General features: G+C 36.0%; 1 protein-coding gene across 4 annotated transcripts; it reads left to right on the top strand.

Moving 5' to 3' along the window:
- The first annotated feature begins 544,282 nt into the window (after positions 1 to 544,282).
- Positions 544,283 to 1,040,808, top strand: PCDH15 (protocadherin related 15). 4 transcript variants are annotated; one of them, XM_040975792.1, is made up of 35 exons: positions 544,283 to 544,403; positions 607,113 to 607,178; positions 697,287 to 697,447; positions 704,479 to 704,634; positions 716,909 to 717,028; positions 724,201 to 724,311; positions 738,623 to 738,793; positions 770,166 to 770,274; positions 778,202 to 778,314; positions 789,807 to 790,013; positions 793,582 to 793,602; positions 795,514 to 795,648; positions 797,341 to 797,490; positions 802,131 to 802,324; positions 813,616 to 813,748; positions 838,639 to 838,718; positions 845,608 to 845,701; positions 854,273 to 854,401; positions 900,348 to 900,653; positions 903,559 to 903,783; positions 912,772 to 912,888; positions 933,860 to 934,000; positions 936,349 to 936,461; positions 949,809 to 949,918; positions 951,032 to 951,172; positions 976,117 to 976,244; positions 993,784 to 993,999; positions 999,345 to 999,433; positions 1,015,531 to 1,015,707; positions 1,021,695 to 1,021,913; positions 1,023,788 to 1,023,796; positions 1,024,633 to 1,024,788; positions 1,026,583 to 1,026,588; positions 1,038,823 to 1,038,931; positions 1,039,942 to 1,040,808. In XM_040975792.1, exons 1-35 carry the CDS (start codon positions 544,313 to 544,315, stop codon positions 1,040,806 to 1,040,808), a joined length of 5,370 nt encoding a protein of 1,789 aa, XP_040831726.1. In that variant the 5' UTR covers positions 544,283 to 544,312. The 4 variants fall into 4 exon arrangements, with proteins under 4 accessions (XP_040831726.1, XP_040831722.1, XP_040831725.1 ...); XM_040975788.1 differs by lacking the exons at positions 607,113 to 607,178; positions 793,582 to 793,602; positions 1,038,823 to 1,038,931; positions 1,039,942 to 1,040,808 and adding an exon at positions 1,028,013 to 1,029,330; XM_040975791.1 differs by lacking the exons at positions 607,113 to 607,178; positions 793,582 to 793,602; positions 1,023,788 to 1,023,796; positions 1,038,823 to 1,038,931; positions 1,039,942 to 1,040,808 and adding an exon at positions 1,028,013 to 1,029,330.
- The last annotated feature ends 112,625 nt before the right edge of the window (positions 1,040,809 to 1,153,433 follow it).

Below are 1,153,433 nucleotides of genomic sequence, written 5' to 3'. Positions count from 1 at the left end.
AGGCTGATCACTCTTATTCCCATTATACCTTTTATTGCATTTTCTTGATGTTTCCTTAGTTTTCCAGTGAAAACATTTTTCCACCCTCATCAGAATATTTTTCCAGGTCAGTGAGAGTTCTAACAGTAAGCATTAATAAGCATGCTAATGATGGGTTTCTACATCCCGAGCCTTCTGCAAATCTCCTTCGGAATGTTCCACAGTTCAGGGGATCTGGTTTCTAATGAAAAGGTGTTGGTGGCATTTGTGTAGTCTGTATTCTTTCCTGGAGTAACTGAATTAATGTTTTATAGTCTGTCTTTTCTACATGCTAATAATATCATTTCTAAGGTCCCATATCATTCTCCTGAACATGCAAACACCAAATGGATTACTTTGAATTATGGAGAGTTTTGAATTTGAGCATAATAAAAGAGTGGCATTATGAGAACAGCTTTTCCTTAAAATGAACAGGAATATACTCAATATTTTCATTTGCCATATAAAGGATATAAAAATGGGTTTGCATGTCCTCACCAAATCCTTTTCCAATGTACTAATTTTTAAATGTGTGAGTAAAGCCCTAGAAGTGTAATATGCCAATAATATACTATTTTAACAATATGATATGGTGGCTCCACAGGCTAGTTCTTCTCCTGCAAGTGCTGCCATCCCATATGTACACTGAGTTCGTGTCCTGGCTAATCCACTCCTGATCCAGCTATCTGTTACTATGCCTAGTAAAGCAGGGAAGGATGGTCCAAAGTCTTGGGACCCTGCACTTAGGTGAGGAACACAGAAGACGCTCCTGCCTGTATATTGACTCAGCTTTGGCCAATGCAGCCATTTGGGAAGCAAACCAGTGGTTGGAAAATATTTTTCTCTGTCTCTCCTGTTAATCTTCCTTTTCAATAAGAATAAATAAATCTTTACAACAAAACAAAATGGCATTATTTTATGATTAGAGGTAAATATAGATGGGACATTTTGAAGGGTAAATATGTTAGTAGAAAATGAAATGAAAATATATTTGAAGAAAATATTTTTGAAATCTTGGCATAGTTTTTCCATAGCACACATTTCTCATTATGAAAGTTTAGCATATTGTGTAGAAGGAAAGCAAACTTTTCTCTATTCTGCATTAACTTTGTGTTTGAACTTTAAACAATTTTAATGTTAGGATAAAAAATAATTATTATTATTTATTTGGAAGGGAGAGAAAGGGGGAGAGGGGGAGAAAGAGAGAGAGACACAGAGAGATCTTCCACCCACAGGTTTATTCCCCTAGTACACACGGCTGCTGGGGCTAGACAGGCTAAAGCCAGGTCTCCCCAGTCTTTTCTGCCTCCTGGGGTGCATGTAAGTAGATGCTGGAATTGAGGGCACGCTCTGATTCTGAGGATGTAAGTGTCTTATGCAGTGTTTTAAACTCCAAGTCAAATGCACACCTCAGGATAGTTTATAAAAGCTAAATAGCCCAAATAAAAAGCCAAACACCTCAAATTCAGATTTGTTAAACGTTAACCTATCAGATCTTACGATAGGAAGCAAGACTTTTCAGATTAGAAATAATTATATTGGAAAGTTTAGTTTAGAATTTCAAATAAGAATAAAAGGAGTAAAGCACACTAAACTGTTGACTTTTGAAGGTTGGTTTGTTTTTTGAAAGGATGAGTGCTAGAGTGGGAAGAGGGGAGCTGGGGGTGGGGAGTCAACAGGAGAAGGTGAGGGAATGAGGGAGCCTAGAGGGGTGGGGGGGGGAGAGAGAGAGAGAGAGAGAGAATATGAGTGAGTCGATCTACTGGTTCACTCTTCACATGTCTGCAATAGCTATGTCTTGGGCAGACAGAAGACAGGAGTTAAGTCTCCAACTGTCTTTCACATGGGTCACAGGGGCCTGAGTATTTCAGCATCTTCTGTTGCCTTCCTAAGTTCATTATGGGGAGCCCCATCAGAGGAGTAGCTGGAACATGAACAGACACTCCAATAGCAGTTTTGGATGCAAGGCACCATAATTACTTTTGGCTTTAGGAGTATGTTGTCCAATCTGTATGTTATTCTACCATTTGAAGAAATTTTTTGGCTTTTTCCTCCTAAGACTTTTGAAAACATGCTATTGTTACCTCAAAATTGAATTTCTCAAAGTTAAGGTATTCAGTATACAAATAATCATTTAGTATATATCTATCAAAGTAAAGGTAAATCATGTCTCTTGTGTTGCATCACATTTTATGAGGAACAGTAAGTCATAGCAGAAGACAGTGGTGGTTTTCATTTCAAAATCAGATGACTCGAATCCTAATCCTTCTTATTAAACTGTAGGGACATGTCTCAGTTTCTTGGTCTCTGTAGGTAGCTATTTTGTCATCCGTAGGTGATGGGATTATCTTCAAGGCTTCTTCTAGCTAAGAATATCAATAATTCTGTAATTTGTGACTCATAATCATAGATAATGTATTGTTGCTGATTGATATCTTACAAGCCTAGAACTCAATTTTCTGCAGGATAAAAATGAAATCATGCTAATTCTTCACAAAGTCCTTATCAAATTGAAGGGAAAGAAAAGTAATTTGGGGAAAAAGAAAAGATAATATACACCATAATATGGTAAATTTTCTTATGGTTCTATGAAGCAAATATTTAATAAATCCAGTTGAGATATTTATTTTGGGGACCATCATGTAAGTTACAGGTATATGTCTAATAGCTGGTTTGCACTAACTGAAGGGCAAAATATATGGCAACAATTAAATTATTTGTTGATCATTTTCTTTCTTTTCTGAGTTACACTCCAAATATTTCTACAAAGCAGGAAACAGTATAACCCTAAGAGCCTTTTATGGCTTCCTACTTGTTAACTTTTTTTTTAAATTTTTTTTTTTTGTTTTGTTTTCAGGTTTGGTTTTGACTTTTGGTCACCAATTGGTGTTACTTAGTGTATAAAAATATTCTCTGCGTTTAATCACAGTCTTGGCTTGAACCACAATGCTGTACACTGCAGTTTCATAGGTGGACTGCTACTGGATTTCAAAAGCACTTGAGTTGGTTTCAAGCCATTGTTTTTTAGCTTTGCTTTTAGTTCTGACTTAAGCATAACTCTGAGATGCATGCATTCTTCATAGATCCTTTAAACCTTTTTTTTTTTTTACTCTACCCTAATTTATTTTTCCATGAATTGAAAAAAAAATTGTAAACTTTACTTTTGATAATTTTAACGTAGTTGATTAGGGTGCAATAGGTCAACACCTGGAGGAAAATAGGTGAGACCATTTTTTTTACATTCTTTTTTTTGCTTCCTGAATCTGGGGGAAGGAAGAAGATAAGGGGAGAAGCCACACCCAGTCTCCCAACCATCCCAGGGTTCCTGATGTGAGCATGCTCCGAGGGTGCTGCTCTAGTGGTTTTGATAGTTCAACGGTTCTGTGTTGCTATCTCGCCACTCCAATCATGATGAACTCTTCCCATGATCCACTGACTGACATAGTTCGCCTTAGTGTCTGTCCAGTTATTCACTGCTAACGCTTGGCTGGGATAGTTGACCAATTTGTTCTGTCCTCTGTCCTCTGTTGTGGTATCAGGTGTCCTCTTCAGGCTCCAGTGCACTGCCACATCCTCCATGTGCACCTGGATATGCTGTCCACTGTTCTGTCTAGATCACTGAGGAGGCCCGGCTCTGACACATGTTCTCCACAGTCATGCTGTGACACCTACAATTCTCTCTATGGTTGGAGCTTTGAGTCCAGTGGTTCAATTGCCTGCCCTAATTTCTTACACGATTTTTTTTTTATTCTCCAATGTAATGCATCATGATACTCACTTAATACTATTTTTAATATATTTTTGTATTTTTAATATGTTAGGCTTTTTCTCATGAAATATAAATTATGTTTTTGTTTGATTCACTTTGCTTTGCCTTGGTTATTTAGAACTGACATTTAAATTTGCAGAATTGCCTTTGTGCTTACTATATTTTACAATTTCATATCCCATTTTCCCAACTTTTTCCTGCTATTATTGTTTTGTGATTACACTGTGTACCATACAAACATATGTCCAATAACCTCTAGGAATGGGGCAGATAATTAAATAAAAATGACTTTGGAATGAGAACAAATAATATAATTTTCCTTTTCATTTTAGAAAGTTTATTGAGTTGGAACTGGCAATGTTAACTTTGATTATGATTTTATAGGCAGAGAAATAACATAGTGTAGTAGTTTTCACCTATGTGTATGATTTCTCTCACATGTGGGTGTATGTATTCAAATTCAGATAATACATCAAAATAAAGGTGTTAACATGGAACAGATGTTTGGCACAGCAGTTCCATTGCATACATCCCAATCACAGTGGCAAGGTGTAAGTTCCAGCTTCACTTTATATTTCAGCTTCCTGTCAGTATACCCCATGGGAGGGAGCAGTTCAAGGCTCCCAGGCTGTGGGAGAGCTGCACCTTCAACTGGATCTCTCATGTAGGTGTCAGAAACCCAAGTTCTCAGTCCATCTTCCACAACATTCCAGAAAGATGCATTGGCAGCAAACTGGATTGGGAGTAGAGTAGCCAGGACTCAGGTGGATGTTGCTATCACATGCTATCATGGCAAGGGGCAGCTTAACATGGGTGCCACAGTACCAACCCCAGATTTCATTCTTTTAAGAAAAGATTTATTTATTTTTATTGGAAAGTCAGATATACAGAGAGGAGGAGAGACAGGAAGATCTTCCATCAGATGATTCACTCCACAAGTGGTCGCAACAGCTGGATCTCAGCTGATCCAAAGCCAGGAGCCAGGAGCCTCTTCTGGGTCTCCTACACGAGTACAGGGTCCCAGGGCTTTGGGTTGTCCTTGACTGCTTTCCTAGGCCACAAGCAGGGAGCTGGAAGGGAAGCAGGGTTGTTGGGGCATGAACTGGTGCCCATATGGGATCCCAGTGTGTAGCAGGCAAAGACTAGCTGCTAGGCTACCATGCCAGGGCCCACACTGTTTTTTGAATAGTCAGAAAAATTTAATTGGCATACTGAAACTTAGTCAAAACTAAGAAAAACACTTCAGCTATTGATCATGTCTCAATATGCAGGCTTCTGAATGATTATAAGTAAGTTTTGTATTTAAGAACTTGTATAACTTAAATTATTACATGTCTGATTATTGTATAAATCATTTCAATTTGAAATGAAAGTACAGTGAGGCATGTTTTTGTCATCAAATGGTGACATCTAGGCTAAAATGAATGCACAAATACAGTAATATTCTCTCATCTGTTGGAATGCTAGAAGTTCAAAATGAAAGTTTCAGTGAAGGGTTTAGCTTGCTCTGAAGTCTCCCGGGGTGGCTCTCTCCTTGCCATTTCCTGTTCCTCTGAGTCTGGGGTGTTGCTGGCTTGCAGATGGGTCACTTTCATCTCTGTTTCTGGTGTCCTGTGTCAGGCTTCTCTGTTAGTATCTGTATATTGTAAGGACACAAGTCATTTTTACTAAGGCGCACTCTAATGACTTCATCTTATCTTTATTACATCTGGAAAGAATGTCACTTTTTATATTTTTTATGTTTTGAGGATTAAGACTAAACCATAGTTATTTAGAGATTTCATCTTATAACAGTGATCAACTATCATTAATTTTGGCAACAAGTACAGCTTTTTTGAAATTAATTGAGAATTTCTCATATAAGATAAAATAATTTTAAAGATTTTTAATTATTGTTAAGATTTATACCCATTTATAAACATTTTAGGTGAAGTTGTAGTAGCAAAAATAAGAGACTATGCTAAAACAACTCAAAAATACTAGGTTTTATTTTTTTTTTTACATAAATTCTTCAGGTTGCCCAAAGATGTTAAAGTGGAGATAGTGCAGACATGGCATATCTAGCCACAGTTGCTAACAAATTATTAGAGTTTTCCATTCAAATTGAGGCCAGTGGACCACGAGAATTGGTGCCACATAAGATACTATTAGTGTATCTTTTTAATATCTCGGAGAGACAAAGAAACATGGCTTCAGTGAGTGGTTTTAATTCTATCAATCATTAATTTAAACTTGTAAAAGTGTTACATGTTAATTTTAGTTCACTGACTTAACACAAAATTATAAAATAACACAAGATGATACATTACTCTGATTGCTTCCATAGTCTTAATTTTAATGCATATTTTAATCTCCAGCTGAGCTAACTTTGATAGAATTTATCCTAAAACAAGTGGTACAATCCTAGGAAATTTTAAAACATTATACATCCAGATAGATACATTCTTTCAAGTATCTTTTGCCCCAAATTTTCCAAAATGCTATTAGGCTTATTTGATTTTTTAATTATATTCAATTTTAAGATACTGCTTCTATACTTATTTTATCTTACTATTGTGTTCAAGTCTGACTTCCAACATCAACATCCATGTTTTATTTTGAAGAGTTCATCCAGATGAGCCTGCTTGCACCCAAGACATTACATGAGGCATGTGCTCCATGGGTGGGAAGGGAAGTTTTGAATTTTTTGTTTTGTTTTGTTTTGTTTTGTTTTACCACAAATAACATTGTTAGTTTCCACCTTAAAGTTCTGCAAGGTTCAGGTACAAATATAATAATCATTTATTATAACAGTTTATTTATGAAAATAAGCATATCGCACATTTAGTACAGCAAAATTCAATTTTCGTTGCCCTACAGCACAGTGTGGTATTTAAAGTGACATTATGTACAACTGAAATTCTTGTGTGACTATTGGTATCAGACACTACGTGATGTAACATGTGCTTCAATTTTCATCTTAAATGTACTTGAACTTTTGTGGCTTTTGTTTGTTTGAGACAAATGGTAATCCTCACAAAATAATGCCTTGATTTGCTATTTTGTTGGACACACCTAAAACATATTATGTGATGTCACTCAAAAACAAATTGAAAAACTGAGCAATCTCTTCCAAAATGCCCTGAGCATCCTGTGCTGCATAAGGAAGAAGCTGACAGCTTTGAATTTAATCCGTTTGTTCCACAATGTAATTAGCAGGGATCCTCTCACTGAGTTATTACCTGCTGTCTCCAGAGTTTGAATTAGTAGTAAGTTAATATGGAGAATAGAGCCAAGAATGCAATCTAGGACTTTGATATGGAATGTGCATGTCTTTACATCTTAACCCTAATGCTCAGCACATGACTTCTTCATGCCATTTTTATAAATGTTTATTTTAACTTGAAAAGCAGATTTAACAGAGAGAATGGGAATCAGAAAATTATTCTATTCATTGGTTCACTTCCTAAATGGCCTTAATTGTGGGAACTGAACTGATTTTGTCTCCCACTAGGTGCAGAGTTCCAAAGACTTGGAGCATTATCCACTGTTTTCCCAAGCCATAAACAGGGAGCTGGATGGGAAGTGGAGCAGCTGGGAAATGAACTGGTGCCCATATGGGATGCTGGCACAAGATGGTGGAGGATTTGCATGTTGAGCTACAGCACCAGCCTCTACATATTATTTGTATTTTTTGCTCATATGCAGTAATTTCAGCTGTACCACTATGTGCATTTTAAAAACCACACTAATTCCAGGTGCCCATCCTTGGCATAATCTTTGTGTGCAAATATCCCATATGTGTATTGGTTTGTGTCCTGGATGTTCCACTTCCAAAGCAACTCTCAGCTAATGGCCTGGGAAGACAACAGAGGATGGCCCAAGGCCTTGGTCCCCTGCACCCACATTGGAGACCCAGAAAAACCTTCTGGCTCCCAGGTTTGGATTAGCTCAGCTCTGGCTGTTGGCAGCCCTTTTGGGGGAGTGAACTCGAGGATGGAATTTCTCTCTGTCTCTCCTCTCTGTAACTTTCAAGTAAGAAGAAATACATCATTATATAAACCACACCAATTCCAAATTCGGAAGAAAGTTTCTTTTTAAAGCGCTGGCTAGGCTTAGGCATCAGTATGTTGAATTAAACATACTATGACCTTTTTGGAAATATCTGTCAGTAGAAATCTCCTAAAAATTCAGCAATATTCAAAAGGAACCTAAAATGTGATCTTGGTTTTGAAAAACAATTTCATGCACCTAACTCTGTTTAGAAGCTTCTCAGTGGAGATAGTTACTTTCTGCACTTGTTCAGTCATTTTATATTTTTAAAAGAAGCAAGGAGTAATTCAAACACTCTTCAAAGCATAAACAGTAATGAAGCTACATTTAAGAGCAGATATAGGCTAAACCCAACAGATTTATGGTTACTCATAGATTAAAGAGAATTTAAATCAAAAGACTCCATAAATTGCTAGCTAATCTTCAATATTTTGAACTTGTTAGACTTTCAAGAGAGTTCACTCTGTTCATTCCATATCTTGCCACTTAAATTTAATGACATGTAGATAGAATCATCCTACCAGATATTTGATGTAAGCTTACCTTGACAAAAGGATTTTAAGTAGTGTGGGATATGAAGCAACATTTAGTAGCAAGGATCTTGTAAAATAGATTTAAGAAAAATTTTTTTTCACAAAGTAATTTTGGCTTTATATTCTGTTACCAACTGTCAAGCCATAAAACTTGGGTTATTATTTCCTACAAAATAGCAGGATAATCCAAGTCAATACCATAGCTTTTTAAAAACAGCATATTTTCTATATGAATAGAAGCATGTTAATGTGTTATTACCACTTTTAGTTTGTAATTTAACACCTTATTGACATTAATTTACTGCAGCATATATCTTTCCACAGAATATTTTTGCTTTGCAAAATTGACAAAACAATATACTATGCTAAAAAAATCAGGTAAATTGCATGTGAGGCCATTCCTGAAGGTCATGGAATATGCAACTGAAATATGTTTATTTTCATACAAAATTCAAATATTCAGCAAAAATTGTTACATAAATATGAGTCCTTTGAAGGTATTATCCTGTGATTTATGCAGATTCTGGTGAGGAGTTCATGACTTGTATTTTTGAAAACCTTAGTGAGATAAAATTTACATGGAATACAATTCATCCATTTAAAATGTATGATTCTAAGTTTTTACTAAAGTCATGGTCATGTAATCATATACACAAGCTAATTTAAAATGCTGTTCTACCTGTCCCAAAAAACACAGTCCATTATCAGTCACTTCCTATCCACTCATAAAACTTACCAGATTTATTTTTTTTTAAAGATTTATTTATTTATTGGAAAGCCAGATATACAGAGAGGAGGAGAGACAGAGAGGAAGATTTTCCGTCTGATGATTCACTCCCCAGGTGAGCGCAACGGCCAATGCTATGCCGATCCAGAGCCAGGACCCAGGAACTTTCTCCGGGTCTCCCACACAGATGCAGGGCCCCAAAGCTTTGGCCTCGACTGCTTTCCCAGGCTACAAGCAGGGAGCTGGATGGGAAGTGGAGCTGCCGGGATTAGAATCAGCACTGATATGGGATCCTGGTGCATTCAAGGCGAGGACTTTAGCTGCTAGGCCACGCCGCTGGGCCCACCAGATTCATTTTTTTAAGTTGGGCTATTCATCATTATATTTTTGCCATGTCTAAAACTCAACAACATGCAATAACATTAAATATTAATTATTAAGCCTACCAATGAAAAGTCAGAGATTGATTAAATCATACTTAATCAGATTTGACTCAAATATATATGTCCGTATGTAATTGTAAGTAAAATGAGGAAAACATGTATGTATGTATGTATGAATATAATCAAAAAAGGAAGATAAACTACCTATATTAATATCAAAATATACCATAAAATTCATGGACCATCACTCAACAATAATAGTTGAAATTAGTACTCCACTATTTTTATAGATTTCTATATATTTATTTGATTTTTCATCAGCTGGTTCATGCCCCAATGCCTGCAACAACCAGAACCAAGTCAGGCCGATATGAGGAGCCAGAATATCCATCGGGGCTTCCCACATGAGTGTCAGGGAACTCAGTGCTTGGATCATCTTGCAGTGCTTTCCCAAGTCTGTTATCTGTAAGCTGGATCATAAGCAGAGTGGGACTTAAACCAGCATTCCTGTATGGGATTCTGAGTTTGCAAGTGGTGGCATAACTTTCTGTGCCACAACACCAGAAGCCTCTCAATATAAATAATAAATAGGAATGGAATGAAAAGGAAATGGAAGACTTAAAACAACTTTATAAACAGACTGTAATAAACCCACATCTTTGGGACACTGCATCTGTCAACAGCAGAATGCAATTTCATCTTACCATATAATTATATAGAATGTTCCCTAAAACAGATAGAATGGTAGGCCATAATAAAGCTTAGTAAGTTCAAATGGGTTCTACTCATACAAATATTCATGACTAAGGAAGGAATCACAAGTGTAGAGAAAATGTAGGCTTATTCAATAAGTTCATTGTTTATGAGTGAAGGGGCAAATATACCTGTAACTACACTATTTTATAATTATCTACATTGTTGCCCTCACTATTCTTTCCTTCTTGTTTAAGTTTGATCTATTGCCTGGATTCCCTTGCTGATAGTTTAAGATCTTGAAGTGCTCCTTGCCAGGCAGGGCTGTCATTCACCTGTTATTGCAGTTTTATTTATATGATGAATACCTTTATTTTCCTTTGTTTTCTGGAAGAGTTGGAAGACAAATCAGATTTTTTTGTCAGGTATTTTGAATATTTACCTCTGTTTACCAATTAGGCATACCTGTTTCAGACAAGTTATCAATTTATCCGTTGAACTTCCAAGATAGTTGGTAAAGTATTTTCCTCTGGAAAAAAAATGCATTTTCTCTGCCTTTCCAACTTCCTCTCTCTGTTTTATTTTTCAGTCAAACAAAAATGAACCTATGTGTCATTTTCTTTGCATTTATATGGCATGGGGTTTACTGTGCTTTTTGGATCAGTAAATTAAATTTTTTCTTCAAATATAACCACTTTTTAGTCAGTGTGCTTCTGAATATGTTGTGTCACTTTCTGTACTCATTTCTGTGTGAGTTAATGGAGGGTTTTTGTTTTAATTTTCCTCTGTGTTCTTCAGAATGTATAATCTCTATAGATTATTTTGTAATCCACTGATCATTTCTTCAGCCAACTCAATCTAATGGTAAAGCTAGCTAGTGAGTTTTCATTTAGTTATTGCTCTCTTTCACCCCAGATATCCCATTTTTTTTTGCAATTTCCATTTATTTAGATGCTCAATATTTCATGAAAAGTTATCAGATATGTTCCTTATCTAAGTCTGTTAATTTTAATCCTTTGGTCATAGTTATGATATGTACTCTGAAATCCTTTTTGCTGTGTCTAGCACCTGAAACTCTTCAAAGCCCATACTGTTGCCTGCATTCGTTACCATCTACCCTTCATGTGTTAATTACACTTTCTTGAATCTTGTTGCTGTTGAAAACGAAGCATTTTAGATTGCTCAATTGTAGCAGTTTTTTCATTCTCATTTCCTTTGAAAGAAACTGAGGAAGAAAGAAAGGGAGGGAAGGACACACATGAGGTGGGGGTTGGGAGAGAAGAGGAGGAGGAGAGGGAGCCTCTGGTGACCTTGCTTATATGGTTTTCTTTTGTACTGGTTGACGAGAAGCAATCCTCAGATCAATGTAGCCCATTAACTGGTAAAAAAGAGTGTGCGTAAGCCCTTTCAACTGGTCAGATTTGTACTGTTTGCCACTGTATGCATGATTTGTGGAAAAGGATCACATTAACAATTCCGGAAGGCTTTGATGGTTCCATTTTGAATCCAGGATATAAAGTTCACAGGTTCTGTCTCTGTTTATTTCTAAGAGTTTGCAGTTTTGGTTATCCACACATTCTTCCAGATTGCCAGAAATGATTGCTTTTATTTTATGCCAAAAGTAAACGTATCATTTTGGAAGTCACTTTCAGTTCAAAGTAGCTCATTAGTCAGTCGGCATGTGAGCAAGTTAGGCTTTTGTTCTGTAGTGATGTTTTTTGTGTTTCGCTTGGAGAATGCAGTCAAAGGTACTACACATCTGGCACTAACTGTGCCTCAAGGAGCGCCACTTAACACATGTGCACAGCCATCTTAGCTACCGAAATTGAATCTGAGCCCAGGATATCTTTTTGTAGCTATTCCCCTTTGTTTTCACACAAGATTTTAACATGGAACTCTAGATATTCTGTTCCAAATTAAGAAGACATGCACACCAAACTGCAGTTTCCTCCAGCTTTCTTTCCTTAACCTAACGGCAACACCACTGTATGAGAAATGGAAGTCACATGCTCTTGTTCCACAGCAACATGTCTAGGAAACCAGCTGATGACAGCAACCCTGGTGTTCCCTATTTTTACATGCATCCTAAGAATGTGCATGTGGAACCTCCATCCTAAGAGCATCTGGGGTGCCAGAAGAAAGCTCCCAGAATTGTCAGCATATTTTTCCTGATGCGTATCCTCTACCTCATTTGCACTGTTTGTGGGACAAGTGGGATCCAGTCAGCTCTACTGCAGGTGTCTAAAACTCAGCTTTTCTTACTGTGACTTGAATCGGAAGAAAAAGATGATGCCAGTTTGCCTCTCTGGGGATAAATTAAATATAGATTGAAATATGGGAGAAGAATGAGTCTTTATTTTCCTGGCTGTACTTGCTTCAAGTATAATACAGAACAGAGCTTCCAAAACATCTGAAGCAGAAGTGTGTGAACCACAGTGTGGTTCACATACCAAGAAGTCTCACTGTTGTTGCATTCCAGCAAGTGTTTGAGGCATTACTTTTCTCATCATGTATGACTTTTAAGACATTAAAGAAATCTCAAAAGTGATGTAAAAATAATTTGGTCAGTTAAATTGTTTCACTAGAGATTGGGTCAAACTCTACTTGGCAGTTTCAGATACACTGTCCTATGATTGTGCCTTTTGTTCCCCTGAATTTAGTGTGTATTGTGGAGGCATTTACATCTTTTCATCCTGATTGATAGCAGTTTCACTAAGACATGTTTTGATGTGCTGTTCTTTGTGTTTATCCTCCTTGAACATTCTTGAGCTGCTTAGATCCCTTGGTTTTACTTTCTATCAAATGTGTTGATTTCACAGATGACATTTCTTCAATTTTTTTCCTTTCCTATTTCCCACACATTCCCCTCCAGGCAATGCAGTTATAAAAATGTTAGACTGATAATCTATAGATCCATCCACCTGGTTCTACATAGCCTGAAGAGCTAAGCAGCTCCACTAAGATCCTTCCTGATTCAACAGAAGCTTCATTGCATCAGCACTCTGGCCTTGCCCAGGCTCAAGGAGCTTGCTGGCTTGTAGGGGTTTGATGCTCCTGCTGCTGCTGTGTCCACACAGTTCCTTCATCACCACTGCTCTGTCTTACATATTCTGGGTAGCTCAGGCCCCATTTCTCATCTTGTGTCTTCATTGTTTTTTTTTTTTTAAGATTTATTTTTATTATTTTTTTTATTGGAAAGGCGGATATACAGAGAGGAGAGACAGAGAGGAAGATCTTCCGTCCAATGATTCACTCCCCAAGTGAGCACAACGGGCCGATACTATGCCGATCCAAAGCCAGGAGCCTCTTCCGGGTCTCCCACGTGGGTGCAGGTTCCCAAAGCTTTGGGCTGTCCTCGACTGCTTTCCCAGGCCACAGGCAGGGAGCTGGAAGGGAAGCGGGGCTGCCGGGATTAGAACCGGCACCCATATGGGATCCCGGGCGTGCAAGGCGAGGACCTTTAACCACTTGCGCCACCGCGCCGGGCCCCGTCTTCATTGTTTTATAAGAACACGTTTTATTGTAACGATGTTCTCTGGAAAAAAAAGTTAATGTAAAAATGACATTATGAGACTTCATATTTATTCCTTCTCAATGGCTTTTAAATAAAAATTAATGGGGTATCAAAGATGAAGATGATTTTCTAGTTGCTCATATGGTAGAACTAACTCGTTTCTGCCACATCATTGGCAGAAACAAAATTCTGTCATCACTATTTAGATGATGATTTTTCAAAGAAAGATATGTAATGCGCTGACATTTTATCTTATGAAAGGCTCATAAAATTTTCTTCTTGAAAATATGAATGAAAGGTACTTGTGTTTCATTCTTTATTTTTATTTATTTATCTATTTATGTATTTTATTGGATAGGCACATCTACAGAGGAAAGCAAATTCAGAGAGAAATATCTTCCATTCACTGGTTCACTTTCCAAATGGCCACAATGGCTGGAACTGAGCTGACCCGAAGCCATGGGATACATTGGGATCCCATATGAGCTCTGGTTCATTCATTTCCTAGCTGCTTCACTTCCCATCCAGCTCCCTGCTTGTGGCCTGGGAAAGCAGCAGAGAATTGCCCAAAGCCTTGGGATCTTGCACTCCACCCATGTGGGAGACCTGGAAGATGCTCCTGCCTCCTGGCTTTGGATCGGCTCAACTATGGACATTTTGGCCACTTGGTGTGTGAACCAACGAATGGAAGATCTTTTTCTTGGTATTTTCTTCTTTCCATATATCTGCCTTTCCAATAAAAATAAAATAAATCTTAAAAAAAATGTTTATAGTGATTGTAGTTGAAGGATTTTAAGAACTATATGCCTTTTTTCATTACTTTTTGAATTTTGGATGTTTCGATTATATATTTGCTTCCCAGTTTGAATAATAAAGTTAGTGGATAATAGAGCAAATCATTTTTCCATAATTATTGAAGATAGGATCTGATTCTTGTACATTAGTATTGAGACATTACACAGTCTGTTTCTGTGATTCTAAACAATTTGATATATATCTTTTAAAGATAATTATACTCCCCTTTTCTTAAAATTTATTTATTTTTATTTCTTATATATATATGTATATTATTTTTATTTTATATATATCCCTGACTGCTTTCCTAGGTGACAATAAGGGAACTGGATGGGAAGTGGGGCCGCCAGGATTAGAACCAGTGCCCAAATGTGATCCTGGCATGTGCAAGGCAAGGACTTTAGCAACTAGGCTATCATGCTCAGCCCTATATCCCATTTTTGATAGTACCTTTTTGATATTATTTTAATGTGATTCTTACCTAATTCTTGGACAATGCTTCAACTTAAAAAATAACCTTTTTTGCTACATTCATTATATCACATGCTTTTTTTTATCAATAAACAAGAACACTTGTAATTAATTTATTTTATATTATCCCCCCCAAATTTTTGATAATGATACAATTGATGTTGTCCCATATTACTTAAAAATATGATAATACTGAATTGAAAAGTCTTTTTCAATCATAATTAGGTCTGAAAGCTCTAGGAAATTATATGAATGGTGTACATATAATGTTCAGTATTTAACTCATCAAAGTTTTCTGAAAATAGTTAATTCGAGAGAAATGCACAGTGTATTTATTAGAAATAGCTACAGTGAAAATCAATCAGCTTTCTTCTGTGTCCAGCTCAGTTTTTCTGCATCCTTGATTCTGATATAACTGCCTAACTTGTTATGCATTGATTCATACTAGTTCTGCTAATATGTTTTAACAGCTATTCTATTTGCATAATTCCTTGAAACAGTACAAAGTAGACTTTCTCATATGGATGAATTGGTTATTATTTATTGGGTGAAACACCTTAGTTTCATGAATATTATATTATCTTATGTAAAATGATCACGTTTTACAAAGTATAAATCCTCTGCTATGACTTCTATTTCATCCATGCATTGATTCTGGTATTACGTAGGGATAGACCCTGTAGCAAAGATGATTTAGGCACATGATTACAACAGTCTTGAAAACCTTTTTTTAAAGTGGATATATTTTCTTTTGTGCTTTACATATATGTTTTTTTCCCCTGTGTGTCTTTATTTTCCTTTCTGGAACTGGATTTTCAAGTATGTACTAATGGAAAGCCAGTACATTGCTTCTCTGAGACTTACATTATATTTTGTATGTAAGGAGAAGCATTGGAGCATCCTCCAATTTGAATTTTGTTCCATTTAATTTTGAGTTTCTAAGTATGAATGATAATCTTGAAACACTTGTCATTGTTGTCAGTTATACCATGCTTTCACATGATTCTGAAGCTTTGAGGTTGGTGGTTGGTTGTGTGATGGTGCAGCAAGATAGTGAAGGCTGAAAAGTATTCCTTTGTGAAGTCTTCTAAGAAGCAGTCACACTCCACTGTGTTCCACAACAATCAGGTTAATTCTACCACACCATGTATTAGTTGTGCTCCCGCTGCTGTTACACTCACTGCAATAAGCAATGGACCAAGTAAAGTGCTTGTCCTTAGGAAAGCTGTGTTGTGCTGGCCCAAATTCTGGTAGATCATGGGGGTGGAAACTGAATGAAGGCTATGTTAGGATGTTGCAAAGTTGTGAGATTTTTTTTTAATAAAATAAATTTTCTTAAAATAAAAGCATGTATGAGATCAGAAAGTGGTATGAGTGGGTATTGTGGGCAGGGAGTACTAATTTTGATGATTTACCAAGAAAATACCTTTGTATATTTGAGCAGATGCTTAAAAATCTGAGGAAACAAATCCTGTGCATATCTGGGAAGAGGTTTTGAATGTAAAATATCCAGAATTGTTAATGGAGTTAAGGTCCTGTTTGAAAGGAAAAAAGAAAGCATTAATAAAATGATCAGATTTGGGGGATTTAAGTTATTTTTATTTTTTATTATTTGTTAGAGTACTTAGGGATTTAAAATGCTATTTATTTCTCATTTTTTGTTAGGAGGATTGTTTATTTTTACTTTAACTTTTCTTTAAAGGCAGAGAGACAGGAGAGAAAGAGAAAGAGAGGGAGAGAGAGAGAGAGAGACAGAGAAACTGATTCATTTCCCAATGCTTACATGAACCAGGGCTGACCAGAACAAAGCCAGAATATCTGTCCATATTTCCTATGTGATGATAGGAACCACACGACTCAGTCATCATTACTGCTCCCAAAGTGCTAAGTGGCTGGAAGGCAGATGGGGAGGCAAAGAGCTGCGCCCTGACTCTGACACTCAGACATATCAAGCAGGTAGGCCAAGTGGCCTCTCAATATCAGTCCCAAATGCGTACAGTAGAAAATGGTTTAAAATATCTAATTGCAAACCAGAAGTGTGAATGTCACTATTAAGCCTGGGGATTGAATCATTTGAAATAGTAAACATTTTGTGTTTCTAGGATTTTTCTTTGTTCTTAAAGCTTCTCGTAATGACTTGAACGCAACAACTTAGACTGGGAGACAGAAATTTGCCACCATCAACATTTTCCAGTCTAACTGAAACATTATCATTGTTTGTATTATTCATAGCAGCCTATTAAATTGGATGAATAAGATAAATTTAAATTAACTCAATTATAAGAATGTATTTGAGCATTATAAGGTATCTGAACTCATGCTGGAATATGTCAAGTCAGGGATAGGGATCAATTTCTTTTCCTAATTTATTAGCTGACTGAGGAAAGCTCATCCAAAATTTAAAATGGTAACATTCTGCCAAGTGTACACCCTTGAGAAAATTGATTAAAAACATTTTGTTTCCTTAAGCTAATTTTAAAAGATTGTATTCAAACATATTGATTTGGCTTTATAAAGATATTTTCTTTTTTGTTTCATTAAAATGATAACATTTTCTGGTTTGTAGTTCAATAGTTTCTATTTAATACCCGTGTAACTATAGACTGCGTAGTAATACTTGATAGGTTCTGAAGCTTTAGCCATTCCTCTTTTCTCAAAATATTCCTAATATTTCATGCCAATCTCTAACAATTATTTATGAGCAGTGTCATATTTACCCATGTAATCATCTGAGCTACTGCTTTGTTAGATTGGAAAATTGTAGTTAATTGCCTTTTTTAATACACAAAACCACATGAAGACATTATATATTTTTATTTATTTTTACTTTTATTTGATTTATTTATTATTACTTGAAAGGTAGATTTTACACAGAGGAAGAGACATAGAGACAAGGTGTTCCATCTGCTGGTTCAGCTTTAAGAGCCCAAACTGGGCTGATCCAAAGCTGAGAGCCAAGAACCGTTTCTGAATCTCCCATGCAGGTGCAGGGTCCCAAGGCTTTGGTCTGTCCTTGACTGCTTTCCCAGGCCACAAGCAGGGAGCTGGATGGGAAGTGGAGGAGCCAGGAAATGATCTGGTGCTGATATGGGATGCTGGTAGAACATAGGATTAGCTTGCTGCACCATCATGCCAGCTCCAAAGCAGTATTTTTTTTGGTGACAAGTAACACAATCTTTCATGCTAGCCAGACTGAGATCCATAGTTTAGTTTTTTTTTTTTTTTTTTTAAAGATTTATTTTTATTATTTTTTCATTGGAAAGGCGGATATACAGAGAGGAGAGACAGAGAGGAAGATCTTCCATCCGATGATTCACTCCCCAAGTGAGCGCAACGGGTCGATACTATGCCGATCCAAAGCCAGGAGCCTCTTCCGGGTCTCCCACGCGGGTGCAGGTTCCCAAAGCTTTGGGCTGTCCTCGACTGCTTTCCCAGGCCACAGGCAGGGAGCTGGAAGGGAAGCGGGGCTGCCGGGATTAGAACCGGCGCCCATATGGGATCCCGGGCGTGCAAGGCGAGGACCTTTAACCACTTGCGCCACCGCGCCGGGCCCCCATAGTTTAGTTTTATATTTACTAGCCATTAAAATGTTTGATCATTTATTGGAGTGAAAGCACATGGATTTTCATTCATGTTAATGAGGAAGATAGAATAGTGACTTGAAATTATTAGCCATAAATTCTGATGCTTAATAATAGATCTATTTCCATATTCACTTACATTCAGGGTTTTTTTTTAACAATCAAATTATACCTTGGTTGGGCATGAAAATGTCTGTTGCATATGAATACTAGTTCAACTAGTTCTAGTTGTGAGAATTTATGGATTATATTCAAATTCTTTCAGGCTGTTCTGATTGCTGCAATACTCCTCTCATTTGACTGCTTTCAGGATTATGTTAGATGACTTATAGTAGCACCAGTATTCTACGACTCTGACCTTTAATTCAAGGTAACATATTAACATATTATTTGCCTAGTTTTTGCTGGCTTGGTTTTATTATTGGAAAAAGAACAAATACTTTAGATGATGTTTTGTATTCCAACCTATTTTGTACTGGTGTTTGTTGAGCTTTTGTATATATATATATATATATATACACATTCCTCCAAGGGAGTATGTGAAATGAAAAAGTGATATTTAAGTTACATTTTCATTCTCTTAAATGATTAGGAAAGATGAATGAATCAGTTCTGCCAAATTGGATTAAGGTAGTGCCACTTCATTAAAATCCAATGTTCTTCACTTCAAATTGTCCTTCATAGTATATATTTTAAAATTTGTTTTACTGTTGTTATTTTGTCCACCTAAATTAAAATATGCCACTGGGCAATGAAAATATTAGATTTTATAACATACTTAGCAGGATACCGATATGAAAAAGAAACTAACATTTGAGATTGAACATTTTGAAAATAAGTTTATTCTAAGATAGAGAAAATTTCATCATTTGTCAATAAACATTTGATTTTTTATTTTAATTTTTTTTACAAAGAGAGAGCAAGGCATTGCAAGAGATCTCCCAGGCACAATTCATTGCAACACATAGGGTTTGGCAGGCTAAAATAGTTAGTTTGAGGAGGAAGAAGAGAGAATCCAGTGCATGTTCTCATGTACTTGAGCCATAATGTGCTGTTTTGTAGGGCTGCATCAGCAAGGGCCAGAACTCGAATACAGACACTCTTTTATGGGCCACAGAGGTGTCAAAAGGCATCTTCCCCTCTAGTCTAATCCCTACCCCTGCCTCCAACCTGGCATTGTCTTTGTAAAACCTCAGATTGACCCAACTTTGTGATGGTTTATTTTCTTTTATGTCTATATGTCAGGTTATGCTCATAATTATAATCAGGTTCTGGCTCCCACTTTATAAGAAGTTCAATCAAAATTTTGATTTTGCAGAACTATCTTTGAGAGTAGCATTAAAACACGTAGAATGTGAGCTGAAGCTAAAAAAGAACTTTAGAAGAATTAGAGGATGCATAATCATACAGAAAAACTTATTTTGCAATTCTCAACCTGTTCCTAACTAGCAATCATTATTAGAACTATAAAGACATCCAAGAAAAATAAGTAATTTAAATGGAATATGAACAAATGCGACCTATGTATGTCGTAGATAGGCTTTTCTCAGAAGAAGGAAGTCTAAAATGACTTGAGGTATAGTTAGTTTCAAAGAGGAACTTAGAAAGCACAAAGAGAGGGGAAAGGAAAGCTTGAGAATGGAAAATGGCAGTAAAGTCACGGTGCAATCAAATCAGAGATCGCTGTGGTATCTGGATTCAGGTACACCTGTGACATTCCGAGAACCTCTGTGCTCACCTGTTTCAGAACAACTGCTAATGGCCTGGTAAAAGCAGTGGAGTGGGTCCCGAGTGCTTGGGCCCCTGCCAGCCATCTAGGAGAACTGGATGAAACTAACTCCTGACACTGGGCTTAACTTAAGCCTGACGTAGCTATGGCTGTTATGGCCATTGGAGGAATGAGCTGGTGGATGGAAATCTTTCTCTGTCTCTCCCACTCTTTGTAATCTGCCTTTCAAATCAATAAGTCAATCACTTAAGCAGTTGATACATGACATATTCCCTTACCAAAAAAAATAATTTTTTCCATACAGCTTACTGTATGTGTTCTCATGATAATTTACTAACACACTTGTGCAATCAGAATTATTCATGTCAATGTAGCTGTTAGAAAAACAGGACTCAGGGAGTGAAAGACTTGGATGATTGTTTGAATATTGTTTTATATTCAAACTGTTAATGCATTAAATACACTGACTAGAAAAAGGAAGAAAAATGTTGTAAGAGCATTTCCTAGGTAATACATTGTTAGTAGGCCCGAAGAAGAATATTAATGAAAATTTAGAATGAATGACTTCACAAAATGCAAGTGGATATTAGGTACAATGGCTAAAATGCTACTTGGGGTCCTTGCATGCACCTGGCTTTGAGTACTGGCTCAAATTCTGATCTAGCTTCCTGCCAGGGCACAGTCTGGGAGGCAGCAGGTGGAATCTCAGATACTTGAATCTTTGTCATCCAGATGGTAGAGCTAAATGATTGGATTCCTGGTCCTTGGTTGCCTAGCCCAGTTTTTTTTTTTTTTTTTTTACTGAAATGGGGGAAAAAGAGGCATCAGAAGCCGAATTTGAGGCTTACTCACTAGAAATGGCTCACAATATATACTCTCTGTGAGCTTTCTGAAGACCTCTTATAATGTAGATTTTTAAAAGAGGTTTATAATTCATGAGGAAGTTATACATATCATTGTATGTCATAGAGACATGCTTAAGTTTCCTCAGTATAGGTCATTTTAATATTAATTTTAAATGGCTTCACATAGTGCTTCAGATTATATTTTATTAAGAATTTTCATTTATATATACATGCTATTGCTACTGAACTTGAACCACTTTTTAAAAAAATTTAATTATCTTTTAATCTATTCAGTTATAGTATATTCATATAAAATTTGACTTCTTCAGTTAGAAGAAATACTCTATCACTATTTTATTTGTTTTAACAAGAATTGCAACATGAAATCAGTTACAGAAGACATCTCTCAGGTCCCTTGACTATCCTCTATGAAATTTGTTCAGCTGTATGGGAAGCAGATATCTGAGTGTGCACAGAAGATAAGATTTATTTTCTTATTCATTCAGTAAATATTTATTGAGCACTTTCCAAATTAGCAATTACTACTTTTGGTTTTTGGCCTAGAATATCAGTGCATTCATTCAATATTGCCACGGCTTGATGAAATTACATTATGATTAAACTCATGCTTGCACCTCATTAGCTCACCATGGCTAAAATGTCAGTTAACCACCCTTACACTAAATTCATGAACAATAATCAAAGAAAAGTTCTTAAAAAAAGAGATTTATTTATTTTCATTGGAAACTCAGATATACAGAGAGAAGGAAAGTCAGAGAGGAAGCTCTTCCATCCAATGATTCACTCCCCAAGTGGTTGCCATGGCTAGAGCGGAGCCAATCTGAAGCCAGGAGCCAGGAGCTTCCTCCAGGTCTCCCACACGGATGCAGGGTGTCAAGGCTTTGGGCTGTCCTCGACTGCTTTCTCAGGCCACAGGCAGGGAGCTAGATAAGAAGCAGGACTGCCAGGATATCGACCAGGGTCCATATGGGCTCTTGATGCATGCAAGGTGAGGATCTAAGCCTCTAGGCTACTGCTCTGGGCCCTGGAAAGCTCTTTTTAATGCTTGATAACCACACTTTTTCTGAATTTTTCTTTTCTACTCTTCCCTTATGTACATTCAATCATCTCAAGCATCGGCTTATTTTAAAAGTAGTTTACCAGGCCCAGTGTGGTCAACTCTCATGTTATCTGTGTACCTTCATGGAGAAGTTGATGCACAACTGTAAATTCATTAATTGAAACAGAAGTCTACGCTAATAAGTTGTGCTGATAAGAGGCAAGCTGTAAATGAATGAGAACAGGTGATATATGCAAAACCACTGTGGATTTCACTTGGATTTCCTGTGACCTCAAAGTTAACATAAAAAATATATTTAAGGAGAAAAAAAATCTGTGTGCAGGCACTTCACATAATAGTTAAACTGCCATGAGGAATGCCTGCAATCTTTATCAAAGTGCCACATTCAAATGTCACCTCTTCTGCTGTGGATCCGGCGTCCGGCTACTGTGCGTCCTGCAAAGCAGCAGACAGTGGCTGATGTGCTCAGCTGCACAGCATCCGTTTAGGAGATTAGACGGCATTACAGACTCTCAGCTTGGTTCTGGCCTAGACTTGTCTCTTGTGGTCTCAGGCTTGGGAGATCTGTCTCTTTCCTTCTCTCTCTCTGCCATTCACATAAATAGAAAATAAATAAAACACACTTAATGAAGGCTATTTTTAAAAACTAATAGTGATCAAAATGTCTTGATGACAAGCTACTTAAATAAAGTGAATAAAAGAAAGAATTTATGAATATATGCATTGGGCCTGGCGACGTGGCCTAGTGGCTAAAGTCCTTGCCTTGTACGTGCCGGATGCCATATGGGCGCCGGTTCTAATCCCAACAGCTCCACTTCCTTTCCAGCTCCGTGCTTGTGGCCTGGGAAAGCAGTCGAGGATGGCCCAAAGCTTTGGGACCCTATACCCCGGCCCAAAGCCTTGGGACCCTGCACCCATGTGGGATATCTGGAAGAAGTTCCTGGATCCTGGCTTGGGATTGGCATAGCATCGGCCATTGCACTCACTTGGAGAGTGAATCATCGGACGGAAGATCTTCCTCTCTGTCTCTCCTTTTCTCTGTATATCTGACTTTCCAATAAAAAAATAAATAAATCTTTAAAAAAAAAGAATATATGCATTTTTCATTTATTAAACTAGTGTTAAACTAACACAATTAGAATGCTTTTTAGATAAGTAATTGGAATATTTTTGGAAATTTTTGAAAAATGAATCATAAAACATCAGTGAAAAGTGGATAACTGTTGCTTTGATGTCATAGTTAATATCTTTAATTTGTATTCAATATTTGGACTCTTAAGAATGGCACAAATAAAGTAGAGCATATCATTTTAAAAAATCTGAGCAAATGGAAATTTACATCTTAAGGATAGCCGTTGTTAAAAGGAGAAAGGGGGCTTATGTTCGTGATCTAGAGAGAATCTTACAAATTAAATTTATAAAGGACGATGCTGAATTTAAAAGCAGAAATCTTGAGAACTTTAACTTATACAAGGCTGATAAAATTCACAGCAATAATTATCACAGGAGATAAAAACTCAATTAAATTTCACCAAAGAGAAGTAATTATATGATATTATGCAATGTTCAATAATAGTCCATAGCAGTAAAACATGAGCATATTGATTACATGAGTGATAGTGAAGTTTTTAATGGACTGGCCAAAGTAAAAGTGATTTTCAGAATAAATTAAATATAATTCATTAAAACATGAGATTTTCTTATATCAGTACATATGTATATATAGGTACATAATGTGGATGCCTGTTTCTAAGTTATTTGCTCAGAAAATCTTAAAAAAAAATCATGAAAGTAACTATTGCTTACATGGGTTGCCAGCATATGAGGCCGTCTCTCTTTTTAAAAAATTATAATTATTATTGTTTTGTTCTATGACACAGTTTAATAGGCACTGGGGTTTCCCCCCCCTCCCTCCCCGCCCTCCCCTCCCTCTCTCCCCACTGACTTCCCCTCCAGTTTTACCATGGGTGTGTTCTGTGAACTTTCATACGTCCATCGTGCTGCCACTGGAGTGAAGCAGTCTCTTAACCTGCTGGAGCACAGTACAGATCCTAGCAATTTTCCCTTTAAGCCATTTGAGGAGTCTGTGTTGTATTTCTCTTCCTCTACACATTCATTCACAAATCACCGCGCCAATGCCTTTGTGTTTGGTACGTTATGAGAGTCGATGTTTTAATAGCTTTTAATTGATGGACATAATTCCAGTAGATGCAGTTCTTAGTAGGCTAAGAGGATCAAAGCACAGTTTGCTACGCTTCTGAAGAATTAATTAAGTGATGGTATGAGAAAATAAGAGATAATTATTATGATTTCTCCCTGGCTTTAAAGCTAGAGGTAGCTGAGGATAGAATTTGTTGCTTTTAGTCAGCAGGTAAAATGACCCTTTAAATTTAATACACTCATTGGCTTTATTCTCAACTGTGAATCTGGAATATCTGTGTACTTCTAAAAGTAGAAATTTTCTTGTGTTGTCATTAAAAATTTCACCTTAGTGAAATTTGTAGTACTAAAAACAACAATTAGCAAGCTATGCAAAAGTTTAATTTAAATCTTTTAGATCAATGTTTGCTTTAATTGCGTTCTCATAAATAAATTATATTTCTATTTTAAACAAAGAACAATCTAACTTTGACATTGGGGAGAAACTTCAACATAATTGTCACTTTCTAATTTCTTGTACATAATCTAAAATTAAAAGATACAATGAGTCTTTCCCTGCAAAGAGATGGGTGATTAAATACTGGCAGGATGCTGGGCCTGGTGCGGTGGCCTAGTGGTCAAAGTCCTTGCCTTAAATGTGCCAGGATCCCATATGGGTGCTGGTTCTAATCCTGGCAGCTCCACTTCCCATCCAGCTCCCTGCTTGTGGCCTGGGAAAGCAGTTGAGGACAACCCAAAGCCTTGGGGCTCTGCATCTGTGTGGGAGACCTGGAGAAAGTTCCTGGCTCCTGGCTTCGGATCGGCCCAGCACCGGCCGTTGTGCTCACTTGGGGAGTGAATCATTGGACGGAAGATCTTCCTCCCTGTCTCTCCTCCTCTCTGTATCTGACTTTATAGTAAAAAGAAATGAATAAATATTGGCAGGATGCTAGAATATGAAGCAAAGCCTGCACTCCAATCCAGGCAGTCCTAAGAGGGATGCAAATGTGCCAGCGATATCTCAGCCACTGGTTTAAATGCCTGCACGCACATTTATAATATCAGAAAAATGATATTAGATAATCATATACGCCACTTGAGAATATACCACATATCAAGAACAAAAGTCAGGGGTTTGGCATTGTGGTGATGCAAGTTAAGCAGACACTAAGCATCAACCCTATACTGTTTCAGCTGCTCCCACTTTCCATCTAGCTCCCTGCTAGTGATCCAGGAAAGGCAGGAAAAGGTCCAAGTTCTTGGGCTCCTGCCGCCCCATGTGGAAAACCCACATTACATCTATAACTGCCTTTTAAATAACTAAGTAAAAATCTGTAAAAGACATTAAACTACAATAAAATTAGCTAACAGAAAAAAAAACTTAGAGTTTATCAGGTATCATTTATGGGCTAATTTATGTTAAAATGCATGAATTACATAATCTACATACTCAAACTCTAAAATGGAGTAACAAAGTTCAGAAAGAAAATGTCCAAGATTAATTTATTGATTTGACAGACAACAAATGAAGATAGAGAGATGTTTCATGTGCTATTTCACATCCCAAATGCCTGTATGATCTGGTGTTGAGATTACATATTGGTCTCCCTTATGGGTGGAAGGATCCCAGGTACTTAGGCCATCTTTTGCTGCCTTCGCAGGCCCCATAGCAGGAGCTGGGTTAGAAGAGAGTAGTTAGAACTTATGCCTGAACTCTGATGTGGGGTGCCGTGTTAGAAGCAATAATTTAAACAGCTATACTACAATGCCGGCCTCAAGAGAAAAAATTAACATTTTTCTATCAATATATAACAAAGCTTCTAGTAGCCTCAGGCCAACACTCAAGGCAAAATAATGTTGAATAGTAAGTGGGAGTTTGAGCAGCCTGACATTATGAGAGATGATCTACTTTTCCTAATTAATTTTAGACTCCTCTTTGTGTCCCTACAAAAAAGTGTTTTTAAATTTGGTTCAAAATGGTTCTGGCAGCCTTCAAATTAATGAAGAATGCGTGAAGGAGTGGGTATTAGGTTTCCTAAGTGTTGCAGGTGATCCTAGTTGCTGCTGGGGCTGGAACAACTGCAATTACTCACCTAAACCTTCGTGCCTGCCTCTCAACACAATGCACCTGTGCAGAGGTTACCAACTGTGAGTCATTGAAACTCACGAGGTGGTTAAATAGGGCCCAGAGTGAAACACGAAGAGTCAGAGGAAGAAGAGATACTGGTTCCACGCTGGTTTGAACTTAGGACCACAATGTCGCCTCTTCCACGGCTCTCCGGTTTGTTGGCGGCCTTCCCTGCAGGTTTCAGACACGCTTGTGTTCCAACTCCGGTGAGTCAATTCCTGAAGAGAAATCTGCTTGTGTGTGAGTGAGTGCATTAGTTCCATGTCTCTAGAGAAAGCTGACTCGTACATTGGCTTTATTGTTCAATCTCAGAGACCATTTGCAAATGAATAATATAAAACCAGAAAGATCAAATGGCTTTTCTAAGAACTCACAGCTAATTAAATACCCTGTGGAGGAGATGGAGATTTATTCATAACTCTTTATGGCCAATAAAAACCTTTGGGAAACATTCTGTGTGCTGATAGTACAGGTGAAAAGTAGATAGTGGTTTGCGAGTGGGCTTAAAGCCAATGTGATTGCTAGTGCTCGAGCCACTAGAGAGTCTAGTCACCTGGGGAGTGGTTTAGATGAACAGGCATTGCACTGTATCTGTCTTTATCAGGAAACACTATGCCTCTTTTAAAAAGACGACAACATCATCACTTTAATTTGCTTCCATTAACGTGTAATTATTTCCACGGGTGAGCAAAGTAAAGGGTAAAGAGAATTAAAAAAAAAATCCTTAAGAACAAAATGATTGCTAGAATTTCAAGGACTTCTCTAGTCACAGTTTCTCCCTGTGTATGACAGATTCTGTATCGTTTCAGACACAGTGTTCAGGCCACTTTGCATCTCTTATGGATTAATGGTGGTAATTAAATCCTCTTTGACACACCTGTATGTGCACTCTGAGCTCTAAAATCCACTGGGCCAAGGAACCCAAGCCATCTTCTTTACCATCTGTTGTCCAGGTGCTCTGGGGTGCCTACCCTCACTCTTTGTATTCTGTTGTGATTTTTTTTTCCCCTGCACTATATTCCCCATTGTTCTAATTCACACTGGCATTTACATTTTCATTAAACTGCAAAATAACAATTAAAGCTTTAACAGCTCCTTAGAGGCAGCGTACTTAATCAAAACAGTGTGGTACAATTCTGACTCATCCTCTTCAGTTTCCTCGGCATTCTCGTTAAGATGTGTATAGATAAATGAGTATTTACCTTGTAACATACTATAAAGCCATAAGGAGTCTCGGAGTCTCCTACTTTTGGATGTGGACTGTAGCCTCACGCCTAGTTCCTTTTGTGTTCCCTCTGCTAAAACGAATTGAAAGGTGTTAAATTGGAGATCACAATGTTAATAGCACAGTCTTTAATTACATGAATTTTGTAGGAGATGAGAATGTGTTTGTGTATACACACAGTGGCTCTTACTTTTCTGTCTCTTATGGGAATGTTGAATAATCCCTCTAATAGAGTCGGTGATTCATGTACTACTACCAGTAAACAATGGCACTTCAACCAAACAACTTTGATTGACTTGAACGCCAATCAGGAGCTTATTTGTGCCTCTGAACTCCAACTCTTCATCATTCCTGTTTGGGCAGAGCAGGGTGCTGGCCAGAGGGAGTGCAAGAGAGTCTGTGATGTACCCCCTGGCCTTAACTTCTTAGGAATGTCTGGAATGTCCTATCGAAACCAATCAGGTCTTGACTCAGGCCACCAAGATGAGTACCCTGCCTATAGGTCGCATGCTGCAGTTCACTTGGATGTGCAAATTGAGGAGCTGCTGCCTTCTGTCCCCAGGGCCCAAGATGTATAAAAGCCCAGTGCTGCATACCCTAGGTGGTCAATTCCTTCATGCTGTCCCCCTGCCATGTGGAAGTAGTCCCACAGAGCAGTCCATTGGACTCTCCACTGTTAACTAATAAAACTCTGCTTGAACTCTTTCTCTTGCAATCACCCCTGAACCTAACAATTCCAAGCGGATCACAGAAAAAACCTCCATTGTTAGATTAAGAGGCAATTGAGAGGAAAGAGTCTTTAAGTTCAGATAAAGGGTTTCATTAATCAGGGGAGAGTCTGATGGACTGCTCCCAGGTAGAAGACAGCCTAGGAGCACTTCCACATGGCAAGATGAGCATGTGAGGGAAATGGCTGCCCAAGGTATACAGCACTGGGCCTTTATACATCTTAGGTGTGTGGGGGATGGGAAAAGGTACAGTTTTTCAGTATGTACATGCTTACGAAGTGTAGCTTGGGTACTCATCATGCAGGTGTTGACCTTCTTGCACAGGGACCAGGTTAGTGTGATTTGACATTCCAAACATTCCTGGATGGGAGTGTCAGCTTGACTCTGGCAGGATACTGGAGTCATTACTGTTTTGTCCAACATAATATCCAGAATATATGCACCATGATAGGCTACATCTCAGAACTTTGTTTTTGGGTGAAGAGTTAATAGCATGTGTAACCTGTTCATTGTGATGCACAGAATTGCTATGATCTCATTTGGCCTAAATGTATTGCAAATTTTTTACTTAATGTTTTGAATTTTATTTCCATTTGCATTTACTTACTTGTTTGTCAGTGTTTATCCATTTACAGATAGTGAAAGGTGGCAAATGTATCAGCAGGATTTGCTTAAGATGAAAATATTCTGTACAAAATGCCCATTCACAGTCTTAACTGATTCATTCCAAATTTCTATCCACTTAAATACAAGTTAACTCTGCATTACTTTTTAAAAATGCTATGAGAGTCTGGAAACTTTGTGGATTGATACACTCTATATTCTTTGCATTTATTACATTTACTACACTTGGCAAACTTACCAACCTGTATGTTTGGAAATGATTTGTGCTGGTTCTAAAAAGGTCAAACATGCAAATGAGCCTGGCCTAATGAAGAAAAAGATACTGAGTTGAAGATCACATCGATAGGATACATTTAGCAGCTTAGTTTTCTCAATCAGGTCTAGCATTGTTATAAGCACTTGGATTCATGCTGTTCAACATTGTGTCATGAAAGCATTAGTAGTTCTCATGAAGCATGAGCACTTCAAAGCAACAATGGAAATATTGAGACTGCATTTTTTTCATGTTTTGAAGATATAAAGTTTCTCGCAGAAAGGTTCTCCCATCCTAAATATTGTATTGTTATTGTATTGCCAGTATCTTGCCTGCATGGTACATTCTAGTAAGTACAAGGATCTGGGAAATATAAGGGAAGGTTCATAACAAGAAAATGTGAGTGGCAATCCCACTTCAGGTATGCAAAATAGCAAAAGCACCTAAAATATGCCACAAATTATTTCATAAGTTGTTTAAAATATAAAACTCTACAATCCAGTGTGTTTTGTATCCTAAGCATGAGTTATGTTTTTTAATGTGTTACTCTGGCTATGGGAGTGAATATATATCCATCTGCCCTTTTCTGATGAAAGAAAATTTTCCTTCCAGCCTTAATGATAACTTCCTTGGTCATTAGTGGGACTGAATTTTCTAATGTTCAACAGTGTCACAGGGATGATGTTTCTACAGTGAAGCAGTGAATGCCTCATTAGAGACAGGCAGGAATTACATTTGAAATGATATTGCAATCACAATATAATTTTGATAATGTTTTTGGCACTGTCTGAAAGTCTTGTTTGTAAGGGAGAACTAAAATAAGTTAAATACCAGAAGTCACTGCAAATTAGTACTTGGGGATTGTGCTTTATTGAAAAGCAGAACCTTGGTTATCGTTACCTACAATAGCATTCTATGAAGTAAATAAGACTAGAAATGTAATCTTAAATTGGACTATTTTGTAAATAAGACATTGGTGTGAGTTTTATTTACATATGGTTTGAATAGGAATCATAGAGTGCAGTTCTACATTAAATCAGCAAGGTATCTAAGGTCATGTATGTTAGGTCATTATAGAATACTACTAATGAAAATATTCCTCCAAACCATTGAATTCGAGTAAAATCAAGTCCCCCACAACTCTCAATACTAAAAGAATTTTATACTGGGATGTTTCTAAAACATATTAAGAAAACTTTTGAGTGTTTTAAAGGTTTGATGGTTAAGTTTTGACTATACAACCAAGACCGAGCAAGAAAACAAAGTAATAAACAGAGCAGCAAAACAAAGTAAAACAATGAAATGCAATTCACGATTTGGTTTCCACAGAGAAAGGAAGTTCACTAGACTCCAGGCAATAACCCAGTCCAAAAGCATTATAGGATACAGATGTGAGGAAATGGTTTGTGTAGTTGCTTACAGCCTCTCCTTTAATTAACTGAAGCACTCAGCTTTGCACATAAACTTTGTGTTAGTTCAGTATTAGTCTTTAGAATAGGAATCTGGCCTCCCACAAATGTTACTTCTCAAACCTTCCTGGCTAAGTCAGGTAGTAGTAGGGTTAGTTGGCCTTCCTGCCTGAAGTAGGCAAGCTATTACCTTCATGTGAATCTTTAGGGTGTTAGTGTGGGGGAGTGTCCCTAGCAGTGGAAAGCTGCCTCTTGGAGAGCCTGAGATGAAGAGCACATCACACCAGGCAGAGTACTTAGAAAGCTGCCCTCACCAGAACTCTGGAAAACTTTGAGAGCCAACTCGGTGAGTGATCCCTATGTATAGCTAATAAGATTTGCTGGAACAAAACACCTTAAAGGATTAGTGATGATAGCTTTTGGAAATCGCACAGGACTGAAGAATACCTGTGGCTAGCAGCCACCCTGGAGCATCTGAGAAGGCTCTCGCCTAAGTGGTGGACAGTTACTGCCAGCTAGCAAGTCTGAATAGCTGGGTTTGAAAGTATCCAGTTTCCGAGTAAATGAACTATACCCTGGGGTGGGGGTGGGGAGGAAGATCCAGGACATTTGTTAGATTGCAAAAAAAAAAAAAAAAAAAAGAATATATATATATATATTCATTACTGACAAGATGAAAGATATTTAAAAGGGAAGGAAATACATCCCAAAGTAGTACCTCACACAGTTGATACAGGTCAAGAATAACAAATGAGACTTGGATAGATATATGAAAATAGTTGTTAAAAATCATACTTTATGTACATTGTTAGAGGTTCAAATTAATATTGTCTAAGACTTTAAGAAAGGAAACAATTTATCAGATGACAATACTCAGTCTGCAATTAATGGCAGATTGGATGTTGAAGATTATTTTACTAATGACCTATCTTGGGATCTTGGTCTTTTCATTTCTTTTTAAGTGTTAATCCATTGGAGTTGATTACTACAGTACCGGAGCTCTCATACTATCTCCAGTATCTTGCACATTTTTAACTATTACTGTATACTGCATTTTCAATCTCTTTGTAACATGTTGTCCTTTTATTCGTATCCTTTTTTTTCAGGTGGCACCTTTCTCCTATTTGTATTCCTGCCTCTGGCATATCCAACCCTTCCCCCACCATTTTATCTTCTTCATTTCTTTCACAATTGTTAGCTTCTCTGGTCTTTTGTCTCTAGACTGCTTTGTCAATTTGTATGATAGTAATTATCTTCCATGTAGCCTTAACCCCCCCAAATCTTCTCTTCAGTGGAAGTCTTTCATCCTCTCTAGCATTAATTTACAATTAAAATTTTGACTGTCACTTACATAACCATTGCAAGTACATCAAAATGTTTACATTCTCACAACCTTCTGCCACCTGAATATTTCAGCTTTCCTAAACTTAGCAACATCAGCTGTTTGTTCTTTTTTCTAGTTTCTGACCCCTTCCAGATAAGTGACTCAGTGTCTTCAGTTCTGTAGTTTCTGTAGCTACCAATGGGTTTTCTTGAATTTCTCATGCTTCCCCACTTAGGTTTTTTGCGTGCCTATCTTATCTTTCCACTTAAGGCTTGCTCACAGAAATCTCAGATATGCCCATGGTGACTTTTTTTTTTTTAAGATACATTTTATTTTTATTGGAAAGTCAGATATACAGAGAGGAGAAGAGACACAGAGGAAGATCTTCAGTCTACATTTCCATTCCCCAAGTGGCCACAATGGTTGGAGTTGAGCCCAGATGAAGCCAGGAGGCATGAGTTTCTTCTGGGTTTTTCACAGGGGTATAGGGTCCCAAAGCTTTGGACCATCCACAGGCAGGGAGCTGGATGGGATGCAGGGCTGCCAGGATTAGAATTGACACCCATATGTGATCCTGAGGTGCGCTAGCCTAGGACTTTAGCTGCTAGGCTACTGCGCCAGGCCCCATGGTGCCTCTCTTTATAGATGCCTCTTGCCTTTGTTTGTTTGTTCTGTCTGTCTCTCTCTCTCCCTCCTCCTCTCCCTCCCTCCTTACTGCTCTCCGTCTCTCTGCTCTTCTCATCCTCTGCTCTATTCTTTGTCTTTCTCTGCTCTCTGCTCTGTCTCCCTACCCCTTGCTACCACCCTCACTGAAATAAAGGCCTCTCATGTCTTGCATGATCTCGCTTGCGCACTGCAACAATTAAAATCTGCACAGAGATGTACTTGGCTTTAATGAGTTAATACATACTTTAACAAGTGGAGAGATTCAAATTAATTACATATTAATAATAAGGGAGGAATAAGGGAGGAAATTGACTATTAGGTAATAAAGATCTTAAAAGATTTATCATTAGTAAATGCATGTTACTTCATTTGAAAATAGAACATGTAAATTTGAGCGTGAGAAATTTAGTCAGGCTGTATTTAGTAACTGTATTAGGTGCTTTCTTAAAAATACTAATGTACAAAACTATTCAGGCATCTAATTATGGACAGTACATTGATTTTAAATATAATTTTAATTACTGGCAATTTATAGAAATGTTTTATTCCAATAACTAATAGGTCAACTTCAGTTGTATGGTGTTTGATATCAAAAGAAGGGCAAGACTCCAAAACTGGATCTTCAGTGCCAATTGCAAATATTAAATATATTCTAAATATGTCTTCATATGATCAGGGTTTTTTGCATCTTTTTTTAAAATATTTTTTTATTGGGAAGGCAGATATATAGAGAAAAAGATCTTCCATCCTCTGTTGCAGCCACTTGGGGAGTGAACCAATTGGAGCTGAGCTGAAGCGAGAGGCTTATTCCAGGTCTCCTACAAGGATGAAGGGTCTCAAGGCTATGGACCATCCTCTACTGCTTCCCCGGGCTGCAAGCTGGGAATCAGATGGGATGTGAAGTAGCCAGGACATGCACCAGCACTCATAGGGAGTCCTTGTGAATACAAGGTGAGGATTTAGCCACTGGGCCATCGTGCCAGGCCCTTGCATCACTTTTTAGTTTGTAATATATACTCTTCATGCCAAATACTTTTAGAATCAGTTTTCAGTATGGGGGATTCTCTAAGCATCTCAAATATACATTTGCTGTGATTGTGTTCATAAGTTATATAGGAAATATTGTTCAGCTTAGATAAGTCCCTATTCCCCTTATTCAGTTCTTCCTTACTGAAACAAACCTGGTTTAAATTTGGTGCGAAATAACTTTTCTCAAGTCTGTATTTGTTCACCTTTTTTGGTTCTACCATGAAAAAAGGAGCATTGTCTCCAACTCCAGGTTTAAGTTTTTTTTTTTTCTCCTGTGAATGCCAGGCAGTCAATATAAATACCACAAGCACGTTTGTGTCTCATGTTATTTGTACTTGGCAGTGGGAGGTAGAAAAGGACACCATGACATAAACTAAGAATGAATTATTCGCACAAAGCAAACACTGTGCGAATTCAGAATATTGATAAATCACTGCGTTTGCGCTATGTTTCCAGGCTTCTTATACTGTGGACACATAAATGCCTGATAAGCGAGTGCAGTAGGTTTTCTTTTAACACAGTCCAATGAAATGCCTGTCTAGATTAAAGGTGATTTATTCTGTTGAGCTTTGGTAAATAGGTTGGGCAGTATCCTACTTAGAAGAATATCAAATTGGCATCTTTGAGAAAGTCAACTCAATTTGGAAGTGAGAAATAGGAGATACACTTAAGTTAAATAATGGCATCAGTTTCCATAAATGTGTTGAGGTAGTGACTGAAGTGTAACAAAGTTCCACAAAAAGCATCATGAGAAACTGAACTTGGGTTAACAAATTCAATGGAAAGAAAAATAAAAAGAACATTAAAAATTTAAAAAGGCCAAAGCACATGCAACATTGTAAGTCATTAAAGTTTGAGACTCTTGTAAGTAAAAGGCACTCCATTTACAAAATATGTGGGAATGCAGTTGGTTGGTAACTCCATAACCACTAGGAAGAGAATCCTGAACATACTTGTTTTCTAAAGCTAACGTAATGAAAGGAAAAAAGCAGAGTAATCCTCTAACACAATAGTTTACGTGGGTCATCCCCAATTTAGCATCATCAGTATCACATAGGGAAGATAAGCAAAGTTTTTTTTTTTTCCTCCACACAGAATCTGTAGAACCCTATTTAGCTTTAATTAGCAAACTCTCCAGGGAATTTTGGTATGTACCCAAGGTTATAAATTACTTTTCAATCTCTGTTAGTAAAGGACTAAAGTAAGATATAGTACTGGTGTATGGAATGCTTAGGAAATAAAGAATTATTGAAGAAAACTTTAATATATATTAATCATATACATATAAATAATTTTACCCCAGAAATGAGCCCTTGCATGTATAGCCAACTAGTCTTTTACAAGAGAACTGATAATAACCAAGGGAAGAGATTTGGTCTCTTTAGTAAATGCTTTTGAGGCAATGAAAATCAACCTGCAGAGGTAAGAAACAAAACCCACACTTGTTACCATAAATTAAATCAGCTCAAAATGGACCAAGGACCTAAATCTTCACCCCAAAACCACCACACTATCAGAGGAAAATAGGAAGCACTCAGTAAGATACAGGTATTCGTAAAGACTTTTTGGAGAAGTCATTAAAAGCACAGGCAGTTAAAGACAATGAGACTGCATTAAACGAAGAAGCTCTGTACAACAAAGGAAATGATCAGTTTTTTAAAAAAATGAATCCAAATGGCGTGTAGACACATGAAAAATGCCTATCTACCTAGTTATTAGGGAAATAGAAATAAACACCACACTGAGCTTCCATTTTACTCCAGTGAGATTGACCTGTATTTGGAAATCCACTAACAGTACCTGTTGTTGTGAATGTAGGGGGGTAATGTACACTAATCCACCGTTGGTGGGAGTTTAAGCTAGTATAACCACTTTGGAAGTCAGTTTGGAGAGAGCTAAGATAACTGAAATTTTACCTGTATTACAACCCAGCTATCCCACTCCTGGGAATATGTCCAAAGGCAGTAAATCTGCCTCTGAGAATCTGCAAGCCCGTATTCATAGTAGCACAATCCACAATAGCAAAGACATGGAGACAAACCAGATGCCCATCGAAAGAGGAGTGGATAAAGAAACTGCTATACATCTACTTAATGAAGTACCACTCAGTCATTAAAGAGAGTGGAATGCTACCCTTTACAACAAAATGCTCCCAAATAGTCTAGAGACAATTATGCTCAATGAAATAAACCTATGCCAAAAGGACAGATGTTATGTTTCTTTCTGATGTAAGAATGTTCATGCAAAATACAAGATAAAAACTTATACAGGTAAACATGTATATATGTATATTCTCATAGATGAACTGCATAATGGAGAAAGCATGTCAAAGTGAAGATATTTTGCAGTATGTATCTCTACTCCTGAGTAAAAGGATTCCCAATGAAATTGTTAATTATCTTGACAAAAGGATACTAAATTTTCTACCATTGCTGACACTTAAAATGCCATGATACAGTTAAATAGCATGACTGTTGCTAAAGGACTGTACTATTGTAATAATATGGGAGAAAATTGAGGGGGTGTTGAGGAAGGTAAGATGCAAGGGCAAATCTCTACCTACAAAACTGTGTTATGGAAAATGGCAGCAGCAATAAAAAATAGAAAAAAAAATTTCAGGGAAAAGATTTCTACTGAAGGTTTGTATTTGTATCAGTAGGTATGTGGTTAATGACATGCAAAAATCTTTAATCTGTCATGAAGCCATCACTAAAGCGTAGCTCCCTATTCTCTGTTTTCTTAAATCACTGTTAAACTCTTTCCCATTCTTTGTTGCTGTGATTTACTCACACAATAGTTCTCTGGTGTCTAGATTACTTGTATTTTATATTCATGGTGCAATCTAGTCTTATTCACTGTACAATTATTTTGGTATCAATTTATAGTATTTATATTAGTAATTGTCACATTGTATGTGAGAGTGTATTTTTAAAAAAAATGTATTTTTTTTTTTACTTGAAAGATAGATTTACACAGAAGCCTTTTAACCATGGCTCATTTCCAAAATGGCCACAATGACCAGAGCTGAGCTGAATCAGAAATCAGGAGCCAGGAGACTCCTGGCTCTCCTACGTGGGGGTAGCATCTCAAGGATTTGTGATACAGGGTTACTCATTCTGTGTGTTTGGTTTGACATCTCCTGGGACTTAGGATAGGTAACTGTGGTTTAGAAACTGTGTTACATGTATACCACAAACAGGTTAAGGTGCTAATTGAGAGTACATGGTTCGATACAAACTATACAACATGTATTCTTAGTATTTATGTTTAGATTTAAACTGTTTCAACAAAGACAGTTTTAGTTGATTATTTTGGCTGGTATCAAGTCTGTAGAAGTTTTTCCAGATTTGTCTTAAAAAAAATTGTTACTATAGGCAATTCAATATTTTATTAGTTTAGTAATGTTTACTTTTCTTAAAATATTCAAGAGTGGTACCTGGCACAATGACTCAATGACTAAATCCTCAGCTTGTACCCACCAGAATCTCATGTGGATGTTGGTTCCTGTCCCAGCTGTATCACTTGCCATTCATCTCCCTGCATGTGGCCTAGGAAAAGAGTTGGGGATGGCCCAAGCCTTGGGACCCTGCATCCACATAGGAGACTGGGAAGAAGCTCCTGGCTTCTGGTTTTGGATTGTCTCAGCTCTGGTAATTGTGGCCATTTGGGGAATGAACTAATGGATGGAAGATCTTTCTATCTTTCCTCCTCTTTGTGAATCTGATCTGGCTTTCCAGTAAATAACAGTCTATAACATAAACAAACAAAAAGATATTCATGGATATACCCTAGTATTTTGGAATACTTTGGAAGGAAATCTATAGATTACTTTGGAATTAGTAGGTTAAAAATAAGGACCTATATTTTATATAGGAACATAATCCTTAAGAGGAGTTATGCTGATTTTATGCTGCATGAATTAAAGTGTGTGTTTGATTTTGCAGGAACATTTTAGAGCACTTGTTTATGTGTATGTAGTGTATCTACTCCATGAAATATATTAATCATAAGAGATTCTTTGCAAAATTTGCAAATACTGTACAGTTATCTATACTTGCTAATACAGTATATTGCGCCAGTTGAATGCCTAAGACAAAAGTCAATATTGGCAATAACTGAAAACATAATTGCATTAGATATTTTAATTTCTTTTTTTAAAAGTTTCTTCTTTTTAAAAAATTAAAAAAAATTTTTTTTAATTTCTTTTTTTTGAATGTTTAAGGAACCATGTTCTCAAATGTAATATTAATAATATATTTCCATATTATTTAAAAGGTGTTTTACTTACTTGAGGGGCAGAGGAGGAGAGATGGAGACAGAAATCTTCCAGTACTCAGAAAAGCCAGGGCTGAGCCTGGCCAAAGGCAGCAGCCAGGAACTCCAAATGGGTTTCTGAAGTGGCTGACAGGGACTGAAGTGCTTGAATTGTCATCTGCTTTGCCCAGTGCATTAACAGGGAGTTGAATCAGCTCTCTGACATGTAAGCAGCTATCCCAAATGTGGCTTAACCTATGCCACAACATCCATATCATTTATCAATGCCCTTGTTTTATTTCTTAAGGCAGAAGTTCCCCATATCTGACTCTGTGTGTGTGTGTGGTAATTGAAGAGCATGTGAAAAGAGTAAGCCAAACCAAATAAGGGTTTATATAACTTGATAAAAACTTGTGTTTCTCTTAGTGTTGTGATGGATATTTTCCTTCTTTGTTGTAGAGGGGAAAAAAAATTGCAATCCTCTGTATTGCAGGGATCTCTGGGACATCCATGGATAGTCTCAAGATAGGAGGATAGCTGTTGGCAGGAGTAAGCCTTATCATTGAGCTTATCAGGATACAGAAAAGCAGGAAAGCTGGCTTGAAATTGGATTTTGCCCATATACTCAGGATCAGTATATAGCATTATTATTGAAAAGTTGTGATTCAGATAAACAGTGGTGATTTTATTGGAGTATCTGCCACTCATGTGGGGTATCTGGCTTGAGTTCAGTGTCCTGGCTTCCTGGCTCTGGTTTTTTAAGGCATTTGAGCAGTGAACCAGCAGATGGATGGATGGACAGGTGGATGATCCGTCTCTGATTCCCAAATAAATTGTATTTTTTAAAAGTTTAACACCTGAACTAGAAGTGAATTAAAAGACAGTAAATATAAAAAATAAGACATAAAATCCAGAAAAAAGAAATGCTTCGAGAAAATATGGAAACTTCTGGACATGTATGTGGTGATTTGTAGAAGCTGTGCTTTAACAAAGGGGATGGTTTTGGGGTATAGTATTTCATGAACAAAAGTATAAACATACTCATTTCTCTGGGAAGGCCATGGTCTTTATGCTTATTTAGGTCTTCTGTTAAGTGCTTGGCATCAATAAAGCAATATTTTATTGTCTGATTCAAATCTGAAAAGGAAGGATAGTACAATGAGAAGGCATCTATTCTACCTATTCCTGGATGATGATCTTATGTTTTCCTGATGTTCAACTTATAAAGGTATAAGATACAGAGACCAGAAAAACAGATTGAAGTAATTTTAACTATTTCATAAAGAATAGCGAATTAGCTCAATTCATACGACTGGAAGAAATAGGTATGGAAATACATATAAGTTGTACTGTTTCATGTGTATCTATGGTTGATTGCATCCAATTATTAATCATGGTGTCTAGGAGCCTGGTGTGGTGGCCTAGTGGCTAACTAAAGTCCTTGCTTTGAATGTGCCAGGATCCCATCTGGGTGCTGATTCTAATCCCAGCAGCCCTGCTTCCCTTCTACCTCCCTGCTTGTGGCAATGGAAAACCATCAAGGTCAGCCCAAAGCCTTGGGACACTACACCCATGTAGGAGACCCAGAAGCAACTCTGGGCTCTTGGCTTCAGATCAGCTCAGCTCTGGCCATTGAGGTCACTTGGGGAGTGAATCATTGGGTAGAAGATCTTCCTCGCAGTCTTTCCTGCTCTCTGCAATCTGACTTTCTAATAAAAGTAAATCTTTTTAAAAACAATGGTGTCTTGTATTTTACTTGTAAATGTATGGTTTATTCAGTACTGATCTATCTTCTAACATTTCCACCCATGCCTCTGCTGCTCTGCCCAGCTGGTAGATCCTACCATGGAGGCAATAACAAAAAATAATGGTAGTAATACTCTGGACATACACTTGTGAATGCCAAGGCTGAGCTGAAAAATCCTTTTTATTCTGTCATTCTGCCATTAGTAGTTTTATAATGGCTTACTTGGTTACAGTACATGTCCAAATTTGTGGCTGTGGATGTGATTATTTTCCAGGTTGTCAATGAGAATTCTTTGGACTTTTATTTGCTGATTTATCTGTTCAGTTATTTGAATCTCGGGCTCCAACTGGTTAAGAAAAGTTCAAATGCATTATTTCAGATTATAGATGAGAGTACAAATTAATAAAGTATATGAATGAGTGTGAATTTTGGTTGTTTTCCAAGCACTAGGGTAAATTATATCAGCTACTGGATAAATGTCAGAATATGAAAAGAAGCTAAAAGTTGGAACATATTTGAGTATAAAAGCCACCTTCTTAGGTATACTCGGGTTCAGACAAATGTTCACTAACCTTGGCTTGCGTCTGTTCTTTGTGGCCATTTTATCTCGGAGGTAGCATGGATTAATTTCTGTCTGTGGGTGAAGGTTAGAAGATAGCCAAAAACATGGATATTAGGTGACCTTCAGAGACAAGTGACTCATACTAGTCTTTGGCTTTTAAGAGGCCTCTCATAAAATACAGTTTCCAAGGTATTTGAAATAGGCAATTAATCCTTTCTCAAAATGAAATCTCTTTCAAGGACATCTCTGAATATATATCAAAACCACAGTGTTATTCTGATACAAGACAGTTAAATAATGGAGATGCCAAAAATGCCCCTTTTGTTCTTAATCTATAACGTTTAAGATACTGAGAAACTATGCAGTAAAATTAATATTTTGGGCCCGGCGTGGTGGCACAAGTGGTTAAGGTCCTCGCCTTGCATGCCCGGGATCCCATATGGGTGCCGGTTCTATCCCGGCAGCCCCGCTTCCCTTCCAGCTCCCTGCCTGTGGTCTGGGAAAGCAGTCGAGGACAGCCCAAAGCTTTGGGACCCTGCACCTGCGTGGGAGACCCGGAAGAGGCTCCTGGCTTCAGATCAGCATAGCATAGGCCATTGCGCTCATTTGGGGAGTGAATCATCAGAGGGAAGATCTTCCTCTCAGTCTCTCCTCTCTGTATATCCACCTTTTCAATAAAAAAAATAATAAAATCTTACGTAGATGAATACACTATGGTTTCTACCTGTATTGGAGAGAAAATAAAGACATATTTAGGTAGAGAAGCTGCATGAGTGCACTTCGGAAGATTCATGGACAATAGAATTGAGAGGTATGCTTCCTTGCTGGAAAATTTTTGAAATCCATACTTCATTATTCACAACAGGCATTTTGTCCGTTAGCTTAAAACAGTCTGAACATCTCTTGTACAAAATGCAAATAACATTGGAAGTAAGAAAATTTAGAAATAGAAACTATATTATGTGGATATTGATGTTAATATGTCTGCCCAGTTTCCTATGACTTCTACCTCTCTAATTCCCTGTGTGGTTCCATATTAACAAAAGAGCTGTTTGAGAACATACGAGGTTTCTAGTTTACATCCCTTCTCCCGTCCCACCCAAGTCTTTGAAAGATTTCAATTCCCTTTCAATTTCCATTGATGTTGAAGCTTGAAGAACTGTATGCTGAAGAAAATGGGTGGGAATATATGAAATAGACTGCTTAGTGGGAACTGGTCTACAGTCTAAGTGTTGATGATATTGATAGAAAGTTATGTAAGGAAAAATGATTTGTTGATTAAATAAACACCTTTGCCAATAACTGGAAAAACTCTTGCATTGGAATACAAAACCTCAGAATAACTGCTTCAAAATTCATGTCTATGGAATAACTCTTGAAGTTATAATACATTTGAACAGTTTTCTGGTGTTAATGTCTTTGGCTTTTTGCATTTATTTCCAAGGCAGTTCCGGTCATTTTCTTCTGTAGGTGAATGCCCCAGAGGGCTGGACTGCAGCATTCATTGCTCAACTCTAAGTTTCCTTAGGTGTCAGCTGAATACTTGGTGTCTGTCACACTCAGCAGGTACCTGGAGGCAGTTTCAAACTTGGCTCTGCTTGTTGTCTTAAACCGTCCCTTGAGATGGAGTGTTATCTGTTGGCCAAAGTGACAGAGCTCATCACTGAAAATTTGTTTTCTCTTCAGACTGAGAACATGATAACCTTCGCCCATGTATAAATAAGCCTGGAAAGTATATACATTTTATCATTGCATTAAACTGAGCTCTCCATTGATTCCTGGCTTGTCTCATTTAATTCCTGTACAGAGCTGACCTTCTTTAGCATTTATCGGCCTAACTGGGTTTTCCATATTACCTTAGATGTCACTGTCTGCTTCATGCACCTAAACTTATATTAAAATTGTGGAAAAATTTTGTATAATACCTTGTTTAGAAGGAATTCATGTAATTCCTACATGATAAACACATGGTTAGAATAGGAAGAAAACGTCTCTGAATTATGTCAATGTCAATAGGTAAGCAGTTTATTACATAAAAGCTAATATAAGGAAAATATCCACATTTTATAACTTTGCTGAGATGAATTTTGTGAAAAAGCCAGCCCTCTGAACCGCGAGTGGTAGCAGCTCATTATCCAGATCCTTAGGTTGACTGTGGGATGATGTTATCTGCCTCCTCTTTGGCTCTCTGTTGTAGTAAGGTGATTATATTATGAAATGGCACTATTTCCAGGTTAAAAATTTAAGATATTACCACAGAATTAATAGTAGTAATGGTGATGATGCAGATTTGTTCCCTGCCCACTCATCCCTCAAATTTATTCACACTACCTAGTGTCAACTGGTTTTATTTTGTAACCTGAAAGCATGGATGACTGATTTTTTTTTAAGTGCTAGAAATTATTTACAGAGGTCGTACTATGAAAAAAGGATTTACACCCTAATCAAAGAACTTTTCATGTACTTTCCCAACACACTATCTTCACCTTAATCGTCTACTCCTTATATGGCACAACTTTTACATTATAATATTTTTTAAAAGATTTATTTATTTTATTGGAAAGTCGGATATGCAGAGAGGAGGAGAGAGAAAGAAAGATCTTCCCGCTGCTGATTCATTCCCCAAGTGGCCACAATGGCCAGAGCTGAGCCTATCTGAAGCCAGGAGCTCAGAGCTGCTTCTGGGATTAGAACCAGTACCCATTTAGGATCTCGGTATGTGCAAGGTGAGGACTCTAGCTGCTAAGCTACCACACCAGGCCCCTTACCTTATAGTATTTTAGCTATATGAATATAATCTTCATCCCAACCCTTTGACTTTTATTATTACCTTTAAAAATTGTAGCACTTCTTTAAGTGCATATTTTGCTCTAAGAATTAAAGAAAGTGTTTTGCCCCTTTGGCTCAGTTTGCAATAACTATTCATTCCCAAACTAACTGAAGTTGCTTATATATTGTTTTTCTAACATCACTTTCCTTTTTTCCTCTTACTGGATTTTATTGCTCACTTAGCAAGAATTCTGTGGTTCATTTTTGTTCCAAGTCCTCTCTTAAGTTAGAATACGTTATTGTAAAATTACTTGTCATGAATCAAAGAATCATTTAATTCTGAGATGAGAAGTTGTACTGGAGTATCCCATTGTCATGTCTAACCTTGAATCAGTCTTTCAGAGTACATGATTCCCCCATTTTTGGAATCTTCTGCAATTTCCACATTTAAATATTTTGGTAAACTTTTCAGGAAGATATTTTTGTGTCTTAGGACATTTAACTGAATTTCCAATCTTTACTGCTATATAAGCAAATTACAAAAGTGTACAATGGATCTATTATATAACATTTCCCTGTATGTAGTTATTTTATGTATTGTGAGAGTTAGGATATAACTATGGATATGTTTAAAGATGATGAAACTGAAGCTCAGAAAGTGGCGAAAGCTTACCTTGTGTCTCACACAAGTGGACTCTCAAGATTAAAATGAATTGACTTTGTGTTTAATTTTTGTTTCGGAAGAGTAGAATGTTATTTATTTCTCACTGGGAATTTTTTTTTCCTTATTGCTAAATAGTAAAAAATCTAGGTGCTCAGAAACCAATCCAGGTAATTAAACAGACATGCTTGCTTCAATAAACAGCAGTTAAGAAAGGAAAGTAGAGATAAAACAATGTATTAACACAGTCATTTCTAATATTCCCCATTTCTTTTTGTTTTCAAAAATAGTAGCCATAGTGAACTTGATAGTGTTTTTAATGTTCATCTTAGCAATGTCATTTATAACCATTTTTTCTTCTGTTTTATTTTATGATACAATTCTGTTGGCTCTGGGATTTCCCTTAGTCCCTACTCAAATTCCTTCCTCCCAACTGATTTCTCCTATATTATCACAATAATATAGTCCTTCGTAAACAGTCATCAATCCACTATTCTGCACCAGGGAGCTGCATCAGAAGTAGAACAGCAAGGGCTCTAACTGCTGCCTATACCGGCTGCCAGCATTGCAAGTGACACCTTCGCTTGGTACTCTAAATCTCTATTCCCAATTGTTTTTACAATTTTACATTTTAGCACCTGTAGTTGGTAGATAATGTATAGTTTCCTAGGTGAATTAATGGGACCTTGAGTAATGGTACCATCATATATTTTCTTTCATAATTTATATATAGTAGTTGCCCAATAAATGTCCTACTCATTAAAATATTGATTGGTAAGAAACAATGAGATAGAGTTTAATAAATAATTAATTGATATTTTAACTTTAAAGTATGTTTTGTTGATTAGAAAAACACTAATTTGTTTTGGATATGCAAAATCAACAAAAACTGCAGAGCAAAGACTATCATCATGTTAGAACACTTATCTTTAGAAATTTCCATTAAAATATTCATTCATTTCCGGAAAGAGGGATAAGAGTATTTACTTTTTAAATATGTCAAGCACTTCTAACAGAGTATAACATGAACTTCTGAAAATCACTTCAACAGCAATTTTTCAGATGACTTTCAAAAACCAGCTTTTTAATAACTCTGAAATTTAGAGGCTTATAACTACCAGGACTTAACTCAAAAAACATCAAAGCTGAAACAGTATTAATAATTCAACCCAATCTGGTAAGAATAGATTTTGTGATATTTTACTTGTTCAATCCCCAGTCAGTTGGTTTAATTTTGTGATATACCTGGAAAAAAAATAAAAGGGGAAAAATTTTATCTCCTATTTATAGTGGCCAAAAAATCAGCATGATATTGGTGTAGGGTTATACGTGTAAGTCAATGGATCTTAGTTAAAAGGCTGCAAAGAAACTTTTAGATTTATAACCAATTGATGTTTGACTAGAATGATGAGACAATTAAGAGAAAGAATGGTTTTCCAGCACCTGGAAAAGCTGGTAATCCACATGCAAACAAGCAACCCATGAATCTTACCTCACACATTATAATAAAAATAATTGGAAAAATTGCCCCAGGATGAGAATTACAAATTTATAAATAAATATAAACATAAATATAAAAGTACTAGATAAAAAGGAAGCAGTAAGTGAAAGAAGTCTGTTACTTACAAGCTCATATCCTATGATTCATTTACATCAAATGTTCAGAAAACAAAAGTATGGAAGTGACTAATGAATTAGTAATTAGAAGAGGCATTCAGAGTGACTGCTAGTGGGTATTGAACTATTTTATATTGTCCGAAATTTGATGATATGAAAGTTGTGCTAAATCTACTCATAACAACCTGTATTATGAACTTTGGAAAGATAATCTTGCGGCATGATAGTGAAATTTCAATAAAATTCTTGTAATTTTTATTCAATGATTTGACTTCCTGGACTTTTGAGATTCCTTATGATACCCAATGCTTACTACAAAATAAGTCTTCAAGTTACTGAAGATTTGAGAAAGCATTTTGAAGTTTTTAGGCTCAGCATATTTACCTGGATGTATAATTCACTACAGAAAAAAAACCTGATCAAGTTGTCTACCAAATGATATCTAGATGAAAAGTTTCTTTCAAAATACTTTAGCAAGATGAGATTAACTTGGGGTGCTTGACCAAAATAGCCTTCACTAGGCAACACAACCTGTTTGTCCAAGAGTAGGTCTCAAGAATTCATCTCAGACTTCTGAGATTTTACGTCTTCACATTGCCTGTGTGAGTGTTGGATATTACTAATAGAAATTAGATTAAAAGCTAGTATTTCCAATGAGAATTTTTTTGGTATTAACTACATAGCTACAAGATGAATTATTCATATTAGGAAATGAAATTGGTAAGATTTATGTAGACTTGTTAGCTATGTTTACTAAGTCATTTTTTATTCTTTAAAACAAAATGCAGATACTTAAGATCTTCCCCTCTTGTTTTTGTCAGTTTTGATTGGACATCCACTTTTGTTGTTGTGGTAGTGCTTCTACTGTGTCAGATCAATCCTATCTAGACTTACCTGAGCTCTGTATATTGACGGGTGTAATAAGTCACATTTTTGCCTTATCCCCATTTTTCTACATGCTTTTTTGAATTCTCTCTAGAAGAATCTTATATTTGAATCCCTTATGGTATAATTCTCCTACCACAAAATTGACTTCCTCTTTTAAGCTATTTTAGGCTGCTCTTTGAACATTCCTTCCTCTGTAATTCATTTTTAACTCAAGAACTCTTTATTGTCTAATTCCTTTAAATAGTTTATATCCCTTTAAATTTTTACTCAAAGCAGCCTTTTGTTCTTTTTGCTAAATTTGGATAATTTTTAGGCAGTGAATAGTTAGATTTGTCTCTTCAAAGTCTTTTCCTCTGGACTTTTATTCTACCATTTGATAACCTTTTTGGTCGTTTGTTTTAGGAGATAGCACATGTTTTGTACACTGTGTTTCTACATTTTATCAAGAGGAGTTTTGATGTGATGCTTTTCAGATGGGTTTCTTGTATTGAAGTTATCAAATCTGATACATTTAATGCATCAGAAGATACAAAATAGCATCAAAGCTAAAAAAAAGTGAAGTAGCAAGAATTTCATTTCAAAGTAATGGATGGAGGATTGAGTTGTAATTTCCACTCCCCATGTTCTATTTAAGGATAAATAAAAAGATAACTAAGAGAACTCAGAAACCAGGCCATCTCCTTGACCTCGATCTCGATGCCATTCTTCTGTGTGCATAGATGAAGCAATTGTACTTGGGCTTGAGTCTGAACATGAGGAAGAGCTCTCATTGTGTTCTCAGCTTATTCTTAAAGTAACCCCAGTTAGTACCTTCATTATTGCTTATCTGCTGTGGCTGGGATTAGCAAACTCTTTAAGGACAGACTTGCTGTGCCTTTTGAGCCTCATAAGACATGTGACCATGTGTATAACATTGACAATATAGGCATCTTTAGATAACACAGAACACAGAAATGTGTCTGCTTTCTAATAAAACCAGGTAAACACTAAAATTTTCGTCTCATGTAATTGTCACAAGTGAATTAATATTCTTCTGAAGGAAACAAAGATGGCTAGGCTAACTTGATTAACTTGTAGGGAGTGTTAGTGGTGTATGGCATAGATATTAAGTCCAGACCGGTTGAGTCAGCTGTTTTCCGGGAAGCATACTCCTTAGTCAAGTAAGTGATTACTAATTCTACTGATTGCATACTAATCTTATTCAATGAAAACTAGTTCCATTTCATAGGTCTTAGAAAGCCTGGTGATTAGTCCTATTTCCTCTGATTCTTATTTTGAAAATCAGTCATGACTGATCTGCTGGCTATCTTTTTCACTATACTTAACTTTTTTTTTTTTATGGTTTTCTTCCCATCTCTCTTCCTGCTGTAAAAGTCACTATTAATCTATCAGTGAAATTATTAAAAGAATTTTTAAAGGAATAAAATTATTTTCATAGGAGGTTATTGTAGATTATTAGTTTTAAGTTGTGGAAAAATATATTTTTGTCTTAGTTCTGCCACATCATATTGCATAGATTGGTTAGCAATCTTAGTGGTTTTGCATTTTCCTAGTATGTATTCTTTTTGTAGTAGTTAATTCTTACAGCACTAATGATTCAGCATTCACTCATGAATGGCATGTCCCAGGACCTCTATGACAGAAATGATTAAGTCTTCACTTCCCCCTCATGCTTACTCAGCAGTATTGATAACCACTAATACTTAGTGTTGGATTCTTTGTTGCTACATTTAGACTCTGTTGACATTCACTTAAGAATTAAATACAGAGTATCACCCTGATCAATTGAAAGCTCTACCTTCAGACCAGAGAAGGTTTCCCCAATAAGCCGTTAAACACGTATCTGGACAATAAGAGGCTGGACTCTATGCTTTGTAGATGCTCACAATGAAAGAATCTCAACTGAACTTGAACTGTGGTTATGCAACAAGGTGGAGGAATCCACCATGGGGGGAGGGTTTGTGGATGGGTGGGGGAAATCCCAGTGCCTATAAAACTGTCATATAATACAATGCTATTAATAAAAAAATATGCAAATAAGAAAAGAATTAAATACAGAACAGTACTCTGGACATTTTTGTTTCAATATTATTATACATTATGTTGTCCAGTGTTCTTTAAGGTATAGTTCCACATAATACCTTATTGTATAAGGTTTTATAATGCTGGAAAATCTGTGGACATGATAACCCAGTGTCGAAGGTTCTGCAGACAACAACTTAACATGGTATTTTCCCAGACAAAAAGCATAATTGATGTCCCAGGTATATGATATCATTGAACCTTTAGTGTTTTCTGTCTCTGCTCCATTACATGGGTTTTCTGCCTACCTTCCTACAAGCTCTGTCAGTCTCAGGTGTGATCACATCCCGTAATTCATATGTGCACTTTACCCATAACACAGAGAATTTATTATGTTTAGCATTAGTGTGGGAACTCAGAGATACATATAGTTTCTGTGTAAATAGAAAATATAATTAATTCTATGTGTAAAAAAATTACTTCTTTGTTCTTTAAGGAAATACAATATATAAAACAAATGTGTATTGTACAGATAAGTAGAGAGGCATTATGAAACGCTCAACAGTCTGCCAAAGTCAGATCTGGCTTTAGAAAATTATGCAAGATTGTAGTAGAGTAACACTGTGGTCACACGCAAGTTAAGTGAAGAAAAGCTAATTTGGAAAAAAGTTAGGGATGACTTTAATTGGAAACAATGTTGTTAACCAGAATACATGACTATTGCTGTTTGTTAGTAGTCAGGATATATGAATTTGTGAGGAATAGCATTCTTGCTCAGCTCATTCTTTCCTAGTCACTGGTTTGGTTCCAACATTCCTCAAAAACTTACTTAAAATTAGTGAACAATAAAAAAGAATTTGTTGAGTCTGTTACAAAAATAATAACTTATGACTCCAAATCCTCTCTGCTTAATATTCAGTTCTTATGTTGTCCTTATCTTACCTCTTCTGTTAGTTTATAACATTAAAATTGAGGTTACAACGCTGCCATCTGAGAGTGTTAGATTGATCTTGGCTTAGTATTCTGTATGGTTCACATGATGTTATAAAATGCAATATAAATATCAGGTGGGTGCCAAGTTTCAATATTAACTGTCAAGCACAAATTTTCTTACATCTGTTGCTTTCATTTATATGCCTTTGTCATTGGAGTTCACAGTCATTGGAGTTCCCATTTTAGGTGGTACTTTTAGTTCCCTGTTTTATTTTCTTCAGTATCTCGATATTGTTCTTCATAAGAATCAGTGTCTCAAGTCCATTCCTTACAGAATGAGAATGTAAGCACCCTGCTGGTGCTTCTCACCTTCAATCTCCTCCAATCAATAACACTTTTACTTCCATATTTTCAATGCTGTTAAGTTAAAACTCTGCATTGACTATAAAAACCACACATTCATTGTTATCTGGAAGACTGACTATAAAAGTTGAACAGTAGTAAAATTCATTTATGTTTTATGACTATTATGGTTATATGCCTTTTATGATTATTGCTAGATGGCTAGATGGCCTTTATTTCTTGACCATGGAGTGTTCTATGTGTACTTTTGTTATTGTTACTGGTTTAAGTATTTGAATCCTGACTATGTCAAGGGTGATTTTTCTAAGCACAACTTCCAAAGTATTCTATTTTCCTGTCTGTATTTCTTTGCACTTCACTTCTGATTTTAGTTTTCTTGATGTTTGTATTATGAGTTTGGCAAACTCTAATTTTTCTGATTTTTAAGTATCTTTACAATAAAAGCAGATTTCAAGTATTCCAAGGTACAATTAGAAGAAAGTAAGGGTGCTTCTCTCTCTTCATTCTCCTTTGACATTTTAATGTGACACTAGCCTACTTTAAATATACTTTATAATCCCAGAGTTAATGTGTCAATAAATGTAATGTTCAGCATTAAATTTTTACATATTTGGGGGAGGTGAAAGAGGTTTTGCTTCCATTGGTTCATTCCCCAAATGTCTATGAGAGGCAACAATGGATCAGGTAGAACCCAGAGCCAGAAACTCAGAACAGATCTCCCACATGGGTGGAAGGTAACTAGCTATTGACACATTGTCTTGCAGTGTGTGCACTAGAAGGCAGTTGGATTAGAAGTGGTCCTGGGACTTGAACCCAGGCAATTGCATGAAGATTTTCCATGAAGCATTTTAACTGCTGCATCAAATTCCTTCCTCAAGGTGTTTTTAAAAGCGATTCACAATCTAATATGGATTATCATCTCTACTGTCCTGGATCATACATAAAATTTCCATAATATAGTATCTACTCACTTTTTTGTTTTTTGCTTTGGTTTGGTGAAATATTTAAGTTGCATATAAGGATTAGATTACAGAAAATTAAGAGTCATTTTATATTTGAAGGTATATTTACTTTGCCTTCTATTTTAAGTAATATTTCTTACCAGAAATATAGTAAAACAATGTTTATTCCTTGAAACTTCAAGAAAATTCCCTATTGTCATCTCACATCTAACATAAGTTGCTGGAAAATATCGTTGCTGGAAAACATCTGATTTTTTTTTTTTTATTAATTGCATTGCATTATGTGACACTATCTCATAGGCTCTGGGATTCCCCGACCCCTCCACAAACCCTCCCCCCATGGTGGATTCCTCCACCTTGTTGCATAACCACAGTTCAAATTCAGTCACGATTCTTTCATTGTAAGCATATACAAAGCATAGAGTCCAGCCTCTTATTGTCCAGATAAATTCAACAGTTTCTTGGAAACCATCTCTGGTCTGAAGGCAGAACTGGCAGGATATCTGATTTTTGTCTCTATTCACTATTTTACTTAGGACAGGCATTAGCAAGTATTTTCTTTAAAGGTAAGGTAATAAACATTTTAGGCATAAAATGTTTGACGTGTTAATCCTGAAAGGTGTTGATCTCTGCTGTAGTTGCAGTGCTTAAACTGCTGTGGGTAATAAGGAGAACATTGGACATCACTGACTTCCAAGAGCACTATTCATTAAGAATGAGTTTGAATACCTTAATTGTCATAAAGTTATTCTTTAACATTTTCCCCTCTACAGGTAAACAAGTGTCCATAGCTGTTAGGCCATTTTGACTTGTTGAGGTAGTTTACTGATCAGTGATTTGAAAACATTTGTGGATAATTTATGGTCCTTTTTAGGGTGTTACAAAGTTCTCTATCCAATAGTTCCTCAGGAACCTCTTTTTTAGTTTTTTTTAAATTATTCAAATATATTTGATATCCAAAGAAATCAGAGGCTTTTTACTTACTGTTTTACTCTCAAGTTACCCACAACTGCAGGACCCAAGCTGCAGCTAGGCAAGGCAAACCTTGGAGGCCTGATACCATTCTGGTCTTCCAAGTGAGTGCCAAGAAACCCTGCTGAGTGACCCATCACTCCTAACTCCCACAGTTGGTATTAGTAAGAATTGGAGCCAGGATCTATTACAGGCACTCCAAAAAGGGTTGCAAATGCCTTAAGACCAGGTGAAATGCCTTCTTCTCAGTAGCTTTACATTTATCCTATTTTTAAAAAAAAATATCCATAGATGAAGAATATAAAAGTACAGAAACATCTTTATAATGAGGAACCCTAGTATAGATGCTTTACATATTTTGAATTTATTTTTGGTTTTTCCTAATGAGAAAATACAGTTACCTCCATCACTATTGCTGAGAATTTTTTATGAATTTATCTTAAAGCAAATAATTAAAAGAATGAAAAATTAAAAACTGCATGACTACTTAGATCAAATGTCTGAAAAGGATTTGACAAAGTCCTATGTCATTTCATGTTAAAGTTTTTCATTGACTAAAGTATGTAACAGAACTTCCTCAATACAATGAATGCCAGTTATAAAAATCCCAAAACTAACCTGGTCAACAGGAGAATATTCAGTTTTTCCTCTATGATTAACTACAATATAAGACCATCAATTCTTTCTACTGTGGATCATAGCACAGAAAAATAGCTAAGAGAATTAAATTGGAAAGTAAAATGTTCAACAATCTGTATTGGTTGATAGCACACTGTCTCTATGTAGAAAATTTTTTTAAAAAGTCCCCAATATGTGCACAAATTAATGATTTCAGTAACACACAGCATGCAAAATCATTGTGCAAACGTTACTTGTGGGACAAGTATTGTGTACAGTGGCTTAAGTTATTTGAAGTGCCTGAATCCAACAACAAAGTACCTCAGTTCAAGTCCAGTCTCTGACTCTACTGACTTTTCTGCTAATGAGCACAGCCTAGGAGACAATGAAAGATGGCTCATGGAATTGGGTCCCTGTTACCTGTATGGGAAACTTAGGTGGAATTTAAGGGTCTTGGTGTCAAACTGTCCCAACCCTGGGCATTATAGGCATTTGGTGACTGAATTACAAGGTGGAAAATGTTTTTGTCTCTCGTATGAGTAAATTAAAATTAAAAAAACATTTAATTCTTTATAGTAACAGTTGACAATCTCAATAGATGCAGAGAAGGCATTTGATAAAATCCAGCACCACTTCATAGTAAAAAACCTTGACAAAGATAGGCATAGAAGGAACATTTTTTTTTAAAGCTTCATTATTATTTTTTTTTAGTTGGGAAGGCAGATATACAGAAAGCAGGAGAGACAGAGGAAGATCTTCTCATCAATTGATTCACTTTCCAAGTGGCCACAATGACATAGCTGCGCTGATCTGAAGCCAAAAGTGCAGAGTCTTTTCCAGGTCCCAAATAGGTGCAAGGTGCCAAGGTTTTCAGCCATCCCAGGCCACAATCAGGGAGCTGGAAAGGAAGCCGATCCTCTGGGATTAGAACTGGCACCCATGTGGGATCCTGGCACATGCAAGGCAAGGACTTTAGCTGCTAGGCTACTGCATGAAGCCCATGGAAAAACATTCTTTAACACAATCAAAGCCATATACAAAAACCCAATGCCAGCATCATACCAAATGAGGAAATACTGGAAGGTTTTCCAGAGATCTGAAATTAGACAAGAGTGTCGGTTTTATCACTGCTATTCAACATAGTATTGGAAGTTCTTGTCAGAGCTATTAGGCAAGAAAAATAAATTAAAGGTATTCATACTGGAAATGAGGCATTACAATTATCCCTGTTTGCAGATGACATGATTCTGCACATAGGAGAACCAAATGACTCAAGAGATTATTGGAACTGGTAAGAGAATTTGGCAAGGTAGCAGGATATGAAGTTAATGAAAAATCAATGGCAATAGTATACACAAATAATTCCATGGCTGAGAAAGAATTTATAAGTATAGTCCACTTTAAAATCGTGGAGCAGGATCTTAAATATCTTGGAATTAACCTAGCCAAAGATATGAAAGACCTCTATGATGAAAACTGTAAAACATTTAAAAAAAGAAATAGAAAAAAAAAAACAGTAAAAGATGCAGGAGCTTTCATGTTCCTGAACTGGCAGAGTCAACAAAATCAAAATGTGCATATTATCTTTACGTGGCATAGCCTGCCCCCCATCTTGGCCTTTGGATGAACAGGTGGATGTTGCAGGCCAGCCTGCCCCACACCTTGTTTTAGGAGGCACATATAGGTGCTGCAGCTTGGACCTGCCCAGTACCCATTTGTGTTGGCAGGTTCCATGTTCACACGTAGTTCAGCCCATCACTACCCTGACTCTTGAGCTAACCAGCGGCATTTGTGTTTCCATAGGGTTGGGCCCACTTACACCCCATAGAATGTACTCTCAGACCTGGTTCTCTCACATGCTGGTTAGTGTCATGACCCTGTCTAATGTGACCTGTCTGCTGTTGCAACACTCAGTCAGGTACTGGGATCTAGCTCTGCTAGACAGAAGCCCAGTCATATTTTTCATGTGGTCTGATGTGTGGCAGTCAGTGATGTTCTGCGCTAATAAACCCAACTCAGGACTTCATGTGGGCTGTGTATCTGTGTGCCCCATACAGATCTTCCAATCTCTCCCTTCCAAACCATCAGATCTCAGTCCCATCATTTACTGGCAAGTACAGTGGCCTAGTTGTTGGGTGTCCCTCAGGATTCATCCCTCACTTACACATATGATAGCCTCATCCATGGATATCCTTAGGCAATAATTCGTCACCCTGGAGTTCCCAGAGCTCATTGGTGGGCCAGTGCGCCCATTGAATGCTGGGCTTTGCTGGCTGGTCGCCAGAGTTAAGATGGTGACGGCTGCTTTTTAAGCAGTTGGACTGGCTGTGTCCCTGCTCATCAGCTAAAAATGGCTGATGAAACAGCTTCGCATGCCTGTCCCTCCCTTTTCTCTTACTCTTCACTGACTCGTAGGTCACACATTAGCTTTATTTTCTTCAAGAAAGCATTTTATTTTCTTTTTTTACCTCTTCAGCAACACATTGGTCACTCAGCAGCATCTTATTTAACTTTATGTTGTTGGTAACTTTCTGTTTTCTTCCTGTTGATTTTGTTTTATGGGAATTTATAGTAACTGTATAATAGACTATCACATACAGATGTAAAGATACAATGCAGTTTTCATTACTCCTTCCCAATCAAAGATGGACTTTCAATAAAACTTAAATATATCTTGACAATAGGATGCTGGACTCTCTGCCATTGTCCATAGCTACAATGTCAGGAGACACTTAAGTAGCCAAATAACGGAGTTATGACTTTATGAACCACTAGCCTAATGTAGCAATACTAGCAAAATCACTGGTAGAATACACCTGAAATGGAAAACCACTAGAGTAATAAATATGGGGGAAACAATGCAACATTGCTCTACATAGTAGATGTTTATGTAGGACTCCAAAAACATAGTCAAGAATAGCAAAACTCAGCAAGTGAAATTAAACCAAACTGAAAATCCTCTGTACAGTAAAGAAAATAATTACCTAATTGAAAGGTAACCTAGGTATATGGCGAAAATACTTAAATATCACATATTTGATATCAGTTGTTATATAAAAAATGTAAGGATCCACACTGATAATGCATCTAACAATTGTTAACATCTATTACAAACACAGCGCTGTGTGTTATGGAAGATGTGGAGAAGTGGGAATCTTTGTGTCTTACTGGTGGAGACCACATTGGTACTGCTAGAATGAAACGTAGTATGGGGTTTCCTTATGAGAAAATTAGTTCCATGCTGTAGGTCATCATTTATTGCAAAAATCACCCACTTAAATGTGATATTTTACTTTGATGTTAATTGCAATTTTCTTTTTTACTTTTTTGTTCAAATAAACAGGGTTTGAAAAAACCTTTTCACTTATTAAAATTTAAAAGCAATTTTAAAGCTCAAAAGTAAAGAATTTACAAAATGAACTACAATATACCCAGTATATCACTTTTTTTGCATATAGGGCTAAAGGAAGTGACATCATCATCCCAAAGATACCTATACCCGTGTTCATTTTACTATTGTTGAAAATAGTCAAAATATGGAAGCAATTTAAGTGTCAAAGGATGAGTAGATAAATTGTGGCAAATATGAATCTATGCCAGGAATAGTTTTCAGCTTTAAAAAAGGTCAATTTTGCCCATTGTGGTAGCACGGAAGAATTTTGGGGTTATTACGCTAACTTAAATATACAAGACAGGCAAGTAAAAATTGAAAAAGATTTCTTTGAAATGTGGAGCCGCGAAAAGTCATAAACCGAACAGTGACTAGCAGAGGTAGAATCTTTGTCATATAATGTAAATATATCTAGAGATTTAATGTAGAGTCAGAGGATTATAGTTCAGATATTGTATTTTATGTTACAATTAGCTAAGTATATTTTATACACTCAACCAAATATAGATGTGTGTAGGTGAAACACTAACATTGCTCTACAATGTAGATGTTTAAGGAAGACTTTAAAAAAGAAAAGCAAAAGTCAGCAAGTGAAGTAAATCTAACTAAAAATCCTCTTCCTAATAAAGAAATAATTAGCTAATTAAAAGGTAGTCTAGGTATTTGGAAAAGATATTTACATACTACATATCTATCAATGGTTATATAAAAAATAAACACCTAAAATATGTGTGTACGTATATCTGTATGCATATGTGCATATATATTATACATATATATACACACACATGCATAAGAGTTAAAACATGAAGTGAAATTACCATCATTATAATGATCATTTTATTAGATAATTGTGTGTGTGTAATATTGCCCATTGTAAACACATAGATACATTGATACATAGATACATTCTTGGGGCCTGTATGGTGGCATACCAGGTAAAGCTACCACCCACTTTCTTTATTATTATTTTTCATGATACAGTTATGTAGATGGAGGAATGCCTCCCTCCTCTTCTCCTTCCTCCTTCCCTATTTTTCCTTCCACCATTGCAGCCATTGGGGGAGTGAACCAGTGGGTAAAAGATGTCAGTATCCTTGTCTCTACACTCCTCACTCTGATTCTGAGTTTTATTGTAAGTAAATTTTAAACAGAAGTTGCAACTTAAATGTAGAGAATTAAGACTACATTTAGGAAACAAATGAACATAAGCTGTAATAAAGAACAAATTGAGGCCAGGATGGTGGCCCAACAGGCGAATCCTATTCCTGGTGTGTCCAGCATCCCATAAAGGCCCCAGTTTGTGTCTGGACTGCTGTACTTCTAATCCGGCTCTTTGCTTATGGCCTGGGAAGGCAGAAGAGGATGGCTCAAATGCTTGAGAGGCTGCCCCTATGTGGGAGACCCAGAGGCATTTCCTGGCTTCTGACTTCCAGTTAGCTCAGCTCTGGTCATTGTGACCATCTGGGGAGTGAACCAATAGATGGAAGAACTTCTCTATCTAAATTTCTCTGTGTAAACTTGATTTTGACATAAAAAGTAACCATTTTTTTAAATGAAGAAGTTAATTTTTTTTTTCTGTGAACATGGATAGTTCCCAGAAAGATAAATAAATCATTTGTATCTTTGGATTTTATTTGCTAATGCTTATAATTAGTCTTATACCAGTGAGAGACATTTCATTCATTTCTGCTAACAATCAGCAATGATATGGTTCAATAGTTCATAGACTCACTTTTAAAATGGATTTATTGCCAAAAACAAGTGCTAATTAAAGATACAGCAGGAGATGGTTTTTCTGGCTTTAACACAGGCATTTTAGGATTCTTAACCTACTCTGTAAAAAATGAAATATGATGCCTGAGTATACATTTTGTTGACAAGAAACTGATGCAGTGAGGCTCTTGGAGGTGGCTCAGCACAGTACGCATATGTATCTGGTGATTATTTTTAATCTTTCTTGATGTTTTGACTCCTTGATAAAATACAAGGAGGCTGCTTCTTTGAATTATACTTGGTAAAATGACAGAGTATTTAGGTAGCTTGCCCTAAAGTGTCTTTTAAATGCAGAAACAGGAATTGCTTTCAAACAGAAAAGAATCAATTTTGGAAGTGTAAGTGGTTATTGAGAGAAAAAAAAAACACCGCATTTCATAAGTAAGTAAATATTCCAATGAGGAAATTGCTGCATTCTTGTGAGGACGGAAAAGAGAGGTAGAGTAAGTCAGCACTTGTTGTACTGTGAGCTTAGATTCTATGTCAGAACAATTTTGTTAACCAACAGCTTTGAGTCTTAACTCTGAAACCACTATAATATCTGCAAATTTATTTATTTAATACCTAAAATTGTTAGAACCATAACCATGGATTAATGCAATTTAATGTTACTATACATTTCTACCCAGTGCTTATAGAATAATATATTTTCCAAAAAGTTATGCACTACCTAGTTGGGTAATACCAGTGCCCTTCAGTGTTGATTTTATTTACTGTCCTGGGACGTGTGCCCCACAGCATGGTAGAATTCATACTCTATGCAATTAGGTTGTTCAAATCCTTTCAAGCTGTTTCTGTAGAGAAAGACACATCTAAGAATTAACTCTGACAGTGGGAAACTTTCAGAAGATAATGTAGTCTCTATATCCCCTACTGCAATTGTTCTCCTGTCTGTGGATCACCAGGCAGAGGCTTTCCATCTCTCTTCCTTCCTTCAGTTCATCCTTGTTGAAACAGATTAAAACCCACTATTATAAAGTGTAATTCTTTGTGCTGGAAAAAAAAGGAGTAATCCCTGAATAGCCATAAATGTTGTGTTATCTATTCAAGATGCTTCTTCCTGTAAATAGTTACTGAATGATTACTTTGTTGTCCAAAACAGGTATTCACATTTCCTTGATCTTGAATTACAGGTTCAGCAAACATTAAAAATGTTTCCCCTTGCCTAGTTCTCAAGAATAAAACACTGCATAGTTTATCAGAGCAAAGGACAGCTCCTGTTGAATAGCCAGAAATAATATTTAAAGGGAAATTTTATCAAATTATAAAATTGCAATTTTACTTTAAGGAATTCATTGTTTCAGGAGTAAATTACACATTACAGCTGATTTGCAATATTAGATCCACAACAAATGAGAAATACTAAAGACATCCAGAATAGGTATCTGCAATTTGGTAAGTGTAAGTAGTTGATAAATTCCATAGGGAATTAAAAGGGTTACATTTGCTGATTAATGATTGTGACTATACAAATATTTAATGGAATTTTTAAAATTTTAAAAATTCGGCACGTGAGACTTATTTCCAAATGGATGCATGGATTCCAATTTGGACCCCTGCATGTTTCTTGATTTCTTTGAACAGTGACACATCCAAAAGTATTGAATTTTGGTTCCATTATTTTTTATCTGTGTGATTTTATGTTACAGTGTTCCAGATTTCTGATTTAAAAATGTGTCAAGCCTGTAAACTCCAAGTAAAAAAACAAATAGCTGAAAATGATTCCTCATGTTATATTTCTCATCTGTGCAACTGCTAAGGGCTTAATTTCTTTAATATGTGTTTGCTATGTGATGACTGAACCAGAGCCTACACTAGCTGGCAAACACAGGAGTCAAGTCTGGAATCACTTCTGGCGAAGTTTCTTTGGGGACCCCCACAGCTAGACTGCTGGAATGAAAAAACTCCAACCAGCAGGGAGAGTTACAGGATACACAGTCTGACCATGGACTTCATCTGTCAGAACTCGGCCTCCTTGGTTGCTGAAGTCTGTGTAGTAGAAGGCATGCCCAGACGCACACAGGGGGCATAACAGTTCATTGAAGCTTGCAGAAGACGTCTAGTACCATGGATATCAGAACAAATTGGACAACTCTCCAGGCTAAGCTTTGACAGCAAGTATCTGGATGAGTGGACCATGGAGGGATGTCCTCAAACTTGGAACAACGAAATCAACATTTCAGAACTATAGAAACCACTTAAGCAGTACAGTCAGAACATACACCACATCAGGGACCTGGGATAATATTGAATGGTCATCCCCCATCTTTAGGTAATGGTGTGGTTAGGCTACTGGAAGCAGCCCTCTCTACCCCCAGATGCAGTAAAGAAAAAAAAATTGGGAATAATTGTCTGATCCACTTTCCTCCATTCCTCCATTCTCTTCGCCCTAATCAGTGATCCATATGAGTATACATCATTTCAACTCTTGTATGCACCATCAAACATTTTTTAAAAAATTAAAAATGCTGTCAATTACTAGTGTTTCATGAGTCACCTCGTATATGCACAAATATATACTTTTTTTCTTCAGATTTATTCTGGAAATTACTTAGGTCATGCATGTATAGAAATGGAAATTACTAATTGAGTTTACTCCTAGGAATCTCCAAAACCATAATGATTTCCTGTCATTCTGCAGTTTTCTAAGCCCTGTTGCCTGTAGAAGTGAAGGAATGAATGTGGATAAGGATCAGGAGCTTAGCTGAGCTGAGTCTAGAAAGCAGCCTTACATTGGAACTGAACCTTAAAAATATCTAACAGATCACAATTGAAAAGTGGCTTATCCAGATTCACAGAGCCATAACATTGAAGAGCTGAACCACAGCTCGTGTTTTGAATTCTAATTGAATTTATGCTAATCTTTTTTCTTGTAGCAGTTACATATGTTTCTCTAAGCCTACTGCCAAACACATTTACCACTACACAAAGATTGCTAGGATGTAAAAAGGTACAGTTCGGTATAGAAACACAAAAAAAGGTGAACACAAACACTTCTCTTTTAATGCCAGCTTAATCACAGAACCCTTTTGTGAATATTGACATACATTCTAACATGTTCCCTGCTACTTTCTGTGGGAAAGAACAAGAATCTAGCTTTTTTTTTCTACAATAAATCATTTAAAAACATGTAAACTCATTACAGATAAAGGTTAGCATAGCATATACTTACCTGCACCTTGTTTCCTGATTTAATAGTATATGCACATTTTGTATTTTCTTGTATTTTCACACTTTTCATATTTTCTTGGTTTTATAGTTCTGTGTAATATTCTATCATGCAAGTATACAGAAATTAATAAATCTACTTTGGATGGATATTCACGTTCTTCACTTGTTTCTGTAGGATGAGGCAGTTTATACAATTGCATTCTATACATGCGCTTACATATATTGTGCATATGTTTATATGGATGTGAGTACAGTCTTACACACATGGAAGTAACAATGCACACATCCAATCAAGGGTGCTTCAAAATGATCCCACAATTGTAGAAACAAATTAAATCCCGGAAAATCGAATTAAAATTTTATTGTTGATTATTTTTTAAAGCACAGGATATGTATTTACTTAAGATTTTAAATTTTTATTTGAAAGGCAGATTGACAGAAAAATTATGAATGTGTTTCAAAAAATTGTACACATTTTATTCCTTCAACTCAGCTTTTCTGCATACTCAAATACATGCACACAGAAATGCAATCGCATGTACTGCAACATTTTATTAAAAAAAACTGAGAATCTTGGAAGTTATCAAAATGAAGCTTATTGCTGAATACTTGCATGATAGAATGCTATGCAGAATGCTAAAATCAAGTAAGACAAAACATGAACTGAAGGTGCATGGACTTATTACATGGAAAAACAGTGTGCAGAGAAGCATCACAGTACTGGTCTAAAGTATTTTCAGTACTGCCCCTCATAGGATTATGGTATAGCCTAATACTAATGGATAAGCATATCAATATGCCTCTCATATGCTAGAATTGTATCAAACATTTGGATAATTTTCACTGTATAGCTGTTGCTCCTTAAATATTTTTGTCAAACATAGTGCTTAGTGTAAGTGTATACTAGGAACAAAAATATGTAGAATATTTATTTTTTCTTTTACATAAGCATTTTGAGTTCAAAAAATTTATTAATTATATATATTTCAGGGCTATAGCATGACATTTCATGTGCACAATGTGTTATTAAAAGATGGCAGTGAGCATTTCCCAGTGTTTTTCATTACTCTGTGGTTGGAAGCTTAGAGCTTTCTTTCTTTCCTTTCTCATACCATACATGTTCAGTTATTCCCAAGTGTAATATCTTTGCTGTGCACTGTTAGCACTCAAATTTATTTCTGAACTCTATCTTCCATTTGGTTCCCAGTATCAAAAACTCCATCTGCAACTTTTTCTCTAGCAATCCTCATTCTTTTTAAATTCATATTTATGTCTTGTAGACTTTGGTTGTGTTTTTTTTTTTAAGCTTATACAAATAAGCTTAATTAGTATGATGCCATCTAGTTCCATCCATTTTGTTACAGGTGATAGCGTTTCATTAAAAAGCGAACATATTTAAAAAAAATCAATTGTACTCACCACTTGTCACTTTAAATATTCTGCCAAGTTTTTTTTTTTTTTTTTTTTTTTGCAATCATCCATCTGTTTGGGACTGATGTGTGCCATTTACACATAATATCTGCCCATCCCAAAGAGCTGTTGAATTTCCTTATTTTGATATTTATTAAAAAATTTCAGTCACTTGTTTGGTCATATAGGTATAAAATACATGGCTTTTGTTGTCTGTTATTTTATAGTGAGTTCCATTTAACATGAATAAAAAAATTTGCTTTTTGTTGAAGGGTTTTGTTTCTCTTCAACTTACTTGATGCTAAGAGAGCAATACATTAGTAAAGTCTAAAAGAAATTTAAGAGACTGCTGAAGCTAACACATAAAAGATGACTCAAAGAAATGCTTTAAACTCCTAAGTTAACAAATTTGGCAGCACCACTGATTATTAGAAGTAAAATGAAATAACACAAAAATGTGTTAACTATTTGAGATAATCTTTTAGATTTATTATTTGAAGGGTAGAATTAGAATGGGAGAGATTTTCAGTCAGTTACTTGACTCCTCATGAGCCTGTAAGTGCTGCGGTTGAGCCAGGCCAAAGCCAGATACTTCATCTGTGATGGCTTAGAACTCAACGACTTGGGCTATTTTCCATTCCATTGCTTTCCCAGGTGTGTTGACAGGACACTAGCTGTATCTGAAATAAAACAGCTAGGATTTGAACCAGCACCCATGTGGAATCCCGGCGTCATAGGCAAAATCTTAACACACTGTATCACAATATTGGACAAAAAAAATATATATATGTATATGTGTGTATACACTATTTGCATAGTGACCCTATTTAAATCTGAAAATATGTACATGTGTTCACATATGAACAAAGAGAAAGGTGAAGTCTTATAATATTAATCCAATTTAATCTATTTCCCAAAATACAAAGATGAACATAATTCAAGTACATTTTAAGACATCAAAATAGAAATATGGATACATTTTTTCAAAAAATGATCTGACTTCATATCCCTTTCAAAATGTTAGGTAAATGAGGTCCATGAAGACTGGGACATTTGTATCTTTTATTTCTGTATGGCTGTGACTTGAATGATGAGAGAGAAACAGTTAAGTGATTTCCAAATATAAATAAATTTGAATTCTTATAAAACAAATTTACACTTTGGTAGAAAGTACTGATGTAATTAATATATTTATTTTATATTGGGTTAAAATTATTAGTGATTTAAAATCCAGACTTTTTCATGAACTAAGTTATGAAAATAAATTATAGTCTCCTAAATTTCACTTTATTCATTGGAGATGCATACATAATATGATGTTCAACATTTTTGTTATATGGGTGTTTTCTCTGCAACTTCAGTTTGACCATCTTGTTTTGCACATTAATATTGCAAGTTACTTGCCCAGTTTATGTGGATACACACATGTGCATATGCTATTTTCTTTTTCAAAAAAGATTTATTTATTTATTACAGAAATGGCAGGAAAGTGGGGTTTGAAAGAGAGAGCTTCATTTGCTTATTCATGCCGTAGGTGGCTGTGAAGGCCAGCCCAGGTTCATGCTGAAACCAAAAGACTGAAACTCCATGTGGGTCTCATGTGGGAGCCGTGCTCCACTGCTTTCCCAAGCACACTGGCAGAGAGATGTATAATAAGAGGAGCATCCAGGACTGCAAATGGCTTTCACATAGGATTCCAACATCATAGTGGTCAGCTTTACACACTACCCAACATCAGTGCCCATTTTATTCCTGACCCAATATGTCAGAAGGGATCAAGTTTAGATGCGTATATGTAGCTACATGCATTTTTCTTCATTATTTTTTTAACTACCTGCATTTTCAAGGTTAAACACTATTGCCATTTCATCAAATAAGGAAACATTGACTAGAGTGTCTCACATTGTAAATATTTTTTATTTTCATAGAAATTAAAATAATTCAGGACCTTAAAATTGTCTTATTAGCATATCAAGTTATTTGCTCAAATTTTTATCATTCTTCCATTTTCTAACTTCTTCTACATAGACTAAAACAATTTGTTACAAATTGCTTCACCCTCAATAACCAAATTGTCTTTGCCTTTTCTTAATATTGCATAGTGACATTAACAATGTGAACTCAGTCGTCTTTGTGGATACCTCTTTCCATATTGCTAATATCTACTCATCCACCTGGATATTTATTATTGTAACTGTACTGCCAGAGTTTTGTTTATCAAGCATTTAGATATAGCATACCTGAAATATGACTTGTCCAGACGTAGAAAAATGTGAGACAGCAAAACTACTAACTGCAGAGATAAGAAAAAAAATGAAAATCAGTATTTCTATAAATTTCCATAAAATGTAATGCCAGGTTACCGGCTGTAAAGTGAATATTTTACAGAAATGTCTAAATTTGATTCACTGAAAGAATTGGGTGCAACTTAATGATTATTTGAAGTGAAATAGAATTCAAATATGAAAGCTCTAGCCAAAAATTCATAAAGACCCTATAGCCTTTAATTTTTTTCATACTGCTCCAATGATTTCAATTTTTCTCCTCTGACCATAATTCTCTTCATCTTTTCTCTTTGTACAAAAAAATTTCATCTTGCTCTAATCTCAGATTTCAGAGGCTGTGAAAAGCTCTTTATGTTTTCTAAGTAGTCTGTCATTACCATGATGATTCATAGTTGTTTGTCTGTCTTTTTATATTTTTTGGTCATGTTATCCTTTAGTTACTAGTGTTCTGGTCTAATTCATGTGTCTGTGATGTTGCCTGGGCAGAAAATGCAGAATAGGCCTTAGCAATGTAGATGCCTTACTTATTTGTCCAGTGAATATGTCAATGTTACTTGTTACTTTCTCTGTGACTGAGTCACTATTTGGGTCTAACTCACATAGTGGAGGACAAGAGAAAATTCATTGCTTCTTGATCATGATAGTATTTCTTATGTCAATTCCTGTGTCTTTAACCATTAGGAATTGCTTAGCCAAGGATGCTAAATCCTTTTTTTTTCTTGATTTATTTAAATATTGTCTGCTTTTATTCAGCTCCATATTCTACAGTCTCAAATTGTATAAAAATGAATAGTACTTGTGTTTGGTCCTTAGTATTTTCTTCAGTAAGGTAGTTATTTACACTATATTTAATTACCGAGTATTAGCAAGGTGCCTACAGAAAGGGCTCTTGGGAGTAGGTGCAATAATGGGACCATATTTAGTAGTACCTCTGGAAAGATTCAATGAGATTTAAAGATGGGGCATGGGAGAAGGGAGTAGCACAAGAGGTCACTGTTGCTGTTTCCTGGGCTAACATTTGGGAGGAGTTAATTACCGAACAGCAATTGTTTTCTCAGGCCTCAGTGGACAACCTCCAAAAAGCAAAACTGGCAGGGCTGCTTTTCAGTGAGAGCTACTGAACCAGCCATTGTTTGGCACAGTGAACCGGGCTTTCTGCTCCAGGAAATTTTGCATTGTATTATCTGGGATTTATTCCAGCATGGAGCCCATCAGAGAGAATTGCCTTATCACATTATTTTTGACTGACTGGTATAAGACTGCAGGTTTGACTTTTCTGAAAAGCAACCTGCACTAAATCAGCTTTGATTATGGATTAAACTTTCAGGACAGTATTTTTTTTTTTTCTTCATTTCCTTCCCTGTTCTCAGGAACTCAGGTGAAGTACAGTATGATAGCACATTTTACCGTGTCACCTCGCATACAGATTCCTAACCTGTCTGAAGGCTGTTACACACATAGACTCACCAGCTCCTCTCTAGTGAACATTCTTGTTTCATTTAAAAATATACCTACTCCAGCTGAATTCCCTCTCAGTCTTCATGCCATTTAAAAAATATATTTTTATTGTTAAGGTAAGCTTACAGAGATAAAGAGATATATAAAGATCTTCCATCTGTTGGTTCACTCCCTAGTGGCCACTACAGCCAGAGCTGAGCTGATCCAAAGCCAGGAGCTAGGAGTCTCTTCCAGGGCTGCTGCACGGATGCAGGATCCTAAGTCTTTGGGCCATTGTCTGCTGCCTTCCCAGGGTACAAGCAGGGAGCTAGATTGGAAATGGAGCAGCTGGGACATGACCCAGTATCCATATGGGACTCCCATTTTTGCTGCTGGATTAGCCAACTGAGCCATTTCACCAAGCCCAGAAATAAATTTTTTAAATTGGGGTTGTGATTATGATGCTTTCTTCCTTTATTCTCAGCCTTCATAAATATTTTCTTCATCCCTCAAAAGCAAATTATCACTTTATGTGTGTTCCTAGGTTGGTACTTATTTGCGTAGTCTTGACAAATACACATAAACTGTATGTTTTTCATTTCTGTGACTATGACTGTGAAATTTTGCAAAATTTTCTTGTTCTACATTATGTTTTAGAGATCTTTCCTGGTGCTAAATATACATGTGTTTTGGTATTTCTAAATACTGCATGGCATTACCTATAACAAAAACACCCACATGTGTAAAAGACAACAGGCCATCAGGAAACCACTGATGGCTTACTAAAATAATTAATGTGACAGATAAAAAATTCCTTGTCTTATTGATTGAGGTAAAAACTGCAAAAAAGGTCAGAATTTGGGTATACTTTGAGAGATTTTACAGTGCATTAATTACATCTGAGAAAAGAAAACAGAAAGTAAAGTTGATGCCAAAATCTTAGAAGTAAACATCTAGGAGGATGAAGTTGTCATCAAAGTGAAATAGGAAAAAGCAGTATCCAACACCAAAAATAAGAGTTTTGAAGTTCAAGTAAAAATAAAAGTGTGCTGTGTAATGTTCTGTGGATGTGGAGATAGGAAAGTGGTAGAGTCTCTTCATTTTTATAGAAAAATAATCTCCACTGAGTGAGGAGTATTTGGAAAGTCTCTTCCAACTTCTTTGGTCGGTCATCCAGCTTTCTTTAATACTTTGGTCCCTGTAAAGCTCCATGAATGAAGATTAATGTGATACTTGAGGGACTATTAGGCTCTTCTGCAATAGAAAATACAAGATGGACAGATAGAGGTCAGCAGAATTTACCATCAGATTTCTGGACAGTGAGTCTGTTCCCATCATGCAGGCACCAATGATGATTTGGTGTGCATGCTTACTGATGATTTGTAAAACATATTTCTTAGAAAAAAGCTAAAAATAGATGATAGGAAAGCATAGAATTAAAATTGATGCATGAAGAAAGAGAGAAACTGAATCCATTTCTGTCATATGATAAGACTTACACATGCTTCATGACCAAATATTCTTATCTACAAATCTTATGTACAAGTTGTTGACAGCAGTTCACATGGGAGTTAAAAACTCTACTAGATGTGTAGAAGCTGATCAAAACAGTTGAAGGAATATATTCTGTGTCACTAGCCACTGAAGATGCTTAGGTAGTAATCAAGAGCTTTGTAAAAGGCCCTCCCTAATGATTCATTGGTTAATTTCCACAAAATATTCACTGTACCAGAGAAAAAATGTTAGACTGTCACTAATTGAACTTACAGATATAATTCTCTTGCTGCTAAAATTGGTGAAGAACAGAAGCAAAGGAAAACACAGACCTAGTTCACTCATGCACATTGAGAATCAAAAATAATACTGTTTATTCAAGAAAGTATTGAACTGTTCAAATGGTATCTGTGCAAGAAAGTTTGAAATGAACACAATCAGTACACATTCCCTGTTGATAGCCATGTTCATTAGTTCCCATTAGCCCAATTGCAATATGACTAATGTGTTCAGAGTCCCTACTTTTAGGTGTTTTCCTCCACTCTGATCCTCTCAATACGTCTCCACTCAGGCATTCATCACCACCATTTCATGAAAGCTCATTTTGTCAAGGTCATGAAATGACACACATTTTGAGAAAATCCAGTTACCACAGTTCATATCTCAACTTTTATCACTGTCTTATTTTTTTCTTTTTGGAAAACAATTTTTTTTTTGACATCACAGTTTTATTCTAATTTTCTTGCAGTCTCTCTTGCCAGGGTCTCATCTTGTACAGTTTTTCAAAACTGAAGTATCCCAAGATTGTTTTCTAGGCAAAACTTGGTATTTAGCTTGCCTTACTACCCTGATATTATCAATATTTTTATGCTTGTAATAACCTTTATAGAACAATGCTTCCAAAAATGCTTGTCTTCAGCTCAGATCATTTCTCTTAAATTCTGTATATAAGTATCCAAGTGCTTGTTTATAATTAGTAGTTGCTACATATTTAACATTGTACTACCTCTATTTTCAGTAAGCCTACCTCATGCAACTGTGTCATTTTTACTGATATTCTTACTACACACACACTCACTAAATACAATAGCATGTTTTCTTAAACTTCTCTCACAGATTACTATTGTATTGTAAAATCTAGTTTTTTTTCATTTCTCTGTAAACTAGTAAAGTGTAATTGATGTTCTGTCACATCAATAATATCAACAGGTCCTTAACTGATTGTCCTACTGCTTTGTACTCAAATAATTACCCAGCATTATCTTTTTCTTTAAAAAAAGATTTATTTATTTTTATTGGAAAGTCAGATATACAGAGAGGAAGAGAGACAAAGAGGAAGATCTGTCCGTTGATTCACTCCCCAAGTGGCTGAAATGGCTGGAGCTGAGCTAACCCGAAGCTAGGAGCCAGAATCCTCCTCCAGGTTTCCCATGTGGGTGCAGGGTCCCAAGGCTTTTGGCAGTCCTTGACTGCTTTTCCCGGCCACAAGTGGGGAGCTGGATGGGAAGCGGGGCCACCGGGATTAGAACCAGTGCCTATATGGGATCCTGGTTCTAATACTAATCCATACATTTGCATAATACTAATTATGATGTTCCTGTATTCTGGCAACTGTACTTTTTAATGGGATTCTAAGAAAAAAGAGAGAAAAACATCACCTTCTATAACCATCAGATTTTGGCAAGTAAAATTCCATGGTTGTGCTTAGATTTCAAAAAACTCCAAAAGTCCTGTTGCACAACCCTGTTTGATATCCTAGGAAGTTGATATTTTCCATCACAAAGCTAACAGAGCATTTCTAACTCATCAGTCCCAATGGCTGTGGACATTTTGCTGATATGCAACATCATTCTTTATCAACAGGAGCTGCTACACTGGTTTGGTTAATATTGTTATTTTCTGTTGTAAGCCTTCTTTGTTTACTAGGCTCTGTCCCTCTCAGTGAGGCAGAATTCCTGTGTCTTTCCAAGGATATTGTAATATCTCCACAAGGAAATTTGGAGAATACCTTTGTAATTTAGCTGTCAATCATAAATTATTTTGACTACAGATGCATCTTGATCACTGAGCTGTATTTTTTTTTAAGACATGTAGCTTCTCGTGTGATATGACCATCCTTCAACAGTTTTAGAGTGAGAATTTATCCACTGAAGTTTCCTGTTTTTAAGATTTATTTATTTTTTATTGGAAATTCAGACATAAAGAGAGGAAGAGAGACAGAGAGGAAGTTTTCCCATCCATTGGTTTACTCCCCAAATGGCCTCAGTGGTCCAAGCTGAGCTGATCCGAAGCCAGGTGCCAGGAGCTTTTTCCAGGTCTCTCACATGGGTTCAGGGTCCTAAGGCTCTGGGCCATTCTCTGCTGCTGAATCTCCACTGCCACAGACAGAGAGCTGGATGGCAAGTGGTGCAGGTGTGATGTGAACCAGTCCCCATAAGGGATCCTGGGGCATGCAAGGCAAGTGAATTTCTGATATTATTGTACTGCACTTGGCCTCACTGAAATTTATTTTTGCAGATATGTCACGCAGGAAATGACTATTGTCAGCATGAAAGTGAACACCTCTTCTAAGTGCTTTTTATTCTTGGAAGATACTTGAATTATATTTACTGACTATTAAACTGTCTAAGTAAGGTTATCCATAACCTACAAATTAAAAAATAAATCCCCTGGAGGTATACTGGAACTTTCTTTCCTAACAGCTTTTGCTCAAATGCTCTATGACATGTAAAAAAAGGAAGTCGTGGGTTTGTTTTACATATTGAGAATATTTTCTTAAGAAAGAGAATTTGTGTGGAACACTGTGAACCATTCAAGTGTGAAGTGATAAATAGGTGTATATACCCAGTCATGAACCTTTGCAATTAGAGAAAACATTCTTTACTTGGTTTCTGCCAAGGTTGGTTTCAATTAGCATGTTCAGTGAACAGTGGAGTTTTGGCTTTTCTTTACAGCCGGTAATGGGCTCAACTGATTTTCAGGGTTTCTTGCATTATGTAAATATGCCAGCTCTGCCAAGTTTAAAACAAAACTTGTTTTAATGACCACTGTGGCTCTTAATTCTTATTTCTAGATGTCTTTTAACACTGATGAAATTTCATGCTGAGTAATATTGGTCATTGTACCTCCCACCATTTTGTATGAATGCCTATTGTATGTTAAAGATGAACTTGAACTAATAGTAATTCTAGCCTCTGTTTCGGCCTTTGTCTAATTACACCTGTATCACAATCAAGAGTAATTATAGAACATAATGGATATTCACTTCAACATAAGCTTTATCATTTGTGTATTGGGGATGCAAGTGAGTCCAATGTGGTAGTAGTTATGTATTACTGAATCAATCCATTCTCTGCTACAGTAATAATCCATTGTAGAAAACTGTCAAAGTATAGACCATTGCAATACTAATGAATTGAAGAACTCTGGATAGGATCCTGATGCCACATATCTTGTCATATTTCTTACATTTTTAGCCCTAAATTGCTCCCATATGATTGTGAATTATGTTGAAGAAATTGACAACAAGCAGATTAATCTGTTTGTATTGGGTAAATATTTGCTTCCCAGGCTGCATAGGATTATAGTTTTGTCATTCCTAAGCTCCTATCCTTGCACACAGATGATAGGAAACCCGAGTGTTATCTCTTTGTTTCTATGCTTTACTCATTTTGCCATCCAGGAGACCACATTTTAAAGGCTGGTAGTGTTCCAGAAGCTAATTTGTGAATCAATTGTTTGGAACTTGGAAAGTATCTGCACATAGAAATTATATTAAAAATGATGGTTGGGTTCCCAGGACAGCCCATAAAATGTCTACTTAATCTGTAATAAGCATTAATTCTCAAACATAACTGAGCCATCTAAAATGGGCTTGATTTGTTGGAGCTTTAATAAGCACACATTTTTTACCAAATGGAAGAAAGTTTCATTGTATCTCCCGCCTCATTCCCCATATACACTTGTAAATAGATCTGCATATCTATTTTAGAGTGTTTTAATGGGTGAACTAGTCTTAAGCATCATTTCAAAGGCTACAGAGAGAAGGAAAAATTAAGATGCAAAAATCAGAATTATGAATGCCTAAATGAAAGAGAGGCTTGTATGAAGTTTCTAATCAAAAAGTCAAGTTTGTGCAGAACTAGAATACTGAGTGGACACTGAAAGGATACTTGTTGTATGATGTGGTTGTGTGGTCTGAGTTGGCATTCAGCATAGGCAGTGTCTAAAATATGTGCTACAAATGACCATGAAATCACTGAGAATATTGCTTCTTGATGCAAATAAATTTTAGCAAGTGAATTTAAAAATACAGAGTCTATGAATAATGAAAATCAACTCTATTTTAGTTTTATTTTCACAGTAGTGCATATACCAGAGTTATGTTGCATAACAACCACATACATTTTATTTTTTTAAAGATTTATTTATTTGAGGTATGTCTGAGCAGCGCCATGGGTGACTGGCTCCTCCAGCCATGTGGCTGTGGCTAGGGGTACCCTTGGCAGCCCAGGCTTCCTGCTGGGGATCCTAGCTCCCCACCCACCACTGCTAGGCATGGGAAGGGACCTGGGATTGTGGGCGGCCAGAGCTCCGACCTGTGCTGGGCTCCATCTGCTGGTCGCCTAGTGGTGAGCTCTGGGGTCTTGGGGTATGGAATTACTGTATGGGACATCCGTGGATCAGCAGTATATAACTGTTGAACTGTCAAAACCACTTGAGCAGGCCCCTCAGAGCATGCCCCACATCGCAGACCCTGGGATGGTTTTGAGGCTCAGTGTGGCTTCTGCCCTTATATCTTTCCTCCCTCAAGATACAGGAAGGAAAAAAGAAAATGGCAAAATAATGGTCTCACCCACTTTCCTGTAGCACTTGACCCTTTGCAACCTAATCAAATATGTAAAAATTATCAAAAATAAAATTTATACAATAAAGTATTTATTTATTTGAAAGGCAAAGTTACAAAGAAAGAGGTTGATTGAGAGAGACACATATACACACAGGGGCAGGGGCAGGGGCAGGGTGGTGAGTTGACACAGAGGAAGACAGAGGTCTTCTATCTACTGTTTTACTTCATAAGTGGTGCAACTACCGGGACAGATTCCAGATTCCAGATTCTAGATTGGAATCAGTAGTTTCATCCGGGCCCTCCCACATGGGTGTAGGATCCCAATTATTTGGGCCCTCCTCTGCAGCTTTTTGAAGTGCACTTAGTAGGGAACTGTATCAAAAGTGGAACAGCTAGGACTTAAAATGGCATTCATATTTGTTGCTGGTAACAGAGAAACTAACCTCCTGTACCACAACACTAGTCACAACCACATACATTTGAATGGTTTAAGAGGACAGTGGTGTATTTTTCACTTACATGATTGTCTAACATATTTGGTGGCAGGATTTTGAATATAAAGTTCCTGTTCCATATGAACCATTCAGCCAACATTTCAAGTAGAACATTTCATCATGTCAGGAAACCTCAAGGAAACCCCACTCAAACTGTTAAAAGCTATGCCCTGTGTTTCAGTTTATAATCCAGTACTAATTCATAATCTTTTCTAACTATAAGAGGACTAGGGATCATGGTATGTGCCTGGAAGGCAAGTGATTTCATGTAGGAAGCAAACCAGAAGTATCTGGTAAAATTTTTAAGATTATCATATGTATGTGAAGAAACTGAAGGGATGGGTTTTGTGATTCAGTTTGCTAAGCTGCAAATTGGAAAATCTGTATCATATATTGGAGTGCCTGTATGCCTCGTTGGATCTTGCTACAAGTAGACACTCTCGTGATTGGGTCCCTGCAACCCATATGGGAGTCCTGGACAAAGTTCTTGGGTCCAGCCCAAGCCTAGAGGTTGAAAGCATGTAAGGGTATAACTCTGTCTCTTTAAAATATTCTTATAAAAATTCGGGCCCGGCGCGGTGGCGCAAGTGATTAAAGGTCCTCGCCTTGCACGCCCGGGATCCCATATGGGCGCCGGTTCTAATCCCAGCAGCCCCGCTTCCCTTCCAGCTCCCTGCCTGTGGCCTGGGAAATCAGTCGAGGACAGCCCAAAGCTTTGGGACCCTGCACCCGCGTGGGAGACCCGGAAGAGGCTCCTGGCTTCGGATCGGCATAGTATCGGCCCGTTGCGCTCACTTGGGGAGTGAATCATCGGATGGAAGATCTTCCTCTCTGTCTCTCCTCTCTGTATATCCGCCTTTCCAATGAAAAAATAATAAAAATAAATCTTTAAAAAAAATATTCTTATAAAAATTCAAAAATATATATGGCAAAGCAATATTGGATAGTTGCTTAAGATTTCTCATAACTAATTTTGAAAAATCTAATGTTGAAAAATGTTGGAAGAAGCTCAAATGCCCAAAAATAATTGGAGTTTTATTTTAATTGTATATGTTCAGAACATTTTTACCATGATAGGATTATATAATACATTTGAATGAAATATTTTTTGTGATCAGAAAAATGTTCTTGAAATCAATGAATAACTTTACTTGAGACCTTCTACTTATACAAGTATGATGGGGAATAAATCTTAGGCTTTTTCTTTTGTCTTTGAATACCACAAACAGCCCCCTCTTATATGTCAGGTCTTTTTCAGGCAGCTTCAAAATATTCTTGATTCCAATAAATCAAGCATATATCTGGAAGTTTGTAACCTACAGCTTATTACAGTCAGAAGTTTCAAAAGATTCTACTCCTGCGATTATTATATCTCCTAGTACTTGAAGTAAAGTTCATCATTTAGAAAGTGTTCAGTGGTTTCATGCTTTATTTTTTGGCCTTAAAAAAAAAAAAGATATATTCCTGGCACTGATGAACTATAGCGTTTAAATTTACTCATGAAAAATGCTCACAATTTTTTTCAGGGGTGGTATTAAAAGGATCCCTTTTTAAGAAATGTATTTTCCATGGCATAAAGTGTAATGTTTCAATGGAGGGGTATTTTATTATCTCTGAAATAATGTCTAAAATCTTGTATGAGATCATTGGCAATGAGTTTTTTTTTTTTTTTTGCGTTTTTATACTTCTCAGAATCCCAAGAATTTACAATTACAACATGGGTTTTATACATTTTATATTACATATGTAATACACACATAGGCTTTCTGAAAAAATGGAATTTATATTTTCTTCAGTGTTTTAATGATGACATTGTTTTTTTCTTAAGATGAATAGTTATAACGATAATGTGATCATTCAGACACTGTTACATACAATTATTTTATATGATTTTTAAAAAACTTTTTGATTGTCATTTTAGAGAACATAAGTTTTCTTCTCTAACTGCCATGAGTGCCTATTTTCAATTGGATTAATGTGTTAAGTTTACAGAATACCTATTGTGTCTCTACCACTACAACTATTTAGGATCCTGAGGCATAATCATGGGACACATAACAGATCGTAGCTTAAGCAATGGTATATTTTGGTATGCTGAGATAGACAGTAAACAATTTATTGAACAAAGCATGCCAAATGGTTGAGAGTGCAATGAAGTAGAATGATAATAATAATAATAAAAATGGATCCTATTGTAACTGAGTCCATGTCTTTGAATTGGTAAGTTATGTTTTACTACATAAAAAGTGGTCAGCCATAAAGGGGCCGGGGAGAACAAGGGTAGAATTCTGAGGCTAAAGACCTTCCACCTAGGGACATGATGTGATTAATGCCTTATCCACATAGAACTTGATGCTTTTTCACGGGCATTTATCAGGGTAACCGATCAGAAAACCGCCAAACACTTCATTGTTGACCTGATGCAGCATCTGCAGGGCTTTCCTCCAGTGAAGTGATGAAATTTAACACAAAATCTTTCTCACTTCTATTTATTTTCTTCACTCTCTTGGGGTCATCTGTCAGGCTAAAGGTTTCCATGGTGAGCCCTAGTCCAGCATTTTTCAAGTTTTACAACATAACAGTGAAACCTTAAGGGATTTTTCTTTCGGGTGGCATCACAATAGGTTTAAAATAGATGAAATTTTTGACACCCAAAATAACAAAACAGAGATCATTAGGGTTAGAGTGTAAAGGAGAGCAATATTTCATAGTGTATTTACCCTATTATGGAGGTTTACTGCATTACATGTCAACAAGTAAAAATAGTATTCACTTCATCATCAGAAACCTTGTAAAGGAAATAAATGTAGTTCATACAAGCCCTTTGAAATGCTGGTTTCTTTATGTCAGTTTCTACCCTCCTTTTAGTTAATAGTCCAACTTAAATTTGAGAGGCAGTATAAAGTCAGAAAATGAAGACAATCAAAATTAAATCATAAAGGAGCTTTAATTTTTTTTTCTCATTTAAAAGCATACTATAAAAAGGAAGTAGAATGCAAAGGTAGCACACAAGCACAAATACTGTAAAGGAATTCTTTGCACTCATACTTTGTTTCATAGAAAAGTGACACGCAGTGACTACATATTTACATCTAAAGAGAATCAGACCATGTTAACAACTGAAACTGAATTTTTGACATGCGCAGTTAAACACATATACTTGGAAGTTTTTAACTACAAGACTACAACTTTCAGTTTAGAACAACTTTAAAAAATGAGGATTCACTGTTTATTGACCACATTTTATTCTGATTTCTCAATTGTTCTCAGGCTTAAGAATTAGTATAACGAATGGTAACCATAAATGTTACCAATAATTACCTGATACTTTGAACAAAACTGCTCACACACATACAAATATGTGTGTATAAATGGATGTTACATATACACGTGTATATATGTATGTGTGTAATTATATATAAAGTAATTATGCACTTGTAATATTCCCTGTATTAAAGACAGTTTCCCATTATTAAACTTCTTTCCTGCAGTACTCTAAAGTGTCTGTTATAATAGTCCTTTCTTTTTCAAGATTTATTTATTTTTATTGGAAATGCAGATTTACAGAGAGGAGGAGAGACAGAGAAAATTCCTCTGTCCACTGATTCACTTCTTAAATGTCCACAATGCCCAGAGCTGAGTCAGTATAAAGCTGGATCACAAATGAAGCAGTTAGAACACAAACTGGTGTCCATATGAGACACTAGGCACTTGCAGGTCGAGGACTAGCCAGTAGAGCCATTCCACTTGCTCTGTAATTCTCCTTTCTACATGTTTAGAACTGGATGCAGGTAATTTGTTTTATGTCATATAGTTGTGAATCAGTGATGTTACAGCTTTTTAATACTGGAATTTCTAGAATGGTATCATTTTGTTAGGCAGAGGATTCAGTGTACCGAAGTGATAGGTTAATAACGTCCTAGAAATTTTGAATTAGACAGACACTTAAGGATCATCTCTCTTAACATTTTTCCCATAAAAGGAAAATGAATTTTAGGGAAGTTAGGGATGTTATCATTTAGCAGTTACATTGTCTGAGACCTCAGTTGTCGTCCTGCCTCTGTCCTTACCTTTTAGGGAATGCCTGAAGACTCTTTGTTAGCTTCAGTTTCTGCACATAGGTCATAGTTGCCTCTGTTAGAGCAAGACAAACTCCCACAATTCTAGGATACTTAAAACAGTACAGATTAATTATATATCAGAAATCTGTAGTTGCCTAAGAGCTTTGCTAATGTCACCCACATCTGCTCTGATGACTGTTTGCTGATCCACAGCTCTAACTGTTGAATTATCTGGAATTTTTCTGCAAGGGTTTTCATCTCACTGTGGCAATCTCAGGATACCATTCTACACAGTTGGAAGGCAGGGGCTGTAGTCTCTTTGAAGTCTAATCCTAGACCTCATATGGTGACACTGCTACCTTCTATTCATGAAAATAAGTCAGATTCAATATGTCAAGAATAGATTATTTTACTTCATGGCAGGAGCCACAAGTAATACATAATCATATATAGTCTACCTCAATATCTAAAATGGTGATTTTATGTGTTACGGTGATCATAAAATATTTTTAAAAATACTTTGTTTACAGACAAAGCATATTTCATATTTAAGTTACAAATTATAGTAGTTTGTATACAGCACAGTTTTAGCAAATAACTTAGTATCATATATGTGCTTTTGAGGACTTATCAAACTTATACAAAAGTAATTTGCAAATTCAAAAATTTTAATCAAGGTTGGTTATGTTGTTTATAGTCCTCTGTTCTTCTCCAGGCAGTGATTCTTTTTCTTCTCTACTCCAAACCTTGTCTCCTAGCTAAAACTAGCTCAAGTTTAGATTACTACCTTTCTGGTCCCACCATTTGCTTTCCTTATCTCCATTAATCATCTTTTTTTTTTCTCTATGGCATATTGCACCCCCTCACACAAATGTGTATTTCTTTTCTTCTCTCAATGTATGGAATATGATCTTCCCCAAATAAGTAACTCTATATTTTTTTCTTTATGAAATACAAGGTACCAGAAAATAAGTGATATATATTTGATACATGTCCATGAATTGCAATATGAAGAAATTATTTCAAATTTTGCAATATCTGTAACACAAGAATGAAGAGTATCTTAAGATGGACTTTGTGGTATAATAACTTAGTGCATTGGTATTGCCCACAATCCATATTAGAGTGTCCTCTCTCTCTCTATTCATTTCAGCTTCCTTCTAAAGCTTTCTGAAAGTAAGCAGATGAGAGCTCAAGTGCTTGGGCTGTGTCATACACATGGCAGACATGGACAGAATTTTAGGCTCTTGTCTTTAGCCTGGTCTAGCCCTGGGTTTTGTAGGCAATTGGGTGATGATATAGCTGATAAAAGATACACTTCTCTTTCTTCCTCTATTGCTCTTTCAAGTAGATGAAGATAAGTCAACAAACATTGAATGAGAATATAAAAACTGATTGATTGTAAACTACATATTGATTTTCTATCAACTAAATTTGTAAAACTTGCTTACTTTCAGTTTTTTTGAATAATTTTATAGTGAAACACAATGAATCCCATACCTAAAAAAATCTGCTGAATGATAGTTCATTCCTTTTCTGAGTGTTTGAAATGTACATGAAATAAGCAAAAAAGCAGCTTTACTTCCTAGAACATTAGTTTTAGGTAGAATTTTTAGCTTTTGGCTCAGTGACTAATAACTTGTATGCATAATAATCCTACTAATCCCAGAACACATTCTAAGATTATGTTATAAATCTGTGGGATAGTAACTATATTTAACTTTATATAATTATGTAATGAGTCTGATTCAGGACAATTCATTTGCCAGAAAGGATCTGTAATTTATAATTCTACATGATAAAGGTCCAAACCCTCCTATTTCAGTAAATGTGGGAAGTCTATTCAGTTAATTGGCAAGTGTGTTGCTGGCTGAAAATCCAGAGCATGAAGCTGCAAGGCTTTCCAATGACACCACGAAGTTACTGGACAATAAGCCATTATTTTGAAAAAGGTATCCTATTCCAAGTGGGAAATCCTGTTGTTAAATGGCATTTAACAGAGTTTCAAGATAGATGTTGTATGAGCACCCTTACAATCTCTCATGACGTTATTGGTATTATAAGGATACTAGGCATTAGTATTCCTAGCATTTTAACTAAAATTACCAGAGTTGGTAAAGATTCAAATGTGTGAGTTATACATGTGCTATGTATGTATCACTGCCCTAATCCTATATTGTAAGATAGTTTTCTATCTTGAAAATTCTCTAACTACCAAGACAACTCAGCAAACTGGGAATATAAGTGTTCTGTGGTGTCATTTCTTTTTTTCAAAGTTAAAGGTGCTCACATTTTTGTTCTGAGTGACAGTCTTTTTTCTTCTTTTTCAAATTCAAATCCCACAAGGTAAAACACCAGTAGGGATGAAGAATTTCATGTGACTTGTGATTATTCTACAAAAAGAACAGAGAGGGTTAGGAATTATTTCCTATAATGATGATGCTGATTTTTATTTTTAAGAAGATGCTGATTTTATTTTTACCATGATAGAAGGTTTATTCATGTTTTTTCAAGCCAAGTATAGGTGCCAGGATGATTTTGCTTTTAATTTTCATCTTTCTAAGAATTGGTTTGGATAAGAATTTAAAATGAATTCTTTTGTGAAAAAGTGGCTATTCCAGTTGAAGTTAATGAGTTCAAACTCTGTTCAAGACAGAATGAGGGAAAATACCCACAGTTCTATTGTTATCATTACCTAAATACCCATAGATCATATTAGCATAGAGATTGGAATAACAGTTTCCCCAAGGTATAGAGCATAACTCTTTCATTAAAAAAAGATATAATGATACACTTTTCCATCTACTTTCTGAGTTCTATTCAGTGGTTAAGTATGCCATTTTGATGAAATTAGAATTGATCATTTAAATCCAAGATCCGTTTAGTAATTCCTTGAAATTAAGTTAGAAATATGATAAATTTATAATGAGCTTACATAAAAGGATTTATCTGAAGAACTTTTGAAACCTAAAGATTTAGACATACAGGAGGATGAATAGGACACATCACAATTAAACAATTTTAACTTAGACCATTATAGAATTTGCAAATGTTTTTTTCAACATTTGGTTAGAACATATTTATCTTTAAGAAATATGAACATTTAAATTTTAATAAAATTGCACAGGGGCCAACTTCTGTCTAGGCTAGACAGATGGTGGCACCCACTGGCATCAGTGTGGACTGGATAGTGGGGCTGGTTAGGACGAACTGGGCTTCAATGGACATTAACATGAACGAGAACTGAATGGGATGTAGGACAGATGGGACTAGTCTGCTGTACATACTGGCAGACACAGGAATCAGGGCAGGGGTGGGCCTGGTGAGGGTTTTTGTGGGTCATTCCAACTAGATTGCAGCTCCCACTGGTTCACATGAAGGCCAAGTATGTGGTCAGCAGAATCAGGCCAGGCTCTAATACCCATCAGGTTTCGTAAGACACGGGGGCTGTATAGGTGCCAAGATGATTTTGCTTTTAATTTTCATCTTTCTAAGAATTGGTTTGGATAAGAATTTAAAATGAATTCTTTTGTGAAAAAGTGGCTATTCCAGTTAGAGTTAATGAGTTCAAACTCTGTTCAAGACAGAATGAGAGAAAATACCCACAGTTCTATTGTGTATCATTATATCTTTTTTTAATGAAAGAGTTATGCTCTATACCTTCGGGGAAACTGTTATTCCAATCTCTATGCTAATATGATCTATGGGTATTTAGGTAATGATAACAATATTAGTTCCACTTGTAACCCACCTCTTTGATACTGGCCTAACTACAGCAGTGAAAAATGGGCCAAGTGGCTGTCCCGCTACCCTGTGAGAGACGTAGAGGGAGCTCCTGCTTTTGACTTGGCTCAACCCTGGGAAGTGAACCAACACATCTTCCAAAGCCTCTCTGTTGTTATCTCTGTAATTCTGATTCTCAAAGTAAATAAATCAAACTTTTTTTAAAGTGGAGTAGTCAGTACTTGAACTAAGAGCCCAAATGGCATGCTAGTGTCACAGGTTTAGTGCCCTGCTGCAGCACAGCGCTGGGTCTGATTTCCTCATGTCAATTTCTCTATCACAATGTGAACATTTAAGATGTCATTGCTTTTTATCAACCATAATGTTAGTATTTTCATTTGAGATAGTGACAGTTTTTTTTTTTTAAAGATTTATTTTTATTATTTTTTTCATTGGAAAGGCGGATATACAGAGAGGAGAGACAGAGAGGAAGATCTTCCGTCCGATGATTCACTCCCCAAGTGAGCGCAACGGGTCGATACTATGCCGATCCGAAGCCAGGAGCCTCTTCCGGGTCTCCCAAGCGGGTGCAGGATCCCAAAGCTTTGGGCCGTCCTCGACTGCTCTCCCAGGCCACAGGCAGGGAGCTGGAAGGGAAGCAGGGCTTGCGGGATTAGAACCGGCGCCCATATGGTATCCCGGGCGTGCAAGGCGAGGACCTTTAACCACTTGCGCCACCGCGCCGGGCCCGAGATAGTGACAGTTTGAATATCCCATTATTTCCTTTGAAGTCAGATTTTTAAAATAGAAAGTAAGTTCAAAAATAATTAATTAGAAACATTAGTTTACCATATTGTACATGTATTTTCATTGTCCAAATATTCATATGTGTTGCCTTTATTTTTTCCTTTAGAATTTGAAAGGAGTTGCAGATCTCTTCAAAATTACAATGCAGCTTCTAAAGAGAACATGTGGAGAGGATTCTAATATATTTGGTTTCTAGAGTAGTCCATTCAAAATGACCTGAAATTTCTTTTCAAGAAGAAATTATTCATAGGGAATATAAGCATGATTTAATTTTTAATTTCCTGCTAAAAGAACATCTTAAATATAGAATTTTCTGAGGATTTCCTATTTTTATAGAATTCTACATCCCTTTTATATAACAACAGATAGAGGTGTTTTAAGTGTACCATTTACTCCTATAAGGGGATTTAAAATTTTCATGGAGAAATGGATAGAAAAGAGCATTTTGACACAAAATTGTTTGAGATCAACATGTGGTTTTTAATACGTATTTTTCATGAGATTTAAAAAAACATAAATGGCTTAACAGATATCAACAAATAGTATTGCATGTGCTGTTTGATTCGGTTATGTTTACTGGCTAGTAACTCTATCTACATACACTATCTTTTTTCTAAATGAGGAGGATAATTACTGGCTGAATAGGCAGATTGTTTTTCAGTGAGTGGTATGGACTTAGGCTCTTGCAGGCCCACCTGTTTGCGTACAGCAGAAGAAACGCTGCAGATAAGTAGTGATGGTGATGGAAACTATTACACGTATCTGTGCGTCATGGAGACACTACAATTCAGTCAACTACTTGACAGACCAATGACAAAGTATGAAAAGCTGCCAAGGGTTTTTTTTTTTTTTTTTGAACAAACTGTAAAATAACGTGTCATGGAAACTGTCACCCCTGGATAAGTAATCATCAGTGTTGAAATAATTCTCCTTTAGAAATCTCTGGCTGCAGGGATGGATTTTAATGCGTGTATCAGTTTTCTGCCTAGTCCCAGGAAGTCAGCACCTTAAACAATATACATGGACATATAGATTTATTGAATGGAGTCAAATGCATTTCACACTGAGAAGTTGGTTTAATTGTATGTCTTCTGTGTCTCCTGCAAAAAAAAAAATCACTTTTCTCTGCTTGTCTAGCATTGAGAGGTCTTCATTCCCTTATTCCATTTTCAAATCTTGTAATGAGATGGTAGATTGAGTCTGCTTTACTTATCAAATCAGACTGTCCTCTCCTGAGTCTTTCTCTTTTACTTTCCAGAAACACTGTGATGATAGGGGATCCATAACAAAAATCATTCTTTAGGATTAACAACTTTAATGTGTGTGGGTGTGTGTGTGTACGTGTTTGTGTGTGCCCTTAAGTTTCAGGGATCAATATGTATATATCTATAAATATGTTTTTTTCTGCCTAGATTAAGTAGACAAATTTGGAATAGGAAAATGAAACAAGGCAGATTTGGACATGAGATAGCAAACTTGTTTGGGGACATATGTGTTTCAAAATGTGATTCAAAGAGGCTCGAACAAACTGAATATATTAGCATTTATTTCTGTGACTGCAGAAGGAGTAGAGTATGTGGTTGCACAGATTCAAACCAAATTCTGTAAAATCTGCTTTTTCCTGTGCCTTCTCTCACTTGAGTGGCACTGTTCGGCAATAGGTTTTGCAGAGAGCGAGTTAAAGTGTCATTGGCTGCAGACATAGAGTTGTGGGGAGACTGCTTCACTTTTAAAACTTAATTTTTAGTCTTCAAACAGGGACAGTACAGCTAAAGGAAAGCAGGATTCCCCGGCTCCTTTCGGTGTGTGTACTTTGATGAAATCTAACAGATGATTCCATGCCTTCAACCACTTTTTACAACACAAATCCCTTCCTTCCCCTCTCCCTGCCTGAGTTAGGATATAGAAACCTGTATATTACAGTTGGGAAAATGTGAGTCCCTGTTCTCTTTGATGTCCCCAACACCCTCTTTTGATTGACAACACTTTAATTTTCCTTTGGTGACAAATCTAGTTTCTACTATTATTTTTCGCTTTTATTTTTTATTTATTTTTTTTTTTTATTGTTCCTTACATTGTATTATGTAGTACAGTTTTATAGGCGCTGGGGATCCCCCCCACCCCTCCCATACCCCTCCCCCCATGGTGGATTCCTCCACCTTGTTGCATAACCATAGTTCAAGTTCAGTTGAGATTCATTGCTTGCAAACACATGCCTAGCATAAAATTCAGCGTCTTATTGTCCAGATAAGTTCAGTGGCCTCTTGGGGAGACCTTCTATGGTCTGAAGATAGGTCTAACAGAGTAAAGATCCGGTCAGTTAAAAGCCCCAACAAGGCCTCAGTATCAATATACAACATTATGGAATTAATTGACATAGTAATGGGTAGACAATATGTTAAAAATAATGCAAGTTCCATTCTTCGAAACATCTGGGTTGAGACAGTATCAATGACAGGTTCAAAAAATAACCAACAATCAAACAAAAAATTACAGGTTAAATCAAGGCAAACATGTGGTATCTAATCTTTTGGGATTCACTCATTTCCCTTAGCATTATAGTTTCCAGTTGTGCCCATTTAGCCACAAAGAACTGCATTTTGTTTTTTTTAATAGCTGAGTAGTATTCCATGGAGTAGATGAACCAAAGCTTTCTTATCCAATCTTCTGCTGATGGGCATTTCGGTTGCTTCCATGTTTTTGCAATTACTGATTGTGCTGCAATGAACATAGGGATGCATGTTGGTTTGTCGTAAAACAGGTGTTTTGGATATATTCCTAGGAGTGCTATTGCTGGGTCATATGGTATGCAGATTTTGAGTTGTTTGAGTGTTCTCCAGACTGATTTCCATAAAGGCTGTACCAATTTGCAGCTCCACCAGCAGTGGAGTAGGGTTCCCTTTTCCCCGCATCCTCGCCAGCAAGCGTCGTTGGTGTTCTTGTTTATGTGGGCCAATCTTACTGGTGTTAGGTGGTACCTCATCGATGTTTTAATTTGGATTTCCCTTATTGCTAGGGAGCTGGAACATTTTTTCATATGTTTGTTTGCCATTTGGACTTGTTCCTTTGTGAAATGTTTGCCCATTTCCCGTGCCCATTTCTTGAGTGGTTTGTTTGTTTTGGTTTTTTGGTTGTTTTGAAGTTCTTTGTATATCCTGGAAATTAGCCCCCTATCGCCTATATCGTGTGCAAAGATCTTCTCCCACTCTGTGGGTTGCTTTTTTACTTTGTTGATTGTTTCCCTTGCTGTACAGAAGCTTCTTAGTTTGATGAGGTCCCATTTGTTTATTCTGTTCTCAACTGCTATTGCTTTTGGTGTCCTTCTTAGAAAGTCGGAACCTACTCCTAGGTCTTGCAGGGTATTTCCTACATTTTCCTGCAAGAGTTTGAAGGTTTCTGGATGTAGGTTTAGGTCTTTTATCCATGTAGATTGGATCTTAGTGTATGGTGATAGATGTGGGTCTATCTTTTTGTTTCTACAGGCTATCAGCCAGTTGTCCCAACAACATTTACTAAAGAGGCCTTCCCACTTGCTTGAGTTGTCATTGGTCTTTTTGTCAAAGATTAATTGGCTGTATTTGTGTGGGTTCCCTTTTGGTGCTTCTATTCTATTCCATTGATCTTCCTTTCTGTCTTTGTGCCAGTACCAGGCTGTTTTGATAACCACTGCTCTATAGTATGTCCAGAGGTCCGGGATTGTGATTCCCCCTGCTAACTTCTTATTTTTCAGGATGGTTCTAGCTATTCGTGGTTTTTTGTGTTTCCAGATGAACTCTTGAATCATTGTATCCAGTTCCGTGAAGAATGTTTTGGGCAATTTGATTGGAATTGCGTTGAAAATGTATATTGCTTGTGGTAGTATAGACATTTTAATGATATTGATTTTGCCTATCCAGGAGCACGGGATGTTATTCCATCTTTTGAGGTTTTGTTCAATTTCCTTTTTAAATAGTTTGTAGTTTTCTTCGAATAGGTCTCCTACGCTTTTGGTTAAATTTATTCCCAAATACTTCATACTTCTCTCTGCTATTTTGAATGGTATCCTGTTGGTTAGATCTTCTTCCATCTTGGTGTTATTTGCGTACACTATGGCTGTTGATTTTCGTTCATTAATTTTGTACCCCGCCACTCTGCCAAACTCTCGTATAAGTTCTAGCAGTTTCTGTATTGAGTCTCCTGGTTTTTCTATGTACAGGATTATGTCATCTGCATATAGTGAAAGCTTGACTTCTTCGTTTCCTATACGTATGCCTTTGATTTCTTTTTCTTGTCTTATGGCCTCTGCAAGTACCTCTAGGACTATGTTGAATAGCAGTGGTGATAGCGGGCACCCTTGTCTTGTTCCAGATCGCAGTGGGAAGGGTTCTAGCTTTTCTCCATTCAGTATGATACTGGCATTGGGTTTTTCATAAATTGCTTTGATTATGTTGTGGATTTTCCCATCTATGCCTACTTTGGCTAGAGTTTTTAGCATGAAGAGGTGTTGGATTTTGTCGAAAGCTTTTTCTGCATCTATTGAAACTATTATGTGGTTCTTGTTTTGCAGTTTTTGGATGTGGTTTATAACATTTATGGATTTCCGAATGTTGAACCATCCCTGCATTCCAGGGATGAATCCTACTTGATCCGGATGAATGATCTGTCTGATGATTTTTTGAATTCTATTGGCTAGGATTTTGTTGAGAATTTTAGCATCAATGTTCATCAGAGAAATAGGTCTGTAGTTTTCCTTCTCTGATGGTTCTCTGTCCGGTTTTGGGATTAAGGTGATGTTAGCTTCATAGAATGAGTTTGGGAGGGTTGCTTCCTCCTCTATTGTTTTGAAGAGCTTGTAGAGGATTGGGGTTAGTTCTGTTCGGAATGTTTTGTAGAATTCTGTAGTGAAGCCGTCTGGGCCTGGGCTTTTTTTCGTTGGGAGATCTTTGATGACTGTTTCAATCTCTACCTCGGTTATGGGTTTATTTAATTCTGCAGTTGCCTCCGGACTGAGTTTTGGTAAGTGGTGGGAGTCCAAGAACTTTTCTATTTCTTGGTGGTCCTCAAATTTGTGGGAGTACAGTTCTTTGTAGTAATTTCTAATTATTTTCTTAATGATTGCAGTGTCTGTTGTTATGTTGCCTTTTTCATCTTTAATGCTATTGATTCTCACTTTCTCTTGTTTTTTTTTGGTCAATCGGGCCAGTGGAGTGTCTATTTTGTTTATTTTCTCAAAAAACCAACTTTTTGATTTGTTGATTTTATGTATAGTTTTTTTGATTTCTATTTGGTTTATCTCCTCCCTTGTTTTGATGATTTCTTGTTTCCTATTGTGTGTGGGACTCTTCTGCTGCTGTTTTTCCAGATCCTGGAGGTGTGAGGTTAGTTCCTGTATTTGGCGTCTTTCTTGGGCCTTGACATGGGCTCCGATTGCGATGAATCTACCTCGTAGCACTGCTTTGGCGGTGTCCCACAAGTTTTGGAATGTTGTATCAGAGTTTTCATTGGTTTCCATAAATTTTTTGATCTCATCTTTAATTTCTTCTCTGACCCATTGTTCGTTTAATAGCATATTGTTCAATTTCCAAGAGTGCCTATACTTCCTGGGGAGTTTTGAGTTGTTGATTTCCAGTTTCATCCCATGGTGGTCTGAGAGGGTACATGGTATGATACTAATGTTTTGGAAGTTGTTTAGATTCGCTTTATGTCCTATCATGTGGTCGATTCTGGAGAAGGTGCCATGCACCGCTGAGAAGAAGGTATAGTCTGTGGCCTTAGGATAAAAAGTTCTATATATGTCTACTAAGTCCAGTTGTTCTATTGTTTGTGTGAGCTCTGTTGTTTCTTTGTTGAGTTTTTGTTTCGTAGACCGGTCCATTGTTGTTAGAGGTGTGTTGAGATCGCCTACAAGAATTGTGCGGGTGTCTATGTCTTCCCTTAAGTCTGTAAGTAATTGCTTTACGTAAGTAGGTGCATTAAGATTCGGTGCATAAACATTAATGATGGTGATTGCTTCTTGATGGATCATTCCTTTCACCAGTATAAAATGGCCTTCCCTGTCTCTTTTGATGTTAGTTAGAATGAAATCTATCTCGTCTGAAATTAGGATAGCTACCCCAGCTTTTTTTTCTCGTCTATTGGCGTGAAATATCTTTTTCCATCCCTTCACTTTCAGTTTCTTTGCATCCTTTCTGGTTAGATGCGTTTCTTGTAGGCAACAGATGGTTGGGTCTTGTTTGATGATCCATTCTATTAATCTCTGTCTTTTGATTGGTGAATTTAGACCATTTGTGTTGAGAGTTAAAATTGAGAGGTTGCAATTTTGCCCTGCCATGTGATTGTGTTGTGTGTGTGTTGTTGCCTATGTAATTGTCTTGTTGGTGCGGCCTTTAGTTTGGAGACCTTCTTATTTGCCAACTTTGTTTGTGATTTGCCTCCTTTTTGTCCGGGACTAGCGCATTTCTAAGGAGACTTTGCAGAGCTGGTTTTGTGTAGACATATTCTTCTAGTTTTTCTTTGCTATTGAAGTATCTGATTTCGTTCTCATATACAAATGAGATCTTTGCTGGGTAGATTATTTTTGGTTGACAGTTGTTTTGTTTCAGGACTTGGAAGATCTTTGTCCATTCTCTCCTTGCTTGTAGGGTCTCTTCGGAGAAGTCAGCAGTGATTCTGATGGGTTTTCCCCTGTATGTGATCTTTTCTCTACTTCGTACTTGTCTCAGGATTCCTTCTTTGTCTTCATTGGAGTAGAACTTGAGCACCGTGTGTCTGGGTGAAGATCTCTTTGGATCATGTCTGTTGGGAGTTCTCTGTCCATCCTGTATGCGGGGTGGGTTCGTGTTCCAAGTGTTTTGGAAGTTTTCCTGTATAATTTCATCGAGCACTGCTTGCATCCCAGATTCTCTTTCTACTCCCTCGGGGAGGCCGATGATCCGAATATTCAATTTTCTAAGGTAATCCTTCATCTCTTGCATCATTTTATTAGTTTTGCTGAGGTTTGTCTCCAGCTGTTTAATTCGCTGGGCACTTTCATTTTGTGTGTCTTCTGTTTCAGAGATCCTTTCCTCTGCCGCATTTATTCTGTTGATGAGGCTTTCAATCTTATTATCTTGGGCATCCAGTTTGGTTTTGATTTGTTGTATTTCGGTGATTATGCGGTTCTGGAGGTCTTCCAGCTTTATGTCCACGTCTCTGAGAGATTTTAGCATTATTTTCATCAATTCCTTTGTTGGTAACACTTCCATGTCTTCATCTCGTATCGTCGATATTGATAATGGCTTTTGGCCCTTGTTTGGTGGGGTGCTGGCTCTTTCATCTGGAGCACAACTCTTTCTGGTGGTTTTTCCCATTGCGTTGGTGTATTCTGGTGAGGCAAATGGGCCCGTGTGTTGAGGGGCTGTCAGGTGCTTTCCTGTAGAGATTGGAGCCTGTAGGCGTGGTGTTGCCGGGCGTGGTAATTTTCAAGGCACCGTTGGTGCGTTCTCAGGGCCCGGGGCTGTAGAGCACCACCTTGGGGGCCCAGTGGATTCCAGGCACACTCTGGGCACCTCTTCTACAGGTGTGACACCCCAGGGCGTGGCGGGATGGAGGCGCTCTCTGGGTGTGCTCCCTTCACGGGAATCCGCAGGGCGTAGAAGGTTTTATGTGCTTTCTCCCTGCGTTCTCCGTGTCAGGGACTGCAGGGTTTTTCAGAGCCCACCTGGTGCGTCTCCCACACACGGGACTGTGGGTGAGGCACTTTCCAGGCGTGGCTCTTATGCAGTGAATCCACCCCTCGTGGTGTGTGGGTGTTCAGAGCCCCTGCTCCCGTGTGGCTCCCCCACACAGGCCCTTAGCGGAGGAGTGGCCCAGGCGCCCTGTTATAATGACTTCACGGCGGCAGGTTCGCACCGTGTCAGTTTGGTGCAGGAGTTCCTGTCACCTGACACCTGCGCTACGGAGGTGCTGCTGCTGTAGGCGGGGCGCCCAGCCCGCTCGGTGCGGCGTTCAGAGTCCTGGTGGTTTCAAGCACTCACCAGGCAGGATGTGGGGGACTCCAGACCCTCGCCAGCTACCTCTGCGCACCGAGCCGCACTGGTCCCCTCAGCGCAAGAACATCCGATGCGCCTTCCCGGGGCCCCCTCAGCCACCAACACAACACCACTGTACGTAGTTCCACACAGACCCAACAGTTTCGGCTGTCTGCTCCGCGTTCTGAGGCTGTAGCCTCAGCAGGGGGCAAGAAATGCGGAGGCTGCCACGTCAACCCCCAGCTCACCAAACGTCCGGCCGCTGCAGTCTGCCTCCACCGCTGCCGAAGGCCTCCCGCCGGTGACGATCCCCCTGATCTCCCCGCCTCCGAGCTGGCCGCGTCTCCCGTCAGGCCGTTTTCAAGAGTGACTCAGCAGGTCTGGAGTGGGATGTCGGTTTCTCTGCCTTTGCCCTGCTCCGTTCTCGTTGTTCTTCCGAGTTGTGTGGATCTTTTTGGCTCCACACTGTCCCAGGGAGCTTCACGGACCTCTCCCTGCGGTTCCCTGCTGTTCCTCTTTGCTGCTTCTGTAGCGTTCTATCCCTCTCTCACTAGCTGCTCCCTCACAGCCTTCCTCCTACGTCGGCCATCTTCCTCTCCTGCTTAGATTTCAATCAACAGACACGACGCATCGCATTACCAAACTAAGACAAGGACACTTGGGTCACCAAGACACTAGTAGAATATCAGAGTCACAGAACTGTGCGTGGCCTTGGTTCTCCCAACAACACAGAAATCAGCCTTTATTCCAATATCCCATCCTGGACCTATTTTTCGCTTTTAAAACAGCTAGTCAGTGGAGAACAAAAGGGAGGGCATCACAGGTCCTGGAGGGAGATAATGGTTAGGCATCAATCCAGATTAAGAGGGATTCAAACCTAAACCATATTTACTTTTGATTTCAATTAGTCTGTTACTTCTTGGCTCAGCTAATCTGACTTCATATTTTGATCTCAACTCCAGAGCTGTAAACCTTATCTTCAGACTGCAGGTGTTGAACCCCAATCCCCTGTTATTATGAGAGCTCATTTTCATACTCCTGCATGGATGGTAGCAAGCAACAGCCAGTGACCAGAGTAACTTTCTCTCTCTTCCCACTCAGCCTCCGAATGTTCTTTGCTAGGTTGGACAGTGGGGCATCCTTATTCTCATTATCACTCAAGAAAGAATATTCACTATGAAATCCTAAGGAGCCTTCTCATAAATCCCAAAGCAATTTTCAAAGAGCCGAGGACCTTTCTTATTCCAGGAATCTATGTTTCTGGCAGGATCTCGTTCTCATCATCAAAATGACAAAAGACTGCGAGGAGTAGAAGTTATTCAGTCACAATTTCAGAGATACTGCAAGAAATCATGCGATTTTTGGGTAACAGCCAAAGCACTTTGTTCTTCATAGCACCGGAGGGAGCATGGGCTTGCATGAATGTTCTTTTGCTTTCCTTCGCAAGTCTCCAGGGACTGATAGAGGAGTAGATCTAGATGGTTAATGCAGATGCAGTGGAATTTCACAGCAGGGTTGAAGATGCTAATATTTTGAAAAGGCTGAGAGCAAACCAACATACTCTTTGCTCCCAGTGCAGGAACTTGCCTTATTATACTGATCAGCTAGTGGAACGGGTCTGGATGATATCCCAAAGCTGTTTTTAGTACTAATAACCTTGATAACACCTGAAACAACAGCTGCCATCCTTTGCTCACAATATGTACAGGAACTGGAAATACTTCTGGAGAATTGCCTCTTACAGGTATTTCTCTTACCATTAATCACCTGTCTTGTCTCAACAGATGCTTCTTAGATTCTTCACATTATAGCTTAAAACCAATTTCTTTAAGAAGTCCTTAATTTTTCTCATATGTTATTTCTTCTCATATATATATATGATATTTTATGTACTGTTGGCCACTGAACATTCTGTGGACTATAATTATTCCTCCTTTCATACAATGCTTGTCATTTTAAGAGAACTTTATAAATTGGAGGTAATAGAACTGTATTTATTTTTCTCATGTGAGTGCTGCTCTGATGATAGTCATTTCTTATCTAATGGCCTTTTACCAGCCTGTCTCTTTCACAAATGTTTTTTTTTTCTTTTCTTTTGACAGTATGTTATTGACTTTTTGTTGGTTCCTTGGCCTACATTGTCAGTGCTTTATCCTTTGTTGACTGTGGCTTTATTTTCCTTTGTCACCTAATACATTTAGCACTTTTAAAATGATGCCTTCTCTGCTGGAAATCATATGGGAAAGCTAATGCTCACTAGGCAAAGGATACAGAATTGGAACCATGTTTTCTCATGTTATTTCCTCTTTTTTTTTTTTTAACTAAGGTAAACTCAGGTTACTGTTGGTGCACATTAATGTCTTTTGTGCCTTGAACTAGCATCTCAGGAAGCTACGGTAGCAAGCTCAGAGTTTAGATAGAAATAACCTATACAGATGTAGATAACTGTAATATTTAGAGTATATGTTCTGTAGCCAGATTTGCTGGGTTTGAGTAATAGTTTAATAATTAAATAACTAAAACTAAGCAAATTACTGCACTTTGTCCTGTCTCACTTATTATATATGGAGTATATACTTTAATCAGATGAATAATATTCGGAATGTACAACCTGCTAAATACTAAATATTATTTAATGAGCATTTGTAAAATACAAGATAAATATTATTCACCATATTTGGTTAATACATCCCTAAATTATTTTCTTTGTCCATGGAAGACCCTCAGAAGTCATTCCTCACTTGGGCATGAACCCTCATGTTATTGCTCATTCCCAGTTGTGCCATATCCCAGACCAAATATAAGCTTATAACCCCAAGACCCCAGACTCCAGACCCGGCCAGGTTTTAAACCATCTGGCAGGCCACAGGCATACCTGCACTGGAGAACACACTGCCAAGCTTCCCTGCCACCAGGTTCTAAGCTGCATAGCTGGCCAGAGACATGCCTGCGCCTGGAGGACCCAGATTGCATCATCTGATTCCTGGCAAGCTACCCTGCCTCCAGGAAAGATGGACTTTATAAGCACGAAGAAATAGTCATTTTCTTACTATACAACTATTATTATTCCTTGGGTTATGAAAATACTTTAATATAACATTTATAGCTTAAATCATACTTTTGCAAACAATTATATTCCTCATCATGTTAAAATTGCTGGAGTCATAAGCTAGTTCAGACCATCTGAAAAACAACCAAGTTCAGCAAAATCATGCTTCAGCACTATAAACAGCTAAATACTAAAATGAAAATAGATACAAGACAGCTGAATAGTAATCTATAGCCATTTTGAGGTGTATAGAACTTGGTTGAATATAAACCAAAGCTGAAATGTCTATGAAAAAGTCACAGAATGCAGTTGAGAACCTATATTTTCCTATTAACATATTGGTTAATCAATACCATGTCAATTAATGCCATAATGTTGTAAATTGTTGTTGACATTATGTTGGGGCTTTTAATTGATTCAGACGATACTTTGCTGGCTTTACCTTTAGACCAGAGATGGTCGCACCAAGAAATCGTTGAACTCACTAGGATAATAAGATGCTGCACTTTATGCTTGGTAAATACTTCCAATGAAAGAACATCAACTAAATTTGAACTGTGGAAATGCAACAAGGTGGAGAAATCCACCATGGGGAGAGGGTTCGGGGAGGGGTGGGAGGAATCCCAGTCCTATAGCACTGTGTCACATCATGCAATACAAGTAATAAAAAAGTTATTAGCTTCCCTCAACATACTCAAAATTCAGAAAATCTGAAGAATAAGCGTTTCAAATCAGCACTCTGACATTGTTTGTAGCCACATGTCCCATGTTCTTTTGGCAAAAGAAAATCAAAATCATTCATTCTTGGTCACTAAGCAACATACTTGAAGGTCATTTTTCTACTTCAAATGACATTTACATGACTGACAAAACCTATATGTGATGATGAGTTGGCAACACTGGTACAACCAGCAGTGGAGGAAAAGATCATTGCCTGGCAATGAAATCCTAGTTTCAGATAAAGGTTAACGTGCCTCTTCTGAGTACCTGGTTCCGTAGAAAACCAGCTCACCAACTTTCTCTTCAGTACATTTTAACTTTGTTGGCCAGATCAGTGATTACTTCATTTCCACTGGTTTTTGTTAATTAAAACTCATACTTATTGAAGGTCAGCTAGATGCCCTCTACTGGCTACTTGGATATCATTTCACTTCCTTCATCAAACTAGCACTTCACACATCACAAACATTATTTGGTATTAAAATGATGATGCTACTTCAGCATTTTTATTGTGTGTTATTAGAAATTGAATAAATTCCTTTCATGTTTATATCCATAAATGTTTATGTAATTACAAATTTAACCTCAAGTGTGTGCTGATTTGCAGCTCTTATTCTTCAGATTTTTTTTTTTTTTGAATTTTGATTATGTTGAGGGAAGCTAATGTACTTAAGATCTTCCCAAAAAGTGACATCTGTTGCTGAAAACCTGGTGAATCTAAATGCATGTGTGCACTGCATCTGGGTGTTGAGGTCACCAAGTAATCATGAGGCTGAGGGGTGTCAGTGTCAGCAGCAAGTGGTAGTCCCTTGGGCAAAAAGGATCCATTTGGGTTACTATTGCATAGCTAATGTCCTGTACACATTTATCTTGAATTGAAGCTCAAAGTAGACCCACGGTCTCCCTCACTGCGGTCAGTTATAGTAGTGAAAGAGATCAAATGCCAATTTGATTTATATACTTCTGTAGAACTGAGGGAGTTGACACTGAGTGTAAAGCCAGCAAAGTTGTGGCACAAGATGATAAATATAGGCTATTTGTGAGGATCCTAGTTTTAAAAGACATATTTTCTTACTTACATGAAAAACAGAGTGAAAGAAAAGGAGATTGTTTAATAAGGAAGTATGCAAGCCCAAGACCTATACTCTTCTGTACCAGAGTGAATCAAAAGCTGTGTAATGAAGACTGCCTTTGTCCAGTGTCACCTGTCAACAGTGCATATTATTACTCTGGAATTCCTTGTTGTCTCTCACCAACATGGCCACCTCATGTATTTCTCCATTCTCACTTTTCCAGGGAGCATTTGGTATTTTCAGGATATTACCTCTGCTGTCCTGAGGGTGTGAAGCTCACTAAGCTTTCTAATACTTTTCTACACTAATAGTACATGCCCAAAGTTATATCTTTTTCAAAGTTCTTAAAACCATTATTTGAATCTTGACATGTTTGTCTAGCAGGGCTGCCGCCGCCTCCGTATTTCCAGCTCTTGTTGCAGTGTTGGTAAACTGCTTCTATAATTTCAGACTCACATCTTGTAGAGATATTTTTTCAGTATATCCAACTCTACACAAATACACCTATGTTAATGCCATTAATAAATACTATGTATAACAGCTGTATCATTTTCTAAAATATGTGCCCCTATTCATGTGTGTCATTTCAAACAGCATATCTTAATTGAAGGGCATTATTTTTTAGTGCTTATTGACTGCCAGCAATGTATTAAATTGCATTAATTCGGTATTCTATCCTGGAAAAGATTTGTCTAAAGTGTTCAAATTTTTGAAGAAAAACAAAGTACTGCTATAAAACAAGATATAGTGTAAAATTACAGTGTACTCAATTGTTTTATTTATTTGAAAGGTGGGGAGAAAGGAAGACATGTAGATGCACAGAGATTTTCCAACTGCTTGTCATGCATCATCTCCATGAAACACAGGATGCTGAGCCAGACTCTCTAGGAACCCGGACTTGACGCTTGGTTTCCTTTTGCTAGAGGGTATTCAAAGACTTCACCTGTTCAATACAGACATCTTAAGTAATATCTTAATTTCTACATCTAATGCTTTCCACAGGTTATGGTATTTTTAAAGACCTTATGATTCTTACTGAAAAAAAAAAGTTTCTCACATATATCATGCCTAAACTTCCTAAAACATTTAGTATAGTTATTTTATTGTGGGAACAAGTAAGAGGGTACATATGACTCATTACCTTTAGGGGATATTTGAAATGGTGAGGGGAATCTCTTTGCTCCTGTTGTTTTTACTTATTAACCTAAGGAGTAATATTCAACTTTGGTGGTCTGGCTTAGGGGGCACAGTAAGACTAATGCTAGCTGTTGTTCTAATAATAAACACACAAGAACCTGATTTTTTTTTTCTGTTTACATATTCTCTTCATTTAGCTGATATATTTTCTTTCAATTTCAGTGTGGGCACATTATTCAGCCTCATAAAACAAAGAAGTCTGGTCAAAGGATCTTGGTAAAGGCCCTGCAGCTTTGAATGGCCTGATCACATTTTATTTTTCTACAGATTGATAAAATCTAAGAAGATTAGACTATGTCAGATTCATTCTTGTACTTCTAGTGTGTAGTTTGGTGAAATCTCATATTTGCTTAAAATGTTTGAAAGGGGTGGAACAATTAATGAACAAGTGAAATGTTAAATATCTTTCTGACATGTAGTAAGTAAGTTTTTTATTGAAATAATACAACATTCTGTGTGTATAATCAGATCATTACAAATTGCTGTGAGAGAAAAGTGAGTCAAGAAACATTTTTGGAAAAAGGAATTTAAATCACAGTTTTCCATACAAAATAAAAACTGAGTGAATATTCCATTTACTTAGGGATGCAGTGAGGTTTTAAAAATACTCTTTTTTATATTGCAATTAGTAATTATAGAAAGTTCAGTTTGTGCTGTGATATCTTGACATTACAATTGCATTTGGTCTTTTCAACCCAGCTGTAACTATTTTTATCTGTGTATTTCCAGCAATACCTGACATTGTTTGAATGTAGAATGTACTCAAAAAATGCCTGTTTGCTAAGTGAAGTTTGCTTTAAGTCTCAAAAAGTCAATTTTTAAAAGATATCATGCATAAGAGAAACTTAGCTCGGTCAAATGATGAAAGTCAGTGTGAAACCTGACTTTGAGCTGATTCTATCCTGGGAATATGCCCATTGTCGACAATAGAAACCAATAATGAAGATTCAGTTTGAGAAATACTCAGTTTATGAAAGCTTTTCACTTGATATTTAAGAGATAGATATTTCGGTTTATATACTGAAAATAGAAAGATAATAACTACACTTAGTTATTAATGTCCTAATAAAGTTATTTTTCCAAGTTGAAAAACACCTCATTATTTACAATTTAAAAAGATTCTTAAGACAGTTATGAATAAAATAACAAATTCAATAGGAATTATAGATTCTGGTTTATATCCCTTTCTCTAAGGAAAGTTCTAGAATTTTTGTAATTTGTTAAAATTTAAGAAATAAATCTCTGATTATACACACTCCTTTTGTGAATAATAATATAGTTACTGTACATATTTTACAAATGCTTCTAAAACCTTCATGTAGGTTTTTAGTGGTAAAATACTTACCTAGATTAAGGTCAGTCATCCTTTTCTTTTTTATCTTTTATTTATTTATTATCATTTTATGATACAGATCCATAGGCTCCTGAGATTTCCCTTATCCCCTTTCCATCCCCCCTCCATTGAGTTCCCCTGTATCATTACTATAGTGTAGTTCTTCATACACAGTCATATGTCCATCATTGTGGGCATGGACGATGACAGAGAGTCCAACTTCCTATTGTCAAGGTATAGTAAACAGTAGTAAACAGTTTCATTGGGAGTCCATCTTTGGAAGTAGAGATATATACTACATTGTATCCTTACATCTGGATATGTTAGTCTCCATTTCAAAGTTACTGTACATCCACTTAAATGAAAAGCCATAATACAAAATCAATAGCAAGAAAGAGAAATTTACAATGCCATGAAGTTAAATCACATGTTACTATATAGGACAGTCTCCATTATACAGCTATTGTACATCCCCTTAAACGAAAAGTCATGAAACAAAATCAACAGGAAGAAAACAGAAATTTACACCATGAAGTTAAATAACATGTTACTGAATGACCAATGTGTCACTGAAGAAATGAAAAAGAAAATCAAGAACCTTCTTGAAGAAAATGATGCTACCGTATAATCTGAGTCATTGAATAATTTAATCAGAAGAAACTGTTTTGAAGAAATGAAACTAACAAAAACAAAAACATCACAATCCATGAGATATAGTTTCTGCTGATTTTTGTTGGTGAAATGTGTCTCTTCTAGACAACAAATAGATGGGTTTTGTTTTTTGATCCAGTCTACTAATCTATGACATTTGGTTGAGCTTAAACCATTTACATTCAGGGTTAAAATGTATGGGTGGTAATTTGTTCCTGTCATTTTAGGAATGTGTTGCTCATTGATTTAGTCTTCTGTTGTCATTTTACTGGGATGTTCTTCACATTTGCCTTTGGTTTTGCTGGGTGCTATTCTTATTCTCTGTCAAGGGAACATCTTGAAGTATCATTTGTAAAGCAAGTTTGGAAGAGGCAAATTCTTTTTTCTTTGCTGTGGAAGTATTTTATTTCATTTTCAAAAACAAAACAAAGCTTTGCTGGATGTGTTATCCTGGGCTGAAAATTTTTTCTTTTAGAATCTGGAATATGTAGTTCCATTCTCTTCTTGACTGTGAGAGGTCTCCTATGAGTTTAATTGGCATTCCTTTGTATGTCAATTGATTTTTTTTTCCCCATGTGCACATTTAAGGATCTTTTCCTTATGTTCAATTGAAGATAGCTTGATGATCATGTGTCATGGTGAAGATCACTTTTGATCAAGCCTGTTGGGAGTTCTGTGCCCTTCCTGGATGCTGTTTCCCAATTCTTTCTCTAGATTAGGGAAATTTTACCTTATTATTTCTCTGAATACACTTCTAATCCCAGCTTCTCTTTCTGCACCTTCTGGAACTCCCATGACTCTTATATTAAGCCTGTTAATAGTGTCTTTCAATTCTTGAATACTCTTTTTGGCCTGATTCAGCTCTGCTTCCAGCTTTTTGTTTGCTTCCCCCTAGTGACAAGAAATATCATCCAATCTTGAGATTCTTTCTTCTGCTTGCTTCATTCTATTTTCGAGACTCTCCACTGTACTTTTAATTTGCTCTACTATGTTCTTATGATATATCAGCCTTGATTGCTTTCTTGCTGCTATTTCCTGTTTAACATATACCTTAAATTCTTTGAACTCTTGTATGTGCTGCTTCTTGTTGATCAGAAGCTTTAAAATGAGTTTTCTGAATTCTGTGTTTTCCATTTTCTCAATGTTTTACTCTGAGGTTGGCATAGGGTTTTGCTCCTTTGCAGGGGAGTCTTCAGTAATATTCATTGTGCCTCTGTCTCTTCTTTTGCTCTTGGTCATTGTACATTGTACCTCCCAAACTCCTAGTGAAAGTCCCTTCCCACCTGATTGCTGGTGCAGTTCCAGCTGCTAGTGGAGTTCAGGTGGCCATTAGCTGAATGCTGCTGAAGTATCAGTCACTGCCACACCACACCATTGTTTTCACTGCTTTCCTGTGTCTGTCAGTCTCCAGGTATCCCTCTGCTGTTGTTCTGTCCTCTCCTATTTCCTGGAATGTGTCCTCTCTGCTTCATCCTGATTAAATGTTTCTCCATCCATTTAAAGGTGTCCTTACCCTATCCTGTCATTTTGATTCTCAGTCATTCTTTTCTAATTTTGAATCTGAATTTCAAGCTAATGAAAAAAAAATATGTTGTTTTGTGTTAGTGTGGTTTTATTAGACACATTTTCTCTTTTCTGTTATTAGAACAATCTTTTTCTGTATATTTGTAAGCTAGAGACAGAAAAATGTTCAATCAGCTGATTTACTCCCCAAGTATAGATAACAGCCAGCACTGGGCTGTATTGTAACAGAAGCCTGGAATTCATTCCTGAGCACCATAAACCATGTGATGAATCAAGTGCTCAAACACCTGCCCCCTTCCAAAGTGTGCATTAGTAAGTAACTGCAATTGGAGTATTTGCCTGGACTGTAGCTTGGCACTGACAAGGGAAGCTGGAGTCCATGCATTTGTAAAATGTCACCCCCATGGAGAAACCATAAAAAAATATGTTGGGGTGTTTGTTCTTTTCAGAGCTAATGTAGCAAAATGCTTATATATGCACACAATATTCCGAAGTCACTATGAGAAGTGCAACCCTCACCACCTCCATGAATCTTTTTATGCAGTCTGTCCCAATTTTGTTTAAATACATTTCCTACATAGAATTCAGATTATGAGCAGTAGTTGAAAATACCAGAAGGAGAGCTGAATAAACAGAAACATTCTCATTTTTGGCTAAAATTTGGATTCATGGCTCTGTGAGGGATTGTACATTTGAATTAAGCCTCTGATGTCCTTCCTTTGTTCTGAATCTAAATAGCATAGTTCTCTAAATTATATAGCTTTAACTCTTATTCTTCCCATTGTGCATAACAATTATGTGTCTAAGTTGTAATTATCTTAATGATATTTTCTGGTTGTTGGACCCTAACTGATAATTAAGCAGTTTTATACATTCAAGGGTATCTCAACAAGTTTGTAGACATTGAGGGTTAAAAGTCAGTTTTCACTATGATGTCAACATTTTGGAAATGTGTATTTTTGATAATACACATTTTTACTTGAAGATTTGGAGCCACCCTCTAAAGCTGGTTTGACAACACACTGCGCAAAATAGTGAAAAGCAATCTTCACATTTTACCCATGCTGGTACTAGTTTCTTGGCATAGTTTTAGCTTATCTGCTGTTTTGTAGGCTTGTGGATGTAGATGATGATAAGAACAACTGGATTAAAATGAGAGATGAGTAATTTCAGAACCAGGTTATTGAGAACTGTGTAGGTGTGTAGTCTAAGGTAAAATAAAAATTCCTGTGTTAAAATAGAAATGAATATTTCATTTTTGAATGAAGATAAAATGAGAGTATGAGTAGATGAGTGCTTTGGCTAAGTGACTCAATTATTACAATTTTACCTGGTTTTAGTGACTATCCAAGGATTGTTATCTTTCTCCAAAAACTAAATTGATCTCCATCTTGTTCATTTGCTTGATTGTGTTTACAGCTGAACAATGTGAATTTCTATTTCAGGAAATCACTTTATATTTTAAAGTTTTAATGAATTTTTTAAACTGGTGTTGCCTTACATATCTCCTTTAAGAATTAAACCATATTACCCATTTTGTGATTTTCAAGGAATATTATCCGCATGTTTTGATTAGAGATGAAGTATCTAGAGCAGCGGTTTTAAATTGTTAGCATTCCTCAGATCATCTGTAGAGATTGTCAAAGTGAAATTGTTTCTGATTTAAAAGACCTGGAGAGTGCCTCAAGAATTTATTTCTAACAAAGAGAAAGAAGCATGTTTCTGACACTAATGATAAGGGACCACATTTTTAAACAATTTAACGTCTATGTGTTAAACCCAGAGTTTTATTAATATAGCTGTACATAATAGGCTATAGTATGATAGTTCAAGACATTTATGCAGTATATCGATTAAATGATTAACATGTCCATATCTTTATCATTTCTTTATGTTTGGGGTCTTTGAATTCCTCTCATCCAGTTATTAATAAGTTGTATAAGTTATTGTCACCCTCCGTGTTTGGGAATACTAGGAGGTATCCCTTCCAACTGCATTTGGTTTTTCTTATCCAACTTCCCTGAATCCTTCTCCACTCAGCCTTCTCAGCCTCTGGGAGCCATTATGCTGCATTCAGATCCCTTCTTTCCCTCCTCTTCTTCTTTCCTCTTTAAATTGATTTTAGCTTCCACATTTGAGTGAGAATGTGATACTTTGTTCTATGCTTGGTTTATTTCACTTAGTGTGGTAGTGGGCCACATTTGAGAGGCATTGACCTATGGTATCCTTCCTGTAATTGACTTATTTGATTTAAATTCTCATCCTTAAGATTTTTGCCATGCCTCTATACATTATCTAAAAGTTATTCTTGTGCTAAATTAGCATCAGCAATTAAGTTATGCCCTATTAGAATGTAAAATCTAAAACATTCCTATAGCCATGTATAGTAGAGAGTTAGATACATGTGAGAAGTCACTATTGTGCTCAGTTTTACATTTTGTTTTGGCATATATCCAAAATATAAATGCAACTTCAAATTATAGTGACAAGTTTATTGTTGGTTTTCAAGAAGTAATTGGGCTCCCAGATCCGTTTTTCACATTTGGCCTGATCAGAAGTATAAGATAAGCTAATTCAGAGCAAGTTGTTGGATGAATTATGTAATACTGAGAATGTGAATTAAAACAAGAATGGGTAGAATGATGATGAGGAATAAGAGAGTTGACCTAACCATGATGTCTAACTTAAGATTGCTCTTCTTTCTTTAAAGTTACCATTCCCACTTTCAGAATGTAACAAGGGTGCTCATGTAAAATAAGAAGGATCACCAAATACAGCACTGATTATGATTCTGAACTGCAAGAGTGACTCTGAATAGAAATTAATTGTATAATTAAGAAAGAGGACTTTATCCAAAGGTAAATCTAATAATGACATACTGCAGATGAAGTGGCTCTTGTCCTTACAAATCCTGAAAAAATACATTTCAATTTGCTGTCAAAAATGGAGGCACACACAATAAAATGGCATGATGAATAGTTTGCATAGAGTATCTACAGTGTAGTAACCCAAGTGAGGTAATCAGTTCTGTTTTCATTGTTATATTAGCAATCATACATGTACGAGTCATTTAAAAGCCAATCTGGTTGGTTCTATGCATGCTGTTTTATTAGGCTTTCTCTGCCAGTTTGCACATGTACCGGTAAATGTTTCACATCTGTTCTTTGGAATTTAGTGATTATGTGAAGGTCTCTGTGTCCTCCTTATTTGTTTCTAAAATATAATAAGCTTAATTTGTATGTCACTTCAGGAAGTTTGGATTTCTCATCTTTGTTGGTCATTTAGTAACTTTTGTTTACCTCTGGGCACAACTTTAAAATGTTAAATGTTTATAAATATGTAGATTATTTTCTATGATCACTTAAAATTGAGAGCTGATTCCTTTATTTGATTTTTTTTTAAAGCTAGTGCCAGACTGGGCTACTAATCTTGCAAATATAGCCCTGGTTTATTTGCATAGCCTTGTACCCCAGTCCTTGCTTACCCTTACATAGTCATGATGTAATTATTGATATTCTTCTTTTAACTCTCAATATTGTACATAATTCACTGCCCAATTATATTGTTGCTATGAATATTAGCCAAATGTGTTGAATGAGTAAGATATGAGATTACATAATATTAATTTCACACTGTTATAATGGAAGACTTAGTATAAATACCTGTTTAATTCTAAATTGGCAGGAACTAAAGTCAAAGATTTAGAAACTAATTTATGGAATAAAATGCAGCAATTAGAGGATATTCTGGTGGCTATTATGTTGTATTATAGTTTATTTATTGTATACGGTATTATATTTCAGTTCTTTGGAACTGTGCCAAGTAGGACACTATTTAATTTGTCTTGTTATCATTCTTAGATAAAGGCTCTTTAACCAACTTGATCAAGTACAATTTTTCTTTTTCTTAATAAGAATATAATCTTGCTTTCTACATATCCAACATATGTTTTATTGATTTTAATAAACCTTACACATTAAAAAATAATATATTCTAATTTTATTTTGGTGAAACAAGGGAGATCATTGAAGCGAGTAGAAAACTATTTACCTGGCATTATTACAAAAATTTTCATGTTAGGTAAAACACTGGTTTTCCTACTGGGGAATACTAATAGGATTGAGAAATCTCTGTCAATATCATGAACTTGCTATAGTTGATAAGGTCATAAAAAGATGTGAGCTGTGAGATATATGAATAGAAAGTAACAGTGAAAATAAGAAAAGCGATTGACCTTTTGATCCTCAGTATGATTTGATTCTGATGTTCCTGCTGTGTTTTTTTTCCCTTTCCAGAAAAAAAGATTGGTTCTATCCAAGTGGCATAATAAATGATAAATGATTTTATATAGACTTTAGTTATTACATCTACCAAAAAATAAAAAATAGTTTCTGCTTTTTCAGTTAATGACACTAACACATATTTGCCCTAGGCATCCTGAAGTTGTCTGCCTGCATATAAATAATACCTTCCTATGGTTTCAGAAAAGCATTTGGTGAGAATTGTAAAGGATTCAATGTGAAACAGTAACATTTTCTTGGAAGTTATTCATAGCCATGGAAAGGGCAAATCATATTTAGTTTGGGGGTTTTCAGTCAAGACTCATTAAATCTTACTGTGTAAACTATCATATTATCTTTAGAGCTTCTGATATATTATTACTTATCCATTGCATAAATTACAGATAATGGTGAATGTCTTTCAGAATTCCGACAGTATATTCTGATAGATATGGAGGTTTTGAGTGACTCTAAAAGGTGGTTGGTTGTTCAGTAGGTAAAGCAATGAAACCTAAATGCAGACATGTTTTAGGACCACCAAGAGTGTTTGGGTTTCTTAGGACTCCACCCTGCCTTAGATTGATTTCTGACCAAGTCCATTGCAGAACTCTAAATGTATCATTTTTATTTCAAGTAAATGTAGCTGAGAATGTGTGTGTTTGCCATATTTGTGTTTATGCACACATTCCTATGTTAGCACAAAACTGCAGAAATTGATTAAATAAAACACAACATAGGAACCGGCATTATGGTGCAGTGGGTGAAGCTACTGCTTGTAATGCCAGCCAGCATCCCAGATTGGAGCATAGCTATTCTGCTGTCTGTGCAACACTCCGTGATGTACCTGGTAAAGCGGTAGACAATGGCTCAGATACTCAGAGGAGTTCCAGGATCTTGGCTTCAGCCTGGTACAAACCTGGCTGTGACAGTCACTTGGCGAGTGGATCAGCAGATGAAAGGTCTGTGTCTCTCCCCATCTCTGTTTCATTCTGCTTATAAATTAATCAGTGTTAAAGAATTGTAAAAATTATTTAAAGCTGAGCAATTGATTCCTTGTCATTGATGATTACACGGGGCCATCCACAAAAGGTTATCTATCCATGAAAAACAAGTGAGAAAGAAAGAAAATCAATGTTTCACATTCATGCTTGCTTTTTGCTTCATGACACGTTTATGCCATATCAGATAATGTCTAAAATACATCATAAACTGTTAGCAAAATATAGAAAACAATAATGCCAAAACATATGAAGAGTTAATATTTATCTGTTAGTAGAAAAAATAATATATGTAATAGGATGATGGCAGTTTTACATTTGGTTACTTTTGGTAAGATCCTATTTATGTGGAAAGTAGTGTTAGAAGCATTGAATTGAGAAACCATTAGGCTGAGATGGCTCCAATGTCTGTGTTTCTACTCAAGTAAACTAAAGCCTGATTAAACAATAAAATGATACTTAAACCAGATCGACCAGAAGCTGTCAATCTCTAAATAGAAGCTTTCCAACGGAATAAACCTAAATAAGCAAACTCCTCAGTAGTGGCTTTTGCCAATAATTCTCTGTTCGTTCTGCTAAAGCAAAACTACCTAAACCTGTTCTGGCTTTGATTGCTGCTTGATTAATGTGTATTATGAATTTTTCAATGTACAAAATAGCTCTAGCTAACACATTTTGTCTGAAGTAGTGCAAACTATTCAAACATGTTTTTAGAATTTCTGGGTGAAAGGGCAAGAAATGGCGTGGATGGTGGGTCAAAGGAGAAAATATCACATGAGTTATCATAAAACCATTCATGGAGTATATGTATAATGAAAAAAGATTTCAAGTTTTTGTACCAAAATAATTTTATATTTTAATCACATTTCCATGGGATTTTTAAGGTAAATTTTTACATTCCAAATTAAAATATCATTTTATGATTCTCATCTAAGGAAAGTTTGCTTCGACAGATAGACAAGAAGAAATCCATAGTAAATTCAATGTATAAATTATTAAGAATGTTCTCACTTCAAAGTGAATTGTATTATCTGATCTTGAGTATTCATTTTAAGAATAATAAATGTAAGCAGGTACTCACTGTATCGCTGTGTTTGTGGTAAAATATCACAGTGGCCTCCTCCCATTGATCTAAGGATTTAAAGTTTAAAGGTAAAAATAAATATCATTAAAGAAACTCCTTCACCTTAAATAATTCAGATAATATCATATTGATGAGGTGTCCATATTTCCTGTGTTCTTTTATCTTATGTCATACGATTTCAAGAGACATTGTTCATTTATCTAAAGTTATCCCTTATGATTAACACCTATCAAATGTCCCTTCATCTTATGTTACTTTGAACTGTTTTAATCAAACTACAACAGAGTAAACATTGTAAGATTATATGTGAATGAAAAAATGTCAGAAGCTCATCAAATTTTGAAAAATCCTTAGCTATAATACCACTCTCCAGTATGTTCCATCTATGACTTTGTTGTCCATGATGTTTGTCTATATGTCTTAATTTTTCAAAAAAGAATAATCACACACCAGTAAAATTTCCTAATGAAGATGCATTTCTATAGTCATAAAGTGAGGAGAAGGAGGAGTATTTAAACCATTGGGCAGCTCCACTAGGTGTAATGTGTTTTCCTACAGCAAATGCTGAAAGTTAAATCATGGAGTGCTGTAAATTATAGAAGTCATGTTTCTAGCAAGTAATGGTTTGTTGCAAATTTTCCTTTGGTAGGCTTCTGTCTATAATATAATCACAAGCTAGAGATCCGCTTTCCACCATCCACTCTCACTATTGAAGGAATATTTAAGGAACTTTGAATATAGCAAAAACATTTCTCCAAACCGTCTTAAGAGTAGGAATTTTGGCGTAGACTGTGTTAATTTTCATATACTTGGTTTCATATTCCAGCTTTATGGGAAATCACTAAGAATCAAGCTAGAATTTACTGGCCAATGAGTAACTGAAACATTCTTAATTGGTTTGTCCCAAAGAAAGCATTCCTTTTAATGACCTATAAAAAAATTTCGAACACATATTTAAATTGGGATAATAGATATATTTTTTTCACTTCATTGATATACTGAATTGTGACTCAAATTTATTATTACAAATTTAGAAACCATATTTTATATGATATTGAATTTTACTGTTTTAAAATAGAACTTAACTTTCTATAAATCTTCCTAAATTGCACAGATAATGCTATGAGATGTGAAAGGATATGTGTATTAGCTCTAAGCGCAAGCCTCGTTTCTATAATTCAGCAACAGTGCAACTTAACCTCTGATGTTCTTATTTCTCTTTAAGCAATGGAGATTGTAATTGTACTTCAAAGTGTTCTCTATGGGTCAAATGGGAACAAGTACATGAAGCACAGTTGAGGGTATGAAATGGAGAACAAAATTTATACTTGTAAAAGTTAATTCTATCACTGACTAGTGTTTCCTACTTTTGCACAGTACTTTCAATTTCTTCCTGTTGCTGTCAAAATCACACTCTTAAGTGAGAAACTTGGATCTAGAGCAGTTTAACAGATTTGCACACCATAGCACATTTTACTGATGAGGAACATTGAATCAGAACCATATTCCTCTGATTTCCAGCAATGGATATTTCACAGAAAAGAAAAAAAAAATTCTCCTGATTTAGCCTGGCCCCGCCCTGGCTGTTGTGTTGCCATTTGGAAAGTGAACCAGTGAATAAAGCATTTATTTTTTTCTGTTCTGCCTTTCAAATTTGAATGTCAGTATAACTTTGAAACATCAAGTTTGTATGAAAGATGCGACTTTTTATTGGCATATCTATTTTAATTTTTTTAGGAAAAAAATTGCCTTTTTTGTTTTGTTTTTTGAAATACCATCTTTTCGGCCCAGCATGGTAGCCTAGTGGCTAAAATCCTCACCCTACATGCACCAGAATCCCATATGGGTGCTGGTTTGTGTCCTGGCAGTACGACTTCCCATCCAGCTCCCTGATTGTGGCCTGGGAAGGCAGTTAAGGACAGCCCAAAGCCTTGGGACCCTGCTCAGACATGTGAGACCTGAAGAAGCTCCTAGCTCCTGGCTTTGGGGCTTTGGGAACTGGGTTGAGAAATAGAGCAGCCTAAATATGGGCTGGCACCAATTACACATGTGAACAATTAGCCAATCATTACATGTCTTTGGGACACAATAACACAATTTTCTCTGCTGAAAATGAGAATATTTATAACTTTAGGAGAATTAGCTTAAAAATTTTTAAAAATTGTGGTATATAGGCTGCTTTCAATATATATAGTAGCTGCTACTATTACAAGTATTTGTGCAACTGCCTTGCTTGGGGGGATGCAACATGTGCTCAACATTCAACGTAGTGGAGCATGATACAAATAACTCTCTGTGGAATATTGTATAATGTGGTAGCGAGGGGGAATGAAAAGCAGCATCCATGTGAATGAGCAAAAGAGTGGGCTTGCACATTATTTGGAAGAAAGAAGAACACCTGGAAGGTCGTTTATATTCTTGGCTGAATTAACTTATATTTTTACTTTGTCTAATTAGCCTTGCATAATTAACATTTCCTGCTAATGGAAAATCATGTAAATCATCAAATTATGCCTGACATGCAAAATTCTTCCTCTTCATTTTCCTGTTTCAAATTATTCTCCAAGTGTCCTGTAAGTAGTGAAAGAAGCACACGGACTGCAAATACGTTTCTTGCTTGGCTAGCTTGAACTACTCAGTTAACAAAGATAAAGCTACAACTGAAGTGCTTGCTCTTCACTCCTACTATAAATTTAAATATCTTTTATACTTGGCTTTGATATGATATGTAGTAATGTTCTGCTCAGTGTCTACAAATGGAAATCCACTCAGCCAGGATGCCTGTCTCAACAAGGAAGTGAAGTTTATGTCTAAGTATTTAGCATAGTGGGTGAGATACGATGTCCTTTAGAGGAGGGCCTGGGATTGACTCCTAGTTATAGCTCCTCACTCCAGCTTCCAGTTGACACAGATGCTGGAAGGGAACACTGATGGCTCAAGCAGTTGGGATCCCACCATCCATATGGGATATTTGCACTGTGTTCCTAACTCGCACTTGTGGCCTAGAGCTATTGTGAATATTTGTATAGTGAACTGGATGGCAGGAAAGCACTCACTGGCTCTCCCCTCCCCCGAACCCCACCATGAATCTTCACTCACAGGCTCACCCCCCAAGGAGGGTACAAAGGCTAGATTTGACCAGTTCAAAATCAGAAGCCTAGAACTCCATATAGGTCTCCATGTGTCAGTGTCCCAACTACTCAGAATACCATCTGCTTTTCCATTTGCGTTAGCAGGATGCTACATGAGAAGCAAAGCTGCCACAACTTGAAGCACCACTCCAAAATGGGATGCTGGCGTTGCAGGCAGTTGCCTATTACACTGGAACCCTACCCTGGCTGCTTAAAATAATTTATAAAATGCTTATTGTTGTGTAAAAATTTTTGAAATACATGAAGAATTTTCATCAAATATATGTTTTATATGATCTTATATGAAGATTTCTCTCAAATTGCTATTTTTTTAGCTATTTGTTAGTGCTAAGACACTATAAAAATAATTTTTATATGCTATTTAATCCTCTGATCAAATCTATAAGGCACAGGGAATATTAATCCTTGGAACTTTCTTAATAATTTTTACTTTTACTAAATAAAGGAGATAACAAAGTAACCGGTTTATATAGATAATAGGTAATATATAGTATGAATTGATCCTAAATAATCTTAACAATATTCTGAGGAGTTCTAAAAAATGATGATCATATTTAATAGTGTCTTTGATCCTAAAAATGTCACTGCATCATTTGAAAAAAGTTTCTGTGTTAATGATTAAATTCTAAAGTGTTCTTTTTTGCATACCAAAAGTGAAGGGAAAAAAAGAAATATAAAGTAATATAATTTGATAACTGTTTGACAGGTCCAGATTATATATAGAAAGTGAGAATGTCTTAATCTCGAGTCTTTAAGATGTATTTTATTTTTTATTGGAAAATCAAATATACAGAGGAGGAAAGATAGAGGGGAAGAACTTCTGTCAGTTGATTCACTTCCTAAGGGACCGCAATGGCCGAAGCTGTTTTGATCCTAGGCCAGGAGCCCTGAACCTCTTCCTGGTCTCCCATGTGGTTGCAGGGTCCTGAGATCTTGGGCCGTCCTTTGCTGCTTTTCAAGCCACAAGCAGGGAAGCGGTACCACTAGGATTAGAACTGGTGCCCATATGGGATCCTGGTGCATATAAGGCGAGGACTTCAGCTGCTAGGCGCTCAAGCCGGGCCCTAATCTCTAAACATTAAAAACATCGCAAATAATTCTATGATAGCAATGTTAAAGAAACAGATTTACATACATGATTTTCAAATTTTCTGAGATCAGTATTCAAAGTAAATTGCTTTTTGTTTTCTCCCTTTTTTGGTTTAGTAGTTTCATGCACATTCATATATTTACACATTTTTCTGCTTTATCTTAAATTTTGGTGGTGAACTATAAGTTAACACATGGATTAAAATGTATTGAATTATACATTGCACAGAATATCTAATGTTATGTTACAAATTATATGTAAACGACATTATCAGCCTAAAAGCCCCTTTGTAGTTCTGAAAGGCAGCCAAGATTTGAAGCATCACTTAGGACTGTCCCCATTTCCTTAATGATTCTGAATTAGTCAGGGCTATTGACTAGAAATTTAAGCTTTAATGAATTTTCCCCAAAAACTCTTCTATGTCTTTTGTGTGTAGAATGAGATCTACTTCATTGAAACACAACTGGTGGACTATTTGGAGACCAAACAAACAAACAAAAAAACACTGATTTGAGAACTAATAAGGTTATCAGTGACCCGTGCTTTCATCCTCATTATATTGTAATGTTGCTTATTAAGTTTTCCATATTTTTTTTTCCTTCACCATCACTACTTTATGTCACAGACTGTGTCTTTTGCTTTTGGAAATCCTTAGCATTGAGCTCAATATGTGAGACAAACTGAATACTTTATCCTTAAGCTCATCCAATATTTATACATTTATTATTTTTAGGTGTCAGGATTTTAGAGTAATAAAGTCAGAAACCTGACTATGGGCATCTAAACTGGCAGGACAATTAAAAAAAATGAAATGAGACCAATGTGGATATGACCTCTGCCTGAGAGTGACATAGAACTTCCGTTACTTGCCTCAGTGTTACTTTCTTGTAAACAGTCACTTCAAGACTCCACCTAGGGCCCAGGGCCTTGGCGTAGTGGCTCAAGTCCTTGGCTTGAGCATACTGGGATCCCATATGGGCCCCAGTTTTAATCCTAGCAGCCGCCCTTCCCATCCAGCTCCCTGCCTGTAGCCTGGAAAAGCAGTTAAGGACAGCCCAAAGCCTTTGGACCCTGCACCAGTGTGGGAGACCCGGAAGAAGTTCTGGCTTTCTGGCTTCCGATTGGTGCAGCACCAGCTTTTGTGGCCTCTTGGAAAGTGAATTATCAGATGGAAGATCTTCCTCTCTGTCTTTCCTCCTCTCTGTATATCTGACTTTGCAATAAAAATAAATAAATCTTTTTTTTATAGACTCCACCCATATTTTTGGTTCTTCAGTAAAAACAGTTGAAGCTAAAACCATAGGGATTTCAAGCAATGAAAATGAAGAAGGGATATTTTGCAAAGGACATATGAAGGCACATGCTTATGAATGAAGAATATTACACTATAAACTATGTTGGTGTAAAATCTTTTGGAAAATTGCTTTTTTGTCATGATGCACATTTTCCACAAACTTTCTGAAGACTCCTCACATGGAGGTATCATTTAGATGTCAATTGACATATACAAACAATTCCTCAGTTGATTAAGGAAAACCTTCAAGAAGTTAGAACAAGTAGCTGTGTTAAAACAACTTATTAGAGAGGAGAGGCTGAATTCACCTAGTGGCTTTACTATTCCTATCACTCACTTTATCTAGTTACTGCATTTTAACACATTTGGGCATGGAGGGAGAGTCTTTTGTGCTTAGGGCTTCGTAATAGAAAAAAAAAATGCTTGTAACCGGAAGTGAAAGGTATGTGAAGAATGATGAACTTATGAAACAAGACTGAGTCAAGTTGTACCTACTTGAACTTGATTAAAGCACAAGCAATATTGGATAGCATAAAGCTGAATTAAGATACATATGAAACTATGAGGATCTGAAGTTTCCAAGGAAAGCCTGTCAAAATGGCTTACTCTTTTATATGTTGTTTGCATGTTAACAATATCAGTGTGAGCTTTTTTCTGCATATCTGTTATTAAATTATCAACATGTTCTCTTTCTGGCAACTTTCACTTGCTGACTTCAAGGCCTAATTCTGCTAGTCTGTAGCTTTGTAAACTCAAGCAATTACAATTTTTAACTCAAACACATCTAGGAACAATAATAAGAGGATAAGTTATGCAAAGGTTCGGGGCTGAAGTAAACAGAATTAATTAGTGTAAAATAGTACCCACTATTGGTATACAAGAACTCCTCAAGTGTTGTATGTTTTATATTATCTATAATATTTGTAAAATGATCGTGAAACTGGATAATTGAGATTCTGCATTCAAGAAAGTACAGGGATGCCTGAATGCAAGACTTCTCAGGAGAAAGCAGCTTCAATATTTGAAAAAATTGTTCCTTAGCAGGCAAACATAAGAAACACAAGTCTGAGAGCAGTAAATGACAGATGGTCAGAAGGAAAGGAGCTTCAAACAGCAAAAACGTACATAAGCTTCTCAGACAAAAGGATAAGTAGTTTGCATTCTGTGAACAAGATGAGTGGTACTAAGTGGGCACCTGAAGTGGTTCAATTTGAATTTGAGAGTAAATTCTAATAGAATGAAAATAGAGGATTACTGCTGACTTTCTAGAGAAGGCTTATCTATTGTTGTTTTATGCTGTGGATCACTTGAGCAACAACATTACAGCAGATACTGTGTAAAACCAGTTTATATTCTGCTTATAAGATTAGTAGGGATAGAATTCACAGGTAAAGAGCCATTGCTTTAGTATTAAATATTTTCATATAGAAAAATGTTTCTGAAAACAGTATATTGAGTAGTCACACATATAGAAGGATGGAATTCCGAGTAAAAATCTGTGTATTTCAAATATGGAGATAATTTGAAAAATACAGAAACGCAATGAAGAGAAAACTGAAAAGACTCCAGATATGCCTGTTTGCTTGGCACATGATGAAAAATTATGGAGAAAAAGCAAATAGACCAGACTTGAAAAAAATATAATGAAATAAGCCGTATTGTGATTTTAATCAATTGATATGTAAATACCTAAATGAGAAACCATACATAGTTGAATAGCTTTACTTTCCTATATTGTGAAGTACTTTGCAAACGAAAACAAACAAAAAATTGAACACTTGAAAAAACTTGTTTTTTGAAAAAATGCTGTTATTGGAAAGGCAGACTTAATAGCGGAGAGACAGAGAGGAAGATCTTCCACCCGCTTGTTCATTCCCCAAATGCCTGCAACGGTAGGACAGGTACTCATCCAAAGCCAGAACCTGGGAGCGTCTGCTAGATTTCTCACATGCTGATAGGGTCCAAAGGACTTAAAAAATCCTCCACGGTTTTTGCAAGCCACAATCAAGGAGCTGGATGAGTAGTGGTGCAGCTGGGATACGAGCATGTACCCATAAGGGATTCTGGCATTGCAGGTGGAGGATTAACCAACTGAGCCATTGTGCCTGCCCTTTGAAGAGATATTTATAACCAATAATCCTCTCCCAAATTCTTTGGAAGAAATTTTATAATTTAGCTTTAATTCTGTGAAAGAGCAGCTGTCAGTGACATACCTCTGCAAGGCCTCCCCACTGTCTTGAGAAAGTTTCTGTTCTCTATTCTCTGTGCACAAAATGGTTTTAACTGGTCATTTAATTTTTAGAAATAGAAATTTTAGCAAGTCAATCTTATGTTTCCTCGTCTCTAGAGTTGCTTTAACAGTGTTATAGCATCATTACAATTTTCGTTTCCTAGTTTCTGAAATGTCTTTCATCTCTTACAAAAGAGGATGCTAAGGCAGGTGGACTTTGAAAATGAGTCAGTTTCAAACTAATCCATAATATTTTCTACCTCCTTGTTGCCCCAGGATTCTTACTCATACTCAGAATATAGATTGAGGCCTACCATTCAGTTGTAACTTGTTTATGCTATTGAAATTCATTATATTTAATTTCATAAGTTCAATTACTTTTTGCCTGATTGACTCTATAGAATCAAAGAATCTAAGATAAGTGAAATATATATGAAAATAAATGAAAATATAGAATCAAATGAAAATACATTTTCAAAATGCAAGGCATTTGTAGTTATTTCTAGTGTTGGCAAAGTTTTACGTGGATTTGTATTTTATAGGACTTGCTTGTTCAATTTCACACAAAGGAATTTGCCAATGAAATAATCCGGTAGAGGTTAAATGTATTTTTTAAGATGAATTTCCATTCAGCTGTTTAACTGCACAGTAGGGGAACATTTCTAATATTTAAGACTATGTATGAAGAGGAATGAACTACATCCCACTGTTAAGGTATATATGTGGTTCTAGTCCACTGTAGCATGTAAAAGATAAGACAAAGTTAGTGTATAATGTATATGTAAATTATGATGGCTTAACCCATCAATAGTTGATCATTTTCCTTATTATATTTTAAGAAATTAGAATGTTAATAACTATTTAGAGTTAATTACCTATATGAAATGAAAGTGAATAATAAATTCTTGGCCTTCTAAAGATTATAAAAGCATAATAAGAACTGTTGAATTTTTCTAAGTTCTTTCTTCAATACATTTAAAAAAATTATCCTTCCAAGTCCCACTTCAACAAAGGATTTGTTTCTCAGTTTTTTGTTTTTCTACCTCTGGAGAATTTCTATCCATGCACCTTCAGCTCAGGAGAGACAAACACAGCCAGAGAGGGCCTGCATCACTCAAGATAGATTTGTTTGCAAGAAAGACAATCTACTAATCAAAATATAAAATAAATGTGTGTGTGTGTGTGTGTGTGTGTGTGTAATTAAGTTTTATTTATTCAGAAGTCAGAAATACAGAGAAAGTGAGAAGGAGAGAGTAAGAGAGAGAAAGGCATTTTCCACCGTCTGGGTCACTCCCCAGATGGCTACAACATCTGGGACTGAGGCGAAAGCTAGGAGCCAGGAGCTTCTTTTCTCCTTCCCATATGGCTGGCAGAGGCACAAAGAATTGGACCGTATTTCACTGCTTTTTGCAGGTCCTTAGGAAAGCTGGATCAGAAATGCAGCAGCTGGGACAGTAACTGGTGATCATATGGCATGTTGGCATCACAGATTGTTGCTTTATGCATTACATCACAATGCCAACCCCTAATGTATGTTCATATACATCCTTCAGTTAAATCAAAATATAAGGATAACTTGAATTTTTATTTTAAAATACCATAAGATTCATGAATATTTCTTGTTTGTTTATTATGCATTTACTACAAAGGTCTTGCATTATAGCTCTTGCAGTTTGAAAAGGTATTCAACACTGAATATTGAATAATGATGAGCACAGCAGAATTTCATATTGTAGGAGATTTGTACAATGAATGTTAATGTTTTGTTGTGGTGAATGGCAACCCAGATTTTCTATATTTTAATGACTGCTCATTTGTCTTTGAAACCTTTTTTTCCCCTCTGTTATTACTTAAGTTTTTCTAAGGGGCCTTTTTTTTTTTCTTAGCCTTCATATATTTATATGGGTTGTGAATGACAAATGAGTATGTGGTATTGTTAAGTGCCACAGAAAAAAATGGTATTTGATGTTTTAGCCAAGCTTTGTTAACCTGGTATCACAGTTGCATCCTGCATGTTGACAGTATTTCTTTTAAAATAATGTTGTGTCCTTTAGTATTGCCAACCTTTCATAGGTTAGTTTTGTGTGTATCCTTCAACACCTATTAATATTATCTGTAATAAACAGGAAAAAAAATCACTGAGTTAAATCACGTTAAAATAACTAAATTAACATCCAGATTTATGTGTAACTAGAAAATAATAGCAAAAGCATCTCCTAAATTTTGAATGTCTGCTAATCTGCATAAGAGAATTATGAACAAAAAATACACAGCAAAACAAGACCTTACAGAAAACACTATTACCTTAAACATAAGAGAAAGATTCCTGCAACTTTAGAAAATAGATGTGTGACTTTCCTTTGTAAACAAAATAAGCCTTGAGAAATTTGATTTTCCCACCCATGGATTTTGAGGCCACGGTATATTTTATTTTGATGTTTTATGGAATAATAGAGGTCTAATTTATAGAGTGCAGAACTGACAAGAGTGTGTATAGGTATTGCCATAGTTCAACTGCGGATTAGGGCTTTGAAGTGGCGTTATAGACTTACTCTCACAGTAAAAGGGCTCACCTTTCGTTTTATAGAGCATGATGATGGATGGGACTTGGAGAGCCTGGAAGTGATATGCAGCAGTCCCAAACATGGAGAAAAGCTTGTGGCGTTTAAAAGCAATCCACCATTCATCACTTCAGATGAATGTGCTGTCTTTGATATGTTTTATTTATGCTAAGGATAGTAAATGAAATATTTTACAAATATTGATTCTTTCATTAAGCCACTTATCAAAATAACTCTTTGCTATATTTGTAATATTTTGACATAGGATATGAGGAAACATTCTAATACAAATTAACAAGAAGAAATGATATTCTGATATTGTACAATAAAAGATAATCTGAGTTCTGAGTTATTTTACTGTAAATCCTGGATGAAATTACCTGTTTCAATTGTTGTCATGTTTTCTGTTGAACAAAAATAAGATAATATGTGTAAAACCATTTTTACATTGATTTTACTTTAGTATTCTGTTGATCATCTTTTCATCTACAATATGAAAAAAAAAAAACAACAAGAGAAGAAGGTCAAAAACACAGACCTAGAAAAACATATCATTTTAAGATTGGATGAGTTTAAAAGGAACCAGGAGATGATCAACAGAATACTAAAATTGGGCTGAGAGAAGTTGCTCATGACACCTCTAATGAAATAAACTCAATTTGTAGTTAAGACAAAATATATTATCAGACCTTAAAATTTATAAAAACTTATACAAGTAAACTCTAAATTAAATATATTTGCCATCATCTTTTATTAAGTTGTTGGGGTGGTTGTACTTGTCCCAAAGATGACAATGGATAACAGTTTTACAAAAAGGAGTTCTGTAATTACATAGGCTTGGACATGGGCTAAGTCATGTTAAACAGATTTCTTTGAGCAGAGACCTTTAGGGTCCTTTTATTGTTATTATGTAATGGATCATTTGATTTTCTAAAAGATATATGTATTTCCTAAGCCTATTTGACCATATCTAATAATATTTGCAGTAATATTTTAGAAAGTTACCATATCAAAAACGCAACCTAGAATTCCTCTTTGAAATTTCCATCTGTAATTCAATTTTTCCTGAACAAATGCAAAACAATCCCTTTATTTGGAAAAAAATTATAATTTAGGCTTGTTTAGTAAAGTTGTATTTTAGTTTTGTTTAACAAATGCATGGCATTGCTACGAATGTTAGTTTTAGTATTTTAGGAGTCCAATATTTCTGATCAAATTACTAAGCAAATATATGGAACAAAGCCATAAAACGAAAATGAAAATTAACATTCCATGAGAAAAATATTTAGGCCATTCATATTTTTGCTTGGTGAATAGAATAAAAGAGCATGGTGTTCCCTGGCACGTTGGAGGTAAAAAGTTTCTTTACTTGTGCGAACTAGTGACTGTCAAATACAGGCATTAAGATGACAAATATTTGTAATAATAATATTTGCTACTAAAATGGAGAAGACAACATACCTGAAATGAAAACAGTTCTCACATGAAATCATGACTTCATTTCTTGAATGGAAAAGGACAAAACAATTGAGAAGTGTTAAGAAGGAGTGAGATCAAGTGATTTTAAAGGGATCTCTAATCTAGAGGAGAAGGCCAAGTCAACAGATAGTTTTAAAACCATTGGATTTGATTATAAAGGGTGTTATAATGATGATAAGATTATTGGGAATGTGAGGCTTGGGAGGAGAGGTGATTTTTAGGAGCCTAGTAAGGAAAACCAAACACTGCAAGAGTAAATTCCAATAGATGCTCATATAGTCTGTGAGTTCAATGTTTGTTGGAGATGTCATATGAGTAAAAATATAATCAAAGAAAACACTGGAGAAATACATTGGTAGCTATTGATCTGTTTCTTATTTTGTTTGTGTGAGGCAAATGAAGATACATAATGAATTTATTTTTAAAAATCCTTGAAACTACAGAGTGTTGATAGGATGTAAACACCATTTGTTTTTGTCTTGTGATGTCTTTTATTGTGATGTCTTTTGTCTTTTATTATCCTGCCCTAGTTCCCCTCTAAATTAAACCTCATAGTCTTGTCTTTTCTGTCTAGACAGACCAAGAATGTGAGAATTATGCATTTTATCTTCGATTTGCAGCCATTGCTTTGATGATATCTTTCAGTCATATAGCCCTAAACTCAAACTATATATAAATATATAGTGTATATACAGTATGCATATATACTTGCATCTATTTGTCTAGTGTATGCATACCATATCTATATAATTATTATGTTATAGTCATTTTAAACCACAATAACTTGTTCTATGAATGAGCACATGTGAAGATGATGTTAGGATAGTTTATCGGAGACACAGAAATTCTTACACCCAATAGAGCAGGAGAGCATCTCAGTGAAAGGATGAGAGTCCAGAATGATGGACTTAGCACTGTTTATGATGAAGGCCTAGACTATTGTATATGGGGAAATCAGTGTGTGTGTGTATGTGTGTGTGTTTTGGGGTGGATTTGAGAATGGAGGAGGGGAAGTCCCAGAGCCTATGGAACTGTACTATAAAATAATAATGATGAAATAAAATGAGAACATTTTGTCTTTAGAGGCTTGCATTTGGTTGCCCATTTGTTCCTCTATTTCTGAATGTGGAATTCTCCTAAACAAACCTTTCCAGATAACATTGACCATCAAAGTTCTTATCTATTGGGATCAAATGACTTCTTTATTTCAGTGATTATAACCTAGTAGGACCAGCTGTATCACTTGCTCACTTCTATGAATTCCTTTTGATACAGGGTAGTTAATGTTACCTTAGGCAAGGCGAGATAGACAACAGACTAGAACCCCTTTCAATACTTGTTTTTTTATTCCATTATACTTAAACTTTTTTTTTTCTATTAAACTTATTTTCTTAAAAACATTGGAACTTTCTTTGGTCCCTCTTATACACATAGGCTAGTATCTAATTAGCTGCCTTAACAGTTACTTGCAAACTTCTCTAGCTTGTACCTATTCCTGGAAGTTTATCTTCACCTATCTGTTAGATGCCTCTGGTTTGTATATCTTAAACATTATCTTACATAACTGAGTTTCTGATGATTTTATCTCTAATGCCATTTTGCTCTCAAGTGTTCTCCACTTTAGCTTATAGTGACTGTCCTACCAGTTGTATGGACCAAAAGCATTCTTGTGGGGAAATATTTGCCTATCTTTTTTCTTCCATGCATGACATTTAACCCAATAGTGAAATGCAATGGTCCTCCCTTTGAAGTATGTCCTTATTGCTGTAGTCCTTGTCTCCCTGTCTCTCTCCTAATCATTGCAACCAACTCACAATACTTATCTCCAATTTTCTGTTAAAGCCTGCTATTTTTGTTTTTATAATACAGTACTTTCAAAAACCAGTCTAACTTGCCAACACCCAGCCTCTGCATTTCTTTGCTCCCAGGGAACAAGACCTACCAAGGTTGAAATAGCAGTGAAAAGCTTGTCCACTGATCACTCACTCTCTGTTTTCTTGGAATTTCTCCACCCCTAGAGATACCCTGAGACACGAAATCCTAAAAAGCTCATCCTACTGAAAGATAGGAACCCTGCCACATGTTCAACTACATCCACCCTCTGTGGATTTATTTTCATCTAGATAATAAATCTAATATGGCTGTGAATTCCTACATCATCTCTTTCTGTTAACAATGAGGGCATGCATTTTTCCCATTTTTAAAATTTTATTGGTGGTGTATAGAACATAATTAGAATATATGTGTTCAATGGTTATTTGCTCAATTATATGAAAGAATAAAAGTTTTAACTGTTTAAAACCCTTACTCCCAGCTTCTACAAGGATTGATGATTTGCCATAACACCAGTCAATTGATGTATTGCTTATTACCCAAGCTTTGGGAATGTAATTTTTCTCAAAAAAAAAAAGATTCAAGCCAACTATATTTTAACTATATGAACTGATAACTAGAAAAATCTTGCTTGTTACCTCTTGAAAGAAAGCAGGAGGAGAGGTGGAAATTCGGCATATCAGATAAACAGGATTGTGACACTTGTATCCCATGTTAGAATGTCTGGGCTTTTGTCTGGGTCAAATTTCAATTGCAGAGCCCTGCCAATGCAGACTTTGAGAATTAGTAGGCAATTGCTTGAGTTACTGGATCCCTGCCATACACTTGGGAAACTAGAATTGAATTCCTGCCTTCTGGCTTCTTTCTAGCTTAGTTCCCACTTATGTAGACATTTGAGGAATGAACCAGTGAAGGAGAATACTGTCACTCTCTTACACATTATTTGTAATAGAAAAAAAACTTACAGAATGAAGAGGAGAGAGCAAGATTAGAGTTAGTATAGGAATAGATGAAATTCAACCTTCAGTAAAGATAAAAAAAATATACTTGGTAAAGGGTACATACTGGGAAAAACACAAGAAATTAAGCTGAATTCTAAAGGCAAAAACAATTCAATTTCAGGTTTAATCATTAAGTAATTTTAGAGTGAAAATATTTGTCTCAGGTAATATAAATTAATTGTATTTTGCAACTGTTGAGGTGATATATTTCAGTATAACTCCGTTGAAAAAGGTTTAAGTCTTTGTTTTATTAAATTATGTTGATTTTGCCTTTAAGAATTTTACTTCCAGACATCACAGTCTCCATTACAGTCACTATACATACCCCCAAGTGAAAAGCCAGAAAACAAAATCAACAATAGTAAGAAAAAACAGAAATTTACAATGTCATGAAGTTAAACCAAATATAATATTCTCTATTACACAGTTACTGTACATCCCCTTAAAAGAAAAGCCACAATATAAAATCAACAACAGGAAGGAAAATAATTTACAATGCCATGAAGTTAAATAACATGCTACTGAATGACTAATATGTCACTGAAGAAATGAAAAAGAAAATCAAGATGTGAGGAGACGGTGCAGTGTGCCTCTCTACTTCTAGTCGAGGATATACTTCCAGTGAAACTGGATGATTTTTGGTAATAAGATGCTAGACTCTCTGCCATTTTCCATGCCCTCAATGATGAACTTATGACCATTTATGAGGAACTGTACAGTTATAATGATATGGGGAAACTCCGTGTGGGGAGGTGCAGGGGCAGGGTTTGGAGAGAAGGTAGGGGAAATCCCAGGGCCTATGGAATTGTATCAGAAAATAATAATGAAACAAAAAAAATTCCCCTTCCAAGATGTCTGTAATGGTAAAGTTGCTTGCATGCTCAGATTATGGCACAGTCCTGGAATATATTCTGGTAAAACCCTTTTATTCAGACACATGTTGACTAATAGTGAGAAACACTTTGTATCGTGCTACAGGATCCCTTCTGCCCCTGTGAATTCTATCCCCACTTTGTAAGTTTCAAGCATAGGATCCTGAGTATGAGCTCCAGCTTGCACCAAAGCCCAGCTGTTCCAGACTAGCCCACAGCCCTGTACTCACACTATTTTAGCCCACAGAATAATAATACCCAAGTCCTCCTTGCTGAAGAGACAGAAAACTGCCATTTCTTATTTCTTTCTCCAGAAATTTGTCTTCTTGTCCACCCCTTTCCCCTTTCTGGAATGGCAAGTAATTGTACCTTCCCTTGGGGAAGAGTCTGGGGACACTTAGATTGTGTCTTCACTGGGTACATCATTTTGTTAGACCAGGGGAGAAGCTACTACTGCTTTTACATATACCAAAATTTATGACACGAAGTTCTTCATCTTGGTTATCTGGTTAGAACAAATACAAATTAATGTAACAATAAAAATCTGACTGTGGAGTTGATGGAATTTTTCAGAGTGAGATTATTCAGTTGAATTTTACAGGCTGACAATTCTTCCAATATCTTCATTATTGGGGAAAAAAAAATGCCTAATTGAAAATAAGTGCTCTATAGCATTTTATGTGCTTGCATTTGCTATAGAGGTAGATTATACGATTTAAATATGTCCCGATTATTAATGTAAATATTTTAAACAAATTTGGAAAAATGTATATAGACTTATAGACTATTCACAAAACAAGAGGACTATGAACAATGTGATTAAGGAGCAACATAAAGTTTATTTGGAGTCAACATGCTGGTTTGATAAAAACAAAATACATTTTCAAATCAAGCAGCGAGATTGATTTTCTTGACAATATTTATTTTCTGACCTGATAGGAATATCAATTTCCCAAGTCATTTAAACTTAAATATAATTGATAATCCATGCTTTATTTTGTCAATACAAAGCAAGTTGTTCAACTAGATAATGTGATTCTTGGCTGTATTTATATAGTAATTATTCATCTTCTGGATATTTTTGTCTCATTTTTTGCCATGTAGTAATTGTACTTATTGTGGAACACACCTGTCCGGAATGTGTAACGATCCTTGTAAAGGAATTGGCCCATCATCTTAGATATTGTACTTTGTTTCTGTTGAGACATTTATAAAATGATGTGATACAGCTTGGCAATCATATAAGTTTCCTTTTTGATAAAAGATTGTTTTATTTGTTAGAGAGCAAAGTCTTCCATCTGCCAGTTCACTCCCTAAATTGCTAGCAAATTTGGGAGTGTGCCTGTTTGTATCTGTGAGCCAGGTACAACTTGAAGGTTTCCCACGTTAGTGGCGGAGTCTCAAGTTCCTGATCCTTAAACTGCTGATTCGCAGGCATGTGGTAGGAAGCTAGATGAGAAGCAGGGTAACCAGACTCAGAGCAGAACTCCACTGTGGCATCAGGGCATCCAAAATGGCAGCTTAACTTGACACACCACAACGCCTGACCCACATTTGCACATTGACTGATCCAACTAAAGAATGTGTTTACTCTTTGGAGCTCTGTTTATACTGCCAGAATACATTGTTGCAGTCCAATGAAATCTTCATTGTCTTTGCAAGTTTCTGTGAAAGGAACTAGAATTCTCATTCTCATTCATTGTTCTTTGGATTGCATACCTGGAGCATTTTATTTGAACACTTTGGTAAATGTTGAAAGGTCAAGTCCTGTAATATAACCCTTTTAGTACATTAATAGAGACATTGTCCTAGGCTAATATAAACTCTAATTAATAGCAAGTGTTTGTCACAGTGGCTAATCACCTCTTTGGAGGCCGATATTAAAGTGTTTGAGTTTGAGCTAGAGCTGTGTTTGAGTTCTGAGCTCTTCATTGCAGCTCTAGCATCCAGCTGATGCCCCAGGGGAAGAAGCTCAGTGTGTTCTGTCACCTGTGAAGGAGTGATAAAATGAGTTGCTGGCTCCTGGTTGCTTTCTGGCACAGCCTTGTCTGTTGTTGTCATTTCAGAAAATATACCCCTAAGTGGAACTGTTTTACATGCGCTTGCTGTCACTATCTCTTAATGCTTTTTAAATAAAAACATTTTAAAGTAGTGATAAAAAGGAGGGGAAAATAAGAAATGGTGGAACAGAGAAAAAAAAAAAACAATACCTGACTGAGGTGTCATGGGTGAGATTGACAACTGTCATCTACTCAGCTAGTCTGTTGCATGGGCTTTGGAGCAGAGCGAGGGAAGGCACAGCAGACATGCATGCTGGTGATATTTGGAGTTGATGACATAGTTTTATATCCTTGACCCTGGATTTAATTTTTCTTTAATTACTGCTGTCCTGGAGGATTGCAAATAATTTTCACATCTAAATAGTTGTTCCTGGGAAACAGATTTCTATTTGACCTCTTGTTCCAGTAGAACCATAAGCCACTTGCATACCTCAGCTCACTCTCTCACTTACATCTCATTTTGCATTGAGATTTCAGATATATTTTTTCACTCTTGAGACTATTCTACATTTTAACTCTGTGTAATAACACATTCTGTTTTAAAACTGCTGATATTTTAAAAGATTCTCTAATGGAATCAGTGGTGCTCTGGGGAATATTTTACAACATGCGGGGAGATTTTTAGCTTTTGCAATTGGTGGGAGAGTTAAGGTTATTAGCATCCGGTGAGTCAGAGCCCAGGGTGCTACTAAACATCTGTAGATTGGAAACTATTTATCTCTTTCCTCTTCACTAAGTTCATGGTAGAGATTTTTGCCATGAAAGATGCACAGGAGAAAAGCATGAACATGTACCTACTGTGATAATGTATATGACAGGCAAAGACTAAAAGAAACATGGCAGAATTGGCAATGTTATGAGTAGACATGCAAATATGTGATTGAAGGATAAAAATGATGTAAAACAATGACCTGGGGAAAACTTTGCAAGTCCTGTTTGTTCTGATTCTTTCTGTCTGTGTCTTCACAGAGAATAGCATTCCTTTACTCAGTGCTTTGTGGACCCTTCCGGAATGAAAGGTTTATGAACTACAGTGTTTTAGAGGAAGGTCAGAGAATTTTTTATTGCTTGTTTCAAGGGAAAAGTGTGTAAAAACTGCAGAGAGATTTCCCTTCTTGTGATTCCTCAAATGCCAAGCTGCCATGCTTTGGAGTAGTATGTTCTGAACTCTCTCTCATCTTGCAATGTAAAAAGCCAGATCTCTATAACAAAGAATGATGTGGGCAAAATGTCAGTGGTGCTGAAGCTAAGAAAGCATGATCTAGAGAACATTTGCCTTTTGAAATATGTGGCATACAGTTTAGCAAAAATGGAATTCACCCCTTAGTCATTGAGACATGAAATTAATATGAATGTAAAGTCTGGAGAATCTGCTTTTTAAGCAGTTGTCTTGGATGATTCTTGATTATACTAAAATGTTAAAATTTTGCTATCCAATGGTGTGAGCTATCTTTTTCACTAAGTAGGACAAAGTTCAAATGGTATTTTTATTTAGAACAAAGTAAGCGTCCTAGTTTTGTTGTATAATTAGCCCATCAAATGTAGTATTGTAGTATTAGACTGTATTTCCAGTGTAATTCTGATCTCTGCATTCTGTCTGAGATAGTATTGCTGTTTTTCTCTTGACATGTGGAAATAGCTCCATGAAGTTGCTTACTTTGGATGTGCAATTTTTACAACAGCTGTAAGACTGCTTGGAGTTGCTCATATCTCATATTTGAATGCCTTAGGTGGAAGTTCAAGCTCTTCTTGCCATTCCAGAATCTTGCTAATGCATGTATTTGGAAAGCAGAAGTGGGTGGCTTACGTGCTTGAATCCCTGTGATCCAGACAGGTAATTCAGACAGTCTGCTACACTCAGAGCTGGCTGTTGCAGGCATTTACTGAGGGAATGAGTGGACAGAATCTGTGTCTCTTTGTTTTCTACAGTAGACACAAGAAATCTTGTATTTGGAGTATAATCTATGTTCTCAACTTTAAAAAGTAGAGTAAAGAAATATAAAGAAATCCATTCTTCAAGGCTTAGAGTACATTCAGCCTTTTATTAAAGTGTTGAAAGTAAATGCTGATAAGATTATGCTACAGTGACTGTGATGTTATCTAATAACCTATTTAATTTTAAGACATTTCATCTAGTATATATAAATAACCCTCTATATCTTGAGTACTACTCATGTTCTCCATAGAGCCATGTTTCTTTAAAAAATCTTTATTTATTTTTAATATATTATTTGTATGATCTAGAAGGAGAGAAGAGAGATCTTTTTAAAAAAGATTTATTTATTTTTATTACAAAGTCAGATATACGAGAGGAGGAGAGAGAGAGAGAAAGATCTTCCGTTCGATGATTCACTCCCTAAGTGACTGCAATGGCCGGTACTGCGCTGATCCGAAGTTGGGATCCAGGAGACTCTCCCGGGTTTCCCATATGGGTGCAGGATCCCAAAGCTTTGGGCTGTCCTCGACTGCTTTCCCAGGCCACAAGCAGGGAGCTGGATGGGAAGTGGAGCTGCCGGGATTAGAACTGGAGCCCATATGAGATCCTGGGGGCGTTCAAGGTGAGGACTTTAGCCACCCTAGCCATGCCGCCGGGCCTGAGACAAACAAATCTTGTATTCACTGTTCACTCCCCAAATAGCAGCAATGGACAGAACTGAGTTGATCCAAAGTTGGAAGCCAGGAGCATCTTCTGAATCTGATGTGGGTGGAAAATCCCAAGTTCATCTACCAATGATTCCCAGGGCATAAGCAGAGAGCTAGACAGAAAATGGAATAGTCAACACAAGAACTCCAGGGTGTGAGCTGGTGCTCATATGGGATGCCAACGCAGCAGGATGGAGGATTAACTTGCTTTGCCACCATGGTGGCCCTAGCTGTCCATGTCTCTTACATAGGTGTCAAGGGCCTGGATACTAGGACCATCTTGCACTGCTTTAACCAGGAACCTGGATTAAAAACAAAGCAACCAGATTATGAACTGATAGGACACAGATATTAACAATGACTGCATTACCAACCACTAAGCCACAAAGCTGGCTCCCACACCAAGTGTTTAAAAGTTAATTTTCCTTATTGTTTTGTGTGGCAGCCAGTTTTGATGCAGCCTCCTGCATCATGAGTACTTATGATTGCTTGCTTGCATGTTATCCTCACTTTTTCACTTTGACTTTTCCCCCTCACTTTCAGAATGCTGTAATAATCTGTGTATAGATTTCACTGTGCCAAGTGTTATTGCTTGCATTGATTGTTTTACAACCTCTTAAGTCCCACTGATTGTTAGTGTTGCTTTCCAAGTTTTATCAAATCAAGAATTCAAAAATGTTTCTTTTTAACCTTGCTCTTGAAAACAGTCTCTCAGACTTGATATGATTAACAAAAAAGGCAGCAAATACACAACCCCAGTTGCTTTCTAGAGGCCCACTTCGCTTGTTTCTTCCAGCGGAGTATCAAAGGGCATCTATGTGGAGAGCTGTAAAGACTTTGTGAAATGTCCTTTTCAAAATCTGTGTGAAATGCTCAGATTCTTAAAAATGCTTAAAGTTCTTATGAGACTCACAAAGGAAAGTGTTCAAGATATTTTTCTTTGTTTCCTTTTTATGTTTATAGAGACCTTATTTAGCAAAGATTCCCGCCCCCCCCCCAGGCTTAAATGCATTTAGAAATGTTCTTCCTCTCTGGTGTTTGTATTAAATGTATTTATTTATTTGAAAGGCTGAGTAAGAAAGAGACAGAGAGATGTTATACCTGCTGGTTCACTGCCCAAATTGGTGCTGTGGCCAAGGCTGAAACAGGCCAAAGCCAGGAGCTTCATCTGGGTCTCTGATGTGTGTCTTCAGGGGCTCAAACACTTGGGCAACCTTTTGTTTCTTTCCTGGGCACACTAATAGGGTCCTGGTTTAGAAGTAGAGCAGCTGGGACTCAGCCTAGCACTAAAGTGTGATACCATCATCTTAGGTGATAATTTAAAAAGCTATGCCACAATGCCAGTCATATCATCTAACCTGCTCACAATGAAAGTTTTACACAAAATTTAATCACAGTTTGCGGAAAGTCACACTTTTTCACCTTTAAAAATTTCTACTTAAAGTTTGCAAATTTGGATATCATGTTTAAATTTGTGTCTGAAATACCAAATTTCCTAATGATTCTGATAGAAATAAAAGTTGACCTTAAGTGAATGTATGAATATAAAAGAGAATATGTCATGTGGCACATGCTAGTCTTAGCACTACTAATTATTATGTAAAATGCCAACAGACAATACCCTGCAATAACAGTTTTAAATTGTGAAGCATATACACCACAGAATGTAGACAACTAATGCCAACAGTGATGCATTGTTTCTGCCAAGAATTTCAGTAGTACCTCTTGGAAGGTTAAGAGATGAAGTAGAGACAATTTATTTGTATTGTGAGGATCATGTTCCTTCTTTGAGATTGATTTGTTAAGAATTCCTAACTCTCTTAAATATGATGAACAGCAGGTCACTAACTGGCATTTGATGGAACAGTGGATATGACTTACTTAGCAAGGTTTCCTGAGTCCATAGCATTTTTAACAGTCCAATGTTTACTCTTAAACTAGATTAATCAAAGGATATACATTCAAATCACCAACATGGAAAATTACCCACTGGCACCTATTGCTATTTGTATCATAAAATCATTGGCATCAGCTACAAAATGCTAAACATTTCCAGTGTCTTTTTGATGTGAGCAGTGTAATAATGTAAAGAGGAGTCACACATGGATGGTTTTAATAATATGCTTGGGTGATTACTCTTAGTGAACAATTGTAAACTTGTCATGTAAAACACATAGAATTGCTTAATTTGTGTGTAAAATAAAGGCTATTATTTCTAAATAGTGTATTAGGATTTCACAACCCTGAATATGTATACTCTTCTAATGGAAATTTATGTAAAAAGTGAAGAAGGCAGTTAAAGATAACATTTTGATTTTTTAGAAAATGACATAAAATCAATCCCCATGGTCTCTAGATATAATATGTTTACTAAAACAAAGTAGCTTATATTGGTTGTTTTACCTCACAAGATTTATTTGTTGCAAAGGCATTACACTTCCACAGGATTCATCAATGCTGCCTTTTATAATAATACCAAGTGTAGATCAGATCCCTGTATTTCCTTAGGCCAATCAAAGCTTGCTTTTACCTTCTGGGACTTTCATGATGCTTGAGTTGTTAGTGTGTATGGAGCCTGCAAATAACAAAACATTTTCAATTCAAGTACTCAAGTTTAATGACTAATATAGCATATCAATACATGTACATATTAGGCATTATAACACTTATATAGAATAGTAAATTTGTGTTGTTTTGATATATCAGTTATAATTAAGTAAAGTACTATGATTCACTGAAACAACAGGGTATAAACTGTGATTGTGTTAATGGGGATCCATAACAGAGTCCCTCGTGCCATAATAAATGCTATTTCCCATGGTACAGAAGCTATCCCCAGTTAGAATGACTATCATCCAAAAAAAGGCAAATGCTGGTGAGGGTATGAGGGGAAAAGTTACCATAATACACTGTTGGTAAGAGATAAGAGTGTGAACTGGCACAGCCATCATGGAAGACAATATGGCTATTCCTTAGAAAACCAAAAAGCAGTCCACCATATCACTCCACCATCCCATTCCTGGGAATTTATTCAAAAGAAATTAAATCAGCACATTAAAATGTGTCACCTATTCCCCATATTTCTATCTGTTCAGTTCACAGTAGGAATCAACCTAGATATCTGACAACTGAGAATTAGATTTTAAAAAAGTATGATAGACACACACACACTGGAATACACATAGTCATTCGAAAGGGCCATTCTGAAACCAGGGTTTTCTTCTGGGTCTCTCATATGTTTGCAAGAGTCCAAGCACTTGAGTCATCCTCCACTACTTTTCCAGATGTGTTAGTAGGGAGCTGGATTGCTAGTGCTGCATCCAGGGCTCAGACCATTTCACATGTAAGATGTAGACGTAGGGACCTGCAACCAGTAATTTAACTCATTGTGCCACAGTAGTCACCACATATTTTTGGTTTTTAAGCATAATTTTTGGTTTAAATTTAAGGTCTATTTTCAATATGAACTGTCTTTCCATTAATTTGTGTCAGCATATTGAATCTATTGTATTTTTCTGATATTTATACTAGTTTTCCTCCTGCAGTTTTAACTCATTCATACACCTAACTCACTGACTTTCCCTCTCAAACTCCAGTATACGTTACATTTGTGATCTTGCCTCTCTTCAATGAATATTCATTTTCCCACAATAGTCCAGTGACTATATTATAAAAATGTTCCAACAGTAGTGGATACTGTTTTACTCTATCAGTGGCAATAGAATTTAACTTTTTTTTTTTCCAATTATTTTATTCTCTCAATATGGACCTCCACAACTACTTCCAAATCTATACGGTACAGGTCAGTGTTACTGGTCCTTCATGAAAGACTTCATATAGATGCCAATTTTCCTGCTCTTGCCTGTAGCTAACAAGTCATAGTCTTAGTCTTTGATTCTCACTGACAGAACAGCTTTTAGCAGTCTCAAACCTAATTCTGGTGACTTAGCTTTTTTTCTATGATCCATAAGGTACATCTTCAGATCCTCATGGATGCTAGTGAAATCCCTTGGGTATTTAGCTAAAAGTAAGGTTTTCCTGCTTTACCCCCTTTGACATTGATTCCCTTTCCTACTTGTGTCATCTGAGGGTTTTCTATTTTCTCTTTCAATTCGAACTGTGCATAAAAAGTATTAGTTCTCTATTTTAACAATTGTTCCTGAAGAATTATAACAGGACACACATTTACTAAAACAACTTGTTCAGCCTTTCTTATTGGAGATCTTAATAAATATTGGATGATGAAATTATGGAAAATGTTACAAGAAATGTGCCTAATTGATTATAGATTGACTGATTAGAAATAATCTTACACACAACAAGACAACAAGTATTGCTTCTCTTCCATATACTAGCTCTGTTGAAATCACTTAAGGTATGTTCTTAAATACCTAAGAAAGGAAAGTGTGCTTACAAAGGAAAAAATACGTAAGAACACTAAGAAGACCTTTTTAATTTCTTTTATACAAGAAATATACTTATGGTGAAGGATAAAAACAAGATGAATACAAATATAAGTGGCCAGTTTTATTCCAAATACTTGTTTAAAAATAAGTCTATCATATACTCAGAGAAAGCTACTCATTTACTTTTGTTGAATGTAGGACCGAGCTGTGGTTTATAATGGCTGTGGAGGGAAACTACAAGGGGTGTAGAGAATGATTAACATGTAAAGAGAAAAATGATACTTGAAAATGCAATAACTCTTTTGGAAGTTATTGAATCATTCATTAGTGATTAGTACTTTATATGCATTCACATTTAATCCCTATACATTGAAATAGATTTTAAAATGCTCGTAATTTACAAGCGTTAAAATAACTGTTTACTTTCTTCTGATGTTTGCCCCATTCTTCCAGCCAGTGTGCAGTGAAATTTTATTTGATTAACCTTGATCAATACGATTGTAAGTAAGAGTTTGGGTCATGAGTGAGAAAATAGATTGGTTTAGATTAAAAGTTGAGTTGTAAACATAAACATCGTGAATCCCAACTATAAACATTAAAATTTAGAGAGTATAAAGCCTTACAAGTTTAGAGGTGGTTCATGTGAGAACTGTATTTATCTCTAGCTCAGTGTGAGAACTCTATATCAAAACGATAATCCAAAATACGCCATCCACTGTTTATTTAATTATAGCTGTATTGTAGTAGCTGCATTGAGAACAACACATATATTTTCCAATTTAAATTTTTTCAATTATGAGAATCATTGTCCCTGTATTGAAGAAACAGAAACAGAGACTTAGGAACAGGTCGTCGTTCAAAAGAGCTGCCAAAATTAGAGAAGGAAATTAATATTCTCTATTTCCAGAACATGATAAATTTCTTCACATAATTCAACTATATTTATTTATTCCAAAAAATGAATTTATCCTATAAATGAGCTCATGATAAATTGTAGAAAATTTGTAAATGATTGATTTCTAAAGGGTTATTCTAAAGTGGTAGGAATTTTAATGACTATTCTCTATATTTTGCACTTGAAAATGAAATGTTAGGAGCTGATATAAAATCTGGGAGCTCTAGACATTCTATTTATAAATGTTAAAATTTCTGTAATTTGCTATGTGACAAAACTAATTTGTGTTTCTAAATTCAAAATAATCTATCAAGATTATCAATCTCTTTGATAGTCATGTCATCCCAAGGTATAATGTTACCTGACAGGTATTCTCAATTAATTTGAAAATAAATGTCCTAGTTGGTATTATCTGACAAGTGATCTCAAAGAAGTTGAGAATAAATGCTCTAGTTGGTATTTAGTTTGGAAGTTTTATTAATCACCATGCCAATGCTATTTATTTATGATTGCATATTTATTTTTTTCTCTACTTCTAAAATGATTTAAAAATGGAAAATGGAAAATATTTGAAATCTATCTTCATTTACTGTGAGCATTTTTAGATTAAAAAATCTACAAGACACCTATTTTAAAAAATATTTTATACATCTATAGAAATGTTTGTGGATTGACGATTTTGTGGGGAAATACTGAATATAAATGTAAGGACATTTTTATACTCCCTATAGATGAATACCAGAAAGGCAGGGTGATGAGTTACCTCTGTATGGTGTCAGAAATGAGAGGCAAATGAAATATAAGAGAAAGATACAGAAACAGTCTAATGTGATACAATTTTGAGAGACAGGCCAGAGAGATAAACTAGATAGCTAAGTTAGTAGAAATTGTTGTTACTTTGTATAAGCTTATCCCATCATGTTCACCTTTTGAAAAAATGTTTCCCTTATTTTTGAATTCAAATCTACCGTGCTCTATTTTTTTTCTGTTTGTTTAATTATATAGATATTTGTGCATGAAATTTGTTTTAAAGTAAATAAATACATAAATCACTAAAACATATACATTTAAAATATTTATTTAGAAGGCTTAGAGATAGGAGGAATAGAGGGTGGGAGGAGAAACTAGAATGAAGAGCAGAGCTGAGATTCCACCTGAACATTCCAGTACATGATGTGAGCATCCCAAAGAGTACGTTAACTACTAGTATAAATGCCCATACAAATTTATAGAATCCCACAGATTCTGAAAATAATGCAAGATTTCTAAAAACATGATTGATAAGGAGAGCATTTTTATGGGTTATCTTCTTTAGAAATCCTTGCATAACTTTATATATACATCTGATATGTTTATCTGTTACTACAGATATAAATGGCAAAATGTATATGAGAAATATTTATACATAGTGGGACTTTAGGAAGTTTATAGTAAGGAAAATTAAAACATAAAAACAAAATGTATGAAGTCTATTTAAACGGGTAAATTCAGTTGCTTTCAGGGTACAATGGAAGCAATGAGAGAGACGCCGTGGGTGTTTTCTACACAACAGATACTTTTTGGAGCTTTGAATGTTATTGCAGCATTATTTTTCTGTTAGGAACTAAAGGAAAGGGGTGCCAAAGATTTTTTTTTTTAGTATTAGGAAACAAAAAAGAATGCATAAGAAACAAATTAGGCCTGTAAATGGACATTTAATGAGTTTTTATAAATGTTTCATTAAATTAGCTTATTTTATAAAAGAAGTGAACAGGACCATTGCAGTGGTGGAGAACAATTCTCTGGTGAATGTTTATTTTCTCTCCTGATTTTGTTAAAAAGAATTATATATGCATTTATTTTAACTTTGGGAGGGTAGAAGGGAAAGAGATAGGGTAGAGAGAGATAGAGAAAGAAGTTTCCAACCGTTAGTTCACTCCCCAAATGGCAACAGTGGCTAATGTAGGGCTGGGCAGAAGCTAGTAGCCATGAACTGCATCTAGGTCACCAACACAGGTGGCAGGGTCCCAAGCAGTAGGGCCATATTACATTGCTTAATAAGTTGTTTAGAGGGAGCTGGATGGGAAGGGAAGTAGCCAGGAGTCAGTCCATTGGGATTCACATATTACAGATAGCATTTTAACATGGTGTACCAGAGTGCTGGTCCCTCTAATGAGTCTTTTCTAGTTATATTTTCTGCAAAAGCTTTGGCTTTCTCAAAACACTTTGTACTCAGAAATTACTCCTCTTTGATCTTCTAGAAAGTCCAGAAACTCTCTGAGCATCTTAAGACTCTTGTGCTACTACTTCTATTTTTTAGGAAATGAGGGAATGTGTTATCACGTTCGAACCTCAAATCAGCAGCAAATAAGTAATAATTACAATAACACAATTCTCATCAATATTCTGTTATTTGATATTAATGCAAAAAGAACACATGCACTGTAGTGCCTAGATATGATTTTAAGAATATGATACTAACTCCTTCCTCTCTTCCCCCTTTCCTTTCATGCCTCTCTTTTTCCTTCTTTCTTTTTCTTTGTTTTTTTTTTGCTTACTTCCTTTTAAATTTTGATATATTCTTAGCATTATATCATAAGGTTTAATACTATACTAAATGTGTTCATCAAGGAGAAAATAAAATGGCCATGATAAGGCAGAAATGGAGGCAAAAGCTATAAATGGTAATCAAGTGAAAAGATTCTCATTTCTCATATATAATGCATTTGAAAAATTACTGCAGATGATTAAAACTATATCAGTATATTTTATGTATGTATAGATAAAAATAAACTACTAAAAGCTATAGAGCTTTTCATATTTTTGTTGCAGTTTTTACTTTTGAAGTGTTTACTTAAAAAATGGGAAGGTCGTGTTTTGTCATCTTTAAAAATTTTTAAACAGAAGACACTTGGGACAGCAGTATCCCACATGGCAGTGCCTGATTTGGTTTTGGTCTTCCTGCTGAGCAGCTCCAAAATAACAAACTTTGCAGTCAGCTATGGGAGCTTCCTATCTCTCTGACACGCATTTGGGCAGGCAGCAGAAGATGATTCAAGTGTTTGAGTAGAGTTTCCTGTGCCTGGAAAACAGTAGTTGATGACCCAAGGACATATGTCTCTATGATCCATATGGAAAATCTGGGTTGAGTTCTTGGCTCCTAGCTTCAGTCTGTTCTGTGAGCGTTTGGAGAGGAAACCAGAGTATGAAGGACCTCTGTTTCTCTCCCTTTCAAACAACGTTTTATAATGTGAAAATTAGACATGTATCCAACTTCACCTGTCAAAAAGTACATGCTATCATGCAGGTTTCCATCTCCCTAGTGAAAACATATCCCATTATTTTCCTACTGAGAGATGATCCCTAGCTGCTCATATTTCTTCATGCTTAAGAGCTTCTTAGACAATACAAAATATTTTGTTGGTATTATAAATAAATTGTTTTCCTTGTTTTTGTAACTGGAACTCTTTAACATTGTATTCATATGACATTTCTTACCTTTAAATACAACATCAACCAAAAAATACTGGGATACATGAGTTAAAGCGTTTGCTGGCAAAGCAAAGTTAATAGCTTTCTTTGAATTTTGATATGGTACAAATGGGTTTTTATACTAATGGCTTATTTACAATAATCTCTCAGCAGCTGGCCCTGGAGCAATATGAAAACACAATTAACAGAAGTTTACTATAATAGTGACTCACAGCAGATGAAATTCACAACCACCAAATTGCAACCTCTTCTAATAGAGTATTACTCCCTTGGTTGATGCTTTGTAGAAGTCCTTTGCAACATGCAGAGATTTGCTTTTATGGAAAAGGACTCTTGATTTACTGCCACATACCACTTAACATATTGCAGAGATCTAAATCAAAAAGTTACATTCACACAATGGAGTGATGATTTCAGAAACATAGCTGCTTTTTTTTCAACTATTGGAACATGCATAGATATTTGTAAGTCTTTTTTTTTCATCTAATGATAACAAAAACTAGCACATATATCATTGGAATATTCAGATCCACACCTGTTTTTCCATACACTTACCGTGTGTGAGCTTTAATTGAGGCTAGAACCTAAACTTAGGTTTTTACCTTTTAGTAGGATTCAGCTACATGATAACACCCTAACATACTTTTACTGAACCTTCATTTTGAGTGTAGACTTTATGAGGGCATCTAATAAATGACCTTCAAATATATACACAATCCCCTCTACTTTGGCAGCAATGCCAGTTTAACAAACATTCTAGCAACATATGAAGGTTATATACAATAATGTTGTGCAGTCTATGGCTATTTAACTATTTTCAGGAAACATTACAGAGTATTAATAGAAGCACAGTTATATGATAAGAAAAACAGAAAAAGATGCAAAGCACGCAGAAGTCATTGCTATAGGAGTCATTGCTATACAGGAATGTCATCCTGAATATAGAGCTGGGTAGCTCCTGCTTTAAGCGTGTCTGTTGTGACTGAAGTGGAAGATTGAGACTGCATTGCTCAGTTTGAAGTAAAAAGAGTGGTTTAAGCAGCAGCCCTGTTAAGAGAATGTTTAAACAATGATGACTGGATTTTACCTAGAAAATTAAAATTGTGTGAGTTGAAGTATTTCTATAGCATGAAAATATATTAGCACTTTCAGGTTCTTCCTTAAAGCTAAGCAGTTTTTGTCCTTAAACTGTTGTTTATGGTCCCATCTCAATGCTCTGAGATTCACATTCAAGTTGCTGAGGTACAAAAGAGTTGTTATATTGCTTTCCATGTAAACTGAGTTCCAAATAGAGCATGGCCATAAGTACAAAATGACTGGAACAGATATTTTTGTTTTTTGCTTACTTTTATAACTGTACTGTAGTTCACTGTAAATATCCCAAACAGATTTTAGAGCTGCAGTCTAACTTTGCGAAAGGTTTTAGAAGTGCAAGACTATTCTGTTCAGTTCAAGCTACTGTTACTATTTTAGGAAATTGGGAGACATTTTTAAAGCAGCCATTTTTTGTTGAAACCTACAAGTGGGCATGTTTCTTAGTGATAGATATTTTATTATTGGTCAAGATTGTTCTTTTCTGTCTGTATTCAATGCCTTGCTGTATAGGAACTTAATTTAAAAAATAGATATGAAGAGGTTTAAAAACATTTATAAAAAAAAGTACAGTTTTCCTCATTTTTTTTTTTTTGCAGTTCCTACATATCACTAAAGGATGAAGAAATATTTGATTTTAAGTTTGCACTGAGTTGGGGTAAGGGCAAGAAAGGGCACTTTAGAAACAAGTAGATTTATTTTATTATTACTTTCCTTGAGATTCTGAATGCGTTCTTGTCCCTGCTTTCAGAGTTTCATGCTCTGTTCTTCATACTGAGAATTGACACCAGTAGGGTATGATTGTGACTAAGGTCCTTTGCTCTTCAGAAGAGATTCACAACCAACACCGTGTTCCCTATCATTTAGATCCATTATTCGCTTTGCACACCTTCGATCCTGAGGACCTAGGAGTGTAGCTTGTTTTAGACTGTCAGTTGACGTGCCTACAGTTAGTGCTTATTGCTGTATAAGCATCTTTAACACTCTTAAATCTGAGTGTTCTACTTAGCATTTCTATCTGCAAGAGAAGAGCCTAGAGCTAAGCTTTTTTTATGGGAATGTTCAAAGCTAAGGGTCCATAGAAAGAAGTGAATCACTTTTTTTTTCAATTTAATCCCATTAATCAATTCTCATACTGTGCTGAACATCTTATTTTCTGAATCTCCTTTGATCAAGCAATTTCCTATACTATTTCATAAACACAGAATCAGTCCTTTGCAATTAGTTCCTAAAATATAAATATAAATATATATATATATGTACATGTATATATATTTATATGATTGGGATGAATTTCATGTGTCTTATATACAGATTTCAGAGCCTAAGGATATTACCCACCTATAATCTGCCTTCTGCCCAATCTCCCACTCTCCTTTCTCTCTCTTTCTGCTTTATCATTTAATTTTTACAGTGATATGTAGCAAGTATATTTTATAATCATAAGTTTGACTCTCCACTAAACCAAAAAAAAAAATTGCTAAGTAGAAAAATCACTGTCTCTTAAAAGCATAGATAAGGGCAGTAAACGATAAAAAATATCAATTTCTCTCAATATATCACATTGTTTTGTAATTTGTAAATTACAGCAAATCTGGGAAAGCACACTGTTTGAATTTTTTTGGACTCACTTATTTCACTAAACCTCGTTAATTTTATTTGGATCCTTTCTTTTGCAAAAGATATAATTTCATTAATTTTACAGCTAAGTAGCATTCCATGGAGTATATAGTCCAGATTTCCTTTACCTAGTCATCTGTCGATGGACATCTGAGTTGATTCTTTATCTTAGCTAATGTGAACTAAGCAGCAGTTAACATGGGAGTACAGAGACTTTCATGTACAGATTTAATTTTATTTGGGTAAATTTGCAGGAACAGGATGGCTGGGTCATATGGTAGATCTGTTTTCAGGCTTCTAAGCTGTCTTCCATCATGGTGTCACTGTGCAGAAGGTACTAGTACCACCACTCTTTGTTTTTGAATTTTGTATGGTAGTCATTCTAACTGGGGATGAGGTAAAACCTCTGTTGTTTATATTCTCATTTCCCTGGTGATTAGTAGCCCTAGGCATTTTGTTTTTTCATGGGCCTGCTAGTCATTTCAATTTCATATTGTGAAAAATGCAATATTACTTATTTGAGCTACTGAGTGAGGGAGAGAGAGAGAGACAAAGAGATACATTCCATGTGTTGGTGGGTTTACTACCCAACTGTCTGCAAGGACCAGGACTGGGCCAAGTCAAAGCCAGGAACCCAGAAGTTCATCAGGTTCTCCCAGCTTGGTGGTAGGGGAGCAAATACTTAACCACTAGGCACTGAATTCTCAGAGTTATTAGCAGAAAGCTGGCCTGGAACCAACATAGCCAGGATAGGAGTTGTATCTCATATCAGATTCATTCATTCCAAGAAGTTGAGGGCAAACACTGTGAGCCACTTACTCAGCCCTCAAATCAATATTATTCTTTTAAAGATTTGTTTATTTTTATTGGGAACTCAGATTTACAGAGACAAGAAGAGCAAAGATCTTCTGTCCATTGGTTCACTGCCCAAGTGACTGCAATGGCCAGAGCTTGAGCTGATTCAAGCCAGGAGCCAGGAGCTTCTTCCAGGTCTCCAATATGGGTGCAGAGTTTCAAGGCTTTGGGCCATCCTCAGTGCTTTCCCAAGGCACTAGCAGGGAGCTAGAAGAGAAGTGGAGCAGCTGGGATACAAACTGGCACCCGAATGGGATCCCAGCACATGCAAGACAAGGACTTCAGCCATTAGACTGTTGCACAAAGTCCCCTAAAATTATTTTTAATGACATTGCCTCAGGAAACATAATATGCAGATGCTCTTGTGACTTTTATTCATGCCTAATACAAAATGCTGAAATTGTTGAAAACAAACTTCTGATTTTTATGCAAGATGATTTTTTATCCAACATGAGCAATTTACTTGTATAATTTTCATCCTTACTAATTAAATGATTAGTTATTGAATTTATAAGATTTACATTTTCCGTAATTTTGCTCTTATCCCTTCGATGTCATAAAAATGAACCAAGATGATTAGATTAATAGGATGATGTATTAGGAAGTATGGTTTATAGTAAGAAGAATAGATAGATGATTTTAACTTGTTTTAATGGGTAACATGTCAAAAGGAATGTGAAATAATATGATACTGGAAATCTTAATCACATAGAATGTGGGGAAAGAAAAAATATGAGGGAAGGACAATCAAAAGATGTAAGGAAGTTGGAAATTTTTACAAGAGTCTGTTTTTTAAAGGTTTATTTTATTTTTAAAAATTTTTATTGCACAGTCAGATATACGGAAATGAGAACAGAGAGGAAGATCTTCCGTCGAATGATTCACTCCCCAAGTTACCACAACAGTTGGTGCTGTGCTGATCTAAAGCCAGCAGCCAGGAACTTCCTCTAGGTCTCCAAGCAGGTGCAGAAACCCAAGGCTTTGGACCGTCCTTGACTGCTTTCCCAGGCCACAAGCAGAGAGTTGGATGGGAAGCGGGGCTGCTGGGATTAGAACCAGCGCCCATATGGGATCCTGGCGTGGTTAAGGTGAGGACTTTAGCCACAAGACCACCTTGCCAGGCCCACAAGATTAATTTTTTAAAAAAATCTAAATTTTTGAAAGGAAGGAAAGAGTATGAAGAGTCATGAAATATCCCTTAAAATATGCTCTCTGCAGCAATGCAAAATCTGGGGCTTAGCTGTGTCAACACAGTGGGTTAAACCTTTGCCTTCTGTGTCTCCATCTAATATGAGAAACGAATTTTCCACACAGAATGGTAATGTCTGCAAGGAAAAGTCACCCCAGATTTTCTTCTGAAAACTGCAGTGATCAGAATTGTAGGATTGCTAATAAATCTGCCACTTGAAATGCCAGCATCTCATATGGGTGCCAGTCCAGGTCCCAGCTGTTCCACTTGTGCTCCAGCTCTCTGCTAGTGGCCTGGGAAAACCATCACAGGATGGTACAAATGCTTGGATCCCTGCTAACCCTGTGAAAGATCCAGATGGAGTTGCACTCTTAGGGCTGATTCAGTCCTGGCCTACAGCAGCTATGTAGGCAATGAGCCAGCAAATAGGCCTCTCTGTCTCTGCTTTTCTCTCTCTGTCTCTCTCTCTCTCTCTCTCTTTCTCTCTTACATCCCCTCTCATCATTTTCAAATAGGATAAGTAAGTCCTTAAAAACACTCATTTTAATTTTCATCCTTACTTTAAAAACAGGAAAAGTCATGTTCTGAGTGTGTTGTTTCGTGATTCAGTGTTGGACGAGCAGAAAGAATAGGGAAGTAGTGTGGTTCATTCTTATTAACTTTTGCCATGCCTGCATATCCCAGACATTCTGGTAGAACTTTAAGAAACAGAATCTTATCCTTTGCCTTTTCCTTCTCTGTGTTTCTTTCATAACGGCAAAGGCATCCTTATATCTTGAGTCCTTGCTGTCTGGAAGCCCCAGCTGACTGCAGGTCTTCACATTGATTTCAGGGCATTGCTGCTCTGCCCCTTTCACATGTCCTGGCCTGGCAGGAATATATTTGTTGGTAGTGATCCTAAAATATTTCATCTTTGCTGCTGGGTGATATCCTCCTAAATTCTCTTGTGTTTCATGCAAAAAAAGAAATTCATGCAGACTTTTCTTACAATAAATTAGGAACTTACAGAGATTCTTTGCCAAACATGCTGAATATGCCAGTTTAAAAAGTTAGAAAACAGGTTTATGCTAGGAGGGATGCTGATGTGACAACAAAAATACAATGTGAGACATCTTTGGGTTTGGAAATATTTTATACTTGACTGCATCAATACAAATATCCTGCTTGTTCTCTATCGTTTTATACTTTTCCACCATCGTTAGAAACTGAGTGAATGGCATATGAGGTTTCTGCATATTGTGAGTGTACAATAATCTCAAAAGTTCAATTCAAAAATAGTCTAATGGTCAAGAAGTAAGACTGGGCCTCATCATGGCTTCCGCAGTCTATAATGTGATACCAAAAAAAAAAAAATTCTCTTTCTCTCTCTCTCTCGATATGTATGTAATTTTTCTATTCTGAATCAAAATTAAATGTGAATATGACAGAGTTAAACTTTTAAAGACTTCCTGGGAAATCCCAACCCCTATTTAAGTAAGCTTATTTAAATCCTGACTTTAAATTTTTAGGAAATTATGTTTAGATTCAATTGCTTTTTATGGGACTTTATGCTTCTCTAAGTAGCACTAGTACAGGACATCTAGCAAACACGAGCATGATTTTTAAATTCCCTTTTTTCCTTTTAGATATTCGCTATTTCTACATGCTGAATCTCGTTGGTGGGTGCATGTTATATAATTCATCTTAATTTGGCGTGCTTGTTGGCATGTCCTTCTGTGGTGAAGGCTAAAATATTTTAGTAGGCAGTTTAGATGGTGTTTGCATGTGTTGAAAATGAGTAACTTACTTAGAGCACTAGTTATAAGAAAAAAATTAGTATGTAAAATAGATTAAAATTGGGTTATAATTTCAGTGGACAAAAATATTTCAGAGGCTAATGGAAACTAAGCTCTGATTAGCAATTTGACATGATACAATCTCAGGCTTCTGTAAAATAAGAGGCTGGAAGGAATATTAACATATGTAAGAGTTGTCTAATCACATCTGTTTTTATCATATAAAATTGACAGTACGGATTGTTTAGATGTTTCTTAAAATTATTGGTGAGTGGATTATGTAGACAAATGTATTGTGGGTAAAAAATGTGCTTTTAGAGTTTTCCAGCAGCATGCTACATGCATCCTCTTCAACCATTATCAATGAATTCAGTTTAACTTAAATTCGATCCAGTATAACTGATAGTATAGAGTTGATTTTGCTTGTAAAATTTTTAAGGCTTTCTCACTCATTTCTACCAGACTCAACCAGGATTGAGGAATTAATCATTCAATGTCAGGTAGTCTGGGCAATTAATTGACATCTCCTAATGCAGTTCAGGATGAGATGTTTTATCATTTGGAGGACAGTCCACTCTAAAGGCAGGATGTTTCTTTTCTTTTTCTTAAATATTTATTTACTTATTTGAAAAATTATATAGAGAGGGAAAGACACAACGGAGAAAGAGAGAGGGAGGTAGACAGAGACCAAGTCAGAGATTTTTCATCAATTTGTTCATTTCCTGGAAGGGGACTGTGTCCCAAGTTGGCTAGGCTATAGTCAGAATCCCGGAGTTTATACAGGTCTCCTGCTTGGGTAGCAGGGACCAAAACACTTGTTTAGGCCTCTGACAGGGATCTGGATCAGAAGTGCAGCAGCCAGGACTTGAACCTTTATCCATAGAAGATGTTTCTGTTGGAGGCAGCTGCTACACCACAATACCCAATGCTTTTTCTTTTCAGAGAAAAACGAGTGCATAAAAGATGAAAACTTGAAGCCCTTTTAATTTTAATTTTTCTTCTTCTTTTCTTTTACTTCTGAAGTGGTTTTAATAAATTGACTTTAAGCCTAAGGAATAACTTTATCTAATTATTTGTTACTATATAAGTTGCTGGTATCACAGGTGGAAGTTTTACCTGCTGTGCCAAAATTCTGGCTCACAGGAGCTTTCTTCTCTTGGAATAATAAGGGGTATCAAAAATTTCAAAATAAGAGCAACATGAATTTTTCAAAAAGAGGCCAGTTATTACCAGATAAGTATTTTCCAATGTCTGACAATTTAGAGAATTCTAATTTCAGATTCTTCACTGATTATATGCTTATTCATATTCCTGCTAGCCAGACACTTGACTATGCTTTACACTGACCAATGTTTATTATTATTAATTATTATTATTGTTTTATGATACAGTTCTATAGGCTCTAGGATCTCCTGTCCCCCTTCCTAAGTCCCCTCTTATTACCTGTTGATTTTCTCTCTAGAATTACTTTGGGAGGTTTTTATGAACAGTCATAAGTTCATCATTCCACTATTGAAATATTTCTGACATTGTAGGCATGGGCAATGTCAGAGAGTCCAGGATTCTACTGTCAGGATATGTTCAGCAGTTTCATTGGGAGTCCTGCTTTGGTTTGGATGCAGAGAAAGCACTTGACAGAATTCAACACTCTTTCATGATGAAACCTCTAAGCAAGAAAAGCATGAAGGAACATTCCACAATATAATCAAAGCAACTCATGAACAACCCAATTCTGTTTTGGAAAGTGTCCATTGTACTTTTAATTTGCTTTACTGTGTTCTTAATTTCTGACATATCAGCTTTGATTTGCTTTATTGCTTCCTTAAATTCTTTGAACTCTTGTATGTACATTTGAGAGGCATGATTTGCCGTGATCGTTTTCTACATAGGCAGTCTGACCTTTTTTTTTAATGTTGTTTTAAATTTTTATTGGAAAGGCAGATTTACAGAGAGAAAGAGAATCAGAAAGCTCTTCCGTCTGCTGGTTCACTCCCCAGGTAGCTGCAATAATCAGAAGTGAGCTGATCCAAAACCAGGAACCAAAAAGCATCTTCTGGTTCTCCCCTGTGGATGCAGGGTCCCAAGGCTTTAAGCTCTCCTCTAGTGCTTTGCTATGCCACAAGCAGGGAGCTACAAGGGAAATGGAACAGCTAAGACATGAACCTGTGCCCATATGGGATCCTGGCACACGCAAAGTGAGGATTTGGCCACTAGGTCATTGTGCTGGGCCCAGCTTTTGACTCAAAATGTCTTCAACATAAAATGGTGTGAATGATTGGATATAAATTCAGCATGTCAGTTACTGGGTGTGTCAGAGCACCTAATCTTTCAATAATGTTTGAGAATATAGAAAAAGCAAAGATAGCTTATCTCTTGCACACAACAGGAGTGTTTGAATGGATTTTATGATGTATCTGTGAATGACCCAAGAATCACTGCAAGTAATGTCTGAATTGGCTGTTACTTCAATTAAATGTTTGCTTTGAATATTAAAAAAAAAATTAGGGACTGACATTGCAATGTCATGGGCAAAGCTGCCTCTTTACAACACCAGTATCCCGTATGAGCACTGGTTCTTTTCCTGGCTGCTCTACTTCCAGTCTAGCTCAATGCTAACAGCCTGTGAAAAGCATAATACCCCAGAAAAGCAGTTTTAAAATCATTGGTCTAAAGTCACCCATGATAACTATGCACTGAGGCCCAGTGGGTTAAGCCACCAGTTTGGACACCCACACCACATATCTCAATGCCTGGGTTCAAGGACCCCTCTCCCTGTGAATCAGCTGACTGCTAATGCTCTCCAAGAAAGGCAGCAGTTGATGACTCAAAGTTCAGTCCCAAGCATGCTTGTGAGAAATGGAGGGAATGGACGTTCTGGCTCTTAGTTTTGCCTTGTCCAACCATGACTATTGTAAAAATTTGGGAAGTAAGCCAGCAGATAAAAGATTCTCATTCTCTCTCTTTCCCTCTCCGCCCCCCCATCTCTCACTCTCTAGATTTCAAAATATATAAACAAATAAGTAATCTGTTATTTAAAATGTAAAAATAATGAAGTTATCACATAAGTTTTCAATATGCATCAACTTATTTATGTACTTCCTAGTATGTCTGGTAATCATTGCTGAACATTTACTACATAGAGGTGAGTCGTGTGGAGGTAATTATGACACTGTCCTGTTGTGAATTTGCATATATATTTTAAATGGACATTTAAGAAAAATAATCTGTTTCCTTGAACTTAAAACTTAAATCACACTTTTGAGTAGAATCTCCCTGTTAGAGCAAGACTATTTTCTATCCCATGCTGAGAAAACTCCAAATTACTGTTCTTTTTTTCCCCTCACTGTGAATTTTAACATATTCTAATCAATAGTTTTTATGTATTATCACAGTGCATCTGCATTAATGAAAAAGAACACATTTGGATTCTAAATATAAAGTAAATGAATTCACTATTTTAGGCAAAAGATTAAGGGAGAGGTGATGTGCTAGTTTTGAATCATGGAACTGAATTAAGACTTTACAAAAAAACTGAAGGTTTAAGAAATGGCTCCAAAAATGCAGTACTTGATTCATACAAATACAGAAGAAATCTGTGTAATAAAGCTTAAGAAAATGTGAAGATGCAACGAGACATAATCTTTACCATGAGTAGTAGGAACGGTGTAAATCTGACTCTTCAATCATTAAAAATATCCATGAAAAATAAGGTTAAAAATTGATCATATCAGTGTAGCAAAGGGAAAATGGAAATTCAGTTAGATTTCAGCCTAAGGAAACTTTTAAAATACAACTCTTGGGCAATGAGATTGCTATTTTGTCTTCTATTCTTCACTAGTGTTTTCTAGTGCCGCACTACAGAGTGTCATATATTTTGTAGAACCTAGCAATAGGCTTTCAGTTATTGTTAAGGTAGTGTCTATAACACCAAATTAGTAAACATTTATAGTAGTAGATAAACATTAAACTTGCTGAATGGGAAAATGTTTTACATAAAGATACTTGTAAATATTTTAACAGACAGAAGCACAGTTGATGAAGTTTTCCATCATAACATTGCATTCTATGTTAGAAAGAAATCTGATTACATGTAAGATAGGTATACAATTGGAAAATGCTCATATTGTAATACCATGTTAGGAGGATGAGCAATAAGTGGTTGCTTTGCCTTAGCTGGAAAACAAGCTCCAGGGAACATGGTATTTTAGAATTTGAAAATATGGCATTATGTCCTAATATAGTCAGTTTCTAGAAAGAATGTGATTTCAACAAAGCAGTGTATAAGCAAAGTTTGGAAGGTCAGATTCCCTCTTTTAGTCTGGAATTTTCAATGGGATCAAGAAAATATCAGTATGATATTTATGGATTTTATGTAGTTATTTTCATGTGAATCTTAAAATTAAATTTTTACAATATTTTAGAACTCCTCAGCTGTTATTGTTTAGATTTTTGAATAACATATGAGCCCATCTTGATACTTTCTCCCAAGTGTGTTTGTGTTCAACTTTAAATGCTGGTGTATATTTCACTACTGAAGTTCTAATGAAATACACTGCTTGGTACAGGTAGGTCTATTTTTGTATTGCCTGAAAATATTGAGTGACAGCTTGCTGTGCTTGTTAGCTTTCCCCTTTGCAACATTACAACACCATGGCCACTGCTTACTTCCATTTCATTGTTTTGGAGAGTGTAAAATACCCAGGAAAGTACCAGGTGTTACAACCATTTGTTGGTTTATTCAAAGTCATTTCTAAAATTTCATCTCTAAACATTTTTCACTACTCATTTTATTTTACCTAAGAGTTATAGTTATGAAGATTTTTAAAAGGCAATGTCAGGAATGGATTTCATGTTTTAATAGATTGCTTGCCGTCAGAGACTACATACCTCTTTAAGTTCATAGTGTAAGAGAGTAGTAAAAAATACACACTGAGAAATCTATCTTTGGAAAGATTAAGGAAACTATTTAACAGCTCCATTTACTAATTTTTTCTGTATTACAGTTGCAGGGGTCATATCTTATTTCTTTCTGCACGCCTATATTGTTCTTAATTATTTATACCATTTCTTCTCTTTTTTCCAAAAGTTTAATTACCAGTGGATACTTAGTAGAACCCCAAAATGAAAATTACATAAACCAACCCATATAATGTCTCTGAAGTGATATATATGCTGATGTTCAGGCATTCATTTCTGTTGCTTTTGTTACTGTTATGTGTCATTGTCCTTTTCTAATCAAAAGGTACATGATTTACATGCAAAAGACAAAGTAAAATGGGAAGCATTGAAATTCAGGAATAAAGGAGAATTTGGGAATTAAAAGGGGCTAGCGCAGAAGAGATATCTTTAATATATCACTGTAATAAAATAGATGGAGTGATTGGAGTCAATGATTAGTATATAGTAATGAGAAATTGAAAATTAAGATGTGAGAAATAAAGAGGCTTAACTTTCAGCATCATTTTTATATCATTTTCATCATCCACTTTTTGTGACTATAACATCCTTCTGGAAAAAAATCTCATATTCTGACTGTTGAATGCTCGACTGTTTCAAACCACTTAAAAAAAAAAACTGTGAATTGCTTGTACACATGGTGAAATTTGTCTTTATTTCCTGCTGAGAATTTGCTCTGTTTAGTTTCTCTCAAAGGGAAATTGAGTGCACTATCAATGTGTCCTCTATTCTGATATAGTGGGATTGCTACTTTTAACCACCCCCTGGGAGGACATAGATACACTGTTTTAAAGATGTTTACCATGAACAACATAGATCTGAGTAGTTCGTTAAAGTGCACATAGTTCATTAAAAAACCATAAATTCTGATTAGGAAACCACTGAGGAGAGTTTGTATTGTGGGCTATTTGTGAAGTTCTATGAAAGCCCAGGAATAAACTGTGGTATGTCTGGCTTTTACTTTGGAAATCCATGGAAGTGGCATAAAAGTCAAAGCTTAATTTACAATTAAATCATTATAAACAAAATCATGTACAATTTTGAATTGTACATTTTACAGAAGAGATATAACAATAATAGATACTTAAAATGATAGCTGTGTTTTATTTGAAGGTTAAACTTCAGATTGTATATCTGATTTGTATTTTAAATTCTAATTATTGGAAGCAGCTTTTTAATCAGTGTCTTATATCTTGTTTTTGATACAGTAGTAGCTGAGAACCAATAGAAGAGGAATAATTCTGTCAAACTTACAATAGTAAAAGGTGTTAAAATCCCAAAAATGCTCTAACATATTCATTCATTTAGCAAAATTTATTAAGATGCATATCACTCTGTGCTAACTACTCCATTCTAACTGGTGCTGGGTGCCAGGGGTGGCATGAGCATGGGTGCAGGATATTGGAAAAAAATCATGCAGGTAACCATGAGGAAAGGAAAGACAATTTAAAAAAAACCAGAAACTTGGATCTATCGTTGAAATTCACCAAAGCCTTTGCACTATGTCACTGAGATGATTTTAAATTAACTAGTTTTGTATATTTATTAATTGATTTTTCTTGATTAAAAAAGCCCTGATTTGGTTAGTAATATTATCAAGAAATATGTTACTTTTGAATTTACTCAGGAAATGGGGCATGAATTTTATATTTGGGTATTTCACGAAACCATTGAAAATCAGTGTTAAATTTCATCTGTGACCAACATAACCTTTAAGACATAATCTATTAACAGATTAAGTCTGACAGGCTTGATTTGTACTGAGATAGAGCAATTGATGAGGTCATTGGCAAGCAAGTATTATTTGAGTTGAGACCTGGAAACTGAGTGCAAACCAAGCAAAAAGCAGAGATGAGAAGGCTTGGGATATGATTCAAATAGAAGAACCATCAAAGGCAATAGCTCAGAGTATAGAAAAGGACTCAATTTAAGTGGCACTAAATTCAGGCAGTGTGGGTAGATGAGAAAGTGAGGCACTGAACCTCACAAGTGTTCTTTCAAGGATTTTCATCATTATTATAGGTATAATTATTAACTATTGATAGTTTACATAACAGATTTAAATGATTTAATTTGCATTATTCAGATTTTCTGAGTACTCTAGAACAGAGATGAAAAAGTCAAATATACCTTGGGAATGTTGCAAATTAGGTTCCAGGCCTTTGCAGTAAAGCCAATATTATGGAAAATTGGGTTACAGGAATAATTTGTTCTCTCAATGCAAATGAAAGCTATGCTATGTTATACTGTAGCTTTTTAAATATACAATGTCATTATACATAAGCAAGAATACACACACACACACACACACACACATTTTATTGCCAAAACCAGCTAATGATTATTTGAGCCCTCACAGAGTCTTAGTCTTTTTACAGGTGGGAGATCTTTGCTTGTTACTGATGCTGATCAGGGTGGTGGTTTCCAAAGGTTTGAGTGACTGACAAGATCTCAAAATAACATAATATGAAATTTGTCACAGCAACTCATTCCTGCACTGTAGACTATTCTATAGCATGCAATCCTGTTTGGTACCATGTTCTCCACAGTCCTTTAAAAATGCAGTGAATCTTATATATATATATTTTATGAACAAACTTTGTGTAATTTAAAAAAAAAAACAATCTTTTCTAATTTTAACAGGGTTCATGGAATCCTCACCAGTAGGTTTTGTCTCTAGAGTTCAATGTTCTTTACCAATCTATAAAATGCAATGCCCATCCATTAAAGTTGTGTTATGAGATTACAACAACTCAGTCATATCTTCAGGATTCATTTCTAAATACAGTTCCCTTCCTATCATTATGACATTTGCAATTACTCCACCAATGAGGGCTTGAACTCCTCCAAGTCATCTGTGAAAATTAAAATCAATGTTTGGTTATTAATCTTGATATTTTGGGCTCCTTCCATGAATCCTGGATGTTCTGTATTTTTTTTCTTTTTCACTTTTTGTCATGTTAAGGTGATGTTATTAACAAGAGTAGATTGAATTCAATTCATATATTCAATTCTAAAGATGTATTTTCTTTCTTTATCTCCTACCCTCATTCCCTATTCCCCATTTTCTTTCTTTCTTTCTCTCTCTCTCTCTCTCACTCTCTCTGTCTCTCTTTCCCTCTTTGTCTCTCTCTTTTTCTCAGTTTTATAGATAACAGTTTTAATTTACATTATGGTCAAAGATGGCATCTATATTTCATTATACATTATTTTCTAGTAATTCCTTTCTGGAAAGTTTTCAAGCTACTTTGACCAGAAAATTCACTAATTATTTTAGCTAGAACATTATAAAATGTATTTTGTAAGCATTTAGAGGTAAGAGTTGAGAATCAAGATCATTTTTTTGATCCATGACTACAGAATGTTGTGTAAACATTCCAAAAAATGACATACATCTCATTTTATACCTCTATCTGTTATGTTGGGTAGCTAGATACAAAGTCAATCATGGGCCATAATTTGAAAGGAATCTTTTTTTCTCCCTTGAACAGTAGATTTCAGCAGTGAACTTAAAATACCAAAGGAACTACTTTTTAAAGATTTTATGTATTTAATTATTGGAAAGTCAGTTTATAGAGAGAAGGAGAGACAGAAAAAAATCTGCCATCCACTGATTTATTCCCCAAGTGGGCACAGTGGCCAGAGCTGAGCTGATCTGAAGCCAGGATCCAGGAACTTCTTCCAGGTCTCCCACATTGGTTCAGGGTCCCAAGGCTTTGGGCCATTCTCTACACTTTTGCAGGCCACAAGCAGGGAGCTGGGTTGAAGTGGAGCTACCAGGACACAATCTGGCACCCTAACCCTAACCCTAACCCACTCATTCAAGGCAAAGAGTTTGCCCACTAGGCGATCGTGAACTAGTCTGTGGTGAACTACTTTGTAAGCAGAAATACTGACTTACGGGCTTTGATGTTCCAATTATAATGCATAGATGGAATACATTTGTAATTCTTAAAGATACTAAGAGTTTTGAAATGGTAAATGAGTATTGTCTTCAAGTTAAAATAACTAATGTCATTATCCAATGTAAGGGAGTCCAACTGCCCTTTGAAATTCTAAGATTCAGCATTGAATTTTACTATATTACTATTAAAGTGCCACAGGGGATCTTCTTTCCTTATCAGATGGTGTATTTTATAAAGAAGAAATGTGCTTCAGTGTTATTGCCGTCAGCAGTTTTCCTGGTGAGATCTTCTGCATATCTATATGCAGCTGCTGGTGCTTTGTCGTCATCTTTATTTCTTTCTTAAAAGTAAAAATTAGAGGAAAAGACAGAAAGAGAGAGATCTTCCGTTTGATGTTTCACACCCCAAATGACTGCCACAGCCAGAGTTGGGCTGTTGCAAAGGTGGGAGTCAGGAACTTCTGGGTTTCCTACATGGGTACAGGGGTCCATTACTCTGTTGCTTTCTTAGTCCATTAGCAGGGAACTGGATCAGAAGTGGGGCATAAGGAACATGAATTAGATCCCACAAGGGATCTGGTGCCATGCATCGAACGTTAGCATGCTACACATCTGTGTTGACCCCTTTCCTCATCTTACATTCCAACACTTGCTGTTTGACCTCATAGTCTTAAATTTAAAGATCATTTCTTTATTTAAGTTTATGAAGCAAAGTGAGAGCTTCAAGGGTTTCCTCTGCAGCTTCCTCATCTCTCCAAGCATTCATGAAGTTTATAAGTGTTAGGAGCTTTCTTGGGAGTAAGTTTTAGTTTAAGAAAAATGCTGTAAGTGGTTTGGTCTTCTGTCCAGATCAATGAAACTTTCCTCAGCTCAACAACAAAAAATGCTGTATACTTCATTATGATTTGTATTTTTATTGATGTAGCACTTTTGATTTCACTTAAGAAGTTTAGCTTTGCATTAACCACTTACCTATCTGATGTACAAAGTTTAGTTTTAGCCTATCTTATCTATGTACTTATTAATGTACTTTCTTGTTAGACTAAATTATTTTATTTTTGATTTAACAACACTTAGTATCTGATGGTTATGGGACTTAAAATTGACCACCTTTCAGTATTGTGTTGTCTTGGAAAAGGAAGATCTTAGAACAGGATGTGATTTATGGCAACCAAAATAATTACTATCTCACTATAACAGACACACTAACAATGAAAATATTTAAAATATTATTAAAAATCACCAAAATGTAGAGACATGGTTCTGATAAGAATTTCCAGATACCTAAAATTTGTGAATAGTGCAAAATATACAATAAATAAACCAAATTAGAAGAAATTGAAGTATTCTGCTTTGAATATAGTACACTGGGATCTTTCCATGGGTCTGGTAAGAAATATTAATTGCACTAGGATGTTGCTGTTGCACAAGACTCTAGAGTTTAGTGAAGTCAGATGTGAAAAGTACACAAGAAGAAAGGGTGAGAAATTTCTTCTAGATCTCAGGCTCACATGCTTGGATGTACAATTATGGCATCGATTAAAAGATAATTTTCTGGAAAAAGATTTCCTTTTTTTGTTAGAAAAAACGAATATGATTTCATATAATACTGTGTGTAAAAAACATCTATGTTTCAGTGAGCAGTTTATCAAAAGGATTTAATGAATGGTGTAGAGATTTAACTGTAAGCCACTGTCATATCAGTGATTATTGAACCATAGTTAAAAGTTCAAGGATTAACCTTCAATCATTAAAAAGAATGTACTGAACCTGCCATGGAAAATAAATAGGAATGACTAGACACAGGATGAAAAAGAAACATTCAAGTATCCAAATAGGTCATGAAAAATGAAAGTATTTTCAGAAGTATAGTGCTAATGAGGAATATGACTGAGGAAAAAATAACTGAGTTTAGTAATACAGAAGCCATAAAAGGGTTTGGCTGCACACACTGTCTTAACAGAGTAATACAGGAGGTCATCTAAGGAAGCAATGTGAAGACAAGATAAGAGAGACAAGTGTTAGGTTAAACTCTACTCTTTTATAAGACTTTTGATTGACATGTAGTAACTGTACAATGCAATGGTGCAGTGTGATATTTCAGCACATGAATCCAGCGTGGTATTTAGTATTTATGTTTTCCTGTTCTTGTTGTTGTCCTGTGTAGAGTCTAATGCTTTCACTGCTATTGTTCTTTACACAGTAGAGAATATATTATTGTGAACTAAAATTACTCCCCCGTTGCAGTGGAAACTCTAGCACCTTTGACTTCTATCGGTGGTTTGGTGTGTGATATCCGATCTCTGTCTGTCATCCTCTGACTGCTTTTCATACCCTGCAATAATCATTGTTCTATTTTAAAATTCACTTTAAAAAGATTTATTTATTTTTATTGGAAAGGCACATTTACAGAATTCTTATAGCTTCTTTCTTAAAAAAAAAAAAAAAACAAAACAAAACATACATCACATTACCACTGTTTGCCACTTTTCTAGGCAGTAGAGCACCAAAACTCGCTACTTGTATCTATAGCTTAGTACTCATGAAGTATCCTTTCCAAATCTTTTCCCTTACCTTCCTGCCCCTTATATCTGATAGCAAAATTAGTCTTAAATTCTATGTGATCAACATTACTATATTCTACATAAAATCATGTCGTATGTGTCTCCCATGCATGGCTTGTTCATGCAAGATTTAATGGTATCCTGTTTTACCTATGTTATTGTGTTTGGATTGGTTTCGTCTTTTTCATGGTTGTGTAGTACTTAATTATATATGTACCATATTTTATTTATGCATTCACCAGTTGATACACACTTAAGTTTGCATTTCTTGGTTAGTGTTTTCAAGGCCTTATTAACCATGTTTATGCAAATGTCCAACAGATTAATTTTCCTTGGATTGTTAATGGATTAAGATTTGATTAAATCCTAAAATTTCTCATACATACAGATTACTTTTTTGTACTCCATGTACTAGTTGTCATATATTAGGGAAACTTATATAATATTTGTCTTTTAGGGGACTGACTTATTTTATTAAGGATAATGGTTTCCAGTTGCTTTCATTCAGTTGCAAAAGACAAGATTTAACTCTTTCTTATGGCTGAGTAGTGTTCCACAGTGTATAACATTTACCACATTTACCACAATACCACATTTACTTTATCCAGGCAGCCCTTGATGGGCATCTGGGTTGTTTCCACATCTTAGTTAATGAACTACAATAAACGCAGAGGTACAGAGACATATGCTTATTTCATTTTATTTTGATAAATTTCCAGGAGTGGATTGGCTGGGTCCTATGGTAGATTCATTTTCAGATGTCTGAGGAATTTCCATACTTTCTTCCATATGGTTATGCTAGTTTAAATTCCTGGAATAGAGTACCTTTTTCTCACAGCCATGTTGGCAATTATTGTTTTTGTTGATTAGTTTGTTTTATTCAGAGCATTTTCTTATGTCTGTTGGCCATTTGAATTTCATCATTTGAGAAATTCCTATTCATGTCATTTCTCCATTTAACTGGATTGTTTGTGGCTGGTGAGTCTTTTGAGCTCCTTGGAGATCCTGGGTATTAACCCTCTATTGGTTATATGGTTGGTAAATTTTTTCTCCCATTCTGTTAGCTCTCTGTTCACTTTGTTTTTATGGTTTCCTCTGTGGCTCAGAAGCTTCTAAACTTGATGTAATCCCATTTGTTTATTTTTGTTTTGATTGAGTGCTTCTGGAGTCCTTTAACTTTCTGTCTGGATTATTTTTTCTCTGAAAGTAGGCTATTAACATACTTAAAATTATTTTATTAGGCTCTTCATTTTGGTCTGTTAATAGCTGCTATATGTTTTTAGAACTCTTGGTATTAGATACAAGAGTATGTTTGTCTGTTCCATTTTTTGTCTTCCAAATATGATAAAGGGATATAAGTGTTTGTCATTCTGTAATCTGACTAGTAAAATAATCAGATTTCATCTACAAATGTCAAGATTTTATTTTTAAATATGAGCAATATTCCATTGATGGTTTGAACCACAGTTTCTGTAAACATACATTAAAAAACATTATCTTTTATTTTCATAGTACTATTTTACTTTCCATTCACCTCAGTAAACATGAACTCTGATGTTATAATTGACTTCTTAGCTGCATAAGGTAAAAGGATCTCTGTTGGAAATACTGACAATAATAAAATGTTAGGAAAATCAACACTAACTACGTAGTTTTTATTCTTGTAGTCTAATACTCCCAGGTATTCCTGTCTAGATTGTTAACATGCAGTTATGCGAAGATGCTGCTCACCTTCAGTTTCTTATAGAACATCTGGCTGCAACCTATGAGCTAATTTTTAAAAATCCATTATGGACTTCAAAATTAGTTCCATAATTTTATTATCGCTATGGAAGAATTGGCTACATTTCAGCATAAAATATAAATGGATCTGACTTTTCTCATTAATCTTTGATGGTACATGGTTTAATACTGAACTGAAGTGGAACCCTGAGGTGGTCATGAAAAGGACAACTTATAAATGTAAATTTAACCAGGGGATAATATAATGAGTGTTAGTTTCAGTTCTAGCTGAACGTGCCTTTTTAGACTTCAGCAACTTAAAAAGCATATTCAATTAAAAGTATAACATCATTAATAAGATGGAGATATAATCAGCATCTCCTTGTTTAATATTATTCAATAAATAGGTCTTTTGGATAGCTACCAACAGCAATCCATTGTGAATACATCTCAGGATTTCTCTGCCAATACTAAATATGTTGCTATGTACTTTATATATTTCACACACAGAAATGATATGTAACAATATATGTGTATAATGTATTGAATGGTATTATCCACTACACTAAATGTCATTGTCAAAATGCAGTGTCTCTATTAGTACTATTTCTCTTGCTTGTCTTTTATGGTGGAGTGATTCTGTTTGAATTCCTACCAAGGAAAGCTAAATAGCTAGCAATACATCATCTTATTTTTTGCACATGAAATTATGATATTCTGAAAATATTTAGTTCATTAGTTTTTAGAAAATAAAACATCAAAAGGATATAATATAAAAATTGAATCACATGACAGATAGACATATAGAAACTTGAATCCTTAAACTTTGTTTTTGGTTGAAACAGTAATATTTGCATGTATTATTGTAGCTTGATATATTTAAAGGATCGTGAGATCTCAGCATAAATAGACATTGGCTTTAGTCTTACTTCTTACTCCTATCTATTAATTCACAATTTGATGGTAATGAGGCCTTTTCCAACTGATGCTTTGAGGATAGTTGTTTGTTTTTAAACACATTTTTTTTTTCTTATATAGAAAGAGCAACATTGGATAAATAATTTCTGGAACCCTGTCCCATATGACAAAGTGTTAGCAGCAGAGCATTAAACAACCTGAATTCCTACATGTGAGCCTTACACTGCTACACAAAATGCTAATGAAGTAAGGATGAGAATAAGACATCTGAATATTTCTAAGAAAATACTGCCAAGATGCAAAAGCTCTTTCCAAAGTAAACGTAGATTACTGTTTTCATGTGTATCTCATACACCTCATATTCTTTTCCACAAAGGCTTGAACATGGGAAGCCTTGCATTATGTTCATGAATTTATATATCTAATGGATATAATTACCATGCACATATACTACACACACATTTTTTCTCAACAGCTCTTACTTTAATATCAGTTGGATGATCAAATCATCATCTGATGAGGAAGTTTTCACTCTTTTCAAGGTGTATGTCATGGCTTCTTTTGAAGTAAAGTTTTGTTTTATGCAGCTTTGTGGTCTTTGTTTTAAAAAAATCAGCTGAATTTTTCACACTTCATGCAGAACCCTTCTCCTCTTAAACATTCAAGTCTACATATTCTCAAACTACCTTTCATGAGCATTTAATCCAAGCCTATTGCTCAAATAAAGTAAATGCTTGGATCTTAACATGACAAATGAAAATGTAGTTTGAGCGTAAAAATTAAGCATTAAATGGAATATAAAATTGAAGCAGCCTGCTTTAGAATGTGGGCTTGCCTCAGGCTCCCTACACTGTTAGGGGAGTTCAGACGGTGCATAATTTGCAGGTTGACTGAAATTAGGGTGATGGGAAAATTTAGAGAGAAAAATAGTAGGTGAGTACTTGGTGTTCTGAAGACGTTCTAGTTTTCTGAGTCACCGTGACTTTGTCATCAGTCTGTTGATAAATAATGTGTGCATGTGCATACACGCACACACACACACACTCCTAGTTGCCCACAACTTGTTTTTCTAGGTTTATAATTTTTTGATGTCATTAATTTCCTCTTTTATGAAGTGATATATATCTTCCCCTGACATATATGTGTGTGTGTGTGTATATATTTCTCCTGGAAAAAATATATATTTCATCTAATTCCAGTAAGGGAGCAAAATGATCTATCAATATATACAATTAAATATTACACATATATAGATAACCGTGTTTGTTCAGTGCAAGCTTATTAACTTATCCACTCATGCCACATGGCAGTTTATGTTGCATCTTTCCCTACGCATTTGAAAAACTACCAAAACATTTTTAAAAACTGGGATAATGCCTTAAAATCATATTCAGAAACATAGTTATGTTCAAGCATAGCTAATCTTCATAGCAGTGATAATAAATTGCTGTAGTAAACAAACATGAGAGGTTGGCAGTGAAGATCAGAACAGACATATTTTGAGGAGATGTTTTCTGTTTAAAATATGGTAATTTGTCCTTTAATGAGCGTTTTATGAGGTGGAGTCTCATCACATACAAATCTGAGACCATGATAGCCTCCCTAATTACCCTAGTAATGGTACCAGCATAATGGAGATGCTGCTTATAGGCACGGCTTAAGTCAGGACATAATTCTTCTATTTCTTGAGAAAAGTGGAGTAAAGCATCATTTATGAGCTATCCTGTAAGAAACTCTACAACACATCTTGAAAAACGTGTAACATTCAGGATCATTAGGCTTTTTGAGCAATCTCCCGTTAGACTAACATTTTATATGTCTAATGAAGTGGGTCAAATGTTCAACAGCATGTAGATTATTCATCCACTTGGTAGTCCTCCTCTGGGAGACACTTCAAAATCCATGGGCATCCAGGAAAAAAAGTGGTATGTGCAAGTATGGCAGGAGCATAAGTGTGCCCATCATTTAACATCACTTAGTAGTCAAATTTAAACATGTGGGGATACACATGTGATATGTTAAAAAATAGTCCTTTTATGATCCAGAAAAAAAAAATCAAGGGTACCAAACTCTTACATTTATTTTGCACCATTTTGAGGGACCTTAAGAGAGCTTTGGTTTCAGTCTGTGCTCCAATTGGAGCTTCCTGGCACGCTGCATCCTACTAGTAGCAAGTGATGTACAAGTGTATTTGTCCGTACTATGAATGTGAGAGACCTTGACTGAGTGCTGGACTTGGGGCTTCTGACTGCTCCACTCTCGAATTTTGTGGGCATTCCTGGTGTAGATCAGGCACTGAGAGACATATCTTCCCTCTCCTTTCTCTCTCCTCCTTTCCCCCACCCTCCTGTTTGTTTGACTGTCAAATAAATTAAATTAAAAACATTTTGGAAGTAAAGATCATTCTTGGCACACTGCATGGAACCAGCAGGAATTTCTAACTTTAGATAAATCCTGCACATTTGAAGAGGTGAGAGGCCAGCAGACACCTGTTTGCACAATCATTAGGGAAGCTCGGAAGTGGTTGAGAAGTAGAGTTGTGACATCATCCCTCAACCTGTCTGATCCTGACAAGCAATTTTCTTATTTATTGTTTGTATATTTGCTGAAAGCTGGGCAATACATAACAAGAGGCCCGTTAGTCTTACTTATGTGTGAAAGCACTATGTAATTCTTCGATTTAAAAGAGAAATTCATCTGCGTTTTTTGAACTCTGAGTATGTAAATTTTGGAAATAAAAAGAAAGTACCTGTGTGAAAGTACCTGAAATACTATTGAGGATATTGTTTTAAAAATATTTTCATGGATATGATTTTCAATGTGTTTTTCAAACTAGAAAAACAAAAAAGAAAAAAGACATTCTATTATCTAGCATCTATGGAATCTTTCCACTTTCATCATCAGTGGATCCATTTCCAGACAGTGCTACATTTCAATCTGTAAACCTCATGTGAACTGTATATTAACATCCCTATCAGTGAATTATTAACTGAAAATCATAAGGTCACTGCCAGAACATGACCATGCTCTTCAGAATTCATATCCTAGAATTATCTTACACAAATAATGCACAAATAATATGCTGTCTGGAGAGCAAAACAGAGCAAAGGTTTACACGATAATCTCCAGCCCCTGCTGTTGATCAGCTTTCTTGGATTTTAGCATTGTTAAAAGCTTCATCCACTGTACATTTTTCTTTTCCATTTTTAACTAAAATGAAATAATTTTCTTAGCAATATCAGTGAACATACAATGTTTGTATTAAAAGTTATGATATTTTTCCCAACACAAACTAGAAGCTAAGGAATTTTTTTTTAAAGTCAATGGATTTTCTGTTGCTGGTTCTCTGTAGTTAATCACTTACTGAATAATAATTTTTCTTATACTTTCTTAATTGAAAGTATTGCAATAACATTCTTCCAACTAAAATTTGCCCCTTAAACATGGGAGTATTTGTTGCGTTTTTTTTTTTTTACATTTAGATAGTAACAAATTCTTTTAAGAAAACAAATTGAGTCAAAATTATATCTTTGTTCCAAGAGTTATGAGGAGTCTTTAACAATTGCTGCCATTTCTATATGAAAGAAATTACTGATGGTATGTTTTAAATACACATTACAAATGACTGATGAGCTGATATTAGTTTTAACATCACAGTTTCCAAGGAAAACAAAAAAACAATACTCTAGAGAAAAGCAAAACTCTAGAGAATATAGATGGGTTCAGATTCTTGTCTTTTAAAAATCATCTTGATGTGGACGTTCCCCGTGTTTATGAGTCTGCTTGTGTGTCTGTGTGAGGAGTGTAGTGTTGAGAATATTGCAGTCCGATGTTGATCCCAAGTTCAGGCTTCACCACTTAACAGACTGTTAACATTTGAATGATTTATTCTCTCCAAATTTGTAAGAAAAATTCTGCTAGAACAAAATCCAATAAATATTTTCAGTAACACAAGTTATTTCCACAGTACTAATGGGGTAATTAATACGAGCAGTACAGTTTGTTTCCGTGTCATTCTGCATTAGAAGTAGTATTTACATTGTTATCTACTTAACACTTGACTGATACTTTAAATTGAGAATATAAACATAAAATGTTTTTAACACTTAATATACAAGCTACTTATAGATTTAAACAATATTTATGTGTATTTTTAAAACAAAGTGATAGAAGGCAATTGATGGAAAGAGAACCATCTGCTGGTTCACTCGCCAAAAAGGCTACAACAACCAGGGAGCCGCATTGTGATTTCCCACATGGATGGCAGTTTCCTAAGCCATTGGATCCAGTTCTGCCTTCCCAGGCAATCAGCAGGAAGCTGTATTGGAAGTGGAGCAGCCAAGGCTTGAATAGATGCGATGATAAGAGGTAATTGGCATCTATGCAAAAAGTCAAGCTCTCTGAGAAATTTTAAGAAAGTGGAGAGTAACATATGACAAATTGTTTTAAATATTTATTTATTTTTATTGAAAAGGCGAATATACAGAGAGGAGAGACAGAGAGCAAGATCTTCCCTCCAATGATTCACTCCCCAAGTGAGCGCAACGGCTGATGCTATGCCGATCCGAAGCCAGGAGCCTCTTCCGGGTCTCCCACGCGGGTGCAGGGTCCCAAGGCTTTGGTCCATCCTTGACTGCTTTCCCAGGCCACAATCAGGGAGCTGGATGGGAAGTGGAGCTGCTGGGATTAGAACCGGTGACCATATGGGATCCTGGTGCGTTCAAGGCGAGTACTTTAGCCACTACACTATTGTGCCGGGCCCACATATGAAATTAGAGGACTATATTTCAAAAGTATTTTATAGTCTAACATATTTTTAATTATCGTTCTATGTAGCAACATGTTTCAGACGGTCTAGCCCTGTTTTGAAAAAAGTGAACAAACAAGCCATATATTCAAGAGACAAATTATTTCAAATAGTCCAGTCAAACTCCTTCATTTTAGGAGCTGTTTAATTTTTAGTTTCCTAAATATGAAGATAGAAAGTCATATATATTTTTAGCTTAGTTTGTTTATTTGAAAAAAATGTTTATTTGAATAAAACTGAAAATGGACAGTATTAGACGATTGCATTATGAAAAAGAAAATGACAATACCCTTACCACTTTAATTAGAAAACTTTTCTGCAAAATTCTCTAGCATAAATTATATAGAGTACTGATAAAACAGGACAAAGTTACATTTCATATGTATTAGTAGAAAATAGAAGAGTGACTATTCTTAGTTTGACAAAACACACATGTAAATGGAAGATGTAAATGACCCTGTAATCCCTTTAACAGGCTGATTAACACAATAAAATTAACTGAAATGGCAGCATCAGTCATGAAGATAGATACTTAACAACACATGTAAAATAATAAAGTCATGACGTGCAGACTGAGGCGTGCCTTTGGCATCAACAATGTTAGAGAAAAGTACTGTCATGGACCATGTTTTATGATCTATATATAATATTGCTAAATAAATTTATGATTAAAAGAAACTTGTGAAAAACTACAATCATGGATATGAAAGGCAGAGTTACAGAAAAAGGGAGATGTCCAAGAGGGTTAAGGAGCAGAAAATGGGATGCAAAAGGGAGAGAGGTGTATCTGGCTTCTCTCCACTGGTTCACTCACTAAATGGTCACAATAAGTAGGACTGGGCCAGGATAAAGCTGTAAGCCAGAAGCTCTCGGCAGGTCTCCCATGTCCATAGCAAGAGCTGAAGTACTTATACCATCTTCCGTTTTTTCCTGGGCCCAGAAGCATAGTGGAAGGTTTAAGTGTGTTTACTGGGACTTGCATTGGAAAGTATATGGAATGCTCATGTTACAAGCAGCAACTTAACCCACTGTACCACAATGCATGCCTTAAACCCCTGCCAAAGTGTTTCATCTTACAATATACTGTCCTCCCTTAATGCATGCAGTAATTCATCACTTAATTGTATCACAGTTACAGGTTTGGGAATATAACTTGCTTTACCTCACTTTAATTTGCACTGTGAGAATTAGTTGCCTAGCAGCCACATAGGCATTCTGTCTGTATTAACGTGACTAGGAAGCAAAGATTTCCTTTTAACCCAAATCTCTGATTCCACATTCTGTGCTCCTACTTACAGTCTCTACTTGTTTTTCATAAAACTGTTTTCATCAGACACAATTCTGTAAAATACCTGCTGAAATTCAATGGAGACTTTAGCAATGATAGAATAATCCATCAGTTATTCTTTCAGGGTTCATGAGAACTAAAAACCAAGATGGTTGTGTTAGGCACTAAAATCCTGAGATAGCATTTTAGATTAATAACGACATATCATTTGGATTGTTTCATTGCCAATTAACCATCACCACTGGCCAAATTAAGAGACACTTCTGTAAAATTTATCTGTGAATATATACAGGATGTTCCAATTCTAATTCCCCATGATCTAATTAATATTTAATATGTGTATAATTAATGAATTAGTAAGTATATGATCCAGAAATGTGAATATATAATGTAGTGTTTAACAGCACAGGTGCTCTTGTCATTTAATATAGGATGTAAAATTGCCAAGACCTCATAGAAACTTCTTTTCCTTGTTGTATTTTTTTTATCACGTTATTTATTTTCTCTCATTTGCTCAAACTGTTAGAAAAAATAGAGATTGAATCGCACAAACATACAGGTTTTAAACATGCTTACATGAACTAACACCTTGAGGTCTTTAGAGGGTCTCCAGTAGAGAAGCTTCTTTTATGTAAAAATTTATGTTGCAGCAGGCATAATAGTTTTATTGGCTAATCTTCCACCTGCAAGCACCACCATCCCATATGGGCACTGGTTCATGTCCTTGCTGCTCCACTTCCTATCCAACTCCCTGCCTACGGCCTGGGAAAGCAGTAGAGGATGACCCAAAGCCTTGGGACCCTGAATCTGCATGGGAGAGCCTCAGGAGACAGCTTGTTCACAACTCCAGATTGGCTCAACTCTGGCCCAGTTAGGCCCTTTGGGGAATGTACAAGTGGATGGGGAACATTTCTTAATGTTTTTCCTTTTTTATGTGAATCTGCCTTTAAAATAAAAACAAATAAATTTTAAAAAATGCAGTTTGGGGCCTGGCAAGGTGGCCTAGCAGCTAAAGTCCTTGCCTTGAACGCACCAGGATCCCATATGGGTGCCAGTTCTAGTCCCAGCAGCTCCACTTCCCATCCAGCTTCCTGCTTGTGGCCTGGGAAAGCAGTCGAGGACGGATCATAGCCTTAGGTTCCTGCACCCGCGTGGGATACCTGGAGGAAGTTCCTGGCTCCTGGCTTCAGATTGGTGCAGCATGGGCTTTCGCAATCACTTGGGGAGTGAATCATTGGACAGAAGATCTTCCTCTCTGTTTCTCCTCCTCTCTGTATAACTGACTGTGCAATTTAAAAAAATTGCAGTTTTACAGGAAGTGAAATCTGTTCACATCAAATCAATAACAAATCTAAAATGCCATACTGTATCGTATAAATTGACTCAATTATTTTAAGAAAACTCCCAATGTTTATTTCATAAAATATTGGGTAAATGCTATTTAATATATTACAAAAAGCGAAAATTAATGTCACCTGTGTTCTTCAATAGTCTGTATAACACCAAAATTTTCACCACTTTAAAGCTTCTGTATCTAAAGGATAGAGATAGGTCATAAATTTTTGTATATTTGTTGAAAACTACATTTTAGACTGCTGTTCAGAAAGTTTTTCATAGATCCTTATTTGCCAAGTTCTGTTTTATACTTAAAGTAACTCTTTTCAGGTAAATTTTTATTGTTACAAAAAAACTCAGGTCTTCAGAAAGTCAAAAGCAAAAATAAATCACCTGTAGTATCTATGTAGTATTTTCTATCGTTTCATTTCCAATATGTAACCAAGCAATAAATATATAATCAATATTTAATATATGAAGAATATTACTTGTATCGTTGAAAATATTTCGAGTTGTCTGAAAAAAATAGCACAAAAACTATAGCCCAACATTCAAATTCTGAAGTAAATAATACATTAGTATTAATACTATGGAAAGGAAAAATCTGCACTATTTGGCCATGTATCAGAATATGAATTATATTCCCCGCCTGATAAACATCTAATATTATTTGCCATATGCTTTTCCTGGGATATAGCTGCCATTTGAAAACACTCTAATCCATTTGGTTTTGATAAATCAAAATTAAAGTAGATAAGAAAGAAAACACTCAAAAAAACTGAATTAAATATTCACTGGATATTCTGTAAGCATATGATAAAATCTTCGGTTTCCTTATGTTCTCTGCTTGTAAGAAAGCAACTATTTTCTATTCAATGCATCTTTTATTTATTTAATTATTTTATGATACAAATCCCTTTCCCTCACTGATTTCCTCTATATGATTACAATAGTATAGTCCTTCAGAAAGTCAAATCCACCATTCTTAAACATGCAAATAAGTGATTATCTTTTTTATACCTCATTCCAATAAGAAAAACTTTGTCAGAACAGGAGTGACTATTAAAACTGAATCGTTTATATACCTAGGTTCATAAAAGTTGAAATGTTTATCCAGAATTGCACAATCAATAATTGACACCATATTCTGATTTCAAATCCATTGTTCTTTGCAGCACTCCTAGCTACACCTCAGTCCCTAAGCATATAAATTTGGGAGCAGCGTTGCTAGGTTGCACTTTTGTCAAGAGGTTTGGGGCTTTGGTGGGACATTGGGCACCCCCATTCCTGACTGGGCTGCTGGTTGCAGCCACCCATAGCTGTACTGTCTGCAACAGAACTAATAAAAAGGCCTATTTCTTGTTGGGAAAAAAAGTAAATTTTTTTAAAAAAAGATGTATTTATTTATACTGGAATGGCAGATTCACAGAAAAAAAGGGAAAACAGAAAGAAATGTCTCCCATCACTGGTTCACTCCCCAAAGGGCCTAACTGGGCCAGAGTTGAGCCAATCTGGAGTCATGAACCAGAGGTGTCCTAAGGGTCCCCCATGCAGATTCAGGGCTCCAAGGCTTTGGTTGTCCTCAACTGCTTTCCCAGGCCGTAGGCAGGGAGTTGAATGGAAAATGGTGCAGCCAGAATGAGAACCAGTGCCCATATGGGATGGTGGTGCATGCAAGGTGAGGACTTAAGCCACTAGGCTGCTGCTCCAGGCCCATAACTGCCGTTCTAGATAAACAGACATCCGTTTTCTCTCTCTCCCTGTTTCACTCACCTCCTTACTTGCTGTCCTTTTATTTATATTTCTGCAATAAAAATTTCAGTTTACAACCACTTTCTCTCACAATACTGGCAAGGGCTACAGGCAATAATCAAATCATAAGATGTCAATGTCATTCTTCTACACTGTGGATTTTTTTCCTATTGTGTTTAGCTACCACATATCAGAGAAAAAATGTTTATTTTGGGGGAGCTGACTTATTTCACTAAGCATAATGGTCTAAAATGTGTCCATTGTGCTGCATTCAGGAATGACACAGTTTCATTCCTTTTATGGTTGAGTGAAATTTCTTTGTGCCTTTTTAAGGTATTGTCTTTACCCAGTAATCAGCTAAAGGTGGTATGACATTATTCCACATCTTAGTTATTCTGATTCGAGCTACTATAAACATGGGGGGGGGCTACAAATAACTCATATGCTGATTTAATTTCAGTTGGATAAATTCCCAGGAGTAGAATGGCTGGGTTACATGGTAGATGTATATTCAGATTTCTGAGGACACATTATACAATCTTCTGTAATGGTTGCAGTAGTTTACATTCCCATCAACTATTTTTACCTTTCGCTGAACACCCTTTCTTGCTTTTTGATTGGTGGATGATAAATCATTCTGACTAGAATGAGAAGAAACATGCTTTTGGTTTTTCTTTCCTTTTTTTTTTTTTAAAGATTTATTTATTTATTGGAAAGTCAGATATACAGAGAGGAGAGACAGAGAGGAAGATCTTCCCTCCGATGATTCACTCCCCAAGTGAGCACAACGGCTGATGCTATGCCGATCCGAAGTCAGGACCCAGGAACTTCTTCCGGGTCTCCCACGCGGGTGCAGGGTCCCAAGGCTTTGGTCCATCCTTGACTGCTTTCCCAGGCCACAATCAGGGAGCTGGATGGGAAGCGGAGCTGCTGGGATTAGAACCGGTGACCATTTGGGATCCTGGTGCATTCAAGGCGAGGACTTTAGCCGCTGGGCCCTTTTCTTTGCTTTTTCTTGGTAGCTAGTGATCCTGAACTTTTTTCAGGTGCATGATGACCTTTTGTATTTCATCATTTGAGAAAGTACCTATTTGGCCCTAGCGGTTCGACTGGCCCATCCTCCTCTTCTAGCGCAGGGTTCTCTGCAGGCACCAGTTTGTGTCCTTGCTGCTCTATTTCCTGTCTTGTGGCCTGGGAAAGAGGTAGAGTATGGCCCATAGCCTTGGGACTCTGTAACCTGTGAGGAAGACCCAGAGAAAACTCCATGCTCTTGGCTTAGAATGGGTTCAGCTCTGGCCTTTATGGGCACCTGGGGAGTGAAACAGCAGATGGAAAATGTTCCTTTCCATGTATCGTTCTCTCTGTAGATCTGCCTTGCCATTGAAAAAAAATTTTTTTAAAGGGGGCCTGGCACAGAAGCCTAGTGGCATGCACCAAAATCCCATATGGGCTTCTGTTCTAATCCCAGCAGCCCCTTTCCATCCAGCTCCCTGCTTGTGGCTTGGGAAAGCAGTCAAAATTTGGCTCAGAGCCTAGGGACCCTGCACCCATGTGGAAGACCCAGAAGTGGCTCGGGCTCCTGGCTTCAGATCAGCGTAGATCTAGCTGATGCGGCCACTTAGGGAATAAATCCACAGACAGAAGATCTTCCTCTCTCTCTCCTCCTCTCTGTATATTTTTGACTTTGCAATAAAAATAAAATAAATCCTTATTATATATAATCTTAAATATATATATAATCTTAAATATATATATATTTAAAAAAAAAACTTTTAAAAATAACATACCTGTTCATGTCCTTTGCCAATTTCTTAACTAGAATCTTTTGTTGTTGAGTTTATTGCACTTTTTATATATGCTGGATAACATTTCTTTATCAAATCCATAGTTGGTAATTATTTTCTCTCATTCTATTGCTTCTTTACTTTGTTTAGTATTTGCTTTGCATAAGCTTCTTATCCTGATAAAATCCCATTTGTCCATATTTGCTTTTATTGGCTATAATTTTGTGGTGTTTTCCTATTGTCAGTGCCTTGCATGAATTCTCCAGTGCATTCCTTGAGCAATTTGATGGGTTCAGATTGCCAGTTGCATTGATTTTTGTGTAACATGTAAAACAGAGGTTTCATGTCATACTTCTACACACAGTGGTCCAATTTCCTCTACACCATTTGTTATGCCTATCAGGGATTCCTTCAAGATCATTCATCAAAGATTATTTGTTTATAAATGCATGGCATAATGTTTGGGGTTTCTATCCTGTACCGTTAGTCTGCATGTCTCTGTGTGTCTTTTCCTATTCTGTTTAGTTACCACATATCAGAGAAAACATGTTTATTTTTGGAGAGAGAGAGAGAGAGAGTGTGTGTGTGTGTGTGTGTGTGTGTGTGGTGTGTGACAGTAACAGGCTGTATTAATTAGAGCTTCCCTGTGAAATATTTTGAATGTGGCATTGCTTGGTCTCTGGATTAATTTTTGTTTATGATTAAAGATTGTTAATTATTTGAGGTCTCGTGTATTCCATATTTTTTTATTCATGTATTTTATTATCTAATGCTACAGTTCCATACTCTGGAATTTCCCTTTCCCCCTCCTCAAATCCACTCTCTCCACTGCCCCACTCCCGCACACACTGATTTCCCCTATGTCATTACAAGAGTCCTTTATAAACAGTCTTTTATAAACAGCCATAAGTCCATCATTAAGATATTTAAATGTGTCCTGAGATTGTGGGTATGAACAATGGCAAAGTTCAGCAACCTATTGTCAAGATATCTTTAATAGTTTCATTGACAGTCTGTCTTTGATTTGGAAATAGAGATTTATACTGCATTATATCTTCACTTCTTAACATGCTAATCTCAATCATGCAAATAAGTGATTATCTTACTTATACTTCCCATGTGGGTACAGGGTGCCAAGGCTTTGGGCCGTCCTCCACTGCTTCCCAAGCCACAGGCAGGGAGCTGGCTGGGAAGTGGAGCAGCTGGGACATCTCTTATTCAACATATTTTCATTCCACTTTTGCTTATGTGTGTTTTGTTTAAATTTTGTTTATTTCTAATGTAATTTTGATTATTTCTTTCCTCCTACTGATTTTAGTTTCAGTTTATTTTTGTTTTCCCTTAGCTGTATTGTTAGATTATTTATTTGATATGTTTGCAATTTCTTGATGTAGGCACCAACTGCTATAAACATTCTTCTTAACACTGCTTATGGTACATCCCATAATTTTTGTAGATTGTGTGGTTGTCTTCGTTTCAGGCCATTACTCATTCAGGAGCATGGTTTTCATTGTCCACGTGTTTTTGTGTGGGGAAACTCTGGGCTCTGACAAATAAGAGCACTAAGCTTTATTCTACATTGGAGTTACTTTATTTGTTCTTGGAATACATATACTAAGTAATTATAAGCCATAATCGCCTCAGTTTGCTGTGTCACCTCAGGAACTTGTTTCTTCAGTCTAAATGTGAACTTCCCTATTCTATCCCTTTCGGCTTATACTATTGACAATTTTGTGTTCAGATTTAATGTGGTTTTTTGTATTTGTTTTTCTTTTTAGTTAGCATGTAGGAGAGAAAGCACATGGTATTTGTCTTTGTGATTTTGCTGCCTTTCATTAAATGTGGTACCCTCCAATTCCATCAATGTTCCTGTAAGTGGCAGGATGCCCTTATGGGTGCTTTTCAACGTTATTACTTCATTGTGTTCACTTTAACTATGAAAGGACAGGGAAAGTCAAAATAATCCTAAGCAAAGAATCTTTGATCCTGGAAAATGTTACACATGATAAAGGCATTTCTTTTTTTTTTTTTTAAAGATTTCTTTTTGTTAATTTTTATTGGAAAGGCGGATATACAGAGAGGAGAGACAGAGAGGAAGATCTTCCCTCCGATGATTCACTCCCCAAGTGAGCGCAACAGCCGATACTATGCCGATCTGAAGCCAGGAGCCTCTTCTGGGTCTCCCACGCGGGTACAGGGTCCCAAGGCTTTGGGCTGTCCTGGACTGCTTTCCCGGGCCATAGGCAGAGAGCTGGAAGGGAAGTGGGGCTGCCAGGATAGAACCGGCGCCCATATGGGATCCTGGGCGTGCAAGGCGAGGACCTTAACGACTGCACCATCGCACCGGGCCCGATAAAGGCATTTCTACAAGGATAGTTGTACCCACATCCTACAACGGGTGCCAGCTTTGAGTTCTTACTCCTCTGCTTTCAACCCAACTCCGTAATGTGTACCCTGAGGTATGACAGATGATGGCTCAAGTACATGGGTCTCGGATACAATATGAATATCTAAGCTCTAGATTCCTGACTTCATCCTGGTCCAGTTTAGGTATTGTGAGGTTTGTGTTCTGGACTAATAGATGGAAGGTACGTTAACTATACGAAAAATGCCCCATACCACTTGCTCTCAAGCAAATGCCTATCAAAGGAACAATGAGGTGAAAGTTTTCTCCTGTTGCAATGACTTTCATCAGAAAGAGTAGGTGTAGCAAATGCCACTGAGGATGTAAACCAAAGATAACATCTATTCACTGTTGGTGGTGATGTGAATTATTGCAGTCAGTAACACGATGATGTGGAGATTCCTTTAAAAATAGAAATTAATTAAAATTTTATCCTGTTTTCTCACCCACACATATATGCTCAAACAAGATGAAATAACTACATCAAACAATACTTGACTATCCACAATTGGCATGATATGGTATCAACTAAAGTGCGTTCATTAGATGAATGGGTCAAGAATGATCATTTCATTTTCATTTTAAAAAAATATTGATTTTTATTGCAAAGTCAGATTTACAGAGAGAAGGAGATGCAGAAAGGAAGATCTTCCACTTGCTTGTCCACTCCTTAAGTGGACTCAATGTCCTGAGATAAGCCACTCCAAAGCCAAGAACCAGGACCTTCCTCTGGGTCTCCCATGTAGGTGCAGAGTGCGAAGGCTTTGGGCTGTCCTCCACTGCTTTCCAGGACACAGGCACAGAGCTGGAAGACAAGTGGGCCAGCTAGGATGTGAACCTGTGCCCACATGGGATATCTGCACATGCAAGACGAGGACTTAGCTCTTGCATGGGGCCCAAGAATGATTGTTCCTTAAAATCAAAGTGAACCCTTTTAATTTTCTTAAAGCTTCACTGATTATCTACAGGTGTGTCTATACAATAATGTTACTGAAAAACATACCAATGTTTTTCATGGTAGCTTTGTGGATATGCAATGAATACAAAATGAATATGTGACATCATAACTATAGGATTATCACTGGCCTAATTTTATCTAGGACATCAGCAGATTTTGTGAATAGACTTTTAATAACTTCCACCAGTTCCCCATGTGACAAAACAAGTGTGGCTACATTTGATGACAAACTTTAGATTTTATATCCTTTGATCCTTAGGTGGACTAATTTATTTCCATGTGATATCATTATTGAGAAAGGTTAGCTTTAAACTGGACAATTAGGAAATATTCAAAGGTCAGCTGTCCTAATGCATGCCTATTTAATTTCATGTGCCATTACTGTGTTTGACCAAAGCTTATTGGGATATATGTTGAATGAATCTGGCTGGCTTCATTTGCTGAAACAAAATCTGAGGAATTCTGATTAGTCGCATAAAAAAATAGCATCACCAGAAATAGCCTTTTACTGCTTATTCTTGTTATACTTTCTTAGCTCTCTCCTGATTTTATCTTTTCTTATATTTAGTATGGACCATCAGGGTTTACCTGGGACATCCCTAGTCAGCAGGAAGGAAGCTAACAAGCCCAAAGGCTTCCACCAAGATCTTTTCATTAAACAAGGTACAATTCACCAAACAGCTACAAATGTGGAGTTCAGCCCTCAATTCCTGCAGAGATCAAAGCAGAGCTATTTGTCTTCCCAAATCTCATTTTACATTTGGAGAACCAAAATCCAAAACTTGAAAACATCTGTCCTGTCACACTTCTAAAGCCCTTCAGGTAGGATGGACCTGGGCTAAATTGTTAAATGCAAATATGGTGTATGTCATTTGTATTTAAATTTTAACATTCTGCAGTGATACCTAGAGGTTTGCCTTCCAAATGGTGTTTGAAGAAAATTTTAATGAAGCCAGCTACAAGTTAAAGTAATCTTTATTTTTAAAAGCATGTTGAGTTGACTTCATGCATTTAACCCCAAAAGAAACATTAACAGCAAGAAAAAGGAAAAGTATATTTCTCATTTCTCATTTCCTGCTGTAACTGAAACTTACCTTGCCAAATTATCCCTGCCTCACTTGTACGTAAAGATGATTCACATGATTGCTTATACCTAAATTCAAAGCGTTATGAACCATGTTTATTTTTAAAATTTCTGTATCCTGTTTTCTTACCTGTCCTAAATTGACTCTAGTTTTTGAAACACATCCTGACTGTGATCACTTTTCATATTGTCTAAATCATAAAAGAATAGTCAGGCTCAGTGTGTCCTATTTTGGTGCAGGTGGCATGTAGTAATATTGATTTCAACTTAACAACATTTTTCATATAGAATAATAACCTTATCACTGGATTCCCCATAAAACAATTCTCTGTCCAACAGCAAACCAATTTTTTGCAAACCTAATGTGATTACATAACATGTAGCATGTTTTTCAAAACATATGACACCTTTTTACAAACATAACATGTACCAAATAAAAATAGATTGTAACATGTGCATGAATAAAACCATAAAATCGCTTCCTAGATTTTTTTAGTTCAGAGTTCTTACAAAGTTTCACATAATTGTAAATATGATTTACCTACTCACTTTGACTTCATTTTTATAAACCTTTAGCCCTCACTTGCTGATAAATTTGTTCATCCTGATTGGGGATTTTTGTTTGCTCTTTGTTGTCCTGAAACCATAAATACTCAACATGGGAGTTTTTGTTGAAGTATCACTTTACCCAAGAGAATTTGTCCTGACTTTTTAAGTTAATTCTCAGTATGTTTTCTTCATGTTCTTCTTTCTTTACAAATATATTCTATTCGTTTGATCAATTATTCATTGTTTATGTGTAAGAGAATGTAAACTCAAGGTCAGTTACTTTATCTTCCTTGCTCACCACTATATCTCCTTAACTAGTTACTCATGGGACACAACAGGAATTCAATATAAACATGTCGTGTAATTTTATTATTCTTTAGTTTCAACATTCTCAGATAAGGGGATGAAATTTTGTGTTTGGCCCTATAGCATTAATTTCAGTTGCATTATTCTCATGGCTAATATTGCTTATTTTCTTGAAATACTTCCAATCTCCTTTTCTTTGCTTTTCTCCTGCCAGTGGTCTCTATGAAGATGAAAAAAGCTTTTGGAAAAAGAAAAAAAAGATTTATTTTTCTGAAAATATTGACATTGTTATGTTCCTAATTATTATGTCCCTAATTATTCCTAATTATCATACACCGAATTCTCCCTAACAATGAATCACAAGTTCTATTCTGTACTAATATTATGCTCAACAGTGGGCACGTTTCACCAATATAATCTGAAGTGCTGCACTTCTGTAAATACCATAGGCAAGCATGATAAAATGGGTGGTGATTCAAGATCTACAGCTGAATTACTCTAGCAAGTTCTCTTAGTGTGAAAGTGTGTGGACTAAACCATGTTTGAACTAAGTTGAATTTGAAACCTGTTTTTCTTTATTTTCTGCTATAGCAAGTCATACGTATTTTTGCATAGCTTTATTCATATTTCTAGTTTCATTAATCTCACAGAGCATTTACCATTTACAAAAAGAATCACACCTACTCTCTTTATGTATTATGATAATAAATTTATTTTCTCAGCATGTTTTTGCATGTAAGATTACATTTCCCTGAAAGCAAATAGGTCCCTTGAGAAAAAAGAAACTCAGTTTATGCTTTTAGTCTATACTCAATGTTGCACAACTAGTAGAGGATTATCAAATCACTGTTCAATTGAACAGAATCAATTTCCCTTAAATATGATACTCATCATTTCACTGATGAACAGCTAGCTCATAACTAGAAGAGAATTCTTGCCTTTAGTACTAGTGTTTCCAGAAGAAGCTCTGGATAAAACCTCCAGATATTGCAATAATTGAAACTCTAATCTCTGATACAAAGTTCCTAGAAAATAACATATTCTACAATGTTTCCTTAAAGGAGAAGCTTTATATAACTTAGGAAATGAAGTTAAAAAGTTGAATCTTTTTTGAAAAGTCATCATATCATCATATCATCATGAATTGCTAGTTTAAATTACTACTGATTTAGATACTCATATAAATAATCTGATTTAAAAATATGATTTTATAAAAGCCTGTTTATATATGTATAGACCATGCATTTCTGACATATACTCATGCATTATAGATTTTAAATATCAATTTATGTGTTTTAATTCCCATTATTGGAAACAGGCATATTGATTTCAAAAGCTAGCTATTTACAAAACATATGATATAAAACATGTTTAATAGGTGAAGACAGAGAAAAGAGCATTCGTCACTATCATTTTGTGTAATTCACTATCTAAATTACTAGTATTAATTCAGATTCAATATTCTGAAATACCATGTTTTCATGGTTGATTACATAACATCATACATTGTACTTGACTTCAGCAGTATAATATATGGTTTGAATCATTATGTACTTAACTCACTGAACCAGATAGTGAAATGGTTTAATTTTTGCATATTTTATAACTGGAGCCACAGACTTCATTGATCAATCAGCACACTTCAGAGGTTTACTGTTATGTGCTTTGCTGAATGAACCATATTACAAGAACAGCTTTGTGTGTTTCTAGAATTTAGCTGCATACTTTCCTGGATGAAAGAAATATCTTATTGTGGCTCACTAAAAATGCATGATGTTTTGCTGTTATCTCCTGCTCTAGTGGTAGCTTTACATTCTTGATAAATCTCAATAATTCATTTCTTTGGTAAAAGCATGTTCATCTATGGTAAAAAGTATAAAGCAAATTACATTATAGGCATGAATATGTTCCAAGACTTAAATAATGTAATTTTAGAAGACAGAGGTGCTGTTCCATAGAGCTAAGAGAAACAATATGGTGAGTTAGGCATGGTCCAGTACAGAGATGTTTTGGGAAAAAAAAAAAGTTGTTTTTGGGCCTGGCGCAGTGGCGCAAGTGGTTAAAGGTCCTCGCCATGCACGCCCGGGATCCCATTTGGGCGCCGGTTCTAATCCCGGCAGCCCCGCTTCCCTTCCAGCTCCCTGCCTGTGGCCTGGGAAAGCAGTCGAGGACGGCCCAGAGCTTTGGGAACCTGCACCCCCGTGGGAGACCCGGAAGAGGCTCCTGGCTTTGGATCAGCATAGTATTGGTCCATTGCGCTCACTTGGGGAGTGAATCATCAGACGGAAGATCTTCCTCTCTGTCTCTCCTCTCTGTATATCCGCCTTTCCAATGAAAAAATAATAAAAATAAAATGTTTTTAAAAAAAAGTTGTTTTACTAGATGGTTAAATTTCATTTAAAATTCCTTCCTTTTCTCCCTCTCTTCACTTCTCTGTACCCTGACCATATGTCTTGGCTTTCTCTGTGTCATCTCCTTATCTCCACTTAGTTGGATTGTTTATAAATCATTCTAATGTGGGCTGTAATTATACAAGTAACTAAATTTTGTAATCATTATCCCCAGTAGGTTATCTGGCAAAAATAAATAACTCCCGTATCTTCGTGGTTTACCAAAAAGTTAAGTTCTCATGCAAAATACATTTCTGAACCAATAAATAAAATTGATTGAGATCACTCAAGAACTCAAGACAACAGAGAGGTCTATTAAAAAAAAATTTTTTTGAAAGACAGATTTTTACAGATAGAGAAGGAGAGGTAGAGAGAGAACATGTTCCATTCATTGGTTCACTCTACTGATTGCTGCAGTGTCGAAAGCTGAGCTGAGCTAAAGCCAGGAGCCAAGAGCTTCTTCTGGGTTTCCCATATTAGGGTATTTCCTAAGGACTTGGACCGTGCTTTACTGCTCTCCCAGGCCATAAGCAGGGAGCTGAATAGAAAGTAGAGCATCCAGCACACAAATTGATACTCATATAGAATGCACAGCGTGGAGGATTATTGTGCTGCACCTCCATACTGGTACCAATAAACTTCATTCAACACCTTCCCCCTGCACACACATTTTTTCAGAGTGTTGGATTTGTCATAATAATAGTAGAAAATTTATACTACTACACTTAAACTAAAATATTAATAGATGACATATTCAGTAGGTAAATTTGTCTAATTCCAAATCAAATGAAAATAAAACAGTTATAATTAAAATGAAAAGATAATGTTTTAATTTTATAAATGTACAGCATTCTTGACTTACATAATATTTTCCTATTGCACTATTTGTTTATATGTTTCAAATTTCATTGTTATTTTTAAAGTGTTTGAAACAAGATTGTATACAATATTTACTAATTTTATGTAGTTCAGTAATAGATTTTCATGCATCGCTTTGCTCTTCAAGTGGTAATAGGCAGCAGTGGACCAGCAGAAAGTTCATCAGAAGTCAATCCACATCTTCCACGTGGAATACAGGGACCCAGCTACTTGATCTGTCACTTGCTGGTTCCCAGCATGTGCATTGGCAGAAAGCTGGAGTTAATAGCATAGCTGAAACTGGAACTCAGGCATACCGATGTGGGAAATGGGTATCACAGTAAGCATTTTAGCTACTCTACCAATGGCCTACCCTACATTTTAACATGTAATGTTAATTCTGTGCATAAATTAAGTAGCATTGTATCAAATTAATCTGTTTCGTCAGGTGTTTAACAGTTCTTTATAGGAGCATTAAAAAATTATAGCTTCTCATTTTCATTTTTTTTAACATTTATTTATTTTTATTTGAAAGGCAGCTTTACAGAGAAAATGAGACAGAGAGAGGAATCTTTCATTCATTGGTTTATACCCCAAATGACCAATTGGCCAGAGCTGAGCTGGTTCATTGCCAAGTGCCAGAAGATTCTTTCAGATCTCCCATGTGAGTGTTGGGGGCCGAAGGGTTTTTGCCGTCCTCTTCTGCTTTCCCAGGCCATAAACAGGGAGCTGGATTAGAGGTGGAGCAACTGGGTACAAACTGGAGTCCATATGGGATGCTGACACTGCAAGAGGAGGATTAACCTGTTGACCCACTAGTTGTCCCAGTTGTCATCTTTCTTTCCTTCTTTGTTTGTTTTGAATTTTTTATTTAATAGAAAAGTGTTTGCTGTCTGGTAGCCATGAGCCTGTAATCACAAATGTGGACGAGGGACAGATGGTTAATAGCCGGAAGTTTATTAACAGCATCAGACTTTAGGACTGAGGGTCATGTAATCATAGGGAGGAGGATTTGAGGAATTTTTACATATCAACAATAAGAGGGAGTTTACTAATAAGCAATTTGTTCCCCTAGCAGATGCCTTACCTTAGTCTGTTATTTCCTGTTCCCCTGCTTGTTTCTCTTTTTGATCTGTTATCTAAACCTCAGGATTAGGGAATTTCTAGTCTGTTCATTTCCATATCAGTTTCCTCCTGAGGCTTCCAATGGAATTGCTGCTAGCCCTGTCTCTACATTGGCAAGGCTTCCCATTATTCTCTCTGCAATCAACTCTTTTTCTACAACTCTAAGCAGCTGTCCTCCTACAAGGAAATAGTATATTGGCAACATATTCACTGTTCCATTTAACAGAATCTCAGAGTTAATTACTTCTGTGGGACACAAGAGATTTATCTAAGAAAACAAAAATGACTTCGAACTTACCCTTAAATACACATGTCCAGAATAGGTGACATATTTATTTATGATATTTTATTTCATTCCCAGAATGGCATTAAACATATTCCCATAATGTAAGCATTTATCATTGGGAATTCTGTGGGAACAATATGGAACTCACATACAAAAATCACATGTGCACAAAGCTTTCGTTATTTTTGTCTTTATCTGCTGGCTGATAACTTCTCCTCTTCTAAAAAGTGCCCCTACCCTGACTTTCCTCTCTAAATGGAACATAGACACTAGGAATAAATTATGTCTTAAAGAGTACAATACTGGTAAAATATGTATTTTGAAGTCATTGGTACAACCTGAATCCCCTTCTGTGTGGGATTCTATATTATCTTGGTGCTGGAATCAGTGATTTTGCAGACACTGATGGTCAGTGGCACATCTCCTATAGGATTTGTCGGCATGATTATTGAGAGGGACAACTCTGGTTAATTTTTGAGAATTCAAAAGAAAGTTGCTGTATATTCTCATTTTTAAAAAATGATAAGTAGAAACTATTCTTCACAAATTTATTCTCTCTCACACAGTGCCAAGCAAAGGTATTATAATCGTGCCAGACATTGAATCTCAAAATACTGAACATATACAGAACTGTCATACCATACATCCTGAAATATAAGCTGATATAATAAATAACTTTTTGAATAGCCACATGGCAGAAGTAATTAGCAGAGTCACGCTGTCAATTTGAGCATAATATTAAGAAATATTCTCACATACAGGCTTTTTTAAAAAAATGAATTCTTACAAGCAGATATAAGAAAATATGGTGTCTGAATTGTTGGGGAGTTTTGATTTTAGTCTCACTGAATGTAACACTCAGCTTGAGGATATTTGCAAGAGTAATCTTGAAAGTTTGCATATGATGAAGGACACAGTAAAACAACAGAATATGTTTAGGAGTGTTTTTTAAGACTTTTTGAGTTACGCTAAATAGATTTCATTTTGAGTTTTCCATTAGAAATATTGAAAAAAATTGTATTGCTTGTTCCAAATTAAATATTCTATGTATCTTATGTTCTAAAACATTACAGTGTATGTTTCCAACTGATGAGAAGACAGTTTATCTTTAAACTCCCTATTTTCTACTCCTAAAGAACATAACTGAGTCAATACCTTCTACTTTTATGTTTTACACATCATGATGCACTGTAAAGTGATTGATGTCTTGACAGCATTGTGCTTTAAATTCATGCAAATCACATCGATTTTCAGCTTTTGCTTCAGTGACTTGGAAAACTGATCAGATTTCAAAGAATGAAACTCTTACATGAAAGGGAATCCAGCAGACTTGAAGACACAAAGAACTTCGCTATCATTGACTTAAACAATAATGATGGCAAAACAAATAAGGTTGGTGTTAGGAAGGACTTTGATGCAAAGAGAGGTTCAATTTATATAGCTTCCACTGTGACTTCATTTCTTTTAGGCTTTTTCATCAAAATGACTGCCTAGTTCATACTAATGATTGTGCTTTAGCACAAGCTGGATTATTATTATTTAAGAGGTATTTACTGTTATTAGAAAGACAGATCAGAGTTACAGAGAAAAGGAGGCAGAAATATTTTCTATCTGCTGGTTCACTCCCCAAGAGTGAGCCGATCTGAAACCAGGAACCAGAAGCTTATTCGAGGTCTCCCACATGAGTGTAGAGTCCCAAGGTTTTGGACAGTCCTCTACTGCTTTCCCAGGCCACAAGCAGGGAGCTGGAACAGCAATAGAGCAGTCAGAACATGGACTGTGCTCATATGGGATTCTGGTGCCTGCAAGGTGGAGATTGAGATGTTGAGCCATTGCACCAGTCCCAAAAGCTGGATTCTGTAGAACCATTTTCCTGAGAAATTAGTGGATTCCTTGTTTCTGACATCAGTCTTTCTCAAGGTGGTGAATTCAGTTAGAAAACCAAAATTATATTTCAGCACATTGAGCTCTGTTATTTCCTCAGAATCTTAGTAGCTCAGGAAATAGAAAATTCTGAAGGATGATGCTAAAATCTGTGTGTGTGTGTGTGTGTGTGTGTGTGTGTGTGTGTGTGTTTAAAAATGTCATTGGAAATCAAGAAAATTTGGAAGATTGAATGTTTTCTTCCCAACTTTGCAGGGTCATAGTTTTTATATCTCAGGTAGGATTTGATTCTATGTGTTGAATCAAACTAAGAGATGGGATACTTTGCAGTAACCAAATGTCAGTATCTTCCTTTATTTTCATTTTTAAAGATTCATTTATTTATTGGAAATTTAGAGATAGAGATTGAGAGAATGTGAGGTCACATAATAGATAACCATTCAGCCACTGGTTCACAATCCTTTTATTTATCGTATTGTTTAAAAGAGTTTAAATCATTTACTCTACCAAGAAGATATTGAACAATGACCCTAAGTAAGGGGCAAATAAAAAAGCAAAAAATTCCTGTGTTGTAGAGGTCAATCACATTGCCTGGTTCATTCCCCAAAATAATTCTCGTCCCCTGCTCATACAAGTAACAGGGACTCAACTACTTGAACCATCCTTGCTACCTCCCACAGGCTGCATTCGCCAACAAGGCAGGGACCAGATACCTGGCTATCAATCTTAGAGCTCATATGAGACACAGGTGTCTTAACTGGTTGACTAAATGCTCCTTCTCATTTAAATAATGTTGCAAATATATATATATATATATATAATATATATATTTAAGGCTTGCACACATATCATGTATCCAAGACTAATGCAATCGGTACAAAAATAAACGATAATCTGCATTTACATCATCTTATCCATCAAAATGACAGGTTAATTGTGACTAATGCGTCTTCTTGCATTTGGAGAAGCGGTAAGGTTCAAATGCTTTCTTCTGAACAAAAGAATCAGTTCAGGAAGACAACTCATACACAGTATTTGGTAATTTGAGTGAAAGCAGTTTTGAATCTAAAACAAATCAGATACTGGGGACTCTCCTCAGACAGAGCCAGACTGCTAGTTATCATAGTCACCTAGTTATCTGTTTTACTATTGAGGTTTGACATTGTGCTAATTATGGGACTAAAAATATGGTTTGACAATGTGCTAATCATGTGCTAAAAATGTGGTCTTAAAATCACCACTTCCTACTGAGTGGATTGTAGTTTTCGTTTTGGGGTAGAATAAGTACCCACATTAGCAGCAATGTCAGCATGAACCATCCTGAGAGAAGTAGCGTGATTGAACAACAGGACCTCTATAATAACCCGGCATGCTAGACAGACATTAAGCAGAGGCTTCCAAAGATGCTAGCATGGTTACATACATTTTCTACCTAAGGAGCAAGTCAGGACCAGAATTCCCTGATGATATTTTCATCACAATTTAGATTCAGCAGAGCCCTGTCTGTGTTTAATATTCATGCAATATTGAATTAAATAAAATCCTGAAGTTCTGCTCTTGTTCAGTTGTTTTGTGTTTGGGGGAAGCAGTGCAGAGTTCAATGCAATAAGAAACTATGCTACATTATACTCATTATGAGAACAGCTGCAAATGGACAGACTATCCTGGGAAATAAACTCCCTTTTCAAGGAACGTTGCTTTGTCTTCTCTTAACAACTCCTGCTTGTTTAGTTTTTTTGTTTGTTTGTTTTACCGAGAATTCAAGTTGTTTTGAAAAAGATCCAAAACAAACTGTAAGTCCTCTGGTTTACTCCATGCAATTATCTGATAGAATTACTCTAAATGAATTTCTTCCTGATTTTCTGATGAATGCTTCTCACTTCTTCAGCTTATCTCAAGTCACACATTCCTCAATACCCAGCATGAAGCATACAATTCGATCTCCTTAATGATATTCTACTAAGTCTGGAAAACTCTTAAATTGGATACTTTCCTTATTTATATAGGACAGTAGATTGTTGTTTCATCCTAAATGCTTGGCCATGCGACTGAATACACAGGGAAATGAAAAGAATCCTTAAAGACAGAGGGCTATTCTAGCACACAAGGCTCCTTGTTGTTTAAGTATTTCACAGAAAAAGAATTTTTGGATGAGTTTCTTCATGCAATCTGATCCTTCTTTAGTTTTGTTTTTGTTGTTTGTTAGTTTTAAGATCCTTTTTGATAGGCAACAACATTTCTGAATGTGGAGATTTATACACTATGACTTTGAGAATCATTTATGTGAATTGAGGAGGAAATTATTGTATTCTATATTAAAAAAATAGCACTTGAAGTTTTACTAACAAGATGAGGAACTTGGAACAAATAACATCTGTGCAACAGCTTTCACATTTATTAAGACTTATTTTATTTATTTTATTTTTATTGGAAAGTCATGTATACAAGAGAGAAGAAGAGACATAGAGGAAGATGTTCCATCTGATGATTCATTCCCCAAGTGGCCGCAAATGCCAGAGCTGCGCCAATTCAAAGCCAGGATCCCAGACCCTCTTTAGGACTCCCATGTGGGTGCTGGGCCTAAGGCTTTGAGTCATCCTCGAACTGCTTTCCCAGGCCACAAGCAGGATAGAAGTGGATAGGAAACGTGCTGCTGGGATAAGAACTGGTGCCCTTATGGAATCCTGGCTTGTGCAAGGAGAGAACTTTAGCTATTAGGCTACTGCACCGGGCAGACTCACGCTTTGAATTCAGAATGTTCTGTGTTCTTTCTTAATAGTTTCTATTAAAAATAATAATGTAAGGGCCCAGCGTGATAATAGCTGTTAAAAGTCCTTGCCTTGACTGCACCAGGACTCCATATGGGCACCAGTTCTTATCGCAGCAGCTCCACTTCCCATTCAGCTCCCTGCTTATGGCCTGGGAAAGCAGTGGAAGACAGCGCAAAGCCTTGGGACCCTGCACCTGCGTGGGAGAGCTGGAGGAAGTTACTGGCTTGGGATTGGTTCAGCCAGCCAGTGGAGCTGCTTGGGGAGTGAACCATCAGATGAAAGAATTTCCTCTCTATCTCTGCTCCTCTCTGTAGCCTTTCCAATAAAAATGAATAAATCTTTAAAAAATCAGTAATGTAAGATATTCATAAAGCATCAATAAAGCATTAGTAAAAAATGTCAAGTACGTTGAAGCCAAAATAAAAATGCTTGCTGGTAATTTTTCTTCTGTTAAAGGGTTAGGACTAGGTTTAGTTTTTGTTTGTTTTTTTTTCTTCAATAGAGGAATTCCAGAGGTTTAATAGAAAAATCAAGAATTATTATTGAATATAAAATATTCTATTTTCATTTGTTTTAACAGTGAAAAGTATATCGTGTGTAACTTTTGACTAATTTTAGTTTTTAATTTTCTTGTTATGCAATATTCAATTTTCAGAGGAAACATTCTTTTTTAGATGCTATATTCTGAAAATGTGTGGGAATTAAATATTAGAAATTTATACTTCTTGAATGCAATTTTTTTTTCAAATACTAGCTCATGTGATATATCCTTTTAGGCTAAAGCTTTTTATTATACTAATGTGAAATGCGAGCCAGTGTATACATGTCATTTTCAGGATGACTGTGTTCTACTTATTTTACTATCAACTATATCCTGGGGTACTATTTTTGATGGGCAGTTCTAATTTTTTTTACCCTGGGGTATTATTTTTTTAAAAAATTTATTTTTATTGCAAAGTCAGATGCACAGGGAGCAGGAGAGAGAGAGAGAGGAAGATCTTCCATCCGATGATTCACTTCCCAAGTGACCACAGCTGTCAGTGCTGTGCCGATCCAAAGTCAGGAGCCAGGAACTTCTTCCAGGTCTCCCAAGCAGGTGCAGGTTCCCAAGGCTTTGGGCCATCTTCAACTGCTTTCCCAGGCCACAAGGAGGGAGCTGGATGGGAAGTGGAGCTGCTGGGATTAGAACTGTCACCCATATGGGATCCTAGCACGGTCAAGGCAAGGACTTTTAACAGCCACTAGGCCACGGTGTTGGGCCCGTGGGGTACTATTTTTGATGTGCAATTGTTCCAATGTTCTTGTCTAGTTTGAATTGAATAGTTTTAAAAGAAATTCTCCAGAAAACCAGAGCAAAGATATAATTATTTGATGAGACTAGTCTAATGATAATGATAACTGGTGAGCGAACACCAAATTTATATGTACACATCTGCTAGAAACTTCATTTATGCTCAGATATTCAGAGTCCATGGTGAAACATGTTATTGAAAATCCTAAAAACATTATACATTAAAGAAAAAGGGAAAATAAAAGAGATGAAAGAGAGAAGAGAAAAGAGTTGCACTGAGATTGTCTTGGCTTTCAAGTATTATCTTCTTTCCATTCAGCAGTTTAGAGAAAGAGGTCATCCATACTTAACTTTTTAAATGTATCGTGAAAATAGGCAATAGAATGTGATTGTTTTTTGTTTCCTCTGGTTTCTGGATTAATGTGAACACTGGCATATTAATGCAAGTTTGAGAAGTTGTCTCACAGCATAATGCTACATAGCAAATTTAGCCTCTTCTGTTAAGCATGGTTTTATATGAAAAGAATATACAAGCTGTAAGGAAATCTGATGAAAGATCAAGAGACAAATTGTTTTGTAGTGTGGAAAGACGATTTGGTAGACAATTTTACTTTTCTTAGAGTTGACATCAAAGGATTTAGGTATGGTAACTTGTATCAGGAAAAAGAAGCAAAGAGAAAAAAAGAAAATTTTGCTACTTGATTGAGTCTAACTGATTATATGAATCTAATAGTGCAAAAATAATTGAACAGTTCCATCTTTTTATTATTGTCATGATATAATTTATTGAAAAATGAGATAATGATGGTGTCAATATCATTCATTTAATGTAGTTTTGTATGTATTAGGATTACAAAATGGTATTGTTATGTTTTTGTCTTTGATAAGCAGAGATTAAGCAATACAGCATCTAGTTTCTGCGATGGAGAAGTATCTTTTAAATTACATAGACACATAGCAAGGTTTCCAATACTTCAGCCATACTGAAAAGGAAGGTTTTGATAATAACTGTAAATGGTTTTATATATAAAGAAAATTTATTGAAATTGCATGGGTGTCATAATATTGTCATAATACTCAATTAACTAAATCTCTTGTGTAAACACGATTACATAATTAATGTAGTATATTTTCACATATATTCTTTATGTAAAAGTCAATATCTGGCTTGATCTATACTCATAAAAAATATTTTCTTTAAATAGCTATGCATGAATTCTCTATATAGGATATCTTCTGACTTAAATTAGCTAATAAAACTTTTGAAATATATTAAAGTATTATAGTGGAAGTAAATGATAGCTACTACTATTTTTAGAAGAATAGAAGTTGTTTCAGATACTCTTGTAACCAAAATAGGGCCATTGATTTACAGTAGCTGATGTTGCTAATGCGTTCAGTGGTAAACCAATTTAGATGTGATATATAGGGAGAGAAGCTGTATTTTTGTTTTTAACCACATAATTCATTGCTTTGAAAATCAAATAGTACTCACAGACTTGTACTTAAATGTTATATTCATTCACAGCCTTTTCTTGTATTGACTGACATGCAGCTTGAAACATCATCTAAATTTATACTATCATAGAATTGCTCCCCCAAGGGGATATATGATATGTGAGCATAGAAACTGATGACATGAAATCATAAACCATACATGATTCATGTTTTGATGAATGCTATACTGCACATGAAATGTTCAGTGGATTTGTCCCTGTTCAGTAATCTTGAAGTGCATGTTCCTCAATAAGAATAAATTATTTAATGGTCAATGCAGACTTAGGATGGATACCATGTAGTAAGCAACATTTTCGTCCTTTTCTTACATGTGCATTTGTAATTATTTGCCTCATATCAACTGTTTGAAAAGTTTGGTTGACTTTCACAGAATGGAAATCCATTTTCAGGAGAAGGAGTTGAACATTGTAGCTTAGAAGTTAAAGGTTGTACCACTTGAAATAGTGTAAAACAAAAACCATTTGTTTAATATCTGTTAAGTGAAGGCCAGGATTTCTTTCACTATCATTTCTACTTCCATATACGTTTAGTGTCATCTTCATCCTCTGATTGTAAAATCTCATGCGTTTTGTAAATGGCCAGTGTTGGTATTTTACAATTATTTTTTAATGTTATGCTGATAGCTAACATATTTGGCTAATTTCTTGTATTGTCTAGATCCTTGTATTATACTATTAAGCAAATGTCCTCCTTTTGTGTTTTTCTTACTTTCAATAAACTTCCTGTACCCCACATCTAACATCTTTATTAAAACTCTGTAGATTTTCTCAAAATAGTGCCGCATAGTAAGATGCCTTGTTCATGGCCCCCCCTATCCATCTGCTGTATTCTGGTTGGCTTTGCTCTAACCCTGCTTTTCATCAGTTATCTTTAGAATTTAATTATTAGTTTATAACCTTTATGCCTTTCTCTTGTGTTGTATTATTTATCTGGTAGGTTCCAATTCTTGCTGTTAATTGATTTCTTATTTTGATGGAGCAGATCCTCGAATGATGTTTTGAGAAAATGTATTGGCAATGTGTTCAGTGATCTAATAGAATACATATGGCTTTTTAAATAGCTTGGCTTGAGATGAAAACCTGCTGTACTTTCTATGCTTTTGTTGAAATGTCTGAGAGTGCTGTGAGTTCTGATTTGGCTTTCTTGTGTGGAATTTTTAACATCTACTCTGTAATGTTTTGAAATTTGGCTGAGATTTGTTTTTGTTCTTTATCATGTTGTGAAATGTATGAAATGACCAATTCAAAATAATTATTATTTTTTTCAAAATAATTATTTTTAAATAATAAACATGTCTTTATATTATTAGTATACTTCTGAAGAAATTAAGCAAAGAATTAAAGGACACTGGGTATCTGCACTTAGCTAAATATTGGGCCTCACTATTTGATAAGTTCTATCTTTCACCAGATGCAGGGGACTTGCCATTTTCCATATTGTTACTGTTTTGTGGATTAGTTAATTTCTCCAAAGATAGCTCTAGTCTGGACTAATTCATGACTTGAAAGATTGAATTTTTACTCTGTGTTCTGAGAATGAAAGGGTTAAATTGTTGTCTCATAATTCAGCATACAATTTTGATCAATCAATGGTAAATCTCTTACTCCCTGTTATGTCTGTGGTTCCAAAATGCAGAGAAGCTTTGCTAACTATGCAGAGGAGTATACTTTCTTATATTTAAGTAATGACTCTTTGCAGGTCCACGTTCCAAGATGTAAAATAGGAGAGGAAATGTGTAGACCCAACATCTTATACTTTGCTCTCATAGTTATTCTGCCCATCTACTTTTATATTGCTTTCCATCCATGTCACTTTAACATACACAAATGCATTTCACACCCCTTCAACTGGATCAAACACCTCCACTTATGCAATTGTAAAGGAGTTTGTTGTGCAAATTAGTTTTCTTTTTTCTTGGCTTCCTAGGAGATATCCACATTTCACCTATTTTGTTCCACTAAGCTTTTACTACTTGGCCATCTACTTCTGATCATGCAAAATGAAGTTGACATCCCTCATCTGTTCTCACTCTACCTTACTCTAAAGAGAATTTTTGTTTGACTTCATTAATACAATATTAATGGAGGATTGGGAGAGACAAAACTTAAAAACTTAGGCTACAGATACGTTCTTTGATGTTACAAGAAATAGGAGTAATTTGACCAGGAAGTTCTTAATTAAGGACTTTGTTTTTTGTATGCATATCCTTAGGAACGTTTGGTGTGCTTTGTTCTTTTATCTTTTGTGTACTTGTGTTACTATGTGTCATTCTCTGAGTTATGTGCAGTTTGTAAAATACTGAAAATGAAAATAAGGCAATGTCTTTTTCTTGAAGTTACAGTCTTATAGGAAATGCAATACCAAATAGTAGAAAATAAAATAAGCAGAATTATTTAAGTTAAGGAAAACTGTTAAGAAGGTATCTAAAGAAGTAAGTGAGAAAATTACCAAGGGTAAGCTGTAGTAGGTCTATCATTTGTATATATTTATGATATTCAGGATGAGCATAGAAGCATTAGGTTCCAATCATATATATGCAAAGTAAGCAATACAGGGAGTTAGAAATGAGAATAGGCTTGCCATCTGAGAAAAAATTAAAAAGTAACTGAAAATATCAGAATTGGATTGAGTGGAAGGAGAGGGCTACATCATGCTTTTCAGGCCACAACAGAGCTTGAATTTTATGTTATATGCATATTTAGGATTAAACACAAGGGAATAACACTTTCAACAAAAATGAACTGAGTAGTTACTTGTATGCAAAGAAGTATTCTGTATCCTCTCAGGAGAATCTGTACCTCAAGGGCTTTGCATGTTTCTCCAAGTTTGATGCAGAATAGCCACAGCCCACACAGCTTGATTCTGCTTGCATTACTCAGCTTTCATGAGTATAACAAAATAAATGTGACAGGGGAAGTTCATAAAAGGGGGGCTTATTGTTGCTCATCATTATGGGGGTCCAAAATCCAAGGCATACATCTTCTGAAAGCTTTCTTTTTGCTGGCTAGTTTTTAAGACAGCATAAAGCATCACATGAGAAGGGACAAAGAACACATTTCTGATCTCATTCATACGATCTTGAATAATGTCACTCGGACATAATCATGGAGCAGTAGGTCCTAGGACCTGATCCAAAGCAATATACAAGGGGCTCCACCTCTAAACACAAACTAGATCAAGTTCTCACACTTGTATTTTCAAAAGCACCAAGTTTGGGATCTAAATGCATAAGTTCAGACAGATAAACATTCAAAACTGAGCAGTGTTTCATTTAAGAAACCAGGGTCAGCTGGGTTTGGTACATATTCACTGAGTACGATTCTAAAAGTAGGGGATGCAGATAAGTTAATTTATAAGAAAAAAAATCTTAACGGCAGAGAAATGGGGGTAATTCCCATCCTTTGGTTCATTCCTGAAATACTTAACAGCTGGGCCAGCTGATAGCCAGGAACTTGGAATCAATGCCAGATGCTGGGTCCCCACAGGAGTTGAGGGGACCCAAGTGCTTGAGTTGCCATTTGCTGCCACCAAGAGAAGATAAGCCAAATTTGAGAGTGGAGTCAGAACTTTAAACTGGAAACTCCTTTTTAGGATGCCTGCTTCCCAGGTGGTGTCCCCAGTAGTACTCACAATGCCTTCCCCTAATCACTGCTCAGAGTACATACTCGGGGAGCAGAGACTGAATTGTAGGGAGTTAAATTGCCACCTATAGTGATGGCATCCCACATGGGCATTCACTTCAGGCTCTGCTGCTCCATTTCCAATCCAGTTGCTTGTTAATGAGACTGGGATTACAACAGAAGATGGCCCAAATTTGTGGCTCCCTGCTCCCATATGCAAAACCTGGAATAGAGTGCTAGCTTTGGCCTGTCCCAGGACAATTGTTAAAGCTATTTGGAGAGTGAAACTGTGGATGGAAGTCCCCACCCCCATAACTCTGCCTTTCCAATGGTTAGCAATCAATCTACAAAGGATATACATTCAGAGATTAAAAAAAAAATCTGTGTTTTGCCACAATTTTCTAGTCAAAATTGGTCCATTTTAAGTTTAGTGTGGGAGGGTATAGATGTTGGCTATTGGAAAAATTTTTGAAGTCATATTGCAAAAGAGGTGGAGGAAGATATTCTGGCAGCAATCATAATAAGTTAATTTTGATTGTATGTTTACTTATGGTACACAAGATGAGTTCCAATATTACAATGAGTAAACTAAGGAACAAACAGTTTTGTTTTGTGGAAAATCCTGTGCAGAAGTATGAAGTTATGATCACAAGGAATTAGTCTTCCTAAATTAGCCAGAATTTTTTTTGTAGTTTTAAAAGTAGACCTTAAAAGGTCATTGCCAAGATACAGTAACAATAAATTGTAATACTCTGATTTATATATATACAAAAGATCCTCTTAGTGATCTTTTGTGAAATATGCTGTTATTTACACTTGGCTTGTGTAAAGTAAATGAGGGAAGAAAAGAAACTTTAGTGTTGCTGGTACAAAAAATATTTCTACATGATTGGCTATATCTAAGATAAGTTTCTACCACATATCATGTTGCAGAAAATTGATGTCATCATTCTAGACAAATATCCAGGAAAGTGCCTGGTGTAGTAGCCTAGCAGCTGAGGTCCTCACTTTGCATGTGCTGGGATCCCTTGTGGGTGCCATTCTTGTCCTGGCAGCCTTGCTTCCCATCCAGCTCCCTGTGGCCTGGGAAAACAGTCAAGGACAGCCCAAAGCTTTGGGACCCTGTACCCATGTGGGAGACCCGTGTGGGAGACCCTGCACCCGTGTGGGAAACATTAGGCATGTTTTCTATGTCCCACAGTGAAGTTGGAATTGTTGGCTGACCCAATTGATTTCATGCACATAGTATATTTCAGTCATTGCAAATAGTTCTGCAGATAGTGCTGATTAAAATCAAGATTTAGTGTCTCAAGTGAAAATCAAGAAATAAATAATCTAAAAGAAAATTGCTGATGTCTCTAAGTGTGCATAAAAGTTGAGTATTTAGGGGCTTGTATTGTGGTACAGGCAGTTAAGGTGTGACCTCTGATGACTTTGTCATATATTAATGCACATTGCACTCATAGCTGCTCAACTACACAACCAGATCCGTGCTAATGTATTTGGGAAAGCAGCCAAAGATGACTTTCTTGAGCCCTGACCCTCATGTCAGAACCCTGGCTAGAATTTCTGCCTACTGTCTTTGTCCTGGTCCAGCCCTGGCCATTGCTAACATTTAGGGATTAAAACAGCAAATGGAAGACCTCTCTCTCTTTTTCTCTCTCCCTCCTTCCTACCTCCTTACCCCTCCCTTTTTCCCTTCTCCAACTCCACCTCATTTCTCCTTCTCTTTTTTTCTGACCTCCCTGTAACTCTGCCTTTCAAATAGAAATAAATTAAAACTAGATATGACAACATTATTTTTCTCCAAATATTTCATATATAGGTTTCAGTTCAACATCCTCAAAGATCAGTATTTGAGAACATGCGTTCTTAATTTAAACTATGGCGAGGAACAATATAAATACAAGAAAAAATGATAACATTTTGCTAAACAAGTAAATTTTATTTCACAAAGAATGATATAATGTATTGATTCCTAATTCTTTTTCGTTTTTCCTGTTGTCTGTAATGTTGAGATTTGCATTGATTTTAGCTATATGGAATAAACATGTATATGAGCATTCTATATGGTTTATGTAAAGGCTGCATAAAATTACAATTGAAAAAAATTAAACCACAATATAAATACATTGTTGTTTTATTTGAGAGAGAAATAGAGGCAAGGAAGGATAACGTCCTTCTCTGAATAACTCTCCAGATGCTCTCAACCACAGGGCTGGGCTGAAGCCAGCAGTGACCAGTTACAAAATCCAGATCTTCCACTCATCGGCAAGAGCATTTCTTGAATCATCATCAGTGCTTTCCAGGGTCTGCCTTAGCAGAGAAAGCTGAAGGCAGGAGCTAAGGCTGGATATTTAATATAGGAACTGGAGTATGGGCAGTGGACATCTTAACAACTAGGTTAGACAAACTCCATCACTCTAATGTTTAAGTTCCATTTCCGACAGAGTTTTTAGGATCCCCTCGTAGTGTGTCAGTGTGCACTTCATCTCAGCTGCACATTTAGTGACATCACAATGGTAGCTTGGAATTAATGCTGGGACTGCTTCACTCAAGAATGATACTAGCAGTAGACGAGGTGTCAGATTGGATGACAGTATATTCAGTTGGGGGGGTGGGGAAAGTGACAGAAGCACCACTCTCTTTGTCCAGTCCTGTTTAGATTCCCATCACAGGCTATAAAGTTTCCAGAATTCCAGAAGCATTATAAATGATGTTGTTCAATAACTTTGAATGTTTCATGAAATGTAAATGTTCTGTAAGATTATATATAATGTATATTTGAATGTGTACATGTTTGAAAGCAGAACATTCACCATCACACCCATACTCCCTCTTTCTCTGTCACTACCCTCAACCCAGAGGCAGTGACATCCCAGATTGTATCACTGCGGTTCATTTTCATTTCACCCTCTGTGTTTTATATGGATTGTGGTTGTGTGTATATTTGTGTATGGTTTCTTTCACTCACTAAGTTTAAGACTCCCTCATATTGTATGAATTTGTTTCCTTTTATTGCTGAAAAGTACCACAGGCCCCATCATGTGAATATATCTCTGGTTAGTGGTTACTTTGGTATTTTCCTATTGGGATGAAGCAGCTGTTAAGAATCTTTTTATACAGCAAATGGAACTTCTCTTAGAATTGATGAATTTGTTTTAAATTTTACTCAGAAGAGTAAAATCTAAAGAATATATAGGATATATGGAAAAATGTTCCCATACTGAAAAAATTAATTATGTTCTTACATGATTTTCATGTTCATTAAAACACTTAGCAGGAGATGTTAAGATAATGTGCTGATTTTCAGTATAAGGATTAATATATGCCCCTGTCTCATGCCATAAAAAAAATTAGTAAGCCAATGATTGTTTTCCATTTTAACACTGAGACAAAAGCTTTGAAATTAATAAGTAAATGTACCATGTACATTTCAGAACATAGGGAATATGTTGGACTAATTTCTTGGTGTATCAGAGTGCCACATTTGGTACTATAATGATAAGCCTAAGGGGATCAGTATGCTTGGGGCTGAGACTAATCAGAAAAAAAAGTCTCTCAGGGTTTAAAAAAATGTAAAATAGCTAGCTTAAAAAATAAGACGCAAATAGCAATATGTGGGTATTTTCCTGAATGAAAAAATAGTTTGCTTCTGATTTAATAAGGCAGGGGATTGAACAGTCAGTACACATGTGGTTTGCCATACCCTGTAGTCCTGTAAAAAGTTTTAATTTAGAACACTTATGAGTTGCAAAGATTTCTTTTGTAATCACAGCTAGACAGCTCTAACAGAATAGTGTGTGCATGTGTGTACATGTATGGGTGTTATATGAGCGACAACACGATTGCTGAGCCCACTATTCTATAAAACATTCATCTCCTTTTTTATCACAATGTGTTAATTGCACACTGTTATGCTAGTACAGATTGAGATATGATTATTAGTGTCTGTAAGATAAAAATAACAATATTGGTTTCTCAAATTATTTTTGTAGATTTCCTTCACTATTGATGTTTACCAGATGTAAATACTAAAATGAGCCTATTTAGATTGTGGATTTCATCTTATTATAAAAATATCCATTATTTTGATGGAATATATATCTAGAGCTCTTGTCATAGGAAATAGTTTTAACAAAGTACATTATATTTGCAAAGCAAAATTAGAGAGGGATGCAGGGGAGATAAGGAGAGAGAGAGAGAGAGAGAGAGAGAGAGAGAGAGAGAGAGAGAGAGAGAGAAACATTCACTAGTTTACCCTGCAAATGGACTAATAACTGGGGTTGTGCCAGACCAAACCAGGAGCCAGGTGATTCTACTGGGTTACCTGTGTGGGTGCAGGGGCCCAAGCACTTTGGTAATCTGATGCTTTCCCAGGAGCATTAGCAAAGAGCTGGATTGGAAGTGGAGCAGCTGGGACTTAAACTGGCACCAGTGTGGGATGCCAGCTCTGGTTAAGTCACTGCTAATGCTATACCATAGCATTAGCATCACAGGAATTATTTTAAAATGATGAGTTTGCAATATGTATGTACCCAAACTTGTATGTATGAACTTTAAAAACGTTTTTGACAGTAAATAAAAAGGTGACTATTATAATTGTAGTGATTTAATACTACAGTGGAACTATGTGCAATAGTGTGATTATACTGTTAAATAGCCAGATCTGTATAGATAAAAATATTTTAAAGCATTGTGAATACATCCTAATTATATGTATGAGGCAAAACATACCAGCGTTTTACATTAAAAAGACAATTTGATCTTTTTTTATTTAGAATAAAAAAATTTTATATGTGAATACATTTTCTTTCTCTGTTACTGTGACACCAGTAGGTAAGATGATATCACACCAATTTTTCTCTAGCAGCAGTTTGTTTTGTCGTGTGGATATTTTGCTTCTGAGTTACTGAAGTGCATCCTCCAAAATACCTTCAGGTTCTGTGTTAATGTGCCCCCAGGATGATACCACTTGGTCCCTCTTCCAAACCCTAACTTAGATGACTCAAAACTTCCCATAATTCAGCATGAAGATTAATTCCTCCCAAGAAATATCATCCCAAACCGGATCTCACAGTGATATCTGGGCATGGTCCAGACATTCTGTCTTGATTCCTGTTGTGCAGTTGCCTCTGTCAACTAGCTCAGAATGTCATTCATCACCACCAGCAATTTCTACAAATGAGTTATGTCTGTTTCCAAATGTTACAGCCTATTAGTTCTTCTTATAGATTAGGTATCAATAGCCTTATCTGATAGTTTGAAGTCAATTTGATTAGGATATATTTAGTGATTTTTGACTTGTTTTGAGTTTTTGATCGATAATTATCAGTTTAAAATGTTAGAATTTAGCCATCAGTAGGACTACATATGCTCTTGGGAATATTTAGAAATATCAACTATCCTTTGTGCATATATTCAAGGCCAGAGATTTAGAAGAAATAATTTTATAGAAAGAAACAAAGAAAAGTATTAACTATTGGGCTTTTGGTTAAGAACTTAGTGCTACTTTGGTAAAAATATATGAATACTCTGTACCTTAAAAGTTCAATTTTCAGGTGAATTGAAAATGTTAAAAATTAGCCTGTAAATCATGTTGTGATTTCTTAGGCTGACAGCCACTCGGTATGGCAAACATGTTGAAATCTTCTGAGGGGAAGGACAGGCTTACAGTATAACAAAAAAAATTATGTATGTGGATGCGTAAGAAAGTAAGCACTTGTATTGGACATAGGCTATTTGTTTGTGTTAGTGCCAGCATTTTGTGTCCACTCCCATTCTGCACCCTGCTCTTGTGCCTGAGAAAGCCATGGAAGATGACCCAAGTGGTAGGGCCCCTGTACCCACGTGATAATTCTCAGCTCTTCTTCTAAGGATCAGTGACTTTTTTCCTCTGCAAAGTACTTTTCACAAGACCCTAGACTTGGTTTCCTCTTACCTAATTTTCTACTTTTCAGTCTGCAGAATGGAGCTGTATTCCTGATGGATATCGGAGAGGTCATTCACTCTGATTTTCTTTTCCATCTGCATTCAAAGTTCATTTGTCTCAGAACATGGGGCACCATTTCCATGGCGATGAACCCCAAAGTTATATCTTCAGTTTGATCTGCTTTCTAATCCTGGGAGAAAATTTACTCCTGTTGTCTTTCAGTCATATCCATTTCCACCTTGAAGAGAGCTAAAAATGAAAATGACAAAAAAGCAAGCTATGCAACTTGTTTTTTGGATATTTAGATATTGCTTCTGTTCAAATCAAAGCAGTCTTCAATTGTACAACTTTCCTCTTTTCACCCATGAAAAAATCATCATTGGCTCAGTGTGGTCGCCTAGCAGCTAAAGTCTTCATCATGTGTGCCGGGATCCCATATAGGCGATGATTCTAATCCCAGCAGCTCCACTTCCCATCCAGCTCCCTGCTTGTGGCCTGGGCAGACAGTGGAGGATGACCCAAAGCCTTGAGAGCCTGCACCTGGAAGAAGCTCCTGGCTCCTGGCTTTGGATTGGGTCAGCTTCAGCCATTGTGGCCACTTGGGGAATGAATCCATGGACAGAAGATCTTTCTGTTTCTCCCCTTCTCTCTATAACTGACTTTGGAATAAAAATAAATGTATCTTTTAAAATATCACCTCTAAGTCATAAAGAAATCATGATTAAAAATTGTCTGCATCTCTAAAGGTATCTTGAATCTTTCCATTTTTAGTGCCTCCAGGGTTGGTTTGTATTAATTAGATTTCACTATCAACGTGTTCCTTTGATTTTATTCCTCTTTCAGTGCACTATCAAAATACTAATTAAAATATCTTTAAATATGAGATAAAATCACCTTTTCTACCCAGTGCAGATTCCATGTAGGCTTTTCCACTTATCTTTCCATTACAATGGTCTCATTTTGGATAGTTTACTCATTATTATACGTTTCCAGGTAATTCTTTCAAAGGAAAAAACATACTAGTGATTCTGCCATGGTACTGGAATATAATTAACTTTTGCCTATGACCCAGTGTCATGTGCCAAATTTTCTTTATCACCTTGTGTCTTGTACTTTTTGGAATCCTACATCCTGATTAATATCATTGGGCTTTTCAATATGATACTTTCTTCTTTTTAAAAAAATTTGTTATTTTTATTTTCCATGATATAGTTTTATAGGTCTAGAGATTCTTTTCTCTACCTCCCCTTCCTCCCTACCAATTCTCCCCCACCCCACCACCATGATCCCCGCCCCCCCCAGATTATTACAATAATGTAGTCCTTCAGCAACAGTCTCAAGTCCAGCATTCTTTTACATTTGTGTCTTATTGTATTGTAGGTAGAATATCTAGTATCATATTGATACTAGATCAATCAACAGGGCTTCATTGGTAGTCCTCCTTTTATATGACAGTAAGGATGCCTACTGCAATATATCTTTGCTTCCCAGTGTGCTAGTCTCCATTATACAGTTTGTTTATGAGAAAAATATAATTATATGAAAGTCTTTATCTATTTATCTGTTTTGGATTTTGCATAAATATTGCCTTGAGGGAACAGATGGTACTTATATTTGGGGATTGGCTTATTTCACTGAACATAATGGTCTTTAGTTGGGACCATTTTGTTGCAAATGGTAGAATTTGTTTCTTTTTAATGGTTGAGTGGTATTCCATAAAGAAGACATAGCACTTTTTTTTAATCCATTCTTCTTTTGGTGGGAATATGTGTTGTTTCCATGTCTTTGCCATTGTAGATTGTGCTGCTTATTTCTTTTTCATCCTTTTAAAGAGAAATTGATTTTTAAATTCTCATGTATTTACTTGAAAGTGCAAAAAAGATAGTGAGAAAGACAGAACTGTAAAGTAATTTTCCTTCTACAGTTTTCCTTTGGTTGAAGCCAGAAAATCCATTTTGGTCTCACACATGGATAGCAGGGACCAAAATATTTGGGTCACCTTTCTAAGCACATTAGCAAAAAGCAAACACAGAAGCTTAATTGGCAGGATTTGAAGTAGCACTCAGATTTGGGATGCAGACATTGCAAGCAATAGCTTAATCTACCATTAACACGGACGGGCCAGTTAAAGTTTTGAATGCAAGGATGTTGAGAATTCTACTGACCTCTTTCATTTTATTCCCTATTAGATTTCTTGAGACTCATATCAAACTTTTCACAGTAATAGCCAATAATTTCATATTTTAAAATGTATGGATGGTAGGCATCCTGCTTGCTCTTGGGATGCAAATCAATGGGTGACTGAAACAAAATGCAGCGTACTGGTACTCCAGCACAGCTCTCTGATATGGCAAGCAGGCATCCCCAAAGTTAGGTCTTTAGAGCTGTGCCACAGTCTGTTTTACATTATGTGGATATTTTATGCGATAGAATTTGTGCTTGCTTTCTTTCCTCCTTTCTCCCCTCCCTCCCTTCTGTCAGTCATCTCTGTAGTTCTATTTATTTTTTCTTGAACTATTTATCGTTAAGGCTCAGGAGTTTATTACTGGAAATAAAAAAGTCTGAGAATACCTGAAAAGCCTGTTCTTTAAACTAATTTATCTCTGCAGAAAGCAGAATAGCAGGTTTACAGGAAAGAAAATAACGTCTATGGGACATCTGTTGGTACTGGAATTTAAAATTTCAGAAAGATTGAAGCCAATAACATTTATTTCCAAAAAAAAAAAAGAATAGAACAATGCAAATTTCAAGCAATTTAAATTTGAGTGCACTGATTGGCTCATTCTCCTGCTCTGTGACCTTTAAAAATTGGTCTATTTTTCTAAACTTCATTTTTCTTACAGTATAACATTTAAACAGGCAAGAACCTTCCATGGAATGCTTTTGTAAGAATTAGAGAAAATACTCCAAGTCAAGGAATTTGCCATGGTTTAAGATCTCCTGAAAGGTTTGCTGATTCCTTACTATGAAAGGCACATCATGGTCATTAACAGTCTCTAAAAAAGATATAAGTATCCAACCTGGCTCATTCCCTGAAAATAGGATTCCCACCCCTTCTCAAATATAGATTTTTGTAGAGTCATTAACTGAGACTTGCAGGAAGTTTAACAGATCCCTCTCCAAGGTGATATTTGCTTAGTGAGATTTTATACTAGCAAAGTGTACAGAGTAAATATCATTGGTTACCTGGGTCAAGGATTATTGAAATGAAAGTTTCTGTACTGCATATATAAGTATCAGCAGAATGGATCATATCTAAACCTCCAGTATTTTGCTGAGACTCAAGGAAGGGGTCATATTTAAATTTTTTGAGTTTTTAAAAGAAAGTAAACTATTGAAAACTTTAAAGCAGATTTATTTGGCTTAGGATTCAGGAGGCAATAATTGTGGAACACACTTGCCTTTTCTGTATGATATACATTGCTTTATTTCAGACCATCATTTTCAGTGGATACAGGATTCTTTTAAATATTTTTTGAAAGATATTTTTATTTTTGCTGGAAAGGCAGATCAGATTCACAAAGAGAAGGAGAGATAGAAAGAAAGATCTTCAGTCTGCTGTTTCACTCCCCTTGTGGCCACAGTGGCTGGAGCTGAACTGATTTGAAGCCAGGATCCAGGAGTTGCTTTCCCAGACCACAACCAGGGAGCAGGATGGGAAGTGGAGTAGCCAAACATGAACCAGTGCCCATATGGGATCCCAGTACTTACAAGGCAAAGATCTAGCCTGTGAGTCATCCCTCTGGGCCCTGGACGCAGGATTCCCTCCATAGTTTTTAAAATGTCTCATCTACTTCATCTTTATGCAAAAATGCTTTTCTCCATTAAGGACTTTTTAGGCAATCACTACTCTGAAATCAATGTGGCCCTTAATATCTGACCAACAGCAATGTTTTCTAGAAGATTGAGTCTGTCGTGATATGAGATACCAGTGGTTTCTTGAACAAGGAAGCCTTCCTCTTTTTCCTCACTTCCCAGTTTTGTTCTTTATGTTGGTTCCTGATAACATCAGTCTTACTATGAGCAAGGCAAATATTTTCTCTTGGCTTCATTTTTTTTTCATCCATAGTACAGAGACAGAGAATATTTGCTTCTGTGGGTGAGATACCCTTTAGGATAAGCGTATCTTGTTTTGGAGTGTGGCATCCCATATTGGAATACCCTGTTCCAATTCAGCCTCTGCTGTTGATCCAGCTTCCTGCTAATGTTAATCCTTGTAGGCTGCAGGTGACAGCGCAGATGTTTGGGATGGGAATGAGGGCTGAATTCCAGCTGTTGGCACTGGTTAGGATAGCTCTGTCATAGGCATTTAGAAAATGAACCAGCAGATAGAAAGTCCCTCTGTATTTCTGTCTTTGTCTCTTTTAGTTTATGATAGATAGAAATAAATAAAGATTTGAAGAATTAAAAATGAGATATGGAAGTAAACTGATTTAGAAACATAATGCATATATGAGAATACTACAGAGTGTTGACAAAATAAAAATAAAGAATTTTTTTATACCTTAAGGGATTCACTGGATTAATCCAAGGTCGGCGAGTGAATCTGGGAGGGGGTTTGTGAGGACTCTCCTGCTGAGACCTGGGACTGGGGACACATCTGGACAGATGGGGCTACGACACCCATTGACCTGCTTGTGAACAGGAGAGCCAGGCTGAACTAAGTGACCATATCCTCTGGTGCATTCATGAACTAGACTAAATGCAGGCTGGCTGAGCTTTGCTGCAACATTGCCTAGCAGGTACTGGGACTTGGGGCAAGTTTTGTCTGAATAGGCTGTAGATCCAGGGCTGGGAGTTGGCCTGGTTGGGAAACTGGACATCTCTGTGATGGGCTCCAATTCCCACTGGTGAACATAGGAACTATGGCTGTGGGCAGGCTTGGCTACACAGGTGGTGGCACCCACTGGCATGAGTGTGAGCTGGATAGTGCTGTTGGTTGGGATGAGTTACATTTCAATGTCTGTTGACATGTGTTAGAGGTGAATGGGATTTGGGACAGGCTGGACCAGTCTGCTGCACATACTGACAAGTACTGGAACCAGGGATGGGGGCAGGGATAGAGGGGGTTAATGGGAGTTGCTCTGACTAGGCTGCAATTCCTGCTTGTGTATGTGAGGGCCGAGCATGTGATGGGCAGGGTTGGTCCTGGCCACTGCTTCCATTGGTTTGTGGATGAGATTGTGCTGTAGACAGAACTGATGGTAGTACGACCATCATTGTTTGTGTAGACTGATTTGGATGACAGAGCAGGAACCCTCACTGGCTGGCACACACAGAAGTTAGTTCTGGGTTCATCTTTGGTAAGGTTTCTTTGGGAACCTTCCCCACAACTGAAACACTGGATTCATAATTCCAAGCATGGGGGAAAGTCCTAAGACCTGTGGACTGACCATGGAGTGCATTTGCAGAATTGTGTCTTCTAAGTTGTTGAGGCCTGTGCAGTGGACAGCATGCCCATATGCACATGGGGGACATGACAACCAGTTCGTTGAGGCCTGCAGGGGATGTCCAGTGCTATGGAGAACAGAACAAATTGGACAGTTCTCCTGGCAAACTCTGACAGCAAGAATCTGGGCGAGTATAGACTCAAGAGGGAATGTGTCAGACAATGGACCTTTAATGGATTGCCTCAACCCTGGAGCAATGAAATCAACAGCATCTTATAAGTATCCAGACCACGTAATCAGTTCCCTTGGAACATACTCTGCACCAGGACACTGGTATGACACTGGGTGGACTTTCTTCACCCCCAGGTATTGATGCAATTGGGTTGCAGGCAGTGGCCCTCTCCCCTTCTCTCCCCATTTTCCCGATACAGGAAATATAAAGGAGATTGGAGATTATTGTTTCATCCAGTTTTTCCTATTCCTTCACCCTTTCCACCCTAGTCTATGGTCCACTTTGATGTGCATCTTTCTTAACAATGTAAACATCATCAAAAACCAAATAACTTTATTATAATAAAAGAATGGTTAGGGAATTTAAAAGTTTAGAAGAGAAGCCCTACAGGCTTGCCCTTCATTTCTTTGGAAGGGAAGGTTGCTTTTTATTATTTCAAAATTTCAATTTTTTCCATCGTGAAAATTTGTGTTTTTTGGATTTATAAGCTCAAAAATTTCTCTATTCCTCCAGAGTTGTATAATTTAGCTACTTAAGACAAAGGAGTAAATGATTAAGTATCAGTCAGTTGAGAGGCAGCATGCATTTTTATGTTTTTGAAACCTTTTAGAATTGGATGCAGATGTATTAAATGGTAGAGCAAAAGATCTGAGAATATAAAGGGAACAAAAAGAGTTTTTACTCTTCTAATATGTAATATCTGCTATTTTGTCAACATGTTTGGCATGGGAAACTAGTTTTGTCTTTTTATTTTTTAACATAGATACATGCCTTTTTTCCAATCACAATAATCATCTAGTTCAGTATAAAACTTCCAAATATACTTCTGTTTTGAGAAGAGTCATGGTAGTGATTGAGAATGTATATCTACAGAAAGACTAACTGGATTTATATATTGCAACTCTGTGACTTCCAAGTTTTATGAATGAAGGGAAATCTTATTTGGTTGATAATCCTGTTTTTTAAAATTGATAATAGATCCATAACCTTGTTGTTATGAGAAAATATGATACAAGCTAATTTGAAGTTTGGTGAAGCATAAAGTCACATAAATATTAGTTTTTTTTATACCACATTTTTGTTTTGAGAAGAACAATGATTAATAGGTGATCAATGATTAAAATAAATTAGAATGACTTTTAAAAATTATTTTAATTTTAACACATAGTTAAAATTATCATTTCTAAGGGAGACAGGAGGATGCAATGTTCATGAGGATACTTATAGAAGTTTGTGGAGACATATAAATAAAAAAATCCTTGTGGTTATAAAATATTGAATGTATAACATCTTCATAAAATGCATTTTCAAGATCATCTCAAGATTTGTCAGACAAGCCTTTGATCAAGGTAATGAGTCTTTTTTTAAATTAAAACCAAGTGTTTAAAACTATATTTATGTTAGTCATTTATTTGAAAGATAACTCCCATTAGCTGGTTTACTCCCCAAATTGCCAGTGAGGACTAAAGCTGGGGATTGGAGAACTCAGGCAGGTCTCCAAAGGGGGTGGCAGGAACCCAGTGTCTTTGAGTCCTCGGTGCTCCTGAAGTCAACATTAGTCAAAACCTGGAATCAGGAAGCATAGCTAGTACTCAAGGTCAGGTACATTAACATGAGACATATTGAAATTTGATGATATCAAAACCCACTTTAATGCAGTCATGCCTGATTTTTTTCAAAGTGTATTTTTCTGATTGATGAAACAGTAATCATACCCAGTTTACAAACTTATTCTGCTGTATAAATATGAATATGTTTGAGTATATAGTTTAGCACTACACCTTGCCCATTGCAATTGTAAATATTTGCTAATGTTAGCCATTTAGCTAATTTAGTTGCAGCACATATTAGCTAATATTAATAAGAGTAAATTATTTTTTCAATGTCAGGCTTATAGTATAATAACTATTATTATTTAGACAGTGTAGTTGTTTATAAAAAAGTAAATAAAACTGCTTTACTCTCCTCAGTATGTTTATGAAAGTCTCAAGGAGATACATCATGGATTGAAAGAAAAATGCAAAAATTATGTATTTCAAATTTTGTTTTCACAAATAGGTATTTAATGTGTAATTCATGAGTATAAAAATAAGGATCTCAAATAGTGAATGATGAGGAAATTATGAAACACATATAAGGTGAAATATATCCTGCATAGATGAAACATATAATTTAGCTCATAGAAATATACTTAGTTAAATTATCAATTTGAATTTGCATTAAAAATGTCATCTTCTTCATTAGTTTCTGTGAAAACAAGTGATAAAGAATGTTGAAATTACTAACTAAAGAAAAGCTGCCATAGATGTAATTACACACATGTATTAGATGTTACATCAATGCAAAAATTATTGTAAAGGTATATTTTATTTGAAAGAGTTACAAAGATGGAGAGAGAAACAGAGAGGGATCTTCCATCCACGGATTTACTTTTAGATGATCACAGTTGCCAAAGGGGGACCGGACTGAAGCCAAGAGCCAGGAGCTTCATTCAGGTCTCCCATGTGGGGAAAGTGATCCAGCACTTCAACCACCCTAAATCCTTTTACCAAGCCATTAGCAAGGAGCCAGATTGGAAATGGACAGTCAGAATAAGAACATGTGCCTCTATGGGATGCTTTTCGATTTATTGATCTTCTGCCTATTTGTTTTATTTTCCTCCCTTTTTTTTTGATAATTTCCTTTTGCCGTTAAAGCTCAGAAGTACATTGCTGTTGTTTTTCAGATGCATGGTTAGCGCATTTACTTGGTACCTTTCTAGTTTCTTGACATAAGCACTGATTTGCAATGAACATCTCTCTTAACACTGCTTTGGATATGTTCCACAAGTTTTGATACATTCTCTTGAGGTCTTCATTTGTTTCAAGCATTTTTTTATATCCTCTTTGATTTTTCTTATGGTTGATTTGTAGCATGTTGCCCAGTTTCCAAGTATTTGCATATATCTGGAGTATTTGAACATGTGAGTCTCCAGTTTCATTCCATGATACTCTGAGAAGATACGTAGTATGATTTCAATTCTTTAGATTTGCTGAGACTTGTTTTGTGGCCTCAATGTGATCATTCCTTGAGAAGATTGCATGTATACACAAAAAAGTAAGATCCTGTGTCTGTAGCATTAAAGATTTTGTAGAAATACTTAAGTTCTATATTTTGTATTGTTTGGGTCAGTTCTTTTATTCCCTTGTTGAGTTTCTGTCTCGTTGATCTGACCACTATTATATAAAAGGTCCCCCACTGTTATATTTTATATTTTCCTATGTCTGTTAGCCATTTGAATGTGTTCTTATGAAAAATATGTTTATTCAGCTTGCCTAAATTTACACCCAGAAACCTTAATACTATTAAAGGAAAACATAGGAAGCACGCTCCAAGAAATAGGAATGGAGAAAGTCTTCTTAGAAAAGATGCCAAAAGCACAGGCATTCAAAGACAAAATAAACAAACAGGACTACATCAAACTAGAAAGCTTCTGTACAGCAAACAATTAACAAAATAAGAAACAACCAACAGAATGGGAGAAAATTTTTGCACACTACACAAGTGATAAGGGACTAATATCCAGGATATACAAAGAGCTTCCAAAACCCAGTGACAGTATCTTTTGTTTATGTTTAACTGCAGAGACCATGATAATGATGTGCCATGATAAGGATCATTTCTGATCAAGTTTGTGATTCTCTGTCCTTCCTGCGCTTGAATTATGCTTTCTTTCCATATATTGGGGGAATTATCACTTAGTATTTCTCTGAAGTCAATTTTCAACACAACTTCTCTTTATACCTTTCAGAAAGGTCCCATGATTTTTATATTCAGGCATTTGATGGCATCCCTTAAGTCTTACATGGTTCTCACTTTTTCTTGATTCTTCTTCCATAATTTTTAAAAATTATTTTCATTGGAAAGGCAAACTTACATAGAGACAAGGAAAGACAGAACTTCCATCCACTGGTTCACTCTCCAAGTGGCTTTGATGTCTGGAGCTGAGCCAACCTGCAGCCAGGAACCAGGAGCCTCTACCTGGTCTCTCATATGGGCACAGGGCCCGAAGGCCTTAGGCCCTCCCCTAATGCTCTTGCAAGCCACAGATAGGGAACTGGGTGGTAAATGGAGAAACCTGGACTTGAACTAACGCCCATGTGGGATTCCAGGAATACAAGTGAGGACTTTATCCTCTAAGCTATAGTGCTGGGCCTGCTGTTCCTTTCTGCCTTGATTCTGTTAATCCCTTTGCTTCTATTTTGTGTATTCTCACCTGATTCTGCCATCTTGCTCTCAAATCTTTTATCTCTTCTAGCTAAAATTCACCTTTTTAAGTGTTTAAAAACAATTTAATTATTTTTGAGAAGATAGGGAATTAAACATATCTATTCAGGCAACTTTTATATCTTTTTCATATTTACATATTGCAATAAAAATGTACATGCATATACATACATTCATTAAGATGTGCATTTGTCGCACGTAGTTCCATGTGTGTATTTATATTCTATACATGTATAGAAAGAAATCTACTTTCATCTATGCTTCATCTATGCTTCCTTTGCTTTTAACCAAGAAAATGAGTAGTGAAATAAAGGAAGCAGTACCTTAATATGCAGGTCATAAAATCCTCAATACTAAGATTAATTATGTACTAGGACATGATTCTTTTGGATTCATCTTTGAAATTCTCAGATTTCAATATCAGAAACATTGAAATGAAAACTTCATCAAAGTTAGGAAGAGTATGAAAGAAACAAGTGACCCAGAAAATAACACATGCTGCTGTGAAACTTTGAGTTTCCCAGACATTTCATATCTGTTGCACATGAGTATAGGTTGCATTTTTGCCTTCTAGACCATTTTCCCTCTCAAACTGATGTTTTACTGTTATAAAAGAGCATCTTAGCAGTAGCAAACTGGCAAATGGTAATGTGTATAATTCTCCAGCCTTTTTATTATGGAAGATAAACAGAACAAAATAACAATTCTGAAAGTCATTCCCGTCTGTTAGGGAATTGTTTAAACTTAGTACATTGCATGTGATAAGCTGGCTATTGAAGTGAGATATGTGTTCCATGTTACCTTGTCATCGCTTTCTCAGATATTGTTGGTGCTATTGTTCTTTTCTTAACTACTGTACACTAACCATTTTGGATTTTCAATGGGAAATAAGCCTTGTTCCAACACATTATTTTGCTCTGAGAGGGTGAAGGACAGAAAATGCGTTAGTGTCACAAGAATATCATCTGGGAGAGTTGTTTTTAAGGGTAAACGTTTTTATTTTTGGATTTAATACTCCTCTTAGGCTTTCTGAGAATTCGAGGAGTATACTATATAAATCTAATGTAAATGAGGTTAATATTTACAAAATTATCATGCAGTAAGAATTAGCCACTTAATTTCACTTATACTGAAAGAAAATTCCTATGGTGGTGTTAGTATTCTAATGTTCAAAGGGTAAACGACGTCTGAAGATCAAATGATGTGGAAACTGTGCTAATTATAAATGTGAGAGCTGGGATGTGAATCTAGATTTCATGCCAAACTTGGTGTCCCTTTAGTCACATCATACATTTTTCTAATCCCACGTTCCTCAGAAAAATGTAACAAGTTATCAATGATGAGTAAATGCTAGAAAGACAAAAATCAAAATATGTGTGAATGTATGGCTGAGACTTCACATTTGTGATCAATACAGAAATAACTTGTGAGTTCAGGGAGATTTTATCTGAGTCAGTACTGCAGATGTCCAGGCCTACATCTGGAAAAGCAGTGATGGCAGAAAGGGGTCCAGGGTGTTAAGACTGTGTACAGACTTCTACGAAAAACTTCCCCCATTGTAAGCTGTGGAGCTCCTTCTTGCCTTGAAACCAGAATCTTGAGAACTGGGCATTGCAATTGAGATAGTCCTAGAGAACAGGCGAGAAAATGTCTTATTAATTGCTTCATTTATGTTCACAAGCACCTGAAGATATTTAAATATTAGTAAGGAATGAAAGAAAGGATTTTTCCCCTACTGGACAGATTATTGAATCTTTGTGTACAAAATTGTAAAAGTTAAGCTGTGGGAAACCAAAAATAGTTTAAAAATTGCTGTTGTTATGTTTAAGGTGATAAAAGTTATTGACTACACAATTTCAGTAAATAAGTAACAGAGCAATAGTTAGCAAAGACAAAGAATGTGAGCAAAAAATCCCATTCACTAGCTCTCTCTGCGGAAGTCTGCAATGGCAAATACTGGGTGAGAACCAGGAGGTTAGAATTTAACCCAAGTCTCCCACATGAGCCCCAGCTGCCCAACTCCCTGAGCCATCACCACTTCTTCCCCAGATCTTCATTTGCAGGAAGTTGGAGTTAAGAGCCTACATTTGAAATTGAACCAAGGCACTGCAATGTGGGACATGACCATTTTAACCATCAATCCAAATGCCAGCCCCTAAATTACTTATTTTAATTCAGTCACAATATAAAATATAAAATACTTATCAAAGTGTATACATTGTCTTTCTGCAAAAGAGATTTTCCAAGGAATGAAACTATTTCTGTGGGTAATTCTCTGAAGAGAATTTTACTGTTAGCAGGCCACAGAGTATTGCAAACTGTGAAAGACATGCTGAAACTTTTCCAAGTAACAGGAAAAGCACCAGATGAATAATGGGATTAGTACATGCTTATCCATTTTCCAATCAGGATATGGCCATGAATGTTGGAATCCATTGTCCCTGCAACATTAAACAAACATCTACACCATATATTTTTGAAATGAGAGCTAGACAATGGTCAGAAATAATCTGAAAGATTTCTCTGATGGGAATAATATTTTATTCTTTTCAATTGTTGATTTTTGGTAAAACAAAATAAAAGAAAGCCATCATATGAGGATAGTTTATTTTAGTGCATAAAACTTTTAAATGTAGGTGTGTTTTTTTTAAATATACATTTTGCATGACATTTTAAAGTCCTTTCATTTATCTCAGTAACTTTTTCAAAGAAGTTGGGAATTTGGCCAACATCAGTGTATTCAGCAAGCAAATGTTCGAATATAATTTGATGTATCTCAATGGGAAATAGATACTTGTTATGCTGAATTAGGTTTTTTCCATGTAAGTGCTCACTTCGGCAGCACATATACTAAAAAATAGACTTTTTTCCATGTAAGAAAAAGAGAAAGTAGCAAATATTACTGAGCCATTTAAGAAGGTGTGTATATAAGAACAAAAGCACATTAACATTATTAAAAATAGATACTATAGAACCTTGAAAATTGCTTCATGGTGACTAATATATTGGGGAAATGATTATTTCTGAATTAATTGAGTGATCTGGGAAAATGGTTATAGGCAGCTATTTAAGCACATTAAGCAAAATAGTCCCTTAACTCCAGTAGAGTTTTGGTAAGGGTCTGTTAAATGATAAAATATATTTAAAGTGGAAGAGTTGCTTTCCTTTCTACATTCTCAGTGAAATACATATGTCTCTATTAGGTCATTCTTTTTAAATTTGGTATCAGAAGAAGTAACCGGTGAACAAAAAGGAAATGTACAGATTAGTACTGAAATAAAACCATGAATTTTGTCAGTTACTGATTTTTCTATTACTTTGCTATACACATTTGTTTTTTAAAAAAATTAGAGAATGATGGGATTTGTGAAAGAAACTTTCTTCTAAAGGAAGAAAAATATCACCTATAAGTTGAATAATATCAAAAAATGTACTTTTTTCCCCCTTTCCAATAGTTTGGGTTACAATTCTAGCACTGATTATTTATTATTTTTAGGCCCTCCTACATGGAAGTAGGATGTCCTATTCATTTCTCTTAAAACTAATTCCCAAACCCCATCAATTTCAGCTTCTCTAGGCTGTCATTCTGGACCAAGCCACCTTGCTAATACATCATCCTATTTTCACTCTCTTTGCCATGCAAAATATTTCAGCTTATTTATCAGAATAACCATTATTAGTAATACCTATATGATATGAATTTTCAGGTCTCTAGTCTCAAGAGCCCTTGATCCAATGTTGCCATTCATTTCCACTGGGAAGTGCCAGAAATTGAACATTATGCATTCTTAAGTCCATAAACAGGCCCTGTGTTATCTTCCAATAACTTGGAACATTTTAGTAGGTTTAAAATTTCTGAGTGCATGATTGTTGATATTCACATTTATTATTCAAAAACAGAAAGTAGAATAATAAATTCCCAAGAAATATGTGTCAACTTGAAAAAAATAAAGGCATCTATTCAATAATTTAATACTGAGGGTGATTATGGGGTAGGGAATGCACAATATTGAGAATAATTTTAATGACATTATCAAAATATAATCTGTTACATTTAAGTATGAGAGACTGCATGCTCAAGCTGAATAGGTGATGAACCTAATTTAGTGGTGAAAGACTAGGATTTCAAAAGCTTACTTCTAAATCATTTGGATTAAAATAGATATGTATACATATCTGCAGAGAGGAATCTTGAAGAAATTCACTGAATGCCCATGTTAGGGAAAAACACCATAGGTTTTAAAAGTTAACAGCAATATTTGTTCTTAATTCCATTTCTCATAATGTTTGAAGTACTCTTTTCATGTGTGTGTGTTGGAGAGGGTGAGGACATGGAAACTGATTGTGTGGTAAAATATTATATAGTAGTAATTCCTGGAGAAAATCTGTGGGAAAATTGTTTTCTGTATTGTTCTATCAGTTTTCTATTCTGCCAATTGATGGAATAAATTAAAATTAAATGTATGAGATGCGTTAACTATCACACTAGGGCAATTCTGAGCATAAAAAACAGTAGAGAAAAATACTGATAATATTATATGAATTTATCAATTATGTTATATTCCTATAGTGATTATTCTTTACATATAGTTTTAGACATTTTAGAACAGACTGTCTGTACAAAATCAAAAGCATATGTCCAAATGGAAAGTTTAATATATATTATTCAATTAAACATTGAAACATACTTTTATAAAAATATTTATTCATTTAAAGGACAGGTGACAGACTGAGGAATAGACAGATCTTCCATATAAAGATTCACACTTCAAGTGGATGGAAGTTTTGGGGCTTAAGCTCTGAGTCAAGAGCTCCAGGAGGGGTTTCATGGTGGGTAACAAGGACCTAAGTACATAGGACATCATCTGCTGCTTTCCCAGGCACATTAGTAGGTGTGGACTGGATACAAAACCAGTAAAACACCCATCAATATCTCATGGACCATACGGGGCTAACATTCAGTAAAAAGAATTAGTAAATACATGTTCAAAGTTACTACTGTAGTTTTGGGATAGTAGGAAACTGAGGGATTTATAGTTTGGAAGACAATATAGAGATGCCTCATAATTCTAAGAACAGGTCTACAGTATGGTATAGCTATCTGGCTTCTGGAACTATGTCCACCAGAATTGAAATCTTCCTATGAAACAGTTATTTATACCCACATTTTAAAAGGATTTATTCTATTTCTATTGTAAAGGCAGATTTATATAGAGAAGGAGATACATAAAGATCTTTCATCTTCTGTTTTACTGCTCAAGTGACTACAATGGGCCAGAGCTAAGCCAATCCAAAGTTAGGATCCAGGAGCTTCTTCCAGGTATCCTATACAGGAGGGGGACCCAAGGCTTTGGGCCATCCTTTAGTGCTTTCCCATGCCACAGAGAAGAAGCTAGATGGGAAGTAGTGATGTAACTTTTTGGGTAGTGAACCAATAGATGTAAGATATCTTCCTGTTTCTACCTCTCTCTTTGTAAATCTGATTTTCAAGTAAAATAAATAAATAAATGTTACCAAAATATTAAAAATGCCATTTGATAAAGGAGACGACTGTGTAATAAAGGAGGTATTTAACAATTGAATCTTACTGTTTTGTGGAGTGAGTAATATACTCTAATGATAAGGGCTGGGAGGGAATAACTATAAAATGACTATTCTACTTGTGACTTTATATGCTGTTGCTTAGAGATATTTTTATATGTTAATATAAACAAATGACATGAGAAAATTACTCTGCATTCATTTGTGTTTTTAGAGCTGAAAGTACAATGTGAAGAGCCACCAAAATAATCCTGACTTTTATTTATACAATTTGTACTTATGTAACTATCTGCTGTAATAATCTGTCACAAACTGCAAAATTTAGTGCAGTGGTTAACAACTGCAAAAATAAAGAAAATCACAATTAACTAGAGCTGTTCAGAATGTGTAATTGTACAGTCGTGCCAGGTATAATGACAGCTTACCTCGTAAAGCATGGATAGTGTTGCACATTCTGTCATTTATATGAGAATATAAAAAATACTTTCTACCAGTTACAGTTTCATAAGGAAAATGCAAAGTTAGGATTGTGATTTTAGCTTTTTTTTTTCTGAAAAAGAACAATGTAAAACATTTTTGTGTAATTCTTTTTCGGTTGACATAATCAGTGTTTGGGAGAGACTGAATCAGAAAGAAAGAGGAGCAAGCAGATCCTGTGGTTCACTGCCCACACGCACACTACAGCCTGGGCTGGGTCAGGGTTGAAGCTGGTTGAGCAGCAACAGGATCCAGGCCTCTTTCCTGGGTACCAGGTATCCAATTACCTGGGTTGTCATTGTTTCTTTCCAGGGTCTGTGCTGACAGGAAACTGGAATTAGTTGTAAGAGCCAGATATAGAGCCCATATTTTACGGATAAAGTACATGGGGGCTTCGCTCTTAAGCTGAGCAACTTGCTCCATGGCCCTTCAAATTTTTATTCATTTAAAGTTTTTTTGGTTATGTATGTTTATCTGAAAAACAAAAGGATATTTCCATGAGTCATTTGGCTCCCCTCTTGTCCACCACAGTGGTCTAGGCTGAACCTGAAGGCAGGAGCCCAGAATTGCATCTGAGTGCACCATGCTGGTGGCTTGGACCCAGATACCTGAGTCGTCATGTGCAACCTCACAGGGTGCCAATTAAAAGCAACTGGAGTTGCACGCAGATCTAGATCTCAAACACAGTATTCTGATATGAGAGGCTGTGCCAAGCTGCTTCTTAACTAGCGTAACACCCCATAATCATCACTGGTTTTCATTCAAAAGTCACATTGTGTACATGTTTGAGAAATACTTTTGGACTTGTGCCAGATTTATGCTTTTGTTAGTGGAAATCTAGAATGCTTCTCAATATTTGAAAGTACTGTAACATTATATTAGCACATTATCTTAGTTTTGTCACTATTCCTTAAAGTAGGTCACGGTATTTCTAAAGCAGGCCATCTGTAATGATAAATGGCCTATTACAAACTCTACCATATTAAGAATTAGGCTTAAAACTAATTTTACAACCTCAAACATTTTGAAAAATGGATATTTAACCTCAAAATAAAATTCTTCCTCTGTTCAATAATATTAATATTTACCATTTCTCTATCATGATCTGATTGAACATCAGATGAGAATATAGATAGGAAAAAAAAAAGAAATATGAATGTGAAATCCCTAGGCAGGAACTGTGTATAGAGCAGCCAAGAGAAGCAACGTGCCTTTCTATCTGGGCCACGCCATTTCTGTTGAGCTGAGCTTCCTCACCGCATCGTTAAAGTCAGAAGAAGTATTTGCTTTCTCACTATTTTGCCTATTTTGATTGAAGTTTTGTTGAAGGATATTTTAACTTTCCTGAAAAGTTATTTCCTACCATCTAAAATACAATAGTTTCCTTTCTCTAAGTAGCTGTTCCCCAACCCCCGCACAGATACCCTCCTGTCTTCTCCGTAGACGTTCTCGGACTAGGAGTCAATATGATTGATGTTAACAGGAATTTTAGCATTTTGCAGTCACACAATGGTTACTGTTTCCGAAGCACCGCTCCGTGTGATTTATAGAAACCAATTCATTTAATTTTGAGAACATGAGTTTGAATGTGCTTTATGGATGAGGAAAGTAAGGAAAAAGGCATTAAAAATCCTGACTCCATGGCCATCTGTGGGAGCCAAGATTTGCTTTCAGGCAGATTCCAGAGTGGATGATATTATACCATATAATGTTCTGTATGTATAAACGAGCTTATATGCTTTTGAGAGTGTGTATGTGCGTGTATGTGTATGCATATATATACATGTGTTAGTGGTATACATAGACAGTATCATGCGCTGAAAAGTAGATTTCAACATTTTTGTAGGGTTTTTTTTGGGGGGGTGGGGAGGACTCTTTTTGTCTTTGGTTTCTAAATGTGTGAAACATACTATTTCAGATGCATGGTTATTAGTATAGTTTGTTTGTCCAATCAAAGCCAAAGCCAGGAGTTTTTTCCAGTTCTCCGTTATAGGTGCAGGGACAAAAGCACTTAAGCCATTTTCTGTTGCTTTCCCGAGTCTGTTAACTGGGAAACGGATCAGAAAGGATCACAAAAGGATCAGAAAGGACTTGTAGGTGGCCATATGGGATTCCAGTTTAGGTAGTGGCTTAACTTTCTGTGCCACAGCACCAGCCCCAAAATATGCTTTTTTACTGTCTACATGTGAAATACGTATCCTTCTGTTAGGAAAGCATTTGACCCTCATAATGTCAAAAATTGCGTGTTTGCCCTGAAATTCTGTTATATACTTTTAAGTCTTTTTGTGTTAAATATCTTAAGTAACTTAACATGTAATATAAAATAGTTGTATCAATCATGATTTTCTAAGCAAAATAATATTTAGATCAATAGATTTCTCAAATTGTAGCCTTCTTCCTTAAAGAGCTCAAAATTTCTTTTAAATGTTAGCATTGTCACATAATTATGATAAAAAATTAAGATAGTCCTTCAAAACTAATAAAAAAAGGTTTGTGATATATTTACTCTAGACAAATCCAGACAGATAAACTGTTTGGCTTAATTATGACTTAACGTGTCAGCTATGCCCTGATCAGAAATCATAAGCTCACACTGTGGAATCATCATGAAGAATTGTAAGCACTCAGGATTAAACAACTGAAATTGTATTAAATGCATAGTTTCTGCAGGGCTCACTAAGTTACTTTGGAAAAATCATTTGTTTACTAAACATAGCTGAAGAGCCTGGTTAACCCAGCATTACTAGGTGCTAATATCTAAAATACAACAAAAAGGTAAAACAGAACTTTGAAATTGAGTTATAAAAAAAAATCAAACAAGTTTTTGTAGTAACATCTATCACTATTTTGCATATGTTTATGTTATCATGAATATATTCTAGAAAGTTTTTCTCATCAGATTTCCTGTGTTTCCATGGAGCCAGCATTAAGCTGTTTGCAGTGTCTGCATCCCTTTCAAAGACCGGCTTCCATCTTGGCTGCTCTGCTTCTGATCGAGCTGTCTACTAATGCACCTGAGGAAGCAGAGAGAGATGGCCCAATGGCATTCCCTCCACTCTGGGGACATGTACAGAATTCTGGCTTCTGGCTTGGCTTGATTTAGTCTTTCTTTTTAACGTTTTTATTTTCTTTTTATTACAAAGTCAGATATACAGAGAGGAAGATCTTCCATGCGATGATTCACTCCCCAGGTGACTGCAACAGCCCAGAGCTGTGCCAATCTGGACCCAGGAGCCAGGAACTTCCTCCAGGTCTCCCACACTGGTGCAGAGTCCCAAGGCTTTGGCCCGTCCTTGACTGCTTTCCCAGGCCACAAGCAGGGAGCTGGATGGGAAGTGGAGCTGCTGGGATTAGAACCAGCACCCATATAGGATCCTGGCTTGTTCAACTCAAGGACTTTAGCTGCTAGGCCACCTTGCTGGGCCCTTGATTTAGTCTTAACCTTGACCAATATTGGAAACAAGAAGTAGTGGATGGGAGGTTTCTCTTTCTCTCTGAGCCCCAGATGCATCTTTGTAATTCTAACATTCAAATAAATTAATAAATGTTTAAATACATATACCCATTAGAAAAAATATAATTAGATGAGAATTAAATAAACTTCTGAAAAATAGAATTAAAGTTATTTTGGTGCAACACATGTTTTTATATTTGCTTTTTTTTTTTTTTACCATTTCTATGAGTCTTTTGGGGGCCTACTAGAGGACTTGCCTGTGAAAATGTGACTTTGAAATCAAAGTAAATAAGCAGCTCTTGTCACATTATGATTCAGTTGACTTTTGCTTACATTTGCATAAAACAAATCATTTCTTGTAGACTTTTGCATGCAAAAGGCATTTAGAAAACATGCAGTTATTTCTAATTCCTAAACAACGATATCTTTTTCTAATAAAAGCTTTCTCAAACAGACAATCAAGGAGAAATATACTCTATGATAGAGATATTTAAATCCTTTTCTTCTTTTAACACACCTCAGTTCCATCTCCCTTTTTGTACCTTTAATTTTTTTTTTCGTTTCATGGTACTAAAATCATAAATATTCAATAAAACATAATTTAAAGAATGGTGTGTTCTGTATGAGCTCTCACCAGGAAAAAGGAATGACGCAATGCATACTTTTGAACCATGCAGAAAATAATTTCATGGAGTTATTGTAGCATGCTGGGTGTTAGAAGGTCTTTTAGATTTCACACTGGTGTTATAATGATTTATAATATCCAAATGTTCTGAAGTGGCCATTCATCGAGCATCTTGTTATGCAAAGTAGTCACTAAGCTTTCTCCAAAGTCACATATTAATCGCTTTGGTCAGGTTCTCTGAGCAGCTGTTTCTAGGACTTTATGACCTATCTTTTCCTCAGTTTAAAGTACTTAAAATATCAAAACAAGTCATGCCTTCATTTGCACGTTTTCTGTGCTTTTATCCTGAAAGAAAAACCTACAGTATGTTGATTGGATCTGTGCATATGTTAGCATATAGCACTGAATAATCATAAAAAATGATTAGCTTTCTTTTCATATAAAGGTATTTTTTTCCAGAGACCAAAAATATCTACTCTGAAATACACAGTTTGCTTTCTAATTTACAAAGTATTTTATATTTTATATATCATGAAGAAAGAGTGTATTTTCCTAGTACTTAAGAAAAGCTCACACTATTTAAGACATTAAAAAACATTGAGATATATGTGCAAGTGTCATGACATCCATTGCACTGCCACCAGATTTTATGTTATCACTTCTGAAAGGTTTGAAGTTTAATATACAAAACATTTTTCATATTAACTCCTAGATTTAACAGTATCCATTGAAAGGTTCCTACCATTTCCCTTATATCCACTGTTCTGTTAAAATCACAGGAGTGGAAATTGTATGACTCCAGATTCTTTATCTGCAAGAGGGAAGTATATGTAATCTGTATATCAACATGCAGATATACATACATAATCAACATCTGTATATCAACTTTACCTTAAGCCATTTCAATTAGTTTTATTAGGTCACTTTGTGCTTGTAGGGCTTGCTCAGTTTGCTGGTGACATAATTCTGCTAGTAGTGGCTCTTTGAAAAGGCAGGGAATAGACTGTTGGCTCAATGGTGAAGTCATAATTTTTGAAGTGCCTGGTTGATATCTAGGGTCTTCCAGTTCAGATTCAAATTGTTGCAAATACACGTTTCTGAGTCTGTAATAAGTCAGTTATCTGGGTCCTTACACACACGTGAAAGACTCAAAAATCTAGGATGCTGACTTTGGCATGCCTCAACCTTTCTCTCTGTCTGTCTGTCTCAATATCTTCTCTTATGGGACAGAAAAAAAAAATGTTTAAGAAGGGCTGACTGGCCAGCTTAGTGTTTCAGTGACTAAATCTTCATCTTGCATTCATCAGCATCCCATATAGGTGCTGGCTCTCTTCCCAGCTGTTCCAATTCCCATCCAGCTCCCTGCTTTTGTGGTCTGGGAAAGCAGTAGGGAATGGCTGAAAACCTTGGTACCCTGTAAGCAAGTGGAAGAAGCTCCTAGATCTTGACTTCCTTAGCTCAGGCTATTGTGGTCACTTGAGGAGTGAACCAGTGGATTGATGGAAGAACTTTCACACTCTTTCTCTTTGACTCTGTAAATCAGCATTTGCAATAAAAATAAATAAATCATTTTTTAAAGGGGGCTGATGATAAGTACAACAATATATCTTATTGGCTAAATACTATATTGCTGTATCAAAGGGCTTTATTATAGATAAGATTTATAAAGCAAGTAGTGTTTTTCATTTTAGCGAGTAAGTTTAGTATTAATTTGAGTTCACTACATAACATATTTCCAAAGTGTTCTGTGGAAGATTCTGTGCTTTTAAGTTAACAATATGAGTTGTTAACATTCACTGAAGAAGATTCCAGAGGATTTTGTACTAATTCTAAAATATATGCTTTATCTTATATCCTAATTTGGAAATTAATTTGAATATGGTAAATGCATATTTCTCTTACATTTGTCTTCTATCCTTTCACCTGGAGCCATTAAATTCTCTAATAATTATTTATAAATTGTATGCTATTTATTTATTATTTAAAATGTGAAATTATTACTAAAAAGTCACCTCAAGCGACTTCTGTACTGTCATAAATATGTGAAACACAAAGCAAAATGTATTGTTTTGAGTGGGAATAATTAGGAAACTGCCATTTGGCCTAGTAGAGTACAATTAGATGCTAGGGTCCCATAGCCAGAGTGTTTGGATTCAAGTCATGACTCTTCAAATTCTAGACTCTTTCTACTGCATACATTAAAAGGAAGCATATGATATGGTAACTCAAGTGGTGGCATTACTGTCTCCAATATGGGAACACTTATCATAACCTGGCCTTAGCCCTGGAAGATATACACATTAGGGAGGTTACCAGAAACTAGGAGAAGTCTCAGCATTTTTTTCTTGTATATGTACAAGGTATATAAATTAGTTCTGACCAGCACAGGTTAAACTACTGCCATGATAACAGAATCCCATATAAGCACAGCTTTGATCCCTGACTATTCTGCAGTCAATACTGTTTCCTGCTTATGGACCTGGGAGAGAAGCAGTTGATCTAAGTGCTTGGGCCCTGTTACTCATCTCAGAGATCCAATGGAGTTCCAGTCTGTGTGTTGGTCCAACCATGGCTACTGTGGACATTTAGTGAATGAATCACAAGATGGATGGTCTCTCTCTCATTGTATACCTGCATGCCTGTTTTGCTCTCCCTCACTGTAACTCTGTCTAAGTGCCTTTCAAATATATGTGCGTATACACCATGCACATATAAAGATGTTCTGTAACTTTGGTGCAGATTGTAACTCAATGGAGTAGCAGTGATATTTAAATGTCTTAATGCTTTGTGTTGCATTACTGTGTGTGTTTTTTTAATTTCCTTTGATAAAAAAAAGATGCAAACATACGCACACACAAAGAATAGATGCAAACTTTTTTTGCCATAAATGAGTAATAATTTAGTGCAAATAATCTGAAATCTAAAAATTCTATGGATTCAAAAGCAGTTTTCAGTCTATATAGTCATTTGCCATACTGTGAAAAGACATCGTATCATTAAAGGAGAATTTCTTCTGTCATTTCTCCTTAGAACTCTTCTTCATCAACAGACTCTGATCACAGAGAGAAATTTGCTGAGAATGGGAATTTTTCATTTTATAAGTAAAGAGTATTACAGGATGATATGCATTTTTACAGGCAAAGTTTAAACTCTTAAGTATGTCACACTCAAAATTTGCATTTAATATTATAGGGTTGCCTTTCAGGAATTGTGATTTCACATCAGGAGCTCCCCCTCTGCCTTGCATGTGAATAAAGAGTGTGTATCTAACATTGTAGTAACCAGAAACTCTACCCTACAGGAAAATGGAAATATAATTCAGAACCAAGAGCTGAAGTTTTCAGACCCGGTGATTGAGAGAAGGACAGCACTAGGGTGAGTAATGTTTATGTTTTTCTTTAAGTTATATCTTTCAATTTTCCCTTTTCCTTAAAAAAAATCACTGTCTATGCAGTTTAATTTTCAGGCATTGCTTAACTTCCTAAACAAACATGCTTATGTTTCATTGACTCAGACAGAAAAAGAGTTAATCAGACAGTTCATAGCAATGTTACTTCACAGAAGTAAAATTCACCTATAATGCATTTAAAATAGGCAACTCTTCTTCCCAGTTTGGATTTGTTATTCATTGATTGTCTCATTTTCATGGAAGACATTCTGGCGGTAAAGTAGTAGATACATCTCATCCATCATCATGTGTCAAAGAGCCATCAGGTTGAATTCTCTTTCTGAACTTTGTTGCTCCAGAAAAGCATAGCTGAGGATTATAGGGAGAGGTTTGACATTTTCAAGATGGAAATCAATTTTCTTTTATGTATTTCTGAAGTGAAGCTTATGCTTTGATTGCAGAAGAAATAGCTTTTAGAACTTCCGAGTAACAAAAGTGGAATTAAGAAAAAATTCGACTAACAATTGCTTCAGTAAAAATAAGGGGAGACATATTTTAGTGGTCTAATACTTTAAATCCTTAAAAATAGAATCAAATGTAGAAATTTATGGAAATGGATACAGACACAGTGGTTTCTGCCAAATTGATGCGATAATGAGTGTCATGTATAATGAAAGAGCTCAGGCCAAACTGGAACTAATATTTCAGAAAATCCAACACTGCTAAGGAAAAGGTATATAATTAGCACTGTGGGCTTTACACATGTTTTATTTACATTTGCACGACTGCTTCACTTTGATTACTGGCAGAATATGGGTCCTGGAAAGATAGGGACACTGTCCCTTTTGTCTCTAAGTTAATAACTATTCCACTACTCTATGAGCTTTGACAAAATTCTACCCTGCTGTTTTTGTTAATTGAGCATTTAAGCATATTAAAGTCCTGTCTTTAAAACTTTATATTTTGTCATGTAATTTAAAATGTGACATAAACATTTTCTTTTTTGTGCTTAAGCCCTTTTTGAAGGAAAAAGTTTGATCTTTTTCTAAAAAGAACTATTGGACATTACAGAGCATGTGACTAATGATGAAGTTTTGTGTTTGTCAGAATCATTGAGAGTAAAATTCAAATGTTCTTAAAATTTTAAATATTTGAAATAATAGCTATATTGGTTAGCTTAATTTCATTAATTTTGTATTATTTTTAAAATGTGGGAGTATGACTTTGTATCCCATGTGCACAACTGTAAGTTAGCAATATATATTATAAAAATTTCTAAAGCAAAAAATTAATGTAAATAGCATTAGAAAATATCTATATTTGTATTGCCCATACAATGAAGGAACACAATTCACCAATTCAAAACACAGTGGGAGGTTTATAAATCTGAAATTTTAAAATTGCTGTAGGTCAGATTCTGTATATAAACAAGATACACCTGTGTAAGTATGTTTTTATACATGTGCTAGTCCCTTTTTAGAGCGTTTGTCATCTATTTTTCTTAGGATTTATTTATTTGAAAAGTGGAGCGACACAGAGCGAGACATAGAGATATAACCCACGTGGTGGCTTCCTCCCAAATGACTGATATTGCCTGAACTGTGGCAGATCCAGATCAGGAGCACAAAACTGCATCCAAATTTCACATATTAGTGGCAGAGGCCACAGACGTAGACCATAGTAACCCTCTCCTGCAGCATGAGCTGGGAGCTGGATTGGAAGTGAAGTAGCCAGTGCTTTACTACAGAGTGCTGGTGTCACCCTCTGTTGACAGGATTCTGACACCTTGTAACGATAGATTCCAGAAAATTTGCATACACAGAATCATGTAATTTTGTAAAAATTGAGATTCCATTTTGTTGATGAGTACACAGAACCAAAATCATTGCTTTCTAGTTCTAAAATCATTCTTACTTGTATTTTAAAATTGTTTATATTAAATTTAATTCAGTCCACTCAAATGTAATATAGTTTGAAAAGTTTATCTTTGAAGAATTATTAATAAAACCTAGGATCAAATATGTGCAGAGATGAGGGTGGGTGGATGGAGATAGTCAGCTGGCTAGCTAGCCAATCATACACTAGTATAAAAATGTTCAGCCCCCAAATGTTCACTTGCAACAGTTCTGAGTTCTCTACCCTTCATGATAATGGGTTCATTTAAAATAAGTATCAATCAAGTGTACCTCCCAACTCTGCTTCCATGATAGGAATGTGGATAAATAATAACCAGTAAAGATGAAGCCATTACATCTCTATTTCATTAATGATTAAAAGCAATTTGCATAAAAATACACCCAACATCCTTTAGCTCTTCTTTTTTGAAATTTTTGGAGAATTTGTGTCCTGATATTATAAAGAAAACCTATTTCTCTCCTCAATCAATTGCTATACTGTTAGTAGTGTTGTGTGTTAAATGTGTAGGAACACATAAAGCAGCTTAGTATTTTGGATTAATAGCCTCAGTATTATTATCTTTGTAAAATATTATCTACCCTTTACTCAAATCACATTACTTCTTATTAAAGTGTTTTATATATCTCACCAAATACTTCTGTATCCTGTTGGTTATGAAACATTTTAATACATAAATATATTTATAAAGTTAAGTTTTCAAAGCCACAGTTCTAAACAGATAAAATTATGTGTAATGTTCTCAACTGAACTAATATTCAAGGAAACAAAACATAGTCCAAAGAGAATATTTTGAAAACTATCACTAGGCACATGAAATGTTTTGCAGTGATTAAGAGCTACTTAGGATGCCTGCACTGTGTATTGAAGTTCCTGAGTTCTACTCCCAATTCCAGCTTTCTGATAATCTGTACCTTTGAGCATAATAGGTAATTGCTTAATCATTTAGGTACTTGCCAAATATCTGAGGAACCCTGGTTACTACCAGGGGAACTGACTCCATCCTGGAGCAGCCCCAATTGTTGAAGGTGCTTTCAGGTGATTAGAGAATGGGATATCGCTTATCTCTTGATTTCTGTCTCCCACTGTTTCTCTATGCCTTTAAGATGAGTAGAATATTAAACAAATATGTTTTAAAGCAGTAAGGAAAGTCTATGTAGAATAGATAGAGCCCAGCCATACCACTCAAAAATGCTCATAGAATATCCAATGCTTACTTGAAGATGTTAACACCTAGGGCTTACTTTGGTTGAGTCTTTTACTTTGTTACCCCCTTATTTGAAAGCTTAAGTTGTGTAATAACCACTAGAATGGCTGAGACCCAAACTTGGGGATCCAAAGCTAGCTATGTATTCTGTATTATGCTGCCTGTTTGTATTAGATTTAGAGTAAATAAGTTACATGTTTTGTGTATCAAAGACTATAGATTCTTATATTGGGTATCTGAGATAATCTTTGTAAATAATATTTGTGATGTAATCTTAAGTAGACTATTCAGGGTATACATAAAGCAACATAATTATTATTTTTACATATCGAAGGTCAAATGAACATAATAACTAAATGTCTGCATAATTCTAAGAATTCTAGAAAAGTATGCTTTGATTTCAAGTTGGAGATTTTTATTTCCTTTATGGAATGTATATTAGCAATATTTTCAAAGGGAGTATGCTGGGGTTGTTGAAGAAGCAAATTGGATATCAATAAGAACATATAAAAAAACCAGTTCCACATTTAACAACGTTTGTAATTGTGTAATCTATTAGGTTGGTATTTCTAAAGCTGAGTGTTCTGGGCTACACTTAAATGAAACTAAGTAGGTAAGTCCAAAATTATAGGTTCCCCCCTCAAGTGCACTGCTATAGTCTTAATGTTGATTAGCCATATAGCTCAAGTAATTGCTACCTAACTTGTTTATAGTGGTAGATGTATAATAACTTCTACTTTAAGGAGACTAGAGTGGCTCTTTAATCATAGGTCAGGGCTATTTTCTAATCAGTTTTATTGTATCACAGAAAAATCACTATAGGTTAGATCACATAGAGCTAAGTAATATTGGATAAGAGCAATCATTTGAAAGGAAGACTGCAATTCATTTAAACATTTTTTTTTTTTTTTGTACTCTTAAAAATGAGCCTCTGCCGAACTGGCTAGGCCTGAGATGATAGAATCCATGAAGTCAATTTGTTTGTGTGTGTTTAATGTAATTTTGAAAGTTCAATAAAAAGGGAACGTTTTTCAAAGAGAATAAAATAAAGAAGTTCTTCCACAAAGCAAATTTAAATTCTGGTTCTATAACTTATTTGATCATTGATTTTTAAAATTAATTGAGAGGCAACGATACTGAGAGGGACAGGAAAACAGAGAAAGAGAATTCTTTCCTGTCAATTCACACCCCAAATGCCCACAGTGGCTATGTTTGGGCAAGGCTGAATCAAGAAACTGAGAGAAGAACCCAGTTATCCCATGGCAGGTGCAGGCTCAGTTACCTGAGCCTCCATCACTGGCTCCTGGGGTCTGCATATAGAAAAAGCTGGATTCGGGTGTTAAAGCCAGGTTTGAAACTGTGTACTAAGGTAATGCAGGCCTCTTTCACTAACATTTTAGTTGTGAAGTTAAATGCATATTCTGAAATATTCACCTTCCCTATTAAGAAACGTTTATAAATAGTACTCTATAAAGGAATAGATAATAAGCGTTTCAGATAATGGGGGGTTTGGTCTATGATTACTAGCTAACTCCTTTCGTAATGTGAGAATGCAGGCATAGAATTTAAACAAGTGTGTTACTGTGGTCCAATAAATCTTACCTGAAGAGTCTTTGTTCTAGACTTGGATTATGTGTTGCAATTTTTTGACTCCTGATAATAATATGCCACAGTGATTTTTGAAAATCTGTATTCTGGAATAAAAAAAAAAACCCTGTGTTTATTCCTGAAGATTAAATGCTAAAAATTAAACCCTGGAAAGAAAGCACCATGTCTTTTCTGTCATTGTTAAGGAACACTGTGAGAAAGCAAAATTATTTTTATAAAGAATTCAACTCTATCACCCCTTGGACTCTAACTGTCATACCTCTATCTTATCTGTACTAGGAGTTGCATAACTAAAGAAAATGAGTCTCATACTCTTTTCCAGTGGCAGTGATGGTGATAATTCTGCAGAGGTTAGAGAATATGAGTACGTGGAAAATATAACAAAAGATGCGATAGTAATTCCCATTGAGGAATAACAGTATTTACCAGATATAGTAAAAGAAAGCATTATTATTGTTGCAGGTTATTAAAGAAGCTATTAAAAAGTTATTATTGTAAATATCTTTAAGACATCTAGATTCCAACGTGCAGTGCTATAGAAGAGTGGATGATGAGAAAGTGGAGCATAAACATGGGAAAGGAGGTAGCAATAGGGACAAAAGTTCCCCATGAAAGAGAGAAATTGGCTCTTGACAGGAGCACGCAGTGTTAGTCTGAAAGGCAAGTACATATCAAGAAGGCACTTTAAAACCCACTACATGCTTAAGCCAGCGGAAATGTCAAGGACCCAAAGGATATGGGCATAGTAGGAACACCACTGTCTCTGATTGAAGTGTGCTCATTTGCCTTCAGGGAAGAATCGTGCCTGTCTGGTGATGTGACCCATAGTGTCAATTCCGAGTTGTAATGTAAAACATGCTGTACATAGTTGCAAGAATTTCAGCAACCAAAAACAGCTGTATTTTTCATTTGTAGATGTTAGATGATAAATTTTGAAAGTACAGAACATTATTTTGGCAGACTATGTTACTACCTCACAGATTACTAAATCTAATTTGGAAAAAATTTGTTCTGAGAAAAACGAAAACTTAACTATTTTGACAAAAAGTGATGCCAAGGTATTTTATCACACCTTTATAATAGGGTCTTTCAGACTAGAATGAAAAAAAAAAGTCAACTAATTTCTTACTTGAAACTATATTAGTTCCTTTTTAGATTTCATATGTACTTACCAAGCATGCATTGTACCACTGAAGCTCTTCTGAAGCTCTTTCTCTTTACAAGATCTGAAATACAGTACCAAAACCAGCATTTTCTAGCTGCTTGGCTGTCGTGAGTCACTTAGCTGCCCAGGACATCAGCCTCTCCTCCATCATTTCTAAAATGAGGATAATAATAATTGCACTTCACACCGTGTAGATTTGTTGTATGGCCCCAATTCTAAAACTGCTTCATCAACAATGAGCACTCCCGGGCTTTTCTCCTTGCCTCTCCTTCGCTCCCTATTTCGCTTTTTTCTACTCTGCTTCCCTCATTTATCTCTCCATCTCTTTCTCCTCTTCCACCCATAGATGTTTTAATTCACAGATAAAGTTGCCCCCTCATGCACTTGAGTTTTATTTTTTTTTAATCACTGAGATATGTCCAGTGCTTCTGACCGATTGTGTTATACAGTTTGTTTTTCACTTCAAAATTGTATCCATGCTGTTAGGTGCTGCTGCTTTAATGATTGCACCTATTTTTTCACTTCGCAATTTTTATCTAGCTTTTGTCTGTGTCCTGGGACCTGGTAAAGCTTGTGAAATATAATCACCTGAAACTGAGGGTTCATGTGTCAAAATCAGGGGATTTGGTAGTAAAGACAGTTCTGTCTTGGAATATTATGAATGAATATGATGGCTCTTGGGTCATTAGGAATAAGAGTTTCTCTTATAAAATAACTGAGGCGATGTAAATCTGGATTGAATGGTGTCAATAATATTCTTCCAGATGCCTCATTTTACAAATCACTTATTTTGTTTCACATCTGTTAATACTCATTATATCACGATAGTCCCCAATGTCTGTGATTTCAATGAAAAATGCAAATCTTGTAGTCATGCAAACTAGTTATCTATTTCTTTCAGAGATTTGTTGAATTTGAAATCTGGAAAAGCTACACATATATAATTTGTGTATGATTTTAAATATGAATTATTTCAAAACTAAAATATAAGAAATTTAGCAGTAAATTGAATAGCATATATATGTTATACATTTAAATAATTGTATATACACACCTCTTGTGTCTATTATGATACTTTGAAGAGAATACAGTACAAATCATTACTCAATTTGGTGCAAGCAGAAGAATCACATCGACTGATGTACCCAAGTGTCTAGAACTGCTTTTTAGGCTCCAGGTAAAGATTGAAGCAAAGACTTCACCTGTTTCAGCTGGACAACTTTGACTTCTTATGCCATTGTTTCTTTTTAAGACCAGTTTCACCTAACATCTCTTTTTAAGATATACATGCTCAGTGTTTCATATACTTCAAAATCTGTATGAATAGGATCTCCAACAAATTTCCCTATCCCTATCTGTTTATTCAATCTTTGTCACCTGTCCATCTGTGAACAAACTGATCACTGTGGCCAATTTTATTGACTTAGAGTGCAACTTGCTCCCGTGAAATAGCAGCATTGCCAGCATGGAAAGAATGCCAGTGACTGCAATTGCTGAAACCAGAAGGAAGGATGATGAGTGGCAATACATCAGCTAAGTCTAGTTCCATAATGAAATAATCAGTTTAATGTCTGCCTGTAGAAATGTTTAGTGCCTGGACACTAACTCCTGATTCAGAGAACAAAGACAGATCACCTCCTATGAAGAGTACGAAATGTTATTAGATATCACATGAAATTACAGAAATTTTCTACCTGTCGGGAAAACAGCAAAATATTAGTAACTTTATAGAGTTCAACATAAAAGAAAGCAGCCTTAAGGGAAAGCTGAGTCTGATTGCTTCAACTAGTCCCAAGGTCAAAATCATCAATACATGTGACATAATTAGCTTATTTAATAAATCAATTTAGCAACACATATGATTAGTTTTCCTAAAGGTGTATATTTTCTTATTAGGAAGAGTCCTTATAGTAAAAAAATCTTCTTGAATTTAAATATTCTTTAAATGTTTCATTAGAATAGTTCAACCTTTAAGACACACCTGAACTATGGGAGTATTTCCAAGATGTAAATGATTTACATGGACTGTATTGAGAGCCTTTAGACATCCATTATTATGTTCATGGGATAGAAGGCTTTATTCATAGGGAAATATTTGCTCTTTGTGATTCCTTGATGTCATTTGCTTTTGCTATTCATGTACACATCTTTTCTATAATCCAAATTTTGCAATGAGTGTATTTCTCATAAACTTGTACTTTTAATTTTTAAATGACATTTCCTATCCTAAAAAAAATTATAGTTTATTTTTATGTGCTTAACTCGTATACACATTTCCTTCAGTTTTGACTTTCAGCTTAAATGTTAATATTTACACCTAGTTGAACATATATAAACATAATGTACTTTCAGTTTCATTTGGAAAATAGATTGTTTAAAGATAGGAAAATTATATATGGAAATGATTTGGATCATTAGCTTTTACATTGTAATCCCTCACTCTGTATGGAAAATCCAATTTATAAATATTTAAATGCATTTCCTTCCAAGTAAAGGTTTTCCAACCTTTGGCTCAATTCCATAATTACATCAGTTCCCTGGCTCACTTGTTTGAGTAGATCATGTTCCCTTATCTTTAACATAGGTGCATCTTCCAATGAGGTGGCATAGTTAGACAGTGATCTTGATGTTCAGGTTCTGGGGCAACAAGGAGCAGTGTGTACCATATCCATGTTGTTTATACTACATGAAACTGGTTTTGTGGAAGATAAATGACAAGGAGTGGAGGTTACTGTTAATACTGTTCATTTTGAAACATCTCTGCCTTTCATGACCTACATGACTTCTGTCTTCTGTTATACTCTTCAACCATTATCCTTTATTTTCACCTTTATAAACTGAATATCAGTTAAAAGCAACTAATTGAAGAATTACAGCTATTCCTCAATTATAATCACATTTTTCCTTAACTTATTTCTGAAATTTAGCAGGTACTCTGCCTTTATGAGTCTAATGAAATATTTATGTTTTGTCCTTAAAATATCATCTATTTTATTATAAAAAATACAGCTTGAAACCATAGCACAATGCTTATCTTATTATGTATATGGAGTGTATTTGTTTTCTAAAGATTATGGATTTTGACAACCATCTGTTGTAAATATTTTTATAAAGATGTTCTTTGGGGCTTGGCATAGTAGCCTAGTGGTTCAAGTCCTTGAGTTGCATGCACCAGGATCCTATATGGGCATTATTTGGTATCCTGGCCGTACCACTTCCCATCCAGCTCCCTGCTTGTGGCCTAGGAAAGCAACAGAGGACAGTCCAATGCCTTGGGACCATGCACCCCTGTGATTTTATCAGAAATTATCTGTAAGATGATTTCAAATTATGGTTTCAGTTTCTGAAGCTCCAACCCATTTTCATATCAGTATTGTAAGTGTGTAGCAGCCAATATGCTAGATCATATATATTATTAAGATTTTAAGGCTTTCACTGAATATACTTTACTTTTTTACATAAAAATACTAAGTAAGTATAGGACATTTTCAGCATTTTAAAATTTAGTTGAATTACTTTTATTCATGTAATATTCATTGAATGGTCCATTCCTAATATTTTTAATGGATCATGCTTATATTTAATAAATTTGAACATAGGTAACCAAATAATCAATGAGTATATTTACCCAGTTAAGTTGCAATGAACTAGCTATAGATTCTGTGTTTATGTATAACATTATTACCTATTTTTAGCTTCCATATTCTATTTGTGTATCTATTGTAAGTAATCAAAGAGAATCAAGATCAAAAACTAAAATAAGCCTCCTATTCCCGGTAGGAGATTATAAAGCTCATATTGGTGTGATTTTTAAGAGTTGAGCTTCTTTTAATCCTATGGGGTTTTAATCCTATGTAGTCTCTAACTTGGAATCAGTATTTGTCTTAAATTCTTTCATTGATTATACTTGAGTTTAAAATTCAAGATTTCTTACTGAGAATCCATGAAGCTTTGTAAAATTTTGTAGAAATGGTCTACTTTTAAATGATTATTTCATGTTCTGTATATACAATGTGGCTTAACTATTTGCTTAAGGAGAGGAATGTCAAACATAAAAATCTCAGAAGTGGTTGAAACTTTTGCATACTTCAGATAATTTATGGCCATGGATTTTATAGTAAAATGTCATAATATATTTCTCACAGTAAAATTGTAAATGAACCACACTTAAGTGCTGTAATTTAGTTTTAATTGTGGCTAACAAAGGTTATATTTTAATATTAATCTTAACCAGCAATTGGAATCATGGCGTGATCATGCTAAGACGGTCAGCCACTACCTGGATTGTACATTGTAATGGTCCCCATTAATTTAAATGAGTGCATATGATAATGTATTTCTCTTGAGTGTAGGATGAATCCTATATGTCATAGTCCACCATATCAGAAAAGTGTTAATAACCTTGTCAAAGTGGTTTAACCTTTATTTGGTTGATGTGCCTAATTTGGAGGCCCAGTTTTAGATTACTATCTTTTTAATCAGTTCATATATGTTCTTATCACTTTTAGATATAATCTCAACTTCTCGTAGGTAATAAAAAATACCTGATCACAAGTGAAGTATCTAATTTTCATAAAATATAGTAAGGAAATTTGTTTTTGGGAAGATTTTAAATAGGATTTTCTATAATATTTAAGAGTAGAATAGAAATAATTATTAATTTGGGATAAAATATTTTTCACTTAAGATATTGAGCTTTAAAAATGATTGATAAACATAAATTTAAGATATGTATTTTAAAACTTTATATATATTCATAAAACAAAATTAAAAGGAGCAAAAACAAGTGAAAAAGATAGACCCAGCTCCCCATTGTTTGAAACTAAGTATATAAAACAATAATTACTATTTCTGAATTTCCAAGGGAGAATTGAATAGAACACAAAAATTAATTCCCAGATTTGCAGAGTGTTAAATATACTATCATCTGTTGATCTACATAAATGTGTATGACTTAATTTTTTTTTTTGACAATACTATGGTTGTTGAGATATGGCAATAAATGTAAGTTAAAATTTTGAGACGAGAAGATAGTTTTAGGGTCCATTTTCTTAACTAGCCATTAACTTCAGAGCTTATTATTGTTTCTATTATTTTTATTTTCTATATCTTATAATTGGATCCAAATCTATTGTCACACAGAGCTTTTTCGTTGTTGTTAAGATTTGTTCATTTGTATTGAAAAGGCAGATTTTATAGTGAAGGAGATACAGAAAGAAGAGTCTTCCATCCATTGGTCACTCCCCGAACGACTGTGATAAGTGGAGCCAGTGCAGATCTAGGAGCTTCTTTCTGGGTCTCCTACTCGGGTGCAGAGGCCCAAGGACTTGGGCCATCCTCCACTGGCTTTTCAGGTTATATGCACGGTGCCAATCAGAAGTGGAGTGGCAGGGACACAAATTGGTGCTCACTTGAGATATCGATAATTCATGTGGAGAATAAGCTTATTTTGCCACCCTTAGAACACAGAATTTTTGTGCCATCAGCTGGTTGTAGTTTTAGAGCTAAAACTCTAAACTATCTGATTTATTTCCCAGTGGCCTAATGTATTTCTGTATTAAGTTACATAATGAACTCAGTCAGCAATTTGAGGCCTTTACACCATTTTCTAATTAATAAGCATACTATTCTCTATCTTAAATAATGCTAAATATAATTATCTGCGAATTTTATGCACTGACTTTGAAATGTAATACTAGCTAAACTCGTATTCTATTAGTATTGAGAGTAACACACATATCCTTCTACAGTAAAAGGAATGTTTGTGATTTTTTTGCTTTTACTTATAGTAAGTAAATGCTTAAGAGAACATGTATGTGCCTCTTGAAGAGCTGTGAAAATTAGATAGAACTCACTGGTCTTTAACTGTGTGTATTGTGAGTATATACCCACTATGTATGCAAGAATCTATTGACTAATGTTCTATAGTGTGTAATATTGATTAATTTTCTAAACATACATTGCTAAAAATAACAGCCACACATTTCCAGTAGGCCATGGTTTTCAACCTTGAGACTCTTCTTATTCTGGGACAGACAATTCTATTTCATAAGAAGCAATCTTTTGTGTTATAAGTTTTTGCTGTATTGGGCCAAATGCAGTAAGTAGCCTAGTCCTCCTCACCTTGCATGTGTCAGGATTCCATATGGGCTCTGGTTCATGTCTCAGCCTTCCCAATTCCACCCAGCTGCCTGCTAGAGGCCTGGAAAAGCAGTAAAGGATGGCCCAAACTGTGGCACCCTACACCTGGAAGAAGCTTCTTGGATTGGGTCAATTCTGGCCATCTTCCTGTCTGTCTCTCTTCCTTGTATATCACTTTTCAATTAAAAAAAATTAAAAAAATGTAAGCATTATTTGTTTTACTATGCCTATAACATAGTAATGTCTCATCATATAGAAAAAACAGAAATCCTGCCAGATGTTTCAGGATGTGTCCCAGAAAAAGTAATATCCAGTTGAAAATGAGTAGAGAGGTAGAAGGCACAACATTTATAAGTAACCAATTTTCCAAGATTAATTCATTAGATAATTTTATTATATTAGAACAGAAATCCACATTTCTTTGAAAATGAAAAATGACCATAAAGTTACTTAGGACTTTAGACTGTAAGGAAGAACTTTGAAGTGCAGTCAATTATGTGCATACCAGATGTTATGATATTATTGGCTTTACTTCTTATAAGGTGTAACTATAATACTTAGAGTGCACTGCCCTAACTACAGTTACTTTCTATCTGTGGACTAATTTGTGGGTATTATTTAAATGTGTGTTTGAAAAAATATCCATTTTTGTCATCTCAATGGGTAAAAAAATTTGTTTCATGTAACATTGATCTAATGTTTGTAATGAACAGTCTTACAGAGATACTTGTATCCATAGATGTTATGGCAGCTAGCAAAGAAGTCAGAGAAGTCTGATTGAGGAAAAATACTTATAGGTTATATTTCATGTCACTTGTGTCTCGGTAATTTCAATCAATGTGTTTCGGAAGTGAACTTGTTGCAACAGATACCATTCATCCATTTCTTTATATACTTTCCCATGTGTCAATATACCTCAATCTGGTTATGTATTCATTTTAAAATTTATTTATTTGAAAGAATTAGAGAGGTGGGTGGAGGGAAGGAAGGAGAGAAGCAGGGAGGGAGGGAGAAAGAAGGGAGTAGTCAGGGGATAGGGTAAACTATATCTACTGATTCGCTCTCTAGATGACTGCAGACAGCCCAAAGCACGAGCCAGGAGTTTCATCTTCTCTGTCATGTAAGTGGAAGTGGTTGAAACACTTGGTGCATCTTCTGTTGCTTTTCCTGGGCCATGAGCAGACACCTGAATCAGAAGTGGAACAGCCAGGACATGAACCAAGCTGCTGCTATGAACATTCATATATATATATTTATATATAATGTAGATTTTAAAATAAGATTTACTTTTTTGAAAAGGAAAATTGACTGAAAAAGGAAGAGGTAGAGAGAGAGAAAAATCATCCATCCTTTAAGTCTCTCTGAGTCAGGTCAATCAATACCAGAAGTCATCTAGGTTCCCAAGTGGGGACAGTGACCTAAGCATTTGGAGCCGTATTCCAAGGTTTTCCAGTCACATCAACAGGGAGTGAGATCAAGAGCAGAAAAGCCAGGCTCAACCTGACCGGTGGATGCCAGGCGGTGTCCTAATCCATTGTGCTACAATGCCACACCTTCATGCCTTATGTTTTCACATTTTTCTCATTTATTTGGAATTTGCCAAAAAATATATGTATGCTTAAATGTACTATTAATTGACTGAATTTCAAAGTGCTCATGCAATTTCTCATTCCTCTTGGACACTTTGAGAAGTAAGGCTATTGAAATGTACGGTGATGCAAATTAACCTTTTCCACTAGACTCTAACAGTTCAGTGGAATCATATTGTGTTTTAAATTTGCATTCCCATAATGACTAAACGTATTGAATATCTAATGATAAATGAGCATTATCCTATATTGCTTGGTGGTGTGGCGGCTCATAATGACCTTCTATGGGCTTATTTTAACTGACATTTAAATAATGATTGATGTAAGTGTGTTGTAAGTTTGGTCTAGAAATAACCATTTTCTAAAGTATACACATGTTAACAATATTTTCTGCTAGGACTGTTTAATAATGTGTCATTTAAAACCTGTACCCTGCATGCCCCAAAGTTCAGCTTGCTCCATACTTTTCCTGGTGCTCAATTTCTGGTCTGAAGTGCAACACTACCTCCCCTCTTGTGTATTCAGGCAGAGGACACTTTGCCTGTGGTCTAGCCTGGAAAATACCTTTAAGTAGAAAGTTCAGATTTGCTGGTTCATCCCGTGTGTTTCTCTTTGCTCATGGTCTGAGTTGTTGCTGGCACTTATTTAAATAAACATTGGAAAGCTAGACATAGCTTTCTTATTTATGTTTTTTAATAGATCATTTCGATGTCTCTCCAACATCTGAAAAAGAATACCTTATCATTTTAGTATGAATTTTAGTAGGTTAATTTCACAAAAAGTAAACTAATAGATCAGTATTTTTAAAAGATGAGTTAATTTCAAAATATGCGAATGTTCAAATTCGGATGTAAGTAAAAATTAGCACCTCAAAAAGTTTTGTGTACTTTTATTTGGGAATTGATTGCAATCACCAGAACAACTGTTTTAGATATCTGGAACTCATAAGAAAATAATAACTGCTACAAAATCTAGAGCTAATAATTACATCAATTTTTAAAAAATTCAAATTGTGGGCCCGGCGCGGTGGCGCAAGTGGTTAAAGGTCCTCGCCTTGCACGCCCGGGATCCCATATGGGCGCCGGTTCTAATCCCGGCAGCCCCGCTTCCCTTCCAGCTCCCTGCCTGTGGCCTGGGAAAGCAGTCGAGGACGGCCCAACGCTTTGGGAACCTGCACCCGTGTGGGAGACCTGGAAGAGGCTCCTGGCTTCGGATCGGCATAGTATTGGCCCGTTGCGCTCACTTGGGGAGTGAATCATCGGACGGAAGATCTTCCTCTCTGTCTCTCCTCTCTGTATATCCGCCTTTCCAATGAAAAAATAATAAAAATAAATCTTTAAAAAAAAAAAATTCAAATTGTCTCTTCCCTTCCATGACAGCAATAAGCCAATAAATACATAAGAGGAATTCACTCTTCCTAGATTCTCTGAAAGAGTAGTTTTCAAGTGTCTTTATTCCCTATTTCATTGGTATAAACTTATATCAAAATTTTACATTTGCTTTAAAATGTATAAAGCTTAATTGATTCACACTTATAAATAGAGCTACATGTTGAAGTCTATGTATTGGCAGACTGAAACTGTCATTTTAATTTTATTTACAGAAATATATACCCAAACAAAATTGATGTAGTTATTGCTTGATGTTAATATATTTATTCTTTGCACATTTTTATTTCCATTTGACAGTGATTACAAACATCTGGGGTGTATATAATAGAGTGACTAAATTTATCCATCATTCCACATGTGTATTCTTTATGATAAGAGCATAAAAATTCTAATGATTTAACCATTTAGAAATTAAGGCAATTAGAAATCATTTATAAATTATTATGTATGACTCTGTTGCAGTATAATAAATCACCACACCATATTCCTCCACTGCAACTGAAACCTTATGCCCTTTGGTCAACATTTCTTTTTAAGATTCGAAACTCAGCTAATTTGATAGTTTTCAACATTTTGTTAACAATTGTAAGTGGGTGATGGCATCTCGATTTAATTTGCATTGACTGGCTACTGTAATATTCTATACTTTGTCATGTTGTCTACCCTCTTTTGGAAAAACAATTTGTGAACTTTTTAATTTCTTTCATTTATTTGAAAGGCTAAATGACCTAGAAATCTTCTATTCACCATCTCACTTGTCACATGGCCACAAAGTGCAGGGCTAAGGAAGGACAAAGCCCCGATCCTGAATTTCCACCTTTGCCTCTCCAATTGGTGATAGTAGGGTAAAGGCACATATTGTCAGAGAGCTGGATTGGAAGTGGATCAGACAGATCACAATGCCTATGTGTAATTGTTCCTTTGGAACAACTGCATTTTGCAGTTTGTTGTGTACTTAATAAATTGCTCAGAATATTTATACATCTAATGTTATAATCACAATATAAAACAATCAAAATTTATGTTCTACAAGTGGTGTAATATTTTCATTTAGTATAAAATGCACCAAAGTTGTAGTAAACATTTAACTGTTATGCAATCTTCTGATTGTCATAAAACCTTCAAGCTGTTTTATCTAAAGCTCAATGTAAGCAGGTTCTGTGACAAGACTGGTTACACGGTAACATTGTGTTTTTGGCCACAAACAGAAGAATCTGAACATAGCTGCTGAGTGAAAATATGTGTCCTCTGTTCTTAGTTAAATAGGTCAGTTAGCACAGGCTGTGTCTAAGAACTAGACTCTTCCCATGTGGATGTGCCATTGTTAGTGGGAAGTTTCCCTGCTCATAGAACATAGCTTCGTAACTTTGTGTATCATAGGCAGATTCTAAACAAGAAATGAAAAAGCAGAAAGGCAATACACCGTTGCCAGCTGATGCCATCACTTTTTGTCAAAAAAGCAGAGCACTCAAGGAAATTTTTTTTCTTAAAGCACATTTACCAGTTGTGAGTCTTTCGAGCTGCCAAGTCGAGGTTATCAGTGCTGCCACGACTAAGTCCAGATTGACATTAATAAATATGGCAGATGGAACGGACAATGGCAAGTAACATCTGTCAGAGAGAAGCAAAAGAGAGCTGAATTTTTCTATTCTACCCTTTCTGTACGAGCTGATTACACACACACACACACACACACACACACACACACACACACACACACACATCAAAGTTAGATACTTAGCTTGCTAAGGGAAATAGAAACAATATCCGTCTTTATGGCTGCATTGTTTGTTGCCATTGTGTATTTCCATTTCACCTTGATCAGTATGTCTTTGTTTTATGTTCTCCACTTTCCGTTCTTGAGACAGGGTGATTTATGATCAATAGTTTGCAAGACTGATTTTGTCACTGGGTTATTCTTTTAAGAGAGCAGTGTTTTCTTATAAATCTCATGGATGTACCTTAGTAACTAACGTTACCAGGTGAAAACTACATTTTCTGTTCCAATTTTTAAAGAAAATGTTGATTACTCATGTGAGATAACATTGTTCACAGAACCATTCATGTTACACTAATAATTTACACTTAAGAAGAGTAAAGATGTAGTTATCTACTGATAGAACTACTCCCAAGAAACAAAGCATGTTGTTCTTTCTAAAACACTTAACAATTCTAATTCCCTTCAATAAGCAGTTATAATTCTGTATAAAGTTTGGTCGAGGAATTATGACCACAGCAGTGTGGGTCTATTTATAGTTCTGGAATAAAGAAGCAAAATTTAAGAACATGATGATCTTGCTCCTCACTATTAATGCTTCAACTTTGTAAAAGGGAGTCACCTGAAAAGCATTTTTATTTCCCTGCCCCTTAATTTTTTTTGTTACCTTTTCTCCTAAACCTCAACACTTTTACTCAAAATACATAATGTTCTTCCTAAGCAGTTGATTCCTAAACTTAGGGAAACCTATCTCCCTTGCTTTCAGGCCCTGCATTTTCACGTGTAAATTTCTTTTACAAAATCTACTATTTTTCCAAGGAACTGATAGCTGATAGTTTGTAGGGGACCAAGTTATATGAAAGAAATGCGTTGTGCAAATCTAATAGGCTTCAGATGGACATGAGTAGAAGCATCTGGGAAGAAGCATGCCTTGTTTGCTATGCGAGGATGGATGCCATTGGCTTTGGGTGATGGTGGCTGAAAAATACCATCAGTATGGTACCATTCTTCAACAAGGACACACTGCTCGTAACATGGCAGAGAAGCATCAAGGAGAAGGCCATGATCAGTCATACACATGGCCATGATCAGCCATACACATGGTATATCCTCTTTTTATATAACCTGCTCTTGTGAGAACTAATTAAGTCCTGTGAAAACCACAGTATACCCATTGACATAGGATGCTCCTCTCAACCCCCTCTGACCAATTACACCATCTGAAGTGATGGCAGAAAGATCACAGGGACTGTTGAATTCAGGGTAACTTTTTAACTTCCTACAAGAAATAAATATCAATCCACCTCGTTGTAGCAAAGTAAGATTGAAAAGCAGATAATACAATATAAACAAAAAATAGACCAAATTACATTTACATGGAAACACTCAGATGCCTGTTGAAAGTGGAATGGATAAAGAAACTGAGATATATCTACCCCCATGGAATACTACTCAGCCATTAAAAAGAATGAAATTCTACCATTTACAACAAACTGGTCCCAAGTGTTAGGCTCAGTGAAATAAGCCAATCCTAAAAAGACAAATCGCTTATGTTCTGTCTGATATAAAGCAACATTCACACAAAAAACAAAACAGATAGATATGTAGGTATGCGTGTGTATACATATATATATTCTGTAGACAAATTGTATAATGGAGACTAGCATACTGGGAGGTAAAGATATGTTGCAATAGGCATTCTTATTCCTGAATAAAATGAGGACTCCCAATAAAACTCTTAAATAAACCCTGACAATATGATGCTAGATTTTCTACTATTGCCTATATCTGCAAAGCCATAAGAGACTTACATAACAGAATGTTGGACTTGTGACCGTTGTTACAGGATTACATTATTGTCATAACATGGGGGAAGATGGTGGTGGAGGGGGTGAATAGGTAAGGAGGAAAGGGAGGTGGCAGGGGGAGAATCTCTACCTATAAAACTGTATTTTGGAAAATAAAAATAACCAAAAAATGTTTACAAAGAAAATATCACATTAAAAATCCCCACTAAAAAGTCAATTAGGATGGAAAATTCCAGAAGACACAGCATACATGATGATAAAGCAAATTAGACATGTGTTACTGGGTCGTAGGCAAAAGCTAATTACATTCTGATAGCACTATAGAAATTATTAGTGTTTTTTTTTCCCTTTGAAGGAAACCTGGAAACTCATAATAATGTGTAAACTATTCAAAATGTAGCAAGTGCAATGAAAAGAAATGAGTAGTGAAGGCTATATGGAATCCGTAGTGGGTGGAAAAACAAATTTTATCTCATATTTAAAGATATTTTAATTAGTGCTTTGATAGTACACTGAAAGAGGCCAAAATGAAATCAGAGAAACCTGTTATAGTGAAATCTAAAAAAAATGCAGATTGAAAAAAAATTAAAAAAAAATACAGATTGACCCTGGAGACACTAAAAATGGTACGATTCAAGATACGATGATTGGAGATAGAGCCAATTTCTATCATGATTTTTTATGAGTTAGAGGTGATAGTTTTACATGGGTGAAGAGAGGAAGATTTTAGATTTTGACTTGATCAGAAGCAATATCTAAATATACAAAAAAGAAACCAGAAAGAGTAGCAGGTGTTCCATGTTTGGGGAAACAAGTTGCATAGCTTGCTTCCTTTTTTGGTCATTTTTAGCTCTGTCTTTGAGGTGAAAATGGGTATGTCAGAAAGCAGTGGGGATGATTGTCTCCCAAGATTAGATAACATATCTGGATGAAATGAAACTTTGAGGTTCATCAGCACAGAAACGGTTCCCAAAATTCTGAGATGAGTGAATTTTGCAAAAGGAAAAGAGAATCAAAGCGAACCCTCAGAAATCTATCAAGAATAATAGCCCATATTGTAGACTGAAAGAAAGTAGAAAGTTAGATAAGAGGAAATCAAATCTGGAGCCTTGGGAGAAAAGCAAAATTCACAGAGGGAGAGAGAGGCAAAGGTCAGTGATATCCTTAGAATAAAATAAGGACTGAGAATTCTCATTCAGCTTTAATGACGTAAATAATCAACTACCCTCATAGCAATGGTGACCTTGATCTGAGACAGCTTTTCTGTGCATTACTTCATTTAATCTTTTAAACAACATTAAATGATAAATTAAACTCTGGTGGCTTAAATTATTCAGGGTCACAGAACAGTGAATAACTGAATGTCAGTCAAATCCAGATCTGCCTGTACAAAGCTCCTGCATTCTGTGAATACTAACTTCTTTCCTAAGATCAACAGAGACCTTTACTATTTATTCCTCATCCCCATTTTTTTTTCCATTTTATTTGTTACACTTTGGCCAAAAACTATTCAACCTATAAAATGTGAAAATCAGTAATAATTTCTGAAGAAATATGAAGTGTTTTAGTCTTTCCTCATAAGGTGTTTATTCCATGACCTTCCTCTATGAAGTAAATAGTTACAATCTTAACCTAATTAAATAAATAAGATAGTAGAAATACTATACTCTCAACAGGAATTAACTATTCCTCCTTTTCCAGTGTAATTAAGAACTTATTTGCATATGTGTGTTATATATATTGATTCATTATCAGTCTTTACAGGAAATACTGATTGATTAGGCAAATAAACTACACACACACACCCAAATGTAAATCATTGAAGATTAACAATAAATGAGTTATGGAGTCCTAAAAATAAATGTGTGCTAAAGCCATGATAATGAAAGGATTTTACCAGGTGAAAGAATTCAATCTGTAAAGGCCAAGCATAGTGTAATTCAAAAATATGTGATATTGTGTGAAAAACAAAACTATCAAGAAAATACAAAGATCAGCTATAATCAAGGTTAAGGGAAGAGGAGTGATGAAGGATAAGGAGGAAATGAAGAATTTTAGAGAAGTAAAAGGATCTGTGTCATGTTTAATGGTGTATATTTGCCATGGTAGGTAGGTAGGTAGGTAGATAGATGTAAAACCCATTTCTAAAAGTGAACATAAAATAAAATATAGGTACTGGGTCATTTTTTTTTTAAGAAAAAGGAATGTTCTGTACTGTAAATTATCTTTTTCTGTAAGTGACCATTAGTACACTTATATAAAATTAAATATTTCAAATCATTCAGCAGAAACATAAAATGTTAGTCAGTTAAGGTTCCTGTGTAATCTCCTTCTCCTCCCTTACCTTTTCAGACCTCACAACCCTCTCAGTGTGCTGCAGGTTCAGATTAGGCACCAATGACTAGGGTAACAGCATCATGATTTTTTTTTATAGCTAAATTAAATTATATTTCCAGTGAATGGCTACAAAAAGATCTTTGAAGGTTCTAAAGAAAGCAAAATTTAAATTAGAGCAAAATGAAACAAGGAGAATTCCTAAGTGTGACAGTTATGAGCTTTTCCTTCTTTTGAAAGGGGAAAAAGTAATTTTGCAATGTTTTGTAATGACAGATAGAGATATGCATTACTGCAGAAAGTATTACATGGGAGGACATTTTGGAAGCATAAGAATGGTAGATTTTTGAATCTGAAGTAAGGCCTGTGCCACATGAGGGGACCATGAAATTATTTACAGAGATATAATAAATCTCGGTTTCAGTTAATTCTGTTGTTCTTAACAGCTCTCTCCACAACTGACAAATACACTTTTGTCATAAGGTCAACTAAAAGGCTTGGTTCTGTATGTCTGTTGCATGCTTGTGTTGAAACTCTGATCTTACACCCATACTTAATATACAAATACAAAAGTGACTGGTAGAAAGATTTACCGATACTTGGGATCATATCAGGGTGGAAAGAGGAAAGCCCTGAGCTTTAAAAGATAATCAACCAACTGTTAGAATAAGATATGACAACTTTATTCAGGTTATAGAAAGTAGATCTCTGGAGAGTTTAAGCACTCAAAGTCTAGAATTTCTTGTGAGACAAATACTAAATTGTCTTCTAGTAATTCGCAAGGGAAAGAATATCCTACAATCTTAGAGGGTAAAGAGTCTTTGCTTTTTATGTAGCTTCATGGCCTGAAAAAATGTTTACCCTTAACAATTACTTAAATGTTAACACCATCAACAAATAAGATCAAGTCTGTAAGATTGCCATTTTGAGCAAAACAACAGAATGTCATCAATTGGCATCAGAAGAAGTGTAATGTCTCATGTTATAAAGAAATGATTACAAGAAGCAAGAGCATTTCTGTCAATTTTTAACATTATTTCCCCCAGGCAATACAAACACACATTATGATCTGTATGCAATGGAATACAGTCCATGTACTTCTACCTCTGTGAATATGTGGCAGATAAGATATTGGCTTGAAAGTGCACAGAGAAATGAGAAACAGTCTTTTTGATCTTTGTTTAATATTGTTCAATATAGTAGCAAAGGTAACCAACCAGTCTCTTTGGTTGGTAGAATCAATATATTACTTAGTCAATAACAGGTAATGATCCAATTCTGGAGATTGTGGATATGATCGCCCACAGCCCTTTAAGAGCCTTTTTCTTTCTTGTGTTTTGAAACAAATACAGTAAAGCAATATTGGTCATTTGGTTTGGCCCCTACACAAAAAACATTTTCCCAAAAGTGTGTAACAAATTTTAAATTCAAAAATATTGACAGGGAAACATGAGATGGTGACTAATTAATCTAAGCTATCATCACATTATTAGTCGGGGAGTCATTTTTTTGTTGTTTCAGGAAGATGATATTCTGGCACATTTGATGGTGACATTCCATTGATAGTGATAGTCTTACATCATTACATCACTTGATTTGCCCCGATGGAGTATAACCAAGCAGAAAATCATGTGAATGCTGAAATGATTGACTAGTGACATAGAGAAAATACCTGGGATAAAGTTATAGATAGAATAATATTTAAATAGCTGTTATTGTACTTTTGAAAGCTTGAAAGAATGTGGAACAATTTCATGGGTTATGGTAGGGAAATATGTTGTTCATAACTGTCTGAAAGTATCTTCTTTTAGTTTTAAGGCAATTATAGAAAAACTGACATGAATGGATTTACTTTCTCTTTTGTGTTTTCAATTATGATCTTTTTATTAAGGAAGGACAATTATGTACAAAATGCTGAATATCTAGTATAAATGGATATGTTTTCTTCACAATATTGCCTTTTGTCTGCATTTGACCTATCTGTGTAATATAAAACACTATTAATTTTTTAGATATTTCTGAAATACTGTATCTTCTATTTTCTCAGAGCAGGTTTGTAGTTGAGGGTCACCAGTCTTCAATTTTATCTTTCATTTTCTAACTACATCTCAGTTCACCTTTAAGACCATCAGTAACAAAGGACAATTGCACATTGTTATATTTGGTCTAAATATATGACACTATAGTGTCATTTGAAGCTGCTAGTTAAACAACCTGTGAAATCAAAATTTAAATAATTTTTTTCACTACTGCTTGGACTCTTCACTGATAGATATTGAAGGAAAGTTCTTCAGGAGAACTGTGCAAAATGTGATCTTGGGCAAGGTTGATAGCTTTTATGACTATCAGTTGTTCGTTATCTCAGTATTAGTAACATTTTAGAAGGGAATACACTTCTGTGGAAATTAATTTGTTTAGAAAAGTATAAGGAGTGAATGGGAATAAAATCTTGCAAATTATTAGGAAAGGAGTAGAGAATGCAAATGAGGTAGAGAACAATCAGGTTGAGGACAATCCACAACTGCAAATGGAAAGGGAACATGAGAGCACATTTGCCATAAGTGGACAATGATGACTAGGTTTAACTTCCTAGAGCAACATATTCCCTGTCAAAATTATTTTGTGAGTACAGTTCAACTGCACTTCAAACTGCAGTTCCACAATGACAGAGCATCTGACACAGATTGTGTAGTTTGATATTTTGATCAATTTACCAGTTTCTAAAGTGTTTCTCCAAGGATGAGGCAAACATAACATCAGTTGTGGAAAATAGAAACTGTGCCTACCAATCTGTTTTCTTGCCAGCGTTAGAAGCATGAACTGTATACTTGTGCTTTGCTAATTGTGGTGACTTCTAATGTGCTTTTTGCCTTTTGTTACTCTGTATGAAAGGAAAAAAAAACTCGGATGTTTTAGTTTTCAGATGTAAGAATTGAGAATTGCCATAAAATCATGGTAACATCATGTTTTGCTTGATTTCCCTGATAAAGTACATAGACTCCATTCAAAAGACAAAAATCCTAGTTAATGAGCATCATTTGTGTACGTCTTCAGGTACATGATATAATCTTCTTTGTCCTCTTTAGGAGTCTGAACTTTTGGATTATATCAGTAATTTCCCTTGCCCTTTTACTCCACTTGTGTTAGAAGTATTTAGAGAATGCTAGTAGATACAGCTATGTGTGTGTTTTATTTATCTTTACGTGAAAGACAAAGTGAGGGAGGAGACACATGCATGCACAAAGAATGAGGAAAGTGAGGTGTAGGATAGATATTATGTCCAGAAGCTCATTCCGCAAACACATGCAAAATCCACAGCAGGGCCAGACTGAGACTAGGACCATGAACCTCCATTCCTACAGGTGCCCCAAGTGGTGGCTAATTGCTATTGCATCCAAGGGTCCACCCCTGTTTAGATATTGTAAAAATTGGTACCTTTCTTACGAAGGAGGGTGCTTTCATGCGCATCCCAGTATCTATTAGGTGAATATCTCAACTCTCTGGTATTTCTAATGCTTAATTACTTTTGACATGTTAATGGTGGTAGGGTCTTCAAAGGCAGCATGGGTATGTCAGTTATTTGTGATTATATGAAAGGTGGATTCAAATGAACCATAATACAGAGACTCATTTGAGTTGAATTTTAGTTTGAAATGTGCAAAATATCTGTATTAAACTTTTAAAAATTGATAAGTAGTGTTAAACACATGACACTTATGTTGGGTTTTCTAATCAAGATTTTGACATATTTTCCATTTCAGCTTTGATCCTCTTGGTGTTTGTTATTTTTTTTTTTTTGCATAGCATCATAAGAGACATTGGTGATTGGTATAATTTACTTCTTTTTTGTTGCCTACTCATAATCAGAGTATAAATGTTTTAAGTATGAGTAAATAGCTGGGCATCAGTTGCTACTAGATGTTATTAATAAAAAGAATTGAGAGAAAATTTCTGTAGATTGTGTCTCCTCTGAATTGCCTCACAGGGAAAATTGGATAGAAGGCATTTCCTTTTCATTAATTCACAAGTGAAGAAACTGATAGGTTAAAGCATGCATGATGTAGACAGATCCAAAAATAATTCAGCTGTTTTCATTATAACTCATTTCTATCAGAATTTTAGGATTGTATGTGATACAAATGTTCATTACAAAATGCTCTAAATAAGGAAGAGTTTATTGGATCAAATAACATAGAGACGCTAGGATGAGACCAATGAAACTCAACTTAGACATAGCTAGAGTCTGATATAAAATATCAATGAGCAACATCTCAGTATAAAACGGATTTAACTATAAAATCAGGACCATTTTCAATTTTTAAAATAGGATGCTTTGGCCAGGCTAACTAGAATTTGCACTCCTATATGGGATACCACTTTTGTATTTGTCTGAAATGACGAGTGGAGGCGTTATCATTTTCCCTAACTCTTCACAACTTCTTTCTTCCATTTATCTGGTGATTACTAAAGTGTATACTCCATTGATAGAAATGGAGACTCCTTCTGCCCTAGTCTTTTAACACCACTATTACAGAATACTGTGACCTGGACCATTTATAACCAGTAATTTTTTTTTTCTGATAGTTCTAGAGGTTGAGGTGTCCAATATTAAGGCATAGTATCGGGTGGAGGCTTATTGTCTCCAAAATGATGCCTTAATAGCTGCATCCTCCAGAATGGAAGTTCTGTCCACCTAGGACAGAAGGGTTAGACAGGGAAAAGAGAAAATGAGAAAATGAGCCTTACTACTTCCTAACAGTCCTTTATTAGACACATATCCCATATAGGAGACATTCACTTTCTTGACTTAATAATCTCTAAAACTCCCATTTTTAAATACTGCCATTTTTGGAGATTCACCTATATTCCAACCACAAGGTGAATACACTAGCCATTAACCTTCTAAGCTTCATGTTGTTTAATATACAGAATGTATATGACTTTGTCTCAATTACCTCCCCAAATCTTAATTCACCAATCTGAAGTTTGATGTTCAAATCTAAAGCCTCATCTATGTCACTCTGACCCTATAACTCTGATTCAATTCATGATAAATTTTATTTCAGCTGTGAACTTGTAGATTCAAGCAACCTATATGCTTTGCTAAACCAGTATTGAAGCAACTGTAAAATAGCATATCCCATTTCAAATAAGTGAAAGTTTAAACAAGAAAGCGTAATAGACTAAGTTGTTCTCCATTTCCCTTCTTCAGAAAATTGGCATATCATACATCCAAAAATATAGACTATTTTGGCCACCTGGAGACTTGATCAGTGGATGGAAAAATCTTTTTCTGTCTCTCTGTCACTGTCTCTCTTCCTCCCTCCCTTCCTCGATTTACCTCTCCTCTCCTTCCTCTTCCCTCCCTCTCCACAGCTCTGACTTTAATCTTAAAAAAATCCATGATAATATTACAGGTTTATACAACTTAGATACGATTCTCCTGAATACAATAGAGTAATGAAGATTCAGCATATGAACCACTGTAGTAAACATTGTTTTGCTTTACTGTAAAGGATAGGTTGCATTTCCCAGTGTGAATATTTACTTTTCTCAATCATCAGTAAGCTCAGAGCTATAATAAAAATGGATTACAAAGAGAAGAGAACAGTATGTTTATAGAAAATCTTACATGACACAAGAACCTCCAGGAATGAAGTTCCAAAGAAATGGGAAATTCTTCATTTTATACAAATTCAATAAAGTAGATAGTTTTGGAGTATGACTGGAAGACAAAGGAGTATATATAATGATAGTAAATGGGAGAAATGTAATCATCCCAGTTCAAATTCTTTTTTGGGTCTGAAGTGTCCTTCAGATATTGACATTCCTTTCCTGTGCATATAGGGAAGATTCCTCTTGAGTGAATTGTGTCCTCCTTCAAAATAAGGTCATAGGATTTCTTCATGGTCTACCTCAGAGGTGAAGGAAGTCAGAAAGTCAGAGACTGAGCTTCCATGTCTACTATTTCTTCCAATGTCAAATTGTTACATTTTGGATTAGCATTCTTGAACCCAAATATTCTTTCCCATTTCCATTGTGAAAAGAAATCAGATTGTTTTCTCTACATGGTATCCTAAGTAGCATAATTTCTATAGCATAAATTTTGCCTGCAGCATGCTTATTGGTCAATAGGCAATTGTCTTGTGCAATTGCCTTTAATTTTACTTTCTCCTGATGTATATACCTTCACCTTTCCCCAGGGTTTGGAGTGCTCAGTCTTTGCAGAATACTAACAGATTAGTAGGGTCTTAAAAATAAATATAAATATGAGGAAAATTTTATTTCATTAGCAGAGTAAATCATATATAATCCAAAGTATTTGAGTATTTTGATAATAAAAATTGAAGTCATGTAGAGTTTATTGAATAAATAAATAAGTAAATAGCATTTCTGGCTATGAAAAAGAATATTAACGAATTTCTGTTGCTGAATACAAAATAATGTTACATTATTTTCTTTTTAAAATATTTGTTTTCATTGAAAATCAGAGTTAAAGACAGAATGAGAGAGAGAAATGGAGAGGAGAGGAGAGAAAGAGAGAGAAACAAACATCTTCCATCCACTGGAATGTCCAGAGTTGGTCTGATCCAAAGCCAGGAGCTGTAAGCTTCTTCCAGATCACCTATATGCAGGCTCCAAGACTTTAGGCCATCATCCTCTGCTTTTCCAGGCCATTAACGGGAAGCTGGATTGCAAGTGAAGCAGCCAGGACCAGAGTCTGTGGCCATATGTGATACTGGTATTGCAGGTGAAGGATTTACATAACATGTTTCCATATCATGCCTAGGGTCTCTTCTTCAAAGAATTATTCTTCAATATCTCTTTTACAATTGACTTTCACATTGCATTGAGTCATGATTTATAGAAAGTTCTTTTAAATCCATTTTTGAAAACAAAATGTTGTAGAATCCAATTATAACTAACAAAGAGAAAAATAATTCAAGTTAAAACTTATCATTTATACAAGTTTAAATATGTTATCATATAAGTTATGTTTTTAAAATGTTTTCCATTGGACATTCCAAAGAATGCTAATAACTTAACATTAACTCTTTTATTTTCTGATTAGTATTCTCATTGATAATTTTATATTTGATTTTTAATTGATGCATTTAAAATTTGAATATCTGTTCATCTTTTTATGGACTGTATCAATTACGATGAATTACAGTGAAGGAAACCCACATTTCAAAGAGTGCAAGCAGTACAGAAGATTGTTTTTGTTTGTTTGTTTTTGTTTTTTTTTAAATACATGACCCAGAGGTCAGTAATACAGGACAAAAGCAAAACTGGATAAGCTGTGCTCAAAAAGATCATTTGAAATCCGCCTGCTTCCCTTTCTGTGACTTTTCTGTCTCATAGATTCGTATCCTTATTAGCATTGAATATAGTGGACTTTTACAGATGGGGACATAACATCCAAGCATGGATTTCAAGCAGATTACCTGAGTATTATTTTAATTACTATTTTTTTTTAAATTGGAAAGTCATATGTACAGAGACAGAGAAGAGACAGAGAGAAAGAGCTTTTATCTGCTGATTGACTCCTCAAGTGGCTGCCAACAGCTGGAGCTGGGCTGATCCAAAGCCAGGATCCAGGAGCTTCTTCTGGGTCTCCCACGAGGGTGCAGGGTCCCAAGGCTTTGGGTTATCCTTGACTGCCTTTCCAGGCCACAAGTGGAGAGTTGCATGGAAAGCAAGGCTGCTGTGACATGACCCAGAAACCAAATGGGATCCTGGTGCATGCAAGACAAGGACTTTAGTTACTAGGCTACTATGTTGGGCCCTGATTTACATTACTTTCTTTCACACCTCAGTGGCCTGACTTATTTAGATTATTATACTTGGCTACAAGGTGGCTCAGAAATCCGAACTCTATTTTAATAGTTATGTGAATAATGAAAACTAAGTCTTTTCTCTTACTAATCCAAGGAAAGAATACAAATGAAGACAACTAATGATTTTTCTGTCTCAGTAATTCTGTATTTTCTAAAAGTTCTGATTTTTACATAACAGTTTAGGGATTGGGTGACTTCTTCCACATCCTTCAATAAATTGCATAAAAATGTCAAATATAGTGCTTTGCCTTCTTTTTAACATTTATGCATTTGCTTTAAAGGCAGAGTGATAGACAAAGATGAGAAAAAGAGCTTCAGTTTTCCAATTTACTTTCAAAGCCACTACAGTTGCCAATACTGAACCAGATCAAAGCTCAGAGCCTAGAATTCCATCCTGGTCTCTCATCTAGGTGTCAGGGAACTCTAATACATGGGTTATCTTCCACTGCTTTTCCAGGCACATTAGTAGAGAAATGGATTAAAAGCAGAGCAGCTGGGATTCCAACTAATGCTTAATATCAAAATCTGCTATTGCAGGTGGAGGTTTAACCCACTGGGTCACAGCAGTTCCAACTCTTATTATTATTATTTTTAGCATGAACTTGCCTATAAAACTGAAGATTTTAAAAGTGAATGTATAGCAAAAACAAGAGGAACTTAGAGTGGCAATTAAATGTGATCTACTATTCTGAATCCGATCCAAGAACAAGTTAAACACAGTAAGAATAAATTGGGGGAAAAAAAAGAAAAAGAAAGCCTGAATTTCAGTTAACAGTAATGTTTCAGCAATATTCCATTAATTATAACAAATTTTGCATAATATCAGTTATTTTGTGTGGCTGTTGACAATACATTGTGTGATGGTAGCTTATAAGTATAAGCAGCAGAAATTTATTTCTCATAGTTCGGGAAGCTAAAACGCCAAGGTCAGGCTGCTCACCTGGCTGAGTTCTGCGAAGGCACATTGTGTATATTGGAATGCTTTGTCTTCTTGTTATAACCTCTCATGGTGAGATTAGGATGACAGAACAATCTATGGTCCTTTTTATCAGAGCATTTGTGCAGCTGTTGCTTTGTGAACTAACTGCCTCCCAAAAGTTCTATTTTCTAAATATCACATTGTGGTCAAGATAGCCACATGCAAATATGGAAGAACACAAAACATACATCCATCACATATATTAACCTAAATTAAAATAACAGGCAAAACAGAGGTATTGTGACAGTAAATATTTCTGTCATTTTATTGCTCTATAGGTCTAAAAGTATCCCAATATAAAATTTATGAATAAAAATAAGTATAGATTAATATTTTTCAATATTACTGTAAATACACTATTTTATAAACAATCACATCTTATAAAAAAAGATTTTTATTCTTACTACAAAGTCAGATGGAAGATCTTCCTCTCTCTCTCTCCTCTCTGTATATCTGACTTTGTAGTAAAAAATAAATAAATCTTACTTAAGCGAAGTTTATTGTTACATCAAATATTGTGTACCTCTCAGATGAGCAGTTAATCTGAATGCCAAATGCTTGGAGCAATAAATAAATATGATTGTAGTGAAGCTAGAAACGTTTCAAGCAAGCCTTGAAAACCTCAAATTAGAGTTCTGTAATATTTTATTCTAATAATTGAACTATTTATCTTAGCACATTCTCACTTGGGTGATAGGCATTTTCTAACTATATGGTCTTAGTGATAATAGGTATGAGTTATTAAATGAACACAATGCATATGTGTAGAGAACATTGCAGTATAACTTCAAAAATCACAATGAGGGCAGCTTTTATGATATTGTGATTTTTGCACTATCAGAAACTGCAATTTGGGGGCCTGTGTTGTAACATAGCAGGGTAAGAGGTTACTTACAGGACTGGTGTCCTGTATGAACACTAATATCCAGTCCAGGCTGTCTTCTCCCAGTATAGATCCCTGGTAACAGCCTGAAAGAGCAACAGAAGATGGCCCACGTGTTTATAACCGACCACCCATCTGGGAGACCTGGATGAAGTTCTTGGCTCCTGGCTTCTGCCTGGCCCAGCTTTGGCTATTGCAGGCAACTGGAGAGAGAATGAATGGATGGAAGATATTTCTCTGTCTTTCTTTCTCTCCATAACTGTGCCTGTCAAGTAAAGAAATTATACTTGTTTAAAAAAGAAAGTATAATTGACTTGCATGATAAGAGCTGGAAAAGCATAGAACTAGGACACAATATAGCATAGGTTTTAATCACATATGCTATACTGGTTCCTTGAAAAATGAACCAATTTTTGAAAATAGAACACAATAGTGACAATGCCATTTAAAATGTAAACAGTGAGACATGTTATATAGTTGTTCATTGAAGTCACCAAACATTTTAACTATATAGAATGAACTATGTATCATCTATTGCTATAGACTACATACATGAAAAATGGCATTTTAATATTTATTGTGCTTATTGTTAAATCATCAAAGTGCCTATTTTTCTGCTTTGTTTAGTTTTGATGAAATTTCCACATTCTTTGCATTGAGTATGTAGTCATGTCAATTTGGGAAAGTATAATAAGTATGAAATAATGAAACGAAATATCTTTCTGTATTTTTTGCTTCCATGGTGTGTAGTTGGAGATAATTATTTCCTTTGAATGTCTTTATTACTGAGTGAATCAACAATAGTGATAAATTTAACACATTTGAAATATACAATTAACCTAAGAAACATGAGGAAAAGGAAAGCATGCTCATGCATTTATTAGACAGTGGAAAGCATTTTAAGATTTTCCCTAAACTTATAACCTTCCACTATTTTGTGTAGAATTGTATCTATTAATAGCATGGTGGAGGAACATGAGCAGTATTCTGTTCAAGGCACTGAAGTGTTTGTCTTTTCTCTCTTTTTTTTCAGTAGTGCCTTTCTTTTTTGGTTGTTTTGTTTGATTTGATTTGATCTGGCTGTTTTAATGATTGAATACGCTACACTTTAAGCAACAGAGTGAAACAATAATATAAATTGTTTTATCATAACTAATCATAGTAGCATACTACTGCCACCAGCATAAAATGTTCTTCTAGGCCATGTCCTTATCAATACACATATTATATATATATGTTAACTATGATGTATTTATCAACTGTGTTGTGCTTTATTCTAGTCCATTGTTACTGCTTTTTAAAGAGTGAGTGTTCCCATCTACTGATGCACTCTAAAATGCATGCAGCAGGTGAAAAGGCCAAGTGGCAGCCAGCAATTCAATCCGAGTCTCCAGTATGGGTGCGGAGAGCTTGACTACTGGGTCGTTACATTGCTTTCATGAGGTGTGCCTTAGCAGGAAGCCACAGTAAGGAACAGAGCTGCGTGTCAGAACGCAGGCACTTCAGAATAGTAAGTGGGCATCCTAGACTTTGGCTTCACTGACACACCCAATTCTGGCCTCTCCTATCTTATCAAGTTGTTTATTTTTAAATTATATTTTATAATGGCCACTGTTTTCATAATTGCTTGTTTTACTTCAAATTTATTAAAATACTTTGAAATTTTGTATTTATAACTGTTAAATTTGCTTTAAAATCATCAGATGAATGTGAAACATTCTATAATGAGCCTATATGCATGTCTATGACATTTTTACATACTGGGGATTTTTTTTAAGAAGATATCATAGACTTTGGGGGCAGTTATAACCAGATATCATAGACTGGGTGACTTAAGCAACAAATATTGTTGCTCATTTTCTAAGGGTTTAGAAGTTCAAGGCCAACCTGTCTGGTGTGAATCCTATTTTGTAGACAGTTTTCTTACTGTTGTGTCACAATGTGGTTACGGTAAACTCTGAATTTGTCATCCCTGTGTAAAAACACCAGATCACATCATGAGGTCTCCATCCCCAGGATCTCATACAAGCTAAGTTACCTTCCAAAGCTCACATCTGCTAGCATTACGCAGCTGGGGAAAAATCCATGCGCTGGGGGAGAAGAGTCGCATTTAATCCCTAATGGATTTATATACAGTTTATTAAATTGTTTGAAAAACAAGAGAGAAATCAGAAAACATTATTTCATGTCTACATTTTCTCCACCGCAAATGGTATTTCTACTGAAATCCCATTTGTCCAGTTGTTAAAGTACTGTACAAGTGTCTTAATTGATCTAATAAAATATCCTGATAATCCTGTTATTATTTCAATATAACATCCAAATCACAAAAAGCGTGGCCTTCTAATCAGCCAGAAGCTAAACTTGAATTTTACAGCATTAGAGAAGCCTGTACTAGTAATTATACATGTGTATAAATAACACTGAAGTTAATCTCCAGGCTTTTACATTTACAGCAACAGGCATTATGCTGCTAACGGGCCACAGTTTTGACATAGAATTTCTCTGGATGGTCCTACGAAAACAATTCTGAAATTATCATGGGATATCTTTATAAGGAGCAGGAATTTTTTTAGTTAGATTGATTAAAAATTCATTGCAAAGGCAAAGGAGTCTTTTATGGTGGAAAAGAATTGATGTAATTTTATGGCTGAGAGATTTTTCCCTGTGCTTTGTCCTACTGCCTTTTATCAGATGTATTTGCACATTCTCTTCCTCATCTATCATATTGTACTGGATTTATTATGTGGACTTAAGTAAATCAGTTAACCAGAAGGAACTATATTCACTCTTACTTAGATTGAATTCACAAAGGAATGGTAGTCTTTGGGGGTAGACATAATAACAGCATGCGACCCTAGAATGTTGTATTTTACTGTTGAAATTAATGCATGTGTCAAATGTTTGTTACGATGACTGATAGATGAGGGAGGCTAACTTTATGAAGGAAAGTGGCTTCTGTAGCTTGCAGTTTCAGAGGTTTAAGAGCATGATTTTGATAATGACTAAGCTCAGATGTCTTACTGCTGGCCACTTCATGGTGTGACTAGTGACAGGTGTAAACCCACAATCGGTCTCCTCCCTCCAGATCATATCTAATCCTAATCATATCCCAGAGTCCTCCCCACCCCCATATCCCACAGTGACATCAAACCTTATGCCTTTAGCTATGTCACAAAAATTATTAAGTTTCAGTGCAGGAAGCATTGGAGATAAGCAGTATTCAAACCATAACCATTAGTATGTTTTTGCTGTATTCTACACAGCCCTATTACAATGGAGAAGGCGTTTTAAAACAAATTGTATGGAATGTATATTAAAGCTTGTCCCACTCTCTCTTTTTAAAATTTTTAAATATTATTTATATGGTTGAGAGGGATACACACCCATGTTGGTCTTCAATTAGAGTGGAGAGGGTAACGTATAGAGGAAGGTGGGTGGGACAAATGTGTCTTTTTTTCCCCCCCTTATATCTTGGGTGGGGAAAGGGCCGAGAACCGCTCCTTGCTGTTGAACGACATCAACACCCAGGCATGGAGAGACAGTTCTATGATGACACCTTAGGGACGCTGATGTGAGGAAGAGTTCCCAGAGTGTACTTCAGCGGTTTTGATAGTTCTGAGACATCTTCAGCTTCACTGCAGACAATCTTTCCAATAATGATGATGATCGAACAAGTGTATCTTAGTGCATCCACAGACCCAGGAACATGTTAGAGATATTTGCCAAGAGAGTGGTCCAATCTATTCTGCTTTTCATCTTTGATGAGGCATCAACCTTTTATGCTGACCTAGATGAGCTGGCTATAATGTCTATATCCCATATGCATCTGGACATGATATCCACTGCACAGACCTGAGCAACTGAAGAGTCCAAGTCCCATTACATGTACTCGGGAATGAAACCACATATATTGTGATTTTCCCTATGACCAGAGTTTTTGAGTGCAGTAATCTTAGTCCTCCAATAAACCTTACCTGGTGTGACATCAGACATAACTGTTGTGTGCAACATCCAGTGCAAGGTCAGTTTCAGTTCTTTACCTGCACCAGTCAACAGTCAGCCTGGCTCAGCCTGTCTTGGCCCCTAGTGCAAGCCTTCATGTGAACAGCTAGATAATGCATACTACCAACCTGGCATGCACCCCATCTGTGCTCTCACTCATGCCAGTGTGTGCTGTGGACTGAGCTGGCCCATTCCCTCCCTCCTCATACCCAGCTCAAAAATGCCAAAGATTGCTATAGTCCAACCTGACCTGGCCTGCCCCCAACCCCAGCTCTTGAACCCACCATTAGGAGGTGCAGCCTGGCAGGGACCCTCCTCACATTCCCCAAGCAGGCCCACTCCCAGCACCAGATCTCTTGCAGGTGCTGGTAGGTGCTACGGCCCATCCTCCATAGGCTGCCTCCCATTCCTGGCACTCATCCGCAGCAACTAAACCCTAGAATGATTGGTTCATACCCATTTTGGTTCTTCCTGGTAGGTGCTACAGCCTAGGCCAGCCTGGACCACCCCTGACTAGGCTCTCATATGAATCAAGTCATAAATAGATAAGTTTAACTATTGATGAATGGCCTTGTACAACTTTGTTTTAAACTTGGGAGGGAAAGATGAAATATCTGTTAGAAATAAAGATACTGAGATAATAATTCTTGAGGATGAATCTTCGTTCTTCCATTCAATAGCATATAGATTTTGGTCAATCACTTAATCATCTCTGTATCTCAATTTCCTTACCTGGAAAAGAAGACTTGGTGTCAGTGTAACTTATATAGGAAAACTAGGAAATTATTTACCTTTCCATTTCTTTCTCTTGTGTAATACTTTTACTTTTTTCTTGGAACTTCTTTTTCTTCTGCAATGATTTTGTATGTTAGAGTAAATGTTGATATCATTTAGAATGTTTCAAGTACATTTACTACAAACAATTGGAATTTTCTGAAAATAATTGAAGGTTACCCTTTAAAATACATTGCTTCTACCTCAACTACAAAAAGTTCAACAGCAGCTTTCTGTCCAGCACAATGTCTACCATAATAGTGACAAGTGTGACTTTTTAGGCACATTTCTGCCTTTCACTCCTTCCTTCCCCTACCCACAGCATGATTTCTTACCATTCCTGAAAAGTCAATTGCTATTTATACTCCTGGCTGTGCATTACAGAAAAATAAATTTATAAGAGAATGCTGCAAGAACTATTTCTCTTACAGTCTAATGATTCAATGTTGTATATCATAACTCAAGACTGAAGACCCACTTAGATGTCCCAGCTCCTCCACATTGCAGCTATCTATTTTGGGGGCAGGTTACCTCATTTCATAAACGTAAGACTCTTGTAATGAGTAAAGTGAGCACCTGCCTCATATTGTTTGAATTGAATTATTTGTAACATTTAGTATAGTGATGGTGTATAGCAAAATAGTAACAAAAATAAATCACTTCGGAATGAAAATATGTATGGTTTCAAGTGGATAGTATGTGAATATTTCCTTCCAACCATTACATTTTTGTTTATGCAAATTTAATGATTTGTTTTGTTATTTAGGATAGTACTGAGTACATAATATACCTTGCAAAACACTAATTAACTTAATTTTTGTTTTTAAAGGATTTGTTTATTTATTTGAAAGTAAGATTTACGGAGAGAATTACAAGTTAGAAGTACAAGCACAGAGACAGATGTATCTGCTGGGTTTCCACCACGATGCCTGCCAAGACTGGCACTGGGCAGGGCTGAAGCCCTGTCTCATTTAGATTAATATCATCAGTTTTTCTTTTTTTGTATTGTATGTAATATGGAAATATAAACTGGATGTTGAAACATTCACAGTACTTTTCCACATATAAATTAACCTGATAATACATGTTTGCTAATATTCCAGAATATCTAACTGTTTAAAAAATGTATTAGAGCTACAGAGCTCAAAAACAAATATCCATATTTATACATTTGTAATTACAATAGTTAGAAGACATAATAATAAATGAAATTAGCCAGATACAGAAGCACAAATACTGGATGATATCACATGCATGTCGGGTTTACAAAGGTCAAATTTGAAAAAAACAGAGATTTAAGGATAATTCCCAGGAGCTGTGTCGATGGGACGCAGAAGGACATAGTTCAAAGATTGTCATCATGCAAAGTTCACTTTAGAATAATTTCTAGGGATCTAACATATATATATATGTAATACATATATCTATAGTTAATAATAATTGAAATATAAAATTTGCTAACATTAAATCTTTAGTATTCATACAACCAAACAACTGTATAAAATGTAGGATTTTAACTTGAATGTGGTAATTATTTTGTAGTGTCTATGTTTATCAAGGCATTATATCATAACCTCGTGGAAAAAACATTTGAAATTTATACTGATTGGTAAAATTATACTGCTTGGGCATGACAAGTTTGAAGCCACATAGTTTAGCAGAAACACCAGAATTAAAATCATTTGGTTGATTATTTTAAAAAATAGCAAAACTAGCATAAATAATGAAAAATGTCACTTGTTTTAATTAAAAGAGATGTTGGCATATAGCATAGCCACTTTCTCTTATACAATTTTTTCCTGTAGCTAGAAATATTCAGACAAGATGGGCATTTCTGCCGGGTCATCATATTTTGATATATTTTGAACATAAATGATTTTAAAAAACAAACCTGAGGATTTTGTTGTTATTATTGTTGTTTTTTGTATTAAGTCATATGGATTTAGTACTACACACATTTTCTTTCCCTTTCTCTTCTCCCTGTGTACTCTGTAATTCTTCCAAATAAATAAATAATTGAGAGAGAAAAGTGTGTGAAAAAGAGAATCCTCTATCCACTGGTTCACTACCCAGACAGCCACAACAGACTGTGCTAGCGTAGTCAAAACCAGGAGCTGGAGCTTCCTTCAGGCCTCCCATGAGTGGCAGGGACACAAGCAAGTGGAGCAAGTGCTACTGCTTTGCTAGGATTGTTAGCGGGGGACTAGATCAGAAGTAGAGCATCCAGATAGAGAACCAGTGCCCCACATGAAACACCGATGTTGTAGGTTGCTGTTGTATCAGCTATGCTACAATGCTGGTCCCAGTCCTATGTGAATTCTTAAATGGTCCCAAGCATTCGTTTAAGATGGGAGAATTATGATTCAGTTATCTGAAGAAATTTGAACAAGGTGTTTTCACACTTACTAAAGGACAAATTAGATCAAAACACACGTTTTCTGTTTCATACTCAGTCATTTAAAAATCCATGACAATTTTTGTAGCATAAAAATAGAAATACAATGAGACCTTTTATGTATTGAAAACTTAAAGAATTTGTAATCTTGACTAACTTCCTGGTATTTTATTCTTCATGACTTAGGAAATAAAGCATTAACATTTCCCCTTCAATATATGCAAACTAAATTGCAAGTAAGATTTGGAAGCATTTAGTCATAGACTGACATTCTTTTACAATGATTGGATAATATTATAGTTGATAAAAATTGAGTTATTTTTTAAGATTTATTGATTTTATTGGAAAGTCGGATATACGGAGAGGGGGGGAGACAGAAAGATCTTCCGTCTGATTAATTCCCCAAGTGGCCACAATGGCTGGAGCTGAGCCGACCAGAAGCCAGGAGCCTGGATCCTTTTATGAGTCTCCTATGTGGATGCAGGGTCCCAAAGCTTTGGACATTCCTTTACTGCTTTTCCAGGCTGCAAGCAGGCAGCTGAATGTGAAGCAGGGCCACTGGGATTAGAACCAGCGCCCTCATGGAATCCTGGCGTGTTCAAGAAGAGGACTTTAGCAGCTAGGCCACCACGCCGGGCCCATGGGCTTATTTTTAGTGAGTATTTCGAAAGCAGAGGATGGAAAGGTTAAGTTGTACCTGAGAATATGAAAGAAAATCCAAATAGTGATGGTCAAACAAACTGGTAAGAATTAGGTACTACTGGGTACCTGCATGATGGTTCAGTGGCTAAATCCTTACCTTGCACATACCAGGGTTTCATATGGGCGCCGGTCCTGTCCCGGCTGCTCCACTTCCCATTCAGCTCCCTGCTTGTGGCCTGGGAAAGCACTAGAGGATGGCCCGAAGCTTTGGAATGTTGCACCCACAAAAGAAATCTGGAAGAAGCTCTTAGCCTCAGATCAACTCAGTTTTGGTCTTGTTGCCATTTGGGCAATGAATCAGTGGTCAGATCTTTCTTTTTGTATCTCTGTATATCTGTCTTACTAATAAAAGTAAATGTCTTTAAAAACTAGATATTAACTATAGTTTTATGGCCTGTGATTGTTTTAACATTTTCTTTGTATGAGTAAAGTTCAGCATCTTTTCCTTTAGTTATTGCCTATAACCTTTGCCTGTGGTACTTCTAAATTATGTTTGTTTTGCTCTGTATTTGTGAGAGACTCTGTTTGCTGGAGCACTGAACTTTTGACAATATTTTAAGTTAAAAATGTGCTATCAGTAAAATAAGAGGAAAAGTAAGAAAATCAAAACAGTGATTTGATATGAAATTTGAAAATCTACCTCAAAATTATATGTGAAATAGCACCAAATTGAGAGGAAGTGATTTTTAAAAAATATTTTATTTTTATTGGAAAGTCAGATATACAGAGAGGAGAAGAGACAGAGAGAAAGATCTTCTGTCCACTGATTCACTCTCCAAGTGGCTGTAACACCTGGAGCTAAGCTGATTCACAGCCAGGAGCCAGGAGCTTCTTCAGGATTTCCCACGAGGGTTCAGGGTCCCAAGGCTTTGTGCTGTCCTTGACTGCTTTCCCAGGCCACAAACAGGGAGCTGGATAGGAAGGGGGGCCACCAGAACTTGAACCAGTGCCCATATGGGATCCCAGTGTGTGTAAGGTGGGTATTTTAGCCACTAGGCCACGCTATCGTACCAGGGCCATGAGAGGAGATGAATTAAATTTCAAGTATTTTTGTAGTTGTTGTTTACTGATACATTTAGCTAACATTTTTGTTATTAATGTAAATACATTTTACTGAATTATTAAGAAACCATGCAGTGAATATTAAAAAATTTCATTAATGTTATTTTTGCTGACTTCGCATCAGAATTTTGGTTTTCTCATCTATAAACTACAAAAAAAATTTTCCATTACTGAGTTGCACAGAGGAAGAAGATAAAAAGATAAATAGTGTATGTAAACAGTCATCATAAGATTGGGTAGGAGATGGTAAGAAGGGGAAAAAAACATGCATTAGTTTCATTGAATCAATAGGTTTAAAGTGTGAAAGAAAATAATAAAAGCACTTAAATAGTTTTCCAGTGCATTTCATTCTTCATTGTATAACAAATTATAACATATTTTCATGTTGATAGTTTCACTTAATATTTTTTGTTTACTTAGTGTATTTTATTATTCCATGATACTGTTCCATAGGCTCCACGATTTCCCATACCTCCTCCCTAAATCCTTTTTCCCCCACTGATTACTCTCATCTCATTACAATAGTATAGTCCTTCACAGTCAATCAGAAGACATCATTTTGTTATTCTAGTGTATCCTGACGTTGTAGGCATGGATAATGGAAGAGACTCCAGCATCCTATTGTCAAGATACAGTCAACAGTTTCATTGGGGAGTCTATCTCTGATTTGGAAATAGAGAAGCACACTGCATTTTATCTTCCCATCTGGATATGATAGTCTCTGTTACATTCTCTTAAATGAGAATCCATATATGTCCTTTTGGAATGGCCTTGCTTCCTTGAGCATAATGATCTGGTTAGTAATCATTTGATTGCAAAAGTTTGAATTTCATTCTTTTTAATGAGAAGTGGGATAGCAGACCATACGGCAGGTTGATTTTCTGTTGTCTTAGCACTCTGCGTACTGACATCCATAGTAGATGTGTTAGCCTACACTCCTACCAGCCGTGACGGGGAGTACCTTTCACCCCACGTCCATGCCAGTGGGTGTTGTTAGTAGAGTTCTGAATGTATGTCAGTGTCACTGGAGTTAGGTGGAACCTCAATGTAGTTTCATTTAGGGAGACTTAATATTTTACAGATTTTCAGGGAGCTCCAGGAAAATATATCACTTAAAATTAGGCAAAATGGACACAATCTGTAATCATACTTTGTCATGTATTACTCTATCGCCGTATTTGCCAAATAACATATATAATGCCATATTAGAGTTAAATTACAGAAATATTTTATACTTACATTCCAATATATGTTAACATTTTAAAATTTGGAGGTCAAAGCCATTACATATGCCACATAATATTTTCATTTTTATTCCAAATTTATGCTTTTTTTTTGTATTTACCATGGTATAAGTGTATTTTTTCTTCAGCAATATTTTCTCTAATACTACTGTAAATATCAGTGTTATCTAATTGTAAGAATTATATTTATCAGTAATATCACATATTCAAAGAATGTTTTATTGTTTTTAGTCTTATACTCAGCTGTATTAAGGTACCTATGTCATCAGTGAATAACTGGGAAGTGTTAATGAATGCCTTGTAAGTGAGAATGCCTTCTCCGGTTTTCTGCTTATGAATATCTGTGCATATGCATTATTTTATTTATGTGAGGTGACCCGACTTTGTGCATTTCACAATACAGGTTTAGTAGCATGTTGATACTTCTCACCTTACCCTCCCTCCTGCCTATGTTTGAATGTACATATTATACAATACTGTTACAGTATATGATATAGACATACATTCCAGTATTGGTACTAATAATTAGAGCTCGGTAATATTTTCTGGAATAGACCTTTGTTTTTGATTTTATTGAGAATTTTAGTTTAGATTTTGCCTTTGAGTTATCTTATTCCCACTTAAGCCCATGTTCAATCATATTGTTCTACGATGAAGCAATTTTGTCAAAATTGCATCTTTCTTCACTAGCAATGTTACTTGTCAAAGTACAGCATGCATTTTACAAATGCGCTGTTCATCAATAATTCAGTTCCTTACCTAATTACGTCTGGTATCATTACCATTCTTTAAAGTACAGGATGTTTTCTTCCAGAATCTCACGTTTTCTTGCATCTGTAGGAAATGTAAATGGAATATCACAAACTCTTTATAAAAATATCTCGCATATAAAATTGTAATGGAATTCTGGAGAATCACAAGGTTATATAATTATCGAGTTTATTTTTTTTTTGGTGTTTGGCTGTTGTTCATATGAGTAACCAGTAAGTTCATGGGAAGAGAAACTTAGTTCATTTTTTCTCTCAATTTTTTTTGGAGTTAATATCAATGCAAAATAAGTTAATATAAGGTTGTTCAATACAGGTGAAGTATTAAAATTTTAATAGTATGCTTTTCTGGAGATAATCTCTGATGGAGATTTTCTTTATCTATATTCTGATGTATTATATCTAAATAGAATACTATGAAAAGTGGGATGAGATAGAATAACATATTCAAAGATAACATTACAGTTACAAAATTGCTGGTTCTTGCCCAGTCTCTGACATGCACTGACACCGCCCCCTGGTGGTCACAGAGATTTTCCCTTGACAGAGTTCTCAGCATTTTGTTAAGAATTGAATCATAAGTAAGAACTTATCCAATTTATGTAATTAAACACAGGCTAAAGTTTCAAATATTAAGTTTTGTTTGTGTTTTTTTTTTTTTGCTTAGTATTCCTAGGAAATCTGTAGCAAAAACACTTGAAAAAAGTTTCTCAAATGAAAATATTAGCCAATCCTGAATATACTGGTTGGCAAAACCACTTCTCATATTTTAATAGTTGTCTTGCGTGGAAGTAGAAAAGCAACTGTCTCAGCACTTAAAGCTTTCATTTGAAATGAAATTGCTTTTGCTTTAGTGATTATATTCTTAAACTCTCAAAAGTTATGCATTATTGAGTACCTAATCTACTCAAATTGCTACCCATAAGGATTAATTCACTTTAGACATCTACTCCAGCATTGACTTTTTTTTTAAAGTACACTGTCAGATCATTGGTACGTGGGCCTATATGAAATAGTAGCAGATGTTACTAACAAAAAATGTAAATAGAAAACTTGTTTTGCTCTTTTCTCCCGTCATTTTCTTTTAATGAAATCTAAGGAACACATAGGATAGTTAGTAGGTTCATTAGCCTGATGTATGACTGGGGATTATAATGCATTGAATATTTTATTACAAGTGTTTATCTGCTATGGTTTTATATAGGATTCTGCTACTGGTAGTAGAAGATTAAAACCTTTCTCCTGCACTTGAAAGTTTTGACACAATAGTGACAGAACTAGACACAAGTTTCCTGATGCCTTCTGACATGGTTCTGTGGGACACAGCTGTGCAAGGTGCTATCAGATATTCTACAAAAAGGCATGCAGTCAAAGAATAAATAAGCAAACCGTATATTAGATATAAGTTGTTAAAAAAGGAATCTTCAGTCTAGAATAACCTGTACATGCAATATTCTAATACTTGAATCATTTTTTTTTTGCCTGCAGCCTATAATGGAATCATGAAAAATATGACTTTTTTTTTTGCAAATTAATGAGTGTTTTAGTCTTTCATCACTACTTGGTTATTCATTTGATTATGTGTAGAAGCATGGAGTGTCAGCAAGCTCAAGGCAGTCAGGCAGATTCTCAAGGCCGTGAAACGGGAAGTCCTCTTGTCAAAAGTCAGCAGGTTTCATCCCTACCACTTCCGTGTGCACCTGTCAGGGGTAAAGTCACAACAGTTTAACTCCGAGTATCTCCAGGGAAAGGAAGCACAATCCAAGGTCTTTTCTCTACTTGAGAATAAGACAGCATCCATCATGGCTAAATGGCGGCCACGCTGTGTAACTGCGCTACTAAAGAACTCTTCCTAAACCTCAGGCCTCTTACGCAGTGAATATTGCATTTTTTCTTGGTGTGTCATAAGTTGGATACCCCAGTAACTGGTAATTTTTTTTTCACCCCAGTAGTTCACTCATATTATTAACAGAAAATTACAAAGCAAGTACAGAGACTGCTGTTTCCCCACTACCTCCAATGGATTGAAAATCTGAATGCATTTCTGCAGCGATCTATGAAGTTAATCTTTCTTATAACATTTTTAGTACTAGAAATGTTTTTCAGATTAATTAGACTTGATCATTATTCACAATATTATACGCTATATCATAAAATACACACTTTGCTTGTATTAATTATTTTTCCTTAAGTATTTGATGGAAGTTCATGCCTCTACTAGGAATTAAATATTACTTCACGATTATATCCTCAGAGTTAAATGAGGATATTTTCACTATTAAATGTTTTTTTACATCCTGATTCCCCCTAAAACTGATTTACTAAAGTGTTATAGTTAGAATAATTACCTCTACAGTTGTAAAAAACAAAAAAAAAAGAGAGAGAGAGAGAGAGAAATAAATGCTTATTATTTTCAGAGAGTCAACAAGAAGCAACATTCTGAATAAATATGCTTCTAGGAGAGTGGTCCCTTCAGAAGACATGAGCTTTCATATTTTTAAAAATTTTTTTTAAAATTCTTTGACCCTAAAAACTGCTCCAAAGTTTCATTTCTTATTTGGCCTTCTGATTCTGCACTTGTGCCCTCAGTCCTCTTCACAGTGCTTTTCTGATCTTCCTCAAGAATATCTCACTTGATCCGCTATAATCACGCTTGATCCTGTAACAGACACATTTAGCTCACACAGACCCACCATATGCCCTGCTGCCATGGATTGCTATATATATATTTTTTTGCATTTGGAAACCTCATAAGTTTTAGATCTCAAAACACGGATCCCTTGTCATCTTCCTGGGTGTGTGTTACATCTAGATGTTGGTGCCTCCGCAGGCCTCCTTAGTTTAAAGGTAAACAGTTCTGTTAGCCGTAGCGCAGGGCATTCTGGTTTTGTTGGAGGCTGTATGGCCAGGAAGCCCTTAACCTCCCTGCAGGCTGAACCTTTCTGAGGACCATCATGGAAGGGTGACCTCATTCTTCACATGATAAAGGCTTTGTCAAAGAGATAGGAGGATAGCTCTCAAGATCAGGAAAAGTGAGATTAAAAGATAAATTTGTTTGTGTTGTAAAGACAGTTGACATCCTTGTTTTAGATAAGGTCTCTAAAAGGTCATGGAAACTGTGTATTATGGAGAACTATGCTTGAATTTCCAAATGCACCAAAATAAACTTCTCTTCTAACTAAATTCTTCCATAAACTTTTGGAGTTCTTTAAATATTGAGGCTTTAGCCTGTAGCTCTGTTTTACAAAATCTGCAGTAAAAAGGTAGTGTTGTGGAAAGATTTTACTCAGATTTCTTTGATATTTTCATAGAAATCCAATATGGGAACCTTCCTTTTTTTTTAAGATTAATTTACTTTTATTGGAAAGTCAGATATACAGAGAGGAGGAGAGACAGAGAGGAAGATCTCCTGTGCGTTGATTTACACGCTAAGTGAGCACAACAGCTGGGGCTGAGCCAATCCAAAGCCAGGAACCAGGAACTTTTCCTGGTCTCCCATGTGGTGCAGGGTCCCAAGACTTTGGGTCATCCTCTACTGCTTTCCCAGGCCACAAGCAGGAAGCTGGAGGGGAAGCGGGGCCGCCAGAATTAGCACTGGTGCTCGAAACAGATCCTGGTATATTCAAGGAGAGGACTTTAGCTGCTAGGCCACAGTGCTGAGCCCTCCTTTTTTTTTAAGGGTTATTATTTTGATTTGAACAACAGAGTTGCAGTAAGAGTGAGGGAGAGCCTGAAAATAGGGAGGTCTTCTTTCCTCTGGTTCACTCTAGGTGGCCGCAACAGCCAAGGCTGGGCAAGGCCCGACAGGAGCCAGGTTGTTCCTGGTCTTCCTTTTGGGTACAGGGACCCAAGCATTTGGACCATCTTCCACTGCTTTCCCAGATACTTTAGCAAGGAGTTGGCTCAGAAGTAAAATAGGCAGGATTCAAATCGGTACACGTATAGGACACTGACATCAAACACAGGGGCATTGCCTACTATGCTGGAATGCTGGCCCCAGAATCCTTTTACTTTCTATTGAAATGAAACGATTATTTTGATCATACGTAAATAATCAATGGCCTTTATTTTTAATGAACTACCACTCAATCCTGGGAAAATACAAGGTAAGATACAAGCACAACAAGTTTAGTTTCTGACTTCATGTTATAGGGACTTATTTATTGATGTCTTTTATTTTTGCTGGATGCTTGAAACATAGTAGGGTAATGTGCTGAAAGAAGATTGTGGGGCCCGATGTGATAGCCTCGTGGCTAAATCCTTGCCTTGCATCTCATTTATGCACCATTCCATATCTTACCTGTTCTATTTCTCATCAAGCTCCCTGCTTGTACCTGGGAAAATAGTAGAGGATGGTTCAAATCCTTGGTACCATGCAACCACATTGGAAGAAGCTCCTGGCTACAGATTGGCTCAGCTCTGGCCAGGGCAGCCACTTGGGGAGTGAATAAGCAGAAGGAAGATCTTTCTATTTCTCCTTCTCTCTGTTTATCTGCCTTTCCAATGAAAATAAAGTAAATCTTTAAAATTATGGGCTTGGCACAGTGACCTACCCTAGAGGCTAAAGTCCTTGCCTTGAACATGCCAGGATCCCATATAGGCACCAGTTCTAATTCTAGCAGCCCTGCTTCTTATCCAGCTCCCTGCTTGTGGTCTGGAAAAGCAGTAGAGGATGGGCCAAAGCCTACCCGTGTGGGAGACCCAGAAGAGCTCCTTGCTCCTGGCTTTGGATCGGAGCAGCTTCAGTCATTGTGGTCATTTGGGGAGTGAATCATCAGACGGAAGATCTGTCTCTGTCTCTCCTCTTTTCTATATATATATATCTGACTTTGAGATATAAATAAATAAATCTTTTTGAAAAAAGAAAATTGTGTTCAAATCTTTTATGAGTCTATTTGTCTCTTTTTATTGTTTTTGGCTTAATTCAAGTTATCTGATGAATATAGTTACAAAACCTATTTTAATTCAAAATTCAAATCTTGTAAAATAAAGATTATTTGGCTTTATGAAATACTATGGTAGTGGGCAATATGGAAAATCTTGTATAAAATAAATATAAGTCATAAAATTTTGTTCAAGGTTTTTTAAACCTATTCCCTCATATTTCTCCAAGGCAAATATCTAATTAAAGTAAAATAATATCATTTAAAATCGAAAGAGTTCTTAATTTACCTAACATATATACTAATACATCTGCAAACAAAGCTGGTGAAATATGTTTAGCCCTACATAAAATTTTCCAAGATATTTGTTTTATTCTTTTAAATTTTTAAATGCAAACTATTGTGGATATCAATGAGCTGACTTCTAAAGGGAAAAGTTTCTACTTTGGAAAACTGGACATGCAAATCTTGGAAGTTGGTGTTATCACTTTATTATACATTTATGAGTGTATATCTTTTAAGTGCTTGATTTGCACATTATATTTGTAGAAACTGTATAGACCCATTAACCTTATGTGTATAATATAGTAAATATGTAAATAAATTCATACATATATGACAATTGGAATATTTAAAAGATTTTTTTTGTTTATAAAACAAAGAAATAAAGAAAGATTTAAGACAGAGAGATAAAGATCCCCCGCCCTCTGGTTCATTCTGCAAATGGTAACAGTAGTTAGAGTTGGGTCAGGTCATGTCCAGTTAAGCTGAATTCAATGTGGATGTCCCTCAAGGGAGGCAGGCAGCCAGGCACTTGAACTATTTTCAAGCTGCACATTACCAAAACCAGGAGTGTAGCCAGAACTGGAACCTAAGGACTCCAGTATGAGTTGCATACAAAACAAAACACCAAAAACAATAATTTTTATTTATTTGAAAGAGTGTCAGAAAAAGAATGAGATCTTCCAACTGTTGGCTCACTCCCAAAATGACATCGAATGGACCAAGTCAAATTGGAGCTAATATGCAAGGGCTTATGGGAATTCTACATGGTGGCAGGGACCCAAGCACTTGGCCAAACTTTTGCTGATTTCTTAAATGCACCAGCAGGGAATTGTGTCAGAAGATGAGAAGACAGAACTTAAACTGTAGCTCTGGTATCACATGCCAAAGGCATGGCCCCAAGAGGCTTAGCCCACTATGCCGCAGTGCTAGACCCCAGGCGAGATCTTAACTGCTTCACCAAATCCAGCCTCAGGACAAAGACACCTTGAGAGGTTTTGGAAAAATAAAGTAAAAAGTTTCCAGGGCTGTGATAAATAAATATTTGTTTTTGGGCCACTTGCTCTACTATAATCTGTTGCAGTCTAACCACACAAAGTCCTAGGAAACAAAGAATCTACCCTGGCTATGGATGGACAATAATGAAATAACAAAAGAAAAGAGAAATTCACAGTGTGACTCAGATCTGATTTACCAGCCCTGATAACTATGAAGATAGGGAAAGGGGGCCATGTGCCAAGGAACTAGCTGGCTTTTAGAATTTCGGGGCAACAAGGAAATGGTTCCTTGGAATGTCTAGAAAGGAACCAAGTCTTCTAGTATATTGTTGTAGCCCAGGGGAGCTGTGCCGAAGTTCTGATGGACAGAACTCTAAATTAACATTTGTATTTTTAACACAGTTTGAACTGCTATGTTATAGGTTGGTTGTTATGGCAACAAGAGAAAGTAACACTCCCCAAACCTACGAAGGGTTTTATTGGCATAATCACTGCTGATTGGTACCCTGTATTTGAAATCCCCCCCCATATATATATATATAGTGCAGAGTGTCAATGTTAAGAACCATCTTAAAGAATACCATGATTTATATATTAATTTCCTTAAAATGTAACAAAGTGCATATAAATAAAAATATAAAATTGCAATGCTGTTTCCAAATATATATATGAGTATATATATGAAAAAATATATATATTAAAAGTAATTTATTTGGAAAATGTTACATTTTGGAGTATGAATGCTCATGTATGAAATAACCTTTTCTTTCTTGGAAATCAATCAATATTAATAACATAAATTGAATAGCAGTCATCAGATCATTTAAACCTTGTCTTGATCAGTCTGAGATAATGTACTTCAAAAGATTTTCAAAGATTAAGAATGATATCTTTAAACATTAAATAGAGAATTAAATCATTAGCATTGATAGAAATTGATCTAACTGTTCAATTAAGCTGTAGTTCCAGATTAAAAGTCCACGATTTTTATAATTTCACTTACCTCTCTTGGAGAGCCTGGGTCTGAAGCATGCGTAAGAAAACAAAGCTGCTGTCTCATGAATTTCAAAGTAAAGCATGGGTAGTCAAGATCATTCACATGGATGAAAAGGATTTTGAAGAACATAAAGCTGGAGGTAGACCGAGAGAGTGACTGGACAGCTCGGAGATCAGGTCAGTGTTGCTCAGCCGACACTACCCTATGACGTTTGAGCGGAAACAGAAAGTATAAGGAGTCAGCCTGAACAGGATCGGGCAGGTGATGGGCATGCAGACAGCTGGGCCTTGAGAGCACCCTGGAAGAGCACAGGCCTCTGGGGCTGGAGGTTAATGACGGGGGGTTGGGTGTACTAGAGGGAGACAGGTCAGAGCCAAGGGCAGGGGGTTTTACACTTTACTAAGGGATTTGGGTTTGTTTTAAATGCAACGATAACTCAAGGGAATGAAATGATCTAAATTATTTTTTAAATTATGATTCTTTTCTGTCTATAAATATATGTCGGTGCTAAGCTTTCCAAGGAAGGCCTTTACAAATGAGGTAGCTGACTAGTTTTAATTTTCATCCAGATGTTTTGTCATTTATAGGCAGGGCACAGGCTCATGATAAAATAGCATACGTCTCCTTGAGATATTTTAAGGGCTTCTGTTTATTGTGAGAATGATTTGGGAGCCTGCTAAAAAAGCCATCCCAAAATAAGCCTTGTGTTTGTGATGAGTCAAATGAGAATAACTTAGCACTTTTGTTATTTTCAGGCACAGTTATAATGTCTTTGTTTTCATTTACCTCAGAAGTATAAATTGGTACTATTAAAATTACCATCAAGCTTGGCTGATGAAGAGAATAAAGAAAGGAACACTCATTACAACATCAAGCTTGATTTGCTTTTGACATCCTGGTTATAGTGGATTGAAGCAGATTTTACAGAAAGATATGCTGTTTTAGTCTCAATTTCAATATTAATAGGTATCTACTCAGTAAAAGAGAATCTATTCTAGGAATCAGGAACTGGAAACTAAGCATTTATTAAGAAAATGGTATTGTGTACTTTTTTCTCAGCTGTGTGATAGAGCTATGTGCTCTGCCCCCTGTGTGTGTGGTTCTGAGTATGGAGTGATTTTTAAGTGAATGTGTGTTGCCATTGTTTTGTAATATCAGTACCACATGTATAAAGAAATATAGCGCAGAGTATGTATTTATTTTTTGTTTTTGTTACCTATATGATTATTTGTATTGTATTAGAGTCAAACTGAATCTCTGATGAAATTCTTGCTATAATGTATCTTTATTATTCCTATATTAATATCCTGAATAATATATTTAAATAATAATATATTTGATATCCTGAAGAAGTCCACAGAGTATGAAATATTCAAACCACCAATCCTTTGTGAAATTAGCATAGTTTGTACCAGTCCTTTTCCTTATATTCTCTTTGAAGTCTTAGACACATGATTTTTATGAGTGTCAGATTATGAAGTGTGTGCAAATGTAAAAATAATTTTGACAGCTTTATGAGGAGCTTGACTTTTAATGTTATAAAATGAAATAAACAGGTTGATTTTCAAACTCTCTTAATGTGATTTATTATGTGTAGGCACATCTGCCAGTTCTGCTTTTCATAAACCTGCCAATTCATTTTCCTATTATGAGAAATATGCCCTCTTCAAAAGAAATACACTCACACATATAGACATACACATATGTTCAAACACATATATTTTAGAGAACAAAGCTAATTGTCCCATCTCCATGATTTGATATCTTACTTCTTGTAGGAGGGATACAATGTAAAAATAAAACTGTGTTGTGCAGGAAACCTCAAAGTTACTATGAAATCACATTTACAGTTACATGCATAACATATAATAGATATGTAGTTTCACAATTGAAATGTGAGATTAAAAAGAAGTAGGATGTGCAGATGTGCTAGTCCGCTCCTCAGAATGGCGATTGTACTGGCTGTAAGCAACACTTTGTTTGTACACGTAGTGATTTTCAAGTTAAAGGGAATATTAGGCATTAAGTTAATTTGGAAAGTCTAATGAGACACATCTTCCAGTAGCAGAAAATATGTATACAGACATGGACTACTAGAAAAATTGCAAGGAGGAATTATGGAGTCACATCGCTTTGGCTTGAGTTGGCAGTTTGTGAAATGTACTTTTACTCTACTGGAATACACACGGTATAGCATATAATGCTAGTATAGGATTCATATTGATGATGTTGAGGATAAAGTACATTTAGTGGGACTGTTTTGGGAAATGAGGTGATACACATAGATCTATGACAATGCTAAAAAACTCTGGGCATTATTATTTTTGAAAGCTTTTTAGAACAACTTTAGATTCCTAGTGATACTGAAGGGAAGATAGAGTTGCCCCCAATGCTACTTACATGTCCCTCGTGCAAGATCCTGTTATAATTAGCAACATCCACTGGAACAATGCCTGGTTCTAATTGATAACTCCATGTGGATATTTTATAGTCACTTAAAGGTAATGGTTTACTTTAAGGTTCATTGTAGGGATTATGTATTCTGTATGTTCGTACTAACCCGTACGGTATATACACTGTAGTTTCATATAGGCTAATTTTGTATTCTACATGTTTTCTTTATTTCACGCATGCATACTTTTCACGCTTCATTCCCCAGCAATCACTGAACTTTTGACCTAATCCATAGTTTTGTCATTTCCAAAATGCCATATTTTAAAATAATTAATTTACTACATAACATTTTGAGATTGACTTCATTTATTTAGTAATAAGTATGATTTCCTTCATATCTTCCCATTATTACTGTAAAACAGCATAGATTGGTTGGTTTACAAAGAAAACAACCAAAAATGGAGTTTTTTTTTTCTTCAGTGTTCAAACCTGGCAAGTCTGAGTGCAAAGTATTAACAGATTTGAATCTAGAGAGGGATGGAATTTTGATTGATAATCAGTGTCTTCTGATGTATCTCATATGCTGGGATGAGCAGGTGAGCTGCTGTGTACTCTATAGACTTGCTGTGCCATTCATGACCTCTTGAGTTCCCAGCCACTCCATCACCTCATGCTGGGTCTTTGAGTCTGGAGTTTCAGCACATGAGTTTTGCCATGTCAGGAACAGATCTGTGGTAGCTGGTTTACTTATTTTCATTTTAGTGTTGAATAGCATTCCTTTGCCCCAAGGTATGACAGTATATTTATCCTCTCACTTACTTAAGAACATCTTTGTTGCTTCCAAATTGTGACAATTCTTAATAAGTTGATATAAACATCCACGTGCAGATTTTGTGTACGTACATTTTCAACTTCTTGGAAAAGCACCTAAGAGTAAAATTGCTCTATCATGTGGTAAGACATGTGCTGTGTCGAAAAAACTGTGAAACTGCCACAATCACCTGCTGTGTCATTTTGGATTGCTATAAAGGAATAGAGAGGGCTTTTTGTCATCCTCAGCATTTGGTGTAGTCTACATTATGATTCTAGCCATTCCTTTTTGTATATATGCATGCATTTATTTATCCATTTAACATAGAGTGATAGGAAGGAGAGAGAGAGAGAGAGGAAGAAATAGTGACAAAATCTTCCATCCACTGGTTCACTTCCAAACAGGCAGCAAAGCCAGTACTGGAGTAGACCAAAGCCAGAAACTGAGAACTCCATCTGGGTCTTCAAAAGGGTGATAGGTACCTGAGTATTTGGGCCATACACCACCATTTTCCCACATGCAATAGCCGGAGGCTGAACTGGGAGTAAGCAGCCAAGATTTGAAGTTGCATACTGAAATAGCAGACCTTCCCAGCAAGTGGAAGTTTAACCTCATGTACCACAAAACTAGCCCCATGATTTTGGTCATTTTAATAGATGTATATAATAGCATTTCTGTCTTCTGTGTTATTTTAATTTTGTTCTTGGTTGTATATGGTATAGGTATGCATGCACAAGCTTTTACACATCCATGTTTCTTTGGTAGGTGTTAAGATCTTTTACCTATTTTTAATCACTGTATGAAGTCAAAATGAGAGGCACAGAGGGTTGAACACACACACACACATAAATAGAGAGAGAGAAAGAGGACACACACACACACACACACACACACACACACACACACACACACACACACAGAACAGGCCTACCGCCAACTGCTAAATTACTCTCCATAATGCCCACCACAGCTGGGGCTGGGCTAGATTGAAGCCAGGATATGGAAATTCCACTTTTGTCTGCTAGATGGGTGACAGAGATCTGGTACTCAGCTCATCATCTGCTAGCATCACCGAAATGCCAGCAAGGAAACTGCAACAAAAGCAGAGGAAGCAGAACTCAAACCAGAGCTTTGACATAATACTGTGCACCATGATGTCCACCTATCCATCACTGGGCTTTTAAAAAATTCAGTTTTTAAAAGTAATTTGTGTTATGAGTGACATTTTTTAATAAGTTGTCTCTTTTAAAATAGCTTCTGTAGTTTTTGTTTTCATTAATTTAGCATCTCTATTTGCAGAGCAAAACTTAATATTAATGATATACAGTATATCAATTCTTTCACAGAGAATGCCTTTGGTGTCAACTTTTCAAAGTCATCATCAACATCATAGACATTTTCTCTTATTGTTATTGTAATTTTAAAGTTTCCATTTTTCATCTTTAGGCATTTATTTATTTTTGTGCAGTATGTAAGGCCTGTGCCCATATGATTTTTTTTTTTACATGTGAATATCCAGTGTTCCTGGGTCAGGTGGGAGGATAACTTTTCTCTTTACTGCCTTTTCTCCTTTGTCATATATTTTTACTGCCTTTATCTTTTATCGCATAGATATAGATATAGATGATATAGATCTCACGTTATTAAATATTTTCAGTAATTAAGAACCTGTGGTCTAAATGCTGGCATTATGTTGCAATGGGTCAAGTTATTGGTTCTGATCTGGTATCCCAAATTTGAGTGCAGATTTGAGTCCAAGCTGTTCTGTTTCCAACCCAGCTTCCTGCTGATACACCTAGGCAATCAGCTGATGCTTCAGCCTTTGATGGAGAACAGGATTTCTCAGCCTGTTTAAAACTGGAAATTGCAGCCATTTAGGGAGTAAATGGGTAGCTGAAATATTGATCTATCTTTCTTCCTTCCAACCTGCTTCTCTGGCTTTCCTACCTCTTTGTCTCTCTCACTCACCTTCTCTCTATCTCATTGTATTTTTCAAGTAAATGTTTTTTTAAGATTTATTTATTCATTTTTATTACAAAGTCAAATATACAGAGAGGAGGAGAAACAGGAAGATCTTCCATCCAATGATTCACTCCCCAAGTGAGTGCAACGGCCGATGCTATGCCGATCTGAAGCCAGGATCCAGGAACTTCCTCCAGGTCTCCCAAATGGGTGCAGGGTCTCAAGGCTTTGGGCCGTCCTTGACTGCCTTCCCAGGCGGCAAGCAGGGAGCTGGATGGGGAGTGGAGCTGCTGGGATAGAACCGGTGCCCATATGGGATCCCAGCGTGTTCAAGGCGAGGACTTTAGCCACTAGGCCACTGCACTGGGCCCTCAAATATATATTTTTAAATACTTCTTGATCTTAAATCTGGCTAGGAAAGCCATCCAATCATAATTTTCTTCAATTAGTTTGCTTCTTGTGGTCTGGAATGTTCTTATCAAGTGTGTCCTCCAAACCCATTTAAGGTTGTATTCATGTAGACATGAACATAGATTCCAGAGAAGTATGAGTCACTTATATTTTTTTTAACATTCTTTGACCCTTATTTTGTATGTACACATATTTGGCTAGCATTTGATCCTTGGGACTTAAACCCGAACCATGCATTTTTGCTTTGTATTTTAAGTAGGTGATAGTAGTTTATGCCTTCAAATCTTCAGGCGAAACTTGCTAATTGTTACCAAAGAAATCAGTACAGGACAAGTATGACTTGAATAATTGTGCTATTAAATACATATGGTTTAAATGGAATAATGATTTATTTATGAAGGTGCTTGTTACCCTTTTGACACAAAAACATTTCCTACGACTGTTTAATGCAATGACAGTTGATTAAAAATTGAAAAAATTCAGAAAGGTTGATGACTAATCAGATAAGAATATCGATACTTCACTTTAACTGCATTCTATTTTAATTATTGCAGTAAAAGCTATAGTGATAGAAAGTACAGTAGGGCTAAGTAATATAATATAATAATAATAATAATATCTTTTTAATCACAACATTTTGTATACATATATTGACGTACCACGATGTAGCTGAAGTTTTTTTAATAAAAAATGTAATGGAAAACAAAAGTTCAGCATATACAACTTAGGTGAAAAGATCTCAATATGAATTTATAATAATGAATTCTAAAGGTCGGGAATGGTGAGTATGCATATGACAATGGGAGGTTAGATGATTCTGTGTAAAACATTAGATGGAAATATTAAAATCTGGTGTTTCGCAGTAAAGATGGTTGACTCCATACTAGTATGCCATACACTTTAGTAGAAGCTATATTAGAAAAGTTCACATGCTTCCAACAGAAAGAAAAGGAAATGCTAATTCGCTGATTTGATCAGATTTTACTGTTTTTACAAATGAAATATTACACTATATCCCAAAAATGTATAAAACTATTTGTTCATCAAATAATTCAAAGTCACTACATGTTTGCCAATCTGATGTTAATTTTATTTTATTCCAGTTATTATTTTGCAGCAGTAATCACAGGAGGCAGTGCTTAGCTCTATTTCTAGAACATGGTTTTACAGGCTGAGATTTAATTACCTCTGTAAACAGCTCTGCTCTGGGTTCTGTATGAATCAGTGTGTGATTCAGTGGATGATTCATGCCTCTAACTCAAATGCTCGCATAGACAGTCCACTCTGACAGTCAATGTTTGTCATAACTTTTTGTTACTGTCACATCTTTGATCAGACTAGTGTAAGCTAGTGTAAGACTGAGGTTTTTATCTAAGAGGTAATTTGAACCTTGATTTCTTACACAGTTCCCTGACTACATAACACAAAATAAAGTATGGGAGATCTAACAGCCACCAAATACTGAGCAGTCCCCGCAGCCTGCTGCTACATTCTCTTTTTCTCCTTTCCCCACTTCTCTAGGGTTTCAGCCATTATTTCATTAAAGCCTTTTCCAGCTTCTTCAGAATGATCTACATTAACCATTCCTTCCTTCCTTTGGAGAGACTCAAGGGAATTACATTCATTGGAATTTTATTGACTTTCACTTTCTTCATTATTATCCCTATTTTATTCGATCTGTATACGAGCTTTCATTTGCTCACATTTACACATTCTCTTCCTTCCTTCCTTCCTCCCTTCTTCCTTATTTCCTTCCCTCTTTCCTTCCCTCTCTCCCTCTCCCCATCCCTTTCTTTTCTCATGATACCAACATGCATCCCTATGTTCATTGCAGCACAATCAGTAATTGCAAAAACATGGAAGCAACCGAAATGCCCATCAATAGAAGATTGGATAAGAAAGCTTTGGTTCATCTACTCCATGGAATACTACTCAGCTATTAAAAAAAACAAAATGCAGTTCTTTGTGGCTAAATGGGCACAACTGGAAACTATAATGCTAAGGGAAATGAGCGAATCCCAAAAGATTAGATACCACATGTTTGCCTTGATTTAACCTGTAATTTATTGTTTGGTTGTTTGTTATTTTTTGAACATGTCATTGATGCTGTCTCAACCCAGATGTTTCGAAGAATGGAACTTGCATTATTTTTAACATATTGTTTACCCAATACTATGTCAATTAATTCCATAATGTTGTATATTGATACTGAGGCCTTGTTGGGGCTTTTAACCGACCGGATCTTTACTCTGTTAGACCTATCTTCAGACCATAGAAGGTCTCCCCAGGAGGCCACTGAACTTATCTGGACAATAAGACGCTGAACTTTATGCTAGGCATGTGTTTGCAAGCAATGAATCTCAACTGAACTTGAACTATGGTTATGCAGCAAGGTGGAGGAATCCACCATGGGGGGAGGGATATGGGGAGGGGTGGGGGGGATCCCCAGCGCCTATAAAACTGTACTACATAATACAGTGTAAGCAACAATTAAAAAAAAAACAAAACAAAACAAAAAAAAAAACCCCTTCCTGGCCAACATGAGAATAACTGCTTAACTACATTAGAAGAAATCAGATCTGCCTCTACCAGTACTATTACAACTATAACAGTACTAGGATTTCTGGTTGTTGCTGTTATTGCAGCTTGTTTTTGTTCATATTTCATAGTTTCAAGAATATCAGAGTATAGAAATAAAGGAAGATAAGTAGACAATAAACTATCTAAAAACCGAGAAGGCAATGTCATTTACACTAACATTAAATGCAATAAAATGCATAAGAGTGGATTTTGTAATAAAAGTAAGAATAACCACTAGAAAAAGGGACAATTCAAAGAATGAAAGCCAAATAATGAATTAGAAAGGGAATGATGAAAAATGATCATGGATTTGGGTTGTAGGATAGGTTTCTAAAATGTAGATCTTATCTGATTGCACAGAGCTACCACCAATATAAAATATTTGACTAGTTTCTCCTTGTTCATTTCCTTCAAGTCTGTTTGCTTATTCAATTACTCAGTGATATAGCAGTTTCTAATTGTTTTCAAACCCCTGTGAATATCAATTGTTTCCTGTCTGTCTGAGTTAATCTCAAAATAATTTATCTAGTCTTTTAAATTCAGTTCTGATCATAATAACTCAGTGAAATAAATATTTCCCTTCCTCACAGTAGTGTTTGAAATGTTTTTGTCCTTTTCCCAGGAAAAGTTACTCCCAGAAATATTTCTGGGATTGATTGCTGAGCAACTGTGATCAAGTGTGGGGAATATTGTGGTGAACCATAGCAATGAGTAGATGACAAACAAGTTCTTATATACATATGATAATCTGATATAGTATCAATAAATAAGACACATATGAATGGAGTGGAAGGAGGAGGGGAAATTAGATTGGAAATTAGTCATGAATCCTAGAAGTTACAGCCATTTAAACTGCTGGTGGTGACTTGAGTCCATCATGGAAAGTGTTGATAGATTTCCATGGGAAGAAGATGAAAAATCTAGTGCAAAACCTACCATGAGGAATGTATAGACCTAGTTGACTGAATTATAGTGATCATAGTAAATCTTAACCAATTAGAGGGAGAATGGTGTTTGAGATCAAATTATACACTTAGGATAGTTTGACATCAAAGGGTTTAGAAATTAGTTTGTATACTGTTGGCATTTCATTACATAGCTTGCTGTTGTTTTTAACTTGCTTACAATTTCAAGTCAGTAAGTCATTTAAAATATTATGATTGTGTTTCACTGTCAAAGAATATTTTGGGAAATATGTAAAATTTGCATGTAATTAAGCTGGAGAAGTGGGTTAGGAGAATCTTGCCAGGCAGTGCCTTGGTCTGGGGTTAGGACAATGGGAAGAGGAGACACAGAAAGAGAGATGACAAATTATTATTCTGTTTTCATAACCTTGGAGATGGAAATGCTTTTATCTGCTGTGGCACTGTCAACCCCATGTATTTACATGTGTCTATTTTTTTTTTTTGAGCCATCTTCTTTAATTCAAGCAAAAAAAACCCCTACATTTTGTCAAAAGCATATGTTATTGTTAAGCTCGTAAGCACATAGAAAGGCTGGTGTGCATACTTCTTTACACAGTCAGGGCCGCTCTTCTGCTAACTTGTTTGACCTTTCTTCAAGTACTCTGGTGTTGCCATTGCCCACTCCTTACATAAAGGTGATTAAGCTGGTGTTCAGCAGGAACTTCATTACCTCTTCGCATTGTTTAGAGTGTTTCATTTTATCCATTTTCTGTCTAAGCACTTGAACGGGAATAAAATAAATCTAAAATAGACCAAGAAACAGAACTTTCGAAGAAGAGCAATGATTTTCCCTTTCAGTTGAAATTACTGAATAATCTTATTGTGGGAGTTAACATAAACTGAGCCACGCATTTTGAAATGGTGTGTGTGTGTGTGTGTGTGTGTGTGTGTGTGTGTGTGTGTGTGTGTGTGTGTGTGTGTGTTTTACGTACCTGTCATCAGTTCTGAGGTTCCTGTACCATTATCATCTGCACATGTACATATGCACTGGGCTCAGGGTAATTAAAACCTGATCATATGATCAAACAGCCTATATAATTCTGAGTCAGAATTCAAATTCACACAATACAGAAGCAGTGGGAACAAGGCTCAGTATATTAGACCTCAGCATTTTCAGTTTATGCAATGTAATTTCTGTGAATAGACTTTTATGCGGCAGTAGCATTTCTCACCTCACAAAGATGTTTTTGTCTCTTACCTTGTGTTAGTGTTGAAGTCAAATACCTTCCTCAGATTCTTTGAACCAGACAGTGATTTCTTCTGACAGAAGGTTTATTTGAATCCTACTCATGTCCTGTCTTGATGTAGCTCTGCTTTTGTCAGTTCTGGGTTAGCGTGCTTTTGTACAAGGGGAATTGGAAATGAATACTATGAAATTGAGACTTGCACCCCTTCTAGACCTTCAGAGCACTGCTTTGTACTGGATATCTGTCAGGTGAACCTGTACAGTAATATCGAATTAGGCTGAAAATCACATGTGAGCTCTTGAATAACAAAATCATTTGATAGTATGCTTTTTAAAAAAAATCTTGTAAGCTGCTTGGTTCTGAAAGGTTTGTAACTTATCAGCCACTTACAATAGGATTATAATGCCCTTTGGTGAATATCATCTGAATGCTGGCTTCTCTTCAGGTACTCAGGAAGAAAGGATTCTTGGGTTTTTCACCAACCTGGTACCTTACTTTAAATAGTGTCAAAATCCATACACCACCTTTTCCTAAAATAGGCAACTTTAAATCTTTGTTACTGGCTGTCACATGTTATATGTCCATTGAAACAAATTTGAGAACTTTCTGCTCCTTCTTTTACAGGGGATGCTACCATAGTCACTTGTAATTTTTGAAGATATTGCTATTTTTTGAAATTCATAAAAACGTAATTAAATAGTCTCTCTGAAATGAACCACTAATGATTTTGAATTTGTTAACATCTTTTCTTGTATATTTTGTAATTCCAATTGGTTATTTTGTCACTATATTTTTGATGGCTGCTTTTCCTTTTCCAGTTTTTTTTTCCTTTATGCACTGTTTGTTTTTCATTTGATGCTAGCTATCTGTAGGTATGAATTGCTGAAACAGGCTGGTGAGAAAGATGAGCCAATAATTTTAGTTGTATGATATATATATATATGTCATATATATGTTATATATGTTATTGCTAACAAAATCATAATACTTAAATGCAAAAGCCAATCAAACCAAAACTAAAACAAAAGTACTTCGATATGTTTCTAGGAAAACACTGAGCTCTGCCACTAGCAGACTTTGGGGCAGTGTTTAGTATTTCAGTGGTACATAATCATATGTCAGAAAAGAAGGGTCAGGGTCAATTATTGCCATAATTCCTGTCTGTTTCAGTAGTCTAAGATCTTATTTCCTGTTAAAGTAAAAGTTAGTCAGTGTCCTGAACTTTTGAAAATGACCTAATTAGAAGTTGACAAGAATGACTGGGTCTGTGGAGGGCAATATATTAATTGCTATTCAGAAGATGAGCCTTTTTCGGTCATTCAGTAGCATGTTACTTAATGTTGTAAATTTTCTATTTTTATCTCTGTTGTTGATTTTGTTTCATGGCTTTTCATTTAAGGAGATGTATAGTTACTGCATAGTAGAGACTATCATATACAGAGGTGAAGCTACAATGCAGTGTGCATCTCTACTTCCAAATCAGAGATAGACTCCCAATGAAATTGTTGAATGTATCTTGTCAGTAGGATACAGGACTCTGCCACTGTCCATGCCAACAATGTAGGATATTCTTAACTAGCAGAGTGATGGACTTATGACCGATTGTAAAGGATTATACTGATGCAACAATATGGGGGAAATCAGTGGGGGGACAAGGATTTGGAGAATGGGTAAGGGAATTTGTTGAGCCTATAGAACTGTATCATGGAATAATAAAATTAATTAATATACTGTTTTTATGTTTTTCCTTATACAAATAAGTATATAAGCATATTTAAGTAATAATGCAAAGCAAAATAATAGAAATAAAGAATGATATTATGGTTGTCTACTATATAAAACATTTTAATGCAAAAAACAACAAAAATTCGACATTTGAAATCTCTGACTTGTCTAAACGCTTCTACATTATGGTTGTATTGGCATATGTGTTTCTTTGCTTTTTTTTTTTGCCAGTATTCCTACTATCACTTGCCTGTCTAAAAATACTGAACTGTAAGATGGTAATTCCTAAATTGTTCTTTTTGGAAATAGTTAATATTACATAACAATGCACTATTTAATACATATTTCTATAGTTTTGTTTTCAGCAATACAACATTTGCAAATCTAAATGATTTAAACCAGACTGGGAGGTATGGTCTCCATGAATGTATATTTTTTCTCCACAATTTAGTAATAAACATGTTACTTGTTATGCTCTTTCTTTTTTATGATTTATTTATTTATATTGGAAAGGCAGATAAGATTTATGGAGAGAAATAAAGGCAAATAGAAAGATCTTCCATCTGCTGGTTCTTTCCCTAAATGTCCACAATGATCAATCTGAAGCCAGAAGCCAGAAGCCGGGAGCTTCTTCCGGGTCTCCCACCTTAGTGCAAGGTCCCAAGGGTTTGAGCAATCCTCTACTGCTTTTGCAGGCCACAAGTAGGGAGCTGGATGGGAAGTGAAGCAGTTGGGACATGAGCTGGTACCCAAATGGGATCCTGGCTTTTGCAAGGTGAGAATTTAGCCATTTAGATACTGTGCAGAGACCTAGTATAATGCTTCTAGTGTTGTATACTTTCTTGTTACTAAAATAATGGGCAATCACTAGTTTTTGAGTGAAACGTATACTACTATTGCTATAAAATTATGATAGCTAATATATGTATGTTGGGAATAACACCAACGTTAATGACTCTCAATATCTGTATTTTGCATCACTTGAATTCATTTAAACATAAATTTGCAACATAGTGTTAGTAGTAATTAGTACCATGATTTAAACATTTAGTTTGTAAGGTATTTTGGTCTTGTGACTAAATTTTGAATTTTGTCTAGAATGAATTGATCTTAGAGTTAATGAATAAGTTCATAACACATAGTTCCTAGATGTCTTGTAGTATGTTCCCCATATTGAATAGGTATGTCCATTTCTTTTGAATTACCATAAAGTCTACCTCTTGGTTTGTGCAAGAATTAATATTCCTTCTTAAAATTATTTTTACTGTTTCTCATGATTATAAAATGTACCCATTTTTTGTTTCCCGAAACTTTAATGATTATCTACATTCAAAATTATGTTGTGAGATGTATCAACTATTGTAAAATGAAATTTTGAAAACATGACTGAGAATCCAATTTAAAACTCAGAAAGAGAAGTGGAGATTTTTCATAGATTATGAGGAGAAATAATCTTTTATTTTGCAAAAAATGCAAGGATGTGAACTTCTCAACAGATTTTTCTGATGTTGGAAATGAGTTCTTTGAGTTCTGATGTTAAGATAAACTGAAATTAGCATGCTCTTTAGTAAATATTAAACATTATTTCACATAGTTCTATATTATTGCAAGTAATTTTTTTGAATGGTGAGAACACTGTTTCCAAAATTGACTAAGCTATCAGATATCACACCTATTTCTCTGTTTTGGTCAAGCTGTTAACTCATTATCCAGAGTGGTAATTGTCATACAAGTTTCAGTGAATATTTATATGTTCAGTTAGTGTGGAAATCACTGCATGAGAGAGCTGTTTCTCTTCTTTTCCAATCATTTGTTTTTCTTTAGGAAGCTGTTTGATTATAATAACAATAGTAATATTGTTAAATACATTTTTTCATGAACACAATCCCTATAACCATGAAATAATTTTTGTTTCTGAAAAGGAAGTGGTTCAACTGTCATTTTCTACTGTATTTCTGAGGAGGAAATATCTAAGCTTTCATGTGGTGTACTGATAAAGTCTGTACTTTGCATGCTGTGTTTAGGAAAATGACACACAAAAAGCCCAGTGTCCTCAGAAAAGAGATCTCAGTGTCCCTCTTGCATATGAAAGACACCATTCTTAGTGCTTTGTTAAAATTCATGTCCCAATTCACTAACAGAGCAGCAGCCTGGGTCCTTTGAAGGTAAAAACAGCATCAAAAATGCACCATGTTATGACCACAGGCCTGAGACATTCATTTGAAAATACATTTGTATCGTTTGTACATGTCCTGGAAAAGTAACTCTCACTGAGAATTAGTAAACGATTGGCTATATTACAATGGAATATCTTTATCTGTACACAGCCAAACAGCATTACAATGAACGAAGATGGTACAGAATCACAATGAATAAAGGGGATATAGAAGAATAAACATTCCATTTATATCCTCCAAGATATTGTTTTTCTCCTAGCACAAGTAAAATGCTTCATTGAAAGTGCCTGCAAGATATTAACTTACTCAAAAGTGGCCTGCTCTGTTCCTCAAACTAAGTCATATGATCTTCCCTGATATAATTGATGGGATTGTCTAATCCTCTGATGGAGAGAAGACACCTCAAGCCACATAGCTAAGTAGATCTGACACAATTGGTCAGAGAATACATGTCCTGTATAGTGAAGAATAACAGATAGCCATGCTTTTACTGGATCTCATTTTGAATAGTCATTTAGCTTTCTAATTTGAATAGTTCTTTTACTTCCTAATTCCTAATTTCAGGATTTATTTATATTTCATGTCATGCCAGATTTCATGTGGGCACTGGTTCAAGTCACAGCTGTTCCACTTCTGAATCAGTTCTCGTCTAATGAGCCTGAGAAAGCAGTGGAAGATGGTTTGGGTGATTGGGACTCTGCATCTACCTTGGGGACCTGACTATAGCTCCTAGCTTTGCTGTGAATCCATGTCAGCCCTCGTGACCATTTGGTAGTAAAATAGCTGATGGAAGATCTCTGTCTGTCTGTCTCTGTCTCTCTTCTCTCATCTCATTCTTTCACTTGCCCTTCCCTCCTTCCTCTCCCTCTTCCTTTTCCTCATTCTATTTTCTGACCAACTCTGTCTTTCAACACAATATTTAGGAAAAGAATAAAAAATATGAAATTGACATAAAATAGTGTGCTCTTTATTTTCCTAAATGTATTTGGAAGAAGAGAATGCTAAGCTTAAAGTCAAAGACTTCTGTTTTGTTTTTGCTCTAATGCTTAATGTCACTATGACCCTGAGGGAGCTAATTAACTTCCTTTTGTCTCAGTTTTCTTTCTGGTTTAATATGATAAAACCCTTTTCAGAGTTTGGGGAAACCAACACAGTAATAGAGGTAATAATATGAATAAAAGCACATCATGGAAGATAATGAGAATACAAATTCTGAGTCTGATTAAAATTGTAGCTTTGCAATATCTGATGGTTTTCAAAAAAATCACTAGTGACTGAAATTACAACTTAGATTTTTTAACAGTTAATGAGTTGTGAATGATATAAAAAGTAAAGTTAAAAAACAGAGCATCCAGTGATTTAAAATGAAAATACTTTGAATTAGTTCATTAAGATTCCCAGCTGGGTATTTAGCTTTGAATTCTGAGAAATTAGGTAATGGACAGATTTGAGTTAAAAAAAAAAAAAAACAAAACTTCATACCACCACTATTTAAATGAGAGTATATGATAAACAGTAAAACATGTATTTGCTATGTTATGCTATACAACTATTTCATGTAAAATCAATGCTGTGAAAGCGATGAATTTCACAGAAAACTGTTTTCCCTGTCATGTATTGTATCTGTCATCTTCTGTATCTCTGTTTTGCTGTATTCTCTTCCATTTTTTTTTCTTAAAAATATTTACTGTTTTTTTTAATCCTTATGTATTTTGAACACAACTCTGGTTGAATGCTTAATACCAAGAAAAGGTATTAACTTCTTTGTTTTTTGTAGTCTTCAAATATTTTATTTTCTAAGACTTATGTGTAAATCCTTGCCTGTGAGATGTTGTTACAGGTGGTAGCCAATTTTCAATTCTATAACATCATATCGACATAGATGTATGCAGTAAAATTTTATCCAAACTTACGCTTTCAATATCCAGGGAAAATGACTTTTATGCTCAGAAAAACTAATTTCTAGAACATAATTTTTAGACTTTTAAATGAACAAAATGGATATTTAGAAGAAACTTCCTCATTAGATGCAAAATGGAAAAAACAAACCCTTGCTTTTAGAAAATGTGATGAATTGTATGCTAAAATATATGTTCTGTTATTATTTCTGAGTTTCATACTCTACAAAAACTTCACTGAGCGACCTCATAAAGCATACTCACAGCTCTCTGAACCTCATGCTTGTCACCATTTATTTCTTACTTCAGAAAGGCAATCAACGTGTTGTATGTCCCCTCTTAAACTTGATTGCTAGTTATTCAAAACTAGTAAGAAACAGAAAATATCGGGGCCCGGCGGTGTGGCCTAGCGGCTGAAGTCCTCACCTTGAAACCGCCAGGATCCCATATGGGTGCTGGTTCTAACTCTGGCAGCTCCACTTCCCATCCAGCACCCGTGTGGGATGTCCATTGAGGTCACTTAGGGAGTGAATCATCAGATGGAAGATCTTCCTCTGTGTCTCCTCAGTATATCTGACTTTGTAATAAAATAAATAAATCTTTAAGAAAAAGAAACAGTAAATATCTAAAATGAAGGGAGTAATAAATGAATACTTCAAAACCTTAATGGAAAAATGGAATTCGAGAATAATCGTATTTAAAATCCAAGCATTCTTTTTCTTAAATAACATAAGATTACTGTCAGCTTTTTAGACACATCGCATAGCGGTGGATTTCAACAAGTTTTTCTACCAAAAGAAACTTGTCTTTCATTTCTAAAGAACCATCTGGAAGATCTTTATATGCAAGCCTAAGTATAATCTGATATGGTTAATTTACACTTAAACATTTGCATTTAAATAACAAGTACAATATACTTTTAAAATGTTGTTATTAGTAAATACAATGAATATTTCACTATTTTATGATATTTTAGTATCACTTTAATTATGGTTAGTAAAAATTCATTTAAATGTATCTATTTCCATTTATAATACATGAGTGGATATTGGATAGATACAGTAGTCTGAGTATACTTAAAGCACAGTAGTTTTTCTGTGCTCAAATACAATGAATCTTGTGATGAATAATTATTATACAATATTTACTTCTTTTAGGTAATTTACAAAAAATTTCTGATTAGTTCTAAATATTGAGCTGAGGCATGAAACCATCCAGAAGGTAAAAGGGAGAGAAAACAATGCTGTAAGCTGTCTTCCCCTCAACCCCCCCACTAACAAGAGCTACACTGAATATGGATGAATTTGCAGTTTTAAAAGAGACATTTCTCTTTGCTTTCAACTTCATTAGGTTAAATTAACAATGCGTTGAGATGTGATTGTTATTGTTGCAGACATAGAAGAAGTTGGGAACTCGCAGTGCTGGGATGTTTTAGGAAGGTGATGAGACCATCAGAAAGCAATGGCTTTCTGCATGGCTTCCTCACATTATCTTCACTTCCATAACTATTTCAATTAAATTTCAACAAAAATGTCAAATCTGAAGTAGTTTCAAATTCCTCATCTGCTTTTTGTAAAGTGATTCTGCTTGTGTTTGTAGGAACTACTTATTATAAAAAGTTGCTGATCTTGCGGTTCTTAAGCAGTTAGCAGACTGGATATTTTTTCAGATCTAGATAAACTTAACGTAAATTACATTTACTTTCTAATAACCCCAGTTTTAATTATAAGCTTTCCAAAATTTGAATTGTCTTCCTTCTTCATATTGGAGCAAAAACCAAGTTTTATAAAATGTATAATAAAGTTGACATTTCTATTACCCAGAGTCTTAGAAGGCAGTTATGAAAGATATTTATTGTCACTGTAAACAAGGATACTACACACCATTCAGATATCACAGTGTGAGATCTGAATTATCTGGAATTTCATTTATTTTTGATATGCTTGAATATCTGAAGTCTTTATTTGAAATTTTTAGACATACTTTTTCTAACACGCATATATCTCCTTTTTCATAGAAGGGCCAACTGTATTTTTTAAAACTCTTAAAGCAATACTTAAAATGATGATCTGTAATGAACCCAATAAAAACAAAACAAACAAACAAACAAACAAAAACCTCCTCTAACTTGAAGCAATTACAATGAGCAGTGCCCTCTCTGTGCTTAGTGTTAGTAGACATAGACTGACAGTATTTGTGGCATGATATTATGCAAAAATACCTTGTAAACATTAAGCACATACTTCTGGATTTATGAAGGAGTTACATCTTGACAGAATTTTAGAGACTGGAAATAATTCAGGTTAGAAATGTATTGGATATGCCTGAGGTGCTAAAGATTAGCCCAGTAAAGATTACTTGCATATGCTTAGAACATGTATACTGGCTTATTGTGGTCAAAAGCACTTACTACTACAAAGCCTGCTTTGTAATTAAGTGTTGAGTATTTCATGTAATTTATGGAATACTGAGCTTAAAATGAAAAAAAAAAATGATTATATGAGTATTCATTATGAGTCTAAACAATAGGAGGCATGAATGGGCAATGTGTAGACATGGTTAGATGTTAAAAAAATTACAATATCCAAAATCTGCTTGCAAGAATATTTATATGGTAATATAAACTGAGGAAAGGTCAAATTCAAAACTCCTTTCAATTGACCCAGTTAAAAGTGGTATCATTAGTAAAAATTACATGATTGCATATTTTGATGAGTCTGTACAAAAGGTACAACAGATATGATGTTAATTTGCATCTTTTTTCTAGATATTATCAATTTATCTGAAGGATCCAAAATAGAGGGACAGAGAGAGATAGAGACATGGAGACAAAGACTGTGCATCCATCCTCTGGTGCACTTCCCAGATGGTCACGATGCCCAATGGTGAGCCAGGCTAAGGCCAGCAAAATATTCTGTAGACATTAGTTCATTCCACTTGGTTCATGGTATAAATTAGTTCATTTCTGTGTTTGTTGATTTTCTGTCGAGTTGATCTGTCTGTTAATGAAAGTACAGTGTTGAAATCCTTATAACCATCGTGTTCTGCCTGACCTAGCCGTGGCTGTTGTGAACATTTGAGAAACCAACCAGTAGGTGGAAGAATTTTGCCTTTCTCTTAGTATTTCAAATACATTACTGAATAAGGCAAATAAAATTAGGTATTTTTGTGATGTTATTTGCTTTATCTCGGTTATGCTAAAATTTTGTATTTAAGTCATTTGTTCCGTAAGAGTATAAGTAAATGTTTCCTTATTCCTTTCCGTTTCCATGCGGTGCTTGGAGTTGGATGATGGGAGATTTCTGCTGTGCATAATTTTTAATTATTTTAAATTTAAACAGTTTTTTAAAATTAATTTAGAGAACAAAGTCCATGCGTTGTAAATATACAATCCATAGAAGATAACCCTGCTTCCTTCCCTCCTTCTTCAAGCTCCCATCCATCGTTCTTTCCTTTCTTCTTCCTTTAATTTTTGCAATATTGTAATTTCAGTTTACGTTATAATTATAGGCTTAATGCTCCACTAGCCCTCTTCCATATACCTGATAAAGAAAAGATTGTGAGTCATCACAGAATCTGTTTTTTTTCGTTTAGGAATCCAATTCAAAGTCACTTTAAGTAAGGTTTTCTTTGATTTACTGAATCATTAACAGATACTGTAACATCACTTATCAAAATCTCTTCTCAAGTTTCTCTATGATTTTTCCTAGTTTTTAATATGACCGATGCTTTTACTCTGCTCCACCGTCCTCATAGTCAGAAAGGGAGAGCGTGTGGTTGTCATTTGCTGAATCTTCTTTTCAAATTTGAAGCAATTAGTACATTTCTCACTGTGAGATGTAGGTGAAAAGGAAGTATGTTGAAGCATCACTATCTTCTGGTTCTTTTTGTTTGCTTAAATGTAGGAATAGAAAATCTAGATTATATGTTATTATATCATACTATGTGTTATAAATTATATAGAAAAACAGAACAAATAGGTTTCTGTCCAGGTTTCTATTTTTTCCAGCCAGAAAGCCTTATGATTCATTTAGAGACTCAAATCTTCTACCGCTGCCTAGCTTTTGCTTGTATCTATTCTGATCTCGTTTGTTTTAGGCTCTGATTCAGGAACACAAGTTATCAAATGATTTATTTTCTGTCTTCAATAGTTCTTGTCTTCATATGCTCTACTATTCGTCATCTTTGATTCTCTTACTGTATTCTAGGCAAGCATCAAACATTTATCCCACTTTAATACCTAACTTGCATGTTGCACTGATGCAACATTTTATTTTACTGTTTTCTCATTTTATACTTTTCTTTATTTAAAGTCATCAAACTAGATTAGTTTTCAGATAGGTGGGTGAAGCATGATACTTATATATAAGGATTGAGGGACGAGAACTGTGGTTTAGTGGGAAAAGCAGCAACCCATGCAACCCATCCTATGTGGGTTCTTGTTTTGTCTCAGCCACTCCATTCATCTGCCTGCTAATGCACAACAGAAAGCAGCAGAGAGTGGTCAGAGTCCTTGGGCCTCTGCACCCACATTCAAGAAGAGGATGGAACTCCTGGTTCCTTGTTTCTGGCCCAGCCCAGCTCTGGCTGCTACAGCCATTTGGAGAGTGAAACAGCAGATAGAACACATCTTCGTCTCTAGCTCTTTTTCAATCCATAACCCTGCCTTTCAAACAAATAATTAGATACTTAGTTTAAATAAGGGTTAAGATATGTTCCTTTACTACATATAAACAATGGTTATTTTAAAAAGTAAAATAATTAAAATATGTATTGATATTTGATGTATAAATTCTATGAAGAAAAAAATGAGTTACATGCTTTTTTAAAAAAAAGTGTTGAATATTTCTATCTCAACAAATTACTGCCATCAGTCCCATTTCATGTGGCTACTGATGTTCCCAAACAGGATTGACCCCAGGCTTGTAACTGGTAACTCAATTTATGCTATATGGTTAATGACTCCATCATACTCATGGCAAACCATGCTCTCTTGTAGGATTATAGTTACCACAAAATTCCAGGCTTCTTTTACCATTTTTGTAATTACCATATAATTCCAGGCTTCATCTGGCATTTTGTTTTAGTGATGATAATTTAAAGCAAAGGAGGGCGTGTGAAATGAGGTACTCCAGATATATGTCATGACTTGTTCTTTGTAAAAGCATCTATTTGACATCAGTGATGGAATATCAGTTGGATGCGTTTCTGGGAAAGGTATATTTGCCACAAGACACTTCTGTTCTCTTGGGGCTACAGAATGTGACTGTATATATGAAAAGCTGCCTATTCTAGCCCCATTCCATATGTAATATTTTACATGACATTCTTATAACACCAAGAATATAGATGGCAATTTTTTTAGTCTTGTTCATGATGCCCATAATTCTTTATATTACTGTGATCATGTCAGTTGACTTCTGAGAAAGTGCCTCTTCTTAGTTTGTTGTTGTTTAAAAATTGCCAGACTTCCTTTTGTTGAACTATTTTTAAATAAATCAAATAAAGCTAGAATTTCATTTGGTCAAAGAAATCAAACTATTTTATAATAAAACATTTTAGTCCTTGAGCAAGACACTTCTCTCTGTAGTTCAATCTAATCAACTGCTTTTCTGAAAATGAAAGGAGAAATATTGGTATAAATTAGTAGGTTTCTCATGTCAAACTCTAGTTTCTGTACTTTCTGCCAAGTAATTATTAACATTTAATCTATTAGAAACATGAAAAGTACACTGAATGATTTTTAATATGTTGGTGAATGATTTCTGCCACACTTACTACTGAAATTTGAACAAGCGTTTTTAAAAAAAACACAATGAAAAGAGATTCAACAGTATTAATGAAACATATATTGTTTAATTTGAGAGGGACACGAAAGGGCCAGTGTGGTGGTGTAACACACTAATCCTCTGACCACTGTTCCAGTAACCATTACAGGCACTAGTTCACATGTTTTGGCTGCTCCATTTCCCATCCAGCTCCCTGCTAATGGTCTAGAAAAGGAGCAGAGTATAGCTTAAGGTCTCGAGCACCTGTCCCTGTGTGGGAAACCCAGAAGAAGCTCCTGGCTTCTGGCTTTGGCCTGGTCCAGGTCTGGCTGATGTAGCCATTCTGGGAGTGACTTGGCATATTTAAAATCTCATTCTCTGTCTTTCCGTCTCTGTAACTAAAACTTTCCCAAGATAATAAATGAATTTTAAAAACAACTACAAAAACACTGAGAAAGAGAGAGAGAGAGCAAATTATCTTTTTCCTGCTTCATTTCTGTCCTTAAGATCAGACTTCCACATTTGTAGGAATTTTTCCCTTTTAAAAGATGTATTTATCTAATTTGTTTTGTAATAGAGATACACAGTGATAGACACATGATCAGATTTCCATTTGCTGGTATATTCCCCAAATATCCACAAGAATGAAGGCTTTTTTAAAATAGTTAACAGTATCAGGATGTGATATATGATATAGTGATATTATCAACATGTTGGAAGCAGCTATACATTTTATTTGGGTTCCAAGGGAAGTCTTTACAAAGAGGGAGAAAAGAATTAAACTTTTTAAATAACAAGTTAATGAGATAGATAGGGCAGAAAGGCCTTCCAGGAAATGATCAGTATGAAGAAAGACAAGTCTGCATATGCATGGCAAGCTGTTACCTGCATTCATGGGGAAAGTGGCAAGACTAGCCTGTAGTGTACTCTAATTAGAAGTCAGAATGTTATGCACACAGCACATCTTATTTATTTTTCCATAGAAAGCTAGATATGGTCATTTTACATTAGACTTTGAAATGTTTAAGACCTTTTGAGTTTTATAGGATATTCTCTTGTCTTATATATCATGATTAACATATTAAGATTACCTAGGTTGAAATTAATGTATATTTATAGTTGAATAGTATCTATCCATATAAGCATTTGTTTTACTTCCCTTTCCTGTACATTTTTTGAAGATTTATTTATTTTTATGGGAAAGGCAGATTTACAGAGAGAAGGAGAGACAGAAAAATTACCTGCCCTCTGGTTCATTCCCCAAGTGGCCACAACAGCCAGAGCTGAACTAATCCAAAGCCAGGAGCCAGGAACTTCTTCAAGGTCTCCTATGTGGGTGCAGAGCCCCAAGGCTTTGTGCTGTCCTCTACTGCTTTCCCAGGCCACAAGCAGGGATCTGGATGGGAAGTGGAGCAGCAGAGACGTGAACTGGCATTCATATGGGATCCCAGCACTTGCAAGGTAAGGATTTAGCCATTGAGGAATCTTGATGGGTCCATAATATTCATTTAAGTATTGTGAACCTAATTCAACCTCTAAATTTTTGATACTTACATATAGTACCAAATATATTCTACAGAAACATACAATACACTAATAATAAACATATATAAGATTATAACATAGTATTTCACTAAAATTGTTACATATCAAAGTTCTCATGAAATATAATTTTGAAATTTCTGTAGGACATTTGTTTTCTTGTGTTTCATTCTAGAGAAAAAACACAGATGTGCCACACTATTTACTCTTATTTGTTTTTCCTCTCAACTTCTAGATGATGACAAAAATGTTGACCTACTCACGTTCTGTAACTCCAATTCCTACTTGTAGCTTGTGCCTAAAGACAAATAATAGTCTTGCCTAGTAACTGACAGGATGAAGAATCAAAATAAATTTTTTTTTCATTCATGATAGGTTATGTAGAAAAGAGCAAATGTGTCAAAATAATGTAATATAGGAACCTGATTATTTATATGCATAATAACTTCACTACTGAGTCATTAAATCTCTTCAAAAAAATGCTTCAAGAAGATACTCTCTTTCTTTGAACATTACTAATGAATTTGACTACAGTTCTGCAATTGCATTCTTATAGATGTTCTCACACTCAGAAATTTGAAATTTTAATTTTTGATAAAGTCTGTAATAATCAGTTTCTGGCCTAACTATTCCTAAATATCACTGATCTTTTAGTCTTTGAAATACTGAATATATGAACATTTTAAAAAGTTTATTAAATTTTTGTTTTATTTTTAATGTTGTTTATATAGTTGATAGGGTCTCATATCCATGTGGGTCTCCAGCTGGGTGGAGTTTCAATGTATGGAGGAAGGTTGATGTAACAAGTGTTTATTTTTCCTGTATCCACAGCAGGTGAAGGAGATGGTAGCAGTTTTCTGACAAACTTTCTGAGCACCCAGGAATAGGGAACTTTGCTTTCATGATGCCTTGGATACTGTGATGTAGGGAAGAATATTCCCAGGGTGTTACTTGAGTCATTTTGGTAGTTCTGAAATATCATCATCTTCATTGCGCCAGGGTTTAGAAAATCTGTTCAAGGTCCTTTGGCTATCCAGGTCCTCCTTAGAGCATCCAAGGACCTGGGAAACTGTGGCAAACCTTGACCGGAAAAGTGGACCAACCTATTCTGCTTTTCATCTTCTGATTAGGCACTCCGCTGGCCTGCTGAACTCTCTTATCAAGTGCCCTATGTGCATCTGGGCATGTTGTCTACTGCATGGGCCCCTACAACTCAGGAGGCCCAGTCCTGATGCATGCACTCTAAGGTTGTATTGCATATATTGTGATTTTTCCTCGTGGTCAGGTTGAGTCCAGCCTTTTAGCTGGGGAGTCTTCTAAGAAATCTTGCCTGGAGTAAGCTAAGACTTGACTCTTGTGTGTGCTAGCCAGTGCAGGGTCAGATTCGGTCTGTTACCTGCATCAGCCAAGGACTATACAGGTGGATGTTGCTGGCTGTTCATCTTCTTCCCCTACTCATTTCTCAAGTGAGCTGATGGGTGCTTGGCCTAACCCACCCAACCAGCCGACCACAGGGCATCTCTTCGCAAAGAAGTGGTGCCTGCAAGTCTCCAACATAATCTGCCTTCATATCCAGAACTCTTGGATTCTGTTGGGTGCTGTGGCACAGTCTGACATAGCTTCCCCTAGTCTAGGGGCCAGGGTGTTTTCTGTCCAAGCCTACCCTCCCTACATGTTACAAATATGTGTGTATACATATATCTATATATATAGATATGTTTGTGTGTGTGTGTATAGTATATATGTGTGTGTGGCACACTGGTACACATTGGTATAATGAGCAAAAATTTGTGTTTCTACAGAATGCCTGCCTATTGGCTGCTTTTCTCCCAGGAGTGTAACACTTGCCTAAGTACAAGGTAGCTAGGCAGTTGCCTACAGTTGGAGGTTGAAAGTGGGGTAGTTATCTGCATTTTTAAAGTTAATTTTGTCAATGACTCTCTTAATTTTAGGTAGGAGTATTTTAAGGGCCTTTTACCGTGCAATTCACTAAGATCTTGAATTTGCACCCAGTTGCAAAATGTATGCCAGTATTTTCTGCTCAAATGACTAAACATTGATTCTTAGCAACAAAGATTGTAACAAATGTGCATTCAGAATTCATTGTATAACTAACACCCTGGGTAAACACAAGGTATAGTTGGGCTTCAAACCTGGGTCTCTGAGTTTAATCGCTGAACTACAGAGAAAAAGCACAGACAGCATTTATATTTCCATCAGTTTGTTCTAGACACAACCTCATACAAGACAGAGCCTAATGTGATTGAACTGAAAAGTTTATGTGGTTGAAAAAAAAACTTCATTTCATTCATATCTTTGTTATATGACAGAGTCTTCTCTAATCTCATCAAATTATTTTAAATTTTATTGAATTGACATACTTTTTCTATTATGCAAGCTTAATGTATAATTATCTCACTTTTGGCTACTTTCCATATACTTGCATATAATAATTCTATTCCCTTTCAATTTCTGAAACTTTACTATTTTTATACATCTGTTTATTAGCTCCATTTAATTTTTTAAAGAATCATTTTATGATTGTAAAATTAATTACTACATCTGTTTATTTTGAATACACTTATTTGTGATGGGGCTTATTCAGTAAGTTATGAGTGTATATTATGACTAAAACTTGTTTATTATTAGAATGTATCTATTTGAAAGGGAGGTTGAGACAGAAATACACACACACACACACACACACACACACACACACACACACACACACACACAGACATCCCACATGCTATCTTTATTAAAGATATGTTTGGTAAGATTTTAGTAAGACTAGAGTGTGGCTTTTCTATCTCCCAGAACATTAAACATTTTCTTAATTAATGGGGCCAATGTTTGACATAAGTGGGTAAGATACTGATTAAGATGCCTGGACACAGTATTGGAGTGCCTGGGTTAGACTTTTGGCTCTAGGGGGAGGTTTTAGGCTTAGTTCTCAGGCTTCTGCTTGCCATGCTATTATGCCATATATGAGTGCTTGCTATCTGCTGTCCCCACCACCTGCTCCTGCTACCATTCATTCTAATAGACTTACTATAAACCTATGAAAATCCAGTAGAGTACTATTGCTGTAAATTTGCATTTCATTTCAAGTGGGTAATATTTATATATCTGTTTCTAAATTATAATATAAACATGTAATATTTAAGTATACATTTGAGTTCATATATCACATACAGAATGTGTGTGTGTGTAGTGCATAATAGGTTTTTAATGATAGAAACAGCTTTCAAAGTTTCTGATATAGTTAAAAAATTTAAAAATATAAACTGAATTATTGTGGTATATCTTTCTTATTAATTAATGTAGCTTTTAGTTTTTAAAAGATTTATTTATTTTTGTTAGAAAGGCAAATCAACAGAGAGAGAAGGAGATGCAGAGATAAAGATCCTATGCCTGTTGGCCCACTCCTCAAGAGCCAAGGACTCTGCTGGTGTCCCACACAGGTGCAGGGTCCTCAGGCTTTGAACCATCTTTCGCTGCCCTCCCAGGCCATAAGAAAGAAGCTGGATGTCAAGTGGAGCAGCTGGCACATGAACCAGCTCCCGCATGGTATCCTGGACAGGCAAGACAAGTATCTCCCACTGAACCACCATATTGGGCCCTAATATAGCTTTTTGTGATGGATTTTGTTATTTTCCTTTTATCTTGGTAGATTATTTCCAAGCTCAGAGGCTAACTTTCTTTTAGTTAAAACTTAATGTTCTAGGTATTGTGCTATTAAGTTATCTATCGTGGCTCATCTTTTTTTTTTCATATTTACGTATTTTTATTTGAAAGGTAGCTTTGCAGAGAGATGGAGAAACAGAAAAATCTTTCATTTGCTGGTTGACTCCCCGAATGGCTGTAGCAGCAGAGCTGAGCCAATCTGAAGCTGGGAGCAAGGACCGTATTCCGTGTCTCCTACATATGTGTAGGGGCCTAAGGACTTGAGTTATCCCCTGATGCTTTCCCAGACCATTAGTAGGGGACTGGATCAGAAGTGGAGCAGCCTGGCCTAGAACCAGTGCCCTTCTAGGATCTGCTGGTGCTTCAGGCTGAGGATCAGCCTGTTGAGCCACTGCCACAGCTCCAAGCTCATTATCACCCTGGATTCTGTTTTGCTGGTGTAATTTAAAAAATATATTTCACAAGGTTTCTCTCAACTTTACCTCATGGAGAAAATTGTCAACAAAAAATGAAACAGATCATTTGAAGAGCCATAATGTCTGCTCTCTGTATCAGCCCTACAAATGGTGAAAAGGGCTGTTATGTGTTTCTCCTTCACTTTAAACACAGTGTTACAAAATGTGGAGAAGAACGTGTTGGCACCTGTCTTCCAATTTTCACCAGCTGCATTTATACACATACTTAGATTTTGGAAGGAGACTTAATTCCTATGTGTCAAAACATTATGAAATCTTAACCAGCTTATCAACACAGCTTCTGTAAGACAAAATATACGGTCACAGTCCAAAAGAACAATTTACAAAAAAGAATAAAATTAGAATTAAGGTGTCACACTTCAATCACCTGTTTCAATCTTCTGTGTGATCAGATCATTATTCTTGTGCTTTTGGGCTTAAAAAGCAGTTTTTTCATAGTTTTCATCAGTATGGCACTCTCCTTCCCTGGAGTCAAGTTCTTTTGGACCCATAGGGTTCTGTTCAGTTGTTGTTTGGCTCCTTCCCCTCTTTTTCTTCTACAACATTCCCTAACCCTCATTATCTCCAATGAAGTGGCAAGAAGAAAGAAGAAAGAATGCTGTGTGGCACTTACTGAAATACAAATCCACAAAGAAATAGACAATGGGCAGAGACAGAGCACAGGCATAAGAATGGAAAGCAGTCACTATGGAGCTTTCTAGATCAGTAGGGATTTTATTCATAGTGTACCTGTCAAAGCTTTCCCCATGTTTTTTTTTCTATGTATCCTTTTTTATATGTCTAAATTTATTTTTGAGGTAATATGCTTTTAAGCTACATCACAAGCAAAGGCTTAATATTTCTTTATATAAAGAGATGAACATGTAAAAAATTAAAACAGAAGAGAGTTTATAGGAAAATGGGCAAGGACTGTAAACCAGTCATATGAAAAAAATGTCAGTTTCATTCATTTACAGTAAATTAAAAAATACAGGTCATTAAAATTAATAGCACAACATTCTTAACAGCTTTAGCATAACAAATAAAATAATAGTTTGAAGGGATATTCAACAGAATATTATTTGCAAGTTGTTTTGTATGTGTTTAATCCACTTCAGCTTGTTGCAGAACAACTGTTATCTGGGTTTCTACTAAACATGCAGAAGAATTATTCAAATATGTTTGCTTTTGGAGGACCATACACCTAGTTATTAAACCTGATCTGCAGCACTTGTTGAGATATGTTAAAGTACAGTTTGCAGTGATTGTGGGAATTTAGTAAATAGATTCCGCCCCCCCCGCCACAACACACACATACATTGCAAAGGGAGAATCTAATGTGCTTCTTCAGTAGATTTTGTTGTAGGGATGTGGATAAAGACAAAAAAATGTAGTTGGAAATTCTATTTGAAAAACACTGTTGGACAAAATGAATGATGAACCAAAAATCTGTATTCATAATAGAAATTCTCAAATTACAATAAAATGCTAAACTACTTTCAATAAATTACATAATGTGTAAGTTATCTCTACAATGCAATATTAGTGAAGTTTTTATGAAAATATTGTGATATAAACTGCATAAAATTGAACTGTATAATCCTAGAATTTCATGCTACCTGTGTTGCACAATGTGAGTTACTTCAACATTTCAGGTGCTGAAAGACCAAAAATAGTTCTGATTCTTCTCTACTGTATGTTATGACTTAATCATTTCTGAGAGAAATGCTTTAGTTACAGTTATATCTTCCATGTAGAGATTCTACCAGTCTACCAAGCCGGTTAAAGTGAAATTTAAGTATATTGATCAAGTGAAAGCCACATGTAATCTTAAAATATTGATTTCAAGCTCATGTTGCATTTAGTCTGCACTCTACTTGGAAACTTTCTACTTTTTCTGTATCCAAGAACTTTAATATGAGATAAACTAAAACCATGTAGTGGGAATTTAGCCTCACAGTTCAGATGCCTTTGTCTCAGTTTAGAGTACCCAAGTTTGGCTTCCTGACTGCAAATCCTCGTGCCAGCTTCCTGCCAATGTAGACTCTCAAAGGCAGCTGAAGTAATTAGGTTCCTGAACTCATATGAGACCTGTATTACCATTCCTGGATCCTGACTTTAGCCTTATGCTAGGCACAGACTTTGTTAATGTTTTAGGATGAATCAGTGGTTCTCTTTAATTCTCTCTCCTCTCTCTTTTTCTCATGCTCCATCTCTCCCTTCCCCCTTCCCTCCCTCCCTTTATATTTACTTCTCAAGTAAATATTAAAGATGAAAAACACATAAAAATGTGTCTGATTTTAAATTGCAACCACATCACATCACATTACCCTGAATAAGCTATATTATTTCATGCAATTCTTCAGTATTATTCGTAAAACAATTACATGTGATTATAAAGTAGCATCCAGATATTCTACACATAGCTGACTGTACTGATTTCCAGATTGACATATGCTAATTTGTCTCGTATTTTTTACAGTAACTATTTGGGTGAGTTGACTTTAAAATATTTACTGGCACTGTGTGATGAACTTTTTTTCCTACATAGAAAACAAGCATGAGTACATAGAATTTTAAGGAAGGAACACAAAGAACATAAAGATCCCTGAAATCCTAAGGACCAGATGAAAGTCTAGTGACATTTCAGTTTCACTGGATCTCTCATTCTATTACCTCGCAATGCTTGTCTCTTTTTCTGTAGCTGTTATTTTTTTCTCAATATGTGCATGTACACATATATACACAGATCTGCTGGAAATGGAATATGCCTAAAACAACATGATGCAAGGACTTGTCAAAAGAACTTGGAAATTGCAGGCAGGGAGTTTGCATCTTTGCTGAAGAATTTAGATTTGATCCTGTGGACATTTCCATGTCAAGGAAATGTTAGAAAGATCTATTTTGATGTTTTAAAGAGGAGTTGTCTCAGCCTAGAGAATGAATTGAAGAGGAACAGCAGTTACTGCTGGCAGGCAGCTGAGCTGAGAGATTGTCACTGCAATCTAGAAGAGAAATAATGAAGGCCTGGAGTAAAGCGGAGGCAGTAGCGGCAGAGAAGGGGGCAGAAGGGCAGCTGATGTCCAGGCCGGAGTTCAGCAGGGTCACACTGATGAGATGGTGTGCCAATTAAATGTGATCCTTCAAGAATGAAACAAAGTTAGGGTAATTCTCAGGTTTCTGAATCAGTTGATCAAAAATGTGTTGATGTTCCTTTCTATTGATGGCTTTTCTCTAATATAAAAGGAACAGATTTCTTATAAGGTGTGATTCTAACACGAAAATCATACTTCCCTCCTTCACTCCTCCTCCTCCTTCCCTGTCTTATTTGTTTGTTTTTCTAATAAAGCATATTTTTACAGTATTCTGTAATCACAGGATTTATGAATGGAGAATGATGAATTATTTCCATGCCTATTGAATTTTATGTGCCTATGAAATATGTGACGGTATTAATAGATGTGTCACATGCAGGTTTGCTGTTTATTTCTGAATCATAGAAAGAAAACATGCACATGCAAATATGTCAAAAAGGTTGTATTAATACATACTATGAAAAAGCTATAGATGTATTTTGCAGTGAGATAAACTTATCCTTTAATCCCATTTTTCTTAAAAAAAATCCCTTGAGTGCCCTTGTGTGTGAATGTGTGTATGTAAATTTATAGATGTAGACATATACATGATATTTGCAACCATGTACGTACATGCCAAATGAAAATCAGAAAAGACTACCTTCCTTGTAGCAACAATTGGATAATTAACATTCAAGAGATAGGAAATAAATAGTTTTGTCATTTCAAATGATGACTTATAAGTAGAAATATTTCATTTTAGGAAACATTTGATTATATGTGTGTGGAGCAAAGAGAGGAGTATGTTTATCTAAGCTTTTTATTATTACTGTTTATATTGTAGCATCTTTCTAGAATACTTGTTTTTGAACTTGTGAATATACCTGGACTTTAGATGCAAAAGCCATCTTTAAAAAGTACTCAGTGTCAAAATGTGTTTTGTATTGGCAATAATCTAAAATCACGTTACAACTTTATCCACAATTAGGTAGGTCATTAGCCTCGTTTTTATGACATCCACATCCCACAGCAGAGTAAGTAAGTTAGATACCAAGGTACATGTCTGGTGCAACTTCCTGCTAATGCATGTCTGGGGGTCAGACATATGGACTCAGTTATCTGGGTTCTTGCCACCAAATGGGAAACTTTTACACAATCAAGTGTCGCTCTAAGTCACACAATCTGTGTTCAAGTTATAATCTTTTTCTATGAACTTTTAAAAATGTTATAATCAAATTTTCAGTTTCCCAAATAAAAATGAATACTCTAGGAAGTCCCTTTTCTTTGATATGATGTGTTAAAATATTTATTTATTTATTTTCAAAGATTTACTTATTTATTGGAAAGTCAGATATACAGAGAGGAGGAGAGACAGAGAGGAAGATCTTCCGTCCAATGATTCACTCCCCAAGTGAGCACAATGGCTGATGCTATGCCGATCTGAAGCCAGGATCCAGAAACTTCTTCTGGGTATCCCACATGCAGATGCAGGGTCCCAAGGCTTTGGGCCATCCTTGACTGCTTTCCCAGGCCACAAGCAGGGAGCTGGATGGGAAATGGAGCTGCCTGGATTAGAACCGGTGCCCATATGGGAATCCTGGCGGGTTCAAGGTGAGGACTTTAGCTACTAGGCCACACTGCTGGGCCCAAAATATTTATTTTTGAAAATATTTATTTGTTGTGTTATTTGAAATGCAGAATGGTGAGGAGAGGGGAGGGAAGGGGAGAAGAGAGGGCGAGAGGAGAAATTTTCCATCTGGTGTTTCACTCCTGTAATTCCTAGAAACAGCAGTCATGTCTGGGCTGGAATGAACACACAAGCCCGTGACTTATATAAGTCTTGCATACTGAAATACTTGGGTTATTATCCCCAGCCTTCTCAGAGATATTAACAAGAAACCTGATTGGGAACCTTATATCTGGTACTTGATCTGGCACTTGTGTATGGGGCGCATTGGACCTGCTGCAACCATGTCCACTTCCAGAATATGTCGTAAATAGATTTGCTTTCAACAAGTTTGCCCTGTTTCAAGGAAGAAGGAATGTAGACTCATTCTATTTTTTTCTTAGATTTTTTAAAGTGTTGCTTATTTGAAAAGGAGATGAGAGGAAAGAGTAAGTGAGAGAGAAGGAGGGGCAGGGACACTGATTTTTTAATATACTGGCTGCCCAAATGTGTCAGTAGTCAATAACTGGCATCCCAGAACTCAATGCAACTCTCACATGTGGGTGCCAGAAACACAAGTACCCAGCCATGATCTGATCTGCTGCTGTCCAGAGCGTGTGTAAACAGGAAAGCTGGAAGCAAGTGGGTCTCAAACCAGGCATTCAGATTGAATTTGTTTCATTTAATGAATTTGTGGAGGAGAATAACCTAAAGTTATATGAGAAAGCTAAGCAGGGGTGTCATATGATTTCAATTGTTGGTAAGAGCCAATCAATGGCATACTACAAGACAGATTGAGCAAAGCAACAGAAGCTTCAGTGTGCATCTCAACTCCCTAATAAAAGGAAGACTCCCAATGAAACTGCTGAATATACTTTGACAAGAGAAATAGGTTTTCTGATGTTGCCTGTACCTACAATGCCCTGATACACTCAAATTACAGAATGTTGAACTTGTGACTGTTGCTTAAGGACTATATTATGATCTATTGGGGAAAATGGTGTCTGGGGGAAAATGGGGATGTGGAGAGGAGCATTCCTATACTCACAAAATCATATAATGAAAAATAATAATAAATTGTTAAAGTTTTTAAACCAATATCTTTGTAAAGAATAAACTTTGAATTAAAAACAAGTGGCCCATTTGAAAGCTAGATAAATGAAAAATGGAGCAGTAGAGGACCAGAGAAACCCCTCATCCGCATGCTTCCTATTCCACCACTCACACCTGAAATTTAAGCTGCATTTCAAGGCCTCTAAAATGACCTTGTTTCTGTTTAAATCAAGTCATCTTCCATTTTGCAGTCTCTGTAACTGAATCTATGTCTCAGTTCAGCAAAACCACACTGCTTACAGCAGTTTCTCCCACATAATTTGTATAGTCAGGAACACATTAATAGATAGCCTCAGGTGAGCTGTACTTAGGCTGCCTGGCCCCAGGTACACTAGGCTGACTATCCTCCAAGGTTAGGACTTAGAGCTCAAGGGCTTCTGAAAATATCCAGGCCAGATCGACCTCAGGCAAGGTATGGAAACAATGCAAATGGTTTTATTATATGCCCAAAGCCCATCATCAAGCTTTTGAAGGCAGGAATTGATATTTTTACATTTCTTAAGCCATTTTTCACAAAGTATTTGGGTAGTATGTTTTGAAAGTAAAGTCCTTCCATGCAAGTTTTTTCAAATTAGTTTATTGATTTAGATATTATAATGGAAATAATTGTGTGTTAGAATAGATTTATATAATAGAAATGTGATATATTTTAACTATGAATCACCTACAAAATTATATGTATGTATATGTATACACACACACACACACATATAGTAAGTATTGTAAGTACTGTCCCAACAGTAGATTAAAGCTCCACACTTGGGATGTCCACATCTCTTCTCAAAGTGCCTACATCCCAGAGACTGATTATTCTGCAGCTTTCTGCTAATGTGTCTGGAAAGCAGCAGAGGATTTCTGACATACTTGAGTTACTAGCACCCATTTCCAGAAGAGAAGGGGAACGGGGGAGAGGCAAAGAGAGAGGGCCATTTCTATCTGCCAAACTACATCAGCACCCGCAGATGAGGGTTATCCACTTGATTTTGTCTTAGAAACCCCAGTGTGGAGAAGCATGTTTCAAGAGTATTGCTTGAGTGGTTTTGGTAGTTCTTACAGGGTGTTTTGTTGCTCCAAAGTTGAGAAAGTCCTTCTAAGGTCCATTGGTTGACAAACTCCACCTTGGTGCATCTACTCACTGAGATATTTGCTGCCAAACCTTTGCCAGAGGAGCTGTCTGATCTTTTCTGCTTTCCATCCTCCAATAAGGCACTAGACGGCCTCTGCAGGCCTAAATGAATTTGCCATAATTTCCCTCCTATGCACCTGAGCAGGTCATCCACTTCACAGGCATCAGTAATTGAGAAGCCATGGTCCTGATATACATGAATCCCAAGATCAGACTGCAAAATCTGTGATTTTTTTTCCTGTGGCTGGAGTTTTGAGTCTAGTGGTCCTGTTGAGGGAATCCCCTAGGAACCTTACCTGAAGTGACCACAGACCTGACTTCTGTGTATGCCAGCCAGTATGGGTTGGATTCAGTTCATCATTGGCATCAGACTATGTACGAACTTGTGATTGCAGTGTCCTCTGCAGTGCTGTCCCATGTCCTATACAAATTGATTACTGCTGTGGTCCAGCTCAATCCTGCCCGTTACAAACCCATCCAGCCCTTACACCAGTGAGAACTGCTGCCTAGTTGGGTCTACCCCTACAGGGTCTGCATGTGGTCTGCCTCTATCCCTGGTTCTTGTGTTTGCCAGCAGGTGCAGCAAACTAGTCTAATCTGTCTCACATTCCATCCAGCTCTTGCATGTACCTGCGGGTGTTGCGGATTAGCTCAGTCCACCCCACCTCATGACCTAACCTGCACATGTGCTAATGGGTGCTGCCACCTTATCCAATATAGTGCATCCTCAGCCCTGGCTCTCATGCTCACCAGTGTAACCTGTAGCCCAGCTGAGGAGTGCCCATAGTTTCACTACTAGACCCACCCTCATCCTTGGATCTTGCACTTTATATGGGGTGCTTCAGTCCAGTCTGACGTGACTTGCACACACTTCTGGTGTTTGCCAGGGGATGATGTTGCAAAGCCCAGCCATCCTACACTTATCCTGGCTACAAATAATCTATATTTATGACTGGATTACTCACGGAATGAAGACATGACAAGAGATACTCTCTTCCTTTGAAATTACATAGTGAGTCAGCTACAATTTATGATGTTGGTGACAGACACAAGGTTTTAAGGTCAGAAGAAAATGGAAATCCATTATTTATAATATTAGTATTCAGAGTTGCAGGATATTTCTGCTGATTCCCCAACAAAATTTCCAAGAAAGTTAGATAAATAGGTCCAATGATATTTGCACATAAATTTTTATGGATGAGAGAGCTGAAGTCTCTTATAATGGATAAGGGGCTTGCCTATCTGTTTTTCCATGGAAGACTGCATTATTACTCTATTGGAGAATAAGCTATACTTGCTACATAAGTCTGCTTGAAAAAGCAGGGAGATGAATATGTTCCCATTTGAATGTGAGGGAAAATGTGAGAGCTATGAAGAATGGCATTCTGAAAGGTGAAAGTTGGTTACAAAATTACAAAATTAGGGGATAAAATTTGTTTTCCATTTGAAGAATTCAATATCTACCTGTGAATTCTGGATAAACACTTTGATTTAGGGAATGATGGGCTATTCCATTAACTTCTTTATGAATGTAAGTTGGGTACAAATTGTGTATTTATTTTAGTATGAAGAAGCTGGCCATTAGGTAATAATTAACTTAAATTTTCATGATTTTTTTGCAAATGACTGGTAATAACATTTCTTAAAGAATGTCAGTTTTAGAATATTTTAGGGTCTTTAAGATAAATGTTTGAAAATTAAGAAAATAAAGGTACTCCTGTAATTCTGTGAATTGTAACATTGTGAATTTGTTATGAGACTTGATAACCCAATGTTTCCTTATATAAGCTAACTGCATTAAAATCTGTCTTCTCATAAAATAGCCACATAAATCCTCAGAGTATTACTCTATACAAACATTGTATTTTATCACTGCCATAAAATAATTTGGAAATTCCACTAACATCTGCCATCACTTGCAACAACATGTTTTTATGGAAATCATGTTTATTATTTTATTTAAAAAAGGTGTTTAACCCCCAGTGATAAACTCTTTAGAGGTAACAGCTCTGTCATGTCCCTAAAAGTTCCTTAACCTACCATTTTCTTTATCTTCTCCCAGCCCCATCCTTTATTCAGCCTATTTATGTTCTTATCTTTGGACTGTTTCAATAGCTTCTTGTGCATCAGTGATTGACTTTTTCACCCCGTGTTTCTGTGCTGCCCCAGCAATCTTACAGTACGACTAGCCTAAAATTCAAATGGGTTAATGGGCAAAAGAAAGTCCCTAGTTTTCTGTTTTTTTCTGTGAAGTTATAAAAAGCTTTTTGATTTAAAGTTTACTTTAGAATAAATTGCTGTTTTGCTAATTTCCACTTCTGTAACATTTTAGGGGGAATATAAATAATGCAGTAAATTATTTTTGCTTAGATACATTTTATATTATCTGTTAGAAGTCATATTAGAGATGACACCACACATTTAGAGTGAATAGCATTAGCTGATCCATGCAGTATAACCAAACTTTGATTATTACAGTAAGATTTTGGTTTTCAGTCTGTCACTATAGTTATTGAACTATTAACCTACCGATAAACTGTATTCACCTTTAACAGTCCTTTTTTTTTTTATCCATTTTGATCTAACTTTGGCAAGGTGTTTGGAAAAAGTCAGTAAGAGATATGTTACTTAGCTTGCTAATACTTCGGGCAACTAGATTTTAAGCCTGTTGGGCACTCCATAAGAGATTGTAAGGAATGTGCCTCCTTTTTTTTTCTCTGAAGTATGGAAAGCTGAACTACTTATATAATCTCACCTACTTGTTCCCCTATGAGAATTAACTCACCCCATTTTTCAATGCAATTTCTTAGCAAGTCACTTTTGTGACTTCAAGAAATTTCCCTACATGCATGTGTGCCATGCACATATAGACACAAAGTAGAGTGGCTATTAGTGCACACACAACTACACATGAAATCAAAGAGATACCAAGTTAAGCACCAAATATACCTGTTGTAGAGTAGTAAAAACTGGTCCGCTGTTCCTGGAGGGAACATAACATGCCTGTAGTTTTGTTATCCTTTGTCCGTATAAAATTATTCCTTTAGTAAATTCTTCTCAAATTACTCAATTTAGTGTGTTATCTATTTTCTACCAGGATCCTGACACATATTATAATTTTCATAAATAGTATGATATTATATTACCAAATTTTTAGCATTTTGTTTTATCTTTCCTTACTTTTGCCTGGACTTACTACAAATAGTGAATAACATCTAATCCTCAAACCTACTTCCTGAATATCCAGCTGGGAGTAGTGAGTTGATTATACTTTATTGAAGAAGGTTGGCATTTGCCAGGCTTTGTGACTCTATAATGAGTAAATAATGTAAATGTGCTTAGTGGAGCATTGAGGTAGAAAGAGTCCCTGTGGTAGGAGAAAGAGAACAAATGTATTCTCTGGAACCACTGGCCATGAAAGAAGATTGACAATATTAATCTGAGAAAATTCAGCTTTGATGCTGTAGCACCAAGGGCATGGATGCATAATGTTTTTAAGTATGTTTAATCATTTTGTAAATCATATAGTTCCTAGAGATACAACTTCAAACATAGACAGATTTCTAAAGTTGTGAGTCTAGCAAATACTATAAAGTTACCATATGTCCCAGTCTGCTAAAGTTTTAGAATATTTTGAAGAAATGTGTTTTGTCACTGTAGATCAACAATGGGGCTTTTTGCTACTCAAAGAGTAATAAAGAACAGAGCTACAAAGTTTGCATCATGGTTTGATCAAAGAGAACTTTATTTACTTCAAACAAATCAGTATTTCCCTGATGTTTCCTGATTTTTCACTGTGCTAAATTGCAGCTAACGGGATAATTTATTAAAGAGCAGGTGGGTATCTGGTGGTGCTGTGCTATGAGTTAATCTGCCTCTTTTATCCCTGGCATCCACTGTGAGTGCTAGTTTCTGTCCTGCCTGCTCTACTTTCTAACTTCTTGCTAATGGCCTGAGAAATCAACAGAAGATGGCAAGTAATTCTTAGGCCCCTACTCCTCAGTATAAGAAACACAGAAAAAGCTCTGTTCCTGGTTTTACCCAGGCCCAGGACTGGCTACTCTCATGATTAAATTCAATTAATTCAATTACGAATTGAAGCTGTAGATGGAATGTGTATCTCTGTCACTCTGTCTCTCCCTCCCTGTAACTGTGACTTTCAAAAAATTAAGTATTCAAAAAAAAGTACAGGATGATCATTAGTTTGGTTTATAAGCATGATTTCTTTATAAATATTGAGAACAATTTTAGATCTTATAATTTACAATAAAAATCAGCTTCCTCTCTGCCCCACTCCCACACATACCTGCACAATTTTAATGAGAGAGCTGAAGATGACAACTACAGAAGTGCGGGACCAAAGTTAGCAAAGCTATGGAAGTGAGGTTGTTTTCAATTTTTCCTCTACTACTGATGAATTTGTAAGCAAGTTACAGCACAAGTTGTTGATGTTTCTTATACATCATATAGCAATAAATATGCCTTAAACTGCATTGCCTCTTTGAAGAGGGCTAACAGTATGCAATCAATTTGAGCATATGTAATTATTTTTTAATTTCTGCAAAATGTTGAATATGTTTTCCTTTTAAAAAATTTATTTTATTTATTTGAAAGACAGAGTGATGATTGGGAGAGAAAGGGATGGTGGGAAATACAGAGCCAGAGAGGTCTTTTATCCCCTGGCTAGCTCCCCAAATGGCTACAGTGGCAGGGCTTAGCATGTCTGGAACCAGCAGCTAAGATTCAGGAGCTTCTTCTGGGTTCATGTGAATGTAGGTGTACAAGCAGTTGGGTCATCGTCCATGGCTTTCTCAGACACATTTGCAGAGAGCTAGATTGAAGGTTGAGTAACCAGATCATGAGCTGGTACCCTTAAGATATGCATACATTGCAGGAAGCAGCTTAGTCTGTTATGCCACAGTTCCAGTCATGCTGAACAGATTTCCACATTGATATCTTTCTTTTGACTCTTGTGTTTTGCTTAAGCAGTTTTACATTATAAGTCATCTAGTTTATTTCCATGCTATTAACCAAATGAGTACTAGAATCTTTAGGATTGAGGTTGAATTTAAAGAACATATATATATGTATAAGGCAGCCACATAGGATGGTGGCACTGCACATGGCAGCTTCACTCACTGAGTCAAAAAGCTAACACCAGATTATTGAAGATTTGATGAAATTAAAATAGTCTATATTTAGGAATTTAATTAATGAGTCTACTATTATTTTAAGGCTAATATTTTGTAGTAACTCACTTGAAGTGTTATTGTTTTACAATGTTTCAGCACCCGCTTTGAAACCAGTACTATGTTGACTGCTATAATTTTTTTTCATAAGAAGTTGGAAAGAATTATGAATCTCATATAATTATAGTTGGGTGACTAAGACTGTTATTACTAGAAATAATCATACCATACTTTGCTTACACATTAGTAATTTCTTTAAAAATAGTGTACACAAGAACTAGTTTACAAGGAGAGCAATACATATGGGGTCTCTGAGTCAAGCTTTGGTGGGATGGTACACTATAGCTGAATAAATGAGATTGAATTTGCTGCCTACTCTGAGATAAATGAAAGGTAAATGCCCTTGTGTAAAATAAATAATTTTCTGGACTAGAGAAAATCACAAAATGAAGAGAAAGAAGAGGTTCAAAATGACTGTCATGGTAAACAAGTGTCAAATCTTGCAGTAACAACAGTTTCCGATGAGGCTTTTCTTCTCAAGAAAAATGTGCATAAGTAATCCTCATTTTCATTGTCAAAAATTTCTGTGGGTGCAATAAACAGAACTGTTTGAAGTGAGCAATAAAAAAATCAAAGGAATATTAATAAGGCCAAAGTTTCACGTGCAAGAGGTGCTATAAAGGAGTAATATTTAAAAAGAGATTGCATTTTAGATTAGTGAGAAAATTTTTAAGCAAAGACAAATAGATTTAGTGGCATATTGAATAAAGAATTTGTTCAATATTATTAACACTTTTTCTTTTTTTTTTTACATTTCATGTTTTTAATTTTTGAAATAGCGCTTTTTTATTCTACATTATATTCCAAGGTTTCATGTTCCATTAAAACATATGATCCTTGTGGTTTTGATTTGTGTGAACACACGCGCAGTGTTCCAAATCATAATGTTAGAGAACACTAGTAACACCAACTTCATGTAATGGAGTGTATTAAATAATGTATGCGCAACATGAGATGTCACTGAAATTGAGGTAATTTAGATGGATGTGAAAAGATGTTTGATTGGCAGTTCATTATACTGATTGTTAGTAAAAGAAAAAAAAATCTTGATTAGAGGTATATATCCAACTAAATACTGCAACTTTATGTAAAGCTTGTCATAATAAATTCTGGAGACTAAGACAAGGTACTGTGTCTTGAAATGGGTGCATATTTAATAGCTGATATAGATGTAAGAATTTTTAAAGGAGCTAGAAGTTTGAAAAGAAAAATAAGAAAATATTTACTTAGATGAATTAGTGAAAGCACAAAAATAAATTATTATTATTAATTTTGGTATTGGGTACAGTCAGCCACTAACCACATTGATAGAAATTGAATTCCTAAATATGGTATATTTAAAATACTTGAATCAACAGGTAGAAGAAAGTTGACAGTATTTAGATATCAAAATTTTTGAAAGCATCTGACAAAACAAATATTTATGCTTAAAAATAGAATTTTAAGAGTTCATATTTACTCAATTCTTCTACTTTTGAATATTTTAGGAGGAATTTGTAGTGTGATATTATACTCTCAAAATACAACAAAAATGAATTCTTTCATGACCGTACATTGCTTTTTGACTTCATAACTATGGATACTAATTAAACAGAGTCAACAGATATCAACCTAATTATTTTTAAAAGGAAAAGTGATAAGGCACAAACAAAGTTTCATAGAAGATAACAGCAAGAGAAAAATAAGAGCTACAGGAAGATAAAAGTGTTTGAAAAACAATTTCAGAAGTATACTTCATGCAAAAGGAGAGATGGGTTTTCAAGAAGCAAGTTGTAATTGGCTTTACCATTTGTCCGAATTGGATCAAAAGATGTAACACTGTATGGGACTTGTGGACATACCCAACAATGGTTTTTCTTCTTGAAACTGAGTTCCATACACACTGGTCTCTAAGCATCAGACCACTTCTTGAAGTAAACTGTAAAATGATTTTTTTTTATTGCACCCTGATTATAAACATGATCATATTCTTGATCTATATCACTTGTTTAAAAATCTTTCAAGTTACATTTTTACTCTACATTGTAACTCCTGATGATTTATACACAAAGACCTAACTTTTCCATTATTTTCTAAATATTGCATTTGTTTTTATTTTAATTCAAAAATTTAAAGGAAACACTGAGAAACAACTTCTATGTAAGACATTTTCAGATGTAAAGCATCTATTGTTTGCTTATAATCTTGACAGCAGCAAGGTGTCAATCTGTGCATCAGGACTTAATTTAGAATGCAGCAACCATTCTATTTAGAAGCAACCAGTGTTCTACATGTCAAGAAAAGCAATGTGTCTCTATACTGATGAATTAATTCCCATGTTTATACATATTTGTCACTAGAAAATTCTTTTTATGAAACTCCAGAATTAAACAATTTTACATGAAACCACACATTTAGAGATAAAAGCATTAACGACGTGTATGTGTCTATCTGAAGTCTTAATTTTGTACCATTTTTTTTGACACTCTTCGTTGTCCTAACAGATTAACTTTTGTCACTATTTCTGTTCTTAAATATCTTCCTGTCCGTTGAATTATACCCTTTGTCTCTAACGTACTGTGTATGGAGGTGTATGTGTGTTTGTATTATGGGTGAGTGTAGCAAGAAAAATATTTTTGCAATATTGTGTTCTATGTATCCCCTCAGTCATCTTCAACAACTGTGTGTGTTTGTTTGAACTTTTCGTTGTCTAAAGGGAAGCAGAGCCTTCAATATTGGGAGCAGGAACCTTGCATTCTTCTTTGTTACTAGAAGGCTTAGTCTGAGTGCAATGGTTTTCCTTTGGATGAAGAAATTAACAAGGCCACTGCCACTGACAATAGCCTGAAAAGAGGAAACATCTCTTAGACTAACGGGGCAGTGCAGATATGATAATTGTCAGATGAATTGTAACAAAGGTATCAGGTTTGATTTTGTGGTTCCTGGAAGCAAAGTCCATAAAAATGCCTGAAAACGATCTACCTTGTATTATGACTTTGCAAACATTGAGAGCATCTAACTTTACAAATGATGAGAGTTTCTTCGCTATACAAAATACTCATGCATTTAGTTAATTTGTTTAGTCGATTTGCCAGATGAACATATTCAAGGAGCCATTCCATAGGGACACCGAGAACTGAGCAGCAAAAACCTTGCTGAATATCTTAGCCACTTTAATAACCATAGGGTGAGTTTTGCAACAGACAAGAAAAATGAAGGGCAAAGAGTCATAGTTAATTTCCTTTAATAAAATATTCTGAAGCAATATTATCTACACTTATAGTACTTTCTCAGAGAAGTGATGGATAGAAAATATAGAATATATCACTAAGGGGCTCAGCACGGTAGCCTAGCAGTTAAACTCCTTGCCTTGTACAGGCTGGGATCCTGTGTGGGTGCCGGTTCCTGTCTTGGAGGCTCTGCTTCACATCCAGCTCCCTGCTTGTAGCCTGGGAAAGCAGTTGAGGATGGCCTAAAGCCTTGGGACCCTGCATCCGCATGGGAGACCTAACGGAAATTCCTAGCTCCTGGCTTCAGATCAGCTTACCTCTAGTCATTGAGGTCACTCAGGGTGTGAATCAACCAAAGGAAGAACTTCCTCTTTGTCTGTCCTCCTCTCTGTATATCTGACTTTCCAATAAAAAAATTTTAAAAATCTTTAAAAAAAGAATATATCAGTAAGATCATTCTGAAGTCTAATAATTAGAAAGTTGTGTTATTTTTTTAAATAATATGATTTATATAATCTTACTAGGACATTTACAGTCCATATTCATATTGCTGATAATAAAAGATAAGAAAAAAGAAAATAAAGTATTTCAACTATTTAAGATAAATATAAACTTTTTTTTTACAATTTTCCAATGTAACCTGCTATTTGAGTTAATGATCTAGAGACATATACTGCTGAGAAATAGATGCAATGAAGCAAAATATAAAAACAATTATTTTGTGGTAACCATAATTAGAAACTTTGATTGTTAATCAAGAATTTTGTTTTATCATCTGGTTTTGGATTGCAAAATTAAACTTTCACCTTTGTTAGTATTCTATTTCTTTCATTGATGTGGAAATTAATGCAGAAATAGCAAAGAACATGGGCAATTATGCAATGTAGTGTGTTAAGAAACAAATTGAAAAGATACCTCACAGTAAATCATCTTTTGTAATAATTATTATTACTTTTATTTAATTCCCAGGAGGAAATATATTTTTTAAAATCTGCTTTGTTTCTAATTTTATAAATATTGAGAATTAAACATCTTATGGAGCTTTATTAGTGTTACTATATGACTTTTCACTATATCCCTAATTCTTCTTGGGGCATGAAAAATCATAATCTATTGTTGATAACCTTCTGTCATTTTGAATATCATAACCTTGAAGCCATTTTTACTGTATCACTGAAATGAAATGATATATTTCTTTTCTATTCATCATACACAGGCACATGTACATGCTGTCTCTCTGTCTCTTGTATGTAAAATTAACCCAAAATCTCAGAAAATAACATTTGTCTTCAAAACATGAAACGCTTTGTTAAGTTTTCTTTTATATTAAAAATGCTAGGAAAGTCACAAAGTCTGGAAAAAAAAATGGTTTTAGATTGAAAGACGGCTGTGTTTTATGTGTGCTTCTGTGTGGGTTAATCCCCATGCTTTTTTATATAGTCCTGGCTTGTACATAATTTCATTGGCATTAGGTGTTTGTTCTCTTCCTGACATGTGAAGGAGCTAGAGTTTGACATTCTTCAGAGGTGCCCTTTCTGCCTTAAAAAATTGTGTGAGAATTTTTATTAACATCAAAGAAAAGGCATCAGTGTAGTTACAACTTGATATTTGGTAACTTCAGCATTAATTCCAACTACAATGCATTTTCAGAAATATTTAGCTGATCAGTAAGGGCAGGATGAAAATTGCTTCCTTAGTTTTCATAGTTGGGTAGAGGTAATTGGAGGCCTTCTTTGCTCACTTGTCATTAGCGCCATGCTCCTGTGAGTTAAATAACAAGTGATACTTTATAATGATCTGGAATTTGAAATAGTTTCTCTGTCCCACACTGTGGCTCCTACAGATTTATACAATTTGAATTAAAATAATTGACTCAGGGCCCAGTGCAGTAGTAATCTAAGCAGCTAAAGTTATTGCCTTGAATGTGCTGAGATCCCATATGGACACCAGTTAGTGTCCTGGCTGCACTGCTTCCCATCCAGCTCCCTGCTTGTGGCCTGGGAAAGTAGTTGAGGACAGGACAAAGTCTTGGGACTCTTTTCCTGCTGTGTGGGAGACCTGGAAGAAGTTCCTGACTTCTGATCAGCCCAGCTTCAGCTATTGGGGTCACTTGGGGAGTGAAGCAGCAGATGGAAAATATTTTTTCTCACTGTAAATCTCACTTTTCAATAAACCAACCAAATAAATAAATAGATAAATCTTGCAATAATTAACTCATTTTATAAGTCAGTGCAAGTGTTTCTTTAGGTTATATCAGGAGAAGATAAGGGTGAAGAAGAATGAGATACAATGAAATTATCCAAAACTGTATCAAGTCATAATGATAATAAACTGAAGCGGGGAGAGACACTGCATATCCCTGTGACTCCTCAGAAGATATTGATCAAATTGATTTGAAGATTTTGTACACAAATGGTACCTCTGTGGTCATACAGGTATTGGTTCTACTACTGACTTGTACCTATGTACCTACAGAGTAAAACATCATAGGAAAATTGTGTGGAATTTTTTTCAGCTTTTATGATTTTATTATTTTTACAATTTTTTTTTTACAAAGGTCAGTGGGAGGGGTTTGTAAAGAGAAGTGTCCTTCATGGACTTGTTCACTCCTTAAGATACTTGGAAGAGCCAGGGCTGAACCCAGGAAGCAGCAGCTCCATGCAGGTGGCCCAGGTAGGGTGTGGGGCTGATGGACTTGCATCATCATGTGCTGCTCCCAGCATCATGACCAGCAGCCGGATTGCAGGTTAGATGCAGGACTGAAACCCAAGACACCAATGGGATATGAAGTGCTTCTATGTTTTTTTTTTCTAAGAGATTAATTTACACATTTTTTCATAATATATCAGTTTTTTTTATGCCTAAATGATCCAGTTTTGAAGAGTATTTGCTTGAATAGTACATTAGCAACTTCAGTCTTTTTGAAGTTTGCTGTTGAAAAATGGCAGACATTTAAACTTTCAGATCAGTGGTAATCATTTCGCCACATGATATAATGTGTTGTTAGTATTAAGGAATGTTGAAAACTAATCATCATTTTAAATACCAACCTTTTTGGAAACAAGGCAGGTTTGCTTTAGAATTAATAAAATGCTCTAAAATGTCATAGAGGTTATTAAAATTTTGAATCAGAATCCAATATTGTGAATACAATTCAGGCTCAATTATTATATTATATTTGAGTTCTGCAGTCTGATTTTTATTTGTAACAGAACCCACCCTTTTATTTACATGTTTATGCTGTTTATTTTGTATTTATACAAGAGCATTCTTGCAGGGTTTTTGATAAACTATGACCTTTGGGTCAAAACAGCCTTTGACTTGTTTGTAAAAAAACAAAATTATACATTTCAAAGGTTGGTGACCCCTGAAAGAGATAGGAAAAAGAGCATCATGCATTGCAGGCCTAATAGTGTTTTGAAAACCTGGGATATTTGTAATTTATCCTTTAGCTAAAATAGTCTCCCAGTCCTGGTTTATAATATTAAGCTCATTCTGAGCACTTTCAAAATAGTAGCCGGTCAGTTTTAGGAGCACTAGAAACTATTATCTTGGAAGCAAACTTTTCTCTCCAAAAAATATGCTATTTTGGAAAAGTTGATTAAAATCATAACTGTCAGGCTAGTACTTTTGTTTCCTTTGGACAATTAGAAAATGGCGTTTTACATAACAAGCAATGTGAAGCTAGCCCATTTCCTCCCACTCACATTTTTTTCCCTTATTATTAACTAGGGAATTCTGCTTGGATCAAGTGTTTCATTAGGAGGTTCACCTGTAATTTTTTTTAAAAATTCTGTCATTTCTGCCTTTATTTGATTGCATTGTTTCAGAGTAGGAATTTCAATTTCTCTTGAAGAGAAATGGTGCTATAATGTTTAAATTAGGTCTTATTTATAAATTTTTAAATAAATTTTTAAATAATGTCCACCAATGGTGGGCAATGTATCTTTTTTAATGATGCATATGTTTATTTGAGAGGCAGAATTACAGAGGGAGAGACAGAGAAAGAGAAACATAGAGATAGAAAGACATTTTTCATCAACAACCTTTCAAAAGGTCCAAGCACCTGGGTCTAGGGTTCAGGCCAAAAGTAGGAAGCTGGAATTCTATCTGAGTCACCCACACAGATGGTATGGGTCCAAGTAAAAGGGGTGTATCTTCAGCTGCGTTTCAGATGCATCAGCAGGAGATAGCTTGGAAGTGAGGGCTTGAAATCAGTGCTTTGCAGGTGTAATAGCTGATCCTGAGGCACCAACACCCTGGCTATGGATGCTGTCAGTTTCCTTCAAGACTATCTTTTTACATTTATTTTACTATTTATTATTAGGTAAATTATTTATTATTGGAAAATCAGATATACAGAGAGAAGGAAAGACAAAGAAGAAGAACTTCCATTTGCTGATTCACTCCCCAAGAGACTGCAATGGCTGGAGATGCAGTGATCCAAAGCCAGGAGCCTGGAGCCTGGAGCCTGGAGCCTGGAGCCTCCTCTGGGTCTCCTATGAGGGTACAGGGTCCCAAGGCTTTGGGCCATCCTTGACTGCTTTCCCCGGCCACACGCAGGGTGCTGGATGGGAAGTGGGGCTGCCAGGATCAGAACCGGTGCCCATATGTGATCCCCACTAGTGAAAAATGAGGACTTTAGACACTAGGCTACCACACAGTGCTTAAGACTATTTTGTTTTTCCTGAATATAACCAAGTTATAATATGTGTAAATTTATAGAAATTATCAAACAATTGAGATTTAATATTTAACAAGTAATTGTTGGTTGATTTGGATGACTTAAGAGTAATTTAGGAATTTTTTAACTTCACAACCTTCCTTCTTCAAAAATATTTCATTAGTATAATTAAATTATTTCAGCAAAAATGAAGAAGAAGGGAAAGGAGATAGGGAAGACAAATGGTTGGAGGAAAGCAGAGAAATTTGTTTTCTTTGGAAAGCTCCATATATGAAAAAAAAATTCTCTAAATTCTGATTGTTTAAAAATTTTTAACAGTTTTTTTTTTATCCAAAGAGGTGTTATAATTTCTATTAAATGCTAAATAGTTTTGTGACATGAAATCTGTCAGTTTATATGTCAATAGGCAAAGGCATTGCAATAATGAGGGTATTGATATATAACTTTAGATGAGGAAGATAATGAACAATGAAAAGAGAATCAAGCTCACATATTTCAGTGTAAGAAATGAGCATCTTAACCATGCAGCTAATGCCTGCTCTGATATGCATACATTTCATGTAGAGTCTTAGTTTATCCTCACTTTTTTGTCTGTAAAGAAAATATTCTTTCAAATGCCAGGTATAAAAATACTTGGAAAAACTGTAAAAGCAAAAATTGCTTTTTTATGATTAAAAAAAAGATGTCAAAACATGTAAGAATTCACTATGTTTATGAAGTATACTGTTTTCATAGACTATAAAACTTTGTCAAACAGTTTCATAGAACGTAGATGGCCCAGAGTGTGCAGAGCTGGGCCGAGCTGAAATTGGGATACAGGATCTCAAGTCGGTCCTCATATCCGAATGGCAGGAACAGGATGATGTAACCTTCTGTTAGGAGAAATCATCTCCTAGGATATTTGACATTGGAAGTATGTCTCCCAAGCATTCTACCTTAAATAGTTGCACTTATTTTATGAATTTGCCTTTATCAGAATGCATTTTCTGTTCATATTTTATATTCATCAGCAGTTGTTGCACAGTGGGTTAAGCTTTTGACTGTCACTCTGGCATCTCCTGTGATGACTCATTTGAGTCCCAGTTGCTTCTCTTCCAGTTCAGCTCCATGATAATGCAGCAGGAAAAGCAGTAGAAGATGGTCCAAGTTCTTGGGCCTCTGCTACTTAAATGTGAGAACCCATGGCATTTCTGGTTTCTAGCTTTGGGTTGGCCCTGCACAGGAAGCTGCTGCAGATTGTGAAGCAGAGAATGGAAAATTTCTCTCCTCTCTGTGCCTTTTCCTTTGTCTTTTTAACTTGTGTTTTCATAAATCGATAAATCTTTTTAGAAAAGAAATAACAAAGAATCAGGTTAAGCCATGTTGAAATTATTCTTGGGCAAACAGAGAAAATGTATTTTTCAAGCTAAATATTTTTCTGTTTTGAAGAGACTCAACATCTATGGATTCCTTGAGGATTTGATGTTTCTGACCTATGTGTATAGATTTTTTTTTCTTTCTTGGTGGTGAATTGGAATTTTAATAGCAACAGAATGTTATAAACTGTCCAAGTTATACACTGTCAAATATGGAAACATTTGAAAATGTTGTTGTTTTCAGAATAACCAAGAAATTTCATTGTCTTTGGCATAAATTCAAAATTCTTAAATTTTGTTGGAGAGTTGAGATTTTAAAAATATCCAAGTAGATTTTTCTTACTCCATTGCTAGAATTTGATATATGTTTTCATGTAGATACAGTGGCATATTATTTTCTCTCTCTTTTTCAGGAGACTTGTAGCAGATTTCAGCATTTTCATATATCTAATTTCCATTTCTGTATCTGAGACTGTTTATTAAAAGGCTTGCTTTGTAGTAAAAAGGCTTGCTTATATCATGTGCTAATAATTTTTATTTTTTGCTTTTCAATCACTTACAACCCTAAGGCTTAGAAAATATATTTCTTTGCATAATTATATCTATATTCAGTGAGAAGAATAATATGTTTACATGAATCCAGTTATCACTGTTAAATTACACTATGTTGTTGAAGACAAATTCAATCCATTTTGTTTGTAATAATGTTTTGTGGGGAGATTAGAATTTTTTAAGAATAGCATGGGCAATACTATTGATTAAACAGTGCATTCACAAATATGTAGTGCAAAGTGTCTTTTTACATTAGATTCAATAACATTTAAAATCCATATAAATGAAACAAATTGGGATTAAAAGGAATAAAAAGAAATAACTGATAAAGAATTGCAGGAGCTTTTGTTACTTTACAAGTAATTCTTCTCAGGGAATCTGTGTTTTTTTGTTTGTGATTGGTATTGTTTCTTCAGTTTTATTCAGGAACTTTTGAATTGTTATAACAGTTTGTTGCAAGCATGTGGAACTATCTAATATATATATATTTTAATTACAACAGGTGATCTAAAATATATGTTCCCTAGGGAATTTGTTTTTCTTTCTATTTAACATTCAGTTGTAACCATGTGCCCTACACCCGACTGCACACCATCCCCCTGTAACGTTAAAAGGATGAAAGGAATCTTGAATTTTGCCTGCAATCATGAACAGCCAACTAAAATAACAACAGAGTGAAACATCAATATAGTGTTGATCATCTCACACTGTCAAATTATCTGTGATGGTTTCTGCAATTATGTGTATTTTATAATTTTTTAAAAAGTATCTTTGGACAGATGAGACTAGATGAAAATTGAATAGTAGTCTAAAAAAAGTCATTAACACCTTTTGATTGAGTTATTCTGTTTTTAAGATTTCAAGGATAGCTATTGTATGTTAGCATTTGTGTGTTCTCTCCACATGCTGCCATAGTCAGTGCTGGGCCAGGTTGGGGCCAGGTTAGTAGAATTCAATTGAAGTTTTCTATTATGGTGCAGGGGTCCAAATTATTTGAACTTTCTGTACTACCTACCAGGATGTTCATTATCAGGAAACTGAAACTGGAAACAGAGACAAGACACAATTGAAGACACTCTGATATGAGATTTACATAGCCTAATGGTGCTCTGAACTCCTGTCCAAATCTTGCTAGTATCTTATAAACCTAAACATAAATGAATGAATGTATTAGTGAAAAAAATTGATTACTAACTCTATGTTGTTATGTATGTAGTTCAGAGACACTTTATAATTTAAGTTTGCTCTTTTATGTATTGATGTTAAAGTGTCATAAAATCTCTATAGTACATGTACACATACACATACCAACACATACAACACACACAAATGTATACACATGTATACATCTTGTTTGATATTCAGATTCTGCATTTCTGTGAATGTTGAAAATAAAACTATCTTAGTATTCAAATTCCTTAGTTGCATATCACTTTCATATGCCTACATATTAGCATATGTTGAATTGAATATACAGATGTATACATGTTGAATATTTATGTGTGTTTGTATATGCATTGTATAAATGTATAAATACATATTATCTATAACCTTTTATAACATGTGTGCAGATATGCATACATACATATATTTCCCTTGACATGTAAATTCCTCAAGATATTACAGATTGATGTTCAATGACGTAAGTGGTAATTACAGTAAAATGTTGTAAAATAATGGTTACAGGCACAACTGGGGAGGACACTTTGACTCTTCATATCTGTGCAGTTTTATAGAAAACCATAGAACTAAATTTATCACTTTGGTCTCCCTATAATGATATTGAAAAGTGACTCTTACTCCTTCATAATAGTCAAAATGCTGATTTATTTTACATGATCAAACTTTTACTAGGAAAGTTTAGCAAAGAAAGAGTACAAAACTTGGTATGAATAACATATTAGCTTATACATTCCTCTGTGGGATGGAATTCTTCAGAGGAATACATCTTTCTCTTCTCAGTAAGCAGTGCCTGATGATTTCGGAGGTATATTTTGTTGCTTTTTGGTACCTGTACATCTCACATTTTGGGGTTTTTTGTTTTGTTTTGTTTTGTTTTTTGTTTTTGGATAAGGCAGAGACCAATGTTTGTCTCCAGCCCCCTAGGGATGAGCCTCTCACTCCACACATTCCCTTGCTGTCTTCCTTCAGCAAGGACAAAATTAAAGCTCATTTTCATGGTTGTACTCACACCTGTAGAAACAACATATAGAGCATTTCATGTGATTGCAAGACAAAAAGGCATTCTTTTAAATATCTTCTTTCCACCTGTCAAACCGCAAAGAAAAACAAATCCTCCCAAGGAGGATTTTAAAAATAGGCCCTTACCTCATACCACAGAATGATTTTTTTTTTTAATAATCAGATACTCCTGAGGCTTATTGTCACACTGCAGTCAACATTAGTCAACAAATAAGGCATTTACTATTAAAATGTGAGATGTGTCCTGTTTATTGTTGTTATGACTGCATATACAATTTTAGTGTGTTTAGATTTACTAAACATTGAAATGTATGCAAACACACACACACACATATATATATATATATATATATATATATATCAGAAATACAGATGTGGCTATTGTGTATATTAATCATGCTCTAATCCTATTTGTTGGTAACAGCAAATGAGATAAGTCCACAAACTCTGAGTCCATAACAATGATCGGTGATACCAGTCTTTTGAGAAAGGAAAGGCTTTGTTACTGGCCAGTAAAGAGCCAGGGGGATATAACTCAAATCTGACTCTTCAATCGATTGGAAGTCTAGATAAATTTTATGGATTAGGGTAGTAGAAATGGAGTGGGTGGAAACATTGGCAAAGGGCTTTCTGATTGGAGAAGCTTGGAATTAAGCCAGCCTGATAAAATGAGCTTTAAATTCCAGGTTTCCTTGTTCAAGGACTTCTTGCATCTCAACTTGCTGCAGTGCATTTAAATTCAGGTTTGGACTGCAATCTCTGCTTCTGTAGATGAGGGTTTCCTTCTTTGGACTGCCTCTAGGTTGAGTGATGCAGTTCTTTGCAGTGGATTTTCTGTGGCATTCAGGTCTAAGAGGTCTAAGAAAGTAGGGATTTACAGCATCTCCCCTGCTTTTACCAGGCCATTACCAGAAAACTGGATTGGAAGTGGCACATCAGACACAAACTGGTGCTTCCGTGAGATGCCAGCATAACAAATGGTGGTTATACCCAATAAACGACAGTGCTACCCAGTATTGCTTCTGATATTTGAGTTTCTTTCTTTAAAAAGCAGTGTTTTCTGTTTCCAGTTTTTTTCAAAATTTTTACACCAGTTGCTCAGATACAAATAATAGTGATATGATTAATTCATGTAAGTTCATCTGTCCATTTTCTAAAGTGAATAAATTGGCTGGGCATGTTTTTGCTTGGATCTAGAGTTCTGTGATGTGTGTAGGATGGAAGAAACAGCCTGGGCTTACAAAGATTTCTGGGATGTATTATTTCAATGTGAGCACAGTGAGCTATGGGCAACTTGGATTCCAAATCCATAACAGACAACATGACCAAATTTTAATCTTGTAAGAGATTCCTCAGTCATCTAATTTCTCAGTTTCCAAATTCCTATGTAAGCCATGATTTAACTTTGTTTTTCCAAATAATTTCACTTTTATTCCATGTATTTTGTATTTAATTATTCAGCAAATATGGTATATTTTCATATACCATATCATATAACACATTTTATCATACTTCCTTTTTTTTTTTGCTTTTTAAAGATCCCCTGAATATCTGTTCCTTTCCCTTTCTAACTTTAGATTATATTTAATGTTTATCTCATAAATTTCTACTTCTAGGGTGTCTCCTCTCTCACTACTATTTCCTATCCCCCATTTATGTTTTTCTTATTTAGTGTCAGGGCCAGGAGGTTACTTCTTTAACAGAACCAATTGAATTAATATCTTTAAAAAATCTGAAATGTAAAGCATTTCTTAAATGATCAATACATTTTATAGCAATGCCTGTTTTGTATCTTTTACCTCCATGAGAGCAAGCAGACCAAATGCTGTGACAATGGAAACATGCCTATTCCCACAAGCATACACACAACACATCATGGATGTGTGCTCAGAGATGAAGCTCAGGAAGCAGAAGGTGGTCAGAGCCTCTGCTGATGGAGTTAGTCGTTTAGAGTGAGTGTTCCAGGGAATGTGAGCATGGGAGATGCTCCGCTGGCCTTGTGAAGCTGACCTGAGATGTCACATAGACATGTTTATGATACTGCCTACCTCTACGTGAGCTTAGGTAGTTTATAAATTCTGCACACACGAAAGTTGTTATTCACTTTAAAACTAAATAAATATGTATGAATAGGACTGTACAGTTCACAGTTCACAGTTACTCTTTAGGAGGAATAGAATATTAATTTTAGTATTTCTAGGAATCAGCATTCCATGGTAGGGAAAAAAAGTGGATCAAACTATATGTCCCTAGTGACTGCTAAAGAATTCTGACCTTGTTCAACCTTATTTGGTAATTTTGAAGGATTTGATTTGCACCTATTTGTGGTAATAAGTTCAGAAGAGTAATATCACTAGAAATATATGACCTAAAAGTTTCAGTATTTTAGAAGGAAAAAGGTAAATGAGAAAATTGTTATGTAATTCAAATATAAAACTTAGTCAAGTTTTATAAACATACACGTGTACATGCAGTAATCTATTATGATAAGAAACTGAATTTAATTTATTTACATATGGATGATAGCAAGATAAGCACCATTTTCTCAGTGGAGTAAGCTACTATGTTATCTTCCTAAGTTAAACTGTGTTACCTAAGTTTTGTAAAGGAATACTCAATAAGGCTATTTAATCTTAACTGGGAAAAAAAAATGACCTTAGTATCCTATGCTAAGCAATTCTTATTGTGTATGTATTTATGTGTGTGTCTCTACACGTATACTGGTTTGGGCTTTGCCTTGCATGAAAGGAAGAGCTTCCCCACTCTAGTTCTAGCTTGGTAATTTAAGGCTTTTCACTCACATAGACAATAGTGATTGTCCTGATTCTCATATTCCCTTCACATGAGACAAAGCACACATTTCATCTAATATAATTCTTTGTGGGCTAGTTCTGCAGCACAGCAAATTAATCAGTGACTTCTGAATCCCCACTGGAGTGCAGATTTAAGTAATGTTTGCTCTATTTATTCTGATCCAGTTTCCTGCTAATTCACCTAAAAAGGCAATGGATGATGACCCAAGTGTTTGTCCTGCCACCTGTGTGGAATACCTGGCTGTATTTCCTGGATCCTGGCTTCAGCCTGGCTCAGCCCTGGTTATTACTCCTATTTGGAGTGTGATCAAGTGGATGAGAAATTTCTCTTTTGGGGTGTGTGTGTGTGTGTGTGTGTGTGTTTCAGTCTGTTGTGATTTTTTGCCTTTTGAGGAAATAAATAAATATGTAAAAATAGAGTGATAGTGTATGTCATCACTTCAGCAGAAAAATCACTTCTGTAAACAGCGGTTGTTCAGCCTTTGAACCAACTCTGATCCAGTTCCCAGCAGAGCTGACTAGAACATGTTGAAACAGCAGCATAGAGTAAATATTTTATGGACAGAACTTGTGGCAATGTGGGTTAAATTGTACCTTCAGGCACCTGTTTCTTGTACCTTGGGTGCAATGTTGAGTTCAGGCTCCTCTACTTCAATCCAACTGTCCATTAGTCGTCATGTGTGACAGCAGGCAATAGTTTAAATACTTGGATCTCTGCTACCCGTGTGTGGGACACCTAGATAGAGTTACAGGAACTTGTCTTTGGCCTGGTCCAGCAGAGGATACATCATGTATTTGAGGACTGAACACAATGGAATAGAAACATTCTCTCTGTCACTGTCTTAGACTATACACTTGAGGGTCCTGCGTGGTGGCACAGTGGGTGAATTCTCTGCTTGTGATGCTGACATCCAGCATTGGCTACTGTATTTCTTTTTAAAAGATTTATTTTTTATTGAAAAGTCAGATATACATAGAGGAAAAGAGATAGAAGGGAAGCTCTTCCGTCTGCTAATTCATTCCCCAAGTGGCTGCAATGACTGCAGCTATGCCAGTCCAAAGCCAGGAGCAGGAGTTTCTTCTGGGTCTCCCATGCGAGTACAGGGTCCTAAGGCTTTGGGCCGTCCTCAACTGCTTTCCCAGGCACAAGTTGGGAGCTGGATGGACAGAGGTGCTGCCAAGATTAGAACCAGCATGCATACGGAATCTCGGCACGTTCAAGTCAAGGATGTTAGCCACTAGGCCACCTTGCCTAGCCTACCTACAGTATTCTAATTTGCTTTCTTGATGATGTCCTGGGAAGGCAGCAGGCTTGAGCCCCTGTCATCAACGAAGGAAACAGGATGAAGTTGCTGGCTCCTAGTTTCTGTCAGTCCTAGATCTGTCTGTTATGGCCATTTTGTAGTGAATCACTAGATGAAAGAACTGTATTTCTCTCTCTCTCTCTCTCTCTCTCTCTCTCCTCTCTCTCTCTTTGCATTTTAAATAAATGTGTGTTTGAAAAAGTGTACACTTGATATGCAGCATTTTTATACTAATAATTCTACATGTATATTTGTTTATGAAGAATTAATAACATTTGCAAAGCAGTTATTTTTGATAAATTTCTTTATTGTCTTGTTTTTGTTTGTCAAAATTTGCCTCTGCATTGTACATTAAAAATAAAACTGTTTTTATTTATTGTGTGTGTCTTTTATCCATTGTTCACTACCTGATTGTTGCAATAGCCAGGGTGGGCTGGGCTAAAGCTGAGAGGGCCAGGAGCTTCGCTGGGTCTCCTATGACTTCAACGGTCCAAATAGTTCGGCTATTCTTTGCTTTTCCAATCCATTAACAGGGAGCTGCATTGGAAGTATAACAGCCAAGTCACTAATCAACACCCACTCATGTGGCACCACTGTCTCAGAAGGCAGCTTAACTCAATGCACTACAACATTAACTCCTATAGTATAAATTCTGTTTTATTAATCATAACCTTTTCCTGTGTAGTCACAAAACACTGATAATTTAACAACAAAAAAGATCAGAAAACACATTGATGACATTTCCTTTAATGTTTTTGTTAAATGTTGTATTATAGCACCTCAACATTTCCTCTTAAAGTAATTGCAATGACTGCATTTACCAAGTGGAAATGCAAGTATACTATTAGAAATTTATAGGCAACAATGTTCTCATTTTGGCTTTTGCAAAGTGATTAGAATTAGAAATATACTGCACCTTCAAGTTCTATCTGTGTATAGCTGAAAATAAATTCAGTAGATATTTCAGGGCCCAAAACTGTGTTTAGGAAATGGTGACTGTAGCAGTCTCAGACTAACGCAGTGGCTCAGGAGGCCTAGTGAATTCCCTCTCCTGATTATGTTTTTCACCTGTAGTTAGTGACATCTGGGAAGCAGCGGTGTCCTGGGGGCAAGCAGGGGCTAAGATTAATGATACCACAATACCAAAAGTAGGCATGAAGTGCTTTAACATTCTCTTAATTACTCCAAATCAGAGAACTTAATGATGTTATATTTAGAAATATATACTAAACAGCAAATTTGAATTTGTATCTGCTTGGGCACGCTTAATTTACATCCATAGCTGTCTTCAGATTGAGATAATTTCTAATTGCTTAGTATTAGACATGGTTGTTGATTCTGGGGTTAGGCAGATTAATTAGAAGTTTATATCCATTTTCTGGTATTGGAAACAAAACTTAGACCTGTGTCTTGCATAATACTTTTATTTTTCCATCAACAATTTATTATTAAAAGCTGAATAGACTGAAGACTGCATGGAAAAATATAACAATATTGCAGCAAAAATCTGGTGAGGTCCATTTGTACTGTAATAACAAAAGAGCTGAGACCGAGCATTTACTTAAAAATAGAAACTTATATCTTACTGCTCTAAAACTGAAGATATAAGAACAAGGGATTAGTTGGTTGTGGTGCTGATTCAGGGCCAATCTTGAATTCAAAAATGGTACTTTATGTATATGCTTTCTGCATACAGAGCAGAAAGACCAGAATTATGAAGGACTGAGTTAATTTTCCTCAATCATTTTAAAAGGCACTAATCAATTCATGACAATGTGTGATCTGATCACCTGTTAAAGATTATTGATACTGTTTCCACATTAATTTAGAGTGAAAAGTAAAAATATAAATCATACTCTTCATTACCTTTCATATCCTCATGTGCAAAAAGAAAAAATGCTTTCCAATACCCAAAGCCACCTCTTAACTCAAGTGTTTAGACTATAGTGTTGGGCCCAGCATGATAGCGTAGTGGTTTAAGTCCTCTAATCCCAGTGGCCCCACTTCTCAACCTGCTCCCTGCTTGTGGCCTGGGAAAGCAGTCAAGAATGGCCCAAAGCCTTGGTACCCTGCACCTGTATAAGAAATCTGGAAGAAGCTCCTGGCTCCTGGCTCCTGGCTTTGGATTGGCTCAGCTCCAGCCGTTGTGGCCATTTGGGGAATGAACCATTGGATGGAAGATCTTCCTCTCTGTTTCTCCTCCTCTGTGTATATCTGTCTTTCTAATAAAATAAAGAAATCTTTTTTTAAAAGACTATAGTGTCAAATAAGATACAATTGATGCTTAGGCTATAGCTCATCCTGGGACAAATTGTTCTTTAGTTAAGAATCTGTTAAATCGGGCCTAGTGGTGTGGCATAGTGGCTTAAGTCCTCGCCTTGAACCCGCCAGGATCCCATATGGGCGTCAATTCTAATCCCGGCGGCTCCACTTCCCACCCAGCTCCCTGCTTGTGGCCTGGGAAAGCAGTCAAGGACGGCCCAAAGCCTTGGGACCCTGCATCCACATGTGGGATGCCTGGAAGAAGTTCCTGGCTCCTGGCTTCGGCTCAGCATAGCATCGGCCGTTGCGCTCACTTGGTGAGTGAATCATTGGACGGAAGATCTTTCTCACTGTCTCTCCTCCTCTCTGTATATGTGTCTTTCCAATAAAAATAAATAAATCTTCAAAAAAGAATCTGTGAAATCACCTCAGGTATGTATTTCTGAAATACAATGGGACGAACATATGCTAGACATTCTTATTCCAAAAGCAGTGTTGGGGTCATAAGAAAGGAGTAAGACATTGTGAATAAGCTCAGTCTCCTACAGAGCAATTGATGTTTGGTCTTCAGGCTTGACTGTGATCTTTGAGTTCATTAACAATTTTGTGGAGCTAGTCATCTGACTGGAACCCTCAAGGCTCCAGATACTCATCAACCAAGGCTTTCTGGGCACATCCCACACAGCAGTTCCTGTGGAGTGAGGTTCTGTACTAGTGGCTTTCATAGGCTACAATTGCATTGTGGTGGTTCTAAAGGTCTGAAATCTCGAGGGTGGCCTTACCCCACAGATCTGTGAAGTTCATGGTATTGGTAGCTCTTTGTAACAGTGCTGACTCTACAGATTTTTGCTGGGCTCTTTTCTTTTCTTTTCCTTTCTTTTCCTTTCTTTTCTTTTCTTTTTTCTTCCTTCCTTCCTTCCTTCCTTCCTTCCTTTCTCTCTCTCCCGTCCTCCCCCTCTCTCTCCCTCCCTCCCATTCTCCTTCCCACTCTGTCTTTCTTCCTTCCATCCCTCCATCCATCTGACCGTCCTTCCTTTCTTCCTTTCTTTCATCCTTTGATGTATTTATTTTTATTAGAAAAGCATAAATATACAAAGAGGAGAGAGAGTGAGGGAGAGAGAAAGAGAGGAGAGAGAGAGAGAGAGAGAGAGAGAGAGGGAGATAAAATGATTTCTTCCAATCCACTGGTTCACTCTCCAAGTGGCCACAATGGCTGGAGCTGAGCCTATCTGAAGCCAGGAGCCAGGAGCTTTTTCCACATCTCCCATGTTGTTGAAGAGTCCCAAGACCTTGGGTCATCCTCTACTGCTTTCCCAGGCCACAAGCAGGGAGCTGGGTGGGGGAGGGGGAGTGCAGCATCTGGGACATGAACCAGTGCCCATATGGGATACTGCCATGCTCTGGGTGAGAAAGTTTTAGCCACCAAACTATCGCACCTGGACGGTGCAGAGCCATTTCCATAGTCTGTTGTCTGTAGCACTCTCATTCCTGCAGTGCATCCTTGTTTGGGTCTTGGGACTCTGCGCCACCCATCAAAATCTAAAGGCAATTGTCATACTTCCTGAGCTCTTTTTATCAGTACATTTGAAGTGTTACCATCCTGGAGGCACTGCCGAGGGGTATTCCTTGTTTTGCTGAGACAAGTGAGCAAAGGCGGTCTGGACCTGCTCTGTCATAATTGAGTCAGCTGGGCTGCACAGGACAGTAATGCTATGAGAAAAATTCTTGCACTGACAGTGGGAATGGAGCCTCATTTCCCACAGGCAATCAGAGTCACTCCTTTAAAACCATTCTGCTTTCAAGAACTAGGAATGCATGGCCTATGATAGGTGAAGCAGCCAGGAAGTCTCAGGAATGCTTTAGGACCCTTCTGTCATTATCTTGATGAATAGCACTTAACTTCATTCTGGCCCTACTAATATGTTATCAAATAGCAACTTGACCACCCCCTCCCCCAGGAGGGTCTTTACAAAGCATGCTTTCCAATCTTGACAGTCTGAAAATTTTCCAAATAGTGAAGTTTCCCTTCCTTTTCCGTCATTAATTCTATACTTAATTTAAAATTATTTTCTTTTTGTGTTTCGCTATTAGTGACCTAGAAAAATCAGGCTGTGCCTTCCACTCTTTTTTTTGCTTAGAAGGTTTAAAAAGGGAGTGATCTCTATGCTGTCCATTGGCAAGTGTGAGACCAGTCTAATAAAAGAAGAGTAAACAATAGAAATGTATAATGTACTTATTTAATCATAACTCCAGATTCAGAACGAGAATCCAAAGACACAGAATCAAGAGCTACAGTAGAGTAAGGATGCCTAAACAGTAAGATCTGAAGATGTCTTAGATAATAATCTAGCAAAGTAGATTATTACAGTTATGGAAATACGCAGTCCAAAGAACATGTTAGCACAAAAAAGGTAAATAATATGAGAGCAGATTTAATTAAAGGCGAATTAATAAGCACAGTGAAGTCTCTCATTAAAAAGAAGTAGTATAACAGTGAATTACTATGCAAGATGAAACAAATGCTGCCTGAGGAAATTGATTTAGAGATCAAGATAATAGCTTGTAATAGAGAAGATATAAAAATATATAATATATGAATATTAGCCTATATACTTCAGATGGCCAATTTAATAATGAACATGGCAGATAGAAAGATAGAAAGTAATATCACCATAGTTTTAGAAGTAATGCCATATGACATAGTTCAAAAAGAAGTCACAGTAATCCTAATCATTTAACTTTCTGTAATAAAGGACTCTAGTGATAATGGAACAAAATCTGACAGAACTGAAAGGACAAAATAACAACCACATTACCATTTAGGATTTCTAAATCCTTCTCTCTCTTTTTTAAAATATCTGTTATAATTTTATCACTTTATCATTCTACCATCTGAAATCTATTGGAAAGAATGGGGTAGGGGACAAAGGGAGGCCATCCATCCCTCCTCCTGCTCACTGTACAAATATCCACAAGAACTGATGTTCAAGTAAACCAAAGTCAGGCACGTAGAACTCCATCAGCTTCATCTGGGTCACCCATGTGAGTTGCAGGGACCCAAGTCTTTGGACCAACAAACACAGCCTTCACAAGAACAATACCAGGAAGCTAGTTTGGAAGAAGGTTCCAGATAAGTACCACACTCCCAGATGAGGGCATTCCAAGTGATAGGTTAATATTCTACACCACAAAGCATAACGCTATTAATCTTAAGTGATACGAAAAGTGGATAGTAGGTTTGCATGCAGAAGTGATAAACCACTGTAGGATATGGTTTGACTGTTTAATAAGTTATGCATGCGTTTGTCATGGAAACCAGCATTCCATTCCCAGATATAGGCATAACTTGTTTAAAAGTAAAGCATATGTCCATACAGAGGTTTTTGTTTTCTGCCAATACAGGCAGAATTGTGACTTTAATTTTTAAAAAATTTATTATTGTTTTTAACTTTGAATTTTATGGTACAATTCCATAGGGTGACCTTAAAAAATGTCTCTGTCCTAACCCATAATACCACAGAATAAGACAGTATTTGGGAATACAGCTTGTTAAGGGGATAGTTAAATTACAATAGAATATGAGTAATTTTGTAGCTGTCCTGAGGAGAAAAGGAGATAGGCAGAAGAAAATTGGTATAAAACCCAAACAAGAAAGCGTGAGTCAACAAGCTGTGGGGAAAGGCCACAGGAAACCTTACTGAATGACACTTGCATTTGTGCTTCGTAGAATTATAAGATAATGCTTGTGTAAGTAAGTTACACAGCTTGTTGTAGTTCATTACAACCTTGGAAGACAAACGAACATCGTTTGTTGAAAAAGCACTTTACAGTTTAATTTGTGATAGATCTGAAATGAAAACAATGCAAATGTTTATCGGTAGGAAATTTCATAACATGTTAAGGGTTACCCACACGGTGGAATTCTACTAGGAATAAAATATATTCGTGAGGCATTGGTTCCCAGAAGCTTGAGTTAATTTTAAAATGATTGTTATAAATGAAAACAATCAAAGAACAAATACAATTTTTGTGGGATTTCACTTGTATATTATTCTAGAACTAATGTGGCCTTCTATAGCAACATAATAGTGGTTGTCTCAGGATGTGGATTGGGTTGGGTGATGTGTAATTCATTTGTTAAAAAAAAAAGAGGGGGACTATAATGAAGCACAAAAAACATAAAGATAATGAATATACTCATTATCGTGATTATGGTGATGTTTTCATAGGGGTACCATATGTCATTGGCATTCATGTGGAACTGTTAGATTATGTGCAGTAAACATCTGTCAATTATTTCTCAATAATCCTGCAAAAAAAAAAAAACCACTGCAGCTAAATGAATATACCGTTTCAAGATTGATTTTGATTTTGCTATCTCACTGCTATATTTTTTTATTCCGCATTGTTTAGTTTATTTTCTATAATTCTAATATAGCTTGCTTTTCTGAATTTTCTTTATAATTCAGCTTGGTTTTTTAGTCTATTTCTAACTCATGAAAGCACAAACTTGAGTTGTTGCTTGAATGCTACTGATAATATATGCATGAAATGCCATGTAAGAATATTATTTTCCTTATTCTCATTTCTAATAAGTCTTTTCAACTCATGATGAGGTGATGTCCTTATAGGATCACTGTACTAACCTACTGACTATTACGGATTCCTCTAGCCTACATTATATGTCCTCAGAAACATGGCACTAGCTTACAGTTGATGAAATCATTTAACACAAAGCACATTTCTCCTAAATCCTTGATTATCTCATGTACCTTCTTGAATACTGTACTAGAAGTGAAAATCTAAATAGCTACATGATATATTTACATTTTCCTCATCATAATGTGGAAAAAACATTGAGTCAAACAATTGGAATCTGTTGAATATTTTTATATATAGGACATACACACATATGTATATGTAAAATCTGTCTAATTACTATTACGTACTGGTTCACTCACTTTTACAACATATGTTATATAACAAATACTTTTAAATGTTATATGTGGCATATGTCATGTGTAATACATATAATGGCTATAGCATATATTTTATATATAATATATCTCACATATGCATACACCGTAAAATATGTGTGTGCATGTAGAGACATACAGAAATACTCTGTTGTCATGTTGGTATTGTTTTTTTCTAAGTGAGCTACCTGCAGCATTAAACTGTATCAATTCATGTTAACTAGTTTATTTTACTGTTGAGTCACATGAAAAGTTGTTTTAATTCAGAACTACCGCAGTGAAGATTCTGTTTGAATGTAAATAAGATTGTTTCTGGAAAAAATGCTCATGTGGCTTCTAATCACATTGTGAGTATATACAGTGTAATATTATAGTATAATATTTAGTCCAAAGATGTGCTAATTTGACTCTTTGCCCACTAGTGAGTTATGCACTGTGGTTAACAAGGTTAAATTGTGTGTTTAATATTTACACTCACACACACATATACTAACAACTGTGCTTTGTTATGTCAAGACAATAGTAACTTTACTTTTATCAATTATTCAAATGTCCCTAAATTATCAATACTTTTCCTATGTATTTGTAGAAGTTAAAACCATTCACACATTGTCTTGGTGTTGGCTGCTGTTCTGACTGCAGAGAGTAAATAGTTATTGATACATTCCTGGGGTAACTTCTCACCTAGTTATTCTGAGGAAATTGGAATTAAAATCTTTATTTCATTTTAGAGCTGGACTTTTCTGGAAAAAATCATGTTTTTTTATGACTTGTTTATTTTTATTGCAAAGTCAGATATACGGAGAGGAGGAGAGACAGAGAGTAAGATCTTCCGTCTGATGATTCACTTACTCCCCAAGTGGCCACAGCGGCCAGTGCTGTGCCGATCCAAAGCCAGGAACCAGGAACCTCTTCCAGGTATCCAACACGAGTGCAGGGTCCCAAAGCTTTGGGCTGTCCTTGACTGCTTTCCCAGGCCACAAGCAGGGAGCTGGATGGGAAGTGGAGCTGCCGGGATTAGAACCGGTGTCCATATGGCAATCCTGGCGGGTTCAAGGTGAGGAATTTAACCGCTGGGCCACACCGCCGGTCCCAAAATCATGTAATTTTAAACCCCAGAGAAAATGAATGTTTATGTGCAAGAGCTGTTGGAATCCATGACAGTGATTTTATTATAGTGATTGTCTTCTGTTTTGACGCATCATGTAGGTTCTAATTATATTCTCAGGTGACAGATTGGAAATAGAATATATTCTTTCTTTTTGGAATTTATTAGGGGCCCAAAGAGGCAAAATGCTTTCTTAAGGTTTTGCAGAATATAATTTAGTAATGAACATGTAAGAGCAAAGCCACCACTGATAAATTGATATTTTTCCAGGCAAACATGACTTTCTCTGAAAATTTGGCATGAGATGTTCATATAATATCAAAACAGTAAAGTGCTAAAAAATGTTATTAAACTTTTTTGACAGCTTGGTTGAAAGCTGCCCTGAAGATCCAAAATTTTTGTCAGTTTCTATACTAGTGAATATTCAGACCTAGTACTGCTGTGGCTTCATTATAAATATGAATTGATGGTTACAAAGAGAAGAGAGCACACATAAACTAACCCATATATAACCACAGGATTAAGTTGAAGAGGACAATTTAGCCACCCAATGAGATTAGGGTTCTACAGGGAGTTAGTAATGGTAGCTGAATGATTTTTGGATTTTGTGACTTGATACTGATAATTACTCCTACATTATATGTGATGTTGCCTGGTAAAATAAATTCTTCATTTTAAAATCTTTAGTCAAAAGCCCTGCATGGAATTTTTTGCTTTTTCTTTTTTTGAAGATTTATTTATTTTTATGTCAAAGTCAAGTATAAAGAAGACAAAAGACAGAGAGAAGATCTTCCATGCAATGATTCACTCCCCAAATGACTGCAACTGTTAGAGCTGTGCACATCTGAAACCAGGAACTTCCTCTAGGTCTCCCACATGGGTGCAGGGTCCCAGTGCTTTGGGCTGTCCTCGACTGCTTTCCCAGGCCACAAGCAGGGAGCTGGATGGGAAACGGGGATGCCAGGATTAGAACCGGCACCCATATGGGATTCTAGCACGTTTAAGGCGAGGAGTTGAGCTGCTAGGCCACCACGCCAGGCCCAAATTTATTTATTTATTTGACTAAAACAGTAAATTTTGGTTAATTTCCAAAATGCATTCAACCTCAGAAAATGGAAGAGAGTAACAAGGGAGAAAAAAAAAAGAACAAACAAAAAAAAGTAAGACCTAAAATTACAGAGCCTAAATAGAATTTGGAGTATAACCTAGAGGTGGACATTGACGTAGAGTTAAGGTGGTAAATGAGCCAATGTGTTCTGTATTGGTGCACTTGACCTGAAGTTCCAGCTGTGCTCCCAAGTCTTTTTCTCAGGCTAACCTCAGGAGGTACCAAGAATGACCTAAGTGGTTGGATCCTTACCCCCTACACAAGGAACCAGGATCGAGTTCCCATTTCCTGGCAGTGGCTTCAGCCAGCTTCAGTTTCATTGGGCCTTTGGGAGAAAAACACTGTATCATAGATTTATGTCTTTCAAATAATTGAAATAAGTAGCTTTTAAGACAAATTCAAAATATAAACAATGTGCACATGTGTTAATGAGAATGAGTGATAAGAAGCTCAGCCCCTTGTACTTATGGCAGAACATTCTGGAATCTAAATCATTTTGAATCTGGATAATTATGAATACATTTAATAAAATAGTTATAATTTTTTAATATGTGGCATGGACAAAATAAGAAACCATCAAATGAGAAAATCAACAATAACAAAATCCCCAAATCACATGTGTCTACATCTACATACTAACAAGTGGTCAACTCATCCTTTTTGCTTCTTGTTTCAGCTAGGCCTCCCTGTTGATATCAACTCTTGGATTCTTCTAATGACCAGATTCCCCCAAGCCAACTTAGAAAATCATTCTAGTGTTGAACATTTGACCAATGGCAGTATGAGCTTGTGAGTAAACATTTCCTCTTCTTATTGGAGTATGACTTGGAGGAGCAGCTGGTAGCTTTATGAACGTGTGGTCCTGAGAATATTGCAGTCAACACTGTTGGTGCTGGTCAGTTCAGTAACTGACATTTCCCAGTCATTCCTCCTTCTCGTTCTTCACTTGTGCCTTCAGGTCTTATCCTCCCAAATGATAGAGCTGCATATAAATCCTCTGGCACTGATTTCTGGAGAATTAGACTAAGCTAAAAGTACTTGTTTTGGTGATAGCAAAAGAAAAGGAAATGCTAGAATGATCAAGCCATGAAAAGAAAATCCATGAAATGACTCTTAAGGTCCTGGAGACAGACTGTTACTTTTTATCCAAAGAAGATGTTTTGATTTCAGACTATGCTGAGAACTAATAGTTGGATTTTCTGGGCACTAGGAGCCATCATTGAGCTTAAACACCTTAGAACCTATTTTATCAAGCATATGCTAATCACTACTGTGAAGAGACATAAGTATTTGGTGACATCTCACATAGATATTTAGGACATAAATTCATATGTGTCATCTTAAAATAAAAAACATAATTCAGCAATACTTGAACTGGAATTTAATAGCCAAAATCCAGATGCTATCAAATGTTAGACTGCATTGTTCATAGACATAGTTCAGTTTAATATTTTTTTATGGTTGTAACATTGGAAAGTTTGTTTGAATATTTTATTCTACTTTTTGGTTGATTTGTGTGAACAAATATTGTCTCGAAATCTGGGCTACTTTAAGTTCCCATGAGTGCCCTTATTTTAAAGTATATACTATTTGCTGTAACACATTTCCAGGAAGCATTCCAGGAAAATTGACTCCATATTCCTTGCTCATTTTATAATGTCTGAATTTCCTATAAAACAGCAAACATATAAAAATATTGAATCATATATTCTTACTATGTTTAGAGGCTTCAAAGTTCTATTTTCCTGAAGTTGTTTTGCCATTTTCAAAAATGTCTCCTAAATAGTTGGATACTAAAAGACAGTTTTTATTATCTAATTTACTTATGGAAAAAAAGAGTAAGATATTTTCAAACCTTTTTCAATTATAAATCATTTTAAAAGCTCAAACCAGAACCACAGATTATGTGGACACAAGATAATTACATGGGTAATAAGTGGCCCAGTACTAATTTTACCTATCTCACACTGAAAGTGGTTTTTCTTATTGATATCTTTGTGAAATAGTTTCCATCTCAATAAAGAAAATTTAGTCTATAAGTAAGGGATCGCTGAGTAAATGGCCTAAAATATTTTATTATAAACATATTCGAACTTTTATCCCACTTCTTTATTAGTATAAACTCATGAGGTAGGTTAGCCTCCTGTTGTCTACATTATAGGTATAGACAATAAGGTATGCGTTAAATTTGGCAAAAATTAGCCTAACTAATCATTGATAGAGATAATATTCTAATTTAATACATAAGTTCAGAGAGATTCACTTTAAAAGTACAGACTGGAACGCTTCAGCGCTTGTTTACATTATTTGCTCATTTCCCTCATGTTATTTTTTCCTACCCCTAGAGGGATACACCTGAGAGTGAACTGTTCTTAATTGCTTTTACCAATAGTATAGCTGACAATTTCCATATGCATTTTCAGAGCATTTTTTATTCATAAAAAACTACCCAGAATTTTATTTTAAATGTTCTTACTTTGGGGGGCAGCATTTTGCTGCAGCAGGTAAAGCCAGTGCCTGTAATACCGGCATTCCACTTGCATGCAGATTTATGTCTTAGCTACTCTGTTTTGGAATCAACTCTATACCAATCTCCTGGGTAAGCAGCACATTATGTCCCCACGTCCTGGACACCTTTCACTCAAGTGAGAGACCCTGATGTAGTTATCAACTGGCTTCACGTGGGCTATCTGTGGCGTGGACCTCTTTCTGCCCTTCTCTCTCAGAAACTTTGGTTTTCAAGTAAATAATTTTTAAATTTCTTGTTCTTTTTTAGAAGGCAGGAGAATATTCCTTGCTTTTACTTTATTCTGGTCTTTTGTGTGTGTACATGTATATATATATGTGTGTGTGTGTGTATGTATTTATGTTTGCCACATGTCTATGTTCTTGGTTCCATCATACTTTCTCTGTTATTGCTATTCTGATCATTTTATACACAGTTGTGCTATTCTTGGCAACTTTGTTATTTAATCATAAATGCTGTACTGATGCAAACTTTTTCTTCACAGTTTTTTTTTTTTGTAGTTTTCATTAGTGTATTTTAAAAGTCTGTTTTATTGATCTGAAATGACCAACTCTTATCAGTAGATTCATTCCTCACATGGAACCTTTCCTGTGTAAACTTTGTTATTTCTAGCTTCAGTATTAAAAAGGGAGAGGTAGAGTAAAGGTGTATATGTGCTATTTCACTCCCCGAATGGTCTCAATGGCCAGAACTGAGCCATTCAAAGTTGAGAGCCAAGAGCTTCTTCTGTGTTTTCCACTTGGGTGCAGGGTCTCAAGACTTGGGCCATCCTCTACTGGTTGTACAGGCCATAAGCAGGGAGCTGGGTTAGTACTGGAACATCCAAGATTTGAATCAGTGCCCATATGACATGCCAGCACCATGGGGTGTAAGATTAACCTGTTGTGCCAGTATGCTTCCTGCTGGCTTTAGTAGTTAAATGCTAGATGAGAAGTAGCATACACATTTTCAATTGTAACAGTGTGTGTTGGAGAGTTGTATGACAGTTTCTTTTTTTTGAAGACTGAGGGATAATTTTGATAATTTCAACAATCTTTATTTGTAAAATTTATGTTGACTGTTTTAAAAATCTTGCTCACACATAATTTGTCTTGCAATTCCATGAGGTATGGTGTTGTAGTTGGGTGAAAACATAAATCCTTCATAGTTTTTACTTGAATGGCCCATTCTTACAAATGATAAATTAAAACACACACAAACAGAGCTTGATGTTATGTATGTTTCAGACAATTTCATACATGGGAAATATTCTGTGAATAATTAGTTCTCCATGACATAGCTTTGATATCCAACTTTTCAACAGTCTTCAACAAAGACTTTTGTGTGACTTAGTCACAATCTCAAGCAAAGAAAGATTGTCTTTTTGAAAGTGGCAAATTGTGGGACAGAGAATAAATGAGAATTAATGAGAATTTGTTGATGTTATCTCCCTTGGTATCCTGATGAGTAAAGTCTGCAGGTGTTTCTGGTGATTCCCTTGGCTTTTTAAGTTATCTTTGTTTTTGGTAAATGGAGGGAGAGTGAGAAAAAAAAAATAAAAACCCTCTCTCAATCTGCTTCAGTTGACTCAAACTCTGAAAGATTCTGGCCAGATATATTAAAGTGGTGTATTCTTTCTTGCTTTAGAAATTTAGAAACTATTCATTTTTCCTTTAGTTATAAAGCTTAAAGTAGTTTGGTTCAGTCTGTAGAGATATAATTCTATTTCTAAGGTATTTTAAGTCCAAAGCATTCCCATAGTTTGATCTTTATAATTTCTGGCCTCTTGCTTGTTGCTGCAGAAAGGACTTCTGGTCCATTATCTCTTGCACCTGACCCCTAGATGACAGTGGAAGCAATAATGGCTTTCTCAGTCTGACGTACTTATTCTACTTTCCCTATTTATTCTCCACTGAAATGCCACTCAGCCACTTGCAATCTCTAAAGTTTTTATGTAGAAGTCAAAAAGAAAATCTTTTATACCTGGAAACATACTTGTTTTGAAATAGTCTTTCATGTTGAGCTTAAGGAAGAGTTCAAACTCTCAAACTCTTTAATAAAATGATTGCTGTACAAATACAAATCTTTGGTTTCTACCTGTGTTTGCCTCTGTGGGATTTCCCTAACCGCCAAATGTCCTCTTCCTCCCTTTTGGACTGTGCTTTTTCTATGAAAAAGTTTCTTCTCTCTTTTAGTTTATCTGCTGTGTAGTTAAGACATACACTTGACTTTGGTGACTTCCCTGTATTTATACATCTATATAAGAGAGACAACAGCTGTAATTATCCCCATATGATAGCAGAGGGGATTAAAATGATAAATGGTAAATGCTTTGTTAGGTATCACCTGCCCAGCAACAGATCTGTTATCAAAAATTTTTATGACTTGCACAATTGATTGATTGTTCTATTTGATATTGAGCATATTTCATACTCAATGATACCAGCATTTCCTAATTTATAACATTATTATAAAGGTAGTCTCTAATGAAGTTATATTAAAATTATTATTAGTTTGACTCATGAAATTCTGAAAGTCAGCTGTTTTTGTCCTACCAAATGGTTTGTTTATGTGATGTATACTGGTTCAGCATTATTATTAAATAATCCTGGGTATTTGGGGAGTAAGTATAAGATAAGGTTCACAATGTTTTTGAAATAATTCCTCTTCTAAGAATAACAGGACATATTGTTATAGGAGAGTATCCATTTTACTATATTGGTTAAATATATTCTGTTCTTTTTTGTCTAAAACAATATTTTTGTTGGAAAATTTGATAGTATAAATGAGTCTACCCCTTAGGGAGAAAAATCATTATTTTATATAAATCATTGCCCATAATATGTGTTGTGTTTTCATCAGACTTTACATAGACAAGCTCTAGTCTGGGAAACAATTTATAATGAATTGTAAAAGTGTACAAGTGTACATATAGTTTAAAATGACTATGTGACTTGGGCGTTAGTGACAGCATTTGTTTTCTGGCATTGCCTGAGCATCTCTGCTGTCACTGAGCTTGCTGCATTCACAACAGGGCTTACAAATACCAGTTCCCACATCTCTGGTTTGCAAAAATGAGAGAAACATGAAATCAATGTCCTTGAAATGGATGTAGTTTACACTTTTGATGGTGAAAGTTTTGGATTTCATTATGGCTTCATTAATCATATTATGTAGCAACACATTGTAAGCTCCTGATTTTCAATGTAAACATGGAACAGAAAGAATTTAAAATGAAAATGCTCTGATGATTTTTTTGTTTTTCAGATTGCACATGCATATATAATTAGAATAAATATCTCCATGGTGTTTAGATCTCAGTAAATATCTATCCCCTTACTCTTGCCTCTAAGAATATAGTTGACTTGGAAATACATTTCAACTCTGTGATTAGCATGCATTTACGTAACATCAAGTAATTATTCACCTGAATGATATACATGAATTATCTTAAAAAGAATTGGACTGCAAAATGCTACATGGTCATTCTATTGGGTTCACATGCCTATAGTTTCTATCATGGCTTTTGTAAAGCAAAGAGGCAATGGTTATATCTTCAGGAATTAATATGGCTTCTTATTGGCAAAAATAAGCAAGCAGCCAGCTGGATTTGGTATGTAAGTCATGGTTTGTAGATCCAGGAGTGAGGATAATTCTTGCATCTCTGTGGAAGAAAACTGATGAAGGTGTCAACAATAGATGGTATGAATTATGAGGCAAGGGATGGTTAAGTATATGTACATAGACAGGTACATGGTGATGCTCCAAGTAGGTGAACATTAGATGATAAGTATTTGAAGGAGTATGATTTCAATGGAAAGAGATACATGATGATGCTGAGGTGGTGGAAGCAAATGCATTTGAAAGGCTAGAATTCTATAGTAATCAGGATACATTTCTGTATTTAAGAAACTCGCTTCAGTGTTCACTCAGAATATATTGCTTATGAAAGCAAGGTCATATTTATTGAGATACTCAAAGTCTACAATATATGCAAGCCTATCAAAGTTACAGATTTATATTGAAGGGAATGAATATACAGAATGACAACATTATTTACTTGTATCATTACATGCTACATAAAAAGAAAGTTAGTACCCATGTAACATGCTGCTTAGGATATCCATGTTCTAAATCTGGGTACCTTGGTTCAAGTCATTACTCTACTCCCCTATGTCCAGTTTCTACTAAAGCATTTCATGAGATGCACTGAGTGATGGCTCAAGTTATTGCATTCCTGCCGATCATATGTGGGAGTAGCCCGAGTTTCTGGCTCCCGCCCGTGTCTGGTCCAATCCAAGCTCTTACAGCCTTTGGGAGGGGAACAGATAGAAACTGTCTCTCTAATCTTCTCCTGTCTTTCTGTCCTTCTCTGCCTCTGAATAAGGTAGATGTTAAAAATATGTTAATAAGCAACAAAAATGGTAACCAGATTTTATGGGTTAAAATTGCCTATTGTACAAATGGTTTAAATTTTTTTTCTTTTCCTCTTAGCATAGTTATATTTGAAAGTAAAATCATGTATGTGAAAATCTGTTTGATGAACATTTTCTATTATTATTGTTTTATTTGGTTTTCTTCACTAGAAAAATATGAACATCAAATAAAAGTTTGAATAGTATGTAGACAAATGAATTATCAGTTAGTGATATGGTTACCAAAACCAATATATTTTAGGGTGTTTCAAGTACAATACAATTATTTGGAAATATTGTACAGTTTGTGATGAATGAAAAGCAAAACAAAAAAGAAAAATATTTTTATATCTATAAATGGTGGAGCAACAAAATTCTTTGGCATGCTAATTATATCTCTAAGTTTCCAAATTCAAGCTTCCCAGTGATTTGTTAAGTATTATTTTAATCAATTCAAATAGCTACAGTGCCAGAATTTGATTTAGTTCCTGTTGCCAAGAAAGCTTCAGTAATAAGAAAGGAATGAATAATTCCAACGGTATGAAAAGTAAAAGTCTTCTCAAATTAACAATTGACATGCCTTTTATGAAGCATATTCCATCCATGTCATTAAAATGAAGAGTGAGAAATACATTCAACCTAGTGTCGGATATTGGAGTACCTTGTTTATACTTCCTGTTCTACTTCCTTATTCAGGTTGCCTGCTAATGCAGACCCTAAAAGGTAGTAAGTGGACAGCCCCAGTGATTGCATTATTGCCATTTATATGTAATTGGGAATATGTTCTCAGTTCCTGACTTTAGCCAAACTTAGTCCTAATCAGGGCAGGAACTTGAGGAATAAACCAATGGACAGAATCTCTCTCTATGCTTTGCCCATTTCTTTCTGTGCCTCTTTGATGTATGAATTAATTATATTTTAGAAATAGAGACAAAAGGTTGCAGCTTGATTTATGTAGGAAACATATTTACAATGCGCATATGCACTTTGTTGAAGAATGATATCCTCTAAATTAATGAGCCTTAAATTTCTTCTGCGGACTCTCCAGGAATTTTAGTGGTTAAGTAAAATGTGATGCTACTATTTAAACAAGCAACATATATCTTTAGTAAAATTTAAAATTATAATACCCTCTTAGGGATAATAGATATAGATGTTTGTGTAAGAAAATGAAAGCTGTGGAGCGGGAGGTTACCTGGGGCAATCCGCAGCTCACTGTTGATTTTTAAAGCAGAATTTTGGAAACTCTGTTATACGTAGTGACTGCTAAATATTGGACATAATGGTAGGTTTTGAAGATACAGAAGGAAAAGCAGGTGTTGTGTGAAGCAGGTTTTAAGATATCCTAGATATCTAGCAAGATAGCTAGGGGATATCCTTTTAGCAAGACAGCTAAAAAAAAAAAAAAAACAGTGTTTCAGGAATAACATAAAAAGGAGAATGAGAGTCACTTGCAAGGAAATGGTGAGAGGCATTTACTAGACTCCAGAAGATGGAATGTAATACTCCATAAGAATGTATTTGGATATTGTTTAACTTTTTGTTCTAGAGATAATGTTACAATGGGTACAGGAGGAAAGAAGTGAGGAGGTTTTTTTTTTCCCCCCCTCATGATAATTGTAACTATACAAAATCTAATGCAAACATGGTGATTCTTGCTGAATCACTAGAAATTAGTGTAAAGTTTTAGCACTTTACTATTGAAGATACACTGATGGCAATAAAAAAAATGGCTTAACATCACATTGCAAGGAAATTGCCAATTAGATAATATGAAAAAGTATGGCATGCTTATCATAATGGCTGATATTTCAAGCAATAACTAGTACAACCACTGTGGAGAAAAAAGATTCCTCAGAAAACTAAGGGTATTACTGCCATATGATTATTCTATTATTGAGTAGCTATAAGAGATGAAACTAATATATCAAACAGATTAGCAATTCTCTCAGGTTCATTGCAGCACTATTGACAACAGCAAAGATAATACGATCAACCTAGATATGTATCAGTGAATGAATATAAAAGGAAAAGTTTATACTTACCCATTCCACTGGAATATAATTCAGCCAAAAAAAAAAAAGTCCTTACATTTGCAAGCAAAACTGTGGAATTGGAGATTATTATATTAAATGAAATTAACAATGCATGAAAAACACAGATACCATATTTTCTTTTTCTAATGTGGAAATTTTAAAAATTCAATGTGAACTTGGGAGTATTCCTAGTGATAGAGAAGGGTGGGAAGATAGAGTACAAGATGAAGTTGGATAATGAGTTGCAAAACAGAGTCAAATAATGAACACAATCTCCTGTTCCATAGCACAAGGAGGCGATGACAACACACAATGAAGTATCATACCCTGAAAAAAACAAATGGGAAAGATGAGCTAGTAGCCTACAAACACAAAGCAAATATAAAGAAATGAAAGTTGTGTCTACTTAACGATGAGATTTGCTGTGTATTTTGGCTCAAACAATCATTGTGCATTATATCACACAAAATGCACATGGTAACAATTTTAAGTTAAAAAAAAAGAAGTAAAATTTGTTGTTTTAAGTGAAAGAACAGTGAAAACACCAAATACAGCAGCATCTTCTATTCATTCTCAATGAGAACACAGACCGATACAACCACTTTTAAAGGCAGTGAGGTGATTCTTACAAAACAAAACATATGCTTACTATATGACAGAAATAATGTTCTTGGTATTCAACCAGTTGAGTGGAGAACTAATAATAACTACATCAAAAACTGCACATAACAATTATATCTTTATCCTTAACATCAAAATGTGGTAGTAACAAGATGTTCTTCTATAAGATATGGGTACACCAACTATAGAATATCTGAACAATGAAACAATACTGATAATAAAAGTATTTTTCCACCTAGAGACATGGAGGAACCTCAAATACATATTGCTAAGTGAATTAAGCCACTCTGGAAATAGTACATACTCTGGTATTCCAATTTCACGATATACTTGATAAGGCAAACCTACCAAGGCTGTAAAAGCTTCTGTGCTCTCCAAACGTGTTATTCACTAGTGGTGCCCATGTGTAGATTCTATATTTCTGTAACTATACATGTATGGAGAACATTACAGGAGAGAACATGGCTGACATCTGTTGTGAAATTGAACTTTTGGCTACTTTGGGAGTAAACAGATTTTTAGCTGAAAATTATCCTAAATATATTATTGAGGATAACTGAAATACTTTAATAGCTAGCTAAGGATATCAATTATGACTTGTCAGACAACTGTGCCCAATAAAATAGAGAGCGAGATACAGGCAGAAAGATATTTATTAGGAGGAATTGACTTGATCATGATGACTCATTTCAGCTTCCAGAACCTGTTGGCTGGGGACCTCAGAAACCTGGTCATCTAGTTCTAGTGCAAAACGAATTGAACTGAACAGTGTGGGTGGAGCACACTGCTTTAGGGAAGAAGGATGTCTGAAAACAAGAGATGACAGGTGTCCTCGCTGAAGCAGGGAGCAAATCCTTCCTCCCATTGCAATTTTCTGTCACTGAGTCACTTAATGGATCAGATGATTGCTACAGGCACTGGTGAGGGAAATCTTGAAGCACTCTATTAACCAAGTGCCATTTCTTCCAGAATTAAATTTATCTATGATTTGGGCACTACCTATCCCACTGAAGCTAAAACTAATCATCACTCTGACTAAACAGTTGGTCCTTCCTAATGTGGATGGGCCTTATCCAATCAATTGATGACTTTCATTGAATAAAAAGACTAATAACCCCTTTTTGTTGAGTGCTTTTAAGTGAGGCATAGGCCTTTACAAACTTTTGGACCTATATTGAATCATTAAAAATTCTTGGACTTTCAGCCTGCCAGCTTCTATACTGGAACTTATCCCATTAGCACTCTTGGGTGTTCACGCTGACTCAATCAGGAGTTACACATTAGCTCTCTGGAATTTTGAAATTACAACCTGCAGACTGTGAGACTTTTCAGCTTCTGGAATAGAATAAACGAGTTCCTTATAATAAGATTGTGACTGTGTGTGTGTGTGTGTGTGTGTGTGTGTGTGTGTGTGTGTGTGTGATATAAAATATATGTAAGTTGTACCAGTGGTACTAACAATAATAATAGGATTTTCTAGGAAGTGAAATAGATTGGGGCTCATAAGTGAATAGGGAATTGTCTCATTTACTATATCTAGTATCTGGCTAATGGAAAATGTTTTTGTGCTTTAGAATTAAAAGGATGTTTACGAAAACATTTAAAAAAGAAAAGTAATAAAGTTTGGTGACATTGTTTAAGAGCAATAACGAGCCCAATTTATTCTAGGATTCATATTCCTAGTATAAGTAATCCACACTATTCTAATATACAGGGACTACAGAGAAGAGGAGCAAATTTTGGAAGGAAGCTGATGAGTTTCATTTTAACAAATTGAGTTTGATAGATGTTCCACTAAAATGAATGCATACATTTTCCAACACAGGGTATTAAAATAGAAAAACACAGCACTTGGCTAGGGGAAATGCCATGGCTTTAAGCTTTGGCTTCAGAAAAACTAGATTCAAGGAGCATTTCTGACACTGAATAGCTGTTTGACCTTGTGAAATAATTTTAAATTGACAAACATGTATCTTATTCTTCAAGGTGTATTTTTAAATTTAAAAGAGTTTTTCTTAATAATTATAGGTTTATGATAATCATAATCTTATCAATAATTCTTAATTATTAAATAAGCACACATAAAGTTGATGCAAAAATCTGCAATACCATGATACAAGTTCACATCACATTTGAAATTTTGACTATGGTTGTTTTATGTCTACGTTGAAGGAACGTAATACTAAGAAAAAAATCTAGGTTTCTGAAAGAACCAAATAACTTAATCCACATAGTGTTTAGCACAGTGTTAAATTGTATTTGGTACATGAGAAATGTCCATGGGTATTGTGTCAGCATTTGCTTTTTCTATTTCTCAATAATATCATGTCTTGTTCATAATAACTGATGAATAAGCATACAATGAATAGTAATACATTTTATATTATTCTCAAAGGAAGAGGAAATATAATCATTAAATTTACATTTTGCTTATCTGTGTTTTAGAAAATAATTTAGTTTTAATTGTGTATACAGCATGGATAATATAGATGTATAATATATAGCAAATGAGATTATACAGAATTGTATTCATGTCCATTTTTCTTAATTGAATAATGTATTTTTCTTATTGAATTGTATCAGAGGAGGACCAAGGGCCTGAAATTGTATTGGATTATCAGTTAACAAATTTCTGACACTAGTTTTAATGAATAGTGTAATGGTATTGTGCTATCAAGTAGTAAATTAAAATAAAATGTTTAAATTTACTAGAGAAAAGGTATACTTAAGTGTACCATCCATTGAATAATTTTTCACATCCAAGAATCAATTTTTATATTTGGCTAATTACCTTGAAAACCAGCCATTCTTTTTTTTTTTTTTTTTGAGCTGCAGTGTATGAATTAGTTTCCCTGATGACTGCTCAAAGCTGTTTCTCTATAATAACCCAATTAAGGAACTATACTTTCCATATTAGAGTTTCTGGGTTTGAATTCCAGCTCCACTTTTGATTCCAGCTTCCTGTTAATCCATACCCCAGAGGCAACAAGTGATACTGCCAGTTATACTTGAGTTCTTACTAACTACATAGAAAAGCTGTAGTAAATTTCTGGCTCACAGCTTTGGCCTAGCTCAGTCCAGTCCCCAGTCACTGTAGGCATAAGAGAAATGGATTGTTGAATAAAAGAATAAGTAAATAATGATGTAAGAAAACAAATGAAAATGTAAAGAAACCAGGGAGCCATTTACGTTTATTAAATTACTTATTTATTTTGTTATTCCATGATTCAATTCCATAGGCTCTGAGATTTCCCTTTCCACCTCCCAAGTCCTGTCCTTCCCCCACACTGATTTCCCTATATCGTTACAGTAGTATACTCCTTCACAATCAGTCATAAGTTCATCATTCTGCTCTTTAAGTGTATCCTGACAATGTAGGCATGGACAAGGGCAGAGAGTCCAGCATCCGGTTGTCAAGACATATTCAACTGCTTCATTGGACATCCATATTTTATTTGGAAGCAGAGATGTACACTGCATTGTAGCTTCACATCTGTATGTGATAGTCCCCACTACACAGTTACTATGCATCCCCTTAAATGAATAACCATAGAACTAAATCAACAGAGAGAAAAATAGAGAAGTTGCAACAACATAAAGTTAAAACACATGCCATTGAATGACCAATGTGTTGCTGAAGAAATGAAAAAAAAAAAAATCGGGCCTGGCGTGATGGGGTAATGGTTAAGGTCCTCGCCTTGCACATGCAGGGATCCCATACGGACGCAGGTTCTAATCCCAGCAGCTCTGCTTGCCTTGGGACCCTGCACCTGTGTGGGAGATCCAGAAGAGCTCCTGGCTTCGGATTGGCACAGCTCCTGCCATTGAGGCCACTTGGGATGGGAATCATCTGATGGAAGATCATCCTCTCTATCTCTCCTCCTCTCTGTATATCCACCTTTCCAATAAAAATAAATAAATCTTTAGAAAAAAAAATCAAAGATGTTTCTAAAGCAAACAATGCTATTGTGTGACCTATGAGTCAGAGAAGAAATTAATATGAAAAACAGAATTTTTTTGATGACTAATACAATAACATAATGTTAGAGTGTTGTTCTCCCAGGGTTAATTATGCTAAAAATTCTACCAATAAGAAAGTATGCTTCTAATTTGGGATTTTTGTTCCAGGAATTTAATGAGCAAATTACTAAAATATTAATATAAAAACAGGAAAAGTAAAATTTAGACTCCAGTATTGTCAAGAGGAAGAGAATCTAAAACATAGGCTTTAGCTGAGAAATTAATCTCTCAGCTTAGAGTATATTCTACTGCTACTACAATTTTTGAAGATGAAATCATATTTTATTATCCATGTGACCTTTAGTTATTTAATTTATATAATAATTCACCTTAATATAGTCTACACACATCAAGAACATTTCCAACAATTGTATTTTTATATAATTTCTCCTAAGAGAATTGGGCATTAGCAATTGACATTCTGCTATTAATTTTGTATGTCTAACCCATTCATGACTAAGGAAATTGAAAGTTATTTTACAATTACTTAAAATGTAGAAGTCAAGAAATAGTGGTAATGGGGTCACTTTCAAGAGTACAAACTGAACTCAGCCATCTTTTAAAATGAATCTCCAGATGCCAGCACTGGCTGACAGCCTTGGTCTTCTCCATCCGAACCCATGCAGCCAGAGGATGAAGTAGTGTTTGAAACTGAAAAAGTTCAGGAGTCATGGCGCTGCTGGACAGTCAGACTCCAGTGGTTGCTTGGAAGGTCATTTGTAAGAAGGGCTGGTGCTCAGACTAAGGGGGAAAAAAAGCCTTACCATCAGCAACCACATAACATAGTCTTTGTAATGGGATGGTCTCCAATTTATAGACTTACTAGCAAGATTATACACTTAACATCCACATCAAATAGTGATCAATAGAAATTGTGTATGCCAATTTCCCAAGCAGATGATAAACTGAAACTCAATATTTAGAAATCACAGAGTAAACTGTTCCAAGGTTTTCTTTTCTTTCCTTCCTTCCTCACTCCCTCCTGCCTCTTTCCATCTTTCTCTCCCTTTCTGCTTCCTCCTTCCATCCCTCCCTCCATCTCTCCGTCTGCCCCCTCTCTCTTTTCACCTATCATACTAATCTCTTTTGAAATGTTTTTGTTTGGTTTTTTTTAGCCACTCTCATTCACTCTTTGGAACTGGGCCTGGTATGGTGTTAAATAGATTCATCTTAGAAACATAGGTAGTGTCAAGACCCTGGTCTTAGGCTCTCTGAACATTTACTCTCCGCCAAATACCCATTCATTGTTCAGAAAGGTTTAACTTCTTCTAGTGGCAGAGGAACTCCCTTTATCCCATGTCTTCAAACCATTCTCTACCAGATCTTTACCACAAACTGCCGTGGCATCTCCTTTTGTAGCCAAACTAAATCATTGGATTTTAGAGAAATTCTATTATGTGCTAAGAAGTCTAACAATTGTGCTCTTGCTTATTGTGTAGGAAGTCCAACATGAATTTTAACCTGAGCTATGTATAGTTTGCTAATGAATGGATGGATGACATTAATACAAAGCATGCTGAGACACAGAAAAACATGAAAAATATGTTGGCTTTCTATATCAAATGCATTATACCCATTACGTTGCTTTTTCCCATACTCCATTGCTACATGCTGGCAATTTTCCCCAGAGCGCTTGATGTCTGACAAAGAGCTTAGGTTTTGGGGTTGTACTGTACCAGAGCAAATCATTAAGTATCTCAGGATCACAAATATTTTACATGATAAATAGATATAAAGACAGGACCCATGTCATCATCTTATAGGATTACATATCATTGATTAAAATGTCATACTATATTTTATAGCACATGGTATAGAAGTGAGTTGTTATGAGGCAAATGAGGATATAGCATAAATCTTGAGTTCTTATACATTGATGATATGATGCCATTTAATTATGAAGCAAAGCAAATACTGCCAGATGAATCATATTATATAAAGCATTTCAATGAAAGGGAAGGGAAAATCTGAATAATCCAATTTGTGTGGAATCCTGAAAAAATAGGAAAAGATACCATCATAACTATGGTTCAGATATGGGGAAATTTTTTTAACTTAGATTCCATCTGACAGTATTCACCTACTGAAATATTTTATTTATTTTTATTCTATGTTATTTGATTAGAAAGTTGAAGAGACACTTGTAGATTGCTACAGAGAATTCACCATCTATTTGTTACTCTCCAGGAGCTTACAATAACTGGGGCTGCACCAGGTTAAAGCCAGAGATTGAAATTCAATTTTTATCCCCATGAAAAGGATTCAAGTGTTTGAACGATCATCTATTGCCTCCCAAAGTATAATTTAGCCGAAAAGTAGAATTCAAAATGCAGCCAGGATTTGAACCTGTATATTCAGACATGGGCTGTAAATATCTCAAGTGGCATTTTGAGTATTAATTTGAACACTCACTACTACTAAAACAGATTTTAAAAACAGAAGTTATAGGAGCAGCTCCATGGCTAGCAGGTCAATCCTCTGCCTGGAACATCAGCATTCTATATGGAGACCAGCCGGTGTCCTGGCTGTCCCACCTCTGATCTAGCTCCCTGCTTCAAACCTGAAAAAGCAGTGTGAGATGGCTCAAGTCCTTAGTCCCCCACACTCGTGCAGGATACCCAGAGGAAGCTCCTGTCTCCTGTCTTTACATTGACTCAGTTCTGGCCATTGTGGTCATTAGTGGAGTGAACCAATGTATGGAAGATTCTCTCTCACCGTATTTCCTCTCTGTGAATCTTCCTTCAAAATTAAAAATAAATAAATACATAACTATATCTTAAAAAGTCAGGAATTAAAACACAACCTGCACAATTGAAAAAAAAATAGTGAGAGACCCTTGTGGAATTTTCCCTGATATACTTATAAACCTACCAAAAGGTTGTTAATTAGGTGTTTAGCAAGAACCCAATTGTAATGCTATCAGTTTTATAAATAAAATCTAGTGTTTGGGGAAAATTATAACATGCTCATTTTTGTAATTGAAGAAGTAAGAAAACAAATTCAACACAGAAGCTCAACCTCAGCCTGTAACTTGTTCTATGGCTGGCACAGTAATGGTTGCCAAAAAATGCACATGTCCCAGTCCTTGGTGTCTGCCAGGGAAAACAATGGAAATTAATTGTATAAAATATAGGGATTATCATGGACACTGCAGAACTTCAAGATTTCATTCCACGAAAAATTTATATATTTAGTCCTAATCCACAAAGTACTGACATTGAGAGGTTGAAATTTTTGATATGCGTACATCATGGGAGACCTCAAATGTCAGTTTGCTGCTCTCAATAAAAAAAAAAAAAATAAACAAAAGAAAAAAAACAGTATGAGGGAGGCTTTTTTTTTCCTTTCTGCCATTTGAGGATACATTGTAAACAATGAGAAGATGTGCAGAATAGAAACCAGACCATTTTCACTTGTTGCATGTGCTTGCACCTTGGTTCCGCAGTTCCATGTTATAGAACTATGAGCATAACACCCTGGTTCATACAAGAACATATATAATATTGACTCAAATACAGGAAAGGAATGTAAGCTTAATGGTACACAAATAAATTCAGATTATTAAGTGAATTCTATGAAGAACCAAAAGCCTAAACATTGGTATTTTTTGAATTTAAATTGATTTGTGAGGAAGACAGCGATAGTGGGTAGGGTGGTGTAGAGAACATTTTTCCATCTGCTAGCTTAGTGCAAAAAATCCATCTCTGATGAGAGTTCGGTCAGGTTAAACACCAGGAGCTCCTTGTGCACCCTGGGTCTTCACTTGTATAGACACAAACTACCTGAGCAATCAAATGCTACCTCCAAGAGCCTGTGAAAACAGAAGCATGACCAACACTCAAATCGAGGCACACCAAAATTAAACTTTTCAATGAAATGGAGAATCAGCAAGAAGTATGCTAATTGCTGAAACTAGTTCAAGAAGCAGAAATTTGATCAGATCATAATCATTAATTTTGTATTAAAATATAAACAATTTAGTGGCTTAAAACAACACGAATGTATTTTCTTGCATTTCTGTGCTTCATAAGTCCAACATGCTTGTCAGTAAATAAAATTAGGACGCTAGCAAGGCCAGTTTCTGTCAGACCTTGCGGGGGGTGGGGGGGAATCCATGTTATCATCTGCTAGTTTCTAGAGATGGGCCATAATCCTGCAGTATTCGTTTAAAGCCACTAAATCTAATCAGGACTTCAAGGTAACAGAGTACAAGATCAGTATCCACAGATAAATTATATTTCTATTCATGAAAAATAATATCCAAATTAAAATCAAATAATCAGTTATAAAAAATAAAAGATTAAAGTCATAAATAATGTGGCAAAATTGAGAGACACATACTGGCAACTATCATACATCCCTAAAAATCAGAACACCTAATTAAACAGATACATTTTATTTCCAGAAATCAAAATACTTAATATTGTTAAAATTATAACATATACCTTAACTGATCTATGTGGGGGGAAGAATTTTTTATCCACAAGGTCACTTCCCAAATTGCCAAAACAACCAGGATTGGGCCAGACTGACGCTAATTCTCCTGTATGGGTGGACTCCAAATCAGTATTGTAGAGACAAGTCACAAAGTAGGAGAAAATAGTTCCAAATACAACATGCAACCTCAATGTGTAATAAAGGGCTATTTATTTCAAAGGGAGATTTTACCCATTTTTTTAAAGATATTTTTGTTTTCATTTATATAAAAGGCCAAGAAACAAGGTGGGCGAGAGAGTTCTTGTAGTAAGTGAGTATTCCACTCTCCGGATGCCTCCAGCAACAGGCAATCTGCCAGGCAACAGCATGAAAATCCTTCCAGTTCTTGTACGTGGGTGGCAATGACCCCATCATTTGAGCTGTGGCCTACTGCCTCCTTGGATTCATCTGGCCAGGTTTGGGAACTGGAGCTGATACACAAACCTTGGAATGAGGTCTTAGAAATCTTCAAGAAAATCACTGCGACAGATGTCCACCCCTAAAACAAAACTCTTGGAATTAAAACATAAAATACATGTCAAAAGTATGCAAAGAAGAATTAGGAAGCCCTGGAAGATATAAAAGAAAGGCCTGTTGAATGCATGGAAATACACTCATTGCTAGCCTTTAGAGAAAGGCAACTGAAAACCACAAGATAACTCTTAAATTTACTAGGATGCTTATGATAAAGCATTATATATATATTATATATATATATATAGTGCACAAGTGTCAAGAAATTAGAATCTGTATGCATCACTGATTGATGTTTAAAATAATGCTGATACCATAGAAAAGAATTGACAGTTTTGATATTAAACAAAGTCACCAGTGCAACTAGGCAAATTTATTCCTAGGTATAAAAACAAGGAAAGGAAAACATTTTCCTACACAGAAAGTTAAACATACATGCTCTTACCTTACTGTCTACACTGTTAGTGTAAATATTCATTTTTGTTGGATGATCAAATAGAATGTCTTATAGTCACACAATAGAATGCGTTTTTGAAATAAAAAAAAAATAAGTATGCACAGTTCCACTTGAATGGATTTGAAAAGTTTATGCTAAGTAAAAAAATGCAATTTTAAAATGACCTCACATAATATGAGTCCATTTATACAACATAAATTGCCTGGTTTGTATAGGAAGTAAATTTTTTTTTTTTTTTTGCCTAGGATCACGGGAGTTTAAGGGCAATGAATAGTAACAACGTATGAGAACAGTGTTTACTTGTGGAGCAAGGAAAATATTATAGAAATGATTGCAGTGATAGTTACAAGCCTTTTGCAATGTACTGGAAGCAACCAATTATGGGTTTTAAATTTGTGAGTTGTGTGGAATGTGAGACATATATTAATGTTGAAATGCCTGTGGAAACCAAAAGGAATGTTATCCGTTTGGGATATTTTTCACACTCATGTAATTTTAGATTAATGCTACTGAATAACTTTACCTACATTTAAATAAAAATAGAGAATCTTGAATTAATTTGTAAAAATGTTAATATATTGGTAAAGGAATTCAGGGGATTGAATGGAAAATATAATTTTTGCAAATTAATGTGTAAGAATCATTTGGAGAGTAAAACTATTAAGATGAGAGGTTTTAAGTTTCAGTTATACATGATTTGGACTAAATGAAGGTTTCTGAGGGGAAAAAAAAATGTCAGTATCAAGAGTGTTCTTTCTAGTGACTTCCAGATTCCAAACAAACCTGTGTAATTGACAATGCACGCCTATGATGCGCTGCCTAAGACCATTTAGGCCTATGATTTTACAGAACAAATAAGACGTGTAGCATTTCCCTTAAGAACTAAACAAAGAAGTGTCATAGAATAAATTTTTCTCCATTTTGATTATTGTAAGGCTCCTGAAAATTATATGGAATCATTATCACAACCTAGTTTTCTGTACTGCTGTCCCATGTTGCATAGTTTTAGATGATTTTTTAAAAAAGCTTTTTTTTAGGTGTTCAAAATCTTATGAAGATAAAAATCTGTGTCCTTCCTAACAGATGCATGAGGAGAAGTTAGAAAATATGTAATAACAACCAAAAAATGCTTCACAATACTAAGCTCTATTATTATCGATTCACAAGGTTTTTTGGTGGTAATGGAAAAATCACTTATGTGAAAGTGATTTTCAATTTACACAGAAATATTTTAAGGATTTATGATTATACTTTTGTGCTACTATTATGTTTTGTTAGTGCTTTTAAATTTATACTCGTAATTAGTAATAAAAGCCTAACCTTGGAAACTGCTGAATATAAAATCATGCATTTAACCAATCATCTGTGTGTGAGGATTTAATTTTACTTTACACAGTTTCGAGAGTTGTTGAAGGGTCAATTTAAACCAAAATTGCTAAAACAGGATAACAGTTGTGTATTGATGAAGTTTTGTATAGAGACTCTGTAATTAAAACATCCAATTAATATTATTCACCTGTGGTACACAGATTTCTAAGAGACCTGCTTTGTAGGTGATTTTATGAAAATTTCTTTGGTGAGGGGGGTGTATTAATTAAGATAAGCATTTGAGTCATTAATTCTTAAACTTAGCTTGCACTTAGCTTGACAGTGATAAGCTGTCTTTATTAGCCTTTTTCTTTTTTTTCTTTGAGGTTAGAACAGTGTTAGGACATTCGAGCAGTTGCAGCTTTCTGTATCTGTGCTCTTGTGTCAGGTTGCAAGAGATCAACTTGAGTCTGTGTAATCCATCTCTTCAGAATAACCAGATTCATGTATTCCATGCGTCTTGTATGAGATTAAAAAGGAGAGAAGCCAGACCCAGAGAATGACATCTAACATTTTCTCAGTTCTTTCAAATCTATTAGAAACTTCAATTCTTGACTACTTGCAATTACTCAATCACTGAGAGTAATTAATTGCATGCAGTCTAGGTTGAATGCGAGGGCAGAGCAGACTGTAAAATTCTGCCACACTCTATTTCAAGTGCTGAATTGCAGATTCTGATACCACCTTTACTGAAGGATTCTATTTTAGACACTATTTTAAGCCTTTCTGAACTGGAGGAAACAAATGAGTTATGACACACTAAGTACTCTGTGAAACAACAATGCTTCATAAATATTTATAAGGTTTTTTGATACTTTGGAAAAAAGGCAAGATAATCATAAAAATTGGGGATTATCCTAGTACTTACATCTTTATCTTTTTTTCTCTTACAATGCCAATTTTCAAAATAACAGAGGTTTTTACTTACATGCAGATTTTTATATCACATATTAGTAATGTTATTTGTAAGACAACTTGAATCAAATGGACAAAGCTGTTTATAAACCAAGTTGCCTACCCAGCCTGAGAAGTGATGTCATCAATAATTCAGCTCAAGGAAAATCTATTGGTGGCACACTAGTGTAAGGCATATATGCATAAGGACATTTTCAGAACCCTGGTTTGATATATTTGGAGAGGGAACAGGAGTCATCATTTGCACAAGTCTCTTTATGGGATTTATTATACTTTATTATACACTTGAAAGGCTGCATGTGCCAACTCACTCTATCCAACTGAAGGGTAAAGAGTAGGGATGTTTAAAGAATTATACCTGAATGTAATCCCAGAATAATCATGGTGGGGAACAGTAATTGACCAAAGTAATTAGAGTGGTAAGGAAAACTAGTGGTATTTTTTTCTTTTACACTGTTTCTCTGATAATGCCTTAGTTCAAAATAAGCTATTCAAAAATATCTTACCTTTATGGAATTAAAAATATATCAGAATTTATACAAAAAATTCCTGCTCTCTGACAGGTTTCTTTACTGCTGCTCTGCTGGTATCTTTTTTAGCAGCTGGATTCTTTGCAATAGACTTTAAAATCAGAATTCCTAGTTTATTACTCTGCTGTGTGAATAACTCCAGGAAAATCACTGAACCTATATTTATCCCATTTTGGTTGCAATAATGGAGAAATGTTTTAAAAATTAGCTATTTTTACTTTGTTGTGGGGAGAGAGATCAATTTTCCTTTTGGTAGCTAACTCCTCAAATGCACTCAATAGCTAAGATGGGCCAGGAAGCATCCTCGAACCTAGAACTCGTCGTGAATTCCCCATATGCTTGGCAGAAAAATTGATCAATTGGCTATGATCTTCTACCTTTCAAGGTGCCCATTAACAGGGACATGGAAGTAGCAGAATAAGGATTCAAACCAGGCAATCTAATACAGGATTCTAGAATCCCAACTGATGTATTCATCAATGTGCCAAACATTGACTCCTCAACACGTGGAATCCTTTCCAAGGTCCTGATGAACATCAACAAAGAGAATATTTGGTGCTAACATACTTACCATGCATCATCATAGGAGATGCTGTCTTTTTATTAATCCTAAAGTGGAATTTGCTTTGGAATGGTGAAATTAATTCCATAGTTGAGCTCAGGTAATTAATTTAAAATAACTGTAAAAATCACACAGTGACTTGTTTAAAATAAATGATTTGATTTTGCTCAGCAGCTTATCAGCAAGACTAAAGTTAGTGGATAATGTGTCTCATCACTGTCACTTTTTGTGCACTTATCAAATGACATAGATATGCATTTGAAATAAAATTGTTTCTAAAATAACATTAAATTGTGCTTTGATAAAGTGATTCTAAAATGTAGTTTGAAATTAAAGTACTCCAGAAACATGGAATACATTTCCAAAGGATATTAAGTAGATAGATAATCTATCAATCTTGCTCATATATTGATCATTCATAATTCTGACAGCAACATTTTACAAGTTATTCATGAGAGGTACACATTGCCAAAACGTCTTATTACTCAATTAATGAATCCATATTAAATTGATTATAAATGTCTTAATAAATGATTTATTTTATTGGAAGATTCATGCATTTAATTGAACAATATCATTCATTGAGATTCTACTTTATCAATTATTTGGAATATGAAAAGAGCTTAGGCTACAGCTTCAGAGAGCTTGCAATATTGGTTGATTTCAGAATTAGTGAAATAATGTTAATATATAATCACATGGTAATATAATATTAATATGAAAATTGTCCAACTTCTAATTTTCTATGAAAGTAAGTGCACAGTTATTAGATAGCATTCATAGTAAACAGCACCTTCAAGGGAGGCCTGTCAAGAAGACATCACATGCACCAAACAGAATAATTTGTAAGAACAAGTAAAAATTAGGCAGAGCAAACCAGATATTAAAAAACAGAAGTGTTTGGAACTTTGGTGAAATTAGCAATGAATTCTTCACCTAGTGCTAAATGGGTTTATTATAGACATTGTACCTCCCAATATTTTCCAGAATAATATACAGACTTTAAAGTACATTTCAAATGTTGCCAAATATCTTAATTATATTATTAACCAACTTGTAAAGTCCAAAAACATGTCACTATTTTTCCATCACAGTTATATTCAGAAGGTATAAGATAGCTTATAATTTAACTTCCATAACTATCTTTAAATTGAGTATTTGACTAAGGTTCATACATATAATAAAATCTGTACAATATCAGGGAATGAAATATGCAAGCAAGAATATACTCATGAAATTATTTCAGGGATGAAATAAAGAAGGAATGATTATGTAAAGGATTTGAATTTGGATAAGATTCTAAATGAAGAATCAACTCTGAATATCAGAAACATTTGGGAAAGAAAAGATAAAATTTTTTTTAAATGAGTAAAAAATTGCACACTTATAAAAAGGTAACTAAGTTGCTGTATTTACAGTTCTTATTTGTTGGATTTTTCTGAAAATAGAGGGTCATAGCTGTAAACTCAGTCTTTTTAGTATTAGACTGTTAATTATGAAACTGTTTGTCCATGAACCACACAGTTGACATATGCTGTTTTCTTCACACTGAAAAAAAAAAAATCAGGGCCAGCACGGTGGCATAGTAAATTAATCATCTGTATGAAGTGCCACCACGCCATATACGGTCTTTCTCATTATACCACAAGACCATTCCCCTTTACACATTTTTACATTGTGTGTCTTGTTGACTTTTTAAAATATATTGATCCTTATCTTATGCATAGCCTGCAAATGATTTCTCCTGTTCAACTGGTTTTTTCTTCACTTTGTTGAGTGTACCTTCAGTGAAGTTCTTAACTCAATACAACACCCTGTGTTGTTGTATTGCCTGTTTTTAAAGTTTTATATAAAAAAGTCTTTGCTATGTCAGTGTATTACAGTGCCCCCATACCATTTCTTCTAATACTTTGTAGCTTTTTGGTTGTTGATTTAGATCCTTGATTCATTTTGAGTTGATGTTTGTGTAGTGTCTTAAGTAAGAGCTGTGTTTCATACCTCTCTGTGTGACGATCCAAGGTCCCTAGCATCATTTCTTGAAGACACCTGTCTTTTCTCCAGGAGTGATTTTAGCTAATTTGTTGAATCTCTCCTATTCTTCAAGCTTACCCCTGAAACTTCTTCCAACTTCTTCCTGGGAACAAATTCACTATTCAGTCTGAATATTTTTCTGTTGTCACACTCAGTGTTGAGTCTTTACTGGAAACAGCCATCTTGGATTTCCTTATAGTTATTTTAAAACACGAGATGCTTATTAGCAATAACAATTATAACAAGTAAATCAAGGATATGAGAGATTGAGAAGGACCTTACCCCATCCCCAGGTGCCGATGTGGTTTGAAAATGAAGAACTGTCTCTTCCTCTACACCCTTGTGGACGCAGGAAGAAAAGAAACAAACAAAAAACAAAAACAAAACTGATTTATCCTACCCACCTTGGTCCATAACTGACTCTCCCCACCCTAATCAGAAGCCCACCTGGCCATGCTTCCTTCTCAGTTATGTAAACAATGCTAAAAGGAACATTAAAGAATTTTAAAAGGAATTGCATAGTCCAACTCAGATCTGTTCCTCAACCTGAGTAAAGATAGCATATGGAGAAAGCAGCAGTTACTATCAATTAACAACATGAACAGAGAGTACATCTTTATTTTATAAGCTACTGATTGTTTACAGATTTTTGTCATGCCAACAAAACCTGGGGAAAGCTGAATGTTGTATGTATAGCTTAGCAGATGTTTCATGTATATTATCTAATGTTGTATTCACGTCATACCTATACAAAAGTTTGACGTATTGTCATTTATATAAGAAAGGTTGAGAATCAGAAAGTTTAAAACATTTCCCAGTGCACAGAGTGCAAAACTGTGGGAGATGGTCTAAATTTCCAAAACAAAACTATCATTTCATGTGTCTTTTGACTATCAAGATGTCCCACGGAAAAGAAGGAACTTTGATCTTGATTTTATGTGTTAACTATGAAATCCATTTGGGATTGTTGCTTTGTTGCTCATCACTAGTTTAAGTAGTAGTATAATAAAAAGCATCTGTTATTTTAAATGCAAGTATTTTGATGCAACAGTATCTTAAAATTAAATTTCATTTATTTAACAACAGCAAATTTTGTTCAAAAATATTTTCACTATTGCTTGCACTTCTACTCCAAGTTACTTCTCCCTCTAATCTGACAGTCAAAAGATTGTTGCAATTTTATTAGAAAGTTAACACTATATTAATTTCTGTATCAGTCAAAAGAAGGTGCATTTGGGCTTAGTTTATCTCCTCACAGGGGTATAATTTTTACTTAATTGCTCTAATTGTAGAATGTTCTATTGCAATGTGCTACTGCAATGGTCCATCACTATAAAGGCAATTCATATCAGAACAAGTTTTTTCTCAGTATTTATGAAAATTTCTTATATACGTTGAATATACAAAAGTTCTTCAATTTATTTTCCCCTGGGATTAATAAAAGAAAGATGTTGTAAGTACTTCAGAGAATTGACATTGACCATGTGCCTCTTAATAATTTTTTTTTAACTGCCTAATTACGACTGCTGTGAACAGCATGGAGCTTCCACCCTCTCAATTTTATCCATTAATTCCTGGTACTTGAACATAAAACCATTGTAAACACGAGGATACGTGTCCTTTGTATCCAATCCATTGCAATTCTCTGCCCAGATTCTTCCCCAGAGCAATGTAATTATGGAGCTGTCTTATTGAGACAGTTAATTTAAAGATGATGAAATGCAGAGAATAATTATAAGAAACATTTATTAGATAAAATAATGGCAGGGCCCATGGTGAACCTCATCATTTGTACAGTGATTTTCTAGACTATTTATATCAATGTTTGGCAAATCTTTCCCAATAAATGTTAGAATATTTAATAAAAGTTTAAGTGATGGTTACAATTAAGATCCAAAGCAAACTATAGTTTTGAAATATTGTCAAAGGTAGGATGTGTCTCAGTTGGTCTTCACTATCCTCTAAGTGCCTACAGGTGTGCTCCTTGTCTCTCTTTGTGTTGATCTCTCTCCATACATATAACATGTGCACATATAATTAGACCAGTACACAGGCAGCCTCCAGTACCAGCGGGTTAAATCTAAATAAGACTAAACTCAACACAGTGTGGAATTTAGTTTGAGACACTTCATAGTGCCAGCAATCTAAAAACTCAATTTATTCAAGTCACGATAATTAAATAGTATGCAAGAAGATAGCCAACATAGCTGGAGTTAAGTGGGTTAACTTTTCAAGTCTGAAGTGTCAAGGTGACACCGTGGAAAGAATGAATAGGGATTTTTAGCAACTATCACAAATCATTTCTACCCAGAGTAATTCTTATGTGACTCAAAACAGTGCGAAGTTTCAAGCTGTACGAAGCTGATCAATTTAAAAAAAGAAAAACTGTTTTCTATTCCACATTTTCCTCTGCATACAAAATGGTAATATTAATTGTACCTGCCTGATTGTGAGTGGAGAATAATCATTTTTTAAAACACAATACTTGATAATTCCAAAAATTTATCTTCTCAATCACTCTCCACTGTTAGTATTTTTGTCTCAATTGAGTGCCTGAGTCCTGAAATGATCATTTGAACACACACACACATACACACACGTATAAGGCCACAAGTCTTAATTACCATTTTATATGAATGTATTTTCTCCTGAAATTACTGAAGTGTTAGGGTTCCTTTAGTTTTACCAAAAACGAGTCCTAACCAGTATGAAAGAAACTGAACTTTAGTGTCATTGAAGAACATGTCTCTTTTTCTAAAAGTAGTCATGATGGAAATTTATTCCCTGCTGCGAAATCCAGAGTATCCAGTGAAAATGTTGGAATTCAAAGAACAGAAGTGCTGCAGGAGGGCGAGGGAGGAAAAGTACAAAGGAAAGCTTAGATAATTAGGTAAAGTGAATGAATTACTTTATCCTTCGAAAATGCTTACTGGTTCCATAGCTTTACACAATTATGTTCTGTAGCAGGAGCACTGAGCTCGAATCCCCTCTTTCCATGACTCTGATTCTTCCTGTATCTTTGGCACCTGCTGACCTTTTCTATTTGCCCCTGTACTGAGAAGTCTGGTGAATCCTCCTCACGTAACAATCTCATTTATTACTGGGAACTTACCTCCAAGTGCCTAGGCTCTACTTGTTTATTTATTGCTTATTCATTCACTCATTTACTCATTCAAGAATAACCAATATTTATCCAGTTATTCAATAAATATGTAAAACAAACTTTGTTATTTTACTGATATCACTTGGATTTATCAATTATTATTCATTTTAAATATTTTTATGTTTTAATTTTTCTAAAAAGAATGAATTTCTTGTGTTTTATATATGTAAAAAGCACAATACTATTTTTCACTCTGCCATCCCTCCTCACTTCACTCTCCTTCCTTCTTGGGGTCAGCATTGCAGCATAGTATGCCCTAATGACTCCAAAATCTCATGGGAACACGTTTCTGTGCTGGCTGCTTTGCTTGCAACCCAGCTCCCTGCTAATGGCTTGGGAAGAGCAGTGGAAGATGTCTGGGCCCTTGCCATACAAGTGGGAGATCTGGACGGACTGCCTGACTTCTGGCTCCTGGCTCTGTCTTCAGCCTGGGTCAACCCTGGCCATTGTGCCTAGCTGAGGAGTTAACCAAGGAATTGAAGATTCTCTCCCTATCTACCTCTCTTTCTCTCTACTCTGTCTTCTCTCCCCACTCCCTCAAACATTTTCCCCCTTTCTCTCCTTTTTGGTCTCTCTCCATATGCACCTCTGATTTTTGAATAAGTCAGACCATTTTTAAAATAAGAGCCTATTCTTTTATACATCCTTTTATACATGAACAGGAAAAAAATGGCATAGTTTTTGTTATTTGGAGAATTTTGATTAAAAAGGATGGATAGCCAGGACAATACTCACTGTGTAAAGGGGATCTGATCATGATAATATATTTTACCATAGGATGCAGAAATGCAATATATAAATATCAAACCTGAAGATCAGGGTTGGATTTTCAAAGGTGGCATCTGCTTTAGATTGAAGAAAAAAATAACATTACTCACAACAGTGACACTAAGGACATTTTCTTTAGTCATAACCTACTAAGCCATTACACATAGAACCTAGAACTGCATAAAGAAAACAAGAAAGCCAGAAATAAAATAAAAAACCCATTTTCTAACTTTCTGAAACAACTTACGTGGAAAGTGAATCAAGTCTCTTGCCGAGGGAAATCTCTCTCTCTCCCTACTTGGAGCTGCAAATAATAATAATAATAATAATAATAATAATAATAATAATAATAAATAAATAAATAAATGGTGGCCTCGAATGACCAGAGACATGTAACAGAGATGGATGGAATATCTGTGGGGTTGCACTCAGGTGACATAGGTTTTGGTGGTGCCTTTGGATCGTTCGAGAAGCTTGTATAAGCTTTCTCATTATATCCAAAGTGAAGTGTAGTCAGAGAGGTTCTGTAGGGTGACAGGATACGTTTGCAGAAAGGGTGTCCTGGACACCCTGGAATGACTTAAGACAATTCTGTCTCTCAGTAATGATATTTGGCTTTCTTATTTCTTCAGAAGTCTGTTACCAATGCGTTAAAGTTATGTCATTATGTGTCAAATAAGTTTTACAGTTTGAAAATTAATTGTACCTAAATCATACTTTTCTGAGATGACAAATATACATCTTTGTTTTATTGCTGCACTTATAGATAAGCACATTGAAAGGATTCCTTGGTGGATGAGGAGTATAACTTCTGAACATTTTTGATTTCATGCTTCAGAGAAATGAGTGTTTCATTGTAATAACAAACTAACAGCCTAAACAATATAGGGGTCTCTTGCAGATCAAGAGAGCAGACACTGGAGACATAGATGAAATTTATGAAGTACTACTTTCAGTATCAATGGCAACGGACTTGGAAGTAATTAGCACCAAAAGTTTAAAACAAAAACAAAAACAAAAAAGTAGGAAAAAAAAAAAAAGCTTGTATTTGAAGGGCAGGTTTATCTCGGTGTTAGGAAATTCGTTTCTGCCTTTTCCTACCTCCCAGGAGGTGGGGCAGAGCTGCCATGATATTCCAGTACATACCTTTACAAATAAGTGATGTTTACTTAGTATTTTTAAAGATATTTTTGTACCCCCTCTGTTATCCGGGTCATTATTTTATACAGACAAGAGCATAATACAGGGATATCCTTTTTGATACTTAGTTAAAGGTCCAGAATTTTATATATGTTAGGTTATATAACTGTTGCCACGTCCTGGAGTCAGAATCTAGATAGGAACACAAAAGATAAAATCATAAGATATTCATTTCTATTATCTATGAAAACACATAAATTTTCATACGTTTATTTTCATATATTTGCTTTCTTATTGTACATGATAAAATGGATAGGGTGATTCAGAATGGAAGTATACTTTAATCATTGCCATTCAAATTAGATTGAAAAAGAAGCAGAAGTAATTGAAATCTTCTCCTTTCAGCAGAGTTGTTTTTTAAAGAGCACATTAAAAGAGAATAGGCAAATCTACCAGTAATGATTAGTCTGATATAGACTTTCAGCAATGTGGATAGCATACTTGGCACTGTTTAATTGTGTATTAGTCTTTAGCTTCTCTGCTACTGCGGAAATTCTTGAAATCACTAGCTTTTGATTTCTTCTCATGTTGCCAATGCAGTATCAGTTGTATGTGATAGTTCAGTCCTGAGAATATTCTTTCCCTGAGTTTGACATTAAGAAAAATAATTTCTTTTGGCTTTTTTCCCCCATTGTCTTTGCTACGGACTTGACTTCACATGAACCGTTACAGTATATGTTGTTAACAGATGTGACAGCAAATGGGATTAACCAATTTAGGTTAATCTGAATATATTTAGAAAGAAAATCTGAGTATATTTGCAAAGTGGATTTGTTAATCTTCTTCCTTAAGACTTACCTCTGTATTCACAATGAAATGTTAAGAGGAAGAAAAAGCTGCATTCATGACAAACACATAGCATAGCTTTGACAGGGTGGCTTTGCATGAGCTGAAGCACATATTCATGTTGGAAAAGATTAAGCTTTCTAAGGATTGTAACAATACTTTCTTTCATAACCCAGTTTCCTTAAACAGTTTTAGCCTTTTCAGATATCTTGTAACTGCCAAGATACTCATATTTCCTCTATTTGTAAGCCAACATTATGAAAACTTCTGTTATGCTTCAAATACTATCAAGGTGTCTAATAATAACCTGTTGCATTAGAAACAAAAGAAAATATAAGAGCATTTATACCTGCATAATTTTAATTTTTAGTATTTTTTTTTACTCCATTAAGTTCAACTCATAATTTCTCAACTGAATTCATTGGACTTGCTAGGATTTTATGCATTCCTATAAAAGGATTACAATACTGTTTATGATTATAAAGTAATGACAGAATGCATTGTTTTATAGCCAATGCCTAGCTTTTAATATTAATTTGATGGGAGTATCATGAGATAAGAAATATTTTTGCTCTATTACATCTTTGTGATCCTGTACAAATGAGAGAATAACTGGGACTTTCAGGCCAAATCTTTGGCCATGTTCAAATGTAGGTCCTCAGATGACATCTCAAATAAATGATGATAGAAATGTCTGCTATACTATATACTAATGTGACTAGAAAAAAGAGCATTAGAAATTGACCAACATGGAATATGTGCTAAATGTTTATAAACACAGAAGCCAATTTAAAATGTACCTTTTATTTGCCTAAGGTTTCACTCTTGTCTTTTCTGTAGTATTTATTTATATCCCCCACTTGTTTTTTCTTCATATCTTATCTCTTACTATTTCTGGTGAGCAGTGATTCTAAAATGACAGATCAAGTCCAAGAAAGTGCAAGGTGCTGAAGCAGAGCAATAAGCGAAACTAAGCAATCATTTTTGTTTGTCACTTTGGCCTATTGGTAACTTTGGGTGGTGGTGGTTGTTTGGATTTCTTTTATTTCAAGGCATTAAGGTGTCATGATCTGTTCTTTACAAAATGGACATATAACTAATCTATACATTTATGTTTTCATGTAATATGCTAATATATAAAGATATCATTGTATTTTTTCTTAAAAACTGCCACAGTTAGAACTGCTATGAATCTATTTTACTGTTTTTATATTTTTCAGCCTAAGAATTTTTTTTCTATAAAACATCCTATTATTAAACATAACCCAACTTAGGAAAGAAAATATTTAATATAGGTATAAGCAAATTCCTGAATGCCACAATCTAATATACAAGTTTTGCTCAAGTATCCCATTCTTGGTTTATAATTTAGATGGAAAACAAATAAACAAAAATGGATGGTTGTGTAAAGCATGATTTTATGTAATTGGGCAGAAATACATTAATTCATTTATTCATACATTTACAATTGCAAATTGAAATAATGTATTAAATAACAACACCAAATATTATTCCATAGTAGAATATTTTGAAAGCTTAAGTTAGAAAAACAGAAAAAAAAACATGATTGGCATTTTTATCTTCGCTTTGATTTTAGGTTTGTTTTATTTCAGATCATGGAACTGCTGCCTTGACATATGTCAAATTCAATAAAAGCAGTAAACAGAGGGTATCAATATTTTATTTGAAACAATGAAACAACATCATATTTGAAATGAGATGAAACACATGATCAAAAAAGACAGTTATTATCAGTATAATGGCATATTTCATTGGTTAAAACTCAGAACTGGTTTTCTTAAGTATTCACCTAGATTTGGCAGCCTGTTTCATTGGTGTTGTGTAATATGCTAAGATCTTCATATTCTTTTGACAAAAGAACTCTATCAAATCCAGTAACTGCTGTAATATTGCCATAGAATATTGAGGTACATAACATGTTTATACAAAATTGACTTTGCTGAAAGTGTATGTTCTTTCTATTTTTAATGAATTTTTAGATTTCAGTTTTGTTCTTTCAATAACTACTTTATTCAACTTATATCAAATAGTGATGATGAGATTCGTGGCTTCTACACTTTGGAAGTCATGCATTGGAATATTTTTTCTCATTTAGTGAATAAAGTTGTAACTTTTGCTAGACATAGTGAGTAATGCTTTGTAGTCACTATTTTAAATACTTGGAGACCTTGAAAATGTGACATTTTACTTTTACAAAAGCCACATTTCAGCTGCTTCATGTTGTTACCCCTTTGTCCATATGATATACCATTGTGTTATTTTGGTTATAATGGTTCCCCTAACTTTCTGTCTCATCCGCTCTTTCTCCTTTGCATCCTTCTCTCTATGAGACACTTAATTTCACATTTGAGTAAGAAATGTGCGATAAAAGATCTTACTAAACAGCTGATCAGATAGGAAACAAAATAAAATGTGAAGAATGACAGATAAAAGTCACTGTTTACTGAGTAAGTAAGGCTTTTTGTCACATCAGCCTATGCTACAATGCAGAATGCAGTGCTGTGCTTTTTAAGTGATATTCAGTATGCCTAAGTTCCTTATTATGGTTCCTTGTTTGATTCTTGTCTCTTTGGTTTTGGTCCAAGTTCCTACCAACACATCTAACATATATTCTGGAATGTAGCAAATTATGATTGTTAAGGTGTGGAAAAAACTCTGAAATTATTGCATCAATCATTTAATTCAAGGCATTACTTTCATCATCTCTGAAAGAATGCAATAGGCATTGTATTACTCTTGCATTTTGATTGATACATTGGTATATTGTACATGTACTACTTTGTTACCTAAATATAGCCAATATATATTCACATCTATATTATATATTTACAAGTATTTTCAAATATTATATAGTATATTTTAACTCATATATCTTGTTTACCACGCTTATCCACAATAAGCCTTATGAATTGTTTTCATTCTCATTGTGAAATTTGAAGAATTGACTTCCAGAGTGATCTCATATCTGTGCCCAAACAGTTGAAGATAAATATTTTAATACAAACTTTGATAAATTTTTAGTGGTATCCCCAGATTATATTTGTTAATAGCTGTCACATATAGAACACTTCTAAAAAATATATCAGCAACAGAATTCACAATGAAATAATAATTAGCAAGTAGTTTCCCTTAATCGCATAGGTAGTTTAATTCAAATTTGACAATGTCTCTGACTTAATCAGTTTCTTTTTATTTACAGAAATTTACTTTGCCATGTTTTGGAGGACTGTTCTTAAGACCTAAAAATAAGGTATAGTATGGTCTACTTTATATTTAAGAATATGTTTAAAACGTATGCCAACCATGTAATTAACCAGGAGTGGCTTCTCATAATGTGGATAACTAGGAGCTGGTTGGTTTAGGAATCTGAGGTCAGTACATTATCTATTACTTTGTGGTTACTAGTTTCTTTTATTGATAACTGCTTGCATGACAATCCCTATATTTTTCTTGTTTGCTTGAGTTACACTTGTTTACTCCAGAATACAAATATGTTATTAACTTTGTCATGAAACAGATAATTTCCTACCAAATTCATTTGGTATCAGCAGTACAGCAATTGCTACACAGAACAGATCTCACATTGAGATATTTGTCTAAAGCAATTTGATGTCCACAGAATTTGGAGTGTTACTCAGCAATAAAATAAATGAAATCCCGACATTTGCAGCAAAATGGATGAAGCTAGAAATAATTATGCTGGGCGAAATAAGCTGGTTTCAAAGAGACAGATGTCAAAGTTTTGTTTTTTATTTGTGGAAATTAATATATGCAGAGTACAAAAAATGTATTATTTGATGTTTGCTCACTAAATCACACCACCTATGTGGCAATATAACGTTTTTTCCCACATTAAAAAAAGAAACAGAAAGGGGACATTAATGAGGACTCTTGAAGTACTAGCAGTATTTTGTTCTTAATTTGTAAGTGGGTTGTGAGTGTCTTTACGGGATAGAATCTTGTGGTTTTTTTCTGTACACATATATGCATATTTTTGCTATGTATTCTGTATTTCAATAAAATGCCTTTATTAGGAACAATTGTCTAAATATACCTTAGGAATGAGACAATGCAAAAATAAGAATTTATCAATACTTAGGATAGCTTAAAATCTAAAATTTGGATGTGATGAGTGCATGTCTGCTAATGTCTGGATTGAAAAGTCTCTGAAGATGGTCCTTTTCAAAACATTCTTTTGTCTGGGTGGTGGTTGTAAGAAAAGAAGCGCAGGAATAACAGAACATAAGGAAGGGAGGGAGGGAAAGAGGGAAGACTGAAATGTTGAAGTCTGTGAAGAAGTGCCAGGAACAGATGTTTGATTCTGCAGTTCACCAACCAACTTAGACACCTGTGTTACCTTTGGGAGTGTCTGGGCTAGAGTTCCAAGCTCAACTGGTGTTTTCTGCCTTTTGCTAATGCAGCCGTAGAAAGGCAGCACTGATAGCTCCAGGAACTGGGTCTGAAATACCCAATCAGGAGGTCTAGAATGTGCTCCACCTCTATCCCAGCCTTGCGCTTCTGCATGTGTTTGAGATGGGAATAAGCAGATGGGAACTAAATTAAGGCCAGCCTCACCATCCCTTTCTTTTCTTTCATTCCTTGTTGTCTCTCCCTTTTTTTCCTTCCGTCTCCTTTGTTGTTGCTACCTATAAAATTAAAATATTTTAAAATAAATACCAATCTCCAAGTGCTTGGGTTTTAGAGTCATTGAATGGTAGGATATACCTTGTTGCAATGTCTTATTACAGTGGCATGGGTAAAATTATAAATAAATATCCAGTTCAAACAACTGGGTTTCCTCTGTTGCTGGGGTAAGTAATTGCTATTTAGTCTATGAAACAAATGAGGAACAACCATTGTAGTTCTTTGTATCAGTAATATTCATTATTAGATGTTTGTCAAAACTTTAGGAATATCAACAGCTGGGTGCAAGAGTTTGTAATTTTTCATGGTTTTAATTTCTTGTGATTCATTTATGATAACGCTTCTACATGTGTATTTCTGAATATACTAAAATGAGCATGAAAGTTAAATGAAAAATGACTTATTTATATTTGTGTTCAATTCTTTTATTTCTTTAAAAATACTCTGAGCTGTTCATAAATGTTTTCAGTTAGTAAAATAAATCGATTATATGCATTTCAGAAGAACAGTAAAGAAACATGTATATTTTGAAAGCAGTCCCTTGATTCAACTGTTTTTTCCTCAAGTGCTCTAGATTCCAGAATCATATAGACAAATGGTACTTTGTACCTTAAGTAATTTATAAAACAAATAGATATGTCTTGTAGTAAAAACTAATTTACAGAGAAAAATCTCTTGCCCATTTTAAGAATATTGTTAGTTGTCCTAAAAGAATGTTAATTATTAATATGTTAACAGCCCCTGCCAGGTATTAATAATATAACTAAGAATTTTCTAACAAAGACAAATATATGCCCAATTCTCTAACATGCCATTTAGAGATTAGTAGTTGTAAAACTCTAGTATAGTGGTAAGGAAGTATTTTACTCAAACTACTATTTCTCTGTTTTCTCTGGGATCTTTGAATATACAAAGTAAGTGTATCTCAGTAAGCTCAAGAATCATTGAGGCTTCAAAATTGTTCTCTGTTTCTGAAGCAATATCCCCAAATCCTGTTTATCTGCATGGTATGAAAAAATATGGAGAAGTGTAATCAGGGAGGCAGGGGATCTTGAATTGTTTATAGATGGGCTCACTGTAACTGACTTTAGGGAAAAGAAAGAGTGATTATGAATGAATATCCACGACCCAATGACACCACTGTGAGTAATTGTTGAGTCTTATCAGGTGAAAATGAAGATGTACTGTTTAATTTGTACAGTTTATTCTAAGAAACTATCGCGATGTACCTAGTTTTGTGTATCCTATGCAGTTAAATGACAAATAATGCCCATCATGTTTCTTATCTCAGTTTATATTTTTTAATTTGCTGTCAGAATGATGAATATGTATAGACAGGCACATTGCAAGAGAAATTTTATAAGAGAAGAAGATGAGAAAATACTTAGTATTCCCACTAGCAAATAGATGAAAAGAAAATCTGTTGGTTACATTTGGTATTCAGTTCCTTTAATCAGTGCTTATAAGGCAGGCTTACAGAAACTTTTAGAATATTTAACATGTGCTACTTTTTACATTCAAGCCCAAAGGACATTTAGCAAGCATAAAATGCGTGCTTTGGCTAAGTCCGTTTCGCCCATTTAACAATACTTCCCTAGAAACAGCCCTTCTTTAGTTGGGTGTTATTTTTCATTTCTTTATGGACCTTGATTTCTGTTTGGCTCTTGCGATAACTGAATTTTTTAAACTAAAAAAATATATATAAACATTTGTTATTGTGCTAGCAGCAGATTACAACACACTGATGTGGTAGATGATTGAACTCCACAATATCTGAATTTTATGTCTGTCTGAATCATCACTTGACTATGTCTCCTTTTCTCACTGTTACATCCTCTTCTCACAAGTTTGACTTTGTACATTGCCTTTATGAGGGCTTCATGTGTTCACAATGTAGCTCCTGGATGCCTTTTGCCCAATTACCAATAATAAAGCCTAGTTAAAACCTAAATCCCCCTATTATAAGCTTGCTGATCTGAAATTATTTTGTTATGGATATTATATATGCTCAGTGAGTAACCCCCTTTGGCTTCTGAATTTTTTGCGGTAGCCTAGTGGCTAAAGTCCTGGCCTTGAATTCACTGGGAATCCCATATGGGTGCTGATTCATGTCCCAATGGCCCCACGTCCCTTTCAGCTCCCTGCCTGTGGCCTGGAAAAGCAGTCAAGGATGGCCCAAAGCCTTGGGACCCTGTACCCAGTGGGAGATCTGGATGAAGCTTCAGGCTCCTGGCTTCAGATTGGCACAACTCTTGCCATTGCAGACGCTTGGAGAGTAAATCAGCAGATGGAAGATCCTCCTTTCTATCTCTCCTCCTCTCTCTGTATATCAGACTTTGCAATAAAAATAAATAAATCTTTAAAATTTATTTTATTTTATTTTATTAAAAAGGTACATCTAAAGAGGAGAGATAATAAAAGAAGTCCATCCTTCCACTGGTTCCCCCAAATGTCCACAATGTCCCGAGATTAGTTGATGAAGTTAAGAACCAGGAGCTTCTTCTGGGTATCCCACAGGGGTGCAGGGTCCCAAGGTCCTTTCTTCCCCATGCCTTTAGTAGGGAGTTGGATGGAACGAGGAGAAGCAGAAGCAGTGTTGGAATTTGTGCCCACATTGCATTCTGTTGCTGCAAGGCAGAGGATTAGGCAGTTGAGCCATTACACCCGCTCCTATTGCTCTGAACAATGCGTCGTTTGTGAATACCCTTAATCAGCCAATGACTTTGTATCCTGTTGATGTTGTTACTCCAACCAAATGACAAGTTTCTAATGGGACAGGCCATGTTTACATGGGAGGAGAAATGAAACAAATATACTTATGTTTAACCATGCCATATAAATATATATGAACTATGCCATATAAAGAACCATGCCATATATATTGAAAGAAAAAAAATCATATATATAAAAATAAAATGTAAAAAGTATATATTTTTGTTTAGTCTTTACTAGTATTTTGTATACTTTTCCCCAGAAATGCACACACAGACATACACACACAACACACTCTATGCTAGCAAGAGTTAAGTCATTTTGGTCAAAGGAAAATTATTTAATTTACATTTTTTAATCTCAGAATATTGGGATAGAAGTTGGTACTGGATGTACTTACTTGGCACAATGGCATAAAATTTAAATACGACACTTAGTACTCATAAGATAGTTTTAATTAACAGCAATTGTATTAACGTTAACTGTTAACATTAACTGTTAACTTTGTATTTAATGTATTATGTTACATATGTTAAGGAGTAAATTTAATGCTTCCATTCTTGATTAACTTTCTCCTTTAAACTTTTGTATTTTTAAGTAGTATTTGAAAATTCAAAGATTTCATATAGTATTTCTTATTCAGTGTGTCTGGATGCTCAACTTTTTAAAATGCAGTCTTTGATAAATATATAGGGATAGCAGCAACCAGGGGGCTGCCCTCAAATCAAGTGCTGGTCTCCAGGGCCTGAGGCCGGAGCATGAGCCCAACAGGGAGCACTGAGGACAGGGTCGCTTCTTGCCTTTCCCTAACTGAGTAACCTGCATCTTATCATGAGGACACATCAGACACTCTGAGGGCCGTTCTGACGAACAATCTCCAGTGTGCCTCAGAAGCATCAAGGTCATAAAGACAAGTTAGAGAGCAGTTCCAGACCAGCAGCAGCAAAATGAAGTCCCCTAGGTCTTTCAGGGACCCTGAGAACTCCACGTTAGTCATGTGTGTGACATTAATAGTTATACATAGTACTAGAACATGTATGGCTGTGGGAGGTAGGACAATGGGACTGAACTGTTCCAGTTTGTGACCCTTGGAAAGTCACAAACTCTTGGAAATAATTTTGAAGTGGAAAAAAAAATATATTTCATGGGAAAAATTACTTTAAGTGAGAACATTTTTATATATCGTTATTAACCTTTCTGTTCTCAACCTATCCTATTTGCTTTTCCTCTTTCTTTACTTTCTGCACTTTCCACATCATTTCTCTGTATATCCCCATATTTTCATCAGTGTTTTGTTTTATTTTTTACCCTTAAGGTGTCTTTGAGTTACATATGTTGATTATCCATTCATTCAACTACTCTTTAATGTTTACATTATTATTTTTTACATGTTTTTCCCCCAGATACACTATCCTTTTAGAGTTCATATTGTTGACAAAAATTAAAACAGGGATCTGTACAGTTAAATATTTTTCATTCAATCCAACGTAGGTTGTTAACCTACATATTCTGTTAACAATGGAAGACTAATAAATAATCTCATCCATTCAGTCCATGAATGCTGTATTTTCTTTTTTCAACATTATGTGTTCATCTGGGAGGTTTTTGTTTTTCTTTTCTAAAGTGTTTGCATCTTCAGGTGGTTTGTGAAGTTGGTTAGGCCAAAATATGGTGAACTAAGCTTTGCTCTGTGGTAAAACCTGACGCAGAGTTCCACTCGCTGTGAAGAATGAAGCACAGGTGATAGCCTTCTTCAGGGCTGTATGCTCCTGCTACAAATATCTGTCTGGTCCATTCATTAGCTACAAGTTCACTTAAGATGATGCTTGTGAGCCCAGCACGATAGCAAAGTGGTTAAGGTACTCGCTTTGCATGCCTTGCATCCCCAGGATCCCATATGGGTGCCAGTACTAATCCCAGCTGCCCTGCTTTCCATCTCCCTGCTTGTGGTCTGGGAAAGCAGTTGAGGACGGCCCAAAGCTTTGGGACCCTGCACCCACATGGGAGACCTGGAAGAGCTCCCGGCTCCTGGCTTTGGATCAGCTCAGCTCCAGCCATTGCGGCCACTTGGGGAGTGAATCATTGGATGGAAGATCTTCCTCTCCTCCTCTCTGTATATCCAACTTTCCAATAAAAAAAAAAAAGATGATACTTATGACACATCAGGAATTATGGCTGCCAAACTAAAATAAAATAATAAAATTGAGAATATCCCTCTCACTGACAACAGTAAATTTGCCAAGTTTACTTTGGCAATGTTTCTACGTTTCTTAGGCACACAGGCAAGAGCGATCACAGTCTGCCCTTGATGTTACCCTCACTTATATAAAAGAAATCTCCTCCCTGTAAATGTGTGTCCATACATCTTTTTCTCTGTCTTCATGATTATTCTGTTCACAGAAATTATAGGCTATAAAGGGAAAAGACCAACCTTTTATTTCCCATCACTCACATTGGATAGATGTGAGAGCTACACTAATCTTAAAGATTGCTATATTTGAATCATACAGTCCCAGGTGCTTTTATGCTAAGTGTGGAGACCAGGAAATTCTCTTCCATTACTGTGTCCTGTTCCATCCAATATGTTATAGATGTGTGTTCCAAGCTAAATTCAACTGTTTGTATCTCAGCATTTCTTCTAAACTGCATCCTAATCTTTTCCATGCACACTAATTCTATTAAAGTATTTATGTAGTATTTGAAAATTCAAAGATTTCATATAGTATTTCTTATTCAGTGTGTCTGGATGCTCAACTTTTTAAAATGCAGTCTTTGAGTGTCCTTACAATATTTGATAAATATATAGGGATAGCAGCAACCAGGGGGCTGCCCTCAAATCAAGTGCTGGTCTCCAGGGCCTGAGGCCGGAGCATGAGCCCAACAGGGAGCACTGAGGACAGGGTCGCTTCTTGCCTTTCCCTAACTGAGTAACCTGCATCTTATCATGAGGACACATCAGACACTCTGAGGGCCGTTCTGACGAACACAATGGCCAGTATTGATAAATTCACACTTTCCAGCTGACTTTGTAAATTTCAGAGGATTATTAATATTTTCAATCACTTGCTTTATTTCCTGTAGTGAATATATGTCAGAAGAGTACACAGTTTTAACAGGGTTTCTCATCTTATTTTTCCTAATATGACCTCCTTCTATTCTTAACTTGTTCATCCTTTTTAGTGTGAAATGTTAACTTTTTAATGTTAAAATGTGTTTCATCTAAATTTTATTTTACTTCATGTTTTCAGAAAGAACACCCTGGGTTGCAAATAAATTGCAGTGTGTCTATTTGCATGGTTTCATGCACCTAGTGAAAAAAAAATGTACAATCAGTTTGGTTGATCACCTATGTCAAACCAGCTACTATGTTTTCTGTGGAATGCTCGGAGCTTAAGGATATTTTAATGAATAATGCAGATTATATTTCAAATGCTATTCTGTCTTTTACCTTTCTCTTGGTCTGTTAAAGACCTGTTCTCTTCTTTTTCCCTTATATTCTCATGAATGTATAAAGAACAGTCATCTAGCCTAAAAGAAAGCTTCTATTATAAAGCTATATGCATGTAGGGCCCAGAGGATTTCACCAATGTTTGTTCCACTCCACTAATAACCAAAAAAACAAATTTGTAGTATCTAATAAGTAAATTCCATCATTCATAGATATAAGTACAATTAGATAATTTTATTGTCATTGAAATTTATATTTTATTCACATAATCTGTTCCTATTTGCCAAACTGTCTTACTAACATATTTCATAACCTGCAGTCTTAAGCACATTTATTCAACAAATAAATTTTATGTCTAGAGAATATCAATGCTGTTTAGTTAAAGATGTTTTATCTTTTTTCAGAATCACCTGATGATTGAAAATATTACTTTTACTTGCCATTCTTTACATGGGTTTTATGATCACAGTAGGTGTGTAGCATTTAAGGGAGCTGATGAGAGTGATTTTCACACAACCAGGACCAGAGGATAACTAGAACTGAATTAATGCAATGTCTGAGTACATACTACGCATGTCTTTGCATTCTCTAAGTCTAAGCAGTCTCACAGAGGGCAATTTTTGTTAGGATTTTTGTACTTTTACCAATAATTCAATAAATTAAGGAGTAAAACTTTATGCAACTTTTTGCTGAAAAAAATCCTCCTCCTCTTCTTCTTCTTCTTCTTTTAAGGATTTATTTTAATTTAAAAGCAAATTTTACAGAGAGAGAAGCAGAGACTGAGAGAATGTCCCCTATCTACTGGCCAACTCCCTAAATTTGCAGCAGCAGTCTTAAACTTACCAGAAGTGAGGAGACAGAATCTTCCTCTATGTCTCCCACAAGGATTCAGGTTCCCAGGATGTCAGCTGCTTTCCCCGGCCATAAATAGAGAGCTGGAGCAGAAATCAACCAGTGCACAAATGGGAATGCCACTATACCAGAGAGCAAGATTAAACTGATAGGCCACTGTGTCTGTCCATGAATTGTTATTCTATCTCTAACATTACTTTAAAATAGTGTGGGTATTTTGGGATCAGCGTAATAGCCTCGTAGCTGAAGTCCTCACCTTGAATGTACCAACATCCCATATGGATGTCGGTTCTAATCCCAGCAGCCCTGCTCCCCATCCAGCTCCCTGCTTGTGTCTTGGGAAAGCAGTTGAGGATGGCCCAAAGCCTTGGGAGCCTGCACCTCCGTGGGAGACCCAGAAGAAACTCTTGGCTTCTGGCTTTGGATCGGCTCAGCTCCAGCTGTTGGGGCCACTTGAGGAGTGAAACAGTCTCTCCTCCTCTCTGTATATCTGACTTTGCAATAACAATAAATAAATCTTAAAGAAAATAATGTGGGTTTTTCAAAGTTGAGTTATGAAGTGTTTTGCTGTACTATAAATAAATGATGACTAAAAACTTGACCTTGACTGAAACTACCCAAAACTTCCATGCTAATGTTATCTATAAAAGATGAAAACAGATCTTGGATCAGTCAGCTCTGGAAGAATGTGCACAAAGTCTACAGCTCTGCTATCCTAACATGGATGGTCCGTCTAGAGTACAGGTTCAGGACTCAGGACTTATTTTGCTTGGTCCTTCTGAGAACCAGTTGAAGAATACTATCACTGCTAGTAATTGGACACCTCCTTTGAATTAGAGTGTGTACAAGACTATCATAAACATGATTGCAGAGAAGTAGAATAGCAAGTGAAATCTACAAGGAGGAAAATACACAATTTATGAAGATCAAATCTAATCTTATATGGAAATTATTAATTTATAATGTTAATATGCATTAGTTTTAAGATATCAATATTTGTAAATATTAATATACCAGTGTGCATTAAAGCAATATTTCATACTAATAAAATAAATTTATAAAATAATAAATAATAAACAAATAATAAATACAAAATAATAAAATAAATTTTCTTCAAAGAAAACAATTTATTTATATACACACATATATATGTATGTATCAATATCTATCTATATATAGTTAGACATTAGCTTTCTCATCACAATCAATCATTTTATATGCTCTTTGAGATTATTAATAAATATTCATGGAATATTTGAAAGCATTATTCATGAGGTGTCTTCTATCTACCTGTCAAATTAGATAATCCTTTTCTATGACCTACATTATGGAAATGTACAATTTTAGAATTTTGGGGGGTCCTTAAGACCGTCATTCAGAGCATTGGCTTATCACCTCTGGCAATACCCGCGTTGCTTACAGGTGCCAGTCCCTGTCTGATAGCCTCACTCCTGAACTTGCTCCGTGATAATGCAACTGGGAAAGCAGTACAAGATGGCCTAAGTGTATGTGGCATTGTAACACATGTGGGAGACTTAGAAGTGCTTCCTACCTCTTGGATTTGGCTTGCTGAACCAAGCTGTTGCAGCCCTAGAGAGTGAACCAGTGAATGCAAGATTCTCTCTCTCTCTCTCTGTAATTCTGTTTCAGATAAATAAATCTTTCAAAAACAGATTTGGGAGTTATGAAGAGGTCCACATATTCACATTTAGACCAGGGAGAGCCTTCTACTGTAAGTTTGACAAGCCTTGCTCCTCGCACCTGGAAAAAGACAATTTGAATACATCTGTGCTATGTTTGTTTATCATGATGGATCCTGATTTTTGTTTCAGTATGGACTTATATATTTATTTTTGTTTGAAAGGCAAATTTACAGAGAGAAAGCAAGAGAGCGAGAGAGAGAAAGAGAGAGGAGAGAGAGAGAAAGAGAATGAGAACTTGAATCTGCTGGTTAAATCCTCAAGTGGCTTCAATAGCCGAGAGGCAGGCGCTTCCTCAGGGTTTCTCACATGGTTTCAGGGGCATAAGAACTTGGGTATTCTTCTACTCCTTTTCCAGGTCATAAACAGGGATTTGAATCAGAAGTGGAGCAGCTGAAATTTGAACTGGTGCTGATGGGGAATGTTGACATTGCACATGGAGATTTGACCTGATAGACCACTGTGCCATCGTCCCCCCATCATGATTATAACATCTCATATCTTAAATTTTATATTTGTTTATTTGAAAAAAATAACAGTGCCACCATCCCATATGCGTGTTGATTCGAGTCCCAGCTGCTCCACTTTGGTTCCAGCTCTCTATTAATGGTCTGAAAAAGCAGTGGAGATGGTCCATGGGCTTGGGCCTAAGCAGCCATGATGGAGACCCATTAGAAGCTCCTACTTCCTCAGATGAGCTGATCTGTTACTTATGGGTAATGATCCAGTGGGTGGAGGCTGGCACTTCTCTGTATCTCCCTCTTGATTAGTCTCTCTATTACGCTCACTTTCTAGGTAAATATATATACATATATATGTATACATGTATGTATATGTGTATATGTGTGTATATACATATATGTGTATACATATACATACATGTATATATATGTATATATGTATATGAAGAGATTCAAGTTGAAACGGAGAGTATGAGAAATTAGTTCCAAATCACATATGATAAGGCACATGTACTCAGATTATATGTAGAACCTACAGAGCTATGTCCCTACTCCTCTGCCAGAAATTATATTGATAAAAATAAGAGCACATAAAAGTACTCAGTATCTTTAGGAATTTGCAAGTAAAACAACAGTGATATGCCAGTGTATTTAATAAAATGCAAAAAAAAGAGAAAAACAGTATATTACTTTTTTTGTAACTTATTGGTTACCATATTGGTACTTATCAAAGTGAAGAACTTTGTATGGCAGCATTTGACACAGTGGTTAATACACTACTTCACAGACCTGCAACATGTCCCGAGTGCCTGGATTCAAGTCCAAGAGCCACTCTACATTCCAGCTTCCTGTTGACACTCAACCTGGAAGGAATCAGGTTTTAACTCAAGTAATTTTGTTCCTGCCCTACCCATTTTGGAGATCTGATTGAGTTCCAGTCTTTTACTAGTTCATTATTAATTGTCTCAAAACAATAAAATAGCACTTAAGAAAAAATGAAGTCTGAGCATGGCAATAAGCATACTTTAGAAATTTTCAACTAAAACAGTAAAAATAATAATACATGAATCAATAAGAATCTGTAGTGAGTGACAAGAAGACCAATAATTGTTTGGACGTGCAAATAATAGCAAGGCACAGGTGGAAGAAGTTGTACAAGAGCACATGGCATTTCTGGATATGATAGATAAAATCTTTATCTTGATTGTAACATGTCTTTGTGGAGCTTATATGTGATGATTTAGCCAAACTGTGTACTCTGCATTTGAGTATTATATTTAATATCAATTAAAACTCAGAAAATCTCTTTAGAAATCCTCATTGTGAGAGGTCCTGAAAAAATCAGTTACATGGGCAAAAATATCCCCTAAGTCAATTCTTGAATTTCAAATCTTGATGGGTAGATAACCATCCATGTGTAAGACCCAGATTGCGTTCCTGGCTCCTGCCTTTGCGTGGCACTGTTTTGGCTAGCACAACCAACTGGGAAAAAATCAACCTCAGTTTCTTTTTCTCTTTCATTTCAAATATATATTTGTTTTAAATCTTATAATTTGTTCCATTAAGTTAAAAACATAGTGTATTACTCTTTTAGCTGGCTTTCATTTTGGCAATTAGGTTGATTATATTGTTTTTATGTTATTTTAAATTTGTATTGACAAAAATAACCATATTTTAAATAACATTGCAATCAATTGGGAATGGAAGGAAAATGTGTTAGAATTTCAGTTTGTAAGTTTTACTTAAACATCTTATTGATTTCAACTATGAAGAACTCCAGATTTTGTCAATATTCTCCAAATGATTCATATATCTATTTGGGAATACCAGGCCATTGAAACACAAATGCAGATATTTGATTATACTGTGTGCATAGTTGTGGAATTTGGGAAAAGGAACAATAATTTATTCACAAAAAGGGAGACAGCCACACAAGCTGCCAGGATTCACTGTTCTTGGAGATATGAGGCAGCAGTTGGAGATAGCTCATTGCTGCATGTGCTATTGCTAAGCAAATCTACCAACAGCATCTTAACCAAATTTCATGGTCATAAAAGAACATGAATGTTAAACTCTATTACAGAAGTATGTGTATAAATGAAAGCCATCCAAAGCATGAAGTGTCTCTAGGTAGAGAAGCATGTCTTTATTGAATTTTTAAGAGTCCTAACAGCATAGGTGATACAGAGAAATGAATTCTTTTCACCATTTCCAAGCTCTGATTTTGCCCTGATCAGATAAGAATCATTTCGTCTTGATATCAGCAGCTCTTACAGAATATATAGTTTGAGGAGGCATCTATTCATCATGGACATTTTCACATGATTTCATTAGTAATTGCAAGAACTCTTTGATGTGATGTGCTTCTAAAAGATTCCAGGAAAGTAAGAAAAAATGCAAAGATTTTGACGTCATTTTAGATGTCTGAGCAGAATTGGATTCAGCACTGAGGTACAGGTAATGTGGTGCCCTTGTTCACTTTGTGTATAGATCTAGCTGTCAGATTGTTCTCAGTCAGATAAAAAGAAGGGTAGTGCTTTCTACTGTGCTCTGTCCCCACATATTTTTTGGTAGGAGCTCTTAGGAATTTTGTTAGCGGTTTGACATTCCATAATTTAAAATAATGCCAACCTTTTTTGAAGAGCTTTTAAACAACATAAATAGAAAATGCCACTTTACTGCATGTAAAGATTTACTTTCTAAAGTAAATGGAGTACAAAAAAAAGGAAACGTGGCACACCATAGATATTCTTCAAGTAAATGTATTACAGGAAGAAGAGACAAGAAACGCTAACAATTCTTGAGTAAGTTTGCCGCTGTCACACTCTGAAAATAGGAGATTGATGTTTTTAAGAGACAGTAATTAAATGATAAAAATTTAAAAATATTGTAGTTCATTAAACTTATAAATCAGTTTAAGTACTTCCTAAATGATGGAAATATTCTTATTTTTAAAAATAATAAATAATTATCAGTTTTCAGCTATGAAGAGATAAATATGTTCCCATTTACTGTAAATGTGTTATCAGTTCTCTTATAAATATCAAATTATTTGGCTTTTTGAATTTGCTTGCATTCATGTAAGTTTCAATTAACTTTCATAGTGTGATGAAATGTCTTTATATTGGCCAAATATAAAAAAAAAAACTATTCTAGAAAATGCAAGTTATCAAATAATTTATTTTGAAAATAAGTTCTGTTACCAGCAGATCTATTTCATGTCTATTTCCCTCCAATTATCCTGGGCAAGCAGTATAAGAACTTACAGTCTCTTTTCTTTCGTATCTGTAGGAATTTAGCCTTCATGGCAGTTGCATTATTTGAGTTGTTCTTGTTGGATTATTGTCAAGCTTAAGGATACACAGAACAGAGACAGACAAAATCTAGTGCTAGAAAGGACCTGTTTTTATGTGAATTTATTAATACAAATGTTTCTCAAGATTGCAGAAAATACGTTATAATTATTTCAGTGCAATTTTATCTCATGTTAATGTTGCATTAATTGAAAGTGAACAGATTAATATAGCTAATATCTAAATGTGAAAATGTTTCATGTCCAGACAGATGTAAAAAAATTCAAACATTTTATACCTCATGTTTAAAGTTAATGTTCTCTTTTCATCCTTCCAATATGCTTGTCACCACTTAGCAAAACGCAATAGACTCTTAACTTTCTCCTTCCCAGTGAATATTTACAGAATAAGAAAGTCATTTTCTTCCTTAATATTAATTGTTTTAGAATGATTGTGATGTGGCAGCACTACACCAAAGTAAACTGTAAGATTTTCTCTATCTGGATTTCAGTTATTTCAGGGGCATATGACAGCCAAGCAGTTAAATTCACGTTTGTTCTGCTTACTTCTTGAAGAACATGTGAATATGAGATTTGTTGAAGAATATGTTTGCAAATGTTCTACTGCATCGCTTTGCTGTTAGCCCAAGAATCACTGGCTTTTCTTGTACATATCTGCTTATCTAATCTTATAGTTCATTCATTTATTCTATCAGTTGGTGCACTAAAGCTGTTTTCAGTGGGCTGAATTCATTGGGGGGGAAGAATAAAATAAATGAATATCCCATATCTGCACATATACCTATGTAATGATTGGCATGGGAAATGGTAAAATACTTCGTTGATATGCTAATAACAGGTTCCACTTTAATTCTCACAGCACCAGAATCCCATTGAGTGTAAATTCACATTTCAGAAAGGAACCTGTTACTTTCAGGAGTTTCAGATAATTACACTAAGCACTTTAGTGCATGGCCTTGTAGTTTCACAAACTCTCATTAAAGCTTGTTTCTCTATAAATTGTGTGAAATGTGAAGCTTTTAAACCTTGACCCTTGCATAACTCCAGAGCAATGGAGAAGGTTTATATCCTTGAGACTGTGGTTTTGAGGCTTTAAAAATGTGTGAAAACTATTTGATGACAATCCTAAACATACATACAACTGTGATTTAGTGTTTAGCCCAAGATGAGTCACCATGTTTTTGTCTTCACTCTGGTTTTTTTTTTTTTTTTCATTTTAAGCAGTCTTTAGAATCATCATTAAATGTATTGATATTTTACTTTCTTCCTCCGTGTCTTAAGGTGGAATGGGTATTAGTATTTTCGTGTGATTTAACCTGTGATATTTTGCAGTTAGTGTTCATCTCCTTTCTCTTTCACACCAGGTGCTGGATTTCTACTCATGTAAAATGGTTGTTCTAAAAAGGTTGATTTATATATTTAAACAGAGGTGAAATTCATATTATATAGGTATGCATATGTATATGGATATGTATATATATATATATATATGCATGTGTCTATGTATAAATGTTTATATATATACACACAGATACTACCCACTAAAAAAAGAACAAGAAATGTCTTTTTGAAGCTCTTTTCCCAGAGTTTTCTTGTCATCCAGGTTTAGAAGTTAAGTTCAAAATGTGATCATGACAAGAAAATTAACATGTCTTGTTGCAGTTTCACTGTAGCAAAATACACAAGATATATTTCATAATGACTCCTTATTTTATCTGAACCATTGGTAAAGCATATTATTCTAATTTATTTTGTTATAAATGAAATAAGCAATAAATTAAGATAGTCATCAAATCATTTCCCCAATAAACCTATTTATCACATTTTCCACTTACATGCAAATATTATATGACAAAACCAGATTTTTATATGTTATTTAGAAGAACAAAGGGAGCACAGTCTAAATATTACTGATTAGAACTGAAAATAATTGAGGCTAGCAAAAGTAACTTGAAAGCTATTTGTATCATCTAGTACATTATATTTAAAAATCACTCATTTTCCAGATTTTCCATGGTAATAAATTTATGTTGCTATGACACTCTTGGTAACACATAATATGCTAAAATCCACAGTTTCTAAGTTATTCTTTGTTTTTGCCTATAAGTTCCACCTTCCTTGGCACATACCAGGAGGATATATAAATATGCAGGTGAATACTTCCGCTATGGGCATATTTACTTCAAGATAGATGCGATTATCCATGTAGAAAGTTTGGATTAGGGTATCAATAGCCCTTGTACAGTGCCTGAAGAAAATTCTCAGGATTTATGTAAGTTCTATTTCAGGGTACTTAGGCTATTGCCTCAGGGTTGAATCTATAGAACTTAAGATTTTAATTTTAATAATAATATAAATAAATAATATATGCTTTAAAAAAATTGGTCTAGTAGAAATGTTTCTAAAATTCATTCTTAGCATATAAATGAAATGTATGTTACAGAAACTCAATGTTTGCCTTTGTTTAGAGTTAATATTTTAAAGATACTTATTTTGTTCCATAGTTTTTCATCAAAGTAAGATTAAATGTTTTTTATAACTGTAGTATTCAAATATAAGCAAATAATAAATGCAAGGTTGTTGTCACTAGTCACGGATTTCCTATATGACTAAATGATGAGACATTCAACTTGGACTGAGAAAAAATACTTTATTCAAGGCTTCAACTGTAATTTGGAAAGATAAAATAAATCACAAAATGTATTCCCTGACAGCATCATTTGCATCTACATTCACATGGGCTGGTTGCTTTGTATCTCATTGAACTCAGCTACAGATAAGGTCAATTTAGTCTAGGGCACATTTGCTCTGTAGACAGAAGTGCTGTCAGATTCTTACTTTGTTAAATGTGAAAATTCACTGTTTTGGGCTACAGTGAAAATGTGTTATAGTGTGACTTTCCAACTCCTTCTCCATTGTACCAGCTTCAAAGAATACAACAGGACAGGTTTGGCTTGTTATATCTCTAAATAACTAGATTACCATGTGACTATTATGGACAATATTTTGACTTGAGTGATATTGAATTTGACTAGAAAACAATAAAAGGAAAAAATCTAGTACAGTCACTGAGTAGCAATTTTTTAAACTCATTTATATATTTTCCCCCTTTTTAAAGATTTATTTCATTTTTATTGGAAAGTCAGATATACAGAGAGGAGGAGGAGAGACAGAGAGGAAGATCTTCCATCCAATGTTTCACTCCCCGTGCGGCCACAATGGCTGGAACTGAGCCAATCTGAAGCAAGGAGCCAGAAATCTCTTTATTGTCTCCCATGTGGGTGCAGGGTCCCAAAGCTTTTGGGCTGTCCTCGATTGCTTTTCCAGGCTACAAGAGGGTAACATGGCTGCCGGGACTGGAACCAGTACCCAAATGGGATCCTGGGGCATGCAAGGTGAGGACTTTAGCCACTAGGCTATGGTGCTGGGCCTCCATCTATTTTTCATTATAAGCAACATTCAAATTATTGTAATTGATTATCATCACTAGAAAGAATATGATTCCCAATTTATTAGCTTGTTTACTTAGAAATCTAATCATTTACGTTGCTGGGTAGAGGGATGAAATTTTCTTTTGTTCACTGCCTTCTTGAAGCCTTCAGGAGAATTTTATGAAGATATTCAGGTTTTTCTTTTCCTTTTTTATTTAATAAGGTTTTTAAAATTACCTTTTCATTTATTATTATTATTATTATTATCATTTTATGATACAGTTCTGTAGGTCCTGGAATTTCCCTTACCTCCTCGCTCAATCCCCCTCCCCCAAACTCCCCTTTGATTGTTTATAAAGAGCTATATAGCTATTTATAAACAATCTTACATATATTAAGTCACATATATATTCATATATGTGTGTCTTATATATTTAACAGTCATATGCATAACAGTCACATATATATTTATATATACTAATATATATGTGAATAGCTATATATGAAGTGCTACATAGCTCTTCATAAACAGTCATAAGTCCATCATTGTGGGCCTGGACAATAGCAGAATCCAGTATCCTATTATCAGGATGTAGTTAACAGTTCCATTGGGAGTCCCTCTTTGATCTGGAAGTAGATATGCATACTGCATTGTATTCTCTCATCTCGATTTTATAGTCTCCATTATATAGTTACTATACATCCCCTGAAAAGCCACAAAGCAAAATCAACAACAGGATGAAAATAGAAATTAACAATGCCATGATTTTCAATAACATGCTGCTGAATGACCAATATACCTCTGAAGAAATGGAAAAGAAAATCAAGAATCTTCTTGAAGAAAATGATGCTACTATATGATCTATGAATCAGTGATTAATTCAATGAGAAATAAAGTGTTTTGAAGAAATGAAACTAAAAGCAAAAATATCAAAATCTTCTGATCTTTGTTGATGAGATGTGTCTCCTATAGGCATCAAATAGGTGGTTTTTTAAAATTCAGTCAACTAATCTATGACCTTTGATAGATGAGTTTAAACCATTTACATTGAGGGTCAATATAAATAGATGGGAATTTGGTCCTTTCATTTTAGCAATGAGTTGTTCATTGATTTACTCTTCTGTTATTTTACTGGGATGGTCTTCACATTTGTCTTTGGTTTTGGTGGGTACTATTCCTCTTTGTCAAGAGAACATCTTCAAGGATCATATGTAGGGCAGGTTTAGAAGAGGCAAATTCTTTTTACTTTTCTTTACTGTGGAGGAATTTTATTTCATTTTCAAATACAAGTTTTACTGCGTACATTCTTCTAGGCTGACAATTTTTTGCTGTTAGAATCTGGAATATATCACCATTCTCTTTTGGCCTGTAGAGTTTCCTGTAAGAGATCAGCTGTGACTTTAATTGCCATTCCTCTACATGTGAATTGATTTTTTTTCCCACAAGCACATTTAAGAATATTTTCCTTATGTTCAATTGAAGAGAGCTCGGCTATCACATGTTGTGGTGGAGATCACTTTTGGTCAACCCTGTTGGTAGTTCTGTGCCCTTCCTGGATGTTGTTCCTTGATTCTTTCTCCAGATTAGAGAAATTTTCCTTTATTATTTCACTGAATACATTCTCAAAGCACCGTACAATATGCTGCCTGATGTGCTGCTTGTGGAGTTCTTGATCTGCTGGTCATTAGATCTGGGGGCTTCTCAGATCTATTTTTGGTGGAACCTGTAGGATGCCATGTTGTTGCAGTTCACTGAGCACAAAATGAGTTCACTCCCAGCTCAGTGCATGTGCAGTCCTGTCCACTTCGCCTTTGCCTGCCAACACAAAATGATACCTGACTTGGCTGTAATGGGGGTCTGGGCTGTGAAATCTATGCTGGCTGTTCTCGCATCACCTATTTGGGGTCTGTTGCTCTGTCTCTGCTGCTGATCAAATCAAACCAACCAGCAGAACAGGCAATTCTTTGTCTGGATTCACCTTCTGACTTTGGGTTAATTCCCCTTCCCACCTTGTCATTGGTGGAGCTCTGGCTGCCAGTGGCGTTCAGAATACTGCTCGCTGGAGTATCTGGTCATTGTAACACCACACAGTTGTCTCTGAAGCTTCCCTGTCTCCAGGTGCCCCTCTGCCTTTGGACTGTTCTCCCTTATTTCCTGGAATGTGCCCTCTTTACTTCACACTGGCTCATTTTTCTCCCTCTGTTTAAACGTGTCCTTATCCTATTTCTGACATCTTGGTTTTATCTGATTACTCAATAAGGTTTTTCTTTGCCACCTTTTTACATTTATATGAACTAAACTACTTTTCAAATTTATGAACATGTATGTGAAAATATGTGAGGATGTCATAACTTAGTGTGTGAGCTGTGACTTCTCTAATATTAAAGGTAAAACTGAGAAGCTATTACATGCTATCTGAATTTAGTTTTATTTAACTCTAAGATAAAAAAAACAATTCCTACTATTTAAATACTGAAACATAAATTATTAAAAGAAGCTTTTTGTATCTTTTTAAATAAAAATGGAACACTTCCTATTTTCTTTGTTATGTTTATTATGTTCATGCTGAAATACATCTTTGTTATATGGATTGATTATTAAGTAAACAGATCCACTTAGTCAACAAATGAGCATTGAGAGAGGCCAATCATTCTTCTAGACTTTGCCAGTATAGATGTGAACAAAACAAAGAAAAAAATCTGCAATATTGCCATTGACATTTTATGATCTCCATACTTTCTGAAACAGATTGCAACAGCATTAAATGTGATACTGAATTGAATCACATATAGTACGAATATTCCCACACAAAACTGAAAAGCAGTTCAGAGGAAACACTTGAATACATAATGATATTTTACTTTTAAGAGTGTACGAGTAAAATATAGATGAAAAATCGCCATACATTCATTGACTGTGATTTCAAATTATTCTGTTACTTTGTTCAAAATAGAGCCTTAATCTAATCCACTCATGGTCTTCCCATGTGATGGAAAAATGTGATCTGTAACTACATATATTTTGCAGTGATAAATATTTCATTAAATTATTATTTAAAAATTTTTCCATAATGGATCAACGTCTAAGAAGTAAGAAATAAAAGAGTTAAGAAAACGTGTTTTTTTGTTAAATAGTGATTAAGGAACTATTGCTATTTCAGTATTTTACATGTGCAAAAATCCCAGATTATTTTCCAATAAAGGCACAAGCATGAAATTAAACTAAGTACCTGAATCTCTGAACTCAAACAGAAAATGAGTTAAATATTGCTTCCAAAAAGCTCTGCAGATATCCCATGCCTTCAGGCATGGAAGAGAGGAAACCACTTCCTTACATGTGTCTTCCCAGAGGGGAGTACAGGTCTATTTGTCATTCCTCTTTAATTCCTGCTGACCCTGCTGAGTTAGTCCTCAAAAGGCCCCTGCTAGGAAGCTGCTGTGAACACATGGCAACAAAACTCTGCTCTGGTTTTACCCTGGAGAAAAACCAAAGACATCAAAGCCTTGAAAAACCATCACAAATGACAGAGAACTTCTCTCCTCATTTTTCAATTGTCCTCAAAAGTCAGCAAAGATGCTGAAATTCAGTGTTGTATTTAAATGCAACCCTGCCTATAGATATCAAGCTGAAATCTCAGTGGAAGTTTTACCTCAGATATAAAATATCTATACAGTGGAGCAAAAACGCATCATTACTATTTAAAAGTTCCTTCAAAGTTGTTATTAGGCAAATTTATAAGTCATCTTGCTGCCAATAGAAGGACTATAGGTGATAATACTGGTTCCTAGTGTCTTAGGAGTTTTGTTCAACAAATTATAATCTTGATCTCAGAGACTGCATAAAGTAGCCATGGAAAGAGATGTTGTAGGATGTGTTATATCTTGCATTCTGTTTGTAACTTGTGTGGTTTTTTTTTTTTTTTTTGCTGTTGTTGTTTTGGACAATAAGGTAGTATGTGAAATATTATATTGTTATCACTCTAAAAAACTGAATAGGGATTTTTGATTTGTCCTAAAAGTTCAATGGATTATAAATTAAAATTTAGGAAAGTGGTGGAAACTGGAGATGGTAGAAAAGGTGAAGCTTGACTGGGATCATTAACATTCCCTGATTCCCATGTCCTCTCTAATGCTCCTGTCCCAAACACTGAGTGATTGAATTCAAAAGTGTAGAAATTTTACCCAAACTGATTTTATATCCATATATGGCCCTATCTTTACTCCTACAGATACTTAACATTTAATATTGGAGCATCTCAATGATAGATCCAATTCAGGATTATAATTTGTAAGGTTGAAATTTCTTAGCAGCAGGTAAATTGCTTACAAATACTATGCATTGTATTAATGGGCCTATATCAAGGAACTTATGCTTTTAATTTCTATTATGAATAATGGATAATTTTCTCTTAAAATTTAAGTACCTATTTTTATTAGGTGCTTGATTCGCAAATGTTTACACTATAAAATAAGCATTTTCATCGGCTATTTGAAAAGCTGACTATGATATAAAACAATTTACATAACCTGAAATTTTGATTTCTCACCATTCAAGTACAGCTATATGAATAAGACATAAATAATGGGCTAGTCCAGTGGCATAGCAAGCTAAGCTTCTGTCTGGAAGCCAGCATCCTGCATGGGATCCTGTTCCAGTTTGGGCTGCTTCACCTATGATCTTGCTGTCTGCTAATGCTGTTGGGAAAGCAGCAATGGCTGTTTCCAGTCCCTACTCTCCTGTACCACTTGGGAGACCTGTAAAAAGTTCCTGGCTCAAGACTGTCTCAGCTCCAGCTGTTGCAGCCATTAAAGGAGTGAATCAGTGGGTGGAATTTCTGACTCTCCTTTCTCTGGGAATCTGTCTTTCAAGTAAATAAAATATTAAATGTAAGTCATGTGAATAATGTCAAAATATAAGTCATGTAGATAATGTTCAACTCTAAATCATCAACTGACAAATGATTATAATTGTGAGGGATTTATTAAGTAATAAAAATACACTGGAAATTTAGGATCCTCACTACTTCTGTCAAAGCATAATATAATTTGATTTGCCTTCTTAATCTTAAAAAAAAAATCTCAGGTAACATTTTTTTCTTAGTTTTTTATTGCTTTTATTCTGGCTATTTAATCTGAAGAACACTGAATGCAGTGATATTTTATCTATATCTATCTATCTATCTATCTCTCTATCTATCTATCTATCCTTGATATATATCTCCTGGAATACATGTTATATTAACTGCCACTCAACAAATAAATATTAGTTAAGAGAATAAGCAAGAGTAGTTTTCTTACTAATGTCCCTGGAGCTAATTTATGTAAGAAAAAGATCAGAGAAATCTCTTTACCTTTCCATCATAAAAACATCACCTCAACATAATTTTCAGCGACCATGTGGAAAGAATAACGTATTTGATGCATTCTGTTCAGTCCAATTACATTTAATTCTTATGATTTACTGAATCATGCTTCACAAATTAGTGTTTATGTAGGTAGGTTTAATCCATTGGTTATTGGCATTATACATTTGTGAAAGCTCATGATTGTGTTAGGGGATCAATATATGTATACTATTTTTTATATTCATAAAGTGTCTTAGAATTATTCTAAAATATGCAGATTTATAAAATAAGGGTACCTCCCAAATGTTTCAACTCATTTTATAGTTTTGCAACACTTGTAACATATAAAAGGTCAAATTTACCATTTGTTTGAGACAAAACCGCCTAGAAAAATTGATGTAACTTATGGAATTTCTCACCTTTAGAAAATTGGTTTCTTTTTTACTTTGATGACTTTTAGAATTTTTACAGTTGTCCTAGAACATTTTGAGAATGACAGTTTTGTCCTTTGAGACCTTTATTTGGTACCTCAACATTTTGAGTTCTGCTTGGCAAGAAATGAATGCTAAATTGTTTCTGCAATGTAGAGTATTATGAGATGTCAAAGTTTATATTTTATTGACTGTACTTTCTTTGGGATTACTTGCCTATCAGAGGGTGCTGACATGCTTATTTAGTTGGAGTAGTTTTATCTTTCTTTTTAAAATTCTTGGTAGTTGCAGATAATTTGGGACTCCTAGATCAGATTCACCAGTAAAAAAAATCTCATAATCTTTATATACCTAGCATGCTATAAAGATATTTGCTTGTGAAGGAATCTCAGTTTGTGTTATTGTTTTCATAAAGCTAAGTCATTCAGGGTTGCTATACAATGGGATGTGCCATGTGAAAGCACCTCTACAGGGCTGAGGGGGACATCCAGTGTGCAGAAAATACAACGCAATCAAAACCATTTCTTGTCCTGCCGAGGCAACCACATGCATAAATGAAACATCAGTCAGTCTAAGAATCCCAAATTTTAAGTTGTGAGTTTTGTATGGCCTATAAACTATGCTATAAATATTTGAATGCCACTTGGAAGAATAAAAGCTCCCACCATTGACCAGGTTTTAACTCCCTAAGAATGAAATGTGCGGAAATGTCATGGCTCATATATAAGACAAGAAAGGTATTAGAATGAGTTTAGGGTAGTGGGAGCAGAAAAAAAGGTCAAGATTGAAGTAGGCCATTCTTTCAAATATACTGTTAATTTAATCAGCGAAGGGAAGTTCCATCCACAGTCCTGAGCCATTAAGAACAGGAAGTTCACTAATCTACATCTGTAATTTGCAAAGCATGAGCCTTGATGATCATTAAGACCATATTGGCAGTGAAGAAAATATTTTTATGTCAATTTTGCTTCACTAATATGTGCTGTATCCATCAGTTGATATAATTTGTAAATAAAATAATGATAATGCATAGTTATGATTTCCAGTTTAATATTTTTATACATGTGTAATTTATGAAATAATGAAATCAAAATAATGACTGTAGCTTATACCTCACAGGTCTGCCACTTAAAGATGTGTAAAAACACTTAAATTCTAGTTTTTTGCTAATTTTCATGGATGTAACTTATTATTCACTATAATTACAATGCTGTTCAATAGGTCTCCATAACTCATTCAGTCTCTACAATGGAAGCTTAATGTCCATTTCCACATTCGTGAGCTGCTAGAAATGGATACTGGACTAGATATTTAGTTTTCATACATTGGAGTGAACTCTCTAATTTGTATTTGTTTAAGCCTTGTTTCTCAGTCTGGTCAGGAAATAATAGAAGAGATAACTGATTGAAATAGTGAAGTAGTGCAAGCATTTTGGTGTAGGGATATTAAGTAGCATTACATTTTGCCTCTATTGACTAAAATGTATGTGCTGGAAAAAAATGTAACCTTGAACAAATTAATGAAAAATCTGACTACATCATATTAATATGTAGGTATTGTGATTGTCAGTGGATATGCATGTTAGATAATGTAGACTGAAATGAAAAGCATAATGCAGAAATGAAACATGTGAAATGTCTAGAGTTGGAATGTATTTGTTGCACCAATTTGCCTGAGGTAGATATCCATAAGCATTTTTTTGAGCAGTTATAGCAATACAAAGTTAACACAATCAGGAGCAGAACAGTAAGCATGTGGCTGACTGATCACAATAGTGAGGGAGTGATCATGGGTTCAACAGTCCAGAGGCTAGACCTTGCTATAAAACTCTGAGGTGTCTACAAAATGCACAGTTTATTTTTAGTCCCCAAATGCATTGCAGCAGAATATGCTTTTCAATATTACCTTAGTGCACTGTTTTTATTCTTACAATACTGCCATAGATTCAGTAACAGTGACCAAGTTATTTGAGGCTGTATCTTCTCTCACAGTGTTTTTTTTTTTTCCCATCAGCAGAATGTCTGAACTCTGAAGCTACACCAATTACTCAAATAAGTTCTTATTTTTGTCTTTGCACAAACAGAACACAAAATGACATTGTGTTCATTTCTTGTCAAACAAGAAATAATCCTATGAGATTTTTTTCCTTGCTCAGTGAAAGCTGTAATGAAAGTTGACAGCAAAGAACGTTTTTCTTTGAGTAAATATTTGGCAGTAAGTAGATATGTGCTACAGATGCCAAGCTCTTAATTTCATATCATCAACCTACTGTTTTTTCAGGTTTTTTTTTCCCCTGTTTTTACAGGTTAAAGGGAAAGGACATAAAACATTTTTTGGTCTTAACTAGAGAGAAAATATTTATGCATCAAAGTTTTCATTTAACATTTTTTTATTCTATAATTAGTGGTAAAAAGGGATAGGCACATTTTAAGTAAAAATTCCTGATTTGGATAGAATTGCTAATTTCTGAGATGTTTTAACATTATAATTATTCAATAATGTCTCCTTGGAAACAATAAAGGCATATTTGTCATCTCTGGTTTTAACTCATGCTTGAGGCAATAACAAGATACCCACAAGTCTTCCACAACATTAAAAATAAAAATGGCAAAGTGCAGAGGGTTAAGAGACACATTATGTTTTCCACTGAACACTTGTTGTGAAAAAAAAAAGTCCATCATAATGCAGATTTCTCACAAATCTCTTTTCCATAAAATTGGGCTAGTCTATTATATCAGCAAATATATTATAGTCATACTGACATAATAGTATAATTAAAGTATAACTGGAGTTTAGGCATCACACAAAAGATTTATATGTACAAAAAACGTTTCTGCATGAATCTCTAATTCAAGAACATTCAAAGCTATATATTAACACTCATCAGGGTTCAGTGCCTGGTTAGCATTCTTTGAATTATTCTCAGATCCTACAAACTCATACTCAGTGCCAAATTCTTAAATTTTTATTAATATAAGCAGAACAAATTTCATATAGTTCATGGGTAGAATTCTAAGAGATGACTATATTTCCCTCCTCCCCTTCACTCTCCCTCAGTACCATTCCTTCTTTCATTTTCCCACTTTCTTTTTCTTTGTTTCAGTTTTTACAAGTTAATTTCAATCTAGTCTGTAAACAAAGGTAACATGCCATTGATCATAATAACCAATAAACATTAGGTAGAAGAACCGTAAAATTAACAAGAGCTAAAAACAACAGTTAAATCCTAAGATATCTGTTTCATTCTTATATATTTTTGGTATTCTATATTAACTACCACATATTATGGAAAACATATGTTTAGCTTTTGGGGTGATCTTATTTCAATGAGCGTAATAGTTTCCAGTTACATCTATTCGGTTGCAAAAGTCAGAATCCTTGCCACTGCCCCTCCTTTATTTGGATAAATCATATCTCTTAGTACATATGTCCCATAATTTGCTTGTTCAGTCATCAGTTGATGGACATCTAAGTTGATTCTGTATCTTAACTATTGTGAATTGAGATATAGTAAATGTGGCGGCACAAATAACTATTTCATATGGTGATTTCACTTCATTTGCATAAATTCCCAGGAGTGGGATGGCTGGATTATAGGATAGATCTACTTTTCAGAATTCTGAAGACTCTCCATACAGTCTGACCTTATGGTTGTACCAGTTTACATTTCCACCAACTGGGTAGTAAATAGCATTTCCCACACATCTTTACCAGCCTTTGATATTACTATTTTTATTTATTTTTTTAATTTCTGGCTGATAGCCATTCTAGGTGGCATCTGAAAAGATTGAAAGGTAGCTTCTATTTGCATTTCCTTGAAGGCCAGTGATCCTGAATATTATTTTTCCTCTGTCAGTTGGAAATCTGTATTTCATTCTTTGGTCCATTTCTTAAATGGGCTTTTGTTGTTGTTGTTGTTGTTCTTGTAGTAATACATGAGTTGCTTGAGTACTTTATGGATTCTGGATACTAATCTTTTATTAGAATAATAGTTTTTGCATTCATTGTTTGTGCTTCTGGGATCTTTTCCAAGGATGAATTTTCTCCTATGTTTTCCTCTGAAAATTTGATGTCTTGTCACATTTGTGTCCTTGATTCATTCTGAGTTTATACATATATATGAAGTATAGTTAGGGATTTTGTTTCATTTTTCTAGACATGTAGATCCAATTTTATGAGTTGCTCACAAAGAAGAGGCTCTAGCTGAAGTTAGATGCCCTCCTGGGACTTGTTCACTGAAGAATCAGGGTCTTTCTGGACACTCTGTCTTGCCCTTTCTTAAATTTCTTAGCTTGGGGGAAAATGAACTGAAATGCGAAGCAGTCCAGCAAAAAACCATACATGAGAATTGAATGAGATTAACCATCTGTGTGGATGCCTCCTTCCAACCAGGACTGCAAGAACAGTCTTTCTTGTTGCATGCAGTCATGGGCCACAGCCTGGCTACAACTTCCTGAGAGTCCTTACTGCTTATTCTCACCAACTAAGGACTCCCAAACCACTGAAATGGTGAAATAATAGATGATGTAGGCTTTCCCTGTGCATAGCCCTAAGAGTAAATATTTTAACCTATTTTTTTACGTTTGTACTTATGTGCTTCTGAAATTTGGAGAACATATTATAGTACTTTGTGGCAATTTTATACCTAACATTTTATGAAACTTTTTGTTGTGTGAAAAACTGGGATATTATTGTTGAATATCCCTGGTCTGACTTTACCTAATTTTCACTTCAGATGCTTTGCTGATACCTGTAGCAACTTTATCTTATTCAATGTATTATTAGCTTTGACTTTTTAATATATTTATTCCATACATATCAAAGATATCATGTGAATAAAAATTTCCTATGAGACACTGCAAGGTTTGTCCAGATTTCCTCAGATATCTGAAACACTGGTGTTTTAGTCTTTCAGGAGACTGCCAGTTGCTGTGAAAATACATTTTACACTTGCATTGATCTATATGGGTGAATGGATTGTTAAAGGGAATTAATACGGAGGTCTTTAAATATTTTATCTTACTGAACTGTTTAAGTCCAATTAGGGAAGTGTTCAAACATAACTCCTGTGTTTTTCACATCATTAAAAGGACTGCAGTTAAGAGATTATCATCACTCAGAACTTGGTGGCTTCCCACAGCACAGCTTTCTAAACATTCTCCTTGCTCTTCTGATTGGAGATTTTGTACCAACTTTAACCCTCACTGTGACATAGTTCATCATAAATGATTAAGCCTGACAAATACAGACTCAAATTTCCTGTTCGTCCTCCCACAATGTTTGCACTCTCAGTATGTCATCCTCTCCTATACATAAACATGATCCATTCTGGCACTTTCTGATTAAAGAAAGTGAACAGCTCTCTTGGATGAAACAGTGTCTAAGCAAGTGCGATATTTTTGTCCAAATAATTCTTAAAATTAGGGATCTATCAGAACCAACTGTTGATCACTTATAGCAGAATTTTAGAATTATCATTGTTATTTCAGCTGCATATAAAAAGATGAAATACAATAAAAATCATTTAAATATAGTTACATAAATTTTAATGAACAATGCCAATACCTGAAATTAAGTGAAATATTTAGGTGCTTTTAAAATATGCATATTTAATTATTACTCATGATAAAACTCATCACTACTTTTCTCAAAATAGCTATTTTTAAATTGGCATAAAAAGTGCACTTCCTTATCTGAAGCAAATAATATTCTCTGTTACATCCTTTCCTCCTTTTGGTTGCTGAGTAATTTTACAGATCATGAAAACAGCCATACTGAGCTGTTTACCAGTATATAGTATACAATTCCAAATTATATTACATTTTCAATTCCACCTACCTGCACAGGGACAAATTGATCAAGTGTATCCTAAAAAAGTATCAATGTTGCGCCAATACCTGTAGTATCACTGAATGTGTTTATAATTATCTGTTCTCGTTGTATAAATATTTTCATAGGAGAAGAAACTCATTATGTGAAAATACTTTACTAGTACAGAATCATACGTATTTTATCTCTGAGAATTCCTTTGAGCTTGATGCATATTTACTTCTTCAGAAATTGAATTATAAGCAACATGTAATTCTTACCGCTTAATGACAGGCTAACCGGTCTACGATGGTTAAAATGAGTATCCACTTGGCTGCGCTGAGGAACTATTAGACAACTAGTAAAGTGTGTTTCTTTGGTGTGTGTAAGGATGTTTCCAGATCAGACTGACATGTGGATCAACAGATGGAGTGTGGGAGAGTTATTCTCAATATGTGCAGGTCCTGTCTAGATGGGGATGTGTAGGTAGAGCAGGATAGTGGAAGAGGGGAATTCTCACTGCCTTCTGGAGTCCCGTTTTCTCCCACTTCTGGCCTTGGATAGACTGAACTCTGACATTCCTCTGCAGCTTTCCTGTGTATCCTGGACTATTGGCATGAAACCTAAGGGCCATGCTTTTGGACTCCCTGGTTCTGAGACTTCTGACTTCTTGACATGAACCACACTGCCAGATCCTCTGGTTCTCCAGCTTATAGATGTCAAGTGGCAGACTTCAGAGCATTGTAATTGTGTAAAACAAGGCACTCACTAATTCCCTCCTGACTATCTGAATTTGGTTGTTCTGATTACTTAGAGGAGCCAGGGCTGTATATTCTAGCACAAAATGTTGTCAGGGATTTTGCTAAAGTAGACTTTAAGTATATTAAGCCAGAAGCTCTATATATTACACAAGATATTTATATAAAATATTCCTTCTTAAGATGATAAAAAACGCAAACTTTATGGTTCTACCTTTGGCTCAGTTCCACGTCTGTTAATCAGGGATCAGAGAGGAACATTGCGAGGGTAAATGAATATCAGATCCTTCAGGAAGCATAGCACTATAATTATACATAGCACTTTTAGTGATTTTTTTTTTTTTAGTTTAAAAGGTTAGGACACACAGAATTATTTACCTTTCCTTTTTTAAAGATTTATTTTCATTTGAAAGGAAATATATATATATATGTATTTTCATCCTTTCAAATGAAAAAATATATATATATATATATATATTACAGACAGAAGGAAGAGAAAAATATGTTTTCCATCTGCTAGTTTACTCCCCATATGGCTGCAGTGGTCAGAGCTGTGCTCATTCAAAGACTTTTTAAATAAGCACTATAAAGCAAATAAAACATATTCACCCAAAATAAATCTAACTGTTAAGATATTGTACTGATAATAAAATATAAGATATTGTACTGATAATGAAATATAAGATTCTTTAGTTGGATTTAGTTGGTCAATACTACATGGAAAATGCTATAGAGGATTTGCTTAGTGAGCATTCATGATGGACTTTTAGCCTGTTAAGATGCATATGTCCCATATTTGAGTTCCTGTGTCGAGTTCGTGTCTCCGAATCCTGAATCCATCATCCAGTTAACACAGCCTCTGAGAGGCAATGGTGATGACCCAAAAACTTAGGTTCCTGCCATTCCCATAACAAACCAAGACTGAGTTTCTAATTCCTGTCTTTGCCCATAGCCCAACCCTGGCCCAGTCTTCCTCTTTTCTCTCTCTCTCTCTCTCTCTCTCTCTCTCTCTCCCTCCCTCCCTCTCTCCCCTTTCCCCCATCTCTCTGTCACATGTCTATATATGTATGTATACACACACACATACTCACATATATATCCATGTGATATATATACACACATATATTGAAATGAATATCCTAAATGTTCTACATGTTCTGAGTCAGCCCACAAATAGTCAATACATTAAGCAAAGTTGATGAAGCACAATCTCTTTAGTTAAGCCAGGAAAAAGGAAATAATGCCAAACATATAAATAAAGAATATGATACAAAACTAATCAAGAAACAAAGTATTTTGCTCTGCGTTAATCAGATTATACACAGTGATTTATATTTATTCTGAGTATTGCTGAATATAATATTCCATGACTAGTATAAATCTATGCCAAAGAATAAGAAACATTCAGAAAATGCCTGGAAAATTATGTGAGTTGCTATAGAAGAAAAACAAACAAGAACATATCTTTATATGAAAAAGTGAAAATGTAAATGATGTATCTTTGTATTAGTATCTTTAGCATTGAACTGACTACTTAGGAATATTTAATCAAGTATTTGATCTTTCTGAAATTTTAAGGTACTTTTGTTTTTCAATAGTTAGATAATTGTAGCAAAATATATGAGGGAAATAGTTTTTGCTCAGTAAATGTTTATTTTTCTGTATCTAAACATAAAATGGGTTACTGAGAACTAAAAAAAAGGGGTTTTTGGGGGGTGGCAAAAGTAACTACAAAGACTACAGTTCAGTATTTATTTTAGTGTGCAGGGGAAATTGGTTCTAGGAACCCACGAAGGTAACAAAATCTACTGATGTGGTAATTCCTGCGATAAATGTGTAAATCCTGTGGGCATTCACCATAAGCTTTGCATCATCTCTAGATTGCTTTTAACATTTATTAGCAATCATTTCTATTTACCCATAAGGACAAACAACTATTTTCTTATTTGTTATCACAGAGCCAACAATGCAGCCAGCAGTTGTTAAAAAGTAGCGCCAAGGTATTTATGCAATGACCACAGAACAAGAAAACCAGGAACCTATGTCCTCAAATCACTCCTCAATCTGCTGGTGCTTGAGGAATCATACATATAGTGTGGCATTAATTAAGAGGTTATTTCTTGTTTTCTGAGAGAAAATTGTTGGAATTCCATACTTGGGGAGCTGTTCTTTTTTTGGCTATGTCATGGTGTCATGGTGTCTTTTAGCAGTAGTCATCATGACCGTCAAGACAGGGCACTGGCATCACTATTATGAAGTGGAAAATTAGATTCAACTCTGACAACTCCCTGTGGATACATTGGCAGCCATATTGAATCTGGATCGTTCTGGCCAATTCAGTTGAAAAAGAACTTTTATCTGAAAGTTATCTTTTGTCATAAAAGGACAAAATTTAGAGTGGGAGTAGACACCTCACCACAACTGTGCAGGCATTATAAATAAAATATCTGAGCAAATGCTCAAGTTATGTGAAAAAATTATTATCCTGCATTGTTTAAGGGCTAATGACCAGAAAATCAGAATGTATTCCAAGCATGTGCAGTTTTTCCCTCTTGCCTAAGTGACTGGATGTTTCCACAATCTTAGAACCTGTGGAAAGGGAGGGTCAACTGTGTAATGGAAATTGGATAAAATATGCTTCAGTTAAGTTATGCACAGAATAAGATGAATATTAACTAAGATTTATGGGAAAATATTTCTGAAAATTTTAGAAATAAAACAGGACGTATGATAACTCAAATGTTAATTCTGGGGACAAGTATGCAGAGAGTGGAAAGGAGAAAGAAGACGTAAAAATGTGAAGAAGAACAAACATAAAAGTCTTATGTTCATTGTAATGCAAATGAACTATTACTAGTTAGATATGGAGTTTATGAATATTAATTTTGAGAAAAGTTGGATATATAAATGAAGTTATTAAAGGGTCTTAACAAAAAGAGGCAGTTTCATATTTCTTTTTCTTGCAAAAAAATGAGAAGGCAAAGGGGAGTCATAGAAAGAAAATATGGAGATATGAATTCAGCTGAGACATAGCAAAAAGATCAAAAAGAAATTTTACCCTCAGGAATGATGATACTCAGCTAACCTGTGGCCAGGAAGCCTTAACTATAGTATTAGTATCATGTAATACTTAAAACTATATTTTACATTTCATTTAAAACTAACAGTAAAGTCCTAAAGAAAAAATATCTGGTTATTGCTCTGTCATTTATCATCTTGTTAAGGGTATGTGAAATTCTCACATAATTTCTGTTTTCAAGTAAGCTGACATATCCAAAAGCTAAAATATATAGAATAATATCATACCACTTGGCACAAAGTTATTTTTATTCATTGTATTTTATGTGAGTAATCACCATCTGTACATACACAAAACGCTACATTTACTTATAATTGTTTTATGATAAATTATTGAATAGCTAACCTAGGTAGGATAAAATAATTATTATTTAGCCAACAATATTAATAACTTATGAAATTGGAATAAGGTATTACATATTGATCTAGTGATTCTAGTATTTTTTGTCATTCAGTCCAATGTTGACTTTTTGTGCAATATTTAGGAACTGAAATTCTACAGAACACTAAACTTCTAAAATACACTGGAGATTATATACATGCTTACAATTTATTGGCCAAAGTTAATATAAATGGAGGTAATGAAGGAATATATAATCTGTTTGAATTAATTTATAGTATTTGTATACTTATATAGCACCCATGTTCACTTCAACATTATTTATATTAACCAAAAGATGGGATAAACTTGAATGTTGATTAATTCATGCACTGATAAATAGAATGTGAGAATTGATTATATATATATATATAATATATATATAAAATGATACACAGACATAATAGAATACTATCTGGCACTTAAAAATAAGAGAATTCTATTTATGATGGCATGTGTGAAACAATATGACATTGCACTGAATCAACAATTCATACGCAGAAGGACAAATATCACGTGGTATCGTCTATACTCAAACATCGAATCAAAGAATCAAATTTATTGGACTATGGAGTAGAGCAGTACTTTCTTAGAACTAGACATGAAGATGAAAACAAGAAATTGATAAAAGAACAAAATTTTGATTGTGCAGGAGAATATGTCTTTATGATTTACTTCATAGATAGTATTGTCAATATCGCTAATCATAAGGCATTATGTTTTTCAAGATAGATGAGAAAGAATATAAAAAGTTCCACACAAAATAAATGAACTGATCATGTTAAATTGATTAGCTTCAGTAATTATTCTATACTTTATACATATATAATATTATCCCATTTTAACTATAAAAATTACATTTTCAGCTAAAAAAAAGTTTGAAAATATATTGGAGTTGTAAGCATGTGCAAAAATAAAATTATAAAATCTGTTTTAAATAGATTTATAAAAACAAGTTGAAAATTTTAGGTTTTAGGGCCCAGCACTGTGGCCTAGCGGCTAAAGTCCTTGCCTTGAACACACAGGGTCCCATATGGGCGCCAGTTCTTATCCTGGCAGCTCTGCTTCCCATCCAGCTCCCTGCTTGTGGCCTGGGAAAGCAGTGGAGGATGGCCCAAAACCTTGGGACCCTGCACCCGTGTGGGAGACCTGGAGGAAGCTCCTGGTTCCTGGCTCTGGATCGGCACAGCACCAGAGGTTACACTCACTTGGGGAGTGATTAATCGTATGGAAGATCTTCCTCTCTGTTTCTCCTCCTCTCTGTATATCTGACTTTGTAGTGAAAATAAATAAATCTTAAAAAGAAAATTAGGTTTTAAATCTTAGCATTTAAATAAAATAGTAACTCATTTTGCTTTCTGGTTTTTAGTGCTATTACTATCATTGTTAAATGAGAAACCTTATTCAAATTTATGATGTCTTTGCATGTTTTGTTCTCTGTGACTCATGCTTTGATTCATTTATAGCTATAAATTGATTTTATTTTAATGATACATGATTCTAAAATTATCACTATTTTTTAAACAACTTTCTGAGTATGTATTTGGCAGATGCCTGGACAGGTAATTTGAAGTTAGATTTGAATTCAATGTCTGGTAAGAGACACTGAATATGTGACAAGCCCTGAACAAAAATGCACACTTTACATTTTCAGATTAGTTCTGACATTTCTCTGCTGGTAACGTCCTCTGAGGGTTATGTCAGCACTTTCTTCCACTGTAATAATGACAAAGTGATATTTAGCATAAGGAAAAGCTGCATTAAGGGAATGTGCCACTCAAAGCTATTAAGATAAAATACAGGAACTGCCATAGTAGTTCATTTATTTAAAAAAAGATTATTATTATTATGTTTCATTAGAAATTCAAATTTACAGAGAGATGTAGACATGGTGAGGAAGATCTCCCATCCACTGGTTCTTTCCCAAGCAGCTTCAATGGCTGGAGCTGAGCCAATTCCAAGCTGGGAGCCTTTTCCTGCTTTCCCAGGTTTGTGCAGGGTGCCAAGGCCTTGGGCCATCCTCTCCCTCTTTCCCAGGCCACAAGCATGGAGCTAGATGGAAAGTGGAGCTATATATGATATGCATATATCAAATGTAGCCAGTGCATGGTCATCTGGAAGGATTGTCCCATAGAAAACTTAGGTGTTAACAAAATTGAAAACAGTGTGAGGATCGTTACATCTCCATTCTATGTCCATATCATATTATGTTTTAAATATGCAGAATCTATGTAAAGTCCACTTGGATCTGAATTCTTGGAAAAAGTTATTAGTTGAATAGTGAAATTTCTGAGTAGGAGTTTGTAACTATGCTATTTTAAAGCTGTCCTGTCTTACAGTGGGTCCTACTTCCTGCAAGTACGATGGGTACCACTTCCACTGAAAGTGTTGGAAGATGTCAGAGGGCTGTCCTATTTACTCCAAAATCTCAAGACAAAGATTTTTAGAAATCTTTGAGGTGGATCTCAGTTGTGCACATGGAAAAGCAGATCCAGGATATCCAAATGATAATGTGTCAAACCTTGAAGCAGTTTGTTTGCCTAACCAAAGATATAGTATGGGGGAACAATAATTCTCCCCAGAAAGTAGTCATTAGTTAATTTTAGTATGTGTACATTACATGTATACAGGGTTCCTATTTATAGCTTCAAAAACAACATTTTATTTTCTAATTCTTAGAACTATGTGTGGGATTGTATCTCATCAGACTGTTCAGTAAGTACAGAAAATAGAAACCTCACATCAATTGTCTGTTAATATTTTGGATCATATTAGTGTGAACATATTTTTTGGACTGGTAAATTTACTTTGAGAATAACATATTAAATTCTTTTTCATATCACTTTCTGCAGCAGTCACAATTCAGGATTGGTAATTTACAGTAAAAGAAATTGTCTGATGATAATATCTGTAGTATTTCATTTAAACTAGTCTTAGAGTGCTCTCACAATTCTTGGAATTGCAGTTACTGGAGTCTATACCACACTTAAGCATATTGAAAAAAAAGATGTCTTGATAGAATAAAGATAACAAAGTATGTTTTTTAAATTGTAGATTTATTCATTTTTTTTGGAAAGACAGATTCACAGAGAGAAGAGAGTCAGAGAGCGAGAGAAAAAGTGAAAGGGAAAGATTTACCCTCCACTGGTTCGTTCACATCAGCCATAGCTGAACCTATCCAAAGGAAGCAACAAAAAGCCTCTTCTGGGTCTCCCACAGCGGTGCATGGTCCTAAGGCTTTTGACCATCCTGCACTGCGTTGCCAGACTATACACAGAGAGCTGGATGGGAAGTAGACCAGCCAGGACATGGACCAGTACCATATGGCATGCTGGCACTTGCAGGTAGAGGATTAGCTAAACGAACCATCGTACAAGCCCCCAAAGTATGTCTTGAAGTAGGATGTATACAGCCATTCCACAAGTTACAATCACTTATCCTATACATTTTCTGTCAGTTGTGTTTCAAGATCTGTATTTAAACATTTACAAAGTTTATATGAAGCATAAAAAGTAAATCATAAAAATAACGTTTTCATGACAAACACTTGTCATTTTCCATTTAGATTTGATACTGCTGGCATCTACTTTTAAATTGATCTTAGTGGGCCCAGTGTGATAGTGTAGTGAATAAAGTCCTGGCCTTGCCTGCCCAGGATCCCATGTGGATGCCGGTTCTAATCCTTGAAGCCCCTCTTCCCACCCAGCTTCGTGCTTGTGGCCTGGGAAATCAGTCGAGGACAGCCTAAAACCTTGGGACCCTACACCCGTGTGGACGGCCTGGAGGAGGCTCTTGACTTCTGGCTTCAGATTGGCTCAGCTCCAGCCATTGCGCTCACTTGGGGAGTGAACCATCCGATAGAAGATCTTCCTCTCCATCTCTCCTCCTATCTGTATATCTGCCTTAACAATAAAAAGAAATAAATCTTTAAAAAAAACTGATCTTAGTGTACCAAAAATGTTGTATGTTTTAGATATTTTAGACTTCTAGATGATAAATGAGATATTTTGTATTTTTATTAGGAAAAATACGTTCATTGCACTGACTAGTGGGTTATCTGAAGTTTTATTCACAAGTGCTGCATGTCATTTCTGCTCATCGATGACAGCAATTGTATCTAACATGACTTCTCAAGAGTTTATCAGCCCCTGAACCAAGCAATCTAAACTGAGTAGAAATTTAAAACCAATGTTTTAAAAATGTATCTAGATTTTATTTTCATATTTTTTGTGTAGAACTTAATTTTAAATAGGCACCTGAGATGTTTTTCTCTTTCTCTCTCTTTTTTCTCTCTCTCTTTCTTTTTACCTTTTTTCCTTCCTTTTTTTTTTTTTTTAAATTTTCCTGTTAAGGACCCTTTTTGGTAGGTTCTAATTTCAGCTCATCCATGATATTAAACCCTCTATGTGACATTCCTTCCACTTTCTGTTGGGACATTGTTTAATATCTTTATCTCTCCTATCTGCATGTCACTGAAGAGCCATCACCTTGTTAGTTAATAGAAATTTCTTTGCTTTATATATTTCAGACAGAAACAATTTATAACTCAGTCAAACCAAAACCATTATGCCTTGTCATTCTTAACTTATGACCTCCCTAGAAATCCAAAACAATTATAAATTAGCTCTCTATGTCACGTATGACTGCTGAACTATGTACTTTTAAAAAATATACTAATATAACACAGCTTCAGGACAACGTAAACTTGGCATTACCACTTTGATTAACGGCAGTGTGTATAAAGCATTAAAGCTCTTGCTATATGCTGCATCCAAAGCGGGATTAACTCAGTATGAAAAGGTAAACTCAAAAGATGACCAATTTGTTGGTTTTCCACAAAATGTGTTTGGGTGAATAAGAATCTCTGGGGAGAGGGCTAGGTCTTTGCAGGCTTCCTACAGCTATCTATTGTACAGGGCAGGTTATCGTTTGTTGATTTTTACTCTCAGTCGTCTGTACTATCTTCTGTGTTAAAGTGGGCTAAGTGTTTTCCAACAGAAAAAAAAAAAATCTTCCTGGGACACTCGCATGGCATGTCAGAAATCCTGGGTTAATCCTGTCACCTAGGAGACAGCCAGTGACAGCTCAAGTACTTTGGGCTCAGCCACTCATTCGGAACGTTTGCTCTGAACTGGAAGCGCATGATGTTGATTGATTGTTGCTAGCATTTGAGGAGTTAATCAGCAGATGGCAGATATCTCTCTGTTTTCCTTTAAAGTGATAAATAGAAATGTCAACAAAAATGTATTTTTAATGAGTCATAAAATATTGACATGTTATAAGAAACTATGTTAGTTCCTGATAATTACTATTATGCAATCTTAAAAAAAGGCAGGGGGGAGGGTTGCCAGATTTACTGCAAACATACTTTTTCTTTAAAGATTGTTTTAGGAATTGATTGAAAGGCAGAGTTACAGAGACAGAGAATTTTCTAGATCCCTCCTCAAATGGCAGCAATGTTCAGGGCTGGGTCAGGTCGAAGCACGGAGCCGGAAATGCCATTGAGGTAGGGTGAAAAGGACTTGGCCATATCATACTGCTTTCCCAGGAACATAAACAGGGAACTGATGAGAAGCGGAGCCCCTGGAATCCAGTCAATGTCCATACAGGTTAGAGGTGTTACAGGCAGTTACTTGCTGTATCGCATTGCTGGCTCCAAACGCAGATATCGTATGCATATACACATACATTCTTACATGCTTGTGATCTTGTCTTTGTGCTTTTGTTGTTTATCCCAAGGATTTTTTCACCAAGCAGCATGTCAGCTTTAACATTATTAGTGGTTAATATATCCTATTTTACTATGATATTCCTCTTGTTATTTTTCAAAATCACTCATACGTATTTTTTGGTCTTTTATCCTAGTCTATTTTTTGTCCTTAGGTTATGAGATCATGTTTAAGATTGTTAAGTACCTTAGGATATAACCATCATCTCTGTTTAACATTTTGACTTTATAATTCCCTTTCTTTTCCTTATTGATCATCATATCATTTCACACTAAGCTTCTGGATCAGTTATGAAGACATTATATTGTAATTGTTCTTTGTTAGAAATCAATATATTAATATTTCATTTCATGTGAGGTTACATCTGCCACTTTTTGGGATGCTTTTTATGATCAGTTTTTCATATCAAATGGGTATGCCTAATATTTTCATAGGGCTAAATAATCATAAGATGTTTTTCATTCTGAAGATACAATATTCATGTAAATGTTGCTGAGAATATAAATAAAATTGTTTTAATAAAGAATGGTGGCTGTTGTTAAAAGTTGTACAAACTTTTATGCCATATAACTTCTTTATATACATATAACTTATTTACATTTTTAAGTAATGAAAATATATTTTATGAACAGTTAATTTTGAAGATTAGAGACTTATCAATCATAGCATTTTGGTTGGTTTCTTAGGATCTATAGAAATATTTTCTATTTTGCTGTGATAGTACATATTTCTTCTACTCCTCATTTTACTGTAAAACAGACAATGCTTTTATTACATACAATCATAGAATCATTAAATAATTATGGATATCAAATGATATCAATGAATACATAGTTCAATTCTACCATATATATTGAGTTGATAAATATTAAAATTCCAGCAGCAGGCATGTAGCAGTGGCTAATTTGCCACACGAGATGTTCACATCCTGTATTTAGGATCTGGTTCAATTCCTAGCTGCCTATTTTTCTTCCAGATTTCTGCTAATGTGTGCCTTAGGAGGTAGTGGGTGATGGTCAAAGTACTTGGGTTTCTGCCACTAGTATGGGATGCCCAGAGTAGGTTCTGAAATCCTGGTTTTGATCTGGTTCAGACTAGCTTTTGTGGGCATTTTGGAAATGAACCAATAATTGAAGATTCTCTCTCTCTATTTCCCTTTTTACTTCCTTCTCTCTTCCTCTTTCCCTCTCTCTCCCTTCCTCTCCCTCTGTGTGTGTGTGTGTGTGTGTGTGTGTGTGTGTGTGTGTGTGTGTGTGTGTGTTTAATGGAATGCAAACAAATATATTTTTAAACAAAAAAGTTAAAAATTTTGACATTATTTCCAACTTTTGAGAAATTTGTACTAACTAGTTCACAGCCCACTCTAATAAAGCTTAGTAGTGTATGACCTTAAATGAAAACCAGTGTAATCACGATCAAAGCATTGATTAGCAAGTCATTTTTATTTTAAATGTTACTTGAATGGCTACTGAATCAAAGAACCTGCTGAAACAGCTCAGACTGTGGAAAACAGCCAAGTGGATAAAGGGCAGAGCAATCAGGGAGTATAAATGACGACTTAGCAGTAGGTGCATTTGGATATTAATAATGGTCTGCATTAAAGCTTCCTATTTAGTCACAAAAGGAACAGAGGGTAACAGCCAAGAGAGCTGGAGAGAGACTGAGAGGACAGAAAAAGAAATGAATTAGATAATTAAGCCATCATTTCTTACAAAGACTTGACTCAGGCAGCTCAGATCCCCGGACTCCAAATATGAGAAAGGGAACTTACGAGGACTGAGCAGGTGATTAAAGACCTAGGTGGGCAACAATTCAGCAAGCACATATTTTTTTTTTCTTTAACAAAAGAGGAATTTAGTAAGTTTCACTTCAAATTTCACTAATTAACTTATTACAACAAGGCAATATTTTGCATATATAAGAAAGATGTGATTTTACTAAACAGATTATTCAACATAAATAATCTGACTTTAAAAATTTTTTGAAGAAAAACGAATGAAGATCTGAAGAGAAATAGAAGTCTATGACTTGGGACATAGTAATACCATATGATCATTACTTAATTCTAGACAATCTTTTCTCATAGAATGCATTGGTCACTTTTCTTTACTCATCACTTGACTAAATACTAATGCTTTAGGACTTGCCTCTTAGCAAAACCACTGTAGCATCGTGGTAGAAATAAGTTCTGATTTTCATACTTGATTTCTGAGGACTAAATGCAGTGAATATCTTTTAAGTTTGTGGGATTTTTAGACAGATAACAATATTAATAACATTCTTGAGGAAAGAGCGCTAGTACCCACTCTATTATATATGCTAAGTACATGAATCTGATGCCCAAGCAGCAGTGTGGCCAAGTCCTGGACTTGCCACTCATTATATGTCTAGCACTGAATAAAATCTTGGGGATGTTATCTGTAAGAAAATAAAAGAGAGAATAGTACTAAACTCTGCAAGTCTTGGAGTGATATTTACTTATGATGAGTTCAAAAAATTTGTGTAAAAATAATACTGTGGAAAAGAAAAGATATGCCGAAATGAACTACTCTTTGATTTTGTCCACTTGAATTACTCCTTTATTCGGATCAGATCCTTCTCCCAGAGATCTCTACAATTTGCTTAATAAGGTTTACTGTACTGGAGAAAAGTAAAAAAAAAAAAAAATCTGATGTAGGATAATAGTTCCTTGGGAGCACAATGAGGAATCCTAAAATAGTGGTTGAGTGAGCGACACTGAAAATTATAGACACCTTGGGTTTTTAATTTGATTCTACTATAGCTGTTTCTATATATGTGATTCCATGTTAATAAGATATATGACTTGACTTGTAAATGACAATAGGATCAGAAGATAGTATCCCTATTTATAGAGAATAAAAGAATCCTTTAAAAGGAAGTTTAGAAATCAATATACCATATTTTCATATCAGATCAAATCCAGGCAGCTATGCCTTCAGTTCAGATTCTTGTTAATACACGTGGGGAGGCAGTAAGCTATGATTCATGTACTTATATCCTTGGCACACAGTAGAAAGACCCAGATGGACTTTTTCGTTTCTGGCTTCAGGTTTGTCCAGACATGGTAGCTGTAGAGACGTGGGAATGAACCAGTAGGGTAGATTCTCTCTTTCTCCCTGTCCCTCACCGTGTGTGTGTGTGTGTGTGTGTGTGTGTGTGTGTGTGTGTGTGTGTCTCCTTGGACTGTGCAACACAATTATTGAACAATAAATACATATTGGAGCATTTCAAGTATCTTTGTAAAACTATAAAGTTTGAATTTTATACTGAAAAGTGTAAAGTTTCATAGTCGATCATTTTGCAGAGCCTTACTTAGATTACAAGGTAATCTTCTTAGCAGAAGGTGGAAAAATTTAATTTTCATGCCTGTGAATCAGGACGATCAAACAAAGTTCATGAATTTTTACATATGAGCAAGAATCAGAAAGTCAGCAGGAATCATTAATAAAATCCTGCAACAGTAGCTCTATGGCAAAACCCTTTAGAGACATCCACTATTTTGAAAATGAAACTGTAATTCTAAGCAAAATATTTCGCTAAAATGATCTTCCCTGCAGGAAACTTTGATATGAAAAAAGGCCAAATGATATGACTGGTAATGCAAATAAAATCCAACATAATATGTGTGTAGTATTTTGAGTATATCTTACCTAAATTCTGTGTAACATCCGCATCTAAGCTATCATCCTTAATTTGGCATCACCTTTGTCATTTAGTATGTGAGGAGGCAATCAGGTTAGAGAAGGATCACTTCACAGAACTGTCACCTACAGCAATTAGCGTATTGGCAGGAAAAGATTTTGACTTAATAATTGGGTACAGGTGGAAGGAAATCCATGCCAAGTCCAATTCATTAGCAGTGGCAATATATCTTTGCACATGTCTTCTCTCATTGCTCCCTTCCCTCACCCTTTTATTAAAAGAGTTATACTGTTGGAAACAAAAGATAAGCAAAGGCAAATTTTCTTATTGTAAATGGAAGTTGAATGTGATGCTGAGATGTTGTGTTATATTTTTGAACAGCAGTGCTCCCCTTGCCCACTTTAATAACTACCCCCAAACACATAAAAAAGCTTGTACAATTTATAGTGATCGGATCATAAGAAAAATGAGATGCACAGATTTTTTTTAAGTTGTAACAGAAGGATTTCCCTTTCATTCCCCATGTAGCAGTGATTCAGCAAAATCTCAGGACACTGATTAGGCAAGAGATGCACACAATATATATTTTATGATTTATTTACTTCAGAGCCAAATGGGTGTGAAGAGGGATGGACAGAGGGAGAGAAGGTAAGAGAGAGGGAGAGAGAATAAAGGAAGCAGTGAGAGAGAGCAAATTCATATGCTCATGGCCCAAATGCACGTACAGATAGAACCAGCCCTCACTCCTGGTTTGTGTTAGTAGAAAGCTGGAATCAGAAGCAGAATGCTTCTAGAACTTCAATCTGAGATGTGGGCTTCCTAAGGAGACTCATACCCACACCCTTTGCCTCATACTTAAAACATTTGCTCTTGTCAACATTTTACAGTGAAGTACTGATTACACATCTCGACACAAAACTAGCAGTAAAAGTGTGTTGATAACTTAAAAAGTTTTGAGTGTATGTTAAAGCTTTATTTTGCCATTTTCAAGAGGAGGTATAGTTGATGTTAGTGACACAGTTAGAGCAGCAACATCAACATTCAAGTTAAAAGAAAGAGCAATTTCAGCCAGTGATGAGATTTTCCTTGAGATAATATTTAATATCAACTAAAAGTATGTGTTTATTCTAACAAAGTAAACTGCATATGGTGATTTGTAGATGATAAATTATATACTTAAATTTTGAGTCTGAGTACTCTAGAGTCCTTGACTTCTAAATGGATTACAAGGAGTATCATCAAAGTCAGGAGAAACTCCTTTATTTGAAATTGTTTACCTGTTACTTGCGTATTAAAAATGGTTGTAATAGGATAGGGGTAGAGCAGTAAGTGATTGCAATGTTGGCATGCATATAGGCACAGGTTAGGGGCCTGGCTGATCCACATCAAATCCAAATTCCTGCTATTGTGCCTGGGAAAGCAGTGGGAAATAGCTAGATAGCTACGTGTGGCCCCTGCATCCACGTGGGAGAGTTGGAAGAGGCTCCTGGCTTAGATTTGACCCTGGTACCACTGTGGCAGCCATTTGCAGAGTGAGCCACCAGAAGGAAGACCTCTAAATATCTCCTGCTCTCTTGGTACCTCTTTCAAATAAATATATTTTTAAAATAAAGTGATTCTAAAAAACACCATTCAGAAAATTAATTCTTTCAAAAAATTTAAATATTATTTACATAGTTGAGAGGGATACACACCTACATGGGTTTCTCATTAGAGTGGGGAAAGTCAAGTATAAAGAAAAGTGGGTGAGGCAAAAGCTTCAGTTTTGTTTTCTTTTAATCCTGTGTCTGCAGGGGAGGCAAGTGGAGTGTTGCCACTTTTTGTCAAACTGTATCAGCACCCAGGGTGGCAGGTGGTCATTTGATGACACCTTACAGAATTCAGTATGAGGAAGACTATCCCAAACCTGTTACTTGAATGGTATTGAGAGTTCTGAGAAACTGTTGATTTTGTAGTACCAGGGATGAGAAAAATCTTTTCAAGATCAGTTGCTTGAAAAAAGCACACCTCAGACCATCCACAGAGCCAGGAACATGCTACAAAGCTTGGCCAGAGGAGTTTGTATTGTTTTACATCCTCTGATCAGGCAGTTGATGTCCCATGCTGGCCTAGATGAGTTGGCCATTATATCCCCCAAGTACATCCCTCATGCTGTCCACTGCACAGGTATCAGCAACTGAGGAGGTCCCGTCCCAATATGTGCATTCCAGGATGGATTGTACATCCTTTTTTCCCCCGGTGGCCAACACCTGAGTCCAGTGGGATAATTTGGGATTCCTCCAAGAAAACTTGCTTGGGGTGACCTCCAACTTCACTCTCATGTGCAGGATCAGATGCAGACTAACATCTGCACCAGTTAACATATATAATGGTGGATGCAGCTGCCTGGTAAATCCCAGTCCAGCTAGTCCACAGAAATCCAGTCTTCACACATACCAGCGAGTGTCATGGGCATAGTCCCCAATAGACCCCAGCAAGCCTGCTCCATCCCTATTTTTTGTGCATACTAGCTTTGGCTGCAGCTTAGACAGACCCAGCCCACTTCTCATTCAACTCTCATTCACACCCTTGGAAGTTGTGGCCTAGTTCAGCCTACCCTGCCCCCAGACCAGGTCCTCATGTATGTTGATAGGTGCTGCTACATTGTCCAGTGTAGCCCACACTAACCCTCATTTTTGTGCTCACCAGTAATAGGTAGAACTCAGGAATGGTGTTCTTACAATTCCTCTGCCAAGCATGTTTCAAATTCTAGATTCTGTGCCTGCAAATAACTACTGCAATTTAGCCTGACATGACTCATACCCAGTCCCAGCACTTGCCAGCTGGTGTTTTGGGCTGGCCTGCTTGACCTGCACCTGTTCTGGCTCTGGTGCACACTAGCAGGTTCAGTAACCTAGTTTAGCCTGGCCTGGCCCCAGAGTGCCCAGCCTTAGTCCCATCTCTCACATTTACCAGTAGAGGCAGTAGCCCAGCAGGGGAGTCCCTGAAGCTTCCCTACCAGGCCCACTCCCAACCCTGGGTCTTCCTGTGTCAAAGGTGATGCAGCCCTGTCTGAGATGGCCTACCCCAAGTCTTGATATTGCCCAGCAGGTGCTAAAGCTTGGCTCAGCCTAGCCTATCCCCAGTCCCAGCTCTTGCTATCATGAACAGCAAGCTGCTAAGCCCAACTTGGCCCAACCTAGCCCTCATGTGAACTGGCAGTTTTACAGTGTAACATGGCCAGGCCTGCACCCTGTCTTTCCTCTCCCTCATACCAGAGTGTGCTGTGGACTGATTTATTCCCTAAGTGACCACGACAGCCGGACCTGAGCCCCTGAGATTAGAACCAGCACCCATATGGGATCCTGGCACGTGCAAGATGAGGACTTTAGCTGCTAGGCTACCATTCTGGGCTCTATTCCCAGTCATTTTAGCTTCTAGGAGATTGTTTATTAAAAACAGAAGCATATCTGTTTCACATCAATGTACTAGTTGTCTCATTTTTTTTTCCCATAAGTGACACTTCACCTTCTCATTTTAATTGCACTTTGTCACCTCTACCTAAGTGTCAACTAGGCAGAACAAGAACCATTCTCTGCATTCACAGTTGGTTCCATGGCAGCCCCTGTATACCTAGATTCTTTTTAGACTTCTTCAATAATATCAACACACTATATAAAGCCCTGACTTGGCACTAAGCCATCTGTGTGCAGAAATTTGATCACAGCTTTCTGCACTGCAGGTATCACCAGGAGCACTTTTGGTTAAGCTACTGAAAGGCAAAAATGAGTGGGTACAAATACAGAGTTCCCATTCCTAATGTTATGTAATGGACATTTTGTAAGGAATTCTCACTGAGAGGTCAGGGTCACTTGGCTGTTCAGTACATGCCCTGCTAGGCAATGCAGAATTCTTGGTTTCCTCACAGGCATTATAAAGGATAAAAAAATGGCAGCTTGTTCCTGTTCTCTCTCTCCCTCTCTCTTTTGTCCAAGGTGAGTCAAACATCATGGAAGATTATAAACTTTATAAACACTCAAGGAAGTGATTAGGTACCTCAGTACCTCACCAAAGTTATTTCCCTTTTATGAAATATTTCATTGTGAGAAGCATTCTTTTAAAAAAGACAAAATAAAATATATAAGCAAACGACTTTTTCAAGTATTAGACATTAGAACAGAATTGTAAAAATCAAGGATAGGAAGAGAAAGTTCTTCCTAATTTACACAGTAGGTTCATTATTACTAATAGTAGCATAGTGTACATTTTAATGTAGGACCAAAGATTTGAGTTTATTGACTGCAAAGAAATGATAAATGTCCAAGAACCTGGATATGAATAGTACTCTGCTTTGATCAATACTCATGTGCATGTATGACATAATTTCTGCAAAAAGATAATAATTATATGCCAAGTAAAGCAAAACTATAAAAATACTGTTTCACAAGATCTTAAATTGAGGGCTTTTGATAAGATTTTGAGGGAGAAAAACACATAATTGATAAAAGAGAAAGAGAAGATAATTTTAACATTGCTTGCAATTTTGATTTTTTAATCCAGAATAGAAATAGTATGTTTAAAATGGGGGTAAAGTTAAAACAATAATCACTTAAAATTTATGAAATAGTTCAAACACTTAAAATCATCAGGTTTAATATGGACATGTACTGAAAACTTACCACAATTTGGAGAAAGTATTGGAGATTTTCATATTATCATCAATGTAATAATGCTAAATTTTATATCTGAGTATCTTGATGTTAACATTATTATTGATTGATGGTGGTTGATATGAATGTGTAAGTAAGAATAAACAATTTTTAAGAAGTACAAAACAGCACTTCTCTAGCCATAGATGCACACACCAAGGCAAGATTGAGAAAAGCCAAAGTTATATAGGTGTTATGAAAACACATACTTGAAATTCTGTTACAAGAAAATTACTGAAGTTACTATATGGATGGCTGGGGTACACTTCATTAGGCATGCTGTTTCTGAGTTGCCCTGTATCTAGACTTCAACTAATGCAGTTTATTTGTCAATTCTCATCTCTCCTTCTCCTCTCTTTCTCCATCCTTCCCTCCATCCCTCTTTCTTCATCTCTCCATCTTCCTCTCTATCCAACACACATTTCATAAACCTTAGGATTGTTGTCAGCACCTTTTAAAGTGTACACATCATATGAGTAATCCCCGCCCCTTCTCTGTACTATATTTGTAATGTCCTTATGCCTCAAGGAATAGCTATATGCCTAACCTCTGGCTTCATCATGTATCAGGTTTTTCCCAGTGATAAGTGGCAAGTATTTAAATTATGCCCTTCTTATCTCAGTGGATTTAAACCAGAATATGCATATATGTATATGTTAGCTTATATTAGTGAGATATATATTAAATTTTCCCAAAGTTTGTTTTGTTCATGATAGTTGCTGTTTGACAGTATGAGCTGGGAACCTCTTAAGATGCCACTTTTCTTACACTACTCTTTCCTTTATGTTCCTAACTATAATTTAAAAATGACAAACTGACTGCTTGAAATGAAGAGTGGAAAAATAGGCCTTCACTTTCTTCTATCTTTCAATTTTAGAAGTTAAAATCTTACCTTAACAATAGTGTCCATTCGAGAGCATCTTTGCTCTGCAAGATTTTTCCACTAATTCTTTGCATTGACTCTGTGAAATTTTACTGTGAACAATTTAATTTTTCCACTAATAATACAGCAAGTTACACGCACACACACACACACTGAAACAAGTCTCAGTGCTAAAATATTTCTTAATTATAAAAAATATTTAAAGTCATATTATCTACTGATTTTGTTATATTCATTCTGCATATATTTTATACTGTAGAATTCAATTGCTATTCTAATGAAATGCCTCGGAAATTCTTTAGAAGCTCTAATTTCTTATCTAGAACATTTTTGCTACATTTATCGATGCAAACTCACTTGACAACATTTGTTACTTTTAAAACGCTCAATCATTATTAATGTAATAGATGTTGTGTTCTATTAATGTTGAAACATAAGACTGAACAAAAGATGCGCATGTCAAAAAACTAAGTAACCGTCAGAGTACAAAGTCAATAAGAAAAACCTTCAATTTGAGTTATATCCATCAAGACATAAAAAGAACGTTATGCCAGTAATAGAGTAAGGAAAGATCAAGTGTCTGCCTGTCAGACACATATTAATCACAATTAAGTTGTGTTCTAATTATAAATACAGTCATTGGCATTCAACTTCAACTGCTGCATGTCAGGGAGAAATGTTAATATTCTGACCCAGAGGTCTGAGCGCAATAAACATGCCTGATTGTTAAGCTTACTTATTAATAAAGGGTGTACCTTTGTCTCAAATCTGTCTTCTCTGAAGAATGATGCTGGTTATTTTCCTTACCTCTTTTTTTCAACTGGCAGGACACAGCCCTACTTACTCAGTTTTCCCTGAAGTTGATGAAGCCAAATGATACACAAATAACGAAACTGATGCTTTACTTAAGCTGTTTTGTTTTAGGACTTTCTGGATATTACCAAGAAGATGAGATTTTGGAATTACATTTCAAGTGCTAAATGAAATCTATGTTCCTCTAGCTCTTTAGAGATTATATGAACTGATAAAATATTTCATCTCTGCCAACTGTGTTGTTTTTCCACTCATAAAGTATTGTTACAGTAACATGTCATGGCATTTACTTTTGCCTCTTTGTTAATTTTGTTTGTTTTTTGTTCCTATAGTGTCTGCTTTTTGCAATATCAGACTAGCTTATGCTGGAAATTTGGATAAAACTTTTCTTTATTTTAAATATTGAAATAATATGTATCCCCTCTTCTCATTCTGTACTGCGAAGAGTAGATGATGTTTATGTATTCAAATAATGCTTGTGTACTGCAGAGTAAAATAATAATCATTTTTCTTCCATCTATATCAAATGATGCTTCCATCTACATCCTAATATTCAAATGGCACTTCTATAAAATCCTAATGTTACCTCAGAATGAATGCTTTTATCATTCACATCATTTTATTTATAAATTAGACTGCATCCACATCTTCCATATGAGTGTCAGAAAAACAAATATTTTGGACATTCTGCAGCTTTTGCAGGTGCATTAGCAGAAGCTGGACTGGGAGTGGAGTACAAAGAACTCCAATTGACATTGGACCAGTGACATTGATCTGCACGCCCTATAGGAGGCAATCATTCGATTGCTTCTCAAATTAGTTTGCAAATTCTAGAAGCATGTTTGCTTCTTTAAGTCATCAATTGAATATGGATCATAAAAATTTAAGGAAATATTTCACTACCATAGGAAACTCACAAGATCCAGTCACTGATGCCAAAGAAATGGAGATCTGTAAGGCAATTGAAAAACAATTTAAGGGCCCGGCGCGGTGGCGCAAGTGGTTAAAGGTCCTCGCCTTTCACGCCCGGGATCCCATGTGGGCGCCGGTTCTAATCCCGGCAGCCCTGCTTCCCTTCCAGCTCCCTGCCTGTGGCCTGGGAAAGCAGTCGAGGACGGCCCAAAGCTTTGGGAACCTGCACCCACGTGGGAGACCCGGAAGAGGCTCCTGGCTTCGGATCGGCATAGTATCGGCCCGTTGCGCTCACTTGGGGAGTGAAACATCGGACGGAAGATCTTCCTCTCTGTCTCTCGTCTCTCCTCTCTGTATATCCGCCTTTCCAATGAAAAAATAATAAAAATAAATCTTTAAAAAAAAAAAGAAAAACAATTTAAAAATAACAATGAATGGCAGAGGACCAGTGCCACTGACCCTGGATCACAGTCCTGTGATGTTGGAGCTAATTCACATAAACCACACTTGGTTTGCTGTGGGTTACATGGGTGGGTGGAGTTTGATGGTAATGGACTTTGTCTAAAGCTGGAGAGGTCTCTTCGGATTACAGGTTAAATTCCTTTCTGCAAAGCTGAGCATCTTCAAGGCTGCTTCAGGATCCGTGGTCAGTCCCAAATCAGCAGGGTATAAGGAGTGAGGCTCCAGGCTGATGGGCAGGACCATGTCTGAACTGCAGCTTGGAGGATTTGGAGCTAGGTTAGAGGGTCATTTCAGGATCGCTGTAACACCAAGTCTGATTGGGGCTGCGACCAGGAATGCAATGAAGTGCGTTTCTGCTCAATCCCTGATTTAACATGACTAATCCTGACACAGAACAGATTCTAAAGGCTAAAGGTGACCCTAAGAATCTTCTACATTTGCAACATGTTTGATGGACATGCCTCCTCTGGTATGGAAAGCTGTAAATGTGTTCTAACAGCTCCCTGCTGTTCAGCCTGCTGGGTTTGAATGAGAGAAACTGAGATAGTTATAAACCTCTTCAGAACACAGAGCCAAAATGAGCTCAGCAGGTCTGCATGAATATTTCCTTGGAAATTCATTCTTGTAGCATTGCAAAGCCAAATAGTATAATTGTGTCTGTGAAAAGATGGGGCTGTGTGTGGGACTGCATTGAGTACCCATTCAACAAGCTTTTCACCTGGGCATAGGCAATTACTCAAATGTTGGATCCCATCAGGGTGGGTTTTGGAACTTCTGACCTAGATCCCAGAGCTTTCCCAAGGTTACTTTTGTTCATGATAGTTGCTGTTTGACAAAATGAGCTGGGAACCTCTTAAGATGCCACTTTTCTTACATTATTCTCTCCTTTATGTTCCTAACTGTAATTTTAAAATGATAAACTGACTGCTTGAAATGAAGATTGGAAAAGTAGGCCTTCACATTTTTCTATCTTTCAATTTTAGAAGTTAAAATCTTACCTTAACAATAGTGTCCATTCTACAGCATCTTTGCTCCACAAGATTTTTCCACTAATTCTTTGCATTGACTCTGTGAAATTTTCCTGTGAACAATTTAATTTTTCCTCTAATAATACATCAAGTTAATTATTTATTCTGTGCTAATAAAATTTAAACCATTTATTAACTATATTATCTCATCTTTTTAATCTATTATCTTTTTGAACTGGTTTATTGAATTTATGATAGTATTACAAATACAGATCATTGTGCAAAATTGAGATTTCCTTTTTTCCATCACTGTTGTTGTTATTCTTCAATCCATGATTTCTTATATATATTTTTTAAAGATTTATTTATTTTTATTACAAAGTTGGATTTACAGAGATGTAGAGAGACAGAGAGGAAGATCTTCCATGCAATGGTTCGCTCCCCAAGTGACCGCAATGACTGGTGCTGCTCCAATCTGAAGCCAGGAACCAGGAACCTCTTCCAGGTCTCCCACATGGGTGCAGGGTCCCAAAGCTTTGGGCCGTCCTTGACTGCTTTCACAGGCCACAAGCAGGGAGCTGGCTGGGAAGTGGAGCTGCCGGGATTAGCACCAGCACCCATATGGGATCCCGGACGTTCAAGGCGAGGACCTTAGCTGCTAGGCCACGCCGCCGGGCCCGATTTCTTACATATTTCATAAAAATATAACATATGCCTTCACAGGTATGCAATGTTTTAAGGGTTTGTTTTTCATCTAGATAGTATAACTATGTAAGTTCTGAGATACTAGATAAATTCCACTGTTCAATAAGTATGAATTCTATCTTTCTGAAAACTGTGCTTTGTGGAGGCCAAGTGGTTATGTGTGTGTATGTGATGTGTGTGTGTGTGTGGGTGTGTGTGTGACCATGTTTCTGTTCATTTAGTTCCATTTTTCAATGTACTATAATAAGTTCCACTCAACCTTGACATTTGTTCTATTCCAGTTAATTATACCTTGTATTTCTGATCATTCAGTCTACTGAGTTTGAATCCATGGAAATGTAATTCCCTCAGATTAGGTCGGCTTGTGTTCTCAAATTCTCATTGGTAATCATGCTTATTCATTAACTTTTTATTTTCTTTTGTCCTAACTTGTGGACCCTGGTAATGATTCTGGATTTTTCTTTTCACAGAAGGCAGTTATGTCTGCAAAGTAAAAATTAAATTAAGAAATTTTTTGTGCTAAAATATACCATCAGATATTACAGTCAGCAAGTTTGTCTTGTTTGAATAATGTGACATTAGTTTTTAATCTTGTCATTGTAGGGTACTGGTGGTTTTTAAGACATTAAGAATATTTGGTCTGTTGATTTGTTTGTTTTCTATTATAAATAATTTTAATAAGGGACATTTATTAATTGGGTATTTGAGGAGGAAATATAATGAGCTGTTGTTTCTTTGACTTTACTTAGTTTCTTATGACTGCTTATATACTGCTACCTTTATAAATCTTCCTGGTGCATGTTTAGAGGGTAGTTGTGAATATGAGGTTCTATGTGAATAAGGATGTGTGTTTTGAGGGAAGTGTTCGCTATTGGAAGTACTACTTGTTATTTTATAAATGTACATTGATGGGAATGTTTGTGATGTTGGTTTATATATTACAGGTACTCAAAAAATTCATTGAAAATGCAATTAATGGGACATAGGTACCCAAATAACAGCAGAAATGACATTAACAACAACAAATTTAGTTCAAATATACAATGATCTATAGTATCCTAGTGTTAATGGAGATACAAGTGGGAGTTGTCTTTTTGTGTGGGTCAAGATATGCATACAAATACATGTGTATATGTGTAGGAATGTTTTATGTAATAGATTTTATTTTTAGTTTTTGTTTATGTGTGTGTGTGGGGGGGGAGAATTATATGAATCAGTTTTTTTGGTTCTGGATATAAACACACTTTAAGCAATGATAGTATTAATTCTAGAATTAATTGTGATCATAAGGTTATGCTGATATTATTTCAGCTGAAACTGAATTGACATGCTCTTTATAAGTATTCATATTCTGTAATCCATTATCAACATCATATTATTGGTCAGTAATCTACTATCATTCTTTTACTATTTAAAATAATAGTACTTACCTTCACTAAGGTAGTTACTCATGCCAAGTTGTAACTTAGCCTTCTTCAATTAAAAAAAAATGGAGCATGAACAATGCAGTTAGCTGACCTTTAACTCAATCTTTGTACTACATTAAATGAAAACTGATTAATAAGCAGTCAGTTGTCAGAATGTTCTGGCTTTCTAGTTTACCCACAATCAAACACTGAAGGGAAATCCTTTTATGAACTAAAGTCATATGTGGTCCATTTTGATTTGCTGGTGTTCTCAGTGTATTTGTGTGTTAACAGTTTTACTTCATCCGTGCTTCTCTGGAGATAGGAGAGTGGTACTTTAGAGATTGCCTCACGAAGCTGACTTACAGGACTGTGAGGGCCATATGTACAAAATCATCCTAAGAGTCAGGTTGTTGAAAATCACCTAACAGTTGTTACTGCAGACTTCTGTCTGAAATCCATAGTGCAGGCCATACTTTGAAAACATGCAAAATTTCTTTAATGTGGTCTTGAGGCAGAATTCCTTTTTCAGTGGTAGGATGAGTCTGGGAGGGGTCCAGGTCTTGAGGTTGGGGGTGGCTTGCAGCTCCCCAAAGTATGGTGGCTGTGGGGGGTGCCCCTGCTGCGCTGAACCCAAGACTGGGAACTCAGGCCAAAGCCACTACCGAAAGGCTTTGGGTGGCCATTGCACCTAATTGTGCCAGGCTCTGCCTGCTGGCTGCCCAGTGGCTAGCTCTGGGGTTTTTAGGATATGAAATTGCTTCTGAGGGTCACTCATGAATAAGGCCAGCTTTAATGTAGCTAGAAGATGAATTCTGGATGATTCCCAGTAATAGAATCATGAAACTTTCGGGCAAGTGTAGGGACTGAGACCAGATGGTTTGGAGGAGAGTGTCTGTAAGATCTATTTGGGCCAGACTGATTTACCAGCCAAACTAGGAATCCTGAGATGGGCTGTTAGCATAGAGCATCACTGACTGCCACATACAAGTCCACATCAAAGCTTTGGATGGGGGCCTGTCTGGCAGGGCTAGGTACCATTACTTGACTGGGTGATGGAATAGTGGACTGGGCACATTTGGCTGGGTCAAGACACTAACCAGCACACAAGAGAACTTGGCCTGCTGGTAAACTCTGTGGTGAAGTTTGGGCCCAATCCTGTGGAAATTCAAGTCTTGCAGTGACCATGGCACCTGCCTTCACTTATGGGTAAAGGAACCAATGGCAATCTGGGCAGGTCAAGGTAGCACCACCCAAAGGTGCATCCTAAAATAGGATGTGGGGTGGGCCAAGCTGCTACTGGAAGGGGGCGGACCGGGCAGGGTCAAGCAAACTTCAACTCACAAAAAACAATAGAAATCAGGATGAAGCACATGTCATTCTGACCCAGGCTCTTATACCAACTGGTCTGCATGAGGCAGGGATACTGTGCCACAGCATCAAAGGCAAAGGCTGAGACAGATGAGGGGCTAAGCCAACTGAGTCAGAGCACCCCCTGGCACACATGCAACCTAGGGCTGGTAATAGAGCTGGTTGGGGAGCTGTGAAAGTACTTCCTTGCTGGGTTGCGATTCCCATGGGGGGGTGCGGGGGCTGGAGTGGGGGCTGCATTCTGGTCTGGATATGGATGCAATCTCCCTAGGCATGAATGTGGACTGGGTGCACCAAGCTGGACTAGATGTCTTCACTATCTGGCACTCTGGAAAACTTGGGTAGATGTAGGATGGACTAGGCTGGGTCTCTGCTCCTACTGCATCATGTGTGAGCAGTGTCTGGGTATGGACAAGCCTTGGTTGGGGTGAAAGGGCCAACACCAAGAACTGGAATGGATTGAAGGCCAGCAAGGAGGGTTGGCCCATGGAACCACCAATAAGCACAAGACCTGGCATAGGGAGAGGTTTTGAAGGAGGAGCTTGGAAAATTCCTCTGTCAGAACACAGCCCCTACTGGTGAGCACAAGAATCACGATATGAAGCAATCCAGACCAGGCCAGAGGAAGATGCCCACCATCATACATACTGCATAGGTCAGGAGGCAGACCAGGCTGAACCCGTACACATCAACTGCTGGTGAATCCAAGCGCCAGCATAGAGTGTGTGTCAGGCCAGGTTCGGTCACAACACATACCAGCGCACATTAAGAAATTCCAAGGTGAGCCTCACCATTTGTGGTTGCAGTGCCCAAACAGCACGCGTGAGAACCGGGGGGTGGGGGGGGTGAGTGTCAAAGCTGGTAGGGGAATGTGGGATGTGGGCTCCCTTGCTGGACAACCACTCTCACTGGAGAGCATGAGTTGGATTGGGTGCAGACCAGACCAGGCATGGCTACAACACCTGTGGGCATCATGTGAGCTAGATTGGGGAGGGGCTGGGCTGACTGTTCCAACTGGTGCAAGCAAAAATCAGAGTGGGTAAGGGTTGGTTGGGCTTTGCCACATCATCAGCTGGCAGAGGCTGGCTCTGGGGGCCAATTCTTTTAAGTTAAATGCCAGAACCACCTGGAGAGTGCACAATCCAGAAGTTGGAGTGGTCTTGTAGGGAGATAGTGGGCACCTTCTTCATGGGTAACCGCTCCCACTGGAGAGTACAAAAACCAGGACAGGGGTAGGGGTGGCTAGACAGAAGGCAGCTGCCAGTATGTGTGTGGGCTGGATAGTGGGGCTGGTTGTGTTGAACTAGGCTTCAGTGCTCACTGACAAGTACCAGAGCTAAATGGGATGTGGGACAGATTGAACAAGCCTGCAGTACATACTGGTATGCATGGGAACCGTGGTAGGGAGCAGGCCTGATGGGGATTATGGGGAGTGGCCCCAACTAGGCTGCAGCTCCCACTGCTTTGCGTGAGGACCAAGTATGAAATGGGTAGGACTGAGCTGGACTCTAACATCCATTGGTTCAAGTGGATGACAGGGCTGGAAACAGAACTGACGCAGCAATTGCAATGACCAGCATGTGCATAAGCTGATTGGGGCGATGGATTGTGCCAGATCCTGCATTGGCAAATTCACACAAGAATCAGGCTTGGGATCATCTCAGATGAAGTTTCTTTGGAGATCCCTCCAACTGAACTGCTGATCTCCAAACCCCAACCATGAAGAGACTATGTCAGCCAGTGGATTCTGAATAGGTTTCATCATGATTGGAACAGCAAGGTTGGCAGCAATTCAGACCTGATGAACTATCAAAATTGCTTGAGCGAGACCCTTAGAGCGTGCCTCTCATCAGGGATCTGGGATGGGTGGGAAGCTGGGTGGGGCCTTTCCTTTTGTTGCTCTCCTCACCCCAGATACAGGGAAAAAAATGATATTAGTGTGGAAAGAATGGTATTACCCATTTTCCTGTAGCCCTTGACCCTTTGTACTCTAATCAAGTAAGATCATTTTTTAAAAAATTAATTTTAAAAAATAATTCATTTTTCTTTGGGAAACCCCACTATGATCCTAAGGCCCTCAGTTAATTGGACAAGGTCATTCACTTTATACAATAAACTTTACACAAAATTTACTATTTATAAATATCAATTGCATCTAAAAATACTTTCATTGTATATCTAGAGTAGTGTCTAAACAAATTAACAGAACTGCCTAATTTAACAGATAAAAATTAATAATTGTGCTTCACAATATCCATACTTTAGTGAAAATCTTGAAATAGTGGACTTTTCTCAATGTCTAATTCTTTCAATAGCATATAGCTACTGATAAATGCATCAGAGGAGTGTTGGGAAAAACAAATCAGATAACATATGTGATATTCCTGGAGCAAACATCAAACACATAATTTCATCTGTGTAAACAGATTTTTTATGCTTATTTTTTCTTTTCTAGACTCTTTTTCTTAAAAGTATGCAGAACTGCCACTCATTAGCTGTAGAATCCTTGTACGTTTTCTCTTATGTGTCTTCAGTTTCATCAGCTGCAAAATGTATGATAAGGACTAGAGGTCATTGAGTTATCTCCCAGCAGCAATACTTCAGCACCTGTGGTATCACCACATTGGCTAATCTTACTGAAAACATGTAACTGATCACTGCTTTTGTCTTTTAATGGAAGAAGCCTTGCAGTTGTTCAATCACAATAATTATGAAGCAGAGGAAGCTATTTCTTTTTCTATTAGTGGAAATGGTTGCAAGCTGAAGTATTCTCATTTTCTTGACTGACTGTCCTGGTGAAAAAAAGCTTATGTTTTCATCAAGAATGAGCTCAGTATCCAAGATGCACAGTTGTTAGTTTTGTGCAAACCGTGTGGCTGATTAGCTCTTTAGGATGGAGTGCACATGGGCATGGAAATGCATGAGAAGCAGAAAAGTAACCCACCGCTTTCATGGTAGAGATCCAGGCCCAAGCCATTTGTTTACCACGTGTAAGGTATTCATCTGCCTGCTTAAACATAGCCACATCATTTCTCTATATTTATGCATCTAAAGAACATTGGCACTTGAAATAGGCAAGTTATAAACATTTATATATCCTTAATTTATGTATTCCATTAATTTTTTGTGCTCAAAATTAATTTGAGTCTGACCAATCTGATGTGACTGATTCAGAAGGACAGAAATGGAATATCATTGCCAAACTTTCCCTGGGGTTTCTCAGCCTGTTCCAAGTTAGTCTCTTTATGTTAACAGCCAACAGGGACATCAGCTGTGCAACTAGGTTTTTTTAAAAGCCCACATTGGCAACATGTTAGAGAACTGGAACATAAATAAACCATTGAAAATGGAAATACTTCAATAACAATAAAAATTCTGTAAGCAAATTTTTGTCCTGAATTAACATATTTACATCTTAAGGGAAATATCCCTAAACGAACATTTAAGTGTCAACTTCTATAGTACACTAATTTTTTTTTTATTTTTCCCCATGAGAAGTTTGGATGATTTTTTTTTCCCAAACCATATGAGTCAGTGTGAAATCTACATTAAATTTGAAATTTTCTGCAAAAGCCTGTTATTACTATGTCATTTCCTTGAATGTGGCCTAGTGAAATATTAAATAAGCCCAAGTAAACACATAATGAATACTTTTGGTACTCTAACACATATACTATTAAAAATGAAGTTAAATTTAATTAATCTCCTTTAAAATGAAACTCATGATGAGAAATGAACACATGTCCACTGACATAGAGGTTTATGATGATTTTTCTCTTGTGAGAGTTTGCCTTTGGCTATGGATGCTATGTTCTTAAAATGAGTGGTTGTGTGGAGAAAAGCCAATGAGCTTTCTCAAATCCACAGTATGTGCTTCACAACAACATTAACTCTTTTTTTAGAGATTTATTTATTTGTATTGGAAAGGCATTCTGTCCATTGATTCATTCCATAAGTGGCTGCAACAGTTGGAGTTGAGGCGAGCCTAAACCAGGAACCTGGAGCTTCTTGTGACTTTTTCACCGGGGTGCAGGGTCCAAAGGTCTTAGGCCATCCTCACATGCTTTCCCAGGCCACAAACAGGGAGCTGAATGAGAAGTAGTTCTGCTGGGGCACAAACTGATGCCCATCTGTGATCCTGTAGCATTCAAGGTGAGGATTTCAGCCACTAGAATACTGCGTCAGGCCCCAAAACATTAACATTTCAAAATTTTTATTACACCTGGGACAAACCTGTAGTCAGAGCATGATCTAAACTTATTCCTTCAATTTAGCAGAGCTTACATTGTGTAAAAGCTCATAAGAGGGATATAAAAATTGACTGTTTAGAAATCGTCCAGTTCTGTAACCTTATTAGCTTTTTTGTGCTTTTTTGTGTTTTCCCTCAGAAGGATTTGATTTCTGAACTTCCTGGAAAATTCAAATATTAAAGATATGATTTTGTTGTCAGTCTATACATCACTATTGTATGATATGTTTTCATAAATCTTTAAAAAATAAAATCTTAAGATAAAACATGAAAAAGTTCACAAAGTAAGATTTTTCAGCTTAGTTATTTCTAATAATTGAGCTAAGACATGAAAAAAATCCAATACCTATATTTTAATCTCAAATCTCTATTTTTCAGTAGTTGAAATTTTCCCCCAAATTGTCCTGTTTATTAAAGCTTAATAAATTAAATGCCAGATACATATTCACAATGATTACTTGCTTCTAATAATAAATTAACTTCTCACAAATATAATCGTCATCTGCTGGAGGAATGCTATTTGTGAAAATGATCCTTCTCTCTTTTTTGCCTACGCAATTACATTGATTATGTGGTAACTGCCCCATTTTGAAGTCCTTGTATCTTTATTTCAACTAGAAATTAAATAAAAGCAGCCAAGTAAATTGTTTTCAATATTAAAAAAATGTCCATTTCTATATGTATGACAGAGATTGCTGTTTGTACATTTTTCCTAAGTTACAAAAAAGAAACAACTTTAGTATAAGCTAGAAACAGAATGGATTTCAGTGTGAAGTGACCAAACTGAATGACCTGAAAAGAACATGGATAAGACTATTTGGTTGCCAACATCCACCATGAGACTCTACTGAAACAAATGGATTAAGATTTACTTTCAAACAGAGAGATTTCTCCTCAGAGTCCTGTTGATAGGTGTCTTCCTAATGCGGATGAGAAAAGTATGCAACTAATTAACACACACACGCAGAACTATAACAACGTCATGTCAGATATTGGCCTGGTGGTCAAGTAGCTTAGATCATCTCAATATTTTGACAATAAAAGGTAGAGCATCTTATTTAAAATAACACTAGAACAGCATGAGAAAATAGATCTGCCCAAATAGCTCATATAACCACTGTAATATTAGACAATTAGAGTCAAATGAAAGTACTAGTGAATAAATGTCAGACACCATTTTATAGCATAATATAACCACTCAGTATCTTTTTTAATGTAGACCAACTGAATTCTATTCCTGATTTTACTGCTTACTAAATGTTTAATGTTTAATTTGTCTTTTAAGTTTTTTTATAACTAAAACTCTTTGAATAATATCAATCAGAATAATGTCACTTCATATGGTAGGGGCAATTGAGTAGGATTTTAAACAAAATAAATACAACAGTAGAGGGCATCAATAATGAAAAAAAAACTGTCATCTAGTATGATGATATTACTAATTTCATTAAATATAGTTCAGTATTTGTTGCACAATATGTACCTGCAATCCTAAATGATTATCTCTCTGTTTCTGCTTTTATTAGTAGTGACGTTGCACTACTCTTCGCCATGAATGTAAGGACCTGTTTCTCATACTTGAAGTAAATTCCAGGTCTTTGATCTTCACCCACGAAGACTGTATACAAAGCCCAACCCTAAAAAAAATCAAATGCCCTGTCCATCTTCTTATTGATCAGTACTGAATAGAATTCCATGCCTTTGTTTCTTTCTCACAATCTGTGCTCCCCGTCTTCCTGGGTCAGGTCATGGTAATTGTCAGCATTTTAAAGTCCCGTAATGGATCTGCTCTAATTGTTTGTTAGTGACCCTAAAAGGATACCTACCTCGTTATTCTTCAACTGTGCAAAAATATCATTACAATTTCAATTTCACTCTATACACTTTGAGTGGATCATATGGTCCAAGCCAGAATTTTTAATGCATGTAAGTTAACATAACATTTGCTGAGTTTCCTGTGAGCCAACCAATTTTCTTAAAGATTTATTACCTTTTATTAAAAAGTCATGGTTAAAGAGCTAGAGAGGAAGAGAAAGACTGAAAGAAAGATGTCTTAAGTTGTCTAGTGTGCTCTTCAGAGCTGGTCACAATGGCCAGACTTGTGCCCGCTGAAGCCAGGAGCTTAGAGCTTCATCCAAGTCTTCCACGTGTGTAGCCGGGTTCCTTCGGCCATCTTCCTCTGCTTTACCAGATCTTTAGCAGTAGCTGGATCAAAAGTGGAAAATCTAGGATATAAACAAGAGACCATATGTAATGCCAGCCTTGCAGGCAGTTACTTTTCCCACTGTGTCACAATACCAGGCCCCGATTAATTGATATTTACTATTAATGATAGTTCATTAATAATTAATAGAATTTATGAAACATATGAGGCAAAAAGAAATTTACCCAATCTGTACACACAAACACATACCCCCACACACAAGCACAAACATGAACATACAGTAATGTGTCCTGTATATACAGTTGGCTTTCCTTATGTATGGGTTTTGTATCTGTAGATTTAGCCAACTTAGAGTGAATATATATTATTTAAAAATTTAGGGGCCCGGTGCGATGGCGCAGTGGTTAAGTTCCTCGCCTTGCATGCCCAGGATCCCATATGGGCGCCGATTTTAATCCCGGCAGCTCCGGTTCCCTTCCAGCTCCTTGGGACCCTGCACCCGCATGGGAGACCTGGAAGAGGCTCCTGCCTTCGGATTGGCTCAGCTCCAGCCATTGCGGCCACCTCGGGAGTGAGTCATCCGACAGAAGATCTTCCTCTCTGTCTGTCCTCTCTGTATATCTGTCTTTCCAATAAAAAGAAAATAAATCTTAAAAAAAAATGTAATATATGTTGAATATGTACAGGCATTTTCTTATCTTTAGACCTCCTGTAGTGAAATATAGTAAATGTTTACATAGCCCCACACTGAATTAGACTTTACAAGTAATGAAGAGGCAGTTTTAAGAGTATACTGGAATGTATATAGGTCATGTACAAATACTACACCATTTTGTATAATAAACATGAACATCACAAGGCTTGGTATCCACAGAGGTCCAGGAACCAATCACCATGGATACCCAATGATGCTGTGTATGTCTGTAATCTTTAAAAAGTATTTCATTAAGGGAAAGAATAATTAAAATATGTGTTTTTTTTCATATTCTGCAGCAAAAGTTGTTTGGACCCCTATTTCAAATCACTAACATTGAACATCTACGTTTACATACATCTGTGGGTGTCCTGCTCAGAGTAGATACAGCAAATATCTGGTGTCTTTGCCAGCTAAGCAAAAATGATAATTAGCTTTACAATAGTTTTAAAAGTTTCAGTAAGCTCAGCAGCCAGTTTAATAAGTAGTTGTGTTTTTTTTTTTGCCTGGTCTTCTGTGTTGAAAACCAGGACTTTGCTCCCAGTGGAAAGAAAAGGAATGAAATATAGTTGATTTAAAGCACTATGTACTGAAAATTGCTTTTACTTACCCCGTCTATCTTGCAGAGTTAAGAAAAATGATTAAAGTAAAAAGTACAGCAGTGCAAAATTAGTGGGACAAAGACATTTCATAATCATGATTCAGGAGGCTCATAAAAAGGTTTTCAGTAGAGTGTCTTCTAGACACTTGCTCACTGCATGGTGTGTGGTTATTACATGTTGCCATCCATTGTTTGTTTGACAGTTTATGAAAATGGAAGTGCATACTTCAGTGTTTCTTGAGCAAACATTTCAAAACCAGCACAAATATTTTCATTCAGTTTAGTAGACTCAAAAGTGTGATTTTAACACTTATTGAGTGGTGTTTGCTGCTGAGTGTCCTTTGGGGATATCAATGACATTGCAAGTATCAATATCACTCTCCTGCTGGAGAAACCATTGGCATCCAAAGGCGTACTGCTTATCTGACATTTCCTGGCTTAAATTCCCTTGAACACAAATATGCCCATATGTGCACTTGGAATCTGGCTCCTGGCATGACTGAAAGGCTACACATTACCCTTTTGGTATCTTTGGTAGGAAAATAAACATCTTTCATTTCAAGAGAGAACTCTTTATCATTGCTTTTGGATGTATAAAGTATTGTGTTCAAAATACTAAGCACCCTTTCTCCCAGATTTAATGTAAAATTCCTGGAATCAGTTAATGATAGGGAGGGATGTGGCGTAAGTCATATGCGTGATTTATATTTGTTTTCCAGGTTCACAGATTATTCTTACATTTTTAAGAAAAAAGGAAATCTTCTATATTCTCTTTTATTTCAGTCTGCCATTTTAAAAATCACATTTTAGTGTGTTCTCAATATGTCTTTTCATGATTAAAATCTTACAGATAATGTGCATATTAACAGTGAAAATTATGGCTCACTCTTCCTTGAAGTTAGTATTCCTGTAAACCCATGTTTCATTGAATCATTCTTAAGCAAGTTAGAAACTTTCCTAGATCCACGTGATAACTGCTATCATGCAAATGATAAAACATTGTAAGCAGTCACTTTTACTATGTAGATTGAATTGCTAACTCTGCTGGTGCACTTGGACTTTGCATCTAAAGGATACGAATATTCACTGAAACTTTTGAAACTAATCTCATAATGAGCTTATAGATTCAAGAAACTGCTGAAAGAATGGGTATAATTCATGGCAACTAAGATGTCAATAGTGATATTCTTGTTTTCAACATTGCAGTGCTCAGAAACGCTGAGCTGCATTTCCAAATCCAACTGCCTGACAGTGGGCACCATGGGAGTCAGTAATGACGCCCCAGGATTTTAGTTTCTGTCTACATTGTGTGAGATCTGGATTGAGTTCCAAATTAATCGTGACCTGTCCTAACAGTGGCTTCCATGAGCATTTGGGGCTGAGTCAGCAGATGGAAGATATTTTTTTCTGTTGGTCTCTGTATTTCTTTCTTCCAGTTCTCTATCCTAAGAGCGGAGTCAGTGTTAAAGTCTCTAGTCTTTGTTTATATATTATGGAAAAGATGATGTTTCTCAGTGATTTGTATTTTTAATGCATTGTGGCTCATACCTATATCATGAATTTAATTAGGTTAAAATAATCTGTATTTCAAAAGCTGAATTGTCTTTCAATGTCATTCTTTGTAAAAAATATTTGTGTAATGATTGTGTTAATCAACTTTATTAAATCTTTTTACCACGACTACCTACATGAAAATATTACATTGTGCTTCACAAATATCCAGTACCATTATTTGATTCATAAAATAGCATTTCTTAAGGATAAGGATTGTAATGCCTGAATTTTTTAATTTTGCAAATTGTAATATTTGTTTGATAAATGAAACTTGTGTTTTTGTAGAAAGAAGTGTTCATATTACAGCACCAAAAATAACATGTTAAGTCCAAATGAATCAAGGTAACTAGTATTAGGATCAAAGTAAAAAAAATGAAGGGCATTATCACTGCATAAATTATTTTCTTTATTATTGATTTTAAAATAAAAAATATGTAGGCAACATAAAATAGTTAAGTATCATTTCTATTCACTTATCTCATCCCTATAGATTTTTTTCTAGCCATTGTGTTAAATGCCATCTGTCATTTGTTGGCTTCTCATAAAAATGATTAAGAGTAAATTCAGGATGCTGCAGCATGCTGTGCCATCCAGTAGGTCAGGTAAACATGTCATAGCCATGACTATTATCTGCTCATCTCCCGTATCTTGTCTTTCCCATGTCTTCCTCTTTTAAGAATGATTAGCTAAGAACCATGGCAGTAAATAATAGCAGGCTTTAGGGGCTTGCTCTTTAGGACAGAAATAACAATAGAGTACCTTCTGATGGAACCATGAATCCAGGTTTTTTTCACTTTTTCCCAGGGTAACAGGTGGGAAACAAAATACAATCTAACCCAATTAGGTGAGCAGTTATATGCCTGCCATTTTCCCACCATTTTGCTATTGTTATCTTTTTTCTTTTCTTTTCTTCTCTGATGGAACTTGAAAAATGATAGTGAACTGCATCAAAAAGATGATTACTTCTGTACTTCTGGCTTCTTGATCAAAATATAAGTTAAATTCAACAATTCTTGCAGTAGGAATGGTCATTTGGTCTAATGATTAAGAACTAAATTGGATTTTTGCATGCTACCTTGGAGTACCAGTTTGACTTGTTCAATTCCAGATCACTATTCCAGCATCTTGTTAATGAAATCCCTAAAAGTGGAGGAAGTGGTAGTGGTTATGAGGTCTTTTGACAGTTTGGTTTCTACCACTAAAGTGGAAGACCTTGCTTGAAATTTTAGCTCCTAACTTCACACACCACCACCAAAAGGTTTTGTGAACATTTGGAGAGTGACAGTTACATGGAAGCTCTCCGTCTTTTTTTTCCTTATCTCCCTGATTTTCCTATAAATAAATAAATACATTTATTTAGTAAAGCTTGCTATAGTGGACGTATGTCTGCATACACATAAACTGTGCAACAGTAGTTGAGTCAATAAGCAAAGGATCAGATTATATAAGGACATTTTTAGTTTAAAAAAAAAAAGAAAACCTCTCAAGTTTTCTTGAACAAAAAATGTAATACTTGTTTTATAACCCTGGGAATAGTAAAGAGTTAGTGATAATCTGCTTTGATCATTGGAATATGGCATAGTTTGATAGTATGCTAAAAAGGTTGTTCTTAATCATTGAAAGTACATTATTTTGTCTCTTCTGTTCTAGCCTTGGGAATGTTAATTTTTCTGGAGCAGAATTTCTTCTTTATTTTCCCCCTAATTTAAAATTTATATGATAGTTTAAGCTTCTACTGTGTAAGATGGTGTAGAAAAGCACATCTTCGTATATGTTTATCATCACTTGGCTCATTTTTCACTGACAAAACAAATTATCACTAGAAAACAGTAGAGATAAGACCTGATAGCTCTCAATTTGTGATCAGAGGAAACTAGATTAAAGCCTGATATTTCCTATTTATGAGGTCTCAGCCTATCCCATAATCCAGTACCAATTCTTAAATTTATTTATTTATTTGTTTGTTTGTTTGTTTTGAAGAAATGTGAGGCATAGGTATTTCCAGGTTGTGTGTGTGTGTGTGGGGTGAATAAAAGCTATTCATTGTTTAGCACAGTGCCGGAATGTCGTGAGTCCTAATAGCTTTCATCTTTAGCTTTCATGCAACTGCAACCTCAGGTATAGAAAAAAAATTATAAAATGTCTTTTGGAGTGGGTAGTTTAACATGAAGATATGTAAGGTGAGGTTTAAGAACAATTTACTCTCCAGTAGTCCATGAAAAATCATATCGGAATCTTAAAAGATGAAAGTCTACATGTGAATGAGTATGTGTGCATCTGTTTTTGCATTTTTAATGTTACATGAAATATTATTTGTGATTTCTCATGGAGCTCTTCGAATTTTGTGATTAAGATGAGCATCTTCCTTGCTTTATTGCTAATCTAGACTTGGTCTCAAGGTCCCTTCTAAATGTAAAGCAATGCCAGTGAAGTAGTTGAGTTAAAAACAAAGAACATATGGATGAATTTCATTTAACAGTGTTAATAGTAGCAAGAAAGCTTCAGACTGAACAACATTATGGACCAAAGATAGTTAGTAGTGTTCCATCACAGACCACGTACAGTTTATATGTCTCTGTAGCCAAAGAAGTGGATGTGGCATACAGAAAGAACTGGCTATGTTGAAGTCTGTGTCTGCCCTATGTGGATATCATCTGATGGACTGTGATAGGTTGAAGCCAGATTGCTGTGAGTTGCTGAGAGTCAGTTGCTTGGTAATAAGAGTACTTTCTTTGAAATATTATAATTAGTTTACATATTGAAACAAGATAAAGTTCTTTATGTTCAGAGACCATCTTGCATCAAATATTGGATAAGTAAGGCTGTTGTTATGGTCCAATTTATTTTGTTTTGACAATTTGATTAGAAAGGTTTTAAGATTACTCTTCAAAAATTATTGTGTAGGATGGCAATGTGGTGCAGGAGATGGAACCACAGCTTTGGACACTCACATTCCGTTTTGGAGTGGCTGATTCAAGTCCCTGCTGTTCTGCTTCCAACAGAACTTTCTCCAAATGTAGTCTCTGAGGCCATGGTTAGTGGTTTGAATGTTTGAGCCTTTGTCATTCATGTCACAGAATAGGATATGTTCCTGGCTCCTGTTTTCTGTTTCTACAATCCTGCCTTTCAGCCTTGCCTATGTGCCTCTCTCTCAATTTTTATCTCTATCTCTGTCCTTTCTTTTTCTCTCTCTCTCTTCCCTTCTCTCCCTCCCTTCCTTCCTCTGTCTCCCTTCTTCTACCTACCTTCCTTTTGTACTCTCTCTGCTTTTCCCTCTCTCACTCTCTGCCTTTCAAGTAGGTGGAAAATAACAAATATTTAAAAATATGAAATAAAATAAATACACAAGAGCACAATTCAGCTGTATATTCTCTATAATCTTACAATTGTTTAAAGGGGAAGCAGTGCAGAAAATGTAGCAAATTTGTCAGCACTGAATTTATAGTTGTAATATTAAGGAAAGTTCTTGACTACCAGTAAAATTATGAACCATAGTTGCCAGAAGGCTAAATTATCATTCTATTTGAAAATTAATTTATTTTAAAGGCAGAATTTCAGAGATATGAAGACAAAGACAGATCTTCCTTTGCTGGCTCTCTCCCCAACTGGCAACAATACCCAGGTCTGGGTGAGGCCAAAGCCTGTAGCCAGAAGCTTCTTCAAAGTCTCCCATACAAGGGCAGAGGTCCAGTTACTCGGGGCCAACCTCATCTACCTTCATAGGCACAGACACAGGGTGCTGCATCAGAAGTGGATGGCAGGGACATGAAATGGTTCCTATGTGTGTTGTGTTTCAGGCAACAACATACAGTGTGATGCCACAATGCTGGCCTCTAAATTGTCTTTAAATTGTCACTAGAGAAATATTATAATTATGCTATGAGATATGTTCAAAGATACTACATATGATTAATAGCATTTATCTGTTTCATTAGTGATTTGTTATTTTCAAAAAAGTTTAGTTGTTATTATTCTTATTGATGTGAATTCTTTTAACAGTAATAGCTGACAAAGAAATATTCAAAAAAACTTAAAAGAATTTCATGTTCATGTGTAAGGAAGACTTCATAAAATTTTAAAAATGAGGCAAGTATTATAAAAAAAGAATGTGAGTTATTCCATTCTCAATTTATATCTCTGTCCTTTTTTTTCCTCTCTCTCTCTTATATTGAGAAAGAAACTAGAGGGAGGCCCATTGATGAGTTATAGAATGTGAATGCATTTTTGTTACATATCTATGCTGGATTTGTCATACCTCATTTTGCCAGAAAAGTCAACTGAATAAATTGCTGTAACCCTACGATGATTTTTTAGTTTATTGTTGTTGAAATGATTTATTTGGGGAAGACAATAAAAATTGTCACATGTTTAGCAGAATCATAGCTCCATGATGATCCCCTACCACATGAAATCTTGTTCAGAAAATTAATTTTGACAGCAGCTGATATGATTTCAGTCAAAATATGCTTCCTGATGCTATGTGTTAGCATTATAAAGACATAAAATGAGAAGAACATAAAAAGAACTCTAGTAAAAAAAAAGTGTATATTTTGGTATACTTTTCTTGTAGTACTTAATCTCCTTTAGTCTTTTTAAAAGGTTTTATTTATTTATTTGAAAGAATAACACAGAGAGAAGGAGCAAAATATCAATCTTCCATCTGCTGACTCACTCCCCAGATGTCCACATGGCCAGGGTTCAGTCAAACCAAAACCAGGAGCTAGGGATATCTTTTGGGTCTCCCACGTATGTGCCAGGAACCCAAGTATTTGTGAAGTCTTTCAGGCAGTTGGCAAGGACTCAGATAAGTAGGGCAGCCAGGACTCACACTGGCTCCCAAATATGAGGCAGGTGTCACAGACAATAACTTTGCCCATTATGCCACAAAGTTGATCTCCTGTGGTCTTCCTTTATTCCATATTGTTGGATGCTACATTAAACATGAAATGTATGGGGAAATATTAGCAAACATAAAAAATAGTTTAACATGTTTCCTCAAAACTTATCAAATATAAGTATTATTAAATATAAATATATCATTATAGTAATTATTATTATATTTAAAGATTAGTAATGAAGTAGCTATAGGAAAATCGGCCCCCAAATCAGACATTAATAGTACCTTATTTTAAAAAGTGAGGAAGTAGAAAAAATGACAGTCAAATATAAGTTTTAATACAGAAAATCATTTCCATTTTTAAACTTAAATTAATTGGACAGATTGAATATTAACAAGCATGAGTGTAAAAGACTCAAAATATGGACAAATGAGATAAGATTTACTAATTGAACAGCCTTACATATAGTGTTTGGAGACTTGCTATTTCTTTATTATATTATTTATTATCTCTAGTGTTCAAAATGTACTTCAAGTACAAAATGAGATGTATCTGACCTAGAAATCCGTAAGTAATTTGCTATTAGCTGCAGGTATTTAATTGTATCCCTAGATACACTTAAAAAAGAGTTCATATTCCAAGAAAATTCAGTCTTTGAGTAACTCTGCCATAGAGATAATCACTTAAAGATTGTTTTTAAAAACTCTGAATGGGATCTGCAATGCAGCTGTAGTAAAATAATAAAAGGAGCAGTTGCACTGGAAAATTGTACTAGCTGAGAGATTGCAACATATGTTTCTCTTTGTGTTATGTCAGAAACTTCATAAGCTGATTTCCTGATGTAATTTTGACTTTCTGACATTATGCTGGTTGTCTTATAACATGGGATTTCACTATTCTACATGAGCATCTTGAGAGAGCTAGGTGGAAGGGGTTTAACCCTTTGTCACCTACTCCCCAGATATACAATGTGGCTTTAACTGGAATCAGAAGGTAACAAATGAGCAGACTTGGATAAAGTGTGATGAGTAATATTGAGGTGGCCATTTTTGGAAAGCACAGTTCTCTTCAAATAGCAATCTCCTTGCTGAACAGTACAACTAACTAATCGTGGTATTTTGATTCTTATTCTAATTCAATAAATTTCTCCTTGGAGATACTGTGTTCCAAATATATAGTTACCATTATCGGCATTTTAGCATCCTATTCTGGATAACCTATATATTTTGATGAACAGGCTGATTAACTAAAATAATCAATATTACATGAATGCTTGTTATAATAATAATAATAGATACTAAGATGCCTGGATTGTGAATTTCATTACTATATTTATATACCAAGCACTAGAGTATCTATTATATACTAATCTTAGGAGACAAATAAGAAAGAAAAATGACTCCACTATTTAAATAAGCTACAGTTTTATGAGATTTTTACATGTAAAAGATTCAAATTGAAATAAAATGTACACTTTTATCATATGTATGAAAATATGAAATATTTTAATATCAGTAGGACATCAAAGTGCCATAATGAAAAGAACTTGCAGAGGTTAGCATCATTAGTTGAGTCTTGTATTCTTGAAAACTTTAGCACTGGCATGATACTAGATCTGTTTTATGATATTGCTTTATGTTAATAACCTGTATGATCCTCTTAATAACTGCAAAGCTGCAGGACCATCTATTGTGCATTGTATGATAGACTTAATGCAAATGGCCTGTTTGAACCTATAATATATTTCTGATCATAAAGCCATTGTCACTTATAATTTTACAAATGGAATTATCTCAGTGGTTAAGATACAGGAAAGAAATATTGAAGTGATATGCTACATCACAGGATATATTTTTCTCATCTCAAGGAATAAAAATTGATTATTTTTTTAACTTGAGTTAATTGTTATGAATGAATAAGAGTGTGGATTTTATAGTTAGGTTGGTTATCTTGCTCTACTAATAAGTAGAGAGGTAAATAGCATCACATAAAATCAGGAAATACTATGTGTTTTAAAAGATTCAGGATAATTGTTAGTACTGGTAACAATCCTAGTATTACTATGCCTTTTGAGAACAAAGTTTTTATTGTGTTAGAGTTTCAAACTAATCATTTTAAAACTTTTTAAAATATATTTTATATATTTTGTGTTTACATGTGGTATGATTTTTCAGTATTTTAAAATATAATCTTAATGAACAAACCACAACAAAGTTTGATCCTGATGTATACCTGGCAAGAATGATATAAGTAGGAATTTATTTTCCATCAGCTTCAGTAAGTACAAGTCCTGAAAAAGCTCTTCAGAATATGTTTACCTTTATTGAGATAAATTACTACCTTCCTTTGAAGGCGGCACATGTAATGTCTGTGTAGCCCAGGATGGTTGAATTGTGAATTTGGAACCTTGATGCTATTAAACTGGGCATTGGTAGTTAAGCATTAATCATATAAGTTTGTAAGGAATACTTCTAAACCACATTTACGTATTTATACTTCACTTTATTTTTCAGAATTAGTAATGCCTTAGCACTGTGAAATATGCTTAGTACCAATTTAATTTTGTAAGCAATAAAAGCAAGTTTTACAATTTTTTGTCAGTGAGAAATAACAAAGAGATTTTGTGATGGAAGGGTTGTTTTATTTTCAGCCAGCACATATCAAAGAGTATAAAAATACCTTAGTATCTTATTACTCTTTGGGAAAAAGCATTATGCCCATGAGTAAGGTGGTGCTTTGCCACTGTCATTTATGTTAGCCTTCTGGTACTATAAAATTGTTGTTTTCTACATGGCTAATAACATATCATGAAATGCTTCTAACTTAATAATTGTTCCTTTAGTACTTACTCAGCATCATGCATATACTCAAGTTATCCACTGGATTTCACTTATATTCATGAACATCTTTCTGCATGTCCCAAAATGCTACAAGTTTTGAAAAATAGATTGGAACTTACTTTCTATCTTTAAATCTAATTATTAAATACAATATGAATAAGTATTAAACCTCTGCTATATTTGGAATAGCAGAGGTACAATAATGACAACAAGGACTGGTGCCTCTGACTTCTTGTCATTTCTGGAAGAACCAAGCAAATATTGTGTAGTGATACACATTTTGATTGAAGTAAGCACCCATGCCTCTTATGCATAGGCAAAAGGGATTTGATTTAAAACTACAGGATGAACTTCATAAATTTGTATTTTTAATAGAAATATAAGCAATTAAAATCAGTAAATAAAAGTTCCAATTTCTGGGACTGACATAAAGATCAAGAGATAAAAAGTTCCCATTTCAGGTAAAGAAGCAAGGATAAATATTCCAAAGCACAAACAGATCAGTACTTGCACTCAAGTACTAGATCTGATTTTACACTATGAATGGAATAAAAGGAAAACCTTTATTGTCCAAAAGAAACTGATGGCCAGCTCAGAAAAGACCTTCTATGATAAGGGTTGTGTCATTTCTGAGCTGCAAATCACAAAAATTTTCAAGATATTTTTTCTTCTATTTTATTTTTAATCTTATGGTGCTATGCCATAGACTCTGGGATTTCAGCTATTTGTAAAATAGAGTATTAATTGGCTTTGCATTAGCACTCCCAGGAAAGATAAACATCAGTATCTCTGTTCTTCAAAAAAGATAAGTCTTATTGTTTTAAGGCATCTGAGCAAGAAGATTGATGACAAGACACAAATTAAACTCGCTCCCCAAAAAAGGATTTGATGACTTTGTATTTGGGGTAATTATGGATGCAAGTTTTGAACTGAGTGACGTAGCTTCATAGGCATGGGCCACATTGAAAGTGGAGTATTGCTTAGGCATGTGCATTAGCAAGGAAGCGCACTATATACATAATCTGTTCCAAAGTGTTCACCAAACTGTCACTGGGGCGCTGTTGTTTAACTTCATAGCAAACCAGGAGACAACTCAGGTCAGTCTAAACTGATCTTCACAAGCTCCAATCACCACCTAGATTTTGGCTGGTGCCCAGTAATTAGTCAAGAACCCTCTGGAAGACAGCTGAGCAAAAATGTAGCAGTGTTAACTATTATAAGAGCAGTTTAGTACCCAATAAGAAAGCAAATACCTATTAAAATATGTTCAGGGGACACTTGCTGTTATGCAAGGGAATTGGGTGTTTATCTGTCAGAATTTAAATAATAATTGCATTGAAGACAGGCTGTGAGAATTAAATGAAAATCCTATGCAAACAGGATATGCATAAGGCCTTCTCAGTCAGATACATGGGTGTGATCTCTACTTGCATGGACCTTTCTGAACCTTGTCACTAAACAAAACTATCATTGGAAATGAAATCAGATATGGACTAGTTTTCTCTGCCAGTAGTTATTGCAGTATAGTTGAAGGGAGACAACTTTCTCTGGTGTCAGCAAGCATAGAGTTAGGTGAAGAAGATCAACATTGAACAACAAATGTGAGACTGTAGGACAAAACACAGACTGCCACCGATGCACATAAAGTAGGTGATGGTAACTTGCTGTAACTTTTTTAGTAGTTTGTGGGACAAAAGTAAGACTCTGGGACACTTAATAATTAGATGGACTTGGGATGTTTGCAAAGAATGGGCTTGTGAGAAAAACGTAGTTTTTCTTAAACCTGTATGTGGGTGTTTGAGTAGGACACATATTTGAAATAGTTATTGTTTGCTATATTAGTGTTAAGAATATCTAGGTTTCCTAAGAGATCAGAATAAATTTGGAAAAAAAAGAATAATGTTAAGATAAAACAGGGTAAGCAGGGTGGTGAGAATAATGCAGAGAATTGAGGTCAGTTTTTTGAGATATGTTGAAAATAATACTCTGAATTATATGTGACTTTGAAATATTTTTAAGAGATTACACTAATGGTGATATACAAAATGGACTGAAAGGAGGAAAATGGAAATGGAAAGTTAGGAAAATCTGTCTATTTGATAATGGCAGTGATTTTAGAAAATAAAGGGAGAATATGAAGAATTTAAGATCATGTTAGGAGGTAACACTAAAAATTTTAAAATGCATTGAATTGGCAAAAAGCTAAACAGGTATAGGAATCAAGAAAGGCTTCCACATATCATAAACATGAACAGAAACAAAAAAGTGACTCCTAAAATTTTGACTTAAGCAACTGCTTGGAGGATGGCATTTTTTGTGGAGGAACATACATTGAATTAAAATACAATATGGAGGAGAGTGGAGGGTATTAAAGGAATTGCATATTTCTTTCTAATCTCTTATACTTTTAAATGAAGATAACCAATTAGAAGACGGTATCTTAGCATGAGACTTTGGAGAGATGAAAACCTGAGTTTGATCTACCTCACTGGAAAATGCTGTTATCAGAATAAGTGAGAGCAAACGAAAGAGATGAGGTTTAACAGGCAATATTCACAATAGTATCTAGAATTTAAGTGTATTAATATTATTTTTAAAAAGGTAAAAATGAGAGTACCTAAAAGAAAACTAAGTATCAACTGTCACAATAAAGGGTGAAAAAAACAACAACAACAACAAGGGAGACTGATTTCTGTAAATCTGTTAGAACAATATGCAATAGGGATGATTGTCAGGGCTGGCAGAAAGTGTTGCAAAGATGAGAGAAAGGAGTACAGCAGATTGAGGCATGCATGACAACCAGTGAAATGGCCTGGAGGATGGCATCAAGTGTCAGAACCGTAAGTAGGAGGAAATGGCAGGTTTCTTGGAAAGAGTTGGATCCTTAAAGGATTTCTATTTGAAGAGAGGAACAAGATGGTAGTAGTTGAAAAGAATTAACAATTTTTTTTTGTAAGAGGTGCTTTTTGTTGTCTCAAACTATTATGAGGATAGATTTTCAAGATCTGGATGACAGATTTGTTATTTTTTATGTTTTAATCATTGTATGGGAAGGATTGTAATAACATTCTTCTAACTTTTTCTTTTAGTATTTATTGCCTATTAAGGTTAAAGATCTAAGAATTATGGAATTTAATGTCATTTAATGCTAAGATTTATTTTCCTTGACATTAATGCTAAGCTTTCTTAGCTGTTGGGAACTGTTTATGTATGTTTATAAATACTAGACAGGATTTGATGTGCTGTTTGTGATAATAATAATAATAATAATAATAATAATAAACCCCTCCTATCTCTGGGTTTGTATGATTCTCACATTTAGTTGCTTTTTACTGATATAAATCTGAAAATAACATGAGATTTAAAAATATCAATTATTTAGCTATCACACAGTTGCTTCTCAGTCTAATATTTCAATGACCATAAAGTACATTTTCTGAACAAATAATAATGTAACTCTAAGTTGTCAATTTAAAGAAATATCAAACATTGGAGACTGATGACTCTTCTAGCTTGGTTGGTCATGATGATCACATGCATTAGAATGTCTCATCATGTGCCATAAATATATATAATTATTGGGAATTCTTGGACAATTTAGTCACTCTTAAAATATGAGAGCATGGCTGAAGGATCTCAGAAATGGAATCTTCTATGAAACAGAGAGACTGTATACTACTTCTTGGCAACCCTGTTTCCCATCAAGCTCCCTGCCTGGGAAAGCAGTTAAGGACAGCCCTTAGGTCCCTTCACCCACATGGGAAACCCAGAGGCGCTCCTGGCTTCTGGCTCTTGGCTTTGGATTGGCACAGCTGTGGCTGTTGTGGTCACTTGGGGAGTGAATTGTAGGACAGAAGATCTTCCTCTTTGTCTCTCCTTCTCTCTCTATATATCTGACTTTGCAATAAAAATAAATCTTTAAAAATATATAGAGTGCTTTTATCTGATAGATAAATAATCTAACCAACAAGAAATAAAATTAGGACACCGTATTTCAGACTTGTCACCATTCAGATAAGAGCAATTCTTCAGAAACCAAACCATGTTTTTGGTATATGAATAAAAAAACTTCAGAACAAATGTTATCAGTAAAACTTCTGAGATGAAGATGTAAAATCTGAGGCTTATTTATCTGAACATTGCAACAGACCTCATTGTCACAAGAAACCCTGGGGGTTGTGATGAAGTTAATCAAGTCCTGTGTTTTTTTTTTTATCAATTTTTAAAAATTGAATAGAGGTGTCTGAATACTCACTTTTTTAGGGAAAGCAACTTGGGGAGATTTTAAAACACAAAGATCACTTGGGAAAACATTTAAAACACATTGGGATTTGAGTAGAAAGTACTTTAAATGTTCTATCAGAATAAAGCTAAGAGACTTTTGTACGTATGAGAGATGTTATCTAAATCTCTGTTTCCTAATCTTTCAACCCCTATGATTATGTTAATATGTTTTAGTAAATGTGACTGAACAGTTATCTAAATTAGTCTCTACAATTCAAAGGTATTTAGAAGAGGATAGATTCTGTCTCCAGCAAAATAACAGTACCATCACTTTTTGTGCTCATCAAGTTTTTTTCTTCAAAGTGATCTCTTCTCATTCTCCTTTGGGAGAATGATTTGTCTTTTACAGGATTTGTTAATGCCAGTCTTAGTTAGCAACTCTGTTCCCATCTTCTGTGATTCACCTTTTATCGTGTCGACCTGCAATGAGGTCAACATGGAATGAGTAAAGGCATGGCACAGTTTCTTTCCATAGTATATTGGTTGAAAAGAAATGGGATTTTTTTTCAAAAAAAGATTCATTTTATTGTTTTATGGGTGACATTACCACACACACACACACACTGAGAGAGAGAAAGAGAGTGAGTTCCTTCATCCGACTCTTTCCTCAAGCAGCTGCCGTAGCCAGATCTGGACAGGCTGAAACCAGGACTTCGCAGCCAGTAGCTACATCTAGACCTCCCAGAGTGATGGCCATGGCGGGTGAGGGGCCCAGTGCTTGAGCCCTCTTCTGCTGCTTTTCCCAGGCACATTAGGAAGAATCTGTATGAGAACTGAAGTAGCTTGGACTGTGAATTATACCCATATTGGGTGGCTTCCTCCTAGAGTGTAGCTTTATCCTCTTCACCACCACCACAGCCCATAGAAATTGTTAAAAATGAAATGATTAGCCAGTGCAAATATAGTGTTGAATAATCCTTATGCTTCTATAGGAGAATGAATTTTCACATTGATATTGATAAATGCTAACTTTTATTCTTTCTCACTAACTACCTTTCCTAACACCTTACCTTGATATATAATACATTGAAGCATTTATATAGATTAGTCACTTTCCAGAATGTCATTTTAGACTTCCTGGAAAATGACACTGTTCATTGATTCTGAGAATTATAGGAGAAATCAGTAATGTTTATGGATCTGGTTTTGTATTTCTATTCTTATTTTTACCTGTATCAGCAATGCCAAATGCTAGGAAGAATTTGTTAACAGGGAATATTGATAGAACCTAAGAGCAGGATTAAGCTTTTAGGTCTCTGTGTTAATCTGCTAATCTAAAGCAGATTGCCTAGCAAGGCAGAGGAGGAGACTCTGTGGCTAAGTAACTTGCAAATAATGTTCATACTTTCACAATATATAATGACTATCCCCAGAGTAAGTAACATGTAATGTCTCGCTGTGTCCATACTGATGTCAGTGCTTGTCATCAGAATCAGGAAGTGAATCGATTTTTAGATCATCAGTGTTGCTCCTTAATATACATGGTGTGTGTGTGTGTGTGTGTGTGTGTGTGTGTGTGTGTGCGCGCATGTGTGTGTTTGGGTATGAGGTAGTTCCATCATTGAGTTAAATTTTCTTTTAACCTCAATCAATATAAAGAAGTAAACATGAATACATCTAAAGGCATAGTTATCACAGGAGGTTTTCCTGCCTTTGTGTAGCCACATGTTTGAATTAACCACAATATCATCCCATCACATAACTTTCAGCCTGCTGTGGAGCTTTTTCCTGTGACACATGGAATTATGAAGCTCTTAGAGGCATTGCATATTCCTTCACGGCAGCAGGATATTTACCTGAAAAAAGAACATCTTGATAAGCTTGGAGATTCCAGAATAACTATAAAAACACAAATCAGTTATCCTTTTCTTACAAGTTTGGGTGGCTGTCACTCTGAAATTTCACAGTTGGCATTGAAAGTTGTGATTTCATGGGTTCTTGACTTGCTGGCTGCAGTTCCATCTAGCACTCTTGTATGAATCAGCAACTCACCAGGCTCAGAAGTCACTCAGACTAGGTTTTGTCTTTGGATGTGGGTTTGACTTGGGAACATTTGGCACCTGTGCTCTCTGCTTCCTGTGAATGACAGTTTTCCTTCACTAGGGTTGTCAGTGATGGCTCTTGCAGGCAGAAGCTGGAGGCGCAGAGACAGTGGAAGAATATACACATTTACAGAGTTGTTCAGAGCATGTCCTTAAAATTCCGTTCCTTGGTAGGACTAAAATTGTGATTATGGAGTTTTTGAGAAACTAATATATATCATTAAGTGAAATAATTTGTCTTGGTTAAAGTAAGAGTTATTTTTATGTAAAATAATATTGAAGGATGGACATTTGAAATAATTATTAATTATTAAATAATTATAGGACATTTGCAACCTGTGTTACAGTATCTAAATTCAAATTCCAACTATGCTATTTTTTCCAACTATACTCTTATTTGTTTTTTGTGGGAAAAAAAAAGCAGATTTGTAAAGAGAAAAAGGGGCAGAAAAATCTTCTATCTCCTGGTTTACTTTCTAAATGACTATAGCGTCCAGAACTGAGACCATCCAAAGTTAGGAGCCAGGGACTTCTTCCTGCTCTCAGTGCTGGCATAGGATCCCAAGGCTTTGGCGCATGCTCCACTGTCTTCCCAGTCCATAAGCAAGAAGCTTAATAGAAATTCCAACAGCCTGGACATAAGCCACTGCCCCAACAGGATCCCCGCACTTGCAAGGGAAGGGTTAACCAATTGAGCCTTTGCACTGTGCCCACAACTGCACTCTTAATTTCAGCTTCCTGCTAATGCAGATCCCAGGAGGCAGTAGATGGTAATGACTCAATAATTTAAGTTCTCATGTGTATTTGTGACATCCGGATTGAATTTCCACCTCTGTTTTGCCTGACACAACCTTTTCCACTGGGGGCATTGAAGGAAAGAGAAGATGAAGTCTCTTCTATTGCTCTTTTTATCTCTCTTATTTTGCAATTAAATAAATATTTAAATAATACAAAAGTGACATTTATATGGCTACATGAAATGTTGTGCCTGGCATAGATTGTGTTCAGTTAATATTTGCTTTGATTTGGGCCATTGGAAAACAAATAATTTTATTTAAATTTTAAAATCATAATTTTGGGATTAAAGATCATTGATGCCATTTAATATATGATCAAAACTGTGTTGATAATTTCATTCTAACTTCCAAGTTAGGGAAACTGAAATTTAGTCACTTAGTTTTAATTATTAAACTTTAGATAGCCTCAGATACTGATTACATATTGAATAACTGTGTGAGTATGTTTATGTGTGCATTCTTTTACTAGAAGTTCTGCATGCAAGGATATAAACAATTTAGTGTTAGTAATGAGCTTTAGGCTAAGGAAATCTAAGAGGATATCTTGGTAATCTTCTCTTGGATTTTCTATTAAAGGCAGACAGACAAAACCAAGCCAGCTTGAAGTTCCATTTTAGCCACTAATGAAAACAAACAAAAATTCCAGTCTTTAACATCTCTAGATAACCTACCAGGCACTATCTACTAATATCTAATCTATTTCTGTTGCTCACAGTATAGGATCATATTGAAATTCTTTGAGCTTTTTATTCTGGTATCTTTTTAAAATATTTTATTCAACTAATATTATTTTAAATATTTTCATTATTTAATCAAAGTACTTTTACTTTAGTGAGGGTTTTATCATTCCTTCTTCCTCTGCAAAGACAATATAAATATTTATATATATATATATATATATATATACTAAGTCCTATAAAGCTTTCAACTCAATGGAGATCAAGATTCTGTTATTTGGGGTCATCAGCTACTTTACTGAATTAATTTGTTGCATCAATGAATAAAATTTGGTGTCTTTGTGAATCTGTTAACTGCACGAAGAATTAAAGCAGTTTCAGAGGCATAATCTCAGATCGCCACATGATCAGAGCTATTAGCATTAGATCTTGTATACTCCAAATAGCCCGTTGAGTCAGATAGGAACCCCTAACTTTTTTTATAATTCATAGAATAGGGCAAATGTGTTTCTATAGCAATCCTGGTTTATGTCACAAGACAGAGGTAAGATGTTGCATTATTAATATACTAGTTTCTCCTGATAGGCTTGAAGAAGCAAACAACCCTTTCACAACCTGCCTGGGAAGAGGGTTGCACAACTCCAGGAGCTGTGAGCAGCTTCAGTGTGTGGAAGCAGCATCTGCTCTTGAATCAGAAGTTAAGCCAGAGCCCTTAATCACACAGTCACAACCAGACAATTTCTAGCAAACACCTTAAAGTATAATTTTCCCTCATCTATCCTGTGATAGGGAGAACTTGTCCTAAGAAACACTTTGATAACAGCTTTATAGAATTTTTGTCCTGGATCTCTGACCCCCGCAAGCTTTGAAATAATTGATGCAAATTGTCATAATTTCCTAAAGTTTTGGAGATTTGTTAGACATAATATGTTCAGAACATTCAAACTAAAACAGATTAGTAACATTAGCACTATAACTGTTCAGTTATAGTATATTTCATTTTTAAATTCATATTTAACATAACTGAACTGTTTGGAGAATTCTAAACTTCTGGCTGTTTGGGAAAAAAAACATACCAAAAGCAAGTAAAAAAATAGGCAAAAAAAATTGGAATGGAGTTTTAAGAAATACTTTTCTTTAATCATTATATGTACTTCACTTTTCTTTGTGTAAAGGATTTAGATGGAATATCTCTCATACATAATACATTTATATATATGTGTGTATATATATACACACACATTTTTAATATATAAACATTTTATATATATATCTATTATGTATATATGTATATATACATAAAATGTTTGTAGTTTTATCAATGTAGTTTTTCTGTATTACTCTTAAACTATTATTACCCAAAATTGTTCTTATCAAATATCAGTCTGCCTGTAGGAAGGCTCAGCATCAACAGAGCTAATCATTAACTGAAGATTGTACAGTTTCATCTCCTGTGAGTTGTCACAGTAGCACAGACAAGTCCTCAGTTTTAAAAAATTATATATACATACACATATGTATAATGTATATACATATAAATGTAAATATATATATATATATAATGTATATGGCTTGACAGGAATCAAATTAACACTATCTCTAGTGTTACCTTGCATTCTGACAATGAAAGGATGTCAGAATAAAAAAGTGATGTAGTTCAACATGAAATTTTAGCAAGCACTTGTGCCATAGTGATGATTCCCCATTCTCCAGGTTCCTGGTTCAGTGCTTAATGTGCGGCTATCACAAGCAGTGTGAATCTTTTTTTTTTTTTAATTTAGATATTCTTTTTTATCTATTTTTTTTAGATTTATTTATTTTTTATATTAATTACATTGCATTATGTGATGCAGTTTCATAAGCTCTGAGATACCCCCCACTCCACACCAAACCCTCCCCTATGGTAGATTCCTCCAATTTGGTGCAATATTACAGTTCAAATTCAGTCAAGATTCTTTCATTGCAAACATATACCAAGCATAGAGTCCAGCATCTTATTGTCCAGATAAATTCAATGGTTTCTTGGGGAGACCATCTCTGGGCTGAAGGCAGCGCTGGCAAAATATCATCCACTCCAGTGAAAAGCCACAACATAACATCAACAGCAATTTACAACATTATGAATTATTTGACATGGTATTGAGCAACCAATATGTTAAAAAATGCAAGTTCTTAACCACATCCTGTTACTACTTCATTGACATGTCAATTTTTGTTTATATACAACTGGCTGCTATACACCTTAAAATGGCTATAGGGTACTATTCAGCTGTCTCGTGTCTATTTTCGTTTAAGTGTTTAGCAGTTTATAGTGTTGAAGCATAATTTTACTGAACCTGGCAGAGTTTAGGATAGTCTAAACTGTCTTATAACTCTAACAAGGTATATGTCAACAGATGAAGTGCAGAACAGTTTTAGGTGTGCAGAGAAATCTTCAATACCTTAGTGAGGAGTAACTAATCTTTGTGTCCTACCTAGTAAGGTATGTGTGAATCCAAGCTGACAGTTTCCTGTCTGTTCTAAGCTTTCCTTATTGGTCTTTGTCCATCTGTTGTCTATCTGTTCGTGTGTGTGTGTGTGTGTGTGTGTGTGTGTGTGTTTTGGGGGGTGGGGCTCCGGAGAGTGATTGCTGGCATTGTCAAGTCTGCAAAGATTTAATCTTAGGCACCATGGTGAGATACTGCTTGTAATGGGTAAGACCACCTTGGTAATAAGGCAGAAGCTTCTGTTCAGTAATGCTTTAATCTGAGTTTTTTACTATTATTTTTAATGCCTTTCCATACTCCTCTTTGCATTTCCTATTGATTCAGGAACTCACTCTTCCTTCTTGAAGAATAGATGCAATCTTCTGCCCTGCATTCTCAATGACATATGTTTGAAAATAATGTATGAGTTTGTTTTACTTTGTTTTACCTTAATCAGCTGCACTGAAATGTTTTCCACCAGAATACTGGAGTTAAAGTCCATAAGGAATATTCTGTTACTATGTAAGTTTTCAGAGCTGGTCTATAGAGTAAACGGCAACAAAAAAGCAGCCTTGCTGTTCAGCAAACTCTGTGGTAAACTATTATTAAGACAAGAGTCACAATATATGCAGAAAAGGAAGTTTTCTTTGACTAGCTGCTTACTTTTTAGTATTCATTAAACACTATTACACAGATGAACTGGAATGAATACAAATCTTTATGCTAATCTTCACAGCTGTATACAGGATGTAGCTAATTTTTGGCATTATAGCTAGAGCATTATATGCTTCTTTTTATGGTTCTGTGCAATACTGAGACTTATTTGTAAAAGCATTTCATACATACACGCTGAACATATTTAAATGGTTATTTTTAGAAGGGTAGGTGGATGGCATAAATTTATGATAAAGAAGTTTAAAATGCATAATTTATTGAAACAGAGGTGGGAATCCAAATCTGCCATTGTAACTGCAATCCTGATCTGCATGCCCATAATTAATCGTGCTATGGACAGTTCTTCCGTGTATGTACCTGCTGGAGTGCTTGTTTTTTTTCAGCTTAAACATATGGCAGTTTGTTTAACATGCTTTTCATAGGTTTCAAAGTCAGTACTATGAAGGTTCCTTAGCTATATTTAAAGTTATATAATTTACATATTCATTTCCTATTATTGGCTGATTTTGCCTTTAATGATTCACATTTACAAATCTGTATTGCATTTTTAAATGTTTTAAATGAAAGAAATACTTAACCCCAGTGTTAAAATTCCCCATATGTTAAGCTGTTTGAAATGCTTCTGAAAATTAATAGAACTCATTTTCTTCTTGACTAAAGAAAAGCCAATGCACGTTCATATGTTTGTGAAAGGCTGCTGTATTGTATAGGAAATAGCTTGCATGTTGGGCTTTTTATTTGGCAATCTCACATTTTATTGCATGTATCAAACCACAGATAGTTACCAGAGGGTCGTCTAGTCCACTTTAAACTCTGAGATTTAGGAAAGAAAATCTTCACATACACAGACTGTGGATGAACTGCTGTTAACTGTGGAAAGCATGGTTTCTCTTTCTCTGGGTAAATACTTTACCGAGAACAATCATTAGAATTCACAGGCAGCTCCAACCCTCCCCAGACACTTCAAGACCTTAATCAAAAACACTAAAATGGAATATGGGGAAATTAAGTGTCTTAGACCATGAGTGAGCGTAGGTATTAAAGTTAGACACTATGTAAAATGTCAAGAAAGTACAAACAATGCACATACCCACATCTAATGAGACATTCACACACATTTAAATATAAATTTACGGACAAAGTTTTTATTTTGTAAAGAAAGTAGATGATGTGTAGAAATAGATAATCATTTAACTTTGGTGCCAGCATGGGGAAACAATAGGTTCATCCTTCACTTGCCAGGGCCAGTGTCCTATAATTGTGCTGATTCGAGTCCCAGCTGCTCCACTTTGGTCCAGATCCCTCTTTGTGGTCTTATGAAGCAATGGAGGATGGATCAAATCTTTGGGTGACTGCACCCATATCGCAGATCCAGAATAAGTTCCTGATTCCTGGCTTCAGATCAGCTCAACCGCAGCCATTGCAGCTTTTTGGGGAATAAGCCTAACCGATGGAAGACCATCTCTCCCTGTCTTTCCTTCTCTCTGTAAAATATGCCCTTCAAAACTGTAAAAAAAAAAAAAAAAACCTTAAAAGGAAAAATTCAACTTGATTTTAGCCATGCCTCTTCCATATCACATTAAATATATTTCCTGAAATGTAGATATGATGACTTATTGCATAAAAACTAAACTGAGCTATTATCAGCAGTATTGAGTTCAATTGCTAGTAATATATTTTTTAAGCAGCAAGGAAGCAATAAAGTTTTATGTGACAAATTATTATTTCTGATGTTTTATTCAGGTTACTAATGATACTAATGATACTCTCCAAATGATACTAATTTTGTTATTGATAACAAAGTACTTAACACTTCTTGACGTTACTAAAACAACACTGCAATACAAAATATTATATTCCATCATTCTTCTTGTGCTATATTAAAGTGAAATGAAAATATTCTTCATTTGATCTCGATGTTTATTGACCACAACATGTCTATTATGATATCAATTGTTAAATCTTTAAGAACATCATTTTTTTATAATGTGTCTGTCACTTCAAGTCTTTGTCAAACACCTCCCAAATCTCCTATGTTTTGGAAAAAACAGTAACTCAGTTTTGCCCATTATAGCAAAAAGCTCTTTCCATGGGCCCTATCATTTTATCTATGAGATTTATCTCTACTTATTTTGCCGCTGAATGTTTCACATGTTTGGCTGACCTCAGATTATTTTCATCTTAATGATTTTCCCCGCATATGAGAATAAAGATAAGTGAATTCCATATTAAATTTTATACTATTCTCATTGCAATCAGTTCCTTGAAAGTAGGGAAACCTTTGGAATTGTGTTTACATATTTTCTTCAATAGGATAATGGTATCGTCATGGCTCATAATCTATCCAGTTCCAAAAGAAGGCAGGTGCTCTGGGGTTTTTGTCTGTTGTAGTTATCACCATGATGTTTTCTTTCAACCTTTGGATATTTGCTCTGTCACTATCACTACTGTATTATATTCTGAAATTGTTTTCATTTCTGGACCTTTCCTTCTTAGATGCTCAGGTAGACACATGGGCAAAATGTGACATGGACTTTAATTATTGCTAGCCAGGACAGATTTCTGACAAAATCTGCCTGTAACTTGGAAAATGAATAACTGTTTTCCCAATCTTACATGAGCATTGGTGTAATTTTATTCTGACTATGTCATATATGGCAGAGTTTAGGAAATATGCTGTAACATTTATCATTGTATGTTTCCTCATATCAGCCCTATATAATCCAAATGTTTTCATATAAACCTATAAAGTATATTTTGCTTTCAGTATAATGTCTAAAGTGCCTTTATACACTAGTCCTGTGGAAGATTTGACATTAGAGAGTGGATTATAAGAAAGAGTGTAAAGAAACAAAAAATGTGGAAGGGGTTTAAGAGATTATTCTGACTTGTCAGTAATAGTGTTCATGAGTATAAACTGCTAAACTCCCTAGTACTAGTGATGTAAAATAGTGAAAGCAACACACGAAAGAGAACAGAGAATCACCACTAAGAGGATAAAGCACAATGAAGCTGCCCGAACGGATGACCAGTGGGGCATCAATTTGTCTTTGGGGCTGTAGCACCTGCTACTAATTGGTGTGAAGTACTCACCAGTCACTGTGTGCTTTAGCGCACTCAGCTCTCTGTATGCTGTGAGAAGCAGAAGAGCTAATTGCTCCTGCCTCTGTGCCAGTGAATTAACGTGCTGTGCTAACAGTGACAGATAGAGGGCAGACAGATTCCTGCTAGCAGCTTAGAGTCAGTTGCTTGTGGTAACTAAAGCTGTTGGCATACATCTCAGAACGTGGAGAAAGATGGTATGCCTCCTGGTTTAATATGTTGACGTATTTCGTTTTGCGGTGGTTTCAAAATCTCTAGTAATACTTTGTGATGTTACCAGAGTGGATATCAGTGCTTCACAGAAACAAGAAGTAACGTGTAAGTGAATCATCTTGGAACTAAAATGAGCATTGAGTGTTTTGAAAGGGATGTGCAAGTGCCAATCTTGCAATGAAAACTTGCTGCATAATCTTAGATCGACTAAAGATGAAACTTTAAACTGCAAGTAAGTTCTTGTTTCCACTTTCTGTTTTCTGATTCCTTCAAATTAGATTAACAGTGAACTACAAAGAAAGTTAAGACCTTGTTTCAGTACAATGTGTCTCTGTCATGATCTCATGCTCTGTCATGCTTGTTCACAGAATAGAGAAGTAATTATGTGCAAGTAATTATTTGCTAGAAAAATGAACACAAGTTTTTTTTTCTTATGGTCCCTGTTTATTGTGTGGTGTGGCAATTTTCTTAAGATGTTAATACAATAGTTACAAAGGCATTTGCTTTTGTATTAGAGCTCAGTCTGGTTTGTCATTTAAAACAAATTTTATCCTCAGCCACTTCTACTTAGACCTCCCTGAAAAATGTAGTAAAAAATGGTCTCAGAATTAATGAGTTATATTTTGTTTATATGTGCACAAATATTGATGTTTTGTTTTTCATATGGTAGTTGCTAGAGATTATAGTTGTTAGACTTGTTACATAAAGTAATCATGCATTATAGCAAATGGTATTATGTCTTGTTGCATTCTAATACAGAATATCTATGCTTTTATTGTATATAATTTGGTACATTATGGTATATGTGCCTTTCAAAATTGTTTGTAGGCATTAGCTTCTTACAATTTGAAAGTAGATTAACTTGATCCTTGTAAGTCAAAATAAATATTAGAGAGTAGTAACAGGTTTACCACTTCATGGTAAGGGCTTCACTTTAAAAGCACACTTTAATAGCTCTAAGGTAGTTGAGGCTTGAGTAAGAACTTAAAGGATCTGTCTGTTTATAACATTGTCTTTATATGTACAAATAGGTATCAATAAGACAAGGTTCTGTAATGTTTGAAAAAAAGAGATTGAAAACTGGAATATAATATGTTGGCCTTCTGTAACGTTAACTCTCAGTTACCCTTACTTGCTTTCACAAAAGCTAATTGTCAAGACTAGAAACCAAATACTTCAGTCATTGTGTTGTTCAACATTACAGCAGCAAATAATTTATGCAAGAAGCATATGTTACGCATAGTAGCATGCGTCTCATGGCTTACACAGCACTATGCAGCTTTTTTAATGTGCATGTTCATGTGAACCTAATTTTCACAATAAATTGCATCTACTATCGGTGTCTTTAGTTTGCTAAAGTTGTGGTTAAGTGTGAGTCAGTGCATTTTCCTGTACATGGGAGTCCTCAGGTTTCAGCAACTTGATCCCCTTGACTGGAGACTCATTCTGTTATGAAATGAAAGTGTGGTTTAGTGGGCTCCGAGTTCCTCTGAGTGGTGGCCCCCTCACCTCTAAAACGTAGTAATGATGCTCCATATGGTGAATTTAATCCACGTAACTGACAAATAGGAAAACTTACCTCTGACATTCACCGTCAAGGACCCGAATGGATCAGAGTTTGTGCTACCTTTTATCTGCCTCTCCAGAAAATCATGCAGTGGAAGTTTAAATATTATTTATGAACAGATTTGAATAAATCCCTTATTTCTAGACTATTGATAATGTGGAAGACTCACTAATATTAACTGATAAGCAAAATGTTACCTGAACTTTGAAACAACATAGTTCTTTGTAAACATGATTCTGAGCTACATGCCCGGTCAAATAAATTTGTTTCTCATGTCTTCACTGAATTTTGCCTTGAATACATTGTTTCTGTTTATCATCCAACTTTATCAGAGGTTAGGCAGCTACAAACTGTTTTTCCATTTGTGAAAATTCCCCAATAGTTGGTATATATAGCCAGAATTTAAAAATGATTGTGAGAAGCAGTTACTACTTTATCTGATAAGAAAATGTATGTCCAGCAAATCTTTCGAGAAATCACTTATTCTTTTCTGTCATTACTTGATCATGTAAAATTTTACTGCCAGGATAAATAATAAGCCAGCCTAACAATAGTAAAAAGTAAAAATAAAAATAATTCCTTAACTGTGAGTGTTGTATAAATATAGATGAGTACCCTAAGACTCTTTATGTAGTCACAATTACAAAAATAAGACCTTTCGTTTTTACTTACATACTCTAAAATAGTGTAACACTTCTTTCCTAAACAGCCAGTGATCTCAGCTTTTCCCCAACACTGAAACCCCTTACTCATATTTACCTCTTCTTTTACCCTCGGACACTAGGAAGAAATACATCACTTTAAGTTTCACTTAGGATCTCAATATATGAATAAATTCAACTTGGCAGAAGCACTCCAAACAGACACTTAAACGCTTCGAAGTGATGTCTGTATGTTTTTCTTCTTAAAGTTTAATTTGACTTGTCTGCATAAAGTACACTTCAGTGTTAGCTTTTACCTTCCTTTTTGGTTATGAGTCATTGTTATTCATGCCGCTGATATACCGTTTTATCTCAGGCAAAAGAAGGGTAGAGAAATAGTATATTGGACATACGTTTTTTTTTTTTTTAAAGATTTATTTTTATTATTTTTTTTATTGGAAAGGCGGATGTACAGAGAGGAGAGACAGAGAGGAAGATCTTCCGTCCGATGATTCACTCCCCAAGTGTGCCCAACGGGTCGATACTATGCCAATCCGAAGCCAGGAGCCTCTTCCGGGTCTCCCATGCGGGTGCAGGTTCCCAAAGCTTTGGGCCGTCCTCGACTGCTTTCCCAGGCCACTGGCAGGGAGCTGGAAGGGAAGCGGGGCTGCTGGGATTAGAACCGGCGCCCATATGGGATCCCGGGGGTGCAAGGCGAGGACCTTAACCACTTGCGCCACCACGCCGGGCCCGAACATACGTTTTTTTTAAAGATTTATTTATTTTTATTACAAAGCCAGATATACAGAGAGGAGGAGAGACAGAGAGGAAGATCTTCTGTCCATTGATTCACTCCCCAAGTGGCCACAATGGCCAGAGCTGCAGAGATCTGAAGCCAGGAGCTTGGAGCCTCCTGACTGGGTTTCCCATGCGAGTGCAGGGTGCCAGGGCTTTGGGCCATCCTCAATTGCTTTCCCAGGCCACAAGCAGGGAGCTGGATGGGGAGCAGGGCAGCCAGGATTAGAACCAGCACCGATATGGGATCCCCAAGCGTGCAAGACAAGGACTTTAGCCACTAAGCTACTGTATTGGGCCCTCAACATACGGTTTTATTTGACAGAAGTGACTTTCCAAAATTGAATTTGTTATTCTCAACTGGAATATGGTTTGGATATATTATTTATCCCTTTGTAATAGAACTTTACTTTGTTACCACAATATAAAGTGAAAAACTGAACTCAAAGCTCACAATGACCCAAGGGGCTTAATCTGTTTGTTTCATGCTCATATACTGCTGGGAGGAGTAGGGATCCATTAGTGCTTACAGTGAGTAACATGGCAAGATTATTTTCTCTTGGTAGAGTCTTGGAAATTGAATTCATTTGTAGCTTTAATTAACGTTGAATACAAGACTCATTTAGATTGAAAAGGTGACAAGACTAGAGAATACACCAAAAAAAAAAAAAAAGAAGAAGAAAGAAAAACAAAAACAAAAAACAGCCAAACAAAAAAACTATAAAAACAACTAGTACTTAGTTGATTATTTGGATGGGAGTGGGTGGAGGAGGTAATTTTAAATTTGAATTAGAGCAATGTGGCCTTAAAAGTAAACTCATCTTGTGTAGTGGATAAATAAAATGGTTAGATGTGGAGGCAAATGTAATATGGGGACCTGCACAGACATACACATGCATCATTTATTAAAATAGGGGAATGATCATCTCAGATTCTAGCCCAAGAACAACAATGATTCTCTTTGGAAATCTTAGCATGGTGTCTAAATATTCTATCCTCAGGGTCCATGTTTATAAGATTCAGTCTATCAAAGCTTTTAACAAGGATAAACCACATAAGTTAGCAAGAAATTTGTAAATTGCTAAATTATATAAAGTACAATTAATTATTTCATACTTCTGGCAATTATTTCTCAAGAAGACAGAGACAGAATTAAAGATAACAGAAAGAAAATAATGTGTAAAAATGTGTACCTATGCATTGTAATGGACAAATTTGCTTTTATCTCAAAGGTGTTTAAAGGTTGCGCTCAACCTGAAACATCAGACTGTAGCTATTGTACTACACATATAAAAAGCAAAAAATAGTTATCATTTTAAGAAACTAAAGAAAATAAACAACCCTCTTTAGTCTGGTAAATGGAAAAGTACAAAACTTGTTTGTTGCGTTCCTTCAGGGGTAAGAAATTGACAGGAGGTGTGCCTTTCTGTATGACTTTTAGAGTGTATGCGTTCTCAGGCCATGGCAGATGTGTAGTTCCTATTACTTTAAAAAGTCATTCATTCTAATACCTAGTGAAAGGGCGGGTTTCAGACTGAATTAAACGCTGTTTCCTGAACGGGGGAGGATAGTGCTGTGTGCAATGAAGTGCATCATTCAAACGGGAGGCCGGCTAATGAATGCTCTGTTTGTCGTTTGCATGGAGGTGTCAGAATGAGCCTTTTCTGCTTCTGCATCACTGAATCCTTATGGAAATGCAAATTGTTTATCCAAGGACAGTGACTTTCCTTTTTGCTTTATCACTTACGGAATGGATTTGTTCAACTTTGCAGCATGCCACTAGCATCCTGAGAAGGCCCTTTAAAAATGGCTGAGAGGTGGCCATTCCTTTGGAATCTTACATCTCCATTCAAGAGACAGAGATGCTGAGAAGTCACAGAGGGACACCAACAGAGGCACACATCTAGGAAAGTTATGGAGACAGTCACACGAGAAAACAGAGAAATGAAGGCTAACATAGAGACAATACCTGAAAGATAAAACCCAAAATAAAACAAGCAGAGAGAAAAAGTTAAAATACACTTCAAGAATATAATAGCAAATTTGAAAAGGAAGGAGAGAGGAGGTTGCGGTAGACAGACATAGGGAAAGCACACTACAGAAATGATTGCTGAAAGGGAAGCCTGGGTCAGTGAACAGGTACAGACAGACAGTGGGCAGGTGGAAGCATAACAACAGAAAAAGAAACACTGACAAAACATCTGAGAGATTGAAGGAGACTGAGGTAGGAAAGAAGGGAGAGGGAGGAAGTGTCAGGGAGGAAAACATGTATCTTTCTGGCACAAATGTTGGAGTAATTTGATTCATACCACACAAAGCACCCTTACACAGAACCCAAACCAAGGAATGTCTCAGTAAATGGTATTTAACACTCACCATCTTTCTCATCATCATAGTTACCACTTAGAAATCTGGAAAGCAGAGAATTTGAATTTAGAGTTCAAATCCATGGCTCATTCCTCATTCTACATAGGATATTCTGTCGTTTAACAATTATAAGCTACAGTTGCTTTACCTGTAAAACCTAGGCATTATATTCTCTTGCATAGCATTATTCTGTGAATTAAATGAAAAAAAATTCATGTGGGGCTTTGTACAATGTATCCAGAATTTAGTTAGTGCTCAATAAATATTTAATGAATGCATCTATATTTTATGTGAATATTAGTTTCCACAGACTGAGAGAAAACAACAGTGAAATGTTGGTGTTTTATTTTAAGGCAATGCAATACATTAGACAGTTTTCTCTGGTCTGTTTTTCACAGATTTGTAGCATTAATTTGTACAGTTGCTGAGCAGATGCCCCACACCTGTCACTCCTGTTTTCTTACAATCTACTGAAATGACAGTGCTCATCATGAACTTTGGTCTTCATTTGCTTGTGACAATTCATCATTTTTAATTTGTTAGTTAATAAAAGCACTTTGCAGAGAAAAGAGAAGGTGGGATTTTTTTTTAAGTAGAAGCAGGCTAATATTAAGAAGTATGAAGATGAGATAGAAACAAGGAGAAAAATTTTAATGGGTGAAAGTGTAACATTGAGAAACAAGAACATTTGAGAATTTGTGTTTATTTATTGTAGTTTTATTTGAAAGAAAGACAGACACAGACACAAACATCCAAACTTTGGTCCAAAGAAGACCTTTAGGGCACTAATTTATTCTGCAAATACATACAACAATTAGACCTGGGCTAGACTGTAGCCCTAACCTGGAAATCTGTCAGGATGCATGCACTTAAGCCATTATTTTCTTCCTGCCAATATGCACATTAGCTGGGAGCTGGATCAGAGGAGACCTATCTGGGACTTGGGCCAGGCATTATGACATGAGATTTAGCTGTCACAAGTGGTAACGTAGGTTTGCCAAGTGATCACCTTCAAAATAGTTTTGTTATTTTTTTTAAATAAAGGTGCTAAGCATTTGCTTTGTTCTCTGATTTCAATGAAGAGATAAAAGATCATTCAAAAATGCCAATTCTTATCAATGAAAATGTTTATCTTAAAAGGACCTTGTTTTTTTTCCTAATAATAAGGTGAAATATGAGAATTAAATGGATATGCCAGAAAATAATTGAAGTATTGAACAGTTAAACTTCAATTTTGTATTTTCTTTCATTCGATCTGTAAAACTAATTCTGGCATTTTAAAATGTTCAGCACTCTTCATTAAAAAGGCTATTTCTGAAGCTATGACTACATTTGGATACAAGCAACGTAAAAAATGTATGTAGAAGTTTGGCTTGAAGGCTTCTCAATATGTTTTTTGATATGTTTAATTTGTTCATCAAGTGGATAAGGAATATGGAGTGTCTTTGTGACAGGCCTATGAATGATGCTTTTATATATGTTACCTATTTGCCTTCTGTAAAATGATACAGAACAGATTTCTTCTCCATGCTTATTTTTTTGCCAAGAATCTTTGCATGCGTCATTTCATTTAAGATGTGTTAACGATCAGTGTGTTGTACAATCTTACTTTGTATCTGGTGCTGTGAGCATGGATTAGTATGCTCTGTTATGGAACATTAGATATTGCTATATTATAATGCTAATGTTTTATACAAAAGACTAGTAAAAATACAGGCATCTTAACAAATGTTATTGAGAAATTTGTACCTACAATATAGAAGGATTTGAATAGCTATGTAATGTGAGTTTGTTTAGTATGCACAAATCAGAGTTAAGAATAGAGTTAAGTTAAGCTGTAGAGCTTCAGATACTAAGCTTCCACTATATTATTTTCTCAAATACCTTTTCAAATGACAGCAACTTCACTGGGACATGGTTTGTTTGAAAAGTCAATAAACCAAAGAACATTTTTAAGTTATTATGAAATATTCACGTTAAAAATCAGAAGACATTAAAATAAATAAGTGTGTGTGTTATACTTCAACAAAGGAATTCATTAGAGTTCTTTACTGTTTATTTTAATCAAAGCAATAGGTATGCATGGTGATAAAATATCAACTTGATTCCAATTAAATTACACTGTTTCATGAGAAGCCCTAGAAGCTTTATTTCACCATGTGGTATACAGAAAAGGTAGTGTGAAGCTCAAATCTGAGTTCAACTTTGAAGGCAGGAGAGAAGTCATGGTCCACCTAGAAAACAGGCAAAGATAATAAGTCCTTCCATTCTGCATCTTTTTGTTCTGTTCAACTTAATGAATTATTGGGTAATCAGCTTTGCCTAATCTATCAATTCAAATACAAATTGAGAAAAAATCCTGTGAGATAAACAGTTTTTAGCAAAATATCTGGACATCTTGAGTCATAGTCATCTCAACACATAAAAATAACAGTAACAAATGCCGAGGGAAGGGAACTGAATGATGACTGCCTCCTGCCTTGGGGAGAAAGCAAGGCTGTTCCTCGTAGGAAATGAAATTCCTACCTGAACATCACCGAAAGCACTGCAAGGAAGGAGAGGATGCAATTTCTCCCTTGGTGTGTGGTGTAGGATGAGTTATTGTCAAAAGTTTTTCTTTTGTAAAAACATCCTTTCCTCATCCTTTGATCAAGAGGAAAATGCTTTTTTATAGCTCTTACGAATAGCCTGCTGGGTGTTCAATTTTGGAATGCTGTTTGAGATATATGAAACAGTAAGGAATTCCACCTGGGCCTCTGTTGCTGCTTAAGTCTTCAGTTTCCTAGTGAACCCACCACCTTCCTCTACTTTTCAGAGCCTTGCTATGTTTGTCCACTGAGTTGTGACAAGCTATGAAACAAATGGAGCTACTTCACCTTAGTGAAATCAGAAGTATCCCTGATCTATGTCATGAAAGTGTCCTTACTTCATCTGATCTGTGGAAATAGTAGCAGAAAGTTGTAACAAGGAATTAAAGACCAAAAGTAATAATCCATACAGGGAAAACAATAGACAATAGGATAAGATGTTTGTAGAGACAGTAATTAGAATTACTGTGTGTGTCCTTTTTATGAGATATATTTGTTATTTTTATGAAAGATGGAATGAGGAAGGGAAGGAGAAAAGGAGCAAGAGAAAGATTGAGAAAAGAAGAGAGAGAAGAGGAGGGAGAGAATGAATGAGGATCTTACCTTTGATAGTTTGCTCCTGAAAGTGCAGCAGTCATAGGTGGGTCATGTAAAAGCCGGAAGCCCCAAGTTATGAGTCTCTAAGGTGGGTGCCAGGAACCCAAGTACACGGAGCATCAGCTGCTGCCTTCCCTGCTGCATTAGGTTCAAGCTGGTGCAAAAGAAGAGTAGCCAGGTCAGAAACTGGATTCTGATTGTCAAGGTTTGGTTAACCTGGCATTCCACAACTTTGACCCCATGCTTTTATTCATGCTGTACTTTAAGATTAAGAAAAGCATAGGTCTTGATGACATGAATATGAGATATAAAGGAAAGAATTGAGAGGTTAAGTTACATCAATGAAGAAGGCAGAAGTGTTGAGAAAGGCAAATCAAGAATTTGTTTTGAACATGTTATTCTTGAGATCAATATAATACACATAATAAAATAATTGGTTACTTATGCCTCTCTGCTCATATTATTAATTAATTGGTTAGAGACTATGGGCAATAGAAACAAATAAGTGCCCACATGGATTTGCTTAGTTTTTGCTTTGTACTTGAAACTGCAGCTGGGACTTTTGTCAGTGGATTGTTGGGCTCCGAGGAGTGGTGGTTTCCAAATTTTCTGTATGTTATACCTAACAGCCTTCTGAGAAAAATAGAAGGAAATGTGTGTAAGGGCATGAGAATAGCACAGAAAAGAGGCAAGATACAAATTCACAACCAGAGAAGTTTACTCAAAAGGGAATAAACCTGAGAGGGGAACATGTGTTAAAAAGCCCAGCCTCTAACAGATTGAATTTATGTAGTGTGGGGCAGGCCAAGGCTGCAAGGGAATGCATTCGAACAATCTGTAGGCAGAGCCTGGATTCACTATCACGTTCATCGTTGCTGTAGTGCGATTTAATACTGGGTATAGATGCTGAGGGCATCGCCGGAGAAAAGAATGAGCTGTTACAGAACTCATTGGGAAATTTTTATCTCTTGCAGTTTTCTGGCAACTCACAGGGTGGAAATTTAAGACAGGATAAAACAGAAACATGTTTTTGCATGTAGTAGGAATTCACTAGAAGCATGTATTCTAGAATTGTGTTGTTGATATTTTATTAAACACGAGATATTCTGTTAAGTTTTTAAAATATATTTGCTGCTGAATCAGTTTACATTATCAATATTTTAAGCCACCCCCATTTTAGAGTTACTGATAATATCTTGTAGGAAATGGAGCAATTCTTGAGACATCCAATGTTACCTCCTGTACTGTGTAGTTAGTATTACTTTGATGGAGAAATGAATGTGTTGGGTTTTTTTTTTTTTGATATGTCATATAAGAAATGACTAGAATTCTAAAAGATATTATGTAAAATTTCAGATTCATATAGTTGAAATCAGCTTTTAATTCAGTGACCCTTGAACAAATTATTAAATCAAGTTAACTTTTCTTTTGTCAAATCTCTTTCAGCTTTACTTCTTCTTTGAAATCTCTCATACCAGAATCAGCAATGATGTCTTACTTACTAAATTCCATGGAGTATTTCTGTTACTACTAATTATTCCCTTGTCTTTCAATGTCATCTCCCTTGTTTCCCATAGCACAAACTGTCACCTTTTGTTTTATTTCCCTTGTAACTTTTATTTGTTTAGTTTTTAACTCTCAAAACACACTAGGCTAATTTTTAGGCTATTTTTACCCTGTCACTTTTTACAGATTATTGTTCTCAAAATTCCTTGCTTTTATTCTTTTCCTTTCTTCCCTGTTACATGTGATACACTTTGTCTACTGTCAAAATTTTAATTTCTTTCCTTTGACACAAGTGATAATTATATTTCTCTGAGTTTTAGTCCACATTTCTGATCCTCAAAAACAATTGCTTTTCAAAACATCGACTTTTATATCTCATGTGTATTACAATGTGTGCAAATATACCCATGATCTATTCGAACCTGTTGTCTAACATCTCATTCATTCTTATGTTCTGATTTTCATTAGCTGACACCAAAGTGATGTTGAATCATGCCAGTTTCAATTTCTTCTCTCTCTCTCTCTTTTTTTTTTGCTCCTATTTCAAATGTAATACTTTCCTAGTGAACCTGTTTTATGATTTCTCAAGATGTGTGTCTTTATTGACTTTCTTTTTTATGTAAATAGTTCCTTAAAATCTAGGTTAGCTGTCAGCAGCTATGATGTCACATGATTGATACACTCCATATAAGATAGAACAAGAAGGCCAGAGCATAAGCAAACAACCAAAATCTCTGTGTTATGTCTGTTCATCATTTGTCTTAGGCCGTGCCCTACATTTATGGAGAAGAGTCAGTTAATGAAGACTTAGCGTGACTTGGCTTGCAAAATAAAGATAGTTGAAACTACAAACGCAATAAATATTAAATAACTCCTCTCTTTAATATTTACTTACAATTTTCACACTAATGTTAACTACCACATAGTTACATATGCATCTTTGGACTTATTTTCTAACATATCATGTCCAATGATATGAATAATATGTTAAGTAAAGGAATGCCTCATGAACTGCATATATATATGTATACATATATATGTATGAAAATTAGTACATATTAAAAACAGCACATAGCATAAATATAGCTATGTTTGATATCTGATTGTATTTTTCTTATTTTCCTTTTTGTTTGCTTGTTTTCATCTCTTTGACAGACATTTGGAATATTTAAAGCTTTGGGTTTTAAAGTCACTTTTAACATATATTTATCATTTATTCTCTAATACTTCCTTCTAAATGTTTCTATAAACACAATTTAGTGGAAAAAAAGCATGATTATAAGTTATGATGCTTATGTGTAAAAAGTTGACATTTTTTCTGAAGGTGAAATGTTTAAGGTAAATTATTTAAGTCTGCTGAACTTGAAAACTAATTAAGAAAATCCAGTGATAAGAAGCTCCAGTGATGGTACATACCAATATAAATATCTTTTATATAGTTAACTTTGAAAAGATTTACCAAAATGAATTCCAGTGCATATAAAATGTAAAAACATAATTGTCATGGTAAATAATATTAGAGTCTGCTACATCATATTTTATTTTATTTTCATTGTTTCAAAATAGTACAAATTATTATCTTAGTAATAGACCTATGATAAGGGGAATATGTAAAATCATAGTATCAAGAATGAAGTATAAGACTCTATGATTTTTTGTTTTGTTGTATTGCATAGACACAAGATACATGAAGTTGTATTCCAGAAAATATCCTTCTCATTAAACATGCTACTTTAAATTATTTTCTCATATTTAAATCCTAAGTAGCAGTAGCTTATGTGGTACCAACTGGTGTTTATTTATTAAATAAATAAAAACTTTTTAAAAATAGCTGTTGCTTATGAGTAATCTATTTTCATCTTTGCATTATATAAAAAAACAGTATTATAGATATTTGAAAGTTGACTTACTTAAATGCCTTGAAAATATTATTTAAGGAGTCATTGCTGTGTTTTAATCTGGTCTTTTGGAAGAATCTTTTACAGGGGAGATAATTCTCTAAAATCCCTTACTATATAATCAGCGGCAGGTGTTGATATAAAATAATTCAGTTCATATTCTTGCTGAGTATACAATTGTGATTCATTCAACATCTCCATCAAAGTGTTAAAATGACGTGTTCTTAAAATTCTAGCACTGACATGCTGACAACAGCATGGGCACCATACTGAAATTTATTTGACAGTTTTTTCCCCATATTTTCTCATATCTCACAATGATGAAGGATGGTGATGATTAACATTTCCAGTAATTCCAGAAATCAGTCACAATTTTATATTATGATATGTGGGGAAGTCAGTAGGCATATTACAGCAAAAGTGTGGCTGCTTAAAGTATCTACTGAAGGAAGGGGTGTGTGTGTGTGTGTGTGTGTAATGCAAAATTAAGCACTTTAGTCCATAGTTACAGAAATTCAAAAATCAAAAATCTAGAAGGAAAAGAAGAAAGAAAAGAGGACAAACAGAACTATCTCTCTTTTTCTTAGTATTTATTTATTTATTTATTTATTGCAAAGTCAGATATACAGAGAGGAGGAAAGACAGAAAGGAAGATCTTCAGTCAGTTGATTCACTCCCCAAGGGACTGCAATAGTCAGCACTGTGTCGATCCAAAGCCAGGAGCTAGGAACTTCCTCCAGGGTTCCCACACAAGTGCAGGATCCCAAGGTGTTAGGCTGTCCTCAACTGCTTTCGCAGGACACAAGCAGGGAGCTGGATGGGAAGTGGAGCTGCCCGGTATTAGAACCAGCACACATATAGGATCCCAGCACGTTCAAGGCTAGGACTTTAGCTGCCAGCCCGAGAACTGTATCTCTTTAAAGTGCAATATAAATTATATTTTTGTTGCAAATCAAATATCAGACACTACAGTTTTGATATGCATGGCTAATGTTTTCTAGTATCACATTTCTTATATGGTTTTAATCAAATATACAGGCATAGATGTAAACATGCTAATATTTAGATGTTTAAGCATCTGTGTATAATGAAAATCATTAGGAATGGTCGGAAGGCTACTGCTCTGGTATTTTTAGGAACACTAAATATATATGAACAAAATGTGTACTTATTTGGCAAACACATCTAAAATGAATTATAAACTGTATATGCATTGTTTCTGAGCCACTGAAGGATTCTAATTAAGGAAGTTTAATATCCTTTAACTTACAAAGCATAAACAATATATTTGAATGAGAAAATTATTATCTTTTTTTTCAGAGCATACTAATTAACTCACATAAAATTCACCCAAACGCTAATCAGACTTGACTGGTGAAAATTCTCAAAGGAAAGAATAGATTTTCTATTTCTGCATTCATAATGATTTTGTGGCTATGAAAAACAATCTAAATATGAGTTATACATATCCCTATCAAAATAGATAATTTCATTTATTATAGTTTGCTATTTTATAGTATATTGTTATCTTAATTATATTATCAGTATAATATGAATATAATAACAGAATGTGAACAACTCATTCTATAAATAAACTACTTAATTTGTTCATCATAATCACAAGATCTTTTACTGAAGGGAGAATTTCAAACTCTGTAGGGTCAACACACATTAGAGTATGAATTAGGAACAAGTGTGGCCACCAAGTATTGGAGAACATGGACACTTGAGGATTAACAGAGGTCCAAGCAAGGAAAATTGATGGAAAATGAATTAACTCGTTAGTTAGTAACTATCACACCTGGTTTTGGATTTGGATGTCAAGTAGTTTATACACACACACACACACACACACACACACACACACACACACACACACACTGTGGGGGCAGCAGAATTGAAATTGGTTACTTTTTTGTTGGTGATATTTTAACTGTAAAACAGTTCATGACTTCAGAAGCAGTCATGGTGATACAGGGTCATAGTAGATGATATAATTCATTCAGGGTCTTTTCTTCATAGGGTATCAGTCAGCTATTACCAAGTCCAATGTATTGAGCTAAAAATGTCTGATGCCTCGATTCTAACTGGAAATAAAGAAATAAAAATGAGGCTGAATTTAGAACATAGTCTTTTGTAAGAATGTCTGACTATGTAGACACAGTATAAGTTGACCCTCAGTTCTGATGCCAAGATTTCTACAAACACAGGCTGTTTTTTTCCCTAGTTTCAGCCAGAGTTTACAAAATATAGGAATAAGTAGGCTTGAAATATGGGCAGTCACGTGCATTTATATTGATACTGCAGCTGATTGCACAAGGAAATTGTGGGATTCTGACTTTAACATTATAGAATATTGGGGAAATTCCTTAGGAATTATACTTAGACCGAAAGACCTATTCATCATAGGTGTGCATCATAGGTGTGCATCATAAGTCTGCCAGTTATTTTCTAACTAGCCTCTCAGGAAGGCGATAGAGTGGTTATTGGACTTAATAAGGGGCTTACTATGGGACTTTTTGGAGGCCTGAGAAATGAAGATTACAAAAGGGAGAGGGGCTTATGGGAGAAAAAAAACATCTATATATGACTTACAGAGCACAGATCCAGATACAACAGGAGTGAGAAACTGAAGATGGTTGTCACAAATCAGGGAAAAAAATATTATTCTAAACACCAAAAGTTCTGGAACAATTGTTTCCTAAGAAAAATACATAGGACAGAAAGCCATTTTTCATTGTTTGTTTTGAATAATGAAACTCGGGTTAGGGTCAAGCTGTCTTGTCTTCATTTTGTTTTCTTTGGGTCTTTTTCTTCTTCTTCCTCTTTTTTTTTTTTTGTGATGGTATCAGATAATTGACCTCTGTTCTTTTCTGAAATGACAGTATACTTTTTTGGCACGATCACGGTTGTCTCGGTGCTTAGAGAAGGATTGATAATAGTGCTGTACCAGGTGAAGTCATTCCTGAATGGCCGCTGAAATTGTGGTATACAGCGGAGTGAATTAAGAATGTCCAAATTATATCTCACATAGCGTTAACTTACTATATTTTCTAATTTCTCAGCACCCAAATCGATATGGTAACAAAGATAAAAGGAGTAATAAAACCTGTTAGATGATTTTACAGAACTATATGAGTGAATATCCATTGCTTTTTGTATTGTATTCACTTTCCCTTATATCCTTTACAAACACCATTTTGATAATCTTTACATAATTGATTGTGGCACAAAGGATCAAGGGGTATAGGAAAGTGGGTGAGACCATTGTTTCCACATAATATTTTTTTTTCTGTATCTGGGGTAAGGGGAGAGATAAAGGAAAAAGCCCCACCCAGTCTCCCTCCCATCCCAGGTCCCCGAGATAGGGTATGCTCCAAGGGTTCTGCTCATGCAGTCTTGATAGTTCAGTAGTTCTGAATTGCTGCCAGTCTCACTGTTCCAAGCATGATGAAATCTTCAGAATCCTTTAATAGTGGTACTCAGTCCAAATCTCACAGGTATGGACCTAGACGCAAGCATGAGCCACCAGAGGCACAGGGAATTAGCACAGGATGCACGGCCAAAATGATCCAAGCCAAATAGTCAACGTGTGTCCTCCCTGGGTTATGGCTTGAACTCTCAGGAGAAGATCACTCTAATTCTATTGGAATATGAACACACATGCACAAAGACACATACACACACAGTGTTTATTTTATGAGCATTTTCATTGTATAATTTATTTCATTTTACTTAAGAGGAAGATTTTACAAAGAGGAGAGAGAGAGAGAGAGAGAGAGAATGAGTGTATCTGCTGGTTCACTCCCCAGATGGCCCCAAAGGTCAGAGCTGGTCTTGGCCAAAGTTCAAAGCCAGAAGCTGCTATATCAGTGCAGATTCCCAAGAACTTGGAACCATTCTCTACTGCTTTCCCAGGCCATAAGTAGAGAATTGGAGCAGTAGGGACACAAACCATTGGCTATGTGGGATGCTGGACCATATGGCAGAGGATTAGCCTGATGTACTACCGTTGCAGCCCCATAATTATTTTTGCAATAAGGCACACAGTGTTAAATATGTTGGATAGGTATAATATGGCCATATCATTGCCATAAATTCAACATTTGTTGAACTATAATTGTATATTATTTCTATGCTTTCTGTATGAATCCCTAAAAATAACATTGATCTTGAATACATTAGCTTGCCTGTATCCTTACAGATGAAGGGGAATTGGTTTTACTCAGCGACACAAAGATTGTTGTAACCTTGAGTTCATCCAGGAAGGGGACTTCAGGATGGGGACTCCAGAATGAGGACTCCAGGAAGGGACTGATTTCAAGGGAATGGGTTCTTGGTCCCTCAGACATAACTGAAGATCTATCCAAAGAGGCACTGAAAGCATTATTAGACATGAACTAGCATCATCTCATTAGATCATGGTGTGTTCTGCTTTGGTACAGGAGTTCTTCTGATTTTTTTTTTGATTGCTTGCATATAAAAGAAAGTTGGAAAAAATGAAGAGAACAATTCAGAGAATACAGACTCCTTTTTGCTAGTTAGAAGATTCTTCTGGAACTAGTAGGAAATCGATAAAATTTTTATAGTCTATTATATTTTGGATTTTCGTTTGCTTTGTCTTTCATTTTTATTTATTTTTTACTGTGTATTAATTAGGCTGTGTTGTTTACTAGATGATAGGAAAGCAAAAATGTCTATTTTGAAATTACATTTCTGAGGATTTCATGATCCAGATATAACATTTTCATGATGTTAAGTACAGCAAAACTTGGACTCACAGAGTTCTAGAAAGTGAAATACATGGATGGAATTATTATTGTTAGAACCTGGTATGTCTTGCTGCACATTCAATGCTTTCTGATAGTAATATACTGCCTGATCATGCATTCCTAGTTCAAGTTATCCTTTTGGTGATAGTATAGAGTATTCTTATGTGAATGAACATTCATACCTCTTTTTACAGAGAATAATTAAATTCTGCAAATTAGAATGCTACTACTAAGGAAAGGTTTATTGATTCTGTTTCACAGATGAACCCTATGACTTCACTTACTAAGATTGTATTTTATTAAAAGTCCATTGTTTTAATTCTTGGAGGGCTACTTGAAACCTTTCCAAAGGTGTTTTTCTTGCAGTATTGCAAATATAAATTACCTAAAGCAGCATAGAATAATTTTGCAAAGTATCTTGTGTCTACAAGTAAACACACAGCACCAGCTGGTGAGGTAATTAAAAAGAATGAACTTAGTGTTTGAAACATTGTTTCACATGGATATTCTACTTTCAAAACATCATCTTCTTTTAAGAAGAAAGGATGTGTTTACAGGAACCAGATGGTAAAGTTGTTTAGTGAGCTGTGGTACTTAGAAATATCAGTGATTTAAAACTGATATGAAGTAGTTCAAAGATAATATAATGTTCACTGGAAACAACTAATAATTCTGTTAAAATATATTTCTAATGTACTAAAAATTAATGATATATCAACTGGAAAATAAACTATTGTACTTGCTTTGTAAAGTTATGTCAGGACTGGAATTGTGGCTCTGTGGATTAAAGTTTTACTTCGTCACACTAATATGCTATATTAGAGGGTATGTGCATGTCCTGGGTATTGCAATTTCTATCAAACTCCCTTGTAATGTACTTTGGAGAACAACAGAAAACGAACTGGATACTTGGACCCCTGTTAGCCACATTGGAGATACAGATTAATTTCTAGGCTTCTTGCTTTGGCCTAACCCATCTTTAGCCTTTATGTAGACATAGAAGGAAACTGATTGAATCAGCAGATTGAAGCCTACGTTTTCTCTTCCTCTCTCTCTCTCTCTCTCTCTCTCTCTCTCTCTCTCTCTCTCTCTCATTTCCCATCTCACTTACTGCTTTTGAGTAAGTAAGTAAATAGCATGGCTACATTATCCTTTACCACTTTACCAGAGACAAAACTTGACAGTGTCTCTCCTACTACTAAATGCAGTATACTGTGGCAATCCTTTTCTGAAAAGCTTCCCATTGTACTATTGTACTGGAGCTTTTTTGTTTTCTGTTCCATCTTTGAGTTTTGCTGGCAAAAGACAACCATGTATTTCAGTTCTACTATGATTAATTAGCTACTAAATCTCTCCCAAGAGTCTCTTGTTCAGAATCAGTGATAGGTAATTTGCAATCTATAATATCTTTTGTTTTTCCTTGCAGTTGACTAATGAGTATACAAAAGGACATGTTTTTATTTACACCTCAGATCTTGGAGCATGGAGCCCCTGCTGGCTAGAAACCTGATTGTGTTTTTCCATCTTTTTCTTCCTTAAAATGTTTCCAAGAATGTCTTGCTATTACGAGAACAATTCACTTTTGTCCGATTATGTTGATCATGCGATGAGATTTCGCACATTTATTAGCAAAGTATAAAGAGTAATGCATTAAATTTCCTATCCTCAAGGGAAATATTTCTGGCTTCACATTTCATTTTGAGAACAAACAGTTCTTCTGATTCCCAGATTTTATACTAGACAGTTGACCTGCAGCCAGCTAATGTTGCAATCTCACCAAGTCTCAAAGATTTCTATATTTATATTAAAGTTTCCTGTGGCATGCAGACTATAAAAGCTGGCTCAATCATATTTCTTTTTGGTAAGTATGCCCTTTATGTAGTAAGGGCTCTCTAACTGGCCTTGCTCAAGACTGATTCCATGTTGTCTAAAACTCATTTTCAGAATCTTGTAGTCACACTCATTCACTATCTTACATGGAATAATATAAGCATTTGAAAATTCATTGTTATTTTATTATTGAAAAAAATGCAGAAATTCAATACTGGGCTGAAAAAGTTGTTATTCCTTACTGCTGAATATGAAAGTAAATGCAACTATTTCTCATACATTATGGCCTACTAATTTATGATATTTGGCAGTACTGATTTTGGACAATCTATGTGTAAATGAAGTTTATCTGGAATATGTTATCCCACAGAGAGCTTGAGACTGAAACTAGTTTATGAGAATTCTGCAAGAAAATCTCAGATATCTAAGTAGCAATACAAATGGACAAAATTGACAGATTGAATGAGTGAAGTTCATTAATTTTCTCATTCTATGTACATGCACTGAATGGTAATGACAAGAAATGGGATCAAGTTCTACCTACAGTCTGTGAATATTTCTCTATTGTATTCTCCTTTTGACTATTTGAAGATAGACCTATCTTTTTCTTTTTTTAAATTCCAGGAAGCAAAATCAAAAAATGCCAAAATGCCAAAAAAGGAATATTGCTATCAACAGAGAAGGGGAGTGAAATATATATATATAATCCATTTTATATATACACATATATACTCATATATACAATAGTATATGCATATGTACATATGTACATACAGTGCGTATTTGTGTGTATATATAATCAGGTAGTGTTGAAACAGTAGGAAATCTACAAAAAAATTCATCTTTTTACCACAAAAGTATATGCTAGAAAAAACAAGAGAATTTCCAAAATAAATCACATTGTGGTTGGATTGCAATATTGAAATCTAGTGTAAGTCAAGCTAACTAAGTGAAGTTGATGTCACTGACATTGTTACTTATTTTAATGTCAGAAGATCCCTGCAAAACATGATAAAGGAAGCATGTTTCTTGTACATGAAAAGTTTGAAGCTACTTCCTGCAACTTCCTAATTTCTCTGTGCCTGGCCACTATTTTTTGATTCTGTTTACATTTAATATGGACATAAATATATACTCTTTTCAGGGTTTTCATTCTTCTGCTAATACTATCAACGGACTTATTTTAAAATAAGTTATTTATTACCAGTAGAATTGTTTGTAATAAAGAAAGACAGAAACCTGTGCTATTAACTGACATTAAAATTGTTTAAAAGGCCTTTGTTACAGATTTATTTTTCTTTTTTGATGGTTTTAGGGAACCCAGGTGTCTGGGATGAGTAGAAGTATCTTGGGTGAGGGATTCAAGCAGGTATCTAATTTGGAAACAGGTAGCATGACCTCTTCCCAGCACCATGCCCACACTATGTCTGGATAGAGAAGCAGAAGGGCAGGACCCTTCTCTTTGGCTACCTTAGCAACTCCAAGATCTTGCATTGTACAAACAGCATGTTTAGTAGGTTCAACAGAAAACAGTGAGAGGGTTCCAGGAAGTGGGTACCTCTCCTTCCTTCTCCAAAGCCCTAGACTTAGACTCATACATCACAATCCCCACCTTATACAAGTGTATGGGTGTACATATATATATACAGGCTTCATATATATATGTATGAAAATGAAAAAATAATAGAGCAAAAGGAAAATGTTGAGATTATGAGAACAAAGGTATTTAAACTGAATGTACACTTAAACTGAAGCAATTCAATGCTTGAATGAATCCACATTACTTTCCATTTCTTGCTTTGCTATCCTTTGAGAAATATCTGCTTTATTCTGAGAGGATATTTTCTTGGAGCTAAGCTGAAGTAATCTTGCATGGTCTTAGCTGTTACTTCAATCGCATCTGGGACATTTGCCTTTCATTGGCTCCACCAAGGTTACTCTGTCGTTACCAGAAAAGGTCAACTTTATTGACTGTTGAGAGCTCAAGTAATTCCCAGTGTGGTTTTACCTTCAGCTGAATAGTGCCTCCATGAGAAAGATCGTATCCATCCACTTCCAAGTAAACAAGATTCAGGAATTAACATTTTTTTTAATGATGGTAAGATAGGCGATATTGTATAAAGGTCTATAACAATGGCCCTAATGTAGATGAGCTTATAGATGCTAATTTTTCCCAAGGCAACCTGCATAAATCAAGTTTTCTTGTGTTTCCTAAAACAAACATAGTCCATTAACCAGAAAAAATTTGCATTACTATGAAAATATTGAGAATTTATAGTGTACCACATATTATATATTTTAAGTAAAAAATTTAATGCAAATCTCTTCTTTATGCTCTCTCAGTGTTGTTGCTTTATATGTCCTTTAAATTCATGGTTCTTCAATTATTCTTCTATTGTCAATACTGGAATTGTCTTCTGAGTCTTACCATGTACCCTTGGTGGCTTTCCTTACTCCTTATCTACAAGAGATATAAGAAACAAAACAAAATAACCTTATACAACAGGACTAAACACAAAAAAGCAAGCCCTCTTTTAGAGAAATGTTCTGTAGGAATACTTTGAATTTTATTAGTTTTTAGACTTATCTTCCACCTGAGGTGTCCCATCATGATTATAATCCCCTAAAGCTGTCCGTTAGCCAAATTCACTCAATCATTATATATGCTTCCTTACAGATGCTTTACATTGTACTGATGGAAAACTGTTGCACTGACACAAATTGTAACTAGTTTATTTAAAAGTGATAGAAACAGGAAGAGACACTCCTTGGTTCATTTAGCCAGCTACTCAAAACAGTCAGGACTAGTTCAGAATGATGCAACCCAGAACTTGGTTTAGGTTGTCAAATGAGAGTTGGGGATCAAAGCCCTTGATTGTGTGTTAGTTGGAAACTGGGCTCTGAAGCAGAGCCAGGGCTTGAACCCAAGCACTGGGGTGTTGATGTACATACACAAATGTGGATCTTAACTGCTATGTCAAAATGTATATCCATGACATAATGTTGGGTTTGTTTTTTCAAGATTTATTTGTTGTACTTAAAAGTCAGAGATGGAGAGATTTGGGTGAAAAAAGGAAAGACAGAGAAAGAGAGAAAGGGAGAGAGATTTTCCATTCTCAGTTCACTTCTCAAGTGACCACAGTGGCTACAGCTGGACCCCTCCAAAACTGTGAGCTAGGATTGTCTTCCGGTACTCCCATGTTAATGCAGGGACCCGAGACTTAGGTCAGCCTCTGGTTGCTCTCCATGACATTAGCTGAAAGTTGGATTGGATGTGGAGCAGCCAGGACTTTAATCAGTACCCATATGGCATATTGGTACTGCAGTTGGAGAATTAGCTTGCTATGCTATTGCACCAGTAGGAAATACATAATATTTCATTAACTTACAGTAAGCTGAAATCTGAAAATTGCAAGTACTAGGTGTTATCGAATGCCATTGGTGTTTGATTGAACTCATGTTTGACACATTAACAAATGTGTTATTCACAAATACATGATTAGCAAATATGTTGTGCTTCCATTCCCCAGCTAACTTTAGGCTAGGAATAGTTAGTAACATCAGTTCTATGAATCAAAATTATGAATTAAAATAAAAATTACTTGAATAGTCTCATACTATTAAGATTCTATAGACTTTAATTTCAATAAAAATCCCAGTCCTTGATCTGATTTGTATAATTTCTTATTTCATCTTTTTTTGTTTGTTTGTTTTGGGAAATGTCTTTCCTTTGGATTCCCTACAATACATTATGCATTTTAATTAGAGAGTAACAACATATGGATATTTCTTCCATAATTAGATAGTACATTTTCCCCTATTCGATTATAATCAGAGTTTAATAGCATGTTGACATAATACAACCCAATTGCTTTGGAGCGCATATTACAAAGGTGATGCTCTCTCAAGTAAACACCAAGGAAAAAAAGTACTTTTTTGTTTATTAAATGGCTTATGTTCAAAACAAGAAGATATTTAACAAAAAAAATTAATATGAAAAAGGATGTAAATGTCAGGTAGTGAAGGTAGTAAGCCCTTAATAATGACTTACCTGAGATTTCAAGAGCTGTGCTAATATTTATCCACGCATTAAACACCATGCTAACTTTTGACATTTAGATTTTGTTTACTAGTTAAATTAAAATGACAGTAATGGTCTTTGAGGTTTATTAGCTAATACTGTCTGGAATAGCTAACCATTGCTGAATTTACATATATGTAGTTTATAAAAATGCTTTCATTTGATATTAATTTATAGATACATATTAAATATAATTCCATGCTGTGTGTTTATTCTTGTTATACTGATTATTGTAAATTTGTGACATTTGTTTCTCTACTATCTTTAGTTTCAGGGTATAATGAATGTCTATGATCTTATTCATTATTATAACTTTGAATCTACTATTAAATAGTAAGCCCTGATTGTTTTTACAACACTGAATGATTTAAAACATTCAGTCCATGTAGACATTATTTACGAAATGTTATGAATCAGGTGCTAAGTAGCATTTTTCCAGAGTTAAGCCTTGGGTATCACACAGTTATAAAATTTACTTCATAAGAATGTGCTTATTCTCATGGTTATTTAGGATACATTGGCAGTTTTCCAGGTATTTTCTTAATATATTTGAAAGTGAGAAAAAAATTAGGGAAAACATCAATAAAGAATTCTGGGGGATCCAAAAAAATGTCTTCTCAAAAGTAAGAGAAGCAAGAATTTGGCTTGTTGGTAACAGTTTGACATTTATAGAAAAATCAAGAATTTCTGGAAGCATCTTGCTTCCCTAAGACAATTAATTCCTGTTATCTCAAAAGCACTTGCAGATAAAAGATGTAACTAGATATTTCCTTCCAAATATGACACCAACAGAGATGGGAGATTGAAAATGCTTCTACAGATGTGATTATGATAAATTCTAGTAAGATATTATCAATTAATACTAACTGTACTTGATATGTGAAGATGGAAAATTCAGAATTTTCATTTTCTATTTTTGGGTAGTCCACACAAACTGATGAGTGCAGTTGTAATTCATTAAGAGGGATGCTACAGATCAAGGTAACTAAGCACACAGCTACATTTGCATTTCATTTGTGGTTTTTATTTCTGCATGTGAGATGGTATTTTAAGAAGACATTTCCAAGCTATAATTGTTTTATTTATTTTTGATGGAGTTATCTGGAAAGGAAAAAATTCACTATGTTAAGGAACAATTCATTCGTTTTTGGGAAAATCTGTTTGAGCATGGATATTATAAAGACTGCTTGAAAATGTGCACTTGCTAAATTTAGAAATGCAGCTAAGCAGTTTAAAATTAAAGGAAACTACTTAAGTGTATACAATGACATGTGGCTATATGTTTTTATGTTCTGTTTATATCAGGTTCTTAAATTTGTTTCTCATCTTTCTCAAAAATGTGATAAAACAATAAAAAGAAAAAGCACATTATCTTAGTGGGTTGTATTTTTGTTTTAATTTGCATTATGACAATTCCAGCAAACATCCAGGAAAATCTAAATACTCACTCTTTTGCAATGTGGTATAGTCAGGAAGTTTTTCGGACATAAATTTGCCTTAATTTATTTACATAGGTAATTTTTCATTTTTACATTTATAATAAATGGTAATATTAATCATTCTAAATTCATAAGCAGATTGAAAGCATAATTGGAAAACTTTTTAGTATAAACATGTAAATGTGTATCAAATGCATGTGTGTGAATATATATCAAATATCAGTTGTGTCCACTGAATTTGGAACTGAGCATATTCAATAGGAACTTCCAGGAACAAGCCAGGAACTTCTTCCAGGTTTCCCATGCAGGTGCAGGGTCCCAAGGCTTTGGGCTGTCCTGGACTACTTTCCCAGGCCACAAACAGTGAGCTAGATAGAAAGGGAGCTGCCAGGATTAGAACCGTAACCCATATGGGATCCTGGCATGTTCAAGGTGAGGAATTTAGCCACTATGCTGCCACACCAGGCTCTTGTTTTATTTGTTTATTTTTAAAATTACTTTGCATTATGTGACACAGTTTTATAGGTACTGGGATTCCCCCTCCCCCTCCCCCCATGATGGATTCCTCCACCTTGTTCCATTACCACAGTTCAAGTTCACATGAGATTCTTTCATTGCAAGCATATTCCAAGCATAGAGTCCAGCATCTTATTGTCCAGATAAATTCAGCGGCTTGTTGGGGAGACCATCTCTGGTCTGAAGGTAGAGCCGGAAGAATATCATCCCAATCAATTAACATAACATCATAACATAACATCAGCAACAATTTATAATGTTATGGAATTAATTGGCATAGCATTGAGTAAACAATATGCTAAAAGAAATGCAAGTTCTTTACCACATCCTGTCATTTCTTCATTGACATTTCAATTTTAGTTTATATACAACTGGGTTCTATGCACCTTAAAATGGCTATAGATTACTATTCAGCTGTCTCGTGTCTATTATAGTATTTAGCATTTTATAATGTTGAAGCATAATTTTGCTGAACCTGGCTGTTTTTCGGGTAGTCTAACTCTGTAACTCTAACAAGACGTATGTCAACAGTTTAGGTGAACAGTTTTAGGAGGGGTGTGCAGAGAAATCTTCAATACCCTAGTGAGGAGTAACTAATCTTTGTGTTCACCTAGTGAGGTATAAATGAACCCATGCTGACTGTTTCCTGTCTGATTCTAAGCTTTCCTTGTATATCTCTATCTATTCTAGAGTTTTTATTTGTTTTATTTTTTACATGGTGATTTTGTTAGCCTTTAATCCCTTTTGAGTTTGTAGAATTACTGTATTATACCAATTTTTAAAAAACTGTTAAAAGTCAGATCTATGGGTAAAATTTCACATCCCAATAAAACTTGTAATATCATCCCTTAACTCTTTGGAGTTTTTTGTGACTCCTCTTATAGTAACAATCTATTAAAAAATGATTTGTTAGTTTTATTTCACTGGCAGAGTGATAGGAAGAGTAAGCTGAGATTCCATCTGATGGTTCAGTGCACACTTGGCTGCAGAGGCCAGGAGTGTTGTAGTCTAAAGCCAAGAGTCTTGAACTCCATTCTGGCCTACTCTAACAGTGACGGGGGTAAAATGAGGTGGGCCATCATTCGTTGCTTTCCCAGGAACATTAACAAGGAACTGAATCAGAAGCAGACCTAGTGCACATGTGTGAAGTCTGTGTCACAGGCATGGCTTTGCAGGAGCCATCAACCCGTTTTCTGGAAGGATTGAGTGTGTTAACATCAGTCTCTAGATTTTCCTAAAGGAGTTTCACACATTTCACTATGAGGTAGCTTGAAGGAAAAGGTCAACGATTGGTGACTGGTGCTTAATAAGATTTGATTTTTTTGTTACTCTAAAATGAAGTGATTTTTGTGCCTAATTTGATCACTTATAAGCTTGCTAGCTAGCAAGATCATATAGACTAATGCAGTGTCTGAGCAATAAAATATCACACATCACAGAAATAACTTAGAGCCATTAGCAGAATCAATCAGCCCATTAAGAAAGGATACTTTAATGTAAATGTAACTGATAAAATGTTCTAGTCAAGTTGCCATGTCTTGGGTCAGCTCTTTCCAATATAACTTTCCTTACTGAAATTTCATGTAACTGTATCGTTTAATACAGCAATTGCTAGTCCCATGGGTCTAGTAAGTTCTTAAAATGTCTAGTGTGACTGAAGGGCCAGACTTTTATTTTATTGAAAGTTCCTTAGTTTAAGTAGTTAAATAGTTATAGTGACTAGAATGTTTTACCACAGATGCCTCTGTATTCTCTTTCATCTGAGGAGAAAAATAAAAATAGATATATCTATAAAAATAAAAATGCATTTGCTAAAGAATACAATAAATTGGGCCCAGCACTCAAAGGCTAAATTCTCATCCTGCAAATGGTACATTCCACATTTTTGCTGATTCATGTTCCAGCTGCTCCACCCCCGTATCCAGCTCCTGGAATATGGTCTGGGAAAGCAGTTGAGGGTGGCCCAAATGTATGGGACCTTTCATTCTCATGGAAAACCTGGAAGAAGCTCCTGGCTCCAGATCCGTTCAGCTCCAGTCACTGCTGGAGAACTGGACCTGAAGTGGACTAACCAAGTTACGAACCAGCTCTCATGTGAGATGTTGGCACTTGCAGGTAGAGGATTAGCTTGCTAAGCCACAGTGTCAGCCCTTGTATCGTGTGTGCTTTTGGCTCATATGCCAGGCAGGCTGTTCTGTAAATGAATACCCTACAGAAAATAGTGACACAAAACCACTGGTATGTATTTATTTATTTATTTATTTACCTATGATTGTTTCTTTTTAGCTTCTAATGTGAAGTATCTTGTAGCAGTGTTTATTAGTGTTTTAATACATGTTTTAAAATTCTACTTCAGTCCTCTTTAGAACATAAATTGTTACTCTAATCTTATTAGCTGTATACAGAGTTTTGATTTGTCTTTAAGTCATTTGATGGATTGAAGGAAACAATAAGGCTGTCATTTCTGTAGGTTCAGATGATCCAGATAATTTGAGGACTTGAAATGAATTAACACTGTCATGTAAGTCTCAGTATTTATTTTCTAATCAAAACTCTTCCTTTGACATAGCAGAATATCTAGGTGTCAATATTGTCCCTCATTGGAGTTTGACATTTTAAGAGTGAATCCAAGGCATGATCCTTAACACTCTCTTCCTGCTAGCTGCAGAACTGAACCCCTTGTTTCATGTTCCCTGGAGACTATCATAAGAGTCCTTAATAGAGAGTTAGTTAATCGTCTTTAGCCTGGGCAGATGCTGGGCTTCTCAGTTGCATTGCAGCAATCCACCATTTCATTGTTGTTACAACTGTTGTTCTCACATTATGCTCATATACTTGTTATATCCCACATCCTAGACATTTCCTTCCACTGGCACCCTATGCTTGTTTATCACACCAGGGAAATTTTTACAATCATAAGATCTGTTCTTTTCAGTTCTCTGTAATCCATTACATAGGAATTACAGAGTCCTAATTCTCTCTCTCTCCCTCTCTCCCTCGCTCCCTCCCTTCCTTCTTCCCTCCCTCCCTCTCTCCCTGTCTCACTCATTCCCTCTCTCATGATTTATTTATGTTTGTTGGAAAGGTGGATCTACAGAAAGGAGAGAGAGAGAGAGAGATTGATTATGTCTGTTCGTTCACTCCCCAAGTGGCCACAATGGCCAGAGCTGAACTGATACAAAGCCAGAAGCCCGGAACATCTTTCAGGTCTCCTACGTGGACCGTCCTCCAGTGCCCCTCCCTAGGCCATAAACAGGGTGATGGATGAGAACTGGCACATCTAGGATCTGAACTGGCATCCATATCGGATTCCAGGGCATTCAAAGCAAGGACTTGACCATTAGGCTATCATGTCGGGCCCTCTTTCAGGCTATACTTTATATGAAAACTTCTTATTGGGGCTCCTTGTGAAGCTGAGTCCGAAATGAAGTTGATCTGAGAAAGCATGCATTAGGAAATGCTTCCATAATCACTCCTTGTGATCTGTAGCTATTCATTATTTCTGCTTCCTTGTATTATACAGGCACTTACAATGTCTAATTTTTTTCTATTTTAAGGAGGGATTGATAATTGTGAAAGTATTGTAGAGATAATCTGAAGCTTAGCAAGACAATAGCTGTCTCCAAAAAGAGTTCATTTCTGCTGGAAAAGAAGAAGACAATAATAGTTTAGGATTAAATACTCAGTTTCTGGAACTGACAGAAGTAAAATTTGAGTCATGCTTGTGTGGGGCTTTATAGCTCCATTCCATTATTCTTTGAAGATAAGAACTTTAAAATTCCTGGCTGAATGTAAGGAATTTACCAGTTTCCATTTTTCATGCAGGAATAAAGTTTTTCCCATGACACACAAATGTGAAAAATGTTACATTCCCATTTATCTTCTGTGCAGTTCCCTTAAAATCTGGAAGCATTCTCAGGACTGAGACAAACCGAAATTCTCAGTTCATTGCCCTGGATTTCCATTCTAGCTCTTGGTTGCCAGATCCTGGCTTGAAAACCCCCTCCATATTGTTAAATCTGATATCTTCCAGCAGACTTCTGAAAAGTTTTGTGTAAATTTTCTAATAACCCAGGAAAATAGATTTTTAAAGACTTATTTTATTTTTGTTGGAAAGTTGGATATACAGAAATGAGGAGAGACAGAGAGGAAGATCCTTAATCCATTGATTCACTCCCCAGGCAACCTGAAGGGCCAGAGCTGAGTCCATCTGAATTCAGAAGCCAGGAGCTTCTTCTGGGTCAACCATGCAGGTGCAGGGTCCCATAGATTTGGTCCATCCTTGCCAGCTTTCACAGACTGCAAGCAAGGAGCTGAATGAGAAGCAGAGCCACTGGGATTAGAAGCAGCATCCATACCGGATCCTGGTGTGTGCTAAGTGAGGACTTTAGTTGCCAGGCTACTGTGAAGGGCCCGATCATAGGTTTTTTAAAACTCTAACTCACAATTATCAGAAGTAAAATTCTAGTTTTATATCTTTCAAATATAGTTGCTTTGGGATTGGACTTATAGGCACCAATTTAAGTTTATTTTTTTCTGTATAAGGTTTGTAATAGTAACTGTAAACACTGCAATGCCAAGGGCTGATGTGGTGACAAAGTAGCATAAGCCAATGTTTGCAGGACCAGCATCTTGTATTTAAATGTCAGTTTGAGTCCTTGTTGCTCTGCTTTAGATTCAGCTCTAAGCTAATATGCCAGGAAAAATAGCAGCTGATGACCCCTGTGCTTAGTCTGCTACTAAGTATGCAGGAGGCTCAGGTTAAGTTCCTGGTTATTAGTTTTAGTCTGTCTCAGCCCTGGTCATTGTGGCTATTTGGGAAGTGACTCAGCATATGGATGATCTCACAGTAAGGTGTAACACATTATTTACACAAAGGCAAACTCACTGTAGTATATGGATACACTTGTTTTAGAAAACTAAAATGTGTTTGGATAATTGACATATAACATGACATTTTCCACCACATAGGAAAATATAGTAGCTAGAGTTTAAAAATCGAGGGCAGCAGTAAACATATTTCTTAAAAGCTTTTGGAAATTAAATAAAGGTATTTAGTCTTTTTCCTGGACATAGATCTGAAGATTTTCAAATAAATTACATCTTAGCTGGATCTGTGCAAAAATATATATATATATATATATAGTGTAAACCAACAAAAGAACACGCATAAATGAAATTATAGAAGAATGAAAGAGTTTTTAAAATGACAATGATATTTAGCACTGTAATTTTAAAAAGATTTATTTATTTTTTAGTACAAAATCAGATATACAGAGAGGAGAATAGACAGAGAGGAAGATCTTCCATGAAATGGTTCACTCGCCAAGGGGCTACAATGGCTGAATGTGAGCTGATCTGAAGCCAGAGGCTTCTTTCAGGTCTCTCATACTGGTGCAGGGACCCAAGGCTTTCAGCCATCCTGAATTGCTTTCCCAGGCCACAAGCAGGGAGCTGAATGGAAAGTGGAGCTGCTGGGATTAGAACAGGAGTCCATATGGGATCCTGGCACGTTCAAGGCAAGGACTTTAACCACTATGCTGTTGCACTTGACCCTAACACTGCATTTTAACTATATGAGTTAGCACATCTCAGGGTGGCTCTAGTGTAAGTCCTTTTCTCGTGTAATACAACCACAGGCTTAAACTGTATTCCTAGCAAACTTTGATTCGATTCAGTGCTTCCAAGTGCACGTTGTCATGTGGATTGTAAGTTGTATGAGGGTGCTTTATCTGTTAAGATAAAGAAACAGAACAAATGAGCTAAGAGGTGACTTAGAAACTTTGTAGTTTGTTTCATTTATGAGGCAGAAAATGGGACAAGGGTTGAAAGATTTCACTAAATCTACACAACCACTCCTGGAGAAGCAAGAAGAGACCATCTGGTGCAAGGGAGTGAGACTGTGAGCTTTGTGTGTTTCTATTACCCATGTTTTACACACAAGCACACTCATTTTGTAGTCTACAATTAATTTCGTTTTCATTACTGGAACAGATTTTACAAAGAATCCCTTATGATTTCCAGTACAAAGGCTCAACTGTTAACATTCTGCTTTCGTACAGAATACTTGTTACACTTTAAAAACAGTGACATATTCTGATTATTGACAGCCACAGCTATTCATTTTTATGTTTTGTGTATTGTTATTCATGTAATCCAAGATGTCCATCCAGGATATCACATGACATTTAGTTGCCTGTCTCTGTACGCTCTTTATAGCTGAGACAGTAAATACGGCTTTCTTTGATTTTGATGATGTTTTGCAGGCATGTTGTTCAGATGTTGTAGAATACACCTGTGCTGGAACTTGTCTCGTTATTTTTTTCCCATAATAAGACACTTGGGATTTATAAGACAAGTATTACAAAAGCACAATGTTTCTCCCATCTTACCAATAGAACCTGCTACTAATATATTTTATGACTGTTTGGATGTAGATTGCTTTGATGAAGCAGGGTTTATCAGATTTCTCCCCTGTGAAGTCATGGTTTTCCCCACTCCTATTACTGCAATATTTTGGGAAAAGTCTTTACTCATAACATACTTGAAGGACGGAATTACTGTGCTGTCACGCCCCTAGTATGAACTTCCTACGCATTTTAAAACAATTCTTAATGGTGTACATTTCCTTGGCTTGTTCATCAATTTGCTAATTCATTTAATAATTAATGTTATATAACTATGGGCTCATGGTTGATCATTTACCTACAGTTCTCACTTATTACAAAGTTGTTAAATAACTGTTACTGATTTTTTTTTCTTTACTGACTTATTTGATTTTGTTATTTGGTTGTCTTGGCATTTTAAGGAAATGTTTCTGAGATCTTGGAATCAAATCGTTCTCCATTAATCCTCCTAACTTTCATAATTAGGGGGATATAATCTCAGTAGTCTTTATTAAAATAATATAAAGGATATAATGCTGTATTGTAATTTCATTTTAATTACAACCATATATATTGACAATAAGATTTAGTAAATCAAGAGAACAGGAGGATGGTAAAAATGTATGATTTTATGAATCAGCAACCATACACAAAGTGATAGGGCTCATATTTCCTAAGAATATTCCTGATAAGAAGGCCAGAGAATTTATTACATGTGCATCTTTAAAAATTCAAAAATATTTTATATTTTAACCAAAATTGCTAAAGATATAAAATTTCTAGATTTTAAGTATTTTTTTACAATGGTACTTTCATGAAATCTTAGACCATGCAGAATAGATTTCAGTTTTCCAAACTGAAGCAGATTTCCCTCATTTTAAAGCTAAAATTCAGCATCTTTTTAAAAATTTATTTATACATTCTGAAGCACAACCTTAGATCACACATAGACTTATGTACTTTGTGAAATCTGCTCTAAAAATAGCAAGGTGATGTCATCCTAATTTCTTTGAGACATGGCATTATGGGTTCTTTCTCTGTGCGATTCTGGTATTAATTTCAGTTTTAGGTTTAAGTAAAAAATGTTGAAATGCCAATTGTATTTGTGAATACCTGATATCAGTTGACATTTTTTTAACCTATATTCTAATTCAGATGGCCAGTTTACCTATTAAATGAAAAAGTTTCCATGATTAATGCAAATATTGATCCAATTTCCCTTTCTCATATGACTAACCCACAAGAGGTACTGGAATGCATATATATAAAACTAAAGGAATAAGCATTTAGGATGGAATTATTAGATTATTAGATACACCACATTTATAGTTGAAGTTCCAATAATGAAGATAAAATACTTTAAATAATAATAATCACTGCCATAATCCATTTAAAATTTGTATTTAATACTGTATGCATTAACAATGCTTAGGTACCACATACATATTTTGTTGATATATTAAACCAATACTATGAGTGCACCATACTTACTTTTTCTGCTCGAAATAACTGTGATAAACAGAGTGTATCACCCTCCAACACGGAGTTGAGTATTTTGACTCACTCTTCTTAACTGCCTATGAATTGACTCTGAATTCTACAAGGGAAGGGTTTTAAAATAGTTACATTTAATGATTATTAGCTTAGCTATCATTAGCATCTAATATTGTTACTGAAATTGTGATTAATGCTTGACCAATTAGAAACTCATGGTTAAAAGAGAATAAACAATTGTTTAAGATGACATGGCTAGTAAACTTCAAAGTGTCATCTGCCAGGATCCAAGGTCAAATCCAAAAAACTGAAATACAAACATCAAGTTTTGAATAAGAACACTATAAACAGAAGCTGGAGTCCAGTGTCAGCATTTACTCAGGAACTGAAGAGCATTATACAACATGAAAAATGAAAGAAGGAATGTGTCCTCCGTTTAGTGCATCCTGTTTTGTGATTCTTTGGTTTTTATGAATGGAAAGTAAGGAAAAGTAATTGATAGCATCCTGCTTTTTTTTTTTTTAATTTCTGTATTGCTCAACAGCTAAAAGCAAACAAACACAACAACATAAACTGCTTCTCTCTTAAAAAGCCTTTTAATTTATACTTATTTACTTATCTGCCATTTTGACGGAAAGGCAGAGATACAGATATCATAACCACTGTCACATTTCCCAAATCAATGCACCTGTCACGGCTAGGCCAAACCGAATCCCGGAGTTTGGACTTCAGCCCTGGTTTCCTGTATAAATGGCAAGAATCCAAATACTTGACTAATGACCTGCATCCTCCTAGAGTACAGTGTAGCTGGAATCAGTGCCCGTTTGGAACCCAGGGACCATGTTCAGGAATGCCAGTCTTAACCAGATTTCAATAGAAACCCACCCTGCTTCAGCATATTGAAGTTATATGAAAAACGTGTGCGGATTTTTCCTGTGAATGAGAGAAAGCTACTTGGGACACAGGAATGGTCACCACACAAAGTATTCTTTTCAAAACTGTGATGAAGAGTGCACACACCTTTAAATCCAATCCCCAGTCCTGCACTGCCAGCTCTACACACTTACTGACCTTATTTTGTTAAACACTAGCAATTCTGAATAGTGCTAACAGAGAATGTTCTCTTTTCCATAATTGAAAAAGTGTTTTGATAAATTGAACCCATTTTTATTTGCTTTTTAAAAAAGGCACATGCCACAATATTAAAGCATCATTTACTATTAATGTATAGGTATCATTATCATAATAGGAACTAGGTTGTCAGAGAAAATAGTACCTGAGATGTAAGTTACATTTGATAGTTTCAAGACCTATTAGACTTATTTGAATTCAAAATTGCATTTATTGCCTGTATTCAGTATAGCTTGTGTAGGCAGGCATTTTCCATTTTCTTTCAAATTGTATAATTTTTTATTAGATCTGAAATTACACTTTTTGAAGTATAATGAATAAAATCTAGTATGCTGTATGTTAATATTCCATTCATAAAATAAAACTGGCGGGCCTGGTGTGTTGACTCAATTGGCTGATCCTCCCGCTGTAGTCTCTAGGATCACATGTGGGCTCTGATTCATGTCCCACCTGTTCTACTTCCCATCCAACTCACTGCTTGTAGCCTGGGAAGACAGTGGAGGATGGCTGAACGCTTTGAGACACCGTATCCACATGAGAGACCCTGGGGAGCCTTCCGCAGCTCAGCTGTGGCCATTGCGGCCATTTGGGGAATAGACAAGCAGATGGAGGAAATTCCTATCCGTCTCTCTCTATGGATCTGTTTTTCCAATAAAATTAAATTCATGTTTTTAAAAAAAGCAAGTAACAAAAGACAGATTAGAACATAATCAGGTTCTGGCTAAAAACATTTTTTAAGTTCTCCAAGGAGAAAACCTCTTTAAAGTTTTGGGCTTCCAAAACACATGTATCAATCTAAACAGAATATATCATTTTAAATAGAATTGTTAAGCGTTACCTCTGTATTCAACTGTAGCAAAAATCAAAAACTATTTAAAAGTTATTTTCACCATATAATTTGAAGTAATTAGTTGTTATTTTAGTGAGCGAGGAATATGTATATATTTATATGTGTGTGTATGTAAAAATATATCTATTTATTTGAAAGGCAAAGCAACAGAGAAGATAAAAGGAGAGGAGAGATAAAAGTGAGAGGATAAAAGTGAGAGAGAGAGAAGAGAGACAGAGATATATAGAGAGTTCTTTAATCCACTTGTTCACTTCCAAATGGCCTGAACTGCTAGGGCTTGTCACCTGTGTAGGTGGCAGTGACTCAAGTTGTTGGCAATAATTTAGTGTCTTCTCAGGTGCATTACTAGCAATCTGGATTGGAAAGGCAGCCCTTAGGATTCAGGTGTCTTTGCAATGTGGAATACAAATGTTACCAACAGCAGCTTAACACACTGAGTCACAGCATTGGACTCTGTGTTTTTGACCAAACAAATCACAAAGTCACTCATAAAATATTCCCCCACCAATAATTGTCAATTACAAGCCAAATGTAGCCTATTTATTACTAATAGGTGTTACTATATCTGGATATCTCCAAGTACATTGGAAACCTGAACCAAATCACACAACTGAGATTCTTTTTAAATTATGTTTGGTGCTTATATAAAGAAAAAAAATTATTGCTCATTGGGCAAACAATTTTAAGAAGAATAGAACAGAGTCTAAGTTCATGTTATGGAGAAGACAGTAATATTTGCATTTATGACACCAGGTCCTAAGGAGACGAATTGAATTAAATTCTTCGGGTTTGTTATTTTTTTTAAAAGATTTATTTATTTATTGGAAAGTCAGATATACAGAGAGGAGGAGAGACAGAGAGGAAGATCGTCCTTCCGATGATTCACTCCACAAGTGACTGCAATGGCCGATGCTATGCCAATCCGAAGCCAGGATCCTGGAACTTCTTCCAGATCTCCCAGAGGGGTTCAGGGTCCCAAAGCTTTGGGCCGTCCTCAACTGCTTTCCCAGGTCCCAAGCAGGGAGCTGGATAGGAAGTGGAGCTGCTGGGATTAGAACCTGTGCCCATGTGTGATCCCAATGCGTTCAAGGTGAGGACTTTAGCCACTAGGCCACGCCGCCGAGCCCGGGTTTGTTATTTTAAGGTGTCTTCTTATCTGCAAGGACGACTTGTTAATAAGGATATATGAGGGCAATGGATAACGTAACAAGAGCTTCAAGACTGATCATGGCATTTTAAAATATGACTAGCCTTTATAGATATTATGATGTTTTGCATGGAAGTTGGATTGGTTTTTCTCTAGACTGTTCAAAGAAAGTACGTTGTCTCCAATGGGCCTGATGCACTCTGGCCTCATTCGCAATAGTTCCTCAATCATTATCAGTGAGTAAAAACCACAGAAATCCCAAACATGTGTTTAATGAAAGCTGAAAAGTAAAGCCATTATAACAATTGCATACTCATCTGTCACTCAACTAATTTCTTTTTTTTTTAAGTGAAGTTTGTTAAATCTTGTAAGGAGTAATTGAAATAATATTAAACTTATATAAATCTCAAAACATTGGCTACATTTCACGATTCTAAGAAAGTACAATTTTATGAATTGGTTTCTATGATCACTCAGGAAGCAATAAGAATTACACTTAATTCATGAGAAATTACTATAATCTAATAGTGAAAATCATCTTTTTTTTTTAGCATTCTGGTTTGTATTCTATGTAGTCAACATTACAAAAATGAATGTGTGGAAAAAAATCAATCTTTTGTGCTCCAGCTGACTTCTGCTTTAATGGAATTATCAGCAGAAATATCTGTTATTTCTAAAGTCAATAGCCAGAAATTGGCTGGAGAGTTATTTGCAGCATACTTTTGATTGATTAGCACATAAAGAACACAAAGAAGACAAATAATTCAGTGATAGAATAGATCAGTGACTGTGCATTCTCACTTTTTATAACAATATTTGACATTGTTATTAAGCCTATCACTATGAGAAATAGTCCAGGTTTCTAAAGAATGGACACGGCAGTGTTATAGGCTTAATACTGCCCCAGTATCCAAGTCCATAAGCCCCCTGTGGTCTGTGAAGGTGCTATCTTACAAAGCAAAGGGATTTCACAACTGTTATTGCTGTTATAGGTTTCAGACTGAAGATATCATTCTATATTATCTGGATTTATCAAACACTACACACTTTAAATAAAAAGAATCTCTGACAGATAGCAAATGAGGTATGACAATAGGGAACAGACAGTGCCGGTTTCAAGAGGAATCACCATGCTGGCTCTTAAATGTGGGTGGGCAAAAATAAACATGTGGAGGAACCAAAGAGGAACATCTTGAAAGATCAGCTACTGGAGACATTTAGCAAGGAAGCCAACCTCAGTTCTGCAACAGGAATCTGAATTCCATGAACAACCTGAGTGTGTTTGAACTCATTGTACTCAGAGAAAACATAGAGGGACAAAGATAACCAACACTTTGGTTAAGGACTTTGAAATCAGAGGAGGAAAATTAAGAAATACAATCCTAATACTTGATCCACAGAATTGTAATATGATACATAGGATATTATCCTTTGCCACTAGAATTTTGGTGATATATTTTTCCAGGAGCTGGGAGCTTCTTCTGGGTCTCCCATGCGGGTACAGGTTTCCAAAGCTTTGGGCCGTCCTCAACTGACTTCCCAGGACACAAGCAGGGAGCTGGATGGGAAACAGGGTTGTTATGATGAGAACAGGTGTCCATATGGGATCCCGGCGAGTTCAAAGCAAGGACTTTAGCTGCTACGCTATCACACCAGGCCCCATCTTCAATTTATATATGAGGATTGTAAATTGTTGGGTTCCCTGATGCCCATTTGAATTGAGTTCCTGATTGCCAGTGTTAACTTTCGACTAGCTCTGGATCCCTCAGCATTTTGATAGTGAGGCAATAGATGACCACACTCTACTCTTGTCTGTTTATGTTTCTTTATCAGTGCCCCTCTCCAAATCTATATCATCAGTATCTGTAATGAGTTAATCAGTGAAATTTACCATACATTTATCATACACTAAATATTTTAAGTGATTTGTAATTCCAATTATATCAAATTAAACACACACACACACACAAATAATGGCAGAGCTGAAAAAAGCAAATGCCATGTATTTTCTCTTATTTGTGCATATTAATACATAAAGTCTGTACATGTCGTATCAGTTGATGTATAATTATAAATATTATTTAATTTAACCACTCAGTGTGCAAGTTGTAATCTTTTTATCCTATAACTCGTTTTCTAATGACAGCAATAAGTTTTGGCCAGAATTTGGCATAGTAATTAGGAAGCCTTAAACCTGTATCTGAATATCTACTTTCAAGTCCTTTGACCTCTTTGATGTTAACTATTTCTGTTGCTCACTCTGGAAGGCAACAGGTTGCAGTTCAAGTATTTGAGAACTTGTCACCTACTTGGGAGACAAGGATTGATCATGACCGCCTAGTGTTGGCCTGGAATGATGCTATCCATTTTGGACATTGGAGAAATTAGTCAACAGATGAAGAGTCTCTCTATCTGTATATCTGTTTCCCACCGTCTCCATTTGCTCTCCAATAAATCCTGCGTGCTTACTCTACTCTGAGCATATTTTTGCCTTGATTTAACAAATGCACTTCTCTGAGATTCTAAAAGTTTGATTTGGTCATATGACTTGCTCAATCTAATAGTTTTATAGTAACCATTGAGATTATGTATAAACTTTAATGGTCAAAAACGTGTAGGAAAGTCATTGGCACATTGAGATATGATTGTCAGTTTGAGCCCATGTTTGTAGAAATATGATCTTGTGTTCTTTTTACCTTGTGCTTGTTCAATATTATAGTTACTGGTAAATTAACCCTGTGAATATAGAATTGGTTAAAATTATGTCTGTGTAAATATAAGTGAAGATAGGGAAGGGAGGGTGTGGTGCCAGGGAGAAGCAAGGGGAAAAAAGGGACAATAATAATGGAACACATAAAATCTGCTCACTTTAAAAAATGCAAGAAAACACTACTGTTACAATCATCATTTTGGCACCAATCAAAAATTGGAAATATATGATTTACTTATTACTGAATGTGTCAAAACACATGGCCCAAGCAAGACAAAATTAGAATAATTTACTTGTATCATTTACATTTCTCTGACCAATCTTGCTTCCTTTAAAATATTCATTAATTTATTTTACATGATCAAATAGAGATAGAAATATCCCATCCACTGTTCATCCAGTGTCTAGATGCCTGGTATATATGAACTCAATCCAGTTTCTCCCATAAGTGACAAGGACAAAACTTGGGTCCCAGGGTGTGTATTAGTATAAATATGGAATCAGGATTCAAACCCAGACATTATGACCAATGGCATTCCCACGGGGAATGTAGATATTTTAAACATTATGCCATATGCTGCTGCGGAATCCTCATTCTCTATTTCCCTACTCCAGATGGAACTCTTGGCCCTCAGACAATGAGCAGCTGCAACCATTCTTAATGCATAGCAGTGGTTCATGGGAATCTTATATCTAGGGTTAATAACAATTGCTAAAAGCACATATTTGGAGAAAAACTTGCCACTGAATTTATACTCTTAGTCCTGTCTCTTATGTCATTACTTTGTTATATTTTAAATTAGCAAATCTCAAAGTTTTGTATCTAGCATGGTAAGCCTATGCAATGAGCCACTCTTTAATGGTTGTGCTCACAACAAAACTAAACATAGTAGTTAATAAAAGCTTATGAGATACTGAGACAACATAGAAAGATCATGTATTTATTTTGTTGTTCCTTATTTCTATTTCATTTTGGCTTAATCAGTATTTGTTGAGTCCATAATTACTATAACTTAGTCAAGTTTCTCCTTTTTTATTTGATATGCAAAACAATAAATACTCTCCTCACTTAAAAAAATTGCCTAATACGTTACAGCTTCATGGTAATAGATCACTATGAAATTTTATTAGGAAATTTGCAAGTTTCTTTCAAATATTAGGAAAAGGTTATCTGACATACTGAGATTTTAACTTAGATGCCACCCAAGTTCGTTCTACAGAGTTCTTCCCTTCAGTTAGCACAGGTACTTTGGGAAAGGTGGCACGTTCCAGTGTTATTACAGTCTACCCTTAATAACTAGCATCTGTGTTCCTTTTGTCTTTTGGAATCTGAGCTACAGAATGTGAATCTTATTCTGACTTTACGCCCACATTGGATATGGAGATCACAGTGTTTGCCACCTGTTGCAGTATTCAACACTATTACAAAGGTTGCTGCCTAAGCCCTTGCGTTCTTTTTCTGCCATATTATTCTTTGTGCTTATCTGTACTGACCACCTGGCACTCGTCTGCCTTCACACAAAGTCAGGGTGGGCCCATCCTCGAAATGAGTCACCCTATTCCCTTGAGTGATGGAGGGAATAATGCCCCCTCACAGATGGTCTGCAGTGTATACCTATATTGAATTTCCAATCATGACAAGCTTTTAAGAATTAGCTGTCAATAGATAGATTGAATTTAACTTGTAACACAACCTATACTGTAAAAGCATAGAGCAAAAAGATCATGACAAGATTACAGCAATTTTGGCAATATTCCCTTATCCACTAAAGGTGTGTCTGGCGATTGTATGTCATTTCATTGCAACATGTCTAAGCAGCTCAAATGTGTACATCCAATGGAAAAATATCCATTTCCCATTATAAAGCCATATGCTTTCATGCAATGATTCACTCCCCAAGTGACTGCAATGGCCGATGCTATGCCGATCTGAAGCCAGGATCCAGGAACTTCTTCCGGGTATCCCATATGGGTGCAGGGTCCCAAAGCTTTGAGCTGTCCTCCACTGCTTTCCCAGGCCACAAGCAGGGAGCTGGATGGGAAGTGAAGCTGCCGAGATTAGAACCGGTGCCCATATGTGATCCTGACGTGTTCAAGGTGAGGACTTTAGCTGCTAGGCCACCTTGCCAGGCCCAGTTACCATTCTTAAACCTTTCATAAGCATTTAATAAAAAAAAAAAATTTTTGTGAATGTGATCCATTTTCTTTGATTTTTTTTTTTTTACCTTTTGGGTCAACCTGATAAAATTTTTTGTTATTATTTCTTAAGAGAAGATATTGTGATTTTCAAATAATTTTTAAATATAATGAATGTAAACTTATAGCTAAGATTTCGGCCATAGGATATTTGATTTGAGAGATTCAAGTTTTCATGTGTTTACTTTGGTTCTATTCAGTAATTTGTCAGGTATGCCATAATCATAATAGTTACAAATATCAACTTATTTTCAAAAGGATATATAATTGTCTTTGCGATGGATATATATTACTTAAAATATTCTAAGCAAGACCAGGCTTCCAGAGCTGACCTGCCTCACAATCATAGTCAAACTAATATAGTCTGAGTTCTTAAGATTCTTTTGCTGGGGGAAGGGAAGGAGGGAATAGTCTGCCTGCTAATAATTTACAACCATTCATTCCTTAAAGTTTCTTACATTTAAATAATTTACAACAGGAGCTTCTACTCTAATATTTATACAAACTAAGAAAAAGAGGTAAAATAATCTTATTCTATTTTTGTGATCATATATGCTTGGGTCATTATATGCTTGCTGTAATTTAGCTGCAGGTAAACTTGATTGAAGGTTGTTAATTCAAAGTTTTATCTGAGTATTTGTTTATTATTGTTTATTTAAATGATAGTGTTCAAAGATAGAGACCTACATACAAACAGGGGGATACATACACAGGGCTGGGCATAGGGAGAGAGAGAAAAAAAATGAAAACAAATCTTTCATGTGATTTTCATATTCCAGTAACGGGCCAAGAGCCTGTATGGAGCATTGCATGGAACTCTCATATGAGAAGCAAAAACTTGAACCATCATCTCCTGCTTCCTAGAGTACACATGAGAAAGAAACTGTCAGAAGTTGAGGCTGTTCTTAAGTTAAACACTCCTTGCCTACAAAGTATTCCAGTTCTGTAGTAAAGGCTTCTCCTCACACCTTGGAGTTTGATAATAGACCCCTGTTGATTTTGACTGAAGAGTCCATCATCCATTGTTTTATAACAGAACACACATTTTATCTTTTTTTCTTGTTCTTTTTAACTGGTTTTAAAACACATTCAATTCCTTACCTCTGGAATTGCACATCTTGCCCACATCCTACTGTTTCCCTCTAACTGTGACTAGTTGATATGTCATAACAATGACCCAAGCTAAACAAAACTAGAATCCTTTTAACTTTTTTTTTCTAGAACTACCTGGAATAGATTGTTTGGGGAGGGAGAGGAGAAGTGATGGAGAGCAACTGCAGGATGTCAGAGATGGCTATTATAATCTTCACTAGCATTGTGTGGAGAGATAACCTAGATGTTAGTGCATTGCAGAGGGAGTCAGAGAGACTGCCAAGTTGCAACTTAGGTTGATAGACGCTGGATCTAGCTTGCTTTGAGTTACCAGTAACTGAAATTACCAGTTATTTGAATCAAAAGGCACCATACATTTTGTGAACTGACTTAGCAATGTCTGCATCCAATGAACCAACTTTGTTACTGTGCAGTGATGCTCCTAAATATGGACTCATATAGTTTCCCACTTTTCCTATCACTTCTGCTTTGTCTGCATAGCATTATTGACAAAGAGATGACAGATAAATGAGAATCATCAGTTTAACCTAGTTTTGCACTTCTATGCTATTTAGAATTGACACTTAATAACTGGACATCTTAAATTATTTATGATGTTTACATTCCTGGTAAATCAACACAAAGAATGGATCATTGAACTCAGTAACTTCAAAGACAGAAAATAATCAGAAATGCCAGTTTCATCAAAACTGCTATTTTATTTAACGTAGGTTCAGGCAGCCGTTCGTGAGCTGCATGGATATTTCCACATTTATATTTGGATCTGTATTAATTTAAATAAGATATTTAGTAACCGTTCCTGCTGCTCATAATCCAAAGTGTTAGCACATTAGATGATGTGCCTGGTGGTGTCTTTGGGAGATGTTCTTCACATCATTGAGGTTAGTGATAGACAAAAAAATAAATAAATACATGTTGTATTATCCAGATGTTCATTCCATCTGTTTTAAAACAGTGTTCCAAAAAAACAACAGTGATTAGGACTTCAAAGAAGTAGCAAGGTGAAATAATCAAGAAGTGTAGTTAGTTGTCTGCTTTGATTATTCGTAAAGGATATTCTGGGAGAGCAGATGAAAGTTTCAGTCCTTTGATAAGTTGTATAAGATCAGGGCTCACCACTTCACAAGTTTTGATCAAGATTTTCAGCACTTTATAGGAACTTAGTAATTAAAATTTATGAAAGTGTAGACAGGAAAACTTTACTGAACTTATTTTAGTCTTTTTTAGTAAACATGAATTATACCTTGAGTATTAAGTATCTGTGTGAATTACTAACCACTGAGTTCAGTGCACACTGCCCATCCTTCCTGCCCCCATACTTATGATTAGATCATGGAATGAAGACTTCCTTCTAAGGCAGGCTCAATGCAGAGTGCATTCATCCACACTGGTGTTAGCAAGGCTATCTTTGATTGGACCTGATAGTGAAATGATCTCTCTAGGAAGCAGCTTCACAGGGACTTTCCAAAACTCAACCAGTTCAACTCAAAATGACATAAATACAGAGCAAATGAAAAAAATGCACATGTAAATTCATTCCCTGGAAAAGAAGATTTCTAAAAAGAGGGAAGATTTTATGTCTTGTTCTTTTTTGCATTAGTGTTGGAAGATGAGTATCCATTTCAGATAGGCTATTGTCAATTTCTTTGTTCCTTGGCAATAAAAATTACCCTGACAAGAAACAAATGATGGAGATCATTGTGGTCCAGTGGTTCATTCAACAGCTTGGGAGATCTATATTCCATATGGGAGCACCTGGTTTCAATTCGGGATGCTCATACAGTTTCCAGCCAAAGTGGCTGGGAAACAATAGGAGACAGTTCAAGTAATTACATCTTGGTTACTGCGACTCATGTGAGATAGTCATATGCAGTATCTAGCTCCTGGTTTCTCCATGATGTATACCCAGTCCTTGGCAAATGGGAGATCTCTCATTTCTTCTCTCTTTCCCTCTTCTTCCCTCCATCTTTCTCTTCCTCTCCACTTCCTTTCCCCTTCCTCGCCCTACTTTCCCACTCCCTCTGTTCCTCCCGCTTCCCTCCCTTCCCCCATTCTGTCCCCTCTCTTTCTCTTCTTTTCCTTCTTACTATTTCTTTATATTATCCCCCCCCCTTTCCATCACTTTGCCTTTCAAAAAAATGAATGCATCTTTAAAAAATAAGACAGGGGGCTGTCACTGTAGTAAAGCTGGTTAAACCACCAATTGGGATTCCTGCCTTCCATTTTGAAGAGGATTATCTAATTCCTAGCAACTCTGTGCTTCTGATCGAGCTTTCTGAAAATGCTGTCTATAAAAGCAGTGAATGATGGCCAAATGCTCCATGAAGGAGACCTGGGTAGAGATTTTATGTCCTATCTATGACCTGCCTCAGATCTTACTGTTGTGACCATTTGGAGAATGAGCTAGAGGATGGAAGCTATTTCTCTGAGACAAATAAATATCCCAGGTTTTTTTTTTCTGGCATTAATTTCGTATTTTCTAAGTTAGGGCAGTGTAGTCACTTATGGTTAACGAATTTAACTGAAAGCCTGCTAATTGTCTCTATACTGAGAATGACAAATTGGAATCATCAAACAAAACAATGAAATGGAAAGTTATTTAGGATTTATGTAACAAGGTACTCAAAAAGTTCTTGGAAACATGAAGTTAAAAATGTGGGTTTAATTTGGTAGAAAAAACAGGATGAAAATTTTGTCTATGATACATGGAAAATACATATTCTGAAGTAAAGTATGCATAATGTGTAAGTTGTTTTAACCTCAAACTAAACTTGCTTTTTAGTTTCATTTTTCACAAATATTTTGAAATGTACTCATGTTTTATGGAAGATGTGAACACTTTTCACTAATATGCAATATTTATGAAATGAATTCATAATCATTTCTCTAGCATTATTGCCTGCCTTGAAAACTGTACTCTGTTCTATTGCTATGTCCTCAGCAAAATTAAGAAAACTCTCATATTTTGTCCTAGGAGCAAGGAAAAATTCAGGCATTTTCTTCATGTTTATGTGGAACTGAACACTTGTAAAAATGATTTTATATTATATGTATTCTTCGTTATGAAAGAAATAATGGCGGTATATTTTAAAGTCTTTCCTTCGAATTTAATTTACTCTATCTAGTTCTATTCTGCTTGTTTTTAAGGGTGCTGATAAGAAGTTATAGGAGAAGGAAGAAGCAAGATCAGAAGTTAGAGGAGAATGATAGGCACTGAAAGTGATGCCTAGGGGCATATGCCATGGAGATAAGAGAAGAGGAGAGTCAGTGGGGGACCAGAAAATGAGAGGACAGAGGCAGTCAGACCTAGAGGAGGCAAGGATAAAAGAAAACAGTCACAATTTGGGAAACTTGGAAGTATGAATCATACAGAGAAATCATATAACCAAAACAGACTTTGCAGAAAGGAAATTGTAAATATAGCATCTAAATCTATATCTATATCTATATATCTATAGTTTATGATGAAATATTATTAGATATATGTATTATGTAGCCATTTTCATTGCATGTAATTGCTTATTTAATAGACATAATTCAAAGCACAAGCCAAGAATTCAGTTGGTCAGGTTTTTATTTTTCTTTGTGGTAATATTTTTCCAAGCTTCTTTCTCATCAGAATCACTTGGTTATTCTATTATTCTGGATCTGTTTCATTTACATAAATGACAAAACACCCAGAACTAAAACAAAAAATGAAAGTTCACATTAGTATGAGTATACACTAAAATTGATTTTTATATTTACAAAGAAATTTTAATTAGAGCAAATATTAATCAAATTAGTGGGCTATATTACATTATACTTAAAGTTTCAATATCATATATCTTCACTTATACAATATTATATTATCTTTTTTTCATGTGTATCTTCTAATATTCCTCTCCTTTAGGTTTTGTGAGGCTACTGTCATTATAAGAGGGGGTAGAGGGCAGCATAAATGTACTTATACAACGAGGAAGACATGGCTAGTTTCTGAGACTGAAATAGATCACTGAGGAGCCTGCTCTGTTTTAATGCTTTTTGGTTTTGCCATGATGCTGGTATTTTATTTTTATCAGATTATGTATGCATACTCACACACACACACACGCACACACACACACACACACACACAAGTCTGTCGTCAACCCAATAATGAAATTCCCATGACTGCAATCACTAAGGAGAGACCCTTGTTTTGCATGCAATATACAAATAAAAATTCAATAAATCACCCAATTCATATCATTTAAGTTAATTAGTTGTCATTGGTAGGGTGAAAGACACAGTATGTGACTGTACCAAAGAAGATAACAAAAATGTTTCCCAATTTTAAGATTTAAAATTTTTCTTTTTATTATTATTATTAAACAAGTGAGCAAGCAAACGGTGCTGCAGTGTCCAGCACTTCGGTGCAGCTGGTTGTCTCATTACCAGAGTGCCACCTTCCTCCCTGGCTTCTGAGTGTCTGATCACACTTTCTGGTAATGCATGCAGTAAACGCCAGAACACTGCCCAAGAGTGCATGCCCTTGCCACCAACCGCTGCAGAGTCTTGGATGGAGGCCCTGGCTACTGGCTTCAGCCTGGCCTAGGTTTGATTGTTGGCGAAATTTGGGGAGTGGATTAGCAGATGAAGCACTCAACCAATTCTTTCTCCTTTTATTGCTCTCTTGCTCTCTCCTTCTCCCTCCCTCTTTATCTTGCTATGCCCTCCAAATAAAAAAAATCTTAAAAAGACATTTTCTGGTCAAGAAAAGCATACGTGTGACACATTTCAAAAATGGCAGTGTCAAATTGCCCTACCTAATGGAACACAACTATCCTAACTTCAATCAGAAGTAACCTTGTCCAAGAAAAAGAATATTTGGAGATCTGCTTTATATTTTCTTTCATCTCTCAAGGTGTGTCAAAGGCTTTTCCGCTTGTTTATTGAGACCGACTGCAATCCTAATGAATGAGAGCTTGCTTAATAATGTCAATAACTATCAAAACATCTTCTGTGTGTAAACAAAATAAATGGAAGTCCAAACACTAAGCACATTAAAATTACCTCCTCTAATTTATGAAGTCTAGTTTTTATTGACATAAATTGCACAATAGATATATTAAAGAATAAGTCACACACAATGAAAGTGCTGCTTGCTTACCTGCATCGATACAGAAAATTGACCGGATTATCTTGGTCCTATTTGGAGCTAAGCAATGACTTATAAAAGAAGTACCTGTAAAATTTCATCCAAAAAGAAACTGGTTTGTTTAAAAAAGTAGGTTAACAGGTGTGTTTAAATGGAGCTGCTTTTCTGTTCCTCTGAGTCTACTAAATTATTTTTCTTTTCCTGAGATACATGTGAACCCAAATTTCATAGAAGCCATGTCCATGTGTGGCTGATTTCTTGGTGTGACAGAAAAATCAACCTGTAGCACAAGACCAAACAGAATGAATTCAGCACTACAGCCACGACTTCTCTTTTCACAAAATGACTACCCATCTTCCATTGTGTCCTTGACTTGATGGGAAGGATAGGGCAAGTCCTGGTAGGTAACTTTCGTTGTTGAGTTCCTAAGACTTTCAGTACAGACAGAAAGTAAGAATTAGTTGGCATCTCCTCATCTATTCAAAAAGTTATATGCATTCCTCACTAGTTGAGTATGATCCACGATAACTCAGAGAGATGAAAGTGCAACATTATCCTGATGAGATGAAAAGTTTTGAGAAGAGGGTTCTCTTTTATTAATCCAATGCAGAGGATTGCCTAAGTGATTTTTCAAACTTAAAATGAAAAAAAAATAATCATAGCTATGTTTCCATGTATGATGTGTGTTTTGCTGTCCTGCAACAATGGACTTTGATGCACAAAGCCGATAATCATACATGTGGACTACTCACTGAAGGTCAACAGCCAAAGTTTGCTAGCAGCATCAGGCTTTTAAAGACTGAAGGTCACATAGGACCAAGGAAGGAGGATTTGAGACAGGATGTGGTCTGTGCAAATATGTAAAGGGGCTCTATCAGTAAGCAATGTGCTCTTTTTTCAGGCTATCATTAATTAAACAGCATACTAAAGAAGCACCTCTGTTGGTTCTGTCATCTAAACTTCAAGATTAGGGAGATCTTGATCTGTGCATTTCCCTATTAACTGTTCCTAGAGCATTCTCAATAGGATTGCAGCTGGCTATGGCTCTACACTAGCAAGGCTTCCCAATTGTCCTCTCAATCCATTGTCTTCTTACAAATGTTTATGTTTTTGAAGATGTGTTTGCTGATTTGGAAGTCAAAGTGATAGAATGGCAAATAGAAAAAGAGACGGTCTGTCTAATAACTCAATGCCCAAATGATTGTGATTTCTGCTGGGCCAGTGGAAGCCAAGAGCCTGGAGTTCCATTTGACCACCCAAGTGGGAGGTAGAGGCCCAAGTATTTGGATATTCTCCTGCTGCTTTCCCAGGAACATTAGCAGGATGCAGGATCAGAGGTTGAACAGGTGAAACTTGCACCAGTTCTTCTATGAAGGATGCTAGCTTTACAGATTGGTCCTTTAATTCACAGAACCACAACACAACCCTATGCGTGGACCTGCTTACATTGATCATAGTACATTATGTATATATATATATATATAATATTATATATTTATATATATATAAATAGTAATATATATACACACAGTATTTTAAACCTTGTGATGTCTTACCTACATTTATCTTAAGATCATATATCTTCCTTATCACTCATTTTCATCCACTCTTTTTTCTAAAAGTAGTTATTGTCTTGTTTGTTCTGATGGACTACCACATATGATACCAGCAGTGGAGACTTAAATATTTATTAAATAAATGTTTTAGCTCAATAAATATTTACTGTGTTTTATATATATATATATATGTTTATTTATTTATTTTAAGTAACATATTTTGAAAAGCGTTCAAATGTCCTTATGGAATAATGTCTGAATTGGAACTTAACAAATTAGAAGTATGTAATGTAAGTTATTAAAATTTGATGAGATGATAATAGTTTTACAACAAACTCTTTGTCAGTGTCAAGAATGATTGTTTACAGTTTCTCAATATTGAAAAAAATCTATTTTATATCCCAAAAATACATTAATATTAAATTACCCCATCAGAATAATTACACATATGTTGGCATATTAATGTAATATATAGTTTTTGTCTGCTATAGGTTAACAAATATTTAATTTTGATGTAATATTTCAAAATATATTTAAATTGAGGTGATACTGTTTTCAATTTTAATTTTTAGCTAAAAAAAAAAATATATATATATATACTACCAATCAGAATCTATCAGAAAAGCAATAATTCATCATAGACCCAATGGTTGCAGATTGCACATTATTGATCTAGTACAAATTTGCTCTTCTACTATAATTTTATAAATTGTTGGCAATTTTATGATGGTTTTAATCTAAATAAATGAATCTAAATACTCTACCTCAAAAGGAAGCCAGATGGGCAAATTGTCCAAAACCACTCAGAAATCATGCAATATATTGCTTTTCTGAGCAGTGAAATTGTTATGCTAAATGTGAAGTACACTGCAGATTCAGGAAAGTGAGCCAACCCACTGTGTTTTCTGCCATGTCATCATCTTCCTTTTGAGCTCCAATGGGACAATTAGAGTATCTTGTTAATCTAAAGTGTGTTACTATAGTGTTGTCTGAATTTCAGTTTTTTTTTTACATACGTTGTGAAATTCTATTATTTTAAAAACACACTTACTTATTTCTTTGAAAGCCTTACAGAGAGATGAAGGGAGAGAGGGAGGAAGGGAGAGAGAGAGGTTCTGCTATCTGTTGGTTCACCCCTGAGATAACTGTTATGGTCAGGGCAGTGCCATGATTAAGCCAGGACTTAGGAACCTCATCTGGGTCACTTACATGGGTGGCAGGGGCCTGATACATGGGCTGTCTTCTACTGCCTTTTCCAGGCCCTAGCAGAGATCAGAATTAGTGCTGGAACAGCAGAGGCACCAACTGATACGCATGTGGGATAGTACACTCAGTGTCACACCCAGCAGCTTTATTCATTACATTGCAGTACTGGCCCCCAAATTTTATTCTTAAAATAGTATATAATAGCATGAAAATATAAAAAAAATATTTTACGTTGTGGTTAGAAAGCATAAAAATGCAGAGATTAAGCAGCTCAAACAAGTAGTTGGGATGACAATTGAATTCAAGGAATTTAAAAACTGCATCTATTTACTATTACATAAAAGTCAATATCCTCAGTGCTAGATGCGTGTATATGTAGCACACTGAGGATGTTGAGATGTGTATATGTGTGTGAATATATTTATGTAAATGTGTATATGTTTATATATATAAAACACCCATTCAAAATTATACTGATGGAGTAATTATATGTTGATAGTCCTTTTTATATCTTGACACTGTGTATTACACAGTGTGTATATTTTTCAAAACTAATCACTGACATATAATTTTATTGTGAATATATTTAGATCACAGGCTTTCAACAATTTATTTTTCCTTATTCTAGTATCTGTTGATAACAGATCTTATCTGAAATGATAGGTTTATTTCTCTGTGTATCAACAGATTTATTCTGCTTTAGCTGTTCCCACTGTGCTTCACCCTTCAGGTACTTTGACTTGGTTCTTGACTACCAAGAGACGAGTATGATTAATGCAAAGTCTGTGTGACTGCTGAAAACCAACTAAACTCCAGTACTTGCATTGCTTAGGAACCCCAAGGACCACATGAGCATCCCCTCTTTAAAATTGTCATTGTTATTTTTGCATAGAGGACCTCAAAGCATTTAATAGGGTCAGGCTGTTGAGTGAATTTACTTTGCAGTTTAAATAGACCACAAAACTAGAGTTCAAAAGTGGATTTGAATCATGCATAGAAAATATAGTTTTATTCTTCAGGCTATTCAAAGCTATAACAGAATTAAACAACTTCTGCAGAAACTTTTAGTGCTCATACACATGCCTGTTAATGCATATGTAGATTAAAATTTAAATGATAATTAATAAGAAATGGTTTTAAAATAAATTCTCTCAGTAAAATTTAGGAATGATAGTTTAAACATAAAGTAAATCTTTTCTTTATATTTTATTAATTTTAACAGATCCTAAAAGATGGCTTTGAATTCTTTTTGTAATGGTCACTCTTTTCTAAATAATATTAAGCAGAAACACCATGATATTATTCTTAGATTTTTTAAGATTATTATTATTATTTTTAAAGATTTATTTTTATTATTTTTTTATTGGAAAGGCGGATATACAGAGAGGAGAGACAGAGAGGAAGATCTTCCGTCCAATGATTCACTCCCCAAGTGAGCGCAACGGCCAATGCTATGCCGATCCGAAGCCAGGAGCCTCTTCCGGGTCTCCCAAGCGGGTGCAGGGTCCCAAAGCTTTGGGCCGTCCTCGACTGCTTTCCCGGGCCACAGGCAGGGAGCTGGAAGGGAAGCGGGGCTGCTGGGATAGAACTGGCGCCCATATGGGATCCGGGCGTGCAAGGTGAGAACCTTTTCCATTGCGCCACCACGCCAGGCCCAGATTATTATTATTTTTTATTGGAACGGCAAATCTATAAGGAGAAGGAGAGACAGAAAGATCTTCTATCCACTAGTTAACTCCCCAAGTGGCCACAACAGTCAAAGCTGAGCCAATCTGAAGCAAGGAGACTTTTTAGGGTCTCCCACATGGGTATAGGGTCCCAAGACGTCAGGTCATCCTTCTCTGTTTCCAAGATCATAAACAGTGTGCTGGATGTGAAGTAAATCAGCCACAACACAAATCAGCTCCATATGGGATCCTGGTACTTGAATGGGAGGAATTATTGGCTGATCAAAGCATTGCTCCATGCCCTAGATATTCTCATAGTAGTCATTTGAATGTCAGAATGATAGAAAGAAATAAAGAGACAGAGGAAGGTCTTTGATCATCTTGTTCACTGCTTAAATGGCCACAATGGCCATTACTGGGTTAGACCAAATCCAGGAGTCTGGAAACCCCATGTGGGTGAGAGAGGATGAATTCTTGGGCCATTATTCTGCTGCCTTCACTTACGTTTTCAGGGAGCAGGATTGGAAGCAGAACACCCAGAACTGGAGCCAGTGCTTCCATATGAGATGCCACTGCTGCAGGCATTGACTTAACCGGCTTCAAAACAGTAACGTGTACTTGCCTCGGCCTTGTGTTTTATAAAGGTTTCTGCTGTTAATGATCCACTTGATAGCATGATTGCTTTGTTTTCAAGGTTTTCTTCTTGTTTATGATTGCAAATTGACATCTTTCAGTTTTTAGACTGAACAGATAACATTGTGTTATGATAAGTGCTATATTATTAATAAATTATTGGAAACTCCAGATTACAATTAGGGAGAAATGGCTTTATATGTTGATTTTGAAAATTTACATGTAATAGATTGACTTAGTCATTTAAACTTCTTTGTCACATTTTCCCTAAAAGACAGTATTTGATAGGATTGTCACAAAAGACTGATTTATAGGACCCAGCATGGTAGCCTAGTGACCAAAGTCCTTGCCTTGCACACACCAGGATCCCACATGGGTGCCACTTCTAATCTGGGTGGCTCCACTTCCCATCCAGCTCCCTGCCTGTGACCTGAGAAGGACGGCCCAAAGCCTTGGGACCCTGCACCAGTGTGGGAGACTCCTAGGTTCCTGGCTCCTGGCTTCGGATTGGCTCAGCTTCAGTCGTGATCACTTGGGGAATGAATCAATGGATGGAACATCTTCCTTTCTTTCTCTCCTTCCTGTATATCTGACTTTGCAATAAAAATTTTTTTAAATCTTCGCAAAAAAGATTTATTTTAGTTGCAGCATATTAAATTGTGTTGCAAACTTCAAAACTGTTTATTTGTATTGAATACTCTTACATATTTGAAAATATCACTTTATTTTTGTTAGGTACATATTTATCAAAATCCATCTGTTTATGCATATTTTATGTAGAATTTTAAAAACACGCTTACTTGATTGATAGCAAGAAAAGCTGAAACAATCATAGATTTAGAATCATATAAATCTAATTATGAATCCAGTCCCTCCTTCCAAATAATTAAATGTATCATACAGGCATTTTGTTTCCTTGTTAAGTGGCCAGCGGGGACAGCTCTATCCCATATACAAGTACTTGTGTTTGACGCACACCGCCAGATCCAACTCCAGGTTCATGCTTGTGTGTAGACCCATAGAGCTATCATCAAATGACTTCAATGCATTAGAAAAGAGAAGTCAGAAAACAAAAAAGAATATCCACATTTCCAATAGTAAGTAATGGCAAATTAATTAACTAATTAATTAATTAAAACTCTAGACTTCATGCTGCTTATTGAAAAAAGATAGTGAAAAATAAGCAATCATTTCAAGTTACTAAAACAAATAGTCATATTCTTCAATTTCAGATCTGCTACCATAAATTGCACTTTGCCAATTGCATTTGCCCTTAGGACACTAATGAAAATATAATGAAACTGAGTAACATGCAAAAGTCCTTCAAAGATCATGATGGAACTATTTTTTTTTTCAAAACCCTATTGATGAGCATAATACATTGCTCTGGCTAGTTTTGGTTTCTATCAAAGACTGTATGGGACCAGTCTGAAGAGCTTCTAAATATGTATAGCCATTGAAACAACTAAGTGGAGCTTCAGGTTTTATGAAAGATGTGAAAATACTATCGAATACCATTTTTAAGTATCTTCTTATATGTTCCAGAAAAAGATCGAAGAGCAGCTAGCAGTCTCAATGCCCTTAAAAGGCTAGTATTAGTGGGATATTATTTTCAAGCTCAGGAATGCTTTATTTTTATGTTTAGAATGTTTACATTTTTATTCATAAAAGAGGAGCACATTTCATATATTTCATATGTTTGTATTTAACAGCACAATGATACTTCTCAGCCTACATTCCCTCCCATACACATGCCAGCACTCTTTCAGCCTTTTTTTCTTGATTAAAGAAAATTTTGCAGTGAAATACTTTCAATTTATCCTACAATCATAGGCTTAACTCTCCACTAAATAATTTAACAAAGAAAAGGTATTGTTCCTCAACATTATAAACAAGGACTGTCAACAATAATCAAATCTCAAAATAACAGTATGCCCAACTGCACTAAAAAAAATTTTAGTCCTGAAAACAACAATTTTTACAAGTTGTTATTAGTATTAAATATGTGTTTGTATCACAGTGAAGTTATTATATTTTGTGTAAATGCCTTCATTAAAAGGTTTTTATTGGAATAATCATAGGAGCATCTCTGAATATTGTGAAAAGGTTTAATTCTGGAGCTGTAAACCCAATTTTATTGATAGTTTTGACTAGCCCTTACTTCCTAGACCAGTATCAGATTTATTATAATAACTTTATAATCTGAATCAGATATCCTTTCAGAATCAGCATTTTCTGAGTCTTTTCACCTTTAGAGAAACAGAAATAAAGACAAATTCCATTAAGTAACAATTGTTCGTAGAAAAACAAAAAGATCTATCTCAATAGAGAAACAGAAAAAAAAACAAACAAACAAATGAACACGCTGCCAGGAGCAGAAAGACAACGCATTTTATCCGTGTTAGAAAGAATAATGGCATGTTCAAAGGAATAAGGATAGCAATTAAAAGCCAAGCGCTTCACTTGATGAGTGCTTTTCCTCTCTGTTTTCAAATTTTATAAACACCGAGGGAGGTGATACCTGCAGAGAACACAGTGTAAGCAATCGAACCTTTTATATCAGAAACTTCTGCTACATTGTTTTGACAAATGAATGCCCTACAGATTTTGTTTTTGATTTATTGGTTCATGTGAAGATGTGCCTGAAATTCATTCTTACTACATCTCAGAATCAGGAAACATATCTTATAAGATACATTGTTATTTATTACAATTTGATTTTAAAATACTGTGGCTGCATTCTTGATTTGCTGTATAGGCAAATTACTATTTGTAAAAATTCGACTAGTATTTGTGTACTGAATTTGTATTCTGCAACTTTGGTAAACCCTTTACTCTTATTATTTCTGATATCTTTATATTGGAGTCTTTAGGTTTTACTCTATGTCAGATCATGCTTTTAGAAAACCTGGTAATTCCTCCTTCCTTGTTTGATAATCTTCATATCTTTTGCTTCCCTAATTGATGTGGCTTGGAAATGTGGTGAAAGCAGGCATCCCCACATTCTGAGATGCTGTGTTATATTTTAAGGTCTTTGTTATGTTGAGGAATGTTCCTTCTATGCTTGCTTGTTCATTTTTTTTTTTATAAAGAAGGGAGGCTGCTCTCATTAACTCTTAGATCCAAAATTAGAAAGGGGGATGACATGGTAATCATACAGCAGTGCCATCTGAACTTTCCATTGAGAAAGCTGTTATGAAAATGGATCATTTTATGTTTAGAAGATGGTTTGCCCTTCATTCTCATAAAATGAGTAATCATTATATTTTCTAAAAAAAAAAAAAGTTATTGTCTTAATCAGGAACCATTTGTGTGGATGACTATAGGCAACCCTGTATGTCAAATAATAGTGCAATCACTGAGTGATTTTTATATTAAAAAAAGTTATGTGAAGAGTTGCTCTGTTTCATTACAAAAATATGGTATGCATAAAACATATTCCTCTACTGCCAGACCAAAAATAAACAAATAAACAAAACTGAACAAGCAACAAGAGCAACAACAAAACACACACACAACCAACAAGCAAAAAGATGCAAAATGAAAGACATAGAACCGAAAGCCAAAATGCTATGTAAGTAAGGCTTTGTATAATGAATCTTGTAGAGTGAAGCACAATTGGTTCTCTATATCCTTGGGGTACACAATTATGGCTTTAAGCAAGAATAAAAAATATGCAGAAAAAAATGCATTGTTTCCTCCCTGTATATGGAAGAATTTTTTTTTTGCTTTAATTGTTCCCTAAAAAACTCCACAGCAGCATTTTTCTTTTTTTATTATTATTATATTTTTGACAATCTTTACATAGTTAATTAGCCTAAAAAGGTACGAGGGATATAGGAAAGTGGGTAAGACTATTATTTCCATATTGTTTCCTTCATGTTTAAAGGGGAATATTAAGGGAGAAGGCCCACCCAATTTCCCACCCTCCCAAGGTCCCGGATACAGGGCATTCTCCAAGGTTCTTGCTCAAGTGGTTTTGATAGTTCACCATTATAGATTGCTGCTAATCTCGCCACTACAAGCAAGATGAGGTCGTTGAAGAATCCACTGATTGACATAGTCCATCATTGAGTCTCCATTTGTCCAGTATTTCGCTGCCAACACATAGCTGAGGTGGTTGATTGACCTGTTCTGTTTTCCCTCTTTTCTTAGTTAGGGTTCTGAGTCTGCCATTTTGATTGGGGAGATCCCCAAAGAAACTTTGAGGTGTTCCCAGACCAGATTCTTGTATGTACTAGCAAGTACAGGGCCCGGCACAGTCCATCGCCCTCATCAGCTGGTGGTTGCAATTGTTGGGTTGGTTCTGTTTTAAGTTCTGACTTCCACTGGAACCAACAGGTGTTGTAGTCCAGCCTGGTTCTGCCCAGCACATACTCGGCCCTCACATAAACCAATGGGAGCTGCAGCCCAGTCAGAGCAACTCACAAAAACCCCCACCAGGCCCACCTCCTATCCTGGTTTGCCAATATGTGTATGTAGCCAACCAGTCCAGTCTGCCCCATATCCCATTTGGCTCTCATACATGTCGATGGGTATTGAAGCTTAGTTCCATCTAACTAGCTCAACTATCCAGCCCTCAAAGATGTTGTTGAGTGCCTCTCTGTCTAGCCACCCCAGCCCCTGTCCTAGACTTTGTGCCCTCTCATGGGAGTGGTAACCCAAGAGGGAGGAACCCACTATTTCCCTCCCAGGTCTCTCTCACCCCTGGATTATGCACTCTCCAGGTGGTTCTGTGGTTAGACTTGACAGAATTAGCCCCCAGTGCCAGCTTCTGTTACCTGATGTTGTGGCTAAGCCCCAACAATCCTCACCCACTCTAATTTTGTTTGCACCAGTAGGAATAATCAGCCCACCCTGGCATTTCCCTGATCTAGTAGTCCACATGAGGTGTACAGGTGTTGTAGCCCTGCTTAGTCTGATTGGCCCCCATCCCAGCTCATGCTCTCCAGAGGGTATAGCTGTCCAGCAAGGGAAGCAGCCCTTATTCCCCTACAGGCTCTGCCCCCTCCCTTCCTGGTTCTCACACAAGCTGGATGGGCCCTGCAGTCACAGCCGGTACAGGCAGCCTCACTGTGGATTCCATATTGTGGACTGGTTTTTGTCGAACGACAGCAGCTTTTTTCAAAAACATGACATTTAATATTATACATAACCAGGATTTGTTTAAATATAGAAAAGGATATTTACATCCTAAATATAAAGAATATGCCATAGAAGTAAGAAACTTGAGCATCCTGGATTTTTTCATCTTGTAGCAGGTCCAAAGCTACCCTCCCATAGATACTAAGAGATGATTGTACATATAAGATGTTAGCATATTGGACCTGAGAGTGTTACTCTTAGAAAGCTGTGCTTGTGGGCCCAGCATGATGACCTAGAGGCTAAAATTCTTGCCTTGAATGCACCAGGATCCCATATGGGCATTAGTTCGTATCCCGGCTGTTCCACTTCCCATCCAGCTCCCTGATTTGGCCTGGGAAAGCAGCCAAGGACTGCCCAAAGCCTTGGGACCCTGCACCAGTGTGGGAGACCTGGAGGCGCATCCTGGCTCCTGGCTTTGGATGGATCTAGTGCCGGCCATTTTGGTCACTTGGGGAATGAATCATCAGATGGAAGATCTTCCTCTCTGTCTCTCCTCCTCTCTGTATATCTGACTTTGCAATGAAAATAAATAAACCTTAAATTAAAAATAGAAAAGAGAAGAGAAAAGAAAGCTGTGTTAGTGAAGTTTGACCCTTGTCATCTGGGATCTTGTATTTCTGGAATCAGACCTATCATTCTCTAATTGATAAACATGATCATAGTCTTAGAGTACGTAGTTTTGGTTTGTTTTCTAATGAAAAGTTCTGATGAATGTTTCACAGTTATTGCAGCCTGTCACTGAACGAATTACCTGCCTCTGTTACTCAAATGGCAGGAAGCTGTTAGAATCTTACACCTGATCTCTGAACATTGTCCAGTTGACTGTGTAGCCTTTTACTCTACTTGACCATAACAGAGGGATAGGATCGTGGCACAGCAGTTATGATGCTATCATTCCATGGTGGACTTCATACATTCAAGTCACAGCTCTGCTTCTAATTTCAGCTTGTTGCTCTTGTGTGCGCTGATCGGCAGCAGAGATGCCTAAAGTACCAGGGTCCCTGATACCCATGTTGCAGAGTAAAATTGAGTTCTAGGCTCTGGCTTTGCCTGGTAACAATTAGGAAATGAAGCAATGGTAGAAAATTTGCCAGGATCACATATGGGTGGCTGTTCCTATTTGGGTGGCCCTGCTTCCCATCCAGCTCATTGCCTGTGGCCTGGGAAAGCAGTCAAAGACAGCCCAAAGCCTTGGGACCCTGCAACCACATGGGGGACCAGGTTCCTGGCTTCGGATTGGTGCAGCTCCAGCCGTTATGGCCACTTGGGGAGTGAATCAGTGGACGAAAGCTCTTGCTCTCTGTCTGTCCTCTCTGTATATCTGCCATTCCAATAAAAATAAATAAATCTTTTTAAAAAAACATTTACTAAAATATAGAATGTTTACCATTGTAAAGAAAATTACAAACTTGTTTATTATTTTTTGCTTATTCTGTAAAATACATTTGATTAGATCATTTTCTACTCTTTCATGTTTTTTCAGCTGTACATAAAGTGATTTAACTTTATTTCACCTTTTCTTTAAATGGTGTTTCCTATGATTGAAGTCAATCAGTAATCACATCCAATTTATAACATTTTAACAAAACACAGAGGATACTAGGCAGTAATTAACTTAGCTTTCAAAGGACAACTTTTTTTTTTTAATCATCTGTGACCATCACAACCCTAGTAAATTGAGTTACAAGTTTCAATATAATAACTTTTGTAAAGTTTCAGATTGTTTCTCTTCTGCAAGTATACTTATTAGCAAAATAAAACTATATCTTCAAATCTAATATAGCTTCATGCCAGAAAGGAATTTCTATTTTTTCATATATTCAAATAAAAGGAACAGATTTCATGTACTTCATGTATATAGTTTAAGCATTTAAGTCAGAGATACAGAGAGGAAGAGAGATAGAGAGGAAAATCTTCCATCTGTTTCACTCCCTAAGTGGCTGAAACGGCCATTGCTGAGCCAATCTGAAGCCAGGGGCGTATTCGGGGTTTCCCACTTGAGTACGGGGTCCCAGGGATTTGGGCCGTCCTGGGCTGCTTTCCCAGGTCACAACCAAGAGCTGGATGGGAAGCGGGGCTGCCGGCATTAGAACTGTCACCAATAGGAGATCCCAGAGTGTGCAAGGTGAGGACTTTAGCCACTAGGCTACTGTGCCAGGCCCAGTTTTAAAATTGTAATGATACTTTCCACCCTTTGTCCTTCTGTCCCTACACCCTCTAACTTCATTCCTTTTAATTTTTGTGATGACATAATCTGTTTGCATTTTCATCATATGTTTAAACCTCCACTAAAGAATTAAAAAAGAAGTAACAAGGCCACTGTTCCTCATGAGTATAGACAAGGAATATAACAGAAATGCTTTCATCAATATGTATTATAATTCTTATACTCTGAATATTAGTTACCACAGATGAGAGAAAGCATATAGTTACCTTTAAGGAACTATGTTATTTTCCTAACTAATATCTCTAATTGTATCAATTTAGTGTGGGAAACAATAGTTTTTCATTTTTAATGTCCAAGATGTATTCTATCATTTATTGATAAAATAAAGCAAATGATAAAACAGAAAAAAAAACGTTGCTAATGAAGTGATTCTTTGTAATTTATTTTAAAAATTTACAAAAATACTTCTAAACAAAGAAACATATATTCACCACAGTATAGGATTGTCAGTTCTTAGTCATAAAAACAGATTTCTGTTAATTTCAATTATTGCTTAAATCTGCCACAGATTTTTAATTGAAACTTATTTGTTGTAGCATTAGAGTAACAATTACTGATAGAGAAGGAGACGAATTTTCTCCCTTTATATTTTCTTTAAAATATTAATTCTGATATTGACTTTTTAAAGCAAAATTTTAGCTTTCTTTTAGGTGTTTAACTTATGTAAGGGAAATTATATTATGATTTTCATATGCTTTTACTTAATGATAGATGCATCTACTTTTTTCAACAGTTGTTTTCTTTCTATGTTTGTGTTTATCCATGTATAAGTTACATAGATCTGTTTTATGTATTATCCCATGTTAGTCACTAAAGCTACAGATATTCATTATATCAAAAGTATTTCTCAGCATTGTATTTCTGCCAGAGTTGGGGTCCTCTGGGACTAAATATCTGACAAAGTCATCTTCAAGGTTTCCGCTAAGCTGTCATTATTTCAAGGCTCAGCCAGGGAGGGCTCCAGTGCTGTAGTCACTCACATGGTGACTGGCAGGCCTTCGTTCCCCTGTGACTGCTGTTCATCATTGCTTTCCAGAGGTCTCCTTCACTGTGTTATCACATGGGTCTTTTTCACAAAGGAACTCGCAACAAAGATGAGCTGCCACAGAAATAGAGTTACAAAGGCAGGGGGAAAAAAAGCCGAGAAATTTATAATATCTCATTAGAAATGTTGAAGCTCAAGATTAGCTAATTTTAATCCTGTCATCCTGGAGGAAAGATATCAGAGGAAGCTCACTGCCAGCCCTCTCAGCAACTGCTGACCTCAGTGAAAACGTAATTCCTTTTTGGGGGAGCCACTTGATTGAGTGTAACCTTTTCATTATTTTTCTTATGTGTGACATTTTAAAATGCAGCACATGAAGATCGAGTCACATGTTCGCAGGTAGCAGGTACCTTTACTTTGTAACAGCATGAGATAACGTTTGTCATGTTAAAGATGCTACTTCAGTGATAGTTTCATCTCCCGCGCTGTTTCTCCCCCTGAATGAGGGGAATCTATGACTAGATTAAAGTGTACTTAGACACCTAATTAAAAAATGCACTTTGGGGTATTAGGATAAGTTTAAATTATGACTAAGTGGTGCTCTGCTCATCTTCATAATCTCTGATTGTTTTTTTTTTCCAACTGTGTTATCTTTTCATATTAGCATGAATCCAATGTATTTTGAAATAGGAACCTTTAGCTACAATGCAAATCAACACTGTTATAATACTTTACAGGAGTCATATTCTTCAATGGCGAGAGAAAGATTGTCTAAAAAATAAGACATAAATGAACTTTTAAGGTTTTTTTAAAGTACTATACTTTCTTCTCATTGTAGCTAGCTCTAATGTCTCTGGTTACAGAAACCTTGAAATTTAAGGATTTTTTTTCTTAATTCCTTAGATAAAGCTTGACTCCTAAATCCACTTGTGTGTGAGTCTGTGTACAGATATAATGATTCAGTTGTTTACCAGGTGCTACGCTCTTTTCAAACACATCTATCTGTTCCAAAAGCTTTCTTCATTTTTACATGCTACTTTCATTTTACCATTTGTTTCTATGTCCTAACTTCCTACACCTTCACCACCAACAAACCACTTCTGGCATTCTTTGTTATCGTGTGACACTCCTCAAAATAGTCAATTCTGAGAAAAAACTATCAGTTATTTTTGTCAGTACTTAACTGTGAGAGAAGTGTCATTTCATAAGTTATAATGAAACTATGAAAAATGTAAGATGATGACAAACATTATAGCACAAAAACACACAAAAATCAAGCTGGATTCTGGCAGTTCCTAATGTATTTTTTTAAAGATTTATTTTATTTTTATTGGGAAGGCAGATACACAGAGAAGAGGAGAGACAGAGAAAGATCTTCCATCCAATGGTTCACTCCCTAAGTGACCTCAACGGCTGGAGCTGAGCCAATCTGAAGCCAGGAGCTCTTTGGGTCTCCCACGCTGTTGCAGGGTGCCAAGGCTTTGGGCCTTCCTAGACTGCTTTCCCAGGCCACAGGCAGGGAGCTGGATGGGAAGTGGGGCCACCGGGGTTAGAACCGGCACCCATATGGGATCCCAGGTGTGCAAGGCAAGGACTTTAACCACTATGTTATCGCACGGGGCCCAGTTCCTAATGTATTTAAGAGCCCAACTATCACTGGTATTTCATCAACTGTGAAAGAGATATATTGCTTTTGTAATTCCAACTGCAGTCTGCTACCCCAACATAAGAGCTAGGGTCCCACCTCCCTGTGTGGCAACCGTTGGATATTTCTCTAACAGCTAGAGTGTATCATATCAGCAGGTTCCTAATTACAAAATCTTCATATAGACAACTCTTATGATGACTAATGGAAATTCAGTAATAATAGCAAAGTTGTAAAAAGCTAGTTGTCTATAAAGGTAATGTGGGAATAATGGTCAAGTGAGCTTCTCTTTATGTGAGAATATATTCAGAAGGATATGTAAGGATCTATAAGAAGCTGTATAACTTCTGATAGAAGCTATGGTGCTCAAGAAATATTTATCTAGCATTCCATCATAAACTTATGCTGCCATTTGTAGTAGGTCGAATTATGCGACATGCAACACCCGCCACCCAAAGACATTGATATACAATTTCCTAGAATCTGGACTGTATTGTTATACATGACAACTGGGGATCACTGCTGCAGGTAGAGTAACTTACGGGTCAATAGAACTTAAAACAAGGAAACTATGCTGGATTTAGAGGTGGGCTGAAAACACGTTAAAATAATTTGAAATACGGGGCCCGGCGCAGTGGCGCAAGTGGTTAAAGGTCCTCGCCTTGCATGCTCAGGATCCCATATGGGCGCCGGTTCTAATCCCGGCAGCCCCACTTCCCTTCCAGCTCCCTGCCTGTGGCCTGGGAAAGCAGTCGAGGACGGCCCAAAGCTTTGGGACCCTGCACCCACGTGGGAGACCCAGAAGAGGCTCCTGGCTTCAGATCGGCATAGTATCGGCCCGTTGCGCTCACTTGGGGAGTGAATCATCGGACGGGGGATCTTCCTCTCTGTCTCTCCTCTCTGTATATCTGCCTTTCCAATAAAAAAATAATAAAAATAAATCTTTAAAAAAAATAATTTGAAATAAAGAAGAGAAAGCAGAAGAGGAAGACAGTATGAGGCAAGCTGAATGATTCTGTTGACCACTGTGGGTTTATTGTACAGAAAGGGGCCACAAGCCAGAGAAAGTTTCCTGCTTTTAGAAACAACAACAACAACAAAAAAGCAAGGAAAAAGATTGCCCTATGAGTCTACAAAAGGAATGTAATTCTACTATTCATTTATTTAAGTCTAACAAGGCATACTTTTTAGTTATGGTTTATATAATGGTATGGTTAAGGTATATTTTCTTAATGAAAACTTTTATAGTTATTTGTTACAACCCTTTTTTTTTCAGTCATGCATTTCTGCAGTAATGATAATATAACCATCAGTTTATATCATGCTTTTCATTGGCTGTATATCTTTAGCCATGTGATTTCATCTGTTAATGGGCTCATTAATGATCTCATGACCTTCTGAGAAATACTTACATCCAATGTAATACTCAGAAAGAATATGGTTTAATATGCAAGTATATTTATTCTTAGATAAAGCATTCATTAATTAGTGTACAGTATACTTTTCTTTTTATATATACATACATATAAGTATATATATATATATATAAGTATCTATATATATGTATATTATATACTTAATATACTTTATATAGTGTGATGGCTCAGCTGGCTAAACTTCCACCTCCAAGCACCAGCATTCCGTAAGGGCACCGGTTTGTGCCTCAGCTGGTCCACTTTACATCCAGCTTCTTGTGACCAGGAAAAGTGTTAGAGGGATGCCCAAAGCCTTGTGGGTGGTGGGCCTTCTAAACCTTGTATACTTTCCTACTATACCTGAGTAGGAAACCTGGGGCTTATGTACCTGCTTTGGATGAGCTCAGCTCTGTTTGTTGCAAACATGTGGGAAGTAAACCAACAAATGGAAGATGTTTTTCTCTATGTCTGTCCTCTCTTGTAGAGCTACCTTTGCAATAAAAATAATTAAATACTTAAAAAAAACATTTATTTTAGTGAATCTGAATTCTAGTAAATGAATCATGCTATTTGGAGGTGTGACTTTGGCAAGACTAGGAAATTCCTTAAGAGAGGCTAAGTTGCTCTCTTGATTCTTTATGTTCTGCCTGGGTTTTGTGAATCTTCAATGTGAATAGGTTGCATTCCATTTTTTTTTAATAAATGAGCTAACATTCTAGATTTATAAAGTTTGAATCTAATTTGCAAGGATGAATAATGTGTAGGAAAAATTTTAGAATATTTGATTCATGTCATTTGAACTGAACCATCTGGATTTTTTTTTAAAGGAGGAGAAACATAGAAGAACTTCTTCTTTCTGCTGATGACTCCCCAAGTGACCACTGCAACCAGAGCTGAGCCAATCCGAGTCCAGGAGCCAGGAGATTCTTCTGGGTCTCCCACAGGGGTGAAGGGTTCCAAGGGTTGGGGCTGTCCTCTCCTGCTTTCCCAGGTCAAAACCAGGGAGCTGGATGGAGAGCAGAGCCTGCCAGGATTAGAACCAGTGCCCATGTGGGATTGCAGTGTGTGCAAGCCGAGGGTTTTTAGCCAATAGCTGCTGTGCAGGGCCGCCTCTGCATTTTTTAAATGAAAAGACACCAAGTGGGCCCAGCGCAGTAGCATGGTGGCTAAAATCCTCACCTTGAACATGCTGGGATCCCATATGGATGCCGGTTCTAATCCCAGCATATCTACTTCCCATCCAGCTCCCTGCTTGCGGCCTGGGAAGAAAGCATTCGAGGAAGGCCCAAGGTTTTGGGACCCTGCACCCATGTGGGAGACCTGGAAGGGGCTTCTGGCTCCTGGCTTCGGATTGGCTCAGCTGCAGCCATTGGGGCCGCTTGGGGAATGAACCATCAGAGGGAAGATCTCCCTCTCTGCCCCTCCTCCTCTCTGTATATCTGCCTTTCCAATATAAATAAAGTTTTTTCTTTTCAAAAAGAGAAGACACCAAGTACCATATGTGTTGACATACAAGGTTTTATTGTGCTACATGTAGGTGTGTGCAACTTTTTTTCTATATTTAATGTTATCTTAATAACATTATTTCTTTAATGTTAATCCATACATTCTCCCAAAATCAGATCAGAAAATATTAGCTATATTCTATATGGCATCCCCATTATTTCCCCTGATATGGTATCTTTTCTTCAGTTGCAGTGGGTTTTATCAGTGGTGACAGAGAAACTAATAATTTCATAACTTGCTTGTAATATTGTTATGAGCAAGTTACATATTATAGTTTTGGAAACAAGATGAGAATGGGAATACATCTTTAATTTATTTTACTAATCCCCCAATTCTGGGATTTAAATCAACCAAATTCCTTGAATATTTTTTTCAGTGTAATGATTAGTCTGCATATAGTGCTTATAAATGACATGTTAAAATGCAAAATGATTCTTATATTTCTGTTAAATAAATTTAGAAAAATTTTGGTTAGGCCTCATATGAACACACATGTGAATATATTTTTTTCTTCTACATTTTTTTCTGATTAAAAAATGTGTTGTTAAAAAAACTCATTTATTTTTTGAGGAGAGAAATAGAATGAGGGAAAGAGAATAGAGAGAGAAGGAGTACGGAGGACAAACATATTAACAGATTGAGAGAGAATTCTCTGCTGCTAGTTCATTCCACAAATGCGAATTGTGACCGGGTTCCTGGGCTAGGCAAAAGCTGGGCATTGGGAACTGAATCCCAGTCTCCCATGTGGTGACTGGGTCCGCATTACTGAAACCATCATTACTCCCTCCTGGGCTCCTACCTTGGGAGAAAGGTGGAATTGGCAGCCTTAGTCCACATCTGAACCAGCCGGTATTCTAAACAAAAACCCATACAGATGAATTGTGTAATAAAGAAAAAAGAACATATTAAAATTTTAAGGTTAGTTCTATTGAAGTATATTTTGTATGCAATAAAATTATTCTTTTTAAATGTACATGATTCGTGTGTATGATTTAACTGCATTTTACAGTTTCATACAGAAAAGCTAATGTATTTTGGTGGGAATATTGATGTGATGACAAGCAGCATCTTGAACATATCACTATGACAAAATATGAAAATATTTCCATTACTCCCATTAAATCTGTGTTTAGCTTGTTATAGTGAAATTCTCTCATAATTCTGTTATTTTCCAAATGTCATATAATTGAAATCATACAAGAAGTAGAGTATTTTTATTTTACTTTTCCCTAGGTTTTTTTTTAATTTAAAATTGTTACTGAGAATGGGAGACACCGCCTCACACACACACACACACACACACACTAAGCCTCCATCCTCTCCTTCACTGCTAAGGTGGTCACAGTGGCCCAGACTGGACCAGATTGAAGCCAGGACCAAGAAGCTGCTTTTTATGTTTCCCACTTGAGTGCCAGGGGCCTGGGTACTTATGTCATTTACTGATGTTTTATCCAGGATATTATTACAGAATTGGAACAGAAATGGATCAATGGAGACACAAACCAGCACGCATGTTGGAAACCATAATTGCAGCCAATGTCCCACCTCTGAAGCCACAGACCAGCCAAGAAGTAGTTTATGTGGTCTGACTTTTATTCACTTAAGACAGTTCATTTGATCATCCTGTGTGATAGTGTAGAGGCTAACTTATCACCTTGCATTTGTCAGGATCCCAAATGGGTGCCGGCTTGTGCTCAAAATCCCATCCAGCTCCCAGCCTGTGGCCTGGGAAAGCAGTAGAGGATGGCCCAAAGCCTTGGGACTCCACACAGGTGTGGGAGGCCCAGAAGATGCTTCTGGCTCCTGGTTTCAGATCAGCTCAGCTTCGGCTGTTGCAGCCACTTGAGGAGTAAAGCAGAGGATGGAGGTCTTTGTTTTTTAATCTCTCTGTAAATCTGCCTTTCCAATAAAAATTACAAAAAAAAAAAAAAACCTTTAAAAAATAGCTCATTTGATGTTTGTGCATCACGTGATTTGCATTCATGAACAGTTATTTATAGCCCTTTATTGGTAATTGGTACTTCAGTATATGAAATATCACGAAACATTCTTTGTTTGCTAGTTGAAGGGCATTTTACTTGTTTCCATTTTTTCAGTTTTGAGTAAGGGCATTATAGCCATTTGCATAGAATTCTGTAAAAATTGGAGTTGTAATTCATATTGAGTAAATTCATATTCTCTTACACAGAAAGAGAATTCAGAGTACGTGGTTTTACAGTGATGATGTTCACCACTAGCCTATTTTCCAAAGCAGAATCTGATTCCTCACATCAATGCAGTGCTGTTGGCTTCTTCACTTCCTCACTAGCATTTAGCCTTTTCAGCTTTGGTTTTCCTCTTTTTTTTTTTTTTGCCTTTTAGACTTTTTTAGTAGGTGTGTAGTGCTGTCCCATTGTGATTTTAATTTGAATTTTGCAAATGTGTATTGTCATTGAGCATCTTTGTCTTTTACTTAGCTGCTGTTTCTCATTGTTCTTTGAGGAAGTACTTTATCAAAGCTTTACCCAGATTTTTGACTTATGACTCTTGAATTGTGGTACTTCTTTACCCATTTGGGTGTGCGTAGTTTGGTAGATGACTGAATAACAAGTATTCCCGGACTGTGGCTATTTGTTAAAGGTTTATTTAATTATCTTTTAATTGGAAAGTCTGATATAAAGAGAAAATAGTGGACAGTAAGGAACATCTTCAGTCCACTCTTTGACACCCCAAGTGGTTGCAGTGGCCAGAGCTGAGCCAATCTGAAGCCAGGAACCCGGAGCCTCTCCTGGGTCTCCCACACCATACAGGGTCCCAAGGTTTTGGTCCATCCTTAACTGCTTTTCCAGGCCGCAAGCAGGGAGCTGGATGGGAAGCATGGCCAACAGGATTAGAACCAGCGCCCCTATGGGATCCCAAGGGTGCAAGGAGGGGACTTTAGACACTAAGCCACTGTGTCAGGCTGTATATTTTTTAAAATAATTTATTTTGCAGAGCATTTTAACATTTAAAGCTCATTTAACTTTTTCTATTGTCACTATGACACTGTTGTGTACTGCAGGATCACATGTTGTGATGTCTTATGAAATTTTGTAGTTTTTTTATTTTATATTCAGATCAAGGCGCCACTTAGATTTTATTATATTAGAAAAAGGGGAAGATCAAGTTTTCTTTTCTAAAAAGCTTTTTTAAAATTTTTATTGCAAAGCCATATATACATAGATGGGTGGAAAGAGAGAAAGATATATCTTCCATCTGCTGACTCACTTGCTGGAGCTGCACTGATCCATAGCCAGGATCTTTTCTGTGTTTTCCACGCAGGTGCAGGGTGCCAAGGCCTTGGGTTGCCCTCCACTGCTTTTCCAGGCCACAAGCAGGGAGCTGGATGGGAAGTGGGGCTGGTAGGATTAGAACCAGTGACCATATAGAATCCTGGTGCGTTCAAAGCAAGGACTTTTTAGCCACTAGGCCACGGCGTTGGGCCCGAAGTTTCCATTTTTTTAAAACACAGTTGTCTAACTTTCTAGTTCTAGTTACAGAAGATCAGTTTTTTCTCTTATTAGTAACCTTGAAAGTAACTTCATCAAAATGAATCTTATGCTATTATTTCTGTTTACCCTCTCATCTGTGTGTCTATCCTCTTTTGACCTAAATACTTTGTAATTACTTTATAAGTCTTAAAGTTAGGTAGAGTGTGGCCTTGAGATATATTATTTCTTCAAGTGTTTAGTTACTCTAATTACTAATTTATAGTCTTATTTTTGTATTTACAAAATACCCTGCAACACGTTCACTGGAAACACATATATCTGTAACTTCATGAGTTTTTATTGTCTTAGAAACAAATCTTTTAGCCCGTGGATATACTTTACAGATACATGCACCTTGCTTTAGTTATTTTTATGTTGCCTGATACTTGGTATTTTCCACAGAATATAAGCTATATAATTTTTTTTAGATCTAAACTGAGTGTTTAATTTTTTTAATGTTATACATAATAAAAATGTTTCTAATTTTTATTGATGTTAATTTTTACTCTATGAGTGAAGTTGAGTTTTGCTTTATTTAACTTAAGAAGTATACTTGTAAGTTTTAGTGTTTTTTTCTTTCTCTGTTTCATCCTGGGTTTATTTATTTTTTTAAGATTTATTTTTTATTTTTATTGCAAAATCACTTACATAGAAAGGAGAAGAGACAGAGAGGAAGATCTTCTGTCACACCCCAAGTGACCACAACGGCAGGTGCTATGCCGATCCAGAGCCAGGAGCCAGGAACTTCCTCCAGGTCTCCCATGTGGGTGCAGTGTCCCAAGGCTTTGGGTTGTCCTCCACTGCTTTCCTAGGCCACAAGCAGGGAGCTGCATGGGAAGTGGAGCTGCTGGGATTAGAACCAGCGCCCTTCCTGGTGCATTCAGACAAGGAATTTAGCCACTAGCCCCGCCGCTGGGCCCACCATGGCTTTATTTTAGAGAACTGGATAATTTTCTGCGTAAGTAGAAATCCTGTTCTCTTCTAGTAGAGTGAAACATTTATTTCATTTTAATCTGAAATATTTATTCAGTTTTCATTTTTTTCATCATGGACTTTGGTATAATTTACATTTATTTCTTTTACTTGAAAGCTAGATTTGGGCTGGGAATGGTATGTGGTGAGAGAGAGAAAGGGCTTGTGTTTCAATCCACTGGTTCACTCCCCCAAGTGGTAGCAGTGGCCTGAATTGGACCTGCCAAATACTCGGAGCAAGGAGCCACTTCTCCAAGTGTATGCAAAGGCCCTAAATCTTGAGACATCCTTTACTGCCTCCCTAGGCAGGCCAATAGCAAGGAATTAGATGTGGTGGACAGCGAGGATTACAACTTGTGCTCTTATAGGATGCTGGTGCGTTACTGCAATGATTAGCCACCTCCATCCCAATACAATGTTTAATTCTAGACATGATGAAAGACAATTAGCCCATCACTGTTATAACATTAGCTGTCATTACAGGTGATAGCTATCACATTAAGAAAATGTTCTTAGATGCTTAAAGTTTTACTATATTTGAGTGCTGAATTTAATCAGTTGTTTTTCTTAATTTGATGCTTTTTCTTTTTATTCTGGTAATATCAGTAGTTTTTCTCTTTTTCTAGTGTTCTCTTTTATCAACTGTTGTATGATTTTGTAATTGTATACTACACACACACACACACACACACACGGTGGATGTGCTTTTAATCATCCTAGGGCTGAGTGTGAGACATGAGCTGTGTAATCAAGTTGATACTTTTATAGATACATACAAAGCTACTTCATAAAGCGTATAGACAGTGGAATTAAACGATGTTTATGTTTGCTTGGAACTGCTTTGAAATATCTACAAGGTTTTTGTAGTATGATTTTTTTTTTCTGAATAGATGATGTCTTTGAGTTACTATCTTTTTTCCAGAATTCTGTAATACAAACATGTTTTATAATAAATGTTCTATAATAGAATTGATTTTATTGAGAAATTAATTAAGTTTCTTTGTGGCTTGTTTTCTTATTACCATCTTATATTGTATGTGTTAAAACACAGCCGTTTCTCCAGAAAGGTGTGCAATAGTTTTTACAGCTGCTGCCCACCCCCGGGCAAACCAAATTAAGGGGAAGTTAAGATATACATGAACTAAGTAATCCTTACTCTACAGACTGATATTGTACGGTACCTTGTAGGAAAGATGGAAAAGGAAGATTATGTACAGAAGCTTGCATGCTTTTAGTTAACCACTGCTGCGCTGAATTCAAATAGACACTTGTTTAAATGTTCCATAGTTTGCATGTTTGCCACAACAACTAAGTCAGTGCATAGCCGTTGTATTTGTCACCATAAATGCAATCTGATAAGCAACTCCTGCAGTAAAAAAAAAAAAAAAAAAAATTCTCTGAGATTCTAGGTCGAACCTTGTGCTGTCTTCTCTGCCGACTCAGATTAAGCTCAACCACTCATCTGGATGCTATTCTTACTTTCTCAGCTTTAGCTTGAAGCTACTCTCTGGGGGCTTTGAGAAAAGAAAGGTTATAAAAATAAAATGTTCGAGTTCCCTTATAAGTTCTTGTCTACTCAGGGTGAAATACAACCTGCAAACTCTTTGTGAACACTGAAGTTGCATCCGCTTTTTAAATTGCAGTCCTCCATGTAGTGGATTAATGAGCTGCTACATTATAATTTCAAATCACTCAGACTAAAACTCCTTGCTTATTGAAATCACATCCAACTAATCATTTCATTGTTTAAGCCTTTGGTTCTTGTTTCAGAACATAGACATTCTCTTTGAAGATTTATGCTTTTCCAGTGTATCCTAGAAATATATAATTTAAATGCATTTAAAAATGTACTTATTTTTATACAAAAAACCAGATTTTCATATACAAGGAGTGACATAGAGACAGGTCTTCTATCTGCTGGTTCACTCCCTAAATAACTACAACACCTGGAACTCAGCCAATCCAAAGACAAGATCCAGGAGTTTCTTCCGGATCTCCTACATGGGTGCAGGGTCCCAACGCCTTGAATCACCCTCTGATGCTTTCCCAGGCAATATGCAGGGAGCTGCATCAGAGGTGGAACAGCTGGGACATAAACTGACACCCACATGGAATGCTTGAGCTTGAAGGCGTTGTAGCAGCTCATGGAGCCACCACGTTGGCCCCTTAATTACATTTTTATAAATGAATTGATAGGGAGTTTTATCAGAAATATTCATAGTAGTAGTAATACCTTGTAGTCGTGTCACAGGATTGAAAGGTTATCACAAGTCCATGTAATATACATTAATTGGGTATTTAAAGCTTAGAAATTTAATTTATATGATTATAATTAATGAGAATCAATGCACACAGTTATATATTTCATGGAATCTATATTTTATATATGTATAATTTATATGTGTTTTCATAGGTGATTGTCTCAGAACTCCCCAAAACCCCAAACCCAAACATAATCAAGTTCCTTAAATAAAAGGTATATAAAGCATTTATGTTGATTTTGTTTGGGTGGCAGAGAGACAAATGCAAATAGGAAGAAAGGCATGCCGGGTCTTAGACCCACTGGTTCATTCTCCCAGTGTCTGCAGCAGCTTGTGCTGTCACATCCAGAGCAGGAGCCTGCAGCTCCACCCTGATGCCCCTGTGTGTGGCATAGGGCCAAGCACGAGCTCCATCATCTGCTGCTTCCCAGGGTCTGTGTCAGCAGGCTGTGGGATCAGAAGCTGAGGCGCTGATATCAAATCCTATGAATGCATTCACTGAAGGTCTAAGTGCACCAAGTAACACATACTATGCCAGATGTTCCCCCCGCTGATGTCCACTCCTTTGACACACTTTAAATCATCCTGAAATGGTTCGTAATGCTGAATGCAATGTAATTATTGTGAAAGTAGTTGGATACGGCTTTGTGTAGGGTAAGGGAAACAAAATTATACGTCCCATGTTCAGGGGGGTCAGAATTCTTTTGTCCTGAAATGATTTCTTTTTTACCACCATTCTATATGGGTGCTAGTTCTTTTATTTATTTATTTATATTTGTAACAAAGTCAGATATACAGAGAGGAGGAAAGAGAGAGAGAGAAGATCTTCCATCCATTGATTCCTTCCCGAAATGACCTCAATGGCTGGAGCTGCATTAATCCGAAGCCATGAGCAAGGAGCCTCTTCTGAGTCTCCCACATGGGTGCAGGATCCCAATGCTTTGGGCTGTCCTCAACTGTTTTCCCAGGCCACAGGCAGCGAGCTGAATGGGAAGTGGATCTGCCAGGATTAGAACTGGCACCTATATGGGATCCTGGCGTGTTCAAGGCAAGGACTTTAGCCTTTAGGCTACTGCATTGGACCCCCCACAGTACTTTTAAACTGTGCATGAAGAACCTTAATATACAGGGAACACACTGTTTGTATATTAAGTGTAAATGTGTGCTGATACTTTTTCTTTGTTTGAATGAGTCCCATTCCTACATTTCATTTCCTATTACGCTATTTATTTCAGAAATTGAAAAAGAGAAGATATACTTCATAACTTTTGCATAATAGTTTTATATTTTGTTAAATCATATAAATTTTACTTGCAGTCTTTTGGTGAGGTTACACAACTCTCCACAGCTAGTAATAATTTCTCAATAGATAGAAAAATAAAATTAAGTTTAAATAACAAAAATATGTATGTTGCATAGAGAAACAATTCTAATACAAATCCATATAAAGGATTGTGATGGAGATACACTGGTAAAATAAAAATGAATACATTTCCTACATTTGCAGAACACACTAAAGTCTCCAATAGCTCCTTAGAGTATAAACCTAGTAAAAAATGCAAATTATGAATTGCAGTATTTCCCTCAGCAAATACAATAAAGTAACTTTCATATCGTGATTTCCAATCTTGAGAATCATTGGGTTTGGGTGCCAGTGTTGACGCACAGTGCGTAAAGCCACCTCCTGAGAGACCAGCATTCCCTAAGGATGTGGGTTTGATTCCTGGGTGTGCTAGTTCCAGTGCAGCTCCCTGTGAACAGTCTGTGAAAAGCAGAAGATGGCCCTTGTGTTTGGACTTCTGTCACTCACATGGGAGACCATCCTGAAGTTCCTGACTCATGGGAACTGATCCAGCACATGGAATTTTGCTCTCTCTCTCTCCCCCTCTCTGTCAGTGTCAGCTTGTTTCTGCCTCTGTCTCTCCCCCTCTCTGTACTTTCAAAATAATATTTTAAAAACATCTTATAAGCTCTTTAAAAAAAAGCCTTATTTTCAAAAATTGGATAAAAAAGTTCACAATGTAGAATGACATGTGGATGTGTTTGCTTGCATCACAAAATTAGGTGTCATTATTTGCTTAATGTATAACATTAAATGAACAGAAAAAAACTAAGACATAAAACATCATAAATGCTGCCTAGAGAGTCTGTGGTTTTGGAGTAGCAAAGAGTACGCCAAGAAATGTAAGAGGTATCAAATAATGGCCTTGCATGTTAGCTCTTGTTAAACTAGGCATGGTGGTTTTAAGCTCCCAAAGTCTACAGGCAGTTGTTCAAGCCAATCCACCAAGATCTAAAGGATTTGCTAAGATATTTAAGAAGCCTAGTGAGGACTTTATAGTGAATGTTTGGATTCCTAGTGCAATATATTTACTTAAAATTTCAATGTCCACATTAGATTTATATCCTAATGCTATTAAATCTACTTGAGGCTGTGTGAAAACAACTGCAGTCTCATTATAAAGAGTTGTTATTTTGTAGGGTTTATGTTTTCTTGTGTGCACATCTGAACACAGACTCAAACACAGTGCACGGATGCAAATCCGATCTGAACATAAACTGCAAGTTCTGTTACTTCATGTGTTTTCAGGCCCTCTTCCCTTATCTTCAATACTACAAAAAAAGGCTTTCAACGAGCAGTGACTGGCGCTGCTATTTACAGCAGCCAGTGATGTTTGCGATAGACGGTTCACCTCACAGGCTATCTGACACTTAACTCAGAAAGAGATCTGTGTCTCCTATTACACTGCTGTGTCCCACTTTAGTCTGCCTGGGTTGTTCTTTCCAAGTTGTAGAGAGCTGTGAAGTTGTGAAAGAAAATATAAATGAGAGACAGACGGGCTGCTAAGTGGTCTGGATTTCTGATGTGAAAATTGAGTCTCAGAGAAACTAAGTAACTTCAACTGGAAATATTTTTGACTTCAAAGCCTCAATTCTGCTCACTGAGGTTTCGTGGATAAACATGAAACCTGGAAATAAGATGAATTTTCCTGGGTTTTTTTGTTTGTTTTTGTTTGTTTTGTTGTTTTTTTCTGTGAAGCTTAATGTAGAACAAGATTGCAGTGTTCATTATGTCAAAGTAAAAAATGGAATTTGGAAGGGAAAGCATCTAACCTTTTGAATAAGCTTTGTATGATTTATTTCCTCTGATAGAAAAATATTTGATGATTTAAAAAGTAATATAAGTAAAATTCTTGCATAATATAATACAATGCAATGAGTATTTTACTGGTCACTTTAAAATATTCTTAGTGCATTATGATACATGTTAAGATATTTATTATAAAAGATACACTAATATGCTTTTATTTGTCAGTAACACTGGTTAAATGAATGAGCTAGAATACGTGCTGGATTCTGAAATCTTTCCTGATGTGTAGAATAATTACTAGTTCAACAATCCAGATTTTCTTTGTCACTTCTGGGTCAAAGCAACAGCGTCATCGATGCAAAGAAATAGCAGATAATAATTTCAGCAACATTTATTACATTGGAATGAAAAATAGAATTTTATACTCCACCTCTCTCCCAATTTTTTATGTGTATAGACCGTCTCCCCTGCTAATGGACTGCGCCGAACCAGGTTGCAGAGTGACAAACTCATCCAGTTTTCAAATTTAATCATGTTGAAGAAATTTTTCTTTAGTGTTTTCTATTAAATGGAAAACTTGAAATCATTCACTTCATTGTTTCCTTTGGACTTTTTGAGAAACATCATTCTGTAACAAGCAATTATGCCAAACTGAATGAATGCTTATAACAAAGTATTACCACAGATTCTCTCTAGTGGTTTGAGTGGCGGTTCAAACACACCTACAAATATTGGCACCTGAGATGTGTGATGCCAATGCTGGAGGACGAAGAGCCTCTTTCAAGTTTGAGGTGCAAGCTGAAAAGTGTTTTAATGCCAACTATCTCCTATCATGTACTTTTTGATGCCTATTCGAACATGGAATACTGTAGTATGTTTTATCACACTGAGGTTTACTGTTTGTTCAAACTAGTTATCTATTTCTACGTACCATAAATTAAGAATGTAAATTTTGACACAAAACATGTTTGTAAGAACATTTTTGTCTATTTTTGTTGTTGTGTTTAAATCTGCATTATTTTGTTCTTTTCTCGGTTAATTATTTCTCCTGTCAGTATCTTATTCAGTTGTAAATGTAACCTGCAATTCTAATTCATTCCTTTCAACATATGTGTGATTTAAATAATTTGTCTTCGGTTTTCTACCAGCACTGCTTGGATAGGCACATCCTGCTACCATTCCAGGTCAAATTAAAGTATTTATAACAATATTGGCCCAGTGTGGTAGCTTAGTGCTTGAAGTCCCAACCTTGTACTCGCTGGATCACATATGGCCACTGGTTTCAGTTCTGGCAGCTCCACGTCCCATCCCACTCCCTGCTTGTGGCCTGGGAAAGCAGTTTAGGATGGCCCAACACTTTGGGACCCTGTACCCGCATGGGAGACCAGGAATGGGATTCCTGGTTCCTGACTTCATTCTAATTTTAGTATATATGCTGCTGAAGCAAGCTCCTGGGAGTGAATCAGAGGACAGAATATCTTCTTCTCTGTCTGTCCTCCTGTTTGTGTATCTGAATTTCTAATACAAAAATGAAACTTAAAAATGCATTCTCAAATTTTAATAGTGAATTTAGAATTATACTTCCGGTGCCTAGCCTAAGAGGTGACAATTTTAAAATATTTTGTAAAAGCAGTAAAAACAATTGTTTGTTTCAGATATCTTGCTATTTGAAGTATTTGCAGGACATTGCCTGAAAAAACTTCATGGAAACCCATTAGAGCATGCCAAGAAACACAAATTAACATACCCAAACCCACATAGAAGGCTACACTGCCACCTGCCCCTTCTGTGTGCCACACACCCCAGTCACACAATTATATTCCAGCTTGTACAGGGTTGATATTGTGTAAAGCATGTGATGTTACAAATGGGATTTTTAAAAAATGTATTTATTTTTTATTGGAAAGGCAGATATACAGAGAGGAGGAGAGACAGAGAGAGATCCTTGGTCCCTTGATTCACTCCACAAGTGGCTGCAATGGCTGCAGCTGTGCCGATCTGAAGCCAACAACCTGGGGCCTCTTCCGGGTCTCCCATGTGGAAATTTGAAATATACCATACAGACTTATACTATATATATATTTGGAATTTACTATAAATTAGTGACTAAGAACTGAATTCCAATTTAGGCATTTGGGTAAACTGGAGATCAGGAAGAAAGAGAAGAGAATAATAAAACCACATAAAAGCTACAATATGAAGCAGAGGAACATAATGATCAGCACATAAGTCAGCATCTACAAGCCTTGTTGCAGATCTGAAATCTTTCGAAATATTTTAGATACTGGGGTCGTCATGTGCTGCTTCCCACATTGAACACAAACAGGAAGTTAACATTGCCCTAAGAGCTGTGGGTCCCCATCAATGACATAAACCGCTACACAAAGCACCCACTCCTCTCTTAAAATAATTTATATTTGGATATATTAGTTAGATATTAAACATTAAAAAGGTATTGCCACTGTTATTTTAATATAACAATAAAAATCAGTAGGAAGTTATTTCTCAAAAATAATTGCTAAAATACATTAAAGTCGCCGATATTTCTAAATTCCTCTCTTAGTTTCAACCCCCTGATGTATCTTGTTTTAATTTGTTGGCAGAAAAAGTTAATTTCTGTAGTTTTCGTCAGTATTCCCTGAAGTATTTTAGTGTCAGCACATAATAAATAACCATTTCTGAGGCTTATTACACTTTGTGCCCAGGGTGCTGTTGTGCCCATGGGAACTGTGCTCCAAGTTTGAAAATGACATGAAATACACGCCGGCGTGTGCATACACGTACACACCTCACACTTGCATCCTTGCTTCTGGTAAATTCTGTGGCTAGAAACAAAGTTGGGAACTGGCTGAAACTGAACAATGAGGTGATCATCCAGTTACTCTCTACTGAATTGACCCATGCTTTTGCCAGCATCAGATTTGTCACTTTGCTCTACATCATTCATATTTATAGAAATGGTGTTTCTGCAATTTGACAAACTACATGGGTGGGCAGCTTTGTGGTGCAATGAGTTAAACCATCTCCTGCAATTTTGAATCCCAGCTGTTCCATGTTAACCCAGTTCCTAAGAATGCGCCTCAGAAATGCAGTGGAAGATGACCCAGGGGCTGGGCCCCTGACACTCAAGTTAGATTCCCGGGTGAAGTCCTGGGTTCTTGGCCTCAGCCTGTCGCAACTCTCGCTTTTCAGTTGTTTTCATGATCTACTGTGTATGCGACACATTGAAATTCAGTAGTTCAATGTTTTTAAATACCTTTGGATATTTAATGGCACTGACATGTAAAGGAATATTGTTACCCTTCTCTAAATATATTCCTATAACAATTATTATTCTATCCTTTAGTCTTTATCATAGTCTGTGTATGTTTTATATACCATGTTTGCAACATGAAACATGGTGAATTTGTCCATATAATTTATATTACTTATGATTTTTCTACCTTTTGGTATTTTCTTACTTGTTACTATCTCCTTGTTTCTGTTTTAAGAAATTCTTGCATGTTTTTTATAAGACAGACATAGTGCAGATAAATTTCTTGCTTATATTTTGAAAAGTATCTTTCTCTTATTTTTGAAGGATGGCTTTGCTGAAACATTATTTTTAGCTGGCTGTGTTTTTCCTTCTTAATATAAAAGTTTTATCTGACAGCCTCCTGGCCTGTAACATTTCTGCTGAGAATACTGTATGAGGTGAATTGGGATGCTCTTATGTGTTATTTCTCCTTTCTCTGGTGTAGCTTTGGGAGACCCCCATTTTCTGAATGAATCACTTGATTCTAATGTGTCTTTGCCTCATTTGGTTAAGTGGAAATTGACTATTGACCATTCATCAATTTCACATATATGCCATCGTAAGAGTATAAGGTGAAAGATTTATTCGATTTGAAGAGAAACTAGAATATATGCCATCATCTTTCCCTAGTTTGGGGAAGTTTTCTGTCATTATCTCTTTGGATATGTTTTTATTTCATTTTTTATTTCTATGCTTTTTGTCCTAAAATAATAATTTTAATTCAAAGGAACATACATGTGTATGCATGTGTATACACACACAGACACACACAGATACACACAAACCCAGAGCAAGAGTGAGATGTCCCATCCACTGGTTCATTTCCTGAATATCACAAATATCACTCATGAGCTAGGGCAAATACAGGAGCAATCTGGTTCTCCCATCTGGGTGGTAAGGACATAAATGCTTCATCCATGTCCTTCTGCCTGCAAAGGAGAGCATTAGCAGGTGCCTGGAAGTGAGAGTGATACTGGGACTTGAACCTAGGCACTCTGACATTCAGCATCAAAAGTGGTTTAACCTCTGCACCCAGTACCTGTTCCTGAAGTGTCTATTGAGATCCAGAAAATTGGGCATTTCATCTATACAGTGCTGCCCTGTAATCTACATAATATTTTTTTGTTTGTTATTCATTTTTCTCCTCTTAATTTGAATTTCTCGCTTAATAATATTTACTTAGTTCCATTAGAGAAAGAGGGAGAGAGGGAAGAGAAGAGAGAGAGAGAGAGACAGAGAGAGAGAGAGGAAGAGAGAGAAAGATTATATGTGTACAGTGAGATTTTTAATCTGCTCTTTGCTTTCTAAATGCCCAAAACAGCAAAAGGCCAATATAAAGCTAGGAACATTGGTCCAGTCTACGTCTTCCATGTCAATGGCAAGTACTCCAGCACTCGAGCCAAGAACAGCTGTCTCCAAGAGTGTGCTGCAGCAGGAAGGGGTTTTAGTAGAAAAATCAGGGCACAAACCATGACTATTGATACAGTACACAGATATCTCAAGTGGTGGCGTCACCTCTGTGCCAAATTGCTGCACCAGTGTTTTCAAATAACATGGTTTTCAAGCTCACTGATGCTTGTATTTATTCTGCTCCTGAGGCCTTCTGTTACGTTCTTAATTCTATTAATTGTATATTTAAATTGAATTTTTTTGCTGTTTAAAATTACTTTTTTCTGTAGCCTTCCTATTAGAGTACTAAGTAATTTATCTACTTTCTACTGCTTTTTTTTCCCATGCTGTCTTAACATTCAAATTTTCCTAGTAAAACTGTTTTGAGATCCACATATGAGCATTTGAAAATATCAGTTCAAAATTCATTCGTGCTTTGCTGTGTTAATGTCTTTTTTTTCTGAAAGTCCTTGACCATTGTTGCTATTGATATCCTTTGTGCATTAAATCAGCTTGACTTCATTTGCAGTTGTTCTTCCAGAATTCTAAGTATCCTACCTCTGATCCTTCCAGAATTTTAAACATTTGGTCATATGTATGCTTCTACTTCTAAGCACTAGATGGCACCCTAAGGTGCCATTTTTCAGTCTATTCTTAACGTTTTAGCATTGCAGTCATACAAGCACTTAGTGTTTTGGCATTGCAGTCTATCAAGATGTGTTAAGATTAGATTCAGAAAGCCAGAGCTAATATGTTCATCCTTAGAATTCAGTGGGGACATTATATAAATGATGTATTCCAATCCTACAGGCTTCTTTCCCAATGCAGAGACCAATGACTCCCAACACCATAATCCTAGAGCTCATCACCCAATAAAACTGGGATGCGTGGAGGATGGAATCAAGTCCCAAATTTCTGTGTCTGTTTTCTGCTGAAGTGGACTCAAAGGTTGTCAATGCTGCAAGTTGAGGCTTAACTCACAGTTAAGCGCAATGTCTTACATGTGAAACATCTGGAGCCATGTGACTGTGCTTAGTGTACCAGAACAAGTCCCTAAGTTCCATCTGTAGGCACTGACAGGAAGTGACCTGGATATCTGCATCATAGGATATTTCTAATTTTTGGTGTTACCTACCTAGCTGTAAGTCTCAAGACACACTTATACAATCCCCTCTTATCTGTCCAAGATTAGAGCAAGGATGAGCAATATAATCGCTTAGCCATCCATAGATACCAACTCTAGCACATCTATGTCTTAGCAGACTCTGCATGCTCAATAATGGTGCAGGACTGACAGTGAAATCAGCTAAGTTAGACCTCTTCATTGGTCACAGTTCTTCTGATGTGAAAGTCTACAGACCCCATCCAAAGTCACTGCCCTAGGGATGAGGACCAGTAAGCTTTGTCCAATTTGACTAACCCAGCACTGAATCCCAAGACACAGTCCTGTGATTCTATTTCCCAAAGATGAATAAAAGAGTCATAGAAGTATTCAAAATAAACTTGTTTTGATGCTATTTTGCTCAAAATTTTTGTAGCACCCTTATCCTCAGCCATATCGTTTGCCACAGATAAATTGAGTTCTTGTTTTTGTATGTTTTTTATTTACTTCTCTGGCCTAAGTATGAATAAAACTACAGTACAGTATTTAATAAGAGTAGTTAGCTTGGTCATCCTTGTCTAGTCCCAGGTTGTAGAGAAACTGTTTAATTTTCCCTTATTTAGTATATTAGCTGTGGTTCTGTCATCTGTAACCTTTGTAATATTGAAGGTTTCTCTCTAGACCTCATTTTTACAGTTTATAAAGTCACAAATGAGTGCTGAAATGTATCTAATCCTTTGTCTGAACCCATTGAGCTGATCATATATTCCATATCCTCCACTCTGTGGTGTGTGACATCTATGAGAGGTTTTATATATTCTCCCATCATTCACATTTGTAAAAATTCAGTTTGTTTTTAAAAACTGTAAATAATTCAGTTTGCTTTTACACGCGTGTAGTTCAGAGACATGATTTAATTTAGAAACCAGATTATTATTAGGAAACAAAACCAGATAGGATGTAAACTGAAAGTCTTGGTCTTAAATAATATTTTTACTTGCAGATCTGAAAATGGCTAGAGAAAAGAAAAGCCATTTAACCAGGTTGTATTACAATGATAAGGTGGCTGATTTGAAAGAAAACCAAGAAATGTTTCTGAGAAATCTTTCTGATTTTGAGTCCAATAGAAAGATAACTTTAATCTAAGAGTTTGAGTTAGATCGTACTGCTCCTGGACACAAATGTTTCTTAGTTGAAGTTATAAAACTGAATGAATATATCACATAAAATATGCAAAATTATAAGCATAGTGACTATATATGTAAACTATGAATATAATCATTTCCATGTGAATATGTATAGGTATGAATTGGAAGTACTTCATATCGCTTTATAAATGCGTTTAAATGAAGACAGAAGTGTGCTTCTATGAATATTTTATCTGAAGACATGAGGAGATATAATTTCAGCTTTCATATTGTTATTTCTTTTACAGCAGTAAGTAATGTAGCAAGCAAAAAGTATTTCATATGTATTTTAATGGTTAACGCTGAAATATAATTTAACATTCTTATATCTTACATAAATTTAAAAATACATTGTCTTCTTCTGCCAAGTGGCTGAAGAATTACCTTTGTACCACTAGTGTGGGGGAAAGTGCGTTTTCTCTTTTTTAAACGTGTTGGTTTTTCTGTTTCATTACACACTAGACTGTGGAGCAGGTGAAGCTACCTTCCTAAGTTAAACTCCCCAGGAAGAAAGTCTCCTGGAGATACAGGAAATTCTCACTACAGCTGTCAAACTGTTTTTCTAAGTATCATTAAGTATTACAGGCAGGGTGCAAAGACATTCCCTATTCAGAAATCCAATTTCCTTGAAGATGATGTTCACACCCACAGTGTCTTGACAACACAAAAATGTAGATGACAGTGTAGTTGAAAAATCTATCATTGCTATCCAGTGTTAAAATTCAGGCACTGTTTTCCAAGCTCCTGTGGCAGATAACTTTCCCAATTTATAAACCAGTGCATAAGATCATGCTTAACTGAATATTTATCAGTCATGAGATTAAAATCAGTTTAATTTGTTACCATACTAATGAAAAGCGCAAAAGGCATGGCAGTTAAGTAGTTACATCTAAATGTGTTGGTTAGAAACTTCCTGGATTATACAAGCTCCATCAGGAAAATAGGGCAGGAGATATGTAGAAAACGACCACTTACTAAGAAACCCTCTTAATAAAGATGATTTGTAGGTTGCTTCTAAATAGAAATGAAAAGAACAAAATAAAATTCGTGAGTCAAGTTGGACATATCTATAAATCTAGACAATGAAGTAACTGGGATGTTGCAACCGAATTGCAAATTTTTGTGAGTCCTAATATCTGAAACATCTCTAATCAACCTGGTTACTTTTCACTTTCACTCGTTTGCCCTCATAGCCTTCAGATTATTTGCAGATCAATGAAAGGTAACGTTTTAAGTACCCAGCAAACATCTGCTTTCCTTGGAAAACAGAAAGTTGTAAGCCTAAGTTTTGATGTAATAGGTGACTTTTAGAGTTGATAAATATATTAACAGATCAGAAAAGTTTGTGTTATTATTGTTTGCTTTGAGTCTTTGCATTGATTAAAGTAATAATTAAAATATTTTGATTCAGTATACCTGAAGGCTAAAAATCAGAAATCCTGTCCAAAAAATCCAAGTGCAAAATCCAAAGTCTGTAAAATTTTGAGCACCAACATGATACCACAATTGGATTACTCTGCCATTGGCATCTGATGGGAGTCAGTCAAAACCCCAAAGCATTAAATATATTGTGCAAAATTGCCCTCAGACTGTGTGGAGGGTATTTCTAAGATATTAATGTGTTTTATTTATATTTGGCTCAGGACATTTCATTACGTAAATATATAGATTCAGAAACTTGAAAATGTCTGAAGTTCAAAGCATATTTGGTCTTAAGTATTTCAAAATTAACTCATACCTAAGAAAGTTGATATTTGATGGCCTCACCATGCTATCGCAGTATCTCCAGCTGCAATCACACATGCATGTACATTGCTTGCAGTACCATGAAGGAATTAAGCTTTTTTGCAACTGCTTTTGACCATGCTTTTCATGAAACTGCATTAGTGATTCTTTCACATTTCCTCAGATCTGGCAGCCTGAACAACAAATATTTTACCAAAGAACCCATGATTAAAAATTTTAGAGGCCACCTACTTGTCTGATTCTGTCTGTTACTCTATTGATACTGTACTTAAACTGGTGATTTTGTTTTTGTTTTGTTTTTTTTTTTTCACTAGAAAGTGACTTGGCTCACCCATTTGGCTATAGAAGGCCTCACAAAATCTGCTTGCAACTCACCTTAATGGTAGATAAACAGGCTTGAGTCATTTGTCATGTAGAGGTTTCCACAGGGCTGCTCATTACATGTTGGCAGACTTGGGAAATAGTTTAATTAAATAATTTTAGTAGGCTCTATTTTGGTATAGCGTGTTAAGCCACTGTTTGTAGTACTCATATGCCACATTGCACTGTTGGGTTAAGTCCCAGCTGCTCCTGTTCCAGTTTATCTCCCTGCTAATGCCCTTGAGCAAATGATGCATGATCCCACCCAAACAGATTGCCCTGATGGAGTTCCAGACTCCTGGATAGATTATTTTCCAGTCCTCAGAGTTGTAGTCTTTTTCAACCAGGAAATGAAAAATCAATCTTTCTCCTCTCTCTCTCTCTCTCCCTCCCTTCGTTCCTCCTCTCTCTCCCTTCCAAACATCTAAATCCTTAAAAACAAATTTACCATGTCAGAAATCACTTTGACAGCTTTGTCACAAGCTTCATTTCTTATTATCTGGCCAGGACTTGCTCTTGTGACGTGTCCTAACACATCTGTCCAAGTACTAATGTCCGGTAAGGCCTGTATTATTTCTCTACATTTTATATTTTTTCTTTACCCATACATTATGCCAAGAATATTTGTTTTATGACTTCTCAGTCACCCTTTAAGAGTATGACTCAGAGATACTTGTTGAAAGAATTGCTTTTATTTTCCACACTGCCTATGGAATTTGCTACTGACCTCCTCCCTGTTTTGCTCCATGTCTGTGTACCTATGAGTGAAGAATAATGCAGAAGCAGATCCTGCCTTTGTTGACGCTGCTCTGTAACTTACACAACCAGAAAACTTGTATTTAATTTTAAGGTTTTAAGCGTTGTTTTTAATATTTAATATCATGTATAAAGTCAATATTTGATAAAAACTAAAATATGACATATGAGTAAACCTCAATAGTTCTTGGAAAAAGGAATTAAAAGATGTATTTATTTTCATGAAAGGGTGCTTAAAATTTGTTTTGAACTTTCCATAATATGCATTTTACATGGATTTTTGGCTAACTTACATTCTTAGATTTCAAATTCATTACCAAAATAAGCTTATTTATTACTGTATTTTTTTCCACAGGCTTCTTAAAGTACACTAAAAAAAAAAAAAGGAGGAAGGGTTGGAGGGAGTAGATGGCAAAAGTGATATAGGCTACAAGCCACCCGTGAGATCAGAGCCCTAAAAGGACCACATTGATAAGGGAGCTCAGAAGTGTAACTGGAGTTTGACATTCAGGTGGCAAGTGGTGAAATTCATAGCTCTTTTCTTAAAATGTGCATTGCTCTGATCTGCTGAAAAATATATGACTTGATAAAATAATTCTTTTACACAAAAAATAATTCTCTTATAAACTGATGATATGTGCTGTTTAACATGATTGAATCAGTGTGCAACAATACGTAGGTCAGAATATCACATTGTTTTCCATGAATATATGCAGTTATTGTCAATGGCAAAGTGTGTAAAGTACTACAAACAAAGTTGTCTTTAAATGTGATTTTTCTTGAGGTTCTTATAAAATAGTCTCCCATCTTCCTCAAAACTATTCCCAAGTTAGAAACCTTATAAAATATTTTCCATGTCCATGTCTGTGATGAAATATGGCAGGTGTAAAATGCAATTTTGTTCCAGAATTGTTCTGCCATTGTACATAGCATTTCAGAATTGATGGTAACATATTTGGAAACCAGCAATTTAAATAAATACTTTCCGTTGATAATTTAATTCTTGATTCTAGAAATTTTATTGGTGTCAATTATGAAATAAAGTGCTTTGTATTTGCATATTTGCAATAGCTGCTATATTACCTATCTGTACTTGCAGTAGTACTTCTACTTTCATCTTAGTAGACAGTTAAAGAGTGCCTTGGTATACTTATCAGGTATAATGCTGCCATTAGTAAAGTAACAAAAGATTTTCAGTTTACGGCAGCTTTGACTAGAGCGTCATATTTAAAAGCAATGCCAGAGATGAGAAGATGAATATTTACTAATTTTTAGTGAGCAAACAGGATCTCATCCTAACAGACCAAAAAGTGCTGAATTCCCTTCTCTTTGAACATTGGAGATTTTCAGGCAGTTGAAGAACTCTTTATCATATCATCTAATCTGTACAAGATTCATTAACTATATTGTGACTCTATACATTCTTTTAGTGTTCAGTATTAACTGAAGTGTTCCAGATGATCTTAACAATGGTCAAAGAAAAAGCAACTTTTTTTTTTTTTACTTCTCTTATTGAAAATGTAATTGCTTTTCAGAATTGATTTTGAGGTACTACTTTTGGAGTTTAGCTTCTAAGTGGTTCTTGAGTTGCAATAGAAATTTTAATATGGATAAGCTATCACTACATTTATCACCAACTGGAAATTCTAATTTTATACGCTTAGAATTCCAAATCTGAAGCAAAAAGAGAGAAACAAGGTATGGATTGCTTATCTAAGCACAATTTGACATTCTCAGTAAGGACCCGATATACTCTGAAAGGGTATATTTTCAGATCATATAGCATCTATGGATATGAATCTATTAAACTCTGGTTTCTAACTTTCAGTGTATATGTTACCTTTCTTCTGTTGCATGAACGAGTCTCAATTAGTGATACATTTATTCTCTGAAATGAGCTACAACTGTCACTTCACCTACTCCACTTCCCACCCATTCATCTGGGCTATTTACAGTTTCTCACAATGAGTTGGTGGAAGGGGGAATTTCACTCAGACTTTGGACCTTTTTTTTTTTAAAGGAAGTAAAGAAAATGCAAAGTTAATGTATATACATATTTGCAGATTTAACTGCATATTGTATATCTCATACTACCCTCGTTCACCCTTCTTACAGCGACATTACTTTCATTTTTACAGTGACATTAAGTTTACTTAATAATAACAAGCTTAACCCTGCATTAAATAAACAGTTCAACAATCAGTAACTAAAATCCTTGTTTCTCAGTAATAATGTTCCCTTGATTATCCCTTGGTGTACCCAAGTTTTTCTCAAATTCTATTTTGTTATGCAGATCTCCTTGATACCTAGCAACCTTCTTCCAATTCTATTCTCTTTAGTCCTTAGATGTTTACTGCTTCACTAACACGACCCACACTGTATGATTTTATTTTCTACTTTTGAGTAAATTAGATCAATTTTCTCTAAAAAATGAATGTGTCTTTTTTTTGTGAGTTTAGCGCTTAATATAAAGCAAAATGCAAGTTCACTTTAGCTAGATTTTCAGAGATAATTTTCAGGTAGAGAGGAAGAAAACTAGTGTAAAATACTCCTCACAAACTCTGCTGAGTTATTGATCTTCTCCTTTTGGTTAAGAACTTCTCTTTATTTTACTTCGCTTCTTACATCACGTTGCCCACACCACATTACTCCCTGGAGACATAGGTAGCTCAACTCTGTGCTCATGCGGGAAACACCTACCTTCCTATCAAAAGGGAGCAAATGGGCAGAGGAGCGAATGTACTAAAGCACCTGCAAGCACGCTTTTCATCGAGTACGTTTTATATTGGAAATTTAACATATCTCAATTAGAATAGCATGTACTCAAATAAAGACATCCACAGATGTCCTGGAAATATGTTTTGATCACCGAAGAGGTGCTATGTTCTGGGAATAAGACAATAACCCACATTCAGAAATTTAGAAGGTTATTGGAAAGTGGTTGTTCATTTTTAAAAATAAACTAAATTAACTGTAGTATTATTAAAATAACAAGGCTGAATTTGGAACTGCAGTGGTATTGCACTTTTATGCAAAATTTAGACAAATCTATATAAATGAATAATTTTATTCTCTTATTAATCTTTTAAAAAACATTTTCTTATAACAAACCACTGTTTCCAGACTCCTACTTTCTGTGTAATTACTGTTGTTTAAGAACCATTCAAAATGAGATTACTGAAAAATTATAGACATAAGCCACACTTAACATTGTTAATGACAGATGGAATAGATTTTGTTCTGCATCCATTACTAGCCTTGTGCAAAATACTGAATCGTATGATTTTAGCTCAGACTCAAGAGTATTACAATTAGTCTGTTTCTCAGGTGTTATCAAGAAGATAATCTCTGAGAACAGTATTCTCCACATTCGTTAACAATGTTTCCTGTAGCAGGATGCGTTACTCATGCTTTGTTTGTTGTTATTTTACAGCTTCCTTTGATAAACAGTGTTAGGTGCAAATTATGTCCAGTTTTGATAAAGTTATCTCCAGGAAAAAATTCCCTACATTATTATTTTTTAAGTTATTTATTTTTCTTTGGGATGGCAGATCAGATTTACAGATAGAAAGAGAAAAAGAGTTGCATCTATTGGTTCGCTCCCCAAATGGCCACAATTGTTGGAGATGTGCTGATTCAAAGCTAGGAGCCAGTAGCTTCTGCTGGGCCTCCCATGCCAGTGCAGTGTCCCAAGGCTTTGGGCTAGCCTCTAGTGCTTTCCCAGGACATAAGCAGGGAGCTGGTTGGAAAATGGAGCAGCTGTAATAGGAACCAGTGCCCATATGGAATTCTGGCACAGAAAAGGCAAGTATTTAACCATTATGCCATCACAATAGACCTTCCTATGTTATTCTAACCATATATTGAATATTTTATAATAGTATGCATTTAGAACTATTGTATGTTTAAAAATTCATATTGTGATATAAGCAACATGTTAATGTTTCTGAAATTCCAACTATATCAACTTTATTGCACATCATTTCCTTCATATGTATGTGTTATTTTACTTTGAAAAGGTTATATTTTCTCCAAAAAGAAAGTAATATATGCTTTCTACTTAATACTTTGCATTACATTGAAAAAATCCCATTCAAAATGGTAATGATGACTTACATTTCATTTGAGATGTTTTGCTTTTAATCCAATTTATTGAAAATTAGAAAATGTCTTCTGAGAGCAAGTCTGTGATGCAATCAATTCCTTCTGTTCTTCTGAATAGTGGAGCAATATGCATAACCTTACATCCCGTAAGGCCCTCATCAGAATCTGAAATACCACTTCTAGTGTTCCTCACTAAAACATGAACAGCAAGCCTGAAAGCAAATTTAAACACTTGTCTAGATCCAGCCTTCAACCTCAGAGGAATGGGGAAAACATTGGTAAATGCCGTCAATCTCTGTTTAAAACAGGAATTTGATATCATTTAAAAAATTGCTCCCATGATCATGTAATTTAGGGCACAAATGGATGCTTTAGGAAAGAATAATTTTGCAACGGTGGTGATTGTGCCTGAAGTATTTCTCACTTTATAGAGATAGCTGGGCATGCATGTAGCCTTTGGAAATATGTGTGAATTATGTTGGTTTATTAATTTAAAAACTTGTTTTGAGAAAGCCCTGATCAAAAGCACTGCTACCATTTACACTTAGGATACACTGAGTGCCTTGCAAACACGTTCAAAGCTGTTCCACGTATTCTGAAATAGGTCATTTGTGGCAGACACTTTGCATGTTCAAATCTCTTACACAACATGACCTCAAGTGTATTATTGGGATGTGGTAACACCAAATGTAAATACATGGCCGTGATTGTGTAACTGGCTGTCTGCTGGCAGACCTTTAAGACTGAAACTCAGACTGTTGAGACAGGATCCGGATGCCTAAGCAGCTGTTTTCCTTGACCAGAACTGTTTATTTTAAGACGAGTTAACCAAAAACACTTCAGAGTTGTCTGCTTTCCTTTTAAATTCTGGCCATTCTGTCTTTTCTTAAAAAAAAAAAAAGTTGGAAGACAATATTACAAAGAAAAGTCACACTTTCCTAAAGAAGGTAACCTCCGTCCAAATTCATCAAAGTCTCTAGAACTCTTCATTTACCTCAAGTTCATTTCCTGACGCCACCCTCCGGAACCCTATCCCTGGGGACTCTGGCCTTTGTGGAACAGTTATCCTGCTTGCAGTTAGTAAGGAGTTCAACCTAACAAACATACATGGGAACATATACACATCACATAAAACTACATCGGAGTTTTTTTTAGAATTGCCCTACACCTTGTTACAAGTTTACCAGAATATGCTTCTATTGTTTTAATTAATATAAAGAGAACAAAGAGAACATGAGGTACATTATGCAATAAGTTGGTGGCCTTAAGCAGCGGTTGAAATTTCATCTTTAATCCTTTCTTTCACTGTATCTTTATCATGGCTAAAATCAAACTTCATTGGAAATATATGATTTCATTGGTGCCGGTGGGCATCCCACTGGAAAGGTTCTAATTTTAAGAATTCTTTCATCCATAAAATATCGCTGATTCTGATTTATTCACCTGACTCTGAAACTGGAAAGTAAAAAGCATAAGTTTCTAACCATAAATTTGCATGAAATTCAGTACCGTCTAATGATTTTTTTTTCTAAGAGATATATCTTGCTGAATCAGTAGAATAGTAGAATTTTCAGTTTTGAGAGTTATGCTATATGGTTTATAAGAAATAATTAAAACTTGAACATTAGACCTTAAGCAGTAGTTCTAAAGGGAAGTGATTCTTTTTAAAGTGACTATTGGAGGGACAAGAGTGCTAGTTAGGAAGAAAAACTATGCAATCTAAGTCTCTGTGTATGCTTTGTCCATCCTTTTTGTTTTCTGAAAGTTTTTTTTTCTTTTTTTAAGATTTATTTAATGAATGTTTTGGGACTGTGTTATGGTGTAGCATTTAAAGCTTCCACACGGGGGCCAATACCTGCTCTGGCTGGTTCAGTTCTGAGCCGCATCTCTGCAAATGGCCTGGGAAAAAACTGAGGAAGATGGCCCATTGTTTGGGCCTCTGTCACCCACACGGGATACTCAGAAGAAGCTCCTGGCTTTGGCTAGGCCAGCCCTTGCTGTTGCAGCTGTATGAAGAGTGAACCAATGAGGGAAGAGCTCTCTGTCTCTTTTCATTTTCTCTAAATATACCTTTCAAATAAACACATGAATCTTTAAAAAATAAGCATGAATATTTGCATACAACAGATGCTAGCTACTCTTATTAAAATCTTGAAACAAGCTTAACTAACTTTACTCATTAAATGATAGATTCTTCTGTTCCAATTGCATTTGTACTTGTCCTTTTAATAATTACATGCAGAGCACAAACTCTTGGGTATTTACAGAAATATCACCTCAAAAACAGTTACTAAAATAGTAGTCTAACAGGAAAATACAACCAGAAAGGAAGCATTTTACAGATACTTTGAAGCTTCATTGTAATGTAGTTATTTAGGCTTTTATTCTTTATTTCACAAATCAGAGTAAGAAAATGACCAATCTTGTCAAGTGGCAAAAAGTCTGATTTATTTATTGAAAAGTGAGGTAGACAGGAGGAGCGATAGAGGAAGATCTTCAGTCCGTTGAATTATTCCCCAAGTGGCCACGATAGCTGGAGCTGAGCCAACCCAAAACCAGGAGCCTAGAGCCAGGAGCCCAGAGCCAGGAACCTGGAGCCTCTTCCAGGTGAACCATGCAGATACAGAGTCCCAAGGCTTTGAACTGTCTTCAACTGCTTTCCCAGGCCACAGGTAGAAAGCTGGATGGGAAGCAGGGCTGCCAATATTAGAACCAGTGCATATGTGGGATCCTGGCGCATTCAAAGCCAGGACATTAGTCACTAGGCTACTGCGCTGGACCCTGAAATTTTTTCTTGAGGGAGGTACTATTGTATCACTTTCCATTGTTTCTGCATCTTGGCAAAAGCATTGAAATATTTTGTGTTTTATGTTCACTTCTTTATTAATATGCATAATCTTATTAAAAGCATAAATTATTTTATGTTCTAGAAGACTACTGATATTAGGGCATACTTACGCAGAAATTAAAATTGAGGTTTGTTTAAAAGGAGCAAAATGGCCTAATAGCTTTAACTCTATTTTAATTCATAGAGTTCATATGAAATTGGAATTTGCTACATGATTACAAACTATATTTCATTTTTCAACAGCATACCACAAGTATCTGGAAAGAAATACAGATTCCTTAAGGCTTATGTTATTTGTTCTTGTCTACTGAATTAACATGAAGAAGAATTGATTTTACCTCTCCTTTTCTCTCTATCTACACATATATAGTAACCTACATTTCCGTGCTTTATATGTTTGTGTATATGTGTATAACATGGAGATGTAGGTTACTATATAAAAATGTTGATCTTGTTTTGAAGAATAATCCATTCATCATCGTTTGATCAGAAGCTGCTGTGTGGCTCAGCAGGCTGCAGTGCTGTGGGATCCAAGGCTGCACTGGGAGCCTGGGTAGTGATTTCACGTCCGCAGAGGTTTAGGTGCAACATAAGCAGTGCCAATTTAGCTATTCACAAAAATGTTATTGCAAACTGAGCTGTGTTCCTAGAATAAGAGAAAATGGCTGAGAAAAATTATAGCGAATGAATCTGACTTGTACTTGACGTTGGAGGAGGCTGTCAAAGGAGTAGTACGTGATGAAGTAATTATTAAATGGAAAATAAATGCTTAGGTAGAAATACGTGTCTAAAAATAAAATGAAATTACTGTAAGCACAAGTATTTGCTGTGGGGGGCGGGGGGCTAAGCTGCCGCTTTCTATCTCAGGCTGGCTGACTTGATAGAGAACAGATTTAGTGTATTTCATAGCTGCAAATCTAATGTAATCATACCTCTCTTCCTCTCTCAAACCCTTCCTTTCTTTTCAGTTGTTCTTTTTTTTGCCAAAACATACATTTATTTATAGTCATATATTTAATATACAACAAGTAAAAATAGAAAAACCACTCCACTGTGCTATAAGAGTGTAGGTAAGAGTTGAAACAATAATTAAATCACAAGATGAGAAGGTTCAAAGTCACAAATACTTTGTTGTGATGTAGAGAGTGCTCACTTAATTTAGATTCTGATCTCAGAATATTCATTTTACTGATTAATGTTCCAAACAATACTGGAATATAATTACTATTAGAAATGTGAAATAGTTGCTATGATTTCTTAAATGTTTTAAAGCTAGTGTATTTATGAAATAAAAGCTATACTCTTAACCACTGATTTCTATAGCCACCAATATTAGTCAATTGTCAGTTGACTAATTAGTCAATATTAGTCAATTTATTGTATTTTTTCCTTACTGGAAAATGTGATTTGTTAGTCCTTCTTGGCATCTAATAATAGTCTCTTATTTGAGACATCTGTGTACAAGATATGAGAGCAGGAACTTGAACACTTCATGTGTTGTGAAAAAAAAAAGAATGTGAAGAGCCAGATAAGCACAAAGCCCCCTTTTCCTTTTTTGGTAAGATTTATTTTTATTTTTATTAGAAATTGAAATGTTCAGATAGGAGTAGAGACAGAGAGGAAGATTTTCTATCCATTGATTCACTCCCCAAGTGGCCACAATGGCTGGAGCTGAGCTGATCCGAAACCAGGAGCCCAGAGCTTATTCCAGGTCTCCAGTGCAGGTGCAGTGTTCCAAGGCTAAGGGCCATCCTCTTCTGCTTTCCCAGGCCACAAGCAGGGAGCTGGATGGGAAGAGAGGCTGCTGGGATTAGAACCGGTGTCCATATGGGATCCCAGCGCGTTCAAGGCGAGAACTTAAGCCATTAGGCAACCTTGCCGGGCCCCCTTTCCTTTCCTTTTACATAAAGAAACCAGCTTCAAAAAGGAATACAATTTATATTAAAATATGAATGATCTACTGCAGATAAATTCGAAATTCAAGAGCTTTGCATTTCTTCAGCGAAGAAAAATTGAGCTTGTACTTTTAGTAAAAGAAAACATTTTTAAATACATAAAGCATAAAATTGGAGGAAATAAAATGTAGATAAAAGGAGAATTAAAACAATTCCTTTGTATGCTTTAATGAACCTATACAAATTGTCCCACAGGGAGAATTCTGGGCAAAAGTAGGAAACAGGAAAACCTCAAATAATGAAATGGCCTGGCAAAAACATTTGGTCTTATCAAGAGGATTCACAACCATCTAAGCATTGGGTAATCACATAAAAATTTGGATTTCTGCCTCTCCCTGGAACGTGGGGAGACCTGGTGCTACTGGTTTGCATTCTCACATGATGATCATCCACAGCAGTTGAGCACCAGCTGGTCTCATTAGGCAAACCCTGCGGTCTGCTCCATCACAGCCTCTGCCATCCCCATTGTCCCTGCGGCCACTTTTCTTTGTTTCCTTTGTCTGCTTGTCCTCTGTAGACATTTGAGTTTGGAACCTCTGAATTTGAGCAACAGAGTTCCCATCCCTGTCCTGCCCAATTTGTAATCAGGAATGTTTTGAGCAATTTTGTGTGAATAATTTTCTTAATTTACAAATGAACTGAGAGCATAATACATTTAAGAAGTATTTCTGGTGGACTTGCTGGCTGCTGATCTCTCAGCTTTTTGGCTTTTGTTTGGTTATTAGTTTTATTCTTCACTCCCTAAATTATTGCAAAGTAAGACAAAGTAATCCAAATGAAATTCTCCCCAAATACAAACAGATGTGGTACGACTGATAGAATATTTTCTTTTTAGTGTTCCTTAGCATAGTTAATACTCAAACACTCTGTGATGATATGATTAGCATCTTTTGAATGTAAGTTATTGATTTGAAATGGGGGTACCTCCTTTTAATGGTTTCTCCATAAATGGCCACAATGATAGAAGCTGGACCAGGCTAAAAGCAGGACACAGGAACTTCTGCATCTTCTTTGTAAATACTGAGGCCTAAGTATTAGGCCATCTTCCGCTGCTTTGCCAAGCAAATTACCATGGAGCTGAATTGGAAGTGGAGTGAGTAGGGCATGACCAGGTGTCTGAATGTGGCAGCATTGCAGGTGGCAGATTTATCCACAATGCCACAATGCTGGCCCCAAAATGAGCTGGTTTTTTTTTTTCTAAAATGTGCTTTTTTGCTCATTTTTATAGTTATATAAGACAAGTTTTCATTGAATTTCTAGTGTACAATATTATCTGGTTTATCATGTGAAATTATTGTGAAACAAAAATACTGTGCAATTGAATGATGCTACACGGTATGTTCGACTGTGAAATAAATTAGTGACTATTTGACTTATATACAAGATCTTAATTTTGCAGACTAAATACTTTTGGTATCAGAATTATGGGCACTTCATGCTTGCAAATTCAGTAACAGCAAAGAAGCCTTTCCTTAGAGATTGCTTGTCTTCAAATCCATGCCAATGAAAAGTTCCAGTGCATTAAACAAGTGTGGTGCTTTGTTAATAGATGGAGAGGCACAGATAATTAACTATGAAGTCATTAAGGCCTTTTTTGTGATGTGACAGTTGTGTTTACCTATAACAGATTAATGAACATGCCAATTTTTTTTTCTTCCTCCTGTTATTTCAGATCATCCTTGAGTGAATTTTGACAGAAGATGTTACAACAGTTGTGTCTCTGGAAATGTTTAGCTTCGGGGATCATTCTTGGCTGTCTCATCGTAGCCTGCGTGGGCCAGCATGATGATGGTAATGTTGCTTTTAGTTTGATCTTTTTGACCAGCTGGGGTTTCTGTTGTTGCATTGAAAATGAAACACACTGCAGACATGAATAATGCTAATTTGTATTTGATGCTTAAAGGCTAGTAGTTCTGCACAGTGATTTACTGTAACTGTGACAGCCTTGCAAAAATGATTCTCTGTGCCCTTTGTTTCTTAATAAGGATCACAGTTTAGTTTAAAATCCAAGGCATGGGTTCTATTTGAAGTCTCTCTCACATACACAAAAAAATTAACTGCTTTGAGAAAATGTTAAATTTTGTTTAATAAATCTGGAATGAACACAGTCTAAAATAAAGCTAGCAGAATTTGATATTCTGGCACAATGGGTTAAGGTGCAGCTTTACATTCCTGCACTCCAGATTAGAGTGATGGTTCAAGTTTTTCGTTTCCTAAACAACTTTTGAATAAAGCATCCTGAGAAGTCAAGTCGTTCGTGATATTTCAGGTAGGTGGTCCCTAACAACAGTGTGGGAGACAAGGATGCAGTTCCTAGCTCCTAATTTCCATCTGGCCCCGCTTCGAACAACAAAGTCATTTGGAGAATGAGCAGTGGATGGACAATTCCCATTCTCCTCTCTCCGCTTCAAAGATGAAAATTTTAAAGTAAACAATAAAGCTAGGAGTGCAAAGAACAAATATTTCTTGTGACAATTGACTTTATTTATCCTGTAGTATTTCATTTAGAAAGTGCGAAAACTGTAAAGGAATTGATATCTGTCATGTTAAGTGATTCCCCAATAGTAGATGAGCTGCTTTTGAAAGATGCATTTGTCTTCAGGCTCAGTATGTTCTTTTCAATACATTATGTGTCTGTGGTAGCCTAAATATGTCTGTATTATATATGTCTGTATTGAAATGTTTTATGTGGCTTCGTAGGATTTAAAGTTATATCTTAATCTCTTTCATCTGTCTATCATCTACTTTAAGCCTAACAGAAGAAAAAAGATGAAAATCCCAACCTGGGAGTTTAATATTCAAGAAATCAGAGTATTTTGTTTTTTCAACATTTCAGTGTTTTTTACTTGGCATTTTTTTTTCAGCTTTTTTTGGTACATAGGCAAGCAACTACCCCAATCCCTTCTGCCCTGTTCTTTTGTTACTGTGAATGACATCAAAGGAGGTGTATTTCTTTTGTGAACTGCTAAACTGATTATTCCAACGATAGGTGAATTTATATAAATCTACCAAAACAGTGTTCAACTTGTACACATATTGAAGCTTTCTCAACCCTCTACAGTTTGAAAGGGATAGAGCTCGGTTTGACATTTGTAGAATAAATCAAACCAATAACTTTTCGAAAACTCACCAGCTCAGCTCTTTGAGCAGCCCTTCTCTGTGGCACTGTTCAAGTTCTTCAGAACTGGATGTTTATATTTTTATTACTTGAGGAGATTGTGTAAAACAGTTTAAACATTCAAAACGGTAAAAGGTAGCGTTGTAGTAATTATCATGCATCTATTGTGACTCTGAGAATACAGTGCATGAAGCAATCCCCTTACACATAAAAATACAAACCCAGCTACTTAGAAGCAGTGTGTTTGTTTAAAGTGTCAGTTTATGTTAAAGAACTGCCCTTTAAAGAGGGGGTGCTGGCATCGCAGGGTATGGTGTGACTTGTGATATTCACATCACAATTCAGAATTCCAGTTCAAAGAAATCCCATTGGATCAATCTGCTGACTAAAGAATTGTGCAAGGCAGTAGCTGATTACTGGAATGCTGTGTCTCTTCCATATAGAAGACCAGGATGCAGTCCTCAACTCCCAGTTTCTCTCTCTCTCTCTCTCTCTCTCTCTCTCTCTCTCTCTCTCTCCTGTTGATGTAAAACTTACATTAAAAGACACATTCTATTTTTAATTGTGCACCGGGAGTATATGAGCACTGGGAGTATATGAGAAATATTTTACTGGAGTTTCTCTTTGTTGTAAGGCATTTTACTTTTGACATTTAAGATTCACATAGAACAGCGTTCTCTGTCATTTCATGCCTTACACAACCACAAACCAAGGACATTTTACCAATGAAATTAATGTTGTCAGACAAAGTCACTTCTGGTTCAGTCCATAATGCTATGATTGATTTCCTTCTGAAGTTGATTAATGCTCTCCGTCTTTTATAAATGTACTTTCTCAGCTCCAATGTTAACATTATTAGGCCATTTTTGATCATCACCTGAACAACTTGGAGCAGCAGTGTGGGCTTTCACTTCTCTCAAGTGAAAGAATAGAGCAGGTCTGACCTCAAAGAACTCAGTCCCTTCCCTCCCGTCACCCCAAACAAAACTTATTAATTATTTTCTTCGAGGTAAATTGCCCCTGTTCTTAGGACAATTGATGGTATGGGGGCTGTGGCAAATAAAATTAATTGTTATGACATTTTATGGGGGATTTTTTACTCTGTATGCATTTTAGTATTTTATAGTTGTCTCCTTCAGTGCTCCCCCATAAGTAATAACATCTCTGTTCCCTAGCGTGTCCCTGCCTCTAGTCCCAAATCTGTGCTTCTAGCAGAAATCACTCAATTAAGGATTCTTTGATCCGAGTTTTATTCAGTTGTTCTCTTTTCATAGTTCCTTTCATTTAAAATCCATATAAAGTTGTTAGTCCATACTATAGAAGGTTGAAATCAGAGCTAGGCTAATCACAACTAACACAAAATAGAACCAAACTGGAGTGTGTGATATGACGATATGGCAGAACTATTTTCACCCTAGTGTTCATGTCTAAAGAAGTATGACTAAATCAAAGAAAGGCAATGATGATGGCCATGAGCAGCAGGAAACTGTAGAAATACGAAATAAAGTATAAGATAAAAATGTTTGCTATAACTAATCCACTAATTTACTAGACCATTAGGAATAGCTTTAATCAATTTTATCTTAAAATTTTTCTGAGAAAACATGAAGTACAAAATTGTTAAATAAACTTATTAATAAATGGGTTGTTTATTTAATCTTAAAAGCTCTTCTGGACTTAAAATTAAGAGCAGTTTCTTATGGTTTTCCAAATATTTTATTGCTTAAGCTTAAGGATATTGGAAAGGAATGAAAGAAATAGATATTGTTTGGTATAAATTCCTTTATTAGTATCTCCTTAAGTGAGGGATTTCTGTTGGAAGCAAAGGCTTGGGGCTAGAGGGAAGGACATGGAAGGGAACAGAATATGTTATTAATTCTTAAGGAACATTCAAGGAGAGAAGTATGAAATACTGTATTATCAGGTGAGTGAAATTACTTCTTTAAACAAATTATGTGTTTTCTTGAAAGGCAGTTTTACAAGAGGAGAGGAATAAGCGGAGACAAATAAATATTCTGCCCACTGGTTCACTACTCAAATGGCCATAAAAATCTGGGCCAGGCTGAACCAGGATCCTAGAGCTCCATCTGGGTCACAAATGGGGTGGCAGAAGCCTTAGTACAAAGAACAACTTCTGCTTTGCATCCTGTGAAATTGCTTTTAGGAAAAGAAATGTCACATGTTTTTGAGTTTGAGTCCTCAATAGTGAATATGGAAGAGAGAAATATGGGAAGAACCAATTTGGTTTTATTGTTCTTACTGTGATTTCCTCTACATTTTCAAATTTTCCGCATTTAATATATATTATTGCCAAACGTATCTACTAAACAAGCCTACAGCAGCATGAGGCAGTTTCATCCCACCTGTGAAAGCATTTTCAAATGGTATGTGTGCCAGTGTGTGTGTGTGAATATGTGCGTATGATGTATTTCTGTGTGTTTCAGAGAGACAGTGCCCATTCCACTGTTTGATTTCTCAAATGCTCACAGGATGAGGTCAGGCCAAACCATGAACTAGGAACTGTATACATGGATCTTGTGTGGTGATGGGAGATAACCCTTGGCTCCCAAGGTCTTTATTGGTGAAAAGCTTCAGTCAGGAGGCAAAGTTGGATATTGAACCAAGATGCTCTGATCTGGAGAGCCAACCTCTTGACAAGCATCTTACCCACTACAGTGCATGCCTGCTTGCTTGTAAAGCACTGAACTATGTGTGAGGAACACTTCTATGGTAATTTCCTTACATGTCTTAAGGTGAGCCTTAGATTATTATGATTAAATACACATACAAATGGGCTAAGAATGTAGCCATTTTTCTATGGTCTGACACCAAGTTGCAAAAACCTGGGCACTTCATTTTTTATCAGTTCATCCAACATAGGTCATGAAGTAGAGTGCTCTATTAACCTATTCTAATTAAATTTTAGAAAGAAGGCCAAAAAATTACAATCTAAACAATAGACTTATATGGAAAATATGATAATCCCATTACACCACAATAGTATTTGAATATTAGGCATGGCTCCCCTTTGTATTACTTAGGAAGACATGGTTAAATAAACATGCTAGCATTGCAAGAGAAGTGAGTCTCTAAATAGTTGCATCCAAGTGATTACAGACTGTCCCATAAGATGCTGTTGCAGTGTGATTCCTGAACTGTAGTACTCCTATTTTTGGTTAACTCACTCTGTCTCTTAAAGTATATGTGATTGTATTTGAAACTTTTTTTATCATCCTTTAAATGATTTATTAGAGCAACATAACTATAGCTGAAATATACACATATGTATATATTTGGTTACATACAATATATACTGCATAGATAAAATGCTTTAAACAAGATGAAAGCATGCATGTGACAAATTGTTGTGCCTATTCTTTACTATGACATACTTTAAATGTTTGTTTTGTCTTGTCTGCCCTTTTCACTCACTCTGTCATATATAAAGCATTGTTTTTTATATAGGTTACATTCTGTTTTTCAGAGTAACCTTGTTGTCTTTGCTGCATGACATCAATCCTGAATGTTTGCATTTCTTTGGATGCTTTGTAATCTCATACAGTGTCAGTATCACCAACTGTGTCATTTAGAATTTGATGACAAGAAAGAACATTGTTACTGTCAATACTGACTCAAGTTAAATTTCATGCACAGTCTATTTCATCCAGATTAAATTTGGTTGTATCAATTTTATAGCTGTACCCAAACTTATTTGCTGATTTCTTTGCTGAAGATGACTAATTTATATTATCTTGTACTTCCCAAACAGATATAGCTTTAGAGAAAAAAGCTTGAAAGCATATAACTTTTCTTGTTGTTAGAGCCAATTCTCCAGTAATGATATTGAAAAATAATATGGTGAGCAGTCATTCTGATAGTCAAGGTCCGACATTTGCCACTGGAATCAGCTGCCAGCTGGGGCTCCTATGGCAGCTTCCTGGTTGTGCATACTCCTGAAGGCAGCCGTGATTGCTAGAGTAATCTAGGTTTCTGCCACTCAGGTAGGGGAGCTGGAGTGAGTCTCCACTCTCATCTTTGGTTTCTCCCCAGTCACTGTGGGCATTTAGGAAGTGAAGCAGAGGGTGGAAACTGCTTACTATTCCTGACCCTTGCAATCCAAAATCATCTAAAAATAATAATCTGATGCCTCTAATTTCTGACCATATACCTACAAAGAGTATTTCAATAACTTTTGTATATTCAAGGGATTAAAAAATTATTTGAAAATTTCAGAGAGAAAAAGAGCGAGAGAGAGAAAGAAAGAGAGAGAATCTTTTATGTGCTGGTTCAGGCCCCAAATAGTCTCAAAGGCTTGATTTTATTCTCTGCAAAGCCAGGAACATCTTCCAGGTTTCCCACATGAATTTAAGGACCCAAGGACTTGAGTCATCTTCCATTGCTTTCCCAGGCCATAAGCAGGGAGCTGTATTGTAAGTGGAGCAGTGGGGACATAAACTTGCACCCCTGTATGATTCCTGTACCACAGACAGATGATTTGTCCACAGTGCTGGTCCCAGGCATAGAAACTCTTAAAGCCTGTATGTATGCCCTGGAATGCAAGAACAGTTATCATAAAATTTTCTCTTAATTTTTTTTTCTTTCTCCCTCTTTGAGTTATTTCTCCCATTTATCCTGTTGAAGAATGAAAATAAAATTTGAGACCTAGTCCATGTCTTAGCAATACTGATCAAATTAAAACTAACTGGTAAAGTGGATGTTTCCTTTGTAGTTGTAATAATGTGAAGAGTGTTAGGTCATTGAAAAGTAAAACACTCATTTCCATCCTGTTTATGTGAAAAGGCAGAATTTGCTTCAGATGTCCTAAATAGAAATTGAAATTGAGCAAAAATGTAAATATAATCTGGCTTGGCTCTGAGTCATCAATGACTCATGCTTTTAATAGAGTTGCTTTTCTTACTTGGCTCTTTGCCTGTCAAATCTCTATGCCTGGTAGCACTACTTCTTCAATTTCCTTTTAAGCTCTGCAATTTGGATTTTCTCACAACTCTACTAAAACTGCACTTTCTAAGATCTCCAGTGACTACTTCCTTGAGCAAATCCTATAATTTTCTAACATTTCAGCAAATGGCATTATTGATCGAGCTTTCCTACATCTTTCCTTTTCTCAGACTACTCTGTGCTGACCTTTCCTGGATGGCTGTGTATTGGACTTTTCCACTCCACCTGCTAGTGAATATTCTGCCTTATCCTGTCGCGTGATTTTGCAAAACCACCCATCACTTATATATCTATATGGTGACATACTCTATAGTTAGCAAGTTTGTATGATCTCTGACAAATCAACAAAATCCTTAGCTGTGCTTAATCTCTGAATATCTAACTCTAGAAAAAAAAAAATACTACAGGGAAACCAATAAGGCAGTCCTTGCATTCTACTGCATTGATAAGAGAGGAGTGATCAATAAGAGTGATTTTCAAAATAATGCCATTATAAGCAACATATGTGTTTTGCTAGAATTAGAGTGGAAATCTGATAAAGAATTTGTAGTGAAAGTGGAAAATATCTCCAGGAAGAAAACAGAGGGGTCCAGGGAAGGTTCAGAGTACATGTTAAGAACACAGAATTACTCTGATTTAAAATAACTACAGATGGTGTTGTGAAGCATTATTTAGTAACTTTTATTCTGTATTCTCTGATGTGAATTGTATAGGTTCCAAAATTTTACCTAATAACTATTGTGAACATCATTCATTTTTGTAAAAGCATACAATAGCAGAAATCATTGCCTAAGTCATTTTAAAATCAGTTACATTCATATAAAATGACATAGACATATTACCTGCTTTGTGAAGATGATGCTTTGATTCCTTACATATTTTGTGATATCCAATCGCTGTTAAATAAATCTGTTATCTCAAGTATTTAATATTTTTATGGTGGAAACATTCAGACTCCTAGCTCCTGCTCTTTTTAGTAGTGCTAGGAGGGAAATGCAAAATACAGTGACTACAGTTTCTATTCATTGCCCAAGTTTTATAACTATCAGTAGCAGCTATTCCCATAGCCTTCTATATATGTCCACCCCAACCTTTGAGAAGCAATGTGATATAGGGTGATTAAAAGTATACACTCAGAGCCAGACAGCCTAAATATGAAATCTGTCTCCATGCTTCTATCAATATACAGTTGATTTAAATAAATAATATTACTAATACTTACTGCATTAACTGTTTTCATTGTCATTATCACCTGAGGTCATGTCTTAGATATAAGTTCCTCTAAACATACATGAAACCAAATTTAAGTCCTCTTCTAAAAGCTGAGCAGATTCAAACTATCTACTGTGATACTTGATACACTTAAAGGTGAAAATATGCTCCTTATGCAGTAATCTATGCATGTATGCTTATAAGTGTGATCATGTATGACATGATGGGGTTTATGAAAAGTTCAGCATTAGAAAAATTAGAATAAAAGAAATATATAAAACTGTTTTATTTTTATTGTAAAGAAAACATGGATTTGATATAGGGGATAACATAGATTAGACAGAGTCATTTCCCTAAGTGAGATTGAAATGTTATGCAGGATCAGTGAAAAAATTACTGCCAAGTTAATTTCCCTTATGGAACTCCAGATAATAATCCTCTCAATTTACTCTCTCTCTCTCTGTCACTTTATTTCTCTCTCATGCTGCCTCTAGCTAGTTCATTGTATGCACTGTTTAGTTTTATTGATTGATTGTATTTAGTGCCTTCTTCTATGCTGTTAACATTCTTATATTTTCCATACATACCACTCTTAACTTTGCAAGAAGTCTTAAAATCGCATCACTGTTCTTTTAGTAAAATATGAATCCTTGATCAGAAAATAGAATTTTCTTATTGTTGATTATCAAAGCTTTCCATATAGACTACTATATTTAATCTTCACAAGTACCCCTTGAGGTCATTGTATTTATAGATAGAATCATATAAATGCTAATTTATGAACAGGGAATTAAAGAGATAAAGAAGAGTTGATATTCTTTCTGATGGTGGACCTACTATATCAAGTGGCAAACTGAAATCAAAGCTTGCAATCTCAGTTTTGCATGCAGGAGGCACATATTATATTGTGACCCTATCGCTTCATATTTTTGCTTTGTTCCTGTTTATTACTCAATGCTAGTTCACTCATTCTGCTTCAGTGTTACTACTAGTGACATCAAATTAAAAAAATGTCATCCTGCACTTTGTGTTACCCCATGCCATGTTACGATTGCTTCTTGTTTTAATTTTAAAATCTTAAAGACAGAGAATACCTCATTTCGTTTTCCTCAGCATCTGACAGAATGATGTAATTGTTAGTTATTGAAATAAAATAGTACCAAATAAAAACCACTTTGATAAATAGCTTCTTTTGACAATTGATGAGTTTTGAGGGAAAAAGCTGGAACTCAGGAAATGATTAAAAATATGTTTTGCACAAATTTGATTTGTGTGACATGGTCAACAATGACATAGAAGCAAAATCAACTGATACAAATGTGTAAAATGGAGATAATAGCATATTTTCTTCCTCCTGTTGAGAAGCGAAGTAGGCCATGAGTTCTACACATGCGTTTCCTGACTATTTTTTCTTTCCCTGATTATTAGTTACTGTTCTGAAAATTTATGCATGGTATTGGGTTACACTGCAGCTCTTGCCTCTGACATCAGTGGCCCAGCTAATATCACTAATCTTACCTACTCTTGTGTAATCTTATGCTGCACCCAGGGCTGATAATTAGACTGCTAAGTGAGGACTCTTTGCCGGTCTGAATTTATTATGTAACTTTACTGAACTATCAAAATAATGCTAGCAGCCATTCAGACTCCAGATTTAGGAAAAACTATGACTTTCAATAAATAATAATGTGTTATGCTTATTAATTTATTAGTTTATGAACCAATTGCAACAGGAAATTGTGTAGCATCTGTTCTGTGTACCTCAAGTTTCTAGTCAGATGTGTGCAGATTTCTTAGTACCAAGAACCTTAAAAATACTACATATTCTACTTTGTATGGCATATTTATATCCAGTGTTTAAATTATCACCACATTTCAGTTAAACTGTGTTGTACGCACACATACACGCACACACATAGGCAACTAGGTGCCATTTACTGTGCTACAGATACAGAGACCACAAAAAAATAAAAATCCTCATCTTTGGCTTATACAATTTATGTGTGTAATAGACATGAAATAGCCCCCCAAAATTTAATCATTAGTGCTAGTTAATGGAAGGAGTGATATAAAAAAATAAACAGACAAGTACAAGGGCAAAGAAGAACTTGGATAATTTTTTTTGTAAACTAAAATAGTGTAAGATGAACTCACTGGGAAAGTGCATTTTGAGCAAAATTTGAAAGTGGATGAGGGGAAAATCAAGTGGATTCCCAGGAGCAGGATATCAAGAAGAGGCAACACTGTGTGAAGTGCCTGGCTGTGGGGACATGCCACACCTGCCAGAAGAACACATTGGTAGTAAAGTGTATGTGTCTGGTTGGGGATCTGAGCTGAAGTAGTAAGAGGAAGCTAGGCACCAAGAGCAGAGAGGTTAGGGAGACTAGCAAGTGTGTAAATGATCATAGCCAATTACTGGGGCAATCTTGTTTTTGTTTTGTGTTTTTGTTTTTCAAAGAGGAACATCTACAGAAGTTTTTGAAGCAAGGGGTTTAAATGATGGCACTCATATTTTCTAGGAAAAACCACACACACACACACACACACACACACACACACACACACACACAATTAAAGGTCACTTACACCAGGAGTCCATTAAAATGGTAGTAAGAGAAGCCTGAATATAGATATATTTTGGAGATATAAATTGTAAGATTGGATTTTGTTTTGTATGTAGAGAATATAAAAAATAGCATTTAAAGTGTGACATAGCAATATATGGTTAAGTCTTCAAAAGTTAATGAAAAACAGAAATACAATTAGGTTTTCTTGCAACAAAATTTGTAAATTAATGTGTAGTTTTTCATAATAATCTGTTTTCAGTAACTTTTAAAGATCTTTCTGTTCAAATATCCAATTTTATACACCATTATAAACATATCCTAGTTGTTTGATAAATGTTCAAATAAAGGAAATACAGAGATAGAGATCTTGCTTCTGCTGATTTATCTTCCAAATGCCTGCAAACTGGAACCCAGATGCTGTGAGATTCTGGCATCTCAATCACATTGTTTAAAAGTTTATTTTCATTATTTTAAAGATGTTTTTACTTGAAAGGTAACAGAGTCTTTCACACCTCAAATGGCAAGTAAAGCCACGGCTAATTCAGGCCATGGTCAAGTACCAGAAACTTCATTCTGGTTTCTTACATGGATTGAATGGGCCACATTACTTGGATTATAACTGCCACTTCCTCAGGTGGATTAGCAGGAAGCATTGTGGGAGGATGATTTGTTAAGAAAGAAACCAACATCCTGATAAAGGGTGTTGGCACCCCCGAGAGGCTGACATCACCTCTGTGGTCCAACACTGCTCCGTTTCAAGCAGCAGCTTGACTGTTACACCAAACACCTGCTCTTTATCTTTTAATTGTATATTCCAGACTTTTAATATACCTCATATTAAATGCAAGGGTTGGGAGAGGCTAAATAAAGAAAATTATCAAAAAGCGGCTATAGCTACAAATGAGTCATAAAAAATAGAAAGAAGCCACTTTGCTTCTAGGAAGAAGTTGTTAGGACACTGATACAGAAGCAGATATTGAGAAAAAAAAAAGAAAGAAAAAGCAGTGAGTTACTAATTAGAAGCCAAATGAAGGAGCAACTTGTAAAAAAGGCATGCATTGACTAGAGTGTGAATAAGCAAGGTGAAGTATGACAGCAGAGTGCAAATAGTAAACTGGCACTCATTTATCTGTTTTTCAAAGATTTTATTATTTTTATTTAGAAAATTTACAGATTTACAGAGAGAAACCGAGACAAAGGGGGGAGGGGCAGGATATCTACCAACCGCTGCTCACTATCCAAATGGCCACAGCACTTAGAATCTGTTGAGCCAATCTGAAGCCAGGAGCCAGGAGCTTCTTCCAGTATGAATGCAGGATCCCAAGGACTTAAGCCATCCTATGCTGTTTTCACAGAGCATAAGCAAAGAGTTGGCTGGGAAATGGAGTAGCTGGGACATGAACAGGTACCCATATGGAATGCTGCTGCTAGAAGTTGGAGGATTATCTTGTTGAGGCACAGAGCTGATCTCCCATTGGTGATCTTGATAGGAATAGTTGTCGTGGGTTGTTGAGGGAGTTTGGATTAGATCAAAATGAGAATATAAGTAGAGAAGGTAGAAAAGTGTCATACAATTTCAATGTAGGTTTTATTTTTATATGTCCAGTTATGATGGAAGCAGGAGCAAGGAGGATGACCCCTAACCCATCTCAGATTCAGTCACATCATACTATGAGAGATAGGACTCATCACTGAGAATACTAGGTCCTCCAGGAAGGGTCACCTTTCTGAGAACCACAAGAAAGGGTTCTTTGGTGAACTCAGTACTTCTTTCTAGGAGGAGCTAATTGGTGTTCATTAAAATGTCACAAGTTATATTAACATTCCTATTTTTGCAAATTAGGAAATGGAAGGTTTAAAGGTTCCAGTTGTCATGCTGAGTTCACTCAGATTCTATATGTAAGAGCAGCGATGCACTTCCAGATATTCTTATTCAAGCTGCTACACTTTTTCAAACCTATTTTTTAAGCAAGAATAGACAAGAGATAGATTTTAACAATAATTTTAACTTTGTAGATACACTATATCTCTAGAAATTATTCTTGATTCATACCTAAGAGTTTATAGGTGTGGACCACTGTATCCTCATCTCCTGGGCCTCCTTGCTGTCTCTGATGTGTGAGTTTCACCATTGAAGATATTGCATGTAAGCTGAATTATACAATATTGATCCTCCTGTGACTGGCTTGCTTCGCTTTGAATAGTATGTTGAAAGTTCAGCCATGATGTGAAATAAGGGACAAGTTCCCTTGCTGCTTTTGATGGACAAACAGCATCCCATCGTGTGTCTCTGCCACGTTTTCTTTAGCATTTCCCCACTGAGGAGCATAGAGGTTGTTTTTTGATCTTGCCTAGTGCATGCAGTAGTTTAGTGAGTAGACAGTGCTAACATGGTTTTTCATTCATTTCAATTAGTTTTGATAAAAATAGCAGACTTCTGATTCATAGCTTTCTTATTTTTAATTCTTTGCATCAGCTCAATAGCATTGACTGAATTAAATGCACCATTTTGCTTTAATATCAATAATATAAAGGCATTCTGATTTTACCACATTGTAATCAAGATTAAGCTTCTTTCAATTTTTAATAATAAACGTCTAATAGAAGAGAGATGTTTTGATTGTGGTTTTGATTTGTAGTTCTCACTGATTAAGATACCAAAAATTAGAAGCCATTTATGAATTAAAAAAAAACATGCGAGTAAATGGGAAGATGACTTAAATTCACAGATAAATATTCACTACTGTTAATATGTCCCCACAATGCAAAGTGCGCTCTGCGGGTGATGTGATCTCAAGTGGTGCCTCATTTTAAATCAGTACATTATACAACCTGGATTTTTATGAAAGTGGAAAATAATATCAATTTCTGCGATATATTCATTTATTCAATGTTTATTTGTTCATATACAATATTATATTATCTAATTAGATATAATATCTAACATATTTACTATAATGTATGATGTAACATTTTATTAAGTTTTGGGACTGCAAATATATTTCTTGAGCTCATGAATGTTACTGACTACCTAACAGGGGACATCAGAAAAATAAAGGAGCAAAGTAGAAAATACTTGGTATTCATGAGCGTGGGCTTCAATGTGTGCACATACAACAAAATCTATAGCTGTCAACGCAATTATACACAGCAATGAAGTATTTGTGTATAGCATTAATATCTGTTTCTAGATTGTCAGTGATACCTGAGTTTGTGATATTTAAATACTAATTTATTGTGTTATTTGGACAATAGTCAGTTAACATTTGGTACATGTTTGATTCCAATGGAATTTTACCCAAATATATATGATCTATTAGTGAATTCAAGCTTGTGGGACACAGGTATGGACAGGGCCAAGTGCTACAGATTGTGAAGGCTGAAATTAATGAATACATGTGTTCCTTTTGGAAGTATGTTCCTATTAACTGCAGCATGATCTTTAGGATGAAATAATTTTGAGGCTTTTGAATAATGTTTAAATAATTATAGTTCTAATCATATGCTACTAAATGTGATGGACAATGAAAAAGGAAATATGGGTATATTAATTTATTATAAATTACTGATAGTATTAAGTATGAACTAATTGCTACATTTCCATCTGCTATAATTCTTTGCATAAATTTTTTACATTTTTTTCTGAAAAAAAATTCTGTGTTTACTAAGGTTTCAGGAAAAGGAAAACAAGCTCAAAAATCATTTGTTATCTGTGTTTCTTTCATTTTTCTTTAGCTTTTTCTCTGTACCCTTAGTTCTAATGAAGCTTTTAAACGTCTTTATTCTTTTTTTTTTAAAGATTTATTTGTTTTTATTGGAAAGTTGAATATACAGAGAGGAGGAGAGACAGAGAGGAAGATCTTCCGTTTGATGGTTCACTCCCTAAGGGGCTGCAACAGCTGGAGCTGAGCCAATCTGAAGGCAGGAGCCAGGAGCTCTTCCAGGTCTCCCACGTGGGTGCAGGGTTTCAAGGTTTTGGGCTTTCCTCGAGTGCTTTCCCAGGCGACAAGCAGGGAGCTGGATGGGAAGCGGAGCTGCTGGGATAGAACCGGTGACCATATGGGATCCTGGCACATGCAAGATGAAGACTTTAACCACTACGCTATCGCGCCGGGCCCTAACCTCTTTGTTCTTAAGTGGACATCTATATTATCTCTTTATTCAAGTTATGTTCACATATTTTCTCCCAACACTAATCTTCCATTGTCATTTTTTCCTGTATGCTCACTCTATTTATCTATTTATGTATCTATTTAGGTATGTATGTAAGTGTGTAAGTCTGTATGTATGTATCAATCCATCCATCCATCCACCCTGTCATTTAGCTCTGTGTGTTTATACTTCACACACATTCTCTGTTCTTGCTGTCTGAATTCTCAGAGCTCATTTAAATTACAGAAAACACAGGCCATATTTTCAATTTCCAGTCACTTCTTATTTCTAATTTCAGTCTATTAAAAAAAAAAATCTTCGCTGTACTTGTTAACCCCCTTGCTACAGAAAGGAATTAACATTGGATTTTGGAAACAAGAAGAAAGAAATCTACCAGAGTTCACACAAACCAATTTTCATACCTTTAAAATTCACTGCAAATCAAAACATGTTGAATGAAGTTGGTTACTCTTCTTCTAAATATTAGAAAAGTTTGAAAAAATTTCCAAGTTATCATTCAAATTTTGAATATTTAAATTCAAAATCATAACTGTGGAGCTGCATTCATTAAATAATGATTCTATCGGGGTATATTTGAAAATATGACATAAAATTTGGTCTCAAGCCTGCACTGACACTGGACCCAAGCCAGTGTATGCAGTGTGTATTCATCACCAGGAGCTCTCTGAATCCATTAAACCTGGCAGCACTGCACTCTAGCCATTTTAAATAGGAAGTTCTAGAGCAAGCTGAAACAAAGGTGACACCTGGATATAATCATGATATGTTTTGCTTGTTGAATATTAGCTACATTTTCCAGCATAAAGAAAAATTCAAATATATATAGAATAGTCTTTGCTTTTCTGAAAAAGCATGGTGTTTTCTGAGTCTTCTGCTAATACTAGCGTTAATGGTACTTTGGGAAAATACTGCAGAGAAACTCTTTTGTTGTGGATCTTATGCTATCACAAGAGGAGATTAATGGGAACAACAGCTACTCAGATATAAAAACTGTTAATTTTAAGAGCTAGCCCTTTAAAAGCAATGTTCTACCACCTCACTGAATAGGCAATTATTCCTAAAGCTCCTGTTGACCTTGGATACATGAATTGCAGTATGAAATGCTGCACTTTAGATTTTTCTGGCATGTTTTTGGAACAAGTAAATAATGTGGGACTTTGAAAAGTAAATGATTCAGAAAGTGAGAGACATGTTTAAAAAATTCTGAAAATAACTGACTGCCATATAAGATTATGTGCTTATCTGCTACTCATATGTACATTTCAAATGAATATTTATTGATCTCTATCAATTTATAAACACATATTGCTTTAACTGACAACATGTTTATAAATTTAGATAGTATGTTTTTTTTCTAAAGATTTTTTTTAACAGTTTTTGTTCTAATGGTAGATTAATAGGGAGAAGAAGTGAGTGAACCGTCTGTTGGTTCACTCCCCTAGTGGCCACAACAGCTGAAGATGTGCCAATCCAAAGCCAGGAGTCAGGAGCCTCTTCTGGGTCTCCCAGGGGGGTGCAGGTTTCCCTGGCTTTGAGCCATCCTCTAGTGGTTTCTCAGGCCACAAGTGGAGATCTGGATGGGAACCGTAGCAGCCAAGATACAAACCAGTGCCGACATGGGATCCTAGCACTTGCAATGTGAGCATTTAGCTACTGAGCCATCATGTTAGGCACAATGTATGACACTTCAATTAATAATCTACTGTGGAAAGTGAATTTTAAAGGTTAAATCATAATTTCAGTTAACCTTGAAACATTGTTTTCTGATATAATTGCATTTATACATAGTTTGCCAACACTATGTTTGAATATATCAGATATTATATTCTTTATATTATATATTATATTATACTCTATGTTATATGCAACTAGGAAAAATTCATTTTTGCTGACTTTTTTCTTTTAGTTTTATTTTTTAAGTTTTATTTTTATTGGATAGTCAGATACACAGAGAGAAGGAAAGACAGAGAGGAAAGATCTTCCATGCAATGATTCACTCCCCAAGTAGTCACAATGGCCGGAGCTGAGCCAATCTGAAGCCAGGGGCCCAGAGCCTCTTCAGGGTCTCCCATATGGGTGCAGGATCCCAAGGCTTTGGGCCGTCCTCCACTTCTTTGCCAGGCTACAAGCAGGGAGCTGAATGAAAAGTGGAAATGCTGAGATTAGACCCAGTGCCCATAGGGGATCCCAGTGCATTCAAGGCAAAGACTTTAGCTGGTAAACCAGTGTGCTGGGTCCTTTAGTTCAGTTTTTTTTTTTTTTTATATAGAGTACCATAGGTCCAGGGATTTCCCCCCCACCATCTCCTTTTGCACCCCCCACACATAATTTTCCCATGATTACAATAGTGTAGTCCTTCAGCAACAGTCACAGGTTCACCATTCTGCTATTTAAGTGTTTCCTGACAGTGTAGTTATAGACAATGGTAGAGTCCAACATCCTATTGTTAAGTTAGATTTGACAGTTTCATTTGGAGTCCATCTTTTCCTAACAAGTAGAGACGCATGTTTCACTGTCACCTCACTTCTTGGTATGCTAGTCTCGCTTACACCATTCTTCTAGATGCATGTATGTATAAGCATGTTTACCTATATATCTATTGATGATGTATGAAGATCATTTTATATTTGAGAGAACATATGATATTTGTCCTTTGAGACGGCCTATTTCACGGAGCATAATGTTCTCTAGTTGGCATTTCTGATGGGCAATTCACTACTTGGAGGACATCCTTTCAATCAAGTTTGGAAAATCATTTTGAACTGTTATAAAAAGTTAGCTTGAAGGGATGCTTTAAAATAAAGGAAATACCATATAGGAATAAATTTGTCAGCTTTTATCGTGAGGTTTTCTGCTTATTCACAGGGAATGTTTACAGCAGGTAAAACTACCGCTAGCAGAGCGGGCATTTCATATGAGCATGATTTAAATTTTGATTTTCACACTTCTAATACATCTCACTGCTAACGTGCATTGTAAAACAGGGTTAGTCCATGTCCTTGGTCTCCTGAACTGTGTGGGAGACCTGGAAGAAGCTGCTGCTACTGGCTTTGGTCCACTGCTTCCTGGAAGTTCTTTCTGCTTATCTCGTTTTTCTGTAAATCTGCCTTTCGCATCAATAAATCTTTTTTCTTTTATAAGAGAGTTTGCAACAGGGATTTGCATGGAGTAAATTTGGTCAAAATTTCTTCAGCAATGACAAATATTTTATATAAAACATATTTGGGGCAGTTATTGATGTTAGTATTTGAGATTTTTCAGTCATTTTAGCTTATAAAATGTGAACTAATGATATTATGAAATAAACTAGTATTTTGAAATTCATCTAACATGATTGTTTTAATTATGGTATAATTTATCAATCTATAAATCAATGCATTGATGTTAATATATGTTTCTTTCTCTCATTCATTCATCTCTACTCATATTTATGTAATGTGCTTGATTTTCAAATCAACTTTTACCAGTATTTTCTCATATAATTTTTATGCATTCATGACCATTTCTTGGCGGTCTGTATTTATTTTATGCCTGTTATGATGAAAGGTGTTGGCAAAATTAGTTTATTCCAGATGAAAGGAATGGTACATGAGACTCCAGTAGCAGAAGGACAGTGTGATAGAAAATCTATATTTAGTTTATTTGATATAATGTAAAAATAGCATTAATTAATGAATTATCAGCATTTCTGATATCTGATAACTCTAAGACAAGGTGCTAAGAGTTTGCTTGCTGATGAGGACCTTCTAAGTACAGTAATCATCTGCTTTATAAAATCATAAGATATTAGTGGCACAGGAGCGGAGTCCTTTTCCTTTTCATTTTTAAAAAGCATTTAAAGACAGAGATGGAGAGGTGCACAGTGAGAGATTCCACTCTCAAAATGCCCAAGACAGCTGGAGGTGGGAAAAGCCAAAATCAGGAAACTGGAATTCAGACTGGTCTCGTGTGTGGGTGGCAGGGATCTAAACACTTGACTATCACCTGCTCCTCATAGGGTGTTCATTAGCAGGAAGGTGAAAATGGAATTTGAATCCATACTCTCAAACAAAAGATTTCATTAAGTGACCTGTTAATACCCACAGGCTACTCATGGATGTTAGAATCTGACAAGAATACTTTGAAAACTAATTTGATTTGAGGTGATATTTATTATTTTATGACATACCCCAGAAATGGCTAGGAGTTATGTAGAAGATAAAGTTAGGATAGCCAGTTGGATCACCTTAAGATAATTTTCTGAAATATCCATGACAGTCTGATGCACTAAGGTGGACTCCAAAATTGAAAGGGTAAAGCAAATGTGTTCAGATTCTGAGTGTGACTTTTGATGGAGTGATCATGATGTGATGTGAGCTGGATCCATCTGACTGTTAATATGAAGATGGAGGAAGGACCAGGAGCCAAGGAACTGTACTCCTTGTAGAGGGTGGAAAAAATTAGGAAATGAGTTTCTCTTAGATCTGGGCTAATGAATAAATCTCTGTTCACATTTTGGTTTTAGACCAGTGAGACCATTATCTTTCTGAACTTTCTGGTAATCAGACTATGCTGTTACATACATCTTGCAGTTTTGGGTTATTGTAACAGTGGTGATGGAAAACTAATATATTTAAAGATTTGCAACCAAGGAAGGAATGCAGACCAGACAGCTCACAGATCTGTCGATGTTATTGTCGACTTATAATAAGAATTCAAAATAACTAACTGAGACATTCCTGGCCTAAACCCGATTGAATCATTTTATAGAATATAACAAAGAACAGATACTGTGGAAAAGGTCATGAAATATCTTAAAACCAAAGAAAGTAACATAGTTTCAGAAGATTTGTACATACATTCAAGATTCATTACTCACTAATAACCCTTTGATTTGTATTTCACCATGAGTGCATCACAACTTATCTGAGTTTGTCTTGTCATGATTTTGAGTGAAGCCTAGTAACATTGGTCCTAATCCAGAATTACTTCAGTATTCGAAAACAGCAATACTATACTATATTGTAAAACTTCATGATTTGAAGAAAACATGTCATTGGATAGATGCATGGCTCCTTGTATCTCTTTTCCAAGAATATTGGTCTTTATTTCCAGAAAGTTAAGCATTGGTGCTGCTGAATGAATGGATGCTGTGTTCTAAGGCCTATGTTTTCCTCTCTTCTTTCTGTTTTATATGGTTCAGAGACCTGCATAAACACATTTGTCACCTATATATGGTTTCATCTATATAAGATGCCTTATGTATGTTTATAAGGTAACCACATAGAGTATTTATATAAGGTGATTTTGCCAGTGATGATTAGGAAATATCCAAGTTTCAAATAAGGAAGAGAAATGTTATATATCCAAACTAAATATAACTTTGGTGTACATTGTGTATAAAAGGACCTCACATTTCTGTCCTTGGGAAACTACTTACAAATACTGTCTTGTCTGATATCTGAGATCCTGATTACTTCTCAAGATGGAGATTTAGAAAAGGGATTTGCAGAAGCATACAGATTTAGTCACAGTTGCCAATGTAGTACTTCTTGTTTAGTATCAATTTGGAATACTTATTAGTATAACAGTAAGTGTACTTAATAAGGTATTATTTTACTACTGATAATATTCCATTATAAATTATTTGTGATTAGTCTGGTAATATGATTTTAAAGTCCAAGGAAGAGGTTATTAATGTGGAAAAAGTTTTTAAAATAATACTAGTCAGTGAAACTCTCATAATATTCTTTTGAAGAGGGTTAATCATTAGTCCAGTTAGCAAATATTTCTATTCCCATTTTGGCCATGTGACAGAATCACATTTGATGTGCTTTTAAGTAATGCTGTATTATGACTTTGTGATTAAAAGAAATTTATAAGGTCACCTCTAAATGAAATCGTTAAGTTAAAGTTTATGACTTATCATATGTGCTTCCCTATACTGAGTATGTTAGCTTCTGGCAGTCTGTATCTTTGAGCAAGTATGACAGTAGAATGATTTGCATATGAAATATGAAACATGAACTATGAAATAACATTGCTCAGAATATCCTTATTTCTCCCAATATAAATTTCACTAAATTTGTGTGTATTAATCATGTTCATACTAATGAACAATTGTTTTATTGTTAAGTGAGGAAAATATTTAGCGCAGTGCATGACATTGTGTCTAACTAACAATAATGAAAAAATATAAGATTTTGAATTTCATCATTTTATGCAGCAAGTCTCTGAGAGAATTTCAGATATACCTGATGACAATATTTTTTGAAAATATTGAAAAAATTGCTCAGAATGTGATTGTATGTGCATGCATATATATTTTAAAATTTAGAAATACTAAACACAAGTTTTGTCACTATATTTTTCCTAATACTATTAAATTCTTAGTTAAATGTGCTTAGTTATAATGCTTTATGTAGATTTATTATCTTACCTTGATTATGAGTTGATATAGTAAATTTTATATATTTTTTTCTTTTCTAACATGATGTCAATTTTCTGTTTCAAAAGTCTAGCTAAGCAGTGCATGGTGTATGCATGCTACTATATATGTTCCTTTTAAAACCGAGTAAAAGATAACCATAAATGTGAGGAGAATGATTAAATATGGCTATCAGCCTTGAAAGGTGAGTTAATGGCTAGAAGTATGTGCCCTATAAATTGGATATGCAAGCCATGCTTCTGTCTGCCTAATGAGACCATGTATGTGTAAGAATCTCCTTTTGAATAATTCTCACTTTGGGACTTGTTAGGAGGACGATGACACCATGTGTTATATGTCATTAGAGTATCATGGATGAGAATGGACTGCCATACTGTATCTGAAAAGCAGCTTAGTCACATGCCTCTGCTATTTTACTGAGTTACCAACCCTTTTAAGTGTATCTGCTGCTGAATCAGTTAGAAGAAAACATCTGTGGATAGATATTTTTGAAATACATTTTGTTAGGGTTAGCATGTAGGTAGCAACTAAGACTTTGGTTGCAGTGTCTTTATTCCAAATTAGAATGCTCAGGATTGAGTCTCCAATCTGCTCCTCATTGAAGCTTCTTGTAAGTGAGCAACCTGGGAAGGGAGAAGCAACTCAAGTATTTACAACCCTGCCATCCACCTGGCAAACCTGGGTTGAGTTATTAACTGTTGACTTCAACCTCAAATCAGGCCCAAGTTTTGTTTTGAAGCATGCACTTCAGTTTTAGATTTAACACTTTGTAGAGTAGCCAGATGGTAACCCCTTAGGAATTTATCCATTGAAGGCTTCAGAAGCAATGTGAATTTTGTCTTCCACATTGAATTGTGTGTGTGTGTGTGAGAGAGAGAGAGAGAGAGAGAGAGAGAGAGAGAGAGAGTTTGTGTTTGCCTTCATTTAGGCTTTCTATTCAATGTTGCATAGACATCAAGATGGAAAGGATGAGATCTTCAGCCATAAAGTGAAGCTCTGCATTACACCATGTACGGTCAATATTCACTAGTTAAAACCGCCCATTGTTCTACCCAATCTAAACCTTTCCTAATAGTTGCACTAGGAAATTAAAGATGTTAGAAGGGCGTTTGATGAGTGCAGACAATGTCACATATTTAATGAATTTGTCTGTCTATGCCTGTCTAGCATTCCAGTGACCCACAAACCTCACCAGAATGTCTCTTGGGGAGTAAGTTCCAGATCAGCAGTCATACCATGTTCTTTGTAATATTCTTTGAAGTCAGTATAGACCCTAACATATGAAAGGCACCGTAGAAATGTTCATTATTATGCATACACAAATTTAACATAACAAAACAGTTAAGTGTTCATACACGTTCCAGTTAATAGTAATGCTGAGATATGTCCACTAGCATTATTTCCTGGGCATTCTAAAAAATTCTACTTCACTATGGCTTTTGAATAAAGAGATATAATACTAAATTTAATAAAGTCTTGCAAAACGATGATTCATATGTAATTTAAGTCATTTTAAAAGATTTGTTTTGATTAAAAGGCAAAGACCAGCAAAGAAGAGACACAGACAGAGCTTCCATTCACTGGTTCAGTCCTCCACTGTCTGCAATGGCCAGAGCTGAGCCACTTCTCATATGTCATTTTAAAGAGAATAAGCTAAAGGGACAGTTCTAATTTCACTGAAAATCTGAAATGAGAAAAGTTTATATGAAAGATCAAGTTTTGAGACCTCAAATTCTTGATAGAGGTAAACATATAGTTCCTCCAGTCAGTATAAAGTAGCAAAAATAGCTCACGTTGCTCTGTTCCTGCTTACACATGGTAGTGCTTAATAAATATCATGTGGCTGTTGTTTCTTCACATACCAACTTGTGCTCCATTCTACACTTCTGTTCTTGTCTGCTGTGTACAGTACTAACCTAGGAAATTTAAGGAGAGGAAGATAATATGAATTCACCAAAACCTTGTTAATATTAACTTGTCTCCTGTTAGCTTGTAACCCCATTTTCAGTAAAGACATTAATATTGTTCTTAAGGGCAGTATGAGACTTAAGACACGAGGGTATTGTACACTACTAGCTCAAAGTATAATGCATTATTGCTTGTTGGTCTGCAGTCATTAGATATTAGTATAGCATTATACAGCCACTCTCCTTGACCCAACTTTGTTCAGACCACTCTGAGTTGGGTTCTGTACCAGAGGTCAGCACTGGTCCACAAGCACTGAGGATTCGGCATGAAGGATTCTGCACAGCTCCCACACTAAGAGACTTGAATAAACACGACCACTGTTTCTGAGAGCTCTGGATTGTGTCTGCTGGTTAGTAACCTCAGCGCTTTTGAACATTAGCCTGAGAGGACTAGCACTGCAAAGAATTTTCTCTGCATCACAGTCAAAATTTGAGCAAGAGCTGTGACTATAATTTTCTTATGGTATATTTTTGGAAAACTTAGAATTAAAACATCTCTGTTCTGTTAAATGTGTCTCTGATAACCAGGAATGTTGTTCCTAATCGTTTCAGAGCCATATTTCTGAAGGTTAATAGCAAGGAAAGATGGGAACCCTTACAACCAGTCCCTGAAGGGTAGGTGCCTGATATCCACACGTACCTTACTTAGCAAGCACAGGTGGCCTTATCTCATTGAACACAGTGCTTACTGTCCCTAGGGGCTTTTTGTCTTGTGTACTTCAGCCTTTTAACAGTCTCTTGGCTTATATTTCAGAAGAGTTGCAGCTGATTTACATACCATCCTGTCTTGCAACACATTAATAAAATCTTGGCGAACTGATTTCATATGATTTATTGTCAAGAGATATTACTTTATATGACAAATTTATAAATCATCAACAGTTTTCAAACCTCAATTTGTAACAGCAAATATCAGAGCACGTACTATTAACAAACCATACCAGCAACAAATGCTGCTATAGAAAATTGCAAAAATCTTTATGGTTTGGAAAATGAAATATCTCAGCTTCATTCTCATTCAAAATATGCATTTAAAAATATTATTATTATTATTATTATTATTATTATTATTATTATTATTTGCAAAGTCAGATATACAGAGAGGAGGAGAGACAGAGAGGAAAATCTTCTGTCTGATGATTCAATCCCCAAGTGACCGCAACGGCCAGAGCTGAGCCAATCCAAAGCCAGGAGCCAGGAACAACCTCCAGGTCTCCTATGCACGTGCAGGGTCCCAAGGCCTTGGGCCATCCTCAGCTGCTTTCACAGGCGACAAGCAGGGAGCAAGATGAAAGGCAGGGCCACAGGGATTAGAGCCAGTATGTTCAAGGCGAGGATTTTAGCCTCTAGGCTATTGCGCTGGGCCGAAAAATACGTATTTTTTTTAAATGTGGCTCACATTTTAACTAATGAGGCTCAGCCAATATAATCTATTATCTTGATATAATAAACTTTTGAATGAAAGGACAATGTTTCTTATTTCTTTTCATATAAGGATGTATTTATATTTGTTTGAAAGGCAGGTTTACAAAGAGAAAAAGAGACAGAAAGATCTTATCTGCTGGTTCTCTCCCTAATTGGCCAAAAATGCCTGAGCTGAGTAGATGTGAAGCTAAGATCTAGGAGCCTTTTATGCGTCCCACACACAGGTGCAAGGTCCCAAGACTTTGGGCCATCCTCTACTGATTTCCCAGGCACAAGCAGGGAGCTGGATGGAAGTGGAGCTGCCACGACACAAACTGGACACCCATATGGTATCCTGGCTGTTAAAAGGGGAGAATTAGTCAATTGAGTCATTACACCAGACCCGATATTTCTTATTTCTCATGAAAGAAATAAATTGTTATAGAAATTGGTAGAAAGCCCAGTGCAAAACTGCTATTCAATAATAAAATTACATTCTGTTATCAAAGGTTCATTGCACATCCAATTAGATTATGAGGAACATGTACATTTTCATTCTATTTGTAGTTATTTCCTTATAGTAGGATAGAAAAAGAAAACGGAACAAGTGTAGAACTGAATAGTGGAAGAATTCATGTCAATTGAGTTTACATCTGAACACGATGAAAATATTTGTGGATCTTCGCTAAGAACTTCCACAATTTATTTTCTTAATGCCACATAAGTGTCTGAACTTCCATCCTGATGTGAAGGGTGAATGTATCAAGTGGTGGGGTGCTGAGGTCAGAAATAGTTACATCCTAGTAATTGTAACTTCTACCTATATTACTGACAGAGAGAGGAAAGAGTAAAAATTGTATGACAATCTCCGGCAACCCAAAGGGTCTGAGCATTTTAAAGTTACAGTTTAATGTTGAAAATGTCACAGTCATCTTTTGCAATTATTTTATGATGCTAAAATTCATCTGTGTAGAATGTTATTTAAGTGACTATTAACCATGTGTTTTTTTTTTCTTGGATTGAATGAAAACATAAGTAATTGATAATATAATACGATTTTTCCTTTGACTGCATGGAGATGAAATTTACTCATTCTAGTGAAATTTTACTTTTCTTAAGTCAAAGTAAATTATACAATTAGCTGAAATTTCAGGAAATGCATTCATTACTGAAGAAATGGTTATGATGTTTGTCAATTCGTTTTTTTGGAAAGTGAAATTTCTTCAGACTGATTTGGGCCATTTTAGATTGTCCTATAGATATCCATTGTATTATATAAAATTACGTAATTATGTGCATATCTCTAATAACGCAGGCTACAATCTAGGAGGCAAAATGTATTTTCTTTCTCATCCCATTATATGTGCATGTAGTCTATTTATTAGTTCTACCAGTTCTTGTTGGTTGCATATCAGTTCTTTGATTAAAATATTATGCTGTTTAATGATTTAATCCTTCTGTTATCTTATTCTTATGGTCTCAGAAATGATGTTTGCTGATAGTCTCAGCAAACAATTTCTCCTTATAATTATTTTTCTTAAAAATCAGACTAAAAAAATCAGACTCAAAAATATAATCTAAGTAATTTTAATTTTTATTATGAAAGATTTACTTATTTTTACTGAGAAGGCAAGTTTACAGAGAGGAGAAACAGAAAGAAAAATAATCTATCTGCTGGTCTCCAAATGGCTTCAATACATATAAAAATAAAATTTTAACAAATCTGTAATTTCAAATAAGTTACATATTTACATAAGATAGAACACATACATAAGTAAAACCTATAAGTATATTTGCTGTTTCTTTCTTTGCATCAAGAAACAATATTTTTTCATCATCAATATTTTATTTTATTCCAATACAAGAAGAAAATTATAAATCATTAAATTTTGATGGTAAACATTTAAATTCATTCCTTTAAAAAACTGCATAAATGTCTTATCATCAGAATGCTTCATTATATTTTATACTTTGTTTACAAATACTAAAGAAGAATAATTGATCCAAATTGCGTTGCCTGTTGTAATGCTTCATTTCTGAAGAAGTGGCATGGTCTATGTCTTCATTTGTGTGTATGTATATACACACACACGTATATTATATATACACTATGTATACTATATATAGTAAACTATATATAGTTAAGTATGTGTATATATAGCTAATCATATGTGTATGCATATGTATATATACACATATAATTAACTATAAATAAATATGCTCCCTTATCTAATAAATTGAGCTATTTAACGTACTGAATGATGTAAATTTTAATAACAATTATTGCTAGCACGGGATTTGTAATGTTATCAATCAATACATGTTCATTTAATTGAAGTAAAACAATATCACTATTAATCCATTTTGTATTCATGCCATTTTTATTAAACAAATCATTATAAACAAATTCAGCTTTTATGAGTGAATTAAACTGATGTCCACAGGGTTTACTTGAAATGAACTACAAGTGTATAATTTAAAACAAAAAGCATTTTCTCTGTCTACAGTAAATCATAGGGACTGACTAAATCTGTTATTATACCATTCCTCAGAGACAGGATGTATTTATATGTTAAATATCAGAATGTTGGGTATTTTATCACAAATCTTCCAATTAAAATTAGAACAATTTTTCTTGTTTTAGGGAAACAGATAGAATATTTCACGCACATGTTTTTAGTAGAGAGGAAAGTTTGAGGCTCCTTATGATAATATGGCCCTTTGAATGGCAATTACATTACCATTTCCCAAGAGACATAAATAGAGGGATGGGCCTGCGATGAAACATGCATCATCTCCACTGTGATTTTTTTTTTCTTTCTCTTTTTCTTGACAAGGAATGATTTTAAGTCAGAAGGAACAGGATATGACTGAACAAGGAAGACAGATCTAGAGAGATTGATAAAAAAAAAAAAAAGGACCCTAGGATGTTGGTTTACTAGGCTGTTGAAGATCTTTCGCACAGAGTACATCTGGACTGGCCATAAGGCAATTGGGGTCAATGCAAAGTAATTAAAACTTGATTTAGTAGCTTTACTGCATTTCATTCATTGTCTCTTCAGATATGCAGGTTCCCCATACTCACTGCTCTGAGCCACAGACCCAAGTGTCCTAAGATTCTGTTGTTAGTAACAGATGTGTTCCATATGGACTTCTCTGCTACCTGTCAGATTATAGTCAACTGTGGATTTAATCAGCTGGACAAAATAACTCTTAGATAGAAATAAGCTTAGGTATCTATTGCATTTTAATCATACTTTGAAACATAGTAGATATGCAGCATTGGAAAATATTAATTTCTTACATCTGATTTTTTTTCATTGTAAACTGGTTAAAATATATGACATGGAATCAGCATAGCTGGGGATAATGTGAGTAAATAGTTTATACAGTGCTTTGTTGGAAACATTGATCAGAAAATATTGCAGATGCATTAAAAACAAGAGTTAAAGCAATTGAAAAAAAAATGTAAGGTATAGTTTTAGTACGTAATTATTCATTCATCTCATTGCTGAGAAAATTAGTTGAAAGGGTCAAGATTTTTCCAGGAAATAGGGTGTCTTCACTCCGTTTAGGGCCTTTATTTGAATGTGCTAGAATTAGGAGGAATAGTGACAAGAAAACTGATGAGAAAGTATGCACATTGAAATAGTAATTAATAATTTCTGGTACCATAAAATTCCTTCAGTATCATTGATGAAACTTTCAAGAAATACCAAGGGAAATATAATTTATATTTGCAACACAGAAATCGTTTTAACAACATAAATACTTTAAAGTAATCAAACTACACGTAAGTAATATTAAACCAATATTTAGCCATCTAATACACTGTAAATATTCCTGTATTTATACTAATTTTGTCTGGGGAATAACTGGAATTATTTATTGTTATTCTGTATTCTTCAAAACGTCTTCCTTATAAAAATGTTAAATTAATTTAGGTGAGGAGGTGGCTAAGAAAATACTGCTTTATACCAACATATATAACTGTGATTTATATAATAAATGCAACCACAGCAGCAGTATATTTTCTGGATGTTAATGGCCTGAAATTCTTTTCAGTAGCAGCATTAATCAGTCAAGGATGGTTTATTTTATGGTCCTTAATGGCCTTTGTTGATAGCTGCAGTTTTTGTTTACAGATTATTCTTCATTGGACTGCCACACATTAAAAGCTGCGCTTCTTAAGAGATGTTCTCAAAATACACATTTTGCTGCTAAGAAATATGTTTACAGCTAAATTAAATTAGATAGTTGCATTCTTTATGAAGCATAGTTAATGGAGCAGTATTCCACAAATGCCTTTTCCTCAAAAGTTAGTGTGAATGTCTTAAACATACAATTTTTCTCAAAGAAATACTTTTCTGCTTATGTGCAAATTTATGAACCTGCTTGCTGTTTCTCTTGAGTAATTTATGTGTAATACATAACATTTGAAATTTACTGTAAGATGTTTGACTGTAATAATGTATATCTGCCTTCAGGTCAGCCATTACCAGCAATTTTCCTTTTTAAAAAAATGAACAAAAGCAGAAGTACCCATTTATATTTTCTGGATGTTTTAATAATGTTTTCTATACTGAGAGTTCAATGGTGATAGTTTTAATAATTGCCAGAGTCAATGTTTTGTTTCACACAGAATAATTGTTTATTGTGGCTTCCAGGGTAACATTATTCACAGGCTTGTAGTACATAATTATCATTTATCTTGACTCTAATATTTTGCTCACATAAGTCTTGTAGATGGAATATAAAATGCGAAAGTTAGGATATGTTTTTAGTCCAGAATGTATTTTTATTTTTCAAACAAAATAGACTTTAAAATTCTCTACCTGGGGACTTAATGTATTTCTTTTTTCCTGAGTTTTTTGGTGTTTGGTTTCATGGGGAAAAATAATTATGAAAAATAGCTGGTTCTGTCTGGGTGAGCCAGTGTAACCAAGACATCCTTAACTTAACTCCCAGGGAAGTATGGAGGTTTTAGAAGGACTTGAGTTTGGCAACATTTTTGTCTGATTACTTTCTCCTATTTATTTTTAGTAGAATTTTTACATAGAATGTCCCTTAAAATCCGGAGCTGTTGCCTATTTCTTTCCCTTCCCTTTCCTTCCCTTCCCTTCCCTTCCCTTCCCTTCCCTTCCTTTCCCTTCCCTTCCCTTCCTTTCCCTTCCTTCCTTCCTTTCTTCCTCCCTTCTTTCCAAAATTTGAGACTTTGATTGCATTGGCTTCAGGTTAGCAATTCAAAATTCATGCAAACAGAGCTTACATACACAAAAATATTGCCAACAAAACACTACCTCACAGTAAGCCTTAGAGTAACCGACTTTTCACTGCTGCTTCTCCTAAAACATGAAAGGACACTTTGCCCTATACAGAAAAAGCTTTGTAAAGTCACTGTTGACTTTAATGATGTAAAATGTTTTAATAGGCATATTGTGGTAGTAAAATTTGACATTCTATTTCTCTACTGAATAAGTAATTATTACACTAAAGCAATTCTAATTCTAAGGATAAGAGGTTATTTTGTACTTTTAACCTGAAACTAAAAAAATTTGACTTGCAGACATATGATCATAGAATACAAAATAAATATAAGCCAATGATAGAAAGATCACTCAGGAGAAAGAGCTACATTTCTTGTTTGTTTTCTACCATCTTTGTCTCAAGGGCCATGTCCTTCACATGCTTCTTATTTAAGAGTGCCATGGGCTATCATATGACATGAAAATCTGTTTCATAGTTTGTAGCAATATTGAATTAAATTAACACGTTTATTTTGGTGCACACATTTGTAAAACCCATGCAGTCTTTTTTTTTTTTCCATAATATGTATGTTCCAGCTACTACAAAAGAAGCTTTTGCATCACAATTTTGGTGCCAAAATAAACTTGCACTTTCCTATTTAAAGATTTACTAATTCATTTGAAACATTGGAGATGAAGAGGGCACACACATGTGCATACACACACACATAGAGAGACATTCAATCTTCTGGTTCACTTGCCAAATGGACACCATACCAAGGCTGAGCAGGTGAAAACCTGACCCGCATGGAGGCACATGTTCAAGCATAACCTTATCTATGGAACTATAGTTCTAGCCCCTAATTTCATATCTTTAATTGCATTTTTCCGTAATGAGCCTAAGGATATCTTCCCTGTGATAGTCCAGAAAGAAAATGATTAAATTTAGGTCCTCCCCCTTTCACCACTGTCATTTCATATGCTGCTGGTTTGTGTCCCGGTGGCTCCAGTTCCATCCAACTATGCTTTTGTCCTGCCAAAAGTAGTGGTGGATGGTCCAAACCCTTGGGACTGTGTGCCAACGTGACACCCAGAAGAAATTCCTGGCTCCTAACTTCAGATAGTCTCAGTTGCAGCCAGTGTGATCATTTCGGGATTAAGCCAACAGACAGAAGATCTTTCTTTCTATCTCTACTTCTTTCTGTATATTTGCCTGTTAACTGAAAATAAATAAATCTTTAAAAACAAAATTATTAGGGGGCCCGGCGCGGTGGCGCAAGTGGTTAAGTCCTCGCCTTGCACGCCCGGGATCCCATATGGGCGCCGGTTCTAATCCCGGCAGCCCCGCTTCCCTTCCAGCTCCCTGCCTGTGGCCTGGGAAAGCAGTCGAGGACGGCCCAAAGCTTTGGGACCCTGCACCCGCGTGGGAGACCCGGAAGAGGCTCCTAGCTTCGGATCGGCATAGTATCGGCCCGTTGCGGCTCACTTGGGGAGTGAATCAGCGGACGGAAGATCTTCCTCTCTATATCTCCTCTCTGTATATCCGCCTTTCCAATAAAATAAAAATAATAAAAATAAATCTTTAAAAAAAAAAAAAACAAAATTATTAAATTTAGCTACATTTAACAGAGTTCTATGTCCCATTGCCAGTATTCACCATATTTAGTATATAGAAATTTAATCTTAAATACTATAAAAGCCTGATTAGTTAAATAAAGCTTTGTTGCACTGTGGTTTTCTGTATGTAAAATTTAGTTTATGAAACATTTAAATAATCTATTATAGTCTATTAATTAGTCTATTTATTCAAATGAACTCATCAGGTTATCTCTCTATATCTGTGTGATCTCTTTGAGAGGCAAAATAATGAGAACATTGGAGAAATAGAGGTTTTACATGTGCTGCTTTACTCCTTAGCTGGCCAAAAGGTCAGATCTGAACCAGGCTAAAGACATTAGCAAAGAACTCCATCCTGTTGTTCCACATGGAGGACAGGCAGCAAGAACATGAATCATCTTCTGCTGCCTTCCCAGACTGGATGAAAAGCAAATTAGAATATGTAACAGATCTATAACAGATCAGGATTTAAGCATACTCAGTCTCATCACATCTAATGTATGATGTTTCACTGTCATCATTGTAGCACATTAAGGAACTTCTTTGAGAGAGATAATTGTCTGAAGATATGAATATTGGTTGCCAGACATATGGAAGCCATTGGTGTAATACAGTACTTAAATGTCTATAAGTCTCTATACTGTAATTATTCCCTTCTAACTAAACCCTGAAAATTATCAAAGTCATTCAAAATTACTAGTAGGTTGTTTTTAACTAGCTGTTTAATTAACTGATTATTTCTGAACAATGAAACATGATTGAATAATTCAATATTTCTGGGTCATGTGTGAGACTCTTCCAATTAATAGATCTGTTACTTCCGATTTATATGATCCTGATCAATTTAGTTGTATTATGTCTATCCCAATTTTTCCACTTATGAGTAGAGTCATATTTTGTTATTGACTGGGTACAAATTAACAGACTGCTGGTGCTGATTCTAACAGATCTGTTTTTTCTAAAAGCCAGATACCTGAAATAGTACAAGATCATGTCAATTATCAATAGAGAGAATTACTATTATTTAATAACCTTAACAGTTTTTACTAGGACATTAAATATTCCTTAATTGATATTATACAGTTATAGAAATACTAAAACCTATTTAAGCCAACATTTATTTAGTACATGGTAATTTATATTGAGAATTTGAAAATTCATAACAGCTGTTTCTGTAGTTCAATGTAGATTGAACTCCTTGTATTCAGTAAATAATAGCATTCCTGTTTTTCATTTATAGGCTTGTTTGTCATGACCGGTCTCTCTTCTAATTATATTAGAATTAAAATATTAAACTATTTCTAAGTGTAAAAGGTTTTAATAATAGTTTGCTTGCAGCATGTAAGTGAATTAATTCTCTGTGTCTTTGAGAGTCTTAAATTTGGTATCTTTTTCTATATAATGTTATGCTTTCAGTATTGTGAGATATTAGGAAATTGATTGAATTTGTTTCCCATTTTATTGTTGGCATTATTCAGTCTGATACCTCTATCTTTTCATAACAACCATCTTATTCATTCATGTCAATATGTTTATTTAAACTAAGTTCCCTTATGTAGCCTATAGTTGCTTGAATCGCAGCAGCATCAATTTTCCCACAGCCAAGATCCTCTCACATATTTCCATTGACACTAATATATTTTTCTTTTTACTGGTGGTTACCTGCTGTATTTTCACCCTTTCTATCCAGTTTTCTCTAGCATACATTTATGGAAAAAATTGCTTGGTTTCTCAGTGGATAAACTGAAGATGACTTAATTGTACACAGCTCTGTTTGTGTGAAATTAATGTTTAAATATGGAATGTTAATATATATTGACAATAGAATGCTAGATTCATACCAATCCCTATACCTACAATGCCAGATATACTTAAATAGCAAATGTGGTGGACTTATGACTGCTGTTGAGGGATTAAATATTATTAACAATATAGGGGAAAACAGTAGCAGGGAAAGAATTGTCAATATGAAAGGGGAAATCACTGAACCTAGGGAACTGTGTCATGAAAAAAAAATGTTTTTAAAGGGCAAAAAAAAAATATGGAGTGATCACAAACATGAAATAAAAAAGGAAATGGTGTGAATCATCACTGCTTGTGAATCAAATCAGTTAGTTACATTATGATTTGGGGCTAAAGAACAAGAAGCAAGGTTCTTACCTATGTTAATATATCATAGTTCTAATGGAAAATGGTGAAATATAGTTAAATCATGGTAGCTGAAATCAGACAAATAGGAATTTGCAATGGGAGGTCTACTTGTAGTTAGGGATTTATGTTACAGAGTCAGATTATGTACTGGCCTAAATTTTAACTATATTAGTTAGTTAGATAGTTAGTTGGGCCGTTATGTGACTTATGGTGGTGACTTGGTCTTTCTAAACCAGTTTCCACAATTAAGAAATGGAATAATGGTATACTCACCATTGCCCAATTATTTAAAAGATTAACAAGGTGATGCAACTAGGCAAAGAAATTGAGGGAAACAGAGCAAACCATCCAGGTATCAGATTAATGTTTGCATTCTGTAATACTAAAAGCTTCAATGTGTATCAATACTACTTTGTGTAAGACTGGAACACAGCACTTACTCAACCAAGCCATTTTAAAATAATGAACTTTACTTTTTCCTCTTTAAGAACAGTTAATATATAAATAGATCTATGTACACATATCATTCTTAATATTTTGAAAGGTATTGTTAATAATATTAATGATTTGTTTTCCTTTCTGTGCCATCCCCAACATCCAGTGATGGAGTAGTAAGAAATATTTTTCAAAATGAAAGTTATATGGCATGTTGAATACAACTAAAGCATTAGCAAGATTACTAATTTTCCTGGAAATTGGTCATTAAAGAAAAAAAAAGTGATTTTATTTTTGTGTTGATTTAACACTCAATTTTATTAATGCTATTTTCTTATATTGAGATGGAATTATCTACATAAATCCGTTAAGCTTTTCTGGATATCATCAGATTAACTCACTTGTGCCTATGATGAAGTGGCTATTTTCAAAACTCAAGTATCCTAACCACAGGAAAGCAATATTATTTTTCATGTAATGAGCTTTAGCACATGAACAATTAAGAAGACGTAAATGAACAAACCTAATCAGCCGAAAGCAACAGCTTGCTTCTGGGAGCCTGCTGAAGTTGATTGTGGCCTTTATCGGTGTTGTTATCTGTTCATTGTACCAGGGTGGGACGGCAATGACATAATTGTGCAGCTTTGGTACTCCATGTTTTACATTTCTTAATATACATATTACTGGGAGGACTTAGGTAGATAAAATGGCATAATCTTATTCATCAACAACTGTCAGATTGCTATTAAAGATGATGAGAAAAAAATAGTTATTTTCTCAGTTGATCTATTTACACCTACTATAAATTTCCCTTTTTCTAAGGTGGGGAGTAAGACATTCCATTAATGCAGATTGATTTCAACTTTTGTTCAAAATATTAATGAAGACCAATTTCAAAATATTCAGTTCCTAAAAACTGAGAGAATGCCTGTACCTCAAAGGAAATGGTCATATATACATTACTATTTTTGGAGCACAAAAGTGAAAAGCTGGAAAAACCTCAAAGGATTGATGTCCCAATTAAAAATATTACAGCTTCTGGTTGTAGTATGCACTCTGTGGCTTATTTAAACTAAATCTTTAGGGCTGCCAATATCCTGGGGTCATTTTAAGAAACAAACAAACAAAACATTAAATATCATGAATCTCTGAAAAATGGTTTTCTTATTTAAGGTCATATATTTAAGTGTATTAATATGTTGCTCATAGAAGTGTTTTATGTTTAAAATTGTGGTTTTTATATTTGTGTTTTACAAAATGATACATTCTTATTCAGTGTTCATATAGTGCAACCAAAATTGCCATTGATCAAAGCATTCTGTTTGTAGCTACTAACATTTCCTTTTCTTTTTCTTGTCTTGTGGTTTTTTATTTAAGGGCATGGATAGTAATTGTGTAATGGAGACTATAATATCCGGATGTCATGATACAATGTAGTTTCCATCTGTACTTCCAAATCAAAGGTGGAATCCCAACAAAACTGTTAAGTTTATCCTGACAACAGGGCAGTGGACTCTGACATTGTCCAGGCCCACAATCATGGATTTAATGACTGTTTATGAAGAATTATACTATTGTAATGATAGAGATGGAACTCAGTGGGCAGGAAGGTATTTGCGAGGAGTTCAGGAACTGTATCATAAGATAATAATAATAGTAATAATAATAAAATAATAAAATTAACAACATGCTACAAAAAGACCAATGTGTCACTAAAGTGATGAAAAAAGAAAATCGAAAACTTCTTATAGTAAATGATGCTACTGCATTACATGGGCAATGCTGAAGAAATGACAAAAACCAAGAACATCTCTGCCCATGAAATATAGCAAAAGCAGTGTTGAAACATTTACTACATCAGAGGTTTACAAACAGTCAAAATGTCTCATCTGAATAATCTATAATGAATCAAAAGGACATATTGAAAAAGACACAAATAAATAGGTAGTATGAAAAGGTATTCGCAGAAAAAATCATGGGATTTTAAACCAAAAAAATATGAATTGAGACATAAAAGAGCCATCTGCTAAGAAGATGAACAAAACAATCCCTCTGCCATATTAACAAAGAGCATCACAAAAGATCAAGCTCTTAAAGTTAGAAATGGAAGACAAATGGTTCCAACTTCCTGTTCTCACTTTGGGATGGCTTAATTGTTTTCCATTAGCTTTCCACAGTCAAAGGAGCTAGCTGAGAAATCCAACTATGTTCTTTGACCAATCTGACCATAAACTTAACAACTGATTTATCTGAATCCCAAAGAATTGTATTTTTTTTTAATTTAACTTACTGTATTTTTTTATTATTGTTGACCAATGAAAGTTGGTTTTTAAAGCTTATTGGTTCTGAAACAATAAGATCTGCTACAATCACTCATTTTTGCATTTTTCTATAAGTTTTATGATTCTAAGGGTGACTCTCTACCTTAAAACAAAATATTATTAAATTGAACTTTCCAAATATCACAGTGTTGTAATTAAGTACTTCCTTCACCAATCAAGGATTTGACATTTTTTTTAATATAGAAACTGTAGATAGTATCATGATAATCAGATAAAGGCTAGCTGTCCTCAGTTTTATTTAAGATTTATTTTTATTTTTATTGGAAAAGCAGATAAACAGTGAGGAGGAAAGACAGAGAGGAAGATCTTCCGTCCGATGATTCACTCCCCAAGTGACTGCAACGGCCAGTGCTGTGCCAATCCAAAATCAGGAGCCAGGAACCTCACCCAGGTCTCCCACGCAGGTGCAGGTTCCCAAGGCCTTGGGCTGCCCTCCACTACTTTCCCAGGCTACAAGCAGGGAGCTGGATGGGAACTGGGGCTGCTGGGATTAGAACCAGCACTTATATGGGATCTTGGACGATCAAGGCGAGTACTTTAACCACTACACTATTGCATCGGGCCCTGTCCTCAATTTTGAAGGAAATAAAAAGTTCCTATACAGAATGTTTAGGAGTCACATAACAGAGAAAAGCAGAGTTTTTTGTTGTTGTTGTTGTTGTTATTTTGTCTTTTTGGGTTTTTTGTTTGTTTGTTTGTTTTGTTTGTTTTAGTGAAAGATAGATATCTAATTCTCAGATTGGTCATTGGTCAGGACAATTTGTTGGCTGTTTAGCCTCAGTAGAAATAGCATAGTGTTTTTATTGATCATGGGAAATACTTCATGGTTACTCCCTAGCAAGCACATTAAAATCAAGCTGTATAGAATTAAATGTGGCACAAAACATGTGTCACTGCTCTGGGGCCTGTCATCCGTTAAAATTAGCTACTGCCTCTGAGTCTCCTGAGGGAATGTCTAGGAACTACTGGGGGGTTCCACCTGGAGGACTTGCTTCTGAATGTACATAGTTTCTCTTTGGTTTTTACTTCTCATTTTCCTTTTTGCTTTTGAATTTGGAATTTCAACAGCTCTTTGTAAAATAAACATCAGATATCATACTGTAAGGTGATCAAAGTGAAGCTATGGAAGACTAGGTGAAATAGATGGGAGTGGTTTCAGTTTCTGGTATTTATAGTTTAAAGTGCTATTATCTCAAGCATAAGAGCAATGCAGTTTCTTTAAAATTCCAAGTTGCAGAATTATGGCCAAATACTGAAGCCACCTAATTTGGGCTATAGTATTAGTGTTTGATATTTTTGATAATATTACTAAAGATGACTAACAACTGCTAGAGCATAAGAGCCAATAAATAAGAAATGTTTGATCTGGTTTTTGCATTGCTTTGTCTAAACACATAGTACAAAGGATTGCCAAAAATCAATAAATTCATTTCACCTTGATGAATGGTATTTTCTTACTTATCACTGTAACATGAGATGTCACATAACATTATTATTGGTGGAAAAAACAGATGTTTCAGGAGTGGGAGTACCTTACCAAATCCTGAGAATCATATGTTTAAGGAACTGTTAGAGACCGAATATTTCTGATTTCAAAGCTTGACACTCTTCTTCAGCTAACATCCCACGTTTTACTGTTCAGAGAAGTCCTACCATCAAGCACTCTGGAAATTTTGAGACTTTCCAATTCTTAAATTGGCAAATGTGCCTAGAGGACAACATTTTTACCTGAATTAATACAGAATATTTTCCATGTCTGGATTAGTACGATATGAAAAAAAGTTAGAATTTGTATTTTGTAAAATTGCTCCTTCTCAGTTGACACCAGCTATACACTCTGTTCTTTGCATTTGGCCATTCGTGAATCCTATTTTATTTCTTCACCTCTGAACAGTCATTTTATGAGCTTTCACACTGTGATTTCAGTATTTTAAACTCAGTTTAACTTATTAAATTTCACTGATGAGTAAGTGAGTCCTAATGGGTAACTTATCATGCTTTTCCAGGTGTTATAATTACTTTTTAATGACAGTGCAACAAAGGTAATACATTAATCCTCTGTATTTCCTTTAATGATTTAGCAGACTTTTAAGTATTTAACAGAAAACTCATTTTCCTGAAAGCGGTCAACTTTTCCTTATTGTTCAAAGGCATGTTTGCAACTTTCAATTGGTGTCTATCCAATGGCATTTACAGAAGATGGGACTTGGATGCTGCTGCTCTACCTATGAGAATCTCTACTTCTTGGTCTTGACCCTTGTTTCTCCACATCTTGTGGCTTGCAAATACAAAATTGCATGTAGTCTACTTTCAATCACTATTCTGTCTCAAACCTTTTCCTGTCAACCACTGCTTCTCCTTCAGTCATGTGACTCTACCACCCACATGGATGATAGCTCAGTGGCACTGCACTCTTAGATTCTTGATCTCATCACTGATGGCTTTGTCCCATTATGTATGCCCACAATTTAAGGGGAAATGTTAGAAACCATTCTCAAGCCTAAAATTAGAAAACATGCAATAATATAATAAAATATTTTATACTACATGTTGGTACATCTCCAATAGCTTAGGTAATAAAAGCAAAAAACAGACAAAATAAATTATATTAAACTAAGTAGCTTTTGCACAGAAAGAGGGAAAATTCTCACAATAAAGAGACAGCCAGCAAAATAGGTGGAAATGTTTGCATGTTTTCCACCTATGTATCTGATGCAGGGTAAATTTCCAGACTGTATAAGCTAATCAAGAAAATCAATAGCAACGTAACAATCAGGCTAAGAAAGGGACAAGAAATCTAGATAGGTAAGTATCAAATAATACAAGTGTTCCACAAATACCTGGAAAGCATTCAGGATCACTAACCATCAGAGAAACAAAAAGAAAAGTCACAAATAGGAAGGATCCGACTGCAGTTCTAGCGGATATTATCAGACAAACATATTACACACACACACACACACACACCACACACACAGCGCACCAGTGCTGGCCAGGCTGTGGAGAAAGCAAAACCTAATAGAGCTTTTGTAGACATGTAAATTAGTACAGCCATTATAGAAATTAACATACAAATGCCTGTACTAAATTCCTGTACTAAACTAAAACATATCAACCATATGATCCAACTTCCCAATTTTTAGGAATATCCATAAGAATGTTAAGTCAGTATATTAAAGAAGTACATACATATTGCTATGATAATTAGAGCATTGTTCAAGTTCACAGACATGGACTCAAACTAGATTTTCATTTCATTAACTTGACTAGATAAAGAAAATTTGAAATATAATTATAGCTGGATATTATTCATTCCTAAAAGAATGAAATTCTGACATGAAAAATAAAATGAATAGGGCCTAGCACAGTAACCTAGTAACGACTGTCCTCAACTTGCAGGCATCGGGATCCCACATGGGTAACAATTCCTATCCCGAATTCTCCACTTCCCTTCCTGCTCTCTGCTTATGGCCTAAGAAAGCAGTAATGGATGCCTCAGTGCCTTGGGATCCTGTACCCATGTTGAAGACCTGGAAGCAGTTTCTGGCTCCTGGTTTAAGATGGGCTCAACTCCATCCATTGCACGCACATTGGGAGTGAACCAGCAGATGGAAGATCTCTCTCTCTGTCACTCCTTCTCTCTGTAAATCTGACTTTGCAATAGAAACAAATAACTTTTTTTTTAAAGATTTATTTTTATTATTTTTTTATTGGAAAGGCGGATATACAGAGAGGAGAGACAGAGAGGAAGATCTTCCATCCGATGATTCACTCCCCAAGTGAGCGAAACTGCCGATGTCATGCCAGTCCGAAGCCAGGAGCCTCTTCCGGGTCTCCCACCCGATCCGAAGCCAGGAGCCTCTTCCGGGTCTCCCTCGCGGGTGCAGGGTCCCAAAGCTTTGGGCTGTCCTCGACTGCTTTCCCAGGCCACAGGCAGGGAGCTGGAAGGGAAGCTGGGCTGCCAGGATTAGAACCGGCGTCCATATGGGATTCCGGGCGTGCAAGGTGAGGACCTTAACCACTTGCGCCACCGCGTCAGGCCCGGAACAAATAACTTTTAAAAAAGAAAAAAATACTGGGAAGAAAAGATAGCTTGCAGTATACATGTCTAATCCCAATCAAAATCTTAATATACCTTGTCAATAGTATAACAAATTGTCTATACCTACAATGCAATGATACATTAAACAGCAGCATGTTGGACTTCAGTACTCCAGTCCTGGGCAATCTGCGTTAGAGGGAAATCCAAAGATGAGGCTAGTGTGGAAAAATACATAACATGGTTAAGTGACAGCAAAATAACTAGAGCCCAGTGATGACAGTAAAACAAGAAAGAAAATGTATGTTTTTAAAATACAGTCTGAAAAGTGATACAGTATGTGAACCAAAGTGTACAAAATTTGTTATATCCTTATGGAATATAATTTAGCTTCCTAAGTGGATATTTCTTATAAGTGTACTTCTGAGATTGCACAAGTGTGTTTACCAGACATAACTTTTACAGCTCAAAATCACTCCAACTTTTGGCAGATACCACAAGCACTGTGGGGTGGAGGCTTCACGCCCTGTTGAAGGAAATAGTACTGCAGGAATACCTTCCACCATCTGACTCTGCAGCTTCCTCATCTTTTGCTGGTGGCCTCTTAGTAAAATTTTTTGGGTGCTTTGACCAATTTTTGCTTCCTTGTTACTCCCTCTGTCTACGTACAGTTTAAGTAGTGGTAACAACATGCCACCAGTTTAAATAAATGTACCCTGCTGGTGGGTGACACAAAAAATGCAGGAAACTTCAGACGTCGGAAAGCAGGAAATATTCTGGAAATCTCTGTACTCACTTGACAATTTTGCTGTGAATATAAAACTTATCTAAAATTATTTTTTAAATATTTAAAATACAGAGATGAACAGTCCACAAATTCTATAGTTTGTATACAAATCTTCATGATTGTTTTGATTTATGCACAATATATTTTGCATATGTACTTTCAGAGATGTATGTTTATTTGAAAGGCAGATTTTGCAAAGAAATTGTGAGACAGAAATGGCCTTCCATTTGCTGATTCATTCCCCACATGGCTGCAAAGGCCAGAACTGAGCTGATCCAGAGCTAAGATCCAGGAGATTCTTGTGAGTCTTCCAAGTGGGTGCAGGGTCCCAAGGACTTGGGACATCCTCTGCTGCTTCCAAGGTGGTAAGCAGGTGGTAAGCAGAACTGGAACAGCCAGGTCGCTACTACACATGTGGGATGCCACTGTGTATATATTCAGATCTCTCTCTCTCTCTCTCTATATATATATATATATAATATACATAACTATATGTAACACACATATAACTGAACATATGACATGGAGTCTATCATATATACACATTTGATGAATAAATGTGTTGAGGTACAATATGCATAAAATTAAATGAAATAAGCACATTTTCAGTTTACTTGGTTTTCTTTACCACAAAAGAACAATTTTTCACAAGGCAGACATCAGCTTTACCTCCAGGTTTAACTTCACTAACAGGCATCATTTGGATTTCATTTTGCAACTTTCCTGATATCCAACTTCCATTTAATTTTTTTTTCCATCTATAGATACAGTGATGATACTAGAGAAAGATTGGCTGATGGTTTTTCTCCAGGGAAGCTAGCTGACAGTTCACCTCAGGCCTCTGTGAACCAAAACACCCAGGAGGAAATGAAGGCCAAAGGGCTGGTCCATTGAACTAGAAGTACAAGTTTTGGCTATTCTCTAACATGCGAACAGACTCAAGAGAAGGAATCACAATAACCATAGTTATGTATAACAAGTGTGTGAAAAGGTGCAAGTTTATTCACTTATAACATGAAAAAATAAAGCAAAAAAAGAGACTATCATGTTTCAGTCTATTAGGTAATAGATTTATTCCCTGTAGGAAAATAAATTGGAAACACATTTAAATTTTAAAATGACAATTATAAGCAATAAGTGAAATGTGTTTATTGCTGATAATTATTTAGGCTTACTGATTTTGTTAGTTCGGTGCATTCACTCACAATAACAAAAAAAAAAAATTTAAAAAGTCTCCAACTCTCCTATTGCATTAATCAATTGAAAGTACTAAGGGCAAAATTTGCATTATTCCTCATAGTATTTTTACCCAATTTGATGGCAGTTATATTAATATAGACTCAGTATTTCTAGTCCAGAAATCTGAAATCTTAAATGCTCTTAATCTAAAATTTTTGAACAGCCTTATGACACTACAACTGGAAATTCCATATTAAACTTCACGTGAGAGGTCACAGTCAAAACACTATAATACTAAAACTACTTTATAAGATATAAGTGGTACCATAACATAGAAAAAAAGAATGGTTTCTTAAGTATCTTCTTTATAAATATTTCATGTGTTTAATTCTATTTTTATAACACCCAGAATGGTGTTATCATTATTGATAATTACTTAAGGAAATATTTTCCAACTTTGCTTTAGGATATTATGAATATTTATTTTTCTGGGTTAGGATGACATCTGGCTATCACACACACATGCAGGCAGATAAATAGTCTACCTAATTGATTGTCTAATTCACACTGTGAGTCACATACTTAAAATGGCACTGGGCAAATGCCAGTGGCAAGTTGGACAGTAGCTTTTTGTAAAAATAATTAATGTAGGATAAAATTCATTGTCATTTTTGTCTTAATACCCTTTCATCTTATTTGAAATAGATGGTATTACATTTAAGACAAATATGGAAATGACCTTTAAATATGACTTCTGTTATTTTTAGCATGACACAATTAAGCATAATTGCATTACTTTAAAGATTTTAAAAACTGTATGCTAAAACAAATTTAGCCATGTTTTGAATTGAAATGAGAGAAAATCCACATAATCTAAATGTGTTACTCAATAGAGCTTTTTGTTGGGAATCTTTTCTGTGTAATCATTTGGCAGGCGTATTTAAATATGAGCAGATTTCAATATATTAAAGCTAATATTGATGGATTTAATAGGATGTTCGAAAATTAAAGAATTGCTAAAAACAAATTATGTAAGAGTTTATTGTAGAGACCTGAAATTGATTAACTTAAAATGAACAACACATATCCTCTCTACGATTTTATCTTTGAGTTCTCAAAACTAAGCCAATTAACCTCATTTTTTCAAGTATTTTGCTTTGTAACTACGTGTTCACTCACTGATTCATTCATTCATTCGTTCATTTTCCATGAAGTAAATATCTGTCCCTTAATGTTGGCCAGAGAACAAGATCTGTTATTTCATTCCTCTGGCTGACGTTTGTGTTATTAAAAGTATTTGGCTAGTTCACCTGTGTGGTTCCTATTATTAAAACAAGCCATACAACCAGATCAGGATCTCAGTTTGCCACATTGTCTCCACTGGTGGGAGCTAGCTGATGCTCTTTTCAAGGTATCTCAGGTTTAGCAGCAGTCCACTAATACAGTGTGATACCTTGGTAGAATTGTTTATAAGCAATCGTCGTCTCAAACTCTGCCTACTCTCTTTAGTGTAATGTGCTGTTATTTTGCCAGTTGAACAGCTATCTTGAACTCCTAACAGATGGTGAATTATAGCATAGCCTATGGACTTCCTTTGACTGAAAATTTACATGAGGAGCTTATATTGTATTGCACTGTATTAGAGCACAATTTACAATTAGGGCATCTTTGATCAGAGTAGAGGTTTGACTGACCTGATTTTAATTCACTTTCCTACTTGCATTCCTGGGAAGGCAGCTGATGCCAGCCTCAGTCCTTGGGTTCTGCCATGTGTGTGAGAGATGTGGATGGAATCCCCACCTCTTGGCTTCAGCCTGGCTGTTTTGGCTTTTTGGGTGATAAATCAGTTGATGGAAAACACTTTCTATCATTCAGTCTCTCTCTTTGCCTCTCTCTTTGTGTGTGTGTGTGTCCTTTCTAGTACGTTGTCTTCCCAATAAAGCAACAGCTTTTAACAAATATTTAACACTATATCTTTAGTGGAGTTGTTGAATCTGTTGTCAGCGTTACTTGCAAAATTCACGTGCTAATATAATTATGTCAATAAATCCTCGACTTTGTTCAAATTCAAGTGCAAGAAAGGAAATGTCCTACAAAAACAGTATTGCTCTAGGCCAATTGGTTGCTTGTTTGTGGCCATGTCGTCACTGTAGAGTTGCTCTAGGCAATTGGCATTAACAGTAACCGGTGGCGCAAGTGGTTAAGGTCCTCACCTTGCACGCCCGGGATCCCATATGGGCGCCGGTTCTGATCCCGGCAGCCCCACTTCCCTTCCAGCTCCCTGCCTGTGGCCTGGGAAAGCAGTCGAGGACAGCCCAAAGCTTTGGGACCCTGCACCCGCGAGGGAGACCCGGAAGAGGCTCCTGGCTTCAGATTGGCATAGTATCGGCCATTGCGCTCACTTGGGGAGTGAATCATCGGATGGAGGATCTTCCTCTCTGTCTCTCCTCCTCTCTGTACATCTGCCTTTCCAATAAAAACATAATAAAAATAAATCTTTAAAAAAAAACAGTAAAGGGGATTACTTCAGAATCTTCACAAATATACACATTAATTTCTCAAAAGCAAAATGCCAATGGTAAAGAGAATTCAGAATAATAAAACACAAATTGTTTTATACTTCATTTTCTTTTGTATCAGTCACTTTTTAGATTTTGTATTTATATCAAAGGCTGTGTGTGTGTGTGTGTGTGTGTGTGTGTGTGTGTTTGAGAGACAGAGATTTTATCTATTGAACTCTCATGTACTTGTTCAGTCCCCAAACACCCATGAAGATGTAGGTTGGGCCAAACCCAAACCAAGATACAGTATCTCTATCCAGGTCTCTCAATGGCTGGCAGGAAACCAAGTATTAGAGTCATGATCTGCTGTTCCCAGAAAATGCATTAGTAGGAACCTGAATCAAAAGGAAAGGTAGAACTCAGTTTCAAGCACTCTATAAGAGGTGCAGACGCTACAGGTGGCATTTTAACAGGCCCCTAAAAACACTTTTTCAATCTTCTGGGATCAAAGTCACTGTATTTTTTCTCTCTCTGAAACAAAGCAAATAGCAGACAATAATGGTTTTCTAGATTAGTTCTTAAGAAACTGTGTCCCACAGATCTTATGTGTCTAGGTAACAGTCTTCAAAAGTTCACAGAGGCTAGTTTTCTTAGACAAATTGAGAGGTGTATATGATACTGACCTACGCAGGAATTAAAAAGGTCCATTCTTGCATCCTTCAGGAAGCAAAACAGTTTCTTCTTGTCATTTGGAGTTAAATAAAAAGCACATGTAGTTGTGAATGTGACTGTAATTGCACACACACACATATATATATATAGTTAAGGATGTGAATATAGCTCCAAATACATGTGTGTGTTTTAACCACTCATACTTTCTATGCATGACTTGTTCATGCAAGAATGGAGGAGGAAACAGAAAGAGAGGAAGAGGTTTCTTGATGATTGTTTTCTGAATTGTTGCCATAATGGTATTTGGTAAATATCAGTTATAAGCATGTTGGAATTTTGGTTAAGGTTTTTAGTCAAACTGTTTCTTTTTAAAATAACTTGTCTTGAGCTTATCTTGCCAGCTTACTTTCACAATTAATCTTCTTAGTGTTACTGTTCCTTTAGGTTCATTTGTAAGGGCTTATAAAACTGAAAACAATAAATTCTTATAGCCTCTAAACAGAATCATTGTTTAAAAGGCAATGAAGGTAGAGATTTTATAATGTATTTTCCGTTTGGAAATAACACATACCAATAGCTTTATTAGATGTTAATGTGAACTGATTTTGAAACGCCAACATTGTTTGATGTTTTTGGTGATAAAAAGAGTGGGTTGATTCCCATTACCATCTCAACATAAAAATTTTAATTGGATATGTACCAAAATAGGGAAAACTCTGTTCTCAATGAAGAAAAAGGACTCTGACTCAGTTATTTTCACTTCAAATTATGAAACTATAAAAAATACCTTCCCACATGGTTGATGAAAATTTTAAATATGTACATCCTTTTGTCTCAAGAACAAAGTGAATTTTGAAACATATTTTATTTCTCTCTTATTATTACCAGATGCTAAATTCTGGACATATCTTTATAAATTTTATGTGATCCTAAAACTATTCCTTGCCAATTTTACTTCAGTGAATGAAGAAAAATAAGCCACATTGTCATGAGTAGAAGAATCTTTTAGTATTATTTAGTATTATAGAATAAATTCAAGGGATTATCTTTACATCCATGAGCCTGCACATATCATCTGTAACACTCTCAGGAACCCTTGCTTTCAGAAATCCCCATCTAAGCCAAGATACCAAAACAGCATCCATCATAGTAACGAATTTGGAGCGGAAATGATTATGGTAATTTGCAGTGTTTTCTGATGTAGATTAATTCTAATGTCACCATACGCAGAAAATTATTTACGAGCAGACGTTAGAAGCATTCACAGGAAAACTGGAACAGAGGTCTAGAGAAGGACAGTTCTCTAGGCAACAAGTTGGCAAGATGAGTCAGTTCAAATCAGAGGTTCCAGGCAACCAACTTCCTACTGGAATGCGTCATTACATGCATTCAAGCACTCAAAATTGAGGCACATATTGAATGTCATGTTATAGCAGATATTATCATAAAAAGAGGCACTTATTGATCTTTTTATGTATTTCTTGATATCAATATCTATTCAGATACTTTTTTTCATTTTTAATAAGATTGTATTTCCACGCTGGGTTCTATAAACTTTAGGAGAACCTGCCAAAATACACAGAAGATTCTTACATTTTAAGGGGAATTCTTTCTTTCAGATTATGTTTTCTTTTGTTTGTTTATTAATTTTTTAAAAAAATTATGATACATTTCCATAGGCTGTGGAATCTCTCCTCCACCCCAAATCCCTTGCCCTATATCATTATAATAGTATACTGCTTTAAAACTGTCATAAATTCATCATTCTGTTATTTAAGTGTATCCTGATTCCTTTCAAGTCAACAATTTAATTCATAATAAAGTTTTGCTAAATGACATCTCTGTCTTTAAATGATTCTTCTAGTTACATCTTGTGAAAGTTGGTCATGTGGATTTCATTTATAATGCAAAGTCATATACAGGGAAAGGTTGCCATCTGCATAAATTTCAAACCAGAATGAGAAAATGCCTTAAAAATGCAGTATCTATTGGTAGAAAATTTTGGTGTTCCAAATCATATCTCAGTTCCTCTGATTAACATTGGACTTTTGTAGTATCTCAGACCCAACAATTTCAGTATCTATAAGAATTAGGCTTTCACTGAAGATTTTGAAAAGCAACCATAGGCCGAGCTTGTGTAAAGGACAGCAGCCTGAGGAGAAAGCTTCTGCATTTCATTACCCCAGGGCTGGCATTGGGAATGAACTTGCAAGGTTGGTGTCTGAGCATTGCCCACCAAATTGCTCTTTAAATTAATAAAGATGATGAAGACAGAGGAAACAATGTATAATTTAAAAGCAGGTCTTTATCACATTTGAAATTATTCAGATTGGATCATACCATCCAAAGTATTAAAATATATCTTCTGTTTTTTGGTAGGCAAAACAGCATTTGAGAGTTTGGCATTAATGTGTTCCATATTGGAATAGACCCTGTCATTTGTAACATGTGTAATAGTGAGATGGGTTTGTCTGTTGTTATGAGTTGCCTTTTCTTCTACCATTAAGTAAGAATAAATTTGTCTTGTTTTCTTGAATTTTTATTGGTTTCATAATTGAGCTAATAGTATAGATGAGATGTGATTTTTGTCAAGGGAGAGGAAAAATATCTTTTTTAAAAGATTATATTTTTAATAAATCCATCATTTTTTATAAGCTAAAAATATTGTTAGTGAATTCTGAAGCATGTATGGCTAGATTCAGGTAGAATATGTTGAGATAGGGACAAGTAGTGATGTCAAAATAATCCAGATAAGTGGTTCTTGAAATAATGTTTTGTTTGTTGAAGTTCCAGCTAATGTAGCTGAAATGAAAAGATTGAATTATATTATTATTTTTTTCTTGTTTTCAATTATAGCATATACTAATGTTACTTCCTCTTTATTTTCCTGATGCTTTATTTTTTTTGCTAACATAAAATTCATAGCAATAGGAGAAACTCAGTGTAATTCATAGATACAATGCTAAAAATATAGTAATACACTCATCTATCTGTTTCCCTCTCCATACTTCCTTCCCTTTCTCATTTTTAGTTTTTATGCTAACATTATTCATTAGCATTGCAATCAAGAAGCTTTTGCACCATAGAGATCAATAAGTAAAAGTTAGGTTGGCAGTAACTCAGTCCAAATATATGCAAAAGCTATAAACAAAAATCAAATGGAAATGATGATCATTTTATCTAAGACATTTTAGCTGCAGATAACTAAACTATTGCAGTATAGCATCCTTAAAAACTGGCTGGAAAAAAAATGAAGTATAATTTGACAAAAAAATATGTTTACAGCAGAGTAATTTCATTTTATTATAAAAGAATTAGCTCTCTCACTTAACGGATGCTATTTGTCTTTCTGTGTCCATCTTACATCACTCATCATGGTGATCTCCACTGTTGTCCATTCTGATACAATTGATAGAATTTCATTCCATTATGTACGGATGATCCATTAGGGGTACACACACACCACATTTTCTTTTTCCATTCATCTGATGATCAAATCCTTAACTGATTCTATATTTTTGCTGTTGTATAATGTCACTATAAATTAGTGGCACAGTTAGCATATAGTGGCACATTTTGACATAGTATGCTCTTCAAAAATGTGTCAATGTTGAGGCTTTTGATTGATTGGGTTTACTCTGTTGGCTCTACCCTCAGACCAGAGAAGGTCTCTCCAAAAACCGTTGAACTTATATGGGCAATAACATGAGGATCACAATGCTTGGTATATGCTAGCAATGAAGGAATCTCAACTGAACTTGAACTGAGTCACGCAACACGGTGGAGGAATCTACCATGGGGGGAGGGTTTTGGGAGGGGTGGTGGGAATCCCAGTACATATAAAACTGTGTCATATAATAAAAAAATGCATATTATGAAGAATAAAATTAAGCATTTTTCATGAAAAAAACTTAATTACGTATTCCATGAGCTCTTTTACCTGTTTAGATCATTACTCTTAACTATATTTACCCCAATATTATTCCCTTACATCATCTTCCAATTTGATTAATTGTACTTTAGTGTTTTTCCCATTATGACTCTATGGTAACTGTTTAATCCCATCAAGTCCAAAGCATTCTAGATATTATATATGGAACCCATCTAATTTCTAGATTTTCTTCTTAATTGGTCCAATATTCTGCTATTTAAGTATATCATAGCATTGTAGGTATAGACAATGGTAAAGAGAGTAGCAATGTGTTGTCAAGATATATTTAACAATTTCATTGCAAGTCCATCCTTTGTTTGATAGATGTGCATTGCAACATTTCAGTATGCAAGTTTCCATTATACTATTCATCAATGAGAATATATTTATAGTAATGTTTTCCCATATATCATGTATTTTGCATGAAAGTTGCCTTATTTCAAAGAGAATATATGATATTTTTCCTTTAAGTTCAATAACAGGAAAATAAACAACCCTGTGAAGAGCAGACATTTTTCAAAATAACAGAATTAAGTGGCTATCAGATGTCAAAAATACTCAGGCTCCCTATCTATTAAGGAAAAATAAACAAAAAACGCATTGAGGTTTCACCTAATTCCTGTGAGATTGGTCTACATTCAGAAATCTGCTAGCAACACGAGTAGATGTGGATGTGGTAATAGAAGTAAAGGCTAGTGCAGCCACAATGGAAGTCAGTATGGAGAATTCTCAGACAACTGAAAATGGCTCTACCATATGAGCCAGCTATCCCCCTCCTGGAAGTATATCCAAAGGAGGTGAAATCTGTGAATGAGAAAGTGTCCTGCAACCCTGTATATGTCGATTAATTGCAACCTGCTTAACAGAAGTGCTAAATTTGGTACCTAAAATACCTTTCTTTCTTTAGGTAGTGACAGGTGGAATGGTGAAAATTGTAAGGAATCAAAGCAGCTCTTTTGTGAGGATGTTAGTTGACTGGAATTCCAGAAAACTATTCCCCAAAGTCACCCTAACAATATCAAAAACTGACAAAGAAGCTTTATTTTAATATGATGTGATAAGCTGGAGGATGGAATAGAATCATTGACAGGCTAGATAATATAAGTTAAGCCGTCACCATTTCTGGAGTAAGCTGTGCTTTCTCCAGTGGTTTATCTTCGTGTCATTGATCAGCTGTGTGGATTGATTTCTCAGGTTTCTGTTCTGTTCTATTTGTCTACATGTCTATATTTATGTCAGTATCATGCATTTTTACTATAACTTTCCTGAGTTGTGATGCTTTAGACTTTTGTTAGTTTGTTTGGGATTCCTTCGGTTCGTGGGACTCTCTGTATTCCAATATGAATTTTAGCAGTTTTTTTTTTCTAGATCAGAGAAAAATAGCCATTTCATTGGAATTACATTGAGTCTGTAAATCAATTTGTGTAGTATGGGTATTCTGATTCTATTAATTTTTGAATCCCTAAACATGTATGAGTTTCCCATTTTATAGTATGGCTTCTTCTATTTTTGAAATATTTTATAGTATTCATTGTAGGAATTTTTCACATTCTTGATTAATTACAATCAATTTTTAAAAAAATTTAAAGTCATAGGATGGAGAATCTAGTAGTCACCAGAATGTCAATCAAAAAATATAAGTCAGTGATAAATGAATAAGTGCTTGAAAAAAAGATGTACCTCTGTTAATTGAACACATGAGAAGTTGCTAAATTTTTGGAAAATAAATGTAAATTTAAGGACATGGAATCGCATATTCGTGAAAAACTGATAAATGTTTAACATTGTGGACTATAAGTAATGAGACAAAATGAAATTCGTATTGCTCATAACTATAGAAAGTTTGATAGCAAGATTAGAAAACAATATAATATCATCTTGGCAAATGAAGCATGCAGCATACCTTTGATCAAGACATATTAAAAACATGGCCTAAAATGACTTTCAATTTTTTTCCAAAAGAAATGTGCCAGAATATCCATGGGATTTTGTTGACAATTAAAGAAATATAGTGTCACAAGAGTAATTTTGCAAGAGATAACTGGAGTGTGATCTCAGTATACAAAGGGATACTCTATAGCACCAGATCCACGCAACTGTAAGCATCAGTATAAATCAACTCAAAATGGAGCAATGCAGAGGAGGTCCATTAAGGAGGAGTTCTTGCAGTATGATTCCATTATCCAAAGCTACCAAAATATTTTTTTAGCAAAATTGCAGAGTTCTGCCAAAGGACACAGATGATTTACAAGAGGCTTACAAGATTTCATTCCTACTTGAAAGCAATAAGGCAATAAATATTATTTTTATTGTAATGCTATTGGTTTTTAAACACTACAAATACATTAGCTATCTTTTTGGTTATGTGATGTATTTGACATTTTTGAAGAGATAACATAATGATAATACACCAAACAATGGAAGGAAAATTTAGATGTCTAGATGATCTGTAGTGTATATAAAACATTGCAGTGAGATGTAGTTAAGCAATAATAAATGTCATGCTAAAAGTCTACATGCTCATCTATCTCTTTGCCTTCAGAAACCTTATCAGCTCATTCTGTTCTTGGTGAGCCATATCTCATTGTACATTGAATGGAATTAAAATAGATTACAAGTAGAGGAAAGGCAGCTAAAATTTTGGAATATAATAAATGTCATCCAATATTAAATGATGGCTTTCCCTGGCTGTATTCACCATTGATCTGTGAAACTTTTCTTCAATATCTTGACAGTCTTCATGGAGCAGGAAACTGCTGCTGGGTTGCTCAAGTGAACACAAAGTTTTCTAGTTCTTTGAGGACCTCCTTGTCACAATATCATCAATTGCATGTGTCAAATGCCAGTCTGCATTGATGAGCATTATACCATGTTGAAGAGATTATTCAGCAATAAGTACTGTTCTTTATACAGTAGGCAAAATGGTGGTTACCAGAGGACTTGTGACAAAATTATGGGAAGGAAATCTCTATGGCTTAATGGGCTTTAACTATCTCTTGATGTGATAGATTTCAGATTACAATATCCATCACTTATACTGTTGATCTATTAAGGATTGTGTTGTTCCTCCTAATTTTTTGGGGGGGTGGTGGTGGATAACTTAGAAATCATTTTTATTCTTCTCGAATATATTTGTTATATTTTATTGTTATAAATGGATGAACAATTCAGGAATTTTAAGCAATATGCAAACACTAGTAACTATGATAACTTTTAACATTGGAGCTTTGTGAACCTTTACAATTGAAAATAAGACCAAAATTTACATACCTATCTAAAACATGATTTTGATTATTTTTTAACCTCACATCATCATTCAATACATCAAAATCTCTTCAGCAGCATCAGTATGTGTTTGAGTGATTTATTTATCAGATTTCATACTTTAATTTTAAAATTCCAAGTAGTTTCATCTAGAATGGATTTATCAACATGCATCACATGACTTAGAACATCAAGCATGAAGCTTGACTGCTACAGAGGCATGATTTAGAGAGAACCAGATATATATCTAAGTACCGGGATCTGCTTTGGACACCACAATAATGCACCTAAAGTTGGTGCAATGGATCTGACACTAATTTTTCTACCAATTCTTATTGCAAATATCCATACTTCCTGTGTTGTGATTAGCTTTGATCCTTTGGCTCATTCTTGCATTTGTTCTGAGGATTTTGTCAGTATATTCTCAATATATCTTCCAATGATTCTAAAAAGTGTAGTTTTAAGCCACCCAACTTTAGTATTACAAAAACAGAAGAAAAAAGAACAAAAAGGGAGATTAGAGTGTGCAACTCAATGTACAATTTATGTGAAATCTACAGAATGTATTGAAATCCCAATAATACAATTAGACATATAATTATAAGTACTTTTTGCAACAGTTACATATGTTGAGCATTTCCTTATTTGCATGGTATCCAAAGGAAAACTCCCGGAAGAAAGATCAGTTTCTTAAAATCCTTTCTATATTGTTTTCAAATTTCTGGCTAGCATGCTTTATTACTTTTAGTACAAAATCTACTTAATAGTTCCACCAAAATCAGTATTTTGTTCTCTTATGGTCTAAACACAACTAACACTTTTTGACAATTTGAATAAAAATATTATCACTCCATTGTAATTTGTAACCAGTTTTATTATAAAGCTTGTGGATGTAAATCATTCTAAAGTAGAGTGTATACTTTTGGCTTATTTAAAGTTTGCATAAATTAAATATTTTGTGATGGTCTAAGATTATTAACGCCAATATTAATTAGTGCAAATGTACCATAAAGCAGTATTAAAGCTGTTTTATTAGAAAAATATTATTGAGTTTATACACCTATGCTTTTTGTATACTTACACCCACTTTAATAATTTTTGTTCTCTTAAATTTAGTATGTGTCTTCTAAACTATCTCTCATTTTGTCCATATTCATTACTTTTTTTGCTGTTTTAGAGGACTCTTTCTAGAGCTGGCATTCACAAATTTAATAATGTATAAATATTATGTTGATCTCATGTAATGATTCTTGTATCTAATTATAATTAAAATCTTCCACAACAGCCTTTTAACTAACTTACAAAGGCAGAGTGGAAGAGATCTTCCTTCTGGCTTATTAAATCCCCAGATTCCTTCAATAGTCAGGGTTGGGTCAGCTGAAGCCAGCAGTCCAAAATTCTATCCAGATCTCCCACACGGATAATAGAAAACCAAATGAAGTGATTAGAACCTGCCGACTACCCAGGGTGTACATTAAGAAGCTGAAAGCTGAATCTGAAGCTGAGCAGATAGGACTTAATCCTGACCTTCCAATATAGAATGTGGAGTTCCCATGCAGTGAATAAATTTCAGTACCAAATACCACCACTTAAAAATAAGCTCTACCAACATTATGAGGCAAAAATCTAACAGCATAAAAAGTTTAGTATCATATTCAGGTAGAATGATTTGAAGATCAGCATAATAATTTGCTGTTAAGACAGTGGAAAACATGAAAGATTGTTTTCTGCTCCTTGCACTGAAGTATTTTGTATATATGCCATTATGCACAGGAAAGTATGATTGGAAGACTGACTATAAAATTTTAAAATTGTTCTGGAAAGCACCAAATGAAGCAGTGATGAAGCACAAAACTGTTTGGGTTTTACTGGTGGTAAAATGTGTGATATGAGAGATTAAAAATAGGAAGTATGGACCCTTGAGAATTTCTCAGAAATAGCAGCAAATCTTCACAATGGCAGGCATCTCTACAGAGGATTGTCTAAAATCATGCCGTGAATGGTAAATTCTGCAGGTCAAATGGCTTTCTTCACAAACATAGGAAACTGCCAATGATGTCATCTCTAAATGTGGAAAGGGGTCAAGTTCCTGTTTCTGACAACTCTAGGAAAAAGTTTAAAGCTAAAAACATTCAATTTACCAGTAATGTGTTTCATATGGTCAATACTACCACTTTGAAGGAATTAACTTGTATGTTTGTATTTTTCAACCTGGAGCCACAAAAGCCTTCTGCAGCTGGCCATCAAGTTTTCAACTTGCCTAAGATAGTGTCAGATCATATTACTTCCCTAACTAGATCTTCCTCTCTGCAAAGCTAAAGTTGCAAAAATAAATTATTCATTAAATGAAATGTTATTTTTAAATAGTTGCTACTTGTAGGCATCATGCTCTGCTGCTTCGTCTTCATTTTGAACAGTGGGAGGAAATTGTGTTCCTGCAGAATTTTCCATTCTTCATTTAGGTTTCCTGTGCAATAATATTTGCCTCTATAACTCTTAGAAAGAATGAGGTTTAAGAGAAAGCTCTGAGAAACTGAGATGAGATTGCTAGAGAAAGTAAAAAATGGATATTTTGAGGCTTGTTTTGAAGCACTATGTTTCTATTCCTATAGCAGCAGCCCCAAATCATTTCAGCTGCAGAGTTCCCCCTTTATAATGGACATTAAGAACATGCTCCATCAAGATAAAAGAAAATAAGACAATGGCAAAGCATTGTGATTTTTCCTATCATTTGAATATACCCAAACACATCAATATTCTCCAGCCAGTAGTATGAACTACTTTTTCCCCACTCCTTTGACAAATGTCTTGCTTCATACAAAATGAAAGATATTTATATCCTGGATGGCATAGCAAAAGGTTAAATATTATAATTTTCTGAGGTTGCAGAAGTATAAGCTATTATTATTTTAAGCAAGATAATTACGTTAGTACTCTGGCTTTCATAAACCTGCCAGATCTTTCTCACATTGAAATTATGTCACATATGAACTACAGATGTGATATTTATATGGACATGATTTTTTATATGGTAAGGAAACAAATATGCTCAAATCTTTATAATTTAATCAATGGGATTTGCTTCTGATGGCATAGGTACACATCATTGACTTGTGGCAAAGAATTTTATTAAAGTAAGCAAATTATGTTATAAGCCAAGGCTTATTAAGAATCTGTTTGAACAGCAAAACTTTAAACAGTGATATTGATGCTTCAGCATTTTCCTTTAACCTTTGAATATCTTTGTGAGAATAATGATTGAAAACTTCCTCTGAACCCTCTCATTAAGAGTAATTACACAATAAAATAACTAATTAAGTGCTTCCCATAAAATGTTTCTTGCATAATTTTGTTTTCCTCATGAATATATTGTTACCCTCTTTTCCTTTTTTGTATTTCAATTATAAAATAAAAAGTCAAAGTAGAAAATATGAAAGAACAAAATAAATAATGGAAAACACCTTTTAGAGAGATGTAGAATAATCAAAAATAAAATATTAAAGATATTAGAAATAGTTTTTAGAACAGCTGTATAGTCTACTTTATATGGAATTATCAAAATACAATTATTTTAATTTATAAATGTCTCATTTTTCAAAATGGAATTTTTTCATGATTCAGTTATATTTTCATTTTGTAGCAGTATGCTGATGTATAATTAAAGGTATTGTTGCTATTCCAGAAAAAAAAGTGCTAACATATTGTAAGTTTAAGTTGATTTACTAATAAAATACTGATTTTCCTTTACATTTCAAAAATATAAGAAACCATTATTAAAATACTCAAAGATATATAGAAATCATTGCATTTTCACTGTAAAGACATGTGATTAGATTTGACTAGCTCATTTGGTTGAAATAAAAACTACCTTTACAAACTTAAAAATTATTTACTTTGCAGGAAGAACTCTCTAACATTTTTTTTAAACACATAATGTACCTGTGCTATGGAAAGTTTAAGAAACATACTAATATGCTAAAATAATCACTTCCTTACCATGCTTGATCTTAGCCAAAAGGCTGAGACGCGATCAAATATTTCCTTATTTGTGGCTGGTATTCAGCCTGAGCAGTCTGCAAAGGGCATGTTCGTAAGCTCCACATTGTCCTGCCTCTTCTGATCATATGTAGTAATACTAGTCCTTTCATCTAGGATTGATCCTCTTAAGTTCCTTGTGTGTAAACCTTGTTACTCACTGAAAGTTAAGGGAAGTTACGAAAACCTGCTTTAAGGAAAACCAACCAACCTTCTCTCTTCAGCAGTGTAAACCATACCAGAAATAAGAAAATTTGCATTTGGATACAGTTTGAGAATGTTTTGACATTGAATTTACATGAAATAATAAAGTATTATAATAACGCCAGTAATTAAAAAATGTTATAATTATGTACCTGTTGTGCTTTCTTCTTTCTGTAGGTCCCAACTTACCTTTCTTGATTGCATATGTCTTTCAACATAAGAATCTTTTATTTTTTTTTCTTTCACCATATGCCATCTATTTACAAATTGTCATTGGCAGACTAATAAGAATACAATGAAGTAGGCAGGGTAGGTTTTAGAAGTATATCTCATGGACTCTACAGTATTGACCTGATGAAAGCAGTGATATAGAATAATCAATAATGACTTCAGCATTGTTACTAGGTTTTGCTATTAGAAAATCTTAAATTAGATAATCCAATTGATGGTGCTATGTAGCCGTCAGTGAATATATTTTGCTCTGTCATTGGTGACATTTGAGATCTATAAATGTGAATTCCAAAAGACTGCTAATGGGTGGACATTTGGCACAGAAGCAAAGCTGTCATTTGGTATGCCAACATCCCTGGTTTCAAGTGTTACCAGCTTCCTGGTAGTACACTGTCTGTGATGTGTGTATTACCACATGTGAGAACACAAGTATTTTTCCCTGCTACCTTTGTGAGATACCTAAACCCAGTTCCAGGATCCTGACTTCAGTCTGGCCCAGTCCAGATTTTGCCAGTCTTTGGAGAACATACCAGAAGACAGAGGAATTCTTCACTCTTCTCCCGCTTCTCCCTTCCACTCCCTTCCCCTTCCACTCTGCTTTCCTCTCCCCACTCCTCCCTGCTTTTCCTCCCCTCCTCTTCCTCTTCCCTTCCTTTCCCCCATCCCTCCTCTCCTGCTCTTGCTCTCTGTCATTCTCTTCTTTTTCTCACGCTTTCTCAGTGTGTGTGTGTTTCTGTCTCTTTTTCTCGGAAAGTGAAAAGAGATTCTGAATAGTATATCTTATTCTTGAATTAGAAGTTACTACTTGCTGTATACTGTGATTCACTCAGTTTATTTGTCTTTGCTTCAGTCATGGTCCAATTCTGAATCTTCATTGACTGTAATTTTAAATGACACAACTGAGAGTATTGCTCCATTGATCCTATACATTTCATAATCCAACTATTTTTTTTTTCTTTTCAGTAACACAATAAAAATGTAAAACAAGCTAGTCCTGTCAAAAGATGTCACTCCTGTGTAGATTTTCCTGGAAATGAATATACAAAAGATCAACTGGAAAATGAGAACAGTCCCTCTGCAACTGCTTGGGGCACTCAAATTGAAAATGATGTGTTGGCATAGTCCAATATTTGAAGAGAGAACACTACTTTGCATAATGAGAGGTCAAATCTCTTGCAACTAAGAAGCTGATTCAGTGTAAATACATTTATACATGTGTGTGAAAGTGCAAACACTTAAGCAAAAACAACAAGGTGACAAATTGAGTTTTTGACACCAACACTTTTTTTTTTTTTGGTTTTGTTTTTACTGTAAGAATAGACTGAAGGCAGATTTTAAAAATAGATGTTTCATTGCCGGTTTACTTAACAAACTCTCACAGCATCATGGCTGAACCAAGTTAAAGTCTGAAGCCAAAAATTCTATCTTGTCTCCCATTCACCTCCCAGGGATCCAAGTAGCTGAGCCATCATCTACTGCTTCACAGGATATGTGTTAGCTGGAAGTAAGATAAGATGCCTTATCATGATTCTAAACTCACCAGTCTAATATGGGATATAGGTGTCCTAAGTGGTGTCATATCCCTAGTAGGATTCATTCTGTTTAAATGATTTAAAATGACTGTGCTAAGTATAGGATAATTGCTTATTTTTATTCATAAGTATACTCCATAGTGAAACAAATATATCAAGCAAATCCTATTAGACACTCTTCTAGGTGTCAGATTAATTATCTGGTAATAATAAGCAGCTACTAAATAAATTGCTGAGCTAAAAATTCTAAGATGATAGAAAAGGATTTATGATCTTCACATAAAGTATGATTTTATTTACTTAAGGTACAATTTGATAGGTGAATGAAGCAGCTTGGAATCCAATGTGGCTACTAACAGGGTACTAAGAGGAGTCAAACTCCATGAAAGTTCCTCAGTCCATATAAGTGGAAGCTAAGAATCTGGAGTTAAATAAACTGTAAGCAGTTAGATATAAACCAACATTTTCCTCCTTCTTTATTCACTGCCTCTCTGTTATTTCAGGTCACCTGTTATGTTTATTAACTACTTTCAAATAATGTGAGATTCGTACAGGATGTGTACATCTCTGTTTAGTTGTAGTCTTTCATATCTTCAAAAATAGCTCCAATGATCCTGCCTTAGACAATGAATTTGCTTCTTATTACTTACGCTTGACAAGTATATCTCAAAAATTAAAAGGAAAATAAGATTAAGTGTAGCATGCTCACTTTCTACTACATTGTCACAAAGTTTGTTGAAGGCATTTATTCTTGCACTTAATAAATAATTCTCCGAAAATCAACTTTGTTAGGTAAGCTTTCCATGAGACACAACCTTGAGGAGCAAAAATAGCACTGAGTTTTCTGTTAGAGGGAAATAAAACACTTGTAAATTAATACCACAAGACACAGAGTTATGAATGTGTATATCAGAAACCTTAACTAGTATGGTGACTAAAACATAATTTTTTAGATATTGGGTCATATGCTTACAATCTTAAGGATATGCAAATGAAACAAATTGAACGTAAAAATTAGGAAGAAAAAATCATTCAGCATTGAAAGATCTTGAGATGGTTGAGGATGGGTCATGGAGTAATTAAGGAAAAAAGTTTAAAATTTGCATGCAATGCTAAGAGCAGGTAGCAGGATGGACATAGATGAGACGTTCTAAAATCAGATTGTTTCGAGTGTTGAAGGCTATAAAACAAATCTTAGTTTTTCATCAGAAGTGAATGCAGTTTTATTTGCAAAATCTCTCTCTCTGGTTGAAAATAGAAGCGTAGGTAGTAGGAATACCTGAAGGAATACTAGTTAGGAAAACCGAACGTTAACGTGGTGTTCTTGAACAACAGGCAGGGACATAGATAGTCACTAAGGACTTATTGAAGAATTCAATGTAGGATAGCTAAGCAAACTGGTAGGATCAAACAAGTCTTCCTCATTTCTGACTTAAGAAATTTGTCGAAGAACTTTGCCATTGACTGAAATAGGTCACATAAGGTTTGGCAATAGCAAGTGGATTCAGATTTTAGAATGCTACATTGAAACTGAAATTTCTGGTGTTGCCTGAATATTGAAAGCCAGATTCAAAACCAGGAACTGAATAGGAAGCATAATGCACAAGTAACAGACAGGCATTGGCATGCGGAAAGCAGACTATTTCTTTTTCCTTTACTAAAAGATTTTTTTTTTTTATTGGAAAGTCATATTTACAGAGAGAAGGAGAGACAGAGCAGAAGATCTTCCATCCACTGGTTTACTCCCCAAGTAGCCACAACAGCAGGACCTGAGCTGATCTGAAGCCAGGAGCTTCCTCCTGCTCTCCCATGCGGTGCAGGATCCCAAGGCTTTAAGCCAACCTCAACTGCTTTCCCAGGCCACAAGCAGGGAGCTGGAATGGAAGTGGAGAAGCCAGAATAAAAACCAGTGCCTATATGGCATCCTGGCACATGCAAATGAGGATTTTAACCACTAGGCTACTGCACTGGGTGGTGAGCAGCACTTCTTAATAAATATTTTAACTTTTGGCCAACACACTATGTTTAGTCCACAGTAATTAATATACCAGAAAAATTAATTAATGAAGTCTGAATGTATAATGAAGGGTAACCTACACAAAATATGAGAATATGAGAATGAAATAGAAATTTCAGTTGGCAGTTATGGTCAGGATTTCATGGAATAGGTGGATTATCTGATTCTTTTTTATTTTTTTTTTATTATATTTTGACGATCTTTACATAGTTAATTAGGGTAAAAAGGTACAAGGGCTACAGGAATGTGGGAATGACCATTATTTTTTCCATACTCTTTACTTCATGCTTAAAGGGGGGTATTAAGGGAGAAGGCCCACCCAATTTCCCACCCACCCCAGGGGATTATCTGATTCTTATGAGGAAGGTTGAAATTGCCAGGCAAATGTTGAGGTAAAATTAATCAATGTAAGAAAAAGGCTGTAAAATACAATATACATCCCAACAAGAGTAAGGGGACTGACTGGACTGAAGTATAGAGTGCTCGATTCTTTTAAGGATATTGGATTATTAATGTGAAAACTTTTTAATGTTCTTGAGAAAATTTTTCTCTTAAAATTTACTATTGTTTTTTAATTTGAAAATTGAGGAGGGAAGGAGAGATAAAGAAAGAGAGAAAGAAAAATAAATCTTCAATAAGTGCCCATAATACCCAGAGTCTAACCATGTTGAAATCAGTGATCAGCAGCTCTACCACAGCTTTGACATGAGTGTGGGGGAGGGCAGTAATTGAGCCGTCACCTTCCCAGGGTACACCTCAACAAGAAACTCGGGATGGGGTGGAGTCAAGCTTGAAAATCAAAGTGCATCCCAGTAGAGGATGTGAGCAAGCCGTGTCTTTATCACATTTCCGAGTGTCTCGCTCCAACTCCAGGCTTTTCTTTACTCCAAAGAAAATACATATGGTATTTATGTGCAGAGAAGGGAAAGTTTATTGTTTGATTCATGAAATAAATATTTGAATGAAGAACAGAAGTTCTGGGAGACAATTGATGATTTCAAAGTGGAAGTGACAAGGACTAACTGGTACCAGCAAGTACAGGAAGAATAAAAAAATAGTTTAAAGGACATGAGATATTACATCTGAAAATGTTATGAATCAGAACTCCTTGAATATCGAGGCGGGCTAAGGGAGAAAGCCTGCAGTGTTGGGAGCTTCCTTACTTAAGGGAGAAAGCGCATTCCTCAGAACAACTGTGTGTAAGGCATTATTATTCATGAAAACATTTTTATAAAATGTGAAAAACAGGTTTTTTACAAACAGGTAAATAATTTAAATCATGTTCCAAATAACACACATATATGGATAGCATTGCATGAAGTTAGTATATACTGTTCTTCAAAAGGTTGCCATTGATATAAGTGTATATATGTATACATATGTATAAAGTTATATAAATGTATATAGCTTGACACTCTTGATTTTAGTGACTACTTCCCGGGAGAACTGCTTTTATCCCAGAAATGTGCACTTTGTATCTTGCATGCTAAAACTTCACTTTTTAATTGTCATGGATATTTCAGGCCATGATACTACTTTTATATCTATTACCATGATGTTCTTGGCAGGACATTAACTGTGCCTGACATAATGAATCAATCAGCATTACTGATTGGCATGCAGTATTCTTTCAGATTTTTTCATTAGAAGGCTCACAAATTTTTCATCAGGAATTTGTAGGAAGCAAATATACTTTATACTGTTTTCAAGTTTATGCATATTGATTTTTAAATACAGTGGATGCAAGTTCTCAAATTAAGTGCTAATATTGAATTAGCATTATGAAATTGAAAAGATTTTGTACATTCCAGTTTTGCAAATCATTTGGTGATGTGTCTGTTGCGTTGAATGCCTTTTTTATTCTTAACTCTGACTAAACATGTACATCTGTTCTTTCTTCCCTTCATTTTTCTGATGTGCTTCATTGATGACTCTGTACTTTTGACTGCAGATGGGCAATATGAGGGTAAGATGACAAAAAATAAAAACCACAAACAACCTCATTGAGCATTGCTTGTCTGTCTTTGTTTTAGTCTCTTTAGAACATTCTTAAAATTCTACACACTCTCTGTAATTAGACTTTTTATCACAATTAAAATCCAATTATGTTTGTTTCTGTTGTGAAGCTTTAATTACAGTTTATCCTTGTTAATCATTCTTTAAGTCATTGCTGCGGGTTAAATCACCATCCCATTATCTCTGTCCTAAAGGACTTCTGTTCTCCAGTGGTCCCTCCTGGTGTTTTTTTTTTTCTACAAGATTTGAATGATTGTGTGATATGCAAAGGGATTTGTTACAGCGGTTTAAGGAATTTGGCTTGTTCTTATGAAATATTTTAGAATGATAAAATGTTTTAACTATCACTGGAAATTGTTTTGATTGTATTGTTTTTCTTTGCACACATTTTTGTACATCTCAGTGAACTGGATCTCTGGATGAATGTTCCTGCAGCTGTTGAGTCTTACTTTTGTCTATTTTCTCTCTATATAGACTGCAAACTAGCTAGGGGAGGACCACCAGCTACTATAGTTGCCATAGATGAAGAAAGTCGTAATGGTGAGTGAGTTTTGTATTTTACAAATATCTGACTAATGGATTTCCTTTTTTTTTTTTTACATAATCAAACTGTTGAGTGGGATTGCTAAGTGAAAGTTTCACTTTAGATTCTTAAGCAGTTCTCTTCTAACTTTTCGCCTCTGTGGATTTAATTTACGTCAGTCTCTGAAAATTCTTCACTTAGACTGTGTTGTGAGATACCCGTTGCAACGGGTAGGGATGTTCAATTTTGGTTGAGAAGAAGTTACTAAATCCAGGGTCAGCCCAAGAATGTGTCTAGATGGAGCCCAATTTTTTTCTGCATTGGCATATAGAATGTGTTTCATACATGTGGCCATGTAAACTGAAAGTCATAGAGTTTTCCGAGAGTGTGAATAGTTACGTAAGTATTGCTTTGCTTTCTGAATTATCATACATAAAAATGTAAATCTCCTCTTTTAGGCAGTAGTAAAATGGTTATATTCTGGGTTTCTGCTTGGACTTCAAGTTACTCTAAGCATATGAATAAGTCTGTGGTTTATTTTGTGAACAAGTTTTATGATTGACCTTTGTTGGGTTTGCTTGGTTTGTGTTTTCTTTCTATTTTAAACAAAATTTTCTTCTGTTTTTGTGTTTTTAAGAAGGATTAGATCAGGAGGTCTCTCAGAGTAATTTCTTTCATGTAATACAAATTGCACGTTTATTGGAATCTTATATAATGTTTGAAACTCTTGTTTTATTTGACTTCATCAGGGTTATTACATTGTATTACACACTATTCTTTTTTTCATTTGGAGACTTGACAAAACCGATATTTTTTTGCATATTCTTTATTTTCTAAAGATTTATTGTATTTGTATGTTGTACAGAGGGAAGGTGAGACAGAGAGGAAAGTCTTCCATCTGTTGATTCACTCTCCAAATTGCCTCAATGACTGGAGCTGTGCCAATCTGGAGCCAGGAGCCCAGAGCCTCTTTTGGGTCTTCCACACAGGTGCAGGGTTCCAAGGCTTTAGGCTGTCCTCAACTGCATTCCTAGGCTACAAGTGGGGAGCAGGAAAAGAAGCCGGGCCACTGAGATTAAAACCAGCAGCATATAGGATCCCAGAACATGCAAGACTAGGACTTTAGCCACTAGGCTACTTTGCTTGACCCTGCCAATTCTATGTAGTATCATTATTATCCACAGCATTCATGGCCACAACAGGTTTAAGCATCTTCATTAAATAGTAGCATCACTAAATAGTTACAAAATATAGCATTTTTGATCATTTAAAATTCATGTCTAATACAAATGAAGCCAATTTTCAGAGTTATTGTGTTTGTATAAATATACTGAATAAGGAATGTATATTTTGGGGGAAAAGAAAAAGTCCAATTCCAAATTTGAAAACATGGAATACTTATTATTATCTGTTTTGATCCATAAAAATTCCTATATTCTCTAATGCTCTGCAATTACTTTTTAAACAATTACTTTTTAAAACAAGAGTTATTTGAACAGTAGAGTTATGAGTATGACAAGAGAGACTAAGAGTGAGAATAGAGTGAGAGACAGAGGTAGAGAGTTCTTATATCTACTCACTCATTGCCCGAATGGCCAGAGTAGGAAAGAATGTGTCAGAATGAAGCCAGGAGTCTAAAGCTGCATTTAAGGCTCTTTTTTATGGGTGTCAGAGACCCAAGATTTTGTGTCTTCTTCCACTACTTTCCGTACACACTGTCATGGAGCTGGATGGAATCTGGGGCAGCTAGGACCTAAACTGATGCTCTTATGGTGTACCAACATTCCAGGCAGCTGCTTAACCCATGGTGCTATACAGACCCAAATAACAGTAAACCTGAGACGTAGTTGAGTTGTATTTTCGCATTGTTACTATATTACCTTGAAAGTATAGCTGGGCCAAAATAAAACATCTGGTTTTACTGAAGAAACGTATTTTAAGGTGTGTTGTCTATAAAACCTACTTGAACAACTAGATGATTATAGACACAGTGCAAATGATATTTTATCTCTTTTTGTAGTGATTAGAATCCTGCTTTTGAAAGGATCTCAAATGCAAACATGTTGCCATAGCAGTGCTGTAGAATTATATGTGATGAAGTTTCAATATTTGTGTTTTACAAGAATGTGATGCAGTGGTGATGGTGTGTTCTTTCCTTGGCATATTTTGTGGAATCTGCCAAGTGCTTAGGATGCTGCCAAAGTTATTTGAGTGTCATCACAGGGAGTAGAAATACCAACTGTGAGAATAAATGCTTTGCATTTCTCTTTAACATTCGATTTCTAAAAATATGATAATCAAATGAACCTCTGCCAAATATTATAAAATAGGATATAGTAATATGTCTCCTAAAAGTCACAGAGAAACAATCCATGAGATTTTTTTTCCCCTGATTTTCTTTAGGCTATCTAAGAAACTCCCTATAGGACAGTTATTTCTGTCCCTTCTTCTGTTCTATTTTCCTACATCTTTTGGTTTTTAGTAATAAAATGTCTTCAGAGCTATACTGATGACAGCTTAATCAGATCACCATCAGACTGAACAAGGAGTTCATGACAATTATCAGAAATCCAAGATTATGAGTTTTGGAGACTGAATGAACACAAATTGAACATTGGTTCTTGACATCCACCAGAAATGTTTACACTAGTCTGTTGAACATAGTGTGAAATTGCATTTTGGTAGGGGAGTGTGTGTAGGGAAACAGATTTACGATGTACTTTCTATGTTTAATGAATACTGTCTAACACTCCTTTCTGGAACAACATTTTCTAGTTTCAGTGAATTCCGAATTGCTTGTGGCATGAGATCCCTACGAAGGAGAGCTCAAAAACAGTTACACTGGAGTCATTTAAAAGCCCACTGTGGAGCACGCTGAAAAATAAAATCTGAATACAGAATGCGTCCTGACTCCTGAATAATAGTAGAATTCCCATTACTATTTTTAATTATACTTGTATATCATGTTTTACCTTCTTTTTCTGTACTTCCCATGCCATGATATAGTTATATGTCAGAAAGCTAAGCCTGTGACAATTAAATGAATGACTACACCATTGTAGAACTTAGGGACAAATAATGGGAGGGGAGAATTTATTACCTATGCTTATAAATTTGTCTCACTAAAAAAAAAAAAAAAAAACGTTGGGTTCCAGCTATAGTATACTCCGTGGCTGATTTAACAACTGCTACAGCTTATCATTCATATAGATTCACAAATTTTGTCTTAAATGAAACGTAGGTGTCTGGATAAATATAAAAAGAACACTGCACATAAAGGAGGGGAAAATGTGTTTTTGTCTTGCTTGGAACATGTAAAGAAAAGTGTTCCCAAGATTCGGGTGAAGAATATAGAAAGCTTAACAGGTCCAACCTAAGGATTCTCTATAGATTTAACATTAAAAATATATCATGGACGCTCAGTAAATTTGAGAAGTGAAAATTGGTACTGATAGGTGCTCGTAATTGAAAAATTGCTCAAGTTATTTAAGACTGTTGAATCAATGAAGAAGTTTGCCCTTCTTGTAAGGACACATTCTAGAGCCCAGTTATCAGCCAATTTTGAGGTTGGGTATCTCGCTATCCCTTCAGGAATCTGAAAGAGGTCATACTAAGGGATGCTAAATGTACATGGTTACTCTAGCCCTAAACATTCTCTGATTCAGTCTTGTAGGTAGGGGAGTGTTGGCATGAACATAGACGTTGGGTCTATATTTGAAAAGGTATGCCATTATAGATAGTTTGGAAACTGCCCTCTGTATATTTTTCTTCATTGTCAATATTACTAGAGTTAGAATAGAACCTTACATTTAAAAAAATGTGTTAGTGTTTTTCTGTCCTTGTATTTGTCAATTACGTATCTTTTAAATCGACACAAAGAAGTTACTCAAACAATGTCTTAAAATCTTCCAAATCTCACCAAAGTTTTACATACTTCTAACAAAAGGCATATTAGATTAATGGACAGAATAGCCAACAGAATAAAAATATTCTGAAACTTTAAGCTAAGTGTTACATGATGAAAATATGTATTTAACATTTAAATGTTTATAAAGGTGTTCTTTTTGTTGGCCAGCACTATGTTATAGAATAGTTCGAGCTAGTTGAAATGATCTTAGGATAAAGAATATGAGAAAGGCACAAGATACTCAAAAGTTTAAATATCTAGTACACTAGTTCATTTTCACAAAGAGAAAACTTTCTGTTAGTGTCTGTGGACCTTGGGACCCAGAGCAGTAGCCTTACAGCTTAAGTCTTCACCTTGCACACCCAGGCATCCCATGTGGGCACCAGTTCCATGTCCCAGTGACCCAGCTTCCCATTAAGCTCCCTGCCTGTGACCTAGGAAAACAAGCAAGAACAGTGCGAGATACCTGGAAAATGCTCTGGGCTTTGGTTTGGCTCAGGTCCAGCCATTGTGGCAAATTGAGGAGTGAATCAGGAGACAGATCTTCCCATTTCTCCTCCTCTGTATATATAACTTTCTAATAAAAATAATTAAGTCTTAAAAAAAAATAAAGTCTGGGGCCCAGCAGGTGGCCTAGTGGCTAGAGTCCTCACCTTGAAAGGGCTAGGATCCTTTATGGGTGCCGGTTCTAATCCCAGCAGCTTTGCTTCCCATTCAGCTCCCTGCTTGTGGCCTGGGAAAGCAGTCAAGAATGGCCCAAAGCCTTGGGACCCTGCACCTGTGTGGGAGACCTGGCGAAAGTTCCTGGCTCCTGGCTTTGGATCGGTACAGCACCGGCCTTTTCAGTCACTTGGGGAGTGAATCATTGGACTAAAAATCTTCCTCTCTGTCTCTCCTCCTCTCGTATCTGACTTTGTAATAAAAATAAATAAATATTTAAAAGAATTTTTTTAAATAAAGTCTGTGGCTTCAGAACTGCTTACATTTCAGGATCCTGTTAGTATTTATGAAGCAAAAAATAGGGAATTGTGCCATGTAACACTTTTTTTCTACAAATGCTTGGTGCATTGAAAGAGACAATATATTTTGTAACTATTTTTTTTTATACTTAAAATTGTAGCCTCACATCTAAGTGTAATATCTGAATTGTGTAGAATGAAATTCTGTCACACACATGTATATTTCCAAATAATGCTGTCATGATGAATCACTTTTCTAAAAACCTGGTATTTCATCAGATAATTGAGGCAGATGTCTGAAGTTAGAATCAACTTTATCTGAACAAATTGTTAAAGCAAGAACCCTAGTGAGCAGTAAGAATTACCCTGATTTGTAAGAAGAGTATTTCAGAAAGTTAATGGAAAAATAAAATTACTGATAAGTGTATGAGGCACAGTTTTGCCTCGCTGTTAATAAGCCAGTTAAGCCACTTGCATCTCATTTGGAAGGCCAGTGCTCAGTTCGTGGCTCTGACACCAACTGCAGGTGCTTGCCAATGTAGGTCCTGGGTGGTAGCCAATGATGGCTCAAATATTTGGGTTCCTGCCACCTATACGGAAGTTCTGGATTAAATTTCTGGCAACCAGTTTTGGACATGCCCAGATCTGGCTGCTGTGATCATCTAGGTTATGAACCAGCAGAAAGAAACCAATTTTCAAATAAATTAAAATGAATATGTAACTGTTTGATGAATGTTTCTTTTGATGCAGATTTGTAACCTATACGTACTGCTCTGTAATGTGTATTTCCCATATATTTTTGCTAGAAATCTTCCTTAGTAGAAGGAAAACACCATTAGCCTATGTAATTGTGTTGAAGCATATCCTTAAGATCTTTCACAGTAATAGGAAGCTCTATATGTTAGAGAGAAATCATTCAGGTTAAATTTTTGATTCTTTTAAGAAGTCAAAACAGTCTACATATCTCAGATGACCCACAGATCATTAATATGCAGTCTCTTCTTTAGATAAAAAGCTGGCAGATGTTAAGTAAGATGATGCAATAGAAAGAAATGTTCCTTCATCAAGAAAGAGCAACAATAGGTTTACATGTTAGTGGAAAGAGACTGTGAGGACTTTGGTTTAAGAACTTTTGATTAGAATGCTTAATTTATTAGTTTGAGAGCCAGAGTTACAGAGAAGGAACAGAGATACAAGAGGGAGAGATAGAGGGGGAGAGAGAGAATGGATGAATGAATGAATGAATGAATGAGAATGAATCCAATCCACTGGTTCATTCCCCTAATGTTTGCTTTGGCTAGGGCTAGGTCAGACCAAAGCCAGAAGCCTGGAGCTCATCACCCGGGTCTCCAGCTTGGGAGGTCCAGTCATAAACCTTTGTTAAATTGCTCTCTTCTTTCCCAGGTTCATTAACAGGAAGTTGATTTAGAAGTGGCATAACCAGTGCTTGACCTGATGACTTGTAGGCATCAGGTTTATCCTTTTGGGTGGTAATAATAGCCCCAGGTCTTAAACTTTTATTTGCACTTCCACACAATGTTTGCACTTTTCTTGTGTAAATGTTTTCCATTGTTTAGGAAGTAATTCACTGAAGTGTTATCTAGGCTCTTAGAGGTGGAAGAAGCTGCAAAGGTCAACCACTACCCTTGGAGTAAGACTCTTGGGAGTTTCTCAGTGTAGAACCATCCTAAACAATATTTATCCAGCTACTCTTAACCCATGCACATTCTCCTGAGTGTGCAGGCTCCACCATGTCCTGTTCCCTAATGCCTTCCTTCTCCCAATTTCTTTGCAGCATTAATGACTCTAAGACTTCCGTTGCTCATATTCAAATACTGGTTGCTAGAGTATTCATTAACATTGCTGAAGATATTTGGTTGTGAGTTTTCTTCTGTATTAGGACACAGAACTTCTGAAATGGATCAATATCACTATCAGAATTCTTAGCACTATATGAAAAGAGTAAATCCAAAATTATTTAAAATACTGTTTGGATTTCAAATGCTCTCCGCAGTAATTTTCAAAACAAGCATTCAAATTTCCATCATTTCTAAATGGAATTGCTAATGTAATTCAATTAATTGGATGTGTACTATGTGGATTAATGAATATTAAAGTATTTGTTATCCCCTTATCTTATTGTTATTTCACAAAACTTTGAAGTATTCACTAAAGTTAGCATTCATATTAATATCAGATTTGCAGTTTAAACAAATAATGCATACTTATTACTAAAAACAAGAAAAAATGAATTTCTTAATTATGCTGCAGTCAATAATAAAGGATTTGGGGAATTGTTTATAGGCTACGCAGCCTTGAAGTACTCCAAGTTTGGTAAACTGCAAATGGGTTTATTAAATGGGTTGTGAAGACATGCTAATATATTAAAAGAGCTTTCTTTTCAGTCTACCAAAACTGCCTGCCAGAGGCTAATATCTTTTTAGTACTAATCATTGATTTTGTTTTCCAAATGCTGCATTTAGTATGTCATGAATTCTTATTCTCATTTCAAATGCTGGCTTGTTTATCACTAAGCCCACCTAACTCAATTCTGAACACTTTGGAAACCAGGTTTTTTCCATTATAAACACTTGTAAAATCTTATTAAAGCTACAGCTTTCCTTGTTGTTAGCTATTGATAAGTTACAGGTCTACAGAGAAGTGTTTTGAATTGTGAGATTTGTGAAAATTTTAGGGGCTTACTTTACTTCTCTCGTTGGTTTTGAGTAAGAAAAGAACAGTTACCAATCAATACATACTAGTCAGATTTTTTTTTCCAACTTTCTGTGTGTTATAATAAAGAAGTGGTTGCAAAAAAAGCTAAGTGAAGTGAATCATCTGCTAATAGGTTCCTCTTCTCTATTGTTTTAAACTACTTGTATTGAAGGTTCACTATACATGAATTGCTACTGTAACCATTCTCTTACTGATCCAATCACTCTTCAGTCATGTATAGTCATGTATAGTCATGTATAGTCATGTAGTCACAGACTACTGGAATGCCATCACTTCTTCAAGACATAGTTACTGACATAACATGGTGAAGCTGTATTCTGTGCTAGGCAATCGTGAGAGAAGAAAACAGGCAAAAAAAAAAAAAATGCCCCCTACCAGAGCACAGGCAGGTATGTCTAGGAAGGAAAGTAAAGCAGTGCCAGGCAATGGGATGATGGACCAGAAGGGAAGCAATGGTGTTATTGGAGGTAAACTGTTTCTATAAAGATAACTACATTCGAACAGGTCCTGTATAATTTAGCACTGGAGAAGTGATTCAGATATTAAGCCCAAACAAGTTTATATGGAGGATTTGGGAAGAACCCATTTAAAGCTTCAGAGAATGAATATGACTGGTTTATGAAAAGTCAGTGCATTGTCTGGAGAATATAAGTAACAGCAAATATTGATAAAGATGTAGAAAAGATAAATGTTGTTTGCATTTGTGGAGACTTAACATGCTTAACTTTTTATTTACTATCAAATTATTTAATGCTCATATCATCCAGTAATTGAGAGATTGCAAAGCATGATTCTTTGTCTCACCCTTCACTTTGCATCAGTCACAATTCACATATGTTACATCTATGTTCCTTTATGATTTCGGCTAAGTGTACCCTTTACAAACATGCTCTAGTAAAAAAAAAATGAACTAAATCTTTCATTTTGGTTTAGTGTGATTAAGCCTTATTTAACACATAATAGAGGGACACTAGAGTAACCCTTAAGGTCAAAGTGATGTATTTCCTACATAAATTAGAATCAAGTGGAAATTTGATGAAACAATGCCATCAAAATTAATCAGTAATCATTTTGTAATACTATGTTATCTTCAAACCATCATTAACAGAAAGAGAAGATTCATCAGTAGGAGAAACACATTTTAGAGAAATGCTGATGTGTTTTTACTTTTCATAAAATATTGTCTATATGGAACATGTTTTGGTGAAAATGTTGATTAATGTGCTTAGTTTTGTGCAATTCAGGAGAAGCAGATGTAGGTGTTATTGGTGAGGATATAGCGCTCCATTAGTAATCTGTATAACCTATTTTAAAATATGTGTATAGACCTATGACAACTCTGATTGACATCAAACTAAATGACTTACAAATTGTACATAATTAAGCAAAATGATACACTTAACTACTCTTTTCTAAGCCTTAGATACATTTAAAATTGTTTTTTTCTTAGTGAATTGTCTGGCTTTTTTTCTGCCTTTGTGTTAGACATGATCAAATAATTTCTATATTTGAATTTCTTTTCCAATGAGTAGTCAGCATGAAAGAAATTTTATTAATGGTTTATTTTATTTTGTAGGCAGAGTTATAAGGGGCGAGGGTGGCAAGGGAAGGGAGTTGGACAGAGAGAAATGCTACATCCATTGGCTCATTTTCCAAAGGGCTACAACAACCAGGGCTGGGCCGAGACAAAGCCATGCAACCAGGAGCTTCCTCATGGTTGTCCACATGGGAACAGGGGCACAAGTAATCCGGCCCCCTTCCCCTGCTTGCTCGGGAGCAGTAACAGAGGCCTGAACCGGGAGTGCAGCAGCTAAATGGCATTCAGATGGGATGCTGGGATTGCAGGCAGTGGCATAATTTGTTATGTTGTGCGAGCCCCTGAAAGTAAATGTTTTGTTTACAATACTTCAGCATCCTTGTCATAGTTTGAAGCATCATGTATATAAAGTGATATTCCACAATGAACAGGTGTTGTAGTCAGTTAACACATTTTTTTTCTAAAAATCTATTATGAATCCTAAGAAAGAAAACACTTTTTTTTTTTTAGTTTCCAGCCTGTTTCACATAGCCTACTGTATCTCCCAAATTATAATTTGTCTTCATTTTCTCTCATTCTTATTTATTAACCATCTGCTACTCTTCACATTGTTTTATTTTTCAGTTGAGGCAAACTAACTAAAATTCATGATTAATTTTGAGAGGGCTAAAACACCAGAAGTTTAAAATATTACTATTTAACTGGCTAACTTTAACAATTTTCTTGTTGAAACTACAACATTTAAAAAATATATATATAGCTATTTATGTGTTCATTCCCCCGATACAGATTTATATGCACAGAGGATCATCCATCCCCATCTCTGTGCTTCCTCCTATATCACCCTCTTACTACTTGTCCCCAAGTCAATACAATGGCAGAGTCATTCAGTTCACTTTCACAGGCTAAACTTGATGAGACATTAATGTATCATGACATTAGCAATGTAGGAAAAGAAAATAATGCAACAGAACAGTATAGGAATCCTAGTAAACATACATGCTGTGTACAACTGTTATTTTCCATTATGCTGATCTTCCCTAGTAGATTCTATAGTTGTGTGAACAAGTGTGTGTGTATGTGTGTGTGTGTGTTTGTGCATTAGTTCTCATATGTAAGAAAGAACATATGATATTGGTCTTTTGGAGAACAGCTTATTTCACAAAGCATAGTAGTTTCCTGTTGGGTCCATTCTACTGCAAATGGTAAGAAATTATTATTTTTGTGGCTGAGTTGTATTCCATGGAGTAAATGAACATTTGCTTTATCCATTCATCTGTTGTGGGCATGTGGGTTGTTTTCATGTCTGAGCTATTATGAATTGTGCTGCTATGAGGTTGCAGGTACCTCTTTCAAATGCAGAAATTACTGTTTTGTATGTAGAAATGAATATTGTAGAAAATTGAAATACTGATAAGGCACTATGTAAACACTCTTATGATTATATGAGTTGCCTTCTTAGTGTTAGTAACTGTACATATTTATTACTTTCACTTTACTCACCAACAAAAGCCAAATCCTCAGTCTACTTCTTGTGGGTAGTTCAGATGAGTGTCCCAGATATGTTTCAACTTTTTTATTCCTAGTAGACTTAAGGATGGTGACTTTTAACCTTTAAAATTTGGAGCAGAGAAAGGCCATTTATTTCAGGACTCCAACTTCTGTATTAAGGATGTAAGGTCAAGCATTCCTTACATATTCCTTACACTATTTTTAAAGACCTGAAATTCAAGGGCCCGGCGCGATGGCACAGTGGTTAAGGTCCTCGCCTTGCATGCCCAGGATCCCATATGGGCGCCAGTTCTAATCCTGGCAGCCCTCCTTTCCATCCAGCTCCCTGCCTGTGGCCTGGGAAAGCAGTCGAGGACAGCCCAAGGCTTTGGGACCCTGCACCGTGTGGGAGACCCTGAAGAGGCTCCTGGCTTTGGACTGGCATAGCATCAGGCCGTTGCAGCTGCTTGGGGAGTGAATCATTGGACGAAAGATCTTTCTCTCTGTCTCTCCTCTCTGTATATCCGCCTTTCCAATAAAAAAAATAATGAAAATAAATCTTTTAAAAAAAAGACCTAAAATTCAAAACTATCTCATATAAAGATTCATGAGAACATGAAATGATGTAACTTCCATCTCGAAGAACGTGTTTTCTTAAAGATGTTGAAGTTGAGATACCCAATTAAGCATATTTTCTTCCAAACTGAATACTTAGCACTCACTTTATATAAAGTGCAATTTCTATGAATTACCTCTCAAAAATGACGACATAATTTAACTTTTAAAGCAGACTGCATGCATGTCATCAATATGCTTTGTTTGCACTGCGGGATGAAAATCAAAATAAGGAGTTCTTCCTATTCTGTCAAATCCCCAGATTGCTCAGATATAATTAATTCATGCATGAAACTCAGATACAGCAAATAATGGCTTCTCAGATATTTAGAAGAGCAGATTTAGACAATTAACCCTGTATTTGACACAGCAAATAGTGTGATGGACAACATAAGATGGAAAATGACTAATGATAAGAGGTATATCTAAAGACTTAATGTTGCAAAAATTCTGCCAAATGGTAGTCTAATTTACTTTCCAAATGTATATATCACTAAGCAATGATCATATTGAGCATCAGTATCTTGAATATAGGGATGGGAGACTTCTTACCTTATTGATAATTTTATTTTTGTTGGAGCTTAATCAACTATGAAAATACATTTTTCATTGCTTAAAATGTACATTTATGCTGACAAAATGTATTATCACTAATACTCAAAAGAACTGTAGAAGATTATTTAAGTTATATGTGTATGATCAAACCAAATAGGTGTGTAAGCACAAAATACATTGGTATATTTTAAGCATCGTTCCAAATCAGAGGTAAAAATTTGCATATTTCATACAGGCAAATGGGATCTGATCTTAGAAACAAAAGAAAAAAAAGTTGCAGTGTGCTTATTGTTCTTTGACTATGCTTTTAGCTAAATACAGAAGGCTGCTCGTACGTAAGAGAACTTCAACAATATTCATGGGAAGTGGAATTAAAAGGCTTGCTTCTTCTGGTACATTATCTTTTTCATACTCTAACACTGCTTTTTCAGAATACCCATTTCCAGTACATTTTTTGAAGAACATTTGTATTTTGATATACATTTTAAAAGTTGAAGCATTAGACTATAAGGTTTTTCCTTTAAGGCCGTATGACCTTAGCTAAGAAAGACATGTAAGAATGTTCTTAAAACAACATATTTTAGAAAAATAAGGTACAAGTTCTCAATTTGAAGCTACTGAGTATTGGCAATTTTTAAACTGAGAGATAAAGGTATATATTTATTTTCTGCTTAAAAAGACATTTTCATTTACTTGATTCTGTAAATTACCACATGACTTATATTTTGTAAACCTCCAAGTAAATTGCCTTATATTCAAAGAAGAGTATACAGGATAATTAACTTTGTATTACAATTAATATTTTACACATAATTTTCCCTGATTAATATTTATTGATAGTGATAATCTATGCATATTTTTCTGGAACAAAGTATCCTGTATAACAAGGACAAAATGTTAATAGTATGTTTTTAACCATTCAAGATGATCTCTACCTATTCGGATGTGTTAATAGAGCCACACAAAGAAATTGAAATATGAGTTTAGATGGAAATGAATAGACAGACAGTAAGACAAAAACAAGACTTGTTCCATACTCTTAATTTCAACATTAGAAGTGTGAAGTCTCAATAGTCATTATTATTCATCATTTAATATGTAACAAACGCTTTGCTGCAAAAATGCAGAGATAATTATCAATTCTTCAAATTGCTCTCACTGTATTAGTGAAAATAATAATAAAAATTCCATGTGAACTATGGAGTAAGTATAAGGAGTCACACAATCTCTTCAGGGAGGAAATAAACATACAGTAGAGGATAGGAAATGTAAAGGATGATTTGGGGGTGATCAGCTCTTGACCAGTACCTGAGTATGATAATGAGGAGTTTGTAGCCACTTTCCAAGACAAAAGACTTAGTAGAAAAGGAAGATGTTGCAGTCATGAAATCTTAGTTGTTCTGTATTTCTATATTGTCATTGGTCACTCTTTATATTTATATCACATTCTGTCACTTGCCAGGGATCATGTTAGAAATTAAATTACCTAGTCCTACTCTAAAACTATGAAATAAGAATCTTTGAATTTGAGATAGAAGATGCATATTTTGCCAACTTGATTGTAAGCTTGAGTGATCAGATGTACTTGCAAGACAGCTACTAATATGTAAGCTGCCCAAGACAAACTTGTTAAGTACCAAGAACTGAATGCTCTTTTTCTGGAGAACCGATTGGGTCTTTAGACCTGGGTCACTATAATTGGTTTCTGCCTAATGGATAATTCCAGAGAGTTTTAATTATATTGTGGAGTCAGAGGAACACGTTATTCTGGTACTGTTTGAATCTATTGAATAAAGATGGGAATGGCTTGTGCTTTTGCGATAGGATGGAGAGAAAGAGGCACATATGTGAGGGTTTTCAAAGTTAAGATATGATCAAAAACAATTATAAACAGTTAAAACAATATCAAAGGATATTGTTTTGCCTCACATATTGCCAAGGATTCCTTTATTTCACTCGTGCTATAACTATCAATTTTCAGTAGCAAGTATTACACAAACCTTATTTTGCCAGCCAAATGATTTTAAAGGAGCATTGTGTATTTGGCTAGGCATATTTTGTATGCCTAAGGATAAAAATCTAACGAAGGCTTGGTTTTACCCCAGGGCAACAATCTGAATCAAATTTAACATAAGTACCAACATTACAGTTTTAAACAAACACAGAGAGAGAAAGAGAGAGAGAGAGATTGATTTTAATTTTTCTCCATCCTGATTATTTTTGCCTACAATAATCCACGCAAGTTTACTTGGTTATTATAACATAGCACAAAACCTGCCCTAATTTTCCAAAATTCCCATCTCTCCCTGCTCTCAAATCACCTTTGTGTTAACCAGGATCTCTCTTAGTGTGCACTACCTTATATTTTCTTGTCTGATATTCACTTTTGATCTGCTATGCCAACTGAGGTTCAAACACCATCAATGTCTCCTAAAATTCCAATGACGTCTTTGCGTCCCTATTGCCAAAATAATTTTACTCATCAGCATCTACAGAAACAAGTAATTTTTAAGAGCTTAGAAAATAAAGCATTCACATATAGAATGCAATAGGAAAATGCATAAACCCGCAATAATTATTCAATAATTACTTAATTATTCAATAATTATTGTAGGACTGGTTCATGCAAAACATTTTAACATTATCTCATTAATCATCACAACAGCTTAATTATAAGTAAATTATTTACTTCAATGGATGTGTAAGTCTTCCTGAAAAGATCGCTCAACAGAACTTTTAAATTATCAATACTATATAAGACTTGTCATCTAGCAGACATTACCGTTCACGTTTATGTATTTTTTTAGTTGCATTTTTGTACATGAGCGATTAAATACAAAAGCATGGCTATGGACCTTGCATTGGTAGAGAAATTCCTTTAAAAGAATCTAATTTTCCCCCCTGTTCTCAGACTCTGTGCTGGAACATGAGTGTAAAACATTTTAATTCTGAAGTTTTAGACTTCAAATTGAACATATCCCCAGTGCTGTCTGTGAAAGTAGAGAACTGGGAAAAGGAAGGTATAGCAGATAAAGATGGATGCTTTGAGAGGATGAGCTCAATGCTAACGTAAGACCTTTGGATCCACAATTTCTAAGGATTCAGAATCTTGAGCTTTAAGAATGGAGCTATAATATTAATGCCTTGGATGTGGCCCTCGTTCTCAAATAAAATACAAATTTGACTTAGCAAGAAAGTAAGTGACTCAAAAAGAGCATCACAGTGAGTAGAAATGAACAAAGACAAATGCTGATAAATAAAAGGGCTGACTATAAGATTTGCAAGTTTCTCAGAGATAGATAAAAATAAGTTTTAATGTACCTAGTACAGCAATGCATGGAACAACAAAAGCAACCTTTTGGTGTATTTAAAAATACCAGACACTGAGAAATGTGTTCTGCTAAACCAAATATTTGAATAACAAAAATGTCTGAATAATTTAATACTTTAAAATTAATGACCATATACGATAAGGCTGGATTATACAACAAATTATAATTTTTGTGAAAATGGGCCTTTGCTGCTATCTTTATAGTATCTCGCTGAGGCTGAATTCTAATATTGTGGAGTGAGCAGTGCATTACATAGTAACCAAGGTTAAATGTGGGACAAAGTCGGTGTGAGTGGATGGTCTTTGAGGCCTACATGTTCCTGTTGCGGTGTATATTGCCTAGGATTGAAGATGGGTCGAAATTCAGGAATCTCGGGAAAGGAGTAAAACTTAATCAAAGTTTTGATATCAGTGTTCAAATACATCACTAGGAATAAAACTAAATAATCATTTTTGAGGCAAAAATTAACTTGGGGGAACTGTGTCAGGCTTTCTAATGCATAAACAAAGGGAGTTGTCTGTGAGTCTGAGTGACATGGAAAAGGGTGATTATTGGCTGGAAGCCATTCTTTGAGCACAAAATCTTGAGACTTTTCTTAATATTTTCAAGACCATAGGACTTGAATAAAGTTCAACATTGTCATCTCCTGTGTTAAATGCTTTCTATTTGCAGTGGTTCGCCAACATTTTTGAAGTTACAGAGAAGAAAGAGGGGTCTGTAATCCTATAATTTAGAACATACATGTTCAACAAAATAAGGGACTAGGAGGTAGAAAATTGACTCAACATGGTTGAGTAGCCTAGGGACAAACCACAATGCCACCCACCTAGGATATTTTTTCCTCACTGGAAAGAAAATACAACTTTCAGAACTGCAAAGATAATAAATTGTGCTGGGAAACCAAAGACAATAAGTAATATGTATCACCACGCCTAACTTCTCTCTGCTCATTATGTAAATTTTTAATCTGAATTATGCACGATTGAAAACTTACTGAGGCTTGCAGACTTGGACACTTTGATGCCACTGTACATTTCTCTACTGTGAATATTAGAGATCTTTTTGTCTGTCACTCAGTGCAGGGAAATGAATGTCTGCTGGTGTTGACATATCTTGCCTCTTCCATTATTCAGGGAGCCCTGTATGACACTGACATTTTGAGCTACTACTGGGAATGATATTCAACTTGAACTCTTAAGTTGTAATTACGACATATGCCTTTGACATTATTAGTGAAGTGTAACACTAGGGACTGAGCAATAAATGACATATATATTTCTTATTACTTAAAATTTGATATAGTATTTGTAATGTTCAATTAATTTATGTAAGTTTATAACTCTCCTTTTATTTAAAGATAAAATCAGATATTTATATGGTTACAAAGGATTTCTATAGAGAAACCAGTATATGGATAAGCTCTGCTTTTCCTTCTCTCTCTGTAAAAATATTACAAATAAAAATAAATAAATTTTTCCTCAAAAGAAAAATAAGTTTAATCATATCTATTAAATGGATTTGGAGGCTTAATTATTTCCAAATTGATAATTGGAGGTGTACTATTGAAAAAAAAATGTCTTCTTCAATTTTTGTTTTTTTTAATGAAATGGAGTCTAAAATTATTTTAAAACATCTTTCACTACCTGAACATTGATTGCCATTTCTTTACTGTATTGTTTATTAAAGTGAAGAAAAAATGTTTTACTTTCTATCAGAAATTATCACCGCTTTCTTTTTATGTTTACTTACCAGGAGTATCAAAGGGAGTGCTATAGCTTTCTTTTAATTTCTTAACATCTTGAGAATTTACTGTTTTCTGAACACCAATGTATTACATGTAATGCATGGAAAGATTGCTAGGTAATAGGTTAGATTTCTCCCTTAAAAAAAAGATTTATTTATTTTTTATGTGAAGGGTAATATTATTTTTTTTTAATGTAAAGAGAGGTCTCCTATGTGCTGACTTACTCCCCAAATGGCTGCAATGTGCAGAGCTGAGCCCATTCAAAGCTGGGAGCCAGGAGCTTCTCCCAGGGTTCCCACAACAGTGCCAGGAGCCCAAGGACTTGAGCCAGCCTCTGCTGCATTCCCAGTCATATCATCTGGGAGCAGGAGAGAAATGAAGCAGCTGGGACTCAAACTGGCAACTCACATGAGAAACCAGCAACACTGGCCACATCGTTTGAGTTTCTTAAAATTACGTGGATTGTGGAACAAAGAGCTAAGTAAATTAATAAAAAAGCAAAATTCAAGTACAGAATTTCCCAGTTGTCAAGTGCGTAGAATATAATCAATATCTTATTTACTGAGCTGCTATGGGGATAATTGTTGAGAATACTTTATTGGGAATTAATGTCAGAAGTTTAAAATATACAATGATTCTGGAGCTTAAAGTGCAGTAGTTAATACATTCAAATTTTAAAAAGAAATAATAAATACTTTTGACATTTATTTAAAAAGTGGTCCAAAAGGTAAATTTTGTACATTTTGCTTATATCCAACTAATACCAGGTATAAAAAGATTTTGATTAACACAAGTATAAAGCAGTTATTTAATTATTCATCACAAAATAGAAATGCCACCCCACTGTTAGTAGGCCACTATGTTTCTATTAAACATTCATACACATAGTTCTAAATCTTCCCAGTGTAAAAGGCTGTGACTGAACACGGACACCATGTTGTGATTTGTGAAGTATTTGTGATGATGGCCCTGGTTGTTGTTAGTGATTGATTGTTCTCTCAGCTGAGTGAGTCTGAAGACCCTGCCAGGCCTTGACTTAGCTGACGAAATCTTTCTCTGACAACTGGTGAAACCGGAGCCTCATGCATTACAATCAGTTCAAATTATAATCAGTTCAAATTACAGATACCTAATTTGTCAGACGGTTCAGAAAAGACTGAATTCCAGAAGCAAATTTTAATCACAATGTTACATCATTGACTAGATTTTACAGTGCATATGAATGATGAGATAATTAAACATCTTCCTATCTCCCCTGGCCTTGTCTCAACTTCTAATGTTGCCCTACTAGGAGACAGGTTTGAAAGATTTCTCCAAGCTCTATGTTGCTAGGGGATAACCTCAAGTATATATTACTGACCAGATTTATGGAAACACAAGCGTCCATGCTTAGAAAATAAATAATTTTTTTTTTAAAAAAGTGAATCACATAGAATCATATGGATGTTCCCTGCTGAGAACTGTATTTTTGAAAAATAAATTGCTAAAAACTCATGGCCAAGAAAAAGTGAAAAGGACAGCTCCATCTGTGCCGGTGACTCGAGGCTGGAATTCTCCAGCTTGTTTCTACTGGGGAATATGTCACAGTTGATGTCTCCCAGCTGCCGGATATCTAGCTTCATGAAAATAGAAGCAAAGACCTAGTAGCTATTATCCGAGGGACAGAGACAGAGTTCCTCCTAGGAGGAGAAAAATAAGAAATGTAGCAAGCAGTGTGCAATTGTACATTTTTCCTCAATAAATATTAGATATTATTGGCTCCATTCCTTTTCAGTATCAAACTTCATCCTGACTTCAATATGTGGTTTATAAAAAGAAAAAAAAATCAATTGCTTGGCTGAGGAGCTGCAATCTTAACAGATACGTTTTAGAAACCCCTTCTAGGAAACTATTTTCAATTAATGGCTCTTTTGGTTTCTCAGATAACAGAAAAATCAAAGACTTCTGCACACAGAAACTTAGAAAATGATTTTTCAAAAATTTTGGTTTCATTTGGCAGGCATTACTTAAGCTTGATTCTGAAAATGGATGTTTTTGAACTTTTTTTTCTTCCCCCCTAAGAACCATTGTATTGTGGCTCTGGCAGTCCTTCCTCGTGCTGCTCAGTCTGATGTCATTATCCGTATCAGGAGCCTCCTCTCAGAAGGACACTACATCTTTCTATCTTTGACTTTATCTAGTATGTTAAGTCCAAGAGATGATTTATATAAATTGTGAATTCATTTAACAAGCTACCATTGGAGTATTTACCATGAAACTGTCTAGGCTTTGATGGGATATTTTAAAAGATTTTTTGACAGGTTATAGAAGCTACTAATAATATCAAATGTGGTTTCTTGGAAATTAACAATATTGAGATAAAGAGGCGTAATCGTTTTTCATTTTTTCTCTTTATCCCAACATGACTGTGTGATTTCTGGTTACGACTGTGTTATCTATTTTCATTGATTTTAAATTCAATCCCAATGGAGAAGAGACCTTCTCTCCCCTCAGAGGACTTGGCGTTGGCTTTATCCCTGACATAGCTTCCTTAAATTCATTCCTGTGATTAGTGAAGCTTTGCTGGTTATCATTCTCATTTCAGCTTCCTGAACGATATTTCTGCCTTTCCCATTTCAGGTATCTGAGAAACCGTTTAAAGAGTCCTGCATTTCTTGTAAGCAGTATTTTTTTTTCTTTTTAAGTATTTGTAGAGGCTGCAGCTGAAGCTCATACCAGGGCAAGTGAGAGCACTATATAATTAGGGAGTCCTGTTAACAGCTGAAAAGCACTTGCTGTGTTTGAGTGAGGGCTTTGACGGGTGAGCAAAAAATCCATCTCTTCTCTTCAGGCTCAAAAAAAGAATGTCATCTGTACAGGTACTGTAGAGCAAACAATTTGCAAATTGTAATTTATTATTCTGTTTACCTGAAAGATCTGTGTGTGTCTTTTTTTTTTTCCTCTTTCTAAAAAAAAGCCATTTTTTTTTTTCTTTCAGAGGTCTCCTTTTGCTTGTTGACGGTTGAGTTCCATTATAGCAAAAAAATTGCAATTTTGGGTTATATCAGCATTTTTTTTTCCTGAGGGGCAAAGATACCTTTCTAAAGATAACATTGGCCCAGCACCGTAGTCTAACTGCTAAAGTCCTAACCTTGCATGCGACAGGGTCCCATATGGGTGCTGGTTCTAATCCCAGCAGCTCTACTTGTCATCCAGCTCCCTGCTTGTGACCTGGGAAACTAGTAGAGGATAGCCCAAAGCCTTGGGACCATGCACCACATGGGAGACCTGGAAGAAGTTCCTGGCTCCAGTCTTTGAATAGGCTTAGCTCTGGCTGTTACAGCCACTTGGGGAGTGAAACAGCAGTAGGAAGATCTTCCTCACTGCCTCTCCTCTCTGTATACCTGACTTTGCAATAAAAAATAAATAAACCTTTAAAAAAATAGATTCGAGGACATTAGAATAAAAGTTTTGGGGAGTAAATAAAATCATCTGTCACCTCATAATAGTATATCAAATAGTATTTCTACAAGTGTATTAGACTCACATTTGGATAGTTGCTGTGGTACTTGCTATAGCATTGAACTGCTTTCCCCTTCATTATCAAAATACTTTCATTATATTTGATAGGAACACCATTAAAACAAATTTGAAATCAGTGTATTTGGAGTTATTAAACAAAAGCTGAGATTGCAGCATATGACCTATCTCACATTTTGAATTAGAAGTATTATCAAAAGAATTAAAAATAATGAAAACCAAAATGTTGCTATCAAACACGCAGTTTTCTTTTGATGATTCCCATCACTTTCCATAGAAGCCATCTGTGACCAACATACTGTTGTCTTCTTGTTAAAGCTTTTGTTCCACTGCACCATGCCCTGATAGTACTGCTAGTTGAACTACCACCTGGAAGTTTAGTTAAAAATATAAAATCAGAAAAGGATAGAGGACATTAGGTTCTGTCTTGATCTGATAGAAACCTCTTGAGGTGAAGATCCATAAGTTGATGCCTCAACTGAAATTTAAAATTTAGTTCTCTTTCCTCAGAAGAAAATAAAATTTCCTCAAAATTCCACACCGATGTAAATTGTACTGATAACATAACCTTGAGGCATTTAACCACGCGCATACCATTTTCAAATTCTGAGTTTTGCGATACTGCCCCTTAATGCTACTCCTCTCTTATGTCCGTATTTATTCATTTCAGAGTCAGAATCAGTTTGTATTTGATGTGCACTGCTTTCCTTACACATTTGAAGGTCTAGGAGATGGCTTGAAGCATCAGGATCATGTGTCACTGTAATTCCCATTTGGTTCCTCCTGTGCTGTTGGACTGTAGATGTCTGTTACTAATCTCCCTGCTTTTCCAGTCTGCATAGCCTTGATCATTTATGTTTCCGTTAACAGACAGCTGCATCACCATTGTTTGGATTTGATATCTGAATCTTATGGAGCAAATAGATAGCAATGTTATCATTGTTTTGAGGTGATCCTTTACTCTTGGGGAGTCCTTCTGCCAGCCAGTTTGCTAATTTGTTCTCTGGTTTACTAGCTCTATTTCTGATTCTGGGCCACAGCTGTTCAGAGAACTAGTTGAGACTTCCACCTAATCATTGTGTTGATTTTAATAAATTGGCTGCTAAATTCACCATTTTATTTTTGGTTAAGAGCTGTGGGGCTAGGACTATGTATCAAGCCATGTGTGTGACAGATGTAAGCAAGTATGATTTGGTTTAAGGAAAAGGCTTCCAGTCTACTGCTCCCTAGTTATTTTATCTTAGGCATAAGTTACATTTTCGCTTGTGTGCATCTTGGATAGTACTAAAGCTTTGTAATGTGAACTTAAACCACACAGTGAATGTTTAACATTCCTCACCCCAACATCAACCTTGACATAACTATTTCGTCCTTATAAATCTCTCCCCTTCACCAAGTGTAGAAGCTTCTAATATTTGTTTATGAAGAAAAATATTTTGGTTTGGAAAATCAGAAGTCAACTATCAGGGAAAAATATGTGGTTGTCTAATTCTCTTTGCTAGTGGTATAGATTGCTGCCTCGGCCAAGTTATCGGCTTAAGTAGCTGCTGTCTTCCTTTCCTGAGCCTTTGGGAGAAGCATAGCTACCAAGAGGAGCATGTCTTGCTGATTGAATTCCTGTGTTACTTTGGTGTCTATTCCTTGAATTCTACAGTCATTTAGCCTTGCTGCCATTTCCCAGTCTGTTACCTTTATCGACACTCCGAAACTTAATATTTCTAGGTTCTTTTGTAAGTAGGATTTTTTTATTCCTTTTGAACAGGCGTCTGTCTGGGTTGTCAACATAGGCTCACATCAACAGGTCACATTTGCTGGAAATCAAGGGGGCACTCTTCTATCATTATGGATCTGAAACTATTGTAAATTACATCTTGTGATTTTTTTAATAAACATTTATTTATTTTTTATTAGAAAGTCAGACATACAGAGGGGAGGAAAGAGAGGAAAGAAAGAGAGGAAGATTTTCCATCCATTAATTCACTACCCAAGCGGCTGCAGTGGCTGTAGCTGAGCAGGTACAAAGCCAGGAGCCTCTTCTGGGTTTCTCACACAGGTGCAGGATCTCAAGGCTTTGGGCCTTCCTCGACTACTTTCCCAGACCACAAGCGGGTAGCTGGATAAGAAGTGAGACCATCGGGATTAGAACTGGCGCCCATATTGGATCTCAGTGCGTGCAAGGCAAGGACTTTAGGCACTAAGCTACCATGCTGGGCCCCATCTTATGATTTTAGAATCAGTAATTATTGATACTTTGTAATCATAACATTTATTCACATCTAACTTATTTTTAGATATTCATTACATGATTACCCACCAAAAATGGCCTATGGCTGTGAGAATTGGAAGGAAATCATTTCACTTACATTTGTGCTTTGAAATGCTTTCTTGTGCATTTGTACTTTGTTTTTAGAAAATAATTATAAATGTATTTAAAAGATTGGCTATGTAAACAAAGAAATGTTTGCAATGAGATGTTGTATTAGAGAACTTTGGGCAGGTTGCTATGAAACTCAAGTGCATTTTGTGCATTGGAACACGTGATCTCAACCCTCGTTGTTAGAATGCTGTAGCACTGACTGATCTTTTCTTAGTGGCTGATTTCTATTTTGTTGTTATAATTTGAGATTTGTAGTAAGCTTTATATGGCATGTATTTCCACAGAGACATTAGTAGATTGCATTTAAATAAATGAACTCTCCATGAGCTCATATTAAACTTAGATAAAAATATTTTTGTTGGAAGTTATGCTTTTTCCAGGAAAACTTACAGCTTAATCAGGATATTGATCTCAATCTCTCTCATAGTTTCATGGTTTATCTAAATTACAGCACATCTTCCTGTGATACACTGGCCACTGAATTTCTCAAGTCCAATAACATTGTTGATGAGATGTTTCTATACCAGATGAAGGACTCTTCACAATTAATCTCTGAAAAGTTAAAAATAGACTTAAAGATTTTAAGAGTGTGTTTCTTTTAGGATTACAAGTTCAAGTGATGATCACATTTTATAAACACTTTTAATTCAAAAGTGAATAGATGATGGTATTCCCCCAAATCAGTTAATTATCCATGATTCACATTCTGGAAAATCCCTTTTTTACCTGCCAGGATAACTGTTTTAGCAGGCAATGCAGATTTTTCTGATGCCTTGAGATTTGCAGTTTTCTGAGTGTAGAAGCATTTAGCACTGTGGTAACACTAAGTAGGAATTGATTTTTTTTTCTTAATATAAAATGCAATATAGACAATCTTTGGACATCACAATCTTAAAAACTGAATATGACATTGTTTAATGTGAACATTAACAAAAAGTGAATAAAAAACAAAAGGCAAATGGGATAATCGTTTTATAACCATGTCATTCTTATGTCTGTTCATTGTAGAAAAATCAATACAAGTAAAACCATTTGCAATGTCATCTTCTGGAATTAGCAGTGCTGATATATACATGTATGTTTTTCCTACACAAAACAAGCACTGATATGTGGCAACTATTAGAGTTAAGTTCTCAAGGTGTTTGGATCTCAACAATCAACCACATTTTCAAAATCTTCTGTAAATGAGAGTTAGTATATTTCTTTCTTTTTTCAGGAAGAAAGAAAGCTAGAGGAAAATTTTAGTGATGTTTAGCAAGTGCCCAGTTAGTGTATCTGAGGTTTCAAGTTCTCATTTTGGTATAAAATATTTTAGAAATTTTCTAATATTGTACATATTTATACACAGTTGTATCTTTAGTAGATTTGTTCATTTATCTGAAGGGCATAAGGGGATAAACACAGAGCTGTCCTATCGTTTGGTTCACTCTCCAAATGGCATCTATATCCGAGGCTGATCCACGTTTAAATACAGGAGCCAGCAATGCTGTCCCAGCCTGCCACGTGACTGGCAGGAGGCCAGGCAAGCTAGGCATCTTGCAGTAACTTCGCAGGTGCGTGAAAAGGGGTGGGATTGGGAGCAGTACAGCTGGAACTGAAACCTGCACTCACAAATATGATGTAAGCTTCTTAAATAGTGACTACCTTTGCTGTGCTATAACATCATCCATTTTATTTGCGTTTTAAAATGTAATTTAAATATTTTGTTACAGTGTTTTAAGTTGCACTTTTGAGTCACATTTCTTCATTTAAAACATGGCTAACTCAGCTAAATCTCTATCATTGCTTGCTATTTTTTTAATAAAGCAATTGGCTATAGGCCCAGATAAAGTAGAATGGATATATATTAAAGGAAAGTTTGCAATATTAGAAAATATGATAAACAAAGTCAGATAGCTATACCAAGGGGAACATGACTTGAACTACTTCATGCTATTTATACAAAATAAATCATTGGGTTTGTGAGTAAAAATTCCTTCAAAAACCTTCACTTTTAGAATTTGGGGATAATAAAACTTTAGTTTTATTTAGTTTTCAAGTGTTTGGGTCCTTATCACCCATGTGAAAGACCAGAATGAATTCTGGACCTGGCTAAGCTTTAATATTGAAAACATCCAAGCAGTGAACCGGCACATAGATCTTTGTCTCTGTCACTCTGACCTCCAAACAAGACAATAACGTTTAAAATAAAGGAGACTTCTATAATTGTTAACAACTGAAAATGCACTTGTTAGTTTGCAGTGCTCAGAGTGATATTGTGGATAGAATACAATCATGAGCTTTCTCCTAAAGCATGCTTTCATGGAAGTTTTTGACTTTACTAAAGTTAATGCAGGACACATATCACACATTTTTTAAAGATTTTTTAAATTGCAAATTCAGATATATATATATATATATATATAGAGAGAGAGAGAGAGAGAGAGGTGGAGAGACAAAGAGGAATATCTTATGTCCATTGATTCACTTCCCAAGCAACTGCAACAGCCAGAGCTGCACCCATCCAAAGTCAGGAACCAGGAACTCTTTCAGGTCTCTCACACAGGCGCAGGGTCCCAAGGCTTTGGGCCTTCCCCAGCTGCTTTCCCAGGCCACAAGCAGGGAGCTGGAAGGGAAGTGGGGCTGCCTGGGTTAGAACCAGCGTCCATATGAGATCCTGGCACATTCAAAGTGAGGATTTAGCCATAAGGTCGCTGTGCCAGGCCCGTTTTACCTTGTATCAAGATTTCTATCTTTGTATAGACTGAAGAGAATATGTTTAGATTTTGAGAGCCTGTTCTTTTGAGTAAAGTTTTTTGAGGCAATCAAATGAATTTTCACTAAAGTAATTTGCTGAATTTCTGCTCTCTTACAAGTTTTCTTGTGGCATTCTGCTAACTATTGCTACAGAATCTGTTTGTCATTGACAGGCTATTATAAACTGATAGTGTTTGAAGGTGTACATGAACACATCTTTATTAAGTATCTCCTAATTTCCAATCTCTTCTTTCTACTTGGTTTGGCATAGATTATAAAAATAAGTTAGTGTCCTCAGTGATATTTATGTTCTCATATTTAACTCAACATTTTCTGTTAGCCTTTCAGTATCTTTGCCAGTAGTGACTTTAATATGCTGATGGCAGGCCAAGATGACAGTAACCTGATCATTACCATCTAGGTAGTAAAATTACATTGCATTAAAACCAGTGTATAGGGCCCAGTGCAATGGCTCAATGGCTAAATGCTCAGCTGGGATCCTATATGGGTGCTGGGATCCTATATGGGTGGTGCCGTTCCCATCCAGTTCCTTGATTATGACCTAGCAAAGCAACAGAGGATTTTCTAAAGCCTTGCAACCATGCGCATGTGTGGGAGACCTGGAAAAAGTTCCTGCTTCTTCAGATAGGCTTGGCTCTGGCCGTAACAGTCATTTGGAGAGTGAACCAGTTGATGGAAAATCTGTCAGTCTCCATTTGTAAATATGCGCTGCTGTTCCAATAAAAAAGAAATAAATAAAATAAATCTTGGGAAAAAAAATCAGTGTATGCACTTGCTTACCTTGTTCTTAGAGTTGATTTTAATAGTATTGTTTCTTTGATTTTCACATCTAATGACTATTTTACAGTTGCATTGTGGACTGGAGAATTTGAGACTCACTTAAACAGGCACTGAAAAGTTTTGTGGACACAATGACACAAGGGTATTGATTCTGCAAGTTATGAAGCCTGAGGTAGTAAACTGGATAGTAAATATGATAGGAAACCACTGTTGTAATTTTTAACTAGAAAGTGCAGAATCAATAACTAGGGTTAAAGCTGCTTTTAAAAAAATCTTGTTTTTGTTGATGTGGAGTGAGATTCTCTTCAGGCAGAGGAGTAATGAAAACCATAGTTACATGACAAAGGGCCTGAGTCCTGGAAGAGCAAATAAATAAAACAAGTGCTTTTGCCAAAACTGCATGCTTTATATGCATTTCCTATTTAATTTACTGCTTTCTTTCATAAGAAAAGGTGTTCTTCCTTTGTCTCTTACATGTAAAAAGAAGGTATTGCAGATAGAATTCCTTCTAGGAGTAATTCAAAATAAACTCAGGAAGTTACTGGATTATACGATGTGTCCCACACAAAGCTGGTGGTGTAATGAAGTATTAATGAAGCATTAGAAATACTATAAATTACATTTATTGAATCAGCACAAGGTTTATGCAACAATATAATGAACTTACCTTCAACAGATTCCAACACTAGACCTCTGCTAACACTAAGGGACCAGAAATAAGAAAACACATCTATGAATAGCTTTATAGTAGAATTTAATTAGACACATAGAGGTAGTAAGTTGACTAATTTTAAAGAATTGTTAAGAAATTTGAAAACCATTTGGAGGTCCATTATAATATATTCTAGGTGTCTTGTTGAATTTTTAATGAAAAATCCAAATAAATGTATGACTAATCGTCAAAAGCCCTTAACAAATTGGGGTTAAAATGGCTGTCTACATTTCCGTGGCTAGTGCATTGTTTTTCTGGCTTCATTCCTTCCTCTGGTTTTCTTATCATTTCGTCAGGCAGAGCATACTGTGCTTATTTTTGTGAGGATGAGTTCTGGTATGACACACATTGCTCTATATTTATATGGCATCTGTTCTTTCTCTGTTTTGCCTCTGGACTTGACTATGATCCTAGCAATGCAATATGTTGCCATTTAATTTTATAAGACACCATTTTCACAGGTTCTCCCCTTCCCCATTTTTACTAGGAGAATTGCTAGTACAAGGCTGTTTAAGATACAAGCAAAAAAAAAAAAAAAGACAGCAATGAAAATTTAGTCACATTTATCTGCACTGTCCTCTCCTTATCTTCTCATTCATTTACCGTGTTTATTTTTCTTCTAAGAACACTTAGAATACTTCACAAATTTGAATTAGGATATTGTTAGCTACCGTGTCATTGCCTACATAATTATTGAGCAGTGTTTGTTAGGCTTCTGAAAGTTTCTTTTTGTGAGTGGATATTCAAATCTATTTTTTCTGTTCAATAATCTGAAATTATTTCATGAAAGATTATATGCCCTAGGTAAATAGTAAGTATTAAACATCTGGTTAAATTATTGAAACAAGAGCAGAAGCTGCCACAATAAAATGTATATATCTTTTTATAGATAGATTTGTAAACATAACCAAATAAGTATATGTCAACGATTTTTGAGGGTGAAGTTCTAAGAAATTACAAACATTCTTAGAGGTAAATTTTCAGTCATGCCAAGCAAAAATTGACAGTAAAATCACCCAGGAAACTGACCTTGAGCTTAGAAATAGGTCAGGAACTTGTTTTAAGAGTCATTAGAACGGCCCAGCATGCTAGCCAAGTGGCTAACGTTCTTGCCTTGGGCATGCGGGAGCCCATTTGGGCACCCATTCCTGTCCTGGCTGCTTCACTTCCCATGCAGCCTGGTGACTGTGGCCTGGGAAAGTAGTCGTGTATGGCCCAAGACCTTGGGACCCTGTATCTGTGTGGGAAACCCTGGTTTCAGATTGGATCAGCTCTGGCCATTGCGACTAGGAGATCTTTCTCTGTGTATCTCTTTTACTCTATAGATCTGCCTTGTCAATAAAAATAAAACTAAATCTTAAAAAAGTCATAAGAAACACTATTAAGTTCTGCAATGAAAAAAATGGGAAATAGAGCAAAAATGTAAAGGTAAATATGATTCTGTCCATAAAGAGGGTAGATATTTTCATTTTCTCCTAATTCTTGGCACAGTATTTGGATATAAGCTTTTCTTTCTGAACTTTAAAGTTTGATTTCTATTCTGTTCATACTTTGTTCTCACTAATTTGCTTGGTATAATAAGTGTTTTAATTTGCACATTCAATATAAAAATTCCATGCTACTTTGAGTCTATTGGCAAAAAGGATATTTTAAAATATTTTGCCATTGGATTCCCTTGTTTTTCATTATCTCTAAACAAGAAGCAGATGTTAAGAAATTACAGAGTTAAACATATGGCTATACATTTATAGGAAATTCATAAACAGAAACTTTGACATGATAGTCTGTGGGTCTAGAAATGTAAGCTCAATCATCAACACCTTGTTTCAGGTCCTCATCCTACAATTACACGTAGATGAAGAGAGATAGAGATAGGGTAAGAATGAATGAGAGAGAAGAGACAAAGATCTTACTAAAATATTTCCCACCATACACATAAACAACTGATCATTTCAGATATTCTTAAAACCAACCATCGTTTTTTTCAAGTCTCTTACTAGTAAATGAATAGATTGCATGTCTTTTATTTATGAAGTCCTCCAACTGTGTTTCACTTGCATGTAATATTCACTTGTGCAGAGATCAAATTTCATCTATTGGAGATTTGAGTTTTATTCATTACTTGGGGAACTCTATAAAGCTGTGCCCATTTTGTTCTAACCCCAGTGCAGAAGTGCTGCATTGGGCTATGCAGGGGGTACATCTCACTGACATGGAGACTGTCCTTGCTAAACTACCGTTATTCACGCCTTTATCCAAGCATACTGATTCTTTCTTTTTAAATGTTGTTTCTGCTGAATCTATTCCTTGAGTACCCGTATTCATCAAGACAGAGTTCAGGATGTCACTTCCTATAGAAAGCCTTCTTTCTCTAGCTTTGCTAGTGCTTTGTCAGCAGTGTGCTATATGATAATGAAATTCATTTACTGATGTCCTGTGTAGGGTAGGTATTGTGGGAGACTCTGGGACTGAACAGTAAAATGAAACAACCCTTGTCTTCAATTCCTATCCATTTTGTCCAGTTAGGGGTGTTTATATCTCTGAATACCCACTTTCATTACAAGAGAGGTTTGCTTGGCTTAACCCTGGAAGGCAATGAACCCTTCCTTAGGAGGATTTGTTAAATTTTTTGATAAACAACACCTTGACAGCTAACTGTATGGTTTAGAATAAACACATAATTAGGGAATATTTCCCAAATGTAAAATTTAACTAACAGCTGTACTTGCTTTGAGAGATTGAAAAGTGGTAGGCAAAATATCTGCAAAGACATAATTTGGGTTATTTTTAATTTCCATTATTGAGTATTCTAAAAATATGTTTTTTATATTAAATAACCTACAGTATACTAAAATAAGCTTTAATAAGTTGCCTGTTACAACAGTTTTGGAGCCTTCCATGGTGTTGTATTATTTCATTCTTAGCAGAGGCCTGTGAAAGATGCCCTATGCCTACTCATTTAACTTTACAGGCTGGAAGAAAGACAAATAGTTGCAAACATTTACTCAAGGTCTCTGGGGTATAGATGACGTGCAGGCAGGCAATGTCATTGCAGAGAATTCCACCTATTTGTTGTACATTTTTTTCACTTATATTCCTGTGTATCCTGGTAAATAACTCAGCTTGAATATTGTAGGCATAGATTATTAATAAACATGTCAGAAAATCTAACCCCAGGGATAAATAGATGGATAGTTAGTGATAACAGAAATAACCCACATGGACATGCCTGTGTTTAGCACCTGAAGTACCCCCTCCACATACACACACACACACACACTGAATTTTTTCCAATATCATGTAGAAAGGGAAAGCAGCTATACTTTGCTGTACATTAAACATGAGCTATTGTGAGCATATTATTTTTCTTATTTAATTAGATCATATAACCCAAGAATGCACTTAATTTTTACAGAAGAATAATTACTAGGGTGTGCTAACAGGCATTATATCTTACCTATTTATTTCTTCATTTGGGATAGGGTTTCTTATCACAATAAAAAAATTCTGAATATTGCTTCTCAAAAGCATAGCCGATCAAGATGCCAGTGGCTATTATTGTGCCACCCTGAAAACAGGTGCTGTTTAACAGCAAATCTATGTTGTAACATCATTTGACTAATGAACTGTTGTTTTATAAAAGGGAATTATTTAGACACCTTGTATTTGCCATGCAAACACCCACAATAGCTGATAACGATGCTACTGTGGTTTAATTTCACCTTTCTCTTATAAATTTGTTCTTCTGTGAATATTGCTAATTACAACCATAAATGTGCAAATCCTATTTGGCTTCTCTGATTTGAAATTGTCAAATGTATATTAAACGCGTTTTTTAAAAGCTATATCATCCTCAACTCCCTCTCCATAGTGAAAAAAAAAAATTCCTCCAGGTGTACTGGTATACTACCTCATTAAATGTTGCCAGCATCCACCTAGTTCCTCAAGCTAGATGCCTAGACATCATTTTTCATATCTCCTTTTTCCTCGTAGGTCATGTTGAATGAGTCGGGAATCGCCTTTATTAGAATCATACATGTTTTTCAATACTTCTTATTCTCTGTCACCGCAGGCCTTAAACACTATATATTTTCTCATCTATAGCTTGGTAATTTTGTGTTCTGTTACATTAGTTTCTTCATATGTTCCCAAATCCATATCAGCATTTAATTCTTGTTGGTTTCATATTCACAGATTCAGCCAATCATGGGTAGAATATATTTCAAAAAAAAAAAAAGGCCACAATTTTCTTGTGATTTTCCCTTGAAAAATGAAAGACAGGGTTTTACAAATAATTTATAAGGAATTGAAGTTTACAAGTAAGTTTAAGGTGGTTTAAAGGAACATGGGTGGGAATATCCCAACCCACAGGCTATGTAAGGGCCACAGATTCATTGGGGCTGCCTCTCCTGAATTTACAATAGGCAGGACTTGAAATGCTGTAGATGTAAAATAGGTTATTTTCTCAGGTGTTACCTCTCTATGGCCCATGAATGACATCTGACTGATACTCAGCAGAAAACAGTGACTCACTCCTGAAAGATGTACATAGGTTACATACAAATACTAAATCATTGTAGATAAAGGAACATGAGCATCCTGGAATGAATACTCTGGATAGTGCAGCGTGAGTGCAGTTTCATTTCAAAGTCTCTCAGCACCATTATGAAGAATTTTTTAAAGATTTATTTCTCTTTACTTGAAGGTTAACAGAGAAAAAGAGTGATATAGAAGGCCTTTCACCTTTCACTCTCTTTTGGGACCATTTGTTGCAAATGGTAGAATTTTATTTTTTTTTTTAATGGCCGAGTAATATCCCAGAGAGTATATTTACCACAGTTTCTTTATCCATTCTTCTTTCACTGAGTATCTGGGTTATTACAATGTCTTCACTTTTAAGGATAATGCTGCTATAATTATAGGGTTACAGATTGCATTCTCATATGCAGCTTTCACATTAATTGTACAAATTCCCAGGAGTGGGATAGCTGAATCCGTTTTCAGTTCTCTGAGCACACTCTATACTGACTTCCATAGTGGATTCACTAGCCTACACTCCCACCAAAGTGGGTTAAGGTATCTTTCTTCTCACATCCACACCAGCAGGAATGTTAGTAGATCTCTGAATGTAGGTCAATCTCACTGGGGTTAGGTGGAGCCTCCTAGTGGTTTTTTTTTTTTTTTTTTTATTTCCCTGACAGCTTGGAAGCCTGAATATTTTCTGTGTGTTTACTTGTCATTTGAACTTGTGTTTTTGAAAAAATGCCTACTCATTTCCTTCACCCATTTCTTTACAAGGTTGTTTGGCTGTCTTTGAGTTTCTGAAGTTCTTTGTAAACCTTGGACATCAGTTGTTTATCAGTTGTGTTGTATGCAAAGATTTTCTCCCATTTTGTGTCATTTGCTCTGTTGATCATTTCCTTTGCTATACAGAAGGTTCCTAGTTTGATGTAGTCTGAGTTGCCTATTGTGGTTTTCATTATTTATGTTTTGGGGGATTTTTTAAGAAGTCTTTCCCAATATTGATAACTTGTAAGATGTTTGCTCTAATAGTTTGGTGGTTTCTGGATGCAGAGTTAGGTCTTTGATGATTCTGAGCTGATTTTTTATAAAATTAAAGCTGTAATTAAATCTTAACTTTGACAAGCTGATAATCAGTGTTTCCAATAGCATTAGTTGAACAGACCAGCCTTTTTACCTGGGTTATGTTTAGTTGTCTTTAAGATTAGTTGGCTGTACATGTGTGGAATCCCTTCTGTGGTTTCTGTCCCACTGATCTCTGTTTCTGTACCAGTCCCATATTGTTTTGATTACTACTACCCAGTAATATGTGTGGAAATACAGATTGTGATTCCTTCAGCTTTATTTTTATTCTTCAGGATTGCTTTGGGTATTTCTGATTTCTTGTATTTCCAGATAAATTTTTGAATCATGTTTTTACACTCTGAGAAGAATGTTGCTGTGATTCTGACTGTGATTGTGTTGATTTGCATATTGCTTTCAGTAGTATGGACATGTTGATTATGTTCATTCTACTAAAGCCAGAGCATTGTAAAGGTCTCCATTCCTTAATGTCTTCTTCTATTTTATTTATTTAAGTTTTGAATTTTCATCACAGCAGTCTTTCATGTCCTTGGTTAGGTTTATTCCAAGGTATTCAAGGTTGTTCTCCACTATTTTGAGAGAAAATGCTCTTATAAGTTATTTCTCAGCCATGAAGTTGTTTGTGTATACTAGAGCCATTGAGTTATGTGCATTGATTTTTTGTTGTACTAAGTTGCCAAATTCATGAGTTCCACGAGTCTCTTTATTGAGTCTTTGGGTTTTCTTACGTCTAGAATTATGTTGTCTGAAAAGAGGGATAATTCGACTTCTTGTCTCAAATTTGAATTTTCTTAATTTGTTTTCCTTTTACGATTGCTTTAGTGAGGACTTGTGATACTATCTTGAATGGAAGTGGTGAAAGTAGATATCCCTGTCTAGTTCCAGATCTTAATGGGAAAGATCCCCAATTCAGTATGATGGTGACATTAGGTTTTTGTGCATTGCATTGATTGTGTTGTATCATGTTGTGGTTTTGTTTACCCGTTTTTAGCATGAAGTGGTGTTGGATGTTATCAAATGGCTTCTCTGCATCTATTGAGATGACCGTATGTTTTTTTTTTCTTAGTCTTGTTGATGTGCTGTGTCATATTCAATGATAACCATCTTTACATGCCAGGGATAAGCCTCAGATGGTCTGGGTGAATAATTTTTGTGATTTATTGTTGATTCTTTTCGCTAGTATTTTGTTGAAGATTATATGTCTATGTTAGCCAGGGATATTGGTTTGTAGTTCTGTTTCCGTTATACCTCTATGTGTTTGGGATAATTTGGATATACATAGAATAATCAGGAAATATTATAGTTACAATAAACCTGGAAGAAAAGGATAAATTTCTGAACACATACAATTTACTAAAACTGAATCATGAGGCAATGAAAAACCTAAATAGATCCATAGCCAGGATGGAAATTGAATCCTTAATTAAATCCCTCCCAATAAGGAAAATCTCCAAATCAGATGGTTTCTTTTTTTCCTGCTGAATTTTACCAAACACTTAAAGAAGTTACCCAAGCCTACACAAGCTATTCAAAATGATATAAAAAGAGACAGTCTTTCCAAACTCTTTGTATGAAGCCAAGATCACCTTCATGCAATGTTATCTAAAGCATTAGATTGTATTGACTGTAGGTTTAAGTGCTGAAGAATGGTTTGAGGGGAAGGAAATGTAATAGAAACCAGCTATCAAAAAAACAAGTTCTGCATGAAGATTGATATTTACAAACACCAGATAATCAAACATATGTGTGTGTATATAATTTGGCTTTCCTATGATGGAATGCAGAAGCCATAAATACTCAATACTCTATTTCAAATTTGGGATTTTTATCTTTCTCTAGGCTAGTGATAGAAGCTACAACATTCTTTAATGACAGCTGGCAATAGAGGCCTGTCACAGTTCCCAGTCAGACACCTTATAATAAGAATAAACAACCAATATTTGAAAGTTCACTGTGCTGCCAAGCTGTGATGTTTGGTCCATTCAGTGTATTACATGTATCATTTGGCTTTGGAATTTTCAATTTAACAATGGACTTATTTGGATATAATCCTTCATAAATTCGGTGGTGTCTGTATAGCTTTAACAACAGAATAGATGAAATCAGTAAATACCAAAGATATGGTTATAAAATTTTTGTAGTGATTATATTCAATTATTTTGAGTTTAATAGTTGATACATCTTATTGTAACATGGTAAAAAGCGATTCTCCATGGATACAGGGCTGCTCTTTGACTTGACTGCATGTCCAACAAAACAAAGAAGAAAAAGTGTCCATACAGTAAATGATAAAATCCTCATCATCTACAGGTTATGGAGAGAATCTTTAATAAGGAAAAAGCACATGGGAAGTTAGATTAATTTTCTAAATAACAAAGGCAAGTAAGACACATTATGAGAACAACACATTATGGAAACAAAAGTCTGATTTGACAGTATTACAAGTCTGGCAAACCAAAAAAGAGTATGAATTTATTTTTATTCTAATGGCTCTTGAACATACTAACAATATCCCATACACAGACCAAACTCCTTGCTTTCAGATAAAAATATTATATTGTGTGTTGCATAAAACAACACTGAATGCATAGTAGAAAGGCAATGCATTGGTTTTATAGGCTTTGTGGAGAGTTGGAAAACTTTAACGTTACATTTTTCCCAGCAGCACACACTTCCGTATTCAAAATTATTTTGGAACTATTTCATTTTATGTGCTTGCAACCATGATTTATCGTAACTTTTAAGTATGTTATTTAAAATGTTTAAGGATTTTAGACATGGTTATATAGTTCTTATGCCGAAAAGTTTTAATGGAAGCAAACTGCAAATTAGGTTTTGTATTCCAGATCAAAAGAATAAAAATTTAATTAGACCATTTTTCTCTAAGTATACGCTGAGAGCAACAGCAGGTACTCCATACGTTGAGGGATATCTGATAACCTTCAAAATATGAGGACTATACAATACCAAACAAGGATATGACTATGTGAAGGATAAGCAGAGCTATGTGCTCAGTAGCCAAATATATCTCCTTTTGAGAAGAAAAATATGTCAACAAAAGTTGCTGAAAAATAAAGCATCTGCTGGTAATGGAGACTGGAGAACTTTAAGTCCTTGGCTATTGCCTATTAAATTGTTGTGGTTTGCAATCTTCTTAAATTACTCATTATTTTGTTATTACTCTTTGTCAGTACATATTGTGAGGTTTGAGAAGAATGCCGAGTTTGCTAGCTCGTTTTCTTGTCAGTTTGACATTTAGTGTAGTGACGGAGTAATCTGTAGTAGATTTTCCTGTGCCATGCACAATGTTGTGCTCTGAATTGGCTGCTAGATCCATGATTTATTTAAGTCTTTGCAAGCAGATTTACACTTTATTATTCTTGCTTTGATTTGAGTTTCATCCTTTAGAAAAAGTAGCTTTCAGATCTTTGAAAGATGTTGTTTATAAGAGTCAAAGTGAAATGAACATAGATTATTAGATATCTCTTAGTACTTGGAGTTGTTAGCTTTCTTTTTATAAAGCAAGAAAGTCTCATTTCAGTATACATATGTATGAGCACCTTACTAAATCACATATAAAAATGCCTGTCTATTCAAGTACAAACCTAAAAATATTATTTTGACAGAATAATCTACAATTGTAGTTGACTAAGATTCAGTATATAATCATATCAAATATGATGACCTATTAAAGTATGTCCTTAAGCTATCTTTGCTTGTATAATTCATATTTGTGTACTGTGACCCCCCTGGCATGAACCAGGTTGAAAATGGAGATGATGTGCAACTAGACGTAAAGAAGAGACAGAGACAAGGTAAAGACTGTGGAAGTGGGCCGGAGGAGCCAGAGTTTTCCTAGCTGCAACAGGGAGAGCAGTCCCATGGAGCTCTCCCCAGTAATTTTCCTTAGGGTATCAGAATTTTGTACTGAATGGCAATTGACTAAGAGCATTTACCAGAATCCATGAAGGGAAACATCCATTTTGTAGATTCATTGAAGTTATTCCTTATTCTGTGTTCTGTAATTATCAGCCAGAAAAGCTAATACAAGTTGTTGAAGTCTACACAGTTTCATGCATCATTTATAGATATTCTGTAAAAACTTCATCTGCTTGCATAATAATTGAACTGGTACTAACATATGTGGTTACAAATAGTTTCCAGGTGCCAATAAATGGTAATAGTGGAAATAAACAAAAACAAATAATGATTTTATCACACCTGATTTAATGCTGTTTTTTTTCTTACATTTCAACATAAATGAATGGGATCTTCACAATGAAAAAGATGAATAGAAACAGATTTTACATGGTTATAAATGACATGGGCCTAGCATGCCACCCTATTGGTTAAATCCTTGCCTTGTACACACTGGGATCCCATATGGGCACTGGTTCATGTCCCAGTGGCCTCACTTTCTGTCTAGCTCCTTGCTTGTGGCCTGGGAAAGCAGTTGAGGATGACCCAAAGCCTTAAAACCCTGCACCTGTGTGGGAGACTTGGAAGAGGATACTGGTCTTCTGGCTATGGATCAGTGTAGTGCCAGCTATTGTGGTCACTTGGGGAGTGAATCATCAGATGGGAGATATTTCTCTCTGTCTCTCCTCCTCTCTGTATATCTGACTTTATAATAAAAATAAATCAATCTTTTTTTAAAAAAAGATTTCACATTGTGCCATATGGAAAAAGTTCCAATTGCTTGTGTAATAAACAATAGAAATCTGGTTTAGTTAATTGATAGTATATATACAATGTGTAAAAATGCCTTCTGACTTTTCAGAGAACATTTAGGGTGTAAAACGATTATTGCTATTCCTGCTTGCATTTGAAGATTACAGAGGATGGCAGTCAGCATGCACTGATAGTATTGTAATTTACAGTTCAACATTTAATTCAGCTGTTAATGTTTGTTTCATGTAGAGGGTTTCTAAGTCTCTGAATATTGCTTTCCATGTGAACTTCAGAAATTCATATTTTCCTCTCAGTAGGTTATTAACTGTTTACACTAGGAATGAATAGTGGTGACTCCATTACTCTATTCAAAACATGTCCACACACTCAAATTTAAAAACTTGAACATTCACTTGAAAACTAACATGTAAGTTATTCTGTAATATTAGCAGCCCTCAAATTGCTTGAAAGAAATAATGAGAACTAAAGCATTAAAAGCTGCTGTAGAACTTGGCTTCTTTTCTTCCCTGTTCTTCCTTTGTCTGAGCTTATTAAAACTTACCAACTTAGACCATTAATGAGATAGTCAGCCATAATAATGTTTCAAAGCACTTCAGTCTCTGCTGTAATGCTGTTTGAGGATGATGGAGAGCCATACTGCCACTCTTACAGCAGAGTAATAAAAGTAGTATTTAAATTATTCATACTTTCCATGTGACCTAATTATCATGAGTAATGGACAAGAACATGCTCTTTGAACGTTAAATAAATCTGCTTAAATTAGAGAGAGACATACTTTAACATTATGAAAGAGAAACAACTCATTTTCTCAGTAACAAAGGTGTTTGTACTCAAGTATATAGCAGTACATAAGGAATGTCTGCAGGAGAATGATTTAATTAATATAATTTTAAGGGATTATTTAAGAATATATATTTTCAGATTAGGTGACTCATATGCCTCCCAAAGGCTTGGCTTTCAGTGTTTCTGCCAAGTTACAATTCATTTCTGAACTCATTCTTGAGAAATTTTTATTGACTCTTCTACAATTACTTTATAAGATCAAAGTTCCTAAGATTTCAAATTGGAAGAATGACAACTATTATAAGTATATATAATATTTACTGGAAATTAATATTTCTTTCTAAACATTAGTATATACCTACAATTTGATTCTGAATATTGTCTTGTTTCAACTTATTGAAAACCTGTAATTGTCCAGTGAGCTTGGATTATATTAGTAAGAGATCTATAAATGTGCACAAAACGTCTTGTTATACTTAGCTATAAAAATAAATGTGAAAATATTTCAAGTGAAATAAGCCTTGCATGAAATGACTAATATTGCATGACCCGATGGATAATGAGAATGTAAAAGTTTTTAACTTATGAAAGCAGAATGAAATGGTTACTGCCGAATTCTAATAAGTTGTGCTGGTGATGGAGAGAAGGGTTCAGGAGATAATGGTTAAAGGAACTATATTTCAATATTTTAATATCTCATATCTTCTGAGTTACACCGAATAAATAATATATTGTACAGTTAGTGCTAAGAGAATAAACTATATTCTAACTGTAACATCATAAGTAAATCAGATAACGTATGCTAATTATCTTGAATTAGTGTTCTAAAATGAAAACATATGTCAAAATAGCATGTCAAAATCTCTAGATTCTATTTGACAGTTTCTTATAGTCAATTGAAAAATGTGTATAGTTAAGAAATAGAAAGGATTAATTAAAAAAACAAATTGAAAAGGTAATTGAAAATATTTGAAGAAACAGCTAAAAATAGGAATTGGAAAAAATTTGAGTTTTCTTAATTCAAAATGTACACAAATATATGAAATATGTGACATGTGTTTTTAAAACAATTCTAAGAAGATAACAGTAGCTCACTCTGTCCTTCTCTTAATACCTGTTTCTTTTTAATGTTTGCTTCCTTTAATATTTGCAATAGCACATTTACAATCACATGCTTGATATGGCACTAACCATAAGAAACGAATGAAATGTTCCTCAGGACTGTGAACCGTAATAAAATAATAAGGTGTCAAGTTCATTCTTATACATTTTTGTATTCTATATTAAAGCCATGTATCAAAGGACATATTTATTTGGGGGGGGGCGTACATGTCAATGTGCCAGGATGCTGAGATTATAACTGCTCTGTATTTTTAACATCTGGTGTATTAATGCCTCCCATTTTGTTGTTTAAGATTGTTATTGTTTTTTTTTCTGGCATTTCTTGTGCTTCCACAGGAATTTTAGGATACTTTTTTTTCTGTACATGAAAATAACTCCCTTATGAAATTAATTGCTTTGGGTATTATGGACATTTTGAATATGGACAATTTGACCAGTACATAAACATGGGATACTTTTTTGCTTGTCTTCTATTTTTTCTTTAATGTTGCAATTTTCACTACACAATTTTTTTCTGTTATTAGACATTGTTTATGAAAATTTCAAAGTATATAGATATGAACACATATTCTCAGATATGAACTGTACAATGGAAATTAGCATACCAAGAAGTAAGAAACTTTGCAGTATGTATCTCTACTCCTGAATAAAAGTTAGGACTTCCAATGAAACAGTTGAATCTATCTTTACAGCATAGTGTATAAATGTTTCAAGGGAATATACCATAACATAGGGGGAAATACCAGGAGGGAAAAATGGGGAGGGAGATGAGAGGGCAGAGGTGGTGAAGCCTGCATTAAACTGTGTTGTGAAAAATAATAATGATGAAAGAAATCTTCCAAGCCTGTGGTTAATTTTATTCCAAGGTGCTTAAGGATTTAGTTTTTCTTTTGTTTTCTAGCTATTGAGAATGAAACGAAACTTAGGACTTCTCTATCAGCCATGATACTGGCTGTATATATAAATGTTATTGATTTCTGTGTGTTGGTTATATAACCTGAAACTTTGCCAAATTCTTATGAAATTTAAGTCTCCTAGTGGAGTCTTTTGGTTCTAACATATATTAAAATTATGTCATTTGCAATAAGGGTATTTAACTTCCTATACTCCAATTTTGTATCCTTTTCTTTTTTTTTTTTTTTCTAATGATTCTGGACGAAGTCTCCAGTACTCTGAATAGTAATGGTTAGAGTGAGCATTTGTTTGTATAACTGCATTTTAGTAGAAATGTTTCCTGCTTTTCCCCATTTTATGTTATGATAGCTGCAGATTTTTCACATAATGCCTTAATTATGTTTGAAAACTAAAAAGATGCTGAAGACACAATAGAAAATATTTCAAGATATGTTTGAAGTAAGAAAATATTGCAGAATATCAATTTGTAAAATTATAATGATCAACAATCAGTGAATATTCAAGTTTTATAAAAGTAAGTTTCCCTATAAGGAAGAAAAACATGTACATAGAACATAACTTAAATGTATTTGAGCCTTGTGAATTATCATCACAACTAATGTTTCATGAATTAGTATATCCATGTGTATTCTGCACATAAGAATACTAAGAAATCCAAAGAAAGTTCTTCATATAACATAGATAATAAGACACTATGTTATAGGGCAGAGGTGAACAGAAGATGACAAAGATTGTGACCATCAGATTATGTGTAATGTAAATGATATCTGCTAAAAGACACTATCTTATTAAAAAGTGTTAAGGAAACAGGAACAGAACCTGCTAATGTTGGTGTAGATACAGAGAGCTGAAGTAAAGTGGAATAGAAGAGAAGGTCACAATTTTTAAAAAACGCAAATCCTAAGAAAGTAAAGTTAGGTAATATCATCTCAGAGTTAAATATTGAATGCTAGCTTCAGGCATTTTAACACCTGAGGGAAAGCAGTCTATTGAATGATAAGAATGAATGAGATTAGGAAAGTGACACGCGTACAGATACTCATGAATGTTTAATGTAAAAATATTAGACACAAATTAGGAAAATTTAAAAGAGATAATACTGTTCATCATTTTTATAAATTACGATGCAATGCATTCTAAAATGAGATATCTTAATGGCAGATGTACTATTGTTATGAAAGTAGTTTAGCCAAAGGTTATGTCCACCCCTAATCCTTAAGCTCCTTTTAATTTCCTAAGTTATATATCACGCCTATTGATAAACTTGTAAGTAGAATTATACTGTCTTTACTTATTTACCTGTGGAACACACGTACAGACACACAACATATGTCATTGAGGAGGAAGTTAGTAACGCTGCCTTATGATTGGGTGCTATTTATTTTTTTTCTAAACAAAATCCCCTACCTACTTCTAAGGAAGACTTGCTTTTAATCACCCCCTGCAGGATTCTATATATGAAGAAAATATTATTGTAAATAAAATAAAAAATCGGTACATTTTCTTTGTATTTTCATAGCATGCATAAGGTAACAAAATATATTCAAGGTTAAAAAAACAAAAACTTCACACACAAAACAACTGACGATTTGTGAGTTGAAATCCTTGAATTGGAGATGAATACTAGTGTAAACATCCTCATGAGATCTGGAAGGTGGAACACAGGACAAGAAGTAAAAATGTACACTTCACAAAAGGTGAAACATCTCCATGGAAACAGCATAGAATTCCTTCCTTGACTCAAGGGAATGAAAGCTGTATGCATTTCAACAGATCAAATATGGTTTTCTATGGCCAAATAAAGACATATCTTTGTGACAGAAAATTAATTCTCTTTCACATTTGGCTAAACAGATTTGACTGATCCACAATATGAGCAAGTTTTTTTTTTCTTTTTTTTTCCTTAACTTGGATTAAATTCCTGGTACTAGACCAAGCAAAGCTGCTCATGCCAGCAGCAGCACATACCCACCTCAAATAAATAGAAAAGTAACAAATATTCAAAGAATGAATGTGTGACTTGAGAAATTACTGAAAATATAGTGTAATATAGTGAAAACAGGCCTGGAAGCCTTGGTTTAGCTTAGAGATACAGAGCTGTGTCAGGCAATTGCTTCCTGATGTTGAAACTGATCATATTTAAGAAATGTGTGATTAGTGATAGAATAAAATTTTTAAAAAATGGTTTTAGAAATATGTAGGAAATAGTGTGGAATAAAAATAGAATAAAATTTTAAAAAGAAAGGTGGAAACATGTAGAAATAGTCTGGAAAGAAGAGTATAAATCTAGTACTAATAATCTAATGGCTATTCTTGCTGCAAGAGCAAGGGTCATCTGTGTACATTTGTCTCGCAAAGTCAGGAAGGCCTGTGTCAGTCTGCATCCTCCACTGGCTCCATGTGCATAATGCAATGTGTGATTGGTGCTCGCAGAAATGATGTAATGCAGAAGACTGAGCCTATCGCAGTGGGATGGGTGATTGTTAACAATGGGCAGCAAAGAAGTTTGGCCAAAGGCTTTTTCGTTCAGTTTGGCAATAAGGATTTATATAGGTGTGACTTACAATGAATGAACTCATAAAGGGTTAGTATGGAAGTATTTACCTAGTCATTACCTGCCATGGATTATTAATAAAGGCATCGATCAGTTGGGAAAAATGCAGGTTTTTCTTCAGAATACTATTTTCAGAAGGAAGCTACTTGAGGACTTCAAGTACAGGTTCAAAGAGAAAGTTAGAAATATGTTCATGTACACTTAATATGTACAAGCTACTTTTAATCGGAGGTTGGTAACAAATGACAAAAGCTGTAACAGAGCCTAGAACTGTATAAGAAAAAAAAAAAACATATCAGAGGTGAAGGAAAAAGTGAGTGTGGGCTAAAGGAAATAAAACCAAATGCACAATTACATTCACTAAACAGTTGAATGGAAGTCAAGATACAGTCTCTTGAATTATCAAAATAGAAGTGAAGGAGGCCCTATCCAGCCACAGATCTAATAACAGAAAGTAAACTGCTAAGAGAAATTCTAGGGCCCTGTGGTGTGGCCTAGTGGCTAAAATCCTCGCCTTGAACGCGCCAAGATCCCATTTGGGCGCCGGTTCTATTCCTGGCAGCTCCATGTCCCATCCAGCTCCCTGCTTATGGCCTGGGAAAGCAGTTGAGGACACCGCGGGGCCTAGGGACCCTGCACCCACATGGGAGACCTGGAGGAAGTTCCTGGCTCCTGGCTTCAGATTGGCACAGCACCGGCCATTGTGCTCACTTGGGGAATAAATCATCAGACAGAGGATCTTCCTCTCTGTCTCTCCTCCTCTCTGTGTATCTAACTTTGCAATAAAAATAAATCTTAAAAAAAAAATTCTCAAAGCTGGAGAAGAAAATTAACCTTTAAAGAAACAGTGGAGTCTCCCAGTGGAACATGCTATCTAATTTCTGGGTTCTCTTTACAAGGGCTAGTTTATCTTCCTCTCTTCCATAAAGAGCTATAACAGTAATGACATCAGGCCAGTGTTTGAAGTTAGGGTGTTTTTTTTTTCCCATATCCAGCTGCCTGGGTTCACATCACACTTCCATTCTCACTTTGGATATAGTGAGTATTTGAGGGGTGAACCAGCAGGTACTGTTTATACCCTTTCACTGGACAAGTGTTTACAATAGCCAGGTTGGATCCAGGCTGAAGCCAGAGCCTGGAACTCCATCTTGAACCATCATGTGCTGCCAAACCAAGTGCCTTAGCACGGAGGGGAGCTGGTTCAGAAGTAGAGTAGGCAGAATTTCAACTGGATTAACCTGCTTCATTATAATACTGCCCTTGCTTAGCTTTTAAAAATAATAATAAACTGTACTAGATGACTGAAGTCATGTTTTCTCACTACAAGAAGTCCTGAAAACATGATAAATTCATGTTGAGGACATGTGTTTTTCTTAAGGTTATTAACATGTGGATATCTACAGGTAACAATTCAGACTTAACAAATTTTTATTGACACATGATCTTTTTTTTTTTTTTAAATCTTGACACTCAATTCTGGGATCACAACTTTGTGTTTTAACAATGTTGAAAGGTTTACAGCTGGTGAATCAACGGTTGCTATGACAAGACTCAAACCATGCTCCAGTGGTTTATCTATGTGTGTTTTTTACTTATCAAGGCAGAACTTAGAAGGTAGGTGGTCTATGACTCCCAAATCCCAGCTGGAGGATCGCAGGAGCTGGTTCTTGGGCACTCTCACAATAGGTAAAGAATTAATTGAAGTTAACTGTCATGTTTTTACCTTCAACACTTAATAATGTTGGTATTTTTTTGTGGGTTTTTTATTTGTCAGTATAAAATAAGAAGTTGCATTATGATTAACAAGTACTGGTTTAGTGGAACTTATCACTGTACTGATCTGTAACTAATGAATGAAAAAAAAAACTTTAAATTTCTGTGTAATGAAAGTCTTTGGCATTCCTATACGTTTGTGTCTTTGGAACGACAGGAAGTAAAAAGGAGATTGAGAATGTAAAACTTACTTAGGAAGTGATAATTTTGTATGGTTGAGAGGTTAATTGATATTTCAAAATCTTTTCCAGTAAAAATGAGCCATATTTCTTAGTATGCGTAATTTTATTGTCATAGCAATTAGGACTAAAATTTTTCTTAGTAACAAATTCGGTTTTCAGCTAAAGAAAATTACAGAGTAAGACATTAAAAGTTCAGAGTAGAGGGTAAATGTCACAACTGGGAAATTTGCAATGGTCTAGGGATATTTGCCAGTATAAGTATTATTTTGCTTCATTTTTAAACAAGGATTTAATTCTTACTTGTCTGGAGCAGTACTAGACTATGCTTTTATTTTGTGAAAAGGGGAATATAATTGTTAAATAATATTGGTTCATGTGGGCAAAACTTCAGACCAAAATGAAGTGATCAGAAGCAATTTTTAAATAATTATTTTTAAAAGAATTTCAGTAGAAATAATAGCACAATTTAAGAATATTCTTTAAGCAATATTTTATGGCATTTTAAGATCCCCATTCTCCAAGCAGGCTTTAGTTATAAATTAACTAAAAATATTATGCGTAAATATCTAAAATTCTCTTTAATTATCTACATTATTGATCAATTGTAAGGAGAGGTATTTCCATATTTATTGAATAAGGAATAAATGACACAGTAGGAAATCCTATAACAAGTTTTAAAGAGGATTTCCTGAAATTGACCCAGTTTTCAGTGATATTTTGCCTTCTAGCCAAAGACACCTGCTCATAGCTCATTTGCATGTGGATAAAACGCAAGGGCTTTCATCTTCCTTTCACTTATTACTGAAATAACAAACCTCTGTTTGTGAAACACAGAATCATTTTTGTTGTAAATGTTGAATCAGCCAAGTTTCTTTCACATCTGGCTGCTGATCCAGAGGCTTTGAATAAACAGTAGACATTCAATTGCCAGCATCCATTTTTTTTCCAGTGAAAAAAATGTTATCACTCCAGTAAAATCTCCATTGGCTGTAATTGCATTTTATGTTTCAGAACAAAAAATTTTGAAAGATCAGGTTTTACATGTAGAAAATAAGATTTTTTAAATGCTTTAAGGCTAAATCGGTTACTAGTTCATGTATTATATATTGTTGCAATATCCAGTTACACATAAGAGTTCAAATAGTGACACTGACAGAATGATCTGAAGTGTCACAGGCTAGTATTTGCCATGAAAAGTAATGTCTATTCTTTGAGTAATAGGTATCAAAGTTACTAATTTTATGAAGGACCTCGAAACAACCCAAGTGAACAAAAATCACAATAGCCTTCTGTTTGACAAAGAAGAGAGAAACTTAAATAACAGTTGGCAGAGTCCGTAAGATGGGAACCCACATCAGCATTTTGCTCATGGCTTCCAGGTGGAGCTCATTCTTTATATTTCAAATATCAATGTAATTTCCAGCAAATTAAAAGACTACAGATTTTTGAAAATATATTTGGTGTAGTTATGTTATATGAGAATTTAGTAGAACACACATCGACACACTTTTTGTAATGGAACAAGGTAGTTGTGTCTAGTTAAATTACTTCAGCAGAGTGACCATCAATGGATGCACAGATGGATATCTTTGATTAGTTATATGTGGTAAGAATGTTTACAGTTATAAGAAAATTGTAAGAACTTTATTTCCTCAATTTGGAATCTATGCTAGTTTTCTGGAAGTGGGCACTTTGAAATTTCATGTAGCCTATATCACACCTTTATGAATTATGGTACAATTGTACTTGGATATTTTTTGGATAATTCTTGAGGTCACTGAGGGTGAGGCAGGCGGTGGCCTTCTGCCGCAAGAACCACTGGAGACAAGCTGGCGAGGAACGGCCGCTTTATTATGCACAGGTTACAGGTTTTATAGGATAAGGAAGGGGAGGGCAGGAGAGAGCCTTCTGGCAGACCCCACGCCCACCAAAGATGCTGTAATTGTCTGTATGACATGTCCATTTTCCTCGATCTTCCTGTCTGTCAGAGATCATGTTCCAGGTGTAGTCCCCTTGACCTTGTAGCCATGTTGGAGGTCACACTCCACGTGTCGGCCTGAAAGCTTTGCCTCGGGACATGGGGAAGGCTAGGATTAAGCCACACTCTTCAGGCAGCAGGGCAGGGGCCTGGGGCGAGTGCCCACAGATAATTCTCACTGGGATCCCTAGTATACTAGTGCCAGTCAGTGCTGATAGTATTTAAAGCTGAGACTGTCTTTATTGTGGTTAATACCTTCAATTATTGAAATATGTCATGTACTGTTTATTTTCTACGAAGGACAGCGAGTTATTTTTTATCTTGTTTTTTGTTAATTTTTGAGAGACAAAAAGGCAGAATGAGAGTGCCCATCTATTAGCTGATAACTGTAATTGCAAGGCAGGGACCCTGCTAGGGCTCAACCAAGGTCACAAACAGGAGGCTGGAATATGATCCAGGTGTTTCAGGTTAGAGATGTCAGCAGTCAGCTCAGAGGATCTGCACTGATAGGAGTGTGGACTCAGGAGCTGCGGCTTTGGCTTGAACTTAGTCACTCTGGTTCGGAGGCTGTGTGCCTACTAACTGCTAAAAAAAGAATTTGAATCTTGAATTTGTAACAGATTGTCTATTTACTTTGTGTGTGTGTGTGTGTGTGTGTGTGTGTGTGTGTGTGTGTGTGTGTGTGTGTGTGTTGGAGGGGGCACTGGCACAGAGTGTATGTATGCATACATAGATATTCACACACACATATATGCGTGTATTTGCATACATATGGACACATGTTGGTTGACAAAAATGGAATCTGAACCTTAATATGTCCAGAAAATACATATATTTTATGTTTGGCCAAGTTTTGAAAAAGCTTGCCTTTTTGAAAAAGCTTGCCTTTTTTCAAAGTACCATGCTTGGTGTGAAGGTTTAAGAAGTCAGAACTAACATAAAATGTGAGAATCATATATAAAAATCAATTAAAAAGCTACTTTATACACATGAAATTTTAATGAGTTTTATGGAATTTCCAGAGCTATAGCAGCCATTAGATTAAAACTGTCAAAAGCATTTCTTACTGGCATATATGCCTTAATATTGAAAGTTATCATATTTCAATATAATTTAACTTTCTTTAATATTGCTAAATTTAAAAAAAAGAATTAAAACTCTACCAAATCAGGAAGTATGTTTCATTGGAGCTCACATTCTAATTCACCTTTAGAGTGTTCCTTTCCATTGCTGTATGCAATTCCCATTCCATTTTAATTGATTTTGTTTCTAAGTTGTATCATTATATAAAATCAAATAAATAAAAAAACTACCTGTCTATTACTGAGGGCTAATGAGATCCATGTGAAATATCTAAAATGAGTAAATTGTAGCTCCCCCAAAAAATATTTGTAGGACAGCTACATTTGGAAATTGCCCTCTGCTTAAAATATGATACAGAAAACTAACAGTTAATCCCAATGCTGGGAAGTCCTAGAAGTGTTACGAGATCCAATTTAATTCACATCATGTGGTGACACTTGTATATAGAAGATGCAATTTGTGGGCTAGTGTTATGATGCAGAGGATTAAGCCTTTTACAATGCTGTTATCCTATTTTAGAATCCATATTTTCAACAGAACCCCTTGCTAACATACATAGGAAACCTGGAAATTGTGTACCTTGCCACTCAAATGGAGGCTCAGATGAAGTTCTTGCATCCTGGCTTTAGCCTGACCCAGGTCTAATATTGTGGCCATTTGGGAAATGAAACAGCAGGCCAGATATCTCTTTCTCTCTCTGTTCCCTCTACCTCTCTCGAAATTTCAAATAAATAGATCATGTAAAAGGTATTATATGTGAAATTAAAATAACAAGTATAAATTCGTTATAAAATGTAGAATGAATTCCAAAGTGGTGGAATCACGGGATTATAAGGCTCAGTTTAGAATCTATGCTAGTTTTCTGGAAGAGGGCATTTTGAAGTTTTATGTAGCCTACATCACTTATGAGTTATGGCACAATTGTCCGTGGGACTGTAGAAATATTGGAGAACAAAGAAGTTTACCCATTGATAAATATTTTCAAGACCGTATATGTGGTATCTCCAAGTGATATCCCTGATTGTAGTGGTTACATAAATAAATACTTATTTCTTTTAGCCCTTGGCCTACAAAAAGTGAACCATGCAAATAAATTGCGATATAATATTTATATTAAGGGATCTGTTTTATCTACAATGATGTAATTCTTGGGTTGAAATATTCTGTTTGTTCAATCTCCAGTTTTGTTCTTGAGGCTGAAGTTGCCAGAAGGTTGACTATGTAGTAGTGAAGCAATCTGACGAACATGCCTTCAGAACAGAGTGAGGGCAATGACAAGAGTTTCCAATAATTACCAGATTCAATGGGAAAAAAAAAATTCAGGATTCTCAATAGAATTTGAATTCCAACTGAACTAAAGAAGGACTAATGGTCAGTACCTATAATTCCCCAACATTTCATGAGCAACTAAGCTACCAACACTTTTAAATATTATGTTTCACCTAACAACCCTAAACTGAGTGTCCACCCATCCTGGGAGCCCATCAGAACTGTTCCAAACTGATGTAACACAGAAGCTTCATTGTGTGCTTGCATTAGTCAATTTCCTCTGAAGGAATTAATGACTTGGGACAGGTTAGTTCGTTGTGGTTAGCAAAAGGACAATATTCAGTGGAGGCAGGAGATGTGAATGATCAACTACTGTTATTCACCTGTTTGTGAGATGGAGATGTTTCCCTGAAGGAAGGATTTGGAAGGTGAAATACAAAGCTCTGTTGGCTTCTAGAGTTATATTTAGTTAATATCTATATACCCCAGTTAGCATTTGTGTACCCTAGGCTATGTATGTATACATGCATGCTTTGGTCATCTTCAATTTTTTTCCTTTGACAATCAGTTTTCCATCTTTTTTTGCCTCTATAGAAATCTGAGAATCGTCATAACTTTGTGTTATTGTTTTTCTTTGTGTTCTCAAACCTGAAGCAAAAGTCCAGTCTGTCTGAGGATAACCAAGACACCCTGGAGCCTGGTAATATTCCTTCTGTAGACCTTCATCAACATTCTTAGGTTCAAAACCTGAGTAGCAAATGAAGAGAGCAAAAGTCTGCGAATATTTCCTCTCTGAGAGCTAGGATAGGAATAGTTTCCTTGGGCAGATAAAATGAAACTGTGAACTGAATACTTTTCACTCTGGTCTCTGTTTCCAAGTTGAACCTCCCTGTAAGTGCGCGTTGGTGTACCAAGTTATTATGAATCATCTGTCTGCTTCGTATGATGCCTCACTCGCCCACACCACACTGCTAGTTTACTTCCCAGATGCCATAACCTCTTGGGTTTGAGCCAGGAGACAAGGACTTCATATGGGTATCCCTCATGTATTGAGATTGTGTGTCCTTTGGCCAACCACTCACTACTTTCCTAGGCATAGTAGCATAAACCGTATCCAAGAGGAGGAACCCAGACTGGATCCTGCACTCTGGTGTGGAATATCGGTGTCCCAAAAGTAGGCTTAAGCAGATGCTCTGCTGCTTTTCTGTTTCTTCTCCTGGCATCTCCCTGTGTCCCATGCTGTCTCCTCAGTCATTTTAGGAAGTTACATTTATCTCACCTTCCTGATTCACAAAAAAAAAAATGAACGCAGGTAGGGAGAAAGGGGATATTACCACACAAATAATAAACTATGACACTTCTGTCTTCCTCTCTCTTCTTCGAAAAGTCCTTAGTTAATTACAGATTTGGTGTGGGTGAGTGAAACCTTGAATTTGCAAATATCAACTGGTCAGTAAGACAATAGTAATAAGCCCTAACCTGCTCAACATTTAGAAACTTGGAATTATCCTAATCCGCTACGAATTTCTAAAGAAACTTTGGTTTATGAAAAAAAAAAAAATTCTGGGTAGCTGTGCACGCAAACATGTAAGACATGTATGTGACAGAAACTAGGCTTCTAAGTCTCAGTTTCTTAGGGCTTATCATTCTGATACTTGATACTTGGTGACATAAAGTATAAACAACAAATGTCTCACAAATACTGTACAGTACTAAGACCTGTTCAGGGTTTGTAAACATGGGAGTCTACCCTACTCAGTGTCATAGTCAAGTGTAGAGACCACGATGATTCAGTCATGATGGTCAAATGTGATCTAAATGGTTATATAATCTTTGAATGGTTACTCCATAGCTTTGATGCTAACCCAATGACTTTTCTTTCTTTTTTCTTTCTTTCTGTGGGATATTCATATTTAGGTTCATTTGATTGTTACCACCTGGTGGGAGGGAACGCTGCTGACATCTAGTGGCTGGATGCAGAAGGTGTTGCTGGACACCCTGTAGGACATCCCATGGAACCATTACCAGGCCCAGAATGTTGATAGTACATGTTAAGAAACTGTGATTTACGCAGTTTTTGCCCCTATGATCTGTATTATGTGCGAAGTAATCACTGCCTAAGATTAAGCAGTTTTATCTGCATTTATTACATATCAAGAATGATTCGGAGAACCTTATGTTCATTAACTCACTTTATACTCCCCATACTACACAATAAGCCATGTTATAATTCCCAGTCAGTCTTCAAGAAAATTAAACACATAGAGATCATTCATCACATGCATGTATACTTTCATTGCAGAACTTCCTTCTTCTGTGGGGAAGAAACAAAATTTTGATATTGCCCTTCACTTCCTGTCTGTAATTCTAAACAAAGGACTTCTGCACATTTCAAATTATACAGTAAATTGAAATGTGTGAGTTCCTCCTGAAATCAGTCTGGTTTATGCAGCATTTTGCATATATATGAAACACCATTTTAGCACGGCAGATTAAGCTGTCCCTACAATGCTGGATCCTGCATGGGTGTCAGATGAAATCCTGGCTGCCCCATCTCAGATCCAGCTCCATGATGGTTCACCTGGGAAGGAAGGGGAAGATGACACAAGGGCTGATCTCCCACGCCACACAAGTAGAATGCCAAGATCGGGTTACTGGCACTTGTCTTCTGCCTGGCCTAGTTCAAGCCACTAAGGGAGTGAACCAATATTTTCTTTAAAAAAAAAAAAAAGACACTTTGGGATCTTTGGGGCTCGGCACAATAACCTAATGGCTAAATCCTCACCTTGCATATGCTGGGATCCCATATGGGTTCCGGTTCATGTCCCAACTGCTCCACTTTTTATCCTGCATCCTGCTTATGACTTGGGAAAGCAGTAAAGGATACTAAAGCCTTGGGAATCTGCACCCACATGGCAGACCAAGAGGAGGTTCCTGGATCATGGTTTCAGATCAGCACAGCTCCAGCCATTGTAGCGACTTGGGGAGTGAACCAGCAGATAGAAGATTTTCCTCTCTGTCTCTCCTTCTCTCTGTATATCTGCCTTTATAATAATAATAACAATAATAATAAATCTATTAAAATATATTTTTGAGGGCCCAGTGCTAGAGCCTAGCTGCTGGAGTCCTCACCTTGCATGCACTGGGATCCCATTTGGGCGTCGGTTCATATCCTAGTTGCTCCACTTCCCATCCATCTCCTTGTGACCTGGAAAAGCAGTTGAGGAGTGCCCAAGTCCTTGGGACTCTGTAATTGCATGGGAGACCCAGAGGAGGCTCTTGGCTCCTGGATTTGGATTGGCTCATTTCTGGCCATTGTGAACATCTGAGGAGTGAATCAGTGGACAGAAGATCTTCCTCTCTGTCTCATCCTCTCTGTACATCTGTCATACCAATAAAAATAAATAAAAATAAATAAAACTTAAAAAAAGATTTTTGAAATAGGGGACATATGCGTGATTCCTTTCCTGGTTCCCAAGTCTAAATTAATTCAGATTTATAAGTAATAAGATTAAAAAGAAAATATGACTTCTAGGTCAAATTGTTAGCACATGAATATAGGCAGGTTGGATGTTGTGGTGGAGCATGGTAAGCCGCTGTCTAGAACATTGATATCTTGTATTGCAATGTAAAATCAACTCCAGGCTGTTTGACAGTTTCCTGCCGGTGAGTCCTAGGATGCAATAGGTTCTGACCAAAAAGATGGGGTCCCTATGCCCTGATCATCCACATGGGAGACATATAGAATTTTTGACTCCCTCCTTTGGACTGGCCCAGCCCTATCTGATGGACTCATTTCAGGAGGTGATACTGGCTGGGATTAATCCACTCTTTCCCTCTCCAATTCTCTTTTGCACTCTGCCTTTCGAGTAAATGAAAATAAGGATTTAAAAATTTAGGCCGATTTCTTCATAGATATCACACCTGTAATAAAACATTTCATCTGCATGTTACTGCAGTTGCTTATTTATTTTGTAATATCCATTCAGAAAATCTTTTAAGAAACAAATATCTCATAAATTAGTATTGAATATCAATGCCTCAATAATAATATTGTCTTTTATACTCTGTAAATACAGTCTCCAATCAGGATCCAAATATTGATTTAATATCTAAGGAGTAAAATACTGTAAAGTCACAGTTTTTTTTTCTAAATGCGTTGTATATAGTTTGATTCAATTCAAACTGCTTTGTGATATTTTTAGTTTTACTTTGTGTCAATGATCACATTTTTAAACAGAAAAAAAGAAAGCAAGAATCTTGTTTTCCTTTATGTGATACCGATATTCAAAGTTTTAATAGTAATTGCTACAAAACAGCAATAGAAAGTACTATTGTTTTGTGAAGCAAAACATAAAAGTACCTGGGAATAGCAAAGAATTACATGATAAAGTAAGGATGCCACATGGGAAGCTAAAATGTTTAACTTTTTTTTTTTTTGAGAGAGAGAGATGCATCAAATATCTAAAAAGTCCCTGTTCTACCAGTGAGCAAATTTATATGGCTCTTCATTGGACAGGGACTGTTAACATGCCACTGCAGTGTAAAAAAGTGTTCATTGAGAATATATATGCATGTACTTATTAGACTAAAAGTAATAGGCCTGTATTTTATACTGGGAATTTTATTCATTCCTGGGAAATCCTTTCAATATATTCTTCTTTCTTCATCTGTCTATAGAGTTTAAGCAACTGTCTTCTACCACCTCTCCTTGCTGCTGTTCCTTCATCATGTCCCCCGGAGGGCTCTCAAGGTGATCTAAGCACTTCAACCAAATCATCTTAGTCCTCTGCTGTAAACCACCACACACTGTCCATTCACTTGGAATGTTTCCCAAGTGCAGTGTGCTGACCTGCCATTAAACCCCTCTTTAGATCTTACCACTTTGAATGATTCCTCCCTGAAAAAATCATAACTTTTGCTGTTGCCTAGATCTGTTCTGCTCATTTTTGCTCAAACACATTTATGTTTGGAGCTCTTTCTGCTGCAGAAATCTCTGTACCAGCTTTTCCTTAAATGACATCTTCTTGATATTTCCTTTGTAGCATAGGGTGTTAAGCCACCAAAGAGCCCATACCTTAAATTAGAATACCTAATTTTAAGTCCAAGCTCCTCTGTTTCCTCTCCAGCTTTCTGGTAATGCACACCTTGGGAACCAGTAGGTGATGGTTCAAGCACTTGGTTCCTTGCCTCCCAAGCAGAATAACGAGATGGAGTTTGTGAGTTCTGGTATCAGGCTCACCCAGATCAAGTTGATTGGGATTTGGGAAGTGAGACAGTAGAGATAATTCTCTCTCTCTCTCTCTCTCTCTCTCTCCTCTCCTCTCACTTTCTCACTCTCTCTCACTCTCAGTTTTCAAAAAAAATACTCCAAGTGGATTAAATTATCCTTTCACTGCACTTTGAGAGGTTTTGGCTCAAATTTTCAGAATAGCTGCAACAGTAACACTCAAGCTAGACAATTAGGCCTCATGGGGAGGCTTCAACATGTTTATCAGAAACATATATTATGAGAAAAGCACTACATGGATTTATGTTTTTTATTTTTTTGCCCCAAATAAACATCTTTTAATTTCATTGCCCCACAAGTTTTAAAGTAACCCTTTCTCACATTTTGCTGGAAAAACCGCTTGATACTTCTAATAGCAATGCTTTTGGCTCTTGGTTGGGATGGATGTGCTATAAGAAAGTGGTTCATTTATCTAATAACTAAGTAGGATGTGCAGTGTGTTCCAGATGTATACTAGCATTTTAATTTCCTAATTGACACAGACCAATGATACCTGCTCTCAAAAAACTCACAATTCAGTATGTATGTAAGCAAGCCATGACCAGATTTGCTTTTTTTCAGTTTCTCTTTGACCTAGGTAGGGTAGTGCTTATCAACAGCCTGTGTATCCTTCTAAATATGCAGTACAACGGCAACGTGCGTGCTGGCCCAGCAAGTAATATTGGCAGCTGTAAAATGAATGGTATATCCCAGTAAAGTATCTCATTAAAGAAAGTTTTCCAAGTAATACACAATAAAATTAGAATTGCAGAGCATCAAATTTGATTATAGATGCTAAGTGAGTGTGGTGAATTGAGTGAGCTAAGAAGCTACCCAAAATGCCAGCATTCCGCATCAGATTGCCAGTTCAAGTCCTGGCTGCTTCACTTCTGATCAGGCTCCCCACTCACACATCTTGCAGAGCAGGGGGGGGGGGGAAAGCAATTACCTGTGTCTCTGCCACCCACACGAGAAATCCAGAAGGAATTCCAGGTTCCTGCCTGTGGTCTAGCCCAGGCAATTCTTGCTGCCATTTGTGGAATCAAATAGCAATTCAAAGAAACCTCTTTCTCACTCTGCATGTTCAATTAAAAAAAAAAAAATACAGTACGTTACCTGGAACCTAGCAGGAACTCACAGTGAACCCAAGCACATGTTTCTTGAGGAATTTTTCTCCTGAGAAATTTGAAAGAGCTGAGATGCCTTTCTCATTAAGTTCCCCCAGCTGGAAATAATATGAAATGCTTTGCGAAGTGTTACCCCTCATGAGTTCTAGAGAAGATGATGTTTAAGTTTTCTATAGGGAAATTTCAGTGAAAGATACTTCAAAGATATGACTTTAGGGACAAGTTCTTGGCACAGCAATTAAGACACTAATTAGGACACCAACATCATTTTACAGAGTGCCTGGTTCAAGTCTGCTTTTGATTTTGATCCATTTTTCTACTAGGGTGCACGTTGAGATGTCACAAGTGAAGGCTCAGGTATTTGAATCTATATACCCACATGAGACAGAGATTCAGTTCTGGGTTGCTAGCTTAAGCACAGCACAGCCTATTATGACTGGAGATTGAACTATAAGGTGGAATATATGCTGCTTTCCCTCTGTGTATCTTTTCCTGTGACTCTTCACGTTTTTCTCATCACTTTCTGTGTCTCTCTGTCTCTATCTCTGCTTTCAAAAGAAAGTTATAATTTAACTAACATTCATACATGAATAAACAATAAAATCTTAAGACAGCCCTTGAAGACAGCAGTTCCTTAAGTCATTTCTATTTTGTTAATGGTGCATATGAGTATATTCACAGGTTTACTTTCAGTTTTATTAACAGCCTTCATTTTTATATTTCTATGTGTTTAATGCTGTTAGTTTCTTGGGTTCCTGTGTATATTTAATGGCTTCAATCCCCAACACGTACAGCTATGATCACCACTCTAGAACTCGCCTTCTTTAATCACTTCTAAAACATGCATACAGGCCACTGTTGGAAGTGAATCAACAGCACATGTAGGCCCAGAATACTACAAGGACAATGCCTTATAGGATCTGTTGCCATTAACTGACTTAGAAAGAGTGAAAGAGAAAGACAAACAAACTAATCACACTCATGAGGGTGGAGTGGGGTTCTGGACATGGAAGACTGTCAAGTCATAATATTTCAAGAAAACTTCCTATGGACTGCTATGTGACAAGCATTATTTAGGGTCTTAGAAATGCAGAGCTGGGTAAGACAATTCTTGTCAAAGCAGCAAACTGTCCAATCTTCTATCAGACTAGTAATGATAGTTATTCATGTAGATACTGATTATTACAGTGTCAACAAGTGACACATATTTCCTGTGCTTTGAACACAGTGCAAGGTGGCATTTGTATCATTTAGTATTGCAAAATTATATTTCCAGTTTGAAAACTGGACATTGTGGGATAAAGAGACTAGGTAGCCTTGTCAGAAAGACATCATTAGTGCCTAGTAGAATTGTAATTCAACTTGTCGGTTTGACTAGGTGTCAAGGACTTAATACATTCTATAATACACTCTATAGTTACACTACTTTTCATATTTTTTAATGCTATGAGACAATAGTTGCTATTTGTAATTCTCTCAATGCTTGACTAAACACTTTTCTCTCTCTCCCTCTTTTTCTCTCTATTTTTTTTTTGAAAATTCATGCTTAAATCCTGCCAAAAGAAAAATTCAACTGTTAAGCAGCACAATGGACCTTCTACATGAATATAAGTAGGACACAAGCATTTTCCATCATTAGTGCCTCAGTATCCCCCACATAAAACACAGTTTCATTCTGATGATGAACTTTACAACAAGGTCAAGAACCTTTCTTTGGAGTAGTAGTTTGTTCATAATGTGTGTATGTGCACCTGCATATGTGTGTCTGTATGTGTGTGCGTGTGTGTGCAATCATGCTGACAATTCTAGGTAAAATGTGCTTATAAGTCCTGTTGGTAATACTGGAGACAGTGCGATTCCAGCTATTCTTACAATGGAAGCCTGCAGAATCAACGGTTGAACTGCAAAAAAGGGCACTGTTTAAACAATGTGAACTTAGTCAGTCTCTTTATCTCCTCTCTTTTGCTCACAGTGGGCCTGTCATTTTATAAAGTGACTATTGCCTTCGCATTTCTAATAGAGTCTTTGCCAAACTTTCTGGTTTATCTGGACTTGCAGCATTCTTCTCACTTTCAAAGGTTAAAAGCAAAGGAAATCATATTATTGTAATTTCAGAAGGAAGGTATCCTGTTTTGATTTGCCTTAGAAATGTAATCTACTCTTTCACAAACAATTTATTCCAGAGAAGATAGTTCTTTTTGTAATTAGTTACATAAATCCAAGCATCTAAAATCTTGTATAATAGCTAGAAGAATTATTAAGCCCTTCACTTTAGGTTAGATTGGTGGCAGCTAAGAATTTTTAATTTTGTTTTTTGAATGCATGACTACTTTTGAACTACTAACTTCTGCAAGTTCACAGTGCAGCAGAGGTTGAGATAAATAAATAAGTCATGCTCAAATTCAAAGCCAGGATCTTTCTGTGTATCAGTTTGTTTTAGTAAGGGTAAGTCAGATAGGTATGATATGATTTTATGCAATCAAGTACAAAAGACATGCTGATTTTTTTTCTTAAGATTTCTTCTCTATGAACAAGATCAGATGTGAGAAAAAAAAAGAAAATCCTTTAATATATTTTTCCCAACTTCCCAGAGGCAGTGAAGTTAATGTCTACCTTTTCAGCTATGCCTCCGCCTATTGAAGATTCATCTCAAATCGAGTGATTATCTCTAATAGGTATTTGAGATGAAATTTATTCATGTTGAAATTTACCAACATTAATTGTTTAATTCTGACATATGTGCACAGGTAACTTTTATCTCAATCAACTAATGGAGAATCTGAATCATTCTGAGGAGTCTATTCATATTGAATACTTCACATCATTATTAGTGTATTGAATTTGCATCCAATTTTTTTTTTGTCTGTTGAAAAGTCATTATACTATAGTGTTTTTGGGAGGATATATTCTACATGCAAGTTGTTTTTAGATATCTATCTTGTAAATATTTTGTTTTTCTGTTTCTACAATTTTTGCAAGTCCTTTTCTGAAGAGCAAAGTGCTTAAAAGTGTGATGAAATACCGCTTTGCCTTAACTTTCTTCTATGGTTACTTCTTACCGTGTTTGCCTAAATCTGATACAAACATTCTCTCCTCTGTTACTGTCTAAATGCTTTGTAGAATTGGCTTTTACAATAAGCCTCTGATCCTTTGAGAATGAATTCTCCCATTTGTTAAGAGGTAGAAATCAGATTTAAATAAAGTTTTTCATATATATATTCAGCTTTACTTCATTTGTTTAAAAAAATCCCATTGCTCCTTTTGTTCCATTTGAAGTATTTGTGAAAAAATATTTCAGTTATCAGTCTGTTTCTTGAATTTTATAGGATTTTTGAAGCTGATTCATGCCTCTATCTCCCTCTTCTCTCCCCCCACTTTTTTCTCTTTGAAAGAGTGACAGAGTGGTTGATGCAGAATAGGAGACACTAACACGCAGACAAAATCTTCTGTCTACTGATTCACTTCCCTGAATAGCCTTGAGATCTGAGGCAGAAGCCCGAAATTCCATCCAGGTCTTTGTTAGGGGTGGCAGAGGCCAAACTCTGAGCCATTTCTGCAGCTTTCCTGGCCACATTAGCAGGGAGCTAGAGAGGAAACACAGCAGGTGGGAATGATAGCAGCTTCCTGAGATGGGATGCTAGTGCTGCTCCAACCCCTCAAGGGTGGTTTGTATAAATAGTGAATTAAGTTTACATGTTTAAATTATTACCAGAAGAAGAAGAAAGGGGGAGAAGGAAGAGTTCAGGACTAAAAAGCTAAAATATTCACTACCTAATTGTTTAGAGATAAATCTGGCCAATGCCTGATCTATTCTGTTCCATTGATTTATTTAACCATTCTGTCAATCTCTACTTTTTGTAGCTTCATTGTAAAATAAGAGAGCTTGCAACCTCCCATTTTGAATTTGTCAATGTATTTTTTTTAATTCAAGACCATTTGCACATTTATGTCAATTTTGAATGAACATTGATTTCATGAAACACCCCTACAATTATAGAAATTATTTCATAAAATCTATAAGCAAATAAAATTGTCAACAGTATTGAATTTTCTAATTCATAGATGTGCCATGTTTTTCTATTGATTTAGAATCTAATTTCAAAAATATTTTATAGTTGTCAATCTTAAGGCTCTGAAGATATTTTGTTAAATATGTTTCTAATATTACATAGCTTTAATGACATAAGTGATTTTTAAAATATTTTTTGTAACTTGAGACTATGGTAAGTTTATTCTAATCCTTAATTATTAACGATGAAATGCAAAAACAATCATATTTTGTGAAAACAGAACAAGCAGAACAGTCTTTTTACTGATATCATTATTATTATTATCATTATTATTACTACATTCTGTGTTTTTGCATATACATGAATGAAAATATTATTTGAAATATTTGCGTTGGCATATATTAATTGTATTTTAGCCTCAGGATTATGCTTATCTAATAAAATAGTATATTTTCTCCTTGAGAGTTTAAAATTATGTATTCATTAAATACTGGGTAAACATAGTATAGATGTTTAGTCTAGGAGTTGTCCATATGCGGTACTTTCTTTATATAGACACAGAGCCATTCATATTTCCTGTTATACTTTATCTCTGCATTGTTAAAAATGTCTTAAGTCAAACACATTGATGGAAAGTTGTCCGTGACAGTCTCTGGATATTGTATACTTCATAGCAGCAATAATAACATTCCCATTTTGTTCTGATTTGTGTAATTTGCATTTTCTTTGCAAACTGATTTCATTCATTTTACTAGATTAATTTTCTTATTTATTAATTTACTTAGTTTTTTTCTGTTTGATTCCAAGTTACTGGATATAGTCTTTGCATAGATTACAAGATGCTTATTGATTATTGATGGCATTTTATTTTCATTTTCATTTCTCTTTTCTGTTATAATTGTTGTACAAATCATTGAACACTTCTAATCACCATTTCTTACTTATCACAACCCACTGTGTTTAGTCAAGTTACTTTCAATGCAAACTAAATAAACAAACTTCATACAATTCACATATAAGTAAGTTAAGGAATTCAGTTCACCTTCAGTTCACTTTTATTTGTGTGGAGCACCTTTGCATTTGCTATCTGTTCTTTTCTGTTATTCTCTTGTTAAGTTTAGTGGTTTATTCACTTATTTATTTATTTATTGTGATAGCTGAAAGGAATCTGAACTAAATGTTATTGTTTTTTTGTCATTGACATTATAACCTGATGATGGGTAAATAATTTTATTTCACTGAGCAAGAAAAACTAATTCTGTCAGACTTCTACTGCAGTCTGCAAATTAGTACCAACTCCTGATACATATTCATAGGTTAATACAATCTTGGTTTAATAATTATTCTGTCTTTCATAATCCATATGTTATATCCACTTGATGAAATTTTATTCATCTCATAGATGTCAATTCTTGATCATTTGTAAGGAAATAATTAGGGCTAGTACACTGAAAAATAAAAGCAGTAGAGAATGTTTTATCTGTTACTTTGTAAATAAAATATGAATCCATTGCCAACTTTTTCATTTTGGCTTAAAATTACTTTGCAAGATCATATCACATTTCTTGTCAAAGTGTGTCATATTGGTCAAATGGAAGTATCACTGGCTTGTACTAATTATTACACATGAATTCCTTCCTTCAAATTGTTTTTCTAGCATTTTTATCACACTAACACTGTATATCCTATTCTAAAATTTTTTAAAAATGCAAGTATTGAAAGGTTTGAGAAAAATCAACCTGTCCCCCCCTCTATATACCCTGATGTATACCATTTTTGTGAAGATCATTTTTCATTGGTGCCTTGCATCTTTACGTTTGGCATTTTGACTCTCCCAGTGTCTTACCCTTTCATGTTTGATGCCTCAACTTGCTAAGTAATATTTTTCAACTCTAAATAGGAAGGGTAGGTCTCAGAACTATATTCTCTTGGGCTGGTTTTGGAGACTGTTGGGGTCACAGACAACTTTATTCTTCAGTGAACCCTAAATCTGGAGAGCCATTACCAGAGACATTGGACTGACCGTTGCACTGTCACTACATCAGTTACTTTCACCATTGCCGTTGGGGAAGTGTGTACAGCTCATCATCTCCGTCTTGAGATCCCTTCATTCCTTCTGGTGACTCGCAATCAGGTTTTAAAACTGCTCTTTTGTAACTATTCTTACATGATTGCATCTGATGCCCTGAAATATCCATGATAGGACACTGTCTAATTGGAGTGTAACTGCTCCCTGAAAACAGCCCTTTAGTCTGCTAGAAAAGTTAGCAAAACTTCCAAGCATGAATCAGACAGTTAATTGTTCACAATTCCCATCAACTCAGTTCTCAGAGAATCTTCTTAACATTCTTCTCACCATGCTTATGAGGAAATACAAGTAGTTTGTGTCTTCGTAAGATGAATGCATCAGTAGTGACAATCATTCCCTTTCAAATCCTTAATTGCCAAGCTGTCCCAAACTCCCATCTTTAATCTCTCAATTCTGTTAAAGTAGTTAAAGGGGTTAGTGTTACACATTGAATTTTGATTGATTTTTAGTTTTGAAAATTGATTTGGATGGAAGAGTTACAGAGATTCAGAGAGAGGTTGGGAAGTAGGGCAGAGAGAAAGGACACAGAAGGAGAACACTTTCATCAAAAGCTTTACTCTCTAAAGAGCCGCAGTTCTAACTGCAAGTTTACATTGTGGGTTCCTGGGGAGGAGATGTGTCCTGAAGAAATGGAGGGACAATGCTCTCTTTTGACAACTGACAGTTCATTTCCATGGTTTCAGTTTTTCTACATTTTGTGAAACAATAGTTCAAGCATAACTTGGAATTAGGTCATGTCTAAGAACAGAGAGTACAAAGAAGCTAAGAAGATGACTTAGTCAAAAAATTATTGAAACAGGGAGTAGATAAAGAGTGCTGTCCGTCTTCGATTGGCTAGACAGAGCACAGATGTCCTCTTATCTTCGAGGAGAGCATGAAAGCACATGCAGGGACTCAGTGGGGGCAAGAGCACACTGTGGGTGAGAGGCCTTCCGCCTTCTCTTTCCTGGAGACTCTTCTCAACAGGGTCCCACAGGCCTCTGCTGTCCCAGCGATCCTTCTGGTTTTGTTCCGACACTCAACCTGGACTGTGGAATTCAATCCAAAATTTTTTGCCTGGTGGGTGCAAGGTCCAAGATTTTAGGTCATCTTTTGCTGCTTCCTCAGGTGTATTAGGAGGAAACCAGATCATGAGTGGAACCAGCACTCACATAGACTATTAACACTGTGGCTCACAGCTTAACCTTCTATGTCACAGCACTGGTCCTGGATTTTTTTCTTTCATATTCTACAAATCTTATCTGATATTGTTCTTGCTCTAAGACTAGCTGGGTCATTTTTGGTCAAAATAGTTTTTATTTAAAGTCGTTTTATACAAGTGTTGAGAGCATTTTTGAGTTTATGTATACATATCTATAATTAGAGAATCCTACCCTGTAAAAGAATGAAGAAATCCAAAAAGAAAAACTATACACTGAATGCATATGACAAGACATTTTACAGTCTATTATTAATCATCCCAACTTTTTCGAAAGTCAGACATATTATTGTTTTAAAATAGGTATAAAACTTGAGATTTTACTAGATGTTTTTGAAGTAAGCTCTTTAAATTATTTGAATTTTAAGCTTCAAATCTATAGACAAAATATCCATTTGTTAGTTCCTGTTTTTAAAAAGATACTTGAAAGACAGAAAAACAGCAAGAAACAGCACAAAAGAATGATCTATCCCGTGGTTCACTCCACATTTGACCACAACCGCCATGCCTCGGTCAGACAGAAGATAGGATCCAGGAATTATTTTGTATTTATCCCAAATAGGTAACAAGGAAATCTTTGCTTAGACCATGATTTTCTTGTTCGTTGTAAGGAAACTGGATTGGAAGTAGAGTAGGTGACACTCAATAGGTATTCTGATTTGGGATGGTGGCACTAGTCTCCGTTTCAGTGTTAGTTGATGTTACAACTCTGATCTGTGACAATTCAGTTGTCTAGACTAACAGAATACCTTTTCTAAGATTTATAAAAAGGAAATATCCATATTAATTGGCAGTAAATAAAATGAGACATCCGTGTGTGTGTGTATCAATTTACATAGAATAAATTGCTGTGAAGGAAGTATTTAGGGGAGTAAAGTTCCACATTTAATTTTTATCATTTTTTAATGCTTGTGTGGTGGAATTGTGGTCTTTCTGAATTTTACTTGTTTTGGTTGGTGGTGCATTAAGCCTTTGGTTGTAGAGTGGACAGAAATACATTTTTGCAAAAAATATAGGTGTGGGGAGGGAAGAAAGGGAGAAAAGCATGAAAGAAAGGCATAGTGAGTATCATCTTAGAATTTTATGTACTAAATATATATAACCATTTATAGTAATAATAATTGTATAAAAGTGAAAAAATGGGAAGTACCATCACTTGCATTTCCCTGGCCTCTTATAAAATTCTCAGTTTTAGTTTACTTTACCATTATGTACTTCGAACCTAGAATGTAATCTATTAGCTATTATTATTAGCAAAACTATCTCATGCATACAATTGCTACATGACTCAATCTCATAAAGTAATAGAAATGATTGAAAACAACCTTGCTCTTTTTTTTAAAAATAATGTATCTTTCAAGTTATATTATAAAGTCTGCATTTAATATAGCAAGGTTTCTATTTGAGGTTCTAACACTGTTCACGAAAAGGAAGGGGGTGTTAGCATCTCTTTGAAATGGAAGCTTTCATTGGAAGGTGTGCTTATAACAGGCTTTTGTGATACTATTGGAATATCATGCATAAGAGCCCCTTTATTCATAACCTCCCATATTTATCTACTCTCCTTCACAGTTGATTCCAGTGAGTCTGTCTTCATTTTTATTGCCTCCCATGAAAAAAGAACCTGTGAACATGGTTCTTTTTCAAAAGTCATCCAATCAGTCACCTGGTTGCTAGTCTCTTTGTCCCTTATTGCCAGGTTGGAGTTGACCTGGGTGCTGATCTATTCCTGTGTCTACAGAAAAGAAAAATGTTTTGTGACTGTGAATCAGCTTCCAAAGACATTTTTCAATTAAATCTGTGCAAAAAGCAATATTGTAAGGCATAGTTCACAGGCTAATTTTACATGGAGTCCCTTTTTAACTTAAAAGTATTCTGTAGGTACAAAACATCCTCCCAGAGTAACTTTGGCTAGTGTAATCTTCTGGCAATTTTACTTTTGTAGAATTCAGTCAGTCTTGTCTTTCAGATTTCTTAGGGAAAAATAGTTGTGATTTCTGCCAGAGAAAAGGCCCCTGGCATATATACTGTCCTCGAGATTGTTCTAAAGTGCGTTTGTCCAAAGGAGCATTAGGAGTGATAGCTGAGAACTCTGGAAGCATACAGTTGCCACAGGTCCTTGTTGAGACAGATTTGCCATTTGACATGTACAGCTGTTTGAGGCATATAATATTAGCAAAACAATACATTCGTGTATATTTTACTCTTGCCATCCTTTGGCTACTTTTGTACTGTTAAATAGATTTTAAAAGTAATCCTAGTTTGCAAATAAGACTTGGCTAATTCAGGTTCTTACAATTAAAAAGGATCACTGGGTAGAGATACACAGGAAGGAATATTTTGCTCAAGGCTGTTACAATAGTAGAGTGTTTGGAAATGAGTCAAAAGAGTCAACTGATATAAAAGTTGGGGGGAATTTGGTCTACTTGATTAGGTCACCTATGTTTGTTATTTGTTGCTTCTGGAAGAAAGGCTCTAAACCTTCCACATATACACAGCAACAAAGAGAGGAAACATTTTTGATGACTAAATTTCACATGGCTGTTTCTCAGGTTCCTGAGAAAGATACTCCTAAGTTGTGAAACTGGCAGGAGGCTCCCACAGAAAGAATGTATAAGAGAAATCTTCCTAAAGTCATTGCTTGAAAAAGAGTCACATTAGCAACTTTACAGACATCTTGTTTAGTCTGACTTTGTATTGTTGTTCGGAAACAGCATTTGATACACAGTTTTGAAGAATAAAAATGTTTTTCTAGTACTTTTTTCATGTTAGTTTTTTAGTAAGACAAACAGAAAAGATTCAGTATAGTTCATGAACCCATTTCTTTTTTTTTTAAAGATTTATTTTTATTATTTTTTTATTGGAAAGGCAGATATACAGAGAGGAGAGACAGAGAGGAAGATCTTTTGTCCGATGATTCACTCCCCAGGTGAGCGCAACGGTCGATGCTATGCCAATCCGAAGCCAGGAGCCTCTTCCGGGTCTCCCACGTGGGTGCAGGGTCCCAAAGCTTTGGGCCGTCCTGGACTGCTTTCCCGGGCCACAGGCAGGGAGCTGGAAGGGAAGCGGGGCTGTGGGGATGGAACCGGCGCCCATATGGGATCCCGGGCGTGCAAGGTGAGGACCTTAATCACTTGCGCCACCGCGCTGGGCCCATGAGCCCATTTCTAAGGATATAATAATATTTCCTTCCTGCCCCTTGCCCTTATATAAAATTTTAAAATGAACCAATGGTGGATGAAGAAGCAATGCTAGATAAATAGCTCCCCTTAAATATTTATACAGACATTTCTCAATTGTGGAAATTTTTGAAAAGAACACATTAGAATGGAGACTTGTTTCATGTTTAAACCCAACATGTCACTTTTCGTTTTAACATTTTGAAATCAGTTCACCAGTCTCAGTATTTCTTGATGCTTACGTTTTATTAGGCTATGTCTTTATATTTGACATTAAATATATTTCAAGGTATGTTTTTGCTTTCTTGTACTTTATAACACATCAACTTACAGAACTTAAAGAAAAAAAAAATGACCGTTTCACTCCGTATGCCATATCAGCTTTGAAGAAGGAAACCAATTTATAAGGATTTTAATTAAAGTGTATGTAAGAAAAGCACTGAAAAGAGAATGAATTTTGAACTTTGTGTCAATAGCATTGCACTCCCAGCAGGAAATACTAAACAGACACACAGAAGAGTGTAAGTATTATTTTAATTCTCATCACTTCTGAGTTGAAATGGACCCCTGTAATAAAAGATTAACAAGATAACATAAATGCAAGAATTTTAATGTGAATAGTACAGATATTGCTATAGAATTAAAAACTAAAACAAAAAGGGCTTTTGTCTCTAATATCAAGAACTCTGTGGAAAGCAAGTAAGTGGTGAGTGACGGCTATTCATTTCCAATGTATTATATGTAATTATGAGACTTAATACTTCCCATCTTCAACTGTAACATAATTAACTGTAAAAATATGGGCCACGTGGGTGGACATTTGCAGCAATTAAAATGATTGTTCAAGTGAGCACATCTCATATCAGGGAGCTGGATTTTGAATCCAGGGTAGGGTGCTTCCAAACCAGCTTTTTGCTGATGTGTACTTTGAAAGTTTGCAGGGGATGACAGAAGTAGCTGGGGCCCTGACCCGCTAATGAGGAACATGCAGTTAGGTGTTTACTTCCTATCTTCAGCCTGACCCTCCTCTGATTGTTGTACATATTTCAGAAATGATCCCTGTCCACCTCTCTACACTTCAAATAAAATGAAAATGAAGTAAAATAGAAAAATGTCAAGTCATATCATTCCAAAGCATATCCTCTAAGAGTATTTTGAATAACCATATATGTGCAGATACATGGAACAACATTAAAAAGTTTATTAACAATGCAGTTAAAAGAGCTGCCAGTGTGTCATTGAACAAAAACTGTTTCAGGGACTCATTATGTGCTTATTTCATTGGAAATGACCACTTAATGAGAAATGACATCCTATATGATATCAGCGTGTCTTTGCAGAATACCTAGTCAGGGTTTTTATTTTCTGGCTTTGTGTGAAGAATACTGAAGGAGCTCATGTCACTGTGTTCCAAAAATTGAGCAATGATGTTTATGGGTAAAATTTGAGGCGTGTGTCAGTTAGTGTTCAGTTAGTACTTGATTAAATTTAATGTTTTCATTTTACTCAAGTGTGTGTACAACTTAGGAGTTTTAGGGTATTAGAAATTAGATAAACAACTTATTGTAATACCAAATCCATTCTATATTCAAATATAAATTTTTCCTCTCTACTGGTAAGGATAGAAGCTATTTATATGACTTTTTGTTGATAATGAAGTTCATTATACATATAAATGTGTATGTATAATATATATTATATAATGCTGAATATATATACACATATTATATATATATCATATATATTACTGAAATATATCCACATATATATTTCAGTAAAATTTATATCCTGGGCTTACTTATATTTGGCTTTCTTGGATTTCTTCTCTTTTTCCCTGCTTCTTTGGTTCTTCACCTGTTCATCTTTCTCTTTTGATTTTCCCTTGGCTTTTTACCCCTTTCTTTCTGATCTATTCAAGCATCATCAAGCACACGCCAAAATACATTACAATGAGATAAAATTCTGTGATATGAATGGTGCTAAAGTGTATTTTCAAATGGAATTTTGATTATTCTTGTGCAAAATAATATGAATTAAGCAACATTTGATGTACAATAAATACTAAAAATTGTGCTGAAGTGCTGCTGTAATATTTGTAGTATTTGTCTTCTCAAAGTAGTGAGCCAGATTGTTTTTGACAGTATCACACAGATTTTGTCATTTTATGTAAAAGTTTCTGAATGAATATTTCCAAAAAGGAAGTAAAACTTGAAAAATGAGTTGAAAAATTTCCTTGCTTCTTTTTCCTAGTGTTTACCCCTAAGCCCTATTTTTATGTATGTGTTCCATTTCATTCAGTTCTTGTGATTAGATTTAAGTCTGTGAACCTGCAAGGATCCTGGTATCACCTAGTGAGACTTTGATGTTTTATGCAAAATGTGAGTGAGAAAGGGAGCTGTGCTACCCAACATAGGAATTCAGATAGGAATTTCAATGTCTATAAAACTGTAGATAACTGTATTATCCCATACACTTATTTGTTCTCACACACAAGTTGCCCTTGCTTCATAGTTCTCCTGTGATTAGAACAGAGGATGGCTTACATATTGTAGGCAGTGAAGCTGGTTTTATAGGTTTAGAAATGCAGAGACCAAGCCTGGTTGGCGAGGTACTTGAAGCTAAAGTCAGAGGGAAATAAGTCAAACATCTTAACTAAAATACTCTTATAACATTAAAATGAGTTCAGCATTTCAATCACATATTGGTAATAAAATGATGCACTTTCATCAACCACAATAAGAGTAGATTAGCAAATGTCTCACTTTCTAACTGTGCAGATACATCTTATTACATTGTGCAAGTGTGCAGGGTCAAGAGATAACTAAACTGTGTGTTAACAATCTTCTATTAAGGTAGGCCATTTGGGGAACATGAGATTACAGGATTAGAGTAAGCTTACTATAAAGTAGATAAATTAAGGAAGGAAATCACTATCTATTCACCCTGCTAATGTTTTCTGTGTTACATAAAAAAATCATCCCTTCCTAATAAAAAAATCTTAGAAAATGGAGATGGATAATGTGCATGCCTATTGATGGTTGAAAAACTCAGAAATCCATACAGGTCTCTACATGTACTCCCAAGTCATATCCATTGCTAACATTTGGATTTCCTAATACTCCTTTTTTTAAAAAGATTCATTTATTTTTATTGCAAAGGCAGATATACAGATATAAAGGTCTTCTGACCGCTGGTTCATTCCCCAGGACGCCCAAATGGCCAGAACTGTGCTGACCCTAGCCAGGAGACAGGAGCTTCTTCTGGGTCTTCCATGCAGGTGTCCCAAGGCTTTGAGGCATCCTCTGCTGCTTTCCCCAGACCACAAGCAGGGAGCTAGATGGGAACTGGAGCAGCAGGGATTAGAACAGCAACCATATGGGATCCTGGCATGTGTAAGGCAAGGGCTTTAGCCACTTAGCTACTGTGCTGGACCCTCTTAATATGCCTCACTGTAATAAACACTTGATTTCCTCGGTTTCATTGTCATCTTTTTCTCATCTTTCATTCTGTCAGTATGTGTACATGTGAACTTTACATTATGCGTATATATTCTTTCACTTTCTACAATTTTGAGATGCAGTGAAAGGGAAAGGCGGAAGAGAGGAGACAGAGAAATGGAGAGGGAAAATGACATGCTAGTACTGTAATGATTTTAACTGAAAATGGAGCTCATAGAGTAGGGGATTGCTTCCAATGCTATGGGCACATGTCTGGGGCTGTTGTGTAGAAGCTTTAGGCATCTTAGTGGCAATCATTCAGTGTATGCTAATTGTATCTTGATAGTGACTTTTTAAGATGCTTTTTCTTTCTTTTTTTTTTCCCTGAAAGTCAGAATTACACAGAGAGAAGGAGACCTTCCATCTGCTGGTTTACAAATGGCTGCAACAAATGGGGCTGGGACAGGAAGGAGACAGGAGCTTCTTACAGGACTCTCCTATGGGTGGCAGGGAAACTGGCACTTGAGCCAACTTCTGCTGCTTTCTCCAGCCAATACTATGCAGCTGGATTGGAAGTGGAACTGGCAGGCATGGACTGGGGCCCATGTGGAATACAAGAGTAGCATGTCTACACCACAACATCTGCACAAAGTGAAGGACTCTACCAGGGGTCACTGGACACATACAGGACATTTCCTACATTAAGTACTAATTCCTAGAACAGTGAAATTATGCAGTGATGTTGCAACATGCCTTATTTGAGCAGTTCTTGTAATTGCTTTGAATTGTTGTTTTGATTATTTGAAGACTGTGTACCTGCTCGATTATTTAGCTGTAAGAATAACAAGGGCAGAACAAGAGCAAAGTTTGTGCCTAGTTAACAGTGTTCTTCTGACTAGTTTTATAACATACCATATAGTGGCCTAAATTTAAAAAAAAAAGGAAAGAAGAAAATAAAGATGGGAATAATACATGGTGATACTTGAGGGTGAAATACATGACATGGTAGTGTGTCCCCTGTTAGTGATGAGATACGCCTGTAAACCTAGGCTCTGCGAAACCAGTAATGACTGCAAGATTTCAAAATGTTTATAAATTCAAATTAAATTTCTAACCGGAGAGATCAATAATTCTTAACGGAATGCATTATTCAGAAATTAACTCCAGGAGGTGTTCATAAGGAAAACACACACACACACACACACACACACACACACACACACACACACAATCTGGAGGGGATGGAAAAACAGAATGTTACATATGGTAGGTTACATATCACTAAATAGAAAAAGATTTCATTTATAAAGTTATATCAGCGTATAAGAAAAAGCAAGAATTTCCTTAGGAGATAAGCCTTGTGTCTTTCCGAGTAAGGAAGTCCGAGGAACAGAACTAAGAAACTAAGTTGGGAGATTGTTTTGTGTGGTAGAGCACCAGCTGCGGGGCTAGTAGCGAAGTGCAGCAAATCCTGCTAGATATTTCAGAACATATAAGGCTGTCTGATATTTACTTTCTGGGGGGTCTGGATGCCATCAGAAAGTCTTCAGCCATTTATGTGTTGGAAGGACAGCTTTGTTTTGTCAAAGATAGAGTAAAGATAAAATCTTTCCTCAGAAAACAGAAAGGCGATTTAGAAAGTTACTGCAATAATCACAGTGCTGACAGAAACATAACACTGGCATAGACTAAGCTGATGAAGACAGTAAAGATCCAATTCTGGATATATCAGACTCTGTATAGATTTTTTTTTGCTGATTTTTATATGGGGCATGAGGTTGATAGATTATCTGTCTAGAACAATCAGAAAGATAGAAATCTATTCTATAGATTTATATAAAATGAGTAAGCTCATGTATTTCATATATACAGAGTTTAGACAAGGGTTCTAAGTAGTCAAATTATAAAAACATCAATTTTTTGCTTATATACACTAATTGGTGTGTACTCTGTATATTAGTGGCCACAAAATGGGGAGTCGTAATATTGATGAGAGAAAAAACAACATGAGAACAAGACACAAAACTATAGAAATATTCAGAACTTCCCCTTACCTCCCCTTACCCCATTTTGAATTAATATGCTTATTACAGATACAGGTGGGGATGTTGTGATGAAAGTATGACTAGAAAATGTTCAGAATCATGGGAGGCATGACAGTGGAATAAATTTTCATCATTTTTCATTGGTAGAAAAGTTTTACAATGACTAATAGTCTATTTTGAATGCATTTTCATGATATTGATGTCATTTCTCATCAGCTTTATAAAGCATTGGACCTTTGTTGGGCCACACAATGAATTTGTTCAGACATTTGTTTAGAGGTAAAAGAAGAACTTCTCCACGGCAACCACCCTGCACCTCTTTCTTCCTACGCTAATTATCCTCCTTCCTACTTCTGTTTTAAATCTTTTTTGAGTTTTTGCTCACATATTTGAGTTTATTTTGCAATCATAAACCTAACCCGCTACTTAAATATGCCTGATCGGTGTGCAGACACAGCCCTTCTGCCTGCTACGTTCATCATTCATTCTCCATAAATTGAGTGCTCTCTGGACTGTATTGCATGTCTCCTGAGCCCTTTGGCTCTCTTGGTTTCCACTAAATGGCAAAGTAAAAACAAGTTGAAAACACAGAGAAGAGTAACAGATGCAATGTCTTGTGTTGTAAATTCTCTACAAGGTGGCTGATTCTTTTCCAAAGGTAGGCCCTAATACACCAGGTTCTTCATGACAATTCTGCTTCTTTGTTCCCTCTGGCCAGTTTCCTCTGTATCGTTGACACAGTGTGTTACATTACACTTTAATCCAAGGTTGCATTAGCATAGTTTGAGGGTGACATCTTTCCCTTGCTGGTATAGCAAATAATAAAATAAGTGATGCTTGATTTCCTTTAAAAAAAGCTCAGAATGAAAGTCTCAAAATAGATTCCATGTACATGAGAGGAGCAAGGGAAAATCTCCTTTGCTGAGAGCAAGAGATCCACATGGAACATGGCAAATATATGCCAAACATGGCATTACAATCTCTCAAATGAACACCTCTGGGGGCCTGGGATGAAGTGCAGGTGTAGAGTATTGGGCTATCAAGTGTCTGAAGCATTTTATCACGATGATAATGATAGCAATTATGGATCCATTTGGACACCCTCCAACTGACAACCCTCAAAAATGAATATAGGGAAAATGAGACCTTGGCATGCACAGAATACAACAAGAACACACCGAGGGACTAAGAATGGTATTCATGGTAGCTACGAAGGCACCCAGCACCTCTTTGGATTTGTCAGTATGCATGCAGGGCTGTGATAACTAAGCAGCTTCTTTACAGCAGAGGAAACTATCAACAAAGCGAAGGAATCAACAGAATGGGAGAAAATCTTTTACACACAACAGAACAAATAGGAGACTAATTTACAATTTTACAAAAAATTTCAGAAACTCAAAGACAGCAAAACAATCCTGTGAAGAAATGGGTAAAGGAATTGAGCAGGCTTTTTTTTTTTTTTTAAGAGAACAGTAACTATTTTAGTAGGCTACAGCTGGCTAATAGTACCCAAGGCAGCACTAGGGCTAAGATGTAAATTGATTGATTTGTTACACCTTTGTTGATTTAAAATCCCTGGCTGCTGTGTGGTTATGAGAGCTTAAAAGCCTCAGCTTCAGCCATTGGGTGCAATAGTTCCTGGAGTGAAGCAGCAGCTGCCTTCACCAAGCTTGGCCAATAAAGACTCCTAACATCCTGCACTTGTGTGCGATGTTATCTCTCTCACTCTCCGCAATGTTTTAGAGGTGCTGGTGAGGTTGAGACCTCCGTTCAGAGGATAGTAGCCATCTTGTGCTCTGGGACTCAGCTCGGTAGTCTGGGAAGACCACTAAGAAGAGACCCAGCAACTTGGCCTGGCTTCCTGGCTCTCAGGATTTGCACTGAACTTTCGTCTGGATGGCCGCTCATAAGTGAGTTTAACCATCAGCTCACCACTTATTTGTTTTGATAATTCGTTTGAGACTCTTCAAGAAGGCTGGACACAGCACAGCTTCTTGAGTTAGAGTCTGAGCAAGATAGCATTGTGGCCCAGCAGGGTTTGGATTTTCATGTTTCAGGTTTAGGTTCTCAGATTTTTGAGTTCCCATCAGGTTTGTGTTGTAGCAGCTGCTGGTTAGAGTGGAAGTAAAATTCATTGTTTTAAATGTGTTTTGTTCTGAGTTTTGTCTCATTCTGAGTTTTCATTTTTGTCTGAACATAGGACAAGTCAAAGTACAGCCCATCAGGTTTTTTGGTTCCTGTCATGTTTCTGCACTGATAAAGTGTGGTGACTACTTGGTTGTCATGACGTCTCTCTGTATTGTTAAAATTCTTTTACTCAGCAGGTCCAGTGCCAAGATATCAACTGCTAATTGCAGCTCTATTTTAATGATCCCTTACTGTGTATTTTTCAAAATTTAGTAGCAGAATATTTTAAAAAGATAAATGTACTTGTCTGACATGTTTTTCCTAAGTCATCATGGGTCTTAGGAAATATGAAAGATGTTTTGCAGTACCGTAGTTTGGTTTCTGTGCTCCTTGAACTTGGATGAGCACAAAAAGAATAGTTTAAATTTTAAATTCTGTCAACTTCCTAGCCGTTTCCAGTATAAAGGAAATTGTTAGATAGAAAATTTGGGGGTTGTTTGTAAAATATTTACAGAAGATTTGAGAATCTGAATTAGTGGATGTCTAACTTTGAAAACATAAGATGAAGTTGTCAAGCTCTGATTTGGGAAGATCCGAGTTTTGAGTAAGGGTGCTTTGGGATAAGGATTCTTGGTACATTTGACAGGTTTGGTTCCTCTGACTTTGGGATTACCAGATGGGCCCCTGGGTGTCTCAAAGTGAGAAGAATGTAAAAGATCCATCTTCTCATAAAGGTAATAACTAATTAGGCCATTTGGACTTTATGCAAAGCATTGCAAAGATGTTAAACCATGCTATGTTATTTTGTGATGCAAATGTACTTAAAAAGTTGGAAATGTTTAACGGTCCTGTGTGTTACTATCATACATAAAAAGGGAAAAAAAGTTTTGTGAAATCCTTCAGGTGCTTTCAAAATGCTGTGTGTAACCTGGGCAATTAAAGAGTTTAAACTATTTATTGTTAGCACTTTGAGATAGTTTTAACAGGATAGGGTTGGAAATGTCTAGCTTCATGGGTTCCAACGAATGTAATAAGGCATCAATTCTCACTAACCCCAACAATTTCAAAGAATTAGGCATATCACTTTTTAGTACTGAATCTGTAACTGTTCTGAGTGAAGAAAACTGGTCTCGATTGAGCCCTAGAATGCAGCAACAGGGAAGTAATAGTCAAGTAGTTGTACAAACCTGTTTCTTATGAGGCATGAGGGGTTAAAGACTATAGTGTGTACACCTGGAGCACAAATCACAAAGTAATCTGGGTTTTGGTAATCACGTTGTCCATCACCGTGTCTCCATCTATGTCTGCGTTAGGTCGGCATTTTCTCCCCCTTGGAGTTTGTAAAAATGTGATTAGGTGTACTTAATGCATATAGTTACATGACAAACTATAGCACACCTGTTTGAGTGTTGTCTTCTGTAGCAAATAGCATGTTCATCCCTCACACCTGTAACCAGCATTGAATTAGTTTTAATCATGTGCAAAGTTACAGAGACTTGTGTATATGGCTATATCTACTGGAGGTGTAAGCATTGAATATCACAGTAGTTTTTGACTAGCTATAATGTTATTCAGGGAAATGTATCCTTCGTAAAGTTTTACTCCTGTTCATATGAACTGCTGCCTCTCTGGCAACTAAGCATGTTAATGTGATCTTGCTGTTGGTAATGGCTAGCTAGAGTTGGTCAACCTTTGCAAGGTTCGGAAGCCAGGCCCAAACGTGTCCTGTAGTTGGTCAAAGATTCTAACAGGATTTGTTATGCTTATGTTGACATGGAGCTTTGTGTCTGTTGCTTGTAAGAATTATACAGATGCGCAGTTCCTAGCAAGGTACTGCTGGCCTAGCAGTACCCATGTCTGCACTAGATGACAATAAGCATCAGGTGAGGTTAGTATAAGGCCCATTCCTTTTTTGCTTTTCAAATGATTTTATTTATGTGTTTGTTTGTTTATTGGAAAGGCACAAACACAGAGAGGAGATACAGAAAGAAAGATCTTCCTACCACTGGTCACTCCCCAAGTGGTTGCAATGCCTGGAGTTGAGCCATTCTGAAGCCAGGAGCTTCTTCCGGGTCTCCCACATGGGTGTAGGGTTCCCAGGATTTGGGCTGTCCTCTATTGCCTTCCCAGACCACAGACAGGGAGCTGGATGGGAAATGGAGCAGCCAGGGCCAAAACTGGCATCCCTATGGGATCCTGGTGCATACAAATTAAGAACTTTACAAAACCTAGTCCTTTTAAAACCTTTTCTTTCTTTCTTTCTTTCTTTCTTTCTTTCTTTCTTTCTTTCTTTCTTTCTTTCTTTCTTTCTTTCTTTCTTTCTTTCTCTTTTCTTTCTCTTTTCTTTCTCTTTTCTTTCTCTTTTCTTTCTCTTTTCTTTCTCTTTTCTTTCTCTTTTCTTTCTTTTCTTTCTCTTTTCTTTCTTTTCTTTCTTTTCTTTCTTTTCTTTCTTTTTTTCTTTTTTTCTTTTTTTCTTTTTTTCTTTCTTTTCTTTCTTTTCTTTCTTTTCTTTCTTTTCTTTCTTTTCTTTCTTTTCTTTCTTTTCTTTCTTTTCTTTCTTTTTCTTAATGCCAAACACAACCTAAAAGTATTTCACAGGGACTCTGTCAAATATTTGCCTTCTGTCGTGGGACTGAATCAACTGGATCAAATTCAACCTAGTAATGAGGGACAAATGGCACTTGAACATTATTGATTAGCTTTGCTTATGGAAATTTTCATTGCAAGGAGGGCATAAACATCAAGATGGAGTTATCAGTGTCGACTATAAACCAAACTGGTTAAGTCTGACCGGTTTTGAAGAAAAGTTCTGTGTGATGGTTGAACTGTAATGTCTAGAGAGGGTACCATTTCAAAACAGAAGTGCTAATTACACAAAACCTAATGCTAGAATCTGCATTTAACAATCACAGTGAGGTACTGATGAAGCTCTTTGATCTTTTTAAGAAATAAAACTTACAGCTAGGCATATTGACTCAATACTGTTGTAAGTTCTGGACACTATCACCTAGGTTTGGGTGATGTATCTGAGAAAAACTTTATAATTGGTTCACTTCTGCCTACATAAGAGATTAAACCACCTTGGCCTCAGATCCCTCTAGTGACTACTTAAGTCACCCCAGACTAAGGGACATTCCTCTCTGACAGATGAGATTAGAGTGAAGAGGACCAAAGATATGTCAGATAAAGCAGCTAAAGAGGTGATTCTAAAACCAGTGTGCCCTCCCAAAGTACTGGTTACAGCCGTCCCTGGCCTACTCAAGCCCCAAGTGGGGGCTCCAGGAGGTGCAGTGCATCTGTGAGAAGGCCCATACTAGCTCGGACTCAGCCCACCTGTAGTGGACACTGACAGAGCCGCCACCTCTGTGTATCAGCCTGGAGACATTACATAGGTTAAGAGACCTGTAGGCCCGAGAACCTTCCTGGAAAATGATCTTACCCCATGATCCTGAGCACCCCCCATTACCATGAAAGTGGCAGGAATCAACCCCCAGACTCGGCAATCCCAGCTAAAGGCCACATCTGAACCAGAAGAAAAATGAGCACTATTAACACAGAGGTTCCTTAAAAATAAGATTTCCTCATTCTCTGTCATAATGCCTTTACCCTGTTCCAGGATGGAGATTTATGAATTTAACTATTAGGATCCCAGTCAGTGTTCAGGATGATTTATGATCTGACTATGCAAATTAGTCGAGGTCAGTTTGGGATCTGAGAAAACATAGAATAAGATAACGTATACATAGGAGAGAAAATAGGATGAGGTTAATGATTCAACAAAAGTCCTCTGTAGTCCCCTACTTGGTTTGGCCGTTCGTAAGGCTTGAAACCCCTTGTGAAATAGTGCTGGAAGGCTGGAGTCCTAAACCTCATTATGTGGGAATGTGTATACCAATTAAACAGTGAGCCCTTGGATATGATATTAAGTCAATGATTTGACTCGTGTATGAGATCACCAGTGGGGAATGTAGTAGGGTACAGCTCACTAATAGAACCCCAAGGCAGTACTGGGGCTGAGAGGCAAATTGATTGGTAACACCTGAGTTTACGAAATCCCTGGTGGCTGAATGTTAAGAGCTTAAAAATCCCTGGTTGTAGTCATTGGGTGCAATGATTCCTGGAGCATAGCTGGGGCTGCCTTGCCAAACTTGGCAGATAAAGATTTCTGTGTCTGGTGTGATCCCTTACAACTCTGTAATAGCTAATAGACACTTGTAAACTTTTCATGAGGTGTCTGTGTGTGTAACATGCATTTTAATATAATAATCATAATATGTAACTTACCATCTTAAATATTTCTAAGTGTACACTGGCAGTCCGTTCATGCTCTGCAGCCTTACCACCACCCATTTCTGGAACACCTTTTTTCTTGCAAAATCACACTTTACCATTAATCATGTGCACCCCTTTATTCCCCACCACTGAGCCTTTGATAATCACCATTTCCCTTTTTATCTCTATGATTTTGATGACTCGAAGTACTTCACATAAATGAAACCAGCAAATATTTGCTCATTTTGACTGATTTATTCAACTTAACATAGTGATGTCAAGGTGGTAGTGTAGCATGTCAGTTTCTTCCTACAAAGAATGAAATACTACCTCTCCCCTCCAATGTATATGTAGAGATATCCATACACATAAGCACGTGAGTATATGAGTATCTCTTTCAGTGTCTGCTTTCAGGTCTTTTCAGTAGATCAGAGTCATTGGGCCCTGTCACAACTTAGATTTCATTTTCTGAGAAAATATGTATGTATATTCTGTGCACAGTGGTTAAATGAGACTAGGTTAACATGCATAATTGACACCATTTTAAATCTGCCTCAGCAAATTCAAGTGTACAATATATTGTTACTAAATACTATCATTATATGATAGATACCTTGAAACATTTTGTTAGGTATCTAAACAAGGTTTTTGGTTTTACTGCTTGCTGTTGTTTGGTTTCTAATTCTAGTTATTTTTTAAAATTTTACCTTTTTCTCTTTGAAATGCAAGGTTGCTAGAGTTAGGGGGAAATGGCATCTGTTGGTTCTTCCCTGAATACCCACAGAGGCTTGGGTTAGGCCAGGCCAATGCCAGAAGCCTGGAATTCCAGGCACATCTCCCTTAGAGATAAAAGGGGCTCAAGGCCATCCAGCCATTATCTGCTGCCTGAGGATGTACTGGCAGGGAGATCACTCAGAAGCAGGGGAAGAGCTGCTAGAGGTGTAGATTGTATGTTAGTGTAGTCTGGACTTGATTGACCCTAGTGATTCGTAATATTGTCATCTCTCCATGTATGTTGGACATTGGAATAGTCTCTTCAATTCCCTTGTCCATTTTGTAATCAGATTTCTTTGTTTAGTGATTCAGGAGTTTTCTGGATTTTGGATTTTTCTTAAAATTATAATGATTAGAATAGTATATAAAGAAAGATAACAGCAAACTTCTGATAATATATGATTACTGCTTTTAAATTTGATAGGCATATTGGATAACATCACTGGATAATATTGGATGAAATTAAACTATTCTTTTGCTTGCTAAAATTAAAATATGTAGAAAGTTCTCTCTCTCGCGCGCGCGCGCGTGCACACGCATACAGAGCAGAATTAGTAACTAATATCAGGAAAGTTTTAGGATGCATATCAGCTCATAAAAAGTGGTTATTCTATGCAATAACAATGAACAGTCAGTGAAGTTAAGTAAATAATTCCATTTGTAATGGCATTCAAAAGAAAAAAGTGCTTAGACATTGTTGTGCCCAGGAGGCGAAAGATTTTCATAGTGAAAACTATAGTTTCTGAAAGATATACACAGTGTCAAACTTTACATTCTCTAAAGAACAAAATGCTTTTCCCTGACTTTTGTCTGAGACCTCTTGAATAAAAATAAGTTTAAAAATACCTTAAAAAGGAAAATTTGGTTTATTTTATTTGGGGGGCTTTATTTATGAGGCTTACCAGTGCTATAGAAAAAAACAGAAAATTTATTTCACTTGCAGAAAAAAGTATGATAAATTTGTTGGCTCAGCTCCTTACATTTAGCACCAAGCTTGTAACATTTTGCTTCTTTTTGTGGCTGTTTACCGATCAGACTTAAAAATTTACTTCTTCATTATTACACTGTGACAGGAAAATGATAGAATTTACTGGTTTCTAAACAGTTTGACAATATTTATCTAACAAGAAAAGCAGAAAACCAGGGAAAAGTAGAGAGACAAGAGGAATGATCTTTTCTATCTCCTGAATCACTACCCCACCTCCCCATCACTGCAGAAGCCCGTAGCCGCCAGAGCTGAGGGCGTTGGCAGTCAGGAGCTCTAAACTCGGTGCGTGTCTTCCAAGCAGGTTGCAAGCACACACACTGACAGGACACTGCATCCGAAATGGAAGAGTCAGGACTTGAACAAGACACTGAAGTACCATTTGTTTCCAAACAGTTGACCAAATACTTGTATGTTTTTATGTGAAGGAACACACTTAAAATTAATAGATATTTAATATAGCCTCTAATTTTTCCAGATCTAAATGAATTCTTGAAATAAAACATTTGTCTATAATGTATTTCTAATTGGAATTTTGTAAACCCATAAGATTCTAATATATTACTCTTCACCAAGATCTGATTAATGTGCCTGGCTTTCTTGTTTATTCCATGTATTTCTTTGAATGATTTTAGAGGAAACAAAATGGAGTTAATCTTAGCTATGATGACTTAAATTTTTCTAATCCTGGAGAACCATGTTGTCATTGTAAAAGTAATCCATAGAGCACAATTCTAATACTTAATTAAATTTGTAATCAGGAGAAGGGGAGGACTACAAGAACAATATTGAATTTCATCTTACACAACTAGTGTGGAATGATCAGAGCTAAAAAATGAAATCGGAAAATTATTTCATTAGCACAATTAATTATTCCCTTATTTTATATTTATTGTTTCCTTTTGTAGTGCTATAATGGATAACATCGTGCTAATATGTTTCTTGTATCTGGAGCATCTGTGTACAAGCATGGATTTATGTTTTAAATATTATGCATTTATTAATAAAAAAGTGCATTGTAAATTCCATTTATGAATCTGGATACTCTATAAACACAAAAGCATAAAACTAAAGGAAGGGCCTGGCATGGTAGCCTAGTGGCTAAAGTCCTTGCTGTGCATACATAAGGATCCCCTATAGGCACTGGTTCTAATCCCGATGGCCCAACTTTCCATTCAGTTCCCTGCTTGTGGCCTGGGAAAGTAGTTGGGGAAGCCCAAAGCCTTGGGTCCCTGTATCCACTTGGGAGACCCCGAGGAGGCTCCTGGCTTCAGATTGGCTGATTTCTGCTGTTGTATCCACTTGGAGTGAATCAATTGATGGAAGATCTCTCCGTCTTCCTCTCTGTTCATCTGATTTTCAAAAAAAAAAAATAAATAAATCTTTAAAAAAATAAAGTTCTTTGATTAGTATTTTATTAAGTTGAAAAAGCTCAATCCATATATATTTTGAATCCATGTGCTCTATTTAACAATTTAATACCTGTGAAACTCTTAAATTGCAGTTATTCAAAAAGACTTCGAATGTTTGCGGAATAGACAAACATTCAGACAAGTCTTTCTTCATAGGAATTATCCTAAACCTGACAACCTAGTCAATGATCAACTTGCTCAATTGAATTCTTCAAAACTTTGAAATACTATATAAAACCTCAGGGGTATCTGTTGTATTTAAAATCACAAATCCATGATCAATGAAAATATTTTACACTTTTATTTTCACTGACAAAATCAAGTTTACTATCCTGAATATTTTAGGTGAATAATTGGATATGTTTAAACAAGTGTATTCATCATAGAAGGGTTGATGAATTGGCTGTAAGGTGATTTCTAGCTGATACCAATGCAGCCACAGGTTGTGACTGAGCGGCTTATTCAGTAGCGTTTGGCTCTCTTACCAAATCCCTCGCAGATCCTACAGGACACCGTCGTCAGCAGGGTTCGCTTCCTTCATTTCAGTCCCTGAGGCTTTTTTGTGAACAAAACTGCTGGGTTAGATTCTCTTAGTGCTTCAGACAACACAGAGGGAGCTCAAGACTGTTCTTAAACTACCGTGTTGCTTTCTGAAGTTATTATATTCTGGAAGTAAGTGCGATCAAAAATTGTTATTCAGTTTGTGAAGATGCAGATCAGTTAGCATTTCCATCTCCTTAGATTTATGAAAGCGATTATCACAGCAATTGAACACTTATGGGATAGAATATGATCCTTTAATAAATGTGTGTAAAGTGTTCTGAGAAAGCGTAATCAGCATTTCCCCAGCCTCACCATTCGTTTATGATTGTAATCTCTGTGCTCCGCTCTGTTTTTTGCTCAGAAATATAAGACATCTTGGAGCATCATCCTCACACTCTGCAGTGGAGCACCGGAAGTTAGTTCTTCATTTTGCATTTGTTATCCAATCCCATTCAATTCCCCATTTACAGTCTATAAATTTTGTAAAACATAAATACTATTTTTTTTACTAATTTAAAATGTTTCAACTTAATGCTTTAGAAATAAAATTTTGTAGTGTTCTGATAGTATGAATGTTTTTTTCTTGTCTGTGAGTTAGATATAGTGGTCTCGTCTACCCAGTATTTATAATATAGTCCAGTTAACACAGTAAGCCAAAGAAAAGCCATTCCAACAGTAATAAAAACAATCTCTTCTCCCCCTACTGTTGCTTTTTTTTCAACAAAATAAATGGCCTTTTATCAGATTCTTAACAATAATTGTAAACAAACAATTGCTCATTTAGTTTTCTGTTTTTTATATGTATGACATTTTTTCTAGTGATTCGTTTATCTTGTGTATCCTTTTCTCAGTTATAAAGGAAGTGATATTATACATTAAAAAGCTGAAACAAAAAAAAGGTTCCCAATTTAATGAGAGTTATCCATTATATGCTGAATTACAAATAAACTTGCAATGGTAGAAAAATGGAAAGTATCATTCTTGGATGAAGATGTGTGTCTATTTGCAAGTCACACTATTTTTTAATGGCATGCATTGCTGATTCTTAGCATCTAGGAAGTTTGCTTAGGAAACAGTGTTCATATGTAGTAGGCACAGATTTTAAGCAAAGATTTCTTGATATTAAATCTAGTGTTGGTCATCTTTCGCTACATAAGAGTGCTCTCAAAACTCACATGCTTAAAACAACGCATTGATTTGTGTTTGATATTTTTAGGTCAGAAGTTCAGGTGCATAAAGGAGTGTCTACAGAGCATCACAAAATTGAAATGGTTGTGCTTTTATCTGAGACTTGCCTTGCAATATGCTTGCAAGCCCAATCCGGATACTGACAAAATTCTGTTCCTCATAAAGGTGGGATTAAGGTCGTCCTGTCAGCTAAAAGTCCTAAATACTTCTACAAAACTTGTGAAGTCTACAAACCTGTGAGGTTGACATCCCACCTGTCACCCCTTCATGTCCCAGCTGCTCCACTTCTGTTCCAGCTCCCTATCAGTGGCCCATAAACGCATTGGAAAATGGTTCAAGTGCTTGGGCCCCTGCCAACCATGTGGGAAACATGAATGAAACCCCTGACTACAGGGTTTGCCCTGAACACTGCAGCTGCTTGGGAAATGAACTAGCCAACGGACCATATCTCTACCTTTCCATATGTACATACCTCTGACTTTCAAATAAAAAATGAATCTTAAAAAAAGTCATGGAAAATAGCATCAGCAGGTGGACTTCTATTATGCAAAGTTAATTGCAATCAAGCACAGTTTTGTTGGAACACTCAATATACTCGAAAGCTTTGTAGACATATTTAGGACTTTTATCTGATGCTCTTTAGATAATTTTTTAAAAGATTTATTTATTTATTGGAAAGACAGATATACAGAGAGGAGGAGAGACAGAGAGGAAGATCTTCCGTCCCATGATTCACTCCCCAAGTGAGCGCAATGGCCAATGCTATGCCGATCCGGAGACAGGAGCCTCTTCCAGGTCTCCCAAGCGGGTGCAGGGTCCCAAAGCTTTGGGCCGTCCTCCACTGCTTTCCCAGGCCACAAACAGGGAGCTGGATGGGAAGTGGAGCTGCTGGGATTAGAACCGGTGACCATATGGGATCCTGGGCATTCAAAACAAGGACTTTAGCTGCTAGGCCACGCCAGTGGGCCCTCTTTAGACACTCTTACGTACCTAAACTTCTGACGTAAAAATGACCCGTTCTAACTGGGAGGAGGTAAAATCTGACTGAGCCAGAGACTTTTTCCTGTGTCTTTTTGCCATTTGTATTTTAGCTTTGAAATTTTCCTGTTCGTGTATTTTGCCCATTTCTTAACTGAATTGTTTTGTTATTTAGGTTCTTAAGCTCTTTATGTATCCTACATATGATTTATCAGTTCCATGAAATATTTTCCCCAATTCTGTGGTGGGCGATTTCATAGTTGTAGGGCTTCGTTTACCTACTGATAATGGGTATCATTTTTCACCATGAGTAAGAAATGAATGAAGTTAATGCATTCTTAATTTCCATGTGGAACCAAACAGCATGCACACCTTAAGTTTCTGGAAACACACATATTTCCCGTCCCATAAGTTTTTCCAAGTTGTTACTGAATAAAAAGTATGCGATGTGTACATTCATGCAATTGACATTTTAGTTCACTGCAATTAAGAATATGGGAAACTAAAGAGGGAGGGCACTTCCAGGATTCTGCATCAAGTTGTTGAAGAAATAGATGCTAGGCTGAAACAAAAACAGACAATCCTGGAATCTTGATTTTAGTGAATAAAAAACTTAGAATGAATAGACTCAGTGCTAACCTTGTGATAAATCTATTAGCTATGTTTTTCATTTTTGTTTTGTAATAAAATTATATAGATTTGTTTGCAGGGAATATCATGGGAAGAGAAACCAATTGATGCTTCTGGTTATTTGATATAAGTATGCATTAACGTATCATGGGAAAATTATTATAAATGCTTTCGGTTTTAATCCATGCTGGTTTTAAACCTTTAAATAATTAATTTTAGGGCATCAACCTGTAACTCTGATAGTGTGATTTTCTTTATTTTAATGTTTGGAAAGAGCTCTATCAATTATTCCATCCATTTAAAATATTCTCTTTCAGCTTTACTGTATTAACTAGAGAAAAAATAGACATTCCTACCCATGAACACTTTTCCTGTTATTTTGTACAGAGTATTCCTGCTTATTTTATCCATCTTTTAAATAAAGCAAATGGCACCCACACAGTTAGATTTGCAATGTATATTTATGTATGTTATATATCAGAATGCATGCATAGTAAAACATACATTTACTAATATATATCACACATGCATGTGTGTGGTATGTATGTGTAATGATGCTAATGAGAAACAAATATTGTTTGGGATGAGCAGACAATGTCCATTTTAAATATGTATTTTTACAATTAATTTGTTGATAGTTCTTTCCAAGAAGTTCTTGTGTTTTTGTTTAAGATTTATTCACTTTTATCAGAAAGGCAGTTTCATGGAGAGAAGACCAAAGTTTTCATCTGCTGGTTCACCCTTGTGGCCACAATTGTTGGAGATGAATGGATCCAAGGCCAGGAGCCAGGAGCTTCTTCCCATGCAGGTGCAAGGTACCAAGTCCTTGGACCATTCTCCACTGCTTTCCTTACAGCTGGATGGGAAGTGGAACCGTTGGGACACAAACCAGTGCCCATATGGATTCCCAGTGTATGCTGGGCAAGTGATTAAGCTGCTGAGCCTTTGCCTCGCTGCCTGCCCTCATCCCACAAACCCACTACTCCTCGGCTCCTTATTTTGTTTAGGATTTGTTTATTTTGCATGGCTAAGGCAGATTTCCAGAAATAGAAACAAAGATCTATCATCTGCTGTTTCACTCCTCAAATTGCTATGAAGACAGAAGCCAGGACCAGAAGTTTATTCTGGGTCTCCCATGCAGCTGAAAGAGTCCCAAGGCTTTGGGCCATCCTCCATTGCTTTCTCAGGCCACAAGCAGGGAGCTGGATGAGAAATAGAGCAGCCAGGACGTAAAACAGCACCCATAATGGATGCTGACCCTTGCCAGTGGAGGATTTTAGCCAATTGAGCCATCATGCAACCTCCCCACTCATCATTTCTCATTTGACTTTGATGGGGCAATTAGAGGTTATATCTAAGCTTAGGAAGTAGAAGGAATAAAGCCTGTTTGCTTGCTTGGTATTTGGAATGAAATATAAAAAGACGTGGTCATTGGAAATATGACGTCCTTTGTTACTTGTAGATTAGTAGGCATTCTCTCCCTCCATTCTAGATTTTATTACTGGATTAAAAATTGTTGGCTTCAAAATAACTATGTTAATTCTTCCAGATGGGTTGCTAAGCCAATGTGTCTATCAAATTTGACTTCTGCTTTATGACATAAACAGTAAATTTAGTTTGACTTTTTTTCCCATGGAAAAGTGAGTGTCATGAATAGCAAATATAATTCATATTTTTGTGTCACTGTTGTGTGGTAGGAACTGATCAACATACATTTGTTCTCAGCTGTATCACCATGATACAGGTGTTTTTGATGCAAATTGTATAAATTGTTTCATTAGTTATTTTGGATTATATCTGTTTTGATGTAACCTAAATATTAATGATTAACAAAAGATTTACCTTCCTAAGACCTTAATAAAAATGATACTCTGTTAAACCATTAGATTTACATGAACATCTATGATTGATAATATGTTAATGTCTGAAGAAAAGAGTAGCACAGTTTAAAGAGCTATGGAGTTAGCTCCTTGAATTCAAGCCCTACATTAATAGAGGTGATCCAAAGCATTAATTTGACTTTTGATAACAGGACACCTCATTACAAATGACTCTAAGTTGTTACTTTTTGAACGAGCATAAATATCAGCATTTGAAGATGTGGGAAATTAATTGTAAACTAAAAATGTCGCTACAATTTTAATTGGAATGCTAATGCCTATTGTGATTATAATTATTTTAGTTGTGTTGGTGTTCCAGATATAAGGGCATGCATTTTTTCAGGAATATTCGTATTGTGTTATTGTCTAAATGCCTGTTCTGTGATAATTTTATAGAGAAAGGAAATAATTCTTTCATATAACTGATAAGTGGAGAATCCATGATTAAATTCTTACACGGTCATATAGGGTCAGTTCTTTAAACTGTGAATGTCAAGCTATGTTTACCTCCTTTTTTCATTAGTACTTGTTGTTGCTACTGCTGCTTCTGTTGTAATGTAGGGATGATTCCATGCAAGGATAAATAGATGTTTTTGCAAGATATCTCTTCAAGGTCAAGAACTATTGATCCTTTTATCATGAAATGTGTTTCTCCACCCTTAGAGATAATCTTTGTTCAAGCTCATATTAAGAGTAACCCAATCTTTCTTATAAGGGTTGCACAATGTAGCTTTAAAAAAATATTGGCATTTTAATACTTAAAATCAGGGATTGGTGGTAGATTAAAAATGTCTGACTCATGAAAAGGTTGGTTTGTGAAAAAAGGATGAGATTAGGGGATCGTAGTCTCTCAATAGGTCAGTTGTATTTTGCTACTTTGTCAGCATTATATCAGACCACCAACAAGGTGAGTATCACTCATTTTTACAGGGAGATTAAGAGTAAGAATAAGGTTTTTCAGATGAATTGGAATGAGTCTGCATATGACTTGTTTGTACTATAGCATTTTTCGTTGTATTGTATCTGCCTTACCTGTTATCTTCCTTGGTAAGGAGCTCACTGAACTGTTAGTTCTTTTCATCTTGGCATATGAGCCTTGAAGTGAACATTTTGCAACAAGAATGGAATGTTCTGATGAATTCTGATAAATAATTTTTCATTGCACTAACTAGAAAGATATTGCTAAGTTTTAGTCCTTGTGAACTAGAAATGAGAATACTATTTAGGTCATTCCCAAGGAAAATGGAAAAGACGAATAAATGATATTTTGATAAATATTAGGTGTCACTAATTTAATACACAAATACCTCATGAAACTTCATTTTAAGACTTTTTTTTGTAAAGAAAAGGTCAACACCTCTTCTGTTGATGGGTTGCTTTGTGTAGGAGCACTGTATGGAAAGCTTTTCAGTGTTGCTGTTACACAGTGATGACGCAAGCTAACACTCATGAATCTGCCTATTGTAATTTGTTCTTGATGTGAAAACATACTACTTCATTTCATTTAAAATACTTACATATTTTTAACTGAAAGGCAAATTTACAGAGAAGTAAAAAACAGAAAGATCATCTGGATCATACCCTAAATGGTTACAAAGGCCAGAGCTGAGCGGATCAGAAGCCAGGAGGTGCTTCTGGGCCTCGCAGGTGTGTGCAGGGTCCCAAGGACTTGGGCCATTCTCCACTGTTTCCCTGGGCCGTAAGTAAGGAGCTAGATTGGAAGTGGAGCAGCTAGGCCACAAATTAGCATCCACATGGGATGCTGACATTTGAAGGTAGAAGACTGTCTTGTTTCGCCACGCCAGTCCCTGATTTAATTATATGTTGAAAAACACATCAAACATGAGACAAAAACTTACGAAGAATATTTCCAAATGACTTATTTCTAGAGCCATGCACATATTTGTAACTCCCCTGTCGCCCGCCCCCCCCCAAAAGTCATCTAATCTAATCTGTACCCTGAGGGGAGGTGGTTATTTATAAACTATTTTTCATTTCACTGAAAAACAGAATTTTTAATTTGTTTTCATATGCTAGTATGAGAAAAATATATTAAAAAATTGAGGGCTGGTTCAGTGGCTAGCAAACTATTATTTGTGTTACAACAACATCCCAAACGGGTTCTGATTCGTGTCCCAGCTCTACCACTTCCAATTCAGATCCCTCTGATGGACTGTGGAGGCAGTAGAGGAAGGCCCAGTCCTTGAAACCCTGCACCCATGTGGGAAACAGAGCTGAAAGAAATTCCTGGCAACCAACTTCACATCAGCTCAGCTCTAGCTTTGTATCCACTTGTGGCCACTTGTGGAGTGAACCAATGGGTGGAAAACATTCTCTTTTTCTCTCTGTAAAATTCTTCATTACCAATAAAAGTAAATCTTTTAAGAAAAAACTTCAGTAAATTATACATAAGAGAATGTTTAAGCCTTACTTAGTTTCTTATTTTTTTAAGATTTATTTAATTTTTGCTGAAAAGTCAGATACACAGAAAAGAGGAGACAGAGAGGAAGAGCTGCCATTCATTGATTCATTCCCCAATTGGCCACAATGGTTGGAGCTGCACCAATCCGAAACCAAGAGCCCAGGTCTTCCATGCGGGCATAGGTTCACAAGGCTTTGGGCCATCCTTGACTGCCTTCCCAGGCCACAATCAGGGATCTGGATGGGAAACAGGGTCACCAAGATTAGAACCAGCACCCATGGGATCCTTGCATATTAAAGGTGAGGGTTTTAGCTGCTAGGCTACTGCACCTGGACCTAAACCTTACTTAGTTTCAATGTTATAAATGGTGCTTGATTCCTTCCAAAAATCTGTGGACAAATAATGTACATTTGTCATAATATTGTAAACATATTTGACAATTATTATTTTCATTAAGTTTGAGTAAAGTCTGAAATCTGTCTTTTCAGCATTTGTTTTGTAATTATGTGATAAAACTTTTAGGTCAATCTCATGTCTAAAGAAAAGGCATCTGATATATTGTGCATCATAATATTTATAGCAGATGCAAAGTACTGGGTTGTCTATATATCCATGTATGATATTCTAGGGTAATGCATCCTTTCAGTATTGACCATTTATTTCCGTATCTTTAAGAAGATACATTTTTGGTTGGCACAGACACATGTCTCCTATGCCTTGAGCTTAATAAAATGGGTTAGTTGGAAATGATTGCTCTAAGCTCTCATATTGTTTTGGCAGTGAAATTGCTGTTGTGTTAGGGAAAATGGCTGTGTTGCATCAGTGCTATTTTTGTTCAACTTGTAAAATACATGAGATCTTTAACAGAGTGAGGAAGATTAGAGATATCCTGTCTTTTCAACTCTTACTCAAGAACTATCTGCAATTCAGCCTGCTGAAAATAAAATGAGAAAATGAGCATCAGACTGTCACAATGGAATCATATGTTTTGGTCGAACACACCAGATGATGTCTTAAAAAAGAATAGCTTTTGTTGTGCCTTCTCACCAGTTTTGTCTTTCACATTAAAATTTATGTTTTATGGATTTAGTCTAGGATAAAAGGAGAAGCAGGTCACACCATTGGAGACTCCTTTCCCTCTTTTATCTCTCCCTTTATCTTTCTTTCTCTTATTGCTATGGAATCTCTTTCCCTATCAGAAGTCTTACTGAGTGAATTGAAGTATCAGACTTTGTTATTACAGGCACTTCCTTTCATTCAGGGTAAAATTCAATGAAACTCCTGTGGGAAGTGATAGACAGGGAGAGGGACAGCTTCATGTGGTTAAAAGCAAACTAGAAATAGATGATGAAACTTGCCACGGTTTGAATCTCTGCTCCCATCTCATCACCCCAAAATCATTTATAATGTCTTTTTTTTTGCCCTTCTAGACAAAGTACATTTTCAATGCTATGCTAACTATCTGATGTTTCTGTTGTAAAATGTCATTGTTAGCAAGATGCGACTTTATAGCATAATATTTGCTGAAGAATGAATATAAGGAGAACCTGTTTTCAAAAAAAACACCCTTTATTTGGTTTACAGGTACAATTCTGGTGGACAACATGCTGATCAAAGGGACTGCTGGAGGACCAGACCCCACCATAGAGCTCTCTTTAAAGGACAACGTGGATTATTGGGTGTTGTTGGATCCTGTTAAACAAATGCTTTTCCTGAACAGCACAGGCAGAGTCCTGGATAGAGACGTTAGTGATTTTTTTTTTCCTTTGCCCCCATATACTAATTAACTATAGTTTAAAGATACATGTGTTTGCTGACATGATGTTGAATTTTCTTTATATATGTTAAGTTTATCCAAGGCAAATCACCAGTAGAAAATGTAACTCATTTGAGACAGAAACAAGAACGGAACATCTGTGTAGGAGACAATCACAATTTCTCTTTTAATATCAAATGGCTTGTCAGATTTCTGCACAAAAAGGAAACAGAATAAAGAGCTGGTAACCTGGACAAAGTAGGGTGAACATGGCCATCATGATTTCTTTACACAGGCTGCTGAGTGTGAGTCCAGCTCATGTGTTGGCTTGATGACATGGGTGCCCTCACAGGTGCTTGCTCACACAGGTACTAAGGAGTGAGGTTGTCCGTGGCTATCATTTGGCTGCAAGAAAAAGACAAGGAAAATTTTGTGGCCATAGGTCCATCTGATAATATTCAGGAAGCATAAACATTTGTTTTAAAGAACACTCAAATTAGCAATGCTGTTTAACATCTCATGTATTTAAAAGTAAAAAGGTAGCAAAAGATTTAACTGGTTTTCTAAAGTAGCTTATCACTTGTTTATATTGCAGCATAAGCTAGGAGATTATAACCAGTAATTGCTCATGGCATTGGAAAACTCAGAAATGGTGTTTGAATCTCTGAGAGTGCCGAGACCTAAGTCCATGTTTTATGATATCTAAATGTCACGTATTTAGTTTCCTGAACCTGAATTATCTCACATCATTGCTCAGGGTCATGTGAGGGTGATTTTATATATAAATTTGAGTTTTTTCTAGAAACACCATATACCCTTACAATTCTATAATATTACCAAGTGTTGGTAACATTTGAATTCATAACTTATAGTTTTTAAATGATATTAGTTTCAAAGCTATTATATTTATTTTTACTTTATTCCCTAACTGTTTATATATAAAGATTTTTAACTTTTTTATTTATGTGGAGAATTGAATTAGAATTTGGTTTTGGCTTTTCCTTTTGATACTGCTAGTTAATAAAATTTTCCACAAACATTGAACAGGCAACTCATTTGATTACATAAAAGTGTCGATCACACACATTGATTGCATTTGGAAATAATTATGATTAATATTAGCATAATGGCATTAGTATTGTAGTATAAGCATATGCAGCACATACTTATGAGCTTAAATTTTAAGCTAAGGCTTCTATCTAACTATTGATAAAATATGCATAATTACTAATCGGTAAAGTAGTTTTAATAAGTTGTAGTTTTTGGATCTTATATTTTTTAATAGATTTTTCCATTCATTGCTAAATTCTTGGAGTTGGTCACTGTATAACTAATCATTCCAAAACTGATGCTGAAAATAGCAAAATATAGTCTGTAATCTGTATTTAACCTGCTAACAACTGCCAGTGCTTCAGATTTGATCACTGGCCTAGAATTTTAATTTTTACTGGAAAATTGCTTTACAAAATTTTCAACGAGAAAGTTTCCATTGAGTTCTTGGAATACAATGATGATCTTCAAAGAATCTTCTGATTTTAATAAATTCTTGGGCTTATTAGGAAAGTGTAATGTGTCTTCAAATAAAATCAGATCAGTGGATGAAGCGTATTAAGAATATTGCCATAGAAGGAAAGCAGTTTGCTTTTAGGGAAGTTGTTATTTTGCAAGGACAGGGGAAAACTATGTGTTCTATGACCACACGGGGTCTCTAGCATAGAGCTTTCTCCTTGTGTACTTGTTTTAGCGCCCTGCAACAGGCGTCTTTGAACATCTATCTCTTCTCCTCTATTTCTTTCTTTAGTACTTGACCTTCCCTCTTCCGGTTATTCATTCCATGTCTGCTGCCTATAAACTTTCAATGCAAAACTACTATAGATTGGCTATAATCCTGTGTGTGTGTGCGTGTTTATATGTATTATACATATATATATATATACATTTGTTTCATTTGTAAGTTGCAAATAAATACCTACTGCCTTAAATGAACTGTAAATATCAGATGCACAGTTGACGTAGTTCCAGATTAAATTATTCTTTGCCTCAGCATTAGTAATGAGAAAGTGTACTATCTTCCAAATCAACTTCTACATGTCCTAAATTAAGACTATAAACTGTTAATGAGAGACATTGGAGAAATGCTTAACTAGAAACTATGTTGATATAAGCCAAAGTGCTTATCTTAACATCAAATGTTAAGAAAATAATCTCATGAAATAATGCTCATCATGGAAATTTATGAGGATAAAAATAAAACAGGAATTCCCCCAAGCCCTCTGTATTTCTATTTAATTTAAAAAGTTTACATAGTATGAATAATATGTGACAATTTTCTAGCTTTTCAAAAGCATTGCACTGATATTCATCATTTTATTATTCCCTATATTCATTTATTGCATCAATATTACATAAATTGCTTAGTTTAAAAATGAGATTAAAGAATATCAAGAGTCTGTCTCAGATGACAAAACTAGAAAAATACAATGTCTCATGGAAAAATGAGACTTCATGAAATCACAAAGACGGTCTGAAATGCCAAATTATTTTCAAATCTCACCAGTGTTCTCTAACACTATTGGGCATGAGAAACTGATGTTCATTACAATTTAACACTTTAATAAGAAAATGATACTTGTGCAGTCTTACAATACTTATCTCAATACACTAGAGAAATTTTTGCAAAGTACCTAAATGAAGAGAATTTACAACCACAACAACAATAAGCAAGTTGTTCCTTTTTCAAATTCTCACACCTACATATGGAGTTGTGATTTCTCTGAATGGGCCATGGTGCGCCACTCAATTACTATGTTGAGTAATTACCACTTCTTTAATTATATGATCAGTCATTGTGAAAATTAAACATATTAGACACTTGTCAACACTGCTGAACAACATTTTATTTCTTTAACATAGCTTCTCAAACATGCTGTGTCTCAATTCTTTATTACAGTTTATATACAACTAATGAAAGGTTTTCATTTTGCAAAGATGGCATGTACATCGGAAAAAAACTTGTGACACAAACTTCATTTTTGGGAAGAAGTAGAAGCATTTTGCATACACTCAATAGAAAATAAAATTGATTTTTGTAGGTTGGGTAAAACTTTATTTGAGGGGCTGATGATTAGGCAGAAAATGTTATTCCTACAATTCCATTTTCTTAATATCAGATTGTGTTAAAGATCTGCATTACTCAAATTAATAAGTCTGTTATCTAACTTTGCTTTTAAAAAAATCCTAGAAGATCTTTTGAGTAACTCAGTGGACTGTTCATATGTGTTTCTTCATATTAGAGATAGGGAGAAATGAATGGACAAAGAGAGGAGGGAAGAGGAAGGAGAGAGATGGGAGAGAGAGAAAAGGAATCCTACCCTTGATGGTTCAATACCCCAAAATCCAAAATGATCCCTGGCTGGGAGTGGATTAATGGCCTTGTATATGGATGGCAGGAATCCAGTGACTTGCGCTGTCACTGCTTCCACCAGGATCTGTCTTAGCAAGATACTCTATTCAGGAGCCTAACCAGAAATGAGTAGAACCCAGCAACTCCCACATAGGACATAGGTGTCTTCACGACTAGGCTAAACACCTACTCTTAGATTCATATTTTTAATTATAATATTCTCGTGTAATTGTTAGTAATGTTTATTCTGTTACTTAATACTATAAACACCACTTTTCAATGATAACTGAGTAACTTATGTGTTGATCAATACCTATACCCACTTGTCCACTGATAAACAGGCAGATGTAACCTGAATATCTTAAATACTCATTTCTAAATTGAACATATAATTTGCATTATGTAGCTGTATATGAATTGTTTAAGAAATCACTACTCCAAATTGCTTTCAACTTTTTTCTTCATTGTCATGAAACAAAGCCAGTAAAGAAAATTGAAAATAAGATTACCTTAATTTTTTTTTTGCCATTTGTTTATGATAAACCAAAACTTAAGATTCCTTAAGTGTCAAAGTCCCTGAACTCTTACTAATCGGCCTACTAGGCAGTATTTGATGTGTTTATGACCTTCTTGTACAGCAAAATAGAATCTATTCCAGTGTAAAATTACAGTGTATGTAATGTATAGGCCACAGGGAATTCTTGCCTTTCAGTGTGATCCATTGTGTTTGGAATTTATTACGCACTCAGTTCTATGCATGCTACAGAGCTGCACAGAGAGCTTAACTGAAGAGTGACAACAGTTCCAGGTGACCTGGTTATTTCTAATTTATGGGTGCTTACGGGACTGAGTGAAGTCTCAGTGCACAGTGCATTTGATCCTTTCTTCAAAAGGATTGTGACCTTTCTTTCCCAGAGCCACCACTCAATGCTGAATTAGAAGATGAAATGTAACAGTTTTATAGATCTGCTTTGAAACATTTAGAAGATAAATAATGTCAGAATTTAATTCACCTGATTGTCCTCCATAACATTTGCCAAGGGCTAATACTACATAGATTCATTCTGCTTTTGTTTCACAATTAAGATATGTAGGATTTACCTTTAAAAAGCTTTGAAAGCAAATTCTTTAAAACTAGTATATATTTAATTCAGATTATTTCCAGAAAATTGTTGAATCTAATATTCTTGTCCATTAACTTTCAGATTGCAATGTTTTAACAATGAGGCTTTTCTGGAATAGTCTGTCTTCTCTGTCACTTTGGTTTAACAGAAAGTCTAGTGTTATATTAAGAAAGTATGCTTATAATATGTTTAATTCATAATTCTTATTTCTGCTGTCCGGAATTATAATGAATAGCCTAATTTTCCATCCCAATCATTTAGGTGCTTAGGAAATACAGCTTCTTAAATTGTATAACACATTCTGAAAGTGTTTTCTCATCATCAGGATGGTACTTCTTACTTATAGTACACTGCTTTCTGCACCTGATATCATTATTGAATGTAAAGCTTACTGATCCAGTAACTTATTTACAGCAATACCATGCAAAATCAACTTCTAACCAATAAAAACTCACAATGGTATCTCATACTGAAATTTTTAGGCATCTGTTATATAAGAATGGTTGAGATGTTTAGACATAAAATTGGAAGGAGGGTATTTTTTGTTAGAGGATTCTGTTTATTGCTGTAATATTTAAACAATTTGGTAACCGACTGTTGATGTCTTTGAATGTATTTTGCCATGAAGCAAAGTACATACCCTAGAGAGCCGGTGGTGGTCAGATTGTATGCACATGCACTTAATGCTTTCATTAAATCAGCAATTAGAAGTGACGTGAGATAGATGTTGAGCACAATGCAGCGTCACATTTCACTTGATCTTTCTCCACATGTTACTGAGAATAAGCTTCTCTTAGATACTCAAATACAAGTTAATCCAACTTTTTCTTTCTAGAATATAAAAAATATTTGGAGGCTAAACAATATTTGACCTCACTTTAATTGGAGTTTACAAATTTCTTTTTTTTTTGCAAATGCAGCTTATAGCCATTTTAATGGCAGTACTGGTTTTGAGTGATTATTACTGTTTTTTAAATGGACTTTGATCCATTGTGAGTAAATATTTTGTAATTTAGTTCAAGTTGATTTCTATCACTTTTGAGACATGTATAGTATTAATTAAATAACTGTGTATTTACACATGCTGAACATAGATAATTGCATGTGATAATTACAGTTAAATCGCAGTGTAGTATTTAATTTCTTTTTAGAGCTAACTGAACAAAGTACAGATTTTGCACCTTCCTTGGGCCACACATTTAATGGGTTACAGGAGTAGAAGTAGAGCCAGGAAGTTTGACTCGGGTATTATACACTCATCTATCAAATGTATGGCTAGTGTTAGTAGCATGATATTGTCATGAATGAAACAACTAGAGTGTCAATGATTTGTCACTCTAGTAAAATTTTGTCAGTCTAGTAAAGCAATTATGTGTTAAGTTATAAGTCATGTGTGTGTATGTGTGTGTTGAATTAGAAATAATGTAAGTAATGATAGTGGAAGTTGAAAAGAAAGGCCAGATCAAAGAGACAATCCTTAATATAAAATAGTAAGGATAGGTTGTTCTGATAAAATGACGCAGTTATATTTTATATACTCAAAACAGGTTTTAAACATCCAGAAATTCTGCTAACGGTTTTTTGACATTTTCACTAAGGAATCAAATATAAGCTCAGTGTCATCCCGTCTCTGTTAGCCTTAGCTGTAGGACTTGAGATCATGCAAACTCCTCTGCTGACATCATTCTCCTTCAGGGAATTTGTCATGGCTATACTAAAGAGATTGTGACAAATTGATCTATGACATATATTGAAATATTTATTATGAAAAGATGATAAACATCTAAGTTAATTCTTAAAATAATCTATAAGTGATTATGAATTTACTATTAAATTATCGGGTATAGCTTCATAGTACAGATAGTATATACCAAAATGCTTAGGTTAATCTGCTCACAGTCATGTGATGATCCTGTGTTTATGTGAGTTTGTGTATACATGTGTGAGTTTGGGTATAACAGCTATATATTTAACTAGAAGGAAAGTTTAACAAAGCAAAGATTTAAGAATGTAGAATGAGAAAAGTCCATTTTTGGAATACATTTTTTTCCTATTTTTGTCATCTGCATTCTATTTTTGCCAGTAATGAACACAATATAGCCTAGTTAAAAGTACATAAATGAAAACTTACACAATTTGTTTTCCCCATGGGTTTAATCTTTTTTGTTTTTACCTAGGCATGTATATTACTGCATCATTAATTCTGAAAGACAACTTCATTCTTTTGAATTCAGCATTGATTTTGTGACTTGCTATCAGTAATCATCTAAGTTGGAATGCACCATTACTGGAATACCAGTTTTTGATATTCAGATTAGGTAGTAAAAAAATGATAAATCTTTTCTATATGTGGGCAAATTTTGCAGGCATGAGTGCATTTTCTAAATCATAATTTTTTAAAAAAATAGTAAAAATTTTAAGGAAACGATGCTTTAATGATGAGAAGCTTCAGTGTCCAATGTTTGTTTCAAAGGTATAATTTCTGTGTTGCAGCCGCCAGTGAACATACACTCCATTGTAGTGCAAGTACAATGCATCAATAAAAAGGTGGGCACGGTAATCTACCATGAAGTACGAATTGTGGTGAGAGACCGAAATGACAATTCACCCACGTTCAAGCATGAAAGCTACTATGCCACAGTAAATGAGGTCAGTTGCTATCTATTCTTTCCGTTTTTCTATGTATTCCCTTGTAATATTAAGTTACAAGGACAAAATCATTATGATCAATGATTTTTATGAGTATTCGTATACATTTTAAACATGTGGAGGAAATACTAACATTTATACCACACTGAAAAGAAATACATTTTGATTGTCTTCTGTTATGAAAAGTCACATTGACGGTAGTATAGGAATCTCAATTTGTTTGCAGTAATGATCACGTGGACATTTTTCATCAGAAAAGGTATTCAGCAATTTACAAAAGATATTGCTTGAATTCCTATATATATTGAAGTGGAGCTGGTGTTTATTCTCATTGAGCAGCATTGGACTAATGTTTTCATATCTCTGAGGTATCTTACTAATAGTGGGAGGGGATATCTGAAAGTCTTGATTTATAGCCATTTATTTGAGACTAAGATTCTTGAATATTCAAAAAGTCGATATAAATTACAGCTGAATCCTTATAAGACTATTCAATGTAATATTCACAATATTTTTTAAATGATATCATTGCTTATTTTAGAAAATTTTCTTTGGTTCTTAGATTTTTGCTTAGATTTATTCCCTTTAGGAGAAAATCAGTACCAAGAACATAAATTGTATTTTTATTAAATTGCTGTTGCTGTATATTATTCTTATGCCATTTAGTTATTATGGCCTTAATGTTACCTCTATAAATACTGTAAACACATGGTAAAATTGATTAAATTAAGATGATAGCCTAAATTTTATCATGTCATCATTAATTCAATTTTTAAAATCTGAAAAATGCATGCATACTTTATAGCAGGAAATAAATATAGTTTGGATAGCAAATTAGTATCAGGTTTGTAACCTGTTAATTATTTTTAAGTAATTGAAAACATTTTTATCTCAAATTATATCCATTAAAATTTTGGAAATTATGTTTCACTTGTAACTTTAAGAAAAAAGGCCCATCTTTCTATGTTTTTAGTTTAGTATAACAATTTATTGGCAAAAATGTTCTTAATCTCTGAGCCCCATTGTTTACCAAGTTTGATTTTAAATACCTATCAGTGATCTTATGAAAGCTTCTGAATTGTTCCCTTTGAATTGGGTTCCAATCTTCAGTTAAGCAACAGGTCAGATGTACGGCCCATTTTTTTTTAAACCAATGTTAAGTGACTCTGGTCCTCTTTAGCTAATGTTTTCACAGAAAAAAAACAAAAACGGTACACTCTTGAATTAGAATTCCAAGGCGTTAAATGTGAGTTGTTATTTCCTTACCTCTCCAGTCCTCTCAAGTCCTTGCTGGAATAAAAGCAGCAGCAAAAGAATGCTTGGTTAAATACCATTTTAATTGTGTCCTGCTACAACTTTACAACTTAAATATTGTACAGTTTTGTGTTATTGCTAAGCAAAAGTTAGGATACTTCCTTTACAAAATGTTCAAGTTCATTCTTAATCTGACCATCTGGCAATGCTTGATTTATGCGTGTGTGTGTGTGTGTGTGTGTGTGTGTGTGTGTGTGTGTGTGTGTGTGTGTGTGTATGGGTTACAAAGAGGGAGAGAGAGACTTTATGTCGGCCGGTTCACTCCTCAAGTGGGCAAGCTTGGCCTGGGCTAAGACAGGCCCACGCCGGTAGCAAGGATTCTCATTCAGATTTTCAACATGGGTAGCAGGGGCCCATCTGGGACACCATCTGATCCCCATGTGGGATACTAATGTCGTGGGCAGCTATACCACAGTGCTGGGCTCCATCAATGCATTGATATCTCATTATTCAGATCAACTGAATATTTCTGTATTTGGGGCAATGTGCCCATATTCATTTTGTTTAGAATGGGATCTTCTCTAACTTTCAGGTCTCTAAGTTGTTTATATCTGTAAGATGTTAGCTCAGTACCTATTTTCTTATGAAATCATTCCTGTCCAGATTTATAGACCTTCAATGTCTGTAGACACTGAACTCTAACAGTATCTAGGTAAAAATCTATTAGAGTGATCCACATTCATCATTCTATCTCAGATTGTTTTGAGAGTCTCAGGTCCCTTTATAAGTCTGTTCATTATGTAGTTCAGCTGAACTTTTTTTTTTTTAATGTTCTTCCTGTGTATTAATTTGTTCATTATTTAAAAGAGAAGGAGTGGAATTAGGAAAGTGTGTAGGGAGAGAGGAGGAGGAGGAGAAGATAGAGAGGATCTATCTTCAGCTGTCTCAATCCCCACATGTGTGCAAAGGCCAGAGCTGGGCCTGGCCAAAGACATGAGCCTCATCTAAGTATCTTACATGGGTGGCAGAGGGCTAAGTAGGTGAACTATCTTTCCATTTTCCTAGACCAATAGCTGGAGCTGTATCAAATTTTGAGCAGCTAGGACACAAATGAGAGCTCATAATAAAGGTGGTGGCTTTGTTCTCTAAGCAACAATGCCAGCCTTTTAGTATATTTCTCATAACTGTATGAAGCAACATCATCCAATTGGCATAAAGGTGGTGACATCTATGAATTGTTTATAGAAAGGATTTGTACGAATTGATCATATTTTCCCATTCAATTTTGTCTGTTCTGTCTACTATTAATGAAAAGCAAAGGTATTTTAAAACTCAAAGCAGTGTCTCAAATTTAAATAAATTCAACCTATTCCCCTCCTTTACTTACTCAAATATAGTAGCAACTGAATTTCACTGGGACATATATTTAAATTGGATATACATATACATATGTGTATTTATGTTGTTTTCATACAATTCCAATGGTATGTATAGAATAAAATTAAATGGAGATTTGACATTATATAAGAATGCAATGTATGTTCGACAATATTCCTCCATTTGGTGCATGACATGCAATTAATTAAGACTAGAAAAACCTAATTTTTAAAATTCAAATGTGTGCTTATTTGAGAGAGAGAGAGACCCTAAAATCTGCTGCTTCACTTTCTAAATGACCGCAATGATCAGGAATGGATGGGGGCAAGGCTAGGAACCAACAGCTTCACCAAGGAGACCAGGATGGGTGCAGGGATCCCAGTGTTTGACTAATTCTCCTTGGCTTTCTAAGGCCATTAAAAGGGACCAGGATGGGAAGAGGAGCCACTAGAACTGGAACTGATGTTCATAAAAGGTGATGTTGTCACAGGTGGCAACTTAACATGCTGTGCCAAAGTACAGGTCCGAAAACCCAAATTTTTAAAAACCGGTTATGTATGATTGCTATTGACCTTCAATAATTTTATATATTACTAAAATTTTTAGGACAGTTATAAACTCATTGACACAATTATAAATGGATTAACATCAAACTTCCTCTCTTTGTGAACATTTTCTTTATGCCAATATGTAAAAAAAAATCACAAAATATTTTTATACCCTGTTGCAAATGTCAAGAAAGCATTATAGCACAGAATATATCTTGCTTGTGAACAATACGTTGGACATTGAAAGTGTTTTGGTAATTTGAGGTTTCAATTAATTTTGGACTATTATGTTATTAAGCAGTAAATCACTAGTGTAAATAATAAATTGAATAGTTATATTTTGGCTGATTGTTGCTCATCAATTTCAGAATACAAATTTTTCCTGACAGGGATATTTTTAATGACACATGCCTTCACCCCACTCCCTAAAATTCCTTTTGACATAATGAAAATAAACAAGGGCAAATGAAGGCCAACATAATGTTTCCTTGGGGTTAGGAATTTACATCATGTTAATATAGAGTGATGTTTATCTTGGTCTTTAATGTCCACTTCACAGATAGGACAATTTTTCAGTCAATACTAATTCACTTCCATCACCTTGAATATCACCTTACATGTAATATGCTGCTCTGATGTGAATTGATTTATTGAAGATAAGTGGTTGGCACTTTCTGGAAGAATGTTCCTTGAATTATTCTTAATAAGGAGATGATTTACAATTTCATGGATGGGAGGAGCACAAGAGGGTAAAGAATAAAAAAGGGAGGGAATTGGCTCTCCCACAGGAAGGAAATAGGACATTTAATACAGAATGTTTAAGAGTAAAATCAGTACATTTAAAATGGTCATTTATTTATTGGCTTATTGGCTTATTTCTATATGGTGAGGACTGTGTCAAGCTGCTTTTATGCACATTATCTAGTTCCATGTGTCAATATTGCTAGAGAAATGAGAAAGTAAAGATTTGTGAGGTCATGATACTGTCCCAATCATATCCACTTGATGGTAAAACAGATTTTTAAACCAGATTTGTCAAACTGCATGATACAGCCTCCTAAGAAAAATATTAAAAAATGTTTCAGAGCAACATGTATGTTGCTGTGCTAACAATCTTCGGACACACATTTCATAGTATTGTCATAAGTGACAAATCTACAGCCATTTTTCAGGATAAAGTTAACAATTCATTATCAGATTTAAATGTTACTAATGGAATATGCTATTTTTATATTTTGGAGAATTATGTTCCCTTGATAAGTAATTTTCAGCCAATGTTTGAATTAGGATGAACCTATAATGTAAAGCTTGCATGTGCTTAACGTTTTCCTTAATTTACTTTGAAGATGTGTGTATTACATTTTATAATTTTTACTGAATCATACATACAACAAGTGTAAGCCATTTGGCACAGCAGGTTAAGATGTCACTTGTATTGTCTGTTCCTCTAAGGATACAGCTCCCTGGTCAAGTGCTTGGGAGGCAGTGGTGGACAGGTCAAACAGGTGGGTTTCTGCCACTTAAGTAGTAGACTTATATGGGGTTCTAGCTTTCATCTGCGCCTGGCCCATAGCCTGGCATTTTCCTGATTGTGGCCACTTGTAGAGTGAACCAATGAATGAAAGATTTAAAAAAATAATCTGGAAATAAACACATGCATGGATAAAAACTTGAAGCAAGTGCAAACCTTCCAGATTGTTGAGATAAGTTACATAGTTTAAAATAACAATCACAATAAAAAAGCGCACATGTTTAAAAACTTGGTAAACATGAGTTAAATGAACTATGATCACTTGCAAAGGGGAAATTATGAATTCATTCATGAACTGATTATGTACTGCTTTAGCATTTGCCCTACTTTCACATCCCAGAAAAATCATATTGGTTAGGCAGTATTAATTTCATTCCCTTTTAAGCAAATGTCTTTTTCTTTCCTCTGCAAGTTAACACACACACAGCTTTTTGAGGTCAGTAAAAAAGGTCCCAGAGCTTCAGTCATGTTCAAAAATTTGTTTGATCAATTCTTAAATATGTGAAATCTTAAAGGATGTTTCATAAATCTAAGCTTAAACTGTCATTTTCTTTTAAAGAAGGTAAATGTTAGTAGTTGAAATAACCTTGGATTTCAGATTTGTGAATTATACGAATAATGAAGACAGTGAACTTTATAATTATGAACACAATCTCCATTTTAATACAATCACACTTCCCATAATATTGTTTTGATGTGTAGTACACTGGATTGCCTTAAATTAAAACATTATTTTTGGGGAAATCTTTTTTTTAAAAAAGATTTATTTTTATTATTTTTTCATTGGAAAGCGGATATACAGAGAGGAGAGAGAGAGAGGAAGATCTTCCATCCAATGATTCACTCCCCAAGTGAGTGCAACGGGCCAATACTATGCCGATCCGAAGCCAGGAGCCTCTTCTGGGTCTCCCACGTAGGTGCAGGTTCTCAAAGCTTTGGGCCATCCTCGACTGCCTTCCCGGACCACAGGCAGGGAGCTGGAAGGGAAGTGGGGCCGCCTGGATTAGAACCGGCGCCCATATGGGATCCTGGGCGTGCAAGGCGAGGACCCTTAACCACTTGCGCCACCGCGCTGGGCCCGGGAAATCTTTTTAAAATTCAGTTTTGTCCTATCACTTCTTTAAGGATAGTCTCCAAAAACCCAGTGTGGCAGTATTACTAATAATTTCATATTGAAAGTTTAATAAAATACTAGAATCAAATCAAATGATTAAGAGCAAACCCCATGTCATAAAACGATTAACAAATAAAGAGTATTTTTTAAGGTACCCTGTTTATCTTTCTCAGGATATCTCTTCACTGGAAAATCAATATATTCTCCTTCACTGTCTTTTAGCATGTAGGATTTAAACATAAAATTGCATCTGTGCCATGTAGCTTGAAAATATTTGCTGATATTATACCTACAGCCTATATTTTCTGTAACAATAATAAGGAAGCTATGTAGTAGAAGCCCATATATTGAAATTCGGCATATCCACTTAACTATCTAAATTGGAAAAGTTCATTAATTGAAATGATATTATTAGTGATTAAATTTCATGAAGTTTTACAAGAACCTTTGGAGATCAATTCTGACTAAAATCATTTCTTGCATTTATTTTTCATATATTCTATTTTACTCTTAGCAACTGGTCAGTAATTCCTTCACCTTAATGATTTAAATAATTTACCAGGAACATGAGTATTTAGGTCAGCTTCTAAATTTGGACTGATATCATGATGAAATTTGAAAATCATACACTTGCTGAAAGACAACCTGTTTTCAGCAGTATCATTTATGTAAAATTACCTTTATTACTGGCTAAGTAGAAGTCTTTTTATTTCTATAAAATAATTGATGTATTTTTCCTTTGGACCAAAAATTATCTTTGATGCAATGGGTCTTCAAACTTACAACAGCTCATATTACCTATGATGCTTGAGTTTTGGTATATATTAATGGTTATATCTTCATTTTTCTAAAATCTTGTAAGTGAAGGAGTTTCTCAAGCAGTGTTTTAAATAATTGCTAGAATTTAATTGATCAGAAAGTCCACATTACAAATGTCATCTACTAAGTGTTAGTTATTACAGATGAAAAAAATCTGCCTCATTGTGGCAGCTTAATTGCAAAATAAATATAGCAACAAAAATTAAACAATAAATTTACATTGAAAATTGAGAGAGAGGGCCCGATATGATAACCTAGTGGCTAAAGTCCTGGCCTTGCATGTGCGAGGATCCCATATGGGAACTGGTTCATATCCCAGATGCTCCAGTTCTCAGCCTGTGGCCTGGGAAAGCAGTAGATAATGGAGCAAAGCATTGGAACCCTGTACCCACTTGGGAAACCTGGAAGAAGCTCCTGGCTTTGGATTGGTTCAGCTCTGGCTATTTTGGCCACTTGGGGAGTGAGCCAGCAGATGGAAAATCTTTCTGTCTCTCCTTTTCTCTGTAAATCTGACTTTCCAATAAAATAGATCTTTAAAAAGAAAATAGAATACTTTTTAAAATTTTATTAAATTTCTTAATATAAGAGGTAGACATGTTTTTGCAAGTTACCCTTGAAAATACACTGGAGGGACAGAAAAAGGTTTGGAAGTTAAGTGGTTGTTTAAACATTTGAATATATTCTTAACAGGTAGCATTTATGGAATATTATTCAAGCTCTATAAAATGTATCAAATAGTAACTGTGTAACTGTGTAACTACTTGCCATGTAGTCATTTTTCATTTTACACATTTTGCTAAGATTCTCTTTTCAATCACATGTATTACTTCATAATATACTATTATAACTAAATATAATGAAACATATCTCTGTATAATTATAAATATATAATTATATAAAATTTTTATAAGAAGTAATTGACACAAATTACAGTCTTTAGAAACATAGTTCAGGGGACTTCTAGAATTCAAGAGCTATTCCCATTCATGCAATTTCTTGGAAGAGACAGTGCTAGTATTTTATGTGAAACACACATTTCTAAAGTTAGAAATGAAGCCTAAGCTTCAGTTTTGTAATCTGGGTAAGAGTACTGTTTTTCTCCTCAAAGGATAAGGCATACAGTTCCTGGGAATCAGGAAAGAGGGAAGGGAGGAAAAGGGTACAGAAGGTATACAACCACATGTGGAGAGATTTTGAAATGTAAGCGTGTAAGTGGTATTCAGTCATTCAGTTGTTTCAAATATTCAAGTATTCAATATTAAACATCTTTATAATTGACGCTCATTTGCATATCTTATTCAAGCTAAATTGGTCTCCAGCTTTTAGTAAACATAATTAGATCTACATATTACTGTATGATATTTTTCACAGTTTGAAGATTTTTTTCTACATGAATTTGACTTTAATATTGAAGTTTACTTCTGAAAAATTTTTTGATCATGTAGTCTCTTGATTAAAAGTGGACTCAGGATTTTTAACACAGGTGCAAAATGTATGATGTGAAAGGAAGTGTAAAGAACATTAGTGAAACGCAATAGCATAGCATCCAGGCATCTAAAGATTAACAAAAGCATTTAGGTCACAAACTTTAGTCACAAAAGATTGTGCACCTTACTGAAATGCCAGAACACAGGCAAGATGAAGCTATCCTGGTCAAATGAAAAATGCTCTCCTCTGGCTTGATGGTCTCTGAATACACATAAGGGAACTTGGTAGAATGATAGAAAAAGTTCTCTTTCAGTTGAAATAGTCATTTTTCCTGCATATGTATAAATGTCAAAATATTGAGCTTGACAGTGAATACTGTTTTCCATTATGTAAATTGCACTTGAGTAAATTCGTGTTTCTATAGTGTTAAACAGATGAATCACATTTTTTAGCTTTTTTAAAGATGGACTTCAACTGCACAATGTATTTGCACAGATGTGTGAAATAAACGATGTTACACATATGGGTTAACATACCAGTTTAATGGTCATACAAACACTATCTTGGCTAAAAATAAGCTCTCAACAGACAAAGATTTAGAAGTAATGTAGTCTTATTGAATTTGTCAGTTACGTGACATTAGGGCATGACAACATATTAAACTCTGCGTTTGACTTGTGCAAATCTCAGATTTATCACTTTTTATTTTTATTATTTTTTTATTGGAAAGGCGGATATACAGAGAGGAGAGAGAGAGAGGAAGATCTTCCGTCCGATGATTCACTCCCCAAGTGAGCGCAACGGGCCGATACTATGCCGATCCGAAGCCAGGAGCCTCTTCTGGGTCTCCCACGAGGGTGCAGGGTCCCAAAGCTTTGGGCTGTCCTCGACTGCTTTCCCAGGCCACAAGCAGGGAGCTGGAAGGGAAGCAGGGCTGCCGGGATTAGAACCGGCGCCCATATGGGATCCCGGGCGTGCAAGGCGAGGACCTTTAACCACTTGCGCCACCGCGCCGGGCCCAGATTTATCACTTTTTATAACACATCAGGATGCATTAGGAAGCAGGAGGAGGGAAAGGAAGAAAAGAGGGAAGGGTAGGGGAAGGATGAAAGGCTTTTAGGAATTGGGACATTATGTTATCAAGGTTGAACTGTCTTAAGATCCCCAGTTGGCAAAATGGAGACACAGGTGAACAGAAGTGTAACTCCAGTGGGTTCTTGCAGGACTGAGAAACAGAACAAACCTGCTGTGAGTTTCGTTTGAATTCCAATGCTCAGTTGCCCTCAGGGAGAGGAAGTTAATGTTCTTATTCACCATTCTCTCCTAATCAATGGGTTAAATGAAGTCCAGCCATTTTGGGGGAGATAATTCAGTTTATTCAGTCAATCAATTCAATTGTTAATCTCAGCCAGAAGCACATTCACACATACTCTCTAAAGAATACCAAATATGTGGTTCTCATGTGATGAAGTTGACATTAAAATTAAACAACATAAATGAATAGGAACTACATGCCACAAGTCAGAGATACATCAAAACATTCAGACTTCATTGTTAAACATGAATGTCTCATGCACTTTTTCTACTAGTGATAATTTCTATAGTTTTCTGTTGGGTGGTTTTCTTTAAGAGATGAATTAGGATAAAATATCAGTAAGAATATTGACTAAAAGTATATAGTAATGTAATAGCAATATGTGATGTTTTCTCCTGAAGATAGTGCATCTCTTAAAACTGCCAGAGTTCATGCTACTTTTGATAAAATTTGCTCTTTAATCATAAGTATCACCTAGTGATTAATTTTATTTATGCATAACTAGCATCAATGAATTTTCACATTTTATTTCTTTGGGAATAGCCGAGGAAAGAAAAACAAAATGCTTGAATTGTTTGTAAAATATGGAAGAAAGTAAAATCGCATCAGCACTTTAAATCATGTGACAGAAAAAGAGTTGAGTCTGCTGGTGTATACCCAAATGTTTACAATTAGTCAGGTTTTCAGGATTCTGAGGCCTGAATTGCAGATTCCACCCAGATCTTCGTATATGTGAAAGAAATACAATTACTGAATCCCTCACTGTTTCTTCACGGAGTTCATGTCCACCGGCAGTTGGAATCAAGGGCCAGAGCTGAGAATTAAACTAAAGTAGTTTGGAACATCTTAAACGTGGCGTCTCAGCTGCTAGGCTGCATGCCCATTCCTTTGGTTAGATTTTATTTACTAACATGCTGCAGAAAATTGTCTTGTACGAAAGTTAACAAGATATAGAAAGAACCATGATTCACAGTAACAGTAAAAAATTGCAAGTTTTTCCTCACAGAAGCAAGGAAAAGTGGGGAACTCTGGATATTCTGTTAAAATAGAACAGTTTAAGGAATGGATAGAACCTACTTCTCTTAAAAAAAAAAGTAAGATTTGCTTGTTTGGTTTGTTTTAAAGACAGACTTATAGAGAGGGAGAGACATCTATTTGTTCACTGATAAAATGGCTCAGATGGCAAGAAATGACCAAACCAAAGTCAGGAGCCTGAAACTCTATCTGGATGACTCATGTGAGTGCAGGAACCTAAGGATTTGAACCTCTTCACACTATTTCCAAAGTATGTTATCAAGACACTGGATAAGAAGTGGAGCTGCGGGGACTTGAATTGGTTCCCAACTTGGTCTGCTGCTATTAAGATAGCAGCTAAATCTACTGCCCTAGGTCCTGCCCCCTGGAACCTTCCTCCTAAAGGGAGATTTTCCAAAATGCTAAAGATGTCCAAAGTTGTCATGTATGGGAAGATGTAGAAAGGATTGTGTACAGTATTTGACCATTAAATGATAACAAATTATGACAAATTATAACAAATGATAACAAATTAGTGTAAAATTACAATTACTATCTAAATATGTTGCTACTGATAAGCCTAACTTATGAGGTGTTATGAAAAATTTTTTTAAAAGTAATTTGACCCTTATAGATTTTTGAGAACAGGTCACATCTTGAGGTACTCCTCTTTCTCTTAGTTGGATATTAACAGCTTTCTATGTATGAATTTTACTGTGCATGTTTATTTAGGAATTTACATTCTGTAATATTTTTGTCAAAATTTAATGACAATAGTAATCTCTGATTTGGAATTTAATAGTTGGTAATAAAAACATGGTGTATATATCAGACATGGTCAAGTTGAAGATGAGATCAAATTAAGTTGAAATTGAACCATGGAGTGAAGTTCCTGTTAAGACTTGAGGAATGGGAAGGGAAGAAGTGAAAAATGACTCTGGTAGGAATATAATATATCAAAATCTACAGGAAAGAAATCCGGGGTTAAATCTAGCCATTCTTTTATATGCTTCATGCAGCACTTTTTGTTGTTTGAAACCAAAATAAAAAGATGTGGCCACCTCCCCAACTTCTGTCACCTGATGGTGTTCTATTCATCTAAGATTATAGGGACTGGACAACTTTGTCTGAGAGGACATCTATTGTTCAAAACCTCTTTCCTTAAACTTGCCGTTTGTGTATAACCAACATTGCTCTCGTTAAATTGGTTTTTGAGTTTGTAAGGAGGAAAAATATCTGTCATTATTTAAATTCTAGCTTGTAGTTAACATACTACATTAAAATAATGTTTCAGGGGAGATAGCAGATGCATTTTCTGCATACATGCATGCCAAGATGCTCATTGTTAGAAAGAAAAGTGCTTGACGTTCAGGCAGAGGCTTCTATTTCTTTACCCAAGCCTATGTTTATGGAGTTGAAGACTTTAGATAGAAAGGATTACCTTTGGGAGTCAGCATTTTGACAAGGCATGCCAACTGCACCCTATAATGCCAACGTCTCACAAGGGCTTCAGTTTGGGCCCTGACATGTCTTTGGTCCAACTCCCTGCTAATGCAGCTCAGGAAGTATTAGAAAATGCCCAAAGTTTTTGTGGCCTTGTCAACCATGTGTGAGACCAAAGTTCCTGGGTCCTTTCTGTCTGGTCCAGTCCGTTGTTGTGCTGATGTGGGTACTTGGGGAGTTGATCCATAAATGGAAGAGCTCTTTCTCTCACTCCATATAATCTCAGTAATATTGCCTTTCAGCTAGAATAAATATGCCTCTAAGGGGATATAAGGTGTGTAACAGAGAACTGGTTTTTTGTGTTGCAACACTTCTGGTCTGTGACTGATGAAATGAAAATTGACTTTTTTTTTTCTTAATTTCCTTTTCAGCTTACCCCAGTTGGAACCACAATATTTACAGGATTTTCAGGAGACAATGGAGCTACTGACATAGATGATGGTCCAAATGGACAGATAGAATATGTTATTCAATATAATCCAGATGATCCGGTATGTAAACACCTAAAGCAATATTCTGTGCAGAATAAAACTAACGAACATTTGAGCTGAAATGTATTACATTATTCTGTTAGCTCATCAAACCACATTATTAATGTCACTCTTATAATTATCTCAAAATGGAATTGTTTTATAGTACTAATCTGTACTTTCACAAGTTAATTTTTGGCAGTGCATTCAGATGAAAACTCAAAATGCGTTTCTTTATAAGTTTGAGATACCAAGTTTGCTGAATTTTCAGTTTCTGTATATCCTGGTAGGTGTTAAGAGTTTTCTAAACAAAGCATAGTTAGTAATCCTAAGCTTTATGAAATATAATTAATAGCAACATTATCACCACACATCATATAAACTCACATAAAATATATTTCTGATCTGGGTAAAATCTTAAGTTTCTAGCCATTCCACAACTGAAAGTTAAGTGGAGAAGACAGAAAAGGCTCCTTTTTCTTCCGTTTTATTCTTCATTTTTTTTTATGCTTCAGATCAGATAGTTGTTGCTATGTAGTTCAGATCATGAACATTTTTGTTCTAATAATACAAATAACAGAAAAGACAGAAAAATCCAGAATCACATAATGGAATATGGAAATTAAAATTCTATCTGTTATTTTTTTTGAAACATCTTCCTGGGCTACCATGGCCTCCCCAGCATAATTTTATAACCAATAATTAGTAAAATTAAAAATTTCATGCTTGGCTTTTAGGTTTTGCATAGGCATATAAAAAGCAGTAAAGTTAATATTACCCCCTCAAGTTTCAGCTTGAGTGTCTCCAAAGTTTTAAGCAAACCCAGAAAAGAAAGCAAGCTAACAAAAACTCTATACATTTTACAAAGACTGAGAATTAACAAGATGTACCTCATAAATGTGTTGTGGTTATCAAGTAAATCATAAACTCATTCCTGATAAGACCTTGGTTTGTGGTAGCATCTCTATTGTGCCAGAAAGGAAATGGGCAAATCTAAAGTGATTTCTCTGCTATCACACAAAACCTACTAAATTGTACAGTCAAATTTTAGAAGAATGTGCATTCCACCACTTACATTGTGCTCCAGTGAAATGGATGTGATACAAATTTAAAGTTTGCAAAAGATTAGTATATTGAAAATAGAAAAGCACATGTGATAGAATTTTTCAGGGCAGGATTTGAACTCATTTCATTTCCTTGTATCTTTTTTAGAAAGATTTATTTTTATTAGAAAGTCAGATATTAAAGAGAGGAGGACAGACATGGAGGAAGATCTTCCATCCAATGATTCATTCCCCATGTGACCGCCCCTGCTGGAGCTAGGAGCCAGGAGCTTCCTCCAGGTCTCCCCTGCAGGAGCATAGTCCCAAGGCTTTGGGCTGTCCTCAACTGTTTTCTTGGGCCACAAGCAGGGAGATGGATGGGAAGTGGGGCTGCCGGGATTAGAACCAGCACCATATGAGATCCCAGCGTGTGCAAGGCGAGGACTTTAGCTAGGTTACCATGATGGGTCCTCATTTCCTTGTATTTTTTTTCTGAAAGTAAACCGCACAGCATATTTGTGGGCAGAAGAAATGAATCCAGGTGATGGGAGCATGATGAGAGTTTGAGGTTGAAGAGCAGGGTACATAGACGGTAAGGGGAAAAATGAAGCTTTCTACTTCATAAAAAGACAAAAGAAACACTTTTTCTTATCTGGGAACAGATACTTGAGTGTATGTTCTATTTCTAAACCATTGACTTGGATTTCTAAAAGTCTTTTTTTTTTCTTAAAAGTTGAATGACTGTCTGGTTTCTAACTTATACATTAGGCAATTTTATAATCCTTAGTTCCAAGGATGAAAAAAATGAAACTCACCAGTGTACATGGTATAACTAGGGTATGCATGTTAGGATTTATACCAACATATTTTGCATGGTAAAAACACAAATATACAAACGTGCACTCAAGGTGTAAATATAATTCAGACAGAAATATTTATAAAAAAATTTTTTTGAAAGTTTTGTGGTGCTAAAATTCCTGTTGGCTGTGCCGAAATTCTTTGCAAATACTCCCTTATTTCAAGAGTTTGTGTGTTTGCAATATCCACAAACACATACACACATATTCATGCAATACACTTTTTATTATCTACACATGAATCAGCAAATCACCCCTATGAAATTTCAAAATTAGAAAAAGGATAACATATGTTCTAAATGTAGTACTACTGAGGAAAACATAGTACATTTTCCAGGTGTGGTTCTGACTACATGGGACGAAACAATAAAGCATCATAACAGCAGCTTATTTGGGCAAATTGGCAGAAAAAAACATTTAAAACTCAGATTGCTGTGGGAAATGATTGATGGAGTGTTGTAGAACCAGGCTCTTGCTGTCTGCTGTGCAGGGACTGCTGTGGACTCAGAGGCTACCCTCAATTGCATGGTATATAGTCTAAGCCAACAAGCTGTGCTTGTAAGATGGAGCCTTGCATCGTGTAATATATGGTAGTCATAGTAATCATCTATGACATATTTTACTTACAGTAAGCAAATCATAGGTCCTGCAAGTAAGCAACAGGTAGGGAATACATAATGGTACAAATTGCTTATTAGGAGCTAGGATTTAAAACTGTCACACCCAGATACAGTGTCAAATATTCCTATTGCTATTTCGCGTATCTTTTGAGCAGAACTATTTTAAAGGCTGTTTCTGAATCACTTTTCTGCAAGCTGTACAAAATAGAGGGGATACACGTTCTTTCCTCATCTGAAATTAGAGTAAGATGAGGGCCATTTCCATTATTTTTATTTATGTCTTCTTTATGGAAAGTATAAAAAATTTACTAGAAATGCACAGTAAGGAAAGAACACTTAGTATTGAAAAATCAAAATTTCAGTGACACTCAGGCTGGATTCAGCTGCGCAACAAACCCTTTTATTTAATCTGAACTAAATCATGATAGTTAAAATTGAACCTTTCATCTGTCACTGCTTTTGCAATTCAAATTTTCCAAAAGAAATAAGGTTACGGCAGGAAGACTGTTGAATTGATTCAGTTAATTTGGAGCACAAATACATGTGAAAAAACCTGGTGGTTTTTGTCTTTGGACACTTGCCAAGAGTACTTTTCTTGGAGGACATTGCTTGTTCTGACGAGGGAAGTATGACCCAATGCACAATACAGATATTTCCCTTGGTGCCGCTGTGGTGTTTGTAGAGAAATGTAGAGTGACGAAACATCCATTAGCCAGGCTGCCTTAATGATAATAAACAGAAACCATTTTCTGATGTGCAATATTAGATGTGAGATATACAGAGGAACTAAGAGGTAACGAAATCCAGTGGCAGTGTTACAGAAGCATATTCTATTATTTTATACTAGAAAAATTGATGGACCTCAAACTTCAATGTATGAGTCTTCCATAGAGTTGTTAAGAAAGACAGTTATTTAGCAATACTTGTTTAAGCATCGTAAGAAAAACTAAATTCTGGATCCTTGCGGTAGGGACCAATGAGGATCTTCAAGTGGAGTTTGAGGTTAGGATCAACTCCAAATGTAATTGGAAAAATGTAGAAATTGATAGCCAGGAGTAAGTGTGAGGATCAAAGATGCTGAATAATCCAGTCTTAAAGGTCGGCCATGGTGATCACATATCACCCCGTGACTGAGAATGAAGACTGGTGAGAATGATCTTGGTGCACAGAGCTGCTAATAACATGCGTGGACTCTGACTGATGGTAGAAAGCCAAAGTTTTTTAATGACAGCAGACTTTATACACTATGGGTCATATTGGATAAGGGAGGAGGTATTGAGCTGATCAAGAAACCCATCAAGTATTTCTATATTTTTGTTTGGAACTCTTTTTGTTTTGTATATTCCACCAAGTGTTCTCATTCACATGCTGTCCACTCAACTGTTCTCATAAAATGATATCCAATCAGTTATACAAAAAGTATCCATCTGGTTATCTTTTAAATATTATCCAATCAATTGTAATCCTGTGCTCACTGACCTTCTAGGGTCACAATGTCCTCCTACAGATGCTGTGCAGTGGGTGTTTCTGTTAAAGTGACTTAACAGTGATCTTTGCGGAAAAAATGGTTTCACAAGAAAAGGACACATATCTGCCTCAGACCACTGAGGAGAGTGATTTTATTTATTTTTATTGAAAGGCAGATATACAGAGGAGAGAGAGGAAGATCTTCCATCTTATGATTCACTCCCCAAGTGGCCACAATGGCTGTTACTGAGCTGATCTGAAGCCAGGAGTCAGGAGCCTCTTTCAGGTCTCCAACACAGATAAAGAGTCCCAAGAACTTCCTTCTGAACAATAGCAGTGCATTGTCTTTTTCAGTTTCCTTTTTGATCATTAAGAATGAGATAAATCATTTTTTGGGCCAGATAGCATAGGGCCTCTACTTGATGATGTGGGAAGACAAGCCTTAATGAAGTTTAAGGTCTCTGAAATTTCTACTTGGTATGCACATCACTTTTATATCATACTGCTTTTTTATACCTTCATTATAATACATAAAAAAGATTGTCCATAATATGTTGAACTACTGACTTAGAAAAATTAAAAGAATATTTTTTGAAATGGATCAAAATTTGTTATTACATATTCTGTAGAAACATTCTTTTTTAGTTTCTTTAATATGGTAAAATGAAAATATTATAGATGCCATTGTGATATTTTGAATTACATTAAGCATCTGTAAGTAGAATAAGGGACTAAGGGCATCTCTGATTATATCTGCATAAAAATATTCAATCTTAGCAAAATTAGATCACAGTAACATGTTGAAAATGATGCCTACTAAATTGACTGTAATTAAAATGTTTGATTGAGCCATTCTAGACATGTACCTTCCCCAGAATATAGTCACCAAAAATCTAAGGTCATTTGAAGTCCATGGATAACTTCAGAGCAACAATTGCAGTATCATTGATAGACAAATACTAGCAAGTGAAACACGTTTTTATTTGCCTTGAATTCCTAAAATATAACCATACATTCTGTAACTATATGTTATATACTGTATTGGCAATTATTAACTTAGATTTTGCCCTTTTCTAACACATAGATGGATTGAATCAATTTTACACTCCCTTATCATAAAGAAAATAACATATTCACAGATTTAAATGAGGCAAATTTGAGGGAAAATGTCAAATGCCTAATTTGAAGATAACATTTTCTGCATTTATATTTTAAAATGACAGATGATTTCAAACCAGAGAGATTGCCAACCCAACTACGTGAGCACATAATGGTTGCTTTAAATATATATCAACCATGTAGTGTACTATGCAGGTATGTTTGCATAGATACACACAGGCCAGACAGAAATGTTTAGCAATACTTATATTCTGTTGATTGAGCCCCAGATGGAAGATTTAAATGCTCTTCAAATCATGTTTAAGTGATTGTTAGAAATATACTTAAATTAAGTTGAAGGCATAAACATGTATAATTACCTGACTTCCTTCCCTTCCTCCCACTCTCCCTTTTCCTTTTTCTTCTTTATTCCCTACTTTTCCTCTTTGTTCCCTCACCTCCTTCCATCCTTCCTTTCCTTTTCTTTCATTCTTTCCTTCCTTCCCTCATGCCTCTAGTTTTCCCCTTCTCAGCCTCTTTATCCTTCTCATTCTTCTTGCCTGCCTTTTCCTCCTCTTCTTCCCTATTTACTTCCCCCATCTCTTCCCCTTACTGCTTCTTTTCTGTTCTTCTGGCTCCGTCTTCCTTTCCTTCTCCTCATCCTTTTCTTTGGAACAACCCAATGAAACTCTTTGTGAGATGATCTCTCCAATGCACACAGCCATAAACAAACTCATTCCTCTACCAAACAGCTCACCAAGTAACAAGATAAACATAATGGTCTCTGCTGAAAGGAGCACTGATCTTTTGCTGTTTTGAGGCAGTTTTTCAAGAGTTTTCAAAATGAGACTATATGTAAGATTAATGTAAGGCCAGTGCTGGAAGATTTTTCAAAACGTTGTTTGTATGATCTGCATGTTGGCAGGAAGATTCTGAATCCTTGATAGGGTCAGAGCCTTAGCTGATGAGCAGTAGTTATGGAACCTGAAAATATTAGTCTTTAATTCTTAGATTTTGTAAGAAAACTGTTTGAAATTCAAGTTTGCATTACAAAACACAAGAAACAAAATATAAAATGGGAACCTATGTTGCAAAATGATATAAAGTAGAAATCACAAATTGCAATTTGTGATAAAAGCCAACAGTTGTCATATGATTTGACATTAGAAGAAACCGTTGTTTAGGGCCCGGCATGTTAGCTTAGTGGCAAAAAGTCCCATCTTGAACACACTGGGATCCCATATGGGTGCTGGTTCTAATCCCAGCGTGCCCGCTTCCCATTCAGCTCACTGCTTGTTGTCTGAGAAAGCAGTTGAGGACAGCCCAAAGCCTTGGGACCCTGAACCCCACATAGGAGACCTGGAAGAAGCTCAATTCACATCAGCCCAGGTATGGCTGTTGCAGCCACTTGGAGAGTGAATCAGCGGACAGAGGATCATCTCTCTCTCTTCCTCTCTGTATATCTCACTTTCCAATAAAAATAAAATAAACCTTTAAAAAAAGTAACCAGTGGCTAATAACCCTAATAATGAAATGAAAACTAAGGACCATTTTTTTTTTTACTACTTATTATCAAATCTTTCTAGAAAGCATGTTGATCAAAATGAAACATTTCAAGGCCTGGCACAATGGCTTAATGGCTAAATTCTCACCGTGCTAGCACCAGTATTGCTTTGAGAAAGGTGCATGTCTAAGCTGTTCCAATTCTTATTGAGCTCCCTGTTTATGACCTGGAAAAGAAGTAGATAATGGCCCAAAGCATTTGGATCCTGTACCCATGTAGGAGACCCAGAAGAAGCTGCTGGCTTCAGATAGGCTCAACACCAGACTTTATGACAATTTAGGGAGTGAGTCAGCAGAAAGATGTTTCTCTCTATCTCTACTTCTCTCTGTAAATTTGATCTGCCTATCCAATAATAATAAACAAATCTTAAAAAAATACACTAGATGAAACATCACAAAGATACAAGAATATTACCCATAACTACTATTCATATTTTATTTTCTACTAATAACCATAATGTCTATAATTTTATGACTAAGGCATAATTTCTGGTTATCTGTTTTGTATCCCACTGATTTGAATTCTTTGTGTTCAATATTTTCAGACATCTAATGACACCTTTGAGATTCCCCTCATGTTGACTGGAAATGTAGTTTTAAGAAAGAGGCTCAACTATGAAGATAAGACTCGCTACTTTGTCATTGTCCAAGCCAATGTGAGTATTCATTTCTTCTCATAGCTTTCCTATGAATTCATAAAATAAACACTATTCCAAAATGTGTAAGACACTTACTGCACCCCTTTTGGGATTAACTTCCCCTGACTTTAAGGGAATTTATATACACTTAGATTATCTCTTGGCTTTCTGAATAGAATTCTCAAAAGATGGAAGAAAAACATCTGCACTTTAGTTCACCTTCTAGTGAAGTACAAAAGAAAATGATTGAGAGATATAATAGGCACTTCCTTTTCTCATTGCTTTCAATCATTGAGTACCTACTAGGTATTCACCATTATTCCCTTAACTAAAATTTACATAATTTACCTTAACATGTGAATAACAAAAACCTGAAAAAGGGCTGCTTTTGTAATGTGGCCATTTGTTAACAGTAGTGATATTATAGTTAATTTTACAAGGGGCTGGCATTGTGACATAAAGGCTCAACCTGCCATGTGATGCTGCTACTTTGATTCTTGGCTACTGTACTTCTCAGTTAGCTCCCCGACCTGAGAAAGCAGAAGTGGAATACAGTGCTTGGGTCCAACCATTCTTATTCAATGCCTGGTTGAAGATCCTGTTTTCAGATAACTCACTGAAAGGGATTAGAAGGAGAGATAGATAGAACTTGCACATAACGAAATGTATCCTAGAAAATGAATATTTAACAAATGAACTATGCATGGATTTCAAAAAGTTGCAGCAATAAAAACTTAACAATATACTTTTTTTCCATTATTTTTATGATACAATTCCATAGTCCGATTTCCCCCCATTGCTCTCCTGCTCCATCACTGTTTTCTTCCATATTAAGATAGAATATAGTCCTTAAGCAACAGTCACAAGTGTATCATTGTCATATTTAGATCTTAAGTATCCAGATGTTCTATTATGTATTTATATATTTTTTTAGTAGATAATGTCACTATTTTTCATTGCGTTGCTGTACATTGCACTGTTACATAGACACAGGAAAAAAAGGTCATTTACATGGCATTTTAAACTATTTATTTGTCTGAAAGAAAAGGAAGGGGAAATCTTCTATCAACTGATTCATTCCCCAAATGACAGACAGAGCCAGGGTTGGTTCAAGCCAGTCAAATGGCCAGAGCATCATCCAGATCTTCCACAAAGACGGTAATAGCCAAAGTACTGTGGCAATTTTCCACTGATTTCTATGACATATTGGAGGAGATATGCATCAAAACCAGTGTTTCCAAAAGTATGATACTGGATATGGACGTTGCAAGTGACACCTAATCCTTCTGTGCCACATCGTTGTAGGTAGCACCATTTTTTTCAATACAACATTTTCAGAAAAAATGAATTTTGGAACTGGGGCTAATCAGACCTACATGATGGTCAATGTGGGCATCTTTTCCTAATACTGATTCAGTGACCTCAAATTTGCATCAATAATATGGACGTTAATAGTATTGAAAAAATGAGAAATACTATGAGTGAATGCATTCTATATCTGAGAGCTGGGTTCTTAATATTGTTAACTAGTTACAATTGATTTTTAAATATTGTAACATCGGGATTTTATTTCATCGTGAGATGATGAATGTAACTATACCAAGTTCTTCCAATGAAAATGATTTCCAAAAATTAAGATTAAAAAATTGCTTATCTATTTTTCTCAGCCATAATTCCATGAGAACATGTAAATGAGGCTCGACTTTATGAGTTACATTTACCAGAGCTGAACAGAGTCATTAATAGGGCCTACCAGAAAGCTTTTTTTGTATTAGGATGAGAGCTAATTGTTAGCCATTCATTTCTGCATAGGAAAGAGGTTCAACTAGAGCACATATGAATGGAGATGCTGCCTCTTTCTCAAGAAGAGTAAGAATACAGATTATTCTTCTGTTTCTAGATATATATATATACCTAAAGTAGATACATTATTTTGAGATCAAGTACTGTTGAAATATAATGATTTTTTGTTTTGCTTTGAAGTAAATATCTCTAAAATTCTAACAAGGTCTGATAACAAATGACTGAATATTACTCAAATATTGCCTTGTTTTGCCAATGCTACAGAGATATTATGAATGTTCAAAGGGAACTAACATTCCACATAGTTGAGAAAAATCTTTGTATGTGTTATGATTCTTAATTAAGCTTAAAAAGTTGTGACAGAATAACACAATCTGTTTTTGTTTTATTGAGAATCTGCAGTATTCCTATTCACACTGTTCCATTCATGTGGTTACAAAAATAAAGGGATGATACAATTCAGACAAAAATTAGTGGGGAGGATCTGACACAATTGCCTAGTGGTTAGTCTTGGCCTTGCCTGTGCTGGGATCACATATGGCAGCCTGCTTATTTCCTGGCTGCTCTGCTTCCCATTGAGCTCCCTGCTTGTGGCCTGGGAAAGCACTGGAAGATGTCACAAAGCCTTGAGATCCTGCACCCATGTGGGAGACCTGGAAGAAGTTCCTGGCTCCTGGCTTCAGATCCACTCAGCTCTAGAAGATCTTTCTAACTCCTCGTCTCTGTAAATCTGCCTTTTCTATAAAAAAAAAAAATAGATCGATTATTTAAAAAAAAGCATGAGGAGGGAGTACATAATCTAGGAAAAGTGGTTCTGAGGAATACAGTGATCAGTGATTTTTCATTTTGTTGAATTTGCAATGTGCTTTTTTTTACAATTACTGCCATTTTTGGTGTGTTACATAAATCACTTAGCAGTCAGACTCAGCTTTTTATATAATTTTGTCAAAGTGAACTCAGTGAAAACTTAAGAACACTGCTATTCAGCAGTTAGAAATCCTAAAGGCAGTTCACATGTTATTTAAAGAGAGAATATTTTCATATTTCTAAATATGAACATCAGGACTACTCTCTTCTCAGGCATCAAAATCTAGAGAGGAGATCCTTTGGTCATTCCCAACACAATATGATTCAAATAAAAATACTGCTTATTTAATACTTTTCCCTTAATTACCAGGAATATTCTGAATTATAAGACAATTAAAAAAAAGTGAAGGCATTGAAAGCCATACTGGTTTGAATACATAGAAATAACTTTTTATTCTCTTACATAGCAACATATTTAAATAACTTTTCTGAAACATGCCCCATCAACTTCCCCTTTTTTCTGTTAAAATGGAATAAGTGCCAAGTTTAAAGTCATTGTGTTTTCCTGGACTGTACCTGCGGAGTTTTGTGAGGCCTAATAATCTAAGGAAACAATGGTGGTTCATGGTTTAAGTGATTGAGTAGTACAAGTGGCATGTGAACCTGTGAAAGATGATACTCTCCTACTACTGAAAGACAATGAAAATTAGGGAAGTTTCAGAGAAACTAGTACCTTAAAACAAAAAGACTGACTTCTGAAATGATTTGAGCAAAAAATGTGGTTCTTTTTATTGACAAAAAAAAGTAAGTTTCATGTCACTAGGAATCATTTTCAAAATTCCAATCAGTGACACACTGCATATTATTGGTGACCAGGAGCAACATAAACACTTCTGAAATGACATATTTAGTAATAGAAGACTTAAGAGTGTGGAAATTATATTGTAATTTTCCTGTATTAGAAATAACTGATAAAATAATGGTATGCATTAAATATGTGTTTTGGTAGATGCTTTAGACCATTTTGTAAAGCACAAATGAAGTGCTGAATATGTAAAGGTGAGGAGTCCAGTCCAGCGCTCCTTATGCAAATGTCTAAAAAAATCGGCATGTCTACATCAAAATAATTTTAAAACCAATTTTCATAAAATGTCTTTTTATCTATGAGAGAAAACATCTTTTCTGGCCCTACTTCATATTTACTTAGTAATTTGCTAATCATTAGAAAGAATATTAAATGCTTAAAACTGACACTTATCAATAATTAAATAATTCATTGGCAATTAATGAAATTTGAAAGGAAATAGTTCAACCCTTATGTTACCTCACAATTGGAGTTCTTGTAAGCTTTAACATTATCATAGTTAATGTATTTTTAATTTAGTAAATGTTAAAAAGAGTGATTATAGCAAAGAGTCAATTCATCTGACATATTTATTAAAAAAATTTTTATTCTAATGTTTCATTTTGAAAAATGGATTTCAGTGTACTGACAAGAACTTCAACCTAATTAGTGAATAATTCATTCAAAAATAGATTTCCTTGATATGTTAGATTTCACATTTTAAGATCATTCCAGAGAGTTGCACATTGTGCTGAAATCTTCTGGAGCAGAAGTATTAGAAACCTTTGCATGAAGATGCTGCTGAAGATTCAGGAAGCAGATGAATGTACCTCTCTGTGTGGCATTGGCAGAGTGGTACAGCTAGATCAGATTGCACTCTCACTGAGTATGCTTTAAGTGTTGGTTAGCTCTGATTGGAAGATGTAGTTGTACTTTCAAATCCTTCCTTTCAGCTTTCATGCTGCTTTATCTTTGTATGCATATTGCCTTATGTTCCTTACATTTTCACAGTTGTTAATCATTTTTACGAAATATATTTTCCAGTTAACAGATGTTTAATGTTTTCGAATATATAAATGATATGTGAAACAGTAATTCATACTGAGAAAATTTAAATTACATGGTTGTGTTGTGTTAATCTGCTCAGGCAGCTATACTGGAGTGCTGTATACTCTTCATCCTAACTAATGGAAACTTATTGCCTCATAATTTTGGCATCTAGGAACCCAAGGTCACAGTTGTGTTTCTGGTATGAGATGTATTCTGGTACTAGAAATGATGATCTTCTTTCTATGTACTCACATTATCTCAGCTTATTCTTCATCCTAGGGAAGAAAGGCTAGAGAGAAGAGGAAGGTTCACTAATGCCTCTTTTTGTAAGGACATTATTTTTTTTTCATGTTAAATGGAGAATTTCTTTTGCAATCGGTAGGACTATGTATTGCCATGTGTGCGCGTAGCAAGAGGAATGCAAATTTGAGATCTCTACAAATAATTACTCTCTGACCTTTCCCCATGTGCAAGGGTTGATTCAAGCTGACACGTTCTTCTTTTCAAGCCAAGGTGCTGAATGAAAGTGCACAACTTGTATAATTCCTGCTATCTGCATATTCTGCCTTTGAAACTGTGGGCATTAGTGGGTTATTCAGTATTTGGATCTCCAAGAAATTCGTAAATCAGATTGCAGACAAGGATCTGCTACCTATTCTGAATACAGGATGGAGCATTTTTTTTTTCTTTTTAGTATGTTCACATGGCGGGGTGGTAGATTTATTGAGGACCTGGGATACTTTGAGAGTTGCCTCCTAAACACTAAAAGGAAAACCTGATACATAATAAGGGATCCTTCCACTAAGAATTGCTTTCCTGTAATTTGTAGAAATCCTTGTACTTACCTTGGACTTTGAACCTCAATAGGAGCACCAAAAGTAAATAACATGTTTTCCTCTGCAAGATACAAGATGTTATCCACTGTCCTCAATTATTCAGTCAATCCTGTGTGCCACGAAGTTCAGCTGTTTAGAATAGTAGATCCATAGTCATGGATGTAGTCTCAGTTTGGCATAAGTAAAGCCAGGGCTGTTTTTATGCATTTGTTCTATCAACAGGGTCAAATCATTTTTTTATATTGAGAATCCCTAGTGTAGAGGCTATTGTCAGAAACATTTGATTTTTTGTAGAGCCTCATAAGGTTTGCCTGTCTAGGTACCCAGAATCTGGACCTTTAGGACAGCATATAAGGGTTTGATACCAAATGCAATTCTTATCTACAGATTCGTTAAGAACTTGCCACACACAGCACTATCCTTAGCAGTTCGTCTGCAGTTGCCCAGTATAGAGATTTACTGCTTTTTGCTTTAACGAGGAGACATGGTTTTCTAGGGTCAGGTTATATCCTAGGTAGATTATTTCCTCTTGTAATTCTAGGCTTGGGCTAAGGTAAATTTAATACCCATATGTAGGGCCTGAGTGGTGTTTTCATTTGAGTTCGCTTCAGGACTGTTGGTAAGGATATCATCCTATACTTAGGAAGACAGATAGTAAAATTTTGAGTGTAACAACATAGGAAAGGATTTTTCAGGTCTAGGCCTTTGAATCAAGTCATATGTTTAAATATCTTGTCTGAGATGGTATAGAATTTTGCACTGCATGATGAGGTGCAATGGCAACCTTACTTAATGACACTGAGATGTTGACCACTTTATATTCCAAGTTTTCAAAATGTGAGGTACTTCAAGAGGGATGTGAGGCAAGCACTGATATTCCAATCTTTTTCAAAGAAAGATTGGAGTATCTTCTTTGGCTCTGGTTCAAGGGTATGGATGTTGGTGAGGAAAATCTGCCTTGTGCATTATGGGTGCAGTGTGACTGACCCATCCAATTATTTCATGATCTAATATCCAAGGATCTATGCTATTTTATACTATAACAGAGAGGTCATCCAGTTAGGTTTCATCTTGGTACTCAATAGCATCAATACTTAGATTGTGTAAAAAAATTCACATTTTTTAGAGATTAAGAGAAAAAGTTGCTGCTGAATAAATGAGTTAGGCATTCAACCTTATAAATTAAAGTAAAAACTGTGATGCTATGGGCATATTTTATCTGGAAAATCAGAATAAAATAGTGAGGGGCAGAAATTTCAGTACTTTTAGGCTGTAATTTTCCATGCTAGAGCTCCTTACGTGTCTCTGTTACTGAACACAACAAATGTAGTATTCAGCATCTGTTTCATGGAACTTTGGGGATCTATTGCCAGTTTCTGAGACTTCCCTTAACTATCTAGTGATGGCTGATTAGTTGGAATGTGCAAGAGTCTAACCTAGGAAACTTTCAAGGCCTCCAGTTGTGTTAGTGATGGATGATTAATATCTAGAATCTATGAAAACATTAAGGAGCTCAACAACAGAAAGAAGAATTAAAAAATGGGCAAATGACATGCACAAGCAATTTTTGTAGAATGATATAGAATTTAACAATGGACACAGAGAAAAATTTTCAGAATCACTAGCCAGTTGGGAAATGCAAATAAAAACCACAACAGGGTTTTACCGCACCAAGCTAGGGTCATTATTACCCATAAATAAATGGATAGATAAGTATATAAACTAATAAACAAATAATATTTTGAAGAAGTGGGGAAAAGTTATATTAATCCACTGTTGGTTTGAATGTAAGCCAGCACAAACATTATGGAAGACATTGAGGAAAGTTCTCAGTGACCTGAAAACATAACTGCCCTATAAAGCAGACATACTACTCTGGGAATTTGTCCAGAAAAATGAAATCACCCTATGAGAATATTTGCTAGCCCCAGGCTTATTGGAGCTCAAGTCCTAATAATTAAGATGTGGAAACAATGCAGAGATCTCAAAACTTAAGATGAAAGGAGACACACACACTGGGATACTACTCAGTCATAAAATGAATGACATTCAATATTTTACCAAAAAACAAAAAAGGGGGCCAGAAACCATTATATTTAGTAAAATAAATTAGTATTAAAAGCAAATATCATGTTTTCTTCATTTCTGTTCTTCATTTCTGCATTTCACTTTGTGGACAATCTCCCTTTCAGTGTACAGCTTTTAAACTAGGTATAATTCTATTGCCTATTTTTGTCTCATTGCATATTCTTATGGGTCTTTTCCAAAAAGCCAATATGTTGCAGTGCTTCCTCTATATTTTCTTCCAGTAATTTGATCATATCTGGTCGTGGATTTAGATCTTGATGCCTCATTTGATTTTTTGCATTAGGCAAAAGGTAACCTTTTTCATTTTTCAACATATGCAGATCCAATTTTCCTGGACCATTTGTTGAAGTGACTGTCCTTTCTCCAGGGATTGATGTCAGATAATTTACCGAAGACTGCTTGGCTGCAGATGCATATAATAATTTATGTGATTTCCACCCTGTCCCTTTGATCTGCATGGATTTTGTTGTGCAGGCGTTAGGGTGTTTTTTCTGTAACTCTTGTATTATATGTGCAATTTTTTTTGTCAAAATTGCTTAGGAATCTGGAGCCACTTATATTTTCATAAGAATTTTAAAATCATTTGTTGAAAAGCTGTAAGAAAGCCATAGGCATTTTGATTGAAATTGTTTTGTATCTAGAAATCTGTTTTGAAAGTATGAACATTATGATATTCATTCTTTCATGAAAAGCGAAGATTTCTCTATTTTTGTCTTTTTTTTTTAATGTTTTGCAATATCCATTGTAGAGATACTTGACATTCTTACCTGTATTTACTATAATGTATTCAAGGTTGGTTTTTTAAAAGTTTATTTTTATTGGAAAGATATCTATATAAAGAGAAGGAAGGGCAGAAAGATCTTCTTTCTGCTGTTTCATTCCCCAAGTGGTTGCAATGCCAAAGCTGAGTTGATCTAAAACCAGAGTTGGGATCCTTCTCCAGGTCTCCCATGTGGGTGCAGGGGTTCCATGGTTTTGGGTCATCCTCTACTGCTTTCCCAGGCTACAACAGACAGCTGGATGGGGAGTGGAGCAGCCAGGATACTAACTGGCACACGTATGGGGTCATGGTGCATGCAAGATAAACATTTAGCCTCTAGGCTATCGTAATGGACCATTGAGGGCATGTGTGTATGTTTTATTGCTGTTCTGAATGGTACTGAACATAAAATACCCTCCTCAGCTGGGTGTATTCTATGTATTCAAAGATTATTGATTTTTGTATGTGGATTTTATATCCCAGAATTTCTAATAATCTCTTAGTGGGTCTTTTGACTTCTTTATATATAGAATCATTTCATTTGCAAACAAGGATGATTTGATTTTATCATTTTCAATTTGTATCCATTTTATTTCTTTTTAATGCTTAAAAGCTCTGGCTAAAACTTCCGAAATTAAATTGAGTGTATTGAGTAGCAATGGTGAAAGCAGGGATCCTTTTCTGGTTTTGAATTTTAGTGGAAATGCTTCCACATATCCCCCCCTGAATACGATATAGGCTGTAAGTTTGTCATACATTGCCCTGCTTGTGTTGAGGAACGTTCATTCTATACAGTTTAAGATTTTTATCATGAAAGGGTGTTACATTTTATCACCTACTTTTTATGCCTCTTTTCAAATAAGTATGTAGTTTTTAATCTTCAGTTTTTTAATATGATATATAACATTTATTGTTTTGCTTATGCTGAACAATTCTGATTACCAGGGGTGAATCACACTTAGTCTTGGTGATCTCTCTGATGCATTGTTGGATTTTATTTATTTGGCATTACCTGTGTTCATTTTATGCCTTGATCTATAGTTATGCTTTTTGTTTTTGGTTTATTTATTTATTTATTTATTTTTTTTGGCTCCATCTTTTTCTAGTGTTGCTGGAGAAGGAGTTGTTGTAGAAGGAGTTAGGAGTTTTGAAGCATTCCCTTCCCTTCAGTTGTTTTAACAAATTAGAGAAGAATTGAAATTATTCTTTGAATGTTACGTACAAATTAACAGTGAAGCCACTTGATCCTGGTCTCTTTGATGGGAAGGTTTTCATTACTAATTGAATCTCCATCTTGGTAGTTGGTTTATTGAGTTTTGCTATGTCATCATGACTCAGTTCAAGTAGATTGTATATGTCTAGATATTTATCCATCTTTTCTATGTTTTCCAGTTTGTTGTCACATAGCTAATTGCAGTAATTCCTGATTCTTTGTATTTCTACAGTATTTGTTATATCCTTCTTTCTTCTCTGATTTTATTGTTTTGTATTTTTCTCTTTTTTCCCTAGTTGGGCTTATGTTGTATCAATTTTATTTAAAAAACATTTCACTGATTTTTGTTTCATTTTTATGTAAATTAAAAATTTATTAGAATTTAAATTATTCTTCCATCCTACATGAAACTTAGAGCCAGGAGCATATTCCAAAATCTCCCAATCGCTTGAGCTGTACTGTACTCATTCCCAGGTGCATTAACAGGGAACAGAGTTGGAAGAAAAGCAGCCAATATTTGAACCAGCAGCCATATGGGATACTGGCATAGTAGGTAATAACATTATCTGCTATGCTTTTTAATTCTGTCAGCCTGTATCATTTAGAGAATTTAGGCCATCATATCCAAGGTTATTATATGTAATGATTTGTTCCTACCATTTCTTCATTATATTCATACTATTTGCTCTGGATTCTCTGTGAATTTGCAAGAATTTCTGCATCCATGGTGTTTTGCAGCGGTGACTCTCATCCTCTATGTGTGTAGCACATCCTTAAACATTTCTAAGGTTTGAGAGCTAACCACAATTCTTTCAATTCTTGTCTGTTTTGCAAAATCTTTGTTTAACCCTTGTAAGTAAATGTGAGCTTTTCTGAGCACAGAATTCTGCACTGACCATTTCTTTAAGACTTGGAGAATATTCCTGCGTTCTCCCTTTGCCTGTAGAGATTCTGATGAGAAATCAGTGCTAGTTGATTTGGAGAATCTCGGAAAGAAATCTGACATTTCTGTAGTGCACATTTGAGAAGTTTTTGTGTGTGTGTTTGTTGCTTATGGTTTGCTGTTGAAAGTTTGACATATGTGGTGAGGATTGATTCTGATGAACTCTAGAATTCCTAACAATGTACTTGGATTTTCCATTTTTTTCCACCACGTTAGTGAGTTTTTTGCTGTCATTTCACTGAATTGACCTTCTAATGCATACTCTATTTGCATTCATTTTGGAACTGCTGCGGTATGTGTGGTTGGTTGGGAGATAGCATCCTATAAATCTCAAATGCTATTTTCATTTTTTTTCTGTTTCTGTCCGATACATCTTCAGAGTGTCTTCCAGTTTAGAAATGCTTTCTCCGTCATCGAGTCTGCTGTTGACACTTACCCCTGTGTTTTCTCTTTGACAGATTGAATTCATTTATTTTACGTCAATTATTTCAATAACTTAATCTCTTGACAAAATTCTTCAGCCATCCCATGTATGGATTTCTTCATTTCATGAATATGTCTCTGTGTTTTTGAGAAGCCTACAATCAGCTTTTCTAATTTTCAAACATTTCATCAATTTCGTTATGGTCACATTCTAATATTGAAACATTTTATTCCTTTTAAGAAAGCTCTTTTTATTATTTCTTGCAATGAAATGTTTATTTTTTAGGCATCTGTGGCAGTGCTTGTTTTTCTTCTGTGATGTCTTTAATCCTTAGCTATGCCTTTGTGCTTAGTGGAGTGTCTGTTCCTTCAGTGAGTATACACAGGCAGATTCTTGGTGGGAGCACTGAGCTGTGGTGAGTGCTGACGTTTTGGCCAAACATCTAGGGTAACATGGAAGTTGTCATCTCTGTTGTCAGCAAAGAGAAGGGCATGACCATGCCTGCTGACGTAATTATAACCTTATCTCTGTTGCAAGGTGATCAATGCCCAGGGAATAGCCCACTGTGGGTACAGCCCCTACAAGTGCAAATACGTGTACTGCATAAAGGATTTGTGAGGTTCTCCGTGTGAGCACACAACTCTGCAATGATCCAAAGTCAGTAAGGAAGATGGGTTGTTTTACTCCCATAAGATGCCCTGGTACAATAGTTTCTACAGTCTGTCTTGGAATCAAATGTTGCCCTCTTCATGCTAGTCACTAGGCATGCTTTTTGGAGGATGCATAGAAAGAAGTGTGTTCTCCTTCGGCTTACTGGGTGAGTATCCTTCATCCTCCTACTCCTCCATTCATGTTAGGACTCTGGACCAGACTCAAAGTCAGTGTGGTCCACAAGGTTCTCTTCAGGCAATTTCCACCAGTGACAAGTGATATTATTTCCCGCTGCCACCTCACTCTCAGGAGCTGGTATCTTCTCTAGCTCCCTTTAGGAGTTGCAGGTGGTGTTCATTCTTGCTCTTGCATGTTTATACTATATTTGCTGTGCCATGTTAACTTTCTTCCTTCTATAAAATTTCCTCTGCAAACTTCTAACTTTTCCCTTGGAATACAGCTCTGCCTTTTCTGTTATTTTCCCCTTGTAAAGACCAGAATGTCTTTTCCCTACTCAGCTAACTTGGAATCTTCCATCAATTGTATTCTAATGGCCTAGTAATTATAGACTATTGTGGGGTGCAGTTGATGGTAATTGGTTTATTTTGGTGAGTGCTGGTTTTGGGCAGTGTTTCCATAGCAGCTACTTTTCTCAGAATACAGTTTGGAGATTTGGGGCATATTATTGTTGTTAGGTTTTATTAATGCTTGCTCATATAATCAAGATCACTAGGTTAGTATGTTCTGGATAAGGTTGCACTTAAAATTTCACCAATAGATATTTCTGCTTTTTAAAATTTTCCCTTCAAGAAGTTCTCTGGAACTTCTCTTGATCAACAAAACTGTGGACTAGTATAACTGGAATGTAGTGTCAAACAAGACTTAAGACAAAGTTACTTTTTTTGATTCTTGGGATAACTCATTTAGTATTTAAGGTTTATGTATTAAGGTTTAGTATTATGTATTATGTATTAAGGTTTAGTATTAAGGTTTATTATAAAGGCAGAGTTTTATGGAGAAGGAGAGACAATGAGAAAGTATTTCCGTCCATTAGTTCACTTCCCAAAAAGCCACATCAGACAGGGCTGGATCAAGTGGAAGCCAGGAGCCTGGAACTCCATTTGGATCTCCCACATGTGTGTAACAGCTGAGTATTTGGGTCATCCTTGCTGTTTTTCTCAAGCTCATTAAGAGGGAGCTGGTTCAGAAGTGAAATATTCACTATTTGAACCATTGCTCAAATGGAATACCAGCATCACAGACTCTGGCTTAACCCTCTGTGTCAAAAGACCAACCCTAAAATTTACTTTTGAATCAAAAGTTGTTTTTATATTATTTTTAAAAAATTATCAAATATACAAATCATACATAGTTATGCTTTCTAATTGGCAGACAAATATTTAATTTACAAATTCCCAGAAAAAGACACAAGGCATGCAACATAAAATAAACCAATATTTTGTTAGTTGTGCCTTAATGCTAAGCTGTCTTACGCAAAATAACTTAATTTCTAATGAAATAACTCTTTACTGATTATATGTGGGTGGCACATATGGATTTTGTTCTAAAGAAGTATGAAGGAACAATCTGACAAAAATGACCTTGACCTAGTGAACAGGGTAACTGACAAAAGATTTATATTTCAAAATCAGAGAAAGAGCTTATAAGTGTAAGGTTTCTAAACTAAACATTCTAAGACTAGGTCAACTGTTGTTAGGCATCTGGATTCTGTATGGAGTGGTGTAAAAGAGGTGCCATGAGCCTAGGCATAAGGAAAAGACATAAGATTTAGCTTAGCTAAGAAAACACAAAGACCATCTTGATCGGTATGATTTTCAATGCATGGATTGTAGCAAATAAAACAGGACAAAATGAGCTTTGAAGATGTGAGAATTCTCTACTTATCAGTTATTTTCTGTGAATCTGCAACTATTCAAATGGAAAAAAAATGTTTATTTTCATTTACTTGAAAAAGTGAGACAGACACACTGTTACACACACACACACACACGCACGCACACACACACACACACACACACACACACACACACACACAGAGTGAGAAGAGAAAGAGATCTTCTGTGCACTCGTTTACTCCCAACATGCCCCTAATAGTCAACAGCAAACAGACTTAAGCCCGGATTCCACAGCTCCATCTGGGTCTCCCACTTGGGTGCAGGAGCACAAACTCTTGAGCCATCTTCAGCTGCCCCTCAAGATTGATTATGATAAAGTTGAAATAGAGTGTAGAGATGGGACTAGATCTGATACTGCAAAATGAGAGGTAGGCATCCCAAGGGGTGGCATAATCCAGTTGGCTACAAGGTTTGCACCCAGTTTTAATTACCGCAGTTTACAACTAAAGATCATAATAGTCATGTACTCACTTCCTGCTTCTTCCTGATCTTTGGTAATGAAAAATTCCATTTATTTCTAGAGAAAATTTTCTGAGTGATTGAGAATTCTATTACCATTCTAACAATAAGAAAAGGCCTAATCTGTAAATGCTGAGCCAATATATCCTGGTTCAGGATTAAAATGTTCAGGAAGATTAAATTAAAATATAACGTTATGGTAGTCGAGTTTTTGAAATCCATGTAGTTTTCCAGAGTACACTTTTTTCTTTGAACATTTTAAATGTTTTCTCATATGCATGGACTTCAATTTTTTTTTTTTACATCCAAATTTAGCTTTTAAGTTTATTTGTTCCACAAATGTTTTAAAGTCCTTCATACCTTCAAGAAAAAGTATTTGATGGCAAATGCAGTTCAGTTTACAGTTGAATTCATCATTACAATCTATTGGTTTAAATAAGTAAAATCAATTATTCCAACCAAAAAATGGATAAAGAAAAAAGTCTGGTTTGTGCCTATGAGGTGAACTACTGTGTTATTTGCTGTTCTCTTTCAGGACCGTGCACAAAATCTGAATGAACGCCGAACCACCACAACCACCCTCACTGTGGATGTATTGGATGGGGATGACTTGGGTCCCATGTTTCTTCCCTGCGTCCTTGTGCCAAACACTCGAGACTGTCGTCCTCTCACCTATCAAGCTGTCATTCCCGAGTTAAGAACCCCGGTAAGCATCCCCCTCACCTTTCCCCATGGTTTGTATTGCTTTAGTCTCAGCTACATTCCGCTCAAATGTTTTGCAGACATGTGAATTAATAATTATAAAATTGCCTATGCAGATGTTGAAAATGGTTATGCCTGACCTATAGTTTTCCACAACCCAAAGATGATGTGAAAGTTTTTGTTCACGATATATAATCATTTTCATGGTAGAGTGTATCATGATAAAATAAACACTTTGGTACAATTTTTTTCCACGAGAAACATCACAGTGGATTTCAGTTGTCAAAGTGTTGTGAGAATCCCCATTGAATAACTTCAGCATTTGCTTAAATACGCCATTAAACTTGCAGTACTAAGTACATTTACATCTGCAGGAAATGCTTTTGGCCCTAGAGCTCCACATTGGAGATCATGCTGAACTCTTTGGAGTAGGAGATAACGGGTCCTGAATATACACATCCAGCTCTTAAAGATAGATTCTGCAGAAGCAAAAGGTGATGAATGCATACACTCACCTCTGCATTTAAAAAAAAATGATGGCACTATAACTTCTTGTCAGTTACAGTTCATACCTTAGACCATTGGAGATGATAGATTTGAATACCTACAAACAAAGAATCCTAGGATAGACAAATATCCTGCTGAGGCTAACCTATCAAACTTTCAAAAAATGAAAAAATGTGTGTGTATGTGTGTGTGTTTATTCCATTTTAGAGAAGTCAGATTGCTAGGAGTCAACTGTTTTTGTTGTGCTCTGAAAAACATTCAGCTCTTTGTATCTTAAACATCCTCAAATAGCAGATGTTGTCAAAAGACATTGTTCTTTTGTATAAATTTGATAAACTTAGTCTGAAGAATCCTCTGTGTATTTGACATATTGAACACTAAATCATCAATGTCTTCCCATAAATGCAAACTATAGTCCATTTCATTCATTTAAAACATTCTTTCACTTTGTGAGAAGTTTCCTTATAATAGATATTATAAGGCTGAACACAACCTCTGTGTCTACTAATGTAAATGATTGCTGCTGTCAGGCCTGGTATGAACAAATTGGGGAAAACAAAAATGTGTGCATTAAATAAATACATACACTTCCAGGTAAGTGAATTTTTTCACAGATAAAAAAGGTAGTTACAGGTATTGGAGAAATATACATATATATTTATACATACATACGTGCATACATTCCACCTAACTTTGTACATCATGATAGTATTTTGTTTTTCTTGTTCTTAATTTTTAGGAATTTTCCAAATATTGCCTTGTTTCTTTTCCTCACACACTGCAGTTCTCACTAAGAATGAATGAATTAACCAACTTCAGTGGGATGTGAGGAGATTGTCTCTATGTTGTTGATGTGCTTTTTGACATGAGAACTCTCCCGAGTTTGTAACTTTTCTAAACATGTGTACCGTGCTTCCTGCAGCTGCCTAGTTTTGCTTTCTGATCCGTCTGAATGTGTCTGCATTGACTCTCGTGTTACTCTCCCTCACTGCTGTGACTTAAAGCTGGTCTTGTTTTATCCGCAAACCCACCATTCTGAAAAGGCACTTTGTGCCCTACAAAATGTTGCTCAAATTTCTTCATTACCCCGTCATTTCCCTTGTCAAAATATTGCAACTACAACCACACACTTCTCCCCTTTCAACCACCATCCTGTTAGGGTCCGTGTTACATGTTTTGTTTTGCCTTGTTTTGTTAGCAAAATCATGGTTTAAATTTTTTTCTATTTTAATATTTTATTAAAATGAAGAAACTTTGATGTTTTTCATCATATCCCCAAAAAGCCACAAACTTTTCATCATATCAATTCAAAGTAATCACGTCTGAACACTTTGCAGTATCGGCAGTTCTAGCTCACAAAACATTATAACTGAAAATCTGAGAGAATTATGTGAATGGAACTTCACATATAACCCTGACCTGTGAGAATCACTCTCTTTTCTACATTTTGTTTCATACGTTAAGATTTCATTTGTTGTTCAAGACTAATCTTGGTTTTCCTGAGAGTTCTCAAGATTAACACTTTTTCTGCTAATTTATTACCATAAATATTGATAACAATCTTGCATTTTAGACATTTTTCTGTCTCTTTTACAAGACTATAAGTTTTTCAGGTTCTCATTTGAAACCACAGAATATTGATCTGAATTATATCATCAATTAAAAATTTAACAGGCATGTACTGCACATTAAGACATTGGTTATAAATATAAATAAGCAAGGTCCTTGCCCTATTTGTTTCAATTACAGTGCATATATAACTCTGCATATGAAAATAGTATAATATATAGAGATAATTATTGCACTGAATAAATTAGCTATTATATGTAGATTTTGTATATAATATTAGTGTTCAGTTAAAAATATGATGGCAAGTATTACACTTGGTAATTATCCATTCAAGGATGATCTTTAGAGTCACATTTATCAGAGTCTTGATAAAGTAATCATATTTTCTAGTTTTTAGAGAATGCTTGTACATAATCCTTGTCCCTGAATGTTGCTCATGGTTGAGTTGCCCTTCCATGTTTTCCAAACATCATTTTTCTCCTCACTCCTTTGGTGAATTTCTTTCAACATCTTTCCTATGAAGTCCATTTTCAGTCAGCTTAGTTGGAAGTCAAAAGGGAAACAACTGACAGATCTAAAACTTTAGACAGCCTTTTGATGAGAAGATGGTCTATATGTCGAGACAAATGATAAAGAAGACATCTAGAGGCAGCATGTAATATTTATCGGTTTTCTTCACTCATACACACATTTTTACCAGAACCAGAACCAAATGCTCAAAAAAAAATCAGATTCAAATTCTATCCTTCTCAGAATGTATTAAATTTTGTGAAACATCTTGCAGAAAATTTACTGGTACAACTATTAGAGCTCATAAGGACATCATGTCTGATGTGAAACCCATGTTGTGTTGCTTTAATTACTGTAAGCCACAGTTTGAGTTTGCCATATGCAAAATAGCGAGTACTTCATATGTACATGATATGCATTCATATAATAAAAATGATAAAAATGATTTTGTAGCACATTTAGTCAGTTCCTAGCAAATAAAAGTGGTTTGACAATAGCAGTTATTATATTCCCAGTAGAGTTTTGCATATAGTTCAGTGTTTACTCAGAAACTCATCAGAAGAAGTATCTAAGTAAAATTGATAGCTAAGCATCGAAGTATCTGAAATTTAAGTATTAGTTGCAAAATTTGAGTTTTATTGGCCAAAACTCGGGTCATATATTCTGATTTCATCACTCTTGGCTAATTTACTATGATTTTTGACCCCTTAAAAAAATGCAACTCTTTTAATGAAGAAAGTGTTTTAGAGATTTTAAAAAACAACAGGCTTGTACCATTACCGCGTGTGAGAATATATTATGCAAAAAAATAGCACTTTGGGAGAGGTAGAACCTGATGCAAAATGCCAAAAGTAATGCTGTGAGTCAGAATTACGTTGATGAATTAAATTTTAAATGTCAGCCACAGTAACAGCTATCCTGATCTTTTCTTTTATTGAGAATTTAGAAACAGTGGATTTCAACGAAGTTCTTCTAATTGTCCCATAGAGCCTTGCATTTTGCAGAGTTGCGTAGGGCTTCTAGTCCAGATGAAAACAGGGATTCCATTCTCTATAGCTTGTAATTATTTTTCCTGCTACACTAATGTTTTCACTGCCTTATTATGAAAGAATTGGCTGCTAACTATATACTATACTTAAACACTTAAATTGCATGTATCTAAATCTGTTCTTTTGAAAAACGTTCATTTCTTTTGCTGATTTTTTTAAGGTTTTTTTTTTTTTTTTTTTTAACTGTGCCTGGGTTTCTAAAGCTCTGTTTAAATCCTGGATATTAGTCCCCTGTGCAAAAATGTTCTCCCATTTTGTTGGTTGCTTCTTCACTTTATTTCCTTTGCTGTACAGAAGCTTTTTAGTTTAATATGGTCCCATTTGTTCTTTTGCCTTTGTGCACTTGGCCTCTTTTCTAAGAAGTCTTTTCCCATTCCTATTTCTTGGAGAGTGTTTCCTATGCTTTCCTTTAATGGTGTGTTGGTCTCTGGGTGCAGCTTTGGTCCTTGATCCATTTAGAGCTGATTTTTGTATACTGTGACAGGTGTGGGTCTTGCTTCTTAATTCTGCAAGCTGCTATCCAGTTGTCCCAACAGCATTTGTTGAATACCAGGCTTTTTACCTGAATTGTTTTCGGTTTTCTTGTAAAAGATTAATTGGCTATACATGTGTGGGCTTCCTTCTGATGTTTCTGTTCTGTTTCATTGATCTTCTCTTTCTGTGCCAGTGCCAGACTATTTTTGATAACCACTGCTCTGTAGTATGTCTTGAGCTCTGGAATTCTGAATTTTCCAGCTTGGATTTTATTCATGATATCTTTAGGTAATTGTGGGCTCTTTTGACGGACTTTTGTGTCATCTTTTCTATTTCTGAGAACAATTTTGTTGGAATTTTGATTGGGATTGCATTGGATCTATATGCACAAAAGAAAGGAAAAACTGCATATAAGAAGAGGATCTGTAATTCTATATTTACAGCAGCATAATCTACAATAGCAAAGACATGGAAACAATCCAGATGCCCATCCAAAAAGGAGTGGTACATCTACTACATAGAATATCACACAGCTATTAAGAAGAATGAAATTACACCATTTAAGACCATTATGCTCAGTGAAATAAGTCAATCCCAAGAGAACAAATACCATATGTTCTCGCTAATATAAGGAAACGATCATGTAAATTGTAACTTCAATAACCTATTCCATACTGTTTTTTGGCTGCATCCCAGATGTTTTGATGTTTTCATTTCATTTTCATTCTTCCAAGTACTTTATTTTTCTTGACAAATTCATCACTGGCTCATGGATTACATGGTAGCATCATTTTACCTAAGAGACTTTTGTGTTTTCTTTTTGTCACTGTGTGTTGATTATTCAGTGGCATGTTTTTCAACTCCATGCTGCTGTAATTTTGTTGTTCTAATTCATACTGATTTTGGACCTTATTTCATGGCTTCTCATTTATGGTATAGTGATGGGGTAATAGAGACTACTATATCCAGATGTTGGAATACGATGCAATATGCAACCCTGCTTCCAAATCAAAGATTGACTCCCAATGAAACTGTTGGAAATGTGTAGACAGTGGGATGCTGGACTGTCTGACATTGTCTGTACCAGCAATGTCGGGACACACTTAAATAACAGATTGGAATCATGACTCCTTATGAAAGACTATCCTATTGTAATAACATGGGGGAAAAGCTCTCAGGGGGTGGGTTTTTTTGAGGGGCATGAGAGCGGAATCCCAGTCTCTTAAAATTGTACCAAAAATTTAAAAATTGAAAGTAAAAAACTAACAAAAAATTTCGTACAAACAAAATTACTGGATTTCATCAAAGTCAGGTATTAGATGTTCACTCTAGTCTCAAAGAATCTTTGGTAACTTACAGGATTCAGGAGATAAAAGTTGAGAATAGTCAACATAATTACGACTTTTAGAGAGATTGGGCTAAGATAATAGGCTTAGGATGTGAGATATTCTTCAGTGTTCTTTGAATCATGTGAAAGTCAAGAAACAAAGCATCTGATTGACTTAGCTTGAATTAAATGCCCTCTGACTAGAAGAGAGAGTCTCTGGTGATTGACTTTTTATGTTGGTTTGATTAAATCACTGAACCCAGAGATTTGGACAAAAATCTTTGGATATTGCAGAGATATTTATTTGCAATGGAACTTCCAGTGTACTTGAGTAGCACAGAGATGCTTTCTAATGTGGGTAAGCCACATCTAATCAGTGAAAAGATGTCAGAACCAACTGGATATTCTCTCCAAAAATAAATTCTGTGATCTGCCAGTGGGCTTGTATTTAAACTTTGATATCTATTTGTGTCTGCGTCTATACCCTCTGAATCTATCTTGTAGATTTTTAACTTGCCAAACATCTTACCATATATCTTAATATTAACTTTCCGTTTTTCATATGTACAAACCATGCACAAGTGGCACACACACTCACACACTTTGTTCTGTTTCTCTGGAGAATGCTAATGAATACAGGGACCTCAACGATTTTGTCTAACATAAGAAAAAGGTTGTTTCTCTAAAAACGGTTATACTTGAAATGGACTTAGAGAAATGGATAGCCCAGGTTTCTAAGGCAAATTCATAATCAAGGGAACAACATTTTTCTGGAGTTGCACTATAGTTAACTATTAAAAATGTCTTAACTAATCAGAATGGCACTGAAAAATAAACATCAGATCATGCAACTTCCATGCTTCAGTGCTGTGACAGCTTATCACTGGATAATCTCTGAGAGGCTCTCTGCACCATATGCACCAGGCAGTCTTAGCTCCAGGGATGTTCATTTTTCCTTCCTACCTGCTCCATGGTCTTTTTTTCCTTCCTTTATTCTGACACAGTGTTTGACCTGAGGTTGATTGTCCTGTTGTTTTCCTTCATCTGGAATGGTGTCTTCTGATATTTTCTGATGCTGACTCCTACACGTATTTAGGTTTCAGCTCAAAGATTAACTCTTCAAACCATCTCATTATTATCCAGCTCTCCACATGAGTTACATAGTAAATGACGTTATTTTATTTTCTGTGATTTAGTTTCTGTGATGAAGTTGTTACATGAAATTTTGTTTCATATTTACTTTTATGCTTGTCTACACACTCTGGAATACAAACAGTTTACAAGTAAATGTTTTTTATTTTGTGCTATCTTATCAATTGTATTCAGAATTTAGAAACTGTGCCTCAACTATGGAATATTCAGTAAACACACTTATTTGGATTGAATGTAGATGTCCTTATAAAAGCATATATTCTTTATTTTTTAAAATGCCTGCTTAGTTGACTTTGTCTTACTAAATATGTGTCATTTGTATTTTCTCATTCTGCATTAAGTATTTTAACAGAGAAACTGTTTTCTAAAAAATAATTATAAAATTTTTGAAAAATATGAAAATGCAAGGATATGGACTACTATGATTTGATACACATATAGATTGTATAATGTCCAATGAAGCTAATTTTATTTCCTCATTCATTTAGCATTCAATTATTATGAAAACCTCCAAAAGCTGAAGTTTTCAGGTTTTTATAATATAGATTTACATAGGACATTTGTGTTATATCAAGCATTTTCATCTGACACATTTCAATGTTGGAAAAGTCAAACTTATTTCATATTTCTTTTCTTTGTTTTTTTTCAATGAATAATTAAAGACCTGGTAATAATTGTACGAGTTTAACTCTTTCATCAGAAGTCACTTTGAAACCACCAGAAACAAATTTATGCAAACTATAAAATAGTGATAAATGTAACTTGTAAGCTTCATTTTTGAGACCATGAAATATGTAGCTTTTTATCTCACAAAAGCTGCTTCTCCTACTCTTCATTAAAAAAAAAAAGTGTACATACTGATGTATCTGAAAGAGTGACGGAGAAATTTAGACAGAGCAGGAAGACAGAGATTTCAATCTGTTGATTCACTCTCCAAACACAACAGTCCTGGCTGGGCAAGGTCAAAGCAAGGTACCCAGAGCTCCCATATGGGTGGTATGCAAACAAATACTTATTGTGTAACCTGCTACCTTCCTAGATGCATTAGCAGGACATTGGATTATAAGCATATCAGTCTGGATTTCAACTAGCACTCCAGTTTGGCATGCAGCATTGAAAAGTTGGCTTAATACTGGCCCAAGCAAAGTATTTTTAAATAAAATTTCATTATTCCTGTTCTGTTAACAGTTTCAAACAAATGTGACTTTCAGTCAGCTACTGGTTAGCTAACATCTGCTACTGATACATACGGGAAATGAATACACTGTGTAGGAAACAACATGTGTTACTGTTATCCACATTATGTTAGTTTGTGCTTCCTTCAAAACTAAGAGGAAATCTGAAATAGAATTCAGTCTGTCCATGCTGCTAGCTTTGTTTCCAGTAACCCTTTCTTCACATAGCAGTTACAGTGAGCTTTTAAATAGCACCTCCAGTGCCTTCATTGATAGCTAGAATAAAATCTGAGAACCCAAATATGATTTAGCAGGCTATGCATAATTTATTTCTATCTGCTCCTATAGAATCAGGATAGGTGTCTGCTCTTTGGCCCTTTCATGTTTGCTTCTAGGTCCAAGGTTTTGCTCATTGCTGCGCTATAAATATCTTCTTTCAGATCATATAGTGGTTGATACACTCTCATCCATCCAACCCAGATTTCATAAAACCACATCACATTTTCAGTTTTCTGACAACCCTTCTTGAAGGGTTACATTGTCTTTAAACAACAAGAGCAAATCCATACATATTAATATAGCAAAGTTTTGTTTGTTTTCAGTTGCTACAGAGAAATGAATATAATTAATAATAGCTCCGTTGCATTTTTAATAGGAGTTTTCTTAAAGCTTGCAACCAGATTGTGGCAATGTTGATATCGTTTAATATGAAACAGTGATACAAGCCTGAAAATATGTAAAGCAGTTATTTTAACCTTCATGTAATTGAAAAAATAACACACTATTTCATGTTATTAAAAGGGTAATTATGCTGGAAATTATAAACCTTTTCACAGATAATGTCAAAGAATCGTAGTAAACATCTTAAAGAATTCCAATCTCCTGTCATTTAAATCTTAGTGAATGATTGATCTTAAGATATCAAATGAAATAATTTTTAACTAATTAAAAATACACTGTTAGGGTAATATTTTCAGACAAGAGGAAAAAGAAATGTGAAATGATTTAAGCATGTCTCTGACAACAAATATTTCTTCAGTGTGATTTGAAGGTCATATAAAAGATAATTTATCAGCATGACACTCATGCATTGGATTCAAAAGCTAGTTAAAGCCCACTTTCAGAGTGCTTATCTCTGTCTGGTGTCTTTAATGAGAACTGTCAGAAGTGTTAAATAGCTTGGATTGAATATTTAAGTTGTCAATATTTTCTGTGTTCAGAAACACTATTATATACATTTTAATGGCAATATATGCCCTTATAGGCCACTCATGGATGGTTGGAGTTAAATATTCCAAGTTGCATGTCCTGCCAGTTCTCAAAGCCACATGTCTCTGAACATTTGTTGCTAGCTCTGGGAACGACATGTAGAAGGAACTCCTAATTCAATAACATTTCATCTGTTCTTACAACAAAGATAGAATCGAATGGAGGAAATAAGTTTTTTTAAAGCATGCAGTACAGTCTTAAAGTGCTTAAAAAGCACTTAGAAATGAACACATAACATTTATCCAAAGGAGGTCAGAGGAGACCACTATTCGAATGTCCACTATATATTAGGAGATAATTGTGTAAATCAACTTACCTTTAAAAAGTGGTGATTTGTGTTAGTATGATCAGGACACTATTAAAAAGTTCCATAAATCTAGAGGTCTATGAAGAATAGATTTTTATATTTCACAGTTCTGGTGGCTGAGAAATCTTTCCAAGTGCCAGAGGATTCAATGATGGGCTGTGGTAGAGGAGTCCTATTTAGCCTTCATATTTTTAAGGAGACTAGTCCTGATCCATGAGACCTATGCTCTCAAGGAATCTTCCAGTCTTGGAGATGTCTCAACTCCTTATATCACTATCTTCATGCTTAGCATTTCAACATAGGAATTATGAGGGATTACGTTAAGATCATAACTAAATTTGAATTCAAAACCTAAAAGAAGACAACTGAATGTGCCTCACAATAGTGCTGTATATGCTATGTTCTCTGTGTACAGAGGATTCAACACTGGGTATCGACCTGATTTTACTATCTCCAAGTAAACCTATCTCAAGTATCACCTCATTTATCTGAACAGGTTTCAATATACATCTTGAATTGGCATACCACAATCACATTTTGAAAAACTATATTAATATTGGTAAATTGGGAGAAATACTTATGGTGCTTTTCTGACATTAGTTCACTCTCAATTGCCAACAATGGCTACAGGTAGGCCATACCAATGCCAGGAAGCCATACTTTGAGCCATGTCTCCCACATGGTTTTCTGGGACCCAATACTCGGGACTTCAATGTTGCCTTCAAAGTTGTACATGAAAAGGAAACTGAAATCAGGAATAGAGCCAAATTTTGCACTGAAGACCTCCAGTATAAGGTGTGGGGTGCTAAACACTGTCAAATGCATGTTCCTATTTATTGGTATTTTTAATGTGTCCAAGGTTCTAGAAATACTGAACTAATGAACCTATTAGAAGCTGTGTGCAATCCCTGATGAACTGTGAATACCTGTGAATATGAGTGTATATGTCTGTGGTTTTTCTTTCTTTCAAGTAAGCATCTTTTATTTTTACCAAGTCATGTGCTCAAACCATCATTTATACTGGCTGATTTTTGATCAGCTTGTTTTTATTTAGTACCTTGTTAGCTCTTTGCCATCTTGTTGATGAGTACTTAAATTAGTAATCTGCATACATTTTCTTGAGCCCAAAATGTAGTTTCTAGGCTTTACTGAAAAGGTTTTCAAAAGATCAGTTTCAACTTCTTCATTTTTCATAACAGATACTATCAGTAACTATTACATCCTGGTATAATTCAATTTATTTTGATTGAGGTAACATTTTTCTTTCTCTCCCCCTCCTTCCATCCCTCCCTCCTTCCCATTACTCCCTTCCCAATTCTCTCTGCCTCTTTCTCTCTCCCATCCTGCCTCCCTCTCTCCCTTTTCCATCTTTCCGTCCCTCTCCCCTGTCCCTCCCTCTTTCCTCCCTCAACAACTTCTCCTTTGCCTCGTGTTCTTACCTTACCCCTCTCCCCTTCTCCCTATCTCTGCTTATGTGTGTATTGAGTACCTATATTTTTGTTTCAAGACAAATGAACCATTTAAAAATAATTTGATAACATGAATATTTAATTTCATACCTTACATGCCAATGATACTTTTCAGTTTAAAGCATTTCATCCAATCCCTTAAGTCCATGTTTATCAAGATTATATGATGCATATGACTGTGGTAAGGATGTCAGTAAACTTACCTAGAACTAAACCCCACATTTATATACATTTGAAACTGGCATTCTGATAGTATGTCTGTTAATGAAACTAATAACACAGGGTTTAGTGTATAAATCTTATACTTACATGAATACTTAAGAGAAAATGGCTGCAAATGTCTTTTCTTGCCCCCCCCCCCAGGTCCTTAAAGGATCCTGTAATGGATAATCTCAGAAAGATAGGCAAAAAAAAATTTTGTTAAAGCAAAGTTAAAATTATGCCTTTAGGCATATAGGATTCTAGACATTAACAGCAGTCCCTCACAGGATAATATGCTCAGATATACAATGCACAACCCTACAAACTTAAAAAAAAAAGAAAATTGAATAATGGATTTCAGTTATTTAAGAAAATGGCCTTTTTAAAGATGCATTCTACACCATAAAAGCTCTAGTATCACTAAAATCACTTCATGTACTACAAAGGAAGCAAAGCAGTAAAATGATAGTGTTGCCATATGCCATAAAAATCTGTCATGAATCACCACATAGAAACATAGTTGTTGTTTTAAATGTCAAATGCATGCTTTAGTGAAAATTTTCTAAGCTGGTGTTCTACTTTATGCATTCATGTGTGTTCCATCTCTTAAAAGTTGAAAAAGGCTTTTGAGAAGTCAGTAGCTTTAACCAAACTGTAAATCATTGAAAATGTACAACAGAAAAAGATTTAGGAGTATTAGAGGGCTTGAGCATACATCTTATCAAATATTTAATCTATAACATATTGATCTGTGTCAGACCTTATGCTATTGGTTTACTTTTCAACTTCTTATCTAAAGCCTAAAAGAAGATGAAAGGATAACTGACAGTGTATTAAGAATAAAGAATAAAAAATATAGCACCTGGTATAAGTTCACATCCAAAATATAAAACAGAATCAAGCTTTTCAGACAAGTAAAAGTACGGATTTCTGTTGCAAAATACTCGGATAACTCTAGGTTTTGTTCTATTTTTTTCCCCCATCACTGCTAAATGAGTCCACAGGTGTTACTGAAATTCAATATGAATTATTCTTGAAAGGTACAATGTTATTTTTGTTATTGCTTATATCTTTATTTTTGAAAAAATGAGATTTGGAAATCAAAGGGCATTTTCATTGTAGATGATTCACTTCTGAAATGAATTCAAAATGGATAGAAAAGGTCCAAATAAATAGTTCTCAATAAATATTTGTTGAATACAATTGGTTGAAGATGTTTATTTTTTAACTCTTATTGAAATTTTTGTTGTAAGTAACGTTTTCCATTCAAAGCTTTCATAAGAAACAATAATACCTTATTTGGATTATTTTTTGAGCAGCATAAACATATCACCATATCCATATTTGAATCTTTGCAGGCTAAAATATTGTGGTAAAGAGTGTTGAATTATTTCATAAAGTGAAAACCATGTCAATTGGGTTTCTATTAATGGCACATCTGTACATCGTTGAATTCTAATTGTGGACAACTAAAGCATAATAGCAGCTCTCTAGGGTCAGAAAAGCTAGCCAACAAAACAGTCTGTACTACATAATTTAAAGGATAATATTTCCTGTAAAGGGCCAACATTTACTTCAGACCCTATTGAAATTTAAATGACTTGAGTACCAAAGAACTGTCTCTGAGGTGAGGGGATTAATTCTTCAGATAAACTTCTTTACATGCATGTTTAGATCCTTATAATATCACATTATAAATGTATGTTCAATGTGTTGAAGAGTAATTTTCAAATGATGTCACACAACATCTAGTCCTAAAAACAATGAATTGAATGCAAATACTTAGTTATAGAAAGAGGTGAAATATTCTATAAGAAAATACAATTAAAATAAGAAATCAGCTTTTAAAAATATCTGCAAATATTCTTTAATTTCAAAAGAAAAAATAATGAGCATCCACATACACACCCAATTCTATATCATAAAATCTTAATTTCAATTTTGTCGTATCTTTATTCATCTTTCCAACTGTCCTGAATTCTGAAGCATCAATTCAATCTTATCAATTACTATATTTCCTATCATTCAAAATTGTGAAATTCATTGAAAATACTAAGTTAACTTGCTTTGCTATTATACCAGAGTAAATCAAATAGATTGTTGTCCTTTTCCTGCCTTGTTTTTTTCACCAGTAATTATGAAAAAGTTCTAATATAGGCTTAGTATTATTAATACAATAATCTGAAATCTATTGTTCAGTACTTCTGAGTGCCAACTTGATGCCACAGGAGGAAAATCACATACTTGACCCTACATGATAAACTGAGTCAAAATACCGACGCACTTCAAGTATTGTACAATATTACCTCGGGCTTTATATGAATGACAAATAGAAATAAATGAAACTTTATGTTTGTGTCCCTTGCCTTAGATATCTCCATCCAATATTAGTTGAAGCCAAGGATATATTTCTTTATGTAATTAATTTCAACTCCAATGTAGGGAACATTGGCAAAATAAAACATGTGTCAGACATTATTTTTACTAATGTTTACATTTTTAGAGTTAGAAAATCACCTGCTTTTGTTTTAATCAAAAGTAGTTTGATTTCTTTATATTTAGTGTAACATGGTGAATATATTAATATTCAGTTAAACATAATGCTTTAGCAAATAATGTGTCTGGCATGATTGCTTTTATACTTTTCAAGAAAATTAGCAAAAATTAAGGAATAGAATGATTACTTAATTCAAAATGATGCTGTCCAACAACAGGTAAGAACAATCCTCTCAGGAGATCAATAGAGTTGAGGATTTTGAAAGCACAAATGTATAGATCATTTTAAATGATGGCATATATGAGTGTTGATCATTAAAATTCAAAGTAAAGACAACAGGTTCTGATATTTAAAAAAAAATGAACAGAGAAAGGGATTATTGTAGATCATACATTCCAACATTTCACAATAATAGAAATATATTGCAGATCAAGGGTCAAGGGAAGAGACCATAGATCCCAAAGTTTAGGTCATGGTAAAAACAGTAGGACCTTTATAGAGCAAGCAATTTAAAGCACAGACTTGACAGTTGTCTTTTGCAATAAAAATTCCCAGTTGTGGTTAGGGGCATAGCTTATGAAAAGTTCTTTCATTGCATGTCAGTTACACAAAAGTCTAGAAACTTTTCGACTCTCTCTCAAAAGCATCATATATCCACTGAAGCTTTACCAGTTTTCATTTATTCTTAAAGTGCAGAACTGTAAGAAGGACGTGAACATCAGTGAGATCCTAAAACCTACAGCTCTGCAGGTAACCCTTATTGTTTTGAATTAGTTACCTATTGTCTGTATTCTCTTGTAACTGAAGGCAATGGAATGAGAAATTTGAACATTCTTCCTTCTTGGATATGTAGAATGTGATGACTTGGCTGAAAATCAACAATGATCTTACATTGATATTTTCATGATGTATATTTTTAAGCCACATTAAAGCAAGTTTTGGTGCACACGTGATTTCCAGGAAAGTTTTAAAGCACCAGAGTGATTTTATGCTATATTCATTCTTGTCCCTCCCTTCTCTGATATATCAGGTATCTACTGCATATAGTCAACTAATAAGTGTTTTAAATGAGTCACTGTGAACAAGTGAGGCATAAAATGGGTAAAATTGTAAGGATGTGAGTTCCAGCTACTTAATTTTCATATATCTGAGACTGATTTAAGAAGAGTAAAGATTTTAAGAAACCATTGCCATTTATCTGGGAGAAATGAGTTGCATTTGACAGGGCAATCAGTAGCACTTACCCCTTAAAAAAATGTGTTATACCAGGAAGTACTTACTAGGAATGAGTGTTGTCTTCTGTTATATTTATAGGCAAATGGAATATTGCTAGAAAATAAATTAGTTTTCTAATTACCTAACATTGAGGCACTCATGTACTTTGCTGTAGAGTTTTATACAATCAATAGCAGATTTTGGAGATGTAAGATTTTGAAGTATTAACATATAGCACAATATCTACTTACTTTTTTGGAAAAGATCCAAGACGCCTTAAAGTTACATGTTTTTTAAAAGTTGAACTTCAGTGCACCAATCTAATTCTTTTATGTGAGTAAGGAACTTGAAATTGAAATGACATGATAATGTCTACACAAAATCTACCTTACACTAATATGTTCATTTATCTAAATATTTTTGGTTTTGATATATATAAATAATTTATATATTTAATATTTTGTTCTCTACTGATTGTCAATGACAAAATGACAACAGGTACAAATAAAAGAAGGTGGGCATATAAACAAGTCTATAATTGCATCTTACAGTATGTGCAATATATAATGTATGCATCTCAAGATATAACCCATACATGCAGAGAACTAAGGAAGATGTAGGCTGAAGTACATCTTGAACTACAAATCATGGAAGTTTTATGGAGGTAGGAAAACACAGGCAATGAAAATACAATAAATGTAGGAAAGGTACATAGATGGAAATGAGTTCATTTCAAAAATTGCATACAAAGCATATTTCCATGTGTTCGAGCCTATAAAGATATTACAAATCACTGTGATGCTCATGGTCCAAATGCACTAGACGAAGTGATACCCACTCCCTATCATGTCAGTACTTTTTGCTTTTAAGATTTATTGATTTTTATTGGAATGCCAGATATACAGAGAGGGGCAGCAGAAAGAGAGGAAGATCTGTCTCCTGATTCACTCCCCAAGTGGGCACAATGGCCAGAGCTGAGCCAATGTGAGGCCAAGAGCCAGGAGCTTCTTCTAGGTCTCCCACACAAGGGTAGGGTGCCCAGACTTTGGGACGTGCTGGACTGCTTTCCCAGGCCACAAGCAGCGAGCTGGATGGGAGGTAGGGCTCCCGGGATTAGAACCGGTGCCCATATAGCACCCTGTAGGTTGCAAGGCCAGGACTTTAGTCACTAGGCTAGCACATTGGGCCTCCAGTAGTACTTCTTTATGAGTCTGAAATATGCTCCTCAATTAGATGAAACAATCCCAGCCTACTTTTTCCTCATCTCTAAGAATCATAATATTTACATCTACTACCTTATATAAGATAATGAAATATGAGGAATAAGGAAAAAATGTATTCTTTCCTCATCTAAATTTGAAGGATTTTAACTATTCACCACAGTACAGGTATTAAGACTATAAATTTAAAGGATTTTAGAGCTTCATGGCAATGAGATTTCAACAAATGAAATGAATCTAAATTCTTGAGACCAAGGCAGAATTCATTAACTCTACAACTCCTAAAAATCATCCTATCATTGACTACAATTTAATGAATTTAGGTGAGGCTCTCCTTGTCATGCGACATTGAAAAAGGAAAGCGATAGGTTTCTTAGTGCTGTAGTAGAAATGAGTGAATTAATAGATAGGCTATTTGTATCAAGAACACACACCTAAGGAGTTCATGGTCATTTCATTATTTTAAATGTGTGTGTTTCTTATTACACATTTGTTGCCAGTGCCTGTTTTCTTCTGAAGGTTAATTTCTGCCTTTATAGCCAACTGTGTCCAGTTGGATGTCTAATGAACATAACAAATTAAATGTGTCCATTGTTCTCTACTTCTCAAATTCAAATCTTGAACCATACTATCTTGAATTTCCATAAATTCCACTCACTACACAACCTTTCATGAAATCTGTCCAACTATTTCCCCAAACTACCCTCTTGAACCACTGTCAACTAATTTGAACTGTTTCCTCTGAGTCGTACCCAGTGGCATTTCAGGCCATATAACAGAACTCCCTATGTCTTCTGTTGGCTTGCTTATTTTGTTCTCAGATATCAATGTCGTCCTGTTAAAAATGTAGTCCAGCTTTTCATCACAGATAAAATTTTTCCAGTGATTCCACAATTCATTAAAGGAGTGACTATGATTTTAAAATGATTAGATTTTCCTTATTTGTGACTTCAACAGTAACTCATAGAATCTGGTCAAATAATTGTAATAAGAAAAGATACATTGCTGTTTCTATAATGAAATCTTTGCTCCCTCTCAAAGTGTTGAAGAATGTATAGTACCGTAGGTAAAACTTGAATCTCAAGAGCGTCTTCCTAGGGTGTAAAATATGTATGTTACCCAGTATTTCCTGAGTATCTGAAATTTCAACCATGTTCCCTCATTTTTATTTGCCAAATTGATGATTCTTTGCTCAAGGTATCTCCCATATCTTTGCTGGATAATGTCCTATCATTTTGTCACTGCAATGGATTTATCATCATTTATCCAGGCTCAAGAGTTGTAGTTCTACTTTTCAAGCCATCACTGTTTTAATATATGCCAAATGACAACTAAAGCAATATTACAAATTTGTTGATTCATGAAAGCTGTTTGAATGTCCGTCAACATATGCTAATTTATATTGTGACAATGAGATGTCATACACTTCAATGTCCCAGATGCTAATTGTGTGTTATCGTGATCTGTAGCCACTATGCTGTGAGAACGCAGGACTTTCTTTTTTCGTTTAAGTGTATCTTAATACCTGCTTAAGTAACCTGTCTCCATTCCTCCTTGCCAATCTCCCAGCATCTGGTAAGCACCATTACCCTTTCAAGTGTTTTTACATTTTTATATTACATAGATAAGAAATTTCAGTCTTTTTTTTCTAACTTTTTTTCACTTTTATATAATTTTTTATGTTTGTGTTCTTCATTCATTTTTATCTTATTGTACACAACTTTCACTTACTAAATTTAATCCCAGCTACATGAATAGGATGCTATTCATTATTTAATTCTCAGTAAATTCATTGTTGATATATAAAAATGTGAACTGAATATATGATGATTTTGAATATTGCGACTTAATCAGCTCTAGTAATATTTGTGTGAAGTCTTTGTTTTCTATCACATAGAATCATTATTTTGTTTTGAATCACATAATCCATAAATATAGATAAAATTTGACTCCTTCCCTTCTTGTATGGCTTTTTCCCTCTCATGGCTTACTTTTCTGGCTGACTTTGGCACCTTGTTAAATAGGCCTGGGCATTTCTATCTTATTCCAGATCTTAGAAGTTTTGTATATTTCCCAGTTGTAACATACTGACAGCATCTCTCTCATGAATAACTATTATTTTGTTGAGGTACTTTGCTCATATATCTAACATGTGGGTTTTTAATCATGAAAAGATGACTTTTTGTCCAATGCTATTTCTGTTTTTGTTGAAATGATTATATGCTATCTGGACTTCCATACGTTTGTGTGATATGCTATACTTACTAACTTGTGCATCTTGAATCAGTTTGATTCCTAGGGTAAATTCTAGCTGATCATTGCCAAAAACATCTTTTTAATGCATGGTAATATTTAACTCACTAGTATTATGTTGAGAGTTTTCCAAATAAGCTGTCAGATACTGTGCTAGAATTTGTATTTTTTTTTTCTGGTCTGTCATCTGATAGTCTTAGAAAGAAATTGGAAAAACCTCCTGTCTGTCCAACTTGGGGAGTAGTTTGGAAACTTTGAAAGTGATTTATGCTAACTCTCCTAAAGTGTTTGGTGGAATTTAGCCATAAAACTATTTTGTCCACAGCTTTATTTCTCAGGGGACTTTTATTGCTATTTTATTGCTGTTCTATTCAGGTTTTCTATGACTTTGTATTTCAATTTTGCTAGACTGTGTGCAGTAATTATTCATTGCTTTAGGTTTCACAATGTGTTCCACAATATATACATCGCTTCGATGTCCATTGAGGTGTCTTCTTTATGTGTATCATTTTATTTATTTGGGCCTGTTCTCTTTTTTCTTAGTGTAGCTAAAGATGTGTGTTGATTTTATTTTCCTTTTCAAAAATAACAATTTTTGTTTCATTAATCTTTTGTATATTCTGTTTTGTCTACTGATTTTCAGGTCTTGTTTTTTTTTCTCTTTCTCCTAATTTTCTATTGGTTTGTTCTTGCCTTTTCAAGTTTCTTGAGATACTTGTTTATGTGACATATTTGAAATCATTTTCTGGTGTAAATGCTTACTGCTATAAACACGTCTTTTAAAGATTATTTATTTGAAAGTCCAAATTATATTGGTGGAGTGAAAGAGCCATCTAGTTTCAATCTGCTTGTTCACTTCCCATATGACTGCAACTGGAGTCATATGGGAAAACCTGGAGCTTCTTCTAGGTATCCCAGGTGGGTAGCAAGAACTCAAGCAGTTTGATCAACTTCTGCTGTATTTCCTTGCCACAAGCAGAGAACTGGATTAGGAATCAAAATTGGAGAGGCCAGGACAAGAACCTGAAGACTTGTCTCCATCCAGCTCTCTGCTTATGACTTGGCAAGGCAGCACATGTTGGCTGATGTCCTTGATCCCCTGCACCAATGTGTGAGACTTGAAGGAGGCTCTGGTTTCCTGTGTGCACAGCCCTGCATCTGCAGACATCTGGGCAGTGACCCAGTAAATGGAAGATCTCTATCTTCCTTTCTCTCTGTGAATCTTCCTTTCAAGTAAAAATAAATGATATTTGTTAAGAGCCTTCTTTGGTTAAATCCATTTTAAGATGAGTGTTTGCTTGTTTTTGTTTTATCTTACAGAATTCTAGTTCCAATTTTTTTCATGATATTTTCAAGTATTAGGTCATTGAATTGAATATTTTATGTGCTTTATTATGTTTTTAAACTAACAAAACTGGAAGATTTGTTCATTTATTAATTTGCCATAAAATTTACAATTTTCCTTTGTACTTTTTAATTCTTGTTTTGTTGCAGTCTGTGTCTCAGAGAAACATCCTTGTTTTCCAAGTATTCTGTTTTGCACCTGTTGAGTGTATTTTCTTAGCTACTTAGTTCTTTATTTTGAATTTCCTGTTTGATTCACTTTCATTCTCTCATTTACTTGCTGCATTTCTCATATTATGAATTATTTCTTGATTTTTTTGGTTGTCTATATCTTCTGTCACATGAGTTTACTTAATCATTCCTTCTATTCTTAAAAAGATTTAAAATGTGTTTATGCGAAAGGCATAGATTTAGGCAGAGATTGGGAGAAATCTTCCATGTACTGGTTTGCTTTTCAAATGGCCATAATTGTAGGAGCTGCACTATTTCAAAGCTTGGAACCAAGAGTTTCTTCTGGGTCTCCCAAAGCAGCCATCTGCTGCTGATTTCCTACATATATTACCAAGGAGCTGTGTAGGACATTTGAATCAACATCCATATGTGTTTCCAGTGTAGCAGGGATTTGAATAAAGCTGATGCTACGGGCAACAGCTTTATTTGCTACATCACAGCCTCAGCCTATTCTTTATAAAGTTTTTATCAGCAATTTCATCAGGATTCTTTTCTTGAGGATCTATGGCTAGGGACTTACTGTGTATATTCAGAGTATTTATGATTTCCTCCTTTTTCTTATTCCTTGGCCCTTGATTTATATTTGGGCATTTGGTGGATTAGTTGCCTGTATTACCATTTATAATTGTCTTTTTGGCGAAAGATCTTTCTCCTGAAGGTCTGTTTTCATGTTTTAACTTATTAATTACTGTTGGTTTTCCATTTTGGTACAATAGTGTACTGCCACTCTAGCTTCTTCATGTCTGAATCCAAATACTGCCTAGGTGTAGGAAATTCTATATGCCAGATAGATTTAGCACAGCCAGAAGTGTGAATGAGGAACACTTGTCAGGGATAAACATTCTGTGGCTCATTCAAGATGGGAGACGACTATGAGGGATGTGGAGCAGGGTGGAAGTTTCCCCATTCACTGATGGAGTGGACTTTTCTGTTTGTGAATGTCTGTGGTAATACAGGAAAAGAATGCTTGTTTTGTTCCTAGTACCCACAAAATAAGCACTACTGATGGAAATGATCTGGTCGGCATTAATGTTACTGGCCCAGATCCTAGTCCTGCTTAGTTAAGCAATGCTGAGAGAATTCTGGTTATTGTAGGAATGTATGGTACCAGAGTATGAAGCGTCTTGTATGGGTCCCCAGATGCTGTAGTGGTGAACATCACTGACTGTGGGACCAGTGGGAAACATGGTCTCAGGCCCTCCAATGCAACACATCAACAGCATCTGGTAAAGGCATTGGTGGGGAGGGCAGCATGTACTCTGGGCAAGCTCCCTCTCAATTGCATTGCTGGGATATGCTCAAGGCAACTGCACTTGATTTTCAGATTGCATTTCGTATAGCATTCTACAGAATGCTTAATTGAAAATAACCTTTAAATGATTGTTAACAAAGATTGCCCTTTGTTCATCAAAACATTTTCCCAATTCATTTTCTTATCCATTGTCACCAGATTACCATGTTTTGTAGAAATAATTTCATTCTCAGCACTTTCAGAGAATTTATTTAGACCATAAGTAACCACATATATAAAATACAGAAATAACATTTTGCATTGTTATTGACTAGTATGCATCCTGAATGATTGGAGAGCTGAGCAATTTAATCACTAGCAACAAAATTGAATCTGAATGAGCCATAAATAGAAAGTAAATCTGTTCATAGGTGTAAACAAAATTAAAGTCATATCATCAATGCCCCTGGTGTGTTAAGAGACATGGCTACCAGCAGACAGAGTTTTAAATGATGATTCATCTTGTTTTGTTGCTGAGTAGGTGGCCCAATACCACATTTTCCTCTTATATGGGAATAAAATAATTAACTACTCTTGTGGTAGATTTTTTACTACAGCAAGAGATGTTATTTCTATTAGCCTGTGCTTCCAGAATATTGTAATATAAAGATGTGTGAGAAACATGTTTATTTTTATTTTTCATGTTTCACCTCCTTTAATTTTTTTTATTTGAAAGGCAGCATTACATGGAGAGAGCAATTTCTCTATATGCTGATGTTATAAACATTGATCATACCCAGTAATTAAGGACTTCCTACCTCCTTTGATTTCCAAATTAAATGTTGTATCCCAAGTTGGTTTCTGATTTCACTTATGCAGTGAATATGCTCATTAATCACAATTAACATTCCATTTGTAAACACTTTGTTCAGTTTAGTGCATATGCCTAAAAACAATTCCTATTGCCAACTATTCACGAAGTAGTTTGTTGTTGAGTTAAAGAATATTACAGGATAAAGACAGACAAGAAGACCCTTATACAGCATGTTTTATAAAATAATGTTAACATGCTAATATTTTTAAAGATTCATTTATTTGTTTGAAAGGCAGAGTTAGAAGGAAAGCGGGGAGAGAGAGGAAGAGAGAGATTATATCTTCTTCTGATGAGCACAATGCCAGGCTGAAACCAAGAGCTAAGAGCTTCATCTAAGTCTTAGTCATCTGTTGCTGTTCTCCCAGGCACAAGAGCAGGGAGCTTAATTAGAAGGTAGGACTGACTTCAACCAGAACCCAATGGGACCATCATAGAAGGTTTCTCTACCCAGTATACCACAATACTGGCCCATGTTATTAATATTTTTATGACAGAATCAGCACAATGTCTAGAGATCCTTTAAAACAAAGAACAGTGAAAACAGTAAGAGGAATTATGTGGAAGAAAGCAAACGGTTTTAGAATTTTTCCCCAAATCTATGCTACCTTATTTCAAAGACCACCTTAGGATACTCAGAAAATAATTAGACAATTAAGGTAGTGTTTGACATGAGATACAATGGTGGCCCAAAATCCAAATCTACTTAGTAAACAGTAATGAAAGATGTACTGGAGTCTGGTGATATTTTCATTGCTATGACAAATGTGACGATAGAGTTAAAAATCTTCTGACTCATTTTAATAACAATCTAGTAAGGCCCAGGAAAATGGCTATCCAATTAAGTACTTCATTGCATTACCAGCAGATATAATGTGTTAAGAAAAATTTCAGGTAATTCAAATGAACAGTTCTAAGATAAATGTGCCATACTTTAATTCAGCTGACATATTTTTAAATGATGGTCATGATAAAAGTTATTCTTTATCATACATGTGTTTAAAATGCTGAGTAGCATTTTGAATTTTTAAATATTTTATGGGCCATTTTCAGTAAGATGAAATGGGTCTGTGAAAATAGCTGCTTGCAGGTTTATTGCCATTAAAAAAGATAACAATATTTTAGGTAACACCATAATTGAAAGAAAATTGCAGGAAAGAAAAAAATCACAATAGATTGCTTTTGTGAAGGAAAATGAAATGTCAAAAGAAACTTTTTATGATTTCTAATCACAATCAAATTTTAATATGGAATTTTCAAATTGAATCCCTCAGTTTTCTTGAATTGCATAGGACATTATACCTCATGTCAGGTGAAGAATCATGTTTCATAATGTGTATCATTTGATTTTCAACAAACATTCTGTGAGAGAAATTTCTGAAAAAGTTGTCAAGTATAGCAAAAAGAAATTTAAAAACACTATGATCCAATATCTATGCAATTCCTTCTTCATCTTATTTTTATACTTTTAACTGCTTTGGATATCATTGCTAGAATAAATGTTTTCTTTACATTGATTTGCTAAACTGCATTATTCTGACAAAGCTGGTTTATAAACCTCACCAATTATCCATTTGAGGAAAAGGTTTGGTTGCTTTTGTTCAGTAGGAAATAAGTTCTTTTTGCCATTGCTTAAAAACATATGCTCAGTTGTTTTCTTTCTGTTTCAACTTTATTCTCATTTGAACAAAACCCTTCGTTGGAATTTGAACATATGCCATCTGACAAGTTGAACCAATTGCATGTATGTCTTACATATACTCCAAATTAAATTTCCGGTTGCTCACTTTTCGTGATTATACTGTGAAAATGTTGGTTAAAATGCTACATAAGAAAAAAAAAACGTGACAGATATTCAGATATATTGTAGGCTATGTTTTTATTGTGGACCATTTTAAAAATTTCATATAAAGGGAGTAAATGTCATGCATTTCATGTATACAGCTTTAGGAACAGAGTGATACATCCCTTTTTATCTCTCCCCCAACTCAGTGGTACCCTCTTTCTTCCTTCCTTCATTTTCTTTTAGTTTGTGCAATGGCATACTTTCAATTAACTTTATAATCTCAAGATTAGACCTCACTAATAAGCCACAGGTTTTAGGTAGAAAAGCCACTGTTCCTTAAGGATGTAGAAAAAGGCTGTATCAATAATCAAATCTCGAATTGCCAGCTCCAGGTTTGAACGGTCCTTGAAAAGCAGAGCACGGCAGGTGCTTTATTTTAATCAAGGCAGATGAAAGAAGAAGGCTTCACATATGCAAGTTACATAAGGAAATAGTCTTACAGAATAAGTTATATATATGTTCTCCTAGTGTTTTTGGAAAATAATGCTAACCAAGTAATATGTTGAATTAAGAAAGGCTTCTTTGAGCACTGATTAAAATTAGTTATTGAACACCAGTTTTTCCTCTTTGGGGGGGAGGCGTGTTTCTTAGAATTATTTAACAGATTATAACATCTACCAGATTATGATTATGGTTGTGTTCTCTCACCCAATGAAGCAATAGAACTAGGAGACATGGCAGAACACTTCTGTCCCAGCATCTAGCCCTGGGATTCAATAAATGTATATTCATTGAGTAAATCAGATACTAGAGCTAAGTTCTCTTGTGTGTGTATCCTCCTATACAGTCTTCAACATTCCTCGTAGGAAATTGAGGAAGACATACATAGGAAATAGAATCTCGACCACCCTGGATAACTAAAAAGGCTGAGGAATAAGCTTATATTATACTAAATCATAGATATTTGGATTTTCACCCCTTATGCATTAACAAACAATGCTCATTATACTTACACACAAAAATGAAAGCATACAATGTCATAATGGCGTCTGTTCTGTACATGTGTCCACCTCCTGATTTTCGCTCAAGGACATCATTTCTATATTTTACTCAGAAGCTTTCTCTGGCTTGTGCTTTGGTTGAATCATGCTTGCTCACAGCTGTCTATCCAACTTACAGGACGAATGCAGACATTGTTCTCAGGTGAGCAGCCTCGCTGCTTAAATGACATGCTAAATCTGACTGTAAACTTTGTGAAATCACAGCAGTCTTCCTGAGGTCTAGGCCATGTGAAGTATGAGCAGTGGCTGATTTCGTACAACTGTCTTTCACCTTCATCGTTGTTGCATCCATTAGTAATATTTCATTCTTTAAATTGCCTGAACAGTATTCTAATTTTTTCTATATATCACGTTGTGCTGCTAAATCATCTTTGATGAACACCTTGATTGGTTCCAGTTTTGAGCTATTTCCAATAGCAAACATAAAAAATCACATGTGTTTATGCTGTACCATGTGATGATTTTGTACATGTGTGCATTGTTTAATGTGCAACTAACGAAATTTTATTTCTCTTACTGAATACAAGAGTCCAATAAATCAATACTATTTAAATTAATGAAAACCAAGGACTCTAGTGTGGTAGCTGTTGGCTACATTAAAATAAATAAATATATATGTTATATATATATAAATATATATGTATATACATATATATACTCTCGGGAACAGATATATACATATACAATCTGATAATTTTAACCGATTATATTATACTTAGTATCTTATTTATAAATATGTATAACATAAATTTATTTTGATAAGTACAACTATGATTACATATATTTTCATATAGTATTATACAAAATTTGCTCATTTATCTTATAAAAAATAGCATTATATATTTAAAATGTATCCAAACGCATGATTTACACTTTTCTCATAATCACCCTATATTCTGATTTGATGGATTTAGCTGCCATTATTCCTAAAGTATAACAGAAGACAAAATTTGCTTAGTGAGTTATAACACTTTCCTAAAATCTGACTGTACTGCTAATTAAGAACACACTTCTATGCCCTACCACAACAGTCATTAATTTTTTATTCATCTCTTTTCTGGAAATGTCTAATTCTTCCTTGTGATTATGTCAATGGCTTTGTAGACCAGTGGAATCTAGGTTTCAGGGAGCACTTAGATGGGAAATAATCCATACTGTTGCCCAAGCTATTCTACTTTTATTTATTTAAACACTAGAGGAAAGAATCTGTAGCTTTATATGTTTAAATCTTACTGCTCATTGTGCTTGGTTCTTACCTTTAATGTCTCGATATTCTCCGTCACATGTGACTTTCTTTAATCCTTTCTTTAAGCATGTGAGAATGTTGATCAAGTTACATGTATCTTATCATTACACTAACACTCATGGTATTCTGCCAATGATAGTTCATTTTCATCTCCCTGTAATACTGACACAGGATAGAAATGTCCTGCTTTTGAGCTCATTTGAGTACCTCAGGAATAAGGTCCTGCTGGATGCAAGATACTTCTGCCAGGGGCCAATAGAAAAAGTTGTTTTTTTTTTTTAATGACAAATTTACTACTGTATTTGATAGGTAATCATGTCGAAAGGAGATTCTTTATTAGTGTATGGTCTACTTAAGACTTTCAAAGGCTGTTCAAGATGTTATTTTCAGGAAATAAATTTCTGAGCCTTCTTGCAGAATTTCATTATGGCCCAATATCAATTAAAAATAAATCTAGGTCACTGTCTCCACATATGCACAAATTCTACATTTTTTTCAAGAAATGTATCTGTAATGCATTCATTCTATATAATTCTCTGTAAATAAAAAAGGAAGGTTTCAAGGTACATACACAGCAAAGGGGAAAGAATAATTGTAATTTTCTTAGCACATATTTCTTATAAAAAAATAACACAAATACACCAAAGAAGCTAGAGAGGTATTTTATATCAAAACTTTGCATTGTGTACTAAGTAAAATTGGTACTTATTAACTTACAAAGATCATTTTTTAATGAAAAATGATAGAAAAATGTTCCCTTTTATTACAGGGATGTTATGTTGATTATTATTTCATTGTTTATTTCTTTTATTTAAATAGTTTTATTAGAAAATGGTGAAACAGAGAAATCAAGTGTGTACTTGACTTCATCATATGTCTAGCTCTGTGTCTGATCCAGGATTAAGATGTGATTTTGCTTGCCCTTTGACAGTCTTTTATATTTAGAATGGATTGAAACTTTCCCCTGGTAGATACTATCTGTTGATCTATTTCCGTTTGAGGAAAAGCAAATATTTAAATTCATATTCTCCATTCTAAGTGGCATATCTCTAGAGTATTTACATTGTGTTTCTTTATATTTGTTATTCTTTGTGAATTTCTGGCACAGCAAAATAATGTCTTCCCTCCTTTGACTGTCCACATTGTCTTACCCCGTCAGCAAAACAAATAAATTCTGTTTTCAAACAAGAACAAGACATCAATCTAATTCATTCTTTGACCTTCAGTTTCCCCTTGGCTATATGGGATTTGCGGTATCTAAGCAACCTCATCTCCAGTTTTTCATCACTGCAGCAATGACTCCGAAACATTGGGTGAAAAAACAGAGCCAGGAGACTGTCCAGAGCAAGGAAGGAAGGACCGTGTCTGTGAATTTGATAATTTGCCAGTTATTCCTTACCTGTGAAATACCTGAGATGATTTTATTCTAAAGCATAAGTCTTTCACTGCTAAACAGATATTATCTGATGAATCATTTTAACATGCATTTAGCCAGGCCTCATGCAGAGGACTTTTAAAACGAATTTTAAAATTGTTCTTCCAATTTCAGTTTCATTGATTATCTACAAATGTGAAGAGGAAAAAAAAAAGTGACTCTATCATGTGTGAAGTCAGTTTGAGAAGTGCGTGGTTCAAAAACAAATATTCCATCACATGATTTTAATTTTATATCTGCAGCTAGATATGTTTTATGGCATCTTGTTCTAGTTCCATGGTATCATTATAATATACTAAAGAAGCATATATTCTCTAACTATGTATATAAACGAAAATAAGTTTCTTATTCTAGAAAATTAGTCTATAAAAGTCTCAATTAGCTAAATATGCAGATACTTATGATAGCGGATATTGTCCTAATTTTGCCAGCTCAGGATAGTTCTAGGGCAGGAGTTCTGGGCTGTGGATAACCATTTCATGCTGAAGTGCTTATTTCCTACAACTGTGTCTTCTTCGGAAAGCTTTATCTAACCCCTAGACTATCGCATTAAGATGACATCTAATCTCTTTGCACAGCTACTTTATGACTAATATGAAATGAAATTTTAAAATTCAGAAATGATGCTATGTTAATATTCAAGTTCCCTTATGAGCCCACTATCTATTCTGAGTAACTCAGTTAAAAAGTAGTCACAGTTGCTTTAAAATAAACTTAGTACCATTTTGTATTAATTAGTCCCATCTTAATATGTTTAAGCCCTTCAGCAAGGAAAAACACCTAAAAGAAGGCAAAGTTCATCCATTTTAGATAGATACATACTATTTTGTTTATGATAGTGTTGATTTATCTAGAATGAGAGAGATGGGAAGAGAAGGGGGAATATTATCACATTGCAAGACAAGTGTTTTAGATGCTAGGAATATAGATATTTAAAAAAAATATGCCATCAGGGTGCTTAGATTTTAGTGTAAGGATAAAGAATGTGAAAGCTTCACCAAATAATAAATTCCAGGCCCTGTTCCAAACTGTGAAGAGGACTGTGAACTAAGAGAAATGGAATAGTTTTGCTGAAATGATCAATGAACACTGTTCTAAAGAAGCAAGCTTTAGGTTGAAACCAGCAACTTAAACCAACTTTCAGGAAAGGTTTGAAAACACGGAAAAAAAATTTGCAAAAAGAAAAATGTGGTATGTTTTCACAAGGAGACAAAGATACTGGAATATAAGGCATGAGAAACATGGTGAGGGAAAGGGAAGTGCAAGTTATCTCATTTTTTTAGGCATTTGACAAGTTTCATAATATGAATACTGTAAAGATCAAGTTCCTACAACCAAATAAATATTAAAATCAGTCTCATTCCCATTTTTACTGTGATTGTTGCAAACTGGTTAAGGTCATCATCTCAAACATTTTATTAGTAAATAAATCTGACCACCTGATTACCCTTAGTCTTTAATAATGACTTATTAAGGAATGTTCATACTTCTTCTAAGACTGTTGGGAGAAAACTCAGTATGTTTCCCATTTGACACTTCATTTTTTTTCTCAGATTTAATTATCATCCTGCTGGCTGCTGTGTTGTTCTCAAGTTAACTGAATTAAGTGGGAAATCTATAGATGCCTTTTAATAGCTACTTTTGCATGAGGTTGAATATTTTAATCTAAGCTCAGATGTTGGGCTATAAAGATGGTAATAGTTTTCTGGAAGTGGGATGCCCAGTTATTTAAATTTTGATATTTATAAATATTTCATCATAAGAGCACAATTTTGGTTTTCATCTGTAAGAATCCAAAGAATATCTAAAGAAGTGCAAAGTGAAGAGAATTATCCCAGTATAGTGTAAGTTCAAATACAGTAAAAGGAGATTTCTCAGTAACTTTACTAAAGAAAAGCTTTTTAACATGTACTTGTATCCTTTATAATACTGCCTTTTTTTTTAAAGACTGTGGAGAGAGAAACACGTTCATGAAAGAAATGAATGTCATAAAATGGCAAAGCGTTTAAGGATAGGTATAAACCAGTTGGTTCGCATTTCATTGTACATAACAGTTTGTTGAGTTGATTGTGCAAAATGCAGATTACCTAGAGCTGTCCTCAGAGTCAGCCACAACAACTGTAATTTCTTTGGCAAATGTTTCTGATACAGTATAATAGTACCCCTTTGAAAAATGTCAATTTTGTGTGAAAGAATATGTCCCATATGGAAGACATAATTGCTGCAAGAAGTATAGAGAAAATATATATATACTGAATTTCGAAAAAAAAAAAAGTTTAGTGAATGCTGTCAGAAACCCTGGGGCAAATATCAAGAATGGCATTAAAAAGAAAAGATATAGGAAGCATCTATCTGTGCCCTGCAGGCATCACCATCCAGTGTTATCATCAGCTCCCCTGTTGTGGTTTAAAACAGTAGCCTCTACAGCAGGAACAAAATAAGTCTGAAAAACAAGTCTAGGTCATACTTTTCAAACATTACAAACAAATTTTTCAGCTTGCCCTGTGACATAAATAGCCAAATCTCCCAGGTTCCTTCAGTATAGTGGGGTACTTACATGTTGCGATTGGTTATTATTTGGAAAATTACCGTATTGTTTATGATGCAGAAGCTCTCTGTGGGAGCTGGTTAGCAGCACGTGGGGAATGGTGTTGTTGCAGTAGTTATAGACTCTGACAAATGTTTTCTGCTGTAGAGTGAGGTCAACATAATCCCATCAAGTTTGTCTATCAAAAATAAACCTTCATTTCTACTTCACTGGTAGGTTCAGCAAATTTGGGTTCTATGAGCTCTATGAAGCATGAGAACATTGTGTTACCGATGTATCCTGGGATGCAATTCCATTTAGTATTCCTTTATAAATTTTCTACTTCTGAATTGGAGACTGGCATAATCTCTCCAAGTTCTCAAACAGGTTGTTGCATTTCAGGAAAACACATAGAGAAACACCACATTATCTCAACCATCTATATCCAGCTTTTCTTCTCTTTCCAAACTTGAATTATCACAATTCTATGTCTAGGCTGGTTTTTTTTTCTACTTTTAAAAGAGAACATATTTGTCTTTCTCTCTTTATTGTTTTACTTAATCTCCCACATCAGGTTCTACACATACATTATTTCATTAACTAAAGTTATCAGCTCCCTAATTTATTTAATAATCTGTCCTTGTAGATTTCTCATTCCTGTCATGCAAAATTGTCATCCTTTCTTTGAATTATTTGTTTGCTCATGCATATCAACGAGCTTGCTTAGGATCGTTTTCTTAATTCTCATTTAGCTTCTGCACAGATTTTCTTTGAATAAGATGTACTTTTGGGGGTATTTATAGTGTTTCTTTGGGAGAGCCATGGTTTTCTTTTTTGCTTCTACAAAAGCAAGAAGGAGGAAAGAAGTGTGCTGCTACCCTGAGATGCTGTATTAGAATCCTGCTCCTCTGCTCTGTCTCCAGTGTGAACCCAGCGTCAGTGTGGCCCACAGGATTCTGCATCAGGCAGTGTTGCCTGTGATTCTGGCTTTGACAGTCTAGTCCCACTTTCCTCTCCAGATCCGTGGTTTTCTCCAGTCCTCAGCATGGTGTTTCTGCTCACTGCTGTGTGATTGCACTGTCATCGCTTCTTCTTGGTATCTCTTCACTTTCTATCAATATCCACTGCAAACTTCGCTGAAACTTTCCCCTGGGAATTTATTTCCTCTGCCTTTGTTTTGCTGTCTTCCCCTAGTCAAAATCAACACAATTTTTCTTCAGTCAGCCCTCTTGGTTCTGCAATTCTCTTTTTTTTTTAGTTTGAGTGTATCTCAGTTCAACTTCAGGTACAAAAATAACTAGCAAATTGCATTAGGCTATAAATTTTGAAATCTACATATTACTACTAGTGGCTCATATATATTCTGGTGATGTGAAATATGTTACTGTCAATTTCTTGTTAGCTGTTAGCAACACAGTTGAGCTAACCTCCCTGATTTTTTTTTTTCCAGGAAGAATTGAATCCCATCATTGTTACCCCACCTATCCAAGCTGTTGATCAAGACCGGAATATTCAACCACCATCAGATAGACCAGGCATCCTGTATTCCATCCTTGTTGGTTTGTATCTGCTAACATTTTACATCAGTTATTTCTCTAGAATAGCAAGAAAAAAAAAAGATTTTGCTTTCATCAAAGGATACCCTTTACAACAAAAAGTTCTTACTGTGAAAGATTGTTATGTGTAAAGTAATAATACCAATTTTAATGTTTAATGCAACTTGTTTCAACTAAATCTGTAGAGTACTATAAAAAGTGTTTTATGGAAGAAGCAAAAACAGCTTAAAATAAGAAGGTATTAGTCTTCATGCTAACTAACAGTTTCTTCTAGATAAACTTATAAGTAGTTCCCTATGAATGAAGCTAAAAATCAAGTGAAAAACTTATGTTACATACTCTGCCAGTAATTTGTCATTGATTGGAGAGAATACACAATCCCGATAACATATGACTAAATTAAAAAGGCCATTTTGCAGCCATGTGGGAGAAGGAAATGCATCATAATTAGTCCTAGGGCACAGATGTATTTTCCCCTGGTTACTTTTTCCTTGAAGAAGAAAAAAACTACAGAAGCTGTCCTAATGTATCTATAAGCATATGCTGCTAATTTTATCAAAAGCAGAAATGATGAGAACTTTATTATGTTGTCTCAAATTGCTTTTGCTAAAATATGAATGTTGCAAATTTGCATGGCTTATAGCCTTGAGAGAGACAGATGCGTGTGAGACAGATGATGCGTCATATAATGGAAAAAAAGGCCAGTTTGAAGAGTGCTCGAAAGATAGCTTCAATTTAATTCTGTATTATCCCTCAGCCCTTTTCTGTCTTGCCTTCAGCTTGTGTACATGTCCACATATACAACAACTAACAGATGTTAGTTTCTAAACTATTATACTGTGTTGTAATTAGTCATGTTCTCTGCATAGAAAGTTGAATTCTCCAGAGTCCTGTCTTTAGAATGGCACACATAAGCCAGTTGCAAAAAAGGGTAAAATTTTTAAATGCTTTTGTAAAAATAAATCTCTTTTAGTCTATGGACTTCTTGGCATAAAAGACAAGAAATATTCACAATTCAATGTATTAACTGAAAGCTTACTGATAATCACTGCGTTAGTTGCTAGAGAGAAAAAGAGATAAAAATGTTGCATATTTGAGAGAAGTGGTTCATCACTAGAAGGATGCTGAAAGAAAATGTTTCTTTCAGGACACACATTTGGCATAGCTGCTGATGCTGCTTGGGCCAAAATTGTCCTGTTCTAGATGCTTGGGTTCAAGCATGGGAACCAGGACCAGGTCCAACTTCATGCCAGCCTTTACAAACTGAAGCAATAGATGTTGGTTCCTACTTTCAGAGGCTCTTCTGGTACCCATGTGGAAGATACTAAGTGCATTGACTGCTCCTGATTTTAGACAACCTCTTGCCTGGCTTTTGCAGGCATTTGGGGGCTACAACAGTGCACACATGTTTCATCTCTTTACTTCTTTTATATATGTGTGTGTGAGTGCTTATGTATGTATGTGTGTGTATGTGTGTATCTATACATGTGTCTTAATCTCTATTTTTCAGATTGGTAATTTTAAGAAATATAAGATTTAAGGCACTGTGACTAAAAATTGAGCCATGTGATTTCAAAGCAAGTGAGAACATTGAACAATCTGTGAGAATTGTTTAGAAAGAGACATTACAGAAGAAAGCTATCTCTCAGTGGAAATGGAAGAAAAAATTCCAAAACTGTGCAGAATGTGCAAAAGCCAAATGATAAAATATAAGTGTAGAACTGGGCAACCATGCTATCCAGAATAGAATTACATACACTGACGTTCATAACATACAATGTATTATTTTAGCTTTAAAAGTTATGTTCATTCTTGCATAAAATGAGTAAACATTGTATAGAACAAGTTATAGTCTTGAACATGTGAAGTTGGTTTTCTGGCATGGGAAGCAGACAACGAATGAATAATATACCAATCATTTCTTCTGGAGGATAGAATATTAATATTATGGAAAGTGGGTAACAGGAGTATGTTGTAAGTTTCACATGTTACAAGTATTACAAAAAGCAGGAAGAAGGAGTAATCAAATGTGAAGAGAAGATTGGCTAAGATGATCATATCTAAGCAACATAGAGAAAGCAAAATAAAAGAAACTAATGTAATCCCATTGTTGTAACAATAGATGCATAATGGGAAGTTCCTGAAGGAAACGAAACATGAGGGGAAAACATATAAATTAGAAATGATTAAAACACTCTGCATATGAATAAACATTATTCTGTAATTCCAATTATCTCAACTCTAATTATGATAATCTCAAAAAGACTCATACACATCCCAATAAAACTGCTAAACGAAACAGCCAGTTTTAGAAGAGCAAAGTGAAAAGGAGTATTGTTGTGCATACAGTTGATCCAAAATAAAATTATACTAATTTCTCACAAGAAACCAACAATGTGAGAAGGCAAGCAGAGTGTAGATTTAAAATTTAAAAAAAAAAGAAACTGTCAGTGATTCTTCTTATTTTTTTATATTTATTTTTATTGCAAAGTTAGATTTACAAAGAGAAGGAGAGACAGAAAGATCTTAAATCCACTGATTTACTCCCCAAGTGGCCACAATGACTGGAACTGAACTGAACCAGAGCCAGAAGCCTCCTCTGGGTCTCCCACATGGGTGCAGGATTCCAAGGCTTTGAGCTGCCTTCCAGTGCCTTCCCAGGCCACAAGCAGGGAGCTGGAAAGGAATCAGAGCAGCGGGGACATGAACTGGCATGTGCAAAGCAAGAGCTTTAGCCACTAGACTACCACAGCAGGCCAGCAACAATTATTTATGTAACAATTTTTTTCCATCAAAAATAAATTAGAATTTCTCTTCTGTGTCTGAGGCACTGTTGTCCTCTCTGCCATTGTCCATACCCACAATGATGGACTTATGACTATTTATAAAGAACTGTACCATTGTAATAATATAGGGGAACTCGGTGGGGGAAGACTTGGGAGGTGTCAGGGAAATCCCAGAGATTTATGGAACTCTATCATAAAACAATAATGATAATAATAATAGAAAAATGAAAAAAATGCGGAGGTCTATATAAAGAGACAAGGTAGAACAGAATAGCACAGATTTCCCCAGAATTTTTGGCTCACCGACCTTTAGCTGGCACGTTGAAAGTACTTCTTGACCTCCATAATTGCCTGAAGTAATTTCCATAAACAATATTTCTTGTTCTCACTGTTCTTCTCCTAGAAATGCCTTATTGACAAGGAAGAACCACTGAGAGACTGAAATACATTTAAATCAGCCTAATGAGAAAAAAGGAAGTACTTTTAGCAATAATAGAGTTTCAGTGTTTTGTAATTTTGTCACTGCTTAAAGAACAGGTATGAATAGCACATAACCTGAAGAATACGTGACATAACTTTTCAGGGTATGAGAATCCCTAGAAGGGATTTGAAGTGTTAAAGTGTTTGTTGAATTGTCAAACATCAGATAATTACAGCTAACATTAAAAAATACTGTTCCTTTAAAAACAAAGTTACAGAGGATGGCAAAGAGGATTTTCAGTGTTATAGCTCATTCCCCAAATAGCCACAGCAGCAAGGACTGGGCCGGGCTGACGCTAGGAGCCAGAATTACTATCCTGATCACGCACAGATGTAGCAGAGGCTGAAAACTTGGGCCACATTGTGCTGTTATTTTCAAGCACATCAGCAGCGAACTGTGTTGGGTATGAACCTGAAACTGCGTGGAATTCTGATGTCAGTTGGTAGCTTGAATCATTAGGCCCAAATGCTTGCCCCAAGTCTAGTATCTTGAAGTACAATTAAAAGAAAAATTCAGATATTGGGGTGATTTCATAGTTATAATATTTTAAATTAGAAAATGAAGTTTCTCATTCATTAGACATGACTTGGTAACTGAGTTGATTTGTGGTATGTAAAAATAGGACAAAGGTATGTGGATAAAGGGCACAGAAGAAAATTAAGAAACTGGTAAGAAAACATTAAATTTAAGAATAATGCAATAGGAACCTGGCGAGGTGGCCTAGTAGCTGAAGTCCTCGCCTTGAATGCTCTGGGATCCCATATGGGTTCCCGTTCTAATCTTGTCAGTCCCACATCCCATCCAGCTCCAGGTCTGTGGCCTGGGAAAGCAGTTGAGGATGGCCCAAAGCCTTTTTACCCTATACCCACGTGGGAGACGTGGAGTAGGTTCCTGCCTCCTGGCTTCGGGTCTGCACAGTACTGACCATTATGATCACTTGGGGAATGAATCAGTGGACAGAAGGTCTTCCTCTTTCTTCTTTGTCTCTGTATATGTGACTTTGTAATAAAAATAAATAAATCTTAAAAAAGGAATAATACAATAGCATAGTGAGCCAATAGACGTAATGCTTACCATATATACCTGAACATGGAATAATTTGTTGCAAACAACAATGTGACTTTACAACATAGAAAATGAAGTCAAACTTATAGGCAACATTTATACATAAAATATGAAACAAGTAAAAAGGCAGGGTAGGGGGTGTTAATACAATTAACCATGAAACTGAATATGGTAGTGGCTAGACAGAGCAAACATGTATTTTAGATATATTTTGGAAGAAGCAAAGTTTTTGGATGGATTAAGCATTATTAAGGGGAATAAATAACACAGTTTGCAAAGGACATAAGTAAATCTTGAAGAGGCTTCCAACCTAGTATACATTTCTATTTTTAAATAGTGCTTTTGTACTTGAATCCATTGGTTTATGCGGAGCAGTAATCACGCAGCATCTTGTGCAGCTCAGTTAGGCATTATAATTGGCTTTGTTTCTACAATGGAATTGGGAGTGTATTTGCTAGTAACATTTGACTTGATCTGGTTATGAATTCGTGCATATTTACAATGTCAAAATCTGAAAAAAAAAAACAACCAAAGAATTTTTGCATCAAATAGTAGACTTTTTTGGTGTATTTTTGAAATCCACATTTCTGAAACCTCTGCAAAACATTGTAGAGAGGCATATTATGAAAAATCTCTGCATGGATTTTAATTATTTTGTAGTCTATACTTTATGTACTCCTAGCCCTCAGTAGAAATCTCTAAATTTTTAAGACACAGAAAGATGAAGTACGCTTATATTTCTTCTTTATTCAGATAAATTTATTTTTAAGACAAGAGTTTCACTTTTTCTGTTAATATTTTATGGAATCCTGTCCAAAGATAATCTCTACCAACAGATAGCCACTGAATTTCATATTCCTAATTCCTGTAACAAACCTGGGTTCTAGAATATACAGTCTGGGTTCTGTGTATGTAAGAAACACGTATCTTGCATTTGATAGTTTTCCGTATAACTTGCACCGAGTCATGAATAAGTGGATTTTCTCATTATGGATCTATTCCATCTGGTAGTAGTTGTAAAAGATAAAAATAGTTTCATAGTTTCCCAGTTTGAAATCTATCTGTGTGAGTTTAGAATATTTTGCCAATATCTGAGTGTGTGTTTCTTCATTGATCATGCAATACTACCTGCTATACAATGGATGTTCTGACATGTGGATGATAAAAAAAAATTCAAAGTTAAGAGATTTCTCAGCTTTCTGCATGTTTCCTGAGTTAATATTTAACATGTGTTAATATCTGGGAACTTAAAATTTTCTTCTCATATAAAATGCAATAATTCAGTTATGTTCCATATTCATGGTCTGTCATGCCATGCATCAGGCACCATCTTGCTCTAATGAGAGCTATCAAAGAACAAAACATAAAGCCAAATCTAAATTATATTGCAGTTTTACATTCTAGATGTATTAAATGAAATAGGTTTTAATAGGTAAATGTCCATTGAATGCCACTTGGCTTCAAGAATTATTAATACTTGACAGAAGTTTATTTTGTATATTATTCTAGCCATCTCATCCAAGATTATTTTGAAGAAAAGTCTAATTTATTTCTAATTCACAATTATTCTGTAAAAGTATAAAATAATTATTCCTGCAATATTGAGGCATATCAGCCATAGAAACAGCAACCATTCTTAAATATTCTTTAATATTCCATATGGAAGCCAATTCATGATCTGGCTGTCCCATTTCCAATACCACTCCCTGACAATAGCCTGGGAAGAACAATGAAAGATTATCTAAGTGTTTTGGTCCCTATTAAATGCATGAGAAACTTGTATGAAGCTTAAGTTACTGGTTTTGGCCTGGCCCAGCCCTGACTCTTGTGATCAGCAGATTGAAAAATATTCGATCTCTTTCCCTCTATGTGTGTGTGAGAGAAAGAGACTCTGTTTAACTTTCAGAATAAATAAATTTCTCTTTAAAAAGACATTGACTTTCTTTTACTGTGAACTATCTGTTCATTCCAACTGTGGTGTTGACTATTGATTTTTAAATCTATTTTAGCAGCATAATTTTTTTGTGTGTGTTTTTTAAAAAGCACATGAAAACGTGCTTTTAAATGCTAGATGTGGAGTTAAGGAATTTCCTCATTTAGGGACACATTTGAGGCTGACAGCATGAATTTGAATTCAAACTTTTACATTGCGTCTTTGATTTAGATAAGCTTTAAAATTTCCCAAATGTTCAATGTTCATCTTTAAAATTATTTTTTGAGTTTGTTGATTGTTAATCACAAAGTGGTTAGTACAGAGGAGAGTTCAAGAGTTACAATTTTTTGTAATTGAGTGATATTCCCACTTGTATAGGATCCCAAGGCTTGGGCCGACCTCGACTGCTTTCCAAGGCCACAAGCAGGGAGCTGGATGGGAAGTGGAGCTGCCAGGACACGAGCCACTGCCCTTGTGGTATCCTGGCTCATGCAAGGTGAAGATTGAGCCACCGAGCCATTGTGCTGATCCAAATGATACTGTTTTGTAGTTACATATGCTATGCCATATTTAAATATATATGTAGATATATGTAGTTATATGTATCTATAAATAATTTATTTGTCTTCTACCATTTTCCAAAGTAAACACTTCAAATTAAACATTTTGTGAAAGAATACAAAAGAAAATGATACTGAAACACTTCAACAAGAAAAAAATGATTTATTAAAATGCCAGCTTTTAAGGAGTTTCCTCTTAGGTTCTTAAGATTATCAGCAAAACCAGGGAGTGACACAGTAGCATTTCAAGCTACTCATCTGTGCGTGGTGCCAGCATCCCTTATGAGCATCAGTTCATGTTCTAGCTGTTCCGTTTCCAATCCAGATCCCTGCTTATGGCCTAAGACAGCAGCAAAGATTGGATCAAAGTCTTGGGCCCCGTACCCAAATGGGAGACCTGGAAGAAACCCCTCGCTCCTGATGAGCTCAGCTCTTGCCATTGCAGCCATTTAGGGAGTAAATCGGTGATTGAAGATCTCTTTCTCTCTTTCTTTCTGTAAAATCTTTCTTTTAAATTAAAACAAATGTTTACATGAATAAACCAAACATTATAAGAAAAAAAACTTGTTTTAATTGACCAATATTGACAGTTATTTGGATAATCAACTTTAAAATACATTTACCCTGATGAAAATAATATTAATTTCTAAGCTTACAAATATTTGATATATGATGCTGCTTGTTAGATTTAGGATGTGTTGAAAGACTTCATGTTATAGTTAATTTTGTATGTACATTCAGAATGCAATGTTATAAGCCCAAATTTCTTTTCCCTTTACTTAGCATTTTTCATGTAATGAGATTTCAAATCAATTAGAGCTCTGTCTCCCTCTTTCTGTCTCTATACATAAATATGTATTTATGTGTATATATATATGCATATATATTTGGAAAATCATTTAAACAAATGTTTCATTCTCTTATACATAAGCTAATAATAATTTGCCACATTTGTGTCTGTTTTCCCTAGACTAAATAATTTTGAAACTTAATTTACTAATGATATTGTAATTTTGTTGTTGAGTTAATGAAGGGAAATGGATAAAGCAGATACACATGCAACTTTTTGTTCTCAATTATGCCCTGAAAACTTAATGTCTTTCAGGGACTCCTGAGGATTACCCACGATTTTTCCATATGCATCCCAGGACGGCAGAACTCAGTCTCCTGGAGCCAGTCAACAGAGACCTTCATCAGAAATTTGATTTAGTTATTAAGGTAAATTAAACTAATATCTTATTTCCTTGTGTTTGTGAATCGCTAATCAAAGGAACATGTAAAGGCCTACAGTAGGTTTTAGATAGCAAGAGTGATGTGGAAAACAGTTGTCCAGTTTTATTTAAAGAAAAACAAATAAAACGTAGTTTTCACCTGCTTTTTTCTCTAAGATAATTTTATAGTATAATAAGATACTAAAATTTTGGGTAACATGTGCCCTGGTTAGTGTATTTTATATGCATGACATAATTTTTTGCATATTCCAGCTGTAATTTTTCACCTAAAGAGATGTTTTGACCCTAGAAGCAGAACTAACAGATATATGTAAAAAGTACTTATTATTTTCTATTTTAACCATGTATTTTTGTGTCCTGCTGCTTTTACTAACATAAAAAGGGAGGATTGGCTTATGTAGATTTTTAAAATACAGATGTCATTTTCTTTGTGCTGGATTATCACGCTAGATCTAGAAAATGTTCAAAGTTAGAGTAACCTTTTTGGCATCATACTACTTGTTCAATGATATCTAATAGATTGTAATGATACCAGGCAAAATATACTGCAAAAATCCAAATGATCTTAAAGCTAATTCTGATGAAACCCATTAATAACATGAGATTTTAAGCTGAACAAGAACGGAAAGCAGATGTATATGGCAAATGATGACAAGAGAATATTATCATTAAAACAAGGTCACTTAGCTAAGTCTAGCATGTATTGTTTTACATTTCCCATTCACAGTATAAATAGCTAACAATTGAAGTGCATTCCCACAGTATTTTTTTTTTAATAAAATTAGTAAAGGACAAGGAAGCAAGATAGGGACAGTTAGGAAGCTGCTTAGGCAAGCTGCTTTGTGTACTTCTTCCATGGAATAGTTACCACAGCCTTAGTAGCTATCTGGTTTAATGTACAGAATGTGGACATCAAATCTCAGCTGCAGGAGAGAGTTCACTCTGAGTTACAGAAAGGGAAAAATTGAGCTTGCCATTTTGCTTTATCTAAGCTAAAGTCATTTTCTTGTGTCATATGTAGGCAGTTGCAAAGAGTTGGGTATCTGTTTTAACTGTCTTTAAGCCCAAATGAAAGCAAAAAGTTTTGGCTTCATGATGAGTAACTCTGAGTACCTTTTTTATAGTACACGTATCAGAATTTATGCTTATGTAGTGGCCTCTGTGTTGGAATGTATATAGTCGATAAGAAGTGATATAAATAATAGTCAAATGTAACACAGCAACTGTTAATAGGAAGATATGTAAAATATGCTAACAAAGCACAGGATAGAGACCATTAACCAGGGGACTTAGTGCAGATTCTCTGGGGATTACCCCAAGCTAAGTTTTGATAGATCCAAAGAGTGATAGAAATTTTCTTGAACATAAGGAAGAGCAGAAGTAAAACCCTGGAGCCGTAAGTAGCAAGTTACAGTTAACGGAAAATGAGATAGTCAGACCATGGAGACAGCCTTACGGATCAATGCAATTTCCTTGGCTTTTATTCAATGAGAGCTTGGTGTCATTCAATAAAGTTACCTTAGTGTTATGCTTTGTATAAAAAGACTAGGCATGAGATTCATCTTCTTGTGTTGACTATTTTAATTATCACAGAACACTCTAAAATGGGTAACCATTGTCTATTATAATTCTACCTGGAGCCCTACAGTGATGCTCTCTGTGGAGTTAAATAATAATAATAATAATAATAAATACACTGTTCCAGATTGCTACATTGGAAGCCAGAAATCAATAAGTTAGCTTTATTACAAGGTGTGCTGTCATAGTACACCTGCATACAGTATAACTCAATCTATTGATTTTGCAAAAAATCAATTACAACTAGCCAGAGATAATTTTTTTATGTTTAATGACATATTATACCATTGATAAAAGTGTTTACAGGAATTATTAGATTCAAATTACTGCTTTTTCAGACAAGGGAATAATGAGCAAAGATATCAATCTATAAAGGTAATGATATGCCACCTGTTATTAATAGCTGAGTATTGTACCATTGTTCAAAGTTTATTGAAATGCTACTGTCTTGCAGTGCTTCTCTGTAGTAAGCCTTTCAATTCCTTTTTTTTCATATTTTGATGCTTCAATTTTTTCATTTCATATTTCATAAGTTCTGGTTGGACTTGATCCCAATTTCTGTTTTAGAAGTTGTTGAAAAGAAAAAGTCTAACTAAATACTACCCCTGGAAAATTTATGTTTGGAAAATTATTTTTTTCATATAGTAGCTGCTGGGTTGTTAGAATAAAAGTATTACCATTTAATTAATTCCTATGTATGCCAGCGAATTATTCAGGATACTGACAAAAATGGAGAGGTAACAAAGTAGACTCATTCATTAATATTGGAATAATAAATGATTAGAAATACACCAATTTAAAATAAATGTTCCTTTTTGGCACACTGTCTTAAATCTTAAATATTGGTATCTGTGGTAGCATACACATTGAGATATGTGTTCTGAACTAGAACCATATATTTTTACAAGACAGTTCATCATTGTCATTGAGTAATTATTCATGATGTCTCTTTTGCTCTCCTTAGTGCCTCAGTTTAGATTGTAATATATGTGATCCCTACATGCATAAAACATAAAAACAAATATGAGGTAGAAATAGAACATTTGAGATACCAAATGATATTTTGATAGTATGTATAGCCTCTGCAGAAAGAAAATACATTATTATTATAATCGTAGTAGCTTTTTGAAGATTTATTTTGTTTGAAATGCAGAGTTACAGAGAATAGAGACAGGGGTCTTCCATTCATTAGTTCACTCCCCAAATGACTACAAAGACTGGAGCTGAACCAATTCAAAGCCCAAATCCAGGAACTTCTTCCAGCTTTCCCACAGGAGTCCAAGGACTTGAGACATTTTCAATTATGTTCCCAGTCTGTAAGCAAGGAACTGGATAAAACCTGGACAGCCAGAATGTGAACCTGCACCTAAATGGGTTGCTGGTGCCACAAGCAGAGGCTTAAACTACAACTTCACAGTGCCAGTCCCAGCTGCAGTAGTTTTCATGTATTAGTAAATTCATACTCCAGGCATTGAATAAAAAACTGCTAAACTTTAAGTATTATAACAGATTAAATAGATACGTTAATAATTAAATGCCTCTCAGTACCTCAAGGAGTAGTTGTAATATTTTGTGTTTAAATCCTTTTGAATCACAACTTTGATTAACCTTTGATTCAGTAAGGTTTGCTTGAACATCACAAGCATCATTGTATCATGGCTCCTCCAAATTTGATGTTATCAGTGACCAACTTACGCTGTGTGGCATTCTACCCTTACCTTGTTTCACTTTGAAGTCGTAGACATGTCAACCCCAAATTCCCTCCAGTCACTGCACACTCTGTGCTATATCCACATTGCGTCCAGTGCTTGATCACTCTAGCGTGTTGGCAATTTCAGATGCTGTTCCCCTTCCTTCATCATTCCTTTTTTCTTTAGTGAGTGCTCTACTTCACTTTGGTGTTTTGGTTTTAGCACAGACACTCTTCTTTGGAAAGGCTTTGTCACAGGATGAAAGTCATTCCATGTACTATGTTCATCCATCCAATGATCCTCATCATTTCACAGGAATTTGCATATTTTGTCTTTCCCTGATTTTTAAAGGAAAAAACTGCAATATAGTTTCATTCTGTTGTTACCTTTCCTTCCAACCTTATCTTCACACATCACATAGACAGTAGTCTATAAATATGTGAAAACTAGCATGCTGGAAAGTGAGGATATGTTGCTGTATGCATCTCTACTCCTGAACAATAGGAAGATTCACAATGAAATTGTTAAATACATCTTGGGAGAAAGATATGAGACTTTCAACCATTGCCTATACCTGTAATGCCATGATACACTTAAATAGCAGAACATTGGACTGGTGACTACTGTAATAATATGGGGTAACTGGGAGGGGCAGAAAGGAGAATCCCTGTGCCTATGAATCATATCATGAAAAAATTTAAAAATATAAAGAATATGTGGGCATCCAAATCTTAATGTCAATGAGATATGTATATTTGAAAATGCCTGTAATTGATAAATTTTGAGTGTTTGTCTAGAAAATTAAAAATGCAGAAAATTCCAAAATAAATCTAATCTCTGGATTAAAGGATAAAATGCCGTGCCTATGTTAAGGCATACTTAAATGTATAGCTGTATCAAGAAGTTGCACTTATTAGGGATTATATGTGTACTAACACTGAAAATGAGTGATAAATTTGAAGCTTATGAGTATTATTAGTGCTCATCTGCCAGTTCTGCTGGCAAAATGCATTGCTGTATTAATTTGAGAATCACAAGAAAACATCATTTGAGAAATGACTCTGGCATAGAACAACAACTATTCTAAGTCTCTAGAATCCCTTGATTTTACATGAATGTCTGAAGCCACAACTCCTGGAAATTAGTAGGCTTTATATGATTAATGATATCAATTATAGTTCAAAAGAACTCAGTGGAAAGAATCCAGATTTGTACATTTTAAAAGCATATGGCATTGGCTTCTTTCCAATTTGCCAGATCTCTTTAAAGTGCTTGCTAAATGCTTGGCATTTGTTTCATGTTGTCAAGACAAACATGTACATAAGCCCTGTCTCAAGGTAATCAGATGTGGGCAAATTCCTTTTCTGATAACAACCTTTATATTTTCAATCCTTGCTTGGATAAATGTTTCTAATATTATCCCATTAAAATAAATAAAAGTGGTTGGCTGTATGCTGCCTTTTAAAATGTCAAGTGTATGCCTTTGTCCTCTTTTTTCAAATAGCACGTTGTAATTGGTTACTCAGTCCAAGTATTTTAGTCCTTTGTGGGTCCTTTCCTACATGTTTCCATCTAGTCATTTATAAAATTCTATCTATTTCATTGTGAAGTTTCTATGGAATGACTTGCCAACTTTCCATGCAGAAGGTACACAATTCTCTAGCTTGTATTTCACATAAGTGACCTCTTAGACCATAGGATTTGTTTTTCTCTGCATCTTGTCCATCTTCACACATTGACAATTGAGTATTACTAAAACAATAAGAGGGTTATTAGATCCTTTTGCTATGTATGACGTTCAAGTCACTTTACAATTTACTCATTCTGTGAGTTTCCAACAACATCTCTTAAGGTTAAAGTCCACAAGAGTCAGGGTCAGGCTAGTACTAAACCACACAGATCATCAGTTACACCTTCTCAAAACATGGATTAATCTCCAAGGGAAATTATAGAATGACCAAAATGCATTAAAGTAATTATAAAATATAAGCTGATATGTTTTCTGTAGTAAACACATTGTCAGAGAAACACAGAGGAGCAAGAAAGGAATGAGCACTGCCTTCGGGAGAGGTTGGCCGGTGATCTGAGTGAACCTGTGTGAGAAGGAAAAAGAAGATTAGGCTGCTGTTGGGCAATCACAGGAATATCTCCAGAATATCCTAAATACGTACTGCTTGTCATGAATTTGTCTTGAAAGAAACACACACACACACACACACAAGCATACAATTTGTGCCACTCTGACATATACCGTACAACGTGTAACTCGCAGACAGTACTGTTTAATTTTTCAGTGTTTGGGAGGGATGTGGTGAGGGAGCCCTTGCAGACTGTAGATTACGTCCTGCTCCTTACAGGGAAAGAGGACGCCTGTCAAGGGTACAAACCACCCGTATGAAGAATGGTTGTCTTAGATGAAGACATTCAGTGGCTCATGCAACATTCATGGTACCTTTTTATATTGGAAACTTAGGCCTGTTAAGGTGAAGCAACTGAATGTGTTACTGTAATAATTTGGGGAAAAGCAATAAGGAGAGAAACAGGGGCGGGAGGAAGGAGGAAGCCCTATGCTCCTAAACCTATACTGTAAAAAATGTAGAATATCATTTTATATAAATTTAAAAAATACAAAAGTCTATTTCTTAAAAAAAAAAAAAAAGAAGGAGCTCTCTGGTCCCTTTTATTAGGGTTTTCATAAGGTCACTCATTCCACTTCTGAGGGCTCTATCCTTATGACCTAAACACCCAACAAAGGCCTTCCGCTGCTCGATCACATTATATTGGGGGTTAGATTCTTCTTTTTTATGATTTTGATGAATTCCAACATTCAGTTCATTGTATATGCACAGGTTAGCATTGTCTCTAAATGAGAAAAAAGTTTAAATCTTTTATACATTTTATGGAAAAACCATCTGACAGAAATATCAGGTAGTGATTGGTATTTCTAAGTTTTATTTTCTGGAACATGTGGAACCTATTGGTAAATATTCATATGTTGCTTAATAATTTTTGTCCTACATTTTATTTTGTTAGGATGTTATATAAAAGTTTATTTTTCTTAATGAGAATGTACTGGCTCTTATTGTGCAGTGGTATGTTTCTAAAATTCTAAGTACAAGGTCAGTTGTGGATATTAATGACAGGTGTGATGTCTCATTTGATACTGTGATTCTTCCACTGCAGTTGGTCAGACTGGGTCGACTAGAGCATTTAAATCTAGGGAATGTTCAAATGTGCAAACTCACAAAAGACATACACAGCTGGGACTTCCTCCGGCCTTTTTCCTTCCCTCACAAGATGACTGGCAGCTTCTTGGAAGAAAAAACATGTTCGTTCATTGTCCCCACAGTGCCTTCATTGTAGAAAAGGCTCCCCTGTCCCTCCCCCCCTTTTTTTGGCAAATGTTCTTGCTGAATTGGAGTACAGAAGCAAGTTCAAATGTGAAATTGAATATTTTAACCTTTCTATATGATGTTTCACAAGAACTCTTTCTTCACAAGCCTCTTGATTATTGCCTAGAAATAGGAAAACCTCATTTTGCTCCAGTCCCTACTTGTTGTCTAAAGTCTGGTTGATTTCATTGTTCACACATCAGCCAAATCGTTTGTCTTGGTTGAAATTAGCAGAATGAGTTTTTTGAAAAAGTGGTCTTCTCTAGAGGTAGTGGTGTACTTCTTTAAGTAGCCAAAAATTGCTTCAAGTTTTCTATGACCAGTTTCTATTTCAAGTACTAAGGAAGGATTGTTTTATTTTCATTATCTAACTTTACATAGGAATCATGGTTTTAAAGTAATAAATGATCAAAAAAAATGGGTACATTCTTACTAGAAGATAAACCATATTTCATCTTATTAAAATATTCCCTAGTATGAAATGTGTCAATTTTATGTTGTTTTCATATTCTTAGGCATTCTTGATTGTGTGCTACCTTGTTTTCTGTTGAGTAAATGTATTTGGGGGCACAAACATATATTTATATTAGACTAAGAAAGGACTGTTTTGTGGCATTCAAGAACTTACAAGCAAGTGTATATTAATGCATACAAAGCAGTTCTTTATATTTTATTTGACAGCTATTGTAGCTTATTTGGTGGATGAGCCAGCAATGGACAGTCTGCCTCTCTGTCAATCCCTCTCCCCATCTCTCTCTGATGTCCTGTCAAATACATATTTTAAAAATGTACAGTAGCCAGGGCTGGGCCAAGCTGTGGTCAGCTGCCAGGAATTGCACGTTGGTGTGGTACATGGGGGTCAAGAGCCTAAATATTTGAGACATCATCCTGCTGCCTTCATAGGCATATTAGAAAGTTGAGTCAGAAGAATAATAGGTGAGACACAAAGTGCATCTAGATGACAGCTTCATCATCAGTAATGAACTCCCTGATCTAGAACAAGAAACACTGTAAATTCCTAAATATAATTGACAAACTGCCCCAAGTTTGCTTACTGTGAAACTCTTTATGCATCCTTTAAGTTTTTACGGACAGCTTATGTTCAGGGTTCCACTCAATAAATTCAAGCTTCTATGTGATCTTAACTCACTAAAATTTGAGAACAAATAATGTATTAAAATAACTTGGGAACCAGGAAATACAGAAGGAATTTATTTTTTATTTTTTTAAGATCTTTTTTTTTTTTTTATTGGAAAGGTGGATATACAGAGAGGAGAGACAGAGAGGAAGATCTTCCGTCCGATGATTCACTCCCCAAGTGAGCGCAATGGCCGGTGCTATGCCGATCCGAAGCCAGGAGCCTCTTCCGGGTCTCCCACGCGGGTGCAGGGTCCCAAAGCTTTGGGCCGTCCTCTGCTGCTTTCCCGGGCCACAGGCAGGGAGCTGGATGGGAAGTGGGGCTGCCGGGATTAGAACCGGCACCCATATGGAATCCTGGGCGTGCAAGGCGAGAACCTTAACCACTGCGCCACTGCGCCGGGCCCCATACAGAGGGAATTTAAATGATAATTAAGAAACAGATATACATACAGATATATATATATATAAAAATCTCAACATAAGAGTAATTCATGCTTGATTTCCAAGGCTAACACACGTAAATATCTGACTACATTAAGGTTACATACCAATAATATTGCTGATAATAATAACTAAGTTTGTTGAGAGACTATCATATCAACAAATATATGAGCTCATTAAAAACAAAATATGATCGTAATTTTGCCATCCAGTAGAATTCAGTAAACACTCTTTATTATCTACTTGAGTGTTAATTTGAAACTGGAAATAAAGGAATGAAGGGCTATGTCTGAACTGCTAGAGGCTCAGTGGACTCGCCAGTTATTCAGGGTTAGCCTCCTGTGGAAAAAAAAATATAAGCAGCCTATACTTTTCTAGGAGATGAAGCTTTGAAAAAGTATATCCTTTGTAAATTGGAGCCTTTCCTGCAGAGGGGTATAGCCAGGGGTTTGGTGTTCAGAAATGGAAAGAGGATGAAGAGGAATTCGAGTCACACAGTACCCTTACATTCCAGGCTAAAGGTCACTGGCAAAACTAATGTACTACTCTTTGGAGCTTTTTCATTATCTGCTTTCAGTGCACCTTGTATAAGAACATGTTTTTTTCTCTGTGTATGAAAAAAAAAAACGGTAGCTCAAATGATCTTTAGTATACTGTCCTCTCAATGCACCCTTCCATTGATATAGTGATATTATAGAATATTGTTTTCATCTTATGCTTAATAATGGAATCATGCTTGGCATATCAAATGCATTAATTATATCTGAATGAAAGTATATAAACTGAAATGACTAGTTTTAAGGGAAAGCTAGAGCCCATTTTTTCCACATCTATCAAAAAAGTTTTCTTTGAACTGTATTTAACAGTAACACAACTGAAAGTTTTTGAGTAGAAAGTTTACTGGCAAGGCATTTATGTATTTTTAACATATTTTATTACATAGTTGTCACATGATTAATAGTATCTGTTGAAAATGATCACTTACAGTAATTCAGGACAGTTAAGTTTGTTGGGTGTCTTGAAATTGATTGCCTGGGTATACTGGGAAACAAACTTGCTCAGTCTTATCCACTCTCCCAGAAAACCACTGCTAACTTTTGCAGTAATGTGTATCTCTCTTACCGTGGAGTACATTGAATCATTCAGTATTTATTCATGGTACAATTATAAGCTTATAAATTGGCATTAACCAAAATATCGTTTATCTCTCTTTTCTTGGCAACTGTATTCTATTGAAAAAATTCTGACAACAAATGATCAAAATAATCATCACATGTTGTAATAAATTAAGAGTCCTTTATTTTTATAGTGTTTTTTTAAATTTGGAATTATCCTTTAACATATTAAAAATAGTTCATAGATAAAATTCTTAGAATATGACAAGAAATGTGTTTATTTGCTCCTGGGGAAGATGCAAGGGAAGTTTAGAGTCATGAAATTGGATTAAATCAGCCAGGCAAGGATTTTGAAAAAGGGAAGATGCTAAAACTCCAGAGTCATTCCTAGAAGTAGAAAGAAAAAGAAAGAGAAATGACAAAGCAGAGTTGGAAACAATGGAGAGTAAAATAGGAAGAAAACCACAAGTGTGGTTGTGGAAGGCTTGTGAACATTCATGAACATTACACAGATTGGGTCAAGTGAAGCAAGTATTGAAAATATTTAGTTTTCATGATGAACAAGAACGATTCTATAGGGATGGTGGTTACTAATACCTGATTAACATTTAGGAAAAGTTGAGAAGAGTAAGCACAGACAAGATGAGTGTGTAAGATTCACCAACTGGATTCTATGGCACTTTGCAGATAATGAGCTATTCATTTTTTAATATTACAAAAAATGACTTTTGTACCCCTGAACGTAGGTCTTTTTTTATGTCTTAGTAATAATTCTTATTACATCTTCTGTTTTCAAGTTCATCATATGCATTTGAAACATTTTTGCATTAAATACCATAGGAATTATTTCATTGCTGGCTGAAAACAAAGAAGAGACGCTGTTATTATGTTTTCAGCAAGTTGAGCCCTTGCTGAGGGCATCTGTGTCAGAGCACTGGCTTGATTTCCAGCTGCTCCAATCTGATACAGCTCTTTGTTAACATTCCTGGGAAAGCAGAGGAAGATGGACCAGGAACATGACTCCCCATCACCCACATGGAGACCAGAGAGCATCTTCAGACACCTGGCTTTGATGTAGCCAGTTGCCTGCTGTTGCAGCCATCTGGGGGATTGAACCATCAAATGGAAGATGCCTCTTTCTCTCTCTCTGTCACTCTACTTTCCATATAAATCAATAAATCAATTTTTAAAGGAACTAACAGGAAAAAAATGTTATTCTACATTCTCAGTCCTTTTTTGTCAGGACTGAGAAAATACCAATATTTCTTTATTTAAAAAAATGAAAAATAGTGTTTTGCTGCTTTAAATATTTTGGCTCCAATGCATTTTATATGTATTTTTATGTTTGCCCGGACTTACTTCAAATAAAACGTTGCTTTTTATTTCTCTGTTCATTCACTTTAAGCATTTTTAAAAAATTTGTTTATTTGAAAGTTAAAAGAACAGGGAGGGGAGGAGAAACCAATAACTCCAACAATGAAAGCTCTAACTTCCTGACCCTGTCACCTCCCAAAGTCTTTGCATGTTTGTACAGTCACTTTGCATGGTAAGCTTTCAGCAGATGCATTTCACTAATATACAGACATTGACATTTTAATGTGGAATAGGAAGAGAAGAAAAGGAGGGAAAATGTTTAGTATTTTTAAATTGGATTGGAATTCCTTTTCTGTGTCTCTTAAAACTTACCAGCAATTAACTCAGCTGCTTTTTTCTTCATGCTATTTTTTCTTTCTCAGATGTATATTTACAGTTAAAAATTTGTGTATAGTTAAAATCCTTATTGTACACAGTAGTGGCAATTTACTGCATTTTTCACTTACGTATACACACATTTTGAGGAAAGCACAGTAAGCATTTGATTGACCCTCTCTTTACTTCCATGTATCATTTATATTTCTTAGTGTATTTGTAGAGATCTTTCTGTGATGCCCAGTTATAGTGGGCTTCCACATAGAACATGGAAAGTGACATAAATCAGAAAGGAAAGAGTTGTGATGGTGAAAGCATCATGATTACCTAAAATCTGGATATATGAAATAGTTGTATTGTTATCACCTTATTTTAAGACAAAACCACCAGCCATCATGCTTAAACTCACATTTGTTTGTTTTCCATTTTCAGGCTGAACAGGATAATGGCCATCCCCTTCCTGCATTTGCCAGTCTGCATATTGAAATATTGGATGAAAACAATCAGAGTCCATACTTCACAATGCCCAGCTATCAAGGTTATATCCTGGAGTCTGCCCCCGTGGGAGCAACCATTTCTGACAATCTAAATTTGACCACTCCTCTAAGAATTATAGCTCTGGACAAGGACATAGAAGATGTAAGTTAAATATGCACTTTGGTATTAGTTGGTTAACATATGCTCTACATTCAAGTAAATAAGAAATGTTTACAAAGTTAATGAGCAATTGTTAAGTCAGGGCAAAAAATTGCTACTACTACACTGCATGGTGAAGGGACTGCAGTTCACAATAAATGTATATTTTATGAGCAAATAGAACAAAGAAGCACCAAGATTCCCAATCACAAAGTAGTGTCAAAGAAGAGAAAATATGGATTAAGAGTACACATTGTATACAGCTACTGAAATGTTGCTTTGCAGTATAAATATTTGTGTCTAAAAAAATGTGGCTACATGACTACAGAACAAAAAACCCATAGGATAAAACATAGTATTATGATCTCAGACTATCAGGAATATTTTTAAATAGTATGTTTAAATTTTTAAAATCATTTTTAGCTTTCACATACTCAGCAAATGCAAGTTTCGCTTCAGGTTTTCTATGAATATGGACTGAAATCTTACATAATTGCGGTTAGGGAAAAATGATGCTGTTACTAAACAAGTATAAAGGTCTCGAAGACAACTCTAGATTGTAATTTGGGGAGAATTTTTCTTTATTCTAAAAATATTTTGTAAATAACAACAACATGTAGACAGCTATGAAAGCAGCTCACCAACTTCCTTCTCACTTCTGCCACTGCAAATGTTGTTGCCAGCACCCCACTCCATCTATTCATTGTCCCCCCTCTTTTTTGTGGTATTGGTAACATTCCAAAAAAAGTAGGAATCACTCAGGTTGGACACATTGGAGTATTTTATCTGCTGAGCCAAAGTGATTGGAACGAAGACTGGACAGAAAATCTATCATAGGTCAGCCATATTCCTTCCATGAAATGACAGAAAGAAAATTGGGGGGAGGAGGGTTTAAAAAATTAGTACTATGTACTAGAAAAGTTGAAATTAACCTGAAATTTTTCTAGCCAAATTCACTGACGTCATGGATAAAGCTCACAGCCAATGAAGTGGAAGAGAAGAAAGTTTTATAAACATATGCGGAGAGATCTTTTGTGTCCCTGAATTATTAATGAAGATGTCCTTTGATTCCATGAATTACCACAATATTTCATTACCACTGACATTCCGTAGCTTTTCTATTCTCTATGGTCATGCATAGCAATTGATTACTTTAATGTGACTGAACTGACAAAAACTTTTGATTTTTGTTTATATTGTAAAGAAACGTTGTTTACTTTCTTTGTAGGTAATCTGAGAGTTACAGAACAAGTGAGAGAAAGAGACAGAGGCAGACAGAAAGGCAAAGATTAATTTCCCAGTGTGTTAACTCCCCAGATAGCCTTAATGTCCGGCACTGGGCCAAGGCACTCAATGCCAGTCTCCCCTGTGGGTGGCAGGCACCATATGTTAGGCCATCATCACTGTATGGTCAGGAAGCTGGAGTCAGGATGAGGAAGTGGTAAGCAACGCCAAGCATTTCACTGTTCAAGTGCTTGGACCATGTTTGTTGAATTTTGTCAATTGTTAGTATATTTGATTTTTCCTATTTGGACAACACAGCTCAGAATATTATTATTTCTGACAAAAAGAAAAAACAATGTGACCCTCACTAGAGCTATGGCAACTCTTGTAGGCAGTTGCACCTGTTCCATCCAGATGTTTTACTTGGCTCTCTGTATTCTGTCTTCTTCTGTTTTTTTTTTTCTTGTTTTTTTTTCCTTCTCAGATTCTCCCACATTATTTCATGTGAGATCAAAAGCTTTAACAATAGTCAACTATTGTTAAATACTTAGCACATGCCAAGAAATATAATAATTGTTTTTGTCTCATATTCATTTTCTTGGATCTCTCCAAATTCCTTTGCCTTAATCTTTCCATTGAATTTAAATCTTTGAGGATAAGCCCTGATTCTTAGTAACATACATTCTAAAGATCCAACACAGTCCCCAGCCTTTAATGGATTTTAATAATCCTTCAATGAGCTAATACATTTGGGCACTATTGAAGAAATGAGGACATCAAATATATGCTTAAAAACTGTAGTGATAACTGAGTAACTGATTCATGGTATGGCTCATTCCTTAGTTGGATAACTGAAATTCTTGGAATCCTTTCCATCATACTGATATAAAAACAATCTTCTTTGACTTTTTCTATTGTACTTTAAATCTTTTGTTTGCAAGAGCCCAAGAAATGAATCTATGAAACAGTCATTAATAATCCTGAAGACACATTTATGTCCTTTGAGTCATTTTTATCTCTGTCAAAAAAAGATCTGTATGGTTATAAAGTCAATTAGTTCACTGCTCTGTTTTTAAATAATGTATTTATTAGCATTTATTTGAATATTACAGAAACAGAGCCGTGAGTGGAGAGAATTCACTCTTCTACTAAATCACTTCCTAAATACTTAAAACAGCCAAAACTGGGCTGGGACAAAATCATCACTCAAAATTCAGTTTAGGTCTCTCATATATAAGGTGGGAAATGAAGTGTTTGGCCCATTGCCTGCTATTTCCCTGAGGACCAGGGAGCTGGATCAGACGCACAGTAGTGGCACTTGAAGATGGCACCATGCTATAGAATGCAGTTATCCAAAAGGCAGTTCACATGCTATACCAGGATTTGTAAAGATCTGTGTTAACCGATGTTTTTAGTTTAGAGGCTAGATTTTACTAGGTAATACAAATCTTGTTTATTTGAAAGTATTCAAAGGGGTAAACAGTTTGAGATAGTGGCATGTTAGGTCACACATTGTCACCTTTAGAAAAGGAGGTTAAACCCCTGCAGCAAAGAGAAGTTGCTGCTCAAGGGTAAGTTCTTACGGCTTTTCTGAAATAAAGTCGAGAGTGAAACATAGTTGGATCCACTTAACTAAAAATTAGGCAGTGTTTGTCTCTTTTAATTAATTGAGCAATAAGCCAAAGTTTAACAAATAGTAACAAGGATAGGATGTGATTGACAATGTGGAATTTAAGAATTCTAAGGTCACAGTGAAAGTGACAACAAAAGAAAATCAAAGTACGTGTACTTAAGATATCTTCTAATTGTTAGACATATATGTGTGCATACACATTATTTTCATGTATGTTACATTTATGTATTTAAAGTACTTGTACCAAATAGAGTTTCAAGGTAGACCACAGCACAAGCAGAATGTGTAATGCTCAAGGGTTTGAGGAACTTTGTCTGAGCTCTTCAAAATGTGAATGTCAGAGCAACTAAAAATTATGGAATTCTGATGATGCAAAAGGAATAAAAATGAACCTGATTTGCACATTCAGCTTGTAAAGAGTCAATGATTCATTTATAATTTCATGCAAATTGATTTCCTCAATAAAATGTATTGATTCAAGGTGTTATTGAAATTTAATTTTCCTTTGAAGGTATTAAGTGTTTAATTGATTTGTAAACATTATTTAATCATATGTGTGTAGCTACTAAGATAAACATTAGCATATATATTTTGGGAAATTTATTCAGTTAAATGTACTGGGATATTTCCCTTTATGTTATTGTGTGTTCGTGTGGTATATATCTGTTGTGACCATTTACACTCAGTATTATTTCATGTTTAATTTGCATATAGGTTCCGCCTGGTGGAGTTCCTGTAGGTACCAGGTGTTTGTTCTGTGATTTTTTTTTTCTTTTGCTGTGGAGTTTTCCTTTGATCTTGTCCTTATCTGTTAAAACTTTATATCAGTTATAATTTCATTTATTAACTGCTTTAAAACATCCACATGTACTTGCAACATATTGTTGGCTACAATAGTATGAAATTTCTTAGAAGCCACATTATGTTCTTAACCTAGACACCATCTTAAAATATTAATACTCTCAAAGTCTATGACAAATATTATTTAGTCACAGGTGACTTTTCTAACAGATTTCTTACTTGGAGTTGCATCTTTTGAGGTAGAGACTAGAGACAACTAATTAATTGATTGAAATTGCTTGATGGATTCTGTCACTTTCATGCTGTACTTTGTCATTTATATTTTTGAAATTATGCATGTATATACTTGCATATACCTACCTATGTTCTATGTATGTATATATAAGCATGCATATAATCTTGTGTGTGTGGTATTATAATTGATTTGCACTAGAAAGCTAAATTCATTTAAACACAATAAGTTATATTTAACAGTTTTATGTGTTTATATGTGTTTATGTATTTACATGTTTGCTGATGATTGAGCCTTTTTCATTGTATTCCTGTTTTCTGTTCTTACATGAGTGGCTCTGAGTTTTACTCTTCTGCAAATCTCATGTGTAATGAATGCAGTAATGTTAACATTAAATGCACTTTAGGATAAATGTATATTTATATAAGGTGGGAAAATGATGTTAATCAGCTGTCATTGTTCACAGACTAGGATTCATTGAGACAAGCTCACAAATATTACTACTTAAAATTTACTTTTGATACTGGAACACTAAATTGCAACATAATTTGTCCATTTACATATGAATTCATGAAAATTATGAACATACAACACTTCCATGGTCAAAAGTAATATGAAATACAAATTTTGACAGAACCACATTAATATGGAATTTATAATTTTGGTGAACTCCAAATACTAGGAATGGGGCCTGAAGAATAAAAATTAAGTTGAGAAACAAATTAATGGATATCTAGGTATATGCACATTCCACATATTTTCATGTTGTTCCTTTTCAAATTTTGGTATACCTGGAGCTGTTGCCAGTCATGTGCAGTAAAATCTTTATATAAAAGCACATATTAAAAATAAGTGTTGGTGTTTACTTGTATCCATTGAAATCTGGTGGTAGCATTAGAGGAAACACTTTTTGTTGTTCTTTTTTTGTGAGAGCTTTGCAAATATATATGATCTTCTCTCAATTTCCTCATTCTTTGAAATTTCAAAGAAATCTCTTTAAGTGTACATAACTTTCCCTAGACTCTTTCATCAATCCCAAGTGCCAAATCCATAAACACGTATTTTTAAGCATGTCACCTAAAATATCTGAACTTGAATATTAATTTTTTCTTCAGCAAATCTTTATAAAGTTAACGTAAAAGAGAAAGCATGGTGTTAATGAGTAGTACATAACCAGCTTTATTTCTACTTTATATATAGGTGAGAAAAAGGTTTTAATATGCATGTGTGCATATTAATGAAGATGTTAACATTTTACAAGTTGTGTCTCAGTTTTTTCCTTTTATTTCTCATTATTTGAATCCGATGTAGTTCTGAAAAAAATACTAATTTGCAGTAATTGGGAGGAAGATATTGCATTGATTTGTGTTCTCCCAGTATTTTCCCTCTAACATTAATTCTGCCTGTATGTAGAATTTTGTGTTCCGCAATGCAAGATTCCTATCTTTTGGATTGTTTATTGTGTGAATCAGTAAATTTCAAACTGGGTTTCATTTTTCTTCCAAATGCTTAATACTGTAATGTGGTTTTTATTGTAGATGTCAAAACTTAAGGAATGAACTGATGGAAGCATTATTAATTGCACATGTTAAGTAGTGTCATTTCTTTCACAGACGAAAGACCCAGAGCTTCACCTTTTTCTAAATGATTACACCTCAGTGTTCACCATAACACAGACTGGAATTATTCGCTACCTCACTTTACTTCAGCCAGTGGACAGGGAAGAACAGCAAACCTACACCTTTTCGGTAAAGACAGTTCATATATGTGGATAGATATAATTAAAAGACATATCTCTTTCCAACTCATAAGTCCATTAATTTGAGCAAAGTAGCATCATTTTCAAGTAGTATTAGAGAAAATACAATAACCAGAAGCTCCTTAAATGTAACTACCCTATTTTTCTTTCTCAGTTTTTGAACTTGTATTGTCTTCCATAGGGAAAATACTTTTCAGAATTAAACAAATAAATCAAAATTGTACTCTTTGTCATATATTCATAACTATCTCAAACGGAAGTATATAGTAGAATACATGATTTTTTTTTTTTAGAAATTTTCCTGATGTTCGCTGTTAGTTAGGCCAGTGAGTCTCAGTTGAGAATAATGAGTGATTCCCTCTAGAAAACATTTTGCACTGACTGTTGGCATGTTTGATTATCACAACTGTGAGGGCTGCTATTGGCATCTGATGTGAAAATGGCCCAAGTACATGTCTTAGAACACACAGTTCATGATGCCCCAGCAGCAAAGAACCAAAAGGAGATGGTTGAAATTGTGTTTTGTATTTGTACTTACTTGGAAGAGACAGGGAGATAAGGAGGTTTTCCATCCTTTGGCTTACCTTATGGTGGTCCACAACAGCAATGGCTCTCCCTGGGGGAAGCTGGGAGCCAGGAATGCAGTGCATGTGGCAAGGTTTCAAAGACTCTAGCCATCTAAAGGACATGTTGCAGGATATTTAGTGTGAGAAACTAGATCTCAAGAAAGTGCAACTGGATTCTAGTTCCCTCAACACAGGGTGTGGGCACTCCAAGTGTGCCAGCCTAACTCATTGCATCACCATGCGAGCATTGAGACTGAGATATCTTGAGTTAAGCAAAATAAATGGGGAGGGGATGACATTAATTAATATTGTGACTGAATATTTATTAAAGTGTATATAAAAGTAGAAGGTAAATGTAGAAAAAGAAAAGCCTTGTTTCTAAATTATTGAAATTAAATTACAAGGGAAGGATGCATGCAGGGGTACAAGCTGAATTATTTATTAAAAAAAAAAACTGGCTCTGGAAAAGGCTACATGGGAAAGGCTATCATTTCCAATAAATCTCACATGAATATAACACTGAAGTCAGTGTGGGATTCAGAAATCATTCATACAGAACTTTATTTTTATTAAATTAACTGTCAGATATTCTTAAAACGTTGATAAAGTGACTAAACAGCAATGTAATCAACATCAATAAGTCTTAAAAATTTCACTTGTAAATTGCTAGAATAAGATATTATGTGTCTATAGAGAACCCATTTAACTTCCAGAAAAAATAGTGACTATAAAAAAAAATGTATTACATGTAAGATATAAAAGTTTGTTAACTTCTATAATTTTAAGAATTACATCATAATTATTGGGAATTAAGAATGGTAATGACCAATTTTAACCTCCTAAGGTGTTCTACAGATCTATTTAAATTTGCCTACTAATGCATGTATTAAAATAGAGAATTCTCAATAATTATTTCTTAGCTCAATAATTATTTCTTATTAAAACATTTCTGAATATATGTAGTACACTTTTAGTGCTTGTTTTATTGACAGAACATCTTAGAACTCTTACTATAATAAATCACATACTAGAAACCTTTTAGAGTGTAAGATTGAATTCTGTATTATTGATACTTGTATGCCTTCAGTACTAAGTCTATTTTTCTATCCTAAAAGATAACAGCTTTCGATGGTGTGCAAGAAAGTGCTCCGGTTGTTGTCAACATTCGAGTGATGGATGCAAATGATAACACTCCCACCTTCCCTGAGATATCTTATGATGTCTACGTTTACACAGACATGAGCCCTGGGGACAGTGTCATACAGGTAACTATTCCCTAATATAAGAACAAAGTCAGATGAGTTATTTCCATGGGCATAACAAAATGTATTATTTAAAAAATTTATTAAAGAAGTTATTAATTTTTTTTTACTTTTTCCATACAATAATCCAGTTTAAATGCTTTAAAATTAGGTTTAGTTTTCAAATAAAAGCGTATACTTATGCCAAAGTTGACTATTGCCAGATGTAAATAGTTATTTCAGCTATTCATACTTTAAAATAATCTTAATATATTAGATAGATTATCTTCAACATGGAGTTTAAAGACTCCTATCATTTTGCTTAGTTCTTTGTTGATAAATACCAAAGACTACATTAATAAAATCGTGCTAACTCCTATAAGTTGGCTACCTAAATGAAATGAAATATTACCAGTAGGGAAAATTTAGGCAATATAGCAAAGTATTACTGTAGGAAAACATACCAATGAGACTGAAATTTAACCTTCATTAGTCTTAATTTAAATTATTATTTGCATTTACTACATTGAAATATACTGTAAGCTGCCTCAAAATATGTTTTGTGCTCTGGTGATTCTGTGGATATGTCACAAAGATGTAATTTTTTATGCGGATATTTGGAAATATGAAAAGTACTTGACTCCATTACTTTCCACACTGATTGTTTATGCAAATACCTAGGCAGCTGTTTAGAAAAACACTGCAAAGATTTAATTCAGCTTTTTCAATATCAGTTACCATGTTCACTTGCAATGTTTACTGGCAGAAATATATTAACAAACCCTGAAGATTTCACATGCCAGCCACATAGAGAGCTGATTTAGATTTTTTTCTAACCTTGAGAATCAGGACAGGAATTCCAGGATATTCCCTATTTTTGTAGAAAATTGAAATAGCCACAAATTATAGCTAATGATATCTGTATACTATATGCTAAGTAATGCTAATTAAAAGTACATGTGTAATTATGGTAGATAGTACGGAGCCTTTAAAAAGCAGTTCCAATCCTTCTGCAATGGACTACAGCCTTCCTGTTGGTATTGTCTCTGCAGCTCTATCATTGGCTGTCCTTTTTTTTTTTTTTTTTTTTTTTTTTTTTGCCTCTGTCCCACTAAAGTACCTTTAGGCACCTGAAAATAGCTCTATATTCAATTTACTTACTTCCTCCGCCTCAATATTTCCCAATATTTCCCTCCTCCTTTTTTTTGGGGGGGGTATAAGATTGTTTTCCTTCTTTGAAAGCAGCATAGTTTCAGTTTTTGAAGGTAATTTTTAGCAAATCTTCCTGAATAGTTCCTGAAATTGCACTACAGTAGATAAATAGCCAGTTGTAACCAAAAAAACCGAGTGAAGAACCTTAACTGATATCTTGCTGTCAGCAGCCAGTTATCACATTTGCATACTACATGGATGCAAACATACATGAGTCCTGTCCGTGTAGCATAGTTCCTGTCATCAGTTCACTGATCCTCTGACTCTCAGAACTTAGGGTATTTTCTTAACCCCCAACTTAAAATTCCAAGAAGTGAGAACATTGTGCATTGCTTGTGTGTATTGCCCCTCGCTATAATGCCAGCTCCTGCCAGATAGATTAACCATGTGCAACATATATACACAAATTGCAAAAACAAACCACCTTACATCATTTGCAGTTGTGAGCTATAAATAATTCAGTGCTATCCATGTTTAATTTGTGAATCAAGGCATTCTTTCTTGAACTTTCCAGAAAGATATGTGATAGCATATAAATAATGCAATCACCTTAATGTTCACCCCATGTCTGAATATCCCGTGTATTAATGTGAGCGAATATTTTTAAGTTGCCACCCTAAATACCAGCCATAGATGGTTATGGCATTGGTCATATTGGTTAACTTAATTTTACTGCCCACTTTTTGATGGCAGAATTAAATTATTTCATTTCTAGCTTCATAGTATCTACATCTGTAGATTCTGGCATGTTAGATATGCTTACTATATTAGATTCCTAATAAATATTTGAAGTTGCAAGGAAGCGGAGTACCTATACAGTAAGTACTACTGAGTGAATACATGTGTAGAAGATGCATTGTTAATGCATTGCTTTTATTTTCTAGTCAATTGATGGAACTAGAGAGCCACATTATTTATTGATCCTACTTTTTCATAATTAGTAAAATTACAGTTTATACAGGCAAAGATGTAACTTTTGTCTTCATGGGATGTTGCCTATATCTGATACAGTGTAAGCAGAAGTAATTATATAGAAAAATATCCAGCAAGAAACTACAGAAACTGTTCCAGATCTGCCTCTAAACATGTTTGTCCTGAGGTAGATTCAAAGTGATTTCTGCCATTGAATGTGTTTAATCAAACAGGGCTTTCTCTTTCTTTTAAAGATCCGCATTTTATATATATTTCTCAGGGACATTCAGTTTATGAAGAAATACCATTTTTAGTGTTTATTTCCCTACCTCTTTAAATGATTTTAATGGCAAGAATTCAAGTCCTATAGTTAGTAGTTTTAATGTTATTTCTTGTATGTGGTAGAAGAATACTGTGGCTATAAAATACTCTCCAAGAGTCTAGAAACTGACAATTTTTTCACATGAGGGGGAAAAATTAAAATAAACAAAAAAACATGATTCATAACTGTGATCTGCAAAATTCCCATGCAGAATATGGCTTTTGCTTTTCTGCTCCACCCACTTCCAACCTCCATCAACTCTGCCTTGACTGGCTAGAAAGTGAATTGCCAGTTCTTGAACCTGATATCCAGTCCTAATTCTCATTCATATAAGAATCCCGAAGTGTTAACCTTTTTCAGATAGGTGGGGCAGATTATCCATTCCTTGACTATGTTGACTTTTCTGTCATTGTCTGGCTCTGATTTGGGGGAAGCTCCTACTGCCCATGTTTAGCATTGCTCCTTGATATTTACAACACCTCCTAAATTGGTACCTGTTTCAAGTTAATTCTCCTCCAGCTTACCCTCCCTTCTTATGACATTGATGAAGGCGTTAACTAAGTCAAGCCACAGTGCCTCCATCCCTGAAGCACAGGCCTCAATACTCACTCTTAACTCATCCCCTTCTATCATTAAATTCCTCTAAGCAGTTTAAGTCTCAGGAAAAATGTTAATATGAATCCAATTTGAGTGCAATTTTAATTAAGCTCTTGTGAGACATTTTATTTAAGTGATTTACTAAAATCAGAATTGCTATCTCCTCTGCTATTCCCATTCTCTAATTTTCTAATTTTATTTACACACAAAACAAAATGAGTTTGTCCGGCGTGAATAGTCCTGCATAAATATGAATCATTCATTCTGACTGTTCCTGCAAATACTTTGCTTCTCCTTTGCCTTTAGAACTGTGTCTGCTATGTTTGTTGTGTAAGTCCCAGAACTATTTCCTGAAATGGCTTTCCTTGGGGCAACCACAGCTGTCCATCTTCAACTCCACCATCTCAGGACTTACACACTAATGCCAGTCTCACAGATGTTCTTTTCTCTTCCCAGCTAATGCTGCTACTGATATTTGTATGCACCTTGGTCTCTTTAATGCAGCACATGATAAAAATAGTAAGGTGCACACTGAATCCGCTTAAACCTGATGGGCTGTATAAAGACATTTGTTTACGTATCTTTGTGATAATAAACACAAACTTCTTAAAAGAATCATTTAATTAATACGATGTCCCTGAGATTAAATGGATGTTTCAAAGTAAATGTGCATTATTCACATTTTCTTGAAACGAAAATGTCAAGGTGTTAATGATATTCCAAATGTAGTATCTGAGTTGAAGATGACTGTGACTTGACAGATGAGAAACATGGAGATAAGTAATAAAAAAATGAAATAAACACTGTGTATAATTGGTTACAATTATAGTGTGATCTTTATTCAATGAAAGTATTTAAGTATTTTCTTTCTGTTTTTAAACTGAGGTTGCTTAACCCCATGCATTCCTTTTGGTGTAATAAAAATTAGAATCTCTACACAATGATAATAAAATGTGTATCATAAGATGACTCATTAAAATGATTATTTTAATTAAATTTTCCATGATCATAAAAATTTAATATGACCATCAGTTTGTTATTGCTATGAAATTCATAACAGTTCTTTTCCATAAATAATCCTGGCAGTATGTATTTTTGCTAGATGCAAGCTACTTCAAAATGGTGATGAAGAGGTGCGTATTTTTGTAGAAATGTTTATATGGTAAAATCTCAGGGTTCCTGAATATGCTTTTCTGAAAGCAGTAATGTACACGCAGGCCCAAAAGTAGATGAGCCAGAGTGATAAAAACAGCAACAACAGCAAAGCAGATAAATGTCCTTGAGGTTTGTTAGATACCCTGTCAAGGTCTTTCTTTTCCCCTATTTGTTAAGTTATAATAACAAAAAGTCTTCACTCTCTCAAAATTTTTGTTCCTACCAGTCTCAGGGAAAAAAAAAAAGATTGAAAAAAAGAAACTTGCCTGTTGTGATTTGGTACTATATCAGAACATTGTAGCTTCCTGTTTCAGGAAACACGCATCTATGTGCCCAGAGAACTTCTTTTACTTGTGTTTTGTCTTTGAAAGCGAACTCTTTTTCGTTGTTGGGAGGGAAAAGAAAAATAACACGATGATAAAATGTTAAGTCCCAAGGGGATTTATGTTGTGATTTTCAATTCCAGCTCACTGCAGTGGACGCAGACGAAGGGTCAAATGGGGAGATCACATATGAAATCCTGGCTGGGGCTCAGGGAGACTTCGTCATCAATAAAACAACAGGGCTTATCACCATCGCTCCGGGGGTGGAATTGATAGTCGGGCGGACTTACGCGCTTACTGTCCAAGCAGCGGACAATGCTCCTCCAGCAGAGAGAAGGTAATTTATGTTAGAACGAATGCAGTCTTTTCCTTGCTCCCGTTTAACCTTATAATTAAGTTTACAAAGAGCAGCAAGCATTCTTTTCTCGTATAAACATCCAAATTAGATCAGAAAATCAAAGAGACCGGATTCTCAGGAACTGGGTATTGTTATTTGGTTAAATCGTGGGAAAAGGATAATAAAGACAAGATTAAACCACAAAATAATTAACAATGATTTCACAGATGGAGAAAGATGCAGGTTTCTGTTCTAGCAGAGGTACTGGGTAATATCACACATGGTTCCGATTTATTACTGGAAAAGCAAGGTTGTTGAGGCTGAGAGGAGGCCACAGATATGAGTAGTATACAATGTCTCAGGAGTTTTCTTCTTAATGTATGAGTACTTACTGAAATATCTTTGTAACATTAGAGATGTTGTAGTATTTCTCCTGCATCTACATAACCACCCTGAAAGCTCTTTCATTAATTAGCTTTTATTTCAAGATGGTCAGTGTGCAATACAAGAAAATGTGAGTGAATGTGAGTATGTGTTTTGCCCTTCAAAATATGTATATTTTTCACTGCTCTAAGATTTCCTCATGCGTTTATACTATGTACTAAGTACACTATCAGTAGTGTTTTAAATTTCAGTCTTTTACACATAGTGAAGAAAATAAATAGCATGGAATATGCATCGCCTTGAGTATGTGAAATATGTAAATAGAACCAATTCTCACAGAGATTTCCATATATGATTGTGAATTTGTTACTTAAGGTGTTATTAGATGCTTTTGATGCTCATTCTTTCTAACCAAGCATATCTGTTTCTTCATTGCTTTATTGCTTGTCTTTGATGAGTATAAACTTTTTCTTTACATAACTCTTGCATTTGTGTGTTTCTTGTAAGTAGACATTTTGCTTCCTTTTAACTTCTGAAAGTTGACATGTAGACATGAAAAAGTTATCAATGTCTTTATATTTAACCCATTTTCTTCTAATTCCCATATCAATTTATAATCTGTGGTTGACTCTTCTACATTATTAAGAATATATTTTTAAAAAACAATGATTTTATGTATTTCTTCCTGTTTTCTTTCACTTAATTTCATTTAGCAGTAATTCTCATGAAAATGTTTGTCCCCTTTTTGACATAAGTGACAATATAACCAGGCTTTTCCAGTATATTTGCTATAGTTTTAAAAGAAATATATTCTATCTTGTGTAAAAGTCATTTCATTGTCCAGTAATCAGTTAATGGGCATCTTAAACTGATCCCATACCTTTGTAATTATGAACTGGGATATTATAAATGTGAGAGTATGGGTATTTCTCTCATATGCCAGAGCATGGTAGCTCGGTCATATGGTAAATATACTAATAGTTTTCTAAGGATTCTCCATAATGTGATCTATAATTTTTGTATTAATCTTCACTCCCACTATTTATTAGCATATGATTTTGCCCACAACCTCTCCAGCATTTGTTGTCTTTAAGTTTTTGAATAATAGCCACCATAAGTGCAATGGGATGATGAGACATTACTGATTTAACTTCTATATCCCTGATGTTCGTGATCTTCAGAATTTATTCATGTGTCACCTAGGCATTCCACTTCTTCCTCTAAAAAGTATCCATTTAAATATTTTGCCCATTAATTGAATTGTATTTTTTAGTTTCTTGAAATCTTCATCATCTTTCTCAGTTGCAGAATTTACAAATATTTGATTCCATTTTGGCAGTTACCTCTTTACTTGGTTGTTTCTTTGCTGTGTAAAAAATCTTAGCTGGATATAATTCTGTTTGTCAATTTTCCATGTTATTCCTCGTGCATTTAGTATCTCACCGTAAAAGTCTGTCTAAGCCAAGATCTTGAAATGTTGGCCCTGTTTTCCTTAAATTGTTTCATAGTTCATGTCTGAAGTTCAGATACTTGATCAATTTTGAGTTAATTGTTGTATATTGGGTAATTCCAGTTCCTACATATGGAAACTAAATTTTCTCTACACTTTTGTTGAAGAGGCTGTTTTTATTTCTAGGGTTTCCATTCTGTTCCATTGGTCTACATGGCTGTGCTTATGGCAACACATCATTCATTTTCAGCTGTAATATAGCCCTGTAATATGTATTGAAATCTGGTTTCTGATGGCTCAGACTTTTTTTTTTTATTGTTTTAGGTTACATTAACTATCTAGAAATCTTTTGTTTCAATATGAACTTTAGGATTTTTTTCTATTTATGTAAAGAATCTCATTAGAATTTTGATGAGTATTGAATATATAAATTGCTCAGGTTAGTGTGAATACCTAAGTGATGGTAATTTTGCCTTCATACTATGGGAGATGTTTTTTTCTGTTTTTAGAATTTCTCTTTTTCCTCATAAAATTATATACTTTTGATTTTAGACATCCTTCATGTTTTTTAGTTATATTTATCCCAAAATATGCACAGGTGGTTTGTTTGTTTTTTGATAGCTACTGTGTTTTTGATGGGTTTTATGTGGTCCTTTTCAGGAAGATTGTTTTTAGTATATAAGTATGCTTTTGATTTTTTGGTTGCTTTTCTATCTTGATACTTGTACATCCTCTTGTTAGTTCTAATAGACTAGTGGATTCTTTTGGTTCCCTTGTAAAAAGAATCATGTCATCATGAAAACAGAAATGGCTTGACTTCCTTATTTCCAATTGATAACTCCTTAATTTTCTTTTTTTCTTTTGCCTAGTGGGTCTAGGTAAAGTTTCCAGAATTGCCCTGGATAAAGTATGAAACTGGACATCTTTGTCTGGTTTCAGATATTAGTGGAGGTTTTTTCAGCTTTTCCATATTCAATAGAATATCAATACATGTCAAAAAAGTAGCTTTTATAATGTTGAGATACATTCCTCCTCTATGTAATCTCTACGGTTTTTACCATAGAAAGATGATGTATTTTTATTAAATGCTAGCTTTCCATCTGTTGATATGATCATATAATTTGTATCCATGTTGTTGACATGGTGTGTCAGTTTTTTTTTTTAATTGCATTTGGTGGACTGTGTCTGCAGCCCTGCAACCCTGGGCTGAAATTATAACATTTTATATGAGATGGATAGAACTGGAGATCATTATGCTAAGTGAATGAAGCCGCACAAAGACAAGTATCACAAGCTTTCTTTTACATGTGTCAAGTTATTAAATAATTTGTCTTCTCAGATGATAGTAGTTTAAAATATAGGCTAAGCATATAACTGTAGAAAGTGTTGATGAAAGCATGAAATGTACAATAGTATGAAGCATAATAAACAGGGAACTAGTGAGCCTCAACAGATATGAAATTATGTATCTAGTATGAATTGTTGCTGAAAATTAAATATATTTTTTGCCAAAGCCATTATGCTGATTAAAAATTGATCATTTTAACAACAACAACAACAAAAAATTTTTATTCTAGGAAAATTTTCCTCTTTCCATTTATTAACTTTTTAAAGTAAGAATGGAAAAAAAAAATAACATTTTTGCCAGGCCAAACAAATATACACACATAGAAAATAACGCCATTTATGAGCTAATGATATGATAATTGATCTTGAAAAGTGCTTCTAAATGATATTTTGCATCTCTATTATAAATCTGAGTAAATAAGGACGCTTTGCTTTTAAGATAAACTGCTGGAATATTACTGTTTAATTTGTTGGTTAAAATGAATCTTAATTTGTCATTTTGATTAATGTCAAAATTTTATATAGATTCAATAGCTCTTAAAACAAACATAAGATGTGAGGAAACAAAAAAGATTTAATCATTGAAGCAGCAGGTATGAGTAAGCCAAACATTTCTAGAGGTAGTGTATAAATTCAGTTTTGGTTCTCATAAAAAAATATCAAGCATTCACAGAAGTACAATTAAATAGATGTCATTAGCTAAATAATTTAAAAATTGCAAGAACTTTATGAAGTAAATCTAAAGACAGAAGAGATTGATTCCATCAAAGGATGTGAACTTGTTTAAAATATATAAAAATTCAAAGATATAAATGTGTCTGTAACCTTTTAAGAAGTGACATAACCTCAAATTTGAGGCAAGAAAATACTTTTTTTTTTAATTCTTTGGGTTTATTTGAAAGGCAGAGGAAAAAATATTCTACCTGCTGATTTATTTCCTGTATTTTACAACTGAATCAGGTGAATCAAGCCAGTGCCAGCAACCTAGAATGCAATCCTGTCTTCCACAGAGATGTTGGGATGAAGTATTTGAACTCTTTGTGTGTGCTTTGGCAGTGGCATTAGTCAGAGCTTGGATTGAAAGTGAACTACCCAGAACTCAAGCCAGTGTTCCACCAACCCGTTACAGGATGTAGTCAACACAGGTGGCTGCTTAACTCTGTGTGTCACAGTACCCATCCCAGGGCTAAAGAAATCCTGGGAGATGAGTCCTAGATAGAATCAAGACAGCTTGGCATCAGAACTATAACATGACTCTAAAAAAATGTATCTCTAAAAAAATGTGTCCACTCAGCAATGAAAGCATAAGTAAACTAGCTGGGTATATATAATGGAATACTTTTGAGACCTGAAAGGATAAAGTTGTTCCCTGCTCAGCAACATGGAGAGAATTGGTGGTCATTATGTTTAATGAAATAAATTGACTACAGAAATACGTGATCTATACATGGAGCTAAAAGGGAAATATAACATGATAGTGGTTGAAAGTATAGTGACTAACAGAAGCTGAAGAGATAAAGTAGAATGAAGGTTAATCACCAGGTAACAAGTTATAGTTAATAGGAGAAGGAAGTTCTCAAATTCTGTTGGACAGTGGAGTGATTAGAAAAAAAAAATGATGATGTATGGGACATTTATCTAGGAAAACAGATGGAAATCTGGATGACTGCATTTGGATGTTTTCACCTTAAAGAAATGTTACCCATTTGAGGATATAGATATACTTATCTTGATTGAGCATTACAGAATATAAAAATGTTGGAAACATCACATGGTAACTCATAAACATGTAATTTTTAAATGTCTGCTTTTTAAAACATCTGTTAAAAAATATCTCCCACAACGCTGGGGGTTTATCTGTATACATCTCTCTTATCCTTAAATAAGGAGCTTGGTGGGTGGACTTCTAATCCTCCCCCTGTCAGCACTTCTAGATTATTCTCCAGTTTTACTCATTAATATTCTTCAGATACCTTAAACATATCATGTCTCAAACATGCAAAACCTACTGCCCTTTGCTACTATCATCTCTCATGTTGTTCTTTTCTGCCGGAATTTAGTTCATACTGCCCTCTTCAGTGCTGACAGTCACTCGGAGAGCTTAGTGCTTGGGGGCCTGACATCTATGCCTTCTCTATCCATTATGGAGAGTAACTCGATTCTGATCCTATACTTGCTGCGACCACTGTTGGAGCCATTCTCAGTGCCTCCCCTCAAGCTCCTGACTTAGCTTTCACAAATAAATCACAAGACCAACAAGTCTTATAATTTTGGCTATTAGCCATTCACCTGTTCCCAATACTTTGACTTTTTAACACAGTGTCCTGATCATGGAGAACCTTACATTTTATTGCAACTCTTCTCTCCAAATACTTTAGTATATCTCATCTCGCTTGAATAACAAGATAGTTCATTAAAAAAATTCTCTCAGTCTGAAAGACTGTTCACTCATATTTGTCCATGGATTCCTGACTTCAGGTGTCTGTGACAATAGTATTTTGTTTCAGTCCTACTAGGCATTATTGCTTACCATAGTCTGGAATATGCACAAACAACCACAGTTTTCTAATTCAATGGCAAAAAAAAAAATTATTGAAGTTTATAAAAAGAGTATTGTAAATCATTAGACTTAGTTTAGCAGAGTGATTTAAATATAAATTCTGAGCTTCCTGGGGGCATTGATGTTGGTAATATCGCAGTATATAAGTAATGTGATAGTTTCTTAACATGACTTTGGCAGAATAAGTGAAGGGGATTTCTGCTGAAAAAAAAAGAACAGAAGTATATAATGTATGCAGATTCATTGATCTGAAAAGCTTGGTGTTTTCTATGTAACAACAAGACATTTAGTGTGATTAGTGCTTAAAATGTGATTCAAAAGGCCAGTATAATGGCGTAGCAGAAAAATGCAGAAAACCTCAATGTCAGCATCTCATACAGGCACCAGTTCATGAGTCATTTCTGATCCTACTTCCTGCTAATGGTCTTGGAAAAGCAGCAGAAAGTCACAGAAATTTTAGGGCCCTTTCCACTAATGTGGGAAATACAGATCAAGCTCCTGGGTCTTGGCTTTGGCCTGGTCCAGTATGAGCAAATAAGTAGATAAAAGATGCATTCTGTACATCTCTCTCTGTCTCTCTCTTGCCCTCTCTCCCCCTTCCTCCCTCCCTCCCTCCCTCCCTCCCTCCCTGTTTCTCTCTTTCTGTCAGTGGTTAATGATCCCAAAAACAAGCTCATGGTGAGGGCATACTTTCAATTTTGGACACATTTAGTTTTGATGTGATCTTTGCTAATTTTCATAGTAAATAGATAAATAGAACCTGGCACAATGGCTTAGTGGCTAAATCATCACTTTGAATCTTTTGGTATCCAACATAGGCACCAGTTTGTGTTCCAGATGTACCACTTTCCCTCCTTCTCCCTGCTTGTCGCCTGGGAAAGCCCCAGTAGAAGATGGTCCAAAGCCTTTGGACTTGTAACCACATAGGAGACCCAGAGGAACCAAGGAACCTCCTGGTCACCCATAGGGGAGGTCTAAATGAAGTTTAAAACACCTAGCTTTAGAGTAAACCAACCCCAGACATTGCAATCATGAAAGAAAGAAACAGAGAGAAACGAGAGGAGAGCAGGGGAGGGATGAGGAAGGGAGGGGAAGAAAGGATTTGATCACTTATGGGCAATGATGTGAAACTTAACTTTTATGAAATGTTTGTTTCTGGAAGTTTCCATATTACTGTTTTGGGCTGAAGTTGTATATAAGCAATGAATGGAAGCCATCTAAATATAATAGCATAGGTAACAGGGCAACTGTATATTTAATGAATGTGATTTTATTATCCACCTCTTGCTCACTTCCTAGTTACAACTCCCATTTCCCTAAATAAGCTGTTTCCTACAATTGCCAGTTGAATAGTACTTATTAGAATAGAACTGTACTGCACTCTAAGAAATTGAGTGCTGCCATCAGAATCTGATTATATAGGTATTTTCAATGACATCAGACATTCAGTTGAACTAGCTTAGCTTTGGTCCTAAAAAAAAAATCACATTGTAATGTTTGATCAAATATCAAATTCCCCTTCAGAGAGTACAGTCTTTATACCTCCATTTTATCTGCTAAGATAATGTCATATTTGCTGTACGATAATGAGATTTACTTTTTTCTGGAGGGAAATTCATACTTCAAATTTAGTTGATGAATGAAGATCTGTGAGGTTTGCCTTCAGTATCCCCCTTTGAAGAACATATTTGAGAATAATGAACATAAAAATGTAGACTGAGGGCTTGGTACAGAGGCCTAATGGCTAAATCTTCAGCTTGCAACTGCCAGGCTCCCATTTGGGTGCCTGTTCATGTCCTGGCTGCTCAGCTTCCATCCGGCTCCCTGATTGTGGCCTGAGAAGGCAGTAGAGGAGGAGCCACAACCTTGGGACGCTGCACCCTTATGGGAAACAGTGAAGAAGATCCCTGCACCTGACTTCACATAAGCTCGGCTCTGGCCAGTGCAGACACCTGGGAAATGAACCAGCAGACAGAAGATCTTTGTGTCTCTCCTTCTCTCTCTAAACCTGACTTTCCCATAAAAATAAATGACAAAAAATTTTTTTAATGTAGACTGAAGTGTTTTATGGATTGACTCAGTTAGAAAAAGTTGGTAGTACCTAACTAATAACATCAAAAACAATCGCAGTAGGAAGAAGCTGTGCTGCAGCAGGTTAGCTCGGCACTTAGGAGGCCTGTATCCCAGTTCAGACTGTCTCAGGTTGAGTTCTGGCTCGGCCTCTGGATGTGAGTCCTGTCTCTCTGTCTCCCATACCACTATTACCTTTGACTTAATCACCTCTACCTCTGTTTCTTTCACTCTTTCAAAATAAAATAATTCTTCTTAAAACAGCTTTCTAAATTTTGGAGAATGTCCATATTATTCTTTTCAGATTGCCAAATTGATTTGAAATAGCATTAGCTCACAAAATAACTAGCTCACAGTTTGAGCAAGTTTAGTGCATACATACAAGTGACATGCATAGGGAAGAACTGGAATATTTCAGATTTTCGGTCTGTTTTCGCTTTGATAAGAATCTGAGGAGAGAGAGTCAGCATGACAGCATGTCAAGGTAAGCTTCCAACTATGGGACAGGCATTCAATAGAGGCTTCAGTTCTAATGCAGGCCATTCTACTGTTAACCCAGCTCCCTGCTAATGGCCTGGGGAGGAAGCAGAGGCTGCTCTTAGTGTTTGGGCCTCTACATCCTAACGGGAGACTTGGATGAAGCTCCTGGCTCCTGGGTTTGAATTGGTCTGGCTCTGGGCATAGTGGCCATTTGGAGAGTGAAGCAGAGTGAAGATCCCTTCTCTCTCCCTCTCTCTCTGTATCTCTGGCTTTCAGGTAAAAGGAAAATAAACATTTTTTTTACATGTATGAGAATAGATAAATAATTAACTCATTAGGTATTTTGAAATACCGTTTTCTCTACTAGCATATGCAGGTCACCTTGTACTCATGTAATAGAATTAGCTAAACATTTATTCCTAGTATAAAAAGATATTACTATGTGGAAAAATGTACTGGTAGTTAAAAAAAAAAGATGTGCAATGAAAAACAGCCGCATTCCCTAATTAGTGCATAATAACATTAAAATAAAATGATTGAGACATGACATAGTATAATTCTTTTTTATTACCAGTATTGTTTTCATGTAATCTAATGCTCTTTTTAATTCACCCAATGTTAAGTAATTCATTTTCAAGCTAATTTTTCCATAATGAAAATGTTCTTTTAAATAACATGTTATATTTAATATTAATAACAAATGAGGAAATGTTTGCTTAGTTGTATAACTGAGCAAAAGCTATTTCATTATCACTAAACTTTTCTCTTGGGGAGGTCTTTGGTAAGTCGAAGGAGATGGTGTCTACTTCATGAATTTGGAAGGAGGCACAAAGGAATCTAGATTTATTGTAAGTCAGTAAATGCATATCAAGGTTCATTTGGACAGGAATGGTCATAGAATTTCCTAGAGGAGGAAAACACAAAAATAAAAACGTGGAGAAATGAGGCAGAGTGTATGAGACTGTGAATGATGCCGCATGTTTCAATTTATCAGTAATCTCCCTGGAATCAACCAATCCCTGCTGACAAGATGAAGTTTATATCAACAAGTTTAGCCCAAGACTGACCCTGCCAACCTTCCTCCAGCCTTAATTCTTTCAGCTGACCCATTGATAGTCTAAGGTAGTGTAAAACATGTAGTTTTCTTACTTATGGCCTTGAATTTATAGATGCATCCTTATAATTGTAATGCCTTTTTACATTCACACACACACACATATGTATGTGTGCTATTCTGCCACTTCTCTTGAGAAGTTTTCTCTGATCTTCTATATTTAAGTCTGAAATCTATCCTCTGTAGAATGCTGTTTTTTTTTTCCTTCCAAAATAGAATAGGATCTAAAAATGATGAACTGTAAATATAGCAGTTCTCCCACTCTATTGAAGGAATCAAAATAAAAAACAGAAGACTATTTCCTGTGTCTCATATACTCTGGAGAAGGCAATATAAAAATGTGTAACTGTCTTGACAACAAAGTAAGAATGTAAAATTACTAATGGCTTTGACATGTTGGCATACATGTACTTACTAGAAAACTGATACAAACTTTACATTGACCTAAATGGGAATGGTATTGTTATTACTACAGGTAATCTCTTATCGTAAGGATTTGATGTTTTATGTTTTTAACTTAAATTATTGGTAGACCTAAAGCATCTTAAATATGAATCCCCTTGGCTCCTTCTTTAGTCATATTTTTTTCTTACCATAAGTGCTATAGATGAAATGCAGTTCATGGTATATATAATTAAAAATTGTGATGTCATTCTGAAACCATGACATTAAATTTTAGTATCCTGTAAAATAACATCATCCTTTGTTACAAATCAAGTATGCGTTTATTCACATAAATAAAATTAATGAAAATTCTCTAAAGCCAAAGTTTGTGTCATGTTGAACAGGAAGGTTAATTCAGTACCTTGCTTATTGTTTATGCCCTGTTGCTAATTAATATTTTAAGACCAGTTCACTTACTTAATCTTTCTGAATTTTAAATCTTTTTTAAAACCAGATAGGTAGATAGGTTGAAGGTTTAAAATCCTGAAATTCTTTTGTTCTACTATGACCTTCATTATCAAATGAGAAGGAATAGCTTTACAAGTTTTATCTTTTAGAAATGGAGATTTATCTACATTGCATTGGGTATATTACACAAATAAAATTTGTTATGAAATATATAAAATCTAATTTACCTAATGATTGTATTGTCTGTGTTTAACTGATGTTGTTGAATTACTACTATTTATTGCAGCATTAATGTTATGCTTTTATTGTTAACATTATTGATGTGAAATTTTGGCAAGGCTGATTCTGACATTATGCTCACATCAAGGTTAAAAAAGAGAGAGGATATTTTGTAGGCCACTTCTCCTCAAGAAGGCTAGCATTTGTTTAAATACATTGTAGGACACAGCCAGGTTGTGGAAGATGAAAAATTAAAATTTGGAATGTGATCTTTCCTAAATAACTCTTTTATACTAGTCTAAGGGCTGGGGGAGAGCATAACTTATAATTGTAGTATTTGGATTATTTTGGAAAAGAGTAGAAGGAGCAAAAGCATTAAGGAGAAATTATGGTAACCCTATTGGACCTGTATTGTTCTCTGTATTCTGCCTGGGATTCTTAGGGTGCTTTTCAATTACTCCCCAGTCAGATGCTTACAGATTGCATTCTGTGAATAAGGGAGGACTTAAGGAAGTTCGAAGTCAAGATAGCTCAATTTGTTTGTTTTATTTGTGTAGCTATTCCTTCTTAATTTATACTACTATAGTTAGGGAAAAATCAACACTCATGGAAAATTCTTTCAATTTCTCTAAGGTAATTTGTTAAGTATTATAATTTGGTTGCAGCTGTTATTTTTCCTTCCTTTGATTCTGATTGCATCATCTTCTACAAAGTTTGGAAATTCTTAAGTAAATCTAACGACTCAACAAAGTCACGTCATGTTCAATGTAATGTAGATTTTTTTTTCACCACCTTGTAAACTTCTTTCTCTGCAGGCATTCCATCTGCACTGTGTACATTGAAGTGCTTCCTCCAAATAATCAAAGTCCTCCTCGCTTCCCACAGCTGATGTATAGCCTTGAAGTTAGTGAAGCCATGAGGATTGGTGCTGTCTTACTAAACCTACAGGTATGCCTTTTGTTACCTATTATCTTTCTATGTGTGTGTCTAATCAGTTGCTCCATATCACCTCCAAATGCATGGCTGAAAGGCTAACGAATTTACATTTGGGCTTGAAGAAAAAGCCTCACAATGTTGGTTAAGCTGTAGAGACTGGAAATTCCATCTGGAAAGGAAAATGTAAGTAATACAGATGGAAGATTTCCACAGCTAGTCTGTTCTACTGATTAGCACAATTAAAAGTCTTATTTCATTGGCAGGAATTAGCTGACATCATGATAGGAAAGAATGAAGGAATTGGAAACACGCACTTGAGTGTTTTGTGCTTTGTGTCTGAAGAGCTGAAAGCTATTATATTCTAGTGTGATGTGTTTTTTCCTGGCTGGATTTATTTTTGATGTAGTGTTGTCTAGAGGAAAGAACTTTGGACTCAAATGCTAATGTTTGGCATTCTAAATCTGAAGCTTCATACTGAAGCTAGTATGAAGCTAGTGCTTCATACTAAAGCTAGGATAAGGCTTGGAATTTCTGCTACATGTTATGTTTGTTCTGATGAAGGGGGGGTGGGTTTGATTGATTTTATTTATGGGGGTTTTTTTAATCATAAAATTCACAGGTGTTTGAATGGTCACTTGTTAAAAGAATCATTAGAACTCTAGTGTTACCCATCAATGGCTGGTCAAAAGGCAGAGTTGCTTTTCTCTGTGATACAAGGGAGTGGCAGGGGTTACCAACAGGATGATTCAGAATCTGGCCTTGTAAGTTAGGGAAGATTTTAATGTGATGAATCCAGGAAAATCCAAAGATCTATCTCTACCAGAATTACAGCCACATCTTCCCCAAATCCCATATAAATCCTAATACCTTCTCACAGAAGTCCTATCATATCAAAGTAAAGATTGCCTAGAATGATTGTACAAAATGGATGTAAGATAATAAAATATACCAATCTAATTTTCCACATGTGGAAAGTTAACCTTACAGAAAAAGTAATTGATGCCCAAAATGAATTGCCTAAATTTCTTACTTTTAAAACAGGCTGTTCTTGTTATAGCTTGCTATTTGTAACTGCCAAAATTTGATTGGTATTCCCAGATTCTTTGGTGTGCCTCTACTTTAATACTTGTTTTGATCCTATTATCTGAATAATTAGAGTCTGATTATTATTCTATTAGAACTTGTTGAGAAATGAATACATTAGTAGAGAAATGTGGAACATTTTAGTATATAACCTTTAAAAATGGTGTTAATCGGAGAAGGCATTTGGGAATGCAGTAGAGACATTGCTTGTGATGTCATGAGATGGAAATTTGGCCGTTTCTCCAACCCCAGCTTCTGTTCATGTTCACCCTGGGAGGCAGCAGCTTTTGGCTCAGGTGGTTGTATCCCTGTCATCAATGTGAGAGGCCAAAAAGATGGATATCCAGGGTCCCGTCTTCAACTTGCCCCAGCCAGCCCTTCTTGGTGCAGATATTTGGGAAGTAACCAAATGATTAAAAAATCTCTGCCTATATTTATCTTTGTGTCTTTCATAGAAAGAACAAATTACAAATAAAAAATTACTAACAAAAAATTACTAACAAAAAATCAGTTTCATCGGGATGGAAAAGCAAGCTACTCAAATTATTATAAAGAATCAAACTATTAATACATATTTATTAAATGATATTACAAGAACCCATTCATAATCTACATTTAAATCTTCCTTAAGAATTCATCTTTTATGTCTCTATGTTCTATGCGATAAAAGATAATTTCCCTTGATAAAGGAGTTGAGCTTCATTCAAATACATCCCAGAAAATTCCAGGAAATATACTGAAAGAGAATAAGTCTATCAGGCCTCAGATTTCTTGAATATAAAAACTTGTGCCAAAAAACGCTTGCAGTGGCACTTCTATTCATCTTTTGTGCTTCTGGATGAAGCTCACAAAAAGGATGCCACTTGCAGCAGCAGTTTCTATTAGAAAGAAAGAGGGTGGCACCATCAAGTATTTATCCTGGGCATCAACCATCCACTTTTGTTCATATACAACTGAGATTGAATTTGAACTAGTGACCTATACATTGAAAGGCTGCCAGCAAATCACTCTTCCGGAGACTCCTAGCAAAAAGGATGTATGAGAGGCTCTTTGGCTGTCTGCAGTATCTCTGTCCTCATCCATTTTGCAAACATCGCACTGTCTACTGCTGACTCGCTGCTCAATTTAGAAAGACAGGGTGCATGACTAAAAGTGTTTTTGAACATAGGAGCTGACTTGTTTTAGAACAATCTGTTTTGACTGAGATTGAAGTGATTTCTTTTCAGACAATGAGCCTTGCCTCTCCTGTTCTCTCTTTCCCTGTTACATAGATGCCTTTCACGCCATCAGTGGTTTTGCTTAGCACCTGGATGATGTTTGACTTGCTATTAAAATCGAAGTTCACTTGAGGAAACTGTTGCCCAGAACTCAGCTTTCTAAAGTTTCTTAGACTGAACAAAATCCCCATTATGTGTGATTTTTAGTTCCATGATTGCTTAGTATCTATTCACACTCATGATTACATGTAATTCTGACCTTTGAATGGACCTTCTGCAGTGATTTCTGGAACCAGATTATTTGAGAAAGTGCCAGTTGTGTGAACATCCTCCTTATTATTCATTCAGTTCTGTAGTGTCAGCTTGATGTTGCAGTTGTGGAAATATCTGTGTCACAGAAATTGGTGGATAAACATTTACTCTCACACCCTCGTTTTGGAGGCAATCAGTAAACTGTTTGTACTCCGGTAGTTTATTGCTTTTTGCCCTGCTGAGGTTTTGATCTATTTTCATCATACCATATACAATGCAACACTATCAAATAGAACTGGGTGTTATGCTCATGCACACAGCTTCCTGTTTTCCTCATAGAACATTTATTCCTTCCCAAATACTTATAAAGGCACTTCACATTTTCTTTGACCTACCACAATACCATTAGCATAATTCTCTTTTCTTGGACATGAAATCCTGTGTGCCTCATTGTCATCCTCATGCTCAGAAAATACCAGTAGCGTTTAATGCTGCACTTAATGTTGTCAGGAACTGTTTACATTCTTTAAATGATTTGATAATTCTACCTCTAAGGAGAACTATAGAAACCAACATGTCAGTAATTTATAACAGAATACAGTTAACTCACACTGGGTAACTATCATGCTATAGCTTAGTTTTACTCATATTTCACAATCTTTTTAAAAAGGTACAGCAGCTCTTATCTAAAAAAATTAACTTATATCAAAAAATTAATGTTTTTTTACTTCAATAGTGCTGTAGTGTTTTCAATAAATTCTTAATTCAAATTACTTATTATCTCTAACATAACATCCTAATCATTTAATGTTATTTCTAATTTTTTCACTTGTAGGTTTCAGTACTTAAAGTTGGGTATGTGACCAGTTAAAATAAAAGCTGTATCTCTTCCACAAATAAATAATATTTCATTTTATTGACCAAACTTCTCAGCATGGAGGCTTTTATGTCTGAATAAAAATTACCAGGATTGTAGCACTTAAAAGATAATTATAATGGAAGACTTAAATTTCATCAGATGGTGCCTCTTTCAGGGTCAGTGCTGGGCATTGAGTCCCTAAACAGTGGAGTTTATTAGTTTTCATTCTTTTCTAAACTAGTCCTAGAATAACCTCAATACAGAATACTTCTTTAGGAAATGCGTTTTCCCTCCCTGTCCTTTCCATGCATGTATCAGAGAGAAAATATAAAAATATTAAAGAAAGGAAGATATTTCAGAAAATCACACTCAGCTGGCTCCAAATAACTAGAAAATCATTCTTAAAATAAAAAGGAAAGGAATTAAAATAAATATGATCCACGTAGCAAGACATGCTGATAAAAAGAATCAAAACAAGTTTACTAAGTTACAAAGCTTAAGTTGGAGGATTGCTGATGATGTCAGCTATACCCCAGAACCAGAATATTAACAAAGCACAAGACAAACAAGGAAAACTCAGTTTTTATTTATATGTTTTTACAGTTGATTTTACTTAAACTCAGTATAAGATGATGTAGGCCTGAGTATTTTGGAATGGAAGAAATAAAAAGGGATTTTGAAGTTTCTTGAAACTATGGGAGTTGCCTGATATTGGCAAATGAAAAAACACTTTTCTAGAGGCCATATTGTGTTACCTGCTATGTAGAATTTTCAATTATCTTATTCCGCAGATGTTGACATTATTTCTGGCATGGTCAATTTTGGAAGAAAGTCTTAGTTCCTTTTTTACTTCTACAAATATCCAGTTCTACAAAATTTCCAGTTACCAGAAGATGCTATGCTTTACTGAAAGGAGCAAAGAATGAATAAATATTCAGTCATCTATTGCTGGTGTGATTCTCCTAAAATATAGCTCAAACACAATTTGCAAAATGGGGTATGATAAACGGGGTATGATAGAAAAATTACAATGTCTATAAATTATACACTTGGTAGGGGAAAATAATTAGAACTAGGAGGATTTAAATGCCATTCAGCTATTTCTTGATTAAAATAGCTGTTTATTTGACCACTGCTTTTACTGTTTATTTACATTGACACATGGGTTTGCTAGTGAAAAAATGATAAAAGCAATAAGCAATGATTTATTTGAAAATGTCAATTTTTTTAAAAATTTTTTTTATTGTTGTTAACATTGTATTATGTGATACAGTTTTATAGGCACTGGGGATTCCCCCCGCCCCTCCCATACCCCAATCCAATGGTGGATTCCTCCACCTTGTTGCATAACCACAGTTCAAGTTCAGTTGAGATTCGTTCCTTGCAACCACATATCTAGCATAAAGTCCAGCGTCTTATTTATTTTTTTAAAAAAATTCAAGAATAAAGGCAATCTTTTACAGAGCAGTAGTATGCTTGATGTACTTGCATCCTATGATGGAGTGTCTGGTTTGAGTGTCAGCGTCTCAGCTATGGAGACACCAAGCTGGCAGCTGAACACACTCAAGTAATTGAGTCCTTGACGTCTATATGATAGATCCAGAGTGTGTTCTGGGCTTCTTGGCTTCTTGGCTCTTTGACTCCCACATATGCCATGGACAAGACTTTGTTTTTGCAACTATTAAGGGAGTAAAGAAATGGACAGAAAAGCTAACTAACTCTTGCTCTCTCTCTTGTACCTCTCTCTCCCTCGTTCCCTAATTCTCCCCCACCCCCCGGGTTATTTGTGCAAATAACGAAAAAAATAACAATTATGTCAGGATACAGTTTGGCAAGCAATTGTAGCTGTGCAAAATGAAGGCAAGGAAACCAAGCAAAAAAGCATTAGTATCCACAGTTCACATGCAGCTCACCGTTGTGAGGCTACTCTACTTTAACTCTGTATCTAGTGCTACCAGCATTGCAGTAAAGTGTTTTTGCAGTACCAAAGCTCATTTTAAAGATGAATTAGAGTACAAGCTGCCTAACCCTGCAGTCTGTTTACTAACCACCAATCCTAAGGATTGAGTTTCTCTTACTCCCTTCAGGTTTGCTCAAATTTAAAACTAATGTCTTTAGATACCCACAATGACTATGATTACCTTCTTCTCTAAACTTTGATCAGTTAATATTTTGCTTGTGATTATTTCATGATATTTGACAAAATGGAGGCTAGTTTTTATGTAGTGTGCAGACAATGGAAAATCAATTTTACCAGTGTTTTAAACTTCAGGTTTCACTTACTGAACTGTCTGGCTTGAACAGTTTGATTCTCTCTCCCTTTTGTGGATTTGCATTCCTGGAAAACTGGAAACTGCAGTAAGCAAGTAAAATGATTCACAAACAGCAGGAGAAATAGAAGTGATGAGAGACAAACCAAGAAGCTGAATGTTCCCTCTGGAAGCTAGTTGACAAAAAAAAAATTAACTTGAGTCAGTGACAGGATGTGTTTTGTTAGTTGTCAAGAAGTGTTTTATTTCTATCCACATTTCTTTGAAAGGCAGAGTTATAGAGAGAGACTTCTTCCTCTCAGCTCACTTGCCAAATAGCAGCAAGGGTAGGAACTATAGCAGGCCGAGCAAAACCTTGGATTTCGTCTGAGTCTCCCACATGGGAAGGGGTGCGAGTAGTTGGGTCATCTTCTTCTTACTAGGCACGTTAGAGTGCACATGGGATACCAGATTTCAGAAGGTAGCTTAACATACTGTGCCACAACACCTTCCCAGTTCTCCTTTAAAAAGTACCTGCAAAAAGGTACAGCATTTACCCTAGATGCATCAAGAGATTATTTTTCAACCCAAAGAATAATTCCACCTTCCTTGATTTCACTGGAGAATCAGTTCTACACAAAGGTGTAGAACAGTTTGAATTAAAAGCAAGCACACTCCTGGATATGAAAGGGTCCTGCCAGGACATCTCTGAAATGTTCTAAAATGTTTTTTTTCCTCTTTCCTTTTTTATAAATATTTTCCCTAAGCTGCAATGTCTTTTTTTTCCCCTAAAGACAGTGAAGAAGATTATGATTCATGAGTGTTTCACAGCTTTCACAGTGTTCCACATTCCTTGCATCATGCAATCTACAATGCCGCTTATGTTATGGGAATCATTTTGGATATTTCTTCTGTAATTAAAGAAGCTTTTCCTTTGAAGTTAATTATTCTTTACTCTGCTACTGCATAGATTACTATTGTAGAATGCACTAAAATACAGTCAGTATCCAGCAATTTAAAAATGTCTTACATGATTAGCCCTATTTATGAGGTTATTCCAACTATGAAAACTATGAGAAATAGATGTTTCATGAGTTTACACTATTTTCTTCAATTCATGTCATGGGAAATACATTTTTCATCCTTCTTTTTGTTATGTATATTTCTGGTAGTATTTACTCATTAGTATTATCTTGTGAAAGAATAACGGTCTCATGAAAGTAAAGTAGTTGAAATCCATTGTACACTGCTATTGGTTTCCTGGATTCAAAGTATATATTTTACTTGAGGAAAGAATGGATAAATGAGTAGACACATAGATAAAAGAGGAGAAGATTCACAATGCCATCCCATTGTGATTTGTGAAAACAAAATATGACTCACAATGTGGACATTTAACATTTTCATATGCCTTAGATTCTAAAATTGATCCCCTTGACATTTTGGTATATGGATCATCTATGGATAATTTCTCATTATGTGTAAATAAACTCTCAAAAATGAGGACAACATAGTTTGGTTTTTTTATTCCTGTATGTATCCTTCCCCCCAAAATAGCAACCTGGTGTACATCTTCCTAAACAACAATGTGCACAGGTGTGTAAAGCTGGAGAAGCGACAAAGGTTATGGGGAAAGAAACCCCATGTGATGTACATAAAACAACTGTTTCTTAATGGTGTTGTTTTTTTCTCTATGCTTGAAATTAACATGAAGAAAAAGTGAGGTTTTTCCCTGGAATAGATGCAGGCTATGAAGTAAAAGCTTATTTTTCATAGAATTGAACTTATGCTTCTGAGACTTTAAAACTGTCAAAAGTTCAAATGCATTGAGTTAAAATTTTGTTAACTTTATGCACTGGGGTCTGATATCTTAGGAAAAATTAATGTGCGATTATAAACACATTCTCAAGTTTTTAAAAACATAATCTGAAAATAAATTAAGAAAAAAAATTCCTGATATCAGTGACCATAAAGCAAAAGTCTGTGCAGATTTGATAGATTGACATTGATTACTTCTCCATTATGGCAAAGAAACATCTTCAGATTCGGAGATTCTTGCTTCTGCCTAATTCATTCTATTGTTGAGGCTTTTCACTGAATTTTTAAGTTGTTCCACTATGTACTGCATTTCTAATAATTTTGCTTGACTTTGTTTCACTGTTGTTATTTCCTGTGTGACATATTCCTTAAATTCCTTGAGCTCCTGTATGTGCTTCACATTGTTGATAAGCTTTATAACCATTTTGTTAAATTTTGCAACCCCCATTTTCAATGTCTTTTTCAGTTAACAGGTTGGCAGAGGCTTTTCCTCCATTGCAGGCGAGTCTTCAGTAATATTCATGGTGCCTCTGTCTTTTCTTTTGCTCTTGGTCATTGTATTTCTGGTTAGCAAATCCTTATCCTTAAGATAGATTTTGTGTTACTCACAGATCTACAAGTCAATTATACTGATTGAGTTTGGTACCCAGTTCATTTATACTCACTTGTGCCACTCCCTCTAGCGAGTTTCAGGCCTAGGCTTAACCAAAAACTTCCTCTGTAACCCCACCTTCATGCTCACCTCTCTTCATCCCTGGTGACCACACCATTGCCTATACAGTTTTTCTCCTACTTCTGGTTGAGCAGTGTCCGGGATTAGGAAGACACCAGTTGTCCTAAATAACTAGGTTGTCAGTGGTGCTGATCTTGCCAGAGCGTACTGACTGATAGGTCTGAGGATCACCCTGACCTATCTTGGGTGGAACCTGCAGGCTACTATGTCAGCACTGTCTTCCCTGTGTGACCAGTGCAATGTACTGACCCTGAAGTGATTTTGCTTCAAGCTTAGCACATGCACAGCTCACTGCTGTCCCTCCAGGCCCACAGCCTTACACAAGATGGCACATGACACTGATGGAGTTCTGGGTCTGTTGGCCATTTGATCTGGGGGCCACCCAGACCCACCTTGAGTGGAACCTGCAGATACAAATTTGGCACTGCTTTCCCTGTGAAATCAGTATAGTGTGCTGAGCCAGAAACAAGTATGCTCCTGGCCCAACACATGTCTCTCCAGTCCCCTGGTTTTATGATTTTTAAGTTTTTTATGAGGTAGATATTTGGGGCAAAGATCCTAAATATTTTCTATGGGTGGCGATGGCTTCTGGCCAAAGCATTAAGTCTGGTCTCTTATAATAGACAACAGAAGTCTGATTGCTTGAGGTAACCCCTACTGCCTCATACAATAGTCTGCATTAAAAGGAAGTTGGATTCAGGAACTAGAGCCAGCAATCAAAACTCATGTGGCATTAGCATGACTCAACCAGCATCTTAATATTTAAACATAATGCCTGCCCTTCTCATGTTTTACTTTCACATCTAACATTTAGCACTGCTTGTTCCTTGGTATGGCATTGCAAATTACATCAAGGTTTTTCAAAGCCATTATGATAAAGAATACACTTGGTTTTTTATTAATATTTATTCATATTTTTATAAAAAGGAAGAAGAGAAACAGACAGATTGACTAAAAGAAGAACAGACACAGAGAACAATAGACATAGTTCCATGCCAGCAGCCAGTCAGGGGTGAGCCAATCCAGGTTGAAGCTAGGATCCAGGAATTGAATCTAGGATACCCTTATGTTTGGCAGACACCCAACTTTTTAAGGGATAAGATGCTGCCTCCCAGAGTAGATATTAGCAAGAGGTTAGAATGGGAAATAACCAAGACTCAAACCCAGACACTCAAGATAGTGATGTATCCTGAATGATATCTTTGAGAATGTGCTTGAATAAGTTTATATGTCAATGAAATATGACACATAAAATATAAGTACATTTTAACTGTTAATTTAACAAGAGTAAAGTTTCTATCAAATCATTTTCAAATTTTCTATACAAAGCTCCCAATTTCCCATCTCCTCACAACCCATAACAATTTCTTTTCAGAATTAACACCTCTGTTTGGACCACATGCATTTGGTACCAGTGAGGTAATTTAGGAGTGTCAGTGCAAATTAAAATCATAGCACCCTGGGACTGGCATTGCGGGCAAGGCCACTATGGGTAAGGCTTAAGGCTTCAGCATCCAATATGATGCCCAGTTTGCATACTACCTGCTCTATTTTTCATGCAGTTCCCTAACAAATGGCCAGCAAAATCAGTAGAAGAATGTGTTTGGGCCTCTGCCCCCCATGTGGGTGATACAAATGAAATTCTAGCTATTGTACCCATCTGAGATATATATTAGTGGAAGGAAAATCTCTCTCTCTCTCTCTCTCTCTCTCTCTCTCTCTCTCTCTCTCTCACACACACACACACACACACACACACACACACACAATTTGCTCATTTATTGTAACTTGCACATTAAATACATTTTAAAAGCACATGTAACACCTCACCTATTTGTGAGTCCTTTGTGATGACTTTAGTCACATGCTACTGGAGTCCATTCATATCCACTTTAGTAACTCATGAACATTGCTTCAGGGTTATCTTCTTTCTTTCTTATATCATAAGCATGTGTTACCCTACCTGATAATTTACATCAGCCTCAAAATCTACTACAGTATCAGTATTAGTCAAAAAGCAGCAACTACAAAATTTGCATTGATTACATAAGCTACTCATGTGTTTCTGTGTTTCCCTTCACTACAAAAATTTCTCAAATATACTGAACAAACTAGAGTAAGCCTTTGTCATTCTCCCTCCTATTATTCTCTTGACTTCTTTATAATCAGGAATTATGTTAGATTATTTTATCAAAGTAGTTGATATGAATATAAAGTAATGATTAGTAACAGTGGAGTAGTAGAAATGATGCGATGACTCAATTGATTTACCCTCTGCCTGTAAGCACTGGCATCCCATATGGTCATCGGTTCATATCCTGGCTGATTTACTTCGGATCCAGTCCCTGTTTAGGGACTGGAAAAGCAGTGGATGGTGGCTCAAGCCTTGAGACCCTGTGTCCATGTGGAGACCACCTGACAGTAGAACAGCTACACATCCCCATACAGGAAATGAAAGGGATAGTTTTCCAGTTCAATCACTTTGTGATGTACACATCTATTGCAATATTGCATTCACTACACAAAATTGACAAAATATTTAACCCCAAATTTTAAATAAATTATAAGTAGCTACTTTTGTAATCTTGGTCCTCATGTCCTTGATTTTTAAATGTGGAAAGTCTCCTAGATACTAGTTTATAACCTGTTCTTTGCTCATGTTCATTCAGTTGTTAGTTTACTGCATCTGATATAATGGACTCAAATCAGTATGTGCTCATAACTAGTGAGTCATTTTTCCAGTTTAGCTCTCTAAAACTTTTGACCCGCATCCAATTGTAAGATTGAGGCTTCCCTTTAGGTATTAAGTAAGCATCTGCCTAATGCTGAGTATCCAAGGAAGCAGTCTTCAAGATACTCTCTTGCTGGGTTTTTGTTAAGGAGCAATTCCTGTATAAGGGGAAAAAATCATGGTTAGACTTGAGGAAAATTGAGCTCCAGTGCAATCCCTGGAAAGTCTTCAGCTGAGCCCATGAAGAATTCTGGAATTGAGATAGCCCTTAAGAGTGGTAACCTTGGAAAATGTAACTGATCCTTTTAAAACCTACATCAACACCAACGCAGTTTGCATTAGAAAGAAGTTTGTTCAGAGGCAGGATGACTGTTCAAGTGAGTCGTTTACTGAAAAAGTTGAAACCAAGCAGCATTAACAATATATAAAGGGTTGGTCCCTCCAGTTATGAGAGGAGGATCTTACAGGCACATCTTAATGTTACCACAGAATCTGAAAACTTAAAAAATAGAGATGAACCTGTCAGGAAAAAAGTGAAGAAAAGGTGTTAAAAAGAATGAGTCAAGAGACTGAACATTTCAGGGAACCCAGGGACCTGTTACTCTGCAAAGGCACGTGGCCCCTGAGCCTCTTCATCTTTTATTGAGCATCAGGCAACAAAATGGCAAAATAAAAAAATCTTACAAAGTCAGGAAAAGTATTGATCACAGAAGCATAGTAGCATAATTAACAGGGTCTTATTGTTTCTTCTAAGGGTTCTGGGCAGTTGGGTTGCAGGTGGTCAGTCTTCCCCTTATCCCAAGGTAAGCACTCAATCAGCTACAAAGGATCCCCTGACACTCCAGACAAGACACAAGTCTTCAATACATTTTTCATCAGCTTTCTCAAGCAGTGAGTCACTAGGAGCTTGGGAGTTCCCATGCTTCTGATAAGGTTGCCAAAGCAACCCTTGTGAGAAAAGTGGGATGACTAACCTTGAGGAGACTTGAAGAAGCCTCACACCTGCTCCCCACTTGCCACAGCCTACTTGATTCTAAGCCTGAGCATGCTGAACTATGAAAAATTCCTGACAAAATGATTTTCCTGGCAAGTAGCAAACTCTAAAATTACTTCAGGTAGCAGAAAATATTGTAAATCAAAAGTAAATTCTGTGGGCATCAGCATTTGTATTTGGAGTATTAGGAAAGATTTTCAGTTTCATTTCTCAGAAAGCTTAAATCATTTTAAAATTGTAAAGTAGAAAACTTTTCTTGAGAGACTGAACAAAAGCTTCAGCCTGAATACTTAACCAGCAGCAGTATTCTCCTTTGTGGTTTCAGCCTAAATGTAAACCTTGGTTTCTGATCCCCAAAATGTTCCTGATTTAGACTAGTTGTAACCATTTTCTTGTACTTTAAAAATTTTAGAATTCTGTGTATTCTTGCTAAATATTCTGGCATCACAGTCTGTGCTTATAATGGACACCTTTTGACAGGCTTGGGGAATTATGCCATAGACATTAACTAGAATTTCTGGCACCATTTACCTAGAAAACTAAATCATTAGAGCAAAAGAGAACTATATAAATTAATGAATGATTCTGGAGATGAGTAATAAATGGTCGGCTACTGTAACTCCGATTTCCAGGAACATTATATTCCAGCTTTCATGGAATGAACTCAATTTCAAGAGCTAAGTGTCTTTACATGATGGGATGCCAGATGATACGTTATGAGATTGATGTAAAGAAGTGGGTTTCAGGTGTAATTTGCCCCACAGGAAATACCTGCACATATTTCTGCTTGTTACAGCTGGGCAGATACAGCTAATATGGGGGTAGAGGCCAGGGATGTTGCAAATATCATAAATGTGCAGGAGTGTCCTTCCCACCCCACCCCCAGCAAAGAATGTTCTTGTCCACAGTATCACTGGTAACAAACTGAACAGGACCAAATTCTTTCTTAAAAAATAGGAATTTCAGAGCAGTAAGGTAAAATGCAAGATGATATCTTTAATCAACTCTTACAGAAAATCACATTGTAATTAAAAGTGGTTTAATTTCATCATTTGGATAGAGGCACTTGATAGCCCTTTGGTCATTATTTAATATTATGTTTTTGGTTTTCTATTACATCTCCTCTAATGTTGGGGAGGACTCTTGGGCCTTCTAGATGATAGTCAAATTCTACTCCTTTGCCTCTTCAAATTCATTGTTGTGGGATAAGAATCACCTACATTTGTTTACTCATTATGAATGATCTTTCAACATAATTTATTGAGTAAAGCAGAAGTTCATACTTCTCCAGAAGGCTATATAGTAGGACTCATATAAAATTGACTTCTTTTATGCCTGCTTGACATACATTTGATATTTTTCTGTTGACTTTTTAACTCAACAGAATTAAACCTCTCTGTACTTGCTAAAATCAGATGAAAAACAGAAGCAACTCACTTAAATTCTGAGATTCAGTGTAGAACATTTGCTTAAATAACTGCTTAATAGCTGGTATTTTAATAACAGTGATTAGTATTACCTTTACTTGTCAATAATCAATCTTCCCTGTGTCTTTTCTTAAATAAGCCTCACACACTATACACCATGACCTAAGGCTGTTTGTTGCTCCAAATAATTGCAGCTATTGTCAATTAAAGCTTAGGAATATAAATGCCATTATTTCTCTGATGTCTAAAAGAAGTAAAAGCTATGTTACTTAAGTATACTCAGTAAATAGCTAATCAGTGTCAATTATCTCAGAAAAAAAAAACAATAGGAGACCCAATATATCTTAAGAAAAACTGATGGTGGTACTGCACTTAAATACTAGTATTAGTTGATTTACAGATTAAAAAAAAAAAACTATTCGTTTTAGATGAGAAGGAACCAGCATAAAATATCTGTGTGGAAGAGCTTCTTATGAAAAATGAATAACCCAATTACATCTCTAGTTCCTGGTTTTGAATACTTTTTAAACACAGATTCAGAAAATCCAATAATACTAATAAAATGAACATGGAAAATGCTTCCATTATTTCAGTTATTTTCTTGATTCATACCCTATGTTTCCCTCACAAAAAATAACATAAAGAAAGAAAAGAAGAAACTACTCTAGGTTCAGAAATGGAGTTGGGGTTATCCAGCAATAATAATTGGCTCAGCTATTGCAACAGTTACGACCTTTTCTTTCTTCAAAAAAAAAGTTCATTTCAATTTTGATACACAAATGGTTAGAAAAAGCTGCAAAGCTTGATTACCAATGCAGTTGTTCCCATTTCAACCACTCTGTGTTGAGCTATTTAGGACCAAAAGTTGTCTTTGTCAGTCTGCATTAAATGTGAGGATTAATGCCAGAAAATGTACAACAAGAAGATACAAAAGTCGATACTTTCTTTGCCTTTATTCAGTTGTAATTTTTACTCCATCTCTCCCTCTCTCCTTTTCTCTCTTTCTATATATATGAATGCATACACAGAGACAGTTAATCTATAATATAAACCAAATGGATCTAAAATATATTTTCACTGTTGTTTGAGACTCAGCTATTCCTTATATATCCTTATGTTTGTATTATCCCAGGTCTTGACTTAACTATATTTTTCTAAAATGTTCTTGTATCTTTTTGAGTATAAATCAGAATAATTATGCAGACACAGACACTTACATATGAATTTCAAAAAGTAATGGAAAATGAATTTTAAAATGTGTATTTCGTCTATTTTTGAAGCGCTCTCATCAATCCGTCTTATACTAATAGTTCCAATGCCAATCCGACAGAGCAGAATTTTGTTCTTTTCCATGTCTTTATTTTTAATTCTGAGTTCCTTTATCATCCTAGACAAACTTTTTATTATCTTCAATATATTTATTGCAGTTTACACTGAATTCCCTAAAAAATCAGGTTAGCACTGTGGCTTCTCTGCTGATCCTGTCCTCACTCAGGTGGCGTTGACAGCATGCTTCCCGCTGCAACCTACCCAGCAGAGACTGATTCCTGCCCCTATGCAGAACCACTGAGCCACTCTATCACCAAGTGCAACTCCCAATTGCTGCTACACCCATACTCCTTTTTCATTTCCCTTTAGCATTCTGGGCAGTTGTCACTTTGGCACATTTCCAAGGCAGACGTGATCATTACTCGACAATCCAGTTCCACACAGCAGATGATGTAACTGCCCTGACAATCAGTTTGAATTTTTAAAACAGTCGTGGGCAACTAGAGCCCTTCAAATTCCCTGTACATCAGTTCCCTTCTGTGGTTTCAAACGTTTCATTCCAGATACTTTGAATTACTCTCCTTTGACCCACCTAAGTTTAAGTATGTTGTGCTAAGCTGTTGTGGTAGCCTTTTCCCTAGAGTTGTTGCTTTTATTTCATTTAGGTTACAACACATAAATCTAATTTCCCACATCTGTCACTGTCATGTTTCCCTAACACAGCCTTATTTCTGTTCTCATGTGGCTCAGGCATGCTACTGCCATCTAGCATGCATGCAAACCCTCTTGACCGCATTATGTTGTAGCAACTTTTTTTTTCTCTCTTTACTGCTACCACATCTGGATGGTTTAACCTACATGCTACAATGCTAGAACCTCCTTTTTGCTTCACTTTGAGCAATTTATATTTATTTTATCTGTTTGGAAGGTAGAGTGACAGACATCAGACTCACACAGAACTTTCAGGATGGTTGAGGAAGACTAAAGATACTAATGGGCTGCAGTGAATTAATAGAGAGGAGTGTAGGAGAAAAGAAGTTATAAGAAAGGCAGGAACAGAGCATCTATTCTAATGGATGAGTCATTAGTTGTTATTGACTTTACTGATGTACAAATATCAATGTGTTTGTACTTCCACAAATTTAGGTGTTACCATATTACCAGGCGATATGATCTTGTGGGGTTGAGAGTTTCTATATTGTCATTGTTGAGAGAAAAATTATGTATTGTGCTTGATGACAATTACTTGAGTGAAATTACTCACCACTGAAAGAATTAGAGTACAGCAGTAACTAACAACCTTAAAAATTAAATAATTATTTGGGATTCTTCCCTAAAAATACTGTATAAAAAAACATGTGAGAAACTATACCACTTACTGATAATTCCCTATCAGTTTCTGATATTGTTTTGGTAGTTGATAATTACATATCAGGAATTCAGATTAATGTGTTCAAATTAATGTTTTTATAAGAGATGAAAATTTGTTTCAATCTGTTTATACATTGCAAGTAGGACAAACATGATTTGTTGATGAGTTCTGATATTGGAGAAAGATAAATATTAAAATGAATGCCATTGGCACCTTTAAAGGAATAAACAAAAACCAGGACACTCTCCCTGCACCATTTGAATATTCAATGACCAAACAATTGTCTAAAAAACAGATGGCATCTGACTGAAATTACTAAGTAGATATCAGATGTAAATGTAAGAAAGAAATGTGGGCTATGAACATGCATGTGAATAAAGCTGAATTAGTTTAGAATTGCATAAGCAAGTATTGAAAGTGAGGACAGCAAAAATTAAGAAGATATGTAGTGTAGACTACAACATCAAGAAGGAAAGATTTTTTGAACTGAATGATTTGTACATGGTGATGAGGAACACTAAAAGAACACAAATTTAGCTGACTTGTGATGTAGCCTGCAGTGCCATCATCCCGTACGGGTGCTGCTTCAAGTTCCATTGCTACACTTCTGATGAAGCTCCCTGCTAATGAACCTGGAACAATAGTGTAAGATGGCCCAAGTGGGTGGGCCTCTGTAACCATTTTGGAGACCTTGAAGAAGCTCCTGGCTCCTGGATTTAGCCTGGTCGAGGCTAGATCCTTGTGGCTCTTTGGGGATTGAGCCAGTGGAAAGAAGATAACTCTATTGCTTTTTCACTCTCTTTCAGTGACTCTGCCTCTGAAATAAATATTTAGAAATGGAAGCAAGTCAAGGAAAAAAAAATATAGGGGAAATGGGTTATTGATTCTCATGGAGAGTTTATTTATTTATTTATGTATCAACCAAAAAGTCATTAGAAGTTGTTCTTTATATCCTTTAAGAAAATGAATTTTACACGGAATACTATTTGCATTATACTTCTACCAAGGCTAGCGTAGGCATTTGGGGAAGTCTCTTGGCACTTTTAAGCCTAAGTCATTACCTTCAATAAAGTAAGGATCAGAAATCTCACCAGATTTTAAGTGCTAAGTGTGATGGAGTTATTAAGTTGTCTATATGTAATAGAAGGTAATTATTTCATTGGGTTAGTTTTAGTATTTGCTCTACTTTTCAGTTTCTTTTATTGGTTGTTTTTCGAGTGCTAGAAAAAAAGTATACCATAGGGCATTTTGTAAAACAATTGTTTATTTGTATTTGAAAGGCAGAGTTACAGAGAGAGACAAAGAAAGAGATCGTCTACATACCTGTTCACCACAAATAGCCACAAGAACTTTGGCTTGTGCAAAAAGCGAGGAGTCTGGAGCTTCTTCTAGGTATCCCAATGCATGCAGGGGCTCAAACATTTGGATCATCCTCTGCTGCTTTCCAGCTCATTCATAGGGGTCTGGGACACAAGTGCAGCAGCCAGGACTTGACCTGGGTTCAGTATGGGTTGCCAGCACCACTGGTGAAGGCTTAACATACTCTGCCATGGCGCTGACCCACAAAGCCATTTTTTATACTAGTTTTCTTTTTTAAAGATATATTTATTTTTATTGGAAAACACTATATGCGAAGAGGCTGGGGACAAGGAGCTGGATGGGAAGCGGGGCCACCGGGACTAGAACTAGTGCCCATATGGGATCCTGGCTCATGAAAGGTGACTTTAGCCACTAGGCTATCGTGCTGGGCCTAGGACCATTTTAAATACAAGAAGTTTTCATGCATTGTTATCAAACTTCTTTGTATTTTGAATCACATTAAATTTATACACTTGACTTTCAACTGTTAGATATGTTTGCCCATCATATATTACTTATATGTTTACAAAAGAGAGTAAGTTACTTTTTAAGTTACATTCAATTTGAAGTGAGTAGTTTATATCAGAATCACAAATAATAAAAGAAGTATCTGACATAATTAGGATATAAGCATTGATTTATACTGAAATATATGTATCAGTACTAACATTTTGAATAAAGAACAACACCTGGATTTTTGCTTCAAGTTTAACAACAAAAACCAAAACTTATTTGACTAAAGGAGATCTAATCAAAAGAAGATTCAAAAGGAAAGCTAATCTATATCTTTTGCTGATTTTTGCCTGTTTTAGAATCCCTGTGGGTTGCTACTTTGTCTGAATGTCCTGTGGAATGTGTAGAATTATTCTGTATACAAAAAGCACACTCTACCAGATGGTCTATGATAGGTTGGCATTTAGCATGAGCAGAATATTAGTTTAGAATTGTTTTCTTTCTTCTGGCCTAAGAACATTGCTTACTTGGTTGAACACTTCCATGTCACTCTTACTGATGCTGAAAAGTCAGTAACCCAAATTCAGATGCAGTAAGTAGTCTAAAAGGATATCCTAGAAAAATTAGTTGCTTTGATGTTTAAAGATATTATTTATCTTTCAAGCAAAATTAAAGACTATGACATCATCATCATGTAGCAGCAAACCAGTTGCTGGTATATTACATAACTTTCCAGCTGTTCGGATTTAGCTACGATTCAGTCACTTGACTCAGTTTGGTAGCTTGTCATCTGCTTGCTGTGCTAACCGTAACTCACACTTTGTCACTCTTGGTGCCCCCCACTTGGAATGCTCTTCCTAGGGCTGGTTCTCCGCTCCAACAAGTAGTTTCCAAGACTTTCCTTATTTGGAATGGCTATCCTGATCCTGTATATCTAAGTGGGAATTCTCATTGTTGTCCTACTTTTGTATCTTCCCTATACTATTTTATATCTAAATAACTTGGTCCAGATTCACCCTAGTAAGACCCGTGATAACCAGCTGGAAAATAATTGCCTTAAATGAGAGATTCAGATTGGAGCTTTTTTTTTTCTTGAGAGACTTAGCAAATATTGTTCCACCAAGGAAAAATAATTTCTCTTAACATTCTAGAAAATGCTATAATGCTACATTCTCCCTATCCAAGATTAAATAGTTACTATTATAAATAGATATTAAACATACATCTTTCTTATAATTGGAATAATAGCAAAAGCAATAATGCAATTGAAACCTTTTATAATTTCTATTTACTAATAAAATTACTATAAGACTTAAATAAAATAAAGCATATAAAATGATAATGTACTTCCTGACATATGAAGATAAATGATTTTGAGATGGCTAGTTAGACCAATATATAGAAGAAAATGTTTAAAATATTCAAAAGCTGCATGTAGAATTCATATACACATCTAATCAGAGTATAATACTTTAAGGATCATGACTTCTGTTATTATTTCCAATTATTCTTTCAATGTATTATTTCTCCTTTTTGCATATTGGTAAATAGAGGTAAATTTTTCCATTCAAGTGCTAACACATACATGTATAATTGGTAGTTTTCACAAATACACACTTAACATTCTTTCATCTTGCATTTTGCACTGAGAAACTATTAATCGTTGCTAATAACTACATCATTTTCACCAATTCTTGAAACAAGAGTATTAGCAAAGAGGATAGAATTAGGAAAGCAATTAAAGATATTCTTTCATATCTTGCATGTCAGAGTTCCAAGGTGAATGCGTTGTGACCTAATGAAGAAAGCAAATAGTGGACACTCACAATACTTAAAGGACTGAGGTATTTAAATCATTAAATAAAACTGAATAAATATCTAAAGTACCTCAGGAAATGGAAGTAATAAGTATAAAAAATAAAGTGGCACAACCTGACAGTGTTCTCATCTCACAAATATATTAAATACTAGTGTAAATCAGCTACTGTTAGATGTAAAGTTAATCTGAGTTTCTAATTGTTTACACAAAGCTATCTTGTTTCAGAATTTATTTCCTTTGGCTTTGATGAAAATGCAAGATGTTAAAACATTATCTCAAAAAAGTGAAAACACAAAACTGTATTTCAAACAAAAGAACTTGGTAATCTCTCCAACAAAATAACAAGTAAAAATGACCCACTGAAAGTGAATCGCAAACAAAAATAACGTAAGTTCTTTGATGGTAAAATAGTCTGCTAGATACAGGACAATGTTGTCTTTCTTCCAGAAGTTAGCTATGATGATCTGTTTATCTCTTTTGTCTTTTTTACTTATCTACCAAAGGATAGAAAACTTTAGGAAAACATTTACATCTATCATTCTATTTATCTGGCTGTATGTATTTTTAAAATATTCGTTTAAGAAAAAGAGGAGGAGGGGCACAGGAGACCATATGGAGGAAAAGGGGAAGGGAGGGGATGGGCAGGGGACATCTCTTTTGGCCTTTTTTCTCTTGTATTTTTTTGTTGTTGTTATGTTCCATAAGGTTTTGCAGGTGTATGTAGTCCATCCTCTAACTTCCTTTCCTCCATCCTTATTCTCAAACCACCACCATTTTCCCTATATAGTATTACAATAGTACAGCCCTTCACCCAGTCACAGGACCAACATTCAGCTATTTAAGTATATGATGCCATTGCCGGTATAGACAGTGGCAGAAAAATCTAGTACCCCATTGTCAAGGTATGTTTAACAGTTTTATTGGGAGTCCTCCTATTATTCAGGAGTAGAGTTTAATATTGCAACATATCTTCACTTCCCGGTATGCAAGTCTCCGTTATATAGTTCATCTATGAGAATACATATATATACATGCTTACCTATATATCTATTTGCTTTGTGTTTTGCATTAATATTGCCTTATATCAGAGGGAATACATAATTATTTTCCTTTTGGGTTTGGCTTATTTCATTGAGTGTAATGGCCTCCAGTTGAAGCCATTTTGTTAAAAATGGTAAAATTTCATTCTTTTAAAATTAGTATTCTGTGAAGTAGATATACCCCAGTTTCTTTATCCATTCCTCTTCCAGTGGGCATTTCCTTGTCTTTGATGTTGTGAATAGTGTTGCTGCCAATATAAGGTTGCAGGTTACTTTCTCATATACAGATTTCACTTCCATTGGATACATTCCCAGGCGTGGGATACCTGGGTCTTTTGGCAGGTCAACGTTCAGTTCTCTTTGCACTCTCCATGCTGGCTTCCACAGTGGTGGTACTAGACGACGCTCCTACCAACAGTGAAGGAGTGTACTCTTCTCCCCACATCCCTGCCAGGAGGTGTTGTTGATAGAGTGCTAAATATAGGCCATTCTCCCAGGATTTAGGTGGAACCTCAATTTGGTTTTTATTTGTGTTTTACTAATGGGTAGGAGCCTGAGCATATTTTCATACGTCGATTGGTCCTTTGAACATACTTTTTTAAAAAACGCCTGCTCATTTCCTTTGCCCCTTTTCTTCACAAGGTTGTTTTCCTGCCATTCAGTTTCTGAAGCTTTTTGTGAATGCTGGGTATTAGTCCCCTATCAGCTGTATAGTGTGATTGGGTCAGGTGCCTATTCAAATTGTTGATCGTTTCCTTTGCTGTAGAGAAGCTTCTTATTTTGGTACAGTCCCATTTGTTTATCTTGGCTTTGACAGCCTATAATTTTGGTATCTTTTCTAGGAACTCTTTACCAATGCTTGTATCTTGAAGAGTGCTTCCTAAGGTTTCATCTAGCAGTGTTATAGTTTCTGGGTGCAGATTGAAGTCCTTGATCCATTTAGGGCTGATTTTTGTGTTACGTGAAATATCTGTATCTTGCTTCTCACTTCTGCAGGCTGATACCAATTGCCACAAAAATATTTCTTGAGGAGACCAACATTTCCCCTAGTTATTTTCAGTTCTGATGTTGAAGCTGAGTTGGCTATATATGTGTGGGCTCCCTTCTGGGGTTTTTATTTTGTTCTATTGATCTTCTCTGTTTCTCTACCAGCACCAGACGGTTCTGATGACCACGGCCCTGTAGCATGTCTTGAGGTCTCAAATTGTGATTCCTCCACCTTTATTTTTATTCTTCAATATAGCTTTGCCTACTCATGTTCTCTCCTGTTTCCTGATGAACTTCTTTGCTTTTAAGATTGATTTATTTTTATTGGAAAGACAGATTTACAGAGAAGGAGACCCAGGGATAATGATTTTCCATTCACTGGTTCACTCCCCAAGTGATCCTAATGGCTGAAGCTAAGCTGATCCTCAGCCAGGAGCACAGAGCCTTTTCCAGGGCTCCCATCTGGGTGCAGGGTCCCAAGGCTTTGGACCGTCCTCAACTGTTTTCCCAGGCCACAAGTAAGGAGCGGGATAGAAAGTGGAGCAGTTGGTACATGAACCACAGCATGCAAGGCAAGGACTTTAGGCACTAGGCTACAGCACTAGGCCTACTGATGAACTTTTGTATAATATTTTCAAGCTTTGAGAAGAATGTTGATATGTTGATTGTAATGGCATTGATATTGATCAGTAATATGGGCATTTTCATGATGTTGATTGTACCAATCTAGTACATTTCTTCATCATTTAATGATTTCTTTTTTTAATATTTTTTAGTTTTCATCATAGGGGTATTCCACATATTTGGTTATATTTATTTCAATGTATTTAAGGTTCCTCTCCAATATTTTAAAGGAAAGTGTTCTTATAACTTCTTTTTCTACCGTGGAGGGCCATCAATGCATTGATTTCATACCCTGCCAAACTCATGAGTTCCAATTCTTTTGGTTCTCCTATGTGTAGAATAATGTCCCTGCAAATAAGGATACTTTTAATTTCTCATTTCTGGTTTGAATTCCTTTTATTATTTTTTTCTTTCCTGATAGTTTTAGTGAGGAACTTCCAGTACTGTGTAGAATAGCAGTAGTGAAAGTGGACACCTTGTCTGGTCCATCTCTTACTCTGAAAGCTTCAGTGTTTCTCTGTTGAGTGTGATCATGACCTTGTTTTTCTTTTCATCAATCGCTTTGATTGTGTTATATAATATTCTTTCTATGCCTATCTTGCTTAGGATTTTTAGCATAAAGTGGTGCTGGATTTATATCAAATTCCTTCTTGGCATTTATTGGTTGATAATATGGTGGGGTTTTTTTTCTTCAATTTATTGATGTGGTCTATTTCCTTCATTGATTTTTGTAGTTAAACTATCCCTGAATGCCAAGGACAAATCCACCTGCTATGGCTGAATGATCCAATTCAAGTATTGTTCGATTCTTTTTGCACTTTTCTAGTTTCTTCATATAGGCACTAATTGCAATGAACATATCCCATAGCACTGCCTTGACTGTGTCTCACATGTCCTGGTATGTTGTGTTGATGCCTTTATTCATTCCAAATGTTGTTTTTTCTTACTTATTCTATAAATCATTGTTCTTTTAGCAGCATTTGTTCAGTATCCAAGTATTTGCATATCTTCTGAGGCCTTGTGACTTGTTGATTGCCACTTTCACTCCATGATGGTAACAAGATGTCTGCATCTTGAATAATCATTCCATTCTCTTTTGGCCTGTAGAATTTCCTCTACCAAGTCAGCCATGAGTCTAATTAGTGTCCTTCTAAAAGTTATATATTTCATGCTACTTAAGTATCTTTATGTTGAACTGAAGAGAGTCAGGTTATTATGTGCCAAGGTGAGAATCATTTCTGGTCAGGTTTATTTTGGGTTCTGTGTCCTTCCTAAACTTGAATCCCTTTTCCTTTCTGCATGCTGGGGAAGTTCTAATTTATTACTTTGTTGAATACATCTTTCAACCCAACCTCTCTTTCCAAATTTTCAGGAATTCCTATGACTCTTGTTTGATATGTTGATGGCGTCCCATAATTCTTGTATGATTTTCTTAGCTTTACTCAGTTCCTCTCTCAAATTTCTGATCGTTTGGACATTTTTCCATGTAGTATCTTCCAAATATGAAATTCTTTCTCTGGCCTGATTTATTCTATTACAGAGATATTCTACTGTATTTTTAAATTTGTTGTATTGAAGTCTTCATTTCTAACAATTCAATTTGATTTTGTTTCAGTGTTGCTATTTCCTATGTCATGTATTGTTTAATTTATTTAGAATCTTATATGTACTTCTCACTATTTTTAAAGTGTTTTATAACAACTTTTAGAATTCATTGGATGGCAGTTCCTCAATATCTTCATCAGTTAACTATGAGATTGAAATAATCTTTTGCTCCTGTATTGATGTGCCATATCATATACTTTTGCAACTGAGCATTTCAATGTCTATTAAAATGTTCTAAAGGAAGACATTGAAAAATAATCACACAGTAAATAAATGGGGTTTAGTTTTTAAATTCAGTCTCTTTGTCTACAGATTTGAGATACTTAACCATAAAGCTAAGTTGAATTATTATCTTGCTGTGCTACTTTTCCTCTAAGATTTACTTATATAAATATCAGAATGATAGCAGGAGAGAGGAAGAGGCAAAGGGAGAGTGATAGAGAGGTGTTAGTTAATTTTACAAATGTCTGTGGGTTCCAGAACTATATTAGACAAGTCAGGAGCCAGGAACTTCACCTGGGTCTCCCATGTGGGTGAGAGAAACCAAGTGTTCAGACCTTCATTTACTGACTTCCAGGCGTGTCAGCTGAAAGCTAGATCAGAAACATGGAGTAGATGGAAATGTACTCAAGTATGTCTGCCCTATATTAACATATTCTAAGCATACAAAGAAAAAAGTTTCTTGATACTATAATTTGTGTTTTTTTAATATAGAAAGCATTGTTTAAACTGTAGACAGAAAAAAATAAAGCTCAGGAACTTAAATAAATAATACTTTGGGAAATTATCACTATATTTCTCACAATAAGATTTTATAAACATATAGAAAATCTTTGGGGAACAGATATTAAATTACTTATTTTAGTAAAAGCTTGCTACTAAGCAATACTTTAATCTTATTCAGAGTATAATGGTTAATTTTTGCTACTAACTTTAAGCTTCTCTATTATTTTATACTGAATAGTAGCCATATAAACTACATGGTAATTGAAATTTCTTTTCTCTCTGAAGGCAACTGACCGAGAAGGAGACGCAATAACATATGCCATTGAGAATGGAGATCCTCAACGAGTTTTCAATCTTTCAGAAACGTGAGTTGAAAATTATTTCTACCTTGATTTTTCCCTTATTAAAACTTGAATACAGTGTTCTTAACAAGAGAAGACTTTAATCAGAGGCCTTCAGCTGTTTGTGTGTCTTTCTGTGTTTTCTATGAATGTTAATGAGAGGAGGATAATGCTTAACCAAAAAAAAAAAAGCACACAGAAAACCATGCATTTCTTGTAAGCACTTGCACTATGTAAAATCCACCAAGGTGGAAACACTTTATTTGCATGTGTAATGTGAGATTAATTAGGACCCCTTAAAATTGTCACCTTTTTGTGACAAGGACAGTTCTAAAAAAAAGTGAAATTGTAAGGCTACGTTTGTTATAAACATATTGAAGGTGCTGCAAATATCTATCCTTCGTATTCACACAGGCTAAAATAAAATATGTAAAGGAGAAAGAAGAGGGAAGGGGAGCGGAGGGGAGAGGGAGGAAGAGAAGAGAATATGGGAGGGAAGGGAAGGGAAGGGAACAGGAAGTGGAGAGAAGAGGAGGGGAGAGCAAAGAAGAGGAGAAAGACAAAACAGCATGCATAACCATTCTAGGCTTCTTGGCATTCAGAACTCATGACATTGCACTGATCTCTTTGAACATGTCAGACACAATGTAAATCAGGAGAAGTAGAAATGGGAATAGAAAGGAAGTGTCAGGGTCTACCAAGATCATTTGCTTATTCACTGTAAAATCAAGCTGCAGTTGTACTGCTGTCACATGTGAGTTCTTGCTATACTCTAATATGTTCTTTGTGATTGTGAGGGATTTTACTCCCTGAAGGAATGAGAATATAAACCTAATATACAACTGAATAGTAAATATTTCAACAAATATGCTAACCACTGCATTGATCTCAGGAAAATCTAAATAAATCTTGATAGGTTATACTTAACATCTTCCTCACACACTCTAAGATGGTGGAAGATTGCTCTCCTGACCCATTGTGGAATAACATTAGGTATTAAAAGCATATCAGGCTTTTCAGTTTTTTGATGTAGATCATAAGCAGTCTGGCTCTCATTGATTATTGGTTCCTTGGTTACATCACAATATCTTATTGTATGTGATACAGGCTGTTTGAGGTGCTATTTACAGGTGCTATTTTTAGAAAGCATTTTTAGCTCTAAAAAACAAAACATGGACTGAGAATACATTAAAAAAAATATGGTATAACAATAAAGAGAAAAATAATCCAGTTAAAGGTGAATAAAATATTTGAATTGACATCTCTATAATAGACACACAAATGATTAATGAGCACATGAAAGCTTCCTCCTGGTCATAAGTCTCATAATCAGGGAGATATAAATTAAAAGCCATACAGATTTACTGCTTCACATACACTTAGAATTGTTAAAAAAAAAAAAGACAAAGTTATCATATATGAGCATTCTTCAAAGGGTTTTCTGTTTTTACCAAAACAAGCAAAATTTTTAAAACTCTTTCCACAAGCTTTTTGAAGTACTCTCCTTTGATTTAAAAATTATCTTTATTTGAAACAGCTACAGAGAGAAACAGACATCTTCCATAACCTACTTAGTCCCCAAATGGCCACCAAGGCTATAGCTGGACATGTCTCAAGCCAGAAGCCAGGAGCGTCCTCCAGGTCTCCCCCACGGGTGTAAGAGCCTGACATTTTGAGCCATCTTGTTGCTGTTTTCCCAGGCATATCATCAGGGAACTGGATCAGAAATTGGGCTGCTAGGACTAGAACCAGTGCCCGAATGGGATGCTAGTGCCACAGGCAGGGGCTTAGCCTGATTTTTCTTAGTAATGGGTCCAAGTATCTTATTTAGGGCAAAACTGTTAAGACTCCTCATATATTTTTAGAAAATGTGCACTTTGGAAAACATTTCCTCTTAGTGATAAATATTATTACCCTATAATAATATTATTATTACCCTACTATGCACTTTGACATTAATTTTTTGCCATAGATGACAGGCTGTTGTTCTTTTGACTTACAAGGTATTAAAAGAATTCTAGTGTTTTTCTACTTCAAGTTCTGATTCCATGAAACAAAGACAAATGCTATTGTTATGCATCATTTATTTACACAGCCCAAGACAGACTACAATAGACCACCACAAAGCTTCATGTGCACAGAAAGAAAGCTCTTCCCTGAACCATGACCTGGGTATCATGCTGAATGCTGTCTTCAAGAAAACTCTGATCTAGTCAAAGAATAGCACAGAAAAACAGGAAAAACATGACATTCCTTGCTGTTTTCACCTTGATTTCTGCTTGATCCTCACTGCATTTTGTTGATGTAATCTACCTGTCATTTATCCTTTTTTGTTTTTGTGGTGAGTCTATTTATTGGAGCTGCCTGCCTCACCATTTTTAGTGACATCATTCCTGCGTCGTGTTTTTCAACACTAAATTTAAGTAGCACCGTTTTGGATATTTTAGGAAAAATTCTTTTTTTAAAAAAAATGGAAAATCATGCAATGTGTATGGCATCTCCCAAGACAGCCCAATGTACCCCAGCCTAATAGATTCTACCCACCTGGTTTTAAGACACCTCATCAGGGTATGGCACAATGGCTCAGTGACTAAATCCTCATCTTGCATGGCGCAGGAATCACATATGGACACTGGCCCATGTCCTGGCTGCTCCACTTCCCATCCAGCTCCTAGCTTGTGCCTTGGGAAAGCAGAGGGAATGGACCAAAGCCTTGCCCTGGAACCCTGCAGCTCTTGTGAGAGACCTAGAAGAAGTTCCTGGCTCCTTGCTTCAGATTGGCTGAGCTCGTCATTGTGGCCACTTGGGCAGTGGACAAGCAGACAGAAGGTCTTTCTGTTTCTTCTTCTCTCTGAAAATTTCTTTCCAATAACAATAAATAAATCTAAAAAAAAAAAAAAAAAACAAGACTCATCCGCAGTTATTTCCAGGATGCTTTAAAAGGATTCTCAATTACATCTGAAAACTTGTCTGTCAGCAGCAGTATCAAATATGACTCCAATTTCTATTCATTTACTTTGATTTCTAGAAGGTGGTATAGCACATAAAGCCACCTGCATTGCCAACTTTCTGTATCGGCTCTGGTTTCTGTCCCTCCTGCTCCTTGATAATGACCTCAGTAATGCAGTGAAGGTTAGCTTCCTCATTTGGTATACCACACCTCTGTGAGAGAGCCAGATGAAGCTCTTGGATCTTGATGTCAGTCTGTCCCAGATCTAGCTGCTGTGACAATTGGTGTTTCTATCTCTTTCTGTAACTCTTTCAAAATAAATTGATAAATATTAATTTTTAAAAAGACTTTTCTTATTGTTTCCTTCCTTGTTGATCTCTCAAATATGCCATCCAACTGCCGACAATATTGGGTCACAAAGTAAGCCCAGATCTATATCTGTCATAATCACCAGAATGTGAAAAACAGCTGTTTATGTAAATTGTGGTTCTAAGTAGCAGTACTAGATACATTTCTAGTGTTTTTTCTGTATACAAGGAGTATTATAAGATTAAACAGATATTAAACCATGCAGGGGAAACAGAAAATAGTAACTGGGTTTTGAACCTTCAGGTTTCTTAACCTACTTGAACAGTGTCTTACAAGCAATAGCTGTCAAACTCTTCTTCCTCAAACTCATTTTGGAATGAGATTATTTGAACCATCTGTGTTGTAGGAAGCTCATCCAAACCTGATTATTATGAACAGGCTCTGGGAATTGTTTTTCAGTTATTTTGACAAAATATTTTAAAAATTACAAACAACCAAGCCAGTTATTTTTTGCTTCCACCATATGTTTAGAACTTGCGTCCATATTGACAGGCACAACACAATCAAATACAATAAATGTGATTCTGATTTTCATTCATTTTCTTGGATTTTGAACTTACCGTATGTAGAATGAATAAATTAACATCCCTTATTCTCAGTATTCTCAAAAGTATGGACATTAAAATGAAAATATTATTAATTAAAAAACAGCCAAGTTTTTATATTTACCAAATATGTTTATATTTTATTACACTGAGCAGTACTCTGTTCCGTGGGCAATTGTGGGAAATCATCCTTGGGTCTAGGTGAGACCCCATTCATTGGAGGCTTGACTGAATGCTTTGCTCTGGAGAGAACTGTCGGATGCTGATTTTGTTACCCTGGACTTCTATTGCCAACAATTAGCCACTTTTGATTCACCCAAGCCTAATTCTGTTGACCTTGCAATCATATCAGGTCACATCTATATGCAGGATTGGAAGTCACACCCTAGATAAGACAAGCTCTTGGTCGCACCCACCAGGCAGCAGGCAGAGACCCGGGATGATTTCCCACAGGAGATACTTGTTGGACCCAATTCGAAAACCATGTAAATAACAATGTTAGATTATTCTGCAATAAGTGCAAATGATCAGACTGTTAACACAATTTGTTATAGATAGTGGAAAGATAAGAAGCCATTTAAATTTTCTCAATGTTAAAATGAAACTATTCTAAATGTTGATTTCCCAGAGTTATTTTAAAGCTGCAGTTGAAAAATTTTTACAGATAATGTTTTTAATTTGCATGATAAAGCAAATTAATTTGCACTAACAAAGCAATCAGCAAATAACTAAAATGACCCAAGTTCAGCAGAATATAATGACTATTAGCAATAATAAAATGACAAGATTCTGTTTTACTCATATGCAGTGTAATCAAGCAGTCAAGAATCAAACCATAGTGAAATGATTTTTGACAATTTGACAATAGTTTGAAATAAAGTTTCACAAAATACTGTATTTGCAACAGAATTGAGATGACTAGGGATTTTTTTTTACTTTGTTTAGAGCCCACAAACGAGAGAACATTTAATATTATTTCCTGCTTATTTCATAAAACATGAGTCCTCCAGCTGCATCCATTCTGATGCAAATAATAGAATTTCAATATTGTTTCTAGCTGAATAATATTCCATTATGCATATTTTCTTCCATTACATGCAAGTTAAGAACCTCCCGAATTTTCAGATTCTTGATGTATCCAAAACTTTGTTTCTATGAATTGTGAGATAAAGAATCCTAATTCACATAGTTTTCCTAAAAAGAATATGAGGGCCCGGCGCGGTGGCGCAAGTGGTTAAAGGTCCTCGCCTTGCACGCCCGGGATCCCATATGGGCGCCGGTTCTAATCCCGGCAGCCCTGCTTCCCTTCCAGCTCCCTGCTTGTGGCCCGGGAAGGTAGTCGAGGACAGCCCAAAGCTTTGGGACCCTGCACCCACGTGGGAGACCTGGAAGAGGCTCCTGGCTTTGGATCGGCATAGTATCGGCCCGTTGAGCTCACTTGGGGAGTGAATCATCGGATGGAAGATCTTCCTCTCTGTCTCTCCTCTCTGTATATCTGCCTTTCCAATGAAAAAATAATAAAAATAAATCTTTAAAAAAAAATATGAAATATAAAGTTGTATTACTCTCTTATTTATATATTTAAACATGGTTATACATGTAAATCCAAAGTATTTATATGAAAAGATCACAATGATTACAAATTTGAAATATGTTACATATATTGTATACCACACATACATTACATATATTACAATATGCTGCAATAACACTGTATTATTTTAAGTTTGTTGAGAAGAAAAGTAGTTGTATTTTTAGGGTTTGTCAAAGATGGAATTTAAATGTTCTATTTTTTGTAATGACATATATGTGATAATAAATTGGAAAATGTTATATATTAGCTTTTTCAAAATTTTACTTTATTTATTATGATCATTTTAAGACAAAATCCCACAGGCCCTGGGAATTCCCTTTTCCCCTCCTCGATTCTCTCCCTGGTCACTGAGTTCCCCTATATCGTAATTATAGTATAGTTCTTCATACACAGTCATATGTCCATCATTGCACACATGGACAATGACAGAGAGTCCAGCATCCTATTGTCAAGACATAGTAAACAGTTTCAGTGGGAGTCTATTTTGTCTGGAAGTAGAGATGCATACTGCATTGTATCCTCCCATCTGGATATGATAGTCTCTATTACACAGTTACAATACATCCCTTAAATGAAAAGCCACAATCCAAATTCAACAACACAAAGAAAAATAGAAATTAAGTTAAATAACATGCTACTAGATATGATAGTTTCCATTACACAGTTACCATACATCCCCTTAAAGGAAAAGCCACAAAACAGTGAACAGCCTGTTGCTAAAATGACAGGACCAAATTACCATCCATTTATATTAACCATGAATGTAAATGGCTTGAACTCATCAACCAAATGTCATAGATTAGTAGACTGGATTGAAAAACAAAACCCATTTATTTGTTGCCTGAAAGAGACACATTTCATCAACAAAAATCAGAAAACTATATTTCATAGATTTTGATTTTTTTATTAGTTTGTTCTCTTCCACACATTTTCTTCTGATTAAATTATTCAGTGACTCGTAGCTCATACAGCAGCATCATTTTCTTCATGAAGGTTCTTGATTTTCAGTTCTTCAATGAGGCATTAATCATTCAGTAGTATGTTATTTAACTTCACAATATTGTTGATTTCTTTGTTTTATCTCTCTGTTATATATTAGTTTTAAGAAACCATTCCTAAAGAATGGTAAAACCACTGAAGAATTAAGAAATTCAGCAGTATTATTACAGTATTTACAAGGAAGTTAGTTTTCTTTTTAATGAGGGTGATTTGTTCTGCATTTTTTTCCGGAAGTCTGGAGAAGCATTTCATTTAACTTACTCTGTTTTACAAATCATTATTACTAAAACATTCTCCATTTCCATTGTAAACCCTAACATGTGCATCTCAAATAATTAGGTAAGAACAAGTAAAGATTTTTTAAAAATGCCAGAAGTAATTTACTATAGCAGGAAGTTTCTCTCTGTAGCTCTCACTTTTTTTGTGTCTTATTTATGTTCTCTGCTCTCTCACCAGGACTGGGATTCTATCATTAGGCAAGGCACTGGACAGGGAGAGCACAGATCGCTACATCCTGATTGTCACAGCTTCAGATGGCAGGCCAGATGGGGTGAGTATGCTCTCTGGAAAAGAGTTTGTAGAATAATATAAAGCACATGCAGAGTCTCACAGTCTTTGTGCTCCAAAAAAGAAGTTTGTTACATTAATGGATTCATGTTTTTTACCTGGAACGACAGCTTATTATTCATTTTTCCAACAAGGTTTTTAAGAAGCAGTCACATTTTGTGTCAGGGAAGGTGTTCTAACATTTATTTTAGCAGAACAGATAATTGAGACCAGCCTTCTTCTCCAACGTATCCAGAAAATGAAATCTGCCTACTGTTGTAGTTGTCATTAACGCAAAATCACAAAATTGCATTCTAACAGTCTTGCTATATCAGGACCCCTTTTATGTGGAATCATTTTAGCAGAAGCCAGGGTGTGGGGAGGAGAGTTGGATTTTGCAGATAAATATCTTCAGCACTTAGGAAACGAGTTTCATTGATTGCACAGTACTTTGAAGCAGCATTTTAGAATCCTGAGTAATCCTGATGGGTCTAAGTGGCTTAGATGGGTCCACAATTATAGAGAAGATAAATTTTAGTTCTCCTAGACCGAAAAATGTTTTAAGGATAAATAAATAATGTAGTCTTTCCTGAATGTTTAAAAATCATTTGTTATTCTTCGATCCACCCTCTTCACAACTTTGCTTATCCTTATTTCGAAGCATTGCAATATGTGGATTTTCAGTAACTGTTTTTTTTAGACTGTCTATGCTACATTTTATCATTTACATGGCCATACATAGGGAGCTAATGAAAGATGTGATAAAAATAAATATTATCATATTTCGATCACATGTTCACTATCTAAACATTTAAAGTCCTTTTTGTATCAGAGTAAAATTAAGTTCAATATAATAAGAAATTTAATGGACAGACAATAGGTAGAAAGAATTTACTTACAGCGATGATCAGCAATTTGTGTGAAACAAATTGCTAAGAAAAATTTGCAAATTTTGTCATGAAAAGCTACTTTATCTGACACTCAAAAATCAGGACAGAGAACAAAGAACAGAATTGTTGAAGTTTTGAGATAATGATGTGGGTATTGGATTAGAATACTTTTTATCATTCACTTTTGTGATTTTGCTAATCAACTTTCATCAACAAATTATTGTATTCATCAGTATTGTCAACAATAATAGGAAATGTATTTGCTAAATATCTCAAGTAATATATTTAAAACTTATGTAAAATATTGTGAAATACTATGTAGATTCCCATACTTGAGTACAGCTAAAATCATGATTATATTTCAGTAGTTATTTAAATCTACTGAAAAATTTGGAGATCCTGAATTCCTTTCTTTATCTAAAATCTGAATACACAGTGATGTATATAATTTCATTAAAAATCACTGAAAAACAGTTTTGCCTACAAGGACAAATGTAAGAAAAGCCCACCCAATTAAAGCAAAAACAAACCAAGGCGTATATATCCAAATCAATTTTTTAAAATAATAATAAACAATAAATGAGAGAACCTTGAAGAGGATTCTAGAAATGGGAGAGTGGGAAGAGACCTCCCTGCCCCCCAAAAATCTGTCTCCACTTCTAAGCAACAACTGCACTGGAAAACTCTAGTATAACAATTCTGTAACTCTAAAGACTTGCATGTCTAAAGGGAGTTTTTGGGTATTAATTGCACTTAATCAGAATCAACTTCATCACTTAATATGGCAGACTATGCACCTGCCTCCATCCACATCAGCCATCTGTATGTGTGTCCCGGGGCAGTTGATGCAAAGCAAGCAAAATCTAAAGTACATTACAACTCTGTCCTCTAAACACAGGGACATAATACTGTGGTCATTGACTGGTGCTTCTGAATGCAGTACCCGTAATACAGAGTGACCATTATAGTTTTGAGCATTTCCGTTATTTGTTTTTAATTTTTCTAGAAGATGTAATTATTTTTATGGAAAGGCAGATTTACAAACATAAGGAGACAGAAAGGTTTTTCATCTCATGATTCTCTCCCCAAATGGCTTCCATGGCTGGAGAGGAGCAGATGTGAGGCCAGAAGCCAAGAGCTTCTTCCAGGTCTCCCAAGTGGATGCAGGGTCCCAAGGCTTTGGGCCATCCTCTACTTCTTTCCCAGGCCAGATGGGAAGAACAGCAGCCTGAACATGAATTGATGGCGATATTGGATCCTTGGTTTTTTCAAAGGAAGGCCTGATGGTTTCCCATTATTAGAGTCCTTAGCATACTTGCTCTGGATTCCCATCCTCCTCTCTTTCCCTTCCTGCCTCCCTCTGCTCCTCCCTCCGTCCCTCCCTCCCTTTCTCCTTCCCTCCTTCTTTCCCTGCCTCCCTACATACCCCCCTTTCTCCATGTCTCTTCCTATCTCCCTCTCACTCAACTTCCAAGGAACTTAAAGAGCCAATACCCTTTTTGCATTTTTCTTTTTCTTTAAATTTATTTTCTTTACTTTTGGAGAGAGATATTGAAAATAAATGCAGTGTAAAGCTAACACATCTATGGAGGGAAATACAAGGTTAAAGCATATACTCTGGGAGATAAATCTTAAGTTAACATTTCAGGCTGATCCTCAATAAAGAGATGGTGAATAACAATCCAAGGACAAAATAACAAGCAAAAATATCATCAAACACTGAGGACAGAAGAACTTGATTTTTGGCGGGGCGGGGGGGGTGGGGGAGTTGCTACACAATGAATTCTGAATGTCCAATTTTCAACAACGATAAATTTTAAGATACACAAATGCGGAATTGAATGGCCCATTTTAAAGGGTGGAGAAAGAAAACTGCTTCCGGAGAGAGAAGAAACCTGATGGTGTTCTATTTATGTGGTTCTGTGTTGTGTGTTTAAAAATGTATTTATTTCTATTTTAAACAATTATTTGTTTGAAAGCCATTGTTACAGAATAAGAGAAGAACAGAGAGAGTCAAAGGAAGTGACACAGACAAATCTCCCATCTGCTTAGTCACTCCCAAAATAGCAGTACTGGCTAAGGGTGGGGCAGAACTAAGCAAGTACCCAGGAGTCTCTTCCTGGGCTGCCATGTGGGTAGTGGCCCATGGATATGGGCCATCTTTAACTGCTTTCCGAGGTCATTAGCAAGGAGCTGGATTGAAAGTAGAGCAGCAGGAACACCAACCTGTACCCCTATGGGATACAAGTGTTGGTGGTGTCCATCTTACCTCCTGGTCCCACAAAGCTGTCACCAGTGGTGCATCTGTTTTAAAACAATTGGCTTCTGTTAACTGAAGGAAGTGAAGGACTATGTGGAGACAATCAGGAAAATGAATAGTGAGTAGAATGCAATTAAAGACTTAAAAAAATTAAAGAGAAAAAAATCAGTGTATCAGTGGCTTGGAAGTATAATTTATGAAATACACAATTAACTATAAAATCAACAAACAAAAAATTAGGATTACAGAAACTACATCTTAAAACAAAAATAAAAATGATTAAAGATAAGCGATTAAGCAAAAGTGAACAAGCAAAGAAAAGTGCACAAATTTTAGGCAACTATGGGATCCATTAAGAAGAATAACATTTGCATTTGGTGGCAGTTGGCGTATAAAACACTGAGGGCCTGGCACAGTAACCTAGTGACTAAGGTCCTCACCTTACTCGCACCAGGATCCCATATGGGCGCTGGTTCTAATCCCAGCAGCTCCACTTCCCATCCAACTCCCTGCTTGTGGCCTGGAAAAGCAGTCAACAGCCCAAAACCTTGAGACCCTGCACCCACATGGAAGACCTGGAGGAGACTCTTGGCTCCTGATTTCAGATTGGCTCAGTTCTGACTGTTGTGGCTTCTCTCTGTATCTCCTTCTTTCTGTATATATGCCTCTCCAGTAAAAATATTAAAAAAAAAAGGTAAACTGAACAGGTATTATGAAAGCATGACCAAAGGGCAAAAGTATATTCTTCCTTATCAGAAAATGTTTTAATGTAAGTGTATTAAACTATGCAATAAGAGGTAGAAATCTGTCATGTGGATAAAAGTACATCACTCAACTGTATGGTAAAGACATACTTTAGATCGAAAGAAGAAAACGTATTATGTTTTAAAAGATGGAAAGGGATGAATTGTGAGAACTGTAAACAATGAAAACAGTGTTGAATTTACCAATAGCAAACATGATAAACTTTAAATGCCAACATCTCAGAGACTAAGAAGTATGCTATATATTAACACAAGTGTAATGTATCAGTAAGCTGTAAGAACTGACCATCAAAATTTGTAATGTAAAATAGTGACTCAGGTCACTCAGTTCAACAATAAGAATTGTGCACTTTACTACCTCTTTCTCAAAAATGTATAGAATCTTCAAACTAAATTATATGAAAATAGAGTATTTGAACAACATAGTAAGCAAACACATTCTAATAGACATATACAGAATATTCTCTAAACAGAATATAATTTCCTGTCACATGCACATTGGACATTTTCCAAGACAGAATTTGGAAGGCTAAAAGTTAAATCTCAGTTGAATGAAAAAGATAACATAGCATATAAACAAACTGTCTTAACCATAATAAGATGACATTAAAATCAGTAGTATGAGCTGTAAGCAGAAAGGTAAAAACATGCATGTCTATGACACATGAAGTAACATACTATGAAAACCATCCATATATGAGGGAAGAACTCATCAAAGAAATAATATTACTCTCAGTGGTTAATGGAAATGAAAATAATGTTTCCAAACATAGAAAAGACCGTGTTGGGGGGGAAATTAAATATTGCTATTTTACATCAGCTACCCACAATTACAGCTGATGGAATTTGAAGAACAAATGAAATACAGTTAGTGGAAGGAATGAAGAAGTAATGAGTAAGGCAGAAATAAACAAGATAAAGGTCAGAGAGACAGTGGAGAAAATCAATGAAACCAGATTTTGCTTGCAAAATATCCATTGAGTTTATGAAACATTATCAGGATGATCTAGGAAAAAAAAACAGAAGGGACTCAAACTAATAAAACCATAAATGAAAGTGGAGAATATTACTGTCAAATTTTCAGAAACAAATAGATTACAAGAGAGTATTGTGAGCAAATACATGGCAACAAAGTTGGTAAACCAGATGAAATGTACAAATTCTTAGATACACAGAACCTACCAGCACTGAATTAATCAAACAGGATAGCTGAAAAGACCTATAACTTGTGAAGACATTAAACAAACATTTCCCAGCAAAGAAAAGCCGTCAACTATTTAGCTTTACCAGGCAATCATTCTAAACGTCTAAAGCATAACAAAGGTTTTTCAAAGTTCTCCGAAGAGAGGAAAATGAATAAAAAGTTACTGTAGGCCAGCATTATCCTGGAGCCAAAATCAATAACTCAGAGAAAAACAAAAACCTGAAAACCAATATTCCTTGTGAAGCTTGATAGTAAAATTTAGAATACAATAATAGGAAACTGAATTGTACAGAATATTGAAAGCATTTCGGTTAGCTTTTATCACCACAAACCTAAAAATGCCAGATGATTAAGCTACACAGGTTTTCATTTCAGCAAGGGAGATGGCCATGGAGAGAAAATGTAGTAGAGAGATAGGTGGTAGGAAAAGAGAGAGAGAGAAGAGAGAGTTTCTAATGGACTGCTCCCTGGTGGAAGACAGCCTAGGGCCGCTTCCACACGGCAGGTGACTCATGTGGGAAATGACCACCCAGGGTATACAGCACTGGGCTTTTATACATTGTAGGTGTGGGGGATGGAGGAAGGTGGCCGATCCTCAGTGTCTATATGCTTGTGATGTGTCGTCACGATGGGTGTTGATCTTCTGTGTAGACTTGGCATGTTGAAACATTTCTGGATGGGAGTTTCTGTTTGACCTCAGCAAAGATGGCATGAAGGCCAGTGAAGCTTGCTCCTGATGTTGGTGTCCAGAGGGAGGAAGGAAGGAGAGTGCACTGAGACTCCATCTGCTGCTTGGTGTTCAAGGTTACAGGCGTTTCTGGCTTGTGATCATTTCTTTTGTCCTCTGGTGCACACAGTTCTTTCAGAAGTTCCTTTTGTTCCAGCTAAAAATTAGACAGTATGACTAAGTGAGATTCAATGCTAGACGGAAAGGCTTCATTTAAGTCCTTTTCAAGTGATAAGGTGATGCTTATCCCGATTTCTGTCAACGTGCAAAGATTATGGCTATTTGAGGCTCAAATAGATCGAATCATAGAATATATACTCTTTGGAGTTTTGCTTCTGTCACCCAATGTTATATTCCTGAAATCCATTTGTATGTCTGCTATAGCAGTATATTTCTTTGATGTTGCTTTTTAGTCCTCTGCATACATAAAGCTCAATGTACACCGGCATATACAGTTGATGGACTTTTGTGTAGCTTTTTTTTCATGTTTGGACTATTAAATGCTGTTCTGGTCACCTTTTTATATAACTAAATAATAACATCTATATTGAACCTTAAATATGAAAAGTATCTACAAATTGTGTATGTAGTATTATATAAATTTTCTAAGGATAATCCAAAAATAGTTAAGTGTTGTGTAGATAAAGAGATAAATTATTTTCAATAGCCAAGAGAACCCTGGTGTGCAAAAATTTTTGAAAACTGCTGGACATTGTATATGAAAAAATTGATAGGCTAAAATCAGACTGCTGGAAAATTTTGCTTTGGCTCTTATTAAACAAAGAGAAAAAGAAAAAGAAAAAGAGGGAAAAAAAGAAGGGAAGGAAGGAAGGAAAGAAAAAGAGAACGAGAAAGAAAGAAAGAAAAGGAAAGCAGGAAAGCAGGAAAGAAATGGAAGAAAGCTCAGCTTAATTCTATCAGGATTTTAATGCTGGCTCTAAATTTGTGTGAAGCCCGATCAAGTCCCTTTGCAGAATGCCTGTAAAGTAGATAATTTTGGTGAAAACAAAAGCTCTTCTTTTGCTAAGGAAACCCATTTTCTGATGCCTCTGCACCAGATTTCTTGGAAAACTTCTGAAGAGTCAGTCACTGTCAGTGACAATTTTTTATTCAGGTTTTTGGTGTTTTAACTCTAAATCACTTTCAAAATTGTGTTTTTTTAAACAAAATTTAAGAAATTGTCTCCAGTTCATACTATGTATCTCTCTTACCTTCCATTTGTATGTTACAAAGTCAGAACATACTGGATTGATTTTTTAAAAATTTATTATCTTTTAAGATTTATTTATCTTTATTGGAAAAAGCATACTTACACAGAAGGAAAAACAGAAAGGTATTCTGTCCACTGATTCGCTGCCCAAGTGGCCATAATGGCAGCTGAAGTTGATCCACAGCCAGGAGCCGGGAGCTTCTTCTTGGTCTCCCAAATGGGTGCAGGGACCCAAGGCTTTGAACCATCCTTGACTGCTTTCCTAGGCTACAAGCAGGGAGCAGGATAGGAAGTGGAGTAGTGGAATACAATCCGGCACCCATATGGGATCTCTGTGCATGTAAGATGAGGATTTTGCCACTAGGCTATCATGCTGCCTCCTACACCTATTTTTTTAAAAAAAATTATTTTAAAGACAGAGACAGAAATTGTTTTTCTGTTCTCTGGTTCACTCCTAAATGTTTATAGCACAGCAGGATGCAGCAGGCCAGAGCACGGAAGCAGGAACTCCATCTGGGTCTCTGTCCTTGGGGGCAGAGACCTAAGCTCCTGAGCTGTCATCCACTCACCCACTGCATCTGAGAGCACACCTTAGCAGTAGCCTAAATCCAAAGTGGAGCATCTGAAACTCAAACCAGGCATTCTGTGTGGCAAAAGAATATCACAAGTAGAGCCTTAGTTACTTTTGTCAACAGCCATGCCAGCATATTGAATTTTTTATTTCCCAAGTTAGTAAGCTTGTTTTTTCATTCTATTTTCTCCCCATATTGTTTGATCTTCCCAACTATGGAAGAGCTACTAAGAGGCCAGGTTCCTTATCTTTACGTTACTTAGCGGAACAATTAGCAATTTGAATCATTCATAAAGCTTTGTCTTGAATGTGTGAAGGTCATTGACCTGTGTTATGTGTCCTGGTTGCATCAGCCCAGGGATGTGCCTTTTCTCTAGGTGATCTTGTTAGACTTACCTGCTTATGTTTCCATTAGACGCATTGTTACACAACCAGTATGTGATGCTCAGACTCCTGGTGTAGATGTAGACCCAGGAAATAAAGGAGGCATTATTTTCTGAGAGTGATAATTTACCTGAAAAATCCATCTGATCCATCATGCGATTTTGTAATGTACAAGTTTGACTTTAAACAGTAAAAATGTAATTGGTAAAAATTAGACTTGCCACGTTTCAGAATTATAGGGGTTCATGAGTATAAAAAGACGAATTTACCATTCATGAAGTGTGAACAAGTTAAAGGTAAAATAATTTTCTGAAAATTAAACCTGCAGTACATAATTGACAATTTTTAAAAGAATATTTGGCCTTTAATAGCATCATTAGGTTTTCCCATCTGTTTTTATGAGATACTTGAAAATCAGAAACTAGTTTTTGTTTGTTTATTTCTAGAAAAAGTGAGTAGTAGTAATAAAACATTTTCTATTTAAATTCATTGTAGCATGACCCCTTAACTGAATTGAGAGCCAAAATAGCTGCTCTTATATTTTCTCCTTTCTGTTTTCTTGAAGACCTCCACTGCCACAGTCAACGTGGTGGTGACCGACGTCAATGATAACGCCCCAGTGTTTGATCCCTACCTGCCTAGAAACCTGTCTGTGGTAGAGGAAGAAGCCAATGCCTTTGTGGGCCAAGTACGGGTAAGTGGGACGTTCACAGAACCTCATGCACATCTTTCTATTTCACAATGTTCATATTTTTAGTGTGAAATTGATGCATCCAGAGAAACCGATTAAAATGATCATGCCAATGACTTTGAGATTGTTTTTTAGAAATCCTATCTGTATTTTGAGTCAAACTTATCCAACATATTGACTTATATTTTTTGATCACTATGCAATTTGATTGATTTAAGCCATTCTTTCTTGCCTATTACCTGCATATATTTTAGTATTCTGAAATTAAAACAGTTTTACGAAAAATAAAATTAGGCATGCCAAGAGATATGGATGTAAGTATTTAATCTCAAAATAAGTACATATGTGAATAACTTTACGTGAATATATCTTTAGCATATATAATGTGTCCACTATTTCACACATTTTTCCTGCACTCCAAATTTTTGTTTCTAGGCATATTGTCTGTCCTGGTGCCTGCTTTCATATTACCCGTGTGCTTTTGATGACTTATCTTTTTATTTTTAAAGCACTGTTAGCATTTCTTCAGTTGAACTGTAATGGATCATTAATATTACGTATGAGCTAGAAACCATGGGTGAGGGAATCTTAGCAGGAAAGTTACGTTCAGGATCACCTGCTGTAATTAGAGATTTGTGTTCTGCAGATAAGAATGTTATAGGAAGGAGGAGTGCACCAACTACAGGTTGCAAATGTAAGCCTCAGGTCTTACTCCTTTTCTGTGAAATCTCGAGCTTTTACGTAAGACTTGATACTGCTCTGAGATACTGCTCTTCAATTGTGCTCCTTTTTAAATGAGAAAAACTACCTTATAGTATAACCATCTCATTTGTTGAAGATTTCTTTAAGATCTGTCAAAGAGATCTTGTGAACTTCATATCAAGGCCTGAAATATTTAAATAATATTTAGTTGTTTATTTGTGGTTTTTGCTTTGTTTTTGCTTGTTTGAAAGTTTGATGGAGAAAGATAGAGAGGGAGATTTTGTATCCTTTGGTTCAGTCTCCAACCGGTTGCAACTGCCAAGAGAAATCCAACTCATGAACTTCACCATAATCTCCCAAACACAGCCATCACACACTTCTTTCCTGGGGACATTACCAAGAAGCTCGGTCAGAAACAGAACAGCTGGGAGTTGACCTGCATTTCCAAACATGATGGATGTATTAGAAATAGTAGCTGTACATGCTGTGCCACAATGCCCAGTAAAAACTCTGAAATTTTGACTTTCTTCATTTTTTATATATTTATTTATTTATTTATTGAGATGCAGAGAGGCAAATGAAAAAGAAGAAAGGTAGAGGTGGGTGAGGGAGGAGAGACAGAGATAATAAGCTCTCGTCCATTGATTCACTCAAATGCCTGCAAAAGCTGGTGCTGGGCCAAGCCAAGCTTAGAAGCATAAACTCAATCCAGATCTCCCAAGGTGCCATCACTGCTGTTTCCCAGATCTGCAATGAAAGGAAGCTGATCATGGGAGTTCGCACTGAGATTTGAACACAGGTTCCCCACTACAGGATGCAAGATTCTTGACTGATAGTCCAAATGCTTAACCCCTTGTGATTATTATTTTTTCCCTTAATAATGGATAGCAATATTTAGGATAATAATACATACTATAAATATGACAATAAAGAATGCAGTGATAAAGGGAAGATGGCCGACGTAGGAGAAAGGCTATGAGGGAGAGTTCAGTGAGAGAAGGTTAGAGTGCTGCAGAGGCAGCGAAGAGGAGCGGCAGGAAACCGTAGGGAGAGGTCCGTGAAACTCCCTGGGACAGTGTGGAGCCAAAAAGTTCCACACAACTCGGAAGAACAACGAGAACGGAGCAGGGCAAAGGTAGAGAAGCCGACATCCCACTCCAGACCTGCTGAGTCACCTTTGAGAGCGGCCTGACGGGAGACGCGGCCAGCTTGGAGACAGGGAAATCGGAGGGATCGTCGCCGGCGGAATTCTTCAACAACAGCAGAAGCAGACTGCAGCAGCCGGACTTTGGTGAGCTGGGGATTAACGTGGCAGCCTCCGCATTCCCCACCCCCTGCTGAGGCTCCAGCCTCTGAGAACACAAGGGGCGCAACCTGAAACTGTCAGGTCTGTGCCTTGGGAACAGCGGTGCGTGTTGGTGGCTGAAAAGGTCCCGGGAAAGCGCCTCAGATCTTCCTGCGCTAAGTGGGCCAGTGCATCTCAGCGCGCGGAGGCTGCTGGTGGGAGTCTGGAATCCCCGACACCCTGAAACCCTGTGGGTGGGCGACAGCACCAGGAGGACTCTGAGCGCCGCGCCGGGCTGGGCTAGGCGGTCCCGCCTGCAGCAGCCGCCTCCGTAGCGCAGGAGTCAGGAGGGTGCTGAACTGGGAAGTGTAGCGCTGTGTGTCCCTGACACGCAGATGCCACTCCCATAGTGTGAACTGTCCATTCCTCGCCTCCCACCCCGCAGTCCTGAGTGTAGGCGACACACCGGGAGAGCTCTGAAATCTCCTGTGCCACACTGGCACTGTGCGATCCCGCTGAGAAGTTATTTTAACAGGGCGCCTGGGTCACACCTCCTCTACGGTCCTGTGAGGAGGAGCCACACACACACCACGAGTGGTGGAATCACTGCACAAGAGCCACGCCCAGAAAGTGCCTCAACCACAGTCTTGTGTGTGGGAGACACACCAGGCGGGCTCTGAAAAACCCTGCAGTCCCTGACAAGGAGAACGCAGGGAGAAAGCACATAAAACCTTCTACGTCCTGTGGATTCCCGTGCAGGGGGCGCGCCCAGAGAGCGCCTCCATCCCTCCACGCCCTGCGGTGGCACACCTGTAGAAGAGGTGCCCAGAGTGTGCCTGGAATCCACTGGGCCCCCAAGGTGGTGCTCTACAGCCCCGGGCCCTGAGAACGCACCAACGGTGCCTTGAAAATTACCACGCCCGGCAACACCACGCTTGCAGGCTCCAATCTCTACAGGAAAGCACCTGACAGCCCCTCAACACACGGGTCCATTTGCCTTACCAGAATACACCAACGCAATGGGAAAAACCACTAGAAAGAGCTGTGCTCCAGATGAAAGAGCCAGCACCCCACCAAACATGGGCCAAAAGCCATTATCAATATCGGCGATGCGAGATGAAGACATGGACGTGTTACCAGCAAAGGAATTGATGAAAATAATGCTAAAATTTCTCAGAGACGTGGACACAAAGCTGGAAGACTACCAGAACCGCATAATCACCGAAATACAACAAATCAAAACCAAACTGGATGCCCAAGAGAATAAAATTGAAAGCCTCATCAACAGAATAAATGCGGCAGAGGAAAGGATCTCTGAAACAGAAGACACACAAAATGAAAGTGCCCAGCGAATTAAACAGCTAGAGACAAACCTCAGCAAAACTAATAAAATGATGCAAGAGATGAAGGATTACCTTAGAAAATTGAATATTCGGATCATCGGCCTCCCCGAGGGAGTAGAAAGAGAATCTGGGATGCAAGCAGTGCTTGATGAAATTATACAGGAAAACTTCCAAAACACTTGGAACACGAATCCACCCCGCATACAGGATGGACAGAGAACTCCCAACAGACATGATCCAAAGAGATCTTCACCCAGACACACGGTGCTCAAGTTCTACTCCAATGAAGACAAAGAAGGAATCCTGAGACAAGTACGAAGTAGAGAAAAGATCACATACAGGGGAAAACCCATCAGAATTACTGCTGACTTCTCCGAAGAGACCCTACAAGCAAGGAGAGAATGGACAAAGATCTTCCAAGTCCTGAAACAAAACAACTGTCAACCAAAAATAATCTACCCAGCAAAGATCTCATTTGTATTTGAGAACGAAATCAGATACTTCAATAGCAAAGAAAAACTAGAAGAATATGTCTACACAAAACCAGCCCTGCAAAGTCTCCTTAGAAATGCGCTAGTCCCGGACAAAAAGGAGGCAAATCACAAACAAAGTTGGCAAATAAGAAGGTCTCCAAACTAAAGGCCGCACAAACAAGACAACTACATAGGCAACAACACATACACAACACAAACACATGGCAGGGCAAAATTGCAACCTCTCAATTTTAACTCTCAACACAAATGGTCTAAATTCACCAATCAAAAGACAGAGATTAATAGAATGGATCATCAAACAAGACCCAACCATCTGTTGCCTACAAGAAACGCATCTAACCAGAAAGGATGCAAAGAAACTGAAAGTGAAGGGATGGAAAAAGATATTTCACGCTAATGGACGAGAAAAAAAAGCTGGGGTAGCTATCCTAATTTCAGACGAGATAGATTTCATTCTAACTAACATCAAAAGAGACAGGGAAGGCCATTTTATACTGGTGAAAGGAATGATCCATCAAGAAGCAATCACCATCATTAATGTTTATGCACCGAATCTTAATGCACCTAGTTACGTAAAGCAATTACTTACAGACTTAAGGGAAGACATAGACACCCGCACAATTCTTGTAGGCGATCTCAACACACCTCTAACAACAATGGACCGGTCTACGAAACAAAAACTCAACAAAGAAACAACAGAGCTCACACAAACAATAGAACAACTGGACTTAGTAGACATATATAGAACTTTTTATCCTAAGGCCACAGACTATACATTCTTCTCAGCGGTGCATGGCACCTTCTCCAGAATCGACCACATGATAGGACATAAAGCGAATCTAAACAACTTCCAAAACATTAGTATCATACCATGTACCCTCTCAGACCACCATGGGATGAAACTGGAAATCAACAACTCAAAACTCCCCAAGAAGTATACGCACTCTTGGAAATTGAACAATATGCTATTAAACGAACATTGGGTCAGAGAAGAAATCAAAGATGAGATCAAAAAATTTATGGAAACCAATGAAAACTCTGATACAACATTCCAAAACTTGTGGGACACCGCCAAAGCAGTGCTACGAGGTAGATTCATCGCAATCGGAGCGCATGTCAAGGCCCAAGAAAGACGCCAAATACAGGAACTAACCTCACACCTCCAGGATCTGGAAAAACAGCAGCAGAAGAGTCCCACGCACAATAGGAAACAAGAAATCATCAAAACAAGGGAGGAGATAAACCAAATAGAAATCAAAAAAACTATACATAAAATCAACAAATCAAAAAGTTGGTTTTTTGAGAAAATAAACAAAATAGACACTCCACTGGCCCGATTGACCAAAAAAAAACAAGAGAAAGTGAGAATTAATAGCATTAAAGATGAAAAAGGCAACATAACAACAGACACTGCAATCATTAAGAAAATAATTAGAAATTACTACAAAGAACTGTACTCCCACAAATTTGAGGACCACCAAGAAATAGAAAAGTTCTTGGACTCCCACCACTTACCAAAACTCAGTCCGGAGGCAACTGCAGAATTAAATAAACCCATAACCGAGGTAGAGATTGAAACAGTCATCAAGGATCTCCCAACGAAAAAAAGCCCAGGCCCAGACGGCTTCACTACAGAATTCTACAAAACATTCCGAACAGAACTAACCCCAATCCTCTACAAGCTCTTCAAAACAATAGAGGAGGAAGCAACCCTCCCAAACTCATTCTATGAAGCCAACATCACCTTAATCCCAAAACCGGACAGAGAACCATCAGAGAAGGAAAACTACAGACCTATTTCTCTGATGAACATTGATGCTAAAATTCTCAACAAAATCCTAGCCAATAGAATTCAAAAAATCATCAGACAGATCATTCATCCGGATCAAGTAGGATTCATCCCTGGGATGCAGGGATGGTTCAACATTCGGAAATCCATAAATGTTATAAACCATATCCAAAAACAGCAAAACAAGAACCACATAATAGTTTCAATAGATGCAGAAAAAGCTTTCGACAAAATCCAACACCTCTTCATGCTAAAAACTCTAGCCAAAGTAGGCATAGATGGGAAAATCCACAACATAATCAAAGCAATTTATGAAAAACCCAACGCCAGTATCATACTGAATGGAGAAAAGCTAGAACCCTTCCCACTGAGATCTGGAACAAGACAAGGGTGCCCGCTATCACCACTGCTATTCAACATAGTCCTAGAGGTACTTGCAGAGGCCATAAGACAAGAAAAAGAAATCAAAGGCATACGTATAGGAAACGAAGAAGTCAAGCTTTCACTATATGCAGATGACATAATCCTATACATAGAAAAACCAGGAGACTCAATACAGAAACTGCTAGAACTTATACGAGAGTTTGGCAGAGTGGCGGGGTACAAAATTAACGAACGAAAATCAACAGCCATAGTGTACGCAAATAACACCAAGATGGAAGAAGATCTAACCAACAGGATACCATTCAAAATAGCAGAGAGAAGTATGAAGTATTTGGGAATAAATCTAACCAAAAGCGTAGGAGACCTATTCGAAGAAAACTACAAACTATTTAAAAAGGAAATTGAACAAAACCTCAAAAGATGGAATAACATCCCGTGCTCCTGGATAGGCAAAATCAATATCATTAAAATGTCTATACTACCACAAGCAATATACATTTTCAATGCAATTCCAATCAAATTGCCCAAAACATTCTTCACGGAACTGGATACAATGATTCAAAAGTTCATCTGGAAGCACAAAAAACCACGAATAGCTAGAACCATCCTGAAAAATAAGAAGTCAGCAGGGGGAATCACAATCCCGGACCTCTGGACATACTATAGAGCAGTGGTTATCAAAACAGCCTGGTACTGGCACAAAGACAGAAAGGAAGATCAATGGAATAGAATAGAAGCACCAAAAGGGAACCCACACAAATACAGCCAATTAATCTTTGACAAAAAGACCAATGACAGCTCAAGCAAGTGGGAAGGCCTCTTTGGTAAATGTTGTTGGGACAACTGGCTGATAGCCTGTAGAAACAAAAAAATAGACCCACATCTATCACCATACACTAAGATCCAATCTACATGGATAAAAGACCTAAACCTACATCCAGAAACCTTCAAACTCTTGCAAGAAAATGTAGGAAATACCCTGCAAGACCTAGGAGTAGGTCCCGACTTTCTAAGAAGGACACCAAAAGCAATAGCAGTTGAGAACAGAATAAACAAATGGGACCTCATCAAACTAAGAAGCTTCTGTACAGCAAGGGAAACAATCAACAAAGTAAAAAAGCAACCCACAGAGTGGGAGAAGATCTTTGCACACGATATAGGCGATAGGGGGCTAATTTCCAGGATATATAAAGAACTTCAAAACAACCAAAAAACCAAAACAAACAAGCCACTCAAGAAATGGGCACGGGAAATGGGCAAACATTTCACAAAGGAACAAGTCCAAATGGCAAACAAACATATGAAAAAATGTTCCAGCTCCCTAGCAATAAGGGAAATCCAAATTAAAACATCGATGAGGTACCACCTAACACCAGTAAGATTGGCCCACATAAACAAGAACACCAACGACGCTTGCTGGCGAGGATGCGGGGAAAAGGGAACCCTACTCCACTGCTGGTGGAGCTGCAAATTGGTACAGCCTTTATGGAAATCAGTCTGGAGAACACTCAAACAACTCAAAATCTGCATACCATATGACCCAGCAATAGCACTCCTAGGAATATATCCAAAACACCTGTTTTACGACAAACCAACATGCATCCCTATGTTCATTGCAGCACAATCAGTAATTGCAAAAACATGGAAGCAACCGAAATGCCCATCAGCAGAAGATTGGATAAGAAAGCTTTGGTTCATCTACTCCATGGAATACTACTCAGCTATTAAAAAAAACAAAATGCAGTTCTTTGTGGCTAAATGGGTACAACTGGAAACTATAATGCTAAGGGAAATGAGCGAATCCCAAAAGATTAGATACCACATGTTTGCCTTGATTTAACCTGTAATTTTTTGTTTGGTTGTTTGTTATTTTTTTTTTTTTTTTTGAACCTGTCATTGATACTGTCTCAACCCAGATGTTTCGAAGAAGGGAACTTGCATTATTTTTAACATATTGTTTACCCAATACTATGTCAATTAATTCCATAATGTTGTATATTGATACTGTGGCCTCGTTGGGGCTTTTAACTGACTGGATCTTTACTCTGTTAGACCTATTTTCAGACCATAGAAGGTCTCCCCAAGAGGCCACTGAACTTATCTGGACAATAAGACGCTGAACTTTATGCTAGGCATGTGTCTGCAAGCAATGAATCTCAACCGAACTTGAACTATGGTTATGCAACAAGGTGGAGGAATCCACCATGGGGGGAGGGGTATGGGAGGGGTGGGGGGAATCCCCAGCGCCTATGAAACTGTACTACACAATACAATGTAAGCAACAATAATAAAAAAAAAAAAAAAAAAAAAAAAAAAAGAACAATAAACCAAAAAAAAAAAAAAAAAAAAAAAAAAAAAAAAAAAAAAAAAAAAAAAAAAAAAAAAAAAAAAAAAAAGAATGCAGTGATAATCAAACCAATTGTCATTATCCTCATCACAAATTCCAGAAGGCGAATGAGGCATCCTTCTCTTTCCATCTGTATTAAGGGTCTTTCTCTCAAGGGAAGAGTTGAAGTCATTGCAGTGTGACACATATATCAGATACCAAAGGTCTTGATTCCATTTCACAATCCCATCTGAAAGCTCTACTCTTACTGTAACAGCTCTGATATGAAAGGTTTTATTGTGATTTCTCAAAAGAAAATTCTCAGGCACAAAATATCAAGGTATACTTTTTATAGTTTGGTAGCGCGCACACACACACACACACACACAGTTTGTATCTCTCTATGTAACTTTACATTAAAAAAATTAAATAACTGGGCCCTGGACAATGGCTCCAGTGGCTAAATTCTCGCCTTGCATGGACTAGGATCCCATATGAGCACCCATTTTAATCCCAGCTACACCACTTCCCATCTAGCTCCCTGCTGTTGCCTGGGAAAGCAGTAGAGGACAGCCCAGAGCCTGGGGCCCTGCTCTGAAGTGGGAGACCAGGATGAGGCTCCTGGCTTCATATCAGCTCTGCTTCAGCCTTTGCAACCACTTGGGTAGTGAGCCAGTGGGCAGGCGATCTTCTTCTCTATATATCTCTTCTTTTTTAATCTACTTTTCCCATAAAATAGATAAATCTTTAATTAAATAAACATACAAAAATGTTCCTCTTGCCAGTAAAAACACTGTGAAGGAGGTGCATCAGGCACTGTGGCACTGTGGATTTCTGCTATACCAAGCAAACCATGTGTGATAAGTTCTATTATGTGCACATGTGCAGGGCACACAGATAAAGAGGTAGTGCTTAAATTGCCTCCCAATGGGTGGCCACTGGTAAAACTGAATTTGGAATAGATAGACAACTTTCTAGGCTAATTGCATAAGTATAGATGCAGAGAAATGAGATTTCTGTACATTGTAATTATAATAGAAATGACAGTATCACATCAAAAAGCTGGCCCTGTATCATGTTGTAGAGGGCGTTGGGGAACCCTGAGAGGTCAGAGGTATGATAACATCATATATACATTTTATGAAGCTTATTCATTGTCAACAGTATAAATCTAGAAGATAGAGATAGGTGGCAGTTGTAACACCAGAGATGGTCAATGATTGAGTTATTGTGATGATCTGATCGCGGTGATAGAAAATTGTGTTAGACTTGTCACTCTACAGTGTACTGTGATAAAAATGAAAATGTATTTAATGACATCTTTCAAGCAGTTACATAAAGCAAATAGACATTAAGATCATTTTCAAAATATGCTTCCCATTGCTTAATTTTTTGTCATTTAAAAATTTAAAGTCATCAAAGTGGTGATTAATTTTTGTTTTCCTGTTTTTTATTCTGTTTAATATTTTTCATGGTGAGCTTGTGTCCCCGAAGGAATTATTATATCAATCACATTTATTGCTTTCTGCTCCTTAAGTTTAAATGATCTTTATATACATTATTTTGCTTTTAAAACTTGAAATATAGACTCTATGACTCATAATTTGATAGATTATAATTGTTCTAATCTTTAGGCAATAGCATGTTTTCATGTCAATTAAAATGATTTTGAAACTACAAAGGAAAAGGGTAATGGCCAAAGCACACTATATCCCAAAGACTACTTAGCTTCCATGAAGTAATAATGTTTGTAGGCTGGAATCTGGAGTCATCACCATGCTCTCCCATTGCTACCTAATGATAATTATATTACTCCACTAAATGACTGATGCTACACAGTTAGAAGTCAATTTTAATTGCTGCCAAAAACTATTAACACACTCTTTAACATATATGCAGTTAATTACTGTGTCGTATTTGAGTTATTTTGTTTGTGCATATGTTCTAATGATATCTTAAAATGAGAATGCAATATGTAGATCCACATGCTAAGGAAATTTCATTTCCTTTCCAAAGATAATGTTGCAGTAATAAACTACACTAGCACTTTAAAATATTTATGGATTATATATGTATATATATAGTAGATATATAGGTATAACAGATACAGATATTATCCAGCTTATTAAAAAAAGACCAATAGACAATTATTGAATGTCCTCCCTTCTGTTCATAAAGTCTAATATATCATCTTCAAAGTAAAACCCAGTAAATACAGCAAAAACACACTTCATCTCAATTCCCAAATCACTGAAATACATTATTTGTAAAAAAGAATGAAAGACATTACAGTGATTGGGGTGTCTCAGGGCAGGGTTATTTAAAAAGTGAACTATCCTCAACACCTTTTGGCATATTAGTCACATTTGAGGTTAGGAAAAAGTGAGAAAAGTAACAGGCAAAAGGATGTAATTTAAGATATAGGTCACACTAGGAGGCAAAACAGATTAACAGTAATGGAATTTTGGCGGATTTTTTTGAAAAACAATTAAAATGCTGTGCTCAGATGGGGCCAACAAGATTTTGTCAGTGTAACATTTTGCTGAGTATCATTTAAATCCTATTTCACAAGAGATTAAATTAAGAAAGCTATCTGTGTATCCTGTCTCTGAATCACAAGCATCCCGTAGTTCATTTTGAGAATGATCACAAATATCAGAGACCTCGTACCAGCTAAGCAGAGCTCTTGGTGATTTCCATTCCCTGGCTGGGTGGGCATCTGTAGAAGATTCTGATTGTTTCTGTGCAACCACAAGCTGACTCTATCAGCAGCCCTGGCCTCAGGTCACTCTGGGCTGTTCTCAAAGGGCCAGATATTTGTTATTCTGCAAATTATTTTTTTTAAATTTTTTTTATTGTGCATATCAGTTTTTATTTTTTTTCTTTTTTTATTGTTATTAACATTGTATTATGTGATACAGTTTTATAGGCACTGGGGATTCCCCCCACCTCTCCCACATCCCTCCCCGCATAGTGGATTCCTCCACCTTGCTGCATAACCACCGTTCAAGTTCAGTTGAGATTCCTTCATTGCAAGCATATACCTAGCATAAAGTCCAGCATCTTATTGTCCAGATAAATTCAGTGGCCTCTTGGGGAGACCTTCTCTGGTCTAAAGGTAGAGCTAACAGAGTAAAGTTCCGGTCAGTTAAAAGCCCCAACAAAACCTCAGCATCAATATACAACGTTATGGAATTAATTGACATAGTATTGAGTAAACAATATGTTAAAATAATGCAAGTTCAATTCTTCAAAACATCTGGGTTGAGACAGTATCAATGACAGGTTCAAAAAATAACAAACAACCAAACCAAAATTACAGGTTAAATCAAGGCAAACATGTGGTATCTAACCTTTTGGGATTCACTCATTTCCCTTAGCATTATAGTTTCCAGTTGGGCCCATTTAGCCACAAAGAACTGCATTTTGTTTTTTTTAATAGCTGAGTAGTATTCCATGGAGTAGATGAACCAAAGCTTTCTTATTCAATCTTCTGCTGATGGGCATTTCGGTTGCTTCCATGTTTTTGCAATTACTGATTGTGCTGCTATGAACATAGGGATGCATGTTGGTTTGACGTGAAACAGGTGTTTTGGATATATTCCTAGGAGTGCTATTGCTGGGTCATATGGTATGCAAATTTTGAGTTGTTTGAGTGTTCTCCAGACTGATTTCCATAAAGGCTGTACCAACTTGCAGCTCCACCAGCAGTGGAGTAGGGTTCCCTTTTCCCCGCATCCTCGCCAACAAGTGTCGTTGTTGTTCTTTTTTATGTGGGCCAGTCTTACTGGTGTTAGGTGGTACCTCATCAATGTCTTAATTTGGATTTCCCTTATTGCCAGGGAACTGGAGCATTTTTTCATATGTTTGTTTGCCATTTGGGCTTGTTCCTTTGTGAAATGTTTGCCCATTTCCCGTGCCCATTTCTTGAGTGGCTTGTTTGTTTTGGTTATATAGCAGCAGAGCATCACATAGTTTCAGGGAACAGCCACCCCACGAGGTAGGTGAGCTCTACAGTGGTGTCATAAATCTGTGTTTATCTTTCTGTCCATTCACTTTTAATGGACTTCATACTGGCCCCTGGTTTCTAGAATCACTATAGAGAAAGCCCAGACTTCTTACATTCCTTCTGTATTTTGAACCCTATTCCCTAATGACCTGGTTCATCCTTTCACCTGATCTTATGCTTTCATAATTCTAGACCCCAAATCCCCAAAATATACAGAGTGGAATGAATGAGTTGAAATGTAGGACCTGGCATCAAACTTACCAAAATGACCATCATGACAGTGGATGAGCAACTGTAGTCTGTCCTGCCTAGCTTTTTAGCTTGCAAAATGGAGCTAAGAGCAGTACTTACGGTGTTTAGTGGTTGAAACCATTGATAAATCTTTGTGAGATATATGCATAGTTAGCAGAATACTTAGAACTAGCATGTCCTTTATTTAGCATTTTAATTATGTTAAATCACAAAATGATTTATAATGTGCAGCCATAGTATGATATACTATATTTTGTAGCACTATGAACTAAATATAAGAAATTATTTGTGATTTTTCTTGATTTTAAGTGATTTATACTCTTGAATTTCCTGATATGCTGCCACATACTGACAGTACTTTCATGTAATTATTGTTTTAACAAAGTATAAAATGAGTCTCTTCCACAACATCACTGTAAATAAAAGCACATTCAGTCAATTTCAAAACATTTTCTTTCAGTATTGTTAACACATTTAGCCTTTGATCATAACAAGTTACAAAAAAAAGACTCTGCATGCAGAATATAAATATAAAAGGCAGTTCAACAAGCACCCAGAAAATACATACTGTGAAAACGCTGTGGATATATTTGAAAATGAGTTTATCTCTGTAACCAAGCAAATATTTTGAAGTCCTTTGTATTCACAGATACTAACATTTCATAGAATGTTTAGGAAGCTAGAAGACACAACAATATTTGTAGTTACTTAAATGGAATTTGTGCTGTAGATTTGTGTCTCTGGAATAGCTGCAATCAATGTTTTAAAATTTTTTACTAATACAGCGAGAATAGATTTTATGCGTTCTGTAGATGTAGTGTCAAGCGGACATTTACCCGTTGCTCACAACCCTGTTATGCCCTGGTATTCTTTCTCTCTTCATCAGTTATGTGAAGACATAATTTTAATGCACTCTAAATCCACAGGCTAATTTATCTCTAATCGTAATATTCAACAAGTAAACATTAGCAAGACTCTATTTCCACAAGAATATAAACATGTGCTAAAAACAGTTGTCACATCCAGAAGTGACTTTTCATTACTATACATTTTTTTTTTCTTTTTGGTTCTTGAATTAGCTGCCATATAATGGAGAAAACATGCAGTATTTAACTTATTGAGACTGGCTTATTTCACTAAGTGCGGTACCTTCTAATTGCATCCATTTTGTCGTAAAAGTCAGAATTTCATTTTAAAAATGTTTTTATTTATTTGAAAGGCAGTTACCGAGAGTAGGAGGGAGGGAGAATGGGCAGGGAGAGATGACAGCATCCTGTGGTGGCCGTTTTGAACTTTATACATACTTTTTTTTTATGTACTTAATACAGCAAGTGGAATACACAGAGCTTGAATTAAAAGGCATGATTATATGCACTGACGCCCATTAAAAATAGCAACCATCCATTTTTGGAGTCTTAACATGTGCTATAAACTGTTCTAGGTAATTTTCATGTGTATTTGATTTGTTCTCAAGTGTCTACTGTTAACTTTATTACATATTAATACAGTGTTAATTACATTGTGTTACATATTAATGCCTATTATTTGCAGTATACATGTCAGTTCATCAGAATGCCTGCTATAATTTGCACATTTTATATTACCTGGCCCAGTAAGATTATGTATTTGGAGGAAAACAAAGTGTATTCCTGACAATATCCACACCAGCCCTAATCTGAACTTCTTAGAATTGCGAAGTACCAGATCATATTCCGCAGAGGCTGACTTAGAATCTATAGACTGGGAATCTGAAATCTGTGTCAAGATACCCCACTATTGATTTTCATATGAATAATCTTATAACACACAAGCATATGTGTATATGTACTTGTTTGTGTGTGTATGGGAGAGAAAAAGAAAGAGATAAAGGGAATATAGCATGGAAAAGCAGTTATGGATAAGAGTGAATGTATTGTGGAAAAAGTTATGGATATAATATGAATTACACAAGTAAGTAAATTTTATGCATTTTTATTATTCCTATATAAGTTTAAATAGACAAAATTCCAGTAACAAACACATTTTTATCGTATTTACCTTATACTTATGGGTGAATAAAATTATAACATTCATAATTTTAATGGAATAATTTTAACAGCCAACTTTAGCTCACCTCCCCAAATCTTAATCATATGTGAACCTGGAGGAGCAGCTAGAGAGAACTCACCCTGATATATGATGCTCAGTCGGCACATTTAGTTCTCTGATAAAGCCTGGCTCTTGCACAAGAGGATATGGTGATCCCTGTTTCAACATGGAGCCTGTCTTTTCTGTTTGGTGTTTGGTGTTTGTGGATTGAACCTTGAGTTTGGCAAGGGGATGGAGGAAATGAAGGAAGAGGCACAGCAATAAATGCCTCCCACAATCCAGAGTTACAGAGGTTCGTATTTATAGTCATTCCAGCAGAATCTGGCATAAAGGAGAATGGATTTGTCTTTTTAACGGCAGCACGTTTGTCTCTTTCAGTGCTTCATGGGTTCTTTAGATGCACTAGGTCTGGGACATTGGCTGGAGGGAAGGGGTGGAAACTTTGAACTCATTCAAGGTGCCTAGACTCCATAACAGCATCTGACAGAGGCATTCTTCAGGGAAAGAGTTGTCCAGATTAAGGACTAAATTCTTAGTTTCTGTTTCTCAGAATAATCCTAGATATGAACCAGCCAAGAATACTTCAAAGAAGGAATACGCAGATAGGTTCTCAGCATTGTGTACATTATAGATTATGCCGCTTCCCAGCAAACTCCCAATTAATGCCTGGTGGAAATTCTTATGCTGAGCTGAATTTGTTTTAGCTGCAGGTATAAAACATACAGCCCTGAGACAACAAAAATTACTCCCACACTAAAATAGAAAGAGGCTGGTTGCATTTAGGCTAAATGATTCATGTATTCCTAATGTAAGATCTGCATGCAAGCACAGAGGCGTAGTACCTGTTCAGTTTTATGTCCTTTAAGCATGTTTTAAATTGTTGGTAAGCTGCAGTGTTCAGAAGGGTAGTGTTGGTGGTGTCATTAAAGAAAGGAAAAAAAAACCCTGATGTTTCTTTCAACTACTAATCTGATATTTGGACACTAAGTCTGCACCTCAGTGGGCTGCCTCTGATTAATGCTGTTGTCATCTCCCTGTGTGGGGTTCTGGAAATGAAATGAAGGTAGGGAGTTTTATAGTATTTTATTTTTGCAGCTCAGCATGATATTCAACAGTATCTAAAGCTGTAATACTTCTTTTTTAAGTGAGCCACGAGTTGAACATTTTATGCGTTCTCTTGTCATGTCAAAAAATATAATGCCAACACTGTACTCAATCATATGAAAAAGAAGTCTCACACAATTTGAAAAATAGGTGATGTGTATTTTTAATGCCATTACTCAAAAGCACTGATAACATACCTTAACTGTTGTTGGCATTATTTCTGAAGCTTACTTTCCAGATACTCAATTAGCAGTCCATAAATGAATGTCATTTTACAAAAGCTTCCAGCAATTTTTTTTCTCACTATCAGCTATTAGGATAAACACCTGTATTTGTATCTGTGTGTATGTGATTGAGTGTATAGATAAATATTCATAGTTTATAAAACTGGCTATAAAATGAATGATGTCTTCTCCCAACTCTGCACTCATCAAAGTCTCTTTGTTGTAATATGCTATTTCTATTTCAATGGCTTCACTACTCTGTTTGAAATAAGTCTCTCTCCCCTCAATTTTGTACTCCCTGCTTGCTCCTGAGTTTTCATGCTTAAGCATGTCTGAATCTTTCAGCCTTCCCCATTTGTTTGCTTCTTAAACTCTGGATTCTGAGAGAATCTTCTAAATTGCTCTTCAGGCTCTGTGCATTCCTTTTGGGAAATCCCTGCTTACAACAAAACCCACAGCCTTAATTACATTGAGATAGGAATGTCTCCCACAGCTTGCTGTAGCCGCTTCTGCACTTTTAAATTATAGCTTCAAATAGGTATTTATCGGTAAAACAAACCCCCTGAATGTCCTGCAGGCATCTCAATTCCAGTGTCTTTTAAGACTGAATCCTTATTTCACTTTCTCTAGTAAGAGCTCCTTTTACCGAATTCTGCAGCTCACTAAGTGATGCCATGAGAAAAACGTGGCAGAGATATCCAAGGAGGCTGTATCCTTCATTCTCTGTAGCCAATCAATTATATATATATATATAGTGTTTGCAAATTGCCCTTATACTATCCTCCCTTTTACATTATATCCCAAATCAGTGTCTGTGTATTTCCCACTTGACTTGTTGCTGTATTCTCTTACTGTGTTATTCTGATGCTAGTCTTGCAAGCTCATAATAATACTCAATGAAAGATCCAGAAAGAAGTCTCACTTTTGGAAGATATCCCTCATTCCTTTAAAATGAAAAACTTCCCACCAATCATTAAGTGTTAGACCACTGTACTTTAAATCAGTCTCAGCCACTATGTCATTCTGGTCTCAGAAACCTCACTACTTAGCACAGTGTTTAGTGCTTGATAATGCTAAATGAAATTAAATTTAGTGGATGAAAATGTTCTAAAAGTAAAGTTTATACAGGAGAGTAACAAATGTGTGGAAAGAGAGGAGTTAGAGTGTATGTCAACATCTAAACTCCTACAAATAAGTAATTTGGCTTGGGGACCTAGCATCATGAAACAGTGGGATTAAATCGTCATTTACAATCTCAGCATCTCATATCAGAGTTACCCTTGAAGTCCTGGCAGCTCTGCCCCTACTCAGCCCTCTTTGATACAGCTGGAAAGCAGCAGAGGAAGTCCCAAGCATTTTGTTCCTCTGTGCCCATAGGGAGACTTATATGGCATTCTGGGTTTCAGAATTAGCCATAGCCTTGTGACCATCTGGGCAATGATTCAATGGATAAAGACACAATAACACTCTATGACTTCCATTATCTGTCACTCAACCTTTCAAATCAATGATATTTAATATGTTATCTTGACAAATAGTGTAACAGTGTTGATATTGGACATACATCTCTTTTAGACTATCAGTATGCAGAACAGCACACATGGAATTAATATAAAAAGCAGTGTTAATGAAAAACAAATTGAAATTTAGTTTGGCACAGGATGAAAAATGTATCCCATGCATGTCACAAAAGAACAATAATGAAACATTTCCCAAGAGTAAATATTACATGTAGAAAATATAAAACCAACATCACCGTCTTGTTTGGTCACATATTTGAAGCTATGCTTTCCATTCACCTGGTTAAAATGCATGCTGTACTTAAATTATTTACTATTTGCCAAAGGAAAAATAGCAAATATTTTTGCCACACAATCCCTTGCTGTACTTTCCTGCTTGTGCCTTGTATGTTGACATTATTTATGAAATCCTGATTGATACAAATTACACTTCTATGTTATGGACTAATGGAAATCTGTGACACATTCACTTTAGTAGGGTTCTGTTCTCTACAAATGTTATACCTCACTATAATTGCTTAGACTAATCTTATTGCCTAACTGAGCAACATGTTTGGCAATCAACTTTCAGTTTTTTATGACCAACTCTATTAGCATGCATTTGGTTATTGAATAAGATGCCTCATGGTGTATACCCTTTCTATATTGGGATACCCGAGTTGTGCTTACGATTCTTCATCTCATTGAATTCTCTAATAATGCATACTTTGGGAAACGACAGTTTTGATTCAAGTAGTTGTGTCCCAGATACCCACATGGTAGGTCTCAGCTGAGTTCCAAGCTTGTGGCTTTGACCTGCCATGAGCCCAGTTGCTAGAGGCATTTGGGGAATGAGCCAATAAATAGGGATAACCCTGACTTTGACTCTCACATAAAGAAGCGTTTGAAAGACAATAATAATAACAGAAATACTAAGGTTTATTTTTTAAACTAAGAAAATATGTAACATAGAGATTTAAACATAAATGTATGTGGCTCGCATTGTGGCGCAATATGTTAAGGCACTACCAGGGGCACTAGCATCTCTTGGGTTCCAGTTCATGTCACCACTGCTCCACTTCCCATCCAGCTCACTGCTAATGTTATGTGGGAAGACAGTGAAAGATAGCTCAAGTACTTGGAGCCCTGCACCCATTGAGAGACCTGGAAGAAGCTCCTGGCTTCTGGCTTTGGGCCAGCTCAACTAAACTGGCTATTTGAGGAGTGAACCAATGAATGGAAGACCTCACTCTCTGTCTCTCCCTTCCTTTCTCTCTTTCCAAATGAGTGAGTGAGTAAACAATGTTTAAAAAGCTAAATGTATGGTTTAATCAATTACAGAGTAAGCATAAGAGCAGGTACAGCTCTGTGTAAGAGGCTTCACCAGGAAGTCCTCCTGCATACATTTTCCAAGGCAAAAATCATTCTCCCAGCACACTCTCACTGTTCAGCACTGTGCTAGCTTGTATTTTATTATACTATAACACCCAATATACAATATTGTACCACTTGGGTTTTTTTTAGATATGTACAGAAATTCTCTATTATGTGATTCTTTGATATCTTCAGATATCTGTCAAGACAGCACCAAAATATATAAGCTGTTTAATTACATGCTCTTCTTTTGAACAACCTAAAGTGTTGTAGAATAAGCTAAAAGTATCCTTGGTACAATCACAAGAAAATACATTCTGACCGATAAACTCCTACTGGGGTTTGTATTTGACCCTTTCCAAAAACTTTCAGTACAATCAAGATCCATTCTCATTTATTTTCTCTGGAGTTTGTGTGTTGCTCTTTTTGGTGAACAATTAATTCCTTTTTTTTTCTCTTTTGGCAGTATCAGGGACAGTTGGACTATGCTGCAGTTCATCTTGGGTTATTAGTGCAGAAGCAGTGTAGGAAGCTGGGTATGGAGGATACACTTCATCCTGTAAGGCATCTATTTTGAGTGAAGTCATTCCGTAGTCTCCAGGCAAAGGAAAGTGCTTCTCCTTCTCTAAGCAGCATTTCTGTAACTCCTCCATCGTCACACTGGGCTTTTATCTTTTCTTTAATAACTGCCCCTGCCTACCTACAAATGGACTTTGTGTTGTTCCCACTTCACAAAATGCTGTCTAATTGTCTGTATCCTCTTCACCATTCAAAAAGATACCTAAAATTGATTCAAAAAGATTCTCCTCCCTCATTGTTCCATTTCAGTAGCATCTCAGCATCTCTTAGGAACCCAGATACACTTCCCACTTACTTAGATTATTTTTCTTTGTAGAATCTATCATTATATAGAGCAGTGTATACTTATTTCTTTGTCCATCCCAGTAAGTAGTAGATTCATTATGTTCACTGCTAAAGCTTCAATATGATTTTGATGTGTTTGACCTAAAGTAAAAACATGAATGGTTTGATACACGAATGATGGCTACAAAGTTATAACACAAGATGTTATAAAGTATTATAAAATATTTTGGCAATAGTAATCATAAGTTCATATGATTATAGAAGTATGGAATGGTTCAAAAATGTAAATAATGAAGTCCTTTTGCAAAGTTCTGTGTACTTCCAAAAATGAGGTATAATCGAGATTTCAGAACAGAGATCCTCTAACCATTATTTCAGTCTGTTTCAAATATTTCCTACCATATTTTTCTGTTTCCTCTAAAACTTACAATTGTGGCATTAATAGATTGCACAAGTTCCCATCTCTTCATTTTTAAAGTATGACAAAATTTCAAGAAACATCATATAATATCACTCACTTTCGGAGATCATGGACTACCTATGTTCTTTCGGAAGAAGGAGTTAATGCCTTTGTTCCTCTCTTCAATGAAATGTGCATTGGTTGAATTTTAAAAAATCATTTAATTCTTCCTAATTGAATTTCTGCTTTGTTGTATATTATTTGCCTTTTCCAGAAAATCTCCACTGCTTTTGTAAATCAGATTGTTCTGAGAAAATTATCTCAAGTTTCAAGTTTTTTTCCCTGCTTAACTTCACCTTACTTAGGGAAGGCCTCCTAGGGGTTCATTTTTTGAACAAGCAAATTTCAGATAAATGTCAACGACACACTAAAGAGCAGGCATTTCTAATTATTTCCCAAATATAATACATCTTAGCAAAAATATAGTATCTTTGAAATATAAATATTAATTGGGCTTACTAGAATGTAATATATAAGAATATTGAGTGGAACTCTAAAATTTCTGATTGTAGTTGGTTTGCAGTAAAAAGTGAGATTCTCCTAGGTTTGTTCAAGATTTCTGAGTAAAGACGCTGAATATTACATAATCCTCACAGCAACTGGCATTTGCTGCAATAGTGCTATAAAAGAGGCAACATTAAGACCTTGGTGTACACAGGAATTTGTTTTAATTTTCTCATTCTTGGGTCTGTTAATGAAATGGCTACCCTGAAGTTTTGCTGAATTTAGCTGGATGCAGATGGGAGTGACTGTAAGATTTAGTTCAGTTTGATGAATATACTACAAATCTTTCTCTTTTTTGCATCAGTGCCTACCTTGGACATTTTAAACTTTTGTTTCAAAAAATATTTATGGTTGCAGACATAGTCAAGAGAAAAGTCATAAAAGTTTCTGAGCATCACCAAGGACAGTTAGCTCTAGTACAAGATAATATTCCTGTAGCCTATGACATGTCTATTACAATTTCTTGGTTTCCACTTCAAATTAAATCCAAAAGAGGTTCTAATTTTGTTAATGCAAAGGGGTATCATTCAAGATTCTATGTACTCTAAGAGTGATACTTGATAATATAAAGATGAGTTTTGTGCTGGGTACTTAGAGAAGGAATAGATACAGGTGTTATTTCAACTGTTTCAGGCAATTACTGATCCCTCTTCTGGAGTTCTCATTTACTAGCGGGGAATAGTCATTATTATATCAAGTTTACTATCAAGATTCATGCAATTTCCTGTTAGTTATTTTGGGCAAATGGGAACAGAGAATGTAACTCCAAAGTACACATTGCCTTTAAAAGCTCATGTTACAGATGCATTCCATCAGGTACCTGTAATCTGAGCATGTTTCCTGGGAGATGTTTCTCAAACAGCTAATGGCCCTACTCATCCACCTGTTGGAATGCCTCTGTACAAGCCATAAAAACCAAATGAGCCACGTGGCTCTTCAAAGCAAGGTCAAAGGGAGATGGGGAGAGAGATCAGTCCTGGGCTATTGTTACTACTGTGGCTGCTGCTTCACCAGCAGGTCTATTTCAAAGGAAAATTTTAAAGGCTGAGTTTTCAAGTGTCTCACATTTTATATAAAGATATTGTATAATTATTGAAGAACTGAGATTAAATCTTGAATGTCTCTGATATACTTTTCACCATCTTGGGGGGTGGCATTATTGTACAGTCAATTAATGCATCAAACAACCACATACCACAGAGAAGTGCTTGCATTCAAGGCTCCCACCCCGCTTCTGACTCCAGTACCCCAATGGTGTATGCACTCTGGGGTTGCAGCTGATGCCATAAGTATTGAAGCTCCTGCCAGTGACCTGGGAGACCTGAATGGAGTGTCTGCAATCTAGCTTCACTCCAGCCCAGATCTGGCTGTTGCTACATCTGTGTGAAAAACCAGATGAAAGATCTCTCTCTGTGTGCTACTGCAGCTGCTGCTCTGTCCTCAAGTGAAACACAAAAGGAAAAAAAGGAGTTGCATACACACAAAAAAATCTTGAACCTGGAATTAGAATATGTTTTATTATGTTTCACAATGATGCATATATAAGTATTTGTATATAATTATGCAGCTATATGAAGCCCCTATTCATGCCTTGCTTTACATTTCCACTATTCACAATATGTCAGTGAGAGTAAACTTAGCATGTAATTTTGTGGGAAAATATACTCTTCATTTTCTAAAAGATTTGCTTCAAAGACAAAGAGGTTGGATAAGAAAACAGTTTAAAAAAGTAAATTGGATCCCATAATTCAACATACCAAAATTTATTCTCCCTTTTAATTAAATATATTCACAAAAAACTGTAGCAGGAAAGTTAGAAGAAGATAGGAATATTGTTTTTTAAAAAGTTTCTTACACTGTGTTTTCTAAGGATTTTCTATCTGCTATTAACATCTGTCACACATGATGCTCTCTCAGAACACCCTTGTGGCTCTTCCTCAGCATCTCTTTATTGGAAAGGCAGATACACAGAGAGAAGCAGAGACAGGGACATCTTCCATTCACTGGTTCCCTCACCAAGTGGCTGCAAAGGGTGGAGCTGAGCCACCCCAAAGAAAGGAGCCTCTTCTGGGTGTCCCATGAAGATTTTGGGCCATTCTCTAATTCTTTCAGGCCACAGTCAGGGGACTGGATGGGAAATGAAGCAGCAGATTTTTAATATCTTTTTTTTTTTTGAAAGGAAAAGAAATGAGATAAAGAGAGATGTGTCAACAGATTCTTACCCTAAAGTATGTCAAATGCCAGTGCTGAGCCAGGCTGATTCTGTCAGGTCCTTCGCATTGTTAGTAGGGATTCAGCTATGTAGTGTACCCTCTGCTTTCCTCGATGCATTACTGAGAAGCTCAATGGGAAATGGTACAACTAAGATTTGTATTGTTCTTATGGGATGGCATGTATCACACATGGTGGCTTAACACAATGTGTTACAACTCTGGCCCCTTGAGATAATGTGTGTTTAGTGTACAAGAGCTTAATGCTACCCCAGGTTCAGCAGGTAAAAAGTTAAAAAAAAATCCTAGTTCAGCCATGGAAACTTCTTTCCAATCAGTCTAGGTAAAGCAGCTGGCTTCTTTATCTGTGCAAATTTCTGTAGCAGTTTCTATACCCTACTCTGATGCAATTTTTTTTTTCTTTATTCCTCTGTGGACAGACTGAGAATGTTTTAAATCTTTCCATTCTACTTCCCTTTATGAAACTTTCTGTTATGGGGTCATAACATGAATCTTCCCTTTTAATGAATGTATTAAAAATAACCAAACAACTGACTGAATACTTTGTCCTCAGATGCTTCTCCCTCCTTGTGTTCTAGGAAATTACATTGGAATCTTGCCTTCTCTAAAGCTCTCGGATAGGGGCATCAGTTGGCTGCATTCTTTGCCATGACCTGAAAACTTGACCTTTAATTTCCAATAGAATAAACTCACTTGCCTTCTAAATATTGTCAGCATGACCTTTACTGTGTACATCTGCATAGTGTTTGGGTTTTGAACATTGACATGAATCCCTAAGGCATTCTAGCTCTTCTAACTCCCTTACCTTTGAAGCCCCCATCAATATTGTGCATAATACTCCAGGCTTTTCTTGAGCTTTTTCTAGACTGCTTCTCCAGACTCTGGCAGCCGTTGCAAGTAACCCAGTTCCAAAGCTACCTCTGCTTTCAGATATTTTTCCATGAATATAGCAAAATACCTTACCAGAGCATATTTATAAAGAAAAGCAATTTATTTTTGTCAATGGTTCTTAGGGTAAAAGTGCCTAATTAATTCACATGGTGAAGATCTTCTTGCTGGTAGAAGTCTTTAAGTTACCCAGTTACGTGTGTGTTTGTGTACAACTGTGTCCTCGTCTCTCTTCTTATAAAGTCACCAGGATTCAATCATTCTTTCACAAAGGGAAAGACTCTACCTTGCAACATTTTCTAATCTTAGTCTCTTCCTAAAATCTCTAAATACCACAAAAATTGGTTATTTCATTTTTGAAGGTTTATTTATTCGAGAGAGTTACAGAAAGGAGGGTAGAAAGAAGGGAGAGAGAAAATTATTCCATCCCCTTGGTCCAGTGCTAGACCAAATATAAGGCAGGAATCAGGAACTTCATCTGAGTCACTCAGGAGGTTGGAAAAGGACCAAACAATTGAAACATGTTATGCTGCTTCGCAAACATCCTGATATCAATGGAGAACTGGAGAATTAGATCACCCAGGATGGGAACTGGTATCCATTTGAATGCAAGCTTTGCTAAAGGTTTTCCAGCTTTTCTAGACCTAGAATTCAGTTTCAATATATGAAGGTCTAGGGGACACTGAATCTATATCCAAACTATAGTAGATGCCTGAATTTTGATTCTTTTAATCCAATTTTATGAAATTTCATGGAAGTAGTAAATTTTGTTACATTCTAGTCAACAAATAATTACAAAAGTTCATGCATATTAATGAATATCAGGTTTTTCTTATATACTTATCTTCATCATCTTTACGGATTTAATCCTTTTAAACAAAAAGAATTAATTATCTTAATGCAATCTCTTAACCTATTAGCACTGTAAATTTGACAGGGCATTTTTATAAATAAATTTTAAAATGTGCATCAGCATATAAATAAATTTATTACTTAAATATTGAATATATGTGTGTGTATGTAATGAATAAATCATTTAGGGCTTTTGTTAGAGGATGTTGCTGTAAAGCAGGTCAGAGGAATCTAAAGTAACATGAATATTGCTGACCTAGTAAATAGTTTAAAATTACAGTTCAATGCTATGTTGCTTATTAGATTCCTTCCACATTAATTTAAGTTTTATAGGAAATTCAAGATAGCAGCCTAACATTCAGCCTCGGGATACTAATGGAATATTTCCATATTGTATAGTCTAATAAGCTTTAAATTTATATCCCCTTGGAGCTGAATTTTCTCTTTCTCTCCAAAAGCCCAGAATTTGTTGTAATTGTTTACCATCTGGCTATTATTTTTACAGCTAACACTGGCCGTTAGATTATCATATTTTTCTTGTTATTTGACTTGCTTTTGTATTTACTTATATAGTCAGCATTCCATGGAATACGAAAGAAACAATCAACAAGAAAAAAATAATGAAATAAAAGGAAAACTTAATCATGGGATTACTAAACATGTTTGTCTAAACTTTCCAATAAAAAATTCTTATGATCCTTAGATTGTAGCTATAGAAAGTAAACACAGAACAGTAAAATGAAATTGCCACAAATTGGTAGTTCTGAATTCTTTCACTCTTCACTAAACCATTGTGTACAGAATAATTTTTGCCCTGTGAGACTTTTAGGTAGTAAAAGCCTAATTATTTTTAAGAAAGGATTTGGAAAAATACATGGCACAGATGTGGAGAGGATAGGAGGATGGAAGAGGAGAAAAACAGAAAAACAGGGTAAATGTATCACTCAAAGAACAATTCCCTTTATCTTCCAGACATTGTTTTTTAATCAACTTATAAAGAACATTTGTTCTCTGAGATTCCAAGTTGTCTACCTTTTCCATCTGACATGTACCAGACATAAATATTGATATTCATAAAAGACTTATACTGTTTTGTTTCAGTGAAAATGGTAAATAGTGTAAGTTCTAACAAGACTAGAAACAAATATCAATGCACTGAAATAACAGCATGCAAGATGGAGTTAATGAATTCTTATTACTCTAGAGATCTCCAGTTACACAAATTTAAATTTTTTAATGCAGGGTTTGCCTTTAGGATTTTCTTCTTTGGCCCTCTGTTACTATTCACAAATCCCTTGAGCTTAAGAAAAATGAACAAGTACCTAAAGTCTTCCAAGGACAGTGTGGATTGCTTTGCCAAAATTCTGAATTTTTTTTAAGAGACACAATTGACAAAATCTATTTAAAGCAAAAAGATCAGAAACTTATTTTTTATAATCTAGTTTTCTTCCTTTGGTTTACTGCCAATTTTTGAGATATAATTGCGAGAATAGAAAAGTAACTTGATCCCTTTAAATTAAAAGAAAAGGCTGTGTTAAATGAATTTTTGAGAGATTATGTAGGTCTATATAGATCTGTGGACATTTAAGGAAGGCTATGAATTTAGGAAACCATTTACAATAATTATTCAAATGATATTAGCATTGATAACTTTATTGATTGTTCACCAATTACCATTTATCCCATATGCTCTCCTTTTATTATCCAATTTAGTCACAAAATCTAATATGATAAATACTAATGGTATATCTACAACTACAGATAGAGAAGTGCTTTGGTAAAATTAAAAGAATGAAAAGGGACAGAACCCATTGAATCAAGCTGTGTAATCATAAAGTTGCTGTGTTTACTCAATTGAGGACAATTAAAGATTCCAAATTAGACCTCTGATCTTTACATTAGATGATAAGGTTTCAGATTCTGCCTACAGTATTTAGCAACGAGGTGAGCACATTATCTTAGACCATAGAGTTCCCCTTTAGCTAAAGAGAATATTTAACTCCTAAACAAAATAGCAACTCAGGTGCCATTGTGACAGTCATGATAGTAACAATAGCAGAAACATTTTGGATACTTATATTGACATTCAGTTTAATCTTTGTTTCAATCTGTGATGTGAAAATTTTTGCAAAGCTTTAAGTTATTTCTATACTTGAAAATTAAGATATTTTTTGGTGCCTTTGCCAGTATTGACCTCGTTATTGATCATTTGCACAAGCTTGCTACTTCCTATCAGTCTTCAAACAGTTTGGCACATAACTTGTGATTGTTCACATGGGCTCTGAATCATTATGCTGTACTCAAAGAAACACTTCTGCTATTTTTACCATTTAAGATGGATTGAGAAATTATCTAAATAATTTTACTGAATTCAAAATCCTGTATTTATTACCATCTCCCACATTTTCATGTATTAAAACCTAAGGCAAAATGTGCATTTATTTTGTCAAGAATTATACTTGTTACAAATTATTTGTAGGTTGCCATGGGGATCTCAAACTTCCTCATCTTAGTATAAAGCTGCAGATTTCGAGTGATGGATATGGAATGAATGCCATTTCCTTTTGTTCCCACAATATTGAATTATAATTCATTCATTCACATACTTCACTGAACTTTCTTCCTCTTGCTCGTTAACATTCAACATTGAATATTTATACAACTTTTAAGAGATTTATCTTCCCTGTTAAAATGTAATTTTCCAGAAGGACAGGTTAAAAGCCTTACTGAATGAGCTTATTTTACAAAGATTCTTTACTTCATTATATGAGGCTATTATCTTAGCATTTTTAGAAAGGCAATTGTTGTTAAATATCTATGTTTTGCAGTAGAGTTCAAATGACACAAGATCAAAGAGTACATTTCTCTTGTCCTTTATTGCAGCCCCAACCCCTAAACTGCTGTCAAATTCCGTCAGCAACAACAATAGTGTATAAGTGTGTAAATGGAAGCAAGTATGATTAAGTCAATCAAATTCAAAAGAGTTTGTGGTCATTTTGTGTGTTGATATCTTGTTCTAATGTGGAAATGATAAACACAACATTTTTAAAAATTAATATTTCTGAGGGGCAAACTCAGTTCCACATTATTGCATTAGTATGAGCAAAGCACATGCTCCCCCCTTTAAAACTTTCATTATTTAAGAGGTATAAAGTAAAATAAGTATAGGCAATGCAACATGGAAGCATTGTGAGACTGGCATGAACAAAGGGACGCAGAGTCAGAGAAAAGTGCCAACTGATTTAAATCGTTTGTGAATAGTTCTATAAATATCTTATTTATCATTGTGCATTATGGTTTATTGCATAAATACATCCTTGTCTCCATGTATGTGCAGCTACATTTTGAAAAGTGCCACATTCAAAACATACATTTTTTAAGCAAAACTAATTTGCTGTGCATGACTTGATCTTTTCAGTGAATACTGGTCTTGGATAGGCTCATATGCAGATTAGGTTATTTGCTTACCTATCGGATTTCATGCCTTAATTCCTTCCTTCTGTGCAGGTTAGTAGATAGAGTGCAACCATTCTAATTTCAATCAACATTATTAAGTGTATACATTCCTATAAATAGAAGATCCAGGAAGGACAATTTACAAGTTACCTGCAGCAACAGAACAACAAAACAGTGCTTAGGTTTGAAAGACAATGCATCAAAATAATCATATGTTGAAACTCTCAGATTTCATGAAAGCTTTCATTGCGCCTGACACTTCTACATGACGTCTATGGGGAACTGACAGTTTTATATGGAATTCAGAATCTGTGTTTGAAAAGTGACTCTCTAGTTGTTATATTTTCCCAACACATTTCTGCATCTTACACTGTATGCCAAAAGAAAGACTGCTACTTTACAGGACACTTCTATGCAATCACTTATTACAGATAAACTAATGTTTCTTGCCTTATCTTAGATACAATAGTAATGTTTGAGGTACATGAAGATTAATTTTTCTCTAAAACTAAAGCTAAATTCATTGACTTCATTAAAATTATAAACAAGGCTTGTAAGTACTGTTTCATTTTTTGTCAGTAGTGAATAAAGCTTATTTTCAGTGATGAGATGTAAGATTTAAATTGTGTACAGATAATAATACAATTATATAGACAGAAAGCAGGAAAAAATATGAGTAGGATGAAAGTTTACGCATTGGGAAAAGTAAAAATGTAGAAAAAAATCAGTTTGAAGTTTTACTACTTTACTAGTTCAAATTAGTTTACTTAAATGGTTTTTTAATATTACTTATTCACGAATCAAAGTTGCACAAATATATGCACACACGCACGGGAGTGTGGGAAAGAGCAAGAAAGAGTGGAGTATGATCTTTCATTTGCTGGTTCACTCAACAAGAATGGCCACACAGCCGTGTTTGAGCCCTTCTGAAGCCAGGAGCTAGGATCTTCCTGTGGGCCTCCCATGTGGATGCTGGTGCCAAAGCCCTGGGTCATTCTCAGTTGCCTCTCATGCATATCAATAAGGAACTGAATCAGCTAGAACTTGAATTAGCGTCCATATGGGATGCCCACATTGCCAGCAGCAGCTTCACGTGCTATGCCACAGCACTCGCCTTGTTTTATTTAAGTTCTTATAACTTCAGTTTTTCCCATCGGTAAAAATAGATCTTTCAATTTTCAGCAATGTTGAGATAATGTATGAGAGCAGCTTTTAGGCTAAAATCTTTGAGTTATTTGTGTGTGTGTGTGTGTGTGTATGTGTGTGTGTGTATTCACATAATTATGTCTAATTGGAATACAACACTAACTACCATCTGCACTCAATATGCAGCTTTATACACAGATCTTTTTAAAAAAAGATCTATTTATTTTTATTGGAAAATCAGATTTTCAGGAAGATGAGACAGAGTGAAGGTCAGAGTTGAGCTGATCCGAAGCCAGCAGCCAGGAGCTTCTTCCAGGTCTTCCACGCAGATAGGTCCTAAGGCTTTGGGCCATCCTCTACTGATTTCATAGGATACAAGCAGGAAGCAGGAAGGGAACTGGGGCAGCTGGGACACAAACTGGCCCGCATATGGGATCCCAGTGTATGCAAGATGAGGACTGTATCCACTTTGCTACCGTGCAGGACCCCAGATCATATTTTTGTGACTGATCTTGGCATATTTCATTTTCCAATATCTTTTTTTAAAGATTTATTTATATGTGAAAGACAGATCAGATGTATGGAGAGAAGGAGAGACAGAAAGATCTTTTTCCACTACTTTGCTTCACAAATAGCCATAGAGGCTGCAGCTTAGCCAATCTGGATCCAAGAGCCAGGAGATTCCTACAGGTATCCCAAATGGGAGCAGGGTCCCAAGATGTTGGGCCATTCTCTACTGCTTTCCCAGCCATACGCAGGGAACCGTATGGGAAATAGAGCCAGCTGGTCATGAATCAGTGCCCATATGGGATCCTGATGCTCACAAAGTGAAGATTTAGCCAGGCCCAGTAACTCTGATATCTTTATATGCACTCAGCATAACACTTGACAGATACTATATGTTAATGCATGCTGGTAAAATGAACACTTAAGTGACAGTTCCCATGTTGAAAACTAAAAGCATAACAGTTTTGAGCTTCCTTCAATCAGATTAAAGACAGCCTTTTCAAGCTGTACGGAATAAATTTAGGTATGAATCTGGCATATAAGTGCTTGCCAAAACTTTGAGTTTCTAAAATCTTTTCCCAATTTGCTCGCATGACATTTCAGAATGAGGTAGATAGAAGTGATCCCTGTAACAGAATCAATGTGTTAACATGCTAACCAGGTTAGTCCTCTTGTAACTTTATTGTACTAAGTGGAAATGTTAAGGACTATAAGGGCATCATGATTAAAGTGTTGTTTCTCAGCCAACACAGATACAACATACCCATCCTGTATGTGGATGATAAAATTGTAAAATAATGATTTAAAGAAGCAAATGAGTCACAGGAACTCATTCAAAAGGCATCATCTTCCGCATTCCCTGATATGTAAACAGGAAGCTGGATCACAATGAAGGTTCCATTTCACGGAGGAACTTAGAAAGTTTTAGCTTTTGGAAGTGATAGAGAAAAGCGTTCATCAGCTGCTCGTTGCTCCAGGACTTTCCTCCTCTGTAGAGCCTGCCTTTGCCAAGGATCTGCCCCACCACCTGGTTGTAGCCCACATCCCGATGCCTGATCATAAAGCAAGTGTAGAACAGATCTAATCTGCAGTTCTAATTCTGGAACCCCTTCCATGGTTGCCAAAAGCTGTTGCTGACCCTCAAGGCATTTTAAAATTTCTATTTCCCTGGAAAATATACCTGCTAAAATTCTCGCCATTAATTTCTGTCTCTGTTGACCTCTCACAGTATCCAACTCACAACTCAAACTTTCTAGATTTCAACTGCTACTTTTAGTCACATGAGAATCTGAGCTTATGAACCTAGGAGCAGTTTGCAAAATAAATTAATGTATAGAATATTTCCTTTGCCATTTTGTTTTCATTATTTAGTTTGTGGTGTTTCAGGAAGGGTTCGTTTGTTGGAAATTCTGAAATTCAAGGCTGGAATACTCCTCGTGTGGGTTGTGATTCATGACATGATTATATAGTAAATATAGCCTTTTTCACTGTCTCATCCCTTCTTTCTGAACATTTTTATGAGAAGTTCCTCCGAGCCTGAAGTCTTTTCTAATGGTTTTATGACTCCTCAGTTCTATACTCATCCGCATCCATAAAGACAGGTTTCTGTCAAAGCGATCAGTCTTTATTACAGTAGCAGGAGTAATGTTTCCTCTGGGCAAACCAAATCAGAATGCTTCACACTTGTCATGTTGCACAGTGTCCTCAGTCTGCATTTAGATTCCTCGAGCTTTTCAGTTTGAAAGAAGCCAGTCTCTTTCTTCTTTATTATATGCATTGGCTTTTTGTAGTCAGACTGTCCGATTTAATCTGTGCTTTTGTTTCAGTTTCCAATTATTTTATGCCATTTTAATTCTACTGATTAGACCTTTTCTATGATGTAGTTATTCTGCACATAAATACTATTTTGTGAATAATATTCAATTATGATGAGGGAAAGCTTTGGCCAATTAATATTAAAATGTTCTTATTGACTGTGTGCTGACATTAAAAAGGTTGTATGTCAAATGAAAGTTTCCTCTACTTTGTAAGTATCCTATCTGGCTTATTTCTATTAAATAGCAAAAAATAATTTTAGGTAGATGATAAAATTGTAAAATAATGATTTAAAGAAGCATATGAGTCACAGGAACTCATTCAAAAGGCATCATCTTCCGCATTCCCTGATATGTAAACAGGAAGCTGGATCACAATGAAGCAGATGAAACTAAATCCCAACGGCTCTGCTTTGGAAGGCAGGCAGCCAGAGTGCGGGCTTCCCCACGGTGGCCCCAATGCTTGCCTTGCACAGCAGCTCAGGAATGCATAATTTCTGATTTAAATGACAGTCCTGTGTTTTGTACATCTTAATTCCTTTCCTGTACACATGATTGCCACTCTAGGAAGTTAATAAGAAATGAGTCCTCCCAACTAATTTTGTTTTGCTGATACTGATGAGTAAGTTAGACAAGGCATTGTAATACCCTGTCACTTTAGTGAGTGATTGGCAAAGTAGTGAATACCCAATGTTTCTAAAAGAACCTATTTAGTGATATCACGATTAAGGCAATGGAAAATAGCTGAAAATTGCTGAATCTATGGCTTAGCTCAGGCAATGGGTGCTGAAGTAATAAAACCAAAGGATCACAATATATATCCTGCTGTGTCACAATGACTTCAAAAGGTGGATAAAGAGGATGAGATTGTGACAATGTACATAAGACTGAGAGGATTATTTGTGTTGTTGTCCTCTGGGAAACATGAACCTTTATTCAGAGAAATAAATTACAGATAGTATGTAGGAATTAGGAAACAGTTTGTGTCTCTTCCAATGAATATCACATTGGCCAACAGAACTTTTTATTTCTTGTCTTTGATACATGCCTGTTACTCTAATACTGAAGTATTTCCTTGAAAATTCAGTCATATTTTCACAGAGAATCTAATAACTGTCATATTCTCAGTTTTCAGTTTGTTGTGATTTCCCTACAGTCCTAAAATAAGGAAATTGTTTTTGAGACAGTGTGGGACAACAAAAAGCTCTAAGATACAGAAGCATAAGTCTAAGGATATAGATTATCCAGTAGGGAAATTCAGGGACATGTTTATATTTAATAGAAAAGAATACTGAATACAAATAAAATTAAAACTTAGCACTTGTGTATGTGATTATAAAGACATTTGATTATTACGGGATCACACCTTCAATAGACATATTAAAATATTTGAATAAAAAACAATGATTGTAATGCATGTTAATGCTTGACAGGACTAGTTAAGCCTCTGTCTCTAATGCCAAAATCCCATTTGAGTACTGCTTTGAGTCTTGGTTGCCCCACTTCCCAACAAACTCCCTGATAATGCATGTAGGAAAGCAGCAGAAGATGCCCCAAGTGCTTGGGTCCCTGAGGAAGCCCTGGAGGAAGCTCCTGGTTCCTGTCTTTGTACCACCTGTTGCTTGATTGCTGCCTTTTGGGGAGTGAACAGGAGACGGAAGATAGTCATTCCTTCATATTTCTTCTCTCTCTTGCCTTACCTCCTCTCTCTCTCTTTTTCTCTCTCTCCTTCTCCCTCCCCCACCCACTCCACTCCACTCCACTATGTCTCTCCTTCTCGCTCCATGATGCTGCCTGAATTTAAAATGAATCTTTAATTACAAAATTTTATGAGCCTTCAATTAGGAGGAAAAAAAAAACTACAAATAGACTCTGTAAGAGAGTGATCATTTTTAAAAGTTCAGCCATGCTAGAATAGAGGATTGAACAATTAAACTATTGCATTTAATACTATAAGACATAGGTGCATTAGGGTCAGTGTTGTAACACATCAAGTTAAGGTTCTATTTGCTGAGGTAAAATTGCCACCTTCAAACCTGGCTCCTCTGTCTCGAACCTGCTGCCTGTTTATGTCTTGAGAAAAGCAGTTGAAGAGAGCCCCTTACTGCTCAAGTGGGAGATCTGTGAGGTTGAGTGAAATGAGACAGACATCAAAAGAATTTTATCTGATGTACTGGATGGAGCTAAAAAGAGAAAACCAAAACAATACAATACAAAAATAAAGAGTCAGCAACCCCGCCGCCTAATGGCTCTTGGTGTCTTTTGGAGAGGAGGGGCAGAGCCATCTTGTTGCAAGGTCCTGGGACCACTGACACCAACCCCTATGCAATCAGGTTTACCTCTCAGGGGACTCAGAAGCAGGACTTGCGGCCTTCCCCTTGCAGTGCTCTGCCTGCACCTCTGCTACGGTGCCCAACGCTGCATTGTGCAGGCGTGCATGGGTCTGAGTTCCATGCTGGAGCTTAATCAGCTATGGGCTCATCGTAGCCCTGATCTGTCAAATCGAGCTGATGATAATGAATTTGGATGGGTTTAGCCAACAGGGAGTGGACCTGCTGCCGAACAAACTGAGTGATACGATTTACAATACAAGCACCACAGGAAACAATCCACAAAATGCTGATCAGGGGTCCCAACAAGGGAAGTAAATATGGCAATATCCCGCCCCAGGCTGTCCATACAGGGTTTTGAAACAGTTCTCTGCACTGCTTCGAGCTCTTCTTGATGTTTTTGGATTCGGTCTCGAACAATCCCAGACTTATTGGCGTAGAAACAGCATCGCTCCTTTTACCATCTAGTTCATGAGGAGTTGGGGTCCTATGGCCAGTTTTGAAACTGTACTCATAATAGTAAGTCCATTTGAATACATTCAGAATTATTCAGCTGAACAGGCCTTGTAGGTCTTAAAGAAATAAAAACGGACATGCCTTTCCAAGAGCTTAATAGCATATCCATACATTATTCTCAAAATGATTCAACTTAGCAATTCACATTTATGAATATTTTCATCTATAAGCCAATTAAGATAGACTACATAGCTTGCCACATAAACATGTACATGTGTATCAGGTAACACATAAAACAAAGCAACTTTTGGAACAGCTACTTGACAATTCTCTTGAGTGTGTTAACGTTACCAATTGTTTAGAATTACATTTTGCTTTTAATAATATGAATAAACCATACCTATAGTTTACTATCAAACTTTAGCAATGTCCCCCACTTTTCTTTTTTTTTTTTCTTTTTTTTTTTTTTAATAGATCAGTTGTCTATCCTACAATTAAATAACTTTACCAACTGAAAGATACAACCTTTGAAACACATTCTTCTGACTTTGAGGCTGCTAGGGGCCCATCTAGAAATCCCAAAACCAGAAGAATTAAACCTATTTAATATGCCAAGAGGCCTTAAAGCATCTAATTGAAGATTCATCATTATAATGTCCATTCATTTAGTCAGACTGATTTGAATGCTAACATGTTAAGAAATTTTTATCACTTAGAAATGATCACCCAAACATTTCAAAGTAAATACATATCAGAAAATACCCTTGAAAATATAGCTCTTAACTTTTTAAGAATTGTAACAAATTCAGTGGTTGGAACAAAAATAGAGCTTACTGAAGGTGGATAGACAATTGACAAAGTTACCAATTAAGCAGAGATTATCTAAAATTCAATGCTTCAATTTTTTAACAGCTTTCAAAATTAAAGATACAGGTATTTTTATTTTTAGATATATACTAGCATTTCTATGTATACACACTTCAAAAAACTTTTTGAACAGATATCAATTCTAACATCAGCATGTATTAAGTATTAACATTAAAAACTTAAACAATGTTATAATAATATCTTTAAAATTATGGCCAATAATATATAAGGCTTACAAGATTCATTTCTTAACTTTTCTGACTTCCTCTGTTTTAACATGCTTAAACCTTTAAAATATTTTGTCCTAGTTTGCCCTCTTCATTGTATGATAGCCATTTCCCTGTAGGACAAAATATTCTACAAGCAATGCTACATTTTTTTAAATAAAAGTATACTAACTTTTAAATACAATGGCTTTAAGCAGTTTTAACCATTTCTCCCAATTCATGGAAACAGATTTTAACACAAACCCGCCTTAAAACCTGGAAAGAAGTTTTTCAAATAACCTTCTTCTAGTTGATTTGGGAATTTCCCCTTCTCAAAAGAAGGCAGATAAGAATCACAATGAGGACCTGAAGGAGGCCAAGGTCCTAAATTCCTTACAAAGGGCATACTCCAAGCATGCCTTTCTAAGCCCTTTTCTATGGGTGGTAGGCCTGGAGCTTCTCCATAGTTTGTTTTATTGAAGTCAAGAGAGCTGAAAAAACTTCAATTTGGCTGTAGTGTTGGGAGGCTACTTAGGAATCTATTAGTTATCAATAAGATGAAAATAACTTAAAAGGAGATGTTAAAGCAACTTAAATGTTAAAATAACTTAAAAGGTTATTATAAGGATGTTAAAACACTGTCGTTCTTCACAAGGGATCAGACTCCAACTTCATTGTCTTAAAGGCAAAATTCAGAAATTACACACATCATAACCAATTTTACTATACATCTTTTAAAGAATTCGTTGTTCTCCTGCAAGGCAAAATCTCACATACTTCCTTGTAAGTAAGAACACAAATAGTTTACAAACTGGATTAATTTTATGAGTAGGAAACATTTCAACCAATGAGCATAAATACTCATCTATTTAATAGCATATATGATGCAACAAATTTAGCATAATTTTAGAATATTGTGAGATTATAATCCAAATTATTTTAAATGACAATTATATTATCCAAATTTTTGTCTCAATCTTTGAGAGTTCCAGGGATCCTACTAGAACCCTCAAAGTCATGAGACTTGGTTTCAAACTGAAGAATTTAGAGGTGTAAATTAGTTAAACAAAAAGTATATTTAACATTTAACATTTAACATTTAACTGAACATGTTAATGAATATTGTATTTTAGACCTGATAAGTGCCAGGACAACACTGTAGGCTGAAGACTAAGCAACAAGAAAATGTTATAAGAACCTTTTTCCAGCGGAGGTGGGGAGTCTGGTCTGGTCAAGTCCTGTTAGATAAGTTAGACCTTTTTCAAAAAAAATTATTTACCAGGAGAGAGAAAAGGGGGTTAGTCATGGTCCGTCCCATCTCGTCTGTCAGTCAGTCACACACTTACCCAATTCACAAAAAGAACAATAACTTAACAATTCAAGACAAAGATACAACTGGTTAAAGAGTATTAAAACAAAATCTAGTTTTTGTCCGGACAAAAATAATAGAACACCAAAAATAAAGACTAAACAAACATATACACAATCATTAAACACATCAAAACAGAGACATACATCTCTTAAACCTTTTGAGATTTCCAACCTCTTCGACATACTTCAACCTAGACATATTTTATAAAACAAGTACATAGGTCCATCTCATGCTTTAGGTTAATTTAACAGTGCATTTGGACCACTCTGTATACTTTTATATATAACTGCTAAATCAGGTTACAGAACAAGTTTCTGATTTTTTTTTTTTTTAATGAATGTTAATCGTTTATCTCTTACCTGGCTCCTCTCAGCTAGGGGTTAGGGCTATGAGGTGGAGCTAGAGAAATTTAGATCCTGAAGGTGACTGGGTGTGGTTAAGTCCAGAGAGACTGGGAGAGCAGGTTAGGCCAAAGGTTAAAGCAGCTACAATGGAGAGGATATCTCTGTCTGCTACCCAGTGAGAAAATCCTGGGACTGGCTGGAGGAACCCCACTAGAAGGCTTGCACCTGGGGCTGTGTTCTCAACTCCCCTAAAACTGGGGGTGGTTTCCTGCTCTCTGAGCTTCCCAGAAGCTCTTGTTGGGGTGGCTAAGGTGGTTCAGGGCCAGCTTTGCTCTCCAGTTTCAAAGTATTACGGGCAAATAAATTAAGCAATGTTAACCACGGTGCCAATCTGACAACAGTCCCTCAGACCTTGACTGCCTGAGCATCTGAGATTTCTAACCCTCAGAACTTCAGAATGTATGTTAGCGCCTTAAGCGCGGGATCATCAATTTCCCCACCATTATTGCCCATGGCTTAAGAAAGACAGCAGAGAGGAGAGTGGCACTCGGATACCCAGTCGGGCTGTCGGACCCAGGGGATCCCCTGCAGAGTTTCGGGTGACACCGAAGTGTTGCCTCGGCCAGAAACCGTCAGTCCTCAGACAGGTTCACCCCAGAGCCACACATCCACGGCCGTCTCTCAAGGCAGAGGATGAGAGGATAGTAAAGAAGCCAATTGGACACCTAACACCTCCCTTCCCTTACAACCTCTCAGGGGATTCGACCATAGCTACGCCGTGGCCGGGGGGTCCCCACGTTCGTGCAGAGCTGCGGGGTGCCAAGGGTCACTTCCGCAGGGTACACTCCCGTTCGAGAGGAGGAATACTGTACCTAATGTCACCTTCTTTTCTTTGAGGTTCACCTAGAGCCACCACTTCTCTGACAATGTGCTTCTCTTGGAAGATGCTGCGCTGAAGCTGTTTACCAGCCAAGTTTCTTTTCTCTTAACCCTAATTCTTCGTGCCTTGATGGCCTCCTTGAGGCCCTAAATAAGTCATGCTTATTTAATGCCTGTCCCATTGCGTCACGCCAATTTACCTCCGGATCAGCCTTCAGGTCGGGTGCTCCTGCGGCAATCACAATGCGAGCCTTCACTCACGAGACGCTTTCGCGGCGGCTCTATCCGAACCTTCACTCGCTAGCAAAACAATGAAAGCCAACTGGAGCCAGTGTTGTGGTATGGCAACCAAAGCCTTAGTCTGCAACGATGGATGCTCTAGTCATGGATAGACATGTCCCAGCTGCTTCACTTTCAGTCCCGCTCTCTGGTAACAAACGGCCTGACAAAAACAGCAGAAGATAGTCCAAGTGTTTGGATCAGACCATGATTAATCACTTATTGACATACACATTTGTTGCTGAAATGGTAATGAAATCAGTATAAAATGCAACAAAGTGACATCTTCTATTCTACTGGAATGCATTTTCCCCAGCTGGTATCTTCCATTACATTTTTCATTGTGTCAATACATATAAAATCATTAAGTATACCTCTTCTTTCTAATTTCTATGCATTATTTCTGATCTAATGGTACTTCCATTTCTGTTTTCAGGAATTATATATTTAAGTTCATCTTCCTTGTAATAAATAGCTCTTTCTGGTTTTGTATTTATGTGTTTGTGTATGTTATTTCCTCATGTAAGTTTCCCTTATATTGTAATTTACTGTAGTAAAAGTTTTGTGTGAACAGATATCTTTGGCATATGGATTTTTTTTAATTTGTTCAGATAACAGAATTTTCAGTAAGATATTCACAAAATTATAAATAGAATCTAATAGGCATACAATGCCAGATTTAAAATGAACCTAAAGAAAATGAAACATATGTAAGATCTTAACAATTCATGAAGAGAAACAGTTTATGAAAATGTGTATCTTTTAATTCCATTTCCTATGAACTCTGTGAAACCATCTAGTAAAAATAGTTATACAATCTATGAAGAATCTTAGGATATAATGTATTTTTATAAAATCTATTAATAGATGCTAAGATCCAGTTACAGTAAGCATGCTGAGGGGTTGTAGCAGAGTGTGTTGCAGTATCCCTCAGTGGGGTGTCTCCTCCAGTACTGACTGACCTCATTGTGTTTCTGCATCCTGCTGGTGTGTCTGGGAAGGCAGGAGATGCTGAGGCCCCTGCCATCCATCTAGGAGACCACAATGATGTTGCTGGCTTCTGGCTTCAGTTGAACTCCAACCCAGCTGGTGTGGCCTGGAGAGAGAACCAGTGGCTAGAAAGCCAGTCTGTGTCTCTGACTCCTCTCTCTAACTTTGCAATACAAACAAGTAAAAGGACCAGTGTTTTTTTAAATATAAGCATGGTCAACTTTGTATTGCTTTATCTGACTCATGTGTTCTTCCAATTATATTAATTCCACGTAAGAATTATCAACATGAATAGTCTTACGATTTTACAGATGAAGATTTGATCCTTATCATACTATCTCAATAACCTTGGGTGAGTAAGTCTCTCCAAGGATCAATTCTTCATATTTCCATTACTGATGTCATTAAAGACGCACTGTCAAGCTTCTCTACTTGACTTCCCAGCTCAACACATTTTCTGTTCCCAGCTCAAGGTGAGAAAAGAATACATAGCCTTATAAATAACTGTGAAGGATTAGGGGAAAATATTAGAGTAAAACTTCTGATGAACTTCACAATGGACTAATTAGGTGCTATGTAATATTTCACACTTTCCTTGTAGCTAAAATATTTTCTTTTTATCCTCAGAATTGTCAGCTGGTAGCAATCAGAGTAATGAGCTTCCACTTTTAGAAAATGGAAAATGGCATTGTAGAAAACTCTGAACATACAATTATTATTAAAGGATAAACTTATTTGTTAGGAAATATGATCTTCCTGACTAAGGTTTAACAAAACTATTTCCCCACAAGTATGCAAAATTCCATCCAGAGAAGTTTTTACCCAATAGCAGGCTATCATTCAGTTTCCCAGTAGTGTATATTTGTAAATAAGTAGCTGCAAATCAAGACCCACAGCAAGATGTAAAGTGCAAAAATGTGTTAACTGTGGACAAACGATTATTAAGTTGCAGCTATTACTGTTTATTGCTTTTGATGTAGTACAAGGAGAGAAGAGGTAAGTTATTTTTCTTATTAACAATTTTAATTAACATATAATTGATTTCTAGGAAGATAAATGGTTTCATTATAGCAACATACTCAGATGCTCGGCTAGGTATTAACCATGAATGTTTATGTTCTTGACAATGCTGTACAAATAAGGATTTCTGTGGTTATCTTGTCCAACATCTGCAATCACATCTATTTGTAATTGTTAATAAGGGAGCCTACCTTGCCCAGCCTGCCCATGCCATTGAACTTGCATTTTCTTAGATATGCTCTGCAATTAGTTAGGTGACAGAAAAATAAGGATACCACCCTGCATATATTTCCCTGCATTAAATGGATGTATTGCTGACCTCATTTTCTTGACAGTAATTTCTTATGGAGTATTGCTCTTTATATAATAAGTTTCAAGCTCATTTCTTTTCACAATTAACGCATTGGATTAATTGGTAAAATCAGAAAAAAGGTGTATATGTATATTTATTTAGACTTACTACACTCATTTTATATACTTTAAATGAATTTTACAGAAGATACAAGACCCTATTGAAAAGGATATACCATAAAATGCTACATTTTGTTAACTGCTGAATATCTGGATATTTTTTCTCCATAAATTATCTCATTGTAAAATATGTGCTGTTGTATTTTATCACAAAAGTTGTTATTCAGAGTAAGGATTTCAAATGGGGATATTACCCTAGATTGAGTATCTCAAAAGGGTGAGGTGAATGAAGGATATATTTTTCAACTGAAAGTGACTTGATCATTATTGTTTTTAAAGATAGAACATGGGTCCCTATTTACAGCTTAATAAAACAGTAATGTATGCCCAGATTCCTTGGGCACCTGTACCAATATGGGAGACCAGGAAAAAGCTCATGGTTTCCAATGGGCTCAGCTTTGGTCACTGTGTCCATTTGGAGAGTGAATTAACATATATAAGATCAATTAATCTATCTATCTCTCTTTCTCCCTTCTCCTTCTCTTCCTTCTCCCTCTCTCCCTTTTCATCCTTCCATTTCTTTTCTTTCCCCTCTCTCTGTAAATTCTCTTTCAAATAGAAATAAATAAAATAAATCTTTACAAAGAAAATAGGATGTATAACATGAAGAAGGGACATGGGTGATCTCCAGAAGTTGTTTGTCCACATTTAGCTGGAAAGGAAGTAAGGACAACAAGACCAAAATGTCAAGCCACTGAAATTGTTTGATTTTCACTGAACATATGAAATACATATATATATATACATATATATACATATAAATATATATATTCATGGGTCTGAGCACTTGAGCCATCTTCTCCTACTTTTCCAAGTGTGTTAGCAGGGAGGTGGATTTGAAGTGAAAGATGGGACACAGATCAGTACCCATATGGGATGCCAATAGCACAGGTGGTAGCTTAACTCTAGTTCATGCTGGCCTGTAAGCAACTGACATCTGTCAGCATCTTGATTGAGCAGGATTCATTTCTCAGTTACATTGCTGCTTAGGTGTCGACATCCCATGTCAGAGTGTCTTTGTCTAGTCCTGAATATTTTTCTTTCCAGCTCCTTGCTAATGCACACCCAAGGAAGTAACAGGTATTTACTCATTTTCATCCATTCTATCCATGTGATCTGAATGCAGTTTCTGGCACCTGGCTTCAGCTGATCCATCCCTGACTGTTGTGGTTATCTGGGGAGTAAACTGGCAGATGGAAGATCCATGCCTGTATATCCACCTATCTGGATTCCAAATAAAATAACTCTTTTGAAGGAAAAAATTAAATTTTTCCTAGGGACTTCAAAAAAACTATATGGCCCTACCTATGTAGGAGGACATTGTGAGCCTGGAAGGTCAGCGAGCACAGGTTTGCAGTTCATTGGACAATATTTGCATGACAACAACCAAATGGCTACCTTTGGTATAAACAGCATGTAAATGAGAACACCTGGTGTAATATACAAAACAAAAGGAATTCCAATCAAGAGAGGGAAACAGTATGGATTCTCAGTGTATAAAGTCTGATGCCCCTAATAAACTTCGGCTTTGACCATCAGTCAGGGTCCACGCATGTTATTATTGGCTCCGTGCACCAAGTCCATCGCTGCGGGACAGCGACATACCTAGATATTGATTATAACATGATGAGATCCATTTTGAACTGCTTTTTAAATTATTTATGTATGTATGTATTTATTTATTGTGGACAACAGGCCTTATTATAGTACTTCCATAACCGTATCTCCAAATGTATTTTACATTGAACATTTGCAAATTTATCACATACTGGCAATACTTGATCTACAGATTGACATATGTAATGTGTAAGTGATCTAGTGCAGCTTTACACACTACTACAACTGACCTTTAAGCAACACAAAATAATAACCTTGTGACTCTGGAGGTCAGAGAAAAAAAGTAACTTGACAGAGGTCTATCCCTTCTGGAAGCTCTAGGAGGTCAATTCATTGCCCTGCCTTTCCAGCTTTGAGAGGCTACCTGTATTCCTTTTTTTAATATATAAATTTTATTTTTTTTAATAATGATTATATAGTTGATCAGGGGGCGCCAAATTGTCCCATCCAGCAGGACAGTCAACGGGGGTCGCAACCACCTAGGAGAGATTGGGGGACAAGAGACACGAAGAATGGACAGCTTTGCTCAACCAGCCACACCCATTCTGGTTCTTGTTGTTGGGTGTTGCAGCCCAGCAATACCTGGTCTGCGCCCAGACACAGCTTTCACATAGTTCAGTGGGAGTCAAGACCTAGTCTGTCCTGTTCTATACCTAACCTGGCTCTCACGAGTACCAGTGGGAGCTGGAGTCTAGCCCAGTCTACTGCTCCACCTTCCCAATGCACGCACCACACATGGTGCAGTCTATAGCCATGAACAGCCATGTCTGCTGCACTCAATGGAATGTACCAATGGAAACCCTAACCAAACCGGGGTGCCCCTTTGTCTCCCCAGCAAGGCCTGATCTCTTCCGCAGTGCTTGGAGGAGCCAACAGAGATTGTAGTTCCACAGGGGTGAGCCCACATTGTCCCCACAGATTCTGCAAATAGGCCGACTTCTCTCAGTCTTGTTCTCCCCTCCAAACCAATTTGGTGTAAGTCCCCTACTTGCATGCACATGTCATTGTTTGTTGTAATTTATTAGAACTACAGTAGAAAGCGAATATCAATTATCTGTGATCTCGGATGGTTCAACTTAAACATTTTTCAAGTTCATGATGGTATAGAAGCAAACACATCCAGTTAAACTGCTGTATTTTTGAATTTTGATCTTTTCCCGAGCTGGTATATGTGGTATGATGCTGGTTAGCAGTTTGGAGTAGTGGCAGTAACCGTCAGCTTCCAGTGAGATGCATAATCATGAGGAGGAAAAACCAATGGAAGTGGGTATTTGTTATGGCGGATAACAGACACTGAATTTGAATCCCAGTTCTGTTTCCCACTAATGTGAACTCTGGGAGACACCTGGTAATTGATGAAAATGCTGAGTGTCTACAAGTCATCTGAATTGTGATCCTGCCTCCTGGTTTTATTCTGACTCAGTCCCAAGACTTGCAAGCCTTTGGGGAGTGGAGCAGCAAATGAAATTCTTTTCACTCTGATTTTTATAGTAAAAGTAAATCAACTAATTGCTAGATTTCTGATGTTTAGTTATTGGGTATTTTGGAATTAAAAATTTTTGAAATAGTATTATTTAGAAATATCTCAATTATAAGTTGCAGATTGTCTGTACAGGTATTTTTAAAGATGCTAATGAAATATTTAAGTTGTTGGACAGATTCAGAAAATATCGTCACTCTCCTATAAACATTTATGCCTACACAAATACAGATACAGTTACATGATTCAATCTGAATCCTTTTTTCATAATTTTGAATTATATAGAAGAATTTATTGAGCAAGGATCATTTAAATTTCAAATGTTATGAATGATTGATTTTGTGATATTAACTTACTCCATAGACAACATAAATGACTGAATATTTCATGACTATTAGCACTATGAAAGGACACTCAGTTATGTTTTATTATTAAAGATTATTGATTATTCCTAGCCGAAAAGATGTTCACAATTCCTTGTGTGGAAATGAAGCAGTGTTGTTTGTTTCTTCTAGCTTGAAGAGCTTTTCAGTTATAATTAGGTTGAGTCTACCAACAGTGTATAAGGAGGATAAAATATATCTACAAAAATTTTTCATATCTTTTATAATACTTCTATTATCTTGAGGCATTGCAGCAATTCTTATTCTGTGTTTTCCTAGGTATAAACCTCAGGAGATATCCACCTCCCAAGGGTTTTTGTTTTGATGAATCAAGGAATCCATTCTGAAATATCTAGCCTCATGAAACACGAAAGAAGAATAGTATCAAGCAGGATTTTTACATTTTAGACCTCTTCAGTAATTTCAAACATGCTCAAGAATTCAGTGACTCTTCCCCACGTACTTCACTGGCATTTAGAGGGCTGGATGTAAAATTGTGTGTGTGCCAATAAAATGTATCATACTGTATCCTAGGCTTTATGGAGATTTAAGGATTATTGTGTCCCTAGCTTATAAATCAGCCAAATGGCTTGTGTCTTTTCCTTTCCTTGTGATAATTTAAATCATGATTATATGCATTTTATGATTCCCAATGTTCCTTAACATCTCTTTGTAGCACACCAAAAGAAAACTAATAAACAAAATGTTTATACTCAATAGGGATGTATCATAATTCGTATGATGCTTTGAGTTTTAGGTAAGATTGATTTTTGTGACATCTGATTCAAAAGATTTTTGCTCAGGCTTTGTAAACTGATTCAATGTGGCTTTAGCTTTTCAGTGTTGATCGCTTTCTCGTAGCATGAGCAGCTCTCCATTGTTTACTGGAAGTCTGTTCTGATGGTAGGGATGTTCAGGTTCTTCACCATTACTCTACCTCCATTTGGGTTTTGGAAAAGACTGAGCTAGAAACATCAGTTCTTTATAATTTAACTCCAAATTCACTAATTCCTCAACTGTGTATCACTTACTTTTATATGCAACATATTTGAAAAGAAACTTTTGTACTGAGTCATTTTTTTCTGTGCAACCCTAAGTAGCACAAGCACATGCCATAAAGAAGCCATGGTTTTCTCATTTGCAAAGTGCGTCCAATGGATTTACTCATGATAGCATCATGACGGTGCAATGAGGTAATAGGCCAGTTAATCATGTTTAAAAATGGAAACAAACATAAAATGGTTGGACAAAGGTTTATATAGGATCTTAGCTGGAAACTCTGTAGATTACATTAAATTTGCTAGATTTGCCTGCTTACTTCCAATTCAAAATGTTTTCAAGAAATTGTTAGTGGAGAATTCAGTATTTCATAAGCATTCTTTGTCATTGTATTTTTATTGGTAATGGTATTATTAATTTGCAAATTATGTTCATTTTGAATGAATGCTTTTAATTATAATGTTTTTCCTGCTTCATACTTTGCATCGCGTTAACATTCAATTTTCAGTTTTCTCCTTCAGGGAAAATATTTTGTTATAAAAGTGTTACAGTTTGTCATTGAGCCTTTCCTAGTAAGGCAACAGATATCAACTGATTAAATACATTTGAACGCTTTTCATTTTGATGTACTTATTTTATTTGACTTTTTTTTTTCTTTTAGGCCACAGACCCTGATGCTGGAGTAAATGGACAAGTACACTACAGTTTGGGCAATTTCAATAATCTTTTTCGCATCACATCAAATGGAAGTATTTACACGGCTGTAAAGCTAAACAGAGAAGTCAGGGATTACTATGAACTGATTGTTGTGGCATCTGATGGAGCAGAACACCCACGTCATTCAACTCTGACCTTGGCCATCAAGGTCTTGGATATTGATGATAACAGTCCTGTATTTACCAATTCTACATATACTGTTGTTGTGGAAGAGAATCTGCCAGCTGGGACCACCTTCCTTAAAATTGAGGTAGGGGAAATAAACATTTTATCTTTAAGATTTTTTTTGTTTTGCTTAGTTTTTAAGATTTATTTTTAATTTTACTGGAAAGGCAGATTTACAGAGAAAAAGACAAAAAGATTCCCTGTCTGCTGGTTCACTCCTTAAGTGGCTGTAATGGCCAGGGCTGAGCCAATCTGAAGACAGAAGCTAGGAGCTTCTCCTGCGTCTCTAGTACAGATACAGAGTCCCCAGACTTTGGACCATCTTCTACGACTTTCCTAGGCCACAAGTAGGGAGCTGGATGGGAACTGGAGCAGCCATGACACAAACCAGCACTCATACGGGATGCCAGTTCTTGTTTCTAGTTAGTCATTAAGCCAGCCCCTAAGTTTGAAGATTTTTAAGACAGCAGTTTGCCAAATTTTATCAAATAAAACTTCAAGGAAGTTGGCTAAATTTCGATTGCAGATAAGTAGTATATTTTACTATATTTCAAATATTGCATCTTAGGTGAAAACTGCATCATAGGGGGTCTCAAAAAATTAAAGGAAGAAACATTATGTTTTAATGTTTAACATTATGTTTTAAAAATGTAAAAGATAAAAATACCTTTTGAAAGGTTTAAATTCATAAAAGCAGTTTTATTTATCCTAATGGTTCATGATGCAAAAATATTTTCTCCTAGCTTATGCTTCCAAAGTCTCCAAACATTAGACTTTATGTATATACTATTTCCCTTTATCTTTGAGCTCACACAAATATTTGTGCTTCTATATGTATGTATATATGTGTGTATGCATGTGGGGTATCCGCAAATATAAGTCATATACATGATTGCATATATGTGTGTGTTTCCCTGTACTTCACAGATATTCTTTTACTCATGCTTTAATATTGTTTCCACCTTAACACATCATAAGGGAATTTCAGGGATCCAAAAAAATTTTTAATGTCACTCAAGTATCCAGATCTCCTTTTCAGTTTTCAGTGAAAAGAATCATGTTATCAGGGCCCAGAACAATAGCCCAATGGCAGATATCCTCGCCTTGCATGCACTGGGATCCCATATGTGTGATGGTTCATGTCCAGGCTGCTCCTCTTTCCATCCAGCTCCCTGCTTATGGCCTGGGGAAGCAGTCGAGGACGGCCCAAAACCTTAGGATCCTGTGCCCATGTGGGTAACTCAGAGGAAGCTTCTGACAACGGGCTTTGGAGAGGCTCAGTTCCCTTGTAGCCACTTTGGGAATGAACCAGGGGACGGAAGATCTTTCTCTGTTTCTGCTTCTCTCTGTATATCTGACTTTCCAATAAAAATATACAATTGCTTTTAAAAAAATTTTAAGATTTTTTTTTTACAATTATCTCTATAAAAAAGTATCATATCAGAAAATTTCACATATTGATTCAGTGTTTTATCAGGCTGATCCACAAATCTAAGCTTTTGAACATTCAATCCATTTCATTCTTACACAAACTGGTCATTCGATATCTTTAGAAAGACAAAAGTATGTCTGTAATCCCTCCCCAAAGTATAACTTTAAATGTGTTAGCATGGTTTTCATGATCTTGTGTATCTCAAATCAGAAAAACAAATTGCTTAGACAGTTGACTGATGTAAGAGGATGAGTCGTAACAAGACCCTTGCCTCTTCCTTTGTTCCTCCGTCTCTGCCTTCACTCAATGAGCACACACATTCTGTGTGTGATCGCATACCAAGTGCACAGCTCAACTTCACAGATGCAAAGTTAAGCATGACAGATCCCTTGCTATGAGTTTTTAGTGTAGGATGATTACTAGACAAATACCTTGCTGGTTAAAACAAAGGAAAGGCCCCAAAACAAACATATAAGGCAGGTGGAAAATCACAGCTAGAGCTTCTCATCTAATCCTGAGAGCAGACATAGTATTCACTCGAGAACGATGTTTCTAAACTGTAAAGTGAAGGGCTACATAGAAGTTATTGAAGCAAAACAGTGAACAAATCTGTTTAAAATATTTGGAAAGAAGCAATTGAGGGCGCAAAGGGCAAGGAAATGTCATGGTTCTTCTCACTGTGGTCAGGGGATTAAGGGTAATTGAAAATGTAATTGGGAAACAAGAATCGTAGGGCAGAAAGCAGACATAAGGTTTAGCAACATCTTTCTATCACGCCATGAATTCACCAAAGGCGGCCAAGGCTGAAGTTTACATTAAGAGTGATTTCATTAACAAATGCACACTTTAACAAACCTTGACCTTCCCCATTTCCATCTCGGTGATTCCACTCTCTCTGAGCTACCCTGACTGGAGAATAGATTCATCATCTTCCATAAAATCTTAACCTTCCAACTATAAGGTTTCGTTCACAATTCAGAACCCTTACAAACAACATACTGACATTTTTTTTCATTATATTTTGGTATTTCAGTTTTACTTATTGTTTGAAAACATCAATTGGGGAGTACAAACGGTATCTTGATTCACTTCATTGCTCTCTGTAAATATGTAAAAAGATTTGAACAAACTGCAGAATTATGAGAAGGATTTGTTACTCATATACTATTAATCTGTTAGTGTTGGTCTAATAGTTATGGAAATAATCCAATAATACTTTCATATAAAGTATTACTTTAATGATTACTAAACTAATGAAAAGAATAAATACACATCTATGATATTATTTTTTCTTGACCATGGTGTGATAGATTCAATTGCAGGTATTTAAGGCAAAATAGTATAATGCCTGACAAATCATGTGGACTAATTTCTCTTTTCTTCTCTCATTCCCTTTTCATGCCTCCCTTACCTTCTCTTATACATTTCTTAAAGTATTTTTTTAATGTCTTTTGGTGATCCTTAAGTTCATGGTCTCCTGGTGTATGATTTCCACCAGTCAGGCATGTCTCTGTTTTGATAAGGCCATAACAGAAGTATTCTGCTTAACTTGCTACAGGCCAAAGATGCTGACCTTGGGGCAAATGTGTCTTATCGGATAAGAAGCCCAGAAGTGAAGCACTTTTTTGCACTGCATCCATTCACAGGAGAGCTGTCCCTTCTACGGAGTTTGGATTATGAAGCATTTCCAGATGAAGAAGCAACTATTACTTTTCTTGTGGAAGCTTTTGATATTTACGGGACAATGCCACCGGGCATCGCAACCGTCACAGTGATAGTAAAGGTAAGAAGTGGCAGATGACTGCTGATTGCACACTTTGCTCCTTCTGTATGTGTCTTTGTTTTTCATATACTATGTATAGTGTGTTGTGGCAGCAAGTCGCCGTGGCATGGCACTACCAGAGCCAGACACTGACATTTTTAATGTGAAGTGTTTGTGATAGACGTGAGAAATAATTATAGTTCAGATGTAAATGTTAAACTTGAAAGAGACAATGGACACAGGCTTTTTCTGCCTGTGGCTATATGGATCTCCCATTGCATCTTTAGCTTTTGGGTGTCTAAGGTTTGCCTTAACACTGGACACACATAGACCTGCAGTCTAAGATGCGTTAAAGGTGAATTGCTTAGTACTGTTGTTCTCGGTAGGCAACTAAGGGTGTTATGTCATTTGTCTCTTACTGGCTGCCAATGACTCTACAAATGCCCAGATGCGTTTCTGGCAGGACTAGGACAAAGTTTCTGTGGATGACTCCAGTTTTGAAGGTGATTGCACTGTAAAATTATAGAAGCCCAGCATTATAACACAAACAAGGTCAAGTGTGACTTCCCTAAGATTTCCATTTTTATAGAACACTACATCTAGAAACCATCAAGGAAAAGTTCATCATGTTGTCTGGCTCTTTGATTAACAAAATCAAAAATAGCTATTTATTTTTTGGATGATAAAATATTGAACATGTGAGATACTATAGAAGAAATAAATAGGATGTAATTAAAACTACACCAATAACATTTGCATAGCAGCCTTTTCCAGCTTAGGCTAAAGTTCTCCACATACGAATTTTGTAAAGATAATGCTTCCAACAGAATGGAACACAGTAATTGCCCTGTTGCTGTTTTTTTTTGTTTGTTTGCTTGCTTTTGTTTTGGCATTCACCTTGAGATCATATGTCAGCAGACATATCTGTGCCATTTTTACCATCACTGAGGCTGCAGCCTCTACACTACACTGGAAATGGAGGGCACTAACCCCCTCCATGGTCACATATCCCAAACCTCTACGAAATTGTGTCAGAATCTTAGTTGCTGCTTTCTCCCTGGCCCTTGTGGTCACAGGCTTGCGTTTGTCCAATTTGGGTCTGCTACATGAAGACATTAAACTGTGTAAAGGGCTAGGAAATATCTCCATCTGAGGCATTTAAAATTGTACTCAGAGCTACCTTTTATTTGGCAATAAGTACTCAAACACTCAAAATCTTTCCGTGAGTGTTCTGTTTCTCCTCTTCACCCAGCTTCCCTGAAGTGGTGATTTTTGTATTCTTCTGATATGAAGAGAGGTCAAAGGGTATCACAGAAATCACAGCCAGCCTAGACAAAGGGGGAAAAAGAGTTTATTTTCTATTTTGAAACATTATTTTTTCCACACCATTGTTACTACAATATAGTAATACTGTGCCAACTGGAAGTTTAAACATCTCTGTAGAAAAGTCCAAAGAATGGGATATCGGTGGCTGTGAGAATGTCATACTATGTAAACAAATAACTTCTGCCACTGGGATGAAAACTAATCCAAATGGACTAATTTTAGCAAAATGACTTCTAGATTAGGAGAGATTTTTAGGAAACTTTCTATGATCGTTCATATGGTTTGGTGAAATTGAACATGTCCAGCATGACAAACTAAACAATTGATAACCTGCTGAAAAAATTTGGACAGAGGAGGGAAGAAAAAAAATGATATTAGTCACCCGCCTCCATCCCTTCTCACCCATTGATAAATTGACACCGAAGTGACAAAGTGGCCCTTTTCTTTCTGGAGAAAGTGCTTGATAATAGGTGTGTGTCAACACTCAGGGACACTACTCTGGCTGCCTCTGGATTAAGTTTGGGCTCATGTATTTGCCCAATTTGATGGAAGAAATCAAATTGGACTCCAGACTCTCATCTGAAGAATACAATATGCATTAGACATTCCTGGGACCTGCGCTTCCAGGTGTTCTCTGTCCACCCTGTGGCTAATGTGGGAAGAATCGTCTCAGGCTTACCACCAGCACCTGAGAAGGATTTACTCAATAATGATTGTGATTTATTCCTTGAACATAGTAGAATCTGGGTCCTATTTTTATTGTCTTCACTTCTTTTTCTTACTAAAAGTGTTCAACCATTCCCTTGACCAAAGATTCCTGACCTGTACCTACTTGTTTATTTTGATGGTACAGGCAAAACAAAAGAATTATGGATATTAATTTTCATTCTTTTCAAGTTGTTATGAGCATAAAAGGATTAATATGAAATTTCCCCAAATGCAGACTGATATTTGATTTTTAAATTTTTGGTTGAGAATGTCAAAAAACAAAATGTGAAAGCTGACTGTATGCCATTGAGGTTTGTAAAATTATCTTTGCTTGTTTTTATAGAATAATGAAGAAAAATTTCTATTTTGCTGCAAATGTAGACTTTTCTCGAGTTTGCCGATTTTGAGCTACTGGTCTATTTACTTGTAATACTGACAAGCTGTTTTGTTGATATTATAATTGCATGGTATTTACTCAGAGATATTTGTATCCAAAATAATCACCATGGGGAAATCATCTTGAAGATTTCTCTCTGAAAAGAAGCAGAAATACAATTTCTATTGTAGGAAAGAAGAAAAAGCAGAATATAGTGTTTATGTCTTGCTGATCAAAATCATTTTAAATTTGGGGAAGAATGGGAAAATAGGAGTTATATTTCAAAAGAAAAATAGGTCTGCAAAATAAACAATATGCACATATCAGTGACACCTGCAAAAGAAAATAGTGATGTGCAGTAAAATACCTGTATTTTTGGTTACAAGGAATTCATAGAACAATAAGAAAACAAAGGCTGTTTTCTTGAATAATTTTACTGGCCTGGTAGGTAATTGAATCTGTGAGGATATTGTATAATGTGGATAAATATCTGAAATACCTGGAAAATAAAAACAAGCCAAGTCAGTGTGAGATCTGGCTTTACAAACTAGGTCACAATATGTATTATAGCATACAATAGAAAATACATAGACTAGGTCTATTCTACAAACTGAAAGTTGAATAAAAGTCAGTAATGCTATATGTGTAAATGTGTGTGATTCTTAACACAATTAAAAGGAGTGTTTTGTCTGCAATTGTCGAAGTTACTTTGCTGATTAGCATATACTAGGGTTTGTATGACAAAACAGTAGGTATTGCAAGATGCAACTGGTACTTTTGGTTTCTCTGTACTGTTTTCACAGGTTTCATTTATTTGAAAGAGAGAAAGACAGTGCTTCCATTCTCTGATTTACTCCCCAAATGGTCACAATGGCCAGAAATGAGCCAGGCCAGTGGCAGAAACCAAAACCTTCTAGATTTCCTAAATGGGTGGCAAGACACAAACCTTTGGGCCACCCTCCAGTGTTTTCCCCAACCCATTTACAGATGGATGATTTGGAAGTGATGCATCCAGGAAATGAATAAGCACCCATAGGGATGCTGATGCCACAGGTGCTTTACTTGCTGTACCAAAACACTGGCTCTGCACCTAGCACTTTTATCGTCAGAACAGTTTGCTACTTCTGAAAGCAAAGCCATATCCATACCCTGCAGGATATAAGAGTGGAGATTGCTTTGCTGGATGTAAATTCCATACTCAATATCAAGGTGGCATTTGTAGAAGCACTACATGTAAAATGCAGTGTCATGGATGCTAGTCCGTGACAACATCGGTGATGTTCTGGTTTTGATTAGGTCAGAGGAGACATGGGCTGAGAAACCATGGAATAGCTCAACACTAAACAATGAGGCTCTCTGGACATTTTTAAAACCAATAGATTAGGTCCTTTCCCCCTCCACAGGGAGGAATTTGAATGAAAGATGGTTTCTGTGTTGGGCATTTGGGTAATGATTAGCAAATGGAATAGTCAGTTTGTCACTCTGTTTTATGGTTTTTTTTCTGGAAAAGATTTATTTATTATTATTGGAAAGGCAAGTATACAGAGAGAAGGAGAAACAGAGAAAATTTTTCATCTGCTGATTCATTCCCCAAATGGCTGCAATGGACAGAGCTGAGACAATGCAAAACCAGGGGCCAGGAGCTTCTCTGGGGTATCCCACATAGATTTAGGGCCCCAAGACTTTGTGCCATTCTCCTCTGCTTTCCCAGGCCACATGCAGGGAGCTGGATGGGAAGTGGAATAGCCGGACACAAACCCAATGCCCATATGGGATTCTGTTGCTTGCAATGAGAAAATTAGCCAATTGAGCCATCATGTCAGGTCCTGCTTTATGCTTTTATAGCTCCTCAAATTTCACATATTCATTTCTGGAATCCATTAGAAAATATCTTAGTAGAGTGTACAATTAAATCTTTGATTTTCAGTGATTGTAATAATTTTCAGTAATGAACACTTTGGCCTTGACTAGTGAGGAAAAACATGTTGTTATTTCTGGTTGAGAACCATTCAAAAATAGTTGTTAAACATAAGAAACACTTTTTTTTTTTTTTCATTCAGACCTACCAAAAAATATAGCAACAGGGTGCAAACTCTCATGTGTTTAAATGATAAAAGTGTTAAGGGAATGGAATGGAGTTTGTTTTTGCCAATACTGCCCTCTAGTGGAACAAGCAGCAATAGAAGGAGCGTGGTTTTTGAGAGCTTTTCCTTAATCCACCGTGAAATAGAATATTTGTATAGATTCAGATTTTTTAAAATTATTTTTATTGGAAAGTCAAATATACAGAGAGGAGAGACAGAGAGGAAGGTCTTTCATCTGTTTATCACTCCCCAAGCAGCAGCAACAGCTGGAGCTGCACCAATCAGAAGCCAGGAGCCTAGAGCCTCCTCCGGGTCTCCCACAGAGGAACAGGGTTCCAAAACTTTGAGCCTTCCTCAACTGCTTTCCCAGACCACAAACAGGGAGCTATATGGGAAACGGGGCCTCAGGGACCAAAACTGGTGTCCCTATAGGATCCTGGCACGTGCAAGGTGAGGAGTTTGCCGCTAGGTTACTGCACTGGACCCTCGATTCATATTTTTATGCATTTTATTCACGTGCCCCTGAAGCACGTATATAATGAACTATTGACTATGCTTGTTGGCATTGTATTTCAATGCATTTTCTTAACTGAATAATGCATTTTGGATTTTAGCCACAGTTCAAGGTTGCAACCCCAAAATATGTACCTTGTGTCATAAAAAGAAATAATGCCACAATGACTGGATTGATTTATCCTTCACATCATCAGTGGCAAACAGAATGAAAAGGGAATGATACCAATTCTGTTAATGGCCTCTTTTCTATTTACAGCCTTGCATTTGTATCTAATCAATTTTCAGACCAGATTGTAAAAGCAACCAGTGTGTGTTGACTTAAAAGTTGAGTGTGGTGGACACTCCGCACTACCCCGCCCCCCACCCAGAAAAAATAGAAGCCATTAAACGAAGCACAGTATACAATTATATTGATTCACGTGGAAGGTACTTTTGTTTCAGAGACTCAAACTTTACGAAATAACGCTAAGGCTTTACTGTCTCTTGGAGAGGAATGCAATGAAAAGTTCTGTGAACCAGTCGAACACTGAAATGTGCAACTGGTGTGTGGAAGAGGAAGCCGGTGGGCTCCTTTCCTATCTGTAACTTGTATCAGAAGTTATAATTCAGGGATTCGCGTACCGCCCGCTCCCTTCCTGCAGGAAGCGACGCTGGAGAGCAGCGGTGTCTCGCACACTTTACTCTCCGAAGAATCCATCTTTCCTGATGCATCTCCCCCGGTTTACCATTCGGCATTCCTGTTGTAGGAGACTGCTTCAGTTTAAATATGTTTAGGTAGGTTTTTCAGGCTTTTCAAGCCTTTTTAGTCCTGGTCATATAAGACATGTTGCCCTTTAGTGGTAGTTGATATTTTTAAATAAATACAACATTGCAGCTGAAAAGAAAAGAAAAAAAAAAGAAAATCCTCCTGAATGAAGTCTCAGGACCGGTGCCCAACCTGCCCGTCCTCCGAAACAGCCAGCAGTCCGCGCGTTTGTTGGCTTGCTCAGGCGCCTTTTCCTTTCTTATCGGTTAGGTACTTTTAGTGGTAAGACAGATTTACAGAGAGAAGGGGAAACAGAAAAAGCTTGCATCCTCTGGTTCCGTTCCCCAAAGTGACCACAGTGACTGGAGCTGAGCGGCTCTGAAAACAGAAGCGAGGAACCTCTTCCAGGCCTCCCATGTGGGTGCAGGATCCCAAGCTTTTAGACCATCCTCTTCTGCTTTCCCAGTCCACAGAAGAGAACAGGATGAGAAGTGGGGCAGCTGGGCACAAAGCAGTGCATGTATGGGATACTGGTGTTTGCAGGCAAAAGATGTTAGTTGAGCCATTGTGCCACACCTGCTAGCTCAGATTGTTAAGTTCTTACTTTTTAAAATTTATTTATGTTTGCTTCTGTAAGGGTAGTGACAGATATTCTGTCCAATACTTCACTCCTCAAATGGCCACAGTGGTTGGAACCAGGAGCCTTGAGCTTCCTCCAGGTCTAGGCGCATGCTGCGTTGCCCTCCCCACACGAAAACAAGGATTGGTATTGAAAGTGGAACGACCAGGACTTGAACCGGTGCCCTTATGGGATGCTAACAGCTCAAGCAAAAGCTTAACCTACTACACCAAGGCACTGGCCCCTGAAGTTCTGAATGCATAAAGGTCTTCCTCCTAGCAGGCATTGTGACTGATACGTCAAAACCGAGGAAATCGCATTTTATTTTTCAGTTTTTGTAGTACGAATCTTCCTATTTCTTCTTAAAGGCTACAAGCTTATTCATACTTACAATTCAGGTGTCAACTCATTCTGAACATAAAATGATTTTATGTTTCTAGTAAATAATGATTCTGACCTCCTTGCAAAAAAAGAGTAACAGTCAGTTAATATGTATATTTGCAATTTGCATGGTGTAAGACCATTAATTTACTGAACAAAGATTTTATGGACTATTTTATTTTCAATAGCAAATGAGAAAACATGTTATTTGAAAGGAAGATTAGAAAAGTAATAGACTTTATGTCCAAATATGTTTGATCAAAAAAAAAAAAACTCCAAACACTGCAGGGTTCAATAATCATTAAAAAAATAATAAGCTGTGATACCACACAATTTCTTTGGAGAAAAGAAATGGTATGTAATTTTCCATAAATAATATGATTTAAAAAAAAATTATCTTGCTGTCATGACTCGATTTATTATTTGGCTGTGTTAAAAGCAGATTGAGGCGAAGTTGTTGCCCTGTCTATGGATGAGTATAATTATCAATCCAATAATAACCGCTAAGTGACATGAGTATAAGGGCATCTTTTCCTTTTTTCATTTTTTGGATGGGGAATTCAAACGGGCATTGGTTTACATCTTTTTCTTGAGTCAGCACGGCATCCCTAATACCCAGCACCGGAGCATAAAAATGTAAGGTAGTTTTGACAAATATTTATTTAATGAGTCATAGTTTATATATACTACTAAGCAGTGAAAATAAAATGTGCGTTAATCATCATGAGAAATTTTTAAGTAAATTAACATTGTTTCATATCCATAAGTGCATCTACTCTTTTTTTAAAAAATTTATTGATTTTTATTGCAAAGTCAGATATTCAGAGAGGAGGAGGAGAGACAGGCTTTCGGTCATCCGAGACTGCTTTCCGAGGCCACAAGCAGGAAGCTGGATGGGATGTGGAGCTGCTGGGATCAGAACCAGCGCCCATATGGGATCCCGGCGTGTTCAAGGCGAGGACTTTAGCCGCTAGGCCACGCCGCCAGGCCCTGCATATGCTCTTTTTAAAAAAAAAAAAAAAAAAAAAAGATTTATTTTTATTATTTTTTCATTGGAAAGGCGGATACACAGAGAGGAGAGACAGAGAGGAAGATCTTCCATCCAATGATTCACTCCCCAAGTGAGCTGCAACGGCCTATACTATGCCGATCTGAAGCCAGGAGCCTCTTCTGGGTCTCCCACGCGGGTGCAGGGTCCCAAAGCTTTGGGCTGTCCTCGACTGCTTTCCCAGGCCACAGGCAGGGAGCTGGAAGGGAAGCGGGGCTGCCGGGATGCCGGATTAGAACCGGCGCCCATATGGGATCCCGGGCGTGCAAGGCGAGGACCTTAACCACTTGAGCCACCGTGCCGGGCCCTCTGCATCCACTCTTAAGTGCAGTTATTACAGTATTCTGCAGGGAACTATTTTGTTGTTTTGCATTCATAAATATGTAAAATAGAACCAGAAGATATTTCACAGTTTGCATTGAAAACCATAGCATTATGCAAAATATACAAAATGATTTGTAACTGCTATTAAAACTTACCAAGACCTTTGTTGAAAAATAATGAAAAACCAACCAAATAAGAACACTTTTGGTGCTGTCTCATGGAATGGCATCTTTAATGAAATTTGTTTTTCGAAGGCCGATGTGGTGGCATAGCAAATTAATTGTCTGCCTACCCGCTAGTACTGGCATCCCATATTCGCACTGATTTGCGCCTTGGTTGCACTCCAGCTCTCTGCTTATGGCCCGGGAAGGCAGGGAGGCTGATTCAAGTCCCTTGCCCCTCTACCTACGTGTGAGACCCAGAAGAAGCTCCTGACTCCCACATTCAGTTCAGCTCTGACTTTTGTGGCATTTTGGGGAGTGGACCCATAGATGCAAAACTAACTCTCCTTTTCTCTTTGTAAAACAGCCTTTCAAATAAAAATATATTTTTTCTTGCTTTAAAAGGTTAAAATTTTCCATCTTTAGAAATGTCTTGAGAGCATTTTGAGTGCCACTGCAATCCCTGAGATGTGCATTTCTGGGGTCACAGGCTCCTTACTCTCGTGCTCTGGCCTTGGGTGATGCCACACACATTAATATTGCCCAGAAACTCTGGCGCTTTCCTCCGAGGTGCCCATCTGCAGTGATAATGGGGCTGGGAGTGGGGAGGGCTGACGGCTGCAGATGAATCGATTGGTGTGAAGACAAGAAGGTCACCTCATTAATTGTGTCCCTCACTGTCTTCAGTGGGAGCACTTACACTGCTAACTGTATCTTGCAGGACATGAATGATTATCCTCCTGTGTTCAGCAAGCGGGTCTATAAAGGCATGGTGGCTCCGGATGCGGTCAAGGGAACCCCCATCACAACAGTGTATGCTGAGGACGCAGACCCTCCTGTAAGTAGACGGTGTCCAACACTCAGGGACAAAGCTCTCTGACACTGAAACATGACACGATCCCAAGGCAGCATTCCCGTTCACTGTGTTGTGTGCACTGGTCTATAGCATCCACCAGTACAGCACGTATTTCAGATGATTTCTAGTGACTCTCAAAAATGAGTGCTTTAGACAATGAAAATTTACAACTCCTATACTTTGCCTTGTAGACAAATATGGAAAGATTTGTCTATATTTGGAATCATTCACATTTAGATTTTCCATTTGGGTGTGTGAACTTAGTTTAGTCTGGATAGCTTTATAATGGCACACTTTGGGTTTTATTTGTATGTGACCATTTTACTAGTAAATTCTATTATATGCCTAAAATTTGTACTGATTATATTAATTTGGCTCAACTCTTAGAATTGCTTTCAGAACATAATATGTTGTCGTATCGTTCAAAATTTGTTCTGAGATACTCTAAATTGCCTCATGTTCTCTGTAAAATTGCAGCAGAAACATAGCAAATGCTGCTTATAGGTGACTTTTTAATATGTTTAAGATAGCACGGGAATCTAGCAGTAACCAGAAAAAAGTGCTTTCTGGAAATACATGTAATTCTTTTGAAATGTTAATCTTTTCATTCAAACTGCAGCTGAATGCTACAGATTTAAGTGTTTGTTTTGAGTGATCTCACAATATAAGGCAACAAATGATGGATTCTTGAAAAAATACTAATAAAAATAGTAAGTGAACCTTCATGAGTGATTCAGAAATTGTTTTCTAGCACTAATATAAATGGTAGTTTGGTTAGGTTCTTTAACAAGTGGTGAATGGCAACCGTAACATTTTTCAGCATCCGTTGTGACAAGCTTGTATAAAGTCTATTGTGAATATAAGGTCTTGGGAAAACAATAATGTTAACATGAAAGCAACGACCTTTAACTCAGACGCTCCTTTTCTAGTGTTTTTTAAAATGATTTTGAAACTGATTTATTGCATCTTGGGAAATGTAATGGGCAGATTTTTATAGCCTGGGACACATTAATAGAGGTGGTAAATGTGAAATGGGTGGCTCATTTTTTTTTTTCTAAGTAAACAGTCACAGGCAAAACTTTCTTTAATAGCAATACCCATTCAATTCTATTTGGTGTATGAGTTTAAAGCGCCAGCTGCATGCAGATCATTGTGCTAACCAGCTTCTGTGGCCAAGAAACAGACAGGAGCAATATTTTGTCTAGCAGTCAAGATGCCTGTAATTCATTTCCGAGTATTTGGATTGGCTTCCCCACTCTGACTCCTAAACAGCTCCTGGCCAGTTTTGAACCTTGGGGACCGTGAAGATGGCTCAAATACTTGGGTTCCTGCTACCAACATGGTAGCCCTAGTTTGTGCTTCCAGCTTCCTGACCTTGGAAGTGGCTTTACCTGTGCTGCTGGGGGCACTTAAAGAGTGAATCAGAAAGCAGTGAGCCGTTCTTTCTCTGCCTGTCTTCTCTGTACCCTAGTTTTAAAACTATTTTTCAGAAACTAATAGGAATAAAAATATAAACTGACAGTCTTCTAGGAAAGAAAGAACTGTAACTTAGAAGTGCAGCAAAATGTATCAAATACTTTAAAAAAACAGAGTTTTAGCATACTCACATGTCTAAGAAATTGTCCTTTGTGTAAGATTTAAGCTTATGTGTTTAACAAGAGAGTAAAAGTAGTGCTAAGCTCCACCTGTTTGAAACTCACTGCACAGTTTGAGTACAGATGACAAACTTACTACTTTATTTCTTCAACCATGCCTCTGTGCCCAGTTGGAGCCTCAGTTTGGATTTGGTGGCTGTAACAATTCAATGAGGTGATGCATATTTATATCTAGCTCAGCCATTGACCCTCGCATATTTGGTATCTCCAGTATTCAGGAACGACAATTTACATTTTTAGAGGTTGGCCCGATCTTTTATTCAAGACATCCTGTTTCTTTTGAATGTAATAAAAACCACGTATTTTAATCTAGAAAACAACAACAAAAAAACCTTTGAAGTATCAGATGGAGAAGCTTGGGTGAGGTCTGAAAGCCAGAGAGAGCACTGTGGCTGAATATAAATTAAGAATTATAAAATGCATGTTGTGCAAAACTAAAGTGCTCTACAGGGGGAGAGAAGGAATCCCCTAGAGACTTCCCTTCACCCCAACTGCAGGACTGCTTTTTTCAGCTCTGCTGTTGTGAAAGGACTAACATCCAATCACTCACAGGAGAAGTTAGGAGCGAATTGCTGATTATTTTGTATATTAAAAATTGCTAACCTTTCCTTTCTGCTTGTCAAAACCTTCGTACTTCAAACCTTCACACACACACACACACACACACACACACACACACACACACACACACACACAACCGTGAGAAAAACCTTCAAGTGTCATTTCCGCTGTATATTGTCATTCTTTCCAAACCTGTAGGGAAAGCTCTGCAAAACAAGGCTTCTTGCTGAAGTTAAGGTCAAATAGCTGTCAGAATCGATCATCAGTGAGTCCTCGGCGGTGGGACCATTACAATACTGGCAGAAGATCAATAGAATTCAGGTTTTGCTCCTCCCATGAAGGCACGTGTAGGAAACTCAGCGTGCCTGGTTGCTACACTTTTCTCTCCATTATAGAAATTTTTTATAAAATTTCATCTAAAATGATTGGAATAATATCTGGTATCAGCAATTTTGTCTAAGTCTCCTATCTCTATAGTAGTGCATTTGGAGAATTAGGTCCACATGTAAGATTTATTTTTTAAGGGTTTAGGACTGATTTATGAAAAATGCGTTCCATGAAAATCTTATAAATTCTCAGTAGCAATTGCCGTTAAAATCAATTCCCTGTCACTGGTTTTGCTACACCTTTTCCAGAAAGTATAAATGTATGGACACTATAATAAACACTATAATGCATATTAATAACAAAGTATTCATTTAAATGACTTTAAATTGATATCAACTGACAATTGTTTGAATAAAGAATAATTCATAGGTACAAAGAAGCAGAAATTGCATGTGGAAATATCTCCTTTCCCTACATTGAACATTTCTATTAACCTTCCAAAGTGGAGATGGGTGACCTGAAGAACAGTTTGCCAGGGTTTTCTTCAGTGTTTTAAACCCATCTCAATCCTAGGGTACATTGTTGACCTCCAGGGAGTAAAGGAGATTTCCAATTTTTTCCTGTAACATCATTTATTAAAATGTCACCAAATAGTGCAATTGTGGTCATCTTCTCAAAGCATTTAGACCTCCAAATAGTCGTTCTGCTGCAGCCTGTTTACGAAAAGACTAATAGGAGAAGGAAAGGAGCCGTCATCTTCATTTGCTCCTCTCCAGTTTTTGCTGTATGTGCAATAGTAAAAATTACTGAGCCAGAAGTTTTAAAATACTTCCATCTCCAGACAATATGGTCCTTCAGTACCGTTTTCCTTTGCTGTCTCACTACTGATCTGTGTTTTATCCCTCTGCGCACAATGGCTTGTGTTGTTGCATCGTATTGATTTAGGATATTGCTGGCAATGTAGCAGAAACTCTTGTTTTGAAGATCAGCAGCTACTAACTATGATTCCTGATTGCTGACCATGGAGCATGAGGGGAAAACATACACAGCTCAGTGTTTTGGTTTGTTTTTTCCTTCACATCAAAGTTAAATAGGGAAATAATCAGGAACTATTTCCATCGTGAATGTCAGCTTGTGAAAACTGAGATGACGTAGCTGCAGCCTGAATCCCTTTGGTCTCAAGGACTTAATTAGAAAGAAAGCATACAACAAAACAGCTGGGGCTTGATCTTTCAAATGACAATGGATTATAACTAAATTTGAAAATGTAAATTTGTACATAGGGAAGGTTTTATAAGAAAGTCTGTACTTGAATAATGTTTGGAAAAGGTTTATTCCTCTACATGCTTTAAGAATCTATGCTATTTACTTCTTTGTGTGGTATATAGATTATTACACAGCATATAATATATGATAAGGAGCAGTGTTAACAATATCTGTATTGTTAATATTATTTGAGATTAATATTAGAATTCCTGTTTCAAACATGCCCAGTTTTCTCTAATTAAGAAACTCACATTTGCCTAATCATGTCCTCAGTTCTATTTTTTTTCTTTAAGTACAGGATTTCATTTTTGTTAGGATTGAATAATAACAATAATGCTACTTTTACATATACACCACATTTTTTATCCAGTCATTTGATACTCTTACCTTGATTAATTCTGTATTTTGGCTATTTGACTATTACTGCAATGAACATTGGAGAACAGATACCTTTTTTTAATAAAAGATTTATTTCATTTTTATTACAACAATGGAGTTACAGAGAAGGGGCTGTAGTGGGAGGAAGAGAGTTCTTCCCTCTGCTAGTTCCCTCCCCAGTTGCCCACAATAGCCAAGGTTGGGTCAGGTTGAATTCAGGAGTCAGGAGCTTCATCCCATTCTCCCTGGGGTGCAGGTGCCCACGCACTTGGGCCATCCTCTGCTGCTTTTTCCAGGCTATTAACAGGGAGCTGAATGGGAAGTAGAAAGCTGGGACTTGAACCGATTCCCATATGAGATGCCAGCAGTACAGGTAGCTTAACTCACTATGCTGCCACACTGGCCCCAAGCAGAGTTGTTTAATAGAATATTTCTATGTCTTTTGGATATATATTTACTAGTGGCATGGCTTGATTAAATGACAACTGTATTTTTTAAAGAATCTCCATTCTGCCTTATATAGTAACTGCATTGATTGACATTGCTATCAATAGTCTATATCAATTTTTCTTCCTCCACTTCCTCATCAGCATCTGCTAGTTTCTGTATTTTTGATAGTTTTCATTCTGGCAGGGGTGAGATGATAATCATGGTTTTTATTTGAACTTCCCTAATTGCATATTTGAAACACTTTTTACTATATAAACATGAAACAGATGACAGGCTACTAAAGGCTTGAATCTAAACTTTTATTCCGTTTGATTTGCTAATTATTGAGAAAGTCTACACCTATCAGGGATATTGGTTTGTATTTTTTAAGGATTTATTTGATTATTTGAATATTGAAGTTATGGGTGTGGAGGGGGGAGATAGGCAGAGAGGAAGGGAGTGAGAGAAAGAGAGAGAGAGAGAGAGAGAGAGAGATCGAGATCAATCTTGCTTCCACTGGTTTACTCCCCAGATGGCTGCAACAGCCCAGCCAGACCTGCCTGAAGCCAGGAGCCAGGAACTTCTTCCAGACCTCCCGTGTGGGTACAAAGGCCACTACTTGAAACATCCTCAGTTGTTTTCTCAAGCCTTTAGCATGGAGCTGGACTGGACATAGGGCAGCAAAAATTTGAACTGGAAATTATATGGGATACTGCCACCACAAGTTGCCTGTGAAGCCTCAGCACCAGTCTCCATAATTTTGTGTTCACCCATGGTCTAGATGACTGGCTTATTTCACTTAGAGTAATATTCAAGATTACTCCATATTGCTCAAACGGGATAATTTTATGATCTTTTTTTAAAAACTAGGCAGTTGGGCCCGGCGCGGTGGTGCAGTGGTTAAGGTCCTCGCCTTGCACACCCAGGATCCCATATGGGCGCCAGTTCTAATCCCGGCAGCCCCGCTTCCCATCCAGCTCCCTGCCTGTGGCCCGGGAAAACAGTCGAGGACGGCCCAAAGCTTTGGGAACCTGCACCCGAGTGGGAGACCCGGAAGAGGCTCCTGGCTTTGGATCGGCATAGTGTAGGCCGTTGGGCTCACTTGGGGAGTGAATCATCGGACAGAAAATCTTCCTCTCTATCTCTCCTCTCTGTATATCCGCCTTTACAATAAAAAAATAATAAAAATAAATCTTAAAAAAAAACTAGGCAGTATTCCATTTTATGTATACACTGCATTTGTTTCTTCCGGGCACAAATGACACCTCGATTGCTTGCCCATCTTGCACATTGTAAATAATGCTATAGTGCACATAGAAAAACAAGTATCTCCTCAAGATTTTGACTTCAAATCTCATGAATAAGTTGTGAAAAGTAGAATTGCTGGAATATATAGAAGTCATCCTTTCCATTTCTCAAGGACATTATGTATGCGTTCCTTTGGTGACAATGCCTTTACTCCCAGCATTAATGTACAAGTGCACTGATTTCTCTATAGCCTCATGAGCTCTTGGGTTTTGTTTGTCTGGTAATAGTAAGTAGAGTGATAATTCACTGTTTTCTTTCCTTTTTCTTCATTCTGTCATTACTGTTTAATATGGTTTTTATTATTTAAATCATTTTATTTTTAATGTTGATTACATGGTTGAGAGGGATGCATGCCCATTTGGGCTTCTGATTAGGGTGGGGAAGGTCAAACTGTAGAGGATCATGGGTGAGGGAAATGTTCTTTGTCCCCAGGGTGGAAGGTAAGGGGGTGGGGGACTCTGTTCTCAGGCTACATTCAGCACCAGGAGCTCAAGATGGCCATTGATGTCACCTTAGAGACCCTGATATAGGAAATCACGTTCCAAGGGTGCTGCTTCAGTGGCTGTGATAGTTCTGAGATGCTGTCGCCTTCATTGCATCAGGGTTGAGAAATCTATAGGCTGACCATGTCTGCTTCAGTGTGTTCCAAGGCTAGACATTTGCTGCAAAGCCTGGCCAGGACACTGATTTAACCAATCCACTTCCCCTCTATTGATGAAATGCTCAATGTCCTCTGTTGTTTTAGATGAGTTGACCGTCATGTCTTTTTGTCATGTCTTTGTGCATCTGGACATAATTTTTTTCCATATCCTTATTGAATACACACATATTTTGAAGATGTGTCTGTTCAAACACTTTTGCCAATTTTAACATAATAATTTGGGCATTGTACTGTTTGGAGATCTGCTGTACTATACTGACAGCACTGATATATTCACACATTCAGAATTACGTTCAGAGCTCATCTCTCACGTTAAATGTTCTTATCACACACAACACATATACACATACATACACACTCAAATTCCGTTCATTTTGTAGTGTTGCTGGGATTAAAGGTCTGGGGATTAAATCGCTTCATTTTTATGATGCAGTTGATACTTGCTATGTAGCAAATACTCACAAAATATTAGTTACTTTATATTATATTAGTTATTTTATGTTTACTCTCTGATGTCTGCTTTCCATTGAGATCCTTTAGATTATATTTGTGCTTGGCTTTTGCTTTCTGCTAAAGCTCATAAAGGCCAGAGATCTAGTAACCTGTCTGTGGGCTGAGTAAGTTTCAGCTGCAGGGACTTGAGGAAGTACCTGACTTCTGAATCTGTCCCAACTCAATGTTTCTCTCCATGATCCTTCTTGAAGCATAGCCGAGCTGAGTTTCTGTGTTTGGGCTCTGGCTTCTGTTTGAAGAGAGCACCATTGTGCCTACATGATGCAGTTTCTTTGGTTTTAACCCTGACTCTTCCACAGGATACAGAATCTTACCTCCTCAACACTTTATTAACATCAACTTGTGTATAACCACCTGATCACTTGTCTAGAACCTGAACCTGTGTCCTTGTCCTTCCCATTCCATGGACCAAGACAAATCAAATGGCCTTGTCCAAAACTAATGGGAAAAGATGTGGTAGGAAGCAAGAGCTGGAACTAAGAGCAGATTAGACCAAGCCAGGCTGCAGCACTCACTGATGGATGCTAGGTGAGATGATCTCTGCTGGCTGGAGTGAGGCGGGTGCCAGATCCATGAGGCCTGCTGAAGGGGGTCTGGCTGCCTGGGTCAGTTGCCTGACCTGGGTCCTTGGCCTGCCTGCAAGAATTGGTCCTGCTCAGTGGAAAAGATGGAGCAGTGAACGGTAGGCCATGATGAACATGGAGCATATGGCAGCCCATCAGTACCTGCAGAGAACATCTAGTACCATAGCAGGGGAAGGAGAACATAACAAATTAAACAGCAACCCTAGCCAAATGATGGCAGCAAATGTCTGGGCAAATGGAAACTCTAAGGCAAACTATGTCAAGCAGTGGACATTGGAAGGGTTTTCTCGTCTTTGGCTTAGCAAGAGTAACAGCATTTCAGAACTGTCAAAACCAACTGTGCAGAACCCTCGGAACATGCGTCACATTGGGACCCTGTTGGCTGTTCCCTGTCCCCTGGTGAAGGGGCAGTTGGCAGGCCATGTTTAGCTTCTCCTCATATCTCCTCTCTTTCCCTAGAAACAGAAGAGATAGAAAATTTGGAAATAAGGATCACATCCGCATCCTTCCCTCCCTAATCAATTATGTAAACACCATCATAAAAAGAAAAACAAAATGTAATGGAAAAAGCAGTAGATACTTGTTGAAGAGTAATACAATATACCCTAATAATTGCATAAAAATAATTACCTTTGGAAGAAAAGGGATATAGGAAGGAAGTATGAGAATAAAAGGGTAAACAATTAGGGCCGGTACAGTAGCCTAGCATCTGAAGTCTTCACCTTGCACATGCAGGTTCTAATCCCATCAGCCCCACTTCCCTTCTGGCTCCCTGCTTGTGGCCTGGGAAAGCAGTCAGTTAAGGACAGCCTAAGATCTTGGGACCATGCACCCAAGTGGGAGGCACAGAAGAAGCTCCTGGCTTGGGATCGGCTCAGTTCCAACCATTGCGGCCACTTGGGGATTGAATCAGCGGATGGAAGATCTTCCTCTCTGTCTCTGTTCCTCTCTGTATATCTCACTTTAAAAAAAGGAATTAAATATATATGCTTGCATTACCATTAGTGATGATGTTCCAATACTATGGATTAAATTCAGTTAAAATATATGGTCCTGAGATCCAAATAAAAATGTGTTAATAATCATTATATATGTAACATCCAATTATATTTAAGATGTACTTCTTATTTAACAATGAGTTGGTAATAGGATTAAAAGCGTCACATTTTCCTGCCTTCTTAGTTAAACAAAAATCAGTTAAGTAAATAGAAATGTAAACGGTAGAGTCTTGAAAGTAGGAAGTGTTTAGAATGCAATGAAACCAGATAACAGGGAGCCTGGATCTATCTAGAAAGATGAGGAACATTCTGGAGGGAAAAATGCTGATCTAAGATCTGAAGTTCCCTGATGGAATGGAAGGATCCTTCAGTGGGAAAAAGAAGATATTGCAAAATCAAAGGAAATAAATGTCTGAGTGCATCTGTATTTGACATATTCCCTTTATTTCTTTCAGTTATAAACCCAGTGTTGGGATTATTGAATCTTATGTGTATACTTACATATGGCAGTGACATAAACATAAGTGGAGCCTTTCTCAGGGTGCAAGGGATATATACTTGAGGTCTCTTCATCAGAATTCTGATTTTTTTCCCTTGGAAACACTATGAAGATTTCTTATTTTAACCTAAGAAAACTGATAGCCATATAGTGGATCAGAGGTGCAGGTGCAAGTTTATCTTCAAGTTCACTTGGTTATGCAGGTTCATTTGTTTAGGGGAAATTTAATTTCATGCCCTTGTTGTTATAAACCCAACAGACATATCTGTGTGAACAAAGACTCTCAGAGAATTTATTAGTTGATGTCTTTCGGAGTTGAATTATGTTTCCCTTTGGAGAGGGGAGGCATTTCCACGAAAACCTAGCAATAATTTAAAGCAAATGTTTCTTGAGACCTTTAATAGCTTCATCTTAATGATTTGCTTATTTATTTACAAGGCAGAGTAATGATGACAGAGGTGGGAAGACTGATTTTTTCCCCTTTTAGTCCACTTCTCAAGTGGCCAGAGCACTTGGGTCTATGCCAACCAGACTGGTGCCTGTTGCCAGAAACTCCATGTCTCACACACAGGTGACAGGCACTTGAGCCTGTACGGACTGCTCCCCAGGCTTATCAGCAGGGAGCTGATGCAGAGTAGCTGGGACTCAAATGGGCATTTTGATCTGGAATGTGGGCATCTTGAGGGGTGACCTAACCCCTGCAGACCACACTGCATGCCCCTTTAACTACTGGGTTAATATCCTACCTGGAAACTCAACTGTGAACACAAGCCACAATAAATGACATCTGGCATGAGATGCTTAGCTGTAAGATTCTTGACTCCCTATGTAACCAAATTATGTATGTTATTATTACTCTGAATGTGATATAGAAGTTGGAAAGGGGAAGATATCCAAGTACTAGGAATTGGGGAGCACTGCTATTTTGGCCTAATGGTTAAGTTTCTACTCATCACACTGGCATCTTGTATGGGTGCTGGTCTGTGTCCCCACTACTCTACTTTCAATCCGGCTTCCTGCTCATGGCCTGGGAAATGCAGTAGAAAATGACCCGAGTGTCTGGGACCTTGCCACCAATGTCCGGAACCTAATTAAAGTTCATGCATTTGGCCTGGTCCAGCACTGGCTGTTGTGACCATCTGGGGGATGAAATCAGTGAAAGACAGATGTGTCCCTTCATTAACTCTCTTTGTAAGTAAATTTCGTAGAACCTCAAATCATGTAATTAAACTTAGTGTCTTGTCAAACAAAAAGTAGTAGGTGATTTCTTGGATGTCAGAAGTAATGTCTTTTCTGAGGAATGTTGGTTGACTAACATTCCCAAGAGTGTCCCTAAACTGCTGACTAATGTCACTGGTATTGATATTTAGGTTTAACTAGAAAATCAATCCTTCATAGTACTTGCTTAACTTTTTCAAACTTCATTTCCATGGGCATTTAGTAAGACTGTTTCAGTGTATTGCTGCATGGAGTTAAAGGAGCAAAACAGTTGAATGATGTGATGTGTGTGGTCTTAGTTGATTATACGTCCTCTTGCTTTTAATGTGATGACAGATCTGCGGAGCCTTGGCCCCTTGGATTGGCCCAGTACTTACATTGTGTCAGCTTTGATTTTCAGAAATCCAACACCTGGACTCATGAAGTCATTTTAGTTTCATCTGCAATATTGTATCATGTGAGAACAAAGGTTTCATGAAAATCTTTTAACAAGGCCCAACTCTACAAATTAAAAAAGTAAATATTTTAATAGAAGCCTTGCAAAAGTTAATCAGATTTTGTGTGAAAACTACATGATTTTACAGAAAATTAGATATAAAAATTATTTTCTTATAGGCAGATTTTAACTTCTTGAGTTCTTTCGTTTTCAGGTAACTTAGTGATTACCCTTCAAACATGTAAGTCTCAATTTTTTACAGCAAAATAAACTTTAACATTTGGTTTTATTTTCCATAAGCTTTTCGGAGTACCCTCATAAATCTTATAATTTATGTCACTGCATGTGGGTATATTTTACATTTATCTCCTTGAATGTAAGCTAAAATGTTTAGAATCTCAGCATATAAAATTTGCTTTAACTTGCCACTATAGGGTTCCCAGATAATATTGAATCAAACTCCATATAGCGCAGTCCCTGCAATCTTTGCAAGTCAGAGTGTGCTCAGAGATTTGCTGTGGTTTCACGGTAAGGAGTGACGTCTGCTCGACTGTAGATCTTAAAGCATGTGTTTTGTTCTACTGCCTTCAATTGATAGAACTTTCATAGCTTTCTTTAGAAATGTAAGGCCATGATTATAGAAACCTTTCTTTTTTACAACTGTCATCCTAACTTAAGAATGCAAGTAGCTGTAAATTAGTATTTAAGAACAGATATCGTTGGGACATAAATTGAAAACTGTCCAACAATTAGCCACCCTCTGAGGGAATTCAATTCTTAGAGATCCTGTAAAACGTATAGAAATGTCCTACTATATAGATGTTATTCTTGCAGTGACCAAATATACTAAGAAACCCTGACGATGTTTGGCAACTTACTGCATACATAATATTTAATGCTTAGTATACTTAAATGGGTAGAAGAATCTATCATCTATGTATTATTAAAATATAAATCATAAAATGATTCACGTTATTCACATACAAATTGTTGACTTCTTAATGACAATCTAGAAAAGACAAAACAAAAAGAAATCCATTTTAATGGAGCTCACAGTTGAGACCTGTAGAGAGACTGCACACCATAAATAAATATTGGCATCAATTGATATAAGCATTATGTATTATAAAGAAAAAAGGTAGGACTTGATCAGAGTGGTTTAAATGGGCATTTGAACAAGAGGTAGAACACACTTACGTTGCAGAGAGAAAAACAGAGAACCCGCAAGGTAGAAAAGAATTTGATGTTGTGTAAGGCAAACCTACAGGAACGATGTTCAGGAAGGAAGAGTTGAAATATGTCTCTCCTACTTCACCCTAGGCTTTTCCGTGCTGGCAATCCCGCAGGTCACCAGGCTGTGTGTTCAGACAGGAGCCGATAAATGAATGAATAAATGCATATCCTGTATAAAGAATGCTGCATAAATTATTCCTGATACTGAGAGACATACCAACAGGATCTAAGGAGTTAATTTTTTTCAACATTTCTTAATTACTAATATTTATCATTTAAGGACCATCTCCTATACTTATACTACGTATGAAATAAGCATACTTTTACTTAGTTCTGTGATAACTAGTTTTTAAATTAAATTAATACGTTTATCTAGTGACAAAATGCCCCTAGAGATTTGTTCTAAATTGTTCATTTCAACAGTCTTATCTATGTTGTCAAGATTTGAATCCCTCTTTCAAGGACGTAGCTTCCAATAATACCCTGGTTGTATTTTGAAGATTTTATTTGGAAAGTAGTTGGATATTCTTCTAAAAGTGAATGAATTCCAGGGGGGAAAAATCTCAAAGTTTTGGTGCATGGAAACCGATATGCAAAAAGATTGATGTTCCAGCTGTTCATCAGTCTTTTAAGAACATGGTTAAGAAAACCCTTACTACAGTAGATACGCTTGGTCCAGTTTACAGCACGAGCTGTAACAGTAAATAAGGAGGATTGTGAAAGGTTGTTCTGCAGGTCTTCACAGCCCATAGAAATTTGGAGAAGAAATTCATTGTACATACCCTTCAAAAAACTCTGAATTTCAGAATAAGAAAGAACCCAATTTTAGCCACCATTGCCTTTTTAAAATTCATTCTTACTGGAAAGTCAGACATACAGAGAGGAGGAGAGACAGAGAGGAAGATCCTCTGTCCACTGATTCACTCCCCAAAGCCAGGAGCCCGCAGCCTCTTCTGGGTCTCCCACATGCGTGCACAGTCCCAAGGCTTTGGGATGTTCTTGACTGCTTTTCCAGGCCCCAAGTAGGGAGCTGGATGGAAAGCAGGACCACCAGGACCAGAACCGGTGCCCAGGAGGGATCCCAGCTTGTGCAAGGCGAGAACTTTAACAACTACGCTACCACACCAGGCCCAACCATTGCCATTAAAAATATATATATTTATTTTTATTGCAATGTCAGATATATGGAGGAGGAGAGATAGAGAGGAAGATCTCCCCTCTGATGATTCACTCACCAAGTGACCACAATGGACAGTGCTGCGCTGATCTGAAGCCATAAGCCAGGAACTTCCTCCAGGTCTCCCATGTTAGTGCAGGGTCCTAAGGCTTTGGGCTGTCCTGGACTGCTTTCTCAGGCTACAAGCAGGGAGCTTGATCCCATACGGGATCCTGGTGCATTTAGGGCGAGGACTTTAGTCACTAGGTTTACTGTGCTGAGCCTGAACATTCTCATTTTAAAAGAGGAATCCTTGCGCATTTCTCACATTCCTAATTATTTAATGTTTGTGTCTCTGTAAATTCTTTCTATAATATATTTCATAATTTTCTTCATGTTCTTTAGGCAAATAGGGTAAAATTCCAAAGTCATTCAAATAGCCTCACTTCTTATATGCTGTTTTGTATTGTAGGATTTCCAACTGTCTCTCCATAAATTATGTTAAAGTCTATTCTGTAGTGTCTTTTGAAATTTGTTATTGTGATATATACACACACACATACACACATATAATCTCATGTTAGAAAAATGTATGTGCCTAACAAGACAATTGAACTAAGGAATAAAATTAAGCGCATTTCTGATTTTAAAAGAGTAGAACTAAGGATCGGTGTTGTGGCATAGTGTGTGAAGCAGCCACTTGCAATGCCAGCATTTGGATGTGCTCCAGTTCATGTCCTGACTGCTCTGCTTCCTCTTCAGACCTCTGATTACAGTTTGTATAAACTATTCTAAAAACATCAACCTCTGCATTCATTTGACATTTAACAGTTCTTATGACAAATCCCTTTCTTCTAATCTTTGGAGCTGTGTACAGCATGTCAACATTTTTTGTGATCGACATACTGTGCAGTAGGACCCTAAAAATTATTTTTTTAGACTTTTGTTGACTTATGGATTGATTCATTGATTATTTTGGAAAATAGGGTGATAGCAAGAGAAAGACAAAGAGGAATTGGAGAAAGTGAGCGAGCTTATTTTTCATCGTTTGGTTCACATGCCCAGGTTGAAACCAAAGGCCAGTGACTACATTGGGGAATCCCAACTGGGTGGCCAGGACCTAAATGTTTATGCCACCATCCACTGCTTTCCCAGGAGCTAGATGGGAAGCACAGACACTGGGATTTGAACATGTTGCAAGTTGTGGGTTAACCCTACAGCAGCTTAACCTGCTGTGCGGTGGGGCTGCCCTCCACCAGAGCATCTCATTCCTGTGTGACTGTAACCTGGGACCTGGAAGTCAAGCTTTCACCGTTCCTTACTTCTAACTTCCCTGTCCAGGTTCTTGCATATTTTCTAACTCCTGTGGTATTGCCTATTTTATAAACTCCATGAATAAGTGAGGCCATAGGATTCCTGTTAAGACTCTACTCATATATGATGGTTTGAATGTTTATATACCACATTCAGATGCGCTTCAGGTAGTTCTTGGAAAACAAATAAAAGAAGATGTGGAATTTTCATGAAGTTTCTGAAGAGTTTCCATATTTCAGTTATTAAATTGTATGTGGTATAAGCTCTGTGGCTTTTATAAGAATGGTTGCTTACATTATAATATTTTGTCATATCTGTCATATGTTAATGAAATCAAAAATTAACTACTAAACGTTAATGTTAAAAATTCAGTTGATCTATTCATAATGATCTTTATTTCAGTATGCTAGAAAATCTGTATTTCAAAATGATTTATTTTTCGAGGATTCACACCATAATGGTTTTTGATCCTTCCTAAACTCTGTGCCTTTGACCTGGTTCATGTGATAAATTTCCCAGAAGCAATGTGAGGAATGTTGATCAAAGCTGAAACTCAATTACCTATGCCTATGAGATGGTCTAATTATGTTAACAATGAAATCAAGATTTTAAAAAATATTTTAGAACAAAGACATCCACTGAAGGAAAGGATAAAGGGGAAAAACAGAAACGAGAGGAAAAGGTAGCGAAAAGGGCAAAGCTCTTGAATGTGCTAAAGAAGAAATTAAGAAATTTTAGGTTTCAGTTTAGTTATCATAGCATTTCATTTAAAATATTTTAAAGTCCTATAATATGCAAATCATCAACTATAGAAGTATAAAATATATTGTATAAAATATGTGTCTATAATATATAAAACATATATATGTAAAACTTTGTGTAAAACAGAATGGTACACCCTGATAACAGGATGTAGAGGAAGCAATTAAAGTGCTTCCGCTAGGCGGCAGGCACGAATCTGTGAATCCTACAGAACGTGCCAGGGTGCCTGAGTCCTGCTCTGGGCTCCCCTTTTAAGCCAGGCTTCCTGTGAATGCACACCCTGGTGATAACCTGTCCTTCGATCCATGCTGCCCACATGAAGGACCCAGATTGAATCACAGGCTCCTGATTTCTGCCCTAGATATCACAAATATTTGGGAAGTGAATTAGAACATGTAAAACCTCTATCTGTTTCTGTCTCTGTGCCGTTAAAATTTAAAAAAAAAAAGTCTGCCATGGGATAATTCCTCATATGAGGGCTATTCTTTCATGATATTGTGGCCATTTATAAAATAATTGAAGTCATAAAGTTTAAAAAAATTGTTGATCGGGCTAACATGCATAGTTCTTATTCATATCTATAACAACTCCCCAGGGAAATTTTCAGATGTTCCATGTAGAAAAACATTCTGAACATATAAAAGGTAACACTTTATATAACATGCATTTATATTCTTAGAATTGTATTTATGAACCATGTGAAATATATTCTCTTTATATTAATAAAAATAAAATGGTCACAAATGTAATACAAATGGTTTAACTTCACTTAAGACAACATGCTTAATGTATTTCTCATGTTTAAAATTTCTTGACAACAATTTTTTATTATCATAAGCATTTGCACTTACTGTACTATAGATACAATGAGCACTTATGATGACAAAAACTATGAACTTTTTTTCTTGAAATAACGTATGGCTCAATGTTGCTGTTGTATTTGCCTCTTCATCCAAAATGAAAGCTGGGGTATGTGCTGTGTAACTTCCTGGACGGTGCACTAAGGCGAGATAGCCTAGAGCATCATCTTCTAAAGCATCTCTCCCAAGTAATTGTGCCTAAGTGCATTGTCATGCTGTTCCTCTATAAAAGCACTATTTACTGTCATTAAGATATGTTAGAGATAAAATATGTAAGGACCTGTGTCACAGAGTAAGGCAAGTCTAAGTTAAAAAGAAAATAACGTTGATATTTTATAGCTACGGAGATTTCAGGACAAGAATTAATTCTTACAGCCTCAATTTCAGAAACTGTAAAATGTGAGTACTTACTCATCCCATCTTCTGGATTTTTCCCAACTATAATCTGATATGTGATGAACCACTTAAATCGATAGCTTACATTGGTTATCATCACTATTACTAAAGTGCAAAGTTTTCAGGGTGTGTCATTTTCGATTGGCCTGATTCTTTATACATACTGAAATTTTTTCTGTGTGTACAATTCTGTTTTGTGCCTTTTCAGTAGCTCAACTGACCACCTACCACTAGATGAAATCAGTATATCATATGCATATAGCATCTTACAGCTGATAGTCCCATAATATTCTCCCAAGATTTCTCCATTGTTTAAAGAAAAAGATTTATTTCTCCATTGTTCTGCTTTTCCAAAATTTTGAAATAAGTGAAGGCTTTAAATATCACTTTTAGTGTCTGGTAATACTCGACACATGGTAATTCATTCACTTTCTCATCCTTTGAATACTTCTTGAGTCCCTCAGTGGCCCAAGTTCCATTCATTGAGTTCTGATAGAGTCCTTTGGGAAAGTTTAAATTCCTTCTGTGGAAGGCAAATAGAAAATGAGGAAACAAAAAAAAATTGCATCATATATTGCAAGTAGAGAACCAAGGGAAAAGGAAGCTGCCATTTGTTACCTAAAAATCTGGGATGCAGTGTATCAGACGTGATAGGCAGGGACAAGGACAATGTGTCCAAGAGGAATAAATAAGAGGATGCACTTAAATAAGCACAAATCAGCTGTTTGTAGCATCTCATAACCCAGAATATGGAGCTCGGCTGTTCTGTTAATGAAGAACATCATAGGAGGCTTTCAACCAGGGTTTATGAAGTGCTTTATATTTTAAAAGATAAATAATAGAATAGCTGCACAAAACCAAGTAAAAGCCCATTATGCCCAATAAGCCAATCCAAAAGGACAAATATGATAAGCTTTCTGATATAAGGTAACATTCATGCAATATATAACATCAGTAAATACATAGGTAAACAAGTGAATACATGTATTCTCATAGGCGGATTGTATAAGGAAGACCAGCATATTGCAAAGCAAAGATACATTGCAGTTCATATCTCCACTCCCAAATGAAAGGAGGACTCCCAGTGAAAAAGTTAAATATATCTTGACTTTCTTTTTCTATATTAGCCATGCCATGATGCACTTGAACAACAGAATGTTAGACTTGTAACTATACTACTGTAGTAATATGACGTGGTGGGGCAGGAAGGGAAATAGTGGAGAAGAAAGTGGGGATTTTATAGGTCTCTATCTATAAAATAGCATCATGGAAAATAATAAAAAAAATTTTTTGGAAAGTCCCCTACAGGTAACACATGTCTGACAGAAATACAGTCATTGGAGTATTGGCCAGACACAGAGATGATTTGGTTACAGGATATTAGAGAAAGTGAAAGGATTAATGAGGTTATCATCATAGTTTTTAATATAGTTCACTTTCATAGAAGATGGGAGCGTTTTTCTAGAATATAAGACATGCAAAATTGGAAAAGAAATATGGACTTGGGTTTTAAATACGGCAAATTAAAAATAGAAAAAAAATAGAATGTCTACTTGAAAATTGTATAAACGTGTCTAAACTTTAAGGATTGAGAGTTAAGCCACACATTCAAAATTTGGAAATTATGAACAAATTCAAAGTATTTAAAAGTATAGGATAAGAACACATTCTATAGGCCTAGAGTAAAGATATGAAATACCTGCGCAAGCTGTAGGCAACTGCCTTAGTTGCTTTGTATCTAGCCAATGCTATGCCTGCCCGTGTAAGAGACCATGAATGGGCCAGATAGCATTACCCACAGCCTACTGGCAAACATGAAAGCTAGGGCTGGGGGCATGCCTGGTTGGGCTAGGCCACAATGGCTGACCATAAGTGTCAAAGCACGGGGTGGGCCACCTCAGGCTGGGCTGCAGTATCCACCAGAACCTGAGAGAACTGAATCTGGAAGCAGATTTTGTAGGTGAGTTGTGGGCTTACCTCTCTGGGAATGCAGTACCCAATAGTTTGTGCATAGAACTAGGTTAGTGTCTGGTTGAGCCAGGCTGGACCATGGAAATCACCTGACATTCACAGGAGCTGGGAGTTGGTGGGGCGGTGGGGCGGGGTTGGGGGAATGTGATAGACTGAAGCATACACTGGTGTATTCAAAGACTAGGACTGAGGCCAGGTCATGACAAGTAGGGCTGCGATACCTACTTGCTTGCTTTTATGAGATCAGAGACTAGGAACAGGCCTGAGAGGGGAACTTGGAACTCCCCTACTAGGCTGCAACTCCTGCTAGGGAGCACAATAGCTTGGGCTGGGGGCAGCACACAGCACTCCTCAGTATTTGAGTGGACCAAACCTGGGCACAGGCCAGGCTGGGTCAGCCTACAACCCTCATAGGAATGCACAAGAGCCAGGACAGGTTGTGGGTGTGTGATGCTAGGCTGAGTTAAAGCACCTCCCACAGCCCCAGCACATGCAATATTCAGGGCTGGGAATGGGCTTTGTAGGGGAACTTTGGAGACACCCCTGCTAAAATGTAGCTCCCACTGGTGAGTACAAGAGGCAGTACTGGGGGGCAGACTGGTCTGGGAAGGCTGTAGAACCCTTCAGCATGTGTGTGGTCTGGTGTTTTGGGGTGGGCCAGACTCAGCTAAGCTCCAGCACCCTTTGGCACTTGTGAGAGCAAGAATGGGTGTTGACAGGTAGGCTAGGCTAGACTAAGCCAGGCTAGGCTAGGCTGCAGCACCTGCTAGTTAACATAAGAGCTGGGTGTGGGGATAGTCTAAGCTCAGCTAGGATGTAGCCCCCACTAGTGAGAGCTGGAATGGGTGCAGGCCAGTTAGGCTAGGTCACAGTACCTGTCAGTGAATTCTAGGACTGGGGCCCAGCCATATCATTCTGGACAACAGCACCTGCCAACACATAGAAGATCCAGGGCTAGGAGTAGACCTAGTAGGTGAACTTGGGGAACAATCCTTCTAGGTTGCCTCTCCTGTTGGTGAGCATGAGAACCAGAGCTGGAAGCAGGCTAGATCAGGCTTGGTTGCACCACTTTTCAGCATATGTGTAAGCTACTTCTAGGGGTGGGCCTGGCTAGGCCAGTCTGTAGTACACACTGGTATGAGCAAGAGCTTTGATGGGACACAGATCAGGTTGGATAGGACCGCACTCCCAGCCAGTTCATTTGAAGTCTTGGAGTGATCCAGGCTTGGCTAGGCTACTGCACCCATTGGTGAGAGCTGGGACTGGAGACAGACTGGGATGGACCAAGACTGGGATAGGCTATCTCACATTGTCCCACAGCACCTGCTGGCTTATCAAAATCTGGGACTGGGAGTGGGCCTGCTAGAGGAATGTGGAGCACATATGTCTGGACTGAGCCTCCCCAGTTGCTGATGCCTATGCAATCAATATCATGCCCAGATGCACGCAGGCAACATGACAGTCAGCTCATCTAGGCCAGCAAAGGACGCCCAATGCCTCATCAGAGGATGGATAGCAGAACAAGTTGAGCAAGTCTTCTGTCCAAGCTTTGCAACATGCTCCTAGGTATTGAGGAGAGCTTTGTCAATCAGTAGACCTTGGAAAAATGTTACGAATCCTGGAACAATGAAGCCAAAAATGTCTCAGGACTCTCAAACCACTCAAGTAACAACCTTGGAATACTCTTCCCTACATTGGGGTCTCATGAGATGCATTTCAATGCATGAAAGCTGTTCCTTTTACATGAACAAGAGAAATCAATGTTCTTTGTTTTTCCAATGTATCTTCATATATCTTTACAAGCTCTAGAAATTAAAAGTATACATGCACTATATTAACATGATTCATGCAGAAGTAAACACTTAATAACTGTTAGCAATCATTATTTTACCATTATCTTTATTCATAATGTTATCCTAAAAGGTTTTTGTCAGGATTAATCTAAGTGAATTACATGGTAATTACCACAGAATTCAAAGTAAATGATTTGCATTTCCTTCTCTTCCATGCTCATTTTGAGAAATTGCCATGATCACACTCACTTTGTCATTTTCTGTATGTCACATATTTTAAGTAATGTTGGTTGAAAAAGAAAACTTTTAATTGTCTCAAGAAATAAAATATTAAGGAGATCCTGGGTATTTTGGAAAGCAGCTGCTATTCATATAATTAAAGGAAAGTAAAAGAGAAGATGCCTAAGGCTATTATTAAGTTTTTCTCTTTCATAAATCATTTAAAAATAACCTGTAGACAGTTCGTTGGTTAGGATTGAATTATACTCAAGAGCCAACTGTTGCATTTCATCCTCTAAAACTGTGACATGTAATTCTTTGTTTCCATAAGGTCATTGATTGAAAAAGAAAAAATATTGTAACACTATCGGTTTACTTTGGTTTTGTTTCATAACAGTAAACAAATTTCATTTCAGGGATTACCTGCAAGTCGAGTGAGGTACAGAGTCGATGACATCCAGTCTCCTTATCCTGCCAGTATTTTTGATGTAGAAGAAGAAACTGGAAGAGTGATAACTCGGGTCAATCTGAATGAGGAACCTACCACAATTTTTAAGGTCAGTGCATTATCTATGTTATACATAAGATGTTTCAATTTTGATTCAGTTTGACTCAACTGTTACGAGTATTCCTGTATGTTTATTTTTTAATACAATTTTTTCTTCAATGAAATGGAAAAAAAGACATTTATCATATTAATGATAAATAGAATTTACCTTTTTGGCCTCTGTCTTTATGGAGTTATGGGGTAATTGATGCAAAGGACAGAGCACACCTCAGTTCTCACATAAAAGAAGAATCTTCAAGACTTACCGATTTCTATTAAAGATACAAACTTTGTGCAGTATTTGAAGAAAACTTACATTTTTTTAGACATAGTTTCTGGGAGGAGACAAAATGGATCAGCTAGAGGGTAGGGATAAAAGTCCTCAGAAGGTCAGAACTGATCAACTTGTCCAGCCCTGGGAAGGCTGGAGTCACTGCCTCCTTCCCATTTTCCACAGGGCTGCCACCTGACTGCCCAAGAGTTGCTATTTTTATGATAAAAAATAGAAACAAGGAAAATTTGTTATTTTGCCTTTAGAAAGCTCAAAGTAGTGGAGAAGCAAGATCTGTTGCATTTTCAAAGAGAACCTCCCTTTTATTATTTCATCTCTCTGCCCATTACCCATCCATGATGGCATGGCTTACAAATATTAAGTATACAACTTTAAGACAATATTGTAAGATAATTCATATTGCTTTTTAAAAGTCAATAACATATTTCCCATGATAAAAATATTAATGCTATCATTTTAATGATTCTATGATCTATGAGTGCACAGAAATGTTTTTTTCTTTTCAATCTAATACCTTATTGTTGGATTTGATTCCAGTTTTTCATCATAAATGTCATCTGCCAAGTTTTTTTTTTATGTACCCAAAAGAAGAAATACTGGATCAAATTGATATCCTATTGATATATTATGCTTCTAGAAAATTTTGAAAAAAATAATAACCCTGTGACATACTCTATTATACTGAGGAAGAGAATCTATTTTCTTAATGCCACTTACCACAGGATCATATTATTTTCAATCTTTGAATATAATCTATATGCAAGACATGTAAAATATCTGTAGCTATTTTATTTTTTAAAGTTTCACAACAATCATCAATGGAACAGAATATGTTCTTTGTTTTGGTTTTTACATTAATTGGAATGGTCAAAAAATACTTCTACATGTTAAAAGTACTGAAGAATAGTCTTAGCTAACACAATTATTCATTAAGTGAGCATTTCCATTTTACAGTTATTTTTCAGTTATTTTTGCACTGTGAACAAAGCCCTTGGTGCTACAGTAAGGAAATATGTTTGTAATTTAACCTTTTTTTTTTTAATCAGCGAGTCTTGCTTCTTGTTAGGTTTAGAGTTGCTCAAATAACTTTAGAGAGAGCAAGAGACTGATGAACTGCTCCCTGGGGGGAAGTGGCCTGGGACCACTTCCAAGGTAGGGATGACCCTAGGAAGGAAGTGGCCACCTAAACTATGTAGCACTGGGGTCATCCTCTACTACCTTCCCAGGCCACAAGCAGGGAGCTGGATGGGAAGTGAAAGAGCCAGGACATGAACTGGCCCCCATAAGGGATCCTGACGCATGCAAGGGAAGGATTTAGCCACTGAGCCAACGTGCCAGGCTTTGTTATTGGTTTATAACTAACATGTTCAATCGTAAAATATATTGTCATAACAAACTAAATATAGATACCATATCATACAAGTAAAGTTAATTGTTTCAGTCTATGTTAACTGCCACTTTACTGTGAGACTGGTTTTATGTAACTTAGTGGTTTTTAAAAGATTGTATACCAAATATGTTAAAGTGTAAGAATTTCCAGTATTATCCTCCAGAGTGAAGAACTTTGTCCCTACAATCTTGCAAACAATTAATTCACAGAGAAAAATCAGTTTTCTTTTATAAGCAAGCTAATTAGCTCTTTGCTATTGATGTGACTGAATTTAACACTTTTTAAATAAGTACACTTATTTAAATTAGTGCAAAATGCATCAGCATACTTATTTAAAGCACATGCTTTCTATTGTAGGCATCAGTGGACTTATAGGAAAAAAAGCTTTTTCATTGGAGTGATGTAGGATTATATATCTCTTTTCCTGGAAGCCTTCTTAAAACCATAGAGTTAGTAACTTCCTTGAATCTTCTTACATTACAAATGAAAATTGCAAGCCCTGCCAGACTGGATTATTATGAAGATTAATGAGAACATGGCATCTGCTGACACAATGCTTGGTAGGGAGCAAGGAAGAGTTTGTTGATTCCTCTGCTAATTATGAACAAGTGTATAAAAATGATGCTTGATTTTCTTTTTGTTTCCGCTTCTAACATGAATTTGTACTACTTTTAAGTTGGTGGTCATTGCATTTGATGATGGTGAGCCCGTGATGTCCAGCAGCGCCACAGTGAAAATTCTTGTTTTACACCCTGGAGAAATTCCACGCTTCACACAGGAGGAATATAGGTATTGATTTCCATCAGAGTTTTCAATACATTGAGTATTTTTAATGTATATTTTCCTGTTAGGGTATGCTCAGAATTAATGCAATATGAATTGCTCAATCAACTGGGCTTCTGAATTATTGCAGTCTTTTAATATCACTGTCATATTCAATGCAACATTTAAAATAGCTAATCTGAAAATTCAATGAAGAATATATCATGGCAATATTACAGCAAGCTTTGGAAAATTCACATTATATTTTGGGTTTATATTTTAGCTCATGAGTGATCCCAATGGCAAGGAGACTTCTTTTGTTGACAACAGAAGAAACAGGGAAGAAATTCACAGCCAAAATGAAATTTATTAGAGTTTAAGAAGTTCAAGTGGGTGGCTGTCTATTCACAGAAGGATGGAATGACCAGGTTCAGTCCTTCAGGAGACTGTGCTTTTCATACTTTTTATAGTTTGATGAAAGGGAATTTTAAGAAAATAGAGGAATGGGATGAGACTGGATCAGGTTTTTATGGGTGTTCAGTCTTGGTAGATTTTGTGCCCTGGAGATGCGAAAATGCAAATACTGAGACTGGAGTCTGGTGAGATCAGTCTTTCGAAAAAATAACGTAAGAGTCTCTGGTGAGAGATTTTCTATTTACTGTTCCAAGTGCTTCCTTTAGTTTCTCTTTTCTTTATTAGGTAGAATATATGAGGCTATTTCAAAATATCCTTCAAAATTGAAGTAAAAAATACATTTAATTTTTAAACCCATGCATTTATTCTTTAAACATTTTCCATGAACTTTCTGAGTCCCCCTTTAAGTGCATGAGTTTTCATTTTTTTATTTTTATTTTTTTGCTGCAAAATAACTTTTAAAGAAATATTCATTTTTATTGGAAAAACAGATTTATGGAGATGAGAGACAGAAAAAAATTCCAACTGTTTACTCACTCCCCAAATAGTCACAACAGGTGGAGCTGAGCCAATTAGAAGCCAGAAGCCAGGGATTCCCACTGGAGTGCAGAGTCCTAAGGCTTTGGCCATTATCCAGTTCCTTCCCAGTGCATAAATTCTGACCTGCAAGGGAAGTGGAGCAGCTGGGACACAAATAAGTGACTATATGAGATACTGGCACTTGTAGGTGGAGGATTAGCCAATTGAGTCATTCCATTCCCCCCATCCCCCAATAATCTGTCAGTTATGCTTTTTGTCATTGGAGGGTGGGGGGAAAGTTCTTAACTGCGTCTAGAAATATAAAGCCAGGAATTAGTTGTAGGGAGACGTTTCACTTGGAAGGTAACCAGGTGAACATAGAAAGAAGAGGGAAGGACAGAGCACCTCCAGGGAGAAAGCTAGCAGGTGGGTGCCTCTGGAAAGGAGAGGAGAGATACCGAGGTTTGTGAAGGGGTCTTGGGATTTTAAAGGTTTCCTGGCCTTCTCTTGTCAAGGCAGGAACCTGAAGGAAAGACATTCCCCACTGGTGGTCTCTCAGCCAGTTAGGAAGTGGCTAGGCAACTCCTGTGCCACCCACTTGAAGATGTAGCCGAAGTGTTAGTGGGCTTGGATTGTCTCACTTTTCATCAAAGTTTTGAAATGCCATTGTATCAGATTTTTACCTCTGATCCGCTATGAGATTTTCCATGTAATCAGTTAATATAGCTACATAGATAGTTTACACAATCTATATATAGATAATAGCCTAATATTACGGTACATACATTTAACTATATTATTTCAAAATATTCATAGGGTTTACATATTTAAGTATCCATATACATATGTAGATATGGATATGGTTTTAATCAGCTCAGGGTGCCTTGAATTTTTTTATGGGTTAAATGGAAAGTTGTTTTTTCTCCTTGCTTGTGGATGACAATCATGGCCAGGTTCGGGCTCTTCTGCTATCTTCTAAACAGATGTCTTCTTTCTATAGCCTTACAAATTAGAGGGAAAGTGAATTATCCAGTGTCTCATTTTGCAATGACACTAATCCCATGTTGAAATCTGCACCCTCATTAGATTTTGTTTAACCTACCTGCCTCCTGAAGACCCAGTCTGCAAATACCAATCCATCACAATCAGGCAGGATCCAGCCATTCCAAACAGCGTTATGAATCTTGACATGTGTATCCAATCTTGAAGCTGTAAAGATAAAAGACTATCTTGATTTCAATGTGTATTTAGCAAATTTTCACTTCCAAAGCTTCCCTCTGAGGAATGACTGGAACATTGGCCTCAATGTGTGATAAGACTCCCACATTTTGGACTCAGTGCCCTTTTAAAAATTTGTGCTTTCCTAGGTCTTAGTTTCCTTAATGTTCATAGCCTTTAGGTTCCCATTTTTGCTGTTTGCCAATCTGCTGTCACCTCTCCACCCTGTTCTCCACCAGTCTGCTGTAATGTCCTAACTCTGTTCCCACCACTTCACTGTAACCTCATGATGCTGGCCCTATCAACCAATCCCTGGTGGCCCCTCCCCTAGTACCCACTTACCTCCTTGTCTACCAATCTCTCTCTCTCTCCCTCTCTCCAAGCTTCTCTCCCTCCTTTCCTTCTTCCCTCTCTCCCTCTTCTCCCTTCTTTGCATCTGCTTCCTCCTGCACCGAGTAACGACCCCCTGCATGAGTCTGGTGTCCTGGGTCTGTGGTGGCAAAAACTGAAAGGAGCTAACACTCACAATCTTTGTGTGGAAACAGAACTTAATGAAAAATGCAGCATCCTTTGAAACCAGTAAAAGGAATTCAGAGTTCAGAGGTTGCCTGTTAGAGACACAGTTAATTATGTCTGCATGTTATTAGCATAGTCTTCAATGGCATCCTGATGACCAGACAAAATTTAGGCAAAGATACTTATGGCACTGGAAGTTGTTTCACATATACAGTGGTGTAAAATAAGGGGTGTTTAGCTTATATTGAATTCATGAATCTTTTAGTAGTTTAGTATAACAATATACCATTGAAAGTTGAGTTATGAAATAAACTATTCTCACCCCCTAAAAAAGATTTCTCATAATGGAAGACTTTATAACGTTCTCAGCTTTGCATTTTAGTGCTTCTGAATTTCTAAGATTTCACCTAAGCATTTTAACACATAGCAGGGACTAAGGCAATGAGGAAGGAAAATTTAACACATTGAATTGAATTGTTTTCCCCCTTTAGTTATCTTTACAGCACTGTAGCATATATGTATCAACAATGAACATGAACCAGTATCATGTAAACTCTAGGAAAAACCGGCAGCTTGCTAGGCTAATAGGTAGTAAGAGTCACAAGGGAGGAGTCTCTTTAAAAGTGAACAAAATGCTTGCTTCTTCCCAGAAGGTAATTTTATTAAGATAAAACTGTCTCTCTGCCTTTCTGAGTTTTAACTTATCAAGAGAATGAAAAGAAAAAGTAACCAATCACACTTTTCAATTTTCTTGTTAATCAAAGGCAAGCTAGACAAGCTTTGTCCCAGTCCTGTTGCTGATTGTTAGCAGTTGTTCTGTTCCCCCAAAGTTGTGTTTTAAAGAGAACACTTGCACTGTTTTCTCAGGTCTTTCCTCCTTTGGCACCCCTTCCTGTCACTGTAAATCTCGCTTTGCACTCTAAAATTATCTGCATGAAAATTTTTCATTCATGTGAGACCAGAATCGAGGTTGCCTTCATTTTTTGTGTTGAATTCGCTGCAACAAAATAGATGAGAAGCCCAAGCCAGCTCTGTTTGAAAAGGACTTACTTTACCTCCTGTCTCTTAATACTACCTCATTCTTTTTTTACTGCTATTGTAACTTGTGGACAACACTTCTTCTGTATGTGACACACAGTACTCTGCCTTTTTTTCTCAAGACTGATTTTGTTTTTATTGGAACGTTAGATTTATAGAGAGAAGAAGAGACAGAGAGAAAGAACTTCTGTCTGCTGGTTCACTCTCTAAGCAAATGCAATGGCAGATCTGAGCTAATCCAAAGCCAGGAACTTCTTCTGGGTCTCCCAAGTGGGTTCAGAGTCCCAAAGTTTTGGAGCATCCTCTAGTGCTTTCCCAGGCCATAAACAGGGACTGGATCAGAAGTGGAGCAGCTGGGATATGAACCAATACAGAGAGGGAATACTGGACATGTAATGCGAGGATTTAGCCACTAGGTAATTGCACAGGGTCCATAATACTCTGCTTTTAGAAAATTTGACTGAAGGGTGATCTGTGATGTTCTCAAATGGAAAATGGGGGTGTATAGGCAGTGAAAATGCTGCTGGTAAAAGCCACTTGACATTTATGCCTCTGCTTCATGTGATTTATTCTTCTAGGCTCTTGCCCTTTCCTTTAAAAGCATTTTAACCACTGGCACCAACATGGCTTAAACAAGTGATGAAATTTATTCAGAGATGAGGAATATAGATGTACATGGGCCATGTTCAGGGAGAGTGAGCCAGAAAGTGAAAGGTAACGGAGAGTCCATCCACAGGAAGACAAAGAACTAGCGGGTACAAAAGGGCAAAAGCAGGAGTGAAGCAAGTGGCACTAGAACAAGAGCAAGAGACTGCCAGCCCCCTACCCAGCATGGGCTTCAAGGGGCTTCGGAGGAGAGTGATTATGCAACAGCACCCTCCTCAGGTTCCAGGGAAGGCTGGGTGAGCATCATTTGACTCACAGGTGGGCAGAAAGCGTTACATAGGATAGGGAGGTGTGGCTTCCAAACTGTTGACCCTGGACTAGCTGCCTAAGATCACATCACAGGGATGAATGTGGACTGGGAAGAGAGAGAGAAGGGAGGGAGAGTGAGCCCCCCCTCTGCATGTGTTTTTCAGAGGCTTGAAAGGGGAGTGACTCTGTGACATGGCCCACTTCTGGTTCCAGCTAAGGGGAGGTATTCTCTGGAGTCATTACACTGACAAATGGACAGATAGGATTACGCAGGTGGGGCAAGTGTGGCTTCCAAGCCCATGACCCTGCACTAGCTGCTGAACCCACATCGCTATGAGTCTCAGCTATTCTGCTTTGAATCTAGTTTCTAGTTAAAGGATATCCAGAGAGGCAACAGGTGATTACTCAAACATTTGGACCTTTGCCACAAATTTGCTGAACCTTATTGGACTCCAGGCTCTTGGGCTTTGCCTGGCCTGCCCATGGCTGTTGGCACCATTTGAGGAGTGAACCATCAGACAGAAGATTGGATATGGTTCTAGCCCCTGACACACCTTGAAAGCTACATAAAAATTGTAAAAAAGAACCAAAATGCATGCAAACTAAATATGCTTCTTGCTAATTTATCTAGATCAAATGTTCAAAAAACTTAGGTTCTGTTTGAGTTAGATCCAAAAACCCTACAATTTGAGCCCAATGGATTACATTCCCAAATATGTATTCAATAACTATTAATACTTGTAAGCAATCCCCTTACTCCTTTTCCAAATGTTCGGTCCTAACCTATACTAAACTCATTTTAGCCACTAATAGTTGTTTTTGAATGAATACAAACCTTATTTTGGCACTTCATGATGTTAACTAAAAAGGCTGGTGTGTGGTGCAGTGGTTAAAACTGCTGCTTGCATAAATTAGATCATCCTTATTTAATTACTTCTGGGTTCAATAATAGGAGGTCCACTTGGTGTTTATTTTCCCCCCACTTTTAAAAAAAATTAAATTCTGTCATAGTAATTAAGTTGAAATAGTTTCCTCATTAATAAATTTAAAAACAGTTCCTGAATTGGTACTGATTTGCAAATACATTGAATTCAAACATTTCAGCATAAATTAGTGTTTCAGTAGAAAATTAAAGCTAGGGCCAGAATGAATCCCGGTTTATAGCACCTATTTACTTTTATATCTATAATTGCATGGCATTTAATATAATTAGGAATTTTATGTAACAATGCAGCATAACTTTTATTGTTCCTTCCTGAACTCTGTCATAAATGTAAATTTTAAATTGTAGAATAATTGTTTCTTCCGTACTTACGTTGTTAAAACGAGGTCTAACATTTGGCCAATGAAAATTGTTATTTTTATGTAGTTATTGTTTGGATAGATCAGTCATGTTCAATTGAATTTAATTGAATGAGATTTATTATAATCTATTTGATTAGATAATTGGAAAATTTATACAGTTATCTGAATTTATATATTCATAAAGAAAATTATGTTTTACATATAATTTATGAATCATTTAACTAGTACATGTTTTACCCGCAAAGATTTATTCTTAACAAGTTTGGCCTTATTTCAAACAATTTCCTTCCTTTTAAATGCAGCTGATTGTGACACATCCATGCAGTGTGATACCACTCAGTAATAAAATATGAGATGTCAAGTCAAGAAAAAAATATGGGGAGATCTTGAGAGAACATTACTGAGGAAAAAAAATAATTCTGAAAATAAAAATACATGCTTTGAGATTCCAACCCACAAGACTTTCTGAAAAAAAAAAATAAAATTTATAGACAGAGTATAAAGCTATGGCTGCTGGCAGCTCAGGGGAGGGAGGGCTGCGTGGACCATTAGGCCAGTTTGAGGCAAGTTCATTGCTAACCAGTTTTAAGAGAGGACTCCCGCCACGCTGCAGGCGGCAGAAGTGATAAGTAGGAAGCTTGTACACTTCTCTGACTGCATCCAAGGCTATAACATGCCAGAGTTCATTGTCACAGGAAACACTCAGATGCAAGCTATACCAAGTGGGTTTGTGGGAAAGGTCTGAAGTGATGGTTCATTTTGATTGTATTTTGCTTCCACTGACTATAATTTTAATATTATGACTTTCTATGATGATAGTAGTAATATTAAAGAAATTGTATCTATCTATTTTTCATACATTTATTTGTCTTTTTATTCACTTTTAATTACATATTTAAAAGATTTATTGTATTTACCTGAAAAAAAAAAAGAAGAAGAGAAAAAGAAAATGAGACTTTCTATCCTCTGCTTTACTCCTGAGATGGCCCTAAAGGTTGGGCCCAGTGCGGTAGCCTAGTGGTTAAATCCTCACTTTGAACTCACCAGAATCCCATATTGGCGCAGGTTCTAATCCCGGCAGCCCCACATCCTCCAGCTCCCTGCTTGTGGCCTAGAAAAGCAGTGGAGGATGGGCTAAAGCCCTGGGACCCTGCACCCGCATGGGAGACCCGGAAGAGGCTCCTGGCTCCTGACTTCGGATCAGCTCAGTTCAGGCCTTTGCAGTTAATTAGGGAATGAATCATTGGACAGAAAATTTTCCTCTCTGTCTTTCTTCCTCTATGAATATCTGACTTTCCAATAAAAATAAACAAATCTTTTTTTTTTTTAAATGCCACTGTTGTTCCTATAGATCACATTTCCTTATACTCTATGTAATAGTAGCTGCAGATGAGGGAAATTTGTCTTTTAGGGATTCGTTTATTTTACTAAGCATGATGAGCTCCCATTGCTTTCTTTGATTATTGTGTATGTGTGTGTTTTTCTGCTGCAGTATAGTCCTTTTATTTGATGAGTTCTTTATATAAAAGACCTCCCCCCCAAGCCTTTGACTATAATTGAGTCCTGTCTCCACTTCTGATCTCACTTTCTGCTGACAGTCCCCCTTAGAGGCAGCAGGTGGGTCTCCGGCAGTCAGTTGAGTCCTGACCTGCCATTGGAATACTCTAACTGCGTTCCGGTCTCCTGTTTGTGGCCTGGAGTAACATGTACAGTTCAGGCCATCGGGGGCGTGGAGCAGCAAATGGAAGATCCCTCTAACACTCTTTTAAATAAAATAAATCTTTAAACTTTTAAAAAAGAGATAGCTGTGTTCTGTCACATGGGCTAGCCATCATTGTCCGGGGGGAAGGGATGTGATTGACCGCAGGACTACTAACTCTGTCAATTAATCTAAATGATTTACTTCTGAGACTGTCTGCCTCAAATATTACTTTTACTTTTTAAGCAGTTTTTCATGAATTACATCAGTAGTAAATCTAGCTTTGAATAAGAGAATTCTTGTCTTGCAGTGACCAAATAAGTATTTGATATAAATCAAATGTTGACTGATTAAATTTGAAGAAGACTAATGGTGCATTATTTATTATAAATGGATACATTGGTAAAATGTTCATTTTTAGTGAAGGAATTTTTTTTTCCTGAACATTCTGATAAATACTCTAACAGGCCATACCTTGTTGCTCCTAGATTCAGGAACAGATTTTCATCCTATTCAAGAAGAAAAGGGAATGGTAAACCGCTGTATATGCAAGAGACTCAGAAACCCAGAGAAAACTTTAGGAAACACGTTTGTCTATTCCAGATGTTCTCAACTTCTGGCTCAGTAATCAATTCTGATTATTTGATACTTTTTTGGGAAGATTTATTTTAGGTTAAATGCAGCATGGGGCATGTTTGGAGACACGCTCCATTCCCCAAATGGCTGCAATGGCCAGGGCTGGGCAAGAATCAAGCCATGAGCAAGTAGTTTATCCCCGGTCTGCTGGACGCGTTGAGGGCACAGGTATCTGGGTCGCCTCTGTCTGCTCTCCCAGGGGCATCAGCACCGACATGGGATCTGATGTTGCAGCTGCTGGCTTGATCCGTTGTGCCATAGCACATGCCCCTTGTGACTTGATACTTCACACAATAAATTTCAAGTAATTGCCAAATTTATTGTGAGTTTTTTTCAATTGGAAAGTCATACTCTTAACTGATAGTTTTATATGTTATTCAACTCTTCTTTTATTCTATTAATTTATATCTAAACCGCTTTATTAAATTTAGCTGTTAACCTTTTTGGTTTATCCGATTTTATGGGTTCTGATTACCACCAACTTCTCCATTTTGTGTTCCAAGTATATATGACTTTAAGAAACGTATGTACTTTGATCCAGTCATGTAATTTATATTTCTTAGGGCATAAAACAGTAATAAAATTGGTCATTCATAGCAATAAATAGAAAATAATTGGGATTTTACAATCTAATGCTCATTGCCATAGAGGCTCATTAATTCTAGCCAGAAGAAAATTGCCTTTTTATAGTATATTTTGGTTGTAGTAGAAAGAAGTGTGCTGAATAATTAAGACAGAGGTTAATGAGTACATACTTTGGTTAGGTCTGCATTTGTTTCAAACATTTACTGACAAATAGAACTTGAAATGCTTTGTTATCTTTGCAGAAATTGTTAAATTATGCCTGCCACTTTTTCAGCTTTATATCCATCTTGAATAAGCAATTAAGATAGCACAAACACATACAAAATTTCTACTATTTGAAATAAGATGCTATTTTATAACATTAAAGCTAGAGATAAAATAGTTGCATTTTATTCATGTTATAATTTTTAGGAAACAGCAATTATTTTGTCCTGTACATTTTTTTATTTCATATAGTTGCAGAATAGATATTTCAGTAATTACTACCACAAACTGAATTGCTTTTGAAAATTATTATATGTGACTGGTATGACTTTCATATGCTTTCTTTTGTTAATTTTTGTACAAGCTGGTAATTTTATTCATTTCTAATCAGCAAATTTTACAAATTAATGGAAAATCAGAATTAATTTTAAAAGCTGAAATAATATTCACTTTATGTATAACTTCATGTAGAATTTTAGTGTTAAGAATGTGTTTTAAATATTCCCTTAATATTGTTGTTAAAAATTTTTTTGTCTAACAGAATTGAACTGGATAATAATTTTATTGCATTTATTTTAGCAACACACCCCACATGAACACTAGGCAAGGATACGTTACTTTCACTCGGACAAGTATAGATAACTGTATTCATCTTTGTAGGATGGGCATTAAGTCATCCCGACCCACTTAGACAGAAAATGGAGGAGATGTCATTCTCCAGCGCAGCATTTGCTTTTTATTAAGAAAAGGGAGAAAAAAATGCAGGAAAGGAAGGAAAATAAATAAATTTCTGCTGTTTAAAATTAAAAATGATCAAATATTCTTTACAAGGAAGTTACGTGGGACTGGCATGGTGCTAAAGGGATGATGTAGCTGCTTATGTCTCCAGAATCCCTCGTGGGAACTGGTTCTTGTTTCAGTCCATATCCGGCTTCTTGCTGAGAAAGGCAGTGGAACGTGATCCAAGAACTGGGCTCTCTACCGCGTATTTGGGATGCCCAGAGGAAATGTCTGTCTCATGTCCTTGGCTGTGTGCTCCAGCCTGGCAGTAGTGGCCATCTAGTTAATGAACTCATTGATGGACGATCTTTCCATTTCTCTGTAACTCTTTTAGATATAGATACTTTTATTTTTATTTTTTGGTGCAGTTATTAGTATTATGATTACTGTGTTCCACAATACAGTTTTGTAGGTGTATGGATTTCTACCTCCCCCTTCCTTTACTTCCTTCCCATTTTTCCCTATATATCAAAATAACAGAGTTGTTTACTGATGATTACAAGTTTAAGTTCTGCTATTTAAGTATATCATAGTGATGTAGCTGTAGGGAAAGATAGAAAATCTAGTATCATACCATTGTCAAGATATACTTAACTGTTTCATTGTGAGTTCTGCTTTTATTCAGGAACAGAGATGCGTACTTCAGTGAATCTTTCCTTCCTCATATGCTAATCTGTATGATACATTCCATTTATGAGACTATAAGTTTATACTTGATTACCTATATAGTTCATTATTACTTTGAATGGAGGCTGTCTTAGACAGAACATATGATGTATGTCCTTTGGGACTGGCTTATTTCACTGAGTATAATGGTCTCTTTAGGACCATTCTGTCGCAAATGGTAGGATTTCATTCTTTTTATAGCAATGTAGTGTTCCATTGAGTGGATATAGCACAGCTTCTCATCCACTCATCTTTCAACAGGCATCTGTGTTGTTCCCAAGTATTTGCTATTGTGGATTGTGTTGTTACATATACAGGGTTTCAGGTTGCTTTCTCATAGACAGATTTCACTTCGTTTGACTTTATTTCCAGGAGTGAAATAGCTTGGGTCATTTGGTACACCAGGTTTCACTTGTCTGAGCCCTCTCCATGTTGACTTCCTTAGTGGTTGCACTAGTCTACATTTCCACCAATAATGGCAAAGGGTTCCTTTTCCCCCTACATCCTCACTTGCAGTTGTTGTTAGTTGATTTCCGAATGCAGGTCAATCTCACTCAAGTTAGGCAGAACCTCAATTTCCTTTTTATTTACATTTCCCTAATGGCTAAGGAGCTTAAACTTTTTTTCTTCTGTCTATTATCCATTTGAATTTATACTTTTGAATAATGCCTGCTCATTTCCTTCTTAACTGCATTGTTTCTTTTGCTGTTGTTGAGTTTCTGAAGTTCTTTGTAAATTCTGGATATTAGTCCCCTATCTGTTGTGTAGTATGCAAAGATTTTTTTTTCCAATTATATGATTGTCTCTTTGCTTTGTTGATCATTTCCTTTGCTGTGAAAAAGCTTCTTAGTTTGATATAGTTCTTTTTATTTCTTTTGGTTTTGACAACCTATGCTTTTGGTGCCTTTTCTAAAAGGTCTGTGTCTACACCTATATGTTGTACACCTGTATGCTTTACTCTAACAGTTTGATAGGTTGGGGTGCAGAATTAGGTCCTTCACCCATTCAGAGTTGATTTTTATAAAATTTTGTATAAACTGACAAATGGTCTTGTTTCTTACTTCTGCAAGTGATATTCAGCTGTTCCAACAGCATTTGGGAAAGAGATCAACGTTTTCCCCTGGGTCATTTGTGGGCTCACTGCTGTGTTTCTATTCGTTTCATTGGTCTTCTTTTCTGTTTTTGTTTGTTTTTACCAGGCAGTTTTCATTATCACTTCCCTATAGTATGTCTTGAATGTTTTTTTTTAAAGAAATATTTGTTGGGCAAGCAGTGAATATATTGAACACTATTAATTACTAAAACATCTACAAGAAAGGAGAGAATGAGGGAGGGAAGGAGAGGAGAAGGGAAAAAGGGAGGATAGAAAGAAGAAAGGAAGTGGGAGAAAAGGTAGGAAGGGAGGAAAGATGATCATTCTCTTGTTAGAATTGTATCTTGAACTACATGGAATCTGTTCTTTCTTTATTAACTTCACATTAACATGAGAATTGTGTTGCAACAATCATGCATCCGCTGTGACTCCGAGCACTGAGTGCTAATCAAATCAAATGTGTTAATTCATTTCCTACAAATGTTCAAAACAGACTGCAATAATTCAGCTAGAAAAAGATTCAAAGATATTGTTAAGACTCTCTAATAAAATTTTTAAAAGATTACCTGTTGCTATTGGAAAGGCAGATTTAAAAAGAGACAGAGAAAGATCTTGAATTCACTGGTTTACAGCTGAGCCAATCTGAAGCCAGGAGCCAGGAGCTTCTTCCAGTTCTCCCACAAGGGTGCAGAGTCCCAAGGCCCCGGGACTTTCTCCACAGGTTTCCCAGGTCATAAGCAGGGAGCTGAATAGGAAGTAGAACAGCCAGGAGATGAACCAATGCCTGTATGCGATCCCTGCACTTAAAGGGGGAGGATTAGCCAATTGCATCATCACATTGGGTTCTATTAAATAATTCGGAAATCAGTTACAGATGGATGATATAAGTAAAAATGTTTCATTGATATTAAAGTGTAAAGGTATAATTCTGACAGCCTATTTGCAAAAACCAGTGCTATAAATGTACAACAGACTTTGAAATAATGTTGACAATATAATTAAAATAAGTTATATAACTCATTTACTATTTACTACTCCTCAGCATGACCAAACTATAGAGCAAAAAACTGTCAGTCATTGCTGCTGGGAATACAAACTACCACCACAACCTGGGAAACATTTTGGTATTTTCTAACAAATCTAAGCCATAGGATCCAGCCAGCTTGCTCTTTGATACTTAATTCAAAGTAGTTCAAAATACTCATGCACAGATGTTAATTACAGCTATGTTCATACTTGTCTTAACATGAAAGAGAACTGTGTCTGTGTTTACAGAAATAAAGTGGTGTTTTTTTTTCACAGTGCAATAATTTGCAGGACCCAAATGGAACAGCAAACTTCCAAGTGATTAAAAGACTTGAGGATCTAATGCCTATTGCTAAGAGCAAGAAATTTTTGTGAAAACATCAGTGGTTTCCTGGAGTTAGGTTGGAAAAGGGAACACAGAGGAATTTTCGGGAAGCAAAAATACTCTGTGTGATACTATAATAATAGAAACGTATCATCTTATAATTTGCTCAAATCCATAGGATATAAATGTTAGTATCTAAAACCTAAGGTAAACCATAGCACTGGAGGGTTTTTGACAGACCATTGTAGGGTCATCAATTATCAGAAAATGTGCTGTTGGAAGGGATGGTGATAAAAGAAGAAACTGCATGTATGAAGAGGGGGAAGAGGCACGTGGGAAATATCTTTGTCTTCCTGTCAGTTTTTTTATGAACATAAAGTTGCTCTTTTAAACAGAAGTTTATAAATAACTGAATGGTCTTTTTCAAACACACAGGCCTCCCCCAGTGAGTGAGCTTGCAGCCCGAGGGACTGTGGTCGGGGTGGTTGCTGCTGCAGCCGTCAATCAAAGCATCGTGTACTCCATCGTTGCAGGGAATGAGGAAGGTGAGGGAATGTTCAGGCTTGTGATTTCACTGTAAACCAACAGCGGAGGTCCAAATCAAACTTAGTTCGATTATTGTTTGTCATGTTTTCCCACAGTAATTTTCAACAGTTAAAAGTAACTGGTAACCACCCCCTTTTAAATTGGATTTCCATCAGTGAATCACAGCTATCCTGTCCCATCCTGTTCTGAAACTCTGTCTCACTTAACCTGTCTGCTCTTTTCTGTGGAGATGGGAAAGGGGATTTTTTGTTACTGCTTCTCTCTCTAAATGAAGACTCATTAATAAATTAATATATCTGGTAAACATTTTTTTGAGCATTTATTATGTACTAAGTACTCTTCCAGCCATTACAGGTTGGTCAATGAGCAAAACAGATCCTGTGTTCACTAAATGTAACAGTGAAAGGCCAGGATATGGTCAATAAAGATATTAACAAAAAATGTCTGACATTTTAGGTGGTAGTTAATGCTATAGAAACGTATTTGGAGATTGAAGTAGGTTTGATAGAATAACATTTAACAATATATACTGCTTTCCTGTTAAATATATATCAGTAAATTATCAAACAATATGTTAGTGCAAGATATTATAAAACATTTACATAAAAATCATGTTTAAAAGGCTAACATTAAATTATCAGTTTATTCTCTAAAGCATTTGTTGTAAAGCATTAAATCTACAGTGTAAAGTGCATTAAATTATTAAGCATTTACTAGACCAAAGAATATATGAGATAATATCAAAAGGGGACCTTGAGAATTTCCAAAAATATTTAGTTTTGTTCTAATTCTCTGGTGATGGATATATTGTGTAATGCTCTCCAAGGATAATTTACCATAGCAGCCCTGATGGCCGGCATGAAAGCACAATAAAACAAAATGGTATTCAAAACGAAGCACAATGCAAACACTACAAATCTGATACAGTACTTAGGGAAATATCGATATTGGTGATTTTAAGAGCTGAAAAACATAATTTCAAAAAGCAAGTATAGCAGTTACACCTTACCCATTTTACAAGTAAGTGCCCTTGAAATCACAGTGCATCTTAATGAAATCTGTTCCCTCTTTCTAGTGATAAAAATAACAAGGAATCATGTATTCCATTCTAGACAAATTCGGGATTAATAACATCACAGGGGTTATCTATGTGAACGGCCCTTTGGATTATGAGACGAGAGCAAGCTACGTCCTTCGCGTGCAAGCTGATTCTCTGGAAGTGGTCCTCGCCAATCTCAGAGTTCCTTCGAAAAGTAAGTAAAATTTAGAGCTTTAGAAGCATTTTGTTTATGCTGATTTTCTCATAGGATGTATATATGTTTAAAGTAAAAATCCTCAGTGGAGAATGTGAAATGATTCATATGCAGAGACGATTGCCTATTCATTTGTACAGCTAATAGATGGCAACATGTGGAGTAATTTCCTACTCTGAAAATGTCAAGGCAATAATAACACAATATGCTGTTTTCAAATATTGTATACAATGTTGCTGAAGCATCATAATTATCTGTGTATGTTCTTATTCACACTGTGAAACATGGCTTATGCCTTTGAAATATGTGAACTTAATGATTCATGAATACAAGATACCACCTCAAATACGTGAAATTTTGTACTTATTTTCTTAGAGTGGAGAGCAAAGCATCTTAAAATCCAACACTAACATTTATTGTGGTTTGTATGTAGCATGTTAATGAACACACATTTCAAGTGTCGTTGCCTTCTACCAAGACAAGATCCAGAAAGGTTTAGTAATATTTTCTAAAATGACAGGAAACAAACAATCAGGGATTTAAGCCTGCATGTTGAGACTCTAAAATCATTTTCAAGCATTATAGGTAATTTAGTGTGCACACACAGGGAAGCAAGTAAAAGCCACTTTGTGAAGAAAGCCAGCACAGATGCTAAGATAAGTAACCAGTAATGGGATAAGAGCTATTCTTTTCCATCTATTGATAATCCCACTTAAGCAAATTCGTTCTTTTGTAATTACAGAAATCCTTTTAGAATCTACAAGATTTGAAAAAGAAATTTCGGTTAATATCACACTGAATACAGAAACAGATATAGAAATGACAGACAATATCTGAAACATTCACATTTTACCTTTGAAATCTCCCTAGACATTCTGTCATGCTAACAATCAGCAAATTGTGGGAAAAAAAGAAGAGGAAGAAAGGGGAGGAGAGCCAGTGGAGAGAGCCTTGGCATACAAATTGTTACTTAGTGCAGCCAGTGAGAGCCAGCACCCATTCACAGTGGGCAAAGGGAATGTGGCTGTGTCCACCACCCTCTGTCCTAAGCTGGGGCCTAACAGCAATGGAATGTTAATTCCATCCTTAGGGAGCCCTCAGCTACTCCTCCTCCCCAACACCCGCATCCCCCAACCTCTGCCCTCCCCCCTCCACACCTAGGTGTTTAGTCCTGCCCACCTGTGACTCTCACCTAGCAGCTCAGAGGGGACAGTATTGCATTCCTGTATTACCACTCCCCTCACAAGCCCCTTGAAAGGCTCATGAAGCAGGGGCTTGTTCTCTTTCTGCTCAGCTGCTCCCATTGCTCTGACACCTCAACTCTTGGCTCACAGGTAATTCCTCCAAGCATGGCCTCTGTATGTCTGTATTCCTCGCCCTCTGTCTATTGCTTGGGTATGCTATTTCTGGTTTGTAAGCTATCAGGAGTTCCAGGAGAGGCAAGGTCCAGGCGAGGTGAGGCCTAGCAGTAGTAGAATGTGGGCAGAGATGCCAGGGAGAGGTGAATGTCTGCAGCTTTGTAAGTGTGTCCAGGTTATTTGCTGCATGTCTCTTAGGATAACTTATATTGTTGGGGAAGCTGGGACATAGGTCTTCAGCTTAATGGATGGTCTTAAGGTAATGACCATTTGTTCCTCTTGGGGTTATGTTTGGCTGGATTATGATCAGTTGGGTTGCCGTATGGACTTGTGATTTGCTATTTCTAGTGTGTTCTGTTATCACCAAGCTTGGTTAATAAAGACTCCTTAACAAACCTTAGACATGTTTGGTGTGATCTTACACCCATCCTCAGAAAGATAGGGGTGCAAGATGAGAGCAAAAAGCAAATGATGCGTAACAGATTTTTCCTTATTAGTACAGCATTTGATAACAATAAAAATAAATCAATTCTGGGGCTAGTGTTGGTATTTCAACTTAAGCATCTCCCTGCAATACCAGTATCCCATATGACAGTAGTTCCAATCCCAGCAGCTCTACTTCTAATTCTGAAAGGTAGAAGAGGATGGCCTAACTGTTTGGGCCCCTGTACTCATTTGGGATACTGGAAGAAGCTCCTGGCTTTGGACCAGCTCAGTTCTGGCCACTGCAGCCATAAGAGTGAATCAGCAGATGGAAGTTCTTTCTGACTGTCTCTTCTTTTATCTCTTAACTGTGGCTTTCAAATAAAAATAAAATTAAATTAAAAAAAAAAGCTAATAAATCCCTGTCACCTATTGCAAACCTTACTGATCTATCATAGAGGGCTAGTAAAATGCTTATAAAGATACAATGAATGCCATTTTCTTTGCTGTCCTGCAGTGATGGACTTGGTGCAGGGAGCCTGAGATTAACACGCTAATGAGACACGTAGACTACCAACTGATGATCAATAGCTGCCGTTTATTAGTGGCATCAGACTTTTATAGACCAAGGTTCATATAGGATAAGGGGGGAGGTATTGAGCTTATCTACGGATGCATCGATTGTTTCTACACCCTTGTTTGGAACTCTTGCCTTTTGTATGTCCCACCAAGTGTTGCCATTCACATGCTGTGTGCTCAGTTGTTCTCATGCAAATGATATCCAATCAGTCACACAGCTGGCATCCATCCAGTTGTTCTCCTACAAGTGTTATCCTGTCAGTAGTAATCCTGTGCTCGTTGACCTTCCATTCTCACAATGTCCTTCTACACTGTTTGAAAAACGAGATTATACATAGGGTGTGTTTGAAATTAAAAGGATTAAATTGTTTACAATGATGAGGCATCACTCAGATAATTACATTGTTTCAAACTGAAGAACAGTTGAGTTAGCAGGATTTTTAGCTGCAGAGAGTTATATAAATTCAAGGAACTCAGCGTTGCAAATGACAGCGTTGACTAAACAAATAATCAAAAGTTCAGGAGTTGCTTTAAGTTAGTTGTAACGGGGCCCGGCGCGGTGGCGCAGTGGTTAAGGTCCTCGCCTAGCACGCCTGGGATCCCATATGGGCGCCGGTTCTAATCCCGGCAGCCCCACTTCCCTTCCAGCTCCCTGCTTGTGGCCTGGGAAAGCAGTCGAGGACAGCCCAAAGCTTTGGGACCCTGCACGCGCGTGGGAGACCCAGAAGAGGCTCTTGGCTTCGGATCGGCATAGTATAGGCCGTTGCGCTCACTTGGGGAGTGAATCATTGGACAGAAGATCTTCCTCTCTGTCTCTCCTCTCTGTATATCCGCCTTTCCAATAAAAAAAAAAAAAACATAATAAAAATAAATCAGCAAGTAGGAATGATGGATTGAAAGTCATACTTTCATCATTTGTATGAACAAAGAAGTAGTTTTAGGGAGAAATTTTTGTTTCATATTTAGATTATATATCCTGGTATTTCTCAAAGATCCTGTAATTTCATTGATGTACACATAGTATGTATAGATACACTAAGTTCTTATAATTGATAATAATGTAAATAGCTTATATTGTGTTCTTTGTATGTGATTTTTATGTTTTATTTTAAAAATGTTTTATTTTAAAACATTTATTTGAAAACCAGGAAGACAAAATGAGAGGCAAAGACAGGGAAATGTACCATCTGCTGGTTCACTGCTCAATTGTCGTCAGCAGCTGAAATGTACTGAGATCTTCATTTTAGTTTCCCACCAAAGTTGCTGCAAACCAAGTACCCTGTTTATTACCTTTTGTCTCTCAGACTCATTAGCAGAAAGCTAGATCAGAAGCTGCTTGGCTCATTCCACATCCTCCTTTATGGGTTGTGAGCATCCCGAATGGCAAATCTGCACCAAACTGTCTGTCCCTAGTTATCATTATCTAACCTGCTGTGCAATAGCATACCAGAACTTTTGTTTTTCTTAAGATTTACTACCCTTTATTGGAAAGGGAAATTTACAGAGATAAGCAGAGACAGAAAGATCTTTCCTGTTAGTTCACTCTCAAGTGGCTGCAATGGCCTGAACTGAGCTGATCCAAAGCCAGGAGAGAGGAGCATGAGCAAAGCATCTCATGTGGGTGTAGAGTCCTGAGGACTTGGACCATCCTCTGCTGCTTTTCCAGGCCATAAGCAGAAAGCTGGATGGGGAATGAAGGAGGCAGGACAGAACAGGCACCCATATGGGACCCTGGTGCTTGCACATGGAGCATTAGCCAGATGAGCCATCATGCTGCTTCAACTCCTTATTCTTATATTATGTATAATTTGATACCTGTTCATCAACTTTTCCAGCGGCCAATATCCTGTATGCTCTTCCCAGATACTGTTTATCATCATTACACTTCCTATATGAGTGAGAACTTTTGGTGCCTGTCTTACTGAGCTTGGCTCATTTCTCCTAACATAATCATTTCTGTTTCAACACATGTTATTGCAAATGACAAGACATAATCTTTTTTAAATGACTGAATTGCAGTTTATTTTGTTTGTGTACCATAATTTCTTTATACATTCAACATTAGTGAACATGTAATTTGTTTCCATTCAGTGGACAATGAAATTGAATGTGTATGTGTATATATATATATGTAATTATATATATATTATGTCATTATATTATACATATTATATTTAGTTTATCAGCCCAATGTAACATTTATAGATATAGGTTTTTGTCTCCTTCAGTATATGGTTTCTTTACTCTGTTGAATGTTTCTTATGGTGTGTCAAAGTTCCTTAGTTTAATGAAATTCCGTTTGCTTATATTTTGCTTCCTGGGATTTAGGTTCTGATTAAAAAACAATCAAGCAACGCCCTTGTCCATGTCAGTGCACTGAAGCATTTCCCGTGTTTTCATGTAGAAGCTTCAAAGTTTCAGATCTTACCTTTAGAATCTTCTCAATTTTGAGCTGATATTTGTACGTGGTGAAAGATAATGATCTAGTTTCATTCATTTATGTGTGGTCCTTTGTTTTAGTTTAAACATAAATCTAGAACTAACAAAAGTTTATCTACTACACTCATGTACTTTTAAGGGTTCCAATGATACGCAGTAGACCAATTAGCAAATTTATGAATTATCTCTTAAGAAATGCATGAAATTAAATGTCAGTTTGTTTAATGCTTGATACTTTCAACACTGTTATTAACTTCTTAAGACTGACCTTTGCTTCTTAATTTAGAAACACCAGTCCATGTGTTTTAAACAGTTGCTTTTGTTGATATTAATGACCCATAATCAATTCTCAGCCCATTAGCTATGCAAACAATAAGTCCATTATTAAATTGAAGTTGGTTAATTAAGTATTTATCCCTGCTGCAGAACTTGCCGTTACGTATCAAAGTAATAAAACAAGTTTAATTCACTAAAGTATCTTATTCTGGTTTCTTTACCAAGAGTTTATTAATGAAATAATGCTTGAAAGTGAATTTTTGAGATGCAATATAACAACTTTCAAACCAGAGGTACTTTGCATACCTATATATCAGGCATATTTAAATTTTTTACCTGTTAGAGTGTAACAATTTTTAATGTATGGAACAATTACAAATAATGTTATAATGAACTCTATGTGTCAACTCTATTATGTCTTAAAAAATGGTGAACTCAAGTGTTTCCCACTGCATTTTTCTAAGGCAGACCACAGGTGTAACCCTTTATCTGTAAATACTTTGATTATGCATCTTTGGACTCCTAATTACAAGATTTTCATATCTCCTGTTGCAATCAAGAGCATTTGAGGAGCCAACTTCTATTTAATTTGCAATATAATGCTTACTTTTACTTTGCATAAGCTCCTAGCCTCCTGCTTTCATCCAGCTCCTTCCCCTATCATCCCCGTCTCTCTTTTACTTTCTCTGCCTGCCTCTCCCTCCCTCCATCTCCCTGCTTTCCTCTTCCCTGTCTCCTGCCTGACCCCCTCCCTCCCTAATTCCCTCTTTCTCATTTTCCTTAGCAGCCTTGGCCATTGTGGCCATCTGTGCATTAAATTGGCAAATAGAAAACTAATCTTTCTCTTTCTCTGGCTCATTCACCTTCACTTTCACTCAAACACATACACTGACTCACTTTCCTCACTTCTATGTTACTCTCCCCTTCAAATAGGTAAACATCCAAATATATCTTTTCAGGAAAGCTTTTCCTTGCACAAAATAGTTCTACATGTTTATGTGGGATAGGATGATGATCAAAAAGGTTCATAATCAGTTCCATCTGCTCATGAATTTGTGATTTCTGTGTTGAAAACCTTTACATTATTTTCTGATGGTTGTGAAACATGTTAGTGTAGACTATTTTTATTCTGCTGTGCTGTGTAACTTCAGTTTGTTACTGGGTGCAAGATCACACCAAACATGTCTAAGGTTTGTTAAGGAGTCTTTATTAACCAAGCTTGGTGATAACAGAACACACTAGAAATAGCAAATCACAAGTCCATACGGCAACCCAACCGATCATAATCCAGCCAAACATAACCCCAAGAGGAACAAATGGTCATTACCTTAAGACCATCCATTAAGCTGAAGACCTATGTCCCAGCTTCCCCAACAATATAAGTTATCCTAAGAGACATGCAACAAATAACCTGGACACACTTACAAAGCTGCAGACATTCACCTCTCCCTGGCTTCTCTGCTCACATTCTACTACTGCTAGGCCTCACCTCACCTGGACCTTGCCTGGAACTCCTGATAGCTTACAAACCAGAAATAGCATACCCAAGCAGTAGACAGAGATAGAGGAATACAGACATACAGAGGCCATGCTTGGAGGAATTACCTGTGAGCCAAGAGTTGAGGTGTCAGAGCAATGGGAGCAGCTGAGCAGAAAGAGAACAAGCCCCTGCTTCATGAGCCTTTCAAGGGGCTTGTGAGGGGAGTGGTAATACAGGAATGCAATACTGTCCCCTCTGAGCTGCTAGGTGAGAGTCACAGGTGGGCAGGACTAAACACCTAGATGTGGAGGGGGGAGGGCAGAGGTTGGGGAGTGTAGGGTTTGGGGGGAGGAGTAGCTGAGGGCTTCCTAAGGATGGAATTAACATTCCATTGCTGTTAGGCCCCAGCTTAGGACAGAGGGTGGTGGACACAGCCACATTCCCTTTGCCCACTGCCAATGGGTGCTGGCTCTCACTGGCTGCACCTCATAAGAGAATCACTTCTTCCTAACTGAATCTTGTTTCCGCTTATCTAATTTTCTCTCTATCTGCTCGCTCCGAAAAACTATGTTCTCTTATTCTGTGTGATAATTGTATTTAGCTTTCACAAGCTTGAGGTTGTTTAACTGTGTCTTTCAACGCATAGAACTAGAGGGCAACATTACAAATAAACTAGGCAAAGCAATGGAACTATTTCTTTAGTATAATCTTTGTGCTTAATGCTGATCTTTTAATTTTTAATTTGAGTTATAGAGAGCAAGGGATGGAGGAAAAAAGAGCAAAATATTTAACCCACTGGTTCAATTCTCAAATCTCTACAATAGTTGGGGCTGAGACAAACTGAAATACAGAGACAAGATTTCAATCCTGTCTTCCACAAGGATGGCAAGAACCCAATCAACTCAGCCATAAGCACTGCTTTGTAACATCTGCACTATCAGAAAGTTAAAATCAGGAATAAGAAGTATGTATGAATCTTAGGACTTTCAGATGTGGCCATCTTTTGTTATTTTTTGTTTTTTTTTAAAGACATATATGTATATCTTAAATACATATATATATATTATATATATATACATAATTTTTAAATTGGAAAGTCAGATTCACAGAGAGAAGAATCTTGCACTTGCTGATTCACTCCACAAGTGGCTCAGCGTCCAGTCTAAACTAATCTGAAGCCAAGAGCCAGGAGCTTCCTCCTGGTCTCCCATGTGGATGTAGAGTTCCAAGACTTTGGGCTGTCCTCAGTTGCTTTCCCAGGCCACAAGTAGAGAGCTGAAAGGGAAGTGGAGTTTCTAGGACACAAGCCGGCACCTACAGGGGACCCCTATAGATGCAAGGCAAGGACTTTAGAAGGTAGGCTACTGCACTGGACCCCAGATGTGGCCGTCTTCCATGTCAAGCTCAGTGCCACAACAGTAGCACTATTCTTGATAGGATTTTTTAGTTAAATATGAAAGCAATTTTGAATGCTTTGCTGTTTTATGTGTTTTTCAAAGTATGAGCTTTCTTTGACCAGTGTCCACCTTAATATCTAAATGTTATCTCTCTGGGTTTTCAGAATACAATGTTAATTGATCCCACAGAAGTTTCAAGGAGTTTCTGATTGTCAGAACCTCTGTGGAAAGCTATGTTGGTATTTCTCCCACAAAGTTACCTTCATTTCTTTGCTGTTTATGTAGTAGAGCAACAATAACCTGTAACTTTATAGCTTGGTTTGATTTACATAATTCTATAATTGAAGTGACAATTTTTGCTTTGTGATGCAGTTATAATTATCTTTAAATGTGGAAGGAGAAAACCATAGCTTTTTACCAAAGTGTCATTGTGTTTTGATTCAATAAGTAGACTTTCAATCAGGAATAGATGACAGACCAATTAAGATAAACCTGGCACTGGTGATAAAAACTGCTCAAAGCTATTGATTCCATTGTATGGCTTTGCTTTAGGGTAAAAACATGTGATAGATTTCATTTTCTTAACTTCCCTGGTTTCAAACAGAAGGTCTGTGTGAAATAATGCGAATGACTCTTCACTCAGGATTTACTAACTTAGAACATCATTCCTCATATAGCTTTGTTAATAGTATTAACCATGTTGGATGTTGTTATTCAGTTCTAAAAACAGGTAGGATTAATGCCTTTAATTTGTGGCTAAAGATACGGGCATAGTCATGGCTCCACTAAAACATTATTGTTTAAAACTTAAAACTAAATGTTATTTATGGTTCTTCTTAAATATTCTGTCATATATATAATTGAAATTGTGACATTCTCATTTCTTTGAAAAGTTTATTCCACTGAACTCATAGCATACGGTTACTTAAGAAAATATGTGTAATATGTACAGTGTTTTCTGTTAGAAATGCAGTTTGAAGTGTGTTGTGGAATTTTATCAGTTCATTTCTGAATTCAAGTAGATTGAGGCAATGTCCTTCAGTTTTCCTAACCATTGCGTTGTTGAACCATGACAATGACTAAAATGTGTATTTCCACATATATCGCGCAAAGGAAAAGCTACGTTGCATGTAGAAGGCTTTTTATATTGCTTCTATGAGCAATTAAACTGAAGTATTTTTAGAGTCTGGGAATATATGAAGTAGTTTTATTCACTTATATCTAAATCTGAGCCTGGACTTAGGACAGGAAGTATAATTCTCTTTCTTCTTGGGAGCTTCTTTCTAATTAATATAAAGTAGAACTCAAACAGAAGTCATCCATTAGATCCCAAATAGTTTTCCAAAGTTAAATTCCAGTTCAGACAGCACCAATCGCTGGATTAATATTATTACTCCAAAATTACTCCTGCAAAGCTGTGTGCCTGTTGTGCCAGGGAATTCAGTGCTTCAATAAATACACATACAAAAGAACTAACATATTAAATCATGCGTGTAACAGAAATGCAACCAGCATGAAGTACATTTTATCTTTAAGTTACAGGAAGGGGAGGAGTAGATTTTAAGGTATGTCACCAATTCTTATTGCCTATGAGTACAAGCAGTGGCCAATCACAGTGTGTTGTCACATAATCAAGGTTAGGGGCTCACTTTGCGTATAGGACAGCAGTGTTTCCTAGTAATTTATAAAGATTCAATGTAATGACTTAATTTTTTGAATTTATTTATTGTTATTATGGTAAATTGATTGCGTTTTTTTTTCCCTCAATGAAATGTGTTATTTTGATAAATCTTATGCAGCTGAGCATACTGACTGATTATCGTAAGAAGAAAAAATGGCTTCCCATTAACAAAACAATGTTTTCAGCATTATGCTTGCAAGATGAAAATAAACATGACAAAGTGTCCTATTTTAGGAATAAAAATATGAATGAAATTTCTTAAGTTTCCATTGTCTCAAGGGTCTCTCACTTCAGGTAGACTCCTGGGTCACTGATTTAAATCAGTTTCCATATTGCAACACATATAGTAAATCACCAGGACTGTTACTTCATTTCCTTACATGCAGTGTTCTCTCCTTAAAATTCCTTCCTTCATTACTTTCCAGATGAGGCTTAAAGTTTTCTCCAAGGTTCCCTTTAAAAATAACCTCAGTTTTAAAACTTTGCTTTATTGATTCACTGTACTGTTTGTCTGGGGGCGGGGTGGGGGAGCGTGGCGCAAATACATCTGGCCTATTTGTTCTTTTTAAAGGAAACATATAATATTCAATTTTTATTGCTCTTGGTTCCATCACAGGACAAGATTTGAGATGGACCATCTAGCAGTGAGTGGTATAGAAACCATATGGGTATGGGAGAGTTACAGGCCAGGAGACAATTGGGAATACTTGTTTACCTGTAAAAGAGAGTTTGCCTGATAAGTTATCTTATGTTGTGCTCTAAGGTGTCCCACCAAAAAGAAAAATAAAGGGAAAGAGGACAAAAGAGAGAAATCCTGCATCCATAAATGGCTGCAATAGCAAGTACTAGGCCAGGCTGAAGCCAGGAGTCAGGAACTCCATGAGGGTCTCCTGCAGGGTTGGTGGTGGCCCAGTCACTCACAACACCTTGACCATCAACTTGTAGTTCCCAGGCACATTCATGGGAAGCTGGATCTGAAACAGAATAGCCTGATCTCTTTTTCTCCCCCTGCCAGTTTATATCTTATTTTCATAGCACAGGAATCATGCAGAAAGACAATTTACAAAGTATATCATGACTATTCCAAGGTAACAAACTTTTTTCAAAGGAAATAAATAAATGCAAGGTGAAAACCATGATTTCAAAGAATTCATAGTCGAGTGGAAAAGTTAGGACATTTAAGTATGAAAATAAGTGGCAGCACGTAGAAGTATGTAGCTGATTGATGTATGAAAGTCAGAAACCAATGACATGAGATTGAAGATGATAGAATGTACAATAGATTGAATGGCTTCTTAATGGAGATGGGGAAAGGACAGTTTGCTTGAAGCAATAACTTTTGTTTAACTCAATACATTCTGTTTAGGGTGGGTGAACTCAGGACAGTAAAAGTGTGAAAAGCGAGACTTGGAAGCAAAATATTGGAGAATTTGCAATATATCTTCAAAGGATATAAGTGCCAGAGTGGTAACAAAATTGAAGAATACAAAATCGAAAGTAGACAAGTAGAGAGAGAGAAAAAAAAATAGAAAGCAGTGTTCCTTAAAAAACAATCTTTGAACCATCTGATGATCATCATGTAACCTACTTTTTGGAAAATGCACATTTTTGTGCTCTCCCCAGGATGACTGAATTAAAGTAACTGAAACTATGGCATGAAAAATCTGTATTGGCCATGTTCCCTATAAGTTTTTTTATATATTTTTTTCATTGGTATTAAAAGTAACTGGTATGGGAAATAGCTGTTGATAGCTTTTCCTTTCTGTTTTCAAAACAGAGAAATAACATGAGAAAAATTAAGTTGTAGGATTCTGGACTCTGTCATTGTTCATGCCTGCAATGATGGACATATGACTGAGTATGAAGAACTATATGTTAGTAATGATATAAAGGAACTAGGTGGGGGCAGGGGAGGGAATTGGGGAGAGGATAAGGGAATATGGAACTGTATCATAAAATGATAGCAATAATAATAAAATGTAAAAAAAAATTAAGTTGTCATAGAGGAGAGCTTGGAGAGAGGATGAACAAAAGAATAAGTCACTGTGAAGTTAGTATTGAGTCAGTGAGGTAGGAAAACTGTTGGAAATATGAAAAGAAAAGGCAATAGAAATTGATGATTGGTAATGAAGTGAAAAGCATAGATCAAGGATGATTTTATTTACACTTTCCATTGTAGGACACGTTGGCAGACATCCATTGTAGAAAATTCTCGGCAAGAAGGAATTATTTCCAAAAGATTTTCAAGATTGGAAAATAATTTTTTCATTGTTCCCAGGAACTTTTATAAGCTCAATTATTCAATCTTGTCCTGTTTTCATTCTTCATTGTTTCTTATACCTAATTAGTCCCCTATGAAATATCTTTTTGTTTTCTTAAGATTCATTTATTTTCATTTGAAAGAGTGTTGGTTCACTCCCCCAGTGGTCACAGCAGCCTGACTGAGCTGATTTGAAGCTTAAGCTCGTGGTCTCTCACATGAGTACAGGGTCCCAAGGCTCTGGGCCATCCTCTGCTGCTTTCCCAGGCCAAGCATGGCGCAGGTTGGGAAGTAGAACAACCAGGATGCAAACTAGGGTCCATCTGGGATGCCTGTACCACAGGTAGAGGATTAGCCAGTTGAGCTAGCTGCTCCCACCAGGTAACATCTTCAAAATAATTACAATCAATTTAAAGTCAATCATTTTATTGTGTCACCTTCTGTTTTGAAATTATATTCACTTTTATTTATTTACAGCATACATTTACTTTCAAGATTTTGGTAGAGATTGTTTATGTTTTACTAAAATGCACAAGAACGCTGCATCTCTAGCCATTTCTGTGACTCAGTTTTGTTATGAGCAATCCTTACTAGATGAGCTTTCATAAATGCTAGTTATGCTTTAAGGGACACTGGGAAAGAGACTCTTTCACTATTCAAATCTGTACTAGTGAAAATTTCTTAACCCAAATGCATTAACAGTTACATGTTTGACTTCAAAATTATCATAATGGAACACCAAAGGTTCCTTGTATGCAGATGAGTAAAAATTAATTTTTATTTTTCTTTTGTATTTTTATCTAAAAGACAGAAAAACAGAGGGATACAGATTGAGTGGTCCTCCATTTGCTCTTCTCTCCACAGTTGTCTGCAGTAAACAGAGCTGGGACAGGCCAGTACTGAACTGCCTTTGAGTCTGACACTCGGGTGCAGGGACCTAAGTACAGCTGCCCCCAATATGTGCGTTTTCAGGAAATTGTTTTAGAAGTTGAGTGTACCTTGATCCTGAATCATTCATTCTGGTGTACCATGAAGGCATTTCTGGAAGCAAAATATTCATTGTCCAAACACCTATCCCAATATTATAACTTATTTAATGTTTGTGTCTTTGGAATTAGATAGGCATCCGTTATAATATATCCACCCCTATTTTTTGGTAAATTATCTTAAGTTTTAGGATTTTCAACTTTCTGATAATTTGACTTAGTTCAGTTTAATTTCCATTTTTACTACAAGTGTTCAAAATGTTTAATTATATTTAGTTAATAATTTTTTGTTTAAACAAAAATAAGCCCAAGTTTGTTAAAGAATTAAAGATATTGCTTTGATTTAATCATATGTTGCAAAAACTACAAATATCTGTTTGATAGGTATTAACTAAATACTTTCCAAGAACTAAATTTATCCTGTTTATTGTACTACATAGTTAACTATAGTTAAATTAGTTTGCCTATTGCTCCTAGAATTTCTGCAAAACTAATTATTTAAAGTGATGAGTCCTAGAAGAGTAGTAAATTAAACAAAGTTACACACTGAAGACGTAAATTATGTTTGCACAGGCACCTTTTTCTTCAGTTATTATTTCATGGCTCAGTCTTTAGAAGTGAGTGACATGTCCTTGGGGAAGTATCTTTTTACATTTAAGCAATCAAGCAAGCACAATTTCATTGTAAATTAGGGGGTGACATTTTTCACTGACAAGCATAAGCCAGGGCTTATTGCTACTGCAAAAGATTCCCACAGTGTGCTTCCAGAATATTCAGATATCCGAGACTTAAAGGGCCTAGGATCAGCCAAATTTGTTTCATCTTTTGCCTCTGTATACTTTACCATTTAAAACATTCACTCTACTGTTGTAGTGTAACAACATTCTATAAATGGTAATTACTTATAATTAGGAAGTTTCTGTAATTGTACAAAACCAAGAAAACGCCATGTCACAGCTTTGCACTTTAAAAAATATACTCACGATTTTCTTATTTTTTTAATGTGACTGTATACACATGCACTTTTGACCATGTGTGCTTAAGATCTTGAGGTTTTTCTTCCCATTTTGTTTTGTATTTAGAATGACTTTATGGAATTAGGTATTTAAAGAAAAACATTATAAACATCATTTTAAATATTCAATCATATGGGTACACTGTAATTTGTTTCCCTCTTCCTGATTTACTGCAAATCTAGTGTACTGTACATGTGGCATTGAAAACAGTATGCGCTTTAATCTTGGAGCTTTAGTGTCCATGACTGCACTACACTAATAAGGAGAGATGTTAGCTGCTGAGGCCGTCACGCTGGGCCCAGAAAGCATACTTTTTCCTTAGCAGAGAGACCAGGGTATGGCTATTAACATGTCTGGCTCTTATTAGGAATAGTTGACCAGCTACTTGCAACCTCTTTAAGACCTCTTGAGACCTCAGCTTCTTTGAAATCCAGAAGAGATAATGTAGATTTCAGGGGTTTGTTGAAAGATCTTAGAGCAATTTTGTAAATACAGAAACCATTACAGGGAATAATACAGAGAACCATTTTAAAAAGAGTAATGTGCCCTTTGTCCCTTCTGCAAAATATGACAAACTGAATTTCTTTTAACTTCTCAATGTAACTGTCTCCAATTTTTTTAGACATACTTTCTTGAGTCTCAAGAAAGAACATAAAACAAAAAAATTGTTTTCTTATGAAAATAAAACAAAACAAAAAAACAGACAAAAAAAAGTTAGAACGTAGTACGCATGCCTGTAGCTGTCTGTCTATGTTTCGGGACCTGTGTGACCATTCAAGCCTGCGTATGTGAGATGACTAACGACAGTGTTATCTTTCAAAGTATGTAATAAACTGTATTTTTAAGACACAATATTCAAATTTCTTTCTTTTTGATTTTGTTTGCTCTTTGACTTCACCAGATTAATTAATCACTTTTTGAAAATAAAGCATTGTTTGACCTTAAAAATGTACTTTCATTTTATGTCAAACAATTCAGAAGTAATCATCTCCACTATCATTCTGGAAGAGCAAAATTGTTATTCTTAGGCCTTGAGCATCAGCATCAGATTCTCACCTCAAATATTATATGCTGTCAGCTTTCGAAATTGTTTTTTGTAAATTTGTAGTTATGCCACATAACGTACATACTTAATGAGACAATACTTTTAACTTGTTTTCCAATAGCATTTTATTTTTATTGGGAATTCTATTTGCAGTAAATAACAGATATGTTTTCCAGTATGTTTCTTGATATCTTTCATATCATAACATGAAAAAATTTATTTTATAATATGCTAATAGGATGATATTAATCCCCATGTTATTACGGTTCTTTGTTCTTCTGATGATGGTGATGATGGTATTACTAATATTTTCTTCTTCTTACTGAGAGGAATGATTTACTGAGACACATGAAGTAACACAGACAGCAAGTGTTTATTGCTTTATATGAATTTTTCCTTTATTTCATTGTGTATCATTACCATCATACTATGTGTAAGCAGGTTAAGCATAGAGTTGATCACCTGTACAACATCAGAGAATATGCTGGGGAATTCATATTTCCTTCAGTCTTTTGTTCCAAAAATGTAATTGTTTCAATTTATTTTTATTAATATAACAGATATCATGTGTTTCACAAATACAATTTTAAGAGCACAGGATTGTTTTTTATGCCTCGGTTTTCTCTTTCTTTCCCTTTTTCTGTCTTTGTTTCTTGTTGATTTGCTTGCTTTCCATTCTCTGTTTCTTTCTTTGCTTCCTTCCTTCCTTTAGATTTCTTAGAAGATCAATTTATTTATTTACTTTTTTTTTTTGGTAAGGCAAATCAACAGAGAGAAGGACAGACAAATCTTCCATCCACTGGTTTACTCCCCAGTTGGCTGCAATCGTCAGGACTGAGCTAATTTGGAGCCAGGAGTCAGGAACTTCTTTGCTATGTCCCATGTGGAGGCAAGGATCCAAGAAATGGAACCATCTCCTGGTAGTTTTTCAGGAATACTATCAGGGAGCTGAATCAGAAATAGAACAGCTTTAAATAGAACTGGCACCCATGTGGGATGCTGCTGATGCACATGAAGCCATCACGTGGGCCCTTTCTTTAATTTTTGCAAAAACGTATTTTAATTTGCTTTATAACCCTCCAAAGAATTAAATAGGTAGGGAGTAGATGGCCACTGTTCCCAGGAATAAAAACAAGAGCCATAAGTTTAAGTTTTTATTGTTTAAGTTATAACTGCAGCACTTTTCATTGATCCTTAGTGGTCCTTTGTTAACACTTTTTGTTGATAGAGCTACCATCTGTTCACTCAAAATCATTTTAGTTAGTGAAATAACTTTTAGTTATGGAGAAGAAGCTGAGCTAAAGGTCAGCATCATTGTCATGCAAAGTTTCCAAAAAGACCATTTAGATTTCACAGGAATATTACAATACTGGCAGTATCAATGAAAGTGAGAGTATTGGGTGAGACTAATTTGATATTTGATGTTTATGGAGAGAAATTCAGTATACAAAATTATCCCAGTTAGGAAAATTTTTAAGTGCAAACTATACCAAACTTCATTGTTTAAATGGTTCTTTTTTTGACCATATTACCTTCACAGTGGTAGTAAAATTGTCGATGTTGTCATTTTCTTAATTAAAAGACTTAGGTGAGAATCAAGTACTATTTGTTACACTAAACCTGAATGTGAGTTTTTTGGAGCCATTATTTACAAGTTTAGTTATTAACCTTTCAGCAAAACACATACACAGAACGTGTGTTTTCTATATCAGCAATAAAATCGTGCAAAGGCTAATCAAACCAACATTAAGATTAGTTTAGAAAACTATTAAATGAGCATCAGAGGACTCAATCTGTCTTGTTGAGGTGTGGAAAATAAACCATGTATATAATAATAGCTGAATATTATTGTTACAGAGCAAAACCAATGATCTGTCTCATCATAGTAAACTTAATAATTACCTGTTTTATAAATATCAGTAATCATATTCCTGCTTTTCTGATTAATACACTCTTATGCATCACCTCATACTTCCTTTAACTTATACACATAGACATTTTATTGAAAAATTAAAATGATCTTCCTAGTAAAAGCAGATTAAATGCTCTTTTCAGGTGATCCCTTTATTCTTAAACATTAGTTTGTCAATAGATTCATTCATAAAATCTGTAATGGAGCATGGGATGAATTTGTATAAATAGTAATATCAAACATCTTCAGGGTATTTCCAAATGGACTGTAGAATTGTTAAATGGTTTCTGATTCTTATTTGCTTATTTTAGATTTTAGGTCTATCACCTTTAAGAATTACTCTTAGTCATAGCAACTTGTAATTATTTGTTTTTATATTTTAATGCTTAACATCTATTCTTTAGTTAATTTGTGAGAGTAAAAATAAAGCTAGAGTAATTCATTGTATTGCTTTATTGGTTACAGTACTCAAAGAATCAATTTGTCAGTAAAATACGTGAAAAAAAATCTCAAATATACAACAGCATTAGAAAAATGTGTTTCTATTTAATGAAGGATTAACTTCGTTCTCTTAATATCAGCAAATGTTAAATCTGGCATTGCAACAATTCCAAAATTCTTACTTCCTTTGCTGAAATTGATGACCTAGAAGTTCTCTTTTTATCTTTCTTTAACAAACATTAAGAATGTTTCTCGCATTTGCTCATCTCATATGCCACTTCAGGAGCTTACTGGCTCAGTGGATTAAAGCACTGGTGAAATGCAAGATTTCCTTGCATAAATACATGGGGAAAAATATAAGAAGAAAATGAAGCACAGGGTCCCTGAGCACATAGAAAAAAGTTACGGTTTCTGAACTGAAACTGAAATTAATGTCACCCGGCTTGTGATTTCCTTAACCCTGTGGTTCTGCTGTCAGTGATAACATCGTGTAATCCCAACATCAGTTACGCCAGCAGAGAATATCAAGGACAGTCCTGCTTTAGTTCTCAAAATAATCAGTTCTCATCTTTAAAATTTTGCACTGTGATAGGAATTAAAAATCATTCTTTTCGCCAAATGTGAAAAATGGGATGTAGATTGTCATAGTAGAAAGCGGTCCCCTGTACATTTGTTCATTCTGCAAAAATCAGCACCAACTCAGCTCAAGCAGGCCAAACACCAACGTAGGCAATCAGTTATCCTGGGCACCACCTGCACCTGTCAGGCACACGTTATCAGAAAGTCAGAAACGGGAAAAGAGTCAGGAGTCAGGCTCCTTGGGATGTAAGAACCCAAATGGCGTCTGAAGCATTGTGTCAAGTTCCCACCTTTGGTACTGATTTTTATGTTAGCTATTACTGGATTTATTAGTTATGTTAACAGTTTGGTGTTAGCAAAATGAATAACTTGGAGTTTTCAAATGACACAGACCTAGGTGACAATTCCAGCATCAGATGATAATGTCTGATAGTGTTGTATCAGTGACCATTTCCACAGTTAAATATAAGTTTTATCAACCGGTAAATTTGTGTATTTTTGTTAAGCTGATGGATGATGAAGATTTAATTCAGTAGCACAAAGAACATTCCAGCTTACTTGAACAAAATTTATTGAGTGGAATAATAAAATAAATTAATATTTTATGTATGTTTAACTTTCCAGAGATACTGAGATGGCAAAAATTAATGAACTAATAAAATTAAAAACAAACTCATGGAAATGTATCCCAACATAGTGTTCCTCAGTATTAAAATAGCATTTTATAAGATGAGCTTAAGGGCCTGGCATGCTAGCATAGTGGCTAAAGTCCTATCCTTGCATACGCTAAGAACCCGTAAGGGTGCTGGTTCATTATGGCCTAGGAAAGCAGTAGAGGATGGCCCAAAGCCCTGGGACCCTGCACCAAGTGGGAGACTAGAAGAAGCGCCTGGCTCCTGGCTTCAGATTGGCTTCTGATAACGTACTGATTATCTCAGGCCTGGACATTGCAGTCATTTGAGGACTGAATCACTGGGGGAAGATCTTCCTCTCTGTCTTTTCTTTTCTCTATAAATATCTGACTTTCCAATAAAAATAATAAATATTTAACAAAAAAGGACTTAACTGAGTTATTGTAATAATTAAGATATGATATAATTGGAATTTTTGCTCATAGGTTAAAACAGGATAGCTGTTCTATTGTGCACTGAACTGGTACTTATAAAGAACTTCTAAAACTACTTAATTGCGTAGCTTAAGATTTAAAGGTAACATATAACGTGTCAATTAGATTCTTATTTTTTTAAGATTTATTTTATTTTCATTGGAAAGATAGATATACACAGAGGAGGAGAGATGGAGAGGAAGCTCATCTCTGCATTGATTTTTCTCCCCAAGTGACCACAACAGCCAGAGCTGAGACGAGCCGAAGCCAGAAGCTGGGAGCTTCTTCAGGGTCTCCCATGTGGGTACAGGGCCCCAAAGCTTTGGGCCGTCCTCTACTGCTTTCTCAGGCCACAAGCAGGGAGCAGGATGGGAAGCAGGGCTGCCGGGATTAGAACCGGCGCCCATATGGAATCCTGGTGCGTGTAAGATGAGGACTTAAGCTGCTAGGCTACCGTGCCAGGCCCTAGATTCTTATTTTAGGTACTAACCAGAATATTCACTAGCCTACTTCATTATTATAGCACTAAAAACATTGATGGGGAAATGTGTAGAAGATGGCATATGTAGTTTTATATTATCACTGTTGAATCATAAAATAACAAAATTTGTTACCAGGTGAGTAGCTTTTGCGAGTGGAAAGAAATTAATAACTGCTCTGAATTCTGTTTTTGACTATTTATACAGTATTAAAATGATTTCTTACTGATAGAAATAAAAAAGTTATGCAATATGATGTGAGTCTTTCACACAGTTAACAGTCTTAGATAACTTTGCATTTCATATTTATTTCAAAGTCAAAAAGTTTTATTGGAATTTGAAGACATTGGTTCACTAGGCCAGTTTAGTCCATAGAAATGTCTTTAAAATAAATACATACATTTTTAAAAATTAAAGAAAATCATATTTTGAGAAATCATGCATGTGGCTGAGCTTATTTCATTTTTACAAGTTGGGTCAATATTGAAATAGTAAAATAATTTCACATGTTAGTAGAATAAGAAAATTAATGTGGTTTTGTTGTATGTGGAGCATAATAACAGAACAAAAACATGATAAAACAAAAAATAAAAAGCATATTGCTTCATGTGATCATGAACAAAGGGTGTATAAAATAAATAAATCCCAAATGTTAATCTCACACATATAGATTACATTTTGTACACTATTTATTATAAAATTAGGTAAAGCATATGATATTTGTATTTGGGTGGACTGGCCTATTTCATTAAGCATAATGGTTCTTAATTGCATGCATTTAATTACAGAAGGGAAGATTTCATTCCTTTTTGTAGCTGAATGTTATTCCATATTGTATATATACCACATTTTCATTATTCAGTCATCTAATGATGGGCATTTGGGTTGATTCTATTTCTTAGCTATTGTAAATTGAGCTGCTATAAACATGCAGTTACGGGTAACTCTCCCATATGCCACTTTCATTCTGCTTGGATAAATTCCCAGGAATGGGTAGCTGGGTGATATGGTAAATCTATTTTCACATGCTTGAGGCATCCTCATACCCGTCGCCCATAATAATTGCACAAGCTTACACTTTCATCAGCACTGGATTAGAATACCTTTTTTCCCACATCCTCAATTGCATGCATTGTTTTCTGATTTCTGTGTGGTAGGCATTCCAACTGTGGTGAGGTGAAACCTCATCGTGGTTTTGTTTGCCTTTCCTCTGATGGCTAGTAAGTCTAGCATTTTTCCATATGGCTATTGGCCATTTGAATTTCATTACTTCAGAGATGCTTGTTTATGTTCTTTGCTCATTTTTAAACCATATTGTTTGTTTTGTTGAGTTCTTTGAGTTCCTTAGGGATACTGGGTATTAATACTCTATCAGTTGCATAATCTGCAAATATTTTCTCCCATTCTGTTGGCTGCCTCTTTATTGTGTTAGTTGATTTGTGGTGCAGAAACTTTTGTGGCTTGTGAGTTTTTTTAAACTCATTTTTCCATCCAGATCTAAAGTCCCTTGTGTTACAAATAGAGAACAAGAATTAAGAACACATGTGCAATCTTATAACCAAAAGTTAGCAAGCAAATAAAAAATAATTTCATCATACTGAACTCTCACTGCACAGCATTCTATATGTATTGTGTTTCATCAATTTCAGTTGAAATGTTTTGAATTATTTAAATAGAATGAATCTCCATTCCTCATTTCCTACAAGTTTTATAGTTACGTTCCAAGTTTACCTTAGCACCTCATACCTCAGAACACTTGCAAGCTAGTTCAGCTCACTTAACCAAAATAACTTTTTTTTTTTTTTGCAAAATTTATTTATTTGTAACGCAGAATATGGGATAGAGGGAGAGACAAAGAGAGAAAATTTGCCACCCACATGGCCATGATGATAGGAGATGGGCACATCCAAAGCCAGAGGACAAGAGCTTCTTTCAGGTCTCCCACATGATATGAAGAAGCCCAAGCACCTATGGACATCCTCTGCTGCATTCCCAGGTGCATTAGCAGGAAGTTGGATCAGAAGTGGAGCAAGTGGAATCAAACCAGAACGCATATGTGATCCCGGTGCCACAGGTCGTGGCTTTACCTGCTAAACCGCAGCGTTGGCCCCCAACCAAAGAATGGTTTGAATTCTAAATCTTAAATTTAATTATGCAAGTTATCTATGGAACAAATGATATTTTAAAATCTTCAGTATCCATAGAGTCAAACAGATAAACACATAATTGAATATAGCAATTGTAACATATTTCTGTTCTTTGAAGGCAAGCATTAATAAAATTATTCTTCCACAGAGTATACCACAGTTACTTCTCTATGTAGTCTATGTAAAGACTTTGTAAATTTACAGTGAATAACTTAACCACATTCATTAAAATTTAAGGAATGAGCCCATGTGACATTGTTAGGAAAACAAGAGTTACCTGACAACTTAGACAATCACCAGTTGTTAGAGTTCACCAGTGAGAGCATCTGCATCTGCTTATCCCATAGACACTGCCTTGTTCTCCAGAAATTTCTGAAGTAAAATGGCATGGTGGCTGGAGTGTAGCACATAAGTTCTTGGAAAGTGAATGTTTCTGTAAGATAGCCATTGGCTGTGACTGACAGGTAGAGCTGTAACTTTGCACATGTGCTGCGAGGGCTGAGTTTGTACAGGCACTACAGCAATCATATCCAAAATTGGTATGCACTACTAGGCAGTGTCAATAAAGTGCAAAAGGAAGCTAAATAAATCAACTACCGCATTGCATTAATTTATTAAGAACCTTGCATTTCATGTTAAATTTTATTTATTTGTTTGTTTGTTTATTGCTATTAAAATGGCCTGTTTTGTAATCTATAGTACATGAACAGATTGGCTTTTACATGGAAACTCTTGCAGTTACCTGATCGTATGAATAATTTTGAATAACAGAATTATCGGAAAGGATGTATAGCATAGGAATTCTCTTTTTAAAAAATGCTACATGTAGAATTGTTTGTTGCTTTCATTACAGTGACAATATGTGTCTGGTAGTAAGATAGAAAATGGGATTATTTTGAGTGAGTTCTGATGAGTGGTGGCTGACTGGGGTGCAGGTCAAAGCCCTGGCACTGCAGGGAAGCGTGTATGAACTGTCATTAGCTGCACTTCCCTGCTGGCACTTTTCTCTGTGGACCCTGCACACTTCCCCTCTGGATTTTAGCTCCTCCAGTTCAAGGAGAGAGAGAAATAAGAGGAAAAACAGAAGTGTAGCCGCAGGGTATGGTCCACACATTGGAGTTAACTAGTTTCTCTGACCCTTCCCAGGGTAGGACAAACCCTGTTACTGAGTTCTTACTAAGATGAGTCAAGTTGTTCACCCAATTATTTCATCAGCACAGACATATTGTATACGAGTAATGCACCTGTTGAATCACTAGCTGATATTGACTGTTTTAAGTTAGGACCATGGAAATCTAGAATAAAATGCTAAAACAAGTATCATTGAAAAACAGCTGCTAGTCAGTTGTACATTCCTATCAGATCGTCATTGAAATGCGTCAGAAAAGTTTACTTAAGTAATGCACTGGAATATTGATTTGTATCTACTTTTTGAAAAAATGATAGTAACTTATTTCCTCTTTAATCTGATTACAAATTATGTACACATATAGGATTGTCTGAAGATTTTGTTTATTCTTATTGGAAAGTAAAATTTACAAATTACAGCCATAGTAGCAGGAGCTGAACCGAACAGAAGCCACATTGCTTTTTCTAGGTCAAACAAGTGGGTGCAGTCTCCCCGGGCACTGGGCCATCTTCTGCTCTCCTGTGCCACAAGCAGGGAGCTGGGTGCAGCTGGTATGCACAAACACCCATATGGGATCCCGGTGCACACAAGATGAGAATTTACTCTCTAGGCTATGTGTCAGATTCTATAAGAATATTTGAAAAAGATTTTTCTTGGACGGCTGAAAAGCACCACGTTTTTCTTTTAAAATGATTTGTGGTATATTTAATGTAATTTGAATGATAAAATATATCCTTTGTGATGCAATTAACATTTATTCAGATATATTGCATTTTGTTCAAGGGATGTTACTTGTAAGCATTGATGACGCTTATATTCCTTTGTGGAAGAAGCATTGTCCGGAAAGTGTTTACCTTTAGTATTGAAGCAAAAGTACTACAGGAACTAAAAAATCATGTCTTTAACTTTTATGCATACAGTCAAGAAAAGTATATTTTTAGTTTATGAATTTTTTGTTACTTCATAAGGAGTTAATATTCAGCTATTTTTACTGTAGTGTAAGAATGAAATGAATAAGAGTGAAATGATAATGACTTAAACTGGAGTTGTTTCAATTCAAAGTGCATTTTTGTCTATTAAATTGAGTAAAATCAATTACAAAGCCCTTATGACTAAAGAAATAGCAATGAGTTAATATTGTTATATCAAAAGCATTATTACCTATATTCTGATTTTTTGGGAGATTGAGTACCCTTGTAGGAATGACATTCTGGGGACCCAGCGTAGTAACCTAGTGGCTAGAGTCATCACCTTATACGTGCTGGAATCCCATATAATTCCACCAGTTCTAAACTCAGTAGCCCCACTTCCCATCCAGCTCTGTGCTTGCAGCCTGGGAAAGCAATTGAGGACAGCCTAAGTTCTTATGACCTTGCACTCTTGTGGGAGACCCAGAAGAAGCTCCTGGCTCCTGGCTTCAGATTGGCTCAGCTCCAGCTGTTGTGACTGCTTGGGGAGTGGACTATCAGATGGAAAATCTTCATAGCTGTCCTTCTTCCTCTCTGTATATCAGACTTTCCAATAAAAATAAAATACATATTTATTTGTTTCAATCAAAAAGAATGGCATTTTGATTGAAGTTATTTCCATTGTTATTTTTAAGTATAAGTATTGCCATGCATTTTTATTTTAAAGATTTTATCTGTTTTATTGCAAAGACAGGTCAGATTAATGGAGAGACAGAAAAATCCCTCTATCTGATGATTTACACCCCAAGTGGCCAGAGTTGTCTGAGCTAAGCCTATTCATAGCTAGGAGCTAGGAAACCTCTTCCAGTCTCCCACACAGGTGCAGGATCCCAAGGCTCTGGTCTGGCCTCTACCTCCCATAAACTGGGATACTGGTGCTTGAAGGGGGAGGATTAGCCAATTGTGCCTTTGTCCTGGGCCCTCCATTGCTTTTTATAAGTTTGATTTAAGAGATAGAAAACAGACCAAAAGACTTCCCAGTTGCTGAATCACACACAAATGCCCATAACTTGCTGTTATGCACCAGGTCTAAGCCATGAGACCAGAAATCAGTCTGGGTCTTCTAATTGAGTGTCATGGAATCAGGTACTGGAACTGGAATTGGGAGTGTAGCCAAGACTCAAACTCCGAAAGTGATGCAACTCACTGACAAATCTATTGCTAGGCCAAATGTTTGTTCCTTGGCACAATTTTTTTTTCTATGAGTAATCCCTAATAAAAAATATTTTCTTTTTATTGTCCAGGCAATACAGCGAAAGTGTACATTGAGATTCAGGATGAAAATGATCATCCTCCAGTGTTTCAGAAAAGATTCTACATTGGCGGTGTATCTGAGGATGCAAGGATGTTTGCTTCTGTGCTCAGAGTGAAGGTAGGAGGAGCTGTATTTAGATACTGAGTTAAAGTAAAAGGGAAGAGTCCAAGATTTGTAGATGAACATAGCAGTGCTGTTTACATTTGCTGTGTAGTTATACTTGTTATTTTAAATGCCTGAAATAGATGTGGAATTTAATTACTCAAATTAAGTGTAGGTTAATTATGAGGTAAGTATGAAGCAGCTTTTATATTACTTTTATGAAAATGAGATCAAATTACTTATATTTTATACCGAATAAATGTTGCTATAGTTTCTGTGTGATTTGGCTAATCAACTTACTCATGTTTTCAAGATCTGAAGAGTTAACCCAGGTATTAGTTCTGAAGGGAGGGCCTGTGGGAAGAGAAGGAAGTAGGAGAGAATGGAAATCCACCTAAAAGTAGTGAGAAGTTAGTATCATGAGGGAACAGATATTAGGAAATTGCAAGATCTTGAATCATGTAAATGACTCAATTTATGAAAGAGTAAATGATAAACTTTGAAAATTCTGCTATGGCTACTTGACTCTAATTTGCATGGCCATATATGCAAAGGGAATATACAGGGATACTTCAAAAGCTCATAGAAAATGGAATTAAAATGAAATCTTGTTTTGGTCCAAAAATTTCTCGAAGCTCATACACAATAAAAGATCTTCAAATACTTTATGGCAGATGTGTATTGTGAATGAATTATTGCATGGATTTCCATAATTATTTCACCAAAATACAGTTATCTTTAAATTCCACCTTTTTGTAATGAACTCTCTGCAGTACCCTCATATTGTGATGGAGAAAAAGAAAGCAATAAACCAATAAACCCAGCTGTTAGCATATGCAATTAATAAGATCTATTATTTAGGATGTATGTGTATGGCTACTCCAAGAATATGTGGTAGGTGATTTTCTCAGTCTGTATTACTTAACAATATATGTATTTGTGTTACTATAAAAATAGGCATGCTTAGGTTATAGTCTTTGGAGACTGCAAGTCCGAGATTATGTAACTATCTTTATGTGGCCTCTGGCAAGTGCTGTGTAACTGTGTGGATGTGATTGAGTGTGAGAGAGCAAAAAACAAGCAAAGAAGCTGAAAGTGCTTCAGAATACTTCATTCTAATGAGAAGTCATCTGGGCTCAGGAGGAGTCCTGAACCACTCCAAAAATAAGCCGTTAACCTGAGATGCCTTGAACCCCTTTCAAGGTGCTGTCACCACGGCTAAATTCCTACCCATAAAGATCCAACATATTATTACAAAAGCACACCAACCAGAGCAGAGGTATTGTCTTGTGGCATGAACTTTAGGAAAATTGGAATCAGTGGCAAAGGATGCAAAACATTGCTGTATAGTCAGCAATTGAAAGATAGAAGAATGTTACCATCTACCTCTCAGTTCTAGTTTTGCAAAATATGTAACTCATGAGAGCTACAGAAACAAGTATCTTTTCTAAATAAAGGGCCAGGGATGTGGAAGGATTAACGATTAGATGTAAATTAATCAGGAAGCTTGAGTTGGTGATTTTGTTAATGATAGACGATGAATCCGATGAGACCCTGTGGAAGTTTGGTGGTAGGGGTTCAACTGAAAAAGAAAGACGTTGTAATATGGTGTTTACAATCCTATATGAGGAGATGTAGGGTTGTAAGCTAGACTGCTGAGAATGTACAGAATTCTCGGGATGAAAAAGGCAGATGTAGGATTGATTATTTCTGCAGAACTTTGAGGCAACAGTCCAGCAGGATACAAGGCTGAAAGATAGGCACGGAAAGAATCAATTAGAAATCGGAAGAATCAGGAATGAATGAATGACACAAGATAAGCAGTGGTGATCAGGGTTGAGTCTTGGCACATACATGAGCCAGACACAAGAGCCCAGAGCAACTCCCTGAGTCCATTTTTAATCTATGTGCATAAATCAAACATGACATAAATCGGACGGGCTGAGATTCCTAGCAGGTTACAATAACGGTAATTAGTGAACACGTTCACCGGTAGTTGTTTTAGTTGCTTGCTCCTAGGTGCCAGGAAGTCTGGTGCTAAGTGAAAAACCCCTCATGAACACAGGCCTGTGATTCCCCTATCACCAAGGTAACCAGACCTCGATGCCAGCATTGCAAAATCTATCGCTGTCCATGACAGAGGCCTTATCAGAGGGAGGCATGCCTTCGCTCTAATCTTATTCTCATGAATAACCATGAGGGGAGCTAAGGACTTCGTCTCCATCAATGAGCTGAAGTCACCTACCTGACAGACTGGGGACTCCTCTGAAATCAGGCAAAGGTTCTGCCTGCTCACCCATACTTATAGGGCTCTTTAGCTTTAGGCCTAGCTTGGTTCAGGCTGCATCAAGCACAAAATACCACAAGGAATGATGAATGATACTCAGACACATGTAACATCTATCAAGGGTAATGGAACACTTTTTAAAATTAATTAATTAGGTTTTTTTTAGGAATGCTCTCTTTATTAACTTAATCTTCTGAGTCAGAGCTAAATACCAGTCGTGAGATCAGACTGACTCAGAGATCTCGTCTGTACCTCGCCATAAGGCAAGCTCACGAGGGGGAGCGAATAGTAATTATTCCTCCAAAATAAGAAGTCGGAATAAAAATTAACTTAGAAAACTTTCCATTGAACTCAATATTTACTTAATCAACTGTTATGAAAATGCTCAATCCCATGTGCATCAAAAACAAAGCTAATGAATATTAAGCATAAAGGATATGTATGAAATGTTGTGATATTTAGGCCAATACTTTCCTAAAACGGAAAGAAAAATCTTGAAGTGTCCAAAAATTAAGTTCTGAGAAACAGACTCTAGGAGAATGCTAGAGAAATATAATTTTCAAGTAATATCAGTATTGAATTAACCAGAAATCTGTTTTTTTTAAAAAAAGAATATTGAAGAAATAAACAGAAAATCTGCCCTGGAATGTTTAGTTTTCATTCTTGTCAAACTGTATAAATAGCATATCATGAGTCTTAGTGAGGTTACCTTAGAGTAGGTAATAAATATCTTAGTGAAAAAAACTCTAAGTTTCATGTTAAATAAAGTAATAATAATTGAAAAGGCAGAAATGTGCCAAAAACTAAAGTATGAATGGATACATCTAGACAGAAGAAAAAAGGTAAAAAGGTATTTCTAGATTATGTGATAGAATTGCCTACAAAAATGGAAGCTGCAGCAATTTTTTCTTTGCTATTAAATGAACCACAGCATGACACATAATCTTTTTTGCCACCTCCTGGGCATATTAATTGTATGTTGTGTTAGTAATCATCACGAAAATTAGGAGCAATTAATGAGAAAAGGACATGCCCTCAGTAAAAGTGTGTCTCACCTCCATTTATATGGGGCTTATTAGACTAAACACAAATAAAACTTTGACTTGCAAAAAGTCAGCTAGTGGGGCAACACCACTGCTCACAATGTAAGTAACTCCATTTCCTGCCTGTACTTGTAGTATTCTGTTTAAGCTTTAAAGAGATACAGTGATGAATATACTTAGAATGAGTTAGTTCCTACTGGACTTCAATAGAATATTTACAACAGAAAAAAATTAGAACAGGTAGATTTTAATTTCTATTGAAATTTGTCAGTTCAATGTAGGTGTCCTTTCTCTCTGAAATAAGATCGTAATCAATCAGTAGACAGTCACCCAGGCCTGTCAGTACAGCGTTTACGGACAGACCCTGCATGATGGTTTTTCGGGGGGGAAATGTATGTTCCTCTCACAAGATTTGTGGTTTGGGATCATTTCCTGAATATCAGATGAATAACAACACCCGAAGAATGATTTTTGTTCTGTTTACATGCCACAGTTCAGATGGTAATGTGATATCCCATTGAAGTGAGAGCAGTATAGGATATTAGGTAAACTTGAAAAATTATTTTTTCCCAAATCGTCCTAAAATACAATCTTTGTTTCTTACTCCCCATTCAGTATTGACCTTATCTTGAATTGAATCATCCCAATCATGTTCAGTTTTAGCCTTTGAATGTTTGCCAGACAAACTATTTTATAGTATAGATGGGTAGAAAAAGGCAATTAGACCAAACATAGGTTGGTCAATATTTTTTGACCATATTATAAACAAATAATTAAAATGGTGAAAAGTAACAATCTTGCTAAATCTGTTAGCTAGAAATGACTTCTCAAATCTTTGTAATTCAGGTTTGTCTGAGGGCAATTTTACAACTTATGAATGCATATTCATACAGTTTGAAATACTTTTGCCAATTTTGCAATGTGTATTTCTAGGAAGCTCTTACTAGTAGATGATCTACTGAGTACGGATCTTCTGTATGCTAGACCAAGTTCTTCCTTATGATCCACTGAAACACAAGTATTTACAAGTACAAAAACACTTAAGACATAAGAAAAAGATAATTATTTCAAATAACTATACTTGATTATCGCATGTATATATTTTATTCAATTCTAGTTCTATAGTGTGATGTCTAAAACAAGTTGAAAACCTTCCCAATGATTGGTTAACAACTAAAAATAGTAGGTGACAAATTCAGAAATGGTATGTTCTAGTTTGCAGAGAGGATAAACGCACACATGTACATGTGTATGTACATGTATAGGTGTCTATATATTATAATTACTAAAATACCCAACATTGGTTACTAACTGGGAGTAGGTATTGTGTTGCGCAGGTTAAGCTGCTGCTCACAATGCTGGAATCCTACCTCAGAGTACTGGTTCAAGTTCAGGCTGCTCCAGTTCTTGATCAGAGGGTAGATAAAGGACAATGGCCAAGTACTTTGGTCCGTGGCAGCCAGGCAAAGGACAAGGATGGAATTCTTGGCTCCTAGCTTTTTGGTTTTTTTTTTCTTTGCCTGTACCTATTATGGTTAGTTGGGGAGAGGGGGAACAAAAGTGAATAGAAGATACCTCTTTCTCTTTTAATCAGCACATTTTTCTAGGTGTATGTTATTAATGAGTTTTCCACATTACTGAGTTCAGTTGAGTTTTTCTGGCATTTTAAAATAAGAGATAAATAGCTATGCGTTAAATATATTATAAAAGACTTTTCAGGGCTGTCCCTGTGGTGACAACATGACCTAAAGAATGCAATGGCAGAGAACGTTGTAATAATAGTACAATGGAGATTCAAAACAAACAATAGGAATTTTTACAGAAAAGTGCAAAGTCCAAGTCATACTTCGCAATAATAACCTTGAGCATAAATTGATTGAATTTATCAATTAAACAGCATGATTTGGCTGAATGGATTTAAAAAGTAAGAACCCTCTGTAAGCTGTCAGCAAGAAACACAACCTCTCCAACAAAGGTTAGAAATAGATAGTCCATGCAAAAGGAAGTAAAAACCAAGCAACAGTGGTTATCCTAATACTAGACAAAATTGACATTGAGACATGAGCTGTCAAGAAAGAAAAAGAATACCAATGTGTATTGATTAAGGATCAATACAACAGGGTGATATGACTATTGTAAATGAATAGCCACTCAATGCTAGAGGCACCTATTTATTGAAACGTTACATTGCAAAGGGGAGGAGCTCACAGACCCATGTGACCCTCAAATTGCAATGGAGAGAGAAGGAGTACGAGGAAAGATGGATAAAATGAATGCTTCTGTTTTTCTTCCTGTGTGGATGGGGCCAGGGAGCAGCAAGGGAGGTCCATCACTCCTTTGGGGGACAGTCTTTGGTTGTTGCATTAGAGACTCCAGTGAGGGGAATGATGTTCCAAGGGTGTTACTGCAGCTGTGTTGATTGTTCTGAGAGGCTATTGGCGTCCTTGTACCAGAGGTGCAGGATTCTTTCTAAAGCCGCTAAGGTGTCCTTGTCTGCATTTGTGTGTCTACAGACCTAGATGCATGCTGTAAAACCTGACTTGAAGTGTTGTTTGTCCTGCTCTTTTTCCATCCACTGAAGGGGTGCTGGTGTTCCTCTGTTAGCTTAGATGAGCTGCTTTGTTTTTGAGATGCCCCTGGGTGTGTTCTCTGTTGGATGGACATCAACAACTGAGAAGGCCCAGTTCTGCAATATGTGCTCCAGGGTTGGACCACATGTTTGTGATTTCCCTGAGATTTGGGATCTAAGCAGAGCAGTCCAGTTGGAAATCCTGTAATAAAGCTCACTTGGGAGGTCTTCAGACCTGGTTCTCATGTGCGGTAGGTGGTGTAAGACCAGGCTCAGTCTGCTGCCTGCATCAGCCAAAGCAAATACTGGTGGAAAATCTCCAGTTATTTTAAAACAAATCCTATTGCATCTAAAGAGAGACATAGATTTCAAAAAAGTAATAATGAAGAACTTCAAAACTCCACATTCTTCAATGGGCAGATAAATTAGATAAAGTATTAACAAGGAAGCAACAGAGCCTTGGTAACCAACTAGTTAACTTGTACAGAACTTTTTAAAACCCCAGCAATGTGGACCTAAAAAATGCAAAAAAATATATGAAATCATGCCATGTATCTTTTCGGATCTTTTTGGGTAAGACTGGAAATTAACACCAAAAGAACTCTAGAAAACATGGAGGCAGAACAACATACTCCTGAATGAACACTGTGTCATAGAAGACATCAAAAAGAAAAAAGGAAAAAAAAACATTTTAGAAACAAATGAAGATGACAACACAACATATCAAAACTTATGGGTTCTGATAAAAGCAGTGTTAAGAGGAAAGTTTAGAGCAGTTAGCACCTATATCAAAAAGTTGGAAAGGCATCAAACAAATGATCTAACAATGCTTCCCAAAGACCTAGAAAAACTAGAATCCACCAAAACAAACTTTGTAGGAGAGAATAGTTAAAAATATTAATGAGATGAAAAGCTGGTTTTCAGACAAAAAGAAGTTGGTCCACCTAAGGTAAAGGTAGAAGACATAAGTAGGAAAAATAAGCAGTGCAAAAACAGATGTTACAATGGATAGCAAAGGACTAAAATTAATTATCAGAAATTACTACAAGCAACTATAGTGCAATAAATTGAAAAATCTAGAAAAATGTATAGATTTCTAAACTAATTTATCAAAGTCATGCCGGCATAGACTGAAATACTGTTGACTAAGATGGAGAGTAAGTCAGTAATGAAGACCTTCCCAACAACAACAAAACAAAAACCTCAGGAGCAGATGGTGTTATGTTGAGTTCTACAACTCCCTCTATAAGGCAAGTATAATTTTAATCTCAAAGCCAGAGAAAGATAAAGCAAAGAGAACTGAAACTATAGGCTGATATCCTTGAGGAACATAAATGTGAAACTCCTTGACAAAATGCTACTCAATTGATTCCAACAACACATCAGAAATATCCTTCACCCAGACCAAGTGGGATTTATAGCTGGTGTGTAGGGTTAGCTCAACATATAAAATCAATAAATGTGATATATCACATGAGCAAGTCAAAGAGTAGAAACCATATGATGTGGTCAATAGATTCAGAGAGGTCATTTGATAAAATGCAACATATTTTTGATACAACCTTAAGCAAGTATAGAAGAGCAATTCCTCTGTACAATCAAGGCAATATGTGACAAATTAGGTTAGTGCCTACATGTGGTAGAAATATAAATACATGATTGCTTTTTCCCCATGTGATTTAGGAGGTATGGTTGTATGACAATCAGGAAGAACTGTGTTAATCATGTATGAATATTTGAAGTCTATCTGTATTAATTGTTCTGTATGTGCCCCATACGCATATGAAATGATTTGGAGACAACCAAAATCAGTCTTGTTTCCCTCGTTGAAGAAATTTTCATTACTCTATCTTGATATGTGTAAAAAATTCCTAATATATTTGTGCTCCAAAATGACTATTTCACCAGTTTTATTGTTATAGCTGCTGGTGCTTATTTATTCTAAGACATGAAATATAAAATGTTAGAGAATATAAAAAGAAGACTATATGAGCATATGTGCAGGGGTGTGTGTGTGTGTGTGTGTGTGTGTGTGTGTGTGTGTACATATATATACTCTCCACAGAGGACTGGACTCTAAAGCATTAGCAATTTAAAAACAAAATACTCAGCCATCATGTTGAAAAATATATTCTTTATTTTAAAATGTTATGATTTATACAATTTGGGCGCATATAATGAGGTACAGATAGCATCATTCTTTTCTATAAATGCATTTTTCTTCACAGTTGATGTCACTTTGGCAACACTTGGGGTATTTTTTTGGTTATCATTAATTCTGGCATAGTACTTCATATTTTAAATGTTTTTGAAAGTTCTCTATTGTCCAAAGTAAACGCTTTGTAAATTGAATTCTATTTGACATCCTTTTTTTTCTTATGCAAATGCTGCTAAAGTTTTTGTTCTCTCCATAATAAGGCTTTTGTTTGTGTTTCTGGATTTCTTGTTATATAGCCAGTACAAGGCTGTCAGAGAGAATTTGCACAAGATTAAACATTCAGATTTAATTTTCAAATGTCCTGCTCTATCCTTTTCTCGACTTTCTATTAAACTTAATAATTGAAACCTAGACATCACATGCATTTTTCATGCATTAAGCAATTTTAAGGCAATGAAAAATGTTTTACAATTTGAGTTGCACTTTATAATTATATTCATACATGTGAAATCTGTCAATTTATCATATAAAACTCTGGAGAAATATATAAATTCATAAAAATGAAAACTGCACTCTGTTAAGTATCCAAATCTAAATTTGAGTAATGAAATTAATCCTTAAAAATTTATGTTCAAAAGAGGGTAAGACCTGTAAGATAGTCAAGTTTAAGTTTAAAGTTTTTGAAACACACTTCAACAATCACTTGGGAAACCAAGAGACAGGAAAATATACACAATATATAGAAGTAAAGAATATTTGAAATAGAAGATAAATAAAAGATCTTGCTTCACTAATTTTAAGTCTTAAAAATCTTTTTTTTTTATCCTTGAGTCAAATATGTTATATAATTATATATGTTAAAGTTAAATCTTATTATAAGTTTTGGGATAATAATTGCAACTCATGGCCTTACAATTAAAGAATCTTATTTGCATTTCTAAATATTCAAGTAGTTTTCTGAAAATTTCTAAATGGCAACTGTAGTGACTGATAAGTATCTTATCATAGTAATTTTATGAAACTCCCCATAAGTGCATGTGTCTTGTTATAAATACATAATAATGTGACATTTGTAATAAGAGGATGAGAATCATACTTTTCGGAGTGAGAAACTGATTGCTTCCACAAATATTTCCTAATTACAATCTTCATGCAAGGCATAGCCAAGTATGACTTAGAAGACACAAGATGAGTCAGGATACACTTCAGCATCCCGAAATTTTGTAGCCAGTGATAAGAACAGCAAAGATCCGATAGACAATTGCAAAATATAGAGAAGATACATATCAATAATAATAATAATCCTGGTATCAGGTTCTGTGCTTAACACCTGAAAGTTTTGACAGCCACCCTAACCTATTCCCTGCCTTACTTTCTCTTCTACATATGAGAAACAAAACTCTAGATTTAAGTGTTTAAGTTAATCTAAGTACCAAGTGATGGACCACAGCCCACATATGCTAACTCTAATGATACATAAGCAATAGTGTTATTATTTCTACAAGTATTTAAGTCCAATATTAACTCATAAATTCAAAAACATCAATAGGTGCAAATTTAATTTGTCCTATAGTGTGTCCTAATGTGTACACACACACAGAACAATGTTGATGAAAGCAGAACTCTGTAGGTGCACTGAGGAAAGCTTTTAGACTGATAGTCATCAAGGTGAAGTTCAGTTGTCTTAGGCAGCATTACTTACCCTCACATGCATATTCTGTGTGTGTGTGTGTGTGTGTGTGTGTGTGTGTAGGTGTGCACACAGGATCATACAGCCTAGCAGACAAGAAGCATTTCTCTTGAAACAGGCGAAATCGTGTGTACAAAAGAACATAGATTGTTCAGGGAAAAAAAATAAACACATTATGGTCGTGTACAGATCTGAGTATAAATGTTAAATTTTGAGCAAAAGCTGAAACAGCAAACTGAAGTCAGATTACGAGTGTTTCAGGGTTTGTAACACGCATTTTCTTGTAACTGAGAACAATCCGTTATTTTTACTATTGCTTGAGTAAGAAGAAAAGCATGAATAGAGGGAAAGGATGAAGGGTAACCAGGAAAAGCAGAAGAGTGAAGGAAGTGGAATTGTCTTCTTGGACATTCCCCTTACATACTGATAAAAACTTTTGAAACATTGCAGAATGTTTATTGATACCCAAATATTTGTGGAGCACCGAAGGAATGATTAAAAGGTGAAAAACATTTTTTTCTGAATCTATACAAGGTAATAGTTTTTTCAGGCCAAAAAAAAAAAAAAAAACCAGACAGACTGAGGAGTATATTTATATGCAGGCTAGCCAGAAGAGGAGTGTGGCGATGATGGTCAAAAGGTAGCTGAATTTGAGTAGAAATAACTTCATGTAACTAACTTCCACAGAGCAAGGAGTGAAGAATGTCTCATTACATTTTCTTTGAATGGTGAAGTATTTAGGATGTAATAATTACAGTTACTATAAAACTGGTAAAATTTTTAAGAGTTGATAAGCATTTGCTAGAGAATGATAATATTTTCTGATTCAAAAGCATTCCAACTGGTTTCCCCTATTAAACATACCGCTTAAACTTAAATGTATTTCCCTTGGTTATTGTGTCTCGAATAGAATGCAGTTGATTTCTCTGTAAATGAAAACTAAAGCTGATCATTTCATAATCTACCTGATAGCATTATTTAGTAAGTGTAATCAGTCTTTATATGACTATACTATGAAAATTGTGGAAGTTCAGTTAAAAGATGAGTTCATTTTAATGCATTTAATTATAAAATCTGTTTTTTTTTTAATTGGCTGTGAGCTCTCTGAAGACTGTTAGCAAAGATGCAGAAATCAGTGAAGCTATTAGTTTTGATATGAAGTAATATCTATGTTCTAAAATGCCTTAAAATTCAAAAGTGTCAATCATTACATAAGTACAGATTCAGTTATTTTATGACTTTTTGTTCTTTTGCCTTCTATGGAATATTAGATACATTTTTTTATTAAGATTTGGGTTTCACAATAAATTACCACTAATTTCATAAATACATGTTACCCCGTGATTTTTGGCATCATTCTTTAAGTGTAAGCACAAATCTTCAATATAAATCACCCAGTAATAAAACAGTTTCAAACTGTGTAAAACACCTGTGATCAGCATATCTCTGTATCTAGTATTTACACTGCTAGCTCCACGCTTAGCTGTGTTTAGAGTATCTCATATCAGGCTTTTACTTAATCTAAAAATGAATATATAAAAATTAAATATTATTAATACCGATGTTGCACTGTGGTTGCATTTTTGTATTCTTGTGCAAAATCCGACTACAAGTTCTTTTTGAATTTAAAATACTTCTTTGTTTTTCCCAAAGTCTTATATAGTTTACAAATAAATCAATTTATCTGATCTTTTCCTTAATCATATGTTTACACACTGGGCTTTAAAAAGGAAGATTTCTTTGTAGTTTCTGAAAATGCAAGGGGTAGGTCAATTTAGCTATATAAAACCACAGCTCAATTCCTCTTGCAAACATGGCTTGATATTTGACTTTAGTAGGTGGAAATGTGACATTTGAGTATTTTTAGCCCTGTATACTGAAGCTGTTTCACCCTGTCTCAGGAAAAAGTGAACCTTTAGAGCTATTCAATTTAAAAATCAGTCTAATTGAGAAGCTGAAGTTAAAGTTAACATTATTGGACTTTAATGTGTTTGGAAGTTCTTAGGACCTCACTAATTGCTCTGCTAATATTTCTGTATCCATTTTATCCATTGAAGAAACAGGAGGGACCAGTTACTTAGGCTGTTAGAAAATTAATGGTCTCACTTCCCTGTAAGATAGGAGCACTTATTTGGTGATTTTCTTATAATGTTGGGCTCCTGTGTGTATTGAAAATTTTGTATGAGTTTCTAGAATTTGGTAAGTTATTACCTGTTTTGAAGCCTTTATTAAAATATACAATTACAGCAAGTATAATTCTAACATTCATTTTTTAACTTTTATTCACTTTATTTAACTCTAAACAAAACTTGATTTCATTCCCCAAGGGAAACTCATAAACCTCAGTCGATCAGATCTTGCGATATCACATATCCCAGATATTAATGTCATGAACTGTACACTGTTTCTTGAACCTAGAATAAATTTTTGATTATAAAAAAGCTGATATAATCAGTAAAGTGGTGCTGAATCTGTATAAATTTAATTCACTTAGAATTTCCAAGGCAAGTCCATTTTAACTTTCAAGCATTTATTTGATGAGCTTGTTAGAAATCTGTTCTATTATTTTTTAGACAACTGATTCTTACATGTGTCTTCGCTGAGATATGTTTTTTTTTTCCCACAATATGAAGAAAACAATACCTTTGAAGATCCCTTAAAAATCCACTGATCCAGAAGAGAGTGGAACAACATATTCCAGATTCCAAAACCAAAAAACAAAACAAACAACAACAACAACAAAAAACTGTTGGCCTAGTATGTCTTAGAAAATAAAATTCTTCGATAGTTAAAAAAAAAGTTAAAAGAATATACCTCTTCCAAAGCTGCACTACAAAAGATACTTAAAGATGTTCTCTTGACAGAGAAAAGGAATAGCACCCTCCAAAACCAATTGCAAATATAGAGAACATCCCAATGAAATAACAACAGAAGACTAAATCAATGAACAACCCATTGCTAAAATGGCAGGACCAAATTAGCATCCATCCATATTAACCCTGGATGTAAATGGCTTAAACTCGTCAATCAATGCCATAGATTAGTAGACTGGATTTAAAAAGCAACCCCATGTATTTGTTGCCTATAGGAGACACATTTCATCAACAAAGATCAGCGAAAACCCTATCTCATGAATTTTAATTTTTTAAAGTTTCATCTCTTCAAAAGACTTTTTTTATGATTAAATGCTTCACTGACTCACAGATGATACGATATCATCATTTTCTTCAAGAAGATACTTGATTTTCTTTTTCATTTCTTCAGCAACATATTAATTATGCAGTAGCATGTTATTTAACCTCATGGCATTTTTATTTTCTTCTTTTCTTCCTGTTGTTAATTTTGTTTTGTGGCTTTTCACTTATAGCAGTGTATGCTAACTATAATGGAGACTATCATATCCAGATGTGAGGATACAGTGCAGTATGCTTCTCTATTTCCCGGTCAAAGATAGATTTCCAATGAAATTATTAACTATATCTTGACAATAGGATGCTGGACTCTGCCATTGTCCATACTCACAGTGATTGACATATAACTGTTCATGAATAACTATAATTATAACTATAATTATTATAGTATCTATAATAGTAATGTGGGGAACTAAGTGGCAGTGGTGGGAGATGACTTGGGGAAGAGGGGAAGGAAATCTCAGGGCTTATAGAATTGTATCATAAAATGATAATAATAATAATAAAAGAATCCATTGATAAGGGCCCGGCATAGTAGCCTAGTGGCTGAAGTCCTCGCCTTGCAAACACTGGGATCCCGTATGTACACTGGTTCATGTACTGGCAACCCTACTTGCCATCTAGCTCCCTGCTTGTAGCATAGGAAATCAGCTGAGGACAGCCCAAAGCTTTGGGACCCTGCACCCATGTGGGAAAACCAGAGAAAGCTCCTGGCTCCTGATTTCGGTTTGGATCTATTCCGGCCATTGCTGCCACTTTGAGAGTGAATCAGTGGATGGAAGATCTTCCTCTCTGTCTCTCCTTTATGTATATCTGACTTTCCAATAAGTAAGTAAGTAAATAAATAAATAAATCTTTAAAAAAATCCACTGATGAAAATTGCTTTCAGCTGGTTCTTTACCAATCAGCATGCATCAGATCTAACATATAATACTAGTTACATTTTAAAATATCGTACCTCCCCTATTGCAGACCCAGAACCAACATACCCAAGTAAAATCGCTGAAAATAAACGAGTTATTAATTTAAAATGTTAGTTTTAGCTTATACATCCCAATACTTTTCTAACTTAATGTTTAATTCTTTTTTTCAATTAATTTCACTTTATTTGAAAGGTACTATATTATAGACACAAATTAAGTCTTCCATCCATTCCTTCCTTTTTTTTTTAAAGATTTATTTATTTTTATTGCAAAGTCAGATATACGGACAGGAGGAGGAGAGAAAGAGAGGAAGATCTTCCGTCCAATGATTCGCTCCCCAAGTGAGCGCAACGGCCAATGCTATACCGATCCGAAGCCAGGATCCAGGAACTTCTCTTGGGTCTTCCACAGGGGTGCAAGGTCCCAAAGCTTTGGGCTGTCCTCGACTGCTTTCCCAGGCCACAAGCAGGAAGCTGGATGGGAAATGGAGCTGCCAGGATTAGAACAGGCGCCCATATGGGATCCTGACGTGTTCAAGGCGAGGACTTTAGCCACTAGGCCACGCAGCTGGGCCCCATTCATTCCCTTTTAAGGTGGTATAACAGCCACACCAGGGCCTGATTCCAATGACAGAATTATATCTGGGTCTTCTGTGTGGTTGGGAGAGCCCTGAACACATACAGAAGTGATAAACGGCTGGCTCTCAGTATGTGCATTAGCAGGAAGTTGGATCAGAAGAAGAGGAGCTAGCTTGCTAACCAGTTACTCTGGTATGCTTTAGGGGCCTCACAAGGAGTAGCTCAAGCCTTGGAATAAATACCCTGTGTAATGGTATATACTTTATATAATGGCTTGGCCATTGCGTTTAACATTGTCTTACATGAGGATTGTTGAATTAAATATGTTAGTTTCATATATCATAAACAGGTTTAACTTCCTCTCGTTTTATGTTGAATTTCTTTTGTCAAATTTTTTTGTATTTCTCTTGCTTTCACATTTAAATTTTCTTTTTTGCTCATTATATTATTTTACGTGATATGTCTGTGTGTATTTTAGAAGTATATATTCTATTAAATAGAATTATATTACAAGTTTTAAACAGCACACATGATACCTCTAAATATCAATATCTATCTATCTATCTATCTATCTATCTGTCTGTCATCCTGAACATCATTGAATCTTAAAACATTTACCTCAAGACACACCCATTCCAGTTTCTGTAGTATTGTGTTTGGATGTTATAGATTGTCCGTATTTAACCACACACCACAATGTAACTCCTGTGTCAGAGTCCACATTTACACAAATTTACTTCAGATCTGCCACTTTTTCATCACTTTTCTGCTTTCTCCCTAAATCTGAGCTCTTCCAACTAGAATTACTTTCTTTTCAAGTAAGGTATAAGATAGAGAATTTTCCATGCGGCTCTTTCCATGGCAGACTCCTTCTTCAACATCAAAAACTGGTTCTTCTGCCATGATGCTGAAAGATATTTTCATTATAGCCTAGGATTTTAAATCGACAGTTACTTTCCCTTTTTACCTTGAAGATATCTGTTCTCCTTCAACTGCCTTTCAGAGTGGCTCTCGAGAATTTACCTTTCTATAAAATATTTCTGGTATGCTGCAGGACTCCACTTGTGAATGATGGGTTCAATATGGGATAATCTGTAGTTTCTGTCATATGTGGGTTCAAGGTGTAGAAAATATTAAACTGCTGTAAATTTTTTAGACTTATATAATATGTAAGTGCATGCTTTGGTTACTTGTGGAAATTTTAGTTATTTTATTGGAAAGTCAGATTTACAGACAGAAAAAAAGACATAAAGAAAGATCTTCTGTCTGTGGGTTCACTCCCCAAGTGACTATAAGTGCCAGAGCTGAGTCAATTCAAAGCCAGGAGCCAGGAGCTTCATCAGGGCCTTCCATGCCGATGCAGGTTCCCAAAGCTTTGGACCATCCTCAACTACTTTCCCAGAAAGTAAGGCCAGAAGCAAGAAACTAAATGGGAAGTGGGGAAGCCAGAACACAAATTAGTGCTCATATGCGATGCCAGTGTTGTGCAAGGTGAGAATTTAGGCAGTGACCCAGGAATTCAGTCTTGAGAGAATGGTTTCTTATTAAATACAGTCGGTTTTGTATGGCACTTAGAATTTTATTGGAAAATCATAAATGATTAATGTGCATAAAAATTATAATTGCATCGGTAAAAATAAGGTCAAAATAAGGCTGGCATTGTTGCATCATGGGTAAAGCTGCCACCTGAAGCATTGGTCCATGTTCCAGTTGCTCTACTTCTGATCTGGCTACCTGCCAATGGCCTGGGAAAAACAGTGAAAGGTGATCCAAGGCTTTGCTGTCCTTCACATGGTAGACCTGGACAAAGTTCCTGGCTCCTGCTTTTGACCAGGAGCCATTGTCACCATCTTTCTCCTTGTCTCTCTGCCTCTTCCCCTCCTTTTTCATTTCCCATCCCTTCCTCTTTCTCTCTCTTTACTGCTCCCCCCCCCACCATTTTTCTCTGGTTAATTCTGGTTTTCAAGATAAATATATATTTTTAAATGACAACAACAATGATAATAGTAAATGAAACTAACTAACTCACTAGTATCCAATAGCATGGGTCATGTTTCTGTACGTTGGTATAAATGTTTCAGTGCTTTTCTATCTTGTATTATCTAAATGTTTTGTAGTGAGACCAATCCTGAATTAACATGCTGAAAAATTGCCATTAAGAAGCTATAGAGTCAGCTTAACACAACTGTCGTAATCATTTTTATTCCATTCGCTTATGAGCCAAAATTACTTATACCCAGGAACAAATCTCATTAATTAGGCGGCAGGATGATTATGAATGCAACCAGATTAGGATTCTAAATCTCTCTAATTATAGCAGGCATTAATTAATTAAGATATCTATATCTCTGAATTCTGATTTATCTTCCTGTCATTTTAGATATCATGTAAGACTCTTTTGGGCCCACTGCAATAGCCTACTGGCTAAAGTCCTCGCCTTACATGCACCAGAATCCCATATGGGTACCAGTTCTAATCCTAGCATCCCCACTTCCCATTTAGCTCCCTGCTTGTGGCCTGGGAAAGCAACTAAGGACAGCTGAAAGCCTTGGGACCCTGCACTCACATGGGAGACCCAGAAAAGGCTCTTGGCTCCTAACTTTGGACTGGTTCTGCTCCAGCCATTGCAGCCGCTTGGGGAGTGAATAATTGGACGGAAGATCTTCCTCTCTCTGACCTCCTCTCTGTATATCTGACTTTGTAATAAAAATAAATGCATCTTTAAAGAAAGAATCTTTTATATATTTCTTCCTTTTGAGCAGTATGCTAGGTGCAAAGCACACTCAACATGCCTTTTATACCAAGACAATCATTGTATCAGCAACAAGTTCCGTCCTTCCATCAGTTTGGATCAGAACCTAGGTTGAACTCTATAAACACATCAGAACATTTGACTCATTGACCTCATTCCTGCTTATTCAGCTTAACAGTCATTGTCCCTCTCATTCAACTATTTCAATACTGTTTATCAATTTAATATCCAGAAATCTGATATTATGGATCTGTTATGTTGTAAATTACACACAGAAGCACTGGTTGTATAAATGGAAATCAACACTTTAATATTGTCTTTTTCCCCCTGTTTATTTATGATCTCTGTTTCCCCCTTCCCCAGGCTACTGATAGAGATACTGGCAATTATAGCACCATGGCATACAGACTTATCATACCACCAATCAAAGAGGGAAAAGAAGGATTCGTGGTGGAGACCTACACCGGGCTCATCAAAACTGCTATGCTCTTCCACAATATGCGCAGGTCCTACTTCAAGTTTCAAGTCATTGCAACTGACAACTATGGGAAGGGACTGAGCGGCAAAGCAGATGTCCTTGTAAGTAAATAAAATTCCAGTTATTGAGGGTACTTGTAATAATAAGTAAGCTTGGCGTTTTCAGTCAAAACGAAGATTAAAGTAAAAGGAAATCTTTCAAGCGTAAATGTCATTTTATAGAAATGTTAGTATAAATGCTATTATTAAATTTATAGAATGAGAATTAGGTGGTCATGATTCAAGTTTTTTATACCTATTCCCTCATTTTCCTCTTAGCATCTCTCGCATGAGTGTCTAATATCTGTATCACAACGACTGAACTATGCCAGCTTCTGCTAATTTTTTAAATACCAACTTCTTTAATCTCCCCTGCTCTTCTAAGTATCTAGTAACCACTATTCTAATTTCAAATGGAGTTGTTTTGTGTTTGGTGTTGTGTTTGTGTGTGTATGGGTGGGGGGTATTTGTATTAGACGCCACGTGTAAAGGAGGATGTGTAGGATTTGATTTTGGTGTCTGGTTTGTTTTGTTCAATCTAGCGTGCTCGATTTCTATCCATTTTGCAGTAACTATCAGAACTTCATTCTTTTAAAAAATATAGAATAGGATAGTATTCTGTCATGTCATTGTGCCACAATTATTCATGTTATCTCATGATAGATACCTTAGTTGGTTCCAATTTTTTTGTCTTCTGCTTTAATCTGGATGTCTGTGATACACTGAGGTCATGTCTTGGGGTGCATACCCAGGGCTGGGGCTTGGGGATCCTACGGTAGTGCTTTTTCTGATTTTTGAAGAAATCTCCATACTGTTTTCTACAGTGGCTGTTGTAATTTCTTCTACCACTAATGATACGTAAACATTTGCCTTTCTCTACATCCTTGCTAACATTTCTTGCTCTCTGTCTTGAATAACAGCCTTTCTGAGAGGGTGAAGGTGATTCTTTTTTTATAGTTTTGGTTTGCATTTCCCTCATGGCTTGTGGTATTGAGCATTTTTTCTAGAATTGTAAGGCTTTTGTGTTTCTTCTTTTGAGAGTTGTTAATCTGCTGAAGGGTTTTTTTTTGTTTTGTTTTGTTTTTTTTGAGGATCATGCTTGGCGTTAGGTTTAGCATCTAAAAGACTCATAATACACTGAGAAGCACTATACATTTGATAAAGAAAAAAACCTCTCCTGGAAACACATCTAACAGCCATTCTCAAAAAGCATTTATTTGCTTCTTTTCATAAACAGCAGAACTGTTACATTGACGTTTTGATTTGTGGCCCATCTCCTATATGTATTCCCTTTTAAGTTTTTATTAATGTGAACAGAATAGATGTTTTGTTGTTGTATTTAGCCTGTTGTAACTGAGAAAAAAAAAGGAAATATTTTGTGGCAAATTTATATTCTCAAGGATGTGATTTCCTTGTTTGTTAAAATTTCTATTCATCGTATTGATAATCTTGGCTAAATTATACATGTCTAGAGTTGTTGATATTTCCTGTTTTTAAAAAATGTCTTTTGTCTCTCAAAGACTGGTGGGAGATCATTTCCATAGGCATTTTGATATTAACTTTATTTTAAATGTTTATCACTAAAATAGTCATCTCATGGAATCTGTACTAACATCTAAGCCTGGGTGTTGATTTGTTGTTATTGTTGTTATTTTTTATTTGTTTTAGTGGACTTTTCTCTGGTAAATGTAAGAAATTTTTTTCATTATTGGAACAAGGTCAGGGATGTCTTGTCTGTTCTTTTTGATAGCTTAATAAATCTTTACATTCCAAGCCAAAGCCATGTGCTAAGAATTCATTTAAGTTTCCCACGTGCATGAGAAGGACTCAAGAACTGGAGCCATCAAGTGCAGCTTCCCAAGATATGCATTAGCAGGCGGCTGAATCAGAAGCTGAGGCAGGAGTCATTACCAGATATTCTGACATGGGACACTGGTTTCCACCTGTGATTCACAGTATCCACCCCAATTGAATAATTTGCCAATACAGCTTAACAAGATTTTAGATTTTTAATCAAAACTAACCCTGAAGGAAGTGTAATATGAAAGAAAGTACACAATGACACCAAAAATCCCTTGAGATATCCTTTTAATTTCATAGAAAGTAGACATCTAACACAGACCAGCTGGGGAGTCTGTGTCCAGTCGAGGTAGAAAGTGGTAAATTTCTCCCCAGCTGATCATTTGTCGTACATTCCATTTTCCATATGTGGCTGAACAATACTTGCAGTGTAGCCAGATCACAAGAAAAAGTGTGTTTTATGTAAAACTCAGATAAAACATTGGAAAATATCTGCTTACTGAGATGATGGCATATTGGAAAGATAATGTATAGCACACCTTGAGTTTAATTCATAATTTTTGTCCTTTTTATCTCTTTAATGTAGGTATCAGAAATGTTAAAACAATTATTTGGCATATTTTTGTGACTTTTTAAAGAAGATTTATTTATTCACTTCAAAGGCAGAGTTACATATAGATGGTGAGATAGCTTCCATCTGCTGGTTCACTTGCAAAATGACTGCAGTGGCCTGAACTGCATCAGTTTGAAGCCAGGATCTAAGACACTGCTCTGGCATTCTCAAACGCATGCAAGGGTCCAATCCGGTGTTACTTTCACAGGCACATTAGCAGGGAGCTGTGCTGGAAGTAGAGCAGCTAGGACTTGACTCAGACCTCATGAAAAGCCATCATCTCAGGAAGTGGCTTTCCTTCTCTGCCACAATGTGAATCATATTTCTGTTGGATGACCTTACCTACACTTTATAAATTTTTGATGAATAAGTGAGAGTAGGAGCAAGTGAATGTAAAAGTTTGTAAGGAACTGTTGAAGGAAACAAAATTTGCAAATTGGCAAAATTTGTTTTTTAATCATATATTTTCTAATGTCCTCTTTTAATTTTTACCGTGCTTCATAATTTTATGGCTTCCTATAGATCAATTCCAACAATGATAGAAAAGGTAAAGAAAAAAAAACTGTCAGTAGTAATTGGGAAATGAGCTGAATTTTTAACAAAACATAACTTCTAAGGTGTCAATGTTACGATATCGCAAATATCTGCTTCTGCAGCACTGGCATCCTATATGGACACCAGTTCAAGTCTTGGCTGTTGTATAACTTTCTGTTAAGGAAACTTGGAAAGCAGCTGAATATGGCCCAAGTGCTCGAGCCCCTCAGTGCACCTGGGAGAATGGGAAGACTCTCCTGGGTGCTCATTCCTTTCTGGTCCAACCCTGACTTTCACAACTATTTGAGAAGATGTCCAAAGGATGAAAGATCTCTCTGTCCCTTCCTGTTACAGCTCTACGTTTTCCTTTCAAATAAATAAATCTTTAAGAATGGTAAGGGTGAGTGTAAATTCATGGCAAAATTCTCACGAGAGTTCATAACTGAGAATTTAATGAAAGTTTAATTTATGAAGCTGTAGACAAGATGTATATATTAATATATACATTATCCAAGATCAATGAGGGCAGTAAGAGCAGGGATACAGTGAGAGACCGAAGGACAAGGAGGATAGGGAAAATACAAGCTTATGAGGATGTGGAGAGATGAGAGATGTTTGAAAGGCAGGACAGTCAATAATGGAAAGCTGCATTGGAGGAAACAGAAGTGGGGAGTGATTACCCCTATCGCTCTCCCTCCATTTCCAATTTCCTGATGATACAACCCTTCATGTACCCTGTCCACAGTCCATACTAACCCCACCCACAGTCTGTTCTCAAGAGTTACGGGAATTAGGAATTGATTCAGCAACAATTCACTGGGGACAGTTGATTGCAATTGATGATGGGCAGCTCCAGAGCTACAGAGTAAGGTCTGGCATTCCACTTTGTGAGATAGTGTCTTCTGAGTACACCTGTTTAAAGCTATTTGCTTTGTACCAGGAATTAATCTTTTTTTTTTTTACCCTTTTGTGCCATGTTATGTTTTATAGCAAAACATTTGTATTTATTGATTCCTCTTATCCACTTGCAGTTATTGGGGTTGTATGCAAAAGAAATGAAGAAAAATACTATATTTTTCAGTTTTTGGTTTATCAAAGAATTTGCACATTAGTCAGGATTTGGAATCTACCTGTCTAAATCAGATGAATGAGGAAAGAAGACATGAGCATACCATTCACCCATAAAAAGGCAGCACATTGTCAGTTTATGAGCCTGGAGAGTTCTTTGTTAAAAAACAGAAGCCTGACTCCAAAGGACAAATATTCAGTACTCATAGAGAATCTGCAAAAATTGATTGCTTTGAAAAAGAAAGTTGAATGTTGGTGACTGGAGATGGTGTTGTTTAATTATTTATTTAGTTATCTGAAAGAAAAAATGAAGGCAGGAGAGGGATAAACAAAAAGTGAACCATTTTCTGTTTCACTCCCCAAATGCCTGCAAGGTGCAAGTCAGGGCCGGGCTAAACACAGGAGTCAGAAGCATTGTCTCTCACAATGGTGGCAGGGACCAGATTCTTGTACCATCATCTGTCAATTCCCAGGTACATTAGGAGGAGACTAATTAGGATCACAAGTATTGTGGTCAGGATTTGAACTGACACTCCAATAAGACATGAAGCTATCCTGAGTGGCACCTTAGAACACTATGTCAGAGCAACTATACCTTATTGTTTAATTATTTTAATTGCAAGTGATAATAACTAGCTGTTAGGATTGATCTTAGAATTAATTGGATGAATTATATGCTATATATATATGCTATATATATGATATATATATGCACACACACACACATACATGCCAACAATATGAAGTACAGAGAAAAAAAGCATATGGTACACTGGAATAGGTGCTACTAATTCCTTTTTTGGTTTTTCTGTTGAATAACACAAAGAAGTCACTGCTAAGTTCATGGGACATTTTCATCAACATTTGTTAAGCTAGCTCAATTTGTCACCATATGTAAATTTGTAAGTGTATGATTCTATAACTAGGTAAAGCTTGTTGAAGAGGATAAGAAAGACAGTGTATCAGGACTTCTTAAAATGAACTTTCATAATTAATTAGATGTCAGGCTTTGGTCACAGTGATGAATGATCTCTCAAAATTCATACAGCCTGTAAGATGTATACACATTATTCTGATTGTTCTTTAATAAGCAAAAAGTTAACCACTTTCAGTGTACCAGTAAATGTTTAAGGAAACAGTCACATGCAAATTAAACAATAATTGAAATCACTTTAGATTCTTAAAATTCTAAGTAAACTACAAATAGTCGTATGCTCAAATTGCCCCAGTTTGTGAAAAATAATTAGTGAAAGATACATACTTAAAAATCAATGTTGCTAAATTTAGAAATGGCAAACTACTATCTTTTGGTATAATATAGATGAAATACATTATTTGTTACAGAAATTTTAATAAATAAATTTTAAAAGAATTCTGTTTCTTCTTGTTTCAGGTCTCTGTGGTCAACCAGTTGGATATGCAAGTCATTGTTTCTAATGTGCCTCCTACTCTAGTGGAAAAGAAGATAGAAGATCTGACAGAGTAATGTATTTTATTTACTTCTATATCTGTTTTTCTTTAACTATATTTTTCAGGTGAATAGTTCAGTGTGATGTTTAACATAAACATAGATTTTTAAAATGCAGCAATAATGATTTTGCTTTATATTTTCTATATGTAGTATCACTGGAAACACATAAAGATTCTGAGAAATAACAATAAAAACTAGATACACGAAGATATTATCACTCAGAATACTTTGATGCATCAGAAAAATGTTCAGATGCTTCAAATAAGAAATCATAGCATGCATGTTTTTATTATACATCTTGCTTCTGAGGGCTTTTTCAAAGTGATGATGTCAGCACTTTTAGCTAGTCAAGGATATGCGTTTATTTCTCAGATTGCTGTATCTAGTCAGCCAGAAATGATTTTTTAAAACCAAAGGTAAGGTTAATTTCAAAGATACATTTACATTTATATATGTATTTACACAAAAGAATCTAGTTACTGATTGTAAGTGTGTGTTTGCCTCTCTGCCTACCAATTAGTATACAGTTAACTAAACTCTACATGTTTTTGTTGACTCAGCTATAACTCAATTTTTATATTAAACTGTTCTCTAATATTCTGATGGTATCAAGGATTATTCAAATTCCTTACAGTTTTGCTCCTGATACCCTACTGTCTTCTGTCACCTGTCAGCACAACAAATCCATAAACAGACTGAGACAGGCACTGAAAGAATCACAGATATGACACCAGAATTCAGTTAAACAGAGACAAGGATGCTCATGCTTTTGTGAAGCTCAGGAGCAAAAAGGTCCATTGTAGGATTATGTCATTTTGGTTTAGTTCATGAGTAGAGCTTGTTGGGAGAATATCAGGCGGTAATCTCGTACATCATATATGTCATGAGTTTACAGAAGAAGAGTATTCAGTAATGTCATAGATCATGTCTTGAATGTTGAGAATACACCAATGCTACATTTACATGTTGGTTTATAGTTCTGTTTTTGGACCCTGTATCATTTACTCATCTTCAGAGAGGTGGGTCTACTGTCCCCAAAGAACAAGTTGCTTTGTAACTACAAACTGACATATTCCCCCAAGGAGATAAAGACATTTGATGCTAGTTTGTCTAGTGTCCAATAGGACTAGAGCTTGCCTACAAGTCTCTATGGAAATGTGACTGTCTATGGACCCAAACTACCTTCCTAGGAGTTTCTCAGGAGGAAGTTACAAACCTGAAACTTAGGCTTGGGTCAAATAAAGAGCAGCTATGTCTCTAGCTGATCACAAACACTACTGGAGCATTGTATTATTATTTTTACATTTTGCATCTGTTTTTCTGTGTCTTCTATTGATTTCAGGCTGGCAAGTATTAATTATCACTTTCAACTTGCAACTCTTTAGCGTAATAGTCCTAACTAAATTGCTAAAAAGCTTTAAATAGTCATATAGCTCAACTTGTAGTATTTGTAGGCTAAGTAAAATATATTAGGATTAGGCGATTCACTGAAAGCAAAAATGTGTGCTTCATAATAATTGTTTTATAATATTTTCACAAATTTCATCTGTGTCACAAGAAATGCCTATTAAGAACTATGGTTATAATATTTATGCATGAAACAAGATGACTTACTTCTGTATACACTGAAGTGGGAATAGGACATAAATGCAGGATTTCAAATATGTGATATAAATGTCTCAAGCAGGATCTTATATCCTATGATGTAGGCCTAGCCCTCTTTTTTCATTAGGAGATATATATCCCCAAAGTTTCATTAGTGAGCACTAAATCATCACAAATAATAGTTTTCTGATGTATCTATTTCTTGGCAGGGAGAATTTTGCAAAGACAACCATAATACTTTGATGGCTAAGAGCACAGAATCTAGGAAGATATAATTTTTGGGTATATCTTAGGGACTGTAGAATAAATATGATTACTTCAGTTCCTTGGAATTAGACAAGAAAGCTCTACTGAATGCGTTTTGTTTTATTTATAAAATTTATCAATTTACCTTAGTAATGAATCATTGTTTTTAATTAGAATAATAAATAAATTTCAATGAGGATCTATCTCCCTTATAGCCAGGAGCCAAGAGCTTCTCTTAGGTCTCCCACCCGGGTGCAGGATCCCACGGCCTTGCACCATCTTCTTCTGCTTCCCCAGGCCTTAAACAGGAAGCTGCATCAGAAGTGGAGTACTCAGCATTGGCACCAGTGTCCATGTGGGATGCCAGCGCTGCAGCTGGAGGATTACCCTGGTTTACCACCATGCTGCCCCCCATATGTTTCTCTTACATACACATTCTTTAGAATAAGGTTAAAAAATAGCTGCAGAGATAAAGGTCAGATTACTGTATTGGAAAAAGGAAGTAGTTTGTAATAGATTCCACAGAAAAACTAAGAAAATTTCCAGTTTTTCTTTTTTCCAGTCCTCCCTTTCGTCATGAAGCACAAATGCAAACTCTGTGTTCAAAAGTTAATCCCTAAGAGACTGTAGATAAAGGCTTTTGAAGTCTAAATTAAAGAAGTTAGAAACAGCACATTAAATTTTGAACTGCAACTGATTAGGTCTCATGGTGGTGCTTACACTTCTACTTTTTAAGTACGAGGTGAAAATTCAATTATAGTAGAATTCTACTGAAATAGTTATTGATTTAGTGTAGAAGAGCTTCGGTTCCATGAAATATTTATATAATACCTGAAGTATGCCTGTATAATCAACTTATACTTCCTGGGATTAAGGTTACAAAACATAGTCAAGAAATATAGCCAAATCTTACATTTCTAGGAGAAGAATTGTACTGTCCCTTGAGGAGCAAGCTGTGAGACAGCAAATGATAAATGCCAGCACTTCTGCTTTCTTAATTTAATGTAATAAACAGTTGTTCTTGAGGGAAAGGTAAAGTTCATTTTGAATTCAGAGGGCCTTGGTTGAAACCCCAGTTCACCAACAACTTGCCAGGTTATTTCTGGCCATAAATTTTAACTTTTGAGTGCCAGTAGCAATATCTTCAAACTGTGAATTTTTTTAACTCAAAACTTAGTTGTAGGTTATAAACAACCTCTATGTGACTTAGTAGTGAACCATGTGAAGACACGATTGTTATGCAATTTGCCTTGCACAAAAATAGAAAACCCAAGAATAATATTTATTATTATTTAATTGAGAGGTTATGTTGGCAACGCCTGCATTGCCATGTACCCCGAGTCGAGCGGAGGGACTAGGGTTATGAGACAGACAAGACAGACAAGACACACAACACACTGAGGCTCATTCTTGTGAAGTGAGGCCTTTATTCAAAGTCGAACTCTCTTATATAGTCTGCTTGGCCCCTCCCAGGACCTTCCCAATGGTTAAGCAACACCTAAGCTCCCCCAAGGACGTGCAAAAAGGGGAAACAGGAAGGAGGGAAATTGCAGTCAGGACGTGCAAAAATGGGAAGCAGGAAGGAGGGAAATTGCAGTCAAGCCACGGGCTAAATGTATCAGGCCATGATTGCCCTTCCTGTTACACCTTTGAGAAACAGCTGAGCTGTGGAGTTAACCCTTGGGAGACCGGGGCCTACAAGGTTAATTTTTTCTTATTAATGCTGTGTATTTAAGAGGAAAAGAGAGAGTGATACTGACAGGCAATTATTTCCTGCCCATTGGCATATTCCCCCAGGTGCCCACAATACCCACAGGTAGAGCAAGCTGATGCCAGGAACTGGAGCTCAGTCTGGGTCTTCCATGTGGGTTGGATATTTCATACTTAGCTACCATTGGCTGACCCCACAGTGTGCCTTCAACAGGAAGCTGGCTCAGAAGCAGTATAACCCAGAACTCCAGGAAAGTACTCTGAACCAGTAGGCTACAGTCCCACATAGCAGCTTAACTAAATGCCCACCTCAACTAAATAATATCAGCAAATATTATATAGTAGATTGGGGAGACATAATTGTGATAAAGATAAGTAAATATAAATAAATTACATAAATTCATTGAAGGTATGTAACACTGTTCTACAGAGGGTAATTAAAACCTTGATGGTCTTTTAAAATTTGATAAGGTAATTAGATGAAGTGAGGGACAAGGTCCTGTAGCTTGGTGGAATATCAGACACATTTGCCAAGAGGGAGTGAGCTGTAGACAGGAAAAGTTAGAGATAACAGCCTGTCTCTCATATGAAGATGTTGATTTCTTTGTCTTTTTTTCTTTAAGATTTATTTGTTTTTATTGGAAAGGCATATTTACAGAGAGGAGAACAGAGACAAAGCTCCTCTGTCTGCTGGTTCACTCCCTAAATGGCCATTATATTGAAGTTGAGCCAATCAGTGCCAGAGTACAGGGACTTTCTCTGGGTTTCCCACATGGGTGCAGGGTCCCGAGGCTTTGGGACTTCCTCCACTGCTTTCCCGGGCCACAGGCAGGGAGCTGGGTGGAAAGTGGAGCAGCTGGGGCGTGAATTGGTGCCCATATGGGACCCAGCGCTTGCAGGTAGAGGATTAGCCAGTGAGTTATCTGCTGGCATCAAGGATGTGTATTTCAAGGTAGAAAATGAGTGACACAGAACTTTATGAGTAATACAGAACTTTTACTGAGTAAGATGGAAAGTTCTTAGAACAATTTTTCCCATGGTAGTCACTAGCTATTCTAAGGGTGTTCTTAAGTCATGGAGTTTCCTTATCTTATGTTTCTAAATTTAAACTGCTTTAAGCACTGACAATCACATGCCAATTTTCTCACAATTTAGGTGTGGTTAGCAGCAGAGTATGCACGGTTGATGTAGTTTTTATCAGATAATGAAGTGTAGCCATTTCAGTACTCCAATTTTGGGAAATAACATGAATACAAAACCTACAAAGTAAATTGAAAAAACCATTAAAATAACACTTTCTACATATAACAATGACATGTCACATTTAATATTCATGGCATAATAACTTTATTTCTATAATATAGATGTGATTCAGTTTTATTAAAGAGAACTATTCATGATTTTAAAGCAAGCTGAACATAATTGTTATTTTTCAACTTTAGTAGGAAACTACAAGGGAGTTATTAAAATGAGTTATTTTTAATTCACTGTATTAATAAATCATAAGTTTTCACAAGAATGACAGTATCTAGGTTGCAACATAATTTCACATACCAATTTTATATGCACATATATGCACATTGCAGTAGTATCATTAATGCTTAAATAATTCAAATGTAGAGAAGTATATAATTTTATAATCCAGTTAATCTAGGCCCTTTAATTTTTCTTAATCCTTTATGATTGAACTAACAACATGGAGCAAAAAAAATTACAAGGAAGAATTCTTGAAGATGTCCACTTTTGTTTGATCTATTTTTGAGAATTAAAATATTTCACATTTAATGACTCTTGTTATTTTTGAAAAGCTGATATCTTAGCATCTCTCAAGATGAATCAAATTCATAATAACTAGTATTTTGTCTAATTGTTCTTTTTTCTAAAATACAATATTAGCCCAATTGATTTTTAAAAATTTTATGTCACTTGAGGAATTTTCCAGATATTTGCATGTTTTCCAATGAGTAGAAGTAACCCTTGGCAAATGGCATAATAGATAGATTTTATTGTTTTAGAGATTGAATATTTAGTCAATGGTGAGTTTTATACATTGGCCTATTTGTATCTTTACAGTTTTTGACTTATTTTAATGAGCATAAAACACATCATTCATAATTAGCAAATACCTCAATGCATGCAGTCAAAGCTGCATCAACTTCTATTAAGAAAAATAACAAGGTATAGCAGAATAACATGTCATCTTCTAATTGCCTTCCATCTGATGCCATATGAAAAAAAATACAAACTCAAGGTCTTGACTCCTTCACAGGAACAGAGGAAATAGATTTAAAAATAAAAGAAGATGCTTAGCTGTTCCATTTGGATGATGTATGAATATTTTGTGAGAATAAATTTTCTTTCTACTTTTCTGTTTACCTTTTTCATATTCAAATTTTGGGCATCATGAAACCAAAAATTAAAACAAACAGAAAAACAAAACAAGAATTAATTAAAGAGAAAGGCGAATTTTTAAAAATTATTATTCGTTATTTAAGATTTTGGAACATCTACTCTCCATATGGCCTTACAAGCTCACACCAGGTCATGCTGAAGCCAGGAACCACAGAAATTGCTTCAGATTCTGTGTAGCAACTCAAATCTTGAGCCATTATCTGATATATTAGCAGAGAGCTGGCTAAGAAACAGAGCCGTCAGGTCTGAAAGCAGCACTACAAGATGGGAGGTGGGTTTCCTAAGCAATGAACTACAGCACCCTCCCCTACGTGAAATCTTACTATACTGAAAATATATGTGTGTGTGTATATTTATATATTGCTTTATGACATCACAATACTACCTTTATAGCATCACAATTATGGTTTACAAAGTCAAAATTGTTTTATAACATAAAATTGGATATAACAATGCAATGATTTATGACACTCTGTTTTTTCTAAAGATTTATTAACTTTTATTGGAAAGTCAGATATACAGAGAGGAGAGACAGAAAGATCTTCCGGGCCCAGCTGCATGGCCTAGTGGCTAAAGTCCTCGCCTTGAATGTGCTGGGATCCCATATGGGTGCCGATTCTAATCCCGGCAGCTCCACTTCCCATCCAGCTCCATGCTTGTGGCCCGGGAAAGCAATTGAGGATGGCCCAAGGCTTTGGGACCCTGCACCCGTGTGGGAAACCTGGAAAGAAGTTCCTGGTACCCAGCTTCGTATCGGCATAGCATGGGCTGTTACACTCACTTGGGGAGTGAATCATTGGATGGAAGACCTTCCTCTCTGCCTTTCCTCCTCTCTGTATATCTGACTTTGTAATAAAAATAAATAAATCTTAAAAAAAAAAAAAGGATCTTGCATCCATTGATTCACTCTCCAAGTAATTACAACAGAGCTGGGCCGATCTGAAACCAGGAGCCAAGAACCTCTTCTGGGTCTCCCACATGGGTGCAGGGACACAAGGCTTTGGGTCATCCTCGACTGCTTTCCCAGGCCACAAGCAGGGAGCTGGATGGGAAGTAGGGCCACCGGTATTAAAACCAGCAACCATATGGAATCCGAGTACATGCAAGGCAAGGGCTTTAGCTGGTAGGGTACTGCATTGGGTCCTGTCACTGCAGTATTTTTACAACATCAGAATTGATTTTGACATTACAATAGCTTTATCGGTTCTTATGTAATAGGTAGTACATCACAATGATTTATTTATTCTTCCATAATGGGTTTTATATCCTAACAATTGATTATGAAATCACAATGGAGGTATCTGATATCACAATTGATTGTGACAGCATAGTAATTCATGTATGCCATTGCAATGACAGGCTTATGATAACATAATATTGACTTATGACATCAAAGGCTGTTTATGGTTTCACAGTTGACGTGGCATAAAAATTATGGCCAAGAGTGTCACAATTTATCATCATGTCATGACAGTAGATGTGTAAAATCACAATAGTCTTGTGACTACATATTTGATTATGAAATAACAGTGTTTGATTTATGACTTCACAGTGTGGTTCATGGAGTAATAATTGATTATGTTGTCTTTGTAGGTTTATAATGTCACAAAAGTATTACAGTTTCAATATTGATTATGATGTCACAAATTTAACTTATCACATCACATTTATTCATGAATTCACAACTGCTTATGACCACAAAATTGTAAAAGTTTATGACATCCCAAAGTTTTTTTTTTCATGATATAGAGTTTATGAAATCACCAGTGATTATAGCATCACAATGGTGGTTTATGTCATAAAAATTGATTCCAACATAGTTGTAGGCCTAAGATGTCACAAACATTCTTAGGAAATGAAAAATCACTATGAAATTACAATTATTGGTTTCTGACATCACGGTTAATACATTTGAGAGTTAATGACATCACACTGAGAATTTTCTGTAACCGAAGACTAGTGAAAAAAAAATGAATTTTAATCAAATAGAGACTTCCTAGCTTTATTTTCCTTGTAAGATTTATATGAACATAGTAAATGTTATCACAAATACTATATTTAAGAAAATATCAGTAATTAGTGATAGATTGAAGAAAAATAGTACAAAAAATTATTACAATTAAGATACCAAGATATTGATTCTGAATCTTTTGATTTGACTGTTAATCTGTTCCTTAGATTTTTATAAACTGAAAAACATCTTAACATATGATGAAGAAAAAACTGTACCCATATATACTTCCGTTGTGTTTAAGAGGACGTGGTTGCCAACTCAGTTTCTAAAAATTAAAATCTAGTCACTAAAATTAAGAAAAGATCTTTCATAGCACCTATTATGTTTCTTATTTCATCAAAACAGAACTGGACTTTAGATGAGAAGTAGAAAGATAATAATCTTAAATAGCATGATGATATTTAACTGTCCCCAAGTGCGACTTTTTTTTTTACTTTGGTTTCAGTACTATTATTTATATCAAACACAAAGTAACTTCCAATGGCTGGTTTATTCCTCAAATGTCAAATGTCTTACAAAGTAGTATAAAAATTAAGACATCTTAATGTATTTTTCCACTTAAAATTTGCATTATTGTTTATAGAGCTTTTTAGACTACATAATGGAAATTGTGTCTTTCTCTCTCTCTCTCTGTCTCTCTGTCTCTCTTTCTCTCTCTCTCACACACACCCTGCACAGTTCCTTTCACTCTTGGTCTCCCTCTCCGTCTCTTCACTCTGTATTCATTTTCCTTCAGCAGAGAGAGAGTAAGTTCGCATCATATAGTCAAATGATGTATAATCCAGAAGTTCCATCAAATATAGCCAATTATTATTTCTTCTTTTTCTAACTATCACAAGAAATATTTTGGTCCATCTAAGAATATTTTTTTTATTCTTCACTTAATTTTTCCATTTTGTTTGCAATTTACTTTGAGTCTGCACTGCTGGAATTTTTTAAAGTGGTTTACATTTATTTCAGTAGCAGAGAGAGAGAAACAAAAGATTTTACATCCATAGTCCCTCTGACCAACAGCAAGGGCTAGGCTAGAAAGAACCAAGAACTTGATATATACATATCTAGGCTCAAGACCCTCCTTTGCTACCAGTTCCAGCTTCCGGCTAGTAGGTGGGCAGCAAATGAAGCTTACATGTATATGAGGAGACTGCCCATCAAGAACGTTCTGAGGTTGCCTTGCGTGTTTAGGTTTTACATAAATAGTGCATATGTTTATATAAGGAACTTGAGTATTTACCTGAAGATTTTGGTGTCCTGCAAGGGTCCTGGAGTCAACCACTTACTGATGCAAAGGTGAAAAACTTAATTGAAAATCAAGCAGTGGGTATCTTTTCGGATTGGAGATTTTCGTTTATGAATAGTTTAAGGTTTTTTAGAGTTTAATAGCTTGAGTTAACACTATTATCATTTCATTGTATGGATGTACTAGCATTTACCTGGTAATAATAGATCTCTATCAAACTTTTCCAACAATCGCTGAAACTTTAACCATACTGTAAGCTGTCACTTCAATAGAATTAAACTTGGCTAAGCAACACAGCAGTGATTCGAAAGTTGCCACCATAAAGTAAATGGAAAAACAATTACTACCTTGCTGCATTTAAAACTGAACATATGCGTACTATTTATTCAAATGTACTAAAAATTGAGGCTCGTTTCAACTAAAAGAAATGTGTTGGATGACTGTTGGGAGCTGGCAACACAAACAAGAGAATGGGAAAACAAAGTAAGAATTGAATCAACCAAGGGCAGTTCTGCTGTAAGAATCATATTCATGTACAGTGTGACTCTGGTAAGGGTAAGGCACCTCTGCTGCATAAAAATTCTTTTGTTTCCAACCTGAGAACCGAATTCTAAAGCGTGAATGCACGTGCGAGGTCATTTGTAGTCTTTGACATCCACCTTGAGAAGGGAATTTCTACCGGAGAATGCTTCCTGCAGACCAAGTTCATTCCTTCGAGGGAATTTGAAATTTATTTAGGGAAAAAATATAAATTGTGGTCAGATTTTAAAAATCTTACTTTTTGTAACTATGCTTTAAAAACTAAGATAGGAACACCTTTTGTCAATGCCTTATGTTTCAGCTCTTACAAGTGCTAAAACACGGGATAGCACAGCTATAAGCACATATTGTTATTCATGATAGGACCAAAGTTGATGTGCTGTAGCTTCCATTTGTCAATACAGGTGGGCTTCCATCACCAGAAAAGAGGGGAATGGATTTTAAAAGATTAGTATTTGTTATTTTTATGGAGGAAAATAAGATGTCAGATATTACTTGCATTTTATAATTTGCTAGAATGGTTTTTAATTAATTAAGAAGAGATACCAGAATACACTCATACATATATACACACACACACACACACACGTACATGCTCATATATATATATACACACATACACATACATGTATACACATGTACAAACATACTGATAGAAGAGTGACTAAAACAATTGGAGAATAGAGGTTTCTTGGTTTGCATGGGATTTGATCTGCTTGGCCTCCTATAATCATGGACTGCTTTGTCTAGATAGAATTCAAAACAAATGGTTCACTTTTTTACAGTTTTGGAGACTGAAAGACCAAGGTGCAAACTGCCACCAAGGTTGATGTATGATCTAGGGGTGACTCATTGAGTTACAGAGGCATGTGTCATGTGCTTTTCTTGTGTATCTAGAGAACAAAAGAGGAAGTTCCCACGTGTGTGTCCTTAAAAGGGCATTCATCCTATTGGATCAGAGCCCCACTTATGACTTCTTTCATTCAACACTTGTTTCCTTTTTTCAGTCCCTTGAGGGCAGGTGGTAAGCATGTAAGCTTCAGGGGGTTCAGCGGAAACTAATATTAAAACTATAGTACAATAGGCATAGAAAAGGAAATAATGAATATTTTGTTGTACCTAGTTTGCTAAAAATCATTTTTTATAATTTATTTTGATATGTAAGATTTACATAGGGAATGAGAGACAGGAGAGCATCTATTCTCTGGTTCAGTCCCCAAATGGCCACAGTGTTTGGAGCTGAACTGATCTGAAGCCAGGAGCTTCTTTCACTTCTCACTCATGGGTGAGGGCCACCAGGATTTAAACCATCCTCTGCTGCTTTCATAATCCATAGGCAGCAAACTGGATTAGCAGCAGGGCGGCAAGGATTGGAACTGAAGCCCATATGGGAAGTCTGTGCTGCAGACAGAGGATTAGCATGCAAGGTTACTGTGCTGCCCACAAAATTCCTTATTGTATCATGTTCACTTGTTGCTAATGCACATTCATTTGAGAAAAATAAATCGAAGGCCTGGCACAATGGTTCAATTGCCTCATCATCCTCCTTCAAGAGCCAGGATTGTAGATGGATGCCAATTTATGTCCTGGCTACTCCACTTCCCATCCAGCTCCATGCTTGTGGCCTGGGAAAGCAGTAGAGGATGGCCCAAAGCCTGGGGACTCTGCACTCACATGGGAGATCCTGAGAAGGCTCCTGGCCCTTGACTTCAGAATGGCTCAGCTCCAGTCATTGTGGCCACTTGGAGAATAAACTAGAGAATGGGAGAGCTTTCTCTCTGCCTCTGCTTCTCTGCAAATCTACTTTGCAATGAATAAAAAAAAGATTTATTTATTCATTGCAAAGTCAGATATACAGAGAGGAGGAAAGACAGAGAGGAAGATCTTCAATCCGATGATTCACTCCCCAAGTGAGCACAATGGCCCATGCTATGCCGATCCGAAGCCAGGATCCAGAAACTTCTTCCAGATATCCCACAAGGGTGCAGGGTCCCAAGGCTTTGCGCCATCCTCAACTGCTTTCCCAGGCCACAAGCAGGGAGCTGGATGGGAAGTGGAGCTGCTGGGATTAGAACCGGCATCCATATGGGATCCCGGCGTGTTTAAGACGAGGACTTTAGCCACTAGGCCATGCAGCTGGGTCCTAAAGATAAATATCTTAAACAAAAAAAGAAAACTGAACCTTGAGATATGATTTCCTTAAGCGGTTTATTTGTGCTATAAGTCAAAGAAAACAAATCTAGGCTTAAGAGAGAAGATTTTTTATTCAAAATGAATATTCCCATGGGGAAGAATATCAAGGATGGGGAGCAGGAAGCCTGCTGTAAGAATTCTAATCAAGAGGGCTGCAAATACCTCAAAGAGCAGCAGACTTACAGGAAGGAAGTTCTTTCTAGTAGGTGTGATGTACTAGGTCTAGTAGGTTAACCAGTGATCAGACAGGAGATCAAAGAATACCCTGACCCTGGTCTGCTGGGAGGGCCTTTCTGGAGGTAGTGCAGTGAAGTCTCACACTAAAGGTAGACCAAATTTAGAGCAAGTAGAAGAACATTTTGAAGGTTGTTTAACAAGCATTTGGTAATCTTTAATCAGTGAGGATCAAAGATTAGGAACATTCTAATAACTGGATAGACAAAGAGTAAGAATTTGAGGGTTTGCCAGGCTTTTCAGCAGCAAGTTAGGATCCCTGCAGGTGTCTTATCCATGTCTTAGGTGACAGAGTGATTCCTTGCAGTAACAGGTTTCCATAATGCAAAAAGGTGAATTTATAAGTCATTACAGTTTTCCAGGGACTCAAGTGAAAGGTAAAATTCAACATTTTTACATATTAAAAAATAGGTTTTGTTTGAAGTCAAATATCAGCAAGATTTAATATATATTTGGTTGTTTCATATCCAAATGGCATTGCCCTGTAAGGGGTCATATGGTATACATTTTCATAGTAACCTGTTTAGTTGCATCCTCTATCATAATCTAAAAGCAACAGTGTAGGTTTCTTTCATGTTAATCTTCATGTTAGGTTTGTTAAGTTCAATTATTTTTTTTTTGACTTTTGCTTTGATGTGTGGAGACTTTATTCAGTGCTATGTCTCATCTAGTTTTTGTTGCCCGTGTTTTTGGTGTCACATATGGGAAAACCTTGTCAAAATCAGTGTTAAGGATTTCTGCTGCATCTTCTGTGTGATGTGAAGCTTGGAGCCAGAAGGTTGTTTCGAATTTCCATTGTGGGTACAAAGGCCCAAAGCTTTGTGTCATCCTGTGCTGTTTCCCCGGCCATAAGCTGAGAGCTGGATTGGGAGTAGAACAAGTAGGACACAAACCAGCGCCCTTATGGGAAACATTAACAGGTGGGGGATCAGCTTGCGGTGTCATCGCAGCCCTGGTCCTCATTCCCCAACTGCTGCACTTTTGATACCACTTCCTGCTAATGCACCAGGGAAGGCAGTAGACGAGGGCCCAAATACCGACATGAGAGACCCAACTGAAGTTCCAGGCTCTTCACTTGTGCTTTACCCAGCTCTGGTTATTGTGGCCATTTGAGGAGTGAACCAGTAGGTATAATAACCTTTTTCTCTCTCATTCTCTGTCTCTCCACCCTTAACCCTACCCAGATCTTCTTCTTTCAATAGCATTGCCTTTAAATAAGTAAACACACAAATCATTCAGAGGAGGAGCTTTATATAAGAAGCTGCTTTTTTCTTAAAAAATTGGGAAGTAGTAAAATCAAAGATACTTTAAAAATATTGGTCTGCTGCTTTTATTATGTTTTGTAAGAGAGTCAACAGAATATAACGTTTAGAAAGCAAATACAAAAATTACATCATCTGTACCAATATAGTGTTAATATTACAAAAAATCATTAAAGATATTTCTGTTGGTATATATGGATATGTATGATCCATCAATACATATTAGAAGAATATCATTGCAAATTTCTCTGTATCTGTATATTCATAAGCAAGCTTTATTGATCTATTTATGTACTGAAATCCATAAGAACAACAGCATATGTAACAGACATAGGTAGGGAAAATAACCTACTATAGGAATAAAAATTATGAGTGAAAAGATTTTTTACAAAATAATTCTCATTTAAATTTTATTACATTCTGTTGTCATATATATTTGTTAGAAAAGGGCACAATACAATGTTATACATCATCATTAAGTTCTCTTAAAATTTAAGAGAAACATGTTTAAAGAAAAGATATCATTAAATGCTTTAAATGGCATGAGCTTAAAACATTGATTTAAAACCTCTAGCATCCAAAAAACTGCTATAGTTGTAATTCATGCATTTCAATTACAAATGACTTGTCCCTATTCCACAACGTTATAGAACAATACACAGGGTCAACAGACATGTTTCTTTTTTGAAGGATAAGCATACACATAATCCATGTAAATATAAAAGGGTTCACTGGGACATGTCGAATCAATGTCAAAGTGAGTGCAAAAGTTATAAGTTGTCAAAGTCAAGAATCAGGAAAGATACGTACTTTCTACAATGTGTTTAAGTTGGTACTCACATTTGTTGGTGTTTGTTTCTGAATTTAATAGTGCTGGTGGGTGGAGAAAAATGGTTGCTTGATAATTCCTCAAGTTTAAAAAAGAGGTTTTAAGCAAAAAAGAGAATGAAAAGGAGTTTCAAATATAAGCATGTAGGCCAAATAAATAACAATTGTAATCATTCATGAAAGTTACCATGTGATACAAACTCTCACCTCTGTGAAAGTTTTAATTCATTTGGTGCTCACACCACCTAATTCATTTCATTTAGAATTTAAGAAACAGACACTTTCAGAACCAAATTTACCAGAGTGAGGATAAACAGTTGGTAAATAAAAGGAGAAGAAAATTGAGTCACACTCTGTGCTCTTCAGCACCATACTGTGATATAACTGTATTTACTATAGGATGCCAAAAGTACAATATGGCTTTTGACCTTGAGCTCTCTCATATCTTCGTTAAGTAAATTCTTGCAAGAACTCCAGGAAAAGAATCCCAGCACAGGGGTTGAATGTCCTGGAGCTAGTCCACCTCTCGTAGTGCAGCAGTAATGCAGCATTTCCCTTCACGTTTTCCTGGAGACAGCCTTCAACCAGCAAAGGGTACTTGCAGAGCAGGTCTATCGTTTTCATTCATGTCTGTCTTTCTACCAGGATCTCATCAGACATGATTCTGTAAGGTCGAAGGACCAGTGGCTGTGAGGTAGTGAGCAAAAGAAAGAATAATACCTCATCAAAACAGTTCGATTATGATGCGCTATTACCAATTTTGAAACAAATGAAACGTTTCCCTCCCACTGGCAGTGCCCTCTGGTTATCTTGATTGTTCTTGTCAGAGGTACAAATAAGACATGTTCTGCACTCCTACATTTTCTCAGAGCAAATGTAGGTCCAAGTGGCATCTAAACAAAGTTATTTTCTAAGTATCAAATTGATCTTAGAGCATGCTTACTCCCAATAAAACCCTTACCATAAAATGTATACATTTAAAAATATTTGCCTCATATGGTTACTATTCATGTATTTATATTCAAATGCCTATTAATAATTAACATTTTACTAATCTTGATCTATAAGGATTAGTAATACAGTTTCTCTTCAAAAATAAGACAGAAACTTGTATTTGCCAAAGTAGACTAATATGTTAATCATATGTGTTTTTAGTTAAAATCAGATCAGTAAATTCTTAAAAACTGCATTTAATAGAGAAATTTTTAATGGTTAACATTGTTATATTGAATAATACTCACTTTGTATGAGATGTCCCATAATTTTGTTGCATACATTCACTCAAATGGCTTTTGAGAGCAGCATGCAATATTTTTTAAACTGGTACACCTACCATTGCAATGCTGTAATGCTCTCACGCTCTGCATGCCCTTACGAAAATGGACGTTGTAGCCCTGCACCTTAGTGTATGTCATATTACAAAGACTCTAGTGAATGTGTAAATAATGACACCAACCATGTGAAGTCAAGAGTTCCGAGACCCCATGACTCCTATAAAACATCGATGGACAGGTTTATGTGGACAACATATTTGGCACTTCCCACGAGCCACTTAAAAGCTCAAATGGTATCATAAATTCAAAAGTCTGGACTTAAATAGGACATAGTTGATGACCTCGGTTTTTTTTTTTTTATTCCATTTTAAGCATCACTGGGAATTGAGGGCTGAAAAGCAAAGTTTTTGAAAGTTCGTATTGAGTAAACACACAAACCAGACTGTCATCATTATTTATCAATTACTTAATGTCATTGCAAGTTAGGTGATTTTTTTTTCTTCCAGAAAACTCTTTAGAGTATTATATTTGTCATTTGTTTGACTTACAGAATTTTGGATCGCTACGTTCAGGAGCAAATTCCTGGTTCCAAGGTTGTGGTGGAATCTATTGGTGCTCGCCGGCATGGAGACGCCTTTTCTCTAGAAGATTACACCAAATGTGACCTGACTGTCTATGCAATCGACCCCCAGACCAACAGGGCCATAGACAGAAATGAGCTATTCAAGTAAGTCTATTTTCTTGTTTATAACAGCTCTGTAATTAAAGCACTCCCAGAAAACGCCGATATAAGGTGATAAATATAAAGCTTAAAACTCATCAAATTGTTGTTGAAAGCCAAGTGTAAACAGGAACTCTGAGCTAATATCTAAACCTTTTCAATGCCAAGGGTGAGTTACAGCAACCCGAGATCTGCTCTAATGTGCAGCAGAAAGTGGATGATAAGTTTTAAAGAATAAGCCAGGCAAGTTGTTGATGATTCTATTAAAGCTGTTGGTTCTCATTGTTGCTCCAAGGTCTGTATTGTCGAGGGAAGCATAGATACTCAAAGAACTGTTTGCCTGCAACCCAGTAGCCTTAATTGGAAGAGCAGATCCAGCTTTCTTAAAAATTTAGTGAATAAGCAAATATTAATATCTTTGTTTTTCTGTGACTTGAGTATGGAATGCAGAGGGGTAATCACTCCCACTGAAGTGCATCCCCTACGTGATGTTCTATTCTAGTGTAAATTTGAATATCTTAGTTTACAAATATAAACAAAATGCAGAATACCCAACAAAATTCCAAGTATTTTCCCTTAGATGTTATTATAGCAGTTTAAAACTTTAAAAAGTTCTATTAGCAATTTTTGTTTTACTCTACTGTATCTAGCATCTAATACATTTATAAAAACAGATTTATAGTTGAGACATTTTTAAATATTTATTTATTTTAAAGATTTATATAGAGAGGATATACAGAGAGACAGAGAGAAAGAAAGAAAGAAAGTCTTCCATACACTGGTCCATTTCCCAATGGTCACAATGTCTGGAGCTGAGATGATCTCGAGCCAGGAGTGGGGAGCTGCTTCTGGGTCTCCCACGTGGGTTCAGGATGCTCATGGACTTCTTCTATCCTTTGCTGCTGTCCCAGGCCTCAAGTAGGGAGCTGGAGAAGAAGTAGAGGAACCATGACACGAGCTGGCGCCCAGATGGGATGCTAGCACTGCAGAAGTCTTACCTGTTGATATGAAATTGCAATCCATGCATAATTTTATTCAAAATATGTATTTTCATGAACTTTTTGACATACCTTCATATTGATGTTTAGTTGCACATGTATATATTCTGTTTATCTTTTCCTATATATCCTTAACTTACATTTATATCCAAGATTCATAATTTCAATAGTTTTTCAGTCTTTACAGCACATAAATATATCCATATACAAATTCATATACATAGAGCATGTACATATAGTCAATATGCTTATTAATATTTTGCTGCAACTCATAATTTTGAATGTAGGTTGTCTGAATGTTCATTAATAAAATTTCATCATTGCTGTTTTAGCAACAATGAAATAGCAGTTTATTTTCAAGTTGATTTTGTAAAGTCATAGTTATTATATTTATCAATTTAGTATACATTTGAATTACAGACAAGGTAATGTATTAATCACTTTGTGTAAATGTAGATGAATGAAATGATTGCACCATCTCAGCATTCATTACTAACAAAATGGAGTAAGATTTAGATCTGCCTGGCTAAATTTTCTATGTCGATTAACTAAAAATTTGGGGGGTGAGTGCAGTTTGAAAGAAATTTTTATAGTCATTCTGCTAATTTCCATCATAAACCTGTTTTCTTCTGCATTGAAGATGACTTCTTTGTTTTCTTCATTTTTTCAAATTTACTGGTGATTATGTTTATAAAGTTTTCCCTAATTATATAAAAATTATTTAGGATTTTAGTCAATTTTCTGGAGTATAATGTAATTATATTAATAATTGCTCCAGCTACAGTTTTAGGGATAAAAATGCTTGGAAACAAGTCCATTGGATTTTTACTATCACTGTCAAGCACAGAAGTATTTTATTATACAAAGTAAATATCTGAATTCAGCAGAATAAATGCAGCCGCCAGGTAGAAATCAGAAGTTTTGTAATGAAGAAGATAGAAGCCATGAAGTGCTAGCGTGTTCTTTTAGTATCTTCACCTTGACCTCATCACTGTGAAGCCGGGGCAGAGTAGAATTTTGAACCGTAGAATTGTTCCTGTAATTATTTTGCATTGACATTTTAAGATACTATATCCCGAGCCTGGTGACATACAAGTATTATCTTTTCTGTAGTTATTAGCATTATTGAAAATGTAGTAAACACTGAACAATAATACTAGCATTTTAGGCTTCCTGTTTAATACCCAGACCGATGGAAGTAAGATTTTTTTTTTTCCTTTTTCCAAATCTGCCTTATACTAAAATGCAGGCTTCTAAGGATGTTTGAATTGTCAGGCCAAAATAAGTGAAAACAAAAATCACTATTACTCCAGAGTTCACTTTCATTTTTTAAATGAATCAGAAATTTAAAGCTAATAAGTCTATAGAGAAGACTAGCATTACTTTTAATTCCAAATTAACAACTCATTTTATTTGATAATGTTATTGGTATGTTATTTTTCTAGGTTTTGCTTACAAGAACAGCTTATATTGTCTTAAATAACTATATATTACTTTTATTTTTCTGTGGGTCTCTAGATTTATTTAACCTGAATTTCTGGTTTGTTTTTGCTTTTTCTTTTCCTTTCTAAAATGGTATGTCACAGTTAAAATATTTTTAAAGAATTACTGAGATAAACTTTGAGTGTCATGTCATTCGCTCATGGAAAATCTATAATCCAATGATTATTAGTATAATCAAAGTTGTGCAGCAGATAACAAAGAAAAGCTGCAACCATTAGCCAGATGTTTTCCATTTGTTTCCTCCCTCCTGCTAACTCACCTCCTGCCTCATCCTCCACTGACCCCATTTATGTATTTCCCTCATTGTGGATATGCTTGCTGCAGATAGATTTTTAAAATATTCCTTCTAAATAATTTGTTAAACTCTGTACTATTGGAAACAATATTCAGATGGAATGCAATACCCAACAAACCACCAATGGCATGCTTTAAAGAAATAAAAAAATCTTACAAATTATTATGGATCACAAAAAGATCCTAGAAGTTAAAGCATGCATAAGAATGAAGAAGTATCTTGTTGCCTTAGTTTAAAATATACTTTAAGCTATTCTCTCTGAAATGGGGTCAGACAGATGAGCCTGGAAACACACACGCACACCACCACCCACCCCCAAGGAAATAGAACACGGCCAGTAATAAAGCCATGAATTTATGGTCAAATCATTTTTCCTTAAAATTGCCAAGAAAGCACGTTTTGGCCATGGATGAACTTTTAATGAATTGTCTTTTGAAGTGAAATATTTTGAAATATTTCTTATGCCCCATTTTCTTTACATTATTACAATTATAATTCTATTACTTCCCCCTCACAGTTTTAGGATATGATGTTTTGGCCCCTGACACAGTTTCTCTGTTTCAGCGTGAATTATTTTTATGGCCTTATTCTTGAGTTCAGTAATTTATCTGTGTCACCCTAACGATGAGATCACTAAAGAAGTTCTACATTTTGAGAACCTTTACAAATAGAAATTTCCTGCATTTCCACGAGATTCTCTGTCGCTCCCCCGACTGTACTGATTGCCTGAGTTCAAGCGTGCTTTTCCTTTCCTCTAGAATCTCTAATGCATCGGTCATACTTTATCGAAGTCACTGACCAGTACCTTTGTATGGTTCTTTTTTGTTACTTTATTTCTTGAAATAGGTTTTCTGTTTGTTTTCTGAATGTTTTATGTATTGTTTATTGCATGTTGCATGTGGTATGCAATACAAACAAAAACAGTAAGGGGTAAGCTAAACAGGTTTACACTTGCAAGTTATGTGGATGTGCCTCCTCTTGTTGAGTAAATTGACTCACTGTAAGTAGTTCGCTCTAGTTGTTGTTGAACCATAACTTGGCACTATGCCATGAGCATCAAGTTCTTGTTTCATTCTCTCAATAGGTAGGCATGCTAGGGTGGTTTCTCAAGCTTCTTCATCCGTGGTTAGTTCTCACAAGTCCTGCAAGGCTGTGTCAAAGAGGGGTATCCTCCCACATTCACCTCTCCTACAGTGTAGGCAGTGCCTGGCTTTTTGCTCAGCTCTATCCTAATAGTAGTACTGAAGTGTTGGGTAGGGTTGGTCTGTCCTTCTCATCGACCTTTCATTATCTTCGTAGTGGTGGTGCTTCGGCTTTTCTTCCTTTTCATCTCATGGCAACCACGCGGTTTCAGTTTTGCAGTGGGTGCTGGCTTAAGACAGCTCTTTGCTGCTCTGCTACCAGTAGCTACAGTAATTGTACTTGAGGTAGAAGCAGGAAGTCCTTGGCGGCTGAAGGTCCTCAACACAGTATGAGGCAGGGTTATACTACCGGTTACAGAGGCAGAGAGCCATCCTAAGCCAGCACCCAACAGAGTCGTCACCGGTTAAGTGACTTCATTGCTAGAGGTAAAGTTTCACTGGCAAATTAATGATCCTTTTCCAGGCAAGATTCTTCCTAGTTTTAACATCATATATCTTTTCATACAAGTCTTATTCTGTACTTCATTTATATGTTCTCTGGTTTTACCTAATAGACGTTTAAAACAAAATGTTAACCTGCTAGTCTGCTTTTATCTGAAATTGACCCAGGAAATTGCTATGAAGTCATTTGTTGTCTACAAAAACAAATTTGGATTAAAAAAATGCTGATTGTCTTATACTACAGAATGAAAACGTAATATCCAAAAGTATGTAGCACTACAACTAAAATTGAATTATCCAGATCATTGGGTTTCTTCAATGAGAAAAATAATGAACTGCCCAATGGTATTCATATCTAATACAAGAAACTTCCTTTGCTTTTGACATGGTAACTATAAGAATCTCTGTAGCTAGATTAGAATCAGTAAGATCAATCTGACAATTAAAATGAAAAGTGTCAAATTAGTGAACAAATCATTTAATCTATACAAACCTACCACCTGGTTATATTCTAGAGGTGAAGTGAGGGGTCCCTCTTGCTTTGTCTTTCATGCTTTAGGGTTTCACATGGTTCTACATAAGGTCATGATTTAATTTTATGTTAAGAAATATATTTCAAAATAATATATATGGTTTACACTGCATGTTCAAATATGTAAAGTGCTCATTATTCAGAAAGTTAGACTAGAATATATAGACATAATAAGAGAGATTATGCTTTTCTTTGCATCATGAATCTGAGTAACTTTTCCTTGATCAGATTTTTGCTTTCCAATTTTCATTAGTGATATGTTGTCTTTTATAAATTAAATACTAGTATTTTGAAAAGAAAAATAAGTTTGTTTTTGTGTACTAATAAGTGTTTTTGAGTTAATATGTAGAATATGTAGGATTTAGAAACTGTTGAAAACTGAGTAATTAAATTATGCTAATTATAGCATAAATTATGCAACATAATTTACTAATAGTAAGATTAAATAACATTATTCTTTGCTCCTCCCCAAAGCTCTACTCATAGAATTTCATTATTTAGAGAAAAGTTTTGGGGAACTAAACTGACCACTAAATCTTGTGATTCTGACTAGAATTACACACTACTTGCATCCTTTATATAGTCTTTTCTTAAAGGGGAAAAAAAATCACATTTTCTCCCATTTAAAATTGTGTGGGCTTGAGATTGTGTGTTGCTATTTAAAACTTATGAGGAAAACCACATTCAGTCTGAGCTTCCATAACTGACTAGATTTCTGGCTTCCAGTGTAGTGGTCTATGCTTACAGGATAAAATGTATACATTTTAGAATATGCTGTATAAATTAAGAGCTTACATTTTTTTTATCTGAAGAATTTAATAGAGGTAAGTTATTATATTCACCTATATTAAGTTCAATGATTTTGATAATTCTGAAGTCTAAAGTCATGTCATTTTTCATTCATATACAAATGTGTAGTTACTCTTGTTTAGTGTCCATGCATTTTTTATGATTTTCTTATTATCCATAACACTTCTGACTCAATTTGTCTTTCAATTAACTATTTAAAGAGTGTACAAGTTTTGTTGTAACAAGGCTCTTTCTGCTGACCTTTTTAATTTTACTATTTATCTAACAATAAGATTTTTGGATGGCAAACTGCTGGATATCAATAAAGATTTTCAGCCATTTTATGGGGAAGGAGGACGTATTCTGGAGATCCGAACCCCACAAGCAGTGACCAGCATTAAGAAGCGAGGAGAAAGTCTGGGATACACGGAAGGGGCCCTGCTGGCTCTGGCCTTCATCATTATCCTCTGCTGTATTCCTGCCATCCTGGTGGTCTTGGTTAGCTACCGACAGTAAGTATTCACGGATGCTAACTTAACTGTGGGAAGTTTCTCAAATTCTGAGCTGTTGGAAATCATCTCTGGTGCCATAGCCTTGTAGGTGTCAAATGTTGGTGACAATACAACCCTCATCTGATGGCTTTAACCCTCTTGTATCAATTCCTTCCTCACCGTGAAAACAATGCCCAGAGACACAGTGCCACAGTCTTCACAGGTGGCACCGTACTCCCATGCTCTAAACTTTTCTCCCGCATTAGGAATACTGGGTTAGCTCTTACTGTTTTGTTTCTGCTCCTTTGGAGGCAAGAGCTTCAGAAGAGAATAGGTAAGAAAGCCTATGGACAAACATGTGCAGATGTACATGTTGCTCAGTTCCAAAGGCAGGCTGGTGGCCTGACCTCATTGTCGTGGTAGGTTTTTAATCCATAGTGACGCCTTCATCCCTGTGTGGAGGATCGCAGTGTTGTGTGCAGTGTTGTGTGTCCCTCTGCTTTCTTCCCGAGTAGCTCTCCTAGGATGTGCATCGCCCTGGCCGTCTCTTTTGGTTCTACTTTTCCTTAAGGGTCTCAGGCTCCTTCAGTCAACTAAATTCATTCACAATATCTGTATTTATACTATTATAGCCTGGCTATTTTTGCCTTTTCTTTAGTTGAAGTATTCTTGAAAGCACAGAAGCAGAAACTTGATGATAGAGGTCTAGATTTTTTTTTAATATGTTCTACTGATAGTTGATAAACATTGAGGAGTTGGTTATGAAGTGAGGATGCCACCAGAAGAAACTAAAATAACAGACAAGAGTCATAAATATTGTAAATTACATCTGATGTAGCAAGATAGTGATCAAATTTCTGCTCATTTGTAATGCGAAACTACTATTTATAAGTATTTAGACCTTCTATTTGTTTCTCAAATACAACTTTGTTAATAAAAAAAGGTAAGAAATGTCTAACTGGAAGTCTAGAAATATGCTCTCTGTGGTATTACTACAGAAAGTGTGTGAAGTGACAGATGTGGCATTGGGTTGATATGTTTGAGTTTTAATATATCCTTAACAAATATTGAATGCTAAAAGAAAGATCAGGGATAGAGGAATCTGGAGAAAGATTTTCAGTTAGTAGGCAATCAACCTGATCCTAAGTCTTCTGTCTTATGTGCCTTTGTGTTTTAAAATGTTTTCCATAGAGGCTTTTTGCGTCCTTCTTATATTGAAGTCAATGTAACAGAAAAATTCTTACATTTGCTATGCAATAGAGTTGTTAAAACTGATTGCTTCTGCATACTTTACGTAGAATTCTGAAATTTCAGAATTCTGAGGCTGATTTATTTAATACGTGTTTAGTCCAGTTTAAGTTTTTTGACATAAAAATCAAAGTATTTTACTATCTAAACTTTCTAAATTCATACTCTACTCGTAGACAGGACAAATAGGTACTTTAAAAAATAGTATGACAGGTTGAAATATTCTGTGTATGGAAAACAAGCAAATATGGGAAAGAATGTCATGAATTCATTCACAAGTGGCACCTTCCAATTTTGGTTTCAGCTCCTAAGTGAGACCATCGTAATTTAGGGCTGATTGCATGAGCCTGATTTTTTTTTCAAAATTCTCTTTATGCGTAATAAAGCAACAAGCCAGAAATAAGTATCAGATCACCTTTAATATTTTCTTTATTAGAATGAAATTCACATATTTAATGCAGTTGTATTTTCCACTTTATTTTTTTCCTAGTATGAATATTCTACAGCGTGTGTAGCTCCGAACTGAAGTACTGAGTTTCTCTATGTGTTAACTGTTTCATTATTAGTAGGTAAATTGCTCAAAATCAGATGTTAAAAATGAGTATTTCTAATGTAACTTTTTTCTTACTCTTTGCTTTCCCAAACAGGTTTAAAGTGTAAGTATAATTACCATTATGTTGCATCTGATTATTTTAAATATGAAAAAAAGAAACTCTGGATTATACAAATTAAGTGCCAGCCTCTGCTCAGAATCATATATCCTTTATTTTGAATCTATGATATGTTCACATATTTTGGTTTGTTATATATGGGGCTGAATTGATTTTAGATTTTTTTTTTCCATATAACTGGGGTCATTGTGAAAAAGAATGTCATTGTTTGGATCATCTGAGGGCCAGGTCTTGCCCTTGACGGAAGGATAGACAGGTAGTATCCAAGACATTCAAAGTAGCTGCCCAGTACTAACTAGTCACGGGCATTCTAAGGAAACAATCACCAGATCCACAGAGCCAACCAATATCCCTGCTGCATCTGTACACACAAGCAGGATCTGGGAACTGCCGATGCTACTTACTCTAAATCATTTATCCTCTATGCGCCCCATCTTACAAGAAAAAAATCCTTCAAGCAATTACCAATTATAACTGACCCATATGATCATATTTATGGCAAACCATATCCGTGCGTACATCATGTAATGTTCAGAGCAGTCATATTTGTCCCTAGAAAACCAGAACTGCCTGTAACTTTGTTTTGTATCCCTTTCTTGATACTAATTTGCAAATACTTCTACTGAGTGTGATCACTTGGTCAGTCAACAGAGTGAACCATCTGAGGGGCATGTTGCTTGAGAGTCTGTGAGGTTGCCTCTTTGATGCCAGTTGATGAGGTCAGATATTTGCTAATTAGGCCTAATGGTTAGAAAGCAGCCTATCGATGAGCATGTGATTGCTAACAAAACGTTTCACGAGATAACCTTACTTTATCCAAGACGCCAGGCCGAGTGCACCAAGACAGCCCGAATTCAATCCGCGCTTCCCGCAGCTAAACCTGCAGCGCCCACCGCTGCCCCGGTGGCAATGCCCCCGCCGCCACCGCCCCCGCCGCCAGGTGCGCACCTCTATGAAGAACTTGGAGACAGCACGATGTAAGTAGACCTCTCAGGAACTCTGAGAGATAAATATCCTTTAGTGGATGCTGTGTGGTGAGTTTGATTTTCAACCTCATGTGGCTTTCAGACTGTTCAGTAACTTTATTTAGGCTCATTTAAACATAAGCTTGTTTAGATGAGAACCTAGACAAAGTCTGTGGAGAAGTAATAGGCCAAGGAAGGCTAACAGGCAAGTGCAGGATTTAACTGCAGGAAACAATTGCAGTTTTATACTTACACATTGTATTTCATCTCCGAACCTTCAAGGATATGCATGCATATGTTGCCAAATTATAAACTAAGAAAATAAAATGCTATCCTAGGAGATGAAGAAATAAAATAACTCCTTATTTGGTATCAAGAAGAAAATGTATTTAAAATCAGATATTTCTAACATACCTTTATAGGACATTATATACTACAGTGTGAATGGAAACAAATGATTTATGTACTAAATGCCCAAATGTTTACAATATCATTATCATATTAATCTTAGATTGCTATAATTACTGCACTATTTGGAATAGTAATTTAAAAGATATTTTTGAAGCATTAAACAAAAAACTTTCCAGCCGAATTTGTAACGATGCTGAGTATTTCATTGGAGAATATGTCCTCTGTGAATATAAAAAAAAAAAAACATGAGATCATTACATTTGAAAGGCAAAAGATATTTAGAAGGATTTCTGGCACTGGAATTTGGCACAGCAGATGGAATAAATATAGATACTGAAATGGTAGCATTTACTAATAGGATTGAAGCAAGCCTCAAAACTCCTGAAATTCATCTCTTAATGTAAAACCAAACAAATGCATTAATATGATTTCCATGTTAATGCATAGGGTTTTGTTGAAAATAATGCTAATAATAAAAACACTCATGATTTTACACAAAAGCTGAATTTTAAATGGCTAAATGCATGACATTCTATTTCCATCTTTAAATGTATTTTTTGGACTTTTTAAGGTGATGGTCTCTTTAATTACTGGTGAATATAGGAATTGAGCCAATATGATTTGATTCTGTTTGATTAGGTCAAAATCCCTCTGTACCAAATGTTTGGAAGCTAAAAAAGTATTGTATGCAAGTCAGTGTTTTTATGTATGGTATCAATGAATGATATATTTTCATGTTAAAATTAACACATGCAGGCAAACTAATGTTTTTTGAAATCAATATAGTTTTATGCAGTTGATTTTCTAATAGTAACCTATAAGGAATATAATTTTAGCTACAGTTAAAGATGTGTGCTTATTATCAATTTATTGAAACATTTTATGTTCTATATATTTAGTTATCTTTCTGAGTTTGGAAAAAGTTAAAGGTCAAAGAAATTACTGTCAGCTATTTAGAAACATCAAAGATAGCTTTGGAAAACCTTGCTTACAACATAACAGATTCAACAGTCGCTTATTACAATAGATTTCTTATAAATCAGTGTGCACACCCTAACTTTACAGTTACCGCTCTGAAGATTCCTTTCTATTAAATATGGATGATTTCAGTCTTGATAAAAGGAATCTTATTCATTTGGAGTCAGTACACCACTAGTTATATGTGTTAAGACATTGAAATAATCATACATGATTAAATCTAGAGCATTAAATATCATTCTTGTGGATAAACACAAAGAAAATATAAAATATGCATTTTCTTTTGTGTATTTACTGTGACCACTAAATATGTAAGTCAAGTTTCTATTAGAATTTTCAATATCATCTCAAATTAACAATATTTAAAACTTTTTCTCTCTATCACATGTTTTCTGTTTCTCACCTGTGGACACACAGGCATAAGTAAGTAAATACCATTCTAATTCGAGGGCAGTAGCAAGGAGGTATTCTAGAATAGATTTAGTACTGCTTTGCTATGAATATAGTAATCCTCTTTCATCTTCCAATATTTTGAGGTGGCATGAGTTAAAAATGAGTTAAATGTACAGTATTTGTGCCTACTTGTGAAGGACTTCAAAATTTGATTTGTTAATTTTATTAATGCTTTTCAGCCAAAACTAATTGGCATGATTCTATAGCATTGTTCCCCCCAAAATCAAAGTTCAGCTTTTGACATATCCTAAAAATGGCTTTTCAAAGTTAAGAAACAAAAGTGTTATGCATTCATTTAACATACATTATGCCAACATCCTATTTTACTCAGGTTGACCTGCGAGAATTCTTAAAATTGTACTTTCTCTTAAAAGAAACATTACAATTCTCTATGTGCATCTATATAATTCTATTTCCTGACCTACTGCCCTCCTTTACCAATGTGTCTAATTCATCCTAGATAGCTAAGTACTAAACAGAAATTAAAACAAATCTGTCCTTTGGATTTTACATAAGACCTAAGCCTATTAAAATCCATGCATCACGCAATGTTTGTGGTTATGAGGTCCTGATATTTACATCAGAAGTACTTTTCATTTGTGCTAAATGACTGCTCACATTTTTTTTTATGAATTACGGCTACTTTTGAGTGAATTTGCATGAGTAAATATTTTAGTGACACCAATAAGTTTTAATGTAAATATTCTGAATTCAGGCTCACCTTAATTGTATCCAAATCATATGTGAAGTCAAATACCAGCAGCTTCTCCTCTGGTTGGCAATTTTTATAATGTTTCCAAATTACTAAAGCAGATCAGTCAAGATTCTAACAAATTTAATTTCTCAAATATCTGATTGCGTACTGTCAGTAAAACTGTCCCCTATGTCCCTTATGGTTTTAGTTCGCTTAACCTGGAAAATAGAATGTAAGTTTTTCTATCAGATAGAAGAATACCATTAGCTCGAAGACAGAATGTTGTTGAAATGAGAGATGATAGATAACGATTCAAATACAGCCAGTTATCTTTTATCGAAAACAATAAGCTCTGAACATCTTTAAAGGACCTGAAATGACAGGCTTAGTTGGTGAGCTGCAATCTGGAGAACTGTGAACATGAGTGGACATGGATTCTTTGCTAGCCAAAAAAATAAGAGATTGGCCCAAATTCTTTCATTATTCAGTGAAAGTTTCCCATGCTACTGACAACTGCCAAGATTCCCCTTCCTTTTCTTTTGAAGACTAGGGACTCTGCAGTGATGCTTTGCTTCGGTAGATCAGTGCTGTGTGACCTTTTATGTTTTGTAGAATAATGGCAACCATAAAAAACATCTTTCTCATGAAAACTATGTCACAACTTGTTTCCTTATATTTCATTATCTTCTTTTCTTTCAAGTCTTTTCCTTCTCTACCATTTTCAACAAAGCAGGGGAAATAACTCAGTCTCAGAAGACAGGCGACCTCATCAAGTTGGGATTCCCATTGTGTCCAATACTGTGGACGCTCCCAAGCCACCTCACACAACTGGATCACTTGAGAATAACCAGCTGGATTCTACAAGGAAATTCTCACTTCTATCTCGTGAGGACAGCTTAAGTACCCATGATGTTCTTTACAAGGAACACATACGCCAAGGATCGACAAATTTCAATAACTTTTCCCTGAGAACAGAGTTTGTAAACCCATTTCCCCCCAAAACACAGGTCAAGAGTCAGTCTCTGAGGGGTCCTCGAGAAACATTTAAGAGGATCTGGAGAGAGCCCATCAGCTTGCCAAGGAGACTGATGGGGAAGCTTTCAAAGAGGCCAGAAACCATAGATCTAGTGCAGTGGCCTGGAGATCGAAACACGGGGATGTACCCAAACAGAAGAGGTAGCAACAGTTCATCCCTTACAACTGACGACATAAATTTGACAGAAATGCAGCATGGTGAAACACTGATTGTGCAAGAAGCCCAGAAGTTAAAATCTCTACATTCCACGTCTTCATTTTCCTCTCCTTGGCCTCACTTGCCATTCTCCACTTTGCCAACTGTTTCAAAAACTGTGGAACTCCAATCGGAACCTAATGTTATCACTTCTCCTGATGACCCCTTCATGGAACTTTCTCCTCTGAGTGCTTTAAAGTCTCCAGACTATACACCTACTTCTTTGTTGGCTGTCGGGACCAAACGGAACGATTCTGAAAATCTTTCCCACCCACGAAACATCTCTTCCCTTCTATCCGCCTCTCCTCCTCCACCTGTCCTTACACCTTTCCCTGTTTGTCCTTTCCCTCCACTCTGCCTACCTTTAGCTCCTTCTCCTCTTCGCACACCAATGCCTCCTCATCCGAGTCCGCTTCCTTCTGCAGCTCCAGTTCTGTCCGCACAGTGTTCTTGCTTACCACTTGAGTGCACTGCCAGTGTAACACCTGCCAAGGAAAGTGACTCCTCTGTGACACAGCAAAGCACACTGGGTAATACTGACCCTCAGAAAGAACCAAAGGGGGTTCTGAAACATATTAAAAATTTAGCAGAACTTGAAAAAACAGTAGCTAGAATGTACAGTCACATAGAAAGAAACTATCCTCCCACAAACATTTCAAAAGGCCTGACAATTTGCACTTCAGGTAGAGCGCGTGTGGAAAACACCTCAGACCAAAAGCACGAACATTTGAATGACACTGTTGAGGGAAGTGAAAAGCAATCTCACAGCCAATCTACTTCACTATAATGTCCCTTTATTGTTTTACCTGGCAAATCTTTCATTATAATCATCAAGTCAAATGCCTCATTGGAACATCAAAGAAGATTCCATTATCTTACCCCAAACTCAGTGCAAAACTTTTTTTTTTTGCACATTTAAAAAAGTTTAACCTCATCACTACTAACTCATATTACCTTAATTTTCTTAACTACAAATTAGCATTATTTGTCCTACATTTACTTTAAAAGTAAGTAGCTTCATCTGTTTTTCATTGGAGTATATTGGACATGAATATGATATCCAACTCAAACCAAAGGCTTGATTAATATGTTGATGCAATGACTTTACTTTTTTTTTTCATTTAATTTTTCAACAGTTTTACATGACTACTTAGGGGGAAGAAAGCAGTCTGTTACAAATAAGCTGGAAGTGGAATTTTTGGGTTCCTTTGTTTTTTGAAACCTGTGTTTGGTAGAAAACAGTACTACCAAATAAAACACTATGTACCTAGAACTGCAGGAGAAAACAGATTTAAGACAAATCTAAATCCCAGGTGCTACATTATGTGGTAATCTGTTTCATTATAAGAATATCTGTTATCTTGGCTTGCTTTTATCTTACTGGTATGCTTACAGATTTGGTAACTCCTTCACTTTTTTCAATTGCTGTCTTATTCTATTTATTTCTCATCATGCTTTCCCTTCCCTTATTTATACTGAAAATAAATCTCAAGTTCTTGACTCTTGTAAGGCATTTCATTGTTCCCACAAGTGTTTTACAGAGCTACCTAATTTTGCTTTCTCACATTACAGCAATTCTATTTTTATAAGATTTTACTTCAAATAAAATATTGTATTTTGTCTCTAGTTACAAAGTGAACTAAGAAAGATTAAGACAGATTATACATGAAAAGATGTTACCACCTTTATAGAGTCCTCTGCTTCTTGTTTTATGCAAAGATAAAAATTGCTATTGTAAGAAGAAACTTTTCCAGTTGTAATAGTTACTCTATTCTCAGGGCTCATTTAATAGATAGCCCTCATTGACCATGGGCATTTTGAATCAGATTGCTTTGTAAATTAGTGTAATTTGTGCCCACCACGTAATTCTTTTTCTTTCTATGAAGCTCAGGAATTGAGTTTGAATTACTGGAAATGTTTATTTAAAAAAAAAAAACATTTGTTTTACTCTAGAGTTTGATATTTTAGAAGATATCAATCTACACAGAAAAAGGTACAATTCCCAAATGTAGGCAAACTGTCATGTTTGATAATGACCATTGCCATTGTAAGTATATTAAAATCCATGGAGAGCTCCACAATGAACAATTTCAAAGCTTTGGTTCAACTCTTAGGTTCTGTGACGTTTCTTCAAGACTGGGAGCTGGCTAGTAAGATCAGTCAAATAAAATGTAAGACTAGTTATTTTCATTAGCACATCTGCTTCGACTTCTGTCATCCAACTCAAGAGTAATTTCTTTCTTGGGGTTCTTGAACGTGATTTTTTTTCTCTCTTTCACTGAAACACTTCAGTTGGAGTTTTTGTTGGCAGCTGGTCATATGCATGAGAACTTGTGCTATTTGGCGGACTCTGACAAGGTATTATTCACAATTGTGTGAAACTAATGTGAATGTACGTTTCTCTAAGCTAATTTCTACCAACGTCTTTACATTTAAAACTGAAAAGCTTTTAATATGTGATTTCTAACTAGTGAGTAATGAAATATTTTTCTGAACATTCTTGAGTAGGCACCTACAGCCTTACAAGATGATATAATTGCTTTTTCTACATCATTTTACAATATTTGTATAATCAAAATTTTTAGTAGCATTTTCTAACTCCCAAGCATTTTGTAAATGCTTTAAATTTAATTATTTTATTGATATATTTTATTTAAATAATTTTATGGTTATGTTCAGAAAATTCATTTTCTGTGTAACATCTATAATTTGTATAAAAAAACTACATATTCTCTTCTATACAACCATAACCACCATGACATAGCAACTGCCTTTAGAAAAAGAATTTATCTGCATTTACTAACATTTAATGAAAAATGGGTAAATACCTTATAATGCACACTCAAGATCACTAAGCACTTGCTGCTATTCAAATCAAACTAATACTTACAAATGGTTAAATTGAATAATACACTTTGGATATATATTACATTAAGTGGCACATCACTTATGTGACCGATTTTATAAATATCAGATTGGCAATCATACCAATAATAGCTAATATTGATATATCATATAAAATATTGAAGGGATAATGCATTTAATATGTGAATTGGTGGTTATTAAAATGTGAAGACCCACTTCCTCTAACTTAATTAGTACTAAAAGATAGAAAAGGAGTAAATTTGAAGCCTTCTAAAGATAATAGGATTATTCCACAAATATCAAAGGGCACAAATAAATACAATGTAAAATTGAACTATTTCAAATGTTCATAGGATTAAGGACAAGTTTTATTAATTTTACAATTATTTTACTGATCCATGCATTAACCACATTATAAATGATCTCTGTGGAGATCATTTTTATAGTAAGTTTTCATTGCAGTTTTATATTAATTCCATATTGCATGGTCAACATCAATCTAATATTTTAGCTACTCAATGAGCAATAAATTTTAAGGTTTTTATATTGATATTCAACATTGAATATTCTGTAGTTGCATTTCTCTCATGTATAGTCAAATATTTCACCAACTTAAGTACTACTAGTTTTATCAATCTTATGTGATACTATTTTTTAGCTGTAATTAATGTCTCTCAAAATTTTCATCTATTTTTACTAATATATTTGACCCTGGATAGATAGTGAATACCTTCAATTCATTATTTACAAATCAATCTGAAATAAGCAGAGAAACATCTTATAATGAATAGGAAGACTATATTCCAGAAATGAGGATTATTTTTTTATCTAATGTTATATTCTCTCTGTAAGAAACGTCTCTTTTTACAATGAATGCATTAGGTATATGAGGACCTGTGTACCATAAATAATATTTTATCTTGATTGTAAGTGTATTATATGCTATTGAAATAAAACAAAGTTTTAAAACCTTTTTCTGCTCTGATAGAATGAAGGTCTGAGATGGAAGTATGACTCTCCTTTCATGACATTGCTACAAAATATAATTCCCTGGGAGACAGCCTTAAGTGACTGTCTTTAGTGATTTCAGTATTGCTCAGCTTCTTTTTAAAGGGCCTTTCAGTAACTTTGTCTAATCAAAAAAGCCAAAATGCTTAACACTGACTTCTTCGTTTCTGCCTTACAGGAGAGGTTATGCATCAGAGGTAAGGGCTTATGGTGTTACGCCACACATAACAGGAAACTGTGAAATAGGTAGGACTAAAGTACAGTCTTATCAAACTAGGGCTTTTAACTACATTTCAACAAACACAGGTATGATTTACAGTTTCATATATATTATGCATTTGTTCTCATTTTACACATTTATTTACTTGAAAAGCAGAGCAAAAGAAAGAAAGGGACAGACAGAAAAGCTCTTCCAGCACTGGTTCACTCCCCAAATGGCCCCAACTGCCAGACCACAGCCAGGGTGAAGCCAGGAAGTAGAAACCATCACTGGTCTCCCACTTGGATAACAGGGTCCCAAGTGCTAGCACCATCTTCTACTGCTTTCCCATAAAATCAGCAGGACTGGGTTGGTAGTGGAGAATTGGGGACTCAAACTGCCACTCTATCAGGGGAAGTTACTGCTGCACACTGTGACTTATACCTCTGTGCCACAACATTGGTCTTTGTCTTGGAATTAAGTTTAACATTCAATGGACAACGATCAAATGTTCACCTTTATAAGAATAAAATTGTGTTCTAAATTATTCAATATTTACTCATCATTATGACACCATCCCAAATTTGTTTTCTAAATTAGAAATAAGAGCATCATTCAATTGTTCTTTGTACCAGCCTAAAACTCTATCCTGTCTTCATATTATAGCAAGAGATCTTAAAGATTATAAAAATAAGTAAGTCAGACTGCAAACTCTGGCTTTTCTATTGCATGAATAAGACTTGGTCTATAGATAACTTATTGGCCAGTCTGCCTAACAGTCTTTGGGCTGATTACACCGTAAGCTGTATTAGCCAACAATGCCATTGAGATTTTAATTTGATTTAGAATATAATTTATCAGTAAAGAAACTGAGATGTATACATGTTCCTATTGGCTGTATAGTTTTGAATATGCAAGCCTTAGAACACATGGAAGTGAAATTTAATGCCTCTATAAACAACCTTAACTTTTAGGGATTATAACAATAGATTACAAATTGAACCCAAGTATCACTAATGTAAGCTTTCCTTTCTTTTCCAATGAATATTACTACTAGGTTAACTCAGCCACTATATCATTAAGTTTCTCCCACTTCAGTGAACTATCTGTACTACTGACCATTCCCAACAGCTGGTTCAAATGCAGTGCACTTTAAGGCACACCTTGCTGGCTTTATCATTTGCCACAGTGTGTGAGATGCCACTTGGGACATTTGCATTGCATTTCAGAGTAGGCAGGTCTGAGCACAAACCATAGGAGACAGCGTCAGCCAGCCCTGGCTGTTTGGGAAGTGAAACAATGGATGCAAGATCTCCGTCTCTGACTTTCAAATAAAAAAGTTTAAAGCAAAGATACATATTATTAACTGTCCTTCCAAAGAGTTGATCATCACAAAATGGAAACATTTTTTTTTTGCTTCCATCTTGTTAAAGTATAAATTATCACAAAATAGACCAAATAAACCTGACTTACAGAAGTACAAGTGAAAGACAGGGGGAGGAAGAAAGAATGACTACACTATCTGAGAGCAGTTTTCCTAACTCCAAAACTCTTCGGAAACATGCATTGTTGCATGAGTGTAAGAAATCTGCATTTTGATGAAAATGAGAGAGTGGGGATCTTGTTTTAAATTCCATGTTGAATCCATGACAGCATATCCTTCTGATCATTCTATATTTCTTCCCAATGAACCTGATTATGTTTGTGATTGGGAAGAAAAAAGAGGGACAATTTAAAACGAGGTTAAATTTGCAAACGCTGTGTGAATCTAAAAGGTTTTCAGAAATATAAGCAGCTCTTTCAATTCTGAACCTTAAGCCCTAAAGAAATCTTCACTGACTCCTGCTTTTTCCAATTATTAAAATTTGGTAGTAGCTAAAACAACTATGACATTCAGAAAAGTGAATCCATGATTATTTTTTGTTTCAACGTAAATAATGACTCAGAATATTACCTCATGCTTTTGGTAGCTGTCACGTGAGTAATGAATCATAATTCCAAGGCAACCAGTTTTAAACTGTCACCTTTTTTTGTCTCTCTCCCTTCAGTCATAGCCTACCTTTCCATCTCAATTATTTTCTAAAAGTTCTTTCTATTTTAATTTCCTTTGGCAGCAACAACAACTGCTGAGGCCTTCTCTTCTTAAACCAGAGGTATCAATTTTCATTGTCTTTGCAACTTTACTTGGTTTCATGATACTGTCATGTGACTAGAGATGCTGATATATGTAGGTAGAGTGGGTGGGGCCTGACAGTATGATGCAATTTTAGGACAAGAAAATGATTTTCATTGAAACAAATGATGACGAAAGGGAATCACCGTACCACTTCCTTGCTAATGGGTCAAATGCCACATTTTTGGCTTCTTTCTCTGAGAATTAGACAAATAAGGCCTATACAAACCACCACTGACGGAAGCAACTCAACACCATGTACTGGGTGAATCTCAATTCCTTACATTACTTCCTGAGCAAGAATGCTGGCATCTGCACTCAAATATCATGTCAGATATTTGCCTTGCACACGTTAATGCCAGATGACCTATAATATGCAACAAATGCCTATTTCTATTTGTTTACACTATTATAATTAAACAGAAACCTACCCTTTAAACTTCTTTTTTTCACAGCGTTACTGCTTTACAAACTTATGCTTACAAAAAAATTACTCTTTTTTCCTAACAATGTAAACCAACCTTTGCTAAGGAGAAGCATTTTTTAGAATTTACCCTCTCAAATCTGGTTTTTTATAAGGTTTTTAGCAAAGAATATGTCCCAAACTCAGAAGCCAGAGCTGTGGATTTAAATCCCAAAACCAATTCCAGGATGCAAAATCTTATTGAAGATACACATCCTCCTGAATGTCCATGATTTCATTCATGAAATGTTAGGAATAAATATATAATATATAAGCTCCTTGCTCAGCTACTGGAATTTAGTAGAAAGAAGTCCATACCCAGTTTTGTTATCTTAAGGTTACATCATTTATGAATATTCAAAATTTTAAATTATAGGCTTTTTCTGTGTGGTTAGCAAACGTGAATAAAATGTCACTTTTTTAGTATATGATTTTGCATGATTTTCTAAAATCTTAAATCTACCAGAGTCTATTTGCATCCACTTAGAGAACTTCCTGGTCAGTAGGTCCTTCCTTGATTTCTTTTGAAGGGCTAATGTTGTATTCCTCACTCTTGTGTAAGCGTCCAAGAGGCATTCTTCCGATGATTCTTCTCTACTAATTTCTATCCTTACCTGTCCACTTGTAAGCTATCCAGTGATTGGATAAAAATAACTGAGCATAATTTCCCATTTAAGAATAGAGCATGCCTGTAACAATTTGACCGAGTTCACATACTTGCATTCTCCCAAGATATATTTTATTCTGTATTGCTTGTAATTATTAAATAAGTTAATGAGATTCAGCTCAAAACCAAAGTTCTTTTCTCATTCTCTATAGTAAATTGTATATGCATTGGTAAAGGGGTTCAAAAGTTTTAGTTCTGAGACCTATGTGCTTATGTCATTATTAAATCTTAGATGCATCAAAATTTAAAACTCCTCATGTTTTATTTCAAAATATTTCAGTAGGTACAGCTAAATCTAAATTTGGCCCAAATTTGTAGCCTCATTCTACCTAAATTTTTATTCCTTACCTTATCTTTGTTATTTATAGATGCAAAATTGTACAAATTATTCAACTAGATGATCTGGTAATGTCTATCGATTTTAATAGCTCTCTAGAACACACTTCCTACCAACATTCACATGTTAATTTCTCTTCACCTAACCATTGCCCGGCTTGTATACCCTTAAAAGGTAACTAATCTTGACATTTACATAAATAGAATAGAATATTATAGAGTATTATATAAACATAAATAGAATATGATATGTTTCATTTTTCCTTAGTATGTTTCTCATCATTCCATTCAATACATCAATGTTGTACAATGTAATACTGTACTTATCTCATGGAATTTTAATAATCAGTTCAAATTTGATTGATAGGAGTATTGTGTTTTGTATACAGAAGTACACATTTTGTATATAAGGATAATTTGAATTACTATGAAAGTGCTCATGGTTATATTTAACTTTGGTACTACTGCCAAACATCTCCCAACATAAATTATTCAATTTATAATATCTTCAGAAGGTAATGGGTCTTCCAGGTTCTATCTGTGCCTGCCAACACATCCTATTGCTGATTTGTTTTTAATTTAGTCATTAAGCAGGATAAGATGAATGGATTTTTATACTACTACTGGATTCTTTTAAATAGGCTCACAAAATATAACCAAGATGACTATAAAATCATCAGCACAATAAAGGTAATGCAGTTTAAGTAATTAAAGAATCCAAGGGAAAGTCATGCAAATAGAGATTAGATAGGAGAAACAATAGCAGAAGGCAAAGCCAAAGGCAACTATGAACCTAGCTGTATGACAACACTACTGGGGAAGGCGTAAGAATGAGAAATCATGCTTACTAGTCGTAGTTCCATCAAATACATTTTTCCTGTGTAAATATGTAGTGCTAGCCTGGCCATCCATTTTAGTTTAGAAGAAGCATATCCAGAGTTTTGGTGATATTACCTAAACAGAATTATTGACACTGATACAGTTTCTAAAAATAAGAATGGAGAAGCTAAACAGCTAAATTCCATTGTCTGAAAATGTCAACAACCCTAAAGCAGGCAATCTCTTCTTGGCTCACTGTTGCATCTATATCAACTAATGTTTATATATTAAAATATGATCTTAGGAATTCATGCCAACCTGTTCTGTGGATATCCTGTTTTCTCACCCACACTTTTGACTCTATTGCAAAGCTAATTTAGTGATCTTGTCCAATATGTTAAAAAGGGCAATGTTAAAAAAAAAAAGCCACAAAAACTGAATTTACTAGTTATTGAAATTGTTTTCAAAAGTATATATCAGGAAAACTTACACAATCAGTATTGTGTAGGATTTAACACTGAAAATCTTGAAAAAGCCTCTCTACTTCCAACACATTATTTTAGGTACACAAATAGTAGACGCCATGAACCTCATTGGGAGGTATAACACATCAAATTCTCAATATGCATATTATTATCAGACAATGATTGTATGTGAAGTAAAGACACAATGTTTCCTTGAATTGTCCCCCTTCCCCTTCCATATCCAATGAACAATTCTGTGTAGCAGAGTCCCAACAACAACAACAACAAGAAACTGGATATATTTAAATATTACGATTGAAGTTATTTTGACAGGAGTGCTTTGAGAGTCATCGAATTCTAGCTGTGGAAATCTGACATGGAATTGAACTACTTTAAGAATTTGCTTTCAAATGCAGTTTCTCTTTTTTGAATGATAGGAGTTATCCATGGAGTCTGGAATTGATCCTGGCCAAGAACTTGGACAAGAATATTACAGTTATGAGCATGGGTACATTTCAGATTTCTTACTCAGAATCCTGTTGTCATATTTTATTAATAAAAGTTATTAAATGCTCATGATCAATGATAAATTTTTAAAATGTCATTTTGGTAGTTTCCTATGAATAATATATCTGGCTTTATTTTCAAGTAAGTTCTAACCATTCTTATATACTGAGGGCTGTACTGATGCTTCACATTGACATTGAGTGATATTAGAAATAGTTAAAATTATTTGAGAAATAGAATTCAAACATATTTGCTCAATTCCTCAATTCACCATGTCTTTTCTAGTCAAGTTTGCTCCAAGAGCAATAAAGAGGCAAAGTCATAATCTAAAAATGAATATTTCAAAGTCATTTTTGTACACATAAGTTAGCTGTTTTCAGAAAATAAAGTAGAAAATGGTGGAACATTTTTCGATTATGGCTGAGGCAAACTTCTACCATAACAATAGAGATTTTACATTTTGAATGAGCTGTACCACTTGCAGAAACATCCATTTTGTGTTCTACATTGTTTAACTAGATCAACATGCCTTCTTCCTTCTACTCTTTCCAAAAATTTAACTCTGAAATAACTCTGTTGCTATTCCAGGATACCAATATGGAAAATGTCTTTGGTCATCAGATAGGTCTTACCCTAGAGCTTTGTAATTTACAAGTGGCCAAATAGGTTCTGTAACAATATCTGTTGATTCATAAACAAATAGAAGAAAACATCATTCATGGTACATTCCACACAGACCACATGAAAAAATGTTTTAAGTTTTGAGTTTCTATTGCAGGTATGAAATGCCTCAATATGGAAGTCGCCGTCGATTGCTGCCACCTGCTGGACAGGAGGAATATGGTGAAGTGGTTGGTGAAGCTGAGGAAGACTATGAGGAGGAAGAGGTAATATTGAAAGAATATTATGCTGTTTCATTAACAGAATGTGGTTTTCAGAATCCTAGTCATTTACTCATTGTTTTTTCAGGGTCTTTTTAACAATGCTAGCTCTGTCTGGAAGATACATTAATTTTAGAGTCAAGTTGGAAGAAATATGGAATTATAATCATGCTAGTTTTATCTGGGAAGGGAAACTAATTTTATAGTTAAGTTTATATTCTATATACATATGAAGTAATATCCTTACTTAATGGTTATTAAATATCCATATTGATATTAAACCAATGTTAACTATAATAGCATTTAATATAATTTACAATAATGTGATTGATAGTTTATAATATGTTAAATATATGGATATTACATCTCCAGAACGTTATAATGAAATTTCCGTTTTAAAAAGCTCTAAACATAAACATGCAACTCAGATGTTATTTTTGTTCATAACCTAGCATAGGTAAAACATGTGAAATGTAGATTCCATCTATTTCTAATAATGTTTTCAAAGTAATTTTATATGATTTCTGTTTAACTTACCATGAGCTACTTCTAACATACTCTTACATTTTTCTTGTGGACAATTTATTTGGGAAATTTACCCACTAGGAAAAGATCATTGAATATCACCGCAGCCTTACAGTGTTCAAAACCTAAACTTTACCTATGTTTAGAAAGTAAATTATAATATTTTAATGATTATTTGAAAGTCTTACACTTCCAATGAATGTGTAATAAAGCTATTTACAAAAGTCAAGCATTAGGAGTGGAAAAATCAGTTATTAATAGCTTAAGTTTCAAAATAAACTGAGTAAGAACAATCCCAACAGATCAGACTTGGGCACTATGAATAAATGTACTTCCCATTACCCTGTGTCCTTAAACAATATATTGTTAAACTTTTCTGAAACTATCATTCCTGTAGTTTCATTACCATTTGACTTGGGTGGAATGGTATCCTATTATCCTTACCATAGCCTAATTATCCTGACACTTCAATTGCATTTTCAAATTTTCAGGAAATTCCAAAGAAAATTAAAAAACCAAAAGTTGAAATTAGAGAGCCTAGCGAGGAGGAGGAGGAGGAAGTAGTTGTAACTATAGAAAAGCCGCCACCAGCGGAACCTACATATACAACATGGAAACGAGCCAGGATATTCCCCATGATTTTTAAGAAAGTCAGAGGACTAGCGGACAAGCGAGCCGCGGTGGACCTTGAGGCTGAAGAATGGCAGAGACGCCTCGAGGAAGAAGACAAGGATTACTTGAAACTAACTCTGGACCAGGAAGAAGCCACAGAAAGCACCGTGGAATCGGAGGAGGAATCCTCCAGCGACTACACCGAGTACAGCGAAGAGGAATCCGAATTCAGCGAGTCGGAGACCACGGTGGAGTCCGAGTCCGAGACGCCCTCGGAGGAGGAGGAGGTGGAGGAGAGCTCCACCCCTGAATCCGAAGAGTCCGAGTCCACGGAGTCGGAAGGAGAGAAAGCGAGGAGGAACATTTTTCTTGCCAGGAGAAAGCCCGTGGTTGAGGAGGTCAAAGAGGTCAAAAGTAGAAAGGAGAAGCCCGAAGAAGCCGAGGACGAAGCGGAGGTGGAAGAACATCCCGAAGAGGAGGAGGAGGAGAGCGAAGCGGCCCCCGAGGAAGAAGCAGCAGATGTGGAAGCCCCGGGTGCCCCTGAGGAGGGCAGTGCAGAGTCGGCCTCCGTGGAAGGAGGCGCGGAGAGCGAGGAGGAGTCAGAAGGAGGCAGTAGTAGCAGTAGTAGCCAGAGCATGTCTGGCGTTCCGTGGGGTTTTCAGGTGCCAGAGTATGACAGAAGCAAGAACTCACAGCCAAAGCCCTCTCCAGGAGCGAGCTCCGAAGGTTACAACACAGCCCTTTAACAGAGCGCACAGTAGGTGGGGCTTCGCGGTGAGGAGTGCTCCTGTGTGCAGTGCCTTCTCTGTTCTCTGAAACGCTCTTGGTAGGAACCAAACTGATCATGGCTCAGCTGTGACTTAAGACCAGCAAACGTGGAGTGAATCTATGCTATTCAAATGGCTTTATGTATAGGAAGATAACAGAGTAGACCTGACTAGTCCCTCCTGTGGTAGTGAACAGGAATATATGCAATCAGCTAGTCGGTATTTAATATCCGGGTAGTCCTTCTGTCACTGCAGCACAGCATCAGGTGTATTATACATACAAGTATGCATATCTACATGTTAAATATAGATATATTTAGAGAGGGGATGAGAGTTTAACATCACCTTTCCAAAAGGATGTGGCACAAGCAACGATGAATGAAACCTCTAATTGCCCAACTTTGCATATATGTAAATTTTCATTGTTATCAATGATATATTTAAAACTGCAATTGTCAAATAGGAGTTAAATAAAATTTTTAGAATGAGCTAGATTTAAAAAAAAATCATTTTAACAGAGTAGGACATCTTTTCCTGGGACACTAAAAATGTAAAGACTTTTGAAGTTTCATACTTTTATTTGATAGGCAGACACAAAAGCAGAGGGAGAGACAGAAATACTTCATCTTCTCGTTTACTCCCAAAACACAGGCTAACAGCTTAGGCTAGACCTTGGAAGGCGACTGCCACATGAATCTCCCACATAGTGTCAGGGACCCAAAATACTTGAGCCATCATCTTCTAACTCCCAATGTGAGCAGTAGAAATCATCTGGAGATGGAGTCGCCGTAACTCAAAGACGACACCTCAAAATGAGGTGTAAAGTCTTCTTAGTTAGGAACTTAATTGGAACTTAGTTGATGCACCATACACCTGCACGCTTAGCCTGAATGATCCATTTCAAAGGCAGACACAAAGGGGGTGTCCCTAACTGCTGGGTCAGTCTCCAGAGGCCCCCACACTGGGGATGGACCCGCTAAGAAGCTGAGAAACAGAAGCTCGGCTGGTCTCCCATGTGGGTGACAGGAGTCCAGCCGAGCTCACTGCTGCCTCCCAGGAACTGCACTGGCGGGCAGGGGGAGTCACAAGCTGAAGGCAGCAGTCCAGCCCAGTCATTGCCATGAGGGACGCAGTGCTTGTAACTGACATGCTAGCCTGAAGGCGAAAATGCCCACCCTGATCTTAAAATAGGCTTTTGGAAATCAAAACACCAGCTGAGTTCTATGCAAACTGTTGACAATTGACACAGATCAAAACCACATTACTCTTTTGGGAGAAACATACTATTGTTGTAACTTCCTTCTTCTCCATTTAACTCTCCTAGATACTTGTATGTTTTTAAAATGAATCAGATGCTTTATAAATAATCTACTTTTCCTCAGAGCAGTGATTTGCTGTAAAAGAATACCTGTGTTTACTGAAATGTCTACATCTCAATGGTTTTTTAAGCATCAGTAAGCTATAAAAGCAGTGAAGAAGTGGTGAAGATTGACATGAAACACCTCCTTCTGTTTCTCTCCTTTACCCTTCATTGCTTTCTAAATATCGCTGTTTGGGGTTTCATGGGAGTTTGTATCCTTGCCTGTTTAATTGCTCTTCCTAAAAGCTCTTTTTTTTTTTTTTTTTTTGGTCAGTGGGCAAGAAAAAGAATGATCAAGCTGGTTGTTGACCGAGATTATGAAACTAGCTCAACTGGAGAAGACAGCGCTCTCGAATGTCAGCGGAGCCGGCTGCACAACCCTAACATCCACAGCAACATCAACGGCAATATCTACATTGCTCAGAATGGGTCTGTGGTGAGAACCCGCCGGGCCTGCCTCGCCGAGAACCTACAACCCACTTCCCCAGTGCGACTAGGGAAGCACTTGAAGAAGCTCGACAAGTTGGCAGTGACACGTGAAGAAAACATGCCACTGAACACGTTATCCAGGGGGCCATTTGCCACAGACAAAATGAACAGAAGACCAACTATGGTTACGTTTGCGCCTTGCCCCGTGGGGACAGACCGCGCAGCAGCAAGGCAGCTGGGAAACAGGGTGAAAAGCACAGCTGAACAGGAAACTGTGGTTGACAGCAGGAGTTTCAAGGAGACACTGGAATTGCACAGTGACCACACACAGTCAGATGAGGAAGAGCTCTGGATGGGTCCCTGGAACAACCTCCATATACCAATGACAAAACTGTGATTTTGTAAAGGTTATTTTAATTTGTACTTCAGTTTTTGATAAACTGTGCTTTTTATTGTCACTGAGAAAACAATGTATGGAATTTATATCATGTACACAAACTAAAACATTGAGCAGTATGCTTTAAAATTTAAGGAGACACAGATTTGCACTCACATTTCTATCAATGGTTTTACCCAGAAAAGCTGGACAAACGACTCAATCCACTAAACACCATCATTTAAACATTCAGTTGTTTTCTTGGGTCTTGGATTTTTTTCATGGTAATAAATGTGAAATAATCTAGTAAGCAATCATTTATATTTTGCTGATAAACATAGCTTATGCTTCATTTTTAACCTCAGAGACTTTTTTTTAGTATATTTTGTTATCCATAGGCAAATGTGAAAGCAAATTAGAAAACTTCTTGAGTTACAGGTTTATGTATTTGTTACATACACTATCCTGATTTGTGCAATGAAGATAGAATTGCAAAGTTTGCAAATTATTTCAGTCAAGAATTTATTTTCCTCATGGTTCAATATACAACTGCACATATTTTTCTAGGTTGGCCTTTTGAAGAACGCTTTAAGTCCTATCTCCGTCCACGTCACTGGCAGCTTTTACTGGTGCCCCAAACACTTCCACAAACTCTGCCCGCACCATATAGGAGAGAATTTTGTTACTTAGAAGGGAAATAATTCCTTAGACTAATGCAGAAAGTTTACTATCCGCACAGGGTTGCGGAGGAGTGGGGGAAAGTCAAATAGGCAATGACTCCACTAGCATCCCTGTCTCAGCGCAGACACGAGTCGGTGACACTTCCCACGAATGTCACTGCACAGGAATCATTTTATGAACTCAGCAAAAAGGAATGTGCCAGGGTCAAGCATTTATATAGATGAAAAAGCCCATAGACACTGAATCCACCATTTCAAATGCATTATTGTATTTAAACTTGCCCGACTCTAATTTATTCATAAAACAGTTTAATGCATATATTTGTGTGCCTAAGGTCCAGAGTCAGATTATATTTACCTGGGCATATTATTTTAAATTTTTAAAAATCTTTTTTTTAACACCAAAGAAAGCACAGTGTTTCATCATTGACAGAAATGAAAACAGAATATCCTTAGCAAGAAGACAACCTTACCTTCTGTTTTGCAGATTTTCCAGCAGTAAACTGAATGAACGTAGTTCGAGAATTCAGTTGAATAGGACCTAGTCTGATACAGACATAGCTCACCTCTGATTCTGCACAGTACCAAGAGAGTCAGTCCTCATGCAACCCCCTCATGCATGCTGTAGTGTGGTTGAAGGACCGAATAGTGTATTATTTTTTAATCCCTTCCCTCATGTTTCTCATTTTAACAGTTTGTTATGATATTTCCAAAGTGAATGATTTATATTAACATGACCTTGCCAATTTAGATTAGTGGGTTTTTTTTCAGATTTCCAAAAGTATTTGAAATCAAATGTATGAACATATCATTTATCTGATTTTTTTAAAAATGAATGCATTTTATATCCTTATTAGAAAAATTGTCAGCATTAAGTAGCAGCTTATTAAAATAGAGAGACAAGCCTGTACCTCCAGGCTGACTAATCAATTCCCGTTTTCACAGGATTCTAAGGTTTGTACACATATGAAATGTTGAGAGGCGATGCTCTACACTATTGAACTCCAGGGCCTTTTCCCCCTGAAGCACCAAAGCAATTGCATTTAGTATAAATATTTTCTATAGAAATTAGATTAAGAAAATTATATTTCCCTACTGGTTCACAGACCACGGATTATAATTTAATATTTTTGATATCAACATTATCTCCGTCTCACGATGCTTCTCTACATGCAGCTTCACGGGCTGCTCTTCACCTTTTGGTTTCTGTCTATTAACATCTACTTTGTTGCTGTGCCTTTTTTTTTTTTAGTTGTAACTTTAAATATCTTTGTGAATAAGATTGTGGTTTTGTATGTTTTGTGTGTTATTGTTAAAAAGTTATTAAGCCTGAGATGGGAATTGAGAACCTGGATTCTGGGGGGAAAAAAAAAAACTGATTCTGAAAACTTGTTTTATTCACAATTGGAAACTGAGCATCCTGGAAATTGAATATCATCAGAAAACTAAAGTGCTGGTGTCCTGATTTATGACGTGCCACTGTATTTCAAAGTAAGCTTTTTACAAAGAAATGCACAAAAGTACATACTACTTAGTAGACATATTCAAGCAATTTCAAGTTGACCATTTCAGCAGAAAAAAAAACATGAGCTTAATCGATCTCTCAGTTAATGGATATAGTGTAAAGATAAGCAGTTTTTACAAAGAACAATCAAATTAAATATTTGGTTCATATATTTTGGGATAAAATATATACTACAGCAGAAATGTCACTGATTCTGAACCAACTGAGTCGTTCCTTTGACAGAACTACCAGTACTGTATAAGTCTGACTCAGGATTAAAGTTGTGAAAACCAGGGACATCCCAAGTATATTTAATTGTGAGAATGCTTCCTATAAATTACACTTCTATATAAATTTTGTTGGATTTCCTTCTAGGAAAGCACGGGGGTATTTTACTGTTGCTGTTGTGAATTGGCCCCAGTTTTCAGGCAAGCAAAAGGCGCAGGGGCTGGGCTGCAGACTGAGGAGGCTTTAATGCGGTACCCCACGCTGCCCTCAGCATTTCCCTGGGCATTAGCAAAATAAAGAAGGTAGAATATGCTCAAGGTACAGACCACGGTATTCCACGTGGGACTCAATGACTAAGTCCTAGATGCTAACCTCTTTCTAGAATTATCTTTTTTCATTATCTATAGATTCTGAGGGTCACTAAATACTGTCAACTACAGGTTCACCAAAAACATCTTTCTAAAACACAAGAAAAGTTTGTCTTGATTTTTGGATGTGATGGGTCTCTCGTATCTAAAGGCTGCAGAGTAAACAGGGATGTTAAAATGTATTATTTATCCTAAGTGGTTCTTCCAAACAGGAGAAGGTAGTTGCTATGAAAGTATTGGGAAAATGTTTGTGTATCAGTAGAGCCAGAAATATTTGAGAACTGCTTCACAAGGGAAGACATATTTCATCAATCTTTTTTGTTTCTTTTTCTGATCCATCTTCTATATTTGATACCGTAAGTGGAACTTTTAAACCATTTTAGTTCACTAGTAAAATAGCCAGAAAGTGCTAATAATCTATTCTCAGGGCAGCTACCTTTTGGTGCCTGCAAACAATATAGCGATAAGTCTGAGGGATAGGTTCAAAATGATATGGAGAACCTCTATTTTTATTGATAGATTTTTCCTATTTTCAAGTTATCTATGAATTACTTTGTTTTATTTTTCTCTATTTTTGATTTAGTTGCCCTAATCTTGACAGTAACCTTCACTTTTAGAAATTTTTTTTGCACGTTTTAACTTTATCCTAAGTTGAGCTGTATAAAGATTCGAACATTGTCTGTGCTTTGAAAAAGTATCAACCCATCTACTGCTTTTCTCAATTTATTTATCCAAATACCTGTTCTTAATATTATGTTATTGTATGAAGAATCTGAAATAGAGAATTTAAAATCCATTGTTATTCATTATATGATGTTTCAAAAATAAACCTGCATTTGAAAATTTGATTTCTCATATTTCTGTCAGATGTGGATACAAATCAGTAATTTTTTTGATGTATAGTTTTATTATTTCAGTTTGACAATAAAAACTGGCTCTGCAAACTCTTATTAAAACATTATAAGGAATAGAAGTATATTTTAAAATTCCTGTCTTTTTTCCTCATTTAAATAATGTATTTATGTTGTTAAGCTCCTTAATTCTGTTTTCAAGAAGAGAACCGATACAGAAGAATTGTATGGATTTATGGGGCCCAAAAGATACTTCAATACATGTTTGTATAATGTAATGTCGAAACAGGGTAAATATTTCTATTTCCTCAAATGTCTAACATTTTTATAGGTTTCAAACATTCAAAATCCCATCATCCGTTATCCTTTCTCTTCTTAAGAAAGAAAATGCACAATCTCACTCATCTGAGGTCCAAGCAAAGGTGATCTAATAGATGCTAAGATGTGATGCTAGGAGAAAGGGGGCTGAAGGAAAACTGATAAGTGGGCACTAAGCTATGCTTAAATGTAAGAAGTGCAGGGTTTCGCTGCACAGAACTAGCACAGATGTTTGCGTGATATACATACATGTGTATAGAAACGCAACTAGAACATGCTACCGAATCTGAAGGACAACTCTTTCCTAACTTGTAACTTATATAGCTGTAGACAAAAGCTTCAATCATATGAACGCTATAGTTTTCACATATAATCAGTTACGTTCATAGCAATGATACACCACAGCCTAAGTGTGGAAAGAACAGAACTAGTGTCAAGTCACATGTCGTTTAACATTTATTTCATTTTATGGAACACTAACATTATCTGTGCGTCTTACTTATTTTCATATTTTTTTTTTGTCAAACTTGCTAATGCTGCTGATGGGATCATTTAAATCGTCTTTTACCTCAATTAGAATTGTGAGAAATATATTTTCCAAAACCACCATGGAGTGTAGAGATGATTCCTAAATTTTTTGCCTTCTGCGCTGCCCACTTGTACACAAATTTTATTCTCCCACGTATTTCCAGTGTTTAGTGCACCTCCTTACATGAACTACAATTGAGAAAAATACATTAAATAATGAAGCATTCCCAGATCTGACACTGTGTAAGTCTGGGCTTATCATTTCACTCCTATACCACTGGAAAATGGTAATAATGTCTACCTCAGTTAAATAAACTTAAATGTCTAATCTAAACATACTTGATATGTCTGTAATCACAAAAGTTACAAATGATTACAAAGGTACTTTCATTTCTTTATGGATTTGTCCAGATTCTAATATTGGTTAAATTCCACTGTAAATTTTATTGACATTTTATACAGATGATTCAAGTTAAAAGAAACTGATTTCCCATAATTTTAATGAAGAAATGTGCACTTAGACATAAATAGAACTAACAATTTTCTTTTTGTGTGTTCTATATTAGGCTTCAGCATGATTTTTAAAAGCTAGACACTTTTTGTTGGCTTGTTTTGTGGAAAGCTAGCCACTTTTAAGGAGCTCATTCTACACTGCAAAGAGTCCAGTTGGATGGCTCAACCCACACATTCAGGGAATACCTAGGATCTGTTATAAAATCTATCATATGTAAACGTATAAACTTATTTTAAACACAACTTGTCTGGTGCTTGCTGTGCTAACATGGCTGTTTTCCATTAGTTAAGAGGCTGAATTTTGTGAAAATCCTAGCCTATGTTTAACTGTTCCTTCTTAATATTTTTAACAAGATTTACCTAAGCGAGTGCACCGACGTAAGGTGGCTTGGAAACAGCAATATCTGCGATAGTGTATGGATTCATTCCTTCTTCTTCCTTTTAATGTTTATTAACTTTGTCATTTTCCTTAAAGTATTCTGAATTCTCTCATTTTATAAAAACGTTATAATTCAAGAAATTCATGTGCTTGTAAGTCAAATTTACATGCTTATAATTTCTTACATATACAATATTTCAGTAAAAAGCATGACTCTTAGACTATCATTTCATATTTTATTTGTACTATTATAATCATGATTAGTGTTAGATATTTTGTTTCCTTCCAAGAGGAACAGCTACTGGTTTTATTTGGAGGGAGGGAGGGAGTTGTGGACGATAAAGGAAAGCCTACAGCTATATCTTCCTGATAGAGCAAATGTATGCCTTTTAAAATCAACATATCTTTAAGATACATATGGCTTAAAAATTACCTTTACAGACTTATTTACACTACAAGGTATTACCAGGTATCATACCAGTGACATACTAGAAATGTGTTTAATATAGGCTAGCCTTAAGCATCTGAATAGGACAATTAGGGCAATGCTAGGTTCTTTCCACCTAGAGAATGGTTCACACAAATGATCATTAGACTTGCCATCAGTGCTTAAATAATTTGGATTGTAACCTACCTGTCATCATTTTCCATTTTTTTTTTCTACAACAGAACTGAAAGAATCAATTTTGGCTCTTGTGAATCCTCTGTTAGTATATTACATTGGGCACATCAGAAAATCTGATCAGTTTCTGTAACTTTAAAAATGGATGAAAACACGGTAGGACCTCTTTAAACAGAAACTGGAAAACAGGCACAAAATTACCTTGAAGTAAGCTAGATATACATGTGCAATTGTGCTGTACTCAACCAGATGCTGTGTCCCTCTTTTGATCATGTTGTTTGTTTATACTCATTTCAAAACATATATATATGTGGAGGTGCACTGCCATGGCAGAGCATGCTAAGCCTCCCGCCTAAGTACCAGCATAGCATCCAATATGGATGCCTGTTCATGTCCTGGCTGCTCAACTTTTCATCAAGCTCCCTGCTAACGTGCCTGGGAAAGTAGCAGAAGGTGATCCGAATGCTTGTTCCCCTGCAACCTCAAGAGAGACCTGAAAGCAGATCCTGATTTCTGGATTTGGAATGCTCCATCTCCAGTCACTGCAGCCATCCAGAGAGTGAACCCATGAAGGGAAACTGCTCTTTCGATATCGCCGCCCCCCCCCCCTATAATTCTGCCTTTCAAATAAGTAAATAAATAGATTTTTAAGAAGTTTAAGAAATGTTAGAGGGATTTATAATCATGTGTAAGCTACAAATGGAGAGTTAAAGTGCAATGTAAGAGGTGGAAGTGAGAAAAGGAAGAATAAATGTAGGGCTTAAATTAGCACCCAGGGTATGTGCATATGGTTTTACACATCAGTTACTTGAGCATGGATAGTGCTCCAATCTGTGTGTCACAGCAAAACCATACTGACAAAAAAATTCAGTGGTCTTAGAAGTTAAAAAGTATATATGGTCAAGACATTATCAACTCTGCTAGTTGATTTGACCAACCAGCCATTTCCCTAAGGATCTTTCTTAAAAGTACATAATAACGCATACTCCTTAGTTGCATCCATTTCAATCGCCTTGCTTTGGTTCTCATGGGAACATAAAATTAAGCTTTCTTGAAGGGGATCTTCATATATTGAAATCATATTGAAGTCACTGACTGTGATACTCCGCTACCAAAGCTTACACTGACCAATGTTAGAGTAAAGTACCAGGGTGTTTTCTGTTTTGATTAGCATTCTCTCTTGCCAAAAGATTCATAATAATAATCCCACTTTAATTAAGTCATTAATCAAAGTTGTAAAGGTCTGCAATTTTCCCATTTCTGAAGCTGTGCTGTTTGCTGATGATAGCATATGCAGGCACAGACATACTGCGTCATAAGGGAGAAAGGTTTTGTTGTTTCGGAACTTTTCCTTACGGAAGCTGTAGCCTGAATGAGGGGACATATATGTATGTATGTATGTCATATATATATATATATATATATAGCAATGAAACTGCCTCCTGAAAGGGAAACTCTGAATAAAATGCCACCTTAATTGTTTGCCCACTGTAGCCTAACTATGTCCATTTGTATTTAAATTTTATAGCAATATATTTGAAAAATCAGAGATAACAAAAATTATTTTTAGTCATAGTCTGGCCAATCAGATCTCCAGAAAAGAAAAATTAAAGTTTTGTTTATAGATTTCTATCTCCTAAATAAATACTCTCACCATGGTCAATTTGAAATTACCTTAATAACCCTGCTACAAAATTCTTGAAAACTTAGCCATTCACGCTTAGAAACCAATATTGATTTGATTTGCAAGAGTTATACCACAAGAATTATCAATAGTACATACTTAATAGTACCTACTGTTCCTCTCCCCACGCCCCTCCCCCACCAAAAAAAGTGGCATCAACAACATTGCAGTCCCCACAAGGACTAACATCGGAAGGATAATAGAAAGTGAACAACAAGATGTGTCTTTGCATGTAGTAAGAGAACAGGAAAGGCCAGTAACATGTAGGAGGGTGCAGGTCAGGCACAAAGGCCATTCATGTACAATAGTTACATCATGTACCAAAAATAATTCAATTTCACATTTTCAAAACTCTGTGGATTCAGTTCAGAGAATGGGAAGATCAGCTTAGATTTCAAAAGAATTAAGCCATTAGTCCATTGCACCTATGTCTGTACATCATATAGACAATGCTCATAAACAATATTTTAAAGGGACAAAATGTTGCTTAAAAAGTTTTGTACAGAACATAGAAATCAGTGTTTGTAAAGAAAGATGTATAGTTTTCTAAATTATTCTCATAAGCAAGCCTGGGATTCAAAATTTAGCTTAACAAGAAACACAGTGAGAAGCCTTTCCATTGTTACAGCTGAGGCAGATTTCTCCATGTTTCTCTCCTTCCCTATATCCTATTTAAGGAAGCACAACTTATTTCTGTTTGGTGAATTTCTCTTCTCTGTCTCATCTTTCAATATTCTCAGGGTTTATACAGTTTTCCTAAATCCTCTCATTCACTTATACACCTTAAGTGGGAGATTGAAAACGCCAATGAATTTTGTGTAATTGGATATTTGCTCACATTCACCTAACTACCCAAGAGAGCAGAAGTACAGCGCAGTAAGGTTAAATGTGACCTAAACCACCTAGGTCCAAATCCCAGTTGTGTCATTATCTAGATAACTCTTATGTGTAAAGTGACTAAAATAGCATTTATCTTAGGGATTATTATGAGGATTCATTTAGTTAATTTTTTGTAAAACTTTTATATCAACCTTGCAGATTGCAGACACACATCAACAAAAGAACATGAAGTATGTAGAAGAAAACCACCTTCAAGAAGGTAAAGCACAAAGAAATCACATGTAGCTGAGAAAAGTACAAGAACATTTAATAATTATCATATACTCCCCTAAGGCCGACCACTTTTCCTACTCTACTCTGCTTCCCTCCGCACACCTACAACGAGCACCTGACCCTATTCATGTTCCTTCAGCTGTACTCTTGCATGAGCAGTTGTCCAGTTTCCACAGCTATACACCTGTCCTAAGTCCTGAACTCACCTCATCAAGACGACTCTAATGGATCTTTCAGTGATGGGGAGACAGGATCTCAAGGAGTGAAACTTCACATAACTTTTAGTATTTCTCTAAGGCTTTCAATGTTCTCTCTTTGTTCACAGGATCTGATCTAATACTTTTCACCAACTTCTGAAGCAGAGTTCAACCTGTGTCCCTGGATGTTATCTGCCATCTTAACAGACAGGCAGGATGCCTCTCATAAAACCCTAAACTAACCTCTGAATAAGACACAAAACATTTTGGGAAGATTGTATCTCAGTCTTCAGTTGGATAATAATGATTTCCAATAGTTGGAAAACACATTATAAGTCAGTAGCCTCGATATCCATGAGGATTAGAGTTCCTCTTGCCTAGAATGCTGCGTAGAGGCAGTGCCATTTTATCTAAGCCAAAGATCCTTACAGGCCAGGATCATGCATATCTCAGTTATATGAAGTTGATAATGTAATGATCAAATCATGTTTCACTTTCATCTTTACATTTTTGCCAAATGCAATGATCTCCCAGTGGCTGTGTGGTCAACAATGGCCACCCAGGCGATACTGTGGGCTGCAACAGAGGTCAGTACACATAACCGACTCTGGTTTCAAACAGACTTCTTCAGTCAGTGCTGCAGTGCAGCACATTGAAAAGCAACTTGCAATGTCAGCATCCTGCGTTGGAGTGCTGGCTCCAATCCTTGGCTCATCTGCTTCTAGTTCAGCTTCTGAACCAAGTGTCTGTGAAAACAACTGATGTTGAGCCAAGTGCTTGGGTCCATAAGACCCATGTGGGAGATCTGCCTGGGGTTTCTGGCTTCAACCTAGTCAAACCTGGGTCTTCTGGTTAGCAACCTGGGGAGTGAACTAGGGAATATAAGATCAATTTTCTTTTTTTCTCTCACCTCCTCTCTCTTTGTCTCTGTGTCTCTTTATCTCTCTCTCTCATCTCTCCTTGATTTTACTTTTTTTTTCAAACAAATAATCTTTAAAAAAATAAGATAGCTCTGAATCGGCTGATTTAAAATTAATATGAAGTCCTTGAGGGAGGTGATTCCCATTAAGGAGGGGACAAAGGTAAACTTCCCCGCCTTTCTCAGGCTGTCACTCCTACTCCCCTATGGACCCTTCCTGCACAATCCTTCCCATAAACCTGCTAAGTCAAGGAATATCAAACTAACTTTGCAGCTGTTTTAGCTACCTGAAACATGTGTGACCCACATTCAAGAAAAAGAAATACGGCCTAACTCCACCTACCAAATTGATGGGGGGCCTTCTTGGTCAATTCTATGTGTTATCGTGTAAAAATGGTAAAGTTGGGGCCCAGTGAGGTAGCCTACTGGCTGAAGTCCTTGCCTTGCATGCACTGGGAAACTGTATGGACACAAGTTCTAATCCTGGCAGCCCCACTTCCCATTCAGCTTCCTGCTTGTGGCCTGGGAAAACAGTCAAGGACAGCCCAAAGTCTTGAGATCCTGCACCCACATGGGATACCCAGAAGAGGCTGCTGGCTCCTGGCTTAAGATCAGCTCAGTTTTGACTGTTGTGGCTGCTTGGAGAAGCAATCATCAAACGGAAGATCTTTCTATCTCTCCTCCTCTCTTTATATCTGAGTTTCAAATGAAAATGAAATAAGTCTTTTTAAAAATGCTAAACTTGTACTTAAAGTTTTCCAAGAATTGACTGTAAACCCTCAAAGAGATTTGGGCGAGCTAGATCACTCACACACAGTTCATGTTAAGAGGTAACTCCTGTCCACAGCCATGTGGTCTAATTAGAACAGTAAAGAACCCAAGAAATGTGTGTTTCAGAAAATGTTTGCTGACTCCTTGAGTCTCACATGGTATTTTTCTACAGAGTAGCACCACATGCCTGACACAAACTCCAAGCATAGTGTTACTTTCTTTTATTTTTCTAAAATCCCACCTACAAAGGCTTTGTTATTTTCTTCCTCAATGTTCCCAGACTTGATGACAATGTTGGTTAGAATTGTCTAAAAACACAGAACCAACTGGATAGTTGGATTAATGGATGGTTGGTAGGTAGATTAGATATAGACTGATTGATCAAATAGGAAATTGGCTTACACAATTATGGCTAGTACGTCCTAGGATGATTTTTCTACAGGCTAGTAACTAAGGCATGAATTTAAATTCAAATTCAAAATGTGTTTGAGGCCGAAACCCTAAGAGTTCAGGGGTCTCAGGTGTAGATGTGAGAATCCAAAGGTCAGCAATTCTAAGGCTCTGATATGCTAGCCTAGAGCAACAGATGTTTTGCAAGTCTTTTTGGGAAGTCCAGCTCACGTTATACTTTTGTTCTCTCTTGCCAGGCTTATAGGATGTTCCTACCCACATTGAGTCTGCATTTTCCTCAAAATCATGTCTAAAAACACAGTCATGCTCAAAATAATGATTTACCCATCAATCTAGTCAAAATGGTGTCTATATCACAGTGACTATCAATGAAGAAACAAATCAATATGCTTTGTCACATGAATATGAGACATTGACCTGACATGCCTACTACCATCTTGATTTAAACAAATTAATAGCAACTGAACTTCTTTAAGAGGAAATTTATATTACATGTCCTGAAATGAAACAGATCCCATGGTTTCTTATGAGCAGTAGGTGATTCACCCATAGATATCTGAAACTCTTGAACTCTGTGAGGATGGCATTATAATACAAAACTGCAATCCCACCTATGTTACCTCCTCTGGGTTATGCACACTAAGACTGCTTGTTTCCTACATGTTTATATCCCCTTGGGGGTAAGCTCTTCTAGTGTAAATCACATCTTAAAGGTCTGAACAAATTGTAAAGAAGCCAAGGGAATGTCATTCAATTCAAATTTGGGGATTGCACCTTAATAACCCTGATATTTCTTTCTGTCCTCTAAATCGCATCACTAGGCCAAGCTGGTTTAACATTTTGGATGGCTATACTATCAATAGGAGACTGGAAGACTAGAATATAATTTCATGCCACTTTTATGAGTTGAAATACCCTTGTACCATTCATTCTCGACTTCTCTAAATGAAAACTTTAGGTACAGAGTGGCGTGCATCACATAGTGCCAAGACACCACATTGGAAATCCTTATCACATATCAGAGTGCCTGGTTCAAATCCTAGCTCCTCCACTGTAAACCCCATTTCTTGATAATGCATACCGTGGGGAGCAGCAAGAGAGGACATGAACACATGTGTCCCTGTCACAAAACCAGGAGCACACCATCAGACTCAACCTCCTGATTTGGACCTGGTTTACCCAAACCAGTTGTAAGCATTTAGGGAATTAATCAGAAGAAACAAGTTTTCTAGCTCTAGCTATCTGCCTCTATCTCTTTAAAAGAAGTTTTGGAACAAACAGGAAATGATTATAGAAAAGGTGAATGAGTTAGTATTGAAATGGATCCTATTAATTTTTGGGAAATAGAAGGAAAGCAGCAAGCCTGGTATCTGGGTTAGAATCAGAGTTAAAATGCAACTGGGGAACACCAATGATTAAACCATATTGCAACTACAGCTAAATATCTGAACCTTAGCATCTCTCTCTGTGTCTTTGAGGCCCAGCACGATAGCGTAGTAAAGTCCTCACCTTGGACGCTATGTATTTATACATGGGAGTTAGCAACAGAACCTCTCTATAACATTTGGTTTTCATTTCGGTCCTTATATTGTCCCCTTAATACTGTCAGTGACACACAAGATCAACAGATCAAGCTGATTTCCTTGCACAGCTGCTGGTCCATAGTAACCTTACCACAGAATATTTCTTGACTAGCTAAAATAAAACTTCTTGATCCCTTCAAGACACTATTCACAATGATCTGAAACCAGAATGCCTGAAAACCTAAGTATAGGCAAAACTGAAAGTTGGGATCACATGATACTTGGAATTTAGTTGATAGAAGCCTTAATTAACTGAATATCACATTTAATCCTATTGTCTATTAGTTAGGAATTACAATGGCCAATATGTGGCATATTCCTATGACTTCTAATTCAGGAGAGAATATTTGATGTAGAATTTGACTCTTGGGAAAATCAACCCATTAAAGTTTTTGAGCTTCCCTCAAAGTTGCTCATCACAATGCAACCGTGAGAAATGGCTTTCTCTACTTTTACCCTCTATGTTGTTGCTTGCTTGTTTCTAACACCAGCATACTTTCTGTGAGGCACCTTCCTATAAAGCTTTTGCCACCTACCCATGCTACAGATCATCAATGAGTTTTAGATAAAAAGAAAACTCCTAGTATGTACTGCCAATGTAACATCGCAGTGTTATGCTGTCATTGGGAAACTAAGGCCATGCCTTATCCTGTTAGGAGTTGAAGTCTTGAAGACTTATCCAACATAATCATATTGGATAAAGTTTAATTCCTTATATCCATGCCCTTATGCTGTTTGGAGCTGAAATCTTTAGGACATGATCAGCCAGGACCATGGCCTTGGGGTGCAGCCCCTGATTAAACCTTGTTAGTTTTTGTAACTGAGCACATGGTGACAGGCACAGACATAGAGATGCGTATTCCCTGTGTTTGGCTGTGTGAGCTCCTCACCACTTAAGGAATCTCAATGAAAATCACTATCACCAGACACTAAGCCAATGATACCTACTCCATTTGTTTAAACACATTCCTTTTTTTGAAAGGTAGGAAGAAAGATGGGAAGAGGCAAAGGGAAATATTTCACCACCACAACAACCAGTTTATTCCCTACTTGCTCACAACAATTGGGGCTGGGTCAAGCTGATTCTAGGGGCTACAAATTCTATCTGCAGTCAGAATCCCATCCCTGATACTGATTTCTGCCACATACTAGTGTTACAAATAGCAATTTTGTCTCCTGTATCCTAATGCCCACCCCTGCTCAATTATAGACTGTGAAACTGCAAGTCCAAAGTAGCACTCTTCTGTTTAAAAAGTTATGCTACCTTATGTATTTCATTACAGTGACAAAATTGTAATGGAAAATCCTAACATTTCTTTTTTAGGAGAACAATGCTTACAATAAAGAAATCTAAATAACTGTTCACATTTAACATAAATTTTAAATATAAGTCTATAATTATACGTGCCACATTGGAGAAAAATTCTAGTGTCAATAGGAACCATGCATAAGGTATTCCCTGAACATGCAAACTTAAATTTCAAAATTTTAGCTTAAATTAATTACATCACTTATCCATAGCCTTTTTCAATTGGGTCACTCTTTTAAATGGCAACTTTTGAAAAAATATTTCAGCTTTTTTTTTTTAACTCTCAAAAGCAATATCAATTTATAGAAATTTGGAAAGAAACTAAATACAGACATACAAAGTACTGAAAAGTTGAAAACTAAGAGCTCCTAAACAAATAACACGAGTGGTTTTCAATAATCTTCACACAGTAAAACTGATACTCAAAAATATGTGAATTTATGTGAAATTTGACAATTTTATTATAGAGATTAAATGCTTCTTGTCTAAATGGGACTTGGATCTGGTTTTAATCTTTGGGTCCTCCACTTCATTAACATTCATGTTCATGTATGTCTGGCAAGCAGCAGACAATTGTTCAAGTAACTTGGTTCTGTGCTGACCATGCGAGACACCCAGACTGAGTTCCGGGGCCCATGCTTCAGCCTGGGTCAGCCATGGTGTTGTGGATATTTGTGGTGTGAACCACTGAGTGGGAGTTCTGTCCATCATTCAAATTCGTGGAAAATTTTTAAATTACTAAAAAAAGAATAATGTTAAGCCTCATGCTGTTGGCTTATTAGTCATGCTATCAAGGGACTCACTCTAAACCAGGATTAGCTACTGAGAAGAGAAATCTAACAGATAATGAGAAATAATGAGATATGTATATTGTGAAAAAATTCTGCAGCAACTCTATACAATTATAATAAGCTGAAACTGTAGTACAATAGCAAACAAGTTAAATATATACTAAATATATAACAGATGTTTTCCATAAAGCTGGGATGGTGCATTCAAAGAAAAGGCCCTCCAAATCCTGAGGACTAAATCATGTTGGATAGTTTCAACTCTTGTATCCTTATCCTTACCCATCTTAACATCCATATTAATATCATGAATATAAGACTCAGGGGGATGAAACCTTTAATAAACGTGGTGCTGTGAGACATCTAACATCAAAACTAACATCCAGACCCGAGCAGGTTTGTTGTTTATGAATTTGTGCATTGTAATGTAACTTTCACAAAATAAAGGTGCTAATGTGTGCCCCAGGGAAACTGTCTTGAAAATGAACATATTTAATATTCTAATTAATGGTCTGGAAGAAAGAAAAACCTTGCCTTTATTGTAATATCTTGCATGACTAATGTGAAAAATGTTAAACATATCATTAGGGAGAGAAGAAACCATAAAAAGCATCAGAAAAAAAAAAACAAATAATTTTTTAAAAAGCCTACATTTTACAGAAAAAAATCCTGAGGCAGATTAAGTAAAATGAAAATAATGCTTCCATAAATCAACAGGAACAATAAAACAATGAAACTAGGAAATAATTTTTTTATTCAGAATAGCAAATGCTATGAATCAATGCTAACTTCTATTCAGTTATAAGAAACATGCTTTTGTGCTTCTTCATTTACATTTGTAAAATAGGAATCACAAAAGCAATGCTCTCATTGAGTTGTTGGAAAGACAGTGTCATGCTTCCCACTCAACACTGCAGTTGAGTGAAAGACAACACGAGCACTGGAAGCACACCGGTCGTGGGTGTAAAGTGGTATATTTGAATGAAAGCTCTGTTCTGTGATGTTGGTGTTAGGACAAGCTGCACACCCCTGGGACCCCCGTAACCACTCCTGCTCTGAGGGTGGGCTGTCACCTAGGAACTCATTATCACACACTCCAAGAGATAGGTACCTGAGGTGTGGTGCGCGTCCAATAGATGCACCATGAGAAATGAATTTTAGATTGAATACATAGCAATCACACATACACCTACATACATATGCATGTGTCAGAGCACTTCAGCAACGTATGGACCAAAAATGAAAGTATTTTGATGTGAAAATGGTCACATCCATGATTTTTTGTATAATATGCACTTGCATGGATTTCTAGAGGATCATTTTTATGCAGTCATTGTTGTTTATGTGGGGAGGCGGAAAGGACAGATGGCAAGAAACAGATTTATCTACTTCAAAAAATGTCTTTAAATCTATGCATTGATGATCATTTCCTCAATAAATGCAAACTGATTTCAATTTGCTACTCACCATTTAATATATTGTCGAATATATTAAACCTTCAGAATCATAATGGTTTGGACCAGTTTAGTTTTTTCTTTATATTAAGCATTTTATTCATTTTTTCATATTTCTCTCCTCAATGTTTTGGTAACTGAAACCTCCTTTCCATCCTACACCTGCAGATAATTCTATGGGGAATTAGTGGTCAGCACCAAGTACCTCTAGCTCACCAATGGGCATCCTGCTTCTAAGGTCTCTATCATTCGGCTCCTCTTCACTTAGACTGTCCTGGAAAAAGAATAATCTCCTTTGTAGAGGCCAGTTCTATTGAGGCTGACTTCACGAATTGTAGATCAAGTAATTCTTATTTCTTCTATTTCCTAGTTTGCATTTGGACACTTTGACACTATTAGGAAACTTGCAAGGTTGGCATGATCACACACCGTCTGAGAGTATTATGGGGGTTGATATGTAACTGCAATGGAGCAGTTTTACAAATTGCTTTGTGGCAACTGGGAGTCACGGTGCTGGATTATGTATTCGCACATAGGCCGACAGAAATAGGTTGGGCGAAGGAAAAAGCGTTCAGACAATGCCCAGTGACATGTTCAGGGCTTGTTGCCACTGTAGATTGGATGCCAAGCTAAATTTCATCTCTGAATTCAAGCTGGACTTTAAGACGAAAATCACAAACCAGTGAGAAGATTGACAGTAAGTATTCACTCCATTCTTATATACTAGATTCTCCTTTACTCAGGGATTTTTCTTAATGTGGTTAATACAGGTCCCTTTTTGTTGTTTCAGCAATGTCTTAACTGTCCACTTGCACAGGGAGGGACACAAAGTTCATCCCCCCCGAGGCATCAGCATTCTTTGCACTCAGAGGTGTCTGTATGGGCATACGTCCTGCAGCCCTGTCGTCCTAGGGGAGGCATTTTCCCCACACTGTACCATGGAAGCCGGGTAACACTTCCTGAGAAAGCTGTTGTTTGTATCTCTAGTACCAACACAAGTCTCCATTCTTCCCACTCTCCTCTCACCTTCATTTTCCGTCAGGCTGTTTGTCTCAGAAGTATCTCGAGGTGCAGGAGGTGTGATCAGAGAGCTTGTTTGTGTTTCCACCTGTCAGGAGTGGTCTTCCCTGGCTCCTGCCAATTCTTTCCACCATAGCCATGAGCAGCTAGTTTGCTCTGACTTGGGAAAACAAGTAACTGTACCCCCCTCTGACTGTGTGTAAGGCAGCAAGCGAGGGATGATATGGTAGGAAATATGATGCACTTAAAACTGTACATAGAAAACACAAGAAAGTTTTCTTTTATATAAAAGTGAAATGATTAATTGCCTACAGAAACACAGGATTGCTCCTAGAGTCTCTGTTAGGTGCATAACGCTTTAAAGAAAATGCTTATTTATTTTATTGAAAGGTCAAATATACACAGAGAAGGAGATACAGAGAAAGATCTTCTATCTACTGCCTCACTCCCCAAGTGACCACAATGGCTGCAGCAGAGCCAATCTGAAGCCAGGAGCTTCTTCTGGGTCTCCTATGAGGGTGCAGGGTCCCAAAGGTTTGGGCCGTCCTCGACTGCTTTCCCAGGCCACAGCAGGGAGCTGGATGGGAACCAGGACTGCCAAGACTGGATCTGGCACCCTATGGTATCCTGGCACGAGAACGTTAGCCACTAGGCTACTATGCCAGGCTGCTAAGATCAGCTTTTTTGTCAATCCTATGCTGTTTTAGCTCCTGCAGCTGAATAGCTAATGTTCCTTTAGAAATAATATTATTCTATTTAAGATTTATATTTTAAGATTACTTAGTATATAATTTAGTATGTGCATAATTTAGATTTCTCTATGTTTGCTGGCCACTGTACTTCTGATCCAGCTTCCTGCTAATGGGCTGAAATAGCAGTAAACAAACACATAAAGTTCCAAATGCTTGGGCCCCTGCACCCATATGGGATACCCAGAAGAAGCTCCAATTTCCTGGCTTTGGACCAGCACCACCCCAGTCACCACACACATTAGGAAGTAAAGCAGCTGGAATTCAAAACCGGTGGCAAAGGAGATGCCGCCATACCAGGCAGAGGCTAACCCACCATGCCACATTGCTGATCTCCGATCCAGCTTCTTGTTCATGCTTCAGAGGCAACAAATGATGGCCCAAATACTTGGGTCCCTGTCATTCCAAACGGTGACAGAGATGGAGTTCCTTGCTCCCGCTGTCAGTCTAGCTCAATTGTGGCTATAAAGATATTTGGGGATTGAGCCAATAGTGGGGAAAAGGAAAGTATTTCTCTTTTCTCTCTGCACATTTTTTTTTTGTGTCTGAGCCTCAAGTAGATGAAAATAAGTAAATTTTAAAAATTCAACAAAGGATGGGCCCGGCGCGGTGGTGCAGTGGTTAAAGGTCCTCACCTTGCACACCCGGGATCCCATATGGGCGCCGGTTCTATCCCGGCAGCCCCACTTCCCTTCCAGCTCCCTGCCTGTGGCCCGGGAAAGCAGTTGAGGACGGCCCAAAGCTTTGGGACCCTGCACCCGCGTGGGAGACCTGGAAGAGGCTCCTGGCTTCGGATTGGCATAGTATCGACCCGTTGCGCTCACTTGGGGAGTGAATCATCGGACGGAAGATCTTCCTCTCTGTCTCTCCTTTCTGTATATCCGCCTTTCCAAAAAAAAAAAAAGTAATAAAAATAAATCTTTAAAAAAAAAATTCAACAAAGGAAGGTTGGTGTGGCTGTATGTCAGGTAAGTCCTGTGCCCACAGTGCCAACACCTTGTATGGGTGCTGGTTCATGTCCCAGCTATTCCGCTTCTGATGGTGCTCCCTGCTTATGACTGGGAAAGCAGTGAAAGATGCCTCAAGTTCTTGGGTTCCTGCAACCACATGAGAGATCGAGAAGAAACTGCTGACTCCTGCTTTTATAACAACTCAGCTCTGAGCAGGACAGACATTTGGGGAGTGAATCAGAGGATGAAAGACCTCAATGTCTGTCCTTCTCTCTCTCTCTGTTAACTTTGCCTTCTGATACAAATCAATGAATCTTTTTACAAAAAAAAAATCAATAAAGAAACTTTTTAATTATCAAATGTAATTATAAACTGATGGAAATATTCATAATTATATACCAAGTTCTATTTAATCAATTAGTTCTTATGACACCTGATCAAAAAATCTTTTCAGCTAGAATAGTCTTCCAGTATTTTTGCAACTTAAAATAGTAACTTAATTACTTTTCTATTTAGTCTAATAACTTTTCAATTTAGCCTTCCTTTCAATCATCTTTCCTAACAAGAGTGAAATAGCATTATGGAAACCCATTAGCTGTTTTGACAATTTATCAGGAATCATGTGTGAGCTGGCCTATGATGCTCCGATCTCTACATTAGCAATATTTTGTGTTGAATATGTAAAATTACTTTATGGATTCACAGACATTAGCCTTAAATGATGTTCCAAAAAGAAAGGAGATAAAGGGAGAAGAATGGAAAATTCATTAGCATTTACAGTAGACCCTATTATTATCATCCATTTTTCCTACTAAGCTATATTTTCTGCAAGATCTTACTGAAAGTTAAAAAAAAGGCATAATTTCTTAAGTGACAGAACCAAACAATATTGAACATAATACACTCCTATCTTTAAAAGAAAATAAGAATTTATGAGGGTTGTAGAAATACGTGATGCAGTTTGATTTTAGAAATATGCCTGTTTTTCTTCTACTGTACTCTCATTTGTACCAATAACCACAAAGAATGAATTAATTGTTGTAATAAAACTGCACACTGCTGATTAAGTAGCCTAATTATGTAGATATTAAAGGTCATATTGAAAATAAATATATTTAAGTCACATTAGCATCACTTGTATAATGTAATTCAAATTTGTACAAAATGTATAAATATTTGATAGTTTCAGATCCCATTACCAACTGCATTAATAATTCAATTCTGTATAAGGAATGTCTTTCAATCTGCATTCTATAAATTATAATTCAATGCGAATTCAAGGAAGAAATGCTTCCCACAAGAAGGAATTTGCTGGCTTCATGCTGGTAAATGATTGTCACTAATTTGTTATGAAATCTCACGATTGAGAAAAACCTGAGATTATAGTTTATATTTAAGGCATGGGGGGAGGATAACAGTACTTGCGCAAATATTGGATATAAACAGAAAGCACAGAGATGACAGATTTCCATGATGAAGCAAAGTGGCAATTTCTATAGGAAGCTAGCCCTGCATCACTTCACGGACCTCTCGAAGTTGTCATCCTTGGATTCAAATCACAGAGCAAGCCAAAGTTGAAGGGAAAAAATGAAACTATAAAACTGTGCTTTTGGAATGTCTTGTTTGGCATGCATGATTTTGTTTAGATGCATATATTATAGATCCCTATGTGTATTACTTATGTATGTACATTATATATGCATTTTACTATTTCCTTTCACCTACTTCCCTGTTTTTGTATATTCTAGATAGTCTTCCTTTTTTCTATTACTGTCTTACAGCTTTTTCAAATATTTATTTATTTTTTAATCAAAAAGGCAGATTTACAGAGAGAAAAGACAGAGAGAAGGAGACAGAGAGAAAGATCTTCCTTCCACTGGCTCACTCCACAAACGGCTGTAGCGGCCAGTAATCTTTAGTTCTTTAAGCTTTTCTTTCATTTTGATGCCAGATCAGATATACCAATTTTATATTCTGTTGCAGTCATTCTTGTGTTTTAAGTTTTCATTGCTTCATTTAAAAGCATCTAAAGACTTTTTTGAAACTGTTGCTAAAACTGGTTTATTGTTCTGTCCTATAATGTATTTTTGTGTTATGTGTGTACATATTGTATGTCTAAGTACTACATTTATTTATTTATTAAGACCTCTTTAGGGCCCGGTGGTGTAGCCTAGTGTCTAAAGGCCTTGCCTCGAATGCACTGGAATCCCATATGGGTGCCGGTTTTATCCCGGCAGCTCCACATCCCATCCAGCTCCCGCTTGTGGCCTGGGAGGGCAGTTGAGGACGGCCCAGAGCTTTGGGACCCTGCACCGAGTGGGATACCCGAGAGAGGTTCTGGGTTCCCGGCTTCGGATTGGCACAGCACCATCCACTGAGTTCACCTGAGGAGTGAAGCAGTAGATGGAAGATCTTCCTCTGTCTCTCCTCCTCTCTGTGTATCTGACTTTGTAATAAAAATAAATAAATAAATCTTTTTTTAAAAAAAGAACTCTTTAAATAGGACTATGATTAAAGGTACACTCAAATTAAGGCCAATAAATTAACACCAGTCTTTTCATTTCATAGGACTTAACACTGCTTTAAATTTGTTGGTAAAAAGAAGCAAACGTTTTTAAGTCATTGACAAGCAAGTTACTCATGTTAGATTCTTATTGCTCTCTATAATGTATTAATTAGCGTACAGATTTATTCGGCAAAAAGCATGACTTAAGACAATATCCATGCTTATCTAATATTTTGATTTCTTACTTAATTTAAGTTGGGCATTGTAAAAGATGGATGCTGCCAATATATGCTGTCTTATCTCCAATTTATAACAGGAAATGAAGCTTTTGGTAAACATTTTCCAAACTTATTTGACAGTTCTTACTTATTATTGTTACTGAAGGTAAAGAATCTGGTGGTTTCCGTTCATTCCTTCATTTCTCCTCTACTCTAGGATGAGAAACTAGCTCTGCTGTAAAGGAGCTCTCATCTCCAAACCATACTTGATAGGATGACTATCTTTTTTTCCGCAATAATGCCTAGCCAAATATAAAAGACCAAGTAGCCGGACAATATGGAAGATCAAATAGTATAACCAAAAATAAGAGCTTAAATTATTATTTCACAGATATTGATTTTGCCAAGAGCACTGTAAACAGGAAATCCCTACCTGCTTTTTAAAAATCACATTGAGAAAGAGACAATGTTATCTAATGACTTCAACTTTATGGAAAGATGGGGTACGGTGAGCATCATGTTCTTACATCACTTAGAAGGACAAGGCTCTCATGGGCAGTATCTTATCTCATAGGAAAACACTGTCACAATGTGCCTATGACTACAGATTTCTTTCTCGGTCCATTGATGACTTAGGGATGCAATTGAACATCCCCTCAGCTAACATCCTATCGGTTGCCTCTGTGGTTTCTACTTGGGAGGGAGAGGAGTGAACCTGGGATCAGGAAGCCCATTAATGTGGCTTTACACAGTGATCTCCTCTCAAGCAGACCCACCAAGGCCTGTCCACTCTCAAATAGCACCTGTTTGTAACATGGGAACCAAAGTAAACCCAGCAAACAAGTATCATGGTAGTAGCTACCTTCCAGTAGCTCTTCCAAGAGCTACGCCATTGGAAACAGAATTGCCCTAGAAGAGGGAGTAGGGGTTGAAAGACTCATGGGTGGGAATTGCTATAGGGCCTCAAGCTAAAAAGCCTTGCACTCTGCCTAGGGTGCAATGCAACCATCACCACAGAGGGGACGGCATAGGTTCAACAACATTGCAGCTAAAGCTATAATTTTCCATGTAGGGACATGGACTTTTAGACATAGCATGCTCTTTACACCATCTCTCCTCTCATTCCAGCCAGCTAATGGTGGTGAAGGGATATTTACTTTAAGGGGTTTCACACCTCTGTTAAGATGTCTCTTCCAGTACTCCATGTGAAGAGCTAGACAGGCCTAGGTTTCACATATGTCTGGCAAGACCCTGAACACTTGCTGAATTGTCAAACTTTCCCATAAAACTTCTCTAATGACTCTATCCTTCACTGTGGATCCTGTGTGTTTTTGCTTGTTGGATCTTTCTTCTTCAAACTTGAAGCAATGAGTTTCTAGGTATCGCTGTTCATAGAACCTCAGATGAAAATAATTTCACCTAATGCGCACAGTGGCTTCCATAAGAGGCCACCTTTTGCTGGAATCCTTGCTTAACCACAGGCCACTACTTTGCTCTTGTTCAGATTGAAGGAGTCAGAATAGTCACCCTAAATCCTGACAGAAGCCTGTATGTCCACAAGCAGAGGCAGGGAATGAGGGGCCTAGGGCTAGAAGCAGGCGAGAATAAGCTCTTAGCCACTACAGAACACATGAAACTTTTCCCCCATTCTGACAAAACCAGATGTATATGCATCTTTCCACTAACTGGACAAGGATGTACTCTAGCTTTCCCTAATTGCTCCCTTTTGTACTGTACTCTAGAACAAGCTGTTTCTTCATCCTGCTAGCCCACACTACTATGAGAGTTTTGGACTTTGTTTCTTTTTGGGTGAAAAGTAGTACTATTACATCAGTAAGTCTAGAGTAGTAAGAGAAGGGACTGACACAAGAAAACCATGCTAATGAAATGTACTTCCAAAACAATGTCGCCTCAATTTGGCCACATACTGTAGTACAGGCAATATCTTTATTTTCTCCTCCTATCCTCACATAATGCTTCTATTCTCACTAATCAACACAATTCCAAAGTTCTTTCAAGAACCAATGACTGCTATACTCCAAGCCATTAAGTATGACCAAAACCAGTAAACCAACATTAATGCCCCTTATCAGTAAGAGGCAGCCAGAAAGAAACCAACAGCCCCATCTACTTATCTAGACAGGAATGTAGGGTGTGAGAACACAATATTTTGAAATAAAAAAAAAAAACCCTTGTATATTATACCCAATAATAAAGAAAATAAGAAAGTGAAGAGAACAGTTTGCGCATTATGCCCTCATAATGGTGAATGTAGAATCTCCCACCAGGGGCTTTTATGCTGCAATTTAAAAGACCAGTTGCTCCCTTGACTCTCCCACCCCCATCCCCGCCCCTAGTCTCTGCATTTGCTTTTCCCCAGGCTACAAGCCCAACCAAGGTTGAAATGTCCAGGAAAACCTGGTCACGGCCCCCTCCACTCCTCTATTTATTTAGAATTCCTTCACCATCTAGGATATACCAAGACTCTGAACTATAAAAAGCTTAGGCTGCTGAAGAACTGAGCCGCTGCTATATGGTCAGCAAATCTACACCTGGGCAGATGGCCCCCTCTTCAAATTTATATGTAATACATTCAGCTTAGATGCAGGGAAAACAAGACAGGTGCATGTCCTCTTCAATTGGTCTGTGACCTCAATAAAGGCAGCATCCCTATGACTGGAAACTACAACTCTGATCTACGTGAGGTCCAAATGTTGGGTTTCATACACCTTGGAATCCTATTTAAGTCCCTGGTCTCCATCCAAAACAAAACTTCAAAAAAAAACAATTCTTCAAGTTAGTACCTTACTCTTTGATCCACAGGGAGAAGGGTTATTAGAAAGAGATACTATTTAGTTTTGATTTAGAAAGAGGGATTAAATGTGGCATTTGAAAATGAAATTAGAAAGAGATTCTATGCAACTTTATCCTCTCCTAATCCTAGAGGGATTCTGCAATGTCTGAATTTTAATCCTGAGGATTAAGAAGAAAACAGGAAGACAGCGGCACACACACAGAACTCTAAGCTCACCATTTCTATTATATCGTCCCGTGGACATGTTGCATGCTCCCCTGCTCTAGGTGCCAAGTACCACCATTTAAACAAACTCACTGAAAACAACTTGTCTTCAGTTCATAGCTATTGCACAATTTTATCTGAGTTTACACCTTGTTTTTTTTTTTCCTTCTAAGTTCATTCATCCTTTCTTCCTTCCCTCCCTATTTTTTAAGAAATTGGGTGAAGCCATGATGAACCAAATCGTGAACTTTAATCAAAACCATGACCTTTGGCAGACCCTAGTTTCTGCTGTATGAAGACATTACTGCTTAGCTGACTCTTCAAAACCCTGAAGAAACAATATTTTTCTCCCATAGGTTTCCTTTTATTTATATATTTTTTTCTTATGTAACTGAGAGATGCCAAAACAAAATCTACCAGCTGGGCAGCTTAAATAAAACCTTGCTTTCTCTCACATTTGAAAATCTGATGTTCCAGTTTAAGGTATCCTTAGGTTGCGTTTATTCTGGCGTTGCCCCTTCCTGCTATGTCTCGTTGTCTCCTCTGTGCATGCACATCTTTGTTTCCAATTTTTCCTTTCTTAAGGAGACACTAATCAGACTGGAATCAGATGTACACTACTGAACACATTTTAAACTTACTACAACTTTGGGCCAAGCGCGGTGGCGCAAGTGGTTAAAGTTCCTCGCCTTGCACGCCCAGGATCCCATATGGGCTCCGGTTCTAATCCCGGCAGCCCCGCTTCCCTTCCAGCTCCCTGCCCGTGGCCCGGGAAAGCAGTCGAGGACGGCCCAAGGCTTTGGGACCCTGCACCCGCGTGGGAGACCCGGAAGAGGCTCCTGGCTTCGGATCGGCATAGCATCGACCCATTGCGCTCACTTGGGGAGTGAATCATCGGACGGAAGATCTTCCTCTCTGTCTCTCCTCTCTGTATATCTGCCTTTCCAATAAAAAAAAAATAATAAAAATAAATCTTTAAAAAAAAAAACTTACTACAACTTTAAAGGCCATACTTCAATATACTGCTACTGAAGAGCCTAGATGTTTTCTGCTTTTCTGATCTCTGTATTACTTGTTTGGCCACGGGCTGTGAACTCCAGGTCTGACAGTCTACATGACACCCAACAGGACACCTGGCAGGTCACGTAGGCAGACCAATCCCCAGGAAGGACGTCCCTGGTGTTAGGTATGACCCACTGCCCTATAGCCTAGCAGTTCGTACTTTTTGAAAGTTGCTTGCTATAAACCCACCAATAGAAGCCTGCCAACTTGCTCTTTTTGAAAGCTAACAGTTAAACTGACCAATCATGACTGTATAATTATATGGAATTGGCCTGAAATGTATAAGAACCCTGTGCTGTTCAACCTCGCTCTTTTTTTTGCCCTGCTGTAGCCTTGGCTGCAGTTGCCCCTCCCCTGCCCATCCCTACTGGGCGGAGGGTGGGGGTTGGAGGGTGGGAAGAGAGCTGGGAGACCTAGGTTAACTTGAATAAACTGCCTTTATGCGTTAGCACTGACTTCAGACTCAACACTACAACGTGGAATTTCAAGATCTGAATCAGGGCCAGACAAGGCAATTATGAACATAACACTCATTGTCATTTCTCTGTCCTCTAAACAAAAACTTTTCTTCCCCTCACATTCCCCTAACAGAAGTCCTTGTTTGCTTTTTGTCTTCTTCCTACTTTGTTGACTTAAATGGGATTGGGGGGTAATTTTAAGTTATCTTGAGTATGGATTAGGAATAATGTATAAGAATGAAATTGGCATGACTTGATCATTTACCATCTGTACTAATGTGGAACTGGGGCCTATCTACATTTTACTTGTTAACATAGGGTAAGTGTTGAATTAATCCTGTGATATAGAGGATAAATTATGTTATTGCAAATTAAAAAAAAAAGGAAGAAAGATGCTTGACAGGAAAAGAGGCAGGAAGGAGGGAAGTGGAGATATCTTTTTAGAAATGAATCTACAAAATGTAGTAAGTTTAACCTCTTCACATTAATAATAAAAAGTCAAAAATGGAGGAAATACAGAGCAGAAGGTTTAAATGAAAATAATACATATGGTCTCCTTGAGTTCTGTAAGTTTCTTTCTCGTGTATTTGCAGAGTTTAGAGCAAAGCAGCTAGAAGGTGCTAAGCATGTATGTTATCCAGGAACACTTCTGACTCCCTTGGAAAGGAAAATCGGCTGTACTACTTATTAACACATTCCTCTATCGTGATGGCATTGAAACCATAGTTTAAATCAAAGTTTAAGTTAAATTAACTTGTACTTAATACATAGCATCATGATGGTTAAGGTGCTTGGATTTCAGCTTACACAAGTGTAAGCGGCATAAAAATTAGTCATTGTTGCCATCTTTCTTAGAATCCCTAAACCTGAGCCAGGCCTCAAACCCACTCACACAAGATCTTCATGAACTTTCAAGAAACCTATCCCCAAGCAGAGAAGGTACTGTACCCTGCTAGTGGATGTCTGTAGTCAACATCAGGAACCAGCACATCAACATGGTCCAGCTGGCACTGGCTCGAGTCCTCATGTTTGATGCCCAAGACCAGGAAGTCCTACAATCCATAACTAAGCTGTTTCACGAGTCCCCACGACTGGTGTGGGTCCTGAACTCAGGTGGGTGGGGAGAGGGGAACCACATGCACAAATCTCAGCCAAACCTCCAGCGCATGAATGACATTTATGGCAGGTGTGTTCACAGGGGCCCCTAGCAGAAAGCAGGAAGCCAACTCAAGCAACAACCTGCCGGGAACCAGGGCTGTGAGTCTCATGCTTTGAGACAAGATTCTCAGATTCTAACAACCAGAATGTGCCTTCCAATCGCCAGCAGCCCCACCCCACCATCCTTGCCTCTCCAGAGCCAAAGAAACAGGCTCCTGGGCGCAGAGTGAGAAGGAAGAAACGTTTCTTCATTTCAGCTGGGGAAGGCTGGGAAATCACATTAAAGCCTGCAGTAGATGCTGTTGGCTGATGAAGGGGAAAAGGCAGCAGCCAGTTAGAACATCCACAAAGGAAAGCACATTTACTGACTTGGTACTTGAGGGCGCTAGAGAGCCTCGTTCATTGGCCCATGGGGCAGGCAGTCAGTGTGGTGTGGCCCCACGCTGTTTCTTGGAAGAGCTGCAGTTCCAGAGATATGTGGGATTTTACACTGCCCCACTCCAGTTCAGCAGGGAGTCAATCGAGGACAAGTATGGTATAGGCTCATTTAAAGGTCTCATCTCTCAGTTTTCCAAAAACAGCACAAAGGTCTATTGTAGCAACACAAGCGAACACAACACATCGTTTGGACGATGACAACAGCCCATCAGAAGCCCAAAAGAACTGCAAGTAAACATGGCCTGCCCTAACCAGGATTTGGACCTCCTTCCTTTCGGGGACTGTTACTTACCAGCCTACCCGTCACTGAGCCTCCTCTAGATTTTGTCACTCAAGGACACGGTCAACCCTGGGTCCCACTAGATGCCAAATCATCTCAGAGCCAGAAAAAAGGTCACTCAGAATAGCATGTGACCAAACAGATGCACAGGGTACTAACAGCAGACCTCATGGTAGAAAAACACTACAATGACATCTCAGCTTGACTGAAGTAAATCCGTTGGAAAATATTTACTTTGTATTCAAAGTCCCCAAAGTAGCCTGGGAGCTAAAGAATAAGAATTTCTGAAATGGCAGAACACACACACACAGAGGTGAGGTTCAGAAAGAGAAGAGGCTGCGGCTGCCCCACCACAGGCATGCAGTGCATTCTGGATAGACCCTCCTATTGGGAGAAACTTACCTCCCTCAGACTCGAGGGGATCTGGAAATTGCACAGTGAACTGGTGAGATTGACATGACTCCAGCATTTCAGGTAAGACTCTGGGATCCCCAGATAAAGAAGAATCATTTTACAAGTTTCAGAGCAGACAGAACAAGAAAAATGAATCAGATCTCTGCACCACCAGCTGGAAGGCCATGGAATCAGATTTCCACACAGAATGTATTAAATGGGCTGGAAGCCAAGACTTGGACTTCATTGAGACATCATCTGCCTGTGGAGAAAGAAGCTTGAAAAGCGCAGCACTGCATGCCCCAGGGAGCATGGCAAACATCGGGTGAACCGGATCCAACAGTCAGAGGGTGGGGGAGGAAAAGAGACAGTGGTGAGTAACCAACACAGAGAGAACCATCCAAAAATCACTAGTGAACGGCATCAGGAGTGGCCAGTTGGAAGTGCATTAGTGCTAACAAGAGACACCTGAGTGAAACAAGCTCCGAGACAAGGCCTGATTGCAGCCACTTAGTAACAGTAGGGCGTGCAAGCAGGAGCAGGTGTGGAAATCCTCACAGAGCTCACACGACTGGGGTGCAAGAGGACGGGACTTGAAACTAGTAGTGGAAGCGTCGCTCCACTGAGACAAGCTGTTCTCCTCCCACTGCCAACAGACACAGGGCCCCCTTGTCCCATTCATGACGGTCTCTGGGGTCAACTCCTGGCTGTAGCTCTCCACTTCAGCTTCCTGATAGCACACACTCGGAGGCAGCGATGCTGGCTCAAGTGACTCGGCTTCCCGACACCCCTTCCCGAGAGCAGGCTGTGGTTCCCAGGCTTCTGGCTTCATCCCAGTCCAGTCTCAACCACTACAGACACTTAGAACTCTCTTTTACTGGTTCACTCCCTATCTATTTCAAAAAAACAAAACAAAAACAAAAAAAACAAACCAACAGACCATACTGTTTCACAGTAAGTTAGAAGCTTTAGTTAAATACAACATTCATTTTACTACTACCAGGGTTGATCAACACTGTCTCTGAATATTTATTTATAAAAAGTTTCCAAGGGAAGCACAGAATTAATTTATGTACATTATGCTTATCTGGAACTCTAATGAGTTGTTTGTAACAAAACAACAAACCACTAATATAAGAAATGAGGGCCGTATAACACAGCAAGCTAAGCTGCCATTCACATACTAGCATCCCACCCAGTTTCCTATTAATACATCCGGGAGGACAGTAAAGCTGGTCCGTGTGCTTGTGACCCTGCTGCCATGGGGGAGACACAATTAAGGTTCTTGAGTCCCATCTTTAACTGTACAACTTATAACGTATAGCCACTCGGTGGTAAACCAGTGCTCAAATATATATATATATTTTACAGTCACAGTCTTTCACTCCGCCTTTCAAATTAGTAAATCCATCTTTTAAAAGTCCATTGTATTCTTCATATACTCATTCTTTAGTGGGAACCTAATACTAGGAAGCTGATCCCTGTGGTCATTTAAAAATACTTGAATGAATTTTATTTTCAAAATTAGGAACATATACTTTTCACACTGAATTTGCCCTGGAAACGGTATTTAACTGAATATTTAGAAATATTTTGTTGAGGCGTGTTGGCACAGTGGTTAAGTGAACACTTGGGGCGATCCTATTTCAGATTGCCTGGGTTGAATCCACTGCTGACCTGAGCTTCCTGACACACAGCAAAGGAAGCAGGAGTGGGGAAGGATGGAGCCTCAGGCGCAGCACTGGTTGCTGCGTGGGTTTACAGTATGAACTAGCAAATAGAGGATCTCTCCCTTTCTCTTTGAGTTGCAGTCTCCCTCCCCCCCTTCAAATAAAAATAAAATTGAAAATAATGAATTGATCAACTCATACTTTACTACCCTCAAGCTATGTACATTCTTGAAATAAAACTTTTCCTGTGGCCCCACATTCCTGGTATTAATCATTGTTGTAATGATCCCATTTGCACGATCCTAACAACTTCATACATCAGCACAAAAAGTGTACTAGTAATCCTGATAAAATATTATCAATAACATAGCTCAAGGATATCTGAGGAAATTGAGGTATAGTATACAGGTTTGGGAAGACATTCAAGAAAGGAATGAGTTATTGAAATGTTAAACGGATCAACTAATGCATACGGGCTTTGTTCTGCAATTAATACTGTCTCCTTTCACCAGTGAAATTCAGAGACTTGTCTGCTGTTAACTCTCCTTTGCATATGGGTAAATCCGGTATCCCTAATACAATGCTAATTCAGTATCCCTAATACAATGCTAATTTAGATGACAAAAGTAAGCAGAAAAGAACCTTCCCAATAGAGTCAAGCATTTTCCAAGAATATTTGAATTTTCAAGTTAATTCGCTTAATTTTCATCATTTTCTGAATGCTGACTAGCTTAGTTACTCCAATAGACTTCAAATACTATTCCATTAACTGCCACTACACTCGGTGAGGTAACTATCAGACCATCACGAGACGCGAGAAAACACGGAGACCAAAGACAAGGAATTAGGGATCTCACAAGTTCGGTGGAGCAAGGACTGTCAACAACGAACCTGCTCATCATTAGCGTCGGCACGCAGGAACAGCCTCTATACAAGTGGTTTGGGTTCGCTTTACCAACTTCGTTAACTACACATACAAGACAACTACATTATTTTGGGTTTGTGCTAAGCAGATACATCAATTGATGCATTTAATATTTATCATTTGAAGTAGACTTTTTCCTTCTATTTGTTCGTATTACCAAGGAAATAGTACCACTACTAACAGGCTCACTTTCACTTTTTTTTTTCCTCTCCCAAACACTTAACATGAAGTTTGAAACACCAATGCTAAAATTTCTTACCTTTGTTGAGAAACAGCCCCGGCCGTCCACTCCAAAGTTGGATTCGGACTTCAGAAGTGCAGCCAAAAGGAGGCTTTCTCAGCACGCTTACAAGACGAGGTGCATCATGGGCCAGCACACCTGGTACACCGGCCGCTTACAGCAAGCTGTTTCCAAGCAGGCAGGTCCTTCTCCCAGTCCTAAATAATTTGGCTAAATAATTTGCTTCAGCTGTTTTGGCCACTCACCTACTGTTTGTTTAAGAACATTTAGCTGCTTGTAACCTAGCCATCTTACCTTGAAAATGAATCAAATATTTATATCACACCTTTTATAACACAGAATCTTCCAAAAATAGGGTACAGTATTATATTCAAGAAATGTGTGATGCTGCCATTAAATATCCTGGAGAATCTTCAAGCATCTTTAAAGCATTAAAAATTTAACACCCTGATAAAATTTATTAAATGCTACATCCTCTGGTTTGCAAAAAAAAAGTTTAAGTTGCAATATAAGGCGTAAATCATAAATAATTAACTCTCCACAAGTAAAAAAAATCTCATAAAGTTAATAATTAGAAAAAGGAATTTGTTATAGTAATCAGCTGTATTTCATGTAAACGTTTGAATATCCCTGCCACCCACCCGTAAATGGAGTTTTGTACCTCAGGGTTCTATCTGGCCTGGCTCTGGCCATTACTGCTGCTGGTGAAGTGAACCAGCACACGAAAGATCACTCTTGCTTAACCTCTCGTTCGCTATCTAGGCAAATATCCTTCAAGTTAACAAATATGCCTTTTAAAAAATAATACACACTTGCATTGGGCCAATTATGATTTTTTTCTTTACATTTGTAAGTTAAATACCTACAAAGGTATGTATCATCTCATCCCATCTACCTTGGATAAAGATATAATCTCAGGAAATGCATTAGAATTGCCAGCATCTGAGACTTTTTTAGAATTTTTACTTTCCATGATTTTGAAGTTATGCTTTCATACTTGCTTGTATATTTTGCAAATCAGGCCTAACTGTAACAGTTGGAGTATAAGATGCCCTCCAATAAATGTAGTATATCGAAAGACAGAAATTACTGCATTTCAAAAAGTTATAAAATCCAAGGCTGCTCAACCCACTGTTGTCCATTTTAAATTTAAGAACCGAAACAATTTAAATTGATCCATTCCAGTATAGAAAAAATGTTAAAATGTATGTCATGGTGTTTATCAGTGTCTGTTCAATTCCAGCTGTAAATTTGCCTTAACTATTATCTGACAAACTTTCATTCACTACAATGTCAGAAAGGGACAACTTGTTATCAAAAGCACACACTATTCATATTAGGCAATTACAATTCCACAAAACTTCAAGTGAAAAATAGATTTGCAAATTAGCCACTGGATATCAGAAAGGAAACAGATAAAATTGCTTTTTTCTGCTAACCTGAAAATATTTGAGTTGTCGAAATTCACCCAGAAATACAGCGCTCTCTCTTCCAATTGCTGCAATTCTCCTTTCCCATGGAATCTTGCAGCCATTTTTGTTCCAATTCTTCTGTCAACTGATACCTAAGGAGGATGAAGATAAGCAAGAGAACAAGGTGTTGATGGGAAATACATACCAAACAACATACCTAGAAGTACTTTTTGCTCATTTATACAATGTTTGAGTGCAAAAAAGCCTCCTTATTCACTAACAAAATATTTAATGTAAGTTTCATTAGCTATCTGAGTCTGGGTGACACTGTTAAAAATTATTTCAGAAAATATTCAACTGGGCAGAATTCAGCTTGAGGTGAAGTGCTCACTTCTGTGCAGCAGAGTGCTTGGGTTGGATTCCCAGTGCTGGGTCTGGCCCCAGCTTCCTGCTAACTCAAGTCATTAAGTTCCTGCCACAAATGGGAAACCAGCACTGAGTTCTCCAACCCTTGATATTATCCCTGCTCAGCCCTGGCATTAGGAAATGTTGAGAGGATGGGAACTCTACCTGTGAAATCCGGTAACAAAAGGGAGTCACTTTGAATCAGGCCTGCATGATTTTGCTAACCTGCTCTTCATGCTTCTGTACAAAATGCTTTGCCAGCTTCCTGCGCTTTGGGCCAAAGCAGAAGGTATAACATACCCTGCCAATAACCTCCAGTCTCACGAAATGATACTGTAAGATTCGCTTCACCCATCTCACGGCTGCCTCTCGTGGCGGCCCAAGTCACCTGGTTCCCTCAACTGCCCAATTCACCCATTCTATAAAAATCCTTGTAAAGTCACCTCCAGGTGACTCTAAAGGAAAGGAGAGCTGACCACAGCTGGTTGGTCTGTTAACCTGCCTCCTCAAAAACTTTCCTGCTTTCCAGGGTTATCTGGGCTGCACTTTTTGGGGAGAGGCTTGGGTTGGATGCAACATACTTATCTGTACCTCTGGCTTGGAAATAAATAAGTGATTTCTGAGAAAGAAGAGAGAATGTAAAATACACACACACACACAAACACACAATGATCAGCTAGATGCTTTCAAAATAAGTGAGTCTTATGGAACAAAAAGAATCTCAAAGGAAATTATTTTCAAACTTTTACAAGAGATTCAAACTGTTTTCTTATAATGTTGTAGAAAACGAAGACATTCTCAAAGGACTCCATGAGTTTAGAAAATGTCAAAGTAATGAGAATTTAAATGAGGTGGCCCAGTTATTTGCAATTAAATCATACAGCAGTTATAATTTTAAGACTATAAGCTTCACAATGTTATCAAGTAGCTTTATGAATTATAGAAGATGAAAGAGGATAAAATAATACATAGAAGCTGAAACTGATTATTTCTTATCTTGCCCTCTGCTAGACAGAGACCGCATATGCTCGTTCCAGTTCTTAATGAGTAAGACTGAGCTGTCATAATCCCAGCTTCTTGCTTTTCACAAAGCTATTTATCTCATTATAAATCTAAACTCCAGTTGTTCTACTGGGGGATTCAGAGTGAAAGAATCTTATGTGTATTCATCAAAATTTCCTGTGAGGGATTCAGTTTGTGGAAGAATTGTTATAGGAAAGCTATATGAAAGGAATAGAGATTTTTTCATTAAAATACACCCTATTAGCAGACATTTTGATGCTAACATGATGAAGGAGGTAATGCTATTTTACAATATACTGTAAGGTTTACACATGTAATTGAGGTCAATGGTTTTCCTTTCATCAAATAGCACTGAGGTAGACCCATGGGAAAAGAAATATGAACTTTACATTGAAGAGACTTAGTTTCATTCTTTCATATTTTGTGTACATTCCTTTACCTAAACTTTCACAGATACTTTTTGTGGCACACCCTGTGTGTGGGTGTCTACACAAGGCACTTTGAGGCTGTATGTGAGGCACCTGTTTTTTAATATAGCACCTGAGCTTCTGAGAATAGTTACTAAACTTCTCAGAACTTTGGTCTCTCTCCGCTTTTTAATTAGGATAACATCAGCTTCATCACATGTTCACAGCATATCACATGATAAAAGTGAAGGATATATAACTTGGTAGCAAGTAAACAACCTGGTAGTCAGTGTTCTTTATTTTCACTTTTAAAATGTATGCATTTGAATATCAAACACATGGACCAAGCTGTCATCCACTGGTTCTCTCCACAAATACCCTAGCTGGAACCGGGTCAAAGCAAGCCAGGAAAGGATATCTCAACACAGGAGGAGGGGAGAGTCAGAGAGAGAGATTGAGAAGGATCTTTACCTGTGTGCTGGCTTCTGTTTCAAATGTCTACAGCATCCAGTGCTGGGCTAGGCCAAAGAAGGGAACCCAGAAGACAATCCGGGTTCTGCAGCTACTCAGGCCCCTAACTACCACCTCCCAGAATTTGCATGATCTAAGCGGCTGAAATCAACAACCACGTCAGGATTCAAGCCCCAGAGCCTCAAAACAGTCAGTTAAGATGGAGTACAAAGGGGCTGGTGCCATGCTCAACAGTCTAATCCTTCACCAAGTGGCACGAGCATCCCATATGGGTGCTAGTTCTAGTCCTGGCTGCTTCACTTCCAATGCAGCTTAGAGAAAGCCATGGAATATGACTCAAGCCTTTGGGTCCCTGCATCAATATGGAGACCTGGAAGAGGCTCCTGCTCCTGGCATCAAATCAGCTCCACTCCAGCCCTTGCAACTATTTGGAGAATGAACGGGTGGATGACCAGGAGAAGACCTCTATCTCTCCTCTCTCTCTAAAAATCTGCCTGTCAAATTTAAAAAAAAAAATGAGAATACAAAAAATATATAGGAAGGAAATGGTCATTTGAGGATATGATTGTCAGGTTTAACCCTTGTTTACGCACCTATGGAACTGGAATATTCCTACTTATTACTTGCTCATAGTTATGATTTGTAATAAGTTCAGCCTGTAAGTAAAGTGGATTAAAATACACTATGCAATACTGCTCAGTCATAAAAAAGAATGGAATCCTGTCTTTCGTAACAAAATGGATGCAACTGGAAACCATTAATGAAACAAGCCCATCTCAGAAATACAAACATTCTGTTTTCCCCAATATGTGGAAACTAATACACAGAGTCCAAAAAGAAAAAAAAAAGCAATCTATGTGATGTTGTTCTCTTGAGATTGGATTATTGTTTATACTCGATGTCTGTTCTCTGGAGGAACAGTGGGTTTTTTTCCTCCCTACTGATTATTTCCAAAAGTGCTCGGGTATAATTATGACATGAACCAAAAGTATTCCAATGTTAGATTTTTAAAAAAGGAAGGAAGTGGATGGTGGGGCACTCAGGTGGGAGGGAAAGTATCGTGGGAAGTGTAACTATGCTGTAAATCTGTGGGCAGGTGGGGCTGGCTTCTTGTAGCTAAATGCAGAATGTCCATTCTCTTTGTATTAACAAAAATGTATTAACATGTTTTCAAAGCCTTCTTTTTATGTTATGATGCTCTTTTAGGAAGAACTTGTTATTTCTTCCTAATTGTTCTCGGTGGTATTTGATACGCATCTGTTTACTCAATCCTTAAACACATGTTCACCGTGCTTTCTTGCTGATGATAATTAAATCACACACGGGAATACAGTGTGGGTGCTGTACTGTTCGTCATGAATTTCAGAGTGTCGAGCCACTCCTTCATTCCTAGACCTTGTTTTTATTTGGACCTTACACAAATATCTACGTCTTTTAGTTTCAAAATTCATCATTTGGGTTTTTTTAAAAGATTTGGTATGTTTTATGTATATTCACTTTAGAAGGGCACCATAAAAGAGGGGAAAGTGAGACATAAATGTACTCACAGAGAGACAACGAAAGAGAAAAAGAGAGAGAGAGAAAGTTTTGGGAGAGAGAGAGCTCTGCCACTGGTTCACTTTCTGTATAGCTGAAGCAGGTTGGGCCAGGTTGTCACCAGAGCCAGAAACTGCATCTAAGTCTTCCTCATGGGGGCAGTGACCAAGTGTTTGGATCATTTTTCCTGGGCCTCTCCAGCATGTTATTGAGAAAGTGGAATGGAAGCAGAGCAGCAAGTGCACAAACTAACTTAACTCCCCAATATTGGGTGGTGGAGTCCCAAGAGAATAGCTTGCTGCATCATGACACTTACACTTTGGTAATTTATTAAACATCTTTTCTTTTAAAAAATGACTTGCACAATGGAGCCCAGCACAACAGCCTAGTGACTAAAATCACCTCTTCGCATTTCTCCTCCAGCTCCCTGCTTGTGGCCTGGGAAAGCTGTAGAAGACAGCCCAAAGCTTTGGGACCCTGCATCTGCATGGGAAACCCAGAAGAAGCTCCTGGCTTCAAATCAGCTCAGCCTGGCCTTTGCAGCCACTTGGGGAACCAGTAAATGGAATATTTTTCTTTCTGTTCTCTTTCTCTCTGTAAATCTGCCTTTCCAATAAAAATTAGTAAATCTTTAAAAAAAAAATAAAAACATACACAAAGAAGTAGGAAACACATTATCAAATACAAGACGGATTACTGAAGTGAAGGTGGCAATGTAACCACAATACTCACAAACCGCAGCAATTTTCTTACCATTCTAAATAAGACCAAAGTTCAACATGCTATTGATGTGAGATATTATTACAATGCTAATCTTTTTACAGAACTCTAAAAAATTTGTATATATAACTCATTCTTTAAAAAAAGATGTACTTATTTTTATTAGAAAGACAGATTTACAGAGAAAAAAGATCTTCCCTTCCATCCATTGGTTCACTCCCCAAGTTCCCGCAGCAGCCAGAGCTGAGCCACATGGGAGCCTGACGTTCGTAAGGGCTGGATTCGCCAATCGAGCCATCATGCCAGGCCCCATATCTAGAACTTCTAAGGAGATTAGGCTGAGGAATAATTTAATATGTATAAATCTGAAGGGTTTTATTCTGATTATGTAGAAAATAACGACAAGTTCCATTTGATGGAGAATATCTCTGGTGCTTCCTCAAGAAACAGGAAATTGGGGAATATTGGTGCCATCTTACTGAAGCAGCAAGTCTTCCCAGTATCCAGATCAGGAAAGGAATAATATTTAGGAAACAGATTCCAGTCCTTCTCTGCATGGAAAGCGTCAATGCAGGAAGCCGCCTGTGGTTGTGACCCAGATAATAAAACGTGAGCCTTGTAGCAGGCTCTGGTTAGCCAGGTGGATTAGAACTAATAATTAAGCCCTCTTAGTTTTTGAACATTGACTGAAAAAAAAACTTTTGAAATGTAAGAACTATTCGTTATAGGAATGTATAGTTGAGAAAAGTCTTAATAATTTCTCCTTTAAATCTTTCCAATGTCAATTTAAAGTCTCACCACCTTTAGTAGATTAGGCCTAACACTCATGGGAGTTAACTGGATAAAAATAAATTCCCTAGTTCCCTTTAACTTCTCCGTTGATTATGTGATGCTCTGTTCAGACTGAACAAACACACAGGATCACATGAGAATTGTGCCTGACATTTGGTATGCATCGATTCATTTAATTCAGACACACACACACACACACACACACACACACACACACCATGCAAGGTAGATATCACAGTTTCTGAGGAAATTGATGGGTTAACAGCATAGCTACTCACCAAAAGTTGCACAGCGTGGATGGGAGCTTGGAATTAGACTTGTAGAATTCTAAACCCAGTTTTCAGCTTGGTTAAACCTTAGTTTGCTCATCTGTAGAATGAACATGTTGATATAAGATTTAGAATATTTTTTCCTTTACCTCTGTTACATAAAGAGAAGCTTAAATGAGATCACTACTAAATGAATATAGCTTTTTTTTTCATTTATATGTAAAAATTTCTTCTGTAGCAAGTATAAATAATGTACCTTTGTCCTGGAGTGCAATTTGGGTTATGGACAGCAGTTAAAACTGGTATCTCAACACATTCTGATAATCCAAGGTGCACAAACCTAGCCGGAGGACTAGAAAAGCTAGTCTTCACTCGATCTTCCTCTATATCCCATGCTTTCCTATTCTAGATCACCTAAATTCGGTGTCCTCGGGAATAATCTGCATGATTCCGAAGGTTGCTATTTGTGAACATAGCTACAAATATAATTAACTGATGAGAAAAGGGTTTCTTCATTCTTCTTCAAAATGAGTTTTCAGCCTAGACAAAGCTTACCTAGAGCATCAGTGACTGACCCAGCGGCCACTGATCACATGTGCTGTTAAGAAACTAAAATGCAAGCGGAGTGTGAACAGATGTGTTCTGCCAAAATGGTAACACTGGTTTTCAAAGACTAATAGGAAAAGAAGAATGTAAAATGTTTGATTAATCATTCTAATGTCAATTGTTTGATGAGATGGTAATTTTTTTTGACATAGTGGGTTAAGTAAATTATATGATTAATACAAAAAGGAAGTCATCTGTATTTACACTCCCATTACTATTCTACCTTCTCCAAAAGCAATCATTACCCTGTTTTCTAACACTTTGAAGTCCTTTTATTGCCTTTAAGTTTAAATAAATAGGATCAGAGTATTTATTGTTATTGTAGTCAAAAACGTAGTATTTTCCCAGTCACCTGAGGTGATATTTTTTTTATCTATGTTTACTTTTTACTGCCATTTAGTCCTCATACCTGCCACATAAAATTATTTCAATTGTCCCTTTGTAGACTAATTTTCTTCTTTGTTATAGAAGCGAGCAATACAACCTTGATTTCTTGAAATCATATTTCACTTTTTTTTAATGAGAAAAAAATTGAAGATGAATTCAACCTTATCACTTTTCCCTGTACAGGAGTGAGTTGATGTGAAATATCTATTCTCTCTTAATATTTACTTCTTAATTTCTATAAATGTATATTTGAATAAGACATGCAGATATATTTTTTATTAAAAATACATAACGGATAATGCATTTATCTATCTGGGCAAAATCCAGTGGAAGCTACATGGGCTTCAGCATTTTTTTCTTTTTAAAGATTTATTTATTTTTATTGGAAAGTCAGATATACAGAGAGGAGAGACAGAGAGGAAGATCTCTGTCCATTGATTCACTTCCCAAGTGACCACAACAGTCGGTACTGCACCGATCAGAAGCTAGGAGCAAGGAACCTCCCCCAGGTCTCCCACGTGGGTGCAGGGTCCCAAGGCTTTGGGCTGTCAAAGGCCACAAGCAGGGACTGGATGGGAAGCATGTCTGCCAGTATTAGAACTGCCACCCATATGGGATCCTGGCATGTTCAATGTGAGGACTTTATCTGCTAGGCCACGGTGCCGGGCCCAGACTTCAGATTCTTAAGTAATTTAATAATTTTATTTGTAGATGTGAAATTAGATTTTTTAATTAGTAGGACATGTCATTTTAAATTTGCCATAATGTCTCAGGATTTATACATTGCTGAAGAATAACTGAGGTTTTATTTAAAGTTTAATTAATGAAATGTAAGTTGTTAGTTAGCATAGCCTATTGTTTACTCTTTACATTGAAAATAGATTAAAAATGGACTAATCCTGTGTCTGAAATTGGGATTTGAATTTTCCGGAGCCTTAATGTTTAACACTTATAATACATATTGATCATTAATTTACATCCATGACTCCTATAAAACAATTTTGTAAACACATATTTTGTGTTACTATGATGGCAATGGTAACTCAGAAGGGAGCCTGCAGATTTTCTCAACTTTCTAACTATTTTAATAGATTCAGATGCATTCATCAACACCTGAATGGGCTGTCAATGAAGACTTAAACTAGAATCAATTTTCTGATCAGCAATCAGGAAAACTTTTTATACAAGGGAAATCTCTGGTGAAGCCTATGTTGGTGATGGTTCGTAGAATGCTCAGTCAATGTACTTAGAGCTGGTAATGTTATTAGACAACATTCAAGCACAAGGGCTAAGAAAGAGTAAAGAAGAAAACATAACAGAAAAAAAACACTGTTCTTGAGTTAGACAAATGAAGTAAGTAGTTGTGTATAAGATACTGTTTTTATTTTTGAGCTTAAGTAGCTCTTTTTTGTCTCTTGGTATTCCTCAAAGACTTCTCCTTATCCCCATCCATAACAAAGACAAGGAAAGTTGACCTATTGGTTTTTATTGTGCAATTTAACACTCCAACATCTCACAGAAATACAGATTTAGCTCTCTATTTTGTTTAGCAATGTCAAGAATGAGAATGCACATTGAACAGTGACGTAACTCAAACTCCAGAGACAAAGTGAGCTTGTAGAAGATCCCAGGGAATCTCGTCAAAAATGCTCTTGGGCCCTTGAAGGATGCTTGTCGTCTTATTATAGTTGTGTTGCTGTAACATAACATGTGAGGCTGGATGGTGTACATAGGACAGGAATTTGGTTTTTTGCCAATGTGGAGTGGGAACGTCCAAGATCCAAGTGTTGGCAGGACAGTTGCTTGCTGAGAGCTGCTCTCTGCTCCCAAGATGCAATCACGTATCTAACTTCCCCAAAACACTCAGTGCCCTCAAAATGGCAAGAATACTCCCTATAACCTGAAGCCTTTTTATTTATTTTTAAGTTAAATTTTATTTTTCATTATTGTTTTCCATGATACAGATTTGTATTTATAAGGATTCACCCCTGCACTTCCATTACTTCCTACCTAACTACCCTCACTCTTTCCTCCCTTATTATTACAATAGTATAGTCCTTCAGTAACAGTTACAAGTCTGTCATTCTGCTATATAAATGTGTCATGACATTGTAGGTCTAAAAAATGGTGGAAAATCTAGTTCCATATTATTGAGGCATATTTAACAATTTCATTGGGAGTCCTCTTTTTATTCAGAAGGAAAGGTATATATTGCAAAATACCTTTACTTCCACATATACTAGTCTGCATTGCACAGTTAATATATGTGAATATATATAAATACATGCTTACCTATAAACTTATTGGTTTTGTATTTTGTATGAACATGATATTTGTCCTGTTGGGATTGGCTTATTTCACTGAGCATAATGATCTCTAGTTGTGATGATTTTGTTGCAAAAGGTAGAACTGACTTCTTTTTAATGGCTGAATAGTATTCCATAGAGTAGATATACCACAGTTTCTTTACCCATTTCTCTTTCAATGGGCATCTGGGTTGTTTCAATATCCTTGGTATTGTGAATTATGCTGATATAAATATAGGACTAAAGATCACTTTATCATATTCAGATTTCACTTCCTTTGGATATATTCCTAGGAGTGGGATAGCTGATTCATACAGATCAATTTTCACTTTCACTTGTCTTAGCTCTACATGCTGACATCCATAGATGCTGCATAAGCCTACACCCCCATGGACAGTGGGGTAGGACACCTTTCTCCCTATATCCTGTAGCCTTTCATAAGAGTACTTGATTCTACACCATTGGGAATAGCTGTGATGAATAATTACCTTCCAAACCACACATCAGGTCCTTAATGCTTAACATAGGAGATATTTACTTTCTGCACTTACAAACCTTTTGATTAATTTATATGATTTATCTGAAGAGCAGAAAGAGACACAGAGAAGATCTATTGCCCTGTTGGTTCATTCCCTAAATGCCTGCAGATACCAAGGACTGGGTCAAGTTTAAGAGGGCAGTTTGGACCTCAAGGCATACTTTTCATGTGGATGACAGGGACTCAACATTTTGAGTCATAATCTTAGCCTCACAGTATATGCATGAGCAGGAAGCAGGAATTAAGAGTCTAACTAGGATTTGAACACATCATTCAACATGGGAAATGGGCATCATGACATCTAACTGCTGCTCAAAATACCTGTCTTCCTATTTGACTTACACTGATTTTATTGGAAGACAGCCTCATTAAAATGGAAGTGTCTATACTGTTGCACAGGGATCACTTTTCAGCATGCACTTTTGATAAGACACTGTCATTCAAACCACAGCACTTGCCACTTTGTCCTGTTTTATCAAAGCACTTGCTGCTGTTAATGCTTTTGAAGAACATGTTATATGGGATATGTGACTCCTTATAGTTATCTGTGCCCGTGTAAGTTTGTGTGTGAGTTGAATCACAAGTTTCTTTCCCAAACCAGTTTTAGTGGTCATCCATGTCATTCAATCCAAAGTAACACATTCAGGTTTACACAATCACATTACATTCCTATCATTATTATGGTTGAAGGCTGACTAGAGCAGGTGACATACACTATGTGACTGAGCAAAGCCATAGTAAACTTTTGCCTAGAAGAGTTAGAAGAATGGGAGAATATTTAGCATCTGGATAACTTCAAAATCTACAGAAGATACCTTTGGGGAAAAGGACTGTGATAAAGACTGATGCAGTGCCAAGTCTATCCAGGTTAAAACAAAACTATTAAATAAAATCAGAAGCAGCACAAGCATGGATCACAAAACTGGAGTCAGAAATAGCATCAAATTCAGCAGAAGAAAGACATTCATTTTTTGTGTGTGTGAGACTACTGGTTTGCTGCTACCCCAAAAAACTGTGTGCAAATAATCCCACTAAACAAAAGAGAATCCTTGCTTGTACAAGATCTTCATGAAACATAATGTTAGCTTTGAACAGAGCCAGTGTGGAAGGTATTTTGACAGCTAATAAGAAGTCCCTTTCCCTGACAACGGCCATAGCCCACATGTGACCCCCTTCATGGTCGCTGGCTGTCTACAATCATGCAGTGACAGTGTGCCTGTGTCAGTCCTCTAGGATATCTCCTCTTCTAAAAAAAAATAAAAATTGCATTTTAATTGGTTTAATAAGAGAGGCACAGAGCTTAGTGGAATGCTGTAAGATCAGAAACAGATTTGGAGCTCACAGAATTGCTGCAATGGACAAGCGCTTCAAAAAGTCTTATTTTAAAATCTTTGTGTCAAAAGACATCCTCTCTCATTTTTTAATTCCAGTCCTATGATCATCATTGTTTTAGCTATTAAAATTACCTTGATAGTAAAAAAAAGAAATGGGAGACCAAAAGCAAGAAGTAAATTGCTTCTCAAAAGAAAATATTTGTATTCTTCTGCACATTTTCAAGTTCTTTTAAAAGCACCTTAATTTGCTTTTCAGCATCCTTCTCTAAAAAAGGTCACTAAATCTCTAAGGGAATACATGTTTTGTTTTGTTTTACCTTGCATTTAAACAGTCACAGGATGAATTGTGAAGTCTGAGAGATGGCTCTGGCAATTAAAAAGGGAAATTTCAGGCTAGGAAACAATGGCCATTGGCATGGTCTCCACCATAATCCTTGTAATTCCCTCAGGTATCTTGGCATCCAGCCTGCTGACCTTTCTCTATCTGGGCACCAGGCTACCACCCAAGGCTTTTGAGAACAATATAAACCTCATCTATTGAATTTGTTCTTTTGTGAATGTCATCTAGATACAGTCATGCACTATGTGACTTTTGTAAATTAGCTGATCTTATAAATTAATCATATTGCATTCCTGGAGTAATATCTGAGTTACCGTAAGAGCCCTAAGCATTCTTTTATGTAATACATGTCTTTAATTTTGCCATTTGAGATTATGTTCATGGAATCTAGTTTCAATCCAATTCATAATTATTATGATGAAGATTTTGTGGCACTAAGAACAAAGAAATCATGCTAAAATAAGGGGTGCAAAATTCTTGGGTGAGTCAATTATGATAGGCTAAATTCTTGTGATTTCATACTTTCTAAGATTGAATAAGGCATAAACTTCTTGCTCAAACACTATTATAGTAAAAATTTCAGATTTTATGGCTAATTTCTCCTAATGAATCAAAGATGTTGGGAATGTGAGAGAAAGTATGTTCAAAGACAGATCCCCCCGGATTCTGCTACAAGCTAAATAGTATTCACTGGGTGTCAATAATCCAATCATTTGAACCACCGTCTAGAGTCTCCCAAGGTGAGATTAAGCAGGACGTTGTCTTCCCTACATTTTCAGCAACTTGTTTATGAAATGGTTAGATGTGGTTTCTTTTAGGAATTGCTCTGCATGGGTTTTATTGTGGTGGTTGAATTTGTTGATACTTTTAACCAGATTTGGAAAACTCAGAAGTCCTGCTGAAAAGATTTTTTTTTTTGGCTATTCTTTCTTTCCTAATCTACTGATATAAGACATTTGTATGCATTAGACCATAGGTACTGCCATTGTCTTAAATAGAATTTATGTGTGTTTCAACTTTATTAATTTCTGTGTAGTTTCTAGATGTTGGCTATTCACTTTTCCTGTGCAGTATAATTTGCTGTTTAGATAAACAGAGAAAATTTGACATCAGATATATTTACCAGCTGTAGTTTTCCATTTTTTTTTGCCATCTTAAATTAACTCCTTTCTTGCAGATTCATTCATTCATTTTGCTTATCTTTCTTTATAGGTTCTTAAACATATTTTCATTGATAATTAAGCTTCATACTAATTTCAAGTAATTTCTTTTTCTTTTCTCTTGACACTGGCTCATTTTTTGTTTGTTTTAGTGTATAGTTATTTCTATTGAACTGTCATATCGACAGCCAAAGCACTCAGTTATCCTTTCCTCCTTTCCAAGGCATCTTAGCATCTTAGCAAGGAACAGGCTCTGGGCTAGATGGGCATAAACTTGAACGTGTGCCCATAATGGAATGCAAGTATTACAGATGACAGGTAAATCTACTGTATCATAATGCCAGCTCTGAATGTAGTCCTTGATTTCAATTACAGTCCTTATTCCTCAAGTATCATACTGCACTTTCAAACACAATTCAAGGTATCTACCAAATCTCTGTTAAAGGCCAACACTTAAAACTGTTTTCCTAGCCTGCACATTTCCTTGAAATAGTGATCAGCTTGCTCTCTTCCCAGATTTTTCAAATTATTGGTTCTAAAATTTGAGTTTTCTTCACTGAAGGAGATTCCTTTTGGATGTTTTGCCAAACGATTGAAAGGATGATATATTAATGTAGTTTCAAACCCATTCTTTTCTTATGTTGATGGGCTAGTTGCATTTATTTTTTCTCTAAACCATCTATGTTATCTTTGACTATTTGGAGGATTCTTTTTTTTTCTTCTCTAGTTTCAGCAGTTAATGTTGGGTAGTAGAAATCATAAAACTTTCCTCACTTTTTCAGTTGTCCTTTAATTTGTTTATAGCTTTTGCTTGTTTTGACATGAAAATATTTTAAAATTTTAACTAATTCTATATGAAAATGAGAGCATTCATTGTTTCTGGAATTTGAGCTAAAATTAGAAGAACACTTTTTCTATCTTATAAGTGACAATCTAAATATAAATACGTTTGCATAATTATTTTTATATATTTAAATTTCTGAAACTGCTGATCAAGATCAGGATATACTAACTATAATAAGTGCATTTTAAGGGTTATTTTTACTTAAGTATGCTCTATGAATTCTGTTCTTTATCTCACGAAGGTTTCATTTAGCTATTTTCATTGTAGATTATGTCCTCATTCCCTTATTTTGAACTCTACGTTTCTGGATACAGAAGGAAATCCAGTTCAAAGGAATGGATGTTACCTAGCTGCAGGACACCTTGTTAAACAAACGAGTCTTTTGATTTCCACATGTAAGCAACTGTGTTTTATGCAAGCCTTTTAAAATGAACACACACCTGCTACAGAGCCAATTAATGACCCATAAATGTTAATTATGTTTGCCATGTTAATTTTCAACCAGAACTGAATTGCAGGTAAGATTTAAGATGATGAATACTGTCAGGTCAAGACTCACTTGTGCAACAATGAGATAACCATAACAATCTAAGGGACACAACGTTCTTCAGGGCTGGGAGTCAGTCCTAAGAAGGGAACTGAACACTTACAGAAACTGCTTGCACACAATTTGCCTTCAGCCTCTTAATTTATTCTATCTGTAAAATGAGTTACCTGATTCAGTTGATAAATACTTTAGGAATATTGTGAATTTAAATAATTTATATGTAAATTACACAACTGGATATATTTCTATATACATGCATGCACCAGTCTGAAACAAATATCAACAGATTGCAAACACAATCTTCCTTGCAACTTTCCCTGTGTCTGTCCCACCTTCCTGCCTCACTCTGTGCTCATGCCACCATAGACGACTTTGTGTTTTCCAGAGTCTGTGTATATTTTATATACTTGCTTTTACTTGGCATAACTGCTTTGAGATCTACACATGAGTATTTGTGTATCAATGTTTTGTTATTTATAAATCACTGGGATGGAATTCCTATGGAATGGCTCTACCAGAATTTATCTAGTTAGGTCACAATGGACCTTTGGACTGTATTTTAGGTTTTGTTCCAACACAGATGACTGCTGTGAACACTGTAAAGCTTTTGAGTAATATCTCTGTTCTAATCTACTTCCCAGAAGCTTACAGAAAATCTAGAGGGCCCATATCCGCAACGAAGTTTGATATAAAGTTAGTCCTTTAAATGTGTATGCCACTGTGCATTTTTTCTTTTTTTTTTTTTTTTTTCATTGAAAGGCAGGGACTAAGGGTGAAGGTGGGTGAGTAGGTTGGGAGAAACAGAGGTTATATCCTCTATTTTGGGGACTATTGCCCCCAATTGGAGCAATGGTCAGGCCTGCATCAGGCCAAAAACCCCGTTCTGGTCTCTGACAGCTGCATTCAGGGGTACATCATCGGGGAGTAGCTGGGACAGGCACTGGCTCGCCCATGTGGGATTCTTTTATTACAAGCAGAGTATTAAACAACTGTGCTCCAACGAGAGCTTCCTCCTTGTGAGTTTAATTTACATTTCCCTAATGACTAATATAGAGCTCGTGTAATGTGCCTTTTCTGTCATCAGCGTATCTTCTTTGTGGAAGTGTGCTGCATCCATGAGGATTTTTTTTTTCTTTTTGCGGGGGTTGGTTTTAGATTCCTATTGCTAATATATAGTAAATAATTTTCAACATTATTTTAAAATCATAAGTAATTTATGTATGTTGATTTTTAATTTTCTAACCATTGAAAACACATTTGATACAGTTTTTTTTTTTTTTTTGGTAGGTTTCATCAGTTTTTATAGAAAAAAATCTCACTTTTTCCTATATGTATAACATTTATTTGTTTGTCTTGACATACTGTAGTAACTAAAACTGTAGGGAAAGGCTGAATTAATTTGTCACGAGAAGTTATCGCTGCATTGTTCCCAATTTAAAGGGCAGGGATGCAGCATATCCCTGTCAAATACAACACTGTCTTTGAAACAATGGATTAGCTTTTGGTAGGTTGACAAAGTTCCTTCATGCACTTAATTTGCTGGCATGCTTTTATTAAGAATGGATGTAGATGTTTGTTGTGTGTTGAGATATTCTATTCGTCTTTATTCATTTATCTTTGGATTTCAGTTTTGGAAGTTTGTATAAATATATATTCAAATTACTACTTTTCATAATATTGGAAAAGCATTTATTTGTATGCATGAGAGAGATAAAGAGAGAGAGAGCACACTCATTCTCTCTTGTGTCAAATGGTTCATTCCCAAGTGCAAGTAAAAGCTTAGGCTAGGCTCAGTCAAAGCCAGGAACTAGGAAATCAGTTCAGGTTTCCCATGTGGGTGGTAGGAACCCAATGAATACAACCATCACTGATGGCTTCCAGCTTCTGCATCAGCAGGAAGCTTATTACTTATCTTTCCAGCCATAGCCAGGCTACTGAGGAGACTGTCCCATCTATTTTTTTTCAAGTATTTATTATTTCTAGCATTTCTTTTCAATTCATTCTTAGCATTTCTACTTTTCTATTTATGCTGGTCTCTTGGTTTTTTTTCCTGTTTATGCTTTATGTATTAAACCTTATAAATGTTTAAAATTTATCATATTCCAGTTTCCTTCTCTGAAAATGTTGACAGTTGCTATGATTCCTTTAGTCTTGAGGATGACTGGTAATTTTTTTGTTGAAAGGTAGGCACAATGTTTTCAGTAATAGAAAGTAGAGCAAATAGAATTTGGGGATGAGGATTTTGTGTCAACTTGAGAGGGAGCTGAGATGTTTTTAATATTTGGTTTGGATATGTTTATCAGGATATTTAAGTTCTTTTCTAGTTCTCGCTTTATTTCTGCTTTTCCCTCATGTTATCTAAGAATGCCTACTTAAATAAGGTTAGAATCCTGCATCTCTTTCATTTGCAACCACTATTATGCTAGAATGCTGTTATTGATTACTTGTGGGGAAGGGATTTTTTATTGAAAATTTATTTATTATAAGAAAATTTTTTGCAGATTTACAGAGAGAAGGACAGACAGAGTAAAAGATCTTCTATAAAAGTTCTGTCCATTGGCCTACACCCCACGTGGCCACAGTGGCTGGAGCTGAACCAATCTGAAGCCAGGAGCCAGGAGCCTCTTCTGGGTCTCCAATGAGGATGTATTCAAGGCTTTGGCCCATCCTCTACTGCTTTCCCAGACTACAAGCAGGGAGCTGGATGAAAAGTGGAGCAGCCAGGACATGAACCAGTACCCATATGGGACCCTGGAATGTATGAGGCAAGGATTTAGCCACTTGGCCCTTTTAAAAAATGATGATGATGATGGTGATAATGATGATACTATTTCATAGGCTCTGTGATTTCCCTAACTTCTTCCCCAAATCCCTTCCCACTCACTTATTTCTCCTTTATATTTACAATAGTATATCCTTCAGGAGCAGTCATAAGTCTGTCATTCTGCTATTTAAGTATATCCTGACATTCAAGGCCCCTTTTTAATCTCACGATTAATTATCCTTTTTCAGTGGATCTTTGCCACTCGGCTGTGACTCTCAAGTAGGTTTCTTAATTGAATTCCCCTCATTATATGAGACTGAAAGATAGATATGGATTTAGACAGACTTTTCCAAAGGGCAAAGTTCAGTGAAATTCCATTGAACAGATGTTGTTAGAACTTTTGCCATTAATCCAAGTTGCTAGATGCAGCAAGTCACACAGGAGGTTTTGATTCTAGCCAGAGAGATGGCTGTGAGGAAAAGAGAGAAAGCAGAGCAGAGGAAGATGCCATGGGAAGGGAGAGAAGCCAGAGAGCAGAGAGAGAAAAGTCCTCTACCCTACTGACTGGTGGGGGCTTCAAGAGAGGGAGAGAGAGAGCGTGGACACATAAGGGCATGTTTTTATGGCCAGGGGGTGGGTAACACTGGGCAGTGAGCGGTCAGATGAGAGGGACATGGACGGGTCACAAGGGATCAGTAGATATTGGTATGTGGACACTAGGGGCGGGGAGCAGGGGCCGGGGAGGCCACAAGGGATGGGTGGATAGGGGCTTCAGGCATGATGCCATGAGGTTAGAACGGATTGGTGGGTACAGGGTGGCAAGGTTACTACAGATTGGCAGAAAGCAAAGTCTGAATCAAAAGGAGCAGAGCTTAAGAAACCTGAGAGTTAGTGGAAGTAAATATTTTAAATTGCACTGAGGCAAAAAATGCCCGGGGGGAGGGCAGTGTTGGCTATCTTTGGGGCTAATATTCGAGTCACTTCTCACACATGTTTATTCCTTTTTTTGCATTTGTTCTCTCAATAATGAGATAGAAGTTTGAAATCTTTAATATTTTTGTGGTATTGTGTCTTTTCTGTTCTACTGGCTATTACAAACATGTAGGATTTTTAACTAATCAAAATCTTTTATTATGTGTTTTCCTTTTCTCTAGTAATATTGCTTCTCTCAAACTACACTGCCTAACATGATTGCTGCCATTCCAGATGTGCTTTTATTCTTGTGTTACAATGATAATGACAGAATGAGTAACAAAGCACCTGGGAGTTAACCATAAACCTAGATGTCAGTGCAAACCTTGTTAAAGCCATTTCAATTGAAAGATAGAGCTAGAATGAAATCACAGAGCAAAAATGGAAGAACAGAATATAGAAAAAGTGGATACAAGAAATACATTTAAGCATTTTGACTGTTAAGTTGAAAAATGTTGGCGTGTACTCTCAGGGGAATGTGAAGTCATGGAAAATAAAACGGGTATTGGCGCTCAATGCAATGGTTGTTGCATAGTGCAGGGACAGCTCACGTAGGAATACCTGGACTTGAATCCTGACTCTGCCCCACAGCTTCTTTCCAAAGAAGACTCTAGAAAGCAAAGGGTGATGGCTCAAGTTCCTGGGTCCCTGAGCTCAAGCTCCTGGGACACTTAGACTGAGTTCTCAGCTCTTGACCTTGGCCTGGCCAAGGTCCTGAGTAGTGCACAGATTTGAAGAGGAAACCAGCAAAGGGATTCTCTGTTCCTCTTTCAGATAAATTAAAAATAAGTACATAAAAATGTAAAAACAAATAAACACAAGGTATTTTTATGATTTGAAGGAAAATATCATTCAAGGACTGAAGACAAACTTTGGGGGGGTTGCTATTGTCATCACTGACAATAAATGGATTTGCGTACATCTTATAAAATATAGACACTTCATAACTATAATAAAAATAAGGATAATAGCTATTTTCCTAATATGTCAGTACTGTTGAAGTGACATCACATTCTTATATCATAAGAAGGGCATTTATATCATTTTAGAAGTAGTAATTGTGCTTGCTTTACTGGACTTATAATGTTGGGGAACAAAGGGTAGAGAAGTTTACTGTCTTAAAAATTATTTTATTTTGGCCCATGAAGATAGCCTAGTGGTTAAATCCTTACCTTGCTTGCACCAGCATTCCATTTGGCACTGGTTGATGTCCTGGCTGCTCCATTTCCCTTCCAATTCCCTGCCTGTGGCCTGGGAAAGCAGTAGAAGATGGCCCAAAGCCTTCAGAGCAGGAAGAAACTCCTGGTTCCTGAATTCAGGCCTCCTTAGCTCCAGCCATAGCAGCCACTTGGGGAGTCAATCAGCAGAAAATCTTTTTCTGTCTCTCTTTCCCTCTGTTATCTGCCTTTCAAAAAAAAAAAAAAAAGAAGAAGAAGAAGAAAAGAAAGGAAACAGATTATTAAAAAGCAGTGATTTCATTCCTTACATAACTAACTGGCAGGTTTGTTCTAAAATATCCAAGAGAGTTTATCTCAGCTCAATGAAACAGTGAATTATTGTTTTATATTAAAGGCCTATATATTGTATAAATTATCTATATAGTTAATTCTTGAATTTCTGTTATATACACATATCTTCCTTTCAACTCAATGCTTGAAGCTACTTAACAGAAAACTGAGATTGCAATAGTAATTGAAAAGTTTGTAATCCTGGGCTCAGCAAGGTGGCCTAGTGGCTAAAGTCCTTGCCTTGAGTGTGCCAGGAACCCATATAGGCACCATTTCTAATCCTGGCAGCCCTGCTTCCCATCCAGCTCCCTGCTTGTGGCCTGGGAAAGCAGTCGAGGACAACACGAGGCATGGGGACCCTGCAACCATGTGGGAGACCTGGAAGGGTCTCCTGGCTTCAGATTGGCTCAGCTCCAGCCATTGCAGCACTTGACGAGTGGATCATCTGATGGAAGAGCTTCCTTTCTGTCTCTCCTCTTCTCTGTATATCTGACTTTGCAATAAAAATAAATAAATGTTTGAAAAAAAGTTTGTACTCCTAAATACTATTTTTGATAAAAAGCAAATTGATATTGTTTAAAGAAAGATTGTCATTCCATTTCTCGTGTATATTTCCTCCTTTCTCTCTCTCCATCTCTCTCTCTCTCTCTCTCTCTCTCTCTCTCTCTCTCTCTCTCTCTGGCATCCAATTTGATTGTATCTTCCAAAGACGAAAATGAAGAAATGAACAAATAGTTAAGAATGTCTATGTTCTTGGGCCCGGCGGTGTGGCCTAGTGGCTAAAGTTCTCACCTTGAATGCCCCAGGGTCCCATATGGGCGCCGTTTCTACTCCCGGAAGCCCCACTTCTCATCCAGCTCCCTGCTTGTGGCCTGGGAAAGCAGTCCAGGACAGCCCAAAGCTTTGGGACCCTTCACCAGTGTGAGACCCGGAAGAAGTTCCTGGATCCTGGCTTCGGATTGGCACAGCATCGGCTGTTGTGCTCACTTGGGGAGTGAATCATTGGACGGAAGATCTTCCTCTCTGTCTTTCCTCCTCTCCATATATCTTACTTTCCAATAAATGAAATAAATCTTTAAAAAAAAAAAAGAATGTCTATGTTCGGTCTATTTGCCACTCAAGTAGTCTCCCTATTAGCAACTTGTTTTTTTAATTATAGCCTAGGACAAAATTATATCTTGGTAATTCTAGAATAGGTTAAATATTTCTCAGTCATTACTCAAAATACTCAAGTAGAAACTGATTATTATAATCAGGTAAATAAGGTTTGAGTGCCATCTGTGACAAATTTTCTATTAAACAGCTTATTCCAAAGCAAATTTTTACTCCATATAACATTGCACATCTTAAAGTCCATATTTTCTACTTAATGTATTATAATTGAAGAATGCTTTTCTATTTTATGTAATATATGTAATAAAAAAATAAAAGTCCACGTTTGGGCTGTAATGAAATCTACTCTATTCTGCGTGGTCACTTACTCTTCCTGGTGGCCGATAACTATCATCAGATTATACTAGACTTTCCCTCTTGTATGGCATGGAGCTCATACACCTACAGTTTGGACACTTAGTAATAGACTCAGCAAAAAGCATTTATGTTAATGATTCAACTGTCAATAGAATTTCTGATTAGTTAACTTTTTAAAATCTTGCTTGAATACATAAATATTTTTGGTATCCTCATAAACTCACACTTGAGAGAAAATTTAAATTTTAAAATATTGTACAGTTTATGAAATATAGCAGAACGTGTATGTACAGCCACACAGATATGTATGTATGTGAGTGAGTATGCTTACTTAGGTCTAAAATCCAAACATCAATTCCTCACATGATTTATTGCAGCATACTTAATTGACTTAAAACCTTCCACTAAGATGTTTCATTGACATACTAGTAATGTCCCAAAATCATTTATTTTCATTAAAATAATTCCCTAAGGCTTCTTTTTCTCTACTCTGCCTTCTTCCTATGATTGTACAGACATGAAGAAAACAGTGGGAACTATGCTCTGTGTACAGAAGCATACTATGTACTCATAAAATATTCTTGAATTATAAATGTGGTCAGTTGAATAATAAATTGAAGGCACTATCACACATTCAATTGAATTCTACTGTATATTCAGCTTGAGCAACTGTACTTTTTTTCTGTTTGTTTTATAATCTTGATGATCATCTTGTTTCCTCATTTGACTAGATGCACAGACTGTCAAATTGAAAGGAACCACCGTAAAGTATATCAGTGATTTTGATGAAAGCCATGGGAAATAATGACTGTGGAGATGAAGCATAGTGAGAAGATCAATAGGAAACAAACAGCCTGCCAGGTTTCTTGAGGTGCAGAAAAAACAAAGCTGCTCAAGCATATAGAGTGTGTGATTCTTATGAAACAAGACAGAGAAGAATGAAAGTAGACAATTCAAAGACATCTAGCTGGGCCTGATTTTTTATGGATGACGTTAAGCTGAAAATACTAATTACAGGTTTGCTCTTAAGGAAATCCGAATGTCCCCCCACAGGAAAAATTAGGCTGCTAAAGAAATATACATTCAATCAACTACAGCACTATTGTGTCACAGAGGAAGACTTTGAGGCTAGCAGTCTAATCAACTTCTCCAAGTCACAGACACAGGCACAGTTGCAGACAAAGCAATGCCTGAAGAACAAGCTGTTGATGGGTGCACTAAAACTGCCCACTGGATATTTCTAAGGTAACACTGAATCAAAAATGCAACTGGATTCTGACTCTCTTTGAATTTTTTTAATTACTTATGCAATATGTCAGATACTTACAACTGTCAAAAGTCATTAATAATCTGCTCCTTTGTGAACCTTATATTATGATTAGGTGAATAACTTTAAACTGCACCTTAGCCTTGTCATGGAAGCTTGTGCTTGTTCAGACTGGGGACAACTGGCAGAAGTGACAATAATGAATAACAGCATCAACAGCTAACATGTTTGTCTGTGATTGGCCATGCGACTGGCCATGCCTCATTTCTCTCTAGGGGGAATAGCACCCTTCATTTGCATTGGGATAACATTGTTTTCACCTCATGCGCCTTTTTTGTGAGGAGTACATGACCTCAACCAAAAAACTGAGAGCATTAACTGATAGAACCTGTTTTAAAAATGGCAAGTATTGTTATTTACATTTTATTTTAGTGAAAGAGATTTACATTGGGGAATCACTTTTGCACTTTAAGTTTTATTCTTGTTAAGTGACCGAGAGGGTGTGACCTGTATGCTGTCAAGAAAAAAATATGCTGAAGTCAGCTAGGCAAGGGAGAATTGGTAAAAGACTATCACATAAAATAGTCTACTGAAACTAAAATAAGCAGGATTTTAGATACTGGGGTGAGCTAATGGAAATGTACTGTAAATGTTGGGGTAGGGATAAAAGGAGGCAGATCAATATGATCTATTGAGCACATTGATTTGTTCCTGAATTATGAATTATTTTCTCTGATAAGATCCTCTGTGTTCACTAATTATACATATAGAAATTAGGCTTCTACAAAGATGGGGAAAGAGGGGTTGTATCTACTTTTTCACTTTGAAGAAACTGTTCATTGGTTTTTGAGAAAGACATTTTCTGGGTTATGAAACTGAAATGAACTTAGTAAGGTTCACCCCCCACCATCTTCTAAAGAATTAACAATCACAAGGTTTCTAAAACAAAGCAAAAAAATATGTTTTTTTAAGGGAAAACATTAAAAAAAGAAACCTGTCTAAAACTTAGACACCCCACGAGATATTTTAAGCACATCTTCAGGATCAAGCTCCATCTCACATCACAGTGCAAATTTGCAGACCCTGGCAGTGTGTTCCCACACAGAAAGTTCTTCTATGGTTGAGTCAGAGGAGGCTACAGCCTCAGAGCATGTACAAAGTTAAGCCAAGAAATCTGTTTCACAAAGCACAGACTATCTTCACATCAGATTAAGAAATGACTTCTTTATCTCTAGGAGAGCAGCTTGCTTACATTTCTTTGCAAATCTCATGCCATCAATTGGGCCAGACTGGAATAGTGGGTGTTGATTTGCAATCCATTTTTCTGCTTCCATTCCAACTCCCTGCTAGTGGCCTGGGAAGGGCAGCAGAGGATGGTCCAGATGTTTGGGCCCCTGCTGCCCACATAGGAAACCTCAGAAGAGTTCCAAGTTGCTGGGCGTGGCCTGGCTCAGCCCAAGTCAATGCAATCATTTGTGTGTGAACCAACAAATGGAGGCTATTGTTCTATATACACTTCTCTCTCTCATTAAAACTCTTACTTTCAAGTAAATGCATTAATCCTGGCGCTATAGCCTACTAGCTGAAGTCCTTGCCTTGTGCGCCAGGATCCCATGTGGGAGCCAGTTCTAATCAAGGCAGCTCTGCTTCCATCCAACTCCCTGCTTGTTGCCTGGGAAAGCAGTCGGAGGATGGACCAAAGCCTTTGGACACTGCACCCGCGTGGGAGACCCTGAAGAGGCTCTTGACTCCTGGCTTCAGATCAGCGCAGCTCCACTGTTGGCAGCACTTGGGGAGTGAATCAACAGACAGAAGATTTTCCTCTCTTTCTCTCCTCTCTCTATGTCTGACTTTCCAATAAAAATAAAGAAAATAAATAAATCTGTAAAAAAGAAAGAAAATATATTGTCCTTCCTATTCTGATCATGTACCATTTTAAAGATACCATGCAAACATATTTGTTAAATCTCCCCTGGTAACAGTGTGGAAAACCCTGGTTGTAAATAACTGGTAATAGAGGGAAAACGTGTTGTTGCAAAGGACTAATTTTCAAATGTAAATGTACATCTGATTCATCAGGGAACTTTACAAAGTCCTGAAGCCTTCATCCCGCATGCAGAGAATGCCATGTAATTGGTCTAGGGCTCAGCATGTATAATCCATTTAAAAACATCTCCATGTAATTATGTTGAAAACTACTGTTCAAAAGGAAATCTCCAAAACCCTAAAATAATTTGCCTATTTTTAGAAATCATGATTAATACTAGTTAGCATGGGAAAACATTTGCCAAAGCCAGTAACTTGTAGTCTTTATTCCATTCCTCTATGTCCCTAAACATATTCTAGGGTAGCAACTTGATCAACTGGAATGTGTTTCATTCAATCTTCTCTTCATTCAGATGGGATACCTTTAGCTATCACATACTTTACTGTAACAAAGGATGATAAAACTCTTTCAATTACTGGTTTACCTAAAATAAATGAATGATTTTTTCTGAGACAAAATGTAATATTCAGTGACCTAGAAAACTAGGATGCAATTTTATATTTGCTTTTTATAAGCGGAAACTTTAGATAATGAGACTCTGGTATCTGTAGATTTCTTAGAAATGCAACAGAATGAGCAGTCTCAAAGACTACTGTCTACTATGTTACATTTTAAATAAACTGATTTTGGCCAGTTCATGATTAATTAATATCATTTAATTGTAGATGTCTGATACATCCAAGGGTAACCAAAGAGGTTCCTTAACATTACATTAAGCAAAAAGAATCCCCTACGGAGTCAATTATATATTAGGTGAAGAAAAAAAACAGTGACATTTCATATATTTCTCTTTGTGATCAGATCTTACATACTTAATATTTCAAAGTCAATTAAAATTTCATTTGGAAGGAGAACGTTCATTCACAGTTTAAATAAAAGTCAAGCCAGTTTTTCCAACTTGACTATTATACTTAGTTATTCAGTTAATGTTTCAAGGCTCAGCAGAAATCTCACTTTGATGAAGGAAGGCCCTGCAACTCTAGCTCAGTTTTAATGTGCTTTTTCTTTTGCTGTTCCACAAGTAAATACCTTGCTTTTTCTACTGAGATTATAACCCTCAGGCTTCTGGATTATTTCTTGTTGCCTCTGTTAAGCCCCAGTTACATAGTAGAGGAGTAGGCAGTGCAGAAGATTTAAGGAGTTTTGATAAATTTGATGTCACCTGCCCTAAGCTAATGGATCTGTTTTCATCATATTACACAAAATGCCAAAGGCCTAAGAGTCGCTCATCATCCCCCTGACACACACCCAGAATTTTGTCAGAGTCCATTTAAAACATTTAAGGTATACAGAATAAAAAGGTGCTCACTGCATTTCAGGGCAGACTTGTCTGGAGAAAAACTGACATGTAGAACATGTCTTAGGCCCGAGGCCAAACTTGTACATTTTGCTTCTTTTGACTCTAATAGGGAGAAAAGTTGCAGCAAAAAAGCTAACTTGATTTCTTGCTTTCGGGCAAAGTTGCTCGGAGGGAATACGAAAAAGAAGGAGGGTGAGAGCAACAGAGACAGGAGGCTGGACATGTAGTTGTTGATAAAACACAGAGAAACAGCCTTGGCCAATTACAGGGGAAGCAAGTTTTCTGAGACTCAAAATGCCTGAGGAACAAGGTTTAATAGATGATGGGATAGGGGTGTTGACAATTCCATATTCTGTTTTCCTGATGGATAAGAAAACACTAGAAGTTTTCAGTTGTCTGTTGCCTTATCAATTATGTATTGCTATAACAAAATACTCACTGCTGGGTGCTTGACAGAGAATACAGGTTGTGGTGGCTCACAGTTGTGACTGTAGGTCCACATATCCTGCTGAGGGCTCCCTGGCTGTGTCACAACAAATTACCAGAAGCTGAAACAAGCTCTATTTGCAAAGGGGCATGCATGTGAAGAACCAAGCAAGGGCATGGCCAGCTCACTGTTTCTAAGAATTTCTGAGCCAGACCTGCTCCTTTGGGCTCTGCAGGCATGCCTGTTAACTTCTGGGGTGGAGTGCCTGAGATCTAAACAGCTCTTCATATCAACAAGTGCTTACACTGGAGACCAAGGTAAAAACCACCTCAAAACACTCATATAGGGAACCATACTTTCTGCATATGAACTTTTGGGAAACCAGTCATGCCCAAATTATAGTATTTGCCCTTGTCCAATAGACTTATTGATTATAATAAATTAATCCCTTTAGGATTCTGGTACTACGGGACAAATTTTGACAGAGGTAGTCAGGCATCCAATTTCCAAGCTGTGTAGGCAAAAATTAGACTTTGTGCTTAATGCAAATAAAAATATATATTAAACTCATTAAGGAAAGATAATACTCAATTAACATGGGAATTAGTTATATGTAATACAGTAGCATGACCAAATAGTGAAAATAATAAGGTTGGTAAGAATCAGGAAATGGAAAAAGGGAGAAAAAATTATAAGCGATGTGACACAGGTAAATTAATGTTATTTGTAAAATTTCAGATCCATATTCTGTGTCTTCACCTCTAGCAATGAAATTTTAGAAACTACCAATAATATAATTAGGCAAATGAAGCTACATCAGGAATTAGAGAGACATCAACTGCCACAGAATTAAATATGCTAAGTTTTATATTTCCCACATGGCTCTGATTTACACACAAAAATTGATAGGCTTTTTCTTAAACCCTGTGCCTGCGAACTTCATCTGATACATTTAAATGCTCAGCTCCATTGCCTTATCTGTGATTATGTTAAAGGCTGATGATAATTAGTTTATGATATCAGTGGGCCTATTTATCTATTTTTAATATTCAATCAGAACTTTTACCTCCTGGCTTAGGGAATATAGCATTTATGAAGCTGTCATCATCCAGAGTATGTTGAGTTGCTTTTTCAGTTGCTCCACAGTACTGGCTGTCCAGTACTGTTCCTGGAGGATGGGGGTTGTATGGCACTAGCCTTTGCATTCTGAATACCCAGCACCATACTTGCTACAAAGTACTGAATGACTATAATATAAGTGTACATCCTCTAATAGAAAATAGTTGTTATCATGCCGCATACCTTCTTTTCTTTTTTGGCATCTAAGAGTAACTAAGTAAAGTAACAAGGATCAGGAGGCATGTATTTACAAAACAAAAATAGTATGTGCTTGCTTAGAAGATAGATATCTCATTATTTTAACTTCAGATTCCCAGAAAAACTTCTTTTTGGACAATACATGATTATAACTTTTTATTGAATATTTAGAACCTAAATTGTTAGGAAAAAAATCCATCATTTACATCTATCTGTGTAAATTTCTGATAAAGCCAATTACTTTTTAAAATCTAGATTTGTTGAATACAACAATTTAGCTGGGATATTTATTTTAAAATAATGGCAACTCATTACCTAAACCAGCGAAATGATAAATGTGTTTTTAACTGAGTTTCTCAGAGAGCAAAACTTGAAACAAGACTTTGTTCTTCAGATTTTTATTTAAGAATGTGGTATCATGAGGAAAAAAATGAGATGAATGAAGTGAAACTGTCATATAAAGATGTTTCTAAGTTGGTCAAACTTGAAGTTGATCTGTTACTTGATTGGGAAGGACTGTACTACATGGCCTATAAAATGTGTCTCAGAAGTTGGTGCTCAATGGAAGAAAAGGTGAAAGGCTTATCGATTTCTATTTCGCCTTGGTCACATGTTGTCTCACGGGACATTCACTGTCTGGCGATTCCAACTTATTTATGAATGGTTACTGAGAAAACTCCCAGAGGTATACAAAAAGCAGCTGTTGATTGTATTGGCTTGAAACTCTTGTCAGAGAAGTCAGTGGAAAAAGAGGTGAGATCTGTAGAATTTAAAGTGACATAAAAGCAATTCATAATGCAAGAAGCTTCTGGGATAAAATTACTTTTATTTGTTCATCAATCGTTCTTGCCAAAAATTTCAGACTACCATGGATTATTTTGATTTCAATTTATATTTTCTGTTTGCCTCTTATTTCAAACTATCTTGCTTCCTTACAAATTTTATTTTTACTATTATCACTGATGAAAATATCATTTTTCCATGCATATGATTATATCATTTCCTGTCAACAACATCTCTTTTCTTTACAAACAAAAAATCTTGCTGATTAACAGTCCCTTTAGAGACGATATACACAACCCAAAATCAGCAGACTGAAAGACATCTGTATGATAGCCAAACAAGTTATTGCAGAAATTTTTTTCTTGCTGTACTTTAGAAAATTTGCCACTTCTTGAAAAGGGTTTCTAAATCAATATCAGTCCCCATTACTTGTAGCCTGTGTTTTGAAAACATTGTTATTCTCTAACCATTCAACGTGAGTTTTTCTCCCCACAAACATTTCGAATAGAATATGAAGAAGGACTTAAATACAGCTGGTATGTCCATTACCACAGCCCTGTCCTTTGTAGTGCACTTAAATATGCTTCCTTCCCCTGTCCCCAACTGGCCCTGCCAAGTGCATGTATTCTACTACCCCTCGTTACATATGAATAAAGCATCATTTAGAATAACGTTCTTTGCACTTATAATTAGCTAAGAATGTCATGGTGCTATCATCTTAGAATAACCAGGTTGGCACTAAATACAATGCCTAATGTTTTTACCATAAGAACAGAAGGCACAGTTAGCAGAGATACATAGAGAAGGTGTGGGGAGACAGAGCAGAGATTGGAGTTATGCACCTACAAACTCTGGAACACCAAGAAAGCTTGGCATTTACAAGGAAGCCAGCAAAAGGAGCCAGCAAACAGATGCTCATCAGATATTGCAGAAGGAGATAACCCTGCTGGCACTTAGATTACTTGACTGACGGTCTCCAGAAGTAAAGGTGAATATACTACTGCGATTTTGAAACCATCCAAGTTGTGATCATTTGTTATGGCAGTCCCAGGAAATTAATGCATTCAAGGAAAAGAAAACAATGGGTCTCAAGTTTTCCAAGCATTATTCCAATTTGCTTAAATATTCATGGACACATTTCATGTTCAATATGCACTTTAATAGAGCTTCAGAATGAAATTTAATTGGTTGTCTGTAGTAATTTACAAGAATTTTGTGAGTACAACTTGACCCATGGCAAAAATTGAAACCTTAGTTATTATAGAAGACAGTCATTTGGGTGGCTAATAAATATGAATGTCAACATGGAATTAATGATCTTGATTGCATTAAAGACTGTGAAATACATGTGTGTTTATATTTTTGTGAGGATGATGTGATATTAATTTGTGAATTCATTTGTGGAGTTGCTTCATCACCTTCTTTTAAATTAGATCCAATATTTAATCCTTTCAAATTTAAATACTTTGGAATAAATTTAGCCAAGGATGTGAGCGATCTCCACAAATGAAATTGTAAATATCAAAGAAATAAAAGAAGACACAAACATGGGAAAACCTTCCACTTTTGTAGATTGGTAGCATTAATATCTTTAAGGGGTCACACAGGGCCCAGAGTAATAGCATAGTTGTTAAAGTTCTCGCCTTGAACATGCCAGGATCCCATAAGGGCGCTGGTTCTAATCCCAGTGGCACCGCTTCCTATCCAGCTCCTTGCTTGTGGCCTGGGAAAGCAGTCGAGGATGACCCAAAGCCTTGGGACCCTGCACCTACATGAGATACCTGCAAGAAGCTCCTGGCTCCTGGCTTTGAATTGGCTCAGCGCCAGCCGTTGCAGCCGCTTGGAGAGTGAACCATCGGACAGAAGCTATTCCTCTCTGTCTCTCCTCCTCTCTGTATATCTGTCTTTCCAGTAAAAATAAACAAACCTTTAAGAAAGAAAAAAGGTCATACAACTGAAAGCAATTTACAGATACAATATGAAAAAATCCTGCTATAATTCATATGAAAATGTAAGAGGTCCCAAGTAGCTAAAGCAATCTTAAACAACAAAAACAAATCTGGAGGCATGACAATACCAGACTTCATGAGATACTCCATGGAAGCTATCACCAAAGCAGCCTGGACTGGCACAAAAGCAGACTTGGAGACCAGTGGAACAGAACAGAAATGCCAGAAATGAACCCGCATAGTGACAGTCAACTAACTTCTGACAAGCAACGCCAAATCAATTCTGGGAGAAAGGACGATCTCTTCAACAACAAGTGCTACAAAATTGTATCTCTGGGTGCAAAAATATAAAACATCTTTTACAAAATCAACTCTAAATGGACCAAGGATCTACATGTCCAACCAGACACCCTCAGCTTACTTAGAGGAAATGTAATGCTTTGACTGATGCTGTGCTCGTTACAAAACACAGTTTATTTGTTTAAGTTCCAATCCATAGTTCTAGTTGTTATGCAAGGACCCCAAGGCTGGTATGTTCATTAAACTGATTGAATAGTTGTAATAATCTGCCCAAAAACATATTTAATTCATGAACAGTCTTCTAGAGACTTAACTCTTCATCAATGTACTTAGAACTACCATATATTCAAGGTAAATCCTTTGGTACTGGCAAAAAAGGGCCAAGAGCATGGCCTCTGCCGCATGGCACCCTGATTATACTCTCCATGTCAGAGACTGGGACTGGTCAGTTCTCTTGGGGCAGGACCTCTTCTCCACCATTCAGTGTTGATTTTACCAGGAGCAGTCCCAGGAGAACAGAACTGCTGTTTGTTGAGTACTTGATACTATCTCAGAACACAAATCACATGAGCCAGGGCAGGTCAGGCTGGGGATAAACACCAGTGAGAAGTGGAGTCTGCTGTGCCTTTCTGGTGCCTTATTCATTTTGTAAAGATTTTTAATTCAACACAAATGAACACAAATATGCACTATTTCACTTAGCCAAATACTCTTAATTTAAATTATTGATTATCATAAATGCATTTACATCACAAGTGGCCCTCCACATTCATGATCTCTGCCTGTTCTGTGCCAACCAACTATCAACCAAAAAGTATATTAAAAAAATGCAGCTTTAAAGAACATGAACAGATGGTTATGTTTTTACTGTTCTCTAAGACATATTAGTATAACAACTACTGATGTACAATTTCCATTGTTCTAGGCATTATAAATAATCCAGAGATCAAAATCATACAGGGATGTTATGTGAGTTATATATAAATATTACTATATTTTGCAGAAGTTATGGGGTTCAGGGAGAAGAGAGGTTCCATAACTAATTGCTCAGTTTTTCCAAGGAAGACTGTATTTACTGTTGCTGATTGACACATGTGAGATTATATGTGATGATTACTAATAGAAATGATTTCTAGTGTAATAAACAGAGTTTGACTGTAAAATTGGGGAGACTTAAATTACATACCCTCCATCATTTATCTAAGCTTGGAAGAAAATGTCTAACCTCTTCATCCTCAGAGGTAAATGCACTCCTGATGTCACAATATTATTAAAAAGATTAAATTAGATAATCAGTGTGAAATACTTAGGCCACAGCCAAGTATTTTCTAAGTGGTTTATAATACTCATGATGGAAGTGTTTTATATTTGAAAATCAAAATAGGGGAAAGGATTATTTTTTTTCCAGTCAGAATAAAAATATTTTTAAGATGTAGCATCATGTGATGTATTCGCTGCATCCTTTCAACAACTCAGGGGTTTCTTTCAGATGTTACATGATTCAAGTTTCCTAACAGGGTGTACAAGTCACTGTGTGATCCCGCCCGCCTGCCATTCTCTCCATCTCTTGCAGGCTGAAGATGCCCCAGTACTTTGACCCCATGCTATCTTTTCAAGTGCACCAGGTGTGTCTGTGGCACAGCTTCTTTATACCAGTCATTCTCTCCGCATTGGAATATACGTGGCAGACTCTCTTGCTATCTCCAGCTCTGTGTGAGGAGCACATCCTCAGAGATCTCTGCCAGCAATCTTACTTCAAGTAATCCCATTTCTGTGCCCTTACCCTGTGTATGCCTCCAAAACTCTAGTTTCCAGATGTGGAAGACTCCACCTACCTTTCTCTAGTGAAATATCCATGCAAATAGAGATATTTTGGTTGCTGGTTTACCCTGGGAATTGTAAACAGTGCATGTCTAGAGTAGATATACTTGTTGAATGAATGATTTTTAAATCTTTCATCCTCTCTTTCCAAACTGTCACCTGATACATATTTTGTAGCCAATATGTTTATTTTACCCAGGTAGCTGGATAATGTGTGTGACGGTATGAGGAAACCAAGCATAGGATTATAAGTTTTAGGTTTGACTTCAAAGTACTCCTTGAACTGGCTAGGACACAACTGTTCCCCCATTTCTGCAGTTCCTAAAGCTACCACCTTCTGAAGGTTTGCTAGTGGCTCTGAAATTTAAGTAAGAAGTATTTAATATCAAGCATGGGCTCTATCTTGCTTAGAAATGTAGTCACAGGAAAATTACAAAAGCATTGTGAATCATATGCTTTACACATGAGGACATTGTAATCTAATAGAAGTGTATTAATCAAAGGCATCATTAAGTGTGCTTAGTTTAAATTTATGCTCTCTGTAAAATGTTTAAGCATATTTACATTTAGATGCAACAAAAGAAAAAGACAAATAGAGATCTTACATCTGCCTGCAAGAGCTGTTCACTCACCATATTTCTGCAAGAACTGGAGCTTGAAAAGGCTACAACGGAGACTTGGGAACTCAACGTGCATCTCCTATGACAGTATCAGAGAAACAGCCACATGACCATCACTTGCTGCATCCCACAATGCTCACTGGCAGGATGATGCAATCAGCAGCAAAGTTAGGGCTCACACCCAGACATTCTGATACGGGATATAAGGTGTTTTGACACATACTCTAAATGCTTAAACCCCAAATTTATATTCTTGTGTGAAAGTGCACTATTCTAAAATTCTTTAGACAAACAGCAGCACTAAGTTATAGGGTTTATAACTCATTAAGATTATTATGATTATTAACTCATTATAACTCAAAATTTCAGAAACTAAAAATTCTCATGATTTCACAACTGCAAGTAGGGAGGTAAGAAGGGAGGTGCTGTAACTCTGTCCAAGCATGAAGACCTGAGAAGAGTAGTTATAGACAAAGATGCAGACGATGGATGTTCCAACCTTCAGGAACAGAGAAAGAGAAGGGACGCAGAGAGAAAAGGGAGAGAGAGATTCTTCCTTTGCCTTTTTTTTTATCCTATATAGACTATTGATTGATGCTTCAGATAAAGACCAACTTGTTTAACTGAGGACAAATGTTCTCCATTCAGTTTACAGATTCAATCTCTAATCCATTTCAGAAATACTGTTAAAACTGCTCTCCAGGAAACCCTTATCAACTGCTAAGTTGATGCATAAAACTTAGATTCAAAGTACATGTCAACAACAGAATGTTGGAATTGCAACTGCAACTGAAGGGTCAAATTATTGTAAAAATAAGGTATGTGGGTGGGGGTGGAAAGGACGTAGGGGAAATGGGAAGGGAGAAAAATCACGGAAAGGGGAAAGCTCTATGCCTACGAAACTGTACAATGGAAAATAATAATAACAATAAAGATTATTTTTAAAATGTAAAGAAAGCTCGTTATCATAAAATTGCATGTCTGATATTTAAGAGTTTATTTCTTGTATTCATTTATCAATTAACATTGTATTCTGTCTTCTAAACTATGCACTTGAATAGTCAATATGCACAAATAAGATGCAACCTCTGAAGATTTAAATGGCTGCTGTTGACTTAATCTCTGGGACTGACTTTGTGATGTTAGTGGGTAAAGACACCACAGGCAACACCAACATCCCATATGGTGCTCCGGTTTCTGTCCTAACAGCTCCACTCCCAATGTGTCTCCCAGCCACTGGCCTGGGAAGAGCAATGAATCTGGGTATTTGGGTCCCTCCCAAATAGGAGACCTAAATGGAACACACAACTTCCTCACTTTGCATTAGCAGCCATGTGGTGAGTGAACAGGTGTCCATGAGATCTCTCTCTCTCCATCTCCCTCTTTAACCCTTTCAAAATATATGAATGCAGTGCAATGTTTGATTGGAGCACCATAGAAATATCTTAACTACAGAAATCTCTTTTGCTTAAAGACTTCAGAATCTACAATTTTCCTCTTAAACAAAACTGTTAGTTGGAAGCAGTGTTTAGTGTATTTCATCCTTATGACAGTTACTCAAGGAACATGGAAGTGCACTATGAGTTTCAGAGTTAACTAATAAATTTAAGTCAATCTTAGCTCCTTCTCCACATCCACAACTTAATCAGCATCTTCCAGAATCATAATAATAAGTAAAATATGTTGGATTATTAAACTATCATGCTTGATTAGAAAATAGAATTTACATGTTACTACAATAAAAGCAGAACTACGTCAAGTGATCATTTTCAAGCATAAAATGCCAAAAGAATGCCTTTTTTACATATTCAAATTTTATATTTGTAAAATGCAAATTCATTATACACTTCAAAACATTCTGGAAAATGATTATTTGCATGTTTATGTTAGTAATGATCTCCTAAAAACAAAAACTCCTTAACCACTTTCAATTGTGAGGATTCCAGTGCATTTAAAATTTAAATAATGATAAACCATGGTAATAAAATGCGCATTGTATATGCTACATAAAGAAATTCACACTTCACATCTCCAAAAATCTTCTAGTGCATCACTTGACCATAACCTCTAAAGCTTATGTTTTGTTAAAGGTTGGCTGTCAAAGTGAGTTCACAGACGCTGGCACTCCTAAATGTCTTATATGGGAAGTCATGAAGTAAAGCATGCAAGGCATGACAGAAATGAAGAAATTGGAATCATTGAATGAATTTGTCTTTCCCAAAGAGTAGGAGTAGGGTGCATCTTTTCCCCTCTGAGCAGAAAAAAATCCCATCTTTTTCAAATAGAGTTGCCTTAATAAACACAAGTGTTTATCTTCAAAGGAAGTGATCCCATACTCAAGCCAGGTCCTGTAGGCATTTGGTTCTGACTTAATTTCAGCATGAAAGCTTAGGACAGGTGCATGCCTGTGATGACTTTTAAATTTCTTTACTGTCCTGAAAGTCTATGAAACTAAAATTGGCTTACATCTTGAACAAATGTCAAATTTACCAAGTAATTTTAACACTCTAACATTTGCTAAATGTCAAACTTTCTACATGTAGGACCTCTTGATTCTATTAGTAAATTGGTTTAAAATCTTGTGTTTCTTATTTCTAAAAAGAGTATACTTCTGGCACTATTCTTTTGCCTACAAAATTGCATCTTCAAAGTATGTAGTTTATCTCCATAGCAACAACTCATATATTGCCAATCATTCTACTTCAGCTCTTACTCTTAACCAAAAAAAAAAAAAAAAACCCTGAACTTTCAGAAATCTACTAGTCTTACTTATCTGGTAGGTAAAGCAAGAACTTTCTTTGGATGTATCTTCGTTTATGGATCCAGATCACACTAAACTTTTTTCTATATTATTATTAATTCATTGATAATCATGTCCTTGTCCTTGTCAACTTTTTTCTGTAAAAGACTGGAGAATGAATATTTCAGGTTTTGCAAAACCATGACATCCCCCCACTTCCTTGACAATGCTTGCTATGACTTATTCATCATACCCATTTTGATAGCTATGGATGAGCACTATGATTTCAACTTATATTTTCCATAGAACTAAAGGTGATAGATTACCTTTTTAATATATTGACTGTTCTGCCATTATATAGCAAAAGCTACTGCTCACTACAACTAAATGTCTATATCTGCATTCAAGTAAAACCTAATAAAAACAGACAATGGGTTAGATTGAACTAGTGAACTGACTCCTGCTGTACTTTATGATGTAAATACCAGATAGTATTTAATTATATGGATAAATTCATATATTTCATTGTGCCTTTTTGTTGTACATTTAAATTGGTTTTTCACTTTTTTTAAAGAATTATTTTCTTCTTAATATTGCTTACGTATTTGGGCCTGGCGCAAGGACTCAATGGCTAAATCCTCACCTTTCTTATACTGGGATCCCATATGGACACCAGTTCGTGTCCTAGCTGATGAATTTCCCATCCAGCTCCCGGCTTGTACTCTTGGAAAGCATCAGAGAATGGCCCAAAGCATTGGGGCCCTGAATCTGCTTGGGAGACCTGCAAGAAGCCCCTGGCTCCTGGCTTAGGACTGGCTCAGCTCTGGCTGTTGTGGCCACTTAAAAGGAGTGGATGGAAGATCTCTGTCTCTCCTTCTCTTTGTAAATCTGTTTTACAATAAAAAATAATAAATAAATCCTTCAAAAATTGATTACATACTTAAGATGGATGTACACCCATGATGTTCTGGGCAATGGATCTTACATTTGCCATTTTGTGCTGTTGCCCAAGCTGACATGGCTGGCTCCTGGTCCTGGCACTCAATGGCAGATACTGTAGCCTAGACTGACTGGCCTATACCCATTTGGCTCTCAGCAGTGGGTGCTACAGCTTAGCAAAGCCTGACCCGCTCACAGACCCTACTCTCATGTGACCTATTGGGTGCCACAGCCAGGCCTAACCTGTCCCACACTCAATCCACATACATGGGCAGTCCAACCTCCCCTCCCCCAACTGATCCAATCTACATGCATGTTGATGGATGCTGCAAACCAGTCCAGTCCAGCCTACCCACAACTCTGGCTCTCTTACTCACAAGTGAGTGCTGCAGCCCAGCAGGGGAGTCCCCAGTAATTCCCTACCAAGCCTATTCCTAACCCCAGATCTTGTGTGTGTTGGCAGTGCTTCAGTTCAGCCTGGTGTGGCATGTCCATGGTCTCAGTGCTGACAGGTGTTAAAATTTAGCCCCAGCTGGGTGTGGCTCATACTCTGTCCTGGCTTTCACATGTGACAGTCAGTGCTACTTGGCTTGTCCTGAGACATGGCCCACATACATCCTGAGGAGCACTGCAGTCTTGCCAAACCCAGGCCAATTCCCAATCCCAGTTCCATGTAGAAATTCTGCTTACTGGAAAGTGAAGGAGAATAGGTATTCACTGGATTGTTTAGGACTGGCTACCTGTCCTCGGCCTGCTATCTATATGCCTTACCAGATCAAAGAATGAGAAAACTGGCTCTTACTCAAGCCCACTCATTAATTCTACACTCAGATGTAAGAGTCTATTTCTACTAAATAGATTGGTTAGGGTAGTACAAGATGAGACAGAGGAGCAATAATTTTTATCATTTATTTTACTTTTATTGGAAACATAGATTCACAGAGAGAAGGAGATACAGAGAGAAAGATCTTCCATTCATTGGTTTACTCCCCAAGCGGCCACAATAGCTGGAGCTGGAGTTGGAGCTGAGTGAATCTGAAACAAGGAGCCAGGAGTTTCTTTCAGGTCTCCCACATGGGTGCAACATCCCCAAGGCTTCAGGTCATCCTCTATTGATTTCCTACACCACAAGCTGGAAGGGAAGTGGAGCAGCCTGGATAAAAACCAGCACCTATATGGGATTCTGATGCATGAAAGGCAAGGACTTTAGCCACCAGGCTACTGTGCTGGGCCCAAGAGCAATGATTTTAATGAGGTCTGCAATTTAACATTTGCCCATTTTATAAAGAAAACTATATGGCATTACTGAATATATCATCAGCCCCCATCCTTATGGTAACAGTCTGCTTTTCCATTGCCAGGGATAATATCTTGGTATTAGGAACAGTGTTCTCTCTGCAAAGCCTTCAATTCTCTGCTTCCCTAATCCTACATTATGGAATCTAGGTGTAGTGAACTAGGAGCTGATTGTAAAGTCAATTGCTTTGTGAAGTCTATAAATATAAAGAACAATCTGACAACAATCATTGACAACCACATTAGAATTCTTGTATAATTAATATTTACCGGTCCTAGCTTTCATCATTAACCTATGATTACAGTGTACTGCAAAAGGCAACACTAATGACTCTGTGTATTACTGCATATTATAATAAAACTAATTCTGCTCATATTCAGATTAAACAATATTTCTCCTTTAAAAAAAAAGTCCTGATCCTTCTCTCCAGCATCATTTTTAGGTCAAGTATTTATTGCAACTTCTCTTACTGCCCATTATTATTCCCTGCATTTCCTTGATGACCTGGATTTCTGACATACTTAAGAGTATTTTTTCAGTAAGGTTCAGGTCTAGGACCATCACAAAGTAAAAGCTCGAGAGCCCTTGTTCAGAATTATCTTAATAAATTTCACCTGGAAACGGCAGAGAATTTGGCGACACGTGGGCGTGGGGTCCCTCTGAGCGTGGACTCATGTGCATGGTGCTGAAGATGGGCATCTATCTGCTGAACACCTTTTTGATTGGGCACTACATCATGTTTCAAGATGTATTGTATCCTTGTGGCTCTCACAATGCCATATAACAAATAAGTGTTGGATGGGAAGCAGACCTGCCCGGACATGAACCCTATTTGTGATCTGGAATGACAGTAAAGGATGACCTGAAGATTTGGAGCCCTGCACCAGGGAGACCTGGGAAAAGCCCCTGGCTCCTGGCTTCAGCGCAGCTCAGCTCCAGCCATCGTGGCCACTTGGGAAGTGAATTAGTGGACAGAAGATCTTCTTCTCTGTCTCTGCTCCTCTCTGTATATCTGACTTTGCAATAAAAATAAATAAATCTTTAAAAAGAAAGAATTGTGTTTGTGTTCATGAAATTATGCTTTCACTTTAACTATGATTAGTATCATGCGAAAGACCAGACAGAATAGGACTGGGGCCAAGACCCTTGTGGTTGCACTGGCATCTCATATGGCCATGGATTCATGCGCCAGCCACTCCGTCTCCATACCAGCTCTTTGATCATGTCCAGGGAAAGCAGTGGAGGACGGCTGAAGCTTAGTGTGCTACACAATATCACCAGTTCCCTGTTTTTTATTGAAGAAGCTAACAGATACTACAATACGGGGAAGAATTTCTAGCTCTTGCATGTACCTTGCATTTTTTTTCATGCTAACTTGATCCATATGTGATATAGTATCAATCTAGAAATTCCAAGTATGAATGAATACTTTTCCACTGTGGCAAAAATTTAAAAATAATACATTCAAGAATTTAAAGGTGGAAATCATGGTGGTAAAATAGGGTTAAGGAGGATTTTTTTTCTCTTGTCATTTATTATTCTTTTGTTTCCTTCTGAAGGCTGTTTCCACTGGGAATGGATTGCTTTAAGATTTAGAATGATTTCGTTTCAATGGTATTTGATTCCTTTCAATATTGTGCTGACATCCAGAGAAAGCATTTGAGAAAGCATTTTGAGCATCAGCATGCCAAGTGATTGTTACAGGATGGCTAGTCTGGCTTCACGTGTTAAAAAATGTCCTGAGTCTTTCTTTTTCTTCTGCATCTTCAGGGAATTTGCAGCACTGGTCTCTGAACTATTTTTTATTTTATGAAACAGAGCTAAGAATAGCACCCTCTCCCAGTTATGCCAGGAGAAGGGAATATTCAGTAAATGTTACCTGTTATTGTTGTTGTTAATACTTAGAGCAATCTTCCTTTGTATTTTGCACACCTGCCCAAGAGCCTCTCCTATGGGAAGCGCATGACATTGTGAGGATTTCTCAGCAGCCAAAATTCATTCATCTCAGGTCACTTTGTTGCCTCTAGCCAAAACCTCACTGCCTTTGTTCATCATGCTGTCCCTGCCTTTCAAAATGTCTTTATTCTTGGCTCCTTTTTTATACCCTAATAGGTATTTCTACCCTAGTGAGAGCCTTAAAAATAATGTGGTTCTCAGCAAATCCTTCCTTGATTCCATCTGACTCACTAGTGATTATTTAATATCATATCCTGTCAACTTTTGAGTTTATTTATATATCCTGGATGGCATTCCTATATAAATGTTGAGTAAATGTTAGCTTTTTCTAAGATTACCTTTTAAGTTTTATTTGAAAGGAAAAGTTAAAAAGAGAGGGAGAGACAGCGAGAAAGAGAGAGGTTATATCCACTGATGTAATGCCCAAAGGACCACAAAGGCGGGGGAAAGACCAGGTAGAAGCCGAGGCCTGGACTTCAATCCAGGTCTGTCACACAGGTGGCAGGGAACAAGCACCTGGGTCATCTTCTACCGCTTATCCACGCACACTGGCATAAATCTGGACTGAAAGTGCAGCACCCAGAATTCAAACTGACGCTCATTGTGGTTGCTGACACAGCTCATGGTAGCTTATTCTGCTTTACCACAATGCTATCCTTCTTCTATTCACTGTCTTAAAATTTATTTTCATGTCATGAAAAAAAAAAAGTCTTTGACTCAGTATCTCCAATTTGCTAAAGGGTCTATTCCAGAGAAAACTTTACATATGTGTGACTAGATGATTTCTCTATAAAACAGCTTCACACACTTTTAGAGAATTGTATCTGCGGCCTTGCTTTCTTTTAAGCTGTAACAATTGCATCTAGAAAACAACATGCTTATCTTAACATATATAAATATCCTTTAGTGACCTGGCAAAGAGATTATTGCCCTTTAAGCTCACAAGATCATATTTCCTTAGATCTGGCAGGTAAGGTAAAAAGTCAAGGAGCATATCTGTTTTCACCATATCTGATACCTGCTCCAGAGTTTAAGCTCATGGCTCAAAGGAGACTTTTGTTTTGTTCCACATCGAGTTTAATTTTCTCTCTTATCCATTAGTTCATGCTCTGCAAATGAAGGGATATTACTCAAACATCATCAGGTATTGTTATTGCTATATACTATAAGTTGGTCACAAATAATAATTTCATCTCAGAGAGCTACTTTTTTTCTAAATAATTATATCTCAAAAATAATTATAACTATTTCCAGCAAATACATTTCAGAAAACTCCTTGACGCATCGTGAATGCACTTCCAGTTGACAACTAATTTCTCTTCATCTTGCATCCAGATTGTACAACTGTACAGCTGTACAAGTACTCTCAGATTTATTTCTAAAAAGGCAAACCTTGCATCAAAAAACAGCAATGTGGAGTGAAGTAGCTCCATGCTAGAGAGGAAATGGCATCTGCTACTCTGTCAGTTCAGCTCTGGAGAACAATGAAACTGTTACTTGTAAAAGCTGTTTCAACAAAAGGTCACAGGCTCTACCTTATTAACTTAATACATGTAAAATTAAAGCCATAATAGAACATCTTAAAATTTATTGACCAGCTCATCATAAAGTTAGACATTAAAAATTACTGAAATGACTAAGCATCTTATGAAATAATCATTTGTAGGCTTTGAAATCCCTCAAATATGAAAACACACTATTTACATTTGAACATATTCTGTTGAAATGCACTTTTTTCTAGCAGAAAAAAAAAGGAGGTAATGTGGCCAGCACCATTTTTTTATCTTATTAGGCTTATCAATTTTTTAAAGAGATTGAGGCTCGGAAAGGAAGGGTTATGATGATATTTATGGTCAAAATGAAGTGACTTGAGAGCACAGAGAACAAACGTTAGCCAACTTTGGAGGTTCAATTCCAACTATTGCCCATGAACTTTGTTCTATTAAACAGCAGAGATAATGTCTTTTCCCTCTGCTGATTTTATGCAAAATGCATCATTTCATGACAGTGACATGCAGCAAGCCAAGGGACTGTTAGATGATGCTGAATTACTTCTTCATGACAGACAACAAGGCTCAGCCCCACCTCACACGTTTCTGTTGCCATGGATTCCAAATCAGATGTTTTGCTGATCAAAGCATATACAACCTCGTTCTATTCATCATCGTTTTACCACAAAAGCTACAGTTCAGATCTATGATCTCTGTTGCTCATGACAGCTGATGCACTGAACATAAATGATTAGAAAACACCACCTGCTCAGTTCTGAACACATAGGAAAAGTCTTGTGGCTGTGCTGTTTGGAATTTCATTAGTGTCTGCTCAGCATGCCACTTACAACAGTGAAGATGAAGAGCGTAACTAACAAAGCGCATGAGATGGAGTGTTCTACAACAGAGAGCTGCCTTCTCTGTTAATTTCCCCCTGAAGAATTCAAGGATGGGTGTGACTGATGAGGTCATTGTAAGCCTTTCCCTAAACTACAACACTTGTCATTCATAGCGTACAAACAATAGTAGCTGCTTGGAAATTAACATCCTATCTAATAATGCATAGGAGGGTTCAACCTTTGATCTTTCAAACAACTGTGACCCAGAACCTCCCTGATACCAAGAATGAAAGAAAGGATTACTTCCAGCTCAAAATGCAGAAAACTTTCCTTTGTGTTATGGCAGAGAGGAGCCTAGATCATGTACATTTGCCTTGATTGTTGAACACAACAAGTCAAAGGAACCATGTCATTGCAAATAAAGAGGATGCATGAAAGTGATCACTGGCAAGTGCTGTCTGCTTCTTCCATCTTCTGGCTTGTCCTACGTCTCTTCATTTTTTAAAGACCTCATTTTAATCAGTGCTCTCCTTATTAGATTTTCATTACGCTTGTCCCAGTGCTTTTAATGTCACAACATTGAATCTGATCAGTAGTTCAGTGTCACATTGGAACATATAACAGAATTTTGGGAGAATCAAGATGGTGGAATGGGGCAAGGACAAGTGTAAGCAGATGGAGACATAGTAGGCAGTGTGAAACAGAGAGGGAACATTGCAGAAAATAGGAGAGGACAGAACAACAGCAGAGGGGTACCTGGAGACTGATAGGAATAAGAAAGCAGCAAAAACAATGGTGTGGTGTTGCAGTGACTGATACCCCAGAAGCATTCGGCAAACTGAGATTTGAACGCCACTGACAGCCAGAACTCCACCAGCAACAAGCTGGAAAGAGATGTTTATTGGGAGCTCCAGAGGTGAACCCAAAGAAATGCTTATCCTGCTGGTTTGTTTGATTTGACCAGGAGCAGAGACAGAGCAGCAGGTAACAGATGGGCGGTGTGGAAACAGAGTGGATTTCACAGCCCAGTTCACCTCCTAGAGCCAAATTGGATGCCATTTTGTTGATGGAGGCAAAGGCTATGGGGCAGGACTGCGCATACACTAACCTTGAAGTGAACTCATTTCTGGCTCAGTGAATTGCAGCAACGTAACATCCTACAACTACCAGCCAAGACAGGTCTGGGTAGCCCTCAGACCTGATGGCCAGCAGATCAAGAACTCTAGTAGTGGCACATCAGGTGCCATTTCTCACAGTATGGCGAAGAATTTAAGACTGCATGGGACAAGAGTGAGCTGTGCATGCACTCAATTTGGCAAAAACTCACCAAGCTCATTGCATTGCACTGGTCCCACAGGAAAATAATACCAAATATGGCATTGTGCAGGTCAAAATAGGTCCTTGTGGCCCTCAGACCTAACGGCCAACAAGGTCCTGCAAGATCAGCACCACCAAAAACCTAGGGATATATGACACCTGGTGTTTCCCTAATCCCGGGATCTATTCCAAATGGAAGTGGGAGAAAGGTTGTACAGACAATGGTACAGCCTCAGCATGGTATCACAGGAGGTAGAGACTGGTGAGCCAGGAGCTGAGACCATGGAAATCTAACATAAGAACCAAAACCTGGAACTCACTGGAGGGAGTGGCACAAGTCACTACAAACAAAGTGCCATGTACCAATTGCAATAAGTAAAATCTAACTGTACACCTGTGGGTGACACAGCTTAGAAACCTGCACCAAGGAGAAGAATGTGATAGCCAGAAGTACAATGACCAAGAGCAAAAGAAGAGACCGAGGCACAATGTATATGACTGAAGGCTCTCCTGCAAAGGAGCAAAATCGTTCACTAATCTCAGAGTTAACTGAGGAAGATATTGAGAAAATGGGGAATACAGAATTAAAAGCACTTGTTTTAAAACTTATCAATAATGAGAAGCATGTAAAGCCGCCATTCAAGGAATTTAAGAAACACATCACATTGGAAATGGATAAAATGAAAGCTGAGATATCAGAAATGAACAATACTGTGAGGCAAATTAAAAGTAAAGTACAGTGGAGAGTCTCCAAAATAGAATGAAACAAGCAGAAGAAAAAATTTCAGAATTAGAAGATATTTCCTGTCATAAGGGCAAAACAAACAAAAAGCAGAAAGCAGAGCTGGATCAGGCCAAAAAAAGTATCAGGCCAAAAAAAGTATTCAAGAATTGAAAGGCACTTATTGAAAGGCCAAATATAAGAGTTATGGCAGGCCCAGAAGGTGCAGAAAGAGAAGCTGGGTTTACAAATGTATTCAATTAAATAATAAGGGAACATTTCCCTAATCTAGAGAAAGAATTGGGAGAAAAAAAGAACATCCAGGAGGGGCACAGAACTCCCAACAGGCTTGACCAAAACTGATCTTCACCAAGACACATGATCATCAAGCACTCTTCAACTGAACATAAAGAAAAGATTCTTGAATATGCACATGAAAAAAATCAACTGACATAAAAAGGAATGCCAATTAAACTCACAGGAAACTCTACAGGCCAGAAGAGAATGGAGTAACATATTCCAGATTCTAAAAGCAAAAAAAAAAAAAAAAAAAGTGTTGGCCCAAGATAATGTACCCACAACACTTTCCATTGTCTTTGAAAATGAAATAAAATTCTTCCACAGTAAAAAAAAGTTCTTCCAAACCTGTCCCACAAATGACATTTAAAGATGTTCTCTTGGCAGAGAAAAAGAAATAGTGCCCACCAAAACCAAAGGCAAATGTGAAGAACATCACAGTAAAATGACAACAGGAAGCTAAAATGACAGGACCAAATTACCACCCATTCATATTAAGCCTAAATATGAATGGCTTAAACTCATCAATCAAACATCACAGATTAGTAGACTGGATTAAAAAAACACCTATTTATTGTCTATAGGAGACACATTTCACTAACAAATATCAGCAGAAACTATCTCATGGATTTTGATTTTTTTTTGTTAGTTTCATCTCTTCAAAACACTTTCTTCTGATTGAATCATTCAATGCTTCATAAAACATACAGAAGCATCATTTTCTTCAAGAAGGTTCTTGATTTTTATTTCTTCAGCTACACTTTAGTCATTCAGTAGTATGTTTTTAACTTCATGGTGTTGTTAATTTCTTTTGTCCTTCCTGATGTTTATTTTGTTTTGTGGCTTTTCATTTAAGGGGATGTATAGTAACTCTGTAATGGAGAATATAATTTCTAGCAGCATGTAATTTAACTTCATGGCATTGTAAATTTCTATTTTTCATCCTGTTGTTGATTTTGTTTTGTGGCTTTTCATTTAAGGGGATGCATAGTAACTGTATAATGGACACTATCATGTCCAGATGTGAGGATACAATGCAGTATGCATCTCTATTTCCAGACAAAGATGGACTCCCAGTGAAACTGTTCACTATATCTTAACAATAGGATGCTGGACTCTCTGCCATTGTCCATGCCCACCATGATGGACATATGACTGTGTATGAAGAACTATATTTCAGTAAGGATATAGAGGAATTCAGTGAGGGGGGAAGGATCTGTGGAGGGGTTAAAGGAAATCCCAGGAGCCTATGGAACTGTTTCATAAAACAATAATATTAAAACAAAGTAAAATTTAAAAACAACATATAATTAAATTGCACTTTGCTCAATTGAGACATTATGTAGGAGTTTATTGTTTGTAAGATCTGATGATATCAAGATCTGTGTTTTTGTCATTTGTGTGTATTTTTTGTGCTAGTATTTAGATGTAAAGATCAATGGTAACTTTATATTTTAAGTACATTATAGGTTATTTCTTAGAGAAATTTTGTGAATTAGATATCATGGCAGAAAGAATTTTAAAACAAAGACCTGGAATCCCATCCTCAGATTTTCACATAATTCTCTTCCAATGAGTATCACACAGTAGTAGCAAATAGACATACTATTATTTCCATGAAGTCTTATTTATAAGGAACTAATGTTGAGGCTATATTTTATGTTTGTGGTTGATTAACCCTAGGTAAGTTAGGAAGAAGTCTATCTGGGGTGAGGCTGGCACCGTTAATTGAGATCCTAGAAAAGGTGAGAAACATTAGAATACTGGTGGAATACTGCCTACTGGTCCTGAAGGACCAAGGCCACGGTAGACAGACAGTGTTGGATGCATCTAGGAGCTGACAATGACTTGCCTGATTCAAGCAAGCAAGAACAGATCTCAGCCTTTATCATCCCCAAAACTAAATGTGGCTAACCACAAATGATCTTGGAAACTGCACGCCTTGGGTGAGCTTGCAGCCCAGGCTAGCACCTGGGTTTCAGTGTAATGAAATTCTGAATTGAGAAACTGATTAATTGTTCTTTCAATTTCTGACGAAACCACTAACTTTGGGGAAATCGGCAGTGTTGCAATAGAAAACTGATAGACACTGAATCGTGACCGTTAGCGGTTCAATGGTTAGAAACACATGCAAGTCACCAGGGACCTGGATTTGAGAATCACTTCAGATAGCAATTTAACAATAAAAGAAGCAAACAACTAGGGAGTTATGGCAATGACATTTTTTAAAAAGCTTTTTTTTGTAGATGGAATTATGAATTCTCACTGCAAAGTATTATTTTGGTGATTGTAGGGGAAAGCTAATTGCTGCAGCTTATCCTTTTAGAAACTTGAGAATCCAGGTAACTGGGAAGGAGTCCTCAAATCAATATAATTCTCTCTTTGTCCCCTACTCCACCCACCTGCTAACAGCAGGATTTATATAAATAAAAATTGCTTGCATGTACAGCCTGTATACCATGTATTTTCCCCATAACAACCCGAGAAAAACTTTTTGATCTTCGGTTAGAACGTGATAAATAACTCAGTGTAGTGGCTAAAGCTGAATGACCTCCTATGGTCGTCAGCACAAAGATGCAAGGAAGATGTGGATGATTCATAGCTAAAGACTAAAAATGCCACATTGTGTGACTCACAGCAACATTACCTCACACCTGGCTATTAATAAGGATCCTTATGCCCTTGGCAGGGCAGTGGTCTCTTACATAATGCCTCATTAGTAAATCAGAAAATAGAGCTGAAAACTCTTCCCCTAGATGCATAGATTATTCCCCTTTAAAAAAAAAAGTACAGGATCTATGGAGAAAAGACAAAAATCAGAGCAAAATGGAAAGGGACTTCCATCAGATAGCGATGCAATTGGCTGTGTCAAGTTTATTTTCTCATTTCTAGTTTCAAACACAGACTCACATCAATTAAGAGCAGGAAGACAGCTTCACTCTAATACGCTATTCAGTGATTCCCAGATTCTATATGTGGCCTCTCACAGAGCTTAGGCTGCCTTCTGAGTAAAACATTTCAAATACTTAATTAGTTAAACGAAAACCCCGTCAGGATAGCCCTAATAATTGCAAAGTTATAAAAATTTTAAAATGAATTGTAAAGAAAAACATATGACATTATCTTTAAATAAATAAGTGTTTTTACATTTTATTATTATTATTATCATTTTATGAAACAGTTCCATAGGCTCCTGGGATTTCCTTTAACCCCTCCCCAATCCGCACCCCACCTAGTTCCTCTATATCCTTACTGAAATATAGTTCTTCATACACAGTCATATGTCCATATCATGGTGGGCATGGACAATGGCAGAGAGTCCAGCATCCTATTGTTAAGATATAGTGAACAGTTTCACTGGGAGTCCATTTTTGTCTGGAAGTAGAGATGCATACTGCATTGTATCCTCACATCTGGACATGATAGTGTCCATTATACAGTTACTATGCATCCCCTTAAATGAAAAGCCACAAAACAAAATCAACAACAGAAAGAAAAATAGAAATTTACAATGCCATGAAGTTAAATTACATGCTGCTAGAAAAATTTCTATTAATAGCTTCCTAATATGGAGATAAGGCCATAGAAAAGTGTGATCATCTATACAATATATTTTTCTAATGCTGCTTATGATCGTGTCACTCTGATAAATTACTTATAAAATTGTACAGCAAGCAAAAACATAGGACATATGATTATGTCATTTAAAAGGGGAAATTGTAAGTCACATCCAATATATACTGAAGTGTTGTCTTCTATTTGAAACACTATAACAGCATTTTAGATGTTATTATTTTAATCATCGCAGAAACATTATTAGATGTTATTGTGTACCTCATTTCTAATCAGTATGAACAGAAAGATTAAGGTCAAAAATTATTCAGTGAGGTAGTCTTGTTTCAAAGAATATGAGTCAATAGTTTTCCAGTTGTGTGTAGTACATCTGTTGAGTGAGAGAGGTAGTCAGTACTTAATCATAAATGGATATAAGATGTATATAGTGCTTGCTGGGGCAGGGGTATAGCAATGTAGGTTGATGCATTCAGATTCTAGAAGCCTATCATTAATTTTTGATGTCTGTATAATAATCTAGAATCCAGTTACAAATCAATCACATCTACAGTGATGTTTTCAAACAGATTAATTAGCATGATGATTTGAAACTTGCATAAAACTATCATAAATATATTTCACTGTCCCTGTTGGTTTACAGAGGGCCTGGAAAGGACTTTTGGCTCTGCTATGACAAAATATGGAGAGAGGATGGACTCTAGAAGTTTATAGGTTAATCAGAGGAAACTACACCACAGCGATTAAAATAAGCAATAAAACAGCCAGTGAAAATTCAAGATAAAAAATATTTATAGTAATGTAAACCAGCCAGCACTGGATCTAATTGCCTAGTTTATTTTCACAAAATAAAGGAGTTATGGTTGGGTAAACTAAAGCAATAAAAAAGCTAATTAAACAAAAAAGACACTACCCATAATGAGTGTTTTCAAAAGCCATTAATTTCAACACATATAAAAGCTATGAATAAGGTTATGTGAAAATATGAAATTATTGAGCAAGAAAAAGCTGTAGGTGTGTGTGGGTGTGTACAAGAGTGTCTGGTATGTCAAGGATATTAATCAGTTCAAACAAAGCATCCAAATAATCAAAACGAAATTGTCACCAATATGACAAGGCGTTTGATTATGAAAAGGCAGTAGGCTTTAAGCCTTCAAAGAAATAAACCTATGTAAGTGTATTTAAAATAATATCTGGGGAGTTCTTTTTAGGAGATCTCTCTCTCTCTCTCAACTCTTCCTTTTAAATAAATAACAATTCCCCTAAATATATTAATAATACCTTTATGCCTTCTAGTTGCAGGTAAGTAATTAAGCAGGGATTCATTCCTGGATCTTGGTGTCAGCTTTAGGACTGACATGGCTCTCAGGGCATCCCTGAGCACTGCTCTGCTAAGAGTCAGGAGGCATTCCCTTCTCTGGCAGAGACATGAAGGCTTCTGGAGTGGATACTGCACAACAGAAACAATTCCCCCATTCAATTTTCTAAACTTTCTGCATGTAAATTCAATTTGTGGCCATCCTCAACCTACATCGAAAGGGTACGCTCAAGACATAGGTAAAGTTCTCTGATTCCCATACCTGCTACTCCATTTCCCATGCAGTCCCCTGCTTGTGGTCAGGGAAAGCAGTAGAGGACAGCACAAAAACTTGGGACCATGCACCCATGTGGGAGACCCAGAGGCGGCTCTTAGCTCCTGGCTTCAGATCAGGATCAGTTCAGCTCTGGCCACTGCAGTCATTTGGGGAGTGAACTAACGGATCAAAGATCTTTCTTTGTGTATTTTCTTTTCTCCATAAATCTGGCTTTCAAATAAAAATTTAAAAATCTGTCCAGTATGTGTAAGGAGAGTTACACATGGACAGAGACAGAGAAATCTTACATCTTCCATCTGACACATCCTCAGTTGCTTTCTCAGGTCATAAGCAAAGAGTGGGACAGGAAGAGCAGCAGAAGGGACTTGAACTAGTACCTGTATGGATGCCAGTGCCAGAGGCAGAGAATGAGTCTGCTGCACTACTGTACCATCCTCTGAGTCATCTGATTCTAGTGCACACATAATGAAGTGAATGAAAACTTTAGATGTGCTTACATGTGCTTACAGAGCTTTACCAGCATAACTTGCCAGAGAAGGAGTCAACATGGGCTTTCTCTATTGAGATTCGTGACCGTTTGGAGGTCATATTCACACAGTGTAGATTCCATTTCCAAAGACTGAATCATGACTCTACTAATTGTGTTTCTGGATATTGACCTTTCAATACTTCAGTTTCTTTGTTGCAAATATGGAAAACAGTAAACGAATTGCCTATATTATAGATTATTATATTTAAAAATCTTAACCAAGAAAAGAATCATGCCATAGCATGCCCCAGCACATCCAATTCAGTCATATTATGTGAGTTTTTGAATAGGAAGCCAGTTAACAGGTAATGCAGAGAAACGTATGGCTTCCTCTCAGATACTTTGTCAGGTTGTCGGCAGGCAGAATGCTAATCTGCTTAATGTGCACTGTGTAAGTACCATCTTGAATAATGACCTGTAAGTTATTGAATAATAACCTGTAAGTACATAATTTCACACGCACCTGCTCTCTTGCCTCCTGACATCAAGACACCTCCCCAAATGTGGTAATATTTATCAATAACCTGAGCTCAGGAACGAGACCTCACGACTCAGATTTTTCAAGTACATAGTTTTGCTTGCTAGATTCATCAGTTATAGTTTGTTTCTACTTCCCAGAAATAAAACCTAACCGATTATAGCATCAACTTCTTGCACACATTTCTCAAACATACATCTTTTATTGAAGCCATATGATATTGTTGAAACATTTCAATACATGTTTTGCTATTTTCTTTGATGCACAAAAGGAAAGAGAAATTGCTAGGGCAAGTTAGCTATTTCGATGTCATGTCTTTTATTTCCTTAAGATGTAAGCAGTTCTTTCTGTTATATATGTGATGAAAGACTATAGAGTTATAAAATTTCATCATTCAGGATTTTGTTTTATAGATTAGCTCCATTGTGACATGATAGGCAGTTGCTTCTGTTTAATGCTCACTTTCATTCAGCATATCAACTCTTCCTAATTTGTATCAGTCTTTTTTTTTTTTAGGGAAAGGAATAGACTAAATTCCGTTTTGGGATATTACTGTTGTGGCATTCAGTTTTTACACATAAGATTTATGTTGGAAACCTATTCTTACCACACTGAAGGTAGGCAGTCATAGGCAGTCATAAACTGGTAGTTAGCACGTGTCTGGCAAAACAATGCCCTGTAATTCAGACTCAGTGCATGTGTGACCATCCTTGGGAAGTAAATTTTAAGCAACAGCCCCTTTCACTTTGTTAGTTAAAACTTGAATCCATTAAGACATGTTGACTGTTTGCCAGACATATTTGTCAGAATTAGAAGAGGGAAGAATGCGTTCACCTCTTCATCAACAAATGAACAGAAAACTGATGGCAGGCACTGAAGTGAAGGCAATTTAATTAAACAGTCTCATCTGAATCCCCAGGTTCTGCACTCATGGATTCAACCAGTTAGTGAATGAAGGTGAATCTAAAATATCTTTTAAAGAATGTATAGATACTGAAAATGTATAAATTTTAGGATGATTTCCTAACCCATATAAATATTGACATATAATTATCATTGTAGTAGCTCTTATAAGTAACTTATAGATGACATACAATTTGTAGATTACATGTATTTTTTATTTTTATTTAAGGTATCACTAGGGATTCTGAAACTACTTCTCAGACACCAAGAGATGAGATAATTTTCTGAAAGCTTCTGCGGAGCCAATCAAATAAATATATGGTTTATAATAAAAAAAAACAATTTATGAGTTGCTAGTAAGATAGGTGGAAGATTATGAAATCAATACGTATTAATGCAGTTATATATGATGTCTTTATTGACAAGTGTTTCCATCTTTGGTAAGCATGAAGTTAAATGGAGTTCCATGGCTAGCCAAGCACCATAGTTTTTTTGTGATTTACTATATCCTGTAATGATATATTGTGCATTCTGTAAAAGTTGTTTCCCCTGGAGATTTAGTGAAAAAACACTTTCTCCCTAATCTGTGCTACTCTTACAAAGTGACTCATTATTTTGACAAGTAGATCTATCAGTGCTACCTGCAGGCCTAGGCTGCCCAGATTACTAATGATCTGAGAAACAAATTGGCCATTCTAGAACTCTCCATTTAGCTGGAAAAGATGTGGTGCACATCACACACTCATTCCAAACTCTAATTGACACTCAGAGTAGCAGGCTTGAATCCCAAGGACTTATTGAACCATGCTGGCATAATGTCTTTGCCTCTCAAACACTTTTACAGGTCAAATGTAAGACCAGTTCAAGGGTACTGGAAAAATACCAGCTCTACTCTTTATTATAGGAAAAGAATATATTTAAGCAGAACACAGGATTACAATGAGAAGTCAGCCAGATATGTGTCTAAATCATAATACTGTCAATACGCTTATGAACCATATAAATATTCTATACTATCCTGAGCTTCCATTTTTTTAGCGTTTGCAATGTTCCAATAACTTAATATCTCACAGAGTAGTTGTGACGTTTCTATATGTTCATTCACTGAATCATTGTTTACTAATAACGCAACCATGTCATGTTTGCAATGTCCTCACTCATGGCTTAGATTCTCATTTAGAAAACAAATTGGAGAGAAAAAGAGGGAGGAAGAGAGAGAAGGAGGGAGGGAGAGAGAAGAAGAAAGGGAGGGAGGGAGAGAGAAGGGGAGAGAGGGAGAGAGAAGGGGGGAGAGGGAGAGAGAGGGAGAGAATGAATTACTACTGTTTGTGATTTGACAGAAATACCAGAAGGCTATTTCAACAGGATCACCTTTGAAGGTCCTCTGAGAAGGTAACATCTGAGAGAACAAGAGAATGTTACTGCTGTTAAAAACTTGGTTAGAAAGGGTTTTATTTCTCAAGATCAGCAAATGTAAAGCTTTTTAGCAAAGATTTAGAGGAAATAATCTTGGAGAACTAGGAATCGGTTTTGGTAAAGGCCAAGGTATTTATCTTAAGAGATGTAGAGTTGGCCTTGGGCAAGCCATTATGATGCCCACACCTTAAGCAGGAGTCTGTTTTTGATTACAGCTCTCTGTTATTGCAATCCCGGGCAGCAGCATGTGTTGGACCAAGCATTGGCATCACTGTTATCTCTGTGGGAGAGGTAGATTGAATTCCTACCTTGTGATTTTGGCCCGATTGTTACAGGCCTTTGAGCAATGAACTAGCAGGACATTTTTTTTTTAATTTCTCTCTGCTTCTTTCACCTATTCTGCTTTTTCTTTTCTCACTGGCTCTCTGCCTTTCGCCTAAAACTAAATAAATAAAAACCTAATGTAGAGAAATCATGAGGAATTAAACAAGAAATAGTTATGATCTGAAATATGTTTTCAAACGTGCATTTATACTCCTACTATCTTGAGAAAATGAAGTCGAGACTAAATGTAAAGAAACTGACAAAGTTGAGGGCCCAACACAGTGGTCTAGCAGCTGACGTCCTCATCTTGCATGCATCAGGATCCATTAGGGGCACTGGTTCTAATCTCAGCAACCCTGCTTTCCATCCAGCTCCCTGCTTGTGGCCTGGGAAAGCAGCCGAGGACGACCCAAAGCCTTGGGACACTGAACCCACATGGGAGACCCAGAAGAGGCGCCAGGCTCCTGGCTTCGGATTGCAGCCATTTGGAGAGTGAATAATTGGACAGATGACCTTCCTCTCTGCCTATACTCCTATCTGTATATCTGCCTTTTCAATCAAAATAAATAAATCATAAAAAAAAGAAATTGACAAAGTTGAAAGGCACAAGTTGAGAGATAATGAGACAGATTTAAGTAATGATAATAAATATGCAGGGAATTATTTTGACTGAAGACACATACTGAATATTTAAAGTAATAATACACTTACTGAATTAAATGTAAACAATGAGGCTTCGGGGAGGACATATTGTACTCTGTCTAACTCTTAAGGTACTACTGTGAGTACTTAGGGAAAATGTGGGTGTTAGTTTCTGAGACTGCAAAGAATTACGGAAAAATATGTTGTTGAAAAAGAGGGAAGTCTCAAATGTAATATTACAAGGCTAAGCATGATAGCCTAGTGGCTAAAGTCCTCACCTTGCATGTGCTGGGATCCCATATGGGTGCCAGTTCATATCTCTATTACTCCAGTTCCCTTCCAGCTCCCTATTTGTGGCCCGGGACAGCAGCAGGGTTGGCCTAAAAGCTTGTGACCCTGCAGCTGTGTGGGAGACCTGGGAGAAGCTCCTGGCTCCTGGGTTTGGATCAGATCAGCTCCAGCTGTTGCAGCCCCTTAGTGACGAACCAGCAGACAGAAGATCTTTCTCTCTGTTCTCCTTCTCTCAGTAAATCTGACTTCCCAATAAAAAATAAATAAACCTTTTAAAGTAGAATATGTTATTATAATGCACAGTCAGATGTTAGGTACATACTGTGAGCTTCAAATTCGAAATGTAATGAAAGGGTATTACAGAAAGAACGAATTTCAGAAATCGTTAAAATTCCCTCTTGGTAAAGATCAGTATGCATAATGTCACTTGTACCTCTGAAATTATACACTGATGCAACTCATGTAAGAAAGTGAGACTAAGTTACTGTACTCCAGGACTCTGCTGCTGTAGTTGACTTTGAAAAAATTGTTGTGAGTGTTAAACATCATTGTTAAGTGAAATGATACGGTAATATATCTGTGTAGATACAAAAATATGGGCCTTGGTGTCAGATTGAAATAACAATTTTACCACCTTTGCCCTAAAGTAATGAGGTATCTGAAGAGCCTTTCTACAGCTCAATTTTTACTCCTGTTAAATGCAGATAATGACAACAACTACATTAGATATTTTAAGAGGATTAATTAAATAATGGAATTAAAGTGCATAGCTGATACTGAGGACATAATATATGTTCTCAAATGTAAAAGGATTGTATAGGGAGTGAGACTTGCAATATTATTTTGAAAGGGATATTCAAGGAAAAACTATGCAATTAATAACAGTACTATAATAAACTTAAGTCTGAAAATTAAATTGACTTTGTACAGCACCTGCCTTTAGATTTTGACATTGAAATAGGACAAACTTTGTAGTTTTAAATTGCATTTTACTGATAATTAATAATGCTGAACATTTTTTATATGTATGTGGTAGTTACTTTAATGTACTCTTTGGGGAAAATGTCATTTCAAGTCCTTTGCCCATGTTTGAATCACATTGTTAATGGACTATTGAGTTGTGTAATTGGTTTAAATATTTGGGAAGTGAATTCCTTATTGAACATGCACTTTGCAAATGTTTTCTCTATCCTGTAAGTTTCCTTTTGGTTCTGGTGATTGTTTCCTTTGCTGTATGCAAGACTTTCAGCTTGATGGAATAGCACTCTTTTTTTTCCTTTGGTTTCCTGTGCTTTTGTGTCATATTCAAAAACTGATTGCCAAGATCGATGTGTGGAAACTCTTCTATCTGTATTACTTAGTTTTCTAGTACATTTGCAATGTTTCTTGTTAAGAATTCAATCTATTCTGGATTGACTTATGTGTTGACCAAATTCCCAATTCAATGGTAATAAAAGAATCTTTGGAAAGCGGAATAGTCACGAGGTCTTTGGCCTCATAACAGGATTCGTGTTCTTACAGAGACTTGTGGGAGCCCTTTGCCTTGTTGTCACATGAAGACACAGTGAAAGACAATGTCTTTGACTGAGAAAACAACTGTTTGCCAGGCCATGAGTCAGTTGATTTCTCAACCTGCAAATTATGAGTAAACATTTCTTTATAAAATTTCCACTCAAATATATAATGTGATTACAAGATGAATAAACACATATCCTGGTTATTTCCGCTTTATGGAGAACTCTAACTTTAGGATAACTACTATCAATAAACTGAAAGATAACAAGCATCAATAATGATAAAAAAAAATTGAAACTTGTAGTCTTATCTTAGGAGTGTAAAATAGCACAGAATTTATGGGAAACAGTACAAAGCTTTTTCAAAAATTAAAAATCTAATTATTGCATTATTCATCATCTTAACTTTTGCGAAGCTATGCAAAAGAATTGATATCAAGATATCAAATATATGTTTTCCTATATTTATCACAGTATTATTCATGAAAGCTGAGACAGAGATAATTCAAATGTCAACTGACAGATGAAGAAAATGTGCTATATACATTTAATAACTGGTTCTATGTGTAATTATTTTTCAATGAACATAATATTTCAGGGGTATTAGCTAAAAAAATCTAGACACCTGTTGTAAATGTATATCAATACCTGTAATAAGGTATTTTCACATTTCAAAAATTACCAAGAAGACAGTTTTCTTAATATGAATTCCTATCTCTCATGCATAGAAAAGGATTACATAAAAATTTTGGAAGATGTTGGAGATATATATATATATCCAACACTGAGTTTTTTGCAAATACAATGGAGTTTAGATCCAGCTAATCAAATTGTATATTTTAAATATGTACCACTTTCTTGTATATCATTGTAGACTTACAAATAACTGCAAAAAACAAGCTGTAAAAACTACAAAACTACCACTATTTTGTTCATTTCCAGTTGTATCTTATTGCTGGACTTTGATTTAGCTATTTTTATTCTTAGATCGATAACTTTTGATTTGAGTTTTTTTCTGATTTGGCTTTTTGCATTAATTTGAAAGCATTAAAGCTAATTGAAAAATTATTACTCAAACAAAAGGTAAAGTACTTATTTAAAAAAATTTAAGGAGTGGCAATTCTTATTTCAAAAAGCACTGCAGGGACAAAAAAAAAAAACTTCTCAGCAATGTGTATTTGTCAAAATCAGCAGCAGTTTCACTGCAGTGTTACACTCCATAATGAGGAGAAGATTTGAACTTATGCATTATTCACATTTTTCTGAAACTGAACTAAGCATGAAGAGTGATGAAAGAGAGAAGCTTGTAATAGACTTTCTAAAGCTGAGTACAGACTTGTGTTGAATTTCCACACTGCTGTCACGAGATCTCACAGAAGCATTACAATTCTATTGATTTCTCCCGTGAAATGGTAACAGACTTACCTACTTTTAAGACAGGATTCATACTGCTTTAATTATTTTTCTTTGGAAAAAGAGGCACAAAATCCATTCAGATGGACCTTGCTTTTGTATCAGGTTAACTGACAGAAATTTACATAAGCAGCTATGGTGTGCTCTGACGTCTGAATTTGTTTCTGCAAGGTGATTTTGTGTCTGAGATTTCGTATCTCAGGAGTTATGGCATGAAAGTCACTTCCAGGGGATCCCAAAGAACTTGCAATTGTGACTTCTTTGCCCTGGTTTGCTATTTCTGTTCAGAGGCTGTTTAGATGATCTTTTGCCTGTGCTGGCTAAGTCCGTTCACCATGACTCTTGTTTGTTTTGCTGTGATGTTCATGGCATGTTTTTCCTTCAAAGGTTCCCTAACACACAATTCTCCTCTCCATAGATTTATTTTCATCCTTGGATGAATTTTTCTTATCCCATATATATGTGCTATACAAGTACACTACCAAAATTTGTATAAAATAAAATTGTAAGTTTATGTTGGCATATGAAAGCTTGAAATGCATTATACAAAGGATCTGATAAAAGTTAATGCAAAAATACATTATGAGAAAAATGCAGTATGTTCAAAAATTTTGCATCAAACTGCTTTTAATTCTATTTTCGATGAACATCTGAAGTATATAATATTGCACAAATCAAATGGAAGGATTGGTACCATCTGCTGTGGAGAATAAGAAAGATCTCTGTCTATAATATCTGTTTGTCTTTGATGGCATAATTCCACTTGCAAGATTTTATCCTAAAGCTGTACTTCTGACACTACTAAGATCCATCAGTAAAAGGATATTTATCATAATCTTTATTCTGACGATGAAATAATAGAATTAGCCTAAAAGTCCAAGAAATACATTAAGTACAAAAAAGGAAGACAATGTTAAATTAGCCATATTATTCACATTTTTTGAAAAGAAAAATAATGCATTAATGTCAAGTTTATTTAAGCAAAAAACAAATACTGCAAACATAAAACAATGAACACAAGATTTATCTCTTGCAGGGCGTGAGTGAGATTGTACTGGAAACACAAACTGCCTATTGCCCTCTTTCTCTGTCTTTCAAATGAATAAAAGAATTAACTGTTTCTTCTCTGTTATTTTAAACAATCATTAAACTCTGTACTCTTCTCAGTTGTAGGCCCACAATACTGATTTCCATAAGCTCGTCTTTTAAACAGAGGAATCTTTATTCTGGTGTTTTAATTTTTAGTATAAAAGTGTTGTTTTATGTTTAAAATTTTTTATTTACTTATTTACTTAAAAGGCAGAGTTACAGAGAGATACAGGAGTTGGGCTAGCAGGGAGAGCTTTTCTAGTCACGGATTCACTCTCCAAATAGCTGAGTCAATCAAAACCAGGAGCCAGGAGCTTTGTCTGGGGCTCCCATAAGGGTTTCTGTGTCCTAAGCACTTGGGCCATCCCCCACCACTTTCTCAGGTTCACTAGGGGGCTCTACATGAGAAATGGAGCAGCTGGAACTACATGGATAATAGATCAACTGGAACCAAAGTGCAGGACCCAGAGCACCAGACCCTACAATTTTCATTTTAAGTAGATAAAGAATACACGACACTTGTTGATTTTAAGAATAGCTCTGAAACAAGTGAAATAATTTAAGCTCGTCTTGAAATACCGAAATCAAAGACATAAAGCAACCTTTGCCCTCCAAAACGCATGTGGTATCTTCACAAAGATCATGGTAAATGAGAATTATGAAATAAGTATGCAAAGATTTCAAAGTTTTTGCCCCAGAGTATATATCTTTTAATCTCCTTTAACCATGAACTTTTGAAGTGTGCTCCATAGAGCTTCATAGCTAACTTCCTGCAGCAGAATGCTTTCATTGGTGTTTTGACCCCAGTAAGCAGTTAGAGGATTTCAGGAAAGCACTGCGAAGGCACTGCTTCTTCCTTTAAGTAGTCTCAATGGGATCTATCACAAAATAGCTCTTTAATGTAATCATTATTGTCTGAAGACAAATAAAGCACCAATAGCAAGCAATTATTTGAATAAATAATATTTTGTGTAAACTACATAATGACTATGAAGTTATTACATGAAAAAGCAATGAAATCTATTTGCTGATAGAGATATTGTTAAATAAATACTTTTAGAAAACTTTTTTTAAATAAATGTTTGTACTATTAAAACACATTTTATTTATTTGAAAGGTGAATGAGAGAGAGAGAGACAGGAAAAGAGAGAAAAATCCATTTATATCTACCGATTCATTCCCCAAAGGACAGCAAGAGCCAGATCTGGACCAGGTAAAAGTGAGGCCAGGAACCCCATCTGGATCTGCCACAAAGGTTACAGGGGTCCAGGCACTTAGGCCTCCTTCAGCTACCAGGTTTTTGTAAGGGAACTGGATTGGAAGTGGAGCAGAGGGTATTCAAACCAGCTCCCAGATGCAATGCTGGCTTCACAGGTGGTGGCCTAACCAGTTTACTATGCAGGCCCCATGCAACTTCTTAATCATGGAAAAATCTCCAAAACAATTATATACTAAAAGGAGTTAGGAGCAAAGACTTGTACTTTTCATTTTGTATCTGTTCATAAAGCTTGACTTTTCTAACTACATAATAAGGTATTGCTGTTTGAATGAACAAGGCAGTGAAATTATGGGTAATTTTTATTTGTAGTTTACAAGGTAATAAAAATACAATATGTGTTTTAGCTATGTATTATGAAACATAATAAAGTATTAATAACTGATGCCAAGGATTGGCTATAAATTGAGAAATGTGTTCTTGAGTGTTTTATATACATATGAATGAATGAAAATGAATACAAATTACATTTACAGGAAGCACAAATAAGCAAACATATGCACACAAAGAACAGATATTTTTCATTGTTCGTTGTGGAAAATAAACGTCCCTTGCGCTTTAACTTTTTAAGTCATTTTTGTTTCCTTATTATTGCTCTTGCTAACCAAAAGCCATGGTATCTATCAATATTTTATGTTATCCACTTAGTCAAAGTCAGAAAGAAATGGAAGCATGGAGTGGAACACACACACACACACACACACACACACACACACACACACGTTAGGGGACAGGGTAAGGAGAGAGGGAGAAAGCAAGACATTTTTATCTTTTTCATTGATTTCCTCCCCCAGTGCCCACAACTGCCCACATTGTTGGGCCAGGCTAAGCCCAGGAGGCCCAGGAGCCCAGAGCATTCAATCCAGCTCCCATATATGAATGGTGGATAATGAATGCTGTGATAATATACATTAGTCTTCAGGTATGCATTAGCAAGAAGGTGGGATAGAAATGGAAATGGCACTCAGACCCAGGGACTCCAATGTAGGATAAGGACTCCCCAAGCCCTCCATCTGCTTTATCCACGGACCCAAACACCCACCAATAACTATTGCTCTAGAAAAAATGAAAGGCATGATTGATTTGTTCTCTGTTATGTGGATGATGATACTATGGCTACACTCTGCGTGACTGAGAGTTTGGCTCATACACTTAAAGTGACTAAGAGAATGGATTACTGATTTCTGATTATTTTGAGAAGAGACTGATTATAACATCTGCAGAGACTGCTATTGTAGTAAAAATATGCTTTCCCTCTGGTACCCTATCATGATTACTGCGAGAGAATTTGGTAATTAACATATGCAAGATGAGGGCTAGATTTTTAAGTAGATGATCCTTAAGTGGCCTAACCAGAGACTTAGCCCTGTCCTAAGACTAAATTCTTCAGCAAGAAATGGAATATTTACATAGCAGCAGGTGTATGTACTAATAGAATGATTTTCTTCTAATTAGCAGCATTTCTCTGCAAAATAATCAGATATGTTGTTATTTACTCAACTTTTTTGAAAAGGCTATTAACGTTTTGCATTCTTCTTCCCAAACCACACTTGAAAAAAAGTGTATAAACTATTGTTTCATGATGAAGGGAATGCAAATTTGATACATTGCTTATGGCAAATTTTTGCTCCGTGTAAGAATATTCCTCTTAGAAATTTACATAAACATGCTCATGGCATTATGTGCAGCCGTAGTTTTGAGTTTATGAACTTTTGGGGAGATGCTTTATGATAAGGAATTGAGTTGTACAATCTGTAGGAGGCTAAAACATTCTGTGGTAATAAAAAAAAAATCATCTTAGATTCTCCAAAGGAAATTTCTATAGCAGTCATTATCATTGATTGGTGCCTCCTGGATGAGTAAGAATGTGTGCTTTGATAAGGGACAAACTGAAGGCCATTGTGTTGTTTTTCTCTCAAGAAATTAAAGTGAGTAATCTTTAAAGTTTATAAATGTTTGCATCAGTCACAGCTCCGAGTAGTAGTATATATATGCCCTCAGATTCCTAAGGAAAAGGCTGTTCCTGACTCCTTAAGACTTAAGTTAAAGGCATCCTTGAAAACAGTTCCCTGACATTGGGAAGCCAGGAAAATAGAGTTTATAGCATAAAACGGAGATTGAGTATTTTTGTACAAGTGGCTTTTTCCATGTTGCACAGTCACACTTAAGGGCAAGGATGAAGTGTTTCTTTACAGATATGCAAGCAGGCTAGAATTACTGACATAGAAAACAAAGCATCACAGATCTGCAAGGTTTTTTTTTTGTTTGTTTGGTTTTTTTTGGTTTGTTTTTGCAACTGCTACTTTACTATTTCCTAAATGAAAACGTACTCATCACAACAAAAAAACACCTTGTTCTACTGAACGGTCTAAGCACAGCATACCCACTACTGACAGAACACTGACTTTCAGTAGGTTGAAGGAACCTTTTATTCTGCCTCTGAAACCACATTTTTTTTTAATTTATCTAACATATGTATTACATGAAAGCTAAAAAGCTACACATGACTATTGCCACAATACAAATCTGTGCAAATGAATTTTTAATGCATTCAAGAAATTACATGGTAGATGTCACTGTCAATATTTTTCCAGTTCTTAAAGTGATTATATTTCTTTAAACAAAATAAGGAGTGCTTTTTGCAATAAAGTAAAATACCTTCGAGGCAGCCAGTGGCATAATGCTTATGACCTTGCTTGCAAAGCCCGAATCTCTTATAGGAAAGCTTGGTTTGATGGTAATGTGCATCCCAGGAGGCAGCAGGTGTGGATAGATCAACCTGGTCACTCACATGAAAGACAAAGATTGACTTCCTGGCCCCAGGCTTGGGCCTGACACACAAACACAGGTTTGGTTGTTGCTGGCACTTGGGAAGTGAATCAGTAGATGGCAGATTCTCTCTCTGCCTTTCAAATTCAACAAAAATAAATTTAAAATATGCCATGGTCTTAATTTGTTATACAACAATAGTTGTAACTACATAAGCATATTTGGCTAAGACATTTGATGGAAGGACATTACTGTTTTTTGAACACTATTTGAAGAGTTTCAAGAGGCCTGGGCTACTTTTTTTTTATTTGCTTTTCTCTCTCTCTCTCTCTTTTTTTTTTAAGATTTATTTTGTTTGTATTGGAAATGCAGATTTACAGAGAGGAGGAGAACAGAACAGAGAAAAAGATTTTCTATCTATTGATTTCACTCCCTAAGTGGCTGCAAAGCTTGGAGCTGAGCCATTGGAAGCCAGAAGATTTTCCCAGGTCTGCGGCACAGCTACAGGGTCCCCAGGCTTTGGACAGTCCTCTACTGCTTTGCCAAGCCACAAGAAGAGAGCTGGATGGAAAGTGGAGCAGCTGGGACACAAACGGAAGCCCGTATGGGATCCCAGAGCATGCAAGGCAAGGATTTATGCACTAGGCTATCACAGTGGGCCCTAGGCTACTAGTTTTAAAGTCACCTCAGTAAATATTGTTAGTTTCACTTTCATATTTTTAAATTTTAAAAGCATTAAAAAGGAGGGTAGGGAGAGAAGAATGTGAGTATGTGTCATGTTTTTGTACTGCAAGTAAAATATTGAAATTATTGAAGCCTTTCCCAGTTCTTTTGAACAGATGCTTTTTACCAAGAAAAACAAAAGTGGAATGAAATACCATGCAGATAGAGGAGCCAGCTCTAATGGTGTCTGCAAGAATTTACTAGGAAGAATGGGGTTGACACTGAATTAATCCCATTGTTTCCTTAAGGGTATTTAAAATTATTCATACAATTCAGTTTAAAAGTCTCAAACCTTAAAATTTCAGTTACGCACAGGAAAGGATGTCTTAACAATATATATTTAATATTAAAAGAAATGTTCCTTTGCATCAAACTACCATAGATAAAATGCAGCTGTACACATTTATATTTTTAAATTTGTATGCTTCATAATTCTAAAATGAAGAAATAACAGTTGTTTGGGGTGTCCTAAAAGAGATAAATTTAGGATGTAATTCTTACCAAACGAATCTACACTGTAGGTCACAAAGGCTGATCATTAAAGCTGAAACCTAAGCGTTCTATTGCTTTATCTCTAGAAACATATTCAAAAACTGTGATTTGCCAATAATGAAGTGAAACACGATACTGCTTGCTAGTACTTAGCAGGCACTGGACACATTTTTCCATGGCCAAAAATGCAACATTAGAACAAGTTTACATTCTTAATACTGTGGTAATATTTCCTTCAGTTGATGCAAATATTACCCACTGAGTTCTATCACTTCATAGACTAATCAAATAAATTCCTGCTGTTCTTTTTCTCCTAAGAAATCCTGAAAAGAATTAATAGCATTGGATATGAACATTGAATCTATCCATTTATGTTTGATTTTATCATCACAGCATTTCCATTGTTGTTTCAGCTGCAAAAACTAAGCCGGAATTGCTTAAGTAGGAAAGTTAATTGGTATGAGACTCCCTGGTCAGTATATTTATTTAAGTTGAAGATATTTTTAGAAGAAAGAAAAAGGAAAGTAAACTTTGCTAAAAATTCATAATTACCCATATAACCAGAAAAGAGAGTAAAAGAAATATGAGATTAGACATCAATTTAAGAAAATATTATTAGCCTGTTTTTGTTTAAAGGCACAACTAATACTGTGAAAAGCACTTGGGAAGTATGAAATAAATTTGAAACAGCAATGTATGTGTTTAAGGGAGGGGAGATACCAGAGTATAATGTCACATCTCTCACCCATAATTTACTATCCTTAGTGTTGAATACAGAGTGAGTAGATGAGTTTAAGCAATGGGACACCTTGCTGAGTCTTCTGCTATTATTGATATAAACAACACAGGCTTTTTCTTGACTACACAAATGATTGTGACTTTAGCTTCAGAATTATAATTTCATTTGCTTTCTTTCACAGTATATATTTTAGATTCCTCACACTACATGTCATTTTTCATAGGTTTCTTTCATTCTCATGAACTGTTATAACATCAAGAGTTTGTGTATAGATAGAAAATGAGATCAGAATGGATTATAAATCAATGAGACTATTGTTGAAAATTTTTACCTGGGCTGCTAGAGTGTACAGTATAAAGTGTGTTTTGTAGCATTTCCAAATAAAATTTATGAACTTTTTAATAAGTATAATAATAATTATATTGTAAACACACAGAGAATAATTCAGGGACAAACTTAGGCTCCCTTGTCATGTATTACAACAAAAACTAAATGCAATTAAACCCTTGAACAACAGGACTTAGGTTTGTAAACTTAGGTTTTTAAATTTTAAAATCAACTAATTATGTCAACCAAATAACAAATTTTAAAATGTTACAATATACTTATTGCTTAATTATTAAGAGAAGATTTTCTTCTATGGCATTCCGTCCATTTCCTTTGATTTACACAGAGAGGAATGCAAGTGGTCTCATTGTACCACACTGACATTTTGAGATGCCTTTCAGGATATGCTTGATAAATGCAAAGGCAAAATATGAATTTACCAAATATTCTGAGAATCAGAACACTGAACACAGGAAATAGTGAAGATGACTTTGCTATCTGTGGCGTACAGTGTTGGCCAGGAACCCCAACAACTGGCTGGTTCAAAGCCCACTTCCAGCAAGAAATTCATCCCACGGGAATGTCTTTCGGGCACAAATGCCACTGAGCATAATTGGGAAAAGCCTTGGCTTTAGAAGCCAATGTTCTAGAAAATGCCAAATTAAATGGATAATTACTCTGGTTTACTTTTGAGATAGCTTCATACTTAAGGCAAATAGCCTGAAAAGAAAGTACCACAGGAATTTTTGATCCTGGAGAAATGTCACTAAATTATACTGTGAAAATGTTAAAAATCTCAATTACATTTTTATGTTATGGCAAGTAATACAAGAAATGAAACAGGAAATTCAAGGCCCTGCATTCTAAATATTTGTGGCTGTAAGTATAGAAGAACTTCCCAGTTTTGAATATTCAGAAATAAACCATTTATTTGGGTAACACCACATTTTATTTTTTCAAAAATTATTTCTATCCACAAATGTATCCAAACATAACTGGGAGACAAGGTTCTGAGAATGCTTTATGGCTCAGTGTTTAGTGTACACTTCAGTATACAAAGCACATTTTAGGTGGAATATAATGCATGAACTTACTGATTTTGAAGTCAACTGAATGTCAGATTTAAATACAAAGATGAGCTGAGTGGTTTGCAATTGTCTATTTTTGATATTCAAATATTAAGTAATGGAAATTATCTCTGACCCTAATGGACTATTCTGTTCCTGCTCATTTTGCTCTACTGTTATTACAAAAATAGGATTATTGTTTTTAGCTCTTCTCTATACTCATGTGGAACAGTGGTATTCCTAGTCTGATGCACTGAACATTATGGTTAGTCATACATCAAGCCTGCAATCATAAAATAAATTAAAATTATGTTATCGCAAAAATTAAAAGGAAAAAAGGGAAGAAGGAAGGAGGGAGAGATGGTTGAAGGAATGTTGAGAATAGGAAAGAAAGTATTGTCATCTTCTTAGAATTTTATATATGAAGCATATAAAATCTTTGCATATAAATAAAAATTAAAAAAAAAACAAGATCGTGGCTAAAAAAGCAAAGAAATTGAAAAAATAATCCAAGACAGAAGTTTTACTTCTTGATGCAGTCAAGTATAAATAATGTAAATGCAGAAATATAAAGGTCTATACAATTATTTAAGGTCTGGATGAGTAAACAAGAACAACTGGAAGGTAGTTTACAGAAAACTAAAAATAAATAAAATTCTCACCAAAGTAGAAGAGGAAACATCAATCAGGCATGCCAAAGTCACAGAATACAAGAAAAAAAATCTGAAAAAGAATTGGGAAAGTACTGGAACATTTAGAGGCACAGAAAAATTATATTGAATTTGAATAAAAGTTGTTCCTGTTCCAATTTAGTTTGGCAAATTTCCTTTAGGAAGAAAAAATGGAGAAAAGAAATTTTCTTTCACAGAATGTTAGGAAGATGTTCTACACTGTGTTTACAGATTTGTGCACACACACACACACACACACACACACACACACACACACACAGAGCATTTCAAAGTGTGTATCCCAGACTCATAGCCACAGTAGAGTGAGATGTATTATAAAAATTACTGCTTAGAACAAGGAATATGCAAGCCATTTTCATTTTATGCTATAAAAGAGTAGAAATGTAAGTTTGGCATAAATTAATCTTAACAAAATCCCAAGTGTTTTAAAGAATTATGTCAAAAGTTAGCACACAGGTGGATGTACTGTGACGTTTAAATGAAGCAAAATCTGACAAGTTCATGTACAGTAAGTAATATTTCAAGGAATAAAAAGATAATGATGTAATATTTATTAAGAGGCAATGTTCTTTACATGGGGACATTTGTTTTAAAATTTCCAATTTAGGTAATATATACATATATACATATATATATCTGCCAAAATAATAATACATTATATATATATGCATATATATATAATATGTATATGTATATACATATATATCTGCCAAAATAATTTTTGTCCAGGCTTTAATTATAATTACTAGGTAATTATAAAATAACCAAAGAGCTGACAAAAAAGAAAAATTGAAGAATTTATCTCAAGGCTTTATAAAGATGTTACTACATATTACTGTAGCATTTTAATATGAAAGGTCAACATTGAGATACTGTCCTTGTGGATTTTTTGCTTAATTTTCTCCTTTGTGGGAATCACAATATTCATATTTTCTGTTAACATAGTTTTATGTATCATCCATAATTACATTTAACATGTTATATCTTTGTAGAACATTTCTGTTACTTTCAAGAACAAATAGAGAGATACCAATCATGATTTTTCTATGCAAAAATGTTCTCTAGGCCAAGAAATTATATCAACCAGTTTTTAACACATAAAAACCTTTCTCATGTATCCTTCATTTTTGAAACATGAATCAACAGGCAATGAATGTAGAAATTTCACATTTGTCCAAACTAACCAGTCAGTTCCATGAATACTAATGGGTGGATGGTGAAGATCCTACCTTAATCTCGGGTTCCAGGATTAGCGGAAAGTGATGCTCTTAGCACACCGCACTTCACGGAAGCATCTGATTTTCTCTCTTCTGTTTCCTCTTTGCACTTATTTTCTAGAAACAGATTTGAAACTATTTATACTTTGTAAAGACAACAGTAACTGCTGCACATACTGACATATTTTTGTCAACTATACTATTACGTTTGCTTTCAGTCAACATTTGTTTCTGACACACAAATTGCATCTTAAAATTATCTAAAACTTCTTATCAGTACATAACATGTTTTAGCTGATCGAAACAACAAACACAGAGCCATACTTTTCAGGAAAAAAAATTAATGGTGAACACAATAAACATTACCATAATGCTTCCTAGAACTTAATTAATTCAAAGTGGCATTTTTAGTTAATGCTATAATAAATCCAAGAGGCATAAAATAATTCTCTTGCTATTGCATGTAATAATTGTTGTATTGTTGAAATTGCCAGTCACACAGTCCAATCACTTTTAAAATAAAAATTTTGCAGCATACATGGCTTAAATAGAAGGCATTTTTTGCATGTCCTGTTAATTCATGTGGATATTAATTCTTTTCCATCAAGTTAACACTTACATAGTTGTTATTTGTGTTATTAAAGAGAAAAGCTGATCAGATAAAAAATGCTATGAAATGACATCATTCTAATAAAATTATAGTGCTTGGTACAAACAAAACTTTTAAAAAGTTATGCTGTTAACTCCATTACAGTACTCAAAATTTGAATAACAGTTCTATTTTCAGAGCCAATAAAGAAGATAGAGTATATGTTACATGCAAACCTCTAAAGACCCAGGGCAAAAATTATTACACACAATTTAAAGAAGGTATTGACTTACAGAAAGAAATGCTTTTATTATACTTATTTTTATATAATCACTGTGATTATAAAAACTGCTAGGGACAAAAGAGGTAGATTTTTTTAAGCCACTATTAGCATTTAAAGTTCTTCAAATATTAATCAGATTGTTGATCATCCCACAAACTTCTGTGTACTTGCCGCATTCTATTTTAACTGGATTTATTCCATCTTGAAGATCTAATTTTGTTTATGGCTTTTCATTAAGGGGATGCATAGTAACTGTGTAATAGAGACTACCACATACAGATGTGAAGATACAGTGCAGTATGCATCTCTACTTCCAAAGCAAAGATGGACTCCCAATGAAACTGTTAAATACATCTTGACAATTGGATGCTGGACTCTGCTATTATCTATACCTACAATATCAGGATACCCTTGGATGGCAGAATGATGGACTTAGAACTGCTTATCAGTGTGGGGAGATGGGGAGTTGGGGGAGGGGGGAAGGGAAATCCCAGAGCCTATGGAATTGTATCATGGATTAATAAAATAAATAAATAATTTTTTAAAAATATAAGCTTATTTAAATACAGTTAAGAGCTTAATAAATTCATTGGTATGTGTATCTATGCTTGCATACACAACTCTATAAAGCATATAGTGTCATTGATAATGAAAATTAAAATATTTATCCATAAAATTAAACAGATAAAGAAAAATCAAATGGACTACTTAGTCTCCCAGAACTTTGACAAGTGTTATCTTCAAATTCTTGATAGCAAGTGTCACCTCATTACCAGGACAGTACACACATAATGAGTGAACAAGGACTATAAATGACAATCACTTACTTCAATGGAATATTTTCTCAGTTGCAAAAATCTTTGAGAATTTGAGATGTAAAGACACAGATGACGAATTGCCTTGAGGCAAGAGATCATTTTGGAATTCTGTTTGCTTTAGTTCCAACAGATGTTGCCTCCAGGACAGAGTTTAAATAGCTCCTTCTAGGGAAGACAACATCTTTCCTCAATGTGAAGCCAGATTTGTTTTCTATCTTCTGGCTGACTCTTTGGCTTAAGACAGCAGGGATCATTTTCGATGAAATGTTATAAAGATGCAATTCTTGAATCACTGCAAAATACAAAGTGAGCTAGTCTATGGGAGGCGTGTTTACTTCTTTAGCATTGTTAACACAATAAAAGGCATGATGGATGATTTAACTCAATCGTTTAAGTGCCAGAGAAACTTGGTACATCTTGATTAGTTTTATTCTTTATTTCAAATTAGAGCACACTATATCCATGGCTATTATATAGCAATACGATAATGAATCAGGGTCATTAGTAAATTCAGTTTTACATGTTTAACTCAAGTTGCTTTATCTAGGATATTGAGATACACCATTTAAGTACTGTCCATCCTTTAAATTTTTACACAAGAATTATTTGAGAATATATCTTTAAAGTCCTTGGATCTATTTTACCTTTTATTTTGAAACTTCAATGTAATGATCACATTATAACAGAAGACATATAACACATTAAAAACAATATTCTAAGGATTGGCACGGTAGCTTAGTGCCTAAAGCCCTTGCCTGCACGCACTGGGATCCCTTATGGGCATCAGTTTTAATCCTGGAGGCCCCACTTCCCATCTAGCTCCCTACTTGTGGTCTGGGAAGGCAGTGGAGGATGGTCCAAGGCCATGAGACCCAGCACCCACATGGTAGACATAGAAGAGCTTCTGGGCTCCTGGCTTCAGATTGGTGCAGTTTTGGCCGTTGTGGCTGCTTGGAGAGCGAATTAGCAGACAGAAGATCTTTCTCTCTGTACATCTGACTTTCCAATAAAAACAAAATAAATCTTTTTTTTTTTAAGATTTATTTTTATTATTTTCTCATTGGAAAGACAGATACACAGAGAGGAGAGACAGAGAGGAAGATCTTCCGTCCGATGATTCACTCCCCAAGTGAGCAAAACGGATGATACTATGCCGATCCAAAGCCAGGAGCCTCTTCCGGGTCTCCCACGCGGGTGCAGGGTCCCAAAGCTTTGGGCCGACCTCTGCTGCTTTCCCAGGCCACAGGCAGGGAGCTGGAAGGGAAGCGAGGCTGCCAGGATTAGAACCGGCGCCCGTATGGGATTCCGGGCGTGAAGGTGAGGACCTTAACCACTTGTGCCACCGCGCTGGGCCCAAAACAAAATAAATCTTTAAAAAAAACTATATTCTATTCTTAGGGCCATCATCATGGCACAACAGGATAAATCACCCCTTGTAATACTGGCCTCCCATATGAACACTGGTTTAAGTTCCATCTACTCTAGTTATAGAGTATACCCTGCTAATACATCTCTAAAGATCACAAGGAAGCAAAAAGAGCACTTATGTAAAGTCTTTAAAGTAGAAACTAGCTAACAGATATGAAGTAAGAGAAAATAGTTACCAACGTATATGGGGGCAAAGAACTTATTGAATTAAACATGGGAAATAAGCATAGGTAGAAATCATAAGACTATACAAACATGCACACCCCCAAAGAAAAACTGTAGAGAAATTACTTTTACATTATACCTATCATATAATACTTGCATCTCCATAATCCACATCTGTTACATGTATTACATATATGTGTTTAAATATTAATTATAAGCACATGTACACTTGTTTCTGGAAAGAGCAGTTTAACCTAATTGAAAGAATAAGTACTGACCTAACATTGGTATCTACATTCACTGAGTTTGTAATAGGATTGATTCCTTTAAATAAGTGTTCCATATGAACTATTAAGAGCATGACAAATTGGTTAATCACATGACAAGGTACACAGCGAACAAAAAGTTAAAGGCCAGGAAGATAATAGCATGCAATAAAATAGCAGAATGGAAATGCATCTGAGGAGGAGGAAATGCTAGAAACAGAACGTCACATGATACATTATGCTGAAATGTCATGCATCATGCCGAACGGGGGTAAGAATTCAATATAGTAACTGAAAGTATTTGACATGTAATGGCTTGGATTCTTTCTGCACTTTTTCTGTGAAAATATTTTGCAACCTTATAACTCTTTAATTTTTTCAAGTAAAATAAATTACCCACCCCCTAGGTTCATATCTGTGTCTGGTGTTGTGGCATAGAGGATAAAAGGCAATGCCAGAGAGGCCAGCATCCCATATATGCACTGTAATTCAGGTCACAGTTGCTCTACTTCTCACTGACCTCCCTGTAAATACACCTGAGAAAACAGTGGAAGATGGCACAGGTACTTGGGTCACTGCCACCTGCATGGAAGCACTGGTTGGAATTCCGGAAACTTGGCTTTGGATTGATCTGGCCTTGACTACAGCTGCCATTGGGAATGAACTAACAAACAAATTATCTCTTTGTCAACGTGTGTGTGTGTGTGTGTGTGTGTGTGTGTGTGTGTGTGTGTGTGTGTGTGTGTGTCTGCCTGTCAGCCTAGGGGATGTATTGTAATGGTATAATGGAGACTATCACATCCAGATGTGAAGATACAATGCAGCATGCATCTCTACTTCCAAAGTTGGAGTCCCAATGAAACTGTTAAATACATCTTGACAACTGGATGCTGGACTTGCCATCGTCCATGCCAACAATGCCAGGATACACTTAGATCACAGAATGATGGACTTAGGACTGTTTATGAAGGCCTATACTGTTGTAATAGATGGGGAAAATCAGTGTGGGGGAGGCATTTTTATGGAGGGTGAAGGGGAATCTCAGAGCCTGTGGAACTGTATGATAAAATAATAAAATAAATTAAACTGATCTTTTAAAAGGAAAGGAAATTTCTTTAAATGAAACTTATGTTATATTTCATATAGTTTATAAAAATCTTATTTTAATTTTACTTCTTTTTATTATTATCGTTTTATGAGAGAGTTCCATAGGCCCTGGGATTTACCTTATCCGCTCCCCAATTCTGTCCCCTCTCACTGAATTCCCCTATATCATTACTATTGTATAGTTCTTCCTACAGTCATATGTCCATCATTGCAGACATGGACAATGGCAGAGAGTCCAGCATCCTATTGTCAAGATATAGTAAACAGTTTCATTGGGAGTCCATCTTTGCCTGGAAGTAGAGATGCATACTGCATTGTATCCTCACGTCTGAATGTGATAGTCTCCATTACACAGTTATTATATATACCCTTACATGAAGAGCCACAATACAAAATCAACAACAGGAAGATAGAGATTTACAATGCCATGAAGTTAAATTACATGCTGCTAGATATTATAGTCTCCATTACACAGTTACTATACATTTCCTTAAATGAAAGCCACAAAACAAAATCAACAACAGGAAGGAAAAAAAAAGAAATTATCAACACCATAAAGTTAAATAACATGCTACTGAACAACTAATGTGTCACTGAAGAAATGAAAAAGAAAATCAAGACGCTTCTGTATGATCTATGAGTCACTGAAGCATTTAAGCAGAAGAAAGTGTTTTGAAGAGATGGAACTAACAACAAAAAAATCAAAATCCATGAGTTATAGTTTCTTCTGATCTTTGTTGGTAAAGATACAGGATAAAGATACAGGTAAAGCACAGGATAATGTACCCAGCAAAACTTTCCTTTGTCTTTGAAAATGAAATAAAATTCTTCCACAGTAAAGAAAAATTCTTTCAAACCTGTCCTACAAATGATACTTAAAGATGTTATCTTGACAGAGAAAAAGAATAGCACCCATCAAAACCAAAGGCAAATTCAAAGAATATCCCAGTAAAATAACAACCCATTCATATTAACCCTGAATATAAATGGCTTAAACTCATCCATCAAATTTGACAGATTAGTAGACTGGATTAAAAAACAAAATCCATCTGTTTATTGTCTACAGGCGACACATTTCACTAACAAAGATCAGCGGAAACTATAGCTCATGGATTTTGTTTTTGTTAGTTTCATCTCTAAAAACCTTAACATTGATAGTTTAAACTGATTTATTTCAGTGACAGTAACCTCTCAAGTTACAGTTATTAAAAGATGAATTTGCTTTCATATCTAGAAGGTACAGAGTTAATTATTTCTTTCTGACAAGGAACTGATTATAATATTCTAAGTTAAGGGAGGATATCTTCAGTTAATCTTCAGTCACTTTTTAGCTTATTGCATAAGCCAATGAGACAAAGAGGGGGGAATTGGGAGAGGAGAGAACAAGAGAGGAGAGGGGAGGGGAGAGGAAGGGAGGGGAGGGGAGGGAAAGGAAGGAGAGGGGAGGGGAGGGGAAGGGAGAGGAGGGGAGGGGAAGGGAGGGGAGGGGAAGGGAGAGGAGGGGAGGAGAGGGAAAAGGGGAAAGCTCTCAATGTACTGCAACAGCTGGGCTGGATAAGGCTCTGTCAGAACTATGGAATTTTAGCCTTCCAAAATACTTGAACTGTTTTTCTAGTTTTTTTTTTTAGGTGCATTAGCAGGGAGGTAGATGAGAAGTAGAACAGCCAGACTTAAGCTGTCACTCCATTATCCGATGTCAAGAGATGGAAATGGTAGCTTAACTCAATGCATCACAGTGCCAGCTCTAGTTCCCTAAGCCAAAGGAGGCCCTTTGTATGATGTAGTTAGATGTGCTTCTTTAATTTTATTAAAGAGTTTAAAATGAGTAAAGAGCTAATTAAAGCAATATGTAAGGAAGGATATAAATTTTTGTTAAGTATAACTGATATCATAAATAGTATTTGAAAGGTCAACAGATACTTTAAAACCATTAGATCAAGTTCAGAGCAATTAGTTCATCAAATACAATTATATGTATTTAGCAAATGACAGATTACTTCTATCAATTCTTAAAGTTCACAACAACTTTTGAAAGATGCAAATTACTAGATAGCATGTATAATACGATGTTCAACTGAATCACAATAAAATCAATGTTTACAATTAGACAAAATATGTGGTCTTCACTTTTAAAAACATTACTACAGAAAGTGTCCATTTCATATTCTCAATGACAGGATGGTGTATCTGGCATGTGTCAGGATGCACTGAACAAAGGATAAGTCACAGAGCTGTCCCAGCACAGCCTCTGTTCTTGAACCTTGACTCCGATGTGGAGTACACATTCTCTATTCCTACAAAGTCATGATACACTTCAACAGAATGATGGGCTTATGCATGTTATTAAAGGACTGTGTTATTGTAATAATATGGAAGAAAACAGTGAGGGGAAGTAGAGCTGGCAAGGATGGAAAGGGAAATCCCTGAGCCTAAGGAACTGTATCATGAAAAGTACAGACAGAAAGAGACAGAGACAGACAGAGAGAGAGAGAGAACAAAGAAGAAATCATATTGATTTAGAAATAATGACATAATAGAGATTTTATAAGGGTTTAATGGACTTCTTGGAGTGACATCTTTTGGGTGTCAAAATGAGAAGTTAGAAAATGGTTGCAAATGGCAACAGCAGAGAATAAAACATGAATTCTAGGCAGTGAGGGGTGCAATTGAGGATTGTTGCATTAAAGATCAAAGGCCTGGGAGAACTTGTACATTTGGACAAATTTAGGTAGGTATAAAGTGTTATCACCTAAAATGTGTGCCAAGATCTAATTAGAAGCAAGACTGAAAAATATGAGTAAAACATTTAAACATACAGTATCATCACCAAGAACTGAAAAGTTTGAACTGTCGTTTAGAAGGCCCTGTTGTGAATTTTGAGCATGATTTCGTTACATGTTAATCGTTTTAGTATATTTTTTGAGTTTCTTAATAATTTAGAACATCAAAAAAATAAGAAAACAGAATCTTTCTTTTTTATTTATTTACTTAATATATTGGAAAGACAGAGAGACATAAAAATATAAAGATCTTTTATCCACTCATTCACTACCCAAATGCCTAGAACAGTCAGGACTGAGCAAAGCCAAAGCCAGAAGGAAGGTTCTTTCACCTGTTCTCCCACGTGAGTAGTAAGGACTCAACTGCTTCAGCCATTCTCTGTGGATTTCCAATCTGTGCATTAGCAGGAAGCTAGAAATGCAAGTGGAACCAGGGCTCAACTCCAGCAATCCCATAATGGGATAAGGGCATCCCAAGGAGATTCTTATATGTTGTGCCAAAGTCCCACACAAGCTGTTTTCTATATTGGGTATCAGCTAGAAAAAATCAGGGGTGAATTCATAACCCATTGTCTCAGTCATGAGTATGACAGGACCCATAAGAAATTAGTGATAAAGTTGATGCCTTTAGCACTGGCCTCCCATGTGAGTGATGGTTTGAGTTCTGGCTGTTCCACTTTTGATCCAGCTCAGCAGTAATATTCCTTGGAAAGTATCAGAAGAAGGTCCAAGTCCTTGGGCCTCTGAACCCATGTGGGAGCCCTGGAAGAAGCTCCTAGCTCCTGGTTCCTGGATCCTGACTTCTGGCTCCTAGCTTCAGACCAGCCAACCTCTCACTGTTGTGGCCATTTGGGGAATGAACCTTGTATGGAAAATCTCTCTCTCTCTCTTTCTTTCTCTCTCTCTCTCCCTGTGTCTCTCCTTCTCTAACTGTGGGGAGCCATGCAGTTGGGTCAGACGGCATGGGTGTGTGATGAGCACCGCTCCTCAGTTAGCAAGGCTATGAGGAGTTTCTAGCAGCGAGGCAAGGCCCGGCAGAATGTCTCTGATCACCTCATTGCTGCCTCACCCATTGTATGGAACTCATTCACCTCTTGATGTTTCATAGAATTCTTTTGAGGGTGTTGTTGTTGTTTTGTTAATGTAAAGTGATTCCTGTAACTGGTATGACACCTCAAATTGATCAATCATGTTACGATAAAAACATCTTTAGTAATGTAAGGCTATAACACACAGCTAAAAGTACACAATAGTACAATTGAGCCCACTATGTTTCCAAACTTCCTGTTATGTGCCCACATTTGTCCTAAAGTTTGCCCTAGTATAAGTAATGTTTTCCTTAAGAAATGGCTTGATAATATCTTGCAACAGATGGCAATCATGGAGGTATAAAGAGTTTGTTTACCATGCACCTCGAACTGTTACAACACATGATATGACACATCTTAGTTTCTTACCACAGAAAGCAAAAGTATATGGAGCATCTTTTATAAGGAAATAGATGTGAACCCCCTCAGAATGGTTTAAAATCTTTATCTTATATTGGCACTTATATTTAGGGAAAGAAAACAGTTTATGTAGATGAAAGAAAGTTTCTTGTAAAGGCCCTCTCTTTGTAGATTGGCTGAGCTGCCTTGATCCCTTTCTCTGCCCTTTACCAAAAGAATGAAAAACAATTGAATCAGCACTAGGTGAAGGTGACCGTAATTAATGCATGATTTGATTATAAGATTTAGCAAAGAATCTAGGTTATATACTTTTATAAAATCCTTTCATTTATTATCTTTTAATTCTGTACTCTTAATATTTTAGGCAATATTAGTTTGATTGTGTTTAGTAAAAATTGATTTTGAGTATAAGTAAACCCTGCACCCTTGTGGGAGACCCGGAAGAGCTCCTGGCTCCTGGCTTCTGATTGGCTCAGCTCCAGCTGTTGCAGCCGCTTGGGGAGTGAACTATCGGATGGAAGATCTTCCTCTCTCTCTCTTTCCTCCTCTCTGTCTATCCGCCTTTCCAATAAAAATACATAAATCTTTTAAAAAAAAGGAAGTTAGTAAAATCACATAATATGATAAATTTTACATTAATCTCCATTCTAGCAGATAGTGTTCTTTGCATGCCATGATAGCATTAACATATGGGTTGCAATGTAAACTTCTTCAAAGGATCACCCTTCTAAATTATTCACATTCTAACGTGCATGTTGAGATCCTATCAAGTTGTTCTTACCTTGTCAGGTGAAGGATCACTTTCTTAGATAATTTACATATGGACCAGAAAAATAATAGATTTATTGTGGGTAGTCCAGAGAGAGAGACACCATATTGCAAAGCAGCAGGCTTATAAGTAAAACACAAGCTAAATAAAGATGAACATGTCTTGAAGAAATTTAGCTGTGACAGGTAAGACAAAGGTGTGAGAGATATAAGAAGTAGAAATAGGGGTCATCTTAAAATGTTAACACATTGTTATAGGCAGCTAAAACATTGAGAAAAAAATCGAAGAAACAAGGGAAAGACAGCATTCTTGATAAGTACTAGCTTAATGAATGCTGACAGCTAAATTGAAAGTATGTTGGAGATTTTCCAGACAGTCATGATGGATAGATAACAGAGCTGGAAAATAGGATATTCATGAGTATAATTGAACTAGGTTTTAATCTAGATAAGGAAATACGACACTGAGTTGGAATTCAAAAGAACATGTAAACAAGTAATAAGTGAGGGAAAATAGGACATGGATCCCATGGTGGTCAACTCTAGATTACCTAATCAACTGGTAATAGACTACTTGGTTGAAATGAATTACAGCAGCAAAGAAATAACAATAATGCATAAAATAATAATAAAACAATAACAATATCCAAAAAATTAAGAGATTAGATTCTTTTGGCATTTCTTCTGAATACTACAGGTAACAAAACAATAAGATCTCGAGTACTGGTAAAGAGAATAATTCATTTAGTAGAGCATTCACAAAATAGAGGAACACAGAGTGTCTGCAGATGATGGTAACATGACAGAATATAGGTAGGGCTCACCAAGCTGAGTTCAAAGGTGCATAAGCATTACACAAGACAGAGGAACAATGCTACAGACTCAGCACTGTTTACAACACAGGCTACTGACCCCCCTTTCTCACCTGCAGATGAAAGACATTCATATTTAATATTTGAATCTGTTTTAGAAACTGGCAAGAAGATTTGTGGCTATTTCTGTTACAAATACACATATGCTCTGCTTTTCCTGCTTTTGCTCTCCCCATGCATGTTACATATATGGTCCAGTTCTCTCTAGTTGAACATCACTACTCCAAAACGCTAACCTACAACACAAAAGTTAACTTATTTGCTCGCAGTCTACAATTTGGTTATAATGCAATGGGTATTGTCC

The sequence above is a fragment of the Ochotona curzoniae genome, unplaced genomic scaffold (genome assembly GCF_017591425.1).
Source record: "Ochotona curzoniae isolate NIBS_2020 unplaced genomic scaffold, NIBS_Ocur_1.0 contig_2692, whole genome shotgun sequence".
Taxonomy (NCBI): Eukaryota; Metazoa; Chordata; class Mammalia; order Lagomorpha; family Ochotonidae; genus Ochotona; species Ochotona curzoniae.
This window is presented reverse-complemented; position numbering and strand designations above follow the sequence as displayed.

Excerpts from the sequence above, each read along its gene's own strand:
- PCDH15 (XM_040975788.1), top strand. The coding sequence starts at position 544,313 with ATGTTACAACAGTTGTGTCTCTGGAAATGTTTAGCTTCGGGGATCATT. Across the intron at positions 724,312-738,622 it reads TTGTCATTGTCCAAGCCAAT|GACCGTGCACAAAATCTGAA; the intron begins GTGAGTATTCAT and ends GTTCTCTTTCAG. Across the intron at positions 738,794-770,165 it reads TTCCCGAGTTAAGAACCCCG|GAAGAATTGAATCCCATCAT; the intron begins GTAAGCATCCCC and ends TTTTTTTTCCAG.